Source organism: Ambystoma mexicanum, chromosome 8, assembly GCF_040938575.1.
Source record: "Ambystoma mexicanum isolate Mex_15411 chromosome 8, UKY_AmexF1_1, whole genome shotgun sequence".
NCBI lineage: Eukaryota > Metazoa > Chordata > Amphibia > Caudata > Ambystomatidae > Ambystoma > Ambystoma mexicanum.
Genome location: NC_090929.1, coordinates 667,805,222 through 668,958,654, shown reverse-complemented (window position 1 = coordinate 668,958,654; position 1,153,433 = coordinate 667,805,222). Strand labels below are relative to the sequence as shown.

Here is a 1,153,433-nt window from a genome sequence, read left to right as displayed (position 1 = left end):
TGAGGTGCTGTATACATAATGACAATGGGACTTGAATATAGATCTGCACAAGACTGTGAGAAGTTAGGACATACATACGACGGGCAGAAAATACTGTAGCTTAATGCGGGGGATACCGAGGACCAACTCGTACCCCATTAGATAGACTAGTTAGGTTGTCAGTAGTGCGGCAGCCTCCTGCTGGGTTCCTAGCACCATTAAAGAGGGTAGGACTAGATGCGGGATAGCCTGAGATCCAGGGATGGTGATGGGCAAAAGTTGGGGACCGGGAGGGTGGGGGAGTGTTGGGGAGTTTGCAGTGAAAATAGTTAGGGAGCAAGCTTCTATCCACGTAAAAGCATACATGGGGCGCAGGACAAGGGGGGGGCGGGGATGGGTCAGGATATGGATGAGATGGTAGACCTTAGAATAGTAACCTGGAACGTCAGGGACCTCAACAGCTATTTGAAGAGGAACAAGATCATGGTGTACCTGAGAAGGCAGAAGATAGATATAGCCTTATTACAAGAAACCCACCTCACCAAAGAGAAACAGGAGGTGATTCAAAAAAAAATGAAAGGGGACTACCATTGAAGCAACATACTCGGCATGTGCCAGGGGAGTAATCACCTTGGTAGCGCTACATGTACCCTTTCAGTTATTGCAGGCCACAGTGGAGCTGAATGGGAGGATGGTGGTGATGCGGGGCATGTTAGAGAACAGAGAGATATTCATAATTAACACATATGCCCCAAACCAAGACACATTGGCCTATTTCAAGACATTCTACAGCAAAATCAGCCCCCACCTAGGAGGGGCGATCATATGGGGAGGGGATTTTAACTGCACGCTGAATCCCAAAATGGACATATCGGACACAAAGCTAGACAGACGTACTCCCGCAGTTAAAACCCTGCAGGCCCTGTAGCTACACTATCGAGACAGCAACACCTGAATGATAGGCACTTTTCACACTATGCAGCCCCACAAAAGCAATACACAAGACTGCACTACATGTTTGCCACTCCGGAACTCATCAGGGAGATTGAGAGGTCAGATTATAAAGCAAGGATATTATCGGACCACTCCCCCTTGGTTCAGGCATGGCGGCACCAGCCCCCCAGACCAGGATCCCAACATGGAAGCTCAGGACCGAAGCACTGAGAGATAATGCATTCCGGGAGGACTTAAGGGAGGAGATAACCAAATTTTGTGAAAATAACACTGGCAGTGTAGAGTCGGAGGGCACTCTATGGGAGGCTTTTAAAGTGGTGGTGAGGGGAGCGGCCATATCCAAGTCCAAAGGTGTCAATTCCAGACTCTTCCTCCCTCCCTTCCTCCTCACTGTCTCTTCCAGTAGGTCTCCTTCCTGGTCTCCTCCTTGCTTCTTTCTCTGTCTTCTGGTGTACTTAGTTTCTTGCCTTCCTTTCTTCTCCTTCCTTTGTAGTAAATAAGGTCTCCCTCCTCGGGATGCCACCCTGTCGGCTGGGTAGACTCCAACAGAGCGGCCTCCCCTGGAGCAAGCCCAAAAATATTACAGGGAAAAGCCTTATGGCAGAAAAACCCTGAATGGTCGGACCTCTGATGGAGAAAGAGGGAGTTGCAGACTTCTACTGCTGCCGAATAGCACCGCACAGTGCCAGGAATGAAGACGGCAGGCAGGGCTGCGGTGGCAGTGATTCCGGATGGGAGGAACAGAGCAGAAAACAAGGTAAGGCAAGATATAGTTAGCTTGTTACTGGAGGAAGCGTAGCAGGACAACAGGAATCCAGGAAGGAAGGGCTCGGGATACAGGTGAGGAAGATGGAGTAAACACGGTCAGAGGAAAATGGAAAAAATAACAAGGAAATGAATGAAAAAGTAGGCAGTGGATTAAAGGTTACAAAGACACCGTGCCGAAGCACAGAGCAGCGAGAGCACGTAGTAAACAAGTGCAACACGCGAGGTTGTGGGAAGCGTGTATGTTTGTACATGGCGGCGGCCATCATGTAAAAAACAACTAGATCGTTAATGGAAGTACGGCCTGAGCATGATGGAACTAGTAATGGCGCTGCCATTTCCCCCATAATTTCCAAGAGGGCATGACAGTATGACCCCTCTTCTTCAGAACTCCTCCGGGCTTGCCTGGATTCCATCTATGAAAGTCCCTGAGGTGTCGGGGGGCATGAGTGTGAGACCTAGCCTCCCAAGTACGTTCTGCTTCTGAGTAGCCCTTCCAGTGAACCAGATACTGAAGAACTCATTTCCTGTAACGGGAGTCCACCAGATAGGCCACCTCATATTCTTCCTCTGTGGGTGGAGTGGAGATTTCAGCCCTGGGTATTCTACGCTTATATGGATCCTCTCGGTATTCCTTCAGTAAAGAAGCGTGGAAGACTGGGTGTATTCTCTCCAAACTTGCTAGTAGTTGGAGGCGAAAGGCCACTGGGTTAAGCTGCTCCGTTATGGTGTATGGCCCAATATACCTAGGGGAAAACTTTCCTCTTCTGATCCATAGAGGCAAGAATTTGTTAGACAACCATACCTGTTTACCCTTCTTCCAGGAAGGGTTAGGCTGTCTCTTCTTATCAGCTTAGGTCTAGTAAGTCTTTCTGCTGGCATCGAGGGATTCTTTAGCTACCCTATGGGTCTCCTTAATATTGTCCAATAAGTGTTCAATGGACAGGATCTTAGTAGAGGTCGCCAACTCTAAAGGGAAGTGTCTAGGATGGTAGCCATAGGTGCAAAAAAAAGGACTCATCCGGATGGCAGAATGAAGGGTGTTGTTGTACGCAAATTCTGCCATTGCAAGGTTTTGACTCCATTGGTCCCGTCTGTGGCAGCAAAAACAGCGTAAATACTGTTCTAAGATAGAGTTCAATCTCTCGGTCTGTCCGTTGCTTTGAGGATGATACCCCGAAGACAGAGCCCTTTGAATACCCATCTGGTGGCATAAAAAGGACCAAAAGGCAGAGGTAAACTGGGTGCCACGATCAGACACGATGGTAAGAGGAAGGCCATGAAGGCGAACTATGTCCTTAACAAAGACGGTAGCCGTCTGGGGGGCTGAAGGGAGACTGGGCAAAGCAGAAAAGTGAGCCAACTTGCAGAAGGTTTCCACTGTCACCATGATTGTCGTGAACCCCTCAGACAAGGGAAGATCAACGATGAAATCTGTGGAAACATGCATCCAGGGTTGAGAAGGAACAGTCTCTTGTTACAGTAATCCTATGGGTTTATTGGTTGATTGCTTTGCTAAGGCACATGTCGGACAAGTGGAGACATACTTTTTTTTTTTTTTTTAATCCGATTTATTTTTTCCGAAAAAGGCAATCTGAAAAATGTATCGAACAGTTTAGCGCTTCTTCTTCATCTTTATCTTTCTCTTTATATTTCTCTTTATCTTTCTCTTTATCTTTCTTTATCTTTATCTTTGTTTCCTTCTGTCGTTCTTCCTTTGTCTCTATTTCTCGCCTCAGATTTACAGACCCTGGCTGTGCACCTCTGTTCCAAGTGTTCGTGCGCCGGGTTGTTTGATAGTTTGTTGGTTGTTTATTCGTTTGTCCTTGGGACCGAGGTCTCCCTATCATCTGCGCCCGAATCTTCTACAACCCTTGGAGTCACTGTTGCCAGGCTTTCTCTTAGCTGCTTAAAAGTTGCCTCGATTAGGTTCGCCATGGCCATCAACCACTTTGTGGATTCTCCCGAAATCAGTCTATTCCATAACTCTATTTCTTCGAATATCCATGGATTTTCTGCCAGAGGAAGTAGGTACGTATTTCTGTTCTGTTTGTTATTTTCACAGGTAAGTATCAGGTGCTTTAAGGTTTCTTTTGTATCTGGTTTGTTACATAATCAACAGGTTGCCTCCTCTGAGGTCGATCTAATCGAAAGTATTTCTTTTGTAGGTAGCAAGTTTAATCTTGCTTTTATGAGCAGGTTTCGTTTCCTTTTTTCTGGGAATTTTTTGCAATATTTGATTGGCGATTTTACTTTATTGAAAGTTGGGGGGAGGTGGGTGAGGAGTTTATTTTTTGTTGCGAGATCTAGCGTTCTGATCCAGTCCATCATGACTACTTTTTTCTTTATTCTGTCAGGATTTTCTTTTAGTTCTTTCTCTGAGCATGCAATTTCTCGTAATTTTGCTCTTCTTTTTTCCTTCCATACTTCCAAGACTGCACATTTGGCTAAATCCATCTCCTCTTTGATCATGGCGCTGGCTGGGGAGCACTCCTCCAGGATGATTTTCCTGAAAAAGTTCATTGCTGCTTGGTCTACCATGGATTCAAGTGATACCAAGCCCAACTCCCTTCTTTTCGCAGCCATTGAGGTAGAATTTGGGACTCCCAAAACTGATTTCCATATTAGGCCTTCCAGTTTTGTCCAGATGTTTGTTGGCATAGAGAGTGATACTTCCATTCCATAGGTCAGAGCGGGGATTACTTTTCCTTTATAGAAGTTGATTGCAGGTATCAGGGAGAATTTTCCAAACTTCTTATCGACCAATCGGGTCTGTGATGCTAGCCGCTTTGCTTTCTCCCATAGAGTCCTCTGCATTGTTTGAGCTGTTTTTGTGCTGTCCAAGACGACTCCTAAGTATTTAATCGATTTTACTGTTTCTAGCTTTTCTTTTTCCAGGTAGAATGTTTGTTGTTTGTTTTTCGAACTCTGTGTTTTTTCTAAAATCAACACTTTTGTTTTGTTCTTATTAATGATCAGGCGGTTTTGGTTGATATACTTCGCCAGGTTGTCTAGTTTCCGCTGGAGACCTATTTTTGTTTGGTCTATCAAGATAATATCGTCGGCGTATAATAATCTTGCTTATTTTTGGTGGGAAACACCTGATTTCTTTTTCAGCGTGCTGGAAATCGCTCAGAAAAGAAATGAAAAGGGTTGGGGCTAGGGGGCAACCCTGTTTGACCCCGCGTGTTATCTTGATTTCTTCTGACCGTATTCCTTCCTGACTGAGTTTGATTCTGACAGTGTTGTCTGTGTGCAGCGCTTTTATCGGTTCCAGGACTAGCAGTGGACAGTTCCAGCTCTTGAGTTTTGCCCACAGAAGGTTTCTGTCTATTTTGTCAAAAGCCTTAGATAGATCGATAAAAGCCAAATAGAGCTTTGGGGCCCCTTCTTTTATCTTGGCCGTTAGGATGTTGATGACCATAATGTTTGTTCCAGTGGATCCATTTTTTTGAAAGCCCACTTGTAGGTTGTCTTTGAAATTGGCGTTCTTTTCCCAGAGCCTGAAGCTGTCTAGCAAGAGTGATGCGTATATTTTCCCGATGACATCTAAAAAGGGCGATTGGTCTATAGTTCCCCGGGTCTTCGCGGGCGCCCTTTTTGTAGATAGGAACTATGACCGCTTTGAGCCACGATTCTGGGATTTTCTTTGTATGTTCGCACTCTTCAAAAATTTTGCTTATTGCCTCTGACCATTGTGCGGGAAATTGTTTTAGCATTACATTGCTGAGCCCGTCCGGTCCCGGGCTCTGGAGGCTTTTAGCTTCATGGTCTTTGCTTTTATATCTACCTGACTTGTTACATTTATCCAGATTGTGCAGGTGTTTTCCGGTACGAGCGGTGTTGAATTTTCAGCCTCTTCGAATTCTGATGAGATATGGGTTATCCATTTCTCCTCCGATACTGCATTACACAGAGGTGCAGAATTCACAATGGTCGATTTGTTCAGAAGGGACCAAAATGCTCTTGAATTTTTTGACTCCAAAGTTTTCATCATCGCCTCTGCATCTATCTGGAATTGAAGTGCCTTATGTTGTTTTAGCCAGTTTGCGTATTTCTTCCTCTCTTTATGCCAAAGTTGCCAGTCTGACTCGGCATTTGATTTTTTGGCTCTTCTCCTTGGAGTACAGCTCAGTTTTCTTTGGTTCACCAGTTCGTTGTTGAAAGCATGTTGATGGTTGGAGACCTGGTTTGATTTTCCCCTTTGTTTTCTGTAGAGTACTAGGAAAGGTAAGTAGTCCGGTCTTTCTTTTATATCTTCTTTTCTGTTTGACTTAAGTTTGTTTCCCCATGCAAGCCTAAATTTCTTTATGTCCTTGTCTGTGAGCTTTAGTCTGGTGCTCTGGTTATTGGCTTCTGTTTCTAGAGGGTATCTTAGTTTTGTTATTTTCGTACCTTTCCACGAGCAGGTGACCAAATTGTGATCGCTTTTGCTGGTTTTTTCAACTCTAAAACTCGTCATCGAGTCCATCATGCCTGCTGACATGCAAATATGGTCTATTGAGGTTTTTGACTCTCCACTTTCCCAGGTCGGAATATTGGTTTGGTTTGGGAATAGCGTTGCGATGTTTTGGATGTCTCTTCCCGAAATCAGTTCGTTCCACGCTTTCCCTCGGTTTTGAGAGTGGTCTGAACGTTTTGGAGTTGTACTGTTTGTGTCGCTGCAATTTGCGTTTAGGTCACCGCATATGATGATGTTGATGTCCTCGAATGTTTCATACAAATGATCTATTGTGCTCCCCATATTTAGACAGAAGGTTTCGGTAGACATCCTCTGGGGATTCCATAGCAATTAATGATGGCAAGTTTTTTTTTGCACTTTCCTCTTTGTTTGTTGTTTTCGGCGGGCCAAGTGGTCAGCGATACCAGCATCTCATATGCTTCCTTCCATTTCTTTGGCTCGTCCATGCCCCGGCCTGTTTTGACCGCTGTCAAAAGGCCCGCTGAGGGCCTTCCCAGGAGGCCTTTGACCGCCGGAGAAATCTGAACCGTGAAACCATCAAGTGTTGGTTTGGCTAATAGCCAGGTTTCTTGTAGGCATATTATATCATAACGACCCAAATTTGCGTCGCTTGTCTGTGTAAGATGGTTATGTCCTTGAGTGTTCCATGATCCCAGGCTGTAAATCTCATTAGCGGGCCGACCCTGTTTTCCTACCGGGCTCTTGCTGTTTTGGAGGACTGGCCCTTTTCGTTGCTATTTGGTGTTGTTTGCATTTATTGTTGAGCGTAACCAGTTCCATGGCCCTTGTAGTTTGTGCGCTGGCGGCGTTGATTCTCTCTGTTTCCTTACTTCTGGGTGTTCTGCCGCGTCTTTATTCTCTTGTAGGTGTAGGTCCTGATGATTCTGGCTATTTTCTTTTATATGGTTTTTCTGGTTTGGATTTTGTTTTTGTATGTTGAATAGTGTCTGCTGATTTCCTTCATTTTTCGTTTTCTGGTTATTTATGTCTGGTAGCAGAAAGCCCATCTCTTTCAGTTCTTGATAGGCTTTTAATCCTATTTCTTTTCTGCTATCTGCTTCAATGTGTATATATGCTTTAGGTCTGTCTTGCCTATGGTAAGGTTCGACTAATTTGATGTCTTTCGTCGTCAGATGTCTCAACTCCTTTGCGTTGTTTATTATCTGACGTATCTTTGGACGGTTTGTTTGTTTGTTTGTTTATTTATTTATATAGCGCTCTTGACCCAGAGGTATATGTGCGCTTTGAACATCAGGTTACAAATAACAGACAATGGTACAGTAGTAATAAGTCATAGGAGAGCTGAACAAGAAGGCAGAAATGCATAGATAATAGTGGTCAAACAACATAAGTAAAATTGGAGATAGGGTGTGCATACATATGTGGTAGGACAGTTATTTGTTGATTAGCCAGGAGATGACCTTAGTTCTGAAGGGTTGGAAGGTGGGTGTAGATTTAATATCCAGTGGGATGGAGTTCCAAAGTTGTGATGCCAGAGCTGGGAAGCTGGATCCGCCGGCTCTTTTGAGGGAGTATTTGGGAACTGTTAGTTGTAGTGTGTTGGACGATCTGGTGGTTCTGGTGTTCTGTCTTAATGTAAATTTGTTAGAGAGGTAGGGCGGGGCAAGATGATTAAGGGCTTTGTAAGTAAGGCAAATAGTTTTCAGGTCTATTTTTTGTTGTATGGACAACCATTTACAGGCAGTTCTGGTGGCGGAGATGTGTTCCCTTCTGGGAATATTGAGGGCGGCACGGAGTGCATTGTTTTGTAGGACTTGCAATTTATTGATTACTGTTTTGTTGGCACCTACATAGAGGCTATTACAGTAGTCCAGTTTAGATTGAATGAGAGCTCTGGCTAGGATGAGGCAATTGCTAGGGGAGATCAATGGTCTGCAGGCCCTGATAAGTTTGCCAGTGTAGGCCGTGGCCGAGGCGGTCATGTTGATTTGTTTAGCTAGGTTAGTGTTCGTGTCTAGGTGGAAGCCGAGGGTTTTTACGCTCTTGGCGATGGGTATGGTGTTACCGTCAATAGTGAAGCTAGTGTAGCCGGGACAGAGTTTTCGGATAGTGTTAGGTGAGCCGACAAGAGGCAGTTCGGTCTTGTCATCATTCAGGCACAGGCCATGTGTGGCCATCCATGCCTGAATGATGGAAAAGACTTCATTGATCCATTTGGCGTCCTTGTTGTAGTTACCTGATAAGGTGAGGAGTATCTGGGTGTCATCTGCGTAGTTTGTGTAGGTGACACCCAGATTGTCCAGCTTATCGAATAGGGGCTTGGTGAATATATTGTATAGGGTAGGTGAGACACAGGATCCTTGTGGGACACCACAGGTGATGGGGATAGGGTCAGCCGCTGCTAGGGGAGAGAAGACCCGCATGGTTCTATTGTCCAGGAAAGATTGGATCCATGTGACCGCAGAGTGAGAGAAGTGTGCTGCCAGAGACAGATGGTTGCACAGGATTTTATGGTCGACCAGGTCAAAGGCGGCGGAGAGGTCAAGGAGTAGAAGGATGGCAGCCTTGCCTTTGTCTTTGAGTTCGTCTATCTGGCATTTGAGATCAACAAGGGCTGTCTCTGTCCCATGTTGTGGTCGAAAGCCGGATTGGCGAGTTCCTAGTAGATGATTAGTCTCGAGGTAGTCCTGGATTTGTAGATAAGCCACTTTATCCAAAATTTTTAGTAGGAATGGGACGGTGGTAATAGGTCTATAATTCGTGGGAATGTCAGGGTTGAGAGTAGTTTTTTTTAGTAGAGGTAGGACCCATGACTGTTTCAGATTGCTGGGGACCATGTTATTGGCGAAGGACAGGTTTATTAATTTAGTGATAAAAGGGGAGAGATCCCTAGCTGCATCTTTTATAATCTGTGCGGGGCAGCTGTCCCCCCTGCAGTTCGATGGTTTCAGGGATGTTATAATTTTCTGAACCTCCAATATGGATACTTTTTTGAAAGTGAAGCCTGAACTAATGGCAGTAAGTGGAGGGGGAGTGGGGGTGGAAGTAGGATCAAGAGTGAGTTGTTGTCGTTTGTTGTTAATTTTAGTTTGGAGCCCTGAGATTTTGTTAGCTAGGGCATTCTGGATCCCTGTGCACCAAAGTTTATCCTTAGTGCAGGAGTCGGTAGGAGTAATGGGGTTTTCTAGTTCCTTTAGTATGTTAAAGAGCTCCTTAGTACTAGAGCTTGCCTGGGAGATCCTAGTATTGAGAGATTCTTTCTTGGCACGTATAATCTCATTTTTGTAGAGGGTGGAGATGTTAGTGAGATTAGTTCTGTTATTTACAGAGGGCACTGATTTCCATAGTGCTTCGAGTTTATTTTTTTGTTGATGGAGGGTTTTGAGCTCCGGGGTGTACCATGTGTTAAGGTGCGCTTTGGGTATCCCTTTACGTAGTTTCAGTGGGGCAATGATGTCGATGGCATTGGCCATGGACTCATTGTAAACGTTGACCAATTGGTTCAAGTCCGTTGTAGCAGGTAGTGCGTTCAAAGTGGGGATCACTAGGGGTATTAGGGCTTCTGCTGTGATATTGCTCTTTTTCCTGGTAGGGCAAGCAGGTGCCATGATAGGCCTTTTATGAGCTGAATTACTGGTGAGGATGTCAAAAGGGAGGAGGTAGTGGTCAGTCCAAATAAGTTGTGTGGGATTTTTCATAGTAATGTTGCAGTTAAGGGTAGTTATCCAGTCGAGGATTCTACCTTTCGAATGGGTGGGTTTGGAGCAGAGTTGTTGGAGGCCATGCTCCTCTAGTGCCATGGCCAGGGCAGTGGCAGGGGTGTCTAGGGGGTCGTTAAACCCAAGGTTAAAGTCTCCAAGTATAATCATTTGTGCTGATGGTTTGGAACTTTCAGCAACTAGTGAGGTGATGTCTTCCTCAAAAGAGCCAAGTGGGCCCGGCGGTCGGTAAATTAAGTGCAGTGTGATGGTACTTTTAGGGGAAGTTTGAAATTTGACTGTAATGTGTTCGCAGGATTTGAGTGGGGGAGCAGAGGATAGTCTGATGTCAAGCGTGGACTTAAAGATAATAGCTACGCCACCTCCTCGAGCATTCGGTCTATCTGCTCTAAGGATGGTGTAGTTATCAGGTATGGCTAGGGCGAGAGATGGACCTGCAGCATCGTGCAGCCAAGTTTCGGTTACCGCAAGGAAGTCCAGGTTGTTTGTTAGAATAATGTCTGCGACTTCTGTGGAATGGGCGACTAATGAACGGACATTTAGAAGAGCTCCTTTAGGACTGGGATGGATGGTGTTGATAGGTGTTACAGTGTGAGGGTTAGTCTTATTAAGTGATTTAGCTGGGCTTTTGCTAGGTCTGTGGTAGGTTCTGGCGCCAAGTCTAGTATTCCGATCGGAAGGGATGAGGGTGGTGTTACGGGAGTTAGTTGGGTTAGCTATTGAAGAGGTGTTGTAGTCAATGGTGGGGCATGATGCTCTCGTGTTGATGGGGTTCTGCTTATAGACAGCTGGGTGAGTATTAGCTGGGACATGTGGAGCGTGTGCATGGCTATGGGTGGGATGGGCAGAATTAGTATCCGGGAGGAAGGCTGGTGTGGTGGGCAGGAATGGAGTAGGGCAGGTGATCGGGTGGTGTCTTGGGGAGGCGGGTCTGACTAGACCATTGTTATAGGCTAGGTAACTGTTGCCAGTGCAAGGTGTGTTACTTTGCATGACACAGAAGGGGAACATGATCGCAGTCAGGCAAAATAGCATGCTAGGGCTAGGCTGATATACAGAGGAGTGGCGGGTAGGGGGCATTGGCGATATAGGTGGGGCACAACACAATGCGAATGAGGTCGGGGCGACCATAGGGCACAACACAATGCAGGTGATGTCTAGGCGACTATAGGGCACAACACAATGCGAATGAGGTCTGGGCGACCATAGGGCACAACACAATGCAGGTGATGTCTAGGCGACTATAGGGCACAACACAATGCGAATGAGGTCTGGGCGACCATAGGGCACAACACAATGCAGGTGATGTCTAGGCGACTATAGGGCACAACACAATGCGAATGAGGTCTGGGCGACCATAGGGCACAACACAATGCAGGTGATGTCTAGGCGACTATAGGGCACAACACAATGCGAATGAGGTCTGGGCGACCATAGGGCACAACACAATGCAGGTGATGTCTAGGCGACTATAGGGCACAACACAATGCGAATGAGGTCTGGGCGACCATAGGGTACAACACAATGCAGGTGATGTCTAGGCGACTATAGGGCACAACACAATGCGAATGAGGTCTGGGCGACCATAGGGCACAACACAATGCGAATGAGGTGTGGGCGACCATAGGGCACAACACAATGCGAATGAGGTCGGGGCGACCATAGGGCACAACACAATGCGAATGAGGTTGGGGCGACCATAGGGCACAACACAATGCAGGTGATGTCTAGGCGACTATAGGGCACAACACAATGCGAATGAGGTCTGGGCGACCATAGGGCACAACACAATGCAGGTGATGTCTAGGCGACTATAGGGCACAACACAATGCGAATGAGGTCTGGGCGACCATAGGGCACAACACAATGCAGGTGATGTCTAGGCGACTATAGGGCACAACACAATGCGAATGAGGTCTGGGCGACGGTGCTCTCTCCTTCGCTGCATTGCATCATTCCAGCTTGAATAGGCCATACCATTTGGTTTTTGCCGGGACTTCGTCGGCCTGATCTGCCGATTTCTTTTTTATTATGTCTTTCTCTGCTTTTCCCTCTCTTGCCCCTTCGCCAGGTGCTTGGTATTGCTCCTTCGCCATTTTGTAACGCTTGTTCCCTTCCGTGTCTTTTGTGTGGTCTGTGGGTCAGGAATCTGTATTTTCGTTTGTGTGTTTTCCGAACCTATTTTCTCTCCTTGTCTTGGGTCAAAGCCTTCAGATTCTTCTTTTTTGTTTTCAACGCTTGCCACTTCTGTTACTTTAAAACCCATTTTCTCCATTTCTTCAAAGGCTGTACCGTCAGGTTTTTCCACTGCTTCGCTTTTGACATGTAGATATGCTTTAGCTAACTTTTTTCTGTGATAGGGTTCCACCCGCTTTATATCCTCTGTTACCATGTTCCTCAGAGATTTCGTATTCTTCATCAAATACATTACGGTCGGACGGTTTAGGATCAGGTGCTTTTTTCCCTCTTCTTTTTGCTCCAGTTTGAAAAGGCGTGTTTTGTTCTTATTATGTTGAATCTGGGAGGTCGCCTTGCTTCTCCATTTCGTCCTTGGTTTTTCTTGGGAAGTCCCTTGAACTGGTCTTGGTTCTCTCAGCGATGTCGCTTTTAACTGTTCTTTCATTTCTGCTCTATTTGATCTAACTTGATCAGTCGCATGTGTTATTTTGTAACGGTTTGTTCTATTTGGTGGTGATTTTCCCGTGTTTAGGGGGGAATTGTCCTCTTCTGAGCTAATTGAGATGTTCTCATGTTGAGATATATTCATTAGGGCGTTATCTAGCAGGAAGTCTTCTATTGTTCGTGGTGAGCTTATGGTAATCTGGCCCAGTTTCTGTGTTTCTTTCTGCTGTACTGTTTGTTCTTTGCTAGTGTGTCTAAGGTGAAAGACTTCCTCTCTGACTCTGCCTGACACCATACTCGAGCCCGGGCAGGTGCTTACTTGGAGTTGTTTTGTCCCTTGGTTTGTAGGCACTGCCAGCCTTTTTCTTCCCTTTTTTCTCCCGCCGGCTGTGATCTTGTTGCCTCTTCTCCCGACCTCCTTTGGTCGACTATGCGTCCTTCTAGGTTGACAATCTTTTTTTCCAGTTCTTCGATTTTCTTAGTCATAAGATGTTTTACGCCTTTTTCCTGGTCTTCGATTGCCGTTATGTAACTTTCCACGTGTGTGATCTTTGCAATTGTATTCATCAGAACCGCTCTGTTGTCTCTGATGTCTTCTTTCATTGCCTCGTAAAGCTTGCAGAACGGAGCTAGAACCACTGTCATTGCCGACATGATTGCTATCATGTCAGGTTTGTCATTTGTGGTAGCTTTTTACAAACCTACAGCGATGTCGCTTAGGCAGCGGTTTTTTGGCGTAAAGGGGGTGTTCTCCGTCCTTTTTTGTAGGATCTCGTGGTGATAGTTTCCCCACTCAGTGGATCTGTTTTGGTCTTGTTCAACTCTGTTTTGTTTCTTTGTCGGTTTTTGTTTTTCGCCTGCCCGGCTCGGTTGTAAGGCCTCTGTTTCCCTAGTTGTTTCTGAGGGGTTTGTTGGAGACGTTATTGGTAGATGCGGTGAGGTCCCTGCGTGTCGTTGTTCTATTGGGCCTGTTTGCCCGTTTACTGATTGCTCGGTTGTAGGGCTCTTTGGTGTCGTCCTGTTTCCTGCTTGCGCTTGCCCTATTGGTTTGTCTTGCCCTGGCATAATTTGAATTGGTAGGCTTGGCGATTTGTCATTGATCGAGGTTTCACCCGCGCTTCCCCTTGCGGTCGAGGGTACACTAGCTTGTAGGTGATTGTACGTCCAGATTGATTCTGTATGTTTCTGTTCGGAGATCTTTGTTTGTTCAAGAGTTAGTTCCAACATTTCAGCGTCGGAAACTTCTAGTTCAGCGGTTAACTTTCTTTTGTATTGTTTAGTGAAGAAAGACTGCAGTGGGCGTGAGAAGAGCAGATTTGGTAAGTTTTCCTTTGTTTTTCTACTTCTTTTAATGATCTTTACAATTTCGTGCTCGTTTGGGGGGAGTTTCTGTTCATCCCCTATGGTTTCTGGACCTTTTTTTGCTTCTTTCCTTGTTGGTATGGTTCTTTTTCTCGGCTGTTCTTTGTTTAGTTTTCTGCGCTTTGTTTGTGTGGTTTTTCGAGCTACTACTTGGAGTTTTCCCCCAGGGTTTCGTGTCGGAACTGATTTGTTTTTCTCCTTCCCCTCTGTGGCGATTTCTTCCGCCTCGCTTTGCGAGACTGCGCAGTTATTTGTTGGTTTTGGTGTCTGCGTTTTTGCTGTTTTCGGGGGGGGGGTCGTTTTTGTAATGGGCTCTTGGTTTTCCAGTGTTATAGGTAGCCTGGGGTCGCCTATGTCCAGGGCATGGCATTGTGCTATTATTAAGTGTCCCTTTCTGGACTGGTCTGTGCCCGTTGGTCTCGGCGCCTGGTCGTTGCCTTTTTCGTTTAGCTTCTCCGTGGGCCCTAAATCTTCAGGACTCTGCGTACTCGGCTTTTTACTGGGTTTTGCTCCATTTTCTTGTATGGTGATTGTCCTGGGCGTTACCTCTTGAGAGTCCTGTTCGACACCGGTTTCTGTGATGGTTTTTGCCGGTTCCGGACCTTCCCGGTCCATGGCTAGGAGGTCGCTCGCCCCGCCAGCGCTCTGGCCAGCCTCGAGCGTGGGCAGTCCTCCGACCGCTCCCCCGCTCGGGGCACTCGCCTTTAGGGCGGTACACCGATCTCTGCTGGCTACGGGCGGCCTGCCTCGAAACTCTGTGAACGCGTCGTCGGCGTCGTCGGCGGGCCTCGCCTCTATGGCTCCCCTAGGCGACTGTGGCCGGGTCCGGGAGCTAGGAGGTGCTTGCTCCCTCTCCCCGGGGAATTTTGCTGGGTCCGAGGGGAGGGTGCTGTCCATCTGGGCCGCACTGGTTTCGGTAAGGTTTGCTTTGTTTGGGCCTGTCTCAGCCCCTGTGTTGCGGGGTGGGATTACTCCCGGCTTCATACTGCTTTGCTGCGTTTTGTCTTTCACAGCCACATTCATCTCCTGTACTTTCTCCTCCGTACATAGGCGTTCAGGATCGACGAGCAACTTCTCCTCAATGCCTGTTTTTGTTACTTTGTTACCTCTTCCGGTGATTGTGTTAATGATGGTGTTAGTGGGGGGCATATTTGAGGCTCTGCCCGGTTTCTTCCGCGGACGGACCTCCGGTTCCATGCCGGTCCTGCTCCGGGTCTGCAGCGGACTGCTGTAGACTGCTCCACTAACTCGGCTCCCGAACTCCGCTCCCTGCTCCGCGGGTTTGTTCGGGTTGATAAAGATCTGCTTCCGCAAAAGGACGTTGAAAGGCAGCGACTGCTGCAGACTGCTCCACTAACTCGGCTCCCGAACTCCGCTCCCCGCTCCGCGGGTTTGTTCGGGTTGATAAAGATCTGGTCCTGCAAAAGGACGTCGAAAGGCAGTGACTGCTGCAGACTGCTCCACAGTGGAGACATACAGTTTCACATCCTTCTGCAGTTCAAGCTACCAGACCAGAAGTATCGGGTTAGAAGGTCGATGGTGGCCTTTTGTCCCTTGTGACCAGCCGAAGGAATATCGTGACACCATGACATTGCTTGGTCCCGGAGAGATTTAGTGGGTAAAAACAGGGCTTGTCCCTTCAGATACAGGCCCTCCTTTATTTGAAGATGGTGCTTCGGTTTCAATGGGAGTTCCCCAGGAATAGATCCTTTTCTAATCTCTTGGAGGAAGGTGTTGAGGGTGGCAATGATCTCTTTACCCGCTAGTAGTCATTCGCCCTTGTACGGAACTTCCTTTTCTTCGTCTTGGCAGCGAGAAAGAGCATCTGCGACAGTGTTCTCCTTGCCAGGTATGTAAGAGATGGTAAAGTCGAACTGGGAAAAGAAATACGACCAGCGAGCATGGCGGGCATTCCGACACTCCATCTGCTGAAGAACCCAAAGGTTGCAGTGATCAGTTCTTACCAGAAAAGGGTGTAAAGCTCCCTGTAAGAGGTGTCGCCATTCTGAACAAGCATGACGAATTGCAAGCAACTCCTTTTCAATAACAGTGTAGTTTTGTTTGCTGGAGGTAAAAGTCCTAGAGAGGTAAGCAATAGGATGTTCCACCCCGTCCTCTCCTTTCTGAAGAAGGACTGCCCCAATAGCCCTGTCAGATGCGTCAGATTCAAATATGAATGGGCGGTTTTGATCTGGCTGTCTGAGAATGGGTGCAGTAGTAAATGCCTGTTTTAGATGTTGAAAGGCCTCTTCTTTCATCGTTCCATGTGAATTGAACCCATTTCTTGAGTAAAGCAGTAATAGCTAACACCTTTCTGGAAAACTCGGGGATGAATCTTCTATAGAAGTTCGCCAGTCCAAGGAATCGTTGAACATCTTTAACCGTTTTAGGACTGGGCCACTTCAGGATTGCTTGTATCTTGGAAGGATCTATCTGAATCCCTTCTGCTGAGAGAATGAACCCCAGGTAAGCTATGGTGGAGACCTCAAACTCACACTTCTCAGGTTTGGCGTAAAGATGATTGGCTTGAAGACGTGAAAGAACTTCTCGTACTTGCTTGCGGTGTTCGCCGACCGAGAATGAGTACAACAGAATGTCGTCTAAATAGAACACAACAGGGGCATTAACAAGCCAAAGGGCATAACAGTGTGCTCATAATGGCCTAGAGATGTGCGAAAGGCTGTTTTCCATTCGTCGCCTGATCGAATGCGTAACAAATGGTAGGCTCCCCTAAGGTCTAGTTTTGTGAAAATGGTAGCCCCCTGGACAGTTTCTAGGATACTATTGATTAGGGGCATGGGATAGCGGTCCTTGATGGTCTGTTTATTCAATCCTCGATAGTCAATGCAAGGACGTAATTCCGAGGACCCCTTCTTGGGTATGAAGAAGAGTGAGGCTCCAGCCGGGGACTTAGATTCCCGCATGAGACCATGTTCTGGATAGGTTTCCAGGTATTCCTTCAAAGCTTGCCGTTCCGGAATGGAAAGAGGATATATCCTACTAAAAGGTATAGATGCATCAAGAAGGGTTTCTATAGCGCAGTCTTCTGCTCGATGAGGAGGAAGGAGGTGATAAACCTTGTCTTCGAAGACCTCAGCAAAGTCGCTGTACTGGATGGGTACCGAATTTACTGGAATCGGGAAGACAGCATTTTGTACTCCCCGAAGTGATTCAAGGGATGGGCTTAGACAGTGATCTTTACAATAGGGTGAAGCAAAAAACACAGTATTTTCTGTCCAGTCAATAGATGGGTTATGACGCCGCAGCCAGGGCATCCCCAAGATTATGGGGAAGTGGGCAGCCTTAATAAGGTCAAGGACCAGTTCCTCTTGATGAAAAAAAATGGTAGTTGTCAAGGGGAAAGTCTCCCACTCTATCAGTCCTGATGATAAGGAGGAACCGTCAACTGCTTCCACTGGTACCGATCTTACTTTGCGTCTAACAGGAAGGAAATTCTTCTTTGCCCAGCCAATGTCCAGAAAGTTGCCAGCTGCCCCACAATCCAACATGGCCAGGGCTTCCAGTTCTTTTTCTTCGAATTACAGCTTTACCTTTATCACCATGAGCCGACTGTCTTCTGTTTCTCTAACCATCTTGGAGGAACTACAGGGACTGATGACTAACACCCCCGACCTCTCCCTCACTAGGTTCGGGGATTCTCATTTCCCGACCACCGAGGAGGCACTTCAGGACAATTTCTTAGAAGGTGTTTCTGAGAACTGCAATACATACACAACCCAAGATCCTTTCTTCTCTTGCGTTCTTCTGCTGTTAAGGGACCTCTAGTCGTACCGATCTGCATCGGTTCTTCTCCGGAGGACGCTAGAAGTCTTTCATTAGTTGCAGGAGGATTCAACTGCGAAGAGTGGTAAGAGCGACTTCTCTTCTTTTCAATCTTACGCTCCCCTAGACGAAATTCCATCTGCAAAGTAAGAGTAACTAACTCTTGAAATGTTTTGATGCGAGATGTTCTAGTAAACTTTCAACTCTTCTTTAAGACCTCTGCGAAACAAGGTCTGTTGAGCCGAATCTGGCCAGCCAGCGTTGGTTTCTAGGCGCTGGAAACCTACTGCGTAGGTTTGGACATCTTGGATACCCTGTCGGATGTCAACTAAAGCTTCGTAGGTAGAGTACTGAGCCTCTTGTCGTTCGAATCGGTTCTTAAAGTGCTGGATGAACTGGGCATAGTCATTGGTAACTGGGTCAGATCGGGTAATCAAGGGTGTAGCCCAAGCCAGGGCATTACCCACCAAGTTAGAAATTAAGAATCCCACTTTTGCTCTTTCCTTCTCAAATGTTCGAGGTCTGAAGGCGAAATACATAAAGCAGGCATCCAGAAAATCGTTTAGGGTCTTGGGGTTTCCATCATACTTCCCAAAGGACAATGGATAGGGAGCTAAGTCCCCCCAATCTCCTTCATTCTTTGCGGCTAATTCAGCCACCTGTTGTTTCAGAGTAGCATTCTCAGAGCGGAGTGCCTGCATCTCATTAGTGAGACTCTGTATGGCAGATACCATCTCATAGTACTGTTCTAGGGAAGCCATTGATTCGGGTTGGCGTTGCACACTGTCAATTCCAGACTCTTCCTCCCTGCCTTCCTCCTCAACTGTCTCTTCCAGTAGGTCTCCTTCTTGGTCTCCTCCTTGCTTCTTTCTCTGTCTTCTGGCGTACTTAATTTCTTGCCTTCCTTTCTTCTCCTTACTTTGTAGTAAATAAGGTCTCTCTCCTCGGGATGCCACCCTGTCGGCTGGGTAGACCCCAACAGAGCGACCTCCCCGGGAGTGAGCCCAAAAATATTACAGGGAAAAGCCTTACGGCAGAAAAATCCTGAATGGTCGGACCTCTGATGTAGAAAGAGGGAGTTGCAGACTTCTACTGCTGCCGAATAGCGCCGCACAGTCCCAGGAATGAAGACGACAGTCAGGGCTGCGGTGGCAGTGATTCCGGATGGGAGGAACAGAGCAGAAAGCAAGGTAAGGCAAGATATGGTAAACTGGTTACTGGAGGAAGTGTAGCAGGACAACAGGAATCCAGGAAGGAAGGGCTCGGCATACAGGTAAGGAAGATGGAGTAAACACGGTCAGAGGAAAATGGAAAAAATAACAAGGAAATTAATGAAAAAGTAGGCAGCGGATTAAAGGATACAAAGACACCGTGCCAAAGCACAGAGCAGCGAGAGCACGTAGTAAACAAGTGCAACGCGCGCGGTTGTGGGAAGCGTGTATGTTTGTACACGGCGGTGGCCATTATGGAAAAAACAACTAGACCGTTAATGGAAGTACGGCCCGAGCGTGATGGAACTAGTAGTGGCACCGCCATTTCCCCCATAATTTCCAAGAGGGCATGACAAAAGGGCTGCAAGGGGGCATAACGCGAGAATTACAAGAGATCAAAAAGAAAATAGAAGAAATCATGGAAAAAGGGGACACCTCACAGGAGGAAGCTGACATTATGAGCCAATTAAAACAAGAATGTGGTGGGCTCTGGAAACGATTATGCAACTTAAATTATAAAAAATACATTGAAAGACAACACGCAGGGGGGGCACAAACCGGGGAGGCTGCTAGCATGGCTATATAAGAACGAGACACCCAGACCAGCGATTAGAGAAATAAGGGGAGAAACAGGCCAAATATGGGACACCCAGGAGAGCGTAAACAAGAGGTTCCTTAAATTCTACCAACACCTATATGTGGACGATGGGGAGATGGCTGAGCAGGAGATTCAGGAGACGTTAGAGGATATGGGGTAACCTAAATTGGACACAGAAGATAGGGAGAACCTAGATGTCCCAATTACGATAGAGGAATTAGAGACAGTGGTCAAACACCTGCCCACCAGCAAAGCCCTTGGGGCAGACGGACTCCCAAGCAAATTCTACAAAACGTACAAGCAAGAAGTGCTCCCCCACTACTAGCAATGCTAAATGAGGCCCTTGAGAAAGGGAGTCTGCCGGAATCCCTGAGGGAAGCAATAATCATTCCGCTCCTTAAACCCAACAAGCCAAGCACAGACTGTGGGTCGTATAGACCGCTATCCATGCTAAACCAGGACAGTAAAATCCTTACTGCGGTGCTGGCGAATAGACTAAAACTGGTAATAAATAAACTCATACACCCCGACCAAACTGGATATGTCCCAGGTAGGAGTTTATCTGATAACCATAGAAGGCTCCACCACATCATAGAACAGGCATAATGCGACCCAGATGAAATAGCAATAGTCTCACTAGACGCAGTGAAAGTCTTCAACTCCGTAAGATGGCACTGGCTGATGGCGGCCTTAAAGGAATATGGGATGGGAACCGGGTACCTGAGGTGGGTAAAACTGGTGTACAGCTCCCCATTGGCCAGAGTAAAAATGGGAGCGATCATTTCAGACAAATGGCAACTCAGCAGAGGCACCAGACAGGGCTGCCCATGGTCCCCGGTGCTGTACATCCTAGCATTAGAACCTCTAGCGATCGATCTAAGGCAACAATATGAAGAGATTGGGGTTCACACTAAGGGAGGACCGCACTTGATATCACTGTACGCAGACGATGTGCTGCTGTACCTGCATTACCCAGAGGAAAACCTACAATATATTCTGGAGGTAATGGAGCGGTACGTGACACTCTACGGCATTGCGGCTAACCCCAAGAAATGGTGCATGTTTCCCTTAAGAAGATACAAAGGAGTCCCACAGGAAAACTTACCAATCTTGCAGATAGCCTGGGAGACCAGAACGTTCAGATACCTGGGGATCAACATATATCATACGGTAGGAGATGAACACAAATATAACACGGAAAAAGCAGTAGAAAACATCAAAAACAGCATAGGGTTCTGGGCAAAGCTCCCCCTAGCCATGGTGGGAAGGGCGGTTTTGCTGAAGATGGCGGTCTTGCCCAGTTTACTACACTTTTTTGTAAACATCCCACATATGTTTGCCAGGTGTTTCTTTACTAAACTTCAGAGTCTAGGCTACCCAAATCAGAGTTAAAAGGGCGATCGAGATTGCTTGAACTAAGTTGAAAGATATGGCACAAGGCATGCCGGGCTATGGGTAGCCCGACCCCATGCTCTCCGCAGGCACCACTCGTGATGCTACGCGGGGTAGATGAGCAACTAAGAAAGGGGATCCATAAACATTGGGAGCCAGTAGGCTTAGCAACTCTGGGAGATATTTGGCAAGAAGGGAAGGCATTGGATTTCCAAACGATAGTTGATGAAACTGGGTTACACCCAGGGCAATACATCACTTACACTAAAGTGGTTAACCGGGTGAAGGGGACATGATCCGAAATAGTATTAGCAGAACAACCTGACACGGCTATAGAAAAGGTAAATGATATTTAGGAAGGAGGGCATGAGGTATCCCGGATTTACGAACTGGTGATGTCTAGAGTGGGTAAGGAGGTGCTCAAGCTGAAACTGGATTGGGAGGACGATACGGGAGTACCCATGCAAGACGGGCAATGGGAAAGGGCACAGAGATACCACAAAAAGGTTTCCAGAAATGTGAAGCTGCAACAGATCCAGCTGTACATAACCCATAGGGCATACATGACCCCACGGAAGATCGCCAGTTTTGGTGGCAATGAAGTACAAACATGCCTCAAGTGTGGGGAGGTGGATGCGGGGATTCATATGTTCTGGGCATCCCCAGAGGTGGGGAAATTCTGGGGGGAAGTTAACCAACATCTAACTGAGAAAGGGATTAAGCTAGATGTAGAATCCGTGTGGGCATGCATGGTAGGGGGTTTCACCAGACCACGCAACATGAAAAACGTAAGCAAACTCAAGGACCTGGCCTATATTCTGGCTAAACAGGGAATTGCTATGAGCTGGAAAACAAGCCACAGACCCAGAACAGAGATATGATGGCATAAACTTCTGAAATGGGCTGAAGCCAAAACAGTAGTATGGTATGAGGCAGCCAGCAGAGAGGAGGAAAACGAAGTGGGACCCCTGATAGCATGGAGACAACTAGCGGCCACATTGTCGGGATCCACCCAATCCAGCACAAGCGAACATGAAACTTCTGAGAGCAACGAAGGGGGCGAGCTCCCAGAGATATGTAATTTAGAGGAACAATGAAGAAAGCTCGAGTTAAGGGGGGAGGAGGGAGGATGACAGTAATAAAGATATGCAAATGTATGCTGAGAAGTATGAAATCGCAACTGTCAGGAGCGTTGCTTTGTAATTGTTTGTTGTAAAAAACAATAAAAAGCAGATAAAAATAAAAAAATATATCAAGAAAGGGAGGATTTGCTATGGATTGAAGGACGGAAGGTGGCGAATAACTGCAAAAATGATAAGGTTCACTATTTTAAAAGTTGACATTGAGCCATTATTTTCATTCTATGAAAACCGTTGTTCTGAGCGGACACTGCGTTACGCCAAGAGAATGGAAATACCAAATATAATGTAAGTTTGAATGAAGATGAGTTTATAGACGAATAAGTAAATGTTTCATTTTCTGACCGGTATTGCTTGCTTACATTGTTATGGGTTGTTGGATGGGGCATATTGGGAGGACACGCAAACACAACCTGTATGCATGCTAGTGATATCTAAACCACTTCATCCCATGGCATATCAGTGTGTGCAATCAACATTGTATTATTGGGTGAGCCGGGTGCAGAACATTTTCCAAGGGGACTTGGTTCGCTTGTCGAAATTTTATGTTGCCAGTTCCGTTATATTTTTAAAAAAGGGAGCAGGCGCCCCTCTCTATAAGTAACATGGCATGATAACTGGTTCAGTGGTTTTTTCCCACGTTGATAGTCCGCTGCCATTGCTTTTAGCTCACTGTACCTTTTACAGATGGGAAATATCAGTTTGCATATCAGGCATTGTCCTGCCCACATGGCAGTCCAGCACCGAAATGCTATGGCAATTCCCTTCTGAACTAGAGTATCTACAGCAACCCCATACATTTTTCAGCCTTGTTGTGCCTCATCAGTGAGGTGGAGCTGGGCCTCTCTGAGCACAGTGAGCATGGAGTCCACGTCTGGGTTCCCCCAGGTTCCACCAACCCCAAGTTCATTGCTAATATTCCGTTATAAAGCTGTCTATGTGCTGTTCAACTTTTTCTGTCATCTTCTGCATCCCATTGGGAGATAAACATACTCCACATCACTAGCCTCTCAAGCACATCGTAGACTCCAACTTCCATTGTTTGTGGTTTATGTTCGTTATTAGGTTTCACTTGGTGCAGAATTAAAGGGTAAATGGATACATTTGAATAAAGAACGGTTGCTAAAATATATTTTTATTAGGTTTTCTACACAGCTATATTTTGCCGTTCTGGTATGCCATAGTTTCCATATTCCAACAGATCCAACCAAACCAGCCCAAGCAAACATGAAACGTCTGAGAGCAACGAAGGGGAAGAGCCTCCAGAGATATGTCATTTAGAGGAACAATGAAGGAAGCTCGAGTTAAGGGGGGAGGAAGGAGGATGACAGTAATAAAGATATGCAAATGTATACTGAGAAGTTTGAAGTCGCAACTGTCGTGAGCGTTGGTTGTTAATTGTCTGTAGTAAAAACCAATAAAAAACTGTTAAAAATAAAAAAATATCAAGAAAGGGAGGATTCGCTATGGATCTGCGAATGCCATAGTTTCCAGATTCCAACAGATGGATTTGATTACGCTGATGTGTTAAGATCGCCTGGACCAATATGCTCTTTGGAGGTACCAGCCACGAGGAGCAGCCTGTCATCGTTTACGGTGGTCTAGCAAGAAGCTGATGCCGAAGCCTTGCGATTCAAGGTGCGTCAATTGTGTATCTTCTCCCGAAAGGAACACTGTGTGCCTCATGATAAAGTTTTGATGCTATAATCCAAGGACGTTCAATAATTGGTGGTAAATTGAAATCAGTGGATGTTCTCCAAGCGTTTTTTTAAAAAATAAAAGCACATTCTAAATTGCAGAGTATTGATGTTTCCTTTAAAAATAGTGTTTTCTATTCCGATTTGGGACGCGCTGTGCTGTGAGAGGATGTGCTGGTTGATATTCCGGGTTCTGCGTCAACTTATGTTAAGACGTAGGTGATGACTGGGCGCGTTTGACTACTCTGCCCACTAACGTCATGAAAATAGGTGGAGAATATTGCTGGGAATAGTGATGTCAGCTTCAGGGGCGGGTGATATGATTTAGTGCCACGAGGGCAATTGAATTTTGGGCGATGCAGCAATGGATAAGATTAGCACAGGATGGCTGCGCCCCCTAGTGGATTTCGCATGTGTGAAATTGAGGAAAACTAAGGTAAGGTGCATAGGAAATGTCTTTACGATCGATCACAGTTTGCTTAAAACCACATGCCCGAACGCTCGGCACAATAACATTTTTGAGCGCAATATTCCTTTGAAACATGACTGTTCAACTGATTTATCTCTCCCGCTTTCCCATGCCTCCCCCCACCCGCTACTGTAACCAGCGCCTGGATGCCTGTGGGCTTAGAGCGCTTCTTTAAATGCAAAAATAAATAAATAAATAAATGTGTTGGGATCATAGAAATGTACTGTATGAATAAGAAGACCAGGACCCTCTCTCCTCTTATAGTCAAGCTTTATTGATAGGAATCTGAGCTCCTAGTATGGCACAGGAAAGGGATCACCCAGAGGTTATGCTGAGAAACACTTGACTTACATGCAAGGTCACAGGTGGTACTGGAATATGTTGTTGTTTTCTAAGCAGTGTTCACAGGATCGGGTACAGCAAGGCTTGACCCATCGCAGAGGAGAAGGTCGGCAAAGCACTCTGGGAGATGGGAGAATTAGTCTCTGAGGTAAGCTATTAAACCACTGGCTCAATAGTATCTCATAGGAGCTGGCTGGTGTCACAGAGCAGATGGACTCCGGGGAAGGTCCCAACATATTCTGAACATTGGTACTTTCATTTGAAGTCCTCAACTTCTCAATGATGGTTACTGTTTCATCATTCAATGTCCCCAGACTATCCTTGACTCTGGGAGGCCTTAGACTCAATGTCCCTGAACGATCCTCAGTAAGGGCAGTTGAATTAGTCCATGTTTCCAAGTCCTCCTGGAGAGAGGTGCTTGCATTATTTGAGGATTTCAACCATTCATGGACAGATGTAATTGCAGTATTTGATGATTCCACGCGTTCATGGACAGGGGTGGTCATTTCATTCATTTTAAAATCACTCTCACTAAAATGAAAAAAAATATATAATCAACAATCTCGATTATCTCGCCCCCTGGGTACATAAAACAATAACTTACACTTAAATGAACTTCAAACAACATAATTTCCCCCGTGACTAGTTAATTAAAGTCTCTCATCTGGTGGCATTCCTAGGGAAAATGTATCTAAAAAGGTGGGATTTTCTTCACACAAACAAAACCTTTTTTCTGTCAATATCGATTTGTAGTAAAGACTAACATTGCTTTTATGAAACTGGGGTCATTTTCTTTTTTTACATATTTGTTCTCCTAAAACAGTCCTGCAGTCACCATATGTAACAAAATATTGTAACTCTACCTAACACCACCCCTTTAAACCTGCCCCTCAAAGCCAAGGTACTGTTGTTGCTTTTCACAACTAAAGAATTAATATAGTGTTAATGGCCCAATTACTTACCGGTAATATTCATTACTCCGAGTTGCGTTATCAAAACTTCCTTAAGTGCAATGAGGACCCAAGGGTATCTTGGCGCTGTCCAGATCTTCGTCATCACAGTCCTTACTTCATTGAGGTACTGCCTCTCCTGACAGACCTTCCAAAGCATCCTTTCCCACATCAACATGGAGAATCCTGTGGACTGGGTAAATCATTCCTCCATGTTTATGTAGATTTGGTGCTTTCCTCTAAAGATCCTACAAGGTCTCTCCCACCCCTATCCCGTTGTTTTTCCCCAAGCCATCCAGAAAGTACGGGTAGGACGGGAGGGAATCAGGTTGTTGACGAGGAAGATCCAGACTCATTGTAATGAAGATTACCAGTAAGTAACCGGACCGTAACCCCGTCATCCAGCTTCCTCATCACAATCCTTACTTCATTCAGGATATAGCAAGCGCACATCCAGGCACACTCCAACTATAGTGAGGACCATTTTTCTTGAAAGCACCACCTCAATGTGAAACTGCTGTCAGCACTGCTGAACCAAAATTGTAGTCCAGGGGTGGCCCTATCAAAAGTTTGTAGCGTCTCACAAACGTATTGGGAGTTGCCTATGTTGATGCTCTACAAATCTCCTCAATGGAAGCATCCTCAAGCTCAGCCCAGGAAGCAGTACCACCCCAGCTTCTGCATTTGCCGTAATTATGACCCACTTGATCCATTTTCTAAGTATGATAGGCCCCTGTTTAGCCATAGAAAAGGATACAAAAAAGAGCATGCACCTGCCGTAAAGAAGGCGTGCGTTACTGATACAGCATAAGAGCCCTGGCAACATAAGCATCTGGAGCCACTTGCGCGTTTTGCCAAATGGGAGGGTCAATTCTTTGGAAACATGGAACTGGGATGTTACCTTCGGCTGAAAAAAGGATGGAAAATGCAGGACCACTCTATCTGCATAGAAATACACATTTGGCTCATGACATATGAGGGACCCCATCTCTGCTATCCTCCTTCCTGATGCGACAGCCACCAAAAATAAAACCTTAACCGGAAGGAATTTAAGCTGGTACTCCCCCAAGGGCTCGAATGGAGCAGCCCAGAATGCCTGGAACACTAATGGCAAGTCCCAGGGTGGGACCATTTATCTGACATGCGGGGGCGTTTGTTCTCAAAACTCTGAAAAACCATTGGAATCAATACTGCGTTTTGCTGTAAACCCTCGAGTTAAAGCCGGCTGCCCTGATAGATGCCCATTGACATAGAGAGGATAGGGAAAGGCCCAACAAGAAACCGTCTTTCAAAAAATCCAGAACTTGAAAGGGATTGGCTTTGGCTGAGTGGAACCCCTTTTTTGTATACCAACCGAAAATGATTGCCTGTTGTTGGGGGTTGGTCTGCACCCCCTCACGATACCCGTGAGCCCTCCAGCACACCCACAGACTCAGCCGTCAGACGTCCGTAGTGTTCGGACTCCCCAGTCGCACCGATGCGGCCTGGCACGCCCCCTTTATTTATAGCGCACGCAGCTGAGTGCAACGTCACTCTGCCGCGTGCCACATCCCTTAAAGGGGCAGCACCACACTCCTCCTTTTTCATTAGGACTACAAATTTACTTTGTCAAAATCACACAACAAACTAACACGTCAACCAATGTAACCATAACACATCACACAGCGGTACCCCTTTAATAATAGCCGCCCTGGGTCCCCATATGACTACCACGGCCCGCGGGGTCGTTCAGGATACCTGTCCTAACATGTAGTCGCTGAGGCGAACAGGTTTCCCTCGCCCTGTCCTCAGGCGGTACCTCCTGCTCGCCTCCGGCATAGGAGATCCATCAGCAGTCATCCCCTCGGCTGTAGACGGAGGGAAGGGTCCAGCACCCCCACCCTCGTCGGGTACCTCCACATTGTCCTGGTCCGGGGGTATGTCAGTTCCCGTTTCCCCTAGTCTCTTGAAAAAGTTCATGTTCCTTGTGACCGATAACCTGCCATCTGAGACTGTCACCATCGATCCTTTCACGGCTACGACGTCCAGCGGCACGGGTGCATAGGGCAGGGACAGCTTCCCGTGGGGGTGCCTGTTTAGAATCAGCACCTCGTCCCCGGGTACCAGGTGTTGGGGCCGTAGTCCTCTCCTGGCGTTCTCTTGCTCGGTCCTCAGCCGGCGATCTCGCTCCACTTGCTGGTCTTCAATGACCCCTGGTTCTTTCTCCCTGACCTCTGGCAGTAGTCCCCTTGGGCACCGCTGGAACAGCACTTCCGCCGGGGCCACCCCCATGGATGTATGGGGAGTGGACCGGTAGACCCGCAGAAATTGGTATAGTGCTCTTCTCAGGCACCAGCCTTGGCCTTGCTCTATACGGAATGTCTTGTTCAGAGTCAGCATTAGTCTTTCCACCTCCCCATTGGCTCTTGGCCAGAGCGGGGTGATCTTCCGATGTTGAACCCCATAACTGTCCATCAACTCAGCGAATCGCTCACTCTGGAAGGGCGCCCCATTGTCCGAGCACAGGGTATGGGGGAAACCGTGGAAGGCGGAGACTTTCTCTAGGGCCACCACCACATACTCAAATGCCACTGACTCGACAAATTCAACCTCTGGATATCTGGAGTATTCGTCTACCACCACCAGGAAGTGTGTACCCTGCGTGGGTCGGGCCTCATTAATGTCCTTCACTTTCCTGGGATCCGGGGACACGTCACCCTCATTGAACGTGAACCCAAAGAATTTGATAGTTGGCCTTAGAAATTCGCATTTCTCCCGATGGAGGGTCAGGCCCAGCGACTGCAGCCACTCAAAAGTCTTGGCCAGCTTGCGTAGATGGTCTACCTCAGTCTTTGCAAATATGAGGATATCATTGCTGATGTTCAATACCCCCTCAAGATCTGCCAAGGCGCCTCTGATCATATTTTGAAATACCTCGGCCGCCAATGATACCCCGAAACTGAGTCTTTTGTACCTGTACAGGCCTCTGTGGGTCGTGAATGTCGTGATGTATCTCGACTCGGGTGTAACACGACCTGGTGGTATCCGGCCCTGAGATCGAGCTTTGAGAAGAAGCAAGCCCCTTGCAGCTCAGTGATAATGTCATCAATGGTCGGTGTTAGGTGTCGCTCCCTCCGTATGGCCTTGTTGGGTTGGGGAGCCTCAGGTCGACACAGATTCTCACTGAGTTGGGTTGTTTGGGCTTTCTTGCCACCACGATAGGGGACACCCATGGTGTGGGATCTTCCGCCTTTTCGATGATGTCCAGGTTGACTAAATTGTCCAATTCCTTATCCACTAGGTCTCAGGTGAAAGAGCACTCTGCGGAGTATCAGAGCGATGGGCTGCACTGACTCATCGATGTGTAACCTCACCGGATCGGGAGCCATCTGTCTTATCCCCTGGAACAGGCGAGAGTACTTGTCTAGGAGGTCGTGAATGTCCTCCAGGTACACAGAATAAGCAAAACTCACGATGCCCAGGGCCTCCGCTGCGGCGCAGCTCAGCAGCTTGTTGGTGCTGACCGGTGTCACGTAGAATCGTGCTGTAATCCTTGACCCAGCAAACTCTACCTTGGCCACAAATTCCCCATCCAGGGGAATTGGCTCGGACCCTCGAAATGTAACTGTACAAGCTCTGGGGGTGGCCAGATTTGGTGGGCTTTACATGGCATCATAATGTCCTCGGGCCATCACATTGACAGACGCACCCGTGTCCACCAGCACAGGGACCGGAGACTTATTCACAGCAACGATGCATCGTGGTTGTCGCCTACTTCTCGACCTGATAGCCTCGACACTCGGCACAAAGAAGATCTTCTTCCTCTTCCTCGTCCAGTTGTGCACCTTCCTCTCCCTGGTCGACCTGGGCCACATTGGTCGGGCGAGACTGCCGAAGGAAACCAGACCGCACAGGGCCTCTGGGCACCATCACTGGCAGAGATGCTTTGCACACCCATGTGTAGTGGTCAGCCAGGCCGCACCGCCCACAGGTGTTTCCTACCGCTGAACACTCTGCAGGGTGGGGCAGGTCATAGCCACACTTCTGACACGCTTCTCCAGCTCTACCGCCCCTGTCGCGGAAGTTGCTGCTGGGTCTCCTGGCACCTCTGCTGCCATGCACCACTGCACACACCTCCTCCGCTTTCACCGGACGTGTGCCCACCTCCGAGACCTCCTGGCAGTGACCCAACTCCAAGATGTGAGCCAGGGTGGTCCTGGGTTCCTGCAGCACTTGTCTCGCAGCTTCCCCGACAAGCACGCCTTGATCAGCAGGGTCCTGATCATGTCATCAGGGTCACCCCATGAACACAACAGTGACAGGCGTCTGAGATGACCGTAAAACGTGTACAGAGTCTCATCCTCCTTCTGGCGAGTCGACAACATCAGAAAGCGCTCATAGTCTGCGTTGGCTAAGGGAATGAAGTGGTTGCGGAGAGCTGTCTTGGCTGCAACATAAGAGGTATCAGCGGGCTGGAGGGACTCAAATATTTCTTGCACGACAGGCCCCGCAGCATATAGCAGTGTTGCCAACTTACTGTCCTCCTTGTTCTCCATAGTAGCCCTGAAATACATGTCAAGGCGGTCAACCCACCGCTTCATCTAGGCCCCAGGCTGGATGGAGGGCCGAGACATCGAATTCAGGGATTAGCTGAAGCGCCGCTGGGGCCCGCATTTGTGCCATGATTTGAGGCGCAGGTTGAATGCCTGGTTTGGCCACAGGTGGAGGCTGACCTTGAGGTAGTTGCTGGTCCGCAGGTTGTCCACCGTCTTGGTCACCAGGTGCACTCATGGGTTAAGTGCACAAGCACCCCAGCTAGAAGGAGCAGGGGCCACAACTCACCCAGCCAGACAGGTCTTCCAGGCCACGAAGTACACCAGTCCAGAATTCTGACCTGAGCACAGCAGCTAGATATGATGATGATGATCATGACTGCCAGCTGCATCAATGCATAGATGGGCCAACAGGGTGGTCCCAGAAATTGAGCCAGGGAGGTCCATGGACAAAGCAGGAATCAGCAGTCTTCCCCAGCACCTTGCCTTCACTCAGTGTAATTCGCCCAAAAATGGAAAAAAATTCAAAATGTAGGCATGTGTGGGCAGAGATAGCTGCCCGCTATTAATGTATCAAATAAATAGGTATGGATGGCATTCACGAGCCCTTCCGGAGCGCTGTGATCATCCACTGCCTGAATGACAAAATGGCCGCCTGCCGCGTGTTAGACACCCAGCTCGCGGCATGGAACAAACAGAATCCCTTGTTCGTTCTGCTTCAAAAATTATATTGATAATCACCGCCGGGCCCGGGCGACATACCAGACTCGTTGCCACTGTTCGGGGTTGGTCTGCGCCCCCTCATGATATCTGTGAGCCCCTCAGTACACCCACAGACTCAGCCGTCAGACGTCCATAGTGTTCGGGCTCCCCGATCGCACTGATGTGGCCGGGCACGCCCCCTTTATTTTTGCGCACGCGGCGGAGTGCAACGTCACTACGCCACGTGCCACATCCTTTAAAGGTTCAGCACCACACCTGTGGCGCTGATAAGCCTTCCTTGTGCCCGGCTTCCTTTCTTCCTTCATACACAGGGCCATTTCTTTTGAAAACCCAGATGTTGCAACTCCAAATTCTCAACTACCATACTGCTAAGTGGAGATTCTCCAGCGTGTGCACGTTATCCCTTGTGAACTGCCAAAGCAAGGGGAACCATGGATGGTGAGGCGAAACTGGGATCACTGCTAAAACAGAAGCCCTGTCCTGCCTGATCTTTGTCAGGACTTAAGAGATCAACGGAATTGGGGAAACAAGAAGGCGTCCACCTGTCAAGCCAGAGGGGAGTGGATTGCTACTACGAACATCGGGACTTGGTAATCAAGATCGGATACAACCAGTTTTACTATAGGGGTCCCAAACCTTTGACATATGAGGAGAAAAATTGCCAGGCTGAGAGTGTACTGGACTGACAAAGGGAACCTTTGACATATAAGGAGAAAAGTTGCCGGGCTGAGAGTGTACTGGACTGAGAAAGGGAACTACCTGCTCAGCCAATCTGCAAGCGTATTCTCCTTCCTCAGAAGGTGTGCTGCAGACAGAGTGAACATTTTGTTTAAAAAAAAGATTTCTAAAGCCTGATTTAGAAAGACCGCTCTGTGACTGCACAGAGCAATGTTTCGAAATCTAATTCTCAAGCACCTGTCACACACGAGTGCGCACAGGGGCTGACAGGCGCACCCGAGACGAGCATCGGAAGATGGAAGTGGGATGAGAGGTAAGTGTGTGACTGTTTGCTTGTCTGTGTGTATGCTGTAGGATGGTGTGTGGAGTGTGTGGGTAAGGCGTTGGGGAGAAGGGGTGTGTGTATTTGTGTTTTTGTTAGTGGGGTCGAAGGGACGGTTATGGGGGGAAAGGGGTGAAACCCTCGATTTAAGAGGTGAGGGAGGTTAGGGGGCCGGCATTGTTCAAAATGATATTTCGGCCAGAAAGAAATCTGTCTTTATTTGAATGCAGCCTTTAATATTCATCAAAATCACATAGCACCGGACAGAGTTTCCAGGTTCTCATCTGCCATTTGGAAAATCTGTTGCACTACCCAGCTCCTGGCATTACATTGAGTCCTCCCGACAGGTCAGGTATGATTTTGAGACCCGATTGTCGGTCCAAACCGAAACTCTCTTTCGCTGCATTTGCAGAGAGAAATGTTCCAAGGCACTGAGGCCTGCCACATGCCCCCTCCAATTGGAGCATCGGCCTGACTCTTTCCTCCCCCAGTGTGCCTGTACTACATGGGAGCCCAGAGTCACACCCCAACTGAAAAGGCAGGCATCCGTCATCAGAATGCATGGTGGCTAAGGAGCTTTGGGGAACCCCCTTGAGCAAATTATCCTGCAGTAACCACCACTCCATCTTTTCCTTTAGAACTGCCGACCAAGGAATAGAACAGTTGAACTGGAATTAACTCTGGGACCAGTGGAGCAAGAGATGCCCCACCACGGGCTTCACATGCCACAGTGGGCCACGGAACCACTTGCATTGTTCCTGAGAGTTCCCCTGGACTCTCACCCATTCTCTTGTTGACAGAGACCCCTTTGCAATGAGACCCCTCAGCCATGATTGCAGTCTGATCACTCTGTCATAAAGGAGAAACACCCTTGTCATCCTTGATGTCAAAAAGTGTGCCGATGAACTGTAAAGTCTTTCCCAGCTGTAGCTTGCACTTTTCCCAATGGATCAAACAGCTGAACTCTTGCAGGGTTTTTGCACACCAGTTGCACATCCATCATGGACCTGAAAAAGAAGGAGCAACAATTAACTAGTCATCAAGGTAAGAAATACAGTAATACTTAGCTTGTGTAACAGACCTAACACAAGGGCCAGACGAAACGGTAGTACTCTGAACTGATAGTCCCTTGTAGGCAAACCGCAAAAAAGCCTGGTCCTGGATCTGGATTGGTACATGCAGATGTGCATCCCTGATGTCCAGGGACACCAACCAGTCCTTTGGAATTATTCAGGGAATGATGGCCTCCAAAGTAACTACCTTGGACTTGACGTAACGGAAAAATCAATTTGAGGGCTTCAGATTCAACAACGGAACGGAACTCCCCAGACAATTTCTGAACCAGAAACAAGGTTGAGAATGTAACCAGTCCTTGTTGTGTTTCTGGCATAGATGTAATTGCCTTCTTCTACAATGGACTGTCGATCCTTTCTGGGCCCTGAGGTGATTGCATAGACCTGGAGCAATCACTGTCCCAGTGGAGGGACGAGGGGATGAAAACTTGATGGCATATCCTGTCTTCACGACAATGATGACCCACTTGTCCGTGATCCTATACTGCCAGATTGAGAGGAAAGCCTTCACGCACCCTCCCAACCCATTTGTATGGAAAAAACCTGCACCAGGATGGTCTCATGTGGCCAACGATGCACCGGTCATATTCCGATTATTTCATGAGTTTTTCCATCTGGGGCCCAAATAACCGATTGTTTTGAAAGGGCACTAATTACAGAAACAACTTCTGGGTAGTCTCCAATTGTCAGGTCTGTATTCAGAGTAATGTTAGGTTTTCTGGGAACTCACACACACTCTTGGCTTTAATTGACAGTTACATACACTGTTTCATTCATTCACTGAGTCTTTGTTGTGATCTCAGTTGGTTTGGCTCTAACCATTCTGTTTGTAGAAGTAGAGTGTCCCAATCCAACATGGCAGTGATGAACCAGGAATTTGATTGGGAAAGAAGAGGACTGAAGCTGATTGGAGGTTGTGGGTTCTTGGGAATTGAAATGGCATTCTAAACTGCCTGTCATTGTCCTTCCTGAACTGGAAGGTCCTGTGTGCTTGAAGCTCCAGTTTTTGAGGCCTACGGTCTATGTTGACGGTCAGACTTGTCACCGGTAGGGGCTCCCTGCTAACCACAGCCCCTGCCTCGAAAGGGACGCTTGCTTGAGGATCAGCTGCAGCACTCACAACCCATTTGTATGGAAAAAACCTGCACCAGGATGGTCTCATGTGGCCAACGATGCACCGGTCATATTCCGATTATTTCATGAGTTTTTCCATCTGAGGCCCAAATAAACGATTGTTTTGAAAGGGAACTAATAACTTCTGGGTAGTCTCCAACTGTCAGGTCTGTATTCAGAGTAATGTTAGGTTTTCTGGGAGCTCACACACACTCTTGGCTTTAACTGACAGTTACATACACTGTTACATTCATTCACTGAGTCTTTGTCTCAGTTGGTTTGGCTCTAACCATTCTGTTTGTAGAAGTAGAGTGTCAGTGATGAACCAGGAATTTGATTGGGAAAGAAGAGGACCGAAGCTGATTGGAGGTTGTGGGTTCTTGGGAATTGAAATGGCATTCTAAACTGCCTTTCATTGTCCTTCCTGAACTGGAAGGTCCTGTGTGCTTGAAGCTCCAGTTTCTGAGGCCTACATGGAACAGAGGACCAGTATAATCCTACGTGGGACAAGACATCCAGAGACTTGGTGGGAGCGCAGCGCTCTTTTTATAAAATAAGGAACTTTCTGAGAAGAACTATGTTAATAGGTTTTAAATAGGTTAAGTCTTTTAACAAGGAAGTAGTATAGAAAATAGCTCTTCAAACATGCCTGTGCACTGAAATGCTAAATCTGCTGAGTACATTGTCTCTCACTTAGAGTCTTGAAGAACTGGCACAAACATAGCTAATCTGTAAATTAGGTGCCTTCCTGTCTTCCTGACTCTCTTACCTTTCCGCAGCTAATTGTGAATGTGCATCTAGATGATTAAAAGAAGCACAATTCATGCCATGTGTATTCCTAAAAGGTGAGCTACTGAGTCAAAATTTAGACTGCCCTTTTAGTCCAGAAATAACATAGACAATGTAGCGTGAGGAATGTTACCTTGTGTTAGGAACAAGAAATACTCCTACACCCCACTCTGCTCTGTTCCCAGACAGTAAATTGTCTGAGAGATGACGCAGAGCGCTCCAGCATGCCATAGTAAAATGCCCACGTATGTAGGTCATGAACCCTCATCACATGATGGACGAGAACAAATTCGGACTATTCTGTATTGTATAAAGTACGTTCGCTCCCCCCATGCTTGTGCTCACCTTCTCTATGCCTGAACACATGCATTGATGAATTTGGGTCCTCTTAAGTGATAATAAACTGTTGTTATATATGTGTTTCTCGTGACTGGTGTGTCTTCATTTATTTGCAGTAGCCTCATATTTGCAACTAACAGATGATGCCCAGAACTTGGGCTCTTCCGTTGATGACCCATCACGATTTGTGAGGACAGAGTTAACGAACCCAAGATCAGTGAGTATCGGGGGCCCCTGCACCTAGAGACGCATTTCCTCGCAGACTGCTACTTGCGATCTACGTCCGCTGTGCTTCGCTCAGAGGTCGTCACGGCAAGATTCCCGAACCAGAGGCAGCTTATGTTTCATGCTTTGGGAAGAACGCCAGCCACGACGTTCGATTTGATGGGGGAACTTTGATATTTGGATTCAGGTGAGTCTGTGATATTTGTTTGGTTTTGATAATATCCTACGCGTAGCATATTGGCCAGGTAAAACTGTCTTTTTCAGAATGGCTGGTTTCAGTAAGTTGCCATCTTATTGGGCAACGCTTTGTTGCAGGAGAAGACAACCAAATGGTTTGGAACATAGTCAACCGGCGCCACTCGCAGGGGCGCCAACATATGACATGTACGTAAAGTTTGGTTTAGGAGCTATACTGTTCAATAGTATTTGGCATTGTCAAACCAGACATATAGCAGAACTTCAATGGCCAGAATTGGGAAGTTTTGAGATGGCTAGAATTGGGCATTTAGATTCTGTATTGATGCGCAAGAAAGCGAGACCTGCTCCGTTTGACGCTGTTAGGGATTGGCGAAAGGAAGCCACCCAACGCCTCAAAAGCAGAGAGAAGCACACATGTAGACACATTACAAAAGCTGGAAAAGCTTTAGCTCATGACCAACAAAAACAAGAAGAAGCTATTAGGAGTATGGATAGGGGGTTTCAATTAGAAATGCAGAAAATATACCCGTCAAAATATTTGCATGCATCTGATGAATTGATAAATAAGTAATTGAATGAAAGACGAACATCCCCTACTGCACCGCCTCCATATGTACCGCCACAGACACAAGCACAGCAAGCACAGCTACCATTACCTGCACCAGTCCCACGCTCTGATGATTTTCCTTTGCCCCCTAGTGCACATGACTTACTCCTACTTTCGTTACCAACTACATCTGCTACTCCACTTTTGACACCTGACAATATCGCTAACGATCAGAGAGTTGTAACACGTAGAACGATACCCCCAGCACGTAAGAGGGAGTTGCGGGATTGGGCAGAAAGGTATATAGAAGGGGGTGACGAAGCAACCACTTCGGGTTGTCTATCAGACCATGGGGTATCCCTGAACAGAAAGTATTGATAGAACAAATGGGATTATACCTAGCCGAGGTCTGGAGCGATTAAACTGATTCAGCCGTTCCGCAGGGATTGCTGGATTTAAATTTCTTGTCTTGTACTTGAGATATCACACTGAAAGTGCACGAACACTTACCGAAATTATTTTTCTTTAAACATGAACTTGATCACTTACACCAAATAGAATTGGATCAAGGTACACGACTACCATCATACGTGCAGAAAACATTTTTGCCTCCTTAAAAAACAGTCAGTGAACCGAGTTTTTCAACAGGTTTGAGCAAGTATTTTCAGACTTCAGTGGTCAAGATTTGAGTACAGAACCAGGAAAAAGATTGTGTGTTGACAAATTTGTGCAAGGGTTATTGCCTGACATTCAGTCGCAGATCACTGCTTCTGAAAGTACATGGCAGGCTAAGGCGCAATCTGAGGTTCTCCATATGGCTCAGTTTTACGAGAACAGAATTAACAATGAGAAAGAGAAAATTGAGAAGAAAAAGGTGGACTTAAAAACTAGGGTTCTTTTGCAGCAGATTGCGAGTGAATGCGCAATCAAGAGAACAATTCTTACCACAAACAGGACCTGTTCATATGAACCAATGTGCATATTGTAAGCAAGAAGGTCAATGGAGGGCATAGTGTCCGACCCTCCAACAGAGAGCAAATGGTACGGATGGTACGATCGGTAGGAGATGGAGAGCACGGAATTGCATGCCAGGACCGAATAGGAATCAGTTTGCTCAGAATCAACAAACACACGATAACAATAGGGTAATCGTGGGGGGAGCAGCAACCAAACACTGGGAATACGAACACTTTTGACAATACTACACATTCTTATTTTTCTGAAGATTTTACATCTGACAAGGTGTTATTTCGCTAGGATAGTCTGAAGCAGAGTCTGGAAACTATTCCTATTCCTGTTGATCAGAAAGGGCCGTACCTAGAAATGAAAGTAGGGAATAGGGCGCACATTTTTCTAGTCGACACAGGAGCACAGAAGTGTTCCATTGACCATCTGCGAGTTCCAGCTATCCCACTGTCAGGGAAGAATAATGTTTCTGTAGGGTTTTCTGGTACTCTAGTGGTAAGTTTCTCGACCGGTGCCAATAGCTTTGGGTCCATTTACTGACTCATGTCCATTTTAACTGACTACGAATTGTGGTGAAAACCTGCTGGGATTACATTTGTTAAAGAAATTGAATGCAGTGATTTACTGCTCACCAGACGGAGTGTATTTGGCCATTTAACTCCAGTTAAATTCCACGTCACAATTTATGACATTGCCTTTACTGAGCAAATTACAACAAGTGCCTACGCATTTATGGGCATTAAAAGATAATGATGTAGGGATACTGAATGTTGAACCTGTACGCATACTATGAAAATCCGGTATTATGTTATCACGTATCCCACAGTATAAAGTATCTGTTGAGGGTGAACAATCACTTAAAAGTATTGTTTCTGATTTAATGCATCCAGGTGGTATCCACAAAGTTTCTGCTAGCACATGAAATAGCACGGTTTGCCTGTTTATAAGAAAGGTAACAAAGCATTACCCTACCGTTTTGTTATTGATCTTTGTGTGATTAACAAGGTAGTAGCACCCCAGTTTTCCCTTGTCCTGGACATCACCACTATCTTGACTATGAATCCTGTAGCAGCTATGCATTTTTCTGTCATCGACTTGAAGAACACATTTTTTAGCATACCCATTCAGCCGGACAGTAGATGCTTGTTTGCATTTTCCCTTGGCGGACGCTCTTTTACTTTCACACGCATACCACAAGGATATACTGAGAGTTCCAGCATTTACAGCAGAGCACTTAAGGAACAACTCAATATGCTTGACTTGCCTCCTACTTGCACACTGATACAGTACATTGATGACCTGCTTATTGCTGCAGATTCAGAAAGCGCTTGCAAGGAGGGCACTGTTTTATTATTGATGCATCTAGCTGAGCATGGCCATAAAACATCTTTGACAAAGTTTCAGTAGTGTCAACAGGTCGCCTATTTAGGCTATCTCCTGTCGAAGGAGGGTTGGCGCCTTGCGCCTGAACGCATACAAAGCATCTCTGGCATGACTGTTGCAAATACGCAGAAAGAAGTTAGGGCCCTTATCGGCATGGCTTCATATTGTAGACAATGGATTCCGAATTTTTCACTTTTGATTAAGCCAATGTTGGCATTGACAAGGATGTGAACTGGATGATCTCCAAACAGTCCTTTAAGATGAGTAGCAGTACCCTCGAGATAGATGGGGATGCAGATTCATACTCATGCATCAAATAATTAGGACAACTCAATAGTTTGGCAGAGTGAGTCCGTTTAATAAAACGGGGAGTACAACCAACATCAGCAATCGCTTGATCTTCTAGCTATCTCTAGCTATCTCTGCTAAAAACACAATATTTATAGAAAAGACTCATCATTGCTGACGTACAACCTGTGCACGTACTAACATCATCCTACGTGGCAATCTTAAAAACCTATCATGCAATGGGATTGGTTATAGGAAGGTAACTTAACATAGGTACTATATCTGTATATGGTAACAGGGAGAGGGGATTGGATAATCAATGTCAGGTGGGGCAACTAAGGCCTCCCTTCAAAATGGCCACTATGAACGTCACTAAAAGTACGACGTCCCATTGGCTCTACTCACTATAGGACCCTAGATTACATGGTCTACTATGATTGGGTTGGCATCAACCCCACTCATACTTTTCCACCTATGTCTAGCAGGATGCAGAAAGAACATCCAGGTGCAGAGGAGCTCGTCGGCACCCCAGCTTCCCACCAATTATGCTACAATCAATCATCACCTCCGTAGTCATGTGACAACCACTGAACAGGTTATCATGCCTTGTTCTTCCGAGAGAGGGGCGCCTGCTACCTTTGTTGAATGTGTCAATTACTGCTTTGTAGTTTGGCCTTGAGTCTTTCAAGGAGTATGGGCATGGCAGGGATCCATGCGTAGATGTGATAGTTTCACCCTTCCAGCCCGCCTTTGTCACGTGACTGGACACCGTGAAATCGGCTTTTCTCTGTGTCTTTTGGTATATTTGATTTAATTCTACGAGTTCTCTGACGTCTGTGGCTTATCTTGACCTTTCTGAACAGGATCCTCTGTTCTCTTCTCTCCTTAATTGTATCCAATGTCTGCCTATTCCAGCCAGATAAGACTTTGGTTTCTTGGCATGGTCATCCTTTGGCTGAGTTTTACTCTGTTTTGATTTTCGATTTTCTTGCTGCGACACACTCCATCTGGGGCCTTTTGTAACCTTTGTTCAATTCTGCTCATATGCGTAGTAGACTTTCATTCATACTTAAAGTGCTTTTTGAGGTATATACTTGTAAACGTTGGCGCTTACCGCAATCTATCGACTATTTAGCATAAGCAAGCTTCAGGATTTCTTTGCCTCTTGCAGTTACTTGTAGCTGTACACGTTTAAACTAACTAAATATCTTCATCATGTATGTGGCATAAGTTTCTTCATCTTGACATCAACTTCTTTACCTTGGGCTCAAGATGTCACATATCCATGGTTTCTTCTCTATACTTCGTCTCTTGTCAATGTTCTCAGGTCATTATATCTTCTATATATGCATCAATCCGATTTATTATGACATCACCATTCATTTTCCTTCATTATCTTCTTTGCTTCTTCAGGTATTTTATTCAAACAACCGTCGTTTTGTTTAGAATGTAGGCATGGCTTTTTTAAAGGATACCTTACTGTCCAGGTTTTCTTAGGTGTCGGTATATTAATAGGTGCTGTTATCCTGATAGGTACTGGGCAGAGCCCATGTGCTGCTCTCTGCTGATTTAACTGCTCGTCATACCTCACATACTTTGGTGTGAACTCAATAGGTAATGGGAGGGGGGCAACTGGAGTGGGGATGATACTCGATACTTTCTCTTCACTCCCCCCCTCTGGGTGATTCATCGACCACTCTCACTTCTTTCTTTGCATCCACTTTTTCTTCATCCTTAACTTTTATTTCGTCCTCTGGATCCAGACATTTTGGTCTGAAGAGAGACTTCCTTGGTGTCCATATCTTTATTACTCCTTTCAAGCATCCTGCTGTTCTTACATGCTCATCCTTGTTCCATGTCATCAGTTGACATTCTCCACTTGAACTGCAATAGATCCATCTTGGTTCCCTCTGGTGCATAAATGCTGGCCTTCACAAAGTCTCTTATTTCTTCATCAGTTGGGTCTTTGGGCTTCCATTCTGACTCGACATCAATCATGATCTTCATCCCTATGACTTTCTTTGCAGTCTTCTGGCATTGTGAGATTATTAATTTGATCACACAGAATTCAAGTAATATCATCACCAACAGGGCTCCTAGGAACTTGAATGCATCGGCCAACCATTGTGGAATCGAGGTAAACAGTGCTTCAAACCAACTGTCATCATCAACTTCATCAGCTTCATCTATCAACTGATTCTGTAGTTTTTTCAACATATCTATGGCCTCTGTTAAGGTTTCATTCTTGTCGTCGTGTGAAGGTATAAATGCGCAACAGGATTCTTCGAGTTTTTGCACAAACACCTCCATCCATAGCTGTGAACATGTCTAAGACATGTCTGTTCCGACGTATCATCAGTCTGATTGCTCTAAACTCTTCTCTGATTGCATTGAATCCTTTTATGGTTGTGTTGAGAGTCTGCAGCAACTCCCATCTGGTTATCTGCAACCATTTAATATTTGCTCCAACCTGAATTCTTGGCATCTGGATCATCGTAAACACTGAAGCGGTCAGGCTGAACAACCTGTGTTCGTATGGGATAGCATCAAAAGCTTTTATGGATTTTGCAGAGAAATAATTTTCCCTCTTCTTTCTCTTCATAATTTCCACAGATCCCATCTTTCTCAGGTGAGCATCTGCTTTTGGGAAATTGTCAATGTTCACATCACTTTTTGGAATCACCAACGCTGGAACATGGACATTCACTAATGTACATATACCTTCCAAATTCTTCGGCAATCTCATGTATGCCTGGGATCCACATGCCCAATAGTGATCCATGATTACTGCAGTACCATCCACCATTCCTGGAACGTCAAAGACTTGACTACAATTGCGTTTCTCTCCCATTTTTCTTGTGCCATTATTTCTGAAACTGATTTTTGGGCTCTCCAATGGTATTATCTGCAAGGGTCCTGCTTTGTCCTCGACCCATGTCAATAGTTTAGCAAGCGTTGGCCATAATTGCTTGCATACATTTTGCACTATGTCAATGGTAGCCTGTTAACAACCGATCACTACCCATGCTCTCCAGATCACTACTCCTCTCTCCCATCCGTCTGGTGAAAGCAGTGTTCCCCAGATTTGCATTTGACTCCTGTTCTTCCATCTGCGAGATTCTTCTGAAGTCTTTCCTGTAGTCTCCAATTTCTTGTTCACTTCTCTTCTGATCTCTGCTCCTTTTACTCCAGGTTTTTCATATCTGATCACAATATTCTTTGTTTTGGCATTGTTTCTTGTCTTTATGTCTTGAACATAATCATCTTCATCTGGATCTGTTTCCTCAGTCGCCCATTTGAGAGAAACATCACTTCCCATTTACTGACCTCTGGTCTTGCACATTGCTAAATGTGACAGACAGGGTGCTGTCTGCACATCTATCCCGATAGCTACAAAGATTTTTGACTTTCCCATGCTGTAAGGCAGAAGTGCACATACAAAGAATTCCTCATCCGATGTTCGTCTTCCAACTTCCTTCATATGTTGGTACCATATGTTGTTTCCAAAATGTGCTGTGCTATCCAGGTAATCATTCAATTCATTATTGTCTTCTTGTGTGCTTCTCCTGGCTCTTACTCTTTTGATATGAGCTTTCACAAGCATGTCACGTAACACTTCGGTATAACTCCTTCTTGCTGGAGGATTCTCAGGCATCTCCATCAATGATCCGGGCGTTTCCATTTCTACTGTTTGAGTAGGAGAAAGTGTAATTTGCTTCATCCTTTCAATATATCAATTAGGCATGAAAATGTCTCTTATAATTTCTATCTGTGTCTTCCCTCCAGGCACTGCCCTGATATCATGTCTCGCAGGAGCAGGTGTGCTTCCAGGTCTTGTCTCTCTTTGCCTATTCTCTAAAGCCTTTTGTCTCCTTAAAAGTTCAGCTTTCTTCATTTGTCTCTCAACTTCTCTTTGGTGTGAAACTTTTCATTGTTGTTTGTCCAAACTTCCCCATTCTCTGGAATGTGATTCTGAAATCAGTGACACTAGACCAGGTGTGTTTGTACTCATTATCTGTGTAGGTGTAACTTTCATCAATCCCTTGTCTGCCCGACCCTGTCTCCGGCGTTTCAACTAATTTGCTAAAACAAGTGTTGTGTGTGTGTCATTGCTCACCACATCCATTTCAAGCTCAGTCACTCTATCATTCTCTCTTGGAACAGCAATGACTATTTAAGGTCTGCACGCTCTTGTGGGTATCAGGCGTACATCCTCAGGTGGGTGCATGGGAACAACACTTTGGGCACCTATAAAAAATGCAGTTCTGATTGTTAATGACAGTAATATGATTATGAATATAATGCATGCATAAATAATGCATTTGTAGTTCATTTTACAGCATTTGTTTTTTGGGCAATATGAATGTCTCTCCTCCTGAGGGAGAACAATGCTACTGCTTTGGCTTCTCATCTCAATCATCTAAGGGAGCAAAAACTGTGTTTTTAATACATTTTCATTATTATCACTTCCTTCTAGGTTCTGCTGCCTCTGCTTCACGGATCAATAGTTCTGGGCCAGTTGTCATCTGAATCTGGATAATGGACTGTCTCTTATCTCTGGAAACAGTTCTGCTTTTCAATGTAATGTCCAACACTGAAAAAGGACCTCGGCAAGTCTATAATATGTGTTCGATATAGGCCCTTATTACAACCCAGGCGTTAAGGGTTTAACGGCGCCATCAGCGCCGTTAAACCCTTAACGCCTGATTACCATTTTACCGCCTGCTTTTAGCAGGCGTTAAAATGCAAGGCGCTAACCCGCTTTGGTGCTAATTACGGCACTGTAATTTACGGTGCCGTAATTAGCGCCTTCCCCACTCCCATTATGCCCTATGGGGCAAAAATGGGAATGGGGAAGGGTAAATGGGGAATGGGGATTTAACGCCCCACTCACCTTGGAATGGGGCGGTAAATCCGCCATCCACCATGGTGTAAACGGAGTTTACACCATGGTGGTAAAGTAGGGAACTTACCGCCTGGGTTGTAATGAGGCCCATAGGGAAATGGGGATTTACCGGCCCACTCACCTTGGAATGGGGCGGTAAATCCGCCATCCACCATGGTGTAAACGGAGTTTCCACCATGGTGGTAAAGTAGGGAACTTACCGCCTGGGTTGTAATGAGGCCCATAACTAGTCTATGGGCCTCATTACAATCCAGGCGGTAAGTTCCCTACTTTACCACCATGGTGTAAACCCTGTTTACACCATGGTGGATGGCGGATTTACCGCCCCATTCCAAGGTGAGTGGGGCGGTAAATCCCCATTCCCCATTTACCCTTCCCCATTCCCATTTTTGCCCCATAGGGCATAATGGGAGTTGGGAAGGCGCTAATTACGGCACCGTAAATTCCGGTGCCGTAATTAGCACCAAGGCGGGTTAGCGCCTTGCATTTTAATGCCTGGTAAAAGCAGGCGTAAAAATGGTAATCAGGCGTTAAGGGTTAACGGCGCCGACGGCGCCGTTAAACCCTTAACGCCTGGGTTGTAATGAGGCCCTATATCTCGAATCTGCTTCACTCCAGATGACATGTTGCTTCCCTGTCAGCAAAAGTGTATTTCTTGTCAATACTTCCACAATCTGTCCCTCGAATGAAAGTCCCTACACTGTTCTGTGATTTTGATGAGATGAAAGTGCAACCTGTATTATTATGCTATGTAGAAGCATACTCAAGTTTGTAGTGTTTGCTGGATCATGGATAAATGTGAGGATGTCAACATTAGCCTGTCTCCCAACAAGGTCTGGAAAGTCTTCAATCAAACGAAAAAACACTGCATTTGCCAGTCTATGATTCTCTGGTGATAGGGAAATTTTTCTTGTCCTCGCTGTCCTCTGGAAGTAAAAGAAACTGTTCTGCGATCACTATGAGCAGTCTTCCTATTGTCTTTTCATTGTCAGGGTCTTGCAAAAACTCTGTTATGCTTGTAAGTCTCTCCACCAACGACGGGTAGGACCGCAATACCAATTCGAAATAGGTCAGTATATTCCTGGTGAGGTCACTATTGTGTGACACCATAAGTAAGTCCAAACAAAGACTCTGTATTGAATTACTCAGGCTACTGTTTTGTCTTCCAATTTATATATCCTCCATCACAATTTGACACAGCCTTTATTATCAAGGCTTCAGTGTGCCTAAGTCCAAAGTCAACAAGCTGTTTGTGGCTCAATTAATGCAAATCTCTTCTCTCACCCTGCAACTAGGATGCACATAGTGTTCGTATTTGTGTCCTTTTTCCTTTATTTTGCTCAAAGGAAATGTCTTATATGAGCCACAACCTTATTACAAAGGTTCCTTGCTTTTTTTCCTTGACTGATCACACGTCCTTCTTCCTCGTCATAGATCTCGTCTGCAAATGCTGTGGTTCTTCCCGATTGTCTGTATTTTGTCCGGGTTGGGGTGCGGGCAGAGGGGTCTCTCCGATATACGGCTTGATGCCACCAAGGAAGATCCAAGCACTTCTTCCCTGTAACTTGACTGCAGATGGTGTAATGTCCTCTACAATGAAAGGGCTGTGGAACCTTGGCTTGTCCCACCTTTTCCTTGTGTGATTCCAAACTAAGACGGTATCCCCAGGGTACAGTTGAGGTACATGTAACTCCCGAACGTTGTCTGTTGTAGTATCTCCTTCTGTGTTCTGTACTGCCTAGCACCCTCCTTGTCATCGCTGCAGCTGTCCTGAAATTACAGAAAAACTGGAAGCCATACAGTTCAGCTATTTTTGCATTTCCAATCCTAGCACTTCTCCTTTTGGCCGAGCATCACATCTAGCTCTAGTTCGAGTCATTAACGGCGTCCGCATTCTTCTGCCCATCACAATTTCATGTGGCGTAAGATGGTGGTCAGAACCAGGCTGGTTTCTGAGTGCATACAATGCCAGTGGAAGGCAGTGCAACCATCCTTTCTCCAGAGTAAGCTTCAACTTGGTTATCCTTTCCTTTAAAAAACCTTTGAGCTTCTTGCATACGCCATTCCCTTGCAGATGATACATCGACGAAAACTTGTGCTTCATTCCAAGCAAAAAGCTGATCTGTTCAAATGCTGTGTTAACAAAATGAGGACCATTATCTGACCTCGTCACTTCACTAACTGCACATGAGGGAAACACTTCCCTCGCCAAGGTAGAGTCTGGGTATGTACATGGACCTGCCTCTATCAATCTAGAGAATTGACACACCACAACATTTAGATACCTGTACCCATTACATACTTGAATCATATCGACATAGTCAATGTGCAAGTGCTGAAAAAGACCATTAGGCCTTGGGATGACTCCTCTGATCATCACACTTAGTGTATGCCCAGCCATGAATTTCTGACAGACTATGCAATTTATCATAGAAAATGCAACATGCTCTGCTAGGTTTGGTACAAACCAGCCTTCAGCAATGGTTGTTGCTAGATTCTCTCTTGTTATATGCAGAGTAAGCTTCAACTTGGTTATCCTTTCCTTTAAAAAACCTTTGAGCTTCTTGCATACGCCATTCCCTTGCAGATGATACATCGACGAAAACTTGTGCTTCATTCCAAGCAAAAAGCTGATCTGTTCAAATGCTGTGTTAACAAAATGAGGACCATTATCTGACCTCGTCACTTCACTAACTGCACATGAGGGAAACACTTCCCTCGCCAAGGTAGAGTCTGGGTATGTACATGGACCTGCCTCTATCAATCTAGAGAATTGACACACCACAACATTTAGATACCTGTACCCATTACATACTTGAATCATATCGACATAGTCGATGTGCAAGTGCTGAAAAAGACCATTAGGCCTTGGGATGACTCCTCTGATCATCACACTTAGTGTATGCCCAGCCATGAATTTCTGACAGACTATGCAATTTATCATAGAAAATGCAACATGCTCTGCTAGGTTTGGTACAAACCAGCCTTCAGCAATGGTTGTTGCTAGATTCTCTCTTGTTATATGCACTGGATAGTGTAACTGTTCCAGTGCTATTTTCAGTAGAGCTATAGGCATTACTGGTTTACAAGTGTTGTCCTGTCCCCATAAATCCTCAGAGGGGTTTAAAGAACACCAGCTTCACTTCCAAAGGTTGTTTTCTTCCTGTGGTGCCTCTCCTTGGAGCTCCATTAACTGTGTATTTGACATGTTACTCTAGCCATCCGGCTCACTCCTTACAACAATCATTTTCTCATGATCATCAGGCATTCCCACATCCATCATTTTTTCATGTTCAGTTGCCACACACTTGGCTTCAGTGTCTGCTGCTTGATTTCTGTGTGAGATAAAATCTGTCCCTTGTGTGTGGGCTGCGCATTTCACAACTGCTATGCCCACTGGGAGTTGTAGTGCCTTAATGAGCTTGTCCAATAAGGCAGGGTGCTGCATTGGCGTGCCGTTCGCTTGGAGGTAGCCCCTCCTTTTCCAGCATGCTAAGCCACCGTGCACTGTTGACGGCACATAGCCAGAGTCACTGTATGCCGATACTTCCTGGTCTGCGTGATTCTCCGGCGCGAGTATCAATGCCAATAATTCTGCAGCCTGTGCTGAATAATGAGAGGGTAAACGTGCACTAATAAGTACTCAAAATTCCCCATTTGCTGTGTGCTTCACCACAGTGGCACCTGTATATCTTTGTACGTCATTTTGATCAATCCTTGAAGAACCGTCAATGAAGACAATTTCTGCTTCTGCCAATGCATTTTGTTTTACTCTGGTGATCTCATCATAGAATTCTTCATAGTTCGCGCAATCATGTATTGGCTCTCCTTCAGTAACTGGCTCTGCTATAAACATAGCTGAGTTCACTATTCTGCATCGAACTATTTTAATCGCTGGATTTGATATGACCACTTCATAAGCAGAAGGTCTTTGTGATGTCAATGTACCTTTTGGTTTCTCTAAGATGGCAAATAATGTGTGCTCAACGAATAATGTCATTGGGAACTCCATTACAATGGTTGTAGCTTTCTCTATGGCGAACACGGCAGCAGCCGAACATTGTTCGCACAGGAAATGACCTCTCGTTACTGGGTATAAAATCCCACTGTAGTATGCCAAGGACTTGTACTGCAGCGTGGTTTTCTGGGTAAGGACTGCTGTCATAACAGTACCATCTGTGTGTGAAAACAGGTAGAATTCCTCTGCATAATTGCGAATCACTAAAACTGGTGCCATGTAAATGGCCTTTTTTAGTTCATCAAACCCTTCCTCCATGGCCTTAGTCCACACAATTTTTTCTTTCGTTGCCTGTCCTTTCTTTAAGGCTTGTAATAAGGGCCTGGTATTAGAGCTGTAGTCAAAGACCCATGCCCTGACGGAATTACATAATCCTAGAAAACTTTGCATTTGCTTTATCATGTGTGGATTAGCCGTTTTCAAAATAGGTTCAGCTCTTTCAGGAGTGACCTTTTTTCCTTCATGTGAAATCAATTGGCCTATGTACAACACCTCTTGTTGACAATACTGTAACTATTCCTTGTCAACTTTATATCCTTTTTCAGCAAGTGTAGTCAATAACTGAATGGAATCTCGTCTGCACTCTTCCTCTGTTGTGCTGCAGACTAAAATGTCATCCACGTATTGCAAAACAACACTCTCTAATGCAATGTTGCTCAAGTCCATCTGCAGGACTCTGCTAAAAATAAAAGGAGACTCATAATACCCATGAGGCAGCTTTGTGCTTTTCAGATGAACTTGTCTGAACGTGAAAGATGTCAAATCTTGTGAGTCTTTGTGCAATGGGATTGAGAAAAATGCATTTTTCAAGTCAATCACCGTGAAATATGTGCCTCAACAGGAATGTTACATAGAATTGTAGACGGGTTAGGGACTAGAGGGAACTCAGCCTCTACTCTCTGGTTTATCGGTATTAAATCTTGTATTAAACGCCAAGACCCTCTCTGACGTCACTAAGATACCTTGATCCATCATGGCAGAAATTGTCTTGAAAATCCATTCATTTGCCTCCCTATACATGGGGTACTGTCGTGCTTGTGGTAAAATTGCTCCTGGTTTCAATTTAATCTTCACTTCTCTGACTCCTTTCAGTAAGCCTACGTCATAAGGGCCTGTAGTCCATACTGAGACAGGCACCTTTGCCATGTTGTCATCAAAATATTCTGGACGTTTTTGTGCCAGCATCATCCTTTGGGCCACCTCTCTTTTAATCATTTTCACCCAATAAATGAGGTTTACCTCAAATGTCATCTCATCCTCACCTATTTGTTCTTGAAACAGATAATCATCAGTGACGTCAGTCAATCTGTAACCTTCTCCAATGGCGATTATTGCGCACCATTGTCTGCCTTCATCATCACAGCCATCAAGCAAAGCCATCTCTCCTCGCAATATGGCTGCTTGTATTGTTAAGAGAAACTCTCATCCCTTTTCCTCATGCATAAGTATTCTTGGTCTGAACAGAAACTCATCTGGGGTTCTCATTGTTCTGTCTGCCAGGCCTGGTAGCCACGACATTAATATGCGCACTCAATATGCTAATATCTCAGGTTCTAATCGAATGCCTCTCATAGCCATTCATCCTGCTTATGCTCTGATCATTTCCACACGTTTAAATAATGCATTCCTGGAGTTGAACACACTATGCCTTCCTCAGTGAACGAGATTGTCATATTTAACTTTGTCATCAAATCTCGTCCCAATATATTGACAGGCGTCTGTCTCTAATACAATAGTGGCACTTTCATGTTACATTCTCCTATAGAAACTGGAAGTTCTTTTGTGAAAGGAACACGGCTTGTGGCTCCTGTAAAACCTTGGGTATTCATGGCATCGCCAGATAAAGAAAACTTGACTTCATGCATACATAAGCGTGTTGCACCCATGTCCACTAGGAACAAATATTCTTTATCCCCTATAGTGACATCCACCCTTGGTTCCTTGTGAGGGTCTGGTGTCACTGATAGGATGGAACACATCAGGTCTCCCAGTGAACTGTCCTAGTCCATGTACAATTTCGTCCCACAGAATGGATTTCCTCCATCACCAGTGGCATTTCCTGCTCTAGAGTTCAATAACTGTCCTGTGCCTGTAGTCTGTAGAAGTTGCATTGGGGACTGTTGAGACTGCCCTTGTGGAAATTGGTCACAGTCTGATGTGGTTGCAAGTTTTGCTGCACTCTCGGCGCTTGCTGCTGTACAGTTTGATTCTGAACATATCCATCTCCACCCTGCTGCGGAAACGCAGGTGGATTCATCATCCGCCCTCTTGTAAATTGGTCATTTTGCACCATCCCTTGACTTCTGCACATATGCGCTAGATGCCCTGTCATCCCACACGTTCAACACGTTGGCTGCGTTCTGATCATTTGCCCATTTTGCATATTCTGAAAGCCTCCCTGATTATTTTGCCAGCCCCTTCCTCTGTAGCCTCTTCCTCTTGGGCTGAACCCATTATTGCTTTGATCAAACTGTCTTTGGTTATTGACCTGCTGCACATTGGATCCATCTATGCTAGTTAACATTGCCCCTTCAATGGCATATTTCGAAAAATAAAATCTGCACTAATATGGACTCTTCGCCTTTCCTTGCATCATTCTTTTTTGCAATTTTTCTCTTGCAGCAGCCTGCAATAGTGCGCAATGGTCAGTTGTATTTCTGACCGTGGCTTAGCTTCAATTCCTACCAACTTCTTGAGCTGCTTCTGTACCTGTTCTGGCAGCCCTTGACATAATATATGGTAAAACACAGGTGTAGATTTCCCCCAAGATTCACGAGTTTCCAGTACCCATGCATCTTGAAACGTCTGAATGTAAAGCAACAGATCATCTCCCTCTTTCATCTTACGCATCATTATAGCTCCCATGTCAGAAGTGTCTGGGTAAAGCACTCAAAGCACTTTCCATACTGCGGTTCTGCAATTGTTAAACGGCGCTCTGTGATGTGCAGTATTGACTGTAGTCACAATAGGGTAACTTGTATGAGTCCAAACATCGTCAGCTCTGTCACCAAGTATTGCGATCAAAAGTCCCTTGATATCGCCTATAGGCAACGTATTACCTCCCGTCATTTTTTCTAACTCGTGTATCCATTTCCCAGCTCCGGATGTCAACATTGAAAGCTTGTTTTTTTAGATTCTCTCTACCCATTTGTGGCCATGGTATATATTGTGGCCTTGTCCCTCCCTTCTCTAATAAGGGAAACTGCGACACACTAAACTCCTTTTCTTCTCTCATCATTTGTCTGTCTACCGCAGTGGTAATATTCCCACATCGCCATCTGCCTGGCAATGTCCTTAACCTGCTTACATATGGCGGGGTAGACACCCCCCTCTGACCGTGTGGCAGTCCTTCATGCCGATATAACGGTCTCACTGAATCTGGTGCTTTAGATGCGGACGCTGAATCCGACCATCTTATTCCCTTACCCCTAAAGAAGCATTTCTTGCGACCTCGCTCTGTGTCTCGTTCTTCTCTTTCTTCTCTTTCACAGGCTTTCCTTTCTTCGTCTGATATTGCCTGTGCCCAACTTGTGCAGCTTCTCTGATCTTCCTCATTTCTATTTAGAGTCAGTCTATCTAACGATAGCTCTCTATGTCTGCTGCTGCGTGAAGCGTCATCAGTATCGTACAACTGAGTACTTTCAAGGCGCTCATCCTTTCCCTTTCCTTGGGGTATTTTTCTAGTCCCATCTCATCATATATTCTATCGATTGTCTCTTTGATGCTTCTGGTGTCAAAGTCATCTCCTGCAATTACTCTAGACATGCTTGGTACTGAATCGTACTCAGTAAAGACTTCTTCTATATCTTCCCATTCTACCACTGGATCTGGTTTTCTAACCTCCCTTTCCAGATACTCAAGATCACGCCTTCTCTGTCTTCGCTTGCGTTCTATGTCATCATCAAATTCTCTACGCTTCCTCGCTTCCTCTGTAACCCTGTCTTCCTCCTTTTTCCTCGTACCTCTTTGTTCATTTGCCCTTTGTATTTCCTCATCTTTCCATCTTTTTATTCTCTTCTCTCGTATCTTTTGCTCTTCTTCTATTTTCCTTTGTTCTATTCTTTCCTGATCATCAGCTGTTCTCTGCTTATTAACGCGTTTTCTTTGTTCTTCTGCCTTTTCCTGTTTTCCTGTTCATCATGGTATAAATGCTCTTGTTTCTGCCTATCCTTTTTTCTAGCCCCTTCATCTCTCAATCTTCCTTTCTCCTTATCCTTTCTCTCTTGTTCATCTCGCTCTCCCCTTTGTCTCATGTCCTCAATGCCTTTACCATCGAGTTTCAATAAAATCTGACCTCCCATACATTTGTTCTGTGTGAATGCCATCTCATCAGTTCTATCCTTATCTCCTTTCCATCTCTTTACCTCTCTTCCTGTACCTAGATATGTACTTGCTTGTGTTTGATCACCTTTGTCCTTTTCACGTCTCTCCTTGTCCATCAGGACTTTGGAGGTAATATTGCTTTCTCTGTCTTTCTCTGGGGTTTTGTCACTACTCTGCGTAGGTGAATCATATGACGGGTTGCTATATCCCGTTGCTGCTTTAAGTTCTCTTAGTGGGTACAATCCTTCGTCTTTACTAGCTTCGTTTTTTATTTCAGACTGGGCGGGTGGCGCAGAAGGCTCTTTACCCCCTTTTTTCATATATTCAGTATCAAATCTAAAGGCGGCTCCTCCTCCCTTTCTTCCTGGTACATCTTCCAAAGTTCTAAACTAGTCGGGTGCTTGTCTAACTTTTTGCCAGTGTATGTGGCATGTAAATATGTCGTCATGGGCTGCAGGGCTGTTTTTAAATAGCGATCCACCTCAGGGCCATGGCATAGACATTTTGTCTGTGGTCCCTTTAACCCGTTCCGCACTGTACTGTTTAAGCTTAAGTGCGTGTTTTGGCAACTGTTTGCACTTGTGTATTTACGGAGTGATGTCTTCCATGCGTAACTCGTTTATACCTTATTCGCATAACACTTGTTTATTTTTTCACTTCACACTTTATTACAATTGCATCTCAACAATCAACAATATGAGTGAGCACCAATCGTCGCAATCCATGTTATGCAATAATTTCCTTCTATAACCGTGCAATTTTTATACTTTTTTTCATATAAAAACTAGTTTTGACTATGATGCCACGATTTTATTCAACCACATAACACATACAGACAAAATCTGGCCAGCCTCATATATTTTATGCCGTCTGCTCTCTCAAACGCATCTTACCCCTATGTTTATTCCGACATGGAAGTTAAGCCTATCTCTTTCGGATTGTCTTTAATCAATCCGGTCTCCTACATCATCCTATTAATCAGGACTTTAGATAAAGGCTTCTGCTAGCATTCCTTAAAATGTAGGAACTGAGCGTATACTCTTATCGTGGCCACTCTCACGATAACTCTTTATATTGCTCGGACACACTCTGGTCAATTTCTTTCCCCTTCTATTTATTACACTATTATTCTGATGTTATTCTTTATCTCGCCTCCTTCCGTTACCTTCCCTTTACTTGTTTTTAAGCCATGCATGCTTTGCCAAAACATTCAGTCTTTTTTACTCACCGTTAGCATGTCTTTCAACTACAGATGCTCAGGATCACTGCCTTTGTTACCACCTCTCCGTTCCACTCGACCGATCCGCTATTCGTAGAAGTGGGAGGGTTTTTTGGGGGGAAAGCGAGGCACCCGTCACACCTAACCTGCAGGGTTTTTTAATTAATCTATCCACTATCTACAGGGAGCTTCTTGGTTCTATCAGCCAGATGGCAAAGGACGCGTGATATTTCCGAGGACCCGGAGTTACTTATGTCGACGGTCGATGGGTATCTTTATCTAATCTAACTATCTCACTCTGCTACCAAGTGAACTGGATGATCTCCAAACAGCCCTTTAAGATGAGTAGCAGTACCCTCGAGATAGATGGGGAGGCAAATTCATACTCATGTATCAAATAATTAGGACAACTCAATAGTTTGTCAAAGTGAGTCCGTTTAATGACAAGTTCATAAAACAGGGAGTACAACAAACATCAGCAATCACTCGATCTTCTAGCTCTCTTTACTTTTAGAAAAAACACAATATTTATAGCAAAAACTCGTCATTGCTGACGTCCAACCTGCACACGTACTAACGTCATCCTACATGGAATCTTAAAAACCTATCATGCAATGTGATTGGTTATAGGAAGGTTACTTAACATAGGTACTATATCTGTATATCGTAACAGGGAGACGGGGATTGGATAATCAATGTCAGGTGGGGCAGCTAAGCCCTACCTTCAAAATGGCCACTATGAACTGCACTAAAAGTACGTAATCCCATTGGCTCTACTCTCTATAGGACCTTAGATTACATGGTCCACTATGATTGGGTTGGCAACAACCCCACTCATACTTTTACACCTACGTCTATCTAGCAGCATGCAGAAAAAACATCCAGGTGCAGAGAAGCTTGTCGGCACCCCAGCTTCCCACCAATTATGCTACAATCAATCCTCCTCTCAGTAGATATGTGTCAATTACTGCTTTGTAGTTTGGCCTTGAGTCTGCTCTGTGCTCTGAGAACTTTCAAGGAGTATGGGCATGGCGGCGATCCATGCGTAGGTGTGATAGTTTCACCCTTCCAGCCTGACTTTGTCACGTGACATGGATACCATGAAATAGGCTTTTCTCTGTGTCTTTTCGTATATTTGATTTAATTCTACCAGTTCTCTGACGTCTGTGGCTTGTCTTGACCTTTCTGAACAGGATCCTCTGTTCTCTTTTCTCCTTAATTGTTGTCACGGCTCGCTCCCTTCGCTCCCGTTCCCATCACTTGGGGGCATGTTTTTTTTTTTTTTTCCCTACTGGACATTTTCTCCGAACCTTATGCTACAGTGCTGTGACGAATTGGGAGCGCTAAAACCTTATTTTCCAAGTTACTTTCCTTCCGGATCCATTCCAGGTTTTTGGCAGCCAGCATGCTACGTTAATCTAATGACTATACTTCCCAGAATGCCTGGCTCACTGCCTCACCTCCTCCCTTGCAGGACAAGGTTGGGTGGAGGATAGGCAACACCTGTGGCTGCAGGTGCAGCAGGCGGCACACCTGAGGGGTGTGCTCGTTAAGGAGCTTTAAAAGCCTCAGTTTACTTCAGTCCAGCGCTGGTCATTGTTCCAGTGTTCCTGTTGTGACTGGTCCCTTGTTCATGGTTCCTAGTTTTTGTGCCTGGTTCCTAGTTCCTATTTCTTGTTCCTCTGCCCTGGATTTCGAATTTATGTGCTTAATTGATTTCTGCTTTCTGGATTTCCCTTTCTGTCTTCCTCTGTCTGCAGGCAGCCTTTCTCTGTGCTTTACTCTTTGATGCTGCCCAATTTGCCTGTGTTCTATATTTCTTTGAAGCTGTCCTTTGCTACTGAAAAACTTGATGCATTAGTCTTTCCCTTTATAGATTTAGCTTCCTGCCTTTTCTCCTTGGATGGGTGGGAAAGGTTTCCTTTTGTGATATCATTTTCCCTGCTCCTGATCCTTACTTTCTATTGGGATCCATTCCATGTTTTACATTGCACTTCTACATTTATTTCCATTTGATTATTAGGTGTGGGGTGCTGTTGTAACTAGTCCCTGTGTGAATGCCTTTTGTTTTCCTCTCTATTCTATAATCACTTTTCCTACTTGACCCTTGACTAGGGTCTTATGTATTTAGTTTCCTCCACCCATTGCTGTTATAGCCTTCAGGGTCCCTGTTTCAACAACTGGGTTTGTGGCTTTACTGACATTCAAGTGGTCTTTCCGGTCCTCGTGAGTACTGTTTCTAAGTTCCTTATTCAGTATCATCCAGAGTGTCAGCTCACAGATCCTGTCCTTGCTTGCCTCTACGTGGGCTTAGCGCTGTCAGTATCTGTAATAGCATAGTGGGTAAGGAGTTTGCTGACTTTCCTTTCAGTCATAAGGAGGTTCTAAGTGCTTACCCCATATCCCTTTTCATATATTGGTATTATTGTTTCACTCTATTTGCACTCCTGGGTTTTAGTATACACGAGTCTTGGGTATTGTATGCACGTTGTTAGATTCAAAGTTGGTCACTGTGTGATTCCGTGCACATTTCCCTTGCCATATTCATTGCCTTCTTCCTTTCTTAACAGAATGACCAGCCGTTATTCCCGTTTGAATATGGCCAGTTTAAGAAAGAAAGGCAGCAAGGCCACTAACAAGTTTGTACAGGAAGCTTCCCTTAAGTTTACCTGTGACAATCAAGTCACTGATCCTGACTTAAATGAACTCCTTGTTACAAATGGGTATTTACGTGCAAAGTATTTTTCCCACAGGATGGCCCATTGTACATTGCCTGATCCTTGTTCTGTCTTTAATTTTGATCCAGATTCTATGTCCGCACAAGGCTTAGCAGCGGAAAACAACACACTGCAAGATTTACTACACACGAGTACGTCTGTTGTTGAACCCCATGATTCCGGTTGTGCTTTACCTCAGATTGAACAGTTTCATGATTCAAACATAAAGAATGGAGGGGTTCATTGCATATCTTCTGTTTTCAGCCCTCAGTCTACTGCTTACTCCTCTGCACAAGTACTTACTGTAGTCCCTAATGCCATGAGGTCTGATGTCAGTAGTCTGCTTAAGGGAAACACAGACCAAGTCGGTAAGAGAGAGTATAGATCACAAAACCTGCAAGCAGTAAATGACAATGTACAATCAGTGCACATACGGATGACTAGGGCAGGATCCAGCCCTGATGCCACCATGACTTCCCCTGTGCCTACTGACAGGGAAGTACAATTAAGGCGGGGCATGCTAAAAGTTGAACTTGAGGAGTTAAAACAAGAATACATTACTTTACAAGAGGAGAATAAAACCTTACAGTCTTTTCTGAATACACCTCAAACTTTATCCGTTGATGAAGTGAATACTGTTCAGTCCCTGAGTGCGGAGGTTTTTGTAGGTCGTGATACTTGTCAATATGTAAAATCTATTGGGAGTGAAAGTCCTTTTTCTAGCACCGCACTTATTCAGGGCACAGATTCTGACAATTGTTCTACCGTTTGTCAGGAATTGCTGTTAGATGAGGATTTACAAGCCACTCCTTTACCTAAGATTTCCTGTGTAGCAGTTTGCCATAATTCTGAGCTTGAACACATACATGCTTCTGATTTCCAAACACAATCCACAATGGTGGCATACACAGAATCAGTCACTACTGTAGGCTTAGGTTCTGCCCTTGATCTAGCTGCTGAGACTGAAGTAGACATTCAAGCTGATGTGGAAAACGATGCTACCTCTGTGTTCGCTCCTCCTTCTGCCGATTGTTGTCACAACGAACAGTCAAAGACAGTACAGAATTCATGTTTTGATGGACTTATTCCACAGTATACTGAACCAAAGACCCGGCAGGCAATTCCTGAACTGTTGATTGTAAATATGCCACTTTCAGAAGCTAAGACAGAGGAATGGACATTTGACGAAATCCTGATTAACAGAGACTTTACTATGGTGATTCCTCTGGTTGATTTTAACTTCTACAAAGGAAGAGACTCTGTGTCAACCACTTAGGAGAGGGACGGCAGGGGTACAGCTCAGTCTTTGGTTACTGGTGCCAAGGAGTCAGCAGCCGTAAAGGTGCTTTCCATTCCTGAGCCACAAATGTGTCTGTCGACTTCTGGGACTTCAGTCTGTCCGCCTACAACTATTGACTCTTCGATTATCCAGTCCACGGCTCTGCAGTCATCGTTGTCAAACGTGTCTTCAATCAATGAACAATTGCTATGTCTGCCAGTCACTCAAGAGCCTTCACCATGTACGTGGTCAGAGCCAAAGACCTTGACAAGTTTGTCTTCAGCTAACGGGACGGCTCCAGCTTGCATGCCCTCAGCCTCAGAATTTCCTCTGGCATGCCTGTTTTCGGCTACAGTGACTCATCCAGCAGATTATCCTTCAGCCACGGAGCTCCGGTAGTACATACTGAGTGTCTGTCTTCGGTCCCAGAGCCTACTGCTAGTTTGGCTTCAGTTCATGAGAGACCTGTATCCTGCTCAGCCTTGCTGCCAATATCGGAGGTGCACCTGTCTACTCTGTCTGATCATGTTGCATATTCTTCTACTTCAGAGTTACCTCCTGAATCCCAACCATTTATTACGGATGAACGTCCATCCTGCCCTTCTTATGCTTCAGGAGGATCACCAGAAGGCCTGCCTTTTACACAAGTTGATTCTCCCAACTGCTTGACTGTAGAATCAGCGCCTCCCGAATATGCAACATCTGAGTCTGAGACTTCTGCCAGCTCTCTCTTCAGAAACATCAAGCTGGATCACGACTCGGGAGGGCCTTACATGCAAGGCCGTTGGACTTGCCTGGAGTGTTACGAGAGGGAGACGGATACCATCCGCCATGGCCCAGACACCGAACAAGTAGCCGACCAGGATAACAGGCTGGATGGTTCGCATTTGGGGGCCGGTTTGGATCAGCCGCTTGACAGCCTTTTTGTTGCCGGATCCCACATGAGCCTGAGGGAGGGGACGGGCATGGCCCCCCAGCTGCTGCACCATCCGGGTGCTAGTAGCCAAAGGAAGGGTATGACTGCTGCAGTTCAGGATGTGCCTGTTATTTCTCCTGCTGCGAGTGTGCCTGATGTACCAAGTACTGCGTCTATCACTCCTATTGGTATGCCAAACGTCCCTGCGGTTGTATCCCACGTGCAACAAGGTGGCTACATGACTGACACCAGGAGTGCCAGCCTCGTACAACCCATTGGACTTCCAGGCCCCCAAGGCGTGGAACAGATGCAGTCGAACCTTGGTCACCCTCAACCACAGGCCTTTAACCTGATGGATGATGGGAGAAGATCCGAACCTCTACCTCGGCCGTCACCTTCTTTTTCTGAAAATTAACATTTCCTGAAACCTGCTATTTTCTCACCTCCTCTGTGTCCGCTCTCGGCAGGGAGGCTACCAGTGCATCTACCATTGTCTAAAGCGTGTTGCACCAGCCTGCCTCCCTCCTCAATGATGTATGAGTGTTCGCTCCCAGAGACTGAGCTTCCTGGACCTTCCAACTCTGCTTCGGGTCCTGCAAGTCCTTCATGCCTTTCTTCGACCCATGAGTCTCTTCCTCACCGAAAACCTGCCTATGGCTCTTCTAGAATGCGGCCTGATTCTATTCATTCCAGTCCCTCTGCTTCTGCCCGCGGGTCATCGTTTCCGTCAGTGCCACCTCCGAAGACAAAGCGCTCCTGTCATGGAAGGAAGATGTTTTGTGCGGGTTATGGCCGCCTGGAGTCGGCCGTGGGAGGGGGTATAGTGTCACGGCTCGCTCCCTTCGCTCCCGTTCCCATCACTTGGGGGCATGTTTTGGGTTTTTTTCCCTACTGGACATTTCCTCCGAACCTTATGCTACAGTGCTGTGACGCATTGGGAGCGCTAAAACCTTATTTTCCAAGTTACTTTCCTTCCGGATCCATTCCAGGTTTTTGGCAGCCAGCTTGCTACATTAATCTAATGACTATACTTCCCAGAATGCCTGGCTCACTGCCTCACCTCCTCCCTTGCAGGACAAGGTTGGGTGGAGGATAGGCAACACCTGTGGCTGCAGGTGCAGCAGGCGGCACACCTGAGGGGTGTGCTCGTTAAGGAGCTTTAAAAGCCTCAGTTTACTTCAGTCCAGCGCTGGTCATTGTTCCAGTGTTCCTGTTGTGACTGGTCCCTTGTTCATGGTTCCTAGTTTTTGTGCCTGGTTCCTAGTTCCTATTTCTTGTTCCTCTGCCCTGGATTTTGAATTTATGTGCTTAATTGATTTCTGCTTTCTGGATTTCCCTTTCTGTCTTCCTCTGTCTGCAGGCAGCCTTTCTCTGTGCTTTACCCTTTGATGCTGCCCAATTTGCCTGTGTTCTCTGTTTCTTTGAAGCTGTCCTTTGCTACTGAAAAACTTGATGCATTAGTCTTTCCCTTTATAGATTTAGCTTCCTGCCTTTTCTCCTTGGATGGGTGGGAAAGGCTTCCTTTTGTGATATCATTTTCCCTGCTCCTGATCCTTACTTTCTATTGGGATCCATTCCATGTTTTACATTGCACTTCTACATTTATTTCCATTTGATTATTAGGTGTGGGGTGCTGTTGTAACTAGTCCCTGTGTGAATGCCTTTTGTTTTCCTCTCTATTCTATAATCACTTTTCCTACTTGCCCCTTGACTAGGGTCTTATGTATTTAGTTTCCTCCACCCATTGCTCTTATAGCCTTCAGGGTCCCTGTTTCATCAACTGGGTTTGTGGGTTTACTGACATTCAAGTGGTCTTTCCGGTCCTCGTGAGTACTGTTTCTAAGTTCCTTATTCAGTATCATCCAGAGTGTCAGCTCACAGATCCTGTCCTTGCCTGCCCTCTATGTGGGCTTAGCGCTGTCAGTATCTGTAATAGCATAGTGGGTAAGGAGTTTGCCGACTTTCCTTTCAGTCATAAGGAGGTTCTAAGTGCTTACCCCACATCCCTTTTCATATATTGGTATTATTGTTTGACTCTATTTGCACTCCTGGGTTTTAGTATACACGAGTCTTGGGTATTGTATGCACGTTGTTAGATTCAAAGTTGTTCACTGTGTGATTCCGTGCACATTTCCCTTGCCATATTCATTGCCTTCTTCCTTTCTTAACAATTGTATCCAATGTCGGCCTATTCCAGCCAGGTACAACCTATGTTTCTAGGCATGGTCATCCTTTGGCTGAGTTTTACTCTGTCTTGATTCTCTATTTTCTTGCTGCGACACACTCCATCTGAGGCCTTTAGTAACCTTTGTTCAATTCTGCTCATATGCGTAGTGGGCTTTCATTCATACTTAAAGTGCTTTTTGAGGTATACACTTGTAAATGTTGCTGCTTGCTGCAATCTATCGACTATTTAGCATAAGCAAGCTTCACGATTTCTTTGCCTCTTGCAGTCACTTACATCTGTACACATTTAAACTAACTAAATATCTTCATCATGTATGTGGCATAAGTTTCTTCATCTTGACATCAACTTCTTCACCTTGGGCTCAAAATGTCACTTATCCATGGTATCTTCTCTATATTTCGTCTCTTGTCAGTGTTCTCAGGTCATTATATCTTCTATATGTGCGTCAGTCTGATTTATTATGACGTCACCATTCATCTTCCTTCATTATCTTCTTTGCTTCTTCGGTTATTTTATTCAAACAACCGTCATTTTGTTTAGAATGTAGGTATGGTTTTATTAAAGGATACCTTACTGTTCAGGTTTTCTTAGGTGTCGGTATATTAATAGGTGCTGTTATCCAGATATGTACTGGGCAGAGCCCATGTGCTGCTCTCTGCTGATTTAACTGCTCATCATACGTCACATACTTTGGTGTGAACTCAATAATGGGAGGGGGGCAACTGAAGTGGGGACGATACTCGACACTTCCTCTTCAGAAGGATGTAGCTTTACCATTATCTTGGGATAATGATTGTCAGGAAGCTTTTAATCTGCTCAAAACAGCGTTATGTCTAGCGCCAGTATTGGGAACCCCAAATTATAAAAAAGAGTTTGTTTTATTTGTACATCAAAGGAATGGATGTGTTTTGGCTGTTTTGACACAGGAACATGGAGGAAGAAGCAGACCATGCGGTTATTTTCCCCCCACGTTAAACCCTGTTGCGTGCGCTTTACTGAAATGTCTCAGGGCTGCTGCTGCTGCCTCAATGAAACAAAGTGACGGTGTGGTTTTGGCTCACTCCTTAACCGTGATGGTACCTCACTCAGTAGATGTTCTGTTGAATAGAACACAAACTCAGCATCTCACATCTGCTCGACTCACGAGGTATGAGTTAATCCTATTTGCACCTCACATCAAATATATGAGATGCTGTTCTTTGAATCCGGACAAACTTTTGCCTCCTCTGAATGAGCACTGCACTAATAATGCATCCCATGACTGCCTGTATGTTACTGAACAGGATACCAAAGGCAGGATCGATCTGAACGATATACCATTGACATCTTCTGATGGAGAGCTATTCTGTGATGGTTCTTGTTTTAAACTGCCTGATGGAACTTCCACTGCTGCCTATGCAATCACCACTTTAGACAATATTATCGAAAGCAAGAGAATTCCACACAACTCCGCCCAGGCTTTGGAGATAGTTGCCTTCACTAGAGCTTGTGAGATATCCCAAGGGCTTAGTGTAAATGTTTATACTGATAGTCAGTATGACTTTGGTGTAGCTCACAACTTTGGAAGATTATGGGCTGAAAGGGGATTTTTAACATCTCATGGCATCAAGATTCAGCATGGTCCCTTGATGATGCAATTATTTTCCGCATTAGCCCTTCCCAAACAGCTAGCAATAATGAAATGCGCAGCACACCAGAGGGTGACTGACGACATTGGAAAAGGGAATGCATTTGCAGACAAGATAGTAAAACAAACTGCCACCAACCGACACTCAAGAATGTATGTGTTAGACTCTGCTAGGTGGGATGAGGAAACTGGGATAATGGAGGAGGGCGTTAGTAACGTATAGGAGATTCAGGCTGAAGCCACAAAGGAAGAGATTGAGTTTTGGGCATCTGGACCTCCAGGATTGGATAATGAGGGTTGTTGGGTGGACTGTGAGAAACAGAGGTGGATGCTGTCCAATGCATATTTAACAGCTGCAGTTACTGTGGCACATCGGCCAGCCCACATCAGTGCGCTGAGTATTTGTAAGCATTTAGACCCAGTAAGGTATAATGACAACGTTCCAAAAATTGCAGAACAATTAGTTCAGAACTGTATGATTTGTCTGCATACAACATTGGTAAGGGAACACCAGCACCTAAGGGTAGTTTTGGACCTCTCTCTATGCCATTTGAAATGATTCATATTGACTTCGAGATGGAGCGATGCCAAAACTACAAGTATGTATTAGTAGTAATATGATCCTTCAGTAAATGAGTTGAGGCTTTACCTTTGAAGGATAACACTGCCATATCCATTGCAAAAGTAATGCTGAAAGAGTTTTTCCCTAGATTTGGATTACCCAGAGTAATTTGGTCCGATAATGGACCACATTTTATGGCGGCTATAATACTACAGGAATACGAAGCGCTACAAATTTATAAACAATATCATTCTGCGAGACATCCTCAGAGTGCCGGTTTGGCGGAATGTCATAACGGTATCCTTAAAAACAAACTAGCAAAGGTGTGTGCACGTAGTAAACTAAAATGGCCTGACGCCTTACTGTTAGCATTGCTGTCTATGAGAACAGCGGCTCAGACAAGAACAGGACTTTCTCCCTATGACATTGTTATGGGGAGACCTGCTAATATATGGAATGCACCTAGACCTAGAAAACTGTTGGAGATAGAGTACCCATTATTAACTGATTATTGTGACCAATTGGCTCAAAACCTGCATTTCATTCGCCAACTGGTTCGAGCAGCTTTGCCCGAGAAATACGAAGGACCTGGTCATCACATTCGACCTGGGGACTTCGTGCTAATTAAGGACTTCGAAAGGAAGTCCTGCTTTGCATCTCGTTGGAAAGGATCCTATCAGGTGCTGCTGGCTACTCAGACGGCTATTCGAGTCGGGGGCAAGAAACACTGGATCCATGCGGCACACCTGAAATGAGTGCCCTTGGATTTACCCTATGACAAGTGGGTTAAGGAGGGGGTTGTAGATCCTGAAACCAAGTGTGTGCCTTTGAGGGCACTCATTCTGATCCTGAACCCAAAAAACTTGAAGATTCATCACTTTCGTCAGATTCTGATCCCTTGTTTATGGACCACTCTGTACCTGGAGCAACGAGGTACAATCTTCGACCACGGAAATAGTTAGGGAATTACATTTTTGTAGACTAGGAAAATGTAGTATGTATACGGCACCCACAAGAAACCAACGGCTTTCCCCCAATCCCTCTAAAGATGGTTCAAGGAGTTCCAGAGGGGGGCAGGGTAAGGAGAAGACTACAAGCAGGATCGCCATGTGGTCAGGTACCATCTATGGATGAACTTATAAAGCCTGTTTCAGTGAGGCTTCTTAACGGACACTAAAAACTATGCCTGTATTGGGGGCACGTAGAATCGAGGTCATGGAAGGCCTTGCCACTGGAAAGCCCATATCAAGAGGGCTATTGTCCACGTAGGAGAAATTAATAATAATAGCAATTGTAGCATGTTTTGTAGTGACACTGATACCTGTATTATGGTACATGGAGAGTTCACATCCGCTTAGTATACTACTGCCTACTGTCAGCACCACTTTGTCTCCTCTCTATGTACACTCTCATATTCTTCATCCACTTGATCTCAAACACAGAGAAGGATATCATAATAATACACTCATACAGATAAAGAATGCCACTCATGCAATCCTGAACAAAACTAACTGCTGGGTATTTTCTCACCTACTACAACACGGTGAGAGAGGTCTGGGATGCTACATCTATCCACTCCCACTATCAGCTTCTTGTTATGCATCGTTTAGAGCTCTGTTTTTTGAGAAACAGAAAGATGGTGCTACTGGTAAATTTGATGGAAAAAACATCAATGAATTCAACCAAATAGTTTTGTTACCTCTGGGGTGTTCTGTCTTTGCGAATAAAAGTACAACCAATACTGCCTCCACTAAAATATCTGATAAGAATGCTAGACCTTATCAATCAATGATCTCATTCAGGATGTCACCAGTAGGAAACAGGGAAGCAATTCCTTCATCCTACACCATTAATCATGATCCTGACATACTTCCATTCTGTCTGCAGAAAGAAGGTTCCTGGTAAATGGGCACATATGATAAATGTGTAAACACTGCAGGTCTGGTGAACGAGAGAATAGGCCCTTTTACATTCGGGGATCCATTTACTTTGTCTGTGGAAAGGAAGCTTATCCATGGTTGCCTAAAGATTGGAAAGGTACTTGTTATCTGGGGATAGTTTTGCCAGGAGTTTATGTCACATCCACTACAGGCATACTGAAGCATTGCCCTAGGAGGGGAATAGATGATGATACCCCTCTACAGGTATTGGGAGATGTTGCAAAAGCCATGGTTCCTTTTTGGGGTCAAATCATAAACTCACGAGATAATAAGAAATTGGCTAGAGTGTTAGAAAACACTATCAATGAAACGACTGACATACTGTTCAACATGACATTGGAACAAAGAGCAATTAGGTTAGCTCCTCAGAATAGGATCGTTTTAGACGTCATGCTAGCTGATCATGGTGGTGTATGCAAAATGGTTGGGTCCGCGAGTTGCCTGTACGTACCTGACTCCTGCCCTACTATGTTTCAAGTGATCAAAAGGTTACATAAACTGAGCCCTTAAATTCACGCCACTGAAGGGGATTGGGAGGAAAATATTCTCAGTACTCGCTATTGTCACTGGGGTAATTTTGATCTGCTACTGCTGCATACAATGCTTGACTGTTCTAGGTTCTGCAGTGGGTAATTGCTGTTCTAGATCTCTGATGAGACTACCTGGTCCTCATCTTCTTGTAAATATGACTAATGCCTTGATCATGCAAGACATCGCTATCAAACAGTTTATGGCTATCAATGTATATGACAGTGGTGACTCAGGTTGTTCTGACAACGATGACACATGGTCCCATGATAAAAGCAATGTGTTGGCTTAAGCCAAAAGGAGCATTTGTAAAAATACATCAATTTTGTATTATAAAAGCAATGTGTTGGCTTAAGCCAAAAGGAGCATTTGTAAAAATACATCAATTTTGTATTATATTGCCCCAAGCACAGACACATTGAACTGCACAATGTGAACCGCACACACACATTCAAACACGCCTCTCAAACTCCATGTTGGTCATTTTGCTCACTTTTCCGGGTTTTCATTCTGAAACCGTTAAAGATTCATAAAGTCACCACTCTGAAAGCTCTTCAAACATGCCTTTGCACAGGAATGTGAAATCTGCTGAGTACATTGTTTGTCTCTCACATAGAGCCTTGAAGAACTGGCACGAATGTAGCTAATCTGTAAAGTAGGTGACTTCCTGTCTTCCTGACTCTCTTGCCTTTCCGCAGCTAATTGTGAATGTGCATCTAGATGATTAAAAGAAGCACAATTCATGCCATGTGTATTCCTAAAAGCCGAGCTACTAAGTCGAAATGCAAATTGACCTTTTGGTCCAGAAATAACACAGGTAATGCAGCGCGAGGAATGTTACCTTGTGTTAAGAACAAGATATACTCCCACACCCCACTCTGCTCCATTGTCTGAGAGATGATGCAGAGCGCTCCAGCATGTGGTGCCATAGTAATGTTGTTATATATTTGTTTCTCGTGACTGGTGTGTCTTCATTTATTTGCAGTAGCCTCATATTCAACTAACATCTTGTTTTCTCACCTCTACAGATTTTCCTACTAAGTGATGATAGAAGTCTGTTCCATTTCTTATTGCAACCACTTCCCTGTCATGACCACAGGTTAGGTTTCCCATACTAGTCCTAAGAGATACAGGTTCATATGGAACTCATGTTGCCCTAGCGGGTTATTGATTCTAATTCCCCCATGTTAATGGTTGGTTGGAGTTTCCTTAATGGCCGCTAGGTGGTGCCTCTTAGTCAGGTAGCTAGCGGGTCTAGTTGTTTTCATGTGCCGGCTATTTAAGCCCCGCCCATCAGGAGGCTCGCGCTTCGCGTCGTTCGTCTGAGTTCAGATGGAACGCTCACCGCGTACCTCCGTTTTTCTGTCACAGCTCAAATATTCCTTGTCCACTTACAATTACCGTTCGTTCCATTAGTAACTAAAACTAGATATCAGTTCCCTTCCTGTTTTTTCCAGTTTGCAGTCGCTCCCACTCCAGTCACAGTCCGTAGTCCGGAGTCTTGTCATAGCGGTCTCCTCACCTCACAGTCCGTTGCAGTTTCTCTCACGCAAGTACTCCTAGTGATATGCAAATGTATTTGCTTCGTTTGCTGTCTAATCAGGTACTTCGAATGGTGTATAAATGTTATTAGGCTTCCTTACACATTCTATGGTATTACGCTGTCATTAGCGGGTTCTTGCCTGGCTGTGGAATTTGCCTTGGAAGTTTGTTTCTAGTCAGATATTTTGGTCACACTCATGTTCATATTACACAAAGTCATTAAGTGCTTCCATGTATCCGGCTGAGTAGTTCTATGACCCTTCTACTTAGCTTCAGGAGTTTACTATTCAGTCACGCATTGTTGTGAGGAAGTTGGCAAGTTGTAATAGTTCTTCACTGCTCTTTTGTCTGTATTTTTTCACACGCATCTCACCACAGCATATTGCCCCCTCTTAGGTCAAGTAGGATAGGGCTAAGCTTCATTTTTTGATCATTCCTCTTCCCAGTGATAATTGCTCTCCATCACAGAGCCTATTTAGCCCCTTCCCCTATAAAAGAAAAAAGAAACATTCTCCTGTGTCCCTTCTTCAGGACTTGCGCCCCTGTATTGAACAGGATGGAGAGCTCAACAAATTAAATACCAAGGTGAGCTATTGCTGGTCCTATAGTTACAAGTCTGTTCCTCCTATTTAAAAAGAAAACTAAGGAAGGGAAAATTGTTATTTTCTTCACAGAAATTCTGTGTCTAGCTCTCAGGAAGGTAGAAGTCAGTTGGAGTTCCAGAAGGTTCCCGCAGAGTTCAGGTGAGCGTTACATTCCCCTTTCCCTCTGAAGTGTAGGAACTTCTGCTGTTTTTGTTTCAGTAGTTGAGCACACATTTTGGAGGGTCTGTGGGGTTCAGCCACTTGCGCAGAGCAGAACATCAGGACTGGACAGAATGAAAGCCCAATTGTGAAATCCGCCTGAGCTGCTGAACCTTTTTCCTTTTGAAAACAATGGCTGAGATAGGGGATTTGATTGATACTAAGGGATGAGTTTAGGGTGACCCATCAGGAAAATGTCAGGTTAAGTAGGAGGGTAGAGGAGTTGGGGTAAAAAATGTTGCAGATGCAAGTCTTTCTTGGGCAGCCCATTTCTGAGGTTGGTGATCAGGGTGAGCAGCCGCCGGTTTTGGTAAGAGAGGATTCAGACGTTGGCAGGGTCACAGTAGGGGGAATAAGGGTCTCTCCAGTACCGGTTCCACTAACACCTCTGCAATGTTATGGTGGGGAGCCAAAGAGGTTTCAAACTTTTATGACTCAAGGTGAGTTGCACTTTCTTTGTAGGCCAGAGGGTTTTCCCACAGAAGCAGCTAGGGCAGCTTTTGTGTTATCTTATCTTACTGGGGAGGCAGCGGCATAGTAGGTCTTGTTAGTTGGTCAGGGGAGTCCGGCTTTGAGGAACTTTGCTCTGTTTCAAGAAGAATTCAAGAAGATGTTTGGTAACAGGCACATTTCTCTGGAGGCTTGATTTCATTTGTTTATTGATTTATTAAGCACTTCATACCAAGGCACTGACATTTTTTTTCCTTATGCATCTCTTGATTTAATACAATTAGCTTTCATGTCACCAAACATTAGTGGCTTTAAAGCTCGATTACATAGACCACATTTGTACAGTAATTTCTTCTTAACACATCAGGCCGTTTTGTCAAGACCAAAAGCTGATTCCAGGTTGACAGGGAATTGTTGGAACTGAGGCAGGGGAGTAGAGATCTGGTGAGTTACATCACTCAATTCAAGTCTTTGGTTTTGGAGAGCCTGTGGCCAGAGAAGAAAAGAACCTCTTTATTTTATCAAGGCTTACGGGATGATCTCAAAGATGCTGTAGCCGTCATTGTAGAGCGACCAAAGTCTTGTAATGCTCTGATTGATCTAGTTATGCAGGTGGACTTTCGGCTAGGGGAAAGGAAGAATAGGAGAAGGAGAGGATGGGGAAGCTAAGTTACCTGAGCGAGTAGATAGACCTAAGGGGGATCCACCCAGTAAAGAGGAGAGAGGGAAGGTTGTTAAGCAAGGTGGGAAGGGGCTGTGCCGCTTGTCTAAAGAAGAAAAGGAAAGGCAAAGAGCTAATAACTTATGTTTGTACTGTGGAAGAAGGAGACACGTTTTGGGTAATTGCCCGTATACCCCCAAGAAATCTCAGTCTGCAGGCCACAGAACACAACTGGTCTCAAACATTTTTCAGACTGCGGTGCCACACATCACAATCAATGTATCCTTGTATTATGAGGGTAAACTGAAGGGGTTCGTTCTGGCAATTATAGAATCAGGAGCCACATGACATTTTATGGACAGGGGATTGGCAGAATCTTTGGAAATTCTTTTTTCCAAAAGGAAGTGGTGGGCCAAGTCAGAGCAGTAGATGGTTCTTGTTTGACTTCAGGATACTGTTCCGCTAGTTTTGTTTCAGAGGGGTGACCATGGGGAGGAGATGATATTTGAATTAATCGATGCTCCTCAATTACGCATCATCTTAGGTATGCCTTGGCTGACCTCTCATAATCCATTAACTGACTGGGGAAGAAGGGTGGTGGATTTACAGACAGAATCCTGTAAGAACATTGTTTTAATTTTGTGAACCCCGAGAGTGAAATTAATGATGATAGGTTGAGGAGCTTGACCTTGGCTGAAAATGGGAGTTCAAATCAGTCTATTGGTGCAATGGTGGGTGATTCACCTGAATGTTACAGGGAGTTTGAAGATGTCTTTGATGAGATAGAAGCAGGAGAGTTACCACCGCATAGGTCTTACGATTGTAGGATAGATCTTGAAGGTGCGGCAGTCTTGCCTAGTAGTAGGTTATATGCATTAATTGAAAAGGAGAATGAGTATTTGAAGGAATATCTTGAAGATAACTTGGCTAGGGGTTTTATCAGACATTCGCAGTCGCCAGCAGCTTCACCTCTGTTATTTGATACTAGAAAAGATGGGAAGTTGAGAACTTGTATAGACTACCGGTCCCTAAATAAGGTCAACATAAAGAACCATTATCCCCTGCCTTTGATTTCTGAAATGTTGGATAGTATTCTGAGGGCAAACATTTTCTCTGAATCAGATTTAAGAGGGGCGTTCCTTCTGGTCAGAGTAAGGCAGGGTGATGAATGGAAGACTGCATTTAAGACCTGAGTTGGGCTGTTTGAGTACCAAATGATGCCCTTTGGATTATGCAATGCCCCAGCTGCATTCCAATTTTTTATTAATGATATTTTAAGGCAATTTCTTGATATATTAGTAGTTGTTTATATAGATGTCAAATTTGATTTTCTCTCCAAATTTGGAACAGCATCAAGAACAAAGGCTGCATGAAAATCAACTCTTTGCCAAATTAGACAAGGAGTTTCTTGGTTTTGTAATCTCTCCCCCGGGCCTGGAAATGGACGAAAAGAAGGCACAAGCTGTGAAGGAGTGGTCGACTCCTACTCGAGTGAAGGACGTGCAATGATTTTTGGGATTTGCTAATTTCTATAGGAGATTCATCAAGGGGTTCTCTCTAATTATACCTCCAATCACTAAACTGTTGAAGAAAGGAGTGAAATTTATTTGGAGTCAGGAGGCTGAAGAAGCTTTTATTGTCCTTAAGAAAAAATTCGCTTCGAGCCTCATTTTACTACATCCAGATCCCTCAAAAGCCTTTTTTGTTGAAGCGGATGCTTCGAATCTGGCCATCGGAGCAGTCATTGTCGCAGCGACATGAAGAAACAGGGCAGTGAGAAAGAGGAGGTACAGCTGATAGTTTGACTTCTTAGAGACTTTAGAGAGAAGGAGAGGGTGGAGTCGAAGATAATGATAATGATGTGTTATTTATATAGCGCCTTAATCCAAAGTGCTTTACAGAGCACATATTTACATACAATATCACCCAACCGAAATTGGTACTCATTTATCGACCTCGGAAGGATGACAGGCTGAGTTGGCCTTGCCGGGATTTGAACCTGCGACCTGCAGATCACGCTCAGATCACATCAGCGAGCGCTCAACCCGCTGAGCTATCTTACCGGCCTTACCGGACACCAAGGTTCTCAGCCTCACAGGAAGGAGCAGGAAGAGGGCCCAGATTGGGCGGCCAGAGAGAGAGAGAGAGAGAGAGAGAGAGAGAGAGAGAGAGAGAGAGAGAGAGAGAGAGGAAAGGAGGGAGGGGGTGTCCCAATGAGGAGGATCTCAGTCTTGCTGGCATTAAAGCAGAGATCATTGGCGGCACACCATTCCTGAATTGCAGCCAGACAGTCTGGTATGAGAGAAGAGCCTGAAAGAGAGATGAGTGTCACCCACATTCCATTGAAAATTGGAGCAGAAAGTAGGGATGTGGTGGGCAAGAGGTGCCAAGTAGTGGTTGAAGAGCCAGGGAGAGAGGTTAGACCCCTGCGGAGCACCACAAGTAGAGAGAGAGATAGAAGAGAAGAAAGATCCCAGTTGGACCTGAGAGGGTCGGTTGGTGAGAAAGGAGGTCAACCAGTCCAGGGCCTGGTCAGTAATACCAAGGTTGTCGCAGAGGCGATTGAGCAGGATGGCATGGTTGACTGTCAAAAGTAGAGGATAGATCGAGCACAATGAGGACAGAAGGGAGATCAGAGTCAAGATTGGAGACCAAGTCTTCACAGGTGTTCAAGAGAGCAGTTTCGCTTCTGGCAGCTCTGAAGCCTGACTGGTGGTCATGGAGGCAACCAAAAGATTCAGTATGTTGATTAAGCTGGGAGATGGCCAGCTTTTCCAAGAGTTTGCCCAGGAAAGCAGTGATAGAGATCGGGCGATAGCCGGAGGGGAAGGATCGGCCAAAGGCTTCTTTAGAAGGGGGTGCACAAGAGAGTGCTTGAGGGGGAGGGGAAAGTTCCAGTGGCAAAGGAGTGATTGCAGAAATTGGCCAAGACTGGAGCAAGGGTGTTGATGTGGTCCTTGATGTTTCTGGATGAGCAGGGGAGAACCTGCTTTGACAAGACTTTCCTAGATCGGACTTGTCTAGAAACATTTTCAGAGGTGAACAGGAGAAAGGAGGAGGAGAGACGGCCTCAGACGGGCCAGGAGTGCTAGAGGAGGAGGAGGTAGAGGAAGAGAGGGTGGACAGGATGTCCTGAGTTTTAGTAGTGAAATGAGAGGCCAAGGCCGTGGAAGAGGGCCTGGGAGGGAACAGGAGAGGCAGAGACTGCAGCAGGATTGGCCAGCTCCTTGCTGATTTTGAAAAGTTTGGCCGAGTTGTTAGATACCGCAGAGATGTGGGCTTGGATGTAGGCTCTCTTCTTAGAGAGGATAGAGAGTCTGTACTGCCGTTGGAGCAGGCAGCAGGCCAGTTTGTCAGGGGGTGCGCCCGATGCCCTCCACGTCCTCTCCGCCACCCTACACTTGCGTTTATGGGCGGTGAGGTCGGAATCGTACCAAGAGTTACATTTTGATTTGGGCTTCAAGCGGATGCTCATGACAGGGCCAAGGACATCCCAAGTATTAGAGATAGAGAGATGAAGTTTAGAGAGGGCTGTGTCAGGGTGTGAGTCAGTCAAAGGTGCAGGAGAAGGAGAGAAAGTAGCGGCAAAAGTTTCAACTGACACCTGCTTCATGGGTCGGATGACCGAGAAGGTAGGTGGCAGTGCTGGAGTCCACTTCACCTGCAGGGAAGAGAGAGAGAGGTGGGAAGAAAGGAGAAAGTGATCACTCCAAGAGAGAGGAGGGGTGAGGGGGTTGGAGAAGGGGCGGTCTGACGGTAGAGAACTATTAACAATCAAGGCAGCCTTTTTGGAGCGGCAACATTATTTGATGAGGGCCAGACACACAGTAACAGTTCTTACCGGCCACAGGAACTTATTGTCTTTAAAATCGACTAAGACTTTAACTACAAGGCAATTACGTTGGTCTTTGTTTTTTGCTGATTATGACTTTGTAGTGACATTCAGACCCGGCAAATTAAATGGAAAGGCAGATGCCCTATCCAAACAAATTCCTGGGAATGACGAGGAAATTGAGATCAGTTCTAAACCAATAATCTCTGAAGAACACTTTATCTCGGCCAATACTTTAAAGGATGATGATCTAAAACAAGAAATTCAACAGGGTATGTCCTTGAAACAGATAAAGGATTGGGAGCGCTAGAACTCTGCTCGATCTATTTCTGATGGTTTACCATATATTGGTGTCAGATTTTTTCGCTTGAGTGAGAAATTACAAGAAAGAATTCTTCAGGAATGCTATGAGAGTAGTTTGGAGGGAAAGTCCGGTTTTTAGAAAACACTGTTTAGTGCAGAGGCATTTTTGTGGAAGACTATGAGAGTGGACATGTTGAATTTTGTGAAAACATGTGAGGTCTGTGCGAAAGTCAATGATACTAGCGGCAAGCTGGCGGGAATATAGAATCCATTACCAATCCCGCCACGTCCATGGCACACTGTGTCTCTAGATTTTATTGTGCATCTTCCCATGGATCAGGACGGTTCAACTACTCTTTTTGTTGTTGATTGTTTGACCAAGGAGGCTCATTTCATTCCTATTAAGGGACAAGTTACTCCATCTAATCCTGCACTGAAATTCCTTCAGGAGGTTGTGAGGCTGCATGGTTTGCTTAGCCAAGTGATCTCGGACAGAGGTTCAGAGTTTGTTTCCAAGTTTTGGAATGCCTTTTGTAAAGAACTATGGATGGAAATTCAGCTGGCTTCAGGATATCATCCAGAATCCAACGGTCAAGTTGAGCGAGTCAACCAGGAAATAGAAAAATATCTTTGTTGTTTCTGGCAGGAAAATAAAGGTTGGATAGATAAGCTTTGGATGACTGAATTTGCTTACAATCATTCTAAGAAAGATTCAACTTTTATGTCTCCTTTTTTCTGTAACAGAGGTTTCCATCCTCGATTTCTTTGACAATTGGTTAAAGAAGAATCGTCTAATCCGTCAGTTGAGGAGGGATTGCAAACCATGCAAGAAGATTTGGCAAGAGCAACAAGATCTTTACAGCAAACTAAAGATAGTTATAAAAAATGTGCAGACAAGAAATGTAAGTTGGGTCGTAGGTATGTGAAGGGAGATCTGGTGTGACTTACCATAAGATTCAAGAGACTAGAGGGGAAAGGTAAATTTAGTGCTAGATTTGTTGGACCTTTTGAGATTGAAAAAATAAGTAATCCAGTGGCAGTCAGATTAACGTTACCTTAAAGTTTAAAGGTTCATCAAACCTTTCATGTCAGTTTACTGAAGCCTGTGATTAAGGGTAGTAGATTGTGTCCTTCTGCCCAGCCCATTATCTCTGAAACTGATCTAGAAGAGTATGAAGTTAAAGCTATATTGAATTCTAGGAAGTCTAGAGGTAAATTGCTATACTTGATTGATTGGGGTGGTTACAGCCCTCAGGAAAGATCCTGGGAGTTAGCTGAGAATGTTCATGATCCCAGTCTTGTGGCCAGATTTCATAGGTAAGATCCTGCTAAACCAGGCCATGGGGTCAGGGCTTGAAGTGGGGGTACTGTCAGGTCTGTATCCAGAGGTATTTTAGGTTTTCTGGGTGTTACACAAACTCACACACACTCTTGGGTTTAATTGATAGTTACATCACTGTTTCATTAATTCACTGAGTCTTTGTTGTGATCTCAGTTGGTTTGGCCTTAACCATTCTGTTTGTAGAAGGAGTATTCCCCAATCCAACATGGCAGTTATGAACCGGGAATTTGATTGGGAAAGAAGAGGAGTGAAGCTGATTGCAGGTTGTGGCCTCTTGGGAATTGAAATGGCATTCTAAACTGCCTTTCTTTGTCCTTCCTGAACTGGAAGGTTCTGTGTACTTGAAGCTCCAGTTTTTGAGGCCTACCTGAAACAGAGGACCAGTATTATCCTACGTGGGACAAGACATCCAGAGACTTGTTGTGAGCGCAGCGCTCTTGTATCAAATAAGGAACGTTCTGAGAAGAAATATGTTAATAGTTTTTAAATAAGTTACGTCTATTAACAAGGGAATAGTATAGAAAATAGTTGCTTACCAGGTAATGTGTAAAACAGATTTAATACTGTGTTGCATTATAAGAGCTCAAACACGCATGAGTAAATTTCCTTCTTTGATGCCAACTGTTGCGCGCATCTATTTAAAGAAAATCATCTTTACTGACACTGAGAAGTGTGACTGGAATTCAGCACGCATGTGTTTTTTCAGAAACGTGTCTTTCCCTGACACAGTGACGCTTTATTGGTAGTAGGGTTTCCTAGTGCGCTAGCGCGTGGGAGACAGTGTTTGAAAATAAAAGTCTTTCAATGTATGCGCTCACGCCATAAGTTATTTCAAGGCTGTGCGCACTTACTGAATGAAGGATTCGTTAGTTAAGGAATCCTTTAGGGGAAGCGCAATCAGCTCCACGCCTGAGAGTGATCAGCATCCCCATTAGGACTGTCAGAAATCCAGTGGCTACTTGACCACGTAGTCTAGCCGAAGATTTCTTCCTAACAATACCACCAAATGAATGTACTGAACCACAGTCAGCGGGAGGTATTCCTCGAAAGAAGGAACCCAACGAACACACCAGGTTACCTAGGATCAAAGAAGGGACCAACTTAGTTCAATTCGTTAGAAAACAAGAGGAAGAAGAACAATCTATCCTTGATCAGGACTAACCTCTGTGTGGTGATCTGCTGAAGATGTCTGTAGAGAGCGAGGGATAATGGAACTGCCTCTTCTGTTAGATTCCTTTCTCTATGGTAATTAGACAACTGTAATAAATATATTCAGGTGTTTAGTGACTGGAACAGTGGTCAGGGTAGTTAGAATGATTTAACAGTGGAAGAGGTGATTCTTACTGTGAGCTCAAATATAAGGAGAAGGATTCTGAGCAGCTGTTTGTAGACGGAACCTGTTTCAACGGAGCAACCAACAGGACCTATTCCTGACAAAACGAGTATGCCCAAACGGGAAAGTCTCGAGTCTTAACGTTGAACCCGATGGAACGAGGACGATTAGATTCCAACCGCTCGCACACATAGGCAGTCTCCAGTCCGTGCGATGCGGGCAGAAACGCAGAAACAAACGTTGGGGAGGTTGCTCCGTAACAATTTGTTGTGAGGCGTCCAACAGGAAAACAGGGTAGCCAAGAAACAGAACAGGAAATGAAGGTCGAGGGCAAGGCAGAGGCAATCCAGTAAACGGTCCGGCTCAGGCGATGTCTTTAACAGGTAGTAACTTAGGCAACGTAGCAGGCAAGGAACAGTCAAGGGAATCCGTTAAGCAGATCTGGGTCTGGCACAATTCAAGACAGTACGTAGCCAAGGCGACGTAGCAGCCAAGGAGCAGACAAGGGTAATCCAGGCAAAACAGGCGCAAAGGTAAAAAACAACAGGATCCAAGAACAAGGCAAAATGCAGGATACGAAAACGCACTTCCGCAAATTCAGAAGCACTGTTGCCAGGGACTGCGATGCTTAAATGTCATGGGTTCATCACGTGATAGAACCTGCGTCGGGAAGCGTGCATGGAGAGCGAATCAGATCACGGCTGCCACAACTTTCATGGTAACCTCCAGTTGCGGCTGTAACGTCCAGGACACACAGCTCTCTGGGTGCCGTAGTTAGGAGAGTGTAAAGGGAAATAATGACGTATGTTTTTGTGAATGGGTGGAACCCTCAGATGTGAATGATGTGAATGAGGCTTGTCAGTGTTTCTTGCTGCAAAGCGTAGTGACCCCATTTTAGCAGTAGCACACAGGGGCGGCTTGGAGACAGGCTTGGAGACATAGGGGCGGCTTGGACACAGGGGCGAACGGAATCCTAACAAGGACAAAATCAAGCCTCTGCATGCGGGTTAGACTGAAATTAGTGTTTAGGTTGCGCGAAGGTCGGAACGGACCTCCCCTTCCTCTGAACACACATGCAGGGAGTTTAAAGTAAATTAAACTAAATTAGAAGGCATAAGTTAAGTGTTTTAGAAGAGTTGCAGTTTATTCCAGCTAGGGATTAGTTTATAGTTTTGTTTTTTTTTCTGACAAGATGAAAATGCAATCAAACCATTCCTTTGAGGAGGAACTTTAGGAAAGACGTTTCAAAGACAATTTGCTCTTTTGAGAAAAGGAAATCTTTGGCACGTTGCAAGTAGAAGGCAAGCAAGAGTAATCTTTTTCTTTTTCTGAGGAGTAAATACTTTCTGAGAAAAAGACATTTAAGGACATTAGGAAGTCATAAGGGTTTCAGAGAAAAAATGATCATTCCCATGAGAAGAAACTTTTGGAAAGAACATGGTTGGGTTTGATTTTTCACCTCCCAGCTCTTTGAGGATGTAGAACAGGTACATACAGTTAACCTACATACAGTTAACCAGAGGGGAAATGTGAAAGGGTTGGTTCAATAGAATAGAATTAACCGTGTCTCTTGTTTTCTTTCCTCTACAGGTTTTCCTACTAAGTGTACCATTTTTTATTTTATCCACTTCCCCTTTCCATTTGAAGTGTAGGGACTTCTGCTGTTTTCGTTTCCGTAATCGACCACACATTTTGGGGGGTCTGTCGGTTTCAGCAACGTCCGTGGAGCAGAGCATCAGGACTGGACACCAACTTCCAGTAGTGCAACCATACCTAACGCCGGCCTGCCATTGCGATTCCTGATGCAGCTGCCACTGCGCATAGGCCATCAAACGTGATGTCTGATAGTAGTTTACTCAGTAGCTCCATCTCACTTAACAAGAGAGAGAGATACCCTCTTGCTGCTGTAAACTCTCAAACAGCTGTTTGAAATGTATAACCAAGGTCTGTACAATATACGTGCCTGCGCACCCTGCAGAATTAGAGGCTGAAGACTGTTTCAGTGCCTTCTCAATCTTCTTGTCCATGGGGGTTGCCTTTTCTGATGGGACTGATGTGTGGGGGGACAAATTGCAGGCTGAGGAGTCCACCTTTGGTACCGGGGCAACTCTGGCTCAAAGCCTGTCAGTGGATAATGTCTAATCACAAAGCGTGGCAACACTGGATGTTCTTCTATTCCTTGAGGAGGAGGGTGCAAATAGCTTTATGGACTGGAAGGTCCTCTGGGTCTGGCACAACGTAATAGCCAAACATGTCATACTCCTCTTGTTCCATGTTGGCAGCAAATGGAGCACCTCCCTGAAATTTCAAAGGGCTACTGCAAGGTCCTCAACCTGCAGATATCTTGCACATTTGGGGGGCTTTCTGCCTCCCCTTCTAGAAGGGAACGCACCTCTGCGACTGGAGCTGCCAGCTCATGCTCCCTGAATGCTGCTGCAATTAGTTGATGGTATCGGACCACCTTCTTTGTAATTACTGGAATCTGGGATGGAGGAGGAGGTGCAGGGGGAGGCTGGACATGGGGGTTCTAAGTGCTTACATTTCTCTGTGCACTTGTGTGGCTCTATTACCAAGGCTGTGTGCAGCTCTGCACAGGTTTTCATTTTCAACATATTCTTTTTTTTGGTTTATGATTGTTGCCTTGCAACCAGGCCCCTTTGCGGGCACTTTCCACTGGTGCCTCCCCATGTTCCCCCGGGGGAGACACATCATGTCACACCTGATCCAGCTAAGCAGCGATCTACAGTGCTTCTCTCGGGTGCCGCTGTGTACTAAAACCATGCACGGGTCCCGCTGCAAGAGTGCTGCCCCTTATGGAGCGCGCTAGTGCAGGCAGGTACCACGGCTCCATGGGGAACGGGGGAACACAGTGTTTACCTAAGCAGGGAGCCCAGCAATACCCACTGGAAATGAACACAACATAAGTTAAGAAAACAACAACAAAAACACAAATAGCACTTATCTTATATTTTGTCTGTCAAAGGGAAAGGGCACGTTGTCGTCTTTCACAGAGACAGAGGGCAAAAACAAGATGAGGCTGGAGGTGGAAGGGACCTTGTAGGATGGCTAGAGGAAAGCATCAAACCTACATAAACATGGAGGAAAGACTAACCCAGTCCACAGGATCCCCAATGCTGATGTGGGAAAGGGTGGCTTGGAAGGTATGTCAGGAGAGGCAGTGCTTCAATAAAGTAAGGACTGTGACACAGAAGTTTGATAAATGGGTAATGGCTGGGTTCCTGGGTGGACACAGCTGGTAATGGCCCATCAGCCTGATCTTGACAAGCTCGAGCACATCAAGGGCCTCCACAATGGCACTGGGAAGCTACCCGAGATGTCCTACCTGAATGCATTCATTAACACTATTAGCACCCCAGCACATCATCAAGGGTGCTAGTAGTTTGTGCAATAGGAAAGCAAAGTGATTCCCTTTGATGGCATGAGCCTCTTCTCACTTTCAATGCCAGCTTATCAGAGGAGGAGGAAGAGGTGGCAAGGTGGCTTCCAGAAGGAGTAATAGGTAAGTAGGGGTGTCAAAGGGGTTGGGTGAGTGAGAGGTGATTGGACCGGGAAAGGTGGAATGATGTGGGAAGTCATTGTGAGGACCAGTGCATGGGAGAGCTGTGTGAGCTGATTAGCTGACTCCCCTGTGCCTAATGTTTTCTTTTTCTCACACATCAGGTCCATCTCTATACACCACAAATTCTCTTCACTTTTGCCCGTTTCCTTTGCTAGAAGGTTTGTGATGATGAGTAAATGTGCCTCTAGCAATGTGTTTTAGGAATAACGTTACCTTAAAGTTTAAAGGTTCATCAAACCTTTCATGTCAGTTTACTGAAGCCTGTGATTAAGGGTAGTAGATTGTGTCCTTCTGCCCAGCCCATTATCTCTGAAACTGATTTAGAAGAGTATGAAGTTAAAGCTATATTGAATTCTAGGAAGTCTAGAGGTAAATTGCAATACTTGATTGATTGGGGTGGTTACAGCCCTCAGGAAAGATCCTGGGAGTTAGCTGAGAATGTTCATGATCCCAGTCTTGTGGCCAGATTTCATAGATAAGATCCTGCTAAACCAGGCCATGGGGTCAGGGCTTGAAGTGGGGGTACTGTCAGGTCTGTATCCAGAGGTATTTTAGGTTTTCTGGGTGTTACACAAACTCACACACACTCTTGGGTTTAATTGATAGTTACATCACTGTTTCATTAATTCACTGAGTCTTTGTTGTGATCTCAGTTGGTTTGGCCTTAACCATTCTGTTTGTAGAAGGAGTATTCCCCAATCCAACATGGCAGTTATGAACCGGGAATTTGATTGGGAAAGAAGAGGAGTGAAGCTGATTGCAGGTTGTGGCCTCTTGGGAATTGAAATGGCATTCTAAACTGCCTTTCGTTGTCGTTCCTGAACTGGAAGGTTCTGTGTACTTGAAGCTCCAGTTTTTGAGGCCTACCTGAAACAGAGGACCAGTATTATCCTACGTGGGACAAGACATCCAGAGACTTGTTGTGAGCGCAGCGCTCTTGTATCAAATAAGGAACGTTCTGAGAAGAAATATGTTAATAGTTTTTAAATAAGTTAAGTCTATTAACAAGGGAATAGTATAGAAAATAGTTGCTTACCAGGTAATGTGTAAAACAGATTGAATACTGTGTTGCATTATAAGAGCTCAAACACGCATGAGTAAATTTCCTTCTTTGATGCCAACTGTTGCGCGCATCTATTTAAAGAAAATCATCTTTACTGACACTGAGAAGTGTGACTGGAATTCAGCACGCATGTGTTTTTTCAGAAACGTGTCTTTCCCTGACACAGTGACGCTTTATTGGTAGTAGGGTTTCCTAGTGCGCTAGCGCGTGGGAGACAGTGTTTGAAAATAAAAGTCTTTCAATGTATGCGCTCACGCCATAAGTTATTTCAAGGCTGTGCGCACTTACTAAATGAAGGATTCGTTAGTTAAGGAATCCTTTAGGGGAAGCGCAATCAGCTCCACGCCTGAGAGTGATCAGCATCACCATTAGGACTGTCAGAAATCCAGTGGCTACTTGACCACGTAGTCTAGCCGAAGATTTCTTCCTAACAATACCACCAAATGAATGTACTAAACCACAGTCAGCGGGAGGTATTCCTCGAAAGAAGGAACCCAACGAACACACCAGGTTACCTAGGATCAAAGAAGGGACCAACTTAGTTCAATTCGTTAGAAAACAAGAGGAAGAAGAACAATCTATCCTTGATCAGGACTAACCTCTGTGTGGTGATCTGCTGAAGATGTCTGTAGAGAGCGAGGGATAATGGAACTGCCTCTTCTGTTAGATTCCTTTCTCTATGGTAATTAGACAACTGTAATAAATATATTCAGGTGTTTAGTGACTGGAACAGTGGTCAGGGTAGTTAGAATGATTTAACAGTGGAAGAGGTGATTCTTACTGTGAGCTCAAATATAAGGAGAAGGATTCTGAGCAGCTGTTTGTAGACGGAACCTGTTTCAACGGAGCAACCAACAGGACCTATTCCTGACAAAATGAGTATGCCCAAACGGGAAAGTCTCGAGTCTTAACGTTGAACCCGATGGAACGAGGACGATTAGATTCCAACCGCTCGCACACATAGGCAGTCTCCAGTCCGTGCGATGCGGGCAGAAACGCAGAAACAAACGTTGGGGAAGTTGCTCCGTAACAATTTGTTGTGAGGCGTCCAACAGGAAAACAGGGTAGCCAAGAAACAGAACAGGAAATGAAGGTCGAGGGCAAGGCAGAGGCAATCCAGTAAACGGTCCGGCTCAGGCGATGTCTTTAACAGGTAGTAACTTAGGCAACGTAGCAGGCAAGGAACAGTCAAGGGAATCCGTTAAGCAGATCTGGGTCTGGCACAATTCAAGACAGTACGTAGCCAAGGCGACGTAGCAGCCAAGGAGCAGACAAGGGTAATCCAGGCAAAACAGGCGCAAAGGTAAAAAACAACAGGATCCAAGAACAAGGCAAAATGCAGGATACGAAAACGCACTTCCGCAAATTCAGAAGCACTGTTGCCAGGGACTGCGATGCTTAAATGTCATGGGTTCATCACGTGATAGAACCTGCGTCGGGAAGCGTGCATGGAGAGCGAATCAGATCACGGCTGCCACAACTTTCATGGTAACCTCCAGTTGCGGCTGTAACGTCCAGGACACACAGCTCTCTGGGTGCCGTAGTTAGGAGAGTGTAAAGGGAAATAATGACGTATGTTTTTGTGAATGGGTGGAACCCTCAGATGTGAATGATGTGAATGAGGCTTGTCAGTGTTTCTTGCTGCAAAGCGTAGTGACCCCATTTTAGCAGTAGCACATAGGGGCGGCTTGGAGACAGGCTTGGAGACATAGGGGCGGCTTGGACACAGGGGTGAACGGAATCCTAACAAGGACAAAATCAAGCCTCTGCATGCGGGTTAGACTGAAATTAGTGTTTAGGTTGCGCGAAGGTCGGAACGGACCTCCCCTTCCTCTGAACACACATGCAGGGAGTTTAAAGTAAATTAAACTAAATTAGAAGGCATAAGTTAAGTGTTTTAGAAGAGTTGCAGTTTATTCCAGCTAGGGATTAGTTTATAGTTTTTTTTTTTTTTTCTGACAAGATGAAAATGCAATCAAACCATTCCTTTGAGGAGGAACTTTAGGAAAGACGTTTCAAAGACAATTTGCTCTTTTGAGAAAAGGAAATCTTTGGCACGTTGCAAGTAGAAGGCAAGCAAGAGTAATCTTTTTCTTTTTCTGAGGAGTAAATACTTTCTGAGAAAAAGACATTTAAGGACATTAGGAAGTCATAAGGGTTTCAGAGAAAAAATGATCATTCCCATGAGAAGAAACTTTTGGAAAGAACATGGTTGGGTTTGATTTTTCACCTCCCAGCTCTTTGAGGATGTAGAACAGGTACATACAGTTAACCTACATACAGTTAACCAGAGGGGAAATGTGAAAGGGTTGGTTCAATAGAATAGAATTAACCGTGTCTCTTGTTTTCTTTCCTCTACAGGTTTTCCTACTAAGTGTTCCATTTTTTTATTTTATCCACTTCCCCTTTCCATTTGAAGTGTAGGGACTTCTGCTGTTTTCGTTTCCGTAATCGACCACACATTTTGGGGGGTCTGTCGGTTTCAGCAACTTCCGTGGAGCAGAGCATCAGGACTGGACACCAACTTCCAGTAGTGCAACCATACCTAACGCCGGCCTGCCATTGCGATTCCTGATGCAGCTGCCACTGCGCATAGGCCATGAAACGTGATGTCTGATAATAGTTTACTCAGTAGCTCCATCTCACTTAACAAGAGAGAGAGATACCCTCTTGCTGCTGTAAACTCTCAAACAGCTGTTTGAAATGTATAACCAAGGTCTGTACAATATACGTGCCTGCGCACCCTGCAGAATTAGAGGCTGAAGACTGTTTCAGTGCCTTCTCAATCTTCTTGTCCATGGGGGTTGCCTTTTCTGATGGGACTGATGTGTGGGGGGACAAATTGCAGGCTAAGGAGTCCACCTTTGGTACCGGGGCAACTCTGGCTCAAAGCCTGTCAGTGGATAATGTCTAATCACAAAGCGTGGCAACACTGGATGTTCTTCTATTCCTTGAGGAGGAGGGTGCAAATAGCTTTATGGACTGGAAGGTCCTCTGGGTCTGGCACAACGTAATAGCCAAACATGTCATACTCCTCTTGTTCCATGTTGGCAGCAAATGGAGCACCTCCCTGAAATTTCAAAGGGCTACTGCAAGGTCCTCAATCTGCAGATATCTTGCACATTTGGGGGGCTTTCTGCCTCCCCTTCTAGAAGGGAACGCACCTCTGCGACTGGAGCTGCCAGCTCATGCTCCCTGAATGCTGCTGCAATTAGTTGATGGAATCGGACCACCTTCTTTGTAATTACTGGAATCTGGGATGGAGGAGGAGGTGCAGGGGGAGGCTGGACATGGGGGTTCTAAGTGCTTACATTTCTCTGTGCACTTGTGTGGCTCTATTACCAAGGCTGTATGCAGCTTTGCACAGGTTTTCATTTTCAACATATTCTTTTTTTTGGTTTATGATTGTTGCCTTGCAACCAGGCCCCTTTGCGGGCACTTTCCACTGGTGCCTCCCCATGTTCCCCCGGGGGAGACACATCATGTCACACCTGATCCCGCTAAGCAGCGATCTACAGTGCTTCTCTCGGGTGCCGCTGTGTACTAAAACCATGCACGGGTCCTGCTGCAAGAGTGCTGCCCCTTATGGAGCGCGCTAGTGCAGGCAGGTACCACGGCTCCATGGGGAACGGGGGAACACAGTGTTTACCTAAGCAGGGAGCCCAGCAATACCCACTGGAAATGAACACAACATAAGTTAAGAAAACAACAACAAAAACACAAATAGCACTTATCTTATATTTTGTCTGTCAAAGGGAAAGGGCACGTTGTCGTCTTTCACAGAGACAGAGGGCAAAAACAAGATGAGGCTGGAGGTGGAAGGGACCTTGTAGGATGGCTAGAGGAAAGCATCAAACCTACATAAACATGGAGGAAAGACTAACCCAGTCCACAGGATCCCCAATGCTGATGTGGGAAAGGGTGGCTTGGAAGGTATGTCAGGAGAGGCAGTGCTTCAATAAAGTAAGGACTGTGACACAGAAGTTTGATAAATGGGTAATGGCTGGGTTCCTGGGTGGACACAGCTGGTAATGGCCCGTCAGCCTGATCTTGACAAGCTCGAGCACATCAAGGGCCTCCACAATGGCACTGGGAAGCTACCCGAGATGTCCTACCTGAATGCATTCATTAACACTATTAGCACCCCAGCACATCATCAAGGGTGCTAGTAGTTTGTGCAATAGGAAAGCAAAGTGATTCCCTTTGATGGCATGAGCCTCTTCTCACTTTCAATGCCAGCTTATCAGAGGAGGAGGAAGAGGTGGCAAGGTGGCTTCCAGAAGGAGTAATAGGTAAGTAGGGGTGTCAAAGGGGTTGGGTGAGTGAGAGGTGATTGGACCGGGAAAGGTGGAATGATGTGGGAAGTCATTGTGAGGACCAGTGCATGGGAGAGCTGTGTGAGCTGATTAGCTGACTCCCCTGTGCCTAATGTTTTCTTTTTCTCACACATCAGGTCCATCTCTATACACCACAAATTCTCTTCACTTTTGCCCGTTTCCTTTGCTAGAAGGTTTGTGATGATGAGTAAATGTGCCTCTAGCAATGTGTTTTAGGAATAGAAAGGCAGAGAAATGTGTTTTAGTATTTGATGTACATGGGTTCCTTTAGCTTTGCCCTGGGATTGTCCTAGGGCCTGGCCAACCCCTTTTCAGTCAATTGGGTCTCATTTGAAGAGCCTAGTTGTAACCTGTACAGGTTGTAAGTAAGTGTAAGAGGACTGTGCTTTGTGGGAGGAGGCAGATTACTGATGGGCATCTCGAGGGCAGCACAAAGGAAAACAAAGGCTCATTAACTAAATGATAGATGGGTGGTTTATTTTCTTCATATTCTATGTGTTGAGAGGTTCAGCATGAGTGTGACGTTGGGCGTCTTACCTGATTCCTGGGTTTCCAAAGTGCTGAAATGGAAGACATTGTACAGAGAGAAAGCATTGGGAAAATTGATCTTAGGTAGGGAATTACTGATATCAGCCCTGGTATTGAAGTCCTTGTGCAATCAGAGCATTCTTTGATGATTACAGAAGGAAGACAGAGAAGAACTCTGGAAAGCTCTGTAAGATGGGCTTCGATTGGCCTATGTAAACAGTAGATGACTGCAAAGGTCAGCTAAACGTAATGAGAGATAAACACCTTTATTGCAAGGATGGCAGCACTTTTTCAAACTGATACTTTTTACACACTTCCAGGTCCATAGCTTCTACATGTGGGCTTGTAGAGTGGCCAAGCCAAAATTCTTTGGTCATGAGAGTGTTCTAGTTTCTTCTCATCTATAAGTGAAAAGATACTAAAGTTGTGTTTATTCACCCAGCTTCCATTGCTTTCCATTATGGTACATGTTACTTGTAAAGGAAACCTGCAATTTACACAAGTGATACAGAAAACTGTACAGTCCTCACCAAGTGATCTGGCTGCCAGTCTCCTGTAACTCGCATCAGCCTTACATGGTGGTGGCCTGATATCGGTGCTAGATGTAATTGGTAAATGGTGTCCAATAAAATTGGCAAGTTGCAATGAGGGACACGCATCACTCCCACTGGAGCCCACCAACAAGTCCTTGTCAAAGATTGGACACATGGGTTGTCTTTTCTCCTTTTTCAACCTTGGAGAAGGATAACCCTTCCACATACTCCTAAACCCCTTCTCAACTAGATAGAGGGCCTGAGAAGGTTTCCAACTAGAGTGGGTATCTGCTGGGGAAAAAAACAATGGAAGAAAAAACATAAACATACAATGAATCCAGCTAAGGCTCTGCACAGATCAGGGCCAAATAGGTGAGGTGTCCGACAGCAACTATGAGGTACATAAGTCACAACATGCCTTAATCTGATATTAGTTTTTGGCGTGCTAGAGGGGCCTGCCGAAACAAGGCAGAACGATATGCGTAATATCGTTATGTTAACCATTCCAGCAACCCGTACGTCCACTTCTTTGCTGAACTAGGCAGTCATAAGGACCATTAGTATAAAGATTAAATAGCAGTGGTGTTATTACACTCCCTTACCTGACAATTATCAACTACAGCAAAGTCATTTGTAACCTTTCCATCTTTACCAAATCTAACTAGAACTCTGTGTGTACTGCCAATGTCAATTTGTTATTCATGTTTTATCTAAAATTTCTCACAACTTCTGGCGATTAACATAATCAAAAACTGTGGTCATATACATGAAAGATACAAAGATAATATTTTGTTTGGAATAAAGTGTTTCTAGTAGGGCTTGTTTGGCACTTTTAGACACTTTTAGACACTTTATCCCATCAAAATGTACATGTCTACTTGAGAGTCTTCTTGGGTCTAAGACACAGAACAGGTGGAAGTAAATTTCACAACATTCGTGCCATATGATCAAAAAGTATGTTTACCAGCCCGCTCGAGGCAATCTCTGGGTTGGTTCAGTTGGCAGGTATTATTCGAGGGTAAATCTCTATAAACAGGCATCCAATCAATTCTCTCCTTGAGATAGACTCGGGCTAATCAATACATACATCTGTGGGTGATACTAAGCAACCGGAACATAACCCTTGATTCAACTGGACCCCAATGAAGTTCACAGCACGCGCCTTGAACATGTTTCTTGCTTGGATGTTTATAGATGACATGCACAGCCCCAGTCTGGGCTGTCTGAAGCTTTGCAAGATTATCTGCATTCGTGCCCACTAACTGACTGCTACAGTAATCGATCTTCAAGCAAATGACAGTTCTGGCGCTTCCCCTTGGGAGCCGGGATGTTAGCTTCCCTGGCACATCGGACTGAATTTGGTCATTAAACTATTAAGAAGTCAAAGTCCCAGCTCAATCAGTAAAACATAAAAAACATTAAGCAAGAACCTTATCCCTAGAGTCCATCATTACATTTTTGAGATACCACAAGTATTGTCTTCCTCTTGATCAGAGATTTTCTGGTAACTCTAGACTGAACGTAAAATACACTGGCTAAAATTTCTAAATAATCCACATCTTGTCGACTCGGCAGTTATTCCCTTAGAAGATTAATACATTCTGATATTGACGTTCACCCTGGGGGAAGGGGCTGTAATATTTCACCAATAGAGTAGAGTGGCAGTTAGATTTATTAAAAAGTAAACATTGACACTATACCAAACTCAAATTCCATTCAACATGCCAGGAAAACTCATTGATAAGCAAAACGGTGAAGCTGTCCGATTACGGGCCCTCCTATTTATATTTCCCATATGAGGGTGTGTATGATAACCTTCCATGTGGGGAGGCTCAAGCATCCTTGTTTCTCTCTAAAAATATGACAGAATACAATTGTAAAAAACGGATCGTAGTAGGATCTCTTCATTATTGACATACACCTGCAAGTTCATGATAAGCAAGTAACTAAATATGACTTTCCCAACTTTGTCTGATGCACCATTTGCAATTTGTGGGGCGATATTGTCAGAGCAACTAGTAACATTATAAGGGAGCTATCCAGGGAGCAATGGTTAAATATTGTGAAACAGGAAGCAGATCCAGATCATCATGTGATTCAAGTGGCCAGTAACAATTCTGAATGGGCATAATTTGTTCTGTTTGTAAAGACCCTAGTTGAACAACTCTCTTTATTAAACCATCCGAGTAAAAGAAGTGCAATGGTAATAAAACAAAGCTGCACCCTGAGTGGTGTCTTGCGAGATTCAAGACTAGTTAATAATATCTAATGACTCTCTTTCTGAAGGTGGCAACTATAGGATCGCCCTCCGATTTGTTGATTGCTTTTCCAACCCACTTTTCTCTCCTGGCCATAATAACATCTTGGGACTTGACTGGAGCAACCCTGATCACGGTATTACACTATTGCATGACCTTATTATTGAATTGCTGTTCTCTGTTGTATAGTCCGTCAGATGGTGGGGTCTTACAGTAAAACTACAACATAGGGCTTGGCCTCTTGAGAAAGGTCCAAAGATGTCCGTCAAGCAACTTGACTTACGCACTAAGGTTTCATTCAAAAGCTTAAACACTTAGTGCAGGGGCATTATGTTGAAAAATGTGCACCCTAGTTTTTTTCACTAGAGCATGGATGCTGGGTAGGAATTATGATATTTTATGTTGATTTGATTTCTTATAACTCACATGATAATGTGATGTTTGGCTAGCAGCAAGCAATCCCTCCATTACCTTAGGGTACCTTTGAGGGCAGTGGTATGAGTAAACAGTTATTTCCTCTTCAAAATAAACCCCTCTAACTTGTCCAGGGCTTTTTCAATACCACTAATTCATTAATTCAGCATCATTACTAATGACATTGATAGCTCTTGCCTTTCAACATGGCTACATCTGCTGGTTCTGCCTCTTTCATGGTCTGGGATAAGGTTGCGTGAATTGGTGTATTCTTACACAGTGGGGGAGCGAGGAGTTAATACATCTGGAGCATAGTCCACAGTTTCTTTAGGTAGCCTTTCATATTAGCCCTGATTTTACTTTTCGTATAGTTGCCATTTTTCTCACGAACCCACTCCCTCTTCTCCTCCCACCTTATTTGCCGGTTTCCCTAGTTTGTTTGAACGAACAGGTATTTTTCAGTTTTGAGCATCAGGATCATAGGGCATTTTGGCCCATGGAATGTTGGAGGAATTTATGCCAGGTTGAACAGATTGGATATTAGCGTGCCCACTTGGTATAGGACCATGATCCAGAGCAGTTATTAGTCTAGTGTCTGACTTAGTGGCGGGCATCGAGTGTCGATTTCCCCTACAATTTGCATCAAAATAAGATCCACTGAACAAATTGCCAATTACTTTTTACAATGTCGGCCAGGAATCCTAAATAGGATATCGGATATCAAATAGTCTCAACTGGTGGGCTTTTGACAATTCTTTGCAATGTCCATATAACATTATTTCATGCTGCTGCTTTGTCAGAGGATGTGCAAGTAACTTAGGGTGCTACTATACTCCATCTCCCACTCCTCCATACATTTGACAGAGTCCATAGGCACCTGGTTGTGCCATGGGCCTCGAACTCCACCTATAATTGTCTTTGAGGTTCCAGCGGCAGGGGCAGCCAGTCTTGATCCTAATGTGGTGTCACTTACTATAGCGTGGAACACACCAATGTCTCTGAAAATGCTGAAAATATTGATTTTTAAAATGTAAATAACAGAGGTCTGTGAGGTTCTAAATGAAGGCTTGATGTTTTGGTTTGTGTCAAGGAGGTGCTGATCAAGTGCTTCCACATCATTTGAATTCTGGTACTGGTAGGCAGGGCTTTATAATGGGGAAAAGTAAAAGCATACAGGAATGCAAAATTACGTGCACTAAAGAAGATATCACTTAAGAGCTCTGTTTCTGATATTTTTTTTAAATAAGCATCCAGCTGAGACAATTATGTGAGGTGAGAAAAGTGTGCAGGGTTTGGTATGCATTACCAGCTTAAAAGGGATGTATAGCAGGCTGATATAAAGGCCACCATTGCACCTTTTTTTATTCCCATAGAGTAACTTGTGCCTGGATCTCATGTGTAGAGACCGTGAGAGTGCAGACGAGCGCGGTATGAAGTTTGGCTTCCATTGGAAGAAATAGACATACGTTTCCTTACAGTGATTCCCAGGACCAAACTTTTCATAAGAAAGAAAAAAGGAATCTTGGAGACTAAGAGGGGGAAAACTGATTCTCAAGCTTTTGGGTATTGTGACGAATCATTGGATGTCATCCCTTCTCCCATAGTGGCGAACCCTTCTCATGTGGCCAGTGTGGTGAGGCCACAGTCTAATATTCCCACTGGGGGCGATGCACTGTCGGAGGATCCCATGGAAGGGGAAATCCATCATGTTATGTGGGATGACATCACAGGGAGAACGTGATATGCAGAGGTCCCTTTAGGGACTCCCATGTCCTCATACCCAGTCCCTACCTCCATTAAGTGGTATTGCAGCATAGACAAACTAAATCCTGAATCATAAACTGAGACGTGGGACAGTAGGAAGTTCCCAAGTGAAGATCAGACCTCGGCTACTGGGACAAAGACCCAAGTGCACAGTCTAGTCGATTTGGACAATTAAGACTGCAGAGAAGTATAAAGATGGATGAAGGATGTGAAAAGGAGAGAAGTCCTGCTCGGTAGAACCTGCTGAACGGTTGCTGTGCCATCAGCAAGCAGGAGGAAGAGTGTGATGCAGAACGAAGAACCCAGAAGTATAAGGCAGACCTGCTGGGAGTACTCGAAAGGTGGTCCTGAGTCCTGTGAGCGAGGATGCTCCCCAGCAGACGAACGGTCTGGCGTAGCCAACACAGACCCAGGGAGGTGCAACAGAGCCCTGCAAGTCCCACAACTGCAGAGCATAGCTGAAAAGGAGCGGAAGCCCTTGCCGACCCAGGAATAAGGTAGAGTGGGCAGAAAGGCTCTGGGCTCCAGAAGTGGTGGTCCTGAATTGGTGGTGGCAGAGGGAGAGGGGCACAAAATACCCCAAAGACAAGGTCTGGGACCCTGATAATGAAACCTGGCCACATTTGGTCATGAACAGTAGTGCTTGACATTTTAGTGTACCAAGTCTACCAAAAAGCAGAATCATAGAAAGCAGGCAGGTCTGGGACTCGCACCGAAAGTGAAATAACTAAACTCAACAGCGTGAAGATTTCAGAGAAAGCAGGTTGTGTGAACATTAATCCCAATGGACAATGTACCTGGCAGGATAATATACCAGGCTTGCCCTGAGCGCAAGCATAAGAAAGGGGAAAGAAAAGAGTACCCTTGAGATTGAAGCTGAGAAGAAGAAACCTCAGAAAGAGAGTTTGGGTCCCATATCCACGTGAAGAGGAAAACCCCTCTTCATGGTCCCAGTACCTGGCAGAATAGTATACCAAGGAGACTGGGAAGGCAAACAAAATAAATGGGAAAGAAACCACAGTACCCTTAAGAAAAAGGTGTCAATATTAAATATCCCCATATCAGCCCTGGAGGAGAAAGGGACGCCAGGGAGATTAGGGGCGGGACTGGAATGAAACATGGGAAAGGGAAGGATACCCCTTGAGTTGTGTGTAGTGGAGACACTTGGCTGTGGAAAAGACCGTGGAGAAGCACAGAAGAAGGGAGACAAATACCTTGGGCTCAACTTTGAAGAGCGTGGAAAGCCAGGAGAAGAGGAACCCTCTCTTGGAGTTGTAAGAAGCTGACAACCTGTCGGACTAAGGTTGTCCATCAGTTTTGGAAGTTGCTTTGTGCATCGTTTTGGGAACTTAACTTTGTGAACTGAAGCAGAACTGTTGAAGCAATTGAGAAGAAGCAGATCCCCTTGCACCTTAGCTTGAGTTATTATTTTGAAGGCTATGAGTAGGGTTTTTGACATGACAGTGGACCTTTTCTGGTTGAAATCATGACTGACCCATTAGAGTAATTTGAGGCAGGGAAACCCCTCTTAGTTTTAGGGACAGAGTGGCATTTTTCCAACTGTTATTCCTTTAATAAAAGTTTGTAGCAAACAACATGCCACCACTTTCTCTGTCTCTTACTTCTACACCCTTACAGTATGGACTTCAGCTAATCCTTATTTTTGGATATAAGAGGGAGGTGAAATGAATATCAAACAAGGAAAGGGATGTCACTTGATACTGAGATTGTCTCCACTGACGTCAAGCCACAGAAGCAAGCTCTCCTGGAGCAGAGGATTTCCTATGCTGGTGGCCTGGTTGTGGCCATCCTGTTTTCTAGCAGTGTCTTTGCTACATGGGGCCACCTAGCCAGCATCACACACCATCAGGCTGACTGTACCCATGCAATAGTGAAGTCCCCTCCCAGACATTGAATGGTGCAAAGTAAATCTTAGTGCCATGGCAGCATATATAAGGAGCATCATGATAGCAGCTCCTTGGATATCTTCCTCTGGAGGACACCAAAGACACCTGCCTACCTACTCCAGCCTGGAGGCCCTGACTTTAGCAAGTCTCCAAACACAGACCTGGCCAACCTGCTGACTTTCATTTACAGATGGGGCAAATAAAGCTGCAATTGTACTCCATGTGTCTATGACGATTTAGAATTTGACAGGTTGGTTTAGTATGTGATTTTTGCACTTGTAAAGTTATCTTTAAAGAAAAGAATTATGTTCCAGCCCGGGAAGACACACATTAACACATATCAGTACCAACTAGAGATGGTTAGATATGTGGTCAAGTTCCTAAATTGGGACAACCAGAACACATCCTGGCCTCACCACCTACTCAAAATTTGAGATCATGTTCAATTATTTATTCACATTGTGCCTTATCCAACACAATTGGCCAGTCTTAGTTTTCAGTGTGTGCTGTTAAAATGAACCTCACTCATGGTTTACCAGACCATAGTGCAGCATTGACAAAACTAAAAATGACTTGTAAATGAAAATGTTTTCTTTGTTGCACTGTATCCACCACTGAAAGAAATGGTTGTTGTTTGCAAATGTGTGGGTTGGCCCTAGGATCCTGGTTACAGTTGCTGATAGTTGAAAGGAGTTTCAGTAAATTAATAATGAGGCTGTTGGCTACAGTTACATTTTCAATTAAGAGAAACATGACTGAAAAGATAACTCAGCAGCAATAAACAGTTTGCTGTGGAAAATCTGATTTAGACAATGCACATACAAAGATATAATTAAAGCATGCATGTTTTGCATTATTGTCTACTTTGCTGTGTCTACATATAACCTGTAAGTTATTTAACTCAATTCAATAAAATTCGCTTTTTTTTAATATCACAATGATTTTATAATTTTGGAGAGGGATTGTGGTGCAGGGCTTACGATATGGGGCACATTCCAGAGTCTCACCCTTGTGTGGAAACTGCACTGGAAGGAGGGTACACAACAAGCAAGGGAATGGGGAAAGATGTCTATTTAAGCTGTAAGCTGCGTTCTTGTGGGCCGTATTGGACAGTAGCTGCCCGCAACCCAGGTTATTAGCAACCGGCTAGAACCGGGTATGGCCCGAAGAATGGGGCACTATGATTATTAGCACCATGTGGCAAATTAACAGGGAGCTACGGGCAAGGTAAAAGAGAGGAAACGTAGGACATGGCAAGCTTGTCACCGGTGCATTCAGATCCATGTCAGTATGATGGTGTGAACAGCGGCGGTGTGGAAAGCCATCACCCAAAGGCCTCTCCTCAGCAAGGTCGCTCTCCGCCTGGGCACCATTTAGGGAATAGGTAAGGAGGTGCTGGGGAAGAGAGCGGTCAGAGGGGGAGTGGTGGCAGAATCCTAGCAGACCAACACATGGGGTACTGAAGGATGAGGCACCAGCAAGCAGCTTGAAAAGGGGCCTTGTATCTATTCATGCTTAGCAGAGTGGCTGGTGCATATTCCTTAGGTGCATTTAACTATTGAGTCTCCCATCAATTCTGGTGATTTCCCATCAATGCCCGGACCCCACCAATACATTTGTGAGGATGGCACCCATGAGAGCCTAATAAACCTAGAATGGATGTTCGGATAAGGGCACATGTACATGTTGGAAAGCCATGGTTTTAGGGATGACCCTTGGAATACTCAGTGGGAGTTTAGCATTCTTTCAAATTTTGCGGGAAACCGAGCCAATTAATCGTTTGGGAAGTGCAGTGAGAGAAAGGTCGGAGATTGTTATTTTCTGAATAACAACCACTTCCTCTGATGCGTAATTTTGCCACCATACTATTAGCAGTCTACACTGTATTATAGCCACCCACATGGTTGGAGGTATAAGTGATTCATGATTCATATTTCAGTGTCATATTTACATGCAGCATTAGCTGTCACTTGACCATATACAAGTGCTTTATAAAAGCAAACTCATACCTTGATGACAGTTCTATGATGTTTGGAGGTGGCCCTAGAATCAGAGCTTTCCGGCACTTGGTGACCATCTGATACAGCCGGTGAAACCTGGCAGCACCTTTCAACAACCTTAGAAGTGACAGCTGCTTCATGAGCTGTTCGGAGAGAGGCAGAGAGAGAGAATTAATAAAGAGAGAGAGATAGAGAGAGAGAGAATAAAAGAGTGAGAGTGGGTGACAGAGAGCAGGGGAAGGGAGTAGGCTAAACACCACCAGTAAGAGGGAAATGAGTATAAAAAAGTAAATACAGAGCGCCGGGGGGGGGGGCTGTGTGTGTGTGTGTGTGTGTATATATATATATATATACATATATACACACAGGGGAGAACACAACACAACAACAACAACGATATTACTAGGCCCACTGACATTGAGAAAACGACGAACTTCAGGACATATACAATTAGTAACCAATTATTGTCCCAATGATACAATGTTCTGCAATCAAACACAAACCCTGCTTAAACAGTTGTTCATTGCAAAAAAACATGGAGTCATACATAGGGTCATATGAATATACACATCAGCAAATCAAAACACAACCAATACCTTCAGCCATTTCAATGTTGCTATGTGTATGTCCAGGTGCTGACACCATCCAAAATGTGTCCACTTCTCCTCATGTATTAGTGAACGTATACTACAATACAATACACATATCCCATCAGTGTATTCAACTATCTATGTAATGTTTGGATAATACATTTGTGTTGAGAGTGTAATTCATCCTCTCCATTAGTCACACTATCCTTTACTAAATCTGGCAAGGGGCTACCTGTCTACCATCAAGACATTATCCCCATTATTATCTAAAGTACATAATATGTTGTACCACTTTACACCTATTGGTCACAGCGAGACAGTGTGTGTGTGTGTGTGTGTGTGTGTATGTATATATAATATATATATATATATATATATATATATATATATATATATATATATACACAGGGGAGAACACAACACAGCAACAACAACGATCTTACTAGGCCCAGTGACATTGAGAACGCGCAAGTGCATGGGGAAGGGAAAAAGGGAAAAAGTGCATAGAAGGGGGAGAGTGGAAAGTGCGGAGCAGAGGAGAGCAGATAAATAATAATAAATACAAATAAATAGAAATGGAGGCAATAAACAGTGTAGTGCAGCCAGCAAGTGGCAAGTGCTGTGTTTAAGGCAGCAGACTGGGAAAGTCTGATAAGTGCAGAAAAAGAAAAAATGGGGGTGGCTGTATGGGTACAGATACAGTCCCTAGTGCAAGGAGTGGCCAGGAGGCAGTGCAGGTGGGTGGCAGGGTGAGCAGGTACCTGGGCCCAGGGGACAGAGGGTGGCCAGGTGCACAGTGCCAAGAGAGAGCAGATCAGCAGGGGAGAGGGGGAGCGAAGGCAGAAGCAAAGAGGAAGGTCTTGAGGTTCTTCCGGAACCAGAGATGGTTCTCCTCAAGTTTTAGATTGGGAGGGAAGCTGTTCCAGAGGGAGGCCCCAGCCAAAGATAGAGATCTACCCCCAGCTCGTTTCTTTGAAAAACGATTGACCCAGAGGAAGTTAGAGGTAGAGGAGCGAAGAGCTAGAGAGGGGAGGTATTTGCAGAGGGATAGCTGAAGGTATTTTGGACCCAGGCCCCAGAAAACCTTGTGGACAATGCAGAGGGTTTTGAATGTAATCCTAGCATCTAGTGGGAGCCAATGGAGAGATTTCAGGGCTGGAGAGATACGATCCCAGTGCTTGAGGCCTTGGACAAGTCTCACAGTCCTGTTCTGGATAAGTTGCAGAGGGCGGAGAGTAGAGGCAGGTAGGTTTAGAAAGAGGCTGTTACAATAGTCCAACCTAGAGAGAACCAGAGCTTGGGAGACAGTGAGTTTCTGAGGGAAGGAGAGGAAAGGCAGTGTACCTCTGAGGAGGGGCAGTAGGAAGTTTGACTTTTTAGAGACCTCAGCGATATGGCCGGAGAAGGAAAGTGTGGAGTCAAAGATGACCCCGGGGTTCTTAGCCTCGCAGGTAGGGGTAGGAGGAGGGCCAAGGGAGGCCGGCCAGAGGGTGAGGGAGAAGGATGGAGATGGTGTTGCGATGAGGAGGATCTCAGTCTTGCCGGCATTCAAAGATCATTGGCGGCACACCAATCTTGAATGGCAGTTAGGCAGTCAGAGATGAGAGAGGGAGAGGAGGTGGCCGAGGGCAGCCGGAAAATGAGTTGAGTGTCATCAGCGTAGCACTGGACATTTGAGCAGAAAGTGGCAATGCAGTGGGCGAGAGTTGCCAGGTATTGGTTGAAGAGCCAGGGTGAGAGGTTAGACCCCTGGGGAACCCCACAGGTAGAGAGGAAGATAGATGATAGGAGGACCTCAGTTGGACCTGGGAGGGTCGATCAGAGAGGAAAGAGGTCAGCCAGGCCAGAGCCTGATCAGGGATGTCCAGGTTATCATGGAGAAGGTTGAGCAGGATGGTGTGGTTGACCGTGTCGTGGAGAGTAAAGAGTGAAAAAGAGGGATGAGTAAAGGAGGGAAAAGAAAGGAACATGAAGAAGAGTGAGAAAGGTCTAAGGAGTGAGTATCAGAGAAAGAATAAAATAAGCAAAGAGATGATACAGAGAAAAAAAGAGTGTCACAAAGTGAAAGGAAAAGGGAGTCTACGAGCAAGAGGAAGGAATAGAAAAAGGGTGATTTAAAGAGTAGGCATAGGGAGGAAGAGACATAAAAAACAGAAAACTAATAAATAACTCTCCTTTTCCCTGCTTTAAAATGTTTTATTCAAGAAAGGAAGCAAATAACAACAGCAGTAAAACAACACAGTCATAATCATAACATGAACAGACACGGAATCAATTGTCTAGACCAAAGTTAAAGGTTATGCTATCTCTTAAAAACTGTTCTACTTAGTGTGGGATATACATAAAAGGGTGATGCAAGGGACATACAGAGCAGAAACACAAATGAGTAACATTGTGAAACAGCAGGGACACATGCACTAACAAGACTACGAGCACATATGGGGGTAATCGCAAAATGCAGACTAAGGCAACACTGTCAGGATCAAGAAAGTTGGAAGGAAATTGGGTCTCAAGGTCACATGGAGGATTTGGCAGAGATGAAATCATCTGCAGATAAGGCAGTGTGTAATATAGTATATTCCACTTTAAGATGCCCGCTGGCGGGGGGCGTGGCCAGCAGCCATCCGATGAGGACGTGAGCCCGCGCTGCTCCCGCGCCACTGGCCTCATCCTGTTAAAATCCTGTTAAAATATATATCCGAGCGGAACCCTGAAATACTCCAGTGGTGTGTGAGACTCTCCTGCACCGAATCGCGGTGCTCCGACGCAAATCCGTAAAAGGAATCGCCGCCCAGATCGAGTGGAAGTTGCAGGAACCGCGACAAGTGCTGAGCCCAAGATGGCCGCCATAACTGCGAGTGCACGCTAACTGTCGGCCGGCGACTGGCGTGCGCTCCACCGGGTCCTGCAGTCAACACCCTGACCGCGGTGGCGGGGCGGTACAGTGGTCCCAGGCCCAGCCCACCTGGCGAGAACCCAACCAAACCGGGGGCCTGAAGAGGGCCCGGAGCGGGAAGATCGGCGTGTCAGTGGTGGCGCGGAAGAAGACGCACGGCACACTGGCTGGTGATCCGACTAGCGCGCCCCCTACAACCGGAGACAGGGACCCGCTGCCCGAGGCCTGAAACATCCGGCGATGTGGTAAGGAGAGGGGAAGGTGGGATAGAGAGTGCTAGCGAACCGCCTTCCCTCCCCCCACGGGCAAAGGGCATCCAGACGGAGCCGCGATCCCCACCGGCGCCTGCTGTGGCCGCTACCAGGGGATAGAACCACAGAACTACTGCAAGTGTGGCTAATAAACATTGTTTGGTTAAGGGAACTGTTAAGCCAGCACAAGCATAAATATCCGCCGGTCGCAGCGGGCCCAGCACCACCATCAGTGCCTACCCCCAGCACCTGCTGGACCCCCCACCCTCGGGTCCAGACTCCAGCACACTGCAACAATACCACGCCAAACTGAGAATGGGTAAGGAGAAGCCCAGGAAAACATCCACACAGAGCAGGATCGAGCAGTATGCAGCGACGCCAGTACCCCGCTCACCAGAGAGGCCACCACCGGTCGATCCGGACCATATGGATAATATTTCCCTAAGAGATATCATGAGCGCCATCACCAACTACAGGACCTCGATGGAAAAAAAGATGGACAGCAGCGGTGCAGACGTGTCCCTGCTACGCCATGAACTGCAAAAGCTGACCTCCCGCACGGGAGAGGCAGAGGCACGAATCTTTGAAACCGAGGACGGCCTGCAAGGCGTAAATAGGCAAGTGGCGAGTATGCTAACACGGATAAGACCCTGGAGGCAAGAGTGGACGATAGCGAGGGTAGATCCCGGCGCAATAATATCCGCATAATCGTCCTGCCGGAAAAAGCCAAAGGGGAATGCATGGAACTCTTCCTTGAGTCTGGTTAACGAATATTTATGACGGAGAGGCATTCTCTAAATTCTTCTCTATCGAGCGGGCCCACCGCATCCCAGCTGGCAAAATGATACCAGGAGCTCCACCGAGCACAGTAATTGCCAGGTTTCTGAAGTATAGGGAGAGAGATACACGGTACTCCAACAGGCAAGATCGAAGGGCACAGTCACGTTCAACGGATCCAAAATACCCTTCTTCCCCGATTTCACCAGGGAAGTACAGAAAGCACGACAGTCATTTGACCCGCTTAAGAAACGTCTACAATCAGTGGGTGTCAAATATGGACTGCTCTTCCCTGCCCAGCTCAAGATATTCCATGGGGGCACGACCGTACACTTCACCGACCCCAGAGAGGCGTGGAACTGGGCCGAACGGCACATAGAAGGAGACTGGAACACGGAGGGGAGAAGGAGAGATAGACGCAATAGTTCTCGCCCGGAGCGTCCGCCGGAGCAGGGCCAACAGCAGCGCCCACCACCAGTAAACCCGCTGCGGGAAGAAATATGAACTGGGAGCAGCTTTGGGCAGAAAGCCAAAGCTACTGAGCCTAGGAGCACCACAAAATCTCTCACCCCCACGCCGATCTACGCACGGAATACAACCAGGCCAGTGGCCGAACAGCCACCCGCCCCACGAGCGAAGACTAAAACCAAAGAAGTCAGCGACAGCACCAGGGACTGGTATAGTGTAATCTAAGAAGCTCATAGGCCACTGAGAGTGGCTTAGTTAAGGTTTACTTGTTCTGTTTAAATTTCGGGCGACAGATACTCCAGGTTGGGTGGGAGTATAGGGAGGGGGGTTAGGTAACACTACCGGGGCAGTAGATGTCTTCAGGGGAACAAGAGATGGAGTTGGGGGGAGGGGGAGTTTTTACCCTTGTTCTGGGTTTCGTCTTTACTTTTGCTCATGTATGGTCCGACAACACTACATATTCACTCCTACGAACCTGCATCACACGGCGAAACAATAGTTCGTGCATCTTCCCGGAATCCTACATATACTGCTCAACAGCAGCCCACCCCCCAACCAGATGACGAATGCTAGATCTGATACGAAATCATTACGTCTCCTGACTTGGAATGTCAATGGGCTGGGTAGTGGGATAAAACGCAGACTGGTCACCCAAGCATTGAACAGGCAAGCGCCGGATGTGGCGTTGCTTAGAGAAACACACCTAGCTGGCACCACATGCAACCTATTTAAACGTGGTAACTATTGCACAGCACTGCACTCGGGTTTTACCTCGGGCTCCAGAGGGGTCCTCATACTGATCCATAAGAAACTGCCGCTGACACTGTCCAGTGTGTCACAGGACACAGGAGGCAGATTCGTACACATGACAGGAACCCTATGGAACCAAACCATAACAATACTAGCTGTGTATGCACCACCCGCGCTGTTGCCAAATCTCATAGAAGAAATAACCCCCCTAATAGTACAAGATCCCTCAGACACACTAATCCTTGGCGGCGACTTTAACGATGTTATGAACCTGGGTAAGGATCGTACACACCTAAGGGGCAGGAATCCCGACACACACACTAAGCTAGCCACCTTCACATCAGCATTGGGACTGAGAGATGTATGGCGGGACCTTCACCCCGAGGGGCGAGAATACTCTTTCCATTCGGGCGCCCATGCTTCCCTCTCTAGACTGGACTATTTTTTCGTTCCCGCCACAGAGGTGCATAGAGTACTTAGTGCCACACTACTTCCACGTGGCATCTCTGACCATACCATACCTACTAATAGATATATCAACGTCAAGGCCAATCCCTCCCCCCTCATGGCGCCTTAACAACTATTACCTAGGCTTCCCGGAGCTTGTAGAGCGTATTCAAGAAACCACAACCAATTACTTTGAACTAAACGCGGGGTCAATTGATGACCCAGGACTGCTGTGGGAAGCGTACAAGCCGGTTTTGCGGGGAGAGATTATCTCCTGGATTACGGCGCGCAAAAAGGCTCAAATGCAAAAAGTAAAAGAGGCTGAAGAACAGGTGGAACGTGAAGAGCGCGCACATCTGGTGCGAGACCTGCCTGAAACGAACCGAGCACTGGTCCTTGCCCAAAAAAAAATGCACAATGTAGCCCTAGACAACGCTAAACAGGCGCACACCACGATGCGCGCCTGACTATATGAGACTGGAGATAAGGCGGGTAAATTGTTAGCCTGGCTAGAGCACAGGGATGAAGGGCACAAACAGGTCAGGATGATCAAACCCGACAATTCGGAACCACTGTGGACAGATCAGGCTATCGCAGAAGGCTTTGCAGCCTACTATGCAACGCTCTATGGGTCACCGGAAGCCCCCACTAACCTCTCCGTGTTGAACGGGATCACCCTTCCCAGCCTAACGGACACACAGAGAGATCTACTGGAGGCAACCATTACTGAAGAGGAACTAGGGTTGGCCATGTTACAACTACATCCCGGGAAAACACCGGGGCCGAACAGCTTCCCGGTGGAGACATGGAAAAGGATAGAACCAAGTGCGATACTCCCACATCTCATGCAAATGTACACACACTCGAGGGAGCAAGGACAGCTTCCCCCAGACCTAAGGAGAGCAACTATAATAGTGATCCCCAAACCAGATCAGCCTCCAGAGAAATGCAGTTCGTACAGGCCGATCTCGCTAATCAACACTGAGACCGAAATCCTGGCGAAAGCACTAGCAAATCGACTGCAGAAAGTTATCCTGTCACTTATACACCCAGACCAGTGCGGCTTTATGCCCCGGAGGTCTACATGTATGAACATACACAGACTGCACGCTGCACTCGAAAAATCCTCCCTATTGCGGGGTCCCTTGGCGCTCTTAGCAATAGACTTTGAGAAAGCCTTCGATTCGGTGCACTGGCCAGCACTGTGGGAAATAATGCGTCGAATGGGTTTTGGTGACCAATTCCTGTGATGGATGCAGCTGCTATACAAATCCCCAGAGGCCGTGACCAGAGTAAATGGATGGCTCTCGCAGCCGTTTAAACTGGGCAAGGGGACACGACAGGGATGCCCCTTGTCTGCAATGCTTTTTGCGCTTGCCATAGAGCCGTTGGCGATTCTGTTAAGAGAATCACAAATGTGGAAGGGCTTCCGGTGGACAGAAGATTGGGAGGATAAGGTCTCACTGTATGCGGACGACCTGCTCCTGTATCTATCAGACCCTATAACCTCTTGTCCTGCAGTGATACGCTTACTGAAGGAATATGAATCCTTTAGTGGTTTGAAGGTAAACTGGTCGAAATCCACACTGTTCCCACTGAGAGAGATGGGTAGCGTAGAGATACAGAACTGCCCCTTTCGTATAGAAGTTGACCAGTTTCGCTACCTGGGGGTCCAGATAACGACGAATCTAAACAAGTATGTAGAAAAAAACCTCCACCCAATCATAAACCGCTTTGCAGAGGACGTCAAACACTGGAATGCTTTGCCACTAACCCTACTGGGAAGAGCAGCACTATTTAAGATGATGGCACTACCTAGATTCCTGTACATACTCCAAAACGCCCCGTTACACATCCCCAGACGGGAGTGTCACAGAATCGACAGAATCCTCTGGAAACTCCTGTGGAACAATGGTCACCCGAGAATAGCGCTTCACATCCTGCAGCGCTCCATTTGGGAGGGAGGCATAGGATTGCCGCGTATACAGACGTACTATTGGGCGAGTCAGATGGCAGTGATAAATGACCTATTACACGGCAACCCCTCGCTACCTCATATTAGATCTGATACCCTGGATGGAGCAAGCATAACCCCACTAGAGTCCCTATACCAGAAAACTAATAGCAACACCACCAAAACAATGGCTGCTCACCGGGCATTAATCTGCGCAGAGGCGCATAGACACATAAACTGGGAAGGGAAAACCACGCCGGTACAGCCACTGTGGGTAAATAAACACATCCCTGAGCTGGACAGGCTCCCAAAATGGCAGAACTGGATAACCGCGGGAATAACAAAAGTGGGAGATGTGATTCGGGACGGGGGAATTGTGACATTCGAGAGGTTGGTGGAGGAATTCAACCTCCCTGTCACTGACCGATACCGGCATATGCAATTAAGTCATGCTCTACAACGGTACTTGCCCGACCTGCGGGACATGGCAGACTGCACCCCCATAGAGAGGAACCTGGTACTAGACAGCATAGACGCCAAAATCACCTCAGTGATGTATAATGTTCTCACCTTGTTTGCCACACCGGAGCTATCGAGTCTAAAATCTAAATGGGAAAGGGATGTGGGAGAAATACTGCCTGAAGACTGGATAACAATCCTAATGTACCCGAGGGAAACTGCCATTTCGGCCAGGTTACGCCTTGTCCAGCTCAAAATACTGCACAGAGTCTACTATCCACGGGTTGCATTGTATAGATGGGGTAAAACCACAGACCCGAATTGCCTGCGCTGCCACCAGGAAGAGGGCACCTTTTTCCACATCATATGGGGCTGTCTACACATCACACCATACTGGCAACGCTGCTGTGACACACTTAGTAAGGTACTGGGCCGAACTGTGCCCAGAGATCCGAAATTGATGTTGCTGGGTGTCGAGGAAGAGGGTGAGATGTCTCGCACCGACAAGCTACTGTTTGCAACCACCACAGCACTGATCAAGCGCAACATTGCCAAGCTATGGGGCTCGGATGTAACCCCTGAGCATGCACAATGGATAGCTGATGTAGAAGCATGCATTACGATGGAGCGAAGAGTATATGCGGCCAGAGGATGCCCTGGGAAAGCGGGGAAAATATGGGAAAAGTGGGAGAATGCACAATAAAACTATTGTATGACACAGGGCGGTGGCCTAGTATGTAATGGCAAAGCAAGAGTGTATAAGTAATTGTTAACATATCCTTAAGTTGTTGAAAGACGGACCTTATTTTCTTTTATGATGTTATTGGTGGATGGACCCCCTCAGGGTCACTGTTCCTTTTGTGTATTATGTAAGAAAATCAATAAAATTGTTTGATCAAAAAAAAAAAGATGGCCGCTGGCAGTTACAATGAGAAACAGGACATGTCTACAGAACCGTTCCAGGTAAGGAATAACAGACATTTCAAAAGAAGGAAAAACAATAGAAATGATGCTTAGCAACATCATACAGTAGTTTGGATCAGGTGGCTGTTGTTTCCCTGGGATTAATTATTTGCTTTTCCTGGTGGCTTTGGCTTGAGTGGAGTCTCCTGTGTGGCTCACGTCTAGTCTGTCCTTCTGTGGTTCTATCTCCTTTCCAATTTCCCTATGCTCATAGTTCCTAGAGATTGCCTGGTGCTTGATCAGACTCGGAACCTTTTGCTTTCCTGTGATCTTTCCCCCACAAGCTTTCCTGGCACTTTCCCTAAGTAGCTCCCACTTCCCTGCTCTGTTACTTACCAAGAGCTCTTGAATTCCTTCCGTATCCTCCTCTGCCCAATGTTGGGGCTGCTCGGGGGTGGTCCTTTCAGGAGTGCATTGTTTGTGAACATGTTTCTATTAGAAGGAAATAATTTGACGAGAGAGTCAATTTGCTATGACAGAAGTCTTTCTTTATTTAGGGATGGCGCGAAGATCCAACTTGTCCCGCCATCTCTTGTTTTGTTCCCTTGCCTTCCGGGAGCCCCTCCACCTCTTTGCAACCGGGCGCACTGCTGGAGGTTCTGGGAGTGAAGGCAGGTTTTACTTCTGAGTTCTCGATTCAGGAGCTCTTGGTACATGAAAAACACGCCCCATGGAATGCAAATTGAGACTATATACCCCATCACCCATATACCTTTATGAATGACCCCCAATCCCCCAATCCTACAGCTCTGATGAACCAGAGCCTATTCAATTTAGCCAACTGCTCATCAAAGTTCAACAGGACCATTTCCGGACTCAGAGGCAGGTCACTATCCAGTACAAAGTCAATTCTCTCCAACACATCTATCTCAAACTGCACAATTCTACTGCAATTCGAAGGCATATATTCGAGAAATCCAGGTGCCCTATGAGTGTTCCAACATTGCATGCAGGCCCAGGCAGGATTCTAGAAATCTCTAAAAATGATCCACTCCTGAGTGTATTTCAAATGCAGATCCAAATATGCCTTATGGCCTGACACACCATCTTCCCCGTAGGATCCATCAAATTCAAGCTCAGTTCTGAACACCACCCATCCCTTTTATTTCTCTCATTGTTCACCAACTGTGAACACTCTCCAGTCAGGGGAACTAGAGATGAGGCAGAAAAAGAAGAAACCATAATAAATCTGGTCAGAGCTTTAATCCCAATAAACCCTCCTGCTTCTAATTGCACCCTGTTCACCAGAATAGATGCTGAAGCTCTGTATACCAGTTATCTATCTACCCTCTATGTATTTTAATTGCGCATTTCAGCAAATCCCTGCTTTTATTCAGGCATGGCAATAGAATTTCAGGTTTCTATGTGTCAATGCCATTTTGCCTTAAATTGATGCCTCCGTGTGAAAACAAATTCTCATTCACCACTCTGAGTTGGTCTGAACCGTACAAGACACCCTGGAAGAAAACCGTCATGCTTAGGCAGCTGGGGCACACACAGATCAAGCGATAAACCATATGGAAGGCTGAATTTCCCCTTCCATCAACCAATGCGTAGCATCCTGTAGGATGAATACTTGATCATAATTGCACAAACTAGGCACTCCCAACCTCCCATCCTTGACCTTCTTTCTCAACACCTGTACCAGAAGCTGGATGCATTTTTCTTCACCGCATAGAAATTCCTAAAAACACATTCAACTCCTTCCACATCCCTCTTCAAAAAGGGTAGAGCTGACACATGCAGGATAACAAGAAGATAGACCAATCACTCCCATCCAACAATATCAACCATAATCTTATCAAGCCCTACTGACAAGTTGGTGGAAACCACTCATGTCAAGCCTTGCACTAGCATTATCGTCAGGCATCCGAGTTCCTCACTAGACCGTTTCAGTGCCCACTTCTTGAAATGCCCTTCAAAGTACTTTTTGAGATCCAAAAAGCCTCAGACTTTCCCTAGTTTATGTTAGAGCCCTAGATCACAGAGTATTCCTAATTAGCTCTAACAGTGAATCCCTAGCCTCAACTGGGTTATCTCTCATGGCAGTCATGTTGTCTGAATAGGGAAGGACATATAAAAAACTTGTTTAGCATCATGCCATCCATGAGTCTCTGGCTTTTATCTATTAGGTCCGGTTAACAATTCCATAGCAAGCTTAAACAAAAATGATGGCAATGGACAACCCTGTTAGGTTCCTCTCTCCGGTCGTAAAAAATCAGAAAGGACTGTTTGTCAAGATTGCAGCACACAAATTGGTGTCTAAGGTCTCAAAGGCACATATAAACCAGGGCACCCAACCCAAATATTCCTACCTGATCAAAGGCTTTTTGCAGGTCCACTCTCTCCATCAGAGCCAGCTAAAGATGAACATGAAACTGGTTCATGATTTTACTGTTAGAGTGTTAGATCTTTGCACAGATCTTGCCATCCACATTCATCAAAGAAATTGGTCTCTAACATGGCTGATGCTGGCTTTTCCATGGCTGAGTATCAATTTTATAATGGCTTCACCATACGTTAAACAGATTAGTCAGTAAAAGGGAAAGAGGAGTTTTGACTTGCAGTAAAACCTGGCTGTGAACTGATCAGGACCCAGGGATTTCCCCATTCTTGTATTTTCCATTGCCACACACACCTCTTGAAGCTGGCAAGGCTCTTTTAGGCAATGTTTTTCATTAGCATTCAAAGAGGGGAGGCAAACCCTCCCATATAAATGATCAAACAGAATTGAATCAGAGACCCTCACATCCCTGTAACAATCTTCATAGAAATTCTGTATTGCCGCCCACATTGGCGGTAACCAATCTGCCACCTCTCCCATAAAGAGCCTCTTTCGAGTTCTCACTATTCTTCTTTGAAGGTTGCCTAGAGAGTGATCTTCTGCATTTGTCAATCTGCTCCTAATAGCTTTGGTGCATACAGAAGCCTGACTTCTCAGCCTGCAATGTGAAGAATTCCAGTCCTCCCTAATTCTGGCAAGGCCTACCTAATTCTCTTCACTAGTTGTCTCAGTGGAGGAGGTCTAAGTATCATTCACTCTTTCCCCAAGCAATACCAAACTCTTCTGCCTAGCTGCCACAGATTGGGCAGCATAGCTAATAAATTGACCTTGGAGGCAGGCCTTCATCGCTTTTGGATCAAGTTCCTGGGGGTGTACCAGTGCGGGAGGATCACTTGGGTGAGGGGTCTTTGGGAAGTGGGGCACTGGATGGTGAGAAGCAGTATCCCCTTCCTTATAACACCTTTAGCCCATCCTAACAGGTATGATATTTTGAAACTCTACTCCCCCCGCCCTTTTACAACATGAACACTTTCACACGGACATCCCGCTATGGGAGAAAACAGACTAACACCTGAGCAGTATACCTGACAATGTCCCAATACAATGGTCAGGCAAGGTCAGGCAATTACTGACCATCACACACACCTGACTTCCATTAAGCTTCCACACACGGATAAAAGGCATAGAATGAGAGCACACTCTGAGTGAGTCAAAGCACACGAGGAAACAGCAACTTTCGAAACAGCAGCTGAATGAGAGAAGAAAGACAGCAAAACAGAAGGGGATCGCAAGGAGGGAACTTCCCTTGACCTTTTCAACAAGGAACCGTTACTTTCCAGAACCCTCGAGAATATAAAGCGTAAAACCAGGAAACCAGGCTGAAGAATCCTGCATTGTGTGTCAGAGATACCTGGTGCCCTCCTGAGTCAATAATGAAGGCAGGGAGAAGCAGCAGCTGCCGCAGTGCCATCCTTTGCTCCAAGAACCAAGCAGCGTCAGTGAAATCAACACAGCCAGTGAGTTGGGGAGACGGATGCAAGACCGGTCTGTGTTGAAGCTATGGTTGCAAGCAGCAACATTGTATCACGAGCGCTGTAACGAACTTTGTAAAAACACATGTGATAAGAGACGCAAGTAAAGTTGAACTGCTGATGAGTGGTTGAACTTTAAAAGCAAGATGCAATACCTTTGACAGAAAGGTCCGGCACCACGTGGGTGGACAATCAAAGATCTATGGATGGCATCCAGGTGAGAAGTAGCAAAAGTGAAAGTGTGAAAAAGGTTACATCAAGAAGAGAATGAGTAATTGTGAATCGAAGTGGTCCTGAGACGGGTCAAGCACAATCCTGCACAGAGTCGAAAGTCTTTGATTTTGACCAAGTAGAGAAAGTTTGGAAAAGTAGATACACTTTGTCCGGGGGATGGAGACCAATTGAAGGTTTTGTGTTAAAGCGGGTCTGAGCCCGGTGGAGGGGCACCTTGGGTGAACAGAAAATCACACAAGAAGTTATACATGTGAAATCCTAAGACGAAAGAAACATTAATTTTAGTTGTGTTGCATCAGGCACTCTGAAATGCGAGACTTTGTGCTTCATTATAAGCCCAGCGGTAACCCTGCTGGTGCTACTGATGGGTTGCAGCTGGATTCGTAATAATGTTACCGGCACATGAATTCCCGGTACCACCGGCTCATTACGAGTCCGGCGGCCAGGAAGTCAGTGGGCAGTAAAAATGTAAGTCCCCACTCCCATAGAGTCCTACAGGACTCTATGGGAGTGGAGACACAGAAGCACCAGCACCATTGCTAACCGGTCTGCATACCGTGGCCTATGCGCCCGGCAGGGTCCCTGTCAGGCACAGCGGCCACGGCAGGCAAACTCAGAGTTTGCCGATCTGGAAACAAGGGTGCCGGTGAGCTTACTGGCACCCTTGTTTCCGGACCGGCAAACTCCTAATGAGGCTCTTTGAATGACAAAGAGACTTTGGCACAGAAGGCCCTGATGTTGAGGTTTTGAACTGCATCCTTTTGCTAGAGAAGCCAGAGAGTGTGCTAATCTTGAGTGCACCGCCTTGTCCCAAGCTGAAAATGTGGAGAAGGGAAGCCAACAGCTTGAACATCCTGACAAATCATTTCTTGAACACTTTTTTTTGTATAACATTGTTTCCCACACTATTTGTAATTAGAAGTAAGAATTGGCAATAGGTTTATTAGTATAGGCCCTTTTATTTTGACAGACTCAACTAGGACTGCGTTATTAATATTTGATGGTCGTAGCTTTTTCTCATCTTTAGATTTAGGATTAGATAGGCGTTTTTCAAACCCAATTGAAGTTCAATAAACACCCTTGAACTTGTGTCTGACTTACTGTTTGATACCATTCCTTCCTTACAAGCCCTACCACTCTTGTTGTCCTGCATAGCATGGCGCACCCTTATTGGTCAGCTTGTAATTAGTTTCCAATCACACTGCTCATGTATCTCAAATGTAGGTGTTTCAGCCTTATACTGTGGATTCTCAAATTTAGGTGTTTTTCTCTCACTGCTCATGTACCTCAAATTTGGCCGTTTCTCCATCTGCTGTTGAATCTCAAATTTCAGTGTATTCGCCCACTGCTCATGCATCTCAAATGTAGGTGTTCCTCCATGTACTGTTGAGTCTTAGATTTGGGCATTTCTCACCCTGCTCATGTGTATCAAGTTTGGGTGTTTCTCCAGGTACTGTTGATTCCCAAATTTAGGGTAATTCTCCCACTGTTGATGTATCTCAAATTTTGGCATTTCTCCAGGTACTGTTGAATCTCTTATCTGGGCACTTATTTTCTTCCACTGCTTGAATCTCAAGTCTGGGCGTTTCTCCATGTACTGTTGGGTCACAATTTGGGTGTTTCTCCATGTGCTGTTGGGTCTCGGGTTTGGGCATTTTGTCCTACTAGTCATGCATCTCAGAGTTGGGTAACTCTTGATGCACTGTTGAATCTCTGCTCAAGTGTCTCAAGTTTAGGTGTTTCTCCACTTGCTGCTGTGTCTCAGGTTTGGGCATTTTACCATTTACTGTTAGTCTAAGTTAGGCACGTTCAGCCACTATTCTGGTGTCCCAAATTTAGGTATTTCTCCATTCACTGTTGGGCCTAAAGTTTAGGCATTTCTCCATTCTCTGTGTCAATGCCATAATTAAATCTAGGTGTTTCTACAGCAGTGCAAAACGTTGATTTCCGAGTTTGTCCATTGCTGTGTAGCCAATTCTGAGTATCTACGTTGCTACTGCCAAGGTTGGATATGGGCCTTTCCCTCTCGCTGAAATAGTTGAATCCAAGTGATTACACAGTAGCAGTCCCTTACACTGCCACAATTAAATCCAGGTGTTACCACTGTAGCGACATGGTTGATTTTTGTGTGTGCAGTGCTGTGCCAAAGTCATTTCTGAGGGTTGTCCGTTACTGTTGCCGATGTGCAGTACCTTAGTCTATTCTTGTTTACGCTACCTTCTCTCCCTGTCCGGCCATGTCGGCCCAGAACATACCACACCCAGCCCCCTGCCTCCTTTTTTTGGGCCCCATTCCCCTCTTCTCTCTCAGTAGTCCCCTCATGCAGCCAACACTTCTCTGCCCAATGTGACAATCAGGCAGCACACTGGCACACCACCCGCCAGAACCCCATTTGCCCCCCAGGTCCCTCCTCCCATATCGCTCCCCGCTCGTGTGCCTTCTGTGGTGTGTATCGCTCCCCAACCAAAGCGCCTCCAGTGGTGTTTAGTTGGAGCATAGACAGTTTCTGTGGCTGTTTTTAATCACAGCCGCAAGAATCAGCAAAAGAGCCAAATACTTGACCAGGTGCCGTAACAACAAAGCGCCATCCATGGCGGCAAGGTAGGTATATGATGTGATAGGATACTGCACATGTAAGCTTGATAAGGGTTTTATTAAAATACACGCAACAACCCCGAGCACAGCTCTCACCCTCATGCTCCACAACTTCAACTGCTGTGCCTGAAATTTAGGGTACAATTCGTGAGATACATTCCACATGAGTGTTCTACATTCTAGATAGCAATGTAGAGGAGCAGCTGCATGCCTCTGCAGGAAACCCTGCCCCTCTACTTCCCATATGTTGGAAGTCTGAGCGCGTGCCATGTATGACACCAGCACTCGTGCCAATACCGCAACGTATGTTCAAAAGAAGATACCCATTGAGCCAACCATATGGAATGTATCCCCAAAGGGACGACAATTTGAGGGAGGAACTCCCTGAAGGAATATGAAGAAGAGCAAAGAAAAGACGAAGTAAAGAATCAAGTGAACTTTGAACTTTTAAATACGAAAAAGAAGATTACCGGTGCACAAAGCGCTGCAGAGAATCAACCATTCAATAATTGGAAAGACGTTGAAACGGAAGTAGACTAAGTCATCATACAAGCTGGCGATATGCAGTGAATATAATGCAGGCGAAGCCACCATTGTATAGAAGCTGGAAATAAGTATCATGAATTTTAATAAGCCAGGACCTATAAAGAGGGAAGAGAAAACTATGATGCAGCAAGAATTGTTACGCTCACCTGGTATCCACAGGGACGCCACCCAACTGGGTTACTCGCTCGTATGCTTCTCAGCTTTGCCCTGATGTGGGCTGCGGGGAAGGTTCTGCCTTGTGGTAGAATTAGGCGTGCTCTCCGTCCTGCCTTCTTTGCAGGGGCGCGTTCTCTTTCATGGGCGAGTGCGGTCCAGTTACTTCACTGACACCGACCTGTTTTATATTGTTCAGGTAGGTCTTATTGCTGTTCTTTAGTTTTGTTGCTATCCTGCATGCCTTTCTTTGTTTAAAATGTCTCTTTTTCCTCCCTTAGGTATGCGGAGCTTCAGCGCGGCGAACTGGCTTGGTTGAGCCCCGGTGGTAAATGATGCCGCATTAAGAGCACTAGGATGCGGTAAGTAATCGCTATGTGCAGCACTGCAAAGTCTTGCCTTTGCTAACCTGTGTTTTCCTTCCTTGTAGGTCGCGGTGTTCTTCAGCGCGAATGAAATGTCTGGAGTGGTGCCAGCCGACAGGTGACCAGCCAGGTAAGCCTTTTGAGCAGTTCGTAATTTGTAAATGTCTCTTGCCTCTATCTTCCTCTTTCAGGTCGGTCTGTCCGGGAGGCGTGCAGATTCGAGTGAGCTGTTCTCAGTAGTTGCGAGTGTTTAAAGATGAAGACTGCAGGTAAGATGCTGCTACTAATGATGTTCCTTTTGTCTCCTTGCGTTGCAAGCTGCAAAGTAACACGAAGCATGTTCTGCAGTCAGGGTGTGGTTTATATAGCCCAGGTAAAGTAGTACCAGGGAAAGTAGTTCCAGGCCTGCCACACCCAAAACACTAGACCGCATAGCTTGGTTCTTAGGAAGCAAGCTATGTGGATGCCTCCATGTTGGCTGACAATACAATAAAGTAGTTCCCAGGCACATTGTTGTTCATGGTGCATGAGCCTGGCGCCATGGGCGCCAGTACTGGCCCCATGAGGGCTTTTGAAGAGGATGCCAGGCTCTAGAGGCCCGAGTCCTGACTCCACCTGGCCAATGGGTTTGCCAGAGGGGGTTTTGGGTGAGGGTTGTGACAGCACTCCCCCCTAAGGCCCCTCCCATGGTGTTCCTTCTGTCTGGCCCAGGTCTGGTTGGAAAGTTCTGATGGAATTTCCTGATTAGACATGGTGCGTGGATATTCTCACTGGGCTCCCAGGATCTATCTTGTGGTCCAAATCCTTTCCAATCGACGAGATAATATAGCTTAGTCCTAGAGTATTTAGAGTCCAAGATATCTTTGACTTCGAATTCTGGTTCTCCGTCAACAAGTATGGGCTTAGGTGGTGTCCCAATCCGTGTGCCGGGTTGCATTGGTTTCAGGAAGGACACATGGAATACCGGGTGGATGTGTAGATTAGGTGGTAAATCCAGTTTCACGGCTGCTGGGTTGATAGTTGCCTTAATGGTATAGGGTCCTAAGAATCTGGGATGAAGGGTCCGGGTTCCCTTGATGGGTACGAATTTAGCGGCTAACCAAACTTTGTCTGCTACTTGATAATCAGGGGCCTTTTTCCGGTGTTGGTCGGCGAATCTCTTTTGTTTTTCTTTGGCATGAATAAGGTGTTCCTTTGCACTTTTGAAAGCCTGAGTAATGGTTGTGTGTAGAGTCTTTACCGCTGGCATTTCCAAGCTGGCTGGAAGGTCTAGTTCAGAGGTACATGGATGTCTGCCATGAAGGGTATAGAAGGGCGTTTGTCCCGTGCTTGAATGCAAAGAATTGTTATATGTATATTCGGCTATCCATAGTAGGTCTTTCCAATTCCTTTGTTCGTGGTACAGCATGCACCGTAAATATTGCTCGAGTGTCTGATTGGTTCTTTCGGTTTGGCCGTCCGTTTGGGGATGGTGACTGGTAGATAGCCGAACGTCGATCTGCGCCATTGCACAGCATTTTTTCCAGACGTTTGAAACAAACTGGCTGCCTCGATCAGAGACCAGAACTGAAGGGAAGCCATGTAGCTTAACCACGCCCTCCAGGAACACTTTTGCTAAAGTGGCTGCATCTGGGAGGCCTTTGAGAGGAATAAAATGGACTATCTTCGAGAATAAGTGCACAACTACAAGGATGGTGTTGAACCCTTGTCTTGGAGGTAGATCAGTGATGAATTCAAGTGAAAGAGTGTGCCATAGAACTGTTGGAATGTCCAATGGTTGTAGGAGACCAGATGGTTTTTGTTTCTGGGATTTATTTTGTGCGCAGACACCGCAGCACTGAATATACTGAATGATGTCCTTACGCCAGGTAGGCCACCAAAAGTTCTCTTTCACCTTAGCTAGGGTTTTGGCGATCCCAGGATGCCCTTCGATCAGTCAATCGTGATAGTTTGAAATAATATGCTGTTGTAATTCCTTCTTGGGTACACATAGGCGATCATTAAAAAAGGGTAGGTGGACCTTGATGGTATATTGTTCTCCTTGAGTTTGCCATGCGAGGTAGGCATCAGGATTCATTGTCCGTTGGATTTCTTTTCGTAGTTCTGCTTGTGTTAAGGCTGTTGTGATACCCAAGAGTTTGTCTTCAGGTATAATAGGTACTGGGTCTGGAGTTGTATATACTATTTCATCTATGCCCATGCGAGATAAGGCATCCGCCTTTCCGTTTCTGACTCCTGGTCGAAATGTGATTACATAATCATATTCGGCGAAGAAAAGGGCCCACCGTAATTGGCACGAGGACTGGGCCTTGGCTCTTTTGAGATATTGCAGGTTTCGGTGGTCTGTGATGACTGTAATGGTGTGTCTGGCCCCCAGAAGGTACTGCCTCCAGGCTTTAAAGGCAGATTTGATAGCCAGGAGTTCTTTGTCTGTGATGGCATAATTAATCTCTGGAGGTGAGAACTTTTTCGACCAGAAGGCCACAGGATGTAGCTGGCTGGTTTCCAGGTCTCTCTGTGAAAGGACAGTCCCCATTGTGAGACTAGACGCATCAGTTTCAACGACATAAGGGAGGTCTGGACGAGGATGTTGCAGGATTGGAGCAGAGGTAAACCTTCATTTAAGTTCCTGAAAGGCTTCTTCTGCTTCTTCAGTCCAAGCAAACCTTTTATTGTTTTTTCGTAATAGTACTGTGATTGGGTGCACAACCTGAGAGAAGTCTGGGATGAACCGGCTGTAGAAGTTTTCAAAGCCCAGCATGCTTTGTACCCCTTTCAGAGACGTTGGTGAAGGCCATTTCAGAATGGCATCTACCTTGTGCACGTCCATTCTGATGCCTCCTGGAGTAAGGATAAAACCAAGAAATTCTACTTCAGTGACGTGAAAAAAGCATTTTTCAAGCTTTGCAAACAAGCAATGTTGACGGAGCTTGGTGAGGACTGAACGATCGTGCCTGACATGATCTTGTTCCGAGGCTGAGTATACTAAGATGTCGTCTATGTACACTAAGGCGCACACATCAATGAACTCCCTTAAGACGTCATTCATGAAATATTGGAATGCTGCAGGAGCGTTGCATAACCCGAAGGGCATGACTTGATATTCAAACAAGCTGTACTTAGTACGGAAGGCGGTTTTCCATTCATCTCCTTTTCTGACTCGGACCAGGTGGTACGCTCCTCGAAGGTCCAATCTGGTATAAATCTGGGCATCTTTAACTTGGTCGAGCATCTCAGGGATTAGTGGCAAGGGGTAGCGGTTCTTCACGGTGATCTGGTTCAATGCTCGGTAGTCAATACAGGTTCTCAAGTCTCCTTCCTTTTTCGGTACGAAGAACAAAGGACTGGCTGCGGGGGACTTCGACGGACGGATAAATCCATTTGCAAGGTACTGGTTTAAATAGGATTTCAAATGAAGTTTTTCTGGTTCTGTGAGAGCGTAGATCCTGCCGCAAGGGATTTGTGCACCAGGAAGAAGGTCGATCTGACAGTCATAGGGCCTGTGCGGCGGCAATGTATTGGCTTGGTCCTTTCGGAAAACATCCTGGAAATCATGGTATTCACTTGGCAAGGTATTAGTTGCTCCCAGGGTTGATACTGTCGCTCCGGGAGTCATGGGGATACAGACGTCAGGTTTCTTCTCTTGGTAATAGCAGGCAGGAGAGCAGTCACCGGGGAAGGTTACTTTTCGTGCCCGCCAGTCTATCAAAGGGTTGTGAGCAACCAACCATGGCATCCCTAGTATTAGCCTGAACTGAGGTGCCTTGATGAGATCGAATGAAATAGACTCCCGATGTCCGTCCTGACACAGCAAGGTTACCCTGGCTGTGCACTGGCTTACTGGTCCGGAAGCGATTTCTGTCCCATCCACGGTGGTTATCTTGTCCATAGTTGGCTTAGAACACAAAGGAAGCCCCATCTCTGCTGCCAGTTCTTGATCAATATCATTTCCAAATGCTCCGCTATCGAGGTATGCTTCAACGGCATGCATTCTTGACAACTGTTGGTGGTTAATTAAGATCACTGGTATTGCAAAGTGCGAGGTCATCAACTCTTTCTTCTCACTTGACAAACTGACCTCTATGTTTGTCGAGCTTGGTAGTTTCCTGATTCCTTAGCCTCATCCTTCTCTGTGGCCCCGACTGTTCTTCTTGGGGGGTATACTGGACAGTCTTTCAGGAAATGTCCTGGTTTCCCACAATACAAACAAAGCTGTTGTTGACTTCTTTTGTCCCGCTCTTGTTTTGTTAATGGAGGCTGTATCCCTCCAATCTGCATTGGTCCATTTCTGATGTCTCCATGGCGCCCAGGTGGATTTGTTATGGTAGGCTTCATGTTCTGTTACGCTCACCTGGTATCCACAGGGACGCCACCCAGCTGGGTTACTCGCAGGTATGCTTCTCAGCTTTGCCCTAATGTGGTCTGCGGGGAAGGTTCTGCCTTGTGGTAGAATTAGGCGTGCTCTCCGTCCTGCCTTCTTTGCAGGGGTGCGTTGTCTTTCATGGGCGAGTGTGGTCCAGTTACTTCACTGACACGGGCCCGTTTCATATTGTTCAGGTAGGTCTTATTGCTGGTCTTTAGTTTTTGGTGCTATCCTGCATGCCTTTCTTTGTTTAAAATGTCTCTTTTTCCTCCCTTAGGTATGCGGAGCTTCAGCGCGGCGAACTCGCTTGGTTGAGCCCCGCTGGTAAATGATGGCGCATTAAGAGACCTAGGATGCGGTAAGTAAGCGCTATGCGCAGCGCTGCACAGTCTTGCCTTTGCTAACCTGTGTTTTCCTTCCTTGTAGGTCGCAGTGTTTTTCAGCGCGAGTGGAATGTCCGGAGTGGTGCCAGCCGAGAGGCGACCAGCCAGGTAAGCCTTTTTAGCAGTTCGTAATTTGTAAATGTCTCTTGCCTCTATCTTCCTCTTTCAGGTCGCTCTGTCCGGGAGGCGTGTAGATTCGAGTAAGCTGATTTCAGTAGCTGCGAGTGTTTAAAGATGAAGACTGCAGGTAAGATGCTGCTGCTAATGATGTTCCTTTGGTCTCCTTGCAGGTTCTGCTTCTCCTAGGTTCGAGGGAATAGCTGTACATGGTGAGCGTCACGTTGCAAGCTGCAAAGTAACACGAAGCATGTTCCGCAGTCAGAGTGTGGTTTATATAGCCCAGGTAAAGTAGTACCAGGGAAAGTAGTTCCAGGCCTGCCACACCCACAACACTAGACTGCATAGCTTGGTTCTTAGGAAGCAAGCTATGTGGATGCCTCCATGTTGGCTGACAATACAATAAAGTAGTTCCCAAGCACATTGTTGTTCAAGGTGTATGAGCCTGGCGCCACAGGCGCCAGGACTGGCCCCATGAGAGCTTTTGAAGAGGATGCCAGGCTCTAGAGGTCTGAGTCCTGACTCCACCTGGCCAATGGGTTTGCCAGAGGGGGTTTTGGGTGAGGGTCGTGACAAGAATATGCTGAATCGTGGAGCTGCATGGCGAGGCTGTCTGGCCTGAAGTCAAGATTGAAGCAGCCAAGGTCAGCTATCTAATCTGGAAAGGAGTGAACGTATGAAGGATGAATCATCTCTTGTTAAGGTGCAAAGAAGGAACACTAAGAGTGCCAAATTTAATTAATTTAAGACATCTAAAAGCTGCAAAATGGACCAAATCGTGGTCTCCTTTCACGAGAGCCAAGGATGAAAATAGAGTTCGAACTTGAAGTCCTAGAACACGATAGCGAGTGCCTTCACTCCTGTGTATTCTCAGAGACAAGGATACTCTGCAAGGCCAAGTTCAAAGAGAATCTTCATGGCAGAAGCAATGAGTGATGAGAGATGTTGGTCTAATTGGGCGGGAAGGTAGAGTCAGGCCCATCTCCTTGCACCTGGGTCTGGGCTTACATGCTGCTAAGTGAACCGAATGTTCCAGACATGGCACAAGCCTGCCAACCAATTGTAGTGGTCCATAAAATGAAGGACCTTATAGTTTGAGAACCAATGGCAAACTGTGTATCTAATGTTTCTGAAGATTACATGTTTTAGAGGTTGGCATATGTAGTCCAACTGACAGTGGGCAGCCAATTACAATCCTAGTGCTGATAGATAATATCATTAAATGTTCCCCTTAAACTATCCCGAACCCCAGTAGGTTTTTCATTATTTGCCACATAGTATGACGTCAACTCTGATGTATTTTGGATATATAACCTTCGTTTTGCGAAAAGATCGCTGAGAGAAATTAAGCGTACGTCCGTTGATGTTCGTTGTAACTCCCTGTTTTAGATAATTGTTAATAAAACAGGACTTTACCATCTTCCTGAGTTGGTCCGGTTATTTGAACTCAGAGTTTGTCTGTGTGATCCCATCCATTGCATGCACGTTCCTAAAGGGCCCTAAGCTCAGCAGCATCACCTAGAACACATCATAACACATCCCCTCACATTCAAATAACATATCCCCTCTTCACTACCACAATCCTGTTGTTATTCTACACTTGACCCCCCCTCTCACCCTTACAGCCCCTTTCAACACAGCCTCCACCTGCAAAGGGTCGGAGTAAAACACATTTCCCTTTCTATTCACTACACCTTTTCTTATCCACACCCAATCACCACACTCCACTCTCAATTCCCCTTTTCCACGTTTCTTATTTTCTCTCATCACCCATTTTTCTGTATTTTTTTTATTTCATCCTCAATTCATCCAGCACACAATATGAATCCCTATCTCTTCAAATCCATGCATGAACCACTTTGGTATTTGCTTTTCGGCCTGTCATCAATTCAAATGGGCTCACGCCCGCGACCATATGTGGCGACATTGCAATGCAAACAACCTCTCCTAGATAGCCACTTTTTTCATCTTTGCCACATGCCACGACCGGCCACGCGGATGGCATCCATAATACATCCATTCATTCTGTCCACCATGCCGTTGCCTTCTGGATGGTACAGCACTGATCTTGTATGCTTTATTCCGCACCTCTTCACACACTCCACAAAATACCCTCCAGTAAACTGTGTTCCGTCAAAATGCTCTTGCAAACACCTCGTGAATAAATTTAACTATGGTCTCTCCACTAATCCCATGCGCAATATTGTATTCTGTCCACCCAGACAGTAAATCAATCAAATCAAAATCACATTTTCCTCGTCCTCCTCCCAATTCCACAGGCCCTAAAATGTCCATTGCCAAATCATCCCAATCTTTTCTGGGAATAACAACCTCTAGCAAAGGTTGTTGTTTAGCAACTTCACTTTTTCCTTCCTTATCAAAATCAGTGCAATCCACCAATCCTTTTTTATTTTAAAATTTTTCACACACTGCAACTTTGTCACTTTGTCTTCAAATGTAACAGCTTTTTTATGGTAAACTTTAACTTGCGCTCCCTTTAACAAAGACAGCATTCGTCTTTAACAATGATCGGGAAACATTATTTCATACGCAGCCTCTCTGAAGTGATATTTTCTTGTATCTGAATGGCAAAGTCTGCTACGGCTTATTAGATCATTACCGCTACCATTCTCCTTGTTAATAGGAGATCCTCGACTTCTCCAGTAAATGATTTTAGAGTAACAATGGGAAAACAAAGACTTTCTTCACACAAAAGCACTTCAGTATTTGCAGGATAATCGTGTGATACATTGCCCTTTGTTTGACAAGACTTCCCACAACTGCAATAAGTTCACTCGCTTTACCTTCTGCGTGAATTATTTTCAGCTGGTTACAGTTACCAGCAAAGAGTTTCTGCTGCTTTGGAGTACGGTCCTTCATTTACCGGCTCCAGTATTACAGCAGCTCCAGGCTGCTTTGACCTCTCGACTTCCTTTCCTCTGCTATCGCTACCACAGGCAATTTCAGGATCCACACCTCTCCTCAGCACGAGTGTCACAAACCTGGCCTCATTAATGGAGAGTCTTCCTTTCTAAAGCTTCCCTCGGCTTGCTTCTGCACCCAGGTCTCAGGTAAAACACAGGACTGTAGCTCTGCACTCATGACAATTAGGCGCACCTGAAAAGACTGCCAGCTTCCTCCAGCCTCTTTCAATGCAGCGACAGCCAGACAGGGTTTGTGAGCACAGGACCAACTCAGATCCTGCAGGCGAAATCTGCTTGTTCTTTGCTCCAGCATCCCTTGCATGGTCACACTTGATTGTGAACTGTCTGTCACCAGTTTTGTTTCTTCCCCTACTGCTAATGCCGATCATCCAGCTCCTGCTCCAGCTGCTCTCTGCGACTCCCTCCAGCAGCAGGCTTTTATGCTCCTCAGGTGGTTTAATTGGCTTTAGGTTCAGCCCTTCCGTCTTGATTGCCTGACCTTGCCATAGACTATTAGGCTTGCCTGCCTGTTCTCTACCTCTGCATGCCTCTTTAGCTCTCCTCTTCGTCACAGTGCCTGTGAGATTCTGGTACATGTAGTCCCTTTCAAGAAATTTCAATTTTCCTACTGCTTTGAAGGTTTTAGCAACAATCTCACTTCCCTCAATATGTTTAGAAGTGGGGCTGTAGGACTTAGATACATGGAATGGGATATGCCACGTTTTCATTATCCCTTTTGGTACATGTTTGATTTGAAAGTGGACACTTAGGGAGAAAAAAGAATGGTCCCGGGGATATGACAGTTTTAGACTTTTTACATCAAGCGTTTTGTTACCTTAGTTTTGACAATAGTTGGAAATTCATCTGAATGTCAACAAGCTATAACCTCTCTCAGAAGGCCCTTGGAATTATCCAGGGAACTGTACCATGTCTCACCCTGCAAACTCTCCCCACTACCCTGGGTCCTGCCTCCACCCAGATGATCCTCCCACAGTGCACCACTCCCAGGATTGGGATCAGTAAGTGTCTGGCCTCTCCAGGCCACCTCAGAGGAGACTCTAGGCTGGGTTTTAGTGGGAGATCAACAGGATTCTTCATAGCCCCCAATGAGAAACAGGTTGAGTTCATGTTGCAATTCTTGTCAGAGGTGGCATTCTTTGTATAGGTAAGGGTGATTCTGTGGGGTGCTTTTAATATGGTACCAGATCTGACCCAGGACAAGTCACATCGCTCACCACTGCTGGACTTTTGTAATGCATTGTTTTAGCAGGCGTACTCAGGGAATTACATGTAGTGGATATGTGGAAGCACCTGCATGAAGACATGCAGGCTAATATGCACTTCTCACATGTACACAAGAGTTTCTCTAGGATAGATTTGCTGTTAGTTTATCATAGTCTGGTATCATGCTTCTCTGATGTGAATGTGACCCCTGCATGGTATCAGATCATACCCTCATAATTGGAGACTTGGAAGTGTCAGGCTTTGCACCACCCACCTGGCCTAGATGTAAATTGTATGACCCAATCTTCATAGACCCCATTATGAAACAAGTGATAGCGTCAGTTATTGACCTTTATTTTGCAGAAAATTTAAGGGAGAATTGCTTTCCGGTCTTACTAAGGGACACAATAAAATCGTTGATCATGGGGGAAAATTATTGCACACATGGCAGCCTTTACAAGAGCCGATAGAAACCAAAGAGAGAAGCTGGAAGGGGAGGTCCTGGCATGTGAAATCAAACATAAACTCACAGGGTCACGGAAAGCTTTGAGGTATCTTAAAATAGCATGCATGCACCTGGGACATCTTTTGGCTGATAGAACCGCACATGGTATACTTAAGACTAGACAATATTATTATGTCAAGGAGAGAAAGCAAATTCCCCAATGCAGGTATTTATGCAGGCATTCTATCAAAATTCAAGTCAAAACAGTTGTGAAAGTACTAAGAATTTTATTTATACACCATTCCTTCAATAGATAGTATTTTTGAACAAAGCAATTTAACTAAAACGTGTAAATGTGAGGGTTAGTAGGGTGATAGTATTGTACCATTCTGAATTACGGTAAATAAAATGAGTTCATCTTAGGAGAATATGATATTGTCATTGCCGACTATATGGCCATGGTTTATTATCAAGAGCCTACTACTTCTATTGTAATCAATGTGAGGATTCACGGTCCATTACAGATTACTAGGGGGACGCTGCAAGGATGCCCCCTATGGCTGCTTCTGTTTGCCCTATCTATGGCACCTATGGCTAGACAGATGAGAGCTACCTCAGAGATTTGAGGTGTCACAGTGGGCCCTAGGGAATATAAAATATCACTATATGCGGATGACCTGTTGCTTACGCTTACAGATATACGTAGCTCCCTCCAAGCTATGTCACAGGAACGTTTAGCCTTTGAACAGGTTTTGGACTTTATGATAAATTATTAGATGTCAGTGGGGTTGGATGTGGGTATACTGTGCGAGGTGAAGGGGCAACTTTTGATATTGTCCCAGGTTCAGTTCCCTTTTCGATCAAATTAGTTATTTGGGAGTTAGGATTACCCACGCCACACAACATACATATAAAGTACATTTTCCTGTGCTTTTCAGGAGATTCGAGGATGACCTGTGGAGGTTTCATAAGCAGGAGATATCTTTGCTCGGTAGGGTGACAGCTGTTAAAATGAACTTGCTTCCCAGATTGTTGCATATGTTGCAGCTGTCCCAGTTAACAATCCAGCCCCAGGGCAACTCAGACTACAACAAAATATATTCACTTTCATCTGGCAAGGGAAGACACTTAGAGTCCCAAGATCTATGTTTAAGGGGTGTCAGCAGAGGGGGCTTGGGAGTACCAGATGTAGTGAGATACATAATGTCTGACAGGTATTTTTAATTGGGGCTTAGAGATTAAGAAACTTAAATGGGTGCATATTGAACAGGCAATATCTCTGGTTCCCTTGTGCGTGATTTTACATGTGGACGCCTTTCAAATTCCAGTCCATAAGAACCTATCATCATCTACGAAAATAGCCCTGTTCCATCACTATGAGGGACTGCGGAGATGGGCGGTAACCCTCAAGGTGGGCCCAATGACTCTGATATGGTCCAATCTGGTTTTTGCCCTGTGCAATGGTTTGGCTAACTTTCAACATTGGAGGGCAGGTGGGCTTCAGAAACTATCACAGTTATGCAATGGTGGTGTTCACTTGTCCTTCAAGGGCTTTACAGACGCATTTCAAGTAGATGAGGGAAAATGCTTTTGGAATGCACTACTTTGACACTGTGCCACACATCCGATAGTAAGGGAGGGTGGTTCCAGATCAGCTGTAGCACTGAAATTGACATTGGAAGCAGGCTTTAGCACGGCCAGAGTCTCAGCACTATACAAACTACTTTAAAGGGATGCCACTGCATTAGTATCACTATACATGGCCAATGGGAAGCAGATCTGGGGTACCCGATAGATAATGAGATGTGGAATGATATTTGGTCACATGTCTAGATGCATTACAAATAAGGATTGTACTTTTGAGTTATTTTATAGATGGTATCTCCCTCCTATAAGGTTACATAAGATGTTCCTGGGGTATTCCCTCTCTGTTGACAGGGATGTGGGGAAATGGGAGATTATTACCACATGTGGTGGTTATGCCTGTCAAGATGTACCAAACGTCACACTCCGAAATGAGGCACAGACACGGAGCCTTCAGTTAACACGTCCTTTATTCTATCACACGATATCCCAACTGTCAAACCCCACGTCCTATCCCGTCCCTCCACTTCCGGCTGCCCCGTGTTCCTTGCCACGTGACTAGGGAGTCATATGACGACATCACACCCCCCCGATACTAAACATTAAGTTCATGATCAGGGCATCTCTTCAATAAGACGCGGTGGTCGTCTTCGGGTTCTCTGAGGTCTCCAGTTATTTCTTTCGCTCGATTCCTGAGGTAACCAACGGGGCTCATCAGTGTCGGAATCTTCTTGGTCTCCTTCATAGGGTGCATCCTGCACCAGAGTGTCCCTTGGCATGTGATGTTCGACTAGGGGTATGATCCCTGGCATTTTCTTGAAGTGAGAGCTGTTTCTTGTTACCATGTGCGTTGTTCCTTCAGCCGTGATGAGTGAGCCTTTCCTCTGTGTGATGGTGAGGGGTTCTTCATTGAACGATGCCATGTTTTTGCGATGTTGTGGCTGTCTCGCAACGACCATGCCTCCCGGTTCCAAACTATTCTCCTCAGCCCTCCTTTTCTTATCCGCTGTGGTTTTCATGTTCCTTTTCTGGGACGCGTCTTGTTCTCTCATTTCAGCGTCACCTTTGTACCGTTCTTCCTCTAGTTCTATGTGGGGTAGTCTAGTTCGCACATTTCTACCAAACATTACTTCTGACGGTGATTTGCCAGTGGTACTGTGTGGGGTATTGCGGTAGTCTCTCATTAGTTTACACAGTAATTTTTCCAGTGGTTCTCCAGTCAGGCGTGCTATCTGCGTGGTGCGTTTAATACTTCCCATGAATCGTTCAACTGTGCCGTTTGCTTGAGGCCACAACGGTGTAACATTTCTGTGATGGAAACCCATGTATTGTGCAAAGGTTTTGAAATCTTGTCCGGTGAATGGGGGTCCATTATCTGATTTCACTATTTTTGGAATTCCGTATATAGCAAACATTCTGTCCAATGCAGGGATGGTGTGATATGCTGCAGTTGACGGTACAATGTGTACATCTGGGAATCTCGAATATTCATTGATGGCCACAAAGACATATTCACCCCCTTCCAGAGGACCATAGTGATCGATGGCAATTTCTTCCCAGGTTCCGTTTGGCAATTCAGTCATTCTGAGCGGTTCTGGTCTGGTTTGAGGGTTGAGAACCACACACGTGGGACAGTTTTTGAGCAGTTCTTCCACTTGTGTGTCCATTTGGGGGAACCATACCCTTTGTCGCAGCATCCTTTTTGTGGACATCATTCCCCGGTGTCCTTCATGTGCAAGTTCAAGAACCCTCTTTCTTAATGACCGAGGAATCACTAGTTTTGTCCCTTTTAGTAAGAGGCCTTCCGTTTCCGCAAGCTCTTCCTTTACTGTGAGCAGACAGGTGATGTCTTGCTTGGTTTTTTCTTCTGCACCTTCTTTGAGTTGCTTTGCCTGTTTCCAGTGCCCTGTCTCAAGACATCTCATAATGATCTGCATTGCAGGGTCCGAGTTAGTTTCTCTGGCTATTTGTTCCATGTCCAAGCCTTGTGGTGTGCTTTCTTGGACTACATACATGATGTATTGATCTGCAATGGATGGATCGGAGTTGCAATCTTGACTGGGATGACGCGAAAGGAAGTCTGCTGGATTTTGTTCTTTTCCTGGTCGATGAATAATGTTGAATTGATAGTCTTGTAGCCTTAAATCCCATCGGGCTATTCTGGGAGGCATCTTTGCTTGAGCATTTCCATAAATGAATAATAGTGCCTGGTGGTCTGTGACTATAGTGAAAGGTTTCCCATACAGGAAAAGATGAAAGTGCTCGCATGCCCACACGAACGCCAAACCTTCCCTCTCCGCTTGCGAATATGCTTGTTCAGTTTTTGAGAGGCTGCGACTGGCATATGATACAATGTGTATGGATTGGCCATCTTTGTGATCAAGTTGAGTCAGAATGGCTCCTAGGCCGACTGGACTAGCATCCACTATCAATTCTGTGTGCTTCTGTGGGTCAAAGTATGCCATATTTTTGGCATCTGCGATGCAATCTTTAATGATTTGGAACGCTTGTTGGCATTCATCCGTCCATCGGAAATCGGCGTTAAGTTTGGTGAGGGCTCTCAAAGGTGCACTGACAGATGCAAAATCTTTGATGTATCTCGTGCAATAACTTGCTAGACCTAGAAACGATCGTAGATCGGTGACGGAGGTTGGTGGTGTTGTGCTTGTGAGTGCGCTGACCTTTTCAGGATCCGGTGTCATTCCATTTTTGGAGAAGATGTGGCTGAAAAATCGCAGGGTTGGTTTCCTAAATTCACATTTCTCTTTGTTCAGGGTGAGGTGTGCTTCCTCCAGTGCCATGCACACATGCATAAGGGTGTCATCGTGCTGTTCTTGATTTTGTCCAAATACTAAGATGTCATCACTATAGTTCAAGCAATTTGGTACGTGTTTTATTATGTTATGAATTTCCGACTGAAATATTTCTGCCGCTGAAGAAACTCCAAAACTGAGCCGCTTGTATCTGTAGAGGCCCAGGTGAGTAGCAAAAGTGGTGATGTACCTTGACCTTTTGTGAAGTTCTAATTGATGATACCCCTCATTGAGGTCCAGTTTTGAAAACACTGTGGCTCCATTGAGCAAATGCACCATGTCCGTTATCCTAGGAGATTGATGACGTTCTCTCAAGATTGCTTCATTAGGTCTTCGCATGTCCACGCAAATGCGAATGTCAGTGGAGTCTCTTTTCGGGACTGGTACAATGGGGGATACCCAAGGAGTGGGACCTTCAGCCGGTTCAATTATGTCCGCTTCTAAGAGTTTCATTAATTCGGTTTCCACTTGTTTTTGTATATTAATCGGAATACCGCGGTAGTGTTGCGCTACTGGAGGAATGTTGTTGTCTATATGTAGTTCAATTTGTCTGTCCTTTAACTGTCCGAGTCCTCTGAACAGTGCAGGGAAAATCTTGTCAATGTTGGCAGTGGGGTCGAGGTGCTTGTGCATCATGAGTCTATATAGAATGTGAATTAGACCCATATCGACTGCAGATTTGTAGCTAAGAATGCATCCACTGTCAGTGGCAGCTTCAAGAACATGCATGGGTATTTCCTTCACGTGATCTTTGTATCGACATGATGCCGTGAAGAAGCCTTTACACGGTAGCGGCGTCTTGGAGCCATATGGAAAAATGAGTGCTCTAGCTGGTTGCAAACATGGTGCATTTGGCATGTTATTGTACACTTCCTCACTCACCACATTCACCGTGGCTCCTGTGTCCACCAGAAATTCGGCAGCCACTTGGTTGACATTGATGATGAGAGTATGGCTATTTTCTTTTGGCGTGGGATTTCCAAGGGCATATAGGTATCCTTTGGCCCGTGGTTCTCCTTTATGTGGAATTGATACCTTCTTGGGTTTGTCCTCTGAGGAGGTGCTAGAGATGCTGTCAGAATGTGATTGTTCTACCAGACACCTGACATATCTCCGGGGACGTCTTCTCCGTCCGGAGGATGAAGATTTGTTGTCACGCCATTCATGTGTGGTCTTTGATTGTCTTCTATCCGACGGATCTTCTGGTTGTCGGCGGCGTGTTGCGTCATTCTGGTAGTGTGACTCACGATTGGGACTCATACGCCTCAAATCTCTTTCTGGTGTGGAGCGTCTATTTATTCCACTTCCTCGTATTTTGCTGCGATAGATGAAACACACAGCCTTGTAATGATTTTCTCCCCCGCAGGCAGAACAAATTTGACCCATGGCAGGGCAGGTGCCTTCATGAGGATATTTATGTCCACAGCGGTAACAAAATGGATCTGTGTTTCCTTTGGTAGTGCTCTCAAGTTTGTGTAGATTTTCATGCTTCCCATGAATGATGGTGATGCCATCAAGACCTTCCACCTGTGCTGTTAGCGCCGCATCAGATCGAGCCAGGCGTAGAATTTCTTCCAAATTTCGAGCCTTTTGTAGAAGTCGTTTCCTGAAATCACTGCTTTCACACCCTACAATTATCTGTGAGCGAAGGGCTTCCTCATTAGAGTAGTTGTTAAAATCGCAGTGTTTCATCTTTATTCTTAATCTCATCACAAATGCATCCATTGTTTCACCTTTTAGTTGTTTAGTGGTGTGAAAAATGTGACGTTCATAGTCCACATTTGTGTGTGGCGTGAAGTAATTGGTTAGGGTTGTCTTCAATTTGGTGTAGGTGTCTATGTCATCTTCAGGAATTTCATCTAAAATGTCTCTCACATTTGATCCTATGGCATTGGTGAGCAAACTGTGTTTCCTTTCATCCTCCAAAGGCCCTACCGCCTTGAGACACACTTCAAAATCCCTCACCCACTTTTTCCACCTTGGTCCCAGTGTGCTGGTGTCGCTCAGGTCAAAATTGAGGGGTAGCTGAGTTATTAGGCCGTCCGTCATGCTTGTGCGTGTTGATTTGGCAGGGGTTACTTGTACAGTTAGTGATTCCTCAGATGAATCATCAAGCATGACAGGTGATATACAACTGTGCACTGATTTGGTGTGGAAACTTGGATGACAATAGCTACGTGTTTCCCGTCAAACTTGACTTGAGAATGATAGAAAGTCTGTGTGTGACACGAAAATGTATGTGTGTGGGGAGCCGACACGCTCCACCCACGTGGCCTCCTCACAATTAGAGAGAGGGAGAAACTTCCCAGTCTTCACACGAAGATGAGCGAGAAACAAAGAGGAGCGGATGTGTTCCACTCGCGTGTGTCACTTATGTGGTTTGCGTACCTTGTATGTTGTGGGGAGCCGACGCGCTCCACCCACTGGTGCCACTTCCTCTGGCGGGAAAAATGCTGTGAGGAGCCGACGCGCTCCACTCACGCGCTTCTGCGTGAGGAGCCGATGCGCTCCACTCACGAGCAAATCCCTTTTGCTGTAGTGAGCCGTCGCGGGGAGCCGATGCGCTCCACCCGCGAATCTCCTGCCCGCTGTCGGCGGGAAAACGCTGTGAGGAGCCGACGCGCTCCACTCACACGCGAATGTGCCTCTGAGAATCTGCGACGCAGTCGCAGGGAGCCGATGCGCTCCACCTACGACACGGACGTGTGGAGTTGCAGGGAGCCGACGCTCTCACCTGCAGGTCTTCCTGTCACCGTTGGCGGGTATTCGCAACACCCCGCTCGGGCTCTAGATGGAGGTTCAGCTGGCGGGGAGTATACTCACTCCTACCCGCCGTACTCTGCCGTCGCGTCCGAAACGTCGCAAAGCGAACCTCCAGCGTGGATTTCCCTCGTCGCCAGTGTCAAGATGTACCAAACGTCACACTTCGAAATGAGGCACAGACACGGAGCCTTCAGTTAACACGTCCTTTATTCTATCACACGATATCCCAACTGTCAAACCCCACGTCCTATCCCGTCCCTCCCCTTCCAACTGCCCCGTGTTCCTTGCCACGTGACTAGGGAGTCATATGACGACATCACAATGCCCATGAAAACGTACCTATTAGTCACAGATACTGAATGTGCTTAAGGCAATAACGGGATTGAGCCTTCCAATGGACCCATTGGTGGTATTGTTGGGGGAGCTGCTGAATCAGTGTATCCGCATACTGGCTCAGCTTCTAACACATTTACTATTGGTTGCTAGGATTACATACAGTGGAAACATTTTGGCAATCTAAAGAAGGGCCTGTATTCCCTGTGTGGTGGGTCAAGGTTTGGGAGGTGATTGTAGCTGAGAAAATACTGGCAACATTGGAGGAGCGATTGCAGCGATACCTTAAGATATGGCTGCCCTTTATAGAATACTGTAACAATAATCCATTGATGTTATATAAGCCAATCTTATTTCAGAATTGTATTTTAACATAAAGGGGGCATTTCCTTTTTGTCTGTAGGTGGGATTGCAGGGGTTCAAATGGGATGGGCAGAATGGGTTGTCCTACAATTGCATGCTACCATGTCAAACACAGTGTTTTTTGAGTTATGGTCTTGCTCTTGATGGGAATATATTATATACCATGACCACATTTTTGTTGAAAAATACAATTGTTCAAAAAAACATATCATCAAATAGAAATTTTAGTTCTTCATAACCCAGACATCGTGGGTATGGTAACAGAAATATGCTTGATAACCACAACCCTTATAGATCTGAATATTTAGAAGATTTCTGTCTTTTTGAAGTCCTACAATATTAAAATTATCGACAAGGTGTAAAAGAAAACAGAAAAGGGAGATTATAAAAGTTAAAACAGTGATGGTTGTTTAATTAAGCAAGTAAAACCAAGTTTAGTTAATCACCAAAAACAAACATGTGCTTCATTAGAGAAAAAGGAGCTGTATTATTATTGGTAACTACAGCTGTTTTTAGTGTGGTGTAAAGAATCAGAATTAATTGAAAATTGGAATAGTTTAGAAGCAGCATTCACACATCATAAGGAACACATAAAATGTCCTTTTAACAATGATGTTGAATTGCTTGATGAAGAAACTTAGCAAGAATAAATGCTAGAAACAAAGTTAGTTAAAGATACACAACAACCCACATCTAACCCAAACGTAATCGATCCTCTTGACCAATCATTACAAAGAAATGAAGCACAGCTAGCAATGCAAGATTTTCTTGCTGAAATACACAAGATAACCAACAAGTTGATTCTTTAGAAGAACTTGTTGCTCAATTAATTAAGTGTAGAACAAAAGAAATTGTTCCATGATTTTGTTGCTAACATTAACCATGAGCTGTAAGTGAAATTAGGCTTTCTGAGTGCATACACTTTAAACGAACCCTCTTATACATTAGTGGAGAGGCAGGAAACAGAAAAAGTTTTTTAATTAGAGTCATATCCAAATTTGTGTGTGACACATTTAATAATCTGTTAGCTTGTGTTATAACAGCTCTTACTGGTCTGGCTGCTGCGGTAGTTCAGAAGAAGGATGCAGGCCAATTTTGGGTTTTCCTGATAAGGTTTAATTGAAATAATAGGTACAAAAGCCCTCACTATCCCTAATATAAGGATTTCCCTGCCTAACATAGTTAACTAGGATGCTCATCATCAACTGCAAAGTCCAAACGTAAGGAGTCTGTCCTCCGTACAAAAACTAAACTAGACTGACCCTACCACCAAGACAAAACAACAAAAGCCCCTCCCCCCCTTCTCCTAAATTGGCCTCCCTAGCCTCTGTATATCAATTTTAGCTCATTTCTGGCTACCTTTCGGATTAAGTTATGCAGTTTGTCCAAGGGACTGTTTCCAGTCTCTGGTTCTTCCTCTTCCCTTTTAAAACCTTTATTCCTCAGCGTTGGCTTTTGAATCTTTCTAAATGCGTTTTTCTGCAGTGGCTCTGAAAATATATCTATGGGCCATGTATAGTAGACCCAAGGGTTATTCTCATTCTCTTGGCCACTTCATGTATTAATGAGATGAGAAAATGGAGTTCCGTAATGATTCTCAGTTTCTTGATTCTCTCTTGTATCACTGAGACGAGTTGGATGGGTTTTAGGATGGGGTTGACCCTTCCTAATGTTTGGCGATTCACTGGGATGAGTAGGCTGAGTCCCTGAATGATTCTCACTCTTCTTAATGTTTGGCCATTCACTGAGACAAGTAGGCTGAGTCCCGCAATGGTTCTCATGCAGGGTAGAGAATTCAGCTGGAGTCAGGACTGCTTCAGCTTTCAGTCTGTCTCATTCTGCTTCTTGTCCGTGGCTTCGTGGAGCCAGAATTGCAGCGGTCTCAGCGTTGTTGCCAGACTAGACAGTCCACCTCTCATGGGTCACGCTGCAGCTCATTACTCTCTCTCTCTCTTGGGGTTTTCTTCCCCTGTTCCCTTTGGTTTTCTTTTCCTTCTGTGCTTCTCGCACACACCAGCTGGTTGCTTCCTCCCAATGGAGGATCTCTTCTGTTCTAGGTCAGCTTCCACCGCACTGTCGATTTGAAACTTCAGGGTGTCACTTCTCTTTGCCAACAGTCCTTCTGCCCTTTTCCTGACACATTGCTTGGTCCTCCCCAGTGAAGGAATATAATCTTTTCTCTCCTCCATTTGAGCACACTTCATTACTTGCTCATTTTCCCTCATTCCAGTCCTGCTGATTTCCACCACTGAGCAATTAGTATTGCTTTCCTGGTAGTTGTATTCTCAATTTCTTCAGTTTGAGTCTCAGGTCTCATGGTACAATAACAAACAGTGGCTTGGTCTAAGAGAGGTTTCTGAAATCCTGATATTACTGTTGATCCCAGTGAAAGGGTTTTAGGAAGTTCCTCTATTGAACGGCAGATATTATCCTCAAGAGGGGAGTCACTCCCGGTGATGTCCTGCTTGATGAAGTCAGCATGGCATCGAATATAATGCCAGCATTTATATTTTTGCATATGCAAGAAATTCGAAAATGTAGTGATAACGAAATATTGTGTGGCAAATATGTAATTGTACTTGTGATTTGCTAGTTAACAACACTAAATGGTGAACCGGTTTTTAAAACAATTAAAGCAAAAGATAGTCCAAAAGCCATTAGACACATAGGTAATATAAATGTATGCAGTTATTTAAATTACTTTGAATTAACAGAAAACATGAGACAAAGTGTATATATTGAATATAGAAATATGCTTAAACAAATTAGAATCAGCAAAGTTACTGAACGCTCAATAAATTAATTTTCCCGGAATGAGAAATACATACTTTATATGGAAAATAAGTAACTGCAGAACAAGTATATAGTGCCTTAGTAAAAACAAGCAAAACAAATATGTCTTATGTCCACTTTCGCAGATTATTAAAAATGTAATTGTGAAATGATTTCTCAAGAATATCAACACATTATTTCACTAATAGCAATAAAGTGGAACAGTCAGCTTTAACTAAAATGATGCAAGAAAATGCAAAGAAAAGGTTAAAAGATATACAATATACATGTTCTACAAGTGCAGGGCTTGATAGCAATTTAAATGTTTGTTTAAATGCACAAGTCATTTTAAAAATAAATGTTGGTGTAGAAGAAGGCTTAGTCAATGAAGTAATCGGCGACATGGTTGGTTTTAAAAACCATGCTAGCAATGTACTCACTGACTATATCGCAATAAAATTTGATAACATTAAATAAGTGCAAGAGATAAAAACAGTCACAGCTCACATTCCATGTATAAAAGAATATAACAGATTTCATGTAATGCATGCTAATCACTTAGCCCCAATTGATATGCCAATAAAATCAGTTACATTAAAAGTGCCAAGGACAAGTATGCTCATCCTTTTTGCACAGACTTGCATAATAACCTGGCAGTTAAGGGGAAAGTAAAACCACAGTTTTGAAATTGCGACAAGTAAATCCCAAAGTAAATAATAAAAGTAAAAAACGTAATACTGCAGTCAAAGTACTTTTAGGACAGCTAACAGTTACACAAATAACACTCTGGGATTTATAATAATACTGACGTGTACTGCTATGCTAATGTAGCTTTGCATATGCTGTTAAAAGTACAACCTTTGGTTGATCAAATAACTTTTACAAGTAATAATACATTTTTGTCTGTACAATCATTAATAAGTGGCACTACTAACAATGCACCAAAAGCACACTGTTGTACTCCTATACTTACAGAAATAGATACAAATGTACAACACACATATTTTGCCGGCAGCAAGATCCTTATGCATAATTGTTGCCAATATTTCAAAATGTACTTACAAGTGCAATAAATGTTAGTAATATGTACTTTATACATATAAAAATTAGTGCATGTCATGTACTTTTTTCCAACTTGCAACCTATTAATGAAAATGTTTTACTGTTAGATATTCCTAATGTTAACAAGATACCATTTAAAGATCTGTTCACAAACAGTCATATAGATGACAATTGTGTGCCGATGTAAGCAACCCATTAAACAAACAATTCAAGTCAGGCATCATTCTAACTACTTCCTTTCAATGTTATTAATTAATTGACTTTATCCAAATTTATTATGATTTGTTCTTAAGAACTTTTCACAATTTGATTTACACAAAATAAACATATTTACTTACAATCAAACATATCTACTTACAAACAAACATGTACACATAACACTAAACACCCTAAAATCATGGTAAAAAATTACTAAAATCCCTATAAAACCATACTCACTTTCGCATTCTTTTAACTATCTAAAAGCAATAGATTTTTTGTCATCATAATACATTAGATTCCTACATTTTCACCCCAAATCAATTTCCTCGTTCCCATCTTACGTTTTACTAATTCATTAGTTCTTTTACCTGCCTCCATATATTATAAAGTGCTATGTGCGTTGATTTACTTTCCATGTATACGAAATAACACCAGAATGCGTTGCTCTTAATTTCTTCATAATTATATGCTAAACTACCCAACACATTCATGTATAGGGGTCCCAGTTCACGGCACTCAGTCAGAACATGGCGTACAGTTTCCTCTATTCCTTTCACTTTACATATGCAACATGTTCTCTCATCAAGCCCCACTCCCATTGCCAGACCCAGATTTCACGACAGAGGAAGTTTATTAATTATTATTAATCAAATAAAACCTTTGTAGAGCAGAAGCCAGGTATCGTGCCAAATAACTCTGAGGGACTCTATATTTATGAGATAACTTTACAATATCTGGATAACATTTTAATTTCATCAGATGTGTAGAGTTAGCAACCCAAATCCATCTTTCTAATTTAGTCACACATTTATTTTGGTGAGTTTGATTATAAAGCTCCCAATCCGGATTCCAGTCCACTTTGCCAAATTTTTGGTTCACCAATTGCGTGAGATATTTTGTTGTTCTTGCTTTGGCTCCCTCTCCTAGGAGATTCAATAAAGGGCATTTAGGTTTTATCTGTGACTTGATTCTTAATAAACACCTTCTTTTTAATGACATAGAGGTAAGGGAGGTGAGGCCTAGTTCCAATCTTAACAATTCTATCGGAACACTCAGCCCCAAACCTAACATCCGCCTCCAAAACATTCCCTCCAAAACCTTTAACCATTTTATATCTTTCAAGCACAGTGCATCCAATCCATATAACACAGTTGAATGCAAACATTGCTTGTACAACATTATAATTCCAGTCATACTGTATCCCGCTGATTCATTCACAAATATTGCAATCATGGCTGTTAAGACTACAGCCTTTCTTCTCTTCTCCTCAATTAGCCCCTGGTGGTCGCCCTTAGTGGTAAACTCAATTCTGTAAGGAAGGCATGGTATCAAACAGTAAGACAGACACAAGTGACCACAGTTCAAGGGTGTTTAAAGAACTTTCGCAAGGGTGTGATGAACGCCTATCTAAACCTAAATCTACAGATAGGAGCAAGCTACGCCCATCAAATAATAATAATGCAGTCCTAGTGGAGTCTTGTCAAAATAAAAGGGTCTATACTAAAAAAAAATATTGACAATCCTTAACACTAATTTACAAATAATGTTGGCTAATGTTCATGAAAAATAAAGAAGTGGTCACAAAATTATATGTTAGGATGTTCGGGCCGTTGGCCTCCCTTCCCCACATTTTCAGCACAGGGCAAGACGGATCACTCGAGCAAAGCAAAAACTATGGCTTCTGTGGCACAAGGATACAGTTCCATTTTCACAGTTCAGGACCTTCTGTGTCCGAGCTTCTACCCCTCAGCCGGGCTCAGATCCCTTTCAAAACAAAAGTTCAGTGTTGGATCCCCCTCTTCTGGCCTCAGAGCCCCATAAAAAGAATGGTGAGAGAATTATTTCTCGGATGACTCACGGTTCACCCCGGATCTCCCTCAGCCAGGCTCAGATCCCTTTCTTTCACTCAATTAGTCTCCCTATGCTGGGTTCAGACCAATTGTGATGTACATTAAACTATCAAAGACTTTCGAATGTGCACAGGGTTTAGCTTGACCCATTGCATGACCACTTCGATGTCAATATTTCTTTTTCTCACACTCTTCATCAGTTGGATACTTAACAGAGACTTTCGAAGGGGCACAGACGTGGCGTCGGACCACTCTGTCTACAGTATCTTTTCTTGGCCTCCCAAAGTTCAACTATAAAGTTCAACCACTCCTTTGGTTTCCAATTATTTGCGTCACTCATTACAAACGCCTCATACAATGTTCTCTTTATACAATGTTCCCGCTAGCAACCTTGGTTCAAAACACAAGCTGGTTTGGTATCAGTCTCTCCGACTCACCGGCTGTGCTGTCTTTACTGATGCCGCTTTGTTCTAGGAGCCAAGGACATACCACAGCGGCAATCCCTACTCCCCGCCTTGGTTATCAACACGGGGGACCCCTGGGTACCTCCGACACACTGTGCAGGTTTGGTCAGCTTTAATTCCTGGTCTTAGGTTTCTTACTTTCTAAGGCTCACGAAAGTAACGGTCTCTTAAGGTCAAGGTTACTTCCCTCCTTGCAACCCTCTATGGTCTCGCTGTTTTTCTCCTTGTATTAAACTGTCATCTTGGGGCTGCTGTTTCCTTGTGTGCTTTGCCTCGCTCAGGGTGTGTTTTCGTGCTCCACCTTTTATCTGTGTAGGGAAATGTGATGGAAGTCAGGTGTGTGTAATGATCAGTAATTGCCTGACCCTGCCTGACCATTGTAGTGGGACATGTCAGGTATACAGCTCGGGTGTTAGTCTGTTGTCGTTCACACTGAACTGTCCGTGAAAAAGTGTTCATGTCGGAAGGGGGGTTGGGTGGGCTGAGTACCTAGGTATCTTACCTGGTCGGATGGGGAAAAGGAAGGAAGGGGATACCACATCTCACCCTATGGTGTCCACTTCCACCACCAGAAGACCCCTCATCCAGGTGATACTCCTGCACTGATCCACCCCCGGGAACTGGATCCAAAATCAATGGCCATGACCTGGCCACCTGCATGACAGATCCTCGGGGAGTAGAGGGTGAGATACCTTCAGGTTTCTCACAATTCCTAAATATTGGAATTTGCCCACCTTTTCAATTAGGTTTCCTGAGATTATTACTTTAGGTTTAGTCATTTCTCTGTAAGAGAAGTTCATCACCTTAGTATTATAGTAATTAATTATCAGGAAATTATTCTTAGCATACCTATGCAATCCCACCAGGGACCTCGAGGGTGTGGTCGCATATCACAAAATCAACTGCATATGATACACAAAGCACCCTTTTGGTATACAGTGTTAATAAAGAATGATCATAAGGCGAATCATGTTTCACACCATTTTTTATAAAGAAAAACACATATATCGAATAGTTTTTATGTTGAATTATTTAATGAAGATTAAATATAATAATTGTTTAATTTATATTTTACTTTAAAATATTAATAACATTTTAAATAAATACCTTATCTGATTTATAAAAAACATAAATATATTAAGTTTTATAAAATGCAATGTTAAATATTAATACAATTTAAAATCATAAATATAATCTGTTTTATAAAATGCAATATTTCATTTGACCAGTAGATGTCGCTCTATCGTTCATTTTTCTTATAGCGATGTATAGGACCCATTGCAGCCATTTTGGATTTCTCGCATTGGATAGGATGGAGTGTCTCTCTGGAGTTCCTTTTGTTTTTAGTTTTTTGCTATGTTTTGTGATTCATTTGAAACTTTTATTTAAATTGGAAAACATTTTTTATCTTCCATGAATTTCCTGGACAATGGATTTGATGTTTTCTTTTGTTTTTTTGTGGATTTTCTGGACTGTGCATTTGATCTATTTTTTTTCTGTGGAATTCCTGGATTGTGGAGTGGATCTGTTTTTTTTTTCTTCTCGTTTTTGACTTTTTTGGGTGTTCTTCGACTATGGATTCTTGGTATTTTCTCTGCTTTTGGTTGGCTTTTCCCCATATGGATTTACTTGCAGAATTTTCGTTGTGTGGATATTTGGAGTTTCTAATTTTGGCGTTTGCAATGATAGGTGAATATTTTGGTTTTTATAAGTTTATATTAAATGCCATACTTTTCAGATAAGCAATTTTCTCCTGCTTTTCGAATGCAAGCACACATTGTCGCGCTCTGAAACGTTATGTAGGAGCGCGATAGAAATAAAATGTCAATATCAATATCACATTCTTTGTGTCGTTGCTGGTTGTTACGATATTGTTTTCTTTGTACTGTGGTTTTTTTCTCTCGGTATACATTGTGCAATTTGCAGTTCCTGAAATGATTGTTCTTTTTTCAGATGTTCCAAAAAGCACAATAAAGTAGGATTAAAAGTTTTGAATGACTATCTGATTCCATTGTGCCATCCCTCTAGTTTATTATTAGTTTTTGCATTTTTGTGTATTACTGCTGTGTAACAATTCCATAGATTTTTGCTAAAACATGTTCTTTGTCGTATGCCACTTCTTGTTAATTGTCCAAACCATGTTGAATCAAAATAATCCAGAATTGGTTCTAAAAATTGTTCATTTGATTTATAAAAGTCAGTTTGTGTCAAAAGTTCATAGTATTCCTCAACGTGATTCTCAGGTACAAAAGCTAATGCGAACAGTAATTTTATGTTGTATTTTATCTATTTTGCATTCCATTTTGCTGTATTTTATGGCATGATAGTATAAAATGAAAAAAACAACTCTGAATTTTACTTTTCTGAAAGATTTCTGTTATAGCCTTGATTTGTAGTATTTAAAAATCAGAAATTATTATTTCTGGCTCATTTGGGTATATTTTGTCTTGTATAAACGGACATAATAATAATAACAATAATAATAATAATAAATATTATTATTATTATTTTAATAATAATAATAATTATTATTATTATATATTATTAATAATAATAATATATTCATTAAAAACAATTAATAATAATAATAATAATAATTGCTTATAATTTTCCTCAGATTTAGAGGCATTAGTGTGAATATCAATGGAACTAAAGTGTCTGCAATAATCCCATGCACACTGTAAAACTGGTTTTGGGCAGATCTTGAAAGTCGTGTCAACTTGCCATTGTTTCGTATATTTCAAATATTCAATGTTTTTAGTGGTTCCGAAGATTAGTAATCTTTATTCTATTTTTTCGTTATCCAACAGTAAAAAGTTTTCATTTTTAGAAGTTAACAACAATACCGGTGGAATTTTCACATCTTGGAATCTTTGTGGAGCAGGTGGGAAATGTGCTTTCTTTTGTCTGTGTTTACTCAACTGTCTTTGCAGTAGTTTGACATTAGGCATTTGGCCTGCCACATGAAATGGTAAATCATTGCATACCCTTTTTATTTTTGAGCTACTGGGCTTGTTTTCATTTGAATCTACAAATGCCTTCATTTCCGATTTTTTTTTGTATTACTACCTTGGTGCTGTTTGGCATGTGGTTGCGTGTTCCCTCAATGACTATCTTCTCCCCCTCAGTTAATGCTCTTCCTCAGCAATTGTTCACATAATAATCAGCACATTTCCAATATATTTTATTGTTTTTCTCCTTTTCTTTGTTCAATATAAAACCTTTTATACCCAGCTGTTTTTCCCTTTTTTTGATTCACTATATTCCAGGCTGTCACTCATTTATGAACTCTGAAATTAATTTCAAAAAACCTGTTTTACCAACTGAAATGTCATTCAAGAAGTATTTAGAATTCATTTATTGCCTCTTTTAAAAACTTCAAATTATTAATGTTCTAATTCAAGTTATAAAACTTACCCGAGCAGTTGAAAGGCTGTGTTTTGCTGTTGAATTGCATTTCTCCCGTCACTTTCTTCAATCAAGTCACCACAGTGTTTTGTTTCTCAATGAACTGTTATTGAACTGTTGATCTTGTATTCAAACATACTTCCTCATTTGGGTTCTTTTCTCAGAGGTCATTGTTTTTAGTGTCTTTTCTCAGAGTATCGTTATTCGTTCATTTTGTCATACACGTTTCGTTATAGGAGCTGCTCTCATGGTTGTAATTGCATTTCGGTAAATATGATTTTGTTATATAATATTCATTACAAAATGCTTTCGATACATGTTTTTTTTAATAAAGACATGTAACCCACCCTTTCTCTATTCAATTGCGGAGGGCAATTATGCACACACGCCAGTTTAGCCGAAAGGTGTGAAATATGAATACTGAACAAAAGGGGCGCCAACACACACCCCTGTTTCACTCCCCTATTTGTTAATATGATAATGGGTGATGGCACCCCTGCTGTCCAATCTGCCCTGTACTGTGGGGTTCTCGTAGAATGCCTGCACTGCACGCAGGAGTTGATCCAGGTGCTCGAGTCCTTTGCATTTTTGACATCACCTGTCCCTATCAACCGTGTCAAAGGCGACTTAAAGTCCACCATGGTCGCGTAAAGATATGGATTTACCTAGATCTTAGTTTCTAGACTCAACATGTCCATTAAACAAATGCAATGTGATATCCCAGAACTGTGACGAAAACCCATTTGGAACTTGTTTAGTACAGAGTTTACCCATTTTGTCAGTTCTCCTGCACAGTGGACGCAAAGATTATTCCAGTAACGTCCAACATTTTGAGCAATCTGAAGCTTGCTGGGTCACTTTGGGCTCCGTTCTTGAAGATGGGAATTAACAAGGACTTTTTCTGAGAAGCTGGTATTTTACCCTCTGTGCAGACTTTAGTAAAGAGCTTAAAATCTCTGACCAGGTGTCCAGGCCCTTTTTTAGGACCATATTTGCAACCATTTGGTCCCGGCGCTCTAGAATCTTTAAGTTGCTGGATCTGTTTAAAGATGGTATCGCTATTGATGTCAATACTAATACTTTGCTTATTTACCAGGCCCTTGTGGTGGGGGGTCTGAGGAATACTAAAGGTGCGATATAATTAACCCATTTGTGTGCCTTAATAATATTTGTGACCTGCGTTGATTTTATTAAAATATACAGCTCATGGTGTCAAATTAAATACTTTAATAACAAACTATACACATCTCTACAACCAATTATAAAACTGAAAATATAATACATCTTCATGGCAACAACACAAACAGCGGTCTTATGTCATTTATGTACGGCAAGATTAACTATGGTTTGAATGTAATGATGAGCAAATTACCATAAAAGAAAGAATGCCATGGAATTTAAAAGATGCCTAGATAATTGTATTAACAAGAACAACAGCAAATTATAAAAAGGAATAGGTACATAATAAAAAAGAACATAAACAATGACATATTTCCAATGTCATAAATAACAAGTATTTATATTTTTACATACTTCTTCACTTTCTGGTGATTTTTGTAATGATACCCATAGAAAATGAGAACAAGTACATAAAAGTATTCATTTATGTGTTTGTGAAAAGAACCTCGATGGAATATAATTGGACATTTTAAATTTTTTTTTCAATTGGACTATTTTCAAAGGCTCTTTTTAACATCAGCGATAAGGGAAGACTGGAAGGGGCGATGTGGAGGCTGCCATGAATCATTGCCATGTAAAAAATAGCAAATTACTATAAATTAAAAATGTATCTATCCTTTAAAAGATGCCTACATAATTGTATACACAATTGTATAAAAAAACATCAGTGAGTAAATAATTCTTATGGTTATGCAATTAAAAAATATAACAAATTAAATATTCACAATATCTATCTATATATATAATTATACGTTTACATACATTTACATACTTCCTCAATTTCTGGTGACTTTAGTAATGCTACCCAGAAATACTTTGAACAAGTACATAGAAGTATACATGTTATAAGGTGTAAAGGTGTATGGTGAACACTCCATGTTACCTGTTTTGACCTTTTGTAAAACAAAGGTCATACCGGCTTTAATTCATGGAGCCGAGAGTGCCTTCGGTTGCCCTGCAGCGGTGTGGGCATCGTTGGAGCATTCTTTTTGGTCCAAAGTGCTGCGCTTAACACTGGGTGTGCCCACAGACTGTATAAGATATGAACTCAGTCTGCTATCTATTAACAGAAGAATAGCTTGGAACACACTCAATGAATTCCGCAAAGTAACTGCCAAGAATCCGCAACCACAATATAACATTCTAAAAGATGCGACCAACGGACCAAGTGACTCTGTTCTATCGCTGTGGGCAAGACGCTGTGAAAAGATACTAACAGATATGTCTCTACTTCAAGAAAATCCTAACAAAGTCAAGTCAATGCTTTAGAATCAAGATTGGATAGACACCGGTGATTCATGCAAAAAGCATAGAATCATGCAACTGATTCCAGTTGAAGAAAAAAAACTAAACGTGGTCCAGCCATACCTGCAAAAGTTTTCAGAAAAAAAAACAAAGAGCAACATTCATGAAATACCGATTAAATCAATTCCCTACTCGGGAAAATCAGAGCATACGAGAAGCTGGAGGTCTAAGTTCTTTGACATGCAGACTCTGTGGAAATCACACAGAAACATTGAAACATCTTACATTATTGTGTCCCAACTTGCATCAAGAACGTGCAAATCATCTGGGAAGATTCATAATGGAAAAAGCATCATTGACTTTGGAGGAATGGTGGAGATACTCTTTTCAGGACGCTGATCGTCGATTAACAATTGACCTAACGTTTTTCTTGGAATTAGTAGAAAAAAAACTAAGAAATGCAGAAGATAATTAATAACCTTAGTACTCACGACTCTATAGTACTCTGGTTTTATTTTGAAGTATAAGGATCTTTGTCTTCTCATTGTTTTTTCTAATCTGCATTTTTAATTGCATTTCGGAAACTTTCTCACATTTAATTCTGAAACGTGACAGTTAGAATGATGCACCGAAGAAGTTCTTCCATTTTCTTGATGCTTTGATGTTTTGATGTAAATGTGTTTTGATGGAATTGTTCTTAATCATTTTTTAAAGGTTTGAAACAAACCAATAAAAAAAAATAATAACCTTTGAGTGGTATTTTTCAAAAAGTTGTTATACATCAATTTGTAACATTTATAATTTCTTTTTTAATTGGACTATAATTAAAAGGTTCTTGTAAACATTGGAGGTAAGGGACAGCTGTAAGGGGCGATGTGTAAGCCATCATACAAATACAATTTTTAATAACAAAACAAATGCACTTAATGTAGTTACAGCCAACATTTATATATTTAAAACAATATTATACACCATAATGTATCAAATGTAATGGTACTTTAAATAAATAACTAAACAATTACCTAAGGTTAAAAAACAAAGGGAATGTTTTTGAAAAAAATATTTTTTCACAAAAGTGTTAATGTTAAACCAACAAAAATGTAAACTCTACAAACATTAGAAATGGTAACATTAAGGTAACATAATTTACATATTATCAATACATTTATAACAATAATTATAATAAAGTCAAATAAATGGAAAGGACCCTATGTGGTGACAGACAGAATTAGCAATGTAGTGCACTGCATTGACCAATGGGACGGTGAGGGGCTGGTCATGAGGCACCTCAGCCAACTGAAGAGAGTGAAAAAGGGAAGGGAATATGCAGAGAACGAAAAACAGGCCAGTGGTAGGAAGGATAGAGTAAAAAAGGGAAAGAAAGTACAGCAAAGAAAGATGTACAGCGAAGGTATCTGGATAAATGTATGTGTTTTTTGTGTTCCAGATGTGCCTGCGCATATGGCCACTGTTCTCACTGCTGTGGATTGCCGCGGCAAAATGGCATATGAATGGATTTATCAACATAACACAGGTGGCGGCCGACACATTCAACATATCAAATTGTTGGTTATGTTTGCAGTTCCCTACACATGCACAACAAAGGACACCATTAATGGCAGAACCATTTACTATGAAAAAATGGGTGGGAGATGCAAGGGTGGGGACCAGAAAGGATGAAGGAGGAAAGGCAGTACCCTCATTTACGTTTCAAGAATCACTTTCTGCACCATTCTGCATTAGATCTGGGGGGGAAGGAGCACAACCACAGGATTATGTGGTAGGGACATATGGCCTGTGTGCCATGATAATCGCAATAAACAAAACACGTTAGATCTACGGATTCAAGAGGGTGATATGTATCTGTTATAATGAGGAAGGACGTAGGAAGCAAAATGCAACTAGGTACAACATACACAGGGGAAATAATGGATGCAAGGGAACACATAGTACAACCAGATGACTGTAGATGTAAGGACCCGGTGCTTAGAAATGAAACAAACCACTTTGTGGGCTTGGCAATATGCACCGGATAAATGTTTAACGGAAATAGCTACCAAGTACACTTGTACACCCCAGTGTTATTTTGGCTCTGCGGGGGCGGGCTTACAAAACTTTGCCCAGGAAATGGAAGGGTGTCTGCACGATAGGCCGTCTATGACCGGACCTGACCCTTATGGGTCTTAATAGGGGGAACGCACCAGAATAACAGGAACAGCCAAGAAAACCCACTGGTAATCCACAACACAGAATTTCACCAATTTATCAGAATATGGATACTATCACTAGGGATATATGAACTGGAAAGGGCTATAGTGAATACATCAGCTTCATTAGAGATTTTCACAAATGCTACAGCAGATGCATTAGGAGATACATAGCATAGGTGCAACTGCTATGCAAAATAGAATGGCTCTGGATTTATTACTGGATCACAAAGCTGGAGTGTGCACAACTTTTAATAGATCTTGCTGTGTATACTTGGAAGAAGATGGGTTTCTAATTAAAGAATTGCAGTAATAAAAAGAAAAGCCAAGGTATACCAACAGATTGCTATGGATGGCAGTGGAACAATTGATTGGTGGGCATGGCTTACAGGGCCTATGGGGGAACTAAGACACAGAATTGCAGCATGTATAATGGTCCTTTTGGTGCTATTGCTATGTATATACTGCATTATTGCTCTTGTGAAATGTATAGGGCAGAAAGGATTAGAGGTTACAGACCTGCAGGATATTAGACAACGCTTGTAGAAGGAGAAAGAAAAGTGGCCCAATATCTAACTATGTGTTTATCTGCTTTCTTGAGGCCCTGCACAAGGAGAGGGTGGGCTGGCGCCCACAACGCCACAATGGCTGTGGAATGCGTAAGGGACACGCCTCAGGCAGTGGGAAATCATCTCCTAAAGAAGTACACAATGTTCATGGCTACAAGCTGTAAGCTGACCCGAAGGCTAAACTGCCCCGTTCGCAGGAAGACATTATTCTAAGAACCTGGACACTTTTATTGCATGTCCCCCACTTGCCCCGACGTGCCTTACATGGGTCCGGATGCAGCCCAGAGGCAACACTATAACATGAGTGATGAGGACTGGGGTAGCCACCTTGTCTGTATATAAGGATACAACTGACCAGAGGTGGGAGAGCAGTCCGCCCAGGCGTTTGGTGCCTGCTTTCAATACCTGCCAAACCTTTCTACTTTTGGTCTCCCTTGTGGTTATTTCGGTGTTGCAGAGTGCATGGTGCAAAGGGTATTTGTGTCGGTGGGGAGCAGGATGGACGCGGTAACAATGGTTACCTTAACTCACCCAAAAATATAAAATATTATAATAGAATAGTAAAATCATATGCATAATAATGCATAATAAAAAGTAATTCTAAAATATGCAAAACTATTCACAAGAAATTAAAATGTACAGTTAACAAAAATTCTTAAAACAAAGTGCAACCTCTTTTTCTAATAAAAAAAATATATAGTTGATTTACTAAGCTGAATAAGTAGCTTAAGTAAAACAAAATTTACTAAGCTAAAAAAAAAGAGTAAAAAAAATGACTTTGGCTCTTACTTAAGCTACTCATTTAGATTAGTAAACCATTTAGATTAGTAAATCAGGCCCATATATAATTAAAAACATACATTATAATATTACAACAAACAAAAAGAGACATCAGGTTATTTGTTAAAGCAGCAGGTAGGTTATACCCGTATCCCTGGTAATATAACATGAAATAACTACAAAACCTCCTAAACTGCTGGTACATGTAGAGTTAATAGATCTGGCACCCCATTTATTTACGCATGTATCAAAAGTATGTCTAACACCACCAGGGCATTAGGCCAGAGAATATCACTTGTACAAATCACATATAGAAAACACATACATCAAGAAAAAAACCCTCTTAAAAATTACAAATATTAAAACTTTACAGTACTCTGACAATAAAGTGCAAAGTGCTTCGAAAGTGTTTCTGTGCTAGTTCAAAGTTCACTATTGTCAAAGTAAATCAAAATAAGCTAAAGTTTGAGCAATAACCCAATGTGATGTCAGATCTATTGACTCTACATACACAAGCATTTCGGGAGGTTTTGGCATTATAATATCTATACCTATTTTCCATCTACAATAGTCGCATTCAAAAATACAAAACCCTCAATTTATTTCAAATAAAACAATTCACTTAAAGATAAATGGCCCAAATTTACTAAGAAGGTAGGTGTTATAAGTGCAACCTATGGCCAAACTGTGTCCTAACTTACGTTGCGGTAACTTACACAAATGTACTATAAAGGACTTACGATAAGAACACAGGAATGAGGAAGTCAAGAAAAAAAGCGTATGTCAAAGGGGAACTTCTGTCAAAGGCAGAAGTTACGCAAGAATGAAAATGTGTAAATAAACCCAAGAAGACATAAACATCAATAACTGCTAAATAATTACTGAAAAATACAAAACAACACCTCTAGGCCACCCGAAAGGCGAATGAACACACAAAACGCAACACACATCCCATAACACACCACAGAACACATCAAACACACATACTACCGCATCATACCTGGAACCAATATAACAATCCCGAAAAAGGAACACCCCCATGCTAAACACACACACATCAGCAATCAAGACACACCTGAACCCCACACACTCAGCTGCAAAACCTCCCACACAAACAAGGACAAACCAAACCATACAGTGATGATGCACACCAGCATGCACATCATGAAGACACATGTCCCGATATGAAGGCACACAGTACCACTCCACGCCTTCCATTTCAGGAGATGCATCCCTGCAACCTAGTGATAGCGCTTTATGCACAGGAATGGAATGATGCTACTGCATCTGCACCTCAGCCGTGGAGGAGATGGAGGGAGTGGGTCTTCTGCATCAGGGCCACCCTCTTAGGCAAATCTGACACAAAGGTTTACTGAAGGTATTGCTTCCCTCCGCATATCATCATGGACATGCTGCCGGAGTTGGAAGTTCATTTTCACCCCACCACCACGCGTTCACATTCCATCGGGGCACATGTGAAGTTCCTGGCCGCCCTGCATTTCTTCACCGCTGCTCTTTCCAGAGGACAAGTGGCATCACTGCAAGCATCTCCCAAGCCATGCAGTCACGCTCCCTGCACCAGGTCATGGCATACATCATATTGTGCAGCCGATGCCATGCCCACATGCCCTCATACCAAGGAGGAACAAAGACAGATGGCCTGTGGATTCTGCACAGCGCACTGATTCACCTGAGTCATCAATGCAATTGACTGCACCCATGTCGCACTATGCCCCCCCTAGCCAGAGCGTACATTTACCGTAACCAGCAACGCTGACACTCCATCAATGCACAACTGGTCTGCGATGCTGGTGGCCTGTTCATGGATGTGTACGCCAACTTCCCGGGCTCTGCCCACGACAGCCACATCTTCTGGTGCTCCAGCCTGTCTGTGCAGTTGGAAGCTGGTCACTATCGGTACATGTGCCTGCTAGAAAATACAGGAACTCCCAACATGTACTACCACACACATGCAGCCTCACGTTCACACACTGGCGCAAAGCCACATGACCATCATAACATGTGCACACCATCATTGGGTCCACACAAAGAAAACTAGCATGCATCCTACACTACCCACAAAGGAGCACTAAGTGAACACTGACACCATGCATTCCCTTCCTCATGCTGGTGACGCTGGTTACCCCTTGTGCACCTACCTCATGGAACTCTATAGGTGGGCTGCCCGTACGCAACAGGAAAAGTACAATACGGCACACCGGGCCATAATTGAGCGGTCCATAGGCATCCTAAAGTCACGATTCACTGGGCTAGATCACTTGGGGGGGGGGTTGTGCTACTGTACAGGCCACACTTCATGAGCAATATCATAAATGCTGGATGCACCTTGCATAACACTGCAGTGCACAAAGGTGTACAAGCCAAACCACTAGCTGACATCAGTCCAGAGCCTCGCACCAGGCCATCGAGCCGGGGGGAACGCAGTGCGACTGGAGCATGAGTCAGGGAGGAGGTGGTCAACAGCTTCTTCACATGAGCATGTATGCAGCTTGAGAGGAACAATGACCACACACAACACAGTGTCAATGAAGAAAGGAAGATAAGTGCCAGGCATGGCCTGCACAGTCACATGCCTGTGACACCCATGTAAACACAAATGTGGGCATGACAACACCTAGGAAACATGCAAGCATCGACACTCGCAGGGTCACAGAGAACAAAAAAGCAATGACCACAGACACACAACCATACCGCCATGCCAATTAACAGCACATCACCAAAATACTATTCAGGATGCGTATGGAGGAAAGTGGGGAAGGACAGCAAGGCCATTGAACAGCAACCGGAACCTGCATCAGTGTCCACGCATGCACCCACACCCCCAAACATGCTGGCAACAAGACATGTTGCACATTACCAATCGCCTGTATGCTGTACACATAACATTGAGCGATTGCTCGTGACACATTGTGACACAACAACAGTCTAGTTGAAAAGGGTCAAAATGCTCACTAGCGCAGTAACCCACTTGCACGCTGACAAATCAGCTACCACGGCTGGCCTGATATGCCAGCAGTCATGCAGATATTATGCCATCCTCTGGTAGGACAGCCAAAACCCTTCCTTCGACAGTAAGCTGGCAATGCAAGAAAGCACTACACAACACACAGCACCTGCACTGCAGGGGAAGATGTATGATGCAGCACCCCTGAGAGCGCACAAGGGGCCAATAAGCATTCATATGTTTCATGCTTGCGGTGCCATTACGCACGGGCAGGGCCTTACCCACTGTAAGAAAACCAAGGATATTTCTTCAGCAAACCCCTTGGTATCCTCTTCTGGGGTGACCGAATAAGGGTATTTGCTGTTGGGTCCGGAACCAGTGAGGGAAACGGAGTCTCAAGCTAAAACATGGGATCCCCCCTTTTCGTAACACCTACCTACCCAAGATTCCCTCTTCAGAAACCATAACCCTTCAGAACCCATAACGTTACCCACTCCCAAATTCCTACAGGTACCAACACGGAAGGGAGGCATAAGAGAAATGGGAAAAGGAAATTAGATATGTCACCCTGTGTCCTACAACAACAGGACTACCGCCCTTCCAGGCAAACTTTTACCGGATTTACCTAAACACATTAGTGAAAACCATTCCCATAATTTCTCCCCTCTGTTCTTTTCTAAAGCCACTGGGAAGAAGAAGAGGAGGACCGGAGCTATGAAGATTGCCCATAGGATCCAATGTACTGTGAATTCCTATGGCATAGCTCTCAACCATTTGCCTCGCAAAGGCGGGTGAAATCACCCGATTTTATTTTTGGCGGGTGAGACGCCCATTGGAATGAATGGGAGTGCAGGAGGCTTGGCGGGTGAGTCAGCCCTTTGCAAGGCGGGTGACACCCGCCAAAAGCGGGTGATTTGAGAGCTATGCTATGGGCAATCTCAATCTTTGTCCCGCTAACGAGGACAGGCAGAGTCAGGCATTCCCTTGCAACCACTCACACCTGGTTCTAGTTACCACTCCCAGGAATTATAAAAGGCACAGCTGGAAAGCACACTTCGAGCGAGTTGGGGATGCTGGAAGGTGCCAGGAAGAAGGAGAAGGACCGAGTGAGCTGCATAGACCCTGGGAGATCTGGAGGAGGAGAAAACCGCCCAAACACTGGCCCTGCTACTTGAGAGGAGACTGCAATGTGGAGGTGGGAAAAGTACCTCCAGAAGGCAAGACCAGGGGTAGCTGGGGGTTGCCTGGCGGTACCCCCAGCAAAACTCCTCCCCTGTGCCAGGCCGGCAAACCAAGGTCTCTGAGAGGCAGATGGAGAGACCCTGACTTCTAATTAACATCCCTCTTTAGATCCTGCAGCTCCCAAGGACATAAAATGCCATTTTGCTGAGCTGTGAAGTGGGAGTGAAATTAGCCCAGTGCATTTTGGGACTAGAAGTCCCAAAACATTTTTTTTGCAAATTGTGAACTTGGAAAGGGGGCTTGAGCCCGGCTGAGGGAAGATTTATTAGTGAACTGTGCTGCATGTTAGAAGGCTTAAGCCCGGCTGAGTAAAGCCTTCATTTGTGAACCTTGAATGCTGGAAAGGAGATGAACCGAGCCAGACCGTGCCCAACAAAGAGGCAGCAGAGGAGATGGCACAGTCAGTGAGACTGGTGGCAAATCAGCTTATGTTTGAATCAAGGTTACACACTGCAATATTGTATGAAAAATCCTCAAAGGACAGTGTTTGAGGCGCATGTAATGAGATGCAGGAACAAGTGGAAACCAAAGGAGTGAATGTACTTTGAAAAGCCAAATAAGATACCATGTACAGAATGGGTGCTCATTCAAAGGTTTCTGATAGGTATCCAACTGAATGGCTTGAGTTTGTAAAAAGAAACTTTATCAAAGTGGTCCTGCGATGGAAACTAAACCCTGTGCACATTCGAAAGTCTTCAATAAGTGTAACGTGAACTGCAATTTGTCTGAGCTAGGCTAAGGGAGACTAATTAAATACAGGGAAGGGATCTGAGCCTGGCTGAGGGGGATCCAGGGTGACCCGTGAGTTAACTGAGAAAGAATATTGGCAGAACCTTAAAATAAAGAGACCTGAGCCCGGAAGAGGGGGATCCGCAGTAACGGAAAAGGGATCTGAGCCCAGCTGAGGGGGATCCCGGGTGAGACACCGAATTCGAAAAAATTGTAAGAAGAAAATAACTTTCTATTTTGTTTTGTTCATCAGGCACTCCGCATCAAGAGACTTTGATGAGAAAAGAGACTTGGGCATAGAAGGCCCTGATAGAACTGTATCTTCGTGTCGAGGAAGCCAGAACGCGTGCTTGGCTCGAGTGCACAACCTTGCCCCGTGCTGAAAACCTTGGGAAGGGAGGCCAACGGCCCAATCATCCTGACTTTTTGTGAACAGTTCTTTCTTTTTCATGAACTTCACCCCACGCTATTTGTAAATTAGTAGTAAGGATTGGCAATAGTTTATTTTGTTAGTATAGGCCCCTTTATGTTGACAAGACTCAATTAGGACTGCATAATTATTATTTGATGGTCGTAGCATGCTCCCATTTTAGATTTAGGTTTAGATAGTCATTTATCACACCCTTGCAAAAGTTCAATAAACACCCTTGAACTGTGGTCACTTGTGTCTGTCTTACTTTGATACCATGCCTTCCTTACACCACAATTACATTACATGCACACATGGCTAACTATTGGGACACACATAGGGTCTGAATTCTGAATTGACAGGACACCATGCTAAATAGGACTAGGAGTCACAAAGTGACCAAAGCAAGCATCCCACCACCCAAAGCTGGCCCATGTACGACTGGAACACTGGGAGTGGCTGGACCTTGGGATGCACATGTGATGGACCCTCGGGCTGTTGAAGTGACAACAAACTTTGAACGAGATGCACTGGTCCCGCCAAGTACAAATTGAAAGGCATACCCTTCATCATCTACACTCGAAGTGGGACAGGGGTGCACACTAGTGAGGCGAGTGTGGATCCCAAAGCAAAATTACCAAGGAAAATGCACATTTTGATGCAACACTTGCAAACATGTCACATGCAGTTGCACTACGGCCTTATACACAATGAGGCACAACGCGATTGACAACAATGGAGAGTGTGAAACAGTATGACTCACCGACAGGGCCATCGACCAGGCAACACAGGAAACAGTACAGACAATAATCCTGGGGATGCACTGATGACAAAAGGCCCTGTAACTGCACGCTCCAACAAGCAGCACATCAGTTAGTGTCAACGCATTCAAACACACGCGTCAATCAACTCATGATGCCACAACATCACTGCCATTGAGTGCTCTGATGGTGTGGGCAAGTGGTTACATGAAAATGCAGATGCACACTGCATACCTGCACTGCCTGGCATGAGATATTAGGGAGAGAGTGCACTACGTGAAAGAACATTGACATACCTGAAAGGTTCAACCACACAGTGGCAACAACTCCACTTCACCCACACAAGGACGTAACAGCACCACACATACCCACTGCGGACAACACCTCTCCCTAAATGTGAGCTTTACACATCCCATCACCCAACATGACAGCCCATGTCCAACCCTGCACACATCTGAGCATGAGTGGACCATGATTACCTGATGTGCAACACTGCCCGGGTTGACTAGTCGTAAACCATCACTGCAGATTTATCAGTAGAATGCAACACGACCCCTGAATGATCCACCATGAATGTCATGCCTCCCACAGGATGAGCATCAATCAGCATGTACGACAGGCAGTAATATTCATGGTGCCTCGGGCGACTGCACACTTTATTACAAATTATACAGAGGTAGCACAAGTGTATTGGTCACCATGCATAACACAGCATGTGGGCACATCAGTCCGTACATGTTACTGTACATGATCAACAGTGACCCACCAAATGGCAGCTGAATGGCCATCACATCATGGAAAAATGCATTTTCAGGGACAAATATCCCACACCTTTTGCAAACACCATCATTCTATCTAGGGACAAAGAGAAGGAAGGCACAGTCAGAACCCAAAATGTGACGTGAGACCCCATCGCAAAGGTAGTATAGCTCAATGGCAATGCGCTCATCTTGAAAGCAAGACGATGTAGAGCAACACAGGTTCAAATCCCCGCTTTGCGCTTAGAAACTTCTTTGGTATTAAGCGCGTTATAAAAAAATTTAAAAAACGATTACAATTATAATGATCCCTTCCCACATGCCAGCAAAGAAGTGTTCTTACATCAGATGTCAAGGTCTCAAAGGATAGACTTGTGTTGAGATCCTTGCCCTGTGCGCGGGCCCCACGCTGAGCATGAAAAACATGCAGGCAAACGCTCATGCAAGGGCTCACAATGCACAGAGCTCTGCACACAGTTGTCCATCGTGGGATACACTGGTACACACATGTTAAGATGGATTTCTCAACTCTCACCGAGTGGGCAGAGGTTTAGGAGGCCACCCTAGTTTAGTGGAACAAAGGAACCTTCTGGACAAGCCAGACCAGTCAAGGTTGCTTGGCGGCAGTCAAGACTAAGTCTCAGGAGGGGGGTGAGAGTGATAGGAAGCCCACAATGATCACAAACAGTAACAAGCCAAAGATTACTCTTAGACAGGTGTATATCAAGAATACAGATACATTTATTATAGGCCTTATAATCAAACACGAATAACCATAGTAATAAGAAACAATAACCACACAAGCGCATCACTGTTACATATATACAATTGCTTTTAGCCTAATGCAAGATGGGGGAAAACACATCCACAACCTGTAATAGAAGGGGGTTAACACAGTTGTTGCATTAGGCGATCTTCAGCATCCAAACCCTAACTTAAGCAGCCCAACCCTACGAAGTGGGGAGCCTTGTGCTGAAAAGTACAGCAGTGCATTTACAACGCGTGATCGCGGTCAAGAGCGAAGTAGCTGTAGCAGTCCATGAAGGGGCTTGAGGTGAAGAAGAATAAAGTTCCCCTATTCGAGGAGGGTCTACCATTGCAGGCAGAGTGACTTTCGACGTTCGAGAATAGCTAGGGAGTGCAGGCTAGCCCAGTCAACGTGAGGATCTTTTAAGGGATTCTTGTGCGTAAAAGTATTCGAGTGTGTCAGGTGCCACCGGTAAGTGAAACAAGTATTCAATGCCCCTTGTCACAGGTCAGACCAAACATTGCGATCCGGCCTTCAGCAGCTGCGGGTCAGGACAATTGTATGTGACGGGACAGTAGCCTTTTCTCAGCTAACGAAGAAGAGAGGAAGAAAATTCCAATGCAGAAGGCTTCAGGACACAAAAGGGCAGATAGGCAAAACACCTACAGTGACCACCACCACAATGTAGTGACGTAAGAATCACAAAGGCTTGCGGCATGATGCACTCTCTATGTTTGCGACCCAGAGGAGTTAGGACTGCGAAATTTGATGGAAGAGGGGCGAGGACCAAAAGCGAACGATTCCCCAAATCTTGAGTGTCAACTCTGGACGGCGGTGCACCTATGCGGTACCCCAGGGTAGAGCTTCTCAGTTCACTGGACAGCCCAGGAACACTTCCGAGAAGGCTCTTTTGGTGGGTGATCGGGAGGTGCCGAGAGTAGTTGTTCCCAGTACTCCAAAGGGTCGAAGCACCCTTGCAGATCTACATGATCGATGACAAAAGCAGGGTTTTGATGGCACAGCAGTGGGCTCAGGTTGCCAAACCTTCCAGTGCATCTCTGGCAGTTCCACGGTTCTGCTTCAGCATTGCAGGATTCTTGGCTCCTTCTGTAGTTTGGAGTGAACTTCAGTTGATCGACCTGGAATTAATGGATGCAGAGCCCCTTCTCTTATCTAAGATTCGTTTCGCGCTCAAATCTTGGATAACCAAAGGAAGATCTGCTCTCATGCATGCACGCCAGGCGTGGGCCAATCAGGGCCCACAGTGGTCTCAGTCATTCTGGCACACCAGACATCCTGGCACCAGTAGTGTGGATTGGGACCTGTGAGAAACCAGAAGGTGTCTCACCCACTAGTCCCCGGGATCTGTCATCCAGGAGGCCAGGACACAGCCATCGCTTTTGGATCCAGTTCTTGGGGGTAGACCAGTGCGAGAGGATCACCTGGGTGAGTGGTCTTCGAGGAGTGGGAGTGGGGCACCATATGGCGAGACGCGAAATCCTCTTCTCTTTAAACCTTTACCCCATCCTACCAGGTAGGATACCTAGGAACTCTACCCCCACCCTCTGTTACAACATGAACACTTTCACACGGGCAGCCCTCTATGGGAGAAAACAGACTAACACCACAGCAGTATACCTGACGTGTCCCAGTACAATGGTCAGGCAAGGTCAGGCAATTACTGACCATCACACACACCTGACTCCCATTAAACTTCCCCACAGGAATAAAAGGCAGAGCACGATGACACAATATGAGCGAGACAAAGCACACAAGAAAACAGCAGTTTCGAGACGGCCGCTGAATTGGAGATGAAGGACGGCAAAACAGAAGGGGATCGTAAGGAGGGAAGTTCCCTTGACCTTTTCGACAAGGAACCGTTACTTTCCAGACTTCTCGAGATTAGAAAGCATAGGACCAGGAAACCAGGCTGAATAATCCCGCCTTTTGTGTCAGAGATACCCGGGGCCCTCCTGTGTCAATAATCGAGGTGAGGAGAAGCAGCAGCAGCCACTGTGGTACAGTCCTTGGCTCCAAGAACAAAGCAGCCCCAGTGAAATCAACACAGCCGGTGAGTTGGGGAGACCGATACAAGACCGGACTGTGTTGAAGTCAAGGTTGCAAGCTGCAACATTGTATGGTGAGCGCTGGAACGCATTGTTAAAACACACGTCATAAAAGATGCAAGTAAAGTTGAACTGCTAATGAGTGATTGAACTTTAAAACCAAGATATGATACCTTTGACAGAGTGGTCCGGAACCACGTGGGTGCTCAATCGAAGGTCTCTGTAAGGTATCCAGCTGAGAAGTGGAAGATGTGAAAGTTGAAAGAGTCATATGTCTACAAAGAATTGTGAATCAAAGTGGTCCTGCGGCGAGTCTAGCAAATTCACACGCTCAGTCTAAAGTCTTCGATTATGATAAAGTAAAGAAAGTTTGGAAAGTAGATAAATTGGTCTGAGCTCGGCAGAGGGAGACAAATTGCAGGTGTTGTGTTAAGGTGGGTCTAAGCCCGGCGGAGGGGGGCCCAGGGTGAACACTGAACCACCCGAGAAATTGGATATGTGAAAATCCTGAGAATGTTGTGTTAAAGTGGGTCTGAGCCCGGCAGAGGGGGACCCGAAGTGAATAATGAATCACCTTAGAAATTGTATACATGTGAAATCCTAAGACAGAAGGAACTTTAATGTTTGTTTGTCGCATCAGGCCCTCTGAAATTAGAGACTTTGAATACCAAAGAGACTTTGCCAGAGAAGTTTTTAACTGCATCCTCGTGCTAGAGAAGCCAGAAAGTGTACTCAGCTCGACTGTGCCACCTTGTCCCGTGCTGAAAACATGGGGAAGTGGAGACAACGGCTCAGAGATCCTGACATATCATTTCTTCAACACTTTTCTTTTGCATAACATTGCTTCCCACACTATTTGTATTTAGAGATAAGGATTGGCAATAGGTTTATACATTTGTATATTAATCTGTTCTTTTGCTCAAAGTTTCTGTGTTTAACTATTTCAAGCAATAGGTTTATTAGTATAGGGCCTTTTATTTTGACAAGACACCACTAGGACTGCGTTATTATTATTTGATGGTCGTAGCGTGTCCCACCTTTAGATTTAGGATTAGATAGGCATTTTTCAAACCTAATTAAAGTCCAATAAACACCCTTGAACTGTGATCACTTGTGTCTGTCTTCCTGTTTGATACTATGCCTTGCTTACAGACCAGACAGTCCCAGTCCTCTTCCTGGGCACTAGCACACGTGACATGTAGGAGCACGTGAAAGATGCTGTTTCCCATGAGGCTGCATGCCCAAATAAGGAAGTCCCGGGTCAGCTCGACAGTGAAAGCTATGGACAAGATGGCCAAAGGACAGAACAAAAGACTTTGTGGCACAGCCATTTTTGGCACTGCCCACCGCCAGGAACCAAACACAATAAACGCGGTATGGTCTAATAAAAATAAGTAAAAATACCAGCAAAGCAAATTGCTGCCACCAGTTCATCCTAGGCACACTTGTATAACCACCAAAAATCCTTACAGGGTCTCTAGGGCCATAAAATGAAAAAGACCCCTGTGTGCAGTACAGTAAGGTACTTGGCGCACAGATAAAAAGTTACCAAGAAATGGCAACATAGTCAAAGACTAAGGGAAACATCGTTTTTCAGGGTTTAGGGCAATTTTACAGAATATAAATGGTCGCATTGACCAAAAGTTCTAAAAATGCTACCACCAAAGGTTCGAACACCAAAAGAAGGACATGTCAGTTTCCCCATAACTCGTGAGCAAAAGCCCAAGGTAGCTCGGCTGAAGGCTGTGCTCCACTGGAAAAAGTCAGGTTAGGTTAGTCAAACAAAATCTGAAAGTTTAGGGGGTTCATAATATGGAGGGAAAATTGCACTTAGAGAAATCTTTCCTAACAACGCATACTCGCAACGTTCCCACCTGTTGTCTGATAGTGTCCGGAAGAGAAGCCAGATATCCAAGGAAAACCGCTTTCAGACCCTTTCTATCTACAATGCTGGCAGGACGGAACATGGCACCCATATTCATAGTCCTCCTCTGAAGGACTCATGCCCCACACACATTTTAACAAGGCATCCACTGTCCGACTCCCTATCCAATAATCAGTTGAGGTAGGCTGCAATAAACAGTGGCCCTCATTAGGACCCTGGCGGAGAGGGGTTTACGCCAGCGTAATGCATGGCGTACCTCTCCGCCAGACTACGACATTCCGTAGCGCCATGGAGATTTTTACGCCTGCTTTTTGCAGGCGGAAAAATCCATGGCGCTACGGGACTTGTTGTTAATTACGCCACCGTAATTTACGGTGGCGTAATTAACGCCTTCCCCACTCCCATTATACCCTATGGGGCAAAAATGGGAATGGGGAAGGGTAAATGGGGATTGGGGACTTACCGCCCCGCCAACCTCGGAATGGGGCGGTAAGTCCGCCAACCCCCATGGCGGTATTGGCAGCTCTGCGCCATGGTCCATGGTGCAAATTGCACCATGGACCTCCGCCAGGGTCGTAATGAGGGCCAGTGTGTCCTTCACTGTCGTAGATGAGCGTTTCAACCCACAAATTGCAGGAAATATGGGCCCAATTACCTTATCGACGTAGCAGGAATGTCCAAGGTCATTGTGTGATTCCAGGATGTAGGCATGCCATGGCAGCTGCATACAGAAATGCATGGCACCCAACAACCTCCTGCACCCACCCACTCAACCACCCTCCAGGAATACCATGAGCATTACCCATCCATGTGGAAATGTGTCAATGCAGTGCGTACTTTCTCATCCATGGTTGTATGCGATGCAAGATGATGTGGACTAGATATGTTTTAAGTTACTTACCTGTAACTATTGTTCTCCAGCATAGGTCTGGGTGGATTCACCTGCTCATGAATATTCCCTGTCATCAGGCCGGTAATCCTTGGTAAAAGAAAAAACAGTTTCACTTTCACTTTAAAACTGTATTTCTCCTCTAAACCAATCACTGTCCTCTGGATCATACTGCCTCCATCCAAATGACAGACCTCTCCATAAGCCCCTCCTCTGGCAGCCATCTTCAGATTTGGTAAGCACGTAAAGTGGCAGTATGATCAAGAAGAGCTGCAGAGGGGCCAGAGAGAGGATTCGCATGTGCATCCATGCCAGACCCATGTTGGAGAACAATAGTTACAGGTAAGTAACTTAAACCTTCTCCAGCATGGGGTCTGGCATGGATTCACATGCTCATGAATAACGGATAAATAGCAGTATAACATTACACAACCATGAGAGGTGGAAAGGCTCAACAGAAGCAATTCATTCTTACCTCTGGAACAAACTCACCTCAAGCAAACAGGTTGCGTAGCACTGCTTGGCCGACTCTGGACTCCTCTCTGGAATCCCTGTCGACGCAGTAGAACTTCATGAAGAGTACGTGGACCTCCATGTAGCAGCCCTGCAGATATCCAGCAGGGGCACACCAGACAGGAACGCCGCTGTCGCAGTGATCGCTGTGGTGGAGTGGGCCCTCAGACAGTCGGGCAGCGATCGGTTAGCCAACCGATGACAGTGAAAGATGCAGCGGGACAGCCACCTTGAAATGGAAGCCTTGGACAAGGCCTTCTCATGGTTCACGGGAACAAAGTTCACAAACATTTGTCAAGTCTTCCGAAAACTCTTTGTGCATGTCACATAGAACTTCAGGGAACGAGCAACGTTCATCAAGTGCAAGGCCCTTTCCGCCAGCGATGAAGGATTTGGGACGAAAACAGGCAGCACCAGAGGCTCATTGAGGTAGAATTCCGACTGAACCTTTGGCATGAAAGAGGGGTGCGGACGCAGTACCACCCTTGATTCGTGGAAAGTCAGGAACGGTTGCCTGCAGGATAGGGCCCGGATCTCACCTACCCATCTGGAGGTGAGATCCGGGCCTGATGCATAGGCTCAAAGGGGGCTCCCATGAGCCTCGTCAGAACCACGTTGAGTTCCCACGCTGGGGCAGCGGCCTTCAACGGCAGGAAAGATTTAAAAGTCCTTTGAGAAACTCTTTGACCAGGCTGTGGAACCAAAGCGAGGATCGTCCTGGGAATCTGGTGTAGCGGGAGATAGCCACCAGATGCACCTTGATGGTGGCATGCCGCAGACCACCCTTTGCAAATGATAGCAAGTATATAAGCATCTGTGGACCCGTGACCCTCAGAGGGGTAATCTTCTGCGACCGGCACCACGTAGCAAAATGCTTCCACTTATGGCCGTAGCAGTTTAAGGTCGATGACGATCTGGCCTTGGCGAGGACCTCCCTGTAGTTTGCTGGCAACTCATGAACTCCAAACTCTAAGGCTGCAGGAGCTAAGCCTTCAGGTTCAGCGATCCTGGTTCATGATGGAGGATTGCACCTCACTCTCTGGTGAAAAGATCCAGAACCCCTAGCAACTTGACTGATAGGCTGAGAAGGTCCAGATACCAAATCTGTCTCGGCCACGAAGGGGCGATGAGTATCATCTTGCATTGACACTGTCTGAGTGTGTTGATGACTCGTAGCAGGAGACGAAAAGGAGAGAACACTTACAGAAACACGGGAAGGAGAATACGTCCCCCAGGCTACTCGGCTGGTGGAATCTGCTGGCAAACTTCTGGCTTTTGGAGTTTGCCGCAGTCGCAATCGATCTGGGGTCTGCGCCATTTGACGAACAGGCGGTCCACCTGATCCTGACAAAGCTCCCACTTGTGGCAGGAGCGCAGTTCCCTGCTGAGGGAGTCTGCGGTGGTGTTCTTGACTCCTGCCGGCAATGTTCCCTCTAAGCTGTACGCTTCCCTCTGGGTGCCGCCCAGAAGATTTGTAGCAGCACACACAAGCCATTCTCACCTATGCTAAAGGATTTAATACGGCGCAAGCAGCAAGCCACAGCAATTACCTGACATTTGATTTCTCTTAAAATAACGAACTATTCCTGATATTCTGGTTTATCTCATTTACATTCCCCTACTATGCAAGCATGACCTTAACAACCTACAAACCCTAAAAACAGAATGCAACCAACAAGAGGTAAAAACTAATATGAAAAAATGCCTCCATGAACAGAACAATCTAAGACATGCTTGCACACATTAACCAAATACTGTTCCCTCCCCACCCATGACTCCTATGATTTACTCTACCACGCGTTAACTCTAGCCTCTACCCCAGACCATAGTTAGATATTACCAGGCACCCTTGACTGTTCCTCTTTTGGCTCTGTGAAAGGTTACCAGACATGTACCTACATCCACTTTTTTTTGTTTGTTGTAATTTGAATAACGTTCAAACACCAGAATTTCTGTTATTCATGGTGCATTATAAAAACTTCCCTTTTGGAAGGCGTTCCTGCGACTACCCAGGCACCTCTGAGATGTGTCCTGCATGCTGCAGAACAGCCCATGAAAGGACTCTGGAAATTCAACCCTGACCCTCCTCTAAATGCGGGGGCTGCCACTGCAAGCCCGATTCACTGCAAGCCTGAGTCATCTTCAAATCCTGATGCATCATCTACAAGGCTGTAGACCTGAAGTCCCCAAGCTACCTCACTGAGAAACCCAGCATCTCCAGAGGCCTGCGATTGAGCAGAAGTAAGGGAATATGAAGACTTGAACTCCGACGGTGCAGGAAGGAAAGAATGAGAAGAACAGCCTTCTCTGTCTATGCCCCAAGACTCTGGGACTTCCTCCTGTCAACATCAGACTCGCCCCATTGCTGCTACAGTTCAGGAAAGAGCTCAATACCTTCCTCTTCAAGGAATGGCTCCTCTGTAACACATATGTCTACACACCCTCCACTCCCCACCATACCAGAGACTCTGATCTACTCCCCACTGTCTCCTCTCCTGGTTGCTTGTAGATCTGTTGCTGTAAATATGCCCGCCTTTACCCTCCCCTGTTAGCTTTGACTCACCTTTTCTCTTCTTCCCTCACTGTGTACGTCCCCCTACGATTGTAAAGCACTCTGTTGCTTCCCAAAGCCAGTTCTGTGCTCAGTAAATACACTAATAAAAGTATCACCCACACTATGTAACCCAATTATCATCTCAAATATCGGATACTGACTGTAAGCTAAACAGGCTACTTGGATGTGAAACCTCATCCCATGCTTCCTATTCTTGGTACACGTAATGCAAGCGCTTTGAAGTGGTGCCTTTGCCCTACTTTAGCATTGCTAACATTACCCTATAAGTGGAAAGCAACATTGCAATATCATTTACTTGGCCTGCAAGGGATAATGAGTATGGGCTATGCCTGGTATTACTCATCTATAGTATTAGGGCAACGGATATTCAGACAGTAGAATGCTTTTCACACAATCTGCATCCTTTCTAAGTGTTCAGAGTTGCATTGGGCATAGACTATAACAAATTATATTGTAACTCGCTGCTAGACAATGTATAATCCTATCCAACGATATAAGGGTTAAGTTGCAAACGATCTTATATGCACTGCAAAATAATTGTGTACATGAAGATTCATGGCATTTTCTTAAAATGCATATAATATCACAGTGAGGCACTAAATAGGCTTTGCTTGCAAATTATTATGGGTATGCAAATATCCCACGGAGTGTTTCACTGCTACAATCTCACATTTTACAGTTCCCTGTCAACTAGTATTGGAGGCTAGCACAGAAGCCAGGAGCGGTACGGGTGAAAGGGCACAGGATAATACTCCTTGCAGGTGATGAACAAATCAGCAGCTTTCAAAAACCAAGTAAGTTGTTTCGGCAGTACAGTAAGTACAGTGTTGAATATGTGTTTGCAGAAAGAAAGGAAACTTTAGAAACAGAACTGCACTTTCTGTTTCTTTCTATGCTCAGCAGCTAAGGGCATTTCAATTTAAAAATCTGTTCGGTTATTGGGCCTCATTAGGACTCCGGCGCTATTAGCACCATGGTCCATGCCGGAGTCCGCCATGGCGGAATGGGGAACTACCACCCCATTCCGAGGTTGGTGGGGCGGTAATTCCCCATGCCGCCATGGCCCTTCCCCATTCCCATTTTTGCCCCATAGGGCTCAATGGGAATGGGGAAGGCGCTAATTACGGTACCACAAATTGCGGTACCGTAATTAGCACCAAGGTCCCTTTGTGGTTCCCTACTTTAACGGCTGGTAAAACCAGCCGTTAAGGTCGGGTCCCGCAAAGGGACCTCGTAATTAGGCGCTAGGTGTTTAACGGCGCCGTAGCCTTTTACGGCGCCGTTAAACACTTAGCACCTGGGTCATAATGAGGCCCATTGACTCTAGCATCCCCCTGCATCTTGTTAAACTGTTAACAATGAATTACAGAGGGGATACATAGTTACAGAAGAAGGTTCTCAAGCTGCTGTACCACTGAGCATTGATGCTATTAACCTAAAAGGCATATATGTGTGATTTTCTTCATGGCTCTATAAGAAACCTCAGTAAAGCTCTTGTTGAATTCTGTCTAGACTGTGGTGAGGGAAGGGTGGGCAAAACTATAGGCTATACTTTATGCCGTACCATGTTACTTCCTATGTCAGGGTTACAAGCAATGCTCTGATAAGAATTTGCTTCCTAATTGGAGTGAAATGATTTTTCAGGGAATAAAAAAGTGATTAGCTTTGCCAACAGGGATACTTTATGCTTATTAAAAGATGTTCTTTTCCCTTATAATTCGTCTTGCGATCAGGCAGAAATAGTATTAGTGTTCCTTCCTATGCCACTGCTCTGCTGGTCACTGCTTCTGTGGTGCAGTTATTCTGATGCAATTATCATTCTTACACAAAGTATGAGAGGCATGTTTGCCTGGCCCTTAAGTTACTTCATTAAAGTGGCATGTGAGGCCTATTGGCATGTTTTCTGACACGTTCCTTTGCTATTATTCCATCTTTTTGACAGCCACATCAGTTATGAAAAGAGATATTTGTTTTTTGTAAAACAGAAGAGTGTTTTTCCAGGGGCATAAAGCACACATTTTCTCTGCACTGCACAGGAGTACTTTTGCTAGCTTCTGTGGCATATCTTGAGGTCTTGAACTGGTTGATGAGTTCTCTTTGTAATCACATATAAACAATTTTGTTTGCCTATGTGTTTGGAAAATGCTCCTTTTACACAGATTTGTAAAGAATTGCAGTGGTTGGGAAGGGGCAATTCCTTCTTCTGAGATGGCAGATCACTAACTACTCATGCTCACAAAGTGGCTTAGCTTGTCAGTCAGTTGCACACATGGAAAGAAAGTGTGCACGAAAGGCAACCAGTTCCGCACTTAGAGAAAAATAATTAGAGGGAACACTGCCTGTCGGGTGAAGACAGATGAGGAACATCCCCTGTCCGACGGCCAAGTGCCACATGTCCTGCGCTTCGTTGGAGAGCACCGGGGATCGAGTGCCCCCTTGGTTCCTGATGTAGAACATGGTGGTGGTATTGTCCGTGAAGATCCTCACCACCTTCCCTTTCAGAGACGGTAGGAACGACTTCAGGGCCCAGAACACTGCCCGTAGCTCCAGTATGTTGATATGCTGATCTTTCTCCACCGGCGGCCACAGGCTTCTGGCGTGCAGACAACCGTTGTGCACTCCCCAACCTTCCAGGGAGGCATCCATGGTGACCGTCTCCTGGTATGGGGGTTTTGAAATCCCGTGCCTTGGTCGGTGTTTGAGCAGACGACCCCACCTCTCTATTGCCCGTCGGAACTCTTTATTAAGAGGTATCTTGTTTGTGAAGCTTCCTGACACCTGTGTACTGACACCTGTATCCAACGGGCGTCCAGGAATTCCTGTAGCGGTCGCATCTGCAACCTGGACTTGATAGCCCGCACTGTGGCCGTCTTTGTCAACGACAGCCGTTGCACCTTTCCTTGAATGGCCACTAGCCTCTCCTCTGAGGACGACGCCAGGCAAGACACTGTATTGCGCTTAGGAACACTACGTTCTGCAACGGCGTTAAGCAGGACTACGGATAGTTGACAGAGAATCCAAAATCCATCAATAGTCGGACGGTCGTCTCTGTGTGCTCATCAGCCAGCTCCCACAAGCAGGCGCGTATCAGTCAGTCGTCCAGGTACGGGCATACGTGTATGCCCTGTAGACGAAGATGGGCCATCAATGGTGGCAGGCATTTCGTGAACACTCTTGGAGCCGACTTCAAGCCGGAGGGTAGGGCCTTGAACTGGTAGTGCTGGCAGTGCACCACGAAATGTAGGAATTTACGATGCTTCTTGTGAATGGGGATGTGGAAATACGCGTCCTCCAGGTCCAACCACATTAAGAAGTCTACTTTCTCCAGTTGGCTGAGCACCTGTTGAAACATGACCATCGTGAATTTTTGGGACTTTAAGAATTTGTTCAGACGCCGTAGGTCCAGAATGGGTCTCCAGCCCCCGTCTTCTTTCTGACTAGAAAGTTGTAACGCTCACCTGGCTCCCACGGAGGCGCTGACCTGGTCTGGATTGCTGTGACCTCTTCAAGCGTGATGCGCAGGATTCGAAACACCGACTGAACTGGACCCCCAAATCTGGCTTGTCTGGCCCGTAGAAAAATCTTTCTGTAGGTGGAGAAAGGGGATTAACTGACTGCAGAGTATTGTGATTGCTTCCCACCTCCCCTTTGCTCTTCTCTGACCACCTCCGAAATCCCAAATCAAGGCTCACCTTAATGTTTGAATGGATGAGCTCTCCATCCTGCTTCTGGTGCAGGGGCGCGTATTTGACCAGTTACTTCACTGGTTTCGGAAGGCGAAATGCCGTAAAAAGTTCCAGAGTAGAGTCTTCTCTTTGTTTGCTTTTCTTAACCTGCGATCTGTCCTTATTTTCAGGTGCAGAGTGAAAGTGATGCTTCGAGGGATATTGCCGGAGATAAACTCAGGTGAGTTTGTGATAAAATGATCCCTTTAAATGTCTTTGAATCCCTCTAGTAATGTCTTTCTTTTTTCCCCTTAGGGGCCGGGGTGCGGTACCAGGCCAAGAAGTGGCGCCGACCCGAAATGAGGAGTGGTTCCATCAAATATGGCCAGGTAAGTCTTGTGACGGAAAATCAGGCTTTCCTCATTTGTTCCTCCTGCTCACCTTTTGTCTCTTCTTCTCCCCTGGTAGTGCAGAGATGTGGCGGAATGCCCAGAAGGTTGCGGTGGATAGTGAAGAGCCCACGAGGCAGGTGAGTGATGCGCGGTGCTACAACAAGTAGCGCAATGCTTTTAAAGAATGTTTATCTTCAGGATCGCTGGCGTGATGGTTCCGGACACAGGTAGGAAGTTAGATTAAGTTCTTAGTTTTCACCTTTTCTCTTCCCTTCCTTCCTTTCAGGTATCCCAAGATCGAGGCGGGCGTGGCTGGAGGCAAGATGCAGGAGCAGGCACGGTGAGCGTTCAGCTGCTAGATGCAGAGCAACGCGAAGCACGTGTGGCAGTCCGGGCGTGCTTTAAATAGCCTTGGAAGAAGTTCCAGGTAAGTATTTTCCACGGTCCCTACCCAAGTGAAATAGTTCCTTTGATAAAATAGTCCATCCTAAGCCTCATTTGGCTTGAGGCTTCATGCAGCATGGTCTGCGTCAGGTAAGTGCACCAAACACCCTCTTTTATGAGCCTGGCGTCTATGGCGCCAGGACTGATGTCCAACATGAGCCTGGAGCCAAAGGCGCCAGGACAAAGTCCAAAGAGCCCCTATTAGGGGCCGCTGGGCTTTTACCCGAGGGCATGATGCCTGCTCCCGGGGCTGCTGGGCCTGTGCTGGTGCTCCGGGGGTAGGCATCATGACAGCACTCCCCCCCAAGGCCCCTCCCAAGGTCGTTCCCTCTGGAGGTTTCGGTTTGTTTGGGAAATCCCGATGGAACTTTTTTACCAGCTGAGGTGCATGTACGTGGTCGCTGGGTTCCCAAGACCTTTCCTGAGGCCCGTACCTTTTCCAATCAATTAGATAGAAAAGTTTTGATTTTGAAATTTTAGAATCCAAAATGTTCTTCACCTCGAATTCAGGCTCCCCATCTATCTGAATTGGTTCTGGTGGCTTTATTAATCTGGTTCCTGGTTGCACTGGTTTCAAAAGTGGCACATGAAAAACGGGATGAATCCACATGTTAGCTGGCAGATCGAGCTTGACTGCCACTGGATTAATGATAGCTTTGATCGAATAAGGGCCCAAATACCTTGGATTAAAAGTTCGAGGTCTCTTGAGCAATAAATGTTTGGTAGCCAACCATACTTGGTCTCCTATTTGGTATGAAGGCGCCTCCTTCCGATGCAGATCTGCATTTTTCTTGTATTTTTCTTTTGCTTGTTGCAAATGGGCAGTTGCATTCTTGAATGCTTGAGTTATAGTGGAATGCAAATGGTCTACTGCGGGCATTTCAAGGCTCAGAGGAGAGTCCAGGTCTGAAGTACGAGGGTGATGTCCATATAGGGTGTAAAAGGGGCTTTGTCCAGTTCCAGAGTGCACCGAGTTATTGTATGCATATTCGGCCACCCATAACAAATCCTTCCAATTACCCTCCGATTGGTGCAACATACACCGTAGGTATTGTTCAAGGGTCTGGTTCGTTCTCTCCGTCTGACCATCGGTCTGTGGGTGATGGCTGGTTGAGAGTCTTACGTCGATTTGTGCCAGTTGACAACACCTTTTCCAAAAATGTGAAATAAACTGGCTTCCCCGGACGGAGACTAATATGGACGGGAATCCATTCAAGTGCATGATATTTTCGAGGAATTCCTTAGCAAGGACAGAAGCTGAAGGTAATCCTTTCAACGGAATAAAATGAGCCATTTTAGAAAATAGATCCACCACAACCAGAATAGTATTGTATCCATTACAAGGGGGCAGGTCCGTGATAAAATCTAGTGATAAGGTGTGCCAAGGCGCTGGTGGAATGTCTAAAGGCTGAAGAAGACCAGCGGGTTTTGTCTTTTGGCCTTTGTTTTGGGCGCAAACTCCACAGGACATCACAAAAGATTTAATATCCTTTCGCCAGGAAGGCCACCAGAATTGACGGGAAATAACCAGTTCTTGTAATTCCTTTTCTGGCAGAAATAAGCGTACTTGGAAGTAAGGAAGGCCATCGTTGACCGAAAAGTAAGACCTCCTTTGAATCCAATCCTGCAAGGCGGTAGAGTCCAGGAGTTGTTTTACTCGTGCTTGAATGTCTTCAAAGGTTTGTAAGGAGGTTAATCCCAAAATTCTTTGTTCGGGAATGATCGGCACAGGTTCTGAATTAGTGTCTATTTCTCCCATTCCTATTCTAGATAGTGCGTCTGCTTTGCCACTCTTACAGCCGGGACGGTAAGTGATTACGAAATCAAACTCAGCAAAGAACAAAGCCCATCGGAGCTGACGTGATGATTGAGCCTTGGCAGTCTTTAAATATTGTAAATTTCGGTGATCAGTGATCACGGTGATGGTGTGCCTGGCGCCAAGAAGATAATGCCGCCAAGCCTTAAAGGCGGACTTAATGGCTAATAATTCCTTATCGGTAATTGCATAATTTACCTCAGGTGGTGAGAACTTTCTGGACCAAAATGCTACAGGATGCAGTTGGTTGGTTTCAGGGTCTCTCTGAGACAAGACAGCTCCCATGGCTAAACTGGACGCGTCAGTTTCGACTATGTATGGGAGATCGGGACGCGGGTGCTTCAAAATAGGTGCAGACGTGAATTTAGCTTTCAATTCCTGAAAGGCCTGTTCGGCTTCCTTGGTCCATTCGAAACGTTTATTTTTCCGCAAAAGTGCAGTGATGGGTTGTACTACACGTGAAAATTCCGGAATAAATCTGCGATAAAAATTGGCAAAACCAAGCATGCTTTGGACCCCTTTTACCGAGCTAGGTGATGGCCATTTGAAGATGGCCTCCACTTTCCGTGAGTCCATTCGGACCCCATTAGGTGTCAGGATGAATCCAAGAAACTCCACCTCGGTGGTATGGAAAACACACTTTTCCAGCTTAGCAAACAGTTTGTCCTGGCGCAATTTCTCAAGGACGGCCCGGACATGCTTTCTGTGATAAGATTCCGAAGAGGAGTACACAACAATGTCATCGATATATACGACAACACAAACATCGATAAGTTCCCGAAGGACATCGTTCATGAAGAATTGGAAGGCAGCAGGCACGTTGCACAACCCAAAAGGCATCACCTGGTATTCGAATAAACCATATTTTGTACGGAAGGCCGTTTTCCATTCGTCGCCTTCTTTTACTCGCACCAGATGATAAGCCCCCCGGAGATCTAACTTGGTGTATACGCAAGTGTCCTTCACCTGGTCAAGGAGTTCAGGGATCAAAGGCAGAGGGTAACGGTTTTTAACCGTTATCTGGTTCAATGCGCGGTAGTCGATACAAGTTCTAAGGTCCCCTTTTTTTTTGGGCACGAAGAACAAAGCTGAGGATGCCGGGGACTTTGACGGGCGAATGAAACCATTGGCTAGGTATTGATCTAAATATTGTCTCAAATGCCGGTTCTCAGGTTCAGTAAGGGCATAAATCCTGCTACAAGGGGGTTGTGCACCGGGCACCAGATCGATTTGGCAATCGTACGATCTGTGGGGGGGTAACGTGTTGGCCTGTTCCTTTGGGAAGACGTCCTGAAAGTCTTGGTATTCCGGAGGTAGTTGCATGGAGACAGAGGTTACAGATGCTAGACTAATCTTCAGATTTTCTGGGTAGCAGGTTTGTGCACAATCCGGGAAGGTTATTCTCTTTGCTCGCCAATCAATTCGAGGATTATGTGTCTCTAACCAAGGAATTCCAAGAATAACCTGAAACTGTGGGGCCTTGATTACGTCAAACACAACTGCCTCCCGATGGCCCTCCGGACCAATAAGAGTCACCTCAGTAGTGGAATGTGTTACCGGTCCTGAGGCAATTTCAGTTCCATCGACTGTGGTGATGACATCTTTGCTGGTTTTTGGATGCAGAGGGAGGTTAATCCTAGAGACCAATTCACGATCCACATAGTTTCCTATAGGCCCACTATCGATGTATGCCTTTATTACATGCAACCGCTTAGGCTGTTCCGGATCTACGAGAACCATTGGCACAATGAAATGCGAGGTCTGAGAGTTAGTTTTCAAGCTCGGCAAGCGGACCCCTACGCTTGTCGGGCGGAGTCGTTTCCCGAAACAGAGTCTTCATGGTTTTTATCAGCGGCTCCTACCACCTTCTTGGGCAGTTTTGCCGGGCAATCTCGTAGAAAGTGTCCAGAGTTCCCACAATAAAGAAATAATTTTAACTGCCGCCTCCTTTCACGTTCCTTTTGGGTTAAAGGTCCTCTAACCCCTCCAATTTGCATAGGCTCGGAGACATCGGCACCCTTGGGAGTGACGTGGGTCTTGACCAACACCCGGGTTTCAAACTTGGACCGATCCGCTTTTTGGTTTTGGAGCCTGTGATCCAATTGGACCACTAAGTCTATATATTCTGTGCATTCTTGGGGCGGATTTACAACTTGGGCCAAGACATCTTTAAGTTCTCCGCGTAGACCCCGATAGAATAATGTGATTCTTTTATCCTCTGGCCACCCAGTTTCCACAATTAGTCTGTTAAAGGTTGCTATGTAGGAGAGGAGGTCTTGGTTGCCCTGTCACAGGGATAGAAGTTCATCATCCAGAGCTTGTCCCTGAGAAAGTTGAGCAATTAATCTCTCCATGCTTGCTTGAAATCCTTGGAAATCCCGGAGGATTGGGTCATCTTGAGTAACCAGTGGTACTGACCAATCGGCAGCACAGCCGCTAAGGTATGACAACACAAAAGCTACCTTGGTCTGGTCATTAGGGAAGGCCCCAGGTCTGCATAGGAAGTGCAAACGACATTGATTCATGAATACGGCGAACCGTTTGGGGTCCCCAGCAAAGCGTTCAGGTGGGGCCAGCCTCATATTTTCAGGTAGATTGATTTGCACAGGGTTACTTGAAGCCACAGGAACAGAATTCCCCCCGGAACCAGGTAGAGGGGTTTGCCCAGCTTGACCTTGCAATACCTGCCTAGCCAGGTCATCAGTTCGTTCCTTAGATACGATTATTTCCCTCCTGAGGGCATTAGTCTCTTGACGAGCGGCATGTACTTCGGCCCGTAATTCCCCCAGTAATTGGGCCAACATATCAGTCTCAGAAGTTTCCATAGCGCCTGGGTGGGAATTTGTAGGAAGGCTTCGCGTTCTGTAATGCTCACCTGGCTCCCACGGAGGCGCTGACCTGGTCTGGATTGCTGTGACCTCTTCAAGCGTGATGCGCAGGATTCGAAACACCGACTGAACTGGACCCCCAAATCTGGCTTGTCTGGCCCGTAGAAAAATCTTTCTGTAGGTGGAGAAAGGGGATTAACTGACTGCAGAGTATTATGATTGCTTCCCACCTCCCCTTTGCTCTTCTCTGACCACTTCCGAAATCCCCAATCAAGGCTCACCTTAATGTTTGAATGGATGAGCTCTCCATCCTGCTTCTGGTGCAGGGGCGCGTATTTGACCAGTTACTTCACTGGTTTCGGAAGGCGAAATACCGTAAGTATGCAGTTTAAAAAGTTCCAGAGTAGAGTCTTCTCTTTGTTTGCTTTTCTTAACCTGCGATCTGTCCTTATTTTCAGGTGCAGAGTGAAAGTGATGCTTCGAGGGATATTGCCGGACATAAACTCAGGTGACTTCGTGATAAAATGATCCCTTTAAATGTCTTTGAATCCCTCTAGTAATGTCTTTCTTTTTTCCCCTTAGGGGCCGGGGTGCGGTACCAGGCCAAGAAGTGGCGCCGACCCGAAATGAGGAGTGGTTCCGTCAAATATGGCCAGGTAAGTCTTGTGACGGAAAATCAGGCTTTCCCCATTTTTTCCTCCTGCTCACCTTTTGTCTCTTCTTCTCCCCTGCAGGTGCAGAGATGTGGCGGAATGCCCAGAAGGTCGCGGTGGATAGTGAAGCGCCCACGAGGCAGGTGAGTGATGCGCGGCGCTGCAACAAGTAGCGCGATGCTTTTAAAGAATGTCTATCTTCAGGATCGCTGGCGTGATGGTTCCGGACACAGGTAGGAAGTTAGATTAAGTTCTTAGTTTTCACCTTTTCTCTTCCCTTCCTTCCTTTCAGGTATCCCAAGATCGAGGCGGGCGTGGCTGGAGGCAAGATGCAGGAGCAGGCACGGTGAGCGTTCAGCTGCTAGATGCAGAGCAACGCGAAGCACGTGTGGCAGTCCGGGCGTGGTTTAAATAGCCTTGGAAGAAGTTCCAGGTAAGTATTCTTCCACGGTCCCTACCCAAGTAAAATAGTTCCTTTGATAAAATAGTCCTTCCTAAGCCTCATTTGGCTTGAGGCTTCATGCAGCATGGTCTGCTTCAGGTAAGTGCACCAAACACCCTCTTTTATGAGCCTGGCGCCTATGGCGCCAGGACTGATGTCCAACATGAGCCTGGCGCCAAAGGCGCCAGGACAAAGTCCAAAGAGCCCCTATTAGGGGCCGCTGGGCTTTTACCCGAGGGCATGATGCCTGCTCCCGGGGGTGCTGGGCCTGTCCTGGTGCTCCGGGGGTAGGCATCATGACAAAAGTATCTGGAATAGACTACGGAGCCCCGGAGCCATTGGGGAACTAGGTTTATCACCCCTTTTCGCAGCATGGCTCGTACCTCTTCCAGAAGCTGTGGGATGTGCTGCTCCTGACGGGAACCGGGTGGAATATGAGGACACCTGTGTTGGAACTCCAAGGAGTGCCCCTGGGCGAAAGTGTCCAGTACCCATCTGCCACTGGTGATCTTTCTCCACTCGCTGATGAACCTCATCAGCCGGACTCTCACCGCAGGTGCACGAGTGGGGGCCCGTCGTCTTGGCCAGTTCAGGCTTGCTTGGGCACCGGCGTCCTCTGCTACCGTAGGCCTGGAAGCGGCATCTGTAGGCTTCTTTTGTAGAGGATCGGGAAGGCTGTAAGATGTGGAGAACCCTTTTGACGACCTGCTCGATTTTCCCCTGGAGGATCGAAAAGAAGACGATCTGTGCTGCTGGAGAATGCAGAGGGAACCGGCCATCTCCGTATCCATCTTCCCCTGCGGGGACTCATCGACGGCCTTCCCAAACAGATTTTCCGCATTGAAGGGCATGTCCAGCACCTTCGCTTGGACCTCCTGACGGAAGTTAGTGGCCTTCATCCAACCCTGCCGTCGAAGGCAGACACTGTTCCCCATTTACCGGAACCCAGTGTCAGCGGCGTCCAATGCCATCGTGATGGTGTGGTACGATGCCACTTCCCATTCCTGAAAGAGGGCAAGGGCTTCCATCTTCTTATCATCAGGGAGGAACTCCAGGATCGGTACTTGCTTGTACCACAACTCCTTGTTGTACCTGGCCAGGATCGCAAGTGCGTTGGCCGCCTTGTTTGTGGACGCTGTGGTGTAAATCACCTTCTTCCCCATGGCATCCATCCTTTTCCCACTCGCTGTCCAGAGGGCCCGAAGACGACGAGGACGGGTTAGCCAACCGTATCCTCTCAGCCGCTGACAGCACTGAGTCCGGCGATGGTTGCAACCTTAAGCATTTGGGTGCGGAGTCCGGCACCCTCTACTTCTATTCCAGCCTATCCTGCTTGGCTGGAGTTGTGCAAGGGTTCTTCATGAGGGCCAGGCCCTCTTCTCAAACATCGTCCAGAAAAGGCGCAGCCATGATTGTCTTCCTCTTGGCCTCTCGCCTTTGATATAAGAAGCCTTCCTTCTTGGTCTCCTCGGGGCCAGCTGGAATAGCTCAGAGGCCCTGGCGATCATGGAGTGGAACAAACCCACCTCATCCAGGGGGGAAACCCTATGTGGGGCATTCAAATGTGGCGAAGTACCGTCTGCTGCGACGATGTCCACGTCATTGTCTGTCGCTGTGCCCATATCCGTTCCCGTGTCAGCTGAGCGACGTGGTGGAGGAGGTTGATATTGGGCATCAGATGATGCTTACTTTTCTTCAGCAGGGGCTGATGGGGGACCTAGGAGACCACAGGTACCAGAGCCACGGGCATCCTCATCTTGATCTCTGACACCAAGGTGTGGAGAGTCGACAGAATATCCAAGAAAATGTCCATCGTATGAGAAGGCAGAACAGGAAATCTTGGCCCTGCGCCATCATCGCTGTCATCCTCCGCTTCCTCATCCTCGTGGACCGTATGCATGGACTCCTGATCGTCATTGTACGTGGACGAGACCTCCATAACTTGGTTGACGACCTGGAAGGGCTGTTAGGGGCCTTCTCACCCCCTTTTTTCCTCCCTGAGGGTCGTGAACCACTTGGGCCGGTATCTTCCCCCCTTCTGGCGTGCCTGTAGACTTTGTCAAGGTCACTGCGTTGGTGTCGCGCCGCAGGGGCAATGACACTTTCTGTGCCGCAGGAGCCACCCTCATAGCTGATGTAGTAGTAGCTGTCGACAGGGTCACCAACAAGGTTTTCGCCTGTGCTGGTTGAGACTGCTTGGGGAGCGCAGCCTTCTTCTCCTCTTTCCTCGGCTTCTCAGATTTCTTCCGTAGTTTAGCCGGAGTAGATGATTGAAGAGGAGCTTGATGGCAGGCGGGCAATGGAGGCGGAAGGTGATGGTGATCACGCCCTATCCATTTGGGGACCTGCTTCTGCAGTGAACCCGTTGCACTCAAACTTGCAGATCGTGGCCTTATCTTGTGGCCGCCATGGATGAGGCGCCCTCAAAGAACACAATTGCCTGCATATGTGGGTGAGCTGCAGCCAGCACAGATGGTTTAGTATGGACAGTTGGGCTCCTCTCCCGCAGGTGTCGGAGGACACAGAGGTGGCACATGCAGGGCAGCAGGAGGGGTACACTCCCTGTGCACTAGTGCTGGTGCAAACTCCAGAAGGAGGGTGAGTCTCACAGGGGAACAGGGGCATGAGACAGTCTAGGAAGAGGAGCTGGCCTCATGCATCTGGCTGTGGGACACAGACGAGTGGTGGGGTGACAGGTGGAGCAGGAGGAGGAAAATGAGTCGCAGCAGAGCTACAGTAGTCCCTTGGGGCTACATGGCCTGGCATAACCTTTCTGCTTCCACTTATGTGCCTCCTCATGGATCACCTGTGCCTCCACCTCTGACAACTCTACCTCCACCATTCTCTTCCTTGTGTGGGTCCTGAAAGTGGGTCGCAACTCTGACACATGGCCGTCATTCTGGGCTGCGGGATCACTGGCAACGGAGGCTGCAACAGAGGAGAAAGGGGCACATGAGACAATGCACACAGCAAGGGACGTATAGCACAAACATGTGGTGCACACATTGGACTACACTGGCAACAGACACAAGACACATGTGAAGGCATCATGAAGTACACACAGACAACAGATTTAAGATTCAAAATAAAATAATTTCTTAACTCAAATGTCAATTTGGTAGAAGGCCTAACTTGCCCTATGCTAAGGCGTGATTTCCTTACCTGAATGAAACTAAGGAACGTCTGATTTAAAGAGTTCAACTTAAAAGTCTATCTGTGTCCAAAACCTCTGCTTGCCCTCACAACTAAAGCTAAACAATGTTTAGGGATGTCAATAATCAAATAAATGGTGATCGACACAAAGTTTTGAGCTGTTTCTGGCTCTTAGCTTCTTGTTCAGCTCCCCTTCCCCATGGTTCAAGAAAGTTCCACAAAAGTCCCTGAATTACCTCTCTCACACTCAAGGTAACACAGTTCCACACAATCCCCAGAAGTTCCCTTCCCAAAGTTCCAAATAGCACAGTTCAAAGAAAAGATGGTCTCAAGGCTTCTTCTCGAGATCACATGTACACCTCCTTCTGTCTCAGGGCTCCCTTCCCCAAGACTTCATCTTGGCCAAGTATACCTTTTTCAGCCTTTTAAACAATGGGGTTATCACAGTTCAGGGCTCACTGGTCTAGGCGCAGTTGGCAGACTGTACGGTCCACCCATCACAGGTCACGCAACCACGGTCCCCCTCTTTGTTGGCCTCTTGGCTTTGGTGGACAATATTCACTCTTCTCTGGCCTCTCCTTGGTAGCCTCCTGGCTCTACCATGGAAAGTCACAAACCACCCACCAGTCTTTGGCCTTGCTGCACTGTATTTATTTACAAAGTTCACTGTTTGGCTTACAAAGTTCACTGTTTGGCTTTCTTCAGCCAGCAACATACTTGACTGTAAGATTTGAGTTAAATTGTTGTGCAACATATATTCAATGAATCTTCACAACGTGCCTTTCATTGGGAAAATCCATTTATATTTCTCTTGAAAGATTTCCCAACATATTTTTAGTTCATTTAGCAAACAATCAAACCATTTCTGTGGCATGTGCAACATTTTGTTTCCCTTTTCAGGTTTATAACACTTTCTGTGTAAAGCCTTAATTGAATCACAATGGGGAAGTTTGTTCGCTGATATTATTTCTCTTCTTAAGCCTTCCATTCGCTTTAACAATGGCTTGTCAGTTGTATCAACTCACGTTTGCAGTTTAACGGCACAGACAATGCGTTCGCTGATACTGTTGATTTAAGGTATGGTGCTCTGATGCAGAGCTGCGTGGTGATTGCCGTATCTCTGAAACTCACCGGCTCTTGAATGATTTCTCTGTTTACACTGCTACCACAATGGTTAGGGGTCTTCATTCAGCACCAGTCTTCAGGATTACGGAATCAGCCCGGCTCAGCAATTCTTCCTGCTGCCCAAACTGTGCACACAGGGTTAGGATTTTTAAAGCCAGTGTCAAGAAACGTTGTTTTGGCGCGTATCGCTCCCCACAGTTTGCCACAGCTCCTACTGGTTATCTCATTTTGCTGTTCCTCAGACAGGTATCCCTGTTTTCCATGTTGCACTCACTCTTGCTGGGCTGGTCTCTTTTTGTACACATGCAGCCCCTTGACAGGCTGAAGGTGTGCATGCTTCATTAGACCTGCCTGACCATATTGTAAGGGACATGCCTGACCCTCCACAGCTCTTAGCAGGCATCTTCCTCGTCCTAGTACCAGATAAGTGAAAGAGTTTAGTCTTCATTGCTCTTAGTTGCCTCTTCTTCGTACCAGTGTCAAGAGTTAGTTAGGGGGAAAATAAGGGGAGCTGGGTTACAATAGCCCATAAAGGTTGGGGAAGGGCTGGGTTGGTTGTCACTAGGAAAAGGGGATACCATGTCTTGTCCAAGGGTACCCCACTCCCATTTCCCAAGGATCCTCCACCCAGGTGATCCCCCTCAGTTCCCCCTCCCAGGGTCCGGATCCAATAGCAATGGCCTTTCCCTGGCCACCTGCACAGAGGATGCAAGGGGTCTAGGAGTGAGAATACCCTCAGGTTTCTCACAATATTAGCAAATGCGGATATCAAGCCAACGCTATCATGCATCGGGGGTGCTTTGAACATGCATGTGGCACACACAACCAGAGAATGATAGGCATGACATAACCATAATCAAGATGCTGCAGTGGCCAGTAAGGCAGAGAACACCTACCCAGCATATTCAGGGGCCTGATGACGCGCACTTCCCACTGGTAGTCCTCTGGGCAATTCTGGGATAGAAGCCAAAGTTCCAGGGGGCTAATCCGGCCCAGAGCTTGGGCCAGGATGGTGTAGAGGTGGAGTCAGATACCCCCACTCAAAGCTCCGACCCCATGTCACCTATATGTTGGAATCAGAAATGATGACATGTGCAATTCCAGTAAGAATGTCTATACTGCAGAAAACCTTCAAGACAAGGTTCTCATTGAGAAAACCATACATAAATGTGCGAAGACGTGTTCTTTTGGATGAAGTGCCAGAAGAAATGTGTATTTCAAAGCGAGAAAAGCCTGATGACGTCATGCGAAGTAAGAACTGACGCCCCCAGAAAAGATGAACAAGGTGAAAAACATACACAATACACATTCTCTAAGAGCTGAAGAAGAGGTGGTAATGATGAGCAACATTTTGGGCTCGAGATGAAGATACTTATGCTATAGAAATGCTGAAGAATATGTAAATCAGTTTACACTTGTACAGATGCAGAAATGCAAGTAGGGAAAAGTAATCATAAGACTGGCTACATAGTGAATTAGATTGCTGCAATGCGCCAATGTATATGTATAGGAATGTACAGAACTGGATGTTCCACAATGCACTTTAGCAGGCTTGAATCCTGTGAGTGAAAAAGATTTTCAGTGTGTGACACAGTTGGAAATTACTGATGACAAGGTGAATTTTGAGAAAGGCTTGGCTGGCCCAGCACCAAGTAGACCAGGCCACAGTGAAATGGATGCCTGTCAAAAAAGGCTACAACGAACGTGAGAAAAGAACAAACTCCTGTTTGTGTTACAAGCAACTTGGTGGACCTGTTCTTGTAACACATTACTCGCCTTCATGGGATCCCGCAGTGTATTGTCTCAGACTAGGGTCCACAATTCACCTCACGCTTCTGGCAAGCCTTCTGCAAGTCAGTGGGAATCGATATGCGGCTGTCCGCCAGTTATCATCCTGAGACAGATGGACAGACAGAACGTCTCGACCAAACGTTAGAGCAATACCTATGCTGCATGACCCAGGGAAGAGAAGGCTCTTGGGCACAAGTTATATGGTTAGCGGAGCTGGCTTACAACAACACTCTGCATTCATCCACAAAATTAACAACTTTCTTCTGCACGTATGGATATCACCCACGTTTCCAGCCAGTACCCCAATCTGAGGCAGCAACAGTCCCAGCCTCACAGTCTCGACAGAAACAATTAGAGGCAATACAACACAACCTAACGACAGCCAAAGAGTCTTATAAACAATACGCAGATAACAAACGAAGACCGAGTCCAGCTTATCAGGTGGGAGACAAAGTGTGGCTGTCCACACGTAATCTGTACCTCCAAGGCCTGTGGAAATTCCAACCTCGTTTCATTGGTCCATTCCCAGTTGAGGCCATAATCAACCCAGTGGCAATCAGATTGACTTTACCACGACAAATGCAAATCCATCCAGTCTGTCATGTCGCATTGTTCAAACCTGCACCGGCATCCATCAGACAAAGGAAACCCCTGCCCATCTGAGTAGACGGAATCCCAGAATATGAAGTCAACGCTATCCTAGATTCCCTTCTAAGAAAGCGAAACTTATGGTACCTGATAGATTGGGTGCGGTATGGCCCAGAAGAGCGGTCCTGGGAACCAGCACAAAATATACATGCTCCTCGACTGCTCTGCCAATTCAACCAGACTCACCCCATAAAACCAGGGCCTGTGAGAGGGAGGGGGAGTACTGTCAGGGCTAGACATGTGGTAGGGACTTTGTGCCCTACATATAATGCCAGTTTGTATAGGCGTAAACCTACAACTAAGTTTTCCAAAAGGATTCTTCATCCTTTTTTCAGGAAGAGCATTCAGGAACCAGGAAAGACTAAAAGACTACAATTCCCAGCAGGCCCATGTGCCCACGAGCCTGCTGACAGGAGAAAAGCCCAACCCAGCCAAACGCGCATGCGTGAGCCGCGCCCGAAGGGCGTTGCTCACAATACTGGAACTCAGAGGGAGAAGACATGCTTTTCTGCATTCCGGCAGGCGAACCCAGAGCGGGGCATCCACCCGCCTGAACAAACACAGGCCCTGCTCTCCAATACAGGTAAGAGAAGCACATTAGCTCCGACTCATGGAAATTAATGTTATGGGTGTATGTGACACGTGGTGGTTACCGTAACACTTAGCAAAGCATGCCGCACTGGGAAAAGGCAATTAACAGAGCATGCAGAATTTAGGGAAAGACTAACCAGCGTGTTTAGGCTGATTTGCGTAGACTAATGTGCATGAAATTCACACAGGCTGTTGTGCTGGCAGCTAGTGATACATAGTGCCAGGACATTTGGGATACTGCGTTCATGGTGACAGTAACCATGAACAACAAGGCCACAGAAACAGTGGTCGCAAGGCGTGCAAACTGCTTTTGTGTTGCCGCAACGAATACGCTGCGCATATTAACGATTTCCTTTGGTATATTCCAGCAGAGCTCACCAAACGCACTCAGATCCGTACAAGCTCGCTCTGGCCAGGCATGGACAAGACATCCGCAGCTAAGTAGCAGTTCTTTTGTTTCTGTAAAGGCAATGCCTAATGTATGTTGTTTTAGGCACAGCAAAGCCTAGTGTTATTTTGGTTTAGACAGGGCAATGCCTATTGATATGTAGATTTGAGCACTATATGTACAGTGAGGAAACATATGTGTCTCATGCAGTGTGCAGGCTGATTTCAAGCCCACAGTAGGCTTACAGCCTTCTGGTTACAAGCCCCAGGCAAAGGTTTCCATCAATCAAGTGCACCCCTGGGTGTGTCCACCCAGCTGAGTATCTAGTTTGGAGCTACAGGCAAAAGCTCTGTGAAACCCTTGTCAAGCAAGTGTGTCTGTGGGTGTGCGTAGTGTATGCTAGGGCGGAGTGCAACACCACAGCAGCGGCAGGAGCCGAGGAGCATGTTACCCTAAAACTCCCCTTCCCCATCCACAACTTCTACCTAACCCTCTTTCCGGTGATCCTCGAACCCCCAAACTATCCAACCAATGGACCCTAACCCTCTTTCCCTGGTGGGTTGCGCAAGGCTGTGGTATACTCAGTTCCCAGGTGCCAAGACCCAACAGGGAGGTAGGTGTTCGTGCTGCCTCTGCGCCAATCAAGATACAGACCTGACAGTCGCAGGGGATTGGGAGGAGAATGCCCAAAGGTGAGACATGGTATTCCCCCCTTCCCAATTGTCCACCAATCAACTCTCCCTCAGCCTTTATGGGGTATTTCCAATCTCACCCCATCTCCCCCTCCCCATTTCCAATAAGTTGTGGGACGAGGAAGAGGCGATCGAGAGCTATGAGCATTACCTATAGGAACAGCATGGAGAGGCAAAGAGGCAAAGGCCTACTAAATAGCACCATTAGGCTGTCCCACTAGAGTCAGACAAGGTCAGCCACTTTACTACAACCGTGCACACCTGACTCCACTTGACTCTCCACTACACTATAAAAGGTGTGGTTCTGCCAGAAGCAATGAATGAGCTGGGGTTGCTGGATGGAACTTGGAGACTAAGGAGCAGAAGGCTGCAGCGAGAGGTGCACAGAAGATCCAGTGCAGTTCGGGACACCGAGACGCTGGACCAGAGGGGCTGCAGCGTGGCGAGGAAGCAGTGTCTCCAAGGAGCCAGAGCGAAACGAATTGCAGGCTATTGGCTGTGTCCAGGCCAGTGCTCAATCCCCTGGGACGTGTGCCGGTCCCAGGGATGTCTGAGGGGCCGGTGATAAGACCCTAACCTCAATCCAAGACCCTGGAGAACTGCTCGTAGCATGCGGGTGGCTGGAACAGGAGCAGAAGCAGTGGAAGCTGGCAAGAGGCCTGACGATTGAAAACAAGAGAAAGCAAAGTGAGAGAAAGTGTGCTACCTGCAAGGAAACTGAAAAGACAGGAAGAGCAAGAGAAAGTGCGCTAGCAGCACAAAGACAAAAACAAGATAGAAATAAAGTGAACCGAAAACAAAGAGTGGGTTCAAACGACCCAAAAGCGGGGAAAAGGGTGCAGGTGACTTGAAATAGAAAAGACAGAAGAAAAAATTGAAAGAAAAAGAAAGGAAAGCAAAGAGAGGGTGCAAGCGACCCGAAAATAGGGAAAAGGGTGTGAGCAACCTAAAACCAAAACATAGTGTGTAAGACGCATGGGAACAGGAAGTATGGGAATGGGAAATGGGAAATGAAGATGCAACAGTGGCGGCTGGTGAGTTTGAAAGCTGGTGGGGTGTAAATTTGCCAGGGCGAATTCAGTAGTGAGCGCGCGCAGCGCGCGAACCACCCCCCTAAAAAATTTGGGAAAAATGGCCTACAAAAATGTGAAATTTACTGTCCAAAAAACCCACCAAAACATGAAAAAAAGCATTCGAAACTCACTGGCATTCTCTCAACCCTGGAGAAAGGGGTTAGGGGCGACACCCAGTGCTCTTATGGGGTGATGCCTAAATGAGCTGTTGCATCCTCCAATTCCCCATTAATGAGGCAGGCTTTCGCAACAGTTGAAAGGCAATCAGTGGGGAATTAATATGGCGTGCAGCGAATGAGTAAGGTGAAAACACTTAACCCTGGAAGGCAATCGTTTGGAAAATGTAAATATCTCAAGACCGGGCATTCTGTGACCATAGTTTTATTAGATACTGCCCTGTAGGACAAAGAAAGTTGTGGAGCAAAAAACATACTTTGAAACTCATTTCCATACCCAGAATACATTGCTCAGATGCTCCGAACTGGGGGTGAACTTCCAAGGATGACTATTAGGTGGCGCTGTGCCGCGACTGGTGTACCTGAATTGCCTATTCTGCTCTCACAGTTTTATTTTCGAGGTAGTGTGCCCATTGCCCGAGACAAGTGTACAACATTTCGAAGCTGTCAACGTGGAGTGCTAGACTCTGCCACAACCAAAACAATTGTGATTCTGGGGAAATCACTGTATGTGCCAGCAGCTCAACTTGTAAGTAAATGTTATGCAAACATGTTGAAAAAAAAAGAAAAACGAACTGCCCTCAAGTGTCCCAACTTGTAAATATAGGTATTGCAAACATGTGGAAAAAAAGAAAAATGAACTATGCCCAGTGTCTGAAATTATAAATATATGTTATGCAAATATGTTCAAAAAGAGGAAACATGATTTGTGCTGTAGATTGCCCAGAACATACGTAGACAATCTATCGCTCATAGCGTGCCACACATGTCAATGAAAGGAGCACATGGGGGCGCTGTTCTCTGGACCTGCACGCCTAGCATTGTGTCCTCCCCAGTGGCAGTTAGGAGCTGCGATGGGCGTGAAAAGTCTTGGGAGCAGAAGGAGAGGGGCCCTCCACTCCAGAGACCCTGCTCATCCCACCACAGCACTGCTGCAGATCTCGTCCCATAACAGCCTGTGTGACTGGGAGCTCATAGTGACTGCCGGAGCTGAAACATGGAGCTACTGCATGCAGTGGATATCAGCCTGACAGTGTGATGGGGTCTCTGGCTCCCTGCAGCCCTCTGTGCCCAGACATAACTCCTTCATACCCGCAGTGCACAGGAAGGGTTCAGCAAAAGTGTGCTAAAAAGGGCTAAAACACCCTCATCATACTTGCTGCGGGCTGATTCTGAAGAGTTAAACTATTTAAATGAAGCCATTACCTTCACACACCTGTCCTCTCAAATCAGCTCTATGTAAAGTGGCCCTTGGAGTGGGAGGAATGGAGTGGCCCGTGGCTGAGCCATTTAACAGCTCACAATACGTCCACAATCTAAGCAGCGTAAATTACACCACTAATTCAATGTCCTGCTGCAGCACACCTCTGTGCACTCCACAGTTCCAGGCAGCCTTGATATCGCTCTTGATCTGTGAAATGCACTGGTAGGTATAATAGTCATTAGGCCTGGCCTGGCCTATACACTATAGATTCCTTGCCACAGCGCCCCCACACTGTTGGCAAAGGAAATGCAGCATCCTAAGCTAAAAGAGATTCAATCAGAGAAGTTCTCTGATTGAATCTCTTTTAGCTTCTCTCTTTTTTTCTGGGGGGGCGGCGCCCGGCTGTCCTATCACAGCAGCCGCCACTGAGATGCAAGGGTGCATGAAACAGTAAAGAGAAGTGTGCAAGAGGCACAGCACAGTGAAAGGTAGGTGCAAGTGTGCACGACAGAAAAGGAAGTGTGCAAAAATCACTGTGAAGTGGAAAAGAACAAAGTGAAAGAGGCACAAAAGGGAAAAGGTGCCCAAAGAAAGGTGCAGAGAATAAGGAGAGGGGCTAGAAGTCAGAGTGGTCGCACCTGGGAGGAGCAAAGAGCCCGGCATTCTTGAAAGTCTCTGATACTAACCCCATGAAAGAATTATACATTGAAAGATGCATCCTGACATGGAGAACTTTTTGTTTAAAGACCCAAGAGGCCTAAGCTTGGGAAAGGGAACCCTGCGAGTCATGACAGAACCTGCGTCTTTTTGTTTGGAAATGGAAGAATCGAAGCTTGGGGAAGGGAACCCCACGAGACCCAGAGACCTTGTGAACTTGCTGCAAAAGCCCTATGTGGAAGGTTCCGAGGGCAACCCCTTTGAGTTGAACTATTTTTGAAACTGTCAGAACTACAACTATTGGTAAGGCTACCTGAAACCAACTGTGGTTTATATTTCCTTTTGAGACACCATTTTCTTTTAAGGAAACCCCCTATCACATTTGGTCTAAGAGTGAGGGCAAGCACAGGTTTAGACAGAGATGAATTTTGGTTTTGGACTTATGGACATCGACAGCCCTTAGAAGCATCAGCTGAGGGAACTACCCCCTTAGAGTTAGTGCTGAGTAGGCCTTACACCAACCCCACAAAGTTTGACAATAAAGGTTTTTAAATTGTTACTTTTGAGTCTGTGTCCCTCTTGATACCATGCCTGTCTCAAAGAGCGCTCCTCCTTTCTGAAGAGCCTGCTTCCTAGCACTCTATGTTACTCCATCACCCTGCTTCCCACTCTCCTTACCCTTACAGCACTTTTCCATCATGCCACCATCCTTAATTTATCACTTCCTCCACTATCCCGTTCCTATGTTATTCTGTCTTGTCCTCATCCTTGGTTTATGTTTCCACCTTCACCTGCAACATCTGGTCTATATGTATATGTCTTAGACACATTATTCAGATCTACATTACCAACCTGAGGGTTATCTGCATTTAGTGATGTTGAAGTACATGTTTCAAAAAAGGAAAGGGGGTCAATAAGTAGTGAAGATGTGATATCCATTAGATCCCCTATATATTTGACCTCAGCGATCTCAGTGACAATATCTAAATCAGGATTTAAAATAGGGGACAATCGTGGTCCTCCAGGGCAATGTTGTGCACCCATAGCAGTAATCGTCACATTGGAAGGCGGAACCAGCATTACCCCCAACTCAGTCGCATTATCGGTCAAGGCAACAACATTGGCATTGGGGCAACTCACCACATCCTGGGTAGCAACATAGTGAAACTTATTTGGTATTATAGGGATAGACCCATAATTATTTGAGGATTTTGCCACCTCTTCCATTTCTACTACAATCGGGGTTGACTGTGCAGACCCAGAAATAACGCATTAAATTAGTTTGGAGCCCAAACATCCTGACGACTTATTTAGCTCTGCCACAATTTCCTGCGCAGCGCTTTCTTCATCGATCCGCTCCATAGAGTTTATTTTGGGTAAGTATGAGGTCATTTTATTAGCATTTAGAGCAGTGGTGGCTCTAGTTATAATTTGAGGAGGGCAGATACGTCTTCCCGCCTCAGGGGCTTTATCATAGCCGGGACAGATAATGACCGACCAGATACGTCCTTGTCCTCAGATACGACCAAACGTGAGATCATCAAGCTCTTTGCGGGCGGACATTGCTGCAAAATGTAGCAACATGTAGCAACACATCAGCCGACGAGGAGGTAACACTGTCTATAAGCCTAAAGAAGAGGAATAATGCGTCGACCAGTGATTCAACAGTTACACAGATATAACACCAGTATATTCGAAGCAGACACAAACCACCACTGGATAAGCAAGCAGAGTCGAAATTGAAATGCACATGTAAAAGCCGTGCTAAGGGGACACCAGCAGCTCTCCTTATCTTACCTAACCAGAATGATCAACAGGGCTACTACAGTCGCCAAGAACACAAAGCAGGAGAAAAGGGTTCTAGGAATAAGACCAGATGGGGTCAAAAGCAGGGTCTGAGGGCTCTGCGCAGACAGTGACACAGCGAACAGCCAACAGCACTTAAAAAGGGCACTTCTAAATGTGTGCCCACTTATAAGTCAGTTCTGGGTAAATGGGGTGGGACTTCCTGGTGTGCAATCTGCAAGTAAGGATAGTAAAGAAAAAATATGAAAAAAGAGCTAGGCTCTACCAAATGGAAAGCAGGCACTAAGGTATGGAGGAAAAAGGAGTTTCCAGCCTTCGTTAGGAAAGAGGTAAGTCCAATTGTAGTCCGAGTAGTAAGATCTTCGGCAGCCAGCCAACAGCACTTCAAAAGGGCACTTCCAAATTAATTAAATTGCAAAAATGAAGGGGGGTCCTGGGTGTCCCTCTGCCAGACATTAGTCCCGGTTACAAGAGCTGTACCCTGATGTAAGTATTTTTGGATCTCACCCTAAGTTACTAGGGGAATCCAGACGTGGACTCCTTGCTCACTAATCTTAGAGAGGCAAAGCTCCACCCTACTGAGGAGGTCCCACCAGACCGAAACACATGTCTGGGATTGCTGTTGGTAATCTTGTTCAGAGGAGAATTGCCTAGCTTTTCGGTGCTGGACTGCCCCAGGACAGGACAAAGATTGATATGTTTTGCATATTTCTCCTCTGTGAAAGATAGTATGCTAAAGAACATGGGTAAGGCTCTCGTAACTGGGACTAATGTCCGGTAGAGGAATTCCCTGGACACCCCTTGTTTTTTGCATTCTTTTCTTATAGTACATAGTTTACATAAAAACACAATCCCAAACACCAACCGTACAGAATTAAATAGTGATCTTCTCTTTAAAATTGAATAAACTTTACAATACCTGTAAAGAATGATTACATTATGTTAAAAATCATTTTATTACAAAATGTTGATCATCCCTCTCCTTCTTGTACCTGTACTCTTTGCCCCAAGCACTCGCCCCAATCAAATTCACACAACATAAATCAAACATGGTTTGATGAAACTTCTCTCCCTCCATCCCCAGATGATTACTTTATTGAAATTCCAAACTCTCCCATTTATGTTTCCCATTCTGATACCTGATCACTTTCATAAATACAGTAATTGTTTCTACTATAAATATCTTGTATATTATTGTGTAATACATTCTTATTACTTTTTTAAAACCCCAATCAAAAGTCTGCAAATATCTCGTCCATACGGAGGGTCTGCTTGCGTAATGGGTGCGTCCCTGGACATTGCGCCCTGTCCATGCATGTCTGGTCTCGCAAGACACATTTTAAATTAGTCCACAGATAACGCACCTGTTTGCAAACATCCCCACACTTTCGCACATCATCTCCCCTCTGCCAATGTCCACGGACACCCGTCGCCACCAGGGATGCTCATCATGTCACTGCGTTCTTGCGTCATGCCAAAATGTCTGCGGACAGTGTCTGTGACCGCAGACGGTTTGAAACTGCATTTTCGGCCAATCTAGAATGTTTCAAGTTGAAAGTTTAACCTTCAAAAGCTCCTAGACCTATTCTTAGCTAATCTGGCAACTTTTTTCAAGATCTGTTTTCAACCTGGTAGTCCGCGGACGGTTCCTCTGAAGGGACTCACCCATTACCTTTAGTCATTCTCAATCTGGCAGACCAGGAGAGACCATATTTTCAGAGCTACTTACAGGAGTTCAAGAATGGCATTTGTCATGACCATCTCACCTCCCAGGGGCCACCACCATCTCACCTGGAGAGGGGAACAATCACGATAATGCGGAGGAGGATGACAAAAAAACAGGAAGATGAGGTAGAGGAAGTTCCTACCTCCAGCACCCAGGCAGAATTATGGGTGTGGCTGTTTTTTTAAACCGTTGGGGGTGTACCAAAAGTTTGGGCTACCAAGGTTCAATGCATTGAGGGCAGGGTCGTACTCAGTCGCGGACTACCTGGGCAGTACTCTTTTGTGACCATCTCTATGTGACACCACCGGTGCTCTAAGAATGGTTATTTCTTTCTCAGGTAGAAGTAAGTTATCTTCCTCTACCCCATCTTCCTTAACTGCCCCTACCACCACACAGGCTACTCCTGTGGGGCAGAGGATCCCACCGGCTGCATCACATGCCATACAGAACACTGTTGACCCTTACCTTTCGAAAGTCAAATTACTCTGTTTGTGCTGTGACCCACCACTCTGCAGGGGGAGCAGTTTCAGAGTGGTTTCGGGGCCGCGGTGAAGTAGCATGAGAAACATTGCCAACTACCTTAAATTTATGGCACGCCCAACATCTTCCTCTGTCCACCAGCCCCTTCGTATCTGTGGTTGGTGTCCCTTCCCTCCCTTCCCACCCCCACCTTACCTCCACATCTGTCCTACAAATTTTTTTTTTTTTTAAATACACAAGCCAGAAAGACAGCAAAAAAAAGGTTCCTTTAGGACCCACCTTATACAGTTAAAATCGAAAATAAAAATAAACATCACAGGACCTTTTGCAGTATGCATAGTCTGTGGACAATACGAAGGTCTGCGGACATCTGGAAAATTCCAGATGTGGAGTGGGAGGAGTAAAATCAATTAACTTGTTTTTCATTCAGAAATGGTGGCTCTTAAAAGAACAATTGTTTTAGGGTTTTATATACTGCACGAACAAATGTTCTACTGAACTTAATTTTTTTTTACTTTCACAAAAAGCACTTATAATTTAGATATTCAAAAGAAAAATCTGATTTCCGACATCAGTCAAATGCATTGCATCTCCTTGAAAAATATTTACACCATCCAACTTGATATTTGCGTTGTCTAAAGATGCCATTCCTAAACCAAATTAAAAAGTGCATACACCTTTATTGACATGCTGTCTAGCTTCTTCCATTTCAGAACAAAACAAGTTTTGACTTTCATGGATTTCAGAAAAATTATCTCCGCTCTCCACACACTCTGCTTCTTCATAGCCATAGCCACAGCCATCTTCACTATACATAACAAATAAAAGACTTACTATCCTTTACCTCTGTACACTTCAACTCCTCCTCCACAACCACAAAACCTGATTAGCTAGTTCCCCAATGTCCTCTTCCATGCCAGGCATCCTTAAAAGACCCGGGTGGCACATGCAGGTCAGCGGACACCATTGGACAGGGCAGCCCTTCTACCTGCACTGGCCACAACCACCAAAACAGAATTAAACCAAAAAACAAGTACGTACAATGCACCTTCAAATGACAAAACTCACCCTGATAGCGGACCTAAATTTCAATACAATAATCCTCTCAAACTCTCTGTGCACTTGGTCGGATCACCACACCATATCTTTTGAGATCCAAGACATCAGTCATCCACCACCCACTGACAAATGAGTTCCCCCCGCCCTAACACGAAACAACCGCCTGATCACCTTGGAGAATATACTCCCCCTACTCCAGCCTATCACCAAACCTCACAAGAACTTAGATACGGATCCTACCAAGCTGGTGGACCTATACAACCAAAACCTACTCCAAGCTCTTGACCAAGAAGCTACGCTCAAATTGAGGAAAGCTAAGCCACCAGCACATTTAAACAAATCGTTATCACTTGATTTGAAAGCCTTACGTAAAACCAAAAGATGCTCAGAAGCCAGCTGGAGAAAAAAAACGTCAGTCCAGATTAGGGAAATCTTTCACATTGCCTCCAATGCCTACAAAGCTGCTATTCTGAAAACTAAAAGCGAAATTTTCAATACTAGAATTCAAAATGCCAAGTCCAGCTCCAATGAGCTCTTCTCCATTCACAAATCGTTGGAATCACCCATCTCCACACCAGGCTCATACAATAAAGATGCCCTCTGGTGTGGCAACATCCAAAAAGCCCTATTAGACAAAATTGCATTACTACAAGCAAAAAACGTAAGCAAAAAAACTCAGCCTTGCATCAACTGCCAAACCAAACGAACTCCACCCTTTGCCATCCAAACCCTGCAGCATTTTCAAATTCACCCCAGTCATATCCAAAGAGGTTGGAACTATCATTGTGAGCCTTAAGCCATCTAGATGCCTAGGTGACATCTGCCCTGCTACAATCATAAAGGGGGGCAAAGGAATGTGCTCCATTTATCACCTCCTTCATTAACACATCATGTGCCTCCTGCTCTGTCCCTAAAAATCTTAAAGATGCCTGGGCCATGCCTCTCATCAAAAAAACCTAACCTCGACCCTAGCATCCTGAACATTTACAGACCCATAGCAACCGTGCCTTTTCTTTTGAAAATACAAAATAAAGCAGCCTACATCCAAATACAGAATCATCTCGAAGCCAACAATCTCCTGGGCCTCCGGCAATCCAGATTTAGATATAGACATGGTACAGAGACTGCCCCTCTGGACTTAAAAATCCAGATGGATGAAGCTAAAGACAAGGGAAAGCCAGCCATACTCCTCCTGTTAGACCTATCGGCAGTTATTCGACTACAACATCCTAACTACTCATCTAACCACAGCAGCCTCCTTTTCCACCAAAGCTGCTGCCTGGGTCTATTGCTTTCTCTCGGACAGAACCATGAGGGTGTTTTCTCCTTCAGCAGCTGCAGAACCCTCTTCAATTACACGTGGAGTCATGCAGGGCTCCTGTGTCTTCCCAACACTTTATAACATCTTTACAAAGCTTCTATTTGACCCCCTCGATGACATGGGCATATCATATACTAATTATGCGGACGATACGCAAATTCTCATCACTCTCTCAGGCACATATGACAATGACTCCACACTCATAAACGAAATTTACAGCACAATTCAAGCATGGATGGCCAAGCATGGTCTTTGTCTCAATCAAGACAAGACCGAGCTACTACTGCTCATCGGCTCTAGGCAACGACTCAATAAACTAGATACCCAGTATACCTCTTTTAACATCGATGGGAACAATATCGAGGATGCCAAAATGCTAGGAGTCTATATGGACTCCACCCTCTTCATCTCTAGACAAGTAAATGCAACAGCCTCAGCAACGGCATACACTTCCAAATTAATAAACGCATGCAGACCTTTCTTGTCCACCAACAGCTGTATCACACTGGCAAATGGCACTCATACTCTCGAAACTGGACTATTGCAACACTTTATACTTAGGCACCAGCCCGCAAAACCTAAATAAGTTCAAGTGTTGCAAAGCAATGCCTTCAGAACGGCCCTAAATATTCCTCGCTCTAACCACATCTCACAAACTAGACGTAACACCAACTGGCTCCCGATACATGACAGGATCACAGTCAGAACCTTAATGATCACCCACAAATGTCTGTCAAATTCAGCCCCTAAGTACCTGGTTGACAAATTCTCAAGACAGCAATCCTCTAGACCTACCAGAACCAACTACTTACATTGCCTCAACATTCCCAAATTCAAACTGCTCAAATCCGGAGGGACTAGCTTCCCAGTGCTGGCAGGCAAGACTTGGAATCTGTGCCTTTTCCTCTAAGAGTTGAACCATCTTTTCCATCCTTTAGAAACAAAGTAAAATCCTGGCTCTTCTCCCAGCTTAATTAATGCCGCCACTACACCTCTGTCTCTATACTGATGCTCAATCTGTGTGCCATCATAAGAACCTACGCCTAGATATGTAAAACTAGGCATTTGCCATCGTAGGTCTTACATTAGAACTCTATCTACATCTTCTTAGAACATTGTATATTATTGTATATTACTCTCCTGCCAAGTGAAATTATGCGACTTGATCTGTAACACAAGTTAACTCCCTTCAATGTTTCGCACTGCACTTTTCTGTCATTGTATGTATTCATCATTCCTAGTACTATTATTACCAGTTTGTAACAATTGTTGTATATTCAAGAAAAGCAAACAGATACCTTTGGGTTCGGTGTGCTATACAAGCAAATAAACTAAACTAAACTAAATAAACTAAACTGAACCTCCCGACTCCCAAAGAAGTCAGCGGACACTAAAATTGACTGCGGACTCAGTGGCACCTGAAATGCTTTTATTCACCTATAGAAACAGCTCCAAATCAACTTTATTCCACCCTCCTACCCATTCCAGGCCACCAAATACCCCGACATCTGTTTTCCAGACTTTTTTCTCACTGCGCTGTCCGCGGTTAGCAGTGCTGCGAACACGGCGGCACCTGCAAACCTTTTTTTCACCTATAGAAACAGTTCCATATCAACTTTATTTCACACCCCCACACTTTCCAGGCCCTTGTTGGGCAGGAGATGGTCCTAACCCACCCCCTTTGTCCCAATCGGGGTAAATAAACTGTGTGGGCCAAGGGGGGAGACGCCTCCATGCCCACGACACTCATCCGCACAAGATAACAAACAATTGCATGAATAACTTAGTGTATGTTTCGACAATGAGACACCATTTTCTATTAGGCCAGGTGCCATCTTTTTACTTGGCCCAAAAATCATCACTCTGTAAAATCAGCTCTCCCATCCCCAGTACCTCGTACAGAGAGCCCAAGACATTGCCATGCCCTGCCAGCTCCGCAAGACTTGTTCTCACGGAAGTACAGCCGTTCCAAGTTGCAAATCTTTAGTATCTTTTCTGAAAAGAACGTGCCCTGCGGAGAGCGTGAGACAGAGACAGGCCTCGGCCCAATTGCCCATTCATCTCCACTAAACTGCCTGTGCCCTCGAAACCCCCACCCCGCCATGCCAGTGACCACCAGCCCTGACCCCCAACTGCCTTTCATTCTGATCCACATCTGACCCCCCTCGCACTGACCATTCCAGAACACCTACCATAGACTTAATCTTGTGCAGCAGTATATTTCCCCAAAACCAAGACACGTCTGTTCGTATCATGAAAGGAAAGGCAGAATGTAGATGAAACCCCCTAGGTGGGTACCTGGGAGGGAACTGCACTATCAAAGGGGCCCTGAATGTATAGGTCAGCATGCCAGTATATTATTCCCTCTTTCCTAAGTACCCCCATTCCTGTGATGATCAGGTGTTCACCATTATTCTTGATTTGTTAGTGCCTGCTGTTTAGCTTGGTTAGCATTGTAGCGCCTCTTTGCCATGACCTTCACCGCGGAGATGAGCCCAGATGACCACATGCACCATGATCGACTGAGAAGCAACAACCAATGGAGCCCAAGCATCCCATATGGAGCTTGGTTAAGTATATGTTTCCAGCCAATCAACTATGCTGATGTGTTTCCTACGTATGACGTCCGCAGACATCACGCCAGACTCTGATTCGTCCAGAGGCATCCGCGGACTCCGAATCAGGAAATGAGTCCGCAGACCGGACCCAGATAGCACAAATTCTTCATTACTGACTTTTTGGCAATTTTTTAAAAAACGACTGGATCGATTTACGCCAAATTTTAAAAAGCATGATTTCGGGACCAAAGCTGACACTCCTAGTGCAAATTTGGTAAAAAGCTGTGCAGTTGTTTGGGCTGTAGGTGCAAGCAAAACTATTTTTCCATTGCCTATATGAGGATTTCCACACATTTTTGGACCACATCACTGTAACTTTACTCCCACTGGACAAAGCCGCACCAAACTTCGCAAAATCATTCTGAAGGGGGCATATATTTATTTTTGCAAATTTTGGTGAGGATGTGCATGGGGAGGGCAAAGTTATCTGCCACCCGAAAAGTGTTCTTTCTACGAGTTGAGCTCTTAACCATAACTACAGGGCCGATACCGCAGGCCCTGTAATTTATATGTATACCACAACCCGCTCGCTCACTAAAATTCTCTTGCCCCTTGTATTGGAATTCAGATGTACTTCATGACTGCCTTCATTGCAAAATTCCTAGCAGAACCTCCTCAACCAGTAAAGAGCCAGTACACAATATTACCTCATCACACGTGTACAAGTAAGCAATGTCAGGGCCATCCCTGGGAATCCACCCACCAATTGACATATATACCACTTCCACGTCCGTTACTTTTGGAGACTTGTTGCCATGACATACTGTCAGGTAATTTCACTCCCATGTGCCCTAACGTCCGCCCTTCACTGCTTCCGGGTTTATATGCTCATGTAACAGTGTAATTCATATGTACTTGTTTACTCAATGGAGAGCGTTTCTTATAGAGGTGCTTGAGCACTCAGATAAAAATACAAATAACATAACCCAAACGCACGGTCGGCAATAAACACCAGCGAACACACAACAATCAAAAATACACACATATGGGCACAGTAATCGAGATGCACAGACACTAACTACACACACACACAACCACACAAACACAGAGATGGGGAATGCATCCACAAAACACCAGACAGAAGCCGAGTGGCACACACCTACACATGCAGTACACAGTGATTACACCTGCAGAGGGGCTCGTGTCATGTTGGCATTGGCTGGAGGACGGTGTGGTGGGTAAATATGTCATCGCTCTTACTGTCTTCAGGTGCCTCTTGTCATGCTCCAGCTTCCCAGTGTACAGACACTTCCTGCTGCGCCGGCACGACTCATGTTTCACCTGCTCAGAAAAGTCAAGGGGAAAAGTGGGTTTCTCGCGAGACTTAAAAACATGGCGCACATCCCATCATCTCTAGCAGTACACTCTAAAAGCGGTTGTACCATATGCTCCGCGCTCTTCCCTGTAGTTTTTCTTCTGCCCTTCCCGGTTTTCCCTTTCACTGCCACCATCTCACTGCTAGAAGGGGAGATGTTCACCTCTTTTCGGGGGGCTTTTCCACGGACAGGCATGGGCAGTTCCGTTCGTCCAGTTAATAATGTTTCCCCCCCCCTCAGGTCTTGATGTCTATGTTCCCTTGAGACTCCCACAACAGGTAGACAAAGGCGGGGTGACCTCACAAGACAGGCCGTGAGATCACCTCGGTGTCAGACACTTCACAGCTCTGTAGTGGCCGGGTATGGAGGACAATGAGGCTATGGAATGGACCGAATGAAAGTAGAGGATGCGACAGGATAAAGTATTATAATGGACGGCCACCAAGGCAAATCATCCACAAGGATTACGGTACAGCATGGGCAGCAACAAACGCATGGAATGGATTAAAATGACGGAAGAGTGTACACAAGTATGGTCATTGGCCCAGGTAAAGGCTGGGCATGGAGCAAGATAGAGGATGCGCTTGGCCCAGGGAAAGGCAGGGCATACCGTGGTAAGGGCAATGCAATGACTAAGAAAAAGGCATGGCCCCCATCCACGGAAAGGGTCTCAGATTAAACGCAAGGCTATCGACCTACATTAAGGTACTGTATGTTTATTGGCCGAGGGCTGAAATGGAATACAGCCAGATAAGAGCATGGGGGCAGTCTATGTATGGCCAGGGCTTTGACAGGGATAAAGGCAGGAATTAAACTGGGGCCTTAAATCTGGTTAAGGACATGGGATTTATCGGAGACGTTTTTATGGGAGGGCAAAAGGGGCACTTGCCCCGGGCCCCCAGCTTGCAGGGGGGCCCACAAGGCTGCCTGATTTAAATAAGTAAGATTCCATTGTTCACCAGACTTAAATAGCATAGGTCAAGATATTGTATGGCATGTTGCTGAGGCTCTAAACCTATTGCCTGTCTGTTTTGACAAGTGCATTCTTCCTTGATCAGTTCATCATGTAATGCTTTCTGTGTTCGCTGTGCTATACATAGTGCGTGATCCTTACAGCACAACTCCTGGAGCATTATTTCCTTCCTGTGCGAATTATGTTGATCATGTACAAAAGCCACAGTTGAAATGCATATTGATAATTTGAAGCCACAATGGTTCAGAAGTTAGCTCAGTGTGTTAAGCACTCATTGCAGAGATATGCGTTCATATGCAAGATTAGAATGGTATATTCCAGCAAGGTTGGCTGAGCCTTTGTCTGAAGTTTATAAACCTGCCTGCATATGTACTCTTATTTGCAGCACAACAGGTGCTATTATCAGCAATGTCCCTGCACCAGATAGGGGTTGTTATAGAAACAAACATGCAATTGTTAGAAACCTGGCAGTACTCCCATGCCTACTCCCCGGGGGTCCTGCGCTGAAATAGCCAGGGGAGGTCCATCATTTTTGGATCCTGATCCGGGGGTGGACAAGCGAGGGAGGATTATCTGAGTGGAGGGTCTTCAGGAATTGGGGATGGAGTACCGACAGGCGAAACATGGTATCCCCCTTTTCCGGAAAGCGACCTCCCTAACACCCCCTCTGCCTTTGTGGGCTATTGTGACCCTAGCCCCATGCAAAAACCTACACTTCCCCTATTAATCTGCTGCAGGTGTATAAAATGTGGGGCATTCAGCAGTGCAGAGAGCAGCAGCAGGTAGGCTGCGTGGCTGAGTCCAGCAGAGGATCCCTGACTTGCAAGGAACTGGCGTTCTGGAAGTGCGCAGCAAGGAGACAGAGAGAAAACAGCTGGAGGAGACTGATGAGCCGGCATGCTACCCCGTGGCAGAGCAGAGGCTCTGGAGTGAAGAGACGAGGGAACCATGTCTCCAGGGAGCCAGTGTTGTTAAGAAGGGAAGGCCGTGCATAGGGCCGACCTTCCCTTAACTAAGCCGCGTGTGCTCGTTCTCCTGCCGTGGCCAGGAGTGTCTGAGGGGCAGGTGGTGAGACCCTGACCTCAGCTGCAGTGTTCTTGAAGCAGATAGCCTGAAAGAGAAAGCAAAATCACTGCTTGAGAGTCTGAAGTACAGGGAGTCTCGCAATGTGATACGCGCAGCTAATTTCTATGTAGTGAGGGTATGCAGAATCAAAGGAAATCCATTATTGCAGTCCACCACGATTGCGAAACAATCAGATAATGCGGACTTGAAAAGAAGAAATACACACAAAGTATCTGAATGAAGGCGCGGGAAGGGAAAACCCAGTGTCAAGGCCTTCAGAGTGAAAGTACTGTATGCAGCAAGACAGTGGTTGCATAAGGAAGATTACATTGTCGAAAGTCTCGGGGAACTCGAAGAAGGAAATTGGTATCCCGAGGGGAGCTTTGTGAGGTACAAAGTGCAAGCAAGAGGCTCTGGCAATCCAGAAACACAGTGAGAGCCGCCAGAAGGCTGTACACGAGAAAGGAATACTTTTAAAGGGCCACAGCCAATAAAGCCCAGCCAAGCCTAGTAAACTAAGTTAACAGACAGGGAGTGGCCAGAACTAGGAGACCCAGGCCTTGGGGTTCGCGACTTGTAATGGGTGGACTGCGCGGTCTGACAACTACGTCCAGACCAGGGGGAGCCTGAAAGTGCAACACATGGGTGGGGAAGGGAACCCCAGAAGTGTTTGTTAATAACTACAACAGCTACACCTAAGAGCTTAGACTTGGGAAAGGGAACCCTCAGTCTAAAAGGTACTGTGGACATTAAGGCAAAAGACAAAGTGCTGCTTTCTGAGTTCAGGTAAGAGAAGCCTAAGAAACCAGCTGGACATTTGTTGTTTGTATATCTGAGAAAACCAAACCAGAGGATTGGGAAGCTGAACAAAAGAACTGTAAGCTGTTAAGGTACTGTGACATTTAATTGAAGTGAATCCTGAAACCTTGTGGACCTTTACTCCCTAAGTGTCCGGAACTTGGGGAAGGGAGCTGTGGGAGAAGCTCCTGAAAGACACTGTCATATGATTTTGGAACACTTATTTAGTTTGAACCTTCCAGCACATTGTTAGAATTGGAGGTAAGGGCAAGTATAGGTTGTGACACATACATCATTTTACTTTGGACTTTTAGACACAGACTGGCCTTAGATACATCAGTTGAGAGAAGTCCCCTCTTAGAGTTAGGGCAAGTTATGTGTTATACCCATCCTGAAGTTTTAAATAAAGGTTTTCCAACTGGATCTCTTGTGTTTGTGTCTAACTGTTGATACCATGTCTGTCTCGCATTCATGGTGAAGTTCTAGAAATTGGTTTGTTCAGATGGGGTGTTGTAAAACCTAGGCAATCACCTCCAGATATGAGCAGGAACATTTAGTCCAAGAGGTGAATAAGTATCCAAATTCAAGACTGTGGAACCAAAGGGTTCAAGCTTGTATCCTGGCTTTGCCAGCAGACGATACAGTGATCCTGGTCAAATCATCTAATATCTCTTTCATTACTGTGCTGTCTTCTGTGACGTTTGCGTTCTCGCATGCTGGTGGCATCGTTTAGACCATGGGTGCACAGCATACGGCCCGCGGGCCAGTTGCGGCCCACCATGCTGTTTTGTCCGACCCACGAGGCACAAAGACTTTCCTAATGGAGGGCTGCCCGCAAGTAGCATCGGCCGGCCTTCATTAGGAAAGTCTTTGTTGTCTTCCGGGCCGGACAAAACACTGGCCCTCCTTGGCTCAGCACACACGCACCACGTCGCTCCTACGAGCCACGCAGTGCGTGTGTGCTGCACCAATGGAGTGCCAGCACTACGGCTGGCGTGGTCCATAAGGCTTGATGCCGGAAGGCATTTCAGCCTTGGACCACGCCAGCTGTAGTACGATTCCAGTTACCTCACCTGGAGAAACTGGCCATCTCCCAGCTTAACCTCCATGCTGAATATGTTGGTAATCTTCATGACCATCAATCCGGCTTCAGAGCGGCCAGAAGCACGGAAACTGCTCTCCTGAACATCCGTGAGGACCTGCTCCTGAACCTCGATTCCAACACTCCCTGTGTTCTCATTCTGCTCGATCTCTCCTCTGCCTTTGACACTGTCAACCATGCCATCCTGCTCAACCGTCTCCGTGATAACCTGGGTATCACTGGTCAGGCTCTGGCATGGCTGACCTCTTTCCTTTCCGGTCGACCCTCCCAGGTCCAAATGGGCTCCTTCCTCTCTGACATCTTTTTCTCCACCTGTGGTGTCCCCCAGGGATCCAACCTCTCTCCCTGGCTTTTCAATCAGTATCTGGCACTCCTTGCCCACCGCATCGCCGCTCTCTGCCCCCACTTTCAGTGCTATGCGGACGATACCCAGCTCATTTTCAGGCTACCCTCGGCCTCCTCCTCTCCTTCCCTCATCTCCGACTGTCTGTCTGCTATCCAGGAATGGTGTGCCGCCAATGACCTCTGCCTTAAAGCCAGTAAGACTGAGATTCTACTCATCGGCACACCCACTCCCTCCTTTCCTGCAGCTCTCTGGCTGGCCTCCCTTGGCCCTCTTCCTGCCCCTACCTGCAAAGCTAAAAACCTCGGGGTCATCTTCGACTCCACACTCTCCTTCTCTCCTCATATTTCTGACGTCTCTAAGAAGTCACACTACCAGCTGCACCTCCTCAGAGGTATTCTTCCCTTCCTCTCCTTCCCCCAGAAGCTCACTGTCTCCCGAGCCCTGGTTCTCTTAAGGCTGGACTACTGTAACAGCCTCTATCTTAATCTGCCTGCCTCCACTCTCCGCCCTCTGCAACTTATCCAGAACAGAACTGCGAGACTTGTCCTTGGCCTCAAGCCCAGGGACCGTATCTCTCCAGGACTGAAATCTCTTCACTGGCTCCCAGTGGCTGCGAGGATTAAGTTCAAAACCCTCTGCATTGTCCACAAGGCCTTCTGGGGCCTGGGGCCACAATACCTTCAACTCTCTCTTCCTAAATATCTGCCTTCACGAGCCCTTCGCTCATCCGTCTCCAACTCCCTCATGGTAAGCCGCTTCTCGAAGCAACGAGCTGGGGGTAGATCTCTCTCCGCAGCAGGGGCCTCCCTCTGGAACAGCCTTCCTGCCTCCCTGAAACTTGAGGAGAACCATCTCCGGTTCCGGAAGCACCTCAAAACCTTCCTCTTCGCTTCTGCCTTCTCTCTCCCTCTCCCCTGCTAAACCTGCTAAACTCCCCACTGAAGTTTGCACTAAACCTGCATCTGGGCCACTCTGTGACCTCGGTCCAGGGCCCAGCCACTCTCCACTTGCACTGCCTCCCTGGCTCCCCCTGCACTGTGGGACTGTCACTGCATCCCTACAGCCCCCTTCCCAGCACTTGCTCTGCACTTACCTCGCACTTGCCACCAGCTGGCCCTTTTATTATTATTTATTATTTTATTACGCTACTTACCTTGTACTGCACTTTCCCCCCCACCTCCTCCCCCTGCACTTTCTCCTTTTCCCCTTACCTCTGCACTTGCGCGATCTGAATGACACCTGGCCTAGTAGGATCGTTTGTCTGTCTTCCCCTTGTTTCCCCCCCTCCCTGCCTCGTCGCGCCTTGAAACACTTGTGTATAGGCGCGTTACAAATACCATATCATATCATATCATATCACCAGCGTTGCAGCTTACCTGCCTTCCAGCACGTCTCCGGTAAGTGGTCTGTTTGTGTTTTTATGTGTCGGGTCTGTTTTGCTGTATGTTTGTGTTGTGTATGTTGGGGTGGGGGGTGTCGGGTGTGTATGAATGTTTGGTTTTGAATGTTTTTGTTTGTGTATGTTGAGATGCGGGGGTGGGGGGGTGTCGTATGTTTATGAATGTTTGGTTTTGAATGTTTTTTGTGTATGTTGAGATGCAGGGGTGGGGGGGTGTCGGATGTGTATGAATGTTTGGTTTTGAATGTTTGTTTTGTGTATGTTGAGATGCAGGGGAGGAAGGGTATTGGATGTGCATGAATGTTTGGTTTTGAATGTTTGTGTTTTGTATGTTGAGATGCTGGGGTGGGGAGGGTCGGATGTGTATGAATGTTTAGTTTTCAATGTTTTTTTGTGTATGTTGAGATGCGGGGTGGGGTGGGGGTGTCGGATGTGTATGAATGTTTGGTTTTGAATGTTTGTTTTGTGTATGTTGCGATGTGGGGGTGGGGGGTGTCGGATGTGCATGAATGTTTGGTTTTTAATGTTTTTTTGTATATGTTGAGATGCAGGGGTTGGGGGGTCTCGGATGTGTATGAATGTTTGGTTTTGAATGTTTGTTTTGTGTATGTTGAGATGTGGGGGTGGGGGGTGTCGGATGTGTATGAATGTTTGGTTTTGAATGTTTGTTTAGTGTATGTTGAGATGCGGGGGTGGGTCCCTGGACCTAGTATGATAGTAACAAATGTTTGCCCCCTACCCCCACTTACTATCCCCTCTCCCTCTCCAGCACTATCTGAAATGTCGTCAGGCCTAGTACGATAATAGCTTGTTTTGTTCCTCTCCCTCCTTTCTCCTCCCCACTCCCTCACCTTGTGTAATTCTCCAGCTCTACCAGAAATGTTGTCAGGCCTAGGACGGTAGTCGCCTGTCTGTTCCCATTTCCTTCCTATCTGTGTCATAGCACTTGCACTATCTGAAATGTTGCTAGGCCGAGTACGATAGTTAATTTCGCATTCTTGTTGTTCATGGGCTGTAAGAATGTTTTGTTTTTTCCCTTGTTCCCTCCCTTGTCGAGAAGTGCTTTGAAACACATTGTGTATGGGCGCTATATAAATAAACTATCATAGCATATCATTAGAGATGTTGGGCCAGAGTGTCAAGGGTCAGCAGTGGGTGTGGTTTATTTGTACATTCCTAAAGCTTTCAAAACCAGCTGCAGCCTTTTTCTAGTATGGTCCTGGATGATGTCGTTTCCTGTAATTTTGCAACTAAACCTCGATCAAGCGTTTGAGACCCATTGAGTGTGGGTAATTGTTACCTTTCTACAACTCCATCAAGCATTGTTCAGGGGGATAGATGCACAATGAAATTGATTGGAGAAGGTAACTGCTCTTTGAGGGCAAGCTTAACTGCAAAAGGACAGTTGCTGCACACTACGAATCATACATTCAAGTGGACAGTTTGAGTTATTTGATCCAGATTTTATGGAAGGAAATGGCTTGCAATATTCAAACTGGTAGTACTCCCAGAAGAACCTATTTCTCTGGCGCAATATGGTAGAGCTCCTGTCAGTTTTGCCCTGGCCAGGAAGAAACTGAGATCAGTTTCTTTGTATGTTCACTAAAGTAATTGGTCATCCTGTGATAATTCCTTTCAAAAGCTCATCATTTGGCAACAGCTTGTGCTTTGAAATGTTATTTTTTTTTAAAGAATGTCCTCAATTTCCACCTTAATCTCAAACATAGCAGTTTGATATGCTATGCAGCCCGCTATTCCTGAAAGTATCCATCAATAAGTGCATGAAAAGGCATGCTGGCAAGGCTATGTTCTTTATCTGATCTAGTTCTTTTGTCACTTCTAGGATTCTCAAAAAAGTATATAATTTGTATATACGCTAGACTTGGACCGTCGTAGTGGGAGCATAACAGTGGAGTTTGTATCTTTATCCAAAGATGTCCCTGCCAATGTTCAGTGCAGTAAACAAACAGGATGTCTTTGGCCAGAAAAAAACAGAATCTGAATGTGCCACCATTGCGAGTTATAAGGTTGCACAGCTTATTGCAAGGTCAGCACGTCCTTTCACAGATGGGGATTTCGTTAAAGACTGCCTGATGGAGATTTGCGAGGCAGTGTGTAAAGAAAAAAAAGATGCTTTTACAAATGTTCCCCTTTCACGCATGAGTATCCAGAGGCGTATTGTAGACATGGCTGACAATTGTTACAGCCAACTGAAAATGCGGTGTAAGGATGTCAAGTTCTTTTCAGCTGCCCTTGATGAGAGCACAGATGCAAGTGACACAGCCCAACTCTTAATTTTCATTCGGGGGGGGTCGATAATCAATGCAAAGTATTTCAGAAACTGGCTTCCCTGGTATATTTGCATGGCAGGACTACTGGTGCTGACATTTTTAATGCCTTTCAAAAAGTCATCGATGATTTAAATTTACCATGGGATGCTTTGGTAGGCGTGACGACTGATGGGACGCCAGCCATGGTTGGGGAGCAAAATGGGTTTATTGGCTGCTTGATAAGGCACTTGGGCGAGAAGGCTGTCCATTAAAAAAATTATCACTGCATCATCCACCAGGAGGCATTATGTGCAAAACATTTGAAATTCACTGAAGTGATGGACTTTGTTGTGAAAACGGTTAATGTTGTCCATGCACGCTCTTTAAATCACTGATTGTTTCAGGCGTTTTTAGAAGAGGTAAAGGCGGATTATGGTGATGTCCTATATCACACTGATGTTCGATGGCTTAGTCGTGGAAATGTGCTGAAGCGATTCTTTGCTTTACGGCACAAGATAAAAGCATTCCTTGATGAAAAGGGAATGGACACTTATGTCATGCAAGATATTGACTGGGTAGCTGACTTTGCTTTTCTGACTGACTTGACAGGCCATTTCACTGATTTAAATTTAAAGTTGCAAGGAAGCCAAAATCTCATATCGGATCTGTTTGAGGCAGCTTGTGCCTTTGAAATAAAGTTAAGGCTTCTGACAGCCCAGCTGGAGAAAGGGATGCTGGTACACTACCCCGCATGTGCAGAGGTTTTCCCCCATGACAAGTATGTAGGATGGTATTGGCATGTGAAGGTCCTGAAGGAACTGCAAAATGTTTTTGAGAATCGTTTCTCACAATTCAAATCCCAGCGAGCCTCTTTTAAACTTTTTGCAGACCCTTTCTCTGCTGATGTTGACAGTGTGCAACCTGAACTGCAACTGGAACTGATTGAACTTCAGTACTGTAATGCCCTCAAAAATAAGCACAGAGAGATGTCTTTGTTAGTCTTCTATCAGTCTCTGGACACTGCTCAATTCCCCAATCTGTCACGGGAAGCATTAAAGATGGTATCTATGTTTGGCAGTACTTACATTTGTGAGCAAGTTTTTTCACAAATGAAACTACATAAATCCAGCCTAAGGACAAGACTAACTGACCAACATCTCCATGCTATCCTAGGAGTAGGAACAACCTCACTGGAGCCCGAGATCCAGAAACTGACAGCTGAGAAACGCTGCAATGTTTCTCACTGATCAACTATGTCTGGTTCACTGTTTCATCCTGTATGATTTGGGGAAATGTATAGTACAAAATGTAAGTTTTAAATACAAATAAAACGGTACACCTCCAAAAAGGTGTTCTTTTCTCAACTGTCATAGTGTTTGGTTGGGGGTGAGGGAGCCATGGGGCATAGTGTTTGGTTGGGGGTTGAGGGAGCCATGGGGAATAGTGTTTGGTTGGAGGTGTGGGGGGCCATGGGGCATAGTGTTTGGTTGGGGGTTAGGGGGCCATGGGGCATAGTGTTTGGTTGGGGGTGAGGGGGGCCATGGGGCATAGTGTTTGGTTGGGGGTGAGGGGGCCATGGGGCATAGTGTTTGGCTGGGGGTGAGGGGGCCATGGGGCATAGTGTTTGGTTGGGGGTGAGGTGGCCATGGGGCATAGTGCTTGGTTGGGGGTGAGGGGGCCATGGGGCATAGTGCTTGGTTGGAGGTGAGGGGGGCCATGGGGCATAGTGTTTGGTTGGGGGTGAGAGGGGCCATGGGGCATAGTGCTTGGTTGGGAGTGAGGGGGGCCATGGGGCATAGTGTTTGGTTGGGGGTGAGGAGGGCCATGGGGCATAGTGTTTGGTTGGGGGTGAGGAGGGCCATGGGGCATAGCGTTTGGTTGGGGGTGAGGGGGCCATGGGGCATAGTGTTTGCTTGAGGGGTAGGGGTCATGGGGCATAGTGTTTGGTTGGGGATGAGGGGGTCATGGGGCATAGTGTTTGGTTGGAGGTTGAGGGAGCCATGGGGCATAGTGTTTGGTTGGGGGTGGTGAGGGGGCCATGGGGAATAGTGTTTGCCACGGGGCATAGTGTTTGGTTGGGGGTGGGAGCCATGGTGTTGCACTCCAAGAGTGAACCCAATGATAAAGCAAAAACAGGCACAGTTAGGTAGTACATCCTTTGCTTTTTGAGGAAACCTGACTCAACGAAGGCCATACTCCTCTTGGGCAACCCAAACAGCAAACTTTAGCAGTCCAAAATAACGGAATGTCAAATCAAGGGTCAATAAAATATATATAATTTAATTAAACAGATGATATACAATAACTAAATAGAAATAAATTATAACAATGGAAAATGTGTAGTACAAAATGTAAGTTTGAAATGCAAATAAAAATTGTTACCCCTCAAAACATATTCTTTTTCCATGTGTTTAATACAAATTGGGGGTTGAAAAAGCCTCCTCCTGCCACGCCCCGCCTACTGCCCGCCCACATTTACTTTTTCGGCCCACTATAGCCCTCATGTAAGGTTCTTTCGGCCCTCTGTCAAAATCAGTTGTGCACCCCTGCCCTACAGAATGCAACAATATGCTTCAGGAACAAAGGCCTGGCCCTAGTTAGAGAAAATAAAGGATGCAAGCATGTGCTTGAAGTACCAGGAATGAATGGTGGAACTGCTGTGCTAATAAATGGCTATTCGGCCTGTGGATACAGAGCTTATATGTAGCTGCCTAAGAATTGGGTAGGAATATGTTCTATTGTGATTATACATGTTCCTGCATTAGTGATTCCCCAAAGTGGCCTCCATATTGAAGAGTTTCCAATAATTGATACACACCAGAGAAAAAAAAGGCCACTCAACCTCCATTGGCTGAAGAATAGCAGCTTATGACGATATTTCAGTGGAGCATAAGTTGTTCAGCAAGACGTCAGTGATATTTACAGGCATATTCATGCCAGGAATACAGACTGCAGTAAACACCAAGTGGCTACAAATCACTAGGTGGGAGTTGCTACAAACTATCAACACGACAATAAAAGGATTTAATGCAATCAAAGAAGTACTGATGGCCATTTGGCTTATGAGCCTCCAGAACAGGTATGTCCTGGACGTAATTACAGAAATGGAAGGAGGCGTGTGTGCCGAAATTGGGCCTTCTTGCTGTACATTCAGACCTGCCCATGACAGAGAAAATGGAACTCTGACAGAGGCACTAACTACGCTGACAACCCTACATACAAAAATGGAAGAAGTCGATGAGACAGAGGAAGATAACTGTTTTGCATTCCTGTTTCCATGGATTCCAACTTGGCTGGCAAATGCATTCAAACTATTTGGAGCAATACTAGTATTGGTATTGCTAGGATTCTGTCTTATAAGGATCATCATTGGACAATGCAAGAAGACATCAAAAAAGTTATTGGGATGAAGATAATGCTTGATGTGAAGGGTGATCACACACCACAGACTGAAGACACCACTCATGAGAACATAAAGAAGAGTTTGCTGTCACACCCAGATATGAGGTACTACTACCCAGAGGACCACAAGAACTACATTGGACGTTGCGTATTCTGTCAACCAACTGGAGAATGCTGTCACATGACTTGGAGTTTGGATGAGTTTATAAAGAATACAGGTGACCTGATGGGGGTGACAAAAGTATGGATCCCAAAGAAATCAAGGTGTAGAGAAAAGATAAAGATTGAAAAGGAGGTGGTCGAGGACTCAACCAGAGGGGGGAAGGTAGAGGAGCAGACGAGTATGTCACTGATAGACTCTGCCCCCTCACCTCTGTCATGTTGGAATAATGGTAGAAGAGCCATATGTGTGACATCAGGTATTATCCCAATACCGCACAGAGTGTATGAGAGTTGTTATGCACTTAGACAGTCGTATCGAATGTACACTTGCACTGAGATGGTAGAAGGATGTCTGCATACACCATTGGACATGGAAGAACACTTGTAGAGTGATGCCATGAAGGTATGACACAAGGATGCACTGAAACTATATGCAAATATTTAAAGAATAAAGATTTAACTGAAGTAATTAGAGAAACATGTAATTGAATACGAAGAAATCATATGCACCAACAAAATAAGTGAGAAGAGATTAACATATGAATAAACGCAAGGTAGTTGAGACATATAGAAGTTTGATGCAGAAGAAAACATAACGTGACTAAAGTCATGAGAGCAAGGTGGATGTCGGACTTGGGTTGAAACCAATCAAGCTACCTGAGAGACAGAACAGGGCTGAAGGCATGGGATCAAGGATGCCACATCAAGGATAAATTGCAAGGCACAAAGGAAGTCAAGGGGATAAGCTATGCACGTAAGACATATTTCTCGCAGATTAAGCAAAGAAGAAAACATTATAAGTGCCAAGTATTGGACAATCAAAATGCAAAAAACATATGCAAGGTATATTGATCAAGTCTCCAGAGGCCCAAAGGAGTAATAACACCCAGCACAATTAAATCAAATAGCAATAAATACAAGGTAGAAATTGACAAAATCGTGGTCTCCTCACACGTGACTCAGAAGTCGAAAACAAGGGCTATTCCTAAGCTCCATCTGAAGATAATGGTGTGCCTACACTCCCTGAAATGTCCCAGAGCAGAGGACAGGCTGCAATGTCAACCATAAGGAGGACGCCTTGGCTTGGGGCCTGACCAATGGGAGATGATGGACTAATTGGGCAAGTGGGTAATAGTCTGACCTTGTTCTCTGCACCTGGGTTTTGTTTTGCTGATGTGCTGCTAATGACCCATGAGTCCAAGACTGGGAGAGAATGCCAACCAATCATAGGGATCCAGAGGCATAGCCAGGATTGCCTACCAAGTGGGGCCTATAGCAAATGTAGTTGGACCCACTGCAGTAAAATGTACATCTGTAAATGTCCACACAGTGCTGCTAAGTGGGCATTTACAGATTTTGTGTGGGCCTTGCCCGCTCAGGCCGTACAGTGTCTACGCCTCTGTCTATGTATCAACTGCTATACAGTGTTGCACAGGCAGTTGTTATTCTGCTATAATCAGTATTATACGTATTTAGAGGTGGTTCAAAGTGTGCCTAACAGATAAGGGGCATCCAGGAATATTACTAATACTTATATGATATATAGGTACATATGTCCCCTTAATCAATGCCTCCCTTCAATATGTTTTTAAGTTTGCTACGTAGGATGACATCATAGTTGACGTGCATTGAGGCATAAAACGTTTGTGTAATCCAAATAAGTGTGAGTGCATAGACTATAACTTGTTGTTCGCCAGGTTACCCTACTTTATTAAGCTGATAATAAAGTAGTATTTTGCCATATTCTTTGAGCCTGCCATATTCTTTGGTTATTTGGGTCTAAGATCATTATTGGTAATTCCATCGAGCACATGATACGCTTCAAGGTGCTAGTGAAAAAGAAGGCCAGGAAGCAGGGGCCTACTGGGAATTTTCCACTATCCTGCAGGATCAGTGCAGCGCTCGTATTAGAACTATATTTTGGCTCTGGAGAGAAGTCTTGCTTGACCCTAAGACAGTGGTATTCCAACATGTTTATGCTGAGCCCTCCATGAGCACACATGTTGTTGTTGAGCCCCCCTTGAATAAAAATATAGTTGCTGCCTCCCCCCCCCATATGCCATATCTGCATATATTTTGTATTCAAAGCAGTCACAGTACTTCCTTTTGGAACAGCCTCACACCCCCCTTGGACAGCCTTCAAGCCCCCCTAAGGGAGCCATCCCCACAGATCGAAGGTTAATGACCTAAGAGGACAAGAGGGTGAATGAATGGAACTGTCTGAAAAGCACAGTAGGGCATGAGCCACTGTTAAACCAAGTGAATAGACAACCCAATACCTTGCATATTTTATGCTAGCCTATAAATTACATTTTTTGCGTGTAGAATAATAGCCTCTCATGACTACGCCCTTTCACTTTTTCTGAGATCATTTACTTTTAAATAAATGGGGAAAAACTTAAAAACATGTGAGAGGGTTGCAGATTCCCTAAAATGGGGGTTGGGCTTTCGGAGAGTGGGATGCAAATCCTAAAACAAAATGCAATTTAGGCTTGGCATCTCTGAGTGTAAGAGGTGTATTACCTGATCATCTGTTTTGCTCCTTTTCATCTAATTCTCCTCAGCCAAATTCAAGTGTGAAATTAAGCCTTGGGACTGAGATTGGGATTGTGGGCCTGGGCAAAATTGCTACAGTGTGTGCCTGGCTCTGACTGCATGGTAGTTAATAGGAAACGGCTTTGCTAAGGCATTCTGTGGCATCTTAAGCCTGAACATAGAGTCGAAACCTGATTCTTTCAAACGAACGTGCTAGTTAAAAGTAAAGCAAAAACTCTGAATACTCTACAGTCCTTTACACATGTACAAAACAGAGGGCTAGGATGCAAGGGCCTACTGTCAAATATCCCACTATCCTGCCAACCAACTCTAGGGCTACTGTTAGAACTATAGTTCTGCTTAGGAAGGAGGTATTGGTTGATCTAAAGTGACATGCTTGGGATGGTTGAATGGATGCAAGTTCTTTGGACAACCACAGAGGTACTATTGCTTATCTCTAAAGGGACAGCATCCTGAGTAGGTTTGCCCTTCTGACTGGCGGCTGCCATGTGAGGGAAGCTAAGGAAGGGCTACCAGGGAATCTTTTGGGTTGTCCTCTATAAGTACCAACAACAAGGCAGTGTGTAGATGTACCTGGTAAATGGTGTGTATAACATCAGCTAAGGCCTTGTGAGCTTCCAACTGTTTACAACCAAGCCTCCAGAGCAGATATATCTACAAATGGGGTTTGCTATGAACTCGTTATCAGAAGATCCTCCTAGCTGAGACTCACAGGTGTGAAACCAGATGTACTACAAGGGATATGGCACTGTCCCCTTTCTGGAATAACACTCTTACATTCTCACACATTTGAAAAGGTCTCAGTCATAAGAAGAGAAGGAGATATTTCGATCTGCATGTTCAAATGTACTAATCCGAGACACAGTCACAAAGACGTCGCTACCAGAATGCAACATACTGATCACACAAAAGAGGTGGGCACAGTGGATAAAGTGCCCAAAATGCCACATTCCAACTGGAATTACTCAGTCTGTATTCAGGTGTAATAGAAGGATAAAGACAATCTATGCAGATCATCCTAGACTTTAAAATTGTGAACAAGTAGGTGAAGAAGGAGATACTCAGAAGTTAGTCCTTCCCACAGTCTATGCACAGTTATCAATACGTGACTGAATATATGACTTGGACATTCAGGATGCATACTTCCATATTCTTATCAGTTCAAAGCTCTGCCAAATATTGAGAGTTTTGCTAAACAACCCACATTACCAATACAAAACCTTGCAATTCAGTCTGGTGTCTTCTCCACAAGTCTTCTCCAAATCCATTGCAGTGATTGCAGTTCATCTCAGAAGAAAGGCGATTTGCACCTCTCCATATTTGCATGATGAATGTAACCCATCAGAGCAAATTGCCATCAGAAAGCTTTTCAGGATTTTCAAGACATGGCAAGTGTCTGATAACATCAGGATCTTCATATAAACTGCTACAAATCAGCACATTGTATCATGCAAAAGATCCACTAGCAGGGTGCAGTACCAGAGAAAAAGGATGCAAAAGTCTTTCATTACGAGAGACTTTCCTCCACATGTGTTGTTTGCATCTTTGAGCCAATCCACATCCAGCAGCACTCCCCTTTTCTCCGATCAGTGGTGTAATGCGTTTTCATAGGGTTGCATGCACATCTGCACATGGCATCCCTTCACAATGTCACACTCTGCCTCTTGTCTCACCTGTTTATCCTTTGAAGTCTTCTTTCTCTGAGGTCTTTCTTTTTTTCTGGTCGTTCGGGACTTGTACAAGTACGGACGAGTATCCTCTGTCGCCAGTGTGTAGACCGGATACCAGCCTCAAAGAGATGGTAGATGTTCAGAATTCCAGGAAGGATCAAGTGAGTAGAGATCTTAAGTCCGGGAAGGGTCTGGGAACCAGGAAGGTTACTCTCACAGTGCCGAAGTCAGAATGTGAGAACGGTACGATCAGGACCGAATGCCCGGGAAGGAAGAGGTTCGAGCGATTCCACAAGCGGGAAACGCGAGGAGCGGTACAGATGGATACCAGGAAGGAATTAGAGAACCGCTGACAAAAAGGGAATAGCACGGGAGTAGAGGAAAAAGCTAGGTACGCACTTGCCGGTAACTCGGAAAGGTAGAGTTGAGACGCGCAGAGACGCGGGGGCATGTCTGTTTTCTAGGAAGCGGCAGCTCTAGCTGAAACACTTGACAACGGGCTTCTCAATGGCGGTAGAAGAGACTCTTTCAGGCTGAGAGGTTTTGTCATGATGCCTACCCCCGGGCATCAGGACCAAGGCCCTCAGCTCCGGGAGCAGGCATCCAGACATATGTTTAAACCTCAGCAACCCCGGCTAGGGGCTGTCTGGGTTCAGTCCTGGCGCCCTTAGGCGCCAGGCTCATCATAGAATTCAGTCCTGGTGCCATAGGCGCCAGGCTCATAGACTTTACTTACCTGATGCAGACCATGCTGCAAAAGAGTCCAAGGCTACATGAGGGCTGGATGGGACTATTTTGTTACAGGGACTATTTTTTAATCGGGCTTGGCTCTAGGGAACTTCTTACCTGGAACTACTTTGGAGGCTATTTAAACCACACCCGAACAGCAGCACATGCTTCGCGTTATTCTGCATCCAGCAGCGTGACGCTCACCGTGCCTGCAGCCAGCATCCAGTCTTCTGCCACGCCCGCGTGCCTGCAGCCAGCATCCAGTCTTCTGCCACGCCCGCCTCGAATCCAGAGCTCCTAGAATAAAGAAGAAGAAAAGGACAAGGTTAGAAAACGAACTTATTTCAAATTCCTCACCTAATTCCGGAACCATTTCATCTCCGGACCTGGAAAGTACATCAGTCCTGCACGTGTCGATTCGCCAGCTCCAGCACGGCGCCATACTCACCAGTTCTCACAGCATCTTTCGATCTGGCACTGTCTCCATCATTTCTTCGCCGTAATCCGGGACCTAGGGGACACAAGAAAAAACAAGGTGAGCCAAGGGAATCAACAAATAAAACCTCTTACCACCATAGACTTACCTTATTTACCACCGGCGGTATTATTCCATAACTCTCCACATTTTCATATGCCGCATCTGTAAAGAGGGAGAAAAACAACACGTTAACGCATGCAATAGTTACCGGACAGCGTTGGGTAACACAGACTCTTACCTGAAAGCCAGCAGCAGCTACGAGACCTTCTTCTCACGAACTCAGTTGCAACTTAAGGAAGGAAGGGGACAAGAGTGAACATCGGGCACATTGAACTCTTTGAACTTGATACTTACCAATCCCGCCAGGGACTTCAGAGTCAATATTACGGGAACTCTCCCAACGCCTTCAAACCAGTGAAGTAACTTGTATCTACGCACCCCTGCAAGACACGCAGGATGGAGAGCTCATCTTTTACGAACATAAGGTGAGGTTACTAAGGGGATATCGGAGGTGATTAGTGGGGGAGAGCAAGAACAGTTGGGAGGCCATCACTGAAACCCACAGGTGGTTAATCCCTGTCTCCACTGCAGGAAAATACTTCTTTGGGTCCAGCAGACAAGACTAGGCGGACCAGTCCAGACAGTCATCTCTGCACTACACATCACGTTGAAGGAGACCGCAGCTGTCCGGGTCCGATCGACATCCCTGTGGGGTCCAGGTGAGCGTAACAGAACGCGAAGCCTCTCTACAAATACCCACCCGGGTGTTATGTAAACCTCGGAAACCGACCAACTGGCCCAATTATTGGGGGAACTTAGGGCGGAAGTACATGCCGCTGGCCAAGAGACTAATGCCCTCAGGAGAGAACTGATTGTCTCAAAGGAGCGCACGGATGATCTGGCTAGGCAACTATTGCAAAACCAAGCTGGGCAAACGCCCCTACCTGGATATGGGGGAAACCCAACCCCTGTTTCATCAAGCAATCCTGTGCAAGTGGTTTTACCAGGAAATATTCCGTTAGCTCCACCCGAACGCTTTGCTGGGGACCCCAAAAGGTTTGCCGTGTTTATGAACCAATGCCGCTTGCACTTTTTATGCAGACCGGGAGCCTTTCCAAATGACCAAGCCAAAGTAGCCTTTGTATTGTCATATCTTAGTGGCAGCGCAGCAGATTGGTCCATTCCATTAGTCAACCAGGATGATCCTCTTCTCCGGGATTTTCAGGGTTTTCAAAGGAGCATGGAAAAACTATTTGCCAGACACTCACAGGGTCAAGCCCTGGACAACGAACTTTTATCCTTACGACAAGGTAATCAGGATCTGCTAACCTATATTGCAATCTTCAATAGGTTGGTGGTGGAAACCGGGTGGCCGGAGGAAAAACGAATTACATTGTTTCATCGTGGACTTCGGGGAGAACTCAAAGATGTCTTGGCTCAAGTTGTGAACCCACCTCAGGATTGCACCGAATTTATAGACTTAGTGGTCCAGCTAGACCACCGACTTCAGAACCGAAAGACTGATCGAGCTAAGTTCGAGAACCGGGTATTGGTTAAACCCAACGTTGCCTCCAAAGGAACAGATGCATCTGAACCTATGCAGATCGGGGGGGTTAAAGGACCCTTAACTCAAAAGGAAAGAGAAAGAAGACGACAGATGCAGTTGTGTCTGTACTGTGGAACCTCAGGACATTTTCTATGGGATTGCCCGACAAAACCACCCAAGAAGGTGGTAGGAGTTGCTGATAAAAGCCACATAGAGCCTGATTCGGGAAACGACCACGCCCGACAAGCGTAGATGTCGGCTTGCCGAGCTTAAAGAAGGACACTCAGACCTCGCATCTGATCATCCCAATGGTCCTACTTGATCCCAGGCAGCCATCACGTGTGCACGCAGTAAGGGCATACATAGATAGCGGGGCCGTAGGAAACTATATGGACCACAAATTGGTGTCAAGGATGAATCTACCTCTTTGCAAAAAGACCACTTTGGATGTCATCACCACAGTTGATGGAACTGAGATTGCCTCGGGGCCTGTAACTCATTCCACTACAGAGATGACACTGTTGAGTCAAGATGGGCATCGAGAGACTATTGTGTTTGATCTAATCAAAGCCCCACAGTTCCAGATAATACTGGGGATGCCATGGTTGGAAACACATAATCCTTGTATAGTTGGCGAGAGAAGAGAATAACCTTCCCGGATTGTGCACATACCTGTTACCCGGAGAAAACTTTGAACAAAGGCCTGGCTACAGTCGTTAACCCAATTGTGCAGTTACCTCAGGAATACCAAGAATTTCAGGATGTTTTTCAAAAAGAACAGGCCAATACATTACCTCCTCACAGATCATACGATTGTCAAATCGACCTCCTACCCGGTGCACAACCCCCATGCAGTAGAATCTACGCCCTCACGGAAACTGAAAATCGTCACCTACGGCAATACTTGGACCAATACCTTGCTAATGGCTTTATTCGTCCTTCCAAATCTCCTGCATCCTCAGCTTTATTCTTCGTGCCAAAAAAGGAAGGTATCCTTAGAACGTGGATAGATTACCGCGCATTAAATCAGATTACGGTAAAAAACCGATACCCATTGCCTCTGATCCCCGAATTACTAGACCAAGTAAAAGATGCTTGTATCTACACTAAGTTAGATCTCAGAGGGGTATATCATCTGGTACGTGTCAAGAAAGGCGACAAATGGAAGACTGCCTTTCGCACCAAGTACGGATTATTCAAATATCAGGTGATGCCCTTCGGGTTGTGCAATGCACCAGAAGCCTTCCAGTATTTTATGAACAATGTCCTTCGTGAACTCATTGACGTCTGTGTCGTCGTATACATAGATGATATTCTAGTGTACTCCTCCTCAGAATCAGACCATGTTAAGGACGTGCGTGCAGACCTTGAGAAACTACGCCAGCACAAGTTATATGCAAAATTGGAAAATTGTGTTTTTCATGCCACAGAAGTTGAATTTCTTGGATTTATCCTGACTCCAAAAGGAGTCCGAATGGACTCTCGAAAGGTGGACGCAATTCTCAAGTGGCCATCACCCAGTTCAGTCAAAGGGGTACAAAGCATGCTCGGGTTTGCTAATTTCTACCGCAGATTCATTCCAGACTTCTCCCATATTGTACACCCCATCACAGCACTTTTGCGAAAAAACAAACGCTTCTTGTGGACCGAAGAGGCTGAAAAGGTCTTCCAAGAGCTGAAAGCGAAATTCACATCACCACCTGTCTTAAAGCATCCACGCCCTGAGCTTCCATACATAGTAGAAACTGATGCATCTAGTTTAGCCATGGGTGCTGTCCTGTCCCAGAAGGATCCTGAAACCGGTCAACTTCACCCAGTAGCCTTTTGGTCCAGAAAGTTCTCAGCACCTGACTTAAACTATGCGGTTACCGATAAAGAGCTTTTAGCCATCAAATCCGCCTTTAAGGCTTTGCGGCACTATCTTCTTGGTGCCAGGCATACTATTACCATAGTCACCGATCACCTGAACCTGCAGTATTTAAAAACAGCCAAAGCCCAATCATTGCAACAACTTCGATGGGCATTGTTCTTTGCCGAATTCGATTTCGTGATCACTTATCGATCAGGCTGCAAAAATGGCAAAGCAGATGCCTTATCCCGAATAGGGATGGGAGAAGCATATGCAAACCCGGAACCGGTGCCAATAATTCCCGAGCAAAGAATTCTTGGCATAACTACTCTACAGACACTAGAAGATATTCATTCAAAAATCCAACAACTCTTCGATCCAGCAACCCTGCAGGACTGGGTAAAGAAAGGCCCGGACTACTCAGTCGTCAATGACCTACCTTACTATCAAGGACGACTATTTCTACCACACAAGGAAATACAAGAACTAGTCATCTCCAATTACCATGACACCCTGATGGAAGGGCACCCAGGTATCGCAAAAACTGAAGCGAAAATTAAGAGACAGTTCTAGTGGCCCACTTGGCGAAAAGATGTAAAGTCATTTGTGATGTCTTGTGGCATTTGCGCCCAAAACAAAAGCCAGAAGAAAAAACCTGCTGGCCTTTTACAACCTTTGGATATTCCACCTACACCATGGCACACCTTGTCTTTAGACTTTATTACAGATCTACCTCCATGTAATGGATTTAACACCATCCTAGTTATTGTGGATCTTTTTTCCAAGATGGCCCACTTTATTCCTTTAAAGGGGTTACCTTCTGCTTCGATTCTGGCCAAGGAGTTCCTCGAAAACATTGTTCGATTACACGGATTCCCTTCCGTATTGGTTTCTGACCGAGGTAGTCAATTTATCTCGCATTTCTGGAAGAAATGTTGTCAACTGGCACAAATCGACGTGAGGCTATCAACAAGTCACCATCCCCAGACCGATGGTCAGACGGAAAGGACCAACCAGACCCTTGAACAGTACCTACGCTGCATGCTACACCAGACCAAAAGCAATTGGAAAGATATTGTTACGCTCACCTGGTGTCCACGGGGGCGTTGATCTGGACCGGCCTGATGTTACTTCTTCCAGTGATACTCGGAGCGCCGAGATGACGGAGTGGACCGGGCCACCCAGCTTGGTCTGTGTGGCTCGTATGAATACTCTTCTGTAATGCAGAAAGGGGAATTAACCACCTGTGAGGTTTAAGCTTAACCCCACCTTCTCCCCATGAATTACTTTGGGACTCCTTTAGATTCTCACCTGATAATCTGGAAAGATGAACTCTCCATCCTGCTTCAAGTGCAGGGGCGCATAGATGACCAGTTGCCTCACTGGTGTGGGAAGTTGGCGAGTTGCAGACAGAGTTGACTCCGTAGAGGTAATAGTTATAAGAGTTCAAAACGTCTGGAATTCACTCTGTCCAATTCCCCTAGGTTGCCCTTATGGATCTGGAAAGAGTTCACGTGGCAACCAGAGATGCGCAGGTAAGTGTTTATAAAAGCTGTTCGGAATAAAGAGGGAAGCTTGCTCTAATCTGTGGTCTTTTTCCTTTTCAGGCATCCATTCGGAGGAAGATCCGTGGATTGAAGCGTTTACCGCAACCGGGTAAGTCTGTAGCGGAATGTTTCCCCATAGGGGCCGGGGTGCGGCGGATATGCGGAAAAGGTCGCGCCGACCCGAGATTAGGTGAGTATCCCCGGTGATCTCAAGTAAGTCTTAATATTTGCCTTTGTTGTCTTAGATAACTCTCTGTTGCTCACCTTATTGTTATTATGTCCATAGGTGATGAAGAGTGGCCGCGGACTGAAGATGAGCGTGATGGAATGCTGAAAATGGCAACAGGTGAGTTCAGCGCGGCATTGCAGGAGGCGCGGCAAGAGCGACTAATGGATTCTTTCTTCCAGGTCCAAGTCGGGAAGATGCAGGATTCAGGTGAGTATGAATAAACTCTTGCTCTAACCTTTCCTTCTGTTTTCTTTGCAGGGTTCAGGAGCTCCGGAGTGTAGACGGGCGTGGCAGAAGACTGGAAGGTGCTGCAGGCACGGTGAGCGTTATGCTGCTACTGCAGAATAACGCGAAGCACGTGTGGCTGTCCGGGCGTGGCTTAAATAGCTTTGGAAGAAGTCCCAGGTAAGTATTCTTCCACTGCCCCACCCAGGTAAGAAAATGGTCCCTGCATTAAAATAGTCCCTCCTAAGCCTCATTTGGTTTAGGTCTTCATGCAGCATGGTCTGCATCAGGTGAGTAAGCAGCATGGTCTGCTTTAGGTAAGTTATCATAAATGAGCCTGGCGCCTATGGCGCCAGGACTGACTTTGTTCTTATGAGCCTGGCACCAAAGGCGCCAGGACTGCACCCAAACAGCCCCTAACTGGGGCTTTTGGGCATGCTCCAAATGGCGTGATGCCTGCTTCCGGGGCTGCTGGGCCTGGTCTGGTTTCCCGGGGGCAGGCATCATGACAGCACTCCCCCTCAAGGCCCCTCCCAAAGTCGTTCCTCTCCTTGGCCGTGGTTTGTCTGGAAATTCCCGGTGGAACCTCTTCACCAAACGAGGTGCATGCACGTGGTCACTAGGTTCCCAAGACCTTTCCTGCAGACCATAACCTTTCCAGTCAATTAGGTAAAAGAGTTTAGATCTCACTCTTTTTGAGTCCAAAATATTCTTGATTTCGTATTCGGGTTCTCCGTCTATGAGGATAGGTTCAGGTGGGTCGGTTAGCCTAGTTCCTGGTTGCACTGGTTTCAAAAGAGACACATGGAAGACGGGATGGATTCGCATATGAGCAGGTAGTTCCAACTCGACAGCCAGCGGGTTAATAATGGCTTTGATGGAGTAAGGCCCCAAGTACCTGGGATTAAAGGTCTGTTTTCCTTTGAGAGGAATGTGCTTAGTAGATAACCATACTTGGTCCCCTATCTGGTAGTGTGGTGCTTCTCTTCTAAGCTGATCAGCGTTTTTCTTGTATTTTTCCTTGGCCTTTCGTAAATGTTCTGTTGCTTCCTTAAAGGTTTGAGTAATGACTGTGTGAAGATGATCTACTGCGGGCATCTCTAAATGCTGGGGTCAATCCAACTCCGAGGTTCGGGGATGATGTCCGTATATGGTAAAAAAGGGACTGTGCCCAATTCCTGAGTGTACTGAATTATTGTACGCATATTCAGCGATCCATAGGGTGTCCTTCCAATTGCCTTCAGACTGATGTAGCATACAGCGTAAATATTGTTCGAGAGTCTGATTAGTTCTCTCTGTTTGGCCGTCGGTCTGGGGGTGGTGGCTAGTGGAAAGCCTGACATCTATTTGTGCCAGTTGGCAGCATTTTTTCCAGAAATGCGAGATGAATTGACTTCCTCGGTCTGAAATTAACACAGATGGAAAACCGTGTAGATGAACAATGTTTTCAAGGTATTCCTTGGCCAGGGTTGAGGCTGAGGGTATCCCTTTTAAGGGAATAAAGTGGGCCATTTTAGAAAAAAGGTCCACTATTACTAGGATAGTATTGAAACCGTTACACGGGGGTAGATCCGTGATAAAGTCTAAGGACAAGGTGTGCCAAGGAATCGGTGGGATGTCCATAGGCTGTAATAGCCCAGCTGGTTTTCTTTTTTGACTTTTGTTTTGGGCGCAGATGCCACAAGATAGGACAAATGACTTAATATCTTTTCGCCAGGTGGGCCACCAGAATTGTTTCTTGATTTTAGCTTCGGTCTTTGTAATACCGGTGTGTCCCTCTAGTAACGTATTGTGATAATGAGAGATGACTAGTTCTTGTAGTTCTTTTTGTGGCAGAAATACACGTCCTCGGTGATATGGTAGTTCATTGGTGATGCTGAAATCTGGGCCTTTCTTGGCCCAATCTTGTAGGGCTTGAGGATCAAAGAGCTGCCGGACAATCCCTTGAATGTCTTCCAGTGTCTGTACTGAAGTTATACCAAGAATTCTCTGGTCAGGGATTATGGGTACAGGTTCCAGGGTCACTTCAGTCTCTCCCATTCCTATTCGGGATAAGGCGTCCGCTTTCCCATTTTTACAACCGGGCCGATAAGTTATTACAAAATCAAATTCGGCAAAAAACAATGCCCAACGGAGTTGACGTGAAGACTGGGCTTTGGCTGTTTTTAGATATTGTAAATTTCGATGATCGGTGATAACCGTGATGGTGTGCCTGGCTCCGAGTAGATAGTGTCGCCAAGCTTTGAAGGCGGACTTGATAGCTAACAGCTCCTTATCAGTATTGGCATAGTTTAATTCAGGAGCCGAGAACTTTTTTGACCAAAAGGCCACTGGGTAAATCTGGTTTGTTTCGGGATCTTTTTGAGAAAGGACGGCTTGTGAGAGGATTCAATTCAACACTACAGCTAAGTTAATGCCTAGTCTGGGATACTGAATGGAACCCCTTATTGATATATCTTTATGTCCAGTTCATGAGTTCTGGATGACTACCCCTATATAACACCCCTCTCTTGGAATCCCCCTGACCCCACTGAGCCAAGAAGTAGTTCTGTTTTGCAAGTTTAAACGGTTTATTTGAGAATGTAAACAATATATATATATCACACTTTATAATAAATTAATAATTAATATCACACTTCAGAACATGAGCAGTTAACAACAATGGGTAATGTTCTACTAATAAACTGATTTGATTACCCAGGAGTAGTATAAAAGATGAGGTAGCACGCTTGGGGAGAGGAACAGAAGAATAAGGTGGTAGAGAATGCTTTATCTAGTTTCAGATGGATGCAATGTTGAATGAAAATGCAATACAGAAAATACTCAATATGATTTCAACAAAACAATGTAATCACTTTTCTCTGGCAATTCACCCCCCCTTTATGCAATGTAAGGAGATGAAGAGGAGAGCACACAGTTCTTAGGAATGCAATCAAACAGAATACGAAATTCAGTTCCCCCCAGCAAGCTTAGAGAAAACCTGTATGAGTTTTAAAACACAGGCCCAAGTGCTTTGAATGTGGTGGCAAGGAAGCGAAAAATATGCTGAAAATGCTTTTAATTCCCTTTAGGAGGTTCAGGGTGAGTGAGAGATACTAGGGATGAGTTCAGGCTCACTTTAGCAATTATTCAGAGATGGTGATTAAGAGGCAAACAAATTTTTAGCAAGGAAAGAAATGACTGCTGATGGTTACACGTGGCTGGATTTTTAACCAAATCGCAAATCGCGGTAAAATTCGCAAGTGCGTGAATCGTGATTACGGCAATGGTATAAGGAGTAGCAAGTCGCTTCTAAGCTTGTTGAAAAGCTGAGATTCTATGCTTTCAGAGGAAAGTTAAACCAAGTTCCTAGCCCAAACGGTTCCAGAGATACGGACGATTAAATAAAGGTAGTTTTTCGGATTTGAAATTTTAAAAGTTCACAGCGACAGGTTACAGCTTGCAGCTAGAAAATGACAGGTGACAGTTCTACTTAGGTTAAATAGATTGAATTATATTATATTAAACTAAGGGATAGGTTCTGAGTTTTGCTGAGTACTCACAAGAGATTTTGGACAGGAAGGCGACTTTGTCACGGATCCGGTCACTGCGCACAGCACTTCACAGCGATCTGGTCTCCGGTTCCGAGTACAGCTCTGCTTTCTGGGTCACCGGCACTGCTCCTGGATCTTGGGTTCTGCTGGTCTGGTCTAGCACCGGTCTGCACGGCTCCTAGTCCCGCTTTTTCCGGACACAGCAATGTTCTAGGCAGGGAATTCAAACAGCTCGCACAGCTGTTGATAGTCTGCAAATGATTTTTGGGCCTGCTGACAAATACTTTTGCTTGCAGTTGGCCTACTTGGTTCAAAGTTCTGTAGTCTCTGTTTAGCTTGGAAGTCTAAGTGTAGGATCTCTGGATGTGAAGTCGTCGGTCAGCATGCTCCGCAGCAAATGGAATTGAATGTCTCTACCTGTCCCAGCAGTCTCTTTTTATGTGTTTTGAAAGTGGGTGGAGAGGCTAGCTTTCTAGGCCCAACCCCTTCAGAGTTCTGATAGGTTGGAGAATTCTTTGCGTTCTCACTGGAGAACAGGATTGTGTGTCAGAATGATGTAATTTAATGGCTTGCAGAAAGGACACTCCCCTGTCAAATTACACACAAATCTATATTTGACCTAAAGACATATTTCATAGATACACAGTGGTTTGAAATTACATGCACCCATCACGGATCACATGAGGTATACTCTGTTCAAACTCTGATGTTTCTAAGAGCTCGCATTCAGAACTGGCAACATTTTGCGTTTTTTAACTGGTTTTGCAACATTGGTTTTTCATTAAAAATTATACACATATACACGGCCTGTCCATGCATACTCCAGTAAATTCCCATGTCTCTAGCTTAAACACAGAGTCTGTGGTGTCAATAAATAGCGGGGTTTTGCCCCAGAACATCACACAAATTCCCAACGCGTCTTAAAACGTGCACCGAAAAATCACAAGAATTATGGTATCATTTAAATAATTTTGACAAGTCCGCACTGTGAGTTATACATCTTTCTTAGAATCATATTCTGGCCAACAGGGGTGTGTCTTTTCAGGTCACATGGTATAGAAACCAGTTTATCCAGTTTATGCCAAGCTCAGAGACCCTGCCCCTCCCAGCTTCTGCCAAGAGGAAGCTGTTTTACGGTCCCCCCAATAACCCATCTGCCTGACTCAAGGCAGGGCTTTGTTCAAAAGGAAGCCATTTACGATCACCCTAATAAACCATCTGCCTGGGCCCTTTCTTTAGTTTCTTGCAATCCCCTGGTAATTCAATCAGAGAGTGTGTGACCTCCTTTTGGCAGGAGCCACAGAATGCAGCCAGGCCTGGGAATGCATTTGTTGGGCAAGCCCCCACTCCTGTCGGGGGTAGCTGTCTGGCAGAATTCCAGTTTCCTTAAGCCAGGTTTCAGGTAAAATGTCACTTTTTGTTCCCCAGTTTAAGTCAAGACAATTTTTACATATGCAGCTAGAATGCTGATTCTAAGTTCAAAACTATGACATTTTAACAGTTACAAACTATGTGACACTCAAAAGTAGGTCACTCAGTTAATTCAAACATCTCGATTTTGGTGGTTTTAATCCAGTTTCAGTTAGGCGGCTGACATGCATAGCTCAGCCAGTTTTGTTATGAACATTGTTTTGGGCTCTTCATCTTCACAGATTTAGTATGCACCCATACTTCATTCTGCCAGATGTCCGCTGGTGTTCAGTGAGATTTTTGGATGTGTTGCAATGTTTGAAAATAGGCTTTTTGAGCTGGCATTCAGAGAAACCAAAGGTAATTTTAAAGTGCGGTTTTTCCTTTGGCACACATTTCGCTCATGGCACCCCGGCCCATCCTGCTCGCACTGGTGGGTGGCAAGTTAGGCAACCATTTTAGTGTGCACAAACTGCGTGGTTCTCCTGGATTTTGGCGCACGTGTGGGCTTTTTGGCCATCTTGAATTTTCTAAGCCCACAGCACCAAATGTTGCAGCATGATAGCTCAAACGTGGGTCAGGACACCCAACAAAGCCCCCCCACGCGACTGCACTTTGAATTTGAGTCGATGGGGAGTCGGGTGCACAGAAGGTGATGACCCACGCACTAGTATGTCCGCATAATCTTCTCCCAATTCTGCAAATGGCACAGTTCAGCATCTTTTCCTCCATCCGGTACTGATCGATCGGTCCTCCTCGCCGGTCCTGATGGGAATATTGGGCGGTACCCCGGGCCCCTTGCGTCTCTGCTCCCGGTCTCCGGATCGTCCTCCTTGGCCAGTCTCCAGGTTTTCTTTCTCCTAGGATGACAAAGGAAGAGCGGCAATACCTATTCATGGACATTTCTCCCCCACCATTGATATAGTGGGGTGGCATATATATTTTAGAACTCAACAGATCTGAACGTGCACATTTTTTTAAATTAAGAGACAGGAACACATAAACTTGAGAAACACAGAATTTGATAGGCTATACATAGGATATTTTAAGTTTGGAACTGAATTACTCTGGAGCGGCCCCCTCTGGTATTGCAGAGGACTCCTCCAGTTGCTGCAAAGTGTGCCTGGGATGGCAACACTTCAACTGGTTTATGTGGACCCACTTGTCTTCCCCCTCTGCCAAACCGCCTTTGGGGATGCGGATCTTGTAGGCCACAGGGGAGATCTTGTCTATAATCTCATAGGGTCCCTTCCATGTAGGCAAACATTTTCGCTGTTTCGCCTGGTTTCTTTGGAAGTTGTATAAATAGACCCGGTCCCCCACCTGATATTCCTTCCTGGAAGTTTTCAGGTCATAGTGGGTCTTCATGCTATCAGCTGATCTTTCTAGATTCCGCTGAGCATAGGCAAAAGCATGCTGAAGGTGTTTCCTTAAATTCTCCACATACTCATGAGTTGTGGAGGCATTTATCAATGTTTGCTCTTGGGTTCTGTAGAGCAAATGCTGAGGAAGCACCATCTTGCGTCCAGTCATCAACTCAAATGGTGACATTTTGGTTGCAGATGAAGGGGTAGATCTGATGGCCATTAGGACCAGAGGTAATCGGATATCCCAACTTGGCCCAGAATCTGCCACAAACTTTTTTAAGATGCTCACAATTGTCCGGTTGTAGCGTTCCACTGCTCCAGAAGAAGCTGGCCTGTAAGCAATGTGTAGCTTTCTCTTGACCCCCGGTATCTCCCACATCTTTGTCATTACTTCACTAGTTAAGTGGCTACCCCTGTCTGACTCAATCCTTTGAGGTAGACCAAAACGGGAAAAGATGTGGTTAATCATCAGGGCAGCTGCTGTTTCTGCCTTGCAATTTGGAGCTGGGAGACATTCCACCCACTTGGTAAACAAGCATGTCACAGTCAACATGTACTTATTCCCCCTAGCGGAGCGAATCACGGGGCCTACAAAGTCGATTTGTAAATCTGACCATGGGAGTGTCATTCCCCTCTTTTGGAGAGGCGCCCGGTGTGTGAGGGATGTTTGCTGAAATTGTGCACACACAAGACACCCCTTCAAGTATTGGTCAAGGTCCTGCCCCATGTGTGGCCAGTATGCAACCTCTCTTAAGATTTCCAGTGTTGTGTGAAACCCCCTCTGACCGGCGGTGGCCGCATCATGGGCGTGACTTAACATCAGGCTTCGGAATGAGGTAGGAACCACCCACTGATCGTGGCCAGCTTTGGATTTCCTTACCAGCAAACCGTCTTGGATTCGGAACATTTTTGGACATTTCATCAACACTCTTAGGTCCTCTTTCCCAATGTAATCGGTATCCGTCAGGGGAAAGTTCTCAGTGTCCTCAAGGTGTTGGTAAAACTTACCAATAATTGGATCCCCCTTCTGAGCTGTAATCAAATCAGCATCAGGGGTCTCCTTGCTCCATTGGGTAGTTGAAAGATCATTGTGAGCATTTGTCTTGGACCTAGTGATAGCAGTGACCTGGATTTCCCCCAACAGGGACTCTATTTCGATTAGATCCCCTTGGATGGCCCCGGTTTTGGCCAGCTGATCAGCTAAGTCATTTCCAGTTTTGTCTGGTCCCTCTACTTTGGAATGACCCTTGATCTTTTTCCAGTAGATGGTCATCCCATTCGATGTGACCAGATCATCAATGTTTTGGATTAACTTCCCATGTTTCAGGGGTTTGTTATTAGCGCATAACATGCCTCTGGTTTTCCAGTTGACCAGGTGCTCCACGAACCCGTTCCGTACATAATCCAAATCTGTGATTATGACCAGTTTGTGGAGTTGATGCTGGACAGCAGTGAGGATGGCCTGATGCACAGCCATCAATTCTGCCACCTGACTACTTCGGGGACCAATTTTGTACCCAGCGGAGGGTTCTGGGGTCTCCTTCACCCATGCATTCCCTACGCCGGCCACCAGTTCTTTCTCCCCGTTGTTGTCAACATGGTAAGAGCATCCATCCACATAGACAGTGGGCATTCCCTCACACTTGTCTTCTTCAAACACTTTGTGCGGGGAATTAAGGTATGCCTCCATGTTGTCCTTGATTTTTAGACTTTCCCCCTAGCGGAGCGAATCACGGGGCCTACAAAGTCGATTTGTAAATCTGACCATGGGAGTGTCATTCCCCTCTTTTGGAGAGGCGCCCGGTGTGTGAGGGATGTTTGCTGAAATTGTGCACACACAAGACACCCCTTCAAGTATTGGTCAAGGTCCTGCCCCATGTGTGGCCAGTATGCAACCTCTCTTAAGATTTCCAGTGTTGTGTGAAACCCCCTATGACCGGCGGTGGCCGCATCATGGGCGTGACTTAACATCAGGCTTCGGAATGAGGTAGGAACCACCCACTGATCGTGGCCAGCTTTGGATTTCCTTACCAGCAAACCGTCTTGGATTCGGAACATTTTTGGACATTTCATCAACACTCTTAGGTCCTCTTTCCCAATGTAATCGGTATCCGTCAGGGGAAAGTTCTCAGTGTCCTCAAGGTGTTAGTAAAACTTACCAATAATTGGATCCCCCTTCTGAGCTGTAATCAAATCAGCATCAGGGGTCTCCTTGCTCCATTGGGTAGTTGAAAGATCATTGTGAGCATTTGTCTGGGACCTAGCGATAGCAGTGACCTGGATTTCCCCCAACAGGGACTCTATTTCGATTAGATCCCCTTGGATGGCCCCGGTTTTGGCCAGCTGATCAGCTAAGTCATTTCCAGTTTTGTCTGGTCCCTCTACTTTGGAATGACCCTTGATCTTTTTCCAGTAGATGGTCATCCCATTCGATGTGACCAGATCATCAATGTTTTGGATTAACTTCCCATGTTTCAGGGGTTTGTTATTAGCGCATAAAATGCCTCTGGTTTTCCAGTTGACCAGGTGCTCCACGAACCCGTTCCGTACATAATCCGAATCTGTGATTATGACCAGTTCGTGGAGTTGATGCTGGACAGCAGTGAGGATGGCCTGATGCACAGCCATCAATTCTGCCACCTGACTACTTCGGGGACCAATTTTGTACCCAGCGGAGGGTTCTGGGGTCTCCTTCACCCATGCATTCCCTACGCCGGCCACCAGTTCTTTCTCCCCGTTGTTGTCAACATGGTAAGAGCATCCATCCACATAGACAGTGGGCATTCCCTCACACTTGTCTTCTTCAAACACTTTGTGTGGGGAATTAAGGTATGCCTCCATGTTGTCCTTGATTTTTAGACTTTCGTCCTCGAGACAGTTTTCTCTGGCACAATCATGCAAGTCAGCCAGACCTTGCGCGAGGGGACTCTTCTTGTTTTGGCCATATCTGACCTCCACAGGAAAGCCTTGCATTGACAGAATCCAGGAAGTAATTTGGGAATTACTCACATTTCCGGCCCGGATTCTGTCACTTTGGAGATATTGCAGAGGCTAGTGTGGAGTCTCCACTATGATGTGTTCCCCATGGATGAACGGGCGGTAATTCTTCAATGCCCACACCGTTGCCAGGAGTGTCTTCTCACAATCGTTGAATTTTTCCTCCACAGAGGATAAAGTTTTGCTCGCATAGGAGATTACTTTATTGACCTCGTCATGCTTTTTGTATAATACTGCCGTCAAGCACGTATTAGAGAACCCTGTCTCCAGGAAGAACTCCTTGTTTCTGACATGGGTAAGCTAGGCAGGGCGCTTGTGAGAGGCTTCTTTTGAGTTGTCTTACTGCCTCGGCTTGTTCTGGACCCCATTCCCACTTGACCCCCCCCTTCAGGAGATGAATCAGGGGTCTGGTGATCTCTGCGTAGCCCTCAATGAACTTTCTGCTGTAATTAGTCAGTCCAAGGAGGCTCCTTAGTTCCCGCAGAGTTGTGGGGTCTTTCAGTTTCTGGAGTGCTTCCACCTTCTTTTCCTGGGGACAGAAACCCTGAGGAGTAATGTCATGCCCCAAGAAATTAACACGGGTTCTACACCACTGTGCTTTTTGAAAGGAAAGTTTTGCTCCGGCGGCCCTCAACTGTGTCAGAACATAACGGATCACCGCTATGTGTTCCTCCACAGATGAACTTTTGATGAGAACATCATCTACATAAGCCAGGTTACCCCTCGCACCCAGATCGGGCATTGCCTTGTGTAGGAAAATGTTGAATTAATTGCCGGAGTTGAGGTATCCGAAGGGAGTCCGGGTCCATGTGTACTGCTGGCCCCCAAAGGTAAAAGCCAGTTTGTATTGGTCCTCCCTACTGACAGGCACAGTCCAGTATCCATTGGTCAGGTCTATTGCAGTGAATACCTGTGACCCCTGGATCTGGGCCAGCCCTTGGTCAATGTAGGGCAGAGGCCATCGGGAAGTATGGACCCGTTTGTTGAGCTCCCTGAAGTCGGCGCAGAGTCTCCACTGGCCGTTTGGCTTCAATATTCCCAGCACTGGGTTATTGAAGGTGCTGTGAACTGGACGGATTATTCCCCGGGACTCCAGGTTCTTAATTATTTCAGTAAGGGACTCCATGGATGCGAGAGGCAAACAATATTGCTTCACAAACACTGGAGTCATTCCAGGGTCCGTGGGAATTGTTGTGTTGTGGATGTCGGTGCGACCACAGTCATGTGAGTCTACCGCAAAGAGATCTTGGAAATCCAAGAAAACTTGTTTCAACTTTTGCTTCTGTTTCAGAGTCACACAGGCATCCGCTAGGTTGACTATCTCTTCCACCATCTGCCTGAAGCCTGGAAAGACTTCTGGTTTGGCTATCTCAGCAGCCTCCTCCAGCTGGGTGGAGAAGTCCATGGTCAGAGTGCTGATTTGGACTGGGTGCTTCAGGTGGGAAAGGCAGCCCTCATGGACTTGGAAAATCACCTCATCCCTCCTGAAGTCACAAGTCACATCTTCCTTACCATAAGGGCAAGAAGTGTACACCAGGAAGTTCCCCCCCATGCCGGGTGAAAATCCTGTCTGGTGTTGTATTGTCCTCACTGTCACTGTCAAAACAGTCCTTGGGGATCGGTCCTAACAGTTCATTCCCTAAATCAAAGGAGAAATGTCGGTCATCAACCGCCATTCCAATAATGGTGCCTGCGGCTAGAGTAATACTCTTTAAGTCGCTGTTATCCACCTCTATTGGAATGGTGTCATGTTCTAGGTTTACCACTAACCCTTGCTGTTGGAGAGAAGCGTTTAGATGTATGTAAGCATCAGGGTTTTGAAATTTCTGTCCTCTTTTAACTTTCACTTCCAGGGAGAATTGTCGGGTCCTTTCTGGGATGGTGACTTCCTCTTTGATCTGAATTTCAACTGCATAAGGTAGCAATTGAGCTGACCTAAATGCTTTTTCTGGATCATCAAAGCCCATGGGATTATCCGCTAATCGGGACCAAGCTTTGAAGTTTATTAGGTCCAAACTAATGGCAAAGCGATTGAGAATGTCACTGCCTAAGTAAAAGGCGGCAGTGACGTCTCGCACGACCCAACAATTATGGACTATGCTCTTGTTGCCAATGGAGATTTTGAGCATACACCTGCTTGGCAGGAGATTTTTGGAATTAGGTGCTTCCAGGTCCATTTCCCATTTGTCTATCAGTTTGAATGTGGGAATGGCTGGAGGTTTTGGGAGTTGGCGGAACATGGCTTCGCTGATGAAGCTCTTACCGTTGTTCACACACACTCGAGTGAGAACATAGTCCTTCCCATCATTTAACTGGACAGGGATGAACAACTGCTCTCCAATTTGCTGAATATCAGCCAGGCTCTGAGCTGATTTCACATCTTTCTGGACGATAGGAGTGGCAGTTTCTGATTGTGGATTATTAAAGAATTTCAGGGTGTTTCCTTCCAGTGTGGAATACCACCTTAAACTAGAAGGAAGGTTGATTTTCAGAAATAGAGAGGACCCCCCATCACCAGTCTGTTGTACTACGGCTATTACTGTCACATCTGGAGTTTGGTTGTTCTGGAAGTGAAATTCTACTTGGTCAGATTTTTGTTCAACCATGTGACAGGTGCCGTTTAAACTAACATGGTTGACACTCTGTTTTAATTTGATTGGTCGGCTAGTCTGGGTCCAGAGGACCTTGTTTACACAATCTATTAGGGGTGACAACCTTCTCAGGAGGTCATTCCCTAGTAAACAAGGGGTGCCCTCTGGAGTCACTACTATGACCGGGTGTTTCACCTTGTGTCGCCCAATTTTAATGTCCAAGTCTGCAGTCCCCTCAACGGGAATTTCCTTCCCGTCAAATTTCTGCAGTTGTCCAGGAAGAGAGGTGAGAGGAATAAGGTAATTCTCCCCCCTTCCTGCATTTAGTTCATCAAAGGCCCTTTTGGACAGAAGGGTAGCTTGGGATCCAGTGTCCACCAGTGCCAAAATTGTACCCTGCCCCTGTACTTGTACCGGGGCATAGTATCTTCCCTCCTTCTCCTCAAGGGGGCACAGATAATGCACATTTTTAGACAACTGGTGGGCTAACTTTCTGGTTTTGGACATTGCTAGCGAAGAGATTTGGGCAGAATTCTGTGGAGAGCCTTGGGAATCTGAAAGAAAAAGTTGGCAACTGGAGATCAGAGCCATTGTGGGTTCCCCTGGTTCCGGTTCTGGGCCGCCCACCCCTTTTTGAAGGCAGTCACCAGGATGGGTTTGAACCAGGGGATTTCGGTATTGTGGGTTCTGGGGTGAGATGATGGGCGGCGGAAGCTCAGTCTCCATACCTCACCAGTCTGAATTGACATCCCTTGGGACCCATTTTTCCTTGGGAGGAGTTCCCCCATCTCTGAAGGAGAAGATCCTTTTCCCAGGATCTTCTGAGGATCCCTCTCCCTCAAATTGGAAGACCTGTACCTTCTCCACAAAGTGGGTCTGTTTGGGTCCTTTGTTTCTCCTACCCCCCCCCCCTCTGCTCCTTGGGAGGCAGGCTTTCAGGGGTAGGAGATTTTGTTTCCGGTTCCTGGTTTTCTAGGAGCTGTTTACAAGTTGGGAAGGAAGCTTCCTCCAAGGCTTTACACCCCCCTTCCCCTTGTGCCTCCTCCCTGGGAACCGGTGTGTTATCGGGGTGCTGCCCCCGCCATTGTTCTGGAGCACCAGGTCCAGAGTTTGGGGCATTATGCGGTGGCATGCTCATCTGAGGGTTCTGTTGAGCCCTCAGTATGTGACCCAGATCCCGTGCCATATTTTGGACCTGGCGCTCTAACTGGGAAACGCGCTCAGGCTGATACGGGGCTCTATTTTCTCCCCTGGGCTGATCCCGGGAAGGGTAGCTATCCCTTCTCTGGTAGTACCCCTGGTTGGGAAGATTTTGGTACCCCTCCACCCTTGGCCTCCCCTCTCCCGGATTAGGTTGTCTGGGCTCAGGGAATTGGGGAAAGAAGGATGGATGATTTTGGGGCGGGAAATTGGGTGGATACCTGGGGAAAGAGTTCTGCCCAGGATTTGGAGAATTTCTGCCCTCCTGTGGGAAGTTGGGAGGGAAGTTCCCTGGGTTAGGTGCTTGGCTGGATCCCCCCCCTTGGGCTGGAGGAGTCCACACATAACCCAGGATTGGTCGGTTTCCCTTGTAGCGGGGACTTACATAGTCAGGGGAGCGGGAGACCCCATTTGTGGGACTACCTCCTCGACTCCCTGTCTGTGACTGGCCCGAGGGCCTTCTGGGCTGTGAATTATTTGGTGCAGGCAGGTTTTTAGGCCCCCCCATCTCCAAATCTAAAACGGGGGCAACCTTTACCTCTGCCACCTTGGCAGCAGCAGGGGTGCTGTTGGTTTTGGGGTTTTTCGGCGCGTTATTTTTATTTTCGATAGGCTTCTGCACCTCATAGATCCAGGTAGCCTGTTCAATGACCCAGTCTAAAGATCTTTTCTCTTGAAAATCTATCACGAGCTGGGTCATGATGTATTTGGGCAAGGCATGGAAAAAAGTATTGATAAATTCTCTGCTGTCTGTGCGCACCCTTCTGGTGGTCTGCGCAAAAGCACGCTTTAATTCTTGCACAAACTCTTGTGGGGCCTGATCCTCCCCACACTGCAAATTGTAGGCTGCCTTGCGAGCCTCTTGGGGATTTCTGTGAACAGAAAAATGTTTTAATATGGCTGCCCTATAGGTGGACCACCTTGAATGATTTTGGTCCTCCAGCCCCGCAAAGAAACTGGAGTACTCTGGGGAGAATGTCCACTTTACATATTGGATACAGCTTTGGCTGTCCTTCAAGTGAAAAGTCTCCATCATTTGCTCATAGAGCTCCAAGTGTTCCCAAACAGAGTACTTGGCGTTCTTATGATAAGGTGTGATGACACTCCTGATTGCCTTAATCTGTTTCAATGGGTCCTTAAGCAAGGCCCTTTTTGCCTTATTGGCCTTTTTGGTTCGGGTAACCCTGGTCCATTCATCCTCTGACTCAGAGGCACTGCTCCCAGAGGTCTTCCAGGTTTTCCCGGATTCTGCGAGCCTGGGAATGGCTGGCAGAATGTGGGGACCTGGTCTCCTGTGTCCTGCGCCGTTCAGAGGAGTCTTCAGATTCCTCCTTGCTGCCAGGATTTGATGGGTACCCCCCCCACTGACCTAACTGGGCAGAAGTTTTCAGGATGCCCTTAATGGGCCTATTCTCCTGGGTTTCCCCACTAAATTGCACTGTGCTTGGGTGCCCATACCCGGATGCCCGCCCATCCATTCCTGGGAGGTACTGGCCTATGAGCCCCATGCTTCTGGCTGGATAGTAATCAGCCATCCCCGTGGCCCGGTGCTCATGTGCGCCAGGGGACATGGGGGTGGCAGAGTCCAGGGACGGAGAGAGATAAAGGCCTCTGGTACTAGGGCTCCTGAGGTTATGTTCAGGAGTTTCCCTTTCCCAGCGAACCTGGTCTCTATCCGCCCCTGCTCCCTGTTGCAATGCAAGAGCCTGCGCCTTCAGTTCCTCAGTTAAGGCCTTACTAGACTCTATCAGTCTCTCCTGCATCGCTACCTGTTGTTGGAGCCTATCATTGTGCTGGCAGAGAGCCTCATTCTCTCTCTGCGTTTCCTGATTGGTCCTGGAGCACTGGGCCAGTCTTTGCTGCAGGAGGGTTACCTCCTGAGTCCCATCCCTACTGGCCTGCTCCTGTCTTGCCAGAGCCTCCTCCACCCTCCTGGTGTGCTCTAGCAAGTCCTCGTGTTCTTTTTGGAGGTCACCCAGTCCCTGGAGGGCCAGGTGATTTTCTTCCATTTTCCTTTTTAAGTGGCAGACTTCCTGGCCTAAGGTATCCCTTTCCTGACTAAGAGCCTGCATCTGTGCCGCCAGGTCGTCCCTTTGCCTTTGGAAGGCACCAGCTTTCTGGTGCTCCTGGTCAAACTCTGCCTGGGTATCCAGGTCTTTCAAAATCAGTTTATTGCTCTCTGCCTTCTCCCTATCTAGGTGGCTTTGCAGGGTGACTACCTGCTCAGCACATGCCCTATTGAAGTCTAACTGTTGCTCCAGCTTTTTCTGGCTCTGCAGTAAGGAGTCCAAACCTTCTTGGTACTCCTTCTGCAAGGCCAGAAATCTGGTATCCTGGTCCGCCTTTTCCTGTTGCAGCACATCCATATCCTCCTTTATTTTAGTGATGTACCGTCTGCTGTCATTTTCTGACTCCTGGCTCCTGAGCAGCCTCTGCTCAGAAGAGTCCAGATCAGATTGGGCCTTCTGTAATGCCAGCAGTTGCCTACTCGCCAGATCTTGGCCTTCAGCACATTTGTCCTGCATGACTCCCATATGTAAATATAAATATGTCGCTACCCTGGCAATCTAGTTGTGCTCATCCTTGGCCTTAGGGGCCATGTATAGTTCACTCAGGGCCACATGTAGGGGACCCTGATCTCCCCATATATCTGACCCTGTTTCAGTGACCTGTTGCGCGATTGCCTGCAACCAGACCGTTTGGTTCTGATGAGTCCACTCACCTCTCACAAATAGCTTATGTAAGAAGTGCTCTCTGGCTATTTTGATGTCTACCAGTGTCGTCATTCTGGAATTTGAGTTCCTTCCTGACTTACAGAAGTTTGTATTTTATTTTTGCAAAACAGACCGTTTCCTTAGAGCGTTCCTTTGAGGAGTGCTTTACAGCGTAACACAGCGTGGTGATCCGACCGGATGTATGTCTCCTGTCAGTTAGCACACTGTATTAATCTGCACAAGTGATAAATCTAACCCAGACATCCCGGACGAGCCCCCAATTTGTAAGAGGATTCAATTCAACACTACAGCTAAGTCAATGCCTAGTCTGGGATACTGAATGGAAACCCTTATTGATATATCTTTATGTCCAGTTCATGAGTTCTGGATGACTACCCCTATATAACACCCCTCTCTTGGAATCCCCCTGACCCCACTGAGCCAAGAAGTAGTTCTGTTTTGCAAGTTCAAACGGTTTATTTGAGAATGTAAACAATATATATATATATCACACTTTATAATAAATTAATAATTAATATCACACTTCAGAACATGAGCAGTTAACAACAATGGGTAATGTTCTACTAATAAACTGATTTGATTACCCAGGAGTAGTATAAAAGATGAGGTAGCACGCTTGGGGAGAGGAACAGAAGAATACCGTGGTAGAGAATGCTTTATCTAGTTTCAGATGGATGCAATGTTGAATGAAAATGCAATACAGTAAATACTCAATAGGATTTCAACAAAACAATGTAATCACTTTTCTCTGGCAATTCACCCCCCCTTTATGCAATGTAAGGAGATGAAGAGGAGAGCACACAGTTCTTAGGAATGCAATCAAACAGAATACGAAATTCAGTTCCCCCCCCAGCAAGCTTAGAGAAAACCGGTATGAGTTTTAAAACACAGGCCCAAGTGCTTTGAATGTGGTGGCAAGGAAGCAAAAAATATGCTGAAAATGCTTTTAATTCCCTTTAGGAGGTTCAGGGTGAGTGAGAGATACTAGGGATGAGTTCAGGCTCACTTTAGCAATGATTCAGAGATGGTGATTAAGAGGCAAACGAAGTTTTAGCAAGGAAAGAAATGACTGCTGATGGTTACACGTGGCTGGATTTTTAACCAAATCGCAAATCGCGGTAAAATTCGCAAGTGCGTGAATCGTGATTACGGCAAAGGTATAATGAGTAGCAAGTCGCTTCTAAGCTTGTCGAAAAGCTGAGATTCTAAGCTTTCAGAGGAAAGTTACAGCTTGCAGCTAGGAAATGACAGGTGACAGTTCTACTTAGGTTAAATAGATTGAATTATATTATATTAAACTAAGGGATAGGTTCTGAGTTTTGCTGAGTACTCACAAGAGATTTTGGACAGGAAGGCGACTTTGTCACGGATCCGGTCACTGCGCACAGCACTTCACAGCGATCTGGTCTCCGGTTCCGAGTACAGCTCTGCTTTCTGGGTCACCGGCACTGCTCCTGGATCTTGGGTTCTGCTGGTCTTGTCTAGCACCGGTCTGCACGGCTCCTAGTCCCGCTTTCTCAGGACACAGCAATGTTCTAGGCAGGGAATTCAAACAGCTCGCACAGCTGTTGATAGTCTGCAAATGATTTTTGGGCCTGCTGACAAATACTTTTGCTTGCAGTGGGCCTTCTTGGTTCAAAGTTCTGTAGTCTCTGTTTAGCTTGGAAGTCTAAGTGTAGGATCTCTGGATGTGAAGTCGTCGGTCAGCATGCTCCGCAGCAAATGGAATTGAATTTCTCTACCTGTCCCAGCAGTCTCTTTTTATGTGTTTTGAAAGTGGGTGGAGAGGCTAGCTTTCTAGGCCCAACCCCTTCAGAGTTCTGATAGGTTGGAGAATTCTTTGCGTTCTCACTGGAGAACAGGATTGTGTGTCAGAATGATGTCATTTAATGGCTTGCAGAAAGGACACTCCCCTGTCAAATTACACACAAATCTATATTTGACCTAAAGACATATTTCATAGATACACAGTGGTTTGAAATTATATGCACCCATCACGGATCACATGAGGTATACTCTGTTCAAACTCTGATGTTTCTAAGAGCTCGCATTCAGAACTGGCAACATTTTGCATTTTTTAACTGGTTTTGCAACATTGGTTTTTCATTAAAAATTATACACATATACACAGCCTGTCCATACATACTCCAGTAAATTCCCATGTCTCTAGCTTAAACACAGAGTCTGTGGTGTCAATAAATAGCGGGGTTTTGCCCCAGAACATCACACAAATTCCCAACGCGTCTTAAAACGTGCACCGAAAAATCACAAGAATTATGGTATCATTTAAATAATTTTGACAAGTCCGCACTGTGAGTTATACATCTTTCTTAGAATCATATTCTGGCCAACAGGGGTGTGTCTTTTCAGGTCACATGGTATAGAAACCAGTTTATCCAGTTTCTGCCAAGCTCAGAGACCCTGCCCCTCCCAGCTTCTGCCAGAGGAAGCTGTTTTACGGTCCCCCCAATAACCCATCTGCCTGACTCAAGGCAGGGCTTTGTTCAAAAGGAAGCCATTTACGATCACCCTAATAAACCATCTGCCTGGGCCCTTTTTTTAGTTTCTTGCAATCCCCTGGTAATTCAATCAGAGAGTGTGTGACCTCCTTTTGGCAGGAGCCACAGAATGCAGCCAGGCCTGGGAATGCATTTGTTGGGCAAGCCCCCACTCCTGTCGGGGGTAGCTGTCTGGCAGAATTCCAGTTTCCTTAAGCCAGGTTTCAGGTAAAATGTCACTTTTTGTTCCCCAGTTTAAGTCAAGACAATTTTTACATATGCAGCTAGAATGCTGATTCTAAGTTCAAAACTATGACATTTTAACAGTTACAAACTATGTGACACTCAAAAGTAGGTCACTCAGTTAATTCAAACATCTCGATTTTGGTGGTTTTAATCCAGTTTCAGTTAGGCGGCTGACATGCATAGCTCAGCCAGTTTTGTTATGAACATTGTTTTGGGCTCTTCATCTTCCCAGATTTAGTATGCACCCATACTTCATTCTGCCAGATGTCCGCTGGTGTTCAGTGAGATTTCTGGATGTGTTGCAATGTTTGAAAATAGGCTTTTTGAGCTAGCATTCAGAGAAACCAAAGGTAATTTTAAAGTGCGGTTTTTCCTTTGGCACACATTTCACTCATGGCACCCCGGCCCATCCTGCTCGCACTGGTGGGTGGCAAGTTAGGCAACCATTTTAGTGTGCACAAACTGCTTGGTTCTCCTGGATTTTGGCGCACGTGTGGGCTTTTTGGCCATCTTGGATTTTCTAAGCCCACAGCACCAAATGTTGCAGCATGATAGCTCAAACGTGGGTCAGGACACCCAACAGGCTCCCATTGCTAAACTGGATGCATCAGTCTCCACTATGTACGGGAGTTCAGGACGTGGGTGTCTTAGGATCGGTGCAGATGTGAATTTGGCCTTTAATTCTTGAAAGGTGCTTTCAGCTTCGTCTGTCCATACAAAGCGTTTGTTTTTTCTCAAGAGTGCTGTGATGGGATGAACAATCTGCGAAAAGTCTGGAATAAACCTGCGGTAGAAGTTGGCAAAACCAAGCATGCTCTGTACCCCTTTGACAGAGCTTGGCGAAGGCCATTTGAGAATTGCGTCCACTTTTCGTGTATCCATCCTGATTCCTCCCGGGGTTAAAATGAATCCTAGAAATTCCACTTCAGTGGTGTGGAAAACGCATTTCTCCAATTTGGCATATAGTTTGTACTGGCGTAGCTTTTCTAACACTGCTCGGACGTGCTTGATATGATCAGATTCTGATGAGGAGTATACTAAGATGTCATCAATATAAACGACGACACAAACATCGATAAGTTCTCTAAGGACATCGTTCATGAAGAACTGGAAGGCTGCCGGCGCGTTGCATAATCCAAAAGGCATCACTTGGTACTCAAATAATCCATACTTCGTGCAAAAAGCAGTTTTCCACTCGTCGCCTTCTTTGACACGTACCAAATGATACGCCCCCCGGAGGTCTAGTTTAGTATATATGCGGGCTTCTTTTACTTGGTCAAGTAATTCCGGAATTAAAGGCAACGGATACCGATTCTTAATGGTTATTTGGCTCAGCGCGCGATAGTCTATGCACGTTCTGAGGTCGCCTTCCTTTTTTGGCACGAAGAACAAAGCAGAAGATGCTGGGGATTTAGATGGGCAAATAAAACCGTTAGCAAGGTATTGGTCCAGGTATTGACGTAAATGAAGATTTTCGGGCTCCGTAAGGGCATAGATCCTGCTGCAGGGAGGTTGTGCGCCTGGTATGAGGTCTATTTGACAGTCATATGATCTGTGTGGGGGCAAGGTATTTGCCTGTTCTTTCTGGAAGACGTCTTGAAACTCTAGATACTCTGTAGGTAGTTGTATGGTAGCTGGAGTTACTGAAGCCAGGACCGTGTTCTGAAATTTTCTTGGGTAACAGGTGTGCGCACATTCTGGGAAGGTAATTCTCTTCTCTCGCCAATCGATACTAGGATTATGTTTTTCCAACCAAGGTATTCCCAGTATTACTTGAAACTGCGGAGCCTTGATTAAATCAAACACCAAAGTCTCTCTGTGCCCATCCTGCACCAGCAATGTCATTTCTGTGGTGGAGTGAGTTACGGGGCCTGAGGCAATTTCCGTTCCATCAACTGTGGTAATGACATCTAGAGTGGGTTTCTGGGCGAGAGGCAGGTTCATCGTGGAAGCCAGTTCACTGTCCACGTAGTTTCCTATGGCTCCGCTATCTACGTACGCTTTTACCGCGTGCATCCGAGATGGCTGTTCCGGATCTACGAGGATCATTGGAATGGTGAAATGCGAGGTCTGAGTGTCCTTCTTCGAGCTCGGCAAGCGGACCTCTACGCTTGTCGGGCGGGGTCGTTTCCCGAGTCAGAGTTTTTATCCGCAGCCCCCACCACCTTTTTGGGCGGTTTTATGGGGCAGTTCAGCAAAAAATGACCTGAATTCCCGCAATATAGGCATAGCTGCATTTGTCGCCTTCTATCTCTTTCTTTCTGAGTTAAGGGTCCTCTCACCCCTCCGATTTGCATGGGTTCTGAAGTCTCTGCCCCTTTGGGGCTGGTATGAGTTCTGACCAAGACTCTGTTTTCAAACCTGGCTTTATCGGCCTTCCTATTTTGAAATCTATGATCAAGTTGGACCACCAAATTTATATATTCGGTACAATCTTGAGGCGGGTTCACGATCTGGGCCAAGACATCTTTGAGTTCTCCTCGAAGCCCTCGATGGAACAATGTGATTCTTTTTACTTCTGGCCATTCAGTTTCCACTATTAATCTGTTAAAGGTTGCAATGTAGGAAAGAAGATCCTGATTCCCCTGTCGCAGGGATAAGAGTTCGTTATCCAGGGCCTAACACTGGGAGTGTCGAGCAAATAGTCTTTCCATGCTTGTTTGAAATCCCTGGAAATCCCGAAGAATGGGGTCATCTTGATTAACTAGAGGAATGGACCAGTCTGCTGCGCTGCCGCTGAGGTATGACAGCACAAAGGCTACCTTGGCTTGATCATTCGGAAAGGCTGCAGGTCTGCATAAGAAGTGTAAGCGGCACTGATTCATGAATACCCAAACTTTTTGGGTCTCTGGTAAAAGGTTCGGGTGGAGCCAATGGAACGGCCCCTGGTAAGTGTATTTGAAGAGGGTTGCTCGATGACACAGGAGCTGGACCTGCCCCGAGGCCAGGCAGTGGCGTTTGCCCAGCTTGATTTTGCAATAACTGTCTGGCTAGATCATTCGTTCGCTCTTTCGAAACTATCAGCTCCCTCCTAAGGGCATTAGTTTCCTGGCGGGCGGCATGCACTTCAGCCCTTAGCTCCCCTAATAATTGGGCTAATTGATCCGTCTCTGAGGTCTCCATAACGCCCAGGTGGCTTGTTGTGGGTAGGCTTCGCGTTCTGTTACGCTCACGTGGTGTCCACGGGGGCGTTGATCTGGACCGGCCTGATGTTACTTCTTCCAGTGATACTCAGAGCGCCGAGATGACTGAGTGGACCGGGCCACCCAGCTTGGTCTGTGTGGCTCGTATGAATACTCTTCTGTAATGCAGAAAGGGGAATTAACTACCTGTGAGGTTTAAGCTTAACCCCACCTTCTCCCCATGAATTACTTTGGGACTCCTTTAGATTCTCACCTGATAATCTGGAAAGATGAACTCTCCATCCTGCTTCAAGTGCAGGGGCGCGTAGATGACCAGTTGCCTCACTGGTGTGGGAAGTTGGCGAGTTGCAGACAGAGTTGACTCCGTAGAGGTAATAGTTATAAGAGTTCAAAACGTCTGGAATTCACTCTGTCCAATTCCCCTAGGTTGCCCTTATGGATCTGGAAAGAGTTCACGTGGCAACCAGAGATGCGCAGGTAAGTGTTTATAAAAGCTGTTCAGAATAAAGAGGGAAGCTTGCTCTAATCTGTGGTCTTTTTCCTTTTCAGGCATCCATTCGGAGGAAGATCCGTGGATTGAAGCGTTTACCGCAACCGGGTAAGTCTGTAGCGGAATGTTTCCCCATAGGGGCCGGGGTGCGGCGGATATGCGGAAAAGGTCACGCCGACCCGAGATTAGGTGAGTATCCCCGGTGATCTCAAGTAAGTCTTAATATTTGCCTTTGTTGTCTTAGATAACTCTCTGTTGCTCACCTTATTGTTATTATGTCCATAGGTGATGAAGAGCGGCCGCGGACTGAAGATGAGCGTGATGGAATGCTGAAAATGGCAACAGGTGAGTTCAGCGCGGCGTTGCAGGAGGCGCGGCAAGAACGACTAATGGATTCTTTCTTCCAGGTCCAAGTCGGGAAGATGCAGGATTCAGGTGAGTATGAATAAATTCTTGCTCTAACCTTTCCTTCTGTTTTCCTTGCAGGGTTCAGGAGCTCCGGAGTGTAGACGGGCGTGGCAGAAGACTGGAAGCTGCTGCAGGCACGGTGAGCGTTACGCTGCTACTGCAGAATAACGCGAAGCACGTGTGGCTGTCCGGGCGTGGCTTAAATAGCTTTGGAAGAAGTCCCAGGTAAGTATTCTTCCACTGCCCCACCCAGGTAAGAAAATAGTCCCTGCATTAAAATAGTCCCTCCTAAGCCTCATTTGGCTTAGGTTTTCATGCAGCATGGTCTGCATCAGGTGAGTAAGCAGCATGGTCTGCTTTAGGTAAGTTATCATAAATGAGCCTGGCGCCTATGGCGCCAGGACTGACTTTGTTCTTATGAGCCTGGCGCCAAAGGCGCCAGGACTGCACCCAAACAGCCCCTAACTGGGGCTTTTGGGCATGCTCCAAATGGCGTGATGCCTGCTTCCGGGGCTGCTGGGCCTGGTCTGGTTTCCCGGGGGCAGGCATCATGACAGATATTTTATGGATTTCTGAGTACGCATAAAATAACTCTGTACATTCAGAAACCGGACAAAGCCCTTTGTATACCATATATGAACATCACCCTCGAACCTCAGAACTCGATTCGCCTCAGCACTTAGAAATGCCCGCAGTTAGTCATTTGCACTCTACTATTACACAAGCCTTTAAGGAAGCCACAGAACATTTGAAACAAGCAAAAGAGAAATACAAGAAAAATGCTGATCAACATAGAAGTGAAACTCCACAATACCAGATTGGGGATCAAGTTTGGCTGGCTACAAAACATATACCTCTGGAGTGAACTCAGACTTTTAATCCTAGATATTTGGGACCTTACACCATTAAGGCCATTATCAACCTGGTGGCCGTCAAATTGGAATTACCCTCTAATATGCAAATTTATCCTGTCTTTCATGTTTCACTTCTAAAACCAGTTCAACCAGGGAAAAGGTTAACCAAACCACCTGACCCCATCTTGATAGATGGAGAACCTGAATTCGAGGTAAAAAATATCCTGGACTCCAAGATGATTAAATCAAAACTTTTTTATTTGATCGATTGGAAGGGCTACGGACCACAAGAAAGATCATGGGAGCCTAGCGACCACGTTCATGCACCTCGGTTGGTGAAAAGATTCATCAGAACTTCCCAGACAAACCGGGGCCAGGGGGAAGAACAACTTTAGGAGGGGCCTTGGGAGGGAGTGCTGTCATGATGCCTACCCCCGGGCATCAGCACCAAGGCCCTCAGCTCCGGGAGCAGGCATCGAGACATATGTTTAAACATCAGCAGCCCCGGCTAGGGGCTGTCTGGGTTCAGTCCTGGCGCCTTAGGCGCCAGGATCCTCATAGAAATCAGTCTTGGCGCCATAGGCGCCAGGCTCATAGACTTTACTTACCTGATGCAGACCATGCTGCAAAAGAGTCCAAGCCTGCATGAGGCCTGGATGGGACTATTTTGTTACAGGGACTATTTTTTACTCGGGCGTGGCTCTAGGGAACTTCTTACCTGCAACTACTTTGGAGGCTATTTAAACCACACCCGAACAGCAGCACATGCTTCGCGTTATTCTGCATCCAGCAGCGTGACGCTCACCGTGCCTGCAGCCAGCATCCAGTCTTCTGCCACGCCCACGTGCCTGCAGCCAGCATCCAGTCTTCTGCCACGCCCGCCTCGAATCCGGAGCTCCTAGAATAAAGAAGAAGAAAAGGACAAGGTTAGAAAACAAACTTATTTCAAATTCCTCACCCAATCCCGGAACCATTTCATCTCCGGACCTGGAAAGTACATCAGTCCTGCACGCGTCGCTTCGCCAGCTCCAGCACGGCGCCATACTCACCAGTTCTCACAGCATCTTTCAATCCGGCACTGTCTCCATCATTTCTTCGCCGTAATCCGGCACCTAGGGGACACAAGAAAAAACAAGGTGAGCCAAGGGAATCAACAAATAAAACCTCTTACCACCATAGACTTACCTGAGTTACCACCGGCGGTATTATTCCATAACTCTCCACATTTTCATATGCCGCATCTGTAAAGAGGGAGAAAAACAACACGTTAACACATGCAATAGTTACCGGACAGCGTTGGGTAACACAGACTCTTACCTGAACGCCAGCAGCAGCTAGGAGATCTTCTTCTCACGAACTCAGTTGCAACTTAAGGAAGGAAGGGGACAAGAGTGAACATCGGGCACATTGAACTCTTTGAACTTGATACTTACCAATCCCGCCAGGGACTTCAGAGTCATTATTACTGGAACTCTCCCAACGCCTTCAAACCAGTGAAGTAACTGGTATCTACGCACCCCTGCAAGACACGCAGGATGGAGAGCTCATCTTTTACGTATATAAGGTGAGGTTACTAAGGGGATATCGGAGGTGATTAGTGGGGGAAAGCGAGAACGTTGTGAGGCCATCAATAAAACCCACAGGTGGTTAATCCCTGTCTCCACTGCAGGAAAATACTTCTTCGGGTCCAGCAGAAAAGACTAGGCGGGCCAGTTCAGACAGTCATCTCTGCACTGCACATCACGTTGAAGGAGAACGCAGCTATCTGGGTCCGATCGACACCCCTGTGGGGTCCAGGTGAGCGTAACAGGTTTTTAGGGGTTCTGTTTGGGTGAGAACGGAAGCTTCATCAAGGTCTTGGCATTTCCCCTCCACCCGGGCCCCCTCTTCTGGAACCTGTAGTTTGGTAGAGGTTTGCTCCCGTCATTTCCCCCTTGGGGCATCAGACCTGTGTGTTGGGGAATTCTGGGAAGCAGGGTTAAGTTGAGAGTTGAACTGAGCACTCAGCATGCGCCCCAGATCATTGGTCAGTTGCTGGACCTGTCGCTCCATTTGCAAGACCTTGTCTGGGTGGTAGAGAGGTCTCAAGTCATACCGCTGCTTCTAAAAGGGGTAACTGTCCCTTCTCCCAGAGTAGCTCGGTTACTAGAAATTCCCCCCATCATTTTACATCCTGAAACTCCCATCTCCCAGGTTCAGGGATCTTTTGTCCTGGAAACGGGGATAGAGAGGAGGATTATTTTGGAAGTTCTGGTGTGGGGGATATCTGGGGAAAACGTTCAGATTGAGAGGTGATACTGAGGGAAGTTTGGTGGGGAAGTTTCCTGGGGCAGTACTTACCTGATTAGGTCGCCTCCCCTTGGGCAGGGGGAGTGTATACATACTCCAGGATTGGTTTAGTTCCCTGGTACCTAGGGCTTATATAGGTGGCAGGGTCAGAGGGACCATTGTTCTGGGCCCCTGTATGACTAACATTCGATTGTGCCGGGTTACGAAGTCTGTTCTGCTTTCCATTTTGCTGGTTGGCAGGACGGTTACTTTTAGGCCCCCTGTCTCGAGATCCAATGGAGGGGTCGTTTTTACCTCCACCACCTTTGCAGCAGCAGGGGTGTTAGCTGGTTTGGGGGGTTTTGGTGGTATTTTTACTCTCAGCAGGCTTTTGGACCTCATAAATCCTGGTGGCCTGTTCAATCACCCAATCCAGGGTCCTATGCTCATGAAAGTCACGCACCAACAGAGTCATTATGTATTTGGGGGGAGCATGGAAATATGTAGTTATGAACTCCCTACTCTTGGTGTGCACCCGCTGCGAAGTCTGAGCAAATGCCTGCTTTAACTCCTGCAAAACTCCCTAGGCACCTGATCTTCCCCACACTGCAAGTTATATTTAGCCTTACGTCCTCTTGTGGACATTCCTTTCAATATGGCCGACTTATAAGTGGACTATTTATGATGATCCTGGTCCTCCAGTCCTGCGAAGAAACTGGAATACTCAGGTGAGAATGTCCATTTAGTAAATCCTATACAATTCACATCATTCCTGATCCGGAATGATGCCATCATCTGCTCATAAAGTTCCAGGTGCTTCCATACCGAATACTTGGCATAACGCGCCTTGAAACACTTGTGTATAGGCACATTATAAATGCCATATCATATCATTCTTGTGGTATGGGGTCGGGAAGCTCTTCATGGCTTTGATTTGTCTTATTGGGTCTTTCACAAAACCCTTGCTCTGCTTCGCTGTAATTCTCTTCCTATACACCTGAGTCCATTCACTTTCTGACTCAAAACTGCTACTGGTACTTCCTTCCCTGTCTTCTAGGCACTGCCTATCTCTATGAGGCTGGGAATATCTCCCAGAACCATAGGGTCTGGACTCCTCTCGCCTGGACCAAAGTGAACACTCAGGGTCACTCTCTATAGAGTTCCTTTCAGGCCCAGGATAGAACCCAGTTTCCTCATCCCTCCTACCAGAGAGTCTGGGGAATCCCACCATCCCCCTGAATACACTGAGGTTTTTAGAATGCCCTTCCTAGGCTGAGGGTCTGGCTTTTCTCTTTTAGCGAAGTGGGCAAGGTGTTATCTTTGTAATCACATCTTCAGCCAATCTAATTCCCTGACTTTCTCCTCATAAGAGTTTTCATGGTCTTAAGTACTTACCATGTTATTCCTAACTTCCCAGGACCCACTGGTCCGGCAACTTTCCCTTCTGTGTGGTAGAGATGAATACTCATCAATATCAGACAGGGACTGGCCTTCTTGATCAGTTCGACTAGGCCTGGGTAAGTCTAACTGCCTCATGTCACCCTGTTCATGATAGGTGGCATGCTTGAGGTTGGTTTCCATTTGTGCATGAGAGGTTGTAAATGACTGGCATGAAGCCCCTGTTGGGACCGGCACCTCACCTTGATCAGTGGGATTTGTCCCATATCCTGATTGGTCCGCGTGCCTCAGTTCCTGTTTATAATTTTTGATTTCCTTGATGAGGCTATCAAACATGTGTCTCTCTTTATTTATTTGCTCTTGGTAGTCAGAGAGCTGCTTTTTCATTCTGACACTCAGGCCTGATTAATCTCATGCACTCTGCTCTGAGCTACCAACCTTTGTTTGTTGCACCTCGCGCTGAAGTGATTCATTTTCACTCAGTGGGCCTTGTTTTCTGCGTGCATATTCAAGGTGCTTTTCCTTCAGAAGACTAATCTCTTTCATTTGTTCATCCCTACATTTTGATGCCTCTAACAGTTCAGCTTCTATTTGACTCACTCGCTATACAAGCTCATTCCTTTCTTCTCTCATTCTAGTGAGTTCCTGATATCCTGACTGTTTCTTTTCTACCTCCATTTCCAACCTATTTATCCTCTGTAATAGGATGCTGTTATCCTGATTCAAGAGGTATTTTTCCTAAGCCAGCTGCGTCCTCTGTTGTTTCAGAGTACTTACCTGCTGATGTATCTGATCAAAGACATTTTGGGAATCTACCCCTTTGATAAGTAATTGACTATTTTCAGTTTTCAATTGTTTTATTTCTGATTGGAATGCAATAATGTCCTCCAAAATGACTCTATTATGATCAGCCTGGTCATTTAGCTTGTGTTGCCGTGTGCTCAGATTTTATACACACTATTTATGTGCATTTTTCAGTGCACAAAATGGCGTGTTACACTCTGCAGTCCCTTGCTGCAGTGTTTCTAGCTCATCTTTGAGTTGCTGAACACAATCCTGGGCCAGTGACAGGTCTGCAGCCTGATTCATCCTATTAGCCTCACTATTTTGCCAACGCTCTTCCACTACAAGCAAATGAAAACATAACTGAATAGTTAGCTGATCCATTTGTATCTATTCATCACAAGCAGTTGTGGTCATATAAAATGCCTCAAGTGCTTTGTGCAATATCCCACCTTCAAGTCAAATATTATTGCTTACTGAGGTAATCTCCTGCACAATTCTGGTTTGCCAGCTTTCAGCATCATCCTCAACCCATTCTCCTTTAAGAAATAATTTAGCTAGGAGATGTTCCCCGGATTCACCAATTTCTACAGTATTCATTTTCACAATTGGCTTTTTGCACCTTAGTAAAACATTATTTATGCAGGGGCAAAATCACCATGTTCCTGCTTGATTTCCTCACTCAAATAAATTCTTACACACTCTTAGTTTTTCACCTATACACCTCCCTGGAACTCAGGGGTCAAGTCCTTGCGGCACTTTAACAAAACAAAGATGACTTTCCCTCCACCTTAATGCAGTACTTGTCATGGGTCAGGAATAGGCTGCTAAATCCCGGACGAGCCCCCAGTTTGTAACAGTTTATTGAGAAGCCTACCTCAACACGGTGAGCTCCTTCCCTCCAGACTCAAATGGTTATGCAACAAACTGTTTAACAAATTACTTTCTTTAGCCCTATCTCAGACACATATCCTGCCCCTTGGATCCCTCTCCCCTGAGCGAACAATGAGCCAAGAACCAGGCTGATGTGCAGGAAATATATTGGTATTTATTTAAGTTAAAAGTAATAGAAATTAGCATGAAAAAAAGGTCAAACACCACTTTATCCCTGGCACCACACAATCAATTTCTCTCAGCATAAATAAATCACAAAAGTTGAAAAGAACGCAATCACAATTCTTCACTTTTTGAAAATTTCACCTCACAAAATAATGACACTGATCAACAACAAAGGCAATATAATGTTGTGCAATTTTGATTTTCCCGCAGGCTTAAAAGGCTAGCAGTAAGATTTTAAGATTGGTACAAATACATATGGTAAATATAATTTCTCCCACACTTTTGTTTTAAAATAAACACAGGCTTATGTAGCAGTTTGTTTTTGGATCCCCCCTTGCTTTGGCCTATGTTGGGAAGTTAGACATAAAAAATGTGAATAGTTTGGGGAATTTTGTATTTCAGACCCCCTTACTGAAAGGATTGTGTTGGGGAAGCTGGATAAAAAGGTTGGACGGATTTAAAAACAAAGACACCCCCCTTCCTTAAAAAAGTCGGGGTCAGCCGGACAACAATGATTACCCAATTAATTTATAGGCTATAGATTTGTGGGGATTACATCACATAATAGACTGCACCCAAAGAGAAATGCAGATGGCCCTGGCTGCTAGTGGTGCTAGAGAGGTTCGGCTTGGGTCCAACATACATTAATTGGGTGCAATTGCTGTATAATGACCCGATAGCGAGGGTCAAAATGGGTACAATTATCTCGGACCAGTGGTAGTTACACAAGGGCATGAGACAGGGATGCCCATGGTCCCCAATGCTATTTATTGTGGCGCTGGAACCACTTGCGGTCTATTTACGGGAGGAATACGGAGAAGCCGGCATAGTCATGCCGGAAGGGGGGCATTTGATTTCATTGTATGCAGATGACATGCTCCTATACTTGCATCAACCAGAGACAAATTTGGAGCACATTCTAGAAGTGATGGAGCGATATGCGGTCCTGTCAGGCATAGCGATCAACCCACAAAAGTCTATTCTTTTCACGCTAGGGGCATATGTAGGGACGCCAGAGCACAGGCTACCGGTGTTGCCAATTAAATGGGAAATAAATACATTTAGGTACTTGGGGGTTGATATCTATCATGACCCTAATGCAGAGCACGCACTGAACACGGTGACAGTGGCGAACAGTATTGAAAGTTCCATGTCTTTCTGAGCCAGATTGCCACTGCCCATGATGGGGAGGGCTGCATTGTTTAAGATGTTGGTGTTATCAAGACTCCTTCACTATTTTGCAAATGTCCCATACACAATACCAAAAAGGTATTTCACGAAATTGCATAGCATGTGCAGGAGCTTCTGTGGCATACATCACGTTCTAGAGTGGCATTATGGAAGTTCCAGAATTCGCATGAACAACAGGGAATTAAAGTGCCCAATTTTGAAGCGTATTTCGTTGCAAGCCAGGTGCAATATGTGGCCAAATCGCTGTCTGGTGTTCAAACACCTGAATCACGATTGCTACAAGTATTTAGTACTCCGTACCTCCTGAATGAAGTGATATGGGTCTCATACCATCGCACAACATGCTCATCCTCGCTGTTGAGATTAGGGTGCACAATGTGGCGCAGGGCCTGCCAAATGCTAGGGAACACTACACCGTATTTCCCACAAATTCCACTGGTGGCACTGGAAGGGGTGGATGAGCAATTGAGGTGGAATGTTAGGAAGTACTGGGAACCCAAGGGAGTGGCGACAGTAGGAGATGTGTTGGAAGAGGGGACACCCAGTGAATTGGGGAAACTTACAGAAGAAACAGGGGTGCACCGGGGGCAACACCTCACGTATTCCTGCCTGTTAAGGTATCTTAAACGTAGATGGCCAGAGACCGAGATGCCCCTGCAAGAGAACGAGTTATTAGAGAGATTTTATGATGTATCAGAAGGGGGACGTGAAGTATCAAGGGTATACGAGCTACTGATGGCTAAGGTGGGGAAAGAGTTGGGGTGGATGAGGCAGAATTGGGAGGCAGACCTACAAGAACCAATATCAGATGCACTGTGGGCTATAATGCTGGAGTACCACAAAAACGTGTCCAGAAATGCACGGCTCCAACAGATTCAATTATACTTAACTCACAGAGCATACCTGACCGTAAACAAGATAGCACAGTTTAACCAGGCAGCAACACAAGTATGTCCAAAGTGAAGAGAGGTTAACGCAGATCTGGTACATATGCTCTGGGCCTGCACAGAGATCGGCAGATTCTGGGGAGAGGTGGCCCAAATACTAGCAAAGGCGGAGATCACTTTGGATATTGGATCCCCCCTTGCATGCTTATTAGGGGGCTTCCCGAGGCCCAAGAGGGCCAGACATGTGAGTAAGCTTAAAGATCTGGCATATATACTAGCGAAACGCTGGATAACGATGGGATGGAAAGCACTCACGAGGCCAGTAGTACAGGTGTGGTGGAAGGACCTGATAAAATGGGCAAATGCAGAGATGGTGGTATGGCAAGAAGCAGTGGGCAGGGATACAGAACAAGGAGAAGACGGGATGGAAGTATGGAGTCAGCTGATAGTGGCCTAGCCACTTCAGTAGAGGGTGCTAAAGTTGAATAGAACATTCCTGTACAAGAGAATGAGGACAATAAGGAGATGGAGGATGTAAGAAGGAAGGTGATGAACCAACGAGTGCAAAGTAGGCCGGGGTAGGGGTGGGGGGGTTGGGTGGTAGCGGGGAACAGACGATCATGATCTGAGGCATAGTACGATGTATACAATAATGCACGTTTGTAAGTTACTTTGGCCTCATTCCGAGGTGGGCGGTAAGGGATACCGGGCACCATTAAGGAGGCCGGTGCCGGTAATCCCTTACCGCACAATTTCGAAGGTCCCTTGGCGGGAACCGCGAGGGACATGTGGTCGGACATAATAAAGCGCTCTTTATATTGATCTTCCTGCGCACTTGGCAATGCTAGCAGGGTTGGAGCACAATAAACGTTTAAGAACTTGTGCTCTAGCACCTTGAAGTGTCTCTTGTGTTAGATGGAATTACCAATAAAGATCTCAGACCAAATGACCGGACAGACTCAGAAAATATGGCAAAATACTACTGTATTCTCAGTTCAATAAAGCAGGGCGAACTGGCGAACAACGGACTGATGCTTGCACACTCACACACAAACTTGAATATACAGAGTTTATATGCCCCAATATGCGTCATCTGTGATATCATCCTACGTGGAAAACTGCAAAATCTATTGAAGGGACGGATTGTTTAGGGGAACATATGTACCTATGGCATGTATAGGGGTTAGTAGTTCATTGGCTGCCCCTTATCTGTAGGGCACGAACTTGAACTACCTCTAAATATGTATAATACTGAATATAGCAGAGAAAATGGTAGCGGATTGGTCTATGCAACATTGTATAACACGTTGCCCCATAGACCCTCTAATTGGTTGGCATGCTCACCCAACCTTGCACTTTTGGCTTGTTAGTGGCACTTAAGCAAAACGAAACCCAGGTGATCGGGTTACGTCAGATTACTCCCCACTTTCCCAATTAGTCCATCATCTCTCATCAGTCCAACCATAAACCAAAGTTTCTCATCGGTAGTTGACCTTGTAGCCTGCACTCTGTTCTAGGGCATTCAAGGGACTGTAAGCACATCACTATCTTCATCTAAGGCTTAATGAATAGTCCTTGTCTTCAACTTCTGAAACACGTGTGACGTGACCACAAATGTGTCCATTTCGACCCCCTATTTACTGCTATTTGATTTAATTATACTGGGTGTTCAGACCAACCTCTCCGCTACCGCACCTGTATCTTCCCCTGTGTTATCTAGTACCCCCTTTGTCTTCCGTGGGGGTTTAATCGTGCAGTTCCGGAGAAGTGACCAGATTGGCCGCAATATAAGCAAAGTTTTTCCTGATGCCTCCGTTCTCTCTCCGCCTTGGTGAGTGGTCCCCTGAGAACACCCAATTGCATTGGCTCTGAGTGTATTTCTGAGGCCTGTCGATGGGACACTTCCTTTGGTCGGACATACACTGGTCTATGCTCTGGTCTGGTTCGGTCGGCCTTGCGATCCTGTAACCGGTGGTCTAGTTGCATAGTTAGGTCGATGTATTCACTGCAATCTTCTGGAGGATTAACTACTTGCGCCAAGACATCTTTTAATTCTCCTCTCAGTCCTCGATAAAATAATTTTATTTGTTTCTCCTCTGGCCAACCTGATTCGGCTATTAAGTGATTGAATGTGCCAACATATGAGATTAGATCCTGACCATCCTGTCGCAGAGAGAGTAGCTCATCATCTAGGGCCTGACCTCGAGTCCGATGGGTTAATCGTTTTTCCAGTTCACGCTGAAAACCTGGGAAATTTCTCAGTAAAGGGTCGTCCCTAAGCACTAGCGGGACAGACCAGTCGGCCGCGTGCCCTCCTAAATAGGAGAGGACAAAAGCTACTTTAGCTTGGTCGTTCAGAAAGGTGTCTGGTTTGCATATGAAATGTAGCCGGCATTGATTCATGAACGCTCCAAATTTCTTGGGATCCCCAGAGAAGCGTTCCGGGGGTGCTAAAGGGATGTTGCCTGGAAGCAATACCTGAACAGGTGATGCTACAGGTGCCACGGTAAGCTGCCCCTGTGGAACTCCACCTGGTAGGGGTGCTAGACCAGCTTGGGTCTGTAGGAGCTATCTTGCCAAATCGTCTGTTTTGTCCCTGTTGACTACCAGTTCGCGCCTTAAGGCATTTGTCTCTGAGCGGGCTGCATGCACCTCGGCCCGTAGTTCACCTAACAATAGGGAAAGCTGGTCTACTTTGGAGGTTTCCATTGCTCGGGCAGAGGTATTGAGGATGGCTTCGTGTTCTGTCACACTCACCTGTGTCTCTGCAGGAGCGATGGACGAGCCTCCCTTGAACCCGAGTCTTCACTTCCTCTGTTTCACGCGGAGGAATACCTTGATCTTTAGTAGGGTGTGCATTCCATCCTGCATTTGCAGGGGTGCGATTCACTCATGTGATTGGTGCCAATGTCTGTAGGCTGAGTTCAGATGCCAAACGCTGTTTTATGCCTTCACAGCGAGGCAGAGAGTTCAAGGCGCCAGTTTCTTCACTGGCTAGAAAGTCCTTTCCACAAGTGAACGTTGCGCGAAGAGTGTCCAAAATTGTCCGTATTGTCTTTGTTTGCCGGTATTATTGTGGGTGAGTAGCGCTGCGTGTAGAAGCTAGCTGCTGGTAGGTGTGCGCAGTGCCTTCAATGCATTCAAGCGCGCCTGGTAATGTCTCTCCCTTTTCCTTGCAGGAGAAATTATGTGGTATTAGCGCCTTGAGTCCGGGTTCATCGCTACTGGAGACTTGGTGGTTAGGTAAGTTTGCACGGAGGCTTTTGGTAAGTATGCACCGCGTAGAGAGAGAGAGTGCAGGGAAATAAGTGTGTTGTGTTATTGGAGCGAACGCAATGAATAATGTCTCTTCTTTCCTAAAGGGGTGTGTGCGCTCGTGCAACTAACCTGGATTCCAGCATCGCGGGAAGATTCGGTGAGTATGCGCAGCATTACTGATGTGCGCGTGTTAACGCTGATCTTCTTTGTTCTTACAGGTGCCGGTGTAGAAGTCCCCTTCTGACTGGAGATAGCTGCGGCTTGGAGTAAGAACCAGGTAAGCTGAAGCTGAATGATCCAGAGCGGGTAAGCAGAAGTAGGATGATCCGGAGCAGGTAAGCAGAAGCAGGATGATCCAGAGCAGGTAAGCAGAAACAGGATGATCTGGAGCAGGTAAGCAGATGCTGGCTGTTCCAGAGCACGGCAAGTGTGTTGCTGACACAGCTAACAGTAAGCAACACGAAGCACTGGAAGAATCTTGGGTGTGGCTTATATAGCCAGCCACACCCAAACACTAGAGAGCTCATGAGTTATCATGCACTTCCTGTTTGGCAACAGAAAGTGGTAACCAGGAAGTTACTACAAACACTAGGAAGGAATGAACGGAGGGATTTGTTATGGGTTCTTTGTGTGCCTATACCATGCCTGCCAAGCCTCCACCCAGCTTGCCCTAACTACCTGCCTGATACCCTTGACAGATCTCATTTCTGAGGTATTTGAACACTGGTACATACTCCATCACTTCACTGCGGGGTCTAAGTTCAGGCCGGCAAACTTTCTTGGAGGTAAATAGCATCAACTTGGTCTTATTGCTGTTTATGAACAGGCCATTTTCCTCTGCATATTGCCATAATTTGTCTGCAGCCTGCTTTATGTACTTGACAATGCATTTTACCCAGACGAAGAGGAATACAATTAACAAGTAGCTTTTTATCAGAAAGGTCAGAGAGGTAAAAACTAAAAAGAAAAGGGGCAAACACACAACTCTGTTTAGCCACTCTTCCTATTTTAATGGGCTTAGAAACCATACCATCAGCATTCAGCCTAATGACCGCTATGGTTTGCGAATAAAACAGCTTTAAAAAATGAAGTAACCTGGGAGGACAGTTCTTCTGTTCCATTTTAACCCACAGCCAATCTCTTTCTATCAGGTCGAAAGCAGTAGAGAAATCGACAATGTTTAATGTCTTGGGGCACCCTGCTTATTTGCTCTTAGATAGATAGTTAGATAGTTCAAAACCCGAAGGTTTTGGGAGGTTGAATAGCCTGTGCGAAAAAAAAACGAAACCTATCCAACAGGCCCTGGGTTTCTGCCCATAGTTGCAGCTCCTTTAAGATAAGAGATGCAAAAATCTTAGCAGCGGCGTCCAACATCGACAGGAGCCTGTAATTGGACGGAACCAGGGGAAACCCTTTTTTAACATGGGAATGTAGATAGAGGTATGCCAGGACATAGGGATTCGACCTTCACTTAATATTTTGTTAAACATAATTTTCAGCAGGGCCGGCCAGAACTCCAGGTGCTGCTTTATAACTACATTTGAAAGCCCATCTGGCCAGGCACCCTTGAGGGTTTTTACCTTTGAATACATAATTTAATATCCAATTCATCAAAGTGCTGGGTTAAGCCTGCTGTTACATCATATATTCCAAAATATTGCTGGTTCGTCTTTTCATTATGATGTGAGCCTAAGTAGTCAACCCAGTCTTCATCCTTTATAGGGTTAATCATTCCTTTTGTTTTACTGCTTTTGGCTTCACCCACTATCTGCCAAATGCTCCTCTAATCCCTTCCTGCTAGTACTTTTATCATGCGCTGCCACTCTACCATCTGTCGGGATCGCCTCCACCCCCAATCCAGTTTCTACATGCATTTTTGGCCACTCGGTCCTTAGCATTGGTACATTTACGTTTAATCAGTCTAACCTCTTGTCTCATACAGCGCTTTCTGTCACGCACCTCTTTGTCAAAGTGCTGGATCTTTCCCATGCGTTCAGCCATAACAGAATTTGCTGTGGCGTGTATACTCGAGAATTCTGCAATCCACTGCTCCATTTCCTCTATACCCTTACTGCCAATATTAGCAAGAGTAGAAGCGCCATGGTTACAGGTAGTTCTTGCAGCATTCTTTATGTCAAGGAAAGACCCTACAATATGATTATCAGCCTGGTTTCTTTCACCTTCTCCAAGGTTAATCTTAGTGGTTCTTAAGGGATTATTCATTCTAATTTCCACAGTTTCATGGGGCCTCATCACGACTTCGGCGGTAACCCTTAAATCCGGCAGTAGCGCTATTACCGCCGGATTTAAGGGTCCGCCGAATCAGGGCTTCAGTGGATTTCAACCCAGCTCTGAGCTGGTGTGAAATCCGCCGAAAATTCGCGCTCATACCGCCGGCGGGAAATCCGCCGGCGGTATGAGTGCGAAATTTCCCCATTGAGCCCAATGGGGAATGGGGCATTCCCAAATGGGCTCAATGGGGAATGGGGACTTCCAAGTCCGCCGAACTCGTGATCCCGCGCTCTTAGCGCCGGGGTCTATGGAAGTCGCTCTAATAGCCCCCGCGCTAATAGCGCCGGCCCTACCGCCGAAGTCGTAATGAGGCCCATGGTCACTCCACTTCTTGCATTCAACACTCATGTCAGCCATCCTCTGGAGGAATTGTGGAGTGACAAATAATTAATCCAGAGTCGCTCTCTTATTCATCATACACCAGGTAAAATTGCGAGGGCGATCACCTTTCATTCTTCCATTCAACATTTTAAGATCCCACTCTTTTGTGTAATTCAACGACAGCTCACCTGCATGATTGCTGATCTGATGCTGCGGACTGCTGTACTCAGCCACATTTTGATTCATGCTTTTCAGACCCTCAAGACAAACGCAGTGGGCATTCAAATCACCCCCAATCACTATTTCATCCGCTCCATCCCAAGCTGACCAACTAGATTGTGAGCATGCTTTAGGCAATCGGACCTGGCAAATAACAATAAGAATAAGATCTATCAATTTTGGTATAAAAGAAACCCACTTTTCAAGTCTTGAAATCAAATAAACTACAATTATATTTCGAAAAAGAAAGAAAAAGAAAAAGAAAAAAAGAAAGGAATCTCTCCTGAGGAACCACGGCTAAAAGCTGTGGAAAAACACGTGTTGGGAGAATAAAAGTGTATTTCACGTAAACTTAGATGACTGGAATGTATGAAAATAATACATGAAAAATAAAATTAATTAAAATTTAAATAACTAAGAGTCTATCGTATCATATCTGGTGCAGGAATCGCACAAATTACAAGTGACAACATATGAAGAAAAATAACAAGAAACTTGTTCAGTGCCCCTTGAATGTCCATCGTCAGCCTCCCACTAAGACATTTACAATAAGCAGCGGGTGACCTTGATTATGGGCGGAGAGATCAACTTCCACTGAAAATACATTTTCAATGTTAGTGATTGCAATCCTACATTAGTTCATACAATGATTTATCCCAACCAGCAAGCCCCGGTAGGGCCTCCCACACTCACCACGCTTGGCCTTAATTTGATAGATGGTGTAACCATTAATTATCATCTCATCCATCAACCAAGATTCCTGTACCAAGAAGATTTGGTTGCGAGTCAAAATACTGAGGGAGCCCCCGGCCTCCAGCAGGTGGGCAAACCCACAGGTATTCAAGATAGGATAGAGGCAGATCATTACTGGCTCGATAAGGCAGCAGGCAAGGATTCTGCTAGCCTTTCAAAGCAGTCTGGATGTCAGACATTTGGACCTTGCCTGTATTTGTGGTAGTATTTTTAGTCAGGAATGAAGCAGAAACAGTAGTACCCGCTTTAATAAATGGCAGGTTCAAATCCTCACTCTCACAGTCAGCATCAAGTTGAATAGCAAGATTCTGTAGAAGATCTTTATAGATACGCAATAGGGTGACTGTCCCAAGGTTTTTAAAATGGAGTAATGATATATTAGCATTCGTAGCTGGCAGAGGTTGAAAGAAGAGAAAGTCATCATTATTTAGGATTCAAAGCTGTGGAATCTGGTACATATATTTCAAAAAGGTAGATCTGCTTGCCCATGACTTCCTGTCTTTTTGCTCCAAATGCTTAAACTGGATTTTGCCATCCATCCTCAGCTGTTGATCGTTGGGTTTATCAGTACACCCATTGGACTTGGATTTATACCTTATTTTACAATTCAAAGTGAATGTACTAGGGGCTTGGTTATCTGTTCTAAACAGCTCCTCTAAGCTTGTGAGATTAGCAGAGGACGTTGACCCATCGATAGCTATGGCTCCGTAAGTTTCCTGTTCTTCAGTAGGCAGACATAACCATTGATCCAGCCCCCTTCTTTTTGTAACAGGCGTTTCTTGGTACGGGCCACTTTCCTGCGCGCCCTTTTAGAGCCTTTCTTTTGTTGCGGGGATACCACTTCTGTCACAACCTCAGATGGTTTTGCAAATTTGGTCTTAGTCCGCTTCGCCAGTCTCCTCTGCTTTCTTGAAAAGAATACTCCACTCGCATCACTTGATGCCTGGACTTCAAGCTCCAGTAGAGGAGCAACCTCCCTTTGTGTTGCATCCAAATGAGTGGACTTATTTTTCACCACTACCCTCTCGGTCCCTGACTCAGTCCCCAGAGGAAGCGCATGAGTTACTTCCTTATGGCTAAGCCTGACACATAGTTCCATTATTAGTATGTGGTTCATTTCAAACTTTTACCACACAACACAAATTAGACAAAATAGGATTAACACAATAATACACCATTAAAATAGATAAACCAATAAAACATAGATTAATTCTCTAGCTGCTGATAGTGTCTGGGCTTTTCGGTTTATTGTTCACTATAGCCGTCTTTAGTGGAAGCATGCAGTTATATAGGCAGTCTTACTCTATGATTGTTTCTTTAATCTCGCAATCGCCACAACTAGTTCATGGCCATTCTGTCACCTTCGCTATGGCTTTTAGGAACTTAGTCAGTGCCAATGTAAGATGGAGATTATCCCCTGTACAAAGTTCTTGCCACCAGTCATCCACATTAGTCGATCGAAAATGAGTCATAAGCGGACCCAAGTAGGTTCTTCTTCAGGATTTGAAGTGAGGGCAGAGAAGGATCAGATGTTTTAATGTTTCTCTGTATTTGCTGCAATACCGACATGCCTCATTATCTCCTCCCAGTTGTTTGCGTGCTTTAAGAACTTCTTTAGTGTGAAATGTATTGCATCTAAATCTCAAGAACAATGTTCGATTTGCAGGGCATGGGAACTTGGACAGGTACTTAGAAATTTTGTTCAATGCTTAAATTTCAGACGCTATATTCGAATAGAGCTACATTCGGATTTCTCTTACTCCGTTGTAATCCAGTCTCTAAGCCAGATCATTTTCTTTGCTGCCTCTGGGTTGGTTTTTAGCGTATCAATTGAAATTTCAGCATTTGATGATCAGCACATCGTTTGAAACATCTGTGTTCTTAACGTTTTTTTCATTAAAAATATCGAATTGGCTCGGTGAATCTTCTATCAGGAGTTTCCAGTACAACGCCAAAAAGTTCCACAGTTCCACACTACTGTCCCGTAAAGAGAATGTAGGCCCAGTTCATGTCTTATTATGCTGATTGGGACACATTGAGGAAGATTTAAAAAGAATTTCCCAAAAATGCCCTCTAATATGGGCCAAATCTTCCATCACGTACATAATGATGTTTCTGCACCATACGTTAAAAATTGGCAAGATTGGGGGACGCTGTTGCGCGAATTGCAAGATGGCTGCCTTCGTGTGAGCTCCGTGGGCATTGTGGAGTCTCTGGCAGAATTCAGCAGACAACAAGAAGGGCGAGCCACAGAACTTGATGATGGGCCCAAGCAGACAGCATACGCGGTGGAGCTGCGGCATCACTGAGGTGCCAGCGGGAACAGGCCTGGTGGCTACCGTTAGCCACCGAAGTGCAGGAAGGAGCCCTACATGAACACTGGAGGCCCACAGCCAGAGGCAGTGCGAGCCCCCGCGGTGCAGTCCCAAGGAGTGAAAAACAGCAGAAGTACTCACGAGGCCACGTGTCCGCGGGCGGTGGGGAGAATCTGTCACTGAAGACCACGCAGGCAAGTGGGGACACCTAGTCAGCAGACACACCTGCGGAGTGCCCGGCCCTCGGCACTGCACCTAATACTTGGCTTCGATAGAGGGAGCGATACCTAGACCGGACAGGAAGCACTAACGTAGGACTAAAGCACATAGGGACTGAAGTGGGCAAAACCAACAAAGGCGCAGCTGCAGCGAGGAGACCCCATTGTTCTGCCATGCATGACTGCAACGACGGGGTGAACAGCCTTGAGATCATCGTATGTGACAACCTGCTACGCCCTGTACAAGGGACAAGGAGATAGTGCTCGCACTGCGGACACCTGATTCTTTGGAGAAACACACGTGTGAAACACTTGAAATGCCTATTGGACTGCCATGACACAGGTCCTCCCACGGACAAGCATACTTATCTCCCGAAGCGCGGTGCAGGGAGGCTGACACAGCGCATGCAAACCCTCCAAAACGCACTATGAGGGAACCACGGCGTGAGACACCAGCGGCTGGGTCGCAGTCTTCACTAAATGCCACGGTGGATGTGAAGAGATCAGCACGCCCGCATTGCACTCGAGCCTGCAGTCGGGACCGGGAAGGAACTAGCTGCGATGTCTCAGGTAGTTCAACGCGCGCCACCTACACAGACTCTGTGCCGTGGGAGCCATGCTCCGGGGCACAGTAAATACCACAGCCTAATAGGGTGGGGGAGTCCCAGCCAGACCCCCCCCTACCCCATCAAGACAACAGTGAGTGACTCTCTGCAATCCGTGCCCCTTCGGGTGGCTGAGTGAGACAAGTGGCGCTGCCATCTGGTGGCATCAGGGCCCCCCTAGGCACGAATAAAAGTTACTCTGAACCGGCTACTCAACCCCCCCTCTTTTTTATTTTTTGAAAGGTGGGGGATCCACTCATAACACAGAGGCCTAAGCCCACTGGCACGATCAGCCATCACATCAGCCATCACATGGAACCATTGTGCTCTTGCATTGGAAACACACAGACCTGCGGCAGCGAAGGACACTGAGGCACGTGCTGCAGCCGCTTTCGCTGCTGGATCCTGAGGCCCGCCCTTCCCGGGGGCTTTGGCCATTCGGGTGAGCCCCAAACATTGAAATCATAAGAAACAGGCAGTGGGGTAACACTGAGCCCCCCAGAAGGAAACATTGGGAGGTATAATAGACCCACTGGAGGGACTGTCCCCAACAGATCTGACCCGCAGCTACCACATAAGCGGTCTCCCATCTGACTTTACCCCCATCCCCATGCATTGACAAGAAGAAACCAAATACCCATTCGGACACGATTTGGTGAGTGGGGGCAATACAGGAGACACGTATTGGGCGATGCAAAGGGGTCGGACTGCGGCCAATGCACCAACAGTGCTTTTAGTTACAGTTTTAAGGTGAGCCAAGCTGCAAGACTCTAGGCAAGACCGGGCATATCATTGTGCATGAGTGTGCTGCCTGACCACAAGCAGTTCAGGTAAAAGCAGGGCTCTGAACGGGCCGGCACCGAAAATACGGTATACTGAATACTGTGCACTCCCCAGTGGAATAACATAATGCACCCAATAAAAAGAGTGGCACAATGGACAAATTTGCCATACCAACCACTAAGGTACATGAAGCCACGTGCGAGGGGACGAGTGGTCAGGAACCCTTGGTGACGATCCCAGCGGCACCAACTGCAGATTTACAAGGTGTTATGACCATCATGCAACAGGGGTTTGCGGCCATAAATGACAAGCTGGACGGCATAACTATAAATGTCAACACAATCCGAGCGCAACTGGAGAAAAGCCACTCAGCGTATTACAGACACCGAAACATGGATTGACACGACAGAGGATACAATAGAGGCACTGCAGAGCACAGTAACAACCATGGCGGAGGATTTAGGCACCATTAAGTTTAAATGACCTCGAAGCAAGATCATGCCGAAACAATATCTGCATCATAGGGGTACCAGAAGACGCCCTGAAGGGCCCCAAGGAGCTGGCTGTAGAAGGGCTATTAAAGGATTTATTGGGAGACCGAGGTTGGTCCCAAATGTTCGTGGTGGAATGCGCACAGAGAACAATAGCAGCAAAACCCAAACCAGGCACGTACCCCCAGACAATAATAGCACGCCTAATGAACTATAGAGACAGAGACATGGGGCCTCATTATGAGTTAGCTGGTCTGGATTTAACAGTGCCGGTAAAACTGTACCGGCACCGTTTTCTGGACTGGCTAACTCCGAGTTATGTGGCTGTGTGTCTTACCTGGCGGGTGTAATGCCACCGGCCGCACATGGACGTGGAAACACCAGCACCATTACCGCATGGTGCCAGTGTTTCAACTGCCCCCATTCCCTATAGGACTCCACGGGAATGGGGAGTAACGGGGAGTAACGGAATGCCAACTCAAGAATTACCGGGCCACCTGTCGCTGTAATGCCCCGGTGATTCCGGCAAGTCCGGAGCCGGTAAATCCCCACAAGTCTGGTGGCAGCCTGCCGGTTTTACTGGCACGGCTATTGCCGGACTCGTAATGAGGCCCATGGTTTTGAAAGCTGTGAGAGAGAAATGAGAACTGAGGATGGACTCCAACGGGATCCGCATTTTCCCAGGCTACACCTTAGAAGTGCAACAGGAGAGGCGCACATTTGTCGGGGTCAAGAAACTGCTGAGAGAGCGCAACACACCCTACGATATGCTGTATCCGGCCAGGTTACGCTTGCAGTTCAAAAACAAAACTTATTTCTTCACGTTCCCGGAAGAGGCAGTATCCTTTGTGGAAGCCAACATTCCAATGCCAGAGAAGCAACCATCTGAAGGAACGGATTCATGCAATTTTGTGTAAATATACCCCGAAGGTACTGAGTGAGCTGTGTGTACTGATCCTCTGATGCACAAGATGGCCATACTTGGACCACTGGGAACATTTTAATAATCACAGTGTCGGGGACATGGCTGAGACTAGCGGGAGTGCAAGATGTGAATGGAGTGATGCAGTATGCCCGGGGCAGTATAGAGAATGGTGAAGTACTGTGCCTTGAAGGTAGCTATGACAATTCATGATGGTATCTGGTAACAGTAGATGTTGATATTGATGGAGATGGCAAAGCCCTGACTAAGTTTGAATGAGGTATGTGTCGGAACTCTAACCACCACGGAAGCAGTTGCCCCCAATGCAAGGGCACAGTTTTGTCAGACAGGAGAGGGACATGGTGTGGGGATGGGATTGGGACATGACATAGTCAAAGTTTGGGGAACTATGAGGGAGGGGGAGGGGGATTTGTGAGTTGTTGGGGTGAAACAGTTCAAAAATTTATGGAAGGAACCCGTCAGATCGCTATCAAATCGCAAATATGTACAGAATCACAGAGAGCGCCCGGAGACATGTGAGTGATGATGGCTGACAATGGACCAACTGAGGTTAAATTGATGAGTTGGAATGTGAGAGGCCTGGGCATACCAATGAAAATGTGTTAAGTAATGGCATATGTGAATAGGCAAGGAGCTCAGATATTGTTTTTACAGGAGACACACATGCTAGATCACCAAGCATGTAAATTCACACCTGGATGGGGGGAACGTCGCTACTACACTTCCTACTCGACCAGGGCGAGGGGAGTTATGATCATGGTTCATAGGTCACTTCCATTCACAAACCATATAACCGAAAATAACCAAAAGCGATCCCTGTGGCAGTTATGTGATTGTGCACGAGAAATTGGGGTGCGCCGAAATGTTATTAATAAACATATACAGCCCTAAAATAGATGACCCAGATTTCTACGATGAGGTGTTTCGCAAGTGTGCCAGGTATCCTACCGCACATGTGATCTGCGGGGGCGACTTCAATACAATACTCAACGTAGATCTGGACTGCACATTCGTGGTGTCTAGATGTCTAGAAGCCTGACGAGTGCAGCACGAACTATAGCCGTGCACATGGAAGACTTGGGCATCCGGGATGTTTGGCGCTCGCTAAACGGTATAAGGAAAGCCTTCACATTCTACTCCTCAGTCCATGATATGCACTCTCGCATAGATCTCTGGTTGGCATCACAAAGGGTGCTGAGTTGGGTGATGGGGGTCCAAATACTGCCCAGGACACTCTCAGACCACTCCCCTGTGTCGTTTCTGCTGAGCGTACCAGAGGACACCCCCCAGAGAGTGCAATGGCGGTTCAAGGCTTCATCCCTACTAGGCCCAGTGTTTAAGAACAGTATGACACAGCATATTACCGATTCCTTCGAAATCAATGAAGGGTCGGTAAGTACACAAGCTGTTCTCTGGCAAGCATTTAAGGTATACATACGGGGGAAGGCGGTGTCCAACGAATGCAGAGTACTCCGTGATATAAGAAGGGAACTCATACGATGAGAAAAACGCCCTGGAAAAACTACAGGCTGAGTATGCCAGTGACCCAATGCCACATGTTAATGCAGAAATAAAAAAAACTGCTGGATAAATATAGAGCAGTGGCAGACAGGGAGTTTCGCTATTTCGACAGACCGGCTGCTCCACACAGGTATGGGCAGCAGGAGAGACCGGGGAGACTCCTAGCACGTACAGTGAGGAATGAAAGAAGTAACACCACCACTCTCTGTATCACCAGGCAAGATGGGGTAGTGGTCACTAAAGTAGAGGAGGTCTGTGAGGTGTTTTACAGGTTCTATGGAAACCTTTACTCCCCTCAGAGTGAAGCCACGCCCAAGGAGATCAATGACCAGGATAGGCCAGGATACCTATGACGCTCCTATCGTCAGGCGCTCATGATGCGCTAGAAACCCCTATTACATTGAGCGAAATAAAAGAGGCAATTAAAAACCTGCCGGGCGGGAAGGCCCCAGGGTCAGACGGGTTGAGCGCAGAGTTCTACTAAGAATTTAGGCACATGCTGGCTCCCTACCTTCTGGCAGTATGGTCTCAATCAATGGAATCTGGCATACAGCCGGACACTATGCAAGAGGCGATCATGACTCTATTGCTGAAACCTGGGAAGCCGCCAACTGACTGTAGGTCCTACCAACCTCTATCCCTTATTAACACGGAGGCGAAGATAATCGCAAAAATATTAGCCTTCCGACTCAATCCGCTAATGCCCTACATGGTGCACGAGGATCAATCAGGATTCATTCAGGGGAGGTCAACGGCATAAAACATTTGAAGGTTCTACAATATATTACCAAGGTTACCGCAGGACACAGAGGGAGTTGCAATATCTCTAGACATGCAGAAGGCATTCGACATTGTCTACTGGCCTTTTCTGTTTAGAGTGATACACAACTACGAGTTCGGCCCAAACTTTATTCAATGGGTACAAGTACTGTATACACTGCCATATGCAAGGGTATGCGTGAATGGAATGTTGTCCCCACTTCTAATACTAGCTTGTGGCAGCAGACAGGGATGTCCGATCTCTCCTTTATTGTTCGCATTAGTGATAGAATTCTTGCGAACCTTATGAGGGCCCGACATGTAATGGCGGGCATCCCTATGGCTGGTCGGATAGAGCTGATAACGCTGTATGCAAACAACATTTTGCTCTATGTGAGGAATCCCAAATAATACCTGCAAAGGGTTCTGGATGCGGTCAAGGAATTTGGGGAATACCCAGGTTTCCGTCTGAATACCAACAAATCCGAGGTATTCCCACTGACGGGTGGTCGAAGTGAGCGGGAGCGGTCGGGAGCGGTGCTCCTCTACTTTTTTAAAGTGCGTTTTACAGCTCCTATACTTTTACTTTAAAAAGAAACCGCTCCGGAACGGTTTCGTTTTAAAATAAAAGTGTAGGAAGACGTTGCAGCTTGCACTTTCAGTGCACTGCACTGAACGTTCCCATAAACAGTAGGTGCAAGAGATTGGGGGTTTGTTTTGTGTGTGGAAGGGGGCGTGGTAAAGGGGTTTGTGGGGAGTGGGTGCAGGACAGCCAGGAACATAGTTCCCATACTTCTTTTTGTACACTTCGACCAGTACCTGGCAATTTGTTCGGATTGCGGTGGACCCCACAACAAGTGAAATACCTGGGTGTTGACATGGCGCGCACAGCAAATGTGGTGCGCTCTCTTAACTATGACACATTGGTCAATGCGGTATGCACCAAACTAGAACACAGGAACCAGCTCCCTCTCTCCCATATGGGACGGTAAGCGCTGGTGAAAAGGATTATACTCCCCAAACTATTCTATCTCTTTAGTACGATACTGGTGCGGCCAGGTAGATCCTTTTATATGAAGATAACCAGCGCATGCTCTGCATTTGGATGGAAAGGCCGGGTGAGGGTCAGCTGGAAACGGCTTACACTACTATACGAGCAGGGGGGACTGGCGACTTCAGACTATGAGTTATTCTATCTGACTGCACAAGCATACTATGCGACCCATTGGACGGAGGGCGCCCTGCATACGTCATATGTGGACTTGGAGAGGCAGGGGAGGGATAAAGTCTCACTACTACACAGGGTGGTTAAGGCTAAACGGGGAAATCACAATCATCTCGACCCAGTGCTTGTCACGCAGCAGGCATGTGTGGGATTGGTCCAATGTCCCCCAAACTCTAGGATGTATAGCCCTGATATGCCTATCTGGGACGTGCCTTACCTAGATCCAGCGAGGAACACGGTACTGGCAACACACTGGTGAGGAATGGGTATAGTACACTTTGGGGATCTATACCGGGTTGGTCTTTTTGTGTCTTGGGAAGATGTTGAGAAACAGGTGGGGGGGGGGACACCACTACAGATACCACAATATTTCAGGCTCCGTTCAGCGGTGTCATCACTATGGGGTGGTTTCCCACAGGAACCTACCTCACATCAGAGCCTGAATTATGTAATCACTCCTACTGTGATGGAGAAAACGGCATCAACATTGTACAAACTTGAACTATCAACCAGAATGGTAGAGGTACCAGATATTAAAGGTGAATGGAAAAAGGACGTGGGTGTGACTTTAACGGAGGCACACTGGCTGCAATTGTGCAGACTCACAAAACAAATATAATTTAACTCTAGGCACCGGCTAATTCAATTTAAGATATTGAATAGGGTACACTACACCCTGGCCCGCCTGAAAAGAATGTATGCAACGACTGAGGGGAGGTGCCCGAGATGCGGGACGGATGATACTGATTTAGTACATATGCTGTGGTCTTGTAGGGTGCTCTCTGTGTACTGGGGTAAGGTGTGTGAAGCACTGGAAGAAATGGTGGACCAGCCGGTAAACTGGGGGAATGTATCATGTATATTGGGCTATACGTCTAAAATAAATCCAGGGAAACACAAACTTGTGAATATGGGGTTATTGATGGCAAAAGGTGCTATATTAATGTGGTGGAAGAACAGGGCACCTCCTACGATCGGAGACTGGGTGACTGATATGATCTGGGCAAATGATAATGAAGAATTGTACTCTAGCTTACTCCCTCTAACTAACCATCCAGGGATATATGGGGAGGATTTTGTCAATATTTGGCTGACAGGGACGATGGGGGAAATGAAGGGGAAGTATTGCCTTGAAATTGAGAGCAAATGGGTAGACAACTGTGAACTGTGAAGCAACGACTGTACTCGCTATATTTGATGATATGGATGTATGATGTGGTATTCTTATTCTGTGCAAAGTAAATACAAGTTTTTTTTAAACAATTGGGCAAAATGTCTGTTTGTAAAAGTCAAGTGTCCGTATAAGAGAGAATTTACTGAGTTTTAAGTCAACGGTTCTTTGAGCGTCTGCGACGCTTGAATTTATATCAATGCCCAAGTATCTTGCATTGGGTACCTGGGGAATCTGATTTTTAGACAAATACCATTTCAATATGGTCTTCTGTCTGAATGGTCCTGTTTTTCTGAAGACCATAATTGATGATTTGATGTATTCATTTTGAGGCCACTGGATTCAACGTATGGGTTCAACAAGTCTGGTTTACGTTGCAGGACGATTTTGGGTTGATCTAATAAAATCAGATTGTCGGCATATAACATACACTCCAGTGGTTTGCCATTTATTTTCAGAGTGTATGAAGCATGATCATTCACAACATCTTTCATATCAGTAATCAATAAGTTAAAGAGCTCTGCTGCGAGGGGGCAGCCTTGTTTTAGGCCTTTCACAGTCCTTATTTCCTTTGACAGTAAACCTTCTGAATTTAGTTTTATTTGAATAGACGTGTTGCTGTAGAGCGCCTTGATGGGATGCAGTATGTCTGGCGGATATTTCCATAGGGCCAGGTTTGCCCATAATAAAGTGCGATCCACGCTTATTCTTGGTTAGCGCCCTTGCTTTTTGAATATTCAGAAGGAATAAATTCAAGCAACAGCCAACTCCCTTGACAAACCTAGTTTGTCTGGTGTTGGATTATCCTACTCTTAATGCACATTTTTAGTCTTATCTGGAGGATACTTGCATAGATTTTACCCAGCACATCAAGAAGGGCAATCAGACCGCAGTTCTAGGATCCGCTTGAGAGCCATTCTTGAAAATCGCTATTAGACTTTTTCCATGAATCTGGAATTCTTCTGAGGGTACCAATTCTGTTGAAGAGTTCAAAACAAAATGTTCCCCATTCTTTGGGTGCCTGTTTAAGCATGAAATTCGAGAGGCTGTCAGATACAGGGGCTCTTGAATTACTTGTTTTCTTGATCAAGTCCAAGATCAATTTTTCGTAAAATCTATGTCCCAAGATGTATCATGTATCTACTTTTGACGGGTTTGCTTGGTCAACCTGAGTTAGGTTTCCACCGTATAGGGATCCAAAGAAGTCTATCCATGTATCTTCTGTGACTGCGTTTATGGTGGTAGCTTTTTGCTGCCCACTTGTGTCGTTTATCAAGGTCCATAGTTGTCAAGTATCCTTATTTTCAAGAGCCTCTAAGATTTGTGTGCCATCATTTTGAGCTATTATCGCTTTATGTGATTTTGGCCAGTTTTGGTATGTTTTCTTATAGCTAGTTTGTTAACTGGTTTAACTGGTTTCCCCTGTCGATGCAATGATGCAATATCATATCTTAGCTCTTTTTTCTTTATTTGAATGTCTTCATAAAAGACATGCTTGCCTCTATAGTGTGGATGATTTGTTCTACTCCCAATTTTACAAATTACGCACAAGAGAGGCACATAATTGCAGCCCATGGTCATATCATACAATGGCTTCAAGTAGCGATCACATAATGTCGCTACGTCTGCTCGTGTAAGGCGTAGCTGGTTCGACCTGAGTTCACCTCTATATCGAAATTCCACTTCGATCTGATTCTACATTTTTCTAGTAACAGAGTCAATTTCACAAGATCGTGACCACTACTCGGCATTTTGACTACCTCTCGTTTTTCAACTCGAGGAATAGCATTTACCGTAATGAAGAAGTAATCGATGGTGGAAGATTGATTGCCTCTGTTCCAGGTAGCAGCAGCCGGGATGTCCCCTGTAGTGCAACTGTTTAGCATGTGGAAATTAATGGCTGTTAACTCATTTAACCATACTTCTGCTCGTAATTTTCCTTTCCACAATCTTTTTGGTCTCTTTTGTATTGAGTTGCTTGTATCCGCCTTGATGCACTTCAAATTGAGATCTCCACAGATGACAACCAATGGATCATCATATTTCATTAGACATTTGTCTATTTCGTTCATGAGCATGGTGATGAAACATTTCTCTTTCCAAATGACTGGGTTCCAGTATATATTTACAATTATTATGATTCTCTGTTCAATAGTTTGCTCAGCGATCAGTTCGAATGATGTTAATTGGATTTAATGATTCGGATTGATAGAAATCATGTTATTTATCTCCAGTCTTTTATTGACTAGCGTCATCAGGCCTACAGTAGGTATTCCTTTTTTGCCTTTTACGGCCGGGTTAATAAAAAGGCCATAATCTTCGGCTACTGGGGCAATTTGGAGCCAGGTTTCTTGGAGGCATATAATGTCAAGCATATGGAGGGCACAGTTTTTTGCATTGAATAAATTAGTAAACCCCCTCATATTCCATGTAGCTAATATTAATCATTTTAGCTCGAAGGTTTTCTCATTCTAGCGCATTTCAATAGAATTTAATGCTCTGGCTAGCCACTCCCAGTTTTTTCATCAATGAGTGTGGATTCTCTTAGATTTTTCTGTACAGTAATGGTTTGATTAAGAGTTTGCTGCTACTGGAACGTCATTTGTATAAGGCTCTTAATTGTGACTATCAAATCTCTACTATGCCTTGCATTAGAGCCTATAGAAGAAATTGTTTCGGGCATATTGGATTTTTCCATGTGCTTCTGTGACTTTATCCCGTTGAGTCTGTAGGAATGCTCATGTTTGTTTGTATGGCGACCAAGATTGTTGAATGGGGATAAGTTGGTATGGATGTCGAAGCCTAAGGGCCACATTTCTTCTACTGAATTTAGTAGGAGAATACGAATCAGCTTTGACTGAATCAGCAGACATACTGAGCCATACTTTGCAGGTATAGCATAGGCTACTGATCGTATGTCACTGGATTGGATTGCTCTAAGCGATGGAATGTGGTGAAGGAGTTTTAGAACATTTGTTCGATTCATTTTTAAGTCATCTCCATTCAACAGCATCCTTTCTAGGTATATTGTTTGTGATTGAACATTGCTATCTATAAAGGCATGATTGTCAGAATTGGCAATTTTGTTCTTGTCAGTTGGTCCAGTTGTGAATTCTTTCTTTGAGCTGTTTGAGTTGTGCGAAGAGAGATTTGCCACAGTCTCATCATCATCTCCCACTCATATTTGCCTGAGATTAGATTTTCTCTCCAAGGGTGCCTGCTGATTATTAGTTAGCAAATCTCTTGGGGTAAAATGTCAGGCTTCACCCTTGGAAGTTATGGCAGGCTTGGAAGCATTAGGTATACCTAGATAGGAACTGGCGGTGCATTCTAGCTTACCCCAAAGATGGCCGCCGCAGGTATGTCTTAGAGCCACGTCCCCTCAGCAGCGCGTTGTATCCGTCGTTTGACTTGCCAACGCTGCTGTGTCTCACACAGTTCCTTCTCCTTTCGCTTGTTTGCCCCATTGCTTCTTCTGAACTCCGCCTTGCTTCCGACTATTTTTGTCTGTATCTTTCCTTTCGGTACTCCTCTCCTCTGTACCTTGCCTCCAGTTGAAATCTCCTTCTGTGTCCTCTGTTTTCGTTTTTCGGTTTCAGAAGCGGACTGTCTCCGCTAAGTTCTACTATCCTCTCTCTCGCCCTTCTATCTGTTGTTGCTGACTTGCTTGTTAGCTCTTCCTTTCTGGCTGTTTTAGCTGGGAACCCGCCACTCTGCCTTCTTAGGGTTACGCCTTTCCTTCGCTGTACCCTGTCCTTTCCTGGTGGACTATTATCGCAGTGTTCTACTGTTCTTTCCCGTCCTCCGAGGGCAGGTATCAGTCTCTGCCAAGGTGGCCTCTGAGGGAGCCAGACCATACTTGCACGACAAAAGAGACAGGCGAGCCAAGGACAAGAAGGACACTGATGCCAGGAAACCTCGCCAGAAGAGAACTTCTGAACGTAAGGACAGCATATCAGAAGCATCAGGTGAGGAGAAGGTTCGGGAGGGTAGGCAACGTTCTCACAGAATACAACACCCAGAAACTCAAATGGCGTCATTGGAAAAATACCAGGAGCTTGTAGCCGCCATGCAGAATCTCACAGCGGAGGTACAGGCTCTACGTACTGAAAACGTGGCACTCCGCCAACAAGTTGTGGTACGTGACGAGAACAGAGGAAATCTTCCCCCTATGGCCTTTTCTATAGGGAAATATGACGGTAACCCTCTGGGTATAAAGGATTTCACGGGTGCATGCCAGATTCACTTTGCCTTTAGACCTCGCACCTTTGAGACGGCACGATCACCGGTCGGCTTTCTGATTACCAATCTGACAGGTAATGCTTTGGCTTGGGAGACTCCATTGGGGACCAACAACGATCCAGTACTAAATGATTATGACCGTTTTCTAGGATTATTACGAGAGCGCTTTGAATGCCCGGAAGTAGCCTACACTGCTTTTGAGGCCATGCTTGATGCACATCAAGGCAACACTGATGTCCAATCCTGTGTCTCTCGCTTTCAAAGATTAGCAGCAAAGGCAGCATGGCCAGATTCGGCACAACAGACGATATTCAGACGGGGATTGCATGAGAACATTAAAGACGAGTTGGCTAGAATTGCTCGTCCTGCAACATTTCAAGAGCTGGTAACGGTGTCCCTGCAGATTGAATACCGAATAGGAGAGCAACGACAAGAAAGAAGAAGATCTCGCTTCTACCCTCCTTCGAGCCCTTACTTACAACCCGTCAAGGAAACCCCATCAACCGAAGAGCCTATGCAAATAGGCACAACAAGTGGGCCGTTAACACCTGAGGAACGCAAGAGACGTAAGGATGCAGGACTTTGCATGTACTACGGTTCTTCCAAACATCTACTCCGGAATTGCCCTGAAGTCCCGCCTAGGCATAAGGGAAATTCCAGTCCACGGTCTTATGCAAGGGAGATATCGGGGGAGAAGCCAGCAGCCCTTGCAACCATACCAGACCAGTGGAAGACACTGAGGACAACCGTTTGATGGTTTTTCAAGTTCGGTTATGGACAACCGATCTGAACCCAAGGAAGTGATGGCCATGCTAGATTGGGGAGTGGCAGGTAATTTCATTGATGTGGACTGGGTAAGAGAGAACCAGGTTCCATTACGTTCCAAACAAAGACTGATTTCTGCAGAAGGGGTAGATGGCACGCCGCTGTTCTCTGGGCCCATTGTCAAGGAAACTATACCCTAGAGGCTGAAGATAGGAGAACACAAAGAACTCTTGTCAATGGATATTATCAGAGCTGTGCATTTTCCGCTGGTACGTGGTATACCATGGGTGCTTAGGCACACCCCTCACATTGATTGAGCACCAAACCGTCTTTGCTTCAATTCTCAGTATTGTAGATTTCACTGCATGGAATCTTCGTGTATCCAGGTGGAGGTAGAGAAGAACCGCTCTACTCAGACTCTGAGTGTCTCTTCGATTCCCTTACAATATCAGGAATTTGAGGAGGTCTTCAAGGACACTTTACCCAGACAACTACCGCCACACCGTGCAAAGGATTGTGCCATCGACCTAGTACCAGATGCTACCGTTCCATTTGGACGCATGAACCCTCTATCCTTACTGGAAAGAAGAGCACTTAAGGAGTACCTAGATGCCAATCTGCAGAACGGTCTGATATGGGAATCCTGATTTTCTTGTGGAGCATCTCTTTTCTTCATTCCCAAGAAAGATTCTTCAGAGCTCAGACCGTGCATAGATTAAAGAGGGCTGAATAGTGTAACTACCAGAGACTGATATCCTATGCCACTTATACAAGACATTTTGGAAGCAGTACAAGGGGCTGTGTACTTCACTAAATTGGATCTTAGGGGGGCCTATCACCTTCTAAAAATAAGAGAAGGGGACGAATGGAAAACGGCCTTTGGGACTCCTCTCGGCTTGTTTGAATACATGCCGTTTGGTCTAGTGAACGCACCTGCAATATTACAGAGGTTCATAGACAAGATATTTGCTGATATGTTGTTTCTGTCAGTAGTGGTGTATTTGGACGACATCTTAATTTTCACTCAGTCACTACAAGAACACCGTAAACAGGTAAAGGAAGTGCTACATCAGTTACAAAGGAACCTCTCCTGTTTAAACCTGAAAAATGCCAATTCGAAGTCACCTCTCTGTCTTATCTGGGGTTCATCCTTTCTCAGAAGACATTCGTATGGGCTCCAAGAAGGTCAAGGCGGTATTGGGGTGGAAGGAACCACACAACATGAAGGAAGTACAAAGGTTCTTAGGCTTGGCACATTTTTACAGAAGATTCATTCCGAACTTCTCTAAGCTGGTATTGCCTATTACTGCCTTGCTTAAGAAGGGAACCAAGTTTGTATTTGGGCAAGAACCCAGAGAAGCCTTCCATCTCTTGAAGGACCTGTTTACATCAGTCCCAGTCCTGGTACAACCAGGTCAGGACAAACAATTCATTCTCGAGAAAAATGCCTCTCTAGGGGAATTGGGGGTTGTTCTCCTTCAGAAAGCAGAAGATGGGTTGGAGCACCTTGTTGCTTATTATTCAAGGACTCTGACGTCAAGTGAGTGCAACTATTCCATCCTCGAGAAGGAATTGGTGGCTATAAAACAGACCTGTCAGGAGTGGCGACATTTGCTCCAAGGGGCCAGTTCCTGATTCGTACTGACCAGAGAAATCTGCGTGTATTACAGCAGATGGAATGTGCCAACTCCCGTCATGCCCGTTGGGCATACTTCTTCTCACAGTACGATTTTCTCATCACATATATCCCAGGTACCGAAAACCAGGTAGCAGATGCTTTGTCCCGCAGCCAAGGGGAAGACACAGGGCACTACCAAGGCCAGGAACACATTCTCCCTCAGATGAAGACTATTTTAGCTATTACCCGTTTCCTGATAGAACTCAATATACCCAACCACCTGGTACACCGGATGACCGATCCCTGGCATTGTATCTTCCATCATAGTCGCTCCGCACTCAGGTTATATCTTGGTGTCATGACTCTCCTTTGGCGGGACACCCAGGTATTAAAAAGACCCAGAAGTTAGTCAGCTGCCGGTTTTGGTGGTCCTCTTTACACAAGGATGTTACAAGATATGTGCTCACTTGTCCTACCTGTGCTACCAGCAAGACAGCTACTGGCAGACCTATAGGTCTATTGCAACAACCACAGTTACCAGGCCGCCCATGTGAACATATCTCAACTGACTTTGTAGTAGATCTCCCAAAGTCGAAGGGCATGACCACCATCATGGTTATCATTGACTCCTTTAGCAAGTTTGCTCATTTTTCGGCCTTAGCACATCTTCCTTCAGCACCGGAGACAGCTGCAGTATTTTTGCGAGATGATGTTCGTTTTCATGGTCTGCCCAGGACTATAGTGTCTGACAGAGGCTCACAGTTTAACTCCAAGTTCTGGTCCTCCTTTTGCCAACAATTAGGCATCCACAGAGCACTATCCTCAGGGTATCACCCACAGAGCAATGGCCAAACTGAGAGACTCAATGCAAGCTTGGATCAATACCTTAGGTGTTTCTGCAGCTCAGAACAGGAAGACCGGGCTTCTTTTCTTCCACAAGCAGAATTTGCATATAACAACACCATGCATTCATCCATTTGCATGAGTCCATTCTTTTGCACCTATGGTTGCTCAATAATTTGTGGCTCTGATTCACTTTGCTGGATGGCCAATGTTCTTGTCTTTCTTGGCTCATGAGAGTGATACTCTCATTGTCAGATTTGTGTTTACTTTGCTCACTTGTGTTTTCCACAATGTTGGCCATGATTCCACCTGCAAAAGCTGGTGTTTCCTTGGGAGGCACAGCTGAACGTTTTCTTGGTGGTTCTTGCCCCCATTTTAGAATCTATCTTGCTGCTTCCAGCTGCAGTTTCTTATTTCCCCCAACTTCTGCCATATGGTCACATAAAAGTTTTATTTAAAGTGATTCTGACAAGCTTTCTCTGTCATTGCATTTTTCTAGTGTAGTAAGGAAAGCTTCAATATAAATTAGTTTTGAATTCATCATGGCCAGCAGAGTAACCTGGTCTCTGTAACCATAATTTATTGACTCATATAATTTCATAAATGCGGCAAGGGTGATATTAAGGCTGATATTAAGTTGCATTGTAGTTGCGAGACGGATTGTTTTTTTAACGTTGAGTGGACTCTCCTTTTTTTTCGTAAAACAATTCTTACCGGCCACCCAAGAACAGGGAGCCATAGGTTGGTCTGATATTTCGGAAGAGTCAGAATCAGTTTCAGACTCTGTGTCCAAGCAGCCTTTGTGCACAGCACGTGCCGGGCCTTGTGACACATTTTGATCTGGTCTCAAGTGTGGACGCCTTTTCCAGCACTGTTTGTAAGCCTGGAGGGCTATCAGTAGTGACGATTTTGGAGGTTGGCTGATCATTTGGGGTTTTTCCGGTGGGCAATACAGAGAGAATAATGTCCATTAGTGGGCGTGTACTACCTTGCTTTACTTCATTGCTCGACATGCAAGTAATTTCAAGTGCCCGTACCTGTGCCTGGGGCTCTGTCTGTGAGCCAATTACAGTTTTAATGTCGAATACACATTTCCTTTTCTGAGCCACATTCGGGGTTAGCGCTATATTTCTGGAAGTTTGATATTTTTCATTAGTGTTTTCACTCGCCATAGATTTGTACTGGCACTCCGTCCTCTGATGGGGACCCTTTCAAGTTGTGCCTCCAGAAGAATTTCTTCTGCCGAAATAGTTTGATGAGGCGGATCATTAAAAGGTTGATCTGATTTTCTCGCCATGCTCTGGTTTGTCGATGTCATTGTACAGAAGGTGTTTGCCTCTTCATTAGGACATTAGTTCCATTTGTCATGTTTGTATCAAAGAGGCTGTACTTACACATGTGCATGCGCCTGCGCCTTGTTGGTCCTCTTCATGCGCTCGTATTAGACATTGAGGGTACTTTTCTGATGCCGCTAGGGTCTCCTATTCCCTATGCGATTCAAGTGAATTGTGTAGTAACGGCGCGGTTTGTTGTATCAATGCAGACTTTCTGATGTTGGTTTGCTGTGGGGTGTGAGACACGCAGTCCGATCGAGTTTCAATATGGCATTCGGATTTCTCGCTTGTGGTATTGCTTACAATATCACTTGTAATATCGCTGGTTACACTGGGGTGATCGGATTGACTCTCATTACGATGTTGGAGGTAGCCATGGCTATTAGCTTCATGGCTGCCTCCAAAACCCTACTGACTCCGCCCTGGTGAATGGAGAAATTACTGGTCCATTCTGAGGTCGGAGGGACCGGTAATTCCCCATTCACCAGGGCCATTCCCCATTCCCATTTGAGCTCCCATACGGCTCAATGGGAATGGGGAAGGCGCTAATAATGGTACCGCAAATTGCGGTACCGTTATTGGCTCCAGAGTCCCTTTGCGGGTCGCATCCTTAACGCCTGGAAAAACCAGGCGTTAAGGGAGGATCCGCAAAGGGAACTCGTAGTAGGGCAGTAAGGGATTACCGGCACCAGTGCCCTTACCGGTGCCAATAATCCCTTATCGCCCACCTCGTAATGAGGCCCATATGTGTGGTGGCTGAAGACACAAAGGATCACGACGTTGGTGACTGATAGGGGGGGAGTCAGGGCGAGGGTAAGCGCGCTGCTGTCAGAATTAGTACACAGCGTGTTCAAGTTTATACCAGGGGCAATGTTAGAAGGCTGAGTCCGCCTCTTGCCCCCCTCGCCCAAACCCTCCTTCTCCTCACCTTCGCCTTCACCACTCACCTGTTAGTCCTGTGTTTCACTCGGTTCCCGTGGTTTGGAGGCGAGAAGCCGTATTTGATGCAGAGTCCTCCCACACAGATTATATTACAACTTGTGTCCGTATGAGGCCCCCGGCGCCCAGCTGCACACAGACAGCCACGGACAGCTTCACTCTCTCATCACTCCGCTCCGTGTGAGACATTTTGATGGTTTGACTCCCCCTCCTCACAAAAACGCAATGAACAACAGATTTGGAGGGACATCCACAACAGCTTCACTCTCTCACCACTGATACAGACTTTTAATAAAATCTTAAGAGCAAATTGCATGGTAGACAAAGATGAGTGAATTTGCAGACATGCAGAAATACTATGTTCTGTGGCCTGGAGTAACTTATGTGGTGATGAATGGAAAAGCAGGTTGGGGGAGCCAGATAGCTTGTCAGGGTCTGTATCCAGGCCCCCACTATCATTCTCACACAGCAGCTGAGCTTCCACTGTTATAGGAGCCCCCGTTACTTCCTGGGACAATGGCAGCCGAGCTGTCATTTGCTGCTGCAATGCATAGGCAATATTAAGTAAGGAATTATTGCCTAAACCTTCAAATGATGTCAAATCCCCACTCGACTGGGCTTGAGCACTACTATGAATAGTAGCACATTCCTCAACAGCCACAGCCATTGCTTTGGGTGCTTCTTTAAATACTGTGTAGAAAGTCAGGAGTCCTCATTACAAGTCCCGCGGTAACCGAGCCGGCATTACGATCCCAGTGACCCGGGAATTCCGGAGGCGGAATTGTGTAAGTCCTCATTCCCATGAAGCCCCCATAGGACTCCATGGGAATGGGGACAATGGAAACACCATTTCCGTCAATGACAGAGCTGGTGTTTCCATCTGCGCATGCAGGCGGGTGGTGTTAAACCCGCCAGGTCAGACCTGGTGGGAGCAACACCTCCCGCCTGCAGGACTCTTAATCAGCCGGTCTGGAAAGAACAGTGGCGGCGGTTTTACCACCACCATTCTTTCCGGACCGGCAGGGTCGTAATGAGGCCCAGTGTCTTCATGTTGGGATTCCCACTCTACACGGGTAACTCAGCTGTAACAGCAAGTCGAGAGATTGTCAAACATGTATGATCCTTATTCTCCGTCAAGTTGGAGTTCATTTTAGTTTTTGCCCCAAAGAGATTGTATTTACTCATATCTTTACATGTTTGAGGACCCATTTGTAGCGCACCTAAGAAGCCCAGCTAAATTATCTAACAGGCCCTTCGTTTTCACAATGCTAATAGTGGTGAATGCTTCCAACAGCTCACCACAAGAAGGGCTGGAGAAAAAAGAACTTGTGCTGCGATTTAACAGTACCGCTGTAGTCTCGATGAGAATAGTAGTCAGGACTTTCCTGCCACAATGCTATCAAGCTTAGAACCAATGGTAGTGTTAGGAAGAGGCTGAAGAACTATCTCCACAGACTGCCTATGAGGCACGTCTGCAGAAAATATGGAAGCGAAAAACATAAACAAAAGAACAAAAACCAAAGCAGAACAGGCTGCTGCTGGCTATGGCCCCTTATAATACAGGGCGCCACACTCCAGCACGCACTCTCCAATTAGAATTTAAAAAAACTGGACCTACATCTGTCCAACGAGGCTGTGGATTCAGGTGAACTGCAGCCCTGTCAGATTATGAGCGGCAAGGAGTGGCTAGGAAAGGAAGAAAGAACCCGCCCAGTCGAGCAACCAGCCGCTTCCGATACAGAGACTACTGTAACAAGGTACATTCTCCCTCTTTATTCACCTAAGACTGAGCGACCTCTTCCTCCTCTGATGATCACTAATTTTTGGAAATTCATCGATATTGAGGTCACTTTGAGGAATCACTAATGCTGGAACATGCATTTCTACAATGTAGCATACTCCTGCCCAATGTTTAGGCAACTGCATATAAGCTCTACATCCACAGGCCCAATATCGGTCCATCAATACTGCAGTTCCGCCATTCATCCCTGAGACTTCGATTGTCTTTCCACATCCTTTGCTTTCTCCAACCAGAACCAGGCTTTCATTCTTGAAGCATGTTGTTGCATTCTTTAGTGGTATTATGGATACTGGTCCTGCTTCATTGTTAACCCATGTTAGAAACTTAGAGTATTTGGCCCATGACTCTAGGCATATGTCATTCACTATTTGCACTATGCTTACTGGTTCATTCTTCAGTAAGTGTGCAGGGCAAGATAATAGTCCTTCTTCCCATCTGGTACTGGTGGCAGCACACCCAAATACCAATAGCTGAGGTCTCTCCCAGCATCCTGGTTCGCCTGCTCTTTCAGTCATATCTGAGCATTCCATCCTCCTCATCTTGGTAATTTTTATTTGTTCTCCAATCTGGTATGGATACATACGTTTTTTGCTTTTCATCCTTCTTGTTTTCACATAAGTATCTTCATATGGAAATGTTTCTCTTGATCACCATTGTAAAGTTGCCCACTTTCCTTCAAATTGCCCTCTGGTTGTACATGCTGCTCGATGACTGAGACATTTTGCATCATGTCCAGGCATTTCTTTGGCAATGAATGGCCTCCCTGCGTTCATGGCATACAGTATTCAGTAACAGACATAGGGCCTCATTGCGAGTCACCCGGTATGGAAATAAGGGCGGAGGTAAACCCGCTGCCACTGTTGTTTCCATACCGGGTGATCTCGAGTCCTGCAAGCGGAGGTGTCATTCCTGCCAGGTCTGACCTGGCGGGTTTAAAACCGCCCGCCTGCAGGCGGACGTGGAAACACCGGCAACATCATGAGATGGTGCCGGTGTTTCCATCGTCCCCATTCCCATTGAGTCCTATGTGACTCAATGGGAATGGGGATTTACCGAATTCCGCCTCCGGAATTCCCGGGTCACCGGGTTTGTAATGCCCTGGTAATTCCGGGAATCACAGTGGCGGAATGGTAATACGAGGCCGGCGGTACCCGAGCCAGAAAAACCCACAGGTTACCGCCGGACTCGTAATGAGGCCCATAGTAGCTTTCATCTGACGTTCTCTCTTCCACCTCCTTCATGTGCTGATACCATACATTATTTTTTAAATCAGCCGAATTATCACGATATGTATTTATGTCTTCTTGATCTTCCTCAACATCCCTTTCAAATTGAAATAGGTTCCTCATAAGATTATAAAAAATGCTGTTTGTACTTTCATCAGGGACAATAGTCAATGTTTCATTGTTACCCACCATGTCTGTTTTGCATTTTATAACATGTCTAAATTCCATGATAATAATAAGGAGGAAAACACAAATCATAATGCAAAATGATATCACAATTATTATTCCATGTAAACGCATCGATTTTCTTAATGGCAATGAGCTTCTTATATTCTGTAGCCTCATCGTCTTTTTTTGACTCTGCATTTGTGACTTCTGTAATTCATTACGGATCACACCTTTAGATCAAGAACTGCAAGATAATTGCTACAATTATCCTGAAAATAATATGATTGGTCGGCCACCACGGGGCGCACAGATGTGCTGACTTCTCTGTGCTGCTGCATCACTGTCGGGACTAAAAGAGTTCTGAGCCCCCCCTATAAGCACCCACACAGACAAAAACAAGACCCCATCCGGTGCCTCAACACCCCGAGCACAATCGGGTGAAGTTTCAAATCAGGATTCCAGGGAACACCGAAGTTACGCCAAAAAGCTGCTGACCCGGAGACAACAGCTTCTCAGAGCCGTCCCGTAGCTCCAGGGGGAAACAGCATGGTCCCATGGCGGCCCAAGAAAGACAGTGTGTGGCCACCCCTAACCCCAACCTAACAAGGCCCATTGGAAGGCCGCTGGTCCTGGCCCCGGGAACCCCACAGATCATAAGACAATTACCCAGCCTGAGATCCCGAACCGCAGGACCTGATGGAGGATACCCCGGGGGAGCGGGCTATGAGAGACACGTTACCCACCACCAGAGGGCTACGGAAGCAAAACCACGACGTCCCCGATCTTGGGTAAAGGAAGCTCTTGGACCCATGCCCCCATTCAGGGCATGGAGAGAACACACCAGCAACGAGGGGGGCCTATTGAGACGGCCCGGGAGAACCCACAAGGCCACAGACTGGCCCACTGACCCAGGCAAATCACTGGAACAAGGTGTGGACAGGGCCCAGAGACTTCCACAGACTTGAAACCACATACTGCTGCCCCCTATAGTTGGAAGAGGGGGTGTGAGCCAACAGTGGGGAAAGGAGAGAGCTACTGAGTGGAACATAGAAGGAAGTGTGCAGGGGACAAACAAAAAAAAAACACAAGCAGTTCCTGGCCACCTAAGCTGAGGGGAAGCAAGGTGGGGGCTGCCCACCTCCATCCCTATTCATGCACACACCAGACTCAGGAAAGAGACCCTGTCACCCTGCCTAATACCGCCAACATTGGCGACCTGCCAGTGACCAACTTGGCACGCCCTGAGGCCACAGCAGGGGGGTGAACCAGTCCAAGGATACAGCTATGCTGGCCAGAGGAGCAGCCCCCCATCACATGATCTTACACCACTATGTCAAGCCGCCACAAACCTCTAGCAGGCCCTGTGCCCAGGAGGGCCCGCACACAGCCCCCTCGCCCCCAGGGATTGGCTCCCACTACACAGCTGGCTGGCCTGGATGTGCTGGAAGGTAGCCCTAGAGGAATTTTGCTATCAGGAAGGCCCGGTGCAACCAGTGGATACGTGTTACGCTCACCTGGCTCCCACAGGGGCGTCGATCGGAATTGGACAGCTGCGGTTTCCACCCACGTGACGCGTAGTGCAGAGATGACAGACTGGACTGGCCCACCTAATCTCGTCTGCTTGACCCGAAGAAGTATTCTCCTGAAAGTGTAGAAAGGGAATTAGCCACCCGTGGATTTGAGTGATAACCCCCCACCCACTGTTCTCCCCTCTAATCACCTCCGATGTCTCTTTTTATGTTCTCCCCTTAGGTTTTTAAAGGATGAGCTCTCCATCCTGCATAGAATGTAGGGGTGCGTGGATAACCAGTTACTTCACTGGTCCGAAGGAATTGGAGAGTTCCAGAACAATATTGACTCTGAGGTTCCTGGCGAGGAGCCGTAAGTATATAGTTCGTAAGAGTTCAAAATGTCTGACTTTCACTCTTGTCCGATTCCTTGCAGCTTGACCCTAGAGAAGATTGCCTCGCGCGGCTGGTAAAGTTCAGGTAAGAGTCTGTATTATCCAACACTGTCCGGTAAATGACACCTGTATGTAATCTGTTGGTTTCTCCCTTATTACAGGTGCAGAGTGAGAAATGATCGCGTTTTGAGCAATAATACCTCCGGCGGTAAAATCAGGTAAGTCTATTATGGTGAAAGAGATTCCCTTGGTTTGTTCTTTCGGCTCACCTGGCTGTCCTTTTGTTCCCCTTAGGTGCCAGAGTTTGGCGAAGATGAATGGAGGCTGCGCCGGCCCGTGGATATGAAGAATGCCTCCGGCGGTAAAATCAGGTAAGTCTATTGTGGTGACTAATATTGCCTTATTTATTCTCTCGGCTCACCTTGCTGTTCTTTATTCCCCTTCGGTGCCGGAGTTTGGCGAAGAAATGATGAAGACAGAGGTGGATCGTGGAGGTGTTGCGAAGGCTGGTGAGTATAGCGCGGCACTGCAGCAGGCGATGCGACGAGCATCAAATAACGTCTTTCTTCCTATTCGAAGGTGCGATGGATCCAGAATCAGGTGAGGAAATAAGTATTGTTCTTGTTCTAACCCTTTTCCTTCTTTCTCCCTTTTTTCTAGGAGCTCCAGACTCGAGGCGGGCGTGGCAGGAGACTGGATGCTGGCTTGCAGGCACGGTGAGCGTTACGCTGCAGGATGCAGAATAACGGGAAGCGTGAGCTGCTCTTCGGGCGTGGTTTAAATAGCCTTCAAAGTAGTCCCAGGTAAGAAGTTCCCAAGACCACACCCGAGTAAGAAAATAGTCCCTGAAATAAAGTAGTCCCCCTTCAGACTTCACATTGGCTTGAATGCTGAGCAGCATGGTCTGCATGAGATAAGTGAAAGCAAATGAGCCTGGCGCCTATGGCGCCAGGACTGACCCCTTCTATGAGCCTGGCGCCTACGGCGCCAGGACTGTACCCAGATTGCCCCTAGCCGGGGCTGCTGGGTTTTTCCCAAGTATCTGGATGCCTGCTTCCAGGACAGATGGACCTGGTCCTGATGCCCGGGGATAGGAATCATGACAATACGACCATCAGGGAGATGGCGGACCAGGCAGATGACACTATGGCTATGAAGAAAATACATTGCAGCTTTGATGCAAGAAATTAGGGAAATGCGGGCCGATATAGGGCATAGACTAGAAAAGATGGATCAACGGGTGGACAAGATAGACCAGAGAGTGGACAAGATGGAGGACAGAATCCAAGGTTTGGAGTCCAACCAACCCTCAGTGGATATTCTGGAAACACAGGTTGACACCAGACTGTCAGCCCTAGAGAGGAGGGATGAGGAGGAAGCCCTTAAAATTGATGATTTTGAGAACAGAGAGTGGAGGAACAACCTCAGGTTTTTCTGCCTTCTAGAGGTGGAGGGAGGGACGGAGAGAGACTACTGCCGAACCGTCAAAGTGATAGTGCACTTACTGTTCGGTAATGGAGCAATGAATGAACCCACAATAGACAGAACTCACAGGGCTGCTGGTAGAGCTGGAGGACTGTGGTCCGTCCTTGTTCACTTTCATTACTACGCAGAAAGTAAAGATCTTAGAGGAATCCAGGAAGTCCTCCTCCATCACATACAATAACGCAACAATCTCATTCTTCCAGGACCTCTCTTCATTCACCCTGGCCAGAAGGGAGATGTGTGCTCACTGACACAAAGGCTGAGAGAAAAAGAGATACGTTACAGGGGGGGCTACCCTTTCCCATTGACTTTTGAATACATGGGCGAGCAAACCAAGCTGATCTCCGAAGAAGATATTAAAGGAGCGATCCGGGATCACATGGAAAGACAGAGCGAACAAAGACAACCGTCCGAGGAGGCTGCCGAAGGGGAGCCTAGAGAGGGTCCTCGAGGGACAGGAGAAGGGTCCACGGCTCGAGGAAATGTAAGAAATTGTACACCCCACCGCCACGCGGCAGCACTTGACTTAGAGACAGGAAAAACAAAATTTAAGACTAGTCTAATGGTGACACACCTCAGGGGAACCACAGAAAGGGTGGAAGGGGAGGATATCGTCTTCCTATGTGGTGACGTCAGGGGCGCCGCAGAGTAGGTGAGGGTGTAGACAGGGGGGCAGGGGGTCCTTCTGCCATAGGGAGAGATGTTCCGAATGAGGGGGATGAGGAGGTTGAGGAACTCTAAATCTCCAGTTGCCACACACTTCATTGAGGCAAGGCATACAGTGGCGCAATTGAACTGCGTGATTCTTGAACAAGTGAAATTAGGAAGCCAGGGGGTGGTCTACATAAGAGATTGTTAGAGAGAGAGATTGTGTGGATTGACCTGCTTGACTCCTTGAGCCCACGAGGCATGAAATGTGAATTTGATTTCATGTCTTTCATTTAGATGAATTTACTGTTGACATCTAATAGGCAGATTGTGAGTGCGTTCAATACATGGACTTGCGAGGTAAGCACTGTGGAGAATTATAGATTTGCGGTTATTGCCATTCACACAAGAAATGGTAGTAGTGATTGGACTGAGATCATTCTCCAGTCTGTTTGCACAACAGCAGCCTGTACTGGACACAATTGTGATGAACAGTGTTGTTCTTCAGTGTAATACACCCTTTTTTTTAAAGTGTGAGATTGTGAGCGGGTGGTGTTACCAACCCGCAAGGCAAACTGTACTGTGTACACCTTAGATTGATTACAGGGATCCGTTATCTTGTGAACATGATCGTGATAACATTTTAGGACACATGCTGTGTCGTACCAAATACCTGCAAGCCCAGGGAGCGGGTGTGGGGGTACCATGACAAACCCTGGTCTGTTGCCCCCACATCCCCTTCCCCGTCATGTCGATTAAAACATGTGTTGTCCCATGTGGTGCCTGACACAACAATGGGTTGTATCTTGGTGGCACCTACACGTAGGCCGACACGAACATTAGTTTAATAAAATCGCCAATATTATATGTAGATGTACAACCCGTGCTAACAGGCATAATCTGGGGCATGTAAACTATAGATAGCATTACAGGTTGCCATGATAACGGAGCGTAGAATTGGTTCCATGAGAGTGTCTACAGACTATACATAGACATACATCAGACATTGTTAAATTGACTTGATCATTTTCTCGACACGAATGGGGATTCACAGGGGGTTAGGAAACCCGAGTGGTACATTTCCCACACCAACATAGGGACATAGGCGAGTGTCGTACTAATATGCAAGTGCATTATGCACGTGACAACGCATAAACACAGTCCTTCTGAGCCGCAGCGCCTCCCGTTAGCTGGCTCAGTGCACGACCACGCAGCATACTGGTAAGGACGCTGGTTACTGGTAATGTGATACAACTAGTTCTTAAGCAGGAGAACCTCTTTCTTAATCCGCTTCAAAACGATGTGACCATGTAAGTTGCATTATAAGACTTAGAAGTATTATTTTGTTATACTCTATCCGGTTTACGGCAACAATAGAATCTTGTACAGATACTCCGCCTGAAACGATATGACGTGGCGGTTAGTATTACACGCTCATAACGAAGATGGTGGGGAGCACACCTTGCATGTACTGACTTTTACTATGTTACTTGGTTACAATAGGCAGCGATTTTGTGCCGATGTAAGATTCTAAATTAGGGTCACATCCTAGACATACATTGAGTACTTATCCCTCTAGTCTCAGATTGAGGGTACGCACTCAGATTTACAGTAGGAGTCTATTTGAAGGCATTGCATGCATGTATATAAAGGAGCCATTCGATACATGAATACCAAACATGTATACCGGCATCTAAATATCAATTAGGAGATCGATGTTGTCACTTTACAGCAGACACACTCGAACGCTTGCAGCCAACTACCGAGTGACAACCCTGCCTAGTTAGTTTCCCCTACTGGTGGGCGAGTAGTGACTTTGGTTATAATATCCTTTACATCGGTCTATATCACCGATTTGGTTTAGTTGTTTTTACCCCTGTGCAGAAGAATCCGTACATGAATACCTTGACCTCATACTATCTTTCTGATATATAGGTTCTAGATAATATTGAAATACAACCAAACAGGTCAGTGCACCTTCAGTTTATTTGTTCATTTACTAGACATAAGTGTTTTGACAGAAGATAATACCTCACTAAGTATATTCATCTGTTATACCGACAGGTGTACACAGTACTTTGAACATACTTGGAACATTTAGCTTCAAACGCCCTGAAGATGGACACAGATTCTGAAACAGGTTGGCCATAGATGTTGCTTTTACAACAATTGGAGCTCATTTGGACATTGTTAATCATATTTAACCTGTACCTGGTGTTTGTTTGCCATGAGGCACTGTAATTGATTTTATTGTCAACCTAGAGTTGGAATATCAGTGAATGTAACTGTGATTCGGGTGGTATGACGTCATTTCTTCGTCTGCCTTTTCATCCCCAGGCTTTTCAAAGTGCACATTCCATCGAATGTGCTTATCGAATTTTTTAGGGGGGGTGGGAAAGGGCAGATAAGGGTTTGGCCGGGTGGGCAATGGCAACAAATACATGTGGGTGGGGACTTTGGGGGGGCTTCCCCCCAAAGGAAAAAAAACAAAAAAAGCGATGAGCACATTAGATGGAATGTGCACGTTTAAAAGCCAGGGGATGAAAAGGCAGGCGATGAAATGACATGGAACCATTCGGATATGTGTTGCATTACTATACATCAACTTTTGATATGTGGAAATATGTTTGCATTTTGAACATTGTACATTACACTCTTTTTATGTTTTGACCATTAGGTCATATGCTTTGATGATAATTGCGGGTAGATTCAATACCCCAATAACAACATTAAATTCAACCTGTGTGAAGTTTTACCAATTTAATTTCCTACTACTTTTTGCCACTTTTAGTATTTAAAATATTTAATTCGGGGTGTAGACCTGTTCTACATTACAAAAATTAATCACAGGACTTAGGTCCGACAAGAGTGCAAACTGGGTTCCCTGTTGGAAAAAATGGGCTTTCTTTTGTTTTAGAGGTTGATGACTTCCCAAAGCGATCGGGGCATGGGGCTCAACATATGGAGCACTTTTGAGGATTGGCCTGGGGTGACCGGGCACCATAGTGGTTCAGTCAGGGGCCAGAAATGGGTGAGGGACCTGACGGGGAGCTGGGGAAGGGGTTTGGGGGATTTGGGGGAGAGTGGGGTGGGTCTTGGCTCTAACTAGATACAGGGGCTTGGGGAAGGTTCTCTGGAATTGGAAGGTAGGGTTCAGTTAGGTAGTCCAGGGGTGTTGGGGTTAATAGTTCCGGTGGATTTATGCTTTTGGCAAAGTTCATATTCAGGCCCTCAAACAGTAGTGGAAATATTATGGGTCAAGGGTGGGAATCATGACGTGCACATAAAAGGATCCTGTTTCCTAAGTCCTAATGGCCAACTCATTGCCAGCCATGGTAGTGGGCTCTCTAAACGCTAGAGGAGTCATCTCTCCGACGAAGAGATTGCTTCTTGCCTGAGAATTCTCCCAAGCTAAGCTTGACCTGCTCTTTCTCCAGGAAATGCCTTAGGTAAGGGGAAAGGAACCAGCACTGAGACGAGGTAGCCATTGTTATGGCAAGCGGTTTGGGTTTCAAGGTGGAAGCGATACTGAGAGACCCAGAGGGTCGCTACATTTTTGTTAAAGGAGATGTCAAGGGGAACCCACTGACACTGGGAGTGATCTACTCCCCAAACGAAGGCCAGATAACCTTTTGGGAAAGTGTTAGGGACAGACTGAAACGTTTTTTAGGGGCCCCCGTATGGAAGGGGGAGACCTTATCATGGTACTAGACCCCTCCAAAAACAGGAAAAGAATGGACACACTGAGACCACCTCAGCCAGATGAAATTTCCTCTCAGAACTTCCATAAAATTAACACAGATTTGGGGTTGGTGGACTCTCTGACCCCCCCCGTCCTCAGGGGATCCACCCTTTACATTCTATTCACAAGCACATTAATCCATTTCAAGGATCGATCAAATCTTGTTAGACAGCTCCTTGTTCAGCCATGTTGGGGACTCCCGGGTAGACCCAGTATCCTGGTCAGATCCCCACTTAGTGCACATAATGGTGGGAAATGGCTGGGGGCGCCCACGCACAGGGAGGTCGAAAACGCAATGACTCTCTTCTGATGGAAAGGGAAATTGCCCATGCAAGGGTCGCAGAAGTTACAGAATACTTCCAGCTCAAAGATAACGGGGAGGTTGGTCCACACACCTTGTGTGGCACATTCAAGGCCACAATCCACAGAGTTTTAATCCGAATAGTATCCCAAAAGAAAAGAGAGGGGAAGAGACAGGAAGATCTCCTTAGGGGGAAAATTGCAGAGCTACAACTGGGACAGACCCCGGGAGGTTCCATCTCCCTGGACCAGACGAGATCACTGGTGGCCCATAAAGCGCAGTTAAAAGACCTCTTGCTGAGCAAGACGTGAAGCAACTGCTCTTTCTCAAACAGAAATATTACGACAAGGGTGACAAGGAAGATAACATTCTAGCCTGGAAATTAAGGTAATCCCAGAAACGTAAGATGGTTAGGGCTGTGAAAACCGACGGGGGGACCACACACTATGACGCTTCCAGTATTGGGGCGGCTTTCAGACAATACTTTGAACTTTTATATAAGTCAGAATTTGACGACGACGAATCGCACAGAGTTGAATACGTGGCACAACTACCCATTCCAGGCCTACCCAGGAAAACATCCTTTGACTTAGACACTCCAACAACATAGGAAGAGGACATCCAGGTGATCAAATTAATGAAAATGGGAACGACACTGGGTGAAGACGGGTTCTCAGTTAAATTCTTCAAGATATATCAGTCCACTTTGGCCCTGTACCTGATGAGAGTCTTCAACGCAGTTCTGGAGGGGGTACATTGCCCGAGTCAATGATGGGGGCCATCATAGAGGTGACCCCGAAAGAGGGTAAGGACCTGACGGAGTGCTCATCCTACTGACCAATCTTCCTACTTAATACAGATGTAAAAATCCTGGCAAAGGTTCTAGGAAAGAGACTTGAAGGAATAATGCCATCTCTGGTCCACGGGGACTAGGTCGGCTTCATCAGAGGGCATCAGGTCTCAGACAATATTAGGAAGACACTAAATCTAATGCACTATGCCCGGGAGGTCGACCTCAATGCATGCCTCCTCTCTTTAGACTCTGAGAAAGCCTTTGACAGGGTGGAGCGGAAATATATGTCTATCCTCCTGGAAAAGATGGGAATAGGGGAAAACATCCGGAAATGGGTTGGAGCACTATACAGGGCACTGTGCGCCCGTGTCCAGGTTAATGGGGAATTATCGGCACCCTTCCAGCTAACCAGAGGCATTAGACAGGGGTGCCCCTTATCCCCCCTACTATATGCACTCACGATGGAGCCCCTGGCGATAGCAATAAGAAAACACCAGGGAATACAGGGTATCCAAAGAGGAGAAGTTGAGTTCAAACTTTCCCTATTCACAGATGACATATTAGGGAATCTGGTGGATGCTCCCGCCTCGCTCCCTGCACTGTTTGCACTCTTTGAAACATTTGGGGCCTTCTCGTGCCTTAAAATTAACAAATCCAAATCGGTAAGAATGCTGATCCGCGCCACAGACCTGGGCCTAGATAAAAGGAATCGTATGCTAGGCATAAGAGTAGAGCAATCAGGGATTGTTATACTTGGGTGTCTGGATCCCTAGAAATCTGGCAACGCTGGCATCAGTTAATTATGAACCTCTTCTGGCGACCATAAAAACCGACCTAAACTGTTGGGGCACCCAAATACTCTCTTGGTATGGGCAAATGACAGCGGTAAAAATGAACATTTTCCTGCGACTCCTATACCTATTCACAGCCCTACCCATGAAGATCCTGGAAGCCTACTTTAGTGACCTCCAACGTAGCGTTCAGAGGCTTGTCTGGCAAAATAAGACCCAGAGGATCAAAAGTTCCACCCTCACCCTTCCAAGGGAAGAGGGGGGCCTTGGCTTCCCGTACTTTGACCTTTATTACAAAGCTGCCTAGCTACGTGTGATCCTGGAACATATGAGGGACAACCTTGGGACATATTGGACCTACTTAGAAGACATGGACATCCACCCAGCCAAGGTGAGGGACCTACTCTGGGGGCGCCTTACAGGGAGATACCGAACAGGCTGAGGAACTACCCTTGCCTGGGTGTACTATGTGCTCTGTGGAGGGAGGTGAGAAGCATTGAGAGTTTGTCCTCCTGGCCCCCTCCGATGACCTTGGTTTGTGGCCCGGTTATCGGGCTCAGGAGCCAGGGCTTCCGCAACACGCAGGCATGGTCTGATAGGGGTCTGGAGAGGGTGTGAGAGTTGTTCAAGGAGAGGAATTCTTGGGACTATGGAGCGGTAGCAGAAGTGCTCGACGGGAACAATGGGGGTCATAATATGGTGGGCGGTAAGGGATTACCGGCACCGGTAAGGGCACCGGCGCCGGTAATCCCTTACCGCCCTACTACGAGTTCCCTTTGCGGGTCCTTCCTTAATGCCTGGTTTTAACAAGCGTTAAGGACGCGACCCGCAAAGAGATACCGGGGTCGATAACAGTACCGCAATCTGCGGTACCATTATTGCCACTTCCTCCTTCCCATTGAGCCCTATGGTGGCTCAAATGGTAATGGGGAATGGCTCTGGTGAATGGGGAATTACCGGTCCCTCCGACCTCTGAATGGACCGGTAATTGCTCCATCCACCAGACTGGAGATGGAACGATTTTGGAGGCAGCTATGGCACTAATAGCGCCATGGCTACCTCCAACCTCGTAATGACCCCCAATATCTTCATATTTGAATACCGAAGACTGAAGGGGATCCTCTCCAAGCATAGCTGGGGTGAAGAACTGAAACGCCCACTCACAACATTTGAAAAAGCACTGGACACCTCGGATTCAAGGAGGGGAATAGTGTCTAGACTCTACAAGGTACTAATCACAGTTCACATGAAGGACAGGCAAACCTTTAAAAATACTGGGACAACTTGGAGGGAGATGTCATCTCGGCGCAAGTCTGGGGGAAGATATATAAAATGATGTTTCATGGGAATCTCTTCATAGCAGCCGTGGAGCACAACTTCAAGGTCCTTAAAGTGTGGCACAGGGACCCCCTGAGAATATTCCAAATGTTTCCAGGCTCTTCCCTACTGTGTCCTAAGGGATGTGGCTTAATAGGTTCTCGAGCACACGTGGTGGCATTGCCCGCAAGCTCACTCATACTGGCGGGACCTACTGGGCTGGATATCAGAGTTTATAGATGAGGTCCTTCCCCTAGACCCTCTCCAGATGCTGCTGGGACTCACCCCGAAAGACTCCGACATTATAGATACCTGAGAATGTGGGAAGCAATGTTCAGGGCGGACACGGTCGCGTTTGGCACAGAAATGGAAGAGCAGGTCACTCTCCGATAGAAACGAGTGGCTACAGAAAATAAGAGACATGTATCTGATGGAAAAACTGACGGCAACGGTGAACGATCAGGTAGGCACATTCGTGGCAGATTAGGACACTGTAATAAGCAAATGGGTTGGGACGTGCACTAGCGGGTCTCGTGGCGGTCATGGCCCCTCAGCGGTGGCATGAAGGGAGAGACGGGGGAGATAGTTGGTGAAAACCAGAGAAACCAAGGGGGGATAGAGCTTGGAATCGGGGGGGCACTAGCACAAGGGAAGACAGGGTAATGTGAATGGTACACCACTGAAAGGGCACATTGTTACAAGCCACATTTTACACCGGACCCTGTTCAGGACTTAAGTCTCCATAGTTGGAATGGAGACATAGGACTAGAAGAGACACTGCACAGAACCACCTGTTTTTTTGTTGTTGGGGCGGGTGGGGGGAGCGAGAGGGAGTTGAATTTGAAGACCCAATAATGCTTTGCTGTAATATGTACAATTGGTTCCTTGTAAAAATGAAAGTTAAAAAAAAATGATAATATGATTGTTCTTAGGGTTGCCGAGAAATGTCACGATATTCACGTGTCTTCTTACTAAAGCTGGACAAGACTGTAATATATATGTAAAAACAGCATACAAGAATGTGTGTATTGTTATTACAATAGGTAAGATAAAGAGATAAAGTGTGCTTCTTTTCTTTTTGGGTCCAGTACATCAAAGCATTGTCTCTTGGACCTAACTAAAAAAGTTCCAGGATAACTAAAAGTCTATTTATTCCTTATCAAATGTTGACAGATATTGGGCTCTAATTTAAAGTGCTTCTGTGCTCTTCATTTTCCTCATCTTTGCTCTTGGCCATTGAACGAGTCTCTATGTGCAGAACTTCTTCTCTTGCTTCACCATTGGTAGTTGCAGGAGGGGTCTGGGTTTCTCCTTTAGATGGTTTGATACTTTTGATATTTGACACTCTTCTTCCTTTTAACTTGGCAGCTGTGCGGGTAACTTCTTCAACCTCATAGGGTCCTTCAAAATGGGTCGTACTCCAAGTGCGTACAAACGTTCGTACCAGCACCTGGTCCCCTGGGTATAAACTTGGTTGCTTTATGAATTCCTCTGAATCAATGGGTTGTTGTCTTTGTCACTTCTCTTTGACCCCTCAATTCGGTTCTTGACCTGTTGAGACATGAAAGAAACACACTTACAGTAATTGTTGTTATGTAAACATGCATCTCGTAACCTAATGTCTTTGCAACACTATGGGCATCAGTTTTTAACCTAGTTGGATGAGCAAGGGGGGTTCTCATGTGGTGTCCAATCACCAACTCTTGTGAAGTTTGATGGGGATCTGAGCCAGGCTGATTTCTTAGAGTGTACACGGCAAGGGGTAAACAATGTATCCATCCCGTCTTTTTTTTGGAATCCTCTCTTTTAATGGTCCATTTAATCTCTCACAGATGCCATTCGCCTGTAGATGGTAAGCTGAGGAAAATGTATGCTTAATGCCTAATTGGAGAACTATTTGTCCAAAGAATTCATTTACAAAATGTGGTCCATTGTCAGACCGCAATACCTTGCACACACCCTATCGTAGGAACACCTCATGCACAATGAACTTAGCAGCGCATGTGGCATCAGGGTGCGTGCATGGACGTGCGTTGATCCATCTTGAAAAAGGGCATACCATGACCAACATATATCTGTAACAGTTGCATGTCCACAGCATATCCACATAATCTATATGTAGATGCTGAAATGGGCCATAGGGTCTAGAGATTGCTCCTCTCACTGTTCGCAAAGTGTGCCCTGCACTACATTTTTGGCACACAATGCAATTTACAATAAACTGTGCCACATGCTCCAACATAGTTGGAGAAAACCAATCTTCTACAATTGTAGCAGCAATACTCTCTCGAGTCATATGCGCAGGATAGGGAAGCTGCTCCAGTGCTACCCACAATAATGCTAGAGGCATAACTGGCTTTCCAGTGCAATCTTGCCTCCAAATTGCCTCAGTGGGGGATAAAGAAGACCCCTTTTTCCTTCATAGATCCTGCTGTTCTTGTGGAACTTGTCCTTGTATCTCAATTAACTGGAGGATAGACAGCATGATAAAGCCCTCCTTTACCAACATGCATCATCCTGTCATCTGTTTAACACTTTCTATTTCAACATTAGAAGTGGTTGGGAAATAGGCTGCCTTTTTCAGCTTCTAAATCTGCAGTTTTTTTTTATGCAAGGAATTACATCTGCCCTTCTAGTATTCACTGTGCATTTTACGACTGCGAGCATCAATGAGAGTCCTAATGCTTCAATAAGTTTATCCAATAGGGCCGCATGTTGCACGTGGAGGAAGCCCCTCCTTTTCCAGCGTGACAAACCTGCATGTACAGTTGACGTCACATAGGCAGAGTCAGAGTACACTGTCACTTCCTCATATCTTTGGAGTGCAGCGATAAGCTCCACTAATTCTGCAGCCTGTGCTGAGTAATGGGAAGGCAATCTCGCACTTGTCATAACTTCATATTCACCCTCTCGGTTCAGCTTCACTATCGCTGATCCAGTATGCCGTTCACCAGTCGTTTGGTCAATTTTTGAAGAACCAACAATAAAGAGAACTTCCCCCCCTCCCAAGAGCATTTTCTCTAGCTTGGGAATATCATCATGGTATTCAGTATGGTTTATAGTGACTTTTTCAAATGCCATATTTTCGAAATGCCATTTTGTCGGCACCAAATTGCTGGGAAAAATAATTTTGAATGTTTTTTTTATTTTATTTTTTAAATGGGGGGCGTTCCCCCAAAACCCTGTTTTTTAACACTTTTTTTTAACTTACGAAACAAAAAAAACATAAAATAAAAAATAATACATTCAGAAACAAAAATGTCGGCAAATTGTTTTTGACAAAATGGTAATTCAAAAATATGTTTTCGAAAATATGACCGTTCAGTATACTTTGTGCAATCATGTACATAATCATCCTCCCCTACTGGTTCTGCTATGAACGTTGCTGGGTTCACTGTTCTGCATCTAACAATTTTGATTGCAGGATTCAAAATAATGACCTCGTATCCTGATGCTCTTTGTGTTATTAGTGTACTTTTGGGTTTCTCTAAAATGGCAAATAATGCATGCTCTACAAATAGTGTTACTGAACACCCCATTGTTATACTTGAAGCTTTTTTAATCATGAATGCAGCTAAAGGTTGCTCACAGGTGTAATGTCCTTTTATAACTGGATCTAAAATCCCACTATAATAAGCCAATGGTTTATGTCCATGTCCTAATGTCGTTTTTTTGTAAGGACATCAGTCATATTTGAATGAGAAAATAAGTTGAATTCTTCATGATAATCTGGAATTCCAAATGCAGGGGCTGTACTGATTGCCTTTTTCAATTCTTAAAGTCCTTCAGTCATCTCATCTCTCCATATCATTTTATTCATGTCCATCTGTGCTTCTTTAAGTGCTTTTAAAGGTAGCCGAATATATGTATTGTAATCAAACACCCAGGCCCTACAATAGGTACATAGACCTAAAAACTGTTTCATTTCTCTTGCTGTTTGAGGTTCTAAAGTCTTCATAATTGCTACTGCTCTATCAGGTGTCACTTTCCTCCCTATGTGAGAAATCAACTGTCCTATATATAAGACCTCTTTCTGACAGTATTGTAACTTTTATTTGTCCACCTTATACCCTTTCTCTGAGAGTATGGTCATAAGATTAACTTTTAAAAAAAAAAGTTTATTGTGTTATAGTCAAAAAAACGAAATCTTTACTTTTTACACATTCCTTTTTTTAAAAAAAGCAACAACAAAAAGAAAAAGAAAGAAAAGAAAAGAAATTAATAAGAAAAGAAAAGAAGCAACAAAACAAATCAAAGTTCTTAACAAAAATCAAAGTTCTTAACAAAGTTAAAACAGTTCATCAATAAAAAAGAGGAAACTACAGGAAATATTACCACACAAAGCACAGAACATGTACATTCCTGAAATGAACCGTACATGAGAAGTGAGCCAACAGACATCGAGGGTAAAACATTCAACTCTGAAAAATCAGTGTATCAATAAAAGAATCAGTCAAGTGCATACATAAAAATCAACATACCGAACAAAAAACAAAGGTGGAGATGTTTTTCTTTCTTCATTTCCTCTATTCAATTATATTCCGGCTATTGAGATTTAAGACATTCAGGACCTTTACCACTTCAGTTATCAAAGATAATTCATTTCCTGATGACATTCTTTCCAAAAACATAAATGTATGTAAGGACTCAGCATTATAAACATATCTTTTAAGTCTAAGAAGCCTTAAATCCCAGGTCCCTGGGCAGTGCTTAGTAGGTGTTGGGTAGTATGCTTTAGCTTCAGGTCACACTCCTGACAGATATCACTCGGAAAAGCTCCCTTATCTCTAATATGTAAGATTTCTAAAGTAGGTAGGATGTTTAATCTAAATCTAAGGTAGTCAGCCCTAGATCTTGGATCCAGAGACTCCCTTAGATAGGAGGGCTATAAAGATCTTGGTTTATCACATATTGTAAGTGAAGGTGATAATTTAGCTGCTCTCATCCTCCCAATCGTTCTAATCCAATCCCATCTCTTCATACATTCTTTTGTTTTTAACGGATTTTGAATCAAGGTTTCTAACCCAGAATCTGCTTGAGCTAGTATCTCGCTACCTCTGTCTCTGAGTGTATTCTATTGTCTCCCTTCTGAAGTTGTATAGCCACATCTTCATAGAGCGACGAGAGAGGGGGCTCAAGAATCAATTTGTATAACGATATCAATTTCCATTCGAGCCAGGCCAAGAGTGATGTCAGGCCTAGTTTGTACCATATAGAAACTATCGGGACAGAATTCGGGATGGCCAAAGTTCTTTTCCAAAGTTTTGACTATATTTTGTCCCGATCAATTTCAAAACTTAGGACATTACACTCAAGGCAAAACAACAGTGTAGGAACTATTTTGCCTATGTAGTATTTTATTAATGGGAGAATGGAGAATTTACAAAATGTATTATGAATTTTGATCATTTGAGAGCCTTGGTTTAGAATCTTAAGATCTAAAGTAGAGAGTAGGTCCGATTTAGTCGGAAAGGCTCTGATCTGTGAGCCCAGATATGTGACCTCCTCTGTGGCCGTTTGAAATTCACTATTCTAGATTTATCTGGATTTATTGTCAGAGAGTTTGATTTTGCATATTCAGATAAGGAATTAAGAAGCCGTTGTAAGCCAATTTGGGTGTAGTCTAGAATAGCAATATCATCAGCATAGGCCAACCAGGATAACCTCGTTTCACCAATTTTGGGGCTTAACAGCTTAACTGATTCTTGTCTGCATCTTTCTTCTGTCTCACTACACACCAAAATGTCAACCACGTTTTGAATTATTGCACTTTTTGAGCTGAACATTACCCAGATCCACTTGGAGGACTCTGTTAAAGATTACCTTTTCATTAACTTCTTTCCCTTATATGTAGCATGCAAATATGTCATCATATGTCATAATTCTGTTTTTGACAATGAACCCTCTTGAGGCCACAGCATGAGTATTTTATTTGTTGTGCCTCAAACCCACTCCGAACGATACTTCCTTATTTTAGCTGTATATTTTGGTAGTGTTCTGCATAAGTGTAGAAGAGGAGTTTCTCCCAAGGTGGCAAGTCGATCTCGACTGTCCAAACGTACCCAACCTTTTATTTTTCTCTTTATTTTATCAAGTATACCACATTGATACATTTCTGAAGGCACCATAAATTGCTGCTTATTATCCGAAAATAAAAATATTTTAACCACTTTAAAAAAAATCTATGCAACAATGTTCGTTTTGCTCCTTCGTTTACACTTTCTATAAACGTTTAGTATGTAATTGTTTTATGATTTATTTTTTAAGAATCTCTTCTTCATTTATTTATTAGTTTCCTTTGATTTTTATCACCCTGATAGACATTAATCTCTTGATTAAAAATCTAATAATCACCTTATTTTTACTATATTTTTAGATCTATTGATATGATATATGATATTTTATTTATATAAATAATATCACGCCCATACAACAAATGTTTTATACCGACATATTATAACCCCACACACATGTGCAGTTTAATACAGTTTCCTGCGTATGCCTTCCTTTACTACCTTTAATAAATTTAACTCATTTCATTTTTACTGCATTATGGAGTTTGATACGCACTCTTCTTATTGGCCTTGCCTCAGGAATCCTTAACACCCCTATTTGGAGTCTTTTTAGTGCTGGAACTGGGAATCAAGGTATCTACTTCTCTTCTTTATAATCCGAAAAAATCCTGTTCCTTTTACACCTTTTATTTACAACACAATCCCTCCCCCTAATTTCCCCCATCTTCAATGTTCTACTTACATCCATGGATCAGATCTAGTTCCTTGGCATCGACTTTTCCTCAACCGACCACTTCACCATCAGTCCGTGGAGCACCTGCGGGGACCGGACAGGAATTTTGTCAAAGAGGGACCTGCCAACCATATCTTCTTACACGTGTTTTATTGGGCACCATTCTCCACAGGAAGCTCTGCGGTCTTCTGGCTAATGGCGGAAGCAGCTGAAAGGCCGAAGATCTGGATCGACTAGACCTGAACCATCCGCGCTGCTACCAAAATGTGCTCTAGCACCTTGAGCATCTCTTGTTCTAGATGGAATTACCAATAAAGATCTCAGACTAAATGACCGGACAGTCTCAGAAAATACGGCAAAATCCTTGATCATACAGAGGTTATATACTCCAATTTGCGTCATCTATGATGTCATCCTACATGCCAAACTGCAAAACATATTGAAGGGAAGGATTGGTTAGGGGAACATATCTACCTATGGCATATATAGGGCTTAGTACTTCATTGGCTGCCCCTCATCTGTAGGTCACGCCTTGAACTACCTCTCCATACATATAATACTGATTATAGCAGAGAAAATGGCAGCGATTAGTCTATGCAACATTGTGTAGCACGTTGCCCATAGACCCTCTGATTGGTTGGAATTTTCACCCAACCTTCAACTTTCGGCTCGCTAGCAGCACTTAAGCAAAATGAAACCCAAGTGCTCGAGTCATGTCAATTTACTCCCCACTTTCACAGTTAGTCCATCATCTCTCATAAGACCAACCATAAGCCAAAGTTTCTCATCTGTAGTTGACCTTCAAGCCTGCTCTCTGTTCTAGGACATTTGAGGGACTGCAAGCACATCACTATCTTCATCCAAGGCTTAATGAATAGCCCTTGTTTTTTACTTCTGAATCACGTGTGAGGTGAGCGCAAATGTGTTCAATTCAACCTCCTATTTACTGCTCTTTGATTTAATTATACTGGGTGTTCTTGCTCCTCTTGGCCTCTAGACACTTGCTCACATCATCCTCTATAGACCGTATTCACTATTTGCTCTCCCATTTCCCATTGTGTGTCCCATTTTAAGATCTAAACCACACCCACAATGTCTAACTTATCAGTTGGCAGCTTTTTGACTCTTGGTTTGGACAGGGCCTCTATTTTCCACCCCCATTGCAAAGATTGGTTCCTTTAGTTACTAGGCACCATCTCTGGTGAGTTTACGACTTCACCCCCTTGAAATGCATTTCTGACCACGTCAGTTATGAACATAAAAACTACAACATGGCAACTTTTTCCAAATTACAGATAAACATCATAAAATATATGAAGAGAAGCCCTCCTCTAGCGCTTCTCCAAAATTAAATGTTATAATATAGAGACTTTCTCGTTTTTAGGTTCCATTTGTCATTTTTATTCAGAATTCTATTGTGCTGTAAACAAATAGGGATTCCTTTTTACATCTTGAACATAACATATAAGTTGATGGGAAGACAAAAGAATGCAGAATTTAAATTGGTTTAAAGTTTTTCGTTGAGTTCACTAAGTTGCTGTGTCCCACGTTGTCACTTGAAAGTTGCGAAGCCTTAGTATAATTCACTCGACATTTGGGTTGATGGAGAGACAAAAGCTGACCTAAGCCGGGGACTTTCCAGGGGCTTGGGAAACTTCTGCAGGGATAGATACACACCAGATCTTTCCATTTGCCTATCTACCTACAAATTCCTCCTGAAGAACCGCCATAAACCATGTGGCGGAGAAACACGTGTTGAGGATAATATTACCTAGTGAATTAAACTAGGGCTTCGCAATTTTCGAGCAACAACGTGAAGACAACATTGACTAAACTTTGAACCAATTCAAATTGAGGCCAATACTGCCTAGTGAATTAAACTAGGGCTTCGTAATTTTCTAGTGACAACGTGGGATACAGCAACTTAGTGAATTCAACTAAAAACTTAGAACCAATTTAAATTTTGAATTCTTTTGTCTCTCCATCAACCCAAATGTCGAGTGAATTATACTAAGGCTTCGCAACTTTCAAGTGACAACGTGGGACACAGCAACTTAGTGAACTCAACGAAAAACTTTAAACCAATTTAAATTCTGCATTCTTTTGTCTTCCCATCAACTTATATGTTATGTTCAAGATGTAAAAAGGAATCCCTATTTGTTTACAGCACAATAGAATTCTGAATAAAAATGACAAATGGAACCTAAAAACGAGAAAGTCTCTATATTATAACATTTAATTTTGGAGAAGCGCTAGAGGAGGGCTTCTCTTCGTTTTAGTTGTGTCCAAGCCCAGGTCAACCTCTGTGGCATCCCTCCATTTGCAGCATCTCTACTTTTTTTCATATTCAATTTAGCTACACTTCTCCATCAGAGCGCTAACACTGTTTCTAAGGTTGAAAAAGTTTTTCTCATCATAAAATATATATATATGAATTGATCTGATCATGCTGGATTTAATTAAATATGTCTGGCGTTGGCACTATGTGGCTGATTTTCGTGGGTTTTAGAGAGAAAATGAATGTCATCACAAACATTTACCAACGGGTTTTGTATTCCATAAGTTACCATATTCCAAAATGTCTGGTTGGTACTTTTTCTACTGAGCTATCATCACATATCAGCTTGTAACTTTAGTTTCCAGGGTCACATTTATTTCAAAGGTGTCTCATTAAATAGGCCATCTCATATGCTTTTCAATTATATTAGGGTCATGTTTGTGCGAAGTATGGTTCCGGAGAAAATTGACAAAATATGATCCTCCATAAAAACCTATCTCTACCTCTAATAACATGCATAATTTTAGCTTTAACCTCACATTTGTATTATTTAAGAAACTTCACATGTAGCCTCAGCCATCTGTTCCTTTGTTGACCCAGGCTATTATAAATCCATTAACATTCTTGCAAAGTCAAAGGCCTGAAGAAGATGTGTTCTTATCTTCCTGAACAGAGGAAGACCACCCCACCCCCTGACTCATGTGAGACCCTCTGTTGTCTGCCAAATGTCATCAGCTCAGGGAGAGGGCCCATAAATCTGATTTAGTTCCTGAGAATTATTCACAGTTCTCAACCATTAACACCTCTTTGTTTGCACAGTGATCATCTGTTTGACCCTAATACAACCTGAGTCTAGCACAAACCCTGCCTCTTTCTTTGCTCTGTGAGCTTCAAAGAGATTTTCAGATAAAGGGAGAAGGCAGTGCTTGGCCTTTTGGCTTGCTGTGGAAAAATCACAGAGCTAAGCACAGCTCTTCGTTCAGTTTCTATGAACAGCAAAATAAATGATGCTTTTACATTCAGACTTTTTCTCCTTTAGACTTGCAATGTCTTGAAATACAAAATATATTTTTCTTCATCCTCATGCTCGCAGTTTCTTTTAAAACAGTTTTGACAAGCCACCAGTTTCCTCAATGCGTGCCTTTGAATGTACTTCTATCAATTGGAGTGTCATTTTCCATGTGTGTGTTCATTTCCTTCCAAGTTGCAGAATGCACACATTTCTCCTTACAGCCCCACTTTAGTAAACGGCACTCAGACTTGTTGGCCTGGTCATTCGAATACAAGGCCCATTTTATTTTGTTTTCCTTTTTCTGACAACCCTGTTGGTGTCATGGGTATCAGGAAGGTAGTTGGGGCAAGCTGGGTGGAGGCTTGGCAGGCCTGGCATAGGCACACAAAGAACCCATAGCAAATCCCTCCTTTAAATCCTTCCTAGTGTTTTTTATAGTAACTTCCTGGTTACCACTTCCTGTTGCCAAACAGGAAGTGCATCATGCTTCATGAGCTCTCTAGTGTTTGGGTGTGGCTGGGTATATAAGCCACACCCAAGATTCTTCCAGTGCTTCGTGTTGCTCACTGAGAGCTGTATCAGCAACACACTTGCCGTGCTCTGGATCAGCCAGCTTCTGCTTACCTACTCCGGATCATCCTGCTTCTGCTTACCTGCTCTGGATCATCTTACTTCTGCTTACCCGCTCCGGATCATTCTGCTTCAGCTTACCTGCTCCGGGAGAACCTCCGTTCTTACTCCGCGCCGCAGCTATCTCCAGTCAAGAGGGTCTGCTACGCCGGCACCTGTAAGAACAAAGAAGAACTGCATTAACACGCGCACATCAGTAACACTGCGCATACCCACCAAATCTTCCCGCGACGCTGCCATCCAGGTCAGTTGTACAAGCGCAAAAACCCCTGCAAAAGAAAGAGGAGACATTATTCATTGGCTCGCCCCAATAACGCGGACACTTATTTCACTGTGCTTGCAGTGCATACTTACCAAAAGCCTTTGTGTATACTTACCCAACCACCAAGGCTCCTGTAGCGCTAAACCCGGACTCGAGGCGCTAATACCACATAATTTCTCCTGCAAGGGAAAGGGAGAGACATTACCAGGCGCACTCAAATTGAAGGCGCTGTGCAAACCTACCAGCAGCTAGCTTCTACATGCAGCGCTACTCACCCACAAAAATACCGACAAACAAAGACAATACAGACAATTTTGGACTTTCTAGCCAGTGAAGAAATTGGTGCCTTGAACACTCGGCCTCGCTGTGAAGGCATAAAACAGCGTTTGGCATCTGAACTCAGCCTACAGACATTGGCACCAATCACATGAGTGAATCACACGCCTGCGAATGCAGGATGGAGTGCACACCCTACTAAAGATCAAGGTAAGCCCATAGGGGGGACATCACAGCACACAGTAAAGAGAGGGGAAGGGCCCAGGGGAATCAGGTGAATTCAGGTCTGAGTGTACACCTTGTATTTGACAGGTATTCCTCCGAGTGAAACAGGGGAAGTGAAGACTCGGGGTCACGGGAGGCTCGTCCATCGCTCCTGCAGAGACACAGGTGAGTGTGACAGTTGGGGTATTTTGGCAGTGTTGAAATTTACATGCTGGCCTTTCGGTCTGTCAGTCAACAATATGCTTTTAAATTGCAAGAAACTATTTTTGCACTTTTAGGCCTCAGTCAGCCAGATGCACTTTCCTTTTAACTTGGGTTCATATTTACCCCACAGAATGTACAATATGGGAGTGGCACAGCGAAAACAAAGGACAAAATAACTATTCTAGTTTCGGAGCCAGCCACTGGCTATTTTGGGTTGAAACCCCCCTGCCTCGAACTGAGGAAATTGCATGAAGAAAGTAGCACTCTGTAATGACGCTCAGCCTGATGAACAGTTGGGAAAGGGGCGCTTCAGCAAGAACCTGCTAAATTTCTCACCTGTAAGAGCATAGTGTTTTAAGGAGCATTAAAAAGCAGCAGCAACAAACATACAGTGGCAGAGTACATACGCCTGTGCTGCCCACACAAAATACCCCAATTGATGATGCCAAAGACTTAAATATTTTGCAAATGTTTATATGGGTCTGGTGATACCTCCCAATAATTAGCATCTCTTTGTAAAACTACATATCCTCCAAATTGGGTTGGAAGATGGATGTAATGGGCCATGGTAAGGCATAATAGAGAGAGAGAGACAGAGACAGAGACAGAAAGAGAGAGAGAGAGTGTGTGAGTGTGAGAGTGTGAGAGTGTGTGTGTGTGTGTGTGTGTGTGAGAGTGTGTGTGTGTGTGAGTGTGAGAGTGTGAGAGTGTGAGAGTGTGTGTGTGTGTGAGAGTGTGAGAGTGTGAGAGTGTGAGAGTGTGTGTGTGTGTGTGTGTGTGTGTGTGTGTGTGTGTGTGTGTGTGTGTGTGTGTGTGTGTGTGTGTGTGTGTGTGTGTGTGTGTGTGTGTGTGTGAGAGTGTGAGAGTGTGAGAGTGTGAGAGTGTGTGTGTGTGTGTGTGTGTCTTGCACGTCCCAGGTTTGAAACCTGAGAAACATGCCCAGTGGATTAATGCACCTATTGCAGAGATATACGTGTAATGTGGAGGCAGCAAATCCATCTCCTGGAGAGATGCTGACACATGTAAGCTTGATTTTCTGGGGTCTCTAATCACCTCACATCACTGTGCTGTTTGATTCCCAGCACAAGTAACTTAACACTGAAGCCAATGCTTCACTTTTTCCCCTCAATTTTCTCTCCCATCAATTGGTAGGAGAGACAGTTTATGGAGGCCAAGGGTTACAAAGGCCAGTGTGCACAAAGCAAGGGCCCAGTTGATAGTGGGTTTACAGGCGCCAGGAGGTGCATTGGGTACTTATGGCCCCACTTGTGACCCCCTGTTTAAAACTCTCCTCCAGCTCCTCACCCTCAAAAAATATTGAGGCTGAGTTCACCCTTGAACTATTCACAGTAGGTTTTCCAACTTCCCAATTATACAGATACATTGGTGAGTTGCTTACATGCGGAGACTCTGGAATAACAACCCAAATGACAACATTCTATATGTATAAACAAAATGCAAAATAGGGAGTAGACATCAAGGCTAAGTCGAAGTTGAAATGTCTTGGGACGTCATCGAATGAAAGCTTATGTACAGAGGTCAATTTTCAAGAGATTACTGTGTTTATTTTATACATTTTTTATTTTGTTTGCATTTATGGCAACGCCCAAACCGTGAGGTATCACAGAGTTAATACAACAAAATGGTAGAAGAAAGTTACAATTGGGTAGACTCAGCGGTATTCAAATTGTGGGTCGCAACCCCCCAGGGGTCCGCGGGTGCATCCCTGGGGGGCCCTGAGAGCTCAACATGAAATATAAAAAAAAAAGAAAACTTTTATTTATTTTTTTAGATTGGAAGAAATGGGCAGGGGTGGCTCACATGGTCGGGCTGAAACATGAAACTCTCTCAGGCAACAATGAAAAAGTGGCCCGCAGTTGTAAATGGATATTCATTCCTTTATAGTCACAGACTGGGCCTCATTACAACTATGGCGGTACGGTAACAACGGTGACGGTAAGCTACGGGCACCGTTGCTACCGTACCACCATAGTACGAGTTGTACTTGCGGGCTCGTTGGATGCACCGGCACCAGTAGGTGCCGGTGCATCTAAGCTCCCCATTATTCCCATTGAGCCCTATGGGGCTCAAGTGGGAATGGGGATATAACGGTACCGGCACCCGCGAAAGGGCAATTATCAGGTCCACCTAACTCACCTGTTACTCAATTACCCGATAGACACATGTAACTAACGGTGCAAACATGGCAATTTAGGAACATACATAGGACACGTTGTTACTCATATTTATCGAACAGCCAAGTCTTTGCTAATTTTTTAAAGGCAGGGATTGAGTGTTCATTGCGAATATGGCTGGTATAGCATTCCAAAGTGTGGGAGCCGTCACGCTGAAGCTAACGCCACCTGCTCTTTTTCTCTTAAAGCGGGGGTGACCAGTGAGATGCTGGAGCTGGAGCTGAGCAAGCGTGTTGAGCCAGATTGGGTGATGCAGTTATTTAGACACTGGGGGCGTCTTTGTGCACACAATGATGTGTGATAGTTAGAGTTTTGAAGTCCACACAGGCTTTGATGGGAAGCCAGTGTGCTTCACGTCTAGTTGCCGAAATATGGTCGATTCTTTTGAGGCCGAGGACGGACCGAACAGCATTGTTTTGGAGTAATTAAAGTTTTGACAAGTTAGCTTTTGAGGTACCCATAAGTAGTACATTGTAATAGTATAGTTTAGAGAGGATCAGGGCTTTAGCGAGAGTGATGCAGTTGCTCGGTGAGAGGAATTGCCTACTCAAAGCAATGAGTCTGGCTGTATAGGCCGTGGATGATGATTGGGCGTTAATTGGTCTGTTCATGGAGAGGTCAGCTTCAAGATGCACTCCTAATGTCTGTATTTGCTTAGAGACTGGGATGGGTGTGCCGTCAATGCAGAAGGAGGAGAATGCGGAATCAAGATGTCTTTTCCAGTGCGGTGAGCCAATGACGAGGAGCTAATTTTTCTCATCATTTAGGCAGAGGTTGTGGATGGCCATCCATTTTGGATGGTGCTATAGACTCTATTCATTTTGGTGATATCTGCACCGTGATAACCTGAGAGCGGGATGAGAATTTGAGTGTCGTCCGTGAAGTTGGTATAAATGAGTCCCCTATGGCGACTCGTGTGGTCCTTCCACTAAGAAAGGATTTAATCCAGGTTGTGGCTTCATGGGAGAAACGGAAGTGCTGTTTGAGGTGCTGGCAGAGGATATTATGATCAACCAAGTCAAAGCCCACGGATAGATCGAGCAGCAGGTGGATGGCTAAATTGCCGGAATCCCTGATAGTATCCATCTGTATTTTTAAATCTAATAGCGCAGTTTCTGTGCTGTGCTTAGGGTGGAAACCAGCTTGGTTTATGCCTAGCAGGTGGTTATTTTCTAGCAATTGCTGGACTTGAGCATAGACTAGTCGATCCAGGATCTTTAGTAAGAATGTGACAGAAGTGATGGGGTGCTAGTTTGTCGGGTCGTTTTCTTTAGTAGTGTGTGATCCAGGCTGTTTTGATTGTGGTGGGCGCTATGCTCATTGCGAAAGAGGCATTTGCAAACTCAGTGATGATGAGCGAGAGTGATGGCGAGCAGAGCTTCATGATTTGGGCTGGGCAAGAGTCGCCTTTACAATTGGATGGTTTGAGTGCTCTGATGGTTTGCTGCTAGTGTCTCCGGTGTAACTGGCGAGAAAGCGAACAAGGTGATGTTCGGTGGGGAGCCTCTTTGGGGTGCTGACCGAGTGTGACACCGGAGGTTTATTGGCAAGTATCACCTTTTTGTCATTGATTTTGACAATAAGGGACACCATTTTGTGATTGACGGCATCCTGAATTGTGGTGCACCAAGCTTTGTCAGCTTGTGGGTAAGTGATTGGAGTGATGGCTGTTTCTAACTCATGGAGGATAGCAAATAGTTCTTGCTGTTGGAACTGGTGTTGGAGATTCTGTCATTGAGGCTATTAACTTTAGCCTTCACAACCTTTTTCTTGTATTTGAGGCCAGGGTAGTAAGGGCCTCGCAATTCGTGGGGGAGTTTTTTTTACAGAGGTGTTCGAGGGATCTTTTGTTCCTTCCATAGATGTATCAGCTCTTTGGCAAACAGGAGCTGTTGGCTTTGTGGGGTTTCGGATTTTTTTGTTTTGAGTGGTGCATGTGTATCAATGGCCTGTAGTGGGCATGTATCACATTGGGGGGCCAGGTCCTGCAATGAGGGATTTGGGGGTAATACATAAGTGCATAACACAGTGAGAAGGGATGGTTTTAAGTCCTCGTGCATCAGTTGTATTGTGGACTAATCTGGGGCTCAGTGGCATAGGCAGGATTTTTTGGAGTTTTGTAAAAAGGGAGGGTGAAATGTATGATGAAGTGGTCAGACCAGGGTACCGGTTCAATGGTTGAGATTTTAACGAAAGCATTGGTGGAGAGTATCCAGTCCAAGATGCGTCCTTTGGAATGGGTCAGAGTGATGACAGAATGGGTGAAGCACATATCACTCATGGCATCAGATAAGGCTGTTGCCTCAGCGTCAGCGGCATCATTGTATCCCAGGTTGATATCTCCCATGATGATGCATTTAGTTGCAGGTTTCAAGAAGGGGTCAACCAGGCCTATGGGACAGTTGGACCAAGGGGAGAGGGGAGGGAGGAAACTCAGGGGGGATAAGAGACTGGGGATCAACATGCCTAAATAACCACTGCTTATAATGTCTGTACTTGTCATCCTGCCTTGATTTAAAATAAACAAAGTTAAAAAAAAAAAGAAGGGTCAACCAGAAGCGGAATGTCAAGCACTGGGTGGCTTGGCCTGTTGGAATGCCTATAAAGCAAGAGCACAATTAACGTGATTTGTGGGTCTGTGGTCAGATTGAGGAATAGTATTTCATACCCTGGGATGGTGGGCAAGTAACAGGTCCTGATTTGTAGCAAGGCTTTCGCTATGAAGGGAACTATCCATCCTATTGCGTCTATTCGGTCGGCTCTGTAGACCGTGCATTTGGTGGGGATGGCTAGGGATAGAAGTGGTCCATGGTTCTGTAATAGCTAACATATCGAGTTGCTCCTCCGAGATGAGGTTGTGGATTTCTATTGCATGGGCATGATCCAGCATTGACGGGGACGTACTTGAGTAAATCCATCAAGTGCATGTTGGTGGGGGTGCTGTTGTGTGTCGATGGTTGTGTCTTGGGTGAGTAGGCAGGTCATGGGGAGAGTGGCCTGTTCCTAGATATGAGATTGGGGCTTCTAGGTGTCGGTATGAGTGAGTTGGTGTGACCAGTGTGCATTCTGGAACGCAGTCTGTGGAAGCAAGTTTCACCGAAACATGGGCTTGATTGGCCTGTGACTGGGGTGTTGGTTGGCGGCAGCGCCAGGTGATGTGCGCAGCCTGCCGTGCCATGGTGAGAGGCGCGCAGGTGAGGGCATTCATTGTGCACTAGAGTTTGCACGGATCTTTGGAATAAATGTCTGCTAGTGGTTGGGCCTAGACTGTCAGGAGGTCTTGGGCGAGAGCTTGGGAGGCTCTGGATTTGATGTGGGTTGTTAGTGCTTTCCACTTGGGTTAAGAAGTTCCATTCTATGCCTATCCATTTGAGGATAGGTAGGAAGGCAGAAGGCGAAAGGCGAAAGAAGGGGGTGATGTCCTTTGGTGTCTGTTCTGGTGTGGTGCAGGGTATCTCCGACAAGGTCCACAAAAGTCTCTTTTAGGGAGGCATGTAGGAGACAGAATGCTGCACCATTAGCCAAAACATCAGTGTGACACGTTGGGCAGGTGGGAAGCTTAAAAGAGGTGCGGGGCAGCTTAGGGTGGCATTAGGAGCTTCCTCAAGAGCACTGGTGGTAGTGTCTGCAGCAATGGTATTGCAAGCATGGTAAGCATCATTAATGTAGCATATGGCACAAGTGGACAACTTACAGGAAATACCCGGACAGCTTGCGGTGGCATTAGCAGCTTCATCATTGGCACAGGCGTCATTAGCAGTAATAGCATTGAACGCATAGTAGTCATGATTGGTGTAACATTTTGCAGAGGCGATCAGTTTGGAGGAAGTACACGGGTAGCTTGGGGAGGCGTTTGGAAAATCGACAATAGCAGAAGTAAGGATAGCAATTTTTGTAATGTAATCACAAATGGCATCAATAGAGACACATGTTGGGCTAGTGGTCAGCTTAGAGGGGGTGCGAGGGCAGCTAAGGGTAGCCTTGGTGCCTTGGTGCCTTCTGCACTGTTACATATTTTGCAGCCGGGTGGCTGGGGGGGGCGGAGGTGGGTGGGAAGGTGTTGGGGTGCGAGAGCAGTTTATGGTGACTTTAGTAGCAGGATGTAAGTGTGCCAATCGGCAGTGGTTGGTGGGGGAAAGGGAGTGACTGGGGCTGTCGGGGGAGGAAACAGAGTGTGCTGATGCGTACACATGGCACCTCTTACCTGTAGGTTGTGCTTGATCTGCTGGTCAGCTGTGTAATGTGAGAATCATGAATGCTGGTGCCTTGATGTTGGGGGGGGCACATCATGCTCCTCCGTGAGCAATGCTTGAAAGACAGGGGCCTTAGTCCAGGGCCTTTGGTCTGGGCCGGCTTTGCCTCCTGGCTCAGCCAAGCCTCCAGATTTGCTGGGGACAACACCCAATTGGTTTACAGTGTGCAGCTGGGTGTCTCTCCAGGAAGTTCGGTGGAGGCAGGCAAGCAGGGTACAGCGGCGACCATCTTAAGAGTGGTTTTTAAACCACTGATGTTAGCAGCAGGTGCATTCATCAATGCTGGTCCCTTGATGGTGTGCAGCCTGGTGTCTCTCCAGGATGTTCGGTGGAGGCAGGCAAGCAGGGTACGGCGGCGACCATCTTAAGAGTGGTTTTTAAACCAATGATGTTAGCAGCAGGTGCAATCGTGAATGCTGGTGACTTGATGTAGGGGGGCATATCATGCTCCTCCGTGAGCAATGCTTGAAGTGTTTATTACCTTCATCAGATTTCACAGATTTCACAATAAGCACACAATTACAATCCTTGATATATCACAAAACTGAAGGCAAGAGAGAAAACCAGGAGAAGAGTCTGCCTTGCAGAGCAAACACTAGCAATGCATACATGGATCATAAGGGGCAGGGATGGACTTGCCATTGAACATATCAGATGTTCACACGATGGGCCAGCAGCATCAAAGAATCCAGGGCTGTTCTCATGTTGGTTTGAGGCGACCTCCCTGCATATGATCTTCATATGTCAGCAGGGCAGGCAGTGTTTACTCACTATGCACTAGTACACCGCCTTTTGCCTTTTACATTTGCAGCCCAAAGTGCAATTGATTAATATTTGGCACTGGGGACCCGCTTACCTTACAGTGTAACTCGTAATGGGTTCCCGCCGTCAAACTACAGGGAACTCGAAAATGAACCTCAATATGTTCAAATCCAGAAATGGCCAATTTATTTGTTTCTGGGGTTGAGATTATGTGTACCATTAAAGTGGATAACGTTCACACCAGTGCTGTGAAGCAGTCTAAGCAGCACAATGTAAAACAAACCATTATGCGTTAAAGATTTCTATCATACTGCTGGCAGATTAAGAGAAAAGTGCTAGAGAGAACCTCAGTCCATGTACTACTGACACAGACACTTTAGCAATGGGTGTAAAAGTCATGTTTCACGGCAGTGCAGAAGTGTTCACAGTGGTGTGTATGGTAAGGAATAGTAGAAGTTTTTTTTTTTCGAATCGGCCTTTGCTCACTAGTTACTGCCCGGGTTGCTGGCGGCCTCCCAAGCTGCCCCTGATAAAAGGTGTCAGCTTTGCAGTGACGATAATTTTCAGAGTTGCAAAAACACTTGTATTGTAGATGAAAATAAGGGGTGAATTATTTTCAAATTGTATCAGTCAAGGCTAAATGCAGTTTGGCACGTACAATATAAATAGAATAAAGAAAAACAGGGCTATTTGTGGAGCAGCTGTGTGTCCCTTGGGAGGCCAGGTGGCAAAGCTCCCGCCAGAGGTCACAGCCTCCCCCATCTTCCAGTTCACAGCACATTGCAGCCGTTGCACTTTCTAAATTTAGAGAGAGTGTTCTAAACATTGAAAGCATTTTAAAGGTAACGTTGTCATTTGAAATGTTTACGCTGATAAGAAGACAAGCATGGGCAAAGCCAGTAAGGCAGGCTTTTTTTTAAACGGACAGTGTGTGTGTTTGTGTGTGTGTGTGTTTGCCTATATCTATCAGCAAAAAAAAAATGTAATATTGGTAAGTATACAAATATATGGCAGCAGTGGTTGGGAATTCCTGTTTAAATATTCAAACAAATGTTACACTCTAAGCATAGAACGAAACCAGCATTGTTGGAGCATTAATTTACCATGTACAATAATAAATGTGGTCATGAAATATTGTTATGCTGTTGGGTTTTATATGGAGCAGCTGCTTTTATTTACATGGACTCTTAGTGCTCTGGGAGCTCTAGGAGAATGAGTTGGGTTTTTTATTGGCAGAAGAGGGTGCAGTGCAAGCTGCTTTGCTCTTGTCTTGATGCGAGCAGATCACAAGGAGAAGGACTGTGTGAGAGGAAAGCTACTAGGTGTTTGGACTGTGTGACAGCAAAGCTACTAGGTGTTTGGACCTTGACAGGAAAGCTACTAGGTGTTTGGACTGTGTGAGGAAAGCTACTAGGTGTTTGGACTGTGTGAGAGGAAAGCTACTAGGTGTTTGGACTGTGTGACAGCAAAGCTACTAGGTGTTTGGACTGTGACAGGAAAGCTACTAGGTGTTTGGACTGTGTGAGGAAAGCTACTAGGTGTTTGGACTGTGTGAGGAAAGCTACTAGGTGTTTGGACTGTGTGACAGCAAAGCTACTAGGTGTTTGGACTGTGAGAGGAAAGCTACTAGGTGTTTGGACTGTGTGAGGAAAGCTACTAGGTGTTTGGACTGTGAGAGGAAAGCTACTAGGTGTTTGGACTGTTTGAGGAAAGCTACTAGGTGTTTGGACTGTGTGACAGCAAAGCTACTAGGTGTTTGGACTGTGTGAGAGCAAAGCTACTAGGTGTTTGGACTGTGTGACAGCAAAGCTACTAGGTGTTTGGACTGTGTGAGGAAAGCTACTAGGTATTTGGACTGTGAGAGGAAAGCTACTAGGTATTTGGACTGTGAGAGGAAAGCTACTAGGTGTTTGGACTGTGTGAGAGGAAAGCTACTAGGTGTTTTGACTGTGTGAGCACTGTGAGAGGAAAGCTATCAGGTATTTTGGATGCATACTCTGTTGGAATGGGTTCTATGTTCTTAGATCGTCCGTTTTTTTCTTGCAGAGTTGCCCTGCAGAGTTATTTGGGGGTTCCCCTCCAATCCCCCCTTCCCTATTATCTAGTCCCTATTCCCCACATCCTCTACCTCTTATATCCCCTTACCTCCCTCCCCCATATTTTTCAATGAGGTTTTTCAGCCGAAAATGTTTGGCAACAAACTTTGCGAGAAAAAAATAAGCCTGGTGATGTAACAACATTGTACCTATGGAACGTGACTTGGGTGTACCCTCAAGTGGATTGGCCTCGGAAGCACCTGGGTTTTTGTGAAGGAACCACAATTCAGAAACCCAGACACAAGCAGATAAGGAATTACAGAGGTGCTGTTTCAAATTGGATTGTTTTTTTCGAAAGCCTTATTTCATCTCTGCCAGAAGAAGTGGTTCTACAAGCACGAAAGCTTGCAAATAATTTGCTTTGCTAGCCCAAGGTCCGATGCTGGTAATAATAATAATAATAATAATTAGGCTTTTATATAGCGCTACAAACCCTCAGGTATCTGAGCGCTGCTTATTATTACCCACGGTGTGTGGTGCTCATTTATCGACCTCGGAAGGATGAAAGGCTGAGTTTGGCCCCGCCGGGATTCGAACCTGCGTTAACAGGCTCTGCACGGGTGTCAAAGCGGGCGCTCTACTCGCTGTGCCACTTGACCGGCTTTTTGACTGATACAAGACCAGCCCCACAGACCTTTCTGAGGAGATAGTTGATAACGCTCACTCCTATTCAGCCATATCAGATCTTTGAAAAGTCCCAACGCCACAGGTTTCCCAAATGCACGTCAGAGCCTCATCCCATGGAAGATGCTGCCATTTCCTCATTGGCTATAAAGTAACACAATCTCAATACGCCAGCCTTGCCACACAAGCCTTCAAAAATCAAATGCCTAAGATATGATTGTTCAACATCCTTACTGGACTATTAGAGTCATGAGCCCGATATGTGGTTGATTGTAGCATCACCAATCTTGCTACGGTATCAGCCTGATAAATGGCTCGCCCTGTTCCAACATGACCAGTCTCTCAGAGGTAATTGTTGGGACCTCGCGAGACTCTCGTAGAGCCGGCAGAGCATGCACGGAGCATTGAGAAGGCGCCAACCTACAAAGCAAGTTGTGCTCCCAGCATGCATCCTCATGTGAGAGACCAAAGACACTTAAAAGGCGTTATTACTTACCTGTTCTGCATTTCTAGATATTCCTAGTTCTGGACATTGATAGGACCTTATTGATTGCAATTGCTGTATGCTTCCACTGCAATAAAGTTGTTTAAGCCAACTGATTCATCCTCATCATTTATACAACATAATTGGCGACGAGGACAGGATTGGAACCCGCACTCCATCATGCAAGGAGCAACACCGCCCCGCCTTTTCTACAAATGCAAGGTAGGCCTGCAATCCCATGGCCACAATGGCATCCACTATTCACAACCTATCTGGAAGCACTAGGTGGTTCGGGGTACACAGCAGCAAGGCAAAGAGCTATGTTACTAAACGCGCTGGGGGTTGAAGGTCAGAGAGTGTTTGCAGGCCTTACGCCCAAAGCAGGGATCAGTGAAAATGATGACGCATATGAAGAAGCCGTCAGAAGAATAATTAAGCGCTTTGCCAGCAAAGAAAATACTGTGCTGCACAGAATACGGTTCTACAATCGCTAACAAGAAGCATCAGAACCTGTAGACGACTACGTGACCAAGCTGCGAGAACTAGCTGCACTGTGCAACTTTGGAAATAATGCAGAAGGATTAATCTGCGACATGCTGACAGTCCACACCAACAGAAGAAAAGTGCAGGACAAATTTATTTTGGAGAAAGAACTCCAACTGGAGAAGGCCATAGATATTGTGAGAGCAGTCGAAAAAAAAAATCAGAAAGAGTACACAGGAAGTTCCGGCCCATCAGAAGTCCAAGCGATCACCTACAGGTATAAGAAGGAGAAGCAAGTGACAGATGCAAGAGAAGAGAAGTGGGAGGAAAATGAACCGCTGAAGTGTCACAGATGCACCAGCACCAAATACTTAGCCAACGACAGAGAGTGTCCAGCAAGAGACAAAGAATGCTCAGTGTGCAAAAGAATTGCACACTTCTCAGTGGTATGCAGGTATCGCAATAGAAAAGTCCCACAGTGCTAATGGTAGACAGCTCACAAGCCCCACTGTACCATCAGAGTCAATGGCATAGAAACGAGAGTCATGGCGGACTCAGGCTACGACCTTACCATATTACCCCTACGCACATACAAAGAAATGATGGGCACCGAAACGGTTGAAGTTCTCAAAAATTCCACAAAGGCACAGTATTTGGAGGTGCGTCAGTAGACCTTTTAGGATATATCAAAGGGAAGATGGAGTTCAAAGAGAGAGAAACCACCATGAGAATATACTTCACATAAGAAGGCCAAGCAGTCCTAGGATGGGACGATCAAGCCAAGCTCAAGATCAAATTAGATCCCAGCACGGAAGATCAAGTGTTAACTGTCAACTGGCAGAAGGGCCAGTAAAAATTAAGAACTTTGTACACAAAATATTATATAAAATATAATAGAAATTATAAGTAAGGCCCGTGTCAGCGACAGCCAGAGACATACTCAGAACCCAGCTCAACAAAATGGTGAAAGAGGGCACCATTGAGGAGATAGAAGCCTCAGAGTGGTTGAGCCCCATCGTCCTCATCAAGAAGCAAAACTCACAAGACTTGAGGGTGTGCATAGACCTTTGCAGCTTTAATTTGGAGGTCATATAAGATAGCTATCCCCTCTCCAGCATAAATGAACTCACCCTCATGATGAAGGAAGCCAGAGTGTTCTCAAAGCTGGATATGAGGGATGCGTATCATCAGATTCACCTGCACAAAGAATCCAAGCCACTCACAGCATTCATCACCCCATTTGGTACATATCAATTCACTAAGATGCCTTTTGGTTTGTCGTCCGCAGCTTCGGCATTGAGCGCATGATGGACTTACTTCTATGAGACATAGGTAACGTGTCCTACGTCTATGACGACATACTGGTCTATGCCACAGACAAACACACACATGATGTCATGCTGAAAGGAGTCCTCACCAAATTACAGGATGCTGGAGTCAAGTTGAGATACGAAAAGTGCGTTCAAAGAGCACAAGAGGTTGAACACTTGGGGTAGAAGATTTCGTCCCGGGGTATAACCCCCAAACAAAACCTGGTGCAAGCCATCGTCAAATCTCCAGAGCCAGCAAATAAAGAGGAAGTAAGGTTGTTTCTGGGACTCACTTAATATTATGCCATATTCATCCCCAAGTTTTCAGAGGTCACAACGCCGTTGAGAAACCTACTGAAAAAAGGCGCAGAGTTCACATGGCTGGAAGCCCAGAAGGAAGCCGTAGAGAATATAAAAGGACGGATAGTGGAAGCACCGTGCCTCCAGCCGTTTAATCCGGCGTGGTATACAGTCATCACCACAGATTCCAGTGTGTGTGTGCTATGTGCCGTGCTCACCCAGAAGAAAGGGGACACCAAACACGTTGTGTCATTCGCCTCTAAAGCCCTGTCCATGGCTGAGAAGAACTACTCCACAGTGGAAAAGGAAATGCTAGCCTGCGCATGGGCGGTGGAACATTTTAGGACTTACGTATGGGGCACCAAGTTCAAACTAGTCAGCGATCATAAGCCCCTCATTCATATGCTCAGTCCAGGTGGGACTAAATCATCGACACCCCGGTTGGCAAGCATTGCTGCAAAACTCCAAGAATACACGTTTGAAATCACCCACATGGCCGGTGGGAGAAATGCCTAGGCGGACTGCATGTCAAGGTTACCTGGGAACAAAGAGAAAGCCACCATGTTCCTGCAAGACAAATGCATAGTAGCATCCATCCAAGACCTCAGAGGCCCAGAATACCTGGAGTTATGTGAAGTGCACTGGTACGAGGAGCACAATAAAGACCCCACCATGGTGAGACTTAGAGAGTGGGTTAGGAATGGATGGCCTGAAGAGAGGGCCGTACCGGAAGGCATGAGGGCGTATTGGAAAGTGGCATATGAAATATCAGGGGTTGAAGGATTGCTCATAAAAGGAGATCAAGTAATAAGTCCAGTGGGAATGAGAAGAGTCATCCTGTGCAGGGCCCACTCAGGCCATTTAGGAAACACCATGACACAGCGAAAGTTAAGAGAGGCGTACTGGTGGCCTATCATGGACCAGGAATATGCTCCATGATTAAGAGATGCCACGAGTGTCTCAACAGTGACAAACGCTTGAAGACCAGACAAGCCCTGATGATTCCCACAGAGATCCCAGAAGCAGTGTGGCACAAGGTGGGGTTGGATTTCACAGGACCATTGTAGGCAATGGCTTCGAGCATCGGTATGGGATAGTACTGGTAGACTACCTGTCAAAATGGGTAGAAGTAGAATTTGTCCCCAACATCACCACAGCCACCGTCATAGAGGTCCTCCTATCCATTTTTCAGAGGGAAGGTCTCCCCAAAGAGTTAGTCACGGACAACTTAGTACAGCTGGTGGCATGGGAAATGGGAGTCATTCCTGCAAAAACACAATATAAAACAAAGGAAGGTCCGCGCTTTACCACCCCCAAGCGAATGGACTAGTGGAGAGGGCAAATGGGTTAGTCAAAGGAGCCATCCAGTTAGCAACCTCTTCAGGAATGGATCCTCTCAAAACTGTCAAGGAAGCTGTGGCAGCCCACAGATTAACCCCCAACGGCATCACCAAAGTGTCGCCGTTTTGAATGCTGAGGGGGAGGAGAGCAGCAGCCACATTGGTACCACCATGGTTGGCCAGAGTAAGAGAAGATGATGAAGTAGACATGGCTGAAGTAGTATGGAGGTTGGAAAGCAGCAAAGCATGCATGAAGAGATGGAGTGCTCAGAGAAGAATGACCCAAGGCTGCGAAGTCAAGGAAGGCGATTGGATCAAAATACATCTACCGAGCAAGGACCAAATGACAGGTTCCAAATTCAACCGACCAATAAAAGTTATCCATAGAGGGACTAATCACATTCATACAGAGGATGGCCGCACGTGGAACATGGAGCATGTGGCAATGTTTGAGAAGCTGTGTGAAACGGAGAGACCCCAAGAGGAATACACCCCTGATAAAAGCCCCAACAGACATGCCACTAGAGAGCGAGAACTACAAATTACCATGAGAGAAATCACAGGAGAGACAGAAAGAGAGGTGGCGGAAACATCCACAGAAGCGAGTTAAGCTCAGGACACAGGTGGTAGGAAAGAAGATCGTCTGAGAAGAGAGTACAGAAGACCGTTGAAGTATGATGACTTTGTAATGGAGCGAAATTTTCTGTGTTATCAAAGCGAGGTATGTTCGGACCTCACGAGACACACTACGGCGTAGTCTCACGAGATTTCCAGCGCGTCCGGCGAGAGCCGGCAGAGCGCGCACAGAGTATTTATAAGGTACCAACCTATGAAGCAAGTCATGCTCCCGGCGCTCCTCCTCATGGGAGAGTCCAAGACACTTAAAAGACGTTATTGCTTACCTGTTCTGCATTTCTAGATATCCCTAGCTCTGGACATTGATAGGACCTTATTGAATTGCAATTGATGTATGCTTCCACAGCAATAAAGTTGTTTGAACCAACTGATTCATCCTCATCATTTATACAACAGTAATGACTGAAAATGTGTCATTTGATCTGGTTGACCTTCGAAATGCAACTGTCTAACATCACCAACTGTGCCTACTATACCTAAATTAAACATGGATGGTAATTGCAAGCACCATTCAGTTGACATGGACAAACAACCAGGTTTGCATCTGTGACCAATCAGCCTTTAATAAATGTGCTTCTAGCATGAATGACACTGCCCCTTCCCTTAATGTCTTAATGAGAGCAGCCTAACAGTGTATCCCTCTCTCCCCTGCCTGCACATAGATTGCATAGCCCCATTTAAACCTTTCAGACTGCAATGCATGTGGTTACCATCTGAAGTTCTTACCTGTGCAGGTAAGGTTATTGGCAGGTCAGCTTGACAGATGGAGCAAGAAAGAGGTCAGCATTCTCAACCTCGGAAGCACATTATCAGTTCACTGTGATGCCCTTCGAATTGATGAATTCCAATGCCACTTTTCAGCAGATGATTAACCAGGTTTTGTCTGGTCTGGAAAACTTCAGTGTCACCTATTTAGGTGACATTGCTGTCTTTAGCCAAACCTTGGAGGATCACTTATCCCACATGAAACAAGTGCTTCATGTCCTGCAGAATGCATGTCTGATTATTAAGGCCACGAAGTGCCAGATAGTGCAGGGTACAGTGACTTACCTAGGCCACCTGGTTGTTGGAGGTAAGAAACCACCTCTCGAAGCAAAGGTAAAGGCTGTGAAGGATTGGGATCTCCCCACCACACAGACTACGTAGGTGAGAGCCTTTTTAGGTCTGACCAGGTACCACCGGTCGTTCATCAGAGGATATGGGATCATTGCCATACCCCTGAATGATGTAACCTCCAAGAAAATGCTGAAGAAGGTAACTTAGACCCCCACATGTCAAACCTCTTTTCAGGATTTAAATGATAGACTTTGCAGAGCCCCAGTTCTGAAAGTGCCTATGGTCAGGAGTTCATTATCCCGCCTGTGATTTTGGGATTGGAGCAGTGTTAGTGCAGCTGAACACTGAAGCGGTAGACTAACCTGTTGCCTACATTAGCGGGTGGTTGATAAAAAGGGAAAGGAACTAGGCTGTCATAGAAAAAGAGGTGTATGTGGGCGTGTGCACCATAAAGAAGCTGAAACCCTACATCTTTGAGTCTTACTTTACGATCCAGACAGACCACCGGCCTCTGCGATGGTTAATGGCCATGTAAGGGGAGAATCCTAAGCTTTTGCATTGGGCCATATCCCTACAGGGATTAGAGATGAACATCCAGCACAAGCCAGACTCCCTGCATGGAAATGCAGATGGCCTCACCTGGTACTTTCTCCTTGATGATGAACCAGACCCTCAGTATGGTGGTGGTTCACATGTTGAGGCTGGGGGGCATGCGAGGAACTGGAGCATCCGCATGGGGAGTGTGCACCTGCCAGGACTTTTTTTTAAATTTTGTAAGAAATGGAATGATGGAGCTCAACTTCAGAAAATGTGTGGGTCTAATTCGTACACATTTTCCTAAGCTTGCCTCACAACAATCACATAGTCAAGTGTATTCTGGAGGGACGCAGCCCACAGGTGTAGTCCTCCCTGTCACATTTAGCTGGAATGTGACAGCCAGGAGTAAATTAAAGCATCTCAGGAAGGGGAAGGGAACACCTTCATACTGCCATGGCCAGCCTAATTAAATGTCAAAGGCTCCATGGATCTGCCCTACTCTATTGTCAAAGTTCTGTGTGTTGGCAGCGCATACTAATGAGATTTGATTGAGGCAAGCTTGAAAAGAGGCCTGGTCACAGAACTAACAAAAGGGACAGGAAACACCAACACCTCTTTGATATGCAATGTGTCAACATGAAGCTAGCTCCCACCCCTCTCTATGAAGGGCAGTGAATGTCATGTCTGGGACAACTGTTACAGGAGGCACCCCCTGCAGGGAACCCCTTTTCAGATGGAAGAAATATGCGATTTGATGGAGACAGAAAGTCTGTTCTCACCACAAATGTCAAGGGAGACATGCACTTTGATCATGAGTCACAGAGAGATCAATTAACTAGAGAGAGACACTTTGATCCACAACAGACAGGAAGATGGGTGGGACCTAGTAGTACATGTTGTCACCCCTTTCCTTTTCTGTTGCAAAGCACTCTGGTTATGACCTCATGCATAACAGAAAACGGTTGGTTGGGACACAGGTTTGGTTCATTACGGTAGGCTTAGCCTGCACCAATCACTGGGGCCCATTTGGCTTTGAAAGCAGGCTGAGTCCCTCTTTTGGCAGATCTTTCGACGACTTCAAAGGAGTAAGAAGAAGGACTCATTTGGACCCTGGCTGAAGGTACAGTCTGTCTTACAGCTTCCGCCAGTGAAGGAAGGGCAGGTTTTCCAAGAGGGAAGCAAGATCCCTCCTATACACATCTCCCAGGGACCAGAGGGAGATAGCGACCACAGAGGACCCGTCCAGCAGCTCCAGAACTGGTACCCAGTCAGCACACAGCGTGCCCTGCTAGGTTCTGCCAGCAAGCTTCCTAGGTGGGAAGTGTCAGAGAGTCTCTGAACAAAGGACAAGGCCGTTGCCTGCAAACACTCTTCTCAGCTTTGGGCCGGCCGCCTTAAAGGACACAAGCCCTGCAAAGAAGCTAGGAGGAGTCCCACAACAAGCATCAACCAGCATCCATCTTTTAAGGACATTTTCGAGGCAGTCGAGCCCTCGAACCGCGACTGGCTGCACCACTGACTGTTGTCACGCTGCAGTCACTAAAGCCATCTGAGACGCTTCGACCAGCGTTCCAGATCTTCCAACCAGCACAGAAACCCGAGCTGCTGTGTAGACCAGCCTGACAATCGTCCATCAATCCTCGCCTGCCGAACTGCCTGCTGCCTGATACCCGCAGCTGTCTCCCATCTTGAACTCTGTCGCAGGAGCTGCAAACCATCCTAGAAACGACCCGGTGGTGTTGAGCATCCACATCATCTCAAGCACCAGGCACATTGTAGTTCTGTCCCCCTGGTCCTTCTCAGAAGTCCCCTCGTGACATTTATGACCCCTTGCTCCCTTGGTGCTGAAACCAAATAACCTTGAACAGTTGAGATCGATTGCTCTACCGACTACCCTCCTGTGAGTATCCAGAGTGCATCTCTTTCCTTCATGAAAATGTCTGTCCTCTATGTTCCTTTACAGGGTGGGTTGTATTTTGTCGTGTGCTTAAACTGTCTGTTGTAATAATAATAAAGTAGATATTTGTATACAACCTTGACTGGACAGTCCCTTTCATCATTGTGTAATAATTGTATTTGCGCTGTGTTGCAACTAACCAACGATCCACAACCTTGTGGAGATAAGCCTGCCGTTCCGTCCACGTTACCAAAATTGAACAAGGAGGATTATAATTTACTTGTGTTTCCAATCTGTTCGGATCCCTTCTGGTGTACTAGAGCTGATTGATGGTTTAGAAACAGATATTCATCCCTGGACCACTGGTGCCCCGGAAGTTGATTCGTCACAATTATATGTATGGTTTTATAAAGGTGTTTATTCGTGTTGCAGTGTAGACAATGCACCATAGGTCCCAGTAGTTCCATCATCTATGCATGATGTGGCATAATATGGCCATATGTGCTCTCAGCTTCAATGTTGTAATTGATGTGTTGCTCTTATAGTGCGTATTACCCGCACACCTGGCACCAGGGTGGGGCAAGCACAGACAAATACAGATTCTGCAACGTGGAATAGGCTATGCATATGCACTGGCTTGAAGGAGGAAGGAAACACAAGCCACTTTACATGGGGATGACTTGAAGGAAAAAGGAGCAGGGGAATATAGAGTTACTGCACTAGCCTATCCCAAACCGTGCTGCCCATTGCACATTTCATTGGTTGGTGCTCTTGGGAGCAAAACACCCCGCACAGTACGAAGCACCCCACACACAGCATGTCACAAACTTGTTTTTGTGCGAGCCTTCAATTTGTGTTAATTTATTTCACACTTTCAGTTCGACTGCTCTGCTTGCTCAAAAAAGCAAACCGTGCTATGGCATGACATTGATGCCTCCTCCAAGTCTAGCCGAGCACACTCCTCAGGTATGGATGTGGGTTGATGTAATCATATTTATTTACTTATTTTATTTATTTTGTGCAGTGACGCCACCATACCATCGCCGACTGCATACACAAGTATGGCACGCTTTTGAGGCACTTGAGTCTTCTTGTCACAAGCTTGGCTGAAAACGGCTTCAGTGTTGAAAAGGGCCGCTTCACAAGCCTGTTGCAGAAACAGGGAAATGTCTCTAAGGTGTGGTGTGCACCCAGCATTTTGGGATAAGGTGACACACGTTAAAAATGTCTATGTACAATCCATTGGTTACTGCATCCAGTGCTCACAGTATAAATGCATTCCCTAAACAGAACCCGGCCTAAGATAGGCTTTCTTTACTTTGACATCCTGGGTCGGATATGGAGCACCGTCTTCTCTGACGGAAGGATGACTGACACTCCTTTTGAAAGAAATCGGTCCTGACAAGGATGATCCAAATAATGACATCATCGAAACCGGTCGAATCAAGATTCCATGGATGTCTCTAATCTACATGAGACACATGTTATAAATAACTAATTGCTAATGCCAAAGGGCATCTTAGACACAAGCTGTACCCTTTGAATTTTCTCCAAGTCCAAGACACCATAGAATACATTATTTGGTAGACTTGACTGTGAAAAAAGTAATTGATGCAAACGAGATGATACAAAGGCAATCGTTTTTTACAAGTATTGCGCGAATTGCACTTCAAGGTGCAATTTTTTATGCGGGCGAGTGAAGCACACTTCGTGGAGGGTGAATAAACTTCCGAAACTATTCCACCCGTGAACTGTTTCACCTCGGCAAACCATTTTTATGCTCTTCTGGGACTGGTTCCGAAATTGAGCAGTTTATGCACTACTCATTGTAGAGTTAGGGTCAGCACCTCTTTTTCTATCCCTCTGAGATAGGCGGTAAACCATCGCAACCTAGGGCCAGACCACCCTGCAGGGCTAGGCTGTTCTTCTGGCCAGGGTTATTGTAGGGAACACAATAGTCCTTTTTGTAATGAATGAGTCATAATAATGACCCCATTCCTGTTCCTGGTTTGTATGATACTACACAAAAGGCGGTGCCAGACTAGGGCTTGGGAGGGCTAAAGCCCTTCCCACGTTAAGGCAGCAGCCATCACTCTGCTGTGACAACCAGCCCGGGCTCAGGGGGCAAGTACCTGTCACATGTCTCACCTCGGTGTGCGGTGCATTTGCTTACTTTGAAACTTAAAATGTAAGCAAATACACTGCTCTCCGAGGTGAGAAAACTGTCATTAACATGACTGCAGGCAGCAGCAAACGTAGAGACAAAAGACAAAAGCGTAACCAAGGGATATGAGTAGACCCCCCTCTCTGGAAGCTAAAGGCTTAACTACTAGGCTCAGCTTTTACATGACCCAGGTCTTTCAATAATTAGTATTAATTCTAAAAAAACATTTTTGTTTGTGTGTATGAGAGGATTGTATGCATGCAGGTATGAATATATTCATGCATGTAGCTGAGGGAGTGTGTAAGAGGGTGTATGTATGTGAGGGGTGTCTGCAAGTGCACGCATATGAATGAATGCAGTGTGAATGGTGTACATGGGTGCAACTGCATGTGTGAATGAGAGTGCAGTGCAAATGTTCTGGGTGCTTGTGTGAATAACAGGTAAGCTCTATGGGTGTGTGACTGGTGGGTGAATGTCTATGGATGTGTGTTCATCTCTGTGTGTATGTGTACCTGTATATGTATTTGTGCGTGTGTTTATGTGTGTGTATTGTGAGACAGGCATGGTATCAAGAGAGATGACAAAGACAACAGATTTATTTTTCCAACAAAACTTTATTAATGACCAGGATGGTATAACGCCTAACTAACCCTATACTATGGTGGGATTTTCCCAGCCTTAATAAATCTAAGGAAATTCTATGTCTACAAGTCCAAATCAAACGTCTTTTCTGTATCAAAACCTATGCTTGTCCTCACAACTACAACAAAATTTAGTGGGGAAATGTTCTGAACCAAATATGTGTTCCAATTCAATACAGATCAACTGTAACTTCATTTAAAAAAGGTTTTATTTTGTTCTGAGGTTTCCTTCTGTAGATTCACATGTATCACAGTTTGCATTAAAAAAAAGGAGCTTGGGTTTCCCTTCCCCAAGTTCAAATGTAACCAGTTTCATACAAGACTGTGATCTTGGGACTCCATTCCCCAAGAAAAACACTCTCCAGTTCTTTGATCTTCAGAGTTCCCTTCCCCAAGACTTACACTGAGCAGTTGACTTGTTTCCTCTGTTCCCAAGTTTACAAAAGAATTCCTTTGGTTAGGTTCACCAATGACACACACTTATTTGCTGCTTTTTCAATATTTAGTAGTTTCTGGTCTAGGTGCAGTTGTCAGACCACACAGTGCACCCACTACAGGTCACGCAACCAGCAACCACATGCCGTGTCTTTAATTTGACTCTTGATATTGGCAATATCAGTGTTTGGGAAACTTTGTGGACTAGGCGCAGTTGTCAGACCACAGGGTCCACCCATCACAGGTCACGCAACCATATGTTTCCCCAAAGACCGTTGTTCAGAAATATTCAAGACAACTCTTCAATGCCCTTATATGTGTTGCACATTATTCTTAAGGTGTTTTTCTGACAATGGGTTACTTGATACACTTGATTGTCCCAGAATGTTTATGCAGTCTTTAGTATTTTATAGTTTGATCAAGTAATAACTTTCTTTTCATTCAATTCTTCATAATTGCAGCATTCACTTAGTTTCACTCAAACCATGACTTCCTGTCCCCCAATATTCAGTAAATGTAATGTTTAGTTTTATTTGTCAGGATAACACCTTTCATTTGATTGGATATTCAATCAATGCAGTTTCAAGTTGTGCAGCATCTTTCATTTGGTTCGGCATTCAATAAATGCAGTCTTAAGTTGTGCGTGTGTTAAATAACAACTTTCACTTCGTCCGGTATTCAATAAATGTTATTTTGCATTTCTTCTGTGGCTGTTACCATTTCCATGGTCCCTTGGAGCGCCTCAGTGTTCCTAGTGTCTCCTGACACTTACCTGGTCTCTGCAGTTCCATTCAGCGGCTTCTCCTCAAGCAGGAAAACCAATTTGCCAGTTGGCCGGGTGCTTCCCTCCACACACGCGGGTCTTTGTGCTTGGCCCCGCCTCTGCTCCCTGGCAGTGCCTGCTGTACGCCTTCCCTCACAAGGGTTCCCAGTCCTGCACAGTTACCTTGGCAAGACTCTCAGGATCTCAGTCGGCGTTGCGGCTTCTTGCTTCTCAGCACAGCAACTTCTCGGTTCTCTGTTCCTTTTGCGACTGCATCTCACATGTGCTTCTGATTTCCACCTTTTATATTGTTCTCTACTACTAACAGACTGCAAGTGAAACAAGGTATACTCAATTGCCTGGCGCTGCTTAAGCCTATTAGTGTGACATGCCTGATCTTTGTTACTACATGCCTAGAGGCCATTCTTCTTCGTCACCGTACCAGAACAGTGTTTATAGTAGGAACTCTGCACTACTCCTAGTTGTTTCTTCTTCTTCTTCTACTAAGGGCCTCATTACACGGTAGGCGGTGAGCCATGGCGCTATTAGGGGCATGGCTCATGCCGGTAAAATACCGGCACCGCCTTGGCGGAAAGGGGATTTACCGCCCCATTCCAAGGTTGGAGGGGCGGTAAATCCCCTTTCCGCCATTGCCCTTCCCCATTCCCATTTCTGCCCCATAGGGCTCTATGGAAATGGGGAAGGCGCTAATTACGCCACCGCAATTTTGCGGTGCCGTAATTAGCTCCGAGGTCCCTTAGCGGGTTGGATTTTAACGCCTGCAAGAAGCAGGCGTTAAATCCTCCAACCCGCAAAGGGACCTCGTAGTACGGCGGTAAGGGTTAACGGTCACCGTTGCCATTAACGGTGACCGTTAACCCTTACCGCCGTCCGTGTAATGAGGCCCTAAGTATCCAAAGGATAACTGCAAGGGATGATGGGATGAGATTGGCAATAGCCCATAAAGGCTAAGGCAGGTGAGGATAGGTCAATATCAGAAAAGGGGGGATACCATTTCTCACCTTTGGGCACCCTCTCTCGGATCCACAAGGACCCTCCACTCAGGAGATCCTTCCTCGCTTGCCATCCCCATGGTTGGGATCCAAAAGTGATGGCCCTTCCCTGGCCACCCTAACAGAAGATCCCTGGGGAGTAGATGTGAGAGTACCTTCAGGTTTCTCACAGTATGCAAGGCTGTCGCCCGGGGCGGGGGGGCATTGGAGCATGAACGTTTTTTGACAGGACCTTGGCATGTTTTGCTGTAGTGTTTGGGTAAAACAATGCCAACTTGAGCGTTATTATGTGAAGGTGGGGTCGGAGTCAGGGGAAGGTACTTCAGTGGGGCTACTGGGTCCTACTGTGGCATGTAATTTTGTACTCGCATTACGGGAAGAGCCAACATGATGAGTGTTCTTACGTGGGGGAGATCATGTTTCTTACACAATGGGTTGCGGGGGGCATTTGTGCAGCCCACAAGGCAATGTTTGTTACTGTGGCATGACATTTTTTACTGGTGTCGCAGCGCAAGTACAACATGAGTGGTTTTATATGTGGGAGGATTTGTGTAATGATAATGTTATGTTATTTGTATAGCACTTTGGCCAAAGCACTGTACAGAGAACATATTTACATATAATTACATATCATTATCTCCCGACTGAAGTTGGTACTCATGTATCAACCTCAGAGGGATGAAAGGCTGAGTTTGCCTTGCCGGAATTTCAACCTGCGAAGCACACTCAGATCGCAACATGGAGCGCTCAACCCGCTGAGCTATCTTACCAACCAGCCAGCACGGTCATTTTTGCAATATATTACTGGTGTTAATGCCAAAGGCAACATAAGTGTTCATACATTGGGGTAGGGGCTTTTTTGCAGACTGCAAGGCAATATTTATTTACTGGTATGCCATTTTTTACTGCCGTTAGGGAGCAAATACTACATGATGAGAGTTCTTACATGGGGAGGCGGGAATTTGTTTAGCCAGCATGGATATGTTTTCTTACTGTGTGGTGGCTTTTTTACAACTGGCATTAAGGAAAAGCAAACAGGAGTATGTTCTTACATGGGGATACAGGTATATATTGGCAGAGCAGCATAAACATGTATTGTTATAGTATCATTACTGGCATTATGGACAAAGCAAACATGAGTATTTTCTCATGTGGGAATACTGGCATATACAGGAGCACCAGCATGGACATGTGTGGGCACAATCAGCATGAACTTGTTTACACTTGACGAGTACTGGCATATAGTAGGCAAAGGCATAATGAAGACTTCTTTGAAAATACTCCTGTGCATTGTTGGTGATTTCACATCTAATGGACTTTATGTAGTCTGACGCCCAAAAAACGATTGTAAACTGTGTGGCTTTTTACCCAATTTATCAAAGAAAGTGTACTGTAAAATGTACCCATCTTGATTGGTTTGCCATCCCTCACTACGCTCCGTGTATTGTGCACATTTAACCAGCGGCATAGCAAGCCCCCTTCCTTCTCAGGGCTCTCCTTAGTGTGGGCGCTAGTACATTAGCTCCAGGCCCCACTTGTTACACAATCCTGGCTACTGCTATGATGAGTTGGGGTGAAAGATGCATTTAATGGGCCAAAGAAAGGTGTAATATCTGCCTAGCCTCCTGGGCTGGGGAGGTGATGGAGGGGGGGTATAGGAGAGGGGTCAATAGCGCAATAGTTGAAATGACCCCTCTCACTACCAGCTTTCAGAATTGCCATCCAGCACTACCAAAATGTTGAGTCTGGCTCTGTTCTTTCTCCCCAGCCAGACCTAAAAATAAAGGCTAGGTTCAACCACACACCGTAAAATTCGGTCAGACTTTCAGCATGTGCACTAGGAATACATCCGTGCAAAACGTTTATAATACATTTCAATGTCGATTATTAACATATGTATTGCTCAGTGTGAAAACCTTGCTGGGTTTTACTGCTATGAGCTTAACAAGATCCTTCCCCACAAAAAATTCTGGGCCCATGCAACGATTAATGCAGCCCCAGGTTAAGTGCCATTTAGGTGCCCCCTCAGTTAAAATAGGGTCAGGATGTATGTTTCTAGGTTCAAAATTGCACCCATGCGGTCCCACTTCCGCTGGGAGCCCAACGCTTCATCAAAGCGCTCTATAATGGCAACAAGGTGCAACTCACATTGAGTCAATATCTTCTGAGTACTACTGTTGCAACTAACCTTGGATTAAAACAAGGTTGTACTCTGCCACCAATATTGTTCAATTTGTATGTTGCAGATTTATCTTATAAAATACAATATTTTTCCTCCCCGTCATGGAGTCAATCCTGTCTGATGTTTGATGTACGCGGACGACACTGTCATGCTAGATTGTACCCAGTTAGGGTTACTAAGGAGTCTCATTGCATTACAAGAACATGCTAGCAGGAATAACTTGAGTATTAATAATAAAAAAAACTAAACTGATGATAGTTAAGATGGGGAGTAAGAATAATAAATGTTTCTGGAAACTATCGAAAGAACGAATGAAGTTGTTCACAGCTATTTGTGTTTGGGTGTGAATATCACAGAAACTCTAGCAGTTGGTACTTTTGCCTCTGGTGTGATTGGCAATGTTTGTACAAAATTTGGTGCAGTTAAACTTTTTGTAGCGCACAAAGGGGGACACTCTACAGACTGATTACTCGAAGTGTATCAAACAAGTATTGTACCAAGTGCTTTATATGGTCTGGAAATATACCCAGACAAAGAAACAACTTGGTTATCCAAGTTGGAAGCTAAATTTGGGCGATCTTCACTAGGGCTATCTAAATCCACACCAATAGAGGCTATTCAATGTGAACTAGGTTTATTGGCTATGCATACCATGAAAAAGATAGCAATCAGGATATTGCTATTAAAGATCCTAATAGATAAAGGTCATTAAAGATTCCTTTTTTGGGTATGGCAATTCCCAGCTTGGTGCCGTTAGATATCAAACTTTGTTTGCGAGATATTCATTTTTTCTTTGATGAAATAGATTATAAAGTCATCTATCCAATTAATTTAGGGGATTGATATCAGAGAACGTAAACAAAAAGCCGGAACTTGGGATTGGAATAATATCATGAGGATACGAAGTAAGAGAAGGACCTATGTTCATCATGTGAATCATGGGTCTCCGAGGACTGGCCCTCTACAATATATTGTTAAAGAGTACAATGCAAAGATTAAGGGAATCATCCTCAACCCCCGACATTTGAACATACGGGAGCGTAGACAAGCGTGCCATTGGAAAGCAGGTAATGCCGTATATGTAACCAAGAAATAGAGACATCAAGACACCTGCTTACGGGATGTGAAAAGGTGACGGAACAGTATAAAAAGGGATACCAAAGTACCCTGGATATCAGATTTATAGAGAGTGATCAATCGTGGTCATATATTTATTCAGCGGAGAACCATATTTTAAATTCTAATGTCTTTTACATATGGCACACATTATTTGAAAAGCTCAGGGATATTAAGCACACTGATTTTATAGAGTTTTTTTATGGTATGATTTGAAAGGTAACCTGAAGTTATTTGTGAATTTTCTATTAGATCTATTGTGTTAATGTGATTTTACTTGTGAAAAGGTGTTTTGTAGTGTTTGAAAGGTTTATATGTAACCATGAACACTTTAATAAAAAATGAAAAATTATAATGATCAAGTGAGTGTTAAAAGTTTATTTCAGGTTACTCAAGCAACTTCTAGGAGCAGAAGGCAAATCTCATCTACAGAGTATTTGGTGTTGTTCAAAGTATGGTGTTCATCCCCATTCATCCCTGCACCTGCTAGCTCCAAAATCTAGCCCCATCATCGGCCTCTTCACAGTCTGGAGCTCACCCCTAATTCAGACCATACACCTGCCTCTGTTTAGCCTGAAGTTACCCTCATTCCAGCCTCTGCCTGTTCATGATCTTGAGCCTGCCCCCGACTCAGTCCGTCACTTGCCTCCTCCTACTTTGAAGCATAAACGCAAACCAGTTTGTGTCTGCTCCCAGCCTGTGCCTCACCCTTGACATCACCTGCCTCTACCAGCCTTGAGCCCACCTGCAATCATGTACCTGCACGTGCCTCTACATAGCATCAAGCTTACACATAATCTATTCCCCGCCTCCCCCTGTCTGAAGGACAGCCCCCGCAATGTTTCCTGCTGACCTGCATTTATCCTCCTGTTTCCCTGGAGCTCACTGCAATCCAGCCTCTGCACTTGCTCCCTACCGCATGGAGATCACCACCAACTCTGCAACTACTAGCTCTCAGTGTTAGCTCCCTCAATATGAATCCTGCACTTGCCCCTTCCTGGTTTGGACCTCACCACAACCAAACCCCTGCATCGCCTTCGCTCAGTCTGGAGTGCTCCTGTAACCCAGCAACTTCAACCAGCTCTAACCTAGCAACTTCACCCAGCTCAGCCCAACCTGATGCTCACCCACATTCAGCCATTGATTATTCTAAGCCCAAAAGCATACCCCAACTAACTCAGCCCCTGCATAAGCCTGCATTGTGCCCCCAATCCAAATCATGCACCTGACCCTTAGCCACCTGACTCACACCCCAAATCTGGCTTCCTCACCTACCTCCCGCCACATGGAGCTCACCCTAATTCTGCACCTACCACTGCTTGACCTGACGTGTACCCCTCACCAGGAGCTCACTCCAATCAAACCACAGCACCTGTGTCCTCCCAGCATGGAGTTCTCTACCAATCCTGCATCTTCCTCCTCCAAAATTTAAGAAGCAGTGGTGATCTGCACCTGCCTGGCAGTGGTCCGATTTACCACCAGCATCCTCGCCAAGAGAGCTCAATAAACTCCTGCTCTGGAATTCCGGTCTGGTGAGTCCATTTGTTTACTGGTTGGAACCATTGAAATTCCAACCAGCAAGCAAATGCTTGAAATTTCCACACTCACGGTGAGTGGATTTTAATTCCGCTAAATGTTTTTGTGCGGCAGTACCTTAGGTGGTAGTCATTCCTCCCAATCGAGAGGACCCTTTCATCTGTTTTCCCTTTCCCGAACCAGAATAAAGTCAGTACTTAGTTTAAATACATACCTGGTCCTGGTAAGGCTTTCAAGTGGGAGCATGTTAGCCCACATTTTTTTGATGTTTGGCTTAAAATTATTTTTAGAGAGCAACACAGTCATTCCTGTACCCATCTGGTCTACTCTTGAGGAAAAGTTATCAATGCCATTCTTGAGCTCTCCGACAGTGTAGTCTTGTACTAGATTTTTACACTACATCCATGAGATTATTTTACTTTTCACCTGCTCAATCACCACCTCCTTAACTGCCTTGATTGGCAGAGTCCAGTTCAACAGGGTGGCAACTCACAATATTACCACATGTACTCCATTTTACCCAGATAAGTAACCTCAGCGGAAAGTTTGTGAAGAGTACCTTGTAGGTTATGTTTTGGGAAGGGTACATTCGTGACTGTGACCTGGGGTGCACCGCAAAATATTTTAGGGGAGGTCCTCACCTTGTAAAATATGGAGGAAGGAGTCGGAAGGAGTCGGCTCTGCATCCAGTGTCTTCATAGGGGGGTAAATGTTCTAATGGCCACAGACAGTATTTACTCTGTGAAATGTTCCTGTGTACTGTACAGGAAGTGTTCACCTTCAGATCTGGCTATACATCTTACAGCATTTTAGCAGATTTCTTCCAAACATGGTGCTGTAAAATGTACTATTTCTATTCATTTTTTTAAAACATGGAGGGAAGAGTTGGAAGGGCTCCTTCAGCCGTGGCCACTGTCCATGTTGCACCAATAGGCTTGTTTGGGGCCCACTAGCCATGACCTTCAGCCCTGGACACTGTACATGTTGCACCAACAGGTATCTTCGTGTCCACTAGCCATTGCCCTTGGACAAGGTCAGTGGCCACAGATGTTGCACCAATAGGATTCATTGGGGCTCACTAGCCATGACCTTTGGCCATGGCCTTTGTACATGTTGCGCCAATAGGTTTCTTTGGGGCCTACTAGCCATGACCTTCGGTACAGAGACCCATTGCCCCCTGCCTAGGAGATGTGATCACTGCAGGTGTAAAATAGCTTTTTTTATTTCACTCTCTTCCCATTCCCGCAGGATTCCCCTGATATTCCCCTGAAAATGGCAACAAAATGCACATAGAGTGCCGTTCAACGATCCACAGGATTCCACCCATATTCCCCAGACAACGCTTGGAAATCCAATACTCTTCCATGTCCTCACAGGCACTCACCAAGTGCCCCCCCTCCTCTCTCCATTGACCCCCATATCCCTCAATTGTTTTTTCCTCTGTGGCCCTGTACTGCCCATTACCCCCATCACTGTTTGATTTACGTGACACATTTTTTCTCCATGGTGGACTTGATTGAAATGCGAGTGTTGAATTTCAGGGGTTTTATTGCATTAAATCTGATCATCATAACTCTTTCTCAACAAATGGTTTTTCACTGAATTTCAAGGGTTTTGCTATATCTTAGTTTCATCAGGGCCCACTAGCCATGGCCTTTGGCTGTTGCCACTGTACAAGTTGTAACAATAGTTTTCTTTTGGGCCCACAAGCCATGGCCAAACAAGTTGCATAGTTTCTTGAGGTCTCACTACCTATGGCCGTCAGCCGTGGCCTCTGTACGTGTTGTACCAATATCTTTCTTTTGGGCCTACCAGCCATGACCCCTGGCCATGTCACACCATTCATTTGTTACCAAACACACGTTGCCCCCTGCCCAGTAGATGTAGGCAATGTAGATGTTAAACCTTTTTGGCCTTATTCCCGTGATAATTTCACAGTAGTGATTTCCAATAGCAGAAATTCCTGCGGTAGAATGGCGGTCTGCCAATTCCCAGGATAACGGGAAAAATGGCTCAGATTTAAAAAGTCTTTCATGGCCTCAAAGTCGCTTAACATGTGTCCACCTTCTTTTTTCTAGGTCCCCTCATTGTATTAAATTGCTTTTTCGCTCCCTAACCCTCTGTGATTACAGCCTATCACTCATCGCCTTGTGTGATGCACCTTTTTTCTCAGTGTGTCTTGTGGCGTTGCTGCTGTAATGTTGTGAGATTCATGCGTGCTTCTCCTGATAAATGAAACAGTTAATACCCACAACTGGCTCCCCAACTCACTCCCAAATCTCCAACTTAACATGTTGTCTTCTTTACCACTCTCGACCCCTAGCCTGATGTGATTGCTATTGCTATTGGCATTTATATAGCGCCTAAAACCAGGCCATCTCAGCACTGTTGTTCATAACAATCAGTTTTCCCCTAGGAGTGACTACATAAACAGAAGAGTTTTGAGTCTCTTTCTGATGCCATGAACAGTATTAGAATCTGTCAGGTCTTGGGGGAGTTAAATCGAAAGTTTGGTCTAAATCTGCCAAGCAGTTTTCGCGCTACGACTGTTCAGAAATTGCACTTTTTCTCTTTGAGAAAACAAATGAGAGTAGGTGGAAAACTGTATTTGCATGTTTTCTTGATAACATTTTCATTTTCTGATCAATTGTTCCCAAAATGTGCAGCCAGCGGGGGCCATTGACAAACATTTAGTTTAGAAAATGTCATACAAATCCATCTGGTAAGTAAAAAGTTATTAGCCTCTCTGCTGCAAAAGACCAAGACCGATATAAAGGTTTTAAGGTGCAGGGGGCACCCCTTTCTCTGTCGAATATTTTAAAAACTAAACTACTGGATGGATTTATCCCAAACCAGTTGAGGAAATAAGTCAATGCTTTGTGTCCAAATTGTTCCTCATTTGGTCCAAATTTTCCAAATGGTTTTCACGCTACGGCTGTTATAAAAATGCTCTTTTTCTATATGGGAAAAAGACTGCAGTAGGCTGAGAACAGCATTTTTATGTTTTCTGAATAACTTTTTCATTTTTTGACAAATTGTTCCCAAAATTTACAGTTTGAGGGGGCCCTTGACAACTCTTTGGTTTAGAGAATGTCATCCAAATCCATCTGGCAAGCCAAAGGGTTATAAGCCTCTCGGCTGCAAAGCACCAAGACCAATATAAAGGTTTTAAGGTGCAGGGGGCACCACGTTCTCTGTTGAATATTTTTAAACTCCTGCATGGATTTACCCCCAAACCAGTCAAGGAAATTAAGTCAATGCTTTCTGTCCAAATTGTTTCTCATTTGATCCAAATTTTCCAAGTGGTTTTCATTGTACAGCTGTTAACAAATGCTATTTTTCTATATGGGAAAAATGACTGCAGTAGGCTGAAAACAGCATTTTTATGTTGTCTTGATAACTTTTTAATTTTTTGACAAATTGCTTCCAAAAGTTTCAGTTTAGCAGAGCGCTTGCCAAACTGTTTGTTTAGAAATTGTTATCCAAATCAATCCAGCAAGTCAAACGTTATTATCCTTGCTTAGCCTCTCTGCTATAAAAAAAAAAGCACCAAGCAACATAAATGTTTTAAGAAGCAGGGGCACCCCCTTCTCTGTCACATATTTTAACAACTTCTGGATGGATTTACCTCAAACCAGTCAGAATCTTAAATCACCTCTTTGTAACGTAGTTGTTTTTTGTATGGTCCAAATCTGCCCAGTGGTTTTTGTGATAGGGCTGTTCAAAAACTGCAATCTTTCTCTATGGGAAAATGGATGGGCTGAAAACTTTGAAACTATGGTCTTTTGTTTTCTTAATAACTTTTTCATTTGATAACATATTCTTCCCCACATTTTCAGTTTGGGGAGGCCATTGACAAATATTTTGTTATGAACATTTCATTCAAATCCATCGAGCAAGTCAAAAGTTATTAGCTATAGAATTTTGGGGGAAAGGGCTGCTTTTTCATTTCTGAAAAGCCTCTCTGCTGCAATGCACCATGGAATGTAGCTACCATTCTGGCAGACGGGTGCACCCCCTTCTCCGTCAAATATGTTAAAAACTACTCAAGAGAATAACCCCAGTCCCCTCCCAGAAGTCGAGTCAACGCTTCGTGCCCAAGATGTTTTGTACCTGGTCCAATTCCATCCAGCGGTTTTTGCTTTGCGCTGAAATTTGAAATGTTTCTCTATAGGGAAATGAATGGAGGTAGGCCGAAAACAGCGTTTTTTGCTTTATTAAGAACTTTTTAATTTTTTAACAAATCATTGCCAACATTTTCATTCTGGGCCCGCCTGTGGCAAACATTATAATTGATGAGGCCCAACAAGGCTGAAACACATGTATGGGGTTGTTGTTGGTACTCTTGTTCAGAAAGGAATTGCCATAGCATTTCGGTGCTGGAATGCCCATGTGGGTAGGACAAAGACTGATATGCAAATGGGTATTTTCCATCTGTGAAAGGTACAGTGAGCAAAAAGAGTGTGCCGCAAACTCTCATCTCAGACCAGGTTATCATGCCATGTTCTTTCTGGAGAGAAGTGCCTGCTACCTTTTTTGAAATGCATGAAAACATGCTAGGAGGAGTCTTCTCCTCCTAGCATGTTTTCATGCATTCCTTGAACTGTTTAGTAGATAGCAGCTGGGACCCAGACTTTCAACTCTGCCACCACTCTTTTTGCTTGCACGTGTAACTGGAGAATGAGGCTCCAGGGGGGCTGCACCCAAGCTATACATGCCGGATCTTGGAGTGTCACACTGTTGGTAACACATCTCCCTTCCCCACTGATGGCTGACATTGAAAATTGGGGGAGAGTTGGAGATTGGCTGGCTCTACACTACAGATACCGGAAATCCTTGCTGCTACATCCTGGTATTTACCAGAGTGATTCAGCCCTGTACACCTGAATCGAGTCAGCCTCCCTGATGATTGCTGTGGCATGAAAGCGTGTTAGGGGGAGAAGATCTTTGGACTGTTGAGCAGGTAGCAGCAAGGACCCAGAGTTGCACCCCTGATACCCCTCTTTCAGCTTGCACATATATAAAAGTAAATGCTCATTTCATATGTAAATGAATCAATTGCAACTTACCAAAAAATCGAATCAGCTAACATAATAGAAATGTGATTAGCAAGTAGGAGTGTATACCAAAATGTATTTGTTTCAATGTTCCAGATTATGTACAAATCGATTAAAGTGCAATATGAGCAATTTGTGCTAAGCAGTTCATTTGACCATCAAATGTTTAAGTGTCTCAACTTCTAATGCAGAGTTGCAGGTTAGTAAAGAGCAAGTGTCAATCCTACAGCTTGGTGCTTTAAAAAAATAAATAATCTGGGTTACACAGAAGAGTGTTATAGGGCACTTGCAATTTTCGAAAGAATATTAGAATATTTTGACATAAAAAGACCAACTACATTTTCCTGATTTTCAATTGATTCTGCTAATAAATTCAGAAACAGTGAATAAGGAGAGGCATTCAAAATTTTACAATGAAACTGTTACTGTTTCAATAGAACCTCGACTTCAGAGATTGCATTACCAGCTCAAATTGCAGAACCACCATTGGGCCACAGTTCGGAAGAGGCAGAGTTGTTTTCCAAATAAGGGTTTCCAAAAGGTCGAACTCATCCAACTCATCAACCGCCCATTGTATCATAATTTCAAGGCCATACATAAACTCAGTAGATGAGATTCTCTGTATATTCCAGTTTGTTCTTTTATATAATCCATGTAAAACAGGCTGCCTCTTGAATTCACCCAATCACAGTCTCAATATTTTGGTCTTAGAGATCATTATCTTTGGTGAATGCACAGAAGTAGTTGATGAGCCCCTGTAGGCCAATATGAGTAGAGTCCACAAGTAGTAGACTATCCGCTTATGTCACAAACAGCTTGAAAAGAACCAATTTGCAGTGAAATTAAGGAGGGTGTCTCGAATAACTCTCCAACATCTGATAAGTAGAGATTAAAAAGGCAGGGGGATAGCATGCACCCTTCAGAGACCTGCAGGGTTGTTGAGAGTTGACCTGAGTGAAAAAGCCTATCTTGGATATCAATTCCAGTGTCAAAATGATAATATTCAAGAGACCATCATGGAACCCCCAAAAAACCTATTTCTTCCACAAAAGATCACAAATTACCATATCAAATGCCACTGAAGAGTCAAAGCTGGCAAAATAAATTGGGGAAGAATGCCGGCGACACACACTTTCTTTTAGACAATTAATAAGAAAGCCATTCAGAGTTGTTCCGCGATTCTCCTGGATCCAGCCTGTTGTATTTGTGCAATACAGATCTAGTGGCCCAGCTTTCTAATTCACTAAGAATTAGGGCTGCAAATACCTTTCTGTCAGCAATAGCTCTATGCTTAAATGGATCAATTTTTTTTTATAAATAGGTATGATATAAAAGTTTTCCAAGTAGATGGCGCCTTTCCTAAGCTACGAATATGAACAAAGAGGATGGAGAGAACAGACGTACATAAAAAGGCAGCTTGTTCAAACAGTTTATTAGAGAGACCATTTAGGCCTGCAGCTCTGGCATTGCTGGCTCCATTTTTAGTAGATGGTATGTCCTCTATTTCAAAGGTTAGGTTCCAACTCCTTACTATGTGATTTGATGAAGTATACTTTTTACTATTATGGTTGGAAAATAATCTACCAAAAAATGTAACCCAAACACATTCCAAAACGGAATTAATTTGTTTCTCAGCCTGATTGGCCTCCATGCTGTTAATAAGCATCCGAAAATTGGATTTCAATTTCCACGCAAGTATTGGCAATATAAGTTCCCCATCCTTTTGGAAGAGCGTATGGCGATATATTGTATGGAGGAGTGACAAGCATTTACTCAGTAGTAAACGTTAAAGTGCCCATCTGCCATGTTGCTCTTCTATGGATATCAGCCGGAATATTCCTGTTAAGGACATGAAGTCCCCATGTGTTTAAAAAGAGAGGCCCATTTCGTCCTAAAATTACATTTTGTGGATATCTGAGCTGTCAAATACCATTCTTCTTATACCATGGAAATATTATCATATCAATATGACAATGGGATAGTTGCCAGTAAACTTTCAGTATACGCACCGTCTTAATAGTAGAGTTATAGTGAAACAAAAGATTATTAACTAATACACCCCAAGCAGTGTCAGGTTGGTTTATTCTGCTTATCCCCAAAGTATTGTTCACTGCAGTAATTTGAACGCATGTGGTCACAAACTGTTTTTGACAGGTATGTTACCACCTTTCAACCTGCAAACACTGGGCCTCATTATAAGTAAAATCGGCAGGCTGCCGCCAAACTTGTGAACATTTCCGGTGCCCGCAAACGGGCAATTACCGGGTCATTACTGCCCATTCATGGGCGCCGGAAAACATTACTCCCCATTCCATAGGGCTCAATGGGAATGGGGAGGTTGGACGCACCGGCACCATTGAGAATGGTGCTGGTGCATGTGAAAAGCTCTGCTCACGGGTGCCGGTATGGCCGCCTGGACAGACCTGGGGGCCGTAATGGCACCCATGAGCAGAATTCGTAGTTTTCCGGTCCGGGAACTACGGTACCGGCAAGTTTACCGGTACCGTAGTTCCTGGACCGGCAAACTTGTAATGACCCCCACTGTGTTAACCAGACCTCTTGTAACATAACAACAGAGAAATTCTTTAGGAAGAGACCTCATTTTTGGTTATTGAATAACTGAGAGTGGTCCTAGGTATTCTAAGAGAAAATGTTAGTTTGAACCAAATTACTTAAGATGGTGATAACATGACAAAAAATGGTTATGTCTTCCATTCTTTGAGTTTTTGCAAAATCAGAAAAAACGTTAAAATGTTTTCTGGTTGTTAGATTTACAGTATGGTAGGAGATCATAACCCATCGATTTTAAGGAGTCTGTTTATTTGATTATCATCTCATATACTATTTTAGATGGAATATCAAGAGTTACACGATCAGTTCTCAATGGATCGATAAATTCCACCAAATCAATTTCACATGAGGTAATAAGTCGAATATTAGGAATTTCATGTAACAGGGCAAAGATGTTATATCTATTGAGTAACATCTCTGGATTTTCCACAAGTAATTATTCTAACAAAAATCTTGGAGGGTGAGATGTCAAAAACCTCAACTTCTCGTAACTTGAAGATGCTGAAAATCTTTCATTTTTCTGTTGAACGTATGGCAGGGTAATATGGGTTCTAATGTTATGATTATTATTAGCAATTGTGCACACAATTGGGAGGAGTTGTTGTGTCACATTGGTGGGTTGATAATTCCTGGATTGAACAGTCTGGGAATCTTGAGGGGATAAATGATCCCTTGATTGAAAAGTTCCAGAGTCTTGAAAGGATAGATTCAGCAAAGCGGCATTAGAGGCTTCAGCACTGTAGTATTAACCCAATCTGGAACTGTTAAAGGGTTGTTTCTACCTTTCTTTTTGATCTTTTGATTTTTATTTACTATTTTAAAAATACCGGCACCGCCTTGGCGGAAAGGGGATTTACCGCCCCATTCCAAGGTTGGTGGGGCGGTAAATCCCCCTTCCGCCATTGCCCTTCCCCATTCCCATTTCTGCCCCATAGGGCTCTATGGGAATGGGGAAGGCGCTAATTACGGCACCGCAATTTTGCGGTGCCGTAATTAGCTCCGAGGTCCCTTAGCGGGTTGGTTTTTAACACCTGCAAAAAGCAGGCGTTAAAACACCAACCCGCTAAGGGACCGCGTAGTAAGGCGGTAATGGTTAACGGCCACCGTCACCATTAACGGTGGCCGTTAACCATTACCGCCTTCCGTGTAATGAGGCCCTTACACTTTGTTGCACACACATTTAAACATGAAGAATATTACCTGGACCAACAGACACTAGAAACATATCATAATCAATGTATGCACTGAAACAGAAGGCAAACAAGACACACTTAACGTCGAAATGAAAAGGTAATGAGTGGCCATTTTGGATCAAATGGACAGTGCAGCCAAGTTACAGTGAATGGGAAGCATCAAAGAAACCTCAAAGATGCAGGGGGATTCGACTTGCTAAATTAGCTGGAAATACAGATCTGTGCAGGACAGACAGTAACTACACAACTCTTGCCAAGGTTATTTTAAGAAAGGGGAGATTTGGATAGCTAATAATTCCCAAGCATAAGACATATTTCTGTTAGATTAAGTAAATAAGAAATAGCCCTTGAAAGCCAAGTGACCATTAAATAATTAAGGATTAATATTGGAAGAAAGGTAGCTCGAACAAGTCTCCAGTGGCCAGAGAGGGTAAAGCCACCTGTATTAATATGGGCTAAAATTCTAATACAAGTCAAGCAGAATAATTCAAAGCGTGGTCTCCTCACGCATCATCCATGGTTGGAGAACAGTGCCTATTCATTAAACTCCAGACACAGATCGGGCCATTCCTTCACTCCCCTTGAGTTCCAAGAACAAGGATATCAGACAAAGCCAAGTTCAAAGCTAAAAGTCCTGGCTTGCGGCCTAGGAAATCAGAGATGGTGCCTTGTTTAATTGGGAGAAGCAGCTCCTTGATACCGTGCCCCCTACCACTATTGTTGTTCATGTGCTGATGACCTGCCAAACTCTCAAGGTTAGTGAGACCAATGCCAGACAATCACAACTCTCAGAATGATGCCATTTGTAACTATTGCAGCAACCAATTATGAGTTGTTGTGATGATTTATTTTTTGCCTTTATCAAATTAGGGATGGTCCGAAGTGGGGCCATCAGATAACTATAGCCAATGAAGGAACCAATATCTATATATGCCATGCATAGACAATTCCCCTGACCAATCCGCAATCCCCTTAGGTTTTTGTAACCAACATTGTAATGTGACGTCAATTGTGATGTATTCTTTGCTTTTAAACTGTTGTTATGCTGGAGAAGGTCGAAAGCATGGAGACCTTGGTGTTTATTGTTGTCCCTGTTTTATATGGTTTATTAATAAAAACAGGTCTTTGCCATTTACCTTGACTATTTCTGTTATTGGGCGTGGGACTTCCTGGCCTGTCTGTTCCGCTAATACTGGGGCTTTATGCTAGGACTGGGGCTTTCCAGTCCAGCCGTACAACGTTCTCGATAATTTTCAATGAACTCCCACTCTTTTTTTTTCTCATCTGTGTGGAGTCAGAGAGAGTGACTTTTCATTTTTATTTCTTGCATAAACCCAAGGTATGGCTAGCATGGGCGTAGGACAATGGGGGGAGGTGTGGGGCAGGGGGGGACAAATCCCCCCACAATTTTAAGTGTGGGGGATACAATGGCATTTATCCCCCCCCCAGTTTCCCCCAGTTTGTGTCGCTCTGCAGCCTGTGCAGTGATGCATGCAACAAACTTCAGACAGCTGCAGCCTGTCAACAAGGTCCTTCCTTTCTACCTGCCTCCATCCCCCTCCATTCCCCCTTCCTTCCTTTCTTGCTTTTCCTTCCTTCCTTATCCTTCCTTCTTTCATTCCGTCCTTCATTGCTTCCCTTTCCTTTTTCTTCCTTCTTTCCTTTTTTCTTCCTTCCTTCATGCTTTCCTTTTCCTTCCTTTTTTCATTCCTTCCTTCCTTCATTCTTTCCTTTTCCTTCCTTCAATCCTTCCCTTTCCTTCCTTCCCTTTCCTTCCTTCATTCCTTCCCTTTCCTCCTTTCCTTCATTCCTTACGTCCTTTTCCTTCCTTCCTGCATTCCTTCCCTTTCCTTCCTTCCTTCCTTCCTTCCTTCCTTCCTTCCTTCCTTCCTTCCTTCCTTCCTTCCTTCCTTCCTTCCTTTCCCTTTCTTTTTCATCCTTCCCTTTCCTTTTTTCTTCCTTCCCTTTCCTTCCTTCCTCCAATCCTTACCTTTCCTTCCTTTTCCTTCCTTTCCGTCCTTCCTTTTCCTTCCTTCCATCCCCTTCCTTCCTTTTCCTTCCTTCCTTGTCCTTCCTTCCCCTTCCTTCCTTTTCCTTCATTCCTTCCCTTTCCTTCCTTCATTCCTGCCCTTTCCTTTTCCTTCTTTTCTTTCCTTTTCCTTCCTTCCTTCCTTCCATCATTCATTCCTTCCTTTTCCTTCCTTTTCCTTCTTTCATTTTCCTTCTCTTTTCTTCATTCCTTTTCCTTCCCCTTTTCTTCCTTCCTTTTCCTTCCCTTTTTCTTCCTTCCTTTTCCTTCATGCCTTCCTTCCTTTTGCTTCCTTCCTTTTCCTTCCTTCTTTCCTTTTCCTTCATTCTTTCCTTTTCCTTCCTTCCTTTTCCTTCCTTCAATCCTTCCCTTTCCTTCCTTCCCTTTCCTTCCTTCCCTTTCCTCCCTTCCTTCATTCCTTCATTCCTTCCGTCCTTTTCCTTCCTTCCTTCATTCCTTCCCTTTACTTCCTTCATTCCCTCCCTTTGCTCCCTTCCTTCTTTCCTTCCATCCTTTTCCTTCCTTCATTCATTCCCCTTCCTTCCTTCCTTCCTTCCTTCCTTCCTTCCTTCCTTCCTTCCTTCCTTCCTTCCTTCCTTCCTTCCTTCCTTCCTTCCTTCCTTCCCTTTCCTTTTCCTTTCTTCCTTCCTTCCTTCCCTTTCTCTTCCTTCCCTTTCCTTTATTCTTCCTTCCCTTTCCTTCCTTCCTCCAGTCCTTCCCTTTCCTTCCTTTTCCTTCCTTTTCCGTCCTTTCTTTTCCTTCCTTACACCCCCTTCCTCCCTTGTCCTTCCTTCCTTCCCCTTCCTTCCTTTTCCTTCATTCCTTCCTTCCTTTTCCTTCCTTCATTCCTTCCCTTTCCTTTTCCTTCTTTCCTGTTCCTTTTCCTTCCTTCCTTCCTTCCTTTTCCTTCCTTCCTTCCTTCCTTCATTCCTTCCTTTTCCTTCCTTCCTTTTCCTTCCCTTTTTCTACCTTCCTTTTCCTTCATGTCTTTCTTCCTTTTCCTTCCTTCCTTTTCCTTCCTTCCTTCCCCTTCATTCCTTCCCTTTCCTTTTCCTTCCCTCCCTTTTCCTTCCTTCCTTCCTTTTCATTCCTTCCCTTTCCTTCCTCCCTTCCTTCCCTCATTCCCTCCTTCATTCCTTCCTTTTCCTTCCTTTTCCTCCTTTCCTTTTCCTTCCTTTTTATTCCTTCCTTTTCCTTCCCTTTTTCTTCCTTCCTTTTCCTTCATGCCTTCCTTCCTTTTCCTTCCTTCCTTTTCCTTCCTTTCTTCAATCCTTCCCTTTTCTTACTTCCTTTTCCTTCCTTTATTCCTTTACTTCCGTCATTCCTTTCCTTTCCTTCCTTCATTCCCTTTCCTTCCTTCCTCCATTCCTTCCCTTTTTTCATCCTTCCTTCCTTCCTTCCTTCCTTCCTTCCTTCCTTCCTTCCTTCCTTCCTTCCTTCCTTCCTTCCTTCCTTTTCCTTCCTTCCTTCCTTCCTTCCTTCCTTCCTTCCTTCCTTCCTTCCTTCCTTCCTTCCTTATTCTTCCTTCCTTTTCCTTCCTTTTCCTTCCTTCCTTTTCCTTCCTTCCTTCATTCCTTCATTTTCCTTCCTTGTCCTCCCTTCGTTCCTCATGTCAGCTGCACCTTAAAAGAATAAGGCACACGTTAAACAGCCATTGGGACTTCTTTTTGTTCACCATGCCAAAATAATCCCCAAACCCCTATCGGCTGATAATGATGGTGACGAGAGTGGTATTTGCATCGTTCTTACCCAAAGAGAAACTCGACAGCGCCAGAAACGCGATGACCAACATCCTCTTAATTTTTCCCCGCTCTCTTCATGGGCATTGGGTGCCCTGATGCCCCTCGTTGAGGTGTCCTCAGGCCTCCCCTCCTTTAGAGAAGATGACAGTGGTTGGCAAGTAGAACCCTGAATATCTTCTCTGGCACAGCTGTGGACGGGAAGAGTCTCAAGCTCCAAACTGGGCGTTGGAACAGGCCCAAGCCCCGGTGGGTTCTGCCCGGGGCCAGGGTTTGGATGAACCCTGTCCCACCTGTGCTTGCCTCCCCCCCCACCCCGCAGGACAGGCCCTGGGACCTCCAGAACACTGAATGCTGAAGGCTGGCTGGATTGTCGCCCAAGCTTGGCTGTGAGCCACTGCCAGGCCTCGCACTTGGGCTGGGAGAGGAGAGTTTATGGGAGGAAGACATTCACCCACCAACAATGCAATGTCCTCTGCTTAGGAGCAACCCTTGGCAAAACAATGTCCCATTGCATGAGTCCTGATGTTCTGTTCTATATACTAGAAAGTCCCCCCGTCCCACTTTACTTAGGGCACTGCGCACAGTGTAGTCATGGTTTTTCAATCTGCTACTGGCTAGCGACGAAGCAAAATGTGACTGCTTGCATTCTGACACATGCAAATGTTATGGCATGACTGATCATGTACAGGGCCGTCATGAGGTGGGTGCCAGACGGAAAACTGCCCCAGGCCTCGCAGGGCATAGGGGACTTGCACGCTGCGGTAGATGCCTTCCTACCGCTCTGTCTGCAGTCACATACGTGTGCTCCCTTGCACATGTGTGTTTTGCAGCAGGCACCTTATGGGGAGGATGTAGGGTGATAGCTAACTACAAAAGGGGTGTTCCCATTGTGACCCCTCCTCTTCATTCAGGACACTGAACTCGTGCAAGCCATAAGTCTATTGGACTGAATACACAGAGATGTTCCAACCTGGCAGAGGCCCCTCACCTGGCAGTGCCATCCCCCAACACCCCTTGACCTGGCAGAGGCCCCCTCAAATGGCTGTCACATCCAAAGATGTGATTGAACTTTTTTTTACAAGACTTGCACAAGTCAGGGAGAAGTATCATGCGCTGATGAGTCGATGGCAACTAAGTTGAAGGAAATTCATTGAGCGTGTATGCACTGCAGGCCCACTGCATTGCACCCCGTGTGTCCACTCACTACAGCATGTGCACTATTTATACTCAAATCTGTGTAAGCGAGAAATACATCATGAACTTTCATCGAAAAGTTTTGTATTCAAGTTGCACAGTTCAAACCCATTAAGCAGACGTAGCGCCGCGCACCAACAAACCTGGGCTACCACAACAAACATCAACACAATGCTGTGTGTTTTCAAATCTTTTCAAGACGTAACTCTGCTAAAAGGGACCATTCTCCTGGCAGGTTTAAGACTAGGTGAAGCAGCGCACACCACAATGAAAGACCAGCATCAGCCAGATATTTACATTAAGCATTCTCTCGATTTTGCTGTTTTGTCGTAAATCTCCCCCGTCTCACCTGGGATCACTTATTGCTCTGTTCCGCGGGAGGATTCCTCTTGTGGACAGATCGGGTCTGGTATAGACTTGCTCGAGTCTCGTCCGGCTGCAGAGCGCGTTCAGAGTTCCGGGAAGGCCGCTGTTCCACGATGTCTAGGATTCCAGGAGCAGATTAGAGGGAATGGGAGGAAGAAGGAACCAGGATCTAGGATTAGTGGATTCGCCGAACAGCACACACAAGTCAAGTCACTACCTAATGATAGCGTTGAGACGCGTGGGGCCGTGGGGGCGTGGCCAATTTATAGAACGTGCCGTGTGCGATGTGGAAGCTGGAGCGAGGCAAGTCGCTTGTTGCGGCCATGTTGGGAGCAACAAAGAATACAAGCCCCGGCACGATAAGGACCAGGAAGTCCAGAAGGGGCAAGTTCTGTGGGTCATGACATGTTTACTGTTTCCACTGGCTATTTATTTGCACATACAGGAAAATCTATCAGACTAGGACAAGGCCTAACATCGTGATCTGTCATTCCATCCGTGTATCATGTTTCTAAAGTTTGTTATTAGTTCAGCTCAGTTAATGGTCATAATCGGAAACACTGAGTCATGCCTCAGAGTAAGGGGTTTCTGTATGGTATCCTCGCCAGACGTGGTTGCCTCTTATTGTGCAATATGTTAAATAGCAATATGCTTCTCTTAGATACTGCTTTGAAGCTTTCAAAACTTTGTATTTATTGAAACCAGGAGTGTTTCCTGATTGGGGATCACCTACCATTATGAAGTCTTAGATACTCCCAGTCATTAGCACATCCGGCCCATCTCAACTCAACAGAAGCCAAGCACGCACAGAGTCTATATTCCAATCAGAATGTACACAAGTTCTGGTTCTTTTATCTAATTGCAGCAATGTCAGGCGAACAGTCACTGAGAATGCTGCTTTGCGAGTGCAGCTTTTTAAGTATCAACAGGAGACCTTGTTTGCTTCACTTCCATGGTTGATTCCAATAAGGATTTGGAGACCTTAAATATGTATTTTAAAGCTTAAACATTGTTACCTCCAGTGGAGCTTGTGGAGACTTCCCACCCTAGTGTGTGAGCATGGAGTAGTAGGTGAGTGCAGAGTTATTGTGAGATGCGACTAAGACCAATAAACAAGTTGCTTGTTCAGGTATTTACAGGAAGATGGGCACTTCAGGGAAGGAATCCTGGCCTCTTAAACTGTTTCACAAATTGAGAAACTTGAGGGGCGCACCCTTGTTTCATTTCATGAATCATGATAACAGGAAAAGACAGTGACTGTGGCTGAGGGGAGGTGTGTGCATTACCTTTAGTTGTAAATCAGTTTAGGCCCATTGGAGGCAGATTTGTTCCTGCGACCACTAATACATGTTGAAAGCAACCTGTCCTTTTCAAACGTCTCCTACAGTTTTTTGTGCAATGTTTGCCTGCACTTTTTAAAGTCCATACAAGAATTCAAGTCGTTTTACTGTCGTCACCAGATGTAAGTAACTTACTGTTCTTGGTAACGTAAGGGGATCCGTGCAAGTCACATTTGGCTGGGTGGCTACTCCCACTGTGGCAGATGTGGAAGCTGAGACAGTCCCTCCAGTCCGGTGGCTGCAGAGACTGCTCAGAGGAGCGCAGCAGACAGAGCCTGCCCCCCTCATGGCACAAAATTGGCTGGTTTCCACCTAGCTTGTGCCCCAGTGAAGGGAGTCAGAGAGCAGGTGTTTTCGGGGCAGACATAAAAGATCTATCGATCATGTGGTCCACAGGTTTGATTGCGAGTGGGATAGAATTGGTGTTTATTCCTGAGGTTGCCCAAATAAATGCCATTGTGTTATGTTATAATAACACATGCTATTTAAACACCCTGAAACTATTGTGTTTGTTAAAAAAATGGTGAATACGACTAGAACATTGAAAAAAGTAAACTTAGTGTTAAGAGGGACGACAGAATTGAAGGATTTTGTACTCTGAACTGCTTTTCTTTTTCTTAATTTTCCTCTGTTTTCTTTCTTCTTTTCTCTTGTTTTATAAAGTGATGATATATGTGATTTAATACCTACTGCTATTTTAATTTTGTGAAAAGTCGAGTTCTTTCACTAAAATACAAGAAATAAATAAATAAAGCAAAGTACCAAGGTGTCCCCTGTCGCCAGATTTGATGGCGCTCCTACGCCCCCGATGGCTAGGTTGTTCATTGAGTCCCTTTACATTTTCGTTAGGAGTTACTGTGTTGCAGACTACAGTATATAAAAACGAAGAGTCCACTGTTTTCCCTATCTGATTCTTCCATGCAAAGTTCCACTAGTGAGTCCATTGATTAATTATTTTGTGTTTTAATATGAACATATACTTCTTAAGTCCTTGCATGAGTCCCCAGAATCCAGTCTAGTTGACATTGAATTTAGGAGTACAGTGTGGAGTTTGACCTCTGCGCTTATATTGTCATAAAGATTGATAAATGAGGTAAGTACCAAATTAAGTGCTGAGATGGATGATTGACCCAGATTCTCTATTTTGATTAGTCCAATGACTCCAGATCACAATTTAAAATGTCCAGATTGAGCCGAGGGCAATAGATTTGATGAAGAGGATAAGTGCTCTGTAAAAATAGAAGGAGTGTCAGATAATGAACCAAGCGTGGTTAGATTATTTCTATGATAATCAGGTTGACAGAAGGAGGAATTAGTTAATACCCCTTCTAGGTTTTATGTGTTAGGAGTATTGGATGCGTGTGGCTCCAAATTAGGGGCAGCATCTATGTCCGTAGTTTTGAACATGCAAGCCTACTCAAGGCAAGAGTGCAAGAAGGAGTCAATTATCGCTTTGCTTTTGCAAGAAAAAAAGCCTGTGATTTCATTACCACCATTGGAAGTTGAAGGCATGACAAACCCACTAATTTCCTGACATGGATCCACTTATTTCCTAACATGGGTGGGTCCCGACGGTGGAGAGGCCGAATCTTGTCGTTCCTCCTCAGAAGACAGGGGTAACTCAGCTGGCCTTTGGACTTCCATCAGCGAGGAACTAATTGAAAGGGCTGACTTACTAAGTAAATCGTACAATCATAATATTTAGACAGGGAATGCAGCACTAAGGTGATGTATCTGTCCACAGGTCTTACCTTGCTTTAAACTGCAATGTTGCGGCACTCACTGGCACGCCTTAGCATTCCACACATGGACGCTCTGTATCAGGATAGAAGCTCAGACCGTGCTCCAGACACTAGGCTGTGATCTGTTTAACCATATATATAAAATCTTTCAAGCTAGCCACTGTCCCACTAACTGCCAACAACTGCATTTGCAGTGCGCTTCACACGTTCTTCCCTCTGGGTGGGATTCTTTAAAGGCCGCTTCTGCCCACTCCGTGCCAGCCTCCAATCAATGATGCAGGTAAGACAGAAATGGCAAAGTTCCAAGAGCAATAAGCTATGCTTCCACACTCCTCCATTGCTGCCAGCAACCGCAAAGGTATGTCACTCATTAAAATACTTGGGTTTCTTGAGCCGTTACTACAAAAGAGAGATTTTATGGTAAACATGTGGGGAACTGTGATCACCCCATGGCTCTTATGTTAGTTTCGAGTGGTTAAAGGAAGATTTAGGGAGAGAGATGAGAAGGTGGTTGGTGGGCACAAAGGTTCATCTCCAAAGGTTTGTTTTATGAGATTACATAAAAGGAGGACGACAACTATGAACCTTTGCCCAATTATTTCATCAAAAGCAATCCAAACATGACCAGCTACATAAAGTCTTAGCTGCCATTTTAATTCCTAAATCTTTTTTAACCAGGTCCCATATTCTCACCAGATCACTAAAAAAATGAAGGCATACAAAGGTGTAAAACTTCTATCTCCTTGTACTTCGTCCAGCAAATATCGCGTAGAATATCAGCAAACATCCTGTAATAAAGGCCTCTTTGAAATATTGGCACAAAGTGTTGAGATTGATTCACAACGCTTTGGCTTAGCTTGGGAGCAGTTGTTCTGTCATAAGGAAAGAGGCAGTACAGGTTTTGACGAGAACAGGATTGACAAGATATCCATATTATGGACGAAGATACTATTCCATGCCCCTTTTCAGAAGTCAGGGCAGCGCTGGGTCTAACTCCTGCAGAGTGGTTGGAATTGTAAAAGGTTTATTGAGAAGTGTAAGGAAGGTATGGTATCAACAGTAAGACAGGCACAGGTGACCACAGTTCAAGGGTGTTTATTGAACTTTTCAACCAATACCTGGCACTTCTTGCCCACTGCATTGCCACACTCTGCCCCAACTTCCAGTGCTATGCGGATGACACTCAGCTCATTTTCAGGCTACCCTCAGCCACCTCGTCTTCTCTCATCTCTGACTGTCCGCCATCCAGGAGTGGTGTGCCGCCAGTGATCTCTGCCTGAATGCCAGCAAGACTGAGATTCTCCTCATCGGCACACCCACACCCTCCTTTCCTGTCACTCTCTGGTCGGCCTATCTTGGCCCTCTCCCTGCTCCCACCTGTGAGACTAAAAACCTCAGGGTCATCTTCGACTCCACACTCTCCTTCTCTCCTCACATCTCTGATGTCTCTAAGAAGTCCCACTACCAGCATTAACTCCTCACAGGTATTCTTCCTTTCCTATCCTTCCGCCAGAAGCTCACTGTCTCCAGTGCTCTGGTTCTCTCTAGGCTGGACTATTGCAACAGTCTCTTTCTAAATCTGCCTGCTTCCACTCTACGACCTCTGCAACTCATCCAGAACTGGACTGTGAGACTTGTCCTTGGCCTCAAGCCCAGGGATCGTAACTCTCCAGGACTGAAATCTCTGCATTGGCTCCCAGTGGCTGCGAGGATTAAGTTCAAATCCCTCTGCATCGTCCATAAGGCCTTCTGGGGCCAGGAGCCTCAATACCTTCAACTCGCTCTTCCTAAATATCTTCCTTCTCGAGCTCTTCGCTCATCCACCTCCAACTCCCTCAGGGTCAGTCGCTTCTCCAAGCAACGAGTTGATGGTAGATCACTTTCTTCGCCCGGGGCCTCCCTCAGGAACAGTCTCCTTGCCCCCTGAAACTTGAGGAGAACCATCTACGGAGCCGGATGCACCTCAAAACCTTTCTCTTTGCTTCTGCTTTTTCTCCTCCTCTCCCCTGCTGATTTCCTGGCTTATACTGAAACTGCACTGGTTTACCTGGCCACCCTCTGATCTTGGGCCCAGGTCCCCCCCCCGCCAGTCGCACACCTGCACTGCCCTCCTGGAAACCCCCGCGCTTGGGGACTGTTCTCTGTATCCCTACAGTCCTACCACAAGCACTTGACACCTTAAGACTGCACTTACCCTTCTCCCTTGCCAACTGCTGGCTGTACTTTATTTGTTATTTATTCTATTATCCCATGTATTGCACTGTCCCATTTCCCTCCCCCCTGCACTTTCCCCTTCCCCCTTCCCATGCACTTGCGCCTAGTAGGATCGTTGTCTGTCTTCCCTGTTCCCCCTCCCTTGCCTCGTCGCACCTTGAAACACTTGTGTATAGGCGCTTTATAAATGCCATATCATAACTTTCACAAGGGGTGATTAACGCCTATCTAAACCTAAATTGACAGATGGGAACAAGCTACGACCATCAAATAATAATAATACAGTCCTAGTGGAGTCTTATCAAAATAAAAGGGCCTGCACTAAAAAGAAAATATTGCCAATCTTTACCGCTAATATAAAAATAATGTAGGGTAATGTTCATGAAAAAGAAAGAAGTGTTTACAAAATGATATGTCAGGATGTTTGGGCCATTGGCCTGCCTTCCCCACGTTTTTCAGTGCGGGACAAGGTGGTTCACTTGAGCAAAGCACACACTCTGGCTTCTTCGACACGAGGATACAGTTCGATTTCCAGCAACAGTGCCTTCTGTACCCCAGTCTCTTTTCTCATAAAAGTCTCTTTCATAGTGTCTGATGTACAAAAAATAAGATACACTGTTCTTTTCATCTTAAAATTATTTAACTCACGGACTCCACCCTGGATCCCGCTCAGCCGGACTCAGATGCCTGTTGTTTTACGATTGTTACTGCTGATCGCCATCTTCCGGGCTCAGATCCCTGATATTACAAAGTTCAGAAAATATTTGTTTTCTCGGGTGACTCACAGTTCTCCCCGGATCCCCCTCAGCCGGGCTCAGATCCTTCCCCTTTTTCAATTGGTCTCCCTCAGCTGGGCTTGGACCAATTGTAGTTAACCTTGGTTTATCAAACACTTTCGAATGTACACCGGATTTAGCTTGACCCGTTGCAGGACCACTTCGATACAAACGTCCGTTTTACAATACAGTTGCCATTTAGTTGGATACCTAATAGAGACCTTCGAATGAGCACCCACATGGTGCCGGACCACTCTGTATACAGTATTTCACTAGGCCTCCCAAAAGTTAATTCACTCCTTTGGTTTCCAATTATATTCGCGTCGCTCATCACATGTGTTTCACACACTGTCCTCTTTGGATTTCTTCATCCAATGTTGCCGCTTGAAACCTTGATTCAAATGCAAGCTGGTTTGGTATCAGTCTCTCCGACTCACCGGCTGTGCTATCTTTACTGGTGCTGCTTTGTTGTAGGAGGCAAGGACAGTACTACGGTGGCAATCACTCCTTGCTGCCTTGTTTATCGCCGCGGGAGAGCCCCAGATACCTTCGATGCACAGTGTAGGTTTGTGCAGCTTTAGTTCCCAGTCTTAGGCTTTTTACTTTCCAAGGTTTGTGAAAGTAACGGTCTTTAAGAGTCAAGGGCACTTCCTTCCTTGCAGCCTTCTTTAGTCTCGCCTTCTTTCTCCTTGTATTAAACTGCCATCTTGGAACTGCTCTTTCTTCCTGTGCTTTTCCTCGCTCTGAGTGTGCTTTCGTGCTCCGCCTTTTATCCATGTAGGGAAGTGTGAACGAAGTCAGGTGTTTGTAATGATCAGTAATTGCCTGACCTGGCCTGACCATGGTATTGAGACATGTCAGGTATGGAACTCGGGTGTTAGTCTGTTGCGCTCACAGTGACTTGTCCATGAGAAAATTTTCATGTCGGGAAAGGGGTGGGGATTGAGATCCTGGATATCCTACTTAGTAGGATGGGGAAAAGGTGTGACAGGGAAGGGCATACAGTGTCTCACCGTCCTGTGCCCCACTTCTACTCCCTGAATACCCCTCATCCAGGTGATCCTCCTGCACTGGTCCTCTCCCAGGAACTGGATCCAAGGGCGATGGATGTGTCCTGGCCACCTGTACGACAGATCCCTGGGGTCTACCGGGTTAGACACCTTCAGGTTGCTCAAAGAAGCACCCTCAACCTAGATATTTCCTTCCTTCCCCACTTAAGATGTGACACAACAAATGTTTATCAGATTATTTTCTTTAGCTCTATCTCAGACACATATAATGCCCCTTGGGTCCCTCTCCCTGAGTGAACAATGAGCCAAGAACCAGACCAGTGTATGGGAAATATAAAGGTATTTATTTAAATAAAGGTACGACAAATTAGCATGAAAATGTCAAGCACCACTTTATCCATGGCACAACACAATAAACTGCTCTCGGCATAAATAAATCACAAAAGTGAGTTCAAAAGAACACAATCACAATTCTTCACTTTCTGCAAATTTAACTTCAAGAAATAATTACACTGATCAATAATAAAAGCAATTATCATGTAGTGGTGTGTGATTTTGATTTTCCTGCTGGCTTAAAAGGCTACCAGTAGGATTTCAAGATCGATACAAATACATATGGCAATTATGATTTCGCCAAACTTTTGGTTTAAAATAAACACAGGGTGATTAAGCAGTTTGTTTTTCAGACCCCTTTCTCCTTTGGTCTGTGTTGGGGAAGTCAGACAGAATATTTGGAATAATTTGGGGAATTTTACATTTCAGACGCCCCCTCCACTCAAGGGCTTGTATTGGGGAAGCTGGATTAAAAGGTTGGACTGATTTAAGAACAAAGACACCCCTCTTCCTTAAAGAAGTCGGGGTCAGCAGGACAACAAGGATTACCCAATTAATGTATAGGCTATAGTTTTCAGCACAAACTGGGAAGAGAACTTTGTTAATTTCGAATTTTAACAAAATTCACCCCGTAGTGTTCTGCCAAATGAGGAATTAATTACATTAATATTTTAGTTAAATAGGCTAAGGATTTACACAGTTTTGCACACCACCCCCTATTCCACGCCCGCTATAAAGGGAAAGGATTCAAGGCAAGCATAGTCGCCCACCTTTTGGTTTCCGAGGGCTCAGTTTTACTTACATAAAAAGCCTCTGTTTAAAGTTCAGGAAAGCCAGCTGCGTCTCAGGACACTCTGGAAAGATAGGGCAGGGTTCTGGTCACTCCACTCACAAAGATGGCCTTCCACACTCCACCAAAGGATCGAGTCAGCTTTGAGGTCTTCCTAGAAATAGACAGCTCGACCCAGATGCCCCCTCAGCAATCTACTTTGGTGTTTCCTTACAGCTGTCAGATGGTAACTTTCAGCTGCCCTCTCTGTCTCTCCGTCTGTCTCTGTGTCTGTGTATGTCTGTCCCTCCTCCTAGTGCAGTCCCCCATAAATAGCAGCAATGACACACCAATTTTACAATCTTGGGGAAAAACCCTGCAATAATTCCCAGAACTAGGATTGGACAGTTACCCTTCTCTCTAATTCCCAAACCCAGCCTCCAAGTCAGGATTGGTTTAGGGGGCTGGAGCACCATATGCCAATTCCCATTTGTAATCGCCATTTGTTCTCCTTTCAAATTTTTGGCAAAAACAAGTTCTGTATCACAACCTCATAATTTTACTAGCAACTGCCATAATATACATATTTTCTGATTCAGCTAATCATGGGAAATTAGATAAGCCGACGACCAGGTCTGTACATGTAGCACGGCCATGTGGCACCTTTCTGCTGTTTCTATAAAAAGCATAATAGTTATGAATATGTAATTTATTACCCACATCCCTCATTTTATTCTCCACCCGCTCACCAATTCTCACATTTGGAACATGTTCCGAACAGCCAGAAACTTAGTTTAACTGGCCATTACAGTTCCCTGAGTCGCAGGTGGAGGAATTTTATATCTCCAAAATCGCCTGAAAATTACCTACAAAATGGTACATAGCTGAAGAAAATCTGCCTTCTGGTTACTGAGAAAAAGGCCTACATGATAATAGTCCTTTAAAATTAATTGTGAATCTTCATGTGGGACAAATGGCCGTTCTCCTTCCGGCCATTTGTTTTTACTGGGTCAGCCTGTACCCAGAGTTTTCTTTTATCAGTCATTTTGTGTTGGAAGCTTGCTCTTTGAAGTTCTTGCCCCCATTTTCACACATATTGGTCATGTTCCAGCCAGGGGGAACTTCTCCTGCAGTCAATTCCTTCAGAGCCAGTGGGTCTGGAGAACACTGAATTTCGACACCTTTAGCAAGCACTTTATTGCAGTTGGTAATTAGATGAGAGATGTGTCAGGAACTCAAGGTGGCAACAGTAAAGACAAACACAAGTGATCATGGTTCAAGGTTGTTTATTAAACTGTATGCAGGTTGGAAAAATGCCTAATCTAAACCTAAATCTAAGATGGGAGCAAGCGTCGACCATCAAATGAAAATAAAGCAGTCCTAATTCCGTTGTGTCAAATAAAAAGGGCCTAAACCTATTGCCAAACCTTACAGCTAATACAAAAAGGGTGTGGGATGGTTTTCAAGAAAAGAAAGAAGTGCTCTCAAATAATATGTCAGGATCCAGTAGCTTGGGTCTGTCTTCCCCAGGTTTTGAGCAGGGGGTAAAGTGGAATTCTGGAGCACAGTACACTCTAAAGCTTTCCCCAGCATGAGACGACAGTTCCACTTGCAGCTATCAGGCCCGTTGATGGCCAAGTCTCGTTTCACTTGAAAGTCTCTTGCATTTGAGCACCTGACATTTTCAATAACAAAACAAAAATGTTCCTTCTACAAAATGGTTTTACTTAGGGAGAGGATTCTTCACCCTCTGGCTCCCCCTCTTCCGAGCACTGACACTCTTTACTTTCAGCCTCCCTCCTCCGTGTTCACTATGGATAGCTCTTCTCTTTGGCAGGATTCACTTCCCTTGGTTTCTCAATGTCTTTTCAAACAGTTCATAGTGGACATCCCTCGGCCTGGTTCACATATGTCAACACACTGTTTCTTGGGACTTTAGACTTTGCCCCTCTTAACTGGCATCCCTCCTTCGGGTTCACTCTTGCTGTTTCTGTACTTTCAATGCTGCGGGATTCACGTCCCTTACTTTCACACAGTTTGTAGATCAAAGTGTTTTAATTGTAAAGGTATTTTACTAAACCTCCTGTGTGACAACTTTGACCTCTTTTGGTGACTATCCTATGGCCTTCTGGTACCTATAGTTTTGCTCAGATGGGGATCGACCAGTCTCTTGAGTTAGCACCCACATGGTGCCGTTTCCCTCTGCAGCTGGTGTCTCTTCAACACCTTTCACAGTTCATTGAACTTTGCTCAAACTTGCCATTTTGCGATCCTCATTCAACACAGCCCGGTACTTATTGGCTCTCCCCTCGACTCACCGGCTGTGATGAACCGCTTGACCCTCTGCTTCACTGGGGTCAAGGCCGGTTTCACAGTCGCGGGAGCTTCCCTCGCCCCTCCTTATCAGCGTAGGGTTGCCCCGTGTACCGTTGACATCTGCTGCATGATACCTGAGCTATTGTTCGCTGTTTTAGGCTCTCTCTCGAAGGGTCAGCGGGCCTGAGATGAAAAGGGCATAGTCACTTCTCTCCTCGCCACCCTCTCGATTCCTGACGCTTTTCTCCTTTTCTTGAACTGCTGCGCCTGGTTAGCTGTCTCCTCGTGCTGTCTGCAGTGCTCGTACGGTGCTCTCTTACTCCACCTTTTATCCCTGTGGGGAAGGGAAAGGGCCGTCAGATGTGTGTGATTCTGATCAATTGCCTGTCTTTGCCTCTGACAATTGTATTGGGACATGTCAGGTAAACGGCTCTGGTATTAGTCCGTTCTCTTGTGTGTCGTGCGAAACTGTTTGTGTTGGAAAAGGGGGCACGGGCAGGGGTTTAGAATGTCCTATGTGGTAGGATCGAGAAAAGGTGTTGAAAGAAGGGGGTATGGCATCTCACCCATCAGTGTCCCACTCCCACTCCCTGAGGAGCCCCCATCCAGGTGATCCTCTCTCACTGGTCCACCACCAGATACTGGATCCAATAGCGATGGCTGTGTCCTGGCCACCTGGATGACAGATCCAGAGATGTCATTTAGGCATCGCCAGGGGTCTCCCTTGCTACCCCTAAAATATATATATAAATATATATATTTTTTTTTAATGCAAGCTCCTGGGCTGTGGCCAGCACCATGTGGCTCTTTGCTTCTGGAGTGGCTTGCTTTCTTGTTAAGGCCTCTTAAATAAAAATAATAAAAAATAAAAAAAAATAGGGGATACACAAGTCTAACACTTTCACCAGTGACCTCCAATAAGAAAGAATAGGATTACCAAATAATGTGTCTTTCTGGAATTTTATACAAAAACTGCTAGACTAATTAAAGGTTTATTTCAGGCACACTTCAGGGTGTGAGTCACTGATTTAGTCTGTTCTTAACTACTTCAACTCAGCCTTTCAGCCTTCTGAGGTCGATAAATGAGTACCAACACAGGTTGGGTGATATTGTATGTATATTTTTTCTATGTAAAAGCACTTAAGCGTAAGTGTTATATAATAACACATCATTATCATTTGGTCATGGATGTCTGCTTGCATTCACAGTAATTTGGTAATATGAGCCTATACTCACTGATCTTAATGCGATCCATTCTTGTATGAAATGTATATCACATTATAGTGATATCGTGACCATGTCTTTTGTAGTGTACTTAGGAACAATGCTATGTAATACCACTTCCTGTTTTGTCAAGGGTTGAAAGGTTGTGTTCCATCACTTCCTGCGATATCACTTTTGGGTAGTGTCAAATGACATCACTTCCTGTGATGTCACCAGAGGTCAAAGGTCATATGGTGTCGCTTCCGCTACCCCTGGCATTTTATTGAAATGATGTCCCTACACACAGCCCCGGGGACTAGCCAGGGAGACACCTTCAGGTTTCTCACAGATCTAACATCCAGCCTGGCAGTGGGAGATTTCCTTGTGAAGTATCCCACAGCCAGCTAAAGGGTGAAAACAAAGTGGCTTTTCAAAGGCCACTGGTGTTTTGTATTTGAAACTTAATATACATTGCTTTTTGTCAACCCGCACATCATGTCTTTTCCCTAGCATTTTTCTGTTAGCAGCGCTACATTTTCACATTTAAACTGATTTTACTTGTACACACCTATGAAACAAGGAGCACTGCAAAATGTGCTATACTACAAGCATTGCTTTACTGCTTAAGATTGTGGTGGGGGGCGTTCAGCAGGGCAGAGCGGATTAAAAAGCGAAATCCTTGTAAAGTCATAATTGACTTGATGCTCGTATTTCAAAGAAGAGAGAGGCAGCAGGAGACCGGATGGGAGAGAAGAAGTGAAGGGGGTGGGGAGGGCAGGGAAGGGAGGGCGTGGATGCCTATGCCCGTGCAAGCACACGGGGAACACAGCCTTGGTAATTACACGGACGTGGTTGAGGCCATGGGTTGTTCAGACGGTATACCTTTCTCTCTCACTCTACCACACACACACTCACTCTACTCCCTTTCTGTCTATCACACTCCCCTCTCCCTCTCTTTCTCTCACACGCACTCCATTTCTCCCTCAACCACTAATCCCTCTCTACACATCCATTCTATCTTCCTCTCCCACACCCTCTGTTTCTACCACACCCCCTCTCTCTACAATTCTTTCTCTACAATATTCCCCTATCCCTACAACCCTCTCCCTCTCCCTTTTACATTTCCCCTCTCTCTCTACCGCACATCCCTCTCTCTACCACTTTCCCTCTACCACATCTCTTCTCTCTGCCACATTTCCTTTCTCTACCACACTCCTCCTCCATACCACTCTTTCTACTACACTCCCTTTCTCTAACACCCCCTCTACTTCTGCAACACTCCCTGTCTCACCAACACATTCCCTCTCTTTCTACGAATCTATTGCACCCCAACCCTCTCTACCGCACTCCCACTCTCTTCCACATTCCCCGTTCACATACCCTCTCCCATACGTATCTCTCTATCGTGCACCCTGTCTCCATCACACTTCCGCTCCACTCCCTTTCACTACCACTCCCTCTCTCTACCACACCCCTCTCTCTCTACTGTACCCATTCTCTCTGTACCACTCTCCTCTCACTGTACCAGACGACCCCTCTCACTGTACCACATGCCCTGTCTCACTACCACACTCCATCTCTACCACACTACCTCTCTCTCTACCACATTACTCTCTCCATCTACCACACGCCCTCTATCCCTCTCCCACAATTCATCTCACTCTCTCTAATATACCCTGTCCTCCCTACTACACCCCCCTCTATCTACCACACTCCCTCTCCCACTTTCGCTCTGCCACACTCCCTCTCTCACAACATTCCCTCTTCCTACCAGTCTTTCTCTCTGCCACACCCCCTCTGTCATCACCACCTTTACTCTCTCCATACTACACTCCCACTCTTTACTACACTTCCCTCTCTCCCTAACACACTCATCTCTCTACCACTTGCTACCACATTCCCTCTCCCTACCACTTTTATCTCTACCCCACCCCTCTCTTTCTATCATACCCCCTCACTGTCTCTACATTGCTGCCTCTCTCACTACCACTCCTTTTCTCTAGCTACCACACTACCACACTGCTTCTTAAATAAAAGAATACCCTAAGAGGAGAGAACAAGGATTACCATAAAATAACACATGGATTACATAATAAAGACATTGGAATCATCTACAATCGCAAGCTTGTTCAGCATGTTGGTTTCGGGGGTGGTGAGGGAGAGAAGAGAGAAAGAAGGGAAGATGGAACTACAGTTGCATATCTATAAGTTACATCTTCTAAATTTAACAACTGTACCTTTTCCAATATGGCGCCGAGGAACCCACATAGGGCCAATATCAAGACATGTAGAACACCCCCCCCCCTCACCCCAATCAGGCTAGCACAAAGAGCTCCGTTGCCAATAGCTATACCCAGATATTTAACTCTATCTTCCCTTAGAGCAGAGCACCCCATTGCCAGAGGTTTAAGGGGTTCTCTCAGGTTACTGTTGACACAAAGTCTACAGGTCTTGTCCCCTGACCCAATCATCCAACCACTCACTCTCTCTTCTGCAGTCTTTCTGCACATTAGCCCACGCTCCAGCATATTCACCAGGGTCAATGCTAAGCTTCCAAAATGGTTCCTACAGTCAGATGGCTATGATTATCTCAGTTGGTAATGGGCATTTGTGTCAGAAATTCAGTCATTCATATTGTGTTACACGTGCCATAGTTTTTACTTATTTGTTCAGGCTCCCTGCATTGCACCTGTGTCCCATTAACTCTTCAGTTTTGACCACGTATTTGGCCAGATGTGTGTGGCCAACTGCTTTATTTGTGCAATAGGAATTATAACTGCGCGCTGTAGCACTATCGTTTTGCACATGTGTGCTATCATGGCTGGTGTGCATCTTTCCTTATGCAGACTTGTTTACTTGTGCATTGGCATACAACGTCAGCAAGTCATTTCTGTTTGTGAGTCGGCTCCGAAATTACGGTTTCACTCAACCAAAAACAACCTCACCTGCCCCACGACTGCAGGAACAATGAGAATCTAGCACCTGTTCGCACTCGCATTTCCACAGGTTTCCTCAAGCAGAAAAACAATCCCTCGCGGGTCACAGTTGTGCCTTATCATGACCACAAACCTTGGGCTGTGGAACATGTCCACGTGCGAGAAAGTGGCCTTGTCCCAGGCTCAGATAAGAAGGCTAAATAAAGGTTTCCGTCCCTGGGCATGGACCCCAGAGGGTATAAGAGCCCTAGGCGTGGAGAGAAGTGGTAGACGAGTACTCCTCGCGCATCAGCAAGATGATCCAGGCCCTACTCGCCACACTGCTGGTGGCCAGCGGTGAGTCCAGCCTCGTCTTGTGTCTCGAGGGATGAACGGGATCTTAAAGGGCATATGGTCAGTGAGGAAGGGGTGTAGAATGTGTGAGCTATTAGGAGCACTTTCATCCACGCCTATGGCCGATTATGGGATGAGGGTGCTATTTATAGGGGGGACTGATCCCTAGAACAACCAAACCAACTCTCCCCACATGAAAATAGTGCCCAAATCCTAGAGCGTGTCTCAGGACCCATGCCCCACCTCACGAAGATGGACTCAAGCGGTGGCCTGCCAGAGCCCAACCGACTCCTCCATGACCCCTCTCCAGCCTCTGCAACCCTGATATAGAAGTAGTCGAGTTCTGGAACACTTGGCCAAGTCTCTCCATCACCCCATGCAGGGAGACCCATGTTCTGGAACACTGGTTTGAACCTCCACCCCTGTGAGGATGGCGGTGTGCCCTGGCGCATCATGCAAGTCTGAGCGCTATCTCACCATACAGAGTAGTCAGAGCTCTGGAAAATCTCTTAGGGCCCCAGTTTAGAGACCAAAGCTTTGAAGTATGTGCTAGTGACCCCCATTCATTCTCATTCAAAAGTCCTAAAGCTCTGGGGATCTTAATGATAGCATTGGCTTACTGGACCACCACATCCATCTCAGGGTGGAAGATCTAACCTTCCAATGGAGGTCAGAATGGGGGATAGGGGTATGCTCTGGAACATCTGCACAGAGGGATCCTCCCACTAGTGCCCATGTAGGTACCATCTGTTAGAGACTAGCAGAGGGAAGGGAATTACATAAGTCATTATTGATCACTCCAAGGATATAAGAGGAATATTGTGGCTGCTCCCCTCAACTGCATGAGGGGTTCAATGGGTCCAACGGGGATGTGGGAGAGTGGAGAATTCCAGAGAGGAAGGCCGAATGTAGAGACACTCCTGTCACCTCTGAACTTGCAGTGGGAAGATGGAACTATAGGAAGGTGGGGGGGGGGTCAAAAGAGAAAAGGTCTCCTGGTGGCACTAGTCTGCCAGTGGCATGGAAAACCTAGACACAAATAAGAATGTTTGATCTGGCAAAATGCGTCAGAATCCTGGACACAGGCAGCAAGCCTGATCTTGATCACCTTCAAGACCCTTACCTTAACGCACAAATGCCTTTACCTCTCCGCCCCGCCCTACCTCTCAGAAACCATTGCCAGAGACATCTTGTCTCGCCCTAAAAGATCTGACCATGCCAATAAACTACGCATCCCTAACATTCGCAGAGCTAAAGCAGGAGGCATTGGTTTCCCCACATTGCACCCAAACTCTGGAACTCCCTCCCTAACACACTCAGAGCAGAGACATTCCTCGCAGGTTTTCGCAAAACTCTTAAAACCACTCTTTTTAACTAACTTCTGCTCCTGTAATGAAATGTAACTAAGTTTGTACCATACTCTCACATGTATCATGTATGCATATGCAATCCAAGTTTTCTGTTGGAACAGCGCCACGATGCCCACGGGCTGCTGTGCGCTTTGTAAATACTAAATAATAAATAAATAAATAAACAATCTGGCGAGAAAACCTAGAATCCTGGACCCAGACAGAAAGGAGGGCGGATGGGCGGACACACATGGGAAGCCATCATCTAGCACTAGGGATTGCAGGCCTAGCAGCAAGATGGACAGGAAAAGCAAGTGAGAGTGAGGGAGAGCCATCGAAGAAAAGAGATGTGACTTGCCCCTTTCTTCTCTTGAACCTTGCCAGCAAACGCCCCCACAAGATAGTAGAACCCCCATAAAAAAAAAGTACCAGGCAAAAGCTGCGCAGGTGAAAAAGACCACTGCTTTGGGGTTTGCAGCCGAGACGCTGTGGTCTTGTGCTGAGGCAGAACCAAGAGGCCTCCTGAGATAGCCGCTGTTGTGCCAAGGGGTGACTTGCTCTGCTTCTCTGAAAGGAATGCAGAGGCGATTCGTTTTCATCCTGCATGTCTGTCAGAGGGAATGGATGCTGTGAACTATTATTACCTACAAGCTAACCCTGAATTGTACATGTTTTAAGAAATGGTGTCATGTATTATAAGTAGGTTTTGCTGGCTGTCTGTTCTTGGGTATAACTCTCCTTCTGTTTGCTGCTTTGAAGTCGCTGGCTGCGGGAATCCCTCATACCCACCCTCCGTCTCCCGAGTGGTCAATGGGGAAGAAGCAAGACCGCACAGCTGGCCCTGGCAGGTCAGTACTCTTCTCTTCACTTGCCGCTGTGTGCACCCGTCACCACTGGGTTGATATGGTGATCTATCCAAGTCTGTGGCAGAAGCGCAGTCCACGCAAATACCCTTATGGAAGGTTTATTGAGAACGATTCTGAAACCCTTACCGAACCTGCCAGGCAATTCGTAAGACTGCCTTGAAACCCAAATAGCCCCCTAAAACACTAGCCCCTGAAAATAGAAGACTGTCCGAAAACCGCAAGATGCTTCCCAAAATTCTAAGACGCTCTTCAAACCATTGCCTTGTTCTCTAAAGTTTCAAGTGACTTTCTATTTCATCCCTTGTCTAACCTGCTTGTGGTACCAACTGTGTGATTGAGGGTGCAAAGGTTAGATAGCCTATGAGTTAAGTGCTCACCTCTGACATGGGGAAAAGCCTGCACTTCGCACAGTTGATTTCCGGCAGGACAAACTCAGCCCTTCAACCTTCCACAGTTGATAATAGCCTGTACTTTAACAGCAGATAGAGACGGGAGGAATCAGCCATGAAGTGCTACATAAAAACATCATGTTATTTTCAATTATCTGTGTAGGTCTATGTCTGTATGAGAATTCGTGTATAGGTCTGAAGAATCAAGGCTACCACAATTTATAAATCACTAGTCCCGACAATTTCCCATAGCATATGTAAACATTTGACATGGTTCATCGATTTCATCGTTCTGCAATCGCCAGTTTTTGTCGATTTCATATGAGTGTTTTAAACCAAGGCAAGCCAAACTTGAGACTGTATCTAATCGTGCTTGGTAGAAGAAAAGCAGAAACCTTGTGACCTGCCCCCATCAGCCTTTACTAAACATTCTCGTGTCCGCCTTTGACTTAATCAATTGGCCCACTTCATAACTCAAATTAGAACAAACTGGTGTGGCATTCTGCTCACATAAATTACTGATAGAACTTAACATTCATATGCTGACATGGTGTGCTTAAGAAATACCCAAAAATGCAAACAGTGATTAGATTCGAACAAAGTTACCAATGTGTGCCTATGGTTTTATTTTCTTGGTGATTTACCCATTTTCTGCAAGATAATGCACGCCCCTGCTCTGCTTTTAAAATTCATGTATTGAATGAAGCAGATGGCTGCCACTGTTTATGTGTCTTCTGTCAGCAAGTGTTAATGACTGCCAGCTCTTTCTTCGCCAAAAAATGTTACTTGTTTAATGGAATTAGGTCCTAACAAATTTCTTAGTTTAGATCCTGGGCCTAATAAGGCTAGACATTTATTATAGAAACCCGATTTATGGATGTCATAGTAATAAAATCCGTAACAAGGTGTTAGTGGCTGTGCCCTCAATGTCTGTTCATCAAGGGTTATTTGATAATGCACCGTGTTAAAAGCCTGTTCATTATGCATTTTTGTCGATCTTGCCAACTCATCTTGACAAATGGTATCTACGTTCAATGTCGATATGGAACATTGGCAAAATTGTCCCGACAACCTGGATTTCTAATGCCTCTAAAATTGTGGGTCAAAAGCCTACCACTGACATCTTCCCCCTAGTAATGGATGGGTCCCAGAGTAAGGCTTAATCCCCACCTTCTTCGTCATGAACCAACTTCTCGTGGCAGCCAATGACTTGTGTACCATCAACCTAATTGGTCACACCCATCTGTTTAACCACTCAGATCCTTTTTTGTCCACATTTACTCAAAGCACACTGAGATGGATAAGAAGGCATAGAGCTGCTGCAAGTCACTCCGATTGCTGCCATTGCACTAGTTCCACCAGGAAATGACATCCAGGAAGAAACAATACTGCAAAATTACAGATCCAATTAAGAAATCTGACAGCATGCATGTCTTCGCCCTTGATAACGGCATCACCGACCTCTCCGGTAGCAAAGATGTACTCACCTTAGAGTGGCATCCAAAGAGCAGGAAGGGTGCAAAGTGACCAAAAGTGTGTAGCCCATGGCCCCATGGGCCCCAGCTAGTGTGGCTACATGCTTGTTCCCGGAGGGAACACCTCAACATAAAGACGCAAACATTAGGGTAATAAAGCCTTTTTAATAAATGTCTAGTGTTTTTTGCAATGGTGCAGAAGTAGGACTCGGACACAATGGTGGCATATTTTTGGGTACCGACTTTTATTAACCAAGAACGGGTTGGAAAAGGGTCTCTCTTTCCCTAAAGCTAACTGGGGTTGCCCTGCCTCAAAAAGAACACTATTGAAATTGTCAGGATGTCCAAAACCAAAAAGTCGGTCGTTGACGTGTCTCAAACGCCTACCTCTGTCCCTAACACAACTTAAACCAACTGTGCAAGGATGATCTCTTCCCAAAGTAAAGTGTTCATGGTAGTTCCAACAAATAGAAACGTTTCCAGCCCCTCAGGCAAAAAGTGATGAAATAAACAATGCTCATAAGAATAGGACTCCAAGGCTAGGCGTCTGTTCCCTTCCACTAGACTACTTCTACCTTCAATCCCTTTTGGGCTTCTGAGCCCTGTATCCTTTTAGGTAAATGTCACCATTCTTTCATACCAACAACGTGGCGCACTGCCCTACTAACCATAGGATTATGTCCTTTTTACTTCCAGGGTCCATGACACCCATGTTCTCAGCATCTTATGTGGGTGCGGGTCCCAGACTCGCAAAGACGTGAACCGTTTGGTTTACTCTCCTTCCAAGCCATTGTCCTCTCTTGGACTGTCTCTCTTTCTCTTACAGACTCCCAGAACCTCTTGGTCCTTGTTTCTTCAGTTCTTTGCCTTTCACATGGGTGTGGGTCCCAGTCTCACAATTTTGGGTTGTACTTGCTTGGTTTACTCCTGTGCCAAGCATACAACTTTTCATTGTTTGCTCTTTCTTCAAATAGGGTCCCAGACCCTCTTATTCTTGGTTTCTCATATGGGTGCAGGTCCCAGACACTTAATTTTCGTATCTGTTTGGTTCACTCTCCTGCCAAACATAAGATTCTTCATTGTTGTTCTCAGGGACCCAGGCCCTTTTGTCTCCCTCAGACTTGCAGTTGCTTCTCATGGTCCCAGACCCTCTTGTTCCAACTTCTAGCTTTACCGATTGCTTCCCCAGACCTCCAACACCTCTCGTGTAACACGCGTACCTGTCAGCTTCTTCGTTGGAGGTACCTGTGTTTACCGAAAGCTGCGTTGTTCCTTGAGGCTCCGGTAGTGTTCAGGTGAGTGGCAGGGTCTGCAGAGGCTCTGCAGACCTCTGACTCTGCCTAGCGATTCGTCCCTCCTCGTGGATGCTTTGCGGTGGCCAGGGGTTCATTTCGACAGCAGCGCAAGTAGCCCTTCCAGCATGGACCAGGTTTGCGTTGTCCTTTTTCTCCGTCCACGGCTTCCCATTTGGCTCTTGTCCGTGCACCCTAAGCACAGCGCCCGGAGTTCCTCGGAGGAGGATTGTTCTCCTCTTGTGTACCAGGTGAGCTTATTTTAAACTCCTGCACTGGTCTGTTGCTTTCGTTTGGGCCAATGACATCCTGTGAAAAGCTAGACCACTCACATTCACCCTTCAAATTGATGCTCGGATGCTCCGTCATCTTCGTCTTCACAGTACTTATTTTAAAGCCTGATGTAAAGTACTTATTTGATATTTCAGTCCTGTCAAGTAAATTAGTCTGACGTCTTTGACATTAGAACAAATTGCCTCTCCGTAGAGGTGGGGGGAGGACTTACTACTGGAGATGGGGTTGGTGGTACTGAGGCGGGGACATACCGCGTCTCCTGAGAATAGTCCCCAATTCCATAGGGGATTACTTCCCCATGTGATCCTCCATTCGTGCACCATTCGCAGGAGGATTATTGTACTGAGGACGCACCGCCCTGTCCCCATGAGAAAGGTCTCCCCATATGTGAGCAGGGACAGCATCCTCAGATTTTTCACAGTTTATTTATTTAAATGTGTTTGTGTGTGTTTTGGAGAAACCACCCAGCCCACCATGGGGCTGGATGGAATGTTAAAACAATAGAAAAAGAACAACAGGACAGAACTCTCCTGCCCAAGAAGGGGCTGGTCAAGGGAGAAAAGAATCCAAAGAGGATTTAAAAAGAGAAACAGTTAGAAAAGGACCACTGGAGAGTGAGAGAACGGAGTCAGAAGCGAAGAGAGAATTACCTGGGGGGTTCGCTGCCTTTCAGCTCTATCAGCACCACAGCTTTCTCAGGTCTTTCAACTCGATAAGGCTCCTCCGCTCTTTCTCTCGCTCCACAGCTTTCTCTCTTTTCCTTCTTGACGTATTTTATTGTTTAAAGCGCGGACCTAGTTCAAGAGCAGCAGAGCACTGTAAAGAAGTCCTGTTCATCTTTCTAAAGGTATTTAACAATCTCCTTCACTTATGCTTCCTTTCTTCAGTGTGAATTAACAAAGCCCCTGTTTTAAGTTACATGTTAATGTTATGGGTATTTGTACCGCGCACCGTGACCACCGAAGTGGTCCCCATAGTGTCAGGCTCCATAGTCTGCATTCCCATTAACTGGTGACAGTTATGGGTTTAGCTGTGTTGCTCCCGGGGGAATTGAGTCTTTGTAGTTCTTGGCTGGGGTGGAACAGTCTATAAAAGGCTTGGTGGCCATTTTAGATATCGTCAACGTTCTTTGAGTGTGTGTTTGCCTGGCAGCCCGTTTCCTCTCTCCATAGCTTGGATTGGGTAAGAAGGGTTGCTCATGCTGAGGTTTGGAACTCTGGTGCCTCTTTTCAACCTCTCCTACTGTGGGTCTCGTTTGGGATCTTCCATGCTCTTGGCAGGGCTACTTTTGAGGTCGGAAAAGAGCCTGCAGCCATAAGGGAGGCTGTTTCCATGTGAAGAGTTGGTAAATTGCCTCCTCAAACATTATCCCTACTTGGGGGACAACGTGGCTTGTTAGCCTCGGGTTTGTGGCTGTCGACTTATCTTTGTTTTGTGGACAGATGCGAGGCTTCCATGAGTTTTGCTCTAAATGAGGCAGAGAGTACTTCTTAGGTTTCCCACGTGAGTGAGGAGTTTGGGAGTTGGGCTCCCACTGCATCTTAACTTGTGATTCCTGTCCACAAGGCACAGGGATATGGGGGAGGCTGCAGGGAGTCTCCCCCTGCATTGATTTGTGGCAAAATAAGTTACTAAAAAAATAATCGATGAAATGGTCTTCGAGAAAATATTCTCGAAGTAATCCCGTAGATCCGTTCTGACCAGGCAAGGTGGACAGTGGGACGAGGCCAGGACACACTGTCTATAGAATTCTGTACATTTGATGCAGATCTCCTGGACACTGGCTCACAAGTTGGAATTGTACGGAGACCCCACACACTCCAGGGTCTCACATCCTTCATCCTGAGGCTCTGGGAAGGGCAGCCTGTGAAAATATGCTCTGAAATACATCTTTATCAATAACAACTGTCTGAATGACATAGACCCCCCCCCCCAAAAAAAACCTACGGAACAAAGGGGAAAGGGTTGCATAGTTCAGAACAAAAGCACTCGGGGAGGGCAGCAGGAATAAAGGGGAAACCAGGAATGCACTGGGGCTTTTGGTGGGGGGGGGAGCGGGAATATGCAGCATCTTGCGTAGACTTGTTGAGGCTGGAACACAGGTAGGCGTTGACTGGAACAAGCTTACACTCCCATATGCCGGGCAGAAGCGGAAGGATGTGGATTGTTGGGAGGAGAAAGAGCAACAGCGGAGAGAACAGAGATATGAAGGAAAGAAAGACACAAACAAAGGGGAGCTGCAGCCGGGCTCGAAGGGGCCTATAGGGCGATGCCCACACCGAAAACACAAAATGCTGGTGTGGGCCAGTTTGTGTTGGTCAAAGTGGGCCACTGTTTTGACCAGTGTGGGCCAGTTTGATGAGGTACTTCACCATGAGGCTAGTAGTTTTGACCAGTGTTGCTGAATAAATATCTTTAAAATGCACAATTTGCATCGCATTCTATTATAAATCTCCCCCTTGGGCACTATTCAAACACTGTCACAAAAGGAATGAATTTCCCCTTGCAACTGTGGGCCACTTTTTCATTATGCCCCAGCCCATCCCTGGGTGCAGCCAGGGCACCCGATGCCTCCGATTGTGGGTCAATATCTCTGGTTAACGCCTATGCTCCACACCATCTGATTGGCTCTGGTGGACCGCCGAGTTTTTAATGCAGATGAACTTTAGTACAGTTTCTATTGCAGCGACTCGATGATTTGGCAAATAACTGTTGGAGACAGTCTATCCCACGTCCCTTTCCCTTACAGTCCAATATAAAAACATCTAAACGTTTTGGCTGATTTTTTACCTTTTCACAACTTTCAATTCTCTTTACCTCTGTGACCATTCCAACCCTGACTGTATGAACCAGTAAGTAAATTATTTAAATGTGATGACTTCGAGATCATAACACAGAGGGAAAATAAAATGGTCTAAGGACTTGCTGAACTGATGCAGAAGAGATCAGTGAGCACCAATGTTATATATTATAAACATGTACTATGAAATCAGTGAGTTTGATTTGATAAAGACTGGTTGTAAATAAATGTTACAAATATATAAAAGTCAGTGTTTTTTTAATCTATGCATTGTTATATTTCAGAAAAGAGCATTCCAAAAAAATGCAGTGCCAATTGGAATACACCTTCCATGATTCCTCGCCATTGACTATACTGGTTGGGGCTGATGGGAGTTGTAGTCCAAAACATCTGGAGAGCATAGGTTGCAGACCCATTCTGGGCTCTGTGACCTTCGCTCCTGGCCACTCAGTCCCATCTTTATATCAACTGTAGAAGCGACTCGATCAAAGGTAGAAGAGGGAAGAGTAGAGTGAGCTGTAGCAGGAAGGGAGATCAAAGGAGACCCAACATGGAAGTAGAGAGAAACAGGGTTGAATTATTCCTGCAAAGGGTGGGGCGTGGGGGCCAGGGGGACACGAACAGGAAGTTAGTAATAATATGCGATTCCTCTGGTGGCAGCATCATGTGGTTTTCTGTGGGTTCCATTTTTGGGTTAAGAGCAAATGATCAAACCATCTGTTTATTTCTTATTGTGCAGGTCTCTCTTCAGTATCTCTCCAATGGTTACTGGTATCACACCTGTGGGGGCACTCTGATTGCACCCAACTGGGTATTAACAGCTGCCCATTGCATCAGGTAACCAAACTCTTGGGTGTTGTGCCATGCGATGCAAGTGCTCAGACTCCTGTGCGTGGTGCGATGTGATGTAAGTGGTCACCTCCTGTGTGAGGTGGATACATGAAGTGAGGGACCAGCTTCCTGTGTGAGGTGAGAACAAATATGATGAGAATGACTAGCCTAAAATGTGGGGATGTGGGGTGATATACGATGTTAGTGATTGGCCTCCTCTCTGAGGTGATATGTGATGTGTGTTCAGCCTCATGTGTTAGGGGTATATGACGTAGGTTGTCATCTTCGTGGGTGAGGTGAGACTAGATATGATGTGAGGGACAAGCCTCAAATACGAGGTGATAAATGATGCGAGTGGTCATCCTCCTGTGTGAGGTATGATGTGATCTCTCAGCCTTAAGTGTACATTTGATATATGATGTATGTGAGCGATCATCCTCTCGTGTGGGATAACATATCTGTGGGAGGTGATATATGGCGTGAGTGTCCAGGCTTCGGTGTGGGGTGATATATGTTGTGAGTATTCAGCTTACTTTGTGAGGAGAGAATCGATCAGATGTGGGTGATTGGCCTCCTGTGTGAGGTGCTTTAGCGATATATGACGTGAGTGTTCAGATTCCTGTGTGAGGTGATGTGAGGAGCCAGCACCAGTACAGCCCTGCAGGGTGGGTCTTTGGGTAAGGAAATATGAGTCGGTGAAGAGGCGTGCGAGGGGATGGGGGATGAGGGAAAGCGGAATGTGGGAAAACGCGATGAACACGTGTGCGATGAAAGGACACAGAACCCATTCGGATGCCTGACTCTGCCCGTCCCGCCTGGGCGCCCTTCTTCCCCGCAGCTCTTCCAGATCCTACCGGGTTCTGCTGGGAAAGCACAACCTGCGCGTCAGCGAATCGGGCTCGCAGGCCATCCAGGTGCAGAAGCTGCTGAACCACAGGCAGTGGAACCCGAACGCGCTCTCCAGCGGGTAAGTAGCGCTCCAGCGCGCGTCCAGGGGCACGCCCCTCTGCCCATACGGACCTGGCCGCCATTCCAGAGGGGGCAGGGGTGGCAATCCCTTCAGATGTTGGGAGAGGGGCTAACTTCTCAGAAGGTGGGTGGAGCTAGCGGGGCACACTTACTTATGTGGGGGCATGTGACTTCTGTATATATTCTGGGGGGTCTGGTGATCTTCTATGTCCTGAAGCAGTGCACTGTCCCCTTCACATCTGAAGCCAGGCATATAAGGACTGAGTTGTCTTCTGTCCTCTCCTGCCCTTCCCATCACTCCCCTGACGTGCAAGTGCTAACATCCCACCACCACTTCGAGGGCCTTAATGCGCATGCGTGCTAATGTAGCTACGAACAACGAAATGCTCGACGCTAGGAATTGCGGTGCTCGTGTTATCAGTGCAGCTACAATCACCGCTTCTGCCCTGTGGTGAGCCAGGTCAAGTAAGCATGCCATCATTTGGGGGTTGTGGGGTTTACGTAGTTGCTCCACCGATGCAGACAGAGCAACGCCTCTGATTGGACCTACATAAAGCTCGGCCTAAGCATTCCCTGCACAACTTCTAAATCAATCCTGCACGTGCAATTCTCATCCTCAGTTCTCCCGCAGCCTCGTTTTCGCAGTCCGATGCGTGCATAGGAGAGATTGTGTCTGGTGTTCATTAGTGGCTGACTGAGGGAGCCCCCAGCAGTGCCCTGTCTAGGGAGAAGCTTCTGGAGACTCCCGGGGTGCTGCCTGCCCAGCCCCAGCCCACTTAAAGCCCTTTTATTCAGGCTACTAGAGCCCTCCATTTCACCAGGCACACCGTATTCCAATGCTGCAACATGCTTTAAAGTGAGTCAATTTCATTAATCTGAAGTGATCGAACACTACAACTCCCAGAATACAATTGATGGGGGCTTGGGGGCAGGAGTGGAGCAAGGTGCCCCCCAAGTGGCCTCTGATAACCTTCTAAAAATAGATGGATCCGTACCCAGAACATCTCTGTGGTCATGTACTATGTTTTGAACTTTGAACTCTACATGTGTAATGCCCGGCATGCAATGCAGCTTTCTTCCAGTTCCGCTTGCCCCCACATTGCTTTTCAATGCTAGTGAGAGTCAACTTGTGTGTAGCCTATATATTTGCATTCTTTAAATGAGATATATTCTATAAATACGCTACTGCACAGGTCTTTCTTTTCGTGTGATATGCCTTCTATGTTAATTCCAGGTATGACATTTCCTTACTAAAGCTGTCACAAAGCGTGGCATACAGTAACACCATCAAGCCTGCCTGCCTCCCAGTGGCCGGCTACATCCTTTCAAATAAGTATGGCTGCTATGTGACCGGATGGGGCAGGCTGCAAAGTAAGTAGACTCCGCTCAGTTTTAGAATCTTCACGGAGCTTGTCTTTTTGCATGTAAAATACAAGAAAGTTTTAGTTTTTGGAACTGCACATTTTGCTCAGCTGGTAGAATGGCTCAGTGGGTTAAACGTGTTGCTGTGATCTGTGTTTGATCTGCAGGTCGCAGGTTCAAATCCCAGCAAGACAAACTCAGCCTTTCATCCTTTGTGGTTGATAAATGAGGACCAATTTTGATTGGGTAGTAATAGGAATGTATGTACATAGGTCCTATGTAAAGTGCTATATATAAAAAAACATATATATTCACTAAATCTGCAACAACAAGCCAAATGTCTGTTTTAAACAACATACATGCCACCATTTTCCAGTCCTGGTTTTAACTTTGAATTCTGGAACTTGCAGTCCTGGGTTTTTAAATGGGAAATCCAGTCAGATCGACCATACTTTAGAGATACCCCCCTCTGGAATGGTCGCCACCTCCCGCCCACCCTCGATGCAGTCATATCTGAGGGATGGTCGAGGCTTCACTACAATTGGTGACGTACGTTAATGGCTTTCTAGAAGAAAATATAGGAGATACTGACTGCCACCCAACACAACGAACTGCTTTGGTTACAATACTATAGGCTACAGGCCGTGTATTGTGCATGCAGGAGGATGTCGTAAAATTGGATCAACCATATACAAGTGAATCCTCAGTCATAACCCAGATACGTCCACAAATGGTATCAAATGGGCCAAAGATCTCAATACTGACATAACAGATGATATGTGGTGGGATATCATGAGAATCCGCCTGAAGCCTACCTCCAAGTGCAACTCTTAGTATAAGTACACAGTGGCTGAGAGGAAGTGGAGGGCATCTTGTGCATCCTCTGACAAAATGGCCTGCCACCTGCTCCAAAGGCAATACAGACTCTCTGTCCTTTCTAAGAAGAGAGCCCACATCCAAGCCTACATCTCTGCGGCCTCTAACAACACAGCCAAATTCTTCAAAATATGCAAGGAGCTGGCCAATCCTGTTGCAGTATCCACCTCTCCTGTTCCCTCCCAGGGCCTTTGCACGGCTTTGGCTTTTCACTTGACCTCTAAAACTCAGGACATCCTGTCCTCTCTCTCTCCTCTCTTTCTCCTTCCACTACCTCCCCTGGCCCCCTTGTGGCTGCCTTTCCCTCTCCTCCACCTTTCTCCTCCTTTTCTGTGATCACTCCTGATGTTGTTTCTAGACAAGTCAGATCTATGAAAATGTCATCGAAGCAGGTGCTCCCCTGCTCCTCCAGAACCATCAAGGAATACATGGACACCCTGACTCCAGCCTTGGCCGTTTCTGCAATCACTCTTTTACACTGGAACTTTTCCCTCTCCACTTAAGCACTCCCTTATTGCACCCCCTCCTAAAGACACCTTCCACCAATCCTTCCTGTCTGGCAAACTACCACCCAATCTCTATCACTCCTTTCCTGGGCAAACTCTTGGAAAAGCTGGCCATCTCCCAGTTTACTCTCAACACTGAATCTGTTGGTTGTCTCCATGACCAACAGTCTGGCTTCAGAGCACCCAGAAACATGGAAACTGCTCTCCTGAACACCCATGAAGATCTGCTTACTAATCTCAACACTAACCTTCCTTCTGTCCTCTTCCTCCTTGATCATTCCTCTGCTTTCGACACAGTCAATCATTCCATCCTGATCGACCATCCCTCTCAGGTTCAACTGGGGTCCTTTCTCTCCAACACCTCCTTTTCCACATGTGGTGTTCCTCAGGGCTCCAACTGCTCACTGTGACTTTTCAACCTCTACGTGGCCCCTTTGGCCCACCTCATCTCTACCTTCTCCTCTAACTGCCAGTGTTATGCGGATCACACTCCGCTCCCCTTCAGGCTCCCCTCTTCTCCTCTCTCGCTCATTCTTGACTGACTATCCACAATTCAGGAATGGTGCGCCTTCAGCGATCTCTGCCTCACTGCCAGCAAGAACGAGATCCTCCTCATTGGGGGCCCTGGTCCTGCTTTCCCTCTTTCACTCTGGCTGCCCTCCGTGGGCCCTCTCGCTTCACTTTCTTGTGGGGCAAAAACAACTTTGGGGTCATCTTCGACTCCACTCTCTCCTTCTCCCCTCACATCACAGCCCTCTCCAAGAAGTCCCACCACCAGCTGCACCTCCTTAGATGTATTCTTCCTTTTTTCCATTTCCACCAGAAGCTCAATGTCTCCAGAGCTCTGATTCTCTTTAGGCTGGACTACTGCAGCAGCTTCTTTCTCAACCTGCCTTCCTCTACTTTCCTCCCTCTGCAACTAATCCAGAACAGGACTGCATGATTTGTCCCAGGGATTTATATCTCTCCAGCCCTGAAATCCCTCCACTGGCTCCCGGTGGATGAAAGGATCAAGTTCAAGACCCTCTGCATTGTCCACAAGGCTTTCTTGCGCCCGGGCCTGCACTACATCCAACTCTCTCTTCCTAAACATCTTCCTTTTCGAGCCCTTCGCTCACTTACCACCAACTCTCTGATGGTCAGACGCTTCTCCAGGCAGAGAGTGGGAGGGAGATCTCATTCCTCTGCAGGGGCCTCTCTATGGAATGGCCTCCCTGCCCCTCTCAAACTTGAGCAGCACCACTTCAGGTTCCAGAAGCAGCTCAAGACCTTCCTTTTCACTTTCTCTCTTCCTCTCCCTTGCTGACATCCCTTTCTGCTGCGCTGACTGGTCACCTGGCTACTGTCAGAACCCACTGGGCACCAGGCTCCTCCACTACTTTTAAGCACTTGTGGGTTGTATCTGTAACCCTACAATCCCCTGCCTCCCTGCACCACTCAGAGCCAGCTCCCCTGGTTGCACTTACTCAGATTAATGCTGCCCTGATCGCACTCCCCCCACCAGCCCCCGCACTTGTACAATCTGAATGACACAAGGCCTAGTAAGATAGTAAATGTTTGTTTCGTCCTCCCTTTGTCTCCCTACCTTGCCTTGTTGCGCCTAGAAACAGTGTGTACAGACGCGTTATAAATGCCTCTTCCTATCATATGTGTAAACTAACACATGAAGTATGTTCAAAGTCGCAGGGTAGACTCATTAAAGATTCTGAACAGATGTCACTATACTCCCACTAAACTGAGTTTGTTCGTACACAATTCCAGTAGTGCCTGCCCTCGAATTGATGAGGACAACACCACGTATACACACATGCTGTGGTCCTGCCCACATTTCGTACATTTTTGGACCGCCACGTGCTTATTTGCCGTTCTCCGGCAGGAATATTTTTCGGCACTCTCTGCCCACATGCCTATTTACTGGTTTTAACGAGGTGGCTCATAGCACCTACACACTCCTGAATGTATGTCTCCTATTAGGCAAGAGATGTATTTTGCACAACTGGACACATCAAAATGCCCCCAAGACCAATGGATGAAGGACACAATCTGGGCCAATGAGAAGGAAGCAATATCACCTACTACCAATAGCCCAAAACACATTTGGTCCACCTTCAGAGCGTACCTGCTAACATTGAACTCACGGTCTAATTCATTTTCTGCTGGTGTCATACTGCCTATGCCGGAACTACATGATATCATTTAAAGTACTGTCTTGTTATGTACTTGCTTACGGAATAACTGTTGTTCTCTATGTGTGAGATATTGTACACCCTCCAATGTTTTATGCTACTTTCATAAAGTTGTATTTAATGCCAAGTATATAAATAAAAGTGTTAAAAAATGATAAATAATAGCAAAATCCAGAAATACAAGGCCCAGAATACAACGTTAAAAACAGGACTGGACTAGTGTCTCCCGAATGGAATGGCTAATGTTGGCATTTAAGAACCTATGATCAAAATCAGCTATTTTGTTTTGAAATTGCCCTCCTAAGCTGTGTGGGCAGCTCCTCCATCTCTGCAGCATTTCCATGCAGTCTGGACTGAGTAGTAGTACGAAAATCGCGGTCGAGTGCCTGTATTTCATTTTCAGACACTAACACTTTGCATTGGCAGATTTCTGGGTCCAACCTCTAGGTCCCATTGACGGATCTGCTGCCGCCGCCAACAGTATATACTGATCTGTGAACAGAATGTAAGACTGCGTGTTTGTCCCTTTCTTGCCATTATCCAGCGAATGGAGCTTCCCCCGATAAATTGCAGCAAGGCCGCCTGCTGGTTGTGGATCACGCCTCCTGCACCCGCTCCGACTGGTGGGGAAGCACTGTGAAAACAAACATGGTCTGTGCTGGCGGCGACGGCATCACCTCCAGCTGCAACGTAGGTCTTGGAACATGCTTTCTGCTCAATCAATAGTGTTAGAATAATCGCTGATTGTCATTGTCCGGCTTGTTTACACCACATAAAATGATTCTTTACGGCAAGCACACACCTTGCAAGGGAGCGAGCTTCCCCGGTGACAATGGCTCGGAAAACAAGTTGAAGACAGCGATAAAAAAAGGCATTTCACAACATAGCCAAGTCCTTACCAACTGGGAAATCCGACCTGCAACGCGCCTACAGCTTTTAGCAATCTCCGACCTGCAAAGTGCTCACAGCTTCTAGCACCTTCCGACCTGCAACGTGGTTACAGCTTTTAGCAATTTCCGACCTTATAATTTCCGACCTGCAACGCGCTTAGAGCTTTTAGCAATCTCCGACCTTCAACGTGCTCACAGCTTCTAGCACCTTCCGACCTGCAACGTGCTTACAGCTTTTAGCAATTTCCGACCTTATAATTTCCGACCTGCAACGCGCTTACAGCTTTTAGCAATCTCCGACCTTCAACGTGCTCACAGCTTCTAGCACCTTCTGACCTGCAACGTGCTTACAGCTTTTAGCAATTTCCGACCTTATAATTTCCGACCTGCAACGCGCGTACAGCTTTTAGCAATCTCCGACCTTCAACGCGCTCACAGCTTCTAGCACCTTCCGACCTGCAACGTGCTTACAGTTTTTAGCAATCTCCGACCTGCAACGTGCTCACAGCTTCTAGCACCTTCCTACCTGCAACGCGCTTACAGCTTTTAGCAATCTCCGACCTGCAACGTGCTCACAGCTTCTAGCACCTTCCTACCTGCAACGCGCTTACAGCTTTTAGCAATCTCCGACCTGCAACGTGCTCACAGCTTCTAGCACCTTCCTACCTGCAACGTGCTCACAGCTTCTAGCACCTTCCTACCTGCAACGCGCTTACAGCTTTTAGCAATCTCCGACCTGCAACGTGCTCACAGCTTCTAGCACCTTCCTACCTGCAACGCGCTTACAGCTTTTAGCAATCTCCGACCTGCAACGTGCTCACAGCTTCTAGCACCTTCCTACCTGCAACGTGCTCACAGCTTCTAGCACCTTCCTACCTGCAACGCTTTAGCACCTCGCGACCTGCAACGGGCTTACAGCTTTTAGCACCTCGCGACCTGCAACGTGCTTTCAGCTTTTAGCACCTTCCGACATGCAACGTGTGTGTACAGCTTTTAGCAATTTCCGACCTTGGCAAGTTGTTCGGGGTGACAAGCATGGTTTTCTAAGTTGAGAAATGACGCTACAAACAAAAACTACAGAAAAAGATGGCCACTGAGGAAATGTAGAATGGGACAACTCCTAGCCCCATCTCTATTTCCCCTTAGTCATTTGTGGAAGAAGGCAAAACTGGTAGGCCAGCAAGTGGTTAGTAGGAGAAAAGTGCAAGGGGGAGGGGGCAAGGAGAGGGTTGGAAGAAAGAGCGCACGTGGGGTTGCCAGGCAGAGGCATGCTCTGAGCAGACCAGAGTAAGAGCACAGGAAAGGGGGAGTGGGAGGAAATGCAAGGTGGAGTTTGGGAAAGGTTGGGGACAGGCACTGACAGACAGAGGTCGAACAGCTACAGTAGTGGGTTGTACCTTAGCCCATCCAAGGATTCGGAATGCAGGCACATACTGGAAGGTAAGGCCTGCAGCCCGAGCCCTCTGATCTACTCCTGGCCGCTATGATGTTACTGTTGCAACAGTGCCGGCACTACAGCCCTTAGTGGTAAAGCACATCCACACAGGTGTCCCAAATCTCCTACGACTGCCTCCCCGTTGCCGGTGGGCGTCCAGCGTTTATTACACATCTCCACATGAGCATGGTGACGTCTACACAACATTCCTCTTGTACTGTGCAGAAATCAACACTCACGGATTCCCAGCGTGACGTGCCTCTCGGAGCGTTTCGTATGGGCTCGGGCCTTGGTGGAGCTCCCGTGGACAGACACAGTTGGCACTTTAGGGTCAATGTGGGGGAACCATACGCGGTTCCCAATTCTTGCTTTGGTCTGTACAATGCCTTGTTGGCCTTCGTGTGGCAGTGCTATTATTCTTCCTTGTACCGCGGGTGGAATCAGGATGCAAACCCCCTCAGGATGAGGCCCTCATCCGTGTTTGCCAGCTCATGCCGGACGGTGAAAACACCTGACATAAACTTTCTTGTCCCAGCAGTGCGGTTGTGGTTGTTTTGAAGGAACGAGTTCCACGTGCCTCTCAAAACGGCATTTTTTGTCAGGGTGCAACATGGGTCATTGTTCATGGCTTCCATCAGTTCGGATATGCTCACTGCCTTTGGTTTTGCTGCTTCTATGAGTGAGCATATATGTTACTCCATTTCTGGTGATTCTGAGATTTCGACTTCAGTGGCAGCTTGTGGATGCCTGGATAAGAAAGCCGCTGGGTTGTCTGCACCTGGCTTGTATACAAGGACAAACTCGTATTGCTGCAGTTGAAGTAGTCATTGACCCAGCACGCTGAGGGATGGGGCGCCAAGCCTGTGAAGATGGGGATCAATGACTTGTGGTCTGTGAACGTTTTGAGCTTCCGCCCATACAGGTATAGCCCCACAGGACGGCCATGGCTTCCTTTTCGATGTGTGAATTGTGTTGTTCTGTGGGGGTAAGGGCTCCGGATGCGTATGCCACGGGTTGTGTCCAACCCCGCCGGTGAAGTGGTCTGCACCAACACTACCCCTAGGCCTACTGGATTTGTGGTTCTGTGTGCAGATGAGTGTCATAGTAGGCCATTGTGGTGCTGGTCGATAGTGCTTCTTTGATGTTGTTGAATGCCTCTTGGCACCATGTGTCCCATTGCCATTTCGTACCCGATCTGGTCAGGGCCCTTAGTGGCTCTGATAGGGTGGCCAGGTTGTTGATGAACCTCACACAGTAGGTGGCCATCCCCAAGAAACTGCATACTTCAGTAGGTGTTGTGGGTGGCGCTGCTTCTTTGATGCCAGTCACTTTCAATGGGTCTGCTGACACACCCTTGCTGTTAAATATGTATCCAAAATGTATATGGTCAGGCCAGCCTTCTCCAGCCTGTCTAGAACCGCTGACAACCTAACCATGAGATCTTCTTTGTCCTTGGCACGTACTAAGTGCTCATCTGTGATATTGAGGACTCTGGGGAGGTCTTGCAGAACGGTGTGTATTGTTTGTTGGAAGATCTCTGCTGCAGACGATATCCCAAAATGTAACCGTTTGTACCTCCTTAGCCCCAGGTGCATCGAGAACGTAGTTATGTATCTCAAGTCTTTGTGTAATATGAGTTGGTGATAACCTGCCTTCAGGTCTATTTTGGAGAACATTTTGTAGCCTGTGAGATCTGCAATTATCTCGTAGAGAGTCGGAGTGATAGGTCTCTCCCAGATGATGGCTGCGTTGGGGAGGCGCATGTCTATACGGATTCTGATTTTTCCGGGCTGCTTTGGTTTCTTCGTCACTACCATTGAGGAAACCCATGGTGTTGGTCACGTCGCTTCCTCTATGATTTCGGCTTTTTCTAGGTCGCGTAACCCTTTGGCTACTAGGTCCCATCATGTGGAAAGGCATTCGCCGGTGCCGCACTGCTTGTGGCTGTATGGTTGGATCAATGTGTAGCTTTATTACTCGGCCATTGAGGCCTCTGATCCCTTTGACTAGCTTGTGGTATCTTGACAAAAGCTTGTGGAGCTCATTGTCGTTTGAGATGTCACAGATGAACTTGATCAGCCCTAGATCTTCTGCTGAGTCCCAGCTAAGTAGAAATTCGATTCCTGAAGTCACAACGTATATTTTCGATTGGATTGTCGGTCCTCCTGCCCTGCTGAGCATGGTGCGGAACCGCCCAACTGCTGCGAGGGGTTTCCTGCTTCCATATACGTAGAGTTGTGTGTTGTTGAGTTTTAGTGTCAGTCAGGGATCAATTGTGCATAGGGTTTTCGAGGGGGAATTACATTCACAGAGGCCACAGTGTCGACTGTCACTGTGATTTTCCGTTCCCCCACCATAATCTTGCATCACGGTCTCTTTTTATCTCCTTTTCCCTTCCTGATTTCCTCGCACTGGGGCTGAGATTAGGTGCGCCTTTCCCTTCTTCTTGGTCTGGTGTGCTGCAATGGTTGCCATTACCCTGTCCTCTTCGTCTTCCAACTCTTCTGATGAGGAATTGTTCTCGGCATCGCTTTGGCGTGCATTTGCTTGCTTAATGTCCCTGGGGGTGGTTTTCCAGTGGGAGTGCGCTGGCCAGTAGGATTGCCCGAGGATCGGCAGACCTTTGCGTAGTGGTCCAGGCAGCCACATGTGCTCCACGTCGTGCCTTGTGCCAGACAGCTGCGCCTTCTGTGTCGTTGTCCACCACACCACCCGCAGTCATTGGGGCCAGGGATCCTGGGTCGCCATCCGGTAGTGCAGGCAGGGACATGGTCTTCTCCCCGTGGCGGTGGTTGATCCGTAACTGCCGCAATTGCTGGAGCCGGTGATAGTTGGCCAAAACCGGCTGAGGGTGTGCAATAGTTCCTTATGTCAGCCATATTCTAGGATGCAGGATAGAGGAATGTCCTTCTCATTCAGTATAATTCTCCTTAGTTTCTCTGAGAACATTCCATTGATGATTTGCTGTGTGATTTCTTTATCAACGTTCTCAAACTTGCATGACAGGGCTAACTGCCGCAGTCAAGTGTGGTATGCATCAATCTTTTCTGCCTCCCCTTGGACTGTCGTGCAAAAATTGAAGATTTCATAGTCTGGGATAAATTGGGGCATGAAGTGGTGCATGATAAATGGCTCCGTCACATCTCTGGGCCTAGTCCCGAGCCGTTCCCAGAGCCCTGCTCTGTCCTATGTGCACTACGTGGCCCAGCTACAGAGGGCTACACAGTCCCTTGATATCCCTGCATGGTCCTCTACACAATAGCATTTACGTAAACATTGTCATGTATTAGGCACACATTTCTTTAAAATTAGGTTATAACAAAGGGATAGTTTCTACTCTAACAAGAAGCCACACAGGGGTTGTGTCTCAGCCAAGTAATGCATCCACTATAGGGCTTTGTTTTCATCCTCGTTAATCCTAGATGGGCATCCATCAAGATAGAGGACCGAGCAGCAAAAAGGAGGTATACCAGTGGTAATAAATAACAAAGGCTTGAAAGTCACCCATCTCCTTCTTTAAAGAGAGCGTTGTGAAGTGAAGGTGTTGGTCTGTTCCTGCAGGATCCCATAGTGTAGGTAATCCCTCCTGTGTATGTTGGAGTGTTGCGATTCTCATGGGGATTGTTTAGCAGCCCAGACCTTTCCTATTATTTTCCCTCTGTTTGATGCATGTGTTGCAGCCCTACAACCATTAACCCTGGTTGGGCATAACTTTGTTCACTCATGTTGGACTGTATGGGCCGGATTCACTATGCCTTTTTCAATGAGAAATTCCCATAGAAAAACACTTTGTGAATCAGGCTATCTTCTTCTCTTCGTATGTTTTTTAAAAAATATTTATTTATTGACGCTTGGTATACATAGAACATTACAATTCTTTTCATATGTTTGATCCTCAGTTGTACTTTGCTTTTCAAGCTCTCTTTTTCCTATATATACACCAACTAACAGATTTTCCCTTTTCCTACCCATAGAAATACAGGGATCACAACATTCAGACCTGACACTTTCCATCATTTTTTCCAAAGCCATTCACATGCATTCAACTGACACTGACCCAGGCCCACCAGCCTCCTCTGTAAGGCAATTCATTGTTGCCAGGCCCCCTCCAACCTAGCCCCCTCTACCCTCAAAATGTCCCAGATGAAAGCTTCCCAGAGACTTGTCAGGGGCCCGGTCTCTAGTCAAACCCCACCCTTCACTCATGATTGTGATGCAACACAATCCCGAGATGCTATTTAACACAACGTTATTACATTATGCTTCACGAGTCACAGGCCTAACACATAACTGGTTGTGTACTCCATCTTTCAGCCTTCTACCGGCACAAGCCTCATATGTTGATAATTGTGCCATCAATGCGCTTGCAAAGTCTCAACTGGACGGCAACTACTATGACTGACACTAACCTGTTCCGTCCTGCCTTCCTGAGAGCACTACAAGTTTGGGTTTTTCTTCTTTCCCTGCTCTTCAGTTGCACGGACCCCTTACCCCACTTAACACAGTGTACCATTTAGGCCTTGATGTGAGGGGGAGTGCAACAGAAAACCTACACACCAGGTACACAGACAGGCACAGATAACAGGCTTCCTTCCATCCCTGCCTCAGGAAGTGGTGGAATTCCACGAAAGCTCGTAACTATGCAAAATACATTATTATTTTAGCCCAACTAAGGTATCAACTCGTTGTTTGCTTTTGGATCAACATTCTATTCAACCCTTGGCTGGCATGATACAAGCAACCTGTACTATATTTATCAAACAAATTCATTTTCTACGAAAATGCCAATGCATGGAGCAAGGTGCTGGATAGGAGACGCCATTCCTGCATAAGTGCGGAAGTAATCTCACTGCTGGCCTGTTGCTGAAGCCATCTCACAGCTGTCCTTCTGTTGCAGGGTGATTCTGGAGGCCCATTGAACTGCAGGGCGTCTGATGGCAGCTGGCAGGTCCACGGTGTGGTCAGCTTTGGATCTACTCTGGGCTGCAACTACGCCAAGAAGCCATCTGTGTTCAGCAGAGTGTCTGCATACAACAGCTGGATAAGCGAGGTAAATATTAGCTGGATTAGTAAAATACTGTCATGGCTAAACCCCCGAGGTAAAACCCAGCCAGATTAGTGAGGCAGAGGCCCAGATGTGCTGAACAGGTTTAGTCACAGCTGGATTAGTGAAGTAGAGGCACAGATACGCTAAACAGGTTAAGTCACAGCTGGATTAGTGAGGTAGATGCACAGATGCGCTAAACAGGTTTAGTCACAGTTGTATTAGTGAGGTAGAGACACAGGTGCGCTAAACAGGTTTAGCGACAGCTGAATTGGTGATGTAAGGTTGCAGCCGGATTAGTGAGGTAGAAGCACAGATGCGCTAAACAGGTTTAGTCACAGCTGGATTAGTGAGGTAGGGGCACAGGTGCACTAAACAGGTTTAGCGACAGCTGAATTGGTGATGTAAGGTTACAGCCGGATTAGTGAGGTAGAGACACAGGTGCGCTAAACAGGTTTAGCAACAGCTGAACTAGTGATGTAAGGTTACAGCCGGATTAGTGAGGTAGAGGCACAGATGCGCTAAACAGGTTTAGTCGCAGATGGATTAGTGAGGTAGGGGCACAGGTGCACTAAACAGGTTTAGCGACAGCTGAATTGGTGATGTAAGGTTGCAGCCGGATTAGTGAGATAGAGGCACAGATGCATGACAGGTTTTGTCACAGCTGGATTAGTGAGGTAGAGACACAGATGCGCTAAACAGGGTTTGTCACAGCTGGATTAGTGAGGTAGAGACACAGATGCGCTAAACAGGTTTAGTGACAGCTGGATTAGTGATACAAGGTTACAGCTGGATTAGTGAGGTAGAGGCACAGATGCGCTAAACAGGTTTAGTCACAGCCGGATTAGTGATATAAGGTTACAGCCGGATTAGTGAGGTAGAGGAACAGATGCGCTAAACAGGTTTAGTCAAAGCTGGATTAGTGAGGTAGAGGCACAGATTCGCTAAACAGGTTTAGTCACAGCTGGATTAGTGAGGTAGAGGCACATGTGCGCTAAACAGGTTTAGCAACAGCTGAACTAGTGATGTAAGGTTACAGCCGGATTAGTGAGGTAGAGGCACAGATGCGCTAAACAGGTTTAGTGACAGCTGGATTAGTGATACATGGTTACAGCTGGATTAGTGAGGTAGAGGCACAGATGCGCTAAACAGGTTTACTGACAGCTGGATTAGTGATACAAGGTTACAGCTGGATTAGTGAGGTAGAGGAACAGATGCGCTAAACAGGTTTAGTGACAGCTGGATTAGTGATATAAAGTCACAGCCAGATTAGTGATGCACGGTCAGATTGATACATAAGGTACAGTCTGGGCTGGATTAGTGAAGTACAGTAATAGCTGGATTACTAAAGTGCAGCCATGGCTTCATTAGTCAGGTACACCTGTGTGTGGAATAGCAAGGGGCACGCATGGCTTCATTAGTCAGGTACACCTGTGTGTGGAATAGCAAGGGGCACGCATGGCTTCATTAGTCAGGTACACCTGTGTGTGGAATAGCAAGGGGCACGCATGGCTTCATTAGTCAGGTACACCTGTGTGTGGAATAGCAAGGGGCACGCATGGCTTCATTAGTCAGGTAAAGTAAGCTGCATTATGGAGGGACATGTATAGTTGGAGAAGTAAACTCCACTCAGCGCTGAGTTAGAGAGGTACAGCCACATCTGAAGCAGTGAAGAACAGTCACAGCTGGTTTATTGATGACTACCCATAGTGAAATGTGGATGGACAGCCTAGGTATATTCTGTACCAATTGCAGCACATCAAACTAAGATTGTAGGTGTTCAGGTTGAGGCAGGGTTGTGCAACTGTGTAAGGTGGCCAGCTCTTCAAATGCAGTGCTCAGGTTCGCGCTGCTGCAGTATAGGGGCCAGGGTCATGAGCACCCCCTTTCCCCACAGTGTAGTGCCCAAACTTGTGGACTCCTGCATTTCACTGCCAGACTAGAACCCTCATCTGCAAAGCAATGTCTGCGCTGGTGGGCTCCAGCCGTGCTGCACCCAGCCTAGTGGGCTTCTACTGCAGTCCAAGCGGGCAGGCTCAAGCAGACCAGTGGCAGGGCATAGCTAGCACCTGCAGCATGGTGCCGATGCCCAAGAGCAGAGCAGTGCCCAGTCTACAAAGCTCCTGCAGTGTGTGGCGTTTAGACTGACAGCACACTTACATGAGGTGTCCGGTGAGTGGGAGGATTCTTTAGGGTGGTGTGTATAGCTTGGGCAAGGCTCTCGTAACCAGGACTAATGTCTGGCAGAGACACTCCCAGGAACCCCCCTTGTTAGTGTACATGGCTTGCTCTCTTTGCAATGTTGTCTTATCAAGTGTTTATACTGTGTCCATCACCAACATAGTGGCCTTACGGCACCCGACCTTGTCTGAGAGGTGGTGTATTGTGACCCACCCCCGCGCCCCCTTCACCCTCCACATTGGGGAGGGGATAAAAGGAGTAGGCAGTGGACAGAATTGTATATAGGGAAACAATAGGTAATCCGGATGAAAATGAATGGATAGTGATTGCAATCGTATGAATGCATGTATCATTGTGAATGGGTATCAGTCAGGATGAGAGGCATTTAGATATAGGATTATTTTTCTCGTGATGTCAATATCCAGTCCAGATGGTGCTAGTGTCTAGACGTAGTTGATGTGTGGTTGTGTGATGGACTTGAGGTGTGGCAGGACAAACACCGCTTAGCACATGGTGGTTCCTCTTCTTTCATGCCAGACATGCCAGGAAAGGGTGGAGTGGACATTTGCGTATAGGTATTCCCACTAGATGTGCCTAATTCAAAGCGTTCCACCCATTCATTTTTGGTGTTTCACACCGAGCGTTCCTAAGGGGCTATGCCAAGACTTGGGCCTCTTGTTAACAAGGTCCGAAAGATGTAATTGGGAACGCGCTTAATACCCAGAGGTTTCTAAGCGCAGACCTGGGGATGAGTCGTTTTGCTTCCAAGACGAGTGTGTTGCCGCCGAGCTAACCTCCCAAGACTGTGTGCGGTTGGTTATGATCACATGGAAAGAGCACATGGCCTAACAGTTTAGGCTGGACTGCTCCCATTGGTGGTAGATCTAAGGCTGATTTACATAGGGGTTGGTCCCTTCTCTTTGGATAAAATACAATATTTAAAAGCTGTCCATAGGAATTCCCAGTCCTTACGATTTATTGAAAGCTTTCCATCCATCACCTTTTGGTGTTTATGTGTGATGCCCTGAAAGGCATACTCCTGTAGTTCCATGACAAGACTGGCCGGATGCTGCGCTATGGTGTTCCGGGTGTGGCCAGATCCTACAGTGTGGTGCCCAGACTGACAGGCTCCTGCGGCGTGCTGGCCAGACTGGAAGGCTCCTATGCCCCTGTATCGAGTGTTCATGCTAGGCTGCAGTGCCCAGGCTGGCAGGTTCCTGTAGGGCTGAGCTCACGGTGTAGCCACTTCCCTCAACAGTGCAGGTGCATCTCCGCAAGCTCTGGTTGCCATATTTTTCGTTTTGGAGTTCGTTGGTGTGGGTATCTTTTTATAGCAATGGTAGGGTTTGGTGCAATACAAAATGAATTAAATCAATGCATGCACAACTTCCTATTGTATGCTTTTAGGTGGACAGTGTTAGAAATCCGGACTGTTTCCGACTCAGTATCTCCATAGCTAGGAAAGGCGGGGTGGGGAAGATTCGTTAATAAACCTCTTTGTTGTCTGCAGTGATGCCCACACGCCTGTCGAATGTTTTCTTAAAAATATATATTTCGGGGGTATGTCTGCAAATGGGTCCCTTCCTACATTCTAAGACATTAACATTTAGATTCTGAGCAGAACACTGCCACAAAATGAACGTTTTGATTTCATCGCATTTGTTTGTTCTTTAGACCATGGCAGCAAATTAACCGGAAGACAGCAGAAGTGATGCGCTGCGGCAGAGGAGGCGGCCAGGAAAAGGAAACATAAGCGGAAAAGATATTGAATAAAAAGACACATTAAAAAATCCCTTTTCTTTTACATCTGCCTTCATTTTCAAACGAAAGCCATAGATTGAGTTTACCTCTGCGTTAGGGCAGGAGGGGGTGGGGGGAGGGAGAGGGGAAACCACAGTGAGACAGGCCGGAAGTTCAGTGCATATCGACATGAGGGACTACACCGAGACCATGCCTGCACAAGGCGTGCCAATCTGAAGTGTGCAATGGTGCAAGTAGAGTGTGGCACGAGGGGCAAGGCCTACCCAGGGGTGAAAGTGAAAACATGGGGGGCGTGGTACTCTGGCTGCATCCAAAAAGGAGGGAGTGTGGATGTCTGGACAGGTGGGGGGCAATGGAAGGAGTGTTCGGGGGGCAAGGGGAGGAGTGTTGGGGAGGGACAGGGAGGGGCGGGTCTGGGCTTTACCTTTGGTTTGCAATGACTCTTTTTGGATTGTGCTTAGACTAGACATTGCCTATAATAAACAAAAAATGGCAAAAGATGTGTCGCTGACGGCAACATAAAAAAAATAGATTGATGAATAGAAACATTTGATACAACTGTGCTTGCAAATTAAACAAGATACCATTCGACAGATATCTCTTTATAACATGTATTAGCTGTGAATCATCATTTACACTAAAACATACAACAACAAACATAGTTTAAACACGTTGATTGGAAATAATGTCAACTGTATAGGGCTCTAAACAGGGACAGTAGGTAAACATTTCGTTTTCCTACACGGAGAGCACAGGAAGTTAATCCATTTATGACAAGTGACACTTCAATGTCCATTTTAAATTACTGAATCCTTTTCTCTTAATAATTACTTATATTTGCAAAGAAGAGTATTTAAGCAAAACAAATGTAATACCATGAGCAAGCCCACACCTGTGTCTTAAATGGACTTTGTAGTTGCCAGCAATCACAGTAATTATCTGGGTGCAGTCACTTCAGTTAAATCCAAGCATCGGCAACAACAGTTTTGGCTTTTGTTTAGGCATGTGATGGGCATTTTCCAGGTACTGTCATAATGGCACTATCTGATCATAAGATGCAACAGCTGGAACATGTGTGAGTATCCAGGCATATGAGTGTCTGGCATATGCCTATCTAATACCTACTAGCAAGTCATACTTGTTGGCTTTGTCAATGCTTGTTTGGACATGACCTCAGTGCAAGGAAAAGATATAAAGGGGTTGAAAGCACAAGTGTTTTCAAAATATTTTTTATTACAGCTGTAGCGCATTTGAGGTTGCAATTAAGCCATTAAATCTCAGCAGACTACTTAGCAATAACACTGGCAGGCCACAGTTTGATGTTGTTGCTTCATAGAGCAAGCTTCAAAAGATCCTGGAATGGCCATACCGATCAACATGGCTACAGGCAGGCAATGGAGTGGTAAATAAATAAACAACACTCTCAAGCGGGGTCCTTCCTCACACATCTCCCCCTACCTTTATTCCAGTGCAATACTTTCGGCTTATAAGCACCACCTAATAGCCGAAACTAAAAATGGACTGAAGTAAAACTACGGTAAAAGCAAAGCTCTGTGGATGGTTGCCCCTCTTGTCATCACCCCACTGTTTCTTGGCTGTTCTGGTGGCTCACTCGCCTCTGGTCCTTGGCTTCCATAGCAGCTGCTACTCTAGTCCACCCCTCGTCTGGTGCTGACCACCGAAAAAGCACAGGCCACACAATGGAACATACAGCATCCAAGGACACGTGTCTGCACAATATTTCCCCTAGCACCAAAGTAGCTCACCACAGATACACGAACACAACTCCTTAGGCATCACTCTGACAGACCCACAGACAAACAATTACCGTAGCAACATGGAGTGCACATTAACTACTTCCCCAGACAGCTCACAAAATATCTAAAACATACACTCCCGCAGAGCCCCATCTTCAGATCTGCACACAACAAAATTGTAACAAAGAAATCTTGCCCTGCTGCCATGTTACTGCATTTGTCCCCTACCCCACTGCTTGCAGATCCTGAAGCTCCTAGAAAATGGTAGAGGGTGTGCTATAAAAGATGCCGCCATAACATAGCATAACAAGACGTAGCAAAGAGTTCCACTCATTCTCCCGTGGGGCAGTAATCTGCATGGTGCAAGCAACTTGTGTGACTGCCAGGCCAGCAACAGGGGGGAAAACCTACGTTGGCTCTGCCGCAGCAAGTCCGCTATACTAGAATATTTGGTAGACTGACTGGCTGCTGAGACTGGGCCTAATTCACAGAAGCGTTTTATAATGGCAAAACCCCATTGGTAAACGCTCTGTGAATCACGGCCTTTATATTTGCTTGCCATACCAGTGATATAGGATTGAGGGAGGCCCAGGTCACCAATAATGCAGACTAGGTGATGGCTTCGGGGGGCCACTACCAAGGTACACAATTTTGTTACTACTCATTAAATCTGTGCCATTGCAAGCGTGTCTTTTTTCCAATAGTGTGGACATAATCACTTATACGGGTTCTAATGTGTGCAGTTAAATCAGAGTGAGATTAAATGATATGACCAGGATCAGACACTTTGGCTGAACAGTGAAGCAGGGATTTTAACCCAGTGTGCAAATGTTACTACATACTGTAAGGAAGGCATGGTATCAATAGTAAGACCGACACAACTGACCACAGTTCAAGAGTGTTTATTGAACTTCAACAAGGGGGTGATAAATGCCTATTTAACCCTAAATCTACATATGGCAGCAAGGTAAGGCCGTCAAATAATAATAATGCAGTCCTAGTGGAACCTTGTCAAAGTAAAAGGGCCTATACTAAAAAAAACTATTGCCAATTCTTACTGCTAAATACAAATAGTTGGGGTAGTGTTCATGAAAAATAAAGAAGTGTTCACAAAATGATATCTGGAGATGTTCAGGCCATTGGCCTCCCTTCCCCATCTTTTCAGCACAGGACAAGGCGGTTCACTCAAGCAAAGCACATACTCTGCCGTTTTAGGCATGAGGATACAGTTCCACTACCAGCATCAGGGCCTTCTGTGCCCAAGTTTCTTTACTTCAAAGTCTCTTGATTCAGAGGGTCTGATGCACCAAAACAAAACACAAAGTTCCTTTCCTTTTTTATAAGTACTCAATTCATGTGATTCACCCTCAATCCCCCTCAGCCGAACTCAGATCCTTTTTTATCAAGATCGTAACTGTGTATCCCCCTCTTTCGTGCTCAGAACCCCCTTTTTACAATTTTCAGAGAATATTCTTTCTCAGGTGACTCACGGTTCACTCGGATGCCCCTCTGCCGGGCTCAGATCCTTCCTCTTACACAATTAGTCTCCCTCAGCTGGGCTCGGACCAATTTCCGTTGGCATTAAACTATTGAAGACTTTCAAATGTGCGCAGGGTTTAGCTTGACCCTTTGCAGGACCACTTCAATCTCAAATGTGCCTTCTCACAGTTGCCAACCAGTTGGATACCAAATAGAGACCTTCAAATGGGCACCCACGTGGCACCGGACCACTTTTCTACAGTATCTTTCTTGGCCGCCAAAGTTCAGTCACTCCTCTGGGTTTCAATTATATATGTGTCTCTCGTTACATACTTTCCATACACCGTTCTTTTTAGATTGCTTCATACAATGTTGTTGCATGCAAATTTGGTTCTAACACAGGCTGGTCTGCTATCAGTCTCTCTGACTCACCGGCTGTGCAGTCTTCACTGGCGCTGCTTTGTTGTAGGAGCCAAGGACAGTACCACAGTGGCAAACGTTCCTCCTCCCCTTGGTTATCGACGTGGGAGATCCCCGGGTACCTCCGTCACACAATGCAGGTTTCTTCAGCTTTAGTACCCAGTCTTAGGTTTCTTATTTTCCAAGGTTCATGTATGTAACGGTTTGAAAAGGTCAAGGGCACTTCCCTCCTTGCAACCCTTTCTGGTCTCGCCGTCTTTCTCCTCATGTTAAACTGCCATCTTGAAGCTGCTGCTTTCTCGTGTGCTTTGCCTTGTTCAGAGTGTGCTTTCCTTTTGTCCATGTGGGGAAGTGTGATGGAAGTCCGGTGTGCGCAATGATCAGTAATTGCCTGGCCTTACCTGACCATTGCATTGGGACATTTCGGATATATGGCTCTGGTGTTAGTCCGTTTTCGCTCACAGTCAGCTGTTCGTGAGAAAGTGTTCATTTCGGGAAAGGGGGTGAGTTCCTAAGAATCCTACCTGGTAGGATGGGGTAAAGGTGTTATAGGGAAGGGGATACCGTGTCTCACCATCCGATGTCCCACTCCCACTGCCCAAGGACCCCTCATCCAGTTGATCCTCCCGCACTGGTCCACCCCCAGGAACTGCATCCAAAAGTGATGGCGTGTCCTGGCCACCTGGATGACAGATCCCTGGGGACTAGCGGGTGAGACACCTTCTGGTTTCTCACAATACCTTCCAAGCTTTACTTGGTGGAAATATTTACATTTTGGATTTCAAGTCCTACAATAACAGTCTTATAGATTTCAATTACAAAATGCACGCACTTCAAACATGTACATGGTTATAGCAGCATGTTAAGCCCAAATAATATAAATGTAGATTTATTTTCCACGCCTGGAATTGTAAACTATAAATCCCAATTAATTCCCTGAAAAATCTATTTAATCAGAGAGTACTTTCAGTTCTTTAAGGCAAGCAATAAAAGATGGTGTGTAATAAACTGAGACATGGAGATTGTTACAGACCTCTAACACATTATGCTGAGAACATTGTAATAGAGACATAAAGCTAACTTTATTTTCTAGCATGTCAAGCTGTCAATCATCATGGATAATAAACACAATATTAAAAAGGTATTTGTGTTGCTCCCTTTAGCTATCATATTATTTGCAAGGTAAATGGCGCTTTGTGCAGTCTTTTAGTTGAAAATGTTCCATTATGCACAGGGTCGGAGTGGGGCATAAAAATGGCCCGGGCAACAAAGAAAAAGTGGTCCAGAGTTGTAAATAGCAATTAATTTATTTTCTGACAGACTGTTTGAGTAGTAACCAAAGTAGAGTTTTTGGTCATATTTGTTAAACATTCTTCATTGTCAAGGATATGTGTTCAATATCACTGTTCAAAACTACTAGCTGCATAATGAATTAGCTGGTGATACTGTCCCACTTCAGTAAAATTAAAAATGGCCCATTTTGACCCACAAAACTAGCCCGCCCTAGCATTTTGGGCATGTATTTTTTGTTTTCTACAAAAGACAAAAGTACATAGCAAGCCTTTCCCAAAGAAGAAGCAAAATACATTTTATCATTTAATTTCCACATCATACATTATAAACACCAGTAAAACAAAAATTGAACCACAGAAATCGTAGATCATATGTCCTAAAAAAACTAAACATGTCCGCTTATTCTTCACAGTCTATACACAATAATAAAACATATATTCCTTTTTTTCCTCATTCTTTTTACTGTGAATGTAAGTGTGTCCAAGATCTCTTTTAGAAAGATGTAAAGTGCAAATACAAGTGCATACCTAGCATCCCACCTAAGACGTGCCCAAAATGTATCCGCAGAAGATTCCACTCCCACATGCATCCCAAAATGTACTGTTCTACGATCTGTCAAGCCAGAGCTAGATGTTTCAGCGATGCAACATAGGATGCCCGTTTCCAGAACCTACAGATTTGTGAACCCCCCCCCTGGACTTACATTTGATTTATTTTATTGTTTTTTAGAACGCCCTTAATAACGTACCTGAGTTCGGTTTCTAAGCGCGGATCCGGGATTCGAACCTCTACTGCTCTGCGTGGTGTTGCTATCCTTTTTTTAAATTCCATGGACTATTCCGATCCAAAGATGTTTAATTTGAATCACAAGTAAATATCTCTAGCCCCAGGAGAGGGAAAAAGAGGTATTTTGGCAGGTCGTCCCTTTTCCTTGGGGAAACCTGCATATTCCCTATAAGACTTGTAAGTGGCTATCTTGTCAATTGTTTGGCACACATCGCATGTAATTCAGGCATTGCACTATGGGCCAGTCCGAGCCTGATTATGCATTTGAAAGGCTCTGCTGCCGATTAAAAGAAATGTGCTTGCTGGGGAGCGGGCTGCAGGGCCATGGACTCTGGAGGCTGTGATTTGGGGAATGGGCAGTGCTTGCCGAGCCGATTCCATTTTTGGCTCCTGAGAAAGAAAAAACATCTAGGGCGCTTTTCTTGAGCCTTTGAACTAAAGGTACCCTATTTGAAAAGTAATTGAACTAGTGGTACAGTGTAGCAAGGATTTATATCACACTTCCACCCATTCTAGCCACACCACATCTGTTTTCGTTTAAGCGGACTCCTGCTCTAGGGCCCATGTGCACATGGTGCAAGCCGGGCCCACCCTGTAGGGAAATTCTGGCTACACCAGTTGCAGTGTGTCCTGCCGACAGTGCACGCCTGCAGAAAGGTCTTATGGGTGTGTGTCTCCAGAATGCACGCAAACAGGGCCAGTTTGTCTGCAGGAGATCGCAAACGAGTACATGTCTTATTCTTAGGTAGGCATTTTAGAGGATATATGGTATGATGGTAATCATGTTACTTGAGTAGAAAGGTAAAATCAGTGCCCAGAAAGAAGACTAATATGGACGCGTGTTTGAGTTTACCTCTCGAAGGCCAAATCTAAACCCTGTTGGGGCTCCACGGAGGTAAAATAGATCTGGCCCAGTGCTATGCTGGGAAGGAAACATCACACCAGGTGCTTGGATCCCCTGTAGAAGGAATTAAACATCTGACTCAGTGTTGGGGTTCCCCATTATTGTCCTTTTGGTGGTGTTTTTTTACCCCACTGATATTTGGTGTGCAACCCGTGAATAAGTAGCTTGGAGAGAGCTCAGCATGAGTAGGCCCCAAGTCATCCATCCTGTAAAACTATCAAACATTGCAGTGCAAAATGTATATTTCTGCTTTACAAGAGGCACGAACATTTCTGGGTTCCTGACACAAAAAGTCTCCACTTTTGTCAGTCTCCTTGTGCGGCCACATGGATGAACAGTCTCTGAAAGTGACCCAAGGGCATATTTACACCCAGGTGCCCCTCTGCCCACTAACTAATAAGCAGTGAAATTGTATTGACCAGTTTCCCTTGATGTACCCTTTCCGCCTTCTGGCAATAAAACGTGCCTCTGCCACTCACAACGATGTGCACGGATCACTCCTTTGCCTTTTCAAAAGCTTACTACCCTGATTTGTTTTCAAGGCCAGTTACTCAGATCTGTTAACTCTTTCAATTTTTTTTAGCCCATGTAGGCAATTGCACCTAATACTGCAAAAAGCAGGGGTGATCCCCTCACCTCATCCTTCCTTTATACCATACCCAAACTTACCATCTATAGTTTTGTGTTAAGGAAAGTGGCAAAAATACGGCAAAATAACATTTCAAAGAAATTGTCATTCGCCATAAGTGGGTAATGCTGCGGGGCGTGGCTTAAGGCGCCGGCAATGCGGTCGCCTCTTTGATAACCTCCGTAGGACACCCGGGTTCCCGCGGAAATACGCTGGCAATTGTGCATCCTATGGTGAACGGAAACAATCTATAGGCAGCGTAACTGCCCAGGAGGAGTTCAGTAGAACGGGCGGCGAAAACGGGGAGCAGCAGCCTTGGAATCTTGGCGGCAAGGGGAACGCCAACTCCATCTCCCGAATTCCAACATTGCATAGACCTAGACGTGCCGAGGGGGAGAGCGGAAGAGCTGGCTGCTCTGGCAACGAGGCGCCCCCTCACACCCACCCTCCCTGAGCTGAAGAACCCCAACAGCGACATCAGCCGAGATACCCGATCCTGAGACCGTGCCCACTGTGAAGGGGCCCACACAACAGTGTTATGTGGGGAGAGCTGGCCATGGACATCGCACCAGCTCCCCCGTACAATGCTCTGGGAAGCCAGCATTGTGAGGCCCAGTGCATCGGAGGATTGGAGGGTGGCCATGGACATCGCACCAGCCCCACCCAGATGTGCTATGGGACACCAGCGCATATGAGGATTCCGTACCTCGATGGGTGGCAGGTCTGACCCTGCCAGCTCCGGTGGACCCGGACTGCCTACTGGGCAGAGGGCCCCATGGCAACGTGGCCTGCAGGCCCTGCTGGTTCAGGGTGGGCCTGCAGGCCACAATAATGGACACACACTCAGTACATGCCGTTATTGAGTCTGTAGCTGTTATCGCACGTTACTGCAGGGCTCCCTTTTATTAGCTTGGGCCATGACAAAGTCTTAAAAGGGCAATACACAGGGGAGGGACAGATTCCCTTAAAGGGGCAACACGCACAGGAGGGTTCACTACACAACATCTCTCCTTTTTCGTAAGGAACAAAACAAGGTAACTGATTTTCCCCCTCCCGTTACAGAATGACATTGCTTCAGAGTCGGGGACCAACTTCTGACAGGATGTGCTATCAAAACACATATGTTCTCACATTCTTGTGTACATATCACCTACCGACCCATCACCCTCAGATGACGGTCACAGTGGTGCGCCCCTGGTTGATGGTTGGCAGTTGGACCACACGTTACAAACCCTTTATTAACCTGGGTTACAGAATTGCCACCATTGCATGACAATCACAGATAAACCCTGGTACCATATAGAGCACAGCTTCACATCACTGTCCTTCACTGAGACCACTTTAGGCATGTAACCACTATACAGGTTCACAGCATCAAAACGCATGTTTACTGAGTCCGCTTAAAGCAGTGGCAGGACTGAAGGAGACCAGTTCATCCTCCATTCGACATCCGTTCAGGATTCGCTTCCCAGGGTCCGGGTCCATTGATGGTACAGTTCAAAACCGGCAAAACTGCGCCTGACAGGTCGTGCCAGGGGCCACATCGGCATAGACCCTAAATGTTGTGGGCAGTCGGGTAGGGCAACTATAGTGGCTCGGTGTTGGTGTCACCCCCAGGACAGGCAGGGTGACCACAGTGTCACCTGGTGCCCACAGGGCCGGCAAGTTACCTTCATCGTTGTGTGGTCTGGTTCGGCTCAGGGGGGCCAGCAGGTACCCCCCCCAAGCCCACGTTGGCCTGGTCCTCTGATGGCATGTTATGCCAACACTACTGGCAGGCAGTCTAGGCCACTCGCTCTCTGTTCTTTGGATGATACAGTAGGAGACATCAGTGGTATGGTGTTGAGGCCACCTACACGGCAATCAGGTTGACTGTGGTGATATAGTGTTGGGGGGGCGCCCTCGGGTTACCTGGTTCATGCTCCACACTGGGGTCCTTCACTTTTCTTTGTCACTGTCGGGCCCAGGATCTCACTAGGGCTCTGGTGGCGGCGTGACACCGTTTGGGCAGGGGATGCCCCTGGAGGGGGCCCTGGCAGCACCACAGCCTAGAGCAGGGTGGCTGCTTGCAGGGGAAAACCACCTCCAGTCATTGTTTCCCAACTGGAGCACTCTATTTGCGCCACTGCTTTTTGGCCTGGGACCGTGCTGGGCTGGTCTTGTTGCCGCTCCAGGCTGTGCTACTTCACTGCTTATACTGCTGGCCCCGGGATCATGACAGGGGCTCCGGCGGGTATTGATTTTGTTCCTTTCGGAGCTCGGTAGCAATGCTCCGGACCGGAGCACTTCATTTCCCTCACCGCCGGGCCCGGACTTCCAGTCGGGCTCATTTCTCATGTGGTGGACGGGGCTGCGGGCGCACCCTAGGTGCTCCGTGGGTGCCGCATGGGTGGGGCCTGCAGATGGGGTCCTCCCCTGGCCGCACGAGCACCCTCCTCGCAGAGGGCCGCGGCCGGGGAGGACCCACGGCAAAGGGTGCCTCTTCACCTTGCCCCTCCCCTCGGGCGGGGAGGCAGGCAGGCAGGACCTGAGGTGCTGTTCAGGTGTCTCCTTCTCTGGTGGCGGGTGCCGCGTTGGGCCGGCGCGGCGGTTGCAGCATGCTGGGGCCAGGCTGTCTCTCGCCCCTCCACATGATGGGGCCGCCGCCTCACCTCTTCTCGTTTGCTCCCGATTGGAGCACTCCAACATATCGCTGTGGCAGGGATTACCATGGGGGCCCGGCGTGTCTTCTTTCCGCAGTCGCTACACAGCGGCTTCCTTTGTGCCCGCTGCGGGTGCCGCGTGGATCTGCATGCTGGATCCTCCCACGCACGTCGAATGCCGCAGGGGTAGGCTGGCTCTCTCTCTCTCCCCCTCGGCACGGCGGATGCCACGGGGGAAGGGGAGTATCACACACTGCAGGGGCTCCAGGCAGATCCTCACCCTGGCCGCACGATCATCCTCATTTATGAGGGCCGTGGCCAGATGGGGTGCCACCAGCAGGGCGCTGGGATGGCCCGCACCCCTCTTCTCTCTGCTGCGACCAGCGCAGCATCACTCCTCGGTTGGAGGCGGATGCCGGGGAGGAAGGGGAGTATCACTCGCCCTCCGTCATTTCTTTGCGGCAGCAGCCGCTCAACTTCTTTCCCCTTTTGGGGGCCCACACTTTTCCTTTGCAGAAGGGAGCAGTGGCGCGCCCCTCACCGCAGGGTGGCCCGGGCCTTCACCGCGACACATGCAGTGAGGCGCAGGCCAATCCTGACATGCAGTGGGGTAGGGCGCTCCTTTCCTCACTCATTCAAGTGAGGGGCATAAACGTGCCACGCGGGGCCCGTCGTCTCCTCCCCTTTTTCTCAAGGAAAAACAGACTTCCTCGTCGCCATGTGGGGAGAGCTGGCCATGGACATTGCACCAGCTCCCCGTATGATGCTCTTGGACGCTAGCATCATGAGGCCCAGTGCCTCGGAGGATTGGAGGGTGGGGGCTGGCCATGGACATCGCACCAGCCCCACCCAGATGTGCTATGGGACACCAGCACATATGGATTCCGTACCTCGATGGGTGGCAGGTCTGACCGGCCAGCTCAGGCGCGCCTGGACTGCCTACTGGGCAGGGGGCCCCACAGGCCCTGCTGGTTCAGGGTGGGCCTGCAGGCCACAATAATAGACACACACTCAGTACGTGCCGTTATGGAGTCTGCAGCCGTTATCTCACGTGCCTGCAGGGCTCCCTTTTATTAACTTGGGCCATGACAAAGTCATGGCCCATCTTAAAATGGCAATACACGGGGGAGGGACACATCCCCATAAAGGGGCAACACGCACGGGAGGGTTCACTACACAACAGACAGGACACAGCACCCGGGCTGCGGGGTGACAGGGGGCAGCGTCTGCAGCGGGATCCCCCATGGCTCGTAACCTTACAGACATAGGCCGAGTAGTGTGGGCTCGCTTTGCTCCTCTTACCAGATCCCTACCTAAATAATAAACCACAGACCAATTCTGTTTATGGAAAAGTTATAGGTCGTAGGCATTTTATTTTCTTACAGAAAATACAACACAACAAAAATCAATACACTGCCATATGCTTTTGGGCACCTTGTGTCCAGTCCCGAAGTTGCCCAAGGCTCCTCCTGAGTCCTTGTTATCCCTGGGCCTTCGTTCCTGGGCACATGCCACCACACCTGAGCGGGTGTTCCTCACGCCCGTTCAGGTCCCCCCAAAAGCACCCTTCCTACAACCCCGTTCTTGGACTGCCCTAAAAATGTTGTCGGAAAAAACCCCCATCCCTTTCCTTGATAGGTGTACCCCATCCTGGTGAAACATGTCTGGACTGTTCCGGTGTAGACCATGTTTTATGAAGTGCAGCCCGGTGCTCTTACAGTACTTTTCTACTGATTTATTTAGTTTCTTTCTGGCTATTTCGATTGCGTGCCTCTTCTGTGCCCCATACCAGACCCTTCTTGGTATTATTTCTGACATAAAAATCTCGGTTTTCCACCAGCTGCGGGCAGCGACTCGCAAATGTTCCTTTGTAATTTACTCCTATTTGTGCTCACCAGGTCGTTCCCTCCGAGATGTATAACTAGGTACTCGGGGGGAATGGTGGGGGGTCCCTGAAACCTATCAGGTCCGACAGCCTGTCGTGGATGTCCTCCCAGTGCATCCCTGGGAGGCCCCACCAGGATGTAATTGTGTTTTTGAAATGTAGTCCTTGCTTCACTTCTTCCAGCCACCTGCCTGCCCGAGTCACGAAGAGTGCCCCACTATCCATGCCGATTTGTAGGGTCCGGCCTCTATGGAAACGGGGAAGATAAGTGTTTATATCAGTTCCTCCCTTATGTATTTTTTAAAACATTGCGACTTCCATCCCCCAATTCTTTTCACACCCTTCGCTCCCAGGCCCCCCGCCCATGCAGAGGTTGCTGCTCCTATCCTGAAAGAGTGTGTTCCAAATTCGGCTGGATCCCTTCCTGCTTTTGTCACCGCCTGAAACTGGTACCTGCTGAGTGCGCTGCCGTCCCTATGTATTAATAGCTGCACGTCGACCTCTGGTCAAAGATCTAGGAATTCTTGGGTGATGCATCTGGGACAGTGGTCCTTCTCTCTGATGCAATTGAGATCTATTGCTCTCCCCTTCCCCGTTTGGTCTGTTTTAGATTTCTTTAGCATTATAGACATCCCCTTGTTTCCCATACTAATGTCTTTCCTTGCCAGTCCGTCTCCTGCCACTGTATTACTGGCCACAAGTTCCCCTACCCTGAAAGCCCCATAGTATGCCAGCGCAAATGCTGCCCTCAATAGCGCGGTTTCGTACGTGCTGCTGCATGTGTCTTGTAGTACTTTTAGCAGAATTATCAACTTCCCAAAATTTACCGGCCTCCGTTATCTGGTTTCTTCCCCTCCAATTTTGCCCATCCTCTCATAGCGTATTTTAGTCTAGTGCTGTCGGTTGGGTCCGGTATGGCCGCCACTTTTGTGGTATATGCCACCGCCGCTAGGTGCGCTGCTGCCCAGCTTTTCCTTTTCCCTTTGGCAAATGCCCCATTGAAATTTTGTCCACCTCTTTTCCACCTGTTTCCACCAACACATCTTTTACATGCTTTTCGTACTGCTTACCCGTTTTGTACGTTGGGGCGTTCCTGGTCAGTTTGTCAATGACCCTTTCTTTTCTCTGTTCTTCTCCCACTTCTTTTGAGTCGACCTTGTGGCCAACCGTGTTTTCCTTTCCAGTGCCTCCAACGGGACCCATCCCTTCTGCAGCGTGGGCATTCTTTCCTTGTCGGCGTCCAGTCTCAGCTCCCTGAATTTTTCCCACTGAAAGCGTGATACTGCATCAGCCACCACATTTGCTTCCCCAGCGATATGCCTCACCTTTATGCATGTATTCATTTTTAGGCTTTCCAGCGTGATTGCCCTCATTAATTCCAACACTATTATGCATGACGCACTTCCTTTATTTAACACGTGCACCACCGCCATGTTATCTGACCATACTGCCAACTCCTTGTTTCCTAGCTCTTCCCCCCATGCGCATAACGCGACCCATATCGGGAAGAGCTCCAGCAGCGTTATGTTTTTCGTCCATTCTGCCACCTGCCATGTTTTTGGCCACTTGCCTGCACACCATTGTTTCCCCAGCATCGCGCCAAAACCAAGGCCACCTGCTGCATCAGTGAACAACACCCTTTTCCCTTCCTCATTTACCGGTGAGCGCCATATCACCGACCCATTGAAGTATTTCAGAAATTCCGTCCATACTTCCAGATCTCTCTTGATTCCTCCCCCTAGCCTGACTCTGTGGTGCCCCATTGTAGCCCCTCTTGGTTTCAGCTCAATACTTCTCTGGAACACCCTCCCCTGTGGTATGACTCTTCCTGCGAAGTTCAGCTTTCCTGCCAGCGCTTGCAATTCTCTCACTGTCACTTTGTTTCTTCCTTGTAGTTCCTTTATTGTCTTCAGCAGATCTGTCACCTTGTCATCCGGCACCTTCCTTTGCTCGAGTCAATTTCTATTCCTAGGAATAGGATAATCTGCGTTGGGCTCATCGTTTTCTCCTCCGCCAGTGGAAAACCCCATTCGCTTGTTATTTCCACAAATTTATCCAAGGTTGCCCTGCATAGCTCTGAACCTTTGGGCCCAACGAATAAAAAATCGTCCAGGTAATGTACCATCATGGACTCACTTATCTGTTCTGTTACTGCCCATTGCAAAAATGAACTTACCCTCTCAAAATGTGCGCATGAGATGGCGCACCCCATCGGGAGTCATTTGTCGATGAAGTATTTGCCCTCCCAATGCATACATAACCATCTTTGAGATCTGCTATTGACTGGCAACAGGCGGAATGCAGATTTAATGTCTGCTTTCGCCATCCATGTCCCTTTTCCTGCTTTCCTGACCAGTTCTACTGCCGCCTCGAAGTCTGAATATGATACCGTTGCGTCGCTCCGGGCTATGCCGTCGTTCACCGAGGCCCACAGGGGTAGGATAGGTGGTGTATCAGCCTGTATTCCCCTTCCTATTTTTTCGGCACCAGCCCTAGTGGAGAGCATATGAATTCTTCGAATGGTAAGACTGTAAAGGGGCCCGCGACCCTCTCCAGTTCTACCTCTTTCCGGATCTTACTGGTTACTATATCTCTGTTCTCGGTTGCCGACTTCAGGTTTCTAGGAATGTCTTGCGCTCCCTGCCCAGTAAACGGGATGTTAAACCTTCTCTAAAGCCTTGTCTGATCTGATCTGCCGTTTCTTGGTCTGGGTATTTCTGGAGCCACCCTTCCATCCTCTCAATGTTTACTGGCGTGTCCCCCTTCCCGGCCCAGTTCCTATTTCCGCGTCTCATCGCTTCTGCCGCTTGGAGCTGCGGCCCTTGTGCACTTGGAGCTGCTGTGGTCACCCTTACATCTCTCGCACTTGTGGCTGAACTTGCACTTCCATCCCCAGCTACAGGGTACCCCCTTCTCAAAATTCCGACATTGTTCTGGTTCTGCTCGTGCTGTTCCCGTGCTCCCGCTGCCCCCCCTGCGTTGTTGGGGGCAGGCTGCTCTGCCACCCTCTCTGTGACCCATAATTTCTGCTCCGAAAACTCTGGTCTCTATTTCTGTCATAGCTGGATTCGTACCTTCTGTTATTGTATCTATAATCCGCTTTGTAATCATTCTGCCAATATTGCCTTCTCTGCTACCCCCTGTGCTTCGCTCCTTGGAATCCCATTTCTCCTTCAGCACATTAAATATGTAGAGATTACAATTTTCTTCATCCCAACCCATATCCGGAAAGCAGTCCATCTCCTTTCTGAACTCGTGATCATACTCCAGCCATGCGTCACCCCCAAACACCGCGTGTACCTTCAGCCCCCTCTGCTGATACGCCACTAATGCTACCCCGTCTTCCGGGAATTTTTGTAATATAATTGTAGACATTATGGTGAAGGCCGCCATCCAGTTGTCAAAATTCTTTACAACTGGCCCCTTTTTTAGTAAGCTTTTCTCGTCCTCCTTAATGTCCTCTAGGGCCACATTCATCCCCCTCTTTCGAGAATCTAACAATGTGAAAATATCAATCAATTCCTTCCTCCATATTTTCTCCTTTACTTTGTCATTTATATACCAAGCCATTGCCTTCATTGACCTGCCCTGTGCATCTTTACCCATGGTTGGCATGCCATATTTCGTCATGAGTGGCCCCCCAATTTCTGCCGCTGTCGGTGCTGCCCCAGTGGTGGGTCCCTTGACACTGTTGCCCCTGGTGCCCCCGTTGGCACCCCCGGTTGTGGGTTGGGTCCTTGCGGGGCTCCCCGTGTGTTTAGCCCTACCAGTGCACCTTGTGGTGCTGGGACTATTGGTGCCCCGTGTGGTGCCGGGACTACTGATGCCCCTTGTGGCGCTGGGAGCAGGGTTTCCCTGGGTTCTGCCCCTGCCCCCCCTGCCCCTCTCTGTTTCTCCCTGCTCACCACTCCTCTCCATTTTACCAAAGCCCTTAAATGGTCCCTTTCTTCGTCATCACTGCTTGCTTCAGTTTAGGAACGCCCCTGCCGCTCCTCCCTGGTTCCCTTCTCATGTCTGCTCTTCTTGCCATTGGTTCTGGGCGATTTACCCGAAACTGTGTCGCAATTTTTTAACATTTTTACGATTTTATTCCCCACATTATTATTCACAGTACCTTTGTTTTTATCTTTTTTCTTCCTCTTGGTAGGTGCCTCTGTCTGTTCCTCCGATCTCTTCAACTCCACTCTCCCCCTCTTCTGTCCTTGCGGTACCTCGTCTTCTCCTTCGCTGCTGCTGGGCTCTATGAACAGCAAAGGTGACATTGCCTTCGCCCTTTCTTCCTTCTGCATTTTCTCCAGCACCCATTGCGCCCCATATTCTTTCTCCGCCTTTCTCGCCCATTCTGAGAATTCTTGAGCCCTTTTTGCTCTTCCTTCCGCCATCCTTCTCGTCTGAATTCTGTCAGCCACGCTTTCCGGCTCCTTCGCACCGTGCGCCCATCTTGCTTGTCCACGGCGAAGGTGCTCTGTTCGCTCGCAGCTGGTACTTCTGGGTCGCTCCTGCTTCGGCACAGCTGGGCGAACTCGTAGCCACTGCGTTTAGATCGAGTTAAAAGGAGGCGGAAATGCGTGAGCCCGCAAGAGCAAACGATTTTCCTTCCCCTTATCCAGGCACTAAGAGCCTACCCGAGAGAGGTGAGCTCTTACCTGGTTTGTGCCGCCTCTCCTTTTCCTAGCTTACTTATACACCCCCGGCCTTTTGTTCCTTCTTGGGGGCGGCCGGGTTACCCCCCTGGCCCCTTGCTGTTATATCTCGCACCTTCCCAGGTGCTGCTTCCTGCCCTTTCCTGGGCTTTGGTTTCTTGTGGCGCCGTTCGGACCCCCTCCCGACGCATTCGCGCTGTTTCCCCCCACCCCGCGCCTAAACTCCCAGACCCTCTATCGTCCCGCATTTCATGCAGCCCAGGGCCTGGGGCATTTACTTGGACATTTCTGCTCCAGAAGGCATTCGGAGCAAATTGAGCCTGCTCGTGACGAGCGGGAGGGCTGAGGGAGCGTGGAACACCCGTGGAGGGGGACCTCTGAGTTTACCAGAATGGCAGCTGCCATCAGATAATGAAACGGAGGAGCAGGCAGCTCCCAACAGTGAGCCCACATACCGGCCCGGGTGACTGGGAGAGCCGACAATGACTCCCACAAGAAAGGAGTGCCCCATCAGCAGCGGTGGCGAAACAGGGGCCCCACCACACACCCCAGAGGTAAGGCCGGTCCTCTGGGCCCCCCACAGCAAAATTAAGAGTCTGGCCCCAAGGGCCCACAGCACCTGGCAGACTCCCCAACCCCCTACTCCAGCCGCAATATTCTGCCGGGTCAGAGAAACTTGGCACACAGGTAGCCAATCCCTCAAGAGCCAGGCGGGAGGGGGGGGGGGGGCGCCAATGGTTTTACACAATCCAGTGCTCTGCAAGGGGCAGCCACACCATCACCCCCAGCTTAGCCACCCTTCCGCCCACAAGGGGGCCCAACATTGCAGACCCACGGACCTCTTGCTAGCGCCCCAGGGCTACGAGACACGGAAGGACACCCCACAGAGCTGTCAGCACAGAGGTTTGCCACCCCAAAACCGACATTAGACTAGGGGGGCCCAGCTGCCTACTTTTCTTGTTCTTTCCCCTCACCCTCGAGAGCAAGGAGGCTCACTTTAGAGTGCCGATAACAACTGATCGGAGGGATCAGGTGGCTCCCCCTGCATACAGGCCAGATACACCAGGACCTCCAGCCCCAAGCAGGCCATTAGCTGACCTCGGAGCACACCAATTCACATCCCCCACATTAAAGGACAGAGCCAGAAGTGCTGCAGGGCAACCAGATAACCAGGAGCAGCACCAGGAACAGAAGAACCACAGGCCCTATGCGGTAAACGTATTTAAGACACGGCAGAGCGACCACGGCAAGTCTTTCCACCTCTCCCTAGTGAGGCCTCAGCCGCCTCAGCCAAAATGGCCAAACAGAAGCCCTCGAAAGCAGCAGACATTGCCAGCATTCTGCAGCAGCAGGACAAATCCAAGAAAGCGGACCCTAGTCCCTCCCATGCCCTCTCACCCGAGAGATCCCCGGGCACATGGGCCACAAAAGACGGCATACAAACCCTGTTAGCAGACATTAAGACGGAATTCCGGAGCTGCATGACGGAGGTGATGGCTAAAATAGAAGGGCTAGATAATCGAATGGAGGAAGTAGAGCGTAGGGTTGGCGAAACAGAGGACCAGGTCCTGGACCACTCAACGCAACTCACAAACCTACAAATGAAGCTCCAGACCCTGGTAGACGAAAGTGAGTGCTTGAAAAGCAAACATGACTTGGAGAACAGGGTCCACAGGAATAACATTCGAATCAAGGATGTCCCAGCCTCAATCCCGGATCAAGCCCTGCCGGCATACGTTACCTCTTCTACCTGACCCTCAAGGTGCAACCCTGTACAGGAAAGAGACAAAGCTGTAGCTAGCAACGTCCCACCTCATGCACACATTGACTGCCACCCCCTGCCTTCTGTCGCTTCAGGAGCAATTCATTGCACAGGCCAATCTCCCTCACATCTCAGCGTCGGATAGGTCTTCTCTGGATCTTCCGATCGCAGCCGCAGAGGTCAAAGTAATGATCAAAGCCCTGAAACCAAGAGCACCAGGCCCCATTGGCTTCTCGCCCAAATTCTTCGAACTTTTCCGACCCTTCCTATTGGGCCCTCTGACAGATCTCTTAAACTCATTTCGTGAATCAGGCACTATAACCCCATCAATGCAGGAGTCCACCACAATAATGCTTCTGAAACCCGGGAAAGACCCAAAGGACTGCTCCTCGTACAGGCCCATCTCCCTACTCAACGTAGATGCAAATATCTACTCCAAAGTGCTGGCGAACAGACTGGCGATGGTGCTGCCGACCATCATCGACCCGGACCAGACAGGCTTCATCAGGGGGAGAAGCATAGGAGACAACATTCAGAGGCCCCTCAACCTCATTGAAGTGGCTTCCCAAGAACACCAGGAACTAGCGGTGCTAACCCTAGATGCCAAAAAAGCCTTCGATCACATAGATTGGACCTTCATGAGGCTCACCCCGGAAGCCTTCCAGTTTGGCTTGATGTTCCGCAAAATGCTACTTGCGAATTACCAAGCTTCAAAAACGTACCCAAGGATAAAACCAAAAGCTTTCGACCCGATCTCTCTCTATCTTGCGGGACAAGACTGGGCTGCCCACTCGCCCCTTTAATCTTCACCCTCGTGATGGAGCCATTCGCACAAAGAATCCGGAAGAAAAACAACATAACAGGCATAGACCTAAAGGGGGAACAGTTTAAGATATCACTGTATGCAGATGATGTAATGCTTTCCCTCACCAACAGCCGGACCTCCCACCCGGCGTACCTGGCCGAACTGGAAGCATTTGAGCAGGCGGCAGGCTTCTCAGTCAACTATAGCAAGACGGAAGCACTAGGGGTAAACATGATCAATGAGCTTATACATTACCTCTGAGTAATATGCCCACTGAAATGGGGCGCCACATCGTCATCCTACCTGGGGGTACACAATGTTGCAAACCCAAAGCAACTCTATCCAGTAAACTTCCCCCCCCTGTTCAAGGAATTGGAGGCCTCCCTGAAGAGGTGGGAGAGCCAGGAAATCTCCTTACTGGGAAGGATCACAGCATGTAAAATGAACCTTTTGCCCAGATTCCTGTACCTATGCTCGACCATACCAGTCCAACTCCTCAGACAACCCCTCATGCAGCTACAGAAGCAAGTATCAAAATTCATCTGGAAAGGGGGCAGAGCCAGGATCTCGCTAAAGGTAATGACCGGAGCAGCTAAATGGGGAGGATTGGGCCTACCTAATTTCTACAACTATTACATGGCGGCCCAACTATCGAACGGCGCTGCTTGGGTCGAGCATGCAAACCCCCCAAAACGGGCATGCATTGAGCAAGCCAAGAGCCCCCTGCTAAGTTCCCTGTTACACACATCAGGCATAGCGCACTGCCTCTGACATTGCTGACCTTCACTAGAACCACCCTGAACTCTTGGGCCTGGGTACTGAGGAAGAAGCAGCTCCCCAAGGGTCTCGGCCCGCTTTCTCCAATCTTCCAAAACCCAGACCTCTCTCCTGGCATGGACACAGCAAGCCTTGGGGGATGGGCCCGGGGGGCCTCTGAATTGTCTCGCAACTATTTGAGAACAGCGCCCCGCTTACCTTCGAGGAATGCAAGAGCCGTTTCTTCCTTGCAGAGACAGATAGATACACCTATGCCCAGATACGGCATGGATCTCGCAGCCAGCAGTCAAACAGGGAGCCACAAGAGAGCTCCACACGCTAGAACACGCTCTAAAGGAGGGCTCGTGCCAGGGGCTAATTACCAAGCTTTATAAATGATTGCAAGACGACATGTTGACAGCCAAGCCTCCATAAATGAAGCCAATTTCGAGTAAACGTGGGTGGACATTTGGACTAGAAACAACTCCGTCTCCAGGTGTATAACCAACAAGGAATGTGCACTCAAACTCCTTCACCGCTGGTACTAGCCCCCGGAGCGGCTGCACCATTTTCAGAAGTCCATGGACCCGACCTGCTGGAGACAGCTTTTTTGGAAGGAGGTACTACAAACCATTGCAGTATTAACCCACTGCCTACTGCCGCTGAATCCAGAGGTGATCCTGCTGGGAGCGGCATGGCCCGACTGCTAACCGAAGGCGGGAAACACTGTTAAACTTCTTACTCAGCTGCTCTTGGCGGCAAAAATAACATTAGTGCACAAAAGGAAAACACAGGAATGCCCCTTCATGTCCTTGTGGTGGATCAAGGTATGGGAAAATCTGGTGGGCGAGAAGGTCACGGCGGCGAAAGAAGGAGCCCTACGTCGCTTTGCGAACTGCTGGGCCCTATTCCTGGAATACAATAGCCAGTTCCCCGCACTGGGGCCGCCGGTGCTAGGAGACCCCCGAGGGAAAAGAACTTGGAAGGGAGGGTGTTCGGAGGATGGGATTAGACGGAAAACGGAAGGCTTAACATAACACTCGTCTCTGTCTCAATCCTAGTATGCCTGTATTTCTGCTGTAACCGGTCATAACGTTGTTAAAAAAAAAGTGGGTAATACTGGTTATTCAATATTCATCAGTACAATATGTTTGAAGTCCTAAGGTGGCTGCTTTCTAGTAGGCCCACCTGGCATTTGCGACATGTCCAGAATACATGTCTTTTGTTGTATATTTGGTATCCATACTTTTCATCAATCATTCAGTAGCTCTTCAACCACCGTCCTATATAATCGACTGTAACAAAGAATTAGAAGAAATTCACTTTTGACTATTTTGTGATGCAAACAAATGCATACGTCTCTCCCCTGTTAATCACACAGTAGTCTGACTGGTGTGCAGAGCCCTTATGCATCCTCTGGGCCCTGACCTCCCACATCTCATCATCCCAGCTGCTGTCTAACCTCTGCACTTTCCTCAGCTCACCCTCCACCAATGGAGGCTGCACTTACCTTTTTCCATAGTACTTCATCTGCTGCTCTCCTTGAGCACCACAGCACCTATCCCATAACCCTCTCCACTCTGCACTTGCACATTCTGAACACTCACAAGGCATAATAGGTTTGTCTTCCCCTCCCCACGGTCTCTTCTTATTTTGTCGTACTTAATTATTTAACATTATTGTAACTACACCATCATCCCCTGTCTCCTCCCAGTTGCCCTGTGGGCGCTTTGAAACAGTATTTGCTTCCTGTATAAGTGCCTAACAAGTGAACAATAAATAAATAAATAAAATAAGTTCTACATTGAAAATCAATAGACTGGCATTAAAGGATAAATCTTGGCACCTTATCAGTGGACTCCAAGAGAAGATGATTGGTGGTAGTGGGTAAGATTGCAAGAGACTGGAGGGCACTGCTGTTCTTCAGTTATGGTGGGGGATTATGGAGATGAAGATGTGGAGTGGTCAAGCCAGGATAAGAGTAAGTCCTGATGGGTGACAGAGATGGCTGTTCCGATGGCCAGGTCTACGCAGTGTCCCATGAAATAGAGGTGACTGGGAAGTGTAGGCTAATGACATGGACAGGATTGAAAGGAAGGCATTTACAGAGGAATTAGGTGTTCGGTTGGTCTACCAATCAGGGTTTTCTGGTTGTAAAAGGCCCATGAACATAGGACTGGGAAAAAAGTGAATAAAAAATCTAGGGGCGTGGGGTGCATGGATGCTGGAAGCATAGAATTGTTTCATTGATGGGGTGGGGTCGTTTTGAGCAACAGTCCATGATAATGCCCATATGCCGAGGCAGCCTGGTACTTGAAGCACTGGCTTTAGGCCTTTCTACAAAGATACATGATTTGCAAGTGAGACATAACAAACCATTACATAATTACTTCAGTAAGGAAAAGCAAATATGTTTTTCATTCAAGAAGTTAAAGAGCAAGCCAAGGCAAGCAGGCATACTAAATGTTTAGTGGATGACGAAAGCAGACCTCGGTTCTTGAGTAGAAGGTCCTGTTAAGTGGAACAACTGACAAACCAATTTGCACTGCTATGGTGAGGATGTCCAAATGTTGAATTGCCCCACAGCCAAATGCTGAGGGGAGGAGCAGGAAGGGATTCACAGACACAAGAAAATGAGCTCACACTGTTATGTTGCTTACTTGCAGATCCCCTAAAAACTCTCAGGCTGCCTCAAAGCACTGAAGGGGAAGGAAGGAGCGGGTGAAAAAGAGAACAAAAAAGTTCATATTAGAGGTGTTCTGTATACAGTGTCATGATAAGATGTGTGTGTGTGTGTATATATATAGTCAACCCTGTACGCGAGTGCAGGGAAAGCGGAAGGCACTCCAGGAAGCGGTTCTGCTGGTAACAATTACGGCAAAACACTGAGGCGGCAATCCATTAAAGTTCAGTCAAAAAATTATACTTTATTTGGACATATGTCCAGGACAGAAAAAGAAAACACACGATAAACGACGCGTTTTGCAGCAACTGGCCGCTTTCTCACATTCAGGGCAATGAACACTAAGGAAGGACAATTTATCCACATTGAAACTCTATGGTTGCAGTATAGAGAGTCGCGCTCATTCTCTATTTGTTCGTTTCACATATCCACCATTTTACATTGGGTTCAAAGTTAAGAACACATACATATTTTAATAGACCTAGGTAGAACATGTGTTCAAAACGACCATTTCTAAAACAAATGGAAACATATTACAAAATTCAAGTCACATCAATATTAATTCTTTTGACTTTTAAATTTTACCGTAGTTGAATCAATGCAGTTATTTTAACGATTTGATAAAAACGAGAAGAGATTATAGTGCATAGTGCACACAAACTCTTCGTTTTTAAGACACAAGTATATTTAAATCACAAGTTGTAATACAGTAGTACTTTTTTGGAATTGCTGTGCAAAATATGCTCTGTACAGCTTAATGCTGTTAGAGTGCTATGTGCTAGCAGCCTCCATGGAGTGTAACTCCGGATGATAAAGTGCTTAGTGCATCTAATGACCTTCATTAAAATTCTCCATTTCAATATGGAATAAAGTGCTTAGTGCATAAAAGGCTTCCTTTTGGTACATTACAGATTACATGTGTCATGATTTGCGCTGCATCAATACAAAGTTCTAATTTAGCCTTCTGGAAAGAGAAATGAGGGTATAAGTGGTACAATTCCTGTGTCCATACATATTTAAGCAGAAGATGAAATGCTAGCCCTGCCAAAAAAAGAAAAAGTAATGTAAAAATAAATGTAAAAATACTTTATAATAAAGGGCGTCCAGGTCTCACTGGAGATTCATTATGCATAAAGTTCTCAAATGATATAAAAAATAATCTGGAGAGACTTGCACACCCTTAAACTAGTGAAAAGCATGGTTACCAGGTAAGCTGCAAGCAAACTAATATATTCTGCATTTACAATATCATGAGGCTGTTAATTAGATTCAACATTTCATTAGTACTAAAACCATACACTATTTGAGGAGGTAAGGACTAAATCAACCGTGTTGGAGTTAGGGGTTTGATAAAATCCTATCGTGCATCAAACTAGTTTCAAATGTCATTTCATCAATCAGGTGCCAAGGAAAGTATATAATTCTTCATCCAGATTATGGCCATGTGGCTTCTTTGTCTCATAGTCTAGAATATATCTAGTTTCTGTTTGTCTCAAAAGGAGTACCCGATTTCCACCCCTTACAGGATTGGTGATGGCATGTATTCCAAAATATCCAAAGCCTTCCAATTTCCCTCCGTGTTTCTCTTGAAAATGTAAAGCCATAGGGTATGTCGGATCGATATTTTTAATTGCTCTTATATGTTGTAAAATACGCAATTTTAGCTTACAGATCGTACTTCCGACATACTATTGGTTACACGGGCAGGTAAGGACATATACAACAAATTCTGTGTCGCATGTAATTCTGGATTGTATGCTCACATTATTTTTCAATATTGGATGTTGATAGTTTTTAATGTTTTTAGCAAACTTGCATGCCTTACACTTTTTACATTTATAGAAACCTTCAGGATTTGCTCCCAGCCAACCCGGAAACACTGATGTACTTTTGGGACTCATATAACTTGAGACTAGGCTGTCTTTCAAAGAGGTAGATCGTCTATAAGTGATGTTGATGTTGGCCCCCAAGGTGCATCCCAAAAGCTCATCTTGCTTAAGTACATGCCAATGTTTTTGCATTATATGTCGAATGCACTTTGAGGCTTTACTAAATGTCAAGATGAGTCGCGTTTCCGTCTCTTCTGTGTCATTTGCAGTTTGTACCTTAGGCATCAACAATGTTGAACGGTCTTTCTGTCGTGCCTTAAAATAGGCCATGTCCAACACTTTTTTCGGATAGCCCCTTTGTTGGAACCTCGGTGCCATAAACTTGCATTCCTTGTCAAAAGTTTCCAATTGTGAGCAGTTGCGTCTAATACGGATGAATTCACCATAATGGATGCTCCATTTTAACGATGTTGGATGGTTACTTTTGGCGTGGAGGGGTGTGTTAGAACTTGTGGGTTTGCGATACAATTCAGTCACCAAACTATCTTGGGCCACAGTTACAGTTAAATCTAAAAAGACAATAGTGGTCTTGCTGTGACACTCAGTAAACTGTAAGTTGTATTCGTTTGAGTTTAGTGACTTGACAAAAATTCCACCCATTCTTCTGTGGGTCCATCCCAAATGACGAATAAATCGTCTATATAACGAAGCCATAGGACAATTTTGTCCGTGAAGTCGTTATTAGAGGGGACCCATACTACAAATTTCTCCCACCAGCCCATCGTTAAATTTGCGTATAAAGGAGCAAACGTTGTTCCCATGGCCGTGCCTTGCAACTGAGTATAAAACTTGTTGTCAAATAGGAAACTGTTTGTTAGGAAGAGGTTGATCATTTCCAAAATCATTTTACCATGCTCAAGGTAGTTCAGGGATCTTGTCTTTAAGAAGTACTCACAAGACTATAGTCCATCTTTGTGATTAATGGAAGTGTACAGGGAGACTACATCTAATGTGGCTAGTAGGTATGTCTTTTCCCATGGTATACCGTCAATTTTATTCAGGAAATCCTTCGTGTCCTGTAAATATGACGGTAGGCTTGTGACAAATTTAATCAATGTTTCATCTACCAGTTTAGACACATTTTCCAATAGTGCCCCACATAGAGTAACAATGGGTCTCCCCGGTGGTCTTGTTTTATTCTTATGTACTTTTGGTAGGAAGTAGATAGTGGGCATCGTTGGATGTTTAGGATGCAAGTATTTACACATCTCTTCTTCCAATAGACCTTTCTCCTTCCATTTCGTGAGTACCTCAAAAAGTTTGTCATTCATTTCTATTGTGGGATCCATATCAAGCATTTTATAACATTTGTGATCCCTTAGTTGTCTATTGGCTTCACTGATGTAATCTGACCTATTCATAATGACAATGTTAGTCCCTTTGTCAGATGGTTTAATGATATGGTCTTCTAATGTTGACATGTTGGATAGGATCTCCTGTTCACGTCTTGTTAAATTGTTAGAAATGCTGATTTTAGTCCTTCTAAACTTTTTAAGATCATTTATAACACGATCTTGGAAGGCCTCTATGTTACCACCAGGATTGAACATGGGATTGAAGTGTGACTTGGGTTTGAGTTTACTCTTCTAGGGCCAGTCAGTGCTGATATTCATGTGTTCCCACTGGGGATCACTTATATCTTCCTGTTCTTGCCATTCCTTTTCTAGGTGTATGAGATCTCGTAATATGTTCATATCTTCTATGACCACTGGAGTATATCCCGATCGTGGTTCATCTTCTTTAATTTTAGGTGGGTTGACTGCAAATAATTTTTTCAAGCGGATCTTACGCATATATTTGTCGAAATCGATTCTTGTCTCGGCATAGTTATATGGAGAGGAGGGACAGAAATTCAGGGCAAGTTTGAGCACCTCAATTTCCTCTGCTGAGAAGGTACGTGATGTTAAGTTGACAATGGACATGTCTGGTAGTTGGTTTTGTGTAACCATTAATTTTTCGTTCCAGAGCGTGTTTGTATGACCGTCTTGTCCACTGCCGCTGTGCCTCGGGACTTGGTTGATTTTCCTCGTCCTCTTGTTTTTTTGTTGTTTCCGCTTCTGACATCCATACCTAAGACTCTCATCTCCTCTATAAAATTCAATTTCCTTTGGGGCTGATCATTTTCACTTTCAGTTGAATCAACATCGGAGGATGGCGGTATATTCGATTCTGCGTTCTCCACATCCGATATTGTTGTTGGCAATGTACGCCTTAAGGTATCAAACCTTTTAGCGAATGTGAGGACCCTTCCTTTTTCGTAGTCTTCCTTAGCACGGAGACATTTTCGTTGTTTGCGCAGCTTTATTTCTTCCTCAAATGTTTTCAGTCCCTTTTCTATGTTAATCCGAATGGCTTTACCTTCTTCGCTCTGATTGGTTTTTTGAGTTGTTGCTCAGTTTCTTGTATTTTCGTCAATGCTTTTTGGCGATCAATCCCTGCATATTTTATGAGGATATTTAAGAATGTCACTGAGCACATGTTGCTAGATTCACCCCATTCTCCCAACATGGCCGGGTCCTGTTCCTCAAAGGTCGGTGTGGTTAGTATTCGCAAGCCTCTTGGAATTCGTCCAACATCAATGTAGTTTTGCAGTGAGTACTCTTCCCACCATTTGCTGATCTCCCTTCTTTGGAACTTTTCTAATTCTCTGAGGAGTTTCACTTCCTCATTACATTGAATATCAGGTGGTTTGTTATTAGGCTTACTGGCTTACTTGCAGCAGCACTGGTTTGCTTTTCACAAAATAAAAACATTGCTTGCTCTTTACGTGCGTTTTCTCTGTCCTTTTGTGTAGACATGTTATCGCGTAGAATGACTGAAAATGGTATGGTGCCCCCCTAGAGAAACAATTCTCTCTTCCCTTGCTGATTTCTCAAAAAGCCTTGATGCCTATGAGATAGTCCTTTTAGACGGCAGCCCGGTTTAAGTGAAGCATATATATGTAGAGTTTACAGAAAACCAGAGAAACAGGTTTGGACCTACCACTGTGGTCGGGTGCGCCTCCACCCTCCGATGGCTGCGTGCCTTCAGCCACGTATGTGGCAAGTCCATTACTGTCAGCTGGAACTGTAGCTTCACAGCACTGCAATGAGTTCCGGGCTAACCGGAGCGAAAAGTTCGCGGCTCCTTATTGCGAAAAAAGCGGATGCTGCGTCTTGCTGCTGTTTAAAGGAGCGGGTGCCTCTTCCAACGCCGTTTTTCCCTCGGCGTGTAGAAATGTAGTCAACACTGTACGCGAGTGCAGGGAAAGCGGAAGGCACTCCAGGAAGCGGTTCTGCTGGTAACAATTACGGCAAAACACTGAGGCGGCAATCCATTAAAGTTCAGTCAAAAAATTATACTTTATTTGGACATATGTCCAGGACAGAAAAAGAAAACACACGATAAACGACGCGTTTCGCGGCAACTGGCCGCTTGCTCACGTTCAGGGCAATGAACACTAAGGAAGGACAATTTATCCACATTGAAACTCTATGGTTGCAGTATAGAGAGTCGCGCTGATTCTCTATTCGTTCGTTTCACATATCCACCATTTTACATTGGGTTCAAAAGTTAAGAACACACACATGTTAGAAATGCGAATTGCCTGTGTGTGCAACAGAAAAATGAGCAGCAATTGTATTTCTATTTTGGCAAAATTGTGTGTGTTATTTTTACCCCCATAAGCTCAGATTCTTATAACAACCTTCTGCCCCTACACACTTCCCCATCTACCCCCCTTTACTTTACACATTTTCTACAGCCTTGTCTTTCTCTTCCATAACAACCACACATTTCTCTGGTCCATATGGTAGGCTTTCAGTTCAGAGTGTTATGTTATCTGTCTTATTTACTGCACACATCACTACTTTAGGTCTTTAAGCACTGAACAAAGCTGGCCAGGGTGGCAGCTAGACCCTGGGGTCTTGTTAGTTCTCACACATGTAAATGCATCTCAGCAATACAATAACTCTGCCTTAAAGTTTGAACAAAGTCCCCGGTTTCAACAAAAGTCCCTGGTTTCAACAGAAATCCCTGGTTTCAACAAAAGTCTCTGGATTCAACAAAAGTCTCTGGATTCAACAAAAGTCTCTGGATTCAACAAAAGTCTCTGGATTCAATAAAAGTCTCTGGGTTTTGGAACCCTTAATCCAGGTATCCCTTTCAGACATATATTCTCACCTCTGTCCCTCACTGTCTTGGCGATTTGAGTGTCCCCACACTTATTTCCTTGACTCTTCAGGATGTTGTTTCAGATTCTTTGCCCTTGCTTCTCACCCTCGAAACCCGGAGACCCCCTTTCCTCTGGGGCTCAGGACTGTGTGCAGCTACACTTTAGGCCATGCCAGCATGGGGATTAGTACCAGATTTCCATCAAGAGGTTGGTCACCTAAGCTTCTCTACAGATCGGGTCACGTCCCTTTTCGACCTCCCTGTCTTGAGGTGCTGGCACTAGTTGCTAACACCCTATTCTCGGCAGTCTCCTCCATGAGTTGCAACAGTCTTGTACCGAAGGGGACCATTGCCACAGCTCCTAACTCATCAACTCCTTACTCTTCTGCACTTCCTCCTTGCCCCTATTGTTCCTCATCCTCACACCTGTTATTTTCACAGCCTCCCTATTCTTGTCCACCAATGCTTCCCTCCCCTGATGTTCCTCCTTACTGCCTCTTTGTTCTCTTCTGCCTTCTTACCACTTCCCTCCAGTCTTATTCCTTGTGCCGCGACTCCTTTGCTTTCGCCTCCAATACTCTCTTAAGCTGCTCCTACTATGCCTTCAAACACCAACAGTATCTGAAATAAGTGTCCTCTTTACACCTGCGAAGCCTCATCCATTGGGACATGTCTCTTTGTATTAGTAACGTCTCCTGCAGGGTTAGGCCCCACAGTTTGGGCTGAGAGAAATCACCAGTAATTCATGCCTGGGTACTGTATTGCAAGACAAACCAAGACTAAATCAGGCTCAGCCGCCATCTTGGATTCTTGCTTTCCTGCTCGATTGCCATGAACAGACTGATCTCGCAGATGATAGCTTCTATTATCTCTTCAGAGCTACAATTCCAGCAGTCGCTGCTAGCACAGCAGGGACCCGCCCCGCAGGAAACATAAGATGAGTTGAGGAACTGTTGACTGTGTTTTGGGCAAAGGTGTACGTCAAGGATTCCGGAATGTTTAATGACACATACCCACTTTCATGAACCCCACACCACTCTTATACTTGAAAACCTGACTTTGCACACTTATTCTGGAGAGCCTTGCACTGCATTGGGTTTTGGATGCTAGGTCTTGTACAGACACTTTGAAAATATTTGCACCATTGGGTTGTCTGGGCCTTAGATGTACTGCCCACGCTTAATGCTGCTCTAACAACGTTGGGGGCATGTTCTTGCTAAAAGTGACAAGTTCCTGCCAACCAATTGGGACATGGTTGGACAGGCCAAGGTATCCTCCCTCCACCCCCCCAGACAAATCATCTCATAGCAGGGGGTGGCAGCTGGCCCCCATGGCCAGTCAAATCCTCTATCCCAAGGTTCCAGCAAGGGTCTTTGTCACAGTGGGAAAAGATCTTGGGAGGCCATTTCAATGAGATAATCAGCTGGTGGCAATCTACCCTCCTGAGCTTTATGGGTTTTTTGTAATTTTAAGGAGACAATTCATATCTTCTCACATTTGTTTTCAAATAGTTGCATGCAAAGTGAGCACATATTTAAAATGAAACAAAAAATGTGTTGGGAATAAACACTATGGTAAGCACCCATTTGACATATACTAACAGGGGCTGCTATCAAAACATGGCAACCTTCTGCTTAGAACAGGGTTTACAGTCTGCATTCATCGCAACCACTTCCCCAAAATACACACTGGGCTTGAATTTTCTCTCGAAAATTACTATTTTCAGCACCTGTCAAGCAACTAAATGCTGAATTAGAGAGGGTTAAAAAATATATAGCTTTGCCAAACTCTCACATGCTTTTGTTGAGACATCTTACTTGTGGATCATATCAAAATGTTGCTGATCAGAATAGGTCCATTCCAAGAATGGCGCTAGATCATAGTCACTCCTCAATTTTCCGAAGTAGCATTCAGCCAAGTCATGCTTGAGCAATATATTCTTCTGAGGTGTAAAAGGAAAACAAAGAAAAGTTGCATGTTCTGATTGCTCCTCTACAGGCGTTCTCCTCCTAGAGCCAGGCAATTGCTCTGGAAAGGTTGGCGAGGATTCTGTCAAGTGGGGGGGGGTTAAAAGTTATAAAACACCTAAAATCAGCGATAGACAATTGTATACTGCAGGCAGATTTCGGGTGCAGCTAATAAAATGGACAGACTACCTGTACTTTAGTTCAACAGGCTTTTATTGGAAATATATTAAACATACACAATTGTATCATAATGTGTAATAAACATCTCGTGTGTTTTGATGCAGCCCTTCTGATACAGCAGGAAGCGCCTCTGATGATACTGACAGTGCTAATACATCTGAAACGATACATAATCTGAAGAATGCTGGGCAATGACAGTGGGTTGTAAAGAGCCTCCCAGACCAGAGCGCGCAGGGCTGGCAATACAATAGTTGTAATTTTGGCACAGTGTTCCTGTTTTCACGCCTTCTTTTTAATTTGACAAACCTAACATTGAAATGATTGCATTTACAGTTCCAGTACTATTATTTAGATAATTCAATTGTCACAATCTTAATTTGCATAGGATTTAAAGTTAAACCGGCTAAGCAAATACCATAAACAGAGTATGCCACACACATTGGACTATAGTTAAGTTGTGATGTCAATCAATGGGGAGCAGATATGAGAACAAGCGCAGAAGAAATTTCAGCATATCTAAGAAACGTTTAGCACCCGACCTCGGAGGCAAGACCTACCCATGTCAAACGTGCCCTATGAGAACTGAGTTTACATAAGCAGACATGCGCACCTATATGAGAGGTTAGCTAATAAGAGCACAGAGAGATCCATGAAACTAGGAGTATACCAAAACAATTTCAGAAAGCTTCTCTAGATATGGAACGCTCACCAAAACAGTAAAGCGAGGCCCACACAACGGAGCCCTAAGTAAAGAAGCACAAAGAATGGGCCATGGACATAGGACACCTGTCAACACATGCAAACAAAGGCCCAGCTTAAACATACAGCCACATGCCAACCGACATGAGACAGCGGCCAACATGAGCACAGAGACCCCATAGAGAATGTGCATCTGAAAAAATGAAGAACATAGATGAGCTCACAAGATGGAACATTAGCAAACATAGCCAGGGAGGAGAAGACAGAAAAAGGTACTTCTGACACAAGAATACATTGAGACTAATGAAGAAGGGCACCCAACTAATACAAGATAAGAAATGACTCAAGATAGGACCTTATCAGGAGCAAAGAGAGGTCCACGTATATGAGAATCAGCCAGCATGAGCAGAATAAAGAATCACCAGCTACGTAGGCAAAGGCAAGCTCAAAGAGATGAGGCCCTGGCCAACATAGAAGCCAAATGTTCCCAGCGATCCAAGTCCAACAAACAGAAAAGAGAGATCGTACCAGTTGGACATCATCAAATATGAGAAGAGAACTTTTTCAGATTGACAGTCCTCGTGTTGACATGAGAAGAAAAGGCCCAATGCTATGGAACCTCTTACAACATGAGCAAAGAGACCTACATAGAGAGGACCCTGGTCAATGTGAACACAGGCTCACAGAGAAAATAAATCATAGAGATAGAGCATAAAGACACCATAAAGATGGGAGGCTAGCCACCACAAGCAGATATGACCAAAATGGGACTCCAGTCAAAAGAAGAGGATATGCACTCGCACACATGGCACTACCCATAACATGAGCAAAGGCACCTGCTAAAATGAGATCCAGGTTCACTGAGTATACAAGTCCATGTTGACAGCCAACAAGAGCTGCCATCAACCAGCATAATTAGACATACCCACAGAGATGGGAGCCTAGCAAGAATGAACGGACAGCCAACAAGAGCTGCCATCAACCAGCATAATTAGACATAGCCACAGAGATGGGAGCCTAGCAAGAATGAACAAAGAGAAGACCAAAATAGATGGCAACACAGGTAACATAAGCAGATAGGTTTTTAACACAATGTCCATTACCACGCAGGAAAGGTAGATAGGACTTCTGGGGAAGGAAGTCTCTCAGCATGACCACAGGCATTAACAAGAGTAGAAAAAAATGAAAAAACACAGGGTACATAAAGCCATCTGTTAGAATCCCCAGAGCCTTGGGACGAAAGAGCCTTGACGTGAAAGACACTGCCCAAATCAATAGGGCAAGATGATCTAGAAGAGATGCAAACCCAATTAACATATCCTACCAATATTTATAAGGAACAAAGTCCCAATTTAGAAGCAAATAAATTAGTTCAAGGGCAACGCAGCAGCCAAATCAAGCTGAGCTATCACTCCAGTTGACTGGATCTAATAGGGCTCCGGCCAGTAGTCACTGAGATGTGGCACTAACATACATAGATAATCAGCATTTGCAGAGAAACATCCATAAACCATGAGCTGGCTTTCATACCCGGATGACACCATCATTATACAGCATACTCCAATTGGCTTACAACACAGATTATGTGCATTACAACTATTATTTGCAATTAATAACCTAAGAATAAATCTTAAAGAAAACAAGATCATGATTATTAAATCAGATCAGGCAGAAATTAAGACCATGGCTTTGTATGGAAAACTGACTACTCCCCTCTGGAAAATTTAAAGACTTACATCTATCTAGGTATCCCAACATAGGATTCCCGCAGTGTTACTTCGATAGCCCATGATATTAGTGCAAAGATACAAAAACAAATGTAGAGCGCAATCAAGGCTTTTGTATCAAAAGTTGATGGCTACTCAGCTGAAGGTTTGTTAAACATTTACAAGGCCAGTATTGTTCCTAGTGTGTAATATGGACTAGAGGTGTTCCACAGTAAGGAAGTCCACTGGTTAAAAATGTTAGATGGAAATGATGGCGCTCAGCTTTGGGACTCTTGAAAACAAATCCAAATGAGGCTATTTGTAGAGAACTCAGTCTGACTTCTTTAAACACTGGACGGAAAATTGCCTGAAGCGGTTTTTAAGAGAATAATCACATATCGCTTTCGAAGTGGACGGGAGCGGTGCTCCTCTTCTTTAAAACAAAAAGTATTACTGTTCCTATACTTTAATTTTTAAAAAGAAACCATTACGGAATGGTTTACTTTTAAAATAAAAGTGTACAAAGAAGTTTAAACTTGCACTTCAGTGCACTTCACTGAACATTCCCTTTAAAAACAGGTGTTTTTTTTTTATTATTATGCGCGGGGCGTGGCAGTGGGGTTTGTAGGGAGCGGGGGCAGGCCAGCAGGGAACATAGTTCCACTACTTCTTTTTGCACACTTCGACCACTAATCGCTTTATGCAAACCTCTCGGATATTTTCAAGGGAAATCCAAACGGTTGTGTGCTTAATGAATGGTTGAATGATGTAAATGTTTTTCATGATGAAATTCGTTTTAAATTATGTCTTCCTATAAATAGAAGCATGGCCCGTAAAGAGATCAAACAAAAGGCAGCTGAATTAGTTAGAAGCAACAGGGTATCTTATCTATCCCACAAATCATCTTATCAGGAATATGTGTTGTAAAGTTCCGAAGGATGATCCCTTCACGTATATTAACAGGTCAAGGAAATCAGATGTTTCCTTATGTGGTTACGTTTCAACCAACGCCCGACAAATGTGGGTCGTTGAGCATGGTCGAAGATTCAATATCACTTGAGAATTTGTAGGATAGGTTTCTCAGCAGTGGAAACATCACGCCATTTGTTAACATCTTGTCCTGTGTTAGAAGTGAAATATAAGAAGGAATACAGGAAATGTGTGAACAAGCTAGAAAACATAGTGGGAGACCAATTCTGGGCTACTATATTCTTTGGGGAGAGATCTATCCTTAATGCTGCTGTGTTTCATATTTGCATAATACTGGAAAACATATCTTAATAAGAATATATGTGATGGTAATTAATTTTGATTATAGATCGTTTTTTATTGATTCTTTTATGAATATGTAATTGTATAATGTCCTTCTAACGTTCTTTTAATGTTGTGTAAAGAATTGTTTATGGTGAAAATGTTTTTTTAACCAAATCACCTAAATACATTTAAAAAAAAGCCATGTGCAAAGAAAGGATTCCTGGCAGAAAAGAATGTCAACAAAACTTGGGCAGAGATCCTGCCTCCACTGCATGACGGTCCTAATAACACATGCAACATGTCCTAATAAGTTGAAAGCTATATAACACAAGCACATACACATTTTCCCAGTGAATTTAAGTGCACACAGAACTGTGGGTGGAAACAGATAAAGCACCAAAGATCCAAAGTCAGTGCAACTGCAAAACCAGTTTCATTTTTCAGACACTATTTACAGAAAATTGATTCCTTACCCCAGAAATCCATTAAGTAAACTGCTACACCCATACTCCCAGCACCACAAATAGTAAAATAACCTGAGTTTTGGCAACTTTGGAAACTGGAGCAGAGTATTCAACATGTCATATTCTCCTACTGCTCAGACCAGAGAACACGCAGAACACCACAGTACAATGGAGCCATATAGAGATCTTCTCGACAGAGACAATCAGAATATTTACATAGCTTCAAGTTGTTTTAAAGAAAAAACGTTTTCGCAGGAAATTGAAGTATCCTGGCATTTGCTTGCAGATTCCTTTTGTGGCCACTTCATTTGACACCTGAACAAGATAAAACACACACTTATTTTGGACAAGGAAACACTTTTGGGATATATCACTTTTAAAATGAATGTTTGTCGATACGTGCGGGAGCAAGAAAGTAGCAGACCTGCTCAGAGCATATTGAATCACTCAACTTCCCAAGAACAACTTGTGCTCCCTATATACTGTAAAGCTCATTTTAAACAATTATTATGTCTTAATGCACTCTGTGACCAGACCAGAATTTGGTGTCTTGCTGAACCATACCTCCGGAGCATGTCAGATCACTTTTGAATTCAAATCAAATAACAGGTTATCTAGGTTGATGCACTTACGCCCCAAATACATTATACATTTTGAAATGAATATAATTTCAATCTTCATTGAAATGCTTCACAACCTAATGCACTTTGATGAAGTCTCCTGTCTGGTTCTGGGGACCACCATGGCAGTGAATTAGGGAGCAATATGCGTCACCCTGAGACAGGGGATGTTGGGCGAGGGAGCAGTATACAGAGGATCCCCTGGTTGCTTTGCTGTGGTTTCTGGCAAATGGCAGGGGATAGTCACATTGCTTCACTTCAAGCTAGTACCAGTAGCCCGGCTCCTCTTTGCATCACATGCTGGTCAGAGAGAACCAGCCCTAAAAACTTAACCCTAAAGTCTGAACACTACACTCCTCTACAAGATGAAGAAAAGGTCTGCTTTCCCAAATTAACAAAATCCCAGGCTCTCCCTAGACATCCAAATCTCTTGTTTTAAAAAAGAAACTAGCTCCTTTTTAGACTATGGGTCTCATTACGAGTGTGGCGGCCCGGAAACTAGAGTGCCGGTAGGCTCATCAGCACCCTTGTTTCCGGACATCACACTACGAGTCTGCCTTCCGGGGCCGCTGCGCACAACAAATCTGACCTTGACAGGCGCAGCGGCCCCGACAGACAGAGTTGCCATGGAAGCACTGACACCGTTAGCAACAGTGCCGGTGCTTAAGAGTCCCCGTTCCCATGGAGTACTATGGAATTCCAAAGTAACGGGTACTTACAAAACCTGCCGCCTGACTTCCCGCTCCGCCGCGACTTGTAATGTCCCAATGGCACCGAGAAGTCAGGTGGCGGATCCGGTGTTACGGGGTCGGCTGCAACCCACTGGTTGCACCAGCGAGTTAACGCCAACCTCGTAATGAGGCCCTATGTCTGCAAGACTGGCAAAGAAAGCAATTCCGTCTCTATCAGTACTAATTTACTCTACAAAGCACAGTAGGTGTGCTCTGGGATCTGCAGGACTTGTGCTGAATGCCACAGCTCTGTGCACACCATAAGTCAGACCTGTGGCCTTCCAAGCGCAGAAGAATTGACTCAGAGGACAGAGCAACCATCTCGTTGTTCACTGACCAGTGCCTCTCTCACGCGGTAAACTGTCATGTTCCACACTCGCCCAGTATAACAAATTCTTCAAAAATGTAAAGAAAACGTACCCCACAGAATCACAGTCCTTAAGCCACACACCAAACACACCTCAGTAAAGGGAATATCACTATGAGTCATAAGTGCGAGTTTCAAATCCAAGATTGCAGTCAGGCTACATGGATGCTCAGTTCAAACCCCTGAGCCTCAGGAAGCCCCAGGTGAACGAGGAGGATAGCCATGACATACCTCCTTCACTTACAGCTCACAGGAGCAGACCCTTACTGAAAAGTTAACCCAGAGGGAGGGGAGAGCCCAGTACAAAGCTGGTCAACCTCAATTGAGTGGTGTGGAATTCAGGAACAAGAGGCTTATTTTTTGGAGAAGGGTAGATGTTGGAGAGAGGTGGAAAAAGTTAAACTTGGAGCAACACAATAGGTTGGGGAGTGGCAGAGAGGTGGCAGCAAAGAGGTGGAGGAGGTGATAACATTACGAGGGGAGAGTGATCAGAAGGAAATAGTTGTAGTCAGAGAGATCAGGGGAAGTGATAACATCATGAGTATTTAGTTCACAGGAGGTGGTACAGGAGAAAAGAGCCAGTAGGAGGTGGTAAGATTAGAAGTGGACAAGTGGCAGAAAGAAAAAAGTGGCAACATCAACCAAGAGGGTGAATAGTAAGAGGTGGTAATATGCAGAGAGGCACAGAAGGAGGTGGTGACATCATAATAAGAGTTGTGGCACAAGTAAGAGTTGGAAATATCGGGAGGGGAGAGTGGACAGAAGGAGATGGCAACATCAGGAGTCACAGCATCGAGGAGGAGGTGGCAGTGACAAGATCAAGTAAAATGTGATAAAATCAAGACACAATGTGGCCATTGTAAAGAAGACCAAAGCAGAGGTACTAACATCTGAAGGAGAGAACTGGCAAGAGGTGGTGGGAAGGAAAAGTTGAAGGATACAGCAGAGAAGGAGACAAGAGAAGTGGAGGTCGTGAGGTTAGACACAAGGGAGTTCCCGGGGGAGAATGAAGTGACCATGTCAAGGGCCAAATCATAGAGAGGAGAAAGTAGAAGACTGGAGAAAAGTGGAGGAGGTAGAATGCAGTGACAAGGAACAGTCCGAAAGTGCTATTGAACCAGCCACACAAATGAAGAAAATGCCAAAAACCAGGTCTCAAGTAGTGAAAATAAGAAGGTTTCAGCGGGCCAGGTCGCCCTAGTCAGCAATGGTCTGTGGGTGCAAGAACGAGACATAGACCAGTAGGTTACTGTCAGATTAGAGAGGTATAAGGGCAGGAATTCTAGAATACATTTGGCATGGGTTTGTGATCCCTCTCTATCTCTCTTTTCCAGCAATGACAGCAGGCCAGTCTACTGGAAGAACCCGTTGTGATTAAGTCGTGGAGTAATGGACCTTAGAAGCCAGCATCTAGAGCAAAGTCAAGAAGAGGGACTGAAACTCACATAAGCCTTCAAGGCAAGAGGAATGAGGTGAGGCAATGTCCTTTCCAGGTGAATGGTAGAGACTCAGACATTGACTCAGAGGCTAGACGTGTCACAAACCCTGAGATCAGGTATCTTGGCACAAGAACCCAGTAACAATGTCAGAGTTTGAGTGGAGTGAAGAAGAGCAGGCAGAGGAGCTAGCTCACAGCTTTAAAGAGGTACTGGGTAATTCGCTGGTGGAGGCTGTGGCTCAAGGGGTGAAACCTCTACAAGACAGGCTCACCACAATAGAAACATTCCTGAGTAAAAGGGAAAAGAGCACCAAAGAAAACACATCTTTCACAGCTTTCTGAACCTCCTCCTGCATTCGCCTGTACCTCTGTACCCGGCCCCCTACTGTATTGTACCCCGATTCTTGTATTCATGTATGTATGAACCATACCTGATCTTCCAACTATGCAATGTATGTATGTACCTTAGCGTATCCCCCTATTATGTAACTATGCAATGTATGTACATTAGCTTACTCCCCCCTATTATGTAACTAAGATTTAAGTATCCTTTGTACTCTGTTGCGCCCAGTTACCTAAGGGTTCGGTGCGCCTCTTCTGACCCGACTCCCCGCAACCCCATGGGTCAATGATACGGGTGGACAAGTGTTAGGCAGAAACCTATGCAGTTCCCTTTGAGAACACTGCAAAAGATTTAGGACTACAGGTGTTTGGCAGTAAACCCACTTGGTAGCAGTCTGTACCACCCAGATTTTCCTGGTAGCTGTGGCTGAGCAGTCAGACTTCCCTCAAGAAGAGTTAGGCAGTATGCAAAGTATACACAATAGGCACTTAGACACAATAATACAAGCAAACACTGACCAGAGCTTTGGTATCAAAGTATATAATTATTTATTTAAAAACACACTGTTTGAAACACTCCAGCACTCTTATTGTAAAACACTCTAAACACAGTTACTATTATAATACATACAACCCTTATACCTTATCAGATAAGTCTTAGTTAACACCACTTATTTTCATACAGAGGTGAGTGCTTAACTATAGATGGCACTCCAACAAGTTCATGAAGAAGGGAGGGAAAAAGACAGAATATGAGAAGGTACACCACTCTAAGCTTTAGGAACACTATTAGCAAGGCCGAAGAGCAAAAGTCACTTGTGAGCCAAAGTCCATAGGCCGGGCCCACTCTTGGAGAGAGCAGAGCACAAATGCGCCCAAGGTCACACAGTTACACTAGGCTTAGAAAGTCTTGCAGAGAGTTCGAAAAGAGTTTAGAGAGGCTCAGAAAAGTTTAGCCAGGGTGTCCCAGGCTAACCCAGGTTCGAAAGCCGGGGGCTAAATCTACCCCGTACAGTCGGTGGCAAGGGAAGCCAGGCGGGACACGGTACCTTAAGTGCGAAGGATCCTCCACCGGTGGCAGTTGTTCCTGGCAGCGGGTGCAAGTCTCGTCGTCGCCCAGGGGAAGAGAAGATCTCGACTTGGAGGAAAGATGAAGGTCGTTGCACTGCCAGGGAAGAAACCAGCCGCGGAGTCTTCCGGTTAAAGGTATTACCCTTTAATTCGCGGTTGTGGTAAAACATGGTATCCCGGTTGCCGGGGTGCTTGGCACAGGCAAGGCGCCCACGAGATACGTCGGGAAGGCGAAAAGACGGTGAAACTGGTTATCCCCACCAGTCAAAGGAAGAAGACTCTCCGGCGGGAGAGCTCTGTCGTTGGGAAAAGTGGTGAGACGGTCCAGCAGGGCTCCACCGGTGGTATCGTCGTGGCAGGTCGGCTCAGCTTCTCCCTCGTCGGATTCTTAGGTCCTGTGGTGACTTCTGAAGTTCCAGTCCCCAAAGCCCTGCTCTGGCTCACCACGTGGGCCAATCAGGACAGAGTGCGACTTGAGTTGCCTATGCAACTCAGTCCAGGGTGCCTAAATCCCCCTCCACCCCTCCTAAGTACCCCAGACAGAATGGCACCACTTTGGAGGGCTTCTGTGGAGAAGCCCGCCAAAAAAGTGGAACAAAGGGCTCGACTTGGGTTGGAGTCACAGAAGAGACATTTTAGAACCGGGTTTTGGCAAAAAATACCAACCGCAGAATTAATATTAATTAAATAAACTGGCGGTATGGTCGAGGCTATCGTAATTAAATAAATAAAGATAGTAGCCTCGAACAATGGGAAAATCCCATAGAGAAATATTTGCGGTTGAATATAAAAAGTAGTATCCACTGCCACCAGCCAAAACTCGATCAGGGGGGACGGAGACGTGCCCCCTCGACTAACAGACCCCGGGGCAATCAAATTGCCCCAGCCAGTATGTCCACAATATGATGGTTTGTACTGGTTCTGTTCAGAATTTAAGACTAGTAAAGTCAATGGTGACTTTACAGACCCTGGGAGACAGTAGTCAGTCCCAGGGTATGGAGTCTATACTGGGGAGTCACTATGACACCCCTGTGTTACTGCACTGAGGGTGCTGTGTAACACACATCACAAAAACACATGAAGCCCTATGGAGTAAAAGGCCCATTAAACACATCTACAGTCAAAGAAACACATACTCAGATCAATCAAAGAGTGAGTGTAAAAGAGTCTCACTCTTGGCAGGAGAAAAAAATAAACCCCCAAAATCCAGATAAGCTGCTGGGGGACTCACTAGGTTAGGAAATTCAGCCTAAACAGAGAATTCTCCCTAACAACAAGGCCCCAGAGCTTGCCAATGCCTTTCAATAAACTCAAGGAGCCATTCCTACACAAGTCGGCAGTGCCAGAACCTCACGACCCCCGACCCAGGTGAGGACAATACAATATGGGAAATGACAAAGAGGACTTAGAGGAAGATCCTCTAGAAACCCCACACTCCTCGCAAAAGGAAGAGGAGGGAACAGAGAAAAGGGGCCTAGAACCCACCAGAACCAAAAGACTTAGAAAAGAAAAACACTTAGAAAGTAATGAAGAGATCTCGGACATGTTTGAGCCCGAGAACATAAGAAACCCCAGAACGTCAGACTGGCAGCCATCCCCTCGGTGACTAAGTACATGATACAAAGGCTAAGAAAAGCACTCGAGAAAGGTGAGGCAGCGTATTAGGGCGGAATCCCTGAGGCCCGAATTACTAGCGAAAGTGGCAGAAGCCCCGAGCTAGACCCCAAAATGCTAGCCTTTGTATCCAAAACGTCGAGAGACCCTCGAAAAGGAATTGACAGGTTATGGAAGAGCTGTCAGGAGAAAGTGCTAGACATAGCAGGACCACTAGCCAAATTCATGGATCTGGCGGAGAGGGCCAGAGACACCGGAGAAGAAGTAGATCCGGAGACCCAGAAAATTGAGCACAGAGAGCAGTATGCCCCTTAGGTAACACAAACTGCACCATCTCCTCCGAGAGAATATGGAGACTATTATTAAAAATAGACTCCAAGCTAGGAGACCTACCCTCATACGAGGTAGGCGAATCGTCACAAGGACTCCTCTTCGGAGAGACCTTCGGGAAGGAGAGGGGGAGATTTGTGGGCACATACACCTCCCTAGAAAAAGCCCAGGCTTCAATCAGTAAAATATTTCCCAGCAAGGTTTTCACAGGGACCGGTCGCTATCGAGGCCGAGCGACCGATCGCTATCAAGGCACGAGGAGGCCTCAAAAAGACAGAGCCCACTATTGGGAGAATTAACAGCAAGGTTCCTTGTTCCCTACCAGGGGATGATTCCCGAGAGGTTGCCAAGGCCTAGGACCAGGAAGAGGACAGAACTTCCCTGCAGGTGAGCCACACAACATACCCACCAGCACCAGAGGAAATGAAACTTCTGGCAGAACTGGCACGCACTTTCCAGCGACACCTGGGTGGTACAGACAGCCAAAGGGTTCATCCTAGACTTCACGCAAGAACCACACCAAAAGCACCCCCATCCCCCGTACGCATAGCCCAAGCGGAGGGAGAGAGCTTACACAGCAAACTCCTCCTTGTTTAGAAACAAACCATCAAAACCATGCAGAACAGTGCCAAAATTCATAAGAAATATGTTCCTGGTCCGCAGGAAAGAGAAAGTGAGGCCAGTGATAAACTTGAAAGAGCTAAACAGCTGGGTGAGTTACTGCCACTTCAAAATGGAAGGGATCCATCAGCTGAAGGACACCTTAAGACAAGGCGACTGTCTTACAAGGATCGATCACAAAGACGCGTACCTCACAGTGCCCGTCCAAGAGCAGTACCAACCCTTTCTAGCAATCGCCTGGGACGAATGACACTGGCAATTTACGATGCCTTTCGGCCTAGCATGGGCCTTTACGAAACTCATGAGGCCAGTAGCGGCACTGATCAGAGAGAAAGGGATTTGGATGATCATCTACCTGGATGACATACTGTTACTGGCAGACAACAAAGAGACTCTCCGATATCAGACAGAATGGGTACGGAAACTAGTCTCTTCGCTAGGATTCCTAGTGAACCGAGAGAAATACGACACCATCCCGTCGAAGAGGATAGACTTCCTCGGATTCGTGGTGGACACCAAATTAGCGACTCTGGAATTACCAGCCAGAAAAGTAAGAGACATCAAGAGAGATAAGGGTATGCCTCGACAGAGAAATTGGGTCCCTCAGGACGCCAGAGAGGAAAGTAGGACATTTAGCATCATCCTTTCAAGCTATATTTCCAGGACCCTTAAACTACACCTGGCCCTGCAGAGGTTAAAGATAAGACAATTACAAGGACTGAAATATCATCAAGCAGTACCTTTAGATCTAGAAGCCAGGACAGAATTAAGATTGTGGCTCCAGAATATGGACGCCTGGAACGGGAAAGCCATATTTGGCGACTGCACCGATCTAGGATACAATCAGATGCCAGCGGCGCAGACTGGGGAATCTGGTGCGGGACGGTGGAGATCGGGGGGAAATGGAGCTCAGTAGAGCTCCAGCTGCATATAAATGGCCTAGAGCTGTTGGCAGGATCCTTCGCAATCCAGGCCTTCGCGAAGAACAAAGTAAACTCATGTATTCTGTTGAAGATGGACAACATCTCAGCAGTTAGATATATCAATCATCTAGGAGGCACAAAATCCAGACTCCTAGCAGAATTAGCCAAAGACGTCGAGCACTACTGCCTCCAATCGGGGACCTCAGTGACAGCAGATTATCTCCCAGGAACACTCAACGTGGCAGCGGACTGGAACTCCCGGGTACCTGTCAGATTCTAGCGATTGGAAGCTGGATGTGGGGACATTCCGTCAGATAGAACAGCTGTGGGGCCCAGTGCACACAGATCTGTTCACGTCTAGAATGAACACTCAGAAGAGCAGCTACTTCAGCTGCAGGTTAGATCTGACAGAGAAATGAGCAGACGCCTTCCTACAAGACTGGAGCGAGAAATTGCATTACGCCTTTCTCCCATTTATGATGCTGAGCAGAGTATTAGCGAAAGCATGCAGGGAAGGAGCGAATCTGATTCTGATAGCGCCCGTATGAAAATCACAAGTTGGGTTCCCAGCGCTCATGGAGCTGCTGACCGATTACCCAAGAATCCTACCAGCAGACGAACACCTACTCACAGACCCAGTTGGGTCATTTCATCCTCTGAGAGTGATAGGGACTCTCCCATTAATGGCATGCAGGATAGCAGGCAACACTGGGCCCTATGCGGTATTTTGGAGCAAGCTACGCAGCTCATCGCAGAATCATAGGCACCCTCCACACAGCGGAGCTACGACGCAGCTTGGGGCAGATGTTCACAGTGGTGCAGAAGGATAAATCTGCATCCCGTTTCTGACCCTGTAGTAGAGATCCTAAATTTCCTAGCAGAACTGTTGCAGGACGGGAAAGCATGCCAGACAATAGGAGTGTATAGATTCACTAACCCTGCAGGGCATCTACCCGTGAATGGAATGCCTGTAGGGAAGAGCGAAGTGGTAGTGAGACTCATAAAGAGTCCATTTTAGAAAGCAACCAAAACCAAAATACACCCACCTATGTGATCTGACAGTAGTACTGAAGCTACTCGATAGCTGGTCAGCAAACAGATACCTATTTTTGAAACAGTTATTAGGCAAGCTAGCCATGCTCTTATGCCTAGACACCTGAAAGAGAGTAGCAGATGTATGGGCCCTTGACATAAATAGGAAAACCTTCGGACCACAGGGTCTTACCTTCAGCCTCGTCAGGAGGCCAAAGACAGGGTCTACATCGGTTTCATATCCCTATTTATACGAGCACCCTAAATGGTGCGTAGCAGCATGCATAAGGGAGTATGAAAATAAAATGGCAGAATTGCGCCCGGCTGGGGAAACTAAATTGCTAATAGGAAGGATAAAACCGTACAAAGTGGTAGCAACAGCCACCATAGCTAGATGGGTGCAACCAGCATGGATAGACCTAACTAAGTTTGGGGCACATTCAGTGAGAGGGGCCATGGCCTCCAAAGCTTTAGCAAAAGGTGCAACGCTACAGGATATTTTGCAAGCAGCAGACTGGGCGAACGGTAGCACTTTCAAGGCCTTTTACTTTAAGCTCATCCAGTCAGTGAGAGTAATGGGAAGTTTTGAACAAGCATAATGCTTGCCTCCGGTCTTGACATAGAATTAAGATTACCCCTGCTAATTGCGCAGGGAGTATTGATTCTATTAAAGACAAGGAGGCGAGCATTACTATCCCACCCGAAGCAAGCACTGTAATTGACATGTGTAACGAAATATCGATCTTTGTTCCTATACAAATAGGGCAGTGCATTCTCCACCCTAAAGCATGTCTTTCTGTTCCGATAGGATAAGACCAGAAGAACAGTTGAGTCGAAAGGACAAGAGGAACTAGTTTAAAGTGTCGGCAGTTCAGCCAGAACAGAGAGAGGAGCAGTTACAGGACAGCCTGGAAGTTCACAGACAGATCCCAGAGTTTTGGTTGAGTCGAGATTCTTCCAGTTATAGGCCGGAGTGCAGTTCAGAGCATTCAAGAAGAGGTGGAGCAAAGGAAGAGGAAGGACTAGGAACAGAGGACAGGAAATTAGATGGACTACACAAAGAACTGTGTTGAGGGAAGCTTTTGGAAGGGATGAATGTGTGGAGGAAGTCATAAGTGTCAAGTGAAATTCAGAAAAAGCAAGATCAATGTGGAAGACATATGAATAGGGCAGAGAGACGTGAGAGAGGAGAGATTGTCACATTAAGGTAAGAGGTAACAGAGTCCTAAATGTATTTTCGCTAGGTCATCAAAGAGGGGATAAGGGTAGAGGAGGAGTAGAGGCTGAAGTAACATAGCTATAGTGAAGAATAGACTTATTAGAGGGAGAGGGGTCAATAGAGGTGTCAGAGGAGAAGAGCGAGTTGGAGAGAAAGACAAGGTGAAGAGAGTTCCACCAGAGTGGGTAAGCTGGTAGGATTAGTTAAATTCAAGGCAGGAGGCTGCAAAAGACTTGGGAATGTTAAACTCCCCTAACATGACAATGGGGATTTCGGTGGGAAGTGGCGCAAGGAGAAGGTTCATGTCAGGAAAGAAGTTGTTGAAGACCAGGGAGTTGATAGAGAGCCAGAAGAGTGAGATGAGTAGGAAGTGTGATGAATCAGAGGATGTCATCACTGCTTTCCCTGGGGTAGCCTCGTCCCACGTGGCCAGGGGGCGGAAGCCGCTACCTGATCCTGACCCTGTGGGTGGCTATATGAGGGAGAATGACCTGGGGAGAGGGGATCCTCAGGGAGGAAGGATGATATCAATGGAGGAAGATACATACCCTCTATTCCCTTTTAAGGAAGTACCATCAATCCCCCATACCTTAACAGCATATTGTGACATTCTCCTTCAACCCGTTCCAGACTCAATTTAAACACTTCACAATGACACAGAAAAAGATTCTGGACACCACTTGGACGAGGAAGGGAGACAGAGTAATGAGGATCACAAAGACTGGCAAGCCCACAGAATGGTCTAGTCGCTGAAAACTCTTAGAGCAGCCCGGGTACTTTAAAGAGCATTTACAGAAGCTGGGAGAAAGAAGGAGTAAGGTGGGCTGCAGAAGCCAGAGGGCATGGCGTCTGACATGGTATGCAACCGGCATAAGAGGAGAGCTGCAGATGCTGAAGCTTGACACAGTGCGGGCTGATACTGGGTAGTTCGCAGGAGGCGAAGGCGCGGATGCAGAGGCAGAACCCACATACGGAACAGGACAAAGGACAGCGGCAAGCCCACCGGCACACAACCCAAAGCAGTAGAAACTGTGCCTGACAGGGAAAAGCAGGGTGGAGGCACAGCAGCTCGCAAGACGCTTGCCGAACCGGACCGCAGAGAGAAGGAACCAAGAAGCGCTGAGAGCACTCAAAGCAAACAGTAAGCCCAAGGATGTGAAACTGGTTACCGGTTTGCATAAACAAGTGTGCCGCTTTGTGAAAGTGAAGTGGAAGAAGTTCAACAAAACCATTGAAAAAGGCAATATATTAGTAACGTAAACTAGGGACAGGTTATTAAACCCACACCACAGGTGTCAGAGTAAGTAAACAAAGTGTCTCAAAGGAGGGTCCGAACCCCGGTATACAAAAGACCCAGAAATATGAATGTGAACTTTATAAGCCAAAATCTGTTAAGGCACCAATAAAACAGTATTGTGGCATGGATGAAAAGATAGGTGAATGCTTACAAGTAAATGTATAAAGAGTTGTGGTAGGAAAGAACACCAGGTGAAGGTAAATGCTTACAAGTAAATGTTGAAATGTCCTGGTAGGAAAGAACACCAGGTGAAGGTAAATGCTTACAAATAACTGTTGAAAAAAAGTCCTGGCAGCAGAGTATACCAGGTGAAGATAAATACTTACAAGTAAATGTATAGAAAGCCCTGGCTGGACCGTACACCAGGTGAAGATAAATACTTTTGAATAATTGCATAAAAGGCCTGGTAGGAATGCATACCAAGTGAAGACACGTGTTGGAAAGAGTATAGCAGTCCCATCCAAGAGTGTGTATAAATGATAAGAAACTCAAGGAGATTATCTGCCTTACAATCATGAACTGTGAGAAACTTAAGGAAGAGCCATACCTTTGAAATTCTTACAGATGGTAAAAAGGGTACCTAGGAGGATTCATGCCCTTAGGATGCTTAGATATATATTGGAGAAGAAGCGAAAGCTGGGAAAGGGAAACATTGTCCCTGAGAACTTAGAATATTGCCTATTTGGAACCTTTTTAGTTGGATCTGAAAACGTGAACAATTTTCAAGAGTTGAAAGGCAATGCCCCTTACATCTTAGAATCAGTTTCAGAGTATGAGGGGCAGAATAGGATTACTGACACAAGACATATTTTGTTGGACATCTTGACAAAGGACAGACATTTATTTATGGTCGAGGTAGGGGAAAAACCTTGTAGAGTAGGGATAGTGAGGCATTTTCCAACCCCTTTTTTTTCAATAAATAAAAGTTTATAGACACAAACTGAGTCCTCTGTGTCCCTGTCCCGTTCATGGCTCATCACAGGAGGAGTTGAACAGTGGAATATTTAAAAGAGGGTGCAGTGTGAGGATCTTACTGATCAGGAATCCCACTCCACCGTCCTTCCTAATGGGTCGGGTAGAGAGGAAGAAGGTAGGACAGTCAGTGTGGAGAGCCTCTAGTATGGCAGGGTCATGAGGAGACGTGAAAGTTGAGGGTTATAATAGTCGAAGTGATCAGTCATGAAGGAAGACTTGTTGCAACTACTGACACCAGAATAAGCTTAAAGGATTTTATTAAGCAAAAGTAGAACATTAGACGATTGCATAGAAAGGTGTTCAGGATGGCAGTAACAAAGCTTCTTGTGAAACATAGTCTTTAAACTCAGGATTATAAACGAAGGATAGCAAACACAAAGGCATTCAGAAAGTTCCAGACAGCAGGTTCCCCTATTAAGATCACTCTATTATTCACTCTTTATCACTTCTTTCGGCCTCTCCACCCTCTCTCAGGGTTTAGGGCTTCCTTGTTTTGCCAAGTGTCCCAAAATACCTCCCCTTCATTGGGGACTTCCTCCTCTCTGTTACTTATTCCCCTCTTTCTGGGAACAAGGGGCATACTCCCCTGTCTTTTACTGAAGGGGTATGGTGCCCTGCTCATCCTTCCATCCCCAGGGATATAGTGCCATGATTACTAGTCCGAACTTAGGGAGAAAGGGCCCTGTACACTCTCCCAGAGATAAAGCGCCCTGCTCACTCTCCCAGAGATAAAGCACCCTGCTCACCAGTCCGCACCTTTGGATATAATGCCATTCTCACTCTCACAGAGATTTAGTGCCCTGATCATTCTCGCTCTTCACTGTAGCACACCCCTGTTCTGATTTCAATGGGGTCTCTTCTTCTGCTGTGCATCCCCTTTTCTGGGGCCAAAGTCACTCTCTCTCCCTTTACTTCTTACTCCTCCCTTGTGTCCGAGTCTTTTTATTTGGTCCCAGGGGTTCTACTTTTCTCATTGAAGTCACCCCTCATCTGACATCAACTGGTCACCTCTTCCTCCCAGGAGCATAAATATCTTCTGCGGTTTGAGAGGGTGGTGGTGGCCACTCTTCTCCCCCTCACTGGAGCAGACTCCACATTTGGGGTTCAGGCAGGCCTTCTCTTGCTAACTGGAACACACCACTCTTATGGGGTTCAGGGAGCTTCTGTCCCCCTCACTGGAGCAGACTCCACTTTTGGGATTTGTGGGCCCTTCTCCACCTCACTGAAGCACAATGCTCTTCTAGGGTTTACGGGACGCCGCTCCCCCTTAATGGAGCAGACCTCACCTTTGGGGTAAAGGGCTCGATGGAGAACACCCCTCTTCTCGGGTTCCAGGACTACCCCTCACTGGAGCAAAACCCTCTTTCTGAGCCCTGTTCTGTGGCTCTCCTGCTCCCTCTGCAAGCTTTTCTCCTCAGCTCCCAGCCCAAAATACATGGGCTGTGTTTCTTAGCCTTTGAGATTTAGCCCCCAACGTTGTCCCATTGGCTGAGGCAAACTTTTAAATTGATTGGATAATTACCTCCCATTTCCAAGCCAGGGGAAGAAAGTCTTCAAAAGGCTTTCCGCCATCTTGGATCTCTTTCAGTAGATGCCATGTAAAGGAGCTGGTTGTTAGCTGCTCTGTTCCTGCCTTGCATCATGTTGAAAAGGCCATCGCAAAGGACAGGAACACCTCTAGTAGATTCCCACCTGTGAAAAATCGTTTTTCCCTTTGGAGAAAAGGAAGAAGCAGGGCTGCTGTGGGAGGGGATTTGCATAAATTAGGGGTTTTCCGTATGAGGAATAGCACCTGCCGCTAAGGGGTCTCCCTCAATGTGCTATTGTTTCCACATAGTGTATACTTCCCTGAATCCCTGAACGACACTCCAGAATCTGCTCTGGGTTTTGGATCTCTAAACATGATGCATCTAGGGATATGAAATCCTGAATACCAGGGTCTTTTAGGACCCAGAGGTTTCTGGTTAGTTGCTGCCTCATGGGATTTGCAAGTTGTTCAGGAATAGACCTGCCTATCTTACTACTCTCTCGCAGATCAGGTACTGGATGTGATATTTATATTGTGACTTTGTCACACCGGTTAATCACGAGACAGTTTACTAACCCAGTGGGTGGTTTTACTGCATGTTACACAGCTCATGTAATATATAAAACTTTGAAACTCGGCAAGCCTGTGTTTCCCTCCAACTTGGAAACAATAATAAATATTGCAAATGATAATTTAATTAAATGAGACAAAATGTAGAATTATATTTAAAATTCAAGAAATTCAAAACCCATTGTCAAAAAATATATTAATTTAACAGTCAAACACTGGAGCAGTAACATGCTCCATCGACGACAAGTGATGAGCTCAGCCATTCTCATGTAGATAGCACTCAAGCGGAACACAAGATCACACATTTCAGACTAGTCTTTGTGTTTTAACTGGAATCTGAACACATTTTAAAATAAGTGCACTCAATTAACAAATTTACAGGGGTACAATTTTAAGTTGTAAGCTACTAACCAGCCATAGAAAGTCACTTGCCACCATTATTGCACACATACACATATCCCACCATTTTGTACTCGCCAAGAGTCAATCATCACTAGCCAATGGCCAAATCAAGCTCAGCTGTATCCTCCTCTCTGCTGAGCGTGGAAATTGACTCTCAAACTACAAATGTGCTTTCTCAGCTGTTTCTCCTTTGGATGCGCGGTTGGGTGTGGAGTCGCAAATTGAGCCTTGATGAGGCGAGTGCATGATTTTACTTTTCACACTAGTGTCACTGCTTTGGTACTGGTGTTGCATGCCAACTCTAGATCTCTTGTCAACTCCCCTGTTAGCATCCATGAACATCCAACCTCTAGCTCGCAGGCATGAGCATATGCAAGGAGCAGAACAGCCACTACTTGACATTGCCGAGGATGAAACAAATTCTAAATGTTACTAGTTTGCAATCTCCCAAGTTGGTACAGTCCTCTCATCCATTTGGTCTATGTCCCTGCCTTTGTTGTTGTACTGCTAACAAGTGTTGGGCAGCGTTTTTGACATTGGTTTGGGTCCTGAGTGACAGTGGCCACACTGTTCTAGGTCCACGGTCACAAAAAGCATAATTATCATTTCTATCAGGGGGCAGGAATTCCTATCCCGCATGAATAGACAAAAAAGGCTGCATTGGGGTAGGGGTTTGAGGTGACAATGGCTCTCCAAGGAGCGGTTATATTTGAGGCTTGACATATTTTTCTAAAAGGCCTGTGTGGTGTGGTCTTGGTGTGGTCTTGTGGAACAAGTATGGGATTCTCTTCCCTAGCAATATGCATCTCCACAAGGGCTATACTCCCCTTTGCCTTTACCATATGGATTCTCTTGAGGGGATACTCTAGAACCCTAATTCTTACCCCAATTGTCCCCTGTTATGTGGTCCTTATACCATGCAAGGTCGGTCCATTCTTGTTGCATTGTGGCGTCCGTGTGGATTCAACAGATATGTAATTTTCTCAAGGGCGGAGATGGATTGGGGAATCCTGTAGGATCCAAAATCTACCTCCGCTAGGCACTGCATCATGGAGCGTGTGGTGGCACCCAGCACTTATGGTTTTCCCAGTCCCATTACCCAGTCTAAGATGGTCCCCTCAGTTCTATCACCCAGTTTAAGTCATGGGACTTTGTCACACCACTCACCAAAAGATCTGTTAGGGGAGCATCTCTACCCCTTCAGAGAATTAGATGCCATCTGTGGCTAAGGTCATCAAAAAAATTCCCCAAAAGAAGCTGTGCAGGCACAACCATAATTGAGGATCTGGGATGAAATCCGCCGCTCCTCATCCATACTGCCACAAACGTAGGACACAGATTATGCTGCACTCACTGAAGAAAGCTAATTCTGAGGTAGGCTTGTAGGACCAGGAGGACGCACAAGGGGATCAGACCCAGCAGTCGGATAACATTGCTAGGAGGACCAAGAACACAGTTGTCAACACAGACAGGATCTAATAGTTTCCAAAATTAAATCCTCTCCTGACGTGGAAAGGCCAAGATCGAACAGGCCCGATCTAATAAACTGGAATCACTGAGAAGGCATCTCGCAAGACCTCCTCAGATTTAAGGACAATCCTACACCAATGAGTAGTTTGCCAGTCCTGAAAAGATGGTCTGCTATCAACTTTGTGAAATCCCACAGTGTTAAAGTGATATTGAAGAGCAATGAGAGTGCCTCCTGTGGTAAGGCAGAACCAGGACATTGACAAGATGACATGTTTGATGAGTTTTTATACACACAAATACCTCTCTCTGTCCTTAATCATCTATGCCCTAGCCTAAGGAAAGAAATATGTAAAAACGTTGCTCGTCAGGATGTACAGAAACATACGATGTGTCCACCATCCAGAACATAACTTCCCCCAACTCTTATCCCTCTCACTAATATAGAAAAGAAATAACAATCAAACAAAACAAAGCAATGGCTTCTTGCCCCAAAGGTTAAGTGGTGGCTGGATTCTGACCCCTTATTCTGTCTCTGGCTTCGAAAAGGGCACCCTAGTCCCAATACCAGTTCACACAATCATCTCCTTCACCTCCCCGTGTTGAGTAAAGAGTTCCAGTTAGCCTAGTGGCTTTTCCCGCATTTTGTTTTTTTCTGGCTTTTACTTCCGTCATATACTTCATACCAATTCTAGGTGTGGGATACTTTTGGGTTGGGTAAATCCGACTCCCAATCATCTATGGGATTATGTGTTTGACAGGTGCCCAGTTAATTTTCACCACTTCTTGGGGTTGTCTCCATCTCATCCCCTTGAGGGGGTCTGCATCACTTGTATCACCCACCGCCCAACTACACAGAGCAACGGCGTTCCATTTGCTGTCACGTGGTTTGCTGTCTTCTGATGGGGTCATGGGAGCCTCTTCCCCCTTATTGCCAGCATCTAGCAACTTCAAGATGAAAGCTTCACGTCTCCTCTCACTCTGAAGACTCAGGCATTTTCTGCTGGACTATCTGCGTAGGACCGTTTTACACCTTGCTGCGGCTCGTTGGCTGAGGATTCTGTGCAGCTGAACGCTGTCTAAAATGCTGTGTGGTTCTGCTGGCCTCTCTCTGGCCTAACAACAACATGCATGGGCCCTTTTCCCTTGGGGGGAGGAGGAAGAGGGGTTGGGGGTTGAGACTGGTTCTCTGAGTTGACTTGAGTAAGGTGCCTGCAGAGGGTAAAAAACCACACCACCCTTAGATGCATGCCTTGAAAGCTCATTACATTCATCAATCCCTGGTGTTGTGACATGCAACGTGGCCACCCCACCTTAAGAGGAGATCCACCTTAAGGGAAGAAGAGGGAAGCCATGGACAAGGGGAGGGGGAAGGAAGAGGAAGGGGCTAGGAGAGCCCAGGAAGGGAGAACTCTGTAGAGGGTAATAAAGAGCAGTTGAGTTCATCCATGTCTCCGTGTATTTCTGTGGATGGCTTGTGGGGCCTAGAGCACTAGTGCTCACCAGAAGGGAAGCAGAACAGAGCACAACACCCATGTAGCCAACAAACATAGGGGACTCTGGAGACAATGGTGATAATACACATCCCTCTCTAGGGATTCCCTATCCTCAGAGAGGAGGACTCCCCCACGGCCCTCCAGGTGGGATCCCGCTTGCCCTATCCCCTAGGGGGTGTTAAGCTCATATGAGGGGTCAGAATTGAGAAACGGACACAAAGTCAACATCAGAGATTTTGTTAACTCGAAAGGGGTGGATAAAGGCCTTTCTATTCCTATCCTAATGAGAGGTTCCCTACGTAGGAAACTAAAGCTAAAGATCAGTCTGAGTCTTGTCATCAAAATTATATAACCAGTCCTTGTGTCCAAACTATATCTGACCCTCACACTTAAATAAAAGGTGCAAGGTAAATGTTCTGAATTTTACTTAATGAAAAGTGCATAGAAAAACAAATATGAAAATTCAACAAATAATCCTTGAATCCAGGAGTGGTTCACTTTCCCTGGATTAATTCAGGTAGGATAACCAAAATGTTCTCTGTAGTCAGAGTCTTTTAGAGTTGCTGGAAACTCTCTTTCATAAAGCATTTTCTGAAGCGACGCAGCTTCAGGTACCTCGGGCTGGTCCTCTTTTCCCCTTTTTACTGAAGAATCAGTACTTAAAGCCCTTCTTCAGATTAAGTCAAGTGCGCCTTCAGATGTTGTGCCCCTTAAGAGTCCTGAAAGAGATCACACATGATATTATAGGGCTAATTACGGAGGCTGTTTTCTCCTCCTGTCAAACAGGGCTGATTCCCCCCCTTCTGCCATCTCTCTCCCCCCCCCCCCCCAAGTTAAAAATCGCCACAGTAATTCCACTCTTAAAAAGGCCCTCGTTGGATACTTCCATACCTGCCAATTTCCAGCCTATTTCTCTTCTTCCTGTCTTTATGAAACTTCTGGAAGCACTGGTCTCTCCTCTCCCATCTTCTTTTCTGGAGCGGTCTGATTGTCTCAACCCTGCTCAATCTGGCTTTCGGACAGGCAGGGGCACCGAGAGCCTCCTGGTCTCTGTACAGGATGACTTGGGCAGGCTGGTTGATGCAGGGGGTGTCAGAGCCCTGATATTGTTAGAATTGTTAGATCTTTCAGCGGCTTTCAACAAGGTTGACCATCCCACCCAGTTATCCCGGCTGGTTCAAGTCGGCATATCCGGTCAGGTCCTTGCCTGGTTTTCTTATTTCCTCTAGGATAGATCTCAATCCCTCCTGCTTTCTCCTTTTCTTTCTGAATCTTCTTGTCTCACTTGCGGTGTTCCCGAAGGATCCGCTTTGTCACCCATCCTTTTTAACATACATCTGGGCCTTAGTGTGTCTCACCCGCTCCTTCGGCGTCAGGTGCTATTCATACGCTGACGACACCCAGATCCTGATCCGGTTGGTTCTTGATCGGACCGAGGCATCGTCGTGCCTCCATAGGTGCCTGACAGCCATGGGGGAGTGGATGGGCCTTAACTGGTTAAAGTTAAATGGTGACAAAACGGAGGTACTGGTGGTGGGCTCTCCCCCTGATCCTACAGTTTGGATTTCAACCTTCTGGTTCTCTTCTTTGGGCCTCCTTCCGGTGCCTGCTGTGAAAGTATAAAATCTGGGAGCTATTATGACAGCTACTCTGTTAATGGAAGCCCAGATATCATCTTTCTGTCAATCTGGCTTCTTTCATCTGAAAATCTTTCAACAAATCCTTCACCTGATAACATCTCCCTTGCGGCCGATGGTGGTTGCTGCTATGGTAAATAGCTGACTGGATTACTGCAATTTTCTATATCTTGCACAGCCTAAGGGGCTGATACGTCAGCTTCAGCGCTTCCGAACTTTGCAGCTCCGGTAGTGACTGGATCACTGGATGGTGTTCATATCTCTCCAGTTCTCCGTCAACTCCATTGGCTACCAGTACCCCAGCGTATTGAATTCAAGTCCCTCTATCGTGCACTTCATGGTCAGGGAGCAGAATATTTGCGTGGTAAATCTTCCTGCTACCTTCTCAATCGCTCTTTAAGATCGGAGTCAGCGGGCCTGATTTGTGTACCATCATTTCGCCGTTCCTGTTTGGGTGGACGTGCCTTTTCTGTTGAAGCAGCTCAGCTGTGGAACAAGCTGCCTATTGAAGTGAAAAAGATCCATAACCACCTGGTTTTTAGGAAGACTATAAAAACATCTCTCTTCTAATCACAAGTTTGGGTGGTTGATGGCTGTTTGTCAGGGTTCTACTCATCTCTCCAGCGCCATCATGCTTTTCAATGTCTTCATTAACATCTATTGACTGGTGGCAACGTTTGTTTCAATTTTCCCCAAATGTATATCTCATATAAGGACATTTGTACAGTCCTTGCCTTTCCACTCTATTTGGTAGCTATTCAAATCAACTATTGAATTGTTTGTTAGTTTGCAAACAAACACTGGGACCCTCAACTCCTCAGGGCCAAATCACTGGTCTGACATGTGACTGAGGCAAAGTGCTTTCTTTGGGAAGACTTACCTGGTCGGACAAACCCTCTTTTGGTTCCTGCAGCGGCTTTCCAACTCCTCGCCGATGGAACCACAGCGGCCCCACAAGACCATGTCTCTTGGAGCGGTCTGCTTTGCAGCGATTCTCCGGCTGCTCTCTCACCAGTTTCCCGTTCCTCCAGTGAAGCCGACCTCCAAGCGGTTGCCTCGGAGCACTTCACTTTCCCAGCACAGCTCATCTCCACGTCTCTCCTTCTGTTGGTCATGCTTCTCACTTCGCCTTCTCTGCAGCTCTCCTCTCCTTTCCTCCATTGATGTTCTTCATCAGATTTAAATGTCCCGCGCAGCTGATTACCAGTCTGACAACTAGTCTGCATGTTGCGTTTGATGTTCCTTTCATTCCATACTGATTCCTTCCTCCTCTTCCACGTTTCAGTGCTTGAGGCTTTATGGGAGTTAGAGTCCATTAGAGACAGAACATGTTATGCTGGTGTTATGCACACAAAGTGTGAATGGCATTTTATTTAGAATGGTTGACAAGGACAAGTTTTAGGATTTTACAAACAGAGGGATTTGAATAATGACAATATGCCATCAGGAACTCTGAAATTATAGAGTCTTCTTCATATGGAAGAGGAGCATACCGTGTCTCTCCTTTGAGGGTCACCACTTCTCCCAACAGCCATCTCCTCCCATGTGGTCCAACCTCATAACACCACTCCCAGGGTCATGATCAGGTAGCAGCTGCTTTGCACTGGCCACTTGGAAGGAGATTTTAGGCTTTGGATCAGTGATGACTCCATAGGATTCATCACACTAAGAAGGTCCCCTTCCTAGTCCCATAAGTGGTGGCTCCCCCTTGGGGAGAGGGAGCAAATTCCCTGGATGGACTCCCAAAACAAACTGCCAGTTATCCTCACTGGTTCAATAGGGCAGGAACATGAAAGTAAGCTTCTTGTAGAAAGAGGGATACTAACAAATACTGCTACTCCAAAGCCTTGAGACATTGTGCCAAGGTGTACATCTTGATTTGTTGTGTACGAGAAGCAGCTCTGCAGGATCTATACCATCCCGCCTCCCTTCATGGGGGATGATGCAGTACTGAAACAATCACCCATTTCCTGCCTCTAAGAGAAACACCAGATCTATAGCCTTCTTCTCCCAACAGCTGATCCATTTCCTCACACAGAAGGTGATTGACAGGAAGCACCAGCAAGACAAGAGGTTTGTCTGAAGCCTCTGTAGGAAGAGCAATGGGTAACGCCTTACCATAACTAAGTATTTGAAGTGATAGAAGCCCATTCCTTCCAAAGAATTCAAGTTCTGCCCCATCAAAGTTAGAGGAGCCAAGGATGTGAAATTAAACAGGCTCCATGGCCAAGGTGGAAAAAAATCTGATTAACCTCTGGGAGGGTCAATCTAAAGACATCCCGGATGGTGACAACCCTGTTGCTGCATCTGTCCCTTTCCTTGTTAACCAGAAAAGGCAGAGAAGATAAGGGTGCAACCCTTAGAGGAAAAAGAGGAGGATGACAGGATGAACAAGACTGCAATACCCAAAGAGTCAGCTGTTGCACAGGAAGCTTAGGGTGTCTAGTCAAATGGTCGACAGACAAATGGTCGACAGACAAATGGTCGACACAATTTGGTCGACAGGACAAATGATCAAATTTTTTTTTAAGTTATATATTTTTTTTAGGTTTTCGTTTAGGGAAAAAAGGGGTTTTAGCAAAAAAAAGGGGGTTGGGGGACTCCCCCCCCCCTAAAAAAAAGTGAAAAAACAAAAAAAAAATATTCGATCATTTGACCTGTCGACCTTTTGGTGTCGACCATTTGTCCTGTCGACCATTTAGATTCGACCATTTGACCTACAACCGACCCTTAGCACTTCTCCAGGAAGATTATGGCCATCGAAGAACATGTCCAGCAATTTCACCTGCATGTGGGGGGATAATGCCAGACATTCTCATCCACCAATGCTTACAAATGACTGCCCCAGTGCCCACACTCCTAGCAACACAGACAACCATATCAAGGCAGGTTCTCAAAATTGCTTAGCTCAATCCTTGACATCAATTATCATATTGAGAAGGGAGAATGTCTCCAGTGGCAAGTGGGCCAAGGCAATGATGGGAGTAATGAGAAAGAGTACACAAAGCACTGTGATGACTCCTGCAGAGTCATCATTGATCCCCAGCCTAAAGTCTCCTCACATGGGGCCAGGGGAAGGCAGCCGCTACCGGATCCTGACCCTGGGGATGGCATTATGAGGGAGGATCACATGGGAGGAGATGGCTCTCAGGGAGAAGTATTGACTCACTTAGGAGAGATGCTGTATTCATCCTTTTGTGAGGACGAAGATCCTATAATCTACAAATACCCAATGGCATGCTGCCACAATGCGAAATCTACCCATGTTAAAGCCCAAAAGAGAATATTTGCAAAACTACCTAAACAGAATACATTTTCCACTTTGGAAATATATGGGTCACATGTAGTACCCCCTGACTGCAATGGTTCTGTCTTGGGTAAAAATCTTAAACTTAATGTTATTGTACAGAATGTTCATATGACACCTTCTGTTTCATCTAATCATCAGTTGAAACAAAATAACTTGAAAACTAAGAACATTATGGACTTCAATGCACAGACTGCCTATGGTACTGGGACGAGGAAGAGCAGTAAAGAGTTAATGTGGATCAATAGTGATGTCAAGCTGACTGTGCAGTCTAGTTGTTTCTATTCTAATCAGCTGAGCGGAACATTTAAACCAAAAACCCAGCCACAGGTAAAGGAGGCAGCAGGAGCAGTAGAAGCAGAAGTAAAAGTGAAGGCCAAGGCAGAGGCAGAGGCTGCAGTCAGAGAAGTCACAGGGTGCTGCAGAGTGTGCACAATTGGAATCGGAAGCTTTGAAGCAAGCCAAGGTGGAGCAAGAAGTCCAGCTGAGAGGGAGAAAAACTCCTGAGTGACAGAGGGCCACTCTGGCATACTGGAGTACCCGAAGACCTGGTGGAGCCAGGCAAGTTCCCTTGAAGTGCTGCCTAAGCAAATGCAGCCACAGGAGAACTGTCAACGTTGCAGGGGGACCATAGAGGAACTGGCAGTGCACTGAGGTCCTAGCTGCATCGAGACTGCAACGAAGCACTGTGACTCAACACAGAGATGCCAAATGCAGCCGGTGTGTCAACCTAGAGAGAGAGAGGTAACCCTGGGGGCACTCTGTAAGGGACAATTACAATTCAGAGACAATTGTGAATGTCGGGCAAGTAGAAAAGAAAGGCAAAAAGGGTGCAATTATTCTCACATGACATATCAGTTTGGGGAAACCTGGAACCCGCATTGCCACCAGCCAGAAAACTACAGAGGAGAGAAAGAAGGGTAGAAAGAGCGCAATTCTACAGATATGGAATACCAGCCCGGGGAAACCTGGAAGCCACATTGCCAGAAGCAAACAAACAGGCAACCATTGTACAGTTCTCATATGAGAAATTGGTGGGGAGAAACCTGGAACAAACATTGCCACAAGCAGAGAAACCATTGATAGTTGTATGAAGTTGAAACCCATTCCTGGAAGGCAAGTACACCAGGAAAAGAATAGTTGCTTTCAAGCAGAAAACGCTGTTTTAAAGAAGGTTGTCTATGAAGTTGAAACCCATTACTGGCAGGAGAGTAAACCAGGAAAGAAACAGTTGTTTTCAAGAAGAGAACTTAGTTGTATAAAAAGGGTTGGGCATGACGTTGAAACCCACTCCTGGCAGGAGAGTAAACCAGGAAAACACCAGTTGCTTTCGAGGAGAAAACTTTGTTGCTATAAAGAGTACTGAGAAAAGCAGATATTTACCTTATCATTACTTTATCCTCCTGACAAACTTTTGTGTAACAAAAGACAATGTCTGTGCTGTCCTGAAAAATGTATTCTATTGTAAGGATGGTTGTGACATCAATCTAAGTAATTGCAAATTGGAAAGAATACTTTGTGTTAGAAACAGGTGCTTTGGTTTTGAACAAGTGTTTTGTGAAAGAAACATTTTCTTTACCTATTTGAAAGAAGTGTTGGATGAAAGAGGCATTTATTATTGAACTGAACATTTTCGAAACAGAACTCTTTCAGAAGTCTTCCTGAATTGACTCAAGAGAAGGGAATCAAACCCTGGTCACAAGATTTGCTTTGTGGGAAACTTAAGTTTGAACTTTTGCACATTTTGGTTAAATTGACATGGGTGCGGGGTGTTGGCGTCCCGCTCCTCCTTCACTGCATTGGCCGAGGAGGACCTCCATACTGGTGCAGATTTTAGCCACGGCCCCTCCTCCTTCATCAGCTGAAGCTCTGGCCCGCAAGGGTGAAGCCTGTGGGAAAAGGGCGTGGGGTGTTGGTGTCCTGCGGGGTTGTTAGTGGACTAGCAGGGGGTCTGGCGGGCTCACCCTACTCTACCCATCTCCCAAGCCCTTTATTCATAATAGCCAGCCCCCTCCCGCTCCAATACCCAAAGAGGCTGAATTACTTGGGGGTTGGCCTTAATGTCTGTGAGCAGGGTCGGACTGGGACAAGAAATCGGCCCGGTCACCCAAATAAAAGTGGCCCACCCCTCGCCTCACGACCCTTGACCTCTGGTGACATCACCAGAAGTGATGTCATTTGACCCCAGCCCAAAGTGACATCCTGGGAAGCGATGAAACACGACCTTTCACCCCTTGACAAAACAGGAAGTGGCATCAAATAGCATTGTCCCCAAGTACACTAAATTATTGTGAATATAAGCAGACGTCCAAGGCAAAATGATGATATGTTATTGTATAGCACTTACGCTTAAGCTCTTTTTAAAAAAAAAAACAAATATGCATACAATATCACCCAACCTGTGTTGGTACTCATTTATCTACCTAAGAAGGAGGAAAGGCTTTTTGAAAAAAAAGAAAAAAAAGTGAAAAAAAACAAAACATTTTTTCTTACAAACCGGCCCAGACATGGCCAGAAACTGGCCCCACTTCCCAGGGACGATTTCGGCCAGGCCACGGGCCGAAAGGCAGAGGGGCCAATCCGACCCTGTCTGTGAGTGCTCTCCGAACTGGGAGTCATTAAAAAACTGCTACTGGATCTAATCGAGGCCCACCAAAGGGGAGGGGGGAGGAACAGAGGCAGAGGCCAGTTGGGGGAGAAAGCTGGCATTACCTCTTCTTTTGATGAGGGGCCTCAACCTAAGATTCCCCTTTTGCAATCCACCTCGAGCAATAATGATGCCCCCATAACGACAAGGCTCCCACGGGCTGAACAATCACCACATCTAACTGCTGCTAGGGAACCTTCCACCCTGGGCATCAAACCCATCTGGCCCGTGACTTGTCATCCAAATGTATTGAAAATTAACTGTCCCAGGGAAAGAGGATCCAGTTTTCCTCCACGGGGTTCCAAATCCCCCACCAAATCAACAGGAGCCAAAGGATGCGCTTCTAAATAAGAGCCTCCATTGGCTCCGTACCGTGGGGAATTGGGACTTTGTGAAGAGGGAGGACATAGTGGGGTGTTCTAGATTGTGTAACAAGGGTAATAACTATGCTGACTCTGTCAGTCTTTTTTTTAGGGGTGAACTTTGACTAGAGAGGTCCGGGGAAGATCTGGGCACCAAAGTCGGGCTCATAACAGCAGAATTGTAATCAGTATCCACCACCACCTGGGTCTTGTTGGCCTTCCCGGAACTGTTCGACAACACCATCCTAACCCGTCCGAACCTTATACCCCTGAGAAAAAGGCAAATTGAGTATTAATGTTGGTTCTGGCATTCGAGGTGGGGTATGGTGTCAGTTGTTTTTTCTTAAATTGAACCTTCAAATGGCTAAAATGACACACTGTAAATTTTTGAAAATGTTTTGTCAGGATGTACTTTGATGGCTCTACACCAAATGAAGTTATTTGATGAAAACAGACATATTTACCTTATGCACTTTGATTGCATGCATTAGTGGAGTGTCAGATATATTTGGACACCACGTCATCTTTCTTTAGCTTTTAGTTTGCTAGGTAGGAAAATTCTGGTTAGGATAGGGACAGATAGCTGTTTATCCCATCCCCTTTTACTTTTAATAAATATGTGAATAGTTGAGAAAACTACAACTTTGTGCCTGTCTCTCATTTCTGACCCCTCACATCATTGAATGTCCACAGACCCAAACTGCCGTGGCGAACATCTTCTGACCAAAAGCATCCAGCTTCTTGGACTCCCTATCTGGAGGGAGAGTTAGAAAGGCATCAGAAATTGAGCTAGGGCATGTGAACCAGATGTAACGACACAGGGGCAAATGGGCAGTGTAAGGAAGACATGGTATCAACAGTAAGACAGACAGAAGTAACCACAGTTCAAAGGTGTTTATTCAACCTTAACTGGGTTTGAAAAACACCTATTTAATCCTAAATCTAAAGTTGGGAGCAAGTTACGACCACAAAACACTAACCACCACCCACAAATGCTTATTTGGTGCCGCCCCCACTTATCTCAATAGCTGCATTGCATGCAAAACCTTGCTTAGAACACTCAGATCCAATGCCAATGCCCAGTTGCACATACCACGCTTCACCACCACAAGAGCAGGCAATCCTAGTTTCCCCATTGCAGCCACCCATATCTGGAACTCACCCCACCCCATCTGTCCAACAAAACCTCTTTACCCAAGTTTAAAAAACAACGAAAAACGCTGTTATTCAATAAATACTAACCCCAGCACCAGCCCTCCCTCGGAGCCAGCTACCCCTCTTAGTATCACAAGATAACTGCAACGTCATACAATAGCTACGTTGTATAAATACCTGTACTGTATTTGCAAAACTAAATGTATGCAACCCTGACATGAAAACGAAGATTTATGTAACTTACGCCGTGACACCCAAGGGTTTTGGCGTATAATCAAATGTAATAAATAAATCAATAAATAAATCAAATAATAACGCAGTCCTAGTGGTGTCTTGTCAAAATAAAAAGGCCTACACTAATAAACCTATTGCCAATCCGTACCTCTAAATACAAATAGTTGGGAAACCACATTATATAAAAGAAAAAGTGTTCAAGAAATCGTTTGTCAGGATATTCAAGCCATAGGCTTCCCTTCCCCACGTTTTGAGCATGGCACAAGGCGGCCCACTAAATCTTAGCACAGTATCAGGCTTCTAGCCTGAGGGTGCAGTTCAAAACTTTAACATCATGACCTTCTGTGCCAAAGTCTCTTTGCCATTCAAAGTCTCTTCTTTCAGAGGGGCTGATGCAACAAACAATAGAGTTCCTTTCTTTTTGTATTTCACATATACACAATTTCCTTAGGTGTTTTACTATCCACCTCTGACCCCCCTCTGCTGGGCTTACATTCACTTTAAACAATTTTCTTAGGATTATCACGTATCCAATTTCTCAGGTGATTCCCTCTTCACCCCGGATCCCACTCCGCCAGGTTCAGATCCGCTTTGACATCAAATCTCCAATCGGTCTCCCGCTGCCAGGCTCAGACCAATAACACACTTTCTTTAACCCAAAGCTTTCAATTGAGCTCCCTCTGTCAGACTCGGACCAACTTTATCTATTTTCCCATAAACTTTGTCAACATCGAAGACTTTCAATTGTGCACAGGATTTAGCTTGACCTATTGCAGGACCACTTTGATTCACCGTCCTTTGCCACTCTTTTCACTTTTGTCAACTCTCAGCTGGACACCTTACAGAGACCTTCGATTGAGCATGCACGCGGTGCCGGACCACTCTGTCAAAGGTATCTTTTATTTTTTTAATTTTTATTGTAAAACTTCAGTTTAATACAAGATCAAACTTTTGTTACATTACAGTATCCTGAGATTCAACTGTTAGGTTCCCATTAAGAGTGCATGTTTGAATCACACTCATAATATGGCATTAGAGTTCATTGAGGTGTTCAAAAAGTAGAACAAAAGATTCCTTACTCCTCAGAATCAATACTTTGTTTACAAACAATTTTTTCGGTCGATGGGCAAGATCATGTCTAAGACGTTGATTATGCTACATGTGAGCATGATATTTCTCCCAATCGAGACAGTTTCCCACCAATCATCGGCATCATAAAAGATCGGTTTATAGGAACCAAGGTGTAGTTCACGAGCGATATTGAGCTCAGTACATTCAGTTATAAGATGTTTTAATGACTCAGTTTCTCCTGTCTTGCAAAACCTGCATTTATCGGAGTTGATTGTAGTATCGCGTCGTCGCCAGAGTGTTTCTCTTGTTGCGAGAGCGTTCAGTCTGAATTTCAGGAATTGTTTCCGATGGTGGCGAGAGGGACAAGAGGATAAGGATTTTGGAGGGGAGTGTAATTTGATCATGCTCTTAGAACCTGGTAGAGTGGATTTAAGAGATGTGCAATGTTCGTAGGTTAGAATCCAGTCCCATAGTTCGAGTTTTTTTTTCGCATGTTGTGGACGATCAATGAATTCTTCGATGCTGATGTTGGCGGCTTCCATGATAATTGTCAGAGCGGAATGCCATGATTGAGGTAGGCCCGAGTGTATACCTACAATATCATTGGCAAAGATTTCATATGCTGGAATTTGTTGAGCAAGCTTCATTTTCCTCAAAGTGGACAAGGATTTCCAAATTATTGTCATCTGAAGTGAGGTCAGAGCCAATTCGTATCTCAGAGCCACCATTGAAATGTCTTTTGAAAGCCCCAATGCACGTTTCCAAAACCTTCCTTCGAGTTTTTGCCGTAGCCAATGATCGAGGTTCCATCCTGACTCTCCACCAAATGATATAGTGGGAATGAACTTCTGCAGGTAGAATGTTATTAGTGGTTCGATTGAAAATTTACCATAATCTTTATTAATTTTCGTACCTTGAATACCAAGTATAGTAGCTCTTGCCAAAAGGTTGTTCGTCCAGGCAGATTCGCAAATGGAGGTGTTAACCATTATCCCTAAGTATCGTATAGATGTCACAATAGTAAGCGGAGTGTTCTCAATTGCCCATCGAAAAATTTTTTCCTTCTGTGAAACAGTTTTCCCAATACACATGATCTTAGTTTTCCCTGTGTTCAGTTGCAGTTCATTTATTTTTAAATATTCATTCAACTTCAACAACAGGTTTTGCAAGCCTATCTGAGTGCGATCAATCAGCACAATATCGTCAGCGTACACAAGACAATTAACAGGTTTTGCGTTGATCTTTGGGGGAAAACAGTGTGTGGCTTCCATCCATTTCGGTAGGTCAGAGATAAATATTTTAAACAAGTCAGCCGCCAATGGGCATCCTTGCTTGACCCCTTTGTACGTTGGAATTGGGTCGGTCAAGTCAGCTTGGGAATTTACTCTTACTTGAACAGAAGTATTGGAATGAAGCGCTATTAGAGGATCAAGAATTTGAGGTGGACAGTTCCACTAGCTTAGTTTGGCCCACAGTTTTTCACGATGAACTGCGTCGAAAGCTTGTTTTAAGTCGACAAAAGCAAAAAATATTTTTGTTTTAGCTTTCAGGGCTTCAAGTTTTAAGATGGTTACTATAGTCAAGTTTGCATCAACGCCTACGTTTTTCATGAAACCTGTTTGTCGACAATCTACTTGATTCGCCTTTGATGCCCAAGCAGTCAACTTCATTCGGAGAAATGAGCCAAATATTTTGCCCATGGTATCGAGCAGGGCAATTGGACGATAGTTCGATGGATCATCTCTGTTACCCTTCTTGTAAATTGGTAACACAATTGCCTTAGCCCAAGACTCCGATGTTTTTCTCAAGGTTGAAATTTGACGAAACAAAGATTCCATAAGTTTGGCCCAATGATGCTTGTGTTTTTTAGCATGATGTTAATTATTTGGTCGGGACCTGCTGCTCTTGAGTTTTTTAATTTTTGAATTGCTGATTCAAGGTCAGCATATGATGGAGTTATATCCCATACTTTAGTAGAAGGACGGTGACGGTGAACTTGGGGGATTTGGTAAGGTCGTTCGTAAACTTTGGTAAAGTAATCCACCCATGAAGAGCTTGAGCTTGCATTTGAAATGAATGGGTTGGTTTTTGTGTTTCCTTTATTTAGGATAGCCCAAATTTCTCATGAGTTCTTTGCAATAATTATTTTTAACATAATTTCAGCTCTGTTTTGATCAATTATGACAGAATGGGATTTAAGCCAATTTCTATATTCCTGGCGTCGTGCCTTTACGCTTCTTTGTATGTCATTTGGATAATCATGTGTTTTCCTTAACATTCGTAGGTCTTTCCTCAACAATTTTTTGGCCACTGCTATTTCTGAGCTATATAGATTTTTCGATGCAAGACCGTAGGTGTTTGAGTTGGCAGAATGTTGTGAACATGCAAACAGCAAAGGAACATAGTCCACGTCATTTGAGGCTTCAAGATGGAGGGTTAATTTCTCTATTGACGAGCCAGTAGTTTTTAGCCGATTTCCGGCTGCATTTGTTGTCAGTGGGAATTTGTAGTTCTTTGGATGAGCAAAAGTTTCGAAGTCCATACATAGGCGAAGCAAATCGTGATCACTTGCATCTTTCTGAACTACTTCTAGTGAAACAACTCTTTCAAATAGATCACAAGAGACCCAAATATAGTCAAGAGTGTTTCTAAGTAGAAGTCGCTTCCAGGTTGTCTTGCAGGATTGGTCACCTTTTGCGTTGCCATCAACCATCTTGCAGTTTCGTGATGAAAGTGCTTGTGACCATAGTTTACCTCGTAATGTAACTTCGTCTTTAGGTATAGCATTGTTTTCCAACTTTTGGTGGTTGAGTCGATACCAGCTGCAGTTCAAGTCACCACATATTAACAACGATAGATTGAAGTATTTAAGAAAAGCATCGTCAATCAGAGTTGTTATTGAGTCGATAAATTCTGTGGTGGTAATCATTGCCGGGTTCCAGTAACAATTGATTATGAGTAGATAGCTGAAAGTTCCTGAGTTTTTCTTCCCAATTTGAATAATCGTACCCTGAACAAACGGGTTTGGGTTAACCGCTTCCTGGGGAGTCATCCAGTTTTGAATTTTCAGTAGGGTGATTAAGCCTGAGTATGGACAACCCTTAGTATTTCTTTTGGCTGGATTCAGATGAGTGGTAAAGCCGTCGCGATTCGGAGCATCGCGCAGCCATGTTTCCTGAAGGCAAATTGCGAAGACCTCATCAAGCGGTTCTGTAAAGTTATCAAACAGATGAGAGAATCCGCGGGTATTTCAGGAGAGTAACCTTAGCTTCGTCCGTGGCGCTCATGGTTATTGAATATTGTTGTCTGTCTGAATCCTCTGATACTGGGTTTGAATTCCATATCGTTTTGTGGTCTGTGCGAGAAGGATAGTGACTTCCGTAAGGATGTGCGACATATTGGTCTTTCAAATTTTCCTGAATTTGGTAGATTAGTTGAAACTTCTTTTTGAATTTTCAAGTCGGATTCGAGGGTTATATCCAATCCATATACTAGCAGTTCTTCGACTGCTTGCAGTAAGATGTTTTTTACTGCAGACGATTTTATATGTAATAGTACTTGATCAGTTGTTTTTTCTGTTACATAATCTACAATCTTGATGTCGTCTGTGGTTATTGATCTGAGTTGGGGAACACAGGCGAATAGTTTTAGGACGTTCGCTCTGTTCAGGTTTACTTCTTTTCCATCACAGTCGATATTCTGGAGACGAAGCTTCCATAAACTTGTTACAGGTTTGGCACTTAAGCTATCAGGTACTCGCGAGTGTAAGTGTGAATCGTTTTTTCTTTGGTTTATTGTTAGTTTCGGGTCTAGTTTTGAGCTAACAGGTGAAGACTGGATCTTTGAAGAAGTGGACCGAACCGTCCTTGTAGATTCTCTAACGTGACATCTAGTCACGTTTTCTTTCAAGAGGAATTTCTTCCTTGCCTGGTTTCCTTTGTCGTTTGGTGCCAAAACTGCAGGAGAAGAGTCAATATTAATTTCACTTCTAATGGAATACGTAGATAAATCACATAGGTCAACAGAGCCGTTTTCGCCGGACATATTTGAGATATCGGAATCTGTATTCAGGCGACAGCGTTTGGTTGGTAATTTGGACATGACTTTTTTTTGATCAGTTGCATGTACTAACCCATGAGATTGTGTAAGATCATCGTGTAGTTTTACATTGTCATGTACAAAAAGACTGCTTTTTTTCGGGGTCGTCAAAGTTCTTATGAATTTTTTGACATTCGTTCGTTTATTTTTTGGTGATGCATCTTTTGGACCAGATTTAGTTAGAAATTTTGCATCGGGTTTTGAACCTTTCTTATGAGTTTTGGTTAAATCTAGAGTTTTAGCAGGGCCAGTAAAGAGGTTAAATGAAGTGGGTTTAAAGATCACTGAACCAGAGGTTACTTCTAGATTCTCAACTGTGTCTTTTGTGTGAGGAAGAGCATTTTCTAGTTGTTCGTCACGACCACTAATACATTCAGCTGAGCTAAGATGCTCAGATGGTGGAGCCACCAGGGGGCGCCGAGATGAGCTGAAGCTTCTCGGCGGTTCTCCTCCCCAGGGCGGCTTTTTTCCGAAATTGGGACCCCCAGCCCCTTCGTAGCCGTGTGAGGACCCCCCCTTGGGCTGGCGTGTAGCTTCGTGAGCAGGTGGAGTGAACGCCGGTGACAGGAGGTGCCGGGGGCGAGGAGTTCGGAGCCTCCGGAACGCTGTGCCGAGGGAAGCTAGGAGTCCTTCCCCGCCGAAGAGAACCGCGCGGCGCTGTCTCGCTGGCGGAGGGGGAGGTGCCCGCGCCCAGATCAGAGCCCCCGTGCGGCCTTGCTGCGGACCCGTGGCCCCCCCCCCCTGGTGGCGTCTGTTGTGTGCCGGTTCCCGCGGGATGGAGCCGTGGGCTTTCCCCTGAAGAGAAGAGAGTGCGGCAGCTCTGGGGGAGTGAGCTACAGACTATGCCTGCCGGAGTCCCGGGAGGAGCGGTGAGAGGCCGTGGAACCTACTTGGGGCACGGAGCGTGAAGCTGCCATCCCGAGGTGAGCCCCAGCAGAGGATCAGTGGGGAATGGAGTGACTGGCTTGTGGAAGTGGGCCAGGAAGGTACCAAGCGGCCCAGTGACGGAGGCGGCGCCTCTCCCCCCCTCAACGGCTGCCTCCGGTACGGTGACCTGAGAGGGGTGGCGCTGGGTGCCAGAGTGCTGATTGAGTCCGCTTGGCTTGGTTCTGCGAGGGAGGGGTCTGCACCTTGCCTGGAGTGCGGCAGAGGAGTCGCGGGACATGTGAGGCCTGATGAGGGGAAAGGAGGTGTGCTGATCCGGTCCCCCACGTTCCCCGTTGGAATTGCCGGATGAGAGCTGGCGGCAGGGATGGTCCGGGAAGGGCGGAGAATGTACCCTTAAACAGTTGCTGGCTGGAGGTCGCAGCGAGGAGGAAATCTACGCCGTTGTAGCAGCAGCGTCAGAAAGCTCTGGGGAGCTTGGGGCCCCCACCTGGGTCCGACGGTGTTTGTCTCTCTCTTGTGAAGTGCTGGAAGCAGGCGGGGGAGGAGTGGATTTTGCTTGCTGATTGAAGGGGAGCTCCGACTCCGATTCTGCTCTCTTCCCTACGCTTCAGGGGCAGCTACGTGGTCTCTGGATGTGCTCTGGGTGGCGCTCTCTTGGAGCTCGGTCAGGGCTCCCGTGCCTGGTGAGTGCTCCTCATGTGGTGAACTTGTCGGAACGCCGGCCTAGGGGAAGTTTGGAGTGCGGATGCAGGGAGTGAGGGCTCTCCAGCGATTCCGGAGGTCTCCCCAGGACTCAGAAGTGGTCATCAGTATGCAGGTCTCCGGCCAAAAAGAAGATGTAGATACCCTGGATATGGGCTGCAGTATGGCAGCTCTCCTCGAGGAGATCCAGGGGTTCAGGGCAGACATAGGGAAGAGGCTTGACTCCCTGGATAAGAAGGTGGACGATGTGGAAGATAGGGTTCAGGCCCTCGAAGCCAATCAGTCCTCTGTGGATATCCTTGAGACCCAGTTTGACCTGCGGCTGGCGGAGCTTGAGAGAAAGGAGGAAAAGATTGCCCTCAAGCTTGACGACTTGTAAAATCGAGAGAGACGCTCTAATTTGGGGTTCCTCAACTTACCGGAGCAGGAGGGAGAGACGCAGGTTGACCTGGAGCGAAAGGTCAAAGAAGTTATAAGTCTTGTTCTTGAAAGGGAGATTACTACGGATCCTGCCATTGACAGAGCTCACAGAGCAGGAGGTCGGGTGGGAGGCCCTCGCTCCGTTCTAGTGAAGTTCCACTATTATAGAGAGAAAACTAAGATATTGGAACTTGCTTGCAAAAAAGGTGTGATTGAGTGGAAGGGTGCCAAAATCTCCATTTATCAAGATCTTTCTGCACTCACTTTGGCGCGACGGAGACTCTGTGGGCCATTAATGAGGTGGTTACAAGCGAAGGGAGTGCGGTATAGATGGGGGCACCCATTCTCTCTCACCTTCGAACTCGATGGAGAGGGACATGTGCTTACCTCGGAGTCTGATATCAGGAGAGCAATGGCAGAGCTATTGAGTGACTCTCTTCAGGAGCAGGTCAAGTTGGATGGTGGTCCCACTGAGGGTCCCCGTGGGGACTCACTGGCATCCCTGGGACGGCGGCGCGTCCGGGGGCATAGGAAATACAGGAAGATAGCGCCCCCGTCCCCGGGGCAAGTGCCGGCCTAACTGGAGGGGGGAGCCTCTGCTGTCCTCTGAATGCGTTTGTGCTTGTATTGGGTTGAGTATGGTTGGTTGGTCGCCGGTCTCTAAGCGGGATCGCTTCTTGCTCTGGCTGGTGGAGGGGGGAAGCCGGATACGTCCTTTGGGTCTGGGGGGGCCCGGAAACTGTTGTGTTCTGTGTGTGGTTGTTCGCCCTGGTGGAGGCGAGCCTTGGTGGTCTGGAAGACTGACTGTAGGTAGATGCAGTCCTTTCAGACGCTCAGAAGTTGGGTGGGGGGTGAGGGGGGGATTTTGTGAGGCATAAGGGGGAGTTAAGAGCTACTATGAATATTGGGTTCAACACATATGTTTTGCTTCTTCTTGGGGGGTCTCCATGGTTGGGGGGGTGCTTGCGTGTGGCTTTCTGTCTGCCCTTATGAAAGATGTTTTTTACTCTCTTTCTGTGGGGTCTCTAAATGTGCAAGGTCTGAACTCCCCGACCAAGAGGTCGCTGGTGCTCAGAGAGTTCCGGCGGTTGAAGTTGCACTTTCTCTTTGTACAGGAGTCCCATTGGGTTAAGGGGAGAGAACCCGCTCTCAAATCTAGGGCTATTCAATACCTATTTCGATCATCATATGGGGTGAAAAGAAGGGGGGTTGTGCTCATGGTTTCCCCAGATGCGCAGTTTTCTCCCAAAGCGGATAAAGTGGATCCGGAGGGCCGTTTTATTATGGTCAAGGGGGAGATAAGGGGTAGGTTGTTCACCTTGGTGGGAGTTTATGGTCCAAACGAGGGTCAGGATGCGTTTTGGCAGGGGATGAGCGGGAAAATCAGGGAGTTCGCAGAGGGTGCAATCGTTGTAGGGGGGGATTTTAATATGGTGATGCAGCCGGATAAAGACAGGAAATCATCAAACCCATGTCCTGATCTTAGATCCCAGAGGAAGATGGCAGAGTCGTTTCGGGAGGTAAATATGGACCTACGTCTCTTAGATGCCCACCCTGATGTTGGTAACCGTGATCCTCTATTTACCTATTACTCCTCAGTTCATCAGTCATTCTCTAGGATTGACTATGTGCTAGTTGATTCTGTAGTCCACGAATATATCTCTGACTTCAAAGTGGAGTCCATCCCATGGTCCGATCATGATATGATCTGTGTTAGTTTAGGGATTCCCCCAAGGGTAGGGAGCAGTTCCCGTTGGATATGTAATGACTCGCTCCTTCAGGATAGGGCGCTAAGGCAGTCGCTGCTAGACTCGATAGTCGAGTTCTTCACCTTAAACGACAACGGAGAGGTGGGGATTGGAGGGGTGTGGGATGCATTTAAAGCTACGATCAGAGGCGTTTTGATGGAAATGGGAGCTAGGAGGAAGAGGGAGAGGGCGAGGGAAGAGAGAAAACTGAGGGAGCAGATTCTGGCTATTCAGCCAGGGGGGAAGCTGAAGACGCAAATAGATCCGGACAAGTGGGCTAGGCTTCAACAGCTGAGAGCCAAACTGTCTGCCTTGCTCGTGGGGCAGACGGAGAAGAAGCTTGCGTTTCTAAAACAACGATATATGGAAAGGGGGGAAAAGGCGGACAGGATATTGGCTTGGATACTCAGGGCACTCCGTAACAGTCGACGAGTCAAATCCATATCTGGTCCGGGGGGTGTAAGGTGGCTGGGGGAGGACCAGATTGCTGAGCAATTCAAGTCATATTATGAAACCCTTTATACCTCTGAATATTCTGGTGATGGGTCAGATATTGATCGGTTCTTTGGGTCTCTCCCCATCCCCTGTCTGCCGTTGGAACGCTCGGCATCTTTGGAACTCCCGATATCGCCCCAAGAGGTTGTTGAGGCCATCGCGTCCTTGAAGAGCGGCACTGTGCCGGGAGACGACGGATTCACCGTCCGCTTTTATAAGACCTTTCGCTCCACATTGGCGCCGCATTTGTCTAAGGTGTATAATTTGGCCCTGGAAACGGGGTCTCTTCTTCCCTCTATGATGGCGGCTCTCATTGTGGTCAACCTCCTTATGTCAAACTTATAGGCCTATTTCGCTTTTAAATGTTGACATCAAGCTATTGGCCAGGATCTTGGCAAACAGGCTGGCTAGGCTGATTCCCTCTTTGGTTCACGGGGACCAGGTGGGCTTCATTCCAGGGCGGCAGGGATCTGACAATATGCGGAAAACGCTGGATTTAATATATGAAGTGTCCAAGAATGAGTCTGAGGCTTATCTCCTTTCGTTAGACTCTGAAAAGGCCTTTGACCGTGTTGAATGGTTTTACATGATGAAGGTGCTTCGAAAGATTGGTATTGGGGATAGGTTCTGTGGATGGGTCTCTGCACTATACAATGCTCCATCTGCACGGGTTCTGGTCAATGGCTTCGCGTCCCCGAGCTTTTCACTCTTTAGAGGAACTCGCCAGGGCTGCCCTCTTTCTCCTCTTTTGTATGCTCTGGCTATGGAGCCCTTTGCCATTGCGGTCAGGCGGGAAGAGGCGATTACAGGTGTACGATGTGGGGAGCACGAATTTAAGCTGTCTCTCTTTGCAGACGACATCCTAGTTTATCTAACTGAGATTAACGACTCCCTGCCCCGGTTGTTAGAGTTGATAGGTGGATTTGGACAGTTCTCTGGTCTTAAAATTAATGTCTCTAAATCCTGTATTATGCCCATGGGAGAGCGGGACGTGGATATTGAGGGTAGAGTGGAGGTGTTCGGGCTGCGTATAGAGAAAATTAGTACCAGGTATCTTGGGGTGGTAATTCCGAGGGACCTAAGAAGGGTGTTTGAGCTGAACTTTCCTCTGTTGATGGCCAAGGTTGGTTCCGACCTGGATAGGTGGGCCCCACTGACGCTTTCTTGGTTTGGTCGAATGGTCTCTGTGAAGATGAATGTGCTGCCTAGGCTGCTCTATCTCTTCTCTGCTCTGCCTTGTGCTATCCCGGACTCCTTCTTTCTCTCGCTTCGGGCGAGAATTCTGCATTTTGTATGGGGCGGTAAGAGGGTTCGAATAAAGTTGAGTACTCTAACACTTCCTAAGGCGTTCGGGGGATTTGGTCTTCCCGACTTTAAGCTGTACTACAAAGCGGCCCAGTTGCGAGTCATGTTAGAGCATCTGCGAGAGGACCTTAGGACATATTGGTCTTTTATTGAAGATGTGTATGTTCACCCCCACAAGGTTACGGACTTGCTCTGGGCCCCTCCTTGCGCCCTACCAGTGGTAGCCCGGTCCCACCCAATTCTAGCGGTCCTGTGGCGATTGTGGGGACCTAGTGAGGATAACAAATTGTTGTCATCATGGCCTACTCCCTTGTCTTCCCTATGGGGACCTCCACTGGATCTGGGGGCTAGGGGGTTCCGAGGGACGCAGATGTGGTCTGACCAGGGGCTGGAGAGGGCTGCGCAGCTTTTTGATCAGGGAGGCTTTATTGAATTTCCCCAGCTGTTGGAGCTGCTTCCGGAGGGGCCTCCTTCCATTTTTGACTTTCTGCGACTCAAGGGCATTCTCACGCAAGCAAAGTGGGTGGCCTCTCTTTCTCGTAAACTGACCGCCTTCGAAAAGATTTTTGTGGAGGCCAGCTCCAGGAAGGGATCCCTGTCGAAAATCTATAATGTGTTAATTACGGCAGACTTGGAGGGGAGACAGGCGTTCAGGAGTGTGTGGGAAGAGAGAATTGGCACGGCATTGGAGGAGCGGGATTGGGACTCCGTGCTTCGAGCCGTCTTTAAGGGGAGGCTTTATACGGCAGCAATGGAGCACAACTTCAAAATGCTCCACTCTTGGCACCATTCGCCCGCTTCTTTGTCGAAAATGTTTCCCGGTGTCTCCCCTAAATGTCCCCGATGTGCGGGTAAAGGAACTTGGTTCCATATGTGGTGGGAGTGTCCGGTCATCCAGGTCTACTGGGCAGAGTTACTAAGTTGGATTAAAGATATCCTAGGAAACTGCCCTGCCCTCCATCCCATGGAGATTTTACTCGGTGCCCCTGGGCCTGGGTGTGAGGGGGGACCCTTCCCCAGGGTAGTCAGTGCGATGTTGAGGGCAGGAAGAATGGCCCTGGCCCAGAGGTGGAAAGGATCTCAGGGCCCAACGAGGTCTGATTGGCTTCATAAACTGATAACAATTTTCACTTATGCGAAGCTTGCAGCTATTGTACATGATGACATGCCTTCCTTTTTGCAGGATTGGACTGTAGTGCTCTTGAATACAGACTGTGCTGCATTGAAACTCTGAGATCTGGGGCCATGTGTGGAGTTGGACAATGGGGGGAGGGTGGATGCGGTTCGGCTGCTGAATAAAAGCTCCAGCAGGGTGAGTTTTGTCGGGGATCTTGCAGAGAGAGCTAATCGGTCAGTCGGCCAGTAATTGTGCAGAGTTGTGTTCCCAGCCTGGAGATGCCTCTTCTTCTTTTGTTTGTGAACCCTGTGTAGCTCATTGTTTTGGGGGGTGGGTGGGGTGAGGGGTTCGGGGGGGAGGAGGGTTGGGGTGTTTTTTTATGGTTTGGTTTAAACTGGTGGTTGAGTTGAGTATCTATCGCCATTGTTAATGAATAAATCCAATAAATACAAAGTGGAAAAAAAAAAAAAGATGCTCAGATGTAGGTTGCAAGAAGTGGGTGTGACGTGAAGGGGGCTGGACCTCATTCGAATTTAATGCTGCAACATTAGAGTCCGGAGTTGTTTCGTTTGGTAGTCTTACGTCCACATTTTGAGCTGCCGGAGAACTTGAAGCCGGGACTAAAGGGACTAGCGTTTGAGTATATTGGGTGGCATTTTTTCTCATCCATTTCAGTGCTTCTAGAAGACCTTCTGATAGAGAGTCATTTTGACAGTCGTGTCTAGCCGCCAAATCACCTAACCACTCTTGCCATCTTGTGGATATATCAGCATTTTTTTCCATTTCTGTTTGAAGAAAATTCGTAAAGTGATCAATTTTTTCTATTTTTTGCGTCAAGTTTTGAATAATCACACCTTGATCACTTAATTGACCATGTAGAGCTTCATATAATTTAGTGAACGGGGCTAAAGCCACCGCTGATGCAGCTAAAACATTATTATGAATTTGTGTTAAAGCTTCCATTGATATATTCACAGATTTGACTTTGCCTGCTAAAGGTTGTTCCCTCGATTGAGGACGCATTAGAGCAATTCAAGTTGAACTTTGCGTTAATTGGTGAAAGAGTTCTTGCTAGATTAGGCATATGAGTATCGCCATAGACAGACTCAGTCGGCCGGTGAGGCGTACTTGCCTGACTGACTTGCTGGTCATCGGGTTTTTGCGGAAAGTGCATTTTGGATTTTAACTGTGCAATTCGTTGTAGGCGACATGCTCTTGCAAGAGAGCTTGGATCCAGATCAGATGTTTTTGCTGTTGCTGTTTGAGGGGTCAAGTCAGAGGGGCGCCGATGTAGACCGCCAGGAGACGCACTTGAAGCCTCTGGCGCCTGACATGCATACCCACTATTAATGCCTAGTGCAAGAGCCTCAGGTTTGTGGTACGTTCCCGGATAAATCACCTTGGACGTTACAGTCGAATGGGCCAGAGGATGGCAAGTCTTGTGGTTTAGGTCAAAGGAGGATTTGTTTGGCACTATCGGCCGATCATGGTGATTTGAGGACTCGGCGTCTGTTGAAAGCAAATTTGACTGAGGCGGGTGGGACTGGCTGCTAGGTACAAAAGTAGAAGTGCAAGAGCCTAAGTTTGCCGAAGTTGCAGCCCCGGAAGACTTAGTCTGTAAAAATGAAGATGTTAGGTTTGAAGGGTTAACATTTGCCGGAAAAAGGTGAGGAGGCAGCGCATTTGAGATGTTTAATAGTTCATCATCGCTCACCACAAAAGGCAACATTACATGATTGTTAGAGTCCATTAGTTCGCAGGAAAATAAAGTCGTTGCATTTTCGACCTGAGCTATGTCATGGTCTACTAAATGTGCTCGTTGTTGCGAGACACGGGTCACATCTGTACTCAGTTGTGTTATAGTACTCGGGTTGGAAGTTGAGTGAGTGGCAATTGAGGATAGTGGAAACTTTTCAAGTTGCAAAGCCGCGTCTTCATCCGAAACGCTGGCCGGAGGTGCTGTCATCAAGTTAGTGGGGTGACTATGAGAGAGTATTACAGGCACAGAATTTACATGCCCATTTTCATGTCCATCACCTTTGTTTGCATCTTGTTGAGCATGAGTTGGCGTTATGGGAGAATTCATGTGTTTCCCTTGATGGATCTGGTGTATCCCAAACTGCCGTGTCAGTAACAGATAAATTGTCAGTTGTTAGTTGGGGGGTACATCCTTCAATGCAGGGAAGTAATTCTTCACTTGAACTTAAGGTGTTTTGTACATCTTGTATAGAATTTGTTGTTTGTAGTCCTAGAGAACAGACCGATGTGCCATGTGAAAAAACTGCCGGGAGAGTGAGTGAAGCAAGTAAGGTTCGACTTGCAGTTTTGCTTACCTTTTTAGAGGCTGAGGCTTTCATCGCCGTCCACGGATTAAGCGTGCGCCGATGTTGGAGAGTTTTTTTCCGTGTCTGGGGACCTGTGGTTTCAGCAGTCAGCGTCATCGATGAATCTTACTGCAAATGGGCCACAGCGCAGATACAAGGACGCTTGAGGGCGATTTGGGATCAACTAGAATCGATTGTTGCGCACCGGACGCCGCAAGTATGATCAAAAATGACTTATCGAGGAAGGGGGCGAGCAATGTCTCGTCGTGCAGCTCCTCAGGTAATAACAATAGTAAAAAGAAAGAAGACAAGCAAAACTCTGCTACTGGACTCCTCAGGATGCCTGTACGTCTCGCGGGGCCAGCAGACTCTGCTTCTTGCGTCGGGTATAATACCCGCCACACGCCGAAGCCGCCAAACAGCTAAACAGGTGTAGCACAGCCCTTCTGCCACAGGGCTTACGCCGCAAGGGCGGATTGATTATGCAAATATAGCCCAACGATGGTCATGTGACTTGCGCGTCACTGCAGGGAATCCTCGAGTTGTTTTAAAGCAACGGCGTCCTTTTCACCGTTCGCTTTAGACTTCACTCGTGCTGAGCTCGATGAAATGAAAGTGGGAGGAAGTTCAGCTTCTTATCCACGTCGGTCAACAGGGAAGCAAATAACTGTCAAGCCGCCACAGCTAAACAGGTGTAGCACAGCCCTTCTGCCACAGGGCTTACGCCGCAAGGGCGGATTGATTATGCAAATATAGCCCAACGATGGTCATGTGACTTGCGCGTCACTGCAGGGAATCCTCGAGTTGTTTTAAAGCAACGGCGTCCTTTTCACCGTTCGCTTTAGACTTCACTCGTGCTGAGCTCGATGAAATGAAAGTGGGAGGAAGTTCAGCTTCTTATCCACGTCGGTCAACAGGGAAGCAAATAACTGTCAAGCCGCCACAGCTAAACAGGTGTAGCACAGCCCTTCTGCCACAGGGCTTACGCCGCAAGGGCGGATTGATTATGCAAATATAGCCCAACGATGGTCATGTGACTTGCGCGTCACTGCAGGGAATCCTCGAGTTGTTTTAAAGCAACGGCGTCCTTTTCACCGTTCGCTTTAGACTTCACTCGTGCTGAGCTCGATGAAATGAAAGTGGGAGGAAGTTCAGCTTCCATGTCCACATCGGTCAACAGGGAAGCAGAATAACTGTCAAGCCACCACAGCTAAACAGGTGTAGCACAGCCCTTCTGCCACAGGGCTTACCCTACCTTACTGTCAAAGGTATCATATATTTTGGGTTCAAAGTTCAATCACTCATCTGGAGTTAAACTTTACTCGCATTGGTTATCACATGCGTTTCAAACAATGTTCGTTTCAACTTTCGGCATTTAACACAGACCAGTCTTGTATCGTATCCCCAACTCACTGGCTGTGTTGATTTCACTGACCCTGCTTTCTTGTAGGAGCAAAGGACAATAACACGGCAGCTGGTGATTTTCCCTGCCTTGATTATCGACGCCAGACGGCCCCGGGTATCTTCCACACAAAATGGAGGTTTCTTCAGCTGGGTTTCCTGGTCATACGTTCTCTATTCTCGAGGTTTCATGAAAGTAACGGTTCCTCGTCGAAAAGGTCAAGGGAACTTCCCTCCTTGCAATCCCCTTCTGTTCCGCCGTCTTCATCCGCTTGTTAAACTGCCATCTTGGAACTGCTGTTTCAGTGTTTGCTTTTCCTCGCTCAGAGTGTGCTCTCGTGCTCCGCCTTTTATGCGTGTGGGGAAGTGTAATGCAAGTCAGGTGTGCGTGATGGCCAGTAATTGCCTAATCCTGCCTGACCATTGTATTGAGACACGTCAGGTATATGGCTCAGGTGTTAGTCCGTTTTCTGTTGTGTTGTGAGTAGATGGTGGTTGAGTTCCTTGAGTTCCTAAGTATCCTACTTGGTAGGATGGGGGTAAAGGTGTTACTGGGACGGGGATACCGCCCACGTCTCAACATCCGGTGTGCCACTCCACTCCTCGAAGACCCAGGTGATCCTCCCGCACTCGTCCACCCCCAGGAAGTGGATCCATAAGTGATGGCTGTGTCCTTGACACCTGGATGACAGATCCCTGGGGACTAGCGGGTGAGACACCTTCTGGTTTCTCACAGCAGCCTCAGTTAGTACACAGCCTTCGCCACCATCTTATGGAATGGGTTATAAACAACCCCTGAAGGGGATGACCATGCCCTAAAACGAACTTCAGGGGAAGTAACCAGACTGCTGTTGCCTTTGAGGCAGGCCAACAGGTCCTCTAAGTTAGGCTTCTGAAAAGAATCAAGTTCCTTAGGGATGTCAACTCTAGCTCCAGACATCAAACCATTTAAATGAAACAGGATAGGAAGGGATTGTCCTCCTCAAAAATGCTCTCAAATGTGGCTATGAACTAATTCCTGGTATCTAGTATCCAACCTCAGTGCTTTTGGCTCAGTCAATGGTAATACAATGAAAAGCAGCGGTGCCAGTAAACGGTTGTGTGCCGAGTTTCAGGGCTCAAGGAATAATGTCACAGTACGGACATTGCATGAATTTGCTGGCTCCAAGGTAAAACCATGCAAGGACAAGCACAAATGTGTGTGGATGTTGGGAGAACGACAGCGTGGACTGTCAACAAAGGAAAAGTGAAGCAGGCACTGGAGGCAAGGTACAGCAGACCAGTGTCTGGACCTTTTGATTCCCCTGAATTCCTGCTTTGCTGCCTGTTTGTTCACTAACTTGCTTATCATTTATTTGTATTTGTTGTGCTAGTTGGTAACTAGTTCAAAATCAGAGATGATGCCATCCGAGTGGTCAAAGGAAACCGACTGTTTCCTTCCCGTTCTCTCCATCGAATACTGGCATCACACTTGTTTTCATAGTGTTGTCCCAAACTATCCGGGTGATTAGGGGACTTTGTCCTGCCCTTGAAGTCGGCAGCGAATGATTGAGCTGATTGGCGATTACAAGGTCAAACTGAATGCAACCTGCCATCTGGTCATATGCCAGCAGCAGGCTATACAAATGTTTCCTTGGGACAGAGGAGCTTTTGCAACTTGCTTCTTTGAGACAGACTTGTTAGAGGGTAGGTAAGTTCTTCTAGCACCTTCTCATGGTCAAGGATTTGGGCCATGCCATTCGATCAGCTTCAGGACCATCAGTCTCGTAGTGGTTTAAAACCTGGTTTCTGGTCCCCTTTCCAATCTAGGACCAAAAAGCTCTGCCTTTCAACTCCTGGTACACCCTCTGCCTGTTGGCCATTTTGTCTTGGCTCAGCAGCCTTCAGGAACCTACTCCTCCACTACTTCCATTGACTCTCCTCCAGCAGATGGTACTCACTCTCCTTTTCTTCTCCAACTCTCTGCGTCATTCTTACTTTCTTCCATGCTCTGATTTTTTCCTCCTCCCACGCCCCTCCTCTCTCTGATCTCATCTCCAACCTTCAATCTCCTGTTCTCCACTACTATCCTTCTTTCATCAGCCTGCTTGCAATCACTCTCCCGTCTTCCTCCTGATCTTGCCCTTTCAACACTCCATCTCCAGGCTCAGCTTCACTTTACTTTGCTCTCTTGTTCCTACTTCAAACTCCCACACCCATTCTAATAGCCGGCCTCCTTTTATAATCTTGGCCCTGCGATGATGAATGAGATAATGGGTCATTTCTGGGCACACATGGAAAATTATTACTTAGGTTTATGTTCTGACCCATGGTGATCAACGCCTCTTGCAACCCTTGTGTAGCTATTTGTTTCTTTATGACGCATGGCCTGGAGTTTCGCAGACCTCAAAGGCACCATCTTGTAAGTGCTGGCACTGTCGAGGTAGTTACTTAAGTCTGCCATACATCTGCCAATCTTAGCGTTTGTCTTTCTCCCGTACCTTATATAACATTTGGGTGCCCATCCTTCTTCATAGGTTTTGACTCTATACAAAGGGTCAAGGAATTCAACTATTTGGGCATGAAATTTGCCCCAAACCTATCAAGTTTGAAACATGTGCAGAGGCAAACCTGTAGGATGGCCCAGGTCATAGATGCCATTTATTTGCATGTCAAAGCATTTTGGTACACTGCGGAATCTAGAAGGGCATACAGCCAACCAACGACCCTCAAATACCCCATCATCCCCTTCCCGTATTCAGTTAGTTCTTTCCAACAAGAATGACATCCCTAAATTCATAAGTATACTTGCAATTGTATTTATTAACCATAAAAAAAAACATTTTTACATTAAACCATGGGTGGCAATTTTAAAGTTGCAGCAGGTTTTAATGCACAGCCAATCAGACTCATGCAAAAGGTCTATGCTGCAGAGGCAAGTACTGTGGGTTTACATAGAGCAGAGGTGTAGGGTTTTATTGGTGGTGATGGCAAGGTACTCCAGCTGAATGAGAATACAATGTATAAACGATTGCTGGGTTGGAGATATGGGCTCCGATTTAGAAGTTAGTTTTACCGCTGTAAGGAACTCTTGGTGGCAACAGTAAAGGCAGACACAAGTGATCGCAGTTCAAGGGTGTTTATTAAACTGTATGCAGTTTGGAAAAACACCTAATCTAAACCTAACTCTAAAATGGGAGCAAGCGTCGACCATCAAATGAAAATAAGGCGGTCCTAGTGGCATCGTGTCAAATAACAAGGGCCTGTTCTAAGAAACCTATTGCCAAACCTTACAACCAATACAAAAAGGGGTGTAGGATAGTTCTCGGAAAAAAAAAGACGTGTTCATAAATAATTTGTCAGGCTGCAGTATTCTGGATCTTCCTTCCCCACGTTTTGAGCACAGGGTAAGGTAGGATGTTGGAGCACAGCACACACTCAAGCTTCCTCAGTACAAGTCGACAGTTCTGTTCCAGTTTATCAGGAGCCTCGATGGCCGAGTCTCATTTCCCTTGAAAGTCTCTCGCCTTCGAGGGCCTGGTGTTCAAATAACAAAACAAAACAAATTGAAAGTTAAGTTTCCTGGTTTCAGTTAGGGTGAGGGTTCTTCACCCCGGGGTCCCCCTCTTCTGGGAGGTGACCCCTGTTCCTCGTGGTAACGGGGGATAGCTTTTCACCCCTGGGTCTCCCTCTTCCAGGCTTGGAAACTAAAACAGCTCCTATTGATATCAGGGCCTCAGTGGTTATGTCTCCTGGTTCCCGAGGGCCGGATAGTTTTTAAATTAACAAAACAATAAACAAACACAAAGTTCTGTTCTACGTATTTCTCAGGTGTTGGATTCACCCCTGGGTCCCTCTCTTCCGGAGGCGCAGACCCCTCTTTGCTTTGAGCCTCCCTCTGCCGGGTTCACTACGGCATTTGTCGGGTGATGGATTCACCACTGCGTCCCCCTCTTCCGGGCGCAGACCACTCTTTGCTTTCTGCCTCCCTCCACTGGTTTCACCATGGCTTTCCCTTCGCAAATCTTAATGTCTTTTTAAACCATTCCAGTGGACATCCCTTGGTCGAGTTCACTTCTCTCAACACACTGTTCCTTGGGACTTTAGACTTGCCCCCTTCTCGTCAGCATCCCTCTTCCGGGGTTCACCTTTGCGAACTTCACATTCACTTATACTTTCAAACTTCACGGGAATCACTTCCCCTTACTTTCATTATAGCTCTTTGGTCAAAGGCTTTCAACTGTACAGGGATTTTGCTTGACCTTCTGCATGACCATTTTGACCTATCTTGGCGGCTCTCCTACGGCCTTCTGATATCTGTAGTTTCACTCAGATGGGGAATGACCAGGGTTTCTCGGAGCAAAACCCACATAGTACTGGTTCCCTTTTGCAGCTGGTCTCCCCTTCACAATGTTACAGTTTTTTTAAACTTCGCAACTTTCATTTACCACAGCCTGGTTCTTATCGGCTCTCCCCTTGACTCACCGGCTGTGATGAACTGTTTGGCGTTCCTCTTTACTGGAGTCAAGGCCGGTACCACGGAAGCAGGAGTCTCCCTCGCTCCGGCCTATCGGCGTCAATGCGCTCTGTGTACTGTTGACATCTGTTGCAGCACACTTGGACTATTGTCCTTGGTTTTAAGTTTCTTTCAGCAGAGGGTTTGCAGGGTTTTGTGAAAAAAAGGGCAAGGTTGTGTCTCTCCTAGTCAGCCTCTCGATATTTGCCGCCTTTCTCCACATCTTGAACTGCCTGGTCTGGACAGCGTCTCGTCATGCGGTCTGCGTTGCTCGTACTGTGCTCTCTTGCTCCATCTTTTATCCCTGTGGGGAAGGGAAAGGGCTGTCTGGTGTGTGTGATTCTGATCAATTGCCGGACTCTTGTATTGGGACATGTCAGGTAAACAGTTGTGGTGTTAGTCTGTTCTCTGGTGTATCGTGCAAAAATATTCACGTCTGAAAAGGGGTGGAGGGCAGTGGTTTCAATGTCCTTGCTGCTTTCCTCCCATAGATTTCTATGAGAGACCCTTTCCTTTTGCTTTGTTTTGACAGCTGACCTGACATTTGTGAGGTAAATAAACCCTTCTGCTTTACTTCCATTGTCTTATTTGGAAACTGATCAGTCCCTAAGACTATCAGTACTGGGAGACAATGGGGCACATTATGGGTTTTCCGGTCTGGAAATAAGGTGCTGTAACATGTGCCGGCACCTTTCTGGACTGGCAAACTCCAAGTCTGCCAGTAGGGGCTGTGATCTACCGGCAGCCCTGACCTGCTGATAGATCAAATCCCCACCGGCAGACAACTGCTGCAATCACTGGCACCACCAGTGTCGGTTATTGCGGCATTCCCTTCCCCCCTGGAGACCTATGGGACTACATGGGAATGGGGATGGGGATTTACCGGTGTCTCTGCCACCCTTGATATCCTGGTCCTACTGGGATTTCAGGTGGCAGAGACTGTACAGTGTTCACAAGGAAATACAAAAGCTGTGAGAAATAAATTCAAAGAAAACTACTAATACTGATTGACTTGGTATCCAACAAATGGATATCTTAACCTGAAACTAACCAGGGTAGCCTAGAAAAACATACAGCAATGTAAAGTCACACCAAACACAATTTATTGAAAAAAATATATTACAATTTTTATTACACAAATGTAAATACATTTAACAAATACACAAAATCCTGTCCTTTAAACAAATACATGGTGGATGTATTTTCAGCAAATACATGGAGACAACAGAATTCACCTTCTTTAGTGAATATCCTGGTTTGCCAATGCCTGAAACAAGTACATGAAGACAACAAAATTCAACTTCTTTGGTGAATGTCCTGATTTGCCATAAAGATGGAAACCAAAATGTTGAAAAAAAAATTGAACGGTAGTCACCCGGTATCCCACCAGAATTAGCGGCGGAATACCGGGGGACTTGTAATGGGTCCCAATGATTTCCTTAGTGGATTTCTTTTATTTTTAAAGCTGCACACCAGGTTAAAGCGAAGTGCGATTTAGATACTTTGTATATAACATTTGCTTTTGTAATTGTGTGGTTACAATTACAATATGTCAAGGATGGGCTGGTTGGGGTCGATATTTTCTATACCATGTTTTGAACTTTTGCAATTACCACAAATGGCTACTTAGAGTGACTAGCACTCTCACCTGACGGTGCCATGAGATTTTCGCCTGTCCTTCGGCCATTTTCTTCTTGAGCCTTCCCCCTGCCCTCTCGGGTCCAGAATCGCCATTTATGGGAGGCCGTTTCCCAGGGAAAGCTGCTGCTTTCTATGGCAACGTGGTGTTCTGTGAGATTGTGCGGCCAGTGGCTTTCCAAGATTGGAGAGCCCCTGCCAGTTTGAATGATGCAGATGCTTACATTGGTGGACTTGGGCGAGCGGCCAATCCAAATCTTGGATAAAAGGATGAATACTCTAGCCATTCGACAGATCAGAGCCAAGACCCCTACAAAGAAGTGCAGCCGCTGACGACCTTTGGAGCAGACCAGCATCAACTCCAATGCAGTCTGGTTGAAGCCCTACCCCTCTGCCTGATCTCAAGAAGTCCCTCATCAGTGCTTCGAACCCAGGTCCGGTGGAAACAACCAGTCTGGACCCCTGCTCGAGGGTCTGTGCCTTCGAGCATTGAAAGTGTCCATGGACCACCCGGTGGCTCTTTCCTGGGCTACCTCACTACAATCATTGCCGTTCCAAGTGTATCCTTGGAACTTGGAGGATCTTCAACTTGTACTACAAGATACCTGTCCCTGCATTTTCAGACTTCCAGTCTCAACAGCAGCTATGCTGGGCCTGGTCCTTTGCCCATTGAAGATCACCTGTCAACACCTGATCGTGGGGACTCCCGTTGCAACCGGTCTTCTTCACTTCCTGGAGGTGTTATGAATGTGCCTTCTCCGCAGAAATCTTCTTCATTTACTTCGCATGGGTGTTCAGCTGGACAGTGTCTGGAACCAAGAATCAGGTACCACAACTGACTGAAACTAAATCCTGTATATGAAAGTGACCTCTGAACCAGCGATCCCTGGGCTTCCCTCAACCAGACCAAGCACAGAAGAATGTATCCGCAATGGAATCCAGAACCACAGCAGTGGTCTATGGAGAAATATGAGTAAGGGGGTAAGTTAACACACCTGTCCTCACCCCCCAGCTCCCATCCTCCACAGGGTTACATGTGTGTAAAGTCCTGTCCCTAGCTCTTTCTTTCCTGGCTTAGAGCGCCACTTACCTAAACTATCCTCAACTTTTTGGAACTCGCAACAGCTGAAAGTCGCTGGCATCGTCCAATCACATAATAAACCTACCTGGAAAGGTATATCTTTTTGGAACTGATGACTTTACTCCACTAGACCCGAAACCATCTAGGGCTGGAATTATTAAGTAATTGGGAACTGTTTTAGTGTTTCTATAAAGTGTTTCTCATGTGTTTACTGCATCTGACTACTTAACTGCATTTCACTGTTATTGAATCAAATGGTTTACTATCGTCTCAGAAGAGTGAATGTGTATGTGTGCTTTATAGCAAGTGTGTGGCAATATTTGCCTAAATGTTTCATTGCTTAGTGTGTATTTTAAAAGCCTAATACATCATTTATATTGTTGTACTTACCTGCCTAACTGGAATTATTGTGCTGCTCTGTGTGGATGCACAGAGGCCCTAGACCACTCGCGCTCCTGCTGAGCTTCAGCTTTGCCGCTGATGCCTGCCTTAATTGGATTACAGTTCAGTGTCTTTCATGTTCAACATAATAGGTTGGGCTCACAAAATCCACCCCGTTGTTGATTTTGGTAATCAATCTTAACACTGGTTATCAAAGGTATCTGGTCAAGCGACACGCAACACCACAGAACCCAGATTGCATATGTGATGGAAAATGGATGCTGTGCTGGCATCCCAGGAGACAAAATGTGGTGCTGCCCTGACGTCCACTGAACCAGTGGTATATCTTCGGATTAGACAGCACGCATAGAAGAAGCAAGAAACGTACTGTTACTGAAAAACTCAGTGTTTTGCTCAGCAGAATCTAGCATGGCATGTATGCCACAACAGCTGTTTGGTGGAATGCTGCATGAAGGTTGCCATCTGGAAGCGTGCAGAGGGTGTATGTGTGTTCCGTGGTAGTGGAAAAGCTCTTTAAGAGCACAGCCCCTGTCCTGCCGCATTACTAGGAGGTGTTCTAAAGCAGGAAAGTCAAATACGCCAATCACAATCATAAAATAATTATGTCCTTCAGGTTCACTCGCTAATGCCTAGCACGGCCAAGAGAGGTGGGGCTAAGGATCAATAAAAAAAACTGCAGTTTGGGAGTTAGTTGTTGACAAGTGAGGCACACAGACTATGGACTGGAGGAAGCTGTGGCAGAGACAAAGAAAAAGGGGGAAGGACTCGAATTAGACTGAGGATTGGAAGCAAGGAAAAAGAGGAGAGAACACCAGGAGCAACTTTGAAGGCACAGCAAGGAGAGAGTGGTAAGGATTGGCAAAGAGGAGGTTGGGAGAAGTTATTGGGAGGGTGGTGAAGAGAACACTGGCGAGGAGACTGATCACAGTTGTGTGGAGGAGGTAGGCAAGAGGTGTGAGGCAGAATAAAGAGACACAAAATAGGTAGTAGTATGGAATATTAGAAGTGGAACAGTGTACAATGTATGGGGTTGTGTAAAACCTTAAAACTGTAAATAAATGGAACCAAAAGGAGGTTAACAGCACTTGCTTTAGAGGGTGGAAAAAGAAGCAAAGGTATAGAGAAAGACAAAGGAGTAGGAGGAAAGCCCTCCCCGAGGAACACACTGTTGCAAATTGTCAAGAAGGAAGATGAGAGGGCTGAGTTTCGGTGGAACGAGATGTGACCCTGGGACAGAGAGGTTGCAAGTGAGTAGTAGTGGGGAAAGCCATACTGTTCACTCCCTTATGAAAGCCGTGGAGCTCTGCCCGACCTTAAAAAAAGAAAAAAAACAGCCCCATCCCATCAGGTGGCCTTATGCACTGGGTCATGCGGAATTGGTGAAGACCTCATGGAGCATCAAGGATGATTGGCAGAGGACCAGTTAAAGAAGTGTCTGGAACACTTCGAGCACATGAATAACTGAGGAGGAACCCTGCTGCTGAGGAACTGGGGAAATAGACAGAAAATCACAGTAAAGTCATTCCTGGCAAAGCTACTCTAACATGATTTTTGTAACATTTCGATGACAAACTGAATTGTGCCACATATTATACAGTCTTCTACATTCAATTTAGATTCCAAACATAAATAGTTTACACTCAATGTTTACTACTTTCTGTTTTTCTTTATTTAGACTTGAATTAAGTCTTCATAAAAATGACAAAAACGAATCAGACAATTTAAAAAAAATTACAAATATGCAACCTAGACTGTAAACATGTAAAAAAGAGGGGGTGAGGCGCGCACTCCAATTCCTGGCCAAAATACTACTGGAAGAAAGAAAAAATATATAACTGGGTTAAATCCCAAAAGTGTCCAAATCACCGGATTTTCACATTTTTTCACTACAGCTCCCATAATCCTTAGAGACTGCAATAGCAATGTAATTGGACTTACCTGAAAGCGCTAGGAGGAGGAGAACAGCAGCACAAATGCAGCAGAAGGAATCCAACCCTGTGAATATTTTGGCAACAATTGGGATCTAACCCAGTGAATTGGACACTTGTGGGATTTAACCCAGTTATGTATTTTTTCTTTCTTCAGGTAGTATATTGGCCAGGAATTGGAGTGCACGCCTCACCCCCCCTTTTATACATGTAATTTGTGGAGATCCAGACTCCAGAGGCTTCAGCACCGGGGATATTTTGCCCTACATTGGAGAACCATAGTAATGGTTTTCCCCCCTCCCCCTGCTAAGGGTAAGATGTGTGCTCCTGGAGGGGAGTCTTTCCTTGGTCACCTGAACTGAACAACATTTTTTCACTACAGCTCCCATAATCCTTAGAGACTGCATTAGCAATTTAATTGGATTCACCTGAAAAGCAAGGCAACACAGCCTCCCTGAAAAGAGTGTTGGGACACGAAAGCGCTAGGAGGAGGAGAACAGCAGCACAAATGCAGCAGAAGGGATCCAACCCTGTGAACATTTTGGCAACAATTGGGATCTAACCCAGTGAATTGGCCACTTTTGGGATTTAACCCAGTCATATAATTTTTCTTTCTTCAAGTAGTATATTGGCCAGGAATTGGAGTGCGCGCCTCACCCCCCCTTTTTTACATGTAGACTGTAAACATGGTGATAAACCATAAAATAACATGTGAAAAAATTTGCAAAACACAATGTGCAAAAGCAATATGTAACCTTGCAGGTGTGAACCATTTCTTATTCACATTGTTTCCCCTAATGAGATTTCACAGATACGTATACACCATAATTTCTTATACACTGAAATGCGACCATGTATGCACTCAATGCAACCATTTATCACTTATGCACCAAATGCTCATTCCCTTACATAGGCACATGTGTCACAATGCTACTATGTTTATGTTTATGTTTACTTGGCTTATATAGCGCTTTACACCAAAGCGCTGCACATTTATAACAACAGGATACATTTAATATAACAATAACGGTAACAAGAAGCAAATTACAATTTTGATTCAGTCAACAAAACAGCATGTAGAGAAATATGACAGAGGGAAGGGGGAGAGAAGTGGAGCAAAGCTAGTAGGGAGGGGGGTGGAGGCAGGAAGGGGGTGAGGGCGAGAATGGGGGGAAGGCAGAGGCTTAAGGGGGGAAGAGGGGAAGGGAGGGAGAAAGAGGGGCAGGGAGGGAGAGTGGGAGAGGGGAGAGGGAGGGGCATCATGGTGGGGAATGGAGAAGGAGGGATTTAAGGGACGTGTGGAAAGAGGAAAAGGTAGGAATAGAGCGGATAGAGAGAGGTAAGGAGTTCCAGTGGAGGGGGGCCAGGAGTTGGAAGGAGCGTAAACGAGAGGAGGCACAAGGGGAGGGAGGAACAGTGAGGAGGAAGTGGTCAGCGGAACGGAGGGGGCGAGAGGGGGTGTAGAAAGAGAGAAGGGAAGAGAGATAAGGGGGAGCGAGATTATGGAGAGATTTAAAGACTAGGCAGAGAAAAAGAAATTTAAGTTGAGAGTGAAAGGGGAGCCAACCAATAGAGGATAGGGAAGCGGAGATGGAGTCACGGGGGGAGAGGAGACAGAGGGTACGGATGGCAGAGTGATAGATAGATTTAAGGGGGGCAAGATGAGAAGAAGGTAGACCAAAAAGTAAGGAGGAGCAGTAGAAGAGACGAGAAAAGATAAGGGAGGAGATTAAAAGTTTAGTAGCATGGAAAGTAAGGGAGGGGCGACTTTGCGAATATTGTAGAGGTGGTAGCGACAGGCACGAGAGGTGAATGAGATGTGGTGGGAAAAGGTGACAGAAGAGTCGAAGTAAAAACCTAAGTTGCGAGCGTGAGGCGAGAAAGTGAGATTAGTGGGAGAAAAATGAATGAAAGGAGGAGGGGAGGGGGGAAGGGAGTTGGAAGGGAAGAAAACTACTTCAGTTTTGTCAGAGTTAAGGGAAAGAAAGCGAGAAGACATCCAGTTTTTAATAGCAGTAAGACAGGAAGAAAGTTTAAAGGTGCATGTGCTGAAGAGTGGTACTATTGGAAAATAACATATTGAGCTGTGACATTTGGGGAAGAATTGTGAAAGTTGATTGAGGTCAGGAGAGAAGGAAAGAAAGAGCTGTGTGTCATCGGCATAGAAATGATGAGAGATGCCAAATGAGGAGATAAGAGGGGCAAGGAGGGAGGTGTAGAGCGAGAATAGGAAAGGACCAAGCACCGAGCCTTGGGGAACTCTGTAAACGAGACGGTGGGTGGGAGAGGAGCTCCCACCCCAGGAAACAGTAAAAGAGCGGTAGGAGAGGTAAGAGGATAGCCATTTAAGAACAGATCCCTTGAAACCAAAGGAGGAGAGAGTGTTGAGAAGAAGGGGATGATCAAAAGTGTCGAAGGCAGCAGAGAGATCAAGAAGAATAAGGACAGAGGATTGCTTTGAGTGTCGGGCAGAGGGGAGGGAGTTAAGGATGTAAGTGAGGGCAGTTTCAGGAGAGTGTTTGGGACGAAAGCCAGATTAGCATTGTGACACATGTGCAACAATATGATTTGCAGCGTTAAGGAGATGAAAATAGTATTGGAATTTTATGTGAACAGATATTCATTACCTGTTGTTAACTGCCTAAATGTCTATACTTTGTTTAAAATTGATTCGTTTTCGTCATTTGATGTAGCCGATTAATTCAAGTGTAAAAAAGTAAAACAGAAAGAAGTAAAATTTGAGTGTAAACTATTCATCTTTGGAATCTAAATTGTATGTCTCCATTGAATGTAAAGGACTGAATAATATGTGGCACAATTTACTTTGTGGATCGAAATAATACAAACATCATGTTAAACTAGTAGCTCTGCTAGGAGCGCTTTTTCTGTGATTTTCTGTGAGCAACTGAAACTGGAGTGGGGAAAGAATGGCACCGTCTATATCGCTGACACAAAGCAGAGAAGGGCACACTGAACAGATAAAGTGAGATGTTACCATGACAAGGATATTTTGCAGGTCATCAGTGGCTGCATTATCAGCAAGGATACGATCCAGGGTTTCAATATACCATGTTCCAACTTTATGATCTCTCCAAGACACGAAACCTGATGAAAAAGTGAGAAGGGAACAAAGTGAGCAACAGCCCAGGAGCAAGTGAGTATTGCCCGAGTGCCTTCTAAAAAGCAGTGTCGCATCTTAGACCATATTCAGACGACGAATAGGGAAGTGACAGCCCAAATTCCAGGCGAGGGCAAACCCGAGGCCCTTCTTTTTTTCTTTTATATATGGTGTATTCAAACCTTTACAACCAAAAGCCAAACAACATCATAATAATTCATCATTTAAAATACAAAATTAATACAGTGAAACATGCAATTCAGATGGCAATGCTAGATGTATAAATAATGCATCAAAATAAAATAAAAACCAACCACCAAAGATGAATAAACTATCACCATGGTCTCATCCAGCAATTTCCCATGATTTTATAAAAGATGCTACACGGTGAGACCATCAGAAGTAGAAGAGGTATACAAACATCTTTTCCACAGATTGTTCAGATCGAGCCCACTTGTAACCCTTATTAATTTTTTTAAATATGACAGTCTTTCAAAGTGAAGAGCCGGGCAATTCCATAAATAAATGTTTAACAGATTCCATGACTTCAACCAATAAGCGGCTTCTGAACGATCAATCAACCCTCTCCTTAGGAGTATCTCCATCGTAAGCAGCTAATTCCAACAAAAGCGCATTATAAGAGAACGGTAATACAAGTTCGGAAACACTAATAAATACGGAGCAATCGTGCCCCTGCTTTTACATTTGTGAGCTAAATGCTGCAGTGAGGAGTAACCGTGAAAAGAGTTGATCGTGTTCGTCCAAGTCCCATTTGTACAAAACCCTTTTGACTTTCAGCGAACTTGATATCAGTAAAAATCAATGTCCACTTCAAGCACAATCAAAAGCGATCCGCAGTAAATTCTCAGTTTCCCAAGAAAACTACAAGTAGCAAATCAGGATTGGTCCATAGATTGCAAAACAACATGTGCTTCAGCGGAATAGGCCAAAATGACCTAACCCAAAATTACTGACCTCACCAAAAGACCTACAATGCACACCACGAAAAGTTCGAACTACCAAAAGTTCAAACTGTGTTTAGGTCAGTTGGTGGGGTCGGTCAATAAAAAAAAAAATAATTAAAAAAAAGCCAGGGGGGGGGGGCTGCGGGGATATCCCCCGCAACACCTTGCTCACTATACCGTATAATATAGTGAGCGTGGTGTTTCAGGGGCTACCCCCGCAGCTCACCCAACTGAAAAAAATAAAAAAAGAAAGCCGGGGGCTGCAGGGGTGTCCCCCGCAGCACCCGCTCACTATACTATGCTATACAGTATAGTGCGCGGGGGTTGCAGGGGACACCCTTGCAGCTTACCCGACTAAAAGTAAAAAAAAAAACACAAAAACAAAAGAAAAGAAAAGGACCCTGCAGCGCCAGTTCCCGATCATTGAAGTAGAAGGGAACCGGCACCGCAGGGACACAGCACGTCGGAATGAAAGGTAAGTAGTGGGGTGGGGTGTGTTGGGGGTTTGTTGACGGTGGGGGTATGGGTGGGGGTGTGTTTTTGTATGTATTTGGGGTTGTTTTACAATCGATGACCGCATGGTAAATGTACGAACATTTTTGTATTGTGTACATTTCCCACGCGGTCATTTCCGTCGCAGGTTATTTACCCACGGTAAAATCACACAGATCCGCTTCAGGATACAGTGAGTCTGTAGCAGATGCAACTCACATCTCATTGCTGCCACCGGCACAGCGTTGGAAACTCTCAAAACAAGTCTCTACATCTTCCCCTCAATAGTGTCCAACCAAGAGTGCGATTCCCTAGGCCAGAGCTCCAATCCATAGATACATTTAGGGATCACCTTCCCCTCACAGAATTGAATAGCAGCCTTTATAGAAAACCTGCCACATTTTCTATCAATCATTACAAGTTGGTTGGTTAGATTCTTTGATTTAAGGGCAAGTAATGCCTGTAGATCTCTCACTGATGGGTGCGCTGAGAAATGATAACCCAAATAAGTTAAACTAACCATACTAGATATAGGACAATTCTGACGGAACCACATGTGAGACCCTCGTTTTCTCCCCCCAGACAACTCCAGGATTTATGTTTTTGAAGGGTTCATTATTAAGCCATTTTCAAAAGGATTAACAGCAGTGATTGATGGGCTTCTTTGAGTTGGAGCCATGGAAGATGAGAATCAGGGAAAGGGGAATAGGATAAGTGACAGCACCAGGTTCAGGTGGAGAGATAGAAACGAACAGCTGAAGGAAAAAAGGAGAGTGACAACCATAGTGCAGAGGGCAAAGTCAGTTGTTAAGACAAAGGTGAAGAGGAGTGACAGTTGTCAATCCAATAGTGAAACCAAAGGTCCAGGAAAGAAGAATACAAATCATTGACACGATTACATATTGGAGAACAAGATACATTTTCAACTCATTTAAGAATTTTTAAGACAATCTACTGTTGAACTCTTTAAGACTGAAGTACTAGATACACTTCTAAAATAGCAATGTTGTAAATTCAAGCATCATGTACACTTGTGAAAGAAATATAAAACGAGTGTAGAAAGTTATTGTGGTTGGTGAAATTATAAATTTGTCAGCCATAAAGCCTACTGCGACCCCCGTGTAGCACTAAGCGAGCGAGGACACCCACCATTTCCACTCCCAACAAGAATATTTTGAAAGATATGTGGTCAAATGGCAAATTTTACAACAAAAAGGACAATTGCAAACCAAGGGCTTTACAAGTAGTTCTGGAGAAGTACTCCAACAGTACAATAGGTCAAGTTCTGCTAAAGTAACTAGGATCATTATTTGTTGCACTGTCCCCAAAAACACAAACACGCAAACAACCTCACACACACTTACATTGAGCGAGAGAATCGTAGCCAAACTTCTCTCGGGAGGGTACGGATTACTCAAAAGACCTTGAAGTACTGTAATATTAAATGTGTACCATCATAACAGGAAACGTGAGAGGGAGTTACAGTTGAGCTTGTTCGTATTGCTTGCTCCGTGTCATTCAGGTGGGTATTTATGTACGACCAGTTGAAATGTTTAGCAACTGCTACTGATGCTGTGGGTGCTTAGTTGGATTAAATATAATACCCACAGATTATTGTGTCAATCACCTATTTGTCAGTTCCTCTAGTTTAACACGGATGTGGAAACAAATGTAGCCTTAGAGTATTACACGGGTGGTGCACACTTCCTTTGAGCTCCTCTGAAGGGTATTTGATACTTTCTTTCATCTCCACCTTGCAAGCAGAGCTGTGAAATTGGCAATTCGTACATTCTAAATTGTAGTGTTAGTGGAAGTTAGTGGAAGCTAACTACCGAACTCTGAAACTCTGCCTAAAATATCCTCCCGGGTGCCCAGGGAAAGGCAAACGATTCCTGATTCTGACCTTGGGGGTGAGGTATGGGGGTGATGTACTGCGGGAGGATCACACGGAGGAAAAAAGGGTCAGGAGAGTGAGGAATACCTATGGGACGAGACACAGTATTTAACCTCTTTCCAAAAGGGCATTCTACCATTACCACAGTATGTAATAGCTTGTTGCCATCATAATTGTATTGTTCCACAAGTAAATCATCTGAATGGGAACAACTTGAGCCATGAACCCTGCAGTGTTAAAGGTAACAAACATCCTGTTATAACCCAAGAAATATGTGTGGTTCTAGATTGCCCTAGCTCGCAAAAGCCTAATAAGAGGAAGTTGTAAAATGATGGCAGTCTTAAGACCAAAGAACCATATTCCTCTTCTCAAACCTGCCTTGTGCTTGATTCTTGTAATATCCCTTTGTTAAATGTAGAAAGTGAACCTCAAGTTCGCAAAGTAGAAAAAGTTAAGAAACCAACCATTTTCAGAAGGGACTTCAAGTCCCATAATTCCCTCAGTATTGGGACGAGAAAGAGGGATGTAGAGGAACAAAAATGTAGAAACGGTCAGCTAATTAGCAAGAATGCCCTACAGCTGAGGGAGACTGGGAGGCTTAAAAGGTCACCTCCGGTAATAGAGAATGAGCAGCAGAACCAGAAGGAGCATGGGCCGTGTATAGTGTCAGAGGAAGAAGTAAAAGAGCCAGGCAACACCTGTACCATTGCAAGTCCCGAGGGGTCTGTGCCTCTACCATCCCAAATTGCAGAGGTCGCACAGCGGGAAGCATGGGGAAGAGCGCTTACCCTGGAAGACTATGTTGCATAGAATTTTCACAGCAGGAAGCAGGCATGGTGTGAGCGGGGATGCACCAGAGACTCTCAGGACTCAGAGCGACTCGAAATCAGCATGGCAGAGGCAGCAGCGACCTAAGAGTGAGGGTGCGCCTGGTCGGGAGAAGCCACGGCTCCAGCAGTCCTGTGGGCACTGAGAGGAAATCCTGGAAGCGACTTACCAAGTGAGTCTGAACCAAGCGAGTGACTCTGGAGCCATCCGCTGCAGGCTATGTGTTCAGCAGAGGGGGCTCACTCGCGAGTGGGTGAAAAGCAAATCAAACAACATTACGAATACTGAAATGTTGTTAAAGTACAAAGCAAAGTTAATATGCAGTACGAATACTGAACTATTGCAAACGTACAAAGGCTGAATACCAAATTATTGCAAACTTACAAAAGCAAGCTGATAAAGCTTACGAATACTGAACTGTTGCAGACTTACAAAAGTGGCTGATATTAAACCACAAGAAGCCTAGAAATAAAAGTGTGAGTTTGGACAAACACCAACAACCCAGTGAGGAGGTCCTATTGGAAACCCAGGCATACCACCAACACCAAAGCCAAGAGACCTTGAGCAACAGGCAATATCAGTCTAATAAAAGTTGCCAAACACAAGAGGGGAATGTTTGAAAGTCCCAAGGGTGTAGAGGTTGCAAAGCAGGTGTTGGGGCACCTATCAATGTGGGTGATGTAGACTCATGCTGCTACAGCCAAAATAGAAGTAGGAAAAGACTTCATCCTGAACATTATTTTCAGTATTGATGTAGAAGGGAAGGAAAGGTGGCAAACAGGCTACCCTTCTGGAGGTGCTCATCCAGAGGGAGATGAGCATAATATGTGGAAAGGTCCTGATAGGGATCCATGAGAATGTTCTATTCCCTGAAAGCTGCTAACAGTTTTATGCTAAAGAAGAGCATGACAGTTGTTATTCTATTTGTGAAAGTTACCATTGAAGTACTTATCTGTTTTGACTCTGCAGAGGTAGACAGGCAGGCGAGTATACCTGTAGGGCAAAACACGATTGCCCAGAAAAAACCTGGTGAAGGATAATGCCAGGTAGTAGAAGGTGCAAGTGCTGAAGAGTGGTAATATTGGAAAATGCCAGAAGATGTGAAAGAGTTGTTATTCCAGGAAGAGAGAGACCATATGTTATTGTTGAAGCAGACAATTCTGACCAAACTATTTGTTGCCAAAAATGTGAAGGAGTCCCAGGAGGAGTGAGAGTTTATGACATTTCTTTCAAGATACTTTGGGAGAGTTCTTAATCCAGGAGGAGTGAGAGCGTTTTACTTTGACAAGACATTTCATTTGAAATAATGAACTTTGTGTTAAATCAGGATTTTCTTGTTTTTCCTTTGAACTGTGGAGAAAACCCTTGTTTAGGTCTGGGGAAGGGAGGTTTGTCCAGTCCATGGCAAGAGACATTAATCAAACCGTGTACCAGGTTCTATGTTGTATATCTTTGTTGAGTTGTGTTGCCATATAATAACCTTTTACTTTGATTGTTATATGAGTGTGACAGTGAGACATCCCTTGACTAGAGTGTTCCGTTTAGCTTACATTAGGCAGGGAAATCCTTGTTAGAGTAGGGATAGTGAGGCATTCTTTCAACCTGTTTTTTCAAATAAAATGGCATGAGTTAAAAACTCTTTACAAAGTTATCCACCTCACATTTCAAACTCCTCACACAACTCTTACAAAGATGGGCTATTGTGGTGTTCATCTGTGTGTATATATGTATTTTCTTGAATACTGCCAGATATGATGCTGGGGCAGCTATTTTCTTTTCTATGAATGCAATCACAGATATACCAGATGCTGTGCTGTAATCGCCCTAATACTACAGAAAATTACAGGCTTACTTTGATGGATTCTACCCTTAAGTCAAACAATCTGTTCAACCCTATATTTTTCAGCTGCACTTCCGATAACAGCAATGTAGCTGTGTTCATCATCTGTATTGTCAGGAAGCGAAAGCATGGTTGATGGAAGCAATCAGGTTCTGGAGTGTGGAGAGGGCCAATGGCCGAAGTCAGTCTGCACGAACGCAGACTGGAAGGCAAAATGACAGCGCTCTCGGCTAGGTTTATCTAGGTTTCTTGGCAGTCTCGGATACTTCCAGACTCCAGCTGACTTAACAGACGTAGAGAACAGTTATGTAACAAGATGGCACTGAACGTTTTTCTTCCAGTTTTCTTACTAAAGCATGTGAGAAAAAGCTGTAACCAATATATAGGATCGTGGATCAGAGCAGGAAGGTCTCGCAACCTTAAATGCTGTACAATTAAAATGCATAACCTGGTGTGTTTCAGTGCAGTTCTGCATAGCTGTAAAGAAAAATGAAATGGTTGACTGTTTGTGGATCTCGTATACAAAGCTAAGTTGAGCCTAATGGAAGGTATGCGTTTGTTTCGCATGAGAAATCTACCTTCAATAGTCTCTTCATAATGTGATATTAGGCTATCCTTTGGATCAAGTAGTAGTGCACGGCATTCTTTCACTGGCCTGCTCCCGCTGCTATGAATTCAGTGGCCCATGTTACGCTAACAGTCTACCAGTATGTTGCTTGCTTCCTATTGTTAGAGGCAACCCTGCCTGTTTTTTTTTCCAAAAAAGAGAAACATACAATTTTACAAGTGTGCATATGGCAACAGTAGGAGGCAAATATCTAAATACTAAAGTAAGACTGCACTCACTATTTAAAAAACTCAGAATAACTCAGTTATGTTGTGATCATTTACTTAATTAAGGAGGTGCTGGTAGAAGACACAGAATTTGAGACAAACTGTTCTTGGATATCCATAGATGCTATACCATACACAGAGCTGGTGGATGGAGACTTAGTGTTGGGTCTTTTCGTTGTTTTCATGAATATTTACCCTAATATTTAATAACTTGGTGGTATACCAGATGTACTATGTTTTTCTACGACCTGGAGTAGGGAAAGTAGGGAAGATTATGTTAATCTGTTTCCATACTGGACAGTTCAGTACGCTAAGAGATTTGAATACACTACCAATAAGTTTACCATAGACTCCCAGGTTACCATTTACAATATTACTGTGTACAGTGGATATTGAAGAGGTGACTGTTTCTTTAAGGTTTCAGGCATGCCGTGGTGCCGCATGGGTGCGCACGGTGCCTGGAAGCTCCTGTTCCAGGGGCTCTCGGGCACCCGAGTACCCTGCGGGCTGCATGGCGTGGGGAAGGGGTGGGGTATTGTGGGCTGGGTCTCTAGTATGAGGAAGGACTTGTGGGGATGGATGCCGCATTCTCGGCTGTAAAGCTTGAGCGTTTTACAAACCCAATCCAAGATGGAGCGATGCGAGTGACGCTGTGGTCTCAGCGTGGATGCATACGCCTTACTTGATTGGGGACGCTTGGACATTTGTTCTTTTTAGACAAGTAGTTTAGCAGGTAAATTTAGCTCACTACACAGCATGGGTGATATAAGGACTATGATGGGGTTCTATTACCTGGACTGATCTGTTACTTTCTCTATTTTCTTTCTTTTTGCTATTTATTTTTTAAACAGAGGTGCTCTTACATACTTGCTCTAAGTAATTTTGGCACTGACCGTCAAGCGAATTTGGCCAGATGCAAAGAGCGGTGTTGATGTAAAGCTTACATTGGTCTATTGGTCTGGTGTCTGCGGATAATTGTGTTTGTTGATAAATATTTGATTGCAATATTAATGTAAATATTCATGTTTAAAACCAATTATGATTTTTGTTCTTTAATGTTTCAGATAGATGATGGTTTTTTCCCAGATGATGGGACCTGTAGTCCCGAAACACATAGGATTTGGTTCAATTTAGACACTCATTTTTTTTAAAACCTTTACTACAATTTACTAATATAATGTATTAATACGATTTAAATGTGAAGTATATGAGGGGTGTAGGAGGGGGGTAAGAGATTCAGGTCTTGGCCAATAATCAATTGTTTTTTTATTTGTTCTGTTGCAGATGTTTTCTTAGACAGTGAGTGAATCAGATATAGGAGCATTGTGACTTCTGATATTTTACGTTATTTTGGGGAGTTATGAATTAATGTTTTCTTAGGTATTGTGAACTAAACAAGGAACTTGTATGTTTTGATGAAAGGGTATGTTATAATTAAAATCATTTTGACTATGTGATGTCTGTAAAGTGGTTGTATGATACTTGTTAAACACAAATAAGTCCATTGGGCCACACCCGATGAGTGTGCGTAGAGTTCTGGACAGTCTTAGTCCAGATTTCTTTAGTGTGAACAGTAGGAGACAGTTCATGAGCCCCAGATTTATCAAGCTTTGCGGGATTATGAGTATGTGAGGAATTCGACCATCCGCATAGGGAGAGCGTGCTCGCCTGGGCTTTTTGATATTTTTGATTATTTAAAAGAATAAATAATGGGAGATCAACCATTCGTGTCCATATTTTCCACGCTCACCGCAAAGCAGAAAAATAGCCATGTACTCTAGGAAGGCACAGTTTACCAGCACCACCCTCCCCTGTCATGTGTAGCTGACACACGACAGCTGTGGGTACATCAAAAGCCTCTGGGCTTGGGCATCCTGATTAGCATTTCAAGGCCCCATGGATTTCGTCTCCATTGTTACACCTTGCTGGTGGCGGCAAATACTGAAGAATGTTCATTAGCAGGCCTGGGTGCAGGAAGTGACGAAGGAGACCAGAGACCAACATCTCTTTGTAATGAAATGTGTCAACTTGGTACTAAAACCCCTCCTTGGTATGAAAGGGCAGTGAATGTCCTGTCTGGAAACACTCCTTTCAGAGCAGGGAAGTATGTGAATTGTAGGCGATGAAAGTCTGCCTGCAACTCCCTATTTCAAAGGAGGCCCATGTTGTGACCAGGCGCGGCATAGGTCTCAGTTAATTAGGGAGACACTTTGATTTACAGCAGACAGGAAGAAGGATGTGACATCACTGAAGATTGTTGGTGGGGACCCAGGATTGGTTCATTAAGGTGGGCTTAGCCTGCACCAATCACTATGGTCGATTTGGCTTTAAAAGAGGGCTGAGCCCCTCACTGAGGAGATCATCTGAAGACTTTGCAAGGAGTAAGAAGAAGGACTCATTTGGACACGAGCTGAAGGTACAGTCTACCTTATATCTTCCGCCAGTGAAGGAAGGCTAGGAGTTCCAGAGGGAAGCAAGATCCCTCACCTAAACATCTCACAGGGAACAGAGGGAGATACCAGACTCAGAGGACCCATTCAGCAGCTCCAGAACCGGTACCCAGCCAGCACACAGCGTTCCCTGCTAGGTTCTGACAGCAAGTTTCCTAGGTTGGAAGTGCCGCAGAGTCTCTGGACAAAGGACAAGGCTGTTGCCTGCTAACACCCACCTGAGCTTTGGGCCGTCTGCCTTAAAAGGACACGAGCCCTGCAAAGAAGCTAGGAGGAGTGCTACACAAGCATCATCCAGCATCTATCTTTTTAAGGACAATTTTGAGACAGTTGAGGCTTCAAACCGCATCTGGCTGCATTGCTGACAGTTGTCACGCTGCAGTACCCAGAGCCATCCGAGACGCCTCGACCAGCATTCCAGATCCGGCAACCAGCACAGAGACAACAATTCCTGGCCCTGAGACACCACGCAGGAGAGCCTGCAGACATCTGTCCAGTCTTGCTTGCCGAACTGCCTGCTGCCTGGTGCCCGCAGCTGTATCCCGCCACTAACTCTGTCTCACGGGTTAACCAATGATCCACAACCTTGCGAAGATAAGCCTGCTGTTCCGTCCATGTTACCTAAAATTGGACAAGGAGATCTTATAATTACTTGTATTCCAATATGTTCAGATCCCTTCTTGTGTACTAGAAGTGTGGGGTTGATTGATGTTTTAGAAATCGATAGTGATCCCTGGACCACTGGTGCGCCGGAAATTGATTCGTCACATTGGTGGCAAGCGGCCGGATCAGTTGTAGCTTTGCGCACAGCTTAGTCACCCAATGATAAAAGTACTGTTGCAGGCAACGTTTAGTCACTGCTAGGTAATAGTAATAGTCATGGAACTTGATATGGAGACTATAAAAGACATGACCAAGGATGTCCCCCTGTCAAGAGAGGGGACTTTCCCACAGCACTAAGGTTAATACACCTGAGTTGTTGACCAGCCTCCAAGCTTGGGTAGAAGCGAGGGCGGTGGGGGACAAGACCCGAGGGGATGGGCTAGACCCACCCCCGGGGGATGGGCTAGACCCACCCCAGGGGACGGGCTAGGCCCTGTGTACCCGAATGGACAAGACCTTCCGTAGGGGGTAAATGACAAGGACGACCGCATGAGCAGTGTTTCTGGCCAATCACCTCGCCGGGGGGCAAGTGTGGCTTCTCAACACTCAAGAGTGTCAGTGAGGACAGGGGTTGGTGCGGCATCTTGCAGATCTTAGGCCTCAGCACAGTCTCTGAGTGGCCCAGTAATTGTTCCGACTGTTAATGAGGTAGCGGCTAGAAAGCTCCTGCTCGAGGAGGGGAGACTAGCGCTAGAGGAACAGAAACAGCGGGACAAGGTCACCATAGAGCTGCGCAAGCTGCCGCTTGAAGAGCAGAAAGAGACCAACAGGTCCACCTCTAGCGAGAACAGCAGTAGTGGCTCAAACCAGAGTGCCCGGCATACACCCTGACGGCATATCCCTAAAGATTTAGTACAGGCTTATGAGGTGAGAAAGCATATTTTTGACTGGTTTGAAGCACTCAAGCTGACATTCCAGCTGCAGGAGGTGGATGAGGTACTGTGGGGTGCAGCCCTGATAAGTCGCTTACCAACACCAGGGAATGATGCAATTCTTCAGTTAACTCCTGAGGAAAGGCCCATTTATGAGAGCATGAAGGCAGCCATCCTCAGGAAGTTCTCTAAAGCCCCAGAACAGTATCTAAAGAGCTTGGAAAGAAAAGTGGGCAGACATCTGAAGTGTTCACACACTTGTGGAAATATCTGAGTGGGTGGGTGAATGGTAACAAAGTTGACAGATTTAAAGGGATGTACAATTTGATTGCATGTGAGCATGTGTCGAAATATTGTGAGGATACCTACACCAGCATCTAGTGGACAAGACTATCACAGATCCTAGGGAGCTTGCAAAGGCTGCCGACAGGTTTGTGAGTACTCGAGTCCAGAAAAAGGCTCAGGCGAGCACACCCAAACCGGAAGAGAAATCAGCGGACAAAAAAGTAAACAGGGATGGGAAGGACAAAGGTCCAATCCAATCCTATTCAAAGTCAGGTCCTCAAAAGAGTGAAGGGAAACCCCCAAACTCTAGTTCAGTCATGCACACCGAAAAGAAGAGTGTGGGCACCGCTAACACTGGGACACCTGTGTTCTCACCAACCAGGGTTGTTTTGTGTGTAAGGAGCTGGGCCATAGGGAAGGGGATCCTGCTTGCAAAAGTTTGCCCAAGCAAGCCATAGTGAATGTTGCACTCATGAAAGAGGCCATCATTAGTGTGGGCCTCCCAGAGGAGGATTTCCCAATAGGCCAGTGAGTGGCAGAATGTGGATTGGTTACACTGATTGGGAACGGTACTGGATCTCCAGAAGAGACACCAGTTCCTGATAATCCTCAACTCTATCTAGAGCATGTGTACATCAATGGACACAAAACTCCTCCGGTCTGAGACACAGCGGCTACCGTCACCTCTGTCACCAGGCAGTGGGTACATCCAGGCTAGTATATTGATGGGCCTCAGTTGTGCGTATGTGGATTTGATTGTAAGAGTAAGTGCCCCTTGGCGGTAATAGAGTTCAGCTGGCAAGGTGTAATGACCCAGCATCGTGTAGCGGTGAAAGACTCCTCCCCGGTCCCATGTCTTTTTGGTAATGATCTTCCTGATCCCGAAATAGTCGCAGCAGGTACACGATGGAAGGCCAAAGAGAACACCAGATTGAAGGCTCTGAAAGCCTTAGGGTGTGGAGTGCTTCCAGAGGGCTTGTTTGAAGGACGGGCGTGGCCGGTTGCCCCTCGCAAAGTTCAACAGACTGCTGAGTCGCCTACTCCTGTGGGAGAGGGGCTAGTAGCCACAAAAGACCCTGCTTTGGTAGCAGGGGACTCTGTGACCTCCATGTTGCCTGGCACAGTGCAGGAACCAGAGGTGGAGGATCAGGTGGGTGCAGATCTCAAGGGTCGCATCACTGGATGAGTTCGCATCAGCTGGGGGGGGCCCAATCAGACTGCCTTCTACACAGCCCAGAAAGAGTGTTCCACTCTGGCGGGTCTGAAGAAGTAGGTGTAGGAGCAGGCTAAGCGCAAGGCCCCTGGACTATTCAAAGTGTACTAAGAGGATGGACACCTGTACAGTGAGCCAAAGGATTCTGTGGGCGAAGACACAAGAAGGTTGGTGGTTCCCCAATGCCACAGAAAGTTCCTTTTGGATTTGGCTCGCCAAATTCCTTTAGCGGGTCACTTGGGAGTGACTAAGACAACTGACTGGTTGTGCATTTTTACTGGCTGCAGTTCAGTGTAAAAGTTAAGGAATGTGTCCGGTCCTGTCCGACTTGTCAAGCTTCTGGCAAGCCAGGTGGTGCCACAAAGGCCCCCTTAATTCCACTACCCACGGTTGGGCGGCCTTTTGAGAGAACAGGCACGGATACCGTGGGTCCTTTGGTACCTCAAACCAGCTCAGGGAACCAATATATCTTGGTGGAGGTGGACCACGCTACGAGATACCCTGAGGCTGGCCCTGTGAGGAGCATAAAAGCCCCTGTGGTTGCGAAAGCTCCGATTAGGATATTCTCCTGTGATGGATTCCCCAAGGAAGCCATTTCTGACAGGGGATCAAACTTCATATCAGCATATATGAAGGCTACGTGGCAAGAGTGTGGAGAGTCACCTCTCGGTTCTCTACCTCCTTCCATCCACAAACCAATGGGCTTGTTGAGCGGTTCAAAAAGACCCTGAAAGGCACGATAGGTAGCTTGGAAGAGCACCTGAGGAGAAAATCGGATATTCTCCTGCCATGCCTTATTTTCGCCTACAGGGAGGTGCCACAGAATAGAGTAGGGTTTATCCCCCTTTGAGCTTCTGTTTGGACACCCTGTACGAGGTCCCCTCAGTCTAGTGAAGGAGGGATGGGAAAGCAAACCCTCATCCCCGTCACAAGATGTGGTGAACTATGTACTCGGCCTTCGGTCTAGAATGGCAAAGTACATGGAACAGTCAACCAAGAATCTAAAGGCCAGTCAGGAGCTGATGAAGCACTGGCACGACCAAAAGGCAACAGTGACAGTCTTTTCTCCAGGCCAGTGGGTGTGGATTATGGAGCCTGTCAAACCCAGTGCCCTTCAGGACAAGTGGACTGGGCCTTACTGTGTGCTGGAAAAGGGCAGTGAGGTGAATTATCTCATTGGTGTGCAAGGACCTAAACAGATGTGCAGGGTCTTTCACGTCGACCGGCTAAAACCCCATTATAACCAGGATGACTTGGTCATGGCGTTAGTGACTGACGGAGAGACTGAGGAGGAGACCAACCCCCTCCCAGACCTCCTGCACATTGAAGTCACAGATGGGTCGGCTGAAGGTGTCAACCTTGCAACAGATCTGTCAGAAGAGCAACTGACAGACTGTCTCCGTTTATTGGGATAGTTTGACAGTCTGTTTTTGCAGACTCCCGGTCGTGCAGATTGGTGCACTGGAGACAGAAAGCCGGTGAAGAGTATAATTCACTGGATGTCCTATAAGGTTAGGGACTCCATCAAGGAGAACGTTTCCAAGATGTTGTCCATAGGAGTGAGAGCCATCCCACAGCCTCTGGGCTACCCCAGTGCTACTGGTCCCAAAATAGGCCAGTAGTGGGAAAACTGAAGTTCGCCTTTGTGTGGATTACAGGGGGCTCAATTCTATCAGGAAGACAGATGCTCACCCCATTCCTGGGGCAGAAGAGCTCATTGACAAGCTTGACGCTGCCAAGTACATGAGTACTTTTGACCTCACAGCAGGGAATTGGCAGGTCGGCTTGACAGATGGAACGAAAGAGAGGTCAGCATTTTCAAGCTCGGAAGGGCATTATCAGTTCACTGTGATGCCCTTCAAATTGAAGAATGCCCCTGCCACTTTTCAGAGTGTCATGGGTATCAAGCAGGTAGTTGGGGCAAGCTGGGTGGAGGCTTGGCAGGCCTGGCGTAGGCACACAAAAAAACCATAGCAGATACCTCCTTTTAATTCCTTTCTAGTGTTTATTGTAACTTCCTGGCTACCACTTCCTGTTGCCAAACAGGAAGTGCATGACAAGTCATGAGCTCTCTAGTGTTTGGGCGTGGCTGGCTATATAAGCCACACCCAAGATTCTTCCAGTGCTTCGTGTTGCTTACTGTGAGCTTATCAGCAACACACTTGCCATGCCCTGGATCAGCCAGCTTCTGCTTACCTGCTCCGGATCATCCTGCTTCTGCTTACCTGCTCCGGAGAAACCTACGTGCTTACTCCACGCCGCAGCTATCTCCGGTCAAGAGGGGACTTCTACGCCGGCACCTGTAAGAATAAAAAAGAACTGCGTTAGCACGCGCACTTAAGTAACGCTGCGCGTACTCACCAAATCTTCCTGCGACGCTGGAATCCAGGTCAGTTGTACGAGCGCACAAACCCCTGCAAAAGAAAGAAGAGACATTAGTCATTGCGCGCACCCCAATAACGTGGAGACTTATTTCACTGCGCTTTCTCTCATAACGCGGTGCATACTTACCAAGACCTCTGTGCATACTTACTGGGCCACCAAGTCTCCAGTAGCGCTGAACCTGGACTGGAGGCGCTAAAACCACATAATCAGTCCTGCAAGGGAAAGGGAGAGAAATTACCAGGCACGCTCGAATTTAAGGCGCTGCACATACCTACCAGCAGCTAACTTCTACACGCAGAGCTACTCACCCACAAATACCTTGGCAAACGAGGACAATACGGACAATTCTGGACACTCAACATCCTCCGCACAACGTTCACTAGTGGGAAGGACTTTCTAGCTAGTGAAGAAACTGACGCCTTAAATACTAGGCCTCGCTGTGAAGGGATATAACAGCGTGTGGCTTCTGAACTCAGCCAACAGACATTGGCATCAATTACATGAGCGAATCACTCCCCTGCGAATGCAGGATGGAGTGCTCATCCTACTAAACATCAAGGTATCCCTCCGGTGAAAAGGAGGGCTTTTCGTCAATGGCGATCAGGGAAGTGAGAACTCGGGGTCGAGGGAGGCTCATCCATCGCTCCTGCAGAGACACAGGTGAGTGTGACAGAACACAAAGCCGTTCCCAATACCTCCGTCCGAGCGATGGAAACCTCTGAGGTAGACCAGCTTTCCCTATTGTTAGGTGAACTACAGGCCAAGGTGCATGCAGCCCGCTCTGAGACAAATGACTTAAGGTGCAAACTGGTAGTCAACAGGGACAAAACGGACAACTTGTCAAGACAGCTCTTAAAGACCCAAGCTGCTCTAGCACCCCTACCAGGTGGAGTTCCTCAGGGGCAGCCAACTGTGGCACCTGTAGCCACACCCGTTCAGGTATTGCTTCCAGGCAACATCCCTTTAGCACCCTGGGAACGCTTCTCTGGAGATCCCAAGAAATTTGGAACGTTCATCAATCCATGCCGCCTACACTTCATATGCAAACCAGATACCTTTCTGAACGACCAAGCTAAAGTAGCTTTCGTCCTCTCCTATTTAGGAGGGCACGCTGCGGACTGGTCTGTCCCGTTAGTGCTGAGGGACAACCCTTTACTGAGAAATGACCCAGTTTTTCAGCATGAGCTGGAAAAACTATTTGCCCATCGGACTCGAGGTCAGGCCCTGGATGGTGAGCTACTCTCTCTGCGACAGGGTGGTCAGGATCTTATTTCCTATGTCGCCACATTCAATCACCTAATAGCTGAATTAGGATGGCCAGAGGAGAAACAAATAACGTTATTTTATCGAGGACTGAGATGTCTTGGCGCAAGTAGTTAATCCTCCCGAACATTGCAGTGAATACATCGACCTAATTATGCAACTAGACCACCGGTTACAGGATCGCAAGGCCGACCAAACCAGATCAGAACATAGACCAGTGTATGTCTGACCGAAGGAAGCATCCCATCGACAAGCCTCAGAAACACACTCAGAGCCCATGCAATTGGGTGTCCTCAGGGACAACTCACCAAAGCAGAGAGGGAACGGAGGTGTCAGGAAAAACTTTGCCTATATTGCGGCCAATCTGGTCACTTTCTCCGGAACTGCACCATTAAACCTCCACGAAAGACAATGGGGGTACTAGATAACACAGGGGAAGACACCGAAGCAGAAAACTCCAACGCCCGACAGATGTAGAGGTCGGTCTGTCGAGCCAGGAACGGAGCACTCAGATCTCACACTTCAGTATTCCTGTGGTTTTGGTAGACCCTTCACAGCCCACCCGAATGCATGTCCTCAAGGCTTTCATAGCCAGTGGGGCTATTGGGAACTACCTGGACATAAACATCACAAAGACCTTGGGATTGGCATTCCACTGTAAGAACACCGTTGAAAGCGTGACAGCAGTGGATGGCACACAACTCCTTTTGGGATCAGTAACAAGGTGTACTTCCACCCTCACTTTAATCTGCCATAGGGAAAGTATTAGATTCAACCATATCGCTGCACCCCAATTCCAGCTAATTCTTGGAATACCGTGGCTAGAGACGCACAACCCAAAGATAGATTGGCGAGCTTGAACCTTACTCTTTTCCACAGAATGCACCTCTTGCTACGACAACAAAGGGATCCAAGGAAGCCCATTGTTAGCTTCACAGGAAAAGATAGCAGGTCTAGGCTTGGTGGGCACTTTACCACTGGAATACCTGCAGTTCCAGGATGTGTTCGCGAAAGAGCAAGCTAACACACTACCACCACATCGAGTTTATGACTGCCAGATCCATCTGCAACCAGGGGCACAAGTACTGTGCAGCTGCATTTATGCATTAACCGAAGAAGAAAACGCTCATCTACGGACCTACTTGGACCAATACCTGGCTAATGGCTTCATTAGGCCATCTAAGTCACCAGCCGCCTCCCCACTCTTCTTCGTACCGAAGAAAGAGGGGGACTTAAGAACGTGTATCGATTACCGGGCCCTAAATCAAGTCACCATAAAAAACAGGTACCCATTACCTCTGATACCAGTACTCGGACCATGTGAGACAAGCAAAGATTTTCACCAAGCTAGATTTACGCGGCGCAAATCACCTGGTACAAAGAAAGGGGACGAGTGGAAGACTGCGTTCCGTACCCGCTTTGGCTTGTATGAATACCAGGTCATGCCCTTTGGGCTTTGTAATGCCCCGGCTGCGTTCCACCATTTTATGAATGATGTGTTACGGGAACTCCTCGGTGTCTGCGCAGTCGTCTACATCTATGACATTCTGATCTACTCCACCACTCCGCAAGAACATGTAACCCATGTGCGAGCTGTACTCTGCAAACTGCGTGAAAACCAACTGTATGCAAAGCTAGAAAAATGCTCCTTCCACGTCACTGAGGTGGAGTTTCTGGGATATGTAGTGACACCACAGGGGATCAAGATGGACAATAGAAAAGTGGAGGCAATCCTCACTTGGTCCTCACCCACGTCTGTCAAGGGAGTACAGAGTTTCCTAGGGTTTGCAAACTTTTATCGACGCTTCATACCAGGATTCTCACATATTGTACATTCAATTACGTCCTTGCTGCGCAAACACCAAAAGTTCAAATGGACACCAGCGGCGGAAGAAGCTTTCTGAGCCCTCAAGGAAAAATTCACCTCAGCCCCAATACTTCAACACCCACAGCCTGATTTACTGTACATTGTGGAAACGGACGCTTCAAGTATTGCCATGGGGGCCGTATTGTCTCAACAAAATCCTGAAACCGGATGCCTTCATCCCATTGCCTTTTGGTCAAGGAAATTTTCCCCAGCAGAATTAAACTATGCGATTTCTGAGAAAGAACGACTAGAAATCAAAAATGCACCCTGTGAATGGCGACATTACTAACTAGGAACAAAACACACCATCACAATAATAACAGATCATCGGAACTTGCAATACTTACGCTCAGCAAAAGCTCAGTCTTCTAGGCAGCTCCATTGGGCCCTATTTTTAATGGAATACGACTTTGTGATCATCTACCGCCCCGGAGTTAAGAACAGGAAGGCGGATGCGTTATCCCGCATTGGCACATGAGAGGAAGTCTACAATGTCCCTAACCCGGTGGAGCTCATATCCAGCCATAAAATTCTCAGCTTCTGCGTCGACCCATCTCTGTTAAACACACTGCAGGAAGCAATAAAAGAAAATATGTCTGAAGAAGACCTACTGACTTGGGACCCGAAGGGAGATCAGTTCACCATTCAAGACAAACTACCATACTACCAAAAACGCCTCTACGTTCCAACTAAGGATCTGTAACAAGCAATAATATCAGACTACCACGACTCACTGTTAGAAGCCCATCCGGGTATAGCTAAAACCATGAAGAAAGTAAGCAAATTGTATTGGTGGCCAACTTGGCGCGAGGATATTGCCACCTGCATGGGCACCTGTGACTGTGAGGTGTGTGCACAATACAAAACATCCAGGCAAAAACCAGCCGGCCTCCTTCAGCCAATCTCCATTCCACATACTCACCGAATCTTCCTGCGACGCCGGAATCCAGGTCAGTTGTACGAACGCACAAACCCCTGCAAAAGAAAGAAGAGACATTAGTCACTGCGTGCGCCCCAATAATATGGAGACTTATTTCACTGCACTCTCTCTCATAACGCGGTGCATACTTACCAAGACCTCTGTGCATAATTACCGGGCCACCAAGTCTCCAGTAGCACTGAACCTGGACTCGAGGCGCTAAAACCAAATAATCAGTCCTGCAAGGGAAAGGGAGAGACATTACCAGGCACGCTCGAATTTAAGGCGCTGCGCATACCTACCAGCAGCTAACTTCTACACGCAGAGCTACTCACCCACAAATACCTTGTCAAACGAGGACAATACGGACAATTCTGGACACCTAACATCCTCCGCACTACGTTCACTAGTGGGAAGGACTTTCTAGCCAGTGAAGAAACTGGCGCCTTGAATACTAGGCCTCGCTGTGAACGCATATAACAGTGTGTGGCATCTCAACTCAGCCAACAGACATTGGCATCAATCACATGAGCGAATCGTGCCCCTGCGAATGCAGGATGAGTGCTCACCCTACTAAACATAAAGGTATCCCTCCAGGTGAAAACAAGGGAAGTGAGAACTCGGGGTCGAGGGAGGCTCATCCATCACTCCTGCAGAGACACAGGCGAGTGTGACACAGAGGATGGTTAACCAGGTTTTGTCCAAAATGGAAAACTTCAGCATCGCCTATCTAGACAACATTGCTGTGTTCAGCCACACCTGGGAGGATCATGTATCCCATCTGAAACAAGTGCTTCAGGCGCTGCAAAATGCAGCCCTGACTATCAGGGCCACTAAGTGCCAGATAGCGCAGGATACCGTGACTTACCTAGGCCACCTGGTCAGTGGAGGTAAGAAACAACCTCTTGAAGCGAAGGTACAGGCTGTGAAGGATTGAGACATCCCCACCACACAGACACAGGTGAGAGCCTTTCTAGGTCTCACTGGGTACTACCCGTCATTCATCAGAGGGTATGGGGCCATTGCCATGCCTCTGAAAGATGTAATGTCCAAGAAGATGCCAAAAAAGTTAACTTAGACCCTTGTTTGTCAAACTGTTATGCTCACCTGGTCTCTGCAGAGGCGTTGGGGCATGGTTGCAGCCCTCCATGAACTTGAATCACCCCCTTCAGGCCTCTCCCTCATTAGAAAAGCTGTGAGCGGTGGAACGTGGTGATACTGCTCCTGTGAATTATGAAAGATAATCTCTCCGTCCTGATACTTCGGGCAAGGGCGCGTCGAATGGGATCTAGTTCCTTCACTGATCCCTGATAAGGATTAGTCCAGTCCAGCTGCGACTATGCTTCTCTTTATGATTGGTAAGTCTTTCTTGAGCTCTTGTGATGCTGTTCGTTCTGTTTAAGGTCTTTATATATTGCTCCTATTTATGCCCGCAATAATGTCTCTCTTCTGTTTTCTTCCCTTAGATGGAAATGCAGACTCAATGCAGCTGAGAGACGCGATACACGGCCGGATGGAAGATGGATGCTACCGCAATGTTCGACAGCAGGTAAGTGATGGTTTAAGGAAAAGTGCGAAGTATGGCAAAGCGCAACCTTAAACTGACTGTTTTTTCAATGTCTAACCTTGTCTTCTGTTTTTCCTTGCAGGCGCTGCTGTCGATGATGGAGCGTGTCGTGCTGCTGTGCCAAGATGAAGATTGCGTCCTTCCGGAAAGTGTAAAGATGAATACTTTGTTCGCCGAAGAGATGTACAGGTAAGAACAGCTTCCCCCAGTGTTACGCTCACCTGGTATCCACGGGGACGCCACCCAGCCCTGGTTGTATGATTTGCACTCTCGAACCCTCTCCCGGTCCCTTGGTAAGGCCTCTGGTTAAAGATGGGTCTGCAATATTTGAGAGCTGCATTCAATACCAGATTGTCTTTATGTTTTCCCACCTCCGTTGGCCTCAACTCCTTCCTCCCTCTTGCGCCCTCTCATCACCTTAATATTGTAAAAGGTGGATTCTTCGTCCTGCTCCTCGTGGCAGGGACGCGTAGATTTGGGGGGCGAGCAGCAACCAAGTTACTTCACTGGTGCAAGCCCCCCTGTAGGAATCCGGGCTTGCTGCGACTCCGTAGGTTTGCTGCTTTACAGTCTTTATATGCAGTTCTTATGTTCCTCTTAGTTCAAATGATAATGTCTTGCTTCTTTCCTTTTAGGTATGGAAAGGTATTTTGGTGTTGTCATGCAGTTTGAAGATGAGCATGGGCCGGTAGGCGAAAGCGCGGTGGGCGCAATGCTGTTCGGTGAGTAATGCGTGATGCGCGGCTCTGTTTCACCTTTCATATTGCTAACCTGTGTCTTTTCTCTCCTTGGAGGTTGCAATGTTCCTCGCCGAGCGCCGTAATGTTCCAGCAATGATACTGACCAGGAGATGACTACCCAGGTAAGAACTGTGTGGCTTTCTTCATTCGGGAGGAAACGTGAGTAAACGCTTACTAATGCGGTCTTTCTTTCTCCTCTTTCCAGGTTATGGTATTTCAGGATGCATGCGATGCCGGATGATGGAATTCGTACCTTCAGGTGAGTGGAACTGAAGTCGGCGATGGATTGAAGACAGGTGTAACATGCCGGTCCGGCATCCGAAGTGCCCGTTTGGATTGCAGCCGGCAGAACACGCTTTCGTGTTTCCAACGCTGGAGGTTGCCTTGGAGACGCTGAGGACGCGATGCGCGGCTTCGTACCGTGTCACGTGTCAGGTCAGCTGATCATGGCATGTTAGGGTCCGCCCACCGGCAACACAGATATAACGTTACTCGCAGGAGATGAACGCTGCTTCTAATTAGCGTTTACTTACCTGCTTTTCATCTGAATCCTCTACCTTCGTGTATCGACCCTCGGAATTCCATTCGACTTTGCTACCCGTCCCCTCCCTTGGATTTGGCGAATCGGAACCTGTGACTTCTTCCTTCCTCTGCAGCAATCCCTGGATCCCTCGGTTGCAGTTCCCATGGATCCATCTTCCGCTGCAAATCTTCCACTGCAAGTCTTCCGCTGCAAGTCTTCCGCTGCAAGTCTTCCGCTGCAAGTCTTCCGCTGCAAGTCTTCCGCTGCAAGTCTTCCGCTGCAAGTCTTCCGCTGCAAGTCTTCCGCTGCAAGTTCTACTGGTGTGCTCGCACTCGCAACTTACAGCATGTTACTTTGACACCGCTCGTGCTGGGGGAAGTTGCATCAGGCAGGGAGTTCCTGCCTGAAATACAAGACCTTAATCAGGTGAACTTAGTCCAGTCCCTGTGACATTCTGCTCCTGCCTGAGGGGGATTAAAACAGTGTTGTGTCCTTCCCACTTCCTGGAACTTTCTCCTTGACTCAAGAGGACCTTGACCTTCCTAAGAGACTTCTACTGTGTGGAACTGTGTGTTTGTTTTCTCCACTGGATCCTAGTGCACTTGGACGCTACCCGGGTTAGTGCACCATCCCGGCTCTAGTTGCGTGCCGTTGCTGTCCGGGGTAATTTCCTGTACTAACCGCCCCATTTGTTGTTTTCTCCTGTCGTCGTTTTTCTTAACCTGAGACCATCCTACCCCCCTAGGGTAAGCTTATATGGACAGCTCCGATTATTGTTTTGTATCTATTAAGGGGTTTTTGGGTAACTGCTATCTCTGTTCTACTTTCCTTAGTTGGTGGCTGTCTTGAGAACATCTTTATACTCCATCCTTGGGCTTTAAGGTAGATATCTCTAGAACAGGATAAATTCATTACCCTTGTATCCGGGTTGATTAACGTGTTCCTTTTTTCCTTACAGCCCTGGTATAGCGGTGTGGTATCGCCGCTCTTTTGAGTAATCCATCACTCTGTTACATCCACAGCAAAGTGGTATATTGCCTAAAAGAGCTCCTCAAGTTGAGGAGACCCGGTTCTGAGTGTATCCTTGTTTGGAGAGACACAGTTGGGTTGAACTATATTCCGGTGCAGCTCCCTCTTATCTGCGGATTCGAGGTCGAGCAACGCCTCGGCCTGTTCAGCTATCAGTGAGTTACAGAATTAGAAGCCATGGATCCTTCGGAAGCAATGGCTCAGATGCTGCAAGTTGTTGCAGATTTGAGGACCGAAATGTCTTCCATGAAGGACAATTTCCAACAGCGCATTGATGTCATCCATTCCTTGGTTGCCTCCGGGCAACAGGGGGCAGAAGCATCAGGAGCTAATGCATCTGGTTCCGGGTTTCCTCCGACCAGGCAAGAGGCTACTCCAATAGTGCTTTCAGCACAATTCCCTTTGGCTCCACCTGAACGGTTTTTGGGTGACCCAAAAAATTACAGAACATTTGTCAACCAATGCAAACTGCATTTATTGTGTCGTCCTCCTTCTTTCCCCACTTCTACTACCAAGGCTGTATTCATCTTGTCCCATTTGGGAGGCACTGCCGCTGCTTGGGCGAATCCCCTATTGGAGGCCAACAGTCATGTGCTATACAACTGTGATGCCCTGTTGACCGCTATGAGCAGGGTCTTTGACACCCGGTATACCTCTCAAGCCTCAGATCTGGAGCTGCTCAAACTGAGACAAGGCTCATCCTCCCTACTGACTTATCTAGCCCGTTTAAATCAGCTAGCAGCTGAAACAGATTGGCCGGAGGAAAAGAAATCTGCCGTCTTTTAGCAGGGCCTTTCTGATGATTTGAAAGATACTCTGTCTACGGTTCCTATTGTCCCACCGCGTTTGGGGAGCGCCTGGATATGGTGCTTCAAATAGATGCTCGCAGAGCCGAACGGATGGGTGAGAAAAGACCCAACGTTGTTCCTCTACTCTCAGAGGTCCCCACGGCAGTAGTCCCTAACCCGGAACCTATTCAAATAGGAGCCGTTCGAGGACCTCTTACTCCTGCACAGAGAGAACACCGCCGTAGTCATAATCCATGTATGTATTGTGGCTCTTGCGAACATCTCCTTCCTGATTGTACTAAGAAACCCAAGAAGAAGGTGGGAAACGCCAGATCCCGACAGTAGTTGGAGTCCCTACGTCAGGAAGGTTAGCCTTGGACTCTCGTCTACATCAGACAGATCTATTTCATCTGTCTGTGTCATTCTCAGTTGCTGCAGGTCGCCCATTTCCTGTTACAGTGACACTAGACTCAGGAGCCACAGGAAATTATATCGATCGAAAATTTGCCATGATCTCCGGAGTTGAGCTGGTAAACAAAAACACCCTGAATCTGTCAGTGCGGTTGATGGGTCTGCATTGATATCTGGTCTGGTTACCCAACAAACCGTTCCCATTTCCATGAACACATCGGAAGGTCATTCCGAGGAGATCATCTTTGATGTTATCACGGCTCCTGCATACAAGGACATGCTGGGCATTCCTTGGTTACGATTGCATAATCTTGTAATAGATTGGGTTTTGGGCTCGATTCAGTTTCCGTCTTCCTTTTGCAACAATACCTGTCTTTCCGCTCTTGGTATCGTGTCTGAGGTTCCTAGTCAGACGCTCTCCACCATTCCTGCGTGCATAGGGGCGATTACGCTCACATCGGTTCCCGCAATTCCCAGTGAATATGCCAAATTCCAAGATGTTTTTGATAAAGGGAGAGCAGAGTCCTTGCCCCCCCTCCGGATTTATGACTGTCCCATAGATCTTGTTCCTAGAGCTAAAATCCCTTCGGGCCGTGTGTATTCTCTCTCCCTAAAAGAAGATCAGATCTTGAAGGATTATCTTGACAAAGCGCTTGCCATGGGGTTTATACGTCCTTCTAAATCACCTGTGGCCTCTCCGTTATTCTTCGTGCCCAAAAAAGAGGGCTATTTACGTCTGTGCATCGATTACAGGGCATTGAATGAATTAAAATCAGTACCCATTACCTCTCACTTCAGTTTTGGGTGACCAATTGGGTAACTCTAAAATCTTCACCAAACTCGATCTTCGAGGTGCCTACAATCTTGTCCGTATCCGGAGTAGTGATGAATGGAAAACGGCATTCAAGAAACGTTTTAGTCTGTTCGAATACCTGGTGATGCCGTTCGGTCTTTGCAAAGCCCCAGCTACATTACAAGCGTTCATGAACGACGTATTTCATGATATACAAGACCAATATGTAGTAGTCTACCTCGACGATATTCTCATCTATTCTGAGTCCATGCAGGAGCACGTACAGCATGTGTCTAATGTTTTACAAAGATTGAGAGATAACCATCTGTATGTAAAAGCAGAGAAATGTGTATTTCATACCACAGAAGTGGAATTTCTGGGTTTTGATATCACCAACCGAGGCATCAGGATGAGTTCGTCCAAAGTAAAGGCAGTATTAGAATGGCCCATTCCAAAGTCGGTGAAACCATTACAATCCTTTTTAGGGTTTGCTAATTTTTATCGCCGCTTTATCCAGTCTTTTTCGGCCATTGCTGCGCCACTTACAGCTCTGACTAGCTCCAAATCCGCTTTTCTGTGGACTCCTGCTGCTCAGACGGCCTTTGATTCACTAAAGGAGGCTTTTACTTCAGCCCCGGTTTTGCAGCATCCGAATCCGGAATTGCCATTCATCGTGGAGGCCGACACCTTGGGGTACGCCCTCAGTGCCGTATTGTCACAGTCTTGTCCACATTCTGGAGAAACGCACCCTGTCGCCTTTTGCTCCCGTAAATTGTCCACTTTTGGAAGAAACTATCCTATCACGGAAAGAGAGCTTTTGGCCATCAAAGACGCTTTCATGGAATGGAGACATCATCTCCTGGGGGCCAGACACATTGTCACCGTTTATTCCGATCACAGGAGCCTTCTTGATTTCAAATCCATGAAATGCCTCACTGCCCGTCAGGCTCGTTGGCACCTGTTCTTCTCTCAATTCAATTTTATCATCACCTACCGACCAGCCCGTCTACATGTTCCCGCAGATGCTTTGTCAAGACATACTGCTATGGTCCGACATCCAGCGAAAGACACCACTCCTCTCTTATCTGACAACGTTGTTTGCGGATGTTCTGTTCAACCGTCATTACGCTCCATCATTACTAATTATGTAGCCACTAACCCAGCTGAGGTCGACTCTTTCGATCTCGTTATTAATGATGGTTTGCCATTCATTCAGGACTGTGTATTTGTGCCGCCTGGTAGGGCTAGGTTGCATGCTTTACAATGGGCTCACAATTCGGTTGTCGCAGCACATCCAGGTCATCTGAAGACGCTGGAATCACTTCGGCGTTGGTCATGGTGGCCTTCGATGTCTCGGGATGTCATGGACTACATTTCCACCTGTGCGGTATGTGCTCAGTGCAAACAGTCACGGTCCAAACCCATGGGCCTTCTCCAACCGCTTCCTGTTCCTTATAAACCGTGGCAGATGCTGTCCATGGATTTTGTGGTGGAGCTACCCACAATCAATGGACTTGAAACCATCCTGGTGGTCATCGACTACTTTACTAAGTATGCCATTTTCATTCCTTGCTCTGGATTGTCATCAGCTCCCGCTTTGGCCACACTCTTTTCTGCGCATGTGTTCAGACGTTTTGGTCTACCATCCGTCATTGTGACAGAGGGCCCCAGTTCACTTCCAAATTTTGGAAGGCTCTTACCTCGTCTCTTAGAATCGAAGACCGGTTTTCCTCTGCCTTCCATCCACATACTGATGGACAGACGGAACATCTTAATTCAACCATGGAAAAGTACCTAAGGTGCTTATGCCTCCAATTCCAGTGCTCATGGCTCACTGCCCTGCCTCAAGCCGAATTTGCTTACAATAATTCCTTGCACTCAGCTGCTGGTTCATCGCCAGTTTTTACCTTACATGTTTTCCACCCTCGGTCGTTGCCACTTGACCCAACATTACCTGTACGTTTGCATCTTCTTTGCGCCCAGGCTAGGGCTAAAAAACATGCAGACGCACACAGGTCCCCGGCCCCTACTTACCTGGCTGGTATGAAGGTTTGGTTGTCCACGCGGAATCTGAGGATCCCATGAAAAAAGTTCTTGCTGCCCAAGTTTGTGGGTCCTTACCCTATCCATAATCAATCCTGTGGCAGTCCGTTTATCCCTGCCTCCCTCATGGAGAGTCCATCCGGTGTTTCATGTTTCGCTCATAAAACCTTACATTGCTGGCACCCGATTGTTGCATCGTCCGGCCCCTGTCATGGTCAATGGGGAGAAAGAATTTGAGGTCTCTGCTATCCTAGATGTCGAATGGTCCAGGGGAAGGCCGTTCTATGTGGTGGATTGGAAAGGGTATGGGCCTGAGGACCGGACTTGGGAGCCCTTGAGCCATATCCACTCACCTGTCTTACTCCAGGCTTTTCATGCTGCCAGGGGGTTGCCCTGGCCTCTGAGGGCGGATACTGTAACATGCCGGTCCGGCATCCGAAGTGCCCGTTTGGATTGCGGCCGGCGGCACACGCTTTCGTGTTTCCAACGCTGGAAGTTGCCTTGGAGATGCTGGGGACGTGATGCGCAGCTTCGTACCGTGTCACGTGTCAGGTCAGCTGATCATGGCACGTTAGGGTCCGCCCACCGGCAACACAGATATAAAGTTACTCGCAGGAGATGACCGCTGCTTCTAATTAGCGTTTACTTACCTGCTTTTCATCTGAATCCTCTACCTTCGTGTATCGACCCTCGGAATTCCATTCGACTTTGCTACCCATCTCTCCCTTGGATTTGGTGAATCGGAACCTGTGACTTCTTCCTTCCTCTGCAACAATCCCTGGATCCCTCGGTTGCAGTTCCCGTGGATCCATCGTCCGCTGCAAATCTTCCGCTGCAATTCTTCCGCTGCAAGTCTTCCGCTGCTTTTCTTCAGCCGCAAGGTCTACTGGTGTGCTCGCACTCGCAACTTACAGCACATTACTTTGACACTGCTCGTGCTGTGGGACGTTGCATCAAGCAGGGAGTTCCTGCCTGAAATACAAGACCTTAATTAGGTGAGCTTAGTCCAGTCCCTGTGACATTCTGCTCCTGCCTGAGGGGGATTAAAACAGTGTTGTGTCCTTCCCACTTCCTGGAACTTTCTCCTTGACTCAAGAGGACCTTGACCTTCCTAAGAGACTTCTACTGTGTGGAACTGTGTGTTTGTTTTCTCCACTGGATCCTAGTGCACTTGGACGCTACCCGGGTTAGTGCACCATCCCGGCTCTATTTGCGTGCTGTTGCCGTCCGGGGTAATTTCCTGTACTAACCACCCCATTTGTTGGTTTCTCCTGTTGTTTTTCTTACCCTGAGACCATCCTACTCCCCCTATGGTAAGCTTCTACGGACAGCTCTGATTATTGTTTTGTATCTATTAAGGATTTTTGGGTAACTGCTATCTCTGTTCTACTTTCCTTAGTTGGTGGCTGTCTTGAGAACATCTTTATACTCCATCCTTGGGCTTTAAGGTAGATATCTCTAGAACAGGATAAATTAATTACCCTTTTGTCCGGGTTGATTAACGTGTTCCTTTTTTCCCTTACATCCCTGGTATAGCGGTGTGGTATCTCCACTCTTTTGAGTAATCCATCACTCTGTCTGTTACATCCACAGCAAAGTGGTATATTGCCTAAAAGAGCTCCTCAAGTTGAGGAGACCCGGTTCTGAGTGTATCCTTGTTTGGAGACACACAGCTTGTGTTGAACCATATTCTGGTGCAGCTCCCTCTTATCTGCGGATTCGAAGTCGAGCAACGCCCCGGCCTGTTCAGCTATCGGTGAGTTACAACAGGATACTGTTCCAGGTAAGTTTCGTAGTGTTCTTTCTCTCTCTGCAGGTCCTTGGTTTCAGGTAAGCTGGCATCAAAGAACTGAACACGGTGAGCGTTACGCTGCCCACAGCAGAATAACACAAAGCATGTTCTGCTGTTTGGGTGCGGTTTAAATAGTCTCAGGTAAAGTAGTCCAGGTAAAATAGTCCCAGGCCTGCCACACCCAAAGTAGTCCATGTAAAGTAGTCCCAGGCCTGCCACACCCAAAAGACTAGACTCCATAGCTCAGTTCATTGTAACTGAGCTATGTGTGTGCCTCCATGTTGGCTGAACCCCTCCCCCCCAAGTTAAATAGTCTCATGTAAATAGTCCCATTCTAATGTTGGTCTTCATGATGGTTATGAGCCTGGCACCAAAGGCGCCAGGACTGACTCTAAGAGAGTCTTGGATGAGGCTTTAAGGCCTTTGACCTGGCCCTAACTGGAAGGCTGACTTGCCAGTGAGGGCCAGGGGCAAGGGTCATGACACCCAGTTTGTAAGTATGCTGGCAGGAAGCAGGATGTCCAGGAAGCAGGATCTTCAACAGTAAGCCTGACCTCAGGCGACAGTGAGCGTTACGCTGCTTGCAAGTGCAGAATAACGCGAAGCGTCTGGCTTGAGGATTGGGGCAGCTTATATAGCTGAGATCGTGGGCAAGCCCATTAGGGCCGGCTTACCGGCCACACCCTGCCACTCCTAGAGAGCGAGCACATGCAAAGGCAATCCATTAGCAACCACACCCAAGAATACACTTGGGGCTGCTTAATGGATGGAATGTTCAAGGTCAATGCATCTGAAGTGATATGTCCATAATAAAAGCTTTTTGGTGTTAAATGGATGTTCTTCTTTACTTTTGTTCATGAGCCTGGCGCCAAAGGTGCCAGGACAGTGTCCACCCAGGTCTCCTGTGCATGCGACCCCTGCATGCCTGTGCCCCTGACTTCATGACCATGACATAAACCTCCTTTCAGGATTTACAGGCTGGATTGTGCAGGGCCCCAGTTATAAAAGTGCCAGACTATGGTCAGGAATTAACTATCCAAACAGACGCCTGTGATTTTCGGATTGGAGCAGTGTTAGCGCAGCTGAACTCTGAAGGGGTAGACCAACCAGTCACCTGCATTAGCAGTCGGTTTACAAAAAGTGAAAGGAACTGGGCTGTCATAGAAAAAGAGGTTATGGGGTTGTGTGGGCCATAAAGAAGCTGAAACCCTACATCTTCGTGTCTCACTTTACGACCCAGACGGACTACAGGCCTCCAAATGGTTAATGGCCATGCAAGGGGAGAACCCTAATCTTTTGTGGTGGGCAATATCCCTACAGGGATTAGATCTGGACATCCAGCACAAGCCAGGCTCCCAGCATTGAAATGCAGTTGGCCTCAGCCGGTACTTTTGTCTTGATGACGAACCAGACCCTCAGTAGGGTGATGGTTCACATGTTGAGGCTTGGGGGGGCATGTGAGAAATGCTACCATACACACAGGAAAAGTGCGCTTGCCTGGGCTTTTTGATTTTTCGATTATTTAAAAGAATTAATGATAGAAGATGAACCTCTGGGAAATATGTGGGGCCATTCCCGCACATATTTTCCACGCTCACCGCACAGCAGAAAAATAGTCATGTACTCTTAGAGGACACAGCTTAACAGCGCCAACCTCCGCTGTCATGTGTAGCGGACACCTGACAACTGTGGGTACATCGAAAACCTATGGCCGTGGGCAGCCTGATTAGCATGTCAAGGCCCCATGGATTTGCATCTCTATTGTTACACCTTGCTGGTGGCGGTGAATACTGAAGAATGTTAATTAGCAGGCCTCGAGAAAGGCCTGGGTGCAGGAAGTGACAATGGAGACCAGAGACCAACACCTCTTTGTAATGGAATGGGTCAACATGGTACTAACACCCATCCTTGGTATGAAAGCGCAGTGAATGTCCTGTCTGGAACCAGTCCTTTCAGAGCTGAGAAGGAACAAGTTACTTACCTGTAACTGTTGTTCTCCAGCATGGGTCTGGCATGGATTCACATGCTCATGAATATTCCCCGTCGTCAGGCTGGGAATCCTCGGTAAAGAAAAAACCAGTATCAGTTTCGTTTCTGATCTGTCTTTCGTAGCAATAACCAATCACTGGTCTCTGCGTCATACTGACCACAGCCAATGACTGCCCTCTACCTAAGCACCGCCTCTGGCAGCCATCTTCAGATTTGGAAGCACGTGAAGTGGCAGTATGACCAAGTGAAGAGCCGCAGAGGGGTAGGCGGGAGGGTTCGCATGTGAATCCATGCCAGACCCATGCTGGAGAACAACAGTTACAGGTAAGTAACTTGTTCCTTCTCCAGCATGGGGTCTGGCATGGATTCACATGCTCATGAATAAAGAATACATAGCAGTACACACATGCACAACCACGGGAGGTGGCAAAGGCTCAACATTAAGCATTACATCAAACTCAACATTAAGCATCTTACCTCCTCACCAGGCTCACCTCAGGCGAACAGGTTGCGCAGCACTGCTTGGCCGACCCTGGACTCCTCCCTGGAATCCCGATCGACGCAGTAGAATTTCGTGAAGGTGTGCGTCGACCTCCACGTAGCAGCCCTGCATATGTCCAGCAGGGGCACACCAGAAAGGAACGCTGTGGTAGCTGCGATCGCTCTGGTGGAATGGGCTCTCGGACGGCCAGGCAGCGGTCGGTTTGCCAACCGATGACAGTACATGATACAGCCGGAGAGCCATCTGGAAATGGAAGCCTTCGAGAGAGCCTTCCCCTGATTGACAGGTCCAAAATTCACAAAGAGTTGTGACGTCTTCCGAAAACACTTCGTGCGGTCCACGTAGAACTTCAGCGCTCTAGCCACATCCAGCGAGTGCAAAGTCCTCTCAGCCGGCGACGAAGGCGACGGGAAGAACACAGGCAACACCAAGGGTTCGTTGAGATGGAAGTCCGACGGTACCTTGGGCATGAAGGAGGGGTGCGTCCTGAGCACTACCCTCGTGTCGTGAAAAGTCAAGTACGGGCCTTGCAGGAAAGGGCCTGGATCTCTCCCACCCGTCGTGCGGAGGTGATGGCCACAAGAAACGCTGTTTTCCACGACAGAAACTTCAACGGGGCCGAGTGCAGAGGCTCGAACGGAGGTCCCATGAGCTTGGTCAGCACCACGTTGAGCTCCCACGCCGGGGCCGGCGCCTTCACCGGCGGGAACGATCTGAACAGTCCCTTCATGAACTCTTTCACCAGACGATGAGACCACAAGGACGTCCGGCCCGTGGTTCTGGTGTATCGGGAGATCGCAGCAAGATGAATCTTGATGGACGCGTGTGCCAGTCCAGCTTTGGCCAGCGTCAGCAGGTACGGCAGTACCTGGGGAGCCGTAATCCGTAGAGGGTTAATCTTCTGTGCGTGGCACCAGACAGAGAACCTCTTCCATTTGTGTCCGTAGCATTTAAGAGTCGAGGACGCCCTGGCCTTTGCAAGAACCTCTCTGCAGTCGGCCGGTATGTCGTATCCTCCAAACTCTAGCGCTGCAGGAGCCAGGCCTGCAAGTTCAGCGATTTCGGGTCGTGGTGGAGGATGGCGCTTCCTTCCCTGGAGAGTAGATCCGCGTCCACCGGCAGCTTGATTGGTGGGGACGCTGACAAGTCCAGAAGGTCCGGGAACCATATCTGCCTCGGCCACGCAGGTGCGACGAGGATCATCCTGCACCGTGACTTCTTGAGCTGGTTGACGAGCCGGATTAGAAGTGGCAAAGGAGGGAACGCGTAGAGGAACAGGCCCTCCCAGGGGAACGAGAAAGCATCGCCCATGCTCCTCGCCTGGGGAAACCTGCTGGCGAACCTCCGGCACTTGGAGTTCGTCGCCGTCGCGAACAGGTCGATCTGGGGTGTGCCCCACCGTCGGAAGAGGCGATCCACTAGATCCTGCCTTAGTTACCACTCGTGGCACAAGCGCAGCTCCCTGCTGAGTGAGTCGGCGATGGTGTTTTTTATCCCTGCCAGATGAAACGGCACCAGAAACATCCTTTGGGCGACGGCCCAATGCCACAGGTCCTGCGCCTCCTTGGACAGTGCTGGGGACCTGGTTCCGCCCCCTGTTTCCTTATGTAAAACATGGTGGTGGTGTTGTCGGTGAAGATCCTCACCACCTTGCCCTTGAGGGACGGAAGGAAGGACCTGAGGGCCCAGAACACTGCACGGAGCTCCAGGACGTTGATATGGAGGGACTTCTCCGTCGGGAGCCAAAGGCCTCTCGCGTGCAGATTTTCGGTGTGCGCTCCCCACCCTTCCAGGGAGGCATCCGTGGTCACTGTCTCCTGGTGGTCTGGGGTCTGGAAGTCCATGCCCGCCGTCAGATGCGCGCGGGTGCCCCACCACCGGACCGCTCGGCGGAAACTCTCGTCGAGTGTGATCCTCTCCTCGAAGCCGCCCGTCGTTTGGATCCAGCGCGCGTCCAGGAACTCCTGCAACGGGCGCATCCGGAGCCTGCACATGGGAATGAGGTAGATGCAAGAAGACATCATTCCGAGGAGGGACTTGATGGACCTCACCTTGGCCGCGTCGGAAACCAACATCCGCTGTACCTTGCCCAGGATGGACCTGGTCCTTTCCTCCGACGGGGAGGCCAGAAGGGACACTGTGTCGAGCTTCGCTCCCAGAAACAGTGCGTTTTGCGCGGGTACCAGGTGAGACTTGGCGTAGTTCACGGAGAATCCCAGGTCCGTGAGAAGTTGGACGGTCCTTGCCGTGTGCTCCACGGCGAGCTCCCTCGTCTTGGCTCGGATGAGCCAGTCGTCCAGGTAGGGGTAGACGTGGATCCCCTCACGGCGCAGCTGCGCCGCCACCGGTGCGAGGCACTTGGTGAATACCCTGGGTGCCGACCGTAGTCCGAAGGGGAGGGCTTTGAACTGGTAGTGACGCCCTTGGACCACAAACCTGAGGAATTTTCGGTGCCCCTTTAGGATGGGAATATGGAAGTAGGCATCCTCCAAATCCAACGACGACAGGAAGTCTCCTTCCTCCAGCTGACCCAGGACGTGCTGGAGGGTGACCATCCGGAACTTCTGTGCCTTGATGAACTTGTTCAGACGTCGCAGGTCTAGGATGGGGCGCCATCCTCCCGTCTTCTTCTTCACGAGGAAGTATCTCGAGTAAACTCCGGAGCCCCGAAGCCTCTTTGGGACGAGTTCGATAGCGCCCTTCCTGAGCATCGCCTTTACCTCCAGGAGAAGCTGAGGGACGTGAAGCTCTTTCCTTGCCACGGGGGGGACGCGCGGGCACCTTCTTTGAAACTAGAGCGCGTGGCCCCGGGCTTAGGCGTCCAGCACCCAACGGTCGGTGGAGATGGACTCCCACACGCTGACGAAGCTCGCCAGCTGGCCTCCCACCGGGGTGCTTCGTCGGGGGCCCGACCCCACGGCCGGTTCAATCCTGTTTCGACGAGGCTTTGCCGCCTTGACCTCCTTGGCGACGACGGCAGGGTCCGCCAGACTTGCCTCGTCCTCTGTAGGGCTCCTGAGACGACGAGCGGGCCGCTTGACGGTAGGTGGAGAAACCGCCGCCGGAACCTTTCGAGGCGCCCTTGCCTCCGCTGCTCCGAAAGGGTGTCCGTCGTTGCTGCAGAACCCCAAGGGCCCGGGCCGTCTCAGTGTCCGCTTTAATGGCCTGAAGGGAATCGTCCACTGTTTTCCCAAACAGGTTGTTCCCATCGAACGGCATGTCCAGGACTCTGGTCTGTACGTCTTGACGGAAGTCCATAGCCTTGAGCCATCCACGCCGCCTAAGGCACACGCCGTTGCCCAACTAGCGAAACCCAGTGTCGGCGATGTCCGTCGCAATAGTGATGGCGTGGTCCGACGCCACCTCACCTTCCTGTAGGATCTTGTCGTCCGGTAGGAAGTCCAGCGGGGGAGCCAGTTTGTACCATAGCTCCCTGTCGTAGCGGGCCACGATAGCCAAGGCGTTGGCCGCTTTAATCGTCGTCGTTGCAGACGAGATGACCCTGCGTCCCATAGCGTCCAATTTCTTTCCCTCGCCATCCGGTGGGGAAGTCGATGTGGAGGCCGCACCCCCCCCGCTTTCTTCCTGGCCGCCGCGGAGACGACGGAGTCCGGGGTAGGCTGCGCCCGGAGGCACAGGGGGGCCGCGTCCGGGGCCCGGTACTTCTTCTCGTACCGGTCTCTTCTAGCTGGCGTCGTGGAAGGGTTCTTGAGGAGGGCGAGGCCCTCATCCCAAATGTCGTCCAGTAGAGGCACCGCGAGGACCGTCTTCCTCTTGGCCTCGCGCCATTGATAAAGGAATCCTTCCTTTTTCTTCTCCTCAGGGCAGAGCTGGAAAAGCTTGGATGCCCTGGTGATCATGGAGTGGAACGATCCAATCTCGTCGGGCGGAGAAGCCCTGGTGGGAGGTGACGACGGCAGATCCTCGTCGTATACCTCGTCGTCCGTACCCGTCGCTGCCGTGTCAGTCCCCGTATCATTCCCTCGGGTGGACGGGGAGGAGGGCTGGATGGGTCGCGACGGCTGAAAAGGAGGTGGAGGGTGAATCCTTCTCTTCTTGGGCGGGGGAACACCCGAAGGTCCCGGTTCAGGATCCCCCGACGGGAGAGGTTCCTCAGTCGGCAACGGTAGTCTCGTCCTTATCTCTGAGCATAAGGACTGTATAGCCAACAAAATGGCCGCCGAGTTGTCTTGCGGCGCTGGCAGAGGGGAATCCGACGGGCGATCAGGGGCCCCGTCGTCACCCTCGACGCTGACGTCGTCACCTGCGTCGGGATCCATCCCGACGGGCCGGTCTTCATCCACGCCAAGGCCGTGGCTTAAGACCTCGATCAGCTCTTCCTCTGAGGCCGAATCTACGACGACGCCCTGCCCCCCCTTTTTCTTCCCCGCCGGGGATTTCACGGGGGTCCTATCGATGGGCACAAAAGAGGACTCCCTCCGAGGTGGCAGGGAGACTCTGAGCCCCGAGGTCGCCACCACTGGTGTAGCCTCCACAGGCTGATCCAGGCCCGCCGCGACAGTATCGATAGAGGGCTTGGCCGGATGGATTAAGGCCTTCACCACCTTAGGTGCGCTCACCGCCTTATCCTTGAGGGGGGGGGACACTGCCTCGCTCCCCCTCCGATGGGGCCTTCGAGCTCGACCGGGGCCTCTCCAGGAGCTTCGCCGGGTGCTCGCCCTTCCTCTTACCGGACCCAGAGCGTTGGCTCGTGGCTGAAGGTGCCGGGGAGGGTGCGCCCTGCCTGGCGCCCGTAGAGCCCGACCGTTCGGCGGTCCCGGTGCCAGCGGACTCGCGGTGCTTGGCCTTAGAAGACCGCTCGGATTTCTTCCTCTTCTTCTCGCCTGACGGGCTCTTACCTTCCAGCCAGTTGGCGAGGCGTTGGTGGCGGTCCTTCATGGTCCGCTCCGACATATTGCCGCAAAACGCACAGTCCTTCTCCACGTGCGTCTTGTCCTCATGTAAGCAGTAGAGACAAAAGGAGTGTTCGTCCTCCTTAAAGACGTTCTGCAGCTGGCATCCAGGGCAGACCCTGAACAGCTTTCCGGGCGTCGAGCTTCCCTTCTCCTGGGCAATGTCCGGGCCTGAGAAGCTTCTGGAGTCCTCCAAAACGTAGCTCGACGAAATCTTCACCCTTGAGGGGCGCAGACGAATCCGACATGGGTCCCCATTGATCGGATGGAGAGTCGGTGGAGCTTGAGGCTCTTTTGACCGAAAAAACGAAGTTTTTGAGAAAAAACGTGAAAAAATAGCACTAACGCTCGAGGATCCCAACACATGAACGTGCGGTAAAAATCTGAAGATGGCTGCCAGAGGCGGTGCTTAGGTAGAGGGCATTGGCTGTGGTCAGTATGACGCAGAGACCAGTGATTGGTTATTGCTACGAAAGACAGATCAGAAACGAAACTGATACTGTTTTTTTCTTTACCGAGGATTCCCAGCCTGACGACGGGGAATATTCATGAGCATGTGAATCCATGCCAGATCCCATGCTGGAGAAGTATGTGAATTGCAGGAGACGAAAGTCTGCCTGAAACCCACTACTTCAAAGGAGGCCCATGTTGTGACCAAGCGCTGCATAGGGCTCAGTTAATTAGGGAGACACTTTGATGTACGGCAGACAGGAAGATGGGTGGGACTGAGAAGTCTCTCTGTCACCAAGCGCCCCGATTCTGACCTGAAGCATCACTGAAAATTGTTGGTGGTGACCCAGGATTGGTTCATCAAGGTGGGCTTAGCCTGCACCAATCACTGGGGCCTGTTTGGCTTTAAAAGAGGGCTGAGCCCCTCGCTGATGAGATCATCTGAAGACTTTGCCAGGAGTAAGAAGAAGGGCTCATTGGACCCGAGCTGAAGGTACAGTCTACCTTAAATCTTCCACCAGCGAAGGAAGGCCAGGAGTTCTAATAGGGAAGTAAGATCCTGCCCCTAAACATCTCACAGGGAACAGACAAAGATACCGGACTCAGAGGACCCGTCCAGCAGCTCCAGAACCGGTACCCAGCCAGCCCACAGCGTGCTCTGCTAGGTTCTGACAGCAAGCTTCCTAGATGGGAAGTGCCAGAGAGTCCGCCTTGAAAGGACACAAGCCCTGCGAAGAAGCTAGGAGGAGTACCACACAAGCATCATCCAGTGTCTATCTTTTTAAGGACAATTTCGAAACAGTCGAGTGCTCGAACCGCATCGGCTGCACCGCTGACTGTTGTCACGCCGCAGTCACCAGAGCCACCCGAGACACCTCGACCAGCATTCCAGATCCGCCAACCAGCACATTCTTGGCCCTGAGACGCCATGCTGGACAGCCTGCAGACGTCCGCCCAGCCTCGCTTGCCAAACTGCCGGCCACCTGGTACCCACAGCTGTCTCCCGCCACTAAGTCTGTCCCACGGGATGCAAACCGCCCTGGAACCGCCTTGATGCTGTCGAGCACCAATAACTTCTTCAACAACAGGTGCATTGTGGTTCTGCCCCCCTGGTCCTTCTCTGTAGGCCCCTGGAGAAAGCTACGACTCTTTGGTGTTAAAACCAAACAATCTTGAACTATAAGACTTATTACTTTTCCTACTACCCTCCTGTCAGTATCCCCAGTGTATCCCTTTCTTTTGTGAAACTGTCTGACCTCAGTGTTCCTGTACAGTGTGGGTTGTAATTGTAGTGTGCTAGAACTGTCTGTTGTAGTAATAATAAAGTAGATATTGTTTTACAACCTTGAGTGGACAGTCCCTTTTATCATTGGGTAATAATTGTATATTCGTTGTGTTTCAAATAGCCAACGATCCACAACCTTGCAGAGATAAGCCTCCCGTTCCATCCATGTTACCAAAATTGGACAAGGAGGCCTCATAATTTAATTTACTTGTATTCCAATCTGTTTGGATCATTTCTGGTGCACTGGAGGTGTGTGGTTGATAGATGGTTTAGAAACCGATATTCATCCCTGGACCACTGGTGCCCTGGAAGTTGATTCGTCACAGGGTACCAAACTTGATAGCTTAGAATTCAAGGTGGATCCCTGCAAGTAAGGATAAATAAGTAAAGCCAGCAGGTCACAGAGTTGGAGGCGAGAACTTGAGTCATGCAGGATTGAAGAACTACAGCTCATGAAACACTGATGAGGCTTGTTCGCGACATGAAGGGTATACACTCCAAACTTGAAGATTAAGAATCACGTCCCTGGAGGCAAACATACAGATTTTAGGGGTGCCTGAAGCTAGGTCAATAACAAATATGGAAACATTTACTGAAAATATGCTGAATACAATTCTTGATGGCTCATCTTTTTCTCCCCAATTCATCTTTGCTGAACAATAGACTGCGGTCTCATTTTGAAGCATGCACAGAGAACGAAAACATGCAATTTCAAGGTGCAAAAATCCCTCTGTTTCTGGACTTTACACCATCTGCCCAGGCAGAAAAGGGCAACTGTATTGCAGTCAAGAAGATGCAAATCACTATGATGCTTCCTTTATAGCTCAAAGTAACATGCAACAGAAAAGTCCCGGAGGAGGCAGGTGACTTTTTGGAGAGATTACCATGTTCTTCTGCAGCTCAATTACCTGCTTCTGGTGGGGGTGCCCCTGCACTCAGTATTTCTGGTGTTTCTAGGTGACATGTCTCGTTTGTCTGAGTTTCATTAATGATGAAATGACAGTCTTGTATGTGAGGGGATTTTCAAAGCCGTTGGTTGAATAATGCAAATAAGATGTTTCTTTCTATATATTACTATATGGTGAGGGTTTTGGCATATGGTGGCAGCCCCCCTCAGCAGATGCCCTATTCTTTAAACATAATTTCATTTTTCTGTACATGAGGGAATTTTGGGCGCATCACTGCAAGTTTGGATTGGCGGTATGGGTAGGATAGGATTGTACATTTAGTATTTGATAACATCATTTAAATATCAGTCGCAGCATGTTTCAATAAATCTGGGGTGAGGCACAGGTGTTGTGCTCTGGATATTTGTCATTAAATGTGCAGTGCCATCAATGATAGATAGGACCAATGTTAGCCAGGATTGGTCTCTAAAAATTTTCAAATGGAATGCAAGAGGAATGACTAATCATATTAAAGTGAGGAAAATTATGTTATAATATCTCGCCATTGTTCACAAATACCTGCACACTAAAGACTGAAGAAGCCCCTCACACGCCTGTGAATGTCACTAATGACTTATCAGGTACAAAGCCCCAGCCCCAGGTTTTACCTCCGACAGCACTGAAGCCACAAGAAAAGGATCAAAGTGCCAAACGTGGACCTGCTGAGAAATGTTTCACCTGTTCACGGGACGCTTTTTTCGACAAACGTAAAACCCCAAAACGGAAGCCGGTATAAAATCAGCTAAAGCTCCCCGTGAAAACCCTCAAATATCAGGCTGCTCTGTAAACCTAATTGATGGCCTGGACATCAAAATTGCCCTCCTAAACACAAGGTCTTTATGTAAACACACCTTGGATGTTCACGACCACCTCACCCAACACGATTTGGATATATTATTTCTCACAGAGACATGGTTAACAGATGCAAGCGGCCAGATGATGGATATGGCAGTACCACTAGGATACTTAATTTTCTGCAGAAATCGCTCTGTGGGCCATGTGGGGAGGCGTGATCATTGCAAAAAAATCGTTTTCAATTCTTTGAGAGTAAATCTCATGTGGCAACTGTGAAATCTTACATTTTAAAATGATGTCCACTCCATTCCATGCATCTGCTTTAACCTCATCATGGTTTACCGTCCGCCATGTGAGGCGGATAACTTCAATGAGAATTTAATACAGCTACTAAAAACTATCAACGGGCCAAACTGCTCGGCTTTAGTGGTGGGTGACCTCAACCGGTGGCTCAACAATCCTAGGGACAAGGAAGGAACCCTATTAGAAGAAGCATTGTTGGAAATTGACTTCCAGGTTAAAAGTAATACCCCTGGACTGGGTGATTTCTCGAAACCTGAAGCTAGAAACACCTCTCCATGTATATGGTTGGACCATTAGGTGGTAGACTTCACTATTCTCTTAGAGGGTGTTCGCAAAAAAAGCTTAACACTGGTAAAACAGTATAAAATCGCAATTTAAAAAAAAAATCGAACCCCTTCATCCCAGAGCCGTCTCCCAGACCAACTGGTCAACCTCCTAACATTGATGTTATGAATACCAGATGTGCTTCTCCCGCATAAGATGAATCATAGGTCTGCAACCAAACTCATACTTCTCCTGCATATTATGAATCATACGTCTGTAACCAAACTTTTAAGTTCCAGTGCCTAGATACCTCTGGGTTACCTGCACTTTATAAATGTTCAAATAAATAAAATAATGTCCGCTACAGGCTGCTCTGACCCTCCTGAAATCTTGGTCGAAATCTACAACAGCGCCTTGACTAAAATGTTGAATATAGTCGCTCCGGTTAGGAGGAAATTGGTGAGGGAAAATCCGAAGCATAAAAACTGGTACTTCCTTGGCCGTACCATTTTAAAAAGACAGAAAAGAAGTACCGAACAAGCGTCATTAAAAAATCTTACCACTGAAAACAAGGCCAAATGGAAATCTCTGGAATTGGCCTACAAGTTCAAAATCAGCAGAGCCAAAAAGAACTTCTTTAATGAATAAATAACTGGTGCAAAAAATAACCCCAACAGATTATGTGAGATCCTGAAACTTCTAGAAAGCCCCAAGCCTTATTTATTTTATTTATTTATTTCATTTGTTATACGCGCCCAGGACACAGAGGTATCACAGTGCTAGATTACATACAGTAAAGCATAGGTAGCTACAGTGCAGTCCAGTCAGCATAGGTAATCATGCATTTTTGTTAAAAAGTGCGGTGTTGACTTGTTTGCGAAATGCAAGGTAGGAAGGTTTGTTCCTGATGGAGGGAGGGAGCGTGTTCCATAGTGTGGGTGCAATGGCAGTGAAGCAGGAGCTCCCTGATCATTTTTTGTTGAATCTATGTGTAGTAAGTGAGATGGAGGAAGTTGAGCGTAAGGTTCGTGGATTTGGTTTCTTGGAGATGTAGTGCGTGAGATGGGGGGCTGTGTTGTAGAGCAGCGGTGGATGGTGGAGAGTATTTTAAAGTCAATGCATGCTTTAATGGGAAGCCAGTGGGCTTCACGTCTGATTTGGGAGATGTGCTCTGAGCGTTCAAGGCCCTAAACTGCTCTGAGGGCGTTGTTCTTTGTGAGTTGTAGTTTATTGAGGTTCTTGTTGGAGGTCCCTGCTAGGATGGCATTGCAGTAGTCAAGTTTGCTTCCGACTGTTGCTCTAGCAAGAGTGAGGCAGTTGCTAGGAGTGAGGAATTTGCTGGAGAGATTGAGGAGTTTGGTCAAGTATGCAGCGGAAGATGTCATTGCTTTCACGTGTTTGTTCAGGTTGAGTTCTGCATCTAGGTAGACTCCTAGTGTTTTCACATGAGGGGAGAAAGGGATGCTGTTTCCGTCGATGATGAATGCCGAGTAGGCAGGGTCAAGATGTTTGAGGTGGTGGGGGGATCCGACAATGAGTAGCTCGGTTTTATCATCATTTAGGCATAGGTGGTGGTTTGCCATCCATGCCTGTATGATGTTGTAGATGTGATTGATTTTTGCGCATTTGTGGTCATAGATGCCATATAGTTTGAGGAGGATGTGGGTGTCTTCAGCAAAATTTGTGTAAGGGATATTGAGGTTGTCAAGGCAATCAAATAGGTCCTTAGTGTATGTGTTGTAGAACGTGGGAGTGATGCAGGATCCCTGTTGGACACCATAGTGAACAGGGATGGGGTCTGCTGTTCTGTGCCGGCGAAGACCCTAGAGGTTCGGTTGCTCAGGATGGATTTTACCCATTTGGCTGCTTCTTGTGAAAAATTGAAGGAGGTGGTGAGGCAGTGGCAGAGGATATCGTGGTCTACGATATCAAAGGCCTCCGAAAGGTCGAGTAGCATGAGAATGGCGAGGTCTCCTTTGTCGCGAATGAGGTCAAATTGTATCTTGAGATCGAGGAGGGCAGATTCAGTGCTATGCCTTGATCTGAAGCCAGATTGGCGTAGACCGCGTAGCGAGTATGTTTCGAGACAGGATTGGAGTTGTAGATATGCAGTGCGGTCGAGAATTTTCAAGAGGAATGGAACTGTAGTGATGGGGCGGTAGTTGGTGGGGGGAGTGGAATCAAGGGAATGTTTTTTCAGTAATGGTTTGACCCAGGCTTCTTATATGGAAGTGGGTATGGTGCAGGTGCTGAAGGAGGCATTGATACATTTAGTAATGTGGAGGCTAAGGGCTCGGCACAGAGTTTGATGATGTGTGCAAGCCAGAGGCCACCAGTGCAGTTGGAGGCTTTGAGGTGTTGGATGATGTTAATGGTTTCTGCAATGGTGGTGGGGGTGAACTGGAAGGGGGGTAGGGGTGTGGGTGGGGAGGATGTAGGGAGGGAGGATTTGACTTGAGGGATCTGTGTTTTCTTGAGGATGGTTTTATCTCTAAGGTTCTGGATTTTGTTGGCTAGGGTATTTTGTACCAATGTGCACAGGCTTTGTCTTTGGGAAAGGTAGAGACAGGAGGGACTGGGGTTTCCAGCTCTTTTAGGTTTTTGAATAGCTCTTTCGTGTCAGATTGAGCTTCTAAGATGCAGGTATTGTAGATGTTGGCTTTGGTGTTGATGATGGCAAGTTTGTAGGAGGTGGCGCAGGTGCTGAAGGCATCTTTGTTGCTGGGGGAGGGGTTTTTCCGCCAGATATGTTCTTTAGAACGCTTGGTTTTGCAGAGATTTGCTAGGTCTTTGGTGAACCAGTTGTGGTGGTGGTCTTTTTTCCTAGTGCTAGTTTATAGGGGGCATGACAATCCAAGGTGTGGCGAAAGGCAGTGTTGTAAGCTGAGAGAATGACCTCTGGGTTGTTGTTATCAGGGCAAGTTTCAAGGGAGCTCCAAATGGTGGGTTCTAGGAGTTCCTTATTGAGTTCCTCTGTGTGTCTGGCGGTGATAGGTTGGTGGGTGCTGGTGGGTTTTTCAGTGGTGACATTGAGGTCTAGGGAGAACAGGATCAGGGAATGGTCTGTCCAGGACACAGAATTGATGTCTAAGATTTTGGTGGAGGTGTTTAGGGATAGGATCCAGTCCAGCGTGCGCCCTTTGGTGTGGCCGAGTGCCTGGATGACTTGTATGAAGTTTATCTCTTGGAGTGTTGATGCGAGAGACAAGGCCAGGTGATCGGCTGGGTCAGCGAATCCGAGATTAAAGTCTCCAAGGAGCAGGAATTTAGTATTGGGTTTCAGGAAGGGGGCAATGAGCAGGGGTATGTTGGAGTCAGGTGTGGCAGAGGTGTTCGGCTGACGGTAGATGAGTAGGATGTTGGTAGTGGTTTGAGGGTTAGGGTTGATCTTGGCGAGTAGGATTTCGTATCCAGTGAAGGGGGGAAGGGAAAGGGATCTGATGGGGAGGGAGGTTTTGTAGATAATGGCGACTCCACCAAGCCATCCAACTGGAGGTCCAATCAATCCATCCAACTGATCAGGACTGTGAAGAGGTCCAGCTGGCCTCTGCCAACAAACTGCAAAAAGCCCATGATAAAATCAAAAAGGGCTTTAAACCTGATGTGGTTTCTTACTCCTCATCTCCTCCTACGTCCAAACTAAAAGAAGGACAAGGTACGTTTTCCTTTAAACATATCTCAGACCAAGATATGGATTCAATTCTGTCCTCAATTAACCCAATAGCCTGTAGAGAGAATATTCGCCCGACAAAACTGTTACTGGAGAACAAAGAAATGTTCACCTCTTTCTTTACTTGTTTTGTCAATTCCTCCTTTGAATACTTATCGGTTTCAGAGGCTATTATGGTTGTCACCATCAACCCCCTGGTAAAGAAAAGGCCGGACTTGATCCAAAAGACGTAAATAACCTAAGGCCAATTACCAATTCCAACCTCTTACTGAAAGCTTTGGATAAGGAAGCCACTCATCAACTGCACACCCACTGCGAATCAGAATCCATCCGTGCTGAGACGGGACTAACAACATCAAGATATTTCTGAAACTCCAATATCGGCTTGCTAGTCAAGTAAATATCTCCTGTTGCCAACCCACTACAGGCATTGACCATATCCCTCTCAATAACCTCCCGTGAAGCTCTCTTGGTCTTTCCCACATCACTTTTTACAATACCAATGGCGATGTGCCATAATTCATCAAGAGCCAACTATCTTAAGGTTTTTTTTGACGTGGACAAACCAGGGCAAATGTCTACTGCCCCCTGAGTCCAACATATACATAATTTCCTTGCAGTACTTCTTAGGCTCTGGGGTTGGCCACAATCTCAGCTAGTAAAGCACTGGTCGAAGGAGGGGTATCTCGATCAATCAGCACCCAACTCTAAATAGACAGGATGACCTGGTCATGTTGTTGACATACTGAGCATATGTTTAATCCTAATTAGTGATAGAAGCTAAAGAGGGACGCATTCAAAATATTGTAGACATGTTGCAATTTCTCACAAAACATTCAAAGGTTTCCATTAGTACACAAGTCGATGCTTTACATGGAATGGACAGGATGGATAAATAATACAGAAACCGTGTTGAACAAATGTTTTTCGGGATTAAGATGGATTTTAAGAATCAAGTCTGGTGGTGAATTATTAGGAGCCAACCTATTCTGGCAAACAGGAAAAACGCTGAAGTCTAGCAAAACCCAGTAAGGGAAGTTGAGCAGTAAGGCTTATACTCAGGAGGGGCGTGAGAATGGCGTAGAGCTACAATGAGACAAAAACCGAACACTTCAATAAGAGCAGTTTGAAAGAAAAGTATACAAATATACAATGATCGATTAGGCCTTTGAATACGATCTAAAAATATGAAAATCTCAGCTATTACTAGACTATCAAAAACATATATACATCCCCCATTGGGGGGTTCTGTATAGAACCTGTACACTTTACCTTTGAGATAGTTAAGAAACAGGAAGCATAATCATAAGCAATACTTTCAATAACTGTATGTGGAAGAAGCAAGTGAAGAGTTAGAAAAACAGTAAATTAAAAACCAGCAGACTGAGTTAAGTAATCAAGTATATAAATGCAGTACAACCCTTATGAGCAATACTATAATTAGATTCCTAACTCTTGTAGGTCCAGCCCGGATATGATTTGGGGCGTAGTGCCAAAAGGATACTAGTTCCACAAGTTATACTGTTCAGGTCGATTTACTATTGGATTCTGCTATGGCAATGGTCGCAGTTAAGTGTTCCAGAAATAAGCAAACATTCAGGTGTCTCTCCCAGTCCCTAGGGAAGACCCAGGTAGGGATCCTTGGCCAAACTACCACTAATCTTAGTCAGGGATAGACAGGACTTTACACCCATGTAACCCTATGGAGGGAAGGGGCAGGAATAGGTATAACACAACCCCCTTATTCCAATCCTTCGAGGGACCACTTCAGGTAATCCTAGGTCTTTGGGGCCCACTTACATTTATGATGTGTCCGGTCCAGGGAAGTCCAGAGAAGGACAGGGGCCACGGTGGCAGAGATCCATTTCAACATTAGGATTGGGCCGGCTGGAATGCGGGTTTGGCTCTGGTGATACGGTTCTGAGGACTGGACAGCTGGGCACCCTTGGCACAGAGAGATGCAGACTTCCATGGGACAAGCAACCTTGGGAGACCTGCCAGTGCATTGAGACTATAATAATGGTAAAAGGCGCTATATAAATAACAATACAATAATGGATGGAATCAATGTATTCCATGCCGACTCTAAAGGCATGTCATTTGGTGCTGTAAACATGGAAACATTGTGCTAAGAATCACTATGGCGCATAATATGGTGACCATAAAATCTAAAGTAGGAGTTATGTATCTGTGTGTGTTGGGCAAAATGTGTGAAGATAGCCCACAGTCAAGATAGCATTTAAAGTAAAGTACAATAATTGGATCAACAGTTTCCGAAAACTAACAACTAAAACCAGTAAGGCTGCTGTGCAGGTGAAATAATCACAAAACTGTACAGTGAATTAGCAACGTTTGGTAGAGTGGTTGGAGCGATACAAGGTTCAGGACCATGGCTAAAGGTATTAGTATCCTATACATCTACAACAGAATCTATGCCTTTAGAGAGTCAGTCACAACCCTAAAGTGTTTCTAGAAAGCAATACTTTCAATTTGTTCCACAAGGGGGCTTTAAGGTGAACACAGTCATCCATTTTAAGCAGACAGTGAGCCCTTTCCCAACTACATCTAGTACATTGTAGTATTTAGTGTTTCATTTTTTGGAACTTACCCAACATAGCAATGACCAAAAAAGTATGGTGGCATAAATACTTCTTTCCATTGCACACATTGCATCTTTATAAATCACTAAAGGAGATGCAGTATTAACATACTTGATCGCAGGTCAAATTGACCTTTTCTATTTGACTGATTTTTTTAAATTGTTTTTTTGTTGAATTTCAGTCAAAATAAAATAAATACATATATGGGGTTGGGTAAGGGAATTAGTTAAGGTGGGGGGACGAAGGGGTTGGGTGCGGGGTGTCTCCCCACGCAATTTCAAACAAAAACACGACAAAAGAAAATTGGTCAAATTGGAAAAGGTCAAACAGACCTAAACCGAAGATGCGGCATTGGAGTGGGGAGAGGTGTCAAGACAGTTTAACAACCGGAGTCTGCTTGACTCGCAGGTCATACAATCTTAGAAAAGTACTTTGTTGGTCAAAATTAACTATACTTGGTCAAAGGTAGCATACCAAAGGTATTGTAAGGTTCTAGGGTATTATCATTTGACCACTTTTACTCTACCCCGGAGGAATAGGCCCATTCTTCTCCATCTATTCATGGAGTTACTGCATTTTAAAGTGGATACATATTATCTGGAATTATAACACAAACACTCCAGTTAAGCCAAGCATCCAGCTATTTCAACCCCTTGAGTAGCCATCAGAATGGATAACATTTGATATCTGCCTGAGTGGTGATGCAGGGAATGGTTGATGCTTCACACTGCAACCAATAGATTTTAATAACCTGAGAAAACAGAGAAGTTACCTGCCATGCTCAAACTCGCAAATGGATGGTGCTAGATTAGTGGATGTTAGGAGTAGAATATATTTGGTCACACCCAGTTCCTTGTCACCCCTGTATGGCTGTGTTGTCCCTTATGGTAGAAGATATAATGGTCCGAGGACTAGCAGAAGCAGCAATTGGGACAGCGGGTACCCCGTTCTAGCCCCCCTTGGTCATAATGAATGCCTCTGAGACGTAGCTGTTGCAGATGAGCCTAACAGCTGTATTTGTATGCAATAATTGAATTCTTCTGATGAACACAGCCCCTACGCTGCATCTAGAAAGACTGCAAAATATATACCCCTACTCAAGTCTACTCAAAGACATCTTCAGCATCCACAGAAAGTTTGAATGTTACGTCTTCTGCATATTTTCCTGCCAAATAATGTGTAGTGGTTCCCTGACTTTGTCCCCCACTATGCATCCTGATACATATCCCACCTGAAAGGGATAAACCAGATAGGGAAGCTATTTCTTCAATCTATTGGCAACGACCTTCGCAAAGACTTTCACATCCACATTAATGATATGGGTCTAAAGTTACAAGTATCTCGGGTATCTAGAGTGTCTCATTGAGGGGAATGCTCAATCAATACAGAGTAACTCTGATGTGTAAGAATGCCATGTTTGTAAATGGACAGTATTTTTAAACGCAAACTCCAACCAAGCTTTACACCGTAATCCACCCTTAGATGCAGAAAAACACTTTTTAAATGTTGCATCTCTCCTTCTTGCACATGTGATCTGCTGTACAATTGATGTCACTCATGATGTCATATGTGATATGAAAAGTGATGTCATTTGTGATGTCACCGGGCTACTTACGGGCTGCGCAATGCAGGCCTCACAGTTAATCTGGCATAGCTTTCAGCACCTGCTGAATTTCACGGGTTTTGTTGCATTTAAATCGGCACCTTAACGTCACTTCAACCAAAGTTTTTTCATTGAATGTCAAGGGTTTTGTTATTTTATACCTCTCACCACCTGTAATTCTGTCTTTTTCTCTGATAAAAAAAAACTGATTTCATATCATTTGTGATCAATATCTGTTCTTGGGCTACACAACATCAGGTTTAGTATTTCATCTTTGTGTCCACTAGATAAGAAGAGATTAGTAACAGCGTACTGTTACGAGGAAGAGCAAGGTAGGATTAGTGGGGGACTGTGATGAGGAAGGCTGAAGTTGTGTAGTTGGGAAGGGTGATGAGGAAGGGTGACGTGCGATTGTTGGGGGAACAAGGAAAAGTGAGGTGGTGGTAGGGAGGAACTGTGAAGAGGAAGAGTGAATTGCTGGTCGTGAGGTACTGTGACGAGGAAGAGTGAGTTGGTGGTAGTACGGGCCGGTAACGAGGAAAAGTGAGGTGGGGTATTGGGGGAATGTGACGCGGACGAGTGATGTTGTGGTAGTGTGATAGTGGGATACTGTGAGGAGGAACAGTGAGATAGTGGCAGTGGACGACTGTAACCAGTAATATTGAGATGGTCATAGTGGTGGACAGTGACTCGTAAGAGTGAGCTGGTGGTAGTGGGGTACTGTGACGAGGAAGAGTGATGTGGTAGTAGTGTGGGAGTGAGGTGTGGAAGTGATGTACTGTGGTGAGGAAGAGTGACATAGTGGTACTCGGGTACATTGACGAATAAGAGTGAGGCGGAGTTAGTGGGGGACTGTGACGAGGAAGAGGGATATAGTGGTATACAGGTAAGATGACTATACAGGACAAGGAATAGGGATGTAGGAGTTCATGTAGGATCACCAACTAGTGTGAGAAACCTGAGGGTATTCTCCCAAGCCAGCCTCGAGAATCCCTTATTCAGGTAGCCTGGGAAGGGCCGATGCTCTCAGACCCCAACCCCAGGGGTGGACGAAAGAGAGCAAATCACCTGGAAAGGGGAATCCGAGGTTGTGCTCAGGGAAAGACCCCAAGTGAGGCGTGGTATTATACTGAGGAAGAGGGATAGGAGGATTAGACCTCTGAAGCCTTTGTAGGCTATACGACATTTACCTCCCATCCACCCAGTGAATCTCTCGTGCCCAGATCCAGCAACCCCTGCGTATATAACCAACCAACTAGGATCACAAACCTTGTTAACCTCAAAAACCCCAACTCTGAGAATCCTCCTTTTTCTGTTGTCCACCAATCTCACCCTTCTCACATTCTCACCACCCCTAGGACAAAGAATATAGTTTTCCATGACAACCCCCATCCTTCCAACGTAAACACTTTTGCATATCACGAAGGACGACGGACAACCACTCAAGCCATTTACCTGACATGTCCCAACAACAGGGGTCAGGCAAAGTCAGGCAATTGACCAGAACCGCACACACCTAACAGCCCTTTCCCTTCCCCAACAGGGATAAAAGGTGGAGCACAAGAGCGCAATACGAGCAAGGCAGACCACACAACGGGAACGCTAACTCAGCATTGGAGTTCAAGAGGAGGAGAAACATGGCGCAAAGCAAGAGGGTGACAAGGAGAGAAGAGACCTTGCCCTTTCTGTAACGCTCACCTGATTCCCGTAGAGGCGCCGGTCTTGACTGGGCGTATACCGTATCTTCAAAGGTGATGTGTAACACACGGCTGGCTCTTTGGGCTGGACCTCTGTGCACTGTATGTCTGGCTCGAGGGTAAGATGTCTTAGGTAAGTGAACGCCGTGCTCTCCATCTGCCTCGAGGCAGGGTGCTGTAACCAGTTTCTTCACTGGATAAGGGGAGCAGGCCTCTTGACTTCAGAGGACTGCTGTCCGTCGTTTACTGCACGAACGGTAAGTTTCGAGTAATTCTAATGTCTTTAAAGTCTTTAGTAATGATGTCTCTTGTTTTGCAGGGTTCCGGCGATGGCGGATGGCGGGCTGAAGTGAGTTGAAGATGGAGCCCGTGTGATGAATAGAAGCGCCTGGAAGCACGTAAGTAAGCGCTTGTTGCCTGCTTCACGATGCGCTCTAACTGTCTTTTTATTTTGCAGGTACAAGTTCGGGGCGGCTGCAGGGTGCCGGAATACCCACTGGGTTAGATGTGGAAAGGAGTAATGGCACGTGAGTATTAAAGTTCCCCAATGTCTTTAAACGCATCTTGTTTTGTCTTTCAGATGCGGGATGCAGCGCCGAAGGCCTCCGGAGCGTGCGAAGAGTTGGTAAGCTTTTGTCTTTCAGATGCCGGAATGCAGTGTGAAGATCTCCGGAGCGCACGAAGAGTAGGTAAGCCTTTGTCTTTCAGATGCCGGAATGCAGCGCGAGGCGTTGGTGACAGCCGATGGACCAGGTAAGTGAAGAGCTGTCACTGAAGACCGAAATGCTAACCTGTTCTTTCTTGTCTTTATAGGCGTTGCTGAAGACTGGATTCAGAATGGTAAGCCTTTTTCCTTAGGCCCAGGATCAGATGCAGAAGACACGATGAGCGTTCTGCTGCTGAGGATGCAGAATAATGCAAAGCAAGATTCATCCATCGGGTGTGGTTTAAATAGCCTCCTGTAGTGCTTAGGTGTCTCCTTCCACAGCCACACCTAAGAAAAGAGTTCCTGCTTTCCAGAAGAGTTCCAGTGTACTGAATCTAGGGAGTGGCTCCTGCCCCACCCAACAGGAAAAGTAGTTCCAAACAGAAGAGGATCAGAGACTCAACTGGCAGGCAAGTAAGCAGCATGGTCTGCTGCAGATAAGTCCACCCAAGCATTATGAGCCCGGCGCTTCCAGCGCTGGGACTGGGCATATTTATGAGCCTGGTGCCACTGGCGCCAGGACTGGGTCCAAAAGGTCCCAATTGGGACTGGTTGGCACTCGGAACCTGGGTTATGGATCTGCTTCCAAGGGAGTTGGGAAAACCCTGACCTTTTGGAAGCAGAGATCATGACACTTTCTGACCAAGTCCTGTGAAACCTCTGCAGAAGAGATTGTAAAACCACAAACAATAGCCAGCTTGTGTTGCAGCACATGTCAACGGTACACAAGACCCTGCTCGGCTGATGACCAAGCCGGGGAGAGACACTTGTCTCCATGGTACCAACTTTGACTCTAAAGAGAAAAAAAGCCAAGCAGTTTATCACAGCTGGTGAGTGAAGGGGAGAGTCGATAAGAAACCGAACTGTGTTAAACAAAAAGTCACAAACAGCAAATTGAACTGTGAGAGCATAAAGAGCTATTGATGCTAAAAGGGGGAAATCGGGCACCATGTGGGTTGTTGAAACTACCAGTACCAGAAGGCTTTGGGAAAGGGAAGAATGAAGGTCAAAGTGGTCATACAGGGGTCTTGTAAAATCCTCTGTACAGTCGAAAGTCTTTGACCGACAGATGATAGTGAAGCTAATGGAAGTGAATCCCGCATTGTAAGAGGTGAATGAAAAAGGTACAATTGACAAGTGGTAAGAGTGAGCCTGAAAGAGGGATGCCAATAAAGAGGGGGTGAAGTCTAAAGTCCTGACATACCATGTGTTGACAAGAGTGAACCCGATCGAGGGATGTTCACAGTGAAGCATTTAAAAAAACATTAAGATTCACAAATGTGACCAGGAAAATTGTATTGAAAACCATAGGGAACTCGATCGAGGGAGGTCAACAGTCGAGTCGGATGGGAGCCCGGAAGAGGGGGATCAAAGGGTGAGAAGCCAACGCCCACGACTTGTGAATGCAAGAAGGCAAAGTACAAGAGGGAAAGCCTTTGAATGCATGCCACGCCAGGGTAAACCCGACAAAGAGAAGCTGATGTTCGAAAGGGGTCTGAGCCCGGAAGAGGGGAACCCACGGGTGAAGAACTGTCACCCAAATAAAACCAGACAAGAATTCTAGAACTTTTTGTTGAATCTTTGTTCTGATACTTTGAACCTGTCAGGCCATCGAAAGCAAGAAAACATAGCTATCGGAGGTCCTGGCATCATTAAGGAACTTTCAAGGGATCAGCGCCTGGAAGAGGGGGATCCAAGGGTGAAAGGCATCACCCAACGCGCAAGCAAAAAATTGCTTTTGTTTATTATTTTCAATACATCAGGCCCACAACGGCAAGAGACTTTTTGATAGAAAAGAGACTTAACCACGAGAATCCAGTTTGCTGAGAGCGGAACTGTTGGCTCGTGCTGGGAAAGCTCGAGCTTGTGCTGTGCTTCAACATCCTACCTTGTCCCGTGCTGAAAACGCGGGGCAGGGACACCCCGACTACGGAATCCTGACTTATTATTTGTGAACACTTCCTTCTTTCTTAAGAACATTATCCCACACTACTTTTTGTATTTAGCGTAAGGATTGGCAATAGGTTTTTTAGTATAGGCCCTTTTATTTTGACAAGACGCCACTCCGACTGCCTTATTATTGTTTGATGGTCGAAGCTTTAAAAAAATATATATATTTGAGTTGGCCCCATCCCAGGACATGTACTAGCGGGGCCCCCACTGCCCCAGTGTAGCCACATAATTTTCAATTTTCCTATGGATGATACGTTTTACCTTAACTATAGGGCGGCTACCGCTGCCCCATAATATGTGACAAACATTACATAACTCCAATTGTCTTTCTGACTCTTGTATCATGTTAGATTCACATGCTTTGGATAGGCTGACCTCTAGTGGTTAGTGCAGAGTATTACAAGACTAGACTTATTTTCGATTTCGAAAAGGGACGTCGTCAGGGTGTGTATGTAATACTATCCCTACTGTGACGTGTACAGTACCCATGATCCTTCACGCATCAAGGTCCTCAGGTTTGTTTCTGGCATTAGCTTGCACGCAGTGTAAAGTGAATGATGCATGTGGAGACATGCTTACCTTCTACTCCCAAGGAGGGGAGGAGGGTGGGCACTTGTGAATTTAAGCAGATGCGAGCATCAGAAAGGTGATTACAGGTATGTAATGTTTGTCTTCTGAGGCTTGCAGATCTGCTTAGATTTCATGCCTTGCATAGACTAGCGAGCAGTACCAAGTGATGGTGGTGGGTCGGTAGAAGGAACAGAGGCAAATAAATGTTTTAATTCTGACTGTCCCATTTGTGAGTCACTTCTTGCCTGTGTGTCAACACAGTAATTTTGAATGAATGTGTGCACTGAACTCCATGTGGCTGCTCTACAAATAACCTCCAGAGGTATGTTAGCAATGAAGGCCATTGTAGCTCCTGTACTACGTGTGGAGTGTACTCTATGTGTAAACGGTAACTCTTTGTTGGACAATGTGAGCACTGTTTTATGCATCTTACTATCCTTTTAGAAATTGGAGCATTAGAGACAGCATCCCCTCTCTTTGCAGACTGCTAGCAATTCCATGACATTCATGTGTTTCTTGGCTGCTGTCTGCGTACACATGCCGTGCATATGGTGGAGGCAATGGGCTTGCCAACCTGAGAGAGAGGAGTACGTTATGTGTTGGCAGACTGACAAAAGGTTTTCCCTTTAACAAGTTCTCTTTTGCCCGCCACTGAAGCGCCAATTCCACTAGTTGCAAAATCACCACTAGATCGGCCCAATCATCTTGTGCCTGTGACCACTGTTTTGCTAACCATTCTTGCACTGGACATCTGTATAGCCTTGCATGTGGCACAATGAATATGCATGATGCCATCATGTCAAGTAGGTGCCTTATCTTCTTGACTGATATCTGTCGTACTGTATTACAAGGGATCTGCTTTAGTATGTTTTGTACCCTCTCGTTGGAGGGGAAGACTAATCTGTCTTCTGCTCGAACTATAGCCCTTAGGAACTGTTTTTCTTGACTGGGAGTCAGTCAAGCTTGAGTTCTTTTTGTTGCTTGAGAAGCCTAGTTGATGCAAAAGATGTATTGTCTTGTGTGTATTTACAGACATATTTGAGTTGTCTCCCCTGTTATTATGCTCTTTACATTTCAGTGTATATCTTCAACAACAAAAAATATGGCTACATTTTGTGTTGATTTTTTTGTATTGTTTTGATTCACTGAATATTGTTTTTCTTTTCAGTTTAGAAAAAAGGTTTTCCTCGTTTTTCTCGTCTTTCATTTGCAACACAAATCTCATTCATGATTTATTGTACAAGGCAGCCACTGTGTGTTTTGACCTGTATTATTAAAGAAACTGATAGACAAATAACCAGTTATAGTTGATCGTTATAATTTATGTTTAGTCGATTTATGCTGCTATATTAAATAATCACATTTGAATTTGTTGCATTTATATGTATGTGTGTTTGTTGGGCTCACATAGGACTTATGTCCAGATTTTACAAATAGTAATTTATATCAACTTTTGTCAACAGAATAGAATAGTGTAATACATGCACTCGCAGGCAGCAGGCCTTTGTCCTTTGTTAATATACCAGTTCACTAACCTGCCAGGCATGCCTTTGAACATACAAATCTTTAATTCTCTCAGCATTTGGGTCCCAGCACCCTTGCTCAGGTTTATAATGTCTCTAAATCAGGCCCGGTTGACTAGTCTGCCAGGCACTGTTTGACATATACATTTCTCTGGGTTCCTTCCAAGTACTGGTACAAGGAAGTTGACAACTCTTGTACTCAGTTTGATTACTTTCATGAATTGGTTTTATCCTGTGGATCTCGCTTTTGCCCCAACTTGGTTTTATTTCACCCTTCAGGGTCTCACTAGGGATTTCACACTGTTCCCTACTTCGTAGGGTATTTTCCCATTCATTATCACAGTTCGCTTTATAGTTTCTTCTAACCCCAGGGGCTTGCTCCTTCCCCCTGCTCTGTGACCTGCTTCTCTCTCCGGTTCCCAGCTTCACCAGACTTCTCTCGCCGGCTCTTGGCCTCTTCCAGGCTTCTCTCGCCGGCTCTTGGTCTCCCCAGATTTCTTTCGTCAACTCTTCTCCCGGCCTTTCTCTCCGGCTCTCGGCTTCTCCGGTTTTCTCTTGCCCCTCAAAGGCGTGCCATTGCCCCACATTCTGGGTCTCTCACAGGTACAGTGGTACCTTCTGCTTGCCGGCTCACCACTGGATGCCTGCTTCTCCTCAGTGGTTCATGAATGACAGCAGTGAGCTCCGCTGAGAGGCGTAGATTGGCTGCTCGGCGTACCATTCTTAGTCGGTCCCTGTTCTCCGCACAGCAGCTCCTACCAGCTTGCGGTTCCTACAGGCAGGATTGAACAGCCAGAAAAGTCCTTCCTCTCTTTTTATCTTTGGCCGGCTCATGTGTGAACTGGTATGCTTGCTTTGGTTCCGCAAGGGGCTCTTCATTCCTTCTTTCTTCTTCCTCATGTTTTCCTTACTCTTCCTTGTCACAGTGTGGTTTTCCTCATGCTATACTCAAACAGGTCTACCCTGCATCCAGTAAATATGAGCAGAAAGAAGGGGTACAGAGGATGGACATTTTGTGGCTTTATCGGTGTGTGAGGATGTGGTTCTAGGGGTGGAGGGGTAATTGTCATACTGTGTTCTCCCTCCATAGTCTTCACCTTTCCCACAGATGGGGTCGCCTACCACGGGATCATCCTACTGAGTACCACCCCCAGGGGGACTATCGCGTAGTAGCCACTCCTTCCTGGCTCCATGGGAAGGCTACCCCTCCCTGGCAGAAGTGACAATGTCGAGGGATTCGTCACACAGCCCTAAACACTTGAATTTTGGCGATTATTTCTTATCTTTGGTCTCACTGCTGTATTCTGTTCCAGTTGCCAGTGGCAGCACAAATTGAAAGATATATGTACCCTTTTCATTCTCCAGAGGTCCTAGGCAGGTAGGGATGGCATCTTTCTCCTGTTCTCTTTGCTCGAGCTGTGGAACCTCTGGCTTCCGTTATTCTTGAGTACCATAGCCCTAATGAGTTGAAGTGTACAATCAAATCAGTCTCGTTTCATTGCATGCAGATGACCACCTGCTTTTTGTCACAAACCCTGTCACTAACCTATCTCCACTAGAAGTGAGAGAGTTTGCCATTTTTCGGTACTTTGGATAGTACGAGGCAAATTTGAGGTTTTCCCACTGATCAACTTAACTGAGAGGCCCCTAGAGTTAACTGGACTTAAATATAGTCCTGGGAGGATTTATTAACTGAGAACTAAATTAGCCAGGTCTCTGCAGTGGTTATACAACTGGAACCCCTTTGTAGTAATATTTTACATAAAGTGAATAGACTACACACCCCATCTCCTTGATGGAGAACATTTCTCAGATCAGGTTGATTGTTTTACCTAAATGTCCAGATCTGTTCAATAATAGTCCTATACTGCAGCCCACTCATTTATTCTAGTTGAAATCTGCCATCAAGTCTTTTGTTTGCACTGATAGCTATGGCAAAGCACTCTATTTCATGGCATAGTCTTCAATTCTATAACCCTAATTCTTGAATGGAATAATTCTAGGGGTTGCTAACCCATTTGTACTACATTCTTTTATCGCCTCCCAAGCATCGATTGGCAGAGATGAACAACATGTGGATGACACAGTGGACCTGTCACAAATTGCATACTAAATTTAATCTATCACCTGGTGGAGTCAACATGTATCAGGGCATTGGGGTTTAGTTCCTTTGTGCTTTGTCATTCGGGTGTCCCCACAAGTTTCAAAATTATATAATAATTGTTAGGTACTCATTTGTTAGTGTTTCTCATACAGGTCATACACTTTATTTGATATATGCTTCATTCAAATCATCAACACAAGTTAATTCACTAGGTGTTCTGTTTTGTTCCACATTCATCAGTATGACGCAAGTTATTTCATTAATTCTTTTGTGACTTTAGTGGTGACTTTTTTAGTGATAGATGTGTTATTCCTTATATAGAGCTCTCATGACAGTATGAATTGTGTTTCTTTTACAAAAAACATTTGTGCCAACATTACTTTGCACGTGCTACTGTTTCTCCTTTCATGGGCTTTCTCAAGGCACATTCTTTACTTTGTATTGTGTGTCTGTTTTTGTATTACGCTTCATATTTCAGTGTAAACATTTCAAGTTAGTGACACATGTCTATTTCGTATATGCTTGCAGATATATATACATACGATTATTTCATTTTTTCAAATTGTCAAATAAAGTCTATGACCTGTATGAGAAACACTAACAAGTGAGTAACTCACAATTATTATATGATTTTGAAACTTGTGGGAACACCCGAACGACAAAGCGCAAAGGCTCACATAGGAACTAAACCCCATTTCTCTTAACATTTAGACCGATTGGTGAATATCGGTCCCTACTGAGCCATGCAGTCACTGACCCCCAACTAAATGTGGACGTGTCAGTTACGAATGATACAAAACAACAGAAAAGAAATCTATTAAACTAAATCACGGGCAGAGTGCACAGATTGATACTATTCACCCAACGTGAAAAACATATCAGGGCATGCCCTGTGCAGGCGCTGCCCTAAAATTTGAATTTGGAGGAATATTTTGCTGTGCAAATGTTCCAGTCCTGTCCCCATGCAAAGGACACACCCATAATGTATGAATGGAAGGGGACAGGGCGTAGGAGTAATACCTGGTACTAATGACAATTTAACTACCAACATGGCTGTAGTCTTACAACGTAGGGAATGGTTAGCCTAGGTCCAATCTCTATGTTCATATACACAGGTTAAGATGGCTTCCAGGTAAGAATGAGTAGTCCTCTTTCTGTGTCAGTAAACACTTGGTTAACTCCCCAGAGCAGCAAGAGCAATCAACCCACCATGTCGCCAATGCAGCAACCACCCTATGACAGCCCACTTATGTCGGTTTGAACAGCACATGGGGAATTGTGAGGCATGCCCAGTTTGTGGGTGCCTGTTCATTTTCACATCAAGAATACAGCAGCACCCAGCTTCTCCCACTGACATATGGCTTCATGATTGCTGCTATCGCATGCCGAACACTGGATTTAAATCAGCAGGTAGAAGCGTGCCATGGTCAATATTCCAAAGAGTAGGCAACCAGGCGCTGCATTAACATATTTGGAGTCTCTGGATCGAAACCTGCACTTGGAGCCCTTAAGATTCCAGGCATATGCATCAAGCAGTGCAGTAGGTCACCTATCTCTGACAAAGGCAATCTAGTAAAAAAAAAAAAAGTCTTGTATTCGGCTGTACATGGCCCATATTTTTTATTTTATTTTTGTGTTACAACCAAAATTTAATTTTTCAGCAAAAAAATAATAAAATATTACAAATATTAACTAAGAAATTAGCATAGTCATTTCTAATTAAAAGAAAAAAAGCAGAATCGTATCTCTGCAATTCTAGCAGTATTTTGATGAGATAAAATCCATGTCTAGAAGCACTCTGATTACGTTTATCGTTAAAGCGGTTTGTTTTCCAGTAATAAATCTGTTCCAGAACATCTTTGATGACAGGCCTTCCTCTGGGTCTGGATTGGACATTACTCTCCCCAAATGTTTTTCTCTGGCATTAAGGGTACCTTGGCAGTATCTCAAAAGATGTTCTAGAGTCTGATGTTTTAAGTATCTACATCCGGTACATAGAGTTTTGCCGCAATTTTCCTGGCCCCTTGTGACTTGAACAGCTCCAGTGTTGACCAGATTGAGCCGCATTCTGAGGAAATTTTGCAATCTGGAAATTTTATTAAGTATCTCGGTAAGAAACACAGTTTTTTGTCGAAGAGTGATTTAGGGAGAGGAGCAAATGATGCAAAACGAGGCAGCCATCACGCACAATTGCTAACCAGGTCCCACCATCACACATTTCAAGTCATGGTACTAAAAGATAACTCTTGTGTGATAAGCAGAGATGCTAGGAATTTGTCTGAACTAAGTAAAAAGTACAAGCCTTCTTTACTCACCTGGATAGGTTGAATAAGATACCAAGACATCACTCGGGGTGGGCAAGCTGGCAATGGCATCTGGCTGGTCATGTCCGCCTGCAGGGATGTTAAATGGGGTGGCATCACACTGTACTGATTCTCCTTCATCTCTGCTGTCTGGTGATTCCAAATCCACATTAAAACCTTTGTCCCGTACAGCTGGAAAATCCATAAAACAAAAGATATAAGTAACAAGCGGGGGAATACTGCCAGGCAGAACGTATGGAAAAGTTATCTATTTGCCAATTACGGTACTAGAAAAAACTATTTCATTCAACAGCACAAAAGGGACATGGAGACAGGGAATCTAATGGAAATAGAGAGTCTGTTGTGGAGACAGCTGAGAGACAAGAGAAAGATGTCAAACTGTGGAGATAAAAAGAAAATCTTAGCAGCAGTGGCTACTATGTACATTGGGTGCACACACACACACAACCCCCCCCCCCCCCCGAGGTGTGCAACTTTCTGGTGCCCGTTAGACTGTTAATATATACCAGAGAGAGACCGTGAGATACACAAAACCAACAGTAAATATGTACAGCAACCTGACATATTGCAGAGATGGCACAGATGTACAAGTGTCAGGTGCGGGGCACAGACATCGCAGGTGCCACTACCAGATGGCCACACAAAGACCAATCAGTGATATGGGATGCAAAAAGCGTAGTAATCCCAACCAGACAGCACTGGAAAATTCTTCCTGACAATCAGAGCCTACGCATACCACGTCTTAACTCAAGCAGTACAGACACATTCTCTCACCAGAAACAACAGTCGCATTATCCCTCCACACGACACACATGACATGTTGTATTTCATTATGATATGCAGTGGCAGAAATAATTAGATTATTCCAATCCTTTTCTTTGGGATTCTGAAAGAGAGTGGTGCCCTGATATACTTGTCATCCTCATTATTACCAGGACATCTTTTTCACTGGTTTCCTTGCACCTTACAAGTCCCAAAAATGTACTACAACATTAAGAGGGCAGTGCCCGGAAGAAAAGATAACCCATGGGGTAGTGTCCTCTGCCTTACCCTGTGAAACAAACCCAGTTGGGGCTAGGGATACATTACTGCCCCAATGTCAAAGCCTGCACATTCATTTCTTTATGTACCCACCTCCACCACAGGCTTGAATGAAGAAGAGTTTCGGTTTCCCACGCAGAGTTGGACAGTGTTGTCCATCAAAGTAAGTTACCACCCGTTCCACGGGAACCACAACTCCATCTGTACCATAAACCCCTCCAGGAAGCTGAATATGACGGGCCTAAAGTCGTAAAAAGCAGAAAGGAAGAATAATCACACAAACATTTTCACTTGACACTACCAAACATCAATTCTGGAGGGACACAATGTTCTACTGTACAGGTGCTGACCTCAAATATGGTCATGTTGCAGTGGTTATACATGCAGAGATATGTTCTTCATAGGACTAGTCCCATCTTATTTGCCCCTGTCACTCAGAATATAGAGACACTGACTTCCCAAACCTCACTCAATTAAAGTGGAAAACGGGAGGCTCAATAATCCTGTCACAGTTGTGCATCTGGTAGGCCAGAGAGCAGCGAGTGTTAAAATGCCCAGAAAGGTCTTTGAGCTTTGTGCATCGAAAAGCTATGCATAAGCCAACAGCTTTGTGTAAGATATTCCAAGATCATGCTAGTGTATAAAGCACATCGACATATGGATAGTAGTCTTCAAACCATGAATCACAAGCAAAAGGGTGCACCCATGCTCCAAGCCTGAAGAATGTGTGTATACTATGCATATCAAAGTGAAGTGTTCAGAAAGCCTGTATGTTAAGCCAAGTGATGTAGAATCAATATTAGGGGCTTAGGACCCTAGGACAGATATGCTCCATCTGCAAAATTCTTGAATGTTATCATAGAATGACAGCCAAATGATTACCACCAACAAAAGAAAAGACCTGGAAGACTTGCTTTGCCTCCCTGTGGAACAAGCAGTTATCCTTCATGGGCCCAATGCTCCCCAACAGCACATTCAGTCCTGCATCTTGGACTGCCAGGCATGCTTATGGACTGCTTTTGGGCCACCTATGCGGACATGCATACAATATTTTCCTTTTGACATCAATACATTCACAATTTACCCAAAGACTGCACTCTGGTCCCATACCTATGTTTCGACACAGTGATCTCAATGTCCTGGAAAATAGTCAGGTTCATCTTGACACTCATTAGAAAAAGTGACTGGGATTGTAAGGTCATTCTGGGAGTTCTTCGCATATTTTAATATAAGCAACTAACCCACTCTAAATACATTCCACAGTCTCTTCATGGATTCAATGACCAAGGCCTGAATATACATTTCTACATTGTCCATCCCAGAAATAATAGATTGCTAATGTTAAACTTGTCTAGTCTTCTCTACCAATGCAACTGTCTCGGATGTCTAATGTGCTGCTTAATATGCAATATGTCTGACTCCAGTCCTCCAGAATCAGTGCTTCAGGTCCATACCAATAACAGGTGAACGTTTTGCAAAGGCCAAACCTTATTACGTTTGAACTATGATGGTTTATTCTATGGAGGAAATCACTTGAACCATGAAGGAACTGGTAGTCTAGTGTAGTTCATGGAGTTTAATCTTCATCACCTATCATCACAACTCTATGGTGTAGATGCAAATATCTATGTTTGTCAAGGAGGCAGTGTTAGGAAAGACTTCTTAATCGTGGGTAATTTTCCTTCCATGTGGCAACCCCTAAACTTTTTGCTGCTGTTTTCACCATGATCTAGACTTTGCCAGAGAAGTGCAGCCTTCTGCCGCACTTTCGCTCCATTCTTACGGGGAAACTGACATGCCCTTAAGACAGTCAGTTTGTTTTCCGTAGTTCTTTTATCATGTTGCAGCTTTCGCGCAACATGGCACAAGAGGGCACTGTAAGCTAAGTTACTGCTCTCTTGGGTCTCTAGTCATCTACAGGCCCTAGATACGCTCTTTGGATTGTTAATGAACGGTGCAAGTGAATCACGGACGGGACTGGTGGCAGCGAGCGTTTCTTTGTGTTTTTGAGCTCCTTTTGGCGTTTAAGCACATTTCTCGAGCTTAGCCCAAAATGGTGGCCTGGCTCCCAAAATGGCCAGACCACGAGGCTCTTTGTCCTGTCCGCTGACCGTCTTGCCCCCTTCACCTCCCCCAGGTCGAGCCGACCCGGGGCCTTCCTTATTTGGGCATGTACTTTCCCACGAAACACAGATGCTTTCCCGGGCTTCTACAGGCCATGTGTGTGCCTCCAGGATGTGGGCTGGGATGTCTGGTCCCAATACACACCCTGGGTGCCAGAAAGTCTAGTGTGTCATGAATGCCTGGGACCACCGTGGTCCGTGATAGTTCCACGTATGGTGTGAGTGTTTTGTGAGCAGATCTCCCATTGGGTCCCCTCCGTTTTGGCTCGAAGGGAACCGTGGATAAGAGGAGGCTGGAAACACCACTACCATGTCGATCTCCTGAGTTCTCACGAACAAAGGAATACAGGAGCCAAGTATCCTGCAACTACGAGGCTGAATCGAGGAATCGCTGGTGACCCGCTGAAGGACTGCTCCTCTGCATTGCTGTCGCTTTGTGAAACCCTTTCTACCTCTGATCGAACGAGAAGGCCTGTACTGGTACTTCGCCCCTTGGAATAGTGGGAACAACTATTCTCAGCATCTTCACCATCTCCTGCACGTAAGCCTTCGGAAGTGTCTCTGGGCCATCCAGCAGACTGACCAGCCTACCCAGGAGTCTTGCTCTGAAACTGCCGTCAGGTTGTGTTGTATTACGAGTCTTTGTCACTCTCACACGATTCGTACACTTGGCATTCCCAGGTCTGAAGTGAGTAGTGTACATTTGGCTGAAATACACATGGCCGCTCCGTTGCCCTGCTGTGGTAACAAACTGTGCGGGTTCACTGCGTTTGGGACATCCTCAACTCAACTTCTGCTGCTGCGGAATCTACACGACGCCGAGACGTCCCCTGCTCGTATCTGAACCTGCCAGGACTAAAAACTGATGCGGAGAAGTCTGGGTCTGCCTGCATCGGGGACCGGTGAGTAGCATCGCTAGGAACTGGTCACCCTCCTGCAGTAGCCCATAGCTTTTCCCTGCTGTGTCAAACAGCACGCCTTTCCGTACTCGCGCTCTTTTTCTGCCCACAGTGGAGGCTGCACTTGAGTCACGGAGCTCTGTTTATCTTCATTTGTTCATCGAACTAAACTGCCTGATTCCCTCGAAGAGACTCCCCTTTGCCCGTTGGCACCAGCGTGTGCAGGTACTTTTGAGCACAAGGCTCCACTCTTCGTAGGGCTCGGACTTCCTTTTAGGTAGGTGCCTCTGAAGGCGGACTGGGTCTAATTATTATTCGCACTGCCTGTTTTCCTCCCCATCTAGGTGGTCTACACATTTCGTGCGTCTGGTTTGCAAAGGTAGCGGGCGCCCCTCTCTCGACAGAACAAGGCCTGATAACCTGTTCAGTGGTTATTAACCACTTGAGAGTTCGCAGCCACTGCTTTTACTCACTGTGCCTTTCACAGATGGGAAATATCCATTTGCATATCAGTCTTTGTCCTGCCCAGGGGCAGTCCAGCACCAAAATGCAATGGCAATTCCAACCTGAACGGGAGTACCACCAGCAACCCCATACACGTGTTTCACCCTTGTTGGGGATCATCAGTGAGGTGAAGCTGATGCCTCTCTAAGCACAGTGAGAGGGAGACCACGTCTGGTTGCCCCCAGGAGACCTAGGGTTACCAATCCCAGGTTCCTTGAAATTTAGTTTGCAAAGGTAGCGGGCGCCCCTCTCTCGACAGAACAAGGCCTGATAACCTGTTCAGTGGTTATTAACCACTTGAGAGTTCGCAGCCACTGCTTTTACTCACTGTGCCTTTCACAGATGGGAAATATCCATTTGCATATCAGTCTTTGTCCTGCCCAGGGGCAGTCCAGCACCGAAATGCAATGGCAATTCCAACCTGAACGAGAGTACCACCAGCAACCCCATACACGTGTTTCACCCTTGTTGGGGATCATCAGTGAGGTGAAGCTGATGCCTCTCTAAGCACAGTGAGAGGGAGACCACGTCTGGTTGCCCCCAGGAGACCTAGGGTTACCAATCCCAGGTTCCTTGAAATTTAGTTTGCAAAGGTAGCGGGCGCCCCTCTCTCGACAGAACAAGGCCTGATAACCTGTTCAGTGGTTATTAACCACTTGAGAGTTCGCAGCCACTGCTTTTACTCACTGTGCCTTTCACAGATGGGAAATATCCATTTGCATATCAGTCTTTGTCCTGCCCAAGGGCAGTCCAGCACCGAAATGCAATGGCAATTCCAACCTGAACGAGAGTACCACCAGCAACCCCATACACGTGTTTCACCCTTGTTGGGGATCATCAGTGAGGTGAAGCTGATGCCTCTCTAAGCACAGTGAGAGGGAGACCACGTCTGGTTGCCCCCAGGAGACCTAGGGTTACCAATCCCAGGTTCCTTGAAATTTAGTTTGCAAAGGTAGCGGGCGCCCCTCTCTCGACAGAACAAGGCCTGATAACCTGTTCAGTGGTTATTAACCACTTGAGAGTTCGCAGCCACTGCTTTTACTCACTGTGCCTTTCACAGATGGGAAATATCCATTTGCATATCAGTCTTTGTCCTGCCCAGAGGCAGTCCAGCACCGAAATGCAATGGCAATTCCAACCTGAACGAGAGTACCACCAGCAACCCCATACACGTGTTTCACCCTTGTTGGGGATCATCAGTGAGGTGAAGCTGATGCCTCTCTAAGCACAGTGAGAGGGAGACCATGTCTGGTTGCCCCCAGGAGACCTAGGGTTACCAATCCCAGGTTCCTTGAAATTTAGTTTGCAAAGGTAGCGGGCGCCCCTCTCTCGACAGAACAAGGCCTGATAACCTGTTCAGTGGTTATTAACCACTTGAGAGTTCGCAGCCACTGCTTTTACTCACTGTGCCTTTCACAGATGCGAAATATCCTTTTGCATATCAGTCTTTGTCCTGCCCAGGGGCAGTCCAGCACCGAAATGCAATGGCAATTCCAACCTGAACGAGAGTACCACCAGCAACCCCATACACGTGTTTCACCCTTGTTGGGGATCATCAGTGAGGTGAAGCTGATGCCTCTCTAAGCACAGTGAGAGGGAGACCACGTCTGGTTTCCCCCAGGAGACCGTGCGTCTAACTGTTTAGACCCATTTGTATTTGTATATATTGGATTTGATTGGTATGTGTTGGTTTACTTGAGTTTTATTGTGATTTCTTGCTACGGTCAATGTTACAAAGGCCTTATAATAAATGTGTCTATATTTTTAATATAACACCTGCTTGGAGTAATTTGTAAGTGTCCTTGCTTTGTGTGCTCATTGCGGGCTTTCAGTCACCCTCACCCCTCACCCCTCTTGAGACCTAGTCTTGACCGCCGCGATCACTACCCTGATTGGTCTGGCTTGTCCAGAGGTTACCCTGTTCCAAGAAACTAGGCTGGCCTTCTGAACCTCTGCCCCTCCAGGACAGAGTTCAGAAATCCATTTTAACAGGCAGTATTAAACACGAACAAGTAAATAAAAATACAATGGATCCTTTATTATTCCAGCCTGGAGATTGCATGACCTCTGGGGAACAATGCAATAATTTTCTTCCAGAGACAGAAAGTGCATCTGCAAGGCAGAGTGGACGTTTGCTTGCTTCAGCCCTTCAGGCGATGCTGCCTCTCTTGAAGATGAAGAAGAGTTGTAACAGGAGCCATTATAGGTCTATCATTATGGGCAAGATGTGGCTGTTTTTGCTTGAGTCATTTGAATAATCTAGCTGCAGCATATTGGGCCTCATTACGAGTTGGGGTGGTGCGGGTTAAATGCGAAGGCATTAACGTATTCCGCCAGGCAGAAAGTTGGAGGATTCACCTCCAGCTGTCAGCTGGAGGTAAATCTGCCAACTTTCGGCCTGATGTTGGCGGACTACCGTCAGCGGAATTGCCACTGCAGTAATTCTGGCAAAATGCGCCATTGAGTCCTATGGACTCCAAATAAATGGGGACTAACAACACTACCGCCACTTGCAATCTGGCAGTAATACGGCTAGACCAAGTGGCTGTAATGGTAATTCTGTTTGGTGGTAACTCAGCAGATTTACAACTGAGATACCACCAAACCTATAATGAGGCCCATATTATGACTGTCAGGGATAGATGGCAGTGATGTTTGGGTTCAGGCAGAAAGACTGTCACTATTTAAGTGAGTGAGCCAATGCTGATATCACTGTTTCTGACATTAAGGTCAATAAAGCCTTTTATCTTTACTTAAATTGCTTTTCTAATCTGAATGGTGCCATTGCTATGTCCCCCATTACAACATTCCTTGTTTGCTTTACAATGAACGCATCGCCTTACAGTCAGATGCGGTTGGGGTACTTTGCATCCCTCTCTTTTTTTGCTTTAAGTTTAATTCTGTCACCATCATGATGTGCCCAGGATGGGCTAATGGCAGCAGCTATTTTTCGACTGTATTTATTACATTTCTTGCGTCCACTTTTCACCTTGTCCTTTCGCCATCTTGTCTTTTGGCCTTCTTCCTGGCTCCCAGGGTCGGATATTCCATATAAGGCAAACCCTTTCCCGGGAAAAGCAGCGGTATGTGTTTGTGGCTGGATGTGGGGGCTGGGACAAGAGGGCTTGCCTTGCAGTTGTAGCTCTCCAGGATGAAAAGGGGGCCTTGTAGGACCTGCTTCTTTGTCTTCGTCACAAGAGTAGTCTTCAAGCTGTTGGCTGGGGTATTCATCCCTGTCTGCTGCCTGCAATGTGTCCTGGGGGGGGGGTCCCCTGAGGTCATCCGCCTAATGGTTGTCTTGTCTACAAAGTGCCAGGGTCATTAAGGTGTCTAGTGTCCGAAACCGTTTTGCCAGAGCGTGGAACCGCTGACTAGTCAAACCTAGACCCAGATGCTGACAGTGACCTCAGCACCAATGACCACTGGACCCCTGCCAACGGAACCAAGGCATTAAGTAAGTGTGCCCACCAAATTCGGAAGCGTTAGAAGTGGTTTCTGATGGAATTGGAGCACAGGGGGTGAGTTTAAATACCGGTTTCTACCCCTCTTCTTCCCTAAGGTTTAAGGGGTGCAAAGTCCTAAAACTAACTCTCCATTGCCTGATTGTGATAGGTTGCATTCTGGACAAGGATTATGTTGTATCTGTCTTATGCATTTGTTCTTGAGCTGCTGAGTGCTGATGTGAATAGTTTCAGAGCAAGTTTGAGGTCATTAATAGAATGTGTATGCTATAAACCAACCCAAGGTTCCATAGAGGAGGAGTCAGTTGGAGAGCTGGGACCTGGGGTGGAGAGGGGTCCTCCATGTAATAGCCTATGGGCGTGCTGAGATGACCATGTAACCTGAATAATTCTTACTCAAAGACATACCTGAGTGATATGGAATGTCTTAGCAACAATGGCAATGAGTTATGGAGAGGAAAGAGAAACCATCTGAACTGTGGTGGGGGAAGTCCAACAGAGGACCCCCCGTTCCCCATAGAAAGACCGACTACCCAGGGATGCCTGCAAGTGTAAGGTAGGCTCTGAAGGCAGCAGCTAGGAAAACTGAAAAATTAGGTAGGAAGTGGTTTTCTGCTACAACAGTGAGGACGAATGGAGGTGGAGAAAAAGAAAGGACAGCATCAATAAAGCTACGGAGTTCCTATGTGCTGAAACAGTTTCTTTCGCAAGTGAGAATCACAAATATGTTGCAGGTACAGTGCAGCAGAAGGAACGGTAAAGCAAGTTATGCTGAAAATAATAGGATCAGTGCACCTGCGTGTTTCAAAGTAAATGGCGACTGTTGTAACTACAGCAGAAGCGGGGTGCGGTTTTCCCCGCATACAGCCACTTCCAATAATTACACAGAGCCTCGGATTGATGCGACTCCATGGGTCAATATCACTGCAAAAATATGGCGATATTTTTGTATCGCAATATTTTTGCGGGGATATTAACACATGGAACCGATATTTTTTGATACTGGGCCAGTAAGAAGTTTGAAGAAAGTTAGATAAAGAGAAGGGTGTTATAAATGTAAATTCTAGTTTGATACAAGAGGGGGCATTAGTTAGTTGAGGTTCATTAGCTTGGAATAGGATAATTTGTTGCAGTACAAATGATTTCTGATATTTGAGAAAATCTGGAAATGTAACTCCAAGCTTGGTTTTCTGAGCTTTGTAAAATGCAATTTTGAGAGTTAAATTATTCCATAAAAATGTTGACAGAAGTTTATCAATTTTCTTAGGGAATGCTGATGAAAGCAAGACTGGAATCCTAGAGAGGTAATACATAATCATAGGGCCAAGCATCATCTTGATAGATTCCAAGCTGCCCCACCAGGAAAGAAACAAAGGAGACCATTAGTTGGTAGAGGAATTTATTTAAGGAATGTCTGCAGCAATATGGATACCCAAATATTCAATCGAAGACGGGCACCATTTCATGCCAAATAAAGGAATATTAGACATATGCAGGGGTTATTAAGATGGAGGATTTCTGATTTGTCCTAATTTAATTTGTAACCCGAGACTTTATAAATTGTTCGCTTGTAGACATTAGCACAGGAATAGATGTAGGTGAATCTGTCATGTCCAGAGTCGGTAGACGTCTGTGGGACCGCTGGTGTTCAAACAGCCATCATAGTGCTGTTTTGTTCTTGGAAACACGTCGAGCGGTCTAGTTGCTCCGACACTGTCTGCCGATGGGTATATCTTCCCTCCCCTTCCGGAGGACAGTGCGTTGCAACCCTTGGCTCGGCGTCCCGCTTTTCCTCTTTGGGAGGCATCGCTAGTGTTTTTCCGCTCCAGTACGCACTGTACTCTGCCTTTCACCCTCCTCTCCTTTCCCCGCTATGGTGGCTTCTTTTCTTTCCATACTCCCCTCCTTCGCTGCTCCTCGCCTTCCTCTCTCTTTCCTTCGTTGCTTTCCATCGTTGCTCCTCTTGGTTGTGTTTTTCCTCTGGCGCTCCGGCCCCTCCCCTTCTGCAATACCCTGACTTACCTTCGTTTTGTTATTCCTGCTCCTGGTACATTTTCGTGTCTATCATCGGTCCTCCTTTCGCCATCCGCTCCGCTCCTTGGCAAGATACTCACACAGCTGTTTCCTGAAACCCAGCCTCCACGGTAGCTCTGCCAGAGATCGAACTACATACGAGGAAAGGGTTTTTTTGTGCACAAGGGCTTTTTCCTCTGTTCCGGCTGTTCCGGAAAAGGGGCCCCTGGGTTGTTGTTTTCAACTCCCACGGTGGCTTCATTACGTGGCAAGCCACATCTGCAAATAAAAAAAAAAAGAAACATATGGGAAAGGAGGCTGCACGAATTACAGCAGGAGGATCCGGATTCAGGTGAGCAGGAGGGTGATTCGCTTCAAACCATTAAAGAAGGCGGTAACGCTGACAGAATCTGAAAGAAAGAGCAAGATATCATTAGCATATACGGAAAACTTGATGGGGATGTCTTTAATATTAGTACCTGGCGAGTGTCAACCAGAATGTAACAAACATTCTGATTGGCCCTCGCCGGAGCATTACCCGAGTGGGTATTCCTCGGCCGGGATTGCTTCCCATTGTTCCCGGCAGGGGGCGTGGCAGCCCATCAGCCAATGAGGAGGCTTTAAATGGGGCCATCCCTGCTCGAGCCACCACACAGCTGGAGGCTGCCATCCTCCCCCGCCGGGGATTCAGGTACATGTTTTTGTTTTTTTTCCTCCACCCCTCCCCTTCAACAATCCCCTCCCTGCCCTCCAAACCCACTTACCTTCTTATTTCTCTTTTATCTGCAGTGTTGCGGAACAGAAAAAATGCTATAAGTAACCCGGTCTTGCGGGCCGGGGTACTAATCGTAATAAGCCCCTCGCCGCAGGGGCATTACCTGACTCAGTAATGCCCCCGCGGTTCGGGGCTTATTGCTTAAATAATGCCTTTGATATCCTCATTAACAGTAATGTTTTGAAGAAGAGGTTTTAGCGCTAGAATGAAGAGTAAAGGAGAGAGGGGGCAACGTTGTCTGGTTGCCCGTGAAATAGGGAAGGATTTAGAGTATTCATTAAAAGTCTAGTAGAGGGCAAAGAATATAAAAGAGTAATGAGTTTACAAAATGTAGGGCTACATCCGTGCCATAGCAAAGAATGAAACATGAAGGGCCACAAAACTCTCAAAGGCTTTTTCAGTGTCTAAAGTGAGAAGGATAAGAGGATTAGATGCAGTTTGTGCATGAGAAAGAACATTGAACATAAGTCTAGCATTGGAGGAAGCATACCTACCCTTTATAAAACCCGATTGATCAATATTGACCAATTTAGGCATTAAACTTTCTAATCTATTAGCTATGACTTTGGCTAGGATTTTTGATTCAGAGTTTGAAATGGTGCGATAGTTTTTAATATATGAATGGTCTTTATCTGGTTTAGGGAACAAAATTAATAGGGATTTGCTAAATGTGCCAAGACTATGAACTAGAGATGTAAAACAATTAAATAGTTCAAGAAGTTTAGGGGAGAGTATGGTTGGGAAAGAGCAGTACAAATCAATAGGAAATTCATCCGGTCCAGGGGCTTTGTCAATTTTAAGGTGGAGGATAGCTTTTTGTACTTCCTGCAATGAAATTGGGGTATCGAAAAAGGTTGAGTCTACTGGGTGATCTGTAATATTTTTATTTTTATGTATGTAATCACGAATATTATCCTCAAGAATAGTTTGATCAGGTGAGTGAAGTTTTTTATAAAAATCCAAAAAGGCATTATTGATCTGTTCTACTCCAGTAACCATAACACCATGTTGGTTAATAACAGAAGTTATGATTTTTTTTTTCCTTTCGAAATAAGACGTTAGCAACTTGCCTGATTTATTGGACCAGCCGTAAAATGTTGCTTTAGTCCTTAGCAAAGATGAGCAGGCTTTATTTGTATTGTATTAATGCGTTTAGACAAAAGGGATTTAAAAATAGCATCAGTGGGACGATTGAAGTATGATAATTCAAGCGCTTTAATTGAGTGAAGAAAATCCTGTGAGGCGTGTTAATTTTGATTCTTTTTAATAGCGAGTAGTTGTATAATAAAACCACATAAAGTAGCCTTAAATGCATACCAATTATTATGGTTGGAAGTATCCAATGGGGGGTTGTTATTAAAGAATTCAGCACAAAATGTTTATTTGTTGAATAAAAGAGGTGTCATTTAATAGAAAGGAGTTGAACTTCCACTTGGAAAAAGGAAAAGAATGTGGTTCCCATTCAAGGGTAGTAAAGACTGGGGCGTGGTCAGAACAAACTATGGGGCCAATCTCTGAATGAATAATTTTGGACGCTAAGCAAGGATTGATGAGTATATGATCCAGTCTAAACCAGGAATTATGGGGAGAAAGAAAAACATGTATTCCTTAGCATCAGGATGGCAAAACGCCTTGTGCCGACAAGACGAGTGCTTAGTTGGCCACCTGTCAATGCGTCGGAAACCCTCTGACGTCTAGTTAGGTCCTCCCCTCTAACATGTCGGCGTTGTACGCATGTGCTGGCTACAGCCTCCAGCGGCTCTAGCAGGATCCGCTGTAGTGGGCTGCGGAGTTCCACGTTGATTTCAGCCGCCTGTCGGGGATTAGCAACTGCCCTACAGTCTCCTGGTGATGCTTTCATATGAGGTAAAGGCACCCCGGCGGGAACTCTTGGAACCCTTAATTGACTAGAAGGCTGTGAACACTGCAAATGCTGTGGTGTTTCCCAGCACCATTGGTAAGCTTGTATCTTATTAGGACTGACCCCGGAAACCACGGAATCTTGGTAACCTCTGTGAGAGTTCCTTTTTCTAGAGGGTGTAGCTAAGTACCCTGTGTCTTGTGATTTAATTCCGCTTGTGCAGTGCCCACTGTTTGCGTTCTCATTAGGGACGTGGCTTGTTGCTATGACCCCGGTTGAGAAGTGTGGGGGGAGTGGCGTGACTGACCCTTTGGCTGGGAATCTGGCTACTACAGGTCTTCATGAATGCACAAGGGGAACTAGTGCTATGGACGCAGGGGAACCAACTCCAGTATTGGTTGGGTCTGTCCAACTTGAACAATGGCCACTTCTCATGGCTAGTATTGCCTCCTACGTGTTGATCCCTTTGATCTTGGTATTTTGGTGGACTCTTTGAATGACTGGGTGCTTGATCTACGTCAATCTGGGATGACCTCGGTCTCTCAGAGAGACAGGCATCTTAGTCCAATCGCTCTGTCACAGCCATCTAAATTGGACAACGCTTGCCAAGTCAATTTTCAAAGGGCTACCATAGATCATGCGACACAGACTGTCTTCCCCAACGAGGGTCCCATAGTGGCCAAGAGGCCAACATTATCCATCAACGAGAGAGCTAAGTCCCCCAATGCTGACATCACAGAACCAATACAGGAAATATCTCCATTGGTACACATACCTGGTCAACTAGTAGTTAAACAACTTGTAGTGGGGACTGCTAAACTCAAGAAGGCACCTCGGCGGAGTCCTCATTTAAAAAAAATCACAAATGCCTCAATTAAATGACTTCAGCACTTACGACTTCATCATGGACCAAAGGAACTTTGTCATTACTAATATCCAGAAGACTGAAGGAAAAGAATACAAACACGCCTTGTGAAATACATTTCTTGCCTGGCTACGACAGAGAACAGGACCGGGTGTATTCAGAATGGCCGATTTGTTGATTCTTCAGAGACTGGACCTTAAGGATTGTTTTACGCAACCAAATAGTGACTGTGTCTTAATTGGCTGTGGGGTTAGTACTCTCCCTGCCTTCCTAAAACGCTGCAAATATTTTCCCAGAGGAGCCTCAAATTGTAATTTCATATTGTAAGGTGTTTTTACTTTATGATGCCTCTTTCCTTTTCCTTATGATATGCCTTCTGCTCTTGTTTCTAGTCCTCTGCCACGTGTCTGTTGCTTTACCTTGTTGGGGGTAATTTATCTACTTATAATTATTTCCACATTAGTTAATGGAATAGTTTATGTTCAAAGTTGTTTGTATTGTATGCGCCCTCACGCCTACGGGTTTATCGGTGCGCAGTATAAATACAATAAAGTAAAATAAAAGAGAAAGTTCTTCTACAAAATTAACAAATTGTTTGTGCGATTTGGAATTAGTAAATTTAGTATTAGATTTCCGGTCAAGAGTAAAGTCATTGGGCCTCATTACGAGTTTGGAGGCAGCCATGGTGCTATCAGCACCATGGCTGCCTCCAAACTCAGGTCCGGGTTCCTTGAATGAGGAATTACCGGGTCATTCCAACCTTGGAGGACCCGGTAATTCCTCATTCAAAATCCCCATCCCCATTCTCATTCGAGCCCCCATAGGGCTCAATGGGAATGGGGAGGGAGCTAATAACGTTATTAGCTTCCTGGTCCTTTAGCGGCTCCCACTAAGGGACAGAATGCGGCGGTAAGGGGTTAATGGCACCGGCATCCTTACTGGCGCCGTTAACCCCTCACCGCCGACCTCGTAATGAGGCCCATAGATTTGAAAACAGTCACCATGTGTAATAAAATGATCATAGTGTTTCTTTAAAATGATTTGCTTCAAGTCAGAAAAAATGAGGGATCAGGGGCATTGGGTACGTAAATATTAAGAATTGTGACTGGCAAATTATTAATTAGGGAATCGATAATTGACCAGTGGCCAGAAGGATTGTGTTGTTCATTAATGAGTTGGAAGGAGGAACTTTTGTGAATGAGGATACAAACTCAACCCTTCTTGCCTACAGTGGTGTGAAAAAACACACATTTAGCCCATAATCTAGATAAAATAATATTTTCTTCAAAAAATTCTAAATGAGTCTATTGGATGCAGGCAACATCAATGTTACTTCTCTCGATATGACTTAAAACGTTTTGTCTCTTTATAGGGTTGCTCAAACCTTAAACATTCCGAACATAACCTCAATACTAATTTAAATAAAAATGTTTTAGGATAAAAATAAGTTCAAAACGCAAAGTTTGAATTCTGTTCACCGGCGCCTAAAGGAGTATAGCAATTAGCATTTGAACTGAAACATCATAATCAACCAATATAATTGTAGTACGATAAACGATGTAGGAGGGGAGGGAACCAACAATGGGAAGGGAAATAAAATAGAAAAGAAAATGACTGACAAATCCATTGTAAAACGCAAATCTAAGGAATTAATGTGTTATGAATCACGAAAAAAAAAGTATAGCAATTAGTTGACAGGCCCATCTGCAGGTTAGTGCAGTGACATGTAATAGTCCTTTATTAAAGGAAAGATGAAGCATAATAAATATGAGTTGATTAAAACCCCTTCAATTTTATTATTCATATTCACAAAACTCAAGTTTGCAGATATCGATACCCGAAGAAGGGCTTATATAGCCCGAAACGCATAGTAGCAGATAGGGATAGTTACATACTTCCCATCAAGATATCAGGATACACATTGTTGAGAAATATGATTGCAATTTATAATTGTTAACAAGAACATGTAATTGTTTTGGTTTTAGTTAAACATCTGTATGAGTTATGAAATAACGCAACAGCATTCAATTATGAAAATCACTAGGATTAATTGCAATATTAATGTAATAGTTCATTATGTTTGAACAAGGCGAAAAAATTCCTCATTTTGTTGCCAACTAAAATGAACAGTACATTGATATAAAGACATTTTTTATGACAAATGAATTGATGCAGAAAATATCTTTATTAACTTGTTAGTTATTGTGTGTGCCACTGTCAGCACCTACTTTGATTCAAGGTGGCTATTCTTGCATTATTGTTCTGATCCGGTAGCACAGGTGTTACAGGGAGCACCCAGGAATCTGACTCTATACAAGACTTACCAGTTACGAACAGCTAAAAAAAACTTGAGAAATTGAGTGCACCTCTACACCGTACTATTAGTGTTAATAGAATGTGTATGCAGTGATCCAACCCATAATTCCAAAGAGAAGGAGACAGTGGAGGGATGGGTCCTGGGTGGTGGGAGACAGGGAGGAGGGGTCGGGGGGGGGGTCCTCCATGTGTACCTCATGGACTTGCTGAGATAACCATGTAACCTAAATAAAGCTTACTCAAAGACATACATGAGAGATGCAGAATGTCTGTTCAACAGATCCCTCTCTGGGCTTCTCCTAAGGTGGTGGGATTGGGAGAGGACCTTCTAAAGAACTTAGCTTGCTTTGTTCTTCTTACTTGAGACACTTGCACCAACATGTTGGCTTTTCCAAGCCTGCTTAAAAGACTTAACACTTTCTAAAGAGATAATGTTGGGAGATGTGACTTTAAAGGCTGTAGGCCCATCTCCTTTAGTAGGCAAGGGTTTTTATGAGAGTATTATTTGTTCTACTCTTTGACTTACTTGTCTGTTTTCTAACCGATTTTATTGCTCAACTTTGTTTTCTCCACTTGATTTACTAAATGTACTGTTTTCTTTAAACTGATCTGTGTGAAAAGTAAAGTGCCTGTACTCTTTATCAAAAGCACCTGTAAGAAACCTGAAGGTGTCGCACCCGCTAGTCCCTGGAGATCTGTCGTCCAGGTGGCAAGGACACGGCCATCGCTATTGGATCCAGTTCCTGGGGGTGGACCAGTGGGAGAGGATCACCACGGCAAGGGGTCATCCGGGAGTGGGACACCGAGGGTTGAGATATGGTATCACCTTCCCTGTAACACCTTTTCCTCATCCTACCTTGTAGGATATTTAGAAGCTCTAACCCCCCCCACACACTTTTCCCACACAAACGTTTTCTTACACTGTAATGGACAATGGACTAACACCAGAGCCGTTTACCTGACACGTCCCAGCACACGGGTCAGGCCGAATCCGGCAATTCAATTAACAATAATCAAGCACACCTAACAGCCCTTTACCTTCCCCATAGGGATAAAAGGCCAAGCACAAAAGCACACTTCGAGCAAGGTTGAACGCACGAGGAGACAGCTACACCAAACCAGCAGTTCAAACGGAGAAGGAAAACAGTGAGACCTGACTAAATGGGAGTTACCCTATCCCTTTTCAACTCAGAGCCGCAAAGGGAAATCATAAGACCGGGAGTTGCAGCTGGAGTGCGAAGCAGCAGACGACAATGATGATGATGCACGGGGGCCTCCCGCATTGATAACGCAGGCGGAGAAGCAAGCTGGCTACCGTGGTACTATCCTTGACTCGAGAGGAGATCAAAGAAGCCAATGGGTTCAGCCCAGCTGGTGATTCGGAGGAACCTGATAGCATGTCGAACTGTGTTGAGCCCCAGATTGCATGTAGCAACACTTTGAAAGCTGGCAATTTGAAAAAGAGAGACATTGTGTTTGAACTTTAAAGAAAGTCCAGTTTAGGTCCAGGTGCAGAGGGGTCCGGCACCACATGGGCGCTCATTCGAAATGCTCTGACCGGGACCGGTTTTGAAACTACAAGAACCAGAAGGCCATATGAAAGGGTGGAGTGAGGCGTCAGAGTGGTCCTACAAGGATTACTTCAAATCCCTTGTACAATCGAAAGTTTCTGACGCGTTGCCAAAGGAAAGCTAAGGGACGGGAATCCCGGTTTCCATTAAGGATGAGAACTAGGAATTGTGGCAAGAGTGAATCTGACAGAGGGATGACGAGAGAAGGCTAGGAGAAGCAAAACCTCACTTTCCGATGAAAATGAGAAATGCATGAACTGTGTTAAAATACATGAACTGTGTTAAAGGCCGTAGTGAACCCGACAGAGGGAGACCCAAACTGCAATAAGGGTCCAAGCCCGACAGGTGGGGGGGTGATCCTGGGAGCGAAAAGCAATCGCCCAAGGTGGAAGATTACTTTTTGTTTGTTTGTTTGTCATTGTGAAACACCACAGGCCTTCTAAGGCAAGAGACTTTTGCAAGAAGCAGATTTAGCCTCTGAAGGTTTTTGATATCGTGAAACTGAACTGTGAACTTCGTGCTGACGAGGCCAAAGAGTGCACTGTGCTAGAGAGTTCCGCCTTGTCCCGTGCTTCAAACGTGGGGAAGGGAGACCCATCCATACCATCCTGACTTATCACTTGGTGAACACTTTTCTTTTCTGCATAACATTATCCCACAATCTTTTTCTAACTTAGTGGGAAGGATTGGCAATTGGTTTTTTGGTATAGGCCCTTTTTTATTTGACAATATGCTACTAGGACTGCCTTATTATTATTTGATAGACCTAGCTTGCTCCCATCTTAGATTTAGGTTTAGATTAGGTATTTATCTCGCCCATTATAAAGTTCAATAAACACCCTTGAACTGTGATCATTTGTGTCCGTCTTTACTGTTGCCACCATGAGTTTCTTACACACTCCAAGGTGGTTGTAGATATGTACATATGTTAAAAGTGAATGTTTGGTAGTGTTGCTTACCTGTGAATTTAATTGATAAGAGTTTGTTCGAGGCCTAATAAATGTTATTGTATTTTTATACATTCTTGAAAATGTGTACTATTAAGAGTACTCTGTGTGTGCTTAACTGAACCCTTCACCACCCACACTCATCAAGTCTAAGCCTTGTTGCTCTGTCACACTACATTGATAGAATTTGGCTAGACATATGTGTTTTTTTCTCTTCACCAGAATAGGGTGCCTCTCAAAATCATAGTCATAGTCTTATCAGAGGGCAAGCAGATGGTAAGAGAACCTTAAAGGATAGTTCCGGGACTTTTTTTTTATTGTTCCTATGGTTCAGCCATGTGTTTTTAAGCATAAATCGGTAGATCGTAGAAAACTTTCCTATGGACCTTACCCGACTTTTCGTCCATTAACGCACTCGAAAACATCCGCCATTTTATGATAATCCTATCATTTCCCCCCATCGCCCTGGCTCACCTGCTTTTGCGGCACTAAATCAAACCCCCCCCCCTGAAACAGACTTGATCAAAACATTCATATTCCCCGCCTCTATCCGTGACGTGACTGAGCTGCGTAGGCAAACGCGCCCAGGCGTCTTCTACCCGACTCCACACAGAACCAGGAAATCAACACAGATGAGCTCACAACACAGCGCGCCACAATTGGGAATATGAAACTGTACTTTTAAATTAAACTGCAAGATTGTAAATTTGGTAAAGTACATTTATTTGACATCAAATGTTTTGAGAATATTCAGCGATTTGCATTTTTATTTGCTCACGTTCCAAAAAGTTTGTTTCGAGGCACACGATGTTCCTTTGCTGTACACAGGGTCTTAGATCATCTCACAATACAGCGCCACAATTCGGAATATGAAACTGTGGTTTAAAAGCAAACGGCAAGATAGTACATTTGGCAAAGTACATTTATTTGACATCAAATGTTTTGAGAATATTCAGCGATTTGCATTTTTATTTGCTCACGTTCCGAAAAGTTTGTTTCGAGGCACACGATGTTCCTTTGCTGTACACAGGGTCTTAGATCAATGAATTTTTATTTGCTCTCGATCCAAAATATTTCGTCTTGAGGCAAGCGATGTTCGTGTGCAGTAGACAGGGTGTTGGTTTACGATAAAATAAGCTCTTCGGTCGCACTGATAATCGCATGGCTGTTCCAACAACGAGGCATTAGGCCACCACAACGGTCTGTATGTTGCATCTAGCCGTTAGTACCGCGTAAGGGCATACTTGTACTTGGCGATCGTCCCACAAAATGGTCAGGGTGCTAACGTTGTTCACGCGGAGAAGCAATTGGCGATTATAGAAGCCATCCGCCGGTATCTGGTACTCGTGACACAGACAATAATGGACGATGTATCTATTTGAAAAACATAAAAAAAGGAAATTAGTCTCACCATCAGATCTTTATTAAAATTATTCATTTTATATATTAGGTCTGGAAATTATTTCATAGCTAGGACAGTGCAACTGGGTTTTATACGTCAAGGGGGGGCTGTAGGATACTGAGACAGTCCCCCAGTGCAGGGGTTGACAGGGAGTGCAGGTGGAGAGTGGAAGGGCCCAGGACCGAGGTCGCAGACAGTGGACCAGTTGTAGCAGGGGAGAGGAGACGGTTCTCCCCAAGATAGTGCGCGGTACAAAACAATATGCCACATAGAATGAACAAGTACAACTTAACCCGTCTTTAAAGCTACTGTATAGTAATTAAATTGCGGTATAAACTCATCTAAAGAGTTACTTACATTATATTTGCATTTTCCATTGTGTCTGTGCGTAGGGCAGCCCCGAAATACCACTCCTTCTATGCCGACGTTTTATTTCTTCTAATGAACGAACATGAAATGGCTTTCGTTTCTGAAATTATATTCATTATCGTTTCTTACGTGGTCCCGGCCTGTCAAGGTCAAATAACAATAGAACCTTATACTGAGTCGTGGGCCATTCTGGCACCCGAGAAAAAATCAAAGCAGCTGACCTTCACTTTGAACGAACACACATTCCTAGTTAGCTACATTCAGTGTAAGGCCGTTTTACAGGACTTGAAATTTACACTCCATCTTTGCTTTTTGTCTGCGTGCTTTGCAGCCCCACAGAACCATAAATACGGAGACATTCTATATTTTTTGAAAAATCATTTATATTACTGTTTGGTTTAATTTAATGCGCAAATGAACAAGGTTGGATAGATAAACATATTCAATGGGCCTGCGACATGAGGAGACTCGAGAGAACAGACAATCAAATTACAATCATTTAAACCGTGATGTGTATTTCTCAATGAGCTCTTCTTTAGGTGGACATGGAACAGAGGCAATGTTGGGTGGCAATGCAGTTGTCACCTGCACAGGTTCGTTCACAACTCCATTTATGTGCCTATCTAGGACGTCAACAATAAGTCTCTCAATAAACCCATATTGCATATCCTCAAACACTGGTTTGATCACCCATTGTTTACTTCTTTTAGTGAAGGCCTTATTGTAGCGAAGCGTCCCTAAAGTTCCGGTCGTCCTACTTTGTTGACGGCCGACATTATGGTTATGTGCCAAGACCGCTAAAAGAGTCGATTTATCATGCCCTCCATGCCAAAATGCAATCGTTTTGGCCTGTACTTTAGGCACATATTGTGGAACACCTCCAAATCTCCTGTGTGGCAGAATTCCGTGAGTCCCCTCAAAGCTTTTGTTATAGTTTTATCAAATACAATCTTTTCAATGGCTTTGTGAGTGGGTGATGAAGGAATCAACCACTTCTTCTTCCGTGCCTCCTCTGTGGACAAATGGCCATGTTCACAATTGTGGAAATGTTGGTTCGTGTTCCAGCTGTGCACGTTTGTACAGTGTAGCATTACTGACCGCCATTTTTCCAGTAGAATTTCCAACGACCCTCCACATGTTTTTGAGCTCCACCAAAGATGGTTGCTGATTGACTTGGACCACTGTGAAATACCTTGCATATCTTTTTTTTTACCTGCAGCCGACAATTTTTTATTGATTGTTTTTGCAAGATGCCAAACGTCAAATTGGTGATATATATTTTTGTACTCTTCTCTCATTGTCTTGGCAATTGAAACGTGTCTGTCCGTGGCTATCAGGTCGATCACCATTCCCCGCGATTGTAGTTCTTGCAATGATGCTACAAAGCCAACTTGCTCCATGGCCACTGAGGATGTACTTTGTGACACCTGCACGACCACCGAACTCACAATTTTCTTACTTTCCATGTCCTGAAAGTGGTAGGTGCAGTACTTGGCTGAAAATCCTGGGCTGTCGCACTATCCATCACCGGCTAGCCTGAACCGTTTGCCCGCGAATGTACTATCAATAGACATTTTTTCCATTCTCCAAGCTTCGCTAATGGCTGGAAATAGATAATCGGTTTGGTATTTGTAGAACTGAGTTTTCGCAATGAAATGGATTCCCACAAGCTGAAAGAAAGACTCTAATTTTTTAAAACTTGAACCACTAAAAAGTGCAACCGCTGCACAAAGTAGATTGCCTGCTGGCAGTTGTCCCAGCATGGGTTGTGCAGACCATGAGAAAGGATGATATTTTGTACAGGTGGCATGTATTTTAAGGTTAGTGCCTCGAATTGCACGAGTCACATTAATCAATGGCTCCCCACATACTTCCCCACCTACCGAATGCCCACATTTCAACCGAATAATAATATCAATCAAACAACTATCGAATACAATGAATTTGGCCTCTTTCCTTATACTGTCACTCTGCATCCCAGCTGGTTCGGCCTGTAACGTTGAGGACATGTCACTCACATGAAAGGTAGAATCTCTGATATCGTCTTCCGCTATGTTCAGTGATATTGAAGGTGTTTCATTGTAGTCCACTTCATTCTCTTCCATTGCAACATCTGTTCCTTCTCCGGCAATGGGTGAATAGGACAATTTCTTCAACTTTCTCACGGTCATAGTTTTTGCGGGTGTGGATTCTGTGAATTTATCTCCAACTGCATCCGAACTACCAGGAGGACATTCACTATCAATGGCTGCATGTGGTATAGCTCCGTTGTCAATCACTTCATATTCTTCCCATTGGCACGATGCATCTCCAGTCTCAAGTCCCTGCCAAAAGGTTTGACAAGCAACATCTCTCGTTCGCTTCACTGTCTGTGTAGATCTAGTTCGTACACCCACTCGCAACTAGAGGACAGATTGGAAAAAGGATGTTCAGTTTAAACACAACTTGCAGTATTGAACTATTAACAGTGAAAAACAACATAATATAGTGACCAGGACACTAACCTTCTTTTGCTTTCTTTTCTTTGAAACTTTCTTGCCTCGAACTTCAACATCAGGACGCTGTTGCTCCGACTCGTGTGTGCATGTCTCCACTTCCTCTTGCGCTGCAACGACTACATTTTCATGATAAGCACATCCATCACGCACTGACGCTCCATCGACTCCCTGAAACATAGAACTTTCATTAGTATGTATAATAATATCGAAAACACAAAATGTACTTGGGGACCAATACCCACGTACATCTCAATAGCAAAACACGAATGAACGCTTTGTGTAGAACATTCAAACGACAATTATTCACGCATTGTTGATCTAGTTAGATGGAACTGTCAAGATCCATACCTCGGGCTCCTCATAGACTTCCATTGATGATATTATTGAAGATGATGCTTCAGTGACTCCCTGAAACACAGTAATTGCATTAGTATGGTTTTCTATTTTGATAAAAAGAACAGAAACTTTGTGCAGGCGTGAACGGCTCATCTAAATAGACCTGCACAAATGATCAGTTGTCTAAAATAAATAATGGATATGTAAATATGATTCGATTTGCTTGATCGTTGGAAGTGTCACCACCCAGAGATCTGCATCAACTACTAGGGGTGATGTTCTTGTAGAAGAAGCTCCGTCATCTCCCTGAAACATAGTACTTGCGTTAATAAAGAAGGAAGTATAGCGGATGTAATCACGTCATATGATTTCGCTTGATCGAACTGTCAGTATCCATACCTCGAAATGCATAAGAACATCAAGGGACGATGTAACTGCGGTGCACACTTCTGCAAGCTGTTGCGCCGACCCGTAACTGCATGCTCCCCCTTCTTCTTGGACTAATGCTCCATCGACTCCCTGAAACATAGGACTTTCATTAGTAATGAACACAAAATTGAAAAAAGAAGACACATAGGAGGGCGACGGAACTGTCCTGAAACGTACCTCGAGCATCTGAGTGACATCAACGGTAGTCGTCAATACGTTGGACTCCTCAGCATCTCCCTGAAAGACAGTACTTGCATTATTTTGGATAACAATAATTATAACTGAAAACAAAGACTAGAGGACGAGTACAAGGGTGTACCATTAGGTAACATAATTACACGATAAATTAAAACTATTGATTTACATGCCTAAAACAAGTCAGTGGCAGAATAGCCAAGTAAGATTACCCGATAGGCGCTTGAAGTGGCTGATGACTGCAATAACGACACGGATGGAGAATCTTCCGCCTTCATATTGAGTGGATACATAAATGGGGAAATTATTGTTAGCTAATGCTACACACTACCGCAAGGCCAAGAGATAAATACGTAAACTTGACTCACCAGTGGAGCGATGTGGACGAATAGAGTGGGAATAGCGGTTGAGAGCAATGTTCGCCTCGCTCGCGGTGTGTTCTTCTTTATTAGCAATGATGTGGAGTACATGTCAGAGGTAAAGTGCCTGCTGCAGATGCGGTATCGATCACCCCTCTTGTCCGCAAAGACCTCTAGGACTCTACTTTCAAGCTCAGACGGTGGATATCCGCAATATCGGACCCATTCTCTTATCTGATCTATTGTCTTAGGGAAAACATGCATTATAGTACCTTCAGATTTATTATGGGTCTTCGAAGGGCAACCGCCAATGGAACAGGCAGGCATTGTGGAAAGTTCTGAAAAGTAAAGATCAACAATTCTCTATGAATACCAATGTAAACTCAGAACATGTGACTAGTTCCTTGCATGTACTGTCTTGAACGAAAAGAAATTGGACGCAAAATGATTATGGTAAATGGCCTTACCTTGACGAACAAACAGTTAGATGCAGGGATCAGAGTAGTTTCTTGTCGTAGAACAGGGAGCAGTTCACAGGTTGCAAACTGACGAGTTTCCTCGAAGTGGTCACGGAAGTTCACAGAGACGAAGAGCAGATAACCAGCACCTTCACGGGTTGACTAGCAAAGCGCAAAGAAGTGCTCATTAGAAATATGAAGTGGGTTATAAAGAATTCGGAACAGGGGTGTGTTTGTGAATGAATGACGTGTATATGTCGTGGCATTATGTGGATTGCAGGGGGCCGTCCAGCGTGAGGGGGGATGCTTGGCAGGAGACACGGGGTCTGGAGGTAGACATGGGAACAACAACCCATGCTCTATAGACCACTTTGAAGTGTACATGGTCTTTGGCACCTCTTGGCCTTTATCGCTCCCTGACTGCTCCAGTTGCCAGCACAAGTACCCCAGTGCGAACTGCCTTTGATAGGGCGGGGGGTGGATTGGGGCGGTGGTCGTGCAGACAAGACACAGGAAGACTCGTGAATGGAGACACACTTATGTGGATTGCAGGGGGCCGTCCAGCGTGAGGGGGGATGCTTGGCAGGAGACACGGGGTCTGGAGGTAGACATGGGAACAACAACCCATGCTCTATAGACCACTTTGAAGTGTACATGGTCTTTGGCACCTCTTGGCCTTTATCGCTCCCTGACTGCTCCAGTTGCCAGCACAAGTACCCCGGTGCGAACTGCCTTTGATATGGCGGGGGGTGGATTGGGGCGGTGGTCGTGCAGACAAGACTCGTTTGCCGCAGGGCCTCACCAAGGAGAGGCCATCTAACTGCATGTAAGAGGCTGGCTGCAGGATCTAGTACATGGAAGGCAGGGGGGTGAGTTTATAAATACCTCACCCTCCCAGGAGAATATATGGGTGCAGTTCACCCTGGAGACCCTGGATGCCTAGGCAGTTAGTCAGCAGCAGGCTGGCCTGTGGTGGCAAGGCGGCACGTGCCAGAGGTGGTCATCTCTGTACCCGGTGCCCAAAAGGATGATTTATTATGATCAACCATATTTACCTATAACCATGTTTTGTATCAATAAAATACAACAGCCTTCCTTTTATTGCCAACGCTTGAACAAATCAAAACAACCATTGTTAAAATATATATTGGGTTTTATTTTGGATCTTAATTTCAATTGAACATAAATAATAAACATTACACATTGTAAATTTGCGGTTGCAGCACATCCAGGGAAAATCCGCGGTATTGTCCACTGTCGCTGGGGAAATGTTGTCTAATGGCAAGTACCGCACAGGCAGGTATTACTCTCCGAACGCGGTGTCCGAGCCTCCCGTGAAGCCACCAAGTGAAGCAACGATAGGCCACCAGCCTGTACCACCTGTGAAAATGAAAGATGCAAACTGTATTAAAATGACAAAACTTTCTTATCACTGTCGATTCAGGTAAAAAATGTCATTCTGCTTTGAAAAAAATTCTATCTAGAAAATGCACAATATGGAACCAATTTACATGCATTCGAATGATATGTAGATGTAATTTTATATGTGGGAGACGACCATGACATAGTAGTGGCATCACTGACATCACAACCAGAGTATACTTACTCGTTACTCGGATTACGCGGACGAACAGTGCCGCGAAGTTCGTGCATAAGCACCATCATCATCCTCAACACGGTCCGTGAGAGGCAGGCTTCCCTGAACTCTGGCAGCTCAGTGATGCATTGCGGACTTGGCTCGCCTTCCGAAATGTAGGCCAGGCATCCCGAGTTTTCTCGGCAGCAGCAGTTCTCCTCCTCAGTTGGCATTAGCTCGCACCGATTGCACGTGCACCAGGTGGAGACGCCGTCCATGCGACATGGTCCAGGCTCTTCATCCGTTGACTGGTCCTCCCAACTGCCGTCCGAATCCCCATCGTTTTCGCGTGCTTGCCTTTCCAGTAGTTCTTCCTCGGTGTACTCGGGCTCGTACATATACGGCATTATTGTAGCCATTATGTGGTAAAGAAAGTAAAATAATTTATAGCGGTGGTACTGGTATCTGTTCACACGGGCTACAATCAACGAAGGTAGCTGACCAGAGCACAGAAACGAGTCACAGAATACTCAAAGTAACACAGAGAGAGGAATGGATTCGAAAATCTGCTGCTGTGTGTTGTGAAACGGTCTGTTTATACTTATTGAGGAAAGAGGCGTCCTGCCATTTCCATGGCGACACTTCATTAGCTGAGGCGCAGCGATTGTTGACACGAAACGGGAAATGGGCGGTACGCGTCTGGTGATGTCAGGCTCAGGGGCGGGGGATTTGATTTAGTGCCGCAAAAGCAGGTGAGCCAGGGCGATGGGGGGAAATGATAGGATTATCATAAAATGGCGGATGTTTTCGAGTGCGTTAATGGACGAAAAGTCGGGTAAGGTCCATAGGAAAGTTTTCTACGATCTACCGATTTATGCTTAAAAACACATGGCCGAACCATAGGAACAATAAAAAAAAAGTCCCGGAAGTATCCTTTAAGCAAAATCAATAGCCTAGCCGTAAAGCGAAGATTTGCAAGCTGTCTTTCTCCTTCCATTCCCCAACCATCTGGAACTCAATCCCGACATAGCCGCGAAAGGCCAACACCAACATCCAGGTATGCACAACATCAAAAACAGGGCTTTTTTTAACAATAGCTGCCAGATACAAATCCCTTCCTCTCTCTACCAACAGTACTGCGCTACTGTATAAATGCCAATGCCAATGCTGGCACCTTATCGTTATAAATAAATAACCTTAGTGAGGAGGTTTACAAAGTGTGGAGGAGTGGCCCAAAGACTAAGCCATGGGGAACTTGATGGAGTGGGGTAGGATGAAAGGTGTGAGAGATGAAGGAGATGGAGAAGGATCTGTCAGCAAGCAACGAGGCAATCTAATGCCATGATCTATTGAAAAATCTATGGTCAGAGAAAATAGAGAGAAGGGAGGTGTAGTTATCAGCATCAAAGCAGCGGAGCGGTTAAGAGTGAGAATGGAAGAGAGTCTTGAAGAGTGAGCATTGGTGAGGTAACTGCAGACTTGCATGAGTGTGGTTTCAGTAGAAACACAGGGCAAGGGCCCTCATTATGACCCTGGCGGTAAGTACCGGTCATTACCGGCAAGGGGCAATTACCGTGTCCGTGCTGGCAATAGACAGCTTAAAGTGGCCTATTACGAGTTTGCGGGCACGAGCTTTGCGCAATGCCGGTAATGAACTTACCGCCATGCCGCAAAAGCCCGAAAAATCCCCCTTTCCGGCATCGTCTGCAGTGGAAATAGCACCTCCGGCATCCTAGCCATCGGCATTAGCGGTCACCGTTAATAGCGGTCACCTCAAATAGCAGTAACCGCTATTAGCGGTGACCGTAAATAAGCGGAACCAGAAGTAGCGTCATCGCACAGGAACGGGAAAGAGCATGGTGGCCATCTTTAAAAACACAATCCATTGCCATCCACCACAACCAGGAGCCATCTGACCCCCAGAACTCCCACACACCTCAACCACCACCTGTTTCAATTTAGGATGCCAAAAGCTGTCAAAAAAACTGGAGATCGGCTGCGTCAGGAGCACTTCTCCAGAGAGGAGCTCACCATGTTGGCAGAGACACTGCAGGAGCATGCAGACGTGGTGTTTGCAAATGACATGTCCTGACCAGCGCTGCAGCGTAAAAAGCAGATTTGGGCATTGGTCGCCCAGAGAGTCAGTGCTGTCGCCACCACACCCCGCACATCAGAACAATGCCGGAAGCGATGGGACGACCTACGTCTACGTGTGCGAAGTATACTGTCGGCCAACCGAAACCTTGGGATGGCGACAGGTGGAGGTGCGGAGTCGTCCATAAAACTCCAACCATGGGAGTAGATATGTGCCTCCATCATAGGCACCGAGGCAATAGAGGGAGTCGGGGACATGGAGAGAGGAGCCCCGTCATCAGCCGATGCAGGTAGGTGTCTCTAATCAAATAATGCCAATACCACCACGATGATGTTCAGCTGAACTGACAGTGCAATGATGTATACCAGGGTCCACCAGGGGGGGCGTGGCCAGCGCGCATGCCGTAAAGACGTGCATCCGCGAAGCTCCTGCCCGAGATCCTTCAGCTGACTGCAACAGGCAATTGCGCCCAAGGAATTTCCTAAAAAATATATATGCCCGGAAAGGGAAACCTCTCCCCGCTGCAGCGACCCGACCTCCGAACAAAATCGGAGTCGGCATCACTCTGATCGAGCCGAGCAAAGAGGTGCCCCTGCGGACCCAAGATGGCGGCGGCCGTTACGACACCGGGTGCCGCCGAGTGAAGTAGCGAGGCTGCGGTGGGACCCGAGGAGACAGCCCTCTCCTCCCCGACGAACTAATTCCCAGCCCCTGAGCTCGCCCTCGGCCCCACGAGGACTGGAGGAGAAACAGCAGAGCTGCGCAGCGACGTGACTTGCAGACCGCAGACCACTGACTGCTGGAAGAGAGCGGGGATCCCCCGCGACCTACGCCAAAAGAGCCAGAGGTGAGGGCCTCCTTTCGCTGCCCGACAACACAGGCGCTAGGCCCCACTGGCGACGGAACGCGAGGAAGAGGGAACCGACTCTCCCCAGAAGCACAGGGAGCGGCCCCGGGATTAATACCGGCCCTCAGCGGACCGGACTGCGGGGACAAGCTTGCGACACAAGAACGATCCCAAACACCAAAAACAGTGAGTGGCTGCCTTACATCCCCCCCCATGCCTCTATGGAGATATAGCGAGGGAAAAAGAGGGACTACACGAGTGCGTGTCAGCCCAACCGCCGGGGCCTGTGGGCAGGGGGACCAGGACTAGCTGCCTTGCCAAACACAAGACATCCCTAAATACGGCTGACAAAGTAAATACCCAGACACAGCTTAATGGAATACACAATTAACATTCTGGAGCAAGCCTAATGGATGCTAGGATGACACACAGATAAAGGCAATCAAAAGATATACGCTTTGAGCTGTAGATGCAATACCCCCATAAGAGTCCTGTATAATCATAGGCGGAGAAACGGCACAGAATCACAGGCAACCTGCGGCCCCCGGCACACCCAACCCCGAGGGAGAACCCCCAATACATGCACGCCCGGCAGTGATTCCACTGGACTGTTCGAACGCGGGTAGTGCTACATTGCTGTGACCATACTGGAGCCAGGCCGCGAGCACGACTCAACGCTGCCAAAGACACCCCCCCTAACATCACCGAAGGCTGAACCTAATTAGACGTGGCAAAAACGCACGACGGGGGGGGGACCCCAGCTCCGGTTCATCACCGAAACTTGGTACTTAGATAGGCATCCACCGAATAAAAGAGGTTGACACGGCGGCCCAGAGGGAAAGGATGTCTCCGCCCAGAACCAAACCGAAATCCATGACAATGGACTCTTACACGACGGTCAGGCCTAAACAATTGCCACTGTCTGAACCCATACCCACTGATGAACCATCACACACGGTAGCAGCAACTAACGATACGCAAGTCCTTCAAGCCATTGCAGCGCTCCGCACCTCCATTGAAGGCAAGATTGACGAAATAAAAGTGGACATACAGCTCATGCGACAAGACGCACGCAATCTGACCGAAAGAGTCAACACCAATGAAGCCACTTTACAGGTCAATGCTGAAAACACCACAGATCTGAAGCAGCGAGTCCTAGACCTGGAACAGAAAGTGGCAAGACTGGAAACATGATCCGAGGACGCAGAAGGTCGAGCACAGCGCAATAATATCAGGATTCTAGGTGTTCCCGAAGATATGGAAGGCCTGAACCCCACAGAATTTATAGAGACAATGCTACAACAAGAAATCGGAGTAGGAAAACTCTCGCAAGGGTTCTCAGTAGAACGCGCCCACAGATCCCTCCAAAAGCGCCCTCCACCAGGCTCGCACTTGCGTCCGATTATTGCAAAAAATTTTAATTTTCAAGACAGAGACAATATTGCACTATTCCAGAGAATGAGGAGAAATTAGAAGACAAGACTCGTCAATTGTCATGAACCCCGATTACACCCCTGCAATACAGCTTGCCAGGAACTCATTCATACCGGTAAAAGCGAAGCTGCGTAAACTTAACCTAAAATACATGCTGCTCTACCCCTCTTGCCTCAAAGTCCTCTATAAAGGGAAAGCACTCTTCTTGGAGACCCCAGCTGAAGCAAATATGTGGCTTGAGCACAATAACTTAGCAGACGACGGAGAGGAACCACCAAGGGCCAACAACGGATAAAGCAGAAAGCTACAACCATTAACACCGGTCGTCAATTCCACACAGAAGTACAACTCAGCCAACTGGCTTGCAACCAGACCATAATATGAAGATAGCAATATCAGGAAGAAGCACGAGGCACCACATGTGACCACGTCAACACCCCCCACCCCCGCAAAAGCTGTGTGAGTCAAATGCTTACACACCCCCCGCAACGGAAGGCCTGGAGAGGCCCAGAAGGCTCAGGAGCCCCTGAGCGCTGCAAGTTCAACGCAACTGCTGAGGGCAGTTCACAGTTAAATGGTTTAGTTAGTCCATTCATTAGAATTACAGTTGAAAAAGTTGTTAAGTCTCCAAACTACATTATGTCGCCTACAGAGAGGGAAGGGGGAGAGGGGAATACGCTCCAGGAACCCAGGCAAATAGACAAAGCTCCTTACGCAAAACACCCTGACCACGGGAGCCCGCCTGGAAAACTGCGAATACCACAATACCCCCCATAAAGTGACATGGCGATGAAAATAAAAATCATGACATGGAACGTAAGGGGCCTTGGCACTTACCTTCGAAGGAATACAATTAGGTCCTACCTACACAGAAAGGGGATAATGATAGCGCTTTTACAGGAAACACACTGCACTGCCGAATCTACCACCAAACTCTAGGAACATTGGGGTGGGCAGGGGTACGGAACTGCCTACTCTAAGTACACTAGAGGGTCTATACATGGATCCATCCACAACTCCCATTTCAGTTAAAGAAAGCAGTAAATGACCCAGAAGGTAGGTTCGTGATACTGCTGGGACACATAGAACAGCAAGAAATCTGTATAGTGAACTCTTACCTCCCCAATAATAATGTTCCAGCCCACCTCGATTCAATGTACGCTAGAGTCACGCCACACAGAGATGGCATATTTATTTGGGGAGGCGATTTCAACTGCACCCACAACCCAGAACTAGATAGATCCCTACCCTTACCCAAGGCCCCATCAATGGCTACGACCTCACTAAACGCTGTGACGGATAGACTGGATCTGGCCGATGTATGGAGGGAATTACACCCACAGGCACGCACCTACTCCTACTATTCGTCCCCCCATGGCCTCCACACGAGACTAGACTACGTCTTTGTAGGAAGGGAACACTTACCCCAGACGGAGGAGGCACGGTACCTGGGTAGGACGATCTCTCACCACTAACCATTGGTGATAGAGTGGAACCATGCTGGCCCACGACCACCCATTCCCATGTGGCGAATGCCGGTGGAAGCCCTGAAGGATCAAGTTTTTAAAGATGAATTGCAAGATTCAATAGACTACTACATAGAGCTAAATATAGGGTGTAGAACACGCGAGCACCATATGGGAAGCCCTAAAAGTAGTAATACGCGGTGAAATTATAGCAAAGGCTGGAGGTGTAAGAAAACAGTTGAGAGACGAACTAACACAAAAAGAAAGGGAGATAGAGAGGCTTGACAACAGTCCCTTAAGCCCACAGCAACGGGAAGACAAGCTTAAAGCCCTTAGAGATGAATGCACGAAGGCCTGGGATAAACTGGCCAAGTTACCACCACACTACCAGAACTAACAGAGCGCACAAGGAAGCTGACAGGCCTGGTAGGCTGCTGGCTTGGCTCTGCAGAAAAGAACACCCCAAGCACACAATTACTACACTACACACCAAAGACGGCAATGTACACCAAGCCCAACATAACATAAATGACACCTTTAAAAATTATTATGCGCACCTGTATTCACACGACGCCGAAATCCCTCCAGACCAGATAATGGACACCCTAGACGAAATAGGACTACCTAGGGTCTTCCCCTACACAAGCCGAAGCCTTAGATGCTGAAATCACTGCAGAAGATATAGCTGAGGCAATTAAATCACAGGCTACATGCAAGGCCCCGGGCACCGACGGGTTACCCTCAGAATTTTACAAGTCGTACGACTCTTCTCTGGTGCCACTATTACACAAGGTCTTCCTAGAAACATATGAGCGAGGAATCCTACCTGATAGCATGCGGGAAACCCTCATGATCCCAGTCCTTAAGCCAAACAAACCGGCTGAACACTGCGACTCATATCGACCCCTAGCCATGCTTAATTATGATGTTAAATTATTGACTACAATCCTAGCTAAAAGACTCTCTAGACTCATAGGTGATATTATTCATACAGACCAATGCGGATTTATACCAGGACGCAATACAACCATGAATTTACGCAGACTACAACACATTGTTGAACAAACAGACACGAATCCCGAACCCTATGCCTTACTGTCACTAGATGCCATCAAGGCATTTGATGCTATATTTTGCGAATGGTTTTTAGCGGTCCTAAAGGAATTTGGCTTTGGTCCGGGGTTTGTTTGATGGGTCAAAATATTATACACCAGACCAAGGGCTCGGGTGAAAACTGGGAGACATGTGTCAGAGGTATGGGATATATGTAGGGGCACTAGACAGGGATGCCCGCTGTCTCCCATGCTATATATTCTCGGGTTAGAACCCATAGCAATTTATTTCAGGAAACAGTTCTTTGATGCAAGGATAAGACTTGGAGGGATAGACCACATCACCTCGCTCTATGCGGATGATGTCCTGTTGTACGTCAGAGACCCGCTCCTTAACATCCGAACCATGTTGGAGGTCCTTGACAACTTCTCCAGGGTCTCGGGTATACAATTCAGTAGAGCTATGTCCTGCCTGTTCCCACTGGCAGGACTAAGAGAGACAAGGAGGAGCTCCCAGCGCTAGGAATACAATGGCAGACCACGACATTCCGCTACCTCGGAATCCAAATAATGCATACCCCGGAGATTATGCACGAACACAACACGATGGCGCCGATACCTGCACTACGTAAATCAATGAGCTTCTGGGCGAAACTTCCCTTATCAGTGATGGGCAGGGCCTCTGTAATTAAAATGATTATCCTCCCCCGGTTCCTATACAAATTCCAGAACGTGCAAAACTACGTTCTTTCGCCTGCTTGACTCGATTGTTCGTGGCTTTCTTTGGGGGCAGGCCAGACACAAAATAGCACACTCTACACTGGTACTAACATACGCACAAGGTGGAATCAAACTCCCGAACCTTGAAAAATACTATTTAGCTGCTCAACTTAGCTTTGTGTCCAAATGGTTGGCCGACGACACCACGTCCAAGACACCCCTACTACAATCCATGATTTTCCCTATACACTTGATAGAACTCATATGGGCACCACAACACCTACTGAGAGATATACCCTTCATTGCCTCCCTGGGAAGGCAAATATGGCAAAGGGTGAAGGCGATAACTCAGCTAAAACACCTATATTCCCCAGAAATCCCAATGATCCAAGACATGTGTAAAACAGGTGTGGACCTACTACACCTTAGACACTGGGAGAGGAAAGGTGTCTATACTTGGGGGGACCTGTACGACGAAGGCTACTTCAGGGAGTTTGAGTCGCTACAAAGAGAGGAGGACATACATGCTGGCCAATTCCTCTGGTACCACAGGATACGGGAAACGGCAAAGAAAAAATTGGACATTTGGCCAGAGGAACCAGAGTCAGCCCCTCTTATAACGCTGTTATATAATTTGGGAGAGAGACAGAGAGCGGTCTCCCAGATATACAGCCACCACAGCGACACACCCAACCCAAAAAGTGAGACAATGAAAAACATGCATGAGACAATGAAAAAGAGATGGGAGACAGATCTGGGACGGGAACTGTCAGAAGGGGAATGGAACAGAGCGCTAGCATACCCCAAAGCTGTGTCCAGAAACCACAGATTCCGATTCATACAACTGAGCATGCTACATCGAACATATCTGTCTCCCTGCAGGCTAGCGAAAATTAACAGACAAAAGGAAACTCACTGCCCATGGTGCAAAGCAGCCGGGGCAGACCTACTTCACATGTTCTGGGAATGCAACATAGCGCAATCCCTATGGATGAAAATAAAACAGACCTTTGAAAAAGCGGGCTCCCCCAACTACAAGTGGTCCCCCGAGGAGTGCCTCCTAGGAACACACCCCAGGCCAGCCAAACTTAAACACTGGGTGAAACTTAAGGACTTGACCTGCATACTGGCTAAAAGACAAATTGCCGTGGCCTGGAAAAATCCCACAGGGCCAAATTATAAAGCATGGCGCAATGAGCTAGTAAGATGGATTAACGCGGAAACAAGAGCATGGAGGACAGCCTCACCAGGTCAACCGACGAATCAAGCTCTACCCTGGAAACATGGATGGAAATAACCATTAGCATGCTTTCCTCCCCAGATGACAAACCCCCATGAATAAAAACGGACTCGACCACACCGCACTGCAGGAACACAACACCCATTGCAGAGACAGACACAGGTCGTGCCAAACCCCTGAAACCCCGGATCCCCCCCTCCCCTGCTCCCATTACCCCATCCTACTGTTTGCCAAGACCTTTGAGCAAGGGCATTGAAACTCGGAGACAGTTAAATGTTGTTAAGTTACCCTTATAAAAACAAAAAGTTACTGTTTATTAAGCAAGCACTGCTATTCCTGCTATTAAAAGCAGGTTGATATGTTTTTACTATATGATAACAAATGCCAATAAACACATTTGAAAATAAATGGAAAAAGGCACTTGCCAGGCAAAAAAAAAAAATCAGGGTCCACCAGACACAAGCACAAGACTGCCTACAGGCAGTGCAGAGCATCACCTTATCCACATGCATGATGCACCCCATTTGTGTTGCAACCCAAATGCCTCCATGCATCACCCACCCAAGAGTGAGGCAACCTATATGTCACTCCCCCCAATGTGACTCATCTACCAATCCATATCAATGCAGCCACCCCAATGCATGCTCAATGTCCGTAGACCCATCACTAACCCTCTCCCTCCTTTGGTCCCCCACAGGCACACATTCTGACAGCGGTGATGAGGACACCGGTGCCACACCACGGAAGAAGGCCAGGGCCGAGGAGGGACAACACCGCCCCTCCACTTCAAGGGGCATAGGCCAACCGGCACATCATCGGAAGGCCAAGACCACACCACAGGCCACAGCACCAATGTGCTCTATGTCCCCCACTATGGCGCCCACAACAGCCACCATCACAAAGTGTCGGCGGCAGAAAGGACTGCATCGGCTGCAAGCAGCACAGTTGGCGAAACAGCTGCCACAGCAGCAATCTCTGATGACGAGGAAGGGGATCTGCTGCATTTTGCAACTCCCCCCACTGGCCCCCTGCATTCCTCACTCCCGTCCCCATGGAGCCTGCCCGACACCAGCATGCACAGGCTGTCTCCGAACAACTCATGGCCAGCAACTCCCAGCCCCACCCCAACTGTGCCCGAGGAACATAGTATTTCGGGAACCCCTCAAACATCCGCCGCAGCCCCAAACACCCAAGAGGGGATCCAGGACATTGAAAGGCGCCAGCAGCAGCTCACTGGCCTCTTGATGCAGCAAATAACTGAATGTGGGAGTGTAAGGGACGACATCTGGGAATGTGCTGCTTCCTTGAAGTCAGCAATAGAGTCATCCTCAAAGGGCATATGTGCAGAACTGGCCGCAGTGCGGCATGTACTGCCTGAGATAGTTGCAGCAATGCGGGACATGCGTCCACCACAGTTATCCGAGCAACCAAGTACATCTTCAGCTGCTAGTTCTACCAGGACCAGCTCCGTGCACAGGTCTGGCAGGAACCTGCGCCGATCAGACAGGGGGGCACCTGGTGCTGGAAGAGGGGGATGCCAGTAGGCACAGCCTTGCATACTGGTGCCATGTGGTCCACTGGTGCACAGTACTGCACACCATGTGTGGGGGAGTTGAGGAGGGAGGGGGGAGAGGGTGTGTGGGGGAGTTGAGGGGGGGAGAGGGTGTGTGGGGGAGTTGAGGGGGGAGGGGGAAATGGTGTGTGGTGGAGTTGAGGCGGGATGGGGAGAGGGTGTGTGGGGTGGAGGGCTTGTTCACTTAGTTATGCTTCTTCAATAGACATTTTGGTTACTCATAATTCACATGTGTGGACATAGCTTATTGCATACGTGTGCTTTATTGGTTAACAGTCTACCGTGTCCATGTCCCCGACACACCCAGTGCCCCGAGTGCCATCTCCATGTAACACCCCCAGTCCATGTGTGCTAGAAACATTGGTTGATTAGAGTCTGACGCATGTCACGTCCCTCCTGTGCATCGCTGCCTCCCTGAGGTGCTGTCCCATCCCCACCCTCCTCATCCTCTTCGTCAGGTGATTGCAGTTCAGCGTCAGGGGGCAGGGGCACATTCCGTCTGATGCACATATTGTGTAGCATGACACATGCCATGACGATCTTTGCCACCTTCTCATGGCGGTACAGGAGTGCCCCACCAGACCTGCTGATGCTGAGGCAGCGAAACTGTGCCTTCAAGAGGCCAAATGTCTGCTCAATCACCACACGGGTTTGTGTATGGGCACGATTATAGTCCTCCTCGTGCCTGTTCTGTGGGTACCGGACTGGGGTAAGGAGCCACCTCTTCAAGGGATAGCCTGCATCACCTACATGTGGGCAACAATGTATGTGTAAGTCATCACATCATATGGGACCTCATTAAGTGACACCATGGCATGCATTTATTTCTTCAATTCAACCCCATTTCCATGCATGAATGGAGACACACAATGTGACTGCTATGTGTGTATTCCTCTTATGGACTGGTGTGCATGCCATCAACTAGTGGGCGCAGGGGGGTCCAGTTCCTTGTGAGTGCTCATGCACTGTGTTAGTCCACGGCGGTTGTTTCTGTGATCTGGCAGATGTCCAGTAATTTGTATGCTTTCATCCTGGCACCGTTCATGTCAGCCTCATGATGATCTCACTACGCACAACAAATGGTGTCATGCAATTCAGCTGGGCCTCTGTGTCAGTGTAGTGGTGTATTGATGTATTTGACCCTCATGTGACTGCTTTGTACGCAGTAATGGGGGACTGTCCTTTCAGTTGATGGTGTTTGGTGCTGTGTATTGGCTATAGTCATTGCTTGTAGCTGCATTGTGTAGAGGGGGATTTGGTCTGATTTGGTACAGTGCACATGCAGATGGCTGTGGAATGGTTGTGACACTGCTTCATTTACATGGTAGGGCTGCTTACATCTGGCATTATGTGGTCAGGCATCAGGTCCAGTCTGGGCTGCTTTGGGGTATGAGCATGCTCCATTCCCTCTGACACTTGTAGCCAGGTGAAGTATGCATCTCTCCCCCCCATCTCAGCCAGGTGAAGTATGCATCTCCCCCCCCCCATCTCAGCCAGGTGAAGTATGCATCTCCCCCCCACCCATCTCAGCCAGGTGAAGTATGCATCTCTCCCCCCCGCCCATCTCCGCCAGGTGAAGTATGCATCTATACCTCAATCACCTACCCACATCACATTTCCATGGGCATAACATGCGACTCACAGAGAAGCCAGGATCTCTGCCCTGCATGTCGCTCCATGTAGCGTGGTATCGTGGAGTTCTGCAGGACCATTGAATCATGGGTTCATCCGGGGAATCGGGCACAACAATGTGTGATGATCCTGTTTGAGTCACATACCATTTGCACATTGATTGAGTGGTATAGCTTACGGTTGCGGTGCGCTTGCTCTATGGCATGTGGGAGCACCAATTCCACATGGGTGTAGTCGATGGCGCCAATGCAACCAGGGATGCCGGCCAGTGAATGGAAACCTACTTTGGTGTTTGAGATCTCCTGGGCAGACCGTGGTAAGGAAATGTGGTCGTCTGTGTGCTTGAGGACGGCATCAAGCACTTGGTTCAGCGTACGTGAGGTTAATGGTTGTGAAATGCCATGCATGTGCTCCACTGTGTGCTGGTAGGTGCCTGTGGCCAGGAAGTGGAGCACAGACACTACCTTCAGCAGGGTGGCGGTGCGTGTTTCAATCAGGCTGACAATGTCGTCATGTATCATGTCCACAATGGTGTTGATGGTGTCCCGGTCCAGACGATACAGGGTGTGGATCTGCTCAGCGGTTAGGTTGAATGGACTGGCTCTGATGCGTGGGATTGGGGGCTGCCTGCGTGGTGCCACTGGCTGCACTGGTGGGGCATGCTGGCCCTGCCTTGCACTCCTTCTCCTCCTGCGTCTCCTCTGTGCTGCCTGTTGATGTTGTGTTGCTGTAGCGCTTCCACTGCAATCAGGTCCTCCAGCCCCAGCATTGCTAGTAGCATTGGAATCATTTTGGAGTGTGACTGGGTGTGTGAAGGGGTGGGGTGTGCTCCTTTTGTGCTTGCCCAGTCTGTATTGCCTCCACCTGTGCTGATTGTGTGCACCTGTGGCAGTTGGGAACACTGCACATGGCCGTTTACGGGTGGTCCGCGATGCCGGTATTTGCACCATGGCGGTAAGGTACTTTACGCCCTTCACTAGGGCGTTAATTGCATGTCCGCATGAGTCGTGATTTTCCCCTGTTTGCGCCATGGCGCTATTTCCGGCATGAGGGGTCGCGTGCCCGCGCTCATGTCGCTATTTGCGGCACCGTAAAGTACGGTGCCACTAATAGCGGGTTGTTCTTTCCTAATCATGCGGAGCGGTAAGCGATGCCGGTAATCCTTTACCGGCATCGTTATTCACTTACCGCCCGGGTCGTTATGAGGGCCAAGGTGTGTTAGTCACTCTCAACCTGCACCAAATGTATTAATGAACAGAAGATCATGTGTGTTGGTAAGTGATATGATATGGCATTTATAACACGCCCATACACAAGTGATTCAAGGCGTTTCAACCCAGTGTCAAATGTATTTTCAAAATACCAGTCAACAAGTGTTTCGACCTCCTAAGGTCTTCCTCAGGGCTGATGCATGATCAGATTATATCAAATACTAGACATAAATGAGCTTATGAAGATAGCATAGTCCAAACGCCAACACATGAATACAAAAATCATAAATCATCATTTGTGGACCAATGTATCCAAGTCCCAAACCAAAACATAATAGAAACCATCATTGTCAAACACCCACTGTGGGATGATAAACACACATAATCATGTTTAAAAGCAACATCATAGGCTATAAATAAAAGAAAACATTGTAAACGAGCAAGACATTATGATCAACCATACCATTTGATGAAATTTCAAAGGAAAAAAATCAAGAGAGTTTGAAAATAACAAAAGAAAAAACAATAGGAGGGTGGAACGAAAAACAAACAAATCTTAATTATGATAAGTAATAGTCTACCTTTCTGCTTAGACCAAAAAACAATCTGAAGAATACAAATGGTAGTACTGCTATCGTACCCCACTGCTTAACCGCCAGATGGCTTGCACCTAACTACAACTGGTAGATAATTCCACAATATTTTAACTTCCTGTGTATTTGATAATGCTGGTGACAATATTTCTCCTCCCTCTTTGTCTCAATGTGAGTGTTCGACCAAAAATGCTTTAAATCATTAGTTCGGTTTACAAAGGATTGAGTTCATTAGTTCAGGGTTCAAAAAGATTACTGGCAGCCAGTGGTCTATTGCGGAGCGCCCCAGGGTAATCTAATGAAGGTCAACTCATCGGTCTTTCCCTGCACATTCGTTTCGAGCAACTGCTGCTGCAACCTCTTCCCTCATTTGGTCCTGGGGCATCTGACAGCTCTGGTCATACTCCTGTGGCCCACACTTTCCAATAGGGTAGTCTGCTTTGCCCCTTGCACACTCCGGTGAACGCTAAACACCAGAGTAGAACGCCAGACTAGGAGAGCTCCTCTCTCCCCTAGAGGACAGCCATAAACAGCACTGCTTCCCGCTCTGCATCCTCTGCACTTCAAAGCTTCAACTTCTATGACACTCTCGACACTGCGTCTCGATGGAAACACAGCAGCGCTCCCAGTGTCTTCTCCTTTATGCTTCTGCTGCTTCCACAGCTGCTGTCTACTTATAATAGCCTGCACCTGAAGGAGCTTTAAAGATTTAAAAGTCCTACTCAGGTGTGGGTCATTAGATCACTAGACTGCACTGTACAGTTCTGCACCTATGAGCCCCTCTCCTCGTCCCAGTACCCAGGTCAACTTGAAGTCCCCTATGTTTTTTTTTTCCTTTTTACATCATCTGATTCACTCTGTTTAAATGAGTTAAATGATATAAAATATACCTTTCATTTTTTTTATAAAGAAATCAATGGTTGGTGTTTGGCTTTGTAGTTCACACTCAAGGGGGAATCATAACTATCAGAAGTAGTGACATTGATTTTCTGACCTTTAAATATATCATTCCCCTGTTGACCATAAGGATGTTCACTACAAACAACTTGTGTAATTTTGGGAAGGGAAGCCTAACTCTGACAACAAGCCATTAGGTATTCCAGTAACATGTAAATCTCACCCTCCAAAGAAGATGAATACTGCATCCCTCCTTACAGAGTCAGCCTATTCCCTTGATGGCCTTCTCTTCCCAGGTGATCCACCCGGCTAATACCACTCCCAGGGATAGGATCAGGTAGCGGCTGCCTTCCCCTGGCCATCTTGGAGGAGACTTCAGGAGGGGATTCTGTGAAGACTCTGCAGAATTCATCACACATTACAGAGGATTAGAAGGAACTTGAATAGGGAGGTTGGGGAAAAGGAGTCCAATTAGAAGTTGGCTCGGGGGAGGGGTGGGTGGGAGAGGAAGAAGGTGGGGGAGGGAGACAGAGGAGGAAAGATGTGTTGGGTTTTAGAAAGTTTGGTGGAAAATTAGTGAACAAATTTATTAGCTGACCCACAGAAGGAGATCGATTTAGGTCCGGGAGGCAAGAAGAAATTGAAAGGTGGTGAAGATCTTGTACGGATGTGAGCAAAGACAGGCAATAAAATTAGTGTAAAAGGTTGATTTATTGGAGTTAAGTACTGAAGTCAGCGCAGAGAGGGACAGCTTGTAAGTTTCAAGAGATTTTGGGGTGCATACTTTCCACGGTCAGAGGAGGTGTAAAATAATGACTTTTTTGTCTCTGGAGAGGTAGGGTGATCCAGATTTTTGGGTATCGCAGGAAAGTGTAAAGGTAAAGGCTGGGTAATGGGAGTGAACAGAGTTTTTGGAGGGTATTGCAGAAGTCAGTGAAAGCTTTGTCAATAGAATAGGCATTAGAGGGGAAAGGGCAATCATCATTGTTCATTCTGCCCATTGTCTTGTTCCCTTGTTCCCTCCCCTTTGCCCTGTGGGCGCTTTGAAACAATTCCTTGATGTATAAGCGCCTTACAAATGCAAAGTAAATCAAAGTGTGAAGGGACAGAATTTGCGTCAAGGAGCATTTCCAGGTTGGCAAGGACAGATCTACGTAGACCAGGAGGCTTGCAGATTCCCACAAATACGAAAGGAATGTGACGAAAAAGTTAAATAGTAGTGAACTAAAGTGATTGGGAATTTGATACAGTGGGGGAAGAGGAAAGAAGGGAAGGCTCAGAAAGGGGAGTGAGAAAAGGAGGAACAGCGTGGAAGGACACAAGCATCATAGCATTTTGGGTGGGGGGCATGTTTCAGTAAGGGCAAGGACCATATGTTTGGGGCTTTAGGGAGTCAAAACGGTCAGTAACAAACAAGGTCTTATTACAGCTGGATTGCCAGGCAATGGGCCAAGAATTGGTACTGAGGGAGGAGGGATGGGGAAGTGACAGGTTAGAAGCTTTGAGGGGGAAGGTGGGGAGAATAGATGAGGTTAATGCTGAGAGGAGCACAGGGTGTTTGGAAGGAGAGCGAAGCAAAAAGAGGAGAGAGATAGGCTGAGAGGATAGTAGGAGTGGCATTTGTGTCGAGCGGGACTGAAGGCTCAGGGAGAAAGCAAATGATTGTATGAGGAGAAGGAGGAAGATGGTGGTGTGTGGGTTCATAATGGTGGGGCTCAAATTCATAGGTGGGGTGTGAGTGGGAAAGGTGATTGGTGAAGAAGTATAGAAATGGCTGTCAGCAGCAACAAAGTGAAGGAAAGTAGTATATGTGGTAGGGTCAGCCAGAAGTAGAGCAAAAGCGTTAAGAGTGGGGTCAGGAGTAAAGCACTGGTTGTAAAGGGGTGCAGTGTAAGGAAAAACATTGTAAAAAGGGGGCAGGGGTAAAGCAAAGGCAGAAAAAGAGAAAGGGCGGTGTCAAAAGTTACCTAAAGAACAGTAAAGGTGAGGACAGGAAGAGTTGGAGAAAATAAATACCTGAGATAGTGCGGCCAACATTTGAAAAGAAGGAAGGAGGGTTAGCCAGGCAAACAGTCTAAAACGTGAAGTCTAAAAGGTGAGACCATTTGCAAATCTTTGCCTAGTTTGTTCCTTTCAGGCTGGAAACTCTTGGGAGGAAATGTCACCAGGGTACTGTGGGCCAATCAGTCAGTGAGGCTTTAGGGCAAATCTGCTTAGAAGAGTCTTGTCTGTGGGAGAAGGTAAAGGAAGGGCTGATCATCTGACTGCCTTGCCCTCTAACCAGGCCAGTAGAAGCAGAAAGTCTACGGTGGTAGGAAGTCTCAGGGAAGTGTTATACGGACCAGAGTTGAGGGGCAGCAGGAGGTCTTTGGTGTCAGGTGGACAACCTTGTTGTTTGGGGTGTAGGGTGGGACCCAAAGGTTGGAGCAGGATTAATAGCAAAAGGACAGGTGCAGCCTCCTTTTGTTCTCAGAACGTGGTACCCATATTTCAATGCATTCCTACTACGATGATAGAAGCAGACAGTACAATTGTTGCAGGGGCTCCTAAAGGAGTGTAGTATGTAGAGAGAGGGAGAGGGCAGCAAGTGGGTCAGCTGGTGCCTTTAGGGTTAGGTGCACCAATTAGTGGAGAAATTACTTTCATGACAAAACAATGCAAGTCCACGTTAAAATAAGAAGACAGTTAAGATTACCCCTGCCTTGGCGCAGGGAGTCTTAATTCTATTAAAGACACAGAGGCGAGCATTATGGTTTCTCTTCTTTATTTCTACCATTCAGCAGATATAAATCGTCATACTTTCATTTAGTAAAAAAATATATATTATTCTTATTTTTTTTAAACGTAAAACATAACTAAACTTCATTTTTCATGAACCCCAGTTTCTCTGGTAGTCCATATGCTCGTACTGAGTCCCATAAGCACTTCCTGCATAGGTCCCTTCCTCTTCCTTTGATGCCTTTGAACTGACATCTGCATTAACTCCAACAACTCCTAACGGAAACTTGACATGATGTCCAAATGTTCCTTAATCCGGTCCACTCTCTCCCTGCCAACCTTGGCAACTTGGACTGCAGACTGCTCTCACTCCGTCTTCTGGTCATCTCATGTCAGAGAAGATCTATGTTAGGATGAGATACGTGACGCAACATAAACATAGTAATGTAATACATCTCTTTAACATTATATGCATTCTCCTTGTGTCGCTGGGTGGGATAATGCTCACCTCTGTGTCTTTAATAGAATTAAAACTTCCTGCTCCAAATCTTTATTCTATGTCAAAAACTGAGGCGAGCATTATGCTTTTTCAAAGCTATGAACTATCACTCTTGCAACGCTTGCTATAGGCTTAAAGTAAAAGGTCAGAAACGGGGCGTCGCTGGACCAGTCTGCTGCTTTTAGTATGTCTTGAAGACTCATGGCGGCTCCGAAAGCTTTGGAAGCCATGGCTCCCCTTACTGAATGTGCCCCAAACCTTTATACATTATACATTTTCGCCTGGTAGAGTCATGATCTCTCGTACCCAACGCGATATGGTTGCTGCTACTACTGCCTAAATGGCTTCCTGCACATGATGAGTAGCCGCGATACGCCTGCTGGGTGTCTGTCTGCTGTCCTTAGTTCATATTCTTTGATAGACTCTGCTACGCATAACTTGGGTCTGTCTCGGAAGTAGGGGTACGTGATAACTGTGTGACTTTTGATCCTCTTCGCTATGGAGAAGGTCACCCATCTGGACCTAGCGCTGTTACATCTGACACCCTCTTACACAACACTAGACACAGCAGCATAGCTAGTTTCCCTGATAAATGGCCAGTCAAGGAGTAGCCGTAACACTACTGACACGTCCCACAACTGGGCATATTTCGGAAAGGGAGGAGTACTAGCTTTCATTCCCTGCATCAGCCTCACCACTGCCGGGTGTTCTCCTATAGGCGCTCCATCTAGAGGATCATGTCCCTCTGAAATGGCTGATCTGTAAACCCCTATAGACCGGAATGCTTTCCCTTGTCTGGCTAAGGAAGCTAGAAAATTGAGCACTTGAACTAAAGCGGCAGAAACGGGATAAAGGTTGCGCTGGTCGCACCATAGTCTCCAACTCCTTCAAGTCGTTTCGTAGTTTTGAGCATAGAGGGGGCAAGGGATTGCTTAATAAATTCTGCAGCTGAGCTCGAAATGCCTGGCAAACTCCATCTGTTCCCGATACTCTGCCCGCGATGAGCAGTAGTTGATCGGCCTTTGTCAGAGGATGATAGTTCCCTTATAGATCCTCTAGGAGATCCTCCATGTGAGGGAGGACTCGCGGGATATCCGTAGAATGTTCCATCAGAACTGGTACCATTCTTGCGATTGCAAGTTCAGGGCTATCACTACCACTTCTACCACTTTCTCTCTCCTGATCTTTGCTAGTACTCTTGCTAGCATTATGAAGGGGGGAAGGTGTAGTGTACCGCGCCCGACCACGTCTGCAGAAACACATCCGTCCCTTGGGCTTCTGGGTCTAACCTCCAGCTGAAAATGTTGGTAATTGTTTGTTCAATCTGGAAGCAAAAATGTTGGTGTTCAAGGGCCCCCAGAGGACTATCTACACAAAGACTTCCATGTGCAACTTCCAGTCGCTAGAGTTGTGCCAATATTGAGAATTCCTATCAAGTTTTGGGTGCCCGGTAGGTACTCTGCTGTAACAGAGATTTTGTGATCGAGGCAATAGTGCCAGAAGTCTTTTGTTAGCTCTATTATCATGCACAACTGTGTACCCCCTAGGTGATTGATATATCGGACAGCAGACATGTTGTCCATTCTGAGTAGGTTTCAACACTTCACCTTGTCCTTGGTGAAAGCTTTCACTGCGAACGAGCCTGCAAGCAGTTCCAGGCAACTGATGTGAAGGTCTCGCTCTTTCTGAGACCATCTTCCACCTGTCTCTAGGTGTCTGCACCTTGCTCCCCAGCCTACTCTGCTGGCGTCTGATTCTATTATCAGCTCTGGGATGTCTCTGATTATGGCACATTCGTTCAAGGCTTCCATATTCTGAAGATACCATTCTAGTTCTGACTTCACTTCCGGGTCTAGAGGTACTAGTTCGTGGTTCCCTAGGCCTCCTTGTAGGTATCGCATCTTTAGCCTTTGCAGAGCTCTGTAGTGCAGGGGCCCTGGAAAGATGGCTTGTATGGAAGCTGCAACCAATACGACAATTCTCGCTAGTGTTCGGAACAATGTTCTGTTGTTCGTCAGTGTCGCTCTGAGCTTTCTTTATCGCTCTGATCTTGGATCCTGGAAGCTCTAGTGTCCCCTTCGTGGTGTTCACCATGTACCCTAGGAACTCCAGACATTGCTTAGGGAAGAGTTCCGATTTCTCTTGATTTTTAGGGAAACCTAGCAAAAGAAGGAGCTTGGATGCTCACTGGGCCTGCTCGATGAGTACTTGCTTGTTCTCTGCTAGTACGAGAATGTTGTCTAGGTAGCCGATCCTTCAGATGCCTCTCTCATGGCTATCGTTACTGACCTCATAACCTTTGTGAAGGCCCACGGCCCTGATGTCAGTCCAAAAGGTAGGCATTCGAATTGCCATATCTGCCTGTTCCATATGAGGGTTAGGAATTTCCGGTGCTCTTTGGCGATCAGTACTGTCAGGTAAGCACCCTTCAGATCTAGCCTCACTAACCAGTCACATTTGCGGAGGAATGTCCCTGAGCAGATGCACTCCATCCATCTTGAAGGGCCTGTAGATCAGCCAACCGTTCAATTCCTTTAGGTTTATCACTGGCCTTAGTTTCTCTTTTCTGTGCACTAAGAACATGTTGCTTATGAAGGCATCTCTTGCGGTGCTGCATTATATCGCCCATTTGCTCTCTAGCATATTCAGTTCCCTGTCTAGCAACTCACTCTCCTTGCATGCTATGGCAAAGTGTTTTGGCTTTATCTGCCCCAAAGGCAGTGCTCTGAACTCTAAGCGGAAACCTGTCACTGATTGCAGTGGCCATGCATCGCTTGAAAGCATCTGCCAATTTTTTAAGAATAGCAGCGTCCTGCCTCCGAGGGGGGATATCGCGTTACTTTCCTCAATTGTTGGCATGTTTGGGTGGCTTAATAACCGCATCCTGTGCATCCTTTGTAGCCGCGTCTGCGAGTTCGGAAGAAGGCGTCTTGTTGACGGCACTCCCAGTAATGGGCTCTGGGGTTTTGAGGTCGTCTTTGTGAGCGGAAGCTACCGGGTGCACGACCTGTGTTGCCGTCTGTCCTGGTGAAAACTCTTGTGGGAAAAATCTTTTTGATGGATGCTTGGGCTTTCTCGAGAGCTATGTACGTTATGACAAATCTGTCCAACTCCTTCACAAAGGCTTCACCAAAAAGCAGTCCTTGGGGGACTTCTGCCGCTTCGTAGGATGCTAGATCCCCCAGTTTGTAATCTAACTTTAGCAGAAGCCTCCTTCTCCTCTCTGAGTATAGAGCACAATTTGCATTACCTAGGAGGCATACTGCTCTTTGAGCCCAATTGGCTAAGATATCCGGATCTACTAGCACACCAGTGTCTCTCGCTCCCTCTGCTAAGTCCATAATCTTAGCTATGGGTCTGGACAAGTCTGTAGCCTCTCCAGGCTCTATCCATCTCTTTTCTCAAATCTCTGGCTTCCTTATTGATGAATGTTGTCATCTTTGGGTCCAGTTCTGGGGTTTCTTCTACTTTGCCCAGCAACTCAGGCCTGGGACATTCCGAGCGCATTCAGAGCTTCACTTTTTTTTCAATGGGCTTGCGCAATCTTTGTGCCATGTATGTATGCTGTCACTCTGGGTGATGGGTGCCAGCTGTTCGATCTTGGGTGTATTACGGACTCTGGGTCAAACATATAGAACAATTCTTCTTTGTGCTCCTCTAAGTGCTTCTCTTTGCGCTTCCTTTTGCCAGACCTGGACCTATGGCAAGTTTTAGAATCTGAATCTCTGGATTCTGATGAGGAGTTGTCATCCCCTGTGTTTTGCACCCCTGGGGAATGGGGTAGGAGGCTCGGCACAGTCGAATTCATTAAAAAAGAATCTTTCAGCTTTTGGAAGGCATTGACAGCCTCAGATGGTCTCTTCTCCCTCTCCTTACCATGAAGAGAGAGTAGGTGAGGATTTACATTTACGGGTCTGTTCTCTCCCCTTATTTGTCGCCCTGCTAGAGGGTGGTTCTTTAGAGACTGTTTTCTTAAGGCCATCCTGAATGAGGTACTCCAGGGCGTCCAGTCTCTCCTGGAGTGGGCGTACCCCTTATGTCAATGCATCATTCAAGGAGTCCCCTAAAACTCTTGAAGACTCTTCCTCTTCTGAAAGCACTTGCTCTTGGCTTCCGACACTCCCCTCCTCTGAATCCATACTAGTTGAGTGCCTGCGTGCCTGTACGATGCATGCTGAATGGTACGTCCTCCTGGAGGGAGTGGGGCCACTTGGTTTGGTATGTGGCTCTGAGGCTTTTTGGTCCGAGTGTTAAGGAGCCTGTCTAGCTGGGCTCTCAACCTATTTGATGCTATGGAGCCTGCACAGCTGTTTATTATCTATTGGGCAGCCTCAATGATAGTGTAGCGTTGTACCTGCACTGCTGCTCAGCATTGTGATAGCGTTGTACTCACACTGCTGTTCAGTGCTAGGTGGATTGTATTCTTATCTAGTGTGCAAGCGTTTAATACACACTTGCTGTTACTCGCTTTCGAAATTAGTGGACGGGCCCTAGCCACGTCTGCGCCGTGCGTCTTGTGCATGCGGGTCATCCCTAGCAAGCTATTCAAGAGCTAAGGGCTTTTAAAATTTCAATTCTGATGTATTTATTGTTTGAGGCGCAGCAACAGCCCCAGTCGCGAGTATGATTCTCGCTGGTACAGCCGTGCTTGGGTCACTCGCTCGCTGCGCGGCAACCCGGCAGTCTAGGACCCTCTTCCTTAAGACTGCTAACTACATGATAACACAGCGTGTGGTCACTGTGAAGAGAGTAACATTTTGGCGTGGAAGCGACCAAGAGGTTGCGTTTCTTACTCGGTGCATCCGCTGTTATAAAACATTTCTACAAACATACTGGGTAAACTGTAAAACCTGCTACAACACATGCTGGCTACCCGGTGCATCCACTGTCATTAAACACATCTACAGACATACAGTGTCAACTGTAAAAACATGCTGAAACACTCTTTACTGAGAGACACACAAATAAGCTATTTATCTCTGTGAAGAGCAGAAAAAGAAGAGGAAGGGACCTAGGCACGAAGTGCCTCAGGGGACGCGGTACGAGCATATGGACTACCAGAGACACTGGGGTGCATGAGAAATGAAGTTTGGATGTTTTTCATAAAATCAAAATAGAAAATATATGTTTTTACTAAAGAAAGTATGGAGATTAAAATCTGCTGAAAGGTAGAAATAAAGAAGAGAAAGCATAAGGCTTGCCTCCAGTCTTGACATAGAATTTGAATTTGTCTGCTTTTGAAGTCTGAAAAGGAAAACGGTGGACAATGTAGCAAATGGACCTCAGAAAGTTGCAAACTGGCACTATGTAATGGAGGAACAGGCTTTTCAACATGTTAAAGGAAAAAAAAACCCCATCTGTATGTTTAAGAATACTTTAGAGGATCTACAACTAAGTCGTAGGTCTGTGTCGCCACTGCTCCTTTTTGGATGCTTTTTGTTTTTTTCTGGTCTAATAAGCATTCAAAAAGCATATTTCAAGTAATGGATTAAGCTGGTTGACCGAAAATGCATTGGTACAGAGCACTGCTGGTAAGAAAGATACAGGGCTACACACATTTCAGAGATACAAGATAAATCACAACACCAGTTTATCAATTTTCACTGGTCTGCTGGAGCCACGTGCCACACAGCACCCAGCCATGCAGGAAGCTGAACTGTCTGCCATTAGTTGATAGTAACTTAGGGGAAGGTTTAGAGGTGTGCCCAGGAAGCAGTTTCACCCTTTCAACCTCTGAAGTGTGACAAACTGATTACCAAGAACCAAAAAAAACCATTATCGTACCAGTCTTTTTAACCTTTCTATTAGCCGGCAATGACTGTGGCCCTGCGGTCGAGAATACAGACTGAAAAAACAGGACTCAGAACTGCATGCAGGTGCTGTATACAACAGAGTGCCAGTGGACGGTGGGGAGCTATAAGAATGGCATGAAGCCAGGTTGAAATTGGGAGCCAGCGGGTAGCAGCAACAATGAGCCAGACAGCAACCAGGCAAGCAAAGCTCGTGGCACACCTGTGAAGTAACAAATGCAAGAGGCCGACGACGAAAAGCCAGACTCTGGGACAACACTGCTAGATATGTAATTGTCAGAGAGGCGTGTGCGAGCAGTCAGAGGGCTCACCTAAAGGAGATCAGTGAGAGAACACACTAGTGGGGAGAGGTTTGCAAAAGCAAAATGCAAGATAAGAGGAGACACTAGGAGTCATTGGACATATAGTAACAAAGTGCCAAGGGAGGGGAGACCAGTGAGGAGCCCAATTGAGAGATTGAACAGAAATGTAGTGAACATGGAAGCAAAGTACCTACATTCCTTGAAAAAAGTGATTAAATAGAAAATGCTGAATGCTGGAACTCAGGGGATACGTTTCTTGCGTATCATAGCCAGAAGATCAACAGACAACTTGAAGCCATGAAATGTGGTCATAAATTGTATTAGGATATCAATGAAACACCAGGGAATTATGTTCAACTGAGATTATAGGGTGGGAATTCAGTAGGTAGGTGAAATTAGTGTCAAGGCTGGATAAAGCTACGCTTAAATAGTGTTACCATATGAGACAGAAAATTTCTGTAGCTAAAAGCATGTATTTGGGAACATTTGCAAAACTTACAATGCATTGCTCATGTGGCTCTGAACTGGAGGTGAACGTTCATCGATGACTACTGGGTTGCGCTGTGTAACTTAGATGAATTGGCTTATTCTACTCTCAAGTTTAAGGTGGACGTTTTCTTTTCTTCATGTTTTTATAAACCCACCATGACATCGATGGTATGCAGTAAATAGATGCAAACATAACAAATTGTTTTAGGCCTTTGGTCCTTAGTCCTTAGCTTCTTCCAACCTTTTCATTAAATCCACCTTCTTGGTGGCAGCCACTCACAGTCTCTGAGGTTTTAAGTTTCCACGCACTTCATTCTTGCAACCTTTCTTAGTTTATTCAATTCTGACAGGTCTAGTGCAAAAAATGTGGCAACACCGCACCTGCGCTGTATGGCTCCTGTTGGCACAGGTTGTGCATTCAAATCTTATACAAAAGTTGAAACTCAGAGTTGGGGCTAGTCTCTTTCCCCTTTGTTAGGATCAGGCACAATGAAGCAGGCCTGGCCACAACATTGGCTCAGCTGCCCCTTTTCTGGCCTTCAGCTAACAGCAAAGCTCTTTCCCACACTGAACAATCTGCAGTGTAATGAAGCCTCTGGAGACCTTCCCCCCCTGCTTTCCCACACCTTCCTCATTCACCTTACTTCTATCTTTACGCCCATCTTCCTCTCTTGGGTCTCTGCCTTTCTCCCTCCTTCTCTTTGGCCTCCTTGTTGCCCTGCCATACAGCTTGCTCCTCCATCTCACCTCTCCTCAACATTACTTCCTAACTTATGCCTGTTGCCTCATCTATCCCTTTATCCCTTCATCAGCTGTTCTTCTTTTCTCACTCTCACTCCCACTCCACTCAGCACTTGCACTCCTGTTTACATTTCCACCTTCTCCTCTTTTTTCCTTCCCTTCATCATTTTTCAGTTCACATTTGCTCTTCTCATATCCCCTCCTACTTCCTACCTGCCACTGCTGCTTCGATCTTTCCCGCCTCCAATCTTTTTTCAACCCCTATACCCCTCAGTCTATTCTCTGATCCCCATGTCACCTCTTCCTCTTCTTCGATTCATGCCATCTTTCTCCAATCTCCCATCCACACTACCGGCTCTCCTCCTCTACGAAACCAACTGCTTCCAAATTGACCCTCCACATTGCTAGCACCCACACTGTTTTGCCAGTTCTCCCTGCCTTAATTTTGCCACATCATGGTGAATGACTAATGGTGTAGGGCCTTCAGTTGCAATAATTGCATATACACGTCTGGGGATTCAGTGCAAGGCAGCTGATGCTAATCGATCAGAGGTCTGCCCTGTGGTTCTGTGACTTGAGGCCATCATGTTGCTAGCTGAGAGAATGGACTTCCCCTAACTTCAAGGCTAGGTACGTCTACACTGGGGTCAAGGGTTCGATGTCTGCTCGCCAACGCTATTCCATCTCTCTGCACTGTCTTTCTTTACTGTCTCTCTTGTTGAAATACTATCAATCACATACAGTACTATAGTATCTTAGCGAACATAAAGCGCCAATGTGATTTATGTCCCCAACTGGATCTGTTTCAGTCTCCTGAGATGAGAAGTCAAAATTGCCCTGTTATCACCCCTTTAAGGTTGAAAGTCGCTCCCCGTAAGCAATAAAGTGGAGGATGAAATATGTTTAATGTAGTCTCTTGGGATGTGTATCGAAAGACGATGAATACTCTCGCATCTGAGGAAACTAGAAGCTCATATAGCCCTGGTACAAGAAAGTTACCTTCCTGGGAATTAATCCACAAGACTTAAAGAGCAATGGATAGGGCAGGTTTGTTGTTCCGAGGTAAAGGAACCCAAAGGCAGAGTTGCAATACTGTCCCATAAAGATGCTGAATGTGCAAAGTGTCAAGTCTGTGAATGACAAAAGTGGTAGATGGGTCTTGGCTGTGTGCAAAATAAACAATGCCCAAAAACGATTCTGAATATCTACGGTCCTAACCAATGTGAGAAACCGGAGGATGTTCTCAATGGTAGACCCCAGGGATCCTTTGTTCTGGTGGCCAGGGGAGGGCCATTGTGCTTGGATCCCGACCCTAGGGGCAGACAAGAGAGGGAGGATCACCTGGGCAAGGGGCCCTTGGGGACCACGGAAGGTACGCCCTCGGGCGAGACGTGGTATCCCCTTTTCTGCGATACACCCCTACCCGACAACCCCTTAGTCTTTATAGGATATTGCCACCAAAGTCCCATCCTGCCCCAGTGCTTTCCTTTAAGAAAAGGCAGGAGAAAGCCCATTCTTCCACAATGATACATATGTCCCCCCAGCCCGTTCTGACAATAACCTGCCCTCGTCTTTAGTCGAACACTACAAACCCCATAATCCCTGTTCTTTTGTTGACAAACATTTTTTAAATATTCAGCCGATTTTATCCCATACTCTGCAACTCACTACATTTCCCAGAATCCCCTTCATTCACTCTGTCCTTCAAATACTGCAAAGAAGAGGAAGCACCAAGGAGGAATAAGGACAACCGATAGGAATCCCTGGGCCATTAAGTCCTATGCACGACCGCGATGTTGTCCCGCTAACGAGGACAGGCAGGGTCAGGCATTCCCTGCCAACCACTCACACCGGGATCCAATCAATCACTACTCCCAGGAAGTATAAAAGGCAGAGCAAGAGAGCATACTTTGAGCGAGTTGGGGATGCTGGAAGGTGCACGAAGCCAGAAGAAGACCAGAAGAGCTGCAGAGACCCTGGGAGACATGGAGGAGGAGAAAACCGCCCGACATTGGCCCTGTGAGTGCAGAGTAGACTATATTGGGCAGAGGGACCTGTACCTCCAGACGTTAAGACCAGGGGCAGCTGGGGTTGCCTGGCAGTACCCACAGCATGACTCCTCCCCTGATCCAGTCAGGCAAACCCAGGTCTCTGAGGGTCAGCAGAAAAGACCCTGACCTCAGGACATTATCCCCTTTAAGCTCCTGCAGCTCACAATGCCAGAAAATGCAGTTTTGGAGAGCTGATAAGTGGGAGCAAAATCCTGACAGTGCATTCTGGGACTAGAAGTCCCAAAACCCTTTTTGTGGATTGTGAACTTTGAAAGGAGGCTCAAGCCCGGCTGAGGAAAGCCTTCTTGTCGAGAAGATTGTGAGCTTTGTAAGAGGGTCCGAGCCCGGCAGAGGGAGACCGTTTGTGAACCCTAAGAGGAGTCAGAGCCCAGCAGAGGGCGAGCCTTGTGAACTTTGTGAGTGAAATTGGCACCAGAGACAGAGTGGTCTGGCGCCACGTGGGCCCACATTTAAAGGTCTCTGGCTGGTTCCCCTCGCCTGAACAAGGAACGTTTTGAACTAAGACAATTGAAACTACAAGTACCCAGAGGCCTTAGTGGAGGCCAGCGGGAGATGTCAAAGTGGTCATACGAGGGTGAAGCTAAATCCCTTGTACAGTCGAAAGTCTCTGACACGTTGAGGAAGCAAAGTGAACTGTGTTACTGGGGAAAATGTGAACCCAACTGAGGGAAGCCTGCGAATTAAGGCAAACAGTAACACACCCAGGAACCTTGTGGTGATAGGATTGTGTGAAGCCTGAGGCTTTAGGGAAAGGATGACTGGGGGCTTATGGAAAGCCTGACTGGGGGTTAAGACCCGGACTTAGGTAAGGGAAGAACCTAAGGGGTCTAGAAAGACTTTCTGTTGAAGTAGTCTAAAATGGCAATGTTAACCCAACGGAGGGATACCAGGAGAAAGCTAAGGGAAATGAATCCTGCATTGTGGTAAAGCTAACTGAACTGTTATTTTGTCAAATGTGAACCCGGCTGAGGGATGCATGCAAACTTGGGCAAGCAGTAATACACCCGTGAACATTGTAATGACAAGTATGAACCCGACTGAGGGAGGTCCACAATAGAGTGGTTGGTCCGAACCCGACTGAGGGAGGCTAACAGTGAGAGAAGGATGGGAGCCCGGCTGACGGGGATCCAAGAGTAATCGCCCACTGTGAATCAAAATAGAAGGAACTTTTGTTTTTGTTGTTTATGGAACATCATGCACTCTGAAGCAAGAGACTTTGCATGAAAGAGACTGGAGTACAGAAGGCCCTGATATTGAGAAAAGGAACTGTAACCTCATGTCGGAGAAGCCCAGGAGTGTGCTGTGCTCAAGAGTCCCGCCTTGTCCCGTGCTAAAAACGTGGGAAGGGAGACCCCGGCCATAACATCCTGACTTATTTTGTGAACACTTCTTTCTTTTCTTGTGACCATTATCCCACAATATTTTGTAGCATAGCAGTAAGGATTGGCAATAGGTTTTTCTTAGTATAGGCTCTGTTTATTTGACTAGACTCCACTAGGACTGTATTATTATTATTTGATGATCGTAGCTTGCTCCCATCTTAGATTTAGGTTCAGATTAGGCGTTTATCTCACCCATTTTACAGTTTAATAAACACCCTTGAACTGTGATCACTTGTGTGTCTTACTTTGATACCATGACTTCCTTTCACCAAGCAGGCCCTGAGTTCTGGTGCAATCTACGTCAGATGATCCAGCGTATACAATTCGCCTCTATAATAAGTGGGGGCGACTAATCTCCCTATGAACCCTATTCTTGACAATAAATCCCATTGCGTCTTTGTTCAGTTAAAAATGCATAAGGTCTTTGAACAGTGTATCATGGGTAATGACTTAGTGGATGTGTGGAGAATATGTAACCCCATGGAGCGGGAGTATGCTTTCTACTCTCAATGCACTCCTCATTCTCTAGATTAAATGATATATTCTTAAAAAAAGGGACTGGTGAAGTGGGCACATCAGGCGGATATCTTGTCACTGGTAATTTCGGACCATGCCCCAGTGATTGTCTCAATAGATGGTGGTTAACCCCTTCAGGAGCGTTATATGAAGATTAACTACTGATCTTCTAAGAATGCAGGACTTCAGGGGATGAATAGTACATTTCTCACGCAAATGTTTCCTCTTAATAGAAGGGGGAAGATACTATGGCTACCATAGTTGCAGATGCCTACAAAGCCACTCTCAGGCAGTAGATTATCAGTTTCATAGCCAGGAAAAGCAAAGACAAGGCGGAACGTGATTTAGGGTCTGTATGCAATCAAGCTTATGGAGACAGAATAATGGGCCTCACCCTGAGAGCGCAGACTGAAGCAGCTTATTAGTGCAAAATGTGAGCATAATAAACTTTTTACGGATAAATCATCCGGAGTATTATTGAAATGTCAATTCAAATACTTTGAGGGGGCATCAATGCCTGAGCACTGCTGACGTCTTATCTAATAGCTAGGGGCAGAACAATAAAATGCTTGCACTGAAAGTGGACAATGCTACACTCCTCAAGGATGAAGATATTGCGATGGAATTTGTGAGTTTCTATGGGCATCTATATATCCCAGAATCAGTACCTCCTTCTATCGCAATTATCAAATACTTCAATACCATCCCCCATTCCACACGCCATGAGATTGCAAAAGAGGGGTTTGTGGCCCGTGTGAACGGAAAATCTTGTTAAATGAAATCAAATTGTCCATCAATAAGTTAAAAAAGCGAAAGGCTGCTGGGCTGCCCATAGACTTTCATCATACCTTCATGGATATACTGGCTCAGAAACTACCTATATTTATTTTATTTATTGTTCACTTCTTAGGCGCTTATACAGATAGTAAATACTGTTTAAAAGCGCCCACAGAGAAACAGCAAGGGGACAAGGGATGACAAACAATTAAAATACATACAAAATATTAAATACAGTGGGGGAGGGGGAGGACGCACCTACTATGCCTTGTGAGTGTTCAGAACGTGCAAGTGCAGAAGGGCGAGGGAAGGGGATAGGTGCTGGGGTGTTCATGGGTGAGCAACAGGTGAAGTGCAATGTAAGGTAAGTGTGAGCCTCCAGGGGTGGAGGGTGAGCGAAGCAAGTGCTGAGGATAGACAGAAGCTGGGGCGGTTTGGCGTGGGAGGTCAGGGCCCCGAGATGCATAAGGGTCTTGGACACCAAACAAGCAACTTTGAGATTAGCACATGAGAGAGGGAGGGAGGGGGTAGATAAAGAGGAAGGTCTTGAGGATCGTCCAGGATTTAAGAAAGTTCTGCTCAAGACGAAGAGGGAGGGGGAGAAAATAGCTCTGACACATCCCCAAATGGTACTTTTTTGAAGCCATGATGCATGTAATACATAAACCCGGAAAGGTCCCCTTGGCAGTTAAAAATGAAGGCCCGTTTCGTTGCTAAATACTGAAGGTAAAATGTATGCAAAATTGTTGGCTCAAAGAATCAATGCCTTAGTGCCCAAACGAATCCACAAAGACTGAACGGGTTTCTTAAAGGCAGATTACCTGCTTCCTGCACACGCTTACTTTGTGAGGTACTAGAATTAATTTTTAAAAAATGGATAGTCCCTGGGCTGCAGTGACTCTCGGCACAGGGAAGTCATACGACAGGGTGAGCTGGCCTTTCTTAGAGAAAGTGCTGCAGTGGCATGGCTTTGGACCCAAAATAACATCCCTGAATATGACACTATCCATACCCCAAAACTATCATTATCATCAACAGTGTTTTCTCCCATTATTTCACCCTGGCCAGAGGCGCAAAACAAGGGTGTCCCCTCTTTCCACTACTGTTCCTCCTATCCCTTGAAACCCTATTACAATACATCTGAAATAATGAATACATTTTAGGGGTGAGAACCCAGACGTTGAGGATCAAAACCTCATCCTATTATGGCAATATTATGGCCGATTTGCAACACCCAGCTACTCCACCACCCCAACCCCTTTTTAAAAGTGATTGCACTATATGCAGAAATATCGGGATACAAACTCAATTTAGACAGAAAAGAAGTCATGCCCTTAAACTATCGTTTTAAATCACAATTCGAGAAATATAGCCTACTGTGGCAACCGAATAACATTAACTATCTGAAAGTGTCCAACCCGCTAGTCCCCGGGGATCTATCATTCATGTTGCCAGGACACAGCCATCGCTTTTGGATCCAGTTCCTGGGGGTGGACCAGTGCGGGAGGATCACCTCAGTGAGGGGTCTTGGTGGAGTGAAAGTGGGACACTGGATGGCAAGACGCAGTATCCCCTTCACGTAACATCTTTACCCCATCCTACCATATAGAATACTTAGGTACTAACCCCCACCCCTGCCTTTTCCCAACACAAACATTTCCTCACTAGCAGCTTATACAAGAGAAATCGGACTAACACCTGAGCCGTATACCTGACATGCCTCAATACAATGGTCAGGCAGGGTCAGGCAATTACTGACCATTACACACACCTGACTTCGATCACACTTCCCCACATGAATAAAAGGCGGAGTACGAGAGCACACTCTGAGCAAGGCAAAGCACACGAGGAAGCAGCAGTTCCAAGATGGCAGTTAAATACAAGGCGAAAGATGGCAAAACCGAAGAGCATTGCAAGGAGGGAAGTGCCCTTGATCTTTTCAACGAAAGACTGTTGCTTTCAAGAACCTTTGAGAATAAGAAACGTAAGACCAGGAAACAAGGCTGAAGAATCCTGCATTGTGCGTTGGAGGTACCCGGGGGCTCTCCCGCGTCGATAGTCAAGGCGGGGAGAATCGTTTGCCGCCATGGTACTGTCCTTGGCTCCTACAACAAAGCAGCCCCAGTGAAGTCAGCACTGCCGGTGAGCTAGAGAGACTGATACCAGACCGGTATGTGTTGGAGCCAAGGTTGCAAGCAGCAACATTGTATAGTGAAAGCTGGAGAGAACAATATATGAAGCGTATGTGGCAAGCAACGTGAACACAATTAAACAGCAGATGAGTGATTGAACTTTGAAGCTAAGATACGATACCTTAGACAGTGGTCCGGCACCACGTGGGTGCTCATTCAAAAGTCTCTGTTAGGTATCCAGCTGAAAAGTGGCAAATGTGAAGAATGATAAAGAATTGTGAAATCAAAGTGGTCCTGCAACGTATCAATCAAAACCCTGTGAACATTAGAAAGTCTTCGATATTAGTAACATAAAGAAAGTTGATGACAAAGTGGATGAAGTTGGTCCGAGCCTGGCGGAGGGAGATCAGCTGAAAGCTTCTGGTTAATGCAAGTTTGTGCTGAGTTATATTGGAAATTGTAATGAGTCCGAGCCCGGCAGAGGCAGACTAATTGAATGTTGTATTAAGAGAATCTGAGCCTGGCTGAGGTGGATCCAGGATCTGTGCCCGGCTGAGGGGGATCCGGGGTGAACCGTGAGTCACATGAGAAAGAATGTCCCATGAGAAACTTGATGCATAAATCTACACACATTGTGTTGAAAGGATCAGAGCCGAGTTGAATAGTGAATCGCATGAGAGATTGAGTACTTGTGAAAATATGAAATAGGAAAATAACTCTGTTTGTCGATTCAGGCCCCCTGAATGAAGAGACTTTGAAAGGCAAAGAGACTTGAGCATGGAAGGCTAATGATTGAACTGTATCCTCGTGCTAGAGAAGCCAGAGACTGTGCTAAGCTTGAGTGCCTCGCCTTGTCCTGTGCTGAAAACGTAGGGAAGGAAGGCCAACCGCCTGAACATCCGGACATATCATTTTGTGAACACTTCTTTCTTTATTATAACATTGTTTCCCACACTATTTGTATTTAGAGGTAAGGATTGGCAATAGGTGTATTGGTATAACCTCATTTTATTTTGACAAGACACTACTAGGACTACATTATTAATATTGGATGGTCGTAGCTTGCTCCCATCTGTAGATTTAGGATTAGATAGGCATTTTTCAAACCCTTTTTTAAGTTCAATAAACACCCTTGAACTGTGGTCAGTTGTGTCTGTCTTACTGTTGATACCATGCCTTCCTTACACTACCCAAATAAATGAAACTGTAAAACTTAATGCTGAGATTATTAGAACCAACACTGAGACCCTATTGACCAAATGGTCCCCAAGACTTCTCTGATGGTGAGGTCGCTTGGTGACCATCAAGCTGTGCATAACTCCTGTTATAATGTATGGGCTGGCAATGTTGCCCATGGAGTGGCCATCCTTCTTTGAAGATGTTAGTAAGATCGTCTTTGCTTTTCTGTGTAAGGCACAGCAGCATACAATTACTCTTAATAGACTGCAACTACACTCCTCACAGGGAGTAGGATTTCTGAATTTTAAAAAATAGTAGTAAGCATTTGGGATTAATAAAGGAGTGCAGTGTTTTTTCGAGTCAGACCCATCCTTTGTGTGCAGCATGGTACAATCTGCAAGCGGCCCCATTTGGAACAGGTAATACCCCAATTCTGACAGCCAAACCTTCACTTCAAGTGGGTCAAATTATATTTATGTGTAAAGCTGTAGGTAGCTTAGAAATTGCCACAGGTCTCAAATTCATACATTATCAGCCCCCCCATGAATTAATCAAAATGTAAAAGTAGCGCGGAAACCCATATGCTAACCAAGTCTTGTCTGCCTTGGAAATGCTCCGCTTCTCACTACTGTGGGCAAAATACAACCTCCCACAGAGTGAATTTTTAAGATATTGGTAATTCTATAGGCGTGAACACAGGTCAATGGAGAGAAGTCCTGACAATAGGTGGCCTCAGGAAAACCTGCTCTCATCAGCGTTGAAAATGTACAGTTCACTATCCACGCTCCCGCCCTCCTCCAAGTTAAATCCGAATAGAAAGATTGAACGGGCGTGGAAGGGCAATTGCAGAATTGCATTCCTGAAGACTCTATGGCCTGTCGTCGATGGCAGCCTCAACCACCCAAACCTTGTTTATGTTATATGACAGAGCGTTCTTCACACTGTCCTGCCTGGCAATATCACCATGCCCCCTATACTGGTCATGCAAGCTGGAAAAGGGTGCACTTAAACATATGCTATTTGCATGCAACTTTTCAAAATCATTCTGGGAAGCGGCGTGATCCTGGAACTATGTATAAGGGATACCTCAATCCCTTTGGAATCTTGCCTAACCTGGAAGATGTCATACCCACTAGCAAGGATTAATCTCTGGTACCTTCATGCAAAGGACTTGATCTCTACTCCCTGTGGGAAACCTGAGAGTATTCTCACTCCTACTCCCCTTGGATCCTCTGAACAGGTGGGCAGGGGAAAGGCCATCGCTCTTGGAACAGGACCCTGGGGGTGGAAAAGGGAGAGAGGATCACCTGGGTCCTAGAAGATTGGGAGTGGGATGCCTTTGGGCGAGACATGGTATCCCCTTTTTCCTCTTGATCACCACCCAAACCCTCCCCCAACCTTTGTGGTTCTTATAAGCCAGTTTCCCTCAAATCTTCACATGTAACACTTGACAGTACTGAGATGAAGAAGAGGCATCTAATAGTGATAAGGACTACACCTTTACACCACTTGGGTACTGGGATGAAGAAGATGCATGCAAGGAACTGTGAGGGTCAGGCATGTCCCTGTAATTGTGGTCAGAAACGGATAACCATATTTCCACACCTGCAGCCTGTCAAGGGGCTGCAGGTGGACCAATGGAGACCAGCCCTGCAGAGCAGGGTCCGACAGGTGAATCAACAGGGAGACCTGAATGTGGAGGAGGATCAGGAGACCCGTGAAAGGAGGCAGCCATGGTGGCCCAGGAGGAAGGACCAGGATGCCAGCAGAAGTCCCAGAGGACTTGTGGGACCCGATGTAAGTGGGCTCGGTATTCCGCACAATCCTGGGAGCCTCCAAACCTCAGTGCATGCAGCAGGAGCAGCTAAGTATATGGGAATGCCGAGGACGCTGTCTGCGTCCAGAAACCAGCATTGGAGGTGCTGGTATGAAGCAGGGAGCACACAGCGAATGAGCGGAGCTCGCAACTGTGGGTTTTCCCAACTTCAGGAAGTGAAAGGAAGTCGAGGGAACCACTGGGAGGACACAGAGAAGGCAGGCGAGTGTCGGAGAGGCGCTCCAGCACCGGGGAGCTCCTAAAGGACCACAATAAAGTAACAGTCCATGAGAGTGAAGCGAAAATGGAAATTCAACATTTAAAACACAATGCATTTTGAATACCGAACTAAATGGAACATTTAAAACCCAATGCATATTGAACACCGAACCAAATAGAAATGGAGCTTTGAAATAAAACCAGGGCATATTGAATACAAAATTAAATAGCAATTCAATATTAAAGTGAACAAGTATACATTGAATACTGAACTTAATTAAGCAACATACAAGAGTATTGAACTCTGAGCTGAAAGTGAACTTTAAATAAATGTGGCATAATGAAGTAATCCAAACCTTGAAGTCCAATACATTTAAAGATGAGGGATGCCAAACAGTGAACTTTAATGAGTGAATGCAGTGTGGCAAGGCTACTGTTTGGCATGGGGGGGTGATACATGGTGACAGAGTCACAAGGCAACCAAGGAGAAGTAAGAGGAGTACAGGAATACACCCTAAGACAAGAGCCCAATAGAAGTAATCAAGTGACAGTGACTTGGTGCACAGGAACAAGTACCAAGTAACCTGTGGGGGTGGGCTGAGGAGCTCAAGGGTCCTGGTTGCGCGACCTGTGATGGGTGGACCGTGTGGTCGGACAACTGCACCTAGACCAGAGTGCCGTGAATTGTGAAAGCTAAAGACAGTGTGAAGCAAACCCACGGAAACCACTGCAACAGAGCTGGCGAGGCAATCCAGGATGAGGGTCAGGCTGACATAGTGTTTTGTTAAAGACTTCTGAAAAGACTAAGACAAGTGTAATTAAAGGCGTTGAAGTCTTGGGGAAGGGAACCCTGGGACCTAAGGGACTACACTTGTTGTCTGGGGACCAGAGTCTGAAGATCCCTTTGTTTTGGATGGTGTTAACTGAAACTTGGGGAATTGAACCCCAAGGATTGGTTCTGAATGATATCACCTTAAATTGGAGAAAGGTAAACTTTGAGGCTTTTTCATGTAACTTTCTTATGCTAGGGGAAGCGGAGCTGAACTCTCAGCAGAACCCCAGGTTGCAGCGGTGAGTCTCTTCCCTAGCCCCAGTGCCACAGCAAGAAATGTCTTCTCATGTCTGGTGAATTCCACCTCTGCCAGATTCCCAGTACCACCAGTTTTGGGTCCTGCAGAACTGAAGACCCCAACATCCCAGATATCGTACGGATGCACCTTTGCCAAAAGTCCTGAATTAAGTCACAGCTCCACACCATGTGGAAGAAGGAACCTTCCGCCCTCCCGCATCTCAGGCACACCCCACTATCTACTACCGGCCACCGTGCCATCGCTGCATGGGAGTAATATGCCTGATGCAGTATGCAGTATGCAGTATTTTGTACTGGATTAAGCGAAGCCTGGCATCTATACCGATGTACCGACGGAACATTAGTGCCTCCACCCAGTCCTCGGACTCCAGTGTACCCACCTCCCTCTCCCAGTCGGGACAATTCATGGCCCGAAGGCCGTGAGAACCTGGTATAGTGTGGAGGTGACCTTAGCCTGCATGGGGGAGCATTTCAGGATCTCCTCCAACACAGTGAACTGAGAGCCAATGGCATGCGCTAATTGCAGGTGTCTGTAGTCCTTATTGGGCAGCTCAAACTCCTGCTGCAGAGCCCCAAATGCCAGAAGATGCCCCTCCTGTACTACATCCACAAGGGTGCAAACTCCTTGTACCTCCTAGTTCACCAATGTGACCAATTTTCAGGACCTTGGGATATGCCTATTGTTCCAGAGGAGCTGGCCAGTGTTGGTCTCCCACCCCAGCCTATGTGGTGATGAGCTTCTACCCAGGTTTGGCGGATGTGTTGCACCATCTCTGGGAGTTCGGCAGTCCCCCTCCCATCTCTGTACAGCACGTACAGGGGTGTATTTGGTCCCATTCTGCTTCTCTCCCCCCTATGTGTGGGAGCCAAGGGTCACCATGGAGCCAATCGTTCACCACCCCGAACTGTGTCGCCCAGTTATAGGTGCAGAGATAGGGCAGACCAATTTCCCCCCTCCCAAACTGTGCGCTGCAGGGTTTTGAGAACAATGCAGGATTGCCCCCCCCCCCCAGAGTAGCCCCCGGGGGATGCCATCAATAGATGTAGAGATGCTTTCGGGACGGGAAGTGGGTGTTCTGGAGGATATGGAGCATTCTCGGGAGCGTCAGCATCTTAAAGAGGGCCGCCTTACCCTTCAGTGTTAGTGGGAAGGATTGCCAGTGGACTACATTGGCCGAGAATCTATCACCGGTTGCAGGTTGAGGTGTCTGGGCCTATTCGGATGCCTAAATATTCAAAGCCCGAGATCGAGTACGGGCACTGTCCAGGGATTGCCCCATCTCCCACCCAAAGAGGAAAGAGGACCGTCTTTTGTTTGTTCAGCTTAAGTCCACAGAACCTCTGGTATTCTGTATGGATACATGTCACCATAGGGCAGGAGGTCTCAGGATTACTTATATAGATAAGGAGATCATCTGCATAGAGAGAGACCCGGTCTTCCTCCCTACCCCACAGCCACGTGAATCCCATCTATTCCTCTGCTGTCCTGAGTTTTATCGCCAGCAACTCTATGGCAAGCGTAAACAGTAGGGCGAAGAAGGGGTAGCCCTGCCTGGTCCCCCACCCCAATGTGAAAGCCCTGGAGGACACCTGTGGTAAACCGAGCCACCTTCTACAAAGAGACCATAACCAGAAAGTAAGTAGTTTACATGTAGGTTTATTCTCCAGTTGATAAGTAGTGAAAACACTGGGACATCCATCCAGCCCAGCACATTAGGTCCAACTGACACCAGTAGAACCCAGCACTCCAAACATCCATCAACACTCCACATAGAATGTCAGTGACATCACCACACCAACACTCCACATAGAATGTCAGTGACATCACCACACCATTATAACACACATAGCCATAGTCAGGCCCCAGCCTAGATTATCCAAAAACAAAGGTGGGGACCCCAACATGGGCATCTGGGGTAATTTCAATATATGCTAAACAGATGCACTGAAAGACTCAATAAATGTGTACAATGGTGGACTATCACAGTAGGAATATTACTACTGCAAAAGCTATTTAGAAAGTCTTTACTAAACCAGATTTTGGCTGTGAAAATGAATGGTTGAATTGTGTATTAGCGATTTAGGAGAAATGTTTACCCAAAAATGTGTTATTTGCACAAAAAAACTGTTGTTTACAAAAAATATATGTTTCTTTGAAATGAATTGTTTTGAAATGATGTTTTTTATGAATTTGTAACAGAATAAAATGATATATTTGTATTAATGAACACACTCTGGTCCTCAGCATGCAATTTTCTGAAACACATTTATGGAGTCTTTCAGGGCATAGGGCATCCCAGCACAGATTATGACACATCTCCCTCCTTACCACTGACACAACACTATACCTATAATAAAGACCCATCACAAACGCAATAGAACAAGAAAAGTTATAAATGCATAGCTCATACCAGCTCAGAAACAACTCCCAATTGAGCCAATTGAGCCAATCCGCTACACCACAAAATCTAGCCAAGATCTTAAATGGAAAACACAAGAAACTAAACCCAGACCACAGGCCCTCCCCAAAGCCTGAACACCCACTCAGCTATAAACCCACTGAAGAACAACAACAATGGACTGAACCCAAACAACCAATCCTTCCCCGGTGAAGACCCTGCACACCACAACCAAAACTAACCCACTCAACTTCTAAGCCCCACACAAACATGTGGCCACCATGTTTGTTTCCAACTCCAAAAACTCTAACCAAAACTCTGATCCCACCACCAAACCACATCAACACGCTATCCCCATAACTTACCTAGACAGCACCTCACTTCCCCTTATCCATAACATGGACAGCACCTAACTGCCCCAAAAAATCACCAGACAGCGCCTCACTGCCCCTTAACACCCTAGACAGCACCTCACTGCCATTGACAGTACTTCACTGCCATTAACCTCACCTCACCATTTAGTCTCTACTAAAGACAAAATCCGCCTCAAAACAGCCTCCCTCACACATAAATGCCTTAACCAGGCAGCCCCACAATACCTCACAGTCAGGTTCACCAGACAGACAGCCTCTCGCCCCTTACGGAAAGCCAACTCCAACCTACTGCTAGTACCCAGATTTAAACGTACCAAATCTGGCGGGAGCAGCTTCGCTGTCAAAGCGGCACAACTGTGGAACTCCCTTCCAACCGATCTAAGAGAAGACTTCCCTTAGCAGCAATTCAGATCCAAACTTGTCCATTGGCTAAAAGACCACGATGTGTAACCCAAGCTCACGACATTTGGGATCTTATGTATATTTTGTATATTCGTTCAGTTCTATTTATCTGTCATTGCTGCATTTTTTGTAAATTTACTGCACATACTTTCTTCATGATTCTTTGACAGTGCATGTCTAAAGCATTGTAACAATAAGATGTATTCCATGATTATATGCACCATATAACCTAAGTTGAACATCCCTCTTTCTGCCTTCGCGCCCGTATACCCTTGGGTCTGTTTGCGCAATATAAATAAATAAACAAACAAACATAGACAGCACCTCACTGCCCCTTAGAATGACCAGACAGCACCTCACTGCCCCTTAAAATGACCAGACAGCACCTCACTGCCCCTTAAAACACCAGACAGCACCTCACTGCCCCTTTACCCCCTAGACAGCACCTAACTGCCATTAACCTCACCAAAGACAGCACCTCACTGCCCCTTAAAACCATCAGACAGCACCCCAGAAATATTACCGGGGGACATGCCCCTACGAACAAACATAAAACATCACAGGATAACACATAAACCAACAGTAACCAAGTAGATAATAACTTGAATATGACATCAAGAACACAGCACCCAAAGTCCCTGCGCCGGCCCACAACCGCATGTCCATGAGATGCCAGGCAATAACAATGACATAAAAATGACATTGCGCTAAGTCCCTGCGCCAACCCCGCACCCACATGTCCATCCTGCAATGAAAACATTGTTGCAAAAACATTACAATTGCCCATGGAGCCCACACCCCCGAGTCCATACTGGAAACCCAGTAGAAATATTCTAACAGCAGGCCACCAACATATACACAACAACAATACATAAAGCTTAACAGGCCTTAAACTACTAACATTTACCAAGGACCAAACCAGTAGATGTACTAACCCCAGACACCACAACATAAACACAAACAGCATTGATAACAACACCGGCCTCCTCATCCAACGCCTACATCGGATAAGTCCTCAGAAGTCACGGACTCCCTCATCCTGATGCTTACACACTTCCTCATCCTAATGCGCACATCCCCACAGATCAGGGTCCAACTCTCTACAACCAACTGCAATGTCAAGACGACCCCAGTTATAGAAAACCTGCTGTTGCTGCAAACCCTTGAAACACGAGAAGCATGGCGTTTCCCTGAAAGATTCTGAAGTGCAAAAGCATTTTCCCGCAATCCACGAACAGTCTTTACTATTTTCCACATGCCGGTCCTCGACACATACCTCGAACTCCTGTGGAATAGGGCACTATCTCTCAATCTTCATCAACGCTCCTCCCACGAGGTGGGGCAACCCCAAGTCCTCCGTAACGCAGTCACTCCAACTTGCTGCTGCAGCAACCGGCACCGCCGTACCTTCAACGCTGACAGATGGCCCCCACACCTCTAAGAACACACTGCCTCCTGGCGGGCCTGCGTCTACCACACCCACGCTGTGCACCAGCTGAACGCCTCCCTCCAACTTAATGTGGCGTTCCAGCTTTCCACACTGGACCGCACACGCTGTGGCAGCCGCCGACGTCATCAGTCCCTCCGTCGGCTCCGCAGAGACAACACAGCCTAACGCTCCGGGCCCGACTATAATAAACATGCGCCAGCCAGCCTGGCTACGCAATGCATGTCCTGCAATAGCCATCCCAGATTTCCAACGTATCTCCAGCCAAATGCAGCAGCTCGGGCCCCAACACAGCCTGCTCCGGCTGTATACAAGGAGAGCGCTAGTAATGTAGTGCCAACCCGCTCCTGATTACGCGACACTTGCAGCACCCGTTCCGACTTCACAGGAGGAACCTCCGCTCCAAGCAGGGCCAATGGACGCCAAATACAAAACTGCACCACAAAGCTTCTGTGCCCTTAGTGGGCACCCTCTGGTCACCTCAGCCCCCGGCAGACTACACGCCTGCACTGCCAAGACCACCTTGCTGAGCCTTATAAATGGGCCCTTCGAGTCCTGCACCGCCCGGCAACTGCACTCTCAGGATCCTCAAACTGTACCCTGACCTGGACCTCCACTACACTGCCCGGCCTGCAGAATGCCTCTGCTAGATGGATGTCTCCCTGGAAGGCAGCGCTTCTCACCTGCTGCCCCTTCCCAGATGCAAAAATCCCATCCTCGTTGCCAGTGTGGTAAACTGAGCCACCTTCTACACAGAGACCATAACCAGAAGGTAAGTAGTTTACATGTAGGTTTGTTCTCCAGTTGATAAGTAGAGAAAACACTGGGACATCCATCCAGCCCAGCACATTAGGTCCAACTGACACCAGTAGAACCCAGCACTCCAAACATCCATCAACACTCCACATAGACTGTCAGTGACATCACCACACCAACACTCCACACAGAATGTCAGTGACATCACCACACCATCATAACACACATAGCCATAATCAGGCCCCAGCACAGATTATGACAACACCCCATTTACCAGCACCACTTCTTCCAGAGAGTCAGACAGTAGTCTGACCCAAGACATGAAGCTATCCCCAAATCCCATAAGGTCCATGATGTCCCATGAGGCATCCCATCCTACCAAATCGAATGCTTTTTCGAAGTCCACAGCCAAGAGCGCTAGTGGGTCTGATATCGCCAAGGCCTGTTCAATGGCAAACTGCACCCTGCGCTGGTTCAGCCGAGTGGACCTTGAGGGCCTGAATCCGCATTTGTCTGGGTGCATCAGAGAGTCCATCATGCCTAGTAGCCTATTGGCTAAGACCCGTGCCAGGACCCTGGTCTCTCCATTAATTAGCGATATCGGCCTGAGGGAGGCAGAGTTCCAATGGTTTCCCAGGTTTGGGGATCACCCCAATAGATGCCTTCCTGAGGTCTGGGGGGAGTTTCCCGTTCTTTCTGCTTTGTATGAACATACGGTGCATATGCCCTATCACCGGTCACCCAGACGTTTCCAGGTTTCCACCGGAAAACCGTTGGGTCCCGGGGTCTTGACGTATTGGAGCTGGGACAGTGCTGCCGCCACCTCATCCTCTGTGATTTTGGCCTCGAGATCCAGCATCTGCTGTTCCAAGAGGCAGGGGATCGTTATCGGGTCGAGGATATGTGATCCGTCCTTCTCGATTACTTGTGCCTGGGTGGGGAGTAGAGGTCTTCGTAAAAGGTTGCAAATGCCCCAGCGATGAGTCTTCCGTTAACATCCCTCCCCTGGCGTTCTGTATGGCCTGTACATATCCCTAGCACCGGTCCCAGCTTTCCAGCCAAGCCAGAGTTGTCCCCGCCTTGTCTCTTGTTTTTTGTATTTGGCTATGTAATAATAATAATAATAATAATTATTAGGCATTTATATAGCGCTACGAACCCTCAGGTATCTGAGCGCTGCTTATTATTACCCACGGTGTGTGGTGCTCATTTATCAACCTCGGAAGGATTAAAGGCTGAGTTTGGCCCTGCCGGGATTCGTACCTGCGTTAACAGGCTCTGCACGGATGTCAAAGCGGGCGCTCTACTCGCTGTGCCACTTGACCGGCTATGTACTGTCCAATGGGCAACCCTTGCATTGTCTAGTGACACATTTTTTAGGGCCTCCTGCACTGAAACTAGAGCTTCTTGTGAAGCCCGCCACACCGACTCGAGGAACTCCTCCTGCTTCCTTGACGCCAGCTCTTCTGCCTCCTCTAATGCTCAGGCGTGCTGTCGGCGGTGAGCTGACACAAGGAAGGGAGCCTCCCCCCGATGCACTGCCTTGTAGCCTTCCCATAGAATGATTGGGATGTCGACTGAGCACTCGTTTAGAATAAATATTCTGCCGTTCTACAAGATAGACCCTCCATCACCTCCGGCATACCCAGGTAGTATGCGTTGAGGCGTCAGGCTGCGCTAGGTTCCGTTCGCCCATCTTTCAACACCATGAGTAGGGGGAGTGGTCTGAGATGCCTATGGCCAGAAATGTTACATATAGCAACTTGTGTGCCATGCACTGTGGGGCAAAGAAGTAATCTATCCTGGATAGAAACTTCTGTGCATTGGAGAAAAACGAGAGCCCAGATTCTGCCCTGTGTAGTGCCCTCCATGCGTCCACCAGTCCCACTGCGGTCACGAAGGAGTGTAGCTTGGTCAGTAGATAGGGGTTTCTATTGCCCGTGTGTGATCTGTCTCTATCCACTTCCATGACTTCGTTGAAGTATCCCCCGAACACCACAAGTTTGCTTGTTCTGTAATTATTGTTGCTTGGAGATCATTCAGGAGTTCAACCGTGATCGCTGGGGGTGCGTATACTGCCACGATGCCCCAACTATTCCCCCACATCTCCCCGGTTACCACCAAGAATCGCTCTCTTGGGTCCACCTGCACCCCCCTCAGTTGAAATGGTTCCCTCTTGTGTATTAGAGCCATCGTCCCCTTTGCCCCTCTCGAGATCCCGCGTGATAGCCCAGTGCATAATTGGACCTCCTGAAGAACCTGCACTCCGTGCCGACCAAATGTGTTTCTGTCAGGAGGGCAATGTGCGGTGAGTGCCTGTTGAGGAACTGGAGTACCAATCTCGGTTTAATGCTGACCAGTCCATTGACATTCCATGTCAGCAGAGATACAACTCCTGTCATGTGCCATTGGATCCCTGGAAATGTGTCTCATGTGCCCTGTGTGAGCCAGTATCCGTCTCCCTATTCCCGGGGCTCCCGAGCCAACCCACACACCCTCTGCCATTCGGTGCAGTGTATGCCCGTGCCTTCCACCCCGCCTCCCCAGTAAGCTAAGCGACCAACCAAACTGGACTGCAAGAAAAAATAGCCCTATCCCCTCCCCTGTACCTCCCCCAACCAGAAGCACCTGCAGCTCTAACTCCACATTAAGCGGACGTGGGGTAAACCAGTTCAACCCAACTCATAGGCCCCAATCAGCAAGCTTTGGTACTGACCACCAATATCCCCCATCCCCACACTTCCCTAACACCAATTTTTGAGTTCCCCCCACCCTGCAATTGCCCCAACCAGAAGTACCTGTCGCCAAAACCTGTGCGAACTAAACCATGTAAGAACATTTTTGGGGTTGTCTGTGAGAGCCAGCTCAGCTCTTCAGTGTCCCACGCTGGGGGTTGCTGCCTGGAGGATTCAGAAAAGTATCAGTCTTGGGTCCCAGAAGACCTGTCAAGCGACTACTCCAAACTCGCATCAGAAAGTCATTGTTCCACATCTGCACAGTCAACCTGCTTTCCACTCCCTGGGGTTCCACCGTCTACCTCGTCAACACACGGTTTCTGCACCTCCAGCGGGGCCAGGGGCGTTTCGGTGGTGTCTCCCCAGACCGGACGATCGAGCGTGGGCCAGAGAGAACATGTGTCTTCAGCCAGTCCCAGACCTCTTTGTTGCTGTGAAACACGTGTACCGTAGTGTTGTAGTAGAGTTTGAGCGTGGCCAGAAAGAAAAGTGCGTATTTAATGTTCAGGAACATTAGCTTCTTCTTCACCGAGTCAAATAACTGCTGTGATCTTTGTACTTCCCTTGTGTAATCTGGGAAGAGGCCAATTCGGTTGCTGTGTAGGTAATCAGGTTTGTCACGCTTGCCATGTGTAGTAGCATGTCCCGGTCCCTATAGACGCGCTTTCACCATGCGGAAGGGGTGCCAGGTACAGGTCGACCCGTTGGGACTCTGTGCGCCCGTTCAATTGAAAAGAAGTTTGAGAGCTTCTTGGGTGCCATAAGATCCGATAGCCAGCGTTCTAAAAATAATTCCATGGAGCATCCTTCCTCCTTTTCCGGGAGACAGAGTATGCAAAGGTTATTGCGGCGGGACCTGCCTTCACTGTTCTCTGTCTTGTTTTCTAAGGTGGTTAGTTTCTGAGACATCAACGTCAGCTGTTCCTCCATTTTCCTTAGCACATCCTCATTGTCGGATATGCGCTGTTTCGGCTCTCCCACCCGCAAGCTCAAGTTGCGTAGGTCTTGCCGTAGGAAGGAGACTTCAGATGCCAGGCCATCAATTTTAGTTTCAACCAATGACCTAGATTCACAGATGGCGGCCATAATGTCTGTCAGCGATATTATCTGCCCCGCTCCCGCACTTTCCCCATCTACAGCCATCTTCTCCTGTGCCGCGGAAGAGGGCGTCGGGACACTTGTTGTATAGCAGTCTATTTTGTTCTGCGCGGTCCCTTTCTGGGGCATGTCTTTCACCATAGTCATGTGAGTTGTTGGTCCCAAGAGCTTGCAGTCACCACTCTCAGTCCTACGGCCTCCTCGGATCTCAGTGGATTGTCGGCCCCAGTGTATTTGCCAGGGGAGAGAGGGGGGTGAGGGGTGAGCTAGCGAGGATCTCCGGGTCCGCAGGGGAGATGCAGTGCTTCTTCTCTGGGCCTGTGGGCGTGTAGCGCACCTAAGTAGGAGCGATCACTGCTCCCTGGGCTGTGGATTGGGCACCAGGGGCGGCCGTGTATAGGGGAAGTGCACCCCAGGGTGCTTTGTGTAGTTGATGGTCAGCTCTCCCACAGAGCCACGACAATGTCCCCAGTTGCCCCCACAGGCGACCCACCTCTGTGTGTGACTTCTCTTTTTGCTGGGTACTCTTGTCACTATCCAGCGGGTCTCCCAGTGCTCTGTCCTGTCTGAGGAGCCAAATCGGATGGTTTCCTGCAGTGGGGAGGGGCCACCACCTCGCCCCCTTGGTCTTCACTTGTGGTGGCACAGTAGTCACTGTACACCCACGTTATCCCATTCTGCTCTATCAGGATGCGCTACAATCACCACCGCAGGACCGGGTTCGTGCTGGACAGCTCCTTTTTCCAGGTTTATGCCTCTGACAGCAGGAGTTGACCGGTGGTTCCCTGTGCAGGTTTGGCTGCAGGTCTCACCAGCCTCTTCGAGGGATGTCAGCAGCCCTGATCGCTTCTAAGTGCGCAGACACACAACGTGTTCCGCGGGGTTAGGATCCTCCTTTGGGTTTTGTCACTCTTCCGTGCCTGGCCGCCACGACTGCCGGCCACTGCAGGTCAGCACTGGTGCTCGGGTCTGTCTCCGCTTTTTGGGGCTTTTGGTCGCTTCCCATCAGTGCGCCAAGATGGTGTGTGGCCTCCTTGTGTTCTGTGGAGTCCACCTGATCCTGGGCTCCGCTCCGCTCCTCCGATTATCCCCGATTTTCCTGGAGGATGTAGCGGAGGAGTTTGCCGACCCAGCGTTATAGAATTACTTGGAAAACCAACCGGCAAAAAGGAGTTTTACTTAGTATTGCAGCATCCCCGGCGGAGAAGCAGAAACTCACGTTTGTATGCGCCAGCTGCTCAACATCGCCCCTGTGTGCGAAGTATTAAGGTCTGACAATGGCACACACTTTTTCAATGAGCTCTTCAAAGAGATCAACGCATTATTCGGCATCAAGCATCGGATGTGTACAATTTACCTCCCCCAGGGCAACAGGGTAAATGGACTTTTGAAAAGCAAATTATCCAAGCTTTGCACCACATTGAAGAAATACTGGGTGCACTGCTTACCCCTTGCTCTGTTTAGCATGTGCACGCAGCCCTGTAAGGATCATCAACTATTGTCCCATTAAGTGATTACGGGACGGCGCACACACCCCATCTCCAATCAGGAGAGCATTTGGAAGTTACTTGCATGCCTTGATGAAAGCCATAAAATGTATTTCTCAACAGATCACACCACTGAGGAATGAAGAGACAACCAGTGCTGCATCCAATTCTCCACCTACGTCAGCCCCTCTCCAGCTTTTCCTTGGTGATGTTATCTTTGTAAAGAACTTTGTCTGCCGGTGGAGCGAGCCTAGGGGCTAAAGTGAGGGAGGGTGGTGCATGCTTTAGCTTTACAGTATATAGGGAATGAAACGCCATTTTAGATAGTAGCAGCCATATTGAAATGGAGGACTAGTTCTGTGCTGCAGCCAGGGCCACGGCTCAAGCCACACACACATAGAAATAAGTGTATGCATGCAAAAATAAGGGAATAGGTTGTAACATGGGCACCGGTGAAAAAGGCCAGAGCTGCAGAGATTCATAGACCCTTCATTGTCTCATGTTGCCACCATTCGTATCCCAGAAGGAATGCGCCCTGTAAGGCCACAAGGGGGGTGGGATCTCTCTGCAAAAAACGATCCCACGAGAAGCAGGGCATGAGCCTCCGACCTTCCACACCCCAGCTCTAAGTAATAGCACCCATATGCGACCATCCAAAGACGCATCTCCCAGCTTAATCTACATACTGTATCTGGTGGTTGCCTCCATGACCACCAGAAGCACGGAAACTGCTCTCCTGAACACCTGTGAAGGCTTGCTCTCCAATCTTGACTCTAAACTTCCTTCTTTCCTCATTCTCCTTGATCTATCCTCTGCTTTCGACCTAGTCAGCCACGCCATCCTGCTCAATCATCTCTGTGACAACCTGGGTATATCTGGTCAGGCCCATGCCTGGTTCCCCTCCCAGGTCCAACTTGGGTCTTTCCTCTATTCTATCTCTCTCTACTTGTGGCGTTACCCAAGGGTCTAACCTCTCTCCATGGCTCTTTATCCACTACCTGGCACCTCTGGCCCAACGCATCCAATGGAATCCACACACCAACCCTGGAGTATGATACCAGTAAACAGGTTGAGAACTTTATCATCTAACCCATTCCCTCATCGGGTGGGAACACATTTTTTGAGTCCCAGATCTTGGGATACCCCATATATCAGGCTGATGAGGATGAAGGAACAGAGGCTTACATAGTGGAAGGAGAAGGTGAGAAAAACTCTGACTATCTTGAGGAGAAGTATAGACCTCCTACCAGAAACCTAGATCCCGAACGCAAGGTGTTCTTGTATGAAGAGTTGTTACCTACTTTCATTAACTCCCTCACCAATTCTAAGGTCCCAGAAGAAATAATTTCCCCAAATAACAGCCAAAACCTAGGGAGAACCCTTTGCAAAGACCAAACCTTAGAGAACCCAACGAAATGCCCACCTCTTCATTACAATCCATACACGTCCCCTTTACCCAAGGAGATTTTCAGTTAGCCTGGGAAACTAGGGACCTTGTTCAAGAAAATTATCTAGCAGATCAGGGTTAATCAGTAATCATTAGCCCTGACCTTAGACCATGTTTTTCCTGTCAGAAGATGGGTCATAGAGCACGACATTGCCCCCTTAATAAAATACATCAATTACCACCTTGACAGAAAACCCTAATCAAGACAGATTGAGCAAGAGGAACAATAGTTAATCATCCTGTGCTGGCATTCTTTATGCCCAATCCAGTGAAACAACAGTTGATAGGTAAGAGAAACATAAGAAACCCTGCTTCCGGAGTAAAAAGAAAACCCCTGAGAAATCAAATACCATCATCTATACCGGGAACAAAACCACCTACAAAATCCCAGCCCTTATAGGAGAAAAAGCGGTATCGGCCCAATTGGATAGTGGTAGTAAAAAATGTGTGATACATCCTGACCTACTTTCTAAAGGATGGAAGAGAGTAGAAAAAAAGAACATCAGTTGTATCCATGGCCATGACGAAAGCCATCCTCTGACCCAAGTCCATGTTACCATCCTTGGAAGAGAATTGTACCGAACCCTGGCAGTCATCCCTAATCTGCCAGGCCAATTAATCCTAAGCACTAATTTACCCCAATTCGATCAGTGGGTCTCAGGTAGCCCAGGAAGAGGTAAGAGTGGGAAATAAGGATTAGGTACAGAAAAAGATATATCAACGAAACCCCAGAAAAAAAATTGAACAGTCCTGGACATTTTTTTGAAAATGACACATACTGTAGGGAAAGGGTATGTGAGAAACCTTAGAGCATCCTCATATTTTCTTCCCTTGGATCCTCGGCTCAGGTGGCCAGGACACGGCCATCGCCTTTGAATCCAGACCCTGGGGGTGGGCATGTGTGGGAGGATCACCTGAGTAGGTGATCCTTGGTGAGTAAATAGATGACGCCCAAGGGTGAGACACGGTATTCTCTTCCTCTTTCCCGATATCCATCACCTTGCTCTCCCTCAGCTTTTGCAGAACACTATCCTTTTCCTGGCAGTGATATACCAGACTTACCTATTATCGCTATAAGACACTACAACTCCCACAATCCCTATTTCTCACTTGCTTGTCGAAGTACTGAGGTGACGAAGAAACAACATAGTGGAGGAATTATTACCCATAGGAACCAATGTACCATGAGTTCCTATGGTCAGTCTCCATTTTGTCCCACTAATAAAGTCCAGCAATCAAGCACAACCAGACACACCAGACTTCACTTAACTCTGGCTGGGAAGATGAAGGCAGCAGTCAGAAAAAGCATTTTGAGTGAGCTGGAACTTCAGAGAGGACCTGGAGAGCCCAGAAGCAGGAAGGAGCAGAGGATGCTGTGGAGAGCACCCAGAGGAGAACAGAGGGCGAGGCACTGATCCAGTACCTGTGTGGGCCTACAGCGCAGCTGAGAAACCTTGTCTCCAAAGTGCCAAAGAAGGAAGCCTGCTGGCTGTGTCCACTGCAATAATCGTTTCCCTTGGGAATGTGAAGGGAAGCCCAGGTACTTGAGGTGCAAGTGGTGAGACCCTGACCTCATCCCAGAAATCCCATGTAGTTGCCCAACAGTGCCGCGCTATCTGGGTGAGTCTCAGGACCAGAGGAAGAGAGGAACCCGGTAAGCGTGTGTGTGGCTGGAACGGGAGAAGGAGGCATATGTTTAATGAAAGAGGAACTGCATTCTATGACTTGTAGTTTGGGGAAACAGCAAGATTTAAAAAGCCAGAAAAGAGAAGTGCCCAAAAGAAACAGCATTCTAAGACTTGCAGTGCAAGAAAACAGCTAAGAAAGCCAAGTAATGCTGAACTTGAAAACTGTCGTTTTGAAATTTGTTTGATTACTAGGTTCGAGCCCGGCAGAGGGAAACCTAGATGAAAAAGGATTTTGTTGAACATTTGTGTATGAAAATACGAGACCCAAGAGTAATTGGGGTAGAAGAGCCAAGTGTAACGAAGTTGAAAGTCGAAGTGGTCCTGAGGTGGTCTGTGAAAAATCCTCTCACAATCGAAAGTCTTTGACATTAGGGAAAGGTCTGAGCCAGACTGAGGGAGTCCTGAAATGTGAATAAAGCTTAGGGAACGGAGCCCCCCCGGCATTGTGATTGTAAGGTCAGAGCCCAACTGAGGGAGATCTATGCTGATTTGAGACTGTATTTGTACTTGGGGAAGGGAACCCCCCCGAATTGTAATTTGAGAGGTCTGAGCCCGGCCGAGGGAGACTTGTGTTGAATGGTGAGTTGAACTGAAACCAAGTAACTTTGTTGTGGTAGGCCAAGTGGGCCCTGATCTACAATCTGAACTACATCTTGAGCATTTTCTTTTAGTATAGGCCACTTTTATTTGACAAAAAACTGACTAGGACTGTGTTCTTAGATATAGGGCTAGATAGGAGTTTTTCAGCCCCATCCAAATATTCAAATAAAGCTTTTGAAAACATGCAGCCCTTGTGTCGGTCATACTTTTTATACCATGAGTCTCTCACAATACTCAGCATAAATTCAGAACAACATCAAATTCAATATTCTTCTTTGGTATCAAAATGTTAGCAGCTTTCACAATGATTAATATTAGGGCTTTTCTACAAACAATGCTCAGCTCCCCCTGCATAGCTTCTTCCAGAAGGGCAGCCTGTTTGCCACCTGTCTTTCCGCTCTGCAACTATACCAAAATAGTGGTCAGGATAAAGTATTTTCCTGGTTCTGCATTGGTTGTAGCAATGTGAGTTTATATCTACCACAATCACAGATGTTGCAGAACCTGAGTCGCAACCTTGACAACCCTGGGGCTTTTTAACATTTCCCTCCTGTGTTTGGCAACTTCTGTTAGACTGGCATTGCCTGTTCTTTCATTTCTCTTGGCTTGGGTATTGGTGGAATACTTGTGTTGCACCTCTGGTCAAAAGTCTGTGCAGCGGACTCAGCCTTGTCCCCCGAGCACCATCCCATTGCCTATCTGCTTAAAGCCAGTTTCGGCTATGTCCACAGTGATTATTTATATTACGATTCACCGCCTCCTTGCTGTCCTTTAAGATGGCCATCGCCTCCATCCTTTTTTCTTCTGGCAAGCCTTTCAGGATAGGAGCCATCCTGTGCCACATCTCCTTGTCGTATCTAGACATGATGGCCTGGGAGATTGCTGCTTTTACTCTGGTGGCACCAATGGCTAACACCTTTTTTCAAAAAAGCGTCTATATCTTAAGCCCTTTTTTCTGGTGCTACTGAGCATTTATGTGTTTGTGAGTGGACCTTTCTAACTGCCGTCGCTAAGTCCACCGGCTCAGGGGTGGGTTGAGAAGTCAGCCATTTTGGCGTTGACTCTGGGGCTTTACATGTTTTTTCTCTAGCCGGCAGGCCTTTAGCCACTGGTTCAGTGAACGGTGCTTCATTGTGCACAGGCCTTCTTCCCACGTCTAGGATGGGAATGGAAACTATTGCTTTCCTCCGTTTGCCCATATAGTCAAAGAGGAAGCAATCTCTCTTTCCTTTAGTTAGCGTGAGGCCAAACTCTTGCCATCTTTGGTGATCATTGAATGAAATGCTTCTATCTCGTCCAGTGGCGATTGTTTTGGTGTCTCCTCAGGTGCTTCATCTTCTGGGGAGTCATCAGTAACCCAGTCGTCGCCCCTGATTGGAGACAGAGGCATGGGCTAGACGCTGTGTCCCGAGGGTTATCATCAGAATCTGTGTGTGGAAGCTCTTCTTCCTCTTACTCCACAGTTCTGGGCAGAGACGCCTTGGTAGGTGTTCTGGTGAAACTGTTGTCTGTGATGGGGACCTATGGGGCCTTGGTATTGAGCGTTTGGCCAACGCCCTCTGTTGGCACAGTTGAGAAGATCTTGACCTTCTTGGAGACCTTGACCAAATTGTAGACTTTCACCATCTTGGAGATCTTGATTCTGGTCCACCTTGTATTGGTGTGGCCTCTTCCTGTGCTGGTGCCTGTGGCATTTGAATTGGTAGCTTTGTAGTTAGTTGTCATAGAAGTCTTTGCAGGAGGGCAAAACGTGTATGGGCAATAACAGCTGGTCCAACAAGGGTTGTCTAGGAACTGGGATGTGTGGAGGCGGTGGAGGTTGTCTCTCAACTGTGATTTGTGGGGGACAGTGCTTTGCCCGTTGGTACCAACAGCCTACCCGGTATTTCTTCAACTAGAATTATGGAGTCTTCAGAGTCCGAGAAGACTGGGGCATCACGCTGCTGTGCCTCAAAGTCTGAGTCGAACTGATGCAGCAATATTCCATCTGAGCATAATTTGTGAATAGGTGATCAGTGATACCGGCTATGTGAACAGCTGTACCTCCTTTTATCTTCTCTCCTCTTCCTCTGTATAGGGGAGATCTCCTGGCGCAGACTGCATGGCACTTTTATCAAGCCTTGGTGACAGTACCGTCCAATGTTGTGGGCTTTTTCGCCTTCTTCTGTGGATGGATCCCTTCTGGTCGTTGACGATCGTGCACTACTTTTTTGGATTACGATAATGTGTGTTCTGAAGTGGAATGCTGTGATTTCGTCCATCAATGCTTTTGTTGACCTCATTTGCAGGGCCTTTGTAGATGATTTAGTGGATGGTGAATGCTTTGTCGATGGTGTCTTGGGCGAAGACGAACCTTTTGATGGTGCTGAAGAAAGTTTCATTGACGGTGTTGGTGTCAGACTGTGTTGTCGTCAGTGGCTTTGCTGATGGTGTTGGCATAATCCCACCCATGCCTTTCACTGACGGGCCAGTTGACATTTAAGGCTTTAGGGTGGTTGAGGACGACCTGCCGGCATCAAGGCCTCACTATTGGTCACAGACGGTGTCTGGGACATCTCACCATGGTTCCTCTTCTCAGGTGGCCAGGAAAAAGCCATTGCACTTGGATCCCGACCCTGGGGGTGGAGAAGCAAGGAAGTATCACCTGGGTGGCAGGTCTTCTGAGATTGGGAGTGGGGTACCCAAAGGTATGGATTCGAAGGTACGCCCGTGAGCTGTGCATTTCATCTTTTTTCTTTAATGTTTCTTTGATTCAGATTTTTATTTCCTTTAACAGCACCGGAAGCTGTTCAGGGTTATAGCGCTTGACTGGGTGCTGCACACATACACTCACACTACGAGTTGGCGTTTAATTTTGGTGGAGGGTGCCTGGACTCAGCTGCGCACCAAGTCCCGTGCTTGGTCAGCGCAGTCTTTCTTTTCTTTCTTCCCACCCATGCATCATCTAGGACAGTCTGCCCTCACTGCCTGTTGCTAGGAGGAGCAGATTGGCTCCAGTAATAACCAGTGGCTGCAATGGAGCCCGTACGCAGAGGGCATGCGTCTATTGCGCCGAACTTGCGCCAAAGTTAAGCCCGTCTGTGCCCGTCCAGGTCACGGTCAGGTCGAGAGGGGGGCTTTGATTTCTAGGAACTATTCACGTGACGCTCTTCTTGCCCTCTGCCCGCCGATCTGATTTTATCTAGAGGCTTGTCAGCGCAGGGATCAGGTGGGGCAACGTTTAAAGCCACAGGTAAAGAACATCTGGTGCCATTACTTATTAATGCTCGATCGATGGTGCTCATGCCCACTTTCTTTACGAGGTACTGTCTGAAACACCCCATGATCTGGTATTTGTGACTGATACCTGGCTGAAAGAGGCATCCTCTCTGATATGTTCACATGCCTTGCTCAATATAGAATTGTCCATCTGGATAGGCCATCTGCTCATCCAGGGGGGCGGGGTGGGTTGCAGTCATATTTAAGTCCTCCCTCCATATTTATATGATACCATTGGCTCAAAAGCTGCAAATGGAAGCATTTGTAGCACGTTTTATGCTATATGCCTCCTTTTCGTGGCATTTTCTTGTCATATATGATGTTCCTGGACCCTATGCGTCCTTTCTTAATCCCTTTTTGGATCTGGTTGCGGCCCTTCAAGTCGAATATGGGAATTTGTTGGTTTTAGGAGACTTTAATATGAGGTTTAATGCCCCTATGCCCCCAGAACTTTCTCAATTCCGTGAGGCTATTTTAGATCTGGAACTGGCACAAATTGTCTGTGAGCCGACACATGTTCGGGGTGGTATATTGGATCTGATCTTATCGTCTGTAACCAGTATCTTGGGTGAGCATGGGAAGCAGGTACTGTGGTCTGACCACAGCCTAATTTCATTCAATATTTTGGGCCCTACAGGGCGGGCTAAAGGACACCCCAGTCACATCTTGGAGACGTAACTGGCATACAGTTGACCCCCAGTTGCTGTCCTATGAGATTGTATCTATGTAAGGCAGTTGGCAATATGGATTTTTCCCTACTATCAGGCATCCAAGTTGATGTCCCTAATCATATAGCCCCGTTTAAATTATTTCAGTCCAGGAAACGCCCCGCTGAGCCCTGGTTTACTGATTCTTTGAAAGCATCTTGCCTGCAGGTTAGACAGGCAGAACGTAAATGGCACTGTGGGTATTTCCTTCTCTTCGGCCACTGGGATCTCTCAGTCGGTGGCAGCCTCTCAAGTCCTCTGTGACTCGCTGTCAGATTCCTTCTACACTAAGGCAGTGGATATCCGTGATAACATCTCAGGCGGTAGGCAGCACATAGTAACAGATCCGAACTGTGAAAAGGTGGATGCCGTTAGTACAGGATGTACTATGTTTCCCAAATTTTTGGCCAATGAAGTTCTCCAGGCAGTTGAGTGTCTGAAGTCGACAGGCCCATCTGACCCTATTCCTCTGGCCACTCAAACCGATTTTGTCAGCCAGGATCTCTTGGGTTGTTGAGGCAGTGAACTCTACCTGTCGGACGAGTATGGTTCTAACCAAGCTGAAGAAGGCTACATTCCTCTTCTTAAAAAACCTTCTTTGGATGTGTCGGTGCTGGCTGATTTTCGCCCTATCTCTCTTCTTCCTTTTTTCATGAAGCTATTATAGTCTCCGATAGCAACCCTTCTCTCTTCTTTTTTAGAATATTCACTTTTCTTTGACTCCTTTCAGTCGGGGTTTAGACCGGGACGGGGCATCGAGAGTGTCTTGGTGTCGATAGTCGATGACCTCACCATGTTGTTGGACGAGGGTGGAGTGGGAGCCCTGATTTTATTAGATCTGTCGGCAGCATTCGACACGGTCGGCCACACCATCCTGCTATCTCGTCTGCAGTCGGCGGGCCTCTCAGGGCCCGTCCTGGATTGGTTTGTTTCCTTCCTCACTGATAGGAGTCAATCACATTAGTTGCCTCCTTTTTTTATCTTCTTCTCACACTGTATTCAGTGGTGTTCCTCAGGGGTCGCCCTTGTCCCCCATGCTTTTTAATATCTACATTCAGCCATTTATTCGCCTCATCCGTTCCTATGGATTTCGCTGTTATTCCTACGCCGATGACACTCAGATACTGGTCCGTCTGGATCGGGACCAAGTGACTGCAGCTTTTGAACTGCAGGAGTGTCTGTCGGCAGTGGGAAACTGGATGAGTGCTAACTGGCTGAAGCTGAATGGGGACAAGATTGAAATCTTGGTTGTGGGATCTTCTTCTGCTTCTGCTTCTGTTGTATGGTCTGATTCTTTCTAGCGCCGTACTTTGGGCGATCTTTCTATTCCGGTGAAGGTAGTCAAGAATTTAGGGATTCTTCTGTCATCGGACTTATCTATGTCATCGCAAGTCAGTGCAGTCTGTAAGACTGGACATTTCCTTCTTATAGTGGCCTTTTTTGCCAGAGCGTCTGCGACCACTGGTAGTGGCTTCTTTAATTACCAGTCGGATTCACTATTGCAATGCACTCTATTTGGCACAACCCCATGGGTTGATACACCGCTTACAATTGCTGCAAATCTAGCAGCTAGGTTGGACACTGCCTCCCCCTATGGAGCCCATATAAGGCCTGTGCTTCGGTTGTTGCACTGGCTCCCAGTGGCTCAGAGTATTAAGTATAAGGCCTTGGTACACTGTGCCTTTTTTAGGCAGGGACTGGAATATTTGCAGGACAAATGTCCCCCCTACATCCCGGGCAGGCTGCTGCGCTCAGGTGATGCCAACTTAGTGGTTATCCCGAAGGACTGCTTGGCCCGTGTGGGAGGTTATGCTTTCTCATATGCAGTCAGTAGACTGTGGAATGGGCTTCCATCTAGCCTTCGAGGCCTGGTGAACCATTTTCAGATTAGAAGGGCGCTGAAAACCTTCCTGTTTTAGGGCCACAGCTCGGGCCGGTATTTCTTCTTTTCCACTTGCCAAGATGCCTTTGGGCGAAAGTGCGCGCTATAAGTACTCCTAACATAACAGAGGTGAGACATGGTATCCTCTCTTCCCTATTAATGACCAACCTAACCCTTCACCAATCTTTATGGGTTACTGCAAGACCTTACCCCTCATTTCCCCACATTTGACATTTAAAAGTACTGGGGAGAGGAAGAGGAGACAGAGTAATACACACTACACCTTCCTTCTACCACTTTGGTACTGGGATGAAGAAGATGCCTGCAGAGAGTCAGGCATGTCCCTTTAATCATGGTCCAGAAAACCTAAGTAAAGACACACACCTGCAGCCTGTTAACTGGTTGCAGGTGTATAATATGAGGGCCAGAGAACCAGCTAGAAGAGCAATAGGGATACTGCGTGGTAGAGACCAGCAGGGGACCCCTTTTTGTGTGCAGGCAGCCGTGGTGGGACTGGAGCAGGAGCCAGGTCACCGCCAGAGGCAGAGGGAACTTGTGGGGCCCAAGACAGTGGGCCATATCATGGTCACAGGTGTGGGAGCCTCCAGCACAGAGCGCGAGCAGCATGAGCTGCAGGAGAGAGAGGACGCTGTCTGCGTCTGCAGAGAAGCCTCTCCAATTGCCGGCGTGCAGAGAAGAATGCCCGGCAAGCGAGCGGGGCTCGCATCAGAAGGCCCGCCAGCCTCACAAGCAGAGAAGAAACTGCGGGGGCCATCGGAGGGAGCTGCAATCAGCCAGTGAGTGTCATGGAGAAGACCTGGGCACTGGGGCGCTCCTAATAGACCAGGAATGAGTAACGGTCTGGGTAAACAAGTTCAACAAATGGTTATTGAATACCGAACAGAAACCTAAAAAATCATAAATACCTAACTGCATGAAAACTAACAGTTAAGCATAACAAATGCATCGTTATTACCAAACTGAATGAAAAGGTGAAATTAAACATAACGTAAATATATTGAATACCAAACTGGATGAAACCTTTACGTTAAATATATTGAATGCTGAATGCACTAAAAACTTTATGGGCAAAGCAAATCTTGAAGGACAAACAATGTGCCCATGTGGAAATAAACTACGGAAAAGGGTTTTAGTGTGAAAGAGTGCCACAGAAGGTGGGATGTGAATAAAACCCTACAAAGATCAACTTTAATGAGTGAATGCAATGTGGCAAGGCCTCAGACTGGCAAGAGATGTGCAACAAATGATGGCAGATTCAAGAGGTTGATAAGGAGAACCCAAAGAAGTGTACACTTGCAAATAAAGCCAAGAGGCCAACAAAGTAGAATTAAGTGCAAGTGACTTGGTACACAGGGTTAGGTGCCACAAAACCTGTGTGACACGAGAATCAATGGATCCGGGTTGAACCACCTGTAATGGGAGGACCATGTGGTCTGGCAAGCGCCTAGACCAGTGAGCCCTGAATGAGGCGAACTCATAGACATTGTGAAACAAATCGAGAATAAACCTTGTGAGTGAACTGCTGAAGCCAACCAGAAGGAGAGTCAGGCTGACCTCGAGTTAAGTTACACTTTTGAAAAGAGTAAAATAAACTTGGCAGAGTTAAAGTCTTGGAGAAGGGAACCCTGAGACTTCAGGAACTGCACGTGTTGTCTTGAGGACAGAGTCTCAAGACCCCTTTGCTTTGAGAACTGTGTTGCTTGAAGCTTGGGGAACGGAACCCTGAGAACTATTTGAAAATGTGTTACCTTAAACGTGAGAAAGGTAATCTTGAGACTTTTTGTGGAACTTTCTTGCACTTGAGGGTGCGGGGGGGTGGGGGTGAAAGAAAGCTGAGAGCTGGAAGAAGCTCAGAACTTAATGTTGAACACTGTTTATTTTGTTAGTAGCATCCCTACACATTGGTTAGCTTTAGATGTGAGGGCAAGAACAGGTTTTGGACACAGACGGACATAAATTGAACTCAGAATTTCCTTAATTTCATTAGCATAGGGCAAGATAGGCCTTCTACCATTCTGACATTTAAGTTAATAAACATCTTTTGTTTGAACGTTAAGTCTGTTGTCTGTGTCTTACTTCACAATGTCTTCACAGAGGTCTTTTCGTGGGCAGTTTTGGCACTGCCACACTCTTGGGAGGAGACCAACCTCCTGTGTCTGTCTTTCAGTATCTTGCCACTGAAGCTCTAACAGATGTCACACTCCGTATTGAAGTGGTTAAGGTAGAGACAATAAATACAGTCCATGTGTTTGTCCCCCTGAAACACGTTTTTCAGCCCACAGGTAGAGCAGGCCCTTTGCCAATCGAATTTGTTGAATTCAGCTTATTCTGCCTTGCTTGTACGGACGCATAGTTTGCTGGAACTACATCTCCCGACATTCATCAGGGTTTATCTTCCCAGCATTTGAGCGTCAGCAAGGCCGGTAAACGCTGGTTTACGACTGCTTACAGCGTTGGGCGTTCAATTCTGCCCAGCTGTTTACTGCTCAATGGTTTGCTTCTGCTTATTCAAGAACGGGCTCCACGGAGCTAGCGTGTTACAGATATTCTTCAGAAATACAAAGCGTTAGCCCTTCTCCCATTTGATGATCCTGGCACTGCTCCCTTCGTCTCATCACAAAGTGCACTGCCTGCATAAGTGAGTGAAGATTCTATGGAATCGTTAGGGTATTACCCAAATTGGTAGTTTACAATTATTCACAATTGACCTTTTCACAATTGACCGAATATATATATGGGTTTTGGGGGGTTTGGCGTTGGGTGGGGGGTTGTGAGGGGTTTCCCCCCACATATGTGGTACAAATGACCTTCACAATTCGGTCAATTGTGAAAAGGTCAATTGTCATTCGAGCAGTTGTAAAACGATCAATTCGTATACAACCATCGCTAGCTCATTTGCAATATCTGCCTAGCATATCCTCTCCATCTGGGATTACAGATTTTTATATTAGAAATCCTCACGTTGCATCTTGCAACCTTCAACCTACTACTAACACTGTTTGCAATAGTAAGACTATCCTTGCGCCGAAACAAGTAGCCTCTAACTTGAATATTATCCAGACCACGGTTGATCCAGCTGTGAACACAGCCGTCAGCTCAAACGCTGCCGCAAAATCACTGACTTACATCCCCCATGACACTAATGAACATGTCTTTGTAACTGACTGCGTTAGGCAACCATTGCCGCAGGATATACCTGCTGCATACCCTTCCAACAGGCCTTTAATACCAACTAATGGCAGAGACAAACAGATTAAATGTTTGCTACTTAATACTAGATCTCTCATCAGACACTCAACGGAAGTAGCTGAGCACATCATTGAACACAAAATCGACTTGTGTGCCATAACTGGGTCTTGGCTACATAGTGCTGCAGGTTCTGCCCTCTCTCTCTCTCTGTACCTACAGGATATTGCATCTTGAGAACAGATCAAGCTCATGACCAAGGGGGGAACTCGGGGGAGGCCTAGCGCTGATCTACAAAGACTCCCTACAAATCCGTAAAATTGAAAATATCACACTACCAGAGTGTGATGTACTACGTGTAAAATGGGCCCTTGACTCAAATACAACCATTCACATATTTCTCATTTATCGACCACCACAGACTATGCCAGATTTTCTATTACATATGAGTGAACCTATCTCCTCTCATTTGGAATTATGATTTTGGGTGATTTTAATATTGTTTTTTTAGATGACCCTGATACCATGGCCACCCTGTTTGAAGCCACATTCCAACATCTAGGCTTCACTCAGCATGTTAATGTACCCACTCACAATAAAGGAAGGACCCTGGATTAGGTGCTCACCCAAAACATTACTATCAGGGAGGTTGAAATAAACCCATATCTCTGGTCAGACCATTTATTTGTGGGTTGGAACAGGACTACGCCAGGCCTTGTCAGAAGTAGAGCTACCAAACCGTGGTGCTCTTTTAGGAACATTCGGAAACTGACCCCATCTGCAATGGCTTCCTATATTTCCAAAGTCACTAACAATCCATCCAATCTTAACTCAGCAGAAGAATTGGCTAATGTGTACCAAGGTATGCTGGAAAATGCAGCTCAGAGCTTGGCTCCAGAGAAAGGCTGATTCTTGGCAGACATTCGCAAACTGAAAAAGGTCAAGAACACAGCTCTGAAACTATGGGAAAACAACCAAGCCCCCTCATGATAAGGTCATCTACTCTGCCGCTGCCAAACCCTACAAAGTCGCAATCTGTGAGGCAAAAAAACTGTATTTCGATCAAAGGATCTCTGGGGCTTTTTCCCAACTCTAGGGAACTGTTCAGAATCCTTAAAGAGCTGGAGAATCCCTGCCCCTGCCCAACTCAGATAACCAATGAGGACACTAGCTGGTGTACAAGTATTCTGAATGCTGCAATCAGTAAGCTGATCTGCATACAGAAGGATATTGCAACAAAAATAATACCAGATGAAACCCAAAAAGGAGGACCGGTCCCGGTGGGGACCACATGTCTCGCTACAAAACTTGATTTTGAATTTCAGTCCGTGAATGAAGAGCAAATGATGGAAATCCGCAAACAACTTAAAACCACAAACTGTAAGGGGGACCCCTGCCTGGCTCTCACTGTGAAAGCCTGTGAACCTCAGCTGATTTCACTCATCACCAACTTTATAAATGCGTCGTTCCCAGAGAACCAGGTTCCATCTTGTATTAAAAAAGCTTGGGTTTCCCCATTGATCAAAAAACCTTCACTTGACCCCAGTGTGCCAGGTAATTATCGGCCCTTTACAAATGTGCCATCCCTCTTGAAAATCCTCGATAAGGTGGTCAAGATACGAATAGAGGATTTCCTGTCTAATCACAAGATTCTTGGAGAAAAACAATCAGGTTTTCGGCATGCACAAAGCAGAGAAAACACGTTGCTTGACCTAATAAATAACATCTTTAAATCCTTTGAGTCAGGCAATATGACATTCCTAGTTTCCCTACATCTGTCTGCTGCGGTCGATCTAGTGGATCACTCAATACTTACCGATCGTCTGCAGCATGCGGCATCCTTTGCTCCATTGGCTTGGCTAAAATCCTTCCTCTCAGATTGCAAGGTAAAAAGTATTTTTCAAAGACACTATGGCTGAAGATTTCTCAGCAACCTGTGGGGTTCCACAGGAATCATGTGCATCATCCACATTGTTCAACATATGTATGTTACCATTGTTTGAACATCTGGATAGCGAAGGCATTGTATATGGTAATTATGCGGATGATACACAATGCCTGATCCCCTTTACTGGGAGTTCCATGCTGACCAACTTATCATCAATGCTATCTACGGCCAGTTCCAAACCTGGATGCGTGCCAACAGTCTGGCACTGAATGATTCCAAGACTGAGCTTCTGATCATGAGCAGCTCGGTACAGCTTCAGAAGGTAGGCCCTGAATAACAACATTTTAATATCGCAGTTTGCAGCATTTCCACCAAAACTAAAATCAAGACGCTCGCAGTCACCCTCGATCAAAAACTTAACATGAAAGCGCAAATAAGTAGCATGATTTCAAGTACCTCTTACCATGTCAAACTACTTGCCCAACTTAGACCATTTCCCAACCATGCCAACTGTGCCACCATTGCATGTGCCATAATAGGAGCTAAACTTGATTATTGTTCAAGCCTCCTGATGGGCGTTGCTAAGAGTGAAATAATGCGACTGCAGGTAGTCCAGAATAATGCTGTTCGCATCATAGAGGGCCTATGCAGATCAAACCATGTGTCTGCAGCTCGTAAAGCTCCACACTGGCTTCTGATCAGCAGTAGAATCTCTTTTAGAGTCCAGTGCATTATACACAAGTGTCTGTATGGAGTGAGCCCTAAGTATCTGACCAATTTCATAACTTGGTTCCCGGCCCAAAGGGTGCTGAGATCCAATAATGCCTGCTTTCTGGACACTCTGCAGGCAAAACTGTCCATTGCTGGCCAAAGATCTTTCTGTTACGGAGCCCCCAAAATTTTGAATGCTTTACCACCTGACCTGAGAGCTTGCATCCCCCTCCCTGCTTTCAAACGTGGACTAAAAACGTCCTTGTTTAAGTATTCCTCCTCTGGCCCTTCCTCCATTTCCTGCCTGTTTGTCAATTATGTTCTGTCCAGGCACCCCTATGCCTACGGGCTCCTGTCCCTACACAATACAAATAAAACAAATAAGCGTGCAGGCTCTGTTGTGCGATCTTCTTTGTCGATGTTAACAATATTAATCAGTTTAAAATATTGCTCAATCTCGAGCATAACAATAGCAAGTCTATGAACTCTGCATATAGTGACCAAATCAATGGAAACAATCTGAGGACTTCAACGCATGAAGGATCATGGATACTGTACGTATCACAGTAGGGATAGTATTACGGGAATGCCCCATCGATGCCGTTTTCGAATCCAAAAAAATAATAATACTCTGCAACACCCACTAGATGTTGGCCTTTGTAAAGCATGTGATTCTATGTAGATCCACAAGACTTAGAAATATATGGCATACATTACTCACCGTAATCGTATTTCTGGTAAATGTATCTGCTTAGATTTACATGGTATGAATGGGGCGACATCTAGTGGTAGTTGTGAAAGATTGCATGATTTGTTTTCGAAACTCGAAAAGGGACGTCGACTGGGAGTGTTAGTAATACTAACCCTAGTGTGACGTCTTATGTACCCATGGTCCTTCACGCGTCAAAGTCCCTCAAGATTGCTTTGTTTCTGACATGAGGTTGCATGAAGTGTAGCGCGAGTACAGAGGTAGTAAAGCAGAAAATAGAAATAGAACAAGAAACATATATGCACGTTCGACTCCAGGAGGGGAGGAAGGGTGGGTGCATGTAAATCTAAGCAGATACAAGCATCAGAAATACGATTACGGTGAGTAATGTATGCCTTCTGAGGCTGGTGGATATGCTTAGACCACATGCATAGATTAGAAAGCAGTATCTGGAGGAGGTGGGTTATGAGATGGTACAGCGGCAAATAGATGTTTAACACCGCTTGTCCCACCTGTGAATCTGCTTTAGAGTGTTTGTCAATGCAGTAATGCTGCGAAAAGGTATGAATGGAACTCCAAGTAGTTGTGTTGCAAATAGTGTCTAGGGGGACATTTGCAATAAATGCTAGAATGGCTCCTGTACCTCTGGGAGAATGAGCTCTAAGAGTGAAAGGTAGGATCTTTTTGGATAGTGAATAGCACAGCTGTATGCATTTGACTATCCATTTGGAGATTTTTAGAGATGTGATCACCTTCTCTACCAGATGCTATGGAAACAGAGCTGATCTGTTTTCCTTAGAGGTTTTGTTTTGTTTAAGTAGTACAAGACAGCCTTCCTTACATCTAGTGTATGAAGGCTTCTTTCAGCTGAGTTAGATGTATTTTGGAAAAAAGTAGGTTGTTCAATGGATTGGTTGACATGGAACTTGGATATGAATTTTGGTGAAACCCTAGGATGTGTTCTAAGGATCATCTTGTCCTTGTGAATTACAAAGAAAGGGTCTTCAACAGGTAATGCTTGCAGCTCACTGACTCGTCTTATGGAGGTGATGCCTACCAGAAAGGCGTTTTTGTATGTTAAGTGTTTAAGCTGGCCTTTGTGCATAGGCTCAAAGGGTGGATCCATGAGCTCTGAGAGCACAACATTAAGGTCCCAACCTGGTGGAGGGTTAGAAATGAGAGTGTATAAACTCTTTACTCCTTGGTAACAAAAACTTTCCACCAATACACCTTGTTCTGCGAAGTAGTGTATGCGGACAAGACCACTAGGTGTACTTTGATGGAGTTAAATACTAGGCCAGAGTCTAGTAGATAGAGCATGATATGATATGATATTTTGATATATGATATGATATTTATAGCGCGCTTAATACCCAGAGGTTTCCAAGCACGGACCCGGGGATCGAACCTGTGGTGCTCCCTGTCGTCTTGCTTCCAAGGCGAGTACGTTGCCCCCGAGCTATCCTTCCGAGTCAATTAGTGTAGAATGTTGGATGGTGTACATTCAATTGGATTAAAGGATTGTGATCTGCACCCTACCACAAACCTCTTCCACTTCTTGAAGTAACAGTGTCTGGTGTTGGGTTTGCGTGACTCCTTTAGGATATCCGTACACCTTTGAGGAAGTCTTAAGTGGCCAAACTCTATGACTTCAGGAGCCAGGCTGCCAAGTTCATAGACTGAGGATGTGGATGGAGTGTTGTTCCCTCGTGTTAGGACAGCATGTTGGAGGTGCACAGAAGCTTGACTGGTTTTCACATTGCCAGTTTGAGCAGATGTGGAAACCAAGGTTGTCTTGCCCACATTGGAGCGATCGGGATTAGAGTGACTGGTTCCCGGTGCATCTTGTGCACTATACTGCGCAGAAGTGGTGTCGGTGGAAAAGCCTAAGCAAATTTCCCTGACCAACTGATCCACATGGCGTTCCCCTTAGATCCTGGTTGGGGAAACCTGTAAGCAAAGTCTGGGCATTGTGCATTTTGGCTTATGGCGAACAAGTCAAAGGGAGGATAACCCCACTGGGAGAAGATTTCATCTAGGATATTTCTGTTTATTTGCCACTTGTGTTCCTCTGGTAGAGGGTTTCTGCTTAGAGTGTCTGCTAGAGCATCAAGTTCCTCTGGAACGTGTTGTGAGACTAGGAACATGTTCTGCTTGAGTGCCCACTTCCACATTTATTTTTTGGGATAGCTTGGGCAGACTTGGAGAGTGTGTCCCTCCCTGCTTGTTTATGTAAAACATGGCAGTGGTGCGGTCTGTGTGGACTTGCACTGTCTGACCTACCAGATACTGCTGAAAAGCCTGCAGGGCTTGGAGAACTGCCAGAAGTTCTAGGAGGTTGATGTGGTTTTGGGCTGTGGTGTGTGTGTCCACTGGCCGTGAGCTCTGTGGTGAAGGTAATGGGGTCCCCATCCAGAGAATGAGGCGTCTGTAGTTTGTATCGCTTGAACCGGTGGATTTCTGAAAGGGTTTTACTTTTAGGTTGTTCCTGGACCACGAGCAAAGAGCCTGTGCTAAGGTTAGCGAAACAACCACTAGATCGTCCCACAGACCGCCTGCCTGAGACCATTGTGTTGCTAACCACTGCTGCATTGGGCGCATGTGCAGCCACAGTGTGGAACTAGGTAAATGCATGATGCCATCATTCACAGCAGGCACACTGCCTAGTGTACGGTTATCTGGCGACCAGCTAGATAGTGAGGTATTTGCGACAGCATGTTCTGGACTTGACTCTTTCATTTGAGGGGAAGACTAGCCACACCTGGATTGCTCCCAGGAATTGTTTTGTTTGACTGGGTACGAGGCTTGATCTTTTCTCGTTGATAGAGAATCCCAATTGGAACCAAAGGTTGATTGTTCTTTGGTTGTTGTATTTGCAAATTTGAGGGGAATCCCCTGTTATTAGCCAGTCATCCAATTAAGGGTACAGTGGGATTGCCTCTGCGTCGGTGAGCCGCTACCACTGCTAGTACCTTTGTGAATAACCTTGGGGCTGAGGCTATGCCAAAAGGGAGTACCTTGAATCGGTAATGTTCTCCTGCTATTTGGAAGCGGAGATACTTTCTGTGTGCTGGGAACATTGAAATATGAAAGTATGCATCTTTCATGCCCAATGTTGCCATGTAATCCCCCTGTTTTAAGAGAGGAATTACCCCCTGAAGTGTTGTCATGCAAAATTTTTGAGGCTTGACATATGTGTTTGCTAGGCGCAGGTCTAGTACCGGGTGCATTGTTAAGTCTTTCTTTGGCACAAGGAAGTACGTTGAATAAATACCCTTGTTTACCTGGTTTGCTGGGACGATCTCTATGGCGTCCTTTTCCAGCAGGGCTTTCACGTCCTCCAGTAATATGTACCTTTCTTTCTGTGTCATTTTTCTGTGTCTTGGCGAGTGGTTGGATGGCCTTTGTAGAAATTCTATACAATATCCGCACACCATGGTGGATAACACCGACTTGTCTGACGTGATCACCTCCCATGCATGAGTGAATTGTGAGATCTAACCACCTAGTGGAGTGGCATGGGAGGGGACCTGGAACGGGGAATTATTGCTTGGGCGAAGTGGAGCCTCTGGCTGAGGAGGCTCTACCTCTACTCCTGCACCTTTTGTAGCCTCTTTGAACATTGGAGAAGGACTGTCCCTGTGAGGTGCCCCGCGATGGTGATTGGCTGCCCTGGCCATAACCAGAGGAGCGCTGTGGGACCTGCCCACGGAACATTCTTGTGTTGAAAGACCCCCTTTGGACAAACGGCTTGTTGGATAGCTGTCCAAGGGATTTGAGGGTGTCATTCTTCTTTGGCATTCTTTAGGACGTCTTCAACTGCCTTCCTGATCAGGGCATTAGGCTCAAGGGTCATGTAGACATGGACTGTGTCTCTAGTTTGAACCCTGACTGCCTAAGCCAGGCATGGTGCTGGATTAATGTGCCCTCGGCTATGATGCAGCCTGCATTGTCCGCGGCATCTAGGTTGTTTTTAAGATGCAATTAGACACTTGCTTGCCTTCTGATAAAGTCTTCAGAAGTTGTGACTTCAAGGGTTCTGGGACTGCTTCAATTTGTTGTTCTAGCTCGTCCCACTTTTGGCAACTATAGCTAGCCAGGAGGGTGGTGGTGTTGGCTTGTTTAGACTGGTAGGCAGCCGAGGAAGCCACCTTTCCGCCAAAGGTGTAGATCATTTTGCTTTCCTTATCTGGAGGGGCCTACGCAGAGGCCATGGGGGTGTGTGCCCTTTTTCTTGTAGTGGTAACAACCAGGGAATTGGGTTTAAGCTGACCCCTGACGTACAGGGGCTCTTTAGGGGCTGGCCTGAATACCTTCCTGGTGAGGTTTGGTTTAAGTAGAGAAGCCCGGAATGCGCCTTTGGGTAGAATGCAAGAGGGGGATATAGTGAGTGGTAGATCTCTTGTCACCCAGGATGTCCTCCACAGAATCCTTGTCAACCTGGGCCTTCTGGGTGTCTATTTTAAAACGTTGGGCAGCCTTCAGCAGTAGCTCATTATATTGGAGCTGGTTGTCGACTGGTGAGTCTGCCACTGGCTGGTCTTGATGGTCTGGTGACGATGACATAGATGTCCTCATCGTCATAATATTGCTCCTGGTAAACCTGGTCGCCTTGATCTCCCCAAGATCCAGGGCCCTGAGACCCCGAGGGATCTATAATGTACAGGTCTTGAGCGGGGTCATGGTACTTGGAGGTGGCCTGGGTCTTGGTGAACGTGCTGGGCTGTGAAATGTCCAGACGTGGCCTTTTAGTACCTGGTTCATCCCTGCCCACTCCCTTTTGTGAAGGGCCCTGAAGATTCTTAAGTTCCCCAAGGTGCTTGTCCATGAAGTCCACAAAGCAGGACATTTTCCTCATAATCCTTTCGAAACTCTCTGGGGTCCACTCAGTTGATTTGGGAACTACTGAGGGGGTAAGGGTGTGAAGCAAGGGTGGCTGTTCCTTGCGATGCATGACCTCTGAAAAAGTGTTTCCAGATGGAGAAACGGTGCTATCCTCAGAGGTAGAGGTCCTGGACGGTAGAGGCGTCGAAGATTTTACTGTTTGATGTTTTAGACTTTAAGAGGGTGACCGGGATGTGTTTTTGATAAGTTCCTTCATTTTTGACGTGGAGGTGGGGGACGCTGAAGCGCCTTTCGACACATGCCCTTCGGCGTGTGAAAGGAGGGCTTTTTTAGGCGCAGTGACTGAAACTGCTTTTGGCAGCTGTTTCATAGGCCTGTCATGCAACGAACATGAGCGCGTTGGCCCAGAGCACGAGGATGAGGACCTCTCCTTTGACACTGCATGGCTCTCAACGGTCGACGACGCGAGAAATGCCTGTGTGCCTGAGCTGCCGTGTGATGCCTCTGTCACAGGGCAGCTGGCCTGCTTATTGGAGCCGGGGGCCTGCACATTGGATTCCATCGAACCCTGATCACCTTCGGCGTCACTAAGGATGTTGATGCTGCCCTCGCTGGATTCCCCCACCACGTCCATGGCGGCCCAGCATTTGGTCCGACGGCAGGGACGTCATTTCACCAAAATGCCAGGGGCAGCGGAAGTGACATCACTTGACCCTTGACCACTGATGACATCACTGAAGTGATGTCATTTGACCCCAGCCTGAAGGGATATCACGGAAAAGGGATGGAATACAACCTTTCACACCTGACAAAACAGGAAGTGGCATCACACAGTATTGTTCCTAAGTACACTACGATAAATATGGTTATGATATCACTGCAATACGATATACATTTCATACAAGAATGAATCACCATATGTATCATTAATATCAGTGTGTATAGGCCCATTTTACCAAATTACTGTAAATGCAAGCAGACGTCCAAGGCCAAATGATAATGATGTGCTATTATATAGCACTTACGCTTAAGCCCTTTTTTTTTATAGAACACATATACAATATCACCCAACATGTGTTGGTACTCATTTATAGACCTCAGAAGGATGAGTTGGCCTTTCCTGGATTCGAACCTACAACCTGCAGATCACACACACATTGCTGCAGCGAGAGCTCAACCCACTCAACCAACTGAGCTATCTTACCAGCCATAGCTATTTTACCGGCTATAGTAAAATGAGCAATTACATGTCTGAATTTTCTCAAAGTCAGAAAACAAATTACACTCTGTAGTGGATACCAATAAACTGGTAAATGAGATTTAACAGCAGGCCAGTTCATCTGCAGGGCTGCTGCAAAGTTAGCCACATGTCAAGCCTGCATGGATCTACTTTTCAGGCTTCAGAGGTTGACAAAATACATACCATTGGGATGGTTCATAACTGTATTAAAGAATATACACTAGCGCAGGGAAAGCAGCGCACTCACGCAGCATTCCGTACTCTGGGTTACCTCATGCATGCAAACAAATATCCTGAACAGCATGCCAGGGAGGTAGGAAAGATAGACACATTACAATTGTTTCACAATTAAATCAAGTGCTACTTGATGTGCTATGGTCAAACATTTCTACACTATACACAAGCTTTTAGGCACAAGGATTTTGTCAAGTGACCGAGCACACCGAGATGGACTGTCTTGTGATGATCGTAACAGAGACAATGGCAGAAAAAAACATGCTATAGCTGCGACTTGCGAAAAGCCAAATACATCTAGTTTTTGTCTGCATTGTGAATTTGAGGTGTTTAAGAACAGACTAAATCACTGACTCACTGCCTGAGGTGTGCCTAAAATAAACCTTTAATGAGTCTAACAATTATTGTATAGAATTCCCGAAAAACTATTTGTTATTCCTATTCCTTCTTAATTAGGGTCACTGCTCAAAGTGTTAGACTTGTGGAAACCCCTGTTTTTAACAAGAATGGCAGTCTCTCCAGAAACAAAGAGCCACATGGCGCTGGCCACAGCCCAGGAGCTTCCATTAAACAAACAAAAAAAACAGTAAAATCTTTTTTTGTTTTTCTAGGGGTAGCAAGGGAGATCTCAGGGGTTGCAATTGCGACCCCTGGTGACCCCAAAATGATGTCCCTGTCTGACAGTCCTTTAGGATTTTTGGGCATAAAGGTCTGCGGAACTTGCAGTTTTACTCGGGGTGGTCCCTTGGCACACAGTGATTGCACACCTTGCGCGTGTCCTTCCAAGGGAATTACCTGTTGCAGGAAGGGCAACATTTATAAGGACTATTTTCCATTGCTAATGGTAAAGGCAGCACAGCGACAATAGGGAAGATATGGGGTCTGAAGAGGCATTCTCTAAAAAGGTACCTCCCTCCACTTTCCCTACTGTGAAGGGGTGATGCCCGGTGAGGCCTGTATAGGCCGCAGTCTTCTTTCGTCGTGACAGTTGAACGTCGTTGTCGATGGAGCCGTCCGTCGAAAGCCGCCGATGCATTTGGTAGTGCAGCGGGTATCGGGCAGTTGTTGGAAGGATAGAAAGAAAGTTTAAAGTTAAACTTTGTTTAATCAAAAGGAGTTAGCCAGAAAGAAATGCTGCAACTAGCGACTGACCACAATGGTGGAAAAAACAATTTGAGGCACCTCAACGCATGAAGGACCAGGGATACAGTAGACGTCACACTATGGATAGTATTACTAACACGCCCAATCGACGTCCCTTTTAGATGTTGGCCTATGCATAGCATGTGGGAGGCTCCCCATCAAAAAACGCATAACATTAAAGGCCATCACGATCATTCACAGGTGCCTCTCTCAGAATGCACCAGCCTACCTAGCAGAAAGACTACACTAGGCTCCAGCCCACAGACCAAAACTCTCACCTACTCTCAGTCCCAGCTTTTAACAGAGCCAAAGCTGGCGGCACTAGCTTCGAAGTTCTAGCCCCTAAAGCCTGGAACACCCTCCCGTGCAGCTTAAGAAACATAGAATCTCTCAGTGTTCAGAAAAATGCTAAAGACTGAACTTTTCAACTAGAACGCTGAACATATTGTCTCAAACACTGTTCCTCTGTAAGCTCGGAACGCCCTTTAACTATGTCCATTACTTTTGTGTTCTCTGTTTTTTGTACTATTGCTCTCTAATGTTTTGCCCTAAAACCTGCTAAGTGAACATTCTGTAACAGCGCCACGATGCCTCCGGGCCGCTGGGCGCTTTAAAAATTCAAATAAATAAATAAATAAATGTGATCTAAGCAGACCCACACGCCTCAGAAATAAATAAATATATACAAATATATATATATATACATATACACACACAAACACGATACATTACTCACTGTAATCGTATTTGTGACGCTCGTATCTGCTTAGATTCACATGCTGTGCATAGGCCGACATCTAGTGGAAGCTGCAGAGTATTACAGTTGTTGTTTTCGAAACTCAAAAAGTGACATCGACAGGCCGGGCCAGTAATACTATCCCTAGTGTGACGTCCACTGTACCCATGATCCCTCACACGTGTAGGTCCCTCAGATTGTATTTTTCTGACATATGGTAGCATGAGGTGTAGCGTGAGTACAGTTGTATCCAAGCAGCTATGTATCAGACAAGCTCATGAGCATCCATGCACCTTCTCTCCGAGGGGAGGAAGGGTGGGTCGCATGTGAATCTAAGCAGATACAAGCGTCAGAAATACGATTACGGTGAGTAATGTATCCCTTCTGAGGCTTGTGGAATTTGCTAAAATCACCTGCTGTGCATAAATTAGCGAGCAGTGGCAGAAAAAGGAGGTGGTATGTGAGCAGGTTCATGAGCAAATAAATGTCTTAGAACCGCTTTTCCCCCTTGTGTATCTGTCTTGGAATGGGTGTGAATGCAGTAGTGCTGAGTGAAAGTATGTACAGAGCTCCATGTAGCTGCCTTGCAAATACAGTCTAAGGTGACATTTGCAATGAAATCCAGAGTGGCTCCAGCACCTCTTGTGGAGTGAGCCCTGGGCGTAAAAAGGCAGTGTTTTATCTGATAGGGAATAGCACAGTTAGATACATCTGACTATCCACCTAGAGATGGCATTCTTAGAAATGCGGTCACCTTCTCTGCCTGGCGCTATGGAGACAAACAATTGATCTGTTTTTCTTAGCAGTCTGGTCTTGTCTACATAGTAGAGGACCGCTCTCCTCACATCTAGTGTGTGGAGTTTTACCTCAGCTGAGCAGTTGAGTTCCCGGAAGAAAGCCGGTAGGTCAATTGACTGGTTTCCGTGAAATTTGGAGATTAATTTAGGGGAGAACCTAGGAGGAGTACGTAAAACCAGCTTGTCTTTGTGTACAACAAAGAAAGGATCCTGCACTGACAATGCTTGAATTTCACTAACCCTTCTTATGGAAGTGATAGCCACTACGAAGGCCGTTTTATAAGTCAGGTGTTTGAGATTAGACTTGTGAATAGGCTCGAAAGGGGGACACATGAGCTTAGCAAGTATCACATGGAGGTCCCAACCTGGCAGCGGTTTAGAAATTGGAGGGTGGGGTCTCTTTACTCCTTCAATAAATGCCTTGATCAACGGTACTTTCCACCATGAGACCTTATTATGAGAGGTCGTGTAGGCTGACAAAGCCGCCAGGTGGACCTTTAGAGAGTTCAATACTAACCCTGCATCTAGTAAATGAAGCATATAAGTTAGAATGTGGCATGGAGTACATTCTATGGGGTTGATTTGTTTATTCTGGCACCAAATTACGAATCTTCTCCATTTGTCAAAGTAACAGTGCCTAGTGTTTGGTTTTCTTGATTCATTCAAGATATCCATGTATCTCTGTAGCAGGTTAAGATGTCCAAACTCTATGACCTCAGGAACCATGCTGCCAAGTTCATTGAGTATGGCTGCGGGTGCACCGCAAGTCCCTTGTGCTGGGTGAGTAGGTTGTACTGGCACGGGAGTTAGATGGGATCGCACATCGCCAGTCTGCGCAGATGTGGATACCATGGTTGTCTTGCCCACATAGGAGCAATTAGAATAAGAATCATCGGTTCCTTGCGTAACTTGTTCACCACTTTCCTCATGAGAGGGGTTGGTGGAAAAGCATAGGCAAATATCCCTGGTTAGTTGATACATAGGGCGTTCCCCTTGGAGCCTGGCTGGGGGAACCTGGACGCAAAGTCTGAGCATTGACTGTTTTTGCTTGTGGCGAATAGATCTTTTATGGGGAAACCCCACCGAGAGAAGAGGTGTTATACGACGTCTTCGTGTAGTCGCCATTCGTGTTGCTCTGGAAGGGGATCTCTGCTCAGAGAGTCTTCTAGCGAGTTGAGTTCCCCCGGAACATGCAGGGATGACAGGTAAATCTTCTATTTGAGTGCCCATTTCCAAATTTGTTGGGCAAGCCTGGACAGATTTTGAGAACTAGTGCCCCCTGCTTGTTTATGTAAAACATCACAGTTGTGCTGTCTGTAAGGACTTGCACTGACTGGTTCGATAAGAGGGGTTTGAATGCCCAAAGCGCTCTGAATACTGCTAGAAGTTCCAGCAGATTGATGTGGTTCTGAGCAACCTTGCGAAACCATAGACCCTGAGCTGTGTGGTGAAGGTAGTGAGCTCCCCACCCTGTTAAGGAGGTGTCTGTTGTGACGACGGCTTGAACCTCTGGGTCGTAGAAGGGTTTCCCCTTCGTTAGATTCTCTCGTCCACCAGCGAAGATTCTGTACTAGTGTTGGCGAAACAACCACTAGGTCGTCCCACTGACCACTTGCCTGAAACCACTGTTTCGCCAACCACTCCTGCATGGGTCCCATGCGCAGGCGCGCATAGGGAACCAGGTAAATGCAAGATGCCATCATGCCTAGCAAACACATTGCTTTGCGCACCCTTATTTGGCGACCAGCCTGAAATTGAGGAATTTGCAGCAACACATTTCGAATTCTTTCCTCCAACGGAAAGGCCAACCCTTCTACAGTATTTACGACAGATCCTAGGAACTGTTTCGAGGTGCTTGGCACCACGCTTGACTGTTTCTCGTTGATGGAGAAGCACAATTGAAAGAGGAGGTTCATTGTTCTTTGTATGTTTTGTCTGCAAATTTGGGGGGACTCCCCTGTAATGAGCCAGTCGTCCAGGTAAGGGTACACTGGGATTGCCTCTTTGCGCAGGTGCTCCTCCCCACCCACGACCCCTGCGCTGCCCTCTCGGGTATCCCTGGGAAGATTATGATTGGTTATTCCCCCACAATAAGCTCTGATTCTGGCTATAGCTAGACCCTATTTGGGAATTTTGGCCTCGAAAGCGACGAAAATTATTGCTTGCCCTCTGTCCAGAGGGCTTGTTAGTGAGTTGACCAAGGGATTTTAAAGTGTCATACTCATCCTTTGCCATTTTGAGGGCATCTTCGACGGCTTTACCGAGTAATACGTTAGGCTCGACAGGCATGTCCATCAGTGTTGCCCGAGTTTCAGGCTTAAATCCTGATTGTCTCAGCTATGCATGCCTTTTAATGATCGTACCCTCAGCGATTATGCTACCAGCATTATCAGCTGCATCGAAGTTAGTTTTAAGGAGGCAGCCAGACACTGCCCTCCCCTCGGCTGCCACTTGTGCTAACTGGGTCTTTAAAGGTTCTGATGCAGAGGAGAGTACAGCAGAAACTTCCTCCCAATTGTCGCAATTATAGCTCGCCAAGAGGGTGGCACTGTTGGCTATCCTAGCCTGATAAGCCGCAAAAGGAGGCGACTTTCCTACCTAGGCCATTAATCCTCTTGCTTTCTTTATCCAGGGAAGCCTTTGAGGAAGCAAGTGGGGTGCCCGCTCTCTTCCTCATGGTGGCGACAACTAGGAAATCTGTTTTTAGTTGTCCCCTAATATATAAAGGGTCAGAAGGAGCGGCACAAAATAACTTCTCGACACGTGGATTTACTGCACGTGTGAGGTTAGGGGTTTGTAGAGATGGCTGAATCCTGCGCTGAATAGATTTCAGTAGCGGGATGGACTGAGTTACTGCCTTCTTGTCCCCCAGGATTTGTCTGCGAAATCCTTGTCCTCTTGAAATTCCTGAGTATTGATTTGGGAGTGTTCAACAGCCCTGGCCAACACCTCCTTAAGGATGGGTTGGTTATCGACTGAATAATCATTAAGAGGAGAGTCCTTAGGAATTGGGGAGTCTAAGGTGTAAGCGTCAGACTCATCTTCAGCCTCCTGTTCCTCATTATCCCGTAATAAGGGTCTGCATCCTGGTCCTCATCGAATTAAGGGTCAGGGTCTTCATGGTAAGAAGCCGGGTCATAAGGCTCCACAACAAAGGGGTCTATGACTAAGCCCTGAAAGGGGGTGTCAGTGTGAGACCTTTTAGGAGGGGTTGAGGAGACAGAGGTGTAGCTCTGGAACCAGATGGAGCTGCGGTGGGAGGGGTGTTCCTATAACTTTCAAAATAATTTGGATCTTTTTAATAATAATTGGCCAAAAAGGTCATCCTCTTCATTACTCCGTCTATATCTGCAGAGCTCCATTCCTTGGAGCTTGGTATAGTAACAGTTTGAGGGGTGAGGCCCATGTCCACATCTGTGGGAGGCATAACCTTGGTTTTAGGGGTAGGCTGAGGTTCTTTAGATTTTTTTGCAGCCTTGTCATCCCCATGCTTTTCCTTAGGAGTGTGGGGATCTTCGGAGGACTTTTTATGGTGTTTACCCCCTCCCCCATGGCCAAAAGTGGTCTTTCCAGACTTGTTGGGGCCTTCCGCCTGGTCCGACGCAGCGTGTCGACTTTCGGAGGTGGGGTCCGATGCGGATCGCTGAATTTCGGATGTGGGATTAGACACGGAGCGTCTAGTCTCGGAAGTGGGTTGGGACACGGAATCGTCATCAGGCAACCGGGTCTCGATGGTAGTTTGATGGGCGACACCTTTTCCGTCCGAGGACGACTTGTCCCTGTCGTGAGGTGACCACGAGCGGGAACGCCCAGAAAATAGGGATTCGGTGGACCGCTCTCTAGGTGTCGACCATTGCCGATCACTCGACACGCGTGTCGAGTCCCGGCCCGGGCTAATGTGCTTGGTGGTGGGTGTACGTGTTGCGCTCTTGCTGGCGGGTGCGGTCCCCACAACATGGCCACCGGCCTGTCCTACTGGGTCGGGGGCGTGCGCTTGGGTAGCCGAAGCTGCCCCCTCGCCCTCGCTGAGCGATTCAGCGGCGTTGCTGCCATCACTGAAATCGCCCTCTACGTCCATGGCTTGAGCTGCCTGGCGTAGTGGGCCCATCGCTTTGTGGAACGGTCCTGTAGGGTTTTAGGCTTGAAGAGTCTACATGCCCGACAAGATGCCTCGATATTGTCTCAAGGGAGACACAGATTACAAGTTAAATGCTCATCTACCCAAGGGAACTTTCTGTTACATTTGGGGCAGAATTTAAATGGAGTACTCCCCATATGGTCAAAATATTGCAGTGGGGCGAATAATATGTAGGAAAGGGGGAATATAACATATATGACCCCCCCCCCCACTCTCCTATTGACTTCCAAGGCCAGGGATCCATCGCAGCAGTCTCCGATGGAAGTCTCTCTGATCCTCACCGGCGTCGTTCTTCAGCATTCAGTGGACAAAGGATAGTAAGAAATCTAACGTAATTGAAAGTAGATAAGGAACTCCGTACACATGCGTCCGACTAGTAAGGCAGAAAAAAACAATCTGAGGGACCTACACGCATGAGGGATCATGGGTACAGTGGATGTCACACTAGGGATAGTATTACTGGCACGCCCTGTCGATGTCCCTTTTTGAATTTCGAAAACAACAACTGTGATACTCCGCAGCTTCCACTAGATGTTGGTCTATGCACAGCAGGTGAACTAAGGAGATTACACAACCCTCAAAAATATATATATGTGGGCTGCAGGATCTAAAGCGTGCTTAGTTAAAAAGCAGGGACTACCTGATGTTTGTTGCTCCTCATGTGATGGGACTAATCAGCTATATTACTTAGTAATTACTTTACTGATAGTGTCTTCCATTCTGGTACTAGGGCCTACAAGGTTCATCATGCTAAGCACTGATGGAGACGGGACTTGTTGAATATATCATATGTAAGATGGTGTCCTTTGCCAGTTATGCTTGATAACTCTCTCATGCCAGACTCCACTTAAGATACATTTAGAATGGGAAGACATTTGGGAGACACTTTTTACACCACCGCTGTTGTACATTACTGCTGTCTGCATATATGGATGTGGAAAACACTTTAATATCACCTGCAACAACTCTATTTTACAAAGATCCTTCTTTACATGTGTTGGCTACAGGCAATGCTGACTACAGCCTGAACGCCATGATCACCAAAGAATGACACCATTCAGTTTATTCATGTGACGTGTAGAAGAGCAGAAACTCCTACGTTGAAGAGAGAACTGCGCAGAGGTGAGCCTCCGCATTGTTGACGGCCTGGAGGGGCAGAGCAACGCTGGGCCATGGTACCAGTGGCAGCAAGCAGGGTGAGTCAGTGACGAGCTGAACGCCTGAAGGTTGGCATTCCCCCTGACTGAGGAATCGAGGACGGAGAGGGAGCCAAGGCAGGAATCCCCACGTCTCATTTGGAGGCGCCACCACTAGAAAACTGTGATGGGCCGGTGGGCCGAGATCAGATACCGAGACCAGAACGTATGAGGAAGGCAGAGTACTTACATTACAGTCGAAACATAGCTGCAGAGTAGCTTGCGAGTTTCCCCGCTGCTTTTGGGATACTGCTACAAGGTATAAGTGGTGGCTATGAAAGCTATCCAGGTTACGGGAGCCTGAGAAACTCAAATATACAAGTATACTACACAAAGGGGATTGCAAGAGATACAAACCTTGGGAGTGATGGCTATGAAAGTTATCCAGGTTACGGGAGCCTGAGAAACCCAAACGTACAAATAACCTATGTAAGGAGGACTGAGAGAGATACAGACATTGTGAATAACGTCTGGTAAAGCTATCAAGGTTACGGGAGCCTGAGCAACCTGAATGTACAAACACTGTATGAAAGGGGGTTTGAGAGGGATATGAACATTGTGAAGAATGTCTGTTAGAGCTATCAAGGTTATGGGAGCCTGAAAAACCGGAGTGCACAAATACCCTATGTATGGGGGAAAAGAAAGGGACATGAGCACTTTGAATGGGACCTGAGAAAACCATGGAAGCAATGAAAGTCTGACAAACCAGCGTGGACAGCCGCCCTATGAAAAAAAACTTGGATGAAAGAAAAACAACCTATCTGAGGACTTCTGGACTTTGAGAGAGTTCCACGCCTCAAAGATGAAAGTGTTTATTTCCAAGCAATCCTGGAGGGATGGAAATGTTAGCACCAAGACACAATAGACAGTTGTCTTCATTAAAAGGAGACAAACTCATAATTTGATTTTAAAAAACCGGGAAGAATATACTGTAGTGAAAAAGGAACTTTGAAGACTGAAAACAAGTCTAACAGAGTTTGGGCCAGGCGGAAGCCCCACCAAGATTAGTGTGCAAGCCTCACCTTTTTCCTTTTAGTTCGGTGTTTTATAGGTAGGTTCAGTTAGTAGTTTAGGATTTGGAATGAAGGCTTTTTACTTTGGACTTGACAAGCACCCTTAACTTTTGTTTTGTTAGGCAGGGAAACTCCCTCTCATAGCTCTAGGGCAAGATAGGCGTTTTTCCTTTTTATTTAAATAACACTTTGTTAAAATGACTCAGTGTAGTCCGAGTCCTCCTCCTGGTTCACCATACCCCCCAAATGGACAATTAAAACACCAACCAGTGTTTTGTGCAATTCATGTTGTTAGGAAAGATTTCGTAATTGTAGGGAATTTTCCTTCCATGTGGCAACCCCTAAACTTTTTGCTATTGTTTTTAACCTTGTTCTTGACTTTTCCAGAGAAGTACAGCCTTCTGCCGCACTTCTCTGGGCTTTCGCTCCTTTCTTACGGGGAAACTGACATGCCCTTAAGACAGTCAGTACCGGGGAACGCTGTTTCCCGTAGTTTCCTTTATCATGTTGCGGCTTTAGTGCAACATGACACAAGAGGGCACTGTAAGCTAAGTTACAGCTCTCTTGGGTCTCTAGCCTTCTACAGACCCTAGATACTCTTTTTGGATGGTATTTGATCGGTGCAAGTCATTCAGGGACTGGAATGGTGGCAGCGATCGTTTTGTTTATTTTGAGCTCCTTTTGGCGTTCTGAGCACGTTTTTGCCCTGAACCCAAAATGGTGGCCTGGCTCTCCAAAATGGCCAGACCACGAGGCTCCTTTGTCCTGTCCACTGACTGTCTTGCTCCCTTCACCTTCCCCAGGTCGGGCGAACCGGGGCCTTCCTTATTTGGGCATGTACTTTCCCGCGAAACGTGGTTGCTTTCGCGGGCTTCTACATGTCGTTTGTGTGCCTCCAGGGTGTGGGCTGGGATGTCTGGTCCCAATACACATCCTGGGTGCCAGAGAGTCTGGGGTGGTGTGAATGCCTGGGACCACCGTGGTCCGTGATTGGTCCACGAATGGTGTGAGTGTTGATGAGCGGATCTCCCATTGGCTCCCCTCCGTTTTGGCGCGAAGGGAACCGTGGATAAGAGGGAGCTGGAAACACCACTACCATGTCGATCTCCTGAGTTCTCACGAACGAAGGAATACAGGAGCCAAGTATCCTGCAACCAAGAGGCTGGACCGAGGAATCGCTGGTGACCCGCTGAAGGAATCCTCCTTTGCACTGCTGTCGTCCTGTGAAACCCTTTCCTCCTTGGATCGAACCAGAAGGCCTGTACTGGTGCTTCGACCTTTGGAATAGCAGGAACAGCTATTCCCGGCGACTTCATCATCTCCTGCCAAGTAAGCCTTCGGAAGTGTCTCTGGGCCATCCAGTTGACTGACCAGCTTACAAGGGAGTCCTGCTCTGTAACTGCCGCCAGGTTGTGTTGTATTTCGAGTCCTTGTCACTCTCCCACGCTTCGTACACTTGGCGTTCCCAAGTCTGAAGGGAGGAGTGTACATTTGGCTTGAATACACACGGCCGCTCCGTTGTCCTGCTGCGGCAACAAAACTGTGCTGGTTTCGTCGATTGGGACGTCTTTTTGCTCTACACGACTACGAGGCGTTCCCTGCACTTCTGAACCTGCCAGCTGCTGAAACTAACGTGGAGAAGCCTGGGTCTGCTTGCTTCGGGGACCGGTGAGTAGTTTAGCTAGGATCTGGTCGCCCTCCTACAGTATCCCATTGCTTTTCCCTGCTGTGTAAAAACAGCACCCTTTTGGCCGTACTCGCGCTCTGCTTCTGCCCGCTGTGGAGGCTGCGCTTGAGTTGCGGAACCTGTTCTCCTTCTGCTGTGCACTAACCCGAACTGCCTGACTTCCTCCGAAGAGCTTCCCCTTTTGCCCGTTGGCACCGGCGTGGCAGGTACTTTGAGCACAAGGCTCCACTCTTCGCAGGGCTCGGACTTCCATCTGGTTAGGTGCCTCTGAAGGCGAACTGAGTCTAAAGCGTTATCGCACTGCCTGTTTTCCTTTCCTTTCAGGTGGACTACATATTTCGTGCTTTAAACGCTTGCGACTGTGTATTTGTATATATATTGTGTTGATATGGTATGTGTTGGTTTAATATTGTGATATTGTGATTTTCTCGCTACGGTCATTATTTTAAAGGCCTTAAAATAAATGTGTATCTATTTTTGATATAACAACTGTTTGGAGTAGTTTGGTAAGCGCTCTTGCTTTGTGTGCTCACTGCGGGCTTTCAGTCACCCTCACCCCTCTTGAGACCTAGTCTTGACCGCCGCGATCGCTACCTTGATTGGTCTGGCTTGTCCAGAGGTTACCCTGTTCCAAGTAATTAGGTTGGCCTTCTGAACTTCTGCGCCACCAGGACAGAGTTCAGAAATCTGTCTTAACACATGTCCACAAAATACATTCCTGGAAATTCCTAATTTGTTTGTGTATACTGACTTTTTTAATCTGACTGTTTTGGTTGACACGTGTTTTGTGTAGTTAATGCTTTTTCAAGGCCATAATAAAATTACAATTTTATTTCACAAAAAATGAAACCTGAAAGAACACTCAATTCTGTTTGTAAACGGAGAATACATATTTGACGTTGATACCTTTATGGTGAAAAATGGTGACAGGGCCACTACCATGTGCTGATAGCCATACACAATTTTAGAACAATAATTTTATGCAGCAAGTGAATTGCTAGCTATTTAGTAGCATAGATGGAAAGGAGTACAGTTTTAAATCTAAAATTGTTAATATACATTTATTTAATGTGGGAGTGTCACATTGCTATGTATTTATTTTTAGATTTTAATATCCGATTCCTAATTCTTTTTAGGTTAAGTCGCTTGAATGTGCAAAGTAAAAATCCACATATTTCACTGAAGAGACACCCGCCGCCAACAGGTCCGTTATGTTCTGCAAACACCTCCTGTGCTCCTTTCCGCATCAACCAATCAAAGGTCTTGATACGGTCACCTCCTCCAACCTTTCCTCACTCTTTAAACGCTTTCATTCCAGAGGAGTCTTTCTTGCTGCCTGCTATAAATTAGGCGCAGCCATCCCCATAATTAAGACGCCCACAGTTGACCCCAAAAATCCCTCCTCCTATAGAACAGTCTCTCCCCTGCCACACCCCTCCAAAATCTTGAGCATGTAGCAATCACATCATGAGCTACCTTCAGTATCACTGTCTGACCCCCTTAAGTCAGGATTCGGAACACACACTCCACTGAAACTGCACTTAATTAACATCTCAACTACCCAACCACACCTCACTATTCTTACCACTCATCCATTCTACTCCTAGCTTGACCTCTCCTTAGCCTTTAATCCTGTTGATCGCTCCTCCCTCCTTCAAACCCTCTCCTACCTTGGTTTCAAGGACACCACGCTGCGTCTTGCTGGGTGGCCTCTTACCTGCCTAGCCATTCTTTCTTCACCTCATGAAACTAGCAACTCCTAGTGGGCGTTTCCCAACGATCTTCCGTTGGCTCACTCCTCTCTACGCTCTAGACCACCTCCTTGGGTAAACCCATCTCCTTTCGATTCCACTACCACCTCCACTGACGAGACGCAGATCTTCTCCTTTCCCTTCTTTACTGCTCACATGCTCCAGTGCATTACAAGCCATGTTATAGCCCAGAGTCACTGGATGGCTCTATGATATATGATATAAGTAATTTATAATGTGCCTGTACACAAATGTTTCTAGGCATGACAAGGGAGAGGAAAGAGGAAGGACACGACAAACGATTTGACTAGGCCTTGTGTCATTCAGATCGTGCAAGTGCGACAACGCAAAGTGCACAGGGAAGGCAGAGGGGGAAGTGCCAGTAAGATGGAGGGGGAAGTGCAATCAGGGCAGGATTGCTCTGAGTAAGTGCAGGCAGGGCAACACTGTTCTGGGTAAGTACAAGGAGCCAGGGGGTTGTAGAGGTTACAGTTACAAACCAAAGTGTGCTGAAGGCCTGGAGGCATTGCAGGGAAGACGGACGATGGAGGAGTCTGGCACCCTATGAGACTCTGGGGGTACCAAGATACCAGTTGGTGCAGCAGACAGGTAGGTCAGCAGGGGAGGTAGAGAGAGAAAGCCCAAGTAGAAAAGGAAGGTCTTGAGCAGCTGTCGGAACCTCAAGCGGTCCGACTCAAGTTTGAGAGGGGGAAGGGGGCCATTCCAGAGGGAGACCCCTGCAGAGGAGAGAGATCTACCCCCCCACTCTCTGCCTGGAGAATCGTCTGTCCCTCAGAAAGTTGGAGGTAGGCGAGCGAAGGACTCGAGAAGGAAGGTATTTTGGAAGAGAGAGTTGGATGTAGTGCGGGCCCCGGCCCCAGAATGCCTTGTGGATGATGCAGAGGGTCTTGAACTTTATCATTGCACTTGTTTTAATCGCCTTGCAGAAGGCTGCAGGAGCATCGACTCTCATGCAGCCTTCCGCAAGGCGATTAAAACGAGTCTCTTCTTCTGAATATGGATTTTCCTAACCTGCTTTGACTCCCTCTGCGCCTGTAACTATAAAGCTTAGTCACACGTATGTTGTATATAACTGTACCATGTTAAGAATCCTCCTTGGGCGGCATTCATGTAACTCAGAATCAAGCCTTCATAAGTTATCTTAGCGCCTCGATGCCCGTGGGCTGCAGTGCGCTTTACAAATCTAAATAAATTGCTGCCATGGGAGCCAGTGGAGAGATTTCAAGGCTGGAGAGAAACGGTCACTGGGCTTGAGGCCAGGGATAAGTCTCGCAGTCCTGTTCTGGATTAGTCGCAGAGGGCGGAGAGTAGAAGACGGCAGATTGAGAAAGAGGCCGTTGCAGTAGTCCAGCCTAGAGAGAACCATAGCTCTGGAGACAGTGAGCTTCTGGGGGAAAGTGAGAAAAGGAAAAATACCTCTGAGGAGTTGCAGCTAGAAGTGGGCCTTCTTTGCAAGGTCTGTGATGTGAGGAGAGAGTGGAGTTAAAGATGACACCAGGAGAGGAGGCTGTGGGGAGCCTGAAAGAGAGCTGAATGTCATCCGCATAACACTGAAAGTTAGAGGAGAAGGTAGTGATCAGGCGGGCCAAAGGGGCCAAGTAGACATTGAAGATCCAGGTTGAGAGGTTAGAGCCCTGGGGAACACCACATGTGGAGAGAGAGGTGTGGAGAGAAAGGACCCAAGTAGGACCTGGGAGAGTCAGTCCAGGAGGCTGCACTGCCTAACACTAAACTCAAAAACAGAACTCTTATTTCCACCGGCCTCCAATGTTCATTCACTTCTCCCCTCACCTATCTCTTTCAATCCAGACTCCCTTTTCCCCTCACTCAGTCCTTACAACCTTGGTGCCATCTGTCAGTCTGCTCAAACGCCAACAGTACATCATGGCTACTGACACTGCTGAAAGAGTTTACTTTCTCAGTAGTAAGAAAATCCACCCTCACCTCACCTAACCACCAGTCAGCCAAAACCCTATTCACTACGCTTGTGTTCTGAAAAATCGACTACTACTCAAGCTTACTCTTTGCCCCACTATTCCTTCTCCTCCCCTTTAGAATGTTCTGGACTATGCTACTCACACTTTCTATACCCCAATCCTCCTTCACCTCTACATACCCGCACCATGGTGGATGGCATTCCCTCCGGAATTGCTCGCTTCATATTCCCAAGTCTTGTATTCAAAGCCATCCAAGGCCTTTCCCATTCCTTCCTTGCTGACTGCATCTTCCTGTAGTTATTCTCTCACACTCTATGCTCCTACTATCACCCGAATCTCTCCATCTCTTCTGCCCCGTGAGGCCCTTCATCTTCTGCTCCATCTCCCTAGACCCCCTTCACTCTAATCACCTCTCCTCTGCTATCATAGCAATTCCTTCTAGATTTGAAAAGTTCAAATGTAGACAAACTCCACCATCAGACCAGCAAAGAGGCTTCTCGCGTTCCAACCTCTAACTGAACCCAGGTCAGCATTCTCTTTCAGACCCCACTTCTATGGTGCAGTTGCAAACATGTAAAGATTGTTTGTCTAGTACCTACTGTCATAGGACAAGGCCTGTAGTTTTTGTTATATTTGTATTTATTGTGTTTATATAGCGCTTTAATCCAAAGCGCTGTACATTATAACAACAAGGTACATAAAAAAATGTTTTTTAACAATAGAAGCAATTTACAAAACATGAATCAAACCAATGAAACAGTATGTAGAGCAATTAATCTGTGGGAGTAAGAGGGAAGGAGGAGGTGAGGATGGGAAAGGAGAAGGGAAAAGAAAGGGCATTAGGGTGAAGAAGCAAGGAGGGTAAGGGGAAAAAAGGGGGGTTAGGGTGAGGTCCTTAGGGGGAGATGTGAGCGAAAGGAGGTAGTAATGAGAGAAGGTATCAGGGTGTCGGATGGAGAAGGAGAGATTTTAGGGAAGTACCGAAGGAGGAAAAGGTAGGTGTGGAGGGGATAGAGAGAGGCAGGGAGTTCCAGTGCAGGGGAGCTAGGAGCTGAAAGGAGAGGAAACGAGTATAGAGGAGCAGTAGAAGAGGCGAGAGAAGATAAGGGAGGAGATTTAAAGTTTAGTGGCATGGAAGATGAGAGGAGCGGACTTTGCGAATGTTGGAAAGCAGGTAGCGACGGGCGCGAGAGGCAAGAGAAATGTGGTGGGAAAAGGAAAGGGAGGAATCAAAGTGAATGCCTAGTTTGCGAGCATGGGGAGAGATGGGAAGATTAGAGGGGGAAAAGTGGATAAAAGGTGGAGGAGTGGGAGGGGGAAGAGTGTTGGAGGGAAAGAATAAGACTTTAGTCTTATCAGTATTGAGGGAAAGAAAGCAGGATGACATTCAGTTTTTAATGGCTGTAAGACAGGAAGAGAGTTTAAGGTGGAGGTCAGGAGAAAAGGAAGAGAAGGAAAGGAAGAGTTGGGTGTCATCGGCACAGAAATGGTGAAATACCAAAGGAAGAGATGATGGGGGCAAGGAGAGAGGTGTAGAGAGAGCATAAGAAAGGTCCAAGAACCGAACCTTGGGGTACTCCGTAAACCAAGGGGAGGGTGCGTGAGGTACGTCCTCCCTAGGAGACAGCAAACGAGTGGAAGGAGAAGTAAGAGAAGAGCCAGTTGAGAACAGAGCCTTTGAAACCAAATGAAGGAGTGTTGAGAAGTAGGGGGTGATCAACGGTGTCGAAGGCAGCAGAAAGGTCGAGGAGGATGAGGACAGAGGATTGTTTAGAGTTTCGAGCAGAGAGGAGGGAGTTAAGAATATAAGTGAGGGCAGTTTCCGGGGAGTGTTTAGGTCGGAAGCTTGATTGTGTGGGGTTAAGGAGGGAAAGGTTAGTGACAAAGGTTGAGAGCTGCGAATAGGCTAGTCGTTCAAGTAGTTTAGAGAGGAATGGGAGAAGAGAGACTGGACGGAAGTTAGAGGTAAGAAGGGGATCAGCAGAAGGTTTTTTTCAGAATAGGTATAATAGTGGCATGCTCGAATGCTGAGGGGAAGGTAGCTTAGGAGAGACAGATGTTGAAGAAGGAGGTCAAGTAAGGAATAAGAAGAGGGTAGATCTTCGGGATGAGGAGGGTGGGGAGAGGGTCAGTAGGGGCAGATGTAGGGTGGGCTTTGACCAGGAGGAGGGACAAGTAAGAAGGGGAGTAAGGCAAGAAGTCAGAAATGTAAACTGAAGGAGAATAGGGGGGAGTGGAAGGGGGGGATTAGGGAGAGCAGTTAATCTTTTGATGAAGAGAAAGAATCCTAGAGGAGAGGAAGTTTGCAAAGTCAGACGGGGAGAGGGAGGATGAGGCCTAGGGGTCAGGGGTGGGCGAGGAGAGAAGACGAGAGAGGGTTTGAAAGATACGGCGAGGATGAGAGGCTTGAGAGTGGAGAAAGTTAGAAAAGTAGGAACGTTTACCAGAGCTGAGGCAGGAGTCATAAAGAGAATGGTAGGAGAAATAGGAGGTTTGGTTGGATAGTGAGGGGAATTTGAGCCAGAGTCACTCGATGCGACGAAGGAGACGACGCATGGATAGAAGTTGAGGGGAAAGCCATGGTGGAGAGGGTTTGCAAGTAGAACGGAAAGAGGAGAGGGGGTAAAGTAGATCAAGAGTGGAGGAGATAGAAGAGGAGAGAGTGGTAAGAGCATCATTGGCCGAGAGAGAAGAGAAATCCGGAAAGGGGGGGGGCGAGGAGGAGCAAGTGTCGATAAAGAGAAACGGATTAAAGTCACGAAGGTCACATCTAGAGAAGAAGGTAGGGGAGGGTACAGGACTAGATGAATGGGGAAGGGGAGTAAGGGAGAAGGAGAGTAAAGCATGGTCAGAGAGATAAATGGGTAGTGTAGAGACGGTGGAGGGTGGGTAGGTTGAGTTAAAGAGAAGGTCAACAGTGGAGCCTGAAGAGTGGGTAGGGGAGGAAGGGAGAGGAGAAAGGAGATAGGAGTCAAGGATTGAGAGAAGAGGGGAGGGTTGAGGGGAAGAAGGGAGATGAAGATTAAAGTCACCAAGTACAGTGAGAGGAGAGGGGGAGGGAGAGATAAGTGACAGGTGGTGGTCAAGGTCATTGTAGAAGGAGGAGAGGGGGCCAGGAGACCGGTAGATAATTAGAAAGGAAATAGGATGAGGGGAAGTAAAGGATTTGAAATATTCAAAGGAAGAAAAGGTAGGAAGAGGGGAAGAGGAGGTAGAGGAAAAGGTATTTAGGATGGAAGAGGAGGCCAATGCCACCGCCATGACCAGAAGAGCGAGAGATATGAGAGCAGGAAGAAGAGGAGGTGGTGAGGGAAGCAGGGACCGTAGAGTTGTGAAGGGGGATCCAGGTTTCGGTTAGACATAGGAAGTGAAGGTTAAGACGAAAGAACATGTCCAAGGCGGCTGCAGTCTTATTGCAGAGGAATCTGGCATTCCAGAGAGCAATGTTGATGAGGCTGGAGGGTTGGTCAATGGGGGGGTAGATAAGGTTAGAACGGAGAGGGAGGGTAGGTATGGGATAGGAAGAGTGGGGGAGGGGGTTGAGGAAGGGAGAGGACATGGGGAAAAGGGGAATGGAGAGATTTATACCTCATCACTGTAAACGTACCTGGTTTATGTCCCATCATCCTACCACCTCAGCAAATGGCTACTCAAACTCAACATTTCTTGATCCTACTGTAAAGTCACCTTACCCCGGGGACTGCCTGTTTCTCCTATTGCTCCTTTTGTACATCATTTCTGTTTGAAACGTCACCCTATACTTAATAAATAGAAATATGCACAAAGGCTACTCTCACATGCATCTCAATGCGTGGTTGTGGTCTTAGCACTATTTTTCATCATGAAAGCCGACTCAAAAAGTCAGAATAAAAAAGTCAAAATACATAAATAAGGAAGTATGTGTATCTCATCATTAGACTAACCATGTTAAGCAATGAGTGATCTTTTAATGGATATATTTAATATGGTAGAACTAGAGGCCAGTAGTTTATTTTCTTTGTCAACAGACTTGAAACCTTTGATACTTGTGAGCTATCAATACCAGTCTCAAACTGCAGCAAGTTGGCAATGAGGCGATAAAGCCCAACCCATCTGATTAGGTTTCTACCCCAAGCAAATTTGAAGAAGGGCCAAATTAGATATTTTACAGCACAATCTTACAAAGTACCTGCCTCAAAAGTCTCGATTTTACAAGCAGTTTTGAAGGGCCACTCCTCTAAATTTCTAAAATGAGTCCATTGAGCAAACTTGACCCAGCCAAAGGGAACCAGGGTTTTAAACCAGGACACCATTAGAAGGTTGCATACAATAATATGGAAATGCATACTGTTTGTCCCACAACAACTATTTTTTTTAACACAACAATAAAAACAAGTCTTCATTGCAGTAAATAAATGCCTTTTGTCCTAAAACATATATATGTTTTTTTCTTAAAAGTATACATTTATTTGTCTACAAATACCAGCATTTTGTGCCCAAGAACCACTTTGTCATTGTTGTTAGGTATACTGATATACTGCTCTCCTAAATGGTCGTATATCGGCTCACATTCCACTTTACAGTATCATATTCCCACGACTCAAGTTGAGGGTACACGCGGGTGGACAGAGTCCCCCCACTTTTTTCAGAGGGCACCTTGATATGCTAATTTCGAGTGATAGCACATTCAATTGGTGTGTTAATGAGTTTTCCCCACTTTTTGTTTTAGGATTTGACCCCTGCATATTCCCATATGAAAACCACATGTTAACGATTTCCTCTTAAACCCATTACACCATCTCACGTGATTAGGTGCAATAATCCTGAACCCAGCAACAGCCTTCAGTGCCCCTGTACTGGTTCTCCTGACCAAATCGAACCTTATTTGCACAATAGTCTACCTCAATGGCCAGTTCAGCCCACTACAGCCAGGGATTGGCCAACAGATCAGTCTAGATATGCTGGAGACTGCCTTGTTGATGACCAGATTATGCCTATTTTACCCAGGACTTTCCCATATTGCTAAGGACCATCTCAGCACTCAATGGACTGCCTCATATGCCTAATAACGTAATGCCTTATGTCAGCCTAAAAGGCATGGGTGCAGCCTCATGTGCCCAATGATTGCCTCAAATGCCATTCTTCATCCTCATATACCCACAAACTTGCCCAATGCCCAGGTTCAGCCCAATATGCGTATGTTAAATCTACCTCCAATGCCAAAAATGTACCTTGTGTGCAGGGGTTGCCTCAATGGTCAGATTCTGCTTCCTAAGTACACACATTGCCTTACAGAACCAGAATTCACTTGTATGACACTGAAATACCTTTCATATAATAGGGAAGCATTCATGCTTGGATGTATCCATCTAAACTCCAGGGTTAATATCAAATGCCGGGGTTTCATCTCAAATGCCCTGCAACAGGCTTTTTCACCCATTCAGTCTGACTTGTTGAGAGACAACCTCAATAATCAAGACTCCTCATATTCCCTAATCCAACCGAGTTTCCCCAGACACCGCCTAAATATCAAAATCCATCTATGTATGCCCAGATTAAGCCGCATGTGCACAGAGAAAGTCTGTCTCAGGCTCCACTGCAGGGGGGACTCTAAAAAGCACGTTATTATGACACTAGGACTGGGAAGAGGACATTGCAATACATATTTGTGTAGTGGGAGATACTTTTAGTTCGATGCTGTGGTGTGTAGGCACTTATCCCAGTGTTCAAGGGCTGTAACACACAAAGAATTTGGAATACAACTATTTCTCTGGTACATGTGTATACCTTTAAATATGGGGAATTCCAAAATAATCTCCAATATATTTTTAAGTGAAATGTAAATAGTTTCATTTATTTAATGGACCAACTTAATTATTTTCATTAAGTGAGCCAGTGCTAAAATTAAAACCAAACAATGTTTCTATGCACAGCGAAGGCAAAGGCAGCTTGGCATGTCACCTCCTTTATTCTCGAGAATGAACTGGCGTGCAGGCGGGTGCTCTGCCTATCTGACCCGTGGGGTGCAACCCACGACACAACAATAGAAAGGGGACGTGGCCTCCCAATACAAACACAACAACAGAAAGAGGACACTACATCTCCCCCTTGCTTAACACAAACGTCGAACATTAGTTAATTTCTTCAATCAAGAGAGAAGGATTGCAACTCTTCTAGAAGGGCTACGCAGGTAAGGCGTGCCTTCTGCGTGGCAGTCACTGTCATCAGCGTCCTGTCTCCTTCGCTGTATTCAGAATCCAGATCGTACAGGTTCTCGCTGTCTGTGGTGTTGTTCTCCTGGTGCTCATCACTGTCAAATGTCCGAAGGAAAGAAGAGTTTCTGGTGACAGTGCCATTGGGGCTGGCCGCTGTTATTATGGACCCTTGTAAGTGAGTCACGGTCACTGGCTCTGCCTTAAAAGCGGGGACCTCTTTGGAATCTTGAGTTCGGCAGACAAGCCACTGATCACCTATTTGGAAATTGCTGGGCTTTGCTTTCCTACTGTGGTCAGCATAGTCCTTCATTATGGTCTTGCTCTCCTTGACTTTGATCTGGGCCATGTCAGTACACTCAGCCGAGAGGGAAGTGCTGGGGTTGTGCGGCAGTGTGGTTCTTATGACTCGCCCAAACATTAACGCTGAGGGACACGTTCCCATAGAGCTGTGGAGCGTGTTCCTGTAGTCCCGCAGCAAAGGGCATATGGCCTGCATGAAGGATCCCTTAGTGAACGAGCATATCTGTAGAGTGCGTTTTAGGTTGCCCATAAATCTTTCCACTGTTCTGCTTGCTTGCAGCCACAGGGGTGTGACTTTGCGATGTTGGAACCCGATGTGTTCTGCAAACATGGCGAAATCTTGTCTCCTGAAAGGGGGTCCATTGTCAGACTTCACAATGGAGGGAATTCCATAGTCAGCAAATGTTTTGTCAAATGCCGGTATCACGGCTTGGGCGCTAGTGGAGTGAATTAAATGTACGTCCAGGAACCTGGACATTTTGTCAATGATTACAAGTGCGTATTTGCCATTTGCTAGTGGGCCGAACATGTCGATGGCAACCTCGTTCCATCCCTGAAGTGGCATCAGCGTCATCTTGCGGGGCTCCGGAAACATGCGTGGGGCAACTGCCTTGCATGGGTTTATGGTCATTTCACCTAAAACCATTGCATCTAATGCCATTCCATCGACATTTTTCCAGCAAAAAAATGTCCATCTAATGCATCTTTTATTTTGGGGGGCAGAGGGATCACCCCCCACCCAAACCCCTGTTTTTTACCCTTTAAAATACACCTTAACAAAAATTAACCCTTTACCCCCAAAAAACATGCATTAGATGGACATTTTTTAGATGAAAACGTTTGGATTGAATGGTATTAGATGGAATGGGTTTAGATGAATTGACTAGATAGCCTTGCTGCATGCTATGCATTTGCCCAATGCCTGTTCCACCTTTTCGTCCATCTGCGGGAACCACACTTTGGTTCTAAGCTGTCTTTTAGTGGAAACAGTCCCTCAATGTCTGGAGTGAGCCAACGCAAGTATTTGGTCCTGCAAGCTTGCCGGGATGACGACTCTATTTTCTTTTAGCAATAGCCCCTCCGGGGACGTTGACAGCATGTGTCTTATGAGTCGGAAAGTATGAAACTGTCTCACTTCATTTGCGGATACTGGCTGATCATGTTTGTCATTCTTGTACTTTCTGGATCAGGTGGTCATTTCTCAAGCCCTCTAACAGTTGTGCACTCGTGATAGCTTTGGGCAGTGCACTGTTTACTAGATAGTTTATATATTGATATGCCTTAATGGATTGTCTCTCGTCCTGAGTTGGTAGGGGATAACGAGACACGAAGTCCGCCGGTTTGTTCTCTTTCCCCGGGCGGTGTAAGATTTTGAACGAGTACTCTTGTAATCAGAGTCCCCACCTTGCAATTCGTGGTGGCATCTTGGCCGTTGGTTTGCCATAAATGGTGGTAAGGGCTTGGTGGTCCGTGATGATGGTAAATGGACGTCCATACAAGAACAGATGGTAATGTTCACATGCCCACCCAACTGCCAGGCTCTCTTTCTGGTTGCGAGTATGCACATTCTGTTGTCAAAAGGGTGCCACTTGCATACGCTACTATGCGCCTGGGTAAGGTAGGCGGGGCGCCGGGCTTTGATTGGGCCAAGATAGCCCCTAGACCAACTGGGCTGGCATCTACTGTCATCTCTGTGGCGAGTTCTGGGTCATAATACACCATGCATGAGGCGGGCGCGATTCGTTTTATGATTTCCTGAAAGGTCTCATCGCTCTCGCTGGACCAGAACAAATGTTGTCCTTTTCCGGTGAGTAATCATAGGGGGTGCTCACTGAGGCAAAGTCCTGGATGTATCTGGTGCAGTAGCTCACCATTCCTAGAAAAGATCTTATTGCGGACACTGAGGTGGTTGTTGGGGCTTCCACCAATGCTCGCACCTTGTCAGGGTCTGGTTGTAGTCCGTTATTTGAGAATATGTGCCTCGAAAAACTTCAGTGTTGATTAGCCAATCTCACACTTGTCAGCATTCAGTGTCAAATTGGCCTCTTCTAGCGCCATGCACACTCTCCTAAGCGTGTCGTGTGCTTCTTGTGTGGCTCCAAATATTAAAATGTCATTGCTATAATTTAAACAGTGAGGGATATGCTTGATCACGTGATGAATTTCATTTTGAAAAATCTCTGCGGCTGACGATACTCCAAAGCTGAGGCGCTTGTATCGAAAAAGCCCCAGGTCTGTGGAGAAGGTTGTTATGTATCTGGATGATGGGTGTAGCTCTAGCTGATGGTACCCTTTGTTTAAATCAAGTTTTGAGAATACTTTCGCCCCGTGTAGCAGATGCATGACATCCGTCATTCATGGCGCCAGGTGTCGTTCTCTTTCTATCACCACATTGAGGGCTGCCACATCTACACAGATGTGGATGCGGATTTTGTTCTACTTCTTTGGTAAGGATACTATGGGGGACACCAAGGTGTGGGTCTCTCTGCTGGCTCAATGATATCTTGTTCTAGAAAAGACTGGATTTTGTATTCTACATGCCTTTGGATGTTAAGAGGTATGCCCCTATTGTCTTGGGCTGTCGGTTGCACCTGGGTATTTATGTGTAGTTTTATTTGCTTGTCTTTGAGTTTTCCGAGGCCTTTGAACAGTGCTTGCAACATTTTCTTCCTCATTTCTTTTGGGCCGGTTGTGTATGCAGACATGATCTGGTACATGATTTGTATTAGTCCCATTTGAATAACAGACTGAAAACTGAGGATGCTTCTCCCTGGTACCTCTCCTCTCACCACGCATATTTTGACTTTTGAGCTCTTGTCTTTGTACTGGCACGTTGCTGTGAACAGCCCTGTGCAGTTGAGGGGTTTGTTTGTGCCATATGGGTATATTTCGGTGTCTGTTTTGCGCAGCTCTTTCTTCTTGTCGAGTGAGTTATATATTTCTTCATTAATGACATTTACTGTTGCTCCGGTGTCTATGAGGAATTTGCAGTTCTGTCCGTTTATCCACAATAGCAGGGTTGGCCTGTGTTCGGTGGCTGTGCTGTTCCCTATGGCGTGTACATATCCTCTTTTCCTGTCTCCACTCGATGAGGAGGAATTTGATTCACGTCTTTGTCGTGGGGACGCGTCCAGGTATCTGATTTTCTGTCTTGGTGCTCACCTCTGCGAGTCGTTTCTGCATCTGTATTGCTCAGAGACTTCCTTTCTGTCAGCCTGCCGCCAGTCTCTGCGTGATGACTCACGTGTCCTGCTGTGTGAGCTGTGTCTGCTGGTTGTGGGAGATCGCCACGTGGGCGGTCACTGGCTTTCCCGCCTTGGGCAATGGCTTTCCCGCCTCCTGGAGTCTCCGCTGATTTCCGCCGCCTGGAATGATTTAATGTTCTTGCATACTGGTGAAAAGTGGTTTTCTCCACCACACTTGTCGCAATGAAGGCCTGCTGCCTGGTATGGGCCGACATGCGGAAAATTGTAGCGATATCTATAACACATCTTTTGTTCAGGAATCCATTCAGATGTGCGTATAGGGCACAGGGTTGCTGGTGACGTAGCATGGGTGATTTTAATATTGTTTAATGATTCAGTTAAGGCAGAATACGCTCTCGCAAGTTGGAGGATCTCATAAAGAGTTCTACTTTTGTAACAGCTTTATCCGGAACTCAGATGATTCGCACCCTGCAATGGCGTGTGATTTGAGGGCCTCTTCCGTGGAGTAGCGATTGAAGTCACAGTATTTTGCCTTTTTCCGCAGTCTCATTACGAAATTGCCCATATTTTCTCCTTTTTCTTGCGTGGACGTGTGGAAGATATGTCGTTCGTAGTCTACATGTTTCAGCGGTGTAAAATAATTATTCAGCGAGTCAATTATTCCTTGGAATGTATCTGTCATGTTTTCTGGCATTTTGAACACGATGTCCCTCACTACCGTTCCTAGTGAGTGCATTAATACTCCTCTAAGGCGGCGTTCTTCTCTTATACCTGCTACGTCAATATATAGGTGTAGTTCCTTTAACCACCTGGGCCATCTTGGTGCTAAACTGCTTGCGTCAGATATATCAAAATGCAGCATGGCTTGTAATTGCAATGAGTCATGGCCACCCTCCTCTCTGTGTGCAGGATTGCGAGGGGTTGAATTAGACTGGGGGCTCTGTGAGCTGCTGCCCACTTCGGTGTCTGACATGGTGGTTAGGGCACAAAAGTTCTTAATTGCTCACCTTTGAGTAGTGCAGGGGACTGCCGATGAGGCTCAATGAGCTGCTGTGGGTTGGTGGACAGCAGGATGTGGGGAGGCCTTCTCTGCCACATATATTTTATGGGTTTTGGTGCTTGTGTCATATGAGGAGTACTTTGTGGCAGCGTGTGTCGCTTAATTAGGACTCCTGCTACTTGGAATAAGTCTGTCACTTGAAAATGAGTCCTGGTGGCTGAGATCACCATGTGGCTGCTGACAATGCCAGGTTTCCTCCGTGGCAGTGATCGTGCGCATTCACACAAGGTTCACGTGGTGTAATATGTAGTTTTTTGCTCTGAGCGTTTATGAGTAACGTTTTCTCTGTGGCGGTGCAAATGTTGGTATATCTTGCTCTCAGCGGTCTCACCTTTCCTCTTGATAGCGGTACTGCGACACATGTGGCAGCGTGCGCAGCAGGCCGAAACAGAGTGTGTGTTTTTCCGGCTCCGCAGTGGTTCAGGAGCTTTAAGTTTCAATGTCGGATACTCAGGACGGTGCCGGTTTTGCAATGAAGTTGCACATCGTCGATTACCTCATTGCCATTGTTGAACTGGTGCTGGCTATGAAATATTATATTATGGCACTAATGAGACGGACTCAAAGCACAGAGACAGCAGCTTGGCATGTAACCTCCTTTATTCTCGAGCGCAAACCTGACACGTGGGGTGCAACCCACAACACAACAATAGAAAGGGGGCGGGGCCTCCCTATACAAACACAAAAGAAAGAGGACACTACACTGAGGGCCAACACATTTTTCTGGGAAGCAAGACAACGCAACGCAACACTGGCTCGAATCCCGATCCCACACGTTTTATAAAAGAGCAATTGTAACTATAAAAATCACATTAGCTACTGATATACTGTGGTTAATTACACAACATGGGCATGAGCTCTGGGTCTTTAATTTATTTCGATTGCTAAACTAAAGCTTGTGTAGGGAAGGTATGACACAGGAAAAATGTACTTGCAGATCACGACAGGCTCTCGGGCATTCTGTACAAAAAGAGTCTTAACCACAGAACCTCACTTAGTTGTGTCTACTGAAAACTGCTGGAACCCCCAACTGCAAAATACAGTTGTGACACCAATTGAGTGCTAGAGGGCTATACAAAAACAAGAAAAAGGGCATAATATGGGGTCCCAAAAGCTTGGCCTCGATGCAAGCATGCGTGGTTCCCTCTTTAACACTGATGAATCACCGGTGGATCGCTCATTCTGTACAGAATTACCAGAGAGCCAGTTGTGATTAGCACATTACGCAATAATTAGGAATTAGTACATGGTTGTTACACTTTAGCTATACATTAAATACTGCACTGTTAGTACAGCTTTTGTAAATGCTACCAAAAACATACTATAATGCCTTCAGTGTATGTGTTGTTGGGTCGCCATGGCTCTGGATACTCTCAGGGGCCTGTCTGAGAAAACGGTTGTTGAGGGGGAAAAGGCACACAATCATCCCTTCACACAGTCCCTTGATCATGGACTTCCACAGTTTCAACCGCTTGCCCCCTTCCAATCAGATGATGGTGCAGTGCCAAGGGAACAGGCTACACAAACGTCCCTATGTTCCTACGAAAAAAAAAAAAATACTTTCCCTGGATCATTCGCAGACTTTCACTGCCAGTGCCATCTGCTGCCAGCAGCAACCGGCAGGTAAAAGCCATGGATTTTGAAAAACAAAACCATATCCTTTTGTTTCAACATTGATTTTACAAAATTGCCAGCATATAAAACAATACAATTTAATAGTACCTCTCAACCCAATTTGCAGAAAACAACAAATGATTTCTAAAACAGGTATTTCAATAAGGTTGTAAAGATAGACTGACAGATCTGCCTTTTTCTGCATTTGCACACTTTCTCCATGTTCCAGTCAATATTGACTAATTATTCATTTAACTTTTTAATGTGAAACGTAAAATGCCTCTTTCATTGCAGAACAAAGAATTGTGCAAGTGGTATAAAAAAAATGCAAAACCTGTGAAGTTTTTGGTCTATTTCAAGAAATATGTACAAGGCTCTGAAGAATAATCCCTGGAGAAAAGATCTATAACAAGTGCGTGAGTCTGGTGAGAGTCCAGTCTCTCCCAGTCTCTGTTGAAGCTGGTTATCTTTGTGGATTCTGTCTGCCTGCTGCTGCAGCCTTTGCTTTTTCTACTGCTGTGCCTTTAAGAACTTTGGAACCGCCTATATTTTCACCAGGAGGCGCGTAGCCCGGGCGAGTAAGTCCGGTAAGCCTCCAGTCTCTCCCAGTCGCTGGTGGAGCTGGTTGCACTTAGGATCTTGTCTGTCTGCTGCTTCAGCCTATGCTTTTGCTACTGCTGTCCCTTTAAGAACTTTGGACCCTCTACATTTTCATCAGGAGACGTGTAGCGCCAGCACGTGAGTCCGGCAAGAGTCCAGTCTCTCCCAGTCACGCCCGTGTCGCTCCAGGGAGTTAGGAGCCGGTCACTTCATACTCAGAAGGACCCCATTGCTGTTACCATTGCCGAGTAGGGAGTTGAGATGTCGGCTCCTTCCATCTCGCCCACTCCTTTGCATTCTGCACCTTGAACCCGTCCACAACAGCGACTCCTCGGCGGCATGACGGACGAGCATAATGGAGCACTCTCCAAACTGGCTGAGGCGAGTGTCTCGTCTGTATTGTTTAAAAAACCAAGTAAAGCTCCCTCAATGCCAGCCTGTTTAACGAACTGCAATAGCAAACTAGACATTACAGACGCAGAACTGCTTGAATCTGAAATGCTAAAAGTCGAAGAAAGGGTTGACAATGATGCAGAGGTAACATCGTTCAAGTAGACTCACAGCATTGGGTTAGATAACTGTTGCTTCCTCAGAGTTTAACCCATAGTAAAACTACCACAAGATTTTGTCCACAGACTACGATGAACTTTCCTACAGAAAACAACAGGTTGGACGAGCATCGTAACGGCAGATTTTCACCGCCTGCAGCAATTCAGCAGTCCATGACGACGCCATCAGTATATCAGCTTGCCTCGTCACTTGAAGTTACAGACCGGCCAGAATTTTGCAAACTAACGGTCAAACCCTTCAGCACAAAGACCGCTAATACGATCGTTCCAGCTATCGTCAGTGCTAGCACCAAAGACTGTTGATTTTGCAAGCATTGAAACTGTGACCAATGTTGTAGGAGTAGGTTGTTCTGAGGCACCCAGGACTTCAGTCTTTTATTCTGGAAAAATGGCTCACCATAAACCAATATTTAACACCATCAACGAAAGAATCACTGGCATAAGAGTTTGACGAGTACGACTCTCGCACATGGATTACAAAGCATGTGTTGGTACTGGTAGGAGTATCAACCACTCTTTGCTTAGCAAACATTATTGGGAGACACCGAGTTAATACATGCAATAAGTCACTTCAAAAGGAACTTGTAAATAAAATGCATGATAAAATAAATGCCTCTTTGATAAGTGCCAGCATAGCCAATCCAAAAGCGTGGGTACTTCATGATGAGGCTATTGCAAACTTGGCTGTACCATCCGCCCTACAAAACGGAGAAGTTCTGAACGAAACAAGATCTCCAGCAACTAATTTGCAGCCAGTGGATAAAGATAGTCCTTCTTACAGTCCCTCTCCTTCAACTGACTCGAATGACTCTGATGACTCCTTTGAGATGAGTAAGCAGCACAATTTTACACAACCTAATAAAGACAAATCGCAATTGTCGGTAGCTGCCGGTATTCAAATACACAATAACGTAATGGCAGCGCCGACCATCTCATTGGCCCAGTTTCTAAAACTTTATGAGACGATCAATGATAACATCAAGGATAACTTCACATTACTAGCTTTGATGCACTCAAAAATGCTCTTTTTAGAGGCATTTACCACAAAGGTCCAAGCAAGAATTGACCATGATGCAGAAGTTTCAGCCATGTGGCAAGCACGCTTATGCGATCTAGTGAGTGGTAACCAAATGTAAAAATCAACAATGATGGCAGCTTTAGTTTAGTTGATATGACCAAATGGATGAGAAATCAGCTAAAAGAGTGTCCTACAGCCTGCCTGGCAAGTAAGAGTGTGAAAGAATGTATGGTCTCAGACATGAACATTTGAGAGCTACCGTCCAGGAGCTTAAACAGTGAGCCACAGATCGTGCAGACTAAGGCCATGTGCGATCAAAAAAACAAGCTACAAAGTTAAATGGAATGGAGGCGAATATGACTGTGGTATCGCCTGAGATTGAGTGCCTCCAGTCTGTTGATTTGTTGGCTGATGTGACATTGTCACATGTGTTTAAAGATCCTCTATGGGCCCTTACAGGGGCAATAGAAAATTAATGCTCAGTATGCAAAAAAATCTTCCACAAGAAACACCATCTTTCTGATTGAGGGAGAACAAGAGCAACTCGCGAGAGGTAGAGGTGTTTACAATATTCAAGAAACAAAATCAAGTTACCGAAACTTAGCAGGCAACTCAGCAAATGTTGTGCACCTTCAGCTGTCAAAATGAAACCGAACATTTTTTTAAATGGCCCCAAGACTAAGTCTAATGGTTCTCGTGCGTTCTTAAGGAATTTGACAACACCGCCCATACGATCATCGGAACATGAGCCTATTGAAGTAAAAAGAAATCTATTGAGCTTTACGTCTCGCGACCAATACTCGCAAGAAAATTCTGTGGCTTTGGTTCAATCCAAACCTCAAACGAGAAGTGAAGTTCATATCGAGTTCTGCCCTAAAGACGCATGTAACTCGACAAATTTGGAGGATCTTGATCTGATAGACGATCTATCGCAATATCTGGAAGACAATGAAGTCGAAACAGTGCGAGATACTTCACTTAAATCTCAAAACAATGAACAGCGGCAAACGCGCGTACATTCGGAACAGAAGGTGGTGACTAAACCGGTTCAAAGGACAGAAGAGAATAGGACGTATCAAACGGCCAGTTCCACAACTTTCTTAACACTCTCCCAAAAATGGAGCAATGTGCTACATAAGGCACAGCGGACCCACCAACGATGTAACAAAACCAAAGTAGCCATCCCAAATGACCTTAATCCATTAAGACCACAAGCAAAGGCAACTTCTGCAACTAATTCCAAGTGCGGTTTACCAACAACTCCAGCTAGCCCTTATGGAAGAACAAAGAAGATCGAGTTAGAAAATATATTGTCCGGAAGAAATGAATTAAATCTAAATAGGAAAAACGTGATGCATTTACTCCATTGTGTACCTGTTCTTCGAAATATTGGATCGGATGACATCGCGATTGTGTAATATGTGGACGAGTCTAGTAGTTATTGGGTGATACTACATGAGAAATCTCATCTTATAAAAACCATTACTAGAAACAAATCCAGCAATTCAACCATTCCATTTCGAGCTACGAGAGCATATGCCATGGGTCTCGGCATGACAAGCAAAACACGTCCTCAAACCACTGGTGCAAAGAAATCATCATGTTGCGGACTGACTTGAGTCCAACTGCGGCCATGGACATGATGGTACCTCCTCTGAAAGTTACATTAAGTAATAAATCTGAGCTGCCCTCTCACGCGACCAAACTTTCCTGTGCCGTAGATCAATTCAACGGTAACGCCAAGTGGTCATGGCCAATGAAAACTTTGACAAATTCGAACGTCCAGTAGCAAGATGCCACGACCTCTGAGATCAATTGTGGTTTACTTTCCGGGAATACTGGAGGTTTTAAGCATTTGTATAAGGACTCAACTTTGGACCGGAAAGGTCCTACTATCATTTGCCTCAAAGAAACATGGCTCTGCAGCCCTCCTGCTTGCGACGGATACTCCACATTTATAAACCTGGCAGAAAAAGGCCAACAAGGAAGACAATATGCAGGTCTAATCACACTGTTCAAAAATTATCAAAATTTGAGGGTGATAGAGACTGGCAACGCTAATCCGTTTGTCCAGTGGATTATTCTCCAGCATTGTCACACCGAAATAAATTATCCAATCCATACAGTGGTGTTAAACCTATACTGGAAGCTGAAGAAGAGACAAACTATCTAATTTCTACAAACAGTCGCCAATATCATTGATGATGCTTATCGTGATTTAAGCAATCCACATTTTCTAATCTGCGGAGACTTGAATATAAAGTGTCTTGATAAGGATGGCAAACCATTGAATGTATCCGCGGCCATTTCGATGACGTTGAACTACAGGAATTACAGGGGGTTGCAGTTCCTGAGTTCTCAACACCTCTATATGCTGAATGGTCAGACAACGGGTGATACACCAGGAAAAAAGTAACAATCAATCCTCCACAATTGACTATGTATGGACCTCCAGAAATGTCCTACATAATATAGTTTGACTAGACATTCTTCCACAAAAAAGCAGTGATCATGATCTAATGCGGCTCTCTTGGAAGCTGAATGGCTTACTTCCTACTCTACACAAACTGGGAAAAATAACAATTAATCAGGGTGGCAATCGTCTAAAAAAAAAAAAGAAGATATAACGACATTAACTGGAAAATATAAGGACCTCTGTGAACAAAACTCTGATCTTTCCTATGTCTACCTGCTTACAAGTTATAAGGTAGTAAAAACAGGATTTAGACAGCCATACTTGAAATGCAAACATCGTTATTGTGCAGCGGTGGTGCAACAACGGAAAAGCCTACGACTAAACATCAAACATTTAAAAATGTTTCCCTTGATCATGGCGAAAACTGCAATAAATCAAAGAAAACAGCGCTATAACAACTGGTTTATCAGTTTGCAAACACTGCGTGATCAAGAACAAGGAGAGAAAACGCTGAAAGCAATTTGAAAGTCAAACACAAGAGACGCCTGGTCCCTGATCAATCACATAACCCTTAACCAACAAGGATGCTTGAGCAGTGGGGTCTCAGAACAAATGTGGGTCGACCATTACTCAAAATGTGTTTGCGTGTCTGCCTAGCAGTAACATATTGTTAAATAATACAACGCCCAAGAACTGGGACTTCAAAATATCTGGGGCTGACATCAGAGAGGCAATAATAAAATTGAGAAACTCTTATGCAGCTGGCCCTGATGGGCTAACACATTCAATGTTGAATGCAGCACTAGAGCATTGGTCTATATTGATATCTGAATTATATAATTCCATTTTAGCTGCAAGTAAGCTACCAACTTCAGGGACATCAGCGATCATTGTCCCTATCTTCAAGAAGGGACCAAGAGCCGATCCAGCGAACTATACACCAATAGCTCTGTTGGATGTAATTGGAAAACTATTAGCATCAAAGCTTAAAAAAAAATGCTGATACAATGGGCGAATACGGCCGAACTCCTGGATCCAAGACAGTGAGGGTTCAAGAAAGGTGTTGGCACCAATCTCAACCTCTTTCGCCTGAATGTATTAAAACTACAGTCAATGAAGAACAAGTCTAATCTATTCCTGGCATTTATCGACTTAAAACAAGCCTTCGACAGTCTAAACAGATCTAAACTATGGGCGAAACTCAAGAGTGAGGGGATGTAGCATTGATCTATTACAGGTGGCTAAGGCTTTCCACACAAATACGTGCAGATTAGATTAAACAATGAAGGAGAACTATCAATTTGTCACGGAAGGATAGCTTGAGGGCAACGCACTCGCCATGGGAGCAAGACGATGCGGAGCAACACAGGTTCGATCCCCGGGTCCTCGCTTAGAAACCTCTGGGTATTAAGCACGTTATAAATAACCAATTACAGTTACAATCAAGAAAAATTAAAAGAGGTGTCAAACAAGGATGCCCATTGGTGGCAACTTTATTTAACCTATATTTGGCAGACCTGACCAGCGCACTAAAAGAAAAAAAAACTTCCCCCCAAAGATCAACAACCATCAGATTTCATCGATTATTTATGCAGATGATTTAGTTTTACTCGATCAGATGCAAATCGGATTACAACGACTACTCGACTCCCTACAGCGATATATGTTGAGTGATGATTTGGTGATCAACATTGAAAAATCTAAAATAATATCATTTGGATACCAAATCAGAAAAAAGGGAAGAACTTTATATGGAAAATAGGTTGAGAAGAACTGCAGCCGGTAGAGTCAATACGCTATCTCGCCATTACATTTAACAAATCAATAGGCAAAAAGATCTGCTTAGAGGAACTTCAATCAAAAGTCAAAATGTTAGCTTCACAAGGGAGTTGCATGCGAGGGTAAATTCTCACTAGTACCCCACTCACCTTCTAAAAGCAAAAAGTAATCCCCATACTAACATATGGTAGGGAAGCTGGCTTAAATTTCTACTGAAAAAATTGGAGTGTTTTTGAAGGAAGGTTTTGGAAAGCGACTTTCAAATTGCCAAAGTGTCTACCAGTTGCCGCCATCCGAGCTGAACTGGCATTGCAATCTTTACAATCTATCACAGTATGGAAATCACTGTCTTTGCTGAGAAAAATCAAAATGGAGAATGTAGAAATTCCATTACAGATTTCTGAATCCAATTGTAACTGGAATCAATTTGTGCCTCCTAGAAAAGTGGACTGAAAAATGCTTGTGAGATCTCTCGCATTTAAACGCATCACTAGATTCATTGTTGACCAATCCATGCAGTGTAAAATCCAAACTAAGAAGACTAGATTGGATTGAAACGCTTCATCAAAGAGCGCAATATAAATCAATGCAAAATATTGTCCCTGAATCCTGTGCATTGAATACGACATTGAGATACCTGCAAAATGTCCAAGCCGCTATCATAGAAATCATTTTCTGAGCCAAAGATTAAACTTATACTTAACCAAAGAGCGCCTATATGCTCTAAAATAACAGCTGTGCAATGATACTATCTGCCGCTTTTGCAAAAATCCAGAGTGTACGGAAACAGTTAAATATCTTATGACTGTATGTCCCGAATTGACAGCAGAAAGATCTGCTTATTTCAAGCAGACCACGTTCACAATATAAAGACCTTCGCACCGGATGAATGGTGGAGCCTATTCCTGTTGGGAGAAAACCCAGCACGGGTCTGCGCAGGAGTAAACTTTATGGATAAAATATTAGACGCAAGAAAAGAGAAACATAATTGAATGGGATGTTAAATGGTTATTAATTTTAAAGTGTTTCCTTCAAGGGGAAACCGAGCTAAAATTAGTTTTAGATGAAATTTGAAAATGTGTGCAAAATGTTTTGTATTGAACTAAATCACAAGAAAAAAATAACAAGTACTGGCGAAGTCAGACTTTAGGCTTTGTAAATTTAGAGGGCTCCTACAAGACAAACAATTAAATTCGCCCTCTCCACATTTATAAAGCAAGACATACAGAATAAGCTAATGACTATTTACATACAAGGACAGGCTGTGCTCAAATTACGTTTTTCATCTCATCATGCCACCCACTGGTGTTCTTTTATTCCAGGCTTGTGCTTGTACTATCTTATTGTCCAAGGCTGCTTGCATCTGCCAATTCCCTCCAGCCGTATAGTTATTCCTGCAATCATCACTCATAACTATAAGTGGGTCAACCAATGAGAAAGCTGTACTACTGGCAATTCCCTGTAGTCAGATCTCTTTTTGCTGAGTAAAAGATGCACCTCTTTGAGGCAACCAGACATTAAAACTCATAATAAAATGTATGGTCTACAGCTGGATTGGTTCTGGCAGTTTTAAAGTGGTTCACTGTGATAATGAAACAATGCTGGGAGTGCGGGTGGAGGATGCAACTATAAAGGTGTCCGGATTCTGAAGTATTATAGGGTTTATGAGTTCTCACATGCTTCCTTGGTCTTATTGGTTATTCTCCAGATTAAAACTCATAGCTTGCCATTGGGTACCCAAACTACTATCAGGTAAGGGGGCAGGATGACCGCCTACAGTAGCTAGGGTTTTAAATGCAACTCAACTGGGACTACTATTCTTAAAGTGATCAGATGACTTGCTTTTTAGGTGTAAGGGTCTATCTAAAGCAATATCTATCCTTGTCAGAATTCCATAAGGTAACACACTGTCAGTGATATTACACCCAGCTAACTTCTTGCCGAAAAACTCCGTTCTCAGGCTAACACCCAGCTAACTTCTTGAATTCTGAGAGCCAGGAATATAACATGAAATGTGCTTTTTTATTCCTCAGCACAGTGAGCAGGGAGTCCACGTCTGGTTGCCCCCAGGTAACTTAAGGTGACCAACCCAAGTTCCTTCCAAAAATACAAAAAAGTTAGCAGGCGCCCCTCTCTCGAAAGAACACGGCATGATATCCTGTTCAGTGGTTTTTAACCACTTTGAGAGTTCACAGCCATCTGCTTTTTGCTCACTGTACTTTTCACAGATGAGAAATATTAATTTGCATATCAGTCTTTGTCCCGCCCCCATGGGCAGTCCAGCACCGAAATGCTATCACAATTCCCTTCTGAACAAGAGTACCAACAGCAACCCCATACACGTGTTTCAGCCTTGTTGGGCCTCATCAGTGAGGTGAAGCTGTGCCTCTCTGAGCACAGTGAGCAGGGAGTCCATGGCTGGTTGCCCCCAGGTAACTCAGGGAAACAAACCCCAAGTTCCTTCCAAAAAAACTAAAAAGATAGCAGGCGCCCCTCTCTCGAAAGAACACGGCATGATAACCTGTTCAGTGGTTTTTAACCACTTTGAGAGTGTGCAGCCATCTGCTTTTTGTAGAAGTAGCCTCAAGGTGACCTTTGACATTAGTGAAGAATTAGCAAGGAAAATAATCAAGCCGATATTTTCTAGCAAGATCAATTGTAACTTTAGATAAGCTTCCAAATTTACTGTATACCAGCGAAAGAAGCCTGATTGGGCCTGCCTGATTTGTGCTGGACATGTTCTATGACTCCTGGGAGCATGGCGCATGTAACTATGGTCTGTAATAGAGTAAGAACATTCTGGGAATAGATGTTTATAAGATAGAAATTATATTGGGTTCACACGTGAGTAGATCCCAGGTTCATGTCATTTTCAACTAACTCTTAGATGCACATACATTCTTGCTGGACTAGTTATTATGCACTAGATGGTATACCCGGTGTTGCCCAGGATTTTATTTTCTCATAGGTACTGTTTGTTAGAAATACCTTAAGGTAGCTTTATACTTTTTGGAAAGGCTCCATAAGAAATGTGAAAACAAAGATTCACAAAATATTTTCGATTCATATTTTTTGTTCTTCTTAAAAACTCATTCTGAAACGTATAAATGTATGTGAGAACATGGATATTCCTGAGTAGCTTGATGGATGACATGATGCCGACGGTGCCAACAACTATGGACCTGAATTTTAACATTACCAAAGTACATGTTCATTGTAGGGCTTTTTATAAACAGTGTTTGTTTTTCCAGTTGGAGCAAAGATATACATCTGATTTTGGGAACCCACTCCAGAACCTGCGACATGCCCATGGGAGAAACATGGAGATACCAAGTTGATACCAGTGCACTTGATTGACTGGCCCGGTGCCTTGTTGCTCGTGATACCGAATGCCAGCCTGACCGGGAATTGAAGGCACTTGAAACTGAACGGCATGTCTGTCAGAATGAGTGGAAAGCGGGGGATGAATACATCTCCTTTTTCCTTCCCGGTCGACACTGTTCCTTAAATTATGTTGAGCAGCAATTTTTTAACGCACAGCCTTGTGCCATTACACAGCCTAGGTGGGTCGTGATAGCGAAGCAGCATGATGGAAGACCAAACTTTCAGTCAAAGGTGTTGTGTTGGCATTTTTCGGGCGGGGGGTCAAGTGAGTTGTGGAATTCTGTTGGATAGTTTACGGCTTTGTCTGGATCCACCACTTTATCGATTAAGTTGTACTCTGTTACCAAGCCACAAATAGTTTTTGACTTTCATATATATATTTAGATTGGCTGGTGCCAAAAACACAGATTTTAAGTTTTGGAAGACCTGCAACCAAGGATTAGATTCTAGGTCGACTTGTCTTTTATTGTAGGTAGCATACGCACATTGCAAAAATGAAGCTACATATAACCAGATCTCCTTTTAGGTACATAGCTCCTTCATTGAGCTACATACCTAAATGGATCACAAGGTTGTGTGGTGTATGTTTTAATTTACATTGTCTAAATAATGATGCTTGAATTTAAAAAACTGAATATGGAACATTTACATAGAAAAGAAAGGTGATTTAAGGTGGTAGTTTAATATAGTGTGGCTGTTCTCTGCTTATCAGCAATTTCCTCTTCTTAAATAAACATTTAGGCATCAACATTATTTTGTTCCTTCTTCCGTCTGGGTGGTTTTGTTTATGCCATTTTCCTTTCTATAAGTAAATACTGATGGTCGAGAAGGAACAGCTCAATATAACAAATCTGATTTTAATACAAAAAAGACTAGGCACAACCTCCAATAAAATGACAGCCCCCAAGTATGTCTTGACAGCATGTGCGATGCCCTAAGCCAGAGGAATCTAAAGACTGGTGACATGCATGCCCCAAACTCCGTACCTCACATCCGTGAGAAAGAATTATGATCACACAGCAGTCCAATTGTGAGTGGTCCATTGCAGCCAAACTTTGCAGCTCCTTGCAGATTTCCTAAAGAAGGGACACACAGATGTATTGGTAAAATAGACAAGACTGCAGCATTAATTACTAAAGACATTAAGAGAATCCTAGATATTTACCTTTCCCATTAGATTCTCACGGACCAGAACTTCGAAATGAAACGATGCAAACCGAACCTGCAATTTCTCACAGTCAATGTTAGACCCAACTCGAGGCGACAGATCAGTATGTTCTAGAAAGTTTACATTATTGATGATTAAGCAAAAGCCACAGGGGTCTGCCTCGATTAGGTAAGCCTGCAAAAAAGAAGGACCAAGACAGGAGAGTTAGACACAAGACAACTCCTACAAATCCATATTCCAAGGAACAAATTTGGAATTAAAAAGGAATAGACCGTACCATGGCAGGTGCAAGTCAGACACTCCCTCTACCCAGGACTTGCCCTGGAGTGAAACTATACAGGACAGAGTGAGACAAAACGACATTGCTTTCTTTGCCCTCCGCTCTGAATTGAACCAGGACCAAATATGGGCCAAGTAGGTTGGAATTCAAATAAGTCAGCAGTCAAACCCACATATTGATATTTTATTTCTATCGCTCTTGTACACAAGTGTTTCAGAGCACGGCAAGGGGGGGGACAGGGGACAACAAAACAACGATCTTACTAGGCCCAGTGACATTGAGAACACGCAAGTGCATGGTTGTGGGGAGGGGAAAAGTGCATAGAAGGGGAAAGAAGTGGAAAGTGTGGAGCAAATGAGAAACAGAGAAATAAAGTAAATAAATAATAATGACAACATACAGTGGTAGTGCAGCCAGCAAATGGCAAGTGCTGGGTTTAAGGCAGCAGACAGGGTAGGTGCGATAAGTGCAGGTAGAAAAAGCCGGGGGAACTGTATGGGTACAGATACAGACCCCAGTGCAACGGGTGACCCGGAGGCAGTGCGGGTGGGTGGCAGGGTGAGCAGGTACCTGGGCCCGGAGGACAGAGGGTGGCCAGGTGCACGGTGTCAAGAGAGAACAGATCAGCAGGGGAGAGGGGGAGCGAAGGCAGAAGCAAAGAGGAGGTTCTTGAGGTGCTTCCGGAACCGGAGATGGTTCTCCTCAAGTTTTAGAGTGGCAGGGAGGCTGTTCCAGAGGAAGGCCCCAGACATACCAGCGAGTTTACAGATTCCACTGGATTCCACATCATCACAGAATTCAGCAAAGGCCAGATGGGAAAACAACTGTATATAGTCCACCAACATTTGTTTATTATAGGACCTACAATAAGTGAACCATTTTAGGTACAATGTTTTCAGGAGCCTCACAGGAAACACAATCCTACACTTAAAACACAGACTAAAGCCCTATTATGACCACACCCACTCCTTGCCTCATTTTCTAATGTAATTTCCCCAGTTCAGCCTTTCAATGAATGCGAGTGCATCTGCACAGAGATGGCCTTCCTTAATTGTTTAAAAAGCATGCATTAGAAAAGTGCAAGCTAAGCCATTTGAGCAAAGAACAGGATAATGCCGGAAGCAGATTTGGTGCTGTCCCCAGCAGTGAAAGCCTGGGTGGGAAATAACAGACACAGGAGAGAGATGTGAGGCACAGGTGAGAATAAGTATGCACCAGGGCTGATTCTATGGCTCATAGTTCAGGTTACCATAAATCTTCTCACTGATTAGTATTTGATGCACAAGGGACGCAGTATCATGGGGGCTTGGTCCGATGGTACTGGCAGTGACATGGCATGGTACCCGTACCAACCATTTTGCACACAATGGTGGGGATTTGCATTGTCCACAACAGTTAATTCCTAATTTAGTCCATGTGTCACACCATTTATAAGGTAGAACCAACATCATTATACAGAGATGCAAATACAACTCAAAAGGGTGTCCAGTCTCTAACATGGCTGCTGCAACATTTCTGGTCCACTGGCAATCGCTGAATGCTTCAAGGATGATCTGGGCACTAGTTCCCGGATCACTTACCAGTAATCTTCATTACTCGGAGTGCTCATTTTCCACTTTACAATCCTAAACATAGTGAGGGGTGTCAGCCACCAGGAATACCTTTGCTTGTTTCATTGCCCTTCCTCTTCATGAAATGAGCTATACATTAGTACATTCTGTCCCGAAGGCGCTGGAGTCCGTTGCAAGCTAAGAACAGCTCCAAATCTCAAGTACGAACAGGGTGGGAGGAAGGGAAGAGGACCGTGTTAAGGAACAAGAGTAATAAGGATTACCTTTAAGCAATCGGGACATTACCTTATCGTGCTATCTTCCTCATCCGAGTCATCGACATAGTGAGGATTTATTAGTTCTTGACAATGGACAAATAGTATACTAAGCAACTTTCGTCATTAAGTACACGAAAGGTACTGGGGAATGTGCCATAGCACTTAGAAGCAGCCGTAAGTACACAATAAGATGTGAACTCGTACCCCATCCGGAGGTTGCAGTATATGACAAATGTGGAGGGAGAAGCCCAAGTGTCTGCCCTGTAAATCTGGAACAGTACCAACATTTCGGCCCCAAAATTAGGACCATTTCATTACCGCACCTTTGCACAGTCATGAAATGTCGCCCCCCACTACACTGGGAGCAGGTGTTACGTGGGTTTCCCCTGCTTCCATTAGATGGGAGCAGGGGACAATAAAGAAGAAAAAAAACAAAGAAAAAAAATGGAACTTGCGATGCCAGTTTAGACCCACGTCAGTGGGCGAGAACCGACGCTGCAGAGTCGGGGGAGAGACGCCGGCACACTTCACAGTGTGCCGCGAAAAAGGTAAGTGGGTAGGGGGAGGCGGTTGCGGGGGATGCAGGCCACAGTGATCTATGTGATCACTGCGTCGCACCATAATCGGTGTCGGGACTTTAATTGTCGACATTATGGGCTGCGCAATAATCACATAGGCTTGTAAATCTTACGTATGGATTTGCTTTTTGATTCTGTTTTGTCTGACAGGGCCATGATCTGTCCCCGAGTAGGAGTCCTACCAGAGTTTATGCCAGAGCCAGTCCGGCCCCAGTGGTAGGGTGTGGGAGAGGAAGGCCAAAGTCCCTATACTATACCTCCCCCATTCCAGGTTTTGTGACTAAAGCATCAATGTCCATCACCCAATGCCTGCACAGCACCATTTTGACCAGTGTCTTTCTTTTTGTCTTGTACACCATCAGCATCTATAATGGGACAGCCATCAAGTACCCAGAGGAAGGCCAAGCCAAACGAACAAGAGGTAGAATAAACTGCACAACAGCCTGGACAAAGCAAGCCACTACACCACTTTCTACCATTAAAACAACACAACAAGTCCAAGTGCGGAGTACTCCAGCAACACCCACCCACCAGGAGACAGCAAACCTGGCGAGCAAAACACCAGTACACGGCAAGAACCGAGCTACAGGCGGGACCTGCATTACCAAAGACATTACAATCTGATTTTGCAGATGGACCACGGAGCGGCATCATTGCCAAGCCTGCATCCTTAAAATACCGGAGACCCTCACATGAAATGGGTCATTAACTGTTGCAGGCCGCCTTTGTTGAAGATCGATAAAGACACCTTTTGAATGTTTTCCTTATTGTCACACCGCCACGGGGAAGAGGACAGACAGCGGTTGACCCAGGTAACCAGTTGAGAGAGTGACGCTATATTGGGGGAAGGAGGAAGGTAAAAAGGAGAACAGGAAGGAGTGGGTTGGGTTCAAGGGAGGAGCAGGAGGACCAAGAGATCAGGCGGATGAAGGATGAAGCAGAGGAGTGTGGAGGAGAATTGTTGAAGGAGTGTGTACGGTGAAGTTTTGGTTGATGAGAGAGAGTGCTACTTGTGTTGGAGTGCGTGGTGAAATTTGTGTTTATGAGATTAATAGAGATTAGGGAGTGTTAGAAAAGGTGGCTGGGGAAGAGAAAGAAGGGTGACTAAGGGAGAAGGTGTGGATGGAGTGTGTAATAGTGTTGAGGAGAGTAGTAGTAGCAGCTGTTGTGTAGAGGGGAGTGGCAGGGTGGAGTGGGGAGTAGTTGTAGTGTGGAGAGGGGAGAGTAGAGGTTTTGCAGAGGAGAGATAGAATAATAGGGAGAAAAAGAGGAGAATGGAGGCAGTTACTAGAAAGAGGAAAATCAGAGAAACAGATGAGTAATTCTCAGAGAGAGGAGAGTCTGTGTGGGCGGAACAAAGTAGGAAGAGGTAAGGAAAATGGCAGCTAGGGAGGGTCATGGTCAGGCTTGTAAGGATAGGATCAAGTGGGGACTGGGTGTCTAAAAGTCACAAATCCATAATCAGTATAATCCAGAGAGCTTTAAAGTAGGGACCACCTAGATAGTTCCCTGAGGGAGTCCTAGACAGATATGGCATTCTCCCTTTAGGCCACCATAGGTAGATAAGAGAGATATTTAAATAATATCGATTACTGCTCTCTAGTGATCATCCCGGGATGGAGGAATGCCTGGGTTAGGGAGGGAACACCAGTATCTAGACGAGATAGAGAGGGACGGTCCTTAGAGAGCACTCTGACCTAAAAACCAATAAACACCCATGAACTGCCTTTCAGAGTTGGTGTATTCTTAGGGCCATCTATGACACCAGGAAGTAGCCACCCCCAAGGTGGACCTGACTTGAACCACAGGGGGAGCATTAGCTCATTCTAATAGAGCCAACACATTGTGTGCCTAATTCCACTGCTAAGGTAGCAGTGGAGGGTTTTAGGCCCACATGACTGGGATCAAAAATATACGATCAATGATTCACATTTGTGACGGGAAAGTTCAGAGAGCGATGGTTCTGTACTGAACCCCCACATCAAGGAATTAATCAGTGAAAAATCCTGGGTAGAATTAGCTGCCGATTCCTGCAACGAGAGGTGCAAATAGAAACAGATCAGCAAGTAAGGCAATGTGCCAAGCATTGCAGATATTTCCCCTAACCGTCAAGCTGACCTTAAGAGAGAGCAGCTTCATTAACATCTCCTGTGTAAGGACAAATTGAGCTTTTTGCAATGCCTTTAGGACCAATGGAAGACCCCACAGTGGAAGGAATGTTTGGCAGGACATCGGACAGCTGCGGTTCTCTCCACTGCTGTACCAACACGTGGCAAGAGATCATCAAGTGCCATGGTGGTGGAGCCGCTGTGGATCAAGGGCCTGCTTTGTCCCATTCTTGCACTCTGACAATTCACTACTAGAGCACCGGCTCTACAAAGATGGCAGACAGGGCATCTGTGTTTCCTGATCGGGCTCGTTCTAGCCCATTGACTCAAATAGCTGCCCTGATAGGCTGATGCCTTCTTTTAACATCACATTGGCATGGGAGCCGGCAGGTGTAGACAGCCCCCTGGTAAGGACCTCAGAGACGGACTCTCCCCTGGAGGGACCTGCCCGGGGACTCTGGCAGTTCTGTGATAATCTATGCCCCGTATCTACTTTGCTGCTCCTGCGTCACCCACTTCTTCACTGTACGCTTCCTGATGCGACCAAAGGTAAGGAAGGCCTGACCCCCTTCCCGCTGGCTCTCTCCCCTTTTACACTGCCTCTCATGCCACTTATGTTCACAGCTGCAGCGCAACTCAGATCACTCTGTATCCAGTTCTTTAATGATCACAGCACATGTCTCTAATATTATTCTGGACCGACATTTTTTCTTCTCCTGGCCGCCTGCCCTTTTGGTGCCGACAATCCCAGGTCTTGCTAATTTCACCAACATCGTGTTGCCTTACCATGTTGCCTGCATATCTGATGTAACCCCCTCCTGCATGTGGGTGAGACTTTCTCTCTCTCTATTGTAAGGAACTCATGGCAGCAACAGTAAAGACAGACACAGGTGACCACAGTTCAAGGGTGTTTATTAAGCTTTATATGCGATTTGGAAGAACGTCTAATCTAAACCTAAATCTGAGATGGGAGCAAGCTACAACCATCAAATAATAATAAGACAGTCCTAGTGGCGTCTTTTCAAATAAAAAGGCCTATACTAAGAAACAACCTATTGCCAATCCTTACAACTAATACAAAAGGGTGTGGGATAAGATTCACAAGAAAGAAAGAAGTGTTTACAAATGATAAGTCAGGATGTGGTAGCCACACATTTTGAGCACGGGACAAGGCAGGACTCCTGAGCACAGCACACGCTCGAGCTTTCCCATTTTGAGATGACAATTCAGTTTCCAGCTAGCAGGACCTTCGATGGTGAAGTCCTTTTTCTACAAAAAGTCTCTTGCCTCAGAGGACCTGATGTGTTCAAAATAACAAACAAAAGTTCCTTTCTGCTTTCGTGTTGGGTGATGTCTTTTAACCCCTGGATCCCCCTGTTCCGGGCTCAGACCCTTTTCAAAAGGTTGCCTCCCTGCGTCGGTTTCACTACGGCTTTTGTCAAATCAATTTCACTTGTGGCATTCACAACTCTTAGGCCCTCATTACGACCCTGGCGTTGGACCATGGTGCTAATAGCACCATGGTCCATGCCGGTAACTTACCGACTCCGCCATGGCGGAATGGGGAATTACCGCGCCATTCCGAGGTTGGCGGGGCGGTAATTCCCCATGACGCCATGGCCCTTCCCCATTCCCATTCTTGCCCCATAGGGCTCAATGGGAATGGGGAAGGCGCTAAGTACGGTGCCGCAAATTGCGGCACCGTACTTAGCACCAAGGTCCCTTTGCGGGTTGGTTTTTAACGCCTGCAAAAATCAGGCGTTAAATTCTCCAAACCGCAAAGGGACCTTGTAATAGGCGTTAAGGGTTTAACGGCGCTGCCACCTTTTACGGCGCCGTTAACCCCTTAACGCCTGGGTTGAAATGAGGGCCTTAATGTCTTTTTAAACAGTTCACTGTGGACATCCCTCTGTCAGGTTCACTCTTCCTGGTGTCCGGTTAAAGGTTCGAATCCAAAAGGATCGAATGCCATAGGGTCGAGTCAATTTGACCTAAAACAAAAGGGTCAAATATTTTTTTTTTTATATATTTTTTTTTTTGGGTTTCCGTTTCGGAAAAAAAAGTGGTTTTTACCACAAAAATTGGGATTTGGGGGGAGCCCCCCAAAAAAATAAAAACATTAAAAAAACAAAAGAAATATTTGACCCTTTGGTTTTCAGTCCTTTTGATTCGACCCTTTGGTAATTCGATCCTTTGCATTCGAAACTTTGACCTAGAACCACTCTTCTCAACACACTGTTCTTGGGACTTCAAGCTTCGCCCTGTTCCGTCGGCATTCCCTCCGTCGGGTTCAATCTTGCCAACTTTTATCGAACACACAGTTCTTTCTCTTGAATTCACTATGCAGGATTCATCTTACTTAGCTTTCCAATAACGAGTAGGTCAAAGACTTTCGACTGTACAGGGGGTTTTGTTAGACACCTGTATGACCACTTTGACCTTTTCCTCGCGGTTCTCCTAGGGCCTTCTAGTATCAGTAGTTTCATTCAACGCAGGATCAAACAGAGTCTCTTGAGTAAGCACCCACGTGGTGTCGGACCCCTCTGCAGCTGGTTTTAACCTAACTGTTAGAAAAAAGATAAGTTCCCCATTACGGAACTCCTGTCCCCTGCATACTATCACAGGCTAAGGCAGGCAAACATTTTCAGGTAATGATTTTATACATTGTAAAAAGTTCTTTTGAAGGTTATTTTCGGAGCACACATTTATGAAAAAGCACATAAATAGTAAGAACAAGTTATCTGATTTAGTGCAGAATATATTTATTATTCACAAGAGGGTAATATGCCCAACGTGTTTCGAGATGTGCTCTCTTCTTCAGGGGCAAATACAATTTCTGATTTTTTCAATCTAATCAAAAAACAATCAAACATCTATGCGATTAGAAATCAACTGATTTGAAGAGTATACATATCAACATTCAATGATGGCATGAATCAAGGTATTTAGCAAAATTAACCACAGGCATGTTGAATAGACAATCATAAGTTTGGAGAAACGGTCATTCATGGGATCATCATGATATAACAGATAATATCTTAAGAGGTTGTTGATTCATAAAGCTAAAGGTGATTAAGGAATACATATATTAGTTTTGCAAAAGGAAGGATAATGTCATTCTTACCCTGTTTGTGTCTAAAGGATACACATAGTAAAGAGTGGCATGTGTGTTCATCCACATTAGTGGCGGCTTGGATCTACAAAGGAAAGTTAAAGGATCCAGATCAGGGATGTACCAGTATTTTAGGTAAAGAACATATTTATAAGTAAAGGAAAATAACCTACCAGCACAGGAGCATAGGTGCTTATCAGAAAAATCTGTATTTGTGGACCCACGATTTTGCTTCATGTACGTTCACTAGCAATCACAATGGGATGCGTGGAAAGGTCAGACCAGCAGTCATGAGGACATAAGATGGTCCTAGAAATCAGGTAAGATAGGTAGGTAAATATACATTAAAGAGAAAAAGGGGTGAGAGGTAGCAGAGGTGTGCTGCTATTTTATACAAGGTCTAGCATAAGTAACTTACTTGTGGTGACAATGAAGCGTTCCTGGGCGTCAGAGCGTTCTTAGGAGGCCAGGAGGGCTGCCTCAGGCTCCAAGGTGAGTTGTTTTAGTTATAGCAGCACTGCCATTTATATTCGTTTGGTCGCGCCATGAACCAGAAGTGACCAACCGGGAGTGACAAACCGGAAGGCACGTCACTGCGTTGATGACGCGGATGACGTCATATTTATAAACAAACTTTTACGTGATGTGTGGAGCACTTACTTCAATGGTGTTCTGCTTTTGTAGCTGGATTCTCTGTAAAGTTCTCTGTATTGGATACATAGACTGGACGCACTAACACCACATGGTTTAAATGAAGATTACTACTTAGGACCTTTCCTCTAACTTCATTTATTTCAAATCACCTGAACCAAATATCCCCATAGTCACTACAACCCATATGTGGGGGAAATAAGGTTTCTACAACTCATGCATTCATTTACATCAAGGGAAAAACACCACGTACATGGTCTGGGTCTAAATAGATTGTGAGCTCAAAATATGAGTCAGATACACTTTACCTGAAACTACCCTAATTGGGAGAACTGCATGACCTATTCAATATGTTTATATAACATGTTTATATAAAGTATACTGGTGTACATTCTAAAAATCATACAAAAAATATTTCCCAAAATACTGTACAAATTATGTAAAGACTGAACTCAAGTGAGTCAGACAAATGAATTTCCTTGATCAGAATGTATATCCAAACAATGTGACCTCATCAATACTTCTGCTTTATTTCCCATCAAAACAAGCAGAAATATTGTCGCTCATTCTAATTCTCCTCCTTGGATCTTCTATAGTTCAGCCAGTAGGCGTTAAGAAGAGGCCAGAGTAGATTGTTAAAATACTAAGTTACATATTGGATAACCTTCATTGCAGGCATTATCTCTTTTGATCCTGCTTCTTAGAGACAAGTTCCTTTATAGAAACCAGTACTATAGAAACTAGTAAGGCAGACATTTCAGTCATTTTAATTAGATCGCGTATCTTTCATCTAACTCTATCTGAAACCTCCTGGTGACTCTACATCTAGTAAAAAGTATTAAGTTCCGTTTATAGAGACCATTACTGCAGACGCTTCTTGTCTGACAGACGAGTTTATGGCCATCGTCATCAGATCACGTACATTATCCATCAGATATCTCATGGATAAGCTTGTGCCACTACATGGATAACCGTGTGATTACTTACACAAAAATCAACACTGCACACACCACTGTATTACAGCAGCCATGGCGGTTGTTGCTATACTTTATCACGTGTCCTAACTACTTTTACTTACTAAGACATTCTATTCATCATCTTATTACTATTCCATTTATTTCCCCCTTTTAAAAAAAAAAAAAGCCAGCTTCAAAAGTGGAACACCATTGAAGTACGTGCTCCACACGTCACGTAAAAGTTTGTTTAAAAATATGACATCATTCGCGTCATCAACGTGGTGACGCCACTTCCGGTTTGTCACTTCCAGTGTGTCACTTCCGGTTCACGGCGCGACCAAACAAATATAAATGGCAGTGCTGCCATAACTAAAACAACTCACCTTGGAGCCTGAGGCAGCCCTCCTGGACTCCTAAGAACGCTCTGACGCCCAGGAACGCTTTTGTTACCACAAGTAAGTTACTTAAGCTAGACCTTGTATAGAATAGCAGCACACCTTACCTCTCACCCTTTTTTTCTTTAATTTATATTTAACTACCCATCTTACCTGATTTCTAAGACCATCTTATGTCCTCATGACTGCTGGTCTGACCTTTCCACGCATCCCATTGTGGTTGCTAGTGAACCTACATGAAGCAAAATCTTGGGTCCACAAATACAGATTTTTCTGATAAGAACCTATGTTCCTGTGCTGGTAGGTTCTTTTTCCTTTACTTATAAATATGTTCTTTACCAAAAATACTGGAACATCCCTGATCTGCATCCTTTAACTTTCCTTTGTAGATCCAAGCCGCCACTAATGTGGATAAACACCCATGCCACTCTTTACTATGTGTATCCTTTAGACACAAACAGGGTAAGATTGACATTATGACAAGATCCACCAGGGGGCGCCGAGATGTTCTGAAGCATCTCCGCTCGTCTCCCCAGCAGGGCGCTAATCGAGGGACCTGAGCCCCCCCCCCCCCGACACCCCTGGAGCGGGACATACACCCCCCCCCCAGTACGAAGGTGCAGAGCACCCCCAGCTCAAACCCGAGCCTCGGGGGTGCAAAGGAGCCGGAGTTACAGCCCCGCGATTCCAGAGGGCGCGAAGTCCCTCCCCCATGCGGCTTTGAGGCTCCGCGGCACGCAGCGCCGAGCCCGGGCCCAGGGAAGGCCCACAGAGACCCAGGCGACCGAGGCCGCGGACATCCGCCTCGGCCTGACGGTTGTCGGCGGCAGAGCAACGGCCCGAGAGGAGGTCCCGGGAGCCCGAGAGGAGGGCACTGCAGCAGATCGCGAAGCACTCCCAACGGGGAGGCGAGAACGAGCACCCCAGAAGTGCGCGGAATCCCCCGATCGGCGCAGGAGAGGCCCCCCGAGGTAAGGAGGCCCAACCCGGGGCTGGGCACCCGCCGGGGGTAACAAGACTCATTGGGGGGGGAAGGAGAGAAACCCAGTGTAGCCCACACAAGCACCCTGAGACGGAGTGGGGCGCTGGGCCCAACTGGGAGCATCTACCCCCCGCAAGTGCTGCATAAAGTCGCTCCGGGGGGCCCGGGACCCCCTCCCCGCCCCCTCCCTGGCTAGCTACACCACCCCAGGCCACGGCCCCAACTGCGGTGAAATACAAGATGAAAATCCGAGAAGGGGAGACCCCCACCCACACTAAGGGACCTGATAGCGGCGCTGAACCCCCCATAACCGGACCTCCGCCCTTGGCCCCAGGCCAACCAGGGGCCCCCGCCTCCCCTAGGATGCAAAGAGGCTAACCAGGCCCCACTGGCTACGATCTCCCGGTGGTGGCCCCCGCGGAGCAAGTGGGCCCGAAGAAGGCCTATGTCCTGGAGGGAATCGCTACAGAGGTTCCGGCGTCCGTTCCCAGAGTCCCCCACAGCCCCTGGAATGGCGGCCCAAACGCAACAAGAAGCAACAGATGCAAACGTGGTCTCCAGGGGAATGGCGGCCCTTCTTGAGGAAATTAGAGGATTCCGCGCAGATATTACCCATAGGCTGGACACCCTAGACAAAAAGGTGGACAATCTAGATGACAGGGTGCAGGCATTGGAAAATAATACTACCTCGAATGGCATCTTCGAGACGCAATTTGACATGCGCCTATCGGAACTGGAGAGAAGAGAAGAGAAATGTTCTCTAAAAATGGACGATTTGGAAAACAGGGAACGGCGCTGCAACCTACGCTTCTTAGGTTTCCCGGAACAAGATGGCGAAACCCAGGCGGACATTGTCAAGGCCGTAAACGCGGTGGTGGGAGTGCTCTTTGACGGGGCCAATACCAACGAGCCCACTATTGACAGAGCCCACAGAGCGGGGGCAGCCTCCAGAGGCCCCAGGTCCGTCTTAGTCCGCTTCCACTATTTCTCAGAGAAAAGCAGGATCCTCGAGCTCGCTCGCAAGAAGGGCCCGGTGGATTGGGAAGGGGCCCAGATCTCGGTATATCAAGACTTATCGGCCTTCACTCTGGCGAGACGCCGCCTTTGTTCCCCTCTGACAAAAATGCTCCAAGCCAAGGGAGTCTGTTACAGGTGGGGGTATCCTTTTTCACTTTCTTTTGAGTTCGAGGGATATAAATATGCCCTGGTCACCGAGGACGACATCCATAGAGTGACGGGTGAACTCCTAGATGGCTCGGGTTTGGAACCAGGTGACCACGATCGGGAGCGAGCCCCGAAGGGCCCAAAAGGGAACAATGCTCCGAAGGAGAGGCGCAGAGTACGAGGCCAAAGGAAATTCAGCAGAGTGGCCCCAACGTCTCCGGACATTCAGAATGGCTGAAACGAACCATTGGTGTCCGACGAACAATTCATTCAAGAACGTTTCAAGGGGGGAGGTTGTTATGATTCTCGTTATGTATTGTCCCCGAAGAAGGGGGGGGGGGCTCATAAGGGTGCTTATGAAGAGGTAATGAGCCCGGAGGAGGGAGACATGGTTGGCCGGTTGTGTGACTTTGGGACGATGCCTCAACACAACCAGGCGATCTGGGGGGAGGGGGGTGGGGGGAGAGAAGGGGGGAAGTTGGGTTGTTGGGGAAATAGTTATAGTACGCCAAGGCACGGGGACTTGACCACACAATTTGAGAACTACGACACTTGCATCCTTGAAATTGGAGCTATGAGCTTCAAATTGCGTCCCAATGGATGATTCACTCCAATCCTTGTCAGTTGGGTCTTTGAATGTACGTGGGCTCAACTCACCCACTCCTTATGCGTGAATTTAAGAGGATGAATCTACAATTCCTCTTTGTGCAGGAGACCCACTGGGTTCGGGGGAAGGAGCCCAAACTCAAGGCCAAAAACATAGAACAGGTGCTCTCTGCCTCTGCCCAGACTAAAAAGAGGGGAGTGGCTTTACTGGTGTCTCCCGGGGCTCACTTTGGGTTCAAAGCGTCTAAAGCTGACCCTGAGGGCCGGTACCTCATGGTAAAGGGGGATGTGCGGGGACGTTTGTTCACCTTGGTCTGCATATATGCCCCAAACGAGTCACAGGACACTTTCTGGGAAAGTATGAAGGCGACAATAGTTGCTTTTGTGGAAGGCACCCTCCTGGTGGGTGGGGATTTTAATATGGTGCTGTGCCTCGAGAGGGATAGGAAATCCGTGAACCCTTGCCCTAACTCCCGTCTTCACAAAAAAATGGCATCAACCTTTCAGAAAGTGAATGAGGAATTGGGGTTGTGCGACTCGAGTATACCCAAGAAAGGTCTAAACCCCGGCTTCACTTTTTACTCAAAACCCCACGATGTTTTCTCGCGAATAGATTACATTCTGGTGGACTCATCCATGCAGGGGGAGGTCGCCGGCGCAGGGGTGGAAACCGTCCCCTGGACGGACCATGACATGGTTAAGATTAGGATTGGCCTCCCCCCTGCCCCAGCGGTCTGTTCCCGTTGGAGTTGTAACGACCTCCTCCTGCATGACAAGGAGACACGCCAAACCCTCCTGAAGGCCATAGAAGACTACTTCTCCCTCAACGACAACGGAGAGGTGGGCACCATGGGAGTGTGGGAGGCGTTTAAGGCAACTATCAGAGGTACCCTGATTGGCATTGGGGCGGGAAAAAAAAGGGAGAGGGAACGGGAAGAGAAAGATCTGAAATCCAAGATAGAGGTCATACAACCGGGTGGAAAACTGAAAACACAGATGTTTCCGGGGCAGTGGGAGGAGCTGCAGAGGCTGCGCACTAGGCTGGCCGACCTGCAAGTAGGGCAAATGGAAAGGAAGCTCTCATTTTTTAAACAAAAATACATGGAAAAAGGGGAAAAGGCCGATAAGATTCTGGCCTGGAGACTCCGCGAACTTAGGAATAGTAGGAGAGTGAACTCAGTCCGCGCCGCGGATGGTACTTCTACTGCAAGGGATTCCAAGATAGCGGAACAATTTAGGCTTTATTATGAAAAACTATATTGCTCAGAATACAAGGGAGATGGGGTGGACATTGACAGGTTTCTAGATTCTCTCCCTGTCCCGGGCCTGCTACCTGACACAGCCGACACCCTGGAAGCCCCCATCTCCCCGGAAGAAGTAATCGATACAGTCACCTCCCTAAAGAGCGGCACTGCCCCGGGGGATGACGGCTTCTCAGACAAATTTGATAAGACCTATAGATCCACGCTCGCCCCCTTTCTGGCCAAGATGTTTAACTTTGCACTTAGCCACGGGTCTCTCCCGCCCACGATGATGTCGGCCCTAATAGTGGTCTTACCTAAAGAAGGCAAGGACCCCGCTTTATGCCAATCATATCGCCCCATTTCGCTCCTAAACACTGATGTTAAAATTCTGGCCAAACTTCTGGCGAATAGATTGGCAAAACTCCTCCCTAACCTGGTACATGGGGATCAAGTGGGTTTCATCCCGGGGCGTCAAGGGTCAGACAACATAAGAAAAACCCTCGACCTTATGCATGAGGCATCCGAACAGGGAGTGGAGGGATACCTCCTCTCACTCGACTCAGAAAAGGCCTTCGACCGCGTCGAATGGCCTTACATGATCAAGGTTCTTCGGAAGATGGGATTGGGAGTTAATTTTTGCGGGTGGGTCGCAGCACTGTACAACTCGCCCTCGTCGAGAGTACTGGTTAACGGGGGTACATCTGAGCCTTTTTCCCTCTCTGGGGGCACCCGGCAAGGATGTCCCCTATCGCCCCTCTTATATGCCCTGGCCATGGAGCCCCTCGCCATAGCGGTCAGGAACGACCCGGAAGTCATGGGAATACGGTGTGGTGAGTGTGAATTTAAGCTCTCCCTATTCGCAGACGACATACTTGGTTACCTGACCAACATTCAACAGTCCCTACCGAGACTGTTTGATCTCATACACTCTTTTGGCTCCTTTTCGGGGCTTAGAATAAACACATCCAAATCGAGCATCATGCCCATGGGCCCGGGGGAACAAGATATCTGGAACAATTCCGACATTCAGGGGGTTAGAATCGAGCGAGAATCCACAAGATACTTGGGCACCACCATCCCCAGAGACCTGTCAAAACTATACCAGTGCAATTTCCCTGGAATCCTCGCCCAGGTCAGTAGCGATCTCAAAAGATGGGCTCCCCTTACACTCTCCTGGCTCGGACGCATGGTAACGGTTAAGATGAATATTCTACCTCGCCTCCTTTATCTCTTTTCTGCACTCCCCACTGTGGTTCCCGAGGCCTTTTTCGAGGTGCTCCAGTCCCGTGTTTCACACTTCATCTGGAATGGCAAAAGACCCAGGATCAAAGCGTCCACCCTGACTCTCCCAAAATCCCATGGTGGCTTTGGACTCCCCGATTTTAGGCTTTACTATAAAGCAGCCCAGCTTAGGGTATTGCTGGAGCACATGCGGGACGACATGCGTACGTATTGGGCGTCTGTCGAAGATACCCATGCTCACCCAAAAAAGGTCAGAGACTACCTCTGGGCCTCCCCCAGGTCCCTCCCCCCACAGCTCAGGACACATCCCACCTTAGCTGCTCTTTGGGCGCTGTGGAGACCCAGTAAAGCCAACAAAATGTTAACTACATGGCCTTCTCCGCTGTCATCGCTCTGGGGTCCGCCCATCGACTTGGACATGAGGGGCTTCCGGGATACCCAGGCCTGGTCTGACATGGGCCTGGAAAGAGTCTCCCAGCTTTTACGAGAAGAGGGCTTCATTGAACACGCCGACATGGCGGAGGCTCTGGTGGATAGGCCCCCCTCGGTTTTCGAATTCCTGCGATTGAAAGGGATACTTACTCAACCAAGGTGGTCCGAGCTTCTCAGTCGCCCCCTCACCCCATTCGAACTTATTTTGGCCAAAAGTACATCACGTAAAGGCTCGCTGTCTAGGTTCTATAATGTACTGGTTACATCGGACCTGGAGGGCAGACAACCCTTCAAGCACATATGGGAAGAGAGGATGGGAATGTCACTGGATGATCACACCTGGAGGGCGGTCTTTAAGTGCATCTTCACGGGCTCCTTATACACAGCAGCTATGGAACATAACTTTAAAATCCTTCACTCATGGCATCGCCCCCCGGCCTTGTTGTCTAAAATGTTCCGGGATGTCTCCCCTTTCTGCCCTAGAGGGTGCCACCAACGGGGGACTTGGTTTCATATGTGGTGGAGCTGCCCGCCCATACAAGTTTATTGAACGGAACTACTTAGCTGGATCAAAGATATAGAGGGTTATGGTCCAGCGCTGCACCCGCTGGAAATTCTATTGGGCTCCCCCTTGCCCGAGTCCGAGGTGAATGCCTTCCTCAAGGTCATTGGCGCCATGTTGCGGGCAGGGAGGTTGGCGCTCACGCAAAAATGGAAGAGTGCCCTGGCACCCTCTAAAGAGGAATGGCTCTGCAAACTCAGGGTGATTTTCAACTACGATAAACTCACCGCAATAGCAAACGATACTATGTCAGATTTTATCCAAGATTGGACAGCAGTGCTGCTGCACGATGACTGTATTTCAATGCGATTATAATGGGGCAATTGTACAAATGTTTGCATGGCATAGGCCCACTCACTCCTCAGAGGTTTGGTCTTACCTTGGCCTAACCGCTTCGGGGTTTTACCCCACTGTTTCAAGGATCACTTATTACTAATGTATGCTATGCAAGTGTTCTCCCTTAAGCTTAAAGTATTAGCATCTTCTCTGAACTTGGCAGGTTAATTGTTGGGAGGGAGGGGACGGGAGGGGGTAAGAGGGGTTGGGAGTTTGGATAACGGGGGGGGAAACTTATCAGAAAATGTTACTGACAATATGATCTTCATCTTGTTTAACTCCTCTTTTGCTACCTGGATAGGCCGTATGGCCCTCCCTGTTATGTATGTTGTCAATAAACAAAAGTTTAAAAAAAGATTGACATTATCCTTCTTTTTGCAAAACTAATATATGTATTTCTTAATCACCTTTAGCTTTATGAATCAACAACCTCTTAAGATATTATATGTTATATCATGATGATCTCATGAATGACCGTTTCTCCAAACCTATGATTGTCTATTCAACATACCTGTAGAAAAATGTTGCTAAATATCTTGATTTATGCCATTATTGAATGTTGATATGTATACTCTTCAAATCAGTTGATTTCTAATCACATAGATGTTTGATTGTTTTTTGATTAGATTGAAAAAAAATCAGAAATTGTATTGGCCCCTGAAGAAGAGAGCACATCTCGAAATGCGTTGGGCATATTACCCTCTTGTGAATAATAAATATATTCTGCACTAAATCAGATAACTTGTTCTTACTACTTAAGCGCTTTTTCATAAATGTGTGCTACGAAAATAACCTTCAAAAGAACGTTTTACAATGTATAAAATCATTACCTGAAAATGTTTGGCTGACTTAGCCTTTGATAGTATGCAGGGGACGGGAGCTCCCTAATAGGGAACTTATCTTTTTTCTATTCATTATACAGCCCATTTGCCAGGGTTGCACTTCTTCTCCGCTGCACCTTAAAATCTCCAAGTAATTCTTTCAACCTATTCTATATAACAAATAACACTCAAGCTACAAATGGTGTGCAAGTGATAGAGATTTCTTTCTTTCTTTAACCTAACAGTTTACAGTTCTTTAAACTTTCCTCAATGTGCGACTTTGATTCAACACAGTTCAGTTTCTCATCGGTTCTCCCCTCGAATCACCGGCTGTGAGGAACCGCTTGGCTTTCCTCGTATCTGGAGTCAAGGACGGTACCACGGTAGCAGGCATCTTTCTCCATTCTGCTGATCAGCGTACGCATGCTCAGTGTACCGTTAACATCTGCTGCAACACACTCTGGCTATTGTTCGTAGTCTTACATTTCCTTCCACAGAGGCTTTGTGGGTCTGGGCCGGACAGGGCAAGGCCCCTCCTCTTCTTGTCACCCTTTCAGTTCTCGCCGCCTTTCTCCTACTCTTGAACTGCCGTGCCTGGATAGCTGTCTCGGCATGCGGTCTGCCTTGCTCGTATTGTGCTCTCATGCTCCACCTTTTATTATTTTTCGCTCTCATCTATCTGCCTGTTGTCTCCCTTCTTGCCCTAGACAAGGTTTCTCCAATCGCTAGTCACTTACCTGCTGAGTCCTATTTGTGTCTGAATGCCTGATGTAGCCCCTCATTTCATGAGGCAAGGCTTTTCCAGTCTTCACTCACTCCTACCCGCTTGACCTAATTGCATTCTGGCTTCCTAATGCAATCTGCCTATGTAGCCCTGCACTTTTCTGCGTTTTTGTCATTTTTGTTCCCCTCTCCTATCCCCTCCTGCACCCACGCTCCTCCCCTTTCCCCCTTTTTCATGTTTAGCACTTGCACATTCCAAATCATCTCACGACCTAGTCAGAATGTGTTGTTTTTCTTCCTCCCTCCTACCCCTCCTTCACCCCCCCTTCGTTCCCCTCCCCTGCTCTCATGCTTAGCACGTGCACGTTCTGAATGTTTCAAGACATTTTAAGAACGTTTTGTATTTATTTTGTACCTTTTCTCCTCTTCCCTATCCCCCCTCCTTGTCTTGATGCGCCTCAAAACACAATGGTTTGCTGTCGTGCATTACAAATAACCAATAAATAAATAGTAGGCAATAGTTAAACTGACTATTTCAGCCCTTGGTTCTCTAAACGGTTGAATCACTGACAGCTAGATGCATGTCTAAACCCACCATGAACAAGTCATGTATGCTGAGGGGGTCACACTTGGAGGGGCAGGAGGGGGGTGGAGATCTCTGCCCTTGATGCACCATTTTGAAAAGGTTACCACATGTCTATTTTAACATTTTAGGGTGCAGAGTTTTCTAGACTGTTGGATGGTAACTGCAAATACAGCAGACATTCCCATTGCTATAAGGACTCTCAGCTCAGTAGCTAAGGTGAGAGTCTGAGTTTATATGTTGTTAGCAGTCACAAAATTGCCCATCTCAAATAGGAACAGAGACAGGAAGCATCCATGCCTCCTTGAGAGCTAGTTTTGGGAGACTCTGAAGCCATGACATCCATTTCCAACAGGACACTAAGGATTACTCAGGCACGTTACGTGTGGACCTTGGAGATTACCATGACAGTCTGGCCAATTGGAGAAAGTGTGAAGAAACATCTTTGGCCACTGTAACGAAACCATGGTATCAACAGTAAGACGGACACAAGTGACCACAGTTCAAGGGTGTTTATTGAATTTCAAAAAGGGTTTAAAAATGCCTATCTAATCCTAAATCTACAGATGGGAGCAAGCTACGACCATCAAATAATAATAACTCAGTGCTAGTGGTGTCTTGTCAAAATAAAAAGCGCCTATACTAATAAACCTATTGCCAATCCTTCCCTCTAAAAACAAATAGTGTGGGAAACAATGTTACGAAACAGAAAGAAGTGTTCACAAAATAATATGTCATAATGTTCAGGCCGTTGGCCTTCCTTCCCCATGTTTTCAGCACAAGATAAGGCGGTTTACTCAAGTTTAGCACAGTCTCTGGCTTCTCTAGCACAAGGATACAGTTCAATCGTTAGCATGAGGGGATTCTGTGTCCAAGTCGCTTTATCTTTCAAAGTCTCTTTATTGAGAGGGCCTGATGCGACAAAATAAATGATAAGTTCTTTTCCTCTTACAGAGTTTGACAAGCATCCAATTGCTTAGGCGTTTCACTATTCACCCCAGATCCCCCTCAGCCGGGCTCAGATCCTCTTAATACAATGTTCGTACGATATTCTTTTTTGGGTGACTCACGGTTCAACCAGGATCCCCCTCAGCCGTGCTCAGATCCCTTCAACACAAATTAGTCTCCCTCAACCGGGTTTGTCCCATGTACATTCTTAACACAAACTTGCTTTAACAAAAAGCTCTTAGCTGATCTCCCTCCACTGGGCTCAAACCAACTTCATCTACTTTTGTTATATTCTTACTTTCTAAGACTTTCGAATGACTCAGGGTTTTGCTTAACCCGTAGCAGGACCACTTCATTTTCAGAATTCCTTTTCTTCTAACATTTGCCACCTCTCAGTTGGATACCTAGCAGAGACTTTCAAATAAGCAGCCACCTGGTGCTGGACCCTCTGTCTACGGTATCGTATCTTGGCTTCAAAGTTCAATATCTGATCCGCTGTTTAATTATGTTTGCATCGCTTTCCACCTACGCATCATACACTGTTCTCTTCAGTTTTCTCTATGCAATTTTGCCACTTGCAACCTTGGCTTCAACACAGAATGGTCTGGTATCAGTCTCCCCAACTCACCGGCTGTGTTGGCTTCACTGGTGCTGCTTTGTTATAGGAGCCAAGTACAGTACCCTGGCGGCAAATGATTATCCCTGACTTGACCATCGACGTGGGAGAGCCCCGGGTACCTCCAACACACAATGCAGGTTTCTTCATCTTTGATTGCGGGTTTTATGTTTCCTATTCTCGAAGGTTCACGAAAGTAACAGTCTTTCGCTGAAAATGTCAAGGCCCCTTCCTTTCTGGCAACCCTCTTCGGTCTTTCAGTCTTCCGCTTTGTATCAAACTGCCATCCTGGAACTGCTGCTGCTACCTCGTGTGCTTTGCCTTCATCAGGGTGTGCTTTGGTGTTCCACCTTTTATCCATGTGGGGAAGTGTGATGGAAGTCAGGTGTGTGTAATGATCAGTAATTGCCTGACCCTGCCAGACCATTGTATTGGGACATATCAGGTATACGGCTCGGGTGTTAGTCTGTTTTCTCTCAGTGCGCTGACCGTGACAAAGTGTTCGTATCGGAAAAGGTGGGGGTGGGGGGGATTGAGTTACTAAGTATCCTACCTGGTAGGATGGGCTAAAGGTGTTACATGGAAGGGGATACTGTGTCTCGCCATCCGGTGTCCCACTTCCACTCCCTGAGGACCCCTCACACCGGTGATCTTCCCGCACTGGTCCACCCCCATGAACTGGATCCAAAAGCGATGGCTGTGTCCTGGCCACCTGGATGACAGACCCCCGGGGACTAGCGGGTGAGACACCTTCAGGTTTCTCACACCACCTCCTGGATATAGCATCCGCCCCCTGCTATTGAATCCTTGTGATTGTTCTAACCTGGGAGATATCGCCACTTTTAGCTTCACGCCAGTTTCAGAGAAAGACCTGTTAGCGGTTCTGAACCAAATGAAACTAACATCGTGTGCTGAAAATATCTTGCCATCAAAAATCATACTTGAAAAGAAATGTTTGCTCCGGTTTTTGTGAAACTCATTAATGCTTCCTTCAAAGAAGGCACAGTGCCTAAGGAAATTAAGAAAGTGACCATCACGCCACTGGTCAAAAAAGGCAAGTCTCGACCCCAAGGACCCTGGCAATCTTTGTCCGATTACTAACTCCAATTTCATCCTCAAGATACTAGACAAGATAGTGACAAATCAACTACAGAAACATATAGAAGCCCATGAAACACTGCATCAACAACAATCAGGTTTTAGGGCTGTCCATAGTATGGAAACGGCTATGCTGGACCTGCAAGGCCACATGCTAGAATTAGTTGATAGAGGCAAAACAGGGATGCTGATGTTGCTTGATCTTAGCGCAGCCTTTGATTTGGTAGATCATCAGCTCCTAGTAAAAGCGTTAAGGAGATCAGCTGGGTGCTCCCCAGTTGCCTTGGCCTGGTTCACTTAATTTTTAACGGAACGCCGAGCCAGAGTCCACTGGGGGAAACATTTTCTGAGGCCATATTAATTATCTTTGGATTTCTTTTCAAATGATTGCACCTCTTTCAGGAAAGAGAGAGTCAGTCTGGCTGCCTCAGGCTTGTCCAAATGTATGTCAAGTATTGTTATATGTTTTCATCACCCTGATGCCTGCCGGCTACCGGCGCGATATAAGTACACATAACAGAACAATTAGGTATTGCTTGTCAAGATTATTAAATCCAACCATGGAACCCCCCCATTCCTTTGATACATGTGCATGGACACAGGGCTCTTGACGTGAGGTAATGTCCTGATCAGCAAGTCTCCCTTGATGTTTTCCTTTCCTGTAATGTAGGATGTGGATAGGCATAGAAGATTGTGTTCTGTCCAGGAGCAGAGACCTTGTGGCAGATCTGCCAGGGCCCTGGACAGTGTACCTCACTAGCGACTGTTGTAGCATTTTATCATGACGCTGTCCATACAGACATGTGTAGAGGAGCAGGTGGATGCGTTTTCCCTAGCTTCCGCCCCCTCTCCGCCTTCATATTGGAACAGCAGGAGAAGGGCTAAATGATGGACCCCATGTGTTGTCCCTACACCGCATCGAGTATATGAGAGACGATATGCACTCAAGCAACCATACCAAATGTACCCTCGTACTGAAAGAGTGGAACAATGTCAGCACGCACCAATGGACATCATGTAGTGCTGAGTGAATTTTGACGAGGGCAGAGTGATGTCATAAAGAAGACATACGAGGATATACTGAAATGACATGAAAATACCTAAGAAGTAACAATGTAACTAAAGTGGCAAGAGAAACAATTACAAAATGATAAAGTAATCATATACAAAGAAGATTAAGTAACTTGCTGACCAATAAGTGCAAATATTCAGTAACGCAAGGTAGATGAGACATATCGAAGCTTGCTATAGAGGAAAATATAACGTGGCAAGAAAGGCCAAGCTAGAAAAATGGACATCGACTTGTGTAAAGATTCAATGCAGCTACCTCAGAAACAGACCCGGGGTGCAGTCAGGAAACATTGGAGAAACAGTTTTGTGTGCACAATAAAGAGGAGTCTATGTTGGTCTGGGATCAAGGATGCTATTTTAAGGAATAATTGCAAGGCACAAAGGGAGGCAGACGGATAAGCTACATACGTAATACATATTTCTCTTAGATTAAAGAAGAAGAAAACATTTGCAAGAGCCAAGTATTGGACAATGAACAATGGATGAGGCAAGTCTCCAGAGGCCAAGAGGAGCAAGAACAACTAGCACAAGTAAATTAAATAGCAGTAAATAAGAGGTTGAAATGGACAAATTTGCAGTCTCCTCACACGTGATCCAGAAGTAAAAAACAAGGGCTATTCATTAAGCCTTGGATGAAGACAGTAATTTACTTACACTCCCTCGACTGTCCCAGAACAGAGAGAAGACTACAAGGTCAACTACAGATGGGAAACTTTGACTTATGGTTCGACTGATGAGATGATGGACTAATTGGGAAAGTGTGGAGTAATCGGACGTGACTCAAGCACCTGGGTATCGCTTTACTTACGTTCAGCTAACGAGCCAAATGTCCAAGGTTGTGTGAGAATGCCAACCAATCAGAGGGTCCATGGGGCAACATGCTATACAATGTTGCATAGACCAATCTGCTGCCATTTTCTCTGCTATAATCAGTATTATACGTATTTTGAGGTAGTTCAAGGCGTGTCATACAGATAAGGGGCAGCCAATGAAGTACTAGCCCCTATGCATGTTCCCATAACTAATCATTCCTGTCAATAGGTTTTGTAGTTTGCCACTTAGGATGCGCCATAGATGACGCATATTGGGGTATATAACCTTTGTATAATCATGTTGGTGTGCGAGTGTGCAAGCATCAGTCCATTGTTTGTCAGTTCACCCTGCTTTATTGAACTAAGAATAACGTAGTATTTTGACATATTTTCTGAGTTTTCTTTATTGGTAATTCCATCTAGCGCAAACGATACTTCAGAGTACTAGAGCACATTTTGGTTACGGTGCGAATAGTTCAGGTCTAATCAACCTAGGCCATTAGCCAGAAGACCACAGAGCTTCCTATGGAGAATGGCGCGTAACAAAACGCGTGCAAGAAGATACGGTTGGCAGGTCCCTCTGACGAAAATCCTGTCTGGTCTCCGCAGGTGCCCAGCGAACTGAAGGCGAACTGGTCAGTTGCGGAAAAGTCGATGCCGAGGGACTCGAGCTGAGCCATGGATGTAAAGTAGAACATTGAAGATGGCAAAAATAGGGGGTGGGATTGTGTTGTAAATATAAGGTGTAAAACTTATGTGATTTTTTTGATATTATAAAAAATAGAGCTAGACACCTCGATTCGCGCTTCCTAAGGGACAGAAGGGTATGCACTAAAAAGACTCCAAATAGGGGTGTCAAGGATTCTTGAGGCAAGGCCAATAAGAGTGTGTATCTAACTTCAAGATGGAGTAAAAAATTAGATAAGATAAATTTACTAAAATTTATTTAAGTGCACATTTGTATGGGATTAGAATATGTCAGTATAAAACATTTGTTGTGTTTAGATCAATAGATATAAAACGATAGAAAAGAAATGAAAGTGATTGCTAGATTTTTTTAACCAAAAGATTGACGTCAACCAAGAGGATTAAAATCAAAGGAAACAAATAAACAAAGAAGAGATTCTTAAAATATCAATGATAAAGCAATGATATACAAACGAATGAACAAAAGCAGTTAAAATATTTAGATTTTTGGATAATAATCGGCGATTGATGTTGCCTGCTGAAATTGACCAGTGTGATATATTTGATAGAATAAAGAGAACAATAAAAGGTTGGGCAAGTATAGACAGTACAGATCGACTTGCCAACATGGGGACACTCCTCTTCTACACTTATGCAGAACATTGCCAAAATACACAGCCAAAATAAGGAAGTATCATTCAGAGTGGGTTCAAGGCACGACCAATAAGACGCTCATGCTGTGGCCTCAAGAAGGTTTGTTGTCAAAAACAGTATTTCTGCATAAGACAACATGTTTGCATGGTACATTTAAGGGAAAGAAGTTACAGAAAAGATTGGCTATTTTAGAGTTATGGAAGATGTACCAGAGTATGAAAGAAGATCCAGCCGAGAAGGAGTGGATGCTTAATCAGCGTAAAGGGGAGGATGTAACACCTTTGGCTCCCCTTTCCCCTCCTGAAAATAGGAGCGTAGACACAGAGGAGAAGGGATTTTATACTTTTAAGGAATTGAAGCAGCAGCGGGGTATGTTAATCAGACAAATGAGGCCCCTGCTTGTAACAGTGAGGATAATGCGGAAGAGAGCAAAAACAGAGAACACAAATATATATCAACACCCGATGAAAGTAAACAGCGTGATGAGAGAAAGGACAGACAAGATAGACAGATGGGGATAGAGAAAGAAGCATGGAAACAAAAAGGGATAACGGACAAAGCTAAGGGGATACCAATAGTACAGAATGAATGGAATGGAGGACAAATATGACTTAAGCTGGGTGATAAGGGCATTGGGGTACGAGAAAAAGGAAAGAAGAGCGGGAAAAGAAAGGAAAGGAAGAAGAGAGCATATAAAGAAGAGAAAGCAAGCGAGGGAAGAATGAATAAGGTACAAAGTGAGAAAAGAAAAGGAGAGATTAGAAGAGAAGGGAGGAGGTAGAAGCACAACGAATTAAAAGTATATAGGTTGCAAAGAAGGCAAGAGGAAGATGAATTAAGGGAGATAAGGAGAAGGGAAGAAGAAATTAACAGAAGTAGGGGATTAAAACATGACAAGATAGATTATCTATGCTATAGAAGCATAGTGCCGATTGAAGCACAAGAACGACTTGAGGAAGAGAGAGGGTCACAACAGCCCCATAGGGAGCTGCAAGGGAGACCGAGAATACCAACATGGGCTGAAGAGCATGACACAGAAAACATAGGGAAAATAATTGGGGATTTATACAGGCAAATTAGGGATAAAGAAGGGTATAGAACCCAAGAAGATGTTGAAGGATCTCTTTCGAGGGAAACAGGAAGTAGGTCAGATAATTTTATAACAGATGAGCACAGAACGCTGTCTTCAAGCACACTAGACTTTGGCTATGCTGATACAGATGATAGTCCTTCAAGCTGGGGCATAATGATACCAGACGAGAGGGAAGAAAACGATAGAGCACAAAGGGAGAGCACATGCAGATTTTTTTAACCCTTTAAGTGCCAAGGACGAGGTATCTCGTCCTTGGAAGTGCACACGCAGTGTCAAGGACGAGATAGCTCGTCCTTTTCGGCACCTTGTTTTGAGCGATCCCTGCAAAGCAGGGATCGCTCAAAACTGTAATCCAACCCCCGGGCTATGTGAGGGGGAGGTCCCCCCTCACTGCCCGGGGGTTGGATTTCCCTCAGTTTCACGCCGACGTGCGTGACGCACGTCGGCGTGAAACAGAAAGTAATTCCACCGCAGCAGCCATTTTCGGCTGCTGCGTTGGAGAGAGAAGGTGAGTGCCCTTCTTGTTCCGCCTCGATCTCCGGCTGTATTTCAAGCCGGAGATCGAGGCGGGTATCGTTGGAAAGGGGAGATCTTCCCCTTTCCAACGATACCCATTGTGTGGCTTTGCTGCCCGCGGATCGGGCGCAGGGCGCCTCGATCCGCTGGCAGCAACGTCACGGATCAAACGAAGATCCTTTTGTGACGCGTGGGGGAGGGGGGGCTGCTTACTAGGTAAGCGGCCCCCTTCCCCTGTGGCCCCAAAGCATGGGGCCACAGCGCCAGGGACCCCTGGGGGCAGATGATCACTGCCCCCAGGGGTGGGGGAAAAAAAAAAAAAAAAAGTCGAGGGAAGGAGGGAGGTGGGAGGGGGTTTTGGGCCCTGGGGCCCAATGGGCCACCAGGGATTGACCTAAAAGTGGTGTCCCTGGAAAGGGGACTTTCTCCCCTTTCCAGGGACACCACTCATATGCCGCATTGCTGGTCACGGATCAGCGCAGAGCGCTGATCCGTGACCAGCAACCCACTGAACCACCATGGATCTGTTTGTGAGTTGGGGGGGAGGGGGGCTGCTTCAGGTAAGCAGCCCTCTCCCCCCCCCCCGGCCCCCAAAGCATGGGGACATGATGAAAATGAACCCTGGGGGCAGATGGCTGACCATCTGCCCCCAGGGAAATATATAAAAGAAAACATAATAATAATCCGAGGGATGGGGGGAGGTGGGAGGGGGTTTGGGGTCCTGGGGCCCACTAGGCCACCAGGGATTGAGCAGAAAGTGGTGTCCCTGGAAAGGGGACTTTCTCCCCTTTCCAAGGACACCACATATGAGGCATTGCTGGTCACGGATCGGCGCAGAGCGCTCGATCCGTGACCAGCAACCCACTAGACCACCATGGATCTCTTTGTGAGGTGGGGGGGAAGGGGGCTGCTTCAAGTAAGCAGCCCTCTTCCCCCTCCCAACCCCAAAGCATGGGGGCACGTGCATGTGAACCCTGGGGCAGATGGCTGACCATCTGCCCCAAGGGAATGTAAAATAAAAAATAAAAATGAAATGATGGGAAACAGGGTTGGGGGAAGGGGTGGGGGCCACTAGCCACCATGGATTTTTTACTGAATGAAAGGGGGGGGGTGTCCCCCCATGGGGGGGTGCCCCCCAACCGAAGTAGAAAGGGGGCACCCCTTGTAACCCTCCCTGGGGGCAGATATCTGTTCCTAGGAAGGGGCATCTGACCCCAGGGAGGGATGCATGAGGTGGGGCCCCCCTATCTGCCCCCAGGGAGGGTTGCATGAGGTGGGGCCCTCCATTTGGGGTGGGGGGGGTTGAGGGCCACCCCCCGTTGCGGTACATCATGCGCTGCCAATTTAGGGTGGCCCTCAGCCCCCCCTAAAAAGCAGCCTGTGGTTTTGTATATTTTTTTTTGTTTACCCAACTTTGCTTGGTGCAGATGGCCACATTAGTGTGGCTATCTGCCCCCAGGGTGCCCAAACCCTACTGCCCCATCTATTGGGGGTCCCGCCCCACCTTTTGGGGTGGCCCTCTCCCCCCTCACCCCAAATGGAGGTGGGGTGTACCTCACGCAGCCGTTTGGAGGAGGCCCAGGGAGGCCTGCATGAGGTGTGTCCCCCAGCCATTGGGGGTGGGGTGGGGCACCCCAAAAGGTGGGGCAGGACCCCCAATAGATGGTACAGTAGGGTTTGGGCACCCTGGGGGCAGATAGCCACACTAATGGGCCCATCTGCACCAAGCCAAGTTGGGTAAACAAAACAAAATATACAAAACCACAGGCTGCTTTTTAGGGGGGGCTGAGGGCCACCCTAAATTGGCAGCGCATGATGTACCGCAACGGGGGGTGGCCCTCAACCCCCCCACCCCAAATGGAGGGCCCCACCTCATGCAACCCTCCCTGGGCGCAGATAGGGGGGGCCTCACCTCATGCATCCCTCCCTGGGGTCAGATGCCCCTTCCTAGGAGCAGATATCTGCCCCCAGGGAGGGTTGCATGAGGTGGGGCCCTCCATTTGGGGTGGGGGGGTTGGGGGCCACCCCCCGTTGCGGTACATCATGCGCTGCCAATTTAGGGTGGCCCTCAGCCCCCCCTAAAAAGCATCCTGTGATTTTGTATATTTTTTTTTGTTTACCCAACTTTGCTTGGTGCAGATGGCCACATTAGTGTGGCTATCTGCCCCCAGGGTGCCCAAACCCTACTGCCCCATCTATTGGGGGTCCCGCCCCACCTTTTCGGGTGGCCCTCTCCCCCCTCACCCCAAATGGAGGTGGGGTGTACCTCACGCAGCCGTTTGGAGGAGGCCCAGGGAGGCCTGCATGAGGTGTGTCCCCCAGCCATTGGGTGTGGGGTGGGGGGGCACCCCAAAAGGTGGGGCAGGACCCCCAATAGATGGGGCAGTAGGGTTTGGGCACCCTGGGGGCAGATAGCCACACTAATGGGCCCATCTGCACCAAGCCAAGTTGGGTAAACAAAAAAAAATATACAAAACCACAGGCTGCTTTTTAGGGGGGGCTGAGGGCCACCCTAAATTGGCAGCGCATGATGTACCGCAACGGGGGGTGGCCCTCAACCCCCCACCACCCCAAATGGAGGGCCCCACCTCATGCAACCCTCCCTGGGAGCAGATATCTGCGCCTAGGAAGGGGCATCTGACCCCAGGGAGGGATGCATGAGGTGAGGCCCCCCCTATCTGCCCCCAGGGAGGGTTGCATGAGGTGGGGCCCTCCATTTGGGGTGGTGGGGGGTTGAGGGCCACCCCCCGTTGCGGTACATCATGCGCTGCCAATTTAGGGTGGCCCTCAGCCACCCCTAAAAAGCAGCCTGTGGCTTTGTATATTTTTTTTTGTTTACCCAACTTTGCTTGGTGCAGATGGCCACATTAGTGTAGCTATCTGCCCCCAGGGTGCCCAAACCCTACTGCCCCATCTATTGGGGGTCCCGCCCCACCTTTTGGGGTGGCCCTCTCCCCCCTCACCCCAAATGGAGGTGGGTGTACCTCACGCAGCCGTTTGGAGGAGGCCCAGGGAGGCCTGCATGAGGTGTGTCCCCCAGCCATTGGGGGTGGGGTGGGGTGGGGGGCACCCCAAAAGCTGGGGCAGGACCCCCAATAGATGGGGCAGTAGGGTTTGGGCACCCTGGGGGCAGATAGCCACACTAATGGGCCCATCTGCACCAAGCCAAGTTGGGTAAACAAAAAAAAATATACAAAACCACAGGCTGCTTTTTAGGAGGGGGTGAGGGCCACCCTAAATTGGCAGCGCATGATGTACCGCAACGGGGGGTGGCCCTCAACCCCCCCCCACCCCAAATGGAGGGCCCCACCTCATGCAACCCTCCCTGGGCGCAGATAGGGGGGCCTCACCTCATGCATCCCTCCCTGGGGTCAGATGCCCCCTTCCTAGGAGCAGATATCTGCCCCCAGGGAGGGTTGCATGAGGTGGGGCCCTCCATTTGGGGTGGGGGGGTTGAGGGCCACCCCCCGTTGCGGTACATCATGCGCTGCCAATTTAGGGTGGCCCTCAGCCCCCCCTAAAAAGCAGCCTGTGATTTTGTATATTTTTTTTTGTTTACCCAACTTTGCTTGGTGCAGATGGCCACATTAGTGTGGCTATCTGCCCCCAGGGTGCCCAAACCCTACTGCCCCATCTATTGGGGGTCCTGCCCCACCTTTTGGGGTGGCCCTCTCCCCCCTCACCCCAAATGGAGGTGGGGTGTACCTCACGCAGCCTTTTGGAGGAGGCCCAGGGAGGCCTGCATGAGGTGTGTCCCCCAGCCATTGGGGGTGGGGTGGGGGGGCACCCCAAAAGGTGGGGCAGGACCCCCAATAGATGGGGCAGTAGGGTTTGGGCACCCTGGGGGCAGATAGCCACACTAATGGGCCCATCTGCACCAAGCCAAGTTGGGTAAACAAAAAAAAAATATATACAAAACCACAGGCTGCTTTTTAGGGGGGGCTGAGGGCCACCCTAAATTGGCAGCGCATGATGTACCACAACGGGGGGTGGCCCTCAACCCCCCACCACTCCAAATGGAGGGCCCCACCTCATGCAACCCTCCCTGGGGGCAGATATCTGCTCCTAGGAAGGGGCATCTGACCCCAGGGAGGGATGCATGAGGTGAGGCCCCCCCTATCTGCGCCCAGGGAGGGTTGCATGAGGTGGGGCCCTCCATTTGGGGTGGGGGGGGGTTGAGGGCCACCCCCCGTTGCGGTACATCATGCGCTGCCAATTTAGGGTGCCCCTCAGCCCCCCCTAAAAACAGCCTGTGGTTTTGTATATTTTTTTTTGTTTACCCAACTTTGCTTGGTGCAGATGGCCACATTAGTGTGGCTATCTGCCCCCAGGGTGCCCAAACCCTACTGCCCCATCTATTGGGGGTCCTGCCCCACCTTTTGGGGTGGCCCTCTCCCCCCTCACCCCAAATGGAGGTGGCGTGTACCTCACGCAGCCGTTTGGAGGAGGCCCAGGGAGGCCTGCATGAGGTGAGTCCCCCAGCCATTTGGGGTGAGGGGGGAGAGGGCCCCCAAAAATGGTGGGACAGGCCCCCCCAGTGGGTGGGGCAGTAAGGTTTGGGCACCCCGGCGCCAGATTGGCACACCAATATGACCCTCTGCACCAAGGGGAGTTGGGTTACCAAAGGAAAAAAATGAAAATGGTGGACCGCTTTTTAGGGGGGGCGGTGGGGCACCCCAAAGGGTCAGGGAATTTTCTAATGGGATGGGGCGTTGACCCCCTCCCCCCCACCCGCAATGGAGTGGGTGCCAAGTCATGCAGCCCTTCCTGGGACCAGATATCTGCTCCTAGGAACGGACGCCTGAGCCCAGGGAGGAGTGCAGGACAACCCCCCCCCTATCTGCCCCCGGGGAGGGCTACATTTTGCTGGTGTGACCGTAGGTAACACATGTTCTTTGTTTTGTTTACAGCTTTTTCTACCCGAGCAGCTGCAACGTTATGTGAGTACTGTTTTTTATTATTCTATGGTTAGGGCCCACTGTCAGTGGGGTGGGTGAGACTGGGGCTGGATTGTTGGTGGTGTGGGTGGGAATGGCCCGTCTGGGCAGATCACCTCCAACTGTCCTGGAGTTGCGGCTGGGCTGCATTACAGCTTTTCTTTTCGGGGAGGTATTGGCACACTGCCGAGACTCCTTGGTGGGGAGAAGCTGTAACGCAGGGCAGCCAGGGCTCCAGCAAAGTCGGCGGTAATATCCCTGGCCTTGGGCACCCTTCTCCCATGTGGGTCTTTGCTGGTGGTTCTGGGTATTACATTCTGGGCCGATTTGCGTAAGTCAGACCTCTGTGGATTCCCACGGGTGTCCTCTTTTGGGAAATGCATGGGGTTCCCTGTTTCCCTTGCTGGCTGCGACACCCTAGGCCCAAATCTGTAGGTTGCCCACATGAACAAAATGGGCAGTGGCGAATGGCTTGGGGTTCCCAGTCGGTTACCCTTTTCCTTTTGCGCCCCCGGTAGGTGCACCCACACATGTGAGGTACCGTTTTCATCGGGACACGTGTGGGGACAAGGGAAGGTAGGCCACGTGTTGTTGGCGGTGTGTTTCGGTGGGTGGCCAGAGCGAAATGTCTGAGAATTGTCTTCATTTCCGGCCAATTTCATAGACATTTCCCCGTGTCCACTCACCGAAACACGTTGCCAACAGCAGATGTCATACCTTCTTGTGTTCCCACAGGTGTCCCGACGAAAAAGGTACCTCGCATGTGTGGGTGCACCTACCGGGGGCGCAAAAGGAAAAGGGTAACCCGCTGGTAACCCCAAGCCTTTCGCCACAGCACAATTTGTTCATGTGGGCAACCTACAGATTTGGGCCTAGGGTGTCCAAGCCAGCAAGGAAAACGGGGAACCCCATGCATTTCCCAAAAGAGGACACCCGTGGGAAAGCACAGAGGTCTGATTTGCGCGAAGCGGGCCAGAATTTATTACCCAGAACCCCAGACAAAGTGAACATTGTGTTTTTTCCCCACCAAATATCACACTTTGTCGGGGATTGTGGCTAATAAAAACTGGGGCAATTTGCGCAAGGCAGACCTCTGTGGATTCCCACGGGTGTCCTCTTTTGGGAAATGCATGGGGTTCCCTGTTTCCCTTGCTGGCTGCGACACCCTAGGCCCAAATCTGTAGGTTGCCCACATGAACAAAATGGGCAGTGGCGAATGGCTTGGGGTTCCCAGTCGGTTACCCTTTTCCTTTTGCGCCCCCGGTAGGTGCACCCACACATGTGAGGTACCGTTTTCATCGGGACACGTGTGGGGACACGGGAAGGTAGGCCACGTGTTGTTGGCGGTGTGTTTCGGTGGGTGGCCAGAGCGAAATGTCTGAGAATTGTCTTCATTTCCGGCCAATTTCAGAGACATTTCCCTGTGTCCACTCACCGAAACACATCGCCAACAGCAGATGTCATACCTTCTCGTGTTCCCACAGGTGTCCCGATGAAAACGGTACCTCACATGCGTGGGTGCACCTACCTGGCCGGCAAGGGGCAAGCCGAAAACGCAAGCAACCCCCAGTCTGTTTGCAGAGGGGAATCTCAGCCATTCTGCCGACCGGCACAACATACAGATATGGGCATCGGGTGTCCAAGCCACCAAGGAAAACAGGGAGGCCCATGCATTTCCGAAAAGAGGACACCCGTGGGAATCCGCAGAGGTGTGATTTGCGCACATCGCCCCAGATTTTTTTACCCAGACACCCCTGCAAAGTCCGAAATGTGGGGGAAAAAACGCTTTTTCCGCACATTTCGCTCGACGCACCCATCGAAACATGCCCCCAACAACACATGGCCTACCGTCCCGCGTTCCCACAGGTGTCCCGATGAAAACGGTACCTCACATGCGTGGGTGCACCTACCTGGCCGGCAAGGGGCAAGCCGAAAACGCAAGCAACCCCCAGTCTGTTTGCAGAGGGGAATCTCAGCCATTCTGCCGACCGGCACAACATACAGATATGGGCCTCGGGTGTCCAAGCCACCAAGGAAAACAGGGAGCCCCGTGCATTTCCGAAAAGAGGACACCCGTGGGAATCCGCAGAGGTGTGATTTGCGCACATGGCCCCAGAATTTATTACCCAGACACCCCCGCAAAGTCCGAAATGTGCCCCGGACTTTGCGGGGGTGTCTGGGTAAAAAAATCTGGGGCGATGTGCGCAAATCACACCTCTGCGGATTCCCACGGGTGTCCTCTTTTCGGAAATGCATGGGGCTCCCTGTTTTCCTTGGTGGCTTGGACACCCGAGGCCCATATCTGTATGTTGTGCCGGTCGGCAGAATGGCTGAGATTCCCCTCTGCAAACAGACTGGGGGTTGCTTGCGTTTTCGGCTTGCCCCTTGCCGGCCAGGTAGGTGCACCCACGCATGTGAGGTACCGTTTTCATCGGGACACCTGTGGGAACGCGGGACGGTAGGCCATGTGTTGTTGGGGGCGTGTTTCGATGGGTGCGTCGAGCGAAATGTGCGGAAAAAGCGTTTTTTCCCCCACATTTCGGACTTTGCAGGGGTGTCTGGGTAAAAAAATCTGGGGCGATGTGCGCAAATCACACCTCTGCAGATTCCCATGGGTGTCCTCTTTTCGGAAATGCATGGGGCTCCCTGTTTTCCTTGGTGGCTTGGACACCCGAGGCCAATATCCGTATGTTGTGCCGGTCGGCAGAATGGCTGAGATTCCCCTCTGCAAACAGATTGGGGGTTGCTTGCGTTTTCGGCTTGCCCCTTGCCGGCCAGGTAGGTGCACCCACGCATGTGAGGTACCGTTTTCATCGGGACACCTGTGGGAACGCGGGACGGTAGGCCATGTGTTGTTGGGGGCGTGTTTCGATGGGTGCGTCGAGCGAAATGTGCGGAAAAAGCGTTTTTTCCCCCACATTTCGGACTTTGCAGGGGTGTCTGGGTAAAAAAATCTGGGGCGAGGTGCGCAAATCACACCTCTGCGGTTTCCCACGGGTGTCCTCTTTTCGGAAATGCATGGGGCTCCCTGTTTTCCTTGGTGGCTTGGACACCCGAGGCCCATATCTGTATGTTGTGCCGGTCGGCAGAATGGCTGAGATTCCCCTCTGCAAACAGACTGGGGGTTGCTTGCGTTTTCGGCTTGCCCCTTGCCGGCCAGGTAGGTGCACCCACGCATGTGAGGTACCGTTTTCATTGGGACACCTGTGGGAACGCGAGACGGTAGGCCATGTGTTGTTGGGGGCATGTTTCGATGGGTGCGTCGAGCGAAATGTGCGGAAAAAGCGTTTTTTCCCCCACATTTCGGACTTTGCAGGGGTGTCTGGGTAAAAAAATCTGGGGCGATGTGCGCAAATCACACCTCTGCGGATTCCCACGGGTGTCCTCTTTTCGGAAATGCATGGGGCTCCCTGTTTTCCTTGGTGGCTTGGACACCCGAGGCCCATATCTGTATGTTGTGCCGGTCGGCAGAATGGCTGAGATTCCCCTCTGCAAACACACTGGGGGTTGCTTGCGTTTTCGGCTTGCCCCTTGCCGGCCAGGTAGGTGCACCCACGCATGTGAGGTACCGTTTTCATCGGGACACCTCTGGGAACGCGGGACGGTAGGCCATGTGTTGTTGGGGGTGTGTTTCGATGGGTGCGTCGAGCGAAATGTGCGGAAAAAGCGTTTTTTCCCCCACATTTCGGACTTTGCAGGGGTGTCTGGGTAAAAAAATCTGGGGCGATGTGCGCAAATCACACCTCTGCGGATTCCCACGGGTGTCCTCTTTTCGGAAATACATGGGGCTCCCTGTTTTCCTTGGTGGCTTGGACACCCGAGGCCCATATCTGTATGTTGTGCCAGTCGGCGGAATGGCTGAGATTCCCCTCTGCAAACAGACTGGGGGTTGCTTGCGTTTTCGGCTTGCCCCTTGCCGGCCAGGTAGGTGCACCCACGCATGTGAGGTACCGTTTTCATCGGGACACCTGTGGGAACGCGGGACGGTAGGCCATGTGTTGTGTTGTTGGGGGCGTGTTTCGATGGGTGCGTCGAGCGAAATGTGCGGAAAAAGCGTTTTTTCCCCCACATTTCGGACTTTGCAGGGGTGTCTGGGTAAAAAAATCTGGGGCGATGTGCGCAAATCACACCTCTGCGGATTCCCACGGGTGTCCTCTTTTCGGAAATGCATGGGGCTCCCTGTTTTCCTTGGTGGCTTGGACACCCGAGGCCCATATCTGTACATTGTGCCGGTCGGCAGAATGTCTGAGATTTCCCTCTGAAAACAGACTTGGGGTTACTTGTGTTTTAGGCTTTCCCCTTGGCGGCCAGGTAGGTGCACCCACACATGTGAGGTACCGTTTTCATCGGGACACCTGTGGGAACGCGGGACGGTAGGCCATGTGTTGTTGGGGGCGTGTTTCGATGGGTGAGTCGAGCGAAATGTGAGGAAAATGCGTATTTTTTCCCACATTTCGGACTTTGCGGGGGTGTCTGGGTAATAAATTCTGGGGCGATTTGGGCATATCATACCTCTGCGGATTCCCACGGGTGTCCTCTTTCCGGAAATGCATGGGGTTCCCTGTTTTCCTCGGTGGCTTGGACACCCGAGGCCCATATCTGTACATTGTGCCGGTCGGCAGAATGTCTGAGATTTCCCTCTGAAAACAGACTTGGGGTTACTTGTGTTTTAGGCTTTCCCCTTGGCGGCCAGGTAGGTGCACCCACACATGTGAGGTACCGTTTTCATCGGGACACCTGTGGGAACGCGGGACAGTAGGCCATGTGTTGTTGGGGGCGTGTTTCGATGGGTGAGTCGAGCGAAATGTGAGGAAAATGCGTATTTTTTCCCACATTTCGGACTTTGCGGGGGTGTCTGGGTAATAAATTCTGGGGCGATTTGGGCATATCATACCTCTGCGGATTCCCACGGGTGTCCTCTTTCCGGAAATGCATGGGGTTCCCTGTTTTCCTCGGTGGCTTGGACACCCGAGGCCCATATCTGTACATTGTGCCGGTCGGCAGATTATCTGAGATTTCCCTCTGAAAACAGACTTGGGGTTACTTGTGTTTTAGGCTTTCCCCTTGGCGGCCAGGTAGGTGCACCCACACATGTGAGGTACCGTTTTCATCGGGACACCTGTGGGAACGCGGGACAGTAGGCCATGTGTTGTTGGGGGCGTGTTTCGATGGGTGAGTCGAGCGAAATGTGAGGAAAATGCGTATTTTTTCCCCACATTTCGGACTTTGCGGGGGTGTCTGGGTAATAAATTCTGGGGCGATTTGGGCATATCATACCTCTGCGGATTCCCACGGGTGTCCTCTTTTCGGAAATGCATGGGGTTCCCTGTTTTCCTTGGTGGCTTGGACACCCGAGGCCCATATCTGTATGATGTGAGAGTGTGACATTTCCGGTGTGAAAACAGACTTGGGGTTACTTGTGTTTTAGGCTTTCCCCTTGGCGGCCAGGTAGGTGCACCCACACATGTGAGGTACCGTTTTCATCGGGACACCTGTGGGAACGCGTGACGGTAGGCCATGTGTTGTTGGGGGCGTGTTTCGATGGGTGCGTCGAGCGAAATGTGCGGAAAAAGCGTTTTTTTCCCCACATTTCGGACTTTGCAGGGGTGTCTGGGTAATAAATTCTGGGGCAATTTGGGCATATCATACCTCTGCGGATTCCCACGGGTGTCCTCTTTTCGGAAATGCATGGGGTTCCCTGTTTTCCTCGGTGGCTTGGACACCCGAGGCCCATATCTGTACATTGTGCCGGTCGGCAGAATGTCTGAGATTTCCCTCTGAAAACAGACTTGGGGTTACTTGTGTTTTAAGCTTTCCCCTTGGCGGCCAGGTAGGTGCACCCACACATGTGAGGTACCGTTTTCATCGGGACACCTGTGGGAACGCGGGACGGTAGGCCATGTGTTGTTTGGGGCGTGTTTCGATGGGTGAGTCGAGCGAAATGTGAGGAAAATGCGTATTTTTTCCCACATTTCGGACTTTGCGGGGGTGTCTGGGTAATAAATTCTGGGGCGATTTGGGCATATCATACCTCTGCGTATTCCCACGGGTGTCCTCTTTTCGGAAATGCATGGGGTTCCCTGTTTTCCTCGGTGGCTTGGACACCCGAGGCCCATATCTGTATGATGTGAGAGTGTGACATTTCCGGTGTGAAAACAGACTTGGGGTTACTTGTGTTTTAGGCTTTCCCCTTGGCGGCCAGGTAGGTGCACCCACACATGTGAGGTACCGTTTTCATCGGGACACCTGTGGGAACGCGAGACGGTAGGCCATGTGTTGTGTTTGTGTGGTTTTCATAACGTTTTGACCCATTTGCTGGAGCCCTTTGTCTCACAACCCTTTCTTTTCCCAAATGTGACCTACATTTAGTCGCTGCTTTAGCCACCATACACTTTTGTAACCTGCACAAGTCACCTACCCTTGAAAAGGTCTGCCTGTGCTCTTTCAAAAAATGTATGGCTGCCGTTCCTCACCACATTGGTTTTCCCAATTTACACATGCTAAGTGCGTCTGCTCAGGCCGTGAGCATAAAACTCCTGTGTACCATGGCTCAGTGTTTGGCTTGTGGTATTGCTTGTTTTGTACAAACACTACAAAAATGGTATGCTCTCCTAACTGCAAGAGTCGGGGGAATGTAGCGGAGCATTGCTTTTCTCAAAATTCATAGAAGCCATTGCCGTACCAAGCCAACCATGTCCAACACATACCTTTTTTTTCAGTCATTTTCCCGCTTTTCCCCCATTCGATGGCAGTTTCCCCTACCTAGTTGTTGGCTGACCTATGCAAATCACCCCTTCCTAAACTTGGAATTTTGTCTACTTTTCAGAAATATATGCCTTTCTGTCCTCCAATTTGGCTTTCCTGCCCTTTTCTTCCATTCCGTCCATGCATGTCCAATTGGCAAAAATGGCAAAAATCGCCTACCTCTCACCAAACGGTTGATAACCCCATCAAAATAATTTTTTTCCATTTCCACTCAACCTGTTCCTGAAAGCCAACACATTGGGCAACTCAGCACAGCAAACCATTTGTTCCTAGCTCTTACAAGGAAAAAACCACAGGCTTCTTTGTACATCATTTTATTGGCATTTTTTGAAAAAACCCAAAATTTTCGCACATTTTCCTTATTTTCTCTCACCCCCCCTACAGCAACCTGGGATTCCTGGGTGGCGTTACGACCGCCTACATGTGGGAAAAAAAGGAGCCAAATTTGGCTGAGATATCTCATGTAACGAAAAAGTTACAAGCCATTGAATGGCCACATACCGAAATCACCAAAAAAGGCTCTGGCACTGGGGAGAAATACCCATGGCACTTAAAGGGTTAAAGAATTGAGTTTATACAAAGGGGTAAAATGGTCAGATCTAGAGGACCCCAAGGAAAAACCACCAGAATCAACACCATACACTGAGTGACCAGAAGCACGATCGCGCAGTGCAGGGGATTTATCCCCACCTTATGTAAGCAAGCTGAGGGCACTACCGGCGAGACTAGCCCCACCTGGAAGACAAGAGGTGTAGGCAGGTATGAGTACGGGCCAGGATTTTCACAATTGCCATTATTAGAAAAAGGGGGAGGACGACCACAATACATTCCATGGGCACAAATGGATGAAGACAATTTAAAATGTAAATTACTGAGCTTAATATCTGGTGCAGGAAAATTGATTTATGAGCTAGAGAGACATCAGGAGTGACATTAGACATAGGTGACGTAAAAGGCCTGGTAGCAGCTATTCCAGGGGAGAGGGCAAACGACATTTGGAAGCGAGCAGATACACAGGTGTGACTGCACAAAACACGAGATATGATGGAGCGCCATTCAAAAATTGCAGAGCAGATGTATGGTGGGCACTCAGTGTACAATATCCCAATACATCAGATATGGGTGCGATTATGACTAGAAAAATGGGAGAAGATAAAGACCCTGTTGCCTTCAAGCAAGACATTCAAGAGAGATGGCGCCTTGAAACGAGAGAACCGTGGGATAAAACAGTAGCATCATTAGACCACATTTTGCGTTATTGACTGCCCGAGCCAGTGCAATGGCAAATGAAGAAACGGCTGGTAATGGAAGCAAAACTATGGCCAGAAATTCAGTTGACGATCGTGCATCATTGCTGATTGTTAATGGAGAAGAATAAGTAGAAAGCTGAGAGTAGAAAGCAGGAAGAGGCGAAGTTAGTTCAGAAGAAGTTAACTAAATTAGCCATAGAGGGAGCGGTATTGACGAGTAATGAAGGTATGGTGACACAGGAGATGCAACCAGCGAAGCAAAATAACATAGTGTACCCCATGGATCAGGGTGGGTACAAATCTTGGCCTAGAGGAAGAGGGAATGGGCCTAGGGGAGGGGGACAAGGTGAATATCAGAACCCTCAGGGAGAAGGAGGATTTAATGGCCGACTACCGCAACAATGCTGGAATTGCAGGAGAATGGGACACATAGCCAGAACATGTAGAAGCAGAGGAGGCATGCAGCAAAATTGGCAAACTCCAGGAGGGGGGATGGGCTGTGTTCTGCAATATAATACAGAACCACAGGAGTATTATGCCCAAGATCACATGCAGACTCAGGCAAGTTTGCTGCAATCACAGCAGAAATAGCAAGCGCCATTACAAATGCAATCAAATGCAAGTACCCATGCAAACACAACAGATACAAACTCAGCAAGCACAGACAGAATAGCCTATGGTACCACATTGGAATATGAATACAGGAGTCCAGCAAGCGCCCATACCCAATTTAGGGTGTGTGACCATGGTAGGAGGAAAGCCTTTCACAGGTACAGAGATGAATTTATACCCACAATAGGACAGCCCACTGAACCTGATGTGTTCAGTACTATCTGTAACACCAGATCCCCAAGAGGAACCAACGGGTCAAGGTGACGATAGGAGGCAATACATTTTCATTTCTTGTAGACACTAGAGCAACTCATTCCTGTGTCCGTGAGGGAAAATAGCCAATGTCAGGTACTGCCATGAATGTGCAGGGATTCTCTGGGGCGATGGGTTTAGTTCCTTTTACAGAGGAATTGCCAATCTCTATAGGAGAACATGACATGTCTATGCCATTGTTATATTCTAGGCAGACACCAGTTAACATATTAGGACGTAACTTAATGACAAAACCTAACATGACGATATCTTTTACTGACAAAGGAATAGTGTGTTCTACCCCAGGTATACATTATATGAATTTGAGAGAGCTTATATTAGCCTTCATGGGCCAGAAGGCATTAGGAGGAGTTATCTTAAGAAATAGAAGTATTTTTGTATGGAGTGACTGTTTCTATTGTCATGGCTACCCAGCTTGCTGGATAAACTATTGAGAATCCCGATACATTTTTGTTTACACAGAAATCCCCATGGATGATGAAGAAGGGCAGATTATCCCTTTGGAGGTAGAAGCAGCAGTGGTCAGAGAGGTGGTTCTTCATGGGACAGATGATGAGGGAAAATGATGGAGAACAGTGTTAGCCCTCAGTGACAGGTTGACAGATTTGACAGATGAGGAGCTGTTTATGGATGAGTACTCAGGCGATGTATTCGTATTTTTCATACGTCTCACTTATTGGATCAGAGTAGAGAATAGAGAAATACTGCAGAGAATGGCGCTGGTAAAAAATAAACTGCCATTTTTCTAGGAAGATTTAGAGAAATTACCAAATATTTTATGGAATCCAAGTCCATATCATGGGGTTCTATTAAAAGGAGTAGAAGCAGTTAAAATTAAGCTTAAATCAGAATGTCTTTTGCCACGAGCAAAGCCATACCCCACATCTAGAGAAGCGGATGAAGGTATATTTGAGATTGTTTCCACTTTAATGAAACAAGGCTTATTGGTGCCAACTTATTCTCCTTTTAACACGGCTGTGTACTCAGTGAAAAAAATCAAAGGGGGGGGTCATGGAGATTCATGAAGGACCTTCGCCCACTAAATGATATAGTCGAAGCTGAGTTTCCTTTACTTCTAAATCCTGCAACAATATTGTACAACATCCCATCTAATGCCAGATATTTCACTGTCATAGATTTAAAAAATGTGTTCTATTCAATTCCCCCCCATGAAGACTCACAAGCTTTGACTTCCTTTTCGTATAGAAATATTCACCTGAAACATACCTGTTTTCCCCACAGGTACTGTGAGTCCCCTTCAATCTTTAACAGAGTCCTCCAGATGGACTTAGGTAATGTTCAGCTTGAAAGTTCAATAATTCAGATTTACGTGATTATTTTGAATATGAACATTTCGAAGACTAAAATGTCAAATTTGAAATGTTCGTATTCGAAATAAGCACCCACTGCTAAATGGCCTTTCTGCACCCTGCTCCCCCCACCCCATTACTTACCTTTGGCAGCATACTTCGCTGTGTGCAGCCGAGTCCCTGCAGAGCCAGTTCCCTTCACTTCTGTGGATGGGAACCGGCACTGCAGGGTCCTTTCTTTCTCCAAAACGTTGTTGCTTTGGATGTGGGGGACACCCCCGCCACCCCTGATGCCATTATAGCAAACATGGGTGCGGGGGACACCCCTGAAACTGCCTCTTCCCTTGTTCACTAGAATGAAAACCGAATGGTTGAAATGTTCAGCCTTTTCGGCTGTACGTAATTTTGGTACAGCCTAAAGCCGAATATTTAAACCATTCCATTTTTTATTTACGATATTTTTGGTCGATACCCAATAATTTAATATGTGGATGACATTTTGGTGTGTAGTGAGACAGAAGAAAGATGCAGAGAAGATTCAGTTAAGCTTATCACTATACCCTCAGAGAAAGGATATAAGGTGGACAAAGAAAAGTTATAATACTGTCAGGAAGATGTCTTGTATATAGGACAGTTCATTTGTCACGAAGGGAGAAAAGTGACATCTGAGAGGGCAGAAGCAATTATGAAGACTTCAGAACCCAAAACAACAAGAGAAATGCAACAATGTTTAGGCCTATGTAACTATTGGAGGGCCTGGGATTTTGATTACAGTACATATATTCGACCACTTATAAAAGGACTTAAGGATGAAAAGTTGAGCAAGAGTAAAATAACATGGACAGATGAGATGACTGAAGATTTTCAAGAATTTAAACAGGAAATCAGTACAGCCCCTGTGTTAGGAATTCCAGATTATAATGAAGAATTTTATTTATTTTTTTATACACATAGAGAAGTTATGACCGCGGTCCTTACACAGAAAACGACATTAGGACACAGACATAAACCATTGGCTTACGATAGCGTGATTTTAGAACCAGTTATGAAAGGGCAATATCCCTGTGAGCAATCTTTGGCTGCTGCTGCATTCACAATTGAAAAACCTTCAAGTATAGCAATGGGGTGTTCAGTAACACTATTTGTAGAACATTTTATTTATTTATTTTATTTTTCATTTATAACATGCTTAATACCAGCGAGTGGTTTCAGGGACTGGGATTCACACCTGTGTTGTGCTGCATTTTCTTGCTCCCAAGACAAATGCATTGCCCCTGAGCTATCCTTCCTCCAGATGCATTATTTGCGATTTTAGAGAAGCCCAAAAGTATATTAACAAAACAAAGTGCATCAGAATAGGAGGTAATTATATTGAATCCTGCGATCAAAATTGTTAGCTGCAAGACAGTGAACCCAGCAACGTTCATAGTAGAACTAGTAGGGAAGCATGACTATGTACATGATTGCACAACGTATACTGAATACTGTGATGATATTGCCCAAGCTAGAGAAAATGCTCTTGCGGGGGAGGGGGGAATATTATTCTCTTTATTGATGGTTCTTCAAGAATTGGCTAATTGGCCGACTGGCGAAAGGCATACTGGATCAGCAGTAGTGAAGCTGAATTGAGAGGGGGAATTTGAGGTAGTGACAAGCGGGAGATTGCCTTCGCATTACTCTGCACAGGCTGCAAAATTAGTGGTGCTTATCTCTGCACTTCAGAAATTTTAAGATGAGGAAATGACGGTGTACTCCGACTCCGCCTATGTGATGTCTACTGTACACGCAGGTTTGTCACTCTGGAAAAGGAGGGGCTTTGTCCGCGCAGATGGCACTCCGGTGCAACATGCGGCCCTATTGGATAAATGTATTGTAGCATTAGGACTCCCACTGACGCTCGCAGTTTTAAAATGTGCAGCGCATTCTAAAAGGACAAACTACATTTCCCACGGAAACAAAGCCACCGATTTAGAAGCCAGACAGGCAGCCTATTTCCCAACCATTTCTAATTTTGAAATACAAAGTGTTAAACAGACGATGGTAGGATGCATGTTGGTAAAGGAGGGCTTTAACATGCTCTCTCTTGTCCAGTTAATTGAGATACAAGGTCGAGCTCCACATGAAGAGAAGGATTTATGGAGGAAACAGGGGTGTTGTTTATCCCGCACGTAGGCAAGATAGAACTGGAAAACCAGTTATGCCTCTAGCATTATTGAGGGGAGCGCTGGAGCAGCTTCATTATCCCATGCATGTGACTCGAGAGAGTCTTGCTGCTACAATTGCAAGAGATTGGTTTGCACCAAATATGTTGGAACATGTGGAATAGTTTATGGTAAATTGCATTGTGTGCCAGAAAGTTACTGCAGGGCACACTTTGTGAACAGTGAGAGGAGCAATCCATAGACCCAATGTCCCATTTCAGCATCTACATATAGATTATGTGGATATGCTACAGACATGCAACCACTATAGATATATTCTGGTCATGGTAGGTCCTTTTTCTAGATGGATCAAGGCAAGTCCATGCACGCACCCTGATGCCACATGTGCCGCCGAGTTCCTTGTGCGTGAGATGTTCCCAAGATATGGTGTGTGCGAAGTCTTGCCATCTGACAATGGACCACATTTTGTAAATGAACTGTTTGAGCAAATATTTCTTCGATTAGGTATTAAGCATTTATTTTCCTCAGCTAATCATCCACAGGCGAATGGTGTCTGTGAGAGATTAAATGGATTACGAAAAGAGAGGATTGCACAAATAAAAATGACTTTAAAGAAGGGATGGCTACATTGCCTACCCATTGCCTTGTATGCTCTAAGAAATCAGCCCAGCTCAGATCACCATCCAACTCCTCTAGTTGGTGACTGGACGCCACATGAGAACCCCACTTGCTCCTCCAACTAGGTTGCCAACTGATGCACATACTGTAGCGAAGACATTAGGCAACAAGATGCCTGATTACCTAACAACAATGACTGCAAGTGTTTTTTTCATGTCTCAACAGACAGTCAACCCATTAATACAGAGGATTTATTGAAGCAACCAAGTCTATACCCAGGGGACCAGGTGCTGGTAGGAATGTTTGTGCACACTTGGAGTACGCCTTGTTTTGAAGGACCATATGAGGTGGAAAAAGTTACCCCCACAGCTTCCAAGTTAAAAGGAAAGTGAGCTTGGCTGCATTTGCACAACACCAAACTATATAAAGATAAAACCAAGACCCCTCCTGCAACTACCGACGGTGAAGCAAGAGAAGAAGTTCCGCGCATGCAGACTCGTTCAATGGCCATGAGCAAAGAAAAGGAACATTAAGAGTAGAGCAGCACTTTAAATTGAGGACCAATATTTTTCAACAGTCAATAAGGAATAAATAAATAAACTTGCAGTTATCCTGGAACATTTTAGATAGGCTAAAGGAACAATGTTTTAATATACCGGAGCCGAAAGAAAAGAAGCACACTTCATTTTATCTCTTGTGTTACCCATTGTAATAATGATACACAGTTTTATCCAGCTTTAGCAAGAAGAGCTGTGAACATTGCAATGTTTCTCGGCAAACCTAAAAATAATCATATTATTTTCAGAATAATTATAGCAATTATCTTGCAGTTCTTGATCTAAAGGTGTGATCCACAAAGAATGACAGAGTTACATATTCAGAGTCAAAGCAAGATGAGGGGGTTTCAGACTATAAGAGGCTCATTGACATCAAGAAAATCGATGAGGTTTATGGAATAATAATTGTGATATTCTGTATTATGATTTGTTTTTTCATCCTGATTATTATGGCATTTAGACATGTTATAAAAAACAAAACAGGCATGGTGGGTAACAATGAAACATTTACTATTGTCCCCAATAAAAGTATGGACAGCATTTTTAATAATCTTACTGGGCACCTATTTTGATTTAGAAGAGATGTTGGGGAAGATCATGAAAATATAAATACATTTCTTGATAATTTGGCTTATTTAAAAAATAATCAATGGTATCAGCACATGAAGGAGGTTGGAGAGAGAATGTTTGATGAGAACTACTACGTCTGCTCCTTAACACCATATGCCATGAATGCAGCAAGGACATTTATTGCCAAAGAGATGCCTGCACAATGTGTAGGCATCTAACAGCGTGTACATCCAGAGGGCAATTTGAAGGAAAATGGGCACCTTTACGATGGCGATCAAGAGGAACATTTCCTTTTTTTTCTTTTTTTTGTGTTTAAATTGTATTTTTTTTATTTCAAACTAATTTATTAAATATTAACAGAATAAATCAATGTAACAAAGATACAATAGACAATAATCCATACAATAATAATGAAAAATATATTGAAAAAAAGCAATAGCAATCCAAAACATTGACCTGAAAACAACCTTCTAGAAAACTTTGGCATAGCAACAAACCAAGAAGCAATAATGAGTAAATTGAAACATGCATGTCTACTTATCTGAATACAGGTTAACTCGACACAGGAAGCTCCAAGGACTGACTAGCCCTTATCCAAAAAGGCCTTCCATATTTTATCAAAAATACGTCCTTCCCCTTTCACAGAATATATCACATTTTCAATATTGCTTGTGCGATACATCTCCTCCATCCACACGTTCAACGTCGGGTGAACATCTGAGTTCCAATTTCTCAGGATCAGTTTTTTCGCCATCATGGCCCCACGTAAAAAATCCATGTAATCTGATGTTTCCCTAAGTCGTCCAGCATGGTCGATTCCCCCAGTATTAGAGTCTCAAAGTCAAATTCCAAATCTGCATTGACAACCTTATTCATCATACTCGTCACATCCGACCAGAAATTCCTCACCCTGTGACACTCCCATAGCATATGTTCCATAGTGCCACGAAAGTGACCACATCCCCAGCAGCTGTCTGACTCTGTTAACTTTCGTTCCTTAAGTCTTACTGGTGTCCAGAAAACTCTATTCAAGAGCATTACTTGTCTGGATCTCTCTCCAACATTCAGGGACATTCTTTTAATATTCCTACATAAGTCACTCCACCTCTCTGCAGTCATCTCTTCTCTCAGATTGCAAGACCATTTGTCCCGGAGCTCCGCATTAGCATTAGTGAAACCACTCAACATTTTATACATTTTAGATGCTGATTGATCACTTCTGCCAATCTTTTGAACAGTTAGAGCCAAATCAGAGATAACCAAAGATCGAATGTTCACTGCTCTCCTTAACTTTCTGTATTCGCCATAAGTACCTGTAGGTAAATCAAACTCTAGTTTCAAAATCCGAAATGTTTTCCAAGCGGTGGCATTGAAAAGATCTTCAACTTTAACAATCCCTGCTGCGAACCACTCTGGCCAGAACAAGGTCTTATTGTTCAGTTTGATATCCGGGTTCAACCAGATTGATGACATCCCCGTTTTACCAGGCATAAACCCAGCAAACTGTTCATATGATCTCCATGTGGTTCTAAGGAAACTTGTTAGAACAGAAATGTTTTCCCATCTGTCGTGACAGTGGAAAAGACAGTCCCAGGGCGCACGGGGCCAGCACCCTTTGCCTAAGCCACGGCCCATTCATCTTCCATATCTTCCAAAAAGGTCAGGCCATGCCTCAATGAAAATGCTCGATGATATAGTTCAATCCCCCTCTGTCCTCTTGCGGCTGCAACTTCCATATTTTTAATCTCAGTGTTTTCTTACTCCATAAAAAGTTCTGCAGAATACTTGAAATCTTTTTCCAAATCCGTTTACAGACAGGAAGGAGGATCATATTCAGAATGTAATTTAACTTTGGAGCTAAAATCATCTTCATAGCATTAATTTTCCCACCAATGGATAGACCAAGCTCACTCCAACGGTCCAATTCCAATCTTAATTTTTGCAGAATTATATCCAAATTCAGGCCCATCATGGTCCTCAGGTTCCCGGAGATCCAAATTCCCAAGTACTTAATTTGTGTCGGACACCATCTGAAACCTATGTTCACAAGTTCTCTACAATTAGTCAAGTGTGAACCTGGTAGAGCCTTTGATTTGGTCCAGTTGATTTTATAATTTGACAATAGGCCGAAATCTTCAATCAAGACCATCACTTCTGGAAGAGAAGAAGCCAGTTCCTGGACGACCAACAGTAAATCATCGGCATACAGCCATAGTTTCTGGCATACTCCATTAATTGACTCCCACTATCCTGTCATTAGATCTAATCGCCTCTGCCAAAGGTTTGATGGATATTATAAACAGCAGACAGCCTTGCCTAGTCCCTCGTTGCAGTTCAAAACCTTCCGATATAATCCCATTTGTGTTGACCTCTGCAGTCTGGTTTGTATACAATTGAATCCATTTTAAAAACTCAGGGGAGGCCACCAGGGGGCACAGGCAAGATGGCTGCGTGAACTTCAAGCTCCCCGTATGGCCCCGGGAAACGAGCTAAAAGACGCGCCTTGAAAATCCATGAGCCCCGATTGCCGGCATAATTTGAGAAAGGGAACCGTTAAGGAGCGTGTCCCCAATCTCCCGCTGGCCGCTTGTGGATCACAGCCCTCCCCCTCCCCTAGGCGCCCTCGTGAAACCTCCACAGCGGGAACCGTGTGCAGGCCACCCACGCTGAGGGAGGAGGTGCTGGGGCCCTCTTCCTGTGCTCGCCCGCGAAGCTAGCGCCGCCCGACACAGCATCGCGGGGCTGGGCGGGCCCCCAGAAGATCTTCACCGGTTGCCGGCAGCTCACCCCCCTACCCCAGGAGATAAGTGGCGCACGGCCGCCCACCACGGGGGAACGGTGAAAGCAGTGAAAGCGGCGCCCAGCCGCGCAGAGCCCCCGGGGAGCCGTGTCCCCCCCCACCGACTCTGGTGCCATAGATATGTTTTGGCCCGGGCCGACGCGGCAGCGCGCCTGGGCCCCACCTCTGTGACTTGTCCAACCCCGTAACACTGCTGCCATAAGGATAGCAGGGGCCCGCCTCTGTGGCCCACACCCCTGCACAGCACCGCCGCTGTAAACACAGCAGGGGCCCGCCCTGTATCACCCCCCCCCGGGGGCAGTGACAAGGGGCAGAGGAGCCCACGAAAACATTGGGGCAGGCTTAGGCCGTCGCGGGAGCGCGCCTGGGCCCCTCCACCCTCCAGCCTGCCCATCTGCCAGTACAGGCTCCACTTCAGGGGGTCTGGTCGCTGGGCCCCGTGGCCTCAGTTCCACACTACGCTGCAGAGCCGCATTGGGCCCCAGCCTACCAGCTACATCCTGCTCCGTGCCGTGGGCGCTGCCCCACCCGACTGCCATGCAGGAGCTACGCCAGGTGAGAAACAGCACCACCCCCCACCCAGGGGGCCCCCTTAGAGCCTGCACCCCCACCAGCACCACCCTGCAACCAATACATCGGCACAGGAGGCCCGCCACATCAAAGGGACACAGGGCAGCAAATCAGGCCAGACCCACCCCCGGGTACAGGAATTTCCAGTGTCGAACCACCAGCTGCCTGCCAAGGCCTGCCCGGGTCCTCCGGGAGGAGCACCACAGTGGGCCAGGGAACCCCGGCGGCCTAGGGCCGAGCAAAGGGAGGCTGTGCTCCTGGTGAAATTAAAGCGGTGCACCACAGACCGGAGCTCAGACGCTGGCATATAGCTCCACCATCCGCAGATAACCACAAGGACTCGAGCAAATACGGCAGAGCTGGCGATTTAGGGCCATAGGACCCTCCCTGAAGATACCCCAAGAGGTCCCGGCACCCCAAGGCGATCGACACCCCATGAGCTGGAGAGAACTGTTACGCTCACCTGACTCCCACGGAGGCGCTGGCCTGGTTTGCGCTGCTGTGACCTCTTCTAAGGTGATGCGCAGGGTTCAGAAGACGGACTGGACCGGGCCCCCAAATCTGGCTTGTCTGGCTCGCAGAAGTATCCTTCTGTAGGTGAAAATAGGGGATTAACTGTCTGCGGGGTAATGCAATCGGCCTCCCACTTGCCCCTCTCACCTTCCTCGAAACCCTTCTGTGATTCCTCGTAGCGTCTCACCTTAGCGTCTGGAAGGACGAGCTCTCCATCCTGCTTCTGATGCAGGGGCGCGTTGGTATCCAGTTACTTCACTGGATTTTTGGATTGGTGAGAACCAAACTTGCTTGGCTTCCAGGTACGTTTTTTTGATAAGAGGTTCCTCTTGTGTCCATGCATTAATGTACTAATGCTAGTGTCTTTTTCCCCATAGGGGCCGGGGTACGGAATGCCGGGGAACAGGCACCGACCCGAGATGAGAGGTGAAATCCTTGTAGAAATCAGGTAAGTCTTTAATGAGCGTTTTTTGGTAATGTCTTTTCATTCGCTCATTAACGCTGATGTCTCTTTTTCCCCTTAGGGGCTGGGGTCTGGAAATGACAGGATGCGGCGCAGACCCAAAATGAAGAGGGAATGAATCAACAGGTAAGTCTTAACATGGAGATTTCGCTTTCCTTATTCCCTTCTCTCTCTCACCTTTTGTTCTGGTCTTTTTCTCCCTAGGCGCTGGGGCGTGACTGCGAATCCGGATGATCGCTGCTGAACATGGAGGCGCCCTGTAAAGGTGAGTGGAATGCGGCGCTGCAGCGATCGACGCGATGAGCTTTTAAATAAAAGTTTTCCTTTTCAGGATTGTCGGCGAGATGTCTCCGGGATGCGGATTTAGCAGGTAAGGACTTTTCCTTCTTCTGTTCTCTTCTTCTCTTCCTTTGCAGGTGATCCAGGATGCTGGCAGGCGTGGCAGAAGTCAGGATGCAGGCGCAGACACGGTGAGCGTCCAGCTGCTAGATGCAGAACAACGCGAAGCACGTGTGGCTGTTCGGGTGGGGTTTAAATAGCCTTGGAAGAAGTTCCAGGTATGTATCCTTCCCCGACCACGCCCGGATGGTAAATTAGTCCCACAGGTAAAGTAGTTCCTTTCAGGCCTCAAGGAGGCCGGGATCCTGCAGCATGGACTGCATCAGGTAAGTGCACCCAAGCACTCCCATAATGAGCCTGGCGCCTATGGCACCAGGACTGATGTCTTTTATGAGCCTGGCGCCATAGGCACCAGGACACTGTCCAAAGGGCCCCTATATGGGGTTGCTGGGTCCTTCCTTGGGGACTGGATGTCCGCTTTCGGGGACGCAGGGCTTGAACCGGCTCCCCGGGAGCGGGCATCATGACAAGAACCTCTTGCGAAGTATCAGTTCACCCCAGGACACCATACAATGGAAACTGGCCCCACCACCGTACAGCCCCCAGACATGAACGCCATGCAGTGTAACATTCAAACGATCCTTGAGGAGATCAGGGGCATGAGGGCAGACATGGGGACCAAACTGGCTGACCTCACCGCTAAGGTTTCTACACTAGAGGAACAAATGGAGGGGGTTGAGAATAATCAGGCATCAACAGACCTCCTTGAAACGCAAATGGACATCAGACTCAAGGAACTGCAGCGCCGCGAGGAATATCTCCGGCTCAAGGTCGATGATATGGAAAACCAGGAAAGGAGGAACAACTTGAGAATTTTCGGCCTTGAGGAGACAGAAGGAGAGACCCCGGTGGGACTGGAAAGCAAAATCCAGCACATCATCAGAATTGTCCTGGGGTCAAACTCAGGCGAAACTCTCCTGCTCGACAGGGTCCACCGGGCTGGCGGCGGAGGCAGGGGCCCACGCTCGGTCCTAGATTTCATTATTATAGAGACAAAGCTAGGGTGTTGGAGAGGGCGAGAACCTTGCGTGACATTCAACACGGGAATTCCAGGGTGACAATATATCAAGACCTCTCTGCCCTCACACTCCAGATGAGAAAGAAATGCGGCACTATCAACAGATGGCTACAAGAGAAGGGGGTACGATATCGCTGGGGTCATCCATTCTACCTGGCGTTCAAATGGCAGGGCCAGAGATACCAGCTAGTCACAGAAATAGACATTCAAAGGGCCACGGATGACCTTACGGGTGACCTTGCGGGATCATCTGGAGATCAAAATGGAACTGACAGGGACCACAGCCGTGTCCCTCGGGGCCCAGACCCCTCTCATGGGAAGCTAAAAGTCAAAGGCTCACGCAAATTTCGGAAAACCAGACACCCCTCAACGGAATGGGGGGACCCTACATGATCACACACGCAGCAATCAAGGCTTGATCACCATGCCAAGGCTCGATTTATGTCCTTTCGCAGCCCTCGTAGGCCTGAGGCCCTCGCTGGGCACACCATGTTTCTCCTACAGAGTGCGGAAAGTTCTTTGTTCTAACGACCTAGGTCAGAGTTGATATGTTGCCCAATTTGAGGCTGTTTTTTGGTTCCATAGAGTGACACTTGGTGTTTCTCCTTAGAGAGGTGGTGGCGGCCTGTGACCCCGTGTTGTCACATGCACCATGAGGGACGAGGGAGGTCGGCCGTATGCCGAGGTCGGAGGGTAAAAAGGAGCGGGGGTACCACCGCAGGATCCCCACCACCAGCGCTGGAGGGCTGATACTTAGTGGAGAAAGGCATGTTGTAAGGTGTCATTCTAAAAAAGTCTGTTTCCCGGCCCGGGGTAGTTACCCTGGCGGTTCGTTGCTCGTTTCAACCCCCTCGGGGAAGCAGGCGGCGAACGCCCTACAGAACGGGTAAGGGAGAGGGGGATGGGGGAGACAGAGTTTTTTAAGGGGTCAAGGGGAAATGGGGAATCCAGCTCAAGTCATGGTCACTGGTTTTGCAACGGGTTCTAAATGGCGGACATTCAAAGAAGTTTAGAGAGCACAATATGAAAGATGACAATGATTGAGGGGAAGATAGGCACGCTGAACGTCAAGGGCCTCAACTCCCAGAACAAAAGGTCCCTTAAGAGTAATATGTTCCGCAAACAACGCCTAACTGTCCTTTTCCTACAGGAAACACACTACAGACAGGGAAAGGAGTCGAAAATAAAGGGGAAGGAGATCGATAGTAACTACTGAGCCTCACACAGGAACTCTAAAAAGGAAGGGGTGGGCATTCTCCCATTCTCCTGGGCAGGACGTTTAATCTCACGGGAGTAGAAACCAAAAGGGGCTTCGGGGGTCGATTCCTAGGTATTAAGGGAACCTACGAGAGGGAACGCATCACCCTAGCCACTTTATACGCACCCAATTCGGGACAAATACGTTTCCTTACCCAGATTTTTTATCTCATGGGCAAAAGGGGCCATGATACTGGGCGGGGACTTCAACCTGATACTGGATCCCTGTCTAGACCGGTGGTCCGCGAAGGGGGGGGGCACCCAAGGGGATATCCAATGATAACCTGGCCATGCAAACCCTTCTGAGGGAACACTATTGGGTTGACGTCTGGCGCAAAACACATCCAGGCCAGGGCGGGTACACCTTTTTCTCACCACCGCACTGCACCTACACCAGAATTGATCTCTGATTGATTTCCAAAGAGGGGAATGGGGTGGTGGAACAACCGAAGGTAGAAGCCATAACATGGTCCGACCATGAACTACTCATAGCCAACTGGTCTCTCCCCGTCTCTCCAAGATCCTCCCGATGGCGATGCAACGACACACTCCTCAGGGACCCCGTATTTCGGGATTTCATGAGGAAAGAAATGTTGGCCTACTTTGAGGTAAACGAGAACGGCGAGACTGATATGTCCATGGTGTGGGAGGCTGCAAAAGCCACCTTCAGGGGCCTCCTTATCGCAGAGGGTTCAAGGTGCAAACGGGAAAGGGGCCTAATTGAAAATAAGATCCGCAGGGAATTGGGCGGGCTGCGCGCCAGGCTGGGCCTCCCAGGGGTAGACCATGAGGCTCTCCTGGAGGAGATGCAGGGCAAAAGACAAGAACTTCACACGGTCCTCATAGGGGAAGTTATTAAGAAAATGCGATACACCAAGCAAAGGTACTACGAATGAGGAGACAGGGTTGGGACCCTCCTGGCACAAAGAGCCCGAGGTTGTAGAGTTGAGAGAGGAGTTGCTCATCTCAAGGACGGGGAGGGAGGGACCTAAAGAGGGAGGGAGGAAATAGCGGAATGTTTTGCCGACTAGTATAGCAAACTTTATTCCAGACAGGCAGGTGAATCACTAGTTGACATCCGTACCTACCTGGCAGAACACCATCTGCCTAGGCTGTCTGAAGCGGAGCTAGAGGGCCTGGAGGGGGAGATATCGGAGGAGGAGGAGGTGGAGGGCACCATCAAGAGATTGAAAGCGGGAAAGGCCCCAGGGGGAGACGGCTATACGGCTGACTTCTATAAGCAGACCCAATCTGTCCTGCTAAAGCCACTGGCCAAATTATTTAATCAAATCAGAAACCAAGACTCAATCCCACCGACGTTCCTACAGGCCCTCATCACCGTGATACCCAAACCCGGTAAAGATCAGATGGAATGTGGATCCTATAGACCTATCTGGCTCCTAAACCTAGACGCCAAGATTTTTGCGAGAATCCTGGCCTCCAGATTGGAACGCTGCCTCCCTCGCCCGATACACCCCGAACAAGCGGGATTCGTCCTAAATAGATAGGGCTCTGATAACATGCGGAAGACTCTCCACGTGCTCACCTCTAGGGTGGTTCACGATGAGGGCGCACTCCTACTGGCCCTTGATGCGGAGAAAGCCTTCGACAGGGTCAGCTGGGCTTTCATGGGGGAGGTCTTCGCGACTCTGGGAATGGGCCCGAGGTGGCTTGGCTGGATGTCCACGCTCTATTCCTCTCCCTCCGCCAGAGTGGTAGCGAATGGGACAGAGTCGAGAGTATTTCCTCTCGAGCGCGGCACACGACAAGGATGCCCACTGTCCCCGTTAATCTACGCTCTTGTGATGGAACCAGGGGCGATCTCGGTCTGCAATGATGAGGCCATCAAGGGGGGGGGGGTTACAGATAGGAGATACACATTGTAAAATCTGCCTCTTCGCAGATGACGCACTGCTCTACATTACAAAGCCGTCCCAGACAGTCCCCAGGATGCTACAGGGTCTCTCACGCTACGGGGAACTGTTGGGGTACAAGGTCAACCTCGAGAAATCGGTGGCATTCATAGGGGGAAACTTACCGGACCCAGAGGTAACTTATGTGAGTGGGCTCCCCTTTAGTCTACGTGAGGAGGGATTCCGGTATCTGGGGGTCCAGGTCACACGTGACCCCGAGGGCCTATACTCCCCCAACTCCTCCCTGCCCCCTCTTTGGGCTGCAATCAGAAAAGACACAGAAAGATGGGCAGGGTCAGGTCTCTCTTGGATGGCACGCCTTAATCTTATAAAAATGGTTATCCTCCACAAGTTCCTATTCCTTTTCCAAATGCTCCCGGTACTGATCCCCAAAACATTCTTCACGGAAACGAAGCGAGTCCTTCTCAACTTCCTCTGGTCGGGCAAAAAACACAGGATCTCTTATGAGGTATTGACCAGGCCGAAGGAAGATGGAGGGGTGGGATACCCCGACTTGGAAACATATCACAGAGCCTCCCAGCTGAGGGTCTCGATTGACCACTTCACCCCAGGTACAGAAAAACAATGGGTGGCCATGGATAATAGGGTTCTCGCGCCTGTCACAGTAGAGGAATGGCTCTGGGTCCCCAGGAAAAACATCCCTAGAAGCGTCCTGGACCACCCAGTCCTAAAAGTACTATGGTCCCTGTGGAGGGAGGGAGGTTACTATCTTTGGCTCACGACCTGGCCCTCTCCACTGAGCTGCATCTGGACCCCTCCCCTTCTTAGCTAAGATAGCCGAGCCAGCGGCATACCAAAAGTGGTTCGAAGCCGGCCTAAGCAGGACCGGCCACCTCTGGGTGGGGGGCACGTTCTTACCCTTAAGAGATTTGGAGGAGGCCCTGGGAATAGGTACCCTCTCCCCCTTCCGCTATCTCCAACTCAAGGGAGTTCTCACTGAGCCATCGTGGGGGGACACCCTCAGGAGGGACCTTACAGATTTTGAGAAACTCCTCCTCTCTGCCAGGGGCTCAAAGGGGATAATATCTCGCCTTTACAAGCTCTTCCTGTTTTCCGTCACAAGACACCCACCACCAGCACGCACGCAATGGAAAAGGGACCTGGGAGAGGAAATCGATGATGAAAGATGGGCAGCAATGTGCAGGCAGTCCAACCGATCCGCGGCCTCACTCCAATATCGCCACCAGGCCCTCGAGGTTTTGCATCGCTGGCACTACCCCCCACTGAGGATTGCTAGAATGAGGCCAGGATACGACCCACACTGCTGGAAGTGCAGGACAGTGAGGGGGGATTACATTCATATGTGGTGGGGGTGCCCAGTGGTCCAGAAATATTGGGGAGAGGTATTAGCCTGGATCAAAGGGGTTGACAGGGTTGAATGATCTTCCTGCCCCTGGCTTCTCCTTTTCGGAATAGACTCTGGAAATGGCCAGGAAGATACCCAGGACCATATGTTACAGGTCATGTTGGTGGCGGCCAGGTGCTGTCTGGCACAGAAATGGAAGAGCCCAGAATGCCGGGGGAAAAAGCATGGGTCACTAAAGTGCGGGCCATTTACGATATGGAATTCCTTACACATCTACTTGACGAGGCTAAGTCGAATATCAAAGAGACATGGCTGCCCTTCTTTGATAAATACGCACGCCCCGCCTGACGCGAGGCACCCTGGCCGGGGCCTCTTCTCCCGAGGGCGATAGCCTGCTGCCCACTAACTTGATTGTGAACTTACCAAATCTTGGCTCATGACTTTGGCGTACTATGTGACACATCAAGACAATACCGCTATGCTCTTTAAGAACCCGTCATGCAAGCAGCAAACGAGAACTTGAACGGGAGGTGGGAGGGATAGGGGGGAGGGTCGGGGGGATGTGTTATAATTGGTTTCTGTTAATCCATCTTTTAGTATGCTCTGTGATGTTATAACACATACGATCTTCGATAAAATCTGATTTTCAAAGAAAACTCAGGACCAAAATTCAATCGCTCCATGTATTCATCATAAAACTCCATCTCACACGGTCGAATGCCTTCTCGGCCTCCAGAGACAAGGCAACAGCCTCCAACTCGTTCTTTTGACATACTTCCAGGGTAAGCAGCAGCTTTCTCATGATGACAGAGGAGTGCCTTCCTTTAATGAAACCAGCCTGGTTAGGATGAATTATTCTAGGAAGCATCGTCTCCAACCTGCTCGCCATGATCTTTGACAGGATTTTAGAATTGCAATTCAACAGGCTGATTGGCCTATAACTACTAGCATCCAGCTCATGACGACCTTGTTTATGCAAAAGTGATATTGTGGCATGTCTCAAAGTTGCTGGTAGCAAACCCTTGAGTTTACTATCTTTAAACATCCCCCTCATCAGGTCCAATACCTCCTCTGGCATCCCTCAATAGAATTCGATGGGGAATCCGTCCGGGCCAGGACTCTTCCCCAAACTAAGCCTCCAAACAGCCTTTTTCACTTCATCAAGAGAGATCTCGGATTCCAGAATATTTTTCTCTGTATCCGACAAGTGTCTTAACTCCATAGACTCAAAAAATTGCTTCATCCGGTCCGAGTCTATTAGAGATTGGTCACTATACAAGTCTTTATAGAAGTTCCTGAATACAGCATTAATTTCAACTGGGTCTCTGGTCACACCTTGCCTGCCGTCAATAGCTTTAATTGTTCTATTCGCCTCCCTCTGTGTTTCAGTCTATGGGCCAGTAGCCTGCCACACTTTTCACCTCCCTCATAATACCTGCATTTGGCTCTAAAAATCATGAACTCATGAACAATGTTTGTAATCACTGCATCAAATCTACACATTAGCCCCTTCTCCAGAAACTTAATTGAATTTTTCAACTTCTCCGTTTCCTCAACATTCTTCCTCTTACGAATTCCAGATAATTTCATTGCCACACCACGCATCACACATTTGAATGCCTCCCACAACGTGTTGGTTCCCACCTCACCATTCATGTTAGTTCTAATATATTCCTGGGCTTCTTTCACCAACATTTCCCTCAAACCTTCCTCTTTCATAATCATAGTGTTGAACCGCCAAACCCTGGATCTAATAGAGGCATAATTAAGAGACATATCTAATACGATAGGTGTGTGGCCAGAAATCACGATAGAGTCAATCACACAATTCTCCACGTTCTGAGTCAACACACCACTCGTCAACATGAAGTCTAAACGAGAATATATATCATGTGCACTGGAGTGAAATGTGTATTCCCTCCCACACGGGTTCTTCAACCTCCAAACATCAGACAATCCAAAATCATCCATAAACAAGTGTAGGGAATCCATGTCTCTTTTCCTACCATCCCTGCCCATTTTGCAACTCCTGTCAAGAGCTAGGTCAACCACCAGGTTAAAGTCACCACAAATCAACAAATCTCTCGTATTTCCCATAGACAACAGTTCTCGACCTAAGCCATGAAAGAAAACCTCACTGTTCATATTTGGGGCATATATATTACAAACCGTGAACACCAGATCTTGCATTTCTAACGTGAATAGCAACCAACGACCCTCCATGTCTGACTTGGATCTATTAATTTTACCTTGAAAATTCTTTTTAAACAGGGCAGCTACCCCTCTTGAACTGGAATTATAAGTCGCATGGAGCATGTGTCCACCCCAGCAATTCCCAAACTTTACTGCCTCAACATTAGACAAATGGGTCTCTTGCTGTAGGATTATATCAGCCTTTAGACACTTCAATTGGGTAAGGACCTTTTTTCTTTTAGCTGGACTGCCCAATCCATTAACGTTCCAGGACACCACCCGTAAAGAATCTTTTGACAAATTAGTCTGAACTGCCATGCTAGAATCACGAAATCCGTACCCCCTTAAAGCACAAAGGAAAATAAGACTAAAAAAACTCAACCAAAAAAAACATTTAAAAGAAAAAACCCTAAAACCAATAAAACCTAACCTAAAAAACATGCCACAAGATGGAGTTGAACTGAGAATAGAACAAGTAACTAAACCGTGTTCTCACCAACTAAAAGCTCACCTCCCTATAATCCTTAAAACAATGATGAAACTTAAATAATATTCCCTTCCGCAGGCAAACTGTAAACCGACCGTATGTCTCTAGATTAACATCTATAAAACCACCCATTCTGACATCAAAAAATTGAACAATAAAAGCATCTATCATGTACTGCTCCACCTAGAATCAAAGGCATCACAAAACAAATCAGACCAATCACGTCATCATAGTGATTAAATCAAATAATGTAATCTACCTTAATCCAACCCCTCCATTGAAGAAACAAACGACTGAGCCATAGATAAAATCAAGGTAACAGGTGAAATGATGCTTACACCTCAAGATGACCCGAAGGTCCACACAGGTTGTACATTCCATCATCACAAAGCAGAAACACTGCCCGCAAATCGATAACCTTATCAGGTACCTGGGCAACACAGAAAAGCTGCCCACCAACAGGACTCAAAATCCCACACCACCCAACTCTGCAGCCACCCATGTAACTGTAGCCGTATACCCTGAACAATCGGGAGCACAGACGGCTACACACAATGAGCCCAGGCATCACAACTCCCTCCCATACAAAGCATCGGCCCAATGCACATATATGTCAGGGCCTCCCCTGCCATCACCACTTCTATTGTTTGTGGAGGAACATTTCCATATGAAGACACTTATGTGAAGACAAGAAGGATAGAAAGTGGGATGGGGTGGACAAGAAAAAAACATATATATCCACCCCAAATTGGAGAACAAATAAAAATCGTCGAGATGATTTTGGATACTGCTCAGATATGACAGAAAGATCAGGAGAATCAGGACGCTGAGAGAGACCTCATTATTGGTGTATGGGTGTGTTGTCACCAGTACCTGATGGGAAGAAGGACTATTATTTTTCCCTGTACACTTAATGAAGAAGGAACCAGTAGGCATAGTGCAAATAGTGAATGACAGATGCCTAGAGTCGTGGGCGAAGTTACTAACATGGGTCGATAATGAAGCAGGACAAGTATCTAAAATACCATTAAAGAATGCAATAACATGCTTCAAAAATGGAGGCGCGGTTCTGGTTGAAGAAAACAAAGGATGGGGACAGACAATCGAGGACCCAGGAATGAATGGAGGAACGGCAGTACTGATGGACTGGTATTGGGCCTGTGGATCCGGAGCTTACATGCAGTTGCCTAAAAATTGGGGAGGAATATGCTCCATTGTACTGATACCTTTTCCAGTGATTGCTCAAATAACCTCAATATTGATGGATTTCCAAAAATGAATGAACGCCAGAGGAGGAAGAGGTCGCTCATGCTTTACCAGCTAAAAATGGAGAACTACTTCTCATCAAAATCATTAAAAGCCTATGAAGACATTCCAGATGAACGTAAACTGTTCAGCAAGAAAGCAATGATAATGGCATCTATATTTATGCCAGGACTCTAGACTGCAGTGAACGCCAAATGGCTGTAGATTACCAGATAGGAGCTGTTACGGACGATCAATGCAAAAATAAAAGGATCCAATGCAATCGGAGAAGAATTGAGAGCCATCAGGCTGATGACTGTCCAAAACAGGTATGTTCTGGACTTAATTACAGCAATGGAAGCAGGCGTGAGCTCCAAGGTCGGGCCTTCTTGCTGTACATTTACACCATCCCATGATGGAGAACATGGAACCATGATGGAGGTAATAACTATGTTGACGATCATGCATAGAAAGATGGAAGATTAAGTCGATGAGACAGCAGGAGATTACTGGTTTTGATTTCTGTTATCGAGGATTCCAACCTGGCTGGCGAATGCTTTCAAGATACTCCGAGCAATGCTAGTGTTGGTATTGCTAGCATTTTAGGATTTTGTCTCATAAGGATCATCTTGGGGCAGTGCCAGAAGACATCTAAGAAAGCTATTGGGATGAAGATAACAATTGATATAGATGCTGGAGCTGGTGAGAAGATGCAAGATGAGGAAAGTACCCATGAGAATATAAAGAAAAGTCCCCTGGCACCTCTGGGAACGATGTTCTACTTCCCTAAGGGTCATACAAATTATGTAGGACGTTGGATATTCTGTCCACCATCAGGAGAATGCTGTAATCTGACCTGGAGAGTGGATGAACATATAAAGAATGCAGGTGTTACGCTCAACTGGATTCCACAGGGGTGTCGAAGGAAGCTGGACTGTTGCGGTCTCCACCAGTGTGACTCGTAGCGAAGTGATGATCGACTGCACTTGCCCACTCAGTTTCGTCTGCCTGGCCCGCAAGAATATTTTCCTAAAAGCAGTAAAGGGGATTAGCCACCCATGGTACAGAGGTTACACTAACACTATTTTCCCTGAAAACTTCCAGTATTCCCCTTCATAAAGTCTCACCTTATTGTTTGGAAGGATGAATTCTCCATCCTGCGTGGAGTGCAGGGGCGCGTAGAAGTTCAGTTACTTCACTGATCCGAAGGTATTTGGCAGAGTTCCAGACAACAATGACTCAGAGGTAAGTAGTGTGTAAACCGAATGTATAGTTCTTTTAGAGTTCAAATGTCTGTTAATTCACTCTTGCTCCTTTCATACCTTTTCCCTTGCAGCGTGACCCAAGGAGTGAGTTTGCCTCGATGGATGAAGGTAGCGCTTAGGTAAGAGTCAGTTAGTACCAAGCACTTTCTAGCAAGTAATATTGTTCCAAATGTAATTAACCAACAGTTCTCTATCTTCTTTGCAGGTGCGGCGCCTTGCCGAAAATGTCTAACGTAGGATGGTGACCAGCGCTGCATCGAGCGGTAAAATTCTGAGTAAGTATCTTGCGGTAAGTAAAAGAATGTCTTTGGCGGAACCCCGCTCACCTTTTGTTTGTTCTTGTCTTTCCAGATGCTGATGTTTCGGGCGGCGATTCAACGGGTGTTGCGCCGGGTCGTGGAGATGTTCCGAAGACAGGTGAGTATGACGCGGCGGTGCAGCTGGCAATGCAACGCGTTTATTTTAATGTCTTTTTCCTTTATCCACAGGTGCGGCTGCTCCAGGGAAAGATGATAACCAAATGGAAATCTCCTAGTTTTAACCTTCTCTTCTTCTTTCCTTTTCTCTAGGATCGGCTCCGGATACAAGACGGTGTGGCTGTAGACTGGATGCTGGACTGCAGACACGGTGAGCGTTACGCTGCTAAGATGCAGAATAACGCAAAGCGTGTGCTGCTCTTCGGGCGTAGTTTAAATAGCATTAAAAAAGTAGTTCCCAAGCAAGAAGTTACAGTACCACACCCAAGCAGCAAAATAGTTCCTAAAGGAAAGTAGTCCCTTCATGGCCTCATGATGGCCTATACATGAGTTCTTTGCAGGATGACCTGCATAGTTTAAAGTTGGCAATATGGGCCTGGCGCCTACGGCGCCAAGACTGAACCCATATAGCCCCTAGGCGGGGTTTTCGGAATTCCTGTGTCTTCTTGGGTGCCTGTTCCCTGGACAGACGGACCTGTTCCGGATGTCTGGGGGCAGGCATTGTGACAGCAGGTCAGGTGAGAGGGGTGACAAAGATATGGATCCCAAAGAAACGACAGTATGAAGAGAAGGTGAAGTAGATTGAAGAGGAGAATGTGGTCGAGGGCTCAACCAGAGGGGGGAATGTAAAGGAGCAGGTGGATGTGTTTTCCCTAGCTCCTGCCCCCTCACGCCGTCATATTGGAACAGCAGGAGAAGGGCTAAATGTGGGACCCCATGTGCTGTCCCTATACCGGATCAAGTATATGAGAGACGATATGCACTCAAGCAACCATACCAAATGTACCCTCGTACTGAAAGAGTGAAACGATGTCAGCACGCACCAATGGACATCATGTAGTGCTGAGTGTATTCTGACGAGGGCAGAGTGATGTCATAAAGAAGACATACAAGGATATACTGAAATGACATGAAAATACCTAAGAAGTAACAATGTAACTAAAGTGACAAGAGAAACATGTATAAAATGATAAAGTAATCATATACAAAGAAGAGTAAGTAATAACTTGCTGACCAATAAGCGCAAATACGCAGTAATGCAAGGTAGATGAGACATATCGAAGCTTGCTATAGAGGAAAATATAACGTGGCAAGGACGGCCAAGATAGGAAAATGGATGTTGGCTTGTGTAAAGATTCAATCCAGGTACCTCAGAAACAGACCAAGGGTGCAGAGCCAGGAGACGTTGGAGAAACAGTTTTGTGTGCAGGATAAAGAGGAGTTTATGTTGGCCTGGGAACAAGGATGCTATTTTAAGGAATAACTGCAAGGCACAAAGGGAGGCAGACGGATAAGCCACCTACTTAATACATACTTCTCTCAGAAGTCAAAAACAATGGCTATTCATTAAGCATTGGATGAATATAGTGATGTGCTTACACTCCCTCGAATGTCCCAGAACAGAGAAAAGACTACAAAGGACAACTACAAATGGGAAACTTTGGTTTATGGTTCGACTGATGAGAGATGGTGGACTAATTGGGAAAGTCAGGAGTAATCTGATGTGACTCAAGCACCTGGGATTCGCTTTACTTACGTGCTGCTAACGAACTGAAAGTCCAAGGTTGGGTAAGAATGCCAACCAATTAGAGGGTCTATGGGGCAATGTGCTATAAAACGTTACATAGACCAATCCACTGCCATTTTCTCTGCTATAATCAGTATTATACATATTTAGAGGCAGTTCAAGGCGTGTCCTACAGATAAGGGGTAGCCAATGAAGTACTAACCCCTATGCATGCCATAGGTACATATGTTCCCCTAACCTATCTTTCCCGTCAATAGGTTTTGTAGTTTGCCACAAAGGATGACGTCATATATGACGCATATTGGGATATATAACTTGTGTATAATCAAGTTTGGGTGCGAGCATCAGTCAATTGTTTGTCAGTTCGCCCTGCTTTATTGAATTGAGAATAAAGTAGTATTTTTCCATATTTTCTGAGTCTGTCCGGTTATTTGGTCTGAGATCTTTATTGGCGATTCCATCTAGCACAAAAGACGATTCAAGGTGCTAGAGCACACATGGATAGGCTTTTATTCAACAGCTTTTGGGTAACTATGGAGGTGGAGCTGGCAGTTCCCTCTGATTGGATTCAGTCTTCCTCCTGAGATGAGGGGAGCAACACTGCAGCATATGTTATCACAATCATCAGGAGGGTTGATTCGATTTCCATTGCCCCAGAAGATAATATGCTCTTTCAACCACCACTGTAGGTACAAGGAAATGCCCTGTGCCATGGGGACTGCCAGGATCTGTCTGGTTGGAATGAGGATGAAGACACAAAAATTTGGTGTAATTGTTTAATGGAGTTGTTAATACTCTTGCATATTGTGTAATTGTTTAATGGAGTTGTTAATACTCTTGCATATTGTGATGCTAGATAGCAAGAAATAACTCCACGGGAAGCAGTGCTCTTATTCTGCAGTGTCCATTGTTCGAAAATTAAATGATGGCAGTATGGGATAAGCAATGTTAACCTCCCCCTTCCAGGACGAACAGTACACTTATATCTATCCTTTCATCATGGAAATAATCAGAAATGTCACTGAGGAGATTAGAGTCTTTAGATTAAGCTTGCTGTGAGAAACCTAGGGGTATTCTCCCATTTGGACCCCGAGAATCCTCTATTCGGGTGGCTAGGGCAGGGCCGTCGCTTTTGGATCCTAACACTGGGGGTGGAGGAGCGCAGTAGGATCACCTGGGTAGGGGAGTCTGGGGTCATTCTCATGGAAATACCCTAGGCGAGATATGGTATCCCCCTTCTACCAGTTACCCACAATTGCAACCCTACCCTACCTTCATGGGGTGCTTTCAAACACACAACTTCACCCCCTCCCATTTTTGAACAATACTAAAGAAGGAGCAACCTGGAGGGGTGTTGATTACCAATGAAAAACCCACTAAGACACAGAGGACAGACTATAACTCTCTGACAGGAGGCTGTTCCCTTAATGAGGACAGGCAAGGTCAGGCAGACGCAACCCTGACCACACACCTGCAGACAATCAACATCAAGCAGGTGTATAAAGGGAGGCTGCTGAGGGATGGAAGTCAGATGCAGTTGGGAGAGCAGGAGGGAGGCTGAAAGGCTGAGACCGGCAGAGGATCCCTCTTCAAATCCAAAAACTAGAAGTGAGCTGGGAAGGTTGTCTGGAGCAGAGAAGCCAAAAGCCCGGGAGCTGCCAAGGAGATCCAAAGAAGGACAGTGTGCTAAAACTCTGGCCCGGCGAGAAGAAAGGGCTGCAGCATGCCAAAGGAGCCATGCCTCCTAAGTATTGGAATCAGGCAGACAGGACCCTGCTAGCGGGGCCCAGACAATTTCTCGTTCCCTTGGGGCCAGTGCTGACCCAAGGGTGTCTGATGGACAGGTGGTGGGAAGCTGACCTCTGCCCACAGATCGGGAGGGGCAACCTACGAGCGCCGTGCTACCTCGGTGAGTCAGAGCGAGAGCAACCCAGTGGTATGTGTGTGGCTGAAGTGGGGCAGAGATACGGAAGTGGACATTCTAACTTTGAAGTTAAAAGGTAAAGAAAGAAGTGCATTCTGGGAGTTGTAGTGAACTGACAGTGAACATTGTTTTAAGTGCACAAAAGTTACTGATAGTAAAGAAAGTTTGAGCCCGGCAGAGGGAAACCCAACCGAGAAAGACAGGTTTGAGCGCGGCAGAGGGAAGCCTATGTTGAACTGTGCATTTATCAGAAAGATGATATTGGGTTATCAAAGTCTCAAGAAGGTGGAAGATGAACCAAGAGTGCTACAGAGAGCATGTATACTAGAAATTTACTAGAAAGCAATGGTGCCAGGAGAGCATGTATAAACTGTGTTCCTGTGAAAGGTATGTGCCAGTGTCACAACCGCGGGTTCCTGGCGTTTATGGAAGAGGTGGAAACATGGCAGCCGTCCGACTGTGCCGCCACGTTGTGCTCCCAAGCGCAGTTAGCGGTCTAGTCCTTTCCATCATGGCCGCCGCCGAGTGTATTTCCCTGTTTACGCTTGGCGGCTCGGCGCGTTGCAACTTCTGATTCCACTTTGTTGCTAGCGCTCCATAGTTCTTTCGCTTGGCGGAGTTCCGCTCCTGTCCTCTTTTCCCCTGCTTGCCTCTCTCATTCTGTTGCCTTCGCCTCCCTCTCTTGCCTGCGCCCCGTTCTTCTCTTGGGCGCTTGGTTGCTCGCCTCCCTTCGCTTCTCCTGCCTTGCCCTATTGAGTTTTCTCTCTCTCTCTGGCTTCCCCCCCATTTGAGTCCATCAGTTCCGTTCACTCAACTCTCCTTGCTGAGCCCTCATCTGCCGGGATTTCCGGTATCCATATTCAGCCAGTCTTGGATTCTCCTCTCGTTCCGTTTCATCGGATTTCCACGCTCCGAAGGGGTTTTTGTGCCGCAAGGCTTTTCCCCTTGCTCGCTGTCTGTCACGGGGGGAGTCACCGTTGATTCGTTCCCAACGGGACACGGTGGCTTCCTCCCGAGGCCGACCCTATTTACACAAGAAGAGGAGGACTCTTACTCGTCGATCCCGCGGAAAGAAGTTGGACTTCTCATCATCATCAGGTGAGGAGGAAGGGGAGTTTGAAGACTCTCAGGGTTCGAGTGGGGTGGACAACATAGCGCATAACCCTGTCGATACGCCCACAGAGTCAGGCATTGTTGATAGCCAGCCACCCGGCAAGAACTCTTTAAAAACCCCAGTGACGTGAACGTGGGGAAGGAAGTTACCCATGGCAAACACGGACATCCTGACATTTCTATTTGAACACCGATTTTCCTTTTTGAACTACACATCCCCTTTTCACATTTTTATATTAGAGTAAGGGCAGGCATTTGTTTTTTTTGGTATAGGCCATTTTTATTCGACTAGGACTGACTAGGACCGTTTTCTTTTACGTTGATGGTTGAGATCACTCCCATCATAGTTATAGGGCTAGATAGGAATTCTCCCACCCATGCGAACATTTAATAATAAAGGTTTTGAAACAGTTCTCTTGTGTCTGTGTCATACTTTCTGATTCCATGCCTACCTTACATTGCCCAACCCTGTATTTCTCAGCAGAAAGTAGCTCAAAAGAAGATCTTCGTCCTCCCTAGCCTTGAGAGGGAGTAGTGTTCTTAGTAGGAGTGAGTGCTGTCTCAGTGGGTAGTAGTGTTTCAGCTTGTAATGTCTGGTTTCAGCTTTGCATTGGGGAGAATCAGGCCCAGAGTGCATTCCACTACAGCCTCTTGGCACAGTGTAGCTTCACTGGATCAGGGCAAGTCCTGCCTTAGTTTCTCAGCAGGCAGTAGTGTCTCTGCTTGGAGCAGGGTCGATGGTCACCTTGTCCCATTAATGGCCAATTCCAGAAACTTAAAGGAATGCAGATTACTTGAAAACAGTTTTCAAAATATGAAAAAACAAGGAGTCAAATCACGCTTAAAGAAACTGAAGGTAGCAGCCAAAAATGAGAGCCACAAGGAGCACCAGATCCTAGATTGGTCCAAGGTGGATAGAGTATAGGAAGTGTAGGAAAGCTCCTCAAAGCTCATGCCAGAAAAAATAGTTCTATGTCATTTTATCGACACCCGTTTTTACGACAGGTGTTTTTGCCAAAAAAAACCTTTAGAAATAGATTTTTTTAATTATTAATTTTTGTATAAAATACAACCCGCTAGGTAAAAAGGCCTAATACACATCTTGCAGTACACCAGCAAAGAGCTCTGCTGCCGCCAAACGTTCTGGCAAAATCTGCATTAGCAGCACGTTAAGAATATACATAGTGTCATCAGTGAAGTCATCACATACAATAAAAACCTGCACAGCAAGTTGGTGAGACCCTATACATAGGCCGCCTGCTCCATAGGAGATGCCAGGCCATTGGTCCCAGACCCTTGTGTCTTTCTTCTTCCACGTGGGTGATGCTACAGTCGTCATCGGTCATGAGGTGGCAGCTAATTGGGAATCATCTACAAAATAAACAATACATCTCTATGTCGCAGTGCACCTGGTACAAGCAGACAGGGGCCTGAGGGAAAAGCCAAGGTCATACTAACTCAAAATATGAGAGGACAAAGGACTTTGTAAGGGTTCCATCATATCTCCTTTTATCATAGCCTCTATTTCTAATGTGTTTTCTACTCTCAGGGATTCTATAAAGCTCCTCGTGAATAACCTTCCCTGGAGGAGTATGAATATGATGGTATACCCATTTTACAATCCCAGTTCAGCCTTAAACACACCAGGAAACTGTTGTACGGGGTCTATCAAATCATGTTTTTGATTTTGTAGTAAATCAGGAGTGATTAATTAGTTGGTATAATTTTCTTCAGATAATAAGCTTGTTATTATGACTGAAGTATTTTTAATAGGATCCTCTTTACATTCTTTAAGTAAATTAATATGGTAGATATGGGTTTTTATTTTTCTGTCTGGTTGAGAGACTTTATAATTATAAGGTCCCATCTATTCTAGGATTTGTGCGCTTTGAAACAAAATTGACTATATATAAAAGCACCTTACACGTGCACAATAAAATTAATTTCATAAGGGCCATACCACCTGGAGAGAATTTTATTTTCGGAGGATGGAAGTAAAACCAGATACCTTTTGACCTACAAAAAAAGATCTCATCATTGCTTTCTTGTTATAATATGCCTTTAGACCATCTAACGTTTGTGCAATATTAGTTTGGACTATATTTTGAACCGTTGTCATATGTTCTTTCAGCCTTTGTGCAGTTTGGGATACTGTTAGGGTAGCCCTTTCTCTTTCTTCCCAGGTTTCCCATACCATATCCAATACATCTCTAGGTTCCCTCCCATATAATAATTCAAAAGGGGAAACCCCTGTGGATGACTGAGGAGTTTTTCTAATGGCACACAAGGCCCAGGGTATCATATTGTACCAATTCTTTCCATCTGCTGCCTCCAGTTTCTTTAAGATGTGTTTTGATTAAATCTTTCCACAAATCCATCAATTTGGGGATAAAAAATTGATGTGCGTAAAGTTTTAATTTGAAGAACCTCCTTAATTTCAGCCATAAGCTTACTCATGAATGTAGATCCTTGATCCATTAAGATTTCATTTGGAAAACGTGTTCTAGAAAGGAACGGGAGTAAATGTCTCAAAATATGTTGTGAAGTATTATTTCTCAATGGTAAGGCCTCAAAGTAAAGGTTGCATAATACAAAACAACCAACATATATTTGTTACCTAATTTTGAGGTTTCTAAAGGACCTACTATATCCATCCCTATCCTTGAAAATGGAACATCTATAATAGATAAGGGTGGTAATGGGACTGGAGGAGGAATTGGTTTTCTGGAGTGCGGCATATGTACTAACGACATTTATTATGTCAGCATACATTCCTGCACAATAGACTCTATTCACAATTTGGGCTTGCATTTTTGCAGTTCCTAAATGGCCCCCTGTTAAATGAGAATGAGCCAACAATATTCATATGGCTTTTTGGTATTACAATTTGTGACCTTTGTATACCCGCTGGTCCTAGATCTCCTATATGTAACAGAAATAAAATGGTTCAGTCTTTCATCTTCCCTCCTGCTCGGATATCACCTGAATAAAAGGTTCCACTAACAAAAGGTCATTTCTTTGAGCAAAAGCCAAGTCGGGAATAATATCTTCCTCTTCATTATTGAGTTTCATTATGGTTTCCTCAAAAGGCTCTATATCTGCTTCACCAAAACCCGGAGTTCCTCTCTCAGTTTGATCACTATTCTTAACTTCTCTTGGCTTTGGAAACAGAGCCTTTTCCCAATTTGAGCTATTCTCTCTCCAGCTTTAACTTGATATGCTTTCTTCCCATTATTTTGTATCAATATTTTGATATCACCCCTGTAGTCATGATCAATTACTCCTGCCAATACGTCTAAGCCACAGCGTCATGCCAGGCCTGACTTAGAGGCGAGTTCGATATAGGCACCATTGGGAGGAATAAGGATGAAATCAGTGGAAATCAAGGCCCTGTCTCCATGCTGAATGAATTCCCCTCTGCTACTATAGATATCAAATACTATAGACTGTTCAGTAGCAATAGTAGGAGTGGAGGCTCTTTTACTAAGTTTCTGAAATTTAAGGATTCCCCAATTTGTATCAATTGACTCTGGTCCCTCTCCTGACACCATATGTGAGGGGTTAGAAATGTGAGGCAGATAACTTGGTAAAGGTTTTTCACAAGTAGCCATTTTATTAACTCAAAAGGGTTTGACAAACGCTTCACTATCCCCAACCTAAAGAAGATTTCCCTACCTATCAAAATAAACTAAAAGGAAACACTGTAAAGAAAAGGAATCTGTCCCTCACACTTATACATACACCAAACTCATAAAGGCAATATATGGCAATTGACATGTAACAGAAATAACAGTTACATTCAACATTAATCTAATAACGGTGTATCCGTGTAACCTGGGTTGCACCCACTTCCACAGATCCAAAGCAGGATTTGCAATCAACTGTTCAAATAGTAAAGTTCCTTGTTGTAGCCAGGTTTTGATCATAAAGTTCTTACTTCAAAAGTCTTTCACTTGGACTTTAACAAAGGTTCAACCAAGCGAAAAAATCTTTATCTCTCCCCATATAGATAAAAGTTCAACACAACTTCTTCTCCTTAAGGAAACAAAAAAATACTTTCACAATTCTTCTGTATCAACAACAATGTTTTTTCAGAATGATTCAAACACACTTTAGTGAACACTTTGGTGGTCTTGACACCACTTCTTCACAACGTTCAACCACAATGAAGTATTTCAATGATTTCTTCCTGGTCCACTAACCTGCCAGGACTACCACTACAAGGTCCCTTTCCTGGTATACTCGCCTGCCATGACATAAAGCTCCTAACACTACTACAGGTACTTTGTAGTGAGGTTTCCGTCAAACTTTTTAGGAAAAACGTTTAACTTTCAACAACAATGAAATTCACATCATCTTCTGGGAAAACATGTAACACACTGGTGCTGTTTATTCAACTGTTGCATTTGCAACATGCAATGCAAGTTATGCTCCTCTCCTCCTTGATACTTTCTACCAGGAGGGCTTCTCTGCTGCCACTCTTGTTTTCCCACTTCCACATCAAACAACTGCTGACAATGCTTATTTATCACACTTGCCCCTCTTTGGCTTAGGCAATGCTTGTTGATGTCTTGTTCAACTATTGACTCTTCATCACTCTGGGAGTCATAGTAACATTCTGTCTGGAATAAGGTTCTCTGGTTATTAAGCCAATATGGATTATATGCGTGTGTAAGTAGTGCCCCCTCTTTACTTTGGAAATGGTGGTCATTGTTAGCTGGTTTCAGTATCGCCCTCTCTTTGGCTTGGAAATAATGGCTTTCTTAGCAATGATTGCAATCTTTTTTTTTAAACAGTTTTATTGATTTATTCAAACGAACAAACACAATACAAACCAAACATGCAGTGCATATATCAACAGCTCAGTTGAACATTGCTTAATTTCGGTCACTGCTCCCCTTATCCCACCCCCCATTACGAGCCTATTTCTTCCCATACTCGGTTTCTGAATCAAGTGGTGGGGTCTCCCTTTCCGTGGGTTCTATCAGATCTTGTATTGATCCAAACAATTCCGCTATTAATGATTTCCAGGCCATCAGGGTTCCCGCCTCCTGCTCTCCCCCTACATTGCTCGCCTCTTGCCATACCATGGTTTCTGCCTCCGCCCATTTCTGCAACTCTTTCCACCACACCTCCACCCGTGGTCTGTGGCATGTCTTCCATCCCATGGCAATCCATTTTGCAAACACATATGCTAGATCCTTCAATTTACTAACATGCTTGAGTTTCTGCGATCTGGGGAAACCCCCCAGCAAACAGGCCCAGGCTGTATCTATAATAATCATGATCCCCTTCTCCGCTAGTTTCTGTGCTACTTCACCCCAAAAAACGCTCAATAACCGGGCATGACCAAAACATGTGAACCATGACAGCCTTTTCTTCGTCACATTTGGGACATGTTTGTCGTCCTGCATTTTCAAACCTAGATATCCTCTGGGGTGTCATATATGCCCTGTGCGTAATATATAGTTGTATCTGTTTTAATCTCGCATTCCTCAACACCTTCTTATGGTACCCCAGGGCACGTTCCCACATCCCGTCCTCTATCAGGGCTCCTACTTCCGCTTCCCAGTCTAGTCTCAATTGTGTTAATTCCTTCCCAACCTTAGACATCATCCGCTATGTCATATATTGTATCTATAGTAGCATCTGTCAAGCTGAGATGTTCGTGATGATTGTGTACCTGTTTTCCTTGATGTGGATCTTGTTGAGGCCGCCAGACTGCAGTCTTCCGAACGATGAGTGTGTGACTCGGGGAACCCGCCTCTCCACCACCCAAATGGCACAGGGTGGAGGATGGGCAGACTCCCAGCGCCACGGAAAGCACTCTCCCGATTAACGTGACGATGGGACTGTGCAAGCACAGACAGGAGAGGCTACGATCAGTCTGAAGTGTCGTAACAAGGCGAGATCCAAGTAGAAGGTCGATGCACCAAGCTGCAGGCTGACTTCGGATAGCTGGTAAGAAGATGGAGCACCAATGCACCAGGCTGAGACTGACTGGAAAAGGGGAACCAGATTGGGAACGAGCCAAAGGTCCCAGGGGAATTCAGGGGGGACCCTTGAACCCGCAAGGCGCAGGGCAGAGCAAGGAACCGAGGTACTGAAACAGGGACCAGAGAGACCCAAAAGACCTAGAGCTAACTGGACCCCTCAAGCAGACAAAAGGGTAAGTAAGCAATAAGGCCCTAAGTGGAATAGGGTACCAGCAGGACAAGTAGGACAGGATACCCAGGAAGGCAGTAGGCAAGGCAAGTAGGACAGGCAGGGCAAGTAGGTCAGACAGGGCAAGTAGGTCAGGCAGGGCAAGTAGGTCAGGCAGGGCAAGTAGGTCGGGTGCCCAGGTTGGCAGTAGGCTGGGCAAGTAGGTCTGGCAGGGCAAGTAGATCAGGCAGGGCAAGTAGGTCAGGCAGGGCAAGTAGGCAGGATTCCCAGACAGGCTGTAGACAGGGCAGGATAGCAGGAAGCTAGTTTTACAAGAAAACCAGGAGCGAGCAACACGAACGAAGCTTCCGCGTTGAGACGCGATTTGCTTCTGTTGCCGCTTCCTTTTATGGGCCGCCGGCGCCCGCGAGGCCTGAAACGCAAGCCGTTTCACCCTCGAGCGCCGGCGGACCCAAAACGAGGCTTGGAAGGCGAACCCTTCCCGATGCACTAGCCTGATCTACGGCGCATGCGCGAGACTGAGACAGTGGTCTCCCGCGCATGCGCCGTAGCCCACCAACAGCGGTTCCTGACGCTCTCCTCCTGGCGGCTCCCCAGACGCGAAAGCGCGGGTAGATCCGCCAGGAAGGAGAAGGAAGAGCGGTCGCCCTGGACCTCGGTCTCCCCCGAAGTGGCGTGACACTATGTTCCCTCCCCGGAAGACCCGGAGCCCCGGGTTTCCAAGGAAACCGATCATAGAACTTCCGCACTAAGCGGGAGGCATGCACATGCTGATGAGGCTCCCTAGTGCGATCACAAGCTGGATACCCCTTCCAATCCACCAAGAATTGGAGCACCCCCCTATGATAGCGGGCATCGCAAATCTCTTGTACCTCAAATTCTGGAACCCCTTGGACTATGACAGAGGCAGGGCGAGGACAGGACCGACCATAGGAATCTGCTACATAGGGTTTCAAAAGGGAGACATGAAAAACAGGGTGTACATGCCAAGAGGGAGGTAACTGAAGACGGAAAGCCACAGAGGATAGCCGTTCGGTTATCGTGAAAGGACCAAAATACCGGGGGGCCAGTTTAACCGGTAAATTGCGTAAAGGCAGATTTTTGGAGGACAGCCACACCTTATGCCCTACTTGTAAATCTGGTTCCGGACTCCTTTTCCTGTCAGCCTGGGCCTTCATCCGTTCCTTCGCTCTCTTCAGGATATCATATGCCAATTCTTGTTGTCGTTGTATATTGGAGACCAAGGCATCAGCAGATGGTACGGTACTAGTGGGCACAGGATGGAACGGCACCAATTTGGGATGTTGACCAGTAGAACAAAAGAATGGACTGATTCCGATGGAGGCATGAATGGTGTTGTTGTAGGATACTTCAGCGAGATCCAAGCATGCCTTCCAGTTGGACTGAGTGGCGTTGGAAAAACAACGGAGGTACTCCTCCAAGGTCTGATTAGTCCTTTCTGTAAGACCGTTGGTCTGTGGATGATAACCAGAACTCAACGCTCTACGTACACCTAGATGATTACACACCTTGTTCCAAAAGGCAGAAAGGTATTGAGAACCACGATCCGAGATTATCTTTTCTGGAAGGCCATGTAATCGATAGATTTCGTGGAGAAAGACGGAAGCCATCTGAGCAGCCGTAGGGATTCTGTGGAATGGAATGAAGTGGGCATATTTAGTAAAACTGTCGACCACAACCATGATGCAAGTGTACCCGTCAGAGGGAGGTAGTTCAACCACGAAATCAGTGGCGATAGTATGCCATGGGTATGGTGCCAATTCAGTGGGTACCAGTAAACCCAGAGGTCGTCTTCTTGGAACTTTACATTGAGCACAGACGGGACAACTCTCGATGAATCCCTTAACCTCGGTAGCCCACCTTGGCCACCAGTATTGTCGAGAAATCAGTTCACATGTTGCTCTCACCCCTCGATGCCCACCAATGGGAGAGCCATGTAACCCATGTAATATGCCTTCACGAACCGAACCCTCGGGAATGTAAAGCCTCTTCCGAAAAAACAGGAGTCCGTCATGTTCCGATACGAACTTGCGCCGAAGAATGACCGGTCTTTCAGGATCCGTCCTGGTGGCGTCAGCGATGGTTTGTAGGTGAGAGGACAAGGTCAATAAGAAATGTTGTGGGGAAAGCAGAGGCTGATCCACACTAGGCGTTTCTTCCCCTTTCTCCAGGGATCGTGAGAGAGCATCCGCTTTCAGGTTAGCTGTTCCCGGAATGTAAGTGACGTGAAATACAAAAGGGGAGAAAAAGAAGGCCCACCTAGCCTGTCGGGGTGTTCGGCATTGCAGGGAGCGTAGATACTGCAAATTGCGATGATCGGTACGTACTTCCACCGAAAAACGGGCTCCGAGTAGATGATGCCTCCATTCCTCGAACGCGGTTTTTATAGCCAACAGTTCTAACTCGATAACGGCATAGTTTCTTTCACTGGGACTCAGCTTGCGCGAGAAGTAGGCCACCGGATGTTCAACTGAGGTTTCTGGATCTTTCTGCAGAAGAACTGCACCCACAGCAAAGTTCGATGCGTCCGCTTCTACGATGAAAGGTAGATCGTCCTGAGGATGGCGCAGAATGGGGGCGACCAAAAAGGCCGACTTCAAGGTGTCGAATGCCTGGGAAGCGAGAGAATCCCACCTGAAAGTGATCTTACTGCTGGTCAGACGGGTAAGGGGCGCTGAAATTTGAGAGAACAGTGGTATAAAGCGCCTGTAGAAGTTTGCGAATCCCAAAAAGCGTTGCAGAGATTTTACATCATGGGGTTGAGTCCACTCCTGTATGGCTTGTAATTTCTTGGGGTCCATTTCAATCCCATCCTGATTGATCACAAATCCCAAAAACTCAATGCTGGACAAGTGAAAACTGCATTTCTCAGCCTTTGCGAATAGGTGATTGGAAGATAGGCGTAGAAGGACCTCACGAACATGTTTTACATGGTCTTCAATGGATCTGGAAAAAACCAGGATATCGTCCAGATATATCCAGACCGACAGACCAATGAGATCGCTAAAGATGTTGTCCATTAACCGTTGGAAAACGGCCGGGGCGTTGCACAAACCGAACGGCATGACTTTATACTCGAAATGGCCAAATGATGTCTTGAAAGCCGTTTTCCATTCGTCCCCGTTCTTGATACGTACCAGATGGTACGCTCCACGTAAATCCAGTTTAGTGAAGATCCGGGCAGTATGTAAAGTATCCAGGATGGTGCGTATCAAAGGGAGAGGATACCGATCTTTAGCTGTTATTTCGTTGAGTTCACGATAATCAACACAAGGTCTCAAGGTGCCTTCCTTCTTCTTCACAAAAAATAAAGGAAACCCCGCAGGAGACTTAGACGGAACAATGTACCCTTTTCGTAAGCAATCCGATAAGTAATCCCGTAGCACTTGTTTCTCCTCCCGTGTTAAAGCGTATAGTTTCCCATGAGGCACCACGCAGTCAGGTAACAACTCGATTGAACAATCAAACGGGCGATGCGGTGGTAGAGGTATATCGCCCGGTTCAGAAAACACATGGCCAAACTCGGCGTAGTCCTGAGGAACATGAGAGACAGAACACACACGGACCCCGTTTCCGTTAGGATTCAAGGGGGTCGATGGAGCCCGAGTTGGCGTAGGCACACAGCATTTCTGAGTGCAGACAGCAGAGGAAAAGGTCAGTGTGTGCTTTCTCCAGTCGATCACCGGGTTATGGTATTGTAGCCAAGGTAATCCCAAAACCACTTTGTAGGTAGGAGACTTTATGACGTCCAAAGCGAGTTCCTCAAGATGGTTGGCGATCCGAAGAGATAGACCCACTGTGGATTGCAGGACAGGGCCCGAGGACAGAGGATTTCCGTCGATGACTTGCACGGACAGAGCAGTGGCTCTGGACAGGAGCGGAATCTGATTCACAGAAGCAAAAGTTTCATCTATATAATTGCCGGAAGCCCCGCTATCCAGCAGAGCAAACACCTCCACACTTCTGCCGGGTAACTTAATTCGAATCTTCAGAGTCTGTAGTACCGCAGGTTGCATAGGATGTAGAACCGAACAAAACGCGGAAAGGACTGAAGAGAGAGAGGGACCTGTCGCAGCCTTCCCAACACACGACAGGTCCTCTAGTTTTCCGCCTTTTTCTTCTGAGACCGTAGAGGGCATGTACCCAGGAAATGCCCAGCAGCTCCACAATAGAGACATAGACGTAAAGTTCTTCTCCGTCTTCTCTCTTCCTCTGATAAAGGACCCCTCATAGCCCCTAGTTGCATAGGTTCTGGTCCAGGTTCAGTAGACCCGAAGGATCCGGCAGGTAAACCGGTTGTCCTGGAACTGCCCCTCTCGAACCGACGTCTCTCTGCCTTCCGTTCCGCCAGTCTCTGATCAATACGAAGCACCTGCTCAATTAGTAGTTGAAGAGTCTCGGGTTCGGGTATATGGAGTAACTCGTCCTTATACTCTTCCCTCAGCCCACGGCGAAACAGTGTCTTTTGTGTGATTTCCGGCCATTGGGAATCGGTTGCCAGCAGACGGAATCGACTGATGTATGTAATTACGTCGACGTTCCCCTGTTTTAGATCCATCAACTGGTTCTGCGCAGCGGAGGCCAGGTTGGGGGTCTGAAAAACCTCAAGAAATGCTTTTTCGAAAGCTGCAAAGTCGTTCAGGATTGGGCTATTGGTAACCACAAACGGAGTTGCCCAGGCCAGAGCATTGCCCGTCAAATTACCCAAGATATAACCAATCTTGGCCTTGTCGTTATTGAAATGCGTCGATCTAAAAAGAAAATGGATTCGACAATGATTACAGAATTCTGCTACTCGTCGTGGGTCTCCGTCGAACTTGATAGGCGTTGTGTGTGCCAATGATCCTTCCACCTGTGAGGTACTTGGAACCCCTTGGGTTATCATCTGGCGTAGGGTCTGGTTCTCCTGGCGTAAGTCGATCATCTCTGCCCTGAGTGCTTGTAACTCATTCCGCACTTCTTGCGAATCTTCCATCTCAAGGTCAGAAGGCAGGCGTCTCAATCTGTCAAGCTGAGATGTTCGTGATGATTGTGTACCTGTTTTCCTTGATGTGGATCTTGTTGAGGCCGCCAGACTGCAGTCTTCCGAACGATGAGTGTGTGACTCGGGGAACCCGCCTCTCCACCACCCAAATGGCACAGGGTGGAGGATGGGCAGACTCCCAGCGCCACGGAAAGCACTCTCCCGATTAACGTGACGATGGGACTGTGCAAGCACAGACAGGAGAGGCTACGATCAGTCTGAAGTGTCGTAACAAGGCGAGATCCAAGTAGAAGGTCGATGCACCAAGCTGCAGGCTGACTTCGGATAGCTGGTAAGAAGATGGAGCACCAATGCACCAGGCTGAGACTGACTGGAAAAGGGGAACCAGATTGGGAACGAGCCAAAGGTCCCAGGGGAATTCAGGGGGGACCCTTGAACCCGCAAGGCGCAGGGCAGAGCAAGGAACCGAGGTACTGAAACAGGGACCAGAGAGACCCAAAAGACCTAGAGCTAACTGGACCCCTCAAGCAGACAAAAGGGTAAGTAAGCAATAAGGCCCTAAGTGGAATAGGGTACCAGCAGGACAAGTAGGACAGGATACCCAGGAAGGCAGTAGGCAAGGCAAGTAGGACAGGCAGGGCAAGTAGGTCAGACAGGGCAAGTAGGTCAGGCAGGGCAAGTAGGTCAGGCAGGGCAAGTAGGTCGGGTGCCCAGGTTGGCAGTAGGCTGGGCAAGTAGGTCTGGCAGGGCAAGTAGATCAGGCAGGGCAAGTAGGTCAGGCAGGGCAAGTAGGCAGGATTCCCAGACAGGCTGTAGACAGGGCAGGATAGCAGGAAGCTAGTTTTACAAGAAAACCAGGAGCGAGCAACACGAACGAAGCTTCCGCGTTGAGACGCGATTTGCTTCTGTTGCCGCTTCCTTTTATGGGCCGCCGGCGCCCGCGAGGCCTGAAACGCAAGCCGTTTCACCCTCGAGCGCCGGCGGACCCAAAACGAGGCTTGGAAGGCGAACCCTTCCCGATGCACTAGCCTGATCTACGGCGCATGCGCGAGACTGAGACAGTGGTCTCCCGCGCATGCGCCGTAGCCCACCAACAGCGGTTCCTGACGCTCTCCTCCTGGCGGCTCCCCAGACGCGAAAGCGCGGGTAGATCCGCCAGGAAGGAGAAGGAAGAGCGGTCGCCCTGGACCTCGGTCTCCCCCGAAGTGGCGTGACAGCATCTGGTTCTTCCTCCAGTACCGTTTCAGGCCACGTACTCCTAATTCTCTGCATCATTCTGTGATACGTAATATATTGGCACGTATGTAACCCCATTTCTTCTCCCAGCGCTTCAAAATCTACGATGGTCCCTCTCACCAGATGTCCCCCATTGTTACTAATCCCACCGTTTCCCAGTGGTTCCTGATTATCGTTCTTAGCTGCTTATCTCCCCCTGCCAGTGCAACTAGTGGTAACTGCAGGGAGCATGGGAATGGGTTCTCCATCATCCGACATGCCCGGCGCCACATCTTCCACCCAAGCATCATCCTTTTAGGGCACCCTTGCATTACTGTCTTGGGCAGCCAGATCATCTCTCTTAAGTAAAATGGAGCACAATCATGTCCAAACAACCTGGATTCGGGGGTCATTTCATCTGAGAGCCATTTGGCGACATACTGCAGTTGGCGCGCTACATAAAAGACCTCATAATTAGGCAGTTTTATCTCCCCTTTCTCATAAAAGTTCTGCAGCTTCCATAGTGCCACTCTATTTCGCGTGCCATGCCACAGAAAATCCCTACACATACTGTTCATTTTAGTGAAAAACTTCTCGGGTATCAGGTGTGGTATATTGCCAAAATAGTGCAGGAGCCTAGGTAGGACCACCATCTTTAGCATTGCCCCCATCCCATCATTGCTAGGGGCAACTTCACCCAGAATCTCATACAATCCTTGATTTTCTTAATGGCTACCTTTGTGTTGTGCCTGTGCTCCTCTTCCACTGTGTGATACACGGCTATCCCAAGTTAACGTAAAGTACTGACCGCCCATGCTATCTGTACCACCGGTAACCGTCCCACAGGAATCCCCCTATAACTACCCAACGGGAAAATACTAGATTTCTGAGGATTCACCGCTATACCAGACAACGCCGCATATCTCTCCATCACTTCCAAGATGTACTGAAGGTTTTCCTCCGGGTGCCGCAAGTACAGCAGCAAATCGTCTGCATATAAGGAGATCAAATGTTGTTCCCCTCCTACCGCGATGCCTATGGTATCATATTGTTGTCTAAGGTATATTGCTAGGGGTTCCTAATATATAGAGCATTGGGGACCATGGGCATCCCCTGTCTGGTGCCTCTACGGAGTTGCCATCTTTCCATAGCCCGCCAGGGCCGCCAGCAGCCATGGCCACTTGACCAAATCGGAAAGAAAATAAAGGGCGCCTGGCAAGGTCCTGATATGCCCAGGTGGGTACATATATTGATAACACAAATAATCAGGATGCGAGATCCTCACAAAAATCCACGTTTTTTAGATATATTTATTTCCATCTCAAAAACCAGTGTCTTCTATTTTTATACAAACTTTCGCTAAGCACGAAAGCGATACCGGACAGATTTTCAATAAAAACATAGGGAAGTGCAGTTGTGCACCCTCATCGGGATGTAGAAGATGAGTACCCTAGTAACAAGCACATGTGAGTATACGACATAGGTGACACAGGTAACTCAGATCAGTGCTGCCCGTGGTTGTTCTTCAACCCGGGTGTGGTTTTCAAACAAAAACAGTGTACAGAACACGAAATTCGAAACATACAACAAAGGGTATTTTCACAGTTGTGCCACAAGTGATCGACACAGTTGTGTTTCGGCCACAATCGCTGGGTTGAAGCTAGTAGTTGTGGTGGCCTTCATCAGGAGAGACTAGTTGAAGAGTCTGTCCGTTGGTAAGATCTATGGGAGGGAGGAGAACTATGAGGATCTCATAACGTACATAATGAATTGGGGTTAATAAATAACAGCTCATTGATGCTAGAGAAATACACCAGTGGTGTATTGGAGAACGCAGCTTACCGTCCGACCGGAGCAAGGCGGTAAAACTGTCAAGGGGCCTGGGTGTAATCCTAGGTCTGGTGTAGATCGGCCGTGCACGGGGAGACCGGATTTAAACGGCGCTGGGCTTATGATTAGCCATTGATCTAGAGAGAGGGAGACATAAAAGTATGTCCCTGTCAGAGCACTATGGTGACGAGAGGTGAGGCAAGACGTGTCAAAAGTGCAGCGGTCTTGTAAAGGGGCCTGGCTTACCTGATTGACAATTTTTGAGTTCTTGCTGGGTTCGCGGTGGAAATGGCTGCCTGCCGTGAATCAGCAGATATATCGGAGGGGGTTAGACACGCCCCCCGTGTACTGGGCCAATCCCAGTAAGGGTGTGTGGAGTACTGGTGAAGGTGTCGTGAGCTCCCTATGATAGGCTACTAAGTACCGTCACTCAACGGGAGTCATCCCGTGTCATGGGTGTATGCATCCAGTGTGGAATGGAGTGAAGGAACTACACTGGGATGTATTGTGGGACAGGTGGTCTCTGGAAGTGCATGGGCGAGGAGCTCATGTGAAACATGTAGTGGGAGAACAGTGATGCCACAAGCGATGAATACAGGTTTTCTCTATGCATGTCCATGCATATGTTAATCTGAGAGGAACCAACGCACAATTGCACGTGTATGATATCACCACATGTGTGTACACGTACATATTTTGTAGAAACAATAAAATCAAACAGTGCAATATCACAGGTTCTGGCTGGCAACGTGTATGAGCCATTAGGGCGCTGACGCCATTTGTATGTTGTGTATATAACCACAGCTCTGACCTATTGTTGGCAAGCGGCCAAGGTGGTGTGGTAGGCACCTAGTCCCACGCAGGGGTATGATTCTAAGTGACTAGTCCCAGAAGTGTTTCCATTCTACTGTGATATTGAGTCCATTCTTAAGTGTCGAGTTTGTGGACCCATTTCTGCTCCAATCTGGTAAGAGCGAGGTTGATGTCTCCTCCTCGTTTCTGCGGGGTTAGTTGCTGGAGGACGGTCCATGTAAACTGTTGATGTGTGTGTCCTTTTTTGGAAAAATGCTCAACCAGAGGCTTGTCTTGGACTGAGTTTTTGAGGCAGGATCTGTGCTCCTTGATCCTTTGTTTTACGGGCCTTATTGTTTTGCCAATGTATATCAGATCACATGGGCAGCTGATGACATAAATGACGTATTTGCTCTCGCAGTTCGTGTGGCTCCTCATTGTCCATTCGAAGTCTTTGTGGCTGAAGGTTTTGCTGGTCTTGGTGTATCTGCAGGCTACGCAGTAGCCGCAGCTGCAATGTCCAAAGACCGGTGGTAGGTTCCATAGGGTGGATTCTATTTTAGCTGGTTCAAGGAAGGTGTGCACCAAGGTATCCCTGAGGTTTTTGTTTTTCTTGAAGGCGAACAGAGGTTTTTTGGAGAGGCTCCTTTCGTTCTTGATGAGATGCCAGTGTTTGTTGATGGTGGCCTCGACGAGATTGCTTACAGGGCTAAATATGGTCACACAAACAGTTCTGTCTGTCGGATCTTTGATCTTGGGGGTGAGGCAAATGGTGTGGTCTGTGTTGGCGGCTCTTTTTTTAGCAGATTTTATGGACTTCTTGGGGTATCCTCTCTCTATATGCCGTGTTTGTAGCTGTGAGGCATGTTGTTCGAACTTATCTCTCTCAGTGCAGTTTCTGCGTATCCGAAGGAATTGTCCATAGGGCAGGTTGTATTTGAGCCCCTGAGGATGGTAACTCGTGAAATGTAGTAGGCTGTTCCTGTCCGTGGGTTTGCGGAAGAGTTTGGTTTTGAGTTGGTTTCCAGAGCGGTAGATGTGTAGATCCAGGAAATTAATGGCATGGAAATCCCATTCGATGGTGAAATTGATGTGTGTGTTCCTTTGGTTGAGCCACAGGTGAAAAGCTGTCAAAGTTTGTTCGCTTCCTTCCCAAATCAAAAGGACATCGTCAATGTACCGCCGCCAGATTTTGATGTGATCTTTAAATGGGTTGTTTTCGTGGTATATGTGGTCGTCTTCATATTGGGCCATATATAGATTGGCCACATCTGGTGCGAACGTTGCGCCCATACTCACGCCTTTGACTTGCTGAAATATTTGGTGTTCAAACAGGAAGAAGTTTTCTGACATAGCCAGGCGGATACACTCAAGGATGAAGTTGGTAGGAGTCGAAGTAACGTCTGTTCTTTTGTTAAGGCATTTGGCGAGTGCTGTTAGTCCTTTGCTTTGTGGAATGGAGGTTTATAAGGCCTCGACATCCATAGTAACCATGATGGAGTTGAGTGTTAAATCCACTGTTTGAAGAATTTTGGTTTCCGTGCTGTCCTTGATGTAAGATTTTTATTTGGCCCACAAATGGTTTTAAGAAGTGGTCTGTGTAAAGGGACAGAGGTTCCAGAAGGGAGTAACAAGCGGAAACGATTGGCCGCCCTGGTGGTTTAGTGGCGTGCTTGTGGATCTTGGGGAGGATATAGAATGCCGGTATCCTAGGGTGCGTTTTCTTAAGGAACCTGTGCTCGTCCTCGCATATCCATCCTTGGTCTTCTGCGTGCTTAGTTAAACTGTTAATCTCATCTTGTAGTCTGCTAGCAATCGTAGGCATTCGTCGTTATATTCTGTGGTATTCATAATGACAATCCTGCCGCCTTTGTCAGCTGGCTTGATCGTGATAGATCTGTCCATGTTCAGTGTGTTAAGTGCTGTTCGTTCTTCTTTACTCAGATTTTCTTGGTAGAAGTTTTTGCGTATGAGGCTGGTGGTCACGGTTCGCGTTACTATCTTTTCGAAAGTATCGAATTCACCCGGGATGGTATGTGCGGGCGGCATGAAAGTCGATTTGGGTTTAAGACCACTGGTGTTCTCGCGTGGTGTCTCTCGGTTACTAATCGTGGGTCTGGGGGTCTCGCTCTTGTATAACCATGCCAAAAGCCTTCCTGTCTTATCTCCTCCCGCATGCTGTCTCTCTATATATTTTTCATAGTTGAGGTTGCACAGTCATTCCCAGTGCCCCGCGCATTTCTGCTGCAGTTTTAGTATCAGCCCCATGTCTTCTTTCGTGTTACTTCCCTCTTAGTGCCTTTTCCAGTTCCCTTTCTGTTTCTTGTATGTCAGCCAAGATCCCACCTTGCAGGCGTTTAGATTTTGCAATGGCTATGCCTCTCATCACAACCTTGAAGGCTTCCTATAATGTGCCCGCCGAGTCCACGCTACCAGTGTTCATCTCAAAATAGTTTATAATCTCCTCCCTCATATCCTCCCTAAAAGAGGGATCCCGAAGTGCCTCTGCCCAGAGGCGCCATGTCGGAATCCTTGCCCTCGGGGGCCAGTATTGCCATCCGAGGACCAGGGGTGAGTGGTTCGAAAGGACCCTCTCTTTGTAATCCGCCTGTATAATCTCTGGTATTACCTCCAATGTAGCAAAGACATAGTCCAGCCTCGTATGTAACTGCTGCGGGGCGGAATAGTGCGAGTATTGCCTTTCTTGGGGGTGTCTCGTCCTCCACACATCTTCCAGTCCAAAGTCGTCTAGTAATGTTTGCAACGCTTTAGCAGCTGGGGTGGGTCTATCAATCTTCCCATCTGATCTATCCATCCTATGGTTTAATATGCAGTTAAAGTCCCCACTCCAGATCACCGCACTCCCCATACACATGCTAAGGTTAGTACACAAGGTTCTGAAATATGCCGCCATATTTTGATTGGGGGCGTATGTATTTACAATGCTTATCTCCCTATTCTCCACCAATCCCCTCATTATGACCATCCTCACATCCGTCTCCGCCATTTCCTGCAACAATTGAAACGGGACATGCGGCGCCACCCAGATGAGCACTCCCCTAGCATACGCAGAATATGACGAGCCCGCCACAACCCCTTTCCATTTCTTAACAACCATCTCCATCTTTTCCCGTGTCAGTTGAGTCTCCTGCAGCAGTGCAATGTCTAGCTTTTGTCTACGCAGGTACGACATGACCTTGTTCCTCTTTAGATAACTATTAAGCCCCCTGACATTCCACGTAATTATTTTAAGGTCCCCCATGGCCTGTTAGAGTTCCCCCTCCCCTCCCACCGGTGCAGTCCAGATCCCACTTCCATCTCAGTCTATGTAGGCTTGTTCCCCATTTCGAACTTCCTTTAACTACAAACACCCCAAACACCCTTCCCCTTTCCCTCCCACCTCCCTTCCCTTCCCCAACTCCCCCCCACCCCAACTGTTGCCTCCCCAACTGTTGCCTAGCTCCATCCCTGGATCTCAGGCACCCCCACATCTAGCCCTTTCTAGCACAAGCCTATACTCTGGGCTCAGTAGGGTGAAGTCGCCCTAGTTGCCACTTAACTACTAATTCTCAGGGGGTAGGTTGCTTCCATCCCTTTGCTCCTATTTCCCATTTTACTACGCTTAATGTTAGTGCTACTCCGCTCACACAAGCAATGTATTCACTATATTCCAGTCCAGCCAGGGCATAAGGTCCAAAGGCTACAGAATGTCAATCAAATCTCCTTTTTCACTATGGCAGGGCCTTCCTCCCACTTATCCCCTCAGTGTCCATGACACAGTCTCCTCACTTGTCATGTTCCTGACGATCTCGTTCCGCTTCTTGCTCCGGGCAGCCCTGCAAATCCAGCCATGACGTCGCCTCCTCTGGGGTGTCAAAGAAAAGTGCTCTGCTCTTGTGCAACACCTTTAGTTTCGCCAGGTACAGAAGCATATACTTGATACCAGCCGTGTGCAGCCTGCTCTTGACAGCCACGTAGCTATACCTCTGCCTCTGCACTAGCATCGTGTAGTCAGGGTACGCCGTGATGTTGGTGGATGCTCCCTCTATCGTTCCGCCCTTACGAAAATACTCCAGGATCTTCTCCCTGTCCTTATAGTTTAGAATCCTTGCAATTATTGGCCTCGGCGGGCCCCCAGGTCGTGGTTTCCTCATCAGGGCCCGATGCGCTCGCTCAACAGTGAACCCTTGTGAGAGCTTGTCTGCCCCCATCTCCTGGAGGATCATGTTCTCCACATAGTCCGTGGCGTCTTGGCCCTCTTCTCTCTCCGGCAGGCCGACCACCGAATGTTGTTTCTTCTCGCCCTTCCTTCCGCTTCTTCCACTCGATTCTCGAGGTTGGCAACCTGCTGTTTTAACACGTGTACCTCTTTCGCGTTGTTTGTGCTGACATCTGTGTTGATCTTCACTGCGCTTTCCAGACCAATTGTCCTTTCTGCCAGCGCCCCAACATCTTGTCGTAGCAGGGTGACTTCAATTCCCACAGCGTCAATTTTGTTCTCCAGGGCTGTCCACAGGTCCGCCATTGCCGTACTCCACTTGGTGCTCAATTCTGTTATGGCTGCTAGGACCTGATGGTTATCTCCTTCTGAGGCGCTGTCTACGGGGGTCGCCATCACACTTTGTGCCGGTGTTGTAGGAGTCCGCTGCACCTTCGCAAAGATCTCCATTGTAGGTTGTTTGGACTTGGCTCTTGCTGCTTTTACTGACATTGCGTAATCCTTACTGCTTGTCTACTTCCAGTTGTTCAGTGTTGTTGTGACTCTCCCAGGTCAGTCAGGTGCTGGGGCGTCCACCTCAGCAGGCTGCGACGTGCTATGGCGCGTAGAATTGCGTTTAAAGTGGACTATATCCTCTCACTTCTATTCTCTACGCACAATTATCCGTGCGCCATCGGCATGTTTCTGAGGGTCGTTCAGCTCGCCCTACCTGTCACTGCCACAGTGTTTCAGACCCCCAAGAAGTCCAGCGCTGTATGTCCACTCTAGAGGGAGCTTCCCCTGGGCGTCTGCGCTTGGCCTGGTCAATTCTTACTTCTTGTGCCGTGGTTCTCTAGCAACCGTTTGGGCCGATCCGGTTTCCACCCGTTTTTTCCCCTTTTTTAACCAGCTTTGCTGCCAGTGTCTCACTCTTCGTGGAGCAGCTTCTCCTGCCGTATCCTCTCACATCCTCAAGAATCCCCACCAGTCCAGCCATGTCGTCATCTTGCATTTGTTTCACAAACCACCAGTCCCTCAGCAAAGTGCCAGTTCCATCAAGCACTGGGTCAATCAGCCCAGGAGCGCTTATTTGCTTGCACACAGTTTGGGTATTTATTTTATTATATTCTCCCCCCCCCCCTTCTTTTCCCTTCCTCCCCTTTCGTTGTTGGCCTGCCTGGTCGCATGTAGACTTTACCTAGTTTGGGTGTGCTCTTTTACGTTATGTTACACGCACAAACTCATTCGCCATCAATTTATCTTCTTTACTCCCTCTTCACCGTGTCAGGGGATACGATAGCGCTTTGCTTCCCAGATCACTTTCAGTCCAACTTCAGTCTGCAGTATCAGTTGTGTGCAACTGTGGTCTGCCTATAACCCATGCCGGACTCCTCCAGGTCGTCATCCCAGGATACATTCTAGCAGAGGATCTGCTTGCGCACTGCTCTTCCCACGGCTCACTTAGTGTCCGTGAGCCCTTGCCAGCCAGCAAATAACCGTCTCATGTAGTAGCGCTCAATCTGTGTGCTGGAAACAGCTCCGCAGTGTCGGATGGTCATCCAGCGATCCTGTCACGGTGCTCGCAGCTTGCAACACCAATGCCGGGAGCTCTCAACCTGCTCCGCGGGTTTACGCTGGATATTTATTACAGCGGTGGCCCTTTGTTCTGCGGGGCCGGCCGTCACTTTCCGCCTACGATTCTGCACTGCATAAGTGCAAATCCACCGTTCTGCTCTTCATGCCGCGTGAAAGGATTTTCACAGGCGCTCGTTTGATATGCCGCTTCAGTGCACTACGGTCCTCGGCTATGTCGGCAGAGGACTCCTGTTCTCCGGAGCCGCCAGCAATGTACAGTATGTCATTCCGTATATTTGCCTTTACGATCTGCTACTGTAGCCGTCCGCTGGAGGCAGCTACTCCGTTATAGGGGTTGTGCCCCTCGGGGTTTCTTTGTTCTCAGCCGCCACCGCCATTTTCATGTCCCTCTCGCGGCCGGCCCCGAAATACAAAGTATCTATTTAGCTGTTCCACAGCTTCGAGCGTGCCGCCAGCTTGCTCATCCTCTGCCCGATGCCTTCGCACGCCTTTCCATGTGTTTTGTAGCTACGATCGGATGAAATAATATGCATTTTCTGACGGATCTAGTCGCGGGATCTCGGAGCTCACGGGGATCACAGCCTATTCCATGGCTGTTAAGCCACGCCCCCATGATTGCAATCATTCTTTACTGTCTTTTTAGAAAGTTCTTATTATGCCAATGGGACTTCTTTGCATTCGTTCGGTATTCAAAAGTGTTATTAGTGGCTAGTAGTCGATTACGGCACGTACCGGGTTTACCCGACAATGGTAAACTCACGGGTATAAGGACTCGAGTCCCTCGATCCGTTGCCACTGTGTGTTCTCTTCTTCTGCCTCCTGCATGGCAAACTGCTTCGGTTTTCCTGCGGCACGCTCCAGTCAGAAAGGAGCTTTTCTTGCTACAAATGCACTCCGGTGCTCACCAGCTACCAGGACACGGCCTACTATAGTGAGAGCCTCTATTTGCACGGGAAAAGCCTGCTACACCGCTGCTTCCTGCTGCGCAACCTCTGCATGTTAAGCCCCTCTCTCAGGACCAACACTTGCTTTAAAGTTAGCAGCAGCTACGGCGGCTCCATTTCCTTCCTCCTTTATTTATTTTATTTATTTGTTCATTTGTAGAGCGAACCTAACCCAGGGGTATCTGGCCGATACTCTTCCACTGCAACTGCGACTGGCAACCTCTTTAACTTTAACTTAATTATATGTCCATCATGAACGCAGTGGCACGGTCACACGCGAACTGCGGACACTGTACATCCTTAAGCATTGTATTGAGCGAGGTTTCGTCATTTTGAAACATAGCATATCCAACACGCTCACCGGGTGGTTCCCACCCTAGTTAACATTTTCTCTCTTTTTAACTTAGGGGCCTATTCACTACAGGTCTAACAGTATTTTTTCTACTTATCCTTATGATTTACAACAAGGTGTTGTAGCAACGCTCGTACAGACGATCTGATACAGTACATGCATGTTTGAATACACCTCAGCTCATTTTTTCCACTTCGTCACGTTTCTTGTACGTTAATTTTCATTCACACCATTATTACTGCAGTTTACTTTTATATAACTATGCGCTCTTACCTTCCGCTGCGTATTAAGTATTTATACCATTGAATGTTGTAGGAACTGCAGGTTGAAGATGTTTATCCTAATGGTTATTCCTTATTCCCGTACTCCAGTCACCATGGAGATACGGGACGCGAGGCACTGCTACGTCAACACGTACGTTGACGTAGCACAGTGCTGCGCTGGGGAAACCATGGTAACGAATAAAACAAGGAAGTGAACGCCGTTCACCGCCTTGGATCCACGTACATCTCGTGCTCCGACACACATTTGAGTGATCAGGTAACTATATATGAACGCATGGCAATTAGAAGTATAATCTCAGCAAACTTTTTTCCATAATGACTAGGTTTTTTAAGTTACACGTACATTACATTTATATTTATCTTTCTTTTCAGCATTCAAGGGAGACAGATACACTCCCCTCACTCGATCTGGAAATAAGACGCATTTTATATTCAAGTTGAACTACAGGTACATTTACTCTTTGAATCCTGATTGGACATGAATGTTGGTTCAATTGAGTATTAAGCACACTTATTCCTTTCGCTCATTTGCATTCTTTTTATTTTTCATTTTCATATTTGCATTCCTGTTTTATTACGTCCCGTGTGCCCGTGTGATGTGGTATGTATTTGCTATGTACATTACCTTTGATATTACTGTGTGTGATATACTGTGACATTGTTTTCTGTGTATTACATTATGAAACTGTTTTTTTGACTATTAGAAAATGCATATTACGCTATGGTTTTAGCCCTGAGGAAGGAGCTAGACTCCGAAATGCATAGGCACTGTTAACCATACGTTTTTGGCAGTCAACTTGGATGGTGTTTAATTTACTATGCACATTGATTAATGAAGAAGTCAGTTATATCTGAGTACAAATTAAATTGTGAAGTAACAATTTACCAAGGGAATTTTGATTGACTCTACAAAGAAATTAACTATATTGCTCAGTTCTCAGAACAGAAGCGTGAGCACCAGTCTTGGCTGGATGGTTTATCCAGCTTCTCTCACTTTGGTTTAACCTCTTTAACTACTCCATCTTCCTCCCTCTATGGCCTGCACCTGACGGGGCCTTAAATACCACTCTCCCTCGTCCCACTACTTAAGGCATTGTGGGACTTGAAGTCCCCAATATCCTGATTACCTTTTTCTTCAAAGGTATTCCTTCTACAACAGACGACTAAGACTGTAGGGTCTCTAAGGAAGTTAGTAAAGAGGTTCTCCCAGTTCTCCTGACCCGATTCCCCTCTCATGTGATCCTCCCTGTAATTACGAATCCCTCACTAAACCCCTGCCTAAAGTCTCCGACCAGGTGGCTTGGGAAAGCAGACGCTTCCCGAGCATAACCCTGGGGGTGGTGCACTGCAGGAGGATTACCTGGGAGGAGACAGAGCCCAGGCTGGTGAGGAGATACTGTGGGATGATACACAGTATTTGTCCTTTGAATGGAAACACCTTTCTGGGTTTCCAAAACAGGTAATGGCATATTGGCAGTATAATGTCCCTGATCTATATATAAGACCTGTCACCCAGCGTACAAAATCTGTTAAATCAACGCAAATCTCTAGAACAAAATAATCTTTTAAAGTATGCCAAATTAAACACTCTTCTTATTCCCAAGGGTATAATAAAAAGGTGTATGGAAATGCTATGTTAAATAAATTACCTTCCTCTATAACAACTAGTTCTAGCAGTCCATCTTTTTATGAGTTCAGGGAAAATAAATCTACACTTAAACTGAACTCAAATGCTACAAGAAACAAATTTGTAGAAAGGGACTACACGTCCCAGAATCTCAGAAGTACTGGGACGAAGAAGAGGGCTTAAGAGTAATGCAGTTGCACAAGTCAGGCCATTTTGCTTAACAGCCCACACCTGGGTGAACCTGGAGGCATAAAAGGCCCCCCATCAAGTGTAGGCAGAAGGAACGAGAGGAAGGAACTGTAACTGATTGGAATTCAAGCTGTAGTAGTAGTAGCAGAAAGAAGGCGCACAACGCTGGCAAACCAAGCAGAAGTGGGAGAACAAGTTAGACGCTGGAACGTGAAAATAGCTGATTTCACCTGCGTGTTCCGAGAGGGTCCTGTTCCCCCTAACTCTGAAGTGCAGAGGCTGCGCAGCAGAAGAAATGCAGGAGAGCTGTCTTTCCCCCATGTGAGCCTGATTCCTGTGGTTTCCGTGTTCTGAATGTGCTGGAGAGCATGGCGAGGAGCAGTTATCAAGCCGTGGGACTCAGGCACCAGGGGTGCTCCAGAAACGTGCGCCCGGACCAGAGACACCTTCATGGAGGAAGGGTGTGGGTCCTTAAGCAGCCAGAAGCAGCATAAGTCGAGGTGGTGGTCGTAGAAACAGTACGACTGTCATGCACACACGAAGAGCACAACAGCATACAGCTTCACACTAACCACGGAAAGACACTGGTGCCAGTTGCGCAACACCCGATTCCGGTCACGGGGCAGTGGCACATCCTGTTGTCCGGAGTCGCGGCTCCTCCTCGGCACGGAGATGGTTGCCCTGGCGGGTCTGGTTGCAGTGGAGGTTGCCATGGAGGCAATACGGCAATCACCGCTTGTGAAGCTGTTCACACGTGACGCGGGTCCGCTCACGTGACCAACCAGCCCTGAAGACACGCTCACGTCAACGTGCTTCCATGACAACAACTTAAAGGAATGCTGGTTGCCTTGTGCCGTGCTTCTCAGCTGTGATTCGTACCGGCAAGTGGCGCTTCATGATTTTTGTGCTTTCTGGACTTCAACCCCTGGATTACTGTTACGGTTCCTCCTTCTGCTTAACCCTCAGCTACGGCGCTCCTTCTCTTCAGGATTTTCTGAACTGCTCGACTCCTGCATTGTTTTACAAACTGCCTAACGTTTGGATTCAATATTTCAAAAAAGGTAGCTGGCGCTCCTCTCCAGAAAGAACATGGTATGATAACCTGTTCTGAGATGAGAGTTTATCCATTTGCATTTCAGTCTTTGTCCCACCCACATGGGCAGTCCAGCACCGAAATGTAACGTTCAGATTCAGCCACAACTTGCTTCCTGGAACTCTTTTGTTTACCAACTTTGGCTCCACCTGCATTGGTGTCACAAGGGCCCATTTTTCACCATCGGGGCTACCTTTCTGGAACTCTACACTTGGGTGACCCCCACCAATGCCCTTGGAACTCACTACATCTGGTCCCTTCTGGTGACTCGACATTTCAAGACCGTTAGAACAACACTCGCATCAACAAGAGGGGGGGGCAGGCTCATCTACTCCCCAGGTATTCATCTCCCAGGTAGACCACTGGTAGGTGCCCTGCAGTTTGTTCTGGTATCACATAATTGGTTCTCCTGTACTGTACTGTTTAACCCATACCTTGCCTATTTCCATTGAAGCTACATGGGAACCCAGTGCACTCGTTCCAGTCACCTGTGGCCTTAATAATTGGTCAGCAAGTATTTCTATATCTTGCTGACCGGTGCTTGGGGACAGAGGTATATATAGTCTACGCAGACCTCGGAATCTTGACAACGACCCACAGAGCAAAGTTTGAAGAAGCCATACAGTAAATCTTGGCTTTCCAATACCTTGCATGAGCATTGGTGGCAACAATATCCAGTCCCCCGTTTACTCGCGTATGATTAAAGCAGAAGAAGTTATCTATTAAATCCGAAGTAACTGAATAATGGGAAATATAGCACTTGCGTGTACATGAAAAGGCCGTTTACTCATGTAGAAGGAAAAGGCTGGTTAAATCCATTGTTCACTATTCTAACACTGGTTCTCTGAAGTACCTGAATAATGGAAACTGTAGGATGCGCGTGTGAACAAAAAGGCTGTTTACTTATGTTGGAAAAAGAATGCTGCTTACATCTGTTCACCATTATACGACTGATACTATTTGAAGGAGTGGTCAAGTGTCACCAATTAAAGAAAGTGAACATTACTAAGACCATTGACAAATACCTAATCTTATTCAATCCATGAGTGATCGCATATGCTTAGTTGTAGTTCCAAAGGAGGACTGAACTCTATCCTTCGTGTTACAAGGGAATACAATTTCATACCAAACTTTTAACATCTTTAAACTCTGAAAACTACAATAAGGACTGGTTGCGTGTACCTAGTTATGATCGCTAAAGAAAGACTGTATTCTATTCTCTACTTTAACAAGGCATACCTTTCTTGCATGAGAGGTTAAGGTGCCTAATTACTGGTGACGGTGTCTGGGCCCTATTAGACATTGATTTAGAGGGAATTCTATTAGCGATCAAGAGGGCTAAGTCCTCTAATGCCCCTGGGCCTGACGGCTTGTCCAATTTGACGCTTACGTCTGACCCATCTTTGTGGGCAGCTGTTTTATTACAGCGTTTCGTAATGTGTTATTGCAGACTTTGTGCCCGGATACATGGAGAGAGGCTATTGTTATAGTAATATACAAAAAGGGGGGCTAGGCAAATCCAGTCAATTACCGCCCTATTCCCTTTTGGACGCCTCGTATAAGATCTTTTCGGGCTTTTTACTCCATGCCTTGGAAAGATGGGCGACTTCTGTCAATAAGTTGAAAAATCCCCTCTTGAAAAATCAGGCGTTTCAAACAAAAAGGAGCATCAACCTCTCATTTCTTTATATATCGAAGGCTTTCGATTGCATGGATCGTAATAATCTATCGGGGATGCTGAGGTCATGGGGCTGTCCGGAGGCCCTGGTTTCTATGCTGGTTATGTTACATAAAGATCTGAAGATTAAATTCAAATTGGATAAGCGGGGTAGCTATTCAAGGTGGATTTCTGCCGATCGTGGTCTGCGACAAGGTTGTGTTTTGGCCCTGTTTCTTTTGAACTTGTACATCTTGGGGATTAGAGCTGCATTGGAGGGCCCAGGGGTCAATCCTCCGAGGTTGGGTCAGGTGGTTATCGAATATCTCCTTTATGCAGATTACCTTGTCTTAATGGACTACAAAGCAATTGGATTACAGAACTCCCTTCCGCAGGCTCAGAATTTCTTTAGGGAATTGGGCCTTGCATTGAATGTCCCAAAATCTAAGATCTTGATCTTCAATCAAAGAAATGTCTTATTGGGGGGACGGAAGTTTGCATGGCACATTGATGGAATCAGACTACAAGTAGTGTCCAATTTTAAATACTTGGGCATCACTATTAGGTCTAAATGTGCTTTGTTGCTCGCTACTGATAAACTAAGATGTGGTGCTAGCTCAGCGGCTGCTCAACTTAGTGTTATCAATAGGAAATATGGTCGTTTTTCAAAGTTACCTGTTTTAAAATTGTACAACCAGGCAATTGTCCTGAAATTAACTTACGGGGCAGAGGTGAAGGATGCTAACCTTATTTGGGCCCAGCAGGAGGCTTTTGTGTGGAAAAGATTTTTAAAGCTTCCCCTCGGCACTCCCTTCTCACCGATCAGGCATATTTTGGGTTGAGTGGTTGAGTACGAGGGTTGAGGAAGAGTACTTCTGCTACGCTCCATATTATTTCCTCCAGTGTTTACCCTGTTAGTTAAACTAAACGTAATTGTCTAGCCTATGTCGTTGCTGTAATCTAAATGTGGAAACTTTGAAGCACCTTATTTTTGAGTGTACATTTTTAGCAGAACACCGGGCAGTGATTTTTAATCTCTATTTTACTATTCACCCTCTTTCAACTTGGGAAGACTTGTGGTGGAATCCATTAAACAATCCAACTGATAGGCTGCTAATTACAGTAATGAATGTATTTAAACTGCTTTTAAGATTGTATGAAATTAACTTGTGTTAGTTATGTTTTTATTTTTTATTCGCACAATAATAAAATAAAAAAATAAGGTGTATAAATCATTGAAGCAGAGAACAAATATTGCCGAAGCCAAGAGTCTTCCCATTTTAACAGTAATATCTCTTGAAGTGGGAAAGCAATCTAACTGTACTGGAAGGTTACTAACAGGTAATGTGCCCAAGTTACAAGTGTGCAAGCATTACCTGAAGCTGAGAGAGTTGCACCAAGGTTTCTGGGTAATTACTTGGGCTTACAGCTGGCCGAAAGGTACAGGTAAAGCTGGGGAAGGAAAAGGGCTGCTTGTAAAGACTATTTTGAAATAGGTACAACCTGTAGTGCCAAAGACTGAGGAAGAGGGAAAGAAGTAAGTCTTAAAGGCAAATACAGGTTACCATTGTGGCAGACAGACAATAGAGGCAAAGAGGCTGACCCTTTTGAAAGGATTTATTCAGAGGAAGAGTGCCTTGCCTATCAGAAGGTGTTGAAGTACTTTTAAGTATATCTTGTCGGAGCTTGTCTAGGAGTCCAAGTCATTGAAGCTGTGGTAGTAGTTCCACAATACTAAAGCTGTGGTGGGATATCTAAATGTCAGTGGATGCAACATTGCAGTAGACTAAAGAAGGTGGAGTACTGTGAGACAAGAGGTAACTGTTCTCACAGTACAATAAGTAGAAGTGTGGTTGTTGAAGTGGGAGCAGCAACACTGAAAAGTCATCCTGACAAATATACCATTGTGAATGCTAAAACGTGTAACTCAAGAGGTCCTAACTGTTGACCAAGAACTGCATATTCCTGACAGTGTGGATGTTGCATTTTCTTTTGAACTGTGGGACATCTTCCTAATGAGGTGATAAAGCATTGTGACCAGGATTACCCTTGGTGTTATTTTGGTTAGACATGGAAAGTGTATATTTCACCCAGGGGAAGAGATTTGTAGTCAGTGGAACTTTGTTTAATGAACTATGACTTGGACTATGAAACATCAAGAACAGATTAAGACATGTTCTTTCTTTGGTTGAGCATTTTCAGAAGTGACTTTTGAATCCTGGGGAAGGGAGATTACCCAGGACATTGAAAGGTCATTTATGAACTGTGAATGGTATTCATTGCCATATATATATATATGTTTGTTGTTTAGTGTGTGGGCCAGTATTCCTGTGTTAGAGTGTACTCCCCTAGCTTTGGTTAGGAAGGGAATTCCTCAGCAGAGTAGGGACAGTCAGGCATTTTATATATTATTTTAAGATACATTATCAAAGAGTTTTCCGCCTCACATTACTGAGCGCTCACATCCTGCTGAACACCACCCCAAGATCATGAAACATCTGCCTTTCCCTGGCTACATGAGAAGGGTCCCAGGCCAGGCTTTTGCGGATAATCCCCTGAGATTTATCACACCAGTAACACAGAAATACACCCAGTCATGCCATATGCACCATGCCAGAGGATTTTTATTACCAGGTCTCCACACATGAGCCAATACATGTGCCATACAGCATCAAAAAAGGTATCCACCTCATGAGTTAGAGAAGTATCACAAGCATGGCAGGACACATAGGACTGCACAGGTAACTTCCAGAAATGTAGTCCTGTGACTGTATCCACCTGAATCAACAACCCAGGGGGCCCGAGGCCGTCAAACCAGGACAATGACACACATGCACCCTGTATCAGTCATAGACCAGCAAAGTAATGTTAAAGGTGCATAGGTAACCCACACCCCAGGACACTGTGCACAGGACAAGCATGAGGCCCACATCGGTAGATTGGCCCAGGCCCCTGACCATTACCGGTGTTCTGTGCATGTACCTGCCACAGTATGCATGACAGCTGAATCTAGGTCTTTCCTCTAATCACAGGCACACAAGGCAGCCAGAGTGAAGATACCAGTGGCAGTGATGTAGCGTAATTTGTGCAATTTCATGTGACGTCCCAGGGTTCCTTACTGGGGTCATGAGCCATGGTAGTTGTGGGTAGCTAGAGTCACCTGCAAGTGGGATGAAAACACATTACTTGCAAGTCCACTTCCCTTTAATGACCAAGTGGTGCATGCTTTTCACTTCCATGCAGTTATTTGAGTAAACTCGAGTGCCATCAGAGTGCGTTTCCCCATGCATTTGACAATGCACCATGACTTGTGCCCATCCTGCTCTGCAGCATATGTATTTACCCCCAATAGTCTGTATTCCACAATCGTCCCTGCACATCCCCATAGTTACTTTGCATGTTTCCGCCTGTGCTGCCTTTTTCTTAGCCATTGAGGTGTATTTGATATGTGCCTGTGGCCGTGTGATTGATTGATTTGTATGTCTCCGTACTATTGTGTGCAACTGGGTAAGGTGGGGTGCTTTCCTTTCTGCTTCTATGGGGGCCCCCTAGGCCCAGCATAATATCTGAGGGTTAGGAGAGGGGGCGCTCTACCATAAAGATGCATTTTCAGTTAAGGTGTCCTATGCATTCTGGGGGGACTTGTGGCCCCCTCAGCACCACTGCTCTAGTATTGAGGGGCATGGCATGGGTTGTTTGTGAGGCCATGTGGATCATGCCTCAGGATACTTTGTGCTACATGTGCATGGTGGATCTTTGCCGCCCCTCCCCCACCTACACTTCTACATTCACCTTTGTGGATACATACCTAGGATTCAAGTGTGCTGTCTTCTGTGGGTCTCCACGTATGCAGGTAGGGTGCTGCTTCGTAGAACCATGGCATCATGACTTGAACCTGGGAAATGGGTGCAGCAGTGGGTCACAGTGAAGTCTGCGTTGTATGTGCCCTCCACATTCAGAGAATTATACTGTTTCCTGTTTTGAAGCACTGATTCCCGAGGTGCCACCAATGTCACATGAGTGCAGTCCAGAGTTGCTATTACATTTGGGGAGTGGGCAGTGGCTTAAAATCTGGCCTTTGTGGCATACACCTCTGCAGGGATGCTGGGCAGAGAGATGTGCTGGTGCACATGTTTCAGTAATGCATCCAGCACTTGTCTCAGCACTTTAGAAAATGTTGGTTGTGACATGCTATGTGACATGCCATGTGACATGCCAACGGTGTGCTGATATATGGCTGTTGCACAGAGGTGCATGACTGATACCAGCTTCCACAGCAGGGTATGGCTGTTCGTATATTGATGGTACTTTCAATGTCAGGCTGGATAAGGATGAGGATGTCTGCAAAAGTTTGGTGGTTGAGCTGATCCAGTGTCATCAACTATCAGAGTCCAGGGCGATGGTCTGAATCTGGGTATTCATGCCCTCTTTCCACCGGTCTTCCTTGCCTTGGCCCTGGTGAGTTCCTTTGTTGCTGCTATTCTCTGTAGGTCAATATATAGTACACGTCCATGGATATCGTAGTTGGCAACTGCAATGGGCTGCATGGTGCCTGGAAAGTTGTGTCCCTTACATACCCTGTTTGAGTCAGTTGGGTGCACCTGTGGTACATTTTCTTCACCTGGATGCATTTACCTCCACCTGTTTGGTGGAGGTAACTGCGCCAATATTTTGGCCAAATTAACCCCCATTTCTGGTGGTATTTCCACTTGGAATGCAGTGGAATTACTTTTTTATTTCTGCTGCTAATTCTGCCAGCAGAATTAGCGCCAGTGGAATTAGCGTCAGTGGTATCGCCACTGTGTTTCAGCTGTAATTGCGCTGACGGTAATTCCGGCGGTGCTAAATACACTGGTGCCAATTCCCATTTTCTGGAATGCTTAATTCGCCAGTGTCGTAAAAGTCCTGGGAACAGTGTATTCGTAATGAGGCTCTTTGCTCCTTACCTTCAAAGCCTGCCGGAGAGATACAAAAACTCTTGAATGTGGTGTTGAAGTGCCATGGGCTAGACAAAGAATATCATCTGCCTGACAAGTACCGTGAGTCGTGGGGGGAGATATACTGCTCAACACCTACATGTGGCAGGAAGGCCCACAGAAAACCTGCCAAAATAACTGTTTCATAAAACCCATGGCTACGCTGGAAGAGCCACAAGGTAGTTTGATCCCTGATCACCAGACCCCAATACAAAAAAGGAAGTTGCATCAAGGCCTGAACGGGGGCCCTCAGGAGACAAGAGATAACCCCTGAAAGGAGAAAACCCTGGACTCGTGGAGGGGTCAGAGAGAGAAGATATGGTGTCTTATAAGGCTCCAGCGGCACATCCTAATCAGATACCAAGAAGACATTTCTGGACTAGAAAGAGTCCACACAGCCGAGCAACAAACAAAAACTTGAGAAAGGGCTGGAGAACCTGCTGATACTCGAGGGGACCGGGCAGCAGTCAGACTCTCAGTTTGGCTCTGAGGGCTTTTATGCAGGAACCTTGTGAACTGTGTTAGTATAGGGATGGACTTTTAGATTATGACTTTTCTGTTGGGCCATCATTAAAACTTTCTGTTGTTTAGATGAGGGGGAGCATTTGGCTCAGGACAGTTTAAGAGTAGTTTTATTATTTACATTGTTCACCTTTATTGGATTCTTTGATTTAGAATAGGGGGGACTTGAGACAAGGAGAGAACCATGTTAGAAAGGGAGCGAGAGAAACCAAATAGTCACTTTTTTTGGCTGTCCTGACTAAGATCCTCAGCTTATTATTTAGGATTTTGCATTCCTACAATAGGTGGCCATTTTCCCAACCCTACCTGCTCACTGTGTCATTGTGTCATTGTGATGCTGGAAATGCATCGGAGGGACAGGGACTCCGTATCCTTGTTGTTTACTGCTTTTTATCATGTGTTTTGTCGCGTTTTCCGCACAGGAGTTCATGTGGGACTCCTGGCGGTGCAGCTCCCTCTTTTGGTTTGGTGTACAGACCCATGGGATACCCTTATTGCAACCATGAGTGGGGGGGGTACAACCCTGTGCCCCTAGTGTATGTTTTTGTGCACCTATGTGTGGCCCACAATGCAGGGTATGGGCTGGTGGCAGCTCCGTGCTGAATTGACTGGTGCCCTGAGCGTCCTCCATTTTGGGATGCCCAGGCCCTGTCATTGGAATAGGTAGATTCCTGATGGAGACAAGATGGCCCCCGTGTCCTCTCGTCTTCCATCGTCTGTTACCTTGGTTTTCCCGAAGTGCTGGGAAGCCCTGACTCTGTCCCTTTCAACCTGACTGGCTGTCGGGTGGAAGTTCTGTATTTGGTAGTGTGGGGAAGTGCCGACCAGACTGGCTGGAGCCTTCCCAACGACCGTATGTTGCGGGAACGCCTGTGGGTGGGACCTGGGTGAATGAAGCGTGTGACGAATACGCATTCTGTGTTGTGGATGTCTAGTATCTGGTTTTTGACACAATGAATGAGTCAGCCCTGCCCGAAACTGGTATGAATGCAGGGTTTGCAGGGTTGCTGGAAACGCTGGAGGCCCGTCGAAGTGAGTTGCCCAGACGCGGGGACTACTTGACGCCGTGCCGCCGCCGACTGAAGCCGCAACGCTCCTTTGCCTAAGAACTCCCTGATTCACAGACGCGCTTATCCGCACCGCCGACCGCCTTATCCCGCCAGAGAAGGTCAGGCCGCTGACGAGCCAAGGAGCATCCGCCGCTGGGTTTCCTGCCACCAAGAGACCGTAGAGACGCCGGACGACTCGACGCCCTTGCTGGGCCATAGTTCTTCACAAACTCTTTGTGGTCCAGAACTATTGACATCGAGGTGCCCCGCACGCCTCATCCTTACAGGACGTCTTTGACTCGTCGTCGACGACGAGCACCGTCAGGATCGAAGCTGCTACCTCGACGACACCGAACTTTCCATCGACGATCATCGACGCCAAGTTCACCTTCTTCGAGGCCGTCGCCGATCCGTGGCTCCTGCTTTAAAGGAAGTCACTCAAGAAGGATCCGCCGAGCCTCCTCGAGGAACTCTTCTATTCCAGGTACATTGGGGTGGTAGAAACACTGTAGAAGGGAAGAAGCTTAACTGAACAATATATGGACTGGGCTTGTGGTATCGCTTTACTTTACAGCTGCCCAGGTGGGGGGATCACCACACAGAAATGTGTCTATCGGTAGGTGCCAGTAGTCTGCCAATTGTTCTAACCAACTGATTTCCTCCTAGATCTATTGTTGGTTACCTTCATTAATTTGATCTGTGTGACATTGGACCAGAGTATAGTTGATGCACTTTAATGAGATCTAATAATAATTGTGGTACCACTTAGAACTGTATATATTTACCATTGTAGATAACCAAGCACAAAGTGAATTATTGTGATTGTGTATATAACCTTGAACCTTAATTATATAAAGAATGTTTTAACTAATACAGTGTGCAGACATTCCTTTGTGGGTGCTTGGGGACTACACTGTACTTAAGAACCAGCCCGCATCACCTCCTGCGAAGCTAGGCCTTGATTGCTTGTCCGTTGCTACCAACAATAGAGAATCTTGGCTGGGGTCCTCTGTGCCTCTCCTCTGCCATATAGAGAGCAGGAGTACAGACACCCCCCTTCGTTTGCTTTACAGTCATCAATAAAGATATCTTTGCACTTGAAATCTTAGAGTCTTATGTTCACTTCTCGGCCAACCCCAGGTTCAACTGAGGAATACGACTTGTCACTAAAGGTGTAGGTCAAATTTGTAGTAGTGACACCAATGGTGAGCAGTGGGGGTCAGGGCTCCATACCAGTGCAAAATGGAGAAAGGGTCTAGGAGCCGAGGAGTGCAAGAGGGAAAGACCCTACATGGGACGTGCCTCTGAATTCACCCTCATCATTTGTATTACTTCTGTGCAGAGCGCTCCTTGCCAACGCCGGTAGAGACGACATCTCATAAGTATAAAAGAAAGGGGACGTGACGTAGGAGTATCGATGGGTTGCTGTGGGGAGAAAGAGGAATTAAGTCATGTAGGACTTTAATCTGAGATAATGGCTAGTCATCCAGTCATTGATAGTTCTTAAGCAGGTTTCGAGTATATTTAGATCATAAGATTGTTTCCTGCAGCTTCATCACGACATTATTTTCATTCACATGACATCAAAGAAGTAGAAACCATCTTAGCCACTGTAAGGCTTAAAAGAAAATTTATTTTGGATGGGCCTCCACAAGCTGTTGGTCATTAAGACTATTGGGACGCACCGGCTTGGCAAGCATTGATCCGAGCACTCCCAGAGTACTGCTGACTGTGGCCAGAGGAACAAAAATCATTACATAATTGAAGCAGTAACAGCTCAGAGTTCTAAATGAGTTGCTGCTGGTCCGCTTTTGAGAGAATGGTGAAGGTAAAAGGTAAAGTATGCTGACCACACAGTGGTGTGACATGTTTTTGTGTTCAAGGGGGAAGATATGATAGAGAGAAAATAGGTGGCGAAATGAGAAAGTAGGTTCCTTGCATGTTGCTTTAATTGTGCAAATTGTCAATCAGGTTTAAGAGACTCCAATGGGCATGCTACATGTTGTCCAAAATAAAACTGCACAGTAGTTACAATGTCTTTGTGGCTATTGTGTATACCCATTTAAGGTTGGTGCATATCAGTGGTATGTATATCTGTAAATCAATATTATTCTGTTTCACTACACGGTTCTGACTTATTTGTCTATATTAAACTCCCTGCTACCACATATGCCTCGAAACATTTCTCCACTGCCTCAGACTTCAAAGGAGTCCACTTGTGACTCCATATTTGCTAACTTTATTTTACCTCCTGTCCAACCACCTGCCCCATTGAGATCGTGCAGATCGTTTAGCACAGATCAGCAACAACAAATCAACAAAGTCCTCTGCCACCATGTTGTAAATATCAACTGAGATACCTTAAGTGACCGCCCAAAATTCCTGGACGTGAACCATGATGTTTTAGCACAATAACAAATGATAAGTGAAGTGCGTGGAACCGGTGAAATGGATGGAACGTGCGAAGTAGGTGGAACGGATGAAGAGTATGGATTAAACGGGTGAAGTCGATGGAAAGGATGAAGTAGGTGGACGAACGGATAATGTATGTGAATGAACGGATGACGTATGTGGATAGAACGGGTGAAATAGGGTGTATAGAACGGGTCAAGTATGTGGATGGATGATGCATGGAGAGCGGATAACGTGGGCAGAACAAATGAAATGAGCAGACCGGATGATGAAGGGATAACATACATAGATCGGATGGAATGCACGGACCAGACAGAGGGCACGGAATGGACACTGTACAAAAATGGTTAGAGTACATGGAACGATAGGAAGTGCATAAAACGATCGGAGTTCATATAACGGTTGGAGCGCATAAAATGGTTGGTGTGTATAAAACTGAGTGCATATATCTATTGGAGTGTGCTCCATCTCAAGCACCTAAGGTAAACCACAATATCACATCTCCACGCTTACTCTTTTCTTTACACCACCACTCAACTAGAACACAGCAATACTATGACACCATTCGGTACAGCTGTTCTCATACCATCATCTGCCTCATACTCCCCATCATCCTAACTAAACACAGCTGGTTACACACCCTCCCAGCCTAGGCGTTCTCCTGAGGTCTAACGCAGCCAGAATCGGTCTGGATAACAACCTGCCAGAACGAACACATACTCTTCATCTCTCAACCACCACACCTATCGCTAAGAAGGAGCTATCACACGAATGCCACACCAGCTGCACACATATCCGGTGCTCACTCGCACCTTATGACTCTCTCTCTCTTCTCTCTACTGACTTCAACTTCTGTTCCTGAGGCGTTCAACCTACCAGCGCCTTGAGATCATACCAATGGTACATAAGACGCTATATAAATGCAAAGTAACATAACATAACATAATTCAGCGTTTTGAGGCCTGTGGGCATAAGGTGCTTCACAAGAATTCTAAATAAATAGTCAATAAGCTTCAAGGTGATGAGCATTAACAGCAATAAGGTTTGGCATATTGCTTCTGAATATCAATCAGTCTGATTTTCTAAAAACGTACGACAAAAAGACACCTCTGGTCCCAGGCGACCAACAACCTCTCAATTACTACATATAAGCTGGAGAAATGTGGGAATATAAGGTTGGCAGTTACAGGTCCAGAACTTTGGAACTCTCACCTTACAGAACTTAGACACAAACAAATCACTTCAAATTTAGGTAAGCACTTTTTACTTTTTAGAAAGGCTTTCTCTGAATAGGCTGGACTCTGTGGAGGCCTCTTGGTCCCAGCGCATAAACTAAAATTGAATTTATTGTTATTGTGTTTTGTGACAAATCCCGGGGTATTGCCAGTGCTTTAGATGGGGTAGCCCCTTTCCATGAGGTCAAGGAGGTGAGGCTGTTACTCGATAGTCCACTTGGGGCTGGTACTCAGCGGGAGGGAGGACCCATTGTGAGTAGTGACTACTTCGGGAGAACGTGGTATCCCTTTGACCCTGCCAACTTGCCTCAAAAACCTTCTCTTAACCACCCACAAAATGCTCCAATGTACTTTTGCTACACATCTCCGGTGGAAACCACTGAGAAGTAAAACTTTCATAAGGTATCCAATGGCAGTGCTAGCACAAGAAAGAGGACAAGAACAATGAAGATCAAAGCTGAGATCCAAGACACACGGTCTAGTCATTTGAATCTGTCAATTGGCCCGCTGTCATTCAAAACAGGAGAGGGAATGGAACAATGACGTCTTCTAACTCTTAGCACAGACCGGGAGCTTGGCAGACAAAGAGAACAAGGTCAGGCCAGAGAAGCAGACAGAGTCTGGGAAGGCAGTGCGTCCACAAGGATCGCACAAAGCTTCCCACCAGGGGCTTGGGGGGTGGGAGGCGGGAGTATGCTCGCCAGGAGCAGGAACTGACGGAGTGCATGAAACCCACCGTTGTGCTGCTGAAGAGGCTTGCGGAACACCGAAGAAGGCTAAGGGTAGCTGGAGAAGGCACAGAAGACCGTGGGAGACCCAAACACAGCCGGACAGCGGCCACCAGCACCCTGCAGGTACTAAGGTAGCTGACGTCGGGGTTAGAGAGAGACAGAGTACGCGCGCAACACTAAGTGAAATAAGGACTAACATATGTAAACATTTGCCGACACGCAGTAGCACAGTCTGGGACCCACATTGGGAAAACATATCCCAAAGAGCATTAAGAGGAAAAAGGAACTTTGCATATACAATTAACATTCACAGACCTTGGCAGGGGAGTAAACCAAGGCTGTGGCATCAAGAAACATCATATAAAGAGAACAATGAGTTTGACTAAGCAAAGGGGGTCTGGGAAACGCGCTGGGGAGATGCACCCCGACCAGTGGCCAAATGAAACACAAATCTAACGTGCACAAGTGACACTCAAGAAACCTTGGCAGGAGAGTAAACCAAGGCTGTGGATGGAAGTGAAACCAGATACAAGGACAGTGAGAAGATGTTTGCTGTATACCCCCACCTGGCAGGAGAGTGGACCAAGAAGGGGATATTGGAAAAACAGGGCCAGCAACCCTCAGCATAGTCTGGGAGAAAAACCCAGGCTATTGTTCCTCGTTACATTACCCTTGGGGGCCAGATCTGCTCACAAAGGGTCCTCAGGATGGCTTGGAAAAGAAGGCCAGGCCATTGTGGCAGGGCCTGGGAGGCAGGTGTGCCAAACATAGTTAAGGACATATCTTGAGTACTGAAGAGACAGAAAACACTTTGGATATATATATATATATATATATATATATATATATATATTCGAAAAAAGGGAGAAAACCAATTTCCCAGAACCAAGATGGAACCGGGAAAAGCTTAACCAGTGGAGTGCACTCCCAAGAACAGCAGAGAAAGTCGTTGGTGACTCTCTGCACAGAGGCAAAACACAATCCAAAGTTTTACCAGACTAACAGTGCTTTATTAAATGTCAGCATGGCAAGGAAAGAAACCAGAAACGACGCGTTTCAAGGTGCACAGACCGCTTGATCACGTTTAAAAGTGCAAACATAAACAAGGTGACTTTAAAAAGGGTTCTTAGTCTCTTTGATCTCTGTATCGGATAGAGTGTATCCATTTCACACACGGTGCTTTTACCACATTTCAAAGGCAGCCATCTTTAAATGTATAAAAAGCTTTGTAATTACTGCAACATTTGTGCACATTGAAGATGCTTCTTAGTATATAAGTCTCCTTTATCAGCGATATTTACGTGCATTTTTAGCACTTGCTCAATCGTTAAACAGAAATAATAAATAGTTTAACAACTCACATATTATAAATAACATGACCACATGGATAATTAGCGCTTAGTGCGTTTCATTCCAAATGGGAGAGTAAACATATTCAGAGCGTGATAAAACTCTTAATGCATATAATGATTCTCGTTTCGCTTCAGTGACTTTTAGTAGCAGCCTCAAAGATATATGCACATTCAAAACACTGTGTGTGTGTGACCTTTTCCTGCCGTGACCAAGCGTATTGCTAGATCAAACATGCGCCTGTTTGAATCTGATGCGAAATTGTGATATTCACACAGAACTCATTATAATATTTAATTATGAGCAGAGAAATAAACAAAGGATGTTGCTTGCATACCTCAATTAGACATATGCTGTGAGGTTTAATGGAACATAAGAATTAGGTGTACTGCCTTCTGCAAAATTGCAAGACTGCACCAGCCCAAATACATAGTTCCAAGTGAACTGGTCCTAGTTTCTAAAGTGCTAGTTGCCTTTTTGCTATAAAGTGCCAAGTGCATGTCTTACATAAAGTGCAAAGTGCCTAATATAAAGTGCATAGTGCCTGTAAACATTCGACTTGTGTAAAATGGCAAAGGGATGGTTACAATATACACGTTACACCAAAAATTCAGTCTTTAAAAATAGTTCACAAAGACAGCATTGTAAAAAGCAACATTCTTGCACAGCATAAAATAGTTATGGGTCTCAAATTCAAAAAATCATGTGTTGGGTTCGGAAGTAATATATCAAAAGGCAGAAAAAGAAAAGGGATGATAGAGCAGAGACAGGATAACAAATACCCAATTATGTGTGTAACCTTGGCGCACTTTCATGAAACAAAATTAGAAAAAAGTATAATGAAAAACAATACATCACAATTCTAAAAACATAAATATATCCTCTGCTATGTTAGGGGTAGGGTGAGAAAATTCATGCTCAAATGAGCCCTATAGAATGATCAATATACTGAACCCAAGAAGGGTTCCCCCTAAGCAAAAACAGTGCGGATTCAAACATAACCTCAGACCCTACGGGGAAACTCAGTGACCGCTGGCATCTGCATTGCATGCCTATAGTTGAAAAAGAAAAACGGAAATATAGAATTAAAGAGGCAAAGAGTAGAGCAAAAGGAAAGGCAAGTAGAGAATAAACTACAAGAATAAAGCTAACTATAAAGAATCGATAAGAGAGATGCGGTCGAAAACCAGAAAGGATCATATAGAAATGCCGTATTGGGATACCTTATAAAAATACCTTATAAAAATATCTCATAAAAAATACCATATATGAATTTCACACGTCAAGATTAGTACATCTGATTGAGAGCCCTCAATCAACTTGTGGATCTCAGACTGTTTGTATACTAATTGGTCCCAAGGAGTATCTATGCAGTCTCACATATAAAATATATGATTAATAAAGAACGTAAATCAGGAAGGCACTCTCATTACAATTAATATGGAAAAGAGGGAAAGGGTAGAAAAGGAGAATGGAGATAAAGGTTGAAAACAGAATGGAAACGTTATCTCTTGTGTATTCCAGAAAGAGAAGAACAGCAGTATAACTCTTGATGACATCATTTAAGGGAAAAGATTATTGTCATTAAGTCCCTAAGAAAGTATAAAGTTCTTCATCTAAGTTATGACCTCTTGGTTTCTTCGTATCAAGATCAAGAATGCATTTGGTTTCCAACTGTCTCAGTGCCAATTCTCTATTTCCACCCCTATGGTGTTTGGCTATGGTGTAAATGCCAAAGTATGTAAAGCCATCTAGCTTTCCATCATGTACTTCTTTAAAGTGTAAAGCCATGGGGTATGTTGCATCAACATTTTTAATGGCTCGAATATGCTGCAACATCCGCAGCTTAAGTCTTCCTATGGTACTCCCAACGTACCACTTGCCACAAGGATACGCAAGCACATAAACCACGTACTCGGTGTCACAGGTGATTCGCAATGTGATGGGAATACTTTTAGCCAGAATTGGGTGATCATAGCTTGAGACATCCTTAGCAAATTGACAGGCCTTACATTTCCTACATTTCTGAAAGCCTGTGTTTGATGTGTGTAGCCAGGTAGAGCCTCTTGAAAGCGGGGAAACACTCATGAAACTAGAGACAAGATTGTCTTTAAGTGAGGCAGAGCGTCTAAATGTAATGTTCATCCTGTCTCCCAGGATCCCTCCCAAGTGTTCATCCAATTGTAGAACATGCCAGTGTTTTCTCATGATCTGACGTATGTTCTTGGAATTCGTGCCATAGGTAAGAATGAGACGTGTCTCACTCTGACATTCCTATGGTAATGGCACCACTTTTGTTGTTAATAATAAAGAGCAATCTTGGTCCCTTGCTTTATGATACGCTCGTTCCAATATCTTCTTAGGGTAACCTCGCTGTTTAAATTGATGTGCCATATATCCACTTTCTGCATCAAAAGTCTCCAGTCTAGAACAATTCCTTCTTATGCGAATAAATTCGCCATATGGTATGGACCATTTCAGGGAGGTGGGATGATTGCTCTTGGCATGTAGCGGTATGTTTGAACTTGTCGGTTTCCTGTAAAGTTCCGTTACAAGTTCCTCAAGGGCCACTTTAACAAGAATATTGAGAAACACAATAGCAGTCTTGTTGTGGCTCTCTGTAAACTGCAGATTTAATTCATTGGTGTTAAGTTTCTTCACAAAATCTAACCACTCGGAGCTGGTTCCATCCCAGATAATGAACAAATCATCTATATACCGCAGCCAGAGTACAATTCTGGATGTATAACCATTGTACTCTGTGCCCCAAACAACAAACTTCTCCCACCAACCCATGAATAAATTGGCGTACGAAGGAGCAAAAGTTGTCCCCATGGCTGTACCCTGGAGCTGTATATAAAACTCTTTATCAAATATAAAACAGTTATTAGTTAGACAAAGGTGAATCATGTCCAATATCATGCGACTGTGTGATAAAAAAATTCATTGACCTGGTATGGAGAAAATATTCACAAGCCCGTAACCGATCTTCATGTCTTATGGAGGTGTATAGGGAAACTACATCTAGGGTAGTGAGCAGGTATGTGGATTCCCAGCTGATGCCATCAATTTTATTCAGGAAATCTTTGGTGTCTCTCAAATAAGAAGGAAGTGTCGTTACAAAGGACACCAAAGTCTCGTCCACGAATTTTGAGGTATTCTCATATAGTGCCCCACAAAGTGTTACAATGGGGCGTCCTGGGGGCTTCCTCATATTCTTATGTACTTTAGGTAAGAAGTAGATAGTCGGCATCACTGGAAATTTTGGATGTAAATACTTACACATGTCATCCTCTAATAGGCCCTTATCTTTATATGTATGCAGCAAGTCAAAAGGTTTCATGTTCATACCTGCAGTGGGATCCTTACCCAATTTCGCATAGCAGGATTGATCATTGAGTTGTCTTGCCGCCTCCTTGATGTAGTCAACACGGTTCATCACCACAATATTCGTACCTTTGTCAGATGGTTTGATAATACAGTCTGATAATGTACTGAGATCCTTCAGAACACCAAGTTCATGACGTGTGAGGTTATCCCTATAGTTGCATTTAGTCTTTCTGATTTTCCTCAAATCATTGATGACTAGGTCCTGAAATGCTTCAATATGTCCTCCCGGATTAAACATGGGATTAAATCTTGATTTGCACCTGAGTTGACTAGTACCTGGCCAATCCGTATGCATATTCATGGAGTTCCAGTCTAGATCAATGTTGTCATCAGATGGTGCACTTCCTGATCCCAGGCTTATGAGGTTACCAAATGTGGTCATATCTTCAATAGAAACTGATGTGTGACCTTCTGGCATTTCCGGACTTCTTGTTTTGGACGGGTTGATGGCGAAAAACTTTTTCAGCCTGACCTTACGCATGTATTTGTCGAAATCTATGCGTGTTTCTGCATAGTTGTAATGGCTCGTTGGGCAAAAATTGAGGCCAAGTTTCAAAATTTTAAGTTGGTCATCTGAAAGGGGGTAGGAGGAGAGGTTGATAATGGACTTGTCTTGTTCTTCCATATTCGTTTTTACAAGTTCTTGGTGCCAGAGTGGGTCTTGCGTGCTGCCTGGTACTTGTCCCCGGGGTCTGAACCTGTTGCTCCTCCTTGTTTTCTTCCTCCTCTCTGTCCCACCGATTTGCCTCGGCCTCTGCCTCTTGGTTTTTTGTTGCTGTTTCGTGTATCCATCCCCAGCAACTACATTTCTTCTAAACAATTCAATTTTCGTGTGGGTTGCTCGCTTTCACTTTCCGTGGTATCCACTTCCGAAGATGAGCATGCAGCCGGAAGTTCCGTTGCTGTTGAGTGTGGACCAGTAGGTAATTTGAGTCCGAGGGTATCAAAGCGTTTGGCGAAGGTGAATACCCTTCCTTTTTCGTAGTCTTCTTTGTCGCGTATGAATTTACGTTGTTTACGCAACTTAATATCGTCCTCAAATGCTTTGTATCCCTTTTCCATGCCATTTCTCATAGTTTTCCCCTCTTCACTCGGGTCGATGGTTTTAAGCTGGTCCTTCACTTCCTGTATTTTTGACAGTATTTTCTTTCTGTCCATTCCTGCATACTTGATGAGGATCCTCAGAAAAGTAACGGAACACAGACCGCTTGCTTCTCCCCATTCATGTAACATTTCAGGGTCTTGCTCATTAAACGTAGGTGTAGTCAATATGCGTAAGCCCCTCGGCACTCTCCCCACATCTATATAGTTCTGTAGTGAGAACTCCTCCCACCATTTTGTGATCTCTTTGCGCTGCAATTTTTCCAATTCTCTTAATAATTTAATTTCTGTATTAGGCGGTGCCTCTGCCTGCGGTCCCTTTGGTTTCCCCACATCTGAGGTTGTTTGCTTCTCACAAAACAGGGAAGCTGCTTGTTCCCTTCTGGCTATTTCCTTGTCCTTTTGTGACATCATAGTGTAAATAATTTAAGGGTAGTCTGGCTTTGGTGTGTTCCTCTCCTGAAAACATTGTCCGTTCTTGCAGTTGTGAGCCTTAAGTATCACAGGTTCATACAACTCCCTATAACGGAATTTCCCAAATGCGGTGTAGCTCCAAGATCGATGTCAGACGGCAACTCTAGTGGTCAAGCGCGGTAGTAGGAAATGCTCCCCACCCTCCGGTGCAAAAGAATATTCCAACAAAAACCCGCTGCCAAGTCTCACCTGGTGCCTATCTGTTGCTTCACCACTCCTTGTGGTCTGGGAAGTTTCCGGAGCGCTGAACACGGAGACTCTGAAGGAAAAAGAAAATACGTCGTGTCGCGCTTCCAAATGTCAGGCGGGTGCAAGATTCCGGCGTGTAAATATTCGAAAAAAGGGGGAAAACCAATTTCCCAGAACCAAGATGGAACCGGGAAAAGCTTAACCAGTGGAGTGCACTCCCAAGAACAGCAGAGAAAGTCGTTGGTGACCCTCTGCACAGAGGCAAAACACAATCCAAAGTTTTACCAGACTAACAGTGCTTTATTAAATGTCAGCATGGCAAGGAAAGAATCCAGAAACGACGCGTTTCACGGTGCACAGACCGCTTGATCACGTTTAAAAGTGCAAACATAAACAAGGTGACTTTAAAAAGGGTTCTTAGTCTCTTTGATCTCTGTATCGGATAGAGTGTATCCATTTCACACACGGTGCTTTTACAACATTTCAAAGGCAGCCATCTTTAAATGTATAAAAAGCTTTGTAATTACTGCAACATTTGTGCACATTGAAGATGCTTCTTAGTATATAAGTCTCCTTTATCAGCGATATTTATGTGCATTTTTAGCACTTGCTCAATCGTTAAACAGAAATAATAAATAGTTTAACAACTCACATATTATAAATAACATGACCACATGGATAATTAGCGCTTAGTGCGTTTCATTCCAAATGGGAGAGTAAACATATTCAGAGCGTGATAAAACTCTTAATGCATATAATGATTCTCGTTTCCTTCAGTGACTTTTAGTAGCAGCCTCAAAGATATATGCACATTCAAAACACCGTGTGTATGTGACCTTTTCCTGCCGTGACCAAGTGTATTGCTAGATCAAACATGCGTCTGTTTGAATCTGATGCGAAATTGTGATATTCACACAGAACCCATTATAATATTTAATTATGAGCAGAGAAATAAACAAAGGATGTTGCTTGCATACCTCAATTAGACATATGCTGTGAGGTTTAATGGAACATAAGAATTAGGTGTACTGCCCTGTGCAAAATTACAAGACTGCACAAGCCCAAATACATAGTTCCAAGTGAACTGGTCCTAGTTTCTAAAGTGCTAGTTGCCTTTTTGCTATAAAGTGTGAAGTGCATGTCTTACATAAAGTGCAAAGTGCCTAATATAAAGTGCAAATATTTATATTTATTTGGCGATCAGAAGTTGTACAGGCTTCCTGTCTCCGTAATCTCGGCGCTGTTCCTCGGGCGTCCTGCCCACCAATCTGCAGCATGGTCGCACCACTACCAGGTATTGCTTCCCTCTGTTCCTTCTCGTACCGCTTCCTTGGAAGTTGCATACACCGGGGCTTCGGCAGCTCCGACTGATAAAGCTGGAAAGACTCTGGGGAAAAGAAAGCAACCCCTTGAATCTTGTGGAACATTTGTTTGCTTTTCTACACCTTTTTTGGAACGTTTTGTTTTGAACTGCAAAGCTGGGCTGCAGGTCGGAAGCCAAAAGACATTAACCTTATCACATTATATTCAGTTTAGCTTGCGAGGGATAGGTAAGGATTTGGACACAAGATGGCAAACTTGACTTTGAACATTCTGACACAGACCGTTTCATTTTCTAGTTTTGTTGAGGCAGGGAGACCCTCTTAGAGGTAGGGCTTGTTAGGATTTCCTCCAACCCCACCCCCCATTTTTGTTGTTAATAAAATTCTTTGCCAATCAACATGCCACCCTTTATCTGCCTCTTGGTCCTAGGACCTCACAGTTCAATAAAGGTCATTATCTATCGAGACTGAGATATGCTAATTCTAGCACTTGTCAGGACACATCTATGTTTGGACAAGTGCATATGCTCATCTACATCCCTCTCTACTCCACTTCCTCTCTCCCTAACCCATTCCCTCTCTTGCGCTATTTGATATCTTGCACACATGTGGCACATTATTAAACAATGGATAATGTGACAAATCACAGTTATTCATACCTTCTCACCAGGGGGAGACTCCCCTGTGAGGCTAGGGAGGTGAGCCAGCTTTGCAAGACCCTCCCTAGAGGTCGAGGCAAGTCAGACCTCACAGGGAGAGACTACCCTTTGTGGACAATGACTCTTGTTCCAATGAGGAACTCCCTAAATCAACTACCACAGACCCATATATGGGACTATCTTCTATGAAGAGTAGTGTTCCAACTTTATGTATTGTATTTAACTGTGATGAGTCAGAGCAGGAGGAAGAAGGAGAGAAGGCGAGTGCTATGAGCAGGGGAAGCCTCCTGACATCACGCCCGGTGAAGGTGGAGTCAAGGCGTGTCGCAGAGCCAGCGACTTTCAAAGAGGCATAGAAACAGTGGGAGATGCCAGAGGCGCGGTGTTTGCAACTGCAAAGGAAGCAGTACGAGAAGGAACAAGGTAAGCAATACCTGGTAGTGGCGTGACCATGCTTGCAGAGTGGTGGCCAGAACGCACATGGGACAGCGAAGAGATTACCAAGATGGGAAGCCTGAACAAACTTCTGATAGCCAGGATCTGTAGAAGGCAGGCACCCGGCAAGGAACCGAGAACGGGAATTCGAGCATCAAGAAGAGCAAGAAGCTGTACCCTAGCGAGTGCTGAGCCGTGCAACCTTACCCCGCACTACAAGACCGCACCAGGGGAAATCAGGAATAGTGGGAGGCCACCAGGGAATCATATGCGAGGAAAAACTCATCCCAGTCCTAAGCATTGAAGAAAGAAGTTTAGAAGGGATGTGAGTCATATAAAAAAAAAGATGTAACCAACCCAGGTCGGGAGCCATCAGAGACTCAGAACTAAAACTCTGGTAGGAAGGGCAACCACCCTATATCTGCAGAGTTGAAGGATAGAGAAAGTACAACGCAGAAACATACAACGAGAAAGACGAGATAAAGCTTGCCACTGAACAAGATAAAAGAGCAGATAGCCTCAAGAGCGTGAGGAACTACTAGAAGGAAATGTACTCCAAAGACAGGCCCAAAGAAAGCACAAGACCCAAGAATCATTTTGAAGAACTACAAGAGGTGATGAGACTATCGAAGGAGATTACGCTAAGAATTATATGAGCCAAAAAGAAACCTGTATATAAAAAGACTATCCACGAATAAGAGAAGACCAGGGGAAGAAGAAACATTCTCTTGGCCTATTTACTTTAGTTATGTTTAGTAGTAGGGAAAGATAGAGTTAGTTTGGACGAAGGACATATTTACTTTGGACTTCCTGACACATTTAGTTTCTTTAGATAGGTAGGCTATTCCTTATTCTTGTAATTTGTATTAAAATAGAGTACAGACTTTCCTCAATGTGTCCGACTCCTCCTTCCGACCTACCAAAATAAATAAAGTATTACCACAGCATTTAGTGCTTGGAAGCTTAATATACACATCTTAGCTCTTGAAAACTAGCTAGTAAACAACAAGTTTGGCAATTTGAAAAAGAAATGGAGGCATCCACATTCCTTGGATGCTCTAAATGCTTGGAAAACATGAAGAAAAGCACACATAGGCATTATCCTAGATATTTAATTTAATTTATTATTAATGTGTTATAGCTTAACATAAGCTTTTCACATTTCATAAATTACATAAAATAAATATTCTTATTACATTATGTGAGAATATATAGAGCAAAAAATGATTTTTTTTAATCGAGAAAGAAGAAAAAAAAAGAAAAAAATGACAGTAATATCCACAAGGAAAAGAAAAAAGAGAACATTTCAGATAAACACATCTTCACCACAATTAAAAGATGAAAAATATCTAAATAGTATATAGTTAATGCCTTATAAAAAAAATCTGGTAAACAATTACTAGTGCAGAGACTTATTGATTCATAGATAGAGCTCTAGCAAAAGTTAACATACTTAGACAGCAAGATGACTATATGCTTATGTCCAATGATTTCTCTATATTCAACCATACCTTGTACATTGCAAAGTAAAGTTGCAGTCTCCTTGCATTGATCGCCCTTAACCAGAAGTCATTGCTACTAACGTGGTCCAATCTGTGGACAAAGTCTGCATAGCATGTTGTATAGACTTTGAGCATAGCCGGACATCTGGTAAGAACGGGTTTGCCAGTTTCAGTCTCTGATCTGTCCATGCACAATCGGCAGGAGCGTTCGGATATGGTGATATTATTCTTAATCCCACTTACAGCCAGTACCGGGAGCTGATCAATCCTTAACAGGAGAATAAATCGTCTCAAGCGCGGTGAAGGGCAGAGATTCAAGTATGGTAATGGTTTCTTGAAGGTATAATTCATATATTGCACACATTTATAGCACTTTAGATCTTCCAAATGCGCAAAATTGTTGATCCAGTCATGCAATTCAGATTTCTTTGATAGCGCTCTGAGCGAAGATGCTGTATCCGCTTGTTGTCTTTGGGTCCAACCAATCGTTTCAAGATAACAGTCCATATGTTTTTTCATAAGTAGATATGAGGAGGATTTATTAATTTCGCAGTGCATTGCCGCCAGCAAGAGATTGTCTGTATGAGGTGTCATTTTTAAATACAGTTCAGCTCTGTTTCTGAGTACCTGGGATTTCCAAGAGATGAGGCCCAGTTCTAATCTGAGGATGGACATGGGTATGGAAGCCGGGAGTCCGAGTATTTTTTTCCAGTATTTTCCTTCAAGGATCTGCAGCCACTCCATGTCCATCAGTTGTAGTGCCTCAAGGCCATAAGTTATCATTGGTGCTAGCACCTGGAGGTATAATTGTCGTGCTGCCCAGATGGTGTACCCACAATGAGATGTAGAAAAGCGATATATCAGGGCTGTAACTTGGGCCGCTCTCGTGATTCTGGCCTGTTTACACATAGTGTATTATCCCTTGGGCTCGATCTCAATGCCCAAATATCTGTAGTAAAGGTTGCAATGAATTGCAGTCCCATGTATTTTGACACTCACTCGTGGTATCTTCTTGGAACTAAATACTACCATCTGGGTTTTATTCAAATTGATTGCCAGGCCGTTGGTTTGAGTATAAGACCATAGCGCCTCTGCTGACCTTCGGATACCGCTGATAGTATGGTCCATGATGACTAAGTCGTCAGCATACGCTAGGACCAGGCAGTGAGCAGTACCAATCTTAGGGGGGCAGTTGTTTAGTTTAGTTTCTTTATTTGTACCGCGCGCCGAACCCTGGGGTAACCGGGCGCCGGAGACTTAGGGCCTCATTACACGGAAGGCAGAAAGGGGATTTACCACCCCATTCCAAGGTTGGTGGGGCGGTAAATCCCCCTTCCGCCATTGCCCTTCCCCATTCCCATTTCTGCCCCATAGGGCTCTATGGGAATGGGGAAGGCGCTAATTGCGGCACCGCAATTTTGCGGTGCCGTAATTAGCTCCGAGGTCCCTTATCGGGTTGGTTTTTAACGCCTGCAAAAAGCAGGCGTTAAAGCACCAACCCGCTAAGGGACCTCGTAGTAAGGCGGTAATGGTTAACGGTCACCGTTACCATTAACGGTGGCCGTTAACCATTACCGCCTTCCGTGTAATGAGGCCCTTAGATACAGTTACAACATGGCAAAAATATACAATACAGACTGAAATAATACCAATAAGTGTAGCAGACCGGCTTACAAGATGGTCGACAAGGACATGCGGAGAAGAAGTACATTAAGCAGAATTTTTGCTGGAAATCCATGTTTTTGTTTTGGCTCTAAAAGTCCAAAAGGAGGGTTCTGCTCTAAGGTTTAGTGGCATAGCGTTCCATAGTTTGGCAACTAGGACCGGGAAGCTGGCACCGCCTGCTTTTTTTAGGGAGAATTTGGGAATGGAAAGGCAATGTGAGTATGGCGTTCTAGTTGGTCTAGTTGATGTGTGATTGTGGAACTTGTCTGCCAGGTATTTGGGTGCGTCATTGGAGCGGCATTTGTGGACGATGACGAGCGATCTGAGAGTGATTGTCTCGTACAGGGAGCCAGTGAGCGTCTTGCCTGATGCTGGAGATGTGGGTGTGACTTGGGATACTGAGGGCGGTTCTGAGGGCGTTATTTTGAAGCACCTGTAGTTTGTTCAGGTTGCGTTCTGACGTGCCAAGAAAGAGGGTATTGTAGTAGTCCATTTTTGAGAGCACTAGCGCTCTGGCTAGAGTAATGCAGCTGGAAGGAGATAGGAAAGGTTTGCAGGCGTTGATAAGCTTATTTGTATAAGCTGTGGATGAGGCTGTGGCATTCACCTGTCTTTTGAGCGAGAGAGTAGAGTCTAGATAAACCCTTAGGGTTTTAATTTCTTTGTCTCCTGTGATTAGATTACCGTCTATGTTGATGGACGCGCAGCGGGGGTCTAGTTTGATTAGCCGTGGTTGGGAGCTGACAAGAAGGAGCTCAGTTTTCTCGTCGTTGAGGCATAGACCGTGCTCTGCCATCCAGGCTTGGATCTCCAAATAAAGGTTGTTGATTTTGGTGGAGTCCTCATCGTAGCACCCTGATAGGGTGATGAGAACCTGGGTATCGTCAGCATAGTTTGTGTATGTGACACCCAGATTATCTAGGCGGTCAAACAATAGCTTAGTGAAGATATTGTATAGGGTCGGCGAGACGCACGAGCCTTGAGGGACGCCGCAGGTGATGAGGACAGGGAGTGCTGAGGCCACCGGGGAGAAGACCCGCGTGGTTCGGTTGGCTAGGAAGGACTGGATCCAGGCAGTCGCCTGGTTAGAGAAGGCCGCTGAGGTCATCAGATGTTCCGTGAGGATCTGATGGTCGACGAGGTCAAAGGCTGCTGATAGATCTAGCAGTAAGAGAATGGCTAGATTACCCTTGTCCTTTGCCTCGTCCATCTGGATTTTTAGGTCCAGTAGGGCTGACTCTGTTCCGTGCTTTGGCCTGAAGCCGGATTGTCTGAGACCCAGGAGGTTGTTGTCTTCCAGGTGCTTCTGTATTTGCAGGTAGGCCACTCTGTCTAAGATCTTTAGGATGTAGGGAACGGTGGTGATTGGTTTGTAGTTGGTTGGGTTATTGGGGTCTAGATTAGGTTTTTTTAGTAGTGGCATAACCCAGGCCTCCTTGAGGCTGCTAGGCACTGAGCTAGATTTGAAGGATGCGTTGATAAGGGCCGTTATGAAGGGGGCCTGACTGTTGGCGCCTTCCTGGATGATGGGAGCTGGGCATGAGTCCCCTTGGGATCTGGAGGGTTTGAGGCCCTTAATGATGCTTTCTACTTCTTTGGTGGAAACTGGTGAGAAGGAGAAGGGGGGGCAAGTGGGTGTTTTGGGAGTGGTGGGCGGTGGATGGTTTTTTTTTTTGGATAGGCTAAGCTTTTTCTGTTCGATTTTGGATTGTAACATGGTGATTTTGGCTGCTAGGGCTTTTGAATCCTCTCACACCAGTCTGCATCTTTCACGCAGGTTTCTGCCAGTGTAGGGGGGGGGGGATTCGAGTTCCCTGAGGATATTGAAAAGCTTTTTTGTTTTGGATTTGGAGCTCCCAATTCTGTTGTCATATGTCTCTTTTTTGGCCTTGAGGATGGCAGTTTTGTAGGTGGTGGCTACTATCGAGAGTTGAGTTTTGTAGGGTAGGTTGGGCGTTCTTCTCCAGGTGGCTTCTGCGGCTCGTTTGGAGTTTCGGAGGATTTTTAGCTCTGGTGTGAACCATTTGTTCATGTGGGCAGCCGGTTTGGCTTTGGTGAGTTTGAGTGGAGCGATGGTGTCTACTGCTGATTCTAACGTTTTGTTGTAGAGGTCAGCAAGTTTCTCCGCATCTAGGTTAGCGTAGTTTGTGGGGGTAAGGATATTGTCTATAAGTGGGCGGAGGTTTTGTAAGGTAATGTTGCGGTTATTTCTGGTGAGGGTTTGAGGGATGATGGGGGTTGGAGTGTTTGGTTGTGATTTCCCTTGGATGGAGAAGGAGATGGCGTGGTGGTCATACCATGCAGTTTGCTTGTTTTTTGTGATGGCTATAGAGCAGTTGAGATCCGCTAGCCAGTCCAGGGTCCTGCCTTTGTTGTGTGTAGGGTCTGTGATTCTGAGCATGAACCCTAGTTGGGAGATGGTGCTTTCCAGGGAGAGCGCATTGGCATCGTTTGGGTCACCGAGCCCGAGGTTGAGGTCGCCAAGTAGGATAATTTGAGATCCTGTTTTGGTGTTGGTGGTTAAGAGGTCAGATATCTCTTCCTCGAATGTGGTGATGGGGCCTGGGGGTCTGTAGAGGAGGTGTAATAGTACGGTTTGTGTAGCAGAAAGTTGGAGCTTGGCTGACAAAAGTTCTGCAGACCGGAAGCTGGGCGGTGGGGTTAGTCTAAGGCCAAGGGATGTTTTGTCGATGAAGACTGCTCCTCCTCCTTTACCTATGTCCCAGTCTTTCCTTAGTATTGAATAACCTTCAGGGATGGCGAGGGATAGAGCTGGGCCTGCTGCTTGGTGCAGCCAGGTTTCAGTGATGGCCAGGAAGTGCAGGTCGTTGGCAGAGATGAAGTCTGCGATATCAAGCGCATGGGCGACTAAGGAGCGGGCATTGATGAGGGCGCCTTTGATCAGTGGCTGTTCAGAGGTGCTCAAGGGGGCTGTTTGGGTGATATTTAAAATTTGAGCAGTGTTAGCTTGATTGTGCGTGGGATGAGGGGAGTAGTGTCTTTTGGCGAGTGTCTTGGGGGTTATGAACCGAGAGCCAAGTCTCAGGTTTCTGTCTTTCAATGTGCATGGGTTCCCGGGAGTGGGCGGGGCAGCAAATCGGCGGGTCCATTCTATGGGGCTGAGGGCGCCGTTAGGCTGGTCAATATGTTGGGCCTCAAAAAAAACCATAGTCGAGGTTTATGGAGGATGTTGGGTTGGGGTGATTGTGGACGGGGTTTGTGGGAGGTGGTGTTGTTGTGGTGGAGCAGGGCGAGTGTAGCTGTTAGGGTGAGAGTGGCTAAGTAGAAGTTTCCATGGGTGGTCAGTGTGAGATCTGGATGTAATTGGGTGAGGTTGACTAGATGGCGATAGCATAGTTTGAGGTGGAGCGGGAGCTGACTGGGTCGGATAGGCAGGAAGGCAAGTAGTTCAAAATCAGAATAAGGTACAGTGGGCAGGCACAGTGGTCAATAGACTAAGGCACAGTGGCTGGCAAGTAGGCACATTCAGAAGTGAGGCGCAGTGGTCAGCTCAGAGAGGCAGCACACAATTCAAAATTGGCAGCATAGAAGTGGGCATCAGATATTTCAAACAGGCAGCGATTTTTAAAGAAGGTGGGCAGTAGGCAGTTCGGAGAGGGCAACATAATTCAAAAAGGACAGCAATTAGGACTGGCGCAGAGTGGGCATTTCAAAAGTGGGCAGTGTACATTTCAACATGTGCAGCATGCAAGTGGGTGATATATGTTTAACAACAGGCAGCAATTTTCAGAGAAAGGCAATACAGAGAGCAGCACACAGTTCAAAGGGAGCAGCAGTTTTGGGCTGACTATTATAGGCTACCTGGAGCAGCAAAATCAACAATGCGGCAGGGCACGACTATACATGAACGTCTGCATGGAATTAGAAGCAGCAATGCCAAAGGCTTAAATGCACGTGGAGCGGTAGCATGTGTGTGCGATCAGCAATACGGCAGGGCGTGAGCACATGTGGAGGATTAAGCATTAGCAATATGATCAGAATACAAGACGTTAGCACCGCGGATGAAAGCAAATCGTAGTAAGAATCAGCATATTGCAGGTTAGCAGTTAGGAGGCGGTAATGCCGCTCGCACAATAGGACTGCTAGATGGCGTGCAGTGGGAGCTCCTGACAAGCACGCTAGTATGGTAGTGCATATGGATGATGAGGTGACCAGAAATCAGAGCAATAGGCAGACACAGTAAGTAGATTGGTGGATGTTATGCAATGTGCAGACAGTTCGAAAAGCGTTACAGCGTTTGAAAGTCTTACAGTTGTGAAGACAGCCGGTCGTAGCAGGACAATCCATACCTTTGATGCGTAGAACTCGAACTTTTCCGGGAGGTAGGTAGGAAAACGGACAGGGAGTTTGGGCGAACGGCGAGGAAGGCTGAGGACAGGCAAGGGACAGGGAGCCTTTGTGAGTCGAGCCTTCGTGGAGAGGGCCGGCTCTCGCCTCTCGGTTTGGATTGGCTGACAATAACTGGGCAGCAGCCAATCCACAGGCACAGAGGGCAGCAGCACTAGGTGATGGGAGCCTCGTGGCATCTGATGGAGGCACACTTTGCTGTTGGTGGTTGCTAATAGTATGCAGTTGGTAGCCTTATAGTAAGGCTACTATGGTATTAGGGCACAAATAACGCCCGCAATTCCGGCGTCACGAAGATATTATTTTTAAAAGGGAGTGGCGGCACAATAAGCCTATTGGCCTACCTTGCAACAATCTTGTTGCATCCGTCGATTCAGCATGGTGGGTGCACTGTTCCTGCAGTGTGCATCAGGGGAGCTCCTGCTCCTTCCAGGGCGATGTGTGCAGTCAGGCTGGGACAGGCAAGGGACAGGGAGCCTTTGTGAGTCGAGCCTTCGTGGAGAGGGCCGGCTCTCGCCTCTCGGTTTGGATTGGCTGACAATAACTGGGCAGCAGCCAATCCACAGGCACAGAGGGCAGCAGCACTAGGTGATGGGAGCCTCGTGGCATCTGATGGAGGCACACTTTGCTGTTGGTGGTTGCTAATAGTATGCAGTTGGTAGCCTTATAGTAAGGCTACTATGGTATTAGGGCACAAATAATGCCCGCAATTCCGGCGTCACGAAGATATTATTTTTAAAAGGGAGTGGCGGCACAATAAGCCTATTGGCCTACCTTGCAACAATCTTGTTGCATCCGTCGATTCAGCATGGTGGGTGCACTGTTCCTGCAGTGTGCATCAGGGGAGCTCCTGCTCCTTCCAGGGCGATGTGTGCAGTCAGGCTGGGACAGGCAAGGGACAGGGAGCCTTTGTGAGTCGAACCTTCGTGGAGAGGGCCGGCTCTCGCCTCTCGGTTTGGATTGGCTGACAATAACTGGGCAGCAGCCAATCCACAGGCACAGAGGGCAGCAGCACTAGGTGAACATGTCGGAAGAGGTTCAATCCGGCAGGCGGCCATCTTGGAGTGGTGGGAGCCTCGTGGCATCTGATGGAGGCACACTTTGCTGTTGGTGGTTGCTAAAAGTATGCAGTTGGTAGCCTTATAGTAAGGCTACTATGGTATTAGGGCACAAATAACGCCCGCAATTCCGGCGTCACGAAGATATTATTTTTAAAAGGGAGTGGCAGCACAATAAGCCTATTGGCCTACCTTGCAACAATCTTGTTGCATCCGTCGATTCAGCATGGTGGGTGCACTGCTCCTGCAGTGTGCATCAGGGGAGCCCCTGCTCCTTCCAGGGAGATGTGTGCAGTCCGGCTGGGACAGGCAAGGGACAGGGAGCCTTTGTGAGTCGAGCCTTCGTGGAGAGGGCCGGCTCTCGCAACTCTCTGGTTTGGATTGGCTGACAATAACTGGGCAGCAGCCAATCCACAAGCACAGAGGGCAGCAGAACTAGGTGAACAATGTCGGAAGAGGTTCAATCCGGCAGGCGGCCATCTTGGAATGGTGGGAGCCTCGTGGTATCTGATGGAGGCACACTTTGCTGTTGGTGGTTGCTAATAGTATGCAGTTGGTAGCCTTATAGTAAGGCTACTATGGTATTAGGGCACAAATAACGCCCGCAATTCCGGCGTCACAAAGATATTATTTTTAAAAGGGAGTGGCAGCACAATAAGCCTATTGGCCTACCTTGCAACAATCTTGTTGCATCCGTCGATTCAGCATGGTGGGTGCACTGCTCCTGCAGTGTGCATCAGGGGAGCTCCTGCTCCTTCCAGGGCGATGTGTGCAGTCAGGCTGGGACAGGCAAGGGACAGGGAGCCTTTGTGAGTCGAGTCTACGTGGAGAGGGCCGGCTCTCGCCTCTCGGTTTGGATTGGCTGACAATAACTGGGCAGCAGCCAATCCACAGGCACAGAGGGCAGCAGCACTAGGTGAACAATGTCGGAAGAGGTTCAATCCGGCAGGCGGCCATCTTGGAGTGGTGGGAGCCTCCTTGGCATCTGATGGAGGCACACTTTGCTGTTTGTGGTTGCTAATGGTATGCAGTTGGTAGCCTTATAGTAAGGCTACTATGGTATTGGGGCACAAATAACGCCCGCAATTCCGGCGTCACGAAGATATTATTTTTAAAAGGGCGTGGCAGCACAATAAGCCTATTGGCCTACCTTGCAACAATCTTGTTGCATCCGTCGATTCAGCATGGTGGGTGCACTGTTCCTGCAGTGTGCATCAGGGGAGCTCCTGCTCCTTCCAGGGCGATGTGTGCAGTCAGGCTGGGACAGGCAAGGGACAGGGAGCCTTTGTGAGTCGAACCTTCGTGGAGAGGGCCGGCTCTCGCCTCTCGGTTTGGATTGGCTGACAATAACTGGGCAGCAGCCAATCCACAGGCACAGAGGGCAGCAGCACTAGGTGAACAATGTCGGAAGAGGTTCAATCCGGCAGGCGGCCATCTTGGAGTGGTGGGAGCCTCGTGGCATCTGATGGAGGCACACTTTGCTGTTGGTGGTTGCTAATAGTATGCAGTTGGTAGCCTTATAGTAAGGCTACTATGGTATTAGGGCACAAATAACGCCCGCAATTCCGGCGTCACGAAGATATTAATTTTAAAAGGGAGTGGCAGCACGATAAGCCTATTGGCCTTTTGTTGCATCCGTCGATTCAGCATGGTGGGTGCACTGCTCCTGCAGTGTGCATCAGGGGAGCTCCTGCTCCTTCCAGGGCAATGTGTGCAGTTGTGTTCCAATGCTAATATTTTAGGTATATCGTGGACAAACAGATTGTATAATATTGGTGCCGTAAAACAGCCTTGTTTTACTCCACGATTTTGTCTGATCTTGTTGGTCATATTCCCCTTGGAGTCTAACTTCAGGGAGACTGTAGTATTATGGTGTAGAAGTCTGAGGTAGTGTAGTATTCCTTTGGGGCAACCCGAATTCTCGAGTTTAGACCACAGTAACTCCCTCGGAACTAGGTCAAAGGCAGCATTAAAGTCAATAAACAGAGCATATAGGGGCGGATTACCTGGTGTTCTGGCCTTATTACAAAGGATATCCATTACAACCAGGTTGTGTGTTGTGGAATATCTGCCACTAAAACCGCATTGAAATCGGTCTAAGATCTTTTCTCTGTCTGCCCATGTTTGTAACTCATGTAGTAGGTACGCTGCGAATAATTTGCCCGTGCAGTCCAACATGGATAGTAGACGATAGTTACCAGGGTCCGTGAGGTCTCCCCTCTTATAGACAGGGATCAAGGTTGCTGTCTGCCAGGATTCCGGAATACACCCCTCGTTCAGGATCTTTTCAAATAGTATCTGAAGTACTTCTGCCCAGTATTCTGCATTACGCTTTAGGATAACATTTGCTAGGCCATTAGGCCCAGGAGCTCTCAATGTTTTAAGCTTTTTTATCCTGGCAATCAGCGATTCAACTGTCACCTTAAAAGGGGCAATAGGTCGACCCAGAATATTCCTCTCCTGGAACTTGTCATGGGCTGTGTGGTTGCGGGTTTTCAGGAATTCCTCCCACTGGACTATACCAATTGGGTTAGACAAAGAGTTGTTGGTATCTCACCGTGCCATGCTCAGCAGTCCCCATATAGATCGAGAGTTCCCTGTGCAGAGTGTTTGAACTGTTTTTTGCCATTTAAGTAATTTAGTTGTGTAACGTTTCTGCCTGAGCCATACTTTGTGTAAGCGTTTTTCAGTTTCTTGCTTAGATTCAGATAATTGTTCCATGTGATGGATGCTTTACACAGCTTTCTCAGATCTGCTCTTAGGATTCGTTTAGCATCTCTGATTTCAATGTCAAATACGTTGGTAGACTTAACTTCAGGGGCCAACATATTTGTTTTAACAGTTGCGTAACAATACGAGAATGATGTAGTCCATTCTTTAATCTTGTTGCTAGTCATAGCAAGAAGCTCAGCACGACCCATGTTTGACTTATCAATTGCAGATTCTGCAGCTCTTTTGATGTTTTTATCGGACCAGCGAATATTAGAGGAGGCATGGTTCGTCTTCAGCTCTCCCAAGGGTCTGTTCTGTATGTGCTGTACCATGTAATTGAATGTGAGTGTAAGAATTGCATGATCACTCCAATCAACGTCATTAATCTTCATGTCCGTGACCCAAGTGGCCATAGAGGGGCTGACATAAATGTAATCCAATGTGCTTCTGGATTTGGTATTACCCCATGTTAGTTGTCCCGGGTAGTCACTGGTGGTTCTACCATTTAGGATTTCAAAATTCCATGACTTGAAGAAGTTGAGCCATAGTAATCCCTCAGAGTTTGCATCTGCATGTCTCATCTTGCCTATACTCTTCAGCAGGGGATTGTTACTTGTGCTCACGTCTCCAATTAAATGGCAGTTAAAGTCACCAGCAAATATTACCAGATTTTTCTTTACATCTGTCATCCAGTCGATCAACAGATCATGACAGGCTTCCTGGATATGATCTTTGTGGTAAGATTCAGGAGGATTATATATGTTAACCAACAGTATTTGCTCCACTATGTCTTTTCCAGGAAGTTCCAGTTCCACCGCTAAGACAAATTCATCCATATTCGTGTGGATACGAGTGGATCTTAGTGGATGTAAAATTCCAAGGAGTAGGCCTCCATATGGTCTTCCCCTCTGCCCCTTTTTGGCCAATTCCTGGTGTATAGTGTAACCAATTAGCAGGGCTTGAGAGGTGAGTCACGTCTCCTGAAGGCATATGCAGGTATGTCCTGTTAGTAGAGGGATGGAGCCATCGGGCGTTAGTAGATGGCTAAATCCCCGACAGTTCCACAATATTACGGTTTGATCTCATGGTCTTAATGTTAATGCCGGTAGAGACTCTGCAAGCCACTTGAGAACCTTCTGTACCTCTGCCATCTGTACTGAATCGCTTTTTGGTAACTGTGGCGTTATACTTTCTTCTGTTTTTGGACTTGACATCTGTGTTGGCCATTGTGGGTCAATCATATCAGGGTCAACATCTATTTACATGTCTGCTTCTCTCAGGCTAGTTTTGAAGTTACGTATCAGATTAGCTGTAGCTAAAAATTTACAATGTAAAGCCGATGTACTGGAATTCCTGACTTTCAGTGGTTCTACAAATTCGAAGTCCTCAGATTGTAATACTCTCAGCTGCGGAATGGAGTGCAGTCTGGTCATCAGTGCTGATCTGGTGATCCAGTCATGGCAGCTGGTTTGATACAGGTTTTTAATGAGGCAGGTTCTTCCTCCTTGTGGCCCTACAGTATTGTCATTATCCTCAGCTGGTACTAGTATTGATGGTGGAGGTTCGTTATTAGGTGGTAATGAGATAACTGATACGTTGTTTGTGTTGTTCTGAACTGAGTTCATATCCTGCATGTCTAAACAGAGAGATGGCTCTGGGTACCCCACCACTACTGGATGGGAGGTATTGCTCTTGTCTGAAATGAGCCAGCTGGTCAGTTTACCCTCTTTTCCTGCAGTGCGTTTACGGGCGCGTGCCGCTTTCCGTTTAGCTTTTCTCTGCCCCTTCTTGGGCATACTGCCTTCAGTCGGTCTAGAGATGTCATCCTCCGGCTCTGCTGTGTCAGGTAATGTTATAGTTACAATTTGATGCTTTCTCCTTCCAATCGCTCTTCTGGTCAAACGTCGCTGTTTATGTGAGAAATACATTTCCGAGTTATTTGTGACGTTTGAGTCCTGGACCACAGGTTCAGAGCTATCCGGAATAGTAACATTACTTTCTTCCGGCTCAGACTCCTTATGACTATTTTTCTCAGTGTCTCCTATCGACAAGGTGAGGGTGACATCCAATATCTTCCCACACATCTTTAGCAGAATGTTTAATGCGAATTGTAAGGATGCAACCGAGGCTTGCAAGTCACCCAGAGTCGTACAGCTTTCTCCTTGATCACTGCTGTTTTCTGGTTCCAATGAATCCAAGTGTACGTCCAAATTAGGGGAAGCAGATAGTCTGTTGTATGCTTCACGTTGTGTATCAATAGCCTGATGTTGATAGCTATTGATCAGATTACCAATGTTACTTCCTGGTAGCGGAGTCATGGCTCTCTGCATAGATAAGCAGAGATCTAGCAATGAGTTATTATCAATTGCACTTTCCCCTGGTCCCTCTGAGTTGTTAATCATGCTGAGACTGCCAGACTCCTTCTCCACAGGTGGTGGTGAAATTATTGGGTTAGGAGTACCCAGGGGTGGGAAGAAGTCAGTAATGGCGCCTTTTTCCATCGGTGCAGGTTTAGTACCCTTACACTTATTCATCCCTGTTGTAGAAGTCCTGCCCTTCTGATTTCGAAGGTTGTACCTCGTAGCAGAACACTTCTTGACTGTCAGCATAATGTGTTTTATCCCTCCCCTCTGTAAGAGATCTTACGAAAATAGAGGGTGCAAGATTGGAAGAAATCTTATGGTCATTTAGTTAATTAATCAGTTAGTTAGTGGTATCCCTGAAGTTAGTTGGTGACAGTAGCAGCCGTGGGAGTCTGTTCACTTCTGTCACTCTAAGCGACCCCCACAACTGAATTGCCCGTCACTGACACTCTAGTTCAAACACTCTACACTGCCAGGCATCAGAGACTAAGGTCAGATTTTTTTAGTATAGGCCTGGATGTGAAACCACTTGTGGTCGGTGTCATGAACCATGGACATAGCCCCTTCTGGTCTTCCTGGTCCTGGTCCAGACAGAGAGTGTGCTCCTTGATACTTCCAACATGGCCGTGCCCAGTGCCGTGTTCCGTACTAGCCTGTACGTCGGACACGGCACGTTCAATAAATGGGCCACGCCCCCGCACCTCCGCGCGTCTCAACGCTATCTCTAGGTAGTGTCTCGACGTGTGTGTGCTGCTCGGCGTTACCCTTGCAAGTTCCTGGTCAACTCCCTTATTCTTTCTTCCCTTTTCCCCTGTTTCCAGTATCTCTTACCTTTCTTCGATCCTCTTCCTGGACGTCCTGGAACACGTGACTTCCTGGAACTTTGAACGCTCGCGCTGGAGTCAGACTCGACTCGCGCGCACTTATACAAGTCCCGGTCCGGCCGGGAGAAGGAGTCCTCCGCGGAACACCACAAGAAGAGAACTCAGGTGAGCCGGGGGGAAACCTTTGACAGATTGAGATGCCAAACGATCAACACTGATACCGCTATGGAGAAAGCAGTCCAGGACGTCATGCGTGGCATGCAGGAGCTAACAACCGAGGTACACAACTTAAAGGCAGAGAACACAGCCTTGAAACAATTAGTGCTGTCACGTGACTCTGCCAATAAGGAAAGCGTGATACTGGGTGGAGTGGTAGACAAATACGATGGCTCGCCAAAATCCTTACGTGGATTTCTGGATTCCTGCTTGGTGCATTTTACATTCAAGCCCTATTATTTTTCAACTTCCAGGGCCAAGGTGGGCTTCATAATCTCCCATCTTACAGGGAATGCGTTATCTTGGGCCACTCCCCTAGTGAACTCTGGAGACGTTCTCCTGGACGATTATGAAGCATTTATCCAGGCGCTCAAGTCTATGTTTGACCGCCCCGAACAAGTGTTCAGCGCCCAGGAACGCCTACTTGATTTTCGGCAAGGATCCCAGGATATGCTAACGTTCGTTACCAGATTCAAACAGCTGGTAAAGGAGGCTGATTGGGGCCCTGAAGCGAGTTTCACCTTATTTCGCAGGGGTCTAAATGACGATATCAAGGATGAATTAGCCAGAGTGTCTCGCCCCAGTTCGTTTCAGGCTTTGGTTGATCTAGCCTTACAAATAGACTTTCATATCCAGGAAAGAAGGGCTGAAAGGAAAAAGGCTAAGACTGCCTTTCAACGAACCCCTCCGGAGTCGACTGTGAAATCCGATCCTGTCTCAACCCCTGATAACGACTCCGAACCAATGCAAATAGGCGCCTTTCGTGGGACAATTACTCCACAAGAAAGGATGAGAAGAATTCACACCGGCCTGTGTATGTATTGTGCCTCAGACAAGCATCTCGTTAGAGAATGTCCTTTAGCCCCTCCACAGCGTTCGGGAAACACCAGCTCCCGGCCTTAGATGGAGCGAGGTTTCGGGAGAAAGATGTCTGCTCCACATCAATCACATCCTTGAACTCTCCTGGACAGAATAACCTGGTGGTGCTACAGGCCTTTCTATCGCCCTCCAAGCACAAGACCTATCCCATACTGGCCCTGGTGGACTGTGGAGCTATGGGAATTTTCATTGATCAAGACTGGGTTATCAGACATAAAATACCATATGAGTCACGGAACATTAAACAGCTGGTAGAAGCAATTGATGGGAGACCTCTCTCTTCAGGACCCATAACCCTACAGACAAAAGAGGTCCGTCTCTCCATAAACCACCACCAAGAGCAGATTACATTCGACATCATCAAATCAGCCCATTACCCAATGGTTCTGGGTATGCCCTGGCTTCAAAGACATAATCCGTACATTAATTGGACAGCAGGGTCATTGTTTCTGGGCACTGAGTTTTGTATGTCCCACTGTTTATCCCTGGATCTCTCCTTAACACCAGCTATTGAACATTCAGGAGAGCAAAAAACCTCACTCATGGTTTCCAACATTGTACAAGTCCCATAGGTCTACCAAGGATATACTGATGTCTTTTCGACTGCCATAGTCCAGGCTTTACCCCCTCACAGACCCGAAGATTGTGCCATTGAGAAAGATCCCTCGGCAGTAATTCCCTTTGGCAGAATGTTTATCCTTTCAGAACCTGAGAAAAAGGCCCTCGAGAATACCTGGACATCAGTTTGGAAAATGGCACCATAAGACCCTCAAAATCTCCAGCGGGTGCCTCATTGTTCTTCGTTCCTAAGAAGGATTCCAAGGAACTCAGACCCTGCCTCGACTACCGTGGTCTAAATCAATGCACTCTCAAAGATCGGTACCCTCTGCCTCTGATTTCAGATATCCTGGAAGCTGTCAGAGGCGCCGTAATATTCACGAAGTTGGACCTCTGGGGTGCCTATCACTTAATCCGTATCCGGGAAGGGGACGAATGGAAGAAGGCCTTTAGAACGCCCTTTGGTCACTTTGAATATCTAGTCATGCCCTTTGGATTAGCTAATGTCCCTGCAGTTTTTCAACGTTTCATGGATAGGGTGTTTTCTGACATGCTTTTTCTCTTTGTCATTGTCTATCTAGACGACATTTTGCTTTATTCCAAGGATCCCTTGAAACATGAAGAACATGTCATGGCGGTACTACAACGGCTCCGTGAAAACAAGCTCTTGGTCAAACCTGAGAAATGTCTTTTTCACGTGATTTCAGCTCATTACCTTGGATTCATCCTCAGCCCAGAAGGAGTTAGAATGGACCCTTCAAAGGTAAAGGCCATACTGGCCTGGCCTGCTCCTACATCGGTGAAACAGGTTCAGTCTTTCTTGGGACTTGCTAACTTTTATCGAAAGTTCATTCCTACCTTTTCTGAGCTCGTCCAACCGATCGTTGCTCTGCTGAAGAAGGATGTTCCCTTCATCTGGTCTTCCCCGCAAGAGAAGGCTTTTCAACGCTTGAAGACAAGATTCACGCAAGCCCCCGTCCTGGCTCAGCCTGCCTTAGATCGCCCTTTCATAATGGAAACGGATGCCTCCAACCATGCCATAGGACTAGTCTTGAAACAGGTGCTTGAGGACAAGATGGACCACCCAGTGGCTTACCTCTCTAGAACCCTAACCACCAGCGAAACCCATTACTCCGTCCTGGAAAAGGAGCTGTTGGCTATCCGCCAAGCCTTCACAGAATGGCGACATTTACTCCTGGGTGCTAGATATCCAGTCCAGGTCCGTACGGACCATCGAAATCTACAAATTCTCCAATCTATGGAGTGCAGGAACAGTCGTCAGTCGCGTTGGGCCTACTTCTACGCCCAGTACCAATTCCAAATCACTCATGTTCCTGGATCACAAAACGTGATTGCGGACGCCTTGTCCCGACGTCCTGACCTATTTAACCACTGAAGATAGGACCTATCCTACAATGTTTCCCAACACAATCTTTATAGCTCAAGCGATCAACCTTTTGGAAGAGATTCGAGCCAAAACCCAGTCCTCTGACCTCTGGAAGGACGTCTCTAGGAAGAATCCCTGGAACTTAAGAATCAAGGAAGGATACTTATTCAAGGACAATGCCTTGGTCATTCCCACACCGAAACTTCAACATAAAATAATAACTCTCTGCCATGATACTTTTCATTCTGGACATCGTGGTGTAACCAACACGCTCTGTCTTATACAAAGACAGTTTTGGTGGCCGGAAATGAAATGCAAGGTACAAGAGTACATCAAGACCTGTACTGTCTGCAGTCAGAATAAGCACGACAATAAGAGACCGGCGGGCCTTCTATTGCAACCTACACTGCCAACAAGACCATGGGAATGTATAGCTACAGACTTCATCGTGGAATTACCACCTTCCCGGGGTTACACGACCATCATGGTAACCATAGACTTGTTTACTCATATGGCACATTTCACGCCTCTCTATAAACTTCCTTCCTCTTCAGAGCTCGCAGGAATTTTCCTAGAACACATTTTCCGTCTTCATGGACTCCCTTCCAAGATCATATCGGACCGAGGACCGCAATATATTTCACAATTCTGGAAACATCTCTGTCGTGTTCTAGGGATTCAACGCGCTCTTTCATCTGGATATCACCCACAGACCAACGGGGCCACAGAACGTGTTAATCAAACCCTGGAGCAATATCTTCGTTGTTTCGCAAACCAAGGTACAGGATGATTGGTCCCTCCTTATACCCTTGGCCGAATTTGCCTATAACAATTCAGATCACTCAGCGATCAACGTTGGCCCCTTCTATTGCAGTCAAGGTTTTCATCCCTCTGTGTTACCTTCAGTTCTACCACATCCAACTCCAGTACCTTCACTTGATTCCTGGATTGAAACTCTCCTCAACATCCACAAGGAAGCCAAGGAACAATTGGGAAAGGCCCAGATTCGCACTAAGCGATATGCTGATTCCAAAAGAAGACCAGCACCCTCCTATTCTATTGGTGACCAGGTCTGGTTGTCCTTGAAACTATTACCACGACATCTGCGCCCTAACAAGTTAGCCCCCCGATATTATGGTCCATTTTCCATAAAGGTAATCATCAGTCCTGTTTCTTATCGGCTCAAGCTACCAGACTCCTGGAAGAGAATACATCCAGTTTTTCACAAGTCTCTACTCAAACCCTACATCCACTCCACCCGGAAAACCGGCAGACCCAGTCCTGTGATTGTGGACAATCAGCTGGAATATGAAGTATCCAGAATATGTGACTCCAGGTATAAACGGGGTCGGCTTCAATACCTGGTCGAGTGGAAAGGCTATCCTCCTAGCGAGAGAACATGGGAACCACTATCCAACCTAAACACCCCTCGATTGCTGAGAAGATTCCATCTCATACACCCTGGCAAGCCTGGTGGGACGGGGTTTCGGAGGAGGCATGCTGTCATGAACCATGGACATAGCCCCTTCTGGTTTTCCGGGTCCTGGTCCAGACGGAGAGTGTGCTCCTTGATACTTCCAACATGGCTGTGCCCAGTGCCGTGTTCCGTACTAGCCTGTACGTCGGACACGGCACGTTCTATAAATGGGCCACGCCCCCGCGCATCTCAACCATATCTCTAGGTAGTGTCTCGACGTGTGTGTGCTGCTCGGCGTTACCCTTCCAAGTTCCTGGCCAACTCCCTTATTCTTTCTTCCCTTTTCCCCTGTTTCCAGTATCTCTTACCTTTCTTCGATCCTCTTCCTGGACGTCCTGGAACACGCGACTTCCTGGAACTTTGAACGCTCGCGCTGGAGTCAGACTCGACTCGTGCGCACTTATACAAGTCCCGGTCCGGCCGGGAGAAGGAGTCCTCCGCGGAACGCCAGAGGAAGAGAACTCTGGTGAGCCGGGGGGAAACCTTTGACAGTCAGAGCAGTTGGCTCAGAGACAAAAGTGGCGCTTACAGTCTATAAAATGCTTGTGTCGTGTGCTTATGGTTTATTTCTATATCGCAGTAGGTTTGCCTTATGTGCCTGGATCAAAGGCGTTGCCCGCAGTCTCCCAGACACAGCAAAAGTAAGGATAAATTGAGCCAATGCTTATAAACCACTCCCTCCTTTTGTGCTCTTAGCAGCCCAGTGACCACTTCAGCACAGGGATGCTCTAACTGCTGCAGCGCTATAGCTGATGGGACTCTGGGGCTCTTATTAGAGCCAGAGGGGCAAAGAGAATGAAAGAAAAAAAGGGAGTATGGGGGTGGGGGGGGGTTCAAGGCGGGTCTATGGAGCGAATGTGGCGTAGAGGAGAGATACGATACTTCGCCGCTCAGGGGATGCGGGGTTAGCTCTCTATTTAACGGGGTGTCCGTGCCTCTATTATTTGGATTGCGGCAGTGCCGGCACCTCGGTCAGGCAGACAGGGCGTGTGGTAGTGTAGTACTACTATCCCTAGTCTCAGCTCGCTTTGCCTCACCTCACCTCCTTGCCTCCTTGCCAACTCGTTTGACTAGCCGGCGCGAGTCCAATGCGAGTCCAGTGCTCCAAGACAGCTACGGCTCCAGCTCCGGGTCCAAATCCAGGAATGTTGCTCTCGCTTCCCGGACAAACGCTTGCCTCAGCTCTGAGTACACATCCCGCACGTCTGTTAGAGGAAAGCACCTTGAGCCTCAGAACATCAAGCCAAACCAACGTTTGCTGTCACTGGTACGCAGTGGCCGCTTCTGACGTTCCTCTGCGGTATTGTGTTATCCTAGATATGAAACATAATTTCTGATGAGACTTGGTAAACTCTTTCCTGAAATACCAAATAACCAGTTTGTTGCCTTCCCCTATCCATCCTGCATTCTAGACATTGTCAACGACTCCAAATGTCCACAAGTGGTCCACTTTTACGCACCTCATCTGGATCCATCAATCATCTGCACTACATCCTCCAATATAGTAACACACCCCTCCCCCAATGCCTCCAAAAGCCCACATCCTTTTGATAACAGTCAGGCCTTATTTAGGACTCCAAGGAGGACCCCTCCCCAACTCTGCTCAGGCATTTGGTTGTTGTGCTGGGGAACATGATTGGTTACTCTGCTGGATCTGGCCTTCCTGCTGTTCCCGGCTCTTCATTACACCGGCCTGTGAACCCATTCTTTATATTGGACATAACGGTCTTTGGTTCACCATTAAGCTTCCAAAGCACTGCACAGTGAAAGCCCCATGGATAGCGAATGTCCTCTCTCAGCCAAGATGTAAAGTCACGGACCAGCCTTCTATTCGCCAGCATCGATGGTGCAAGATCTTGCAGCAAGAGTAGTTTTGACCCCCTGAAGATAATTTCCCGGCTTGCCCTGGCTGCAACCATGATATCTTCCTTCAGACGGTAATAGTGGACTCTGGTGAGCACATCAGGAAGCCACTTGGTACCACAGCTGGGTGGTGGAATACACTCTGTGGGTTTTATCTAGTTCAACTCCCTTATCTGCCAGCCATTTAAGCAGGGATTTGAAAAAGTCCTCAACGTAGGCTTTCAGGTCAGAGTCTAGGTGTCATGCATGCTGGACGTGGTTCTACCTCTTACGCTCATAGAACAGCTAGACCGTTCTATTCCAAATGGCGGTTGTTCGATACGTTGCCGGGAAAACGACGTCTGCACTTTTCACGTCGCTAATTGACGTGTATTCTGCTTCGTCACGTGAACTACGGCATTACGTATATAAGCAGCGTGGAAACTTCACTCGCTGCTTCTGATCGAATCATTTGGCGTTGTGTAGCTGAACCTCCGATCTGCGTCCTTGCAGTTTTCCTCAGCTGCTTCTTGGGCCTTCTATAGCGTGTTTTCCGCCACACGCTGATTCCTGGAGCTGTTTGTTCGCGTGTACTTCCACACGCGCACGTTGTCTTCAAACGCGGCTGTCCTGGGCTGCGTGAATCCTGTTTGCGTGCAAATCCACAAGCGCACGCTATCTTCAAGCGCGGCTGGCCTGGACTGCGTGAGTCCTGTTCGCGTGTAAATCCATACGCACACGTTGTCTTCAAGCGCTGCTGGCCTGGGCTGCGTGAATCCTGTTCGCGTGCAAATCCACAAGCGCACGCTATCTTCAAGCGCGGTTCCAAGACTGCGTGAATTCTATTCGCGTGTAATTCCACACGCGCACGCTATTTTCTTCGCGGCTGTTCAGAACCGCGTGCACTTTGTTTATACCATAAAAGGGAGCTATTTCCAACTCCTGCACCTGTGATATTAACAGGGGAATTTATTCATTTATATACTTTTTCATTCTACGTGGGAAGGAAGCTTTTCAAGGACTGTTGGAAGGTGACAGCGATAGTACTTTGGACGCTATCCTGTGGTGCATCAACCCGGTATCTAGCGTGAGCCTCGTTCCGTTCGGGATAAGTCTCCCTTACTAATCTTCCCTTCCTTGTCGTTTGTTCTACTTCTGGATTTTCCTCAAGAGACTTCTGCTGGATTCTTCTGCCCTAGACATAAGGTCAGTGTGTGCATTAATGTCAAATACTGTTCTATCATAGAGAGTCAATTTGGGGCAGTTTCTTATGATACTTTATTTTGTTCTAGGCTGACTTCCTATACCTTACCCACGCCCTTTCCAGTGATCCATCTTTCTGCCTGTTTCATCAGTCAGAGAGTTGTATCATTTGGAAGGTATAAACTTGACTTCACAACTATCAAATCGTGTGAACAGGGATCCGGAAGACCCTACCATCTGTATCCTTTTGAGTACTGTATCCTTTTCAGTCAATTCTTTGGTGCTTTATGACACTAGGATCTGCGAAGGGATTCCCGGAAGACGAATATTGTTCCTTCTCTACCTGTTCTCCAAGTCCTCCTGCCTCAAAAGCATTGCAGCATGCTGGGCTTCCAGCTCCTCCACCCGGAATGTTAATTTAAATGCCTCACATGAAGCTTTGCACTTAGTGTTTTCCATGTCATCAACAGGACCCTCCGCCGAGCTTACTCATTTATCAACGAAATTGTGAGAGTTCTCCCACCATCCCCTGTATTTCCTTCTTGAGATCTGTAAAGAACTGCAGGAGATCGGATTTAGTGGCAAGCGCCAAGGCCAGTGGAGTAACTTTATTGAAAATGTTGGGGTTGGGGGGGACATGGAAGCTAAACAAAGGGGGAGGACAAAATGGTTTGTCACGAAAGTTGGGGGGCAAACACCCTTGCCCACCCCTAAAATTACACCCAGGGCCAAGGCATCCCTCTCCGCCTCCTAGCCCAGGTAGACCTGGGCCTCCACCAGTAGTTACGTTCTCATGGACTTGCTTGATTCTGCATCAGGGCTAGCATGTCCCAGCACTTGCCCCCCTTAAGTGTTTTTGGAGCAATCATGGTGGTGGTTCAATCACAATAAAGTCTCAAGGGTCCTGTCTTGCCACCAGTGTAGGCCGCAGGCCTGCTCAAACCCCATCCAACAGTGCCTCCACCACTTAACTAAGCAGGAGATATATGCAGTCAGAGCCAGCATCTCCTCCTCAGTGTAAGGGTCCCCAGGCACTGTGAAGCTCATAAGCCACCATCAGCTGCTTAGGGGGTCACAAAATATAGCCAAACGTGGCTGCAGGCACCACCCATGTTCATCGGGTCACTAAGGGGTCGGGGGGTGTACCTCTGTATATGCCAGGAGGGAAGTGGGGGGCTGGGAGGGGAGGGTGGGGAGTCATGGGTCTCCGGATCCCAGCATCAGTGGATCACTGTTACCCCCTAGGCATCCTAAACAGGAGGGAGGAGGAAGGAGAGGGAGCCGTTAGCTCTTATGCAGAGTGTGATGTCGGAAGCCATCTTGGATAGGCCTGGGAGCATTGCGACGGTCATCCAGCCAGAGCACCGCAATCCCGGCTCATCCACCACAAATGAGGATGCCTGCCATATCCCGGAACTCTGAGGTTGCTCCGGTTCTTCCCGAAGTCCGGCAAGTGTGGAGCGATCGCAGGTCCCGCGGAGCTCACATGGTGGACGTCCAGTGCTGTGCCAGGACTGGTCATGCACCCAATTCCCCCGGTCTTAAAGAGAAGCCAACAGTCACTTAAGGACTAATTTACATCGTAAGCACAGAGTCGAAGCTTCGATGTTCCCTGTGATAAGAAACAGGACCTGCAACCAGGCCTTCCCTTTACTGCACTCTGGAAACAAAACTCTTCACCCAGATATTTGGATGCTCTCCACAATTTCCTTCCATTACAAGCGGAAGACTTTCTTGCACAAATAAAATATCTATGGTCTCCTGAGCTAAAGGAACCACTCTTGCTTGGTCTTTTGCTATTGTCACACTATCTACTCCTTTGCAGACTCTGTCTGGTCTTTTCTTCCACCGACTGCTTTGCTCCACATTGCCCTGCCCCCCCATGTTTAGAGCTACAAAAGTGTTTGGCTCATATGTTTGCTGGGGGACAGCAGCGCATTTTATTGATGTCTGCAAATGTCGGAGGCGGCTGTTGCTCTAAGCAGCTGTGCTGCTTGACGTTTCCGTATTGACCATTGGGTCCTTCCTCTACCCTTTTGGTTTGCACAGAGGTGATGACGGCGGCATCGGCTACGGCTGTGTCGGTAGCCGCTGCATGTTCTCTCAAACTGGGACGGTTTCAGGGGTTTGAGGACCGGGCGGACACAAGTGTGGGGGCAGGAGGGGAGTCCTGCTCTGGACTGTTGTTGGACAATCAGCTGCCTGATCCTTCGGAAATCAATATGCTCTTCTGTTGTGAGTAATGGAGTGCTCCTTACGGAGTGTTTTTCTTTCTTTAATACAGTATGCCTGGGGAAAGGATTTTTTTTTTTTTAAAGCATACCAAAAAAGCCAGCGGTATACCAGATAAAGGATAAAAGTAATACGACACCTCCCACCCCCACAAAACAGGTGCCGAGAATTACATCCTCAATTATCTCCCACCCCCTGAATCTCCCCCGCCAGGTTTCTAATGGAGTCCAGTTGCTGGAAATTACAGCAGTTACTCTTAGGGTTTCTCCCCTGGTTCTCAAGGGGGACCGTTTATCTGAGGTTCAGGCATTGAGTTTAAGCAGGAGGCAAAGGCTGCGCACGGAGAGGGCAGATTCTCCCCGGAGGTAGACAACGTCACTGTTTTGAATAATGGAAGTAATGTGCTGGCTTGTAACATGGTTAATCTGACAACAGATGGGGTCGCCAATTTTGTAAATTCACCAACAAATACAGGGGATATTTATGTGCCTAATCTCGGTCGATAACCTAGATCTCGGATATGGAGGGGTTTGAGATTAATCCCGACTGAGCCCCAAGCCCTCCCTGCAGCTCTAATATCGCCCAACCCGGATAATAACTCCCTGAAATAGACCACCCCTGAACAATGGGTGTTGGTAAAGGCCAACATAATCAAAGAACTGAACTGGTGCAATAGTTTTGCAGATTTCTGCACTTGGATGGACTCCTTGGATAATGGCGTAGGAAACTCATTTGATTAAAGTGGATAAACTATGGCAAACTAATCCTTTAATCCCTTTGAAGACGCAACAACATCCAGGTTAATTGAATATCCGTGGCCAGCTAGCTTTTCCACTGAGGGGAAAGGGGCCGGGCTCCGGAACCCATACAGTTAGCAGCTAATGATTTGGGCCCTGCAAATGGCTCCAATTCTATGGCTGGGCTTTTTGTCCATCCCTGTGAAGTAGATGAGAGGTTGGGAGGCCTTAATCCTCTACTATTGACAGATGTTAGGAAGTCCAAGTCAGGCCCTATTGATGCGGCTCGACCTTCGAAAGACCGTACTTTTTCAGCCATTCCTAAAAACTTTTGAGTAAGGAAATCATCAATGCCGGTACTTAGGAACAAGACTTTACAAGACTTTGTCATGGATTAGAGGAATTTTAGCATTACCAACATTGAGAATCCATGTGGGCAAGAAGCGAGAGATGCACTAAGGAACAAAGCTTTGGCCTGGCTCGGTCAAAGAACTGGGCCAGAGGTGGTTAGATTCTCAGATTTGAATATTTTATGTAGGATGGAGATTTATGAGTGGTGCACTCAGGAAAAAAGGGAATGCGTTATGGTTGGATGTGGGGTCAGTAACCTGAGAATCTTCCTTAGTAACTGCAAGTACTTGCCAGCGGGGTCATCGAATTTGAAAATCATAGTGGACTAGCCTTTCGGAATTGCTACTGTGTTGTATTCACTGTTTTCTCTTGATGGGTATCGTTTTATGTAACTCTATGTTGTAAGTTGTGTTTTGCTATAGTGCTCTGATGCCTGCAGGTTTTCAGCGCTTTATAAATATATAAATAAATATCTAAAGCGTGTTTCAAATATAACTAAGAAAATAACAATAGTTGTTACTCTTCCAAATAGTGTAGTTTTTTTTAGCATTGTACTTTTGATATCCATATATTCTGTTTCTACATATCAAAAGCCATGAGCCTAACATCTTGCCAAAGGAACTAGTAGCCATACTTCTACCATGACCATGTGAAATACTATGCAAAGCAATCTCATGATGACTTTCTATGGTGTAGATATATTGTGGATGCTTAGAAAAAATGTCTGCATTGCACGATTTCAAGTCAATATCACACTAAATTGAGTTAATCAGTTGGCAATGTGAAAATAACCACAGGTAACTACATTGTGCCCTTTATATGGGAATTGGTCTTTTTTTGCACTTTATCAATGAAAGCTGTTCCCCAATTGTATTCAATAGGTGTTCCAGTCTTCACCCATTGTGATTGAGGGCTCCACAGAATTTAAAGTACAACGTATTTTTGCATATACCTTTTTGACTGACTTGGACATGATTCAGCAGACAAACACGGGAACAACTTCTGTTGTTCAGACACCTCTACTAATCTAAGTAGTAGTACTAAAAGGATTTAAAAAACAAGGACGTATTTCAGAAATGTTAACATTAACGTTTGGTGGCTAAACGGTGAAAGCACAATTTTTACTGAAGAGGCCAGTTTTATGTTATGCTATATGGCATTTGTATAGCGCCTATGCCATTAGTATGGCCTCAAAGTGCTGTCGGGTGAATGCCCTTGGAGGACCAAAGTTCGAGGTATGAGAATTGAAAGGAGGATTTTAAGAATGCGTGTGCATTTTAGCCAGAAGGAGGATAGGGAGGGATGTCCAAGTCCCCGCTAGTGACCCAATGAGATCTGGTTAGTTGATGGGAGCTGTGATAGACTGTCAGGGGAGTAGGCGAGTCAAGGAGACTGATTATGTGCGCAGCTGGATCGAATTTGTTTCGTGGGACTCAGCTGCTTTCTAATGGCAGAGGTGACGTGCAATATGAAGTCGAGTAGTGAATTGTTTCAGATGTATGCGGGTGGGTGGCTGTGCCCCAGATGAGATATGGTGCTATACGTACCAGAGAATGACAGCTGATATCTAGTTGCAATGATGGTATGCAGATCATGTCAAACAGACCGAATGGAATCCTTTCGTGGGGGCTAGGTACTGTTTTGTAGTCCCCCCAGGTGACTCAACAGTGCTCTCACCTACCTGTCTGGGGTTCAAAGTCCACCAAGGAGGTGGACTAGATCAGTCAAGAGGCAGAAGGGAAGAGCCAGGTCTCGAGTACCTTCCAGAAAGCAAGGTGATCCTCTATGTTGCGGATGCTAGAGGAAGTCGAGTCCCAGATGGTGGGAGCTTGGATGGAGAAAGAGGAACCCCCAATTCTGGTCGATTTTGCGACTGGGATGACAAGGAGAGCTGTGCCTGATCTCAGGTTTCTGGTGAGCTTGTCGGTTGTGAGCTTGTGTTGTAGATATTCTGGTCCTGTGTTGTGCAGAGCTTGGTGGGCATGAACGTCATTTACGGGTAGCCAGGGGTCCCAACTGTGACCCCGGAGGTCTCCCTTGCTACCCCTGTGGTCTCTCTTGCTACCCCTGTAAAAAATACAGTTTTTTTTTTTTTTACATTGAGGTTCATGCACTGTGGCCACCAGCATGTGGCTCTTTGTTTCTGGAGTGACTGGTTTTCTGAAGGCTATAGCCGCTAATATAGCTCACTGGGTTGAGCACTGGCTGCTGCAATGTGTGTGTGATCTGCAGGTTGCAGGTTCGACTCCCAGCAAGGTCAACTCGGTCTTTCATCCTGCTGAGGTTGATAAATGTGTACCAAGACAGGTTGGGTGATATTGTATGTATATTTGTTCTATATAAAGCGCTTAAGCGTAAGTGCTGTATAATAACACATCATTATCGTGTGGCCTTGGACGTCTGCTTGCATACACAGTGATTTGGCAATATGGGCCTATACGCACTGATATTAACGATACATATGGTAATCCATTCTTGTATGAAATGTATATCACTTTACAGTGATAACGTAACCATATTTTTTGTAGTGTACTCAGAAACAAAGCTATGTGATGTCACTTCCTGTTTTGTCATGGGGCGAAAGGTTGTGTTCCATTGCTTCCTGCGATGGAACTTCAGGTCGGGGTCAAATGACATCACTTCCTGTGATGTCATCAGAGGTCACGGGTTGTGTGATGTCACTTCCGTTAGCCCAGGCATTTTGGTGAAATGACGTCCCTGTTGGTGGGGTGGTTCACATTGCCTTGAAGGTGGCTCGTCGCCTGATCGGCCAGTGAAGGACACAGAGGGCAGGTGTGATGTGGTCTTTGGAGCCCAGGGATAGAAGGAGAAACTAGTGGCAGATATCTTTGTTAGACGTGGTGTTTGGTGCAATAAATGAAATAGGGATAATGTATTTTTCAAAACACGGGCCACATCAAAGTAAAATGAACAAATCTCTGCATTTGAAGATCTGATCTTGTTTTGAAATCAGAATATTAAAGACACAAATATGCAAATATAAAAGTATATATAGGCATTTACAAAAATGATAAAAACCAAACCTTGTCACTGTTCGTTCTGGGATTCCCTTCAAACACATCTCCAGAGGCTGCAACAAAAATAAAGAAACGTTCATTTGTGCAGCATAAACTGCACAAAGGCATATTTCATACACAGATCTGAGGATAGCGGCGAAACAGGAAACATCAAAAATCATATTGGCCAGATAACCTAACGTGCGTGTGTAGGGGCGAAATACATGGGAAAGAAAAGCTTTACCAGCAAATAAGAATACATAAAAAATAAAAACAGAAAAAGCTAAGTGGGGAGCTAGAGAAAGACAAACACACACACACACAAAGAGTGGAGAGAAAAGAAGATGGAGAGGGAGGAATAAGTTGGAAGAGAGAATACATCCACAGAATCAGAGGAAGAAAATGGAGGGAAAACCAGAAAAAGGACAGAGAGAGAGAGAGAGAGAGAGAGAGAGAGAGAGAGAGAGAGAAACTGTAGGGGGAAAAGAGAGGTAAAGTGGAGCGAAAACGGGGAGGGGGAGGAGAAAAATACACAAGAGTGGCGGGAGAGCATACACAACAGCGTTTTAAGAAATAGATTAATTCAAACTTTATTATTTCAAAAGCTATAAAAATGTTTTTGTACAAAATATATAATAATCCATGCTAAATACAGCTAAAACAATATAACATTTAAGCACAGAATCAAATGTAAAATCACATGCTCACAAAGTACAAATATGACACAACAGGTTAAAAACAATTCTAATTGACATGACTTGAGTACATTCAGTGGTATGGAAATTGCTATGAACACTAGGTGCTGCAGCAAAAGCAGAAAAAAGATGCAGAAATAGAGAAAAATCACTTTTCATCTCCTGTGCTTCTATCATAACACTCAACTCAAGCGCATTTCGTGGGTGACACCTGCCCTGCGCTTTACACTCGCAGTAAACTCTAGGCCCCCGCTCCCCCCCCCCCCCCAAAGGGCCTGATTTACAAAGCGTTTTCCTATGGGATTGCACCATTATAAAACGCTTCTGTGAATCAGGACCTTAGTCTCTAATGGTCGCGCTCTCACCTGGCAAAGACAAAAACACTCACGTTGTTATCTCAATAGGTTGAGAGGTATGTTTTCTCCAAGAAAAAATAATAAAATATATATATTTTTTCGGTTGAGGTGTTGTTAGCATGGAGAGTGTTTTAATAGCTCAATGAAATGCACGGGTTTCTGTTAAATGCAGAAACTGAATTTGAAAAGCAGATAGCGTACACTCACAAGAGTACATTAACGTGTTAAAATATATTCCTGATCCTCTTAAAAAGCTCAATACACTCTCTCTCTCTCTCTCTCTCTCTCTCTCTCTCTCTCTCTCTCTCTCTCTCTCTCTCTCTCTCTCTCTCTCTCTCTCTCTCTCTCTCTCATTCAAAATCCATGGGAAATACTAAAAATCTAGTTCTTAGTCTAGGACTCTATGAATCCCAGATAAATAAACCCAAAATCAATTTAGGAGAGCTCCGTGGTCAGCAGAAAGTTCCAATGAAACAAATGGGACAAAGTCAGTAGGCCATCCACTTGTATGGGACCCCAAAGGTGTGTATTTGTCAGCAAAGAGCCCCAGGGAAGACCAGATGAGACCTAAATGTCGAGATCCAGAGGCCAGCTCGAGAACCAGAAGCCCCAGAGGAAGAGGCAGCACAGAAGAAAAAGACTGTATTTTACCCAATGGAAGACTTGGTTCAGCATAATCGAGACCGCAAATCATAAGGAGCACTGAAGGGGAGTATAACGAATAACCCACCACCCGTGGTTTCCTGGAAGCTGGCACAGCCGGTAAATACAAAGCTTCTTTTCTAGGTGCGGTTTACAGGAGAGGGCTTCCAGGGACTTGAACCCTGGGCCAATGACACCCTGATAGTGGAAAATAAGAATAAACAGCCTTCCCATGTGAAAGTCCCTCGAGCCAGAAACAAAAGCAACAGTGTGGAAGACTCTTGAATGGTGATGGATCCAAGCAAGGCAGGATCTGGCAGTTCGACAGGCAAAGGAGGCAGCAACAAAGAAGGCAATGGTCCCAGCATGGGAACAATAGTGGGTGCGACCCAGGATGATCCAAGAAGCAAATCAGGTGGAGTATTGGTGTCTTCATATTCTTCCAGGAGCCAGCAGCAACAAGCAACAATGTGGGAGACACTGGCAGTAAACAGCAGGGAACAGAGGAGAAGGTACCATCACAGAAGACTTGGCCCAGCACATTAGAGAGGATCAGAAGGAGAATGTTTTTATTGTGAATTAAATCTTGAACATACAAAACATATCACATATAACTTTACCGAATCTTCATTACATATTACATAAGTCCGTTCCTATCTCCTATCTGATCCCTCGAGTTAGAAAAGGAAAAAACTAAATTCAACACTGAAACTGATATGAAGACGTTAAGTTGATCAAGTGACCAGCCTGATCACAGCAACACAGCCTAGGCACTCTTTGCTTTCTAGGTTCCATAGCCCTATTTATGGCACTCCCATTACCTTGAATTAGTTTGTTCTGTTGTTGAGACTTTAGAAGTGAGTCTGTAAAGTTTATTCCAGCACAAGTGAAGCGCTCATTGCAACCACCTCTAAAGTATTCCCACCATTCGTTCATGGATTCCACTTGATAAGATTTCATATAGCTTTCAAGACATTTCTGCCTCTGTGTGTGTAGGGTGTTGCATTTAGTAACAAGTGTTGTGGTGTTTCAGCAAAATCCGAGTTTTTGCAGAATCAGCACAAGCCTTCATTTGTTCCACGCTTGCCCATTTTATGTTTGAAGTAATTTGTTGGTAAAACTCCTGGTCTGTTTTGCATCAGTCTCTCTCTAAAGTGCGTGCCCGGGAATCTTCTCATATATTTTGGCACTGTCTCTCTCTTTCTGTGCTCATTTGCTGTATGTTGTTGGCTTTTATACTGTGATCTTTCTTCTCTTGTGAGAATCCAATCGTGTGTTTTCACTTTTTCTTTCACACGATTTGGATGTTCAATTAGCTCTTTCATTGTAGCCTCTACTATGGTTAGTTGATTTCTCCATTCTGTTTTCCAGAGGTTAAGTAGATCCGCACTTTTCCCACCCTCGTCAGGTGCAAGTAACTGGTATCCCAATGTTGGTTTCTCGGACGAGATTTTTCTCAATAGTGCAAGTGATTTCCATTTTATTGTTGAATATAAGGACTGCGCCTAGCTCTGTTCGAAATGTTCAAGCCTGCTTCTCCACCAAACATCAGGATTGGAACTACCTTTTATATGTAGAATGAACGTACTGGGATCAAATCTTCCATTCAAAATTGACCCTTGGGCACGCAGCATTCTAACCTTCGAGAATAGCTAGTCTATCCATTCTTTCTCAGCCAATGACTGGTTTATTTTAGCTCCCAGGTATCGAATCTCTAACTTTTTCCAAGATTTAATTGTCAATTTTCCAGTTAAATCTTCTCTCACTGGGTTTCTTGGATTATCCTATTGTTAGAATTTTTGATTTCGCATGTATTGATAACAAGTTCATTTTCTGTCATGTAGAACTGCAAACTATTGTCATGAGTACCAGGCATATAGTCGGGGCAAGCTGGGTGAAGGCTTGGCAGGCCTGGCATAGACACACAAACACCCATAGCCGATAGCTTCCTCTAGTTAGCTTTGCATGGTTCCTTCCTGGTATTTCTAATCACTTCCTGTTCTTTGTTACCATTTCCTGTTGCCAAACAGGAAGTGTATGGGAATTCATGTGCTCGCTATTGTTTGGGCGTGGCTGGCTATATAAGCCATGCCCCAGGTTCCTCCAGTGCTTCGTGTTGCTGTCTGTAAGCTGCATCAGCAACACACTCACCGTGCTCCTGATCTGTCCGCGTGCTTCGGCTTCTGCTTACCTGCTTTGGATCTTCCTCCGTGCATTCGTCAAGCAGCAATCTTCATCCGGACACAAGGTTACACCTGCATCGGCATCTGCAAAAGAAAGGAAGAACATTACTCGGTGCGCATGAACCAGAACGCCACGCATACTCAACGGACCTCCAAGGTTCTTCCCGCTGCGCTGAATCCCGGCTCATAGCGCGAGCGCTCATCAGTCCACTCCTGAAAAAGAAAGGAAGAACATTACTTGGTGCGCATGAACCAGTAACGCCGCGCATACTCACCGGACCTGCAAATCAGCAACGCTGCGCATACTCACCGGGCCTTCAGAGTTCATCACACTGCACATACTTACCCAAGATATCTTTGGCATCTGAAAGACAATTCGAACAGTATCATAACCTGTACTCTCTCGTAATTCCAGCGCGACGTCCTTTTCGAGGCGCACTTACCTGAGTCCGTTTGGAAAACTCCTTGCTAGTGAAGTAACTGGCACTTAGAACACTACAGTACGCGCTGTGAAGTCTGAACAGCGTGGCACCTGAACGTGGCAAACAGACATTGGCCATCACACCTACGTGAGTAGGACTATGGATCCTCCCAATAGAATCGCGCCCCTGTGAAAGGCAGGATGGAGTAGGCACCCCACTAAAAACTAAGGTGAGCCTTTTGGGACATCACAGCACATTCCTAGGGAGAGGGGAGGGAGCTCTAGGGGATCAGGTTAACCCAGAGCTTAGTGTGTTTCTTTTATTTGACAGGCATCTCCTCCGGGTTGGAACAAGGGAAGTGTGTACTCGGGGTCAAAGGAGGTGTTTCATCGCTCCTGCAGAGACACAGGTGAGTGTAACAACTATGTAGTAACCGCTGCAACCCAATTTAAGTTCGATCTATTAGTACGATATCGTCTGCGTAACAAATCATTGCAACTTCCTGGTTGTTGATTTTTTGTGGGAAGTGTCTTACATTCTTTAGAGCCCCCGGTACGTCGGCGATGAACTATTTAAAAAGTGTTGCCGCAAGTGGGCACCCTCGCTTCACTCATTTGTTTATTACCAACTTTGCGGATAGGGCGCACTTGTTGTTGATCCTTATTTGAGTTGAAGTATGATGATAAAGTGCTTTTATTGGTTGCAAGAGATTGTTGGGACAATTCCACTTTTCCAGTTTATTCCAGAGTTTTTGCCTGTTAACTCCATCAAAGGCATGCCTTAAATGTTTTCTCTCTTGCTTTAATGGTAGTATGTTTTTTTTTCACTTTATTTTTATTAAGCTTTTTTTACTAACAAACAATACGCCAGACAATCCTGGTATTAGCAAACAGTAATAAACTTCAGAAGGACAAAACATACCCCTGTTCCCTCTTAAGCCCCCCCACACCAACCCTCCCTTCCTCCCCAAACACAGGCAAACCAAGCTTCCCAAAACCATAGATACACAAGGCGTGAAGTTAGAGCAAGACACAAATGATGACTTTTCAGAACAACAACAGTTTCCTTGAGGTCCTAGATGGTGTAGCGAGATGCAGTCACTAGGAAGGCCGTCAGACTCACCCACAAGCCCTCTAAAAACATTGCAAACCCAAAAAAGAAAGAAAAAAAAGAAAAATCACAGCTTCAAGGCTTCACAGTCTGTACTGAGAAGGACAACAGTCCAATCCTCCAGGAAAGAAGGCATAGTATCATTGGCAATGGCTGTCAGTTTCTCATAAGTGAAAATAACAAGCAGTTTATTAAGCAATTCTGCCTTGGAGGGACCAGAGGAACTCTTCCACTTTTGGGCCAGGGCCAGTCTCCCCGCCCTCAACATTGCCCCCAACACTTTTGAGAAGGATAAGGACTCACAATCCGGACTAGGAGTGCCCAATAAGACTTCTAAGGGGTGAAGGGAGGGGCTTGTACCCAGGATATCCTTAATCCAACTAAGCAGCGCCGCCCAGAAGACGCAGATGATCAGACATTCCCACCATATATGAAACCAAGTGCTGCGGTGTGAACATAACCTAGGGCACAACGGCGACACCTTGGAAAACATCCTAGATAGAGTGGCGGGGGGGCGGTGCCAAGAATGAAGGACCTTAAAATTGTGTTCCATGGCAGCCGTATACAACCTACCCGAAAAGGTCGATTTAAAGACCAACTCCCATGTATGGTCATCAAGGGCATAGCCCAATCTCTCCTCCCAGATCTGCTTAAACAACTATCTGCCATCGAGATTAGTAGAGACCAGTACGCTCTAAATCTTGGAAAGGATCCCTTCCTAGTTTTGGCCTCCCCCATGATCCTCTCGAAAGGAAACAGTGGCCGCGTTAGGTCCGCCACCCAACTGGCCTGAGTAAGAGTCCCCCTAAGTCGCAGATACTCAAAAATAGAGACGGGTTTGTCCTTCAGCACGTCCTGCAATTGGTCATACTCAATAAAGACACTCTGACAAAATAGTTGGGCAACCCTCTCCAGCCCCTGATCAGACCATGACTGCGTTTCCCGGAACCCTCTAGCGCCGAGGTTGAAGGGGGGGGGCCCATAGGGAAGAGAGGGGAGAAGGCCAGGAGGAGAGACGCTTGTTATACTTAAAAGGCTTCCAGGTTGCCCAAAGGGCAACCAGGATTGGATGTGCCCTAACTGATGGAGGAAGGGTCTTCGGGGGCGCCCATAGAAAGTCCATGACTTTTTTCGGGTGAACCTGGACATCTTCCACATATGACGAATAGGTCCTTAGATCGTCCCCAAAATGTTCCAATATCACACGCATCTATGCTGCCTTGTAGTACAATCTAAAGTCCGGGAGGCCAAAGCCTCCGAGAGACTAAGGGAGAGTCAAGGTGGAGAATTTCACTCTAGCCCTTTTGCCATTCCAAACGAAGCGAAGAATACGAGACAGCAAACATTCAAAAAAAGAGTCGGGAATCATGCAGGGGAGGGATGAAAATAGATAGAGGAGTCGAGGGAGAACATTAATTTTAATCGTGAGCATTCTTCCAAACCACGAGAGAGTAAGAGGGGCCCATCTTGTGAGATCACTTCGGATCTTCGCCTGAAGAGGGAGGAAATTAAGTTCAAACACCTTCTCCAGATCTCTGGGGATGTTGGTGGCCAGATACCTGGAGGATTCCCGCTCGAACCTCATACCCAACACTTCTACTCTATCTCTGACTTTGCGGTCCAACTTACCCATAGGCGTTAAGCATGATTTGGTAACATTGACCTTTAGCTCTGAAAAGGAGCCAAAACGGTGAATTAAATCCAATAAGCGGGGAAGGGAAAAATGGCGATTGGTCAGATACGCCAAGATATCGCCCGCGAACAGGGATAACTTGAACTCACATTCCCCACTGAGTACCCCAGAGATCTCACCGTCGGCCCGGACCGCAATGGCGAAGTGTTCCATTGCTAAAGCATACAAGAGGGGGGAAAGAGGGCACCCTTGCCGGGTACCTCTAGAGAGCGAAAAACCTGCCGACGTACAACTGTTAACTAGTACCATCGCGGAGTGACCATTGTACAAGGCCGAACCCCCAACCACAAAATGTGTCCCCCAGACCCATCTTCCTAAGCACCTTTCCCATATATGGCCATTCGACACGGTCAAATGCCTTTTCTGAGTCCAAAGACAAGAGATAGGCCTCTATATCCCGCCTCGACACTTCATGCATAAGGTCCAGTGTTTTCCTCACATTGTCTGACCCCTGGCGACCGGGAATGAAACCGACCTGATCTCCATGAACCAGCGAGGGAAGGAATTTGGACAGCCTATTAGCCAGAAGTTTAGCTAAACTTTTCACGTCTGTGTTGAGAAGGGAGATGGGCATACAGGACTGGCAAAGTGAAGGGTCTTTCCCTTCTTTCGGTAGGACCACTATAAGTGCCGACATCATGGAGGGAGGGGAGGACCTGTATCCAGAGCAGAGTTAAACACCTTAGCCAGGAAGGGAGCTAACATGGACCGGAAAGTTTTATAGAAGGTGACCGAGAACCCATCATCCCCCAGTGCAGTGCCACTTCTCAACAATGAAATGGTGTCAATTACTTCCTGGGGCGAGACAGGGAGCTCCAGTGAGTCAGAGTTCTCTGGGGAAAGTCGAGGAATGGGAAGCGAATCTAAAAAATTACCCACATTGGTCTCACCTCCTGAATACTCTGACGCGTACAGGGCTTCATAAAATTGCTTAAACTGCTCTGCTATCAGGTCATCCTGCAAAATAAATTCACCTGTCTGGCCGGATATAAAGCTCACTCTTCTACTATTCCGGAGCTCCCTCAGCCTCCAAGCCAAAATCTTATCTGCCTTTTCCCCGCTGTTTTAGGAAGGCTATCTTTCTCTCCATTTGCCCCACCAACAGGGCCGACAATTTCGCCCAGAGCCCCTGGAGTTCCTCCCACCTGCCCGGACCCATCTGCGACCTCAGCTTCTCCCCTGGCTGAATGGCTGCAGTTTTCTAAGCTTTGACTCTTCCCGACCCCTCTCTCTCTTCCTCCTTATGCCCATTTCCATCAGCAAGCCCCTGATCGTGGCCTTAAACGCGTCCCACGTTCCCCTAGCATCCACCTCCCCCGTATCGTTGAGGGCAAAATATTCCTTGATAGCGACTAGAAGAGACTGCCTCAACTCCCTATCTTGCAAAGGGAATCATTGCAAATCCACCGGGACCTGACCGAAGCAAGGGGGGGGAGCCCCCAAGCTGACTCTGACCAAGTCGTGGTCGTACCACGGAATGGTCTCTACCCCGAACTCAGAAATCCAGTCCTGAACCGAAGAATCTACCAGAACATAATCTATCCTAGAGAATGCCAAATGCACTTTGGAAAGGTAGGTGAAAAGTGGTTTGCGGTCGCATTCAGCGAAGTGCGCATCGACTAAGCCTAATTCCTCTTTCACCCATCGGAACAATCCCGCCAACTTCATTTGGGCCTTTAGATCGGGGCAAGGATTAGGAGACTTCCTATCCCTATCCGGAGAAAGAACCATTTTGAAATCCCCTCCTACTATTAGGGAGCCTTCAGTGAAACCTCTAATTCTCTCCCTCACCCCCCCCCAAAAAACATCCTGAGCCTTGTTTGGGGCATACACTTGTACCAACGTGAGCATCCTGCCTCTCACCTCCCAGTTGACCATAATATAACGCCCTTCCGGATTAGCCTTGTGAGCTCTGGGGGCAAAGAAAGCATTCCGAGAAGCCAAAAGGGCCACCCCCCGCTTTTTCGCTGAGTAAGAGGACTTGAACACATGCTGGATGGCCCTAGATCTTAAGATTGGTTCCTTCCCCTTAACCCAATGGGTTTCTTGTAGGAAAAGAAAGAAAGTGAAGCCATTGGAGAAAAAGATCTGCAAACCCCACTCAGGAGACCATTGTGCCTGGTCCAATCCCCCGCCTCTGCACGCAGAAATGAACCCAGAGAAGCCTAGAGACCCCACTAGAAACCAAGAAACTTGGCTGCCTAAAAAAAACCACACCAGCAACGAGGGGAACCCTCTGCCCCAAAGTCCCACTCCAACTGTGCAACCTCCCCCTCGCCCCCATCCTACCTCTCTCCGAGCGCCTGGAAGAGCTGCGACATGGCAGCGCCGCACAACCAGGCCACCAAAGATTGCCTCCACCAGGGCGAATTACCCCATAAAAAAAACTCCAATCATCTGAGCCCCCCCACAACAGAAGTAAGCCTGATAACATCACTGTCAACCCCCCCCCCCAACTCCAGGTCCCCGTGACTCTCTATAGGCTGATCATTGGAGGCCATCACCGACCCTGTGGGATCAGCCCCATATCCCCTCAATGCCAAGAACGACCAGCTAATAAGCACATGTCCCCCTCCCCCCTTTGAGGTCAGGTTGCAGGCTGCAGCGGGGATGGAGGGGCCAATTTTCTATACTTCCTTTGGCCCCGAATATGTCGCCTCCCTACAAATTCCAGGGCTTCATGAGGGCCACCTCCTCCTTCATTCCCAACGTCCTTAGCAGGACCTGAGGACATGTCCCCCAGCAGTTCGCTAGTCACTTTCTGAATCTCAGACTCCATGGAAAGGGAGTGTTTATAGCCATCCATTTCAAACGAGAGTGAGAACGGGTGCCCCCCACCTGTATCGCACTCCCTTTGTCTGCAACCACCTCGTCAGGGACCCACACAATCTCCGGCGCGAGAGGGTGAGCGCCGAAAGGTCCTGGTAGACGTTATTTTAGCACCCTCCCAACCTTTCTACGCGCTAGCTCCAGAATCTTTGTTTTCTCAGCATAGTAATGAAATTTAACTAGGACAGATCTCAGCACTCCTGCGCATCCTCCCGCTCTATGGGCTCTGCAATCGTAGGTTCGCTGGTGTTCTCTCCATCAAACAGCTTACTTATGATTGTCTTGATCCCTCACGCAATGTCTGTCTGGGTCGCCCCCTCCCGTTCCGGGATGCCCAGAAACCTGAGGTTGGAGCGCCGTTCCCTATTTTCATGGTCATCCAGCGTAAGAGCGACCTTCTCCTCCCACCTCTCCAACTCTGCCAGGCGCATATCAAACTGTGTTTCAAAGAGATCAGCTGAGGTTTGATTGGCCTCCAGGAGCTGGACCCGGTCTTCAACGGCATCCACCTTCTTATCGAGGGAGTCTAGCCGTCTGCCAATATCTGCCCTGAAACCGCGGATCTCCTCCAGCAGGGCAGCCATATTTCGACTCATTGACTGAGCCTCCGCTGCCTCTAGCTGACTGGCTGACTGCATACTGGCCCCTCATGGCATCTGCTCAAGGGGTGCGCCAGAACTTCTGTAAAGACTGGGCCCAGTCCATCAAAAAACACCAGAAACACTGCTGTGCCTCCCAACTGGAGAGCAACACCTCAAAGCAGGCCGCCCAATGCCCGGCTCTTCACACTACAATTCTATATCGAGGGAGACTTGTATGCGGCCAACCCCCCGAAGTCCAGTAGATGGAGCCCAGACAAATCCCACGCATGTAACACTCTGAGGGGCCCAAGAGAAGCCACACACTCCACCAAGGCCAGGGACGACCAACCAGCAGGCCCAGCCCTCGCCAATCCCACTCTCACACAGTCACAGGCCTTCATCGGGATGCACGCTGCGGAGTGGAAAGCAGCAGGCCCAACAAGCAGGCCCCAGGACACTCACTGCGGGTAAACTGATGTCCCCAGCATTACCACTGCCGCCGTTATTAGAGACTCTGACAGCCCCTACATGCAACTCCTAAGAGAAACATGGGTATCTGGGGTCTTCTTGTGAATACGAGTTGTTAACAGGACAAACAACATCCACTTAAGTGTCCCTCTATATTCCAACTACTAACGCTCACAGTGGGACTGCCGGGAAATCTGAGTTCGATATTTATGCAATTCCCCAAGCTGTGGAAGTTGCCTGATCCTGCCTTATTATGCCACTGTTTCAAAGGCCAGAGTCACTGCCCAGATGCACATCTCACTGCAAACACTGACATCCCGGCAATGCTCCGTGCAGAATCCATTCAGTTGAAAAACACTGGTATCTCACAGTGCTATCGAGAACACCACCAGGAGAATCTCAGGGAGCAGCTATCTCATGTAACCGTTCTCAAAACGCCTTGGTCATGCATCGCAATCTTCAACTTTGACGATGTCTCCACAGGGCACCAACGCACGTCGCCCGCCTGGACCTCCTCTTCCCATCGCGGTTCTCCCGGTATCCAAGGCAGAAAAGACCATTGGGCAGACTCCCGCAAACCCGCACCCCACCGCCCCTCCAAAATTCAGGAGGCACCGCCGTGGCAGACTGCACGTACCTTATTTGCCGCGCCTCTTGCTGGAGCGGTAAACTGGCACGGGCGTTCCCAGCACTAGTCCTGGCAGGCCTCACAGGTCCGCACTTCGGGATTGACCGGCGGATCACGCTTGGGTGTCTGGCAGGACCCGACGCCTACACTGCCTGAGTCCTGCAATCCAGACACAGGTACCCCTCACACAGTTCTTCCTGGAGGGGTCGAGCCTCTGGCCCAAACTCTTGCCCCTCCCCCACCGTCAGGCAGCCAATGTTCGCGTGGTTTCCACAGCCGGGTTGTCTCGCCCTCGGCTCCCGCTCACTGCCGCACCACGGCCTGTCTCTAGTCTCCCGGCACCCACAAGCACCGGGAACACGCTCCGCCGCCACCTGGGGGGGGGGGTCCAACCTTGACTCCCGCAGGTCTGGGGGGGGCCCAGACTCACAAAATCAGCGCCCCAGGGAGGAGATCAGCCAAGACCCTTCAGCACATCTCGGCGCCCCCTGGTGGCTCCATGGTAGTAAGTTTTAACAGTGATATGATGAATAGATTCAAGTCAGTACTGGTACCTTTTGTAAATCTTGTCTGGCGTGGGTCTATGATTTTTTTTCAGTCTATCCCCTCTGAAAGTCTTCTTTGTAGGTCTGCGGCCAGGATCTTACCAATGGTATCTAGCAGGGATATTGGCCGGTAATTGCCAGGATCATCTCTCCTGCCTTTTTTAAAAATCTGGACAGTAATGCTTTTTGTCCATGATTCTGGAATTTGTTTTTTCCCTCAACATTCCTAAATATGAGGCTTATCAGATTGGCCCATTTAGCAGGATTTTTTTTAAAGATGTAAGTTGTTTAATCCACCTGGACCGGCTGCCGTTGAGTCTTTCAGTTTCTTTATCATTAGTTCAATTAGTTCTTTATTCTTCAAGATGTTCCAAGGAATATCATTCTCTATCGGCGTAACTCTGGTAGATACCTCGGTACTACCAAAAACTTCTGCTTAATGTTTCATCCATTGGGATTCAGTTATTCCACTTGTTTGGTTGTCCCACATCTTCCTCGAAGTTACCTTTGCCATAGTGTGTAGCATCATTTCCCCCTGCTCTTGATCTCTTCTTGAAATCTAAAGTCTCTTAGCCAAAACTTGTAGTGTTGCTTCTTGTTTTTAATTTGCAACAGTTGGTATTCTTTACTAGATGTTTTCTAGATGTTTTCTTTATTTGTCGAATCTCTCGTTTTAGCCATTTCCTTTTTGCTGTCAATTCCATACTATTTGGTGTTTTGGTACCATTTGGGACATATGGGACCCAGATCTTTTCGTTTCGTACATTTTTAGAAGGGTATCAAAAGCTACTTCAGGATTATCTGATGACGAGTGGACTTTGAACTTTCCTGTTAAATCAATAACATCTTTCTTTCTTAATCGTAAACGGTTTCCTCCCGGATTTAATTTCAGTGAGTCTGCTTTTGTTCTTCCGTCAATTTTGTATTCCTCTGTCCAAGTAAGTCGTAAGATGTTATGGTCACTCACCTCTTGTGTTATTACTTCAAAGCAGTCAATTTTATGTAAGTCACCTTTCGAAATCCAGATATAATCTAAAGTTGATCTGGCCACTACATTTGTCCATGTAGAGTTCCCAGGAATGTCCCCTTTCACTTGTCTGTTCAGCATTAAGTTATTCTCGTTGGCCATCTGGACCCATTTTCCGGCATTCGAGTATTCGGATTTCAGATCTTCAGTAATTACACTTCCCTGAGCATATAAGCATTTAATGTTTAGGTCACCACATAGAATCACGGCTAAGTCTACAGCCTTAGATCTTTCTTTCTCAATTATTTTTGTAATTCTATCCAGCAGCACGTTGGTCTTTATTCTCTGTGGATTCCAATAAATTTTAAGCAACAAAGTTTTATAACCAGTTTCAAAATCATAACCTTTAGTCTCTAATAGCACCCATTGTAGGAATCTATTGGGGGTTACCATTCTTTAGTGCTAAGTTTCTCTTTCCTTGCTCGATCAGGATCAGTAATCCTCCGTAAGGTCTACGATTTTTGCCTTTTTGGGCAGGATTAATATAGACCTCAGTTTTCACAAAAGGGCAATTCCCTGATCCAAGTCTCTTGCAGACAAATGAGTGACACGTCCTTCAGATCTTTGTTTGGGTTGTTCAAGAGGTGATGGAAACCTCTACTATTCCATGAAATGAGCGTCTCTCGTATTGCTGCGTCTCCTTCTTTGTATTCTCTTTGCTAATGTTTCCTTTGTGTAGTTAGTGAGTTTGCCAGCAATACCCAGTCATTGTTCGCATTTTGCACATTTTTGCTGGGGTTTCTTTGTTGCTCGAGTTCCCTTTCTTTCATAGTGTTTTCAAAAGTGACTCAGTTTCTCACTTCTCATGCTCTTTTCACTGAGCTTTTCTTTTTCTTCCAATTTTTCTTTATCCTTCAGTTTCTCACTAGTCTTAGCTGGTGGTTTTCTTTTTTCCGCCACCTTTCTGTTGTGATCATATATGTCGTAGCCCAGTTTTCTTATTTTGTTTCTTTCATTTAGGATTTTAGATTTTACCTTTGAGGAGAACAAGTGTATGATTACTTCATCCACTCGGTTTTCGTTCATGTATTCAACCACTGCAATGTCGTCCAACGAGATGTGCTTTAGTGATGACACGCAGTAAAATAATTGCATCACATTTTTCCTGTTTAGGTTTATGTCATCATTGACACTCATTATGTTTTCAATCCTAATTTTAGGTTTGGAGTCTGCTGTCGCTGGTTCTTTTCCTTCCACACTTTTATTTCTAGTTGATTCGGTTGTAACCTTTGCCCGATTCTTTGGGTTACAGTTTTTTTGAGTTGTTTCTTGCTGTTTCCTTGTGTCCTTTAACTGAAATCTTTCTGTTTCTTCTGATTGTCTTTTATTTCATTTTTGTTCCATTGTAGAGAAGAAGAACAAGTTACTTCTTACCTTGTAACTTTCTTTCGACGGGATGTTCCTCCGACGTATTCCTCATCTTAGATATCTCCTTCCAGCTCTGCTGGCCTCGGAAAATTTTTCTCTAGAGGGCGCTGCGCGTCGACGTCCTCCGAGTCGATGTCCCTCGACAGCCGCCGTATCGACGTCGACGTCATCCTGCCTATAAAGGCCGCGCGCAGCGTCTGTTGCTCAGTTCCGTTTTGTAGCCCACAATAATACTTTCTGGACTAACTAATCACCCTGAAGGAGCGTAAACTGCAACAACAAGGGAAGTAGAACTGCGGGGATGGATGGGTGGGTCGATGAGGAATACGTCGGAGGAACATCCCGTCGAAAGAACGTTACAAGGTAAGAAGTAACTTGTTCTTCGAAGGGATTGTGTCCTCCGACGTATTCCTCATCTTAGATAGGCTCCCATAGCAGTATTCTATTATCGGAGGAGGGAGTACTGACTTCACGCTGTCTTCTATTGATGAATAGAATGCAGTACAGCCCTTCCAAACCTAGTCTCTTGACTGGAGGAGGAATCCAAATTGTAAAAACGTGTAAAGGTATGGACAGACGACCATGTAGCAGCCGCACATATGTCTTTAACCGGCACGCCTCTTTTGAGGGCCGATGAAGCTGCAATACCTCTGGTCGAATGAGCCCTAAGGTTTTGAGGGGGCTCTTTCCCTGCCAGTTTGTAACATTCCAGAATGGCTAGAATGATCCATCTGGAAATGGTCTGCTTAGTTATTGGTAACCCCAGCTTGTGACCTGCGTAACCTACAAACAGCTGGTCTGCCTGTCTTATCCTGGCTAGTCTACTGATGTAAAAACTTAAAGCCCTCCTAGGGTCTAGCCTGTGTAACCTCTCTTCCTCTTTCCCCGGGTGAGGAGGAGGATAGAAAGATGGTAGGGTAATCTTCTGAGTGATATGGAATTCAGAAACCACCTTTGGGAGGAAATTAGGCTTCACTTGCAGGACAACTTTGTCTTTGTGAAATATTGTGTGAGGGGGTTTACAAGAAAGAGCTTGTAATTCGCTCACCCTTCTAGCAGATGTAAGTGCTATTAATAAAACAGTTTTAAGGGTAAGGAACCTTAACGAGCAAGAATGGAGAGGTTCGAAAGGTGTACCCATCAGGAAAGTTAGTACTAAGTTTAAATCCCATAGGGGAATTTGGAATGGTCTTGGGGGATAAACATTGGTTAACCCCTTTAGAAACTGTATTACCAAGGGTAATTTGAAATAGGATGGTTCTTCCGCAGTACGCTTAAAGATGGATAGCGCTGCGAGATAGCCCTTAATGGTGCCAACTTGAAGGCCTGAATTTGCCAAATGTAGTAGGAAGGACAAAACCATTGGTGTACCACATGAAAAAGGGTCGATATTCTGTTCTCTACACCAGCTGCAAAATCTGTTCCAACGGCAGCGGTATAAAGACTTTGTTGCTGGCCTCCTTGCCGAAAGCAACACCTCCATAACATCATCAGGGAGGTCCCAATCCTTGTACCTCAGCCTTTCAGAAGCCAAGCGTGAAGGTTGAGGGTTTTGATGTCTGGATGGAGAACCTGACCTCCCTTCTGTGAGAGTAGGTTCTCTCTGAGTGGAAGTCGAATTGGAGGGCAGATGGACAAGTCTAGAAGGTCCGGGTACCACGTTCTCCTGGCCCAATCCGGGGCAATTAGGATCATGGTTCTCCGGAATCTTCTCAACCTCCTGATCATTTGAGGAATGACAGGGACCGGTGGGAACGCGTACAGAAGCGGAAACTCCCAGTCCACTATGAACGCGTCTCCCAGAGCCCCCTCTCGGGGGAAATTCCCTTTAGCAAAACAGGTCGCATTTCCTGTTTAGGCTGGTGGCGAACAGATCTACCTGAGGGGTTCCCCAAAGGGCGAAGATCTCTTGAAGGACTTCCTGAGCTAGCTCCCACTCGTGGGAGACTGTGTTCTGCCTGCTCAGAGCGTCCGCTGTCAAGTTCTTCTCTCCGGCTAGGTGAACTGCCGATAGAGAGATTCCTTCTTGGATTGCCCAAAACCAGAGCTGCATCGCCTCTCTGCACAGGGGTTGTGATCCTACGCCTCCTCTTTTGTTGAGGTAATGCATGGCCACCGTGTTGTCCGTCATTATCAGGACGTTCTTCCCTTGTACAGCTGGCAGGAACGCCTTCAGCGCACGTCTGATGGCTCTCAGCTCTAACAGGTTGATATGTAGTCTGGACTCCGATGGAGACCAACGACCGCTGATGGTCAAGTCGTTGGCGTGGGCTCCCCACCCCGTGAGTGAGGCATCCGTGACTACTGTTATCTCCGGCCAGGGTTGCCAAAACTGTTCTCCTTTCAGAATGTTCTCCTGACAGGCCCACCACTGAAGGTCTCGAGCCACCCTGCCGGGAACCTGAAGAAGATCTGTCATTCTCCCTGAGAATTGTGACCACTGAGTCCTCAGTGCCCACTGGAGGGATCTCATTCTCAGGCGAGCCTCTGGCACTAGGAAAATGCAGGATGCCATGAGGCCTAGCAACCTCAAAAAGTCGAAGGCTGGGAGACGTTGGGCATGTTGGAACTTGGTAACCATCTGTAGAATATCTTGAGCCCTCACCTCTGGTGGCGAGGCTTTTCCCAGGGAAGTGTCCAGGATCGCTCCTATGAACTGGAGTCTCTGCGATGGTATCATTTGTGACTTCTTTAAATTGAGGGAGAAGCCCAGTCTGTGAAGGAAGTGGAACACGTGATTTAGCTGGATCTGAGCTTGTTCCGGAGAAACAGCCCTGATCAACCAATCGTCCAGGTAGGGGTAGACGTGAATCCCTTCCCTCCTTAGACTTGCAGCCACTACCGACATTAACTTGGTGAAGACCCTCGGGGCGGAGGTCAGCCCAAATGGCAGCACTCGAAATTGATAGTGAGAGTTGCCAATTGGGAGCCTCAGGTATTTCCTGTGTTTGAGATGGATAGGCACATGGAAATAAGCGTCCTGAAGGTCCAGAGATACCAACCAGTCCTGGAACTGAAGGGCCTGGAGGATCTGAGAAAGAGTGACCATCTTGAATTTGTCTTTTCTGAGGAATTTGTTCAATTCTCGCAAGTCCAAGATGGGTCTCAGTCCTCCGTCTTTCTTTGGAATGAGAAAGTAAGGAGAGTACCAGCCCATGTTCCTCTCCGCTACAGGTACCGGTTCTATGGCACCTTTCTCTAGCAGGTCCCAAATTTCCTGCAAGAGGAGCGGATCTGGAGCTTTCTGAGAGCTGATCCCCGGTGGATGACTCTGAGGTATACGTAGGAAAGGCAGGCAGTAACCTTGGGCAACTGTTTCCAATGCCCAAGCATCTGACGTGATAGCCTGCCATACCGCCAGATGTTGAGTCAACCTGCCTCCTACAGGTGTCCTGTGAGGGAAGTCCTCAGAGTGGTTTTGGGGCGGCTGATGCAGATGCCGATGGTAAAGAGGTACCTGCTGTTGCTGCGGCTTTTGAATATCTACCCCTTCCACCTCGGGTAGTTCTTCTTTGTCCCCTTTGAGCCGGTCGTCCTCTACCTCTTCCGAATGCGGAGTAGAAGCGAAAGGACTTGCCCCTCGCAGAGGTTCCTGTGGGACGAAAAGGTGTCTGACGGATTGCAGCTCCTAGGGATTTTGCTGCTGCTTTTGAAGTTTGCAGTTTCTCTAAACTGTCATCCGCCTTTTTCCCGAACAAAGAAGAGCCATCGAATGGCATGTTCAAGAGCCTGGCTTGCACATCTGGGGCAAAACCAGACTTTCTCAACCAAGCGAATCTCCTGGTTGATGTACTTGCCGCCATTGCTCTGCTGATACTGTCAGCCGAATCAATGCCCGTCTGGAGGGATTCACACATAGCGTCTTTACCGTCCTGTATAATATTCAGGAACGCATCCCTTTCTTCTCCCTCCGGGATGCAGTCAGCCGCTGTAGAAGCACACTCCCAAAGTGTATGGCTGAACCTAGCAAGGGTGCAAGTAGCATTAACAGATTTTAACGCCATGCTACATGCTGAAAAGACTTTCTTTGCCATAGCATCATATTTTTTATCGTCCCTGTCCTGTGGGACGTTAGGATAAGCCATCTTGACATCGGTAGAGGATGCTGCCTGTACCACTAGACTTTCTGGGGATGGGTGTTTAGACAAAAACTCTGGGTCTGTAGAAGATACCCTGTACTTTGTAGACAGTTTTTTATTTACTGCTGGTACTACATCTGGGGTTTCCCAGTTTGTCATGATCTTTCTCTGAAGAGCTTTATGAAAAGGCACCACAGGATCCTCCTGTGGGCCTTTGTCAAGAATATTCGTGAGGTCATCTTGTTGGAAAGATTGTGAAGGTGCAGACCCCCCCCATGAACTCTGTGATCCTGGCCTTTAAGGCTCTATAGGGGGTTTCAGCATGCTCCCCCGGGTCTGGTTTAGCAAACTCCACCTCAGGGGAAGTGTCTAACCCACTTGCCTCATGTAAGGAATCATGAAGATCCTTTAACCTGCGCTCTTCAGAGGAAAATTCCTCTCTAATTGGGTTACAGGTCCCTGCAACACAAATGTGTCTTCCTGTTCAGACAATTCACCCTCTTCCAAAATTGAGGACATAGTTCTCAATTGTTCTGAACTCATAAAGGGAGTAAATCCCATTTCCAAGGCAGAGGGTGCCGAACTTGTCATTATCGGCCTCGAAAACGTCGATGTCGTCAACGCCGACGTCGAAGGCTTCGAGCGTGGCGTCGAAAACAAAGGCGGAGGCCTCAAAGACCTCGACAGAATTGGAATTCTACTCGACAATCTCGAAGCCATCGACGTCGAGGACCTGGGAATAGTCACTGGGTGTGTCGTAACCGTGACTTTTCTTGGCATCGACGCCGGTGTCGAAACTGGCGTCGAGTCGACAGACCCTGTGTCGAAGGTCCCTTCGACAATGGCGAAGACATCGACCTCGACGGAACCCTCGTCGACGGCGTCGACGGAACCTTCGAGGAAAGTTTGGAGGTCATAGTCCTACTCGAGGGTTCGAGACGCGCTCGAGAGGTTTTCTTCGCCGGGTACTGCGACTCGCGGCGTTTTTGACCTTCGGTTCTTTCGACCAGAGCATCGCTCTCGGCAGTCTTCGAGGGGGTCGAGGCCGCTTTCTCGAAGACGCTCATCATATTTTTGCGGAATTCCTCCCATTCAGCCCGGGAACTATGTTTCGTGGGGCAAGGGATTCTTTTTGGCAAAACAGAGGAAGAGGAAGACGGAGAAGGGGATCTTCGACGTCTCCTCTTCGAGTGCTTCGATCTCGAGGAGTGATGAGACCCACTCCGAGACCTGGAGCGCGAATGGTGACGAGGAGACGAATGTCTCGACTTCGTCGACGAAGAATAAGCTTTAAAAGTCTTACCTTTCTCCAGCTTCCCCCTACGCTCCTTCAGGGCCTTAGCTGTCATGGACATACAGTCCTCGCATTCCGAACAATGGTGTTCAGCTCCCAAACACCACAGACAAACTCTGTGAGGGTCAGTCAACGACATCTTTTTCCCACAATCTCGACATTTCTTGAAGCCGGATCGAGGAGTTGTCGGTTCCGACGAGGAAGCCATCGAGTACGGATCGAATGACTCGAGGTAAATAGGATTAATCTGACTAAGAACTGAGCAACGGTATTCCGAGGCACTGAGTAAGCGCGGAAAAACGGAACTGAGCAACGGACGCTGCGCGCGGCCTTTATAGGCAGGATGACGTCGACGTCGATACGGCGGCTGTCAAGGGACATCGACTCGGAGGACGTCGACGCGCAGCGCCCTCTAGAGAAAAATTTTCCGAGGCCAGCAGAGCTGGAAGGAGATATCTAAGATGAGGAATACGTCGGAGGACACAATCCCTTCGAAATATTCTTCTTCTTCCATTTCCTCCTCATCTCTCGTGTCTTGAGTCACAGTCTCATTATTATTTTCCAGTGTTGATTCATGTATAATCTTCGCAGAAGTTTCCGACTTTTTTTCTTGAATTAATTCTATATCTGGATAAGTGATTTTCATTGATATAGAAGGAGGCATTGTCTATTAGATCATTTTCCGTTTCCTCTTCCAATCTCTCTACAGTCAAATCGGTGTCTTCTTCTACGTTGTTTTGATTTACAGCGATTCTTGTCACTTCGTCTTTTTTCGCTGTTGGCCTTTTTCCACTTGGGTGCTGCTTTCTTTCGAACATTTCAGGTGTGCCTTTGTTTCTTTTTGCTAATGTGATATTTTTGGGTTTCTTTGCTGGGTCTTTTTGTTGATCTTGTTTCACGCTGTCATTAACTTCTTCCACTACCACAGTCTCAGCAGATAATCCTTGATTTATGCTGAAGAATGGGTAAAGGCTATCTTTCGTTACAGTTCTATTGTTTGCTCCAACTGTTGTATTCGGGCGCAGGTTGTTCCCTACGTCTACATTTCTTTATTGAGTGTTTTTCTTCATTTTTGTTTTTTTTATCTAAGTCAACGGTAGCCGTAATCATAGTTTTGGATGGTTTTGAAAGTGGCAGACCCTTTTTCATTCCCATCGAGGGCTCATGTTTTCCTCTTTTGTTGTCATGAGTTGATGTGGTTACCAGGTCCCAAGCATTAGGCTGTAGTCTGTGTGTCATCTGGTCTATAAGTGCTCTAATGACTAGTGTCGAGATTGCAGCCTGAGTAACTGGTGGACACTGGTGTTGGACCTTCTTCGACATGCTTTCTTGTGGAGCTCAGTTGTTTTTCTCATCCATTTTAATGAGTCCAATAAGGCATGTGTTAGAACTGAGTTTTCTTCTCGGTTTCCGCTTGCCAGGTCGCAGAGCCTCCTCTGCCATTCGGCAGAGCGTTCTGCTTCACAATTTAATCGAGCTTCCAATTTCGATGCGTGAACTTCCAAGTTTGTCATTTAAGACTGAATTTGTAGTAACATGTTATCCTTAATATTTTCATTTATTGATTCATATAATTTGGTGTAGCGAGCAAGGGAAATTGAAAGGGCCGCCTGTCATGATCCATGCCCCTGACCCCCTCAGGTATAACAGTCCCCTGGCAGCAGTGGGGCTAAAGCCCTTCACACTGGCCCCAATGGCCTTAAACCTCCATCAGAAACATACATGGAGTCAGTCCTGGCGCTTTTGGCACCAGGCTCATTATCAGGAATAAAGCAATACCAGTTTTGGACCTTTATCCAACATGGAGGCCTATTACACAGCTCAGATCTTTAGAACCAAGCCATGCAGTCTAGTGTTTTGGGTGTGGCTGGGCCTGGAACTACTTGGCCTGGAACTACTTTACCTGGGCTATTGGAACCACACCCAAACAGCAGAACACGCTTCTCGTTATTCTGCACTCCTGCAGCGTAACACTCACAGTGTCCAGCTCCTGCTCATCTGCTTCTCCGGCGGCCCGATCCTCAAGCCCTAGATCCGGATTCCATTAATAACCTGGAAGAACAAGAACAGCATTAGCTGTGAAGTAACCGGTCTTGAATCCATCCTGCGCTTCGCTTACCTTGCCCATCTCCGGAGTTCGCCGCAACCTGCAAGTGTAAAGAAACAAGGACAGCATTAATAACAATTCTTACCTGAGCACGCAGCGAGTCCTGGCAGCACCCTGCACTTCTCTTACCTCGCCCATCTCCGGGTTTCACCGCAACCTGCAAGGGAGAAGGAACAAGGTCAGCATTAGCAAAGCACTTACCTGGGCAAGCAGCGCGTCGATCGCTCATCACTCCGGAACATCACCGCAACCTGTACAAAGAAGCGAAGAGAACACAGGTTAGCAATTAACACCAATAAACAGTGCAGCGCTCCGCGCATCAATAACTCACTGTGGTCTTCGCCATCGGCGCGGCAACTCCCGGATCGCAACCATCCCTGTGAAAACAGAAAGAGACATTGTTAGGGAACAGCGTAGTGGATCAAGACACCGAGAAGACAGAGAAAACAGAGGGAAAGAAAGAGACAGAATAAAGACGGAAACGACATTATAACTCACCTGGAAGACAGCAAGCAGAGTCGGAGTCACAGCCGGCCTGGACCTGACATAAGGGCACACGGACCAGTAAAGCAACTTGGTCCACAGAACGCCCGCAACAACCACGCACCCTGCACAGAGACGCAGGACAGAGTTCAATGCAGAAAAACCTAAGGTGAGCAATAACCCCAAGGGACCAGAGGGAGGTGGGAGTCCACCCATCACAGAACCAGGATCTTAACCCTCCATTCTCCTGTTATAGGCGCTACCCAATGTCTGGCACTTAACCAAGCAGAGAGGGGACCGGGATAGCGCTTAGACCTCCATCCAGTATCGTGTGGCACCCCGTGGATACCAGGTGAGAGTAACACCACCATAACGTTATTGTACATCTGAATCCCTGCAGCGATAGAGAGATGATCTTTTCCAGCTGCTTGTGCTTGGGATTCGTCATCTCCATTATTATTTTTCCCTGGGCTTGGTTGTGTTGTTTAGACATGATTCACTTGACGTGGATCGTTCTTCAGACGGATCGGTCACAATTTCCTTGTTGATTTCTCGCTCTTTCGTAATGATGGTACCTCCTTGTGATTTTTTTGGCAGGTGAAATTAGTATCACTGCTTGTTGAGTAGTTGTCCCTTGAATTGGTCTGCTTTCATTTTCCTAATAAAGTTTTCACGCTGTTCCAGTTTGCGGATCTCCTCTGCAATGGATGTTTCATATAGACTCTTATTCCTTGCTTTCCCTCGCTTCCACGTTAGCGCGGTAGAGGCTTTACTTCTCGGCAGGGTGATGGTTTCTCGTTCCCGATTAGGTTGTTCATCCATTTGTTGAAGTGTCTGCATATGGTGAGGAATATATAAATTGTCCTCTTTTTGTGTTTGATTGATGGCAAGCCATACTTCATCTTCCATGTCTAATGATATAGTGTCCTCATCGTTTCAGGAATCTTGAACACAGCTGGTTGGTTTTGCAGTTACATTGTTGGACATCAAGGGGGCATATGGAAGATTATCGAGTTGTTTGAGTCCGAGTCATTGTTGTTGAGTAATTGGCTTGTGATGTTTTACTTTAGTTAGCATCTTGTGACTTTTTGCATGATCTTCAGTGCCGTCTTTATATTCAGCACAGAATTTTCTCGCAAGTAATGTTAAATTCATGCCCAATTGGCGTCTTACTGTCTTTTGACATGTTAGTTTTGTTATTGTTGTTTTTCTCTGCCTCACTCTCCTTGTTTATTTTCTGGCCACTCACCTCTTTCGGGTATTCTGATGGGCTTTCCAGCGTTATTCCGCTAGATGCAGCGAGCAGCATGCCGTGGGGAGCCACCACTCGGTTTCCCTACAGCAATGGCGCTGTCTCACATTCAACTCTGAGGGCGTCTCCCGGCGGCACCCTCAACGTATCGGCTGGGCCCACAGAGCAGGCCATAGCGCCTACCAAGCTTGCGTCTATGCCCACACCCATGTCGACACCCGCCTTCACCACCGCCTCACTTCCCTTTATGCAGTGCAGGAAATCGGGTGCAAATGCTTTGGGTCGATCCAGTTTGCTGGTAGGTTGATTAATGCTTAAAGTCGCATCGATCGTTGTATTCTTCAAAGGGCATGTGTGTACTACAGCTGTTGTATTTTCAGCGGACTCAACTTTGCTTTGGCCATTTAGAGGGGCAATTTCAAGCAAGATTATGTCAGACTGATCAACATGAACACTCGCTACATTGCTCAGCTTCTTTTTGTCCGATTTAGCACAGTGTATCTCGACTAGGGAGCCGATCTCGCTCAGCTCGGCATCTGTGACGTTTATATCTGCAGCCTCTGTGGTTCGCTCAATTGAGGTTTCCCGTAAAAGATCTGTGTCCGTTTCTAAGGTGCTTGCGTACACCATGGCAGTTGCTGTTACTGTGCTCGTTACAGAGCTCTCACTCACATGCTCATTCAAGTCAGTGGCGTTGCGTTTTGTTAAGTCTTTTCTTGATGGCAACATACAGCGCTCTCCATTCATTCCGCTCATTTCACTTACCGAGCGCCCATTAGTGCAATGCTTGCTTCACTGTTTCCATAGCAACGCTGATAGCTGGTTGTATTTTGCCGACATCTTTGTTCTGGTGTTTGGTCTTGAAATTGCTGCGGCATCAAGGTCCTCCATTACTCCTCCTGGACTCCAATTGGAGTATTGACTGGAACTCCTGCCCGATCTCACGCCGAAGGAGGGTTCAGAAGGCCTGGGTTGGACATCCAGCAGTAGAAAACCCAGAGACCAGCCAGGATACAGCAAGGCATGAAATAGTGTTGCATTGCAATTTGATATACAATTCTGTAGGTTTGCCAAATAAATTGACACTTGTGTAGCAAAGTTAGCTATTTAATTTATCATGTTCAATGTAGCACAGCTTGTCCTGCATTCCTTTCTTGCCCTTGCAGCTTTCAATACCCTCTTTTCTATGTTCACTGCTAGTTCATAGGAGCTAATGGAGTGAGAGTGCATCAGTAATCATCTTCTCCACTCTATGTGCCAAAGGCCTGTGTGGGAGTGCGAAGCAATTTTTTCTTGTTCAAATAATTGCACACCACAAGTAATCGGGATGAAACCTTTATTAAACGAACAATATACTGTCTAGCAAAGAACAGTATGTGTTAACTTTTTTTTTTTAATGACAATCTTGCAATTCAACTGCTAGACATTTAAGTCGTTATAATGCGTAATTACAGTATTACTACTTTAAAACACTGCATTGTCTCCATGCTTTAAAGTAAAGGTTAGGTTAGTGTATCTAAATAACAGTGTCAACTATATTTCATTGTGTTGTGGAATGTGCATATTGACGAGAAAACAATTTTGAAAATGTATATAGTCACATGGCCAAATGCTTTTGATGGCAAACCTAGTTCTTTAGCCTGCTTGTTGCATACATCTGGGCAACTGGTGCTCAACCCACAAGCTTCTCCCAGACTCCTTGATATTCTATCTCATCACCCTGTTGCTTTATACCAGCTACCCAGAAAGTGAGATGGCTGCAAACTACAATATTCCAGCTAGTTTGCCCAGTTCACTTCCTGCTGCACCATCCACTCTGCTTAGTCTCATACTTTCTTTCCTCTTACATAATGAATACACAAAGCTAACAAGACGTTTACACAAAGTAGTGATCAATAGTTCCATCCAGTCTGTACATCCTCAGATATACTTCGCTACCATACATTGTAGTTAGCCTCCAGTGCTCACTTATATTGGGCCCGGTGGTAGAGAGCTGGTCCAACAGTTTTCAGTGCCTTTTTATCATATCCATTTGTTGGTGTCAATTCAAGCAGCTGACTTTTTACATTTTACAGACACTCAAGGATCGCAAAATCTTTTTACCCACTGGCATAGTGAAATAGATTTTTTTAAAGATGTGCTTATAGCTGTGTTACCAACTTTTTACACTAGTCTTGCAAAATGATTAACATTCTTATCACATATAAATAAACATTCAATAGAAACACATCTTTTAAAACGTTCACTTTAAAAAGAGATCATTATAATAAGAATAAAAGTGCAAAGTACTTATTACTCAGTCACATATTCTACAGCCAGTTTTTTCTCTAACATTTCATTTGCCCTCAGCCGTATATAGTGTGCTGCCGATGTGATTACCAATGACTCTGCTATGAATATTGTAGCCCAGAACTGGTCAGAATATTATCATTCAAATTTGGCATTACCTTTCTGATAGATGTGTTTCAGCATTGAGCATTCCATCAAAATGTATTGAGCCTTGTCTACATGCAATTTTCAGAAGCGACAGATACAATCTTCCCTAGGAATGCCCTTCCAGGCAGCCAAATAATCAAATACTGGCAAAATACCCATACGCATATTTAAGATAAATCAAATTAGCGCCGGCATTTGTAGTTAAATCAAATAACTAAGGGGAGCTTCCGAAAATAAACCCTGTTGAGTGCACAAAGTATATTTTTCCTTTTTGGCCAGCCGCTCCAACGATATCACTTGATCATGTAGATTTTATGAAAGGCGAGTACCATTTGCTGTGGATGTTTGAAACTTTTATTTAACATTTACTTTGCATTAAATGTCAAAAAAGTTGTCTGGCCTCTTGGTGGCAGAGTGTGCCAAACAAAGTGGGTTGTAGTGATATGCACCATTTTACAGAAAGCACATTTAAATATGTTGTCATCTGTTGCCATGGGTTGAGTGAATTTCTCTTAGGTTGAGTAGGTAAACTATGTTACTCAACCTGCAGATCTAACAGAATTTTAAAGACTAATCTCACTAATGTCTTACTTCAGCCGTACACAAAACTGCTGAATTCTTGCTCATTTTATGTCTTGAGGACGAATAATTTCTGGTGACATTAAAAATATGAGTACAACATTGCTAACCAAATGGGTTTGTTTGCTGATCAAGAACATTTTCATTAGCAAACTCTGCTAATCAATTTTTGAAAACGAATGTAGGCTTTGCACAGCATCACCCAGTGTGGCCAACTGTGATCCTACAATTGCCTCAATAACAGGCAATGGCAGGAAAACCTCAAGCAGGCAAGTAAACCTGCTGTTCCAAAATGTTCCAATACAAGAGTGATCTTAAGTACAGGGGTTCCCTTTAACTATCATCATTCACAGGGGCTGGCCAAAGACAGCCCACCAATCGCATTGAGGGTTGGGGCAAAGGGTAAAGAGGCCAGAGCATCTGGTGGACCACTGAATGTGTCACTCAATCCACATGACCCCCACAGGTTGCGATATGGGCAGCCCAGGTACTTAGATTAGTCCTAAACAGAAAAAGCAATATAGAGGTAGCCATGTGAGCTCACAAAGAGCCATGTGTGCAGAACGGCCCTTTGAAGCCTACCTCATAGTCGCAGTGAGCAAAGGAAGACACCCCCAAAAATAGCAAAGAGCAGGACTTACAAAAATACACTGGTACCCCAATGGCTACCAAAATTGTATGGTGGACGACCAATATGGTTAAATGACTCGCAACCTTGGTGAAGCCAAAAATAAACAACTGCTGCAGCCAGCCTACTCCCTAAAACCAGTATAGGGTGATGTAAGCCTGGGACTGGGCGCCTTATGAGCAACCCAGGACCATATACTCTTATTGCAAGAGCAGGTGGACTTAAGTTGACCACAAAAAGTAGGTCAGTGTTCCAAAAATAAAAATAGAAAAAAAGCAAAAAGTTAAGGGCCCTAAAAAAAGTATCCCTAGAATTACCAAAAATAGAAATTCTGTCTTAACACTTACCCTCCATCAAAAGTCACTTAACCCCTTAAGTGCCAAGGACGGGCTATCTCGTCCTCAGCACTACGATTACAGTGCCAAGGACAGATAGCTCGTTCTTTTTGGCACTTCTCTTTGTGCGATAGCTGCAAAGCAGCCCCCCACCTCCGGGCTATATGAGGACGAGATTCCTCCTCATGGCCAGGGGTTGGATTTCCTTAAGTTTCCCGTTAGCGTGCGTAATGCGCACTGACATGAATCTGAAAGTAAATTTTACCACTGCAGTCATTTTTGGCTGTGGCGGTGAAAGAGAAGCTAGGTTTCTACCTTTCTCTCCCTCGATCTGCGGAATTATTGTGCTGTTTAGATCGAGGGAGGTTTAGTTGGAATGGGGAGACTCTCCCAATATCCAACGACACCTTCCTTGAAGCATTGCTGGGCGTGGATTGCTCGATCTGCGACCATTAATGCCACTAGACCACCAGAGATCTGTTTTTGAAGTGGGTGGTGAGGGGGCTCTCCCATCCCCACCCCAAATGAGTGGTGGAATGTCATGTAGCCCTCACTAGGGGCAGATTGGTAGTGCAATCTGCCCCTAGGAAGGGGTACATGAGATGCCCCCCCCATCCATTTGGGGTGGGGGGAAGGCCACCAGGGAACTTTGCAATGGAAAGGGGGGGCCCTTCCCCACCCCAACCCCCTGTGGCAGATGGGCACAGTAATGTGCCCATCTGCCCCTAGGGCAGGGGCAAAACAAAGAACAAGTTACTTTCTTACCTGGTAACGTTCTTTCGATGGGATGGTCCGACGACGTATTCCATATCTATGACAGGTAATGTCCACAGCTGTGCTGCTTCGGAAAATCTTTGGCGTCTGCGTTCTGCGTCGATGACGTCGATGCGGCGTCCCCGAGGACCTCCTCCGACGGCACCCGATGTGATAAGTAGGACGCACAACGCCCATAGCCTCAGTTATAGTTTTTTCCCAGAACGTGTGCCACCAGTTTTCTGCCAGTCAGACACACAAGGCCTTGCGGAACGCAGGCTGCAATCGCAAAAGAAATTCTGCAGCGGGGAAGGCAGGGAGGGAGCGATATGGAATACGTCGTCGGACCATCCGTCGTTCTTCTCTAACTTCCTCCGAAATCCCCGGTTGAAGCTCACCTTATGGTTTGAAAGGATGAACTCTCCATCCTGCTTCTGGTGAAGGGGCGCGTGTTTGTCCAGTTACTTCACTGGTTTTCAGAATGGTGCTGGCAAAATCCACTTGACTTTTCCGAGCGGAACGCCGTAAGTATGAAGATTACAAAAGTTCAAGTGTTCAGCCTCCTTTTCTGTTGCCTTCCTAACCTGTGATCTGTCCTTTATTTCAGGTGCAGAATGAAGGCGATGCGTTGAGGGATTGAATTGGCGATGGTAAACTCAGGTGAGTTAGCGATGGGGGCGACCCCTCTTAATGTCTTTATATTCCTCCAGTAATGTCTTTTTGTCCTTTCCCCATAGGGACCGGGTGCGGTACCTGCCAACGAAGCGGCGCCGACCCGAAATGAGGAATGGTCCACCAACAGAAGACCGGTAAGTGTTATGGCGGAAAATTAGGCTTTCCTCAAATGTTCCTTCTGCTCACCTTTTGTCTCTTCTTCTCTCCCCTAGGCGCAGAGATGTGGCGACCGGTGCAGACAGTCGCGGTGGAGCCAGAAGAACTCCCGAGGACAGGTGAGTGAAGCGCGGCGCTGCAGCGAGCAACGCAGTGCTTTTAAATGAAAGTCTTTTCTCAGGAACGCTGGCGTGAAGGTTCCGGATGCAGGTAAGAAGTTTGATAAAATTCTTGGTTTTCACCTTTCTCTTCTCTTCTTTCCTTACAGGTGTTCCAGGATCGAGGCGGGCGTGGCTGGAGACCAGATGCAGGAGCAGACACGGTGAGCGTTCAGCTGCTTGGATGCAGAACAACGCGAAGCGTGAGCTACTGTCTGGGCGTGGCTTAAATAGCCACCAAAGTAGTTCCAAGTAAGTATCCTTCCCTGGCCACGCCCGAGTGGCAAAATAGTCCCAATGAACAAATAGTCCCTTTCAGGTCTCAGGGAGGCCTGAATCTTGCAGCATGGTCTGCATCAGGTAAGTGCACAAAACACCTTCCTTTATGCGCCTATGGCTCAGCGGTGAGTCCAGGTCTGAAGTAAGAGGGTGATGTCCATATAGGGTATAAAAGGGCCTTTGTCCAGTTCCAGAGTGTACCGAGTTATTGTATGCATATTCGGCCACCCATAAAATATCCTTCCAATTGGTGCAACATACATCGTAGGTATTGTTCAAGGGTCTGGTTCGTTCTCTCCGTCTGACCATCGGTCTGTGGGTGGTGGCTGGTTGAGAGTCTTACGTCGATTTGTGCCAGTTGACAACACTTTCTCCAAAAATGAGAAATAAACTGGCTTCCTCGGTCGGAGACTAGTTTGGACGGGAATCCATGCAAACGGATTATATTTTCGAGGAATTCCTTGGCTAGGACAGAAGCTGAAGGTAATTCTTTCAACTGAATAAAATGGGCCATCTTGGAAAATAAATCCACCACAACCAGAATAGTATTGTATCCATTACAAGGGGGCAGGTCCGTGATAAAATCTAGTGACAAGGTGTGCCAAGGTGCTGGTGGAATGTCTAAAGGCTGAAGACCGGCGGGTTTTGTCTTTTGGCCCTTGTTTTGGGCGCAAACTCCACAGGACATCACAAAAGATTTAATATCCTTTCGCCAGGAAGGCCACCAGAATTGTCGTTTAATTTTTTCCTCAGTTTTGGCAATGCCAGGATGTCCTCCCATCAGGGTATCATGATGACGGGAAATAACCAGTTCTTGTAATTCCTTTTCTGGCAGAAATAAGCGTCCTTGGAAGTAAGGTAGGCCATCGTTGACCGAAAAGTAAGACCCCCTTTGGATCCAATCCTGCAAGGCTGTAGAGTCCAGGAGTTGTTTTACCCGTGCTTGAATGTCTTCAAGGGTTTGTAAAGAGGTTATCCCCAAAATTCTTTGTTCGGGAATTATCGGCACAGGTTCTGAGTTTGTGTCTATTTCTCCCATTCCTATTCAAGATAGCGCGTACGCTTTGCCATTCTTACAGCCGGGGCGGTAAGTGTTTACAAAATCGAACTCAGCAAAGAACAAAGCCCATCGGAGCTGACGTGAGTTTTGGTGATCAGTGATCACGGTGATGGTATGCATGGCGCCAAGAAGATAATGCCGCCAAGCCTTAAAAGCAGACTTAATGGCTAATAATTCCATGTCGGTGATTGCATAATTTACCTCAGGCGGCGAGAACTTTCTGGACCAAAATGCTACGGGGTGCAGTTGGTTGGTTTCAGGGTCTCTCTGAGACAGGACAGCTCCCATGGCTAAGGTGGACGCGTCGGTTTCGACTGTATAAGGGAGATCGGGACGCGGGTGCTTCAAAATAGGTGCGGACGTGAATTTAGCTTTCAATTCCTGAAAGGCCTGTTCGGCTTCCTCGGTCCATTCGAAACGTTTATTTTTTCGCAAGAGTGCAGTGATGGGTTGTACAACACGTGAAAATTCCGGGATAAATCTGCGATAAAAATTAGCAAAACCAAGCATGCTTTGGACACCTTTCACCGAACTAGGTGATGGCCATTTGAGGATGGCATCCACTTTTCGTGAGTCCATTCGGACCCCTTTAGGTGTCAGGCTGAATCCAAGAAACTCAACCTTGGTGGTATGGAAAACGCACTTTTCCAGCTTTGCAAACAGTTTGTGCTGGCGCAATTTCTCAAGGACGGCCCTGACTTGCTTTCTGTGATCAGATTCCGAAGAGGAATACACAAGAATGTCATCGATATAACCGACTGTATAACAAGGGGGGTGGTTACCGCCGTTCAAATTTGGACAATTCTCAAATGATAGAATGTTATATTTAAAGGGAACTAGGGTGGTGTTTCAAAGTAGTCACCCTATTCCAAACTTGCAAGAGCTTAAACATGGACTCGCATTTTTCTATGAAACAGAGAACAGATCAAATCAAGTCCATTGTAGTGCACCCTTATTCAATCAGGGGACATGTGTTTATTTACATGTAGTTAAAAGAAAATCACATAAACATCTTCAGGCAAGACAAACTCATTGTGCAACCTATTGCCATGGCGTATGGATCAAAGAGAAATAGACATTGTTGAACACTAGGATTGTCCTCATTCAGAGCAAAACATAGATTCTGTGTTTAGGAATATGACCAACATTTCTATTTAGTTAGAAGGATATTCCCTTTACATGAACCTGTCTGCAAAACAATGGCTGGGTTCTTAATGTTTGAACCAACAATGTTGTTTATAAAAAGCATGTATATACACAAATGTGCTACTACTGTGGTCTGCTGGCAGAGCTAGGGTAGTCTATAGTGCAGTCAGTGTTTCTGGCATCAAGATATAATACAATTGTCCCAAACAGAAAATACACACAGAAAATTAAGTACATTGTGTTCTGTGGACGCCATTAAGTAGCTGTGTACTGAACAATGCGGTCAAGAGAAAACAGAAAAGGGGAAGTACACATCTCAAGTGTGCTGTTTCCAGAGTTCGACTTTTTTTATCCCAATTTAATTTAGAAAAAGCCTAGTTCTGTTGTTTTGTGGTGAAGTCTTGCACATTAATGGGGTGATGGCCAATCCTTGGGCTACGTCGGGAAATGAACAATCCCTGATGTTTGACTGGAGACAGGCCTGCTGCAGTGACGTTTCGGCTATAAGATTTGCAGCCTTCTTCTGGGCCAGGAGGATTGATGAGGCCTACAATAATGTGTAAGAAAAGAGATAGAAATGTTTTAGGTAAAGGACATGCTCGGGAGAAGGCATCCACGGCAAGTGCACTAAAGTCAACCGTTAAAAGAAAAAGAACACTGGAATACACATGTGGAGGTATATTCTGGTCTAAAAGGGATTATAACCAACTGACCTTGAAAATATCCGGGCTGGGGAGGGGAAGGAGGAGGACCAAGTTAGTACTGGGCCGCGTAGAATAAGGTCCAGTGGCTGGGTGTGCAGATTACCCAGCTAGGGCATGCAGGAAATTAGCTGTGGTGCCCTGTGGTATCCGTTGGCCGGGCTGTAATGAAAGCACATCGTGGGGGAAAAAAAACAAGAAAGGGAAAATACATGTATATCAAGGTACTACTGAGTTTTCATTGAGGTGCGAGTTAAAGAGGCATTGAGTACTAATGGTCTGAAAATACTAGCATACCTCTAAATAGCGTACCAGGCTCAGAGGAGTTGTTGTGGGACTGGAGCTGGGCTGGGTCCGTATGTCTTGGAGAGCAGTTAAGGACTCCTGAACAGGCGCCAAAGGAAGCCTTCGCTACATGGTGCCTCTAAAAAGAAGAGGAGAGCTGTTGTGAGCAAAGTGCTTGGGGCCAAAAAACGAATTATCAATTTTGTGTGAGCACAGAATGGTGGGGTGCCGCTGGAAGGTGCAGCTTACCTGCATTCAGTTATGGGATCCAGCTCTCACGAGTACTGCTGCCCTGCGTTGGTGTACGTGCGGTCTGTAGGCTTGAGCAACAGAGTATGTACCGCTGTGCGCATGCGTAAAGAAGCAGTGCGCACATCAGAACGGTGAGCTGCGTATCACAGCGCCTGCGCTGGGAGTGAGTGGAGTGGCTATGGGACAGTGTCTGTAGTGGCCCTCGTGTAAAGCCACTAGTCTCCATACGCATGCCCCCGGGGGCATCATGCGATATTATGTAGTGCTCGGCCGCGGATGGTCTGAGCATGAAATCCGGGCTGACAAGGTGCTGTATTAATTTGAAAATTGGTGTGTGAGGTGCCTGAATAACGGAGTTAAGGGGCACAGGAGCCAGTATGTCAATACTGGACCATGTATTCGGAAGGTGTGGCTTGCTGAGACAAAGTGGGCTGGGTTGAACCAATGTGTGGGTCAAGGCAAATGCCTATGTTGGAAGAGTTGTAGGGACATGATCTCTTGGAGGCTGTCCCTGCTGAGAAAGGGAAGCCGAAATTTGGCAAAAAACACATGTTGAGGGCTGTCAAATCAGTTGTGGTGGTAGTTTTCGGACAGGGAGGCTTTGATATATACGACAACACAAACATGGATGAGTTCCCGAAGGACATCGTTCATGAAGAATTGGAAGGCAGCAGGCGCGTTGCACAACCCGAAAGGCATCACCTGGTATTCGAATAATCCATATTTTGTACGGAAGGCCGTTTTCCATTCGTCGCCTTCTTTTACTCGCACCAGATGATAAGCCGCCCGGAGATCTAACGTGGTGTATACGCAAGCGTCCTTCACCTGGTCAAGGAGTTCAGGGATCAGAGGCAGAGGGTAACGGTTTTTAACAGTTATCTGGTTCAATGCGCGGTAGTCGATACAAGTTCTACGGTCGCCTTCTTTTTTGGGCACGAAGAACAAAGCCGAGGATGCCAGAGACTTTGACGGGCGAATGAAACCATTGGCTAGGTATTGATCTAAATATTGTCTCAAATGCAGATTCTCAGGTTCAGTAAGGGCATAAATCCTGCTACAAGGGGGCACCAGATCGATTTGGCAATCGTACGATCTTTGGGGAGGTAACGTGTTGGCCTGTTCCTTTTGGAAGACGTCCTGAAAGTCTTGGTATTCCGGAGGTAGTTGCATGGAGACAGAGGTTACAGACGCTAGACTAATCTTCAGATTTTCTGTAGCAGGTTTGTGCACAATCCGGGAAGGTTATTCTCTTCGCTCGCCAATCAATTCGAGGATTATGTGTCTCTAACCAAGGGATTCCGAGAATAACCTGAAACTGTGGAGCCTTGATTACATCAAACACAACTGCCTCCCGATGGCCGTCCGGCCCTATAAGTGTCACCTCAGCAGTGGAATGTGTTACCGGTCCAGAGGCAATTTCGGTTCCATCGACTGTGGTGATGACATCTTTGCTGGTTTTAGGACGCAGAGGGAGGTTAATCCTAGAGACCAATTCACGATCCCCATAATTTCCTATAGCCCCACTATCGATGTATGCCTTTATTGCATGCAACCGCTTAGGCTGTTCCGGATCTACGAGGACCATTGGCACAATGAAATGCGAGGTCTGAGAGTTAGTTTTCAAGCTCGGCAAGCGGACCCCTACGCTTGTCGGGCGTGGTCGTTTCCCGAAACAGAGTCTTCATGGTTTTTATCAGCGGCTCCTACCACCTTCTTGGGCGGTTTTGCCGGGCAATCTCGTAGAAAGTGTCCAGAGGACCCACAATAAAGACATAATTGCATCTGCCGTCTTCTTTCACGTTCTTTTTGAGTTAAAGGTCCTTTAACCCCTCCGATTTGCATAGGCTCAGAGACATCCGCACCCTTGGGGTTAGCGTGGGTCTTGACCAACACCCGGGTCTCAAACTTGGACCGATCTGCTTTTCTGTTTTGAAGTCTGTGATCCAATTGGACCACTAAGTCTATATATTCTGTGCATTCTTGGGGCGGATTTACAACTTGGGCCAGGACATCTTTAAGTTCTCCGCGTAGACCTCGATAAAATAACGTGATTCTTTTATCCTCTGGCCACCCAGTTTCCACAATTAGTCTATTAAAGGTTGCAATGTAGGATAGGAGGTCCTGATTGCCCTGTCGCAGGGATAGGAGTTCGTCATCCAGAGCCTGCCCCTGAGAGTGTCGAGCAAATAACCTTTCCATGCTTGCTTGAAATCCTTGAAAATCACAGAGAATCGGGTCATCTTGAGTAACCAGTGGAACTGACCAATCGGCAGCACAGCCGCTGAGATATGACAATACAAAGGCTACCTTGGGTCTGGTCTTTAGGCAAGGCCCCAGGTCTGCATAGGAAGTGCAAACAACACTGATTCATGAATACGGCGAACGTTTGGGGTCCCCAGCGTTCGGGTGGGGCCAGCGGCATGTTTCCAGGTAGATTAATCTGCACAGGGTTACTGGGAACCACAGGAGCGGGGTTCCCCCCGGAACCGGGTAGAGGAGTGTGTCCAGCTTGACCTTGCAAAAACTGTCTAGCCAGGTCATCAGTTCTTTCCTTTGATACAATCACTTCCCTACTGAGAGCATTAGTCTCCTGACGAGCAGCGTGTACTTCGGCCCGAAATTCCCCCAGTAGTTGGGCCAACTGATCAGTCTCAGAAGTTTCCATAGCGCCTGGGTGGGAATTTGTAGGAAGGCTTTGCGTTCTGTAACGCTCACCTGACTCCCACGGAGGCGCTGGTCTAGTCTGGGTTGCTGTGGCCTCTTCGAGCGTGATGCGCAGAACTCGGAACACCGACTGAACAGGACCCTCAAATCTTGCTTGTCTGGCCCGTAGGAATATCCTTCTGCAGATGAGAAAGGGGATTAACAGTATGCAGAATAGTGTGCTTGCTCCCCCCTTCCCCCCTTCGTTCTTCTCTAACTTCCTCCGAAATCCCCGGTTGACGCTCACCTTATGGTTTGAAAGGATGAACTCTCCATCCTGCTTCTGGTGCAGGGGCGCGTGTTTGTCCAGTTACTTCACTGGTTTTCAGAATGGCGCTGGCAAAATCCACTTGACTTTTCCGAGCGGAACGCCGTAAGTATGAAGATTACAAAAGTTCAAGTGTAGAGCCTCCTTTTCTGTTGCCTTCCTAACCCGTGATCTGTCCTTTATTTCAGGTGCAGAATGAAGGCGATGCGTTGACGGATTGAATTGCCGATGGTAAACTCAGGTGAGTTAGCGATGGGGGCGATCCCTCTTAATGTCTTTATATTCCTCCAGTAATGTCTTTTTGTCCTTTCCCCATAGGGGCCGGGGTGCGGTACCTGCCAACGAAGCGGCGCCGACCCGAAATAAGGAATGGTCCACCAACAGAAGACCGGTAAGTGTTATGGCGGAAAATTAGGCTTTCCTCATATGTTCCTTCTGCTCACCTTTTGTCTCTTCTTCTCTCCCCTAGGTGCAGAGATGTGGCGACCGGTGCAGACAGTCGCGGTGGAGCCAGAAGAACTCCTGAGGACAGGTGAGTGAAGCGCGGCGCTGCAGCGAGCAACGCGGTGCTTTTAAATGAAAGTCTTTTCTCAGGAACGCTGGCGTGAAGGTTCCGGATGCAGGTAAGAAGTTTGATAAAATTCTTGGTTTTCACCTTTCTCTTCTCTTCTTTCCTTACAGGATCGAGGCGGGCGTGGCTGGAGACCAGATGCAGGAGCAGACACGGTGAGCGTTCAGCTGCTTGGATGCAGAACAACGCGAAGCGTGAGCTACTGTCTGGGTGTGGCTTAAATAGCCCCCAAAGTAGTTCCAAGCAAGTATCCTTCCCTGGCCACGCCCGAGTGGCAAAATAGTCCCAATGAAAAAAATAGTCCCTTTCAGGTCTCAGGGAGGCCTGAATCTTGCAGCATGGTCTGCATCAGGTAAGTGCACAAAACACCTTCCTTTATGAGCCTGGCGCCTATGGCGCCAGGACTGATGCCCAAGATGAGCCTGGCGCCAACGGCGCCAGGACAGAGTCCAAAGAGCCCCTATAAGCGGCCGCTGGGCTTTTACCCGGGGGCATGATGCCTGCTCCCGGGGGTGCTGGGCCTGGCCTGGTGCTCCGGGGTTAGGCATCATGACACAAAGTCTGTTTCGTCACAGCTTGTCCCAAACGCTTTCCAGCGTAACCAATGAAAAGTTGATCGTCGACTCTGACCCGGGACATGCGCGAAATATAAAAGCTCAACGCTCTCCTAGGATCAAGCCTATGGAGCCTCTCCTCTTCCTTACCAGGATGTGGAGGAGGATAGAACGCCGGAAGAACAACCTTCTGGCTCAAATGAAATACCGAAACCACCTTCGGAAGAAAAGAAGGACGAACTGTAAGGACAACCCTGTCCTTATGAAACACAGTGAAGGGTGGCTTAACTGAAAGTGCCTGTAACTCACTCACTCTGCGAGCGGAAGTAACCGCAACCAAAAACACAGTTTTCAGAGTTAACAGCCTCAAAGGGCAAGAATGTAAAGGCTCAAACGGAGCACCCATAAGAAACTTAAGAACAAGGTTCAAATCCCAACCAGGCACCAGAAAAGGTGACGGAGGGAACATATTAGTGAGCCCTTTCAAAAACTGCGAAATTAAAGGAATCTTAAAATAGGAACACTCTTCAGACGAGCGCTTAAATATGGACAGCGCCGCCAGGTAACCTTTAATGGTCTCCACTTGCAAGCCCCTGTGGGCAATAGAAAGCAAAAAAGACAGAACCATGGGAATGTCACATTCAAAAGGATCCACATTCTTAACTCTGCACCAGTCACAGAACTTTCTCCAACGGCAACGGTACAGAGACTTTGTTGCCGGCCGCCTGGCCGAGAGCAACACCTCCATCACGTCTTCAGGGAGGTCCCAATCCTTATACCTCAACCTTTCAGAAGCCAAGCGTGAAGGTTGAGGGATCTGACCTCTGGATGGAGATCCTGACCGCCCTCCCGTGAGAGCAGATCGTCTCGGTAGGGAAGACGACGTGGAGGGCAGATGGACAAGTCGAGTAGGTCCGGGTACCACGTCGTCCGGGCCCACGACGGAACAATGAGGATCATCCAGGAACCGAACCTCCCTAATCTCTGCAGTACTTGTGGGATGACGGGGACTGGAGGAAACGTGTACAGCAGTGGGAATGACCACTCCACCACAAACACGTCTCCTAAGACTCCTTTTGGAGGAAATTACCGCGAGCAGAACCTTTCGCACTTCCGGTTCACACTGGAGGCGAAGAGATCCACATGAGGGGTCCCCCAAAGGGCGAAGATCTCCAGGAGAATCTCCTGAGCCAGCTCCCACTCGTGAGAGATCGTGCTCTGCCTGCTCAGAGCGTCCGCCGTCTCGTTGTCGTCTCCGGCCAGATGAACAGCCGAGATCGAAACTTCCTGCTGGATGGCCCAGAACTCGAGCTGCATTGCCTCCCTGCACAGCGGAAGTGACCCTGCCCCCGCCTTTTTGTTGAGGTAGTGCATGGCCACCATGTTGTCCGTTAGAATCAGGACACTCTTTCCACGCACAGCCCAGCCAGAACTCCATGACGGTTAGGAGTGATGTCCCCGACATTGGGCATTGGTTTCCCATGTGGCTCTACCATCCCCAAGCACAGCGGCAGTCCCAGGGAGACTTTTTCCCAATATTCAAAGAAGTCATTACCTTACAGGTCCAACCTTGTCCAGCACATAACTTTTTTATCTGTCATTTTTCCAATTTCTCACCAAACTATGGGAATTTTCCCTACATAGTTGTTGCCTGACCTATGCAAATCACCCCTCCCTAAACTTGGAATGTTGTCTACTTTTCAGAAATGTATGCCTTTCTGTCTTCCCATTCAGATTTCCTAACCCCCCCCTCTTCCATTCCGTGCACGCATGTCCTATTGGAAAAAAAGGGTAAAATCGCCTACCTCTCACAAAACTGATGGTAACTTTATAAACATATAGGGCCTCATTACGAGTCCGGCGGTAACCGAGCCGGAAAAACCGGCAGGCTAATCGCCGGACTCGTATTACCATCCCGCCTTCGTGATTCCCGGAATTACCGGGGCATTACGACCCCGGTGACCTGGGAATTCCAGAGGTGGAATTGTGTAAGTCCCCATTCCCATGGAACCCCATAGGACTCCATGGGGATGGGGATAATAGAAACACTGGTTCCCCAATGACAGAGCCGGTATTTGCATGTCTGCCTGCAGGCGGGTGGTGTTAATCCCGCCACGTCAGACCTGGCGGCAGTGACACCACCCGCCTGCAGGGCTCTTAATCAGCCGGTCCGGAAAGAACAGTGGCAGCGGTTTTACCACCACCGTTCTTTCCGGGCCGGCAGGGTCGTAATGAGGCCCACATTCTTTTGAATTTTTTTTTTAATTACTTGTTTGAATCAATTAAAGACTGTTACAAGAGAAGTATTACACGTTCTGTACGTTCTATGTGTCAACTAAAATCATAATAAAGTACAAAGAAAAATCGCAGAGAAGCGTATAGATCATTGTTTCTCAGTTGTTGTTAGTCATTTTTTAAGATCCTCAATTTTTTTCCAGAGCAATCTGTTAAATTTTTGCCATCACAATTGTCCATGCTGTCTTCCCTCCACTAATCAGGCGGGCCCACCAAAAATCCTCCTCGCACAACAAGAGTGGAGATATTAGTGGCTTTAAATACATCATTCAGAGAGTTTTAGTTTCTGGGCAAGACATAAGTAGATGCCTTAAAGTTTCATTCTTTGTTAAGTCTTTGCAAAGTCTGCATGTGTTGAAGTTGGAAAGAGCTCTTATTGCCATAATTTCATTTGTGGCGAGGAGGTTGAGTCGTGCTCTCAAAAAGGTATTCCTAAGAGTTTTGTTTGGGAATTTTTTGATAAATTCTTGGGTCCGATTTAATTTTTTTGTGATTGCCGGAAGATGGGTTAACAGTTTATTTTTCGCCACAAGTTCTTAAGTACAAATCCAGTCCAATTCCTCTAATTTCTTTTTGATTCTTTGTGGATTCCCGATTAGATCTTCCTCAGTGGATTGGATCAATGTCAGGTGAGACTTTTTTTTGTTAACCCAATTGTTCAACATTTTGCAGTGCCCTCCTTTCGCCTCATTGTTGATCAATTGATACATCAGTGGACTTTCTGGTATCAAAGTTTTTCTGAAGAGTGACATACTGCTGGACTCAACCCTAACTTTCAGCGAAAGAAGACCCAGCTTTCGTCTTATGGCTGGGGTAGAAGTTGAGTTAGGTAGGTTTAGTACCGATCTCCAGAAGTACCCTTCCAGTTTCAGCTATATATCGCTGGGGATGTTTTGCATAGCATCTGGCCCGTATATTAATGAAGGGACTACCTTCGCTTTGTAGAATTTTATTGCCGGAAGAAGGGAGAACCGGACTCATTTTTTATCCATTGCGCGGGTTTGAGATGTCAAGTTCAGAGTTTTTTCCCATAGGGCTTGCTGCATTCTAGATTCAGATCTTGAACTGTCAAGCATGACTCCTAAGTATTTAAATTTGTGGACTCTTTCAATTCGAAAACCTTCTAAGTTCCACTTTAGATTTTCTTTTTTTTGGTTGATTTTTCCAGGAGCATAACCTTCGTTTTTTCTTTGTTTATTTCCAAATTGTTCAGACGTATAAACATATATTGCTCTGTTTCCACTCAACCTGTACTTGAAAGCCTGGAAAATGGCAAATTCCACCAGTTAATGTTCCATCAATTGATATCTTTCACAGTATGGTGCTCAAAGACCTCAAAAAGATACAGTTTCGGCAACCAAGAAGATACAATCTAAGTAGAGGAGAACGGTCCCTTATTAAAACCCTTTTCTCGGATTAAAGAATAACCATTAGACCGGCCGATAAAGGGGGAACACTGGTTATACAGGATACTGAACAATATCAACAAGAATGTCTTAGACAATTAGCTGATCAGACTACATACCGAGAGCTAACGCAAGATCCAACAAAGAATATTAAGGAAGACCTGGAGAAACTATTAGATACAGCGGTTGAAAATGAATGGATTAGTCTCAAGACCAAAGATTATTTATGGACACCTTATCCCAAGATGCCGCATCTGTACACCCTGCCGAAAATACATAAGCGACTTGATAATCCGCCTGGGAGACCTATTGTAGCGGCCACTGGTGGCATGCTACAACCCCTAGGGACATACATAGACTACTTTCTACAGCGATTAATACAACGAACATCTACCTATGTAAAGGATACTTCGCACTTTTTACACATTTTGGATCAAGTCACGCTGTCACTTGAAGATATTCTTTTCACCATAGATGTGACAAGCCTCTACACGAGTATTCCACATGACCTAGGGCAAAGGTTCGGTAGCAAAGTTGTCGTTACAAACCGAACCAATAAGAGCGAACAAAGAATTCCTAATGTTGTTGGATTTTATCTCCACACATTCATGTTTTGAGTACAATGGAGTATATTACAATCAGTTCTCTGGCACGGCCATGGGAGCGACAGTGGCACCAGTATATGCTAACAGCTTCATGTTTGACTTCGAGACTACTCATATCATTAATAATCCACAATGGAGTAAACAACTAAAGAAGTGGGTTCGATACATAGACGACGTCTTTGGAATTTGGTCAGGGAGCAGAGATGAGTTGGATAACTTCCTAATTTTTTTAAACAGTATTGACAGTCGTTTGCCGTTTACAATGTAAATAAGCAATCCTAATGTCCATTATCTGGATGTACAGATCATTGTCACGGATTTGAAGATCTCCACAACGGTATACACCAAGCCTACAGACAGAAATAATTTGCTTCACAGGATGAGTTTTCACCCGCCAAGCATTCTGCAAAACTTACCGTTAGGGCAAATGTTGCGCATTAAGAGAATCGTAAGTGACCCAGTGGAGTGTGATATGGAACTCAATAAATTACATGAAAGACTTAAAGAAAGAGGGTATCCAGATGAAAATCTTCAAAAAGCAAGAGAAAAAACAGACATACGAGATTGTGCACAATTGTTGATTACCAAACGTAAGCAAGAGAGTCCAGACTTGGTATTTGTCACTAAGTACTCGATACAGAGCCGACAAATCAAGGATTGTATCCTGAAAAGATGGAGTGTGTTGCAGAATGACAACAGAACCAAAGAGTTGTTTGGGAACCCACCTGTTTTTGCCTACCAAAGGAGTAACAATCTAAGGAATTTACTAGTTGACACGCATGGGAAGCAAAAAGATAAACAGAGAATGCAAGATAAGCATCCGGGTATATACCCATGTATGAGTTGTGGTAACTGCAATAACATAATGAAAGGACCATTCATATCCCACCCTCGAACAGGAGAGCAGATTAAGTTGAAATATCATGCAACATGCCTGTCGGAGAACGTTATATATGCCATCAAGTGTCCTTGTGCCCAGTATTATGTAGGAGAAACCGCACGCAAAGTACGGGTTTGCATTAATGAACATAAATCATGTATCAGACTCAACAACAGAGCGTCATCAGTAGCAAGACATTTTCATGACAGTGGACACACTATCGCTCAACTCAAGTTTGCAGTTCTGGAAGTGATACCAACTAAAGGCCAAAACAGAAACATGAAGAAATTGAGAGCCCAGAAAGAGGCACAATGGATAGAAAGGATGGGGTCAATCGCTCCAGATGGAATGAACGAGGAGCTAGATCTGAGCAGTTTTTTATGAACAATTCTGTTATGTTGTTTGGTTGAGTAACAATGAAATGTGAATATTTGGACACATGAGTATTAATACAGGAAGGGAATTATTTTTGCATTTTGATGGATTTTTGAGCTTTATTTTTATTTATTTTGTTTGGTTTTGATATTTATGTTCATGATTTATTTTTATTATTTATTTTTCATTATGGTTATTTGAATTATCGTAGTTTCATCTTTGTTAATTTTTGTCAATTTTTGGACAATTTTCGTTTAGCCACGATTTGCAGTATGTGGCAAATTTGTCCGTAAGCATTATATTACGTCTTTTTAACGGATTGGAAAGAATTCTGTGTTACCACAACATTAGGTTTAATTTATTACCACATCGTTCCAATATGGTTGCCTAACAAGCGTGAGGAAAGCCAGTTAATTGTTCGAGTCTAAAATGGCCGCTCTATATAAAGCAACAGTTGCCGTAGCAACAGGTTGCTGCCACAACACTTATCTACAGACAGTGCCGAGGAAGCGTGTCAACGCGCTCATCTCCGGAAGATTGTTGCAATTCTATTTACAAGTAACTGATTTAGAATATGAATACGAATAATTTGGCACATAGAATGATTTAAGTTTACTCATACGCGTTCGATCTCATTGCAGAGACCGAGTTGCACGCGCTAGTCTCCTGCGGACAAGACCGCATGTGAAAGTGGCAGGAATACAGTCGGACCGACCATGTCCTGCAGAATATAGTTGGTTAACGAGAGATGTAAGTAATTAAGTGCACTTGAAGACATCGCATTTGTTTTGAGTTTGTAGTCAGAATGTATTAATTAATACGCGGCCGTTCTCGTTACAGAGACGACTGACTGCTGATCAGATATTCTTTCGGCACGGGTGGACGTGCCAGTTTTATCTTTTGAACTTTTACGTTTTGAAGGTTAGTGATACCGTTTTGGCAGACGTATTCGATTTTGACATTTTCCGACCTCGACATGGTTCATGAAATTTGCATCATCTGAATGGAAATGGGGTAATGTACTATTGCTACTGTGTTTTTTCTTCTTTGACATATGCACCTGATATGTTGATATGTAAATGCTTCATTAATGCTGGTGAATTATGATATTTGTGTTTGATTGTTTAATACAATGTTGATTTTTTCGCAATATGGAATTATGTTAAGACAGTTGAGACCGAGTATTTTAAGAAAAAGTGTAATCACAGGCCCTGAAGAAGGGTTTTTGAACCCGAAATGCATAGGCCGCAGATGTGATGAATTCTGCCATTAGAATTTGTTTTGATCTAAAGCAAGCGAATGAAGTTTGATTTATTAAAAAAAAAAATTCTTTGCAAAAAAGGAATCAATTCAAGAATTTCTTCTACGGTTAGTTTCGAACTGCGCCACTGAGTAGTGGAATAAGGGTGTGCAGCCCGCACCGCTGGCCACACGGCCAAGGTCTTTTCTTTCTAGTTTTTTCAGGTGCAACATCACAGAGGCACCTTCTATAGTGGGTTTGCACCCCAAACTTATAATATTGAATTAACATTAATCACAATTGATTGTAAAAACAAGGAGTGCCCGACTCACCACTACCAAAAACTCGGCACAGCAAACCATGTGTTACTAGCTCTTTCAAGGAAAAAAACACAGGCTTCTTTGTACATCGATTTATTGCCATTTTCTGGAAAAAACACAGAATCTGCTCCCTTTTTGGTTATTTTCTCTCACCCCCATACAAAAAACTAGGATTCCTTGGAGGCGTTATGACCGCCTACAGGTGGGAAGAAAAGGGGCCTAATCTGGTCGAGATATCACATATAACAAAAATGCTACAAGGGATTGAATGGCAACATACCGAAATCACCAAAAAAGGGCTTGGCACTGGGGGAGAAACCCATTGGCAGTTAAGGGGTTTAAGGAAATTGAGTCCTTAGTTGTGGTTCCAATTTTCCCACAAAGCCATTTATCCATCCTAATTGGTGAGGGGGATATGTTCTGCAACACTGTCAACACATGTCCTGCACCAGTCCCAGTGAGCCTTGGGTAAAACGTTTATGTACAGGCTTTTGCCCAAAGCTTTTTTACACTACAGCTACTTGACCGGAAGTTGAAGCCACTGAAGACCTTCATAACATGTTAATACACTATGCTATGATTGTTAAAGCTTTGTGTTTTGCATGGCTTCTAAAGATTTTGCTACTGCTGTTTGCAACTAACAGCAGGTCCTACAATAAGTAAACTTAAACAGCAGGTGAGAGACTATTTTAAATTAAGGAAGAAAACCAGACACACATTATCATACCATTTAAAGTTTGCTCTGCTAGAGCGATAGAACATAAGGTTGGAGAACCTGGTCTGGTGTAAGTTTACACTCCTCTTGGAGGTCCTGTATCTTTTTCAACTTTTTTTCCAGCAGGCACCGAGGGACTGTCTCAAACATCTGCAGTGGCAAGACATCAACTGTTACAGAAGGGGTAACCTAAACAGAATGGGTAACGGTCGATATGCTACATGCTATTCAGGCATACATTAGAGCTGTGAATAAAAATATCATGACTTGAAAGACGGCAATTTCTCAGGCTTATAAATATTAAACAATGTAATGATTTTAATTCTGTATCATACAAAATAGCAAATTTTCAATTTCTAGGTTCTCTCTCAATCTGTGTTACAAAGGGTATTTCTATACAAAGCAATTGCATGCATTTGTGATAAACGCATAAAATATGTAAAACATTAAACAACACTACTCATGAAAAGACAATAGTACCTACTACGAATGTGGAGGGCTGTGCCGATGTGCTCACACTTATGCGTAGTACTCTTTACAGAACATTAAAGACTGCATTCAGGCACTCTAATTAATAGCAGGTATGTCCTCAGTTGCAAACATAGTGACACATGTCAACTAGTATTTGGCTTCCCTGTATTATTTCATTAGAAGGCACCTTTGTCTGTTTCAAAGACAGAGTGTGTATTATTCCTTGGCGTCGAGATTCCCAAGATTTGGAGTGCCGACCCGTCAAAAGTATAATATGTTTTTCGTTATAGAGAATTCGTTTTGGCTTGTAAATCAAGATATTCCTACTGGTTCAATGATGTGTACATGGCAGGGCATCAATGCAGCTGAAGAAGCAGCACTTCGTGCCATGAATAAAGTTGAACAGAATCTCTCTCCTTTTTTCTAGACCTGCTTTAATATGGTTATTTTCTATGTATCTGGCATGTTAAAATTGGGGACCTCGCATTTTTTGTTCAATGGCAAAGCAAGCATGAGGCAAAGAAGGTCTAAAACTAAGAATGTGATTGGTTTTGGAAAAACTAAAATAATGGTATCTATTAACCATATTGGGGAATAATAAATATACAGAACTTTCAGCAGGAAACTCGCTACCTATGCTTGCTAATGAGATACTGAACCAAGGATGTTTTAGCATTTACACTATGGGTATTATGAGTAAGGAATCCTAAACATATCCTATACTATCTTCAAACTTCATGATAATCAGAATCACAATACTCGCCCTCTTCAACATGCTTTCATACTGTGCCAAAAATACCACTTTAGTAGTTGCAGTGTGTCTAGTCTTCTCCATGAAGTGCCGTACTCTGCGCCTTCCAGGAATGTCCAGACATTAGTCTGATGCAGGAAAGAAAATTAGTTTGAGGAAAATAAGATGAAGGGAAGGAGGGATACAGCAGAGGAAGAAAGCTTTGCGATGGCATGCCAGTCCCGTTAAGTGGACCACAGTTCTGCAAAAGGGAAGAGGCAGATATGTACCAAAGATGTGCCTGTAATGTCAAAAACAGCATAGCATAGATATTGTTCACCTTTCCCAGAGTCTCATCATCTAAAGGGCCTAAACAGGGGTTGAGGGGGCACTCTGAACGGCTCTGGGCATCACAACTGTTTCTTGCAAATTGAAAGATTATTTCAGGATCATGCCCATGACATAGGGGAACATTCTAAAGCAAGTGAGGGAAAAGGATTTCATGCTGAAGGAAACACCAGGCTGTATAGACTACATGGGTTGACCTTTCAAGCCAATTGGGAAGCTACAAGAAATTTGCAGTCTTCAGTAGTAAATGTGCAGCTTTAATTTAAAAATGCTTAAATTCACAGGTTCATCTATACCTTTGGCTTCCTTGACATGCTGGTTCTCCCGGACTTGTCCAGGTGTCCTGTGGTAAGGTAACTCTTTTGCAGGAACAGTTTCTCCTAGCAGAATACAAGTAAAAATAAATAAATCACTCAAGGACAATTAATATAGACCCAAAAATCACAACTTCTTAAGCCTCACACGGCTGCATTTCTGCAATGCTGCAATTGATGCAAAAGCCCAAAGGATTCGTGCAGGGAGATCAAAGCAAGAGGATGCAAGCCAACATCTTGTGGCATATGCTTTCACTGTCTTGAAGCACAGTGATTCCTTAATAAAGCAACATTTTAATGTTTAAGCGTGGACTTACTTGAAAGAGTCTAAATAGATTGGATTTTGACGTCACATTTCAAGCTAGGTTTATCTATATCGTGTTGACCAAAACGTAAGAAAATGATTCACGACTTACTTATTTTCGTGGATTTTATAAGCAACATATTTTGATACAAAAAATGAGATTGATAAATCAAAGCGCTTTTTGAAATAAAAATGCAACATAGAGACAGGTTGATAAAATGTTAATTTCTTTGGAGGTTTATGGCGGCTGACATCCTCCTCCTTTCTATAATGTTAAAAAGTAGATTAGTGGCGATATATTAAACATACAGCAGGTAGGCCTTTTGCTTTCATTCCTAAATAAATGCCACTTAGAATGATAAACTGGGTGTACTTTCACGGGGTGTTGAAGTTTTAGGGATAAAAACAGTAACGGTTTACATATTTACCCAGAGTTGTTTGTTTGCAGTTTTGTAATTGACTTGGTAGGTTAGATTGAGAAGGTGTGAAATTCATACATCTCTCAGCTAATGTTACTAAAGTATCCACAGAGAGCATTCCATACGTCACACGTAAATACTGTTTTCTGCTTTCACAAAAGGGCGTACCAGGATGAAGGCAAAACATTTAAAGTGCCCCACGCCTATAATGGGGGTGGATACCAGGCACTTTAGAAAGGGCTAATGGTAAAGTAAATGTTCATTCTTTGAGCAGGTTACAGAGGTAGGACGTTTAGTTACTCTCTACTTCAAGCGACATTCAGTGATCTCAGTTCTCAGGATTCAAATCATTTCCTATTAGGAAGAAATTACATCCCCAATGAGAGGGCCCCAGAGCTGCACAGAGGTGTCTCTGCGGATACAGAACGTGCACTTTAGTTAGGTGTGGATAGTTCAGTCACGCATATGTGAAATCCATAATTTTAATGGAATCCTTACCACATACGGTCTAAACAATTTGTTGATCCCAGTTTACCTCCTCAACTACAAGATACAGGTGTAATTATAATGTAATTCCTCCAAAGTTCAGATTATGTTTAACTCATGCAAAGTTGCCCTGCATGTTACGAGATACAAGCTGGGAACAGAAATTTAGGTTTTCTGTATATCTCTCTGGGACTGCGCTTCTGCGTATTCTAGAAGGCATGCTCTAGTCAGTTCGCAAAAAGTGAACAAGTTTGTCAATCCAGGTTTTTGAGATTGAAAACATTGCCAACATTATAAATGAGTTTGTTTGGTCACAACAAAATTTACGAAAACATTTTGTTTCTTTAAGCCAGTAATGATAGAAAATGGTTCACCTGGCAATGCCTGTCTATCGATTGTGACAGGGCCTGTCTCCAGTTCCTGTCAGTGGAGGAAACTGGCCCAAACCCCAACCCTGGTGGGGATGCCACACCTGGAGGCGGCGGATGTCGGTCCTCATCTGGAGGACACAGAAGGCGGGAACAGCAGCAAAGAGACTGCTGAGGAGAGGCAGTGAAGTCAATTAAGCTGTATGGAGCAGAGCAGAGCTCCAGCAGACACTGTCTGCTGGAGCCCACGCCTCAGGGTAGCCCTCACTAGACCACCAGAGATATTCTGGAATAAAGAAAGACCCTACTAATACCACTAAACCACCAGGGAAAGATATATTAACAGTAGGCATACAGACAGACCATGATGACAGAGAGCCACAGCTCTCTGTGACTCATTATTCACCTCAATAGAAACATGTAAGGACTGCATAAAAGGGGGTGGAGCTTACAAGCCATTTGGAGCCTCCCCAAGCCCTTCCCCTAACACACCTTATGGAGGACAGGCTAAGTAGACCAATCCTGGGAGGGGGTGGGATATTTAAAGGTAAGCTTGGCAAGTGGTCTGGTGTGGGTTAGATGGGTGAAAACAGGAGGTGGAGGAGGACGTCCAAAAGACCAGAGGTGGAAAGTACATAAGGAGCGTGAAGGTTATTGGCTAGAGGTGTCTGTGGAGAGTTTGTGCATGGGAGTGAGGAGTGACTGTAGTACGAGTAGAGTAGGAGTAAGCAGATGTAGTAGTAAGCGTTAGTAGTAGTAGTAGAAAGTTTTATTGAGACTAGAGCGAGAGGAGGGAAACAGTAGTGGTAGAAAAGTGGTAGTAGCAGAAGAGGGGTAGTCATAGTAGTAGAAGTAGTGGGAATAGCAGCCATAAAGAGTAAACAAGAGAGAAAGAAGAGATAATAAAGAAGTAGTAGTAGATGGTTGCTGGTAGTAGAATTTGAGGCGCAGTAGTGGCAGTGAAGAGGGGTAGTGGTGACAGAGAAGCAGTAATCGGGAGTAGCATAGTAGGATGAGACGTAAGACCAGAATTTAGTGGCAGAGAAGTAGTAGTGAAAAGGAGACAGACAATTAAGGAGGGAGGAGAAGATAACAGTGGAGAGAGTAGCAAAGTGGTAATTGGAGGTAGTGACAGAAGGAGTCGAGCAGTAAAGTAAAATCAAAGGGTGGAGGTAGGAGGGCGGAGTGAAAGATCAGAGGAATATAAGCATGGTGGGGGAGAACACCTTAGGACTCAGAACAGGAAATTATCTAGTAATGTGAATGGTGAGCGATTGACACCAGTTGAAAGGAGGCACCATCCATAATCCCTAGAATACTAAGCGGGCTAGGATAGGGAAAGTTAGAAGGCCCTGAAGGAGGAAGTTAATCACTGACTTGGGGCAAACCTCGGAGCACAAGTCAGATAAGCAGACAGAAGGGGTCACCTGGTGATAACACTAACATCCCTGGTACGGACGCCTGGGTTAGGCAGGAGGGAGAGGCCGGGGAAGTACAGTTAGAGAGTCATGGGCCTATCGCCAAAAATCCCAAGCTCCAAAAGACCCCAGAAACACCTGAATCCATCAGGCAGCCTGTCTGCCTAACGTTTAATAAACACCCTTGGACTTCCCATCAAGAGTCAGAGGGGCTCATATGTTCATGAGTGCCGTAACGTGAAAGAAAGGCGAAAACGCCTTCAGTGAGGCTTTAACGCCTTCCATTCATACCATGGCTAATTTTCAAGCATTTGTATGGTGAGAAGAGTGGCGGAACGCAACTGGCATTTCCACCGCTCCCTTCCTCTCCGCCATACAATCGATTCAGCATCAGCACAGGTATGGATTTAAAAATTCTGGAAATTCCTATGGGGTCCACCTGCACCAGCATTAAGCAGACAGACCCCTTAGGGATCCATTGTACACACTCCCTGCAACGCGAGCATGCCAGGGAGCGTGTACAATTAAACCCTCCCAACATGTCTGCACGTTGGGCAGGGTTTGATTGCATTTGTATACACCGTTTATCATGTGCACATGGTAAACAGTGTTCACAATTGAAATGAAACCCTCCCTGGTTTAACTGTTACTGTGAGCGCTGCTTGCCATGCGAGCATGGCGAGCTGCACTCACAATGAAATCCAAATGCTGCCTGTCATACCAGGCAGCGTTTACTCACTTTGCACTGCGGAGTGCAAATGTGAAGGACAAAAGTCTTTTACGCTGCCTTTTGCCCTTTACATTTGCACTCGGCAGTGCAAATGAGGAACATTTGGCAACGGGACCTGGCTAGCCTCAGTGCAAATCTAGTAGGTCCCATCGTCAAATTGTGTATGCGAGCAAAATGAGCTCCAAAGTGGTTAGTTATGACCGAGGAACCATCACACGATGCATTCAGATATAGTCAAAAAACCAGATTTCCACCATTTCTTTTTATGCCGGCCAAAATGCAATCATGTGGAGCTCATTAGTTTGTGGCATGCCACATTTGGGACACCTGCTTATGTTGTTTGGTGCTATAAAAGATATTTGCTTTGGTGGGTAATTCCTCTTGTGAAATGTGCAGGAATGTTGTTTCTTGCATTTAATAGGTTGCTCTATTTCGTCCATCACTTTAACCAATTTGGCAAAACTTGCTTCATCAGTGTTAACCTCAGGAACGCATGACCGTTTTGATGGGTGTATTGTTTTTTTTAAATGTTAGAGACAAAACAGTCTTTCCAGCAACCCATTTTTTATCTGGTGCCAGGAGATACATAATTATTTCTCTAGCAATTAAGAAGCAGTGGATATATATATATATATATATTGGTAAAATATTTTTAAATGATTTTTCGATCTGAAGGATTTTGAATCGACTCGATTTTAAATCAGTTTCTTGTGAGTTTGTAAATATTTTTATTTATTGTCAGAAAGAAAATCTTACATTAATTCTTGCATCTTTGTAAGATATGGAGCAGCACAGAGTCTTCATATCATGGTAGTCAACACTTTATGAAGCCTGTGCAATTGAGAGCCTTTCAATCGAGATTAGGAAGGAGTGTGTGCATCTTTAGGTCAAGGGTGAAAGTTACTGGTCAGAAGGAGGAGAACCGTAAAGCTCAGGGTTGAAAGAAGGAGACTGCAGGGTCCTGAGTCGAGACTGCCAAGCAGAAACCCTGAGACTGAGCAGGAAATGAGGATGCAGAGAAGAGCTCAGTCAGATGAGGTGACTGCGAGGATGAGCAAAGTCAGAACTTGCACCTGCAAAGCTGTGGAGACGGATAAGGAGGGTGCAGACGCCAGCAAACTGTCAGATACAGTACCATATCAGAGGATGAGAATAGCTGAATGAGAGCAGTGAGATAAATACAGCAGGAATGCTAAGAGATGTGCTAGAGAAGGTAAGACATTGGGCAAAGAGAAAGGCAGAAGGGGACAAATAGGGAGAATTGAGAACGAGAAGGGCCAGCATAGCAGACCGCAAAAGTCCCAAAAAGAAGTTGAATTATCTGGTGCAGGCTGTTAAATGGAGCCCAGCACTCAGCCCAAGTCTAAGGAAGAAGAGAAAGAGAATTTGAGCGATTTGATGAATGCTGGGTAAATAAGGCCAGTACTCAGCCTCATTCTAATGAGACAAGAGGAAAAGAATGAGCCATTTATGGATGCTTGAAAAACAAGAGACAAGAGAAACAGCTTGGTTATTTAAAGGTTTGCTGAGAGTCCAGTATCAAGCCAACAGCTCATGAAAAGAGAAGAGAAAGGGTATCAGAGTAATTTGATACCTGCTGCGAAACAAAGTACAGTACCAACCCAAAGTAATTTCTTTCATTTTGGGAATTGAGACCAGTCACCAGCCAAAGTCTAAATAATGCTAGAGAGAATGAAATGGAACCCTCCAAAGGAGGTTGGATACAAAGTCCAATACCCAGTTCAAGTCATTGAACAGTTAGTTTGGGTGTGCTGACACCTTTGTTATGCACCAACTATTTCATTCCTCCTGTTGCAATGTTTTCATTTTCCAAAATAAAGATTCCAATTTGATTTGTGCATAGCATATTTATTTCTGATTTGGCTCAGTGTAAATATTCTATGCACAAATCAAATTGGAATCTTTATTTTGGAAAATGAAAACATTGCAACAGGAGGAATGAAACGATTGGCCCATAACAAAGGTGTAAGTACACCCAAACTAACTGTTTTTGTACCAACGGAGTAGAGGAACTCCAAGTCTGCGTAGATGCATACACCCATGCGACATTCACAAGGATATATGCTCAAATAGAACACAATTGAGGAAAATAATTTGGTCGCGAGGGTACAACCACAGATATCACCAAATCGTTCCTTAAGTACAAATACAAGTTTCATTGAAAACGAGAAAAAGAACTTGAATCATCTGGTGCAGGCTTGGAAAAGATATCCAGCCAAAGCCTAAAATAGAGCACTGACAGTAAAGGTCACTCATTTGGTATACATTGTGAGATGACGTTCATGAAAGACTGTCAGAGAAAAGATGACTTATTCATTGTTTCATAGAAACAAGGTTTTAACATCAACTCAATCCTTTGAGAAATTGAAGAAAAAGTCGAATAATTTGTGGTATGTGGGGAAACCAAATCTCAAACCCTCGTGTAAGGACCTAATCATATGTTTAGAGGTATGGGGTGTACCGCCAAACTTATTTCCCATTACCGTATCCGATAAATAACGGATTCCAAGTATTACAAACCTTTTTGTTCTTCCCCCATTTCGGAGTCCTATATGTCTGGTCTTTACCACGTGTGGTAGTTACTACATGTGGCAATGTTTTGTGTGTAACAACCTACCTCCACACAAAAGCTGACAGAAAAATGTGTGTTGGTAACAAAACTCAGAATTGGGTGGTGCAATAAAACATGCAGTAGTGGTAATTACCAATTTTTTTACCACTACGGCTAAACTCATAAGGACCCCCATCATCTATGTGAGGCGAATTATTTGCTGCATGTTGGAAAAATGAGTTTCAGGAAAGTCTAGAAGAGACTGAAATAAAAGCATGGAAACAAAGTCGTATGCCAGCAGATGTTTTTAAAAGACTGAAAGGCAAATTAACAATTGGTTGCATGCTGGACGATGAAAACCCAAATCCAAATAAAGTCTGTGAGACTCTGAAATAGTTTAAACACTTTTCCAAAATACATGTCATGTTTGAAAAGACACATTCTTTGTTACAAGTCTATGGACCTCATTACAAGTATGCCGGTCCGGAAATAGCATTGCCAGTCGCTCCGTCCCGGCACCTTTTTACGGACAGGCGTAGTCCAAGTTGCGATGCCGGTAACACCGGCCTCGCAAGTGACCCACCGCATTCAGCAACACCGTGGCCGAAATCTGTGGAGAGACGCAGCAGCCGTGCCTGAGATACCAGCATGGGGTTAGTAAGTGCGCATTCTGAGCTCCATGGACACGCAAATATCAGCACCGTGAAAACCGTGCCGGGCGTCAAGTAGACTCAGGGGTGTAGAAACATGCCACAGGTGTCCAAAATCAGCACAGGTGGTTCCAATGAGCACTGCTAAGGCGCAAAAGGACCAATCCTACACCCCATACCCCTTCCAACACTACCATGCTAGCAGTAGCAGTATTGGAGCTGGAGGCCCTGCCTGCAGGCCTATTACTTGAAGAGGCAGGGAGGTAGAGGATCCGGGGGAGGCGCTTCAAGAGAAGGAGGGCCATCATGGCCCAGCAAAACCCCAATGTCCAGCAGGTTGAAGTCCGCAGGCAGCCACCAATTCTCAAATAAGGGCCCACACCCTGTACCGGCTAGACAGGGAAACCATCACTTCAATAGCGGACCTGATCTGACTGATACATATCCGCACAGCCATCCCCCTCTTGCTCAAGGTAGTGTCTGTGCCAAACCTCCTAGACACGGGCACATACCAGCACTGTTTTTCGCTTGTCCTGTTCCAGGTCATTGATGCACTCCTGCGTCACGTTGGAGACCACATCAGCCTACCCAGGACTGCTGACAAGTCAATGGCACAAAAACTGCCTTCCATGCCCTTGCAGGCATGCCAAATGTGATCAGTGCATTGGGCTGCACACATGTGGAGCTGGTGGCCAGGCATGCGGTGGAGGCAGTCTACCAGAACAGAAAACTGTATCACTCACAGAACGTGCAGATGGTGTGTGATGCCTACCACCTCATCACCCACTGCTGTGCCAGATTTCCTGGTTCAACCCACAACTCCATGGTTCTGCGCAACTCCACGCTGCCTGGGTACATAGCACGTCACAGTGGACAGCCTGCCTGGCTGCTGGGTGAGTCTAACTACAAGGGCATGCCCACTGTTCAATGGGGAGCGGGGGGCACAAAACACCATAGCCTACCTGGCTGTTGGGTGGGTCTAACTACAAGGGCATGTGCACTGTTTGCTTATGGGCATGTATAACACTGATCAGCAGTGGCTGTACGCAGTGTATGCATTCATTAATTTGTTCAACTATTATGCACTCATACAATAGCAAAACACACTGAAGGTGCACAGAGGGCAGACAGGGTGGGTAAAGGGGAAGGTAGACTATGAATAAGAGCAAGGATCAATCATTTCTAGAATAGTACAACAAGTAATGATAAAAATGGTAAGGGGAGACAAATCGTATTATTGCTTTGTAACACAATAATAACACATACACCAGTTCCATTTCTGTGAGGTGCACTAAAAGGGTTAGAGGTCATGTTGGCCGTGAATAGGCCATGTCAAAGCCACTGCACACCACACACCCACCACGGATTATCACAATGTGCATTTCTAATACCCGAAACATGATATGAGCAGAAGTAGGACATTGTACATTTTCTGTTGCTGCTGTGCAGGTGATGCTGGTTTATCGCCCGATGCCATGGCTGATGGCCCCCGTGAGGCAACACACAACCATCAAGAGCAGGCATACAACCGTGCTCATGTCCGTACTCTGTACACAATTGAGCAGACATTTGGTCTGTTAAAGGCGAGGTTTCGCTGCCTGAGCAGATCGGGGGGAGCACTAATGTACAGCCCTGTAAAGGTGGGAAAGATAGTGCTTGCCTGTGCCATGTTGCACAACATATGTATCAGGCGCATAGTCCCACTGCCCCTTGACATGGACATGCACCCACCAGAGGCTGAGGAGGACAGTGATGAGGAACTGCCAATTGCACTGCGCCGTGATGGCATGGATGGACGTGTAACACGAGATGAACTTATACACCACTACTTCTGATCACCAGACACACTCACACCAAAGGCCAGCTAGCGCAGTGGGCACTGCACATTAATAAAACCACTCACTTACACTGAAAAATCAATGTCCAGTCATGATTTGTTTGCAACACCAACTGTAAATTGTGATATGAAAATATATACAAATGTGTAACGGATTACCTGGCAATTCTATCCCCCCCCAACTATCCACCCCCAGACCCCCTCCCCAACTATCCCTCCAGACTCCCCCTCCCCAACTATCCCCCCATTCACCCTCCCCAACTATCATTCCCCACTGCCCCTCCCCAACTGTCTCTAGGCAACTCCTGTCATGTTTGGCCATGTTGATTTACACAGGTCACAGGCAGGGCACAGATGTGTCCATGGCCTATTGTCTTCCCCCTTTTTGGGTCCGGTGAGCGGCTGTGTGCCGAGCAGGACAGCCGCATGGAACGCTGCCTTCGGCTGCTCTGCTCCGAACTAGCAGGTGTTGTGCTTGTTAATGGTGTGGGCGGGAGGGGGGAGTGCTATGGGCCGTTGGTCCAGGAAAGCCTGGAGTAACATGGCCATTGTCTCTGCGATGGAAGACATCACACTGTCCCCCCCCCGCATACTCTCCTTGACACTTGACATCTGTACGATAGCACAGGTACAGCGACCAAGTGCACGTGCATTATGGCGTCCACTGGCCTGGATGCTCTTGCGCATGAGCTGCGCCTCCTGAAGGTGCTGCTGCACCAGGCATGTCAGGGCATCCTGATATTGTTTAATTCTGGTCATTCGTCCATCAATATCCCACACATTGGGGAAGGGGGAACATTGTGGGCTAATTGGGCCCATGCTATTCAGCCTGAATAGCATGGGCTCATCAATGCTGTGGTTCGGTGGTATCTCCGGTGTCCACAGCACCGTCGTCAGCTGTGTCCTCACAATGCATGCATGTGCACAGCCTTGTGGCTGTGGTTGTGGTGGTGGTGCGGCACTGCTGCGTCTGGGGCTGCTGGGGTGGGTGCATCTTGTAGGGCCTGAGGTGGCTGTGCTTGTTGCACCACTGGGGCATGAGGTGGGTGGGCTGGTTGCACCACTGGGGCCTTAGGTGGGTGGGCTGGTTGCACCACTGGGGACTGAGGTTGCTCGACGGATGCAGCTGGAGTGGCAGTTGCAGTGGTCTGTTGGGTTCCTCAGCGTCGATGCCTGTTGCCCCTTGAGGTGCTGGGACGGGCATCTTCATTGCCAGATGATGTGGCTGAGGGAGTCAGAAAGGCAGGCCGTCAGTGATAAGTGGCAGTCACGCACAATGCGAGGGGTTGCGCCAACTGGTGTGACCTTCTGGGCAACCTCCTCCCAGATGGTCTTCTTACGCAGCTGTGCCTTCCTGCGATGGTCAGTGGAGAAAAATTCATCAGCATGTTGGACAATGGTGCCCGCCAACATGTTGAGCTCGGTCTCGCTGAAGCGTGGCTTGCACCTCCGGGTTGCACAGACGATGTATTAGAACAGTAAGTTGCTATGCGAACGCAAGGGCCACTTATGAAGAATTGGCAAGCTTGAAACTGGATGACTTTTTATTCAGTTGCAAGTACTCCTTGTGAATATATCTGTGCATGCCACATCTACGAAACCAAGAAACCAGCCAGAACACACATGTACGTATCACACTCCATGCTTATGGAAGATAGCCGAAGGCAAGGCCACTCACTTGCGTGCATCTGCTATCATACACCATTTTAAGGGACACCTCTGTCATTTGAATGCATCTATCTCCATGACAGAAAATCGATCTAACTGGACACGTAATGAGTCTACTACACTTGCATACTCTCTGGATGACCTCATAGCACCAATCCACATGCCACCTCGATATGGGTAGCTAATAGGGACTTGGCCACCCCAAACCTCTTTCATATTGCCTAAAATGCACACATGCATTCTTTAAAAAAAAAAAATCTTTATTTAGTACAGTGTCAGACGTGTTACCACAAAGTACAAGTTTGAGCGAGAAAATTACAACATAATGCATCAGCACAAAGTGTTAGTACAGTGTTATGTTCTGCATGTTGTGTTCCAGAACCACTGGGGGTTCTGGAACAGAGGTCAGTTGAAGGGGAGCTTGGGTTTAGGTGCGTGTTGCTCTCTGTGCTCAAGTTTAATTAACTTCTTCACCCTATACTTACTTTGTGGCGTCATTGTGTAACACATCATACATCTTTCAAGAAAGTTATATCATAACATGAGCAATATATATCGCTGTAGGCCTTACTGTTCAACGTTTGTTCTCTGTAGGAAATTAACACATGGTCCCCATATGTCCTTGGGTCTACAAACCGGCATAGTCATTGAAATATAGCATTCCTCCCTATCATTGGGATAGGTCAGTTCCCTGAGCCATTCTCTAACACTTGGAGCTGCACTGGAGTTCCAATACTTCAGAATGCATGTTTTAGCCATTAGGCAACCCAAATTGAAAAGTATGTGAATTTTTACAGGAACCTTCCCAATATCCCCCACCAAGTATTTAGGGGGCGACAATGTAGAGGGTATTTCTGTAATATCACATAAGACATTGGCTACCGACTGCCAAAACTGGGAGATAGGTGGGCAACTCCAATACATATAGAGGGAATCCGGGACTGAAATGTTGCATTTTGCGCACACGCCATTAGTTGCTGATGCAAGTCTAGCAATGTGTGTGGGCGTGTAGTGCAATTGATTCAATATCTTGAATTGTATTAGACTAAAGCGGACATTCAGGGAGATCTCTTTTGTCAATTGGCACCGAGCAGCCATTGCTTGTCTTGTAGTGTTATACCTACGTCTCTTTCCCATTTCCCCTTAGTTCTATTGTTGCTTAATTGATTGGCCTGGCACTCCTTATACAGTCTGGACACTAGTCTTCTGGGGTCTCTACTAGTCACGATCGTTTCTACCGGAGTGCAGGTTATCGGTTCATGAGGAAAGGAGGACCATCAGCGTCGGAATGCTGCATGCATTCTAAAGTATTGAAGTGATCTAATTGGGTTATTTCCTAGTTTGGCCTTGAAATCTTCGAGTGTGACAAATATCCCATCAGGGAAGAGGTTGTGCAGCGACATCTCCCCTCCAGCGTCCCACGTGTTTTGAATATCTTTATCATAAAGATATCCACAATGGAACCGACCCGCAGTACGGTGTCTACACCCCCAATCTCTTAAAATGTCTCGACCAGGCACTGACCGTTGTGGAGACTGAGTCGAATGAGCATGAGTCAAAGTGTTGGTCAGCGAGGATGATTGATTTTAGATTAGAGGGTAGGGCACTATATGTTTCAAGGTCTAAATGTAGTGGGGTATTGTGTGAAGTGTGCCAGTATCCAGCATACTGCGCCTGTGACACAAAGTAGTAAAGTTCAAAGTCGGGCGCCATTAGGCGCCCCTGTTCAAATGGCTTGGTCAGTCCCTTCCCATTTCATCCGTGGAGTACCCATCCCTCATGTGTATTTAATTACTATGGAGCGCAGTTGTTGAAGAAAGCGCGTTCCAGCCATACCGGTATATTGAAGAAATAATATAACAGCTTTGCTGCTATGATCATTTTAAGCATTGAGAGTCTGCTCTATAACGATATAGGGAATCTAGCCCAGAGTTGTAGCTTCACTGCCAGAGAGTCTAAATAGGTTTTGTGGCTATCTGCAAGTAAAGAGTGGTGTGATCGAGAGACTAGTATACCCAGATATTTAGGTTTATGCAGGATCCATCAAGTCAGTGAGAATATGTGTCTCACCTGTCAAAGGGAATAGCTCCTATTTAGCCTCATTGATTCAGTATCCCGAATGTGCCGTACATTTTCAGATCTCTCTAGTAACAGGGCCATGTTTATTTCAGGATTTCAGATATACAACAGTGTGTCATCTGCATAAAGGGATATGATTTGCAGTGGGCCCGATATATAGAGACCCCTGTGGCTGTGTCTATGTCGTATTACATGGGCGAGGGGCTCAATCGTCATAGCAAAGAGAAGTGGAGACAATGGGCAGCCCTGTCTCATGCCATGACCCAATTGAAAGGTGGGGGACAATGCACCATTAGTGGGCACTCTAGCTGTTGGGTTGGTGTAAAGCAGGTTTATGAATTTAATTAATTGATTCCCCAGTTGCATCCTCTGGAGCACCGCGAAGAGGAATCACCAGGAGACAGTCGAAGGTGTACAGACGCATTCTAAACTCCTCTGACAAATTCCCCATACCTTGGACTTCGGTCCTCCGAGGGCATTCACCTACAGTGCCTTGAGACCATACCAATTGGAAAAGGCGCTATACAAATATGGCCTTTATGTTTAGTGTGACATCATTAAAGAGGCAGGGTTTATTGAGGAATATGTCTGGCGACCATTGACGGAGCTAGATTAATTGGTAAGGCAAGATATTTGGGATTTAAAAAGAAAAAAGCATGTTGTCCACCAAGATTATGGTTTAATCTTGGAATATTTTCTTGTAGTACTTTGTGCTGAATAAATTATCTTGAGCATTCTGGTTCTGTTATGGCATAGAACATTCCTTTAATGCTCGAGTATGAAAATTGGACTGAGCACAATCTCTTGATTTACATTGAAAAAGAATGTAATAACAGGATGCGACATCCTGCACTGGTCTAAATTACCCAAGAGTTTTCCAGGAAAGGTCAAATGAGAAGCTGTCCTCTGGGGCATTCCAAGTCATGATCTACGTATTTGTTGTGGTCTTCGTATAGGCCGAGTGCTGACCAACCTCCAACAGTTTGTTCAACAGCACATAAAATGAGGATAACTTTGATGAATGAGAGCTTTTATGGAAAAGCCAATATTTTTGGTTGTTCATTGCATTGTACATTTATAGGGACACATTTGTGTTGACTCCTTAAATAACGGGCCCTGCTCAAAGAACATTCAAACTGAAGACTGGTTATCATACCACTATTATATTGCGAGCTGTTAGTCTCGTCTGGCTGATTAACACTTTGAAAATATACATCGGCTGCCGGGGTGCGAAGCCTACAGCTACGGAGGCCCATAAAAACCTGTTGATCCTATATCATTCAGCATGGCATCATCAATAATGTTACACACACACCCTCAAGCCCCAATTACCCAGGGTCGTAAATTACTTTAAACAGAACTGTGTAAGCCCTAACAATCTGTTAACTACATTGCCAAAATGATTACGAGAAATCATTATGATGAAGGGGAAGGGCCAGGATAAATGGGAAGGACTATGACGAACAAGAATTATGAGGAAGGACTATGATGACGAGGAAGGTCTAGAACAAATGATTATGATAAAAGCAAATTCCTAAAACAAAGGACTAATACTAGGCAAAGGATCAGTACTAAGCCGGGGTACTAGAACAAAAGAAGCGAACGACACATGACTAGGACAAAAGAGAAGGACTAGGCTAGAGGAAAAGGACTAGGCCTAAGATTAAGGAGAAGGACTAAGATGAAGGACAAGAAGAAGGACTAGGAACACAGAGATTACAAGGATCAAGAAGAAAGACTAGGGGCAAGGTGAAGGATTTGGGGCAATGAGAAGGATTGGAGACAAGGAGAAGGATTGGAGACAGGGAGGAAGGACTTGGAACAAGGAGGAAGGACTTGGAACCAGGAGGAAGGACTAGGAACAAGGAGGAAGAAGAAAGGACTGGGAACAAGGAGAAAGGAGAAAGGACTAGGAACAAGGAGAAAGGAGAAAGGACTAGGAACAAGGACTAGGGACAACGTGAAGGGCAAGGGACTAGAAACAAGGAGAAGGTCTAGGGACTAGAAGCAAGAAGAAGGACTAGGGGCCAAAAGCAAGGAGAAGGATTTGGGACTAGAATTAAATGGACTAAGATTAAGGAGAAGGACTAGAAACAAGGACTAGGGACAACGAGAAGGACAAGGGACTAAAAACAAGAAGAAGGACTCAGGAACTAGAAACAAGGAGAAGGACTAGTAACTACAATCAAGAAGAATAAGAACTAGGAACCAGGAGAACGAGAAGGAGTCAGAACAAGAAGTACTAGAAACAAGGACTTGGATGAAGGAGAGGGACTAGTATAACAGAAAAGGACTAGGTTGAAAGACTTGGATAAAGGACTCAGAAAAATGACTAGGATGAAGGCCTAATGGAAAGGAGGAATAGAGCTATGCCAAAGGAGCAGAAGGACTAGGCCAGAGTAGGAGAAGGACTACAACAAAGAAGAAGGACGAGGAGGACTACAACGAAGGAGACGTCAAAGGACTAGGAAAAAGATGAGGAACTAGGCCAAAAGGAGGAGGACACTGACAAGTATTAGGATGAAGGAGAGTTTCAGGGGTGAGGGAGAGTGACGGTGAAAAAGTAAAAAGGTATATAATGAATGACTATGGCAAAGGAGAACGACTAGGAAAAAGGAGAAGGACAAGTATCAAGTCAAAGGAGATGGACGAGGATGAAAGAGAGGGACAAAGTCATAGAAGAAGGACTACAGTGAAGGAAAAGGTCTACGATGAAGGAAAGGATCTATGATGAAGGACTACAATGAAGGAGAAGGGCAATGATGAAAGGCAGTGATGAAAAAGGTACTCTGACAAAAGACTGTGTAGAAAGAAAAGGACTATTGTTAAAGGGATAGGCAAATAGAAAGGACTGTGATGAATCACTGGGATAAACCACTATTGCAAACTGGAATGACGAAGGAAAATGACGAGGATGAGGAAGAAGGACTTTGTTAAAAGAAGGTCTGGAACGAAGAAGAAGAAACTGGGACAAAAAAGAATAACTATGATGAAGGAAAATGATGACAAAGAACTAGGATGATGGGGAAGAGTTAGGACGAAAGAGAATGACTAGGATTAAAGAGAAGGACTAGAAGTAAGAACGGTGATTGGAAGGTCACAAAAAAGTTACTCTGACAAAAGACTGTGTAGAAAGAAAAGGACTATTGTTAAAGAGATAGGCAAATAGAAAGGACTGTGATGAATCACTGGGATAAACCACTATTGCAAACTGGAATGACGAAGGAAAATGACGAGGATGAGGAAGAAGGACTTTGTTAAAAGAAGGTCTGGAACGAAGAAGAAGAAACTGGGACAAAAAAGAATAACTATGATGAAGGAAAATGATGACAAAGAACTAGGATGATGGGGAAGAGTTAGGACGAAAGAGAATGACTAGGATTAAAGAGAAGGACTAGAAGTAAGAACGGTGATTGGAAGGTCACAAAAAAGTTACTCTGACAAAAGACTGTGTAGAAAGAAAAGGACTATTGTTAAGAGATAGGCAAATAGAAAGGACTGTGATGAATCACTGGGATAAACCACTATTGCAAACTGGAATGACGAAGGAAAATGACTAGTATGAGGAAGAAGGACTTTGTTAAAAGAAGGTCTGGAACGAAGAAGAAGAAACTGGGACAAAAAAGAATAACTATGATGAAGGAAAATGATGACAAAGAACTAGGATGATGGGGGAGAGTTAGGACGAAAGAGAATGACTAGGATTAAAGAGAAGGACTAGAAGTAAGAACGGTGATTGGAAGGTCACAAAAAAACAATTTATGATGCAATCAATGCATGACATTAGCAGATGTCATGACAACCAAATATCCTGCTTCTCAACACCATTACAGGGTGGAAAGCTCACAAGTAAAGTGATTGTCTCTAACAGGAGGGCATCCTGCACTTTCCAAGTTTAAATACTGCTATAGAGCCAACTTAGCCTTTCATTTTCCAAGTCAATTAATGCAGTACCATGAAAACTGGATAATGCCACCTGCTATTAGAGCATTTAGAAGTGTGATGAATCTGGTGTGAAGCACTATATAAGAAAACAAAGCTATTAAAAATAACACAAACTCTCTCTCCTCTCTGTGTCAATGGTCTGGCCAGCATGTGTGCCAGAACCAAAAGGGTGTTATACCGGTGGTTTCTCTTTATTTTTGGCAAGTGGTCCAATTGATATCTCTAACAGTGTTAGGGAAAAGGGGCAGCCTTGGTGTGTTCTTCTACAAACAAAAAAACATGAATTGCTATATTGCTATACAGTTTTCGATATAATGCTTTAACTGATTCATTATGAATCCCATTTTTGCTGAACGAGCCAAACAAAATCTCCATTTTACCACTGTGTCAAAAGCTTTTTTTCCTTAGATGCCAAATCTATGCTGTGGAGTAGAGAGTCTGTTATGACAGCCCCTTTTTCACCTAGCAGCGACTTTCCAGATTCAAGTTCGCAGAACACAGGAGCCTAGAAACCATAGGGGTGGTTTATCACACACTTTTACCGGTATGACTTTCCTGATGCTACCATGCAACTTTTAACATAATTGAAACCTCACCATCCTGTGATAACGTCAAATGTTACAATGCTGTTGGGAAGGACCAGGACATTTGGGGGCAGAGGGAGCAGTTCACTCAGCAATGCAACCCCTTTAGGCAGTACAGAGAATACCTCAGAGTGTGTCTCTTCGCCCCAATCAGTCTGTTAGGGGACAACAATGGAGACAGTAGACTACAGAGGGTCATTATGTGCTGGTTGGACATGCAGCTTTAGGGGTAGATTGTACATCGAATTAGAATATCAGGAAATGCAAGCACCTTCCAAACCTGCTCTTGCCATGGATGAAATACTCACCCCAATTCTCGGACAACAGAGCACCTCTTGGACCCGCAAACTACCTTAATACAGGGAGTCTCAGGATAGTAGTTCCCAAATTCAGCAATTAATAGTGATGGCCCAACAAATCCTATGCATTATTAGGCCATTCAAGACAGGCTGAACAGTATCAAAGGAGACAGTGGAACGAGAGTTGGAGGAAGTTGGAAATGCAGAGTAAGCAAGGAGCCACAGTTTACTGAGATCTACCATTCAGTACCTGAAACATGTCAGAAAGTAAAAATAAAATGCAACTGGGAGCCTGCTAGGGGCAATAGAGTGGATTCTTCCCAAGGCAAGGGGCAAGGAAGGAGAGGCAATTTGCTTCTAACCTACTGGACTATTGCCTAGACCCTGACAAGAAACCATGATACAAAAAAAGCAGGACTAAGGCCAAGCCTATTCTGAGCTCAAGTCCAGGAGAGCAGCTCTTGGCTGGTGGGTGAGAATAACTTCAATCTGTAAAGCACCCAAGGTGGAGGGGGGGATGAGAAACTACTGAGGGTAATGGTATTAGGCATCCCCTAAGGCAAGGGGAAATAATGAGTTCTTGATAGTAGGCAAATAGGGTGACAACCTTCTTTGAGTCTAGGAAGGCAACTCATGTTCAGAAGGTAACAATACATGAACCAAAAAGCAACCTAGAAGACTTTTCTAGGAATTCAGGTCATGTTTGAGGCTAGGAACTGTTGGACTTGGACACGCTGTCCTTTTTTAAACAATGGATCTTGAACTCAGATATTAGGTTATGTTTAGGTTAAAACCTATTTCTCAAAACTTCTGAAACTGCTTGGCTGAGCTGTCCTACTTGAGGTATGCCAACTCAATAGGCTTCCATCCAAATTCATAGTGTATGCAATAAAGGTGAACTTAAACTGCAGTCTCAAATTCTGTTGATTCCACACCATGATTTTCACCCCTTGAAACACTTGTGTATAGGCGCGTTATAAATGCCATATCATGACACCACATTTCATGGATATGTAGTTCAGAAAATGTTATGGCCAAGGCCTCATGCTAGCATGCACTTCTGTTATTAAATTGCATGCTATCACATGCCCAGCACAGAGACTCCCAAACAAGCAATGGCACAACTTCGTGGCAATCTCTTTTTGACCAAGTATTAACCATAAATGCAATGCCAACAATTGTTTTTACAGTTTAGACCACGTACTGTTCTCCTTTACTACCCACTGTTCCTCTTTTTCCTTGAAACAAGAGTACATATAATTAAGCATGATCAAGTGTTCTTCAACATGCTTCCAGACTGCATGTTCCTTTTTTAGGCATAAACCTAGGGAGGTACGTATGACATCTACCTCCATTGTACCAATAAACATGGAGCTTCTGCCGTACGCCTTATAGCATCCTATATCACATATTTGTAGTACACATCTTACTGTTTAGATTTCTCATGCAACACTATTCCTTCCTTTTTTGAGAATAATTTCAAGAACCATTGATTTTGTATAACTTGCCTACCTGAAAAAAATAAAACTCACCAAAACAGGGAGTACGTATATTCAGACTCCCACTTGATCCCACGTCTCCCTGGACTCCAGTAAGTTCAATAGCACACAACAATTTGACATCTAATTAAACATTTCTTTCGAAAACTAACATACCATTTAGTGACCAATGAGCACATCCTGGTTTTACCCAGGGGCCTTCAGAAAGGTGTTCAAATTTACTTCAATACAGAAATATAAACCTCAATCAGTTCTTACTCTGACTACTACCAAGACAAAGATGTACCCATCTCTTACCACCAAACGGTCATCAACAATATACCTACAAGAGGCTTTAATTCCTCAAATGATATGCGGTCTGAATGACTGAGTCAATCAAACAAAAATGGGTTTTTTAATGTTTTGACTATGAAGTGCATGGTGTTCTATGTATTCGTTCCAAACTTTGCTTACGTATTTCTGTTTAAATACCAATTTTGTATGTTAAGGTCTATGACCAGCATCATGTATTACACAGACCTTTTGTCATCCCTTTTATGTAACTCAGGTAACAGTATGCATATGTTTCTCCCAACATTTTAACAAACATTTTGTAAACGAAAATGAATCATGACGGTCAAATATATGTTCACTTAAATATTACCAGATTCATTCTGTTATTGAAATGACTAGCTAGACTTAGCTGTAATGCACTTCTTGCTCCACTGCAACACCCTATACCTTTCTTCATATCCACCCCAATCCCGCATGGATTTATGGATTTTCACTATGTCTTTTTTTAATCTCCTCTGTCCTTTCTATGTGGCACAATCATATTTGAGCAGGGTGCATTGATTTCCAGGATTGATCCACAGATTTCACGGTCTCATACTAGTTCTTTGATATTAATTCCTCCGATAGTGATTGTGTGTCTGCTATAGTTCTTGATTCTTTAGCTTCTGATTGCAATGCTAAGGCCCTCACAGCATACTCCATATTCAGTTGTTATTGTTGAACAATCTGTGTTAAATCTTTTCTATCATATGTGACGAATCTGGACAATTCGTCCCTTCTCCCAAGAAGTGAGCTACCCCCTTTGAGGCTAGGAAGGTGAGTGTAATGCCTATGCGCTATAACAACATGGCGCCGGTCCGTGGCCATTTTTGGACACTCACTTTTCATCTGACGTCTAAGGCATAGGCCGTTGGCAGGCTTTGTGAGCTCAGCAGAATACAGAGACAACTTGGTAGCGAAGGCAGAGCAAGGTCACACAAATATTATCGAAGGAGCTCACTGCGAGGAATAGTTATGGTATTGTCCACTGAAGGATGAACTGGAAAGGAAGTTGGAGCGCATTGCAGGTGCAGTGAAAAGGGGTACTGGGAATGAATGCGAGGAGAAGAGAGCTGTGTTTTTCCACTCGTGATTGTTTTTCTCCACTGTTTACCATCCTCACTTACAATCTGCTCTTCGGCCCAGGGCCGCCATAACGAAGGGAGGCGGGGAAAAGCCCCATAAGAATAAAGAGACTTGCGAGCAGAAAAGCAGTCAGAACTTGGATCCCCGGTGAAGTAGTCTCACTGGAAGGGAGGACGATCCACTCCAGACCCCGTTATTGAACTTGATCTCTTGTGCCTACCTGCTGTGGGAGTAAGCAGTGTTGCAGAGGCCAAGATGAAGGTGTCTCCCATAACAGTGCTGACGGTCAGGTGTATTCTATATTATATCCACATATAACTACCTTTCGTTGACTTGTTTTTTAAAATTCCTGTACATGAGTGTGCAAGCATATAAACAATTTAGAGACCTCTAAATGTGTGTATAGTATAATAAACAGCGTATAACAAGCCTTTTTAGAACTATCCTCATTGGTTGTTAGGAGTCTTATTTCTTGCCTCTCTGACTCCAAAAATATATTGTGCGAGATTGGCCGGGAACTGGTAAGTCTAAGGTGTTCCCCGAAAAGGGCCAGGTAAGAGCACAACAGTAAGCCCGCTACACAAGACCCTCTTCATGGGTTTGGGCAAGTGGGACCTCACTGGGAGTGGCTCCCCTCTTGGGGACAAGTACCTCCATTCCAGAGCAGAACTCCCAGTCTAAACCACCTGGTCTGCATATATGTATATAGAAAAGATTTTAATCTCATGCAATGACTACATTCCACATAGATCCTTCTGTGCACATATTGGCTAGAGTCAATGATGAACACAGTCTGAACGCCATGGTCAGCAAAAAAGGACACCGTTCTGTTGATTCCTGTGATGTGTATAAGAGAGGAAACCCCTACGGAACTGAGAGAACCACTACGCCGAGGTGAGCCTCATGTCCTGGAGGGGCAGGCCACGCTATACCACAGAGTCTGTGGCAGTGGGGAGGACGACCAAGCAGCAAGTCGAACGCCGGAGTGTTGGCGTTCTAACCAACCGAGCAGGGGCGTTGCTAGGGGGGGGGCTAAGGGGGCTATAGCCCCTGGTCTTTTGGTTGTAGCCCCGGATAGAATCTCAGGAGCTACAGCCAAAAGACTAGCTAGCCCCCAGTCCCAACAGTTCCAACATCAGCTTAGCCCCGGGTCTTTTCCAGACTTAGCAACTCCCCTGCAACCGAGGAACCGAAGGCAGAGAGGGAACAGAAACAGGAATACCCATCTCACCTGGTGGTGCATCCACGAACGAGTTCTGGTGGGCTGGGAGGTGGGCAACAGATGTCGAGACCAGAGGGTATGAGAGAGCTCGAGTCCCCAAGCTCTGCACACGTCTGTTCGTAGCTACCGAGACCAGCAGCCGCAGGGCCAGCTGACGAGGTTATGGGTACCTGAGAAACCCGACAGAGAACAAAGTTAGAAGGTACGAAAATAGTGAATGATGGCTGTCAAGGTTACAGAGCCGGAGAAACTTGAGGGTGCAAATACCCTATGAAAGGGGCAGTGATAAAGATACAAACATCGTGAATAGCAGCTGGGAAAGCTATCAAGGTTACGGGATCCTGAGAAACCAGGGTGTGTAAATACCCTATTAAAGGGGGATTAAAAAAAGAGATATGAACACTTTGAATTACGACTAAGAAAGCAACAGAAGCTACAGAACTTCGACAGGACAGGGTGAAAAATCGCCCTATGTGAAACAACTGTGTGGAAGAAAATAACCTGTATGAGAATCACAGGACTTGGAGGGGAAACCCTCGAAGGAGAAAGTGTTTTGCTTGTTTATTAACAAAAGATCTTGGAGGAATGGAAATGTTCAGAACAAGAGAATTTCTTTTGATAAAAGGAGAGACTGAAAGAGATAACTAGATACAAAGACTGAGAAGAATATCCTGCTGTAAAAAGGAACTTTGAAACCCAAGAACAAAAATACCAAGTGAGCGAGGCGGATGATCATTCTGAGGCTATTGTACAAAGCCTCCCCTTTCCCTTTTTAGTTAAATGGTTTTGGTTATGACACATTTGGTAGCGCTAGCGCCACCTAATGGCCAAAACATTTGTACCGTAAAAGAGAAGGGAGAAAGGGGAGTAAAAGAACAGAAAAGGCAGAAGCAACAGCTGTGCCTTGTTTTTTCAAGGAGGCTGTTCATCCACCATTTTCGACTGTCCTTTAATGAGTTCCTCCCTTCGTCATATCTTTTCCCCCCGCCCTGTGTACTTCCCGCAGTGGAACGCAGTGGTACGATCCCTCACATGGGTTCATCTCGTCCTGTCGTCTAGGCCACCGCAAAACGACCATTCTTTGGTCTGCTGCCTCCTTGCTTATATGCAGTTCTTGTTTGATTATTAGGGTGGTGTGAATTCCTAGCCAGCGCAAAGACCAATTATAAAGTAATTGTGTATTGTTTGTTGAAGTTGTGACGTTTGATTTGTGCCTGGTGTTTCGTTAATGTGATAAAACCACCCGGTAGCAAATGTTGTTCGAGAGATTTAGATTTAGTTGGAAACCCCTGGCTTCAATCTGGTGGTCCCGTGTATTTCTTAGCTGACCGTGCTGGTAGCGTCAGCGATCTGTGTGTCGATCGCTCACTCTGTATCCAATTCCTGAGAGGGATGGGGGTGGGGGGTAATCCTGTAAGGGCAGACTGGTTTCTGTTCAGCATAGAGCAATCTGAGGATTCCCCAGTCTCTTTACCTGTGGCCGAACATGTTTATCTTTGCTGATTGAGCAGTCTCACGACTCTGTGAACTGCAGAGACCCCAGCGGAGCAGATGCGCTCTCCGATGGCGGAGGGAAGATGATGGTGTCCGCCTCCATCCCTTTTCCCCTTCCCAGAACCCCCAGATTCCAGAATCCGCTGGTCTGAAAAGGCAGTGACGTAGGCAACCTAATAATGTATTTCTTCGGTATAGCGTGGAAGGGATTTGCGTTGCTTTGAGGTGAGTAGGGGTGAGGCCGAGACAGCTCAGACATAGCATGCTACCTTAGTGGGCCAGCAACCAAGTTCTCCAATGCCCAACCTGCAGAATTCTCACAATGCCCCATCTTGACAATCATACCTGTTCCTGTGTTTTCCTGTGCATTCTGTAACTGGTAGTATTGCCTATACGATGTAAAAAAGAAGTATTTTAAGTACCAGATTTTAACTAATAAAAACAGGACTAGGTGAGGTATTCACGCTTGTCATGGGGCATCTTAAAGATTCTAAAAGTGATGACTCTGCTACAAGCGTTGTGCTTTAAAAATACTTCACGTTGTAAATTATTTTACAAGTGAGAGTCTGGACTTTTTGGTAGGTTAGAGTAGTTACGTGTCAAGTGTAAATAGTCCTACCATTCGTGAAGCTTGCTTTGGGGTCATGAAGACGTGGCTTTAGGCAGGGATATTGTTAGGGCTGTAAGGAACTCATGGTGGCAACAGGAAAAGACAGATACAAGTGATCACAGTTCAAGGGTGTTTATTAAATTATATAATGGATGAGAAAAATGCCTAATCTAAACCTAAATCTAAGATGGGAGCAAGCTACGACCATCAAATAACAATAAGGCAGTCCCAGTGGTGTCATATCAAATAAAAAGGGCCTATACTAAAAAAAAATAACTATTGCCAATCCTTACAACTAAGTAACAAAATAGTGTGGGATAATGTTCTCAAGAAAATAAAGAAATATACACCAAATGACAAGTCAGGATGGTATGGTTGGGTCCCGTCCACATTTTTAGTACGGGACAAGGCAGGACCTTGGAGCGCAGCACACTCCTGGGCCTCGCCAGCACGAGGTTGCAGTTTGTTTCCAATATATCAGGGCCTTCTTTGGCCACGTCTCTTGCCCCAGAGGACCTGATGTGTCACAATCAACAAAAGTTCTTTCAATAGATCTTTACGGGGTGATTACTCTTCGCCTTAGGTTCCCCCTCTGCCGGGCATCGATCCTTCATGCAACGTTGGCCCCCCTCCGTCGAGTTCACTACAGCCTTCTTTTCACAATTATCAAATCTTTAGACAACCATTCATTGTGGACAACTCTCAGCCGGGTTCACTCTTTGTCGACATAATGTTCACAGGTTTGTTCCTCTTCACCCTAATTCGCAGGCATCCCTCAGCCGTGTTCACTCTTGCCACATATACAGTTCACTTGGTTTTCTCACACTGCAGGATTTACTCATTAGCTTTCCCCTTTGGATCCCCCTCCATCGGGTTCACATAGCCTTACTATCAAAGTTCATGATTTTCTAATGCAGTTCATGATTTGCTCATCTCATTAGAAAAGGGGGTTCCCTTCCCCTAGCTTTCTCTTGGCATCCCACCGTTGGGTTGACATTTGCCAGTTTTACAGTTCGATCAGTGTTCTCCAATATGTCACAGACTTTCCAGTGTACAAGGGGTTTGCTCCACTCTTGTAGGACCACTTGGACACTTCTCTCCGGCATCTCTTAATGCCTCTTGCCTTTTGTAGTTTCAACAAAACAAAAACACAACCCAAAAAAGGCTTCAGTTAGAGTCCTTCGAATGAGCGCCCCGCGACGCCTGTCCACTTTGCTTCTGAACCTTTTACTGGGGTCTCTTTAAAGTTCTTTTACACAAGTTCTTTGTTCAACAAGGTCGCCGCCTGCAAGCTTGGGCCCAGCACAGTTCAGTTTTACTATAGGTCTTCTTCGACTCACCAGCTGTGCTGAACTGTCACAGTTTTCTTGTCTTGGGAGTCAAGGATGGCACCACGGTGGCAAGCGCTTCCACCGGCTTTGACTATCAGTGCAGGGGAGCCCCGTGTGACATTGACACCTGCCATACCACACACCAGCTGAACTTCACGGTCTTATGATTTCCCTTTCGGAGACTTTGTGGGTCTGAGTTGAAAAGGGCAATAGCAATTCCCCCTTCGTCGTCCCTCTAGGTTTCACCGCCTTTTTCCTCCGTTTGAACTGCCGGTCCGGTGTAACCGTTTCCTCGTGCGTTCGGCCTTGCTCGTAGTGCGCTCTCGTGCTCCGCCTTTTATCCCTGTGGGGAAGGGAAAGGGCAGTCAGATGTGTGTAATTATTGGTAATTGCTTCACTCTGCCTGGCCCTTGGGTTAGGCTAGTCAGGTTAACAGTTTTGGTATTAGTCTGTTTGTCACAGTGTAGGAAAGTGTTCGGGTTGGAAAAGGAGGGGGGTAGATTTTTTAGATACCCTATGGGGTAGGATGGGGAAAAGATATCCTAAGGAAGGGAGTGGTTGGTCAACTCAGAAAGGTGAGATTTATAGGGTTTGTGAAATGAATAGTGTGGATTGTGGGAACGGTAGTGTTTTATCAAAGGATACTGGGAGTTTGTGAAAGAATAATCAGAGGGACGTGGAGAAGAATGACTGGGAGTATTTGGGTAGGAAACAGGGATTCTGGGAGATATGGTTTTCGAGTGCAACAGGGTTTCTAATGGATTTACTAGATGCAGTGGGGATGTCGGATTCAGGTTAAGGAGGTTTATTGGGTGGAAGGGAGGTCGAGTTGGTACAGCCTATAAAAGCCTAAAGGACCTGGTCATCCTCGTCCCTTTCTCCGGTATAATACTGCGCCTCACCTGGGGCATTCCCCCAGGCATAACCCTGGGCCCCCCTACCCAGGTGATCCTCCCTCGCTCGTCCACCCCCAGGGTTGGGATCTGAGAGTGCCAGCCCTTCCCTGGCCACCTGAATTAGGGATTCTCAAGGTCTGCTTGGGAGAATACCTTCAGATTGCTCACAGGGCCTTTCAACAATTCAGTTGAAAGGGGCCACAACCCTCAGAGGGCCCCACAGCTACTGCCCCCACAGAAATATATTTCTTTCCACATTACTTTCATCCTGGGGCTTTAAATGTGCACTTTTCAGCGCTTGAATTAAAAGCTGCATTTTCTGGAGCCCTTCTGGCCATCACTTCCCTCTGGGTATTTGCAGAAGTGTTCTTACCACTTTGTTGCCTTTTAAGACACAATCAGCCCCTTGCTGACAAACAAGGATGTATAGCTTTGCAGTGGGCATCTAGTGTTTGGGTTCCCTGCTGGCTAGCCGTCTCGTGATAATCAGCGGGTATTATAAATTCAGCATACCTCTGAGACTGTGGGCATGTCCATCCCCTGGCAGCCCCATTACCCCTGGCTAATTTTGTTTTACCAAGGAGTTTAACTAGAACAGCATGACCAGTGTGCTTGTTTTGGCGACAAAAGGCACACTTTTAGGTTTGGCTAAGAGCCACCCATAAGCCCAAACTATTGCATTGCAGTACAGCTAGGGGAAGGTGGGATACGAGGAGCGAAACAATGCTTAAGGTGTTCGGTTATTTTCCCACCTATTGAGTGCCCATTGCCATGCTAATCCCTATGACCATTCACACCCTTTCCTGCCCCTCCCCACCCAAAACACACTCCTGGGATCTGTTTGAGCTGTCTTTCTCAAGCCATGCCATCAAACTTTGCACTCAAAGTGCCTGCCAGTGTTTCTTCAAAGCAGTATTCTAAGAGTTAATTATTTAATTAGAGTTGTAAACGCGCTACTGGTATAATAGAAATGTCTTCAACAGGTCTGACTTCAGCCACTTGATGTATAAACCGTATTTGTGTCCTTCAGAGAAGTCCTGTTAAAAATAAGCAGTGGCAAAGCCATCGGTTTCAGCTTGTGTACAGGTTTTAAATAAGCTTTTGCCAGGCACTGCTATTATATGCCCAGATACTTGTACCATTTTGCAAGTTAAAAGGGAGAATTACACCGCCACCACCACTTGTAATCCAGCAGAAATTCTGCCGGACCAAGTGACGGTAACAGTAATTCATTTGGGTAGTATTCCGGCAGATTTACCACCGGCTTACCGCCCAACTCGTAATGAGGCACTACCTGTTCTTTGTACATTTGGGGATTTGTCTAATTTTTAGTATAAGGGTATGTTGAGGTCTCCTGCGTGAGTAAACGGAGAGGATAGTCTCATAATTTTAATCTTATTGTATTAATGAATGGTCGGCCCATACAGTGGCACTAAGATGAAAGCATGCCATCCTTCAGTATAGTGGCAATGACCCATCTCCCATTATTATGTTGTTACTATTGATTACTTTTGTGTCCCAGTTACATTTTGGGGCTATTTGATGGGGTTTAAAGTGTGGATAATGTTTGCAGTGACCACTTTCCCATTAGGCTCGACATTGGATTAGGTCGTAGGGTTGTTTCTCCTGGGCAGTACTATTTGCCAGAGGTATCTCTGAATGCCCCCCGGACGTAGGCTCAGGTGGAAATATGATAGGAGGGAGGAACTACTGAGAAAGGCTATTCAATCATCCTTTTATCTTGGTCTAGGGAACAGAACTCTATTTCGAAAGAATTTGGTTGGTTCATTATTGTCCAATCTGTCATCAGTGTTTTCCCAGGCAGCGGGTAAGGGAAGGGATATGCTGAGGGTGGGTTGCTTTGACTCTGAATGTACTAGAGCCAATCTAAATACTATCATCTGTGCAGGGTTCCTTTTCAAGAAGGTTATAACCAGGAGGAAAAAGTGTCATCGAAGATGAGGCATGGGACACGTGGGTTAGAGCTTCCTAGGATAATGATGCAAAACATATTTGGGAAATCGTGAACGACTGCCACTTTTATAAATTTAACCAGAAGGTCCCGGTCTCCAATGTTTCAGATAAGACTTGTTTAGTCAATTTGTCCTTCTCTATACAGTGTACATTGAGGGGAAGTGAATTGTAGCACTGATACGGTGGGCAGTATGGGGATCTTGATGGAAGGGGACGCTGATGCAAGCATTGTTTTTATGGTGGCTGAAATGACCAATGCCATTGGTTGTCAGAGCTGTAACCGAGAACCTGGACCTGACAATGTTCCGGCTGATTTGTTTGTTATGGCTTCCGGGACTGTGGACCCTGGTATTGACCCAGGCGTTTAACGCTATCTGTGCTGGAGGTGTGGTACCCCCATCCTGGTCTCGTTCCACCATCCAGCCAATATTCAAAAAGAGGCTGCGAGAAGTTCCTGAATCATATAGGCCCATATTGTTGTTAGATTCGCTGTTCAAAATGTTCAGCAGTGCTATTTTAGCAAGATTAGAGGAATGGGTTGTGGGTAGTCGGGTTCTCTCTTTGGTGCAGCTGGGATTCCGGCTGGGTCTGGGTACGGCTAAGCAGTCCCTTAATATCTATATGGTGATCGCGCATTCCATCTATATAAAAGAGGAACCAATTTATTTGGCATTCATGGACCTGAGCACAGCCTTTGACAAGGTCAATTGTGCCAGGTTATGGGCCGTACTCGGATCCATGAATTGTCCCTCAGCTTTGGTGAGTCTCTTGGCCAGACTGCATGATGTGACTCAGACCTGTGTCAGGAGTGCTGCCAATGGGAGATGTACGAAAGTCTTCAAAGTGGAGTTAGGGCTGCGTCAGGGCTGTGTCTTGGCCCCCGTTCGCTTCTTTTTGTACATTAGTCTGCATGATTATCTACTGAGATCCTCAGCTGCTGCTCCTAGGATGGGTGGCTGGCTTTGCTGGTCTTGGTGCATGCGGATGACACCGTTTTAATGGCGCATACCCTGACAGCCCTACAAAGGCTCACATCTGATTAGGTTTGTTTTGTGGACAGCCTGGATTTAGTGGTAAATGCTGAGAAGTCAGCCATGATGGTCTGCGGCAGAGTGTGGGGCGCTGCAAAATTTAATCCCCAGAGTTGATAACTGACTATTTGGGGGTCAGGTTCTCATCCAGCTTTGGTCTCAATCAGCACGTCAGTAAAAAGGCATGCAGGATTTAAGCAGGCAATGGGGGGCGTCATCAGGTCAATGGGTATGTTTAGAGCCAAACCAATTGATTTGCAGCTGAAGCTAAAATTGTATAATGGCAAAGTGGCTTCTGTCGCTCGATTTGGGATGGAACTGTGGGAATACTCCAATATTCATCCCATCCAAGTAGTGGAGAACCATTTCTTCAAAAGAATACTGGGCTTACCGTCCTCAGCTTCAAATGTTGGTGTTCACCTAGAGCTGGGTTGCAAACTAATTGGGGATGTGATCTCTTTGCAGCCCGATTGTCAGTGACTCAGGTTATGGGGAATGAGAAAGCAGTCCTTACCCACGAGCTGATTAATTTCATGGTTGTCAAAGACATTTGTGGAACAGTTCTGTGGTTGTTCTATATTAATAAACAAATGACGGAACCCAACATGATACATTTGTACTCGCCTTCCAACGTCCTAACTCAAGAGGATACTTGAAACGCAGTCTTAGGTGCTAGTTGATGCTCAGTGAGTAGTTTTACATTGATTTCAATCTGTATTGGCCTGTTTTAGGTGATTTTGTGGAGGTATTTGTGTGCTTTTTTCAATCATTTTCTGCCTAGTTTGTGGTTTTCAGTGGGGTTTATCTTGTGTTTTTGTGGACTCGAACCCCGTTTTCTGAGCTGGTCTGCATCTAGGGTGTGCAGTCTCTATGGTGTAGTCCTTTATTGTTTGTTTCTGTCTTTCTTACTGTCCCCACCCTCCCCCTTGCAATTGCCTGAAACAGCCGGTGTCTCTCTGCCCATTTGAATCTCATTGGTCCGTGACACACCTGTGACTGGAACAGCTTTATTTCAAAGGCCCTTCCAGGGAAGCCTTGCTGGGCAGCCCTCGGCTAAGAGCCACAAGGCAAAGGGAAGCTCCTACATAAGCAGTTCCAGATTGTGTCCACCGGTGTCAGCCAGGGAAGCAAGAAGACTGCAGCCGTCAACCTGCTTTAACTGACAAAGTAAGTGTGGTGTGGACAGGAGGGCAGCAATCAATGTGCCCCACTAAACTGACCCACCTCTCTTAGTACTCTTATCGCCCTTACCCCACCACCCATAAGCCTACAATTGAATGCATGCACCCACAATCATATGACAACCACACCTCTCAGACAGAAAATATGTGTTAGCTTCCCACACCTAGGCAATTTGTACTGTTTATCAATTTCTCCCACAATAGTTAAGTCTTGCTTAGTCATTTCTCACATCTAGGTGAACTGGGTTTCTTAGCAGTTTCTCACATCTAGGTGGTCTCTTAGACCACTTTCACACCTAGGTGACTGTTTTGTGTAGCCATTTCTCACATCTAGGTGAATTGTGTTGCTTAAACTGCTCTTGCATCTAGGTGAACTGCGTTGCTTATACCACTCTCACATGTATCTAGGTGAAATGTATTGCTTATACACGTCTCATATCTAGGTGAAAGGCCTTGCTTTGACTATTCTCACATGTAGGCAAACTGTGTGGCTTAGACTACCCTCACATCTAGGAGAACTATCGTTTATCCACTTCTCACATCTAGGTGAACGGCCTCGCTTAGACTATTCTCACATCTAGGTGAACTGTGTTGCTTGGACTGCTCTCATATCTAGTCAAATTATTTGGTTAGCCATTTGTCAAATCATGGTGAACTGTATTGTTTAAACTGGGGGGGCGTGGCTTGATGGCTACGTGAGAGGATGTTCCTTGGAGGAGCTCCCGATGATCCGATCCTGATCCTGGGAAAAAAGTGATGGTTTTTGGCGGACTTTCGAGCCCATGGTGCATCTAAAGGCATATGAAAGTGGGGGGCATACGGTGCGTGCCCTCCCCAACGGCGAGACTGCATATTCACGGAACTAGACCCCGAAGAAGTTGGCGGTCGCGCAAAGGAAGGGGAGCACCCAAGATGGCCGCCTGTGGACAAAGGGCCATAAAAGGTCAGACGAGCTGAGGAAGACAAGGTTGGTCGGAACGTGGGCGAGCCCAACCAGATAGACGGGTCGCATGCGCCTCGGGCTGAAAGCAAGAACATAAGGGCGAGCCCCTACTGCAGAGGCCATGGGTTGTGGCGGACTAGCAGAGTGAACCCGCGAGGATACAGCTGGGCGCATGGGCCCAATCAACGCAACAGGATGTCTTCCAAGGTGGTGCGACCCCGGAAAAAGCAGCCTACGATGGAGACCTATGCTAGGTCGCCCTCGGGCGCGGAAGGGGGCAAAAGCAAAGAAACCCCTGCGGCGGCGACGGACCCACCGGGTACCATCCAGGAGGTGCTGGCAGCAATTGCTGACCTGAAGGTGGCCTGGGAGACGAAGCTGGGCCTGGCCATGAAAGAGTTGCAAGAGGGCCTAAACCTCAAGATAGGAGCGGTCCGAGAAGAAGTGAACCTGTTGCGCCAGGATGTGCGAACGATCGCGGAGCGCAGTGGGGAACTGGAGCAGGAGTTGGCCCCGACCGTGGAGGCGTGCAATACACATGCCAAGGAACTTCATGCCTTCGTGCAGCGAGTGGGCAATTTGGAGGACAGAGCAGAGCAGGCGGAGGGGCGCGCCAGGCGCAATAACATTCGCATAGTGGGGGTACCGGAGGGAATGGAAGGATCGAACCCCACGGATTTCGTTGAAACAATGCTTTTGCAGGAGATTACAGGCGGAGAGCTGACCCAGGGGTTCGCGGTCGAAAGGGCGCACAGGGCCCTGACCAGGAGACCGGCCCCAGGAGCCCCCCCGCGGCCGTTGATTGCAAAGATCTTGAACTATCGTGACCGCGAGAAGATTCTCGAATTTTTCCGGAAAGGGGGCACGATAGAAAGGGGGTCAGCGAATATAACAGCGTATCCGGATTACACGCTGCTTGTACAACGGAGTCGAATGAACTTTGGAACGGTGAATAGGAGGCTCAGAGAGGCAGGCCACCGCTACATGTTGCTTTACCCCACTAGGTTAAAGGTGATCCATAAGAACAGATCCCTCTTCTTTGAGACGCCGAGCGACGCGATGGAATGGCTGGATATGCAAGGTTGACCACAGGAATCGGATACCCAGACAGAAGCGGATGGAGATAAGTAGCACGCTGCAGAGGCACCCGTGAGGCCATAGCTATGACATTGGGACTAGAATATAGTTTGATATTGTGCTTGTGTGGGGGAAGTCACGGCATCTGCCGGCGGGTCCCGTTGAATTCACTTCTCCTAAATAGATGACTGGGAGCTCCTGGGGAGCAACCTCTGCACCCGATAGTAGTATACTTAGTTAGGTCACTGTTAGATTGGTGACACCCCGCGGGGTTCTTGTTCTTGGTCACGAGACGGGTCCAGACGTGGGTAGGCCTGAGATCCAGGGATGGAGCTGGGCTATTGTTGGGGGTTGGTGGGGAAGGGGTTGGTGGGGAAGGGGTTGGGGGGGGGGGTTGTGTGCAGTGGTGTGAGGTTGGAGAAGGGGGGCGGGGGGCACAGTTCGTTAATAGAAGGGAAGGAGCCAGGAAACAACCCTACATGGGGAACATTATGGGGAGGGATGGGACGGAGATAGACCGACTAGATGGCATCGGGTAATCTCAGAATTGTGACCTGGAATGTACGGGGCCTCAACAGCTACCTTAAACGCAACAAAGTGATGATGTATTTAAAGAGGATGTGCGTAGACATAGCCCTGCTGCAAGAGACCCACCTCACTAGGGAAAGGCTGGAGGTTGTCGGGAGGAAATGGAAGGGCACCGTTGTGGGGGCGGCGTACTCAGCGTATGCCAGAGGGGTCGTCACTTGGGTGGCGCCCCACGTGCCGTTTCGAGTGCTTGATTCTACGGTGGACCCGGAGGGTAGAATGGTGGTTGTAACGGGTCTCTTGGAAAACAGAGAAATACACATCATAAATTTGTACGCCCCCAGTAACGATACAGCGGCTCACTTTAGGACTCTCTACGGTAAACTTGGCCCCCTGGCGGGGGGTACGGTAGTGTGGGGGGGGGGGACTTTAACTGTACCGTAGACCCCAGTATGGATAGGTCCAAGGATAGGGCAGGAAAAATGGCACCGGTGGCTAAAGCGCCGAGTACCCTACTGAAAGACCTAGGCCTAGAGGATGCGTGGAGGAGGCTGCATCCCACGGATAGACAGTACTCACACTACACAGCGCCACATGATTTGTACACAAGGTTAGACTACATGTTTGTAACAGCCGGGATAGTGAGAGAAATAGAAGGAGCAGAATACAAGGCCCGAGTGCTGTCGGACCACTCGCCCTTGGTGGTAGACTGGAGACACCAACCCCCACGCCCGCAGATCCCTACATGGAGACTTAGGACCGAGGCTCTGCAGGATGAGGGGTTTCGGGAGGGCCTGAGGGACGCCATTGAAGAATATTTTGATAAAAACACGGGAAGCGTAAGCTCTGTGGGCACACTGTGGGAAGCGTTTCAGGTGGTAGTGCGTGGGGTAGCTATTTCCCAAGTTAAAGGGCTACAGGGGGGGGGTTGAAAGGGAGCTCCGTGAGGCGGAAAGAGAGCTAGAGGAGCTCACGCGTTGCGTGAGCACCGCTCATGATAACAGAACCAAAGTAGAGGAGCTACAGTTGTCCTGTAGTGCACTCTGGGATAGACTGTGCAGACTCAGCTACAGGAAATATACGGAGTGGATACACGCAGGGGGCGATAAGCCGGGCAGATTGCTGGCTTGGTTGTACAAGAGTGAGACCCCCCGCTCGGTGATTAGTGAGATTCAGGGCGAAGGAGGTAGCATATGCAACACCCAGAAAGAGGTAAATGAGGAATTCCTTAAGTTTTACAGACACTTGTATGAGGACACGGGGGAGGATATGGGTCAAGACATACTAGACACATTGGGGGACATTGAGCTGCCCACCTTAGATGATCTAGAATGCTCTGAGTTGGACGCACCCGTCACCTCGGATGAGCTGGAGGTAGTGATTCGGAACTTGACCACTTGCAAGGCGCCGGGTTCGGATGGGCTGCCCAGCGAGTTCTACAAAACATACCAGCAAGAGTTGCTCCAGCCACTGCTTGCCACTTTCAACGAGGCCTATGAGAAGGGAGAACTCCCGTTGTCTCTCTGTGAGGCCGTAATCATCCCACTCTTGAAACCAGGCAAGCCGGCCGTGGAGTGCGGGTCTTACAGACCGTTGTCCATGCTCAACCAGGACAGCAAAATACTCACGGCGGTGCTGGCTAATAGACTGAAAAGGGTGATTAAGAAACTGATACACCCAGATCAGACGGGATATGTTCCGGGCAGGAACATCACCGACAACCACCGGAGGCTACACCATGTCATGGACCAAACTGAGGAGGACACGGGCGAGAGGGCCATAGTGTCGTTAGACGCGGTCAAGGCCTTCGACTCGGTACGATGGCCCTGGCTGAAAGCGGTCCTGAAGGGGTATGGAGTGGGACCCGGATACCTCAGATGGGTACAGTTGTTTTACAGCAACCCGATGGCGAGGGTCAAGACAGGGTCCACGGTCTCAGATTCTTGGCAACTGGGCAGGGGGACCAGACAGGGATGTCCCTGGTCACCGATGCTATATATACTGGCATTGGAGCCGCTGGCAATATGCCTGCGTCAACAATATGGGGAGGTGGGCATAAACACGGCCAGTGGAGTGCATTTGATATTATATGCGGATGATATGCTCCTTTATTTACGCTATCCAGAAGAAAACCTACAGTACGTCCTAGAGGTGATAGAACGGTACGCCATCCTCTCCGGTATATCGGTGAACCCTGGAAAGTCCAGCCTGTTCCCTTTGGGTAGATATAGGAATGTCCCGGTGCAGAGGCTGCCTGTTCTGCCAATACCATGGCAGCCCGTAACATTTAGATATCTGCGAATAAACATTTACCACAAGATCCAGACAGAACACAAGCACTACACGGAAAAGGCAATAGAGGGGATTAGGAACAGTATGGTATTTTGGTCCAGACTGTCCCTGACCATGATGGGGAGGGCGGCCTTGCTCAAGATGGTGGTCCTGCCTAGACTCTTGCACTTTTTTACAAACGTCCCGTTTCTGATGCCCAGAAGCCTATTCGCGAAACTTCACTGCGTGTGTAGGGGTTTTGTGTGGGGCAGCTCTAGGAATAGGGTGGCTCTGTGGAAGCTCCAGAACCCGTGCGACAGGGGGGGAATAGGCCTGCCTAACTTCGAACTCTATTACCTGGCGGGGCAGCTGCAGTACGTGGCCAGGTGGCTCTCGACTGAAGATTCGGCGGAAGCCAGGCTCCTGCGCGAAGATACAGCCCCATACTTTCTGATGGAAGTGGTGTGGTTGGGCAGAGATAAACTGGTGGGCAAGGGGCGGTTACTGAGGTTGGGCTGGGAGATCTGGCACAGGACATGGAAGATTGGGGGGGACTCAGAACCATACTCACAGCAGGCCCCTTTGGCGGCTGTGTGTGGGAGCGACTCCCAACTACTTGAATCGGTCCGCAGATACTGGGAACAGGTAGGCCTAGCCACCCTCGGGGACATATGGCAGGAAGGGGAGGCGGTGGACTTTCAGCGGCTGCAGGAAGAGACGGGAGTACATGGTGGCCAATATATAACCTACACTAGGCTGGTGAAAAAGACTAGAGAAAGATGGCCGGAGACAGTGCTCGCGGAGGATCCAGATGCCTCCCTGGAAACGATGTACGATGTATCGGAGGGCGGGCACGAAATATCGAGGATATATGAGCTCCGGGCGGGCAAGGGCAGGGAAGGAGTTGCTCCAATTGAGACAAGATTGGGAGGAGGAGGTGGGAGGACCCATGACGGATAGGCAGTGGGAACGGGCCCAGAGGTACCATAAAAAGGTGTCCCGTAATGCGAAATTCCAACAGCTTCAGTTGCATGTTACCCACAGGGCTTATTTAACCCATCGGGAAGATTGCAAAGTTTGGGGGGTCAGCTATACAGCAATGCCCCAGGTGTGGGGAGGTGAACGCGGGACTGCTACACATGTTTTGGGCTCGCCCGGAGGTGCATAGATTTTGGAATGAGGTCAAGACGAAACTGGCTGGCGGGGGGGGGGGGGTAGTGCTGGATGTGGAATCGGCCTGGTCATGCTTGCTTGGACTATTCCCTAGACCCGGCATTTGAAACACATAAGCAAGATGAAGGACCTGGCCTATGTCTTGGCCAAACGTAGGATCGCCATGGGCTGGAAGGCGGCCCATAGACCCAGGGTGGAGTTGTGGTGGACAGACCTCTTGAGATGGGCGGAAGCTGAATCCGTAGTCTGGTTTGAAGCGGTCACCAGGGGGGGCGAAAAAGAAGTGGGGCCCTTGTTGGCCTGGCGGCAATTGATGGCCTCGTTGGCAAACCCTCACCAGGGTGACAACGAAATAGAGGACACGGTTGATGGCAGTCTAGGTAGTGTGCCACCCAGTGATGTTCCCATAAATGATATGTGAGAACTGGCTCTAGTTTAAAGGGGGAGAGGGGAGTTGGGGAGTTTGAAAATGTGTTGAAATATGATGCTTTCTATGTTTTGAAACGGTTGTAGTGTGTTTGTTTGACCTTAAAAAATAAAATAAAAATATATTTAAAAAAAAAAAAACTATTGTTTAAACCGCTCTCATATCTAGGTGAACTGTGGTGCTTAGCCATCCCCCATCCCCCACACCTAGATGAACTGTCCCGCTCAACCTACGCTCACAGCTATGTGTACTATTTGCTCAGCAGTTTCTCACCCCCAACCCAATCCACCCGAAAAACCAAGAAGGAAGAACCCACATATAGTCTAGTGGACAACTATTCAAATGAAAGAATCAGGCCTCCCCTCCCCATCCAGTCTAGCCCACCCCATTACCCTGCAGCAAATCATCGGGCCCAGCTCACCTAGACTCCAACAAACACTGAGACTACGCCAACCAACGACTGGACTAAGACACGCCCGATAACCCAAAACCTGGCCACTAAAAGAAAACATGCAAGGAAACAACCACTCAAAGGAACCTAATTCCAAGCCATAGAAAAGAACAATCGCACAGCAGACAGAAACACAAAACAACAACTCAGGAGGGCAATCGCTCTGAAAGGGGCCCCTAGGGGTCCCTAACGTCTATGGAAACAAGGCGAGTGACCACAAACGATAGATACGCACGACACAAGGTTGTATTCCCAAAGCTAGGGTTTATTGCAAAGCAAAAGTCGCAGTTGGCCAACTCGGTCTCACGCCCGCGACGTGTATCTCTAGATCTCGAGGGACGCAAGAGAGTGAATTACATACATCAGTTACATATATACAAATGCATATCAAACAATCAGCTATGACATGTTTAACACCCCCCCTTTTATTGGGTTTCTTTGAACTTGGTGTGATGATGGACATCTCCGACAACTATGACACCTTCAAACATCTATTCTAGTAACAATTTGCAATTTGTGAGTGCGGAGGCATCTTTCAGTTGTTGAATAGAACATAGCGCTTCTGTTCTTGGAAGCGAGCTACATACGGGGGGAAGAGTTCCATTCCAAACCTTGCTATCTATTAGGTGCTATTCGTGTCCTGGGAGCCGACACGCTCTAGCGGGCTCAGCAAAGGGGATTCAGAAAAGCATAGTTCAAGCCTTTAGCTGTATTATTCTAACATATTCTACCATATAACGAGACTGGCTGGCAGCTGCGAAATGATTAAATGCCCTGCAGCTCTGCTTCAAGGCTACATTTGGGAGGGAGCCGGGCATTCTTCCTGGCGCTGCCTACGTTTGTGTTTCAACAAACTCTTGTTATCCTCACGGCCCTGCGGCCTTGTCCTTTTTACGTGCAGACAACAATGTTTTACAGTCGAGCAGTGTAAGCGGAAAATATACTGCCAAGCAGTAGGAACAGAAAGCAATGAGCAATGGTTAGAAAACAAAATGGCGATTCTTATTACATCAAAATGGCCGTTCAGTGGCAAACTTGAAAACCTATATTCTGTCATATCGTGCATGAGACGGTTGGCCCACGGCCACCAAAATAGGTTTGCGGTCACAAAGTAGAGGTATCCATTTTTCTAGACTGACAGCTTCAGCAACCAGCGCAAACACAAACCACAGAAAGTGATTTGCAACTGTGAGGCAAACAAACACTAACCACGGAAAGCCACCACAACCAACCGCGAGGCAAGTAAACAACCACAGGAAGCCATTCACAACTATGAGGCAAACAACCACTAAATCACAGGAAGCCACCAGCAACCTTGAGACAATCTGATAGATACCCGAAGAACAGACAATGCCAGGCCAAAGAACCAGCAAACTCAATAGAAAGCAAGACGAAGGGACAACCCAGAAAGGAACCCACGACAGACCTCCACACCGCTGAACTACAGAACACCAACAGAACACCAACACAACGCACACCCATAAACAGCACTAGAATAAGAGCAGCCCCCCCCCAAAAAAAAGACTAAAATCACTCTAACTTACACCCTACCTTGCAACACATAGGCCACCAGAACAAATGACCTGTAACGCTCACCTTGTTGGTCCACGGGGGCGCCTCTATAATAGCTGGAATGCTCTCGGGAACCCTACGCCTGTCCTGGGACCTGGATAATTGAGGGACGACTCTGGAAGACAGGAGGGGGAGATAAGCTTTGGTCCTTTCCTTGCAACCCACCTCCCGGGATCCCCTCGCAATTCCCCAGGGAATGTCTCTCACCTGGTTCTCTATAAAAGGTGCGCTCTCCGTCCGGCCGTGCTGGGCAGGGGCACGTCGAAAGGTGGCACCGTTCCGCCGAGTTTCTTCACTGGCGAGGGCCGGAGTTCAGACCGGCTGCAACTTCTTTCAGGTAAGTCTTTCTGGTGAAAGCAATTTCTTTAGATGTAAGCAAGTCCTTAGTTGAATTTGCAATATTGTCTTTTTGGCTTCTTGTTGCAGGTGGCAAGCGCCGCGGTGGAAGTCGAAGTCCGGTTAGGACAGGTAAGAAGAACGTCAAGCGGCCCTGGAAGCGTCCTAGCAAGTGGCTAACCTGTGATTTTGGTTTTGTTCTGTAGGTCGCGAGGACCTGGAGGAGGATGTTCCCCAAGAATCCGAGATGAAGATGTCTTGAAGATGTTGGCCTTCCAGGCGACCAGTGGAGCTGGTAAGGATGCCGATGAATCTTGCCTCGGATGATATTGAACCCGATGAGTGCTGCTAAGCAGGTAAGGATGGCGATGGCTCTGCCTTGGAAGAGTTTGAAAACGATGGATGCTGCAGAGCAGGTAAGGATGGGGATGGTTCTTGCCTTGGATAAGTTCTGAGCCGTTGGAAGCTGCAGAGCAGGTAAGGATGGCGATGGTTCTTGCCTTGGATAAGTTGAGAGCCGATAGAAGCTGCAGAGCAGGTAAGGATGGCGATGGTTCTTGCCTTGGAAGAGTTCTGCACCGATGGATGCTGCAGGGCAGGATCAGATGAGCGTCATGCTGCTAGGCAGAATAACGCGAAGCGCGTGCCCTTGATCGGGCGTGGTTTAAATAGCAAGACAGTATCCCAGGTGTCTTTGGGGCAGGCCCGAACCTGAAGGCTAGACCGGCGAAATGCAGTTCTCCAGTATCCCGCATGGGGGCGGCCATGCTTGTCCTCTGTTCATAGAAACTCGGTCCCAGCAAGCGTCTCCTATGCCAACAGCGCCAGGACTGGCTTCAAGGCATCCGAGGGGATCCGAATAAGGTCCTTAGGGCCCCGTGAGCCCTTGGTGGGGATAAGGTCGTGACATGACCATACAAACAAGCTGGATTTCAGAACCTCAAAGAAAAAATGAAATGACTAGAAGATTGGGAAACCACGCCCTCACCTCGTACATCACCAAACACTAAGGGAACCTCCGCCAACCCCGGCCTGAATCCGAGGAAGAACCAGAGCAGGCGATAAACCCAATAAGAAACCTAACTGATCTGTTCAACGATGAAACTAGAACAATTGAGCTTGCGCAACAACCCACACATGACTGGTAGAACCACCAACAAAACAACCCAAAGACACAAGCCATAACAAAACAAACGACCCTAAAGAGGAAACTACACAGCAACCTAATCAACCCCAGATCGATGTCTAAACACACACTCAAGATCTATGACCTAATGTGCAAGGGGGGAATTGATATCCTATTCATCACAGAAACCTGGCTAGCCGAAAACTACAAAGTGATCCTTCACAGCTGTCTACCCAACAACTTCAAATGCAAACAAGCAAACAAGAAAGGGAAAAGAGTAGGATGACTCACGCTAGCCTACAAAGAATACCTAATAATAAAAACAGCCAACCCCTTAAAAATCCTGGACTGTGAATCCCTTGTCCTTCAATTTACCACGGACCCACAATCAAACCTCACATTCATTCTAATCTATAGGACACCAAACTACAACGCAACCTTCGCAGAGACCTTAAAAGAAGCAGTCACAAATCTATCCATACAGCATGAACATCTGATCATTCTCTGAGACTCAACATATGGTTCGAAGATGAGAACCCCAACTCAGAGAAAACGTTAATCAAGCAACTCGAGACCATGAACCTCCGACAGATGGTGAAAGGAGCGACAAACACAGCAGGGCACACTCTGGACGCAATCTTTTGCCAATAAAAACCTCGTTACAACGTCACCACCCATCCAAATACTATGGTGTGACCACCTCATTATCCCTTTCGTGATCTAAATACCATCAAAGCCACCTAAAAAAGAAAAGAAAAAAAGATACCCACATATTTGGAAAAGAATCTGGAGAACCATCAAGAACAGCAACTTAAAGAGGGCGCTAGAGGGCCAACCAAGATGGCCGCATCCTAGCGAGCTCCCGCACAGCCATAAATCAATCCTGAATAATCCTTCTTGAATCGGTAACTCACCACCTTGACTGACCACCAGCCCAGCAGGCGGGTCACTGCCCAGTGAGCATGCGAAGATTGGGGCAAAATTGGAAAAGCAGCGACCCCAGGCGCGGCTGACTGACCCCCAGTGCTGGAAGCGAGCAAGGGAGTACAGCAGACCGGAGAACAACAAGTGACGGCCCGAGGCCACACGGAGACCTGGCAGAGGAGTACCACCTAGCTCCAATACACTCCCGGGGGGCACGGACTGGGCGTGCCGGGGGCGGAGCGAGAACCCCTCCTCTCTCCCCCACGGAGGCATCACCGTGGCTCGGCGCCACCAACCGTGATGGCCGCAGATGCCTGAGGGCCGCGGCTCGTGTCCAAGAGGAGCGGACCCGCACAACAACAGCAGCGGAGAGAGGCAGGAGGCGAGATGCAGGGGTGCGCTCTCCCCCAGGGCCTCCCCCTCCTTTTCGTTTCTCTCTCGCGGGCTGAGGCCAGGCGTGGTGCCTGCCACTCTCTGTGCCACGGGGAGAGGAGGTGAGAGGAAGAACGCGGGAGACATGGACATTAGCCCCCCCCCCAGCCCATAATCTTCCAGCAACCGCTCCGGAGTGCACATCATCAGCACAAGGGCACCGAACCTTGGGCTGCCCTCCCCAACAGGGCGAGGCGTGGAGACACCCATGACTACCAGCTCACTTCCTCATCCTCCAAGGGAGCGAACTCTGAGCCACACCGTCTGGAAATCAGCGCCTCCTCGCCCAGAACCTAATACTGAGCCCCTAAGCCCCCCAGGAACCTCAAGCCTGCAGGCCAAACCAGAGCCGGATGCCACATCCTTCTACCCAGCCCCAGAAGACCACAGCTCCACCACCGGTGGTCCCCCGCCCAGTCCACGTATCGCTCCAGCACCGGAGCACTGCAGGCGCTCCGCCATTCATCAACAAGCACCACTTTCCACGCTGGGCCACCACCAGCCACGAAAAGCCAATGGGGAAAACAGACAGATCACAGAGGAAACTATCCTTTGAGACCAGAACAGCCCCCAAAACCCCCAGGGTTCGAGGAAGAGCCGGAACCCCCAATGGCCGACTCACTCCCAATGGACAAGGGAACCTCCGCCACCGATATCAAAGGACTCCTGCTAGATCTGAAAGCAGGCATAGGAAACCTAAATAACAAAATGGATGGACTCTCCTCTAAAGTGGATCTCCTAGAGCACCGAATGGACACCCATGCTGAACGCCTGAACAAGGTAGAACAGCGCGTATCCAATCTAGACGACGGCGCAGCGACCCTGGCGGCAAAAGTCGCCCAACTAGAAACCCAAATGAAAGCAACCAACGCCAAGTGTGAGGATTTGGAAGGCAGGTCGAGAAGAAATAACATCAGGATAGTCGGGGTGAGAGAACACCAACTGCAATCCAAAATGGAGGACTTCATTGAAACGCTCTGCACCACCCTGTTTGGTCAGGAAGCACTCTCCCACATGTGTGCCTACTTGTATATATGCATATAATCTTGCATATCTTCATTGTGTTTATGTATATATTATGGTTGTTGTTACTAAGCTTCGCAAATTCATGTAAAGGCTGTGCCCTGATACCCGAGGGTATGCTCGCGCATTACAAATGATAAAACAAACAAACAAAACATGTTCGTAGTTGAGAGAGCCCACAGAATTCCATCCTCCAAACCCGCTCAAGGTGCTCCCTCCAGGCCGATAATCGTGAAGCTACTTAACTATAAAGACCGTGATACCATCCTGAGGCTGGCCAGAGAAAAAGGCGAATTACAACACGACAGAGACAGGATACACTTTTTTCCCAGATGTTAGGCAGAAACCTGTGCAGTTCCCTCTGGGACCACTGCAAAAGATTTATGACTACAGGTGTTTAGCAGTAAACCCACTTGGTAGCAGTCTGTACCACACAGATTCACTTGGTAGCTGTGGCTGAGCAGTCAGACTTCCCTCAAGAAGAGTTAGGCAGTATACAGAGTAATCACAATAGGTCAAGAGAACACAGTAGAACAGGTAAACACTGACCAGGGCTTGGTGTAAAAGAGATATCATTATTTATTTAAAACATCATCTAGAAAAACACACAGGCACTAATGATAAGCAATTCAAAAACACGGTCACTAAAAGATATACACTCCCTTAAAAGAATATTAGACAAGTCTTAAGTAAAGCCCCACTTATTTTCAGACAGCGGTGAGCGCTTAACGTAGATGGCACTCTAATAGTTCGTTAAAAAGGGAGAGAAGAGCAGAGAACAAGTTGAAACGGATCCCAACACTTTTATCAGAACATAACAAGAGGGAAAGGCAAAGTAGAACCGTGAAGTTAGAGTTCAAGAGGCCGGATCCACTTTCATAGGATCCAAATGAAATGTGTCCAAGGTCACACGCTTGCAGTGCACAAGAGTCTTGTAAAGGTTCAAAAAGGAGTTGGACCAAAGAAAGGGACCAGTTAGAGGGTCAAGGCGGCCAGCCCAGTCCAGAAGGTTAAGGGGTTATTATTACCTTGTAGAAATCTTTAGAAAGGGTGGCCTGGCGGACACGGTACCTTAAAGTGGTGAGAACACTCCAGCGAGGGCAGTTGTTCCTGGCAGTGGGTGCAAGTCAGTGCTTCGTCCGGGGGAAGAGGGGATCTCGTCGTGGAGGAAGACAGGAGTCCGTTGCACTGCCAGGGAAGAAACCAGCCACAGAGTTCCTCAGGTACAAGGAGCGGTCCGGTGATTCGCGGTTCAGTGGTGAGTGGTTATCCGGCCGCCGGGGTGCTTGGCATGGGTAGTTCGACCACAAACCGGCTGGGGTGCGAAGAAAGGAAGGTAAACTGGTTGTGCCCACCAGTCAGGGGAAGAAGCCTCTCCAGCCGGGAGATCTTCTCTGTCGTCGGGAAGTGGTGAGTCGGTTCTGCAGGGCTCCACCGGTGGTGTCGTCGTGGTAGGTCAGCACAGCTTCTCCCTCGTCGGATTCTCAGGTCCTGTGGCGACTTCTGAAGTTCCAGTCCCCAAAGCCCTGCTTTTATGCAGAAAACCCCCATTCACTCAGCCTAGCTGTCACTCAAACATGCTAAGTGGTGAGCCGGCCGGCTCACCACTTGGGCCAATCACACAAGAGTGCGACTTGAGTTACCAAGGCAACTCAGTCCAGGGTGCCTAAACCCCCTCCCACACCCGCTGTGGTACCCAGACAGAGTTGCACCACTTTTGGAGGCTTCTGTGGAGAAGCCCACCAAAAAGTGGAACAAAGGACTCGACTTGGGTTGGAGTCACAGAAGAGAACACAAACGCCATTTTAGAATCGAGTCTTGGCAAAAAATACCTACCGGCGAATTAATATTAATTAAATAAACCGGCGGTATGTTCGAGGCTATGAGAATTAAATAATTAAAGTTGGTAGCCTCGAACAATGGGAAAATCCCATAGGAAAATAGTAGTTTCCACTGCCACCAGCCAAAACTCGATCAGGGGGGACCGAGACGTGCCCCCTCGACTAACAGACCCCGGGGCAATCGAATTGCCCCAACCAGTACGTCCACAATATGATGGTTTGTACTGGTTTCTGTTAATAATTTGGGACTAGTAAAGCCAATGGTGACTTTACATGCCCTGGGAGACAGTAGTCAGTCCCAGGGTATGGAGTATATGGTGGGGTGTCACTATGACACCCCTGTGTTACTGCACGGAGGGTGCTGTGTAACACACATAGGAAACACACATGAGACCCTATGGAGTAAAGGACCCCATAGCACATAAAACACATCACCAGTCAAAGGAATACCATAATCATGTCCAAGAGTGGGAGGAAAAAAAGAGTCTCACTCTTGGCAGGAGGAAAAAAACAAACTCCAGAAATCCAGCAAAGCTGCTGGGGGACTCACTAGGTTAGGAAATTCAGCCTAAAGAGAGAATTCTCCCTAACACCAGACTCCCCTCCGCCCCGCAGTCCAGTCGCAAAGGAGATCCTTTACCTCCATCAGACAAAGGATTAAAGACAATCAAATATCCTATTCTATGCTCTTTCCAGCCCGACTGAGAGTTCAACAAGCTGGTAAAGTCCACTTCTTCCAAACACCGGAGGAAACAAATGCATTCCTGGAACGTGTAGGGTGCCCCGGGCCAAATCCCAACCAGGCTTGTGCGCAGAGAGAAAGATTCCACAGAAACCCAACATAACGAACTCAGGGTCAAAGGCACAAGTCTTAAGCACAAAACGCAGCTACTCTACCGAAATAAACACAGGTGTCATGCACTCCGAGGCCGTGCAGCCTGGGAAGCCCCTAGCACCCCTTGCACAGCAAAAGTCACCTCAACTGTTTATTGTTTATGGGTAGGAATCCAGGTAACGGACATGCACTGTTGCGTTTCGTACCTTGTTCAAGTGAGCAAACGGGCGAGTTGGGGGTTGCCAGTGTAAGGAAGGAAGTTGAAGAAGGGGGATGGGTTTGCACCTCTGGACCACCCGCCTGCGCCGACTCCCCAGACCACCAGGCAGTACATGCCCTCTCTCTCGAACACCAGGGAAACCTCCCATACTCAGCTGTAGATGCCGTCAACGGCACCCCGCGACCTCTCAATTCAAACGCAACACCAGCTTAAACCCGCAAGCCAAGCAAATAATTTAAAGTCGCCACATGGAACATTAGGGGAGGCAACCTCCCCTCTAAAACAAGAAAGATCCTTCAGTACCTGAAAAGACATGACATTGATGTAGCCATGCTCCAAGAGACACATCTATTGCCTGAAAAAGAACACCAATGGGCCCTACATTGGGGCTGTCATCAATACTTCTCCTCGTTCTCGTCGTATGCCAGAGGTGTAGCTATCCTGATCAACCGTAAAACAGGATTCCGGTTGATAAACACTGAGAAAGACACTGAAGGCAGATCTCTTTTGGTAAGAGGGATCGTAGCACGCAAAGCGATCATGTTAGTCAATTCCTACGGACCCAATATAGACTGAGCAAACAACTATGACTGGTTGCTCACACACCTCTCAGCACAAACCTCTACGATGATCTTCTGGGGAGGCGATCTGAACACTGCCCTAGACCCCTCGAAAGACAAGTCACGGACCACGACATCGACCATTTCCAAAGCCAGCCTCCAGGTACAAGAAATATGTAGAGCCTACGATCTCGTAGACGCGTGGAGCAGCGTGACTACACTTTCCACTCAGCAGTGCATAACACTAGCTCTAGAATTGATTACCTGTTCATCTCGGCCAGGGGTCCGCTCCAATGGGGGCCCTGTCAAATCCTTCCTAAAACCTTCTCAGATTACTCCCCGGTAACCCTTGTCTGCAACCCATCAATCACGAAATCTCGCCTGCTGAACTGGCGCTTCAAACCCGGGTCCCTGCTGGGCCAAGTGTTCGCTGCAGAACTACGGGACAAAATCTCTTCCTTCTTAGAGACAAATCTGGGCACAGTGGACTCGATCGGCAGAGTTTGGGAAACGCTGAAATGCTTCATAAGAGGCATCTGCCTGGCAAAGGAGAACGGCATCCTTAAGTTGATCTGACGGGAACTGGCCTCCAGCGAGGAACGGTTAAAACACCTCGAACTTAAAATCTCCACCACGAACGACCCACGCTCCCAAGCAGGACTTAAAGAAGAGCTGGAAATGTTCAGATCCACAGCAGAACAGGAGTTAAAATTCCTAAGCGAAATAGTCAAGTCCGTCAATAAGGCAAAGGCCAAAAGCCAGGCGCCCTCTTTGCAAGACTACTCAACGCCGACAAGAAACCGACGACAGTCGAAAGGATATGAACCAAACAAGGCACGCTTGTGCACACAGATGAAGAAATAGTCGAAGAATTCAAAACCTTTTACCAAAACCTGTACTCTTCAAAGCACAACTCAGACACTGATACCCTAAAAAGATACCTCAATGACACTGAACTCTACTGGGTAGAGAGAGAGAGCTGTGTGAACCCCTCAATGAACCCATCACTTCAGACAAGATTGTAGAAGCCATCAAAACCCTTCCAAACACCAAAGCCCTGGGGCCCGACGGCCAATCGGGTGAATTCCACAAAGCCTTTGCAAATACCCTAGCCCCCCTTCTAGCAGAGGCCCTAGACACGGGATCCCTCCCACAGTCCTCTTGCGAGGCCAATATAATTCTACAGCACAAGGCTGGCAAACTCCCAGAAGAATGCGCATCCTACAGGCCCATATCTCTTCTAAACCTCGACAACAAGATATTAGCGAAAATACTCACAAACAGGTTACTACCGCTGATACCCGCCCTCATGCTCGCGGATCAGGCAGGTTTCGTGCTTGGCTGCAGTACGACATTTGGCATCAGGAGGATGTTCGGAATTATCGAGGCCCTGGACCCCACTCATCAGGCTGTCGCCGTACTGCTCGATGCCGAAAAGGCCTTTGATTCGGTAGAATGGCCCTTCCTATTCACAGTGCTCACCCAGATGGGCCTAGGTGCACGATTCATTAGACTGGTCTCCCTGCTATAGAAAAACCCCTAAGCAAACATATTGGTGGGCTCGGCAAGATCTTCCACAATCCAATTACAACGAGGGACTAGACAGGGATGTCCGCTGTCGGAGCTAATATTCGTGCTGATAATGGAACCCCTAGCGTCGAACCTCCGATCCCACCAACTCCACAGAGGGCTCAAAATCAGCCCACACCGGCTGATTATATCCCTCTATGCGGACGATGTAGCATTATTCATTCGCGACCCCAGTGAAAACCTAAACCCAGTGATGAGAGAAGGAATTAAATTTGGGGCAATATCCGGTTGAGAAATTAATCACACTAAATCGATCATATTCCCGCTCACCCCAGCGACCAGGGCATTCACTGATGATTATCACTTCGCATGGGAGAGAGACCTCACGGGTACGATACCTAGGGATACTGATGTCATTAAGCTACCTCGATGTATTCCGAGACAACTACGAAGTAGTATTGAAAACGCTACAAGAGAAAGTAAACCGCTGGAAGTCTTTCCCGCTGACCCTGTGGGGAAGAGCCTCACTAGTCAAAATGGTGATCCTGACGAAACTATTGTACCTTTTTGCTAACATCCCCATTCTGATCCCACAATCCTTTTTAAAGAGAGCCAAAAGCCTGGTTCTCAAGCTACTATGGGCGGGTAAACCGGCCAGGGTCACTCACTCAACATGGACACTTCCAGTGTCCAGCGGAGGACTAGCCCTCCCCGACTAAGAGAGATACTTCTGGGCGGCCCTATGAATGTGGTCCTTGCGACCTATGGAAGTACAGAAGTACAAAGTTCAATAAGATATTCGCCCCTCGTCCCGGTAAAATTCATACCCGGGATCCCTCTGACCTCTGAAAAGGTGTTTCGCCAATGGGTAGAGAAGCTACAGATAAATACTCTGGGTGACCTGTTTAGTGAAGGAACATTCATCACACCCCAACAAGCAACAGAAAGAGGAGGCGACACCTCCCCTAGATAAGTTCCTATAATTTAGAACCAGATATACTCTCCAAGCACTTTTCCCCTCCTTTCCGCAGCAACCCCCAACTTGGCTACTATTACATAATGTGATCCAGGCACAATGCGATGGCAGACTAGTCTCGTCCATTTACAAATCGATCCTAATAGACACAGCACCTGCCAACTCAAGCACAAAAACAAGATGGGAAAACTCACTCCAATTTACAATCCCAGATGAGGATTGGACATTTATCCTGCGTCAAACACAAAGAAATCGCTCTCAATTCACGCCTCAAGCAAATCCATTTTAATTTCCTACACCAGACGTACTTTACCCCGCCAAAAAGTACAGACAACAACCAGATGTACCCGCAAAGTCTGAAAGATGTGGAAGCCACACGGCTGATTTCATACACCTAGCATGGGACTGCCCCAAGCGGACACCATTCTGGACCCAGGTCCTTCAGACGTCATCAGCAATCATAGGAGAGGAAACACGGCCGATCCCGACGGTAGCATTACTCGGGATGACAAAACAGCTCTCGCCAGCAGTGAGGAAACTAGCAGGGATACTGTTAACTCTTGCGCGCAGAAGAGTCGCCATGTCGTGGGGCCGAGGACCAGCTACGACGATTACAAATTGGCAGAAAGACATTCTCTACTGCCAGGACACAGAATCAGACTTCATGAAGACACTGCCCCAACACACACGCCCTCCCCGATATCTGTGGCACACTTGTGACATACCTGATAAACGATTCAGATGAGGACACATCATCCTCGTCAAAAAGGCACAGCACCCAAGATGCTGAGACTTAACTTACCCAATAATTAAAGCCAGCGCACTCACTGATACACGAGGAGGAAGAAACAACGCAACACCAATTTAACAGACAGAGAGGGAATGATCTGGGAGGTTGGGGGGGGGGGTCGGGAATTCGGACAACGCATGGGGAACACGCCCTAATGTGGGTGTGATTGTTTGTAACAGTTGGAAAATCAAATAAAAAAAAAAATTAAGAACAGCAACTCAGAGGAGCGACTAGAAATCTCAAAGTCAGCGACCACATCATTGGATGCAACAGACATAGATGAAACAGCAAACCTAATCCAGAAATGGATTGCAGAAACAATACATGCCATCTGCCCAGAAAAACGCGCCGTCCAATCAAGAGAGGCAAAATGGTACACACCCGACCTAAAAGTGATGAAAGGAATTTGATAGAAAACTAGAACAAGCATGGAGGAACCAACGTGACCAAGAAAAAAGAATATAATACCTACTACAAATCCAAGCATACAAATCCAAAATTCTAAAAGCAAAAAAGAAATACCATAACGAGCAGATAAAAAAAAAAACACCAACCCTCAAAAAGAATTATTAAACATCATAAAGGAGATTAGAAATCCATTGCGTTGCAACACCGCACCGACACCCTCTGAAAAACTATGCGATGATCTCACAGACCAATTTGAGAAAGAAAATCACCAGCATACACCGAATCATGCAAAGCAGACCAATCGGCCAGACAACCCACCAGCTACCACCAACCGCGGGAACAGCTAACAGAATGTACTGCTTACAACAGATGTCGAGAGAAAAACTACTAAATTTGGTGAAAAAGAGCAACAAGGCAGTTCCTCTGATGGACTCCTGCCCTCCAGACATCTATAAATCTATCCTTTCAACAGGGAAAGTACCAAGAGTTTTCAAAACGGCCTGCATCAAACCTCTAAGCAAGGACACAACAGGCGATGTTGAAGACCTGTCAAACTACAGACCAATCTCGAACATCCCTTACATGCAAAAATACTAGAGACCTATGTCTACGAACAACTACTGGAGCATGTTGAAAATAACCAACAACTGGATCAGGCGCAAATGGGATTCAGACCCCTGTGAGGAACTCAAACAGCAGTAGACTCAATATGGGATGACCTAAAGATGAACGCAGATTCCAACACAAATCAGCACTGATATTACTCCATCTCTCAGCTGCCTTCGACACAGTCAACCACAACATCCTAATAAAAAGAATCAAAGAAATAAGGCTGACACAGCACTGCTCTGGATCAAATCATTCCTCGTGGAAAGGACAGAAAAAAATCTGGTTAAAGCCTTTCAAATCCACACCATGGGATTCCTCCTGTGGAGTACCACAAGGATCCTCACTATCCCTGCTTCCTTTCAATATCTACATAGCATCACTAATCAACCTCATGAAATGGCATGGACTAACATGCTAAACTATGCAGCCAATACACAAATCATCTTCAAATTCGGGGACATACGGGAAGAGAACGCACCCCTGGTAGAGTGTCTCAAGGAGCTCTACCAATGGATGAACATTAACAAACTCAAAATCAATCCTGACAAAACTGAAATCATGATTACACTGGAAGACAGAAGGCACAACCAGACATACAATGGCCAATAGAGCTGGGAAACTAACCAACGCCATCCAAAACTGTAAAAAACCTTGGAATCCTCATGGACAACGAGTTAACACTTGAACCCCAAGTGAATGCAATTATCCGGAAATGCTTCTTCCTCCTACAAATGATAAAACATATTGTATCATTCCTCTCCTTCATGCACAAAACACTGGCCATCATATCCCTCATTATGTCCAGGATTGATTATGCTAACAGCATATACCTCGGAATGCCAGAATATCTAATGAGAAAACTACAACTAATACAAAACGTGGAAGCCAGACTCCTCCTCAAACTCAGCAGAAGAGATCACATCACACCAGCGCTCAGGATGCTAAATTGCCTCCCGGTCAAAAAGAGAATCTCCTTCAAAGCCCTGTGCATAACCCACAGGAGCAATAACCGGGCAGCAGACTTTATTCAAAAGAAATTCTCCATCTACAAACCAGCTACAACCCTGATATTCTGCAACAACATCTGTCTTGAACCCAAATGGTACCGGAAGAAAAAAACTGGGCGGCTCAGCATTCTCCTGCTTAGCCACAAATCTATGGAACTTGATTCTGAGGGAAATTCGAACCGTGGAGACCACACAAAATTCAGGAAACTGCTGAAAACCTGGCTCGTCAACTCTGAACACAACGAAGCCGACTGAATGACATCGGCACACCTCCCGATCAACCAAGCAGGGACAAAAGCGAAGTAACCACGAAAAACAAGATTGAGGGATAGGACCGGAAAGAGAAGGACCCCATCCACCTCACCGGCCAACATGGAGCCCCGGAAAAGAGAAGGTGATCAGCCAGAAACGCTAGGGGCAGGAAGTAGGCCAAGGAAAACACAGATATGGAAATGGGAAAGTGAGAGTCATCCTCAGGCATGCCACGAGTAAGGGCAACAAGAGGGAACTGGACTAAACACTAACTACGCCCCTACTAGAACTTAATCCAGCAAAGGAATCCAGTTAAAGAACTACCCACCCGGCTGGTCACTCTCTGGGCTAGGAACTGCATCTAATCAGAAGTAGGGACTGCACTCAGAATTCAGGCAATAGACAGAGTTGCAAAGTAGCGCAAGAACCCTTCACCCAAAGGTGACTCTACCGATACAACTAGAAAGGGCACACAGAAGAAGGGATGATACAACTAATAAACCGGAAAAGCTGAAGAAGATCAGCCACGGCCACAAACAACTCAAACTGTTTATAACAATCAACCCTCCGCATACACCTCTCACATACTGTACTAAAACAGCCAGAACTCATCAGCATAGCAAACTGCACACACTTCACAACACTGCAACAAGACAGAGCACACACAACCTTGCACAACACCACATGACATCCGCCCCCTGAATCTCGCACCCAAGCTCAGTGAACGGTACATCCGAACTGAAACTGCCAACAGCACATACCGCTCCTCCCACTAATCTACCCCCCTTCTTTTTTTTCAAAGAACCGCCAGTACACTGAGAGACCAAGCAAGTGTCACCTGTGCGCGGTATAACAACTTTTAACATTAACATGATATAATATTGATTTCCTACCACTTTTACAATCATATAGGGTCTAAGAGAGAAAGCATTGAGATTTTGAAACCCAAGAACAGAGGGCCAATTACCATTATGTGCCCTGCTATACAGAAGTGCTTACTGTGAGCCGAGTCTTCAGCAGAGCATGTCCTCATAATAAGGGCACAGTTTTATTGTGTTTTGTCACGGGCAGTGGTGACCACATGGTCTGGGGATGTTGCCAATCAGTCGTGTCCTCTGTGTGATGCCCCATATCAGAATCTTGCCCACTTGATATTTTGTTGTCCTGCATATGGGGGGAGTGAGCAGTTCTGTGCTACATCCCTTGCTTCATGACTTGGGGTTTGTCCTATATCGGCCTGCCCCGACTATTATGGGATGAATCTCCATGTGTGGAATGGTCTCTTTTAATTTATCTAAAATCTGCACTTTATATTAGAAAACGTTTGCTTAGGAGTATGTCATGAAATGTGGATTTGTATGGTTGTTAAATATGTTATGATATGGTGATCTATATGCTATTTTAATATTGTATTCCCGTTAGCCTTGTTTTTTGTACTGTTTTTAAGGAATGTTTTGTACATCTCCAAAATAAATATATTGGAAAAAAGAAAACCATGTTGTTAAAATGGATTTCCAAAATCAACACTCTGGTGGATTTTGTGAGGCTAACCTATTATGGTGAACAGGGAGACAGTGAGATCTAGCCTAACCCAATTAAGGTAAGGTAGCAGAGAGGCAAGTCTCACGAGGGCTGTGGGAGTGGTCTGGGGCTACAATGAGTCCACACGTGAAACCCCAATAATTCCAGTTAGACAGGCAAGTACAAAAATATACAATCATTTATTAGGTTTTTTAAAATACACACTCAGCAAGTAACCTCTAGGGAAATATTGTCACACACTATTCAACAGATCAACCTTAAGGGAAGAAAGAAATCATACAGTTCAATAACAAGTGGGACACAGGTACTTACACAGCTGCATACAATGTACTAAAGATACATTAGAATAACCATAGAACAGTTTCCCTAACACTTATGGTTTGGGGCTAGGTTCCCTAAAGTCATCAGATGCAAAGATATACTTTTCAGGTAGGTTTACTTTGAGATTGAACCATGGTAGTGTTGATATAAAATTCAAAAGGTAAGTACTCTCACTCAATCCCAGTCACTAGGATGGGCCTAGGAAGGGATAAAGACAAGGCCTTCACTAACCAAAGTTAGGAAAGTGTGATTGACGGACAGGCCTTTATCCCTATGAAGAACATGTGGCGGGGGAACAGGTATGTTAACATACCCCCCCTGCTGACTCAGATTTCTCCATGTACCACGGCTTAAGTTCCGGAATCCGTTTGGGACACCATCTTGTGCTTGGTCCAGTCAAGGGAGGACCAGGAGTCTCGGGAGCAGAGATCACTTTTGAAAGCAGGATTTAGTTTCGGGCGGTCACTGTACTTGAATCTCAGTTCCAGACACCTTTGAGCTGAAAAACCAAATGAAGAAAAGATGAAGACTTCTGCAGAGCAGGCGACCTCGGAGCACTTCTACTATGCGAAGAGGACAGATTTCAATGGAGCCACCGCCGCAACAAGCATTCTTCAAGTGAAGAACAAAGTTGCAGGTCATGCACAGCTTCTGCTGATGAAAGAAAGCTGAAAATGCAGAAGTAGGCAACTTGTAGTACAAGTTGAAGAATCTCCAAGTTCCAAGGATGCACCTGGAATGGTGACAGCCGAAGTTAGGTAGCCCAGGAAAGAGTTGGTCAGTACATTTGTTGGTCTAGGCACAGTTTCGAAGGCTCAGAAGGCACTGATTCTCGAGAATGGTTCAAGACACGTTGTCATCACTGGTTCAAGGATCAAAGGACTCACTAGGGTCTTCTTTAGATCAGGACATAGGAGTAGGGCTTCACTGGGACTTTACTGGAGTTGGTGCTGGTCAGCTGCAGGGGTTGTCATCGGGTTGCTCTTCTTCATAGAGAACTTGTCTCCAATGCAGATCAGAAAAATGGCTGCAGGAGTCCATCTATTACCCAAGGTTCAGACTGGAAGCTGGCCCAGGGCAACCAATGGTAATGATCTACACCATTCAAACTGGCAGTAACTTTCCAAACATGGATAGGGGGCGTGGCTAGCTGGCCATGTAGGAGGCTGGGGAACTCCGCAGCACCTGCCGATCCGAAATATATCCTACCGAAACCTGCCTTCCCTGCTGCAAAATCTTTGCCCCAAACACAGGATGGTGAATGGGAAGACAAGCAGCGCGTAATGCGTGCATCGAGTACTTACACGGCATATTATTGGGGAAGATATTTGAAGATCTTTTTTCGGCAGACCCGAGGAGCGCCACTCAAAATGGCCGCTATGCCCCAGGACAAAGGCTCTGGAAGTGGGGCGCACCGGTGAGGAAGCAGTGGCACCCTGCAGCCACCGATTGAGGACCCGACGTGAGGGAAGACTCCTGCAAGGAGATTGCTCGGTGCTGCCGAGGCAGTGCGCACAAAACAGTGCGAGTGGGCACCTGCAACCTTTTTGTGCCCGGAGCGTCCCTGGAGGAAGAGGAGGGATGAAGACAGCTGGGTCGAGGCGAGGGTGGCAGGAGCTGCCGGCCCCGCCTGCAGTTGGAGCTCCTGGGCGTGTGCGGCCCGTGGACGCTATCAGGAATCAGGACTCTGCTGCACGCGTCCCCTCACTTAGGACGCGCGGCGTCCAAGAGGCTTGCTGCCGTGCACGGAGGGGCGCGCGGGCACCGGAGGCTGTGGGAAGGAGGAGCAGCGCGGGCAGTGCCAGCGGCCCTCCCAAGTACAGGTGGGTCGCGGGCTGCCGGCGCGACACGTGAACCGGGGCCCCAGATTGAGGCTTGGTGCAGAGCCCAGAGAGGACCCCCCCCACCCCAGCTGGGAGTGGGGGGTGATTCAAAGTGCCTCGGGTGCGGCCCCGGGCGTCCCTGCAGCGCGGGCACCCACGAGATTAGCAGAAGAGGAGCTGATCCTCCAGGGTCATCGTTGTTGGAGCCACATAAGGGCCGAGTGAAGCTACACTCTAGTCCATAAAGGAGCACCCAGCCCCCACGGGAGGCGGCTACGACAAGCCAAGGCAAACAGGTCGGGGGATGCTGTTGCATTGGCCACGAGTGCACAGGAGTTGGGACTGGGAGGCCCATCAGGATATGATAGCTGGGAAGCTACAGTAGTCGAAGAGGCCACAAGGTGGTAGGAACTGCGGCACTGAAGCACGTCCGGGGGGGCACAATCTGGGGCAGCTGAGCCGGGACCAGTGGACAAATCCTGTGCCTATACGGTCCAGAGCCCCCCATGTGGACACGGAAGGGTGAGGCCCAAACATAAGCAGATCACATGGGAATTGCATGGGATTGCCCACAGAGTAACACTGCTGGAGCGAATAGCAATTGAAGAAGATCTCTGCCCTGGGGGCGGTCTACCTGGCCGCCCACGCTCCCGAAGCTGAGCCCCTGACAGTGGCATTACACCGCAACGCCCGAAGCAGGCAGCCTACTTACCCAGTGGAGCGATAGAAATGGCGAACAAGCTCAACAAAACCAAAGGGAAACAGCCCATGATGGAGGATTACACCAAGACCCCGCAACCAACGGAGGGCGCTAGAAGCAAGGACAGCAGCGCCCGGCAAGCAGTCTCCCCAGCAAGGGAAGATCGGCATATCCTGGAGGCTATTGCAGACCTGAAAGCTTTGTGGGAGACTAAATTGGAGGCCGCCATGACTACATTGAAGGTGGTGCTGGAATCAAAAATAGACGCAGTGCAAATAGACCTGAACCTCCTTCGACAAGATGGAAGGTCAATAGCTGATCGCACAGGAGAACTGATAAGGGAGTGGAGGCCAACACTGCGGCTTGTGCTTCACACGCCCTGGAGATCCACGGGTTGCGACAACAGATGGGCAACCTGGAGAGCAGAGCTGAGGAAGCGGAGGGAGGAGCACGAAGGAACAACATACGCATCGTGGGGCTTCCCGAAGGAGAGGAGGGAGCGCACCCCACAGAGTACGTGGAATCCTTGTTCCTGCAAGAGATCGAAGGGGGCACACTGTCTCAGGGATTTGCGGTGGAGAGGGGGGCACAGAGCCCTGGCAAGGAGACCCCCCCCCTGGAAATCCCCCGACCACCCCCCCCCCCCTCCCCAAGTCCCATCATCGCTAAAATATTAAACTACCATGACAGGGAATGCATACTGGAATACTTCCGCAAGGGAGGCACAATCCAGAGGGCATCCGCCTCAATAACAGCATACCCTGACTACACTCTTCAGGTACAACGAAGGAGATTAAATTTTGGTGCAGTTAAGAGTTCTGTGTGTAGGGGTAGTGGTTAGAGAACGAGCATGTACCCGCGCGCCTCCGTGCGTAATTCAAGATGAGCATCCCCGGGCTGCGAACCCCGGAGCGAGGGAAAGGAGGAGAGACCGAAAGGGGGATGGGTGACCTTAGAATGATAACCTGGAACGTCAGGGGGCTCAATACTTATCTGAAGAGGAATAAAGTGATGATGTACTTGAGGAGGCAAAAAATGGATGTCGCCATGTTGCAAGAGACCCACCTTATGAAGGAGAAAACAGGAGGTAATTAAGAAAAAGTGGAAGGGCACTCCTGTGGGTGCCACTTACTCAGGATATGCCAGGGGGGTGATTATATGGGTTGCACCTGAGGTGCTTCTTCAGATACTACAGACTGTGGTGGAGCCTGATGGAAGGATGGTGGCGCTTCGAGGACTCTTGGAAAACAGGGAAATAAGCATCATAAATACATACGCTCCTAATCAGGATACTGTGTCTTACTAAAAAACGCTATATAGGAAGATTAGTCCCCTCGTAAACAAGGTGGTCATTTGGGGGGGGGATTTTAATTGCACATTAGACCCTACACTAGACAGATCGGACATGAAATTTGATAAACCCACACCCGCAGCGAGAGCACTAGGGGCCCTCCTGAGGGATTTTGGGCTCGAAGACACATGGAGGAAGCTGCACCCGATAGCAAGACACTATTCCCACTACGCGGCCCCACATAATCTATACACAAGGTTGGATTACATGTTCACCACCCCCAGAGTATCTAGGGAGGTGGTGGGCTCAGAATACAAAGCCAGGATTCTGTCGGACCACTCCCCCATGGTCCTGGAGTGGAGGCATCAGCCCCCAAGAGCCAGAGTTCCCACATGGAGACTCAGAGCTGAGGCCCTGAGATGCTTCATTCCTTGAGGACCTTTGGGAGGAGATAATTAACTATTTTGAACTTAACACGGGGCGTGTGGAATCAGAAGGGACCCTGTGGGAGGCCTTCAAGGTGGTAATCAGAGGGGCGGCCATTGCCAAATCTAAAGGGCTCCGCATAGAGTGGGAGTTGCAAGATTTCGAAAAGAGATTGGAAACAATAATGGAGAAGGAGGGGGACTCGCAGGAACACTCTGAAGGGGCGAGCCAGTTGCAATTGGCGGGTGGAGAGGTATGGGACAGGCTCAGTAACCTAAATTATAAGAAATATATTGAACGGCAACATGCGGGCGGGGACAAACCAGGGAGGCTGCTAGCGTGGCTATATAAAAACGAGGAACAAAGGCCCGCGATTAGGGAGATAGTGGGGGAGGCGGGACAGGTCTGCAATACCCAGGAAACGGTGAACGAGAGATTCCTCGAATTTTACAAACACCTCTATGCAGACGTGGGGGAGGACATGGAAAGCGAAACTCGCGAGGTCCTAGAGGACATAGGATTGCCCCAACCAAGCACAGAAGATAGAGAGAACTTAGAAACCCCAGTCACGCTGGAGGAATTAGCGGCAGTGGTGACGCATCTACCCACGTGCAAAGCCCCTGGCATGGACGGGCTCCCCAGCGAATTCTACAAAACATACAGACAAGAGGTCCTACCCCCACTGCTGGCCATGTTGAATGAGGCATGCGAGATTGGAAGACTGCCGGAATCCCTGAGAGAGGCAACGATCAGCCCCCTCCTCAAGCCAGGCAAGCCCAGCGTGGACTGCGGGTCGTACAGACAACTGTCCACGCTGAACCAAGACAGTAAGATCCTTACCACAGTACTCGCTAATAGACTTAAGCCAATGATAAATAAACTAATACAGCCTGACCAAACAGGATATGTTCCGGGTAGGAGCATATCCGACAACCACAGGAGGCTCCATCATATCATAGAGCAGACAGAGGGCGACTCAAACGAAATGGCAGTAGTCTCACTGGATGCAGTCAAGGCATTTGACTCAGTCCGATGGCCATGGCTCATGGCGGCCTTAAAGGGATTCGGGATGGGACCTGGGTACTTGCGGTGGGTGAAAATGCTTTATGGCTCCCCCACAGCCAGAGTAAGAACGGGGAAGATCATATCGGAGAGTTGGGCAGAGGCACAAGACAGAGCTGTCCATGGTCACCAATGTTGTATATACTAGCACTTGAGCCCCTGGCCATCTACCTTAGACAACAGTACGGTGAGATAGGGGTGCGCACCAATGGGCGACCGCACCCAATATCGCTATATGCAGACAATATGACATGCATTACTTACCGTAATAGCATTTCTGATTATTGTATCTGCTTAGATTCACATGCTGTGCATATGGTCCGACATCCAGTGGTAACCGCAGAGTATTGCATCTTGTCTTTCGGGGACCGAAAGAGGACGTCGGCATAGGCGTGTCTGTAACACTATCCCCATCATGACGTGTGTAGTAACCAAAATCCCTCACGCGCCGAGGTCCCTCCGATTGTATTTTTTCTGCCATGAGGGAGCCCAAGGCTATAGTGAGTGAGTACATAAAGAGAGAAAGTAGTAAGAAGTCTATGTTCCTTTGTTTTTTTCATTTTATTTCTTTCCTTTACCTTCTGTCACCTTACTCCCTGTATTCAGTACCCCTCTGTTACTTCTTAAAGATTTATTTAGGAAATTATGGGTGAATAAGTATCACCTTGTGCATTTGAGATATTGTATTATGTTCTATTGCTTCGGTAAAGTTCTAAATGTATAAAGTTTTGAATAACAAATAAATAAATAAAATAGAAATGCTATTACGGTAAGTAATGCATGTCTTCTGGTGCTTGTTAATCTGCTTAGAATCAAATGCTGTGCATAGACTAGCGAGCAGTACCCGGAGTTGAGGTGGGTTGTGAGAAGGAACAGTAGAGAAAAGATGTCTTAGTACTGCTTGTCCCACTTGAGAATCAGACCTAGAATGAGTGTCTCGGCAATAGTGTTTTGTAAAGGTGTGTACAGAACTCCAGGTTGCCGCTTTGCAAATGGACTCAAGAAGAACATCTGCAATGAATGCTATGGATGCCCCAGTGCCTCGAGTAGAATGTGCTCTAGGCTTGAAGGGCAGTTCTCTCTTCGCAAGAGTGCAACATAGTGTGATGCATTTGACAATCCACCTTGAGATAGCTGATTTAGAGACAGGATCCCCTTCTCTACCAGCTGCCACTGAAACGAAGAATGGTTTAGTCTTTCTTAGTGGTTTAGTTTTCTCCAGGTAAAACATGACTGCCCTGCGCACGTCTAGTGTGTGAAGGCTTCTTTTGGCCATGTTAGTAGGGTTCTGGAAGAAAGTGGGTAGTTCGACTGACTAGTTCACATGAAACTTCGAAATAAATTTAGGCGCAAACCTGGGATGTGTGCGCAGGACTACCTTATCTTTGTGGACTGTAACAAAGGGATCTAAAACAGAAAGAGCCTGTAGTTCGCTAACCCTTCTGATAGAAGTGATCGCTACTAGGAAGGCTGTTTTAGAAGTTAGGTCTTTCAGACTTGCCTTATGCATAGGCTCGAAGTGAGCTCCCATGAGCCTGGTTAAAACCACATTCAGATCCCATCCAGGGGCTGTGTTAGGGAGAATGCTCTGTATAGGGTAATTTCCCAAACCTAGGGAGACCCCCCAGCAGCTTTGCTGGATTTTTGGGGTTTATTTTTTTCTCCTGCTAAGAGTGAGACTCTTTTTCTCCCACTCTTAGACATGATTTGAGATATCCTTTGACTTTGTAATGTGTTTTATGGGCTATCGGGTCTTTTACTACATAGGGTTTCATGTGTTTTTGGTAAGTGTGTTAGACAGCACCCTCAGTGCAGTAACACAGGGGTGTCATAGCGACCCCCAAACATAGACTCCATACCCTGGGACGGACTACTGTCTCCCAGGGCATGTAAAGTCACTATTGACTTTACTAGTCTTAAATTGTGAACAGAACCAGTACAAACCATCATATTGTGGAAGTACTGGTAGGGGTAATTAGATTGCCCCTGGGTCTGTTTTTCGAGGGGCCACTGTGCAGTCCCCCCTCGTCGAGTTTCTGGCTGGTGGCAGTGGTTACCACGCAAAATATTCCACCAGAATATTTCCTATGGGATTTTCCCATTCGTTTTAAACGCACCACTTTTTTGGTGCAATGTTAAAGATACTGCTCGGTTATTTATTTAATATTTATTCCCCGGTCTGGTCTTTTTGCCAGGACTCGGTTTTAAAATGGCGTTTGTGTTCGCCTCTGTAACTCCAACCAAAGTCGAACCCTTTGTTCCACTTTTGGCGGGCTTCTGCACAGAAGCCACCAAAAGTGGTGCCACTCTGTCTAGGACTACAGGATATGTGGGAGGGGGCGTTTAGGCACCCTGGACTCAGTTGCCGCGGCAACTCAAGTCGCACTCTTGTGCGATTAGCCCAGTGGTGAGCCGCCCGGCTCACCACTTAGCATGTTTGAGTGACAGCTAGGACTGATGAATGGGGGTTTTCTGCATAAAAGCAGGGCTTTAGGGACTGGAACTTCAGAAGTCGCCACAGGACCAAAGAATCCGAAGAGGGAGATGCTGAGCCGACCTGCAATGATGACACCACCGGTGGAGCCCTGCTGAACCGCCTCACCACTTCCGAACGACAGAGAAGATCTTCATCCCGGAGAGTCTTCTTACTCTGAACTGGTGGGGATAACCAGTTAGCCCTCTTTTCGCCTTCCTGGATCGTCTCGTGGTCGACTCGCCCGTGCCAAGCACCCTGGCGGCCGGATAGCCACGCTTCACCACTACCGCGAATAAAAGTGTAGTACCTTTTAACCGGGAAACTCCGCGGCTGGTTTCTTCCCTGGCAGTGCAACGACCTCCAGCTTTCCTCCACGTCGAGATCTTCTCTTCCCCTGGACGAAACACCGACTTGCACCCGCTGCCAGGAACAACTGCCCCCGCTGGAGCTTTCTCATCACTTCGGGTACTGTGTCCCGCCTGGTCTCCCTTGGAACAGACTGTTCAAGGTGTCCCGTATAAACCTTGACTCTCTATCCTGGGGTGACCTGGGACCTGTTAACTAACTTTCTCTGAACTGATCCAACTCTTTTTGACCTATCTGTAAAGACATTTAAAGTATAATTCAACGGTGTGATCTTGGACACATTCCGCCTTGCTCTCTCCAAGAGTGGTCCTGGCCTATGAACTTTCTTGCTCTACAGTAGACTCTGCCTTTCCTGACTTGATGTGGTTCTTTTAAAAGTGTTGGTATTGTGTGCTTTCCTAATTCTGCCTTTTCCCTCCCCTTTTAACTAACTTATTGGAGTGCCATCTTGGGTTAAGCGCTCACCTCTGTCTGCAAATAAGTGGCATTTTAACTAAGACTTGTTCAATAAGTAATCAGGGATGTATATATATTGATAGTGACTGTGCTTGAACTTGCTTGCCATATTAGTGTTAGTGTATTTTACAAGTGTGTTTTTAAATAAATAATTATATACTTTTATACCAAAGCTCTGGTCAGTGTTTGCTTGTGCTACTGTAGCTTTGTACCTATTTTGTATACTCTATATACTGTCTAACTCTTTTTGAGAGAAGTCTGGCTGCTCAGCCACAGGTACCAGGTAAATCTGGGTGGTACAGACTGTTACCAATTGGGTTTACTGCCAACACCTGTAGTCATAAGCCTTTTGCAGTGGTCCCTAAGGGAACTGCACAGGTTTCTGCCTAACACGCTGGGTGAGAGATGGGAGGATAAATCCTCTTAACTCCTTCCATAAAGGCTTTAATCACCGGTATCTTCTACCACAATACCTTTTGCTGTGATGTGGTGTAGGCTGACAAAGCAGCCAGATGAACCTTTAGGGAAAAAAGACTAACCCAGAGTCCAACAGGTGGGTTAGATACAACACAATGTGTGAGGGTGAGCAATCGATAGGATTGACACCCTTGGAATTGCACCAGATGACAAAACGTTTCCACTTGCTAGCATAGCAATAACGTGTATTAGGTTTCCTCGCTTCCCTGAGTATGTCCATGCACCTCTGAGGTAGTTGCAGGTGTCCAAACTCTATGATCTCAGGAGCCAGGCTGCTAAGTTCAGTGTTTGGGGGCACGGGTGTAGGGTTTCCCCCCTGTCCTGAGACAACATGTTGTACGAGCAGGGCAGCTTGACTGATGGGGAGTGGGACATTTCCATCAGGTGAGCGAACCAGGGTTGGCGGGCCAACATGGGGGCAATTAGTATCATGGTAACTGGTTCCTGGTGCATCTTGTGCACTATTTTGTTGAGAAGGGGAGTCGGGGGGAAAAGCGTAGACAAATTTCCCCGACTAAGTTATCCAGAGACCGTTCCCCTTCGACCGGTTCTGGGGGTACCTGGAGGCGTAGTCTTGGCATTGGGCGTTCTCCTGAGTAGCAAACAGGTCGATCTCTGGGAAACCCCATTCTGCGAAGACACTGGATACAATGTCTTCGTGCAGTCGCCTTTTGTATTCTTCTGGCAGAGGAAAATCTCTGCTGAGTACATCTGCTAGAAGATTGAGTTCCCCTGGAACATGTTGGGACAACAAAAACATCTTGTGTTTGAGAGCCCATATTCAAATGTTTTGGAACAGCTTCGATAGCCCTGGATAGTGAGTGCCCCCCTGTTTGTTCAGGCAATACATTGTTGTAGTGCTGTCGGTTAAGATCAGAACCGTCTTCCCTTGCAGTTGTACCACCCCATGAGAGATGCGTCTGTCGTGAGAGTGGCTTCCACTGCAGGGGTGGTGAAGGTTTTCCCCTTCTAGAGGTTTTCCCTCGACCACCACTGCAGAGAGAGAACGAGGGCTGGCGAGACAACTACCAGATCTTTCCATTGTCCGCTGGCCTGACACCCCTGGCTGTTGAGCCACTCTTGCATGGGACGCATGCGCAGCCGCGCGTGGGGAACCAAGTATACACATGACGCCATCATCCATAGCAACCGCATGGCTTTGCATACCGTCACCTCTCGACTAGCTACATATTGAGGAATCTGAGAGAGCATGTTCTGAACCCTGTCGCTGGAGGGGAAGACAAGACCTTCTTCCGTCCGAATTAGTGCTCCCAGAAATTGTTTTACTTGGCCGGGGACTAGGCTGGACTTCTTTACGTTGATTGAAAAGCCCAGGGTGAAGAGGAAATCTACTGTTTTTTGGGTGTTCGAAAAACAAGCGTCGAACGAGTCTCCCGTAATGAGCCAGTCGTCGAGGTAAGGGTAAACTGGGACTGATAGACTGCGCAGGTGTGCTGCTGCCACTGCGTGGACTTTGGTAAACACCCTTGGCGCTGAGGCGATGCCGAAGGGGAGTACTTTGAACTGGTAGTGTTTGTCCTGGATCATGAACCTTAGGTATTTTCTGTGCGCTGGCAACATTGAAATATGAACGTATGCATCTTTCATATCCAATGTTGCCATGAAGTCCTCCCGTTTCAGCAATGGGTTCACTTCTTGTAGTGTTACCATGCAAAACCTCTGGGGTTTTATGAACTTGTTCGCTGGGCGCAGATCTGGAACAGGACGCATTGGTGAGATCCTTTTTGGATACAAGGAAGTACACTGAATAAATACCCTTGTTTACCTGAAGAATAGGGACGGCTTCTATGGCGTCCTTTCCCAGCAGTGCTTCCACTTCTTGAATCAGGATGTTTAGATGGTCCAGTGAAAGGCGCCATGAGCGCGGCTGTCTGAACTGTGGAGGTCGGGAGAATTCCATGCAATAACGTGGGCGACAGTCTTTAAGACTTACTGGTCGGAAGTTATCCCCTCCCTAGCATTGAGGAAAGATGTTAATTGCCCCCCCGACCGGGGCGGCATGTGAGGGGACCTGGACTTAGTGGTCATTTCTGACCCGAGGCTCTGGCTCCTCTGGGATTGGGGCCTCTGCCTCTACCTTTGCCGCGTTTCTGACCCCTTGAGGGATCCAGATGTTTGGTTAGTGTTGAAACTGCCCATGCCGTAGTTGTTTTGACCGGCACGAACTTGTCTTCGAAAGGACCGCCGAGAGTTATTACCCCTCTGGGAAGAGGGTTTTTGTGTAATTTGTTGCAGAGACTTTAAGGTCTCATGCCGCTTCTTGGCTGTCTTCAACGCTTCATCAACTGATTTCCCAAAAAGTTTGATTCTTTGATGGGCATATTAATGAGGGAGGCCTGAGTTTCAGGTCTAAATCCCGATGCACGCAGCCATGCGTGTCTCGTCAGCAGAGTCCTCTTGGGTTCACGGCCCTTGTCTGGGCAGGTGTGACTAAAGATGGAGCTATCCTCCTCTTAACAGAGTTAAGGCGGGAATGGATTGACTTGCCGGAGGTTTTTCCTTAATAATGTCCTCCACAAAATCCTGCTCAGGCAAAGCCTCTTGAGTGGCAATTTTGAAGAATTCTGCTTCTTTTTTCAATGGTGTTGAAAGCCATTTGGTCATCCACAGGGGAGGCCTGGCGAGTCGGGTGGAAGGAGGAGAATCAATGCACAAAATATCAGAGTCCTGATCTTGATCTGACCAAGGATCCTGTCCTTCCTGCTGGGTTTCCTCCCAGTTCTCCGTCGTCTCCTGTTGATCTTCTTCATAATTTTTGAGAAAAGAGGATTCCTCTTCTTCAGTATAGATGTCCCTGTATGTGTCCATGTGGACCACGTCTTCCTGTTGGAAAACCTGAGGCTGAACATCTTGTATTTGAAGGTTAGGGTCTACCCAAGCCTTTTTCGGCAGAGTCTGGTCAGCAGAACTGATAATCTGCTCCACCGGATCCATACATCGCTCGAACTTTTCAGTAGTCCATTCCGAGGACCCAAAAGGGCCTAAGTGGGGAGAAACAACGTTCTCCGCCCTTTGGCGTTGAGAGGAACTTCTCAGGGTGTCAGAGAGGCTCTTGACTATCCACGTAAGTGTCATCGGAATCGCGGCCCAAGTCCGTCGGAAATATTTCCGCAGCCTGGCCCATAACTTTCTGCGGGACCGGGATAAGTTCCACCGCTGCTGCGATCCTACCGATGCTCTTCCGGATAGTAACCGAATCGTCGTGAGACAAAGCCTCCGATGATGTAATGGTAGCCGAAATGCCATCTGCGGCACCAGAAGGCCCAGCGGTTGGTGTGCCGGGTAGAGGCCTAGTCGTAACTTTCAGGCCTGCTGAGGCCTTGAAATCGTCGAAGTTTCGGACTCCAAAACTTTGGCGCATGTAGATTGGGGAGTAGTGCCCTTATTAATTTTCGTTTGCCCAGTCGTCATGCGCTGTTGCAGATGCGGGGAAGGCTTTGGATCTACACGATCCGAGTGAACCATCAAAGTTTTCGACTGACCCGTTAGCGCTTTCGCCTTTTTCGACGAAGGCATCGAAGAAGGCGTAGGGGTTGCGAGTTTAGTGTGATGTGTATGTACGCCCTTGTCGCCGTGTGTAGTCCCTGAAGCAAGACCAGAGTCGAGCCTGGAAGGGTCGGGGACGTGCGTGGTGGACCTAGAAGTGTCCACCTAAAGGTCTGTAACATCCGCATTGGACGTTTGGTCATCCGAAGTACCCCCCCGTCACTTTCGGCTAGTGTTGCGGTAGGGGAGGGAGGCTCCACGCGTGACATGCCATACGCGGCCCACCGCTTTAGACGGCAATCCTTAAGGGTTTTAGGCTTAAGGAGCTTGCACGACGAACACAGCTCTTCGTCGTGCTCTAGGGGGAGACAAGCGTTACACGTCCTGTGCTCGTCCTGCCAAGGATATCTGACCCTACACTTAGGGCAGAATCTAAACGGAGTCCTTTCCATTGCAAAAGGGAAGGATGACCAGACCGAAAGGGAAAGAAGTGGAAAGGAGGAAAGACATAATAACAATATGGCCACCCCAGCCGTAGACGATTCCTCTGTAGTCTTCGTCGAAGATGTTCTTATTAGGCGAAGTGATTTAACAGGGCATAAACCGAAAATTCGGTAAAGATAAACAATGTCTCTAGTAAGAGCTCCGCTGTAGGGCGACCAGTTATCTGGGTGGAAAAAAACAATCTGAGGGACCTCGGCGCGTGAGGGATTTGGGTACTACACACGTCACGATAGGGATAGTGTTACAGACACGCCTATGCCAACGTCCCCTTTCGGTCCCCGAAAGACAAGATACAATACCCCGCGGTTACCACTGGATGTCGGACCATATGCACAGCATGTGATTCTAAGCAGATTAACAAGCATCAGAAGCTTTTATACCTGCGCTACCCGGAGGAGAACCTGCAATATATCTTAGAAGTGATGGAACGCTATGCAGCCTTCTCCGGGATTAAGGTCAACCCCAATAAATGAACCATGTTTCCTCTGGGCAGATATAGAGACATTCCACAGACAAACCTGCCCACCCTGCAAATAGCATGGCAGACCGAAACGTTTAGATACCTGGGGATTAACATCTATCACATGGCAGCAGCTGAGCACAAACATAATACAGAGAAAGCGGTGGAAGGCGTTAAAAACAGCATGGAATTTTGGGCCAAGCTACCCCTGGCTATGGTGGGGAGGGCGGCCCTGCTGAAGATGGTGGTTCTGCCCAGGCTACTGCACTACTTTACAAACATCCCTTAGATGGTGCCCAAGCGCTTCTTTACTAAACTGCACAGCCTGTGCAGGGGCTTCCTGTGGCATAACACAAGAAACAGAGTGGCCCTGTGGAAGCTACAGAACGCATATGATAGAGGGGGGATTAAGTTACCAAACTTTGAGATATACCACTTAGCGGCGCAATTACAATATGTAGCCAGGTGGCTGGCGTAAGACGAGATGGCAGAATCCAGGCTGCTGAAGGAGGAAAGTGACCCTTATTTTTTACGAGAACTAATATGGCTTCCCAAATCAGAGATGCAGGGAGACCAGGATTGCTCAGATTGGGCTGGGAGGTCTGGCACAAAGCGTGCCGGTCCATGGGGGGCTTGGCCCCGTGCTTCCCGCAGGCACCACTTGTGGCGCTATGCGGTGAAGATGTCCAACTCAGAAGAATGATCTGGAAATATTGGGAGCCTGTGGGCCTAGCCACCCTTGGGGACATCTGGGAGAGGTTATAGATTTTCAAACAATAGTAGATGAGACGGGGGTACAGTTAGGAGAGCACATCACATATAACAGAATTGTCAAAAAGTGAAAGAAACATGGTTTGAGCTAGAGTTGCCGGAGCTCCCGGTTACGCCCATCGAAAAAATGTATGACATCTCAGAGGGGGGGGCACGAAATATCCAGGACTTATGAATTAGCTATGTTGAGAGTGGGGAAAGAGCTCACCGATCTAAGGCGGGATTGGGAGGAGGAGGCAGGAGAAGCCATACAAGACGAGCAATGGGGGAGGGCCCAAAAATACCACAAGAAGGTGTCTAGAAATGCCAGGTTACAACAAATCCAAATATATGTCACTCATAGACATATATAACCCCCCGTATGATAGCGAAATTTGGAAACGCAGAGGCACAAAAATGCCCCAAGTGTGGCGAGGAGAGAGCCGGGCTGATCCACATGTTCTGGGAATGCCCTGAGGTCGGGAAGTTTTGGGGGGGGAGTTAAACTCAAGCTATCCGAGAACTGGATTAAGTTAGACGTAGAATCCATTTGGGCATGCATGCTAGGGGGATTTACCAGGCCACGTAAATTGAAACATGTATGCAAACTCAAAGACTTAGCATACATCCTGGGCAAGAGGAGAATCGCCATGAGATGGAAAGCCGCTCACAGACCTAGAGTGGAGAGGTGGTGGGAGGACCTCCTCAAGTGGGCAGATGCGGAGACAGTGGCATGGTATGAGGCGGCTAGCAAAGGAGAGGAAGAGGAAGTGGGACCACTGATGGAATGGAGGCAAATGATAGCCTCGCTACATGGGTGCACCCGTAGTGACCCCAGTGACGAGGACCTGCTCGAGAACCTTTAGGAGGACTTACCCTGAGCAACAGATACCGGAGGTACAAGGAGGAGTGCTCGAGTTTTGGGGGAGGGAGTGGGGAAGACATTATAGAGACAAACATGTAATGCATACTGTGATACACATGCAACTGGAAATGTCGGGAGTATTGTTATATGTTGTGTGTGGAAATTAATTAAAAAGAAATATGTATTTTTTTTTTTTAAAAGGGAAAGAAAAAAAAAAGCTTTCCAAACATGGATAGCCACTGGCCACAACATCTAACCAGCAACAGACATTCAGGCGCCAGGATGTTTACTGGGGCCAAACAGTCCCAGCCCCCACATCCGGACTCACACACAAAACGCCCCTTTGCACAGGATAGAAGCAGCTTTCCTCGGGAAAGGGCTTCCCATATATACCAATTCCAGACCTGGGAAGGAAGCAAGAAGACCAAAGAACAGCATAGCCAGAGGCCAGGCCCAAACCTTGTGGCATGGCCATCTTAGAGTGCTAGCCTCCTTCAGTAGCCTTTTGCAGTGAGTGCAAAAGTGGATAAGTAAAAGGTATAAACAAGAGTAGAAAAATCCCCACAGCCACCATGCCATCCTATGCACACTGTAAAATGTAACCAAAAAGAGCTACTATAGAAAATGTTATAAGGATACGAATTATCCTAACCGCACTTCACTTTAATGTGATGTGTAATTGAATCAATACAAGAACTTAGGGCCTCATTAGGAGTCTGCCGGTAACTCACCTTACTGTTACCGCCGCCCAATATACCAGTGTTACCGGGATATTATGGGCGCCAGCAACAGCAGTAAATTCCCATTCCATGGAGTCCAATAGGACTCCATGAAATGGGAACTGTGCCGGTGCTTCAGTGATTACTCTGCCGGCATGGGCCTGAACTCCCGGGAGGCCGGGCCTGCCGGTAAATCACTGTCTCTACCGGCACCATATTTCTGGACCGGCATGCTCGTAATGATCCCCATAGCCTCTCAGTACTTATAGTTTTATAAACTAATCAGTTTTCCCATAGGAATGAGCAAAAATACAAAGGAAGCAAAGAAGTTGTTTTTTTACTTCCATAAAGTCAGGTCAGACTCCAAACAAAGCAAAAAGAGAGGGTGTCCCATAGAAGTCTACGGGAGGAAAGCACAAAAAGAAAAGCTTTCTCAGCATATGTGATAAAGCGTGGATGAGGTGGCATTTACAATTAAGTGAAGTTAAAATGACTATTTCTTTTATGTTGGTTTTTGTTTTGAACAATAGAGAGCCATAACGTTTATCATCATATCTTGCATTTCCTATGCATTTAGGTGGATTTCTTGCAGAAGGATTATATCCGTTTTTTCCTTGATTGAAGTATTCAAATAAATGACTTGGTTGTATTCTAATTTTGTAAACCTTTTATGTTGTAAATTAAAAGGCTACGGGATTAGTCTTATCTTTTTTGCTGTTGCACAATGTGTTCCTATGCCATTGAAAGTTACTTTTTTAAATATTTTCTGTATGCATCTCAGAGCAGCACTGCACAGCTGCCCAGTCACTCCGAAACAGAGCAGATACAGAGCACAGTGTAAAGAGATATGGCAGTTTAACAGTTTACACACATAGGCCATTAAAGTAAACATACATTATTATTATGTATTTATTGAGCATAGACCTAAATTCGGGAAGCAATGGAGCTTTTTACAATCACAGGGGTAAGAACCTGGTGAGGGGAAAAAGATAAATGAGGGAACAGGAAGCTAACAAGGAAGGAAACAGCGGAGAGCAGATCACCCAGTGTCCGGTATGGTGGGGATTGGAGGGTGTTAGGGACAAGCCATTCCTTGAAGAGGGGGATCTTGAGCTCCTTCCCGACCTGTTGAAGCGATGGGGTGAGTCTAATGTTGACAGGGAGGAGGGTTCCAGAGTCTGAAGCACTCCTCCTGCTTGTCCCGAACTGGTCCCAAAGGGAATTTCCCTTTTCTTTGTCTGCTCTTCGCCCTGGCGAGAGATGCCTTCTAAGAGGTAAGAAAGGACAGGAAGGAGCAGGACTAAGTAGGTGAGTGGGGCTTACGTCACATGCTCAAGATCCACTTGCATATGTTCACCAACTGCAAAGGAAACAAGTCTGGAGGGTTGCTTAAGTAGGTGAAAAGGGTGGCAAACAAGAAGGCACCAAAATATTAGCAGTGATTGACAAGGTGTTGGGCTTAGGTCACATGACCAAGATCCACTTGCAGCTGCACACCAAGTGTGCAGGTTAAGGTGGTTTTATGGTCTTTGCTCTCCATTGTAAGCTGTATTCAGTGACCTCTGTGCTGGGCGAGCTATATTAGGAGGAAATGTGTCAGCAGTGAGAGAACCTTGTAGTCACTAACAGTCAGTCACCAGTAGAGCTGAACAGCATGTGTTGAGCAAGTATTGAAAGCAGGGAGAAAATATACGTACGCTTTAGTTCTAGTATTGGTAGTTCAACCGGATTTATGTGAATTGGATCCAATTTTTGCTTTCTGTATCCTTCACGGAGAAAGGCTGCAATACTAGTCTGCCCAGTTTCTTCCAAACACTCTATAAATAGTGGAAAGGCCAGGCTCCCGCGTGTTTGGAGATCAATGACAAGCTGCCTTGCCTGGTCTCTACGGGTTCCAGCTCTCTAAAAATAAAAGAACAAGTTTCAAAATTAAAACAGGGCTTTGCATCATTCTTTTCATTTGCATCCTCGGATATAGAATGTGAAGGATCACTGGAACAGGTATACATTTATAGAATTGATACAAGTTATACCACTGTTCACAAATGTAATTCAATTTTTATTCTCACTTTATGAATAAAAGCCTACAATTCTATCAGGTTTTTATATAGCACTTCATTCAGGACTCCTCACACTAAGTGCTGTAATAAAAGCTGTTACTAATGATAAATGTATACTAATGATAAATGTAATGGTACTTAATGTAGTGATCTCAGAAAGATGAAAGATTGAGGCATGATGAAAAGTACTTTTGTTGTCTAAAGGTATTGTGAGGTAGGCATGGTGACAAGAGAGATACATGAGTGTGCTTCATAATGCTTTTATTTTAAATAAAAAGGGGGGCCGGGGGTAATGCCTCACTGTCCCTAATTCTAAGAGGGGTTTTACTGCCTCAACACAACTAATTAAAAATAGACCAGTCTTTGGCAGGGTGTCCGAAAATAAACCGTCCACAGTCCTGTGTCCAAAAACCTACTCTGACTCTCACACTTAATATACCACAAAACGATTGCCTGGGAAAATAAACAATAATTGGCTGCCTTCCTGCAGCCGTTCGATGGCTCTTATGCCTGCTGTTTTTGAAGTAAAAGTTATTTACCAGGGGGACAATCCCCTTCCCTGGTCTTTCAAACACTCAGGGCTTTGAAGCCCACTGTGCCAGGGACACTCCCCTCCCCTGGTCTTTCCACGTCACAGGGCTGTAGAGTCCAAAATTCCAGGGGCAAACTCCCCTTCAGTGGTCTTTCCCAAAGTAGCAGGGCTTTAGAGCCCACGATGCCAGGGGGAAACTCCCCTTCCCGGGTCTTTCCTTTTATTGTCCGCGTTGGTCACTTTGTACACTTTCCTACCCAAATGCACAAAGTGATAACCATTGGACAAACCCTTTTCCCAGTTTGAATATGCTAGAAGCATAGATTCCTCATGGTGTCTTGGGTGGCCTACAGTCTTGTCATAAATAAACAATTGAATGCCTCAGTTTCCAGGCAGCATTAGGGGTTATTTTTTCTACAAATAATACATTCAAGAATGGTCTGGTGAGAGGCCGACAGGACAGACTGTCAGTGAACCGCTCTTACCCGTTGAAGCCTGCTTACCTGCCTGCTCCGGTCCGCTTTCTACTGCTCTGAATCTGCTCTCCACCCTTCATCTACACTGCGCATGCGCGGAGCGCTGCGCGGAGCGCTGCGCGGTGTGCGAGCAGTGTGTCTGGTGTCCGGAGTCCGCGAGAAGCGTGAAGCAGCTACTCCCATTACCACCCACCATTCACCAGGACTTTCCTCCAAGCCAAGCCCTGCGACTTGAACAAGTAAGGAATACGTAACACTTTTAGCAACATGCCTCTCCACTTTTTCCACCACCCCTGCATAGACTCAGGCAAGGATGGCCCCACTTTCTCCAATCAGCGATCAGCACTCAGAGGCTGAAGCGGAGTCTGGGAAACGCCGCCTGAGGAGCAGTAAATCTGCAGTGGAAGCCTGGGCTGGAATGGGTTTGACGCCCGCATGTCCTACTAATGCGCACCCGAGTCCCAGGAACACATGGTCAAAGAAACAGCCCATGCCATGGTTGTGGATGCATCTTCATATCACCTACCAGCTCCACTAGCGCAAACCCCTACTGCAAGTGCTTCGTAAACCTTTGCCGAGGGAGTACCGAATCCAGATGGGGCACAGCCAAAACTGACTCCGGATTCAACCAAGCCAACCACCGGGCATGACCCGCCCTCACCACCTTGAACCCCAGCCCCCGGCACGTCTACCGCATGGGCGAGTGGCCTCCCGCCTGAGTCTGTCGGAGGACGGACTCGGCGGGAGCCTGACTGGCCATGGGGGTTCCGAACTGGCTGAGGCAATGGAGGAAACTGAACTGTAAGAAGAAGCCTCACTTCACTCCTAGTGTGGGCTAGTTTGACCCGGTCAGGACTCCGCAAATCGACAATCCCTCCGCTGTGCACCTGATAACAGTACAGATCCATAGTGGCCTCTAGTCAATCACCCGTTTTTCGCCACCAAAAACCATCCCAGATCCTCCAATAAGGGTCAGCTCCACAGACTCCACGGACTCAGGTCCGGAAGAAGAATCCGTAATACAGGACTCACCAACCTCAGAAGACGCCATCTTCGTTGAAGAACAGGACGACCATCTCGCTACCAAAGTGAGCCTGGAAAGCGACGTTGCGACCAGGAAGAATCTCTCAAAGACCATGGCTAATTGTATACTTCCAAACCTGACTGGTAACCCGCAGTCCAGCGATAAAAGGAAAACAAACAACAGCTAAGGCACAGGCAATCTAATGCCAAAGGGAACTAACACTAAAGGAAATCCGAAAGTAATAAAGACAACAACAAACAGAATTTACACGAAAGAAGACTGCAAGGGCAGTACTGAACCACTGGCAGGGACCAGATGTCTCTCAACACCGTTGATCTCATCCTCCTTAAAAGAATACTTCTTTAAACAACATAAAAGGAAATTTGACCGTGACACAGAACTGTCTGATGCAGAGAAGACCCCCCCATGAATAAAGCACACAAAACAGATCAAATCAGAATCACATGGCACCCAAACCATGTAGCTCCACCTTCAAATGCCCAAGTACAAACTAAGGCACCAGAAAAAGTTCCCTCGGGCGAGCAATCTGCCATATCCCCTGAGATACCTACCCCTAAGCAATCATCGCCTAAGCATACCTCAGACCTCAATATCGAAATGGCAGAAGATAGAGCACCGCCTCGAACGAGCTCGGGAGTAAACACCCCGACAGGAATCACTGCATCACCAACTTTCCAAGCTACACCACCAAAAGACTTGGATCCCACGGAAGAACAATTAGCGTGGACTAAACCACATCTACAGTGTGGGGACCGAGGAAAGACAGTGAGACAAGCCCCTGAGCCCCGAACTCCAAGGATAGTCGGGACTCCGTCAGGGCTACTACAAGAGGCAATCATTTCACCAGAAAAACACTGCCGGACCGGCACCTTCAGTATCTGGGGCCAACTTGCACGCATACTGCGGCCAAAAACAGACGACCGAGTGAAATTCCTTTGTCTGTTCAAAAGGACTCCCCCAGTAAAAGAACAGACATACTTTCACTAATGTCAGCAGTAACTAATGCGTTAGCCCCTTTTGGAAAACTTTACAAGGCAATTCATGACTCTCTAAAAGGCAATACTTCAATGATAGCCACAATGACCTCCAAATTGACATTTGTCGAAGGCTACCTAACTGCCCTAAAAAACCAAAACTATCAAGGATCACACCCTCCTTGAATCCAAAATCACCATGCTTGAAGAAAATCTCAACAAAAAAATAAAATACCACGAAACTAAACATTCTCATCCTCAAAGGCTACACAAACCTCCGAAGATCTCATACATTCACTAAAACATATGCGCAGCCAATCGTGCCAAATCTCTCTGTCTCAACAAAGAGACTACCAGCAACTGAGCCACAACACAAGCAACAGACAAACAAAAAACAACATCAGAGGAAGCAATCAGAAGAGATCAACGAAGTGAAACAAATAGGTGAAAAATCGACATGTCTTGCTCGAACTTAGCCATGACGTTTCCTCAAACAAAACAGCAACGAGGGACGAAGCCCCTAACGGGCCAAGCATTCCAACGAAAGTTCCTCCTAAATACGGGTGGTCACCTAGAACTACAGAAGAATTCCAGTCCACCAGCGAATTGATGAACTTGTCACAACACTGGGGCTCAGCGGAGGCCCCTCCAGATCCACCAAAAAAAAATGAATGCCCAATGATAAGGTATACTACTCCCCCTCCACCGTGCAATCCCCAGCTCATCAAGACTCAAACTCAAACCAAATCGACGAATCTGGAACGCCAGTCCAACAAAGGCTCTTTTCAAGCTCGGCGAGAGGCAACAAGTCTGAGAAAAAGACGAATAACCAACCGGCCTCGCCGAGCCAAAGGAGGGACCGGGCTAAAACAATTCACCATAGTAAAGACCAGTCATTACCAACAAACCGAGCCACGACGACAACTACCAACAACAAAGGAAAGACGGGTGAATAAATGATAAACGAAAAACTGAAAGAAACCTCCACCTTCAAACTCGAACAAATCCCAAGCAAAGAAGGTTAGATAGTACTGAACAGCAAAACGGTCTTAAAAATTCTGAGTAAAGTCAGTACTCTTCAACACCTCACCACAGAAGATTTCCAGTTGATTGAACCATACCACAGGGAACACAAAGCCAAGGCTTACCTGCACATAAGGAACAAAGCCATTTGCGAAATCCCAAAAGAAGTCATCAAAGACCTGCATCGTCTGGGTTTCAACCTCCTGGAAATACAGAAGTCACATACCTGTCAAACTGAATCAGAAACCTCTAAGAGGACAAGGTCAACAAAGTGGCACTATATATCTAGGACTGAAGTATTGTACAAACAGAATCGATGGCAACACAGTTCAAGCCGCCCAGAAAATCGTCACTACAAAACGAACACGCAGTATGAAGAGCGTGAAAGGCTTAACAGCGCCCACATGGTGGCGAAGATGGATCACAGAAGGAATGACCGCCAGGGATATGACCAAAGCCCACCACATACAAGAACGTGAACGGCCAGGATTAATTGACCAGTCTCCTTGCGGACCTACAAGCCAAAAGAAAAGAAAACAGAGCAATCAAAAAACTCGCCACTGAGCGAAAACTTGAAAGCACACCTTACTGAAAAATCGGCAAAAGGCCCATGGAAGTGGCTAACAGACACTTTCGGCCAAAACCAGAAGAGATAGCAGCGACCATAAAGATCCCACAGTCGCACTGAACAGCTCAAACCTCCTACGGCAAACACAATCAAGAAACCTATGAAATTGGGATCTTGGAACACCAGAGGGCACAGACATCTAACCCGCCCTAGTGACGTAAACCTGGGGGCGTATGACCTTACATGCCTCCAAGAAACTTGGCACACCAACAAACCCTCGCTGTATAGGTTTTCCATAGAACTCTCACCAGCATCTAGGGCACTGATGGGTAGACCATCATCGGGCCTCTTGACAGCAATCCGCATAGGATCAGGCCGGACTATAAGAAGTAAAATAATTGAAGCCTACGGAATGCTTGCTATTTTAACAGATTGGCATCATCTTAACCCAGGCCCCAACACATGGACCATCTCAGACCTGGCTATAATTAATCTATACTGGAACTCCCAAAGAACAACTACCAAAGCATTCTGTAAGTCCGTCGCCAATGCCATCAACACCATCTACGTGGACCACAACGTCGACAACATTATCATCTGTAGTGACTTGAATGCCAAATGTGGGAATTTAGACACACTCTCCAGTACTTCTTCATTGCGCTTATCAGCCGACGAAAGAGGTCAGGCATGGACCAAATTAATGAAATCGAGAAATGTCCACAACGCTGCCTCGCTCCAAGCTAATGAGCCGCTTATTCCTACATGGGAAAGGCAGGAGGCCTCAGCAACCCTGGATTGCATATTTATAACACAGGCCCTGATTCCTCACATAACCTCTTTCAAAGTCCAGAAAACCAGTGAAAGCGACCTTAATCTTCTAATGATGTCTTGGGGGGGTGGAGGGAGCGGTCTGGAAAAAACTATCTACGTGCCGACAGTGGAACCAAACAAACAGCAAACCTGGCTGCGCCTAACATCAGGGAATGTACGAGCAATAAAGGAAAAAATTAATTGCAGCGCCCCGAAACCAAGGCTCTCCCGTCGCACACCCAGAGACCTGATTATCTACCCCTATTGACGGACCACAGGGTCAGTTTCGCCAGAAGCAAACAGAAGCCACAGTCAAATAAACACACCTTTGACTTTAGGGTCGTTTTCCAACGCCGTCAAATGAGAAACCTGAAAAGAACTGCTCTGGTCCGACAAACAGAAGAGGCATCGTCCGCATACTATAAGGGGGCTATGACTTGTAAGTCTTGGATCAAACATCATAGATCGACGCTGTACCAGAACGACGCCGAAACAATGCTGAAAACCCTGGCTACCAAAAAATCAAGAGACTTCTGGAATCTTCTCAAAAGTGTTAAGGGCCAGAAAGTAGCTCCTCTTCCAAATTCCGTTTCGGAACCAAAATGGGTCAGCTACTTTACAGACCTGTTTTGGCCCCCGTCATTCTTGGAAAAAACCAACACACAGCCCAGCCAGGAAGCCTGGGTATCATTGACAGACGAAGGAGACATCATAAGAGCTATAACTAAACTTAAGTCCTCGAGAGCCCCAGGCCCTGACGGCCATACGAACATTGACCAGAAAAAACATCGAGAAGAGTGAGTGGCAGTGATTAGTCAAATCTTCAGAAAATGCGAAAAATCAAAGCTAATTCTGACATCATGGACAGAAGCTGTACTCGTCCCTATTTACAAAAAAGGCTGCAGAGAAAAACCGGCCAACTACAGGCCCATCGCACTTCTAGACATCATTGGCAAAATCTTTGCGACTCTGCTGCTCTCGCAATTTCAAAAATGGGCAAGAAGGTTTCCGAGTGCTGACCTATTCCAGACAGGATTTGTAAAGGAAGCCAGCACGGCGATCAATCTACTTCTCCTGAACATAATAAAATCAAAAGTAAAGTCGGGCGCACCTAAGGTATATCTGGCATTAGTAGACCCGACGCAGGCCTTTGACAAGGTTGACGGCAGCAAACTGTGGTCTAAATTAAAAACCTGGAAATACCCTCCAGCAATACTCAACCCGATAATGGCACTTCACACAAAAACATCTATGCGTGTCCGTCTAAGCCAACAAGGGTAACTCTCGGACATCATCTACTCGGAACGAGGGGTCAAACAAGGTTGTCCGCTTGCCCCGGCGCTGTTCATTGCATTCCTTGGAGATTTCATCAGAACTTTCCCTCCCAAAGTAGGCAAGGTCAGCGTGTCAAGATTGTGGTATGCAGATGACCTGATCCTACTGGACCAGACTAAAATTGGACTTCAACGCCAGCAACAAACTTGGCATGCTACATGAAAAGAAACAACCTCGAAATTAATAAATCAAAGACCAAAGCCCTGCTATTCACCAAAACTGCACACAACAAGGAAGGTAAAAATAAAGATCACCCAGCCTGGTAACTGAACAACGTTAAGATCGAAGTTGTCATAGAGTATAAATATCTCGGCATATGGATCGACAGTTCGTTAAAAGAAAATACCATGCAAAAGTCTCTATGGGACAAAATAAGAAACCTCACAGCCCAAACCAGAGAAATGGATAAAAAATGCAGTAAATTCTTATTGACCCCAGCCATACAATTCTATAAGTCTAAAGTCGTGCCGACTCTGACATATGGAACGAACGCCACTCTAAGCATGCCTACATCAATCTGGTTGCAATTAGAAGGTTTCCTGTGGAAATCGGTTCTGGGTCACCCTAAATCAGCCTCTATGGCTGCAATTCAGCGAGAACTGGGCCTACTGTCCCTAGCAGCAGTGGTGGATCAGAGCGCCATGCAACTGTACAGAAAGATTCTGCAGACCGATACCCTCCCCGTGTATCAGGTGGTTGCGGCGGAAATTAAGAATGGTGCCTGTAAACCGCTCAACCATTGGGTAAGAAAGCTCCAAGGAAAACTAGAGGATCTAGCCTACACTGAAGAGCAGTTTATCAGCAACCCTGCAAGAGTGAAAACCAAGATTAAGCTCCAAGACTGGATCTCAAGGTCTTAGCCAACAAGTTACTAAAGCACCTGCCGCCCGTGTACAACAAACTAAAAACCCTGTTGAAGTATTGTGAAAAATTCCCAGATAAAACACTGAGAAAACTGTTCATGAGAGCCCGATTAAATCTGTTACACACTAGGGAAGTTCTAGCTATCTGTCATGGGTCGCCGGCCATGGAAGCTATGGGGAAGGTGGAGGAAATGGAGAAAGGACTAATGCTCCCTTCCGTAACGCTATGCGCGTTCTCCTCTTCCCAGCCTTAAATATCCGGAAGTCGCTAACGCGCTTGCGTTGCAACTTCCAGTGTTTCGGGAAGCGACTACCAACGCTCCGGTTTGTTTGTTCCTGCACTCCGCTCTCAGGCAGATTACTCTCTGTTTTTTCCCCACTTTCTGCTTTGCCTCCTCCCCTCCTCCCGTTTCCTTCCCGTTTGCCTTTAGCCCCTCGCAGCACTCCTTCAGCTGTGTTGCTCTCTCCCGCCTGCCTTGCTCTTTACTCTGCTCTGTGTGCGGAGTGCTACAGTTCTCAATACTCCAGATTCCATCACTGCTATTAAGTTCAGTATCTGGACTCCCTCGTTGGAATTATCGCATCTCCAACCTCACAGCTTTGCATGCTGGGATTCAAAGACCTCATCCGGCTCATCTCTTTGACAACCTGCCAGGGTTTTTCGGCAAGGCTTTTTCCTGGTTTGGGGGTGGGCTCTGTGGGGTCCCCGCTGCCAGGCAAATAGCCTTATTGGCAAAGTGGCCTCCGGTGCAGCTCATCCTCAGCTCTCCAGACAGAAGGGGAAGATAGACAGGAAGAAGCCCAGCGATTCCTAGAGACAGAGAAGAAAAGAGATTTAATCAGACAACTCCTCGGACTTCCATACAGACTCAGGTGAAGAGAGGGTTGGGCAAACAGAATCTGGGGCCATCAGATCTCTGGCTCCCTCAAATGTCTGTCGACTATGTGAAAACCATGAACAACCGGAAACCATAAGGCACCTGCTCACAACCTGCCCTCAAATGAGCAAGGAGAGAGAGGCGTACTTATCACGACTTATACCTTATCCATCTGCAACAGACGAAGAAACCGGCTGGAGTCGGCTAATAGCCGGGGAATCCACAAGATGGACTATGGCGTCAGCAAAACTCTTAGATTCAGTTCTTAAAAAAAACTATCTCCCAATGGTATTACCAGACTCAACATAACCCGTAATCTTTACCTTATCATTAGATTACGATTTCTTTTTAACAGCCAGGCTACAATTGGCTCGACCTTCATTGAGAAAGACTGCGTTCCTCTTTTTATCTTTCTTCTAAATAAGTGGTGACGAAAGTACAAAATACCAACTGACTCCACAAGGAGAATTGTAAAAATCTTAAATGGTTAAACACAAGAATAAATAAAAAATAAAAATAAATGTCATGGATTTTATGTCTCGTTATTTATTTTGTTTCCGCAGAGTTACTGGGTTGAGTAAGACTGGGGTGGTAAGGTTTAATTTCCACAAATAGTTACTTGCCTTGTGTTTTGGTTAGTGTATCATTATTCAATGCCCTTTTTTTACAACACGTTAACGCATTCAGCCACCGCTGAAGGCCATTTTCCCATACCGTACCTTAGATTTCCAGTTCTGGTATCCTGGCAGGCACACAACAGTTTTCTACGCTCTGCTGCTCCTATGGGATGTTGCTGGGCTCTCTAGGGAAAATATCTGTGTCCGTGCTGCTGACCTTCCGTGCCCCGCCACACTGCACACCAGGCTCTAAAGCCTTCTTGCTGCACAGTTCGTCCGCAGCCGCTCCTCCCCTCTAGATATTGGAATCTTTGTATCAGTAGATACTGTGGCCCCACTCTCTGGGGGGGTGAGGTGGGTGACACCACAGCTGGAAATGGCTGATGCTGTCTGCTACTTTCCATTTGGCATTTGGGCTCCCCCTGCCACTGGGAGCATGGGGGTTCTCCAACATCCACCGACTCGTGCAGTACTTTCTGGTCCAACACCCTGGACACGTCCTTCTCTTCTTTGTCGGTGGGTGTTCACCTCCTGCTTCTCTCCGGATGCCACAGTTCGCCCCCTCACATAACCAATACTGCCACTCTCCCTTGACTTTTCCTTCACTCTACTTTCTTCTGCTCCTTCCCGACCACAACTGCTGCCTCTTCCTTCAACACACCACCTTAGTTATCGGTCTTGGTGAGAAAAATAGAAGGACTGTGATTCTGCCTGGTAGTTCTCAATCCTTTTCCCTCCGGATGCAGCCTCCTGGTCTCAGTGATTTGAGATGGGGTTTTTGCTTTGTAGTAATACATATACCCATATGGTATATTTGAATCCGATTGGTAAGCTGTGGTGGGATTGTGATTCAATTTACTGGGTGTAGGCATGGAAATTCCATTCCTGCTTACTAATTCTGGGATGCAGACTCCCAATTTGTCCCAGTATGCACATGAAAGTATTCTGAAAAGACAATGTGCATTTAAAATTTGATTAGGCAGTCATGGCAAAAATCAGATTTATCCAATATAACTGTGATAGCGGTAGGCTGGCTGATCATCTGGCGCAGGAGAGTCTGCATTTGTAAACAGTGACATGTTTCTCTGCTTCTGTAACTTCAAGGCTATTTACTTTACTCTTGGGATGTATGATCTCCTGTCTTGTTCTTAATCTTGGTAAATTAAGTCAGTTTGAGAACTATCTATCGGACCTCAGTGCCAATGTTTAATGTGATGGGCATATGTACAGCAGCACAAGCATTGTAAGAGGACAGCCCGGAATCAGGCAACTACATTCAATGGCTATTCAAGGAGCAGTGCTCCAGGTAGGACTTCGGTGTGACAGTATTTTACTACCAATTTTTAGAATTAGACAGTAAATCCAATTTAAAGAGAGTAAAAATGAGTTTCCCACTTCTCAAGAGAGTAAAAAAGTGTCTGACAACTGTCCAATTTGTGCATAAAATTAAAACTGTTCGAAAACATTAGTGACAAAGTACTTGTCGATTGTGTGAGAAACCAGAAGGTGTCTCATCCACTAGTCCCTGCGGATCTCTCTATCAGGTGGCCAGGGCACGGCCATCGCCTTTGGATACGGACACCGGGGGTGGACCAGTGCCGCAGGATCACCTGGGTGAGGGGTCTTCGGGGAGTGGGACACTGGATGGCGAGCCACGGAACCCCTCCTCCTGCAACACCTTTACCCCATCCTACCAGGTAGGATACATGGGACCCTTTCCCCCCACCGCTTTCCCTTTCCCAGCACTTTCACACGGACAGCCCACTCTGGGAGAAAACAGACTCACACCAGAGCAGTGTATCGGACATGTCCCGCTACTGTGGTCAGGCGAGGTCAGGCAATTACTGATGATCACTCACACCTGACTTCCATTAGACTTCCCCACACTGATAAAAGGCAGAGCACGAAAGCACACTCTGAGCGAGGCAAAGCACACAAAAGGTACAGCAGTTTCAAGTCGGCAGCTCAACGAGGGGAGAAAGACTGCAAACCAAGAAGGTTTCATAAGAAGGGAATTATCCTTGATCTTTTCGGCCAGATGCTGTTACTTTCAAGAAACCTTCTAGGCAGAAAGCGTAGGGCAAGGAAACCAGACTAAAGAATCCTGCATTGTGTGTCGGACATAACAAAGGGCCTCCTGCGTAGCTGTGGTATCGTCCTTGACCCCAAAAACAAAGAAGTGCCAGAAAAAGCAACACAGCCGGTGAGTTGGGGAGACTTGTGCAAGACCGTCTGTGTTGAACTCAAAATTGCAAACAGCAACATTGTATAATGAGCGCTGGATCGAACATTGTTAAATCGAGTAAAGCTAAACTGCTGATGAATGTTTGTACTTGAGAAGGAAAGATACGATACCGTTGACAGAGTGGTGCAGCACAGTGGATGTGCTCAATCAAAAGTGTCTGTAAGGTATCACGCCAAGATAAACGAAAGTAGATTGAGGAGAATAATTGTCTGAAGTTAATCGAAGTGGTCCTGCAACGGTTTAACCAAAACCGATAGCACATTTGAAAGTCTCCGATTTGATATCAAGAGCACCCGAGCCCGAACAAGGGAGATCCATATCAAGAGGATCTGAGCCCGAATGAGGGAGATCCATGGTCTGAGCCCAAACGAGAGAGACCAAGTGTGAACATTGTGATAAAAATGGGGTCTCAGCCTGAAGAGGAAGACCCATGATGAACATTGAAAGTGAGAACTTGTGCATGTGAAAATCCTGATAGGAATGGAACTTTGAGTCTTTGCTTGTTACGACAGACCCTCTGCAGAAAGAGACTTATTGGAAAGAGGCTTTGGCAGAAGGCCCAGATGTCTGTGCTTTGAACTATATCCTTGTGGCCAAGAAGCCAGAGTATGTGCGAAGCTCGAACGTGCCGCCTTGTCCCGTGCTGAAAACGTGGGGAACGGAAGCCAACTGCTCATTATTTCTTGAACACTTTTCTTTTGCATCCATCATTGTCCCACACTCCTTTGTATTTAGAAGTAAGGATTGGCAATAGGTTTATTAGTATAGGCCCTTTCATTTGACAGAGACTTGACTAGGACTGCGTTATCTTTATTTGATGATCGTAGCTTGCTACCATCCTTAGCTTTAGGTTTAGAAAGGTGTTCTACCAACCCATTTGAAGTTCAATAAACACCCTTGAACTGTAATCACTTGTGTCTATCTTCACTGTTCTGTTTGATACCATGCCTACCTTACAATGTGTACTACCCAGCTTCATCTTCATTATACTTGGACACTAAAACTCAGTTAAGAACTACTACAGATGCCAGCTAGTTACATCATAAATCAAGTCCCTCACTCTACCAGCATCTCTGCTTCTCCGGCCTACTGTTGCTGCCTGGCACTACCTACTTGACAGCCACTCCATGTTTTTGTTCCATCTCGCCTTCCCTTTGCTACTCTGTTTCCCTTGTGTAAGGGAGGCATGGTCTCACAAGCATGACACTGACACAATAGCAGGGCTTGCAATATCTACTAGTCCACTAGCATTGGCGAGTAGTTTTATAAAGGGCGAGTACCATTTGCATGATACTCAACCTTGCAGGCTAGTATGGAGATGTTAGAAACATTTTTCATTTACTGCAAACACAGTTTGTTTGCAGTAAATGGCAAATCCAAGGTTCACTGTGCATGCTTGACAGCATTGCACCAAATATGAAGTGTGGTTATGGCGAAATGCACCATTTTACAAAAAGCACAGGTAAATACTTTGTCACCAGTTACCTTGGGGCAAGTGGATTTCTCTTAGGTCGAGTATGTAAACTAAGGAACTTGCCCTGCATGTCTAGTGGGATTTTTAAGAATTAGCAAGGCCTCTACCTCATAGTGATTGATAGGAATTATTAGGCACTTGTCACTCGATGAAATGGGCTGAGAAATAATTATGGCTGTGACATTTGCTGGGGATGTTGCGATCGTCTGGCCAGAGGTTTTGTTAAGCTCACCTGGTCTCTGCAGAGGTGTTGGGGCACGGTTGAAGCCCTCCCGGGGGTGAGGTCGCTCGGGTCCAACTTCGCACACTGGTGGTAACAGGTGATGCTGCTCGGAACTGCTCCTGTGTGGAGAATAGGGGGTGTGAGTATGCCAGCTTGTGCGCCTGATCCCCTTCCAGACCCCTTCTCCCAAACCGTGGTACCCATGGGATGCGCTGTCCCTGGAAAGCTCACCTGTTGATTAGTTTTGGCAAGCACTCCGTCCTGCTGCTTCTGGCAGGGGCGCTTGTATGATCTGGACCGAGTTCCTTCACTGGTCCCTTGCACGCGGTGGTCCAGTCCTGCTGCGACTAAGCCACTATACTTCAGGTAAGAGTTCCTGTTTGCCTTTGTCTTTCTTCGTCTGTTTTTGTTGTATTGTAATGTTCGTTGTCTTGTATTGCTGTACGTTCCACTTTTGATGTTTGCTCTTTTGCTTTCTTCCCTTGCAGGTGATGTTGCCGGCCCGGCAGAAGCTGCGGAGCGCGAGGCAGCAGCCGGAGGGAACAAGAAACGAAGCTGCAGTGGTACAGTAGCTGGTAAATTGTTAACTGGGGCATGCAGGGTTTAAATGCGGCGCAGCCCTAGGACGGATGTTCTAACCTTGGTTTTCTTCTTCTTCACAGGGTCAGAGTTCGTGGATGTGGAGCACGGTGCTGCGGCATCGGGATCAAGATGACTGGATGTCAGGAGATGAGTCTGCAGATGAAGCACCTGTTTCCTGGAGGTGAGTATGCAGGAGAACGCCTGGTTTCAAAGGTAAGTAAACTGGTCCAAGCGGCGGTGAGCGTTACTTTTGCATGCGAGTGCACAGTAACGCAAAGCACCGGCCTGAAGGATGGAGCAGCTTATATAGGCGAGCTTCTGAAGCCATGCCCACCAGGTTCAGCCTGCCTGCCACACCCAATGAGTCAGCACATGAGTAGGTTATTTGGAATAAAGGCTTTCAACTCCTGGAAAGTTCTTGTAAAATAAAAGCACTGCTGCACTGAAATAAAGTAAAAGCACTCCTGCACTGAAATAAAGTGTTCCTGCTCACATCTCTATATGAGCCTGGTGCCAAAGGCGCCAGGAGTGAGTCCAGCCAGGGCCCCTGGTTTATGGGTCCCAAAGGGACATAAGGGAGTCAAGTGACCCATTGCCTCCATCACTAGATGGTGTGGTTTTTGTGTTCTGGGGCCTGTGGCCATGACAGCACTCCGCCTCAAGGCCCCTCTCATGGGTGGTTTCCCCCCTGGCCCTGGTTTAGTGGGGTTATTGTGGTGGAACTGCCTGATTAATCGTGGAGCGTGGACATGCTCACTGGGTTCCCAGGTCCGATCTTGGGGTCCATAAGCTTTCCAGTTTATAAGGTAGTATAACTTGGACCGGACCATCTTAGAGTCTAGGATCCTTTTAACTTCGTATTCTGGTTCCCCTTCAACTATTTCGGGAACCGGTAGAGTATCGATCCGCGTACCTGGTCTCAATGGTTTTAGGAGGGAGACATGAAACACCGGGTGGATCCGCATGTGGGCCGGTAATTCTAATTTCATGGCCGCAGGGTGGATCACAGCCTTGATAGTGTAGAGTCCCAGATATCTGGGACGGAACGTCCATGGTCCTTTCAGGGGGATGCTTTTGGGTGCTAACCAAACCTTGTCTCTGACTTGGTAGTTGGGAGCTTCCCTTGGGTGTCGATCCGCAAACTGCTTCTTCTCTGTGGCTCTGGCAAGATGCTCTGCTGCTTCCTTAAGAACCTGGGTGTTGGTTTTGTGTAAGGTGGTTACAGTAGGCATTTCTAATGATTTGAGTGGGTCGAAAACGGATGTCCGTGGATGTCGACCATACACTATGTAGAATGGGCTTTGTCCGTACTGGTGTGAATGGAGTTGCTACATGCGTATTCTGCTAACCAAGTATGTCCTTCCAGGTATCCTTGGTTTGTTGCAGCACACACCTTATGTATTGCTCGAAGGTCTGGTTAGTCCGTTCGGTCTGGCCGTCGGTTTGGGGGTGATGGCTCGTAGATAGCCAGAGGTCGATTTTGGTAATTTTACAACACCTTTCCCAGAATGCAGAGACAAACTGAGTTCCTCGCTCCGATATCAGTATTGATGGGAACCCGTGTAGCCGGACAATCTGTTCCAAAAACACGGTAGCCAGAGTAGAAGCAGTTGGGAGACCTTTCAGGGGAATAAAATGTTCCATTTTGGAAAACAGATCTACGACGAATAAGATGGTATTGTATCTGTTACAGGAGGGAAGGCCTGTAATAAAATCCATTGATAGCGTATGCCAAGGTGCTGGGGGTACTGTTACGCTCACCTGGCTCCCACAGAGGCGTCGATCTGAACTGGACAGCTGCGGTCTCCACCAATGTGATGCGTAGGGCCGAGATGATGGACTGGACTGGCCCACCTAGCTTCGTTTGCTTGGCCCATAGGAATATTCTTCTGATGGTTTGAAAAGATGAGCTCTCCATCCTGCATTGAGCGCAGGGGCGCGTTGATAACCAGTTGCTTCACTGGCTCGAAGGAATTGGTGAGTTCCAGAACAATATTGACTCCGAGATTCCCGGAAAGACGCCGTAAGTATGTAGTTCGTAAGAGTTCAAATGCCTGACTTTCACTCTTGTCCGATTCCTTGCAGGTTGCAGCTTGACCTTAGTGAAGAGTTCCTCGTGGCAACCGGTAATATTCTGGTAAGTATTTGTATTTTCCAACACCGTTCGATAAAATAAAGTCAATATGTAACCTGATGCTTTCTCCCTTATTCAGGCGCTGAGAGAAAGTATGAAGTCTCGGGGAATAATACCTCCGGCGGTAAAATCAGGTAAGTCTATTGTGGTGAGGAGGGTTCCCCTTGTTAGTTCCTTTGTTTCACCTTGCTGTCCTTTTGTTTCCCCTTAGGGGCCGGGGTTCGGCGAAGATGCAGTAGAAGCTGCACCGACCCGTGAAGAGGAATAGTACCCCCGGTGGTAAAATCAGGTAAGTCTATGGGGGGGTAACTAGTATTCCTCTGTGTATTCCCTTGGCTCACCTTACTGTTCTTGTCTTCTCCTTAGGTGCCAGAGTGTGGCGGGAACATGCAGGAGGATGCGGTGGAATGTGAAGATGCTGTGATGGCCGGTGAGTTCAGTGCGGCGCTGCAGCAGGCGAGGCGACGCGCATAAAATAACTTGTTTCTTCCAGCTCGAAGGCGCGATGGATCGGGAATTCAGGTAAGGATCAAAGGTATTGCTCTTGTTCTAACCTTTTCTCCTTCTTTCTCCCTTTTTCTAGGAGCTCCAAACTTGAGGTGGGCGTGGCAGAAGACTGGATGCAGACTTGCAGGCACGGTGAGCGTTACGCTGCTGGATGCAGAATAACGCGAAGCGTGTGCTGCTCTTCGGGCGTGGTTCAAATAGCCTCCAAAGTAGTTCCAGGAAAGTATTCCTCCCCAGCCCCACCCGAGTAAAAAAAATAGTCCCTAGGTAAAGTAGTCCCTTCCAAACCTCTTTGGGCTTGGAGCTCTTGCAGCATGGTCTGCATCAGGTAAGTTTGCAGCATGGTCTGCATCAGGTAAGTTTTAATCTATGAGCCTGGCGCCTATGGTGCCAGGACTGACTCTCCATATGAGTCTGGCATCATAGGCGCCAGGACTGCACCCAAATAGCCCCTAGCAGGGGTTGTTGGGATGGCTTGGGATAACTTGATGCCTGCTTCCGGGGTTGCTGGACTTGGTCTGGGTCCCCGGGGGTAGGCATCATGACAGGTACTTCTAAAAGGACGTACCAGACCTGCTGGACTTGTGTTGTGCACAGGTGCCACAGGTTGCGATGAACTGGACAATGTCCTTTCGCCAAGTTGGCCACCAATAATTTTTCTTTATTTTAGCTACTGTTTTGGCTATTCCCGGATGCCCTTCTACTAATGAATCGCGATAGTTTGTGATGATTTGATTCTGTAATTTCTTGGCGTGTTGGCGTGATGATTGCGCTTTAGCGGTCCTCAGATATTGTAGATTGCGATGATCCACGATGACAGTGACTGTATCTCTAGCCCCAAGAAGATAATGTCTCCAGGCTTTGAACGCTGCCTTAATTGCTAGCAGTTCTTTGTCAGTGATTGCATAATTCAATTCAGGGGCTGAAAACTTGCGAGACCAGAATGCCACAGAATGCAACTGACCTGTTTCGGGATCTCGTTGTGACAGGACTGCTCCCATTGCTATGTTGGAAGCATCAGTTTCAACCACGTATGGCAGTTCTGGTCAAGGATGCCATAGAATTGGTGCTGTGGTAAATGCTTGTTTTAGCTCCTGGAAGGCTTTCTCTGCCTCTGCGGACCAATTAAATTGTTTACTTTTCCGTAGGGTGATTGGGTGGACGATCTGTGAGAACCCGGGAATGAACCGGCCATAAAAGTTGGTGAACCCGAGTACACTCTGTACTCACTTTAAGGATGTCGGTGAGGCCCAGTTAAGGATAGCGTCTACCTTGCGTGTGTCCATGCGTACGCCCGTGATGGGCAAATAAAGCAGAGGAATTCTACCTCTGTCACATGAAAGAAGCATTTCTCCAATTTGGCTTATAGCCGTTGTTGCAGCAGTTTCTCCAAAACTGCCCGGACATGGTTGACGTGGTCCGCCTTGGTGGTCGAATAGATAAGAATGTCATCAATATAGACAAGAGCGCAGACGTCCAACAGTTCGCGGAGCACGTCATTCATGAAAAATTGGAATGCCGCCGGGGAATTACATAGTCCAAAGGGCATAACCTTATATTCTTAAAGGCCATATTTCGTGCAAAAGGCTGTCTTCGACTCGTCTCCTTTTTTGACTCTTACTAGATGGTAGGCCCCTCGTAAATCTAGCTTTGTATATATCTGAGCATTTTTTACTTGATCCAGGAGCTCGGGGATAAGCGGTAACAGGTACCTGTTTTTTACTGTGATCTGGTTAAGTGCTCTGTAGTCAATGCAAGTTCTCAGGTCTCCCTCCTTTTTAGGCACAAAAAAGAGGGGCGAGGATGCAGGGGACTTGGACGGACGAATGAAGCCATTTGCCAGATACTGATTGAGGTAGGTATTTAGATGCTGGTTTTCCTGTTCCGTTAGGGCGTAAATCTGGCTGCAGGGAACTTGAGCTACAGGTACCAGATCAATTTGGCAGTCATACGGTTGGTGCGGAGGTAGGGTGTTCGCTTGCTCTTTTTTGAAAGACATCTTGGTAATCCAGGTATTCAGGTGGTAGTGAACTGGTGAGGCCCAGCATGGTTTCTTTCTTCGACGAACCTGGGTTGGTAAGACATTTTAGTGAGAATCCCTTGCTATAACAGGTGTCGGCATAGTCTTGGGGAAAGGTCAGAACTCGCTTACACCAGTTAATCCTGGGATTGTGGGTCTCCAGCCAGGGCATTCCCAATATCATCTGGAACTGAGGAGCACCAATGAGATCGAAGGTGATGTCCTCTTGGTGACCGTCCTGACACAGAAGCATGACCTTTTCGGTGTAATGCGTCACTGGGCCGGATGATAGCAGAGAGCCAACAACTGCTGTGACGTTTTCCGAAAGCTGCTTCTGTCAGAGAGGAAGGCCTATACGGGTAGCCAGATCTTGGTCCATGTAATTTCCCACAGCCCCACTGTCAATGTATGGCTCCAAGGCATTTATTTCCGATGGTTGCTTGTGGTTTACCAGGAGCACAGACAGGGATGACTAGATGTGAGGTCTCTATAGGTTCCTTTTCACCACTCGACAAGTGGACCCCTACGCTTGCCGGGCATTGGAATTTCCAGAGCCCTGTTGTTCTTCTTCTTCACCCTTGTCAGTTGCTCCAGCTGCTTTCCTGGGTGGTTTCACTGGGCATTCTCGGAGATAGTGACCTGCCTTACCACAGTACAAACAAAGCTGCTGCTGTCTCCTTTTTTCCCTTTCTGCCTTGGTGAGTGTGCCGCGCAAGCCTCTGATTTGCATTGGCTCGGACTGATCGTGGGATTTGGTTTGATTCTCACAGGGTCGCACATAGACCGACCGCCCCTCGGCCTTGGCCCGATCCATCTTCCGATCCTGCAGTCTGTGATCGAGCTGCACTGTCAAGTAGATGTATTCAGCACATCTTTCTGGGGGATATACTACTTGGGCTAATACGTCCTTAAATTGCCCTCGCAAGCCTCGGTAAAAGGGCGTAGTTCTTTTCTCCTCTGGCCAGTTAGTTTGTGCTATCAGACGATTGAAGGAAGCGATATATGTTAGTAGGTCTTGGTTACCCTGCCGTAGTGATAACAGTTCATTGTCCAGAGCCCGTCTTTGAGTATGCCGTGCAATTAGTTGCTCCATTTCACGCTGGAAACCTCTGAAGTTTCGAAGCAAATGATCATCCTGGTTTACCAAGGGTATTGACCAGTCCGCTGCACTACCTCCCAAATATGAGAGTACAAATGACACTCTCGCTTGATCGTTGGGGAATGCCCCAGGTCTGCACAAGAAATGTAGGCGACATTGATTCATAAAGATGGCGTACTTATTCGGATTGCATTTGAAGAGTTCTGGCGTGGCCAGAGGAACCCCCCCTGGAAGAACCACCTGTACTGGCGTGGGCTGTGGAGGCGCAGCAGGAGGGGCATATCCCCGCAGTGGGACCTGGCCTACCTGTGCCTGGAGCATTTGCCTTGCTAGTTCATCTCTCCGCTCCTGGTTCACAATTAGATCCCTTGTTAGGGGATTGATTTCCTGTCTTGAGGCATGAACTTCAGCCCATAACTCTCCCAGTAATCGGGCCAACTGGTCAGTTTCAAAAGTTTCCATAACACCCAGGCAGAGATCCGAAGAGACTCTGCGTTCTGTTATGCTGACCTGGTCTCTGCGGAGGCATTGGGGCACGGTTGCAGCCCTCCCGGGGGTGAGGTCGCTCGGGTCCGACTCGCCCTCTGCGCTTATGTGGTGATTGGTGGTAATAGGTGATGCTGCTCAGAACTGCTTCTGCGTGGAGAGAATAGGGGGCATGAGTATGCCAGCTTGTGCGCCTGATCCCCTTCCAGACCCCTTCTCCCAAACCGTGGTACCCGTGGGATGCGCTGTCCCTGGAAAGCTCACCTGTTGATTAGTTTTGGCAAGCACTTTGCTGCTTCTGGCACGAGCGTTTGTATGATCTGGACCGAGTTCCTTCACTAGTCCCTTGCACTTGGTAGTCCAGTCCTGCTGCGACTAAGCCACTATACTTCAGGTAGGGGTTACTGTTTGCCTTTGTCTTTCCTTGTCTGTTTTTGTTGTATTGTAAAGTTTGTTGTCTTGTATTGCTCTCCGTTCCGCTTTTAATGTTTGCTCTTTTGCTTTCTTCCCTTGCAGGTGAGGTTGCCAGCCTGGCAGAAGCTGCGGAGCTCAAGGCAGCAGCCGGAGGGAATGAGGAACAAAGCTGCAGCGGTACAGTAGCTAGTAAGTTGTTAACTAGGGGGTGCGCTGGGTTCAAATGCGGCACGGCCCTAGGACGGATGTTCTAACCTTGTCTTTCTTCTTCTTCACAGGTTCCGAGTTCATGGATGCGGAGCACAGTGCTGCGGTGTCGGGATCAAGATCACTGGATGTCAGTAGATGAGTCTGCAGATGAAGCACCGGTTTCCTGGAGGTGAGTATGCAGGAGAACGCCTGGTTTCAAAGGTAAGTAAACTGGTCCAAGCAGCGGTGAGCGTCACGTTGCACGCGAAGCACCGGCCTTAAGGATGTAGCAGCTTATATAGCTGAGCTTCTGAAGCCACGCCTACCAGGTTCAGCCTGCCTGCCACACGCGATGAGTCAGCACATGAAGACCAGGCCTAGGGAGCCACACCCGATGAGTCAGCACATGAGGATGATCTCTGGAATAAAGGCTTTCAGCTCCTGGAAAGTTCTTGTAAAATAAAAGCACTCCTGCACTGAAATAAAGTAAAAGCACTCCTGCACTGAAATAAAGTAAAAGCACTCCTGCCAGGGCCCTTGTGTTTATGGGTCCCAAAGGGACATAAGTGAGTCAAGTGACCCATTGCCCCCATCACTAGATGGTGTGGTTTTTGTGTTCTGGTGCGACCTGTGGGCATGACAGCTTCCCACTGTTTGGTCAATATTTCCCACTAGAGGAGCCCTAAAAGAGCCACTAAGGGCGATCAATATATCCTGCAGTGGGAGCCCTAAAAGTGACAATAAGGGCAGAAGGGTGACAGTTTCCAGCAGAGGACATCACCCTTGCAGAGCCTTGGTCCTTCTGGCCAGGCATGTTAGCCTAGTGGATTATTCACTGTCTCCCTGGCTTTGCCGAATATCTGGATTGGTTCTGTTATTTAAGTAAGTCTGGGTTAATACAGGGGATGTATGGAGGCAATATCTTTGAGGATAAAAGTGCGACAAAGGCAAAAGGCTTGTAGATGCAGGGCTCATATGAATTTACTGGTTTAAGTTAGATAGTTTAGTAAACTAGGGACAGAAAAGGTGAGAACTATACAGTTCCCTTCAATGATTTGTCTGTATTACCTACCCAAGGCACCCATCTAGTCATATGTTTCTTTTGAGGATTAATGAAAGGGCCTGACATAATGAGAAGATTTCTTTAAAAGGAAGGTTGTTTCAAGCTGGCCCTTTTTGAGTGGAGTGACATCAACAATGACACCCGCTAGTAGAGCCATAGCTGGTGGTAAATTAAAAGCTGGATGGGAGAGAAGCAAGCTTTCTGAATTAAGAGCCGGGTGTTTAGTGGCTAGGATAGAAGTACAATCGAGCAAAGATGATGCCTTGGGATGATTGAGTTTGACCGTTATATCCGATGCCCTGCTGGGAAGCACTGGCCGTGGTGCATCAGCAAGCTTGGATGGTAAATTATCCCATGATGTAGAGGATTTAGTAGCGTTAGAATAAAGTGTGAACCTCAAAGAATCATCCATTATAGCTAAAGATTCCGAAATTCTTTGTTTAAAAGACAAAGTAAAAATGAAATGAATCAACCAAATAAGATAAGTCAAAAGTCAGAGGGGGGTTGGTCACAGTTGGTCACAGAGGCTGCTGATACCAACGGAGTGTCTAGGGCCTCCCAAGGTCTAGATGTATTAACTGTAGATACACCAGGGATAGAGGTTAAAACAGCATCAGAGGTTTCAGAGCCATTGGCTTTGGCTGTACTGACTTGGTCCGATTGAATAAAAGCTGGAGGAGTGTTTGGTTTAGCATTAATGTGAGTGGCACTCCCGGAAATACTGTCTGAGCAGATCGGCCGTACAGCATTGATTATCATACTCTAATTTCTCCTCCACTAGATGTATCTTCTTTTCTATTCTGCCTCCCTTAAATAAGTATCTAAAGAGCCTTTGAATTTTTTGGGAGCAAAACCCTAAAAAACTTTCCTCTGTTTCTTATCAGTCACACTATTCGGCGAGAGTGCTGCTTTCCTTTTCCCCATATTGAGCAACTAGATATAAATAATAGCCCTATATGTGCAGACAAGATAAAAATGCCATAAGGCTGAAATCACCAACGGCCTGGATTTAGTGAATCTCAGTGCTATGTGATGAATCCGAGATGATTCTCCAGAAAACCTGGCCTCGGACCCTTCTCATGTGGCCAGGGAAGGGATAGGTGATGGTCTGTGGGAGGATCACATGCAGTTGGGGGGGGGGAGCAGGCCAGGAGGAACGGGGAAATCCACTTTAAGAACTTTCCCAGAGGCACTACCATTCTAATGGCCTGTTATAAAATTGAAACTGAAAAGTAGTAATTTGAGCATCATGGGACTTCAAGTCCCCTATGTTCAAAGTATTGGGATGAAGAAGAGGGATGCAGAGGCAGAGGTCTGCAAGTTGCAGCTTAATAGGGTTAATGACCCACACCTGAGGGAGACTGAGAGACAGAGGCATAAAAGGGTCCCTCGGGTGCAGGCCATAGAGAGTAGTAGTGGGAGGTGGAGTGATTGCAGAAACTTCACTTTGCAGTGGCAGGTGAAGAAGAGCACAGATTCCAGAGCCACTGTCGTTTGCCAAGCGGATGCCGGTTCTGAAGGTCCCTACCTTCAGAGACCTTGATTGCAGAAGTTGTACAGCAGGAAGTATTGTTTATAGAAGCTTTCCCCCTGAATACCATAACTGCAGATGTTGTGTGGCGAGAAGTGTGAAGTTTAAAAGCTTTCCCCATTGAAGTCGGGACCCTGTGGGAGGCGAGCACCGGAGTGACCTTGGAGCGAAGAGCGTTCCTTTTCCTACTGACGTGGGCTGCAGAATGCAGAGAGAAGCAGCCTACCGGGCAAACGGAGCAGAGGAAACAGAAAACTTAGAGGTTGCGGAGCGAGTGGACATGTATGCGATACCTAGTGAGTTCACAGCAGAATGTGACCCCGGAACGCTCTGTGATCGCTCACTGGCCAGGTCTTATTACTTTGAATACCGGACTGATGCAAAAGAAGGGAAGTGGCAAAATAATGACTATTGTGAATACCCTGGCTGATACACAGAATATAACGTGGCAGAGTCAGAACTGTGGGCACATGCAGGAGAGGTATCATTGTGCTCATAAAGGTCAGAGTAATTGCCCATGTCAAGAGAGGGAAATATAAGAAGTAAATATGAACGACTATTGCTAAATCCAACAGAGGGCAAAAATATGAGCAAGTTAATAATAACCAACACTGCCAAAGCCAAGAAAGGGAAATTGAGAAACCCTATTGCCAGAGTGAGAAAGAAGCAATAGTTGGAACTAACCTAAACAAGCATTGTTTAAGCCAAATAAGAGTTAGAGTGAGAGAAAGCAGTTATCAGCACTTGGTTGATCTAAAAGCGCAAAAACAAGAGTGGCAGGAGAGCTGCCCTTCTGACAGAAGGTGTTCAGTAGAGGAGCGTGACCTGCATTGCATATGGCAATCACAGGGGCGAAACAAACAGCACCAATGTGTTTCAGGTCTTCCCAGAAGTAGTAGGCAAAACTGATGTTGTGAAAGGTCAAGAGACTTTACAAGTGTTTGACACAAGCTGTACCACAGAAGTACTTGTAGTAGTGTTAGTAGTTTCATTAGTCCTGGCAGGAGAGTATGCAAGGGGCCTAGCAGGTGAGTGGGCCAGGTGCAAGTCATTGAAGCACTGTGGTGTGGGTAAAAGCGTTGATGAAGAAGTGGCAAGACCACTAGAATATATTGTGAACTGTTGCAGAATCATCCTGAAATGGGAATTTTTTGTTGATACTGATGAACTGTGGAAGTATACTTTATTTTCTCAGAAGAAGTTGTGTTGTACTCTCTGCCACAAGTAGGGTGAGAAAAGGCTTACTGAATATGTTGAACTGTTGGTCAAGTCCAAGTGAGAGATTTATTGGAGTAAGGAACTTTATTAAGAACTTTGTTACAAGACAGAACGGTCCTATTTTGAACTGTTGATGGAAATCCTGTTTGAATCTGGGTAAGGGAAACACATCCAGATTACAAGGAGAAATAATCATCAGGTTTTAAACATAACTGTTATTTCTGTTATATTGGTATTGCCATATTAAGTTTGTTTTATGTACAAGTGTGAGGGACAGATTCCTTTTGTTAGAGTGTTTCCTTGAGTTTATTTTGATAGGCAGGGAAATCCAGATCAGGATTGGGATGGTGGGGTATTTCTCAAACCCTCTTGAGTTAATAAAATGACATCTTATGAAAAACCTTCACAAAGTTGTCCCCCTCACATTTCTGACCCCACACCTAACAAACAAAACACCAAAGTTGATAAATAAGACATTTTCTATACACAATTTAGATAATAGAAAAACTAAAACCCAAGTGGAATACAAATGTAGGCATGTTATCCCTAGATGTGGGTTGTACATAAGTACAATTAAGCAATTGAATGCTTGGTGACTTAAAAACAAAAAATGTAAAAACGACACTAGACAATGTCTCACAAAAATGTTGTCACAAAAAGCGGAATGCCTTTTATAGTCCATGTGGCATGGCATGAGCCGCAAAAGACTAGACATACTTCTTTGAATATTTTGCACTAACAGCCATGTATCTACAAATCGTCCAGAGCTTATCCAAAGCCTAGCCATTGCCAATGCTCAGACCCTGTAACCCTATGGCCATAACCTTATGGGACTCATCAAGTCCCAAGAGAAAAATCCAAACATCCAGCCACAAGCCAGGTTTCAGCGCTTTAATTGGGTGATGTTACGCACTTTTCTCTTACACAATGAAATAAGAGAGTGGAGGCAGCTACGACTGTGGGGAGCAGCTGTGAACTCCCGGCACCACCGGTGCCATGCAGGGGAACAGGTAACAGCCTGCCCCGCTTGCCAGTCTGGGGAAATGTTTAACAAGGTAGCAGACAATCTGCTATGGGTGTGGGCTGGGCTAGGCTATCCTGAACTGGGTGCTGCACCTTCCCCACACAGCAGGGAACAGCCTGCCCCTCTTGCCGCTCCACTCAATTTATGAACTTTGCTTAAAATCTGTGCTGCAGTTCGAAGAGTCCAAAAGTTACTGAAATAATGACGAATGGACAACTTATTTTTTGGCACACATCCTTCAAATGTAATTCTAATATCTTAAAATCATGAACCAGTTCTCAAATAGAAGTACAAATCCAGACTACGTCAAGGGCAAGTCACTCATAAATGTTCACCCACGCCCTCCGTCGTATCACATTTAACCCAACAATCATTCCAGACATAGGTACATACATCCATAACATATGAATCAAAACATATACATCTCATTTACAACAAAAATTCATGCTGGTGACCACGTGTAATTAGATAGAATTCATATTGATTTCTTTTAGACACAGAGTTTATGAACATATACAATTTTTAAAAAAAACACTGAAACAAGGACAAAGTAAAATAACAAATGGCGAGGCCTACTAGTTTTGGCAATAGAACTGGGCCTCAAAGGTATTTTTCTAAAGGATTCAATCCCATTAGTATGTGTATGTTTTTTTAGACAATTGTGCTTGATAGGTTTGAAGAGAAGATCCATATAATGAACAACCCCATACCACTTCATGTGGACTCACAGGGAGGGTAAAGTTCTCTTGGATGTCAGCAAACATAATTTTTCCAGTAAGATTGCTCATTTCTTTACGTTGGGATAATTATTTCAGTAATCACCACATGTAGTCCTTCTACATCTCTGCTAATGCTGCCATTCCCGGTTTTCGGTTGTAAAAATCTTTTATTCGTATTGTTTACAGATTGTGAAGTTACTAGGGTGCTGGATGCCGCCATTGCGTTTAGCAAATATCACTCCTGTCCTGAACCTCAATACCCAGTGCAGGGTGGATGGTGGATTTTTTCTTCATAGAGCTAGGCCAGCCTATCGAGCTCTGGCGCATTATTAAAACATAAATAAATAAATAGAGCAGGATTCTGGAGCTTCTTGGTCGCTTATATGATTTAGAACTGTTTGTAATACAGCGAATAGCAAACATTAGTCGAACATTTAGAGTCTATAGGTGAAAGGATACTTGAGAGCCTTCAAACCGGCTACAATAAAGGGCTCTTTGTTGAAAAATAAAAGCAAAGTTCACTGAACAGGTGATTCCTACTTTTTCTGCAGCCCTCTCCTTAAAAGAAACTTAGCTTAAGTTGCACGCCAAAATTACTTCTGGGACACAGCTGCTGTCCAACGATGATCCTTGATTGCAGAAGTGACAAAGTTGTCACACAACTCAAGAGTGGGAAGTATTCAGTATTTAGTTGAAGGGCCACACCTAAGGGGGAGAGACAGGACCCACTTAGAAAAAGATACACCATATTGTACAACATACTAATGTATCCAGCCCTACAGATAAGGAGTTTCAGACACTTTTTACTACCTAAAAATGGACAATTACTCCCAAAAAAAAAAAATTGGGAGTAAGAATACTCCCAACAAAAATGGGGAACAGACACAACAGAGCATGTCCCCCTGCTTTCATCCACGCAGCCCCACAGATATGTTTGGACGAGTAGTAAACATAGTGCCACAGGAAGAAGCTCTATTATTATTACTGTCTAATCTGAAGAGGTAAAAATGTACCTTTTCATGTGAATGAATAACTTGGTGCAAAGAAATATTTTGTACAAAACATTCCTGTTTTACAGGTAAAACATATTTGTACTCACTAATTCAATACTCCCACTGGGAATGAGACTGACTTTTTTACTCCCTAAAAATGATTTTAGTCCCAACTGTTTGACTGAGTTGGTGTATGGTGGAGATGCAAAAGGGGCACTGCCTGACTGCCAAGTCGCTATTCTGGCCTTCAAGAAAGTCGAGGAGCAGCATTCCCACAGCCTTGGTATGCTCTGCACCCCACTCAAGAGTGCAGAGGCTGCTCGGGATTGCACTTAAACCAAGAGGAGGCCTGGGTTTGGGCGAGCTTTCTCCAAGACAAGTCAGCCAGCAGCTTAAGGAACAAGAGGTAGCTGGAACTCCAATATGCATTAGCGGTTCTGAAAGATGTGGTCCAGATCCATCCAGGAGCAGAGAACTACGATTCACAGGTTCCCCATATAAATCTGAATTACACCAGAGGGAGGCTGGAAGGAGAGTCTGAAGCCCTATAAAACCTCAGGGGCCCAGTTAATAGGTGGCAACGGCAGGATGATGAGCTTATTTGGTGATGGCTGGAGAGGGCTCAACAGAAGAAGCTGGGGAAGGAGCTGAAGGCAGGAGACTGGAGCAGAGCCCCAGGGGCCTTAGGAGAGCAGGAGGCTGGAGTAAAGAGCCATAAGGCTGGGTTAAAGAGGAGACAGGAGGCTACAAGGAGGGCACAGGATGCTGGGTAACAACAGGCCCTGAAAGTAGGGAATCAATAAACCGAGTGGGCTAGAGAGAGCAAGCCCCAGAGGCTGGGGAGGAAAAGGTCAAGGAGGTTAGGAGAGTGACAGAAGAGAAGGTACTAGAGGAGTGAAGTGGAGAAGGTACCCAAAGGGTGAAGAAGAGAGGGATAGCTGGGAACTCAAGAATCAGAATTGTTCTAGGGGAGGTGCTCAAAGGGGAGATGGGTGAGCACAGAAAGGTGAAAAGGGTGGTGAGCAGAATAGAGAGCTGGTGTGAGAAGAGAGTGATGAGAGATGGGCAAGGAAAGAAGAGGTAATAGAGGAAAGTGAAGCAAAGTGGGTGGAGGAAGTATTGAACAGGGTGGCAAAGGGGGCAAACCTCCAGAGACTGAAAGAGGAGTTATCCTAGAGGAGAGAGTGGAAAATCTTGGGTTACCTCCAGGAAGAATTAGAAGTCAGTGAAGAGGTGGAAACGAAGACCATTAAAGGTCTAAGAGAGCAAGTAGTAAAGAGAGGTGTAATGGGGAATTTAGGTGAAGAGAAGATAGTAGACCTGAAGATAAACAGGGCTACCCCTAGCAAGGTAGCTAACAAAGGAAAACACTTTGCGGGAGTGAAACTGGAGGCGAGACACCGGGGAGGAAAGGGGGATTGGAGCAGGTAGCCAAAGGAGCAGAACAATGACAGAGAAGAACAAGTTACTTTCTTACCTGGTAATGTTCTTTCGATGGGATGTTCCTCCGACGTATTCCACATCTATGACAGTAATCACCACAGCTGTGTAGCTTTGGAAATGTTTTCGGCGTCAGTGTCCTACGTCGATGACGTCGTTACGCTGTCCCTCAAGGGCCTCCGTCGAGCCGACGTCACCGGATGTTATATGTAGGACGCATGACGCCCGTGGCCTCAGTTGTAGTTTTTTCCCCAGAACGTGTGGCACCAATCTTCTGCCAGTATGACTACAGAAAGCCTTGCGGAAACGTAAGCTGCAATCGCATAAAAAATTCTGTAGAGGGGCAGGCTGGGAGGGTGCGATGTGGAATTTGTCGGAGGAACATCCCAAAGAAAGAGCGTTGCCAGATAAGAAAGTAACTTGTTCTTCGAAGGGATTGTGTCCTCCGACGTATTCCACATCTATGACAGACTCCCCAAGAAGTACCAACGTATGGAGGAGGGAAAGAATTTAGAATTTTAGAATGCCCAATCAAATTGCAGAATAGAGGACCGCCTTACCAAAGGCCAAATCTTGCCCATGGATAGAATCCAAGGAGTAGTGTTTTACAGAGGTATGGACAGAGGCCCATATGGCTGCTTCACAAATATTACGAACGGGAACTCTCCTCTGCAGAGGAGTAGAGGCAGCCATACCCATAGTAGAATGGGCCCATGAGCCTAACGGAGGGTCCTTACCCGCCAGACGGTAGCATTCAGAGATTGTCAAGATGATCCATCGGGACAAGGTTTGCTTAAAAACAGCTTGACCTAAACGCCTTCCAGCGTATCCCACAAATAGCTGATCGTCCACTCTAACCCGGGACATCCCTGAAAGATAGAAGCTCAAAGCTCTCCTAGGATCCAACCTATGGAGCCTCTCCTCTTCCTTACCAGGATGCGGAGGAGGATAGAACGCCGGAAGAATTACCTTCTGGCTCAAATGAAAATCCGACACAACCTTCGGAAGAAAAGAAGGACGAACCCTAAGGACAACCCTGTCCTTATGAAACACTGTGAAAGGTGGCTTGGCGGAAAGTGCCTGCAACTCACTCACTCTGCGAGCGGAAGTAACCGCAACCAAAAATACAGTTTTAAAGGTCAACAGTCTCAAAGGACAAGAATGTAAGGGCTCAAACGGAGCACCCATTAGGGATTTCAGAACCAGGTTCAAATCCCATCCCGGCACCTGGAAAGGAGACGGTGGGAACACATTTGTCAGCCCTTTTACAAACTGAGAAATCAAAGGAATCCTAAAATAAGAACACTCCTCAGACGAGAGCTTAAATATGGACAGCACTGCCAGGTAACCTTTAATGGTACCCACTTGCAGGCCCTTGTGGGCTAAAGAAAGCAAAAAAGACAGAACCACAGGAATTGAACACTGGAAAGGATCCACATTCTGTACCCTGCACCAGTCGCAGAACTTTCTCCAACAGCAACGGTACAGGGATTTTGTTGCTGGCCTTCTGGCTGAGAGCAACACCTCCATCAAGTCTTCAGGGAGGTCCCAATCCTTCTATTTGTCATGATGCCTACCCCTGGGGATCCAGATCAAGTCCAGCAACCCCGGAAGCAGGCATCAAGTTATTCCAAGCAAGCCCAACAACCCCTGCTAGGGGCTATTTGGGTGCAGTCCATAGGCGCCAGGCTCATAGATTAAAACTTACCTGATGCAGACCATGCTGCAAACTTACCTGATGCAGATCATGCTGCAAGAGCTACAAGCCAAAAGAGGCTTGGAAGGGACTACTTTACCTAAGGACTATTTATTTTTACTCGGGTGGGGTCGGGGAGGAATACTTACCTGGGACTACTTTGGAGGCTATTTAAACCAAGCCCAAAGAGCAGCACACGCTTCGCGTTATTCTGCATCCAGCAGCGTAACGCTCACCGTGCCTGCAAGTCAGCATCCAGTCTTCTGCCATGCCCGCCTCGAGTTTGGAGCTTCTAGAAAAAGGGAGAAAGAAGGAGAAAAGGTTAGAACAAGAGCAATACCTTTGATCCTTACCTGAATTCCTGATCCACCGCGCCTTCGAGCTGGAAGAAAGAAGTTATTTTATGCGCGTCGCCTCGCCTGCTGCAGCGCCGCGCTGAACTCACCGGCCTTCGCAGCATCTTCACTATCCACTGCATCCTTCTGCATGTTCCCGCCGCACTCCGGCACCTAAGGGGAACACAAGAACAGCAAGGTGAGCCACGGGAACAAACCGAGGCAATATTAGTTACCCCCCATAGACTTACCTGATTTTACCGCCGGGGGTACTATTCCTCTTCACGGGTCAGTGCAGCATACACCGCATCTTCGCCGTACCACGGCCCCTAAGGGGAACAAAAGGACATCAAGGTGAAACAAAGGGACAAACAAGGGGAATCCTTCTCACCACAATAGACTTACCTAATTTTACCGCCGGAGGCATTATTCCCCGAGACTTCATAATTTCTCTCAGCACCTGAATAAGGGAGAAAGCAACAGGTTACATACTGACATTATTTTATCGAACTGTGTTGGATAATACAAATCCTTACCTGAATGTTACCGGTTGCCACGAGGAACTCTTCGCTAGGGTCAAGCTGCAATCTGCAAGGAATCGGACAAGAGTGAAAGTCAGACATTTGAACTCTTACGAACTATATACTTACGGTGTCTCGCCGGAAATCTCAGTCAATATTGTTCTGGAACTCACCAATTCCTTCGAACCAGTGAAGCAACTGGTTATCTACGCACCCCTGCGCTCAATGCAGGATGGAGAGCTCATCTTTCCAAACCATCAGGTGAGAAGGGGACATCAAAGGTGATCAGTGGGGAGAACAGCGGGGGTGGGGGAACTCCACGGGTGGTTAATTCCCTTTCTCCATTTGCAGAAGAATACTCCTACGGGCCAAGCAAACGAAGCTAGGTGGGCCAGTCCAGTCTCATCTCGGCACTACGCATCACATTGGTGGAGACCGCAGCTGTCCAGTTCAGATTGACGCCCCTGTGGGAGCCAGGTGAGCGTAACAGAATCTCAACCTTTCAGAAACCAAGCATGAAGGTTGAGAGACTTGACCTCTGGATGGAGAACCCGACCCCCCTCCCATGAGAGCAGATCGTCTCGGCAGGGAAGACGGCGTGGAGGGCAGATGGACATGTCGAGAAGGTCCGGGTACCACGCTCTCCTGGCCCATGCCGGAACAATGAGGTTCATTCGGGAACCTAACCTCCGCAACACTTGCAGAATGACGGAAACTGGAGGAAACGCGTATAGCAGTGGGAAGGACCACTCCACTACGAACGCGTCCCCCAAGGCTCCTCTTGGAGATAATTCCCACGAGCAGAATCTTTCGCTCTTCTGGTTGACACTGGTGGCGAAGAGACCCACTTGTGGGGTCTCCGAAAGGGCGAAGATCTCCATTAGAACTTCCTGAGCCAGCTCCCACTCGTGCCTGCTCAGAGCATCCGCTGCCTCGTTTTCGTCTCCGGCCAGATGAACTGCCGAGATCGAAATTTCCTGGTGGATGGCCCAGAACCAGCGCCTCATCGCCTCTCTGCACAGCGGGAGAGACTCTGCCCCCCCGCCTTTTTGCTGAGGTAGTGCATGGCCACTGTATTGTCTGTCAGAATCAGGACATTCTTCCCCCGTACGGCAGAAAAATGAGGGATGCGTCCATCACGATCATTACCTCTGGCCAGGGTAGCCAAAATGGAGCCCACTTCATCAGATTGCCTTCGACGGCCCACCATAGAAGATTCTGGGTGACCAAGGGTGGCACCTGAGCGTGATCCGACATCCTGCCGGAGGACTGCGACCACTGCATATTGAGAGCCCATTGCAGAGATCTCATCCGCAACCTATCCTCTGGCACCAGTAGAATGCAGGATGCCATGAGGCCGAGCAACCTCAAGAACTCGAACGCCGGGAGACTTTGGGCATGTTGAAACTTGTGCACCATCTGCAGAATGTGATGAGCCCTCACCTAGGGAGGCGAACACAGCCCCAGGGATGTGTCGAGTACTGCTCCGATGTACTTGAGCCGCTGGGTAGGTGTCAATAAGTTGAGGGAAAAGCCCAGCCTGTGAATGGAGTGGCAGGTGACTGACAGATGATCCAGGACTTGCTCGGGAGAGCGCGCCCTGATCAACCAATCGTCCAGGTAGGGGTAGACGTGAATCCCCCCTTTCCTGAGATACGCTGCGACCATCTCTTTCATCTGCTTCTCACTGGGAGTGAGGTCCTGTTTCCACCCTCCTGGCCATCTGTTGTTCTCCTGCACATGTGGAGTTTGTGCCTGGCTGCTGACCATTCCATTAGATAGGTGCACTTTCTGTGCATTACTGCACCTCTTGGGGAATTATTGAATCTGAATAATCGAAATTTGAAAAAAAGAAGAAAAAGAAAAATAGAGGAAATGTGCATAATATTGTTGGAAAGGACTGTTTATTTGGCATTTTCATCGTGCAGCCATTTTTTGAGCTTTTTAATACCTGGAGCTGCTTTGCTATTTTGAAAGCACTAGTTTTTTCCTACTATTGCTGCTTATTTGACTGTTTTTGGCCCTTCCAAGATGGCCACCGTGGTTTTCTTTGTTGTGTAGGCAGGCTGTGCTGACTCACCTCTCCCTGTGCTGCACTCCCATTGGTTGCTGAGTGTTTTCTTCCATCCAATCAGGGACAGGCAGGCTTCAGCCGGCCCTCTCAGCAAGGCCCACTGGCTGGAACTGGTTTCTTTCATCTGCTTCTCACTGGGAGCGAGGTCCTGTTTCCACCCTCCTGACCATCTGTTGTTCTCCTGTACATGTGGAGTTTGTGCCTGGCTGCTGACCATTCCATTAGGTAGGTGCACTTTCTGTGCATTACTGCACCTCCTGGGGAATTATTGAACCGGAAAAATTGAAATTTGAAAAAAAAGAAGAAAAAGAAAAATAGAGGAAATTTGCATATTATTGTTGGAAAGGACTGTTTTATTTGGCATTTTCATTGTGCAGCCATTTTTTTTAGCTTTTTAATACCTGGAGCTGCGTTGCTATTTTGAAAGCACTCTTTTTTTCCTACTATTGCTGCTTATTTGACTGTTTTTGGCCCTTCCAAGATGGCCACCGTGGTTTTCTTTGTTGTGTAGGCAGGCTGTGCTGAATCACCTCTCCCTGTGCTGCACTCCCATTGGTTGCTGAGTGTTTTCTTCCATCCAATCAGGGACCGGCAGGCTTCAGCCGGCCCTTTCAGCAAGGGCCCACTTCCAAGGCCCATGTCTGCTCCCTGTCCGCTTCTGGAACGCTAATTGGGGTCCTCCCTGCACCTTAACCACAATGATGCTGCCACCTCACTCTAAGAAATCCGGACTGCCTTGACTTTGCCACCGCCAGAACTTTGGGTTAGTTCCCTCCTTATGGACTCACTTCTACTGCCTTTGACCATCACTGTTCTTTCTGCTTGTTGCTCCCATGTTGTCATCCTGCTGCGCAGTGCTCCCTAAAACCCTTTGCTAACATCCGATTCCAAGAGTGAAAAAGTCAAATCTTGCTGTTTTTGCTTTGTGCTAAAAAGTCAAATCTTGCTGTTTTTGCTGCTGCCCATTGCGAAATTCTCTGTATTTTGCTTGTATACTGTTTCTTCTCTGTAACCTGCCAGCCCAGTGATCTCACCACTCTCTTTTGTCTCACACCTACCTGCCTTAGCCCCCCCAGTACCCCCATCCTCTCCTTACTTCCACCCCAATGGTGCTTTCTGTTTCTCCTATCTTCTCCAACTGCTTCGCCATCGACTATTCTTCCCTTCTCACTAAGTCTGGTAGGAAGAAGTTCAAAAAGGATATCTTGGCCTCTAATCCTGGTCTTCCTATCGCCGACACCTACTCCAATGCTTCCGCCAGACAGACCCTTTACCGACATCCTCTTTGTCGTTCCTTCGCAAGATCTATGGACTCCTCATATGGTCTCTGGGCTCTGCCCTATCTCCTCCTCTCCCATTAATGGTGGCACTCGCTGGGAAGTTCTCATGGCTTCCTTCGACTCCTCTAAAGTCATCATTAATGTCTACCTAAATGGCTCTGTCATGGTCCAAGGCCCTCAGACCAATCTCCTCCTCTTTGATAGGTGCATCCCTCGCCTCATCAATTTCCTCTCATCTCCTGCTGTCCCCTCCTCTCCCCCCTTGGCTAACTTGCCCACTCTCTCCTCCTCCGCCTCTGCCCCTCCTAGGGCTCTTTCTCCTCCGCAGGGCATACCTCTGATCTGTACCCCTCCCCAGAAGGTCATTAAGGCTGGCAACCTTCTTCATATTGCTACTTTCAACTCTCGCTCTGCCGTCAAACACTCCTCTGACATCCCGCCACCTCCCTGAAGAACTAGACCTTGATGTCCTTGGTCTTACTGAGAAATGATTCACGGCCAGCTCTGTTACGAGCTTTGACACTCTCCTCCCTGATGGCTACACGATCCTCTCAGCACCTAGATCCTCCCGGTCCGGTAGAGGGGTAGCCCTGATCTTTCCTGAGTGGATTCCTGCCTCTATCATTCCCACTCAGACCTACTTCTCTTTTGAATGCCTGGTCTGTAGGCTTTCCCTCTCACCTACCCATTCTCCTACTGTGGCTACCATCTACTGGCCTCCTGGTCAAATCACCTAATTTCTCTCTGAGTGGGCAGACCTCTCCTCCCCCCTCCTGGCCTTTACCACTCAACTCCTCCTCCTCTGTGACCCAAATATACATTTAGACTCTCCTTGCTACTCCTCTGTACTCTTCCGTGACCTCTGCGACTCCCTCTCCCTGTCCATCCTCCCCTCTGGCCCGACTCACTCTGCAGGGCACACACTCAATGTCTTGATCTCCTCTGACCTCCCCCTCTCCATCCCTCTGACCACTCCTCTCTCCTGGAGCGATCACTCCCTCCTCTCATCTCATCTCATCTCTCCCTCTCTTCCCCCCAAGCCAAGCCTACCCCAACACTGCCCCTTACCTTCTCGGGCATCCAGCCCATGAAGCGTGTGTCAGTTGTGGCTTTTGCCGCCACTTTCTCCCCCCCTCCATCTTTGGCTGTCTCTCATCCTGATACAGCCCTGTCTCTGATCTACTCTTCAATTTCTGATACGCTTGATGCTCTTGCCCCTGTCATGAGGATCCATTTGAAGTCCAAAGCTAAGTTGCACTTCCTAGTATGACTCTGACCTAGCTACACTTAGACGTAAGTGTAGGGCAGCTGAGAGGAAATGGAGGACTTCCTGTTCATCCTCTGACAAACTGGCCTGTCGCCTGCTACAAAGGCAATACCGACCCTCTGTCCTCACCAATAAGAGAGTCCATAGTCAAGCTCGTGTCTCTGCGGCATCTAACAACTCGGCCAAACTTTTTGAAATGTGCAAGGAGCTGGCCAACCCTGCTGCAGCCTCTACCCCTCCTGTTGCCTCCCAGGCTCTTTGCAATGCACTTGCCTCTCACTTCATTTAAAAAACCCAGGACATCCTGTCCACACTCTCCACCCACACTCCTCTTCTTCCCTCTCCATCTGTGCTTGCTGACCCTCCTTTAGCCACTCTCCCATCATCCTTCTCGTCCTTTCCTCTTTTCACCCCTGACGAGGTTGCTAGACAAGTCTGATCTATGAAATCCTCTTCAAAACAGGTTCATCCCTGTTCCTCTAAAAGCATCAAGGACCACATTGACACCCTCGCTCCGGCCCTTGCTGATTTTTGCAACCACTCCTTTGCCTCTGGATCCTTCCCCTCCCCTCAGAAGCACTCCTTTGTGCATCCTCTTCTCAAGAAACCCACGGCTGGTCCTTCTTGTCCAGCTAACTATCGCCCAATTTCCATTACTCCCTTTCTTGGCAAACTCCTGGAAAAGTTGGCCATCTCTCAGCTTAACCTTCATTCCAATTCTGTTGGCTGTCTCCATGATCACCAGGCTGGCTTCAGAGCTGCCAGAAGCACGGAAACTGCTCTCCTAAACATCCGTAAAGATCTGCTCACCAACCTTGACTCTAACATTCCCTCTATCCTCATCCTCCTCGATCTCTCTTCTGCCTTCGACACGGTCAACCATACCATCCTGCTCAACCATCTCCATGAAAACCTGGGCATCACTGATCAGGCTCTGGCCTGGCTGACCTCTTTCCTCTCAGATCGACCCTCCCAGGTCCAACTTGGGTCCTTCCTTTCATCTATCTTCCTCTCTACCTGTGGTGTTCCCAGGGGTCTAACCTCTCGCCCTGGCTTTTCAACCAATACCTGGCAACTCGCGCCCACTGCATTGCCATTTTCTGCTCAAATTTCCAGCGCTACGCTGACGACACAACTCCTTTTCAGGCTGCCCTCTGCCACCTCCTCTCCCTCTCTCATCTCTGATTGCCTAACTGCCATTCAAGATTGGTGTGCCGCCAATGATCTTTGTCTGAATGCCAGCAAGACGGAGATCCTCCTCATCGGCACACCTTCACCATCCTTTCCCCTCACTCTCTGGCCGGCCTCCCTTGGCCCTCCTCCTACCTCCACCTGCGAGGCTAAGAACCTCGGGGTCATCTTTGACTCCACCCTTTCCTTCTCCGCCCACATCTCTGAGGTCTCTAAAAAGTCAAATTTCCGACTGCACCTCCTCAGAGGTACTCTGCCTTTCCTCTCCTTCCCCCAGAAGCTCATGGTATCTCAAGCTCTGATTCTCTCTAGCTTGGACTATTGTAACAGCCGCTATCTAAATCTACCTGCCTCTACTCTCCGCCCTCTGCAACTAATCCAGAACAGGACTGCGAGACTTGTCCTTGGCCTCAAGCCCTGGGATCGTATCTCTCCAGCTCTGTAATCTCTCCACTGGCTCCCAGTGGATGCAAGGATTAAATTCAAAACCCTCTGCATTGTCCACAAGGCTTTCTGGGGCCTGGGTTCAAAATTCCTTAAGCTATCCCTCCGCAAATACCTCCCCTCTCGAGCTCTTCACTCCTCTACCTCCAACTCACTCAGGGTCAGTCGTTTTTCAAAGAAACGAGCTGGAGGTAGATCTCCGTCTTCGGCTGGGGCTTCCCTCTGGAACAGCCTCCCTGCCACTCTAAAACTTGAGGAGAACCATCTCTGGTTCCGGAAGCACCTCAAGAACTTCCTCTTTTCTTCTGCCTTCGCTCCCCCTTTCCCCTGCTGATCTGTTCTCTCTTGGCACCGTGCACCTGGCCACCCTCTGTCTTTTGGGCCCAGGTACCTGCTCATCCTGCCACCCTCCCGCACTGCCTCCAGGCCACCCCTTGCACTGGGGTCTGTATCTGTACCCATACAGTCCCCCCCTTTTTCTTCCTGCACTTATCAGACCTACCCTGTCTGCTGCCTTAAACCTAGAACTTGCAAATTGCTGGCTGCATTACCACTGTTTGTTGCCTTTATTATTTATTGTTATTTATCTGTTTCTCCTCTGCTTCGCACTTTCCACCTCTCCCCCCTTCCATGAACTTTTCCCCTACCCCCTCTCCCATGCACTTGCGCATTCTCAAAGTCACTGGGCCTAGTAAGATCGCTGTTTTGTTCTCCCCTGCTCCCTTCCCTTGCCGCACTCTGAAACACTTGTGTACGAGCGTGATAGAAATAAAATATCAATCAATCAAAAACCACCACCAGGAGCTTGGTGAAGACCCTCGGGCGGAGGTCAATCCGAACGGCAGGACCCGAAACTGAAAATCCGAGTCGCCAACCACGAACCTCAGGTACTTCTTGTGCTTGGGATGAATCGGCACATGAAAGTAAGCATCCTTGAGGTCGAGAGACACCAACCAGTCCTGAAGTTGAAGGGCCTGGAGGAATTGAGAGAGAGTAACCATCTTGAACTTGTCCTTCCTGTGGAGCTTGTTCAAACCACGCAAGTCCATGATGGGTCTCAATCCCCAGTCTTTTTTCGGGATCAAAAAATATGGGGAATACCATCCCTTGTTCCTCTCCGCTACAGGCACCAGTTCTAGGACGCCTTTCTCCAGCAGGGATTTGATTTCCTGCGCAAGGAGCGGATCCGGACTCTTCAAAGAGAGCTTCCCCGGTGGATAGTCGTGAGGCCTCTGCCGGAAAGGAAGACTGTGGCCATGGGCTATGATCTCCAGAACCCACGCATCTGAAGTAATGGCACGCTATTCTACAAGATGCTGCGCCAGCCTTCCCCCAACCGGCGAACCATGGGACAGGGCCTCATGACTGAGCTGAAGCGGCAGTGCCTGAGGGCAAAGAGGCAACTGCCCGAGCGGCTTTAGCACTTCGAGTACCTTGTTTTCCACCTCTGGTACTCCTACGTTGGCCCCTTTGACTGGCAGCTCCCCTCGATCTACCAAAGGAAGAGTAGTATCGAAAGGAACCTCCCCTCCATTGCTGTCCCTTAGGACGAAAAGGCAGAGGTTGACGTACTGCAGCGCTCAACAACTTTGCTGCAGCTTTGGAGGTCTGCAACCTCTCAAGGCTCTTGTCAGCCTTGCTGCCAAAAAGATGGTCACCATCAAAGGGTATGTTGAGAAGCCGGGACTGTACATCAGGAGCAAACCCCGATTTACGCAACCACGCAAACCTGCGCATCACGGTGCTCGCCGCCTTAGACTGGCTGACACAGTCTGCCACGTCCAGACCCGACTGAAAGGATTCACACATGGCATCCTTGCGATCCTGAATGAGGGCAAGAAAACCATCCCGTTCCACCCCATCAGGAATATGTTCAGCCACAAAAGAAACACAATTCCACAGAGTGTGAGTGAATCTTGCCAAGGCACAAACGGAGTTGGCTCCCTTTAAAGCCAAACCCCCAGATGAAAACACTTTCTTCGCCCAACCGTCAAAGCGCTTGTCGCCCCTATCCGGAGGGATGGTAGGGTACGCAGCCTGCTTTGCTGGGGCCGTAGCCTCCTGCACCACCAAACTCTCCGTAGTGGGGTGCAAAGACATGTAGCTGGGTCGCCACTGGCTGGACGGTATTTTTTCGGTAGCAACTTATTCACTGCCAGAAGACTCTCCGGAGCAGTGCAAGCCGCCGCCACCCTTCTTTGTAAGGCCATATGAAATGGCAGCACTGGGTCAGTGGGTGGACCTTGGTCCAAAATATCTGTCAGGTCATCCTGCAGTAAATCCACAGGTGGAGCAGACCACCCCAAGTACTCTGTCACCCTCGACATGAGATGCCTGTACGACGACTCGGCATGTGTACCAGGCTCACGCCTGCCAAACTCAACCTCCGGAGAGATGTCCAGACCACTGGCGTCATGTAAGGATTGACGCAGGTCTTCCATCTGGCTATGACCTGATAACAGGTCATCAGGAACCTTAGGAGGAACAAACCCCTCTACATCTGACCCTTCATCCACCTCTGAGATGACATCCAAAGGCTGGAATAAATCCCTGGATGAAGGTACAGAAAAAGGCTCAAACACAGGCCTCACCGATTTGCTCAGGGCCTTCCTCAGGGTTTCCACCGGTCTCCGGGGCACCTGCAATAAAGCCTCCTCAAAAGGCGTCGAGGGTGTCGACGGAATCGAGCGAGGCGCCTACGGCTTCAACAACGGCTTCGAGGCTGGAGCCCCGAGCGTGTCCTTCGACGGCCGACGGCCTTCATGTCCTTCGACTTCCTCAGAGGCGGAGCCTCGAAAGAACCCCTCGACGGACATGGCGCCGATGGCGTTGATGCCTTCTTAGAAGGCTTCACAGGCTCCAACGGTCTCGAGGGCGACGAGGACCGGGACCTGAAGCGGGCATGGCTAGAGCGATCTACCTTGTACGATTGGGACCTCGACAGATCCCGATGATCGCGCTGACCGCCCGAGCCCGAAGGCGTGCGAGCGGTGGCCCTAGCACGTTCCTTGCCGGCTTCTCTCCAAGGCACGGACGGAACGGAGCCCTGTGATTCGGAAATTGCCATCATCTCCTTGCAAAATGCATCCCACTCCGCCAGAGATGAATGCTTGTTGGGACAAGGTACCCGCCGTCTGGCGGAGTCCTCGGACGAGGAGGGGGAAGGCGCCGGTGACGGCACTTCCGAGAGTGCCTAGAAGAGGCAGAGGAATGGCGGGAACCACTCCGGGACTGAGACCCCCTGGACTTACACTGACGCGGAGAGTCGCCCCTCAAATCGTCGAACGAAAGCCCAGCGGATTTCGATTTACGGCCTTTAGAAACCCTACCTACAGAGAAGTACTTCTTCCACTCCTGCAAGGCCTCCAACGTCAAAGACTGGCATTCATCGCAGCCATCGGTGGCGTGGTCCTCGCCGAGGCACCACAGGCAGACGTCGTGCACGTCTGTAAGCGACATCTTGGAACTGCAGTCGCGGCACTTCTTGAAGCCCGACCTCGTGGTAGAAGAAGACGAAGACATGATTCGTACAAAAAAAACAAGTACGAAGAACCGATTCAACAGGAGAAGAACTGAGGCTCGCCGAAATTCCGAAGCGAACATGTTCGCGGAAAAAACGGAACTGAGGCTACATGCGTAGTGCGTCCTACATATAACATCCGGGGGACGTCGGCTCGATGGAGGCCCTCGAGGGACATCGACGTAGGACACCGACGCCGAAAATGTTTCCGAAGCAGCACAGCTGTGGTGATTACCGTCATAGATGTGGAATGCATTGGAGGACACAATCCCTTTGAAAGGAAGTAAGGAATCTAGTGAGAATCCTGTCACAGGGTTAGAACAGCCTCCTTTAATCCTCTGGCTCAATTCCATCCTAGAAAGCTTGCCTCTCAACTAACGACCACACTCAATGAATCCACCCACAGGCTCTAAATATGGCACCAATAGTCAAGCAGAAAGGACCCTGAGAAATGTGGAAACCATGGTGCGGGAACCCTTAACCGCAAGGCTGAGACTTTCAAGAGACTCCAGGAATGGTGGGAAATAGGGTGCAGGCAACTCTTAAAACCTGGGACTGTGAGTTCACAAGTAGTATGTGGATCCGCCGGGGGAACGTACAGCCCATGACGTACAGAGGTAAGAACTTCTATTGGAACACTTTATTTTCACAAGACACACTTTCTTTGGATACATTTTTTCCACTGTCCACGTTTAGGTTAATTGAGATACAATTTGTTTATTTTGGCCAATCCTGTGCACAGTTTGGGATAAAAACATTCATTGAGGCGACTCCCTGGTCTAGCCTGTTTGTCAATCAATGTCCACTGTGCGACATTAACTACAGACCAAATTTAGTGTACCAGTGAACTACTTCTATCCATACAACCTTCAAACCTTCTAACATTGCTCATAATCATAACAGAGGGAAAGGTGTACACTGCTAGATGGGCCCCTACCCTAAACATGTACAGCTAAAATCACTATATAAAATTCAATAAATACAAATAATAGGTAGTCTTACTGTGCAGGGAATATTCTTGTTCAATATTCCATGGTACAACCCTTAATCATTTGCATTCTCACTTTTGTGCTCTTCCAAGTGCATGGCATATTCCCACAGATGATTCCCTAGGCACTGCACACCAACACATTTATTTTGTGGGCCATGAAGGCGTTCAAAGAGACTGGCCCTCAACAATTTCTGATCAACCGACAGCAGCAGGAACATCCAACCTTGACATTCCTTGGATACGGTAAAAAAATAAAAGCAGCAAATATGTTACTTAATTCCCTGGTGAAGCCACAGCTTTCTAAAATTAATGCCGGCGTTACCATGGCAGAGATGTAAAAAAGCATTTTCATGGCCTTTTTTTGCAAAGATTAGAATAGTTGTTGTGATGCTTTGATGAATCAAAAATGAAGTAAAGAATTGATACTGTAGAATTTGTACAAAGGGCAACACGATAACAACATCCAGGCATTTACTAATGCAATGTGTGGGTTTAAGAGATATTAGAATTACATATGTTGGTATATTCGCCCACACCTTTGAACATCTGGAAACTAAAGAATTCTGGCTCTGATGCCTAATGGGCAAATATACACTTTAAGGAACTCATGGTGGCAACAGTAAAGACAGACACAAGTGATCACATTTCAAGGGTGTTTATTAAACTGTATGCAGGTTGGAAAACACCTAAGCTAAACCTAAATCTAAAATGGCAGCAAATGTCGACCAGCAAATGGAAATAAGGCAGTCCTAGTGGCGTTGTGTCTAATAAAAAAGGCCTATACAATGAAACCTATTGCCAAACCTTACAACTAATACAAAAAGGGTGTGGGATGGTTTTCTAGAAAAGAAAGAAGTGTTCACAAATAATATGTCAAGATGCAGTAGCTTGGGTCTCCCTTACCCACGTTTTGAGCATGCGGTAGTAAGGTGGGATCTTGGAGCACAGCACAGTTCACAAGCTTTCCCCAGCACGAGACAACAGTTCCGATTTCAACTTCTCAGAAGCCTCAACTGCAAAGTCTCTTTTAAACAAAAGTCTCTTGCCTTCGAGGATCAGTAAAATAACAAACAGTTCCTTTTCACATTTTCTTTGGGTGATGGATTCACCCCTAGGTCCCCCTCTTCCGGGTGCTGCCCTTCACAAATCGTATTCCATAAATCAATAACTTTTTAATGGACTTTGGGTGATGGCTTCACCCCTGTATATCCCTCGATTGGGCTCAGACCCCTCTCGACTGCTGGCCTCCCTCCGCCGGGTTCACTATGGCTTTCAACAAAGTCTTCCCCCTCTATCGTTTTCGTACAATGTCTTTTCAACAGTTCACTGTGAACCTCCTTTTCAGAGGTTCACTTGATCAGGGGGATAATTGTTCACCCTGGGTCCCTGGGCGCAGAACCCTCTCAATTTCCAGCCTCCCTCCACTGGGTTGACTATGGCTTTTCTCATCACAAATCTTAATGTCTTTTTAAACAGTTCCAGTTGATATCCCTCGGCCGGGTTCACCTTTGTCAACACACTGTTTCTTGGGACTTTAGACTTTGCCCCCTCCTCGTCAGCATCCCTCTTCCGGGTTCACTCTTGCCAACTTCACATTCACATTTGCTTTCAATGTTTACAGGGTTCACTTCCCTTGCTTTCTCATGTTGTGGGATTCACTTCCCTTGCTTTCTTTATAGTTCTTAGGTCAAAGGCTTTCGACTGTACTGGGATTTTGCTTGTCCTCCGGTATGACCACTTTGACCTATCTTGGCGGCTCTCCTACGGTCTTCTGGTATCTGTAGTTTCACTCAGACGGGGATCGACCAGAGTTTCTCGGAGCAGCACCCACGTGGTGCTGGTCCCCTTATGCAGCTGGTCTCCCCCTTACAATTTTACAGTTCTTTGAACGTTTCTCACTTTGCCACTTTCATTCACCACACAGCCCGGTTCTTATCGGTTCCCCCTTCGACTCATCGGCTATGATGAACCGCTTGGCTTTCCTCTTAACTGGAGTCAAGACCGGTACCATGGAAACAGGAGGCTCCCTCGCTCTGGTTTATCAGCATCGATACGCTCTGTGTAACGTTGACATCTGCTGTAGGACATTTGGGCTATTGTCCGCGGTCTTACGATTCCTTATGCAGAGGTTTTTCAGGGTTTTGTCGAGAAGGGCAAGGTCATGTCTCTCCTCGATGTTTGCCACCTTTCTCCTCCTCTTGAACTGCCGTGTCTGGATAGTTATCTCGTAGTGCGGTCTGCCTTGCTCATACTGTACGCTCTTGCTCCACCCTTTATCCCTGTGGGGAAAGTAAAGGGCTGTCAGGTGTGTGTGATTTTGGTCAACTGCCTGACTTTGCTTGACCCTTGGGTTGGAAAATGTCAGATAAACAGGTTGCGTATTAGTCTGTTGTTTTTCATGTCGAGAAAAGGGGAGATGTAGAGTTTCTAAGTGCACTGCATGACAGGAGGGAGAAGAGGTGTTATGGGGAATTATAACCTTCGTCCCAGGGGGGTAAGTGATTTCGGAAGGGTGAGTTTTGGAGGGTTTTTGGGAGGGTTTGTGGGACAAACAGGAATGACGGGGATTGTATTTGTATTTTGTCTTTTATTGAGCACCTTAAGCCAAAGCGCTAAACATAAAAATGAAAAACAGTACAATTAAAGTGAATAAACAGTTAGGTCCAGGAAACGATCACTCAGAAATGTTGAAGTAGATGAGATTTTAATGAACGACGAAAGACAGTAGACATGAAGGTGGGCAAGAAGTTCAAAAGATCGAAAACGAGGAGCCAGAAGTCTGAACTGAGAGGTAGACCGAAGAGGGCGAGAGGGGGTGTAAAGGGATATGAGTGCTGCAAGGTAGCTAGGGGCAAGACCAGGCAGAGACGATTTAATTTAATGAGAGTGAAAGGGCAGCCAGCCAAGGGCTGCGAGAGAGAAAGAAATAGAATCCCGGTAATTAAGAAGGCACATCAGGTGAATAAGAGAATTAAAGACTGATTTAAGAGGAGCAAGACAAGAATTGGAGAGTCCAAACATAGAAATAGAACAGTTGAGATAAGGAAAATGTAAATTATTATGAAAACTGACTTCCTTCTATATTCTGTCACTAGGAATGAGTATGCATTGAAAAAATCTATTAGCACAATTGTATTTATCGCTTATTTTTAAAGTTTGTATCCAATGTGTAAAAAGTTATTAATTAAATGTACTCCATTATAAATTTAAAACAATTTAATTTGTGGAGATTAGCTAGGTAGGTGGGAGACAAACCATTTTTTATTCGGCTTGAGCCATTAACACAAAAACCTAAAATGGCAATAAACTTCTGCATATTATACAAATTTCAACATTATCTGAAAACAAAACATATAATACTGTATAAAACGGAGTTAAAATTGGCTCTCCCGTCTTTAGATACAAAACAAAAAATACATTATAAAATTGTCTCTACAGTCTTAACAGCTGCTTTCACATATTCACACAGGTCAGAAATAATACTTCTATCATTGCAGCACAGAATAAATGACATTGCCTCAGCTATAGTTGTAATATTACAATATATAAAATGCCTCCTCAGTCGCTGTCTCCTTAGATCGGACAGCAAGTTACAAATCAACGTAAAATGGTGTAAATCTTCAATAGGTCCAGTTCCACAGGAGCAGCACCCATGTTTAGACAGCCAAGGCATTTGTTCTCTTAGAGGTAAAGTATTAAGTCTTAACATTAAATTAGTTCTCCTGTGTTCAGGAGATCTTATTTTACTTATTGCATTTCATACCAGGGATAAGCTACGAACAGCGGCTAACTATTTCAGGGAACTCGGCTTCATGGTCATGTTCTAGCACCATGGCTCTCTGTTTTTAAATCTATAGGTAGATGAGCTCTTGCTTCATAATATTGCTGCTTTCCCCAATTAAGAGTGGGATTTGGCTAAAAAGGGGAGAAGGACTTTGCTGACTGTAACAATCTAGATCTAGCGTCCAACTTCCTGTTGACAGGAGCTGCAGAGAGAAGGTGCTCCAATATTGTCAACGCTTCCTGAAGGATATACCATCGGAATGAGAGGCCCATATGGTTGCTGCATTTGTCCAATACAAGTGCTAGCACAACTAACCCTACATGGGGCGCATGTATAAGTCCAGATATTCCATGAGCGCCAATATGCGATCATGGGAAGTTTAGCTGAGGTTGGCAGCTCATCCTCCGATTCCTCCTGATGAATTGACAGAGCAGGGTCCTTGGAAACAAAAATCATCTTTACTCCTCCTTGTCAACCAGGGTGGGTTTGGAACAGAGTAGAAGAGCAGACAAGAGAGGGGTTGTTCCTCAACGATTAGGCAGAACCAGTAGAATAGGATTTAACAGAATTGTGTTGTTCATGTCTCAGGACGCTGGCCACACCATACTGACTGGGAGAAATCCTTGAGAGGAAATAGTGTATTCAAAAGGGGACAGCAGACTGGTTGGTATTGGGCCTTGCCAGGAATTTCTAACTTTTGCATTGTTTTTCCCCATTCTGCTGCCATTGTAATTTCAGTGGAGGCACTCCACTGCAATGTCTTATTCTGGTCAGACAATAATGTCTGGAGGTGAAAGTAATATTAGGAACGAAATTAAATCAAATCCAATACAAGTTTATTCAGCTATGTTATCCAGTATACATACAAGCACTATCACAATGAATTCCTGGCCAATACTGGGGTTCTTGGGGTGGAACAGGACTTCCTTTTTGATCTTGCTTTGTTTTCTTTGCTGAACATTGTGGTCTCTCTTTGTTCCAAACTGTAAGGAAGGCATGGTATCAAACAGTAAGACAGACACAAGTGATCACAGTTCAAGTGTGTTTATTGAACTTCAATTGGGTTTGAAAAACACCTAATCTAATCCTAAATCTAACAATGGGAGCAAGCTAGGACCTTCAAATAATAACGCAGTCCTAGTTGAGTATCAAAATAAAAGGGCCTATACTAATAAACCCATTGCCATTCCTTACTTCCAAGTACAAATAGTGCAGGAAACAATGTAATACAAAAGAAAAGTGTTCAAGAAATTATAGGTCAGGATATTCAAGGCGTTGGCTTCCCTTGCCCACATATTGCGGCACACAAGAGCTTAGCACAGTCTCTGGCTTCTCTACATGAGGATGCAGTTCATATTTCAGTATCGGGGCCGCCTGTGCCAAAGTCTCTTTGCCATTCAAAGTCTCATTTTTCTGAGGGCCTGATGCAACACAATAAACATTAAAGTTCCTTTCTTCTCAGGATTTCACATGTACAACTTCTTAGGTGATTCACCCGGGGGCCCCCTTTGCTGGGCTCAGACCCACTTCATCTACTTTTCCAAGCTTTCTTTACTTCAAAAAGCAAAGGCTTTCGAATATGCACTGGAATTTGCTCAACCCGTCGCAGGACCACTTCGATTCACAATTACTCACTCTCTTCTTGATATGCTCTCTTTCTCACTTTCACTTTGCCAATTCTAAGCTGGATACCTTGCAGCGACTTTTGACTGAGCACCCACGTGGTGCCGGACCACTCTGTCAAGGGTATTGTATCTTGCTTCAAAAGTTCAATCACTCACCAGCAGTTCAACTTTACTTGCATCCTTCATCACACTCATTTTAACAATGTTTGTTCCAGCGCTCGCCATAAAATGTTGCTGCTTGCAACCTTGGCTTTGACACAGACCGGTCGTGTATCGGTCTCCCCAACTCACCGGCTGTGTTGTTTTCACAGACGTTGCTTTGTTCTTGGAACCAAGGGCAGTACCACGGTGGCTGGCACTTCTCCCTGCCTTGATTATTGACGCAGGAGGGCCCCGGGTACCTCCGACACACATGTAGGATTCTTCAGCCTAGTTTCCAGGTCTTAAGCTTTCTATTCTAGAGGTTTCTGAAAAGTAACGGTTCATTGTTGAAAAAGTCAAGGTAACTCCCCCCCCCCTGCGATCCCCTTCTGTTATGTTGTCTTTCTTCTCTTTTTAAACTGCCATCTTGAAACTGCTGTTTCCTCATGTGCCTTGCCTTGCTCAGAGTGTGCTCTCGTACTCTGTCTATTATCTGTGTGGGGAAGTGTAATAGAAGTCAGGTGTGTGTGATGGCAGCAATTGCCTGACCTAGCCTGATCATTGTATTGGGACATGTCCGGTATACAGCTCGGGTGTTAAGTCTGTTTTCCCTCATAGCGGGCTGTCCGTGAAAAAGTGTTTGTGCTGTAAAAGGGGCTGAGGGGAGAGTTCCTAAATATCCTATCTGGTAGGATAGGGTAAAGGTGTTACAAGGATGGGGATACCGCGTCTCACCATCTGGTGTCCCACTTCCCGAAGACCCCTCACCCGGGTGATCCTCCTGCACTGGCCCACCCCCATGAACTGGATCCAAAAGTGATGGCCGTGTCCTGGCCACCTGGATGACAGATCCCCAGGGACTAGTGGGTGAGACACCTTCTGGTTTCTCACAACACACAGTGCAAAAGAGAAAGCTGCATATGCAGCTCCCAGTGCTGACACATGGGGAGACTCTCCTGATAGCAACGCTAAAGGAATTGCTGGCAACTACTAATAGTATCAAAGGCAGAATGGTAGTTCTGAAAAGCAAGGTGAAGATAATGAATGCACTGGTGGATTACTCTACTAAGCAGATACAGGGAGAGTGAACACTATCAAAGCAAGTGTATACAAAACTGAAGGTTGTCAGCATGGAAATTATATCAGGAATGTGCAACGACATTCAAAATATTTTTACAGACTGAAGTAGAGCATTTTTAAAACCAGTCCATAGCAGGCAGGAAATCTACATATACTGGGCGCCCCTCCACCATCCAGTAATGAGGCACTGATCAATATGGTTCAGGCTTTACTGGAGGTCTTGCATTCTGACGAATCTGGGAGTAAGGTAATGGTCTAGAGCACGACTCATCCCATGACTTGGGACCGGAATGGTAACAAATCTAACAAGGGCACTTTGATAGCTGTGAAGGCATCATGTAGCAAGACACAGACAACAGATTCAGAATTCAAAACAAAGACTTTTATTAACCTAAATGTCAGGATGGAAAAAGGCCTATCTAGCCTTATGCCAAGGTGGGATTTCCCTACCGAAATGAAAATAAGGAAAGTCTGAGTCAAAGAGTTCAACTTAAGACTGTCTGTGTCCAAAACCTATGCCTGCCCTCACAACTAATCTATACAATGCATAGGGATTTCAGCAACCAAAAGAAAGTGTCCAACAAAGCTCTGAGCTTCTTCCAGCTCGCTGCTTCTTTTTAGCTCCCTTCCCCAAGTATAAAACAGTTCCAACAAAAAGTCTCAAAATTACCTTTAACTTCACGATAATACAGTTTTAGCCAATACTCTGGGTTCCCTTCCTCAAGTTCCAAGTAACACAGTTAAACACAAAAGCACCTTGAGACTCCGTCCTCAAGACAGTAAATCATTTCAAGTCTCAGGGTTCCCTTGGCCAAGATTTAGTTTCAATACCACAAAATATCCTTTGTTTTCCTAAGGCTCTTAGCCACACTTGCACCCACTTTTTATGGGCGGTTTTCATATAAATATCTCGCCTGTGTTAGATGTAATTTTCTTGGTTCCCATTAATTCTATTTTCAAAGTATATTTCTGTTATGGGTAGTTTTCACACAATTTGGTATTCAATATGCCTCTCTTTGATTCCATGTTAATGTTCCATTCACTTTAGAGGTCAGCAGACAGTGGTTCTGCTTGGATTTCAAGTTCACTGTTGGAGTTCCATTTTAGAAATCATCATATTGTGGTTTCACTTGAAATTAAACTTAAACTCAATATTAACAGTTCTGCTTATTTGTAAAGTTTTAATTCATTTCGGTATTCAATAGGCACTAGTTGTACTTGTAACACACTTAACTCAAGCTGCTGTTCAATATTCTTTTTGTTTGCTTCAAACGAAATACCCAGCACTCAGACTTTCGAAAAACGTGCTTTTCTCCAACACGCAACCACTCTGATACTAAGTATTACTGAAAGTTCAATAGTTGACAAGAGTTTGCTTCAGAGACATTCGAAAATGTGTTTCCTCAAACACACGACCACTCCGATACAAAGTATTCCTTTAGAAAGGTTTAAACGCTCACGCACCGCGTTTCTCAGTCATTTGAAACTCACTGGTCGCATTTGCAGGTTTGCTAGCAGCGTGGAACACAGAGCCTTCTGCCGTTTGAGTCAGGGGTCCAACTCCTGCCCCTCAGGCACTCCTGTCTCAACCTTGCAACTCAGGAGGAGAATGAGCAACTTGAACCCACAGAAAAGGCACAGCCTCTTTACACGGCTCCCTTCACAACTTCCAGTCTGCTCCACAGAGCCTCGGCTCCTACGGTTTCCCGATGCTCTCCCAATGCCTCCCGCGGTGGCTCTCTTTCCTGCTGGGCTGGTCTCCTTTTATGCACCTGCAGCCCCTTGACAGGCTGCAGGTCTTAAAGTCCAATTAGCCCTGCCTGACCACAATCAATGGGACATGCCTGACCCTCACAGCTCCCAGCAGGCATCTTGTTCGTCACAGTACCAGAGTGATAAAAGAGCATAGTCTTCATTGCTCTTAGTTGCCTCTTCCCTGTCCCAGTACTGTAAATTGTCATGAGTGGGTAAACAAGGGTAACTGGCTTATTACAGCCCAGGAAGGTTAGGGAAGGGTTGAGTTGCTTGTCAATAGGAAAAGAGGGATACCATGTCTCTCCCAAGGGTACCCTACTCCCAGTCCCCAAGGACCCTCTACCCAGGTGATTCTCCCTAGCTTCTCCACCCCCAGGGCTAGGATCCAATAGCGATGGCCTTTCCCTAGCCACCTGCACAGAGGATCCAAAGGGATTAGGATGGAGAATACCCTCAGGATTCTCACATAGCCCAATTGGGGTGCTAGAGGAACAGAGTGCTGATCCTGCACTCTGTTAAGTGGCGCAACAATCTCTTTACAGGATGTAAAGTACACCTTGATATATCCAGAGGGACTCTTGCTTGGTGGCAAGAGCTCCAGGAAATAAAAAAGGAACTTCTTAAAAATGGAATTGATGCCGCTATCTGGCATCCAGCAAGGTAGTGTGATGAATGCTACAGATCCTTCACTAAATCCCTGCCTTAAGTCTTCTTCCAGGTGTCCAGGGAAAGGCAGGCGCTTCCTGATTCTGACCTTGGAGGTGATGTCCTGCGGGAGGATCACCTGAGCGGAGAAAAGGCTCAGGGAAGTGAGAGGAATCTGTGGGGTTAGACACAGTATTTGCCTTCCTATAAGCAAGACACATCCCAACTGGCAAAGTATAAAATCACTTGTTGCCACAATGACCTAGCCGGTCCACATGTTCAACACCTTAACGTGGGCGAAGTCAGCCAGGACTCTTGCAGTATAAAAACAAATAAAAATCCTTCTCAAACCCATAGGGCTAAAAACTTCCATAACTCCAAAGGGGGTAATAAAAGGAGGTTTGTGAAAAACAATCGCCAAAAGTGTAGAAAGCCTTATTCCTCTTTACAAACAAAACTGATGAATAATTTATGCGATATTCCTTCCATCAATATTGTAGAGAGTGGAAATCAAATCAGCAAAGTGGAGGAGGTTAGGAAAACTAACTTTGTTAGTAGGGACTTCAAGTCCCCATAATTCCCTCAGTACTGAGACGTGGAAGAGGGATGCAAAGGAAAACTGCATTAGGAGCGGTCAGCTAATTGGTGTAAATGACCTACACCTGAGGGAGACTGGGGGGGCTTCAAAAAGCCCCTCAGATGCAGGTGGTAGAGCAGCACGACAGGAGAAAGCAGTGTGAACCGTGTATGTAGCTGAAGGGGACGTTCCAGGCGAGAAAAGGTGCTGGGACAGTGGAGAAGCTAACACGTCCTGAGAGGGTCTTTGCATTAAGTGGTTCTTTTCGCTGAGGCCACATAGTGGGAAGCGTGAAAAGAGGTCGCTTATCCAATGGAGGCTTGTTGTGCAGAGGTCAAGCAGCTGGAAGCAGAAGCAGCGAGAGAAGTGTACCATCACAAGAGGTTTCAGGTGGCTGGGTTGCACCTGAACCGCTCCGGGGTAGCAGAAGCTCCAATTGTGAGTGGCGTGAACTGAGGTGGGCCAGAAGAGGTTGTTTACCTGACCGCGGGAAGCCACAACAACCGAAGACCTGCGAAGACCAAGCGGAGTGGGAGCGAGCTACTTAGCCAGTGAGTTCACAGCATGCGAGGGACTCCAGAGCACCCTGATGCTGTCCGATACATGTTGTTTAAAGCAAGAGGGGAACATTAGGGAACCGAAGAGCTGTAAGACTTGTTACTCATATGTTGCAAGTACAGCTCACCAAATGACATAAGCACACATGGCCAAATGAAAGACAGAAGCAGAGTGATACCATATCCTGGTCACTTTTTTGTTGTTGGTGTAGAGTCGAAGGAAAGGTGGCACACAGGCTGCCCTTCTGGGGAACACTATCCAGAGGGAGAGGATCATAGTTGTCAGGGAGTCCTAAAGAGCACTAATGTGATTCCTTGTTTCTCTGAAATTGGCTTAAAGATTAATGCCAAAGAAACCTTGTGAAGTTGATGTTGTTCTAAGTTTGAAGTTACCACTGAAGCACACTTGGTTATTTTGTAAAACATTGAACGGGCAAGCGAGTATACCCGAATAACAAGTTGTTGAATTGGAAGACCTGGTAAAGGAGTCAACCAGGAAAAAGTAGATAAAGTGCTGAACTGTGGTTTTAACAAAGACAACTGAATTACTTGTGATATTGAAATAAGTGTGCAAACTTGCTGTGAAAAAATTACATCTCTCTGCAATTTAAATTATGGCAAATCATCCTGACACTATTGTTTTTTTATTTACCAATGTGAGACCTGTTCTTACTCCAGGAGGAGTTGGAATATATTTCTTTTGGTACATTTCACAAATCAAAGCTTGTGGCAAATCATCCTGACGAAGACTATTGTTGTTGTTTATTTACCAATGTGAGACTTGTTCTTACTCCAGGAGGAGTTGGACCCTACTATTTCTTTTGTTATATCATTTAGTCAACAGAACATTGTGTTATCACGTTTAATTCCTCAGAACTGTGTTGGAACTTTTATGGCACACCAGGTTGCTTTTGAACTCGGTAGCAACACCTTGCTCCGATCTGGGGAAGGTGAATCCACCCAGGTTATGAGAAGCGATGATGGTCATATTGCGAATCTGATTACATGATATATATATATATATATATATATATACTGAATTTAACTGCCATAAATTTCCTTGTTGCTTTATTGAATGTACAAGTGTGAAGAACAGATATCCTTTTTTAAGAGTGTTTCCTTTAGTTTATTTTAGGCAGGGAAATCCTCATCAGGGTAGGGATATAGTATGGCATTTATCCAACATTTTTATTTAATAAAATTCATAATTTTGAAAACTCATTACAATAAGGCCTGCCTCACATTTCTGACTCCTCACAGTAGAGTGATATGCAAAGGAAAACCCATGTTTACACGAGTTGAGGTATCCAGGCATTCCTTGACGGCCTTGGGATCAATGTAAAGTTGTGATTTTGAGTTTAGATTGTGCTGCTATGTGTTGAGTTGCTTGTTAAGTCCAAGGAACAGCTGATGATTTGCAGGATGATGGCTTGGGCATGGGTGGGTGAGAGGGATGGCTAGGGGACGCAACGTTTGATGGAAACATCTTGAGGCTCTGTAGCCAAGTCAATTTCTCTTAAATTTCTCTTATTTTCCCACTTTACTTCATCTTCCCCACACCACACCCAGGAATGGGTGTTGTTATCGTAGTTGGGTATTTTTCTTTCCATGTTGAATATTTAATTATGTTATAAAAACTTAAAATATGTTTCAGAGGTTCATTCACACAGTGATATTTTTTCTGATACATGAAAGTTACTGAGTTGCTTATGTAATATTCTTTGTGGTATAACATATCCAGGATATTATGTAGAATTAAAAGAGAAATGTGATAACATTTCAGGGGCTACCACTTCTCATCACCATACCCCATTCCACCAACTTAGGAGTATAGTCAATCCGTACTAACATGTATATTGTGTACAGTCCAAGTGTCCCAAACGCTGTGACAAAGCCCATGGGCATCTTGGTCCTTACCTTTTTTAGTTCTGCTACTATGTGGATAGGCCGACGCATTGGTTTCTTTGATGTCGCTCAAACCAACAGCACCCACAATTTCTTACCAATCTTTCAATGTCAGAATATATGTCTGGTCACCAGTAATACTCTCATATGCCCCTTAGATGGAATTTCCTTAGATTCAGGTAACTCCTGTCTCACGGATTACCAACCTTCCTTGATTCCTCAGTGAATGCTGCATGCCTCTCCCTCTTGCTTGCTGCATTCCATGCACTCCTCCTTATGAATGGCTGGGGTTAAGATTGCTACCAAGTAATTGTCTGTCTCCTCACAAGCATTTTGTGCTACCACTTGTGAGAAACCTAGGGGTGTTCGCCCGAGTAGCTCCCAGGAATCCCTTATCCATATAGCCAGGACACGGCCATCGCTGTTGGATCTAGTTCCTGGGGGTGGACCAGTGGGGAGGATCACCTGAGTAGGGGAGCCCGGGGTTATGCTCAAGGGGAGGCCACAGATGAGGCGCAGTACTCTAATGTGGAAGAAGAAGAGAAGGAAGAAATCCAGGGGATCTTCTTTGGTTATTCCACCGCTACCTCCCTTCCGCCCAAAGAAGCTCCCTTAACAAAATCCTGCCACCCAGACAACTCCAATAGACGAACTAAGAACCCTGTTACCGTTAAGAACCACATCTCCCAGAATCCCAATCATCTTCTTCCCATCCCTCTGATTTTTGTCCTCACTGCCAGCCTGCGCAGACAAAATACTGCAGTTTCCACAATCCCCCTTGTTCGTGTTATGGTCCCAACTATTCCCGTTTGATTGTCACTTTCTCAACTCACAGTGACCAACATTTACAATTCCCAACATCCCCTATGTTCTGTTTACAATCTGGGTCATTCTTGTCGATTTCACAAACCTTCCCCATCATATCCCGTAGGATATTCATTTCTTTAACTTTCCCTCTTTACGACACAAACACCTTTGCACAACGTTTTTCAAAAAAGGTAGCATGCGCCCCTCTCCAGAAAGAACATGGCATGATAACCTGTTCTGTGTTTTTTTTTCCCACTTTGAAAGTCCACAGCCATCGCTTTTGCTCACTGTACCATTCAGAGATGGGAAATATCCATTTGCATATCAGTCCTTGTCCCGCCCACGTGGGTAGTCCAGCACCAAAATGCTATGGCAATATTCTTCTGAACAAGAGCAACAGCAATGCCATACACGTGTTTCAGCCTTGTTAGGTCTCATCAGTGAGGTGGAGCTGTGCCTCACTGAGCACAGTGAGCAGGGGGGTCCACGTCTGGGTTCCCCCAGGTAACTCAGGGTGACCAACCCCAAGTTGTAATAAAACGGTTTACTTGACATGTCCCGACACAAGTGTCAGTCAAAGTCAGGCAATAGACAAATCACACACACCTGACAGCCCTTCCTTTTGCCCACACGGATAAAAGGTGGAGCAGGAGAGCAGAACACGAGCAAGGCGAGTATGGCGAACAGCACGTCGAGATGGCTAAGCAGGCGTGGCAGTTCAAGAGCAGGAGAAAGCCGGTAGGAATCAAGAGGGTGGCGAGGAGAGAAGTGACCTGGCCCTTTTTGTCCCAGACCTGTGGAACCTTGATAGAAGAGAGCCTAAAACCGCAAACAATAGCACAAGTGTCTTGCAGCAGATGTCAACGGTACATCGGGCAAACCTATGCCAATAAGCAGGAGCTAGGGAAGCTCCCACGCCCGTGGTACCGGCCTCGACTCCAGAGAGAGAGAAGCCAAGTGGTTCATCACAGCTGGGGAGTCTAGGGGAAATCGGATAAGTACTGGGCTGTGTTGAATAAGAATTGCAGGAGTGGCAAGTTTGAACCACGATCTTTGAATGAACTGTAAAAGTGTTAAGGGGAGACCAGCTGCAGAGGGAAACCGGCACCACATGGGTGCTAACTCAAGAGACTCTGGTCGATCCCCATTTGAGCGAAACTACAATAACCAGAAGGTCATAAGAGGGCCAGCGGAATAGGTCAAAGTGGTCATACAGAGGGTCAAGCAAAATTCCTGTACAATCGAAAGGCTTTGATCTACAAGCACTGTGACAGAAAGGGAGGTGAATCCCGAAAAACATTGAATTGTGTAAAAAGTAGAACTGTGAAAGTAAAGAGGGATGAGCGCCCAGAAGAGGGGGCATCAGGGGTGAGCCACTATCACCCTGATAGAGGGCCATAGTAAACCTGGTGAAGGGAGGCTAAGAATCGAGAGGGGTTGGAGCCCGGCAGAGTGGGATTCAAGGGTGAAAAGTTGTCACCCCAAGATTGAGAGAAGTGACAGCAAAAGCTAGGAAATGGCAAAAGTGAACCCGAAGGAGGGATGCCAGAGAAGAGGGGTCTGAGCACGGCAGAGGGAGATCCAGGGGTGAAGCCATCACCCGAGTACCACCAGTCAAGAGCGGTCAGAGTCCGACAGAGGGAGATCCAGGGGTAAAGCTATAATCCGAACTTCAAGTAAGAAAAGAACTGCCAGATAAATTGAGGAAAAGGGTCAGCGCCCAGAAAAGGGGGACCCAGGGGTGAATCATAAGCACCCTAAAGAACTTTCATTTCGTTAAAGGAACTTTTGTTTTTGTTATTTGAACACGTCAGGCCCCAAAGGCAAGAGACTGTCAAAGGAAATGAGACCTGGCCATCGAGGGTCCTGAGAACTGCCATTTGAACTGTTGTCTCATTCATGCTGGATAAGTCCGAGCCTATACTGTGCTCCAAACTCCCATCTCACCCTGTGCGCAAACCATGGGGACGGGAGACCCCAGATACTGCATCCTGACATATTATTTGAGAACACTTCTTTTTTCTTGAGAACTACCCCACACTCCTTTTTGTATTAGTAGTGAGGTTTGGCAATAGGTTTCTTGGTATAGGCCCTTTTATTGTGACACAACGCCACTAGGACTGCCTTCTTTTTCATTTGATGGTAAACACTTGCTCCCATCTTAGATTTAGGTTTAGATTAGGCGATTTCCCATCCTGCATACCGAATTCATTGTTCAATGTTATCACTTGTATCTGTCTTACTTGTTGCCAGCATGAGTTCCTCACACACTGCACCATATCCCTTCTATTCAATGGCAATCTGGAGCTGAAATCTGCAAATATGTTTCCATGCCTTTGGGCATTGACCAATTTCATGTTAAACTTAATTATGTCCATAGCCCATCTGCATATTCTAGATGAGATCGTTAACATTCCTTGAGTGATTAATGTTGTGATCTGTGGTCACGAGCATAGGCCCATGGCCATACAAAACATGGAACGGGGAGAGAGGGAGAGAAGGGCAGGAGGAGAGGGGGAGAGAGAGAACGAGAGACAATGTAAATATGGGTAGCTGTGAACCAGGGTCGCTTATATAAAAAAAAATGCATCTTTCTCGACCTTGCCATCTCCTGGTATCTCCCTTGATGCCTACCCAATACGTACCATGTGTAGTAGAGGTTTTTGGTCTTTTACTGTCACAGCAATGCCTCACACATGGGTCTGGAAGTGTTTAAGACACCAGAACATCTCCAGTGCTTCCCTTTTCAGTCAAGCATTATTTTGCTCCTTTTAGTTCTTGAGGCGAAAGCTACAGTGCCCTCGTTCTAGTCCTTTTACTTTCACTTGCATCAATGACAATAAATGTGTTGGTCAACATTCTGAATGTTCCCACGGTGGGTGCCTCGTTTACCTCTTGTTTTGTGTGTCTCAAACTTGAATATGCATGCATTTATGAAGGTATGTAGAGTTGGTTTGTAAAACACAATAGTCCACTTAAAAGCTATGTTATCACAATTGAGGATTGACAACCAACTAGACGGATTAGCAAGCTGCTATATCAAATAGATGAAACTGCACTATCCAGTACATGCAACAGATGAGTTTTCAAAGCTTTGCTCAATTGCAGTGTAAGCCTGTTAAAAAGAAAATTGAAGTGTTCCCTGCACATGCGTCGCGCTGGGGTCCCTTCAAACAAAACAGAAATAATGTTGCAGTGGCGCGTGCGGACCACTGTTAAAGCAGTTGAAGCCCTCACATCTGGTATTGCGGTCAGCGACATAAAACAAACAAAAATTGAATACCTGGTTGATCCTGTCTGATATGCTGCGTCTCATTGCCAGGAGTGCCCCTGTGCCTCATTCCCCAAACCACGGTCCGGGCTTTCTATCTGCGGCACCCATTTGCCTGGTGGGGTGCCACACTACGCTCACAGCCATGGCTCGGTTCATGCTCCCGTGCTCACCATGGGGACAGAAATCACCGAACTACAACGCTGCTCAATCGGGGTGCTTCTGACTACACTGTGCTTCGCACCAAGTAAGGGGACCACCCTGTGAATACTGCTGGGCCCACCCCGTGCCAAGGCAGGTCCCATTGACTCCTGCGGCTTCTGCTGGCATATGCAGCATTGGTCAGCGGACTTCCAGAGGGCCCACATGCTGCTGTTATCAACGCAGGGCTGGCCCTGGCATACGCAGCTCCGGCTGGCCCTGGTAAAGGGACCCCTCCCCCCCATACTGCTGCGAACATGCCAGTCTGCCCCTGGTATAAGCAGCCTGGCTTAAAGGAAATGTGGGCCCCCCACACATCGTTGCTGCCATACCTACCCTTCTGGACCACCCAGGAGCACCAGAACCCATCATCTGCAGCACAATGGACCATGAGGCAACACTTGGCAGGCTGTCTCACAAGTAAGGATTTCTGTAAATAGTTTATGAACATAAAGGACGTGTTTAGGTTTTGAAGGAGTCTTATTTCATTTTTAGTGCACCTGCTTAAAATAGTGTTAGGGTGTCTATTGTGATTCCCCCTCTTCATACAAAAACTAAATAACTGCTGGTGTAATGAGGCTGAGGCAAGATACTGAATAACTAGACAAACCCATACACCAGCATTTCGGTCTCTGCCTTCCCTTGTGTGATCTATATCTACTAGAATCGTGTGGTTCTTCCCAAGTGGTTTCGGGAATCCTTAAACCCATTGCCTTTCCTGACCACGTCCCTTTCCTACAGTGGTGCACCAAGGGTGCTCGAGACACTCAAGTAAGCGTGGGTTGCTGGAGACTGCTAAGAGGCAGGTTAAGTATTTAAAAGTAAGAAAAAGTGGTTTGTTGTACCTGCCTGCACCTGTTATTCCAGAATATGGTGACCTTAACCTAAGCATTTGTCCTCCCATTCTTGCTTTAAGATACCTAGCGAGTACTAAAAATTGTGCGTCCTTAGAGCGCAAGCATTTTGATGTGCAATAAAGCTGTAATCTATCCGTCAAAGGGTTTTGTGGTGGCCAAATATTTTGTGGGTCAAGCACATAGTCTTACCAAATGAATCTGGTGTTTTTCTTTAACAGCTCACACATGTCTGACATTTTCTCTGCATAGTCTTCCATAAATTTGTCATAATGTTTTATGAGGTGTGAAGGCATGATGAAGCAAGACACAGACAACAGATTCAAAGTTCAAAACAAAATGGTTTATTCAATCAAATGTCAGGATGGTAGAAAGCTTAACCTGCCCTATGCTAAGGTGGGATTTCCCTACCTAAACGAAACTAAAGAAAGTCTGAGTCAAAGAGTTCAACTTAAGTCTATCCGTGTCCAAAACCTATCCTTGCCCTCACAATTAAAGCTAAACAATGTGCAGGGATGGCAATAATCAAAGAAATTGTGTTCAACACAGTCTGAGCTTTTCTCAGCTCGTAGCCTCCTTTTCAGCTTCCCTTCCCCAAGTTCAAGAAAGATCCACAAAAGTCTCAAGATTACCTTTCTCCAGTTCAAGGGAATACAGTTCTGCACAATCCTTGGAGTTTCCTGCCCCAAGTTCCAAACATCACAGTTCAAAAGAAAAGGGTATTGAGGCGCAGTCCTCAAGATAGCGTTTGTAGTCCCTCGGGTGTCAGGGTTCCCTTCCCCAAGATTTCAATGCAACAACTGATATTTGTTTCGGTCTTTCAAAGTTTAACACAAATCCAGGCCAACTTGACCCTCATTACTTCCAATGCTCTTTATTGGTATATTTCACAATGTCTTTGGCTTTCACAATTCAGGGCTCCCTTGTCAAAGTGCAGTTGTTACACGACACGGTCCACGCACCACAGGTCACACAACCAGAAACCCTAGACTCTTCAGCCCACACAGGTTCTTCTGTATTTACCCCTGTGTCCAAATTCACCTTTCACTTGGTTTCGCTTTGTTGGCCTCCTGGCTTTATATATAGGTTCAGACTCTCCTGACTTCTCTTTGACAGCCTCTTGGCTTAGCCATAATGTGTCACACACCCCTTTGACAGTTTTTGGCCTTGCAGCATTGTATTCATTCATAAGAATTCCCTTTGAGGTGGTCTTATGCATTTCCCACCTTTCTGTCGCACTCGCTCACTCACACTTTCGCTCATTTCCATAGGTTGCTTCAAAAAGGCCACTTTCCCTTTTAGCTTTCATCCACTGTTTCATTCATTTCAATATTCAAGGTGTGCAGTTTTGCTTTGTTTCAAGGTTTCATTCCACTGGGTGTTCAATATGCATAATTTAACTCGTCTGAGTTGTCATTCAGTTCGGAATTCAATACACGTAGTTTAACTTAATTTCAAGTTTTCATTCAATTCGGAAAGTCAGTGTCCTATGCCTAGGAGAGCCCCCGGTCTGGAGTAATCTCTTTTTCCACTCACCGGTCCTTGGCGTTCCTTCTCCGGTGGGAGCGCGGCTTATGTTCGGCTTCCTAAGAGAGCAGGCTGGCATCCGCAAGCCCTGCTCGCATTCCAGGCACTTCAGCTCACACACCGGCAGCTTGGCACCACAGAAGCAGACGGTGTTCTCTCTCTCTCTCACTTCTTGCTTGCTCACAGCCCCAGCTGCTTTCTTTGGGAAACGGAGGCAGCCGAACAGCTCGACTTGCCTTGGGCTCCACAGGAGATTTGGGCCATCTGCCGGCATCCTGGCTTCATCTCAGAACCCACAACGGGTGCCTCCTAGCAATACGGGTCCCTGTTGGTCTCTCAGCTTTTGAATGGGGATTGGAGAATTCCTAGCTGGCCCAAACTCTATAATGGGAGTAGTCCCAACCACCACATTAAACTAAAGGATATCAAAGTCTGTGTCAAAATAATAAAGGTGTTCGTGTCAAATCTATTCTTGCCCTCACTTAATTCTAGAACGATAATGTGTACGGGGTTAGTTCAAACAAAATAAATTATCGAAAGAAAGTCAGGATGGCAATGGAGTGGGTAACATTCCCTTCACCAAGCTTGAAGAAAAAGAGTTTGTTAGGAGGTTGGGTAGCTAGTTCACACAGTTCAATGAGGCACAGTTCTTCCAGGCTTCCCTTGCCTGGCTCAGAATTCATTCAGTTCAACAGCATACAGTTTCCTCAAGCTTCCCTCACCTGGTTCGGCATCAACTCACCAATGTTTCAGACTGCGGTCCCTTCCCCAATAGTTCAACAATCCTTCAATGGTTTATGTGACAGAGACCTTCGCAAACACACAGTATTCGGTAGCCCTGTGCGTCTACACAGTTTGTGTTTCTCGCATTATACTTAATTTGATTGTGTCCCCTGGCACTGTCTTTCACAATTCTTCACTTGGTCGTGTCCCCGGCACTATCTTTCACAATTGAGCATGCCCCCCGGAACTGTCTTTCATAGTTCTCACTTGCGAGTCCCAGACCCTCTTGGATGATTCCATAAACATAATAGTTCTTATTTCACTTTGGCGCATGCTTTGAGTCCTCTGTAATTCACAATCTCAAAAAGTCTCTCTTTACTTGTGTAAATGTACACGCGGCCTTGCCGTCACTTTGTTTCTCATCACACTCTTTCAACAATGGACAATTGAAGCTTTCATCTTCATTGCGTCTCTCGCCATGCACTTGTCCTCGTTTTGCAAACTTGTATTTCAATCGTGCCTCGTACCTTTCACAAACCAGGTTCCCTTCTGCTCTGAACTCACCAGCTGTGTTTCTCTTTATCGCTTGTTGCGTGTCGAGGTCAGGGTCTCCTCCGTTGCCCCTCTGACATTCCCAGGCCTTATTGCACTCCCAGGGAAACAAGCACCTGTGCCAGGATTTCCATTTGGAGTTTGTTTCCTCAAGCGACCCCCTTCTGGCTCCTTGGAGACGAGGCTCCCTCGCCACGCTTTCTGCAGCCTTTCCGCCTCTCAGGCCCTCAGCATGTCAGAGATATATTCTCTGCCGGCAGATTTCAGGGTACCTAGGCGACCCAGTTCACCTGTCTGCTCGACCTCCAAATGGTATTCCTTCACAGGCTCCAGCTTGCTCACTTTGTGATAGTTTGCTTCACCTCTTATACTGTGGGTAGCAATGTGTTTCAGGTGTGCGTGATTATGACTGCTTGCCTGACCCTGCCTGGCCTCATTACCGGGACAGGACCATTGCAGATCAATAGTAGTAATCTTCCCAATCTCAGTCTCCCTCTTCCTCGTCTCAGTAGTTGGGCTGACACAAAAAAGGGGAATTATGGGAGTTGTAGTATCCCATAAAGGTAGAGGGGATATGGGGGATACCATGTCTCACCTTCTTGTGTTTCTTCCCCACTCCCCAAGGACCACCTTTCCCAGGTGATCCTCCCTAGCTTGTCCACAACCAGGGTTGGGATCCAACAGCGATGACCCTTACCTGGCCACCTGAATAAGGGATCCCAGGGATTGAGTAGTGAAACACCTTCAGGTTTTTCACACCTACCTCACCTTTAATCCCTCTCCTTTTCACCCTCTTTATGATGCATCAGGACTGGTAATATCTCCTGTAATTTCCTTTGTAAGTGGAACCGGGATAGCAATATCCCATGACTGCATCTGGGATGGAGGACTTCTCAGGAAAGGGGATTACAGAATACTGTGTCTCACCTGAGGACATCTCTGCCCAAATCTCCAAGGTTCCTCCACCCCGGCGATCCTCCCTCGCTTCTCCACCCCCAGGGTCGGGATCCAAATACAATGTCCTGTCCCTGGCCACATGAGAAGAGGATCCAAGGGGAGTAAATGTGAGGACACACTCATGGTTCTCACATAGGCCAAAAAAAGGACCAGAGCTAATCTTTGTTTTGTGGCATTCTTAGAAGGGTGTATTTAAGATCCTTCTTTGGTCTGATGCCTTTTGCACGAATGGTATGCCCCAAATATGTCAATTCGCTTACCTGGAACTGATACTTCTCAAATTTTAAAATAAGTCCTTTTGCTCCGTTTATGTTTCAAATGCCTCTAAACCTTGCATCATGTTCTCTTATGTCTTGTCCAGTCACCCTGATATTTGCCTTTAAGAAGGCCATCCATGCCCCCATACAGTTCCTGCATAAGATGCTGGGATGCAGCAGCAACTGATGTCAAACAAAAGGGCATTTGATGTAAACAAAAAGCTACCAATAGCGTAACAGAACAGGGAAGACATCTGGAGTCATTCCACAACTTGATTTGGTATTAAGCTAAGGACATAACAAGTGTTCAAAATGTTGTGGCTGGTCTCATTGTGGATAGCATCTCATTTATGCTTGGTAAGGGTGTCTGTGACGTAAAACAGCCTTCATGGTTGCCATTAATTCTGCCCATAGATTGGTGGATATTGGAGCCCTTTTGTGCAGACCGACCTTTCTTCAGGTTCAACCGGAGGCATTGGTGTTGAAGTGTGACCCTAAATGTCTCCCTAAAGGGGTATTAAAGTGTAAAACCTCTCAAGATGTGGTTTTCCCTGCTTTCTTCCATAATCCATGTGAGAAACCTGAAGGTGTCCCACCCGCTAGTCCCCGGAAATCTTTCATCCAGGTGTCCAGGACACAGCCATTGCTATTGGATCCAGTTCCCGGGGGTGAACCAGTGGGGCAGGATCACCTGCATGGGGGGTCTTTGGGGAGTGGAAGTGGGACACTGACAGGCGAGATGCAGTAGCCCCTTCTTTACACCACCTTTTCCCCATCGTACCCCGTATATAAGTTCGACCCCCTCACCCCTTTTCCGACACAAACACTTTCTTACACCGCAAAAGACAACTGACTAACACCAGAGCCATTTCCCTGACATGTCCCAACACAAGGGTCAGCCAGAGTCAGGTAATTAACAATAACTATGCACACCTGCCAGCTCCCTCCCCTCCCCCACAGGGATAAAAGGCGGAGCACAAGAGCACAGTTGGAGCAAGGCCGAATGCACGATGAAACAGCCATTACGCACTGGCAGTTCAAATGGAGGAGAAAGGCGCAAGACCTGGAGGGATGGTGAGTAGGGAATTGCCCTGGCCATTCTCAACTCAGACCCGCAAAGCCTCCGAAGGGAAATCATAAGACCGGGAAGTCCAGCTGGCATGTGGTATGACAGGTGTCAACGGCACATGTGGCTGTCCCGCACTGATAGTCAAAGCAGGGGGAAGTGTTTGCCGCTGTGGTCCTGTCCTTGACTCCCGAGACAAGAAGCTCCAACAGTTCAGCACTGTAGGTGAGTCAGAGAAGACGGATAGTAAACCGAATTGTGCTGGGCCCAAGGTTGCAGACGGCAACATTGTTGAACAAAGAGCTTGTGTAATTGAACTTTAAAGAAACCGTAGTAAAAAGTTCAGAACAGAGTGCTCCGGGGGCGCTCATTCGAAGGACTCTGACTGGAGCCTTTTTTGTGTTGGGTTGTTTAGTTGAAACTACGAGAACCAAGAGGCCTGCATGAAATATCAAAGTGGTCCTACGAGGGTTGAGCAAAACTCCTCGTAAACTCGAAATCTTAGACAAATTGAGCAAAAGTGAGTGAACTGTGAAATCAGCAAGTATGAACCCGACGGAGGGATGCCACGAGAAAGCTAGAGGAATGAAACCCCTGCTTTCTGATGAGATTGTGAACTTTGATTTGGGCAAATGTGAACCCGACTGGAGGATGCCTGCGAAGACATTGAGACTTTTTGAATGTTCCGTTTTGAGTGAAAAGCAAGAGGGATCAGACCCCGGCTGAGGATCCAAGGGGCGAAGAGCAATCGTCCAACGTGAAAGATTACCAAAGGAACTTTTGTTGGTTTATTGTTTATGGTCTTTATTTCACTTCATCTTTAACTTTTCTCATCTGTCAGGTCCCTTGCACCCTACTTTTCTGTTTAGGGGTCGCTTGCACCCTCACTTTGCTTTCTTTTGCCTCGCATCTGAGAGCTGTAAGGCATTCCTGGCAGTGGAATGAAGTGAGCCAGCTTAGTAAAAGAGTCTGTGGTTATCGTAAAAGTGGTGCATTCTGCCAAAGGTGGTATATCAACCATGACATTTTTGGAGATATGTAACCAAGGTCCTTTAGAAATAGGTGGCTGACATAATCCACTAATTCTACCTGTGCAATCCGCGAGACCTGCATTCTCCAAAATGGACGTCCTAATCTAATTAGCACCTCCAGAGCAGCAGAAGTGCCTTTTGAATCCTAATTGGTGGTCGAAATGCCTTTAGCCAATTGAGTGCCACGGGCAGGCGCAAGCCGGCCCCCCGAATAAGGTGCCAAGATGAGAGCTGGCCACCCCATCTTAGCCCCGCTCACCTCGTAATCACCATCATCTCGCTGCCTGCACCGGACTAACTAGCCCACGAGCATCAGAACTTGCAACTTGCCGAAGGATCAACTATAATATGGCACTCGACGGTACCTCAAACAAAGCCACTTCTTAGTGAGCAAACACCTGGTGAGACTCTTAAATGTTGATGTTCTGCCTCGTATCACGCATCCTGGGCGTTTTGTTTGCCCTTACCCTGCATTTGCTCCTATCTGGTGCCGATTGCCCTAATGTTTAGTATTATGCGGGCGTGGCTGACCGGCCATGTAGGCGGATGCAGCTTCCCTAGAGCTCCTGCAGGTCCTCTAATAATCCTGCGAGAAACTGCATAATTACAGACACGAAGGTTCCAAACCTGAAGGATCGGGGGTCGGAAGTATTGAGGCACATGAAGGTGCATGAAGGCATTGATCTGTAAGAAGACCACGGCGCAAGAAGCTTAAAAAAGATTCCTAAGCTGGTCCGTGACGATAGGGAAGATGGCCGCTGCGAGAAGAACAAAGAAATAACGTCGGACACCGAAGCGGCTCAAATATCTACAGCAGTAACGCCTGCAACAAAAGACTGCGTCGGCGGCAGGCTTCATAGGAACATAATTTATGCCTGGCCCTAATCGGAGCCCGTGGGGTGCACAGCCGCATGTGGAGTTGACAGTGAGGGCTGCGGCTTGAGCGCTCAGATTGCCTCTGAAGTAACTTGCAGAGGAGGCAGTTTGTCCGTGAGGCTGGAGCTGCGCCTGCGCTGGATACAGGTTAGCCCTGGCTTCGGGAGTGAATGAGAGCAGGCTGCTGGGACACATTCCAAGCTTTGCAGCTGACGCGATCCGAGTGGAGAAACAAAATATCAGGTGTGATATACTTGGTAAAGACTCACCAGCCTTGGGGCATGACATGAGGGTGCCATCCCCAGCATATTGATCGAACGAAGCAGATGTGTGGCATGTTATGCATGATACGGAGTTCCCGCAATGATTTATGACATGCCCGGTGCTTCCCATAGGGCATTGGGAAGCGTTGCAGCAGGAGAACCACTGGCCGGTGTGGATTGAAAGCCTGGGCGGTGCCAGGGAAGCAGAAAGGTTGAGGACCCTATGCACACTGACCTGCAGAAGGCAAGCGTGACACTCCACACAGGGGCTGCCCATTCTGGAATACATGTGGCTGTGCACTGTACTGCTGGCAGGTTGTGACCCAACGGCTATATGGGCCTTACACAGTGTGGGAGCCCCCAGCAGCCTGTGAGGACCCACCACAGCAAACAGAGTCCAGTAGCCCGGCGGGGCGTGGTGTGCGCAAAAACCTTGTGGGCCATGAGACCGGCCCACACCGCAGCGCCCCCTAACCAGATGGGGCCTGCCATGTACAGTGCTGAATACGGAGGGTCGCTGGCAAGCCTGGATAAGCATATTCTCGGTGGCGGTGCCACTCATAGTGGTGAAGTGGTCTGAGATCTTTCATATACAGGAGGGGTGAGCATCCAGTGGATACTTTAACCTGTTCAAAGGGGCGCAGCGGCCACACCAGGGCTTGTGACCACGGCCATAACTGGAGTCCATACTGCATAACTGCAGGACAGGGGCCACGGAAAGTGGAGGCATACTCGCAGCTGGTTGCGACGAACAATGACTCCAGGGCATTCCTTAGCAAGGCCGATCGAGACTACAGAGAGCATGGCGACTAAGGCGAATAAAGTCAAAAACAAACACCCCACGCTGGAAGAATTTACCAAGGCCGTCCCCACGCCGTATGGCGCCAAAACGAAAAAGCAAGAAGCACAAGCTGGAGAAATCCCGACGCGGGACGACCACCGGATTTTGGATGCCATAGCGGAACTGAAGTCATCCTGGGCGAGTAGGATTGACGCATCCATAGCCAATCTGCGATCCTCACTGGAACAAAAGATTGACGCCATCTGCATAGATATGAACCTGCTGCGGCAGGACATCAGGAAGCTGCCCGAGCGCAACGGAACATTAGAAAAAGATGTAGCCAATACTACGAATACCAGCGCTGACAATTCCAGAGAAGTTCCGACACTGGACTATGTGTTTGCCCAACCTGAGTTAGTAGGAGCTATTACTGGAGCTGAATATAAGGCCATAGTACTCTCTGATCACGCACCATTGATAGTAACGTGGCAGTTTTCAACCCCTAGAGCTAGAGTCCTGACGTGGAAACTTAGAGCTGAAGCATTGAAGGATACCACCTTCAGGGAAGGCTTGAGAAAAGGCACTGTAGAGTACTTTCAACTCAACGCTGGAAGCGTAGGCTCAGCAGGGACGCTGTGGGAGGCATTCAAGGTAGTAGCGAGGGGGGGCAGCCATTTCGCAATCAAATGGGATTCAAGGTAGCATCTTGAGAGACCTGGGTAAGACTGAAAGGGAACTAGAAATGAAACTGCAAGATGGGGGGAAATCCCCAGAGGAAGCGGTGACCATAAACCGGCTACAGTAAATGTGCAGAGAGCATTGAGACGGACTGTGTAATCTAAATTAAAAGTAGTTTATAGAGAGACAACGTGAGTCTCCGCGACAGGTTACCAGAGTAATTAATGGGACGGATGGGCAGACACAGGATACCCAGGAGGGGGTGAATGGTAGATTTTATGAATATTATAAGGAGCTATATGCAGAGGGTGGAGATGAGGGGGATACAGACAGAGGAGGCCTTGACAGAAATGACCCTGCCACGGTTGGAGGAGTCTGAAAGAGAGAGTCTAGAAGCACCGGTAATGTTGGAAGAACTTGAACACGTTATCAAGTCACTACCCACTATTAAAGCCCCTTGGGCAGACGGCATACCAAGTGAGTTCTACAAAGTATTCATGAAAGAGTTGCTCCCTCCCTTATTAGCCATGTTGTCTGAGGCGCTTGAGGCCAGAGAGCTGCCCGCGTCCCTTCGGGAGGCAATAATCATCCCACTGCTGAAGCCTAACAAACCAGAGGAGGAGTGCAGGTTTTACAGACCACTCTCAATGCTCAATCAGGATCGTAAAATATTAACGGCGGTGCTAGAAAACAGGTTGAAACCCCTTCTGCAACGACTTATCCATCCGGATCAGTCAGGCTATGTCCCGGGAGGAACATATCTGATAATCTTAGGCTGTTACACCATGTCATAGACCAGAAAGATGGGAGCTCACAAGAGATAGCGATAATCTCATTAGATGCGGTGAAGGCTTTTGACTCTGTCAAGTGGCCATGGCTGCTGGCGGTATTACGGAAGCATGGATTGGGACCTGAATATCTTAAATGGGTGCAATTGTTATACAGTGAACCGTTAGCCCGGGTCAAAACAGGGACGGTTATTTCTGATCAGTGGCGATTGGGCAGAGGCACCCAACATGGATGCCCTTGGTCGCCGATGTTATTTGACCTGTCACTTGAGCCCCTAGCAGCATATCTACGTCAACAATACGGTGAAGTGGGGATTAACACCAAAGGAAGGAGACACTTAATTTCGATGTATGTGGATGATGTGCTGTTATACTTACACTACCCTGAGGAGAATCTGCAGTATGTCTTAGAAGTAATGGGACAATATGCAAAGCTGTCTAGTATAACAGTCAACCCCAGTAAGTCCAGCATATTCCCCTTGGGCAGGTATAGAGGGGTACCGGTAGACAAGCTCCCGTATTACAGATTGGGTGGGTAACCGAGTCGTTCCAATACCTAGGTATTGCTATTTATCATAAGGTGGAGGTTGAATATGAGCGGAATACGGTGAAAGCAGTGGCGAACATAAAAAAACAGTATGATATTCTGGGCTAAGCTTCCGTTGACTATGATGGGGAGAGCGGCACTGCTGAAAATGGTTGTACTGCCTAGGTTGTTGCATGTCTTTTCTAATATTCCGTACCTGATACCTAGACGGCTTTTTGTGGAAATACATAGCATGTGTAGGGGGTTTATATGGGGCAATAGCAGGAATAGAGTTGCACTGTGGAAATTGCAAAACCCATACGAGCTGGGAGAAATTAGATTACCTAATTGTGAAGTGTATTTTTTGGCCAGCCAACTCCAATACGTGGCACGATGGCTGGCAGATGACTCCACATCCGCGTTTAGGTTGCTTGGAGCAGATTGTGCCCCTCACTTTTTGAAGGAATGGATATGGTTACCAATCAGGAGGTGGAAAAGTGGGTCGAGATTGTTAGAGGTGGGTAAACCGGTATGGCAGAGGATCTGCCGGCTGCTCTGCAATCCAGAGCCGTGCTCCCCGCAAATGCCATTAGTGGCGCTCGATGGGATTGATCACCAAATACGTATAATACTTTGGGGGTATTGGGAGACTAATGGTATAGCTACACTCAGACATATGGCGTGAAGGGGCAGTCATCCCATTTGAGGAGTTGATGAGTGATACGGGATTGCAGCGGGGTCAGTACATCACGTATGCCAGGTTAATCAAGCTAGTTAAGAATAAGTGGACAGAGACGGTTAGGACAGAACAACCTGATGCGGTAGTAGAAACTTTCTGTGATATATCTGAAAGGGGACATGAAGTATCCCGAATATATGAGCTGGTGATGACCCGGGTTGGAAAAGAGGTGATTAAAGTGAGACATGATTGGGAGGAAGAGGGAGGTGAACGGATGGGAGATGGGTTGTGGCTTAGAGTGCAAGGGTATCACAAAAATGTCTCTAGGAATGTAAGGCTATAACAAATTCAGTTGTTTATAACTCAGAGCATACATGACACTGGAGAAGATTGCTGGGTTAAAAAATGTGGGGCCGCAATCATGCCCGAAATGTGGGGAAGTAAATGCCGGGATGGCTCACATGTTCTGGGTTTGCCCTGAAATTAGGAGATTTGGGGAGGAAGTGGCGCACCTCCTAGCGGAGAAAGATGACGCTTGATATAGATTCTTTATTGGCAGGGATGCCCGGAGGGTTCCCCAGACCACGAAACCTTAGACATGTGAGCAAGCTCAAAGACCTGGTGTATATCCTAGCAAAGCGTAGGATTGCCATGAGTTGGAAAGCTAAGAAGAGACCAAATGCAGAGGCCTGGTGGCAGGATCTCCAAAAATGGGCAAATGCCAAAACAACTATGTGGCAAGAAGCCTCGACTAGAAGAGGAGAGGAGGAAGCGCAGGCATCGATAGGTTGGAGACACCTGGTAGCATCTCTGTTTGAGAGCAGTGTGGGAGGTTCAGAAGATGGGGACTCCTCACAGGATGGCATTATTGAAAGGCCCATGAAAGCGGCTGAGGTGAATGGCGGGGCTGTGCAGGCAGTGGGTGGAGGGAGTTAATATAAAACAATGGTTTTGTACAAGTGATCCAGACATGCTGTTTTGATGTATGTTGTTTGTATTGGAACCAATAAAGAACATTTAAAAAAAAATAATGTTTAGTATTATGCTCCTCGACCACTATGTTTTGCACGCCTGCTTGCAACCGCCTTTTGTATATGCCCCCTCCTGCTGCCCCTGCAAGTCTGGTCACTAAGGTCAATATAGCGTATTACTTAAGCTGCAGCTTGACGTCATATCACTAACGCTTTGTTCACCATGTGACATGTTATCCTAGCTTGCATTAGATCAGTGTTGGAAGAGATGCTGATCAGCGTATCCTGGTTAATGTTAAACTACAAATTTGGTATAGTACTTCGCTCGTGCCTCACAGTGTACCTTATTTGACTACACAATTCTGTCTCTTATGATTATTAATTTGGCTTTATGTACCCATGAATGGAATAGCCCATATTAAGAAATTAAGTCTATGCATTCTTTATTCTGACATGGTAAATGAACCCTCGCTAGTAATACTTCACATTGTAATCTAATAATACAGGATCATAGCCCCTTAGCAACATGTTAAAATTGGTCACGCTGCGCTAATCTACTGTATTTTAATATGACTGTTTGTAATTCACACTTGTGATTTGAACACATGTTATGCCTAACTAACCCCTCCTGGCCAACTAGCCATTAGCACCTGCTTATGCATGTGATCTTACCTATCCTATGCAACTATTGTATTTGTCCTGCAATCTGAATTTGTACAGGCCCTAGCATTTCATAGTTGACACTCATAGGCCTAGACCTATAGCTTAGACTAACGCAAGATTAGAAGGCGCATATCCAGGCACCTGCTCAACATTATCAGGAATAGCCATGCAGCCATCATGCCTAGTGCTAGTCTTCATCATAAACTACCTCATCTATCTGGACATGCCCTTAATAGCAGTCCTCCTCCGATACCCATGAACACCTTAACTAACTGCAGAGTATTCAATACTCGCTCTCGCTCGACTATGGCATCCAGCCTCCCGCCTTCAGCCCGCATTCCACCCATCAAGATTCCTACAACCATGCCTTCATTCTGAACTATACCACCCTCAGAGATTACCACCACTAGACCTACATACTGAACACAAAGCACAGTACTTGATCAATGCACCCCTTCATGTCACACCAGCACAACCACATGCACCATTGCCTCTATGCAACACCAGCCATCATCCACATCAACCATCTACACCTACACCATTCCCCCACCTCTCCATGCTCTATACCACTCAGAAATGTTAGACTTAGCTCTAGGTCCTCACGATAATACCACACCCCAATCAGCAAAGACATTACCGCAGTAACCATCACCTCAGCCAACACAGCTACGTCACCTACCGCATCTGAAAATAGTCAGAGGTTACCCAAGCCCAAACTAAACAACCCCACACCTAGCTTTAAAGCAAGTCTCATTCATGCCAGATCTCTACCGGCTCACACGTTAGACATAGCTGACATTATAACACTCCTTGACCTTGACTTCATTGCCATCACAGAGACTTGGCTTCATTCAGCATCAGGCCCATCACTTGCCCATGCCACCCCGGATAACTACTCCATCATGCGATCTGACAGAGTAGCCAACACTTTGAAAGGAGGAGGCATTGCATTCTTCTATAAAACAGCTCTAGGCCTAAGAATTGTCAACAATCAACCTATACCGTCACCAGAATTATTATCTATTAAAAACTGCCCACATCTACTACATCCACTATCACAATCCACCTGATTTACCATCCACCAGTCCCAACCACTACCTTTGAAAATGATAGATCACATTTGTTATCAACCAACACTAAAAGCAACTCTGAAGTCCTTATCCTAGGAGACTTCAATTTAGGTTTTCTAGATCCTAAAGACCCTGAACCCTGTGCCCCTAAGGCTACAATTACTGAACTAGGGTAAACACACCGGATAACCAATCCCATTCACAATAAAGGAAGAACGCTAGATTGGTTAGAAGACCTAAACTGTAATATCGATATACTCTCCAACATTCCATGTGCCTGGACAGACCACCACCTAATTTCGTTCACAATCAAAGACTCTGCGCTACCTACTCCTCAAATTCAAGCACCTGCCATGATGACCAGAAATAAACGTAATCTTACCTTAGAGAAACTTTTACCATTACTACAACCTATCACTCACCCCACCACAATGCACTCAGACCCTAGAGCGCTAGTAGATTTGTAAAATGAAACTATCCTTAAGGCCATAAATACTATAGCACCCCTTAAACTACGTAAACCTAAACCTTGCGCTCACCTCAACAACTGGTATACTCCACACCTTAAGACTCTCAGCAAACTGAAAAGAACGTATGAAACATTATGGAAGAGTACCCCATCAGCAGTAAATAAGGACAATTTCACTGCAGTCTCACTTAACTACAATGTAGCCATTGTCCAAGCTAAAAACAACAACTTTAACGATCGCATATCCAAAGCTAAGTCCAGTACGAAGGAACTATTCAACATCCTGAAAGAGTTGTAATCACCTGCCCCATCTCCTGATACTTGTACTAAAGACACCCTATGGTGCACTAATATACAGAAAGCACTACAAGACAAAATTAATTTGCTCCAAAATAAGAAAACCCTGATCACTGACATTGATCCTACTCAGCACTCTCCCTCTCATACTAGGAATCATTGCCCCAATTCAACTTCACACCCCTTTCTATCAAAGAGGTAAAGACCATCATCGTGAAACTCAAACCATCTAATTGTCAGGGAGACTCTTGTCCAGCCTCGCTTATCAGGGAGGCCGCCAATGAACTGGCCCCCTTCATCACTTCTTTCATTAATGCATCAATCAAATCCAGTACAGTACCTAATAATTTGAAAGATGCCTGGGTACTTCCTCTATTTAAAAAAAACATCATTAGACACTAACAACCCTTCAAACTACAGACCCATCACAACAGTGCCATTTTGTTAAACATTTTGGACCGAGCAGCTTATCTACAGATACAGCAATACCTTGAATCTAAGAACCTGCTAGGACTGAGACAATCCGGATTTAGACCCAGACATGGGACAGAAACAGCGCTCATCGACCTGAAGACTCAAATCCAGACTCTGAAAGACCAGGGTAAATTAGCCTTGCTTCTGCTACTTGACCTATCAGCGGCATTTGACTTGGTGAATCATAAAATCTTATGAAAACACCTCATCTGCTGCGCACTTCTCAGACCAAGCTAACGCTTGGATTGAGTCCTTCCTTAACAACAGATCCATAAGGGTCTTTGCACCCTCAGCCTCTGACATACCCACTCCAGTTACCTGTGGGGTTCCAAAAGGATCCTGTGTGTCCCCTACTCTCTACAATGTGTTCACTAAGCCTCTTTATGATAAACTTGACTATCTGGGAATCACTTACACCAATTATGCGGATGATAGCCAGATACTCATCCCCATTACTGGTGATCACACTGTAGACAGTAAGACCCTTAACGTCATCTACAGCATCATACAAGCCTGGATGGCGAAGCACGGGCTCTGTCTCTACGAAAAGAAGACTGAGCTGTTTCGCCTAGGGTCCATAGCCAAATTGAGCAAATTGGGTGCGGTATTCACTTAATTAAATATTGATGTCAACATAATTAAAGTAGCCAACGTTGTGAAAACTCCTGGTATCTACATGGACTCTGCACTCACTTTAACAAGACAAACCAGAGCCATGGCATCTGCCGCAGCTCATACCTGCAAGCTCATTACAGCCTGCCGCCCCTACCTGACTACAACCAACTGCATCTCAATGGCTTGAGCACTAGTCCTATCGAAGCTCGATTATTGCAATGCGCTTTATTTGGGCACGTCACAACAAAACCTCAACAAAAAGCAAGGCATGCAAAACAATGCAATCAGAGCAGCCCTAAACATTCCCAGGAAACAACATATTTCTGCAACCAGACACGCAATAAAATGGCTTAACATTAAGCAAAGAATTGCTCTTAAAACACTGTCCCTCACCCATAAGTGTCTTTCCAACCAGGCTAACCACTTACCTCTCTAATACCATTGCACATCATTCCTCTACATGGCCCACCAGAACAGCCCAGTCGCACGGTGTCACCAGTCCACGCTTTAAGCAACAACGCGCAGGTGGGGTCAGCTTCCCAGTCATCGCTGCTAAGACATGGAATGCACTCCCAGTATCTCTGAGAGAGGAACCTTCATTCCTACTATTCCGGGAAAAGGTTAAAGTCTGGCTCCATGAGCAAGACCCTAATCTGATTGTATAAATAGCTAGGCCAATTAGATGTAATCACTACCTGATGTATACATGTAACTTTGCCCCATTGTACTATGACTGATGTATATTTGTAAATTCTTGTATGTAACTCTTATGCTCATTATTACTGTATTCCAGCTCTGTAGTTTTTTGTGTAACTTGTATGAATAGCGCCAGATGCCCTTGGGCTTGGCTGCGCTTTACAAATAAATAATCTAAACTAAACTAAACCTTGGCATCCCTCTTAATGGAAGGCCACCAAAAGGTGTGTGATACCAGTTCATAAGTGGCTGCAGCTCCCCGGTGTCCTGCGGTCTTGTTATCATGAGACCAAAAAAGGGCATGTTGTAGTTCTGGAGTGGGTACAATTTATTTATTTTATTTATTTATAGGGTAATTATAATGCGCCTATACAGCAAATGGTGTTTCAAGGTGCCACCAGACAAACAGGGAGGGAGAACAGGGATCAAGCATAACAAAGAACGGTCTACTAGGACTTGTGTCATTTGGATTGTTAAAGAGCAGTAACAAGAAGTGCAGGGGAGTGGGGACGGGGGGGAAATGCAGTTAAGATCAAACTGCGATAATGCAAGGTGGGAAGGGAAATGCAGATAGGAGTGGAGCCCGCACAAGTGTTTGGAGGTATAGAGGCAGCTGGAGGAAAGGCCCCTGGGCTATGTGAGTACTAAGGGAGCCAAGGTGGACAACTGCCAGGGGAATGCAGGGAAAGAAGGTCCACATGCAAACAGGGCTGGGCCGGGCTCAGTAGGGGTAGGCCCCGGCTGGCTAGTACAGGGGAGGGAGTATGAGAGGGTAAGTGCAGGTATAAAAGGGGGTCAGGGGAGACCGAGGTTCTGGTGGAATACTCAGAGGGAACCAGGTAGCCAGTCAGAATGTGGCAGAGGGGGACATTAGCAGGAGAGGGAAGAAAGAAGAGAAAAGGAGGGTCTTGAAAAGCTTCCGGAACTTAAGGATATCCGGCTCAAGCCTGAGAGGGGCAGGGAGGCCATTTCAGAGGGAGGCTCTTGCGGAAGAGAGAGACCTCCCCCTCACTCTCTGCTTGGAATAGCATCTGATCTGCAGAGAGTTGGCGCTAGAAGACCGAAGGGCTCTAGCAGGGAGGTATTTAGGGAGACAGAGTTGGATGTCGTGGGGTCCCAGGCCCCAGAAAGCCTTGTGGATGATGCAGAGGGTCTTGAATTTGTTCCTCGCAATAATCAGGAGCCAGTGGAGAGATTTTAGAGCTGGAGAGATGCAATCCCCGGGCTTGAGGCCAAGGTTAAGTCTTGCAGTCCTGTTCTGGATTAGTTGAAGGGGACGAAAGGAGGATTTAGTCAAATTGAGGAAGAGGCTGTTGCAGTAGTTCAGCCTAGAGACTAACAGAGCTCTGGAGACGTTGAGCTTCTGGGGGAAGGTGAGGAAGGGGAGAATGCCTCTGATGAGGTGTAGCTGTAAGTGGGCCTTCTTGGCTAGGTCCGCTCTGTGAGGCTGTGAGGAGAGAAGGAGAGCGAGGAGTCGAAGATGACACCAAGGTTTTTTGCCTCACAAGAGAGTGAGGGGACCCATGGAAGGAGGCCAGAGAGTAGGAGGGAAGGAGAGCGCTGGGGTCCCAATGAGAAGGATCTCAGTTTTACTGGCATTAAGGCACAGATTGTTAGCGGCGCACCATGTCTGAATAGCAGTCAGACAGTCAGGAATGAGAGAGGAAGAAAAGGAGGCAGTCGAGGGTAGCTTGAAGGAGAGATGCGTGTCGTCCGCATAACACTGGAAGTGAGGAGAGAAGGCAGAGAACCAATGGGCCAGAGGGGCAAGGGATATTGAAGAGCCACGGCAAGAGGATAGAGCCCTGAGGGACGCTGCAGGTGGGGGGTGTGATGGAGGAGAGAAAGGGTACCATTTGAACCTAGGATGGTCGGTCAGAGAGGAAGGAGTTCAACCAGTCCAGTACATGTCCGTGATGCCAAGGGTATCACAGAGCTGATTTATAAGGGTGGCATGATCGACTGTATCAAAGGCGGAGGGCAAAGATGAGAATGGATGAAGAGTTGGAATCGAGATTTGAGAGCAAGTCTTCACATGTGTTCAGGAGAGCAGTGTCCATGCCTCTGGCTGCTCTGAAGCCAGACTGGTGGTCGTGGAGACAACCAACAGACTCCGTGTGGTGAATCAGCTGGGAGATGACCGGGAAGGGGGTAGTGAAGATAGGTCAGTAGTTAGCTGGGCAGGACGGGTCAGCAGAAGGCTTTTTGAGGAGAGGGTGCACAAGCGAGTGCTTGAGGAGTAACGGGAAGGAGCCAGTGGCAAAGGAGTGATTGCAGAAGTCAGCCAAGGCTGGAGCACGGGAATCATTGTTGTCCTTGATGTTTGGAGGAGACTTTCATAGAGAGGATTTATATAGAGACCTCACCCGGTGCTAGGGCGAGAAAGAGGAGGGTAGGAGGGAAAGGGAGAGGGGGGGCCCAAGGGAGGCCTAAGAGCGGTGAAAGAAAAGGGAGGGGTATAGAGGAGAGTGAGGACAGGATGTCCTGAGTTTTAGTTATAAAGTGAGAGGCCAGTGCAGTGAAGCTGGTCAGGGATTGCCGAGGAGAAGTGGAGACTGCAGTAGGATTGGCGAGTTCTTTGCAAATTTTCAACAGTTTGGTCGTGTTGTTAGTGGCCCCAGAGAGGCAGGCTTGGATATAGGCCTTCTTCTTCGGGCGGATGGAGTGTCTGTATTGCCTATGGAGCAGGCGGCAGGCCAGTCTGTCAGAGGATGTGCTTGAAGCCTGCCACTTCCGCTCAGCAACTCTGCACTTGCGTTTCAGAAAGGCTAGGTCGGAATCATACCACGTGTTGCACTTGGAGGCAGGCTTCATGCAGATCTTCATGACGGGGGCAAGGATGTCCAGAGGTTAGCAAGGACTGTGTCAGCGTGAGAGTCAGTGGCTGGAGTGGGAGGAGGGAATGAAAGTAGGAGCAAAAGCAGCAACTGACACGCACATCATCGGTCGAATGATGGAGAAGGAAACTGGCAGTGCGGACAGAGGCTTAGCCGGGGGACCCAAGAGATCCATGTGAGAAGACAGGAGAGCATGGTCAGACCAGAAGAGAGGTGTAGTGAGAGGGTTGGAGATGGGGATGTCTGCTGAGATGAGAGCATCCAAGGTGTGTCCTGCCAAGTGTGTCGGACCGGTGGGAAGAATGGTGAGGGAGGGAGAGTCACAGAGGCTGCGGAAGAGTCCAGAGGCTGCATCAGGAGTGTCAAGACGAATATTGAAGTCTCCGAGGAGGAGAAGCTTGAAGGTGGAGGCCAGAAGAGAATAGGAGAGGTCAGACCACTCCGAAAGGTATAGAGAGACTGGACCAGGTGTCCTGTAGATGGTGGCAAGAGTCAGCGAAAGGATTGGAGAGACACCAAGCTTACAGACGAGGCATTCGAGGGATGAGTAGGTCTGAGTGGGTATTATAGTAGCAGGGACCCCTTCAGCGAAGATCAGGGACACTCTGCCCCCAAACCGGTAAGGCCTGGGCTTAGAGAGGATACTGTAGCCCTAGGGAGGAAAGTGTCAAAAACAGTGACAAAGCTAGCAGTCGATCACGTCTCATTGAGATCGAGGACGTCCTGTTCGAGGTCTTCAAGGAAGTGACAGATGTCAATATGAGTGTTTAACAGTAGAGGGAGGGTTGAGGCTAGCTAAGTGAAGCTGGTTGCCACCTTTGAATGTCTTCCAAGGAGGGGTACAGGAATATGGTACGCCCGTCAGTGGTGGAAATGGAGTCAGAGGGTTGGCAGAAGGAGGAATGGCAGGAGGTTGATACGAGACAGAAGACACCTGTCAAGAAGGAGGAGGTTGGGCTGAGAGCCCTGGACCATGACAGTGCCATTCTGATAGACATTAATGATGCCCCTAGAGGATTGGGAAGTATGCCAAGAGTACTTCCCATCAGGTTCCACCATTAACGGGTAAAGACGAGAAAGGGGGGAGGACTGAGACCACATGGGTAGTCCAAAGGTCTGGAGCGGGAACAACAAAGAGGATGTTAGGGACTGTCTGCCTAGAAGAAGCGTTGATGTAGGTGTCGGGAATGGACAGGCCTGATTGGAGACCAGGAGAGCTTTCTTGAACCTTTGCCTTACAGGCTTAGAAAGAGAGATAGGAACAGGTGATAGAGTAACAGTTGGAGTAGATAGGGGAGATTGAAAGCACCATGGAGGGAGAGAGCAGAGAGATAGAAAGTGGGAGAGAAAGGGACGGAGAAATGGCACAATGCACAACGAACTCACTAGGTGGCCTAGCAGCAAGACAGGTGCAGACAAATCCCATGCACGAGAAGGAAGTCCAGACCAGTGAAGATTGTCCTGTGCTGGAGTAGATCGACCTCGTCACCCGGTGGCCAGGGTGACACGTGGCACCAGCAGTCACACGGGTCACCTAAAATGGTGTTGCGCTGCTCCTGCAGCAGAGGGGGCTGTGCCATGGGCACTAGCAGGCAGTTGAGGGGGAATCGGCCCTCCGGTCCATAATAAGTTGTTCGTTAGTAAACAGAAGCCCTTCGATTTCCCAAAGCCTCCACTTTTTGAGTGGTTTCAACAGAGCTAAGTTTTCCTCATAGACCTCCTTGATCTTATCGAGGAATAAGGTTACCATGAACACTAATTGTTTATCATAGTGTGTCTTCTCAGTTATCTTTTGGAATGTACCCTCTGAGCAGCGGGAAAGAGCATCAGCTACTATACTATTACTGCCAGGAATTTATGTCATGCAGAAATTATATTGTGAAAAAAACTGAAGTCCAGCGGGCCTGCCGGTTGATCCTGCATTCCATTTGCTGTATGACCCTGAGATTTCTATGGTCAATCCGAACTTCAAATGGGTGCCAACCCCCAAAAGTAAGTCTCGCTATTTGGCACAAGCTTCACTTATGGCAAGCAACTCTTTCTCTAGTACTGAGTAGTTTAAATCACTGGGCTTAGGTGTTTGAGACAATTAGGTCACTGGATGTTCCTGTCGGTCTGGTGCGGCCTGCTTTAAGAAGGCTCTGATGGCTCCATATGAGGAGTCAGTTTCAATAATAAAGGGCTTCTGCTGATCAGGTTGACCCATAATGGGAGCCAAAGAGAAGGACTTCTTTAAATCCCAAAATGCATTGTCAGTTTCTTCAACCCAAGTAAACTAGATTTTTTCTTCAGGAGTCTAGTAATGGGGAGAACAAGAAAAGTGGTCGAACTATCGATACAAATTAGCAAGCCCTAAGAAGCACTGAATATCCTTGACCAAGGCAGGCGTTGGCCATTGTAGAATAGTACGGTCTTTCTTAGGTCCATCTCCACAACCTTGCCAGAAAGGAGATATCCAAGATAGGAAACCAAATTAACCTTTAAAAGAGCACTTCTCAGACTTGACCAACATGTTTTCTCGTAATCAGAGTGGAACCTTGCTGAGGTGTTGCTGGCGGAGTTCTCGCAAGGTGGAATACACTAAGATGTCTTCTAGATAAACGCTAACCGAGTGGAACAATAAATCGGCAAACATGTGGTTGATGAAATGCTGAAAGGCTGCAGGAGCACTGACAAGCCCAAATGGCATTACTTGATACTCGAGGTGGCCATATGGTGCTCGGAGGCAGTCTTCCACTCATCAGCCTTCCTAATTCTCAGAAGATGGTAAGCTCCACGAATATCCAACTTCCTGAAGACCAAGGTGCCATAAACAGCTTCCAGTATGTTATCAATCAAGGGCATAGGATACCTGCCCTTAATTGTAACTCTGTTCAGACCGCTGTAGTCCATGGATGGTGGAAGTTCCTCTGTATCCTTTTTAGGGACAAAAGAGATAGAGGCCCCCTGACTTTAACTCCCTGATGAGGCCACTCTGTAGGTTGACCGCAAGATAGTCCTCGAGTGGCTTCTTATCTGGAACAGTGAGAGTTAAATGTGTTCAAAGGGAAGATTAGCTTTAGGTACCAGGTCTATGCGGGGTCAGCACTCCAGGTGATTTATCCTCAAAAATGTCCAGTGCATGCTAATCGGGGGAACGCAATTCAAGCTGATTGAGGATACTGAGGGTGAGTCAAAAGGGATTTCTGGGTGGACGCCTTCACATGGACCATAGTAGCCCTTAGTACAACATTTGGAATTCAGTTGCAAGATGTTAGATGACCAATCTTTGCAAGGGTTGCGTCTCCACACCCATGGTATCCCAAGAATCACAGGAAAATGTTCGGAAATAAAAAGATCGAGAGACAAATCTTGATGATAATGGACCCTCATGGATATTAAAGTAGTCTTCTCCATAATGTGTCAATGAAGTGGACGTTCGTCAAAACCCTCAACGAGCTGGAAGGTATCCTTGGCCTCGCTAGGTGCCATGTTGTCCACTCCCTCTCTTCTGATTAAATTTAAGAGGGATTGTATGAATTGTTTGTGTATCAAGCTAATATTATGTACATGCGTTTGAAATAAATTACGCTTCTTTCGTAAGAAATATTGATTCTGGGTCCCAATTTACTGAGCTACTTCTATTTGTTGATGTGATATCGGTGATCCGAACATTAAAGTTGGTTCTCAATCACCCTGGTTAGCTAGCGGTATCCGTTTGGAGTCACAAGTTTGTTTGTTTTTTTACAAGGGTTCCTCCCTTTACTTGAGGGTCTATTTGTGACTGTTCACTTTTCCCTCAACCTCCTTGTGTTTTTTGCTGCCATGTTGTCCGCAGCACACTTACTGGCCACAAAGATACCAGCCATTCCACTATCTAGGAAAGCTAGGGCCTGTAAGGGGGCCTTATGTCCAACAGAGAAGGAGACCCGAGGCGCCATTAACCGCAGCTCGTAGGTCTCAGGGGAACAGAAAGGCAGTAAGGAGCGACATGCTAGAAGGCCCCGGTGCTTCGCGCCTTCTAGGGTCTGGCATTTCCCTGCCTTCGCAGGGGAACATCTGGGCAGATCCTGAGTAAATGCCCCTTGTACCTGCAATAAAGACAATTACCTAAATCTCTCCTCCTCTAGCTTTCCCCTGGGTTGAGGGCTCCTGGTGCGCCATCTATAGGTTCCGCTTTGGTTGGATGTTCTGCAGTTGTAGGAGGAATAGTTTGCCTTGGAGCAAAGATGCTTCCTCGTGTTTGCTTCTTCTCGTCCCTTTGTTCCATCTGTAGGTATTCTATTTGAAGGACCATTCAGACTAAGTCAGAAAGAAAGGCAAGGCGAGCTACCCTTGAGAGTTTGTTCTTGATGTCTTCATTAATACCTCTCTCTGAACAATGGTGTATTGGGCTGTTTGTGGCAAGCCTGCCTCGGAAGCAACTCCCTATACATGGATTTGCAGTTAAATATTGTGAAGTTCAAAATCCTAATTCTGAATGCTTTAAGGTCTAAGGGAAAAAAATGTCAATGGTATGTTGGCAATCAGTGTCAGGAAGTTGTAAGTCAATTTAAACACCTGGGCAGTATGATCTACTCTAAGAGGATAAAACTGAGAATTAAAAAAATCTATTAGAGCCTCTTTTATGTCGGCAGCTGTCCAGTTGCGACAAATTGATTTCAAATATGGGCATTTCCCAATCATCCGGGTGGTATGGTTCTATTATGAGAAACTGGTCCCTAAAATGCATTTTGGTTTAGAGATGCTAGAGCAGGGAATTTCCTGGTCTAGATTAGAAGCTTTATTGTGGAGAAAGCGCTCTCTCTGACAGGTACCATGTCAATAGCTGCAATACGACACCAATTGGGTACGATTTCCCTCCAATCTCGAGTAGATTGGAAGTTATTGCAAATTAACGAGTGTATTCTGTCTCCACCCAAAGCAACCTTATTTACAAAGTTGAAGAATTAATTATCTCAGGCCTCGTGTAAAGTGCTGCAAGATTGGAAGGTAAAGTGTAATTCATTAATGTTAAGATTTAACTCATCCCCTGATGAATTGTGTTTGGCCCCGGATGAAACTAAGCATACATTATATAAAACATATTGGATCTTACATAGGGAGACATTGACATTGGTAAGTGATTTTATGATCATTTTACTTGGAACATTAAGCCCAATAATGTTGTTGCATCTTATTTAGCTAGACATCCCTCTCGCAATTTATGGAATAGCGTTTTTAGACTTAAATTAAATATGTTTTTAACCTATTTCTAGGAGCCAGATCGCATATTGTAAAAGAGGAGAAATGATGTCACTATTGTAGAGAGATAAAAACACCTATGTATGAATTGCCCATCTCTTTTGGACATTCGGAAGGACACGTTTGCAAGATATGTCCATTGTGAGGAAGACATAACATCTAAATGGTTCTGGAAATATCACTGTCTATTGCTGTAATTGAATTTCTAAAGATAATTTAATTCGATGTTATATCTTCATATATACCAAGGGTGCACTGTTGTGCGCCACAGGTCCACAGAGCACACTGCCCAATCTTCGTTCTACACTACGTTTGACGCTAATTTCCACCACAATAAAACCCACGCACCGATCCTCTGCAGCAAAGCCTGCGCAGTGTTGTCTGCCACAGGTCCGCAGAGCATGCTACCCGATCTTCATTCTACACTTCGTTCGATGCCACAGTCGATTCCAATTTCCACCAGGATAAAACCCACGCACCCGACCCTCTGCGGCAAAGCCAGCGCAGGCCAAGGGCCCGGTGTTGTTCACCGCAGGTGTTAGGGGTTCATGCAGAATGGAGCCACAGATCCTGGCCGCACTACAATCTCAGCTGAACCACTTTGCCATGGATTAGTAACAACCCCAACCGGACCCAAGACCAGAGCTGGTAAGCCAAGAACCACTATGGCACCCTCCCTGCAAATCCAGTCCCCGCCAGCGTGCCATGGCAGCCCCCCTACCTTCCGCCGCCCCGCCATGGAGTGCCCTGAAAGTAAGAAAGGTCCTGCCACATTAGATGCAGACTTACAACAGGCCAAAATGGCCGCCCCATATCTGCATGCCGGATTCGTATGACGCGTTCTGCCGCTTGATCGCCCACTCCCAGCCACTTCCTTCAACTCTCAAGGTAAGCTTCAAGCACATATGTTAACCAATGACTCTAGAACCCACCTGCTGAAAAACTACCCCAAGCCACAATGCAGGTAATACCTGTTCCTGCCTTCCCCAAGCACCTTCCTACCCGTGGCCCTCGCCCTACCCTCTCAAAGTCACCAAAACGCTACAGGCCATATGCATAAAAACGCATATCATGCCCTCTCCAAGCACAGCTTGAGGCTTAAGCCAACACCAGACAGCCCAGCCCCTCTCCCGACCACCAGCACACACTCAGGGCATGCAAAACTATGCACCTACACTACAACAAGCAATACGCGCACCTCCCTACACAGACACTCATATGCAACACCAGGCCAGGAAATCTTGCACATCGCAGCATTGGCGCTACGTGCCCGAACCGCCGCATTCCAGCCCGCCCTCCCGAGGTGCACCACAATCAAGAACCATCTGCTTGGGCTCCGCACTAAGCCCACAGTGCCCTCCTTAACTGCAACCAGTGAACGTCCCATTCCTACCTTTAGGCCCCTAACTAGCCCAGCTGCGAAGTCCAGAGCTGCTCTCTGGCATCTCCCTCTCGCCCTAGCATTAGCCCTACTCACAGTCCGTCTGCCCACCTAACCACAAACCAGTCATACTCTTACTCACAGGGTGACTCAACCCCCACACACCCAGCCAAGAGGCCCCATCCCACAGTCGCAAGCAAAACCCCAGCAAGTGAGCAGCCGCCAAGCCAAGACACCACCTCAGCCATTCCTGCCGGCATCATCAACATGAGAGTCGTCTCCATGCTCAGGCTAAGAAAGGAACACCTACCAAGGATCTCTAAGGGGATGGAACCCCCCCCCCCCACTTCTCCTTCGCAAACACCTCTACTGGCCTAGCTAATCCTTCAGACACCATCTAGACTTCTATGAGCCCAAGTGCTCTCGTCCCCCATTCCAGCACTGGTCATACTCAAACATTGCCCACCCAGGCTCATAAATCTGAGACTACCAACATTCTTGCTGTCCCACCGAAGGAGTCCTTCGCCAACGCCCTGCAGAACAATGTCAATGTATCACACAATATTGCTGAAATGCATACTGATGCCAATGTCAATATCTTGCATGTCAAAGCAGAAATGCACACCAAAGTAAATTCTATTACTCTGCATGCTACAGCTAAAACGTCCAAGCCCACTGTACTGCTCTCCACAGACAACCATGCCACTACCGCTAGGCGCACAGTAAACAGCACAACCACACCCACTCCTAAACCGCCCGCAAAACCCCTAGCACACCTTAACTGTGCTCTTGTTAACGCTCACTCCCGGCCAGCTCACCCCCTCGATATCCATGACCTGCTTACAGCCCACAACCTAGATGCCCTAGCCATCTCAGAGTTGGCTCCCCGAATTCTACAGACCCACCTTATCCCTAGACCTCCCATCAGGCTACACCATCTACCGGCAGGACTGCCCGAATACTAGAGGGGGAGGAGTGGCCTTCATAGCCAAAGAGTCCTTGCCCTTCAGGCAGCTCAACACCTCGCTCGAAATCAACAGGGACATCCTTTTCCTCAAGCTCTCCACCTCCACCTACACCTACACCATCACACTCCACATAGTCTACCGTCCACCAGGTCCCACAGGTCCCACAACAACTTTCCATGATAACCTCCTCCAGCTCCTTGAGGACAACATTAAGATATGCTCTAAAATCATCCCGCTTTTGGACTTGAACCTAGGCCTCAACGATCCAGCAGAACTGCAAGCCGATAAACTTGCCAGGGCCTTAGAAACCCTTGGATTCTCATAATGTGTCACCAACCCCACTCACACCAAATGCTGCACTCTAGATTGGATTGCCGACCTCAACTGCTCGCCTTCCATAAATTCCAAGGCTCCCTGCCCATGGACAGACCATCACATCATCCTCTTCTCCATCCTCCCACCCCAGAAACATAAACAAGTCACCACCCCTCTACTTCCTGCACTAGCACGTAGCACAAGCAAACTGACTAAAGACAACCTTCTGCTATTTCTAGAAGTACCCAAACTCAGACCACCGTTCTCCAAGGACCCCAACGTACTCGCTGACATATATAACTCCACACTAACTCAAGCAGTCAATGCTATAGCCCCCCTAATAGCATGTAGAGCGAAACCCATCAGACACTCAAACTCATGGTACACCCCAGAGCTACTTACACTGCGAAACAGTAAACTTATCGCCTGGCAAAAAAGCCCAGGTGAATCCCGGAAACTAGAATTCAACAAGCTTTCAGCCAAATACAAAAAAGGTATATCCTTAGCCAAAGCTGTCTCCTTCAACAGGATTGCCAATGCAACACCAGACACCAGGGAAATCTTCTTTATCTTCATGGAACTTAAAGCTCCAGTAACCCCTGTGCAATCCTTTACCAATCAGCCATGCTACAAAAAATAGACCACCTACACAGCAAAATCCAGACTGAATACCCCACACCACATAATCACCATTACCACCCTGAACACACCCACCTAGAACTCCCCCCCCCTTTCACTTTCAGAGAAGTCTCCAAACCTGAAGTCCTTAGCCTATTGAAAAACCTTAAATCTTCAAATTGCAAAGGGGATCCCTGCCCATCACTACTATATAGGAATGCGCAGCCACCCTTGCCCCTTTCTTCACCACCTTTATAAACGTGCCATTTGCCTCAGGACTCGTCCCCTCACAACTTAAGGAAGCATCATAGAATATGATATGATATGGAATTTATAACACACCTATACACAAGTGTTTCAAGGCGTGATGATGCAAGGGAGGGGGAACAGAGGGAAGACAGAGACAACGATCTTACTAAGCCAGGTGAAATTGAGATTGCGCAAGTGCAGGGTAAGGGGGAGGAGGCAGTGCAGAACATGGGATCAACAGTGAAAAAATAAACAGAATAAATAAAAGCAATAAGTAAAAAGAGTGTCCAGCTGGTGGCAAGTGCAAGGGTAAGTGCAGACTCCAAAAAAACCTCTCGACTCCACGCACCCAACAACTACAGGCCTATCATAACTGTCCCCTTCTTATTAAAATATTCTAGAAAAGGCAGCATATCTACAGGTCCAACACTTCCTCGAAACTAATCATATTGAAGGACTACGACAACCCAGCTTTCGACCCGGCCAAGTCACGGAATCAGGACTACTTGATTTAAAAAAACAGTTGGACGAGATCAGGGACTTAGGCAAGCTGGCCCTTCTCCTCCTCCTAGACTTGTAAGCTGCCTTCGACTGGACCACAACACTCTCTGCCACCACCTCACTACCTCTGCCCATTTCTCACTGAAAGCCACAGCCTGGATCACATCATTCCTAGAAGCAAGAAAAATGGAAAACGCCCTGTCTGTTCCTGGCTGGGCCCCAGAGCCACCACAGCAACATCGCCATGCATCTTGAGGTGAGAACCACTTCCATGTGCCCCTGGTCTACTGGATCCCCTCTACCTTGTAAGTGCCGCCCGCATGCATTAAGACTTCCTTGACTCTGTCCTCCCCCAAACATTCTCCTCTATACACTTTGAGTGCACCTTTCCCAGGCCGAGGCAAAAATACTACACACCTACAATGCAACTCTACTGCCTAAACTGTCATGCTCCTGTTTTAATACCCGTTACCCACAACATTCGGGGGCCTTTCTGTATGCGCACCTTGTTACTTGTTGCTACCATTTTAAATTTGTTTAACCGTTTGCATATCCTCACTGCTGCTACCATTTTGGATTGATTTTAGCTGTGTGCATAGCCTCCCTGCTGCCACCATTTTGAATTGTTTTAGCGTTGTGCATATACTCACTGCCGCTACCATCTTAATTCGTTTTAAGCTGTGTGCATATCCTCACTGCTGCTACCATTTTTAATTGTTTTTAGCTGTGTGCATATCCCCACTCCTGCTACCATCTTAATCCATTTACCTATGTGCATATCCTCACTGCTGCTGCCATTTTGAAATTGTTTTGCTGAGTGTACATCCTATATAGTGGATAGGCATTGACCATTTCATCTGCTCCGTGCATATCAGTACCCAGTGTCTCTTCCCATTCCTGTTTCGTCTCCAGCACCTCCTACCTCTTCCCCAGCCTCAGTAGCCTCAAGCTGGGTTAAGTGCACCCTCTTCCCTGCCGTAATACTATGGCATTCTATCTCACCTATCTTCTCAAACTGCTTCTCTATCTCCTTTCCATTTCCTCTTACTAAGTCCGGCAGGAAGAAACTCGAGGACATACTGGGATCCAACTCTGGCCTTCCTACTGCCGACACCTACCTCTCTGTTTCTGCCAGAGAGACACTCACTGACATCCTCTTTGTCATACCCTGACCCGATCTATGGACCACCATATGATCACTCTTCTCTCTCCCTTCTCTTCCTCACCCATTAATGGTGACACCAGATAGGAGGTCCTTTTTGCCTCTCCCTCTACCTCCAGGGTCATCATCAATGTCTATCGGAATGGTACCATCATGTGCCAGGGTCCTCAACCTAACCTAATCCTTGATAAGCTCCTCCCTCACCTTATCAATCCTTCTTCACACTTTGCACCTGCTCCATTAGCATCCTCGGCTCCTTTGATGGCAAACTCGTCATCCTCTCCTTTGGTGCATCTGCCACCCATTAACACTGCATCTGGGGCTCCCTTGCCCCCTACGAACCCTGCCTCCACTGGCTTCTTACCAGTAGTGTCATCCACTACTGCCCCAGCACCCTTGCCAGCCTGGGTCACTCTGCCCCCACCTATCTCTATCCTTCAGGGATTCTCGTCACTTACGGAAGGGACCTCAGTCCCCTGCTCACCCCCCCGGAAGTCCTTAAAAAATGGCAATCCTCTCCACATTGCCACTCTTGCTCTGCTGTCAAACACTCCGACATCTGCAACCTCCTTGAATTTCTGGACATCGATGTCCTTGCCCTCACTGAAACCTGGTTCAAGGACAGCTCTGTCACGAGTGTTGGCAAACTCCTCCCGGAAGGCTACAAGATACTCTCTGTGCTAAGAGCAAATCGGCCCAGGGGGGGGGGGGGGGCGGGTTTGTTTGGGGGGGGAGGGGGAGTGGCAGTGATTTTCCTGGCTTGCAGGCTCTCCATTTCTCCTAGCACCTCTCGCCTTCTGGCCACCTTCTATCGGCCACCAGGACAGCAGTCCCCCTTCCTCTTGGAGGGGGCTGACCTGGTCTGAACTCCTTCTACTGGGAGATCTCAACATCCACCTAGACTCCCCCGATTCCTCTGGACCCTTCTGCAATCTTTGCAATTCTCTCTCACTATCTATCCTACCATCTGGCCCAACTCACACTGCTGGCCACACCCTGGACGCTCATCTCAAAAGACATCCGTCTATCTATCCCTTCCACCACTGCTCTGTCCTGACCACTCTCTCCTTTCCTCTCACTTGAGACTCATCTCCTCTTGCATCGGCTAGCCCGTCACTACCTCCCTCTTACAAAGTCATCCGACCCATGAAAAGAGTGTCAGTGGCTCCCTTTGTCTCTACTTACTCCCCTACTCCCGCTCCCAGCGCTGACTCCCACCCTGACATAGCCCTCTGCAACTTCAACCTCTCCATTTCTAAAACTCTTTGATACTCTTGCCCATGTCATGAGGGTGAGACTGAAGTCTTCCAAAAAGTGCAATACATGGTACGACTCTGAGTTGGCCTCCCTTAAACGCAAGTGCAGGGCAACCGTACGGAAATGGGATTCTTCAGGCACACCCTCTGACAAACTGGCCTGCTGCCTCACTCAAAGGCAATATAGACTCTGCATCTGAACCAAGAAAAGAGACTTTATTCAAGCCTGCATCTGACTCCTCTTCACCACCCCAGAAACGCACACCTCATGTGCCTCCCTTGGCACCCACCACCCCTCCCCATCTTCTCTTTCCCGTCCCACCTGAAGAGGCCACCAGACTAGTCCAGTCTATGAAAACCTCTTTCAAACAGGTTGACCAATGTCCCTCCAAAACCATCAAGGACAACATTGACTCTCTCACTCCAGCCTTGACCGACCTCTGCAACCTCTCCTTTCCCCACTGTCCTCAAGCACTCCCTTGTGCAACCTTTACTCAAAACACCTTCTGCTGACCACTCCATCCCAGCAAACTATCGTCCCATCTCCATCACTCCCTACCTGGGCAAACTTCTCTAGAAGTTGACGATATCTCAGCTCAACCACCACACCGAATCGGTCGGCTGCTTCCACAACCACCAATCTGGCTTTAGAGCATCCAGAGGCACGGAAACTGCTCTTACAAACACCTGTGAGAACCTGCTCTCAAACCTGGACTCCAACCACTCTGTCCTCATTCTACTCAACCTCTCCTCTGCCTTCGACAACGTAAACCACAACACCCTGATCGCATGTCTCCCGGATAACATGGGCATCACTGATCAGGCCCTGGCATGGCTAACTTCCTTTCTTTCGGACCACCCATCCCAGGTGGAACTGGGGCCCTTTCTCTCCTCTATCACCTTCTCTACTTGCGGTGTACCCCAGGGATCTAACCCTTCCCCCTGGTTCTTCAATGTCTGCATGGCCCTCCTGGCCCGTAAGATAGCCACTTTCACTACCAGCTTTCAGTGTTATGCAGATGACACACAGCTGTCTTTCGGGTTCCCTCAGCCTCTTCCTCGCTCATCAGTGCTGACCGTTTGTCCACAATCCAGTCATGGTGTGCTGCAAACGACCTCTGCCTCAATGCCAGTAAGACAGAGATCGTTCTCATCGAGACCCTTGCTCCCACCTTCCCTCTTTCCCTTTGGCCACCTCCCTTGGCCCTGCACCTGCACCCACAAATGAGGCAAAAAACCTGGGGGTCATCTTCAACTCCACTCTCTCCTTCTCTTCTCACATCTCAGACATCTCTAAAAGTCCCACTTCCAACTGCACCTTCTCAGAGGCATTCTACCCTATCTCACTTTCCCCCAGAGGCTCCCCGTCTTTAGAGCACTGGTCTTCTCTAGGCTGGACGACTGCAACAGCCTCTTTCTCAACCTCCCTGCCTATACTTTTCGTCCTCTTCAACTCATCCAGAACAGAACTGCAAGACTTATCCTTGGCCTCAAGCCCAGGGACCGCATCTCTCCAGCGCTGAAATCCCTCCACGGGCTCCCCGTGAATGCAAGAATCAAGTTCAAGACTCTTTGCATCGTCCACAAGGCCGCCTGGGGCCTGGGTCCACTCTATCTGCAATGTTCCCTTCCTAAATACTATCCTTCCCGAGCCCTCTGTTCATCTACCTCCAATACTCTGCGAGTGAGATTCTTCTCCAAGCAGAGATATGGTGGGGGGAGATCCTTATCCTCAGCAGGTGCCTCCCTCTGGAACAGCCTCCCTGCCTCTCTCCGTCTTGAACCAGAGCACCCAAAGTTCCAGAAACTCCTCAAGACCTTCCTCTTCGCCTCCTCCTTCTCCCCTTCCCCAGCTAACCACCTACTTTCCGCTTTCTTGCTCTCTCTATACTCCCTGCTCAGTATTGAGACTGGCTCCTTGGTGCACCTTCAGAGTCGGACAGGTCCCTAGCTTTCTCGCCAGTCTTCCTGCACTTGCCTCCGTGCCCTGCTCTACCATAGCACTTCTGCACTTTCGGCCCACTGTGGGTCTACTGCCCAGCACTTAACCCATGTTCTGGTGGACTGGGAGAACTTATTCCCATTACCCTCCCCCACACACTTCCCTTTAGACTACAAAACCTGACTTTACCACCCCTAGTAATCTTGTTGTCTTGTTTTCCCTTGCCTTCCCCTCCCTTGCATGGTTGCGCTTTGAAACACTTGCTGTATAAGCGCATAATAAATAATATAAGCGCATAATAAACAATCAATCAATTAGAGTTTTTTTTCAGAACAGGCCTGTGCCACCCCCACCACCATCCACTGGCGAGTCCCACAGGGCTCGTGTATCTCGCCCACACTTTACAATATCTTCACAAGACCAGTGTTCAACATCCTTGACTCCATAGGCATAGCCTACACCAACTATGCTGATGACACAAGTCCTACTCCCCCTCACCGGTAACTACGACTACGACTCCGACATCAATACCCTCCATACAGCCTACTCCACCATTCAGGCCTGGATGGCTGACAACTGGCTGTGCCTTAATGGAGACAAAACGGAAATCCTTCCCTTCGGGCCACAAGAAACCCTTAAACTCAACAGCCAATACATCGCATTCACCAGAGACAACAAACATATTCCTGTATCCTCATCAGTCAAAACCTTAGGAGTCCACCTAGACGCCATCCTCTTGATGTCCCGACAGGTTACCACCATCGCATCCTCTGCTGCCTGCTCAACCAAACTACTCAATGCAGTAAATGCCTACCTGTCCACCGAGAACTGCCTCACAATTGCCAGAGCCATCCGGCACAACCTGTCCATTACCGACACCTTAGCTGCCGTCCACTGATCTGAGACTGCCTTGTGGCACACTTACAGACATGAACTATCGCCCAAGAGAACTCAAACATTCGCAAATGTGACATTATCTGATTTTGCAATCTTGCATTTTTGATTGTCCACTGTATAGCGTTAAAGTGCCCTACCACCTGACTGTTACACTGTGTTGACGCACCCCACAGCGCTATTGTTGACTGCCCATTGCTCAAACGCTAAAAGCACCTAAGTTACCACTGCTGTCTGCCTCACTGTATTAATGTTGATTGTTACACTATGTTGAAGCCCCCCAGGGCGCTACTGTTGACTCATCGCTCAAATATATACTGCTGATCGACTGCTGTAAGTTCACCCGTAACCACTCTCAATAACCTTCCTGTTCTAATTCAAGCGTAACTGATCACTCCCGCTGCACCTACTAGTACACCGTCTGCCATTTCAGCAAGCGCCTGTATCCATAATATTACATATCCGCTAACAATATGCATGCTGTGTTCGCTACTCTGCCTCCTCCTTACCCACGCCAAGCTCTATAACTGAGCATACGTGCCCATGTGCACTAACAGTGCTAACGGCCCTCAGTAATTGCGCCCAGCCCTATGTATGTGCCTCACTTTATACATCTAACCGTATCTTGGCCACAGCACCATTTAAACATTGCGTAGCCTTATCACTGCGCCACACACTGGAAAACTGCATTTAGCCTGCAGAACCTTCTCACTTGCCTCATCTTTATACCTTAGGCTGTTAAACTGTACTTAGCCCTTAATGACACATCACTGTGCCTATGCTGGCAAACTCTATTTACTGCCTCATCACTGTGCCTATGCTGGCGAACTGTATTTAATGCCTCATCACTGTGCCCATGCTGCCAAACTGTATTTAGCCCATAGTGCCCTATCATTGTGCCTTACACTGGTAAAATGCACTTAGCCCACAGTGCATCATCATTGTGCCCTGTTTAGGAAAATTATATCTAACGCGCAGCCCACTGCATCTGATCCTATAACTGATAAACCTATAACTAGCCCACAGTGCCTATCTTAGAAGCTATGAATCTTGTTCTAGCCGAAGTATTATCATCCCAATGATACATCTCTTAGCTAACACCAACACTCACCCCACGCCCAAACCACTTGACCGCGCTTCACCACCCTCCAACATCACGCCCACCACCATGACCTTCACAAACTCAAATCACAGACTGCTATCCATGAAAAAACCTCTACCTCCATCAGCCCAGATAAGGCCTACCCACTTCCTACCACCCTTGAAGCCTACACAGCAGACACCATACCCATCATATCAGAGATATTATCAACTACCCAATGGATCCTCTGATTTTCCACCAATTGGAGAAATCTCAGACTAGGCTCCAGACTCTCTAACCTGACGGCCTCAAAGCCTAAGCCATGTACCACCAACCACAACTCTAAACCCACTCAGGAACCCACTCATCCATCACCCCAAACCTAAGGAAACCAACAAAATGAGCGGCGCACTCATCAATGCTAGTTCTCTAGTAGCCCACGCCACTAAAGGCGCTGACATCATTACAACTAACCAGCTCGATTTCCTTGCCGTCACAGAAACCTGGCTCCATAAATCAGCCGGCCCTGCCCTCTCCCTAGCTATCCCTTACAACTTCACCATTATCAGAAAAGACAGAAAACGCTAAAGGAGGAGGCATAGCTTTCATTTTTAAATCCAGCCTCGATATGAGAGAAACTGAATCTACCCCATCTCACTCCGCTGAATTGCTATCAGTCAAACTACAACTATCTGCCTCCCGCACTGTTTCAATCTATTTGGTATACCGTCCTCCAGGATCACTAGAGACTTTTGAAGAAGACATAACAACCCTCCTCAACACCAACCCCAAACCCAGCTCCCAAACCATCTTACTCAGAGACTTCAATCTAGGTCTGAATCACCCGAACGACACAAATGCCACCATCCTATCCAATGTCATCACAGAAGCAGGCCTCACCCTCAGGAACAACGGGCCTACCCATACAAAAGGTTGCACCCTGGATTGGATCGCAGACATCAACTGCCTGTCATCCATAACAAATTCTGAACCCTGCGTGTGGACAGATCACAACCTGATTGTTAGGCAGAATTATATGCAGTACCCTTTGGGTACACCACACACAATTAAGACTACAAGTGACAGTACAAATTCACCTTTGGTACAAGCCTGTACTACACAGTTAAAGTGGTAGCGATGGCTGAGCAGCCAGACGTATCTCAAGAGTAAGTGAGCAGTATCAAATAGTTACACAAAGAACAGCAATTACTATGATTCAGGCAAACACTGACTCAAGGTTTTCAAGTAAAAGAATATACATTCATTTCACTCTTCAGTTGTATAACATTACACTATTATAAGCAGTTTAAAAATCACACTCTTAATACACCACACCACTCCCAATAAGTTCCAGACAAGTTAAGCTCACAAAATGAAGTGGGAGCAAAATGGCACTCCAGCAATTTAAAAGGGAGGGAAAAACAAAGTTAATAGAAATTGAACCACATCAACAGGTAAGTACTCAGGGCAATTGAGCAAGAGGAACTACAGTGATATAATCAGGTAGAAAAGGCTTAGGGCCAAAGTCAATGGGTCAAAAGTATTTTTGCTCAAGATCACACAGTTCAGGGTAGTTTGCGGTAAAGTTTGTGCCACGGATTCCAGACGAGGTTGGTTGGTAGAACAGTTAGTTCAAAGAGAAAAGAAGGACAAGCCCTCGGTTTGGAGAAAGATTTCAAAACTTTCACCGCGGCTGAACGAAACGAACAACCGAATTTGACCAGTACCTCAAAATGGAGAGGAAGCTGTAGCTGAGGCAACGTTCCTGGAAGTTCCTGCAGCCTCATGGTTCCTGAAGCGACTGTCGGACTGACAAGGAGTAGGAAGAGTAGATGGTCCTGCACTACCCAGGGAAGAAACCAGCAGCAGAGCAAAGCAACGAATAAAAGGTGCGCTCCTTAAAACCCAAACAGGGTCCGACCTTCCTGGCTATCCGGCCCACTGTAGCTCTGTACAACAAATTCGACCAGAGGTGGGGTCCTGGCTTGAAGTTTGGGCGAACTGGTTGGTCCCACCAGCTCAAGGGAAGAAGTTTCCTGGAGGATCTTCTCTGTCATCGGATTCTGAAGATTCAGACCTGCAGCAGGGCTTCACCGGGCGGTTCAGTCGTTGTAGGGGTCCTCTTCCATCAGCTCCTCGTTGGTTCCTTCATTCCAGTGGAGACTCTGCCTTTCCAGTCCCAGAGACCTGCTTTTTATGCAGTTTTCCACCATTCATACATCCTGGCTGTCAATCACACAGCAGGGTGGCTGTTCTGGCACGGACAGTCACCCAGCCAATCAAACAGGAGTACGACTTGGGTTACCAAGGGAACCCATGGCCGGTGTCCTAAGACCCCTCCCTCACATCCTGCCTACCCAGACTTTCAGGCGCCTTAAGGAGGGCTTCTGTGCAGAAGCCTGCGAAAAGACAGCGAACAAAGGGACCAAACCTGGTTTGGCGTGCAGAGTAAAACACGAGAAAGACTTTAACAAAAAGAAATGGTGACTAAACCTAACCGGAGCCGAAATAAAATATATCTGGTCAAGCGGGTTTATGTTCGAGGCTAATAAAATAGCCTAAAACAATACCACAGTTATACAAGATAACCACAGTATGAAAAATAGGGTAGTTACCACTGCCACCAGCCAAGTCTTGATGAAAAGGGAGCGAAACAGTGCTCCAAGAGAAACAGACAAAAAGGGATAAGAATTAACCCTTTGCAATACTCCATGTAAGATGGGGTGTACTGGGTCTGTGGTTTAAAGAGACTACATAAAGTTAATGGAAACTTTACATGTTTCTGGGAGACAGCAGTCAGTCCCAGAAAAATGGAGTCAGTGGGAAGTCTAAAAGACAACCCTGTGTCACTGCACTGAAGGTACTGTGTAACATACATAAAAATGATGCTCAAGAAGTAGGTGAGGCTCCCACATATGGTAAAGACACACAGAGCAAAACACATGTAAGAGTGGGAAAAAGGCTCATACTCTTACCAGGTGAAAAAATTAAATCCTAGAAATCCAGCAAAGCTGCTGAGGGACTCATTAGGTAAGGGAAATTAGCCATTTATGAGAATTCTCCCTAACACTGATCCCATTGCCCTGCGAGCCGAACCATCACTCACTGCCTTCCGTAAGGTCATGAAAACCACCTTGTTCGCCTGACCACCCCACCTTCTGATATGACGTCCATCCCTTGTCCGAGATACAACGAATTGTGTACGGTTTTATGCATAACATGTATAACATCTCTGCTTTCCAATGCACTGAACGTATGCTTACTGTAACTAAGTCTCCTACAAGTAACAGCGCCACAATGCCCCTGGACTGTCTGTGCGCTATATAAATGTAAAAAATAAAATAAAAGATCTCATTCACCATCAAAGCCAGTCCTCAAACCAACTCGGCTAGACCCATGGCCCCTCCGGCCCCAACTAAAAACAGAAAAAACATCATCGCATCACAGTCCCCAACCTCCTGCCCCTGCTACAACCCATCGCCAACCCTGTGAACATGCCCTCCAATCCTACAGATCTAGTTGACCTGTACAATAATACCATTAACGCAGCTATTGATACCACTGCACCACTTAAACTCAGCAAAGAGAAACCCATAGCTCACCTAAATATGTGGATTACTCCAGCCTAAAAGTCTTACGCATCGAGAAAAGACTTGCTGAGAACAAATGGAAAAACAAGCCAACAGCTTAGAATAAGCTCCTTCTCACTGCTTTGGCCGTTAAGTACAGAAATGAAATCATTCAAACAAAACAAAATACACCTTCAATGATAGAATTGAAAAAGCCAGCTCAAACACCAGAGAAATCTTCACTATCCTAAGGGAATTGGAAACCCCGGTCACGCCTAGGGACTCCTGCATCAAAAATAAATCCTGGTGTACAGACAACCAAAACGCCCTCTGCAATAAAATTACCCTGCTCCAAGGAAAAATGAATGCCACCCTACACAAGATTGCCTTGGAAACGCAAGACGCCATTCTGCAAGAGACCTCCTCCAAACCAGTCCCAGTCACCAATTTAAATTCAACTCCATCTAAACTGCTGAGTCTGAGAAAATAAAGTCTTCCCTAAAACAGTCTAAATGCCTGGGGGACACATGCCCAGCACCCATCATTAAAGAAGCCGCAAGAAACCTGGCTCCGTTCATCTCCACTTTCATCAACACCTCCTTCAAATCTTGCTCAGTACCCACCAATCTCAAGGATGCCTGGGTTCTACCCTTAATAAAAAAGCCTAATATAGACCCCAATATTCCCACCAATTATAGGTCAATCACAACCGTACCCTTTCTTCTCAAAATCCTTGACAAAGCTGCCTACTTCCAGATTCAAGCCTATCTGGAGATCAACAACCTACTGGGTACACGCCAGTCAGGTTTCAGGCCCAGACATCGGACAGAGACAGCCCTCATAGACCTGAAGAATCAATTAGATGACCGGAAAGACAAAGGCAAAGCCTTCATCCTTCTTTTCTTGGACTTGTCCGCTGCGTTTGACCTCGTAGACCATAATGTTCTGTGCAATCACCTTAAAACAGCCGCTTACTTTTCTAAGGAAGCCATCACATGGATAAGCTCATTCTTGGACAACAGGTCCACGCGAGTCTTCTCAGCCACTGCCACAGCAGACCCAGTACCCATTACATGAGGGGTACCACAATGCTCCTGCGTCTCCCCAACCCTATATAATATCTTTACAAAGCCCCCCTTTGACATGCTTGATAATCTGGGTGTCTCATATACCAACTATGCAGACGACACCCAGATTCTCATCCCTATCCTAAGTGACCATGACAAAGACACAATCATGATCAATAAAATGTATCTAATTATACAAACATGGATGGCCACCAACGGCCAATGCCTAATCGTTGGGTCCCCTAAAAAACGGACTAAACTATCCACCCTTTATAATTCCATCCTCATTGATGGTATTAAGATCAAAGTTTCCAACGAGGTCAAGACCCTAGGTTTCTATCTAGACTTGTGTCTCAACCTTAATAAACAAATCAACGCCACAGCATCTGCCACTAACTATACATGCAAACTGATTTATGCATGCAAACCATTCCTGTCCGCGGCAAGCTGTAATACAATTGCAAGGGCCTTAATCCTCTCCAAAGTGGACTACTGCAATGCCTTATACTTAGGCACCAGCAAACGCAGCACCACTAAATTACAGACAATCCACAACAATGCCCTAAGAGCGGCTCTAGGCATACCCAAATCCCACACATTTCACACGTGAGACATGATACCAATTGGCTTTCCATAAATGACAGAATCGAGCTAAAATCACTCAACCTCACTCATAAATGCCTGTCAAACAAGGCTCCTCTATACCTCACAGACAGATTCTCCAAACACACCTCAACACGTCCTATCAGAAAAGCACAATCCAACAGTCTCAGAATACCCAAGTTCAAACTTAAAAAAAACAAGGAGGTGCCAGCTTTCCAGTCCTGGCCGCGCAATTATGGAACTCTATCCCCCTGACTCATTAAGAGCCATATTTTCCTTCCATTGCTTTAAAACTAACGTCAAGAAGTGGTTGCACTCCTTAGACTGCTGACCCCCTAGTATGTTTTCTGGTACTTCTCTATGTTGACTTCACCTTAATAAGAAACAGTTACTAAGGAATCTATATATTGTATATATGTACTTCGATGACACATTCTCCTGTTCAGCTGTATAAAGCTGCACACTTATATATTCTGTATTGTGTATATTCTATACTGTCATATGCAACTCTGTAACCTGCTCTGCGCCCAGATGCCTCCAGGCCCGGCGCGCACTATACATTAATAAACAATTACAACAAATGGGTCAAAACTGGACTACTTCAATGCCACTTCGCTGGCACCTCCACAAAAAACCTAATGAAACTACAAATCATCCAGCATAATGCACTCAGCCGCAGTCAGCATTCCCAAAGGGGACTATATAAGCGCAGCAAGGCATAAAGCCCACTGGCTCCCCATCAGAGAATGCATCCTTTTTAAAACACTAGCCATCACTCACAAGTGCATTGCCAACACAACCCCCCCTTACCTCTCCAACAAGTTAACTAAGGCAGGTTCATCCAGACCCACCAGAACAACCTACTCCCATCTTCTCTCATGCTGCCCAAAATCAAATGCGCCAAAGCAGGTGGGGCCAGCTTCCCTTTCATTGCAGCCAGACATTGGAACTCCCTGCCAACTTCTCTCGGAGCAGAACCCTCGGACTACACGTTCCGGAAATCTCTCAAAACTTGGTTGTTCACCTAAAACCATGTATATGCCTTCCCCTCTCTCACCACTTTTTCCCTACCCTGTTCCCATGTAACAATGTATTACCCATACCCAACATTTTGCAAGCATTCTACCATACTCTGCAATACCGCCTCGATGCCCATGGGCTGTGGTGTGCTTTATAAATGAATACAATAAAAAATAAAAATATATGTTATTGCTAAAGCTGCAATTTGTTGTTTTGTTCTTTCTTGTTTTTCTTATGGTCCTTCCCAATGGTAGTATGCTAACCCCACCAGAAGAAGCACTCGAAAACCGGCCTATTGCATTAGCAGACCTGGGAAAGCGACATCAAAGATAAACTCTGTCCGAGTTTAAGGTATGAATAAATCATACCACGTATGTGGACACATGCCGCAGGCACGGCTCCCAATCCATGCAGTCGAGAATGCAGTTACGGCTATGTCAAATTCGGTTTAGCTGCTCGCATAGCCTCCCACACAGAAGCCCCTAATGTGCCTTACCACCTCTGCCATTAGTACACAGCGAAAAACATAACAAATTCGGTCGAACTTGGGCACACATCGAGTCTCCGGCACTAGCACTCTGTCTTAACCCCCGACAGAACCCTCCCACGAACCTGACCTCTGGGTTGCTTACTGGAGCCTAGCTAGCCCTCCTAAGTCCTAATCCTCGCAGAATGCGCACACAGGGATCTTAAAGTAAACACTTAGAAGGTTTCCATACCTGGACTTAGGTCCCGAGGCAGTTCCAACCACAATTCGCATTGAGGCAATACAAATGGGGAAATGGCGCGTTATAAATGATGACAATACAATGTCTGTTTGTGTGCAAAGTTTTCTTTAAACTATATCACACAATAAATAAAATAAATAAATATGGTTACAGAAGCTAAAACGTCTGAGGATCCCAATTCGACATTGTGTAGGGTTTCATATGTAGATTACATAAATTCAGGTCAATTGAACATCTCCTTCATAGCCTGTAGGATAACAGTTGTCTGTCATGGGTTAGCCCAGGCAAGGCTTTTTCCACCATATTCGGGACCATAAATCCAACCATAGCCTGGTCCGAAGCAAAAGCAACTGATCGATATGTCAATGTACTATGCAGGCATCGAGAAATTCACATAACTTATTTGGTGATTCATCATACTTCCCGAAGGAAAGCCAGCCTAAGGGGGGGATTCAAGGGCACTAGGTTCCCTGGTGGCAATCATGTTCCATAAAGTGGCGGTTCTCAGCCTTCAACGTCTGCACTTCTACAGTCAGGCGCTGGACAGAATTTACTAGCTCTTGTAGTTGTTCCATCTCACTGGAATACGTTTAGCGTTGCAAGCTCTCAGCTTGTGATTTAGAGGATGCCTTCAATAGATCTATTGTCGGTAGAGGAATGCTCACAAGATCTGATATCCTTATGAAGTGAGTGTAGAGGCAGGGACGATCTCCTCCAGCCGCCACTGTGCCTGTCTGTAATAAACAATAGCAGACAAAGAGGAAACCAGAGAGTCGAACCCGAAGACCAAGGCAAAAGCAAAAAAGCACAAAAAATCCAAAGAAACCTAGAGGTCTTCAAATGGAGGGGAGCGGGCCAAACAGATTCCAGGAGGGCTCCTCGGGTTGCAACGAGAATGCCAGAGGATAGACAAAGAAAGAAAGGATTTTTATACCCCATTTCACCACACATCTATGCAGTGGAAGACCCCCCCTATAGCTCCCCCATATCCCTCCACCTTTTTTTTTTGTTTTCTTTTATACTTAACCCACTATATATGTGCAAGCAAAACGAGAGGTGGTAGGGGCACAACTCTGGGTCCCGGCTGCGATCTGTTCAACAGTCCAAAGATCTTCTCCTCCTAGCGTGCTTTCATGCCTCAGCAATCATCAGGGAGGCTGATTAGTTTCAGGTGTTCAGGGTTGATTCCCTCTGGGAAGTACCAGTCTGTAGCAGCAAGGAATTCTGGTATCTGTAGTGTAGAGCCAGCCAGGATCCAACTCTTCCCCCAATTTCCAATGTCAGCCCTCAATAGTGAAATAGGGCTCCCGAAATTCAGTATTTTGAGCTTTGTCGTGATGGCTTGCAGTATTTTGGTGTGATACCGGAAGAAAGGGACTTTAGCAGACGGTCTCTGTAGTGGCTGAAAAAGGCAAGGAAATGAAGGCAAGATATCAGGGAAAACATAGGCAAGGTAATAGGAAGAAACATGAAATGTCTCCCCCAGTGGAGAACAACCAGAGCAGAGGGTTGTGATGCAGAGGGTAGCGGGACCTCCGAACAATTGCCCTCTTGGACGAACACTAGACCAGTGATTGCTGTAACTGCTCTAGCGTGATTAACAGTATAGCGCCTGACCCTCCATCACTGCCATAGTGACCACTGGTTCACTGTGACACTTGCCCCTACCTGAGCAGGAAGGGCACTCGCCCAGCAGGAAGCAGGAAGTCTTTGATAGAGGTGATGCCCTGACCCTTTCAGCCCAGGCTGGCCGTTGGTTCCTGAAACCTGGGGGCTTTTGTCTGTTGCGCGAGGAAACCTGCCCTGCCCATAAGTGTAAGTGTTATGTCTGGAAGACTGTAGTTTTTACATCTTACTCTAGGTTCTTGAATGCTTCTCTTCTTTATAGACTTCGTGCACCTTTTCCTCCATCTCATCTCCAAAGGTTTGGCCCCCTGGAATGGAAGTCTTGGGCCTACATATTTCTGAGAATGTTTTTGTTTCTTCAAATTTCTTTATGGAAGTTTTTATAACTTGCAGAAGATAAAAAACAGCATCATTTTATAACAGATAAACATTGTTAAAACAACTTCCCTGTATATATTTACACAATTTGTACAAGTGTTATAAAGAGCAAGAAAGGAAAGGATAGAGTTAGAGAAAAGGGAGGGAAAGAAAAGAGCCGACAGGGAAAGAAAAAAAGAGTAGACCGAGAGAAAGAGAGAAGAGAAGAAAAAAAACAATTAAATACCTTAAATAAATCAACAAAAGGGAAAATTATTCAGATATACAATTCATTGAAGATGCTCCATATGGACAAATATTTATCTGTTTTTTTTCAATCTCTGATAAACGACCTTCTCTCTACTTGAAATAATGGCTAAATCCAGTAACCAGCCATCAACGGAAGGCTTAGCATCACTCTTCCAGCATTTCAAGATCTGTTTTTTAGCTACCACTAGTGCCCTATAAACCCAAAAGAGCGGACCAACAGAAAGCGGCGTGCCTGCCGGGAACAAACCAAGCAACATAGCAAAGGAGTATGGGCAGCAACAAACCTAAGACAAGTTCCATACGTTGCAGGACATCATCCCAAAAGCTATTAATTTTCACACAGGGCCAGAACATGTGCAAACCAGTACCAGTATCAGATTTACAGTTCCAACATGCATCATCCTGCACAAGCGTACAATGCTTCATTTTTCAAGGTGTCCAGTATATGCAATGCATGACCCGTTGCTGAGTAAACCTTAAATCCATGTCAACTTTATATTTACAAGGCCCTGAACAAATACCATTCCAAACTCCCTCAGATAAGTCAAAGCCCAATTCCAGGGTCCAATTTGCCCTACCCTGTTCAGAAGGAGCATCACTGCCCACCTGCACAAGTAGTATGTACAGAGTGGGAGCCGATAGAGGCATACTTTTGGATAAATTAAATATAGGGACACTATGCAATGAGGCATTTAAAAGGTGCAAGAAGATTTGTTAAAACATCGCAGAGGACGTGATAATGGCAATCCTCCGGCATACGCAACTCATATTTAAACCTGAGGAATTGAAACGAGAGCACTGACACTCCATTGTGTACCTGTCCCAAACGCCAGATACCTGCAGACTGCCAAGAGGACCACGAGAGGGTACGATTATTAAAACGTATTGCCGTATTCCACCAGATGGAAGATTCCAAACTCAGTAGATATTTAACCCCAGTGCTTTCAAAATATTTCTTGTTATCTTTTAGAATGTGTCTAACAAACGGCGTGGATTTATCCGCAGCTATCTTTTTTTCCATACTAAGAAGACAATCTAAAAGGACTGAGTGCACAACATTCTTCTCTATAACAACCCAGTTCGGCCAATTAGCTGCATCTTCTCTTAACCAGAAATGTAAGATGCGCAAAGAAAAGGTTCTATGATACGAGACTGTATCAGGGAAACCAAAACCACCCAACCGCACTGGTTTCATAAGTACCTCCATTGGAATCCTGGATCTGCCCCCATCACGCCAAAAAACATTTTGTAAAACTCTATTAATGATGCGAAGCAAATCTCCCGTCAATGGGGGAGGAAGCATACTAAATACGTAAAGTAGTCTTGGAAGCAGGGACATCTGTATTACATGAATCTTTCCCATAACGTTAGATTCAACATGTGGCACTTTAAACATAGCAACTTGATTCGAATATTGGAAGCTAAAAAGCAATTAACACGCCTAGAAATTTGTATACCCAGGTATATGAATCCACTCCAGCCCAACTATCCTGCTCAACTACAAAAATACCTCTATAACAGAAGGCTGAAATTGGGAAGATCAGGGTTTTAGATACATTAATTTTATAATCAGACACTTGACCAAATCTAATCAGCGCCAAAATTAATTCCTTAAATGAGGTTCCAGGATCAGAAAGTAAAACCAAAAATGTCATCTGCATAAAGTAGGACTTTAGAGGTACAGTTACCCATCAAAATACCCTTTATGCCAATATTTTCCCTAATCAAGATAGCCAGAGGTTCAATGAAGAGGGCAAGCAATAGAGGAGATAAAGGACAACCCTGTCTTGTACACCGATGGATTGGGAAACAATCTGATAGACAACCATTTACTAGCACTCTAGCCTTCGCATCGTTATAGAGGGCAGAAAAGAGTTTCAGGAAATGAGGGCCACAATTCACTCTTATTAATACTTGACAGAGAAAAACCCAGCTAACCCTATCGAATGCTTTTTCTGCATAAATGCTTTTTCTGCATAAATGCTGACCGCTGCCTAAGGCTCCACAGAGTTACTCTTTAAATGTATAATTTCAAGTAATTCCCTTCAATTATCGTAACTATTCCTACCAATGATGGAGCCTGTTTGATTTCGGTGGATCAATTTCAAGAGGAGGGGATTCATCCTTACTGCATACATTTTGGCTAATAGTTTAACATCTGCATTTAAACGAGAAATGGGTCTATAATTACTACAAAATGAATGATTCTTACCAGGCTTGGGGAACACCGAAATTACTGCTGTCTTCATGGAATCAGCCACTCGTTCAGATTCAATGATCTCTTTAAAAAGCTCAACTAGGAAGGGAGCAAGTAAGGAACTGACGCAACAAAAATTCAATGGGGAACCCATCTGGTCCTGGACATTTACCAGGCGCTAATAGACCCATGAGATATATAATTTCCTGTGCTGTAATTTTGCTTTCAAGCCAGTTTATCCTCATAATCTAATTTAGGGATAGGGATTCGGTCAAGGTATTGTGATACATCATCCTCATCACCTATATACCCATCTTCACAATATAACAACCCATACAATTTCTGGAATGCACCACATCTATCCTAATTTTTTTCTAAGAAAAAGCCCATTACCTTCCGACAGGGGCAATACCTGCCTTCCTCACTCTTTATCCCTCAGTCTGTTAGCAAGCAATGCACCAGATTTTTCCCCACCGTCCCAGAATGCCGGTCTGATGTAAAATACATCTCTCTGCTTTAGCATGAATTAAGCTATCTAACGCGTGTCTAGCCCTGAGCATGGCAGCTAGGGTAACATCAGAAGGGAAAGCAGTATGGTCATCCACAGAGAGCTTATAATTAGTTTCCAGATGCACATAATCTGCTTCAGCCATTTTATTTTTTTAATAAAATGCATAACTAATTATTTTGCCATGCAAGTAAGCCTTCAGCGCATCCCAGGTGACAGACAAACTGTTAACCGGCCCAGTATTGTCTCTGAGGAAAGGCGAGATTTCAGTGCTGATTTGTTTAACAAAATCCTCATCCATTAATAAACGAGTATTGAGTCTCCAATGCATCTCACCTCCCAAGGACTGATCCAGCTCCAGCAACACACAAGCATGACCAGAGATCACAATATCCCCCCCATTTCAGATACCTTTACGGCACTATAGAGATCACTGATAACTAAAAAAGAATCAATCCAGTATGAGGTACGATGCGGAATAGAAAAGAATTACACTGTCTCTCTCAGGGTTAAATTCACACTATATGTCCTGTCTCTTATCAGGGTTAAATTCACGCCATATGTCATGTAAGTCCCAAGACTGCACAAGTTGCTAGAGACCCTTTCTGGCCCTCTCCTCCGCATAAGAGCGTGAGAGTTCTGATTTGTCCAACACTTTATCTAGGATAGTATTAAAGTCCCCACCTATTAGTATTGCGCCGCCCCCATGTTTAGCAAGATGTCTTCCATTTTGCCAAAGAAATCAGATTGCGTAATATTTGGAGCATAGACATTAATCATTATTAAACAATTGTTCTCCACGAACACTTTAATAGCCACAAATCTACCCTCAGAGTCAATATCTACTCTTTCTATACAGAATCTTAAGTTTTTCCTAAATAGAATTGCCACCCTTCGAACATTTTCTGTTTGCGACTCGTTGACATGACTTTGTCTCATCGCTGCTACTGTTGTCCCCATGGCAATGGATGTGTCCTGCACACAGATTCAGTGCAGAGGGGACCTAGCCTAGCAGTTCAAGCTGGACTGCTCCGATTGGTGGCTTTACATGATCGATTTGCATATGGCTGGACCCCTTTTGTAATGGTGCAGACAGGTTAAAAAAACAGTGATTTGGTGGAAGGTTGCCCAGAGCAGTGCCATTGGTTCAGATTAATTCAAAACCTTCCACCCATCACTTTCTTGGTTATACTTCACACAGTCATATGCAGGTCTGAAAGGAACACGACTTGATGATGTATGACATCCAATAAAACTGTCTGAATAGGAAAGGTAGACTATCTGGTTGTAAGGAAAAGTCACCCTAATATGACATGAATACCACCAAGGAACGGAGAACTTACTATTCTTTTTTTATTATTATTGTGTGTTATAGTTAAAAACAAGTTTAAACTTTTCACACAGTTCATTTATTAAATATAGTACAATTCAATCAAATTAATCACCATAGAAACTGATCACTAGAACATCATACAAATAATTTAAGATACGATCCAAACATTTAGCAGTAACGAGATTCAAAACATTTGTGATAACATTTTGAAATATAAATATGATAGATCAGCTGCAAAGTGCACGAATGTTGTGCCTCTTAAGTGATGCAAATTTGCACATTCAAAAAAACAGTGGTTCAATATTTCCATAATATTCAGACATATAGAAAGCCTACACATATGGCATTCATAATTTATTTTAGTTCTTGACCCAATTATTTCATACGTTTTTTGCAGATTCAATCTTATTCTCATTAATTTTTTACGAACATGTCCAGAGGGACACTTAATGAGATATGGCGGAATGGAATTACTCTTTTTCTCTGTTAAGGTCAGATCAGAAAATAACTAAATGTAGAAACTAGGTCAACTGTCCAGCACCAATCAGCATCCCACAAGTGTCTCTTTATCCTTATATAGTTTTCGATTGAATCATCCATAGACAGGCGCAGGTCTAATAAGATTCGATCACAAGCATTGGCCAAAACTAATAAAACCTCAGAATTGGTATTAAGAATCAAGGTTTCCAATAATGAAAACATGTAATCCACAGAGGAGACCCATATTTTATGAAATAATAAAACATGTTCCTACTTAATTTTGGCTGCTAGGGAGGTTGGTCCCTGCTTGAATCTAATTCCAACACATGGCATAGACTAGAGCCTGGTAAGAACAACACTCGCCTCCAGAGGATACCTTCCTACCTGTTCCAGTGGAGGTCCTTCAAGTTTAAAAATCCACAGAAATAAAGCATAGAAGGCACTAGCTTGGTTTTAGAGTAGCGTATTAGCGGCAATGGAGAAAAGTAGCCATAGTTAGTCGAGTCTCATCAACTGGGCTACAAAAATGTCAACCTTCTGTCGCAGTTTATTATATATTGTAAGGGTACAGAAGTAAGGCCTGGACAAAATGGGGGCATATTTTTGGGAAGAAACCTTTATTATTCAAGAAAGTGTTAGAAAAATACTGCTCTATTTTTTTTTTCCTTTTTATTTGGTTAGTTGAAAATCAACTATTCAAATATCAAGCAAAATAATGTTCAGCAAATATAAAATATAAACACATCAATTAACATTGCATTGCAGCTCTACACATTTAATTTCAGGGTGCTATAATACACAGAACTAAACAATACCATGCAAATACTGAATCAAAATAAAAAATAAAACATGTAAAATTAAATTCCTATATATGTACAACATCTATACAAGGTTAAAAAGATTTGCCAACATAAGAATAAAAATACAACATCCACAATGCAACATCCACAATGGTCCTTAAAAGATAAATGAGATACCACCAATTTCACATCAGAGATAGATTCACGATCAATGAATGAATAATTAAAGATTAAACAGAAATCACTACAGTTAGCGACATACAACCTTTTCTGGCATCAATGTTTATGACAGATCAGGCATATCACCCTGATAGTCCGGAAAAGTTGCTTCTAAAAAATGCACTAGAGCTACTTTCACTCCCAGCCTAGGACTTGGAAATATGGCTTTCCAGATGACATTAGAGTCTACAGGGCTAGACCAAACCATCAAGTCTCTGAAGAACCTCTGTCGCATAGTTACTAACAGTGGGCAATCAACAATAAGATGTTGCAAGGACTCAGTTTGGAAGAGATCTAGCCAATATCGAAAGAAATTCTGATTTATGTTTATTTGTTTTTGCCTATAAAATATTTCCTGAGTAGGCCAGAGATTGAGACGAAATCTCATATATTGCCTACGTATATGGGGAGAAGGGCAGTTGATCAGATAATCTGCCATAGTTCTAAATGTACAAAAATAGCAACATCAAAATCTTTATATGTAGTGCACAATGAATTGTTACAAATCCAGTCTATCCCTACAACTAAGAGGGGGATCCCTGCCTCAAAGAAACCTATGGAAATTGTCAGAATGTCCAAAGCCAAAATGTTCATCACTGTCATGTCTCAAAAGCCTACCTCTGTCCCCAACACCAGTAACTTAAATCAACTGTGCAAGGATGATCTCTTCTAAAAGTAAAGTGTTCATTTTAGATCCCACCAACAGAAAAGTTCCCAGTCTCTCGGCTAATCAAAAACTGATGAAATAAAGAAACGTTCACAAATGTAGGACTCCAAGGCTAGGGTTGTGATCCTTTCCCCTAGATTCCATATTGTTCTACTTTCTTTCCTTCTTTTTGGGCCTCTCAGGCCTGTATTTTCTTAAGCAAATGTCACTGAGTAGTTCACAAGAATAGGTATCATCACAATGCTTTATCCCATCAACTTGGCCCACTCCCTTCACCAAGTGTAGGATTCCTTTTTATTTTCTTGTGTTACATTTATTTTTAATTTTGACAAAAGCAAGACATACCATTAAAAGGAAAATTACGTGGAGCTGCTTTGACTGGAATGGCTGCCTGAGAGCTCCCACCTGGCCCAATATGCTTTTCAGCATAAATGCCGCTTTCCGAGCCAGGAATTGAAGCCACCGGTGGGGGATCCCCTCCTACACCCTCCGCTCGAGTGGGTCCTGGTTCCGATCTCATTTGGCTTGATGCGGTCCCTCTCCAGCTCCGGGACCCACTCGTCGGTAAAATGGGCGCTGCATCTCCACGGCCCGGAGGCATCCCAGGAGGGGGCAGAGCGGGCATAATTTCATCGCTGAACGGCTGCCGAGTGGAATAAATCAACCTCAACTTGCTCGCTGCCCGCCTTCGTGCTACACATGCACCGGATCCACTGACCATCTTTCCTCCTCATCGCCGGCTGAAACAGCGCTCTGGTGCAGACTCAGGAGGATCTCCAGCTCTCCACTATCCCTCCATCTACCAGGGCTGGCTCGCTGTCTCCCGCCCGACTCCTCTCTTCCCGGCTCAGGGAGAGGGCTTCTTCGCCCAACTCAGCGCGAACATCCAAGGAGACTCATCCCACGCAACCCCGACGCACACACCCATCATCCTCCCTCTAGTCCTGATCGAGACCGGGTGCTCCGGCTTCGGCCCAGCCCGCTGGGAGAGCCCCCGTATCCTCCCCCAACGAAGCAACACAAGCTCCGATTCCTCCGGGGCTCCTGCCAGAGATCTCCGCCTCCCCCGTTTTGAGTGCCGGACAGCCGGGAAGCGTACCCAACAAACGGCGTCCCAGCTCCCCCCCTGAGGCGGCTTATCGCAACCGCCCCCAGCAGCGACCTCTGAGGGCCACGGACCGGCCGGCCCTCCGGGCCCGACAGCCATCGCGCCTCTTCCCGCCGGATCTCAAATCCCCCAACACAGCAGCAGGGCTTGCCGCCCATTATCCACCAGTGCCATCGGGAGCACTTTCCACCAGCCACCCCTGCCACGGACCCCCCTCCCTGTTCCCACTGAGGGCAAGGACTCCTACTACCGGGTAAGGCCTCCCGGACACGCACCCCCCTCCCTCAGCTATCTACACCCTGCTTTTTGGCGCCTTCTGGCCCTTTGGCTCCTGGGGCCCCCGAGCCACAGGCCTGCAGGGGCCACAGATCCATCCATCTGCCCGGGCGGTCCCTGGGACGCGGACCCCTCGTTCGTGGGTCCCATCGCCCATCTGGCTCCCGCAATCACAGTGGAGCTCCGAGAGGCGCCCCGCAGCTCCAGGGAAGAGAAAGCTGCACCCCGAATCATCCCTCCCCGTAGGGGTGGGAGGACCCCGGAGCCCCAGTCCTACACAGCATCACATCGGCATACCAGCTCCAGAGATAAGAGGTGAGGAGTCGGGGGGAGGAGAGCGGCCGGTCCTGAGCCGGGTGGGCCTCTGGAGCTGGCTCCCGCAGACACAGCAGCCCGGTATCCAGGGTCTCTCAACAGCAGACCACTCCAGACCTAAACCTAAATCCAATATACCCTCCCCCCCCGACCACCAAGCTCCCCGCCACCATTTGTTTATCACCGAGTACCAGTTTTCAAATCTCCATAGCCGGCGGCATCCGCGGTGGGGCACGGAGGTCTATCACCAGAGCTCCATCCAGACACACGAGGTACTCGTTGGAACACCCACACAGAAGCTCTCCCATTCAAACCCCTTCACCCACAAAATGTCTAAAAGCAGGAAATCCGCAAAACAAACTGACATTGACACCCTCATGGCCACCTCAGCTGCTGAAGGGCCAAGAAAGCCGACCCACCGGAGGATACCAGGAAGAATAGCACCCCCACATCAGCTGGACCAGACCCCATTCCAACACAAGCTGCAACTAAAGCCGATTTGCAAGACCTACTATCAGCCCTAACCAGGGAAATCCAAAAAACCACAGAGGAAGTTACCAAGAAAATCAACTCCTTGGACAAGAGAGTGGGGGAGGTAGAGCATCAGACTACCGAAATAGAATCCGAGGTCTGTGACCAAAGATTTGAAATTGAACACGACAGGGACAGAATAGCCGCCCTTGAGTCGAGATGCAACACCCTTGAAGCAAAACAGGAGGATTTGAAAAACCGATCTCGGAGGAACAACATCAGGGTCCGAGGAATCCCAGCCTCTATCCCAGAGACAGAATGGAGAGCCTACATTTCGGATCTCTTCAGATTCATAATCACCCTCCCAGGCAATTCCCCCCTAGAATTAGACCGTGTACACAGAACAATCCCAAGGAAATCGTCCTCGCTCCCCCCAGATGTTTTGGCTAGGATTCACTTTTTCCAAATAAAAGAGGACATAATGCGGGAAGCAAGGCAAATGTGGCAGGTCACCTTCCGAGGATCCACGATCTCACTTTACCAAGATCTAGCGAACTCAACACTTCAGAAACGGAAAACCATGCGACCCTTGACAGTCTGGCTGCACTGCAAGATAAGAACATTCCATATCACTGGGGATTCCCCACCTCAGTAAAATTCAGATGGGAAGGATCACAGAGACAAATACAGTCTATGAAAGAAGCAGAGAAACTAATGGGCCAAAGAAGCGCAGAGGACGACTCCGAAGAAACAATCCGCCCTCCCCGGGACAACTCTCCAGGGAGAGTGTGGTCCAAAACCAACAGACGGCGCAGACTCAGGGGCCCTCCGAAGAAAGACAGTGACATGGGATGAGCATCCGGCAATGGCCCTGTGTCCCATTAGCTCCCAATTTCCTCATAGGAGGACCATCCAAGGCCGGCCACGACTCTTCCTGTACTAAGATAAGGAGCATATATCATCCACACAGAGGAGCGGTCAGCGGCAGAGCTTCACCATGGTTCAGCTCGACGGCCCAGTTGGCCTACACCGAGCGTATTGGAGCCACTAGTTCCCCAGTGGCAGTAGGATGTCGTTTCTCCTACCAGTTCAACGTTGGGAGGGGGGTGGGGGGGAGAACAGGACTTAAACGGACAATCCCAAAGCAATGGACATCATGAGCCTCTAGCTTTGTCCTAGGGTACTTCAATACAACAACAGAAAGCATATTACCTCTTCAATACAACCGCAAAAGCCGCTCCAAGAATCACAGTTTAGGTTGGGGGAAGATTCATGAGGCTCACACAACACAGCAATGCAGGGGATGGCTAATGCGAACAAAATAAGAATCCTCTCCTGGAACATCCAAGGGATGAATTCATCAAGAAAGCGCAGATCAGTTAAACACCGCCTGGGTCATCTGTCCAGAGACATCGTCCTACTTCAAGAAACACATCTACTAATGGAAGACGAACACCGCTTAAAATTCAAGAGATTCAAGCAGGCTTTCTTCGCCTCATCAGGGTCGAAGAAAAGGGGAGTAGCAATACTACTCAGCGACAAAATCCCACTGTCCAAGATCACAATAAGGAGAGATCCAGAGGGCCGATACCTCCTACTTAAAGGCGTCTTTGAGGAGCAACCCATCACGATCGTGTGCTGTGCTCCAGTTAAAAATGCCATGGTCACTCCCCTTTTAAAGAAGTCAAACCTAGATCCTGGACAATTTTAAAACTACCGACCGGTAGCTGGACTCCCAGAGAAGGTACTGGAGAGGAGTGTTACATCGCAATTGCAGGAATATGTAGAAGGAGATTTACTAGACCTCTCCCATCCAGTTTCCAGTCAGGGATTCGGTACAGAGACTGCGTTAATGGCTGTGTGAAATGAACTCCTTGAGGTGGCAGACCAAGGAGAGCTATCCATACTGGTCATGTTGGATCTCTGTAGTGTTTGATACTATGGATCACTGGATCCTACTTTATCGCCTCCGAGACACTGGAAACATCTCTACCCAAGCCATCAAATGGTTTGACTCCTTCCTGTCAGATCGACAGCAGCAGGTGAGAATGGGAGGGTTCACTTTCGGATACCTTTCCACAGAACTGCATTTTCCTTTAGGGATCTTCGTTATCCCACTTCTTTTTAATTCATACCTGCGCCCCCTGATGGATATACTTAGGAGGCACGAGGTAAACTTCCACTCCTATGTGGATGACACCCATATGTTCATCAAAAGAGGTACCAATGACTTCCAACTGGCTTCAATTGAATGCCAGCAAAACAGAAGTATCTCTGTTCGGGCCCAAAAATCTCCTTGACCTGAGCAGATGTCCACGCCCTCCCTGCTTTTTGGGCTCAGATCTACTGTTTGCCACTAAAATAAAAATCTGGGCTGTATCTGGCAGGAAAATACGGGGAGAGAAGCACAGTGTAAGGAAGGAATGCTATCAGTAGTAGACACAGACACAATGGATACAAGGTTTGAAAACCTTTATTTGGTATTTTCGTTGGGTTGGTAGAATTCCTAACTGGGCCACACTCTTTAATGGAATTAGTCTCGAACATTAAACAAATAGCAAACAAGTCCAAGTCAGTCTAGTCAAAACAAAAAGGCCTATACTAATGAAACCTAAACTTGCCCTGGTTCTCTAAATGACAATTGTCATTAAGGGAATACAAAAGGAAAATAGTGTCTAAAAAATAATGTCAGAATGGCTTAAATAACAACAACTCCCTTCCCCACATTCAGCACCACAGGGACGAGAGTTTCCTAAAAAGGATAGGTGAATTGCACAGTTCTTTCAGTCTTAAACAGTTTTTGACTGATTCATGGAATTATTTGCGCCGAAAATCAGGGATTTGCGCACCATTCTGGCCGCAAATCCCCATTTGTTAAACAGGGATTTGCGGGCAGAATGGCGCACAAATCCCCGTTTTTCGGTACAAATAATTCCATGAATCAGCCCCTTTGTGTTACTGGTACAATTCAACAGTTCCTTAGGCTTCGTCTGCCTTGTCATAAATACACAGTTCCACTTTTGACTTTTACTTCCCCACAATTCAGCAGCAGAGGCTTCCCTCTGCCAGGCTCGAGCCTGCCTGTCTTTTTCACATTAACTTTCTCAATTTCTCATAGTTCTGCACAGGCTCCCCTCTAGCGGGCTCGAGCCTTTCTTTCTGTTCGTTGGGGTTCTCTTCCCCACGTTTTGTCATGGGTGTCTTTTTACTGACAAAGACGTTTGAAACTGCAAGGATTTTACGTAGACCTTTGCTTGACCACTTCGAACTCTCTTTACACAATTCTACAATCCACAATCTTCTTCATCTTACAAAACCAAAGCCTCTTGGTACTTGTAGTTTCCTATTCTCTTTAGATTGCCCACTTTAAAAGTTCATATAATTTGCCCTCTTGGCATATTCAGCGTTCACATACTTTTTGCTTTTCACTTATTCAACTTTCTTTCATGAACGCGGTTACTTTCTTGCCTTTAGTACTTGTAGTTTCTTATTCTCTTTAGTTTGCCCACTTGGCCGCTTTAAAAGTTCATATAATTTGCCCTCTTGGCATATTCAGCGTTCACATACTTTTTGCTTTTCACTTATTCAACTTTCTTTCGTGCTCACGGTTACTTTCTTGCCTTTAGTTCCCATTCACACAGTTCATTTCATAGAGACTTTCGAATGTGCAATTCCGCCTCGCAGGACTACTCTATTACTTTGTATCCATCCTGTTTACATTTCCATTACGGTTTTCTTTGCACATGCGCAACCTTCAACTTTTGAGTTACAGTTACTTTTGCTTTTAACACAAACTAGGCTTTTGTTCCCTTTGATAACTCACTGGTTGTGTTATTTGGTCTTCTTTTATCAAAGCTCTTGATGCAGCAGTCAAGGCTCCTTCCCAACTGCGCCGTTCACCCGGGAGGGTCGCAGGCTGCTTCTGAGTACCTTGAATTGTTCTTTCTTCTGCTCACTCGGTTTCATTCTTGGAATGCTTACAGCTTCCTAAAAGTGTGGAATTCTCACCTGGCTCTCTCTCAATCACTGCAACAGCCCAACAGCCCCTTGGCCTTCCAGCTTCCATCGCCTGGTTTGCATCAAACCCGAAAGAGCTGTTTCTTCTCATACCCAGCCTTGCTAAGCGTGTGTGCGTGCAGCACCTTTTATCCTGACAGGGAGTGTTAACAAGTGGCAGGTGTGTATAGTGATTACGTGCCTGACTCTGCCTGGTCTCATTACAGGGACAAGCCATTGCAAGTCAGTTGAGGTAATCTTTCTGGCCCCATTCCTCATCTTCCTAGGCTCAGTAGTGTTGTCAGTGTAAAATGGGGAGGAATTATGGGAGCTGTAGTTTCCCCTAAAATAAGCAGGGATAGGAGTTAGATAGGGTGTGGAAAAAAAAGGAGATACCATGTTTGGCCTTTGGGTGCTCCTCCCACAATCACCGAGGACCCCCTACCCAGGAGATCTTCCCTCGTTTGTCCACCCCCAGGGTCAGGAACAAACAGCAATGGCCTTTCCCTGGCCACCCGAGTACGGGATCCCCAGGGACTAGGTTGTGAAACACCCTCTGGTTTTTCACAGCAGGTTAGAGCGAAGGTACAATCAGCGTTTGGCACCTTGCGCCCCCTAAGTTAGGCTCTCCCATTTGTTCCGGTGGATGATCATTCAGTAGTGGTTGTAGCTCTGGTGAACTCACAACTTGATTATTGTAACAGCCTTTTCGCAGGTATTCCACTCACACAAATTCACTGTCTGTAATAAGCACAAAATGCGGCTGTGAGACTGATGTTCAGAGCAAGGAAATTCTCTTCAATCTCCAGTTAACAGCGATCTTTACACTGGCTCGCCATAAAGGACAGAATAGACTTTAAAATCGTGTGCTTGATTTTTAAATGCGCTAACAATCTGGCCCAGTCGTATTTATCCAATAAGGTCTCAGTTACTAACCAACCCGTCGGCTTCGGTTAAGCTACAAACTGCAGCTGGAAAATCCACCATCCAACTTTGTGTCCAGGCGGTACTGCAGATTTAGAGTGCATGGACTAACATTGTAGAACAGTCTCCCCTTGGATATTCGTGCCCTTGAATCGCTACTTCAATTTCCTAAGGGCGTAAACCGTACCTGTTCAAGTAACACCAGGGGGCGAGTTTAATATTGAGACTGGTATTCAGATTGGATTCATCCCCCTTGTAGCAAATGTTTTATTGGTTCCTATGTGTTTTGATGCTTAACAATCTGCGTGTAGATACAATTTATTTCGTCAAGTGCGCTATACAAATGTATCAAAATCAAATAAACAAATCCCCCCTCTGGAAGTGAGCCACCTTAGGGAACAGATCAGCATAAAACTGGTCCCGCCGCTGGTTCGGGCCATAAATTGAAAATAGCATAAAATTCCTCCCAACTACTTCTATGTTAAGTCCAATATAACAACCCCGAGGGTCACAGAGTACCCCCAGTTTAGAAAAGGACACTGACCATGCCACCAGAATTGCAACCCCCGCTTTCTTATCAGGCAAAGAGGCAAAGAATTCGTGAGGGTACCATGCTGATGTAGTTCTCGGCCAGTCCTGTCGAAGAAGGTGCATCTCTTGCAGCAATGTCTGCAGCTCGTCGAGTTAGCCTGGTCAATATGCTATGCCTTTTCATGGGGGAATTGAGTCCCTGGACATTCAGGGAGATGCATTTATGTGCCATTCAAATGAAGCCCAATATACTCAGGAACCAAAAACATAAATAGAAACCTTGCCACAGCTCTGGGAGGGGGCACCAAAAAGGACGGGTAGGGTAGTGCACTGCTAAAACCCCACTGTAGAGGAGCAGCTGCATGCCTCTGCAGGAAATACCACCCACCTACCTCCTATATTTTGGAAGTCTGAGACTGTGCCATGTTTGACAACAGCAGTTGTACCAATACCGCTGCGAATATTTGAAAAAATGTTTCCACTGAGAAAACCCTATTGAATGTATCCCCGAAGAGATGACAATCTGAGGGAGGAATTCCCTGAAGTAATATGAAAAGGAGCAAAAGAGAGAAGCTAGTGACGTCACAAGAGACAAGCGCGATGCCCGGAGAATACTGGCTGAAGAGAATGTATGGATCTTACAGAAACTGATGATGGAGTTAAGAATCGAGTAAAAGTTTGTATGCAGATAGAAGATTTTCTGCAGCACTTTGCAGACATGCAATCAACTGTTCAATAATTGTACAGACGCTGAAACACAAGTAGACCAAGTCATCATGGAAGCTGGCTATATGTAGTGAATACAATGCAGGTGAAGCTGCCATTGTATAGAACTGCACATCAGTGCCATAAATTTAGTAAACCAGGACCCATGGAGAGGAAAGGCAGAGAAATGTGGCACAGCAAGAATAAGCCAACATCGTGGTAGTTCTTGGTGGGGCTGTCTGGCCTGGCATCAAAAGTGAAGCAGCCAAGGACATTTTATATATTATTGAAAGCAGTGAACATGCGAAGGATGAATTTATTAAGGGGCAAAGAAAGAACACCAAGAGTGCCAAGTTTTATTCATTTAAGAGATTTAAATGCAGCAGAATGGACCAAATTGTGCTGTCCCGTTACGTGAGCCAAGGATGGAAATAGAGTTGAGCTTGGAGTTCTAGAACCGCAATAGTGAGATCCTGCACTCCCACATATTCTTACAGACAAGGATACTTTGCAAGGCCAAGTTGAAAGACAATCTTCATGGCAGAAGGCATGGATGATGAGAGATGTTGGCTAATTGGATGGGGAGGTAAAGTCAAATCCACCTCCTGGCACCCCGGGTCTGAGCTTACGTGCTGCTAAGTGAACCGAATGTTCCAGACATGGCACGAGTGTGCTAACTAATTGTAGAGGGCCGTATAACGAAGGGCCTTATAGTTTGAAGACCAATGATAAACTGTGTACTTAATAGTGTTGGACATGTTTTAGGGGTAGGCATAAGTTGTCCACCTGACAGTAGGGCAACCAATCACAATCCTAGTCCTTATAGAAAGTATACCTAGATGCTCCCCTTGAACCAATTATAATCGCCAGTCAGTTTTTCTTATTTGCCACGTAGTATAACATCTCCTCTGACAATTTCTTAGTATGAAGTCAATGTTTAAAGAGAAAATTGTCGAGAGCTGAGCGAACGTCCAATGATGTCCGTTGTAATTTCCCCGTTTTAGATAATTGTTAATAAAACAGCAACCTTTGCCATCTTCCTGAGTTGGTTTGATTATTTTACAACCCCTTCCATTGCATGCATGTTACTAAAGAACCATAAATTCACCATGAAGGTTCCCCAGGAACTCTGCCCATGTGCCACAAACCTACACTTTCTGACTCAGCAAGAAGAGTGAAGCTGATCCATCCCATATTTGTCAAAGCAAAATAAAACTCCTAAAGCAAATAAAAAAACTCAACATAAAAAGCAAAACAACAACTATCATAGTCTCAAGAAGGGGGACCATCAGGTACAACACCTGTAGAGGGAAGCAAATGCGTAGTGCACCCGCGGTAATCATAGCCTACATTGAACCATAAACCTTCCACACCATATCAACTGAACCCAGTAGAACTGTCTCTCAACAACACTGCAGGTGGGGAAGACCCAGGTCTCAGGAGAAGCAACATATTGTCAATAAATAGATGCATATGATCTCAAGTGGGGTCAGCAGAGTCCACACTCCGTTCTTGGTGGCCCCGAGGCAGGACCCGCAACTGCATTCGTCTGTTTCTCTTAGATTGTACTAGAGGCCAGTCCAGGGCTGCACCAGATCCTCTGATGTCTTGAATTTCTGAATCAGGATTTTTTTAGAGTGATCACCACTGCCTGCAGTGTGGAAAACTGATGCCTCACGCCGTCAGTCGAGAAGACGATTTTGAACATTGACCACCCCCCCACCTGTATGGGATGCCTTTGTTTTGCAGCCAGCTGGTCGGGGGTCTCAATTGTTGTTGCTTGAAGATGGTCAATGGGAACAGGTCCTGAAACAGCTGAATGGCCGAGCCCCTGAAGCTGGCATGTTGTTGCCCCCTTGCTTTTGCAGGATGAGTTCCTTGGATTTAAAGTAAGAAGTCTGGTTAAGACATTCAGGGCCAAGCCTTTCCACTGCTGGAAATTAGAGAAGCCCCTGTGGGTTCGGTCAAACGCAATGTCGACCTCTTCAGATTCACCCAAAACCACTCCAAACAGACCCCTCACGTAATCCTCAACATCTGAAGGCCACCGTAGTAGGGATGTCCTGAATCCCAATGTCCATGTCCTCCAGCCTGTCCTCCATGAGTGGAATTTGGTCTCCAGGACCAAAAGTCGCTCCTCCAGCTCTGCGTGATTATGGCAGTGGTCATGAAAGGAGGACTCCAATTCTGATATGTGCAGTCTGTTGGCCTGGGAAGCCTGACCAAAATCCGAAATTGATTTTTTAATCTCTTGCATGGAGGCCTGCATGTCCTGTTGGAGGGAGAGAACAGCAGATACTGGATATCCCCCTTTGTGGCGGGAGCTTCCTCATCGTCCCAGTCCGGTCTGGCCATAGGCTGAGATGGAGAGCTTGTCAGAGGCCATTTAGAGGCCTGAGGCAAAGCTTAAATTGAAGTGGACCTTGCTTCACTTTTAGCTTTGGATGGACTCATCAGTCCTTGTAGTCCACACGCCGGGAGGTGAGTAATCAGGTGTGACGTTGAGGTGGGAGGTACCGGTTCAGGAAGTGAAGGAAGCCTTGCAGCTAAAAAGTTGCGCTCTGAAACACTTGTGTACGAGCGCGATAGAAATAAAATATCAATATCAAAAAAGGTGTGGGGATTCAACCCCTGAGGCTCATTCTGCCCAGTTGGAAGTTGGAGTGTATGGCGGAGGCTGAAGACAGCAAATGTAGGAGGTGTGACAAGAAGGGGGGACCTCATGCACCCCTGAGCCCTGCTGATCAGCGAGAGTAGGGGAAGCTGTGAGTGGTCTGACACAGTGAACCCTCCAGGCAGCCTCGGATGACTATAAAGTTAATTTGGCCTGCTTGAAGCCCAAATGCTGCAGGGCAGCCCGGCCGTGACATGGGATTCACCGAAGGAGGCAGATATGGGAAAGATAGAGATGGGGAGGGGAAGCAACTCCAAGATCTCCCCCAAGGAAGCCACCCTGGGGAAATGCAGCAGGAAATAGAAAGGCGGCTGGGGGTGCAAGCCAACCGGTGCCACAGCCGAAGTAAAAAGGCCACCCCTTCCCTGTGCTTTTGCACAGTGAGAGAGTCCTTCAGTGCTTGCACTGTCATCCACTGCTGTTAGGGGTCGGCGGGAGCTGGAGTCCAGTCTCAAATCCAGGAGAACAAGTGAAGGTGATCACCCAATCCACCCCGAAGCCAGAAGGGCCCAGTAAAAGGCGCTGCACCGACAACGTGCGGTGAGGAGAGCCTCAGCTCAATGAGGTGGCAGCCATTTTAGGGTCAGGCCGGGCACCAGGCAGCCAGAAATCGTAGCAGAAAGTCCCCACATTGGCTGTTCCTCACCAGACAAGAGCAGCAGGAGGAGTATGGATCATTGGGAGAGCTCCACCAGGTCCAGGTTTAACAAAATGAGGCAGGAATCATCATAGATTGCTGGGGTGCTCGGGTGATTCACATCTTGATCGGGCTCCAGCCAGGCCTCGCCCCCACTCTGTAGGATTCCTTTTGATTAATTATTCTTCTCTCATTTTGGGCGCAGGTTCCAGGCGTGAGATATTCAGAATGGCTTGGTTTACTCTCCTGCCAAGCAATTATCCTCTTATGGACTTGGGTGTGAGTCCCAGACTCGCAATGTTCAGAACAACTTTACGTTTCGATCTCTGATATGGGTGCGGGTCCCAGACTTGCACTATAGCGTTGTATCTGCTTGGTCTGCTCCCCTACCAGGCATACAACTCTCCCTTGTTTGCTCCTTTTATAGTTAGGGTCCCAGACCCTCTTATTCTCAGTTTCTCATAAGGGTGCGGGTCCCAGACTCGCACTTCATTCCGAGGGTCCCAAACCCTCTTATTCCAGCTACCGCCTTCACCAGTTTGCTTCCTCAGACCTCCAGCACCTCTCGGGTAACCCGCATACTGGTTTGTTCCTTCCGTGCAGGTACCAGTAGCTGCTTCATTTCTTGAGGCTCCGGTAGCTTTTGGGGAATCAACCAGGTCTGCAGCTGCTCTGCAGACACCTGCTTCTCCCCAGCTATGCGTCCCCTCTCTCAGGCACTATGCCAGTGCCTGGTACACCCGGTGGTTTGACTTCCGTCCTGGACCACGTTCGGGTTGTCCTTCTCCTGCGCTCATGGCTTCCCTTCTGGCTCTCGTCTGCTCAGCTGACCAAATTCCTCCTCGGAGGGACAGCTCTCCATCAGCGTCCCAGCTGAGTTGCCTTTGAAATCCTGCGCTGGATAGTTGAATTGCTTTGGGCCCATCACATGCCGTTAGAAGCTAGACTGCTCACTCTGGTTCTCTAGAGTGATCCTTGGACTCCTGGTCATCATCTTCACAGTACTCAAAAAAGAGCCAAATGTACCATACTTTGTATTCTCTGGTGTTCTAGTCTTGTCAAATATATTAGGTTTCACAGTGCTTGAAATAGAGCCATAAGTAGCATACTTTGCATTTGCTGATGTTTTAGTCTTGGCAAGTATATTAGGTTGGCTAACTTGACAATAGAACAGATTGGCTCTATCTAAAGAGGGGGAAGGAGGATTTGGCATTAGAGAAGAGTTTGGGGTATTGACGCGTGGGTATACCACGTTCTCCGAGAATGGTTGTTCCTCCCCCATGAGATCATCCATCGGTGCGCCACCCCCAGGGGCACTATTGACTGTGGACGCACTGCCCTGGACCCATGGGAAAGATCTCCCCCAAGGGGAGAAAAGACGACATCCTCAGATTCGTCACAATATGCTTTCCAGATTTTGCCTAGACGAGATCTGAAAACCCAGATATGTAAACTCCTTCAAAAGAGCTAACTTAGTGTTAGCAAGATGCCAAAAAACTACGAGGGCTTTCGTGTAGTTGATACCAAAAATGTTGTTTGGGCTTTATTGGTATGCAAATCAATATTGTTACAGAAGTCCTCTAGTGCTTCAATGGATCTTTGCAGTCCAATCGAGGTTATATCAAAAAGGACTATGTCATCCTCATAAGCCAGAAAGTGTAGAGTAATTTGACCCAATTCCTAATTTGGGAGGAAAGGAGTTAACTGGGGACTTAAATCTGAGATGTAAAAGTAAACAATGCTGATACTAGGACACGCCCCTGTCGAAAGCCGTCAAAGGTGGGAATTGTACCACCGCGACATATCCAGCTTAATTTTCAGAGACAAGTTCTAATGTAAGCTAGCCAACAGATCTAACAAAGACGCAGGCATACCCCAGTTAGCAAGCTTATTCTATCATTTGGATCTGTTGACCTTGCTGAATGCATTTGATACAATTCAACAAATGCCATGTTCAGGGGGCTGTCACTTTATAGTAGATTGCTGAATTAGGAGGGAAATTAAGAGACCAATCAATCTGGTACCCACCCCTTTCATGAAACCAGATTGAATATCCAACTTTCTTGCACCAATTACCGAGCCATCAGTTGCCTAAGAACCAAGAAGGAGAAGATTTTAGCACTTGAGTCCAAGAGGGGCTATGGGACGATAATTTCCAGGGATGAGATGCTGCCCCATTTTATAAATTGGAACAATGTGCCTCATTTGCCAAGATCTAGGTATAACTTTGTTCGCTGGCGCAGTGGAAAATAGGGCACACAAAATGGAGGCCCATCTAGTCGGGTTGTTCTTTAAGACCATCATTTGGTAGCCGTCCGGACCCCAGTTTTTTTTTTACTATATTGCTAAATGCCTAAATCACTAATGATATCTGTGGAGGCATCATGAAGAACACAGACAACAGATTCAGAATTTAAAACAAATGGTTTTATTAATATAAATGTCAGGGTTGAAAAAGGCCTAACTTGCCCTAAGCTAAGGTGGGATTTCCCTACCTAAATAAAACTAAGTTACGTCAAAGAGTTCAAATGAAGAATCTGTTTGCGTCCAAAACCTATACTTGCCGTCACAACTAATGTATACAATGTGTAGGGATGTCAGCAACCAAACGAAACAGTGTCCAACATAAAGTTCTGAGCCTCTTCCAGCTCGTAGCTTCCTTTCAGCTCCCTTCCCCAAGTGTGAAACAGTTTTAGCCAAAGTCTCAAAATGACCTCCCTGGAACTTTGAATGGCATAGGTTTCATCAGTACTCGGGCTTCCTTCCCCAAGCTTCAAGTAACACAAATCCAAGTGCCAAAGAGAGAGTTCCAGCCTCAGGGTTCCCTTCCCCAAGACTGAAATCAGCAACACCAAGAGAGTCTTTTGCTTTTGTAAAAGTCTTTGCCACTTTGCAAAGCCTTCAATCAGATCAGTTTTCAATAAATGTGAAATTGTATTTTGTGAAAGTTTCATTCAATTTCAGAATCCACTGGACGCAGGTTGCACTTATAACGTACCTTCCCTTTTTCCTGTGGTGTAAGTTTGGCATTTAGGTGAGGGTTGCAATCAAAACATATCTAAGTTCAGTGTTTTAGGTGTGGGTTGCACTGAAACATATGTGTTATTCAACTCACTGCGCAATACTTCCTCTAAATCGTTCATTAAGTGCAAGTTACATTGACAACACCTTCATTGTTCAGCCAGCAGTATTATTACTTTGTGATTTATTTCAAAAGAGAATTTCCAATGCTCAGAGACTTTAAAAACTGTCATCTTTCACACGCGACCACTCCGTTATAAGGTATTCTTTTCAGAAAGTACTACTTCTTGGCGATGGAATACACAATGCTCGAAGACCTTCGAAAACGTGTTAATTCATCCAAAACCACTCCGATACAATGTATTCCTCGCGGGAAGTTCAAACACTTGCATACCAGGTTTCTTCTCTACTAGAAACTCACTGGTTGTGTTCAAGGACCTCACCGCAGCAAAGATCACTCCGTCCTTGGCATTGTAGTTCAGGGTTCAAATTGCTGCCCCTCCGGCACTACAGGGTCACCCTCTGAATATAGGGCAACAAGCATTTCCACTTCCATGAAAAGGGATTGCCTCTCTGTACGGCTCCCTTCCCAGCACTTGATATGCTCCCCAGGGCTTCAGCTCTCACGCCATGTTTCCACACGTCCCTTACCCCAGCAGACCTTCGCATCTCAGCATGCCACTTCATCTCCGTTCCCTGCTGCTTCTCCTGGCCTCTCTGCTGCTGCTTCAACTCTGCCTCTGCTTCCACCTTCCTTTTTATACTGTAAATTGGGCTCCTTGTTTACACCTGCAGCCCTTTGACAGGCTGCAGTAGTTGTGAATGTTCAATTAGCCCTGCCTGACCACAATTAAAGGGACATGCCTGACCTTAGCAGGCATCCTCCTCGTCCCCAGTACCAGAGTGGTAAAAGAGCATAGTCTTCATTGCACTTAGTTGCTTCTTTTTCGTTCCAGTACTGTCAACTGTCTTGTGTTAAGGAATAAGGGGAACTGGTTCACAATAACCCATGAAGGTTGAGGCAGGGTTGGGTTGGTTGTCACTAGGGAATGGGGGATACCAAGTCTCACCCAAGGGTACCCCACTCCGAGTCCCCAAAGACCCTCTACCAGGTGATCCTTCCTCGCTTCTCCGCCCCAGGGTTGGGATCCAATAGCGACGGCATGGAGTGCGGGGGCAGTGTGTATTCTGGAGTTGGCTGGTGATACAAGTCTAGATTTTGTCTGAAATCTACACAGATGCCGGCCCTTTAATTCTCTAAAGACTTATAACCCAGAAGCCAGCACGAAGGGCAGAGTGCGGTCGGGAGTATGGTGGTACGGTTGCCAAGGTAATTGGAGCAAACAGTCGCAAGGTAACATCTTTATGGTTCGCTGAAAGTAACGTGTATTGCTTCAATTTTGGCCATACAACTGTTTGTTCTCTGACCCCTCTAGTACCTCTCCCGCCCCACCCACCTGTCATTACCATCTATCTAGCTTAAACCACCCGTGTCACACACAAACTATGCCAGGAAAAACCACCAAATCCTGAACGCACAAACTTAGAAAAGGTAAGCCTCACGGTAAGGCGCCTACAAGACATGATGAGACAGATACGATCTGTTTAGATACAGCGAGAGTAATGACCAGCTCCGCGGCCGCTGGAAACATAAATAAACAAGTAAATGTGTCCACTCCAGGCAAAATTACAGATTACTATCAGCCTGCATAAACAATGGACAAATCTGGTAAACAGAAGGAGGGCGCAGCCAGCTAGACTGCGTCTTTGAATGATTCTAACACAGATTTTGGAGACATCAACAAACATTCATTATTAGCGTTATGCTATTCTCTAGAAGGGGCTGCTGCAGTGATATCACTGCAGCGCCCCCTATTGAAGACTATGAACTATTGGCCTCAAGTAATGGAGCCACAACTGCAGCGATTCATCCAAATCCATCAGTTTCTCTTAATAACTCGCACTGCTCAGAGCTGCCGGCTGAAAGTACTGACGCTTCATCTTCCTGTGTACATCCTGGCCCAGAGGCCCCCATGAAACTCTGCAACGGTTGTCTACCTCGCCCAATCTCTTTCCAAATACTATGCCGGGGTCACAGAGCGAAGCTGAAGAACGTTTCAATAGAACACGTAAGAGCAGCACGTCTGACCCCAATAACAGCAACAAAACCACTGAAGCAACCATTTATTTTGCTGTTAAGATTCTGCTTAAACTCTGTAGAGTTATATTAGAAGAGGTTAAAAAGCAGGGCACTATTATTACCTCAATAGATCACTGATTGCAAGGCAGGGAGGCAAATTGCCAAGGCATCAATAGTTCCATCCCAGCAGCGCCTGTTGTTTCCGCCAATGTAAGCTACTCACAAGATACAAACTCTGTGCCCACAGTAACGATTTCTCAGGAAAACAAAAACTCTGATCTCACCATGCATAAGTCAAGACGGGAAAGACGGTTTGCTAAACGGGCAAGATTGTGTAAGCAAGCTGCAAATCGGAAATGATCTCCGATATTAAACGCAGCTAGCTGATCCTTTGAACTCTACCTCAATTTCCCTAGAGCAACCAAATTCAATGAGGAATAAGTGAAAAACAGCCCAAAGACCTATAATTTGACAGAGGTCAAGCAGCACTCTGACTAGCTGGCTTTAGGGGATGGTTTACAAGCAGTAGTGCATGACATGGAAAAAGCAGCTCCTATTGCAGGCTTGGCTGACGGGGGCATGACCTCGCCACCAGCTGTACATGAGATGGCCGCCAGGCCTATTTCTATGCCAGCACCGCTGATGGCACCCTCGCCTCCCCCTGTCCAAAATGATATTCCAACTCCCTCTGACGATATCTGCACTGACACAGATATAAAATCTTTTACAATCGGCCGCAAACTTCTGACATTCACTGAAAAACAGATCCGATTTGCTTAATGTCTGTAAGAATATACCAGCTCTGCGAGTATGATCGGCTTCAGATTTTAGTTTTGTTGAGCCAATCAAACTCAATGGAGGAAACTTTGTCTGAGTGCATTGTTCAACCGCAGAGGTTCCATCTCTCATATGTAGCCATCAAAGGTCCATTCAGAATGCAGGCTGTGTGGTTGACCGTCCATCTCATGTGTGTTCCATACCCCCGATACCGGTGGTCCAGGCTTCGATCCCTGCCCCAAAGGTGACCATGCCAATGAAAGAGACAGTGTCTGAATACGCTTTGGGCTGGGAATGGTTCAAGAAGTTTTTAATGAGACAATTGTTGGAGGCAAAATGAACTTTATGAATAGCAAGTTGGAATACTGGAGACACACCCATTCCTTGGACCCAAAGGGATCTTTCCCTCTGCTCGATGTGTTTGATGTGGTGTTTTTGCAAGAAACTTGGCTCACTACAAAAATCCACATTGAGGGTTTTACTTTGTTTCAGCAGTTGGCCACTAAGCCCCCACCACCCCACCCCCCACGAGTTCGGCCCTCTGGTGGCTTAATTATTGGGATAAAGCAGAATGTACCCCTGATAAGTGTGAAATTGATTGCCTGTACCAATAACGTTCTGGCAATTGAGGCGGTGGTGAATGGGGAAGTGGAGCCTACAGCTTTGCTGCTGATTAATATGCATGTTCTGCCGAATATATTGTCCATGGAGGAGATCCACAAGACCATCGACTTTATTTGTAACTCCTGGGTTACATCTATTAACAATGAATTTATCCTGTTAGATGGGGATTTGAATGCAGGTTGTAGAGACCAAGATTTGTGTCCCCACTACGAGTGTGTTAAGCCGCCCAGTATGATGATAATACAGCGTGGGAATAACAAAGGGAAGCAATGGGTTGACTTTCTTGAAGAGTGGGATTTACTGATGTTAAATGTTAAAGGTATTTGTACCGCGCACCGTCACCAACGGAATTGGTCCCCAGGCGCTCTGGCGAATCTGTAAATGATATGGTGGGATGGGTTAGTAAGGTGAAGAGGGAGTAGGATGGTGAGAGGAGTGGTGTTCTGTTGGCAGCTTCAGCTCGGTATACACCAGATACTGAGCTTTGGTGCGGGTATTGGATCGGTGTCAGTCCGCGTGTGCTGTTGCTCCGGTTTATGTGTTGTTGCAATGTTGTGAAGTGCGTGCGGCTTGTTGTGCGAGAGATGGTTGTGTGAGTTTTTTGAGTGAGATAAGTATGCAGAGTTTGAGCTTATATTGGTTAGTGGGTTACCTGACCTTTAGCATGTTAACATTCACAGCTCTATCCAAGTCTGGACATGCTAGTATTCACAATTCTAGCCAATGCTAATATTCACAATTCTATCTAAGTCTGGACATGCTAATATTCACAGTTCTATCCAAGTCTGGGCATGCTAGTATTCACAATTCTAAGTGTGGACATGCTAATATTCACAATTCTATCTAAGTGTGTATAATGGTAGAACCCCTGGGGATAGTCCAGGACAGAGTACCTGGTTTATGGAGAAGAAATCTTCTACATTAGACAGCTTTTTGGTTTTGGGGAGCAATTCCTGTTCTGAGAAAGTTATGTCCCTCGAGGCCCAAAGCAATGATTTCAGCGACCATTCCATTTTGATACTTAAGTTAAATATCCAGGTTGCACCAAGAAGCCCGTTAGGTGAGGACGGGTGGCTCGATGCAAACCATGGTGGAAATGGGATATGTTGGACCCCCAAAAAAATAACTACGGAAGTTAACCATAATATGCAAGAAGTGTTTGGGAACCATGGTGCTAGAGGCCCTAAGGATGGTTTACTTTGCATGGGAGAAGGGCTCGATAGATCTTGGCCGAGACACAGAAGGAAGGCATACGTCATTCTCAGCCTGGCGCCCCTGTTGGCCATCGTGCAGAAATGGAAATCCCAAGACTCCCCCATGAACAGGACTGGTTGGTCAAGGTGTGGAACTTTGTTTTGTTAAAATGGATCACATACTCCTTACAAGGAAATCAGACCAAGTTTGCGAGGGAATGGGAGATGGTGTTGGTTTTCCTACATGACGACTATAGAGAACCTTACTGCCCTCAGAAACTTTGTGTCTTGTGAATAGAGTGAACTATATCTATTACGGGGCTATCTGCAATCCTAAGGGCAGTGGGGGCTGGGAGAAGGGGGGCGGGGGACAGTTTTGGTGGTAGGGGATGTTTCCCTGTGTTAGTTTGAGATTTTACGTTTTACCAAAGTGCCAATAAAAAGAAATAAAAATAGAAAATACAAAAATAACTAAGGTATCACGATCCGTTAACCAACTGTTAAGGTACAAGCTGGAATTGACACATGGTCAACATCACCCTCATCCAAGAAACGCACTTAACTCGCACCTCTGAAAATCAGTGGGCCCCTATGGGAGGATGTCACTGTTATTACTCCTCCTTCTCATCATACGCCAGAGGAGTCGCCATCCTGATCAACAAGAACATTACTTTCAAACTGATCAAAGTCTCCCAGGATGCAGAGGGAAGAACGCTGCTGGTACACGGAATCCTAGCAGGCATCAACCATGTCTTGGTTAACTCCTAAGGCCCCAACGTCGATGGCTCCAACTCCTTCGATTGGGTGATGCATCACCTCACAGACTCTGACCATGCCACAATCATATGGGGCGGAGACCTTAATACAGTACTAGACCCCACGCTAGATAGATCCAACGCAAACACAGGACAAACGTCGAAAGCGAGCTCTCAAATTAGAAAAATATATGACACCTATGACCTGGTCGATATCTGGAGACAATCTCACCAACCCATCCGTGAGTATACATTCCACTCATGGGTACACGGAACCGGCTCACGCCTTGACTACCTACTAGTGTCAAGAACAGGAGGACTCCAGTGGAACGAGTGCCGGGTTCTACCTCGGACCATCTCTGACCATTCCCCGGTCGTCCTGGATGCCACACCAGCGGGCTGCAACATACAGAGCCGCTCATGGAGGTTCAAATCAGGGGCCCTCAATGATACAGTGTTTGCTCAAGAACTAAAAGAGGAGATTGTGTCTTTCCTAACCTTCAATCAGGAAACGGCCCCATCACAAGGTACCCTTTGGGAGACCCTGAAATGCTACACAAGAGGTGTCTGCATCGCCAAAGAGCATGCTGTACTGAAGACAATCCGAAACGACCTTCAGAAGAACAAACTCCATCTGAAAGACCTAGAACGCACCTACGACCGCACAGGAGACCAGGCCAACTTGGCCCTCATTTATGCAGAATTGCAAAGCTTCAGGGACAACGCGGAACGTGAGAGTCGCTATATAGCAAGAAGCCACCAGATACGCCAATATGGCGAAGGGCAAAAACCTGGGCACTCCTTGCACGAATGCTCGCCGCCGACAGAAAGCCACCGGCAATCGACTGCGTCCGCAATCAACAGGGCGTGCTGGTCCATAAGGAAAGTGAGATTGTGGAGGCCTTCCGAAGTTTCTATCAGGAACTCTATAGCTCCAGATCCACAGGCACCCGCAGAAGCACTCCAGGAATACCTAGATGACACCAAGCTGTTTTGGCTGTCAGATGACATGAGAGACCACCTCAACAAACAGATCACATACAAAGAAATCCTGACAGTTATAAAAGAACTACCAGGCTCAAAGGCACCGGGCCCCGACAGTCTAACAGGAGAATTTTATAAGGCACTGGGACCCTCGCTTGCCCCACTCCTTCTGTCAGTCTTCAATGAAGCGGCAGCGGCAGGACACCTGCCTCCCACAATAAGGAAAGCCAACCGGATTCTATTACATAAACCTGGCAAGCCCCCAGAAGACTGTGCCTCATATAGGCCAATCTTGTTGATAAATCTAGACAACAAAATCCTGCCCAAACTCCTGACCAACAGGCTTTTTCCACTAATTCCCAGACTAGTACTACCCGACCAAGCTGGCTTCATACCGGGTCGGAGCACGACCTTTGGCATCCGACGTCTCTTCGGTGTTATGGAAGCGTTGGACCCATTGAAACAAGCCATAGCAGTCCTACTCGATGCGGAAAAGGCATTTGACTCAGTCGCGTGGCCCTTCCTCTTCGCTGTCCTTCGTAAAATGGGCCTTGGCTCTTCCCTCCAGAAATTAGCCTCACTCTTATATAAGAACCCCCGGACCTACGTCACGCTCGGGTCCACGAAATCCGACCCTATAGAACTGAAGAGAGGCACCAGGCAAGGGTGCCCTGTCGGCCCTACTATTTGCCTTGGCAATGGAACCCCTTGCAGCCAATCTCAGGAGCAAATTCATAGATAAAGGTATCTCCATCGGGCCCCATAGGCTAATTCTATCCCTCTATGCAGACGACGTAGTTCTACTACTCAGCGACCCGGTGACCAATCTGAACCCTGTAATGAGGGAAGTCCTCAAATTCGGTGCCTTCTCAGGACTAAGAATCAACAACAGCAAATCCATAATATTTCCGCTGACATCAAGCACAGTAGAATATGCTGACGATTTCCAGGTTCGATGGGAAACATCAGACGTCAGATACCTCGGAATCATGATGTCCAGGGATCACGATGAAATCTTTCACGACAACTACGGCAGGGTCATCGTGTCGCTCACAGAGAAGATCACTCTGTGGAAACATCTACCCTTAACACTCTGGGGCCGCATCTCAATCGTCAAGATGGTTATACTCTCTAAGCTATTATACTTACTCGTAAACCTACCACTGTTGCTGCCAAAGTGCTTCTTCAGCCAACTACGGACACTTATCCTTGAACTAGTCTGGGCAGGCAAACCGGCGAGAGTGGCACACTCCACCCTGATCCAACCCATCGAAAAAGGCGACCTAGCTCTCCCCGACCTGGAACGCTATTACTGGGCAGCGCAAGCACAGTTTCTGAGCCACTGGTACACGACACAATTCATCAGGCCACACATTCAGATCGAAAGGGCCCTAGCTACCGCCAACCTAATGAGGAGAGTAGCCTGTTCCGCCGAAAACCATGAATATCGTACTGATCACGTATGAGATCTGGAGGAGGATAGCCCACAAGTACGGCATCACAATCAGATACTTCCCTTTCCTCCCGGCGAATGCCAATCACCACTGGGAATGTGTACCTCCAGCTGGCGGACAAATTGCAGGTCACCACAATAGATGATTGGTTCATTGAAGACAACATCATGACAATCCAACAGGTTAAAGAACGCAGCCCTGTCACGGCGCTGGACATCTTTGTGTACTTCAGACTCTGACACGCATTCAAAGCGAAGTTTTCCACGTTCTCTGCACGACCACCTACATGGCGGCTGCTGCACGAGGTAATCCTGGCACGAGGTGAAGGCAAACTAGTATCAACTATCTACAAGGAGCTACTCACTACAACACACCAATCACCAACCTCTAAAGCGAGATGGGAAAAGTCCCCAACACATGCAATCGAAGATGCAGACTGGTCCTACATGCAAAGACAAAAACAAAAGGTAGCTATGAACTCACAATACAAGTTGATACACTTCCACTTCCTCCACCAGACATACCTCACACCTAGCAAGCTCCATCGCCATCGCAAATCTACATCTGCAGAATGCGCAAGATGTGGCTTTTCTCCCGCCGACTTTCTGCATCTGGCCTGGGAGTGCTCACCCGTCAGCCGTTTCTGGGACGACGTACTAACCACAATGTCGGCAATAGCCGGGGAACAGATCAATAGGTGCCCCACAGTGACCATGTTAGGATACACCCGAGAGCTACAACTAGCCATTAGGAAACTGATAAGTGTACTGCTGGTGCTGGCTAAACGACGGATCGCTATGACCTGGGGCAGTGGACCGCCACCAAAAAGAAATATGTGGCTGCGAGACTTGATATATTGCCACAATGTTGAAATAGACTATCAAATCGCTGCCACTCCACGCCAGACCACCAGACATTTGGGGCCCATTTGTGAACTATCTGCTAACACAGTCCGACTGATCACCTCCAGCGATGGCTACGAGAAAAGCAGCATTAGGACCACAAGACTTTGCTGGACAATATCATCGCTTTCTGTGTTGACCTGTTTAAGCGGGAGGTGGCGGGGGCATGAGCTGAATGTTGAGACACTGGGGTGTGAGGGGGGACTCGGGCGGGAGAGAGGGAACGTACCTGCACTGCAACCTTCTTTTGTTTATTCACTGTTATGTTTCTTTGTTTGTAAGGAAAATACAAAAAAAAAGGTTTTTTTTAAAAAAAAGGTATACGCTGAAATTGGTTGAGGATTATAATGTGAGCAATAGTGTCTTAAAACGCTCGTCTATGAAACGGGCCTGGTCAATCAACGATATCTAACCATTCATGATGTAAAACATTCAAATGGTTTTGATATCGAAATTAGGCATATGAGAACGCCTGTCACGAGCAGCACTCATGCTGGTTATCGGAGGGCAAAATAAGGAAAATTAAACAAGAATATAAGAGCTGGCAGAGGAGAAGGAGGTTCTCGGTTCTCAATTTGCAGTGGCAGCAAATGTTCACCGTGGCCAGGTACGTACAATTTGGCAACTGTTGACCAAGGAGATGGTGCATGTTAAACCCGATATCTGAGGATAAATGGACAGTATACATTCAGTCTAGATTTGTAACTACTGATGCAGTATCCACTCGTATAAACCAAGATGTCCAAAGGCCCCGGTCTCCAAGTTTGGAAGATATCCATACTGCTATTGTGAGTTAAAAGGGATCTCAAGTGCCAAGCCCCAACGGTTTGTCGAACGGGGTACTTAAAGCCAATCCATGGGCGTGCACCAGGATGCTATAAATTCTATTTGACAAGGTTTGTGAAGAAAGAAAGGTACCAACATCATGGCAGCAGGCGATCCTACTGCCTATCTATAAAAAAGGCGTGTTAGGGAGAATTCTCTCTTTAGGCTGAATTTCCTAACCTATTGAGTCCCCCAGCAGCTTTGCTGGATTTCTGGAGTTTGTTTTTTTCCTTCTGCCAAGAGTGAGACTCTTTTTCTGCCACTCTTGGACATGATTTATGGTGTTCCTTTGACTTGACTGGTAATGTGTTTTATGGGCTATGGGGTCCTTTACTCCATAGGGTCTCATGTGTTTTTAATATGTGTGTTACACAGCACCCTCCGTGCAGTAACACAGGGGTGTCATAGTGACACCCCACCATAGACTCCATACCCTGGGACTGACTACTGTCTCCCAGGGCATGTAAAGTCGCCATTGGCTTTACTAGTCCCAAATTATTAACAGAAACCAGTACAAACCATCATATTGTGGACATACTGGTTGGGGCAATTCGATTGCCCCTGGGGTCTGTTAGTCGAGGGGGCACGTCTCCGTCCCCCCTGATCGAGTTTTGGCTGGTGGCAGTGGAAACTACTTTTTATATTGGACCGCGAATATTTCCCTATGGGATTTTCCCATTGTTTGAGGCTACCAACTTTAATTATTTAATTCTCATAGCCTCGAACATACCGCCAGTTTATTTAATTAATATGAATTCTCTGGTTGCTATTTTTTGCCAAGACTCAATTCTAAAATGGCATTTGTGTTCTCTTCTGTGACTCCAACCCAAGTCGAGCCCTTTGTTCCACTTTTTGGCGGGCTTCTCCACAGAAGCCTCCAAAAGTGGTGCCACTCTGTCTGGGTACCACAGAGGGTGTGGGAGGGGGTTTAGGCACCCTGGACTGAGTTAACTTGGTAACTCAAGTCGCACTCTTGTGTGATTGGCCCAAGTGGTGAGCCGGCTGGCTCACCACTTAGCATGTTTGATTGACAGCTAGGCTGAGTGAATGGGGGTATGCTGCATAAAAGCAGGGCTTTGGGGACTGGAACTTCAGAAGTCGCCACAGGACCTGAGAATCCGACGAGGGAGAAGCTGAGCCGACCTACCACGACGACACCACCGGTGGAGCCCTGCAGAACCGACTCACCACTTCCCGACGACAGAGAAGATCTCCCGGCTGGAGAGGCTTCTTCCCCTGACTGGTGGGCACAACCAGTTTACCTTCTTTTCTTCGCACCCCAGACCGGTTTGTGGTCGAACTGCCCGTACCAAGCACCCCGGCGGCCGGATAGCCACTCACCACTGAACCGCGAATCAACGGACCACTCCTTGTACCTGAGAAACTCTGCGGCTGGTTTCTTCCCTGGCAGTGCAACGTACTCCTGTCTTCCTCCACGACGGAATCCTCTCTTCCCCCAGATGAAGCACCGACTTGCATCCGCTGCCAGGAACAACTGCCCCCGCTGAAGTATTCTCATCACTTTAAGGTACCGTGTCCGCCAGGCCTCCCTTTCTAAAGATTGCTACAAGGTAATAATAACTCAACCTTCTGGACTGGGCTGGCTGCCTTGACCCTCTAACTGGTCCCCTTTCTTTGGTCCAACTCCTTTTTGAACCATTACAAGACTTTTGTGCACTGCAACCGTGTGACCTTGGACACATTTCGTTTCGATCCTCTTAAAGCGGATCAGGCCTACTGGCTCTGAATTCACGGTTTTACTTTGCCTTCCTCTCTTGTTATGTTCTTGTAAAAGTGTTGGGATCTGTTTCAATTTGTTCTCTGCTTTTCTCTCCCTTTTTAAAACGAACTATTAGAGTGCCATCTACCTTAAGCGCTCACCGCTGTCTGAAAATAAGTGGGGCTTTACTTAAGACTTGTCTAATATTCTTTTAAGGGAGTGTATATCTTTTAGTGACTGTGTTTTTGAATTGCTTATTATTAGTGCCTGTGTGTTTTTCTAGAGGTGGTTTTAAATAAATAATTATATCTCTTTTACAACAAGCCCTGGTCAGTGTTTACTTGTTCTATTGTGTGCTCTTCACCTATTGTGAATACTCTGTATACTGCCTAACTCTTCTTGAGGGAAGTCTGACTGTTCAGCCACAGCTACCAAGTGAATCTGTGTGGTACAGACTGCTACCAAGTGGGTTTACTGCCAAACACCTGTAGTCTTAAATCTTTTGCAGTGGTCCCAGAGGTAACTGCACAAGTTTCTGCCTAACAAGGCGACAGAGAATGCCTGGAGAATTATAGATTATCCCTTCTCCATGTACCCGAGAAATTGATCTCCACCTTTGTCTTGCACGCCATTCAGAAGTGGGCGAACAAAAATAATGTATATTTTACGCAGACTTATTTTCGCCCTGGTACCGCAACCTCCCATAATATCAGATTTATGGACATGTTGATACGTGTGGCCGACACTAAAGGGAACCCCGCACTATACCTGATTTATATGGATTTTAGTGCAGCATTCGACACCGTCAACCATGTTCACTTATGACAGAAGTTGCGATTGTTGGGCGGCCCAGAATGGTAACTATTATTATACATCTCCATCTCCACAAATACCTCCCCTCTCGAGCTCATCACTCCTCTACCTCCAACTCCCTCAGGGTCAGTCGTTTTTCAAAGAAACTAGCTGGGGGTAGATTTATACTTGAGGAGAACCATCTCCGGTTCCGGAAGCACCTCAAGATCTTCCTCTTTTCTTCTGCCTTTGCTCCCCCTCTCCCCTGCTGATCTGTTCTTTCTTGGCACTGTGCACCTGGCCACCCTATGTCCTTTGGGCCCAGGTACCTTCTCACCCTGCCACCCTCCCGCACTGCCTCCGGGCCACCCCTTGCACTGGGGTCTGTATCTATACCCATACAGCCCCCCCCTTTTTCTTCCTGCACTTATCAGACCTACCCTGTCTGCTGCCTTAAACCTAGCATTTGCAAATTGCTGGCTGCATTACCACTGTTTGTTGCCTTTATTTATTTATTGTTATTTATCTGTTTCTCCTCTGCTTTGCACTTTCCACTTCTCCCTCCTTCCATGCAATTTTCCCCTCCTCCTCTCCCATGCACTTGCGAGTTCTCAATGTCACTGGGCCTAGTAAGATCGCCGTTTTGTTCTCCCCTGTTACCCTCCCTTGCCTTGTCGCGCACTGAAACACTTGTGTACGAGCGCGATAGAAATAAAATATCAATCAATCATACTACTACTTGTACAGTTATGACTGGACAACTCGGAATCACTTTCGGCCTGTGTGGAGATAAACAGGGGGGGGGGAAAATCAGACAAGGATGTGTGCTGGCTCCCGTTATTTAATCTCTACTTGGCCGACTTACCTCGACAACTCCTGGCAGTAGAGGAATGCCCTATTAAAATAGGACCCCGTCACATATCTAGCCTACTATATGCAGACAACCTTATATTGCTTGATCGTACTGTAAGTGGGTTAAGAACACATTCAAGGACCTCATTGAATATGCGAATTTGAATGATCTAGCAATCAATACGAGCAAGACTAAAATGATGGTTGTGTCGCGAAATAAGATCAACTGGGTTAATCTGGGAGTAGATTCCTACAGTATAGAATATGTGAATAGTTAGTCATATCTAGGACCTAAACTGATGGTCAATGCTATTATAGATGGTAAAAAACGAAAAGCTTGACAGCTCACTTTTCTAATCAATAAATTCTCCAAGCAGACTGCAGGCTACTCAGAAGAAGGGATTATTAAGCTCTATAAACAAAGCTTCACATCAGCAATACTGTATAGGCTTGAAGCACAAGCCATAAATTATTTGTCATGGTTAAATATTATCGAAGGCCTTTTTTGGAAGAAGCTCTTGAATTGACCTCCATCTACGCCTATGGCCTACCTCTGCCTAGAACTGGGTTTGGTTTCCTTAAAGTGACAAGCCCCAATACACAGAGGTACGCTCTACATTAAATCCAGATCGTCACCCAAATGCCCGTTGCTGGAATCTATGGGTCATAGACAAGATACCGTAGTACCTTGTCAGGCTGGCGGGCATAACTTTCAAATGGTAAATGAGGAGTGTTTCTCTACCATCAAGTGGTTTCCTGAGTTTAAGCGTGGTACAAAATTCGAAATATTGAAGGCCATTTGTAAGAACAAAATTGAGCAATTGGATTGGATAAATAATCATACCATTTACAAACATTGCACAATTATAAATATCTAACTAATATCACTCACATGTACATTAAAACACAGCTGGACTTATGAAATGTCTGAGTCTGGTAGTACGTAACTTTGTGGTGCGACTCCGGACTAACCAATTACCTGTATTAGCATTACAAGAAGCCTATACTAAGATTCGACAGAAATTGTGAATCGTTGAATGTGTTAGACCCAGGGTAACATCAAATCTCCAAGGCATATTCCGACATTGTGCCCAAAGTTGGGTCACTTTGTGGGAAGCTATGATGCCATTTAAACTGATGAATTTTGGAGTTACTGTCTAAACTCGGATTCAGAGTTAGTCAATATAGCACTATTCCCAGTCTGGAGAGTTGTGTCCGCTTACTTGAAGTCATAAAGATTTGTCAATCATTTGTATTTAACAATTCGCTTATAAATTACATTTTTATTAAGTTGTTCCTATAGAAATTTTACAAAATGTTATGATATATTCATATGTGATCTTAAATATATTTACTGTAACACTGTTTTAAGATAATCACGTTTTTCTTATGATGGTTTTAAATTTGTGATGAATTGATATTTTGAAAAGGTTCTTTTATGAATCAATACAAATAAATAAATTGTGATTGCCTTTCGCTGCCCACCTGCGCAGAGGATCCAAGGGGCGCAGGAGTGAGAATACACTGAGGTTTCTCACATATCCCTCAAGAAAAGCTATGCAATTCCTAGTGGGAAATACTGCCCCTAGATTGTGGTACTGTGCAGTCTATCTAAAAGCAAAAGAGGAGCAGCGAGAAATATTTCTGTAATTTTTGCTTTCTTAAAATGTGTATAAAGGGCATTACAACCCAGTCTGCCTCAATTTGACCCACTAATGGGGTGACATTCTAAAACAACGTCTTAATGAAAATACATTCAGGTGGGGATTTTATAATTTTTTTTACCCACACCTGAATGTGTATTGACAATCTTTGTTGCTTGTATCCACAGATATGGAACTCTGCACTAATGGCAGTTCCCTTCATATTTAAAATCACACCAAATCTACTAAAAAGAAGTCAATAACATTTATTTTCCGTTCATGTTGTTTAGCGCTTGTACATTGGTGCCGGAAACGTCACTGTAACATTTTTTTTAATGTTATGTTTTGGTCATCATGTTTAGAATAATAAAAAAACCTCCAGTCTTGCAAGGTTTGTAATGTTCACATTGTATTGTTCTTTTATATTCCCTTCACTTAGTGACTAAAAAGAAATTACAGAATTGTGGTAATACCATCATCGGTTCTCTGACCAAACAACCCTGAACAATATTACACAAATTGCAGAAACCTGTCGACCTTGATGGGATATCCTTTACATGGTTGTGATACCCTTTTACCAAAGCGGGTTCTGTTTTATTAATTACCTAGTCTATTGTAAATACACACTCAGATGTGGGTAAAATAAATGATAATAATCCCCACCTGAATGTATTTTCATTAAGATTTTGTTTTAGAATGTAATCCTATTTGTGGGTCAATTGGAGTAGACTGGGGTGTAATACCCTTTATACACATCTTTAGGAAAGAACAATTGATATGAATATTTCATGATGCTACTCTATCGCTTTTAGATAGGTGGCACAATACCGCAATCTTGGGGCAGTATTTCCCACTAAGGATAGCATACCCTTTCTTAAGGGATATCATTAGTGACCTGGGCATCTAGCAAAGTATTGTAAGTTCTCCCTTCCTTTATTCATTAAAGCTGAACATTCACGACAAAGCTTGTACACCTGAACGTTTCCTTCAACATGTTTACCTCTGAACCTCCATAGCAGACTGACATTAATGTCCTACCATGCTACTGCCAGTCACCGAAGTTTCCTAGGCTCTTACTTCTAAATACTCTTAATACTTCTACTCGACCTCTCTGCGGCTTTTGATCTGGCGGATCACTCCATACTTTGTAACCACCTATCCTCAGCGGCCCACTTCTCCAGTTCTGCAGTTGCCTGGATCCAAACTTTCCTCGCTAACAGAACTATGTGCGTGTTCTCACCTTCAGCAGCTGCTGACCCCATCCCCATCACCTGCGGAGTCCCTCAAGGATCCTGCGTCTCGCCCACTTTGTACAACATTTTTACAAAGCCACTATTTGACAAACTGGACCATCTGGGTGTCACTTACACAAATTATACGGACGACACCCAGATACTCCTACCCCTTTCAGGAACCTATGATATAGACGTCACGCGGATTAACGAAGTCTACATCATCATTCAGGCATGGATGGCCACACATGGCCTTTGCCTGAATGATGATAAGACATAATTACTCCTAGTCTGATCATCTAATAACCATCTCAAATTAAGTCCTCACTACACAAATATCATCATCAATGGGAACAGTATACCCATTGCCAAACATGTAAAAACTTTAGGTTTCTACCTCAATGCCCATTCCAACCTAATTAAGCAGATTAACATGACCTCATCGGCCACAGCCTGCACAGGCAAGTTGATCAGAGCCTGTAGACCTCTACTATCCCCCACTAGCTGCCTTACTCTGGCGAGAGCGCTCATACAATCTAGATTGGATTATTGCAACAGCCTTTATCTAGGAGCGAAGAAAAACATCTTAAATAAACTCCAGATCATGCAAAACAATGCGCTCAGAGCAGCATTGAATATTCCCAAAAGAGAGCACATATCAGAAACTAGAAAGCACTACAGGTGGCTCTCTATACATGACAAAATTGACCTAAAAACTATCTGCCTCACTCACAAAGCGCTTAACCACCAAGCCCCCCCCCTATCTCACAGATAAGTTCACATGGAAGGTATCCAACAGAATCACGAGATCATGCAACATACCATGTCTGGTGGTGCACAGATACAATCTAAAAAGAGCCGGAGGCTCTAGCTTTCCGGTATTAGCCGCCCAGCTTTGGAACACTCTCCCTCAGAATATTCAGACCATCCAAACCTTCAACAAATTCAGAAGCCATGTTATCACATGGATACTAAACAAAACAGAAAATAACAGCTCTTGATACCATTGACCGCTAGGTGGTATGCACAACTAGTATGTGTCATCCATCCTATACTACTGCTATGACCTATGTATAATGTTAATATGTATACATGTACCATTGTAATGTTTCCTTGAATGCTCAAACTGTATTCATGTACACAACTGTCTATACTATGCCATGTAAGTAACCATTACTATCCTCTAGTGCCCAATTACCTCCGGGTCAGGTGTGCGATTTAAATAAAATACACAAACAAACAAACAAACTAGGCCATTCAGAGTACTAAACCAAATGAGAATGAGTTTGACAATTTGCTATGCTCCTGTATGCTATGGTATTAAGTCTTGCATAACACCTCCCATCTACACAGTTTCTTCGCACTTCAGGATCTATAAGCAGTGTACTAGGGACAAGCAGAGGGCAGGGCAAGAATGACATGTTGCAAAGTTGATACTTGCAGATCTGAAAAGGTAAGTGTGGTATCGGTGAGTGTATGCCGTGTGTATGTATTAGTAGGCCTCGTGAAATGAGATGAAGTAGGAGAGAATGAAGGGGACCGTGTGGTTCATTGGAAGTCAGTTAGTGGGGACTTGGAGCTTAGACAGGAACCCGAAAGTAAGCATTAACCAACTCTCCCACTGTTAACCTCTATGCTGTAACAAATACTGAAATAAAGCATGCTGTTTCTTTTGCACTTACATGGTCTGGTTCCTGCTCCAAGTTCTTCATACAAACCCAGACACATCAGTAAGGCTGTCTGTAATCTGTAAGATTTAGCTATTTTGTGATTTGTCTAGAGAAGCTAAATTGTGTGGTTTGCTGTGGTGCATGTCAAAGTGATGTTTAAGGCGTGCGGGGAGTTGTGTTGGTGTATCTGTGGTGGGTTTGTGTGGTATAGGGAAATGTAGTGTAGACATTGTTCTTCAGTTGGTGTACATTCCATTGTGTGACATGTTGTTTTGCTGCTGTAGTTGTGTGTTGCGATGCGTTATTAGGCTGGGGGTGCTATGTCAGATGACACAAATTCAGGGCCCAATGTATCTAGTCAGTTTCCTGGGACTTCCTTTCTGACTGTCCACTGACATCTCAAAAGACACTTCAATTGTAGCACCACTCAGGTCTTTCATTTAACTATGATACAGCGCAGCTGGATAGGCATCATGAGCCAACAACTGACAAAACCAACCATGCACCACATCACAACCACAGCAATACCATGCTGGCAGTTACCATCAAAATATGCATTATGTCTTTAAATCCTATCATGTTTTGGGCAATGTCACTGACCCAATTGCCATTGAATTGCACCACTGGTTGCTAATTAGAGACTGGTTCCCATACAAATTCCTTTGCTAAAACAGGAATGGGGCAGCACGCAAGTAATTTGGTCAGCCCACACAGACTCTCTGATGGTAGCCCCTACCCTACCATTTGACATGTTAGCACCCCACAGAAGTTTCGGTCCAGTTGCGCTCATACCTCTCAACTCATACGCTTTTGGCGGGTGTCACCCGCCACTTAGGAAGCTCACTCACCCGCCAAGCTCCCTACACGCCCATAGGAATCAATGGGCTTTCACCCCCCCAAATACAAAATCGGGTGTTTTCATCACCCACACAGGTTGATGAGAACTATGTGACCTCCTAGCTTTCACCCATACTTCATTTCATGCATCTTCTATTACTTCCACTGCCTGTCATACAGTTCAAGTCACCCCCGCCCCCCAGTTCCTTCATCTCTTTTGTCACTTTTTTTTTTTAATAAGCAATTTGACTTTCTGGACGCAATAGGAAGTTTAGGATTACTGCCTTTACTTCACACCAGGCTTTCCGGCAGCTAGACCTATACAAACTATTCATGAGAGAGTATTTAGCTTTAAAGCGGTCCTTGAAACTAGGACATTTCAATGTTTAGCAGTCATTTCGTGGGACTGTCCTCCCGTCTCCTATGCCACCCAAGTCTACGTACCCGGATGTCCTCGATCATGTCCTGGCTGAAGAGCCCTTTCTGTAGCAACGGGTCCCAGAGCTCGGACACCTGCAGCTCTGTAACCAGACGCACGCGATTCCGCTGCAGGAGTCTTCGCTGCAGATCATCCATCTCCAGTACAGCAGCAAACTTCCGCAGCCATTGACAACCGGAAGTATGAATGAACAAACCGGAAGTCAACAACTCGTACATCAGCATCTGGGTAAAGGAAACAGTGAAGCAGTACGCCTATTTGCCTGAACTGTTACCACAGAGACGCTCTTATACTTCTAAATCTTAGTCACGAATCACGGAAGCACCAAGTGCAAACCGAAAGTATGTTATAGGCTACTAGTAACACAGCCGCCGAGTACTGACAGGAGTGTAATTTTGAGGCATATTCTGCATGTATGTGTGTGGGTCGATCAAAAACGAAAACGAAAGGAATCGGACCGAGTGATGTGCGCTTTTGACTCGCTCAGCTTGACGTGGCTTCTGGCTCCTATCCTGCTGGGTGGCTCAATTAAGTGTTCGCATACATCTTGCACAATTAGCAAGTGCTGCTCACTTCAAAGTAGGAAGGGCACTTCAATGGACCACTTAAGCCCTAATTGCATGGTCAAGTGAGAATGACAAGGACAGACATGCCAAAGCTGTTTGGCAGGAGCAGAGCACGTAGTCGGAAGGCGGAGAGGCAAAAACAGAATGCTCAGGAAAGACAGATAAGCAGGTTAGGTGACTGTTGCTGAAATGTTATATATTAATTAGATCGCCTCTAAATTCCGTGCCTTTTTCCAATTCTTGATGCAAAGTGTGATCTAAAATGACTTTCGCACAGGGTACTACAGTCTGACTAGACGTCCCGGTTTTGCCAGGACTGTTCTGGAAGTGGGCCCTCTGTGCCCATGTCGAGAGTTTTATTTTAATTTAAGGGGAAAGGGAAGGACAGTCCTTGTGCCCTTACTCTATGAGGCTACCCACCTCTGTTCAGCGTGACAGGGCACCACGTTAGAGAGGAAATAAAGAGGAGCGAGAAAGCCAGCGAAAAGCACTGCTTCAGTACACCCCGACTTGTGTGTGTCCAGGTTATTGTGCTCAGTGCGGAGCCTGTATAGCACCGCTGGTCCCGCATTCCGTCACACTGGCGACGAGGCGGAAACGGCCCCACCTGGCACAGCTCACACTGCAACCCTTACAAGCAGCCCTGCACGACTCAGCAGACATCCCCCCCTCCCCTCGCTGGACAACAGGGCCTAGCTGATGCTCATTCTAAACCACCTGGAAATGCTCCAGCCACCGACACATCACAGCTAGTGCCACAAGAGAAACCCAACTGTCTACAACACAGACAAGGCCCCCTTAAGCCTTCAGAATGGCAACTGACCCTGCTACATCACCAGAAGGGAAACCAGCCCAAAACCCAGACACCAGCACATGGCTGGACACGACACAGGACACGTTTATGAAGACCTTTGAACCCTTTGGTCCCAGAGCTGCGCTCCGTTGGGAGCTATGGGTGCAACAATTTGAACTAAGCTTAAAGTCAAGGAAAATAACAGTCGATGAGGAGAAAAGGGCACAGATCATGCTATCTTGGCACCATGGCGCTGAGGCTCTTCAATGCCCTCCCAAACAGAGGCCCAGAGGGTGACTACGAAACGGCGAAGACAGTCCTAACCAAGAAGTTCAAACCCCAGTTTAGCCCAAACTTTGAACGCTTTAAAATGAGCCAAGCACGGCAGCGGCCTTAAGAAAACATAGATTACTTCCATGGCAGACTACGAGAGATGGCTATTGGATGTGATGTTCCGAACAAAAAGTTTGCTGTCAGACAACAAGTTATACATGGCCTCTCCTGCGACAAACTCAGGAGGATCATACTGTCGGAGACCAACCTCCCACTGGAAACCATCCTCACCATGGGACGACAGCGCGAGAGAACGGACGGGCACATGGCAGAAATGGAGCAGATGATCAGCCACCTCCCACTCGACACCTAAACCCTGAACAACAGTATGACGACAATCAATGCATTGCGGTAAAAGAAAAGAAATCCCAACAAGGGCCTGTCACGATTCATGCCCCTGACCCCCCCAAGCATAACAGCCCCCCAGCAACAGTGGGACTACAGCCCTTAAAAGTGGCCCCAAGGGCCTTTAAACACAGTAATAAGAACACTTGGAGTCAGTCCTGGCGCTTCTGGCGCCAGGCTCATTATCAGGAATAGGACAAGTATCAGTCATGGGTTTAAACTCAGCATGGAGGCCAGTAACACAGTTCTGTTCCTAGAACTGATCTATGCAGACCAGTGTTTTGGGTGTGGTCGGGGCCTTCAGGTGTGGCTGGCTATAAAAGCCACGCCCGAGCTGAAACACACACTTCGCGTTATTCTGCACTCCTGCAGCGTAACGCTCACCATGTCCAGCTCCTGCTTATCTGCGGCCCAATCCTGAAGCCATCGATCTGGATGCCATCACGACCTGGAAGAAACAAAAACAGCATTACTAACAGCACTTACCTGGGTAAGCAGTGGATCCTGAAACCATCTATGCTTCACTCGCCTGCCATGCCGGAACCTCACCGCAACTTGCAGAAGTGGAAGTAACAAGGACAGCATTACTAACAATGCTTACCTGGGTAAGCAGCGGATCCTGGAATCATTCCGCGCTTTGCTCGCTCGCCACCCCGGAACATCACCGCAACCAGCACGGAGAAAGAGGAGAGAGAACACAGGTTAGCAATACTCGTAATAAATCCAATAATGGTGCTGCGCTTCGCGCATCAACGCTTACCTGTAATCTTCTCCGTCCGGCGCTGCAAGTTCATATTCATCCAGCGCCTTGTCAAACACTCTAACCGCAACCATCCCGGCGGAAAAAATACATAATTATTTTTTTAAAACAACTTTATTACGGTTACAGTGTTATCCATGCATTACCTGAGTTATTGTGATTCCCTTTACAGCTAATATGCATGCAGCATGCCCATTACCCCCTCCCATTGGTCCCTCCTCTGCCACCTCTTTAGTTTGTGGTGCTCTGATGGGTTGGCGACCTGTCAGGGCTTTGGGGGCCCAGAAAGTTCGATACCAGGAGGGATTGAAATGTTAACGCCGGGAATGGGGAGTGGTAGTCCAATACCGGGGCCCAGCAGTCGGTGAAGCGGTGGAGAGCCCCCTCCTTCGCCGCTGTGACTTTCTCCGCCACCAGAATCTCCCAGACTTTTATCTACTAGAGGGCTAGAAGAGGACCCTCCTGAGCTTTCCACTTCCGCGCCACTGGAATCTTCACTGCTAGCAGTAGGTGTGTCAGCATTTTGGCTGATCAGCCCGTTTTGGGATAGCAGTCCGGGCTCGCCACCCCGAGAAGGACTACCTCCGGGTCCATCGACAGTTTGCGTTGGGAGATGTCGTCCGCGATCTGCAGCACCTCCCTCCAGAAGGTCTGTACTGTCGGGCATCCCCACCACATGTGGAAAAAGGATCCCCGCTCGCCGCATTGTCTCCAGCAGCTCGGGTCAATGTCAGCATTGCAATGGTGCAGGCAAACTGGGGAATAATACCAGCGGTGGAGGAGCTTCAGGGCACATTCCTTGTTTGTGACGCATCTGGATGTTCTCGTTGGCTCGTGTCCTTTGGGCGACTAGTTCCATGACCATAGCAAAGATCAGCGGGGAGAGTGGACAGCCTTGTCTCGTCCCGTACGAAAGCCGGATCGGGGGTGAGGTCTTCTGATTCAGGCGGAGTGATGTTCTCGGGGCTTTGTAATTTGCTAGCACCATTTTCTGGAATATCGGGCCAAACCGGAATGCCTCCATGGTGAGGCGCATGACGTTCCAGTCCACCCTGTCGAATGCTTTGGTGGCGTCCAAAGTGAAGACCGCCAGGCCCCAACGTTCTTGGGTCGCGACTTAGATGAGATTGAGCGCTCGACGAATGTTGTCCATGGTGCTTCTCCCTCTGATAAACCCTGCCTGGTCCTGCTCTATGATAGTTGGAAGGATTTGTGCCAACCTCTTCGCCAGTACCTTTGAGTATGTATTAGCGTCCACATTGAGCAGAGATATCGGTCTATACAACGAGCACACCTTTGGGTCCTTGCCGGGTTTCAATAGCATGATTGTGGTAGATTCTTGCATAGAGGGCACGATAGTGCCCGAGTCCCGGAAGGAGTTAAATAGCTCTGCCATTGGGTGTAGCAACATGTGGCGAAAGAGTTTGTAAAACTTTGGTGGAAAGCCGTCTGGGCCTTGGGTCCTGGGTTTCAGATTTTTGAGTACTTCCTCCACCTCTTCGAATGTAATTGGGGCTTCCAGCGCCACTCTGTTCGCTTCTGAGATGTGTGGGAGCCAGGCGTCTGCTATATATTGTTCCTGGAGGGCCTGTGGGCGAGGGGGCTGAGGTCAGGGTGTCGGATAGATGGGCTGCCGGCACCCGCAGTTTCGCTCCTTCTCCGTACAGGGTTCTACCTTTTGGGACCCTCAGTGCGGTAATGTGGTTCCGTCGGCGGGTTTTGGCTAGTTTGTTCACCAGATATTTATTAGCTTTATTGCCATTTGCGTAGTAGCTCTGTTTAGTCCGGAGCAAGGTCTGGGCTGTGTCCTCAGTGTAATGGGCTTCCAGCTTTGTACGAGCTAGTCTAACCATCTTGGCCACTTTGGGCGACCACTTCCGTTTTAGGGCCGTATCAGCCTCCATCATGTCCTTCTCTAGTTGGTTTCAGTTAATGGTTCGCCTCCTCGTATATGCGGCAGCCTGAGCTATCAGTTCCCCTCTGATTGCGGCCTTTGCGGCTTCCCATCTTGTCGCTGTAGAGGTGAGGTCTTCCTTGAAGTAATTACTAATCCCCTTGGCTGTGGTATCACGCACCACCATATCATGCAGAATTGGTTCGTATAGGGACCATCTACGCTGCTCCGGGGGATCTGGGTCAAAGACCCTTGCAGTAAGGAGAATTGGGGCGTGGTCCGACAGTACCTTTGCGTCTATTTCCACACTGTCCGTGAACTGCAGGAGCTTCAGGCTAGCTAAAATGAGGTCAATTCGGGATGAAGAGCGGTGGACATGGGAGAAGAAAGAGTAGTCCACAGTGTCCGGGTGGAGGACCCCCCAGGTGACTACCACGCCCAGTGTTTTGAACAGGTGGCAGAGGCCCAAAGCCAACCTGAAGTCCCTAGAGGACGGGGGCCTGACCTGTCCAGTGAGGGGTTGGGTACCCCATTGAAGTCGTAGGATGGACTTACGTTTTGTGGGAGAGTTCAGGCCCCCGACGCTTAGTGAGATGTAGCGGAATTCGGTGTGCTCTGGGGGGGAGGCCAGCGGGTCGCCATTATGGCTCAAGTGGGTGGTGGGTAGTCCTGTGCTCAGGGAGGTCCATCGGGGGACCGGTGTCTGCACGATTCAGCTGCAACTGAGTTTTAACTTTGTCTGGTGATTACTTCAGGGCTAGCCGGTGTTCCCAGCGGCCTCGCAGTCTAAGAGTGCGATCAAGTAGGAGTAGTGACTTATCGCAGTCTGGGAGGAGAGTCTGGAAGAGGTCTCTGATGTAGGCAGGGAGGGCCTGGTCCGGGATAGAGGCGGGAACCCCTTTGATACAGAAGTTGTTTCTGCGGGTCCTGTTTTCCAGGTCCTCCTGCTTGCGATGCATAGTTTTGGTGTTATCCTAGAGTCTGAATTTTCTGTCGCAGCTCTGCAATCTGTGCTGAGTGCTCCAGTACTTGGTCTTCGTGTCCCCGACCCTATGCTCCACCTCCTCAACGCGGTTGTCCAGGCCATCTATCTTGGTCGTGACCTCTGCCATGCAGTTGCGGAATTCCGTTTTGATGTCGGCTAGGAGGCCCTGGATATCGTCTTTTGTAGCCCACTGGCCTTTGGCCCTTGTGGGTGGGGAAAGCTGGGTCGGGGGGTCCGGCTGCTTGGGTTTCTCCTTCAGGTGGAGTAAATTGGCTATGTCCGCTGACTTCGGGCCCTTCTGCTTAGACATCTTGGTGTCCGGGTCGCCGATTACGCAGGTGCGTGTTATCCGCAGGCTGGTGTTAGGGGGAGGGCGCTTCCGAGTGTGACCCCTTCTTCGTCTCAGCTGGGTGCGCGTGTTTCCGACGGGGGAACTGGGGGTCGGAGGGGAGGCCCCACCCCGAGAGCCCCGACTGTCGGGTCTCCGCTGGTGGAGCGCACCACATCTCCCGGGGTTTCTGGGGCTGACTGCGGTGTGTGCCAGGTTACCCTCTGTCAGGTTGCCAGGTGAGCGCTGGGGTCCAGCTCCTCTTCACTCTTCATGGTCCGGTTGGTCCAGGCTGGAGCACCGGGTTAGAGCTGGGACCACGCCACTGCCAATATCTGCTGGCGTCTGATAGGGAAGCGGGGTGCCCGATGCAGGGCAGTCAAAGAGAGTTATTGGTGCCAAGAGTGGGGTCCTGGGGTGGGCCCCTCAGTTCCACAGACCCCTCAGGAGCCTCCGTAGGCCAGCGTTTGCTGCAGCTTACTGCAATGACTGGGAGTTTTCAGCTGTTTTGCCAGTTTCTTTTAGCCTGCTGGATGCCTGTTGTTCTATATGTTGCACTGTCTGTAGTGTGATGGGGCTGTGCAGGCAGATCCTCCAGTGTTATCTATGTTGGCGGAGGACCACCTATGTCAGGTGTGTGGGCGGGACCCTTCTGCCAGGCAGCCAAGTGCGGCGAGGATGGGCTGGCGCTGTGTCTCTGTAGCCCTCAGGTGTTGTGCAGAGAAGGGGGGGAGGCCCCTAGGGCAGTCCATTGGGCCCTCAGAGATCGAGGTGAAGAGGCCCCAAGGGGCTGTTGTCTTGGGCGAGAGGGGGCCAAGGAGGAGGAGGTGTCTCGGGCCTCCCCCAGGCCAATGTCAGGGCCTGCTGGCTTGTCGCAGGGCTAGGGGCGTGATGCAGTTCAGATCTGTTGGTGGGTTGGCTCCGGCTGATGCTGGGCCCATGCTGGGGGGGAGCGCGCCAGCTGCGGGACTCCTGCAGCTCCTTGGGGTCCCAGGGATGGCACGGCAGGTCCACAAGGGACCGTGATAGTATGGTGGCGGGGCCGACCTGACACTGCAGGCGGGGCGGGCTCGGTGGCGGGGCCGACCCGACAATGCAGGCGGGAGGGGCTCTGCGGCTGGGCCGACCCTGGGTCTGGTCCGGGCGGTATTAGTTCTGTCCTGGAGGGAGGGCAGGCCAGGGAGCCCCCCACATCTCCCCACCGTCTCGGAGCTCAGGTGTGGGGGGGGTGCGTGATGTTGCTCGGGAGGTGGTGTCACGGCCCGGCCCCCGCTTCCCTGCCAAAGCCGTCCGCCACAGGCTAGTGAGCCAGGGCAGGTGCCGGCGTCGTCCCTTCACCGGTGCTGTGGTCGTGGGTGGGGGGAGCTGCCTCGGTTCATCTTTGCCAGGCAGGCGGAGGGTCCAAGCAAGGCGGGTCCGTGGTGGAGGCCGGCGGGCCCAGGGGACCCCCGCAGCGCCCCACAGTCCACGGGCGGGGAGGATGTCCGCTGTCCTGGGGGGCCGGCGTCAAACCCGCGCTCCTCGCCGCACCAGGCGCCGATCCCCTCCTTGCTGCTGGGTGCAGGGTTGCAACAGGTGCCGCGGTCCCTCGGCGCTCACAGTCTGGATGTCTGGGGTCCTCGGCCCCTGGGGTCCGCGCCAGTCTGGTCGGCTGGGCTGAGGGCCTCAGTTCAGGTCCGCAGGAGCCGCCATCTTGAGGGGATAAATCCTGCCCCGGGTGAGCTCTTTGAGTAGGGAACGGGGGGGCTTCCCCGATCCGATTTCGCTTCCGAGTCAGGCTACTGGCTCCCGTGGTGTTCCGCCGCAACTCAGGTTCTCTTCATGCCGGGATTGATATTATAATTAAACGGGCGTTTTATGGCAGCAAGTCTTGGACGTCCCACGGAGCTCTCAGTGAGGCGTCCGCATCGTCGGCGCCTAAAGCCATGCCCCCAACAAAAGAAATTATTAAGACATTGCATAATCGGAAAAAGGCAACATTGAAAAGAAGGACAAAAATGGAGGGAGGAGAAAGGGACAGATTAGAAACTGAAAGACACTATACTCACCTAAAGACAGCAAGAAGAGTCGGAGTCACAGCCAGTCTCTACCCGATATAAGAGCCCACGGACCAGTGAAGAAACTAGGTCCAATGGGATGCCCGCACCCACAACGTGCCCCTGCACAGAGAAGCAGGACGAAGAGCTCTATGCATAAAAACCGAAGGTGAGAAAAAAAAACACGGGAAGGGGATTCGGGATCAGAGGGAGGTGGGAGTTTTGTCCACCACGAATCCAAACCTAATTACTCAATTCTGCTGTCATAGATGCTACCCCCTGCCAGGCAAATAACGAGGCAGAGAAAACCCGAGATAGCGCACAGCCACCCCATCCAGTATCGTTTGGCGCCCCCGTGGATACCAGGTGAGCATAACGGGCCCCCATCTCCAAACAAGCCCAAAGACTGCATATGGTGTGGCAGCCGACAACACAAAGATGAACCAAGCTCAGCGTAAGGCACCATATGCTACAAATGCAGAAAAATAAATCACTACAAATTTATATGCCTCAGCTCTAGGAACCCAAGAGAACTACCACCTCAGGAGCACCCACGAGAATGGAAAAGTGACTCAAGACCCAGGAACACTCAACCATTCCTCCCACGATAACCAGAGCAATGATCACAGCGACAGCCCATCAGAGCCCAAAAGAGGCCAAGCCCACGCAGTCGATGGAGACGATGCCGACAGCAGCAGTGAGGACGAGGACCAATCAAGCAGGGAGCACTCCCTGGACCGTGCAACCCAATACCGGAGGTCGAGAAAAGAGAAAGCACACATGATATAAGCCCTCAAGCCAGCCAGCAGACATAAGTCACACAACACCAAATCGCACTGCACGTGCGTGGTAATAGTCGGAGACATCCCAGTGAGGATGATGATTGACACAGGCGCCACTGTAAATGTTTTGGCGATGACGAGATTCGACAAGCTCCACCCCAGACCAAACATATGGCGCAAACACGTACAGTTATTTGCATACGGGTGCAAGAAGCTCCTACCGGTTTTGGGATACTTTAAAACATGCCTCACCTACGACAAAAGGAGGTGCCACACACGCATCTACGTAGTGGATGCTGGAATCGAGACACTACTCCGCTGCCCCACGGAGGAAAAGCTCCAACTGATCCTATTCACATTCGCGATACACTCAAAGGAAATTGATCACCTAATGTCCAGACACAAGAAACTTCCAAGGCATAGGATGCCTACGAGGGAGAACGGTGAAGCCCCACATAAATCCCACAGTGGAACCACAGGTAGTATGCCACAACGAGTCCCATTCTACATGCGAGCAGTTGTAGAAGTGGAACTCAACAAGTTAGAAGACCTCAAGATAATCGAAAAGACCACAGGCCCCACCCCATGGGTATCCCCCATGGTCATAACAGCGAAACCTAAACAACCTCAAGCTGTGCGCATTTGTATCAACATGCGCATCCCCAACGTTGCTATCGGGCTAGAAAGGCACATCACTCCGACAGTGGATGAACTGATAGTAGATCTAACAGGCACCACCATGTTGAGCAAGCTGGACCTTAGGTCTGGGTATCACCAGATCCGGCTGGCAAAGGACTCAAGGTACAAAAAAAGTGCTACAGGACCTGCCCGGTGTCATAAATGTCAGTGATGACATATTGGTATATGGCAAGACAGAAGAGGAACACAACAAGCGGCTTGCAGCAACACTCAAGAGACTCGAAAAATCCGGACTCACCCTACACGAAGAAAAGTGAGAGTTTGGATAGTCCACGCTAAGCTTCTTCGGCGATGTGTTTAACGAAAAAATAGTGTCTGCGGATCCCGGCAAAGTCACCGACATCAAAAACGCCAGGGCTCCCACCAACCCGACAGAGGTCCGCAGCTTCCTAGGGATGGCAACTTACTGCAGACGATTCATCCCTGAACTAGCCACCATAGCCACCCCACTACGGGACCTCACCAGGACTAAATCAACATGGGAGTAGGGGGAGACAGCATTCCAGAAAATAAAGGACTCTCTAACCACTGATGCCACCATGGCATTCTTTGACACTTCACGAAAGACCGAACTACTGGTCGATGCCAGTCCAGTTGGCCTAGGAGCAGTACTGACACAAACCAACCGAGATGGAACAGTGGTCCCCATTGCATTTGCCAGCCAGGCACTCACCACGACAGAAAGAAATTATGCGCACATTTAAAAAGAAGCACTTGCCATCATATGGGGATGGCGACATTTTCACGTAGTCTGAACTGAAGAATTGTCCAGAGGACTCTATTCGAATATTGTGTATCAAAAATATTTATTTCACTTGATTCAAAATTTACAAAGATGAATCAATCATGCGTAACTCAACACTCTAAATTACATTAAGATTGCAGGAAAAACAACATTTAAAACATTGTAGATGACCAGTCACACACACATATCTGCAATGAGCTATTCAATCATTTATCAACATACATTCTCATACATACAAAAAATATATACACAAGAATTAGTTTTATATGTAAAAAGACATTCAAAAGGCGACATGAAGAAAATTTGAAGAGAATTTCATAATATTTCAGCAATTTAAGAACATGTAATCAAATATTGGAATGGATCTGGATAATAATTGTTATAATTCATTTGATCGCTCCTCCAACAGTCTTCGCTTTCCAACCAGTTTTGACGTGCTGGAATTATTTAATACACGTCTTCATCAGAGAATCCTAAATACCAGCTTTTTTCTGCTAGTTCCATGAACACAAAGAAAAGTGCCTGCAATGGAGTGTCTGTGAAAGTGGCACGTATACATTGTGGGAGATCCGGTTAAAATACTGACGGACCACAGACCCCTCGTCCCAATATTCAAAGGTTCAGCACCGCACCCCCCGGCCAGGATAGAAAGGTGGATGGTGCAATTACAACAGTTCAGCCTGTAAGTACAGTACCGCGCAGGAGCAGCCAACCCGGCAGATTTCATATTGTGACACCCAAGGGTCACCACAGCAACAGAATGGGAGGCAGCCAAGGAAACGGATGAACATCAGGCCCAAAGCAATGAGGCTAGACGGAATGAAATCTGAGACAAACAAAGACACCTGCCTCCAAATCGCCAAAGAAGCCATACTAAATGGCGAATGGAGAACGTTCCTTACGGCAGTGGCCCACCAGACACCATAAGTACAAAAATGGATCAAGCGCTATTTGGGATAAGGCATGAGCTGTCGACCTCGCCAGAGTGGCTGATCCTCAAGGGACACTGCATCGTAGTGCCCGCAAGCCTGCAAGACCGGGCACTCAAACTTGTGACCGAAGGGCACCAGGGGATTGTAAAGACTCAGGTGTTCCTAAACTCATGAGTGTGGATGCCACAGATACAACAACAAATAATGTCCCTAGTGAAGATGTGCGCATCATGCCAGGCCACCCGCCGGCCATGTCCACCAGAGCCCAGGTCCTGCCTGCCCAGAAGCGAACACAGATGGGACGCGGTGAGCATGGACTTCTGCACAATCGCCAACAAGGCATACCTCCTGGTGGTGGTAGACAAATACACGCGGTACCCAGAGGTGGAACCGGTCAAGTCTACTGATGCCTCCGTGACTACAGCACTGGAGAAAATGTTTGCTGTTCATGGCATCCCATCATCCCTCAAGGGTGACAATGGCTCACCATTTCAAAGCAAGGAGTTTCAGCGATTCCTCAACAACATAGGAGTCTGGCACCACCACATCACGCCATATTGGCCGCAAGCCAATGGGGATGCTGAAAGATTCATGGCATCCATTAACAAATGTGTACGGATCGCCAAAGACCGAGGGCAACCATGGCTACCAGAACTGTACTGGTTCCTCCGGTCGTATCGTCAAACGCCTCACTCCGCCACCCAAGTAAGCCCTGCAGCACTCATGTTTGGGGTACTTATCCAGACAGGACTTCCCCTACACCATTCATGGTGCCCCCCGAGTGGACCTGGACCAAATGAAACAGAGGAGACAGGAGCACAATGCGAGAGAAGATCGAACAAAAAGAGCACCACCAAGCGAACTACAAGTAGGAGACACAGTGCTGGTCAAGAACCGAGCCGCCCCGAGAAAGATGATACTCCTGTTTGAGCCCATCACCTAGACAATCACTCACCGGGATCACGGGTTAGTGACCGCAGCCCAAGGATCGGAGCAGTTACGTGGAACGTGTCCCACTTCAGACGTGTACCAAGCACCACATGACAGGAAGCCCACAAAGGAGGAACACCCAGGAGGACAGACCCCAGGACACCGGAGAGACCGCCCAGAGTCGAAGGTCAAGGGGAGCACACAGGAGCATCACCTGAGGAGAACCCGCGTCAAGAGGAAACCCCGGAGGACACCACCAAGCCTGACACCCCAAGGAGCCAACGACCAGAACCATCCACGTGACTGCATGGATTCATCCTGAATGGCATATACCAGAGGACCAGAACCATAGAGGAGCATGGCCACAAACTATAAGACTCTAAAAACGTACAGACAGCTACAGGAACAGCCTCAGGACACGTAACAGGAGGCACCATGTTAAAATGTTCCAAACGTTTGTGTTTGTTATCCAAGTTGAAGAGGGATATGATGGTCATGTGACCATAGAGGACGTTGCCACAGGGCACCATGTGAGAGAGGAAATAAAGAGGAGCAAGAAAGCCAGCGATAGGCATTGCTCCGGTACACCCCGACCTGTGTGTCCGTGTCCAGATTATTGCGCTCAGTGCAGGGCCTGCATAGCATCGCTGGCCCCTGCACCCCATCACATTTGGGACCCCTCCTTGCCTTTGTTTTTGTTCTTCTCTGATACCCCCCAACCAGGCCTTACCACCTGAAGAGATGGGGTAGAGATGACATGCACTAAATAAGATTTAGGGATTTATTTAACTGCTATACACAGTGGGAGAACGATGCTCTGCAATAGAACAGCAAATGTTCTTGTGGGAAAGTCAGCATTTGATCCACTGCTGCATTAATGTCTACTGCTGGGGAAGTCCAATGTAATGCAATGTTCATGAAATGATGGGAGGTGCAGGCCTCCCACAAGAGGAGAGCCCGGGGGAGACCTCCTTGTCACCCGGAGGCTCCTATCCCTCATTTCGCCGCTCACGCTTCCGCGCTGGGTCCCCATACCAGTTAGTTCTTTCTTGCTGACGCAGGATCCCATGGGCGGGGGTTATATATGCCTCTTCCCTGCACATCACAGTCCTCCAACGTTTCCTGAGGAAGTCCGTCAAGGAAGGACAAACAACAGCCCAGAGAACTGCACGCAGCTAGCAGACATTTCCGTGCAGTAGTGCCACAATGAGGGACAAACCACTGGTCCAGCAGAAGACCACAGAACAGAAGTTGCCTCAAGTCACACCCAAGCCTCGGAAAGGACACTGCAGCCGGGCACAGTGACCCACACAAAGGTACTGTACAAACCCTGCAACCCAGCTCGCAGCGTCAGTGCAACTTCTCCGTGGACCACACCTGCGCCACAGCCAATATGAGCAAACCATGCTCCCCTGCTTACCCCGGAGTTCAGGTCCCCACCACGCCACTTGCGCCCAAAGTGGCCCTGCTAAGGAAACCACTCCGACTCACGCTCATGCCCCAGAGGGACAAAGGGCCATGGTGGATCGAGTGGGTAGAGGACTTTAATAACTTCATCAAGGCGACGGGCGAGGACAAATCACCTACACAAGTGACATGTTTATCAACCTAGTTGGGGGCAGAGATCAAAACCGTAGTGAAAACCATACCCCCAGAAGAGAAGACCGATTTTGCTGCCCTGATCAATGCCCTCAACAGGAAACTTATCATTGAGTCCAACCGCGACAATGAGCGACACGTGTTCAATCCATGTAAACAAAAAACAGAAGAATCCATTGATGAATTCATCACGCGCCTACGCGTGAATAGTGCCCACTGCCAATTTCACCTGTTCTTCATGGACGAAGCCATAAGACTACGCGTGATCGAGGGCTGCACTTCACCTGCTTTCTGGAAACAGCTTCTTAAAAAGTCTTTGACCAGAGGCGAAGTGAGCGAACTAGCCAGAATATTTGAAAGAGTGGCCGCCCAGGCTGCCTCCATTGAAATTAACCCAGGACCCAAACAGGATCGTCATGATACCATTGCGGCGATACAACAACATGCACAGATTCCAGGAGAGAGAGGGATACGAATAGGAAGGCCAAGCAGCCAGCTGGCTCCAAGGCCACTCCGACAATGCTACCGATGCAGCATGAACTTCCAACACTCGGGGACCTGCCCAGTTCTGACACAGAAGTGCTCCAACTGCGGGAAAGAAGGTCACTTCCAATCTGTCTGCAGAGAAGGGAGACCATTCCCCATACCTCGACCCCAACCACAACCAAAAGGGAGGCCTTACCACCATCAAACCCCACTTCTAGGTTACCCCCAAGATACAACCCAACACAATACCAAGGGCAGTGACGGTACATGAAGGCAGTTGAAGAGGTACCAGTCCAAGACTCAAACCAAGAATATGACCCGCAGGACCAATTCGCCGGCCACATGGATGAATTTGACAAAACCCATACTCTCACCAGCCATACAGGGACCAACATTCCCAATACCAATATGACTACAGCGTAGAATACGACCGAAGTCAGCTGGACGAATACGTCAATCTGATCCAAGATGATCGGGACGCGAGAGAAGCACCCAGGATCCCTGTCAACATAGGTAACAAACTTTCTAGTCGATTCAGGCGCCACAGTAAACATTATGTGAGAACAGGAATTTCTACACATGCCAGAAAATCCAGAACTCTCCAGAAACGACACAAGAATATATCAATGGGGCAAGGCAGTACCCCTACACTCAATCGGGCAGTTCCGACGAAGACTGTCACACAATGGAGGGTCACTTGACACCACCATCCACGTCATACGCAGCCCCACAAAAGGCAGCTGCCTACTTAGCTACAACACAGTGAGCAGCCTTGGGCTCACCGACAACCGATTTCGGGAAGGAGAAGTAATTCAGTCTACAACGACACCCACAACCACCGAGGAATCCATATGCGTCCTTAGCATACTCCCAGCAAGAGGTGGCGCCATCACGAAAGAGCTCATACAGTCCACATTTCTGAGCCTATGCACTGGGTTTGGGAAACTCAAGGAATGTTTGTCAAATTTTGCAACTTAGTGTCTTTACTGTTGCCACCATGAGTTCCTTGCACCAGGTATCACAAAGTGTTGTTGCATTCCATTTTAGGTGCCTTTTCCCAATGCCCAGGTTGTCAGGGTTCCATTAGATATTTCTTTGTCTAATCATAGAGTGGTCCGCACAGGAACAAACATTCAAGAATCCACAGTAGAGTGAACGGGACTCTCTTTAGCTCCTGAGAACCATGGTTCGTCTTTTTCCCTGCTCCCTTTCAGGGAACGCTATGGGTTGCCTTGGAGACGCTGGCGCCCTTTGCGCTCACGTAGGTGTTCATGCCTACGACGCCGTGTTATGCGTGCAGTCAGCTTACCGGTATTTAAGTCCCGCCACCGCGCAAGGTGGTGCTTCTAAATTTGTATATTTCCTAAGCTACGCATCTTGTTACCTTGTCTTCTGGCTCCTTGAATCCCTGGTCTTCCTTCTGACTTCCCTGCCTTGTTCTTGTCTTTGCCTTCGTCTTACCTGCTCATTGCCAGACCCGGAACGGCCACGGACTGCATTCGCCTCATCCCTCAAGTCTTAGCTGCTCATTGCTAGACCCGGAACGGCCACGGACTGTATTCGCCTCATCCCTCACGTCTTACCCGCTCATTGCCAGACCCGGAGCGGCCACGGACTGCATTCGCCTCATCCCTCAAGTCTTACCTGCTCATTGCTAGACCCGGAACGGCCACGGATTGCATTCGCCTCATCCCTCACGTCTTGCCTGATTATTGCCAACCTCGGAACGTCCACGGACTGCCTTGTCTCATTACTCACATCTTACCTGTTGCCAAGACCTAAGTCTCTTGGATTGCTCCAACTACAATCAGTGCTAGGCCTTCCTTCTCTTACCGTCCAAAGACTTTAAAGAACAGAAAGGACTTACGCACATCGGCGCAAGGATCAAAGGACATTAACGCAACAGCGCAAGGATAAATAGACTCCTTAGGCGTCCTCGTGCCGACGGGAATAGGAAACAGGACATTGTGTTTCCAGGACTACCACTTCATTCCCCAAATTGCATCTGCTGTTTCTACCCAGACCACTCAATTGGTAAGCACATAAAGTTTGGTTCTTCCTTTTTTCTTACTCTTCTGTCCTCCTGGTAACAGTTACCTTTCTTGTTTCAGGATACTCACCAATCTAGCTTGGAACTATTCAGTCCCATTCTGATTTTCTTGCTTGTGTGTATCAGTTCTTCACCTTGTTTTGAGATTGCGTTGCCTTAAGCCAAATGTTAATACTTGGTTAATTTTTCTTGCAGCCAGCTAATTTTTCTTGGTACCAGAGTACCAGGGTGTACCATTATTTTCGGGCAATACTCACCACAATCTGTCCTTTTGTACTCTTGAGGGGTATATTGTCAGAAAGACTCAATTGCGTCACAACGTGTCAAGCCACCACTACTGGATTTAGCCCTTGGGCTCTAACACAGGTATCCCAAATCTAGGTGTTGTTGCATTTACTACTGTGCCCCCAACTTAGGTGTTTTTTCCCACTGTCCAGGTGTCGCAAGTCCAAGTGTTGCTGCACCTGCTACTGTGCCCCCATTTTGGGTGTTTTCCCGCTATCCATGTGCCACAACCTTCGGTGCTCTTTGGGTTTCCTGTTATGCCCCAATTCTCGGCATCACAAATCCAGGTATTGTTCCATTCACTACTGTCCCTTAGCTTAAGTATCTCAAGCCTCTGTGTTGTTGCACTCTCTACCGCAAACTCAACCTTAAGTATCCCACTACTGTCCCCCAGCTTAAGTATCTCAAGTCTAGGTGTTGTTGCACTCTCTACTGCACCTTCAGACACCACCAAAAAAAAAACCCTGACCACGCGGCTCCCTTCCTCCAGCAACTCACCAACACCCGAACCCCCCACCAACCCCCATACTCCCCCTCAAGACTACGAATGACAATTCCAACTTGACGAAAACAGAGCAAAAGCCAAGACCACATCTCTGCGCCCTCAATTCTAACCCAGCAACCATGCAGTCAATCAGACTAGCAACTCCACACAGAGCCTCTCCACCCACACTTCCCAACCAACAAACGAATGAAACACACTAGCAAACAAAAAAAGCACTGTTCCCGACCCATCACTGCCATCATAGCACCTTCATTCTCAAACTCCAACCGCCCACTGCCACTCCTCTCTAGTCCCTCCAACAGAATCATCCCACACTCTGACGCCCTACTTCCTTCACGCTCTCACCTCACCGCCTCTGTCCCTCAGACCAGAAGAGCCACCTGGCCCACCACTAACCATTCCCGCCCACTCACACTTCCCAAACAACAATTGAAAGAAGCACACTGGTAAACATATAAACACTGTACCTCGAAAACCATCCTAGCACCATAATTCTGTAACTCCAACCACCCACCGCCACGCCTCTCTACCCCCTGCCCCAGAACCACACCACACTCTGATGCCCTCCTCTCTACCCCCTGCCCCAGAACCATGACACACTCTGACACCCTACTTCCTTCATGCCCTCAACACACCGCCCCTGCCCCTTAGACAAGAAGAGCCCACCTCTGGCCTACCACTAACCATTGCCACCCCACTGAGCCCCCGCTCATACCGCTCATCCCCACTCACGTCCTTCCCTCATATAACACCTCCACCTGGCCCTATGCATAAAACATCTGTCCACCCCACCACTCACCGTGCTACCTCGAACTCCCAACCCAGAGGAGCACTCTGGCGCTCCATTCACAACACCCAAACTGCCACAACAACACCTGCACCTCCCCCTATAAACCCCACGCCCAACACCTCAGCCCTCACAGATCCGCTGGCTCTGTCTCTGCCCACAGCAGCAAGAACCCCACACTGCTAACATCCAATTCCCAAGCCAGAGGAGCACACTGGCGCTCCTTACACAACCCCCTTGCCATCACCGTTTCCTCTGCTCCCCTGTTCAGAATGTCACCCCACAGATCATTACCAACGCCCACATCTCACCACACCTCACCCATAACCCTACAGACCCCTGTCCCCTCAAACAACACCAATCACTCCTACACCTTCTAACTCCAACCTACCTCACCTCACCATTTCCACACCTCCCACCACTACCCGGCGTGCTCTCAGCACGCACTCCCCGCTCACACCCCCAGCCCCTCATTCTCCCCCCATCCAAACCATCTTCAATCTCCACTGGCTATGCCCATCCCCCCTGCACACACACACACACACACACACACACACACACCCAGCATCCACTCGCCCGCCATCTCAAGACTTTCCCCTTCAAACCTTTTCCCTTCTCTCAACATGGCACGGCTTGCTCTCCCAAGAACCATCACCTTTTCCCCCTTTCCCCTGCTATCCACTACCCACACTCATACACGCCCAGCTCTAAAACGCTCTAAATTCATGAAAAATGACGACCCACACCCTCGACTTTTTTTGCTTCCCCTCGCCTACATCAGTCCGCCTTCCAACCACCCATAGCCCAGCTACTAGGAACTCACTGCTCGCCGCTATCCATCTCCCTCACGGAAACCCAGCCATTTACAGATAACTGCGAATCCCTACTGGTCAGACTTTCCCGGTTGCCCACTCTCTCACCCACTTTCCTTCTCATCTACAGGCCACCAGGATATGACAAAAATATGTACAACAATCTCTGCGACTCACTAGCTACCCTTCTGATCAACCAGCCTTCACTCACACTACTGGGAACCTTCAATATATGGTTCGATATACCCAACCCCCATGACTCAACCTCTGGTTGACAGCCTAGAGATGTTAAACCTCACCAGCCATACCACAGGCTCCACCCACACCAGAGGCCACATAGTTGATGCAATCCTCAGCTCCTCTGACTTTGTCTAAGTGTCTAGCCCTAAACCGCTCATCTAAACAGATCACTCAGCCTTACCATTTTATATCCACACTCCTGCCCCACCATCCACAGTCCTCGCGGCCTCCCCTCATGACCACAAATGCTGGAACAGGGTCAAAGTACTACCAGACCTGGCTGAAGCCTTGCTACTGTAGAGGAGCAGCTGTGTGCATCTGCAGGCGATCCAGCCCCTCTATCTCCCCTGTATTGGAGGCATGAGATTGTGCTGTGCCTAACACCAGCCATAATACCAATACTGCAACAAGTGTTTGAAAGATGATACCCACTGAGACAACCCTACCAAATGTACCCTCGACGTGATGATTACCTGCAGGAGGAAAACCCTGAAGGAGTATAAAAAGAAGCTAAATGGGTGAATTGATGTCACGACTGCTGGCAGCTGGCGAGTCTGGCGGAGGTGGAAACTCCGACGCCATTAGACTGTTCTGCCACGTTTCCTCAAAACGCATCCCGCGGTCTAGTCTTTTTCTAACATGGCCGCCCATCGAGTATTTCACCATTCGTTACTCGGCGGCTCAGCGCGTTGCAACTGTGCTTTCCCGTGTTGCGTGCGCTCCTTTCTGTGAATCCTTCTGCGGTCTTAGTCTGCCTTCTTTTCCCTTTCCCCCGCTTCCTAATTTCCTTCCTTGCTACCAGTCTACCCGTTTTACCTTGCCTCTTCTTCCTGGTTCCCTGCCTCTCCACCTTCTTCTACGTTCTGCTCGTTTGTGGCAGTTGTGTTTAGAATCCTCTCACCCGTCTTTGGAGTGCTGCTCCGGAGATTTCTGGTTCAGTAACGGCAAGTTACCTCTCATCGGATCAGCCTATCGACAGTCCTCTTCGGTGCATCGTGTTTTTTTTTATGCCCTAGTGGCTTTTTCCCCTGAAACATATCTGGCTGTCGCGTAGAGGAGTCATTGTGAATTTCTCTATATAGAGTCACAGTGGCTTCCTTTCGAGGTAGACCGTATCTGCTCACAAAGAAGAAGACTCCTGCGCGACACCCCCGAAGAAAGAAGCTGAACTATTCTACCTCATCAGGTGAGGAGGAGAAAGGGACTCTGGGGGTGCGCAGTAATTCTAGCAGTGAGGAGGACATAGCAGATTCCGTGGTCAATCCAGTAAAAAAGTCTGATAGTCTTGACAGATTGCAACGCCAGAGTGAAGACATGGCCACACCACAGCAATTACAAGAGCTGGTGGCAGCAGTCCAGAACCTCCAGGTTGAGGTCCAGACACTCAAGACCGATAACGCGGCTCTCCAGCAGAGAGTAGCCGCTAGAGAACAACAGTCTTCGGATCTACCCCCTTTAGCCCTGGTGTCAGGGAAGTCTGATGGCTCCGAAAGGAAGGTAAAGGAATTTCTAGAAGCCTACAATATACATTTCACATTCAGACAAAATGCCTTTTCCACGTCCATGCTAAGGTGGGTTTTTATGATAACGCATTTAACCGGGAACGCCTTGGCATGGGCAACCCCTTTGGTTTCCCAGTACGATCCAGTCCTACAAGATTACGTTGCTTTTAAAGACCTCCTGAAACAGACCTTTCTTCGGACGGAATGTGCCCACATCGCCAGTGAGGACTTACTGGATGTTCGCCAAAGGAACTCCGACCTACTCACCTACATATCCACCTTCAAGAAATTGGCTACTGAGGCTGGTTGGCAAGAACAAGCCCAGTACACGATTTTCCGCAGGGGATTGCGGGAAGACTTTAAAGACGAACTTGCCAGGATTCCTCGTCCTGACTCCTTCTCGGATCTACTAGCGGCGGTTCTACGGATTGATTTCCATTTGACCGAACGGAAGAACGAAAGGAAGAAGAATCATAGCTCTACCTCATTCATGGACACTCACACTCCTGCCTCCTCACCTGCTACTCGGAATGCCCGAGATGAACCCATGCAAATCGGTACCACCAGACCTCCTTTGACCGCAGAAGAGAAGAAAAGGAGACGAGATGAGAATCTCTGTTTGTATTGCGGTTCGGCAAATCATCTATTGAGGGATTGCAGAGATGTGCCTCCCAGAAGGTCAGGAAACGAACGCCCTCAGTAGTTGGTGGGACAGATTACAGAGGGACTCTCCCTTGTTCCTACACCACACTCTCGGTAACCTCTGCAAAAACATCCGAAGACCTACGACTGATGGTAATATGAATCAAACTTCGTTTCAGAGATAAGGAGGTCGACACTCAGGCGTTATTGGATTGCGGAGCCGCAGGTAACTTTCTGGACACCCTGTGGGCAGATACGGTGGGTCTACTCAGAATTGCCAAGAAAGAAGATCAGAAGGTTGAAGGGGTGGACGTTACTCCCTTATGTTCTGGACTCATAACCCACACCACCGAGATGGTACAAGTCTCTATACAGCAACACAAGGAGCAGATACTGTTTGACATTATCCGTGCTGCTCATTTCCCCTTCATTTTGGAAATCGGTTGGGTTCGGAAGCACAACCCCACGGTGGATTGGACTAACAACCTAATGAGCTTTCACTCCAAGTACTGTCAAAGGGAGTGTTTACCAGAACCATTACATGAAACCGTTAAGACGGTAAGCGCTACGGAGAAGAGTTCCATTCATTGTATTCCAGGTTGTTTTTCTGAATACTCGGAAGTATTTCAGGAACAGGTACCCATTGCACTTCCTCCGCATAGACCTGAGGACTGTAGTATTGACCTGGTTCCTCAGGCCTGGGTTCCTTTCGGACGGATGTATCCCCTATCTTTGTCAGAAAAGGCTGTACTCAGGCGTTACCTCGATGACAATCTAGCTAATGGACTGATCCGCTCTTCTAAATCACCTGCAGGAGACTCGTTGTTTTTTATCCCCAAGCGAGACAGCAAGGAGTTGAGGCCGTGCATCGACTACAGGGGACTTAAAGTGACCTTCAAGGACCACTATCCGATGCCCATCATCTCCGAAATTTTGGAAGCTGTCCAAGGCTAAGTAGTCTTCACCAAGCTCGATCTACGGAATGCCTACCATCTACTTCGGATCAGAGCGGGGGACGAATGGAAGACGGCTTTTCGCACACCCTATGGCCTGTATGAATATCAGGTGATGCCGTTTGGCCTAGTTAATGCACCCTCAATCTTCCAAAGGTTCATGGACCGTTTGTTTTCGGATCTATTGGGACAAAATACAGTGGTCTACTTGGATGATATCCTAGTCTATTCCCACAATCAGGAAGACCATATCCCCCAAGTTAAAAAGAGGTTTTACACAGATTACAACAACACCACCTTTTGGTAAAGCCCGAGCAATGTACCTTTGCCCAGTCCTCCTTGTCCTATCTGGGATTTATTCTATCTGAGCAAGGAATCACCATGGATCCCAAAAAGGTCGAAGCCATACTAGACTGGCCGTCACCCACCTCCATCAAAGAAATCCAACCTTTCTTGGGACTTGCAAATTTCTATAGGAAGTTTATTCCAGAGTTCTCAAAACTTACTCTTCCCATTACTTCCTTGTTAAAGAAATCTTCCAGGCCCTTTATTTGGTCAGTAGAAGCTGAGAACAGCTTTCTCAGCTTGAAACAGAGTTTCTGTTCAGCACCCATTCTTAAGCAGCCAAATCAACTAAGACCCTTTATCCTGGAGACCGATGCTTCAGCAGCGGCCGTAGGTGGCGTTCTCCTTCAATCTGACCAAGGCCTGGAACATCCTGTGGCTTACTATTCAAAGACTTTGACCCCAAGTCAACGGAACTATTCTGTCATTGAACGGGAACTTCTTGTTATGAAACTGGCTTGCCTTGAGTGGAGACATCTACTCCAAGGGAGTCTTCATCCCTTCCAAATACGTACAGACCATAAGAATCTACAAATCCTCAAACAACAAGAATGTTACAACACCAGACAAGCCAGATGGGCTCACTTCTTTGCTCAATTCGATTTTTCCATAACTTACATACCTGGTACCCAGAAACAGATTTCGAATGCATTGTCCCGCCGAGACGACACTAACTCGACCTACAGGAAGGAGCTGATGTTCCCACACACCCGTATTATCACCTTGGTGTCCTCCTTTATGCAGGAAGTGAGAGAGGCCTCTCTGAATGGGTCAACACTGGATACTAGTAGACTGCCAGTCAGCTGTAAAGATGGCCTATGCTTTGTCCAAGGAAGACTCTTCTTGCCTACACAAAGACTCTGCCAACAGGTTCTTCGATGGTGTCATGACTCTAAAACCGCCGGACATCGAGGGATACGAGGAACGCTGGAATTGCTTAAATGTTGTTTCCATTGGCCAAACATGAAGACTGATACACAGACCTACGTACAATCATGTTTAGTGTGTCAGCACAACAAGCATTCCACCCAAAGACCATTGGGATTATTACACCAAGATCCGATTCCTTTGGGTCCCTGGAAGTCCATCTCTATCGACTTCATTGTTGAACTGCCTAGTTCGCAGGGTTGTACATGCATTATGGTCACTGTGGACTCTTATTCCAAACTAGCTCATTTCTCTCCGCTGTCCAAGTTACTGGCAGCCTCGGTCATGGTGGAAGTCTTTCTCAAAGATATTTTTCGGCTACACGGCTTGCCCCAGAAGATCATGTCGGATCGAGGTACCCAATACACCTCCCGATTCTGGGAGACTTTGTGTAAACTTTTGGGCATGGAGAGAGCCCTTTTATCAGGATTTCATCCCCAAACAAACGGCCAGACCGAAAGGCTCAACGGAACATTGGAACATTGGAACAGTATCTGAGATGCTTTGTCAATCAACAACAAGACAACTGGGTAGCCCTACTTCCTACCGCTGAGTTTGCATACAATAATGCGGTACATTCCGGTACGGGTCTCAGCCCCTTTTATTGTACATATGGTTTTCATCCTCGATCCATCATACCTACCATCTGGAGACTACACTCAAACAGCTTAAGGAAGCTCATGACACGGCTAAACAAAGCCTACAGGAGGCCAGCAGACGGTATAAGAAGCAATCAGATAAACAATCGGAGTCAAGTGCCTACTTGGGGTACAGGGACAAGGTTATGCTGTCCACAAGGTTCTTGCCCCGTTGGGTTCGCCCTTCCAAACTATCTCCTAGGTACATTGGACCGTTTGAAATAGAGTCCAGAGTCAATCCAGTTGCCTACTGATTAAAGTTGCCAAAGACCCTCAGACGGATCCATCCGTTATTTCATTCCTCTCTCTTATGCTCTTTTGTACCTGATACTAGGAAGCAAATTTCGCCCAAGTTAATGATCCAGCCCACTTCTGCCTTGGATGAATAAGAAGTCTCACAAATCCGTGACTCTCGATACCATCGAGGGCGCCTTGAGTATCTCGTACACTGGAAAGGCTATCCCTCCTCAGAGGATACTTGGGAACCAGAGACTCAGGTCCATGCCCCCCAACTTCTACTCCAGTTTCACAGACTTCATCCAGGTAAACTGGGAGGAAGGGGTCTTCGAAGGGGGCATACTGTCACGACTGCTGGCAGCTGGCGAGTCTGGCGGAGGTGGAAACTCTGACGCCATTAGACTGTTCCGCCACGTTTCCTCAAAACTCATCCCGCGGTCTAGTCTTTTTCCAATATGGCCGCCCGTCGAGTATTTCACCATTCGTTACTCGGCGGCTCAGCGCGTTGCAACTGTGCTTTCCCGTGTTGCGTGCGCTCCTTTCTGTGAATCCTTCTGCAGTCTTAGTCCGCCTTCATTTCCCTTTCCCCCACTTCCTAATTTCCTTCCTTGCTACCAGTCTACCCGTTTTACCTTGCCTCTTCTTCCTGGTTCCCTGCCTCTCCACCCTCTTCTACGTTCTGCTCGTTTGTGGCAGTTGTGTTTAGCATCCTCTCACCCATCTTTGGAGTGCTCCTCCGGAGATTTCTGGTTCAGTAACGGCAAGTTACCTCTCATCGGATCAGCCTATCGACAGTCCTCTTCGGTGCATCGTGATTTTTTTTTATGCCCTAGTGGCTTTTTCCCCTGAAACATATCTGGCTGTCGCGGAGAGGAGTCATTGTGAATATTTCTATATATGGAGTCACAGTGGCTTCCTTTCGAGGCAGACCGTATCTGCTCACAAAGAAGAAGACTCCTGCGCGACACCCCCGAAGAAAGAAGCTAATCTATTCTAACTCATCAGGTGAGGAGGAGGAAGGGACTCTGGGGGTGCACAGTAATTCTAGCAGTGAGGAGGAAATAGCAGATTCCGTGGTCAATCCAGTAAAAAAGTCTGATAGTCTTGACAATTGATGACATCATAAAGAAGTGTGCAAGATGTCCCAAAATAAAGAAGTACAAGTCCTAACTGACAAACAACGACGCAAGAGGTCGAATGAACTATCGACGTAGACAAGAAGACTACAGAGTAAATAAGATGTTGCAGAAAACAGAAGTTCAACACTTGTAAAGATGCTGAAACCCAAGCTAGATTAAGTCATCATAGAGGCCAGCTATAAGTAGTAAATAGAATGCAGACGAAGCCGCCATTCACACAACTGGACATAGGTATCATGAAATAAGTAAGACAAAAAACCATGAAGGGAGATGGAAAGTTGTGTCGCAGCGGAATAGCAGGCTCGTGGAGCTGTGTGACGAGGCTGTCGTGCCCAAAGTCAAGATTAAATTATAAGGGTACCTGTAATACCACAGGTCCTCCAGGTAAGTGATACATAGATATACAAAAACGGACCTTGGTAATTGAGGCGAGAGAGATATTATATGTATTCGCTAAAGAGTTTTAATCTAAAAAATAATTATTTTTTCCAATAGAATATTTAGTGCTGTTTGTTCACAGAGCACATACATTCATATACATTAGACATCTTTTCATTCATTTCACCATCCATACACATTCCCATTCAACACACCAAATAATCAATTTATACAAAAACAGGCATTTGAACCAGAATGTGAAAAACACCTCAATGTACAATTTGGTTACACATATAGCAATTTTAGTGTGTAGTTTTGTATAATAGCAATTTGGCTTATTCACAAGATCTTCATATGTTTCGGTGGTAATCATACGGCTTAAATTCAATTCACCTAATGTTCCTCGACCTTCTTCAGGATCTGGATAGACCTATAATGTGGCCTAACCCACTAGCATCAGGTGAACGATGTCTTCCAGACAAACAAACTAAACAAACAATACAAATCATATTACTCTTCAACCTCTTAATTTTGACGACACAGAGTACTTGTGTGTATAAATCCTAAGTAGTTATACCGATTGACACTCACATCCAACTCCACTTTAAGGGGGTAGTGTCAAATATGGAATTGATCCTTCAAGCTCCTAATACATGAATTCAAGCAGCCTGAAACCAAAGGGTACCTTTTTGCCCGCCTGGTCTGACCTGACAGGCAGACCGGCACCCACGAGCAGAGCATGTCGGATGCACCTGCACCATTCACGATTGGTGCCGGTGCATCCGGCCTCCCCATTACCATTGTGCCCTATGGGGCTCAAATGGGAATGGGGAAGAATATTTTCCGGCGCCTGGTAATTGCCCATTCGGTTTTACCAGCAAGGCTACCGCCAAACTTGTAATGAGGCCCGATGTGTCTATCGTTCCCATCTCCCTGGCATGCTGTTCAGGATGTTTGTTTGCATGTATGTGGTAACGCGTGCTCAGGGTATGGGATGTCCTGTGAGTGCGCTGCTTTCTCTATTTTGCCAACCTCTGAAGCCTGAAAGTAGATGCATGCAGGCTTGACATGCGGCCAACTTGCACCAAACCTGCAGATGAACTTAACTGGTCTGCTGTTAAATCTCAGTTACCAGATTAATGGTATCCACTACAGAATAATTGCTAATTTTACTATAGCCGATATGATAGCTCAGGGGGTTGAATTCTCACTGCTGCGATGTGTGTTTGATCTGCAGGTTCAAATCCCAGCAAGGCCATCTGAGCCTTTCATCCTTCTTAGGTCGATAAAAGAGTACTTACACTGGCTAGGTGATATTTTATGCATATTTGTTCTATAAAAAAGAGCTTAAGCGTAAGTGCTATACAATAACATATTATCATTTGGCCTTGGACGTCTGCTTGCATTCACAGTAATTTGACAATATGGATCTATATCACATTAGTGAAATCATAACCATATTTTTCGTAGTGTACTTAGGAACAATGCTATTTGATGACACTTCCTGTTTTGTCATGGGGTGAAAGGTCATGTTTCATCACTTTCCAGGATGTCACTTTGGGGCGGGGTCAAATGACATCACTTCCGGTGATGTCATCAGAAGTCTAGGGTCGTGAGGCGAGGGGTGGGCCACTTTTTTTGGGTGTCGGGGCCTATTTCTTGTCCCAGTCCGACCCTGGGTGAGTATGGGTTAAATGCACAGCGCGGTAATTTAGCTTTCAATGTAGGCGCAGGGGCTTGGGATGGGCTAACTGTGGCCCCCTGCGCGTTCCCCTGGGTCCCCTTTCCATGCGGAGGTGCGGCAGCACTTATCTGAGTAACGCGAGGGGCCGGACTGCTGCTCCGGTGGGGCTGGGCCCCTCGCGTGTAATTTTGCAGGAGCTGCCTGATGTGCGTGCTCTTCGGTCGAAGTCTCAAGCACAAGCCCCATGCCTTGGAACTTGCGCATGCGCGTTGGTGTGCCCCACCCGATCCGGCCCCTCGTTGATACCTGGATGCTCATGGCATGCTGGGTAGTGTAGTTTTGGTGCGCTTTTCTCCTACACAGTGGGCAAAGCAGTCTTCTATGAGGCTGTATGCCCATCAACATGGTTTTAAAAGCTTTTGAACGTTTAGTGTTAATTAATTGGGTTAAGGTTGCTGCTATCCTCCTGGGTTTTGTTGGTTTGGTCTGTCTTTCTGCTTGTTTGCTGTTTTCTACCTGTCTGCCCCTGACAATTCTGAAAAGGATCGAGCATGCAGAGGATGAATCCTCTCTTGTTAGGGTGCAAGAAAGAACACCAAGGATGCCAAGTTTTAATTCGTTTAGAGCATTTAAGACTTACAAAATGGACCAGATCGTGGTCTCCCGTCACGTGAGCCGAGGATGGAGATAGAGTTCGAACTTGGAGTCCCAGACACGATAGCAAGTGCTCTCACTCCCGTGCATTCTCAAAGATGACAATACTCTACAAGGCCAAGTACAAAGACAATTCTATGGCAGAAGGCATGGGCGTTGAGAGATGCAGGGCTAATTGGGTGGTGAGGTAGTATCTTGTCCTATCTCCCTGCACCTGGGTCTGGGCTTACGTGCTGCTAAATGAACCAAATGTTCCAGACCTGATACAGCATGCCAACCAATTATATTAGTCCATATAACGAAGGACTTTATAGTTTGTAGGACCAATGAGAAACTATGTATGTAATGTTTTTGAAGTTGCATGTTTTTAGAAGTTGGCATAAGTTGTCCACCTGATATTGGACAGCCAGTAGCAATCCTAGCTCCTATACAATTGTATATCTAGATGTTTCCCTTAACCAATCCTGACCTTTGATAGGTTTTCTCACTATTGCCACGTAGTTACTATGACATTACTCTGATGCATTATCACTACAAGAATTGTGTTTTTGTGGAGATCATTGAGAGACTGAGTGTATGCCCGTTGATGTTCGTTGTAACCTCCCTGTTTTAGATAATTGTTAATAAAACAGTACTTTGCCATCTTCCAGAGTTGGTTCTGTTATTTGTACTCAGAATTACTCTGGTGTAATCCCATCCATTCCATATGGACGTTCCTAAGGGCTATATGCTCATGTGGTAGCAGTGCAGATGGTTTCAAGATCCAAACCAGATGAGCTCGAGAATTTCAGACGATCGGGCATCCTCCGTCATTAGCTGGAGGATCGCAGAGTTTCCTGTGGAGAGCGGCCGATAGAAATAAACTTGCAAGAAGAATCAAGAAGGTGGGCAGGTCCCTCCTTGAAGAAATCCCTGCTCAGTTTCCACGGGCACTCTGCGGACAGAAGGCAAAGTGGTTTGGATTGAAGGAGGAGCCGATGCCGAAGGCCTCGAGTTGATTAACGAATGTAAGTAGACTAAGGGAAATGGCAATATAAAGGGGCTGGATTGTGATATTTTGAGTACATGGGAAATCTTGTGTAGATAAAGGAACGCCTAAGTAATCCTAGTTCAAGGGAATTAGAAGAAGATGTCTCAAACTCCAACGGGAGTATTAATAAAAAGGGAATACGCACGTTCAGGACCCTGTATAGGGTAAAATAAGTAGAGGCAAGAGAAATATACCTCTTATTATAAACGATTATAAGTGTCAGAGAAGGTGATCACAGTGGTTATTAATGTGTAGTAATGTGTGATTATTTTACGTATTGTTTGTTGTGTGAAGTATCAAGAAATAATAGGACTGTGAAAGGCTGAAAATAACAGTGTCTGAAGTTAAGGTGTAGTAAACGATTGGCGCAATTCAAAAAGCAGATAGGTTATTGAAACAAAAGGGTATTGAGCAGCGATTGATGTTGCTTGCTCATATTTGTTATTTAAAAACTAAAGGTGGCGATTTGAGCTAAAATACAAGGTTTATTTTTAACGATCTGGTAAGTATCGACAGTCAATCAAGACTTGTCATTATGGAGGACACTCCTCTCATGCATCTTTATGAGACACTCCCAAAGCATGCAGCCAAGCTCAAACAGTACAGTTGTTAAGTTGAGCGTCCCGAGGATGAGGCGTACCTGTATCTCCAGGAGTCTTGCGTGCCGAGGTAGCCAGGTCGTGGTAGGGGTAGACAAGTAGCTGGTGAATTCTTCCGCAAATGAAGAAAAGTGACGCAAAGCACCGACCCTGGACCCATCCTGTAATACAGGATTGAACTGGGGCCAGCTCCTGACGCCACGAATGACACTTCCCAATATTAACGTGGCGCCAGAACAGTGCAAGCACTGATAGGGAAGGTCGTAGATGTTACTGGCAAATACTGGCAAAGTATTCCAAGCAGCTATCCAGGGTGGTGAAAGTTCAAGGTAGCCAGTACAGGTAAGCAGAATGTTCAAGGTACCTAAATGCGAGTAGCAGCAAGTCCAAGGTACCAATGCAGGTAAACAGTAAGCCCCAAGGTACCGGTGCAGGTAAGCAGTGAGTCCAAGGCACCAATGCAGGATGAAGAACAGAGATCCACAGAAGCCGGAGAAGCGGACCAGGACCACAGGAACCCAAGCAGGAGGCGGGCAACTCAGGCAAATCGAAAAGGAGCAGGAAGGGGAACAAGGGGGGGAGGTTCCAGGGAACACAGGAGAACAGTTAAGGGGGAAGAAGAAGCAGTAAGGCAGCCCTGACTAGAGGAGGAACAGGAGAGGACCAGGACCAGGACCCAAGAACCCAAGGAACAGGGAAGCGAAGCAGGAGGAAACCAACCGCGTTGAGACGCGGTGAAGAACAAAATCGGATCGCTTAAGTAGCGGTCCTGTGTGAAACCGAGGCTTGAACCGCGCTGCAATGCGCATGCACGAACGGGTGCCGCCGCGCGAACGAGGCTTGGAACGCAAGCTCGCTCGAACAGCTACGTGAACGGCACCCGTGCCCTACACGGGTCAGGACAGAGAGACTCCGCCGGGGAAATGTGCTCGGAGCAGTGCGTCGTCTCCACAACCTGAGACGTGGGTACAACTGCCAGGAACCAGCACGCCCCCTAGGGCCCCGTCGCCCCGCACAAGTAGGTGTTCTAACAACAGTACAGATGGGTAAAGGGCACAGCGGATAAAATGTTCATGCCATGGCCACAAGGGGGATCACTATCAAAAGTGGTATTGCAACACATGACCACATACATGCACACTGCGTGCACGGGAAAGAAATCAGAAAAAAGGCTGGCAATTTTAGAACTTTGGAAGATGTACCAAGAGGAGAAGGAGGACCCGCCACCTGAGGAGTGGCTGCTTAATAAGCATAAGGGGTAGGGCATTGAGCCCTCAGCTCCTCTTACCTTGTCCGAGATTAAGAGTGCAACTACAGAAGAGATAGGAGTTTATCCTTTAAAGGAACTGAAAGCAGCGGCGGGGTATAGTAAGCCGGCATATGAACCCTCCCCCCCCCCCCGTTTATGGTAGTGACGACAGTCCTGAAGAGAGTAAAAGGAAGGAAGATGCCTATAAGTTTATATGAGATAAGGAAGATAGAGGCGAGAGGTTGAATATATCGACAGATATAGACTGAGAAATTAAGTGGTGGAAGGGAGAAAAGAACAGGGCTGACGAGGTAACGCTTGTACAGAACGAGTGGATGGGAGGAAAGATACTATTTAAGTTAGATGGCAAAAGCATTGAGGAGGTTACAAAAAGAGGAGATAAGATGAGCAAGAAAAGAAGGACAGAGAACAAGAAAGGAGATTGAGGGAGGATGAGCAAGGAAGGAAAAGCAGGGATCGACAGGAACAGATATACAGGGAGGAGCAAGAAAAAGACAAAAAGCAGGCAGAGGAACAAAGAAAGTATGACAATAAACAAAGAGCGATAGAAGAAAGGGACAGGAAGTAAAGAGAGAGAGAGAGCGAGAGAGGGGAGGAAGAAGCACAAAGAGTAAAAGACAGAAGGTTACAGAGAAGGAGAGAAGAAGAAGAATGAAGGTAGGAAGTAAGAAGGGAAGAACGAAAGCAGGAGGAAGAAAAGGCTAGAAATAAAACAGAATAGGAGGCAGCGGGGTCTGGGTGCCAGTCTCCTCCTTAAGGAACAAATGAGGCAGAGCGAAGAAATACGATGGGATAGAGTAAGAGAGATTCTCCTGATAAAGGAGATAATACCAGAAACACCTAGAGTAGCATTAGAGGAAGAAAGATATGATGCGGAAGGCATAGGAGAAAGGATCAATAAAATATATCAGCAACTAAGACGGGATAGCGAATATGGAACTCAAGGGAGCAGTAATCGATACCTGGTATCTCAACTACAAACTGAGGAGGAAAACATGTTTAGTGATGAACGCTGAGCACTGTCTTTGAGTAGATTACATCTAGATAGAGGCGAGGGGATGCTAGTCACACGAGTTGGGGTCTAGAAATGTCAGACGAGGAAAGAGAGTCATGTCGTGAGGCAGAGGGAGAGGGTTCGTGCCATCACCCGGGAAGCCAACAGATGGATAAGGAAGTAAGATGGTCAGATCTGTAACATCCTAAAGAAAGAACACCAGATCACATATAATATCCTGAGCTTCCCCGAAGACAATCATGTAGTGGGAAGGGACTGTCCCTACCGTATGTAAGTAGGTTAAGGTCCCAAACAACAAGAAGGCGGATATGGATGATTACCCCTGCCATAGATAGACTAATAGTGGGATCCGACTATGGAATGGGGTTCTCGCAGTTCCCCTTGTTAGAGAAGGGGGAAACGAGACTACAATACATTCCATGGCAACAGATGGATAAAGATAACTTAAAATGGATGCTCCTTACTGGGAAATGGATATACGAATTAGAAAAAATGACAGGAGGAAACATGCTGGCCATAGGAGACAGAAAAGGACTACTGGCAGCTATTCTTGGGGAAAGGGCTGATGACATATGGGGCAAGCAGGGTATGCAAGTGTGACAGCCCAAAACACAGCGCATGGCGCAGCTCCATTTAATAACTGTAGGGCAGATGGTTGGAGCGCTCTCGGGGCACAGTATCCTGAAACATCGGATACGCGTGCAATTATGACACGAAAAATGAAGGAAGAGGAAGACGCTGTTGCTTATATTCAGGATATTCAGGAGAAATAGCAGCTTGAAACTCGTGAACAGTGGGAAAAGACAGTGGCACTATTTTATCATATTTTGTGTCAGGGATTGCCAGAACCAGTGCAGAGACAGATGAAAAAACAAGTGCGGATGGAAGCAAAGCCATGGGCTGAGATACAGTTGACTATTGTACATCATTGTCGGTTACAAGAGAAGAACACAAAGAAAGTTGAGAATAGAAAAATTGAGGAAGCCAAATTAGTTCAGAAAAAGTAGTCAAAATTTGCCTTAGAAGGGGTGGTATAATGCAAGAGGCAAAAGGTACATCACAGGTAAATAATTCACGCCCAATGGATCAGGGGGGTATGGGTTTGTGCCATGAGGCAGAGGTGTAGGTTTTAGGGGAAGGGGAGGCGGATTGCAGAACAACCAGGGTGGATTTCAGAACACTCACTGTTCAGGGAGGATATAACCAAGGAGGGTTTTCCAGAGGGCTGCCCCCAGTGTGTTGGAATTGTGGAATAACAGGGTGAGGGAGTGTATAGAATGGGCAGTTTTCAAGAGGGGGACAGCACACAATCAAGAGAGGGATTTGCCCAGTAATACACATCCTATTAGGCACAGGCGTCGCAAGTACAGCAGGTGCAACAGCAGGCACAAGTACAAATGCACCCACCGCAAGGGAAGTCGCAACAAGCACCTATGCAAACACAGCATAACGCGAATACAGGGCACAAGTTCACACCCACGGTAAGGGGTGTTACTGTTGTAGGAGGAAACCCTTTCATAGGGACGGGGATGAGCTTATTCCCTCAATAAGACAGCTCACAGGGTGACTTGATGTGTTCAGTAATATCAGTGACACCAGACCCCCAAGAGGAACCAAGGGTCAATGTGATGATAGGGAGCAAATCCTTTTTTTTTCTTGTAGACACTGGGGCAACCCGCTCTTGCATACGGGAGGAAAAATATCCAATGTCAGGTTTTGCCACGAATGCTCAAGGGTTCTCTGGAGCTACAAATTTAGTTGCTTTTACTGATAAGTTACCTGTTTCTGTAGGAGAATGGGACATGTCCATTCCTTTGTTATATTCACAACAGACACCAGTTAATATTTTGGCAAGAGTTGATGACAAAACTTAACATGACAATTTCATTCACTGATCAGGGAATAGTGTGCTCGACTCCAGGAATACACTACTTAAACATCAGAGAATTTATACTGGCGTTCCCAGGGCAAGTGGCTCTACGAGGCGTAATGGTAGATCCGGTAGTCTTCCTATATGGAGTGAGCATTTTGTTGACATGGCTCCCTGGGCTAGTAGGGAAGATTGTGAGGATACCTGAGGAATTTGTATTTAGACCACGAATACCGATGGATGAGGAAGAAGGGCAGACTATCCTTATAGAACTGGAAGCCATAGTATGAGGCGAGATAGCAATGCTTGAAGGGGTAGACGACGAAAGTAGATCATGGAGAATGGTGATAGCTCTTGAAGAGGGGTACAGATTGACAGACATAACAGATGAAGATGTGTTCAGAGAAGAATATATCGATGACAGAGTGGTGCTCTTTATGAGCATTACATACTGGATAAGGATAGAGAAAACAGAAATACCACAGCAAATGGCGATAATGTGGCAATGACCAGCAATTTTCCAGGAAGATCTAGAAAAGGTGCCAAGTGTCCTGTGGACCACAGGCCCCAATGATGTAGGTCTATTGAAGGGAATAGGGGAGGTTGAAATAAAGCTTAAGCCAGGAGCATTTTTACCCCTAGCGAAACAGTACCCTATGTCACGAGAAGCTCATGAAGGCATATTCCAGACTATTTCAGTACTGATGAATCAGGGTATCCTAGTGCCATCGGAGTCATTGTGCAATACGGCAGTGCATCCAATAAAAAAATCAAAAGGGGGGTTGTGGAGATTTATCCAGGACCTTAGGGCTGTTAATCATATTGTAGAGGCAGGGTTTCCTTTAGTTCCTAATCCTGCGACAATATTGTGTAGTATCCCAGTTGAAGCTCAATAGTTCACGGTTATCGATTTGAAAAATGCGTTTTTTCTCGATCCCGTTGCATAAGGACTCACAAGATTTGACTTCCTTTACAAAAAAGTAACTAAAACATACTCGTCCGGCTCAGGGGTATTGTGAGTCCCCATCGATCTTTAACAGGGTCCTACAGATGGATCTAGGCAATATCGATCTTAAAAGTGCAGTGATATAGTACGTAGATAACATATTGATTTGCAGTAAAACAGAGGATGAATGTAGGCAAGACTCTGTCCAACTAATGACTATTTTAGCAGACAAAGGATATAAGGTGGACAAGGAGAAATGACAGTATTGTCAGGAAGAAGTGTTGTACGTAGGTCTGTTAATTTCACATGAAGGAAAGAAAGTGACACCTGAAAGGGCTGAGGCAATTATGAGGACACTAAAACCGAACACAGTAAGACAAATGCAGCAGTTTCTGGGCTTGTGCAATTACTGCAGAGCCTGGGTGTTTGATTACAGCATATACACCAAGCCACTTTTGCAATCGTTAAAGAAAGCACAACTTGGTAAGGAAAAGATAGAATGGACAGAAGAAATGGAGGAAGGATTTGAGGAGTTGAAAAGAGCAATTTGTACAGCTCCAGTTTTAGGATTTCCCAACTATAGCGAGGCATTTTATTTATTTCCGCGCACAAATGGGGCAGTAATGACAGTAGCGCTTACTCAAAGGACAACACTGGGGTACAAACCTTTGACATACTACAGCAGGATTTTAGGCCGAGTTATGAGAGGACATTTCTTGTGCAAACAATCTTTTGCTGCTGCTGCAGTGTCCAATTAAGAAGTCCCCAAGTATTGTCATCGGCTATTCTATGACCCTTTACGTGGAGCAAGCCTTATTTGCCATTTTAGAGAAACCCAAGGGCACGTTAATGTCCCAAAGAGCTTCAGCTTATGAAGTAATGATTTCCAATCAAGGGATTAAAATCGTAAGATGTAAAATAGTGAACCCAGCCACGTTTGTAGCTGAACCAGTAGAAGAAGGTGATCATGTGCATGATTGTGTAAATTATGTTGATTTATATGATGATATATCCTGTGTGAAAGAGAATGTTTAGGTGGGGGGAGATTCTTTTTATTGACGGTTCTTGGAAAATTGACCAGACTAGTGGGGAGAGGCATTCAGGCTCTGAAGTGGTAAGACACAGATTAAATGGTGAATTTGAGGTAGTGGCGAGTGCATGACTACCCTCTCACTTTTCAGCGCAAGCTGCAGAATTAGTAGCGCTTATTGTCGCGCTCGAGAAACATGAAGGTGTCATGCGCACGAGCGCATGGAAGAAGTGGCAGCGTTTTCGATGGAGCGGCCATTAGAGTTCCAGCACGCTTCTTTACTATTGCACATATGACGGTGTAGTCTTTTTTACGTTTTCTACGTTGCGGCCGTGGATAGCCGGGAGTATTTTTGTCCGGTCTTCCCGGCTGTCGGCGCGTTGCAACGTCTAAGCTACCGCTTTCGCTTACCTTGTTGCCACAGCACTGTTAATTTTTCTTCTTTCGGTGCTGTTTCCGAACTTCTCTCTCCTCTTCCACTGCGTCCATACGCATTGTGGGTTTCGTTCCTCTCCCTTGGCTCCCGTTGGTCTCCGCTGCTCTGTGCGGTTTCCCCCGGGCTTTCTTTTTCCTCTCACCCCTTCTCTTTTAGCCTTCTCTTTTCCGGTTTCTCTGCCTATCATTTTAGCTATACCCATCGCTGCGGCTTCCAGCACCTCCGGGTATTCTTCCAAAGGCTACCTTGCGTCTCTGACTCCATGGACGTACCAGCAATCAGGTCTCCATCTGAGAAGAGGGTTTTTTTACGCCAGTGGCTTTTTCCCCTGTTTGCCTGTCTTCGGTGACGGGGCCGCAGTGGCCACAGTTTACAGGTGGCCGCTGTGGCTTCACACCGAGGAGGGATTACCACATCTACCGCTTGCCAATACCGGGAGACCGCAAGATACGCCACGGATTCCAGTTCTACAGGTGAGGAGTCGGAGGAGGGAAGTGGGTCGGATGGATCAGACACGTACTGCAACAATTTGCAACGCCAACCGGCTATCCCGGAACAAATCCAAGAGTTAGTAGAGGCAATCCAGAAACTTTCACAAGAAGTGCAAACCTTGAAGGTTGAGAATCAGACTTTACAACAGATCTCCCAAGAAGTCCAGACCCTGAAGGCTGAAAATGTTGTTCTCAAACAACTCATGACCGCAAGAGAGAATCCACCTATTCCGGAATTGCCACCCATGCCTTTATCTTCTGGTAAATTTGACGGGTCCTCCAGGAAGGTGAAAGAATTCCTAGATGATTGTAAACTATACTTTACGTATAGACCTATCCTATTTGCCACCAGCAAGGCCAGGGTAGGTTTCATGGTCTCCAATATGATGGGCAATGCTTTGTCATGGGTCACTCCCCTAGTGACAGGAGAAGATCCTACTCTTCAAGACTATGATGGGTTCTGTACCTTAATCAAACAGACCTTTGAACGTCCTGAAACCACTTAATCGGCATGTGAAGATTTTTGGATGCCCACCAGGGCTCCATGGACGTGTTAACTTATATCTCAAGTTTCAAGACATTAGCAGTTCAGGCAGGCTGGCCTGAACAAGCACAATACGCAATCTTTCGAAGAGGTCTGAAAGAAGACAGCAAGGATGCGCTTGCCCGGATGCCAAGACCTCCTTCTTTTGCGGAGTTACTCCCCTCAGTTCTTCAAATTGAACACCGTCTGGCGGAAAGACAGAATGAGCGTCATAGGTACAGAAACGATCATTCTTTCATGGTCCTTCCCAGGCAGCCCTTCCCTCTTCCTCCTCCCTCCAAAAAGAAGAATCTATGCAGATCGGAATAACACGCGGCCCACTCACCATGGAGGAGCGACGGCGTCGCTGAGAAAAGGGTTTGTGTCCCTATTGTGCATCAGAAAAACATTCCATTAACAATTGTGAGGAGCTCTCATCACGCCAGTCGGGAAACAGGCTTCCTCAGAGTTAAAAGGGACGAACTGCCGAGGAACCATATTCCCTTCCAGTCCCTATGTTTCTTTATCGGTCTCTTCTTCTACACAAACTAGCCCTGAAGATTCCCAACTAATGGAGATCAATGTTCTGCTCAAAATCAAAGGTGAATGGATTGAGGCTTTGGGTTTACTAGACTGCGGCGCAGCCGGAAATTTTGTCGATACTCACTGGGCAGCCAAGATGGGGATCAACCGGATTGAAAACTTGAAGATCAGAAGGTAGAAGGCGTAGACGGTACCCAATTGTCTTCAGGGCCGATCACGCATTCGACCGAAGAACTCCATCTCAAGATATTCAAACACTCAGAGACGATATCCTTCGACATCATAAGGGCCGCTCATTTCCCTTTCATCCTTGGGATCTCTTGGCTCCGTCGGCATAATCCCCGCATTGATTGGACTCAAAATCAGTTGGCCTTCGAATCTGAATATTGCAAAAAACATTGTAATCTGCAGACTTGCTCAGTCCAGATTCAGGCTACCAACCCCACATCAAGTCTTTCCATCAGTATCCATTCCTTACCAGCAGAGTATGTCCAATTCAAATACGTTTTCACTGACCAGGCTACATTGGAACTACCCCCTGTCATGATTCCTGCCCCTCATGTCCCCAGCCCTCTAAGATGTCAGGCTGGAGCCAGGCCACGATCACCTACATGGCCCTCAATGTCAAGGAGTTCCCCCCTTCTCACCTGGGTCCGATGTTTGCCGGTGACTTCGATCGCTGCCTTCTTGCGAACGCTCCTGGTCTTGAACAGCGCTGCTCGAGATTCGTCTGGTTCCAGGTTGCGTTTAGTTCCGGGATCACGAAGTCCAGGAATCCGGGAGACTGGAAAGGCTAGAAAAGCTCGGAAGCAGGAAGGGGGAAAGGAAAAGGAAAAGGAGTGGGTAATAGCACTGGGACAAAGGGAACAATACCGCGAGCTACGAACACACGTCTGGGCTACTCTGCAATAGCATTGAGATGCGCGGAGCCGCGGAAGGCGTGGTCTATAAACCGATGGATGGAACCCCTGACTACAATAAAAGGGGCTGGTCTGTAGCACTGAGTGTTCAGAGTTGTTGCAAGCGAATTCCGCAAAGGGTATCAGGAGAGACTAGTCATTCTGGACCTTGGTAGCGAAACATCGGAGATATTGTTCCAGGGTCTGATTTGCACGTTCTGTGGCTCTGTTGGATTGGGGGTGATATCCTGAAGAGAGGGCACGTTGGATTCCTAATACCCGATAGAGGTGTTTCCAGAATTGTGAAATGTATTGGGGACCCCGGTCAGATATGATCTTAGAAGGAAGCCCACCTAGTCGGAATATGTGTTCCAGAAATGTTTCAGCTAGCTCTGAAGAGGAGAGTAGTTTCATCAGTGGCGTAAAATGGGCCATATGGGTAAACAAATCTATGGTGACCATGATGGTAGTATATCCTCGGGAAGGTGGTAACTCCACTATGAAGTCTGTAGCTATGATTTCCCATGGTTTAGAGGGTAGAGTGGGCTGCAGAAGAAGACCCGCCGGTCTCTTGTTATCATGTTTGTTTTGGGCACAGGTTATACAAGTCTGGATGTATTGCTGCACGTCAGACTTCATTTTAGGCCACCAGAACTGTCTCTGTATAAGACCGAGGGTGTTGTTGATACCTCGGTGCCCAGAATAGAGTGTGTCATGACAAAGGTTTATTATCTTTTGCTGTAGCTTCCGTGTAGGAATGAATAGTGCGTTGTCCTTGAATAAGTAGCCTTCCTTGGCTCTTAATTTCCAGAGATTTTGTGTAGAAATGTCCTTCCATAATTCCGAGGATTGAGTTTGCGATCAGACTTCTTCCAGGAGATTAACTGCTTGGGCTACGAATATCGTGGGAGAGAACATTTTAGGAAATGCTTTATCTTCAGTGGTCACGTAGTCAGGACGGCGAGACAAGGCGTCAGCGATCAGGTTCTGTGATCCAGGGACATGGGTAATGTGGAACTGATACTGGGCAAAAAAGTAGGCCCAACGTGCTTGACGACTGTTCCTGGACTCCAGTGACTGTAGAATCTGAAGGTGTCGATGATCAGTACGGACTTGGACAGGATGTCTGACTCCAAGAAGTAGGTGTCGCCATTCAGTGAAAGCTTGGCGAATGGCTAAGAGTTCCTTTTCCAGGACGAAGTAGTGCGTTTCACTAGGAGTTAAGGTTCTTGACAGATAAGCAACGGGGTGTTCCAAATCGTCCTCCATCTTCTGCTTCAACAATGCTCCTATGGCGTAATTAGAGGCATCCGTTTCCACTAAAAAGGGTCGACTTGTATCGGGTTGAGCCAATATGGGAGCTTGTGTGAACTCAGTCTTTAAACGCTGGAATGCAGTTTCTTGTAAAGTTGACCAGACAAATGGGGTGTCCTTCTTTAGCAGAGCCACTATGGGTTGTACAATCTCAGAAAAGGTGGCTATGAACTTCCGGTAGAAATTGGCTAGTCCTAGGAAGGATTGGATTTGTTTCACGGACGTGGGAGTAGGCCAGGCGAGAATGGCCTTTACTTTTGAAGGGTCCATGTCAATCGCCTCTGGACTAAGGATAAATTCCAGATAGTGCACAGAGGTAACGTGAAACAAACATTTTTCAGGCTTGGCTAAAAGGTGATGTTCGCGGAGTCTTTGTAGAACTGCCTTAACATGTCCTTCATGCTTCTGAGGGTCCTTGGAAAAAATCAATATGTCGTCCAGATAGACAATGACGAAGAGAAACAACATATCAGAGAACACCCTATCCATAAAAGGTTGGAAAAGTGCTGGGGCATTGGCTAGCCTAAAGGGCATGACCAAGTACTCGTAGTGGCCAAAGGGTGTTCTAAAGGCGGTCTTCCACTCGTCTCCTTCCCGGAAACGGATCAAATGGTAGGCACCCCTAAGATCCAATTTGGTGAATATTACGGCTCCTCTCACAGCTTCCAGGATATCCGAGATCAGGGGCAGTGGGTACCGATCCTTGAGAGTGCATTGATTTAAGCCTCTATAGTCGAGGCAAGGTCTGAGTTCCTTGGTATCCTTCTTGGGAACGAAGAACAATGAAGCACCCGCTGGAGATTTCGAGGGTCTTATGGTGCCATTTTCAAGATTAGTGTCTAGGTATTCCCAAAGGGCCTTTTTCTCGGGTTCGGAAAGAATGAACATTCTGCCGAAAGGAATTACAGCTGAGGGATCAGTATCTATGGCACAGTCTTCGGGCCTGTGAGGGGGTAAGGCCTGGACTATGGCAGTAAAAAATACATCAGCATATCCCTGATAGGCCTCTGGAACTTGTATGATATTGGAAACCATGAGTGGTGTTTCTTGGTCTCTTGGTGGTTCTTTAGGAGTTACCGAGGAAGGATCCAGGGACAGACAGTGGGACATACAGAACTCTGAGCCCAGGAATAATGATCCTGCTGTCCAATTGATATATGGATTGTGCTTTTGTAACCAGGGCATTCCCAAGACCATGGGGTAATGGGCTGACTTAATGATGTCGAATGTAATCCGCTCTTGATGATGGTTTATGGAAAGCTGGATCTCTTTAGTCTGCAGGATTATGGGCCCTGAAGAGAGGGGTCTTCCGTCAATTGCTTCGACCGGCTGCATGGTGTTTCGGGTCTCGTACAGAATATGATGACTAACCACCCAGTCTTGATCAATGAAAATTCCCATAGCTCCGCATTCCACCAAGGCCAGAATGGGATAGGTCTAGTCTTTGGAGGGCGACAGGAAGGCCTGTAGTATCATCAAACTGTTTTGTCCAGGAGAGTTCAAGGATGGAATTGATGTGGAGCAAACATCTCTCTCCCGAATCTCTGCTCCATTTAAGATCGGGAGCTGGCGTTTCCCGAACGCCGAGGAGGTGCCAGAGGACATTCCCTGACCAAATGTTTGTCTGAAGCACAATACATACACAAACCCGTATGGATCCTTCTCAATCTTTCTTGAGGCGATATGGGTCCACGAAAGGCTCCAATTTGCATGGGCTCAGGTTCTGGGGCTGGACTTGGGTTTGCGTCCGTTCTGGCTGTGCTCTCAAGGAACGTCTTGGGTGGGTTTCCCTTGGATTTCTTTCGTTCAGCCTTCCTTTCCTGGATGCGAAAGTCTATTTGCAAGGCCAGGTCCATTAGTGCTTGGAATGAATTTGGTCTGGCCACCCTGGCCAGTTCATCCTTGATCTCTTCGTTTAGGCCTCTCCTGAACAGGGTAAAACTAGCCTCAGGGGACCAGTCTGCTTCCTTGGCCAATTGTTTAAATCTGGTCACATAAGTGAGCATATCTTGGGGGCCTTGTTGAAAGTCCAGCAAGCGTTCTTGGGCAGTATAGACCTGCTCTGGACGGTCAAACATGCCTTTAAGGGCATGTATGAACCCATCGTAGTCGTCTAGGAGGGCATCGCCGGAGTTGACAAGGGGTGTTACCCAAGTTAAGGCGTTGCCGGAAAGGTGGGATATGATGAAACCCACCTTGGCCCTAGGAGTCGAAAAATAATAGGGCTTGAAGGTAAAGTGGACCAGGCATGAATCCAGGAATCCGCTGAGTGTTTTTGCCGAACCATCATACTTGTCAACAATACCGCCTAACAGGGCACCCTCCTTTGTGGCAGAATCCCGGGATAAGACCAATTGTTTGAGCACGGCGTTTTCCGCCTTAAGATTTTGAACCTCGGTTGATAGTTCTTGCATGCGTCGCATTAAGTCCTGCACGGCGGCTTCCATCTTGTTTTTAGGTTCGGTCGGGTGGCGTCTCAAACTGTCAAGGAGTTCCCCCCTTCTCACCTGGGTCCGATGTTTGCCGGTGACGTCGATCTCTGCCTTCTTGCGGACGCTCCTGGTCTTGAACAGCGCTGCTCGAGATTCATCTGGTTCCAGGTTGCGTTTAGTTCCGGGATCACGGAGTCCAGGAATCCGGGAGACTGGAAAGGCTAGAAAAGCTCGGAACCAGGAAGGGGGAAAGGAAAAGGAGTGGGCAATAGCACTGGGACAAAGTGATGAATACCGCGAGCTACGAACACACGTCTGTGCTACTCTGCAATAGCATTGAGACGCGCGGAGCCGCGGAAGGCGTGGTCTATAAATAGACCACGCCGCGTTCAGCGCATGGAGCGAGCAAGAGCTTCAGCTCTGGACGGCCATGTTGGAAGTAGTACGGAATGCAAGCCCCGTTGAGACAAGGACCAGGAGGTCCAAAAGGGGCGTGATCTGAAGTTCATGACACTCAAGGGCCTCTCCATCCCTCCAAAGACCCACTTGGAGTCAGACTTGGTGCTTGTGGCACCAGACTCACTCACTCCCATAGGATAACATTGGGGATTGGATTTGTAGTACATTGATGGGGACAAGATGGATGCCCCCACATATTTCGGTTCCCAGAACTGCATGTGCAGTCTAGTGTTTTGGGTGTGGTTCAGTCCAGAGACACCTGGGATACCCAGAGACTATTTAAGCCACGCCCAGGCTGAGAAACATGCTTTGTGTTTTCTGCACCTGCAGCGTGACACTCACCGTGTTCGGATCGTTCTCCAGTAGGCCTACATCTTTCTTCTGCGCTCAGCTCCTGCAAGAACAGGAACACTGTTAGGAACAGCCTTACTTTGCGGCGCTTCTGGCCATCATTCATCGCTCCTTCTGTTCTGCGGGCATCTTCGGCGGTGTCATTCCCATCCCAGCACGCCGCTTCCTAAGGAAAAGAGAAAAGAACAGAAAAAAGGCATTAGTAAGCATTCAGCAAATCTTCGCTTATTTTTAAAGACTGTACAAGCTTCAAACGCTCACCTGAATCCCAGCCGCTCTGGGGGAACTCTGTCTCCGGAACTTCTCATCCATCTGCAAGAGGGAAAAGACACTCCAGGTTAGCGTGAAAACATCTAGAGGTGCCGCATACCGCGCTTACTCACCACATTTCATCTTCATAACCGGCATCCACGCTGAAAACGTCGCGGCACCTAAAAGACACAGAAAAATAACTCAGTTCAATACAAATACGAAATGGTTGCATCACGCATCGCGCTCTCACTCACCTTCAGTGCTACTCATCAAAGCAGCACGTCGCCATCCCCGGACGCCGGCCATCATCTAAGGAAAGAAAGAAACGAAGTTAGAGAACTGTTCAAAAGACTCATTATACTTACCTGTCGGACTCTTGCCAGTGAAGTAACTAGGCAGCAACGAGCCCGCATCAATCAACACGCCCCTGTGCTGAAAGCAGGACAGAGAGCACACTTTCCAAGAAAACAAGGTGAGCTGTGGATCAAAGGGAAGGGTTGGACCCCGGGGAAGAAGGGGTTCAAGCACACAGAGACAATAGGGAGTTAAACTCTACCAATCCTGATTCCAAGATGGCGCCTGTTGCAGGAGGACGCGTTTGACCGTATCTCCTCCATGGGCCGCACAACCTAGCACATCAACATAGCGGAACGGGGGGGCATGGCCAGCGGGCGCAGCATGCAGACGTGATCCGTGTGAGCTCCCGGGCCGCCAGCAGAATCCTCCAAAATCCTGAAGAAAACTGTTGAAACGGAGGCGAACAATCACAGCATTTAAAAGCAGACATTCGCTGCTACAATAGACTGAAACTTGGAAGCATTCCGCTGAACAGATATCGAGAAATCTGTGGAGAAAAAAAATTTCGCAACCAGCACTGAAGTGAATCCAAGATGGCCGCTACGCGCCAAATCAGAGGAGCAGTTGCAACGAACTAGCACTCCCGGAGAAGAGCGAATCCGGAGCGCTGGGAAACTTGGTGAAGCTGGAGGCGTCCCGCATCGCCACTCCTGAAGCGACCGACAGACGCCCGGAACGAGTGCCCCTCGTAAACAGAACAGGGCGGCCTGCGGTGGAGGCGAGTGGCTGCAACCTGATCCCCTGCTCAGCGACTGGAGAGAATGACAGCACCCAGAACACAGCCTCCCGCTCCAAACCGCGGCTTGCGGGCACTTCGTACAACGTTGAGCGCCTGCTGACATCCTGCATAATCAAGCCGGTAAGGAGTGGGGGCGGGTGGATGAAAAGGGCAGGGCACCCCTCCCTCTAAAATACTGGCCATACAAGAGCTGGGACAGAGAGGAGTGCAGAAGGTAGATCCTGAATTAAGGGATAAAAGCTATAAGAAAACAAACCCCACTACGCGCTGCCAGCACAGCGAGAAGAAACACGGGGGTAAGGGCCCCAATAAAACCGAGAGGGCAGGGGAAGTCATACAAGCCCATACAAGCTGCAGGAGGGAAAATTAGGGAGGAAACTCCCCCAACTAATTCAACCGAACAGGACTTCCCCGGGCTCAGCCTCCAAGCAGAACTCGAGCTGCGACAACCCCTATAACCAGGGGGGTGGAAGGAAGACTAGACCCATGAGCCAACTCAGTAGCCGGCGGCACACAACAAGGAGAGTCCCCACATAGATAACAGAGAGCCCCACAGAAGCGCAACACGCTTTGGTTACTAACTCTCACACAAACACGAGTGCCACTGCGCAGGCTACCCCGCAAGCTGACTCGAAACACTAAAGCCTGCACCTTACACTGCAAAAGCAAGCCAACAGCCGACAACTGCGATGGGCAAAGATAGAGCGACAACAAAAAAAGGGACCAATCAGAGCACGATGGAGCAATTCACAACCACCGCCATGCTTCCACCAACGGAAGCGGGCAGATCTGAGGATGCACAAAATCCTGAAGAAAATATGTCCCTACGGGATGTGATGAACGCCACCTCCAACTCATGCACCTCTATGGAGGTCAAAATGGACGGCATTTCCACAGAAGTCTCCCTATTACGCCACGATCTTCAAAAGCTCTCATCCCGCACTGGAGAGGCGGAGACCCGTATATCGGTTGCAGAAGACGAACTGAGAGGCATGGGTCAGCAAATGAATAGAGCACTTGAACGCATAAAGGTACTGGAAAGTAGGGTGGAAGAAGGTGAAGGCAGGTCAAGGCGAAACAACATCCGCATTCTTGGCCTGCCCGAAAAGGCTGAGGGAGAGAGCATGGAACTCTTCCTAGAACAATGGATTGCCCATCTGTTTGAACCCAAGACTTTGTCGAAACTGTTCTCGATAGAAAGGGCACATCGAGTACCGACGGGCAGGCCGATACCTGGTGGGCAATCGCGAACAGTAGTAGCAAAGATCCTTAACTACACAGATCGCGATGCAGTGCTGCAGATGGCCAGGGCAAAAGGTGACATAACATACAACGGCTCCAAGATCGGCTTCTTTCCAGAGTTCACTAGGGAACAGCAGAAAATGAGACAATCCTTTGACCCCCTCAAAAAACGCCTTCAAACACTGAATGTGAAATATGGTCTCCTGTTCCCAGCTCAGCTGAAGATATACCACAATGGCACGACAATACACTTTACTGACCCTAAAAAGGCATGGACCTGGGCAGAGAGAAATCTGAAAGGAGACGGAAATCCACGCAAACACCAAGAGGGGAGAAGAAACAGGTCATGGCTAAACGAACCACCAGAAAGGCCACCCCATCAAGAAATGGATGCGATACCACAGAGAGAAGACGAATGACTGTGACGGTGAATGAAAGAGGAAAACAGATATGGCATGAAATCAAACGAACGTTGCTTGACACATATTGCAACCGGAAAATGATTGCTGGCGGCCCACAGACCGGCACAACACACCCCCCCACAGCAGCAAGTGCGCACTGAGGTATTTCCAATACCAAAGACAGCTACGCACTTGCGATTAGTCTGATTGGTTAATTGTTTTGTTCAATGGGCGACAGATGCTTCAGTTGGGGGTGGAGTATGGGGAGGGGGAGTTGGGAGTTACACAGGTATTCGCTAATCAAATGGCTCAGCAGTGCTGCAACAATCACAGCATGCATGAAGATCGCAAGGGAAGGACACTCGCACATAACACCAAACCCAAGGAGTAATGGCCACATCAAGAAATAATACTAAAAAGTTAGCCTTTATGACATGGAATGTGAACGGCCTGGGAAACAGCATAAAACGAAGGCTAGTTATGCAATACATAAAGCGACAAGACCCAGATATAGTAATGCTAACTGAAACACATCTGGCGGGCACAAACTGCCAATTCTTCACGAGAACCATGTATAGGACAGCAATTCACGCAGGGTTCTCCATGGGCTCGAGAGGTGTGCTAATACTGATAAATAAAAGGACCCCGATCGACATAACTAAAATAATCCAAGACCCTGGAGGCAGATTTGTTTTCATACAAGGCACACTATGGAACCAAACCATAGCTATACTGGCAGTCTATTCACCCCCGACACTCATGACAGCTTTAATCGAGGAGATTACACCGATAATAGTAAACAATCCAACGGATACTTTGGTAATAGGCAGAGACTTCAATGAGGTAATGAACATCAGTGAGGACCGCACGCATACAAGGGGTAGAAACCCGGCACTACCAACCAAGCTTGCTACCTTCACGGCGGCACTGGGCCTAAGGGATGCATGGAGAGACCTTCACCCAGAGGAGAGGCAATTCTCTTTCCACTCGGGCGCACATGCGTTAATGTCCAGACTTGACTCTTTTTTTCTCCCTGGCGAAAGCATACATAAAGTAATAGAGGCGACACTACAACCCCGAGGGATCTCAGATCACTCCCCACTCACGATGCTGCTTGAGACAGAGAGACCACAGCCGCCACCGAGGTGGAGAATGAATGCATACTTCCTGGGATTCCCGGAACTAACAGAAAAAAGTCAGGAAGCAACTGCAGCATACTTTGAGCTGAATCAGTACTCAGTGGAGGACGCGGGGGTAATATGGGAAGCATACAAGGCGACCCTGAGGGGTGAAATCCTGAGCTGGACAGCAGCACACAAAAAAGCGCACCAGCACGAAGTGGAAGCTGCAGAAGCAGAGGTGAAACGGGCTGAGGCAAATTACATAAGCACAGGAGCGGCAGGAGACAACACAACTTTACAAGTGGCGCAAAAGAAGCTACAGAATGTGGCGCTAACGTGCGCAAAACATGCACACAGAACCATACGCGCCAAAATATACGAAACGGGAGATAAGGCCAGCAAGATGCTTGCATGGCTAGAACAGAGAGAAGAGGGCCACCTACAAGTACGCTGGATAAAAATCATAAACACTGAATGGGCCACAACAGACCCAGATATTGCAGAAGCCTTTGCAACCTATTACGAAAACCTATATGCCCCACCAATGACCCCTACGGACCCCTGCATACTGGATACGTTGACCATTCCAACATTAAATGAAGCACAGAGGGTGGCACTCGAAGCTGAAATAACAGAGGAAGAACTGACGACTGCCATCTCCCAGCTTCAAAATGGGAAAACCCCGGTACCCAGCGGCTTTCCTGTGGAAATCTGGAAGAAAATTGGCACCGCAGAAGTGGCAAAACACATGCTTAAAATGTTCTTGCATGCAAAGGAAAAGGGTATACTCCCGCCGGACTTAAGAAAGGCCAGTATAGTGGTGATACATAAAGAAGGCAAACCTCCGGATGCATGTAGCTCCTACCGACCAATCTCACTCATAAACACTGAAGCCAAAGTACTGGCGAAAATACTAGCCAACATACTACAGACAGTGATGACATGCTTGGTCCATCTGGACCAATGCGGCTTCATGCCACAGAGATCCACACGAATGAATATTCATAGACTACAAACTGCCATCGAAAGATCATCGGCTCTACAAGACGAACTGGCGCTCCTCACTATTGACTTTGAGAAAGCCTTTGATTCCGTTCACTGGGAGGCCCTGTGGATCATAATGGCTAAAATGGGATTCAGAGCTCAATTCACAAACTGGGTTAAACTCCTATACAAAGCCCCAACAGCAGAAATCAGAGTAAATGGGTGGTCTTCGAGAAGCATAAAACTTGGAAAAGGCACCAGACAGGGATGCCCCCTATCAGCGATGTTATTCGCACTGGCGATTGAACCACTAGCGATAATGCTCAGAGAATCCCAGGAATGGAAAGGTTTCCAGTGGGCACAGGACTGGCAAGACAAGGTTTCCCTATACGCCGATGATCTTCTAATCTACCTGAGTGACCCAGCTCTCTCTTTCCCCATCGTCACAAATATGTTAACCACCTATGGGATCTTCAGTGGGCTAAGGGTAAACAATGATAAATCCCTGCTATTCCCGATCAAGGGACTTGATCCGACAACTCTAAATAACTGCCCGTACAAAACAGAAAGAGAGCAGTTCCGATACCTCGGGATAAAGATCACGACAGATCTAACACTATATACAGAAAAGAACCTACACCCAATAAGAGTTAGATTTGTGAATGATGTGAGGCACTGGATGACTCTTCCACTCACACTGCTGGGAAGAGCTGCTCTATTCAAGATGCTCGCCCTCCCCCGGTTTATATACATCCTGCAGAACGCTCCGATATACATACCGAAAATAGAATTTCGCAAAATAGATGAGACGCTTAGGAAACTGTTGTGGGGAGGAGGGCACCCTCGTATCGCACTGAAAACCCTACAGCGATCAGTATGGGAAGGAGGAATTGGACTCCCGCACCTACAAACTTATTATTGGGCAGCCCAGATGCCAGTAGTGAATGACATCCTACACAACGACACAAACCTACCGCACAACAGAGCAGATACGCAGGCGGAGCAAGGGATCACCCCGATGGAAAACCTCTATCAAAAAAGAACACGGCAGAACACATCCACAATGACCGCTCAGAGGACACAGATCTGGACGGACACACACAAACACCTGGGATGGGAAGGGAAGGTCACAATGAAACAGCCCCTGTGGCATAATAAGCATCTTCCAGTGCTCAGAGGCATCCCCAAGTGGTCGGCCTGGGGTGAAGCTGGGATCCAGAGACTAGAAGACATGTGTCACAAGGGTCAGCTATGTCCTCTTCTTCATATGAAGTTTCAGTCTCATAACCCTCCCCCTCCTCCTCACCTCTGTCTTTTCTCCTGGTTTTCCTTTCTTCCTTGTTTCCTGGTTTCTCCTTTTTTTTATGAAGGTATGGACGGCCACGAAAGGACGCCACCGCGACACCGTATAGGTAAGGCAGTGAAGGATCTTCTGTGACCGTCGGATAAGGGGAAAAAGCCAAATGCACAAAAAACCCCTAAGAGATGACTTCAGGCTCTGAACAGTCCGAGTGGCACAGCGGAAAGGTAAGTAGAACCGGAACGGTACCAGATGACAAGGGGAGGGCTGAAGCAATCCGTTAAGCAGGCTGGGTCGGCACACAGGAAGGATGAATGTCCACAGAAACGTAAGGCGGAGGCAGTCCAATAAGCAGGCAAGGTCGGTACACAGGAAGATGAAATGTTAACAACAACGGGAGGCAGAGGCAGTCCGGGAAGCAGGCAAGGTAAGTGCAACGAGAGGAATAGGAAAAAGAGGAAGGAGGAAAACAGGGTAGATGAGAGAGGAAAGAAGGAGGGAAGTGCAGAGCGAGGGCGGAGAGAGGAAAGGGGGGGTAGACGGGCAGAAGAGAGTGGGAAGGACGAGAAACACAGGGAAGAGATAAAGCCAAGTACGAAAGAAACAGAAAGAGCGGGGAATGGCTACGCAGAATGCAAACCAAGCGTGGCAAACAACGCGGAACCAAAGGTGCGTTGCAACGCGTACGCGACCCGGAAGCTGGAGACTAAAAGCTCCCGGTCGCGTATGCGAGTAGAGAAAGAATAGACCTGCAAGCACGTTGGGGAGAAAAACGTGACGGAAAGCTCTATGGCGGGCCGCGGCGATAACGATTCCAGACTCGCCATCTTCCCCACGATGTGACAGTATGCCCCCTCCGAAGGCACACTCCCCCCGGTTTACCTGGATGGAAACGGTGGAACTGACGTAACAATCGAGGGGCGTTAATGTGGGATTTAGGCTCCCAAGTATTTTCAGAACAGGGGTACCCTTTCCATCTTACCAAATATTCTAGTCTACCCCTATGATACCTCGAATCGCATATCTGAGCGACTTCAAACTCTTCTTGTGTAGGGTCTGTTTGCAAAGGATTAGGTTTAGATTTCCGGGACCAAATATCTTCTACAAAGGGTTTTAATTGAGATGTGTGAAATACGGGATGTACCCTTCGTAGACTAACAGGGAGTTGAAGACGAAATGCAACAGGATTTATTTTGTGTGTGATCTTGTATGGACCTAAGAACCTGGGTGAGAATTTAGAGGGATGTACCCACCGGAGTAGATATTTCGTAGACAGCATGACTCGGGATCCTACTTCCCACCCTGGGACTTGTCTGCGATGTTTGTTAGCCTGGGTTTTATAACGGTCTTGCGCCTCCTGGAGACTCAACCTAGCCTCTTCATGAACCTTCTGAATGTGTGAAAGGGAAGAATCAACCGAGGGAATGTGAGAGGAGGTTATGGAGATGGGTGGAATGGAATGTGGATGATAGCCATAGGTGCAAAAGAAAGGACTTATACCAAGCGCAGAATGGATGGAATTGTTATATGAGAATTCGGCCAAGGGTAAAAGGGGAACCCAATTGTCCTGTTGTAGGTTTATGAAACATCTTAAGTATTGTTCGAGGGTACCATTAAGTCGCTCCGTCTGACCATTGGTCTGAGGGTGGAAACCCAAAGTTAAGGCTCTCTCGATGCCTAACTTCTCACAAAAGGCCTTCCAAAAGCGTGAGGTGTATTGGCTACCCTGATCAGAAATGATTTTAGTGGGATTTCCGTGTAGGCGAAATATATCCTTTAGAAACACCTCAGCCATTTCAGCAGCGGAGGGAATACCAGATAGGGGAGAGAAATGAGCCAGTTTGGAGAAAGAGTCTACCACCACCATGATACAAATGCAACCCTGAGACATGGGTAAATCGACGATGAAATCCGTGGAAATGGTGTACCAAGGACCTGCAGGAACGCCATCAGACTCCAACAATCCTATCGGTTTTTGGTGTGACACCTTGTTGCGGAGACAAACCAGACAGGACTGTACATACACTTTGACGTCCTCCTTCATGTTAGGCCAATAAAAGTGCCTTTGGAGGTATTCCTGGGTTCCTTTGATGCCTCTATGTCCTGCAATCTTGGAATCGTGACACCATAACAGCGCCGTCTTCCTCTGGTCTGACGTGGGTAGATACAATTTATCTTTTACCAGATAGAGCCCATCCTTGATGTCGAACGCGGTGTCAACGGGGTGGAGGTCCATTTCGAATTTTCCTCTGGAAGTATCTCTGACTTGCTTAAGGAACGTAGAAAGCTCTCCGATCTGCTTGGTCTTGGGAAACATCAATTCTCTGGTGCCTTCTCTCTCTGCTAGGTAATTACTACGACGAGAAAGTGCGTCTGCCACCAAGTTCTGTTCTCCAGGAATGTACGTGATGTTGAAGTCGAATTGCGCAAAAAAGTGTGCCCATCTTGCTTGCCGTGTATTGTAACACTCGAACTGTTTCAACACTTGCAGATTCTTGTGGTCAGTCCTGATGGTAAAGGGAAATATGCCTCCTTGTAGCAGATGTCGCCACTCGACACACGCCAGCTTCATAGCTAGTAGTTCTCGTTCGATGACTGAGTAATTCTTCTGACTAGTGTTGAGTGTTTTGGAAAAATATGAGACAGGATATTCGAGATTATTATATGCTTGAAGTAGGACTGCCCCAACTGCCGCTGCCGATGCATCAGTCTCCAAAATGAAAGGAAGTCTCTGATCCGGTTGTCGTAAAATGGGAGCGGAGCAGAAGTCTTCTTTGGGAAGACGAAAACTCTCCTCGGCTGCTGCAGACCAAGTGAATGGCATAGAAGACTTCTTGAGTAAAGATGTGATAGACAAAACTCTTTGGGAGAAGTTTGGAATGAACTTCCGATAGAAGTTTGCAAGAACAAGAAACTTCTGTACTTCCTTTACTGATTTAGGTGAAGGCCAGTTTAGAATTGATGAGACCTTCTGTGGGTCCATCGAAATACCCCTGCTGGAAAGGATAAACCCCAAATAGGAGATAGAGGATGCAAAAAAAACACATTTGTTCAGCTTGACAGAAAGATGATTATCTTTTAGACGTTGAAAGACTTCTCTGACATGTTCTTTGTGATCTTCTGGTGACCGAGAAAACACTAAAATGTCATCCAGATAGACGATGGTAGTATGGCACAGAAGATCGAGAAGAGGCGGTCCATGAAGCGTTGAAATATGGAAGGAGCATTGACTAAGCCAAAGGGCATTACCTGATATTCAAATAGTCCGAATGGAGTCCGAAAGGCCGTCATCCACTCATCTCCTGTTTGCACCCGAAGTAAGTGATAGGCGTTCCTTAGGTCAAGTTTGGTAAAGATGGTGGAACCATGCACAGCTTGAACGATCTCTGTTATGAGAGGCATGGGATATCGGTCTTTGATGGTTACCTTATTAAGTCCCCGGTAATCTATGCAGGGACGTAGCTCCTGTGACTCCTTCTTGGGGATGAAGAATAAAGAGGCCCCTGCCGGAGACTTCGAAGGTCTGATGAGCTCGTTGGCTAGATTCTTGTCTAGGTATTCCCTGAGATAGCGCTTTTCTTCCAGAGACAGGGGAAACATACGACAAAAGGGGACAAGGGCCCCTGGCATCAGATCTATACCACAGTCCTCAAGATGGTGTGGAGGCAATTCCAGAGGTATCTTTTCTGTGACTACCTCGGTGTACTCCTGAAGATAAGCGGGTAGACAATGAACTGTTCTGGACTCACAACAACTTGCTGTCTTGACAACCTCGAATCTAGGTTCCGGTAGGCATTCAGCCTTACAGGTCGCAGAGTGGAAACTAAGAAGATTTTTGGTCCAATCAATCTTGGGATTGTGTTTCCGTAACCAGCCTATCCCAAGGATGATAGGGAAGTGAGCAGCACGGATTAGGTCGAAGGTGATCTTTTCAGTATGTTGTTGGACCGACATAATAAGTTCTTCCGTGGAGTGAGTTATTAAGCCAGAGCTTAAAGGTTCGCCGTCGACTCCCTCCACCTTCTGGTCCTCCTTCTTGGCGATGCGAGGCACACACTTCTGAGCGGCCCAATAAGTATCCATGAAATTGCCGGCGGCACCACAATCCAATAGGGCCTGAGCCTGAATCTCCGAGTCGCCCAGTAATAGAGTTACAGAAAGAATCATGAGGCGAGCATCCTCTGGGATCACTGGAGAAGAAACAGAAAGAGTGACATAAGGACTTGCAGAAGCCCCTCGGGAGTTAGTCCTGACACTCACCGAGGGCGATCGTTTCCCGACCGTCTTGGAGGGACTTCCGGGCAGTCCCTAAGTAGATGATTAGAAGCCCCGCAATACATGCACAGGTTTCCTTCTCTGAGCCTCTTTCGCTCCTCGGGTGTAAGTGGGGCTCGAGTGGTCCCTATCTGCATTGGTTCTTCTCGATTGGATCTTGAGGAAGATGTAGGAATGGGAGGAAGGGGGTCCAAGGGGAGAGACACATAGGGTTTGGATTTCCTCTTCTCAGCCCGTCGTTCAGTCATACGAAAGTCGATTCGAAGTGTAGCCGTAACGAGATCATCAAAAGTTGTCGGACGAGCGATCCGGGCCAATTCATCCTTGAGGTCCTCCCTCAACCCACGTCGAAAGATTGCATACTGAGTTTGCTCTTGCCATCCTGCTTCGGAAGCAACCTGTTTGAAGTTCATTATGTAAGTAAGCAAGTCCGAATTGCCCTGGCGTATATCCAGTAAATCTTCAGACGCCAAATAAGTACTCTCGGTACGTAAGAAGGTTTGTTGTAACATTGTTTTGAAGGCGTTATAGTCTTGCAGCACTGGGTCGGTTCGGTTCACAAGAGGGGTGGCCCAAGCAAGGGCATTGCCAGTCATATGGGTAATCATAAACCCAATTTTGGCGTGGTCCGAGGCAAAAGTCTGCGGACGAAGAGAGAAGTGAAGATGACAAGCGTCCAAAAATTCTTTGACCCTTTTGGGAGCACCATCGAATTTGCCGGATACCAAAGGAAGAGGAGGCAGATCTGTTGGAGGACGCTCTCTTTCTGTCAAACGCTGTTGAAATGCAGCATTGGCACTCTTTAGGCTCTGAACCTCTAAGTTCAGGTTCTGTACCGCGGCTACAAGTTCTTGAATCTGTTGAGGGGTTGCCATTTTGATATGTAGGCGTTGCAAACTGTCACAAGGGTCAGCTATGTCCTCTTCTTCATATGAAGTTTCAGTCTCATAACCCTCCCCCTCCTCCTCACCTCTGTCTTTTCTCCTGGTTTTCCTTTCTTCCTTGTTTCCTGGTTTCTCCTTTTTTTTATGAAGGTATGGACGGCCACGAAAGGACGCCACCGCGACACCGTATAGGTAAGGCAGTGAAGGATCTTCCGTGACCATCGGATAAGGGGAAAAAGCCAAAAGCACAAAAAACCCCTAAGAGATGACTTCAGGCTCTGAACAGTCCGAGTGGCACAGCGGAAAGGTAAGTAGAACCGGAACGGTACCAGATGACAAGGGGAGGGCTGAAGCAATCCGTTAAGCAGGCTGGGTCGGCACACAGGAAGGATGAATGTCCACAGAAACGTAAGGCGGAGGCAGTCCAATAAGCAGGCAAGGTCGGTACACAGGAAGATGAAATGTTAACAACAACGGGAGGCAGAGGCAGTCCGGGAAGCAGGCAAGGTAAGTGCAACGAGAGGAATAGGAAAAAGAGGAAGGAGGAAAACAGGGTAGATGAGAGAGGAAAGAAGGAGGGAAGTGCAGAGCGAGGGCGGAGAGAGGAAAGGGGGGGTAGACGGGCAGAAGAGAGTGGGAAGGACGAGAAACACAGGGAAGAGATAAAGCCAAGTACGAAAGAAACAGAAAGAGCGGGGAATGGCTACGCAGAATGCAAACCAAGCGTGGCAAACAACGCGGAACCAAAGGTGCGTTGCAACGCGTACGCGACCCGGAAGCTGGAGACTAAAAGCTCCCGGTCGCGTACGCGAGTAGAGAAAGACTAGACCTGCAAGCACGTTGGGGAGAAAAACGTGACGGAAAGCTCTATGGCGGGCTGCGGCGATAACGATTCCAGACTCGCCATCTTCCCCACGATGTGACAACATGGTAACACAAGGTGAAATAAAATCTTTCCAAGCTCTAAAAGATTAATTCAATCTCCCTGATTCAGAACACTTCCACTACAGGCAAATGAGACACGCCCTTATCGCAAGTGAGATTGACCTCCCTAATGTACCAGAGCGTACCCCGATCGAGAGGAACATAGTGATGGAGCAAATTGATCACAAAATAACATCTACAATGTACAATGCAATCAACTCATTCGCTACAATGGAACTCACAGAACTCAAAGAGAAATGGGAGAGAGATATGGGTCCAATTCAATCAGAATACCGGACTAATGCCCTCATGTACCCCAAAGAGACAGCAATCTCTGCCAGAATCAGGCTGATCCAGCTAAAAATCTTGCACAGAATATATTATCCCAGAGAGGCTTTGCATCAATGGGGAAGGGCGACTGATCACAACTGTCTACGATGCCATCGAACGAGAGGGACCTTCTTCCATATCCTGTGGGAATGTCCACAAATACAAGACTACTGGCAAAAATGCTGCGACAGGCTATCAATAGTGGTTGGCCGTGAGATACCGATGGACCCCAAACTCCTGATACTAGGGATTGATGCAGAGATAGAGCTATCTTGATACGAAAAAACTCATGTTTGCAACATCCACTGGACTTGCAAAGAGGAACCTAGCCCAATTATGGGGCTCGGCCTCACCCCCACAATATGAGAAATGGGTAACGGATGTGGACATGTGCGTACCGATGGAAACGAGAGTGTACACCACAAGAGGATGCCCAGAGAAAGCAGCCAAGATATGGCAAAGATGGGAAGACACTTGAAGGCATGAAAAAAGGAGCCTAGAATCTGATGAACTACCAGTATTGAACTCATGCATGCGATCGAGACGATCCTAAAAGCCACTGAGCATAACAGATCTACAGTATAAAAGGATAGGAGAAAGAATTCAAGCTTTGCGAAGAAGTGAATACCTGTGTGTTTAATGTATTGACCAAGTGTTAATTAGTCGATGTTATGTTTGTTTGTACCTATAAAACAATAACATTTTATATCAAAAAAACATAGCGGAACGGACGATCCCGCGCCTGAAAACGTACCAGTGGGGCACTTTAAAAGGGCTGCCCACCCCCAGAGGATCGACCGCACAAGACACGCGGTGCCCTGAGCCCCGAAAGGGGCCCCCGAAATAGACGAGCTGACCAGCGCTGGGGCTGGCCCGGCGAGATACACTCCGGCTGCCGGTTGCGGCCATGGACTGCTGACCTGAGCCGCGCATGGACCTGGCTGGCGTGAGGCACCGCAGCAGCCGACGGCGACACCAGCTCGGCGGGCTCATGGGAGAAGAGCCTGCGGTGCACGGGCCGCAACCCGAGTGAGCAAGGGCAGAGACCCGGCCGGCCCTTACCATCCGCAAGGAGGAGGAGACCGCGTAAGCGAGCGGAGCGGGCGGACCCGGGCCTCCCTGGCGCGGACCGGAGTCGGGACGCAGCACACCCCCCACACGGAGTAGCTGGAGTGCCGGGAAGAACTGGTGTATGCGGCGCCCTCCCCCCAGGGCACAGTCTGAGGACCAGGCCCGAGCTGGAGCGGGCCGGGCGAGACCAGCCCATCACCGGAGTAACACGTGGACCCGAGGCCGGGGCGGGGACTCCCCGAGGAACGCTCCGGGCGAGCACAGGATCCCGGGTGCAGTGGAGCAGAGGCCGAGCGAGGCCCGGGAGAAGTGAGAGCAGTCTCGGGAGCGACCCCCCCTGCGGTGCAAACAGACCCACACCCAGCACTGCAGAGGGGGTGGCGGGGGGCGCTGCCAGATAAACTCTTTATTAACGGCAAGAGGCCCTATCTCTAGATCCGGACCACCCTCCATTTCATACTCAGTGAAGGATCGTGAGCATAAGCGGTGATCAGGGAGGGGGGAAACTGTCATGACCCGGCAAAATTGCCCCTTCTGGACCTCATGGTCATTGTCACGAAGGGCTTGTACTCCTTGTTCCTCCCAACATGGCCGTACCAAGCTACGTGCTACGCACTAGCTTTCACGTTGTGGCACGTACTATAAATTGGTCACGCCCCTGCGGGTCCGCGCGTCTCAACGCTATCTTCGGTAGTGACCCGACGTGTGCTTACTCTCTACTTTAGTTTCCTTTGATCCTCTTCCTTCCTTCCTTGCCTTTTATCCTGTTCCTGGATTTCCCCCCCTACTTACTCGTTCATCGCTATCCTGGATACCCTGGAACCACGAACTTCCCGGAACTCTGAACGCGTCCTGCAACCTGACGAGGCTCGGGCGAGCCTATTCAAGACCCAAACGATCCACAGGAAGAGTCCTGCGGTCGAACAAGGGAGATCCCGATCACAGGTGAGACGGGGGAGATTTACGACAGTTTGAGACGCCAAACGATCAATACGGATTCTACCATGGAGAATGCTATTCAGGACCTGATGCGCGGAATGCAAGAACTTTCCACAGAGATGCAGAATTTAAAAGCCGAGAATGCGGCGCTAAGACAGCTTGTCTTGTCACGTGACTCCGCGAACAAGGACAGCGTATTATTGGGAGGAGTGGTTGATAAATACGACGGTTCAACAAAAACCTTACGTGGATTCCTGGATTCTTGTTTGGTACATTTTACCTTCAAGCCCTACTATTTCTCAACTCCTAGGGCTAAGGTGGGCTTCATAATATCACATCTTTCCGGTAATGCCCTTACATGGGCCACTCCTTTACTCAATTCAGGGGATGCTCTCCTGGATGATTATGAAGGGTTCATCGCGGAACTCAAGACCATGTTCGAACGTCCAGAGCTGGTCCACGGTGCTCAAGAGAAGTTACTTGACTTCCAACAAGGATCCCAAGACATGTTGACCTATGTTACCAGATTCAAACAGCTAGCCAAAGAGGCGTACTGGCCCCTGAAAGCCAGTTTTACCTTGTTTGGCAGAGGTCTAAATGAAGAGATTAAGGACGAATTAGCCAGGGTGGCACGTCCTAGTTCATTCCAGGCCCTCCTGGATTTGTCTATGCAAATAGACTTCAGAATCCAAGAAAGTAAGGCCGAAAAGAAAAAGAATAAAGTCTCAATTCAAAGAAACTCCCCAGAGAATACTACAAGGACAGAATCTGCCAAGAATCCGAGCACCGATTCTGAACCCATGCAACTTGGAGCCTTTCGTGGACCAATTTCCCCGCAGTAAAGGTTAAGAAGGATACACACTGGCTTATGCATGTATTGTGCCTCAGATAAACATCTAGTTAAAGAGTGTCCTCTGGCTCCTCCCCGACGCTCGGGAAATGCCAGCTCCCGATCCTAAATGGAGCAAGGTTTCGGGAGAGCGATGTTTGCTCCACATCAATTCCATCCTTGAACTCTCCTGGACAAAACAAATTGGTGATATTACAGGCCTTTTTATCGCCATCCAAGGACAAGGTCTACCCCATACTGGCCTTGGTGGATTGCGGAGCAATGGGAGTCTTCATTGATCAAGATTGGGTCAGAAGTCATAACATTCCATATGAAGCAAGAAGTTTTTCACAGCCAGTGGAAGCAATTGACGGAAGACCTCTTTCCTCAGGACCCATAAGTCTGCAAACAAAGGAGATCCATCTTTCCATAAATCATCATCAAGAAAGGATTGTGTTTGACATTATAAAATCAGCCCATTACCCCTTGGTTCTGGGCATGCCCTGGTTACAAAGGCACAATCCATATATTAACTGGACTGCCGGATCCTTATTCCTGGGCTCGGAGTTCTGTATGAACCATTGTTTAAACCTGGATACCTCAGTCACAGCTCCTATAAGTCTACCAAGGTGTCCAGAGACACCACTCATGGTTTCCAATATTGTACAAGTTCCAGAGATCTATCAAGGGTATGCTGATGTATTCTCTACTGCCATTGTTCAAGCCTTACCTCCACATAGACCCGAAGACTGTGCCATAGATACTGAACCCTCAGCAGTGATTCCCTTTGGCAGGATGTTTATCCTTTCAGAACCCGAAAAGAGAGCCCTCCGGGAATACCTAGACACTAATCTTGAGAACGGCACCATAAGACCTTCAAAATCACCAGCTGGTGCTTCATTGTTCTTCGTTCCAAAAAAAGATACCAAAGAGCTCAGACCTTGCCTGGACTATCGCGGCCTAAATCAATACACCCTGAAAGACAGATACCCACTACCCCTGATCTCGGATATCCTTAAAGCTGTTAGAGGTGCAGTGATATTTACGAAACTGGATCTCTGAGGTGCTTACCATTTGATCCGTATCCGGGAAGGAGACAAATGGAAAACAGCCTTTAGAACACCCTTTGGTCACTTTGAATACCTAGTCATGTCCTTTGGTCTGACTAATGCCCCCGCAGTCTTCCAGCGTTTTATGGATAGGGTGTTCTCTGACATGTTATTTCTCAATGTTATCGTCTACTTGGATGACATATTGATCTTCTCCAAGGACTCCTTGAAACATGAAGAACATGTAAAAGCAGTACTTCAACGTCTCCGTGAAAATCAACTCTTAGCCAAACCAGAAAAATGTTTGTTTCATGTTACATCAGTTCACTATCTGGGATTTGTCTTTAGTTCAGAAGGAATTAGTATGGACCCTTCAAAGGTGAAGGCCATACTGGCTTGGCCCTCCCCAACATCTGTTAAGCAAATACAATCCTTCCTGGGGCTTGCCAACTTCTACCGGAAATTAATTCCCACCTTCTCCGAGATTGGTCAACCATTGTTAATCTCCTGAAGAAAGACGTTCCATTTAACTGGTCTATACCACAAGACAAGGCATTCCAACGCTTGAAAGAAGAATTCACTCAGGCCCCCATCCTGGCCCAACCTGACATAAATCGTCTTTTCTAGTGGAAACTGATGCCTCCAATTACGCCATTGGAGCAGTTTTAAAACAAGAATCCGATGATAAGTTGGAACATCCCATTGCTTATCTCTCACGGACCCTGACCACCAGCGAGACTCACTACTCAGTTCTGGAGAAGGAGTTGTTGGCTATTCGTCATGCCTTCACTGAATGGAGACGTTTACTCCTGGGTGCTAAATATCCAGTTCAAGTCCGTACTGATCATCGAAATCTTCAGGTCCTACAATCCATGGAGTGCAGGAACAGTAGACAAGCTCGATGGGCCTACTTCTTTGCTCAATATCAATTTCAAATTTCACATGTTCCTGGATCGCAAAACTTGATTGCCGATGCCCTTTCACGGCGTCCCGACTACGTTCCCTTGGAGGATAAGATCTATCCTAAAATGTTTCCACCCACAATCTTTGTAGCTCAAGCGATCAATCTCCTGGAAGAAATCAGAGCACAGACTCAATTATCTGAACTCTGCAAGGACATATCGAAGAAGAATCCCTGGCGTCTGACAATCAAGGAAGGATATTTATTCAAGAACAATTCAGTGGTCATTCTGACAAAAGAACTTCAACAGAAGGTAATGAATCTATGCCATGATACTCTTCACTCCGGCCATCGAGGAGTAACCAACACCTTCCGTCTTACACAAAGACAATTCTGGTGGCCATGGATGAAGTCCAGTGTAGTTCAATACATCAAGACCTGTGCTATTTGTAGTCAGAACAAATACGATAATCAGAGGCCGGCGGGTCTGCTTCTACAACCTACGTTGCCAACCAGACCCTGGGAAGTTATTGCCACTGACTTCATTGTTGAATTACCACCTTCCCGAGGATATACAACCGTCATGGTAACCATTGACTTGTTCACTCATCTAGCTCATTTTACACCATTGTATAAACTACCATCTTCCTCAGAACTTGCTGGAATTTTCCTGGAACATATTTTTCGTCTTCATGGCCTTCCTTCCAAGATTATTTCGGATCGGAGACCTCAGTATATTTCACAATTCTGGAAACATCTCTGTCGTGTTCTAGGAATCCAACGTGCCCTTTCTTCAGGCTATCATCCACAAACCAATGGGGCAACGGAACGAGTAAATCAAACCCTGGAACAATATCTTCGTTGTTTTGCAACCAAGGTTCAAGACGATTGGTCCCTCCTCATACCTTTAGCCGAATTCTCCTACAATAACTCAGATCATTCAGCTCTCAAGATCAGCTCTTCCTATTGCAGTCAAGGTTATCACCCGTCTGTTTTACCATCAGTTCTTCCAGAATCTACTCCGGTACCTACCCTTGACTCTTGGATTCAGACGCTAATCGACTTACAAAGAGAGGCAAAGGATCAGTTAGAACAGGCCCAGACTCGAACCAAAAGATATGCGGACTCTAAGAGAAGACCATCACCTTCCTATTCAGTTGGCGATCAAGTCTGGTTAGCCTCGAAAATGTTACCTCGACATCTACTACCAAACAAATTAGCTCCTCGCTATTATGGTCCATTTTCTATAAAGGAGATCATCAATCCTGTCTCCTTCCGACTTAAGCTCCCGGATTCCTGGAAGAAGATACATCCAGTCTTCCATACTTCCCTGTTGAAACCCTACGTTAGTTCTACTCGAAAACCCTTCAAACCCACACCTGTTGTTGTGGACGACCAGCTGGAATATGAGGTGTCCAGGATATGTGATTCCAGGTATAGGAGGGGTCGACTACAATATCTGGTCTAGTGGAAAGGCTACCTCCTTAGCGAGAGAACATGGGAACCAGTTTCTAATTTAAAGACCCCTTGTTTGCTCAGAAGATTCCATCTTATTCACCCAGGCAAGCCTGGAGGAACCAGTCTTCGGAGGGGGCATGCTGTCATGACCCGGTGAAATTGCCCCTTCTGGACCTCATGGTCATTGTCACGAAGGGCTTGTACTCCTTGTTCCTCCCAACATGGCCGTACCAAGCTACGTGCTACGCACTAGCTTTCACGTCGTGGCACGTACTATAAATTGGTCACGCCCCTGCGGGTCTGCGCGTCTCAACGCTATCTTCGGTAGTGACCCGACGTGTGCTTACTCTCTACTTTAGTTTCCTTTGATACTCTTACTTTCTTCCTTGCCTTTTATCCTGTTCCTGGATTTCCCCCCCTACTTACTCGTTCATCGCTATCCTGGATACCCTGGAACCACGAACTTCCCGGTGTCACGGTTCGCTCCCTTCGCTCCCGTTTCCGCCACTTGGGGGCATGTTTTGGGGTTTATTCCCTACTGGACATTTCCTCCGAACCTTATGCTACAGTGTTCTGATGAATTGGGAGCGCTAAAACCTTATTTTCCAAGTTACTTCCCTTCCGGATCCATTCCAGGTTTTTGGCAGCCAGCATGCTACTTTAATCAAATGACTATGCTTCCCAGAATGCCTGGCTCACTACTTCACCTCCTCCCTTGCAAGACACGGCTGGGTGGAGGATAGGCAACACCTGTGGCTGCAGGTGCAGCAGGCGGCACACCTGAGGGGTGTGCTCGTTAAGCAGCTTTAAAAGCCTCAGTTTGCTTCAGTCCAGCGCTGGTCATTGTTGCAGTGTTCCTGTTGTGACTGGTCCCTGGTCCCTTGTTCCTTGTTCCTAGCTTTGTGCCTAGTTCCTAGTTCCTGTTTCTTGTTCCTCTGCCCTGGATTTCGGATTTTTGTGCTTAATTGATTTCTGCTTTCTGGATTTCCCTTTCTGTCTTCCTCTGTCTGCAGGCAGCCTTTCTCTGTGCTTTACCCTTTGATGCTGCCCAATTTGCCTGTGTTCTCTGTTTCTTTGTTGCTGTCCTTTGCTACTGAAAAACTTGATGCTTTAGTCTTTCCCTTTATAGATTTAGCTTCCTGCCTTAAGGTTTCCTTTTGTGATATCATTTTCCCTGCTCCTGATCCTTACTTTCTATTGGGATCCATTCCATGTTTTCCATCGCACTTCTGCATTTATTTCCCATTGATTATTAGGTGTGGGTGTTATTGTAACTAGTCCCAGTGTGAATGCCCTTTTGTTTTCCTCACTATTTTATAATCACTATTCCTACTCGCCCCTTGACTAGGGTCTTATGTATTTAGTTTCCTCCACCCATTGCTGTTATAGCCTTCAGGGTCCCTGTTTGATCAACTGGGTTCGTGAGTTTACTGACATTCAAGTGGTCTTTCCGGTCCTCGTGAGTACTGTTTCTAAGTTCCTTATTCAGTATCATCCAGAGTGTCAGCTCACAGATTCTGTCCTTGCTTGCCCTCTACGTGGGCTTAGCGCTGTCAGTATCTGTAATAGCATAGTGGGTAAGGAGTGTGCCGACTTTCCTTTCAGTCATAAGGAGGTTCTAAGTGCTTACCCCACATTCCTTTTCATATATTGGTATTATTGTTTCACTCTATTTGTACTCCTGGGTTTTAGTATACACAAGTCTTGGGTATTGTATGCACATATTTAGATTCAAAGTTGTACACTGTACGATTCCGTGCACATTGCCTTCTTCCTTTCTTAACAGAATGACCAGCCGTTATTCCCGTTTGAATATGGCCAGTTTAAGAAAGAAAGGCAGCAAGGCCACTAACAACTTTGTACAGAAAGCTTCCCTTAAGTTTACCTGTGACAATCAAATCATTGATCCTGACTTAAATGAACTCCTTGTTACAAATGGGTATTTACGTGCAAAGTATTTTACCCACAGGATGGCCCATCGTACATTGCCTTATCCTAGTTCTGTCTTTAATTTTGATCCAGATTCTATGTCCGCACAAGCCTTAGCAGCGGAAAACAACACACTGTTAGATTTACTACACACGAGTACATCTGTTGTTGAACCCCATGATTCCGGTTGTGCTTTACCTCAGATTGAACAGTTTCATGATTCAAACATAAAGAATGGAGGGGTTCATTGCATATCTTCTGTTTTCAGCCCTCAGTCTACTGCGTACTCCTCTGCACAAGTACTTACTGTAGTCCCTAATGTCAAGATGTCTGATGTCAGTAGTCTGCTTAAGGGTAACACAGACCAAGTCGGTAAGAGAGAGTATAGATCACAAAACCTGCAAGCAGCAAATGACAATGTACAATCAGTGCACATCCGGATGGCTAGGGCAGGATCCAGCCCTGATGCCACCATGCCTTCCCCTGTGCCTACTGATAGGGATGTACAGTTAAGGCGGGGCATGCTAAAAGCTGAACTTGAGGAGTTAAAACAAGAATACATTACTTTACTAGAGGAGAATAAAACCTTACGGTCTTTTCTGAATACACCTCAAACTTTATCCGTTGATGAAGTGAATACTGTTCAATCCCTGAGTGCGGAGGTTTTTGTAGGTCATGATACTCGTCAATATGAAAAATCTATTGGGAGTGAAAGTCCTCTTTCTAGCACAGCACTTATTCAGGGCACAGGTTCTGACAATTGTTCTACCGTTTGTCAGGAATTGCCGTTAGCTGAAGATTTACAAGCCACTCCTTTACCTAAGATTTCCTGTTTAGCAGTCTGTCATAATTCTGAGCTTGAACACATACATGCTTCTGATTCCCAAACACAATCCACAATGGTGGCATACACAGAATCAGTCACTACTGTAGGCTTAGGTTCTGCCCTTGATCTAGCTGCTGAGACTGACGTAGACATTCAAGTTGATGTGGAAAACGATGCTACCTCTGTGTTCGCTCCTTCTTCTGCCAATTTTTGTCACAATGAACAGTCAAAGACAGTACAAAATTCATGTTTTGATGGACTCATTCCACAGTATACTGAACCAAAGACCCGGCAGGCTATTCCTGAACTGTTGATTGTTAATATGCCACTTTCAGAAGCTAAGACAGAGGAATGGACATTTGACGAAATCCTGATTAACAGAGACTTTACTATGGTGATTCCTCTGGTTGATTTTGACTTCTACAAAGGAAGAGACTCTGTGTCATCCACTAAGGAGAGGGACGGCATGGTTACAGCTCAGTCTTTGGTTACTGGTGCCAAGGAGTCAACCGCCCTAAAGGTGCTTTCCATTCCTGAGCCACAAATGTGCCAGTCGACTTCTGGGACTTCAGTCTGTCCTCCTACAACTAGTGACTCTTCGATTATCCAGTCCACGGCTCTGCAGTCATCATTGTCAAATGTGTCTTCAATCAATGAACAATTGCTATGTCTGCCAGTCACTCAAGAGCCTTCACCATGTACGTGGTCAGAGCCAAAGACCTTGACAAGTTTGTCTTCAGCTAGCGAGATGGCTCCAGCTTGCATGCCCTCAGCCTCTGAATTTCCTCTGGCATGCCTGTTTTCGGCTACAGTGACTCATCCAGCGGATTATCCTTCAGCCATGGAGCCTCCGGTAGCACATCCTGAGTGCCTGTCTTCGGTCCCAGAGCCTACTGCTAGTTTGGCTTCAGTTTATGAAAGACGGGTATCCTGCTCAGCCTCGCTGCCAATATCGGAGGTGCACCTGTCTACTCTGTTTGATCATGTTGCAGATTCATCTACTTTAGAGTTACCTCCTAAATTCCAACCATTTATTACGGATGAACGTCCAATCTGCCCTTCTTATGCTTCAGGAGGATCACCAGAAGGCCTGCCTTTTACACAAATTGATTCTCCCAACTGCTTGACTGTAGAATCAGCACCTCCCGCATATGCAACATCTGAGTCTGAGACTTCTGCCAGAAACATCAAGCTGGATCATGACTCGGGAGGGCCATACATGCAAGGCCGTTGGACTTGTCTGGAGTGTTACGAGAGGGAGACGGATACCATCCGCCATGGCCCAGACACCGAACAAGTAGCCAACCAGGATAACGGGCTGGACGGTTCACATTTGGGGGCCGGTTTGGATCAGCCGCTTGACAGCCTTTTTGTTGCCGGATCCCACATGAGCCTGAGGGAGGGGACGGGCACGGCCCCCCAACTGCTGCACCATCCGGGTGCTAGTAGCCAAAGGATGGGTATGACTGCTGCAGTTCAAGATGTGCCTGTTATTGCTCCTGCTGCGAGTGTGCCTGATGTACCAAGTACTGCGTCTATCACTCCTATCGGTATGCCAAACGTCCCTGCGGTTGTATTCCATGTGCAACAAGGTGGCTACATGACTGACACCAGGTGTGCCAGCCTCGTACAACCCATTGGACTTCCAGGCCCCCAAGGCGTGGGACAGATGCAGTCGGACCTTGGTCACCCTCAACCACAGGCCTTTAACCAGATGGATGATGAGAGAAGATCCGAACCTCTACCTCGGCCGCCACCTTCTTTGTCTGAACATGAACATTTCCTGAAACCTGCTGTTTTCTCACCTCCTGTGTGTCCGCTCTCAGCAGGGAGGCTACCAGAGCATCTACCATTGTCCAAAGCATGTTGCACCAGCCTGCCTCCCTCCTCAATGATGTATGAGTGTTCGCTCCCAGAGACTGAGCTTCCTGGACCTTCCAACTCTGCTTCGGGTCCTGCAAGTCCTTCATGCCTTTCTTCGATCCATGAGTCTCTTCCTCACCGAAAACCTGCCTATGGCTCTTCTAGACTGCGGCCTGATTCTATTCATTCCAGTCCCTCTGCTTCTGCCCGTGGGTCGTCATTTCCGTCAGTGCCACCTCCGAAGACAAAGCGCTCCTGTCATGGAAGGAAGATGTTTTGTGCGAGTAACGGCCGCCTGGAGTCGGCCGTGGGAGGGGGTATAGTGTCACGGCTCGCTCCCTTCGCTCCCGTTCCCGCCACTTGGGGGCATGTTTTGGGGTTTATTCCCTACTGGACATTTCCTCCGAACCTTATGCTACAGTGTTCTGATGAATTGGGAGCGCTAAAACCTTATTTTCCAAGTTACTTCCCTTCCGGATCCATTCCAGGTTTTTGGCAGCCAGCATGCTACTTTAATCAAATGACTATGCTTCCCAGAATGCCTGGCTCACTGCTTCACCTCCTCCCTTGCAAGACACGGCTGGTTGGAGGATAGGCAACACCTGTGGCTGCAGGTGCAGCAGGCGGCACACCTGAGGGGTGTGCTCGTTAAGCAGCTTTAAAAGCCTCAGTTTGCTTCAGTCCAGCGCTGGTCATTGTTGCAGTGTTCCTGTTGTGACTGGTCCCTGGTCCCTTGTTCCTTGTTCCTAGCTTTGTGCCTAGTTCCTAGTTCCTGTTTCTTGTTCCTCTGCCCTGGATTTCGGATTTTTGTGCTTAATTGATTTCTGCTTTCTGGATTTCCCTTTCTGTCTTCCTCTGTCTGCAGGCAGCCTTTCTCTGTGCTTTACCCTTTGATGCTGCCCAATTTGCCTGTGTTCTCTGTTTCTTTGTTGCTGTCCTTTGCTACTGAAAAACTTGATGCTTTGGTCTTTCCCTTTATAGATTTAGCTTCCTGCCTTAAGGTTTCCTTTTGTGATATCATTTTCCCTGCTCCTGATCCTTACTTTCTATTGGGATCCATTCCATGTTTTCCATCGCACTTCTGCATTTATTTCCCATTGATTATTAGGTGTGGGTGTTATTGTAACTAGTCCCAGTGTGAATGCCCTTTTGTTTTCCTCACTATTTTATAATCACTATTCCTACTCGCCCCTTGACTAGGGTCTTATGTATTTAGTTTCCTCCACCCATTGCTGTTATAGCCTTCAGGGTCCCTGTTTGATCAACTGGGTTCGTGAGTTTACTGACATTCAAGTGGTCTTTCCGGTCCTCGTGAGTACTGTTTCTAAGTTCCTTATTCAGTATCATCCAGAGTGTCAGCTCACAGATTCTGTCCTTGCTTGCCCTCTACGTGGGCTTAGCGCTGTCAGTATCTGTAATAGCATAGTGGGTAAGGAGTGTGCCGACTTTCCTTTCAGTCATAAGGAGGTTCTAAGTGCTTACCCCACATTCCTTTTCATATATTGGTATTATTGTTTCACTCTATTTGTACTCCTGGGTTTTAGTATACACAAGTCTTGGGTATTGTATGCACATATTTAGATTCAAAGTTGTACACTGTGCGATTCCGTGCACATTGCCTTCTTCCTTTCTTAACACCCGGAACTCTGAACGCGTCCTGCAACCTGACGAGGCTCGGGCGAGCCTATTCAAGACCCGAACGATCCACAGGAAGAGTCCTGCGGCCGAACAAGGGAGATCCCGATCACAGGTGAGACGGGGGAGATTTATGACGGAGACCCATAAAAAGACACCCTGCCCGGCACCCCCAGCAAGGGGGCCCACAGATCCACCCCCAGTGAAATCTGGAAAAGGCCGCTGCTCCCATTAGCTTTTCACAAGCGCCGCCTCGAAAGACCAGGGCAAGCAGGAAACACGGGCACAGTGGGGGGAACCCACAACTACCTTGGGTCGGACCACGCCTTGGGGGTGCACACGTGGGGGTACCCCCGGGGCCGGTGGGAGTAGGCCCCTCGAAGCACATCTTAACCAGCCCCGCTAATGAGCATAAATGTCTAAGACACAGGCGGGATCCTCCACGCGGTCCTCTGTGCCGAGAAACCAAGGAAAGAACTTAAAACAATTCTAGGGGACCCAGGTTGGTCCCACGCCCACTTCAGAAGACTTTCCCCCGCTGGGCCCCATCTCGACCAGAGGTGGGATAGAGGAACCTAAAATGAATAAAGAGGACATACAGGCGTGCTTTAAGGATCTGCAATCGCAACTACTCACCTCAGTCCAGGAGCAATTCGCACTCCTGAGGGGGGAGATGGTGCAATCCATCCAGGAAATCAGACAAGACATTACCAAACTGGGGGAGAGAACGGATTCCCTGGAAAGAAAACTCCAGCAAGTAGAGGAGGATGCTCATAAATCAGAAGAGACACTAGACAAAATAGCCCAGACCACCATGTACCTCGAACAGCAATGCGAAGACCTTGAAAACAGGTCGAGGATGTCCAACATCAGAATCAAAAACCTGCCCGAAACTATAGGGGACTCTGATCTAAGGTCTACAGTCACGCAAATGTTTACAGAGATCCTAGCTGAAGAAGGTGACCCAGCGATAGGGATCGACCATATCCACAGAGTGGGTCCTACAAGACGGGCTGAACCAGGACTTAGACCCAGGGACGTGCTGGTGGCCATGACATCCTACATCCAGAGAGAGCAGATACTGAAGAAGGCCAGGTACTCCCCCCAGATAAGAGTAAATGGCCAGGAGGTTCAACGATACTAGGACTTGGCTCAGTCCACCCTGCTAAAACGACGGCTGATGGGCCGGGTGGTCCGCCACCTATCAGCAGCCCAGGTCAAATACAGATGGACATTCCCGTTTGATCTTCTGTTCACGTGGGAGGGAGTCCAACACAGGGTCACGTCCTGTGAAGAGGGAGAAAGATTACTGTGCATAACAAGTGGAGAAGAAGGGGCACGCCCGGATCCCGGGGGAAACTCAAGGGACCAAATCAACAAGAGGCATGGGAGACGTTCCACAAGAAAGGGAGAGTAAGGAAGTCCAGACAATCTTGGGAGCAATTCAAGAATATTTCAATCCCAAAATGAGCTATTCCCCCCTGATGTAACGACAACGGGAGAAGAAGAACGTGGTTGATGCGTCCGTCAGTTTTTTAGAAGCCCAGGAGAGGAACAAGGAAAGACTTGATGGAACCGTTAGTGGGGTTTAGGACTCCCCACAATGTGTTTAAGAGGGAAAACACGAGCTTGGAGCTCTGAACATTTCGTCTCAGGGCATCTAGCAACCCGGCCCTGACCTCATGGGTACTGTTGGGGGGAGGGGAAATGGGGGGGTTTCTCAGTTAACGGCATCGAGGCGACACATGGACAGGACACTATTTACGGCTGACATCAGAGGCGACCAGAGCATGTCTTACCACCAACCCGTAATGAACACGACATATAAGGTCCCGGTGATAGTGCTATCGCAGAATGTGCGAGGTATGAACACCCCCGCAAAAAGAGCCAAACTGGACAGACAGACCTGGAAGCAGAAAGCGAACATCCTACTCTATCTGGAAACGCATATAAAGAAGAGCGACAAAACCTGCACCAAGATAAAAGGGGGGAGACCTGTCTTCCAGTCAAATGCAGAGGGGAAGAGAGCTGGTGTCCTGGTGGCTATAAAGGACACCTTGAAAGTCCGGATCCATGACCACAGATCAGATGGGGAGGGGAGATATGTTTCCTTGAACATCACGGTCGAGGGGAGGAGGATCACCCTTGCGTCGGTCTACGCTCATAATGTGGGTCAAGGGGCATTCCTTAAGGATGTGATGGGATCGCTTGAGCAATTTGCGACGGGGGAAATCATTCTGGGAGGGGATCTGAACCTGGCCTGGGATCCCTCATTGGACAGGTCGAGCAAAGCTAGCGAAAGCTCTAAGGCCCCATCGGAAGCGTTAAAGAAGACATTCGACTCCCTTTCCCTGTCCGATGCCTGGCGAGCACAGCATGGGGACAGGCGGGGCTTCACGCACTACTCCCATGTCCACAACTCTCTATCGAGGATAGACTATGTATGGGTCTCCACGCCCCTGCTGGGTGAGATCGGAGACATGGAGACGGGCCCCATTGTCCTCTCCGATCATGCCCTAATAACCCTATCCCTGGCACTTAAAACAAGAGAGTCAAGCTTGTGGTCCTGGCGCTTCCCCTCGGAGCTCCTGCAGGACCCGGTGCTGGCAGAAGAAATCCAAGACAAGATTGATACGTACTTCATTGAAAATGAAACGGGAGAGACCTCTCAAGATACGTTATGGGATGCCTTCAAGGCCGTCATGAGAGGTGAATTAATAACTATGAAGTCCAAGAGGGAGAAACAACTGGGGCAATGGGAGAGAGACCTAGAAACTCAACTGCTTGATGCCCAGAGGGAGGCAGCAGCGAACCCGAGCAGGGCTAAAAGGCGGGCTATGCAACACATCCAGGGTCAGTTGGAGCTCCTGCATACCCGAAAGGTAGGCCATGCGCTCATGAAAACGAAGCAAAGATTCTACCTTCTCGCCAACAAGGCGGATACCCTACTGGCCCGGCAACTCAGGGAGATGACCAGGGAAAGATCTATCCTGGCGCTGGTGGACTCATCGGGTGCTCGGAAAACGTCCAATGACGACATGGGCGAGATAATGAGATCCTTTTATCAAGACCTATACACAACCAGTGCCCCATCAGAGGAGGCTCAAGAGCTATACCTTCAGGGGGTATCTTGTCCGCGCTTGACGGAGGAGGCCCGGGAGGCACTGGACCAGGATATATCCCAGGAGGAGGTGCTACAAGCCATCAAACAGCTTCCCAAGAACAAAGCTCCGGGCCCAGACGGGTACATTGAAGCCTTCTACAAGAGATTTCGACACGTCCTGGCCTCGAGACTCACAAGCCTCTTTAACACCTTCAAATCAAGGGGCAATATTACAGCTTCAATGAATGAGGCAAAATTGGTACTTTTTTTGAAGCCGGGAAAGGACCCCACCCTCCCAGGATCATATAGACCGATAGCTCTCATTAATCTTGATGTAAAACTTTTCACGAAAATCCTAGTGAATAGGCTAACGGAACATCTGTCCTCTCTGGTAGATGCAGACCAGCCGGGCTTCGTCCGTACAAGGCAAGCAGCGGACAACACCAGAAGAGTATGTCACAAAATAGAAAAGGCAGAACGCACTGACATTGAGGCTATATTAGTTGCCCTGGACGCTGAAAAAGCGTTCGACCGAGTTAAGTGGTCGCAGCTCTTTCGAACAATGTCCCATATGGGCTTTGGGACCTCCTACATGGGGATGTTAAAAGCAAACTATAGAAGTCCATCCCTAAGAATCGCTGTTAACAGCTTCCTGTCCAAAACGGTCACGCAGACGAGAGGCACAAAACAAGGGTGCCCCCTGTCCCCCATTCTGTACGCCCTTTTTCTAGAGCCTCTCATAGCAAAGATTCGACAATAGCGCCTAATTAGGGGGGTACGGATGGGCGCGCTGGAACACAAAACAATGGCCTTCGCCGACGACATGCTACTGGCGTTGACCGATCCGATTAGGTCTCTACCCACACTGATGAGCGAACTGGAGGCATTCGGCGCTATTTCAGGCCTCAAAATCAACAAAACAAAATCTGAGATACTGAATCTTTCTGCCGACCCAGAGACTATCTCAAAATTGACCAAGGAGCAGGGTGTCCAGGCGGCGAGAGGCAAGATCACCTACCTCAGAGTGAAGCTGACCTCCAAGACGAGTCAACTATATGCGGCAAATTACCCCGACTTGCTCACCTCCAAAAGCTACTGATGAGATGGATGCCACTTTCCACATCTTGGTGTGGGCGCATTGCGGCGGTGAAGATGACTATCCTCCCTAAAGTCCTGTACTACTTCCAAGCCTTTCCAATCAGGCTCCCCAGGTCTTTCTTCCGCTCATTAAATAGAATGGCATCGGCATACATATGGCAGCGCAGAAGACCGAGGGTGGCAATGACTACATTGACAGCGGCGGCTCGGGAGGGAGGCCTGGCCTTTCCACACTTCAAGCAATACTACGAAGCGGCTCAACTGCGAGTTCTAAATGAGTGGGTAGCAGATCACCCGCAGACTAAATGGGCAGTACAGGACATAGCGGTGGCCGGAGGCCCGCTCTCGAGCCTCCTGTGGTCTCACAAGAAGTACAGACATCCAAACACGCGAATAAGTGAAGTACTGGGAGCCCCCCTCAACGCATGGGACTTGGCAGTTAGGAGAGGAAGCCTACCAACGCAACCCCTCAACGTTTACGCCGCTATTTCACAATCCCGATTTCCCACCGGGTATGGATCCGGAAGCATTTTCATCTTGGAAGCAGGCGGGCTGCACTAGAATCGGAAACATGTACAACGCAGGACAATCAGGTCGTTTGAAGAATGTGTACGAGAATTGGGAGTAGCGAGGACCGAGAAATACCGATATGTTCCACTGCACCACTGGCTGTCATCCCGAACCAATGAAGAAGCAGCAACGAGAGGCCTCACGCAATTCGAGACCTACCTGATAACTGATTCAGGCAAGCATGCGCAGATCTCAATTCTCTAAACTCACTTGAACTCGCAAGGGGAAAAGTTATGTTGGCTGTATATGAAGAGGTGGGAGGGGACACTGGGGATGGACATCACGCTCCCTCACTGGGAGAGAACATGGCGAAATGTCACCACCTTGACAAACTCTATTCAGCTGAAGGAAATGTGGCAAAAAGTTCTGCTCCAATGGCACATTACCTCGAAGAGACTGAGGGACATGTATCCGACAAAGGATGGACTGTGCTGGCGGGGTTGCCATCAAGAAGGAGACTGGAAACAGATCTGGAAAACATGCCCGAGAATCATCCCCTTCTGGAACGAGGTTAAGGCGCAAGTGGGGAAAATGGTTCAAGGGGCAGAAGCCCTAGGTGACAGCATATGGCTAGCCGGTATATGGGACCCTGCACAGAAAACTCACCCTAAGTGCCAACAGAAGGTGATTATGGTCCTGATTGTGGCAGCCTGGCTGGTCATAGCTCAAGGCTGGAAGCAGCAGATGCCACCGACTCAGCTTCAGTGGCTAAGAAGGGTATGGCACTTTATAACCATGGAGTGGGTAACATGTAAACTGCAGGGCGCCACTGAGAAATTCCGTACGAACTGGGGTCCAATTTTGCAATATCTCCAGAGTGACTATATGCTCCAATTGTGCCCTCATAATATTCGTATTCTTGATATGTTTTGAAGCCAATCTTTAGTGTCCTTTGTAAAGTTATGTCGTCTCGAGCCTAAGGGAAAGAGGGGTAGGGCGTAGGGGGGAGGGCACATGGGAGGGATGTTAGTAAGTTGATCTTTGTTACTATTAAAAATCAATAAACAGATATAAAAAAAAAACTCTACCAATCCCGTGTTTCAGGAGTCGAGTAGACTCCAGGGAAGGGTTCGAGGTCGTAAGAGGTCAGAACAGGCTGAGTGACGTCCCTGTGGATACCAGGTGAGCATTGCACCCCCTCACAGACCTGAGGATTGCGCCATAGAGCTGACTCCAGGAGCTTTGGTGCCGTTTGGGCACATGTTCTCTCTATCACAGGCCGAGAAGCAGGCTCTCCGGTCCCATTTGGATAGTAACTTACAAAACGGTCTGGTGCAACCTTCTAAGTCCCTCGCAGGGGCTCCCCTCTTCTTCATTGCCAAGAGGGATTCGACCGAGCTGAGACCTTGTATTGATTTCCGGGGGTTAAACAAGGTTACCATCAGAGACAGGTATCCGATGCCACTCATATTGGACATTTTGGAAGCGGTGCAAGGGGCTAGAATATTCACTAAGCTCGACCTGCGTAGCGCATATCATCTCCTCCGCATTTAAAAAGGGGATGAAAGGAAAACAGCTTTTCGCACCCCTTTTGGTCTCTATGAATACAGGGTGATGCCCTTTGGATTGGTGAATGCTCCAGCAGTATTCCAAAGATTTATGGACCGCCTATTCTCCGATCTGATGTTCATCACCGTCATCATCTATTTAGATGACATACTGATTTTTTCCAAAGATCCAAGGCAACATGTTCATCATGTCACCGAAGTACTAAATCGTCTCCAAGAAAATCATCTTCTCGTCAAACTTGAAAAATGTATTTTTGGGGTAACCTCAATACCCTATTTAGGATTCATTCTATCCCTAGAAGGTGTATCTATGGATGAACGGAAGGTCGCTGCTATTTTGGATTGGCCTTCTCCCAACTCAGTAAAGGAGGTCCAAAGATTCTTGGGTCTAGCTAATTACTACCGCCGGTTCATTCAAAATTTCTCGAATGAAGTCCTTTATCGCGATCAGCAGTCGCGGGTTGTATGTCAGCAATATCTGTATCCACCTCACCTTCCTCCTCACCTGTCTCATCCCATGAGATTTTGTGCCGGTGTAACTTCTTTTTTGATTTCTTCTTCTTTGTGAGGAGGAACGGTCTTCCGCGGTAAGAAGCCACCCTGATTCCGGGGACCCCTCTCCCGCAGAGACCAAGCGAAGAGGAAAAAAAGCAGCCGCTTAAAAAAAACCTCTCAGAGTAAGTTGTTGCAGCAGAGCAAAGGTAAATCTTGAATAGTCCAGAGTCGGCTGGTGGATGGCCCGGATCTTATGACATGGAAGTCCTGGATGGGAAGAACAGCGGAAGGCAGTTCTCAGGTGAGTTGGACGTAGTGGAGTATGTAGCAGAAGGGGGTTCTCCGGCAAGTAGAACGTAGAAGGATTCTCGTGAAGGCAGGCAAGTAGTGGACTTCTGGAAACCGCAAGCCGATAAAACGGGCATGCGAAAAGAAAGAAGGAGGCAAGGACAGGAGAAAAGAGGAAGGAACGGAAGGCAAAAAGAAAACAAGGCGGAGCGAGCAGTCAGAAAGAGGCAACGGAAGAAAGGTATAGCGGGTGCAGACGAGTAGCGAAATACTCAGGGACTGGGGAAAAGCTAGACGGGCAGAAAGACGGAACGGAGAAAACTAGAAGGCAAGGCAAAGGTGAGCGAAACGGAGCACAGCAACAGAGCAAAAGCGAAAGTTGCAACGCGCCGATCCGGAAATGAGGGCGGGTCTAAATACGGAATTCAAACAGACCGGACAAAAGACTAGACCGTGAACCACGAAGTGAGGAACCAAAACGGAACAATCTAATGGCGCCGCCAGCGCCAAGCGTTCCAAAGCCGCCAGCGGCCCCTGCGAACCAACGGTGTGACATCCTTCCCATCACTTCCCTCTTAAAGAAGAGTCCGCTTCCATTTCAATGGACCAGCGAGGCCGAAAGGAGCTTTCAGCATCTAAAGTCTCTCTTTTGCTCTACCCCGATACTCGGGCATCCTGATCAATCTCTGCCCTTTACCATCGAGAAGGATGCCTCTGCGGCAGCTATTGGGGCAGTGCTGCTCCAAACGTTTGATGGGATAGAACATCCCATTGCCTATCTCTCGAAGACTTTAACATCTAGTCAAAAGAATTATTCGGTTCTGGAGAGAGAATTACTGGCAATGAAACAGGCATGCGAGACATGGAGACATTTACTCCAGGGCGGGGCTCAACCTTTTACGATTCGTACTCGCGCCAAGCCCAGTGGGCCCACTTCTTTGCCCAGTATGACTTCTGTTATGAAGAGGCTGGCGCAGACAGGTAAGATATATTAAGGTTTTAATATGTATTTAACAAAGGAAGAAGACCCCCAACATGTAGAGACTCCTCTCCTTCAGCTCTTTCTTCAACTGACAACATTAGAACCCTTAGGTAATCCCAACCAGGAACAGTGTCACCAACATTCCATGACATCATACTTGGGATTCAGCACACAGGAGAGAAACACAATGAAGGGCATTCTCCACTTACATCTAATGAGTCACTACAACACATCTCCCCCTTTTTTTTTAACTTTCACTTATATAATCCAACATCCGATCACTCTAAATAACTTAAGGGTGTCATGTAGGTGACCGCAATAACTCACATAAATTGGTCCAGTTCTCGACACACATATTACATATGCCCTCTCTTTACCGCAGCAATCCTGTCTTTATTCCACACTTGCCCTCCAGTCACACGTACGGCCCCTTTCATGACCGCCACTACTCTGACTGGATCCGAGTAAAGAGACTCTCCTTTCTTCTTCACAACTCCCTTCTTGATCCTAACCCAATCTCCACACTCTACGCGCAACACCTTCTTACCTCTCTTCAGGTTTTCACGCGCCACCCATTCAGACTTCTTCCTCACCAATGACTTTCTTACTTCATCAACAACCAGATCCGTTTCCCTACTCCTGCCCAGCCACGGCGGACACACCATGGAATATGGCTTTCTGCCTCTCATAAGCTCAAACGGGCACAGACCTGTCGTAGAATGAGGCGCCATCCTTAGTGCCCAGATCCTATTCTGTATCACAGCCAACTTATCCAATCCGCACTCTTCCCCCATGCGAATACTCTCCATCACACACCTGTTCATCCTTTCAACTACACCGTTGGATTCAGGATGATATAATGAAGTCCTTTTGTGACGCACTCCACACTTCTTTAAATAGCTGGTGAAGTTCCCCCCTACAAATTGGGGACCATTGTCCGTCAACAAACTCTCCGGCAGACCTTCATTTGAAAATATCTCCTGCAAAGTCTTTATCATGCTTTCTCCTGTTACATCTCTCACAATTTTAAAATTCACCCACCTGGAGAACAGATCCACCACCAGAACTATGAATTTTCCACGTCCATACCCCAATTCCACAGGACCAAGGATATCCATGGCGAGATCACTCCATATCCTGGACGGAAGTCCCACGTCCACAAACGGTTGCTTCTTAGCTACAGATCCCTTTCCACTCCTGACACAGAATTGACAATTCTCCAAACAATTTTCTATTTCCCTGTCAAAACCCGGCCACCAATAGTCTTCTCTTAATACACCTTTGGTTTTGGTAACTCCTATCTGGCCACTGTGTGCCAACTCTATCACTCTCTTCCTCAATGCAACTGGAACCACCTCCCTTCCCCATCTGAACAATACTCCACCGATGACCGACAATTCATCCTTCACTTCCCAATACGGCTTCGCGCCTTCCGCTAATTCCACCTTCCTTGGCCATACAGCAGAAACAACATATGGAACTATTTTATTCATGTTCTCATTGCTCCTCATCCCTTCCAACCACTCCTGTTTGGACACTATACCATCCGTGTTGACAAACACTAATTCCATTTCTTCATCTTCCACAACACCCGAATCATTTACTCTCACCCTCGACAGATTGTCAGTCAATACATTTTCCTTCCCAGGAATGACCTCCATCTTGAAACAATGAGTTTGCATTCTGGTGACCCATCCTGCCACCCTGCGGGAAACCTTATCAAGGCCCTTGTTCTCAAATATGGCTTTAAGTGGTTTGTGATCAGTCCGAATTACGAACTCTACACCCCACACAAAGTTTTTGAATCGTTCCACTGCCCAGAAACATGCCAACGCCTCCTTCTCGAGAACGGAGTACCTCAATTCCGCTCCCTTGAGGCCCCTTGATGCATGGGTAATCACCTCCTCAGACCCATCGTCTTTTTTCTGGGATAAAACCGCACCTAAGCCACATTCACTAGCGTCCACTGTGATGATGGATGGCTTTCTTGTGTCAAAGCAACCTAAGGGTTGAGCTAAGTCTATCTCTTCTTTTATACCATTGAATTCCGCCTCACATTGACTATCCCACACAAACTCAGCACCTTTCTTCACAATCTTTCTCATCTCATGTACTTTGTCAGCATAATTTACAACAAACTTCTGATAAAATTCTGTCATTCCCAAAAAAGAGCGTAATTCACTTTTATCAATCGGTCTTTCTATCCTCTTTATGGCATTCACCATTTCTTCCTTGGGTTTGATACCATTCCCCGACACTTCATGTCCCAAATAGTCCACTTTTGTCACAGCAAATTTGCACTTCTCTTCCTTAAGTGTGATCCCTCTTTCCTCGAATATCTTCAACACCTTGCACAAATTCCTGTCATGCTCCTCCAATGTCACTCCACCCATCAACAAGCGATCCATAATTTTCTGGAACACTGAGGAGGCGGATGCTAACCCAAAGGGCATCCTCCTGAATTGAAACACACCTTCATGCGTCACAAACGCAGTGACTTTCCTACATCCCTCCTCCAACTCCACCTGATGATAGGCTGACGTCATATCCAATTTAGAGAAGTACTTCCCTCCACCCACCATGGTCAACAACTCACCCATGTTGGGCAGTGGGTGCCTATCCACCAAAACGCACTTATTCAACTCGCGCATATCAACTCACAGCCTCAGATCCCCTGAACTTTTCTTCACAATGACAACCGGGGAAACCCATTCGACCCCCCCTGCTCTTTCAATCACACCTGACTTAAGTAGTTTCTCCAACTCCTTCTTTACTTTGTCCCTTAACACAAAAGGGACGGGCCTGAGTTTCGCCACGGTGGGAACACTGCCTCTCTTCAACAATATCTGATGCTGAAATCCCTTCACTCTTCCCAATGTCTCGTCAAATACCTTCCCATGCTCTCTCACAAACTCGCTATATGTCGAACACACTTCTGCCACATGTAACACCTGATCAGGATGGTTTGGATCTAATCTGATTCCCAAATTCTTTTGCTCTCTCCACCCTAGCAAAGACTGGCCTTTCTTTGTCACATACACTTTCCCTTCACAGCATCGTCCTTTAAATTCAAACTTACTCCAGACATACCCCAGCAAATCAATCTTTTCTTGGTTGTACCCCCCTGGACTTATGTCTGGCACCGACAATGTCGACACTGCTCCTTTCATTTCATCCTCAAATGCGCTTTTCGATATCAAAGTGATCTTTGACCCCGAATCAGCCATCATCGACACTTTACATCCATTCACCGTCACAACAGTATATGGGCGCTCACAATCATCAGGGATATCATCCCTACCAACAACATTGACAGTGTTTACAATGACATTTTGCAAAGTCATTACGGTGTCATCTTCGGATGACCTCCCTTCTTCCTCTTCATTCACATATAGGACTTTCCTTTGATTCACTTGGCTAAACTGATAGTTCTTGCAGCACGTCCCAAAGTGTCCTCTCCTTTTGCATTTATTGCAAATCGCCTTCCGCCCTGGACACACCACTGAAGAAGCAAAATGGGTCGCACTGGCGCACCTATAGCACAATCTCTCATCCTTTTTATCTTCTCTTTGCGTTGATTCTTGATTCCTTCTTTCTTCTACATTACTCCTCTCCTTTTGTTTGTTTCTTCCCTTCCTCTTGTTCTTCCCTTCATTCACCTTCAATACTTCCGGCTTGGCTTCTTTAAAATCTCCTCCTTCAGCCTTCGATAACTTGGCAACACATGCCAATGAATGTTCTACGCGTTTGGCTAAGTCCAATACTTCGTCCAAATTCGGCTCGTCCTTTAACCACAGTTCTTCCCGTATCTTATTTGACCGACAATGCGTCATGAATTGATCGCGAATGTGCTCGTCAAAACTTCCTTGAAATTTACAATTTAGAGCCAGATGACGGAGGGCAGTTACATAGTCTTCAACAGACTCCCCTTGGGCTTGCATGCGCATGCGGAAATTGTAACGTTCCAAGATCGTGCTTCTTTTTGGGTTGAAATGTTTGTCTAATCTTATCAAAGCTGATTCGAAATCATTCAATTCATCTCCGCTTCCATCACTTGCTAAATGAGGGAGAGTCTCAAAAATTCTCTGGCCTTCATAACCCAGAAAATGAAGCAATAACGCTAATTTCCTTTCGCTGGAATATGCCGTTCCCCCAGCCGCCTTCATATAATGCATAAAACCCTTGCGCCATTGGGGCCAAGCAATCTTTGCTGCCCCTGGCGTGGGCATAAATGTGGGTGGTCCGGATATGCCAGGTAAAGCTGCCATGTCTTAAAGTCACAATTCTATTTCTGAGCAGAGGGTTTATTTTCCCCCTTTTTTTTTTCTTTTTGATGCTCTATTAACCTAGGCCCTGTGCGCTTGCCGTCACAACAGGGTTTTTCTTTTTGATGCCGGGCCACCTTTGCCGTCTCTGGAGCCTCTTTTTACTGCCTCTCTATTATATGTAATACGGTAAATGTGCCGCCGCCTCCTGATGCAACCTGTCCCTCTATTATGAGTAATACGGTAAATCGGCTAACAGTGTTCCTTCCCGCTTGGAGCACAACAAACCGCGGAGCACTTACTTGGCAGTGACCGCAGGGGTGTGATGGCCGCTCAACGCCAGGGAACAGTGGAGCAACCTCACCCCGCGCTGATGGTGCCTGGCCAGCACGACTCTTACCACGGTAGGCGGCCGCTCGCCGGTCGCATCGTCAATGGCGCTGGGGGGCCGCTCGGCGCACAGCTGATGCGGAGCAGCCCACGGCGAACTGCGGCTCCTGCTGGCTGTGGTGGGAGCGACGCTCCTCTTCGCCCGGGTTCTGGTGTCACTCAGGGTGGGTCGCTCAGCGGCCTGCAGGAGCAAAACAGGTACGGCTGGCTGCTGGGGGTCTCCTTTCACCTATCCGCAGTGGCCAACACATCCCATCCTCGTCGCCATTGTTATGAAGAGGCTGGCGCAGACAGGTAAGATATATTAAGGTTTTAATATGTATTTAACAAAGGAAGAAGACCCCCAACATGTAGAGACTCCTCTCCTTCAGCTCTTTCTCCAACTGACAACATTAGAACCCTTAGGTAATCCCAACCAGGAACAGTGTCACCAACATTCCATGACATCATACTTGGGATTCAGCACACAGGAGAGAAACACAATGAAGGGCATTCTCCACTTACATCTAATGAGTCACTACAACAACTTCCACATTACTTACCACCCTGGGAGTCAAAACGTACTGGCAGATGCTCTATCCAGGAAGAATATCGGAAATGATACTTCCTCTAGTCCAGAACGAATGTTCCCCAATCACCTCCACATTACAGCGGTAAACACATTCCTACAGCAAATTAAACAAGCTGCGGAACAATTACAACCACTCACGTCTATTGGTCTCACCAAAAGGGATGGACTCTGGTTCAAGGATCAGCAGCTCTACCTTCCCACTGAAGAACTTCGTGGCTTGGGCAGCCATGGAGTAGGACGTGCCTCCTAAGCAGCTCCGGAGGATCCGACATATGATCCATGAAAACTATCTACAAAAAGTCGCTATTGGTTCCAGGATTGACTATACATACATGGGAACGGGTGCTCTGCACACTGTATAAAGACCGAGTGAATCGTGTGTGGAATTCTGGAGGAATCGCTCGGCGAAGACGGCTGCCGCTCGGTCCATTGTCACACAAGATGGCCGACAACAAAGGAAACGAAACTGAAGCACCCGGAGCGGCAGAATAGAGAAGGCAGCCGCGGGGAAAGAATGATGATGGCGAAGTGGAGACTGAGCGAAACCCCTGTGGCGGTAAGCCTTGTGTCACATCGGCCTGCGTGCTGACCTGGAAGGCAAGAGCCCTGTGGCAGTGGGGGTGCGAGGAAAGGGGCTGGCACACAGCGTTGTGCAGTCCCGGATCGCCCGCAGCGGGAGCCCAGGCAGCGCACTGCTAAATGTGCGAGCGGAGCAACCCCGTGAGGAACCAGACTAGGAGCACCGAGACACGGCATTGGAGAAAGGTGCGCGCCCACGAAATACGAGGCAGAGCGAACCCTGCGCAGAACCGCTGGAATAGATAGGCCGCGCCACGATAGACATATGAAGTGCCTGCTCGGCATCGACTAATGATCAGAAAGCCGTGGTGAGAGGCGGCGGACGGTGCACGCCGGCTGCTTGAAGAGTACTACAGTAGCTGATAAGGGTGGAAAAGACGGTTGGGGAGGCACACGGACGCTGAATCGATACAGCGAGGCATAACGGAGGCCACAGAATGACGGCGCAAGGGGCTGTGAGGAAGAATAAGAATAAGCAACCCACAATGGATATTTTTGCCAAAACGCACATTCTCCTGCGGCCATCGCGCCCAAAGGCTCGATGGCACCAACGGAGGGCACCACAGTGGCTGAAAACCATCAGATTTTAGAGGCCATCACGGAGCTGAAAGACTCTTGGGGGGTTGCAATGTCAGACCTGCACACTTCCCTGGAGGCTAAAATAGACGCAGTAGGCATAGAAGTCACCCTGCTGAGGCAAGATGTCAGGGGGCTGGCGGAACGAACAAGCAGCCTGGAAGGTGCGGTGAAGACCAACACGGACACCAGCACTAACAACGCAAAGGAGATCCACGTCCTCAAACAACAGGTAGCTAACCTGGAGTCTCGAGCGGAGGAAGCAGAAGGGAGAGCGAGGAGGAACAATATTCGCTTGGTGGGCTTGCCGGAGGGAGAGGAGGGACAGGACCCAACAGACTACGTTGAGAACCTACTCTTACAAGGAATTGGGGGCTGGAAAACTCTCGCAGGGCTTTGCAGTGGAGCGTGCACATAGAGCCCTTATGAGGAAGCCGAGGCCAGGGGCCCCTCCCCGGGCGATAATCGCCAAAATATTGAACTACAAAGACCGCGAGAAAATACTGGAGTATTTCCGAAAAGGTGGAACAATCGAAAGGGCCTCGAGCACCATCACGGCGTATCCGGACTACACTATGTTGGTCCAGAGGCAACGGTACAGCTATGTGGCAATCAAAAGAAGGCTACGCGCGACTCGGATAAAATATATGCTTCTGTACCCCGTGAAATTGAAGGTGGTGCACAAGAGCAAAATGTATTTTTTTGACACTCCGGAAGAAGCAACGACGTGGCTGGATCTGCAGGGCTGCCCGGAACGAGACACGGAAGAGACCCAAGAGGGACACGATATGTGACTGGGATACGGTATGTATACTGCTAAGGCGTCGAGTGAGCACCCCAGGGGTGCCTATATGAAAATTAAGATTAATGGGCGCGGCTGTAGGAGGCTGATATTTTGATAAGATACCGCTGACTGTAACGGACTTGAAGGACTAGAATATAGTAGCGTGTACATATACGCAAATTGTATAGCAATGTGTAGTTAACCCGAAGTGACATAGGAGCGGCAGGGCGAAAGCACCCTACCCCCCCAATTATAGTTGTTGTCATGATGCCTGCCCCTGGAAGACCAGACCAGGCCCAGCAGCCCCGGAAGCAGGCATCATGCCACTTGGAGCATGCCCAAAAGCCCCAGTTAGGGGCTGTTTGGGTGCAGTCCTGGCGCCTATGGCGCCGGGCTCATAAAGATAAAGTCAGTTCTGGCGCCATGGGCGCCAGGCTCATTATTGATAACTTACCTGAAGCAGACCATGCTGCATACTCACCTGAGGCAGACCATGCTGCATGAAGACTCAAGCCAAATGAGGCTTAGGAGGGACTATTTTACTGAAGGGACTATTTTGTTACTTGGGTGGGGCTGTGGAAGAATACTTACCTGGATCTTCTTCCAAGGCTATTTAAACCACGCCCGGACAGCCACACGTGCTTCGCGTTATTCTGCTTGCTGCAGCGTAACGCTCACCGTGTTTTCAGCAGCTCCAGTCTTCAGCCACGCCCGCTTCAGTCCTGGGACTCCTGAAACAAGAAGAAAAGAAGGATAAAGGTTAGAACAGGAGTTTTAACTTTAATCCTTACCTGAATCCTGATCCATTTCGCCACAGAGCTGAAAGACAGAAGTCTTTGAAGCATCGCTTCGCATTCCTACGGCGCCGCGCTGAACTCACCTGCTTGGCGGTACTTCAGCATTCCATCACGCTCTCTCCATCTCGCGGCCGCCCTCCGACACCTAAGGAGACAAAGACAGCAAGGTGAGCAAGGGTACTCTCTAAGGCTATACAAGCTACCCCCAAGGACTTACCTGATTTACCACGGGGGGTACTCACCTCATCTCGGGTCGGCGCAGTCAACTCTGCTTCATCGCCGTACCCCGGCCCCTAAGGGGAAAACCACAATAGACTTACCTGAATCTTACCAATTGCCATTTGGAAATCTTCGAGTGGATTAATCGGCAACCTGCAAGGAATCGGACAGAGTGAAGATCAGACATTTGAACTCTTATGAACAATTGGACTTTAGAGTCAATACTGGAACTCACCAATTCCTCTACGCCAGTGAAGTAACTGGTCATCAACGCGCCCCTGCGGTCGACGCAGGATGGAGAGCTCATCCTTCCAAACCATCAGGTGAGACTAAGGAGGGGACATCAAGAGTGATCTGTGGGAAGACAACGGGAGTGGGGAAGGTGGGTTGACACTCAATTCCACGGGTGGTTAATTCCTCTTCTCCTTTGCAGAAGAATATTCCTGCGAGCCAGACAAACTAGGCTGAGCGGGCCAGTCCAGTCAGTCATCTCGGCGCTACACGGCGGGGACTTCAACTGCGTATTGAACCCGAGGGTGGACAGATCGGATGGGAAGATGGATAGACCAGCCCCTGCAGCCAAAGCATTACAGACATTGCTGGATGACTTTGGTTTGGAGGATGCATGGATAGTGAGGTACCCCCAGGAAAGACAATATTCACATTATTCTGCCCCACAGCAGTTATCCACGAGGCTGGATTATGTCTTCACATCACCCGAAACGATAGCGGAGATCGCACAAATAGAGTACAAGGCCAGGGTCCTTTCGGACCACTCGCCCCTGATTCTCGCATGGCAATACTGCCCCCCAAGAGCGAGGATCCTGACATGGCACCTACGAGCGGAAGCGTTGCGAGACCCCTTTTTTAGGGAGGACTTGAGGGAGGAGATTGTAAATTATTTTGAAACAAATACTGGGATTGTGGATTCGGCGGGAACACTATGGGAGGCCTTTAAAGTTGTCATGAGAGGTGTAGCCATAGCGAAATCCAAGGGCCTACAAGGTGGGGTTTTAGCCGAACTGCAGGAGACGGGGGAAAAATTAGAAGAGGCCCTAAGGGGCAGAGATGATACAGTAGAGAAGCTAGAATAGACACTTAGGCTACAGCAAAAATGTGCAGAATATTGGGAGAGATTGTGTAACCTTAATTATAAAAAATACGTAGAGAGACAGCATCCGGGAGGTGATAAACCGGGGAGACTTTTGGGGTGGTTATATAAGAGTGAGACCCCCAGAGTCACAATCAGGACTATAGAAAGAGAAGACGGTAGCGTAGTGGACACCCAGGAGGGAGTTAATCAAGCGTTTGTGGATTATTATAAGGTATTATACGGATACGACGGGGAGAGTAGTCGCGCTATGATGGAAGAAACGCTTGAGGACATGGGGTTGCCCAAGATAAGCGAGGAGGAGAGAGAGGGACTAGATACCCCGATCACCTTGGAAGAATTAGGGGAGGTGGTGAAGCAGCTGCCTACTAGTAAAACCCCAGGGACAGATGGACTCCCAAGTGAGTTTTACAAAGTATACATGGAAGAGATCCTCCCCCCACTATTAGAGATGTTAAACGAAGCGTTCGAGACGGGACGCTTACCGGAGTCACTGAGAGAGGCCTTCATAATACCGCTCCCCAAACCTAATAAACCTGGGCACAGCTGTGGTTCCTATAGACCTTTGTCATTGCTGAATCAAGACAGCAAGATATTAACTGCTGTTTTAGCAAATAGACTAAAGAAGGTTATTGGCAAACTAATCCACCCGGATCAAACGGGCTATGTCCCACAAAGAAACATGACCAATAATCATAGGCGACTACAGAGAATCATTGAGTTTGGCAGAGAAAGAGATGAGGAAATGGCAATTGTGTCTTTGGATGCAATCAAGACCTTTGACTCTGTTAAATGGCCATGGCTGCTTGCCGCCCTGAAGTACTACGGGTTAGGGCCTGGATATGTAAGGTGGGCGAAAATTTTATATAGCGAACCGCTGGCTAGAGTTAGGACAGGATGTGTGATATCGGAAAGGTGGCAGCTCAGCAGGGGTACTAGACAGGGATGTCCGTGGTCTCCAATGCTCTACATACGGGCCCTGGAACCTCTAGCAATATATCTGAGGCAGCAATATGACACCATAGGCATTGAGGTGAAAGGGGAGCGGCATCTGATCTCCCTATATGCAGATGACATGCTACTGTACTTGCGATTCCCAGAAGAAAATCTCCAGTACATCCTAGAAGTGCTGGAGAGATACGCTGTGCTGTCCGGTATAGCAGTGAAACCCCAGAAGTCCAGCATGTTCCCATTAGGGGGGTACATGGGGCTTCCAGCGGAGCAACTACCTGTATTGCAAGTGCCGCGGGCGGTTAGCACATTTCGGTACCTGGGGATAGATATATACCACACCGTGGAGGAAGAGCATAGGTGCAACAAAGAAGTAGACATTAAAAAAATTGAGAAGTACATGCAATTTTGGGCAAAGCTGCCCTTGGCGATGATGGGGCAGGGAGCAATGCTAAAGATGGTGGTTCTGCCAAGGCTCCTACACTACTTCGGGAACATACCATACCTGATTCCTAAGAAGTTCTTCACCAAACTGAATAGCATGTGTAGGGACTTTTTGTGGCATGGCACGCGAAATAGAGTGGCGCTATGGAAGCTACAGAACTTCCATGACAAAGGAGGGATAAAGCTGCCCAACTATGAGGCGTACTACGTGGCAAGCCAGTTACTGTATGTTGCCAAATGGCTCTCTGACAAAGAAACCTCGGAATTTAGGCTGTTTGGGCGCGACTGTGCACCTTTTTATTTGAAAGAGATGATGTGGGTACCCAGGGCGGAAATGGTGGGGCGCCCTAAAATGATGCTACTGGGGTGAAAGGTGTGGCGCAGGGCATGCCAGATGATGGAGAACCCGTCCCCATGCTCACCGCAGATACCATTGGTTGTATTACCGGGGGCGGACGTGCAGCTACGAATGATACTCAGGAACCACTGGGAACCGGCTGGGGTGGCAACAATGGGTGATATTTGGCGGGAGGGCTCTGGTATTACTTTTGAGGGGCTGCGGGAAGACACTGGGTTGCACGAGGGCCAGTATATTACGTATCATAGAATGGTACAGAGGATTAAGAGAACATGGCCTGAAACTGTGTTGGAGGAAGAATCAGATGCCACCATAGACATGATATACGACATAGCTGAGGGGGGTCATGAGATTTCCAGATTGTATGAAATGCTGATGTCTAAAGTGGGGAAGGAGGTCACGCAGTTGAGACTAGATTGGGAAATGGAGGTTGGAGCCCCGATGGAAGACGGGATGTGGGAACGGGTGCAGGGGTATCATAAGAAGGTGTCTAGAAACGCGAGGCTGAAACAGATTCAACTGTACATAACGCATAGGGCATATATGACGCCTTGGAGGATATCGAGGTTTGAAAATGCAGGACGGCAATCATGCCCCAAGTGTGATGAGGTGAACGCGGGCATGGTGCATATGTTCTGGTCATGCACGATCATAGAACGTTCTGGAGGGGAGTGAAAGGGAAACTGGAAGAAAAAGGGGTCAAGATTGTAGTGGATACACTGTGGGCCTGTCTGCTGGGGGGGTTCCCAAGACCACAGAAGCTCAGGCACGTGAGTAAGCTGAGAGATCTGGCTTATGTGCTTGCAAAGAGGAGAATTGCCATGGGATGGAAGATATGCCATATGCCAAAGGTGGAGGTGTGGTGGAGAGATTTGCAAAAATGGGCGGAAGCCGAAACCATGGTATGGCAAGAAGCGAGTAGCACACGGGGGGAGGAGACTGAGTCCCTGATGGCCTGGAAATCACTGATAGCCAAACTGTTTGGGTCATTAGGTGACCCGGCGGAGCCTGTAGAAGAGGAGACCGTACCACAGGATGCGGAAACTGAAGGTTTAAAGCAATAGACTCGTAGAGGGGGGTGAGATAAGGGAAGTAGTGGCTAGAAGTTAAGAAAGTGTAATGAAACTGTTGGAACATGCACTGTTTGTTTGGTTTGTATTGTTTGGTTGTGTTTATAATTCAATAAAATGTTTTTTTTAAAAAAAGGTGATCCATTTAAGTCACGACAATCTCACTGCTGGCCACCGGGGAGTAGCTGGAACCCTGGATCTCGTCCAGCGTTCGTATTTTTGGTCCCAGATGAGCAAAGATGTGACCGAATATGTTCGGAAGTGTTCAGTATGTACTAAAGCCAAGTACCACTCCGGCAAACCTATAGGTCTACTAGAGCAGTCTGCCCTTCCCACTCGTCCCTGGGGTACCATTACTACAGACTTCATTGTTGATTTGCCACCTTCCGGTTCTTGCACTTGTATCATGGTTACGATAGACACTTTCTCCAAGATGGCGCACTTCTCCCCATTACCAAAGATCCCATCAGCTGAGGAAATGTC

At 46.6% G+C, this 1,153,433-nt stretch overlaps 3 protein-coding genes across 4 annotated transcripts; 1 reads left to right on the top strand and 2 right to left on the bottom strand.

Annotated features, from left to right (window-relative positions):
- Nucleotides 1–24,368: 24,368 nt before the first annotated feature.
- Nucleotides 24,369–191,622, bottom strand: TP53TG5 (TP53 target 5). Its single transcript, XM_069612173.1, has 4 exons — nt 191,438–191,622; nt 191,256–191,336; nt 93,464–93,597; nt 24,369–24,986 (listed from the first exon to the last, which is right to left on the bottom strand). The coding sequence occupies exons 1-4, from the start codon at nt 191,564–191,566 to the stop codon at nt 24,473–24,475; spliced, it is 858 nt and encodes a 285-aa protein (XP_069468274.1). The 5' UTR covers nt 191,567–191,622; the 3' UTR covers nt 24,369–24,472.
- Nucleotides 191,623–354,044: 162,422 nt separating this feature from the next.
- LOC138472335 (chymotrypsin-like elastase family member 2A) lies at nt 354,045–380,689 on the top strand. Its single transcript, XM_069610460.1, has 8 exons — nt 354,045–354,149; nt 356,255–356,343; nt 363,351–363,448; nt 364,281–364,409; nt 365,646–365,782; nt 369,886–370,031; nt 376,564–376,716; nt 380,566–380,689. Exons 1-8 carry the CDS (start codon nt 354,110–354,112, stop codon nt 380,581–380,583), a joined length of 810 nt encoding a protein of 269 aa, XP_069466561.1. The 5' UTR covers nt 354,045–354,109; the 3' UTR covers nt 380,584–380,689.
- A 30,609-nt stretch (nt 380,690–411,298) lies between these two features.
- On the bottom strand, nt 411,299–1,064,482 carry CASP9 (caspase 9). Of its 2 annotated transcripts, XM_069610458.1 has the most exons (10): nt 1,064,289–1,064,482; nt 921,592–921,796; nt 850,826–850,909; nt 803,871–803,917; nt 663,015–663,191; nt 662,836–662,925; nt 530,811–530,958; nt 529,668–529,847; nt 470,900–471,009; nt 411,299–415,721 (listed from the first exon to the last, which is right to left on the bottom strand). In XM_069610458.1, exons 1-10 carry the CDS (start codon nt 1,064,418–1,064,420, stop codon nt 415,629–415,631), a joined length of 1,266 nt encoding a protein of 421 aa, XP_069466559.1. In that variant the 5' UTR covers nt 1,064,421–1,064,482; the 3' UTR covers nt 411,299–415,628. The 2 variants fall into 2 exon arrangements, with proteins under 2 accessions (XP_069466559.1, XP_069466560.1); XM_069610459.1 differs by lacking the exon at nt 850,826–850,909.
- Nucleotides 1,064,483–1,153,433: the final 88,951 nt, after the last annotated feature.

Excerpts from the sequence above, each read along its gene's own strand:
- LOC138472335 (XM_069610460.1), top strand. The coding sequence starts at position 354,110 with ATGATCCAGGCCCTACTCGCCACACTGCTGGTGGCCAGCG. Across the intron at positions 354,150-356,254 it reads CACACTGCTGGTGGCCAGCG|TCGCTGGCTGCGGGAATCCC; the intron begins GTGAGTCCAGCC and ends GCTGCTTTGAAG. Across the intron at positions 365,783-369,885 it reads CGGATGGGGCAGGCTGCAAA|CGAATGGAGCTTCCCCCGAT; the intron begins GTAAGTAGACTC and ends GCCATTATCCAG.
- CASP9 (XM_069610458.1), bottom strand. The coding sequence starts at position 1,064,420 with ATGGATGATCTGCAGCGAAGACTCCTGCAGCGGAATCGCGTGCGTCTG. Across the intron at positions 803,918-850,825 it reads GCATGTCAAGGAAGCCAAAG|CCTCTGGAGATGTGTTTGAA; the intron begins GTATAGATGAAC and ends TTTTTGTTGCAG. Across the intron at positions 530,959-662,835 it reads TTCTTTCTCACGGATGTGAG|GCCCGTCATATTCAGCTTCC; the intron begins GTACGGAGTTTG and ends TTACGACTTTAG.
- TP53TG5 (XM_069612173.1), bottom strand. The coding sequence starts at position 191,566 with ATGCCTGTCCGTGGAAAAGCCCCCCGAAAAGAGGTGAACATCTCCCCT. Across the intron at positions 93,598-191,255 it reads ACAAGAGGCACCTGAAGACA|CTCATGAAGCAGCTGTCACT; the intron begins GTAAGAGCGATG and ends CTCTCCGAACAG. Across the intron at positions 24,987-93,463 it reads ATCATAGAACTGTCATCAAG|TGAGAGTGATTTTAAAATGA; the intron begins GTATGAGTTTGC and ends TTTTCATTTTAG.